This window comes from Triturus cristatus, chromosome 8, assembly GCF_964204655.1.
Source record: "Triturus cristatus chromosome 8, aTriCri1.1, whole genome shotgun sequence".
Taxonomy (NCBI): Eukaryota; Metazoa; Chordata; class Amphibia; order Caudata; family Salamandridae; genus Triturus; species Triturus cristatus.
Window position 1 is genome coordinate 174,771,166 of NC_140591.1, and position 1,153,433 is coordinate 175,924,598.

Here is a 1,153,433-nt window from a genome sequence, read left to right on the forward strand (position 1 = left end):
GGGAAGGCAGCTTACACCAGACCGCATTCAGTTAATAGCTAACATGCCAATACCCAAGACACAAAAGGAGGTGCGGGCTTTCATAGGCCTCACTTCATACTGTAGACAGTGGATCCCGCAATATGCATTCCTAGCAAAACCACTCATTCAGTTGACAACACAGGAGGCAGCCACATCGACTATTCCCCCTTGGACCCAGGAAGATACGCAAGCTTTTGAAAGCCTAAAGAAAGCTTTATGTCAAGCACCCGTTTTAGCAACACCATGTTACAGAAAACAGTTTACACTCTTTGTTACAGAACGCGAAGGTACTGCTTTGTCAGTACTCACACAGGAACAAGCAGGAGCACACAAACCATGTGCTTATTTTTCTAGTACACTAGATCCCGTAGCTCAGGCTTTGCCTGCATGCCTGAAATCAGTAGCAGCGACAGCTTTAGCAATTAGACAAAGCGATGCCATAGTGTTAGGACATCCATTGACAGTTCAAGTACCACATGCAGTAGAGGTTCTTGTAAATAGAACGCAAACACAACACTTGACTATAGCACGACTTACAGGGTACGAGCTTACATTGTTTCAGCCACACATAGAAATCAGACGCTGTAACACATTGAATCCTGCCACACTTTTGCCAGTAACCGGAACAGACCCACTAGCCCATGACTGTATTGAAGTTATTACTATAACGACGAAACCTAGACAAGACTTGACAGATGTTCCATTGTCAGATCCAGACCTGACATTGTATGTAGATGGTTCATGTATGAGAACAAGTACAGGAGAGTTGGTGGCTGCTTATGCAGTCACAACAGATACTGAAGTCATTGAAACTAATCGTATAAATACTTTGTCAGCTCAAGCCGCAGAGCTCATCGCTCTGACACAAGCCTGTATTCAAGCCACAAGTAAAAAAGTCAACATATACACTGATTCACGTTATGCATTCGGAGTTGTACATGACTTCGGCGTGCTGTGGCGAGAGAGAGGTTATTTAACTTCCCATGGTGCCCACATTCAGCACGGACCCCTCATTCATGCCTTATTAGATGCAATACATCTACCTACTGCAATATCAATTATGAAATGTAAGGCTCATACGAAAGTTATTGATATCATTTCTCAAGGCAATGATCTAGCCGACAGAACAGCTAAACAGACTGCTCAAACCCAAACATCCGACATGACAAAGACAATAGTTCCGATGCCGACACATTGTATGACAGTTAGAGATCCTACTCTTGACGTAATTGACATACAGACACATGCTACACCAGACGAAATAAAGAAATGGGCTGAATTAGGAGGGATCCAAACGGACCAAGGATGGATGATGAAAGAAAAGTCTGTATGGTTCCTTCCTGATTCAATGGTCCAAGTTATAGTTAACACTATACATAGCCCAGCCCATCTAGGAGAAAAAGCTATGCTAGACAGCATTCAACACATTTGGTTCAATAAACATTTACGAGCAGCAGCCAAACAAAAAGTACGTACCTGTATGATCTGTTGCCAGTTCAACCCAGGAAAAAGCGTTCCCGTAGAACAGGGTGGATTTCATCCTCCTGATCACCCTTTTGAAGTCCTCCAGATGGATTATATCCAGATGGAACGATGTCGAGGATTCAAATATGTTCTCGTAGTTGTCTGCGCTCTGTCCCGTTGGACGGAGGCATACCCGGTTTCAGATTACACTGCCCCGACTACTGCCAAACAGTTAGTTCGAGAATTCTTCCCACGCTACGGTTTACCACGTGTTGTCTACTCAGATAACGGCCAGCCGTTCTCATCCGAATTAATGAAACATGTTTCACTTCTGTTAGGATATCAGTGGAAATTCCACTGTGTCCGACACCCCGAGGCAGCAGGTCTCGTAGAAAGACATAACCAGATCCTGAAAATTAGATTGTCCAAAATATGCCGAGAAAAAGGTGTCGACTGGATAGTAGCGTTACCAGTTGCACTTTTTTACATGAGAATGGTAGCACACTCTCGAACAGGGCTATCCCCGTATGAGGTGATCTTCGGCAGACCACCAAATATGTGGGGGACGCCTGTACCACGCAAAATAACTGATATCGACTGTAATATGCTGACAGATTACTTGGCCTCCTTGATGTCTGCACTACAATCTTGTCGTTCACAGGTTGCTGCAGCATTTCCCGACAACACTGAGGTGAAACCCCATGACGTAGTTCCGGGTGATTTCGTGTTTGTGAAAAATTTCGACCGAAAGACTCAGCTGGAGCCCAGGTGGAAGACACCCAAGTTGGTTCTGCTGACCACAAGAACAGCCGTGAAGATCGAGGGCCGCAAGGGCTGGATTCATTCAAGTCATATCAAGAAATTCCATGGACAATCCTCGGATATAGACACTGTGCCCTGCACTCCCTCACAGACTGATTCAAAACTTCCTTTGGTTGAAAAGACTGAAACAGAACTTTATAAAATTAAATTGAGGCCTAGGACGTCAGACGATTTGATTGTTTAAGTCCTCTCCTAGGTGAAGCGGTTGAATCTGTCTCTGACATGTATCCTCTAGACCTGAATCATGGACAGTCGCGAAAATGATGAAACGACAGGCGTATTGTAAATCACTGCGTAGCCATTGTATAGTGACATTATTAATTTTGTTTTCCTTAAGTCTTTTAATAATTATTACCAGTATGTTGTTGCACATATATTACCCTATTGCCAGAAATGTTCACAATGTTATTGCAGAACATTCTTTTAGTGACTTACCCCCGCATGAATTGTCCTATAGACTTGCGCTGCGCAATAACACTTTCATTAGTATGTTACATCATTCCCATCAGACTAGTAATGCAACTAATTGTTGGGTGTGTGGCCGACTCCCTCCCTATCAGAATTATGAAGGAGTCTTGCCTTTCTTTCCACATCCATTTACATATAATGGCTCCTGTGGAGCATGGTTTAGTTTAATCAATTCCATAGACTCAGACACAGCAGTTTACCAAGATCAGTGGGTATGGGGAAACCTAAACCTAGTTTTACTCAAGGTCTGCTACCCTGACAAGGAGGGTCGCCCCAAAAGAACAGGAACTGATCTAGAAAATGAAGTATATGGATTAGGTAATTTTACACCTAATCTCATGATTCTAAATGTCGTATCCGAAGTTGAACTAGTCTTACCCACCATGTCAGTATTCCCAGCAAAAGGTGAATTGTGTGTAAGAAAGGTTGGTTCCATACATATGGGCCATAGTAAATGCACTACTACAGTAGAATTTAGTGATCAAGGCAAATCTTCATTTAGAGCTTATCGCCACTCCTACTTTATATGTGGTCAGACTGCATATATGCGTCTACCTCTAGATTGGGATGGTACCTGCTACATTGCATTCCTTTTGCCACCTGTTTTCCTAGCTCCTCCTGATTATTATAGAAATATTCATTTAGTACACAATAGAGAGCGGAGAGATCTCCCAATTGTCGATTATACTGAGACGGCATGGGACAAGTATGTAGATTTCAATAAAGGCATCTTTCCCTATATAGGTACTGTTACTAATAGCAAGCTGATACGTAGATTAACTAGAACCCTTGAAGCAGTAGTGAATGAAACTATTTCCGCCTTAGGCAATTTAACAGAAGAGCAGTCTGCTATGCGGATTGTTGTGCTTCAAAATCGTCTTGTCCTTGACGTCATCCTGGCTGATAGAGGCGGAGCTTGTAGGGTCATCGGATCAAGCTGCTGCGTATTCATACCAGAAAATTCGCCATCTGTATATAAAGCTATAACTCGCCTTCACAAGATTGTAAGCCAGATACACCAGAATCCAGGCACCTGGACTTGGTCCAGTTGGTTTTGGAGTGTGATATCAGCCTGGGGATGGAGAGTTCTATCCTTCCTAGGTATTGGCCTTCTCATACTATTCAGTTGCTGTCTATGTCTACAATGTGGACCAGCGATTTGTGGTCTGTGTGCCACATCGTGTATTCCACCACCAAGATTTCATTCAAGATCCCGGAAGAAGAAAGAAGAACAAATGATGCTATATGAACAGATCAATGGATTAATGAAGATTGATATCTCTTAACGGGCAAGTAGGGGACAAGGAGGGAATGTGGAAATATGGATTTTTCTGGTCAGTTATGTCCCCTATCTTGGACCCCAACGGTTCTATGTGCATGTTACAAGTACATGTATGTTCCCTCCAGTTCCAGTTATGAAGACGCAAACACATGTGCGTCCACCGTCAACATGTCCTCTGTCAGATCCGCCATGAATAGGCCGGATATTCCATTCCTAAGTATGAAAGGCCACCGACTTTATATGGCTCAGTTACTTCATTTTACAGTCCAGGCAAGTAGGCCCTGATTCTGTCATCAAACTCTTCTCTTGCCTTCTGCCTCTGAAAGCTCCAGTCTGAGCCTGCATCTGTGACCATGAACTTTGTCTCATTCTCTGCGCGGCTCACGAAGCCTGACATCAGCCTATTCTCTGCCAAGAACTGTATTTCACCTTCGAAGTATCTGCTTCCCCCTCAGCCGATGCATTCCTGCCTAGTAGTTTAAGTAAACATTCTTCCAGATACCAAGCAAAAAGCCCGGTTTCTCTGTCTTAATACAAGTAATTCATAGCCCTGTTACTATGGAAGATTCCTGCCCTCGCATTTAGTGTAGACACTTAGACGCTTGTACACGCACACACAGTCAGTATAGAATAGATTCTGTCCGAGAGTCCTTCCTTTGTGGATAACATAGTTCTTTAAACATAGGATGTTAGATATGATTTGGGATTAGGTTGACATAACCCCAGACTTTTCGTCTCCTCATGTAAAGCTAAATGTCAAGTCCCCTTCACCCCCTAGTTACACGTCAATCACACGTCATGCTGCTGCGCGCGCATCTATGCCAAGTATTATCTTATAGATCCACCTATAGATGACATCATAACCAATTATGTTCCTTTTTACTCCTTATTACACCCATTTTCGGTTACGTAGACAAATCGTCATTTTCCTTATCAATTGTTACGCCTACTGTATTCGCTTCATTGTAATGTATGTATTATAAAAGCCATTTCATGTCAATAATGTGTGTGCTTCACTTCCTGAACCTTCGTGGTGACGGAACATTTGAGCAACCGATTATAATCGAGTTAATGGAATAAAGCCCATTCCGAACCTCTAATACCACGGATTCTGCCTCTCATTTTACTGAGCTATTTTATTATGTTCCTGTATCAAATTCAGTCCAGGTAAAGGAGAATTATTTACCACAGTTTCATGGGTGGGTCAATTGTTTACACAATGCCTGAGATCTGACATGTGAACTGTGTGTGCCCTTGAGATGTGTACCAATTGCTGGTCTGACTCGCAACATGTGTCTGGGGTATTCCAAACAAAACCATGCAGCAGGGGACTCCAATTTTTGGGCATCAGGAGTATGTATGTCAAGTATGTCACAATTACTTAGCCACCTGACTACTGTCCGGGGCAAAACACTGTTTCACTTAGTCCTGCCCAGTCATGCCCCCTCAAGGGCATTCAGAAACACTGTAATCCCAATCCTGTGTATGAAATTGCAGGTTTTGCTTAGTGACATGTGCCCTCAGGTGTCTGCCTCTGTGTCATTAGGGTGTGGCTTGTTGCTACATACAACTGGGGTGTCCATGATTCAGAGGGTCAGCATGACATCTGCAATGTGACTGTGGGAGACAAGACCTGTATGACATATAGGTGTGTGATCATCTGACAGCGCACAATGGTGTATGCAACTGTGTCCCTGGTGCAGCTGGGTTACCTGCATTGCAGGCTGTGATGTGTTAATGTACATGGATTTGTGTTTGCTGAGACTCATATGAATGATTTGCATGATGTGGGTTCTTCTGGGTTCTGGATATGTTGTTTGCACGGGTTGGGCAAGTGCGCCGGTCATCTGCAGAGTCAGCTTTACCCCTGAGCTAGGATTGTGAGTCAGTGCATATTGTTGTTGTCTGGATGCCCTGCCCCTGTGACAGGAGACAGTGTTGACTGACTTTCAGGGCATCCCAGTGCCATGGCATTGAACTTGCTATGAGTAAGCCTGCGTTTTGTTCAAGTGTGCACCATGCACCCCATTGTGGCCTTGCCCATCAGGACATGAGTACATCATAGTGTGTGTTGCCGGCATGCATCCCAATCATGTGAAATGAGTCTCTGCCCATCCCTTCATCCGGACACCTGTACTGAGTCAGTCGCAAGAGATGTGCTGTGTGTATAGTGACATACTCCTACATATTCACTTGCATGTACAACTAATGTGTGGGTGGTGCATGTTGGCACATTGGTGTGTTAGCATCCAACATGCAATGGACATATGTGTGAAAGTCAAGGAGGGATATGTGTGCCATGGTTGATGTTGAGAATGACAATTGTCTTATCCTAAACAGTGTTGGAACTTTGAGCTGTGTTCAGCTGATGATGCCAGGGCTTGCCCTGTGATGTGATGTACTCACTGTGGTGTGTGCAGTCGGTGCAGGTGACTGATGTAGTTCTGTTACTTCCTATTCCTATCCAGATACATCCACGGCCACAGTAGGGGACAGCTCCACGGACCAGGAGGAGCCACAGAGCCTTACAGGGACAGAAGGAGAGGAGTCAGGTGGACCCAGTGGCACGGAGGGCGAGTTGAGCCACACAGAGGCATCGTCAGCACCATCCCCCCCAGCTGAAGGCCACAGAAGCTCTGAGGATGACTCCCTTGTGGAGGCGGGTGTCAGCAGCCACCAAACCCCAGCTAGTGAGGCTGTCTCCGCCACTGCCACCACCACCACCACCCCCCTCCCATCGGCTCTCATCCCAGAGGTCCCTGTGGTCTCCCGTGTTCGTGAGCATGTCTCCTTTGTGCCAGGCAGCGCACCCCCTGCCCCTGTGTCCCCTGCTGCCCTGAGTGAGGAGTCTGTGGACTTACTTCGACAGATCCATGTAGGGCAGACGTCGATGCTGAAGGTCCTCCATGCACACACAGGTCTGTTGACACAACTGGTGTCATTCATGGAGGGCATTTCCTCAGGCATGTCTGCCCTACAGAGGACCAACCAGTCCGTGGCCTCCTCCCTGACGGCAGCAGTGTCCCTCCTCCAACAGTCTCGCACCCCTCTAACCCCTGCACCACCCACGATTCCTAGCACCCTACCTGTCCCAAGCACAGAAACCCCCAAACCAAGGGCTAGACGTGCACACAAGCAAGCGCAGGGGACTGATTCCACACTCACAGGTGCTGGTTTGCTGACACACACGGAGTCATCCACAACCACTCCACAGTCCTCTGAGACCTCTCCCTCCCAGCCCCCTTACCTTGCCTCACCTGCAACCCCATCCCCCCAGAAGCTCTTCCTCTGTGACCTTGGCCTCTTCCCCACCGACCCAGCAGATCCTGATTACAAGGGGAAGAGGAAGTCCCCACCTACAGAAGGGAGTGCCCCTCACACCCGGACATCCTCCCCCAGGCGCAGTCAGACCGAGACGCCCACCCGCAAGTCCCCCTGGCGCAAGAAGAGCAAGACCCCCCGCCACCACGCAGCTCCAAGGCAAAGTCTCCGTCCTCCATCCCCCAGGCCACCACTCCAGAGGTTCCCCCGCCACTCCCTGCCCCGGGTTCCCCCACATGCAGATACACCATCCCCAAAATGCTAAGGCCATCCCCCCCTAGCACTTACTCCTCCACGCCTGGTCAGACAGTTGGTGCCACTGATGTGGGGACCGTGTCCCCCCCTACCCTGCCGACCTCACCTGTCCCCCATTCCGCTCCCATGTATGTAGGCACTGCTTTGGAGTCCACGACCACCCCATCTGACTTGGGCACTGCAGTGGTGAGCCAATCCACTCCATCTGACCTGCCCACTGGAGTTGTGCCGGCACCCACCCCATCTGACTTGTGCCCCACAGTTGTGACAGCACCCACCACTTCAGTCATCTCCACTGCAGTTGCAAGTGTCTCGCCTGCATCCCCCACCTCTTCACTGCCTCCTTCTGCTGCGCCATGATCCTGTCCCTGCGGTGCCTGGCCTGCCCTCATGTATGCCCCTCCGAGGGGATGACCCCGGTCCTTAGCAGTGCAGGCAAGCAAGATGTGACAGTTGTCACTCTAGTTCACTCCTTGGCATTTTGACATGGACTGGCCATTGGCCTTTTGGTTGCACAGACGTTTCGAATTTCATATACTGAATTTGTCACTCTAGTTCACTCCTTGGCATTTGGACATGGACTGGCCATTGGCCTTTTGGTTGCACAGTCGTTTAGAATTTCATATACTGAATTTGTCACTCTAGTTCACTCCTTGACATTTGGACATGGACTGGCCATTGGCCTTTTGTTGGAACAGACGTTTCACTTTTCATATGCTGAATAAAGCTTTTTTCTTTGTCCCTGTGAACTTGATTTAGCTGTACATCATGTTGATGTTGTTTTACATGCCCTTGGACCTGTAATGCTTGGTTTACAATGTTCCATACTGATGTGTTGATGTGAGGTACTCCCTGTGGTCAATGAGATATGTATCCTATTCTGGTGGGTATACATGTCATCCTTTGCAACTACCTGGTTGTGTCTGGATCAACTACTTGTGTACATCTCTCTGTGAGCATTTCATTGGCATGGTCACATCTGTGGCTTGCACCCCTGCACATATGATGTGCTTCCCATTGTCCAAATTGTCACTTCCACATACTTCGTGCTCATCAATACTGGCCCTACAGGTGTGGGCGTTATTCTAATAAGAGCAACTGGGGCCTCTGTGCAACTTGCTAGACATATGTTTTGGGTATGTGCAGATGACTTAGTGGAGACTCACGTACCCAGGCTGTTGTGACCAGAGCCTTCATTGTGTGGTAACTGATGGCTGACTGACCAAGTGTTCTGCAGACATGAGTGGGACTTGCGGTGAATATGTTTGGCACAGCTGGGCTTCCACAGGAGTTGTGTCCCCTCAAGTTAGTGTGTTGTCCAGTGACATGGCCTGGGCCCATGGTGTGTGTTGTATGTGCATGTGTGTGTGTCCACATCCCTGTTCATACACAGACAGTGTTCCCTTGATATGTTCCTGTTGTTGATGCTTGCTGTGTGGTACTGGGTTCATCCAACTACTTTTCCAATGGGCTACCAGATGTGTGGGTGCATGGCACACTACTGTTAATTGGTGTATCATCATTGGGATTTGTCAGTGGTGATGATGTTGTCAGACACAGATGGGACACTGTCAGGGTTCCTCAAGGCACTTGTCTGTTCGCAATATCATGTAGTTGTCCCTAGGTGGTAGTTTTCAGTGATTGAGACCTTTGTATGTGTGTGTGACTGCTCCCACTTGTCGGGTTCATGGCTGTGATGCTGGCTGGTGTCAGCATGGGTGCCCTGTGTTTCTCCTTGGCATCTCATAGTCCTGGGACTGTGGCAGGGATTCTGAAGGTTACATGACCTTTGAGGTCATGGCCATGTACCGCATACTGTGCAGTGTGTCTGTCATTCCCCAGGGTTGTAAACAGTCCTTGTGTGATGTGTGTGTGCACCTTAGTTCCTGCCAACATTCCTGTGTTTGTCATGGGTGCATGTGCAATGTCACCTGTCCATGTGGACTTCACAGATACACATTGTTGCAGTTCAGGTGTGTGGTGTTGAGGGTGGACTGATGTGAATGTTTGCATGGATGGTCCCCTAGCTCCCGTTTGTCCATGGAGGAGGGGCCATGCTGAGTGATTTGTGTTTGTGTATGTGTGATGTACGTTTGTGGCACAAGACACATGTCTGGGTTTCCCAGTTTGTACGACATCTGCTTTTGTCATCACAGTGGAGGTGTCATGCATGCTTGTGTCACCCCACTGTCTGGTCCCTTGGGGTAGTGGTGTTGTGTGTCAGTCTCTTGCTGTGTTAGTTGGTGTTCAATCGAGCTTGTGTCACATGTGTCTGTTGTGCTTCCTCTCATCTCCCAACACCTGATTGCCCACTGAGGGTGTCCCAATGCTGGTTTACTTTTGTATGGCACTGTGTACACATCTGTGTCACTGTGGTTCAGTCCCCCTCATTTGTTGTGTAGTTGCCTGGGGATACTGTGACACACATACACACATGTTGTGTCCGATGTGCAGTGTGAGTTTGCCTGTTTGTGCATCTGCACCAGTGCATTGGTATTGCTGTTGTGGGCCTTGGTCTGGATGCTGTTTCTGTGATTTTGCATGCTGTCCCTGTGAGTCATTTCACATCATTGTGCACATTCATCCTGGTTGTTGGGTGCCATTGCTGGCATGGAATGTGAGTTTGTGAGCTAACACCTACAGTCTACACATGTTGTTTTGATTGGTATTTTCGAGATGTGTGCATGCTTGGTGATGCTCACTTCTGCTGTTGTGTCATTGTACGCTGTGTGCATTGTCAGCCCCCATGTGTGGTGCTTGTCTGCACATGGCCGAGAGTGTTATGTTTTCACAGCACTGTTAGCCTCACCACATCTCTGTGTGTATGGGACACAACCACTAGTTTGCCCCAGAAGTGTTTGATGTGTTGGGAGCAGGGATCATACATGCTGTTTGTTATTTGCAGCTTTGACCATGATGACTCTTCCCTTTTGGTCACTGTGATGAGAGGGGTTTGGTCCCCATCACCACAATTCTCCACATCTGCTGCATTTTGTGAGCCCCCACTTAACTTCTGCTCTACACAGTGAGGGGGTGTTCTTTTTACATTGCCACAGTGCTATGGTGATGCTTGCCTTGTGTATGTCACACTCATGTGTTAGTCACACATGTGCTTTTATTTACATTGTATGCTCGTAGCCATAATCACTGTTGTGGGCATTTGTCACAGACTACACACTGTTGTCATGATGTCATGGGGGATGTATTTTGTGGACATACCTGATGTTTACGTATGCTGGATGTGTTGCTCATCACCCATCCTATGGCTGGGGGTGGCAGGGGTGATGGGCAACATAAGCACTATGGGTGTGGGTGGCAGGGGTGATGGGCAACAGGTCCCCTGTGAGTGGGGGTGGCAGGGGTGATGGGCAACAGGTCCCCTGTGAGTGGGGGTGGCAGGGGTGATGGGCAACATAAGCACTATGGGTGTGGGTGGCAGGGGTGATGGGCAACATAGTCCCTATGGGTGGGGGTGGCAGTAGTGATGGACAACCGGTCCCCTGTGAGTGGGGGTGGCAGGGGTGATGAGCAACAGGTCCCCTGTGAGTGGGGGTGGCAGGGTGATGGGCAACATAAGCCCTGTGAGTGGGGGAGGCAGGGGTGATGGGCAACATAAGCCCTGTGAGTGGGGGTGGCTGTGGTGATGGGTAACAGGTCCCCTGTGAGTGGGGGTGGCAGGGGTGATAGCCAACAGGTCCCCTGTGAGTGGGGGTGGCAGGGGTGATGGGCAACAGGTCCCCTGTGAGTGGGGGTGGCAGGGGTGATGGGCAACATAAGCCCTGTGAGTGTGGGTGGCAGGGGTGATGGGCAACAGGTCCCCTGTGAGTGGGGGTGGCAGGGGTGATTGGCAACAGGTCCCCTGTGAGTGGGGGTGGCAGGGGTGATGGGCAACATAAGCCCTGTGGGTGGGGGTGGCAGGGGTGATGGGCAACATAAGCCCTGTGAGTGGGGGGTAGCAGGGGTGATGGGCAACAGGTCCCCTGTGAGTGGGGGTGGCAGGGGTGATGGGCAACAGGTCCCCTGTGAGTGGGGGTGGCAGGGGTGATGGGCAACATAGTCCCTATGGGTGGGGGTGGCAGTAGTGATGGGCAACAGGCCCCCTATGGGTGAGGGTGTTAGTGGTGCTGGCCATGCAACCCCTATGGTGGGCTGTTGTTAGTGGCCAGGATGTGGCTCCCCTGTGTGTGTGTGCCATTTTGCGTGTACGTGTCGTTTGTTTGTGTTGTAGGTGTCTGACTTACCGTCTGCGCCGTCGGCGTCGGTCCCTGATCCGGTCATAGATGTAGAGTACTGGTATGACCTGCGCAATGGGATTCATGATGTGTTCGTGTCGTACACACTGTTTGTTGCTCCATCTCGTACCCACTGCAAGCTGGTCCGTCTCGTAGCCGTGTATCGATTTGTGGCGCGAATCGTAGCTGATATGCTTGTTTTCCGGATGCTGTGACGTGCCGTATGTGACGACCCATCCGGAGCGTAGGAAGTACGCATCGTACTTGTCATGCCGGAAACTGCTATGGATACTGCTTCCGGGCGCCTCGGTTCCTCTTTAGGAGTTACGGCTCAGACGGAGAATGGGGCTTGATTCACAGCCTACGTGTCGGTCGTGTTTTTGGCAGTTATACGCATCATACTTACTCGACAGGACAGACAGGCTCCGGGTACGTGTCGGTCGCACGGTAAGGCTACGGACAGCTGTCCGACCGGCCATCTGATTCGGCCCCATAGTATGAAATGGAGTATACTTAGGTGAACAGTAACAACCAGTGAACTACAAAGAAGTTAACACATTAGTAACCATATTGTGAGAGGAAATGCTGTTTTAAGTAGTAGAAAACAGATAAATAAGTGTTTTTAAGAACAACAGTAAACGGTTAACTGGAAAAGGGAAATCTAAGCATTAGTCTCCATATTACGAGAAGAAATATTATGCAGAAAAAGTTTCCGCTGATCAGGGTCTTCAAAAGAACGTGAGGATCCTTTGTGGGTGATCTTTCAAAGACAGGGATGAAGAATGCCATATTGGATGTGCAAATGTCTCATTTGAGGACGAAGAGCCAAAAATTCCTTACGACGGGCATTCGTAGCATTGGAGACATCCTGTGAAATGTAAATATGATGTCCTGACCAAACGAGACGTTGTTTAAGTTTAACGGCTGAGAACATGCATAAGTTTAGTAAATTCCAGAAAAAGCATTATGATACCATGTGGCTTATTCGAGTTTGGATGAAGACGGCCCAAACGATGTGCACGTTGTATATTGAGCGGTGGGGAGGATGGACGGTCTAAGAGCTCCGGTAAAAATTTCCTCAGGAAGGATAGCATGTCGGATCCTTCAGTATTTTCCGGAAGACCATAAAGGCGAAGGTTGTTCCTACGATTTTGGTTTTCAAGGTCCTCGGTATGGAGTTTGCGTTTGTGAATCTCGTTTTAACAGGGGAATTTTTGCAGACATATCTTGAAGATCTCCCACACGATGCTCAAGCTCCGATACCTTCCCTTCCATGATGATCCAGCGGTCTTCTATTTGTTGTAACTTTTCATTAGTGGCGGACATGAAAGGTTGAAGACTGCGTACCTCATCCAGAATAGAGTCCAAAACAGGATTTTGGGAGGAGAGAATGGGAGAAGGTGGATCGTTTTTATGCCTTTTAGGTTGGAGGCAGCTTTTCGCAAGGAGCTGAAAATGTATCTCTTTACCGCAGATTGACCACTGCTGTCTTTTTCCTTTGAGGGGCTGTAAATCAAATTTTTTGTCAGAGGGCCGTTAGGCCGCACCGTAGCGCGGGGACACACTAGTCTAGTGTAACCGGGAGCTTTATAAATTTGTTTATTATTATTATTATTATTATTATTATTATTATTATTATTATTACACTAACGAATTTCCGACAGCGAAGGAAAATACACCCAATTCTAATGTGAACAAAGTTGTGCTTAAGCTATACTTGTATAACTATCCAAATACAGGTTCTTTCCAAATAGTAAATCTAACCTGATAAAAATAACACACAAAAAATCGTCACTGAAGTGCTGTAGGTGAGCAAGGAATTAGTCTTTCTCAAGCCACTTGTTAAAACTGTCTCATCACTGCATAGAAAAGAAAGGAGTCTAAGGACAATCAGTATCATTGTATTGACACTTAAGTCCCTATGGTAAGGTAAAAACTATTGATCGACAATCCCTCCCGGGCATTCAACACTCACCACCCAACGAAGGTTCACTGGTTGTCATATGAAATGTATATAACGTATTCCAGTAAAAAACGTTCTGGTCAAATAATTTCTTGCCTCATCCAGTCAAAATCAATCTGTTTGTAGGTCACTGGACCATGATAAGTCCGCTGCAAATGTGAAAATGATATAGTACCAGTTCGTATTCTCACAATCGTTAATATAACACTCTCGATAAAAAATAAATGTGACCATTATTTTTTACTGTCTAATTACTTTGGACTAGAACCTCACGGTGCCAAACGTCTTGTGTACTCTGCCAAAATCCCCGTCATCTCTGTCAGTGAACAAGTCGTCTTAAAAGTTGAAGTTGGACTAATTTATGTGCTGTCCAGAGAGAAGAGACTTTGCACGGCGGCCATATTTTTCTGATTCGAAACTAAGCTAAAAACACAAATTGTGTCTGTTAGGTTGCCGTACCAATATGTGCAAGACCAATTTGGAAGAAGTGTATCGTATATTATATGTTCTTCCATGAAAAGTCGGAAAATTTCTTTATATAAGTGTAATGTTTTCTATTTGTTAAATAAAATTGAAAAGAACGGACTGATCTATAACCCATTATTAATAGAAAGTGGCCATGGTAGTCTCGTTCAACATTTGTTTTTCTCAGTGCACAGATCGATCAAATAAATGATGGTCTCTACCGAGGCCATTTGTGTTTGTAATGGTTGGATGATTACATGTGCTGATTCAATCATGATTCAAAGCTGATAAATAGATCCATGATTACATTATTAGTACAAATAGTGAATATTAGAATATAAAAATGAGCATTAGTATACCCAGAGGGGGTGATCACCAAGCCGCAGATTATAGTGCATTTTTAGGTACAGAGTGTACAATGTACCCCATTTCTCATAGTACTTGAGTAATTGGTATCTCAGTATTTACTCAATATTAATATGTACAGTCAGGGCACAAGTTCTATAAAAATAAGTGGGGGGACTGACAATATGCAAATGACCTCATGACGTCACGTGCCGAACGTGTCCCGGTGTCTGAAAATTACACAGGGACACGTTCAGCTTATTTCTGTGGGGCCCAGCTTCTTGGCAGGGGGACGGTGTCCACCCTGTGAAAAGAGTGGGGGGACGCCGTGTACCTGCGTGTACCCCCGACTCGAGCCCTGTGTACAGTATTTAGAGAAACACATATAGTTTCTTGTCAATGTTTAGGCCTTGTTCTACTGCCCTAAATTTGATAATCCATTCACTTTCAATTTGTCGTACTCTGGCCATTCTAACTCTGCCCCGCAACGCAGGGCGTACCACATCAATTCAATGAAAACCAAGATTTAACAGTTCATTCGATTTGTGCATTGTATTAAAATGTGTGGCACTGGGAAAGTATTCATTATTGTTCCTGATTGCCCTCACATGTTCCCGTATTCTTTCCTTAAGATGCCTTAATGTACTTCCAATGTAAATTTTCCGACAAATACATTTAATACAATAAACCACATACTTTGTGTTGCAATTAATAAAACTTCAAATAGAATACATTTTGTCAGTGTTGTACTTGAATGAAATGGTTTTGTGTAGTGCAAAACAACATATACAACATGATCCACATTTGAAAAAGATCTTAAGAACCAAAAGAAACTGCAGTGATGAGGTACAATTGGATCATGAACTGAAATGTGTGGAAGACAGGTTCAGAGTCAGTGGGTACACAAAATAGAACATCAAGGATGCACGACATAAGGTTGACAAGATTAAGAGAGAGAGCCTTCTGATTACCAATAACAAGAGAAAGAAAACCAGTAGGAGAAAGGAGCGTGCATATTTCGGACATAAAATTCAGACGAATGAGCTGCTCCCAGGGTTTAACTTTATTACAGGGTTAGTTTTAAAGTTTATTTTATGTCAACAAATATTTCTGCACTGAACTACAAAGCGGTTATTTTGGATGAATGGATGGATGATATTCATTTCTAGGGGGAGCTCCAGAGAGGTTCGTCAGCAAGGACGCCATGTTACAATCCAGTGTATTCTGGGAGTAATAGTCCAAAGGCATTGCGGTTAATATAACTGACCTAAAGCACAAGATAACATGATTTATAAAAGAACATGGTTGTCAAGTTCTCAGTTTACTTATGTGACATTTCCCTGTTGACAGGGCTTTAAGTGGGATGAAAAACTGGGTGGTGGAGGGGGTCTCAAAGGGGCGTGGTCAACATAATTAAGGGCGTGGCTTAAACACACCTAAGCTAAAAATCTGACCTTAGCATGACGTGCCACCCCACTGGTATTTTGCTGCTTCTGTCATTGCAAAAGACACACAATTGATGGACGGAATGCAGAGCAAATCAAAACATTCACCCCCAGTCAAGGGATCTGGGTTTAATCCATCATTCTTTTGCTCACCATACCACCCCGGTTTAGACCTGGCCATATGCAAATCAGTCTTGACCATGTGCCTCATTGGAACAGTCCAGCCCGAACTGCCAAGCCAGGTCCTCCCTGGACCGGAAACAAGCATCCTAAGACCGGTTTCGGGGTTTCACCCCTCTTCAGCCAGGATAGCTTGAATCCAGTGGCACAGTGAGCCCAGGTTCAGAGTCAGTGGGTACACAAAAGAGGACATCCAGGATGCACGACATAAGGTTGACAAGATTAAGAGAGAGAGCCTTCTGGTTGCCAATAACAAGAGAAAGAAAACCAGTAGGAGAAAGGAGCGTGCATGTTTCGGACATAAAATTCAGACGAATGGGCTGCTCCCAGGGTTTAACTATATTACAGGGTTAGTTTTAAAGTTTATTTTATGTCAACAAATATTTCTTAACTGAACTACAAAGTGGTTATTTTGGACGAATGGATGGAGGGTATTTATTTCTAGGGGGAGCTCCAGAGCGGTTCGTCACCAAGGACGCCATGTTACAATCCAGTGTATTCTGGGAGTAATAGTCCAAAGGCATTGCGGTTAATATAACTGACCTAAAGCACAAGATAACATGATTTATAAAATAACATGGTTGTCAAGTTCTCAGTTTGCTTATATGACATTTCCCTGTTGACAGGGCTTTAAGTGGGATGAAAAACTGGGTGGGGGATCTCTCAAAGGGGCGTGGTCAACATAATTAAGGGCGTGGCTTAAAGACACCTAAGCTAAAAATCTGAGCTTAGCATGACGTGCCACCCCACTGGTATTTTGCTGCTTCTGTCATTGCATCCAGACATATAATACAAGTAACATTACACCTGCAACAAGCCAGGACTATTGGCTTTGTCAATGGGTATTAGTTGTATAAGATAAATAAGCAACAACTATGGCTTTGTTGTATATAATATTGAAAATGTTTCCATTCTGAAATGATGATACTGTGAAAGACATATAACGAGTCTCTTTGAAGTTACATCAAAGGCAGTGAAGGGTGGTACTGCTGCAGGGTTAAGATTTATTATTTTTAAACTGAGGGCAAAAACGGAGAGCTCGATAGGGACCTGTCTCAGCACCTGCTTATTAGGTCGAGCCTAGTGTCAGTGCGCATGCGCTGCTCTGCGAGACTTGTTGTGGGGGAGCACGGTGTAGAAGCCCCACCCACTCTCTGCCCATGTTTGTTATTGGCTTGTGTCTTTGTCCTTCGTTAATGCAGGCTTTTGATTGGTTAATAGGCTTGTTAGTCCCTCCTCAGTACAGCCTTGTCTTCGTTAGTACCCTCCCATGGCGACTAGCCCCTTTTTTCGGTTGTTACATGGGATGCTTTATTTTAGTCTGTAATCACTCTTTTCTTTATTGAGCTTGTTACTTGCAGGCATAACGTGCTTTGCTACATTCAGCAAGCCATGTCTGCTTTCTGCCGCGTTTACCCGCCCTACCACCATTACGAGATCGCAGCTTTTAAGTAATGTTTTCGCTCGCAGCTGCCCGCCATTTCCTTTCGTTTTCATTACTTTTGTTACAATCTCGGCGCCGGCGCGGGTGCCACAATTGCATCAAAAGTAAGAACTAGAAAAAAAGTGCTTTTCTATTTCTTTACTTTTGATGCCATTGTGGCACCTGCGTCGGTGCTGAGATTGTAACAAAAGTAATGAAAACGAAAGGAAATGGCAGGCGGCCGCTTACAGCATGTAAATAAATAGGAAACAAGTATTTGCAATGCAATAGGTCTCGCATTTAAGCGAGTTTAAGCTATTGGCAGTGTAAATGACTTAGGGCCATATGTAGGTAAATTACATTTACCGATTCTTAAATACCGAATTTTACCGATTCGGTATTTATGAATCGGTAAATGTAATGTAGGTAGAAAAATACTGAATCGGTAAGTGTCGGTATTTTAGAATCGGTATTTACTGATTCGGTAATGGCAACTGGCTTCCTATTCATTCCTACTCGCCTGGAGGCCCATAGAAATGAATGGGAAGCCAGTTGCCATTACCGAATCGGTAAATACCGATTCGGTAATGGGGGAGGCATCATCATGGGTGGCAGGGTGTCACATTGACACCCTGTTGCACCCCTGTTTCGTCCATGTGTGCACATGTGGCGCACATACATGCCCTAAGGGCATGTATGTCTGCCACACTGCACACTGCAAAGAGCACAAAAATGCTTTTTCACACCTATTCGTCATTTACCACCAACTTTTAGTTGGTGGTAAATAACGAATCCACACAACACCCACACACTCCCCCTACATCTCATTTCATGATTCGGTATTTACCGAATCGGTAAAATTACCGATTCGGTAATTTTACCGATTCGGTAAATTACCGAATCATGAAATGATCCCCCTACATAGCAAAAGCCTAAATACCGGTCGGTAACGGTATATTTACCGAAAATCGGCCGTTACCGACCGGTATTAGGCTTCCTACATATGGCCCAATGGCTTTTATTTATGTTTGAAAAACCAAAACGTAAATAAAAGGCATTGTCCTTTACAATGCCAATAGCTCAAAGTTGCGTAAATGCGAAACCTATTGCATTGCAAATGCTTGTTTTGTTTTATTCCTACCATTTTTTCTTTTTCTTTTCTCCCGCATTTCTTGAAAATGCTTCCCACATTCCTTCACTCCTCTGTCTTCTGCTTTCCCATCCTTATTTGCTCTTGCTTTTATTATTCTGAAAGCATTTTTCTTTCTTTCTTTTTCTCTCTTTGTTTTTCTCTGTCTTTCTTTGTTTCGTTCTCTTTCTTGCTTCCTTCTTTCTTTCCTTCTCATGTCCCTAAAGCCCCTTCATTCCCATCTTTCTTCCCCACCCCTTTCTCTCTCTATTTCTTTCGTTCTTTGTTTGTTTCTTTTTCTTTGTTTGTTTCTCTTTCTTTCTGTGTTTGTTTGTTTCTTTCTTTCTTCCTCTCTCTCTTCCTTTCACGTGTCTCTGAAGCCCCTTCACTCCCATCCTTCTTTCCCAACCCTTTCTCCCTCTCTTTACGCACACACTGGGCTGACACAGAGGCGGATCCTCGTGTAGTAAAAGCTGGAGCCCGGGTTGTATACAGTTACTTTCACTGACCCATGACTGGAGAAAGAAAAAAAAAACACGAGATTCATTGAGTCCAAGGAGCCTCGTGTGGAGTCCACTGCCAGCGCAGTGACTCAGTGCATCCCCACGCACCGTCACTCACATTCTACGCACACTACCTTCATCCTCCCTCCGCCCCTCTCGCTGGCTCCTTCCCTCTCCGCCGCACACCCTGATATTACTCTCGCAGACGGGCTGCAGTGGCCAGAGCGCTCCAGCCGCCTCCGCCTCCTACATCCACCCACTGTCCCCCTCCCCTCGCAGCCTCCCCGTCCATCCCTGGAGCTCCTGTCCCCTACAGTCCGTAGGTCCTGGCACCTTATGACCCTCCCCCGCGCCACCTCGAGCCCCCGTGCGCCCTAGACTCGGACCCCAGAAAGACCGGGCACTGGTGAGACACGAGCAGAGCGAACTTTTCAGCGGAAAGAAACTTCTACCAACGGGACCTCTTCTCCGCCCGCGGCTGGTAAGTCATGGAATCTTCTATCGACCACTCATCTACAGGGCAGACCTTTAAGGGGATGGGGAGACTAGCCTGGCCCCCTGCCCCCCAAAAAAGGGAAAACGATGCTCTCTGGGGAGGTGATCATGCGGGAAGGGAGAAGGGGAACCGGAGCGCCCCTCACGATGGGAAGAACTTGACTTTGAGGCACCTGGTGGTACAGAGGAACTTGCGCATTCGCGAGCAACCTGGAGAGGCGGTTAAGCGTGGGCTCTGTTGGCCTTCAGTGCGCTAGTTCCGGGATGCTGTGGGGAAAGTGATGAATGCTGATGAGCAAGGCAGATTTTGCTGCCTCGGAGGAGGCACAGTAACGGAGCAGCTCGGAAGCAGCCTCGAACCTGGTTTCCACCCCTCTGTTATCCAGGCGAGCGCTTTAGTTTGAAAGGAGTGCGCGCAACGCTTTGTTTACTTCCTGCAGTTGCCTGATGGGGAGTGAGTGGTTCTAAGGCGGTCTTCTATCCGAGGTGTGCCCCAGTGCTCTGTGATGGGTAAACACTCCACTTTTCTGTGGTCCGCTTTCGGAGGGACAAAGTGCGCACGGAGAAAATGCAGCCTCTGGGGACCCGTGACGTACCAAGAGCGCAGGGAGAGGTACCGAGGACTGGGTTGGGATGGGTAGGCGGTGATCGGTCCTGCTGGGAGATGGAGTGTGCATCCGTCACTTGTACAATAGAGACTTGTTTTCCTTGGGGGAGTAAAAGGAGCCCCCAGTGTCTCTGTTGTGTGGAGGGGTCCACCCATGTCCCGCTCGGTAGAAGCCGGTCCAGGGGAGCTCGGGGCAGTAGGCACTGTCTGCTGTGAGCACACGGGCCTACAGTAGGCTTGGCGAGCTGCATTTACGCGATGACATTTCTGTGTGTTTTTGTGCTTTCTTTGTGTGTACAGTTTATGTGCTCTCAGGTGTGATAGCGCCATACAATGTAAGAGTGCCATCGCCTGTACAACTTCTATCTGACTAAAGCCAGACTTTACAAAGTACTTATTGGACCCTCATTGTGAGGGCTGACCCTTTTTCTAGCTCAGTTTTCATTCATAAAGCTAGCAGATTTCCTGGTGTGGGCAGCCAGTTTATGCCCCTGCCTAGTTTACCTCGCTGAAATGTTCAAATGGGGGCACCTGTGCCAGACCACCCTGGATAGAACTTTGTTGTCTTGTAGGTAGACGTGAGCGCAACGTAAATTACTCTAGAGCAACCCGCGTAATTTCGTGATTTTCGCGTCGCACTTGCCTCGCAAACTTCCGCCATTATGCTGCATCGCGTAATACTGCATTTTAGGTAAAATTCGAGAGCGAACACTGAATGGCAAAAACAATTACAGCGAACGAACAGGAACAATTAAACACGAATTTACAAATTTGCTTTTTTTGCAGTTTTGGGATATTTCGCACACCCCTAGTTGTAGGTTGGGCATCAAGTGACTGAGTGTATTCCGATTCTGAAGGAGGCGAGTAGGTAGTTAATGCTAATTCTCTCATCGTTGCTTATTACTCGTTTTCAGGCATACTGTGGTTGTGACAGGACAGCTTCATATCCATGGAGTTAACGGTGAATTCACATTTATACTGTTAAACTACCCGAGTTGGACTGGGCAGTGCCAACTTTACATCACGCGCCAGCTGTTTGCCTTGTCTTTAAGTAATGTTTCAGTAATGTCTTTGAATAATTTGCTGCAATACCTATCGGTCAAATGCGTGGCAAATATAGTGTCACAATAGACAGCTATAGTTATGCATGGATCAGGTGAGCACTTTTTCTAAATTTCCAGCAAGTGCATTTTGAGAGACGGTCACAGCAGTCTAAAGACAGAGGAGCGTGTTCTGAGCATACTGTACATGCAGCAGTGGCGTAGCAAGGGTGCCATGGGCCCCAGTGCAAGCAAGGAAATGGACATGCCCCCCCCAGCCTTCTGGGCCCCAGTGCCACTGCACCTGCTGCTCCATGGGAAACTACATCTCTGATACAGTCTAGCACATAACATGCAAGTGTTCACAACATTCCATTATCCACAAGTACATATACAGTGTGTATATATAGACATACATATATATGTGTGTGTGTGTATATATATATATATATATATATATATATACTTTTGCATATACACACACAATGCAATATCAACATAACCATATATTTGTATATAAGGTATTTTGTGTGTGTTGGTGCATGCATTCACACAATCACATACACGCACTTACACACACGGTCTAAACATTCCATCGAGCCATTATTTTAATTGTAAGCAGTTTGCATAAAAAAGTGTTTTATTTCTAAAAGAAGACGCTTTTAAGTAACTAGTTAAATATTATACTGTACTGATTAGCGGCATGCTTTAAAAACAAAATATGTTGCTCAGAAAATGGGTTTTTAACAAACAGTTTAGAGTTTTGAAGCTGCTGTCTGCAGGGCTCCACTAACAAGGGGCCATGAGTGCAGATGGAACATTCAGGCCCCGCTTACCTTTCACACGGGGGGCTCTGGTTAACTGGAAGGCTATGGTGGAGCCCAGGACGGGGGCTGGGGTGGCATCCGTCTGAATGCACCATCAAGGTTAAGGCGATGGAGGGAAGAGAATCGGACTGCACTATATAGTACAGAGGACTGATGTCATATTCACGAATTATGGAAAGTAATTCATAGGAGCCTTCAGCATTCATTGACAAAAACAGCAAGCTGGGACTGTGCTGTATGATTTGGTGACCTGGAGTGAAAAGAATATAGAAAACACACTCCACAATGTAAAGTCAGAAGCCGCAGTCTTACTAAAAACATTTTCCTACTTGAAGTACATTTCAGGATAGAACTCAAGGGCTTCGATCTCCTCTTGTTGTCAGTGTTCTGATAACATGGGCCCCTTGGAGCAGTTGAAGGTGAAGTGTTGAGTTATTCACCTCTTTTGGAGTGATGGCCCATTCAATAAATTACAGCCATGGGGTGCACAATGCTTAGAGATGTTTTCAGTATGTTTACGCTTTGCTGTGTCATTTTCGTGATTTATGGAAAAATATTATAGTTACAACGAGGTTTTGGGACCGTTATTCTTCGAGCAGTAACAAGGGTCACATCACTTAAACGAACAGTAAAGAACTAAATGTTCACCTTTGCATGTAGAATAAATACATCCACAGTATGGTTTTATTACATTTTCGTCGCACGCATCTACATCCAGTGATATCATTGAACCATGCATATGTTTAGCTGTTATTTAGCCTCTGTAATTTTGCTTATATAAAAAAAAATGTATCCCTGTTTGAGAGAATAAATACATACTCAAATGTACCCATCACTGTTGGCTGTGAGAGACTGTTAGAAGAAACACTCCCATGTTGTTAACTAACAGAGTAAGAGCAATCATCAATCCATTCATTTATCCTGCCAATCCCCATCCATCCAGCCATCCATCCAGCCATCCATCCAGCCATCCAAACACATCCATCCACCCTCCTAAAACCCATCCACCCACCCACCCATCCATCTATCCATCCACCCACCCTCCCACCCACCTACCGATCCATCCACCCAGACCTCCCACCCACCCACCAATCCATCCTTCCAACAATCATCTACATCCAGTGATATCATTGAACCATGCATATGTTTAGCTGTTATTTAGCCTCTGTAATTTTGCTTATATAAAAAACGAATGTATCCTTGTTTGAGGGAATATATACATACTCAAATGTACCCATCACTGTTGGCTGTGAGAGACTTTTAGGAGAAACACTCCCATGTTGTTAACTAACAGAGTAAGAGCAATCATCCACCCACCCACCCATCCATCCAGCCATCCATCCATTCATCCATCCACCCTCCCACCCATCCATCCACCCACCCGCCCACCCTCCCATCCATCCATCCATCCATCCATCCATCCATCCATCCATCCAGCTATCCTCCCACCCTCCCATCCACCCATTCATCCATCCATCCATCTTGTAAATTAGTTGCTATCTTTTGTGATCTATAACTAAGCAGTGCTTCAGAAATTCTGAGACAATAATTTCCTACATTGTGTTGAACGGGAAGAACATTACTTCTTATCATAAGTCTCATGATTTATCCCACAGACTCTCCAGGGCATTACTAGATTATCATGCACTGTTACTGGTGATACATTGCTTCTTATCGCAAGTCTCATGGTTTATCCTATAGCCTCAGTAGGGCATTGCTAGACTATCATCAGCTGTTACTGGTCGTACATTGCTTCTTATCGCAGGTCTCATGGTTTATCCTATAGCCTCAGTAGGGCATTACTGCACTACCATAAACTGTTACTGGTCGTACATTGCTTCTTATCGCAGGTCTCATGGTTTATCCTATAGCCGCAGTAGGGCATTACTACACTATCATAAACTGTTACTGGTCGTACATTGCTTCTTATCGCAGGTCTCGGTTTATCCTATAGCCTCCGTATGGCATTTCTGCACTATCATAAATTGTTACTGGTCATACATTGCTTCTTATCGCCGGTCTCATGGTTTATCCTATAGCATCAGTAGGGCATTACTACACTATCATGCACTGTTACTGGTCGAACATTGCTTCTTATCGCCGGTCTCATGGTTTATCCTATAGCATCAGTAGGGCATTACTACACTATCATGCACTGTTACTGGTCGAACATTGCTTCTTATCGCAGGTCTCATGGTTTATCCTATAGCCTCAGTAGGGCATTACTACACTATCATAAACTGTTACTGGTCGTACATTGCTTCTTATCGCAGGTCTCATGGTTTATCCTATAGCCTCAGTAGGGCATTACTAGACTATCATAAACTGTTACTGGTCGTACATTGCTTCTTATCGCAGGTCTCGGTTTATCCTATAGCCTCAGTATGGCATTACTAGACTATCATAAACTGTTACTGGTCGTACATTGCTTCTTATCGCAGGTCTCATGCTGTATTCTATAGCCTATGTAGGGCATTACTGCACTATCATAAACTGTTACTGGTCGAACATTGCTTCTTATCGCAGGTCTCATGCTGTATTCTATAGCCTATGTAGGGCATTACTGCACTATCATAAACTGTTACTGGTCGAACATTGCTTCTTATCGCAGGTCTCATGGTTTATCCTATAGCCTCAGTAGGGCATTACTACACTATCATGGAGTGTTACTGGCCATACATGGTTATGTAGCTCACATTTGTCTATTGGTATTGCATGAATGGCAGAGGTTGGAACCCCATGATCCACATCAAGATTATTATAAATAAGTCAAATGCATGACATAATATCTGCAAAATATGAATTTCCAAAAAGGGAAACCTCTATATTTTTACATGTAATATTAAAAAGTCAATAATAGGACAAGTGTGTCGTGGTCCAACACTGCAATTTAATTATATTCTAGTGCCATAAACACCCCACTCTGTCTTTAGATTCACAGGCTTTTGTTCCCACTCTAATACATTGATGGCATTTTAAGACAATTAAAAACAGTTACCCATATGATAGCCAGTAGCAAATTATACTCATACATGTATTTTTCAATAATGCATCATTGTATGATTCTGAAATATAAGGGCCTATTTAGACCTGGGTGGTATGGGGGCATCTGAGAAAAATAGATGGATGCCCCATCCCCCCACCTCATACAGAGGCCAGTGGAGCTCTGTGTTTTTGATGGCCGACCCACAGCCAGCTCTGCTGTCAGAAACACTCTCACTACCCTGGCACTGCTGATTGGCAGTGGAAGGCACACACTGAAGCCATAGTAAATGCCTTTCTTGGCCTGTTCAGGAGTCTATCCCAGGAGAGATCATTTCTGGTACAGTTCCTAGCGCCAAGTATAACACTGTTATAACTAAGTTAAAAGCTAGAGTCTTGCAAGCTCACGCATGTGTGTGATCAGGAGTGTCCTGACTTCATAGAGAAGGAGGAGTGTTGTGGTTGTACACTTTGTATACAGGGACATCATTTTAACCCCTTCGCCGCTGCACGAATTTTGCCGCGGCGCTGGGGGAGGTTTGGGGTGTTTGCGGCGCCGCCATGCTCGTGACGGAACCACTCCGTCATGAGCCACGGGCGCGCTGTGGTCATGACGGAGTGGTTCCATCACGACTCCGCCCACTTGCATTGTTCGCTCGCACAGGTGGGGAATCAGTGCCGCGTGGGCGGAGCGGCCGCCAACGGCCGCAGCATGACGGAACCACTCCGTCATGAGCACACGGCGCCCGTGGCTCATGACGGAGTGGTTCCGTCATGAGCAGGCAAGGGGTTAAAATAAGTGCACAATGCCAATCTAGCTTCAGGTCTTACTGTGGAATGGAGACCGCAACCTTATACATCATAGACAATGCCCTCTTGATCACAGATGAAGATGACCCCTTCCTCCTGATATTGCTGGAATTCTCTGCTGCATTCAACACGGTCAGCCATCCTACCCTCATGCCCACCCTGGACACCTGCATGGAATTCACCTGCAATGCCCTTCTCTGGTTATCTTCTACCTTTCCAACCAACACCAGTTTGTTCACATGGGCATCTGAAGGACCCAAAAGATCCCCACTACCAGCGGAGTCCCCAGGGTTCCATTCTGTCCCCTGTCATCTTCAGCCTCTACATAGAGCCGCTAGGTGCTCTACGGACAGATAATAGCATCAAGATTCACCAATGCACCAATGATACACAGCTCTACTTGAAAGTCTACTCTGCTTCAGACATCTAGCATGCTCTTGCATCTGGATGCTGGTAACTCCTTGTTCCCTGGCCTCCCAGGCTGCACTTCTACAACCCCTAAGGGTATTCTATATGCCACAGTACGTCTAATCCAGGGCCTGATGAAATATGACCACATCACCCTCATTCTGATGAAATTCGATTTGCTCCCATTGCTGTCCCACATCATCTTCAAAACCAGCTTCATAATTTACAAAACCATCATGGCCAGCACTCTGCCTACCTTGCAGACAAACTTACCATCTGCGGAGGCTCTAGGTGCACCCGCACTATCAGATTGTAAAACAAGAAATATAAAAAAGAAAAAACAACACAGCAGCAGGCTTTCCCATCTATGCACCTAGGATGTGAAATAAATCCCTGTGTCTTTCATGACTGCCCCAGCGCTGATCCGATTTAGGAAAGAGTTGAAGACTCATCTCTTTAAAGAAAACGACATCACATTGTATTACCTGTGCACATAGCAGCTACCTCTCCTATCACTCATTGACTTTATGCTGAGACCCTATAGAGCACCCCGCTGTCTTTTGACTATGTTAGAACGTACATCGGTGCTTTGGCTGATCAGGAGGCACCGTAAGGATCCGAGAAATCTCTTAATCAATCAGGGATAATGCCCCTGGTATACAGGATTATAAATATACATTTATGGTATTGTAAGTGTTGTGTTTAGAATAAAGTAGAGCACATGGTATTGAAAGTGCCATGTTTAGCAGCAATGCTAGAAACATTTGTTCATAGCTGAGTTGATAAAAGACCCCCAAGTGCAGAGTTGACCTGGAATTCATAAGACATCTTAGAATTCTTTTTTATTTTATATCCCCTGGTTTTAGACGATGGGGCCAATCCACAAAAACATTTATGAGTACTGAAAGCAGTATTACAGGTGTTCTCATTTACACACTCCTATAGGCCTTTGTGAATCAGTCCTGCATTCACTATTAGTAAAAGTGCAAAGATGACACAGCTCTTTCTATTAGTTCTGATTGTATATGAATATTTACAGACTATTCCAATTGTATTACAATTGTAGATATTTTGGGGCAATTCACGAAGGTATGTATGAGTACTTAAAACAGTACTACATAGTATTACACTGTATACCCCAAAATGTCTTTGTGAATAGGCCCCATGATGTTTTTTTACAACATGAAAAATGAAAGCATGTAAAGCAGTAGAAAGTAGCACATACTAACACAACTTATTAGGGTGGTGGCTCACTAGAGGTATTAGCACAGAGAGGGGAGAGAGAGAGAGGAGAGAGAATCAGAGAGAGAGAGAGAGAGAAAGAGTGAGAGAAGGAAAGAGAGAGAATGTGTACCTAGAGGTTACCCCTTACATTGCATAGCTTGGGCTTAGTATGAATTCCCTTGAGACTTTCTTAAAGTATCTGAAACCTAAAAGTGTGTTTAGTTCTGATGGTCTCCTGAATATCTTGTATAATTTTATGCATGTGTGGGCTCCCCTATTATCTCTAGCATATTCCTCTAGCAAAACATAGCTCTTATCCCTGTTCTTAAGAAAGGAGATAAAATCCACCCAAGAAATTGTAGATTGATAGATACATGTTGGACCACCTTACTGCATGAGTACCAAAAGCAACACTCTTAGCTCCCTCCAGATGTTGGGCCATTTTACTGCCGGGGCAATGGATGCAAAAGTCCTAGAACACTCTAAAGAGGGTTAATGGAAGACAATGCTTTAATGCATACTGTCTGGCCATTAGCATTTGTTAAAATAAGCTATTGGAAAAGACAAACCACCCTTAATTTGTGTGTCTATTGAAATTGTGAAAGCCTGTTATAAAGTATTTTGAGATACTTATTGGCTGTGTGTCAAGACAGTTATTGCAATCAGGTTTTCATCGGAGTCTAAGCTCACTTGTCGCTGGACACTAGAATTCCACACGTTGAATGCTGCAGATCACTTCATTTTTCTTTCGACTTTTAATCAGAAATCTAAAGGACCCTCATTATGGCTGAAAGAAAAGGCATAGGATGCAAAGCTTCCTCTTATGTGACCTATGGAGTGTCTCTGCTAAGAGTCCTATTTTCAAAACCTGGAACCTGTAACAAGCATTGACAAAACCAATAGGTCTGGCCTGCATATTGACCCTCGATTAAAATGTTATCAGACACTGCTAAAATGGAAAGCAAAGCAAACACTGCCTTTGTGAGTTGAAGATTATAATGGGTGAAAATTCAGTGGACTTTTGGGATGTAAAATAGTCCTTCATGCATTAGAATGCAGCACACCATGGACTGTGGAAGTATGCACCAAAAAAAACCAATAACACCGGGTGAGAGAAAGAATTACTCCCTGGGGAGGGGCCAAGGTCCACTCTATGTATATTTTAAAGAACTGAAAACAATTGGTCGTGCAAACTGCTGCACTGTCTATCCAGACCTAAAAAGGAAGTTCTTGAGGAGAAGGATGGCTGAAAGAAGCAAGAATATCTCTCGGTTCATTATACAAGTTGACACGCTTCTAGCACGGCAGGCTCACTTGAAAATGTTGCTATGGATGTCTTCAACAGAAGCTGCCTCACACAGTTCTAAGTCAGGGAAGGCGTCTGTGGTGTGCTACGCTGGTCTGATGATGAGCATCTGGTTGCCTCAACAAACTTGGGATACTTGACTGTTTCACTGAGGATACTGTCAATATTGCTTCATTGTCCCAATCAGTTTCAGAAGTGGCCACAGTTCGAAGTCGGCACAAGTGGCTGTTGCCGATAACATTAGAGGGGTGCTGGACATTGGTGACCCTCCAGCTTTGATCTTTTTGGACCTCTATGCTGCATTTGACAGTGTGTTCTCTGTGTTAGTGACTTTCTTGGCCACTTCGTCCTCGCGGACGGACGGGTAGAGATGGACACCAAACATTTATTCTGATACCTATCAGAACGGTGTTGCTAGTTTGTGGGGGCTGGTGTAGGGGGTATGGGCTAATGCATGAGTTAATGTTATTCACTCCTCTCCTCTCGTTGTAACTGTAATTGTTTGAGCTTGCAGCTATTTTTCTCTGATAATGCACACTGCCCCCTACTGTACGGATAACATATCCTTACCTGAGGGACGCCTTTATTTATGTCGCTGGCCTGGATTCGGGTTGTCCGACCGAGTGTCCATCGCTTGTTTCCATTTTGACTGATGTTATCTGTCATGCTGGGAGCCACATTGGACCAGTGCAATCGACAGTTGCACCTACAGCCAGTTCTGCCAACTTCACCTTTCAGTCCTGTAAGTTGAAACTGTTACGGTGGAATGTAAACATTGGTTGCTATCTTTAAGCTTGCCTACCTGGCTCCATGTAGTGTTCCTCAAGGCTCTTCCACGAGTCCCTCTCAGTTGAATCTAAATACCTCTCCGCTGGCTAGCCTATTCGATCTTTTGGGCTTTCGGTTCTTTCTTATTCGGACGACACACAGATTACTGTTACCATCTCCGTCAATGCTCATTCAGTCGTCAGCCGCGGCCCGTGCAGGTAAGGGCGGTGGGGATTTATTTTCTACGGATGATGATGAGGGAAAATGAAATAAATTAATTTTCCCTGGTTATTGTCGAAATACACCCCCCCCCCCCCACCCGGCCCCACCACTCTTACTTACATGGGCCGCAGCTGCAGTCGCTGCGAGAAGACATAGGTTTTACTGTTTGGCAGGGTGTGACCTGTTGGTCCAATGCTTGGTGGCCAGAGGAACTAGATGCGCTCCCGAGTTGTACTTTTTGATAGCCCTCTATCTTTCGCATCTCAGGTCAATAAAGTCTCCTCTTCCTGGCTTGCCATTTTGAATGTCTTGAAAAGGTGCTTCATGATGCCTGTAACCTTAAAGCTGATGGTAGCCCACATCATCCTGCACCACAAAGCACTATGGTAACCCTGAGGATGCTTAAGCATCCCTACAAAATAAGAGTCATACAGAGTACCGATAAAACCAGGCAGCTCCCTTTAAATTCCACAGAGACCTCTGGTATTACACACAGCCCTTTGCTGCTGGGTTAGTTATGCAAAAATATCAGTGGAAATACTGTTATTCCCCGAAACCTATTTGAAAATTAAGAATTACTTGAAAATCAACACCCATTAAAGTTAATACAGATAAGCCTTTTCTGGCGTGTTTTCCAGCTTGTTCTAATTTGGAACCGAAGCCTATATTGAGATGTCATTGTTTTTTATTACGTTTCGAGCTTTAAACGAAGCATTATAAGGCTGTCCCTACACACATTTGCTGCCACTTTTACTATGTTTGAAAAAACTTCCAGACTCCCAACATCTCATGTCTGTCTTTCGAGGGGACCCTGCTGTTGCTTTAGTCCAAGGTATCCCGCGTTTTGAAGACATTCCCTGATGTGAGGCCAGCCAATGATAGGGCCCCAATGCTGGGTTTGGAGCCAGGAAGGGTTGACTGCTCGCTGGAAGTACAATGTGTCCTCAGCTCCTTGGTGATGTGAATGGCTCTTACTGTAGTGCTTAATATGGGCCGGTGTTTGCACGTGCTTAATACTGGTGCTTATTTATAACCACCACCACTTATCTATGACAGTCAACCACACAGTGGTGCTCTATTTATATTTGAAAAACATAACTCCACTGGGTCATGGCAATATTTACTACGTTAGGTAACCTGGAATAGTCAAAATGTCACCTTTGTCTTGTGTGATGGTTATATTTGGCTGTGCTGGCAGGGACAGCGGGTACTACTAACCACGGCGGTCTCCTGAAAAATACGTTGGGCCCTTACACTACATTTTTTTACAAACTAAGCACTGCCTTATTGAGCCACGCATGAAGTTTTGATCATATGCCTAAGTTCGCAAAACGATTCGCTCATGTACTTAAACTATTTAATATTAAAAATCAGTGGCAAATGTAGCCGAGGCATTCAACAGGCTGTCGAGATTTTTAGGTAGAATTATGAAACTTCTCATAAAATTAGGTTTCAGAAACATGATTTTTAAAAATTGATGTCATATTCATGACTATCAGTGTAAATCACCCCCGGGCTTGTAATTTGAATAAGATTCGCCCCAATGATCCAGAAAGTATGAAATGAAGGTTTAAATAAGAAAATGCTACTTTTTGTCATGAGCTTCTATGCATCCAATGTATGTCGGTATTTCTCTAGAGCTCACATGATTGCTGAAACGTCAGCTGGAAAGCATTGGCGTTTCCTTCCGGGGTACCTATACATGTAGTACCGTGTCCATGGGCACAGGAGCAGGCTTTTAAAATTAAAAAAAATAGTTTTTTACATAAGACGAGCTTGGGATGAGATAGATTTTATTTTTAACTCTGGCTTTGAGAACTTTAGCTGTTAGCTAGAATTTATGTCACCGAATCTTTAAGATATCATTGAGTGGGCTTCGGCTCCAACTAGGGCAGTATTCCATTCAGAGGAGTATTTCTCTTTACTTCATGCTGGTAGTGTTTGGTGTATCATTCCGCCTTCCTTAGAGTGCTTGCAAATGCAGGAGAGAGAATTTTACATCTAAAAAGTACACTCAAACCATCACGTTTTCTTCACATTGATTCCTTTAAGTCTTACATTCAGTATCATTGATTCCACCAACAACCCTACAGTCAATACCACAACTGCCGAAACCACTACCACTGATACAACAAATACAAATGCCACCAATGCCAATACCCTCACCACTACTACCACCAGCATCACCAGCATCACCACCAATACCACCACCACCACCAATGCCAGCAATGAAAATACCCCTACTACCATAGCCACCTTTATCACCACCACCTGAAATTCCTCCACCAATGTGACAATACCACCAGTGCCACCGTCACTGAAACACCACCTCCAATACAACACCACCATTAGTACCACCGGTATCATCAGTACTACCACCATTCCTGCCACCAACACCACCACCAGCACCACTACCATCATTAATATCAATACCACCACCAATACCACTCCCACAACACCAGTACCACATCTCCAACACCAATACCACACACCAGCAATGCCACCAGTACCAATACTACCACTGCAAATACCACCACCACCAATATGATATCATCACCAAATCCACACCACCACTACCTATTGCACACCACCACCAAGAGCACATCACCACCTGTACCGATGCCACTATCAATAACCTCTGCCACCAGTACATCACCACTACCAAACCACTGCCAATACCACTAAGATCAATACAACCACAATTTCCCCAAAATAAAAATGGGAGTCCTGGGGCATATGAGAAAAATATCAGCCTATCTGCCTAACCTTTGTATTTCACTCGGAGTGCTAGGGTTCTCTGCACAGCAGCAGGTTTTAAACTCATGATGCCAAGACAAAATATTATTTAAATTGGCATGAGCACAGTTGTGCAATTCCTTCTCAAAGTAGGATAGTGGCAGTAAATATCTAAAGTCATATCTTCATTTGCAGATAAACTAATGTGCTTTAAGTTATCAATACTACTTTCAATTTTCAATTTTCACATGTACATTAAATGGCTCCTTATTACTGGGTAGATATTTAGATATTTATTTTTTAATCTGAGCGCACCCAGCTATTAATCCAGCGGCCATCCCACAGAGAAACCCTTGAAAACAGGAGGAAAAAAATAATAATTCAACAAATGCATATCTAGATGGAGAGTACACAGCTGAATATGCACAGAGTGAGCCTACATTTGCCTATTGCCTCCTTTACCGCCAAATGGACCAACCAAGACTCGTGAGTCAGCCAGGTTGGCATGCCCCTCCTGTGTGTATAATAAGGAAACAGAAGAGCATGTCTTGTTCTTTGGTCCAGCTCCTTGAATGGAAGGAGACAGTGGTTAGTCCCTGTTTGTAAGTACTTAGTAGTCAGGACATTTGCAGAGGACTCTCGTATTTTAAAATCAGATGTGAGGTAAAGCCTGGTTTTTGCTGTATCGCGATATTTGTTAATTGCGTGGAGGATTAGGCAAAAGATGAGTCAACAACCAAACCCCTGACACTGTTGATGCTCTACGCCCTCCCTGATTTGTACAGCACTTTAACTACTAGAGGAGGCCAGAGTGTACTGATCATACATATGGTTATAACTTATATTGTATAAAAATGTTGGCAAAATTTAAAATTTGTTTAATTTTTTAACACATCTTACTGCAGGCACCTTCGCTCCCACTAATTCTATTTGAATGTATATTTTAACTGTGTTTTATGGCAAACTACCGGAAGAACCAATAGGTATTTTTGATCTGTCCATCTCAAGTGTAACATGCTGGCCTAAGGCTAAAATAATTTGTTACTAGCCCAGACTTTGCACATGGCACAACGGACCCTTTTCTAGTCCATCATACTGGACATTTTGCCGAGGTTTGTCAGGGTTGCCACAGCAGGTACATGCCTAGGCACCAAAGGTTGTAATCATTGTGAATTCATTTTATTAGTTTGATTTGTTCTGATTTTGAAATCAGACAGCACAGATTGCATCTTATTATGTTTTAATATTTGTATCTTTACTTTTATGGTTCAATGAACCAAAATAAAGTTATGTGCTCGCTTGCTTGCATAAATATGATTAGATTCCAGGTAAAGTTGTGTCTGTAACACATTTTCAAACAACATTGTCAGAATTACTGCAAAAATATGTACATTGGTCTTCTCAGGATGATTCCAAGACAACTCCAACTTTTCCAAAAGAAAGCAATTATCTATGGTTTATATGTGGTCAACTATTGATCACTGTTGTATAACATTGCTTTGCATAATATATTTGTCTGGGGTGTTTAGTTCTAGACCTGGAATAGACAAATATTAACATATCCGCTTTACAATTCACACATTGTCCAATTGTGGAACAGGTGGCCACCTTCTAGAAGCCGTGACTGACATCCACATATCTATGACCAATGTCACCAGCTGGATGCAGAACAGATGCCTCAAGCTCAACACCGACAAAATGGAGGTCCTCATCTTCGGGAGCACCACCGCCCCCTGGAATGACACTTGGTGGTCAACCAAACTCGGCCCCCCCTCCCACACCTACACAACACACAGGAAACCTTTTTCATCATCCTCAACAGCAAGCTTTCAATGAGAAATCAGATAAACGCTGTCTCCTCTGCATGTTTTCACAACCTTCGCATACTGAAGCAAATTTTCAAATGGCTCTCCTACAACACTAGACGCTAGACACACCGTCACCAAGGCATTCATCACCGTCCGCCTGGACTATGGCAACACCCTCTACGTAGGTATCACCACACAACTTCTGAACAGACTCCAGATCATACAGAATACAATAGCAAAACTTATCCTCGACCTCCTGACACGAGCCCACATGACCCCCACCTGAAAGCACTACACTGGTTCCCTGTAAACAAACGGTGCCAGTTCGATCTACTCACCCACGCCTACAAAGTCTTCTACAACTCAGGCCCCGCCTACCTCAACCACAGAGTTAATTTCCATCAACCCTTTCAGACAACTATGCCTACGACCCTCAACCTGTTCATACCCCCACATCCAAAAAATCAGGAGCGGTGGATGCGTCTTCTCCCACATGGCTGTCAAACATTCGAAGGAACTCCCTCTGCAACTCCGATCAATACCCACTCGTGATAAGCAGCACTTCACAAATCCTATTGTATTGCATAAAAGCATCTTGGTCATATGTCCTACTACAGACTCAATGTGAGGTCCTTCACCACTGGAAGGACAAACTCGTGTTAGCACTCCTGTGCAAAAAGAATTGCTTCAAAAAGTCAACATTCCTTTAAACGTATTTCACTTGGGTTTATTTGAACTTCATATTCCGATAGTGAAATTTCCATCTATTTGTTTAATTCAGTTCAATTCAAGTGAAATACGTTTAATGGAATGTTGACTTTTTGAAGCGATTCTTTTCGCACAGGAGTGCTAACACGAGTTCGTCCTTCCAGTGGTGAAGGACCTAACATTGTATTTAAGCAACACACCTCACGATCAGGAGGTGATACTCCATAGCACCCATACAGCATAAATCGTGGTTTCAATTGCTTACTATTTAAAAAGGAGTGCGACCGTTCTCTCAATTTTTCTTCTCACTACTACAGACTCAACCACAAACTGGTGTCAGAACTGAAGAGAAATCATACCAGCAATTTCAAATTAAAATTGTGCCTTGGTAAGACCTTGAGGTGGCTTTGCCCAGGGGCATGGAACCAAATAACCAAAAAAGGAGTCCCTCATCGGAGAGCAGAACGAAGAAAAAGAGAACTTTAACCTCATTGTAGGTAGGAATAAACCCTTATTTTTTAAATAACACTCACCCACCCATGTTACCCCATGGTGGCATGCTTCATCATAGGGTTCCTCCCTAACCTTCTATGGAAAGGGGCGTGCTGCTACCAACGAAGACGTGGGAGCACTAATTGCAAGATGTTCCTATAGACCTATGTTGACTGATTGGATATTGGAGTGGGTTTACTTACATACAAAAAAAGGAGATTAAAAATAACTAACGAGTGGGATAAAAACAGTTTATTCACCCCTCTAGTGATATGGTTAAAATATGGGTATGTCGGGAAATGCTTAAGGTATATGACTCACCGTTTCCCTGGTCTACTAGTTTCAAGCCCTATCCCAAGGCTTTTCTTCAGGCCCGAAAAGGTGGAATGCTCCCACTCCTCGATTGACACAATGACTTTGAATTAACAAAATAAACATAAATGAAGTAATACAGCACCTAATTGGTCTGTTCAAATTTAAAAAAAACATGGTAGAGACCCTGTTAGGCCTCATGAGTCCAAGCGGGGAAAGAGGGACGCCTCTAGTCATACCTTCGTCAAGGCTACTCCCTCACTGGGAAGAGACCCGTTCACCTGTGGCTCCGGAGCTAACCAGATAACCACCATGAAGCAGAACAACATCTACAGAAGAAGTTGGAATCCTTCCTCCTCTGGCAAACCTTTACAATACAAAACTCAAATTCGAAAGAAATCAGCTAACTGAAACTGAAAATAACCCATCACAGTGCCTGGAGAAATATCTATGTGAGGCAACACCTACTCTTTTTCTCACCCTTAATACCACTGTGTCTGTCTCAGTTGCTTATTTTACCCTACTCTTTATCTCCTTCCAAGGCCTTGAAATGATTGTCGTGCAGCAGATGGAGCACACCAGAAACCATAAATAAATGAATGAAAAATGTATTGGTGATTTATTCTTCCAGCTAGTGTTTCTGGCTCACCTCTGCACTGCCATCTCTGGCACAGAGTTGTATGTCAGTGGGCTGGAGAGGTGCTCTGGCAGACCTTCCATGTTTAACCGGTTAACCATGGTTGGACAAGGGGTCTGCGAGAGTCTATTTAAAGTTGAAAAACCTTCCATATTGAGGTCACAGAGACCACTTGTAAGTCAAAACATATTCCTTGCATGTATCATCCCATGAGATATTTATAATGGGTCTTGAGCCTTCACACAAAAAACAAGCAAACAGAGGTTTATGTGGTGTAAGGTGTAGTAGGGGAAGTTACAGCAAGGCAGACTAGTTAGCTGGAGTGGAAGTAACAGTCAGAGACATGGTGGGTTTGACTATGAGCTGTGTGAGCCTTACGATCATGCAGTTTGATGAGTAGTTGTGCAAGGTGAGAGGGGAACGTGGGGTGGGTAGGAGGGCAAACTTTGCTCTACTATGAGGTGAAATGAGGCAGGTTTGGAAGAGGAGAAAGGATAGGAGAGCCGCTTAAGCAGGATAGCATTCGGTGTTTCCAAGTGTCGGAGAGTTATATGGATAAAGATTGGAAGTCATTTAGGACTACCTATGATGGAGCGATGGAGCAAGGTGGGATATGGAGTTGAGGGGGGGGTGAGATGGGGATGATTGGGGTTAGTTGGGTGGGTGAACTCTGGTGGAATATGAGGCGTAACCGTAGCTGATAACAGATTGACTTAGGTATAAGCAGGGCCACTGGAATAAGTGCGGCGGGGAAGGACTAAATTATGTGGCAGGGTTTACTAAATTATGAAGTAAGAAAAGTCGATTTATATGGCATAAAGCGGCACATTTTAGGATAGTATTGCCTCATTATTTTGTTATTTTTATACATGTTAGTGCTATCTGGGCAAAGGTTTCACCTCATTACAGCCAATATGACACCCAAATTCAGCAATAAGTAACAGAAAGATGACCAGTCAACCTTTGCGAAGGGCCTTCCACTGCGCAGCAACGTGTTGCTACATTTTCTGTAACTTTTGATCTGTTTGAGCCAGAAACATTTTTTGTTAAAACCTTTTTTCGGCCGATGATGTGGTAAATGCAGCAAATCCATAACTATGCAGAAAATGCAGCAACTGCAAAACTGCATAATTCCAGGGGCTTTGGGCGTAAGAGGATTTTTGGTGGTACAGGAGAGGTCACCGGAGCATGAATGAAGACTTGGTGACAACTTACATGCTGATGTACCTGGGTAGAGGGTGTTGCTAGTTAAATATTGTCATCTAGTAGAAGGATCATATAAAACCAACTGCATAAACTCTTAAATAATGCACATACATGTGATATTTGGGACCTGAGCTTTCCAGTGATGGGAAAGCATCAACATCCAATATTCTGGAAATCTGTGCTACATTGATTCCTCCACATAACTTGGTAAACTTTTAGGTGTTGCTTAACAGTGCAGTTATTTGGAAAATGGCTTGTTGCCAATTCTTTAAATTCTTTAAATTATACATAAAGCAGGCCTTTGTCTTCAGCCACAGGAGTATTATATATTACTCCTGCACCACCTGCTATTGGCTCAGTCATCCCAGAAGTGCTTCCTTTGGATTGTAAGAGGAGCATTTCAAATGTAAAATCTAAAAAGTGCTTTCAATCATCACACCATTTGTCACATTCAGTTTTGTACAAAAAAGAATCCTTTTTTGTTACTTTTTTCCTAGCCTTGGCAAAGCCAACAGCACAGGCTTTGATGTTATAAACAGCATTTGAGCAGAGTTTGTGAATGCCTGTGTATATATGCGCATGTGAGCAGAGTTTGAGAATGCCTGTGTATATATGTATTGGCACATTAAAGGCAGACCAGATGGCTTCACCAATGCTTGTTAAATTTTGCCCACACATTATCTGCCAAGTAATGGCAGAGGTTTAAACTCTTGTACCAGCTAATTACGTCAACATTTTTAAGCGAACACTGTACAGAAAATCACAAAGATATGCTTGAATCTACATACATGGAAACCAAGAATAATAAACTCAATTTTATGGCAAGGCCTGGAGGCCAATATTAGCCTCCGTTCCATTAATAAAATTATGATTTTCTTCCAATTAGAACTGTGAGAAATCTACATTTAGACATACTAGTGGCTCTTGGTACATGTGGCTATACCTACAGTAGCTCTGGGAAAATTCTAGGGTTCAGATTTTCAGTCATCTCAGGTTGATACTAAAAGATTGTCGCCCAGATTTACTAAAAGTATTGTAACGCAGCGATGTAGTATCTGAAGTTGTGTATGCAAACACTTATGTCATTGTGTAAAAGCACCTGCACTGTCAAGCATCGTTTATGAACTGGAAGGTGTCCCTTCTTATAGAAAATTTAGGCTTCCAGGATTTTCCCACTTTGTATGTGTGCAGCACACATGCAAAGTAAGCCCGGCCAGGGTTTGCGGAGTTCCCCTGCGGAACTCTGCGAAGTGCAAAAAAACTCTGCCGTGCTGTGCGGAGCTCTGCAAGCAGCGGAGTGAGTTAGAAAAAATGCTGTTTGCTGTAATTTCAGCGCCGGGTGTTTGTCGGCGCTGTGAAATTATCGCGAACGGCACCATGCACAGGGCAAGTGGGCGCTGCTTCCTTTCTGCCACTCGTGTAGATTTTCTACTTGAGCGGCAGCTTTTCCAACGTGAACAGACGGTTTCTTAATGCGAGTGGTCGCGAGCATATGCGGCCACTCACATTGAGAAATCTGACCGCCCGCGTTATGAAATCTCGCTGGGAGGTTGATTTCCCTTGCTCGCACTCACCAACTTGACGTTGACAAGCACGAATGAGGAAAAATCGCGCCGGGAGGTGGATTTTCCTCACTCGCTCTTGCTAACTTGATGTTGACAAGCGCGAGCGAGGAAAAAAACTCCACGCCGCATCGCGGAGTATAGTTTTTCAGAAGTCTGTGAGCTCCACATAACGCGGAGTGAGGAAAACTCGCCAAACTCCGCGAGTGGAGTTCACCACCCAGACCTAATGCAAAGTGTGAAAAAAGAGGAGAAATCAAAACATTTCTCCCTGGCGCAGTATTCTGGACAAATACTTTCCTACAATTCTTTGTAGATAGGGACTTAAGACAAAATCCATGGGTGTTTGATGGGAATGCCTATGCACCACCAATGGAAAGTCCCATTGACGCAAAGTAATTAAAGGCAGTGCATTGTGCAACTTTGCTTTAATTTGGGTTACCATCCAATGCAAATTGTGATTTGCGTTGGATTGTAAATCCCATCTGAACACTTTGCGCCGGGTTTTGCCTTAGAAAAGTAACACTAACCTGACCCAGAGCATTCGTAAACCTGAGTCTCACTGACTACACAGCTCAAATAGGAGGAATGTAGACATTGTTATTTGTCTTGTAAAAATAGAACCACCGACTCCTACTCTGATCTTTACAAAGTCATCCTTCTCCACACAAGCATGCAATGTGGACTTACAATACTAGCAGCAAAACAATTACAGAGACTCAAGAAAAGTCAGATCATGATTAAACAACTACGAAAAAGGTAACTCAGCTTTAAAGTAATCTGCCTCCAAGGCATTTGCTACAAACTACCTCCCAACATGTGAATAAACTCTGAAAGATTTTGCTGCAGCTGATTCACTGAAGTATACAAAAAAGCGATGGATGGAATGCTTAAATCAATCTCAGCTGCTGGTAATTACTCAGAGCCTGATCCCAGTGCATTAATATTTTGCACAACATGCCATCTCAGTATGCAAATCAGTCTTGATCCCTACTCCAATAGGATCATTCCAGCCCTAACTACCAGGTCTGATCCTCCCTGAACTGCACCACAAGCAACTCAAGACCAGGTTTGCCGTTATTAGGGCTCATCAGTCGATTCAGTCATGAAGAAGGCAGTAGCAACCTGCAAGGTTGCAGCTGTAAAAATAGGTTGCAAACAACAAAAATCACCCCGACATACCAATGACAATGTCGGCAACTTCACAAGCAGGTAACATTAAAAGCTAAAATTCTGCCAAAAGCTTTCACTGTCAAATATCAATAAAGTGCAGGATCTGAGAGCAAGCCTAAAGTGTCTGTTGTTTATCCTTGGAAATTGGAGACACACATTCCAAATGAATCTGAATAGGAGGCTCTCATAAAAGCGGTCCATGAAGGACTAGTTGCGGCCACGCTGGTAAAGCTGCTAATTTAGTGCTGACCCTACATCCCTCACAAAGTCTCAAAAAATATTGGTCACTAAAGAAGTCCCACAGGGTTCATCGCTGAGCCCGATACTGTGTAATGTCTAGGTGACCCCCTGCCCCCCGGTGCAAATTGTAAGATCATGCGGATTTGAGTTCATATCATACGTTGACGACACTCAACGAGTCATTTCCTTTGGGTATGATTCGGAAACGGTTACATCTCGGTGTGCGAGCCGCATGAAAACAAACTGCAGATTGGATGACTAACAACTGCCTCCAATTAAATTGTTAAAAAAAAAAAACGAGCTAATGCTCTTTGGTAAGGCCCAGGAGTTTTGGTTGGTGGACTGGTGGCCTGCTGTATTAGGCCCCATGTCCAAAACAGGTGGTAAAAAATCTGGGCATCAAACTTTATCCATGAACGATGAGGTCAGTGCGACCTGTGGCGCATTCTTTGCCACAATGCATCTCCTAAGAAAAGTCTTTCCATTGCTTCCCTCCACTTCAAGAAAGGCCCTAGACCAAGCGCTAATCACAAGTCGCCTGGACTATGGGCATCTCTGCTAGTGGCAGCTAATGACACATTTCTGTCTAAACATTGCGCAGAACACAGCGGCTCGGCTAATCTGCAGTCTCTCTACACGCTCTTCCTCTGCACCCATTTTGGAAGCCTTTGCACTGGCTGTCCATTAGAAGACGTGCCATTTTCAAGTTATGCTTCTTGATTTACAAGACACTTACGAACTCGTCACCTACCTACCTGTATACCAGACTATGCCACTACCAGCCCACCAGACTGCTTAGGTCCACACATAAGGCTTTATTAAGGATTCCTCGCATCCGCACTTCCAGTTTCGGAGCTAGATCCATCTCATACCTTGCCCCACTTTACTGTCACAAACTCCCTCTGCAAATTTGCACTTGCCCAGACCTTTCCAAGTTCAAAAACTTCTAAAGACATGGATGTTCTAATTGCACTTCCGTTTTTCGAGTAGCATGCGCCAAGATACTCCTTCGGGAGTCAATTGCTGCGCTATAACAAGTGCCCATAACCATACTGCTGACTACTGATGCCAAAACAGACTAAAAAGCACCTCACGGTTATTGTAACATTCAACCAGACTATGTTTAAGTCATTCCTTGGAATGGCACACAGCTCACCCAACACCTGCCACACAGGCCAAACTAAATCTAACACCCTATCAACCATGCACACCGAAAGAGGAACAAGAGAGCAATGCAACTTGGAGGTCAGGTGTGACCTTGGCAGGGACTTAAGCACTGCATCAATACCACATTACAAAATAATACAACCAAAAAGAGATGTGAAACACTATACAAAACCTATAAATAAATACATAAATCCTTGTTTTATCACCTTGAAATGATGGTGCAAATACTTTAAGATGGGACTTGTGAGGCATTTGCCTTTCAGCGGTGGATGGCAGCTGTCTACAGACAGACACTGTTGTTGCACATGGTGTGGGCACAACCATACCGCATAATCGCATGGCAGAAACCTGCCTCACAATCACTCTGTGAATCAGGGACTTGTGCATTTCACGGGTACCAGAAATTGTATGCAGTGGGATCTCACTCAGACAGCTTTCTATGAAATGTATGTTGTTTGAGCTTTTCAACAAGAAGACACACGCGATGGTTTTCAAGCTCTACAATTAATAAAACCAAATTCAAATCAAACTTGTGCCATGCCTCTTTTCTCATATTTTAGTTGATCATATGCAAGTTGAATAGTTTAATTAGTTTTTCAGTTTCTCCTGAGGTCTGTTTATGATCGAAGTTGTGGGTTTAAATCCAAAATTCACTCAGCCGTTCATCTTTTCTAGGTCGATAAATATCTACCAATTTCCAGTGGGTATTATTTCTATATACAAATGTTCTATGAACACTCGCAGCTTCAATTTGACTCTGCTTCTGCATTGGACCTGTCGGGACATGGGTAAATGGGTCGTCCTTCCTCTTAATGTCCTGGGAAGAGTGGCGCTCTTCAAAATTATTGGATTGCACTCTTCCAGTTACTATACACCCTACAAAACTCTGCCTCTTCATCTCCAGATCCTGGTTTAATGCTATATCTGGGATGATACTTTCCTTTCTGTGGGTAAATTAGACTTAGCGAATAGCGCTCATGAATTGTGTTGAGTCGCTCTATGATGGTGGCATGGGTATGTCCAACGTTCCGTTGTTCTACTGGGCCTTGCAGCTCCTTTTGGTCAATGAGTAGTTGTTCGGGGATCCCGAAGAACCTGCATTTCACCTAAAAATCTCACTTCAGGGCCGACAACAGACTGTACAATACCCGCATGGTACCCGGCCTTCTTGCTCTTTGTCTGACACCATGAGGACCATTCTCCTGTGTTGACAATGGGCCTTCATCAGATTGGGTGAGATCAATGGTTGATGCAGGCAACCCCCTTGTGGTGGGCCGCTGGATGTCTCAGGTCTCCACCTTGCAGGGTTAACTCGCTTGGAACTCATTGGCTTCTCTCACCATGGGGACATCTGGAGAGGCTCCCTTATGAAGATCCTCTGGGATCTCCAGTTTAGCCCTCTGGAAGCCCAAATCTTTTCCTCTCCATTGAGGCAGCATTTTGTGAATATACCACTCTCTGTTTGTGAACTCCCCCCTAAACCTTTGGCAGTGCTGGTTTGGTGAACTCGATGATAGTGATTTGCGGGATGCTAGGATGGCCGAAAGGAATTGATCATTCCCCTCTCTCTTACACCCCACCCAACTCAAATTCCTTTAAACTGTATCTGTGTGCATCCAAGGAGGGCAACTTCTTCCATATGGTGTGGGCCTGCTAGGCCATTGCTAAATACTGGTTACTCATTTTTACAACTCTATCTGAGGTTCTGGGGCGACCCGTTGGCTGCTCACCTCACGTGGCCTTGCTGCTGAGTATTCTGGAGGATATCTGGGAACCCAGGGGCGAGCGTGCGCTGGTAGGTATTGGCATGGTTGTTGCTAAGCGTGACATCGCTCGCTGTTGATATCCCCCAATCCTCCATCTATTAAGGAATGGTGTTCTATGATGAACTGATTTGCTAAGGTTAAGGAGTCCATTTATGTAGCCCCGGGGTGCGCCTTGAAGCATGTGAAGATCTGTGGACAGTGGTGGGACTTTTTCGGCCTTGATGGAGATTGACATGCGAGTCTCTACTAGATTTTCTGCCGGGTGTCACACTTGTAATTTTAATTTACAGCTACTGTACACTGTTTTGGTCTTTGTTGTAAAATCAATAACAATTTGGTTTAAAAAAAAAAACAACAAAAAAAACAGTTCTATTAGAAGTGCTTTGGTGAACATGAGAGATAATCACTGTTAATTTAAATTCAAATTAACAGCACATTTGGAAACTACTGATAGCCACACATATTTAAAATAAGAAAAAGCTCAAAAATGCAGCGAGAAAAGAAAAAAAATAGCAACGAGAAGATCTGTTGACATCTCGGAGCGAATGACGTATGTTTGCAGTTTTCAAAGAGTAGTTTCAGCTGCAGCAGAAATCCACATGTGAACATTCCCCCACCCACCCTTCAGGCTGTGGTTTGTGCCAAATTTACAATATGCGTTAAATAAAGAATCTAATTGTATAATTTATATCACATTCTAAAATCTTTTTGCGAAGTCTGGTGCTCAAACTCTCATCTGTGTTTTTCAAGCTGACAATTCTCAAAAACCACAATTGGAACAAAAATACTGTGAAAAGGTGTGACTGTATTGATGCTGCCAGTGCTTGTTTAAAAGGTCGCCTGTCATGAAATCCGACACTGAAGCAACTAACTGTTTCCAGACCCCCTCACACATCATCGAACAAAGGGTTACACTATTCCACTGCTGCCATGCCGGCTCTTGAGGACTGTTGCTGATGTGCGACAAAGAGCCCAGACAGAGATTTTATTTCACCTCATGAATATGATAAGTCAGGTTTTTTTGTTATGTTTGTTCGTGTGCATTGAATTTATCAAGAACATTTTTTGCGGACCACAAATTCAAACATTTTATGTAGAACGAAATTGCAATTGCCAGGTATGTTTGCAAATAAAACACTATATAACACATATATATATATATATATATATATATATATATATTACCTACTGGCGGTCGCCAGTAGGTAGTTATAGTTAGGACCACGTTTCCATAGGAAATCCGCAACATTCTATTTTGAATAACTTTGGCGCCGCTCGACGAATCCTCGCGAATTTTTCAAAATAGGTGGGGCGCTACGCTCCGCTCCTACCTAAAGTCTCGGGGGGATTCGTCAAGCGGGGGCTGAGATAAAAGGGGGGTCCCAAAACGCGTTTTTCCCATGCATTTTTCCATAGGACCTTTAGACAGGGCTACAGCCCGAACGGCTGAACAGAATTACTTGAAATTTGGCAGAGAGGTAGTCCTCAGGTCAAGGAAGTGCCTTTTGTAGGTTTGGTGTAAATCTGTTCAGTAGATTCTGAGAAAATAGCCTTTAAATCAATATATATATCTGAGCCAGCTTACGGTGCGCTTACGGTACGCTTACCGTACGCGTACGGTGGCGTGCGCGAGCGCCATTCTGATTGGCTCTTAGATCTTAGTAAACATTCGAATCGGCCGAAACCAGGAAGCGGCGGCCGCCATTTTCTCTCTCGCACTGAGAGTGATGATGAAAATACAAAGCACAAAAACATGTAAAGGGGCTGTTTAGACAGCTCCCACACACATAGCCATGTTGAGGGAGTCCCCAAAGATCCCCCAAGGCCAAAAACTGTTTTTTTTTTTTTCGCTAATTTCGCCGATTACGCTTACCGTACGCGTACGGTAAAAAATTATATAAAAAAAAAAATTATCCACACTTTCCCCACCCCGTGTTCAATTGTCGGCCGAAGGCCACCAATTGTGCATGGCTTATAACAGATGAGATAAACTATAATATTTAAAAAAAAAAAATTAAAAAAAAAATTATCCACACTCTGTCCACCCCGTGTGCAAATGGTGCCTGAAGGGCATCATTTGTGCATGGCTTATAAAAATTACGAAAAATTAAAATATTACCTTTCAAAACGAAGTGCATCATATGTCCTCCATGTGCGCACGGTGCGCGAAGCGCATCGTGCGTACATGGCCCATCTAGCGTAACGTGGGCACGCGGTGCGCGTAGCGCACCGCGTGCCCACCATGCGCGCACGGCACTAACTGCGTAAAGTGGGCGCGCGGTGCGCGAAGCGCACCGCGTGCTTACTGTGCGCGCACGGTGCGCAAAGCGCACCGTGCGCGCACGGAACGAACTTAAGTGGGCGGTAACTTAGCATTTAAAAAACCGTACAAATTCACTGAAAAAACCATAGGTTTCACACACGTTATAGTTAGGGATTAGCATTTAAAAAACCTTGCAAATTCACTGAAAAAACCATAGGTTTCACACATGTTATAGTTAGCGGAAATTTTACTGATAAAAAACCAATGAAATTCCCCCGTTATAGTTAGTGCAGGCAACTATAACTCACCCGACCGCAATCTTCTGCTGATGACATATGTGTCTTTATGAAAAACAAATATTTGTAATATATGTATAGCTAAAAATGTATGGAAGAAGACATGGGCAAATAAGTGTCTAAATACAGTATTAGCATCAGCAGAGGATTGCGGTCGCGTGAGTTATAGTTGCCTGCACTAACTATAACGGGGGAATTTCATTGGTTTTTTATCAGTAAAATTTCCGCTAACTATAACATGTGTGAAACCTATGGTTTTTTCAGTGAATATATATATAGATATATGCATACGCACATATATATTCAATATTCAACCGATATTTTTTCTAGCTTGGAAGACAAGCTACCTGTTTGTTTTTATTCCTGCTATATCACGGTTATGGTAAAATCTTGTAAGTATAGAAAATAATAAAACAATAATTCAAGATGGCCGTCACATTTCCTCTAGACACCGAGATACATCATTTGGCTTCTCATATCCTATCTGTAACATGCATCTATGTAATCGACAGGATACCCTAAGGATAAAAATACCTCAATTTTGAAGAATATGTTGAACTGTTAACTATACACTCTCATATAATTGCCAAAGAGAGGAAAATTATTTTCATTATTGCATAACAACGAGAATTGCTTGTCATGATAGACCCTTTAGAGGAAGAGCTATTTAGGTTCTATAGTATTGTGACAAAAGTCTTCTTCACATTTGACATGTCAAAGATTAATTTCTACATCCTTCTCACAAACCTCACCTCCCTCCAAATCCAGCCTTCTCTCTCTTCTAGTGCCTCTGTGGACTTCCTTCTTCCCTGCTCCCGTGTCTCTGTGGTTCTACAATGCCTCAGCTCCTTTGGTGTAGTGTCGTGGGCCCTAGGCCCTCCTGCTGTGACAAGGACGACAGGGACACATGGTTACTGTACATGGAACTGGCCCAGGGATCATGTGCCCGGTCCCTTTTATTATCAGGCCCACGACATTAATGACACCTCTTTTGGATGGGTGTGGGTTAAAAGATATCCCTTAAGGGAGTGGTTGATACACTGGCACATGCTGAAACACTAAAATGAGTCCTGCAGGACTCTACATCCCTCACAAACTTTATCGAAAAGAAACAAACGAGTCCAACCTGTGGCAGCGAATAAAGCAACACAACAAAACAGCACTGAGTCTCTTCAGGCAGTCCGCAGCACAGTGTAGGAAAAGTGTACAGGGGCAACTGGGAGGACCTGGGCATCATGGAACACATCTGTAATTTAACCAGATGACTCTGGGTACGAAATGCAGTGTAAATGGAGTCCGGATCTCTCGAGTACCTGCCCTTCGGGTTGCAGTCCACCTTTGCGATGTTTTTCAGTCCCACCTGCTCTCGTGGTGTTGTAGGTGATTGAAACTGGGTGCATCAGGGGTGTTAGTGGAGTCCGCTGCAGAGATTAGCTTTGAGGGGCCCTGGTTCAGTAAAAGGTGAACCTGCAAGGACTGGGTGGACATTGTCAATGGTCAGACGTCTTTCCCTGAAGCCCTGTGCCTCTTGATACCTGTTGATGGAGCAGCGTTGACTCATCTCGCGTGTTGGGACTCCATCACGCAGAAATTCTCTTAAGGTCCTTTTTGATGGGTTGTCACGGGACTGCGTGGGGCTGTGCGGGGTCACATGTGGCCGCACAAAGGGGTCGCTGCTGGACAGCCAACTGGGCCACAGCCAAGCCGCTCTTGTAACCATAAGGGAAGTTGACTCATGGTCAGGTGTGCGCTTGTCAGCAGGACTTAGATGAACGTGGGGTCTAACAGATAGTCTCTGGGTGATTGGTCCTCTGTGGCACCAGGAGTGCCTTGTCAGTCTTCTGATATTTCGCAGAGGTTCGGCTTTACTCTGTTGGTGAGATGCTCCTTAGTTGTCTGGGGTGATGCACAGGGTACTACTGATGACGTCACCATTTGACAAACTGTCCTACAATTGGTGATGACTTGCTTGGAGTGCGGATAACTGGAGGGACTTTGTGGCCACATAACTTTTTACATCATTGGTGCAGTTCTTCTTCTTTGGCATGTGCAGTTGCGAGCAGGGATGCCATCTGCCTCAAGCAGAAGGTGACAGGTAGCTGGATTGTCGCACTGTGAAGCGTGGGGCAGATGCGCAGTTCACGCATTCAGGTGGCTTACTTTCGGTATTCCGGCTGGGCTTTCTCCAGGGACATTGCTGCACCCCGGTGGCTGGCTCGTGTCTGTAGGTGCACCCTCTGGAAGTGGCACGAGTCCCCAGTCTTATTGCACTTCTTCCTTTTTCCTGCGCCCCTGTGATTGTTGTGAACTTCTGTGTGACAGGTCTATCACACACCTTTCTCTCCCCTTCCCCTTCTCCTTCGTAACGTGGTGTTGTGCCACTCTCTTCACCTTTCCAATTCTCTTTCGCCATTTGGCGTCATACCACGCTTTTCACTCTTCCGACCAGGCCTCTTGCTGTGATGTGGTGTCCTGCCACATGTCTCATGTTCACTTCACATCGACCTCTCCCTGGATGTGTCTTGTTCATAGGACTGTATCTCTCCTTCCTCCATTGACCTTTCGCAGGCCTGGTCCTGTTCATATGATGTGACTCTTCTCTTCCTTGTGGACCTCTCACAGGTCCTGTCGGCAAGATGTGACTCTACTCTCCTCGTGGACCTCTCACAGGTCCTGTCCAGTTCCTAGGACTTGACTCCTCTTTCCTTGTGGACCTTCTTAGTGCTCCGCTCCAGAGATGAAGGATCACCTTTGTTTGCTCGAGGGCATAGTGGTTGCGCTCAAATCTGCACCGTCGCATCGCTTGGTCCTGCCTAGGTTTGGGCGCACTTGGCAGGGTTGGCAACTTCATGCGATATTCTCAATGGCAGGCCAACTGTGGCCATTCAGTGCTGGTGTGGCTGGCTGGTGCAGCCTCTTTTGTGTGGCATTACTTCTTACTCTTAGAAGGCTCTCACTTTCCAGGGCTCCTGCCCGTGCTGTCAGATTCCCAGGCAAGGCCCTCTGCGCACCTCTGATTTTGTGCTCTTGGTCTCTAACCTTTCGCAGGGTGCGTTCTTGTGAGCTGCTGCCTCATCAGGCAGTGGTGGGGCTAGTAGACTGTCTCTTGGTGGGCCCCCTCTGCTGGTGCCTTGTGTGCCTGTTCCTTTCTCTTGCGGTGGTGGCCGTTCACCACTGGGAGCGTGTGGCACTATTTCCTCACTTGTGGTGCCATCAGACAGCCACAGAGAGGGCGCACACATGGCGCTCGTTCTCATCGTGCCTTTCGTGGGCTTGCCGACTGATTAGCAGGGCTTGCTGTCTTTTGGCTCCATTACCATGGCTGGACTTTTCCTTGGCTGGGCAGCTTTGGGGTTCTTGGGGCTCTTTATGGGGTTAGCAGTCTCTCCCCTGCTAAACAACAAGCAGCCAACAGGCGGCGTGTGGCGCTCTCATTGGGCAGTGTCTTGCTGCTTAGAGCGCAGTCACAGGGGGGCTGGGGGTCCTCTTTTCCTTCTGATGCTTGCTACTCAGGCACATGGCAACCTCAAGTGCAGGCTGTTCTACAAGGTTTGTCTCGCTCTCCACTCATTGAGGGCAGAGGACGCCTGGTATATCATGAAGCACTCCGCTTCTTCAGTATTGCAGTGACAGCAAATGGCCACCAGGTGGCCTCACCATTTTTTACTGGCTAATTTTGTCTTTGCCTTGCATCCGCCATCTCCGCTGCATGGGAGATGGGGAGCTTCTCAATTCATGTGGGGGAACGTGGCTGTACCTCAGGTTCGGACTTAGTGCATTAAGCATTCTTTGCCATTTATTTGTGTGCCTTGGACCCTCTGCTGTCAGTCATTCTGGGCGGAGGCATGAGCCTGTAGCCTCACTCCCAGATCACTCGTCACTTAATTCAGCCACTACGGGTAGTGTTTGACAGCACCGCGGGGCTGCTGCTCCCACAGTGCCCGTGGGTTTTACTAGTGCCCGTGTGTTTTACGGTCTCGTGCGGGGGCATTTGTAACATCCAATAAATGAAAGATGACTCCTTAAATGCTGTGCCGCATTACAGGCTCTTTGTGATGCGGGCAGCTGATGATTTGCACCACCTCATCGTTGGAGGCCGCATAGGAGTCTCTTGCTCCTTCTGCTGCGGTGCAGTAAACAGCTGCTCAGTGGCGCTGTGGTCCTTTTCACCACCTTTGGCATTTGCATGCCGGCTGTCCCAGCGCCTAGTGAAGTGGTTGTTGCAATGCTCGCAAGACGGGCAGACTGGTGCGGCCAGCAGCATGAATGGACGAAGGCTCCCTCATTGGCAGGTAAGCACCCCCAGTGCCGGCCGAGAACCGAAGGATGAAGCTGCTTCTTTGCTCTTTCCTTCCTTTTCTCTGGGGAAATGACGTGCAGCGCAGGGCTGGGGAATCCCGGTGCTGGCTTCTCATAGTGTTGATGCGGGCTCAGTCTAGTCACGCTGTAAGGTGGTGACATGCACCAGGGGATGCGGCAGGGCCGATCTCCACTCCTCTCACCTTCAGGCACTTGGGCTGCCAGAGGGTGGGCACAGTCTTTTTGCCTCTCGTGGGCATTGCAGGTACAGAAGGGGTGTCCACCTCTCGCGGTACAGGTAGGCAGGGGTATTACGGATGGATGCCGTTGGGCTTGCTGGGTGGCCTTCTTCTTGCTCTGTCTTTCTCCGGTTGCTGTTGTGCTGGCAGCAGGTGTGGGGGTGCCTCATGCTCTGGCTACTCTTCCCCCCATGAAGAACGGGTAGCTGCTCGGAGCAAACATGAAGGATCAGACCCGCTCGTCGCCCTAGGCCCTCAAGCTGTGACAAGGATGACACAGACACATGGTTACTATTCGTGGAACTAGCCCAGGGCACGTGCGCCGGGCCCGTTTTATTATCAGGCCCACGTCACTTGTGACACCTGTGTTGGATGGGTGTGGGTTAAAAGCCAGCCCTCAAGGCTGGTACACTGGCACATGCTAAAACACTAGAATGAGTCCAGCAGGACTCTACATCTGGCTCTCTTGATGTATGGTTTCCCTGTTATTGGCCTTCTCTCCTGCATTGCAGCTCTGATTTGCATGAGCTTCTCTGGATTCCTGCTCTCGCTTTAAAGCTGTTCCTTATTTTTAGGTCGAGCTTGGGCAGCGCATGCGCTGCTCTGTGGCATGCTGTTTCAGAGTATGGAATAGATGTCCCGCCCACTCTCCGCCCATATTTGTTTTTGGCTTGTGTCATTTTCCTTCGTAAATGCTGGCTTCTGATTCATTAATAGGCTTGTTAGTCCCTCCTTAGTACCGCCTTGTCTTCATTTGTAACCTCCGATGAGGACTGTCCCTTTTACTTCTGTTACACTGTATGTCTTTTTTCTCTAAGCACTATTTCTCCTACTGCAGGCACGACATGCTTACCTGCAACATTCAGCGCGCCATGCATGCTTTCATTTTCCGAGCAGCTGGGACAATGGCAGACGCTTCTTTGAATAGGTCTCGCATTTACAAGAGTTTGAGCTATTGGCGTTGTAAATGACAACATCTTTTATCTATGTGTTAATTAGCAAAACAGATAAAGCTGTAGTATAATCCACCGTAGAAGCAGACAAGGGACTGCCACATCCAGATTTAGGTCTGGGCTTTGACAACAAGCATTCTAACAGAATTGTTGTTAACAATATGCGAGAACAGGCTTAAGGTCCATCCCTTTCAACGGATAGCTTTCTTTGACAGCCTCTTTCAGCCATTGGCTTGAGTCTTTAGCACTGGGCTCAGCCCAGTAGAGCATTCTTTCTCACCCAACTGTATTGCCTATTTTGGTAGATCATTCTGCCTCCACCTATGTGCTTACATTGGACTGCATGAAAGACTACTTTACATCTATAGCCCTCTTCTTTCGCATCCCCTGGCTTCTTCCCATACGTATTTTTCTAATGTTCTAACACATTATGCATATTTAACACAGATTTATTGGTTATACCAGTGCTTGTTTTATTATATTTCCAATAGAACACATTTTTTGCTTTTTTTAAAAAAAAAAAAAAGAAGTACGTTTCCACGTATGCATCCTAATATTTTATAGACTGATGGAAGTAGTTTTAATACCAGATTTGTGGGATTTTGGTAAATGACAAACTGGCCAATCATCTTCTCCACCATTTGTCAAGATCGACATTTGTAAGTCTGATTTCGCCAGTTTCAAATTCACTAAAATGGAGATTGTTCAGGATGACATTCACCCATGGTTAAGGCTTCTTTATTTTTAAGAACTGAATGTACCAAGCCCCCTGTACATCATCTGCTGCTTACTTCGAAATATTAAATGCTTTTATGGTGATATATCGAATCGTACATGAGTAAGTGTTAACATTGAGGATGTGTCTTCAAGTTGCCTATGATACCATGCGGTATCTAAGGTAGAAACAGCCCTTTGTTTTTACCTACTCATGTGCAATGTTATTTTATTGCATATATCTGCTTTTATGATATTGACATTAATGGACATAGAAGAAAGACTTGAACCTGTACCCTGTATATTGCATACGTCATTAACTTGCTGTCCTACTGGCTATGAGTGTACTGCAGAGAAGCAAAAGACCGAGTGGCAGATTTATTAAGAATTCACGCAACGCAGTGCAGCAAGGCAAGTTGCTGCACTGCATCACGTGAATAGGAGAGAGCCGAACTGTGTCATATCTACTAGGATCAAATTCAGCTTTCTCCCTGCGCTAGTGCGCTTGAGGCTGCATAGCACAAAGCAGACACCCTGGTACGTTGGTGCCAGGGTCCCTGCTGTCCGGGCAGGATTTTTTTTGTGCAAGAAGGGATACTTTCCTGTACAAAAACATTCCAAATAGACCTTTCCTCTTTCTGTGAGTGAGGCAGAAAGCACCATGCATAGAGAGAGGAAAGAACATGGAGAAAAACAGATTATTCACCTTGTTATGCCTCTCTGTGGTAGGTTTACCAATTTCACGCAATTAGAGCTTTAGAAACCTCATTAAATCTGGAACTGGCTGAAATCTATGGGTGGATGCACGGGAACACCGATGCTCTACTAATGGAACAACTACCACTAAGATATGTAACACAACGGAGTCCAAGCTGCTGCTTTGTGTTAGATTTCTGTACAAAGCCACACTCATCAGGCCTTGCGTGGCTCTGTAAATTTCAAATAAGCCTTTGTTACATGTGTAGGAAGGGTGCGTGAACTTTCACACTGCATTTACAGTGGGAAAGTGCCCAGGGCCCTAAGGTCACAACAAGTGATTCAGCAAAACCCAGGAGGTGTCTCATGGGAAGAGCCGACCCCCTAGGTAGGAAAAACCCACATAGGGGTTCTTTACTACCTGGGCAGATTTCATGCACGCGTACCTACCTGATCGCACACCTACTACAGGCTTCACCCTTTAGAACTTACCCTAGGGGTGCTCTGGCTCTGATGGTAGTGAAAGGCCCACTCAGGGTTGGCAAATGAGTGAGAAAGGCCAGCGTGAGCATGATACATGTTTGACAGGCTTTTCGGGTGGGTGGCACAATCAGTGGCAGTTCGGATTGGACTGTTCCCATGAGGATCAGGATCAAGTCTGATTTGGATATGGCTGTGTCTAGACTCGGGTGGCATGGTGAGCAAAATAATGATGGATTTATCCCAGATCTCTTAACTGGGGGTGAATGATTGATTTGTTCGACATTACATCCATCATTTGTGTGTCTTTTGCTACCTCGCCCTAAGTGCTCTGGGTATACCCAGACGTGGGTCCCTGGCCTCACTGTGCCACTGGATTCAAGCTAGCCTGGCTGCTGAGGGGTGATACCCCAAAACTGGTCCTAGGAGGCTTGTTTGTGGTCCAGGGAGGACCTGGCTTGGCAGTTCAGGCCGGACTGTTCCCATGAGGAGCAGGCTCAAGACTGATTTGCATATTGCTGGGTCTAAACTGGGGTAGCATGATGAGCATAAGAACAATGGATTTAACCCAGATCTCTTGACTGGGGGTGAATGTTTGATTTGTTTCGCATTCCGTCCATCATTTGTGTGACTTTTGCGTCCCACTACTAGCCAGTGTGGTACTCGCCCTGGTTATATGGTATACCTTTTTAACAGGGCACTGACAGGTACAACACCTAAACCAATCAAGTTGGCACCCCTCTAGGCATGTGTAGGAAGCCTTCGTGCCCAGAGTCCTAAGGCCACAAAAAGAGAGTCAGCAAAAACCAGGATGACAAAAAGGAAAAGGTTTTAGGGAAATTCCCTAATAAGGGCCATGTCCAACAGGGAGTATAAAGGTTTGGGGGCCCCCTGCACCACACGGGCTTGCGTTATGCTCCTGAGGTATGCCATGTCTGCATCAGTCTCTGAACCACCAAAAACTGCCATAAAATTGTATTGCTATTCTCTACATTCACCAGTGCTCACTCCTTTTCTAGATCCTGACACCCAGTCTAGTGTCCATCAGGCTCTCTCCAAACTATTATCTTCACAACAGGAGCAAACTTTCTTCTTTTTACATCATGATTGTATAAAGCCCCTTGTAATAAACCAAGAATGTATTTATTTTCGCCATCTTTCTGTTACATATAAACTGCTCTAAAGCTACTGAGGGTCATTTTCCAATACAATTAAACAAATACATCTATGTGTAAATAAATCTATAAATGCCTTCATTTACTTGGAAGCATGTGTGGTTGAGTGGCTACATTTATGGTGATAGAAACTGAAATCATAGTTTCTAATCTCACTTTAGGCAACTTTTAAATACATCTTATGTATCTGAGCTTTGTTCACAAACTCTGAGGACAGCCTTTGCTGCTGCTGCCCACGAGGCTTAATTTCGTTGTGATTAATTTCACTTTTCCTACCGATGGTGCGCCACGGCGTGTGACTTTGGAGGTATTAATTTCTCCGGTGCGACTTTGATCATAAATGAGTGTCACTCACCCCACCCTCAATTGGAGCCTATCTGCCCCTGCGCCATTTGACGCCAAGTCAACATTGACTATATGTCCACCTTTGAATATGGTGCCATTCCTCCGTGTTACACCATCACCCTTGTCCTGAAGAAGACCCCGTTAGTAAGGAGCCAACTAACCTACCCATGTCTTGGGGTCGAAACGTCGACAATATGACATTGCCAGTACTCTCAACAGTGTAACTTACACTGTGTTCTTCTGTTTTGTACATGGTTTTTGTAAACAATCTATATTCAAACTAATGAACTTCGTCTGGATTTTGTGGCTTAAAAATTGTTTTGCCTTACAATTAAGTTGTGACAGTTTGATATAATTTATATGTCACTTCCCCCTTTTACCTCACCTGAATTCACTACCCCCTTCCTTCCCATGGCACCCCGCACTATTTGACAAATGCCTAATCTATTTATAAAAATGTGTATCTTGCCAACGTGTGATTAAATAACACTTTGACATCATCTTTTTGTATCCTTTGATATCGATTCTGTGTTAACTCTAAAAAGTTTATATATTCTGGGACCATCTTTCCCTTATACTGTTCATTTACTTGGAAGCATGTGTGGTTGAGTGGCTACATTTATGGTGATAGAAACTGAAATCATAGTTTCTAATCTCACTTTAGGCAACTTTTAAATACATCTTATGTATCTGAGCAAGCACAACTGTACAATATACTGTGTTGTACTCTCCCAACCGCGTACATGTTCCACCTTAACACATCATCATGACCTGGTTTCTGTATTTCAATTCCATTCAGGTCCCATACATCATACAGATTATAGGGAATCTGTTATCGGAAACAGTGGCTACATTCTTGATTTAAGCTATAAATGAGCACCCGCACTGCCCAAACAAAAGGAGCCACAAAGGCAGACAGATTTAATTAAGGATAAACTTTGTTTACATATTGTAGCTTGGCATTACCAGCAATGACATCCCTCAGAAAAAAATGAGTGAGGTGTTAAATGTAGTAAACCAGAGGGAAAACAATAATTCCCAATAGGAAATATTTGGGCTAAAATGTCCAATGGCTTTTAATGGCAAAAGTCTGAATAACTTCCAAAAATAGCAAAGTCCACATGTGGAACACATAAAGACACCTAGGATCCATAGTCAGCAGTTATGACTTTGTACTTGGTCGACACACATTAGCGTCTAAGGTTGGGGAAGGATTTTGTCGTGACTTTCAGTTGAATCTACTACAACTGGTCTAATCAGGAAGTCACGTCTATCAGGCCAGTGTCAATGACAAATGTGGACGTATTCAAGCCTTGGTGAATTTAATGTGCATTTTAAGAGCTCAGTATTGGAGGAGAAGCCTACTGTGGTCTCATTCAGGTAGGGTCGAACTTAGCATCAATTTTTTTGATACTTTAATGGCCTGCCTTGAAGATTAAACAGTGGTTCCAATGTACATCTCCAGGCGCTGAGTAGCACATCTGTGAACTGAACGCATCCTCATAGAGCTTTACAAAAACTGGCATAATCAGACCGATAACACTCCCTTGCCCCTAGGGTGTCAGCCGCAGGACAGACCTGAGTCTCAAAGTGGTCCTTGTGTGTGGGCTATCAACCTTCATCTACTTTCTACCCAAACTCCATCAGGTTCAGGGTCCCATCATGAACATAAACATATGCTTGATCTCCCAGGTCCTTCAGGCTGCCTTTGATGCATTAGTGCATTGTGTTCTTTGTATCATCATTGCATTCCTTTTTTGACCTGGCTTTCCATCTCTCTTGATTTCAAGTCCCATAATTGGCATTGTTTTAAATTGATCAAAATATTAGCTTTTATTGGGTGAATTGTAGAGTGAATTATCCACAGACACTTTGGAATCTAAGCAGTGTGCTGGTCTAAATAACACTGGCCTCCTAGTACCTGGATGATAATGATTAGTTTCCCATCTTTTTGGCCAATGGACAATGGAGGAGATCTAATATAGGAATTAGTTCAGTGGGATTTTCAGTTGTGGAAAACTTAAATGTCAAGGGAAAGGCTCCTGGCTGACGTTAAGTTGAGCCTGTAAACGGGTAAAGTGGTTAAAAACAAGTATACAGAAAATAACGCATCTAACAGATGGATTTCCAGCTCCATGAACAGATTTCAAATCTATTACACACTCTCAAATGGAATATGATCAAACTTGAAAAAATGTATTTCAACATAAATAAAATATAGACGATTGTTTTATTAGTCAGTACTGCTATTAGCTCTATGTCCTTCATGCAAATACATTTAAGCCTGACAGAGTATCATGAAAAAGGCAGTGTTCTAATTGGTGAAATAGAGCACTCAGCTGTGAGTCCACACACTCTACGTCTTGCTGTCCCAACACTGTGTGAACAGTGGCATTTAGATTATCTCATCGAAATCGCACATGTATACATACATATGACTCATGTAAGAAAGTGTGTTATTAGTTGGTCGGGATGGGAGTCCTCCACAAGTTATAAGTCAGCAACATTAAGTCTACAGGGAACCAAGTACTCTATTGTAGCACTTGACTGTCTCAGGGTAGGAAGGCAAAGCAGGGCTAGGCCTACTCAAGGGAGGAGGTGTGGGCTGATACCCCAGTCTGCAGGCACACATCAAACAACACCCAAAAATCAGTGACCATCCAATGGCTTTTATTTTTAAATTGGAAAAGTGCTTTACGACAAACACACTACTCAACACTATGAATTAATTTACAAATATATACATTATAGCACATACAAATATATATGGTGCTAGCCTCCAAACTGTTCCCATCCCTAGTGAGCCCTGAACCCTAAAACCATGATACCCTCAACATTCACTAGACACATTATAATGGGCTGTTGGACTTGGCCCTTTCAGCAGGGTGACCCTCTAATTTTTTGCCTTCAAGGCGCCTGTTTTCTGAACATATTTTATTTGGCCTTTTGGACTTTGCACATTTTAACAGTGCTAACCAGTGCTAAAGCGCTTGTGATCTCTCCTTAAAACATGGTGAAATTGGCTTACACCCAATTGGCCTGTTTAATTTACCTGTAAGTCCCCAGTAAAGTGGTACTATATAATAATAATAATAATAAAACCATTTCTAAAGTGCATGGTTACACTAGCACAGTGTGTCCCCGCGCTGGCAAATGCTGTAACTCCCCAAAAGGTCAAGGTCAGGGACACTCCTGGAATCTTAGGGGACAAGGCTAGTATTTACGTGGCCTGTAAATTGAATACTATTAGTGGGCCTGCAGCACTGATTGGGCCACCTACTTAAGTCGCCCTTTAAACATGTCTCAGGCCTGCCATTGCAACCTGTGTGTGCAGTTTTAAACTGCCATTTCAGCCTGGCACAATAAATCTTTTGCCAGGCCCAAACCTTCCTTTTTAATACATAAAAGTCACCCTGTGGGTAAACCTTCCACATCTCTAAACCCAGGACCACAGAGTGACTCCAGCGGCTAATTGACTGGCCACACGGACAGAACAGGCTTCTAACAACCTTGAACCGAGCACCTGGACTCTGCCAGGTGAGTTCTGAACTTGTAAGTGGTGCTACCTCAGTCCTGGTCCCTTGCAAGCAGGCCTGAAGGTGCTCTGCTAGTCCATTTGTGGATTAGGCAGAACTGACGCATCTCCTCCTTGGAACGGCGTATCGTCCACAGACCTGGCGCATCGCCTCTGCCACTTGACACATCGCCCTTTGAACTGACTCATCGCCTTTGCTGCACAGACTTCCCCAACACAAGAATTTTGCATCGCCTATTGCAGCACATCGGAACCGCTGCTGTCTGACACATCGCTACTCAAGGCCATCGTCTCGCAAAACGCAGCCCATCGGACCACCACTGCATGACGCATCTCCTCACCCAGACTTTACATCGCGTCTACTGTGCAACGCATCCTCAGCGTGGGACTCCGCAAATCTTCAAAACCAGGATTAAGGTAGTGTGTTCAGGCGGCATAAGTATCTCCCTGTAGCCAGCCCATGCTTGATCGCGGTCGGCCTGAACATGTGACTTTGTCCATGACCAGATAAGCACAGTTGGTGCTTTGTGCTTTTTGGGGCTATCTTCACTTAAACTGTTCAAGGGCAACAAATTGCACTCTGTCTGATAGGAACAGGGTTAGTAAAGCCAGGGCTTTATCCTTGATTCCTAGATCTCCTAGCCGATTGATCAGCAACTTATGGTCCACCGAATAAAATGCTGCAGATAAGTCGGGGAGAATAAGGGATGCAGCACCACCCCATCCAACACAGCCATTATCTCTTCTGTGGCTTTAATTAAGGTAGTCTCTGCGCTATGCTCAGGTCGGAACCCAAATTCTGTAGGGACCAATAAACCATTGTTTTGGATAAACTGGGCAAGCTATGCATTCATTACTTTTTCCACAATTTTTGCATGGAGTGGAAGACAGATATAGGGCGATAATTATATACCTGTATACGGATTGAGTTTCTTTATAAATGGGAGAATGTAGGCTTTTTTCCAAAACAGGGGAAAACTCCCGCAATATGCATCGAATTAAAAATGGGCTAGAGATTTGTTCCTATAAGATCGGGTATAAGCTTTAACGCAGAGGGAGGGCATGGATCTAAAGGAGAGCCAGACTTAACTGTAACAATCATTTTTGTTACCTGATCTGAAGTGACTGGGAATAATCCGTGAAGGAAGTTTGGACAGAAGTGGTATGAGAGGCTATATCAGTGATGTCGGAGTTGTTTGAGGCCTCAAACATGGAATACGTTTGTTTTACTTTATCTCTGAAGCGGTGAGCTAGTGTGTCGCAAAAGGATTGACTGCAGTTAGCTGCTTTGCTGCTTGATATGGTAGGTAGTTTCTTTTTTTCTTTTGTCAGTAGGCATCTGTTCTTTGATAGCACCTGTTTATGGGAATGTTTCTCGAAGTTATCATACTGAGAGTGCCAGCGTCCATCCTGTCTCCAGCAGTTTTTGTCTGTCTAATCTGAGTGCCTCAGAAAATCAAGGCGCAGAGAGTGTGGTCCTATTAGAAGATGCTTGTTTAAATGGAGCTAGCCTAGTAAAAGTCAATATAGGACAGTATCTTGCTGGAGGATAGGCTGCCTCTGTATCAACTGCTGGGTAAGTTGATCAGTAATGATTGCGTTCCATGCCCAAAAATCATAGGAATGAGCTGTGCCATTGCTAGAGTGCGTATCTTGCGTGTCTCACTTCCAACTGGGCATTCCAATGGCATCGCGTACCCCAGGTCCAGGCTATACTCAAAGGTCTCTCCCTTGTGCAGAGGATTTAAATGAGAATGGCAAGTTCCACTAGGTAGGCACCTCTGCCCAATCAGGAGTGGGTCATGGTCACTTCACCCCTGACCCTGCCCTCTTGCACAGCATTTTGGGAACTTCCAAGATTGCGCATCAAGGGGTCTCCTGAAAGACCTTCTCTAAGAGCATGAGCCCTGCCACTAACTGCCAGGGCTGCTTGGTCCTTTCCTTCCAAAACTACAAAGAGGAGCCCCTCCTGTGACTGGCCACAGAGGTCTGGCTACCCTCTTTGTTTCTATTGGGTCATTCCCAGGCCAGGTGCAGTGTGGCAGTAATTAGCATATGCAGATTCTGTCCCCGCCTTCTACTCTCCCGGCAATAGGCCTAATTGCTGGCCAAGGGCCCTATTGTACTTACAAGATCATTGTTCAGCCTCTGATGACTCACAAATTGGACTATGCAAACAGCCTGTATGTGGGCCTGCCAGCATCCTTGATTCTGCACCTTCAGAATATTCAGCAGCTGCTTGTCTAATCTTAAAAATTCCCACATGTTTATCAGTGATGCCTTGTTTGCATCAACTTCACTGGCTGCCCGTAATTAAACTGATTCAATTTAAGGCTTTAGCCATTGTCTATAGAGCTTTTGAGCAGAAAGGCACCCTCTATTTAAGGAAAAACCCAAGGGCTCCTGTCACGCTAGCTCCTCGACATCAAAAAAATCTTAACCTTCTGCAAACTCCTCGGATGCATAAGGTTACGAGAGTAGGGAGATCCTTTGTGTACCTTACTGCTAGGCTTTGGAACTCTCTTCCGCCTGGCCTACGTTTAGCCCCTTCTGAAGCTACTTTTGAAAAAACCTGAAGAAGTTTCTTTTTTAATTCCTGTTGGTAATCTCCTATTTGGTTTGCCCAATACTGGCTACATGCTGCGAGCTCCGGGTCGCTTCTTCGGAAGCAGCTGTGCGCTTTATAAACCTATTGTATTGTATTATGTGGAGAAGCCTTGATTCTCCTGCTGGCAAGCAGGGAACTTAACTTGGTCAACAAAGTGATTCAAAGGTCTGAATCTTGTAGGGAGCTGAGTCAGAGAAAGGTTATACATTGTGAGTGCAGGAGTGGAGATATGTGGATATTAATGTCAGATCTACATTCGGCATTGTGGCTTGTCCTAGTATGGGGAATCGACGGAGTCTCTAACCTATCTATGGCAAAACTGTAGTTTGGAGTAGATTTCACCAAAAGTGTATAATACAGTGAAGTACACTGACTTTTCAGTAATCACTACAGGTTTTCATGGACACCCTGTTAATATCCACTCATATTATATGGCCTGCCTAGGTCATCACCAATCTTTGAAGGATCTCTGTATCGGCAAGCTACCTGTGCACAGCATCCAAGAAGAATTAGACAGTAATCTCACATGTAACCATCCCAGAGCCTGTCACACTAGCTGCATAACAGCAACAGACATCACCTTAAAAGGTGGACTCTGGTGGTCAGCACTCCCAGTTCATTATAAGGAAGCTTATAGTGTGAGACTCAGGTATGGAGACTCACAGCAGAAGTCTGTACACAAGATACTCACACACGTCCCCACCTGCCTAAATTAGGAAAAATCAAGCCATTTGTCGTGGGTGCTTTTACCTAGGAAGCAGACAAAATTGGTAAGAATATAGAGTTTTAAATATTGTACAACAAAAGCATTGTAACAAAAATATAGACAACTAAAATAGCAAGAATGTAAGTATATATAGATAAATATAAGCAAACTAAATTCCGCATATGTGACCCTTGACTGTATCCATATACATCTATAAGGTATATATTGTGGAGTGACCCTGCATTACAGGGATGTTTTTCTTGAGGTGTTCCCAGAGATATCAAATACACATTAAGAGCAGAGCTCAATTTGCCCATGATGTCAATAAAAACCTCAAGGTTAAATACATCCCTGCAATTTACATTTATACCCATTTGTAATTTTTTGGGATATGCCTCCACCCCAAATCAAGTGCCCTACTTCCAACATACACAAAGGGGCAGAGGAGAAATGGAGAAGCCATATGGTACATATAAAAAAAAACCTATAAATAAAACCTGGCCTCCTGCCATCTGCCCCCACCACCAGCTGAACACAAACTCTCTCCTTCCCATTATACATTTAAAACAAAATACCTGGCTTCCTGCTACCCATCCACACCACCCTCTGCATATACCCTCTCCGCTACCCAAAAATCTGTTTAGCCTCCTGCCAACCACCCTCGGGACTTCACTTGCCCTGTCAGAGCGGGTCTGCGGAATGCAGCTACAGACCTCATGTGTTCTCCTGTCTTCTTTGCGTCTGTGTAGATCCTGGAAAGGTGGACAAAAGTGGGCAAGACTGCCTTTCTCCATTCTGCCGGCACTCTTGGGTCTCTGGTAAAGCAGCAGAACAAATGGGACATGCGCACCACTGCCCCTGGGTGACGTCACAACAGTGGTTAACCACTACGGTTAACCGCTGTTGTGATGTCAGTACAGTGAATAATGGGATTACTATCTGGCTACTCACAATATGGAAGCCATTGAGAACAGTAATGTTATCCTTACCAACAATATTCTTACCTCCACAGTATTGTGGTTGTCAATATTTTTGCTGCACTATCCTTGTGTAGTTGTAGCATATTTCTTTATTTGATAGCCTGACACACAACAGCGATATGTTTTAAATAAATGAAACAAGCTACCTTTGGACATATAAATCAGATTGAGGCTGCACTTTTTTAAAACCTGGTTGAAGAAATTTTAAGGCAGAAATATTAGTCATTGGAGATGGTCCTTGCGCCTGTTCAGCGCCTTGAGACCCTCAGGGGTGATTAGCGCGCTTTACAAAACCCTGATGGATTGATTGATTGATGGTCATGTTTTGGTATTTTTAACTTTCACGTGGCCTATTGGCAGCATACATTTAGTGCTGAGATCTTACATATAAACACATCTTCCCACGGTGAGCTGCCGGGCAGACCAGTGGGGGTACACATATGCATTCAACCTTTTAAATGCTGAGAATTGCTTTTGGAGACATCTGATGAGTGTAGGAACAAGTCCCACGTTAGTTTGTAGTTAAATACATTGTTAGATGTTTCAGGATTATAAAATTATAATTTTGGTGGCAAAGTTATGCAACTGAGAAAATCTTTACAATTCACAAAAGTTGCAGAGTTTGTCACATTTCCAAAACTCTGCTTATGAGCAGAATTTGATACAAAATGTTTTGAATGATCATTATAATACACAAAAATGTTCCTGAAAAAAAGGAGAGTTTGTGTAAGAAATTGTATTATTATTTGAGAGGGGTGGAAGCCCCACTCAAAAAATAAACACAATCGTTAGGGTGAACCACAAAGTCTCCCAATAAACTAGTGCGTAGCCCTCTGGAAGGTAGCCACAAAAACAGGCAAGCTTAACTTAAAAGCAATATATAAAGTATTTATTCAGTAATCAAACACTGACAAAGTGAAAACACAACCCGAGGAAGTTAGTATTAATACAGAAAATGCCATCAACATGACTAAATCCAATAGGTAGAATCAGAAGTATAATCTTTTTAACTATCTAATGAAAAGCACCAAAAAGCACAAAGTGCAATTTATGGATATCTGGTTGAGCTGGACTGGGGTAAAGTCACATGTTCAGGCAGACCACAATGGTGCGCAGGTCGGATACAGGGACCAGGTTTGTCCTGATGAAGGTTTTACCTTCTCTGAGTCAGAGTTCATGCGGGATCTGCAGTGGAGCTTCACGCTGGCGGTCGACGTGAGGCCGTTGTTGGCACAAGGAGCATGTCCGGTGTTGAGAACAGTTGCTGTTCAACACAAGAGTCTCCTTGGAGCCTCGCCTTGGCTGTTGATATGGATGGCTGCCGTAAGGGCCGATGCTTTGGGCAGATGCAAAGAGCAGGTCCTTGATGGATATTTGTGCCTGCGGGCTTCGCAGAAAGTTGTCAGGCATGTGTAGCTGATGGACCATGGTTGTATCATGCAGTCGTGTCATTGCTTAATTTGGGCAGAAGGTTGGTGTGCACACCCAATTGTTTGGGCATCAGAGCAAATTTTACATCATCAGACATGGAACCAGATCAGAAAAGAGAAAAGCAGAGAAAGGAATAAGGAAGGAGGTACAGAAAGATAAGAAAACAGTGACCATGGAAGAAATCATGGATGAAAACAGCTGACAAGACTGAGATAGAGACAGGAAGTGTAGAGTGGTGAAGAAGGAAACAGGAGGTGGTTTCAAAACCAGGCAATCCTAGTATTCGACAGCGCCAGCATCAGGCTACTGAGAAAAGCTCAGGGCCTATGCACTTAAAAAAAAAAAAAAATTAAGGCCCATATTTATGGCAAAGTCATGCTACGCTACAGTACACAACAGTATTGTATGATTTGAAATGAGTGAAAGTGTAATTTTTTTTTTGTCAATGCAAAGTTTGACTTTGCATACGAAATCAAGCTGTTTACATATACCGACAGCATCTGCGAATTGGCCCCAGTTTGTGGATCAATTGGTTTCATTTTAAACATTTATTCTCAGAAATTAAGATTATCAAAACCTCTTGGAGTCCTCATGCAGGAAGCGTTTTCAAGGTTTAAATAAAACATTACAGTTTTGCGGTGTTCTGAAGAAATGGGTTTACTAAGCCACACACATAACTGTTGTGCTGCAAATATAAGTGTGAAACTACACTGCAATGCCTGTGTATTTCAGTTTTTCCTTGAGTTTTTTTTTCTGATGACGTAGTATACAATAATGTATTTGACAGAGAAGGTGCTCTTGAGAGTCTAAATAAAACTTTCACATGTTTACTTATTCAGAGAAGGATTTGTCGTGGGCATAAAGCAGTCTGTGTCTCTGGTATCATGTGCCCTTAAACGCTGCTGGTTTGTGGGTTGTGCAAATGCGGTTTTCCGGGTGGCTGCTTGCACCCAGTCACCTTTCGCCTCATAAAATGCTGGGTTCCTTGGAGCGCTGCTGACATCTGCTGCCTCCTGCTCCCTCTCTGTAGGACGCCTTCCGCTGGCTCAAGTGCTCCTGGAGTTGAGCACTTCTGCACTGCTTCCAGGCAGTTTTTAAAGTGATATCTGCACTAATGACGAGGGCATACCTTACATTTGCACTGATCAATCAGCCGAAAGTCATTCACTTTTTGTTGCAGTCAGGTCATTCAAATGCCGGTACCGAGCTGGTGCTACATTCCCAGATACCAATGCACAATGGACCCACACTTGCGCAACATTCCTCGGAAGTGGTGCAATTTACATGATAATACCACTTCTCAGAGATTAATATCAGTAGTGATGTCATACCCTTCACTATAGGCTATTGTCTGGGCATGGCTGGAGAAGGAAGCCATCAACTGATGGAGTGACTAATGGTTAACATCTAGCATACTGTTACCAGATGGATTTAGGGAACAGTATTCAACTACTCACAACTCAATGCTTGGTGGATTTGAAATACACCTTTGACTTAGCGAACAGGTAAGTAACTTATGCTGAATTTGAGAAAAATGCAATTTATACCAGGCTCTTCCTTGCCTTCTATTCAAACCTGATATAAATGTAATTGGATATCTCTGTGGGTGGCAGATTGTAAGACATTTAGAGATTGAATTGAAGTTGCAAAACAGGTCCAACAAGAGTCTGCATTCATTTATATTTTTCAGGGTTCAATTGCATGAATTTAAGGCTCATTCACCCCATGTTATTACCTATATATTACCGGCAATATACTGTGCTGATGACAAGGTAGTTATGTCGCACGCTGAAGTTACATTGCTAATGACTCTAGATTTGATCACTCTTCATTGTATGGCCAATGACATGATTATAAATACAATTAACACAAAATGTAAGATCATTACATCGGAAAGAACAACACCCTGCCATCTAAATAATTCAAAACTCAAAAGCCTTATGTTTGACAATAGACTCTTGTGCAGACACCACCCAGATGACAGCCCGTTAAGAGTTAAACAGTTAACCAGAGGACTAGTACAGTTGAATATAATTTATGGAGATTTGTGAATTCATGCATTTAAGTTAATTTTCTTATTTATAGTTTTTGTATATGTGGCATCAGCATGTTGAAACTGGCCAAATCACAACCTAGATATGAAAGAAGGGCCCATATGTCAAGAAACAATAGCCATTTGTAGCTTAGTTTCAACACCCGTCCTCGCATTTAACCTGAGGGCAAGATCTGCAAAGCCAATGGTGTGACAGCATCACTACATATCTACAGGTCTTGTGGGTCGAAGAAAAGACTATAAGAGCTGATTTTAAATGAAAAATAAAATGTATGCTCACTAGGTGGAGCCAAAAGAGAGAGAGAGACTACATTCATGTTACGTCATGGTGATCTCACAATAAGTATAACAAGCATTTTCAATGCAATAGGTCCCGCATTTTTTAGAGTTAGAGCTATTGGCGATGTAAATGACGATAGGGCATATTATCAAGGTCCGGCGATAGATATCGCAAAGCGCGGTTAGCGCTTGCATATTTATTGCCGGCTATCTCTGGAATGTATCGCCCGGTTAGCGCGTTATCAACAACGCGCATCACTGAGGCGATAAAAATTACAGAGATAGTGGGGATAGCGCCGTTTTCTATGGTGGAAAACGGCGATATCCTAGATGATAGGGCCTGTGGTCTTAGCCACACAATCCACCCCCCATGTTGGGTATGCCTTAGTCAGGAATTGTAACAGACGTTAAATTCCTGCGTTAAGGGATAATTAACGTGATTTTAAATTTTTAAATATCGCTAACCCTCCTTGTCAATATGACCAAGCTGGGTTAGCGATATTTTCCCAAGGGAATCTTGTCAGGCACGCCTCCTTTGCATCTCATTAGCAATGCGATGAGAGGCATGCTGACAAGGGGCGCTATTGCCAGTAAACTGTCGCTAACAGCTGTTAGCAACAGCTTGCTGATAGGGCAATAAAAATATCGCCGCTTTAGTGGCAAAAAGTGCAGCTAAAGTGGCGATATTGCCCTTGATGATATGCCCCAATGTCTTTGACCCATGTGTTTGTTTGGAGTGTAGTGAATTTAGGAACAGAGACTCAGCAGCAGCACTGCCTAGAGGACTTAGAAGTAGAAACTACCACTGGGACAAGAGAAGCAGCTGCACCACTGTCTAGAGGATTTTGAATGAGGAATTACCGATGAGACCAGAGAAGCAAGTAGCTGCACTGTTTAGAGAACATAGAATGAGGAATTACCGACAAGACCAGAAAAGCAGCTAGCAGAACGGCCTAGAGGACTTAGAATGAGGAATCACAGATGAAACCAGAGAAGCAGATATAAGTATACCTATCAGCTATAAGTATGTAGGCATGCAGCACTTTTATTTGAATTTTTTTACAAATTAAGCTCTAAATTCTAGCTGAAGCCGGTACATTAAATAGGCAGGTATTGAGAACCTGCACTCTTTAATCTGAACTTTACCAGCACTTCTCAGCAGGGTTGCAGTAAATTTAACAGGCAAGTGGCGGCACTTCCCTTCTAGATGTCCATGTTCAGTAGCGGCACAAACTTCTCACGTCTCACTCCTTGGACCCTGCCACCATTGGCAGACAGTGTCAGGACACTACCAAGCACCCCAGGCACTTCCTACTCCAGTCGCTGCCACAAGCCACTTCGGGAACCCGATTCATAAGGATGTAGTGTAGTGACTAAATTGTCCATGAATAGTTGTACAAATAATGGGGTAACCCAGTATCCCTCAGAACCTGGGCAGTAAGTTGTAAGGTAAACAGTGGTTCCGTTGGGTGAAAAAATTACTTCATACATTAGGCATAGTCAAGCGTTATTCAGATGATATGCGATATTCCAACGTAAGCAACACAAAAAACAGTTTGTGTACAAATCAAATTCTTTATATATAAATTACGTCATTCATATATATATGCATCACTTTTTTCTGAAAGGCCGTCAAGCAATAGTGTAATAATAAACGTGACACAGTGAATAATAATAAGTGCTCAGTGACAATGTGCGTGATATGTACAATACTTTAAAATCTCAAGTATTTGAAAATGGCCAGCAGATTAATATTTATAGTAACGCTGCGTGATGGGAAAGTTCCTTTTGGCGCAGATTCTATGTACTGGTCCACATAAAAGTCGACGTTTCAACCCTTGTGCTGCGCTAATGTAAGGTCAGTACGGGTCTTCCTCAGGACAAAAAGCAAACAGTGATGGCCTGTGGGTAGGGAGAAGACTTAATCAGGAGTGTTGCTAAAAACAAAATGGAACTATGGGCTAAGGTGGCGGGCAACTCAAGGTGAGTTACTATAAATAATAATCTGCTGGCCATTTTCAAATACTTGAGATTTTAAAGTATTGTACATATCACGCACATTGTCACTGAGCACTTATTATTATTCACTGTGTCACGTTTATTATTACACTATTGCTTGACGGCCTTTCAGAAAAAAGTGATGCATATATATATGAATGACGTAATTTATATATAAAGATTTTGATTTGTACATGAACTGTTTTTTGTGTTGCTTACGTTGGAATATCGCATATCATCTGAATAACGCTTGACTATGCCTAATGTATGAAGTAATTTTTTCACCCAACGGAACCACTGTTTACCTTATAAATTGTCCATGAAGCCAGTAGAAGTAAGCCTAATGAGAAGTGGTCCACTTAACAAAAAATAATAAAAAAACCTGTCCCTTTGATATTCAGAATGAAAAGGCCCACAAGACATTTTAGGGAAACAAGGTAAAAAATTGGCTTTTCGCTACTTAGACCACAGACCCGTTCAACTTGTCTGAAAGCAGAGCATAGGAGACGTCTGCAATAGCGGCAAGAGGCCCTTACATGGTGAATGGTGCGCAATATCAATAATCATCATCCTAATAAGAATGTGTGAACTTTGCCAAATGCCTCACCCTAGACATGGGAGCTTTTGGAACCCTCAACGGTAGTATGTGTACATTACATAAATTATGCAGTCAAACCAGTGGTCGAAGTGGGTGAAAAAAAGTAGGGGAACTCTGGGTGGAGAATCAGAGGGCGAGAATAACCCAAGGTTTGGATCAGTGGGCGGAGTCAGAAGTGTGGCCAGAATGCGCAACCATTCCAATGTTTAGTATTTGTTTGGCATTTCACTGCCCAATTTAATCAACCAATGGATACACATGATTATTTACAGTTATAATGAGTTATTGACATTAAAATAAATTCAGAAAGTGGGACATGCTTCTAATCACAGAATGTCCTAAATACGACAAAATGTGGAAGGACAAGCCATTTGTCTCCGAGCCATGGAGTTTCTGTTATCAGCACTTCTCCCTTTTTCCACAACAGCAGTTCAAACATGAATGGCTAAAAATCCTAGTTTGCAAATGTTTTCTATATAATTATGGCTCTGCCATATTTGCCTCATAATGCAAGATCTGCTGCGTGATCTGACCTGACTTTAGAAGATCCGTGTGTGTGATTCTGCCTCGCTTTTGGCTCTGAGCAACTCTAAACACAGACGGTCAGGAACACAACACTTGTTTCTTGTGACTGACACGTAGTTGGAAAAGTAAACATTCCCTCCGGAAGAAATGAAACTGGAAGTCATTTCTCCAGCTGCAGGCAGACTGAGATTTGTGTGGGTGCAATACTAGGAAAGCTTAAAGATATATATGATCAGACTCAAGGGTGATGTTGGCCGGTGAAGTGAGTGCTACTGAGATGAGATCAGTACCAACGCTCCACGGAATGTCCCGCTACCAGAGCTGTCACAAGAACTGGCTAAATGTTGATTGTAGTTGTCTTTTTTGTGACAGTGCTTCTTTGGTGAAAGGTGCATGTTCAACATAAAGCGCGGTGCCCTCAAGCCTGTCCATCATGACTGCTCAGTCGAGTCACAGGCAGTTCTGGCTGCTCATGGCTGCTGTTGTGACTGTTCAACCACACCCAAGCCTGGCATCCCACCGCAGTGTCTCGTGTACCCACGACCGGTCAATTCCCAGGTCACGAAACCCCACTAGAGAGACAGAACCATTCAGAAGAGTGAACGGACTGGGGCGTTCACTTGAGCAGCAGGTGCAGTGGCACCGGGGCAATGGCGTGTGAGGAGACCACTGCACCCTAATCAGGCCTGTTTTAGGACTAAGACACTTGCAGTGGGAGGAATTTTCCTTGCTATGCGACTGTTTACTGGCAAAACAGAAATAAAAGTGTAGATATCCGTGTCAGAAGCTACCGTTCGGGTCCGGCAGGCGCTTTGCAACACACCTACAATATGTATGACTGACGGGAGTTATCACATGGACTTTTCTGCCCATTTGAGTGAGCAGTAGGTGAGTGTCTGGAAGGGAGGAGGCTGAGTGAGACAGGATTGGGGGTGTATGTTACGAGAAAGAGCCATTGCAGCACACATCAGCAAATATATGAGGTTTTAGTTAAACGCGAGGAAGAGATGGGGTGGGGGCGACCTAGGAGAGGGAAAGCGGAGCAGGAGGTACAGAAAAGATGGTGGAGGGAGCCGGAGCTCCTGGGTAGGAAATGCGAGAAGATAAAGTTTCAGTGAGAGAGGGTTGGTGGAGAGGCAAAGGTGAAAGAATTGTATGAGAAGGAGGAGTGAAGAAAGAATGAAAGAGGAGGGGAATGTCAGCAGAGGAGAGAGGTTAAAACAGAACAAGAACAAAAAATAGTGTTAAAACAGAGCATAGGCAACCATTCCTAAAACACGGGCTGAGCAGATAGCAGCTAAAATTTACCTTGTTTAATTTGTGGTGGGTGAATGTTGTGAGGGGTGGAAAAGAGACTCGACGTGAGGCTCTTTAAATATAAAGTGAAAACGCTTGCCCTACACTGCTGTGTAATGAAGATAACATGCTCCCCATGTGCTCACAAGGGGGGAGATGGAGGAGGGGCGCTGAGAAGCAAAAGGGAAGAAGGGGTTAGGGTGGGTGCATGGTTGGAGGGTGAGTGGGGGACAGAACAGATTTAAACCCCCCAAAAAATAAAATACTGGCAGCTGAGATGGACACTGTAGCCAGTGATATCGCTGTGACACAAAAAAACAAGCGGAAAACAAAGTGAAATACCTGCTGCCCCATACTGCTGCAGACGTAATCAGTGTTCTCTAGCAGCAGAGATCGTCCGGAGCCGTGCGCACAAAAGAGGCAGTCTGCTGCGGCACAGGGTCCTGTGTTGCCTTATGTTTACTAATGCATTGCTGACTCAATTTCTTCGGCTCTAATTACAAAACAAAAGCTGCAGTTTTATGTGAGGTCAGCCGGTCAGTGCTCACTGATGGAAGGTGCCGGGGCACTGGGCCTTACCATCTAGCAATCGTAACAAGCGGGCGGTGAAAGCAAATCGCGCGGCTAAATAATTAAATAAACAAGCGCGCGGTGAAAGCAAATCCTGTGACTAAATAATAAAAAAAAAAGAAGAGGCATGCAGCGGTGGGGGACAAATACAGTGGCTTAAAGATAATAACTGTGGGACCACAACAGACATGAAACACTGTAATACAAGAACAGATAACAGTGGAATACACCGAAAGTGGATAGCAGTAGGAACAAGTAGTCCCTAAACAAATCTAACAAAGCCTGACAGCACAATAAAACAGTAGTCGGTCGGTGCTGCTTCCTATAAAAACGGAAGTGATGCATCGGATCAACAGCCAACAGAAACAAAGGCAATGCCAGACTTAAACAAATCGCAAGGGGCAGGAGAAATTCGACGGAGTTTGAGCCAACATAGAGATTACTTTATGTCTCGCTAAGACAGCGCATGCACCGCATGCGCTGCCAAGGCGAAGCCTAAAAATTGCTATTGCTTAGAGTGAACAAAGCAGCAATAATTGATGACCAATATAATCAATGACAAATGATTACTGCTGTTATTAAGACTGGGACAGTTGCTGCGTGATGTGCTTAGAAAATAGAAAAGGGTCGAGATGTGTTGAAAATTGATTGTGTGGAGGTCACGTAAGGTCAATTGTAAATTTGTTATTTGAATGTGCTAGTCTTAACGAATTGAGTTCACCAGCGATTCTGTTGTGAGCTGAGGAGAGTGAAATTGCATTTGTAAGAAAGTGGTAACATGCATTGTTTTATGAATGTGAAATCGTTTAGTGAGAGAGCTCAAACCATATCCCTTTTTAACAATTGATGCTGATGTTGAATAAGTGGAGCATTGCAGTTTTAGTGGCCGTGTTTCTTCTTGTCCCCGACGCAAATTAATATATAAACTGAATAGAGATAAGCCACTCTTGAGAAAACTGTCTGGAACAAATGATTTGTTCCTTTTTTAGCAGAAGTATGCTATATTGTGGCATCACGTGCCCTTAAATGTGCACAGAATTAAAGGGCACTGGTCCACTTTGTATCCAGTAACCATCTGCCTCACAAAATGGCTGCTTCCTTAGATCACTGCATGCAGGTTTTCCCTCATGCTCTCGCTAGAAAACAACCACAGCACTCAGATTGCAGCGGTATCAGGCGCTTTTGCAGTGAGATTTGCCCTGTCGACCAGTGCATGTGTGGAACGTGCACTTATCAATGTTGTACCTCTGTGGAGGTTCTCGAATACACCAAGCAACAGTGCAAAGTATAATTCAGTACAGTACAGTGTCAGCACAGCTCACATGCTGCTGGACAATTGTCTAAGAAGCGGTAAATATTTGTAAATAAGATATAATTGTCCTCATATTTCTCAGTTGTTAAATTCTGATTGAAAATGTTGAACCATGTTTGAAGCTTCTATCCCCTAAATAACAAGAACAGGACAGGTTTAAAGTCTTCCATCAGCATCACCTTGTAGTCGGAAATATTAGTCCCCACTGCATGTGCCAAAGAACAATAATCAGACTGCTAGATTCCCAGGGTCAGCAGAACAAAAGGGTGGAGCACAGAGATGCAATGGCACAAGGTAGCAGAGAACATGAACACAGGGAGACAGTTTCACTATGCTCTCCATAAGCATCAGTCTATCCAAACTCCCCAAGTCTGCTTCACTGCCATTTTGGTGCACTACTAAGTCACTCAGTCGCTCACTTGTCACCCACTCACTCACATTTCCTTGCCCCATTCAACTCCCTAGTGAGGCATTGCTCTTGCCCTCATTCAGCTCCCTGTGAGGCACTGCGTTTGCCGCAACTCAACTCCCTGGGGAGGCATTGCGCTTGCCCATTCAACTCCCTGGTGAGGCACTGCGCCTGCCCCAACTCAACTCCCTGGGGAGGCACTGCGCTTGCCCCAACTCAACTCCCTTGGGAGGCACTGTGCTTGTCCCATTCAACTCCCTGGTGAGGCACTGCGCCTGCCCCAACTCAACTCCCTGGGGAGGCACTGTGCTTGCCCCAACTCAACTCCCTGGGGAGGCACTGCGCTTGCCCCAACTCAACTCCCTGGGGAGGCACTGCGCTTGCTCCAACTCAACTCCCTGGGGAGGCACTGCGCTTGCCCCAACTCAACTCCCTGGGGAGGCACTGCGCTTGCTCCAACTCAACTCCCTGGGGAGGCACTGCACTTGCCCCAACTCAACTCCCTGGGGAGGCACTGCGCTTGCCCCAACTCAACTCCCTTGGGAGGCACTGTGCTTGTCCCATTCAACTACCTGGTGAGGCACTGCGCCTGCCCCAACTCAACTCCCTGGGGAGGCACTGCGCTTGCCCCAACTCAACTCCCTGGGGAGGCACTGGGCTTGCCCCAACTCAACTCCCTGGGGAGGCACTGCGCTTGCTCCAACTCAACTCCCTGGGGAGGCACTGCGCTTGCCCCAATTCAACTCCCTGGGGAGGCACTGCGCTTGCCCCAACTAAACTCCCTGGGGAGGCACAGCACTTGCCCTAACTCAACTCCCTGGGGAGGCACTGCGCTTGCCCCATTCAATATGAAACAGGGATGTCATACAAAGAGGGCCCCCCTTCAGACTTTATGAGAAATGGTTTACCCAGTAGCTGTGGAGTAATCTACATCTATTATACAAAGTATATTAAATGAATGCTCATCGATTTCTTGACTTGTGTGATTAGTTATATTTCTCCTTGTTTAAGCTTTTTAGGTTCACTTTTGAAACCTACGGTTATAGTCAAGATTTATATTTTTAAAACCAAATCTCTCTAGATACCGAAATGAACAGGCAGCCAGCTCTTTTAGCAAAGCAGGTGATGTCATTGCCTTCTGCTCAGGTCCATAATTGAAGAGAGGGTAATTAGTAACGGTTATTGCCTGCAGGTGAAGGCAATAATGCTTAATTAGACATGCAGAACCTGCATATAAATGAGAATTCACAGATGTTTTCCAGAAGAACGCATGGAAAGCGACAACTTTTTTTCAGCTTTCCAGCAGTCCTCTAGGAACCCTTTTGTGACTTCCCAGAACTTGGAAATCTACCTCCAAACCTAGGACTAAACCTATGGGTGAAGATTTGCATATTTCTTTAAGACTCGACCATACACTTTTTTAACAATGAAGGTGTGTGTCTCGGGATCAAAGAGGGAGGGAGTCTGACAAGGGTTCCATTGAATAGAATCTGCCATTTTCAAACGATTCTGAACCTATTGGGCTTGATGAACTGGGATTATGCTCAAACTATCTCTTTTATCACTTCTGGCATACTACTCCTGAATTCCAGAAGTAAGCCAGGACTACTCAAGATTTACTCCTAGAATTCAGGAGTAAGTCAAGAGTACAACTAGAGCAAGTCACACCTACTCAAAGAAACATCTTTGTGGATCAGCCCCTTAGACATTAAGGAGAGCCTGGTCACCATACAATCTGCCTTGTACTGAAACGTCCCCCATCGCATGTGTCTAAAAGCCAAAAGGAAATACTTGTGTATTATAATTGAATCCAGTTAACCACACAGGCAATTTTTGTGGTCATATTGGCTGTGGAAGAACAGCCATTAACTGACTCATCAATGTGAATAAGCAGGCCATTCAAAGTATCACTGCTGAGGAATCTACATAAAAAATGGCTATTCTGAAAAGCAACTAGTTTACAATATATTATCATTTACTGAGAACTCCATAACAGTATTTCTTTATTTATTCACCCCAGTTGTATTATTTTCTTAGTCTGTATTTTCTTTCATGGTCTGTTAATGTAGTAACTAATGTTGTTTGTATTGTGTATATTGCATTTTGGTTCTCATTTAGTGTTTGGCGTACGGGCTACTCTGTCACAAACAGTCACATTCAGCTTTTGCCCAGTAGAGTCTCAAACTTTGACATTACTGTATGGTGTTACAGCTCTCATGCATTAAGGATGGAAAGGTATTTGGATTGCCTACTGGATTGGTTCATATATTCCAGGAAACTTGTGCTCAGCACTCTGCATGTCTTATTGACCAACCCATGCAGGGCCCACTCAAGGGAGATATGCTTGGAAGATCACTCTTAAGGTAGACTACCATTGCATCTCTATTTTGAATCACGCACTACATGTCCTTCGAGGTTGAGTTCACTGGAGGCCTACAGAAGCTGGGCTGGATGGGTGGATTGTCATTGGCATCTCCTATTCATTCCAGGGAAAATATGAATCCTGAATCTTGAATATTGACCCACCCTAATCTAGACCTAACCTAGGGTCAGGTGTTCTAAGCATTATTACAAAGAGACTTAAGTTACCAAAGAGACATCTTTGCTTCATTGTAGTTAGGCACCAACAATAGGTGCAAAGAACAGATGGAAAACATATTGATTTGTTTGGATATTGTGTTAATCTGCACAAATTGTGTTATTTTAGTATTTTCACCATTGTTCTAATGTATGTTAAAATGATCATCTCAAATACAAGACAGGGTCCCATTGTAGACTCCCAAGTATTTTCCGAACCACTGTCTTCAGTTCGTAAAGGGAACTAAATTACCTGCTCATATAATCTCTTTTCTTACTTTGGGCCCTGCTAATTGGTGGCCTTTTGGGCTTCCTGGTGAACACACTGTAATGTATTCTGCAACTTCACATTCAGAAGATGTGGGTTATTCAGAAGGAATTGCAGTCGAGCCTTGCTCTGCAATAGGTGACATTGCGTCCACTCTAATAAAGGACATTTCAGTGTCCTAAGAAAAGTCTTGCTGAAATGTATGCCATACGTAGACCCAGTTCCTAGGAGAGCATGGACGAGTCATTAGAACATACGGTCATTTTCAATAGACAAGCCACCATTCTAGACCTTGTAGCGTTTTTTAATTCGGGCTATATTCCTGGGTATCCTTCATTAACAAAGCAATCATCGACAGAATCAATACGCGTGGTTCTAAATGTCAGCTAGTGCACACAAATGTGTCATGATGTATGTGCATATGTCTGACATGATTCAAGCTTCATGACCCATGTATGTGTCTTTGTGCTTGGAGACTATTTTAAATATATCATTGGAACATGGCAGACGGCCATGTTAGAACAGTAAATAAAAACCTTTAAGTATTACATGGGAAGTGCGCATGAAGTGCAGAAAAAGGATGTGATTGGCCAAGCAGCATTTCGCAAATTCCAGACCATTGTAATAAACTAAATAATACAAGTAAAAATAAATAAGAGCATTGGGAGCACTTGGGAGTAAAGAATGGAGAGTCAAAAGAGGGCACATAGAAGGAGAGGAAATAGTACAAAAAGAAAGGAAACCCATGCACTTGCATGGAGTGCTCAATAGAAAATAATAAAATATTTCTTTCAAGTAAGCACTGGAAGGATACAACTCATCCAATCAGAACTTTGAGACCATAATGTTCCTTATAGGAAAGCCACTGAATCAAGAACAGATTACTGAGACAGACAACAAACAACAAAGCCATACAATCATGAACAAGGGCTGACCCAAAGCACACTTAATGTGTATGCATGGATTGGAAACAATAGATCCACCTACAAACAAATAAAGCTGTCCGCAGCCAAAACATAAAAATCAGACACTTGATAATAGCTGCTTGCAAAGTCCTTTTGCCAAGATTCTATGTAGCTTTTATTTCTATTGTACATTAGCAAGACTTCTGCAGTGGATTGCGCCAATGAGCTATGGGGCACAAGAGTGATGCCATCTGGTGCAAATGCCAGATATTTTTCCTAAAAAAATCAGACATTGGTATGGCTGTGATATCAGCCAGACCTTCACTAAATAATCACAAACTGGAATCCGGGGATTATGAAAGATTTGGTTCAAGGGAGAATAAGTTCATGACGGTGTGTTCTTTAGTCCTTCCTGGGTCAGTCTGTTTGCTTCCAGGTTAAAATACTGAATTCCATTGTTTTTCAGTTGGAGGCCAGATCCAATGGCAGCAGCCAAGGATTTGTTGCCAGTATGGATCCCCAGGTCTTATGCATGCCTTATCACCAATCATTCTGATACCAAGAGATCTGGTGAGGTTGCAGTTCAGAGTGTGTTCTTTGTGTTGCTTTTACCTTGTCTTCCAGTTCTGCTATAATGAGATGTCTTGTTCGCTTCTCATTCCCTCATTTTAATATCTATTCAGAGATCCCCATGGTCTTCAGTAAATAAGACAATGTAGGGGATTTCAGGGAGGCCAAGGGTTCTTGGATCACAACGTTTTGATTTCCCTGGAAGACTTGTGCTGTAGGTTCGCCAATGGATTATAGCATTTGCAGAGGGACCTCCATCTTGTTTCTGCAGATATTTGTATTTGCCTCGCAGATTGGTGGAGGGCTCAGGAATCTCAAATCACCAGTGCACCTAAAGTGTCTTCATCAGAGGATGTACTCTTGCTGATGGGCGGTCTCAGTCCAATCGCCTGGATTTCTTTGAATCGTCTCAAAGAGCATAAAACTTAGTTTAATCAAACTTGATGTATTAAATAATTCTTCAGCCCGTTAGTATGATGACTGATTGACGATGGCCTAGTCATTCCCGGATTCCTGTATCCTGTACTCACAGAAAAAAAGCAATATGTTGTAGAAGGGCAATGTTGAAAGCCCACATACTGTTGGGGAAGAGACAGGGACCTGTTAATGTTAGTAGGACCTTGGATTTCCACACATGTGGGAAGGCAGTGAGGAGAATGGTCCTTACAGAACAGAGCCTATTGAATTATATCCCATGAAAATGTATAGAATTTAAATCATGTATAAAATTCTCATGCACATCAAAGAGGAGCATATACAAGTCAGTAAATATCACAACAATCGGGTGCATATTTCCCCTGTTAGGAGTGTTCCTTCATTTAAGTCAGGTTAATTTGGTGCATGAAGGTAAAGGTGCACACAGATGGAATTACATTCCTTTGTGAATGGGGGATGCACCAGCTTCTGTACCCGGCACATCCTTCATCATACCCCCTACCAGCTGCGGTCCGTGCAGGTAACATCGATGGGGCCACGTGGGGAGGGAGGGGTATTTCGATGGATGATGCAGAGGGAAAATTATAAAAATAATTAAATTTCCCTCTGCATCGTCCCTCAAAATATCCCCCACGCGGCCCCACCTCCCCACCATGGTTACTTGCACGGACCACGGTTGCCCCCCTACTACATATCTTGTGCTAGGCCTGCATTTGGTTGCACAGCTAAAATGCACATATTTAGTACTGTCTGAATGAGCAGACAGCACTAAATCTCTGTGAATTAGGCTAAGGGTTGCTCGATTCACAGAGGCTGCATGTATGTATTGTAATTCCTGCTCAAATCTTTCAAGTATCCTAACTCTAGTCTAGATTACACATATATCTATATTAGGTGAGGCAACAAACATAACGCATGAAATGGAACATGCACTCCTTTTATTAGCAAACCTAACTCTGTCACTAACTGAACGGCTTTAATCGCAAAATGATCTCATTGTGATTAACGACGTGCCTGGTTTGCTAATCCAAAACTGACCGGACTTTATTTTAAAAAAATTATGCTTTTATCATTCACATTTTAAATTAAGTCTTTTATTACTTTGTAGTAGTGTACCAGTAGGTGAAGCATCTAGGGAGCTAGATGCTGACACCAGAAATTTCTGAACTCCATTTGGTTTATTTTCTCCACCTTCTTTCAGTCTGCCACAATGTGGTCAGCGTTGCCAGGCAACCACTGAGGACTTGCTCTCCTTTAACTTAGCGAGCAGCTATATCATACCATTAGGTGCGTGGACAGGCCAGTCACTGAGTGTCCATACACAAATGAGCAACCAGGCAAAACAAAGAAAAGAGGTAAACCTCTTGGAAGTCCTACTAGAAAACCAAAGATTTTGGAATAGATGCCTCACCCTCTAAATAGTGGCATGCTTCATCATTGGCGCCTCTCCACACCCTAGTAGGGTAGTACCACCAGGGCGGACTCAACCACGAATGGGAGTTCATATATATTTGGTATCTTTCTGAATAAAGCAGGGATCCCATTGAAAAAATTATCTTAAAAATGCCCCAATGTATACCCAACCGGAATTACTATTATTAAAAAGTTACCATGGGCATGTTTAAAATCAAGTCCAGGGATCTAATAGAGCATTAGTCTCTCAATCACCCCTGATTTGTGCTAACATGTTTCGGCCCTCGCATGTGGGTCTGGGGCATGTGGGTCTGGGGCCTTCTTCAGGGCTGCATCTATGTATCCCCTGCCTTTCTCGACATGCAATCCATGCACATCAATGAGGCGTAAGGCTCTCACCTGAATCTGGGTCCTTCTCATTTCTGAGGTACCCTATTTATTCTTGTTTCACGGTGATGAGTGTCTGGCAGAGGGAACCATCCTGTAGTCACACAAACGCCAAGGATTTGGTTCCTCTCATCAACCTAGACGTGTTGCTCACAACGCCGCCAAACCTCACTAACTGAACAGCTTTGATCTCCTTGTAATTCACAATCCCAGGAGACTTCAGCACTGAGCAGGTTTTATTTTATTTTAATACTTTTATTGCTTATTTTTTATTTACTATGTTGTGTTAATCTGTACTTGTTTACCAGTAGTACTGCATCCAGGAAGCTAGATACAGACACCAGGAAGTCTGGGCTTGGTTTGGCTTATTGTCTTCCATCCCCTCTTTTGGCCGGTCACAACATGGCAAATGTAGCTGGGCAACTGCTAAGAACACGCCCACTTCCTATTGTGCAGGTGACTATCTCATGTCAGCTGGCAGTCACCAGCTGAATGACTTTGATCTTAAACTGATCTCCTTGCAATTTGTGCGGTGCATGGCTCACCAATCCTGGGTTGGTCCAGTGTTGAGTGGCTTTATTTTAATATTTTTATGCTTTTAGCATTCACATTGGTTTGTTGTAGTAATTTGTACTTGTTTAGCAGTAGATGCTGCAGCTAGGGAGTGAGACACTACCACTAGATGTTTTTGGACTCCATTTGGTTTATTTTCTCCACCCTCTTTGAGCCTCCCACAACGCGGGCAGTGTTGCAGGCAACCACCATGGAAATGCCCACTTCCTACTGGCCAGCTGGCTATATCATGCCATTGGGCACTCAGTCATGCCAGTCACTAACTGAATGGCTTTGATCTACATCTGTTTTTCTTGTGATTTGCAAGGTGCCTCGCTCGCTAATCTTGAGTTCGTCCATTGCTGAGCGGGCTTTATTTTATTATTTGTAAATCTTCACATTCACATTTTTTACTTGGCTTGTTGTAGTAATGTGTACTTGTTTACCAATAGGGGTGGTGTCTAGGGTGCTAAACGCCGACACCAGGAGTTTCTGGACTCCATTTGGCTTATTTTCTTCATGCTCTTTTGGCCTGGCACCATGAGGTCAACATTGCAAGACATCCGCTAAGGACATGTCCACTTCGTACTGGGCAGGCACTGGCACGCGGACACAACGGTTACTATCTGAAGCCTTTGATCTCAGATGATCTCCTTGTAATTTGTGAGGTGTCTTGCATTCTAGTCCCAGGACGGTCCAGCACTAGGAGGACTTTTTGTAATATTTTGATGGTTTTATGGTTCATGTTTTTTCTTTGGCTTGTTGGGTTAATTTGTATTTGTTAACCAGTAGGTGCAGGGTGTGGGGAACAATGCTGTTTATTTTGTGACGTAGCGCCAGGACACCCTTATAGTGGTGGCTGTGCTTTAATAAATATCGAATACACATACAAAGGCATTCAACCATATTCACTATTTTCTATCGAAAGATTAAATCCACGAAATGAAGTGGATTGATGTATTTCCTTTTAATCATCGTAGTATCCTTAGAACGTAAGACTATTGCGAGGGCTCATTTGATGCTATTATTCAGGAAGTGTCTTCAGAATTTTTGAATAAAGCATCAAAAGTTTCAAGTATTCTGAGGAACAAATTGTCCCAGGCCAGATTAAACAACATTCTCTTAGGGCTGAGCATTTCTGCACTAATCATGTTGCTCTGCGTAAAGCTGCTCTCCTATTTTAGTTGACCTCTTGATGTATTTCTAGTAGCCATGTAGAGAAAGATGGATTGAGAGAGCCGTCGCCTTTGGCGGAGTATAAATAAAACACTCATAAAGCCAAACATAGGTTTGTTTTAGGCTTAGAGCAAGCTGCGTCTCTGGCATCATGTGTCCTCAGACGTGCACACAATTAAAGGCTGCTGGTTGTGGGTTGTGCAAATACCGCTTTCCAGGTGGTTGCATGCACCCAGTAACCCTTTGCCTCACACCATGTGTGGCTCTTAGAGAACTGCACACATGTGGCTCTCCTTGTTGTCACTCCATACAAAACCTTGAGCTCGATCACAGCAATTGCCCTGGTGTCGGTAGGTTTTCCACTGTTTACATGCTTTTTTACAGTCATATTTTAGCTGCTGTCTAGAGCGGAATTGAAATTTGCCACACAACTGCAAAGTTTTTTTTCAGTTTCAGGTAATTTAAATATAAGTCCTAAAGTGCTGCAGAATTACCAGAAATATGCACAATTTATCAGCACCAGTGCAAAATTCCTTATAATCAGAGCAATCTATGTCATCTGGAAAACTGGCTAAGATTTTCTCGAATATTTGGGAAAATGATCTTTTCGCCTTAATCATGATAGTAGCAGCATGGTTGTTTAAGTGAGTAAATTAAGCATGTTTGTAGAATATTTTAAATTCCAAGAACACCTTGACACCTTCTAACACTATTGGACTCTTTGTTGAGTAGAAGTCTGCATCAAACAGCACTGCAGCACTGCCGATCATTCAGTTAGAGGCGAGTGGCCGAAAAGCACGAGCACTTTCAGAATTAAGGGCAGTAAAACAATGTGATGTTTTGATATATACTATTATCCCAGGTCTTTTCAAAGAGCACGAGTTCCCATCAACGTCACATTGGAATAACTCCATTATATACGCACTCATTTGCTGACTTCCAATATACCCCCAGTTTAGACCTCCAGTAACTACCGGCTCAAATTAAGCACTGCCCAAAGTCCTGTAAGAATAACAACTCATGTAAGCAACTCTTACATGAAAGTCTTTTTCAGGGCTCCCAGTTTAGTTTTGCAGCCAGGATAGTCAAAGAAAAGTCATTAGTTGTTGCTTGACAAGAGTTTCTGATCTACCCCTGGTTCTGCGTGAGACTTTAATGTCTTGGCAAACTAGGCACTTCTTCCTACTTTCTGAGGCTAGGACGTCGGAAACATCAGAAAGGCTGCTCTGTCCTTTCTCACTTATGGAAAGATATGTCATTTTTCAGTTCTTGTGTCTCAAAAATGGCTGTTTCTTTCCTTAAATATTTATGTTATGTTATTATTTTTGTAGAGAGCTCGATTGCCAAAAAGGCGTCTTGGCGCTAGCTTAGATTCAAAATGAGGAAACCCCAAAGAAAGACGTTATTTTTTTAGGGAAGAACCCAGTTTTCAAGGCCTTTCTAAAGGCCAAAAGATTTTGCATGACCTTAATAAAAAGTGGAAACGCGTTCCAGGCTTCAGGGGCTCCCAGCACAAAGCCTCTGCCGCCCCAGGATATGCAATAAAACCTGGGCAATGCCAACAGTTTGGCAGAGGCTGAGCAAAGAGACATGCCTGGAGTATACCAGTTAAAGCTCTTTCTGGGAAAATCAGAGTCTTGGCCATGCAGTGCTTTGAAGGTAATACCCAGCGCTTTAAAAGCAATCCTATGTCTCACCGGAAGCCAGTGAAGTTAACCAAAAAAACTTTGGAATAGACCCATGGCTGCTCCTCCGCAAAGACAGAGGAGCGCTGCCCAGTGTGGAAAAAAGAAAAAAAGGAACAATAAAATGATATTAACGCAACATTATCATTTTATTTTTCCTGAGTGAGGTTTACGGGGCAGGGTGGGGCTGGACTGTTGTCACAGCCAGAAGGGGAGGAATGGTTGGGGCACTTAAGTGCGCATGACGGTTTGGCCGCCCGTCTTGAACCGGCCAAACAGTCATGCGCACTTTGCATGTTCCCCACCAGGCTGTAATGCACAGCCTGGTGAGAAAAATGCCCAGGCTCATAGTCATGGTGACAGCAGCATTGTGATTGGCTTAGGGGAGCCTGTATGTGCTTCCTGCTGAAACAGAAGAGGACAGAGGCGAGGCAGTGGCGGGCAGCCTGTTAAATCAATGTATTCCCCTCCCTCGCTCCCGCCCATTTTATTGATTTTCTACCCCCCCTTTGCCCCTGCACTGCCGGTAATTTTCGCTAGTAGCCATACTGAAATAGACTAATATTTAGGAAATTTGCAAGATCTGTAACTTGCTAATAATATGCTGATGAGCATTGAGATATAGCCCAGTACAATAGCTGATCTTTGACATAACTAATGGGGAGACAGACAATTTCTGCAAGTGAGCTGGGATGAAAGGAAGAATCCTCTTGATCAGCCTAAGGGTGTGAAAAGCAGCCGAAGTGACTGCGTTGGTCTGATCAGAGAAGGTCAAATTGTCATTAATCTTGACTCCCAGATTATTTACTGTCCTAACTGGAGTAGGAAGTGAACCGAGGTCAGATGGCCACCAGGAAGGAGGCCAGAAAGAGGATTTACATCCTTTACTAGAAGGACCTGTTAAAAACATGTTACATTTTAAGGATTGGGCATTGAAGGCCGGAAATGGACATTCCTCTGACCTCAGCAAAAGGGTTTATTTTCCTTCTTGATTAAGAAACCTAGGGCCTGATACACTGGCAGAGAGGTCATAGATAGTGGGTTAACCTATATAAATCTTTCCAGTTGTATTATAATGAATATTAACCTGTCAGGTCACGTTTTGCGACCCTGTCATTAGTTACAATCGAAGGGATGGTGGCCTACAGAGAGCCATCCCTTTGCTCGCATGCTTAATGTAGAAACATTTCCTTTAAAGCAGCTCATGTCCCTTAAATGAACTGGCGTTGCATTAAAAATGCTTCCTTTAAGGAAGCCATGGGGGGAGCGGGCAGTGCTCCTCAGGCCCACTGCCTGCTCCCCAGGGGCCACCTTGCACGACTCGTAAAGGGAAAATGTCCAACAGGACACCTTCCCCTTTGTGATTTGGTTACCACCTTCTTTGAGGAATCAGTAAAATTTCAATGGTTTGTGCCTCAAATTGCTTTTGCAAATCATGGATGCATCGCAGTGTGGTTTGTGAGTTGGCGGGGAGGCCCCTTTCACTAAATGCAAAACCAATTTTCCGATTTGGAAATTCTTTTCGGGGGTCCAATGCATCGCAAAATGCCATTTTGAAGTGACAGCCCCTATGATACATGAATCACAGGCTTTGCTGCCCAACACAATGCTTCATTACATCATGCCCTGACAGACAGAAATTGACAGAAATCTTTACTATTTGAAGACGGTTTTTCTCCAAGTAGGGACAAGACTGAAAATGCAACAACAAGCTCTCTCTTCTCTCACTAATTTTTATGAGGCCCTGTGCATAATGGAATTACCATTTTAGAAGGAATGCCTGGAACGTGTGAAGGATTGCAAACCCTTTCAGCGTATCAGGAAGAAGTGCCACCGAGCACACCCCTAGTTCTTTGAACCCCTAGGTCCCATCTGAAGCTCTGATATTCTAAGTGTTACAGAACAAGCAACATTTATGTAAATGCATTACATAAAATTGTCATCATAGCTTAAATGGTCTGTGTCAGGGGTTTTCAGCTCCAGATTGGTTAGGATTCAGTATCCATGCTGGTGGCTGAGCTGTAAACATCGGGACATACTACCCAATTAGGACTCTGGGTAAAATGTGACCAATGGTGAACATAAAAAGCACTTGACCAAGGCCCCGGCATCACTCTATGCAATAGAGTATGGTCAACCATAGTTAGACCTATCGGTATTTTAAAGTCTTGTATTTCTTCTGGCTATACAGAAATTCAGATATTTTAAAGTCTTCTATTTCTTCTGGCTATACAGAAATTCAGATAATTATCCTATGGAAGCTACCTCTTTGGGGATGGCTTTCCTGCATATGAAATGGTTGAGGAGGTAGCTCTAGACCAATCTGCATTTTTTATATTCTATATATTATAGTGATATTTGTCTATGTCTTCAAACATGTGATTGGTTCTACTTCTCCTGGTCTATCCTTTTACAGGGTCCTTTGTGTTCAGCAATTACAAAGGTTTGGATAAGGACAGGTTTTCTATTACAGAATCAAATCAAGCCTCCCTGGCTACAGACACTTGCAGGCCATGCTTTCCAGAACTACCAATGTCATTGCTGCTCCATCCAGTGGGGATCTCTCTTTGGCGATTTCTGTTTGAGCAGTGGTTCTGTCTGTACATTTCGATGTAGGTTGCGATTGCATGCACTACAATCCATTCCTGGCCCTTAGAAGTCTTCAAGACCTGCGGAGCTTTGAGACTACTTCGCATACTTTCTATATTAATACTAGTTAGCATCTCTGCAGGAAAGATGCAGTCCGCCAGTGGTTTCATTGTAGACAATATATCAGCTTCAAAAGTCACAGAAGACTTTAGCTTTTAGGAGAACCTCTTCATCGTTTGAGCCTGGTCATCCAAAAGATCTGGCTTGAGCTGGAATGGCAGCTCAGACCTTAGGGAAAAGAAAAAGGAAATCCTGGCGTCAACATTGGAGCCGGTCAGCCACGCAGACCATTTTTGTGGTCAAATTGGTTGTTGAGGAATGTCCCTAACCTGACTCATCAGTGAGAAGCGCCAGACCATTCAGAATTTCACCACTGAAGAATCCATAAGAAGAAATGTTAATATTCTAAATAAAGGGGTTTAATTGTATAATTATTTACAGATTGAAGAATGTGGGGCTGCTCCATTTAGCACTTCTTTTTGTAATCTTTTTCGGTCTAGGTTTTCTAATTTCGTGTTCTGTATTTTTTCATACTATGTGATGCCTATTATATTATCTGCATTGTGAAAAAATGGTGGGAAAATAGGGTTATTTATAAGTGCAAATTCACTCGAGGCACTCATAAATTGGGAATTTGCAAAAGTAAATGGATTTTGTCTCACGTAAATTTACTCCAGTATGGTTTCATTTCACGCGTGGGTAAATAACCTCACTTGAGCAGGTTAACAGGATTACTGGGTGACAAGACATGCAAACGTAGGTGGAGTTAAACATTCTCAAATATTTGGGGTGTTCACAGACTTATACATGCTGTTTTCACACTCAAACGCACCTCTACATATACTTGTCAAAGGCAGGAGTAAATCCTTATTTGGTGTGGCAGAGTTGAGGAAACACTGCACAGCTTGGCGGAGGTGCACAGCAAAGAGTTTCTCCACGAGGAATACTATTTTCCACAGGGAAAAACAAACAAAGAAGTGTACTGTGTTAACACACTTTTGCGATTATTTTTCTTTTTTTTTTTGAAATATGTCATTGGTAACGACTGTCACTAACTTGGAATTCGCAAACAATGCTGCTTTATTCCTGGAAATCTGTGATTGTCCCAGATTCACGGAAATATTTCTGACTCCTTTATGAATTATATGATATAAAGTTTATTTCTCCAAACGTAAGGGGAAGCCTATGGCTTTTGATTACTTTATGTGTTTAATTCACAAAGATATCCTCTAAAACAAATTAGGGAATTTGAATCCACATCTGAGATTTTTACCAGCTGCCTCATGGTTCATATACAAACATTTCTGTTGCCTCAAATATGGAAATATCTGAAGCACCTTTAGGATGCTGGTGGTTACATGAAATTACCAATCATTTGCTCAAAGCTTCAGATTATTTTTGGGGCAATATGCCTTTGTGAATATGGCATAGGTGGGCTTAGTCCCTCTATGAAAGATTGCCAGCGTGCACTTTTTACACTGTCCTTTTGACAGTACACTTTTATTACTTGAAAATGTTCTCCGAGTTGCACGTCACCAGCCTTATGCATGCTTCTGTTATTAAACTTGATCTAGGATATGCTGCCACTCAGTAAGTGCAGACAATGTGCTTAACCTACCAGACAGTCTATGTTTTGGACCTCCGCCACGCGTGTGGACTTTGAGAGGGGCAAGCACTGTCACAGGCCACAAGGGCCCTCCTAGTGTGTGTACAGCCCCGTGATTTGGATTACAATAGTGAGGAATTGGTTTGACTGCACAGGTGAACCATCCTCCAGTGTGCACCTATGAAGCAGAGCGTCCCGTGTGTGGTCATCCTGTGGACGGGTGTTGGTGGACGGGTTATCATTATTATAGCAGTGCATGCTTCATTGTACTGACCCAGCCCTCACATACCACAGTTACAGAGGCTTGTGCTGAAGCAAATCTGGAGATGCCACATTTGGCTCCATAGTCACTCCAATGGAAAACTCTGGACACACAGTGAAAATAGCTGATATTAACCCTAGCTGCTAACTAACATCGATACATTTGTGGCAGAGAAAATCTGTGAATTCTATCCAAATAACCTGATTTCCGAAAAGCAGGCAGAAACATACTCCTGTGTACTTCCTCCTACAGTTGGAGTGGATTTCCAATTACTAAGAAAGTTCACAAAGGATTTCTCAACTCCTACTGGGAATCAATGACAGCTGCAGATTCCCATGTGTGGCAGTGGAATGTTTTGAGATTATCATGGTACTGATGCCTTACCATTTAAACATCCACAGATGTAAAGTAAAAGCGTGTTTGCACTATAAAAATCTTTCTTTGTTTTAGGTGAAATCCTTTTCTTTGTACCCCAATACATTTTCAGGGCGATGTCTCCACCTTACCACACCCAAAACACTTTTGCTGTTTGTACTTGATAGAAGTACATTTAGGAGTGTATTTGAGGTTTGAACCTGCATGACAAAGTTTGCACTTATCTACAAACGTTAAGTTTGCAGGTGTTCACCTGCTTTTGCACGTTTTACCAGTATTTATTTATCTTACTTAGAAAGTTTTATATATATTGTGAACATGACCCTTGTGGGTAGCAGAGCACTTCACAATTGTTCAGAGAGCAGAGACAAATGGAATCAATAATATCATTGTCGATAAAAATACAGGATATGATAGCACCCTAGATAAGCTAGTTTACAACATAATGTCAGGACCCATAGGCCAAAAAGAAACATATAACAGGGGAGAGCAGTAGTCATCATGGGTGTGATTGACGTGTCATGAAAGGTACGAAGAGAGGAGATCCTAGAATCTACGGCAGAAATTTGTTCTTAAGTAGAACTCTAACTTCTTTCTTGAAGGATGCAGTTGAGGGAATCAATCTGATTTCAGGGGGGTAAGGCTTTCCATATTTTCGGGGAGATTCCAGAGAAAGCTAGGCTGTAGGATTTCTTTTTAAGGAATCTCTGTAGTTTCAGCAGCAAGGTGCTAGAACTTCTGGAGGATCTGCAGCCACCAGAAAGTTCAACCTTCTGAGCAAGGTATCTTGAGGTATTGAAGTGTAGAGCTTTATGGGTCATTCAGGCAATTTTCCGATGAATTTCTGCTTCAAAATGGAGCCAGTTGGGGGATATCAAATTGGGGGTGGTTTGGTTATTTCTTTTTGATCATGTGATGAGCCTTGCAACATAGTTTAGAGAGGCCCTTAGAGAAGTTGTTTTGGATCTGGCCAAGCCACAGAGGGTTGCACTTCTATAGTCTAACCAGGGAATCACAAGGGCTTGCATTGCAGACTTGAAGTCATTGGGGGGCAGGAAGGGTTTTAATTTTCTTAAGATGTGCATTTGGAGGTTTAGTCCTTTGGTGGATGAACCGCTGTGCTTCTGCATGTTAAGATTGTTGTCGAGAGTTATCCCTAGAGATCTCGCTGAATCTATAACATGTGGCAAGTAGTTGAGGGCTGTTAGTTGTTTCATCCATTCCTCAATGACAGGTGAGTAGATGGGTGAAGCGATTAGGAGGAATTCGGCTTTGAGAGTATTTAGTTTGATGTGGTTGAATGCCAGCCAACTTTGAGTTTTCTGTAGAGTTAAGTTGAGGGATCTAATGTCTTTGGGGATGGAGATTTTCAAGTATAGTTGGGTGTCATCAGCATATATGTGCTAGTGGGTATTGGATGAACTCTGAATTTCTGTTAGAGGCTCCAATAGCAGGTTGAAGAGAGTGGTTGAGAGGGAGGAACCTTGTGGCACCCCTAAAGTGACCAGAGTGGCCTGAGATAGGGAATTATTAACTTTAATCTTTGGGGCATATTTACAAGCCGCAAATGCCACCAGAGCATCACTTTTTTGATGCTCCGATGGCAGAGCGTCATTTCCCATATTTACAAGGTGGCACTAAGCCACTTATAGTGGCTTAATGCCCACTTATAAATATGTCTCTTTCTGCTGCAGTTCTCTCCGGCAAAGGGGCATGCAATGGGTGTTGCTGTGGGCATTCCACTGCTACACCCATTACTGTTTGATGCTGCCCCAGATTCACAAGGCTGAGTCAGCATCAAAAACAGCGCCATTCTAACACCATGGATTACTAGGCTTTAGAATGGTGATACGAGGAGAAATCATTAATTTCTCCTTGCTTTTTTCTCTTTCCATTTGTGCTGCATTCTGCAGCACACACAGAAATAGCAAATCACCATGAATTATTTTTTATATGCAGGAAGGAGCCCCTTCAAGCACATAAACAATTGCCCCTGCAGCACAGGCACCCTTGCAACATGACAGTAGGGTTCCGGTGCTGGCACTGGGCAGCTTCTTTTGCACTGTTATTAGGGGAAACAGGGATGTGCCGTATTCTTGTGAATATGGTGCATCCCTGTGTTTAAAAAATGTCAGAGCACGGCGCTGCTGATTTTGGCGCAGCTCCGCGCTCCGAAAATTTTTATGTAAATATGCCCCTTTGTGTTCTGTTCTAGAGAAATTAGTTGAACCAGTTTAGGACTGACCCTGTGAACCTGATTCTCATCCTCATAACTTATTTCGATCACACAGATCCAAAAAAGTGCGCAGCAAAGGATAAGGGCAGGAGTATAAAACATTTGCAAATAAATATATTAAAAACAATTTCATAAAATGGTTGTGCAAAATACAGGGTACAACAACTCCGAACAGAATAAAGTGCTTCATGCAGATACTTTCCCACGCCTGATCCACAAGGCATACCTGATTCTTAAGAGGCCGAAAACCATTGTTCTTTCTGTGTCAGTGCACAAAATTCTCAGCACCTCAAGATTGTGACCTGGACCTGCAAGTCTACACAACGGAAATACCCATTCTTTGTTTCAGTAGGTCTGTGGTGCTTAACGGTTCACTGACAGAATATCGATGTAAAAAATATAGAAATATTGAAAAATATTGATGAAAAAATGTAGAATGCAAAAATATTGACTCCCTATACTTAAACAGGTAAGTACAAAAATATCAACAACTATAATATTGATGCTAAAATTATAGTTGTACAACATATCGATTATATATATATATATATATATATATATATATATATATATATATATATATATATGCTTCAAAAATAAAGCCCCACTCCGACTTCTGTGCAAACACAAGACTTTATTCGTCTGAAGCAGCATATATATAACTCAAGTCCTGACCGGTTTCGGCGTCACCACGCCTTGCTCACAGGCGAGTTCAATATTTACCATGTGGTCACGAGGCCATAGGATCAACTATAGCCCCCAGCATGCATCATCGTTGCTTTGTAATCACGAGGCATTGCTTAATATTCATGTTTTGCCCAAATAGCGTTTTATGAACAATGTCCCAACAACGTACCAAATTGTAATGTGCACGCATTCCTTCTCACAGCAAGTGCACTTTTATGCTGCCTCTGTCCATGATAAGGGTTAGCACTGCGGAGCTTCTAAGAGGAGAAAACTCCCCTATTCCCTTTCTCTCTGATGCGCTACCAATACTTCTGGCAGTCCTTCGTTTGGTGCGCGAGAGCGTGTCATGCCCCCTCCATAAAATCCAGCACAACATCCTCCATTTACTGGGGGCCACCGACTCTGCAGGGTGGGCTCAAAGGTTGCAGGAGCGGAGAAGCCTGCATATTCAATGCTTCAAAAATAAAGCCCCACTCCGACTTCTGTGCAAACACAAGACTTTATTCGTCTGAAGCAGCATATATATAACTCAAGTCCTGACCGGTTTCGGCGTCACCACGCCTTGCTCACAGGCGAGTTCAATATTTACCATGTGGTCACGAGGCCATAGGATCAACTATAGCCCCCAGCATGCATCATCGTTGCTTTGTAATCACGAGGCATTGCTTAATATTCATGCTTTATTTTTGAAGCATTGAATATGCAGGCTTCTCCGCTCCTGCAACCTTTGAGCCCACCCTGCAGAGTCGGTGGCCCCCAGTAAACGGAGGATGTTGTGCTGGATTTTATGGAGGGGGCATGACACGCTCTCGCGCACCAAACGAAGGACTGCCAGAAGTATTGGTAGCGCATCAGAGAGAAAGGGAATAGGGGAGTTTTCTCCTCTTGGAAGCTCCGCAGTGCTAACCCTTATCATGGACAGAGGCAGCATAAAAGTGCACTTGCTGTGAGAAGGAATGCGTGCACATTACAATTTGGTACGTTGTTGGGACATTGTTCATAAAACGCTATTTGGGCAAAACATGAATATTAAGCAATGCCTCGTGATTACAAAGCAACGATGATGCATGCTGGGGGCTATAGTTGATCCTATGGCCTCGTGACCACATGGTAAATATTGAACTCACCTGTGAGCAAGGCGTGGTGACGCCGAATCCGGTCAGGACTTGAGTTATATATATGCTGCTTCAGACGAATAAAGTCTTGTGTTTGCACAGAAGTCGGAGTGGGGCTTTATTTTTGAAGCATTGAATATGCAGGCTTCTCCGCTCCTGCAACCTTTGAGCCCACCCTGCAGAGTCGGTGGCCCCCAGTAAACGGAGGATGTTGTGCTGGATTTTATGGAGGGGGCATGACACGCTCTCGCGCACCAAACGAAGGACTGCCAGAAGTATTGGTAGCGCATCAGAGAGAAAGGGAATAGGGGAGTTTTCTCCTCTTGGAAGCTCCGCAGTGCTAACCCTTATCATGGACAGAGGCAGCATAAAAGTGCACTTGCTGTGAGAAGGAATGCGTGCACATTACAATTTGGTACGTTGTTGGGACATTGTTCATAAAACGCTATTTGGGCAAAACATGAATATTAAGCAATGCCTCGTGATTACAAAGCAACGATGATGCATGCTGGGGGCTATAGTTGATCCTATGGCCTCGTGACCACATGGTAAATATTGAACTCACCTGTGAGCAAGGCGTGGTGACGCCGAATCCGGTCAGGACTTGAGTTATATATATGCTGCTTCAGACGAATAAAGTCTTGTGTTTGCACAGAAGTCGGAGTGGGGCTTTATTTTTGAAGCATTGAATATGCAGGCTTCTCCGCTCCTGCAACCTTTGAGCCCACCCTGCAGAGTCGGTGGCCCCCAGTAAACGGAGGATGTTGTGCTGGATTTTATGGAGGGGGCATGACACGCTCTTGCGCACCAAACGAAGGACTGCCAGAAGTATTGGTAGCGCATCAGAGAGAAAGGGAATAGGGGAGTTTTCTCCTCTTGGAAGCTCCGCAGTGCTAACCCTTATCATGGACAGAGGCAGCATAAAAGTGCACTTGCTGTGAGAAGGAATGCGTGCACATTACAATTTGGTACGTTGTTGGGACATTGTTCATAAAACGCTATTTGGGCAAAACATGAATATTAAGCAATGCCTCGTGATTACAAAGCAACGATGATGCATGCTGGGGGCTATAGTTGATCCTATGGCCTCGTGACCACATGGTAAATATTGAACTCACCTGTGAGCAAGGCGTGGTGACGCCGAAACCGGTCAGGACTTGAGTTATATATATGCTGCTTCAGACGAATAAAGTCTTGTGTTTGCACAGAAGTCGGAGTGGGGCTTTATTTTTGAAGCATTGAATATGCAGGCTTCTCCGCTCCTGCAACCTTTGAGCCCACCCTGCAGAGTCGGTGGCCCCCAGTAAACGGAGGATATTGTGCTGGATTTTATGGAGGGGGCATGACACGCTCTCGCGCACCAAACGAAGGACTGCCAGAAGTATTGGTAGCGCATCAGAGAGAAAGGGAATAGGGGAGTTTTCTCCTCTTGGAAGCTCCGCAGTGCTAACCCTTATCATGGACAGAGGCAGCATAAAAGTGCACTTGCTGTGAGAAGGAATGCGTGCACATTACAATTTGGTACGTTGTTGGGACATTGTTCATAAAACGCTATTTGGGCAAAACATGAATATTAAGCAATGCCTCGTGATTACAAAGCAACGATGATGCCTGCTGGGGGCTATAGTTGATCCTATGGCCTCGTGACCACATGGTAAATATTGAACTCACCTGTGAGCACGGCGTGGTGACGCCGAAACCGGTCAGGACTTGAGTTATATATATGCTGCTTCAGACGAATAAAGTCTTGTGTTTGCACAGAAGTCGGAGTGGGGCTTTATTTTTGAAGCATTGAATATGCAGGCTTCTCCGCTCCTGCAACCTTTGAGCCCACCCTGCAGAGTCGGTGGCCCCCAGTAAACGGAGGATGTTGTGCTGGATTTTATGGAGGGGGCATGACACGCTCTCGCGCACCAAACGAAGGACTGCCAGAAGTATTGGTAGCGCATCAGAGAGAAAGGGAATAGGGGAGTTTTCTCCTCTTGGAAGCTCCGCAGTGCTAACCCTTATCATGGACAGAGGCAGCATAAAAGTGCACTTGCTGTGAGAAGGAATGCGTGCACATTACAATTTGGTACGTTGTTGGGACATTGTTCATAAAACGCTATTTGGGCAAAACATGAATATTAAGCAATGCCTCGCGATTACAAAGCAACGATGATGCATGCTGGGGGCTATAGTTGATCCTATGGCCTCGTGACCACATGGTAAATATTGAACTCACCTGTGAGCAAGGCGTGGTGACGCCGAAACCGGTCAGGACTTGAGTTATATATATGCTGCTTCAGACGAATAAAGTCTTGTGTTTGCACAGAAGTCGGAGTGGGGCTTTATTTTTGAAGCATTGAATATGCAGGCTTCTCCGCTCCTGCAACCTTTGAGCCCACCCTGCAGAGTCGGTGGCCCCCAGTAAACGGAGGATGTTGTGCTGGATTTTATGGAGGGGGCATGACACGCTCTCGCGCACCAAACGAAGGACTGCCAGAAGTATTGGTAGCGCATCAGAGAGAAAGGGAATAGGGGAGTTTTCTCCTCTTGGAAGCTCCGCAGTGCTAACCCTTATCATGGACAGAGGCAGCATAAAAGTGCACTTGCTGTGAGAAGGAATGCGTGCACATTACAATTTGGTACGTTGTTGGGACATTGTTCATAAAACGCTATTTGGGCAAAACATGAATATTAAGCAATGCCTCGTGATTACAAAGCAACGATGATGCATGCTGGGGGCTATAGTTGATCCTATGGCCTCGTGACCACATGGTAAATATTGAACTCACCTGTGAGCAAGGCGTGGTGACGCCGAAACCGGTCAGGACTTGAGTTATATATATGCTGCTTCAGACGAATAAAGTCTTGTATTTGCACAGAAGTCGGAGTGGGGCTTTATTTTTGAAGCATTGAATATGCAGGCTTCTCCGCTCCTGCAACCTTTGAGCCCACCCTGCAGAGTCGGTGGCCCCCAGTAAACGGAGGATGTTGTGCTGGATTTTATGGAGGGGGCATGACACGCTCTCGCGCACCAAACGAAGGACTGCCAGAAGTATTGGTAGCGCATCAGAGAGAAAGGGAATAGGGGAGATTTCTCCTCTTGGAAGCTCCGCAGTGCTAACCCTTATCATGGACAGAGGCAGCATAAAAGTGCACTTGCTGTGAGAAGGAATGCATGCACATTACAATTTGGTACGTTGTTGGGACATTGTTCATAAAACGCTATTTGGGCAAAACATGAATATTAAGCAATGCCTCGTGATTACAAAGCAACGATGATGCATGCTGGGGGCTATAGTTGATCCTATGGCCTCGTGACCACATGGTAAATATTGAACTCACCTGTGAGCAAGGCGTGGTGACGCCGAAACCGGTCAGGACTTGAGTTATATATATGCTGCTTCAGACGAATAAAGTCTTGTGTTTGCACAGAAGTCGGAGTGGGGCTTTATTTTTGAAGCATTGAATATGCAGGCTTCTCCGCTCCTGCAACCTTTGAGCCCACCCTGCAGAGTCGGTGGCCCCCAGTAAACGGAGGATGTTGTGCTGGATATATATATATATATATATATATATATAAAATCAAATAATAAATATTACATATATTAAATAACACATTTAATCTTAAAAAAATAAAGTGGATTTAATATACATTTTAACAAAAATAACATAAACGTAATTAAAAAAAGTAAACACACATACAGAATAATCAATACATATATACATATTTATTTTTAAACAATTAATAAACTTTCAATTTTAATTTATTTTATAATTTTAAAATTATATAAAATATACACACATATATATATTTTCGCTTCGATTGCACCAGTGTCTCGCACTCTCGAACGGGTGCTGTAAGGCGGGGGGTGCTACTGCCAAATATCCACGCTTCACGTCTCCCCTTCTATTAGAAAAGACATAGCACTCGCGGGGTAGAGTCAAGGGTTTATTTATGACTCACAGCGCTAAAAACCAGACGCGTTTCGGGTATGCCTTTCTCAATGGTTTACAGGCACCACGGAAGCCGCCATATTTATGTCACATTGCCACATCTCACGTGCAACAACAGCAACAAGGGACTAACATGTCCCCGTAATCACTAGCGCCATATTGTAATGGTTTATACACAATGTAGTATTTGTATACCACAGGTGCTTAATGTTAACAGCGACTTGGTTTAGACAAATATAATTTTAGACAAACAATATTAGTATCACGCCCATGATGGGCTATCGTTCAGTGTCTACAAATTTCTGTTTTACCCAATTTATCTATGGCAACATAATAAAAGGACCAATTTACATCAGTTATTAAACCATGCCATATTAGAGAGTGTCTATACAATCTCATCAGCTAGTGTATATCTACAAACATTCTAGCGGGTTTAAACACTAGTGTTATCATTTATGCTTATCTATATTCTGGGAAACAATTACAAATTAATTCCGCCCTGTATGGGCCAAGTCCTCCAAGTCATCAGCGTCCACATTAGATATCAAAATCATACACATGATGAAAAAGAAATTGAAGGAAAAAAAAACTCTAGATAATCAAATGCTAAAAATATGTTGTACAATTAATTCATATTACCTCAATTCATTAAAACAATTCATTTGAACAGTGCAGTTTATGTTTATTATAACTCGGTCAGTGGGATATAGAGAGTAAGGAGCCCCTTACCCTAGATGTACGGTAAGTTCCTCATTAGTGTTGAGCCCTCCAGGGGTCTTGGTACCCAGATCTATAATATATCTCGACTCTAGCCTCCTCAATCTTGTGAATCTGTCCCCTCCTCTTATGTTAGCCGACACTTGATCTATTGCAAAAAAAGTTAGTAAGTCACTATTGCAGTTATGATATGTTTGAAAATGTCTAGCTACGGGATATGCCACATCTCGATTTTTTATTGCTCTTGTGTGTTCAAGGATGCGGATTTTCGTTTGTTGGATAGTGCTGCCAATGTATCTTAAACCGCATGGACACACAAGGCAGTAAACTGTATATGGAGTACTGCAGGTCAAGAATTTCCTAATGTATCTGGGCTTGTGGGTTCCAATGGCCTCATATGTGAGGACCTTTTTGGAGTTTTTGCAAGATTTACATTTTCCACATGGGTAAAAGCCATGTGGCGCCTCACCAAATGGTTTGGGGACTTTACGTAAAAAATGGCTCTTGGTTAGAGTATCCCTAAACGCCCTAGCTCTTCTGAATGTAAGCATGGGTTGTCTAGGTATATCCGTCCCAATGATGGGATCATTTCTCAATAAGTTCCAATTTTTCTTCATCATAGTCCTTAACTCTCCTGACCCACTGGAGAAAGTTGTTATCATCTGAACTGTTCTTTAGTTTCTACTATGCTTTTAGGTTTTAAGAGTTCATCCCTGGATTTCAACTGAACTTTTACAAGAGATTCACGCAGTGCTTGTTCGTTATATCCTCGTGCTTTGAATCTCCCTATGCTCTCTTCTGCATTTGATAAAAAGTCAACCTCATTGGTACAATTTCTTTTAATCCTGAGGAGTTCTCCATAGGGAATACTCAATATCAATCTAGAAGGATGACTACTTGTAGAGTAAAGAACTGAATTCCCAGCCGTGGACTTGCGAAACAAGCGTGTGTTGATCTTGTCCGCATCAATAAAGACTTCTAGATCAAGAAAATTCACACTAACCGGGCTTATTTCAACTGTGAATTGAAGGTTATGCTCATTGTCATTCAGTAACTTTACGAACTGCAAAGCTGATTCCTGTGACCCTCTCCACACTAAAAAGAGGTCATCTATGTACCTGTACCAGGCTACTATTTTTTGTGTCCATTCCTCATTGGCGGACATCCAGGCCACCTGCTCCTCCCACCAGCCCACAAAGAGATTTGCGTAGCTGGGGGAGAAGCAGGTGCCCATGGCTGTACCTGTTAGTTGTTTATAGTGTTGGTCCTGGTATAGGAAAATATTATTTTCTAGGCAGAAGGTAAGAAATTCTACCAGCATTAAATTATGCTTGGTGAATTTCGCCGAGCGGGTGTCCAAAAAGGACTTCACAGCTCTGATGCCATCACTGTGCAAGATGTTTGTGTATAAGCTGGCTATATCCATAACCAGCATGCAGTCGCCTGTACGCCAATTCATCTGTTCCACATGACTCAAAAAATCTTTTGTATCTCTAACGTAACTACGTAGGTTTTTCACAAAATCATTCAAAAAGTAATCAATATACACAGACATATGCTCAAGAAGGCTACCTTGTGAGCTCACTATTGGTCTACCTGGCGGCTTGTTTTTATCTTTATGAACTTTAGGTAGATGATAAAAGCTTGGAGTTATCGGATTCAGACATCTTAAATACAAATATTCCTCCGTTTCCACCAACCCTAGTTCATACCATTTTTTCAATAATTGATGACACTTTGTGATACTTTCTAGATAGATTTTTTTATCAATTTTCTCATAGCAACAAGGGTCAGATAGTTGTCGTAGTGCCTCCTCATTATATGCCTCATAAGTTTGGAGCACTATATTACCCCCTTTGTCCGAGGGTTTCACAATGATGCTGGTATCTTTTTTGATGTTTTCTATTGCCAAGATTTGTTCTTTAGTCAAATTCGATTTATTGTCCATGAGTCTCGTTCGCCGTTTCATAAGTTCCTTAGACACTATTTCTACAACCGTATCAATATTGTCATTGGGCATCTGAGGTAGGAAAGTTGATGCAGGTTTAAAAGGGCTTCCACCTCCAACTTGCTCTATTCCTGATAGTGCCGAGACATCACATGTCCTCACGTCCTCATTCTCCATGCCCAAATCTTTCAGAGTCTGCAACGCTGGTAAATCCCGTCCTGTTATAATATCCGTTTGTTGTTCTACTCTGCTCGTTGGTGTTCCTTTTTTTGGTCTTAGTTTGTAGAATTTGTGTAGTTTCAACTTCCTGGCAAACTTAAACAAATCAATGCGCGTCTGTGTATACTCTAGATTTTTCCGTGGACAGAAAGATAGTCCCAACTTAAGAACTGCTTCTTCGTTATCTGTGAGCTTTTTAGGGGTCAAATTGATAATTGTAAGGTTATCAACCTTGTCATGGCTTCTTTCCGTTTGTTGTACCGTTTGCTCCGAGTTGCGGGTGGTGAGAATTTGCTTTTTGCGCCACTCGCCTCCCCTCCTCGTTGGCCGCCTCTTATGTTTTCCGGTGGCTTGCCTCTTGCCCCCTTCTGCCACGATTGCCTGATTAGTTGGAATTCCTCGTGAAAAGGGGTCTTTCTTGACATTGTTGGAACCGAGGTGTCACCTTTGTCGGCATTCGTTTGTTCTGTTTCTGACACTTCCGATTCAGTAGTGTCTCCCTGTTCGCCCACCGATGGTAAGCTTTTGCTATGTTCCAATGCTTGTCTCGGTGCTTCATATTTTTTCGCGAAAGTCAGTATTCTACCCGATGAATAGTCGCGTTCATCGCGCTGAAACTTTTCTTGTTTCCGCTGTCTGATTTTGCCTTCATATGCCTTTATTCTTTTAGTCATTGCTGTTCGTAATTCCTCCTGTTTCTCCTTATCATCATCTTTGTTAATTTCATTCTCCAATTCCTCAATAGCCTTGCGAGCCTTCTCATGGTCACTCCACGCAAACTTAATCAAAATCAAAAGCATCCCTTTACAAGAGCCAGCTGTATATTCGGCCCATTCTTCAAGGAGCTGTGGGTCCGGGTTTTCATACGCTGGAACCGTATAGATGCGAAGACCCCTCGGTACTCTGTTGACTTCCACATAATTCTGTAGGGAAGTCGCTTCCCACCATTTCCGGACTTCGCGTTCGTGGAGACTCTCAAGGTTTGAGAATTTCGCCTGCAGTGTTGTTAATTCTCTCGAATCACCAGGTCTGCTCGTCGTTGCATTAGGTGGTCTTTTTTTAAATACTTCCAAGGCCGCCTCTTGACGATCAGTGTCACTAAACATCGTCTCGTATTGTTTTCTTTTCGTCCTGTTTAGCAATCTCCAGAGTCCCAATTGAGCTTCTGGAGCCCCCTCGTTCTACCGCCAAACTGCAAAGAAATTATCGCCGTCCCCTACCTGCAGGGGTCTTCATGCGTTTCTTCCGATAGTTCAATCCATGGCGAATGGCGGCGGTGCGTGACAAATCATATTTTCGCTTCGATTGCACCAGTGTCTCGCACTCTCGAACGGGTGCTGTAAGGCGGGGGGTGCTACCGCCAAATATCCACGCTTCACGTCTCCCCTTCTATTAGAAGAGACACAGCACTCGCGGGGTAGAGTCAAGGGTTTATTTACGACTCACAGCGCTAAAAACCAGACGCGTTTCGGGTATGCCTTTCTCAATGGTTTACAGGCACCACGGAAGCCGCCATATTTATGTCACATTGCCACATCTCACGTGCAACAACAGCAACAAGGGACTAACATGTCCCCGTAATCACTAGCGCCATATTGTAATGGTTTATACACAATGTACTATTTGTATACCACAGGTGCTTAATGTTAACAGCGACTTGGTTTTAAACAAATATAATTTTAGACAAACAATATTAGTATCACGCCCACAACGGAAATACCCATTCTTTGTTTCATTAGGTCTGTGGTGCTTAACGGTTCACTGACAGAATATCGATGTAAAAAATATAGAAATATTGAAAAATATTGATGAAAAAATGTAGAATGCAAAAATATTGACTCCCTATACTTAAACAGGTAAGTACAAAAATATCAACAACTATAATATTGATGTTAAAATTATAGTTGTACAACATATCGATATATATATATATATATATATATATATATCAAATAAAATAATAAATATTACATATATTAAATAACACATTTAATCTTAAAAAAATAAAGTGGATTTAATATACATTTTAACAAAAATAACATAAACTTAATTAAAAAAAGTAAACACACATACAGAATAATCAATACATATATACATATTTATTTTTAAACAATTAATAAACTTTCAATTTTAATTTATTTTATAATTTTAAAATTATATAAAATATACACACATATATATATATATATATTTATATATATATATTCATACCAATAACAGAAGATCTATAAAAGAAAACATTCTATTATAAAGTAAATCATTAAACTATTTAAAAATCTTTAAACTTAAATTCACCATTGTGCAACAGTAGGGAAAGTGTTGGATAGCGGAGGAGTAAAACTTACTATTCCCACTCCAGTGAGTGTAACAGTAGGGAAAGTGTTGGATAGTGGCAAGATAAAATGTGCTATTTCCATTGCAAAGGTGTAACAATCAATATTCTCACTCCAGTCAGTTCAAAACTAAACACAAACAAAATATTAAAAACAAAAATATTTAAAAAACTAAATAAAAACTAAATAAATAAAAATATATATAAAAATATAAAAAATGTAAATTTTCCCCAACCTTGATGGTCAGAAAATCTGGATTGAAAAACATAAAGGCTAATATTATTGCAATCTTGTTTATTTAGCTTACCACAGCCACTTTAAAGAACTTTAGAACATTGTAAAACAAAAATTTCTAACCTAATAAAAGACCAGAACACTCATAACTATTCCTTCTTTTTTGAAACTTTCTTAAATTTAGTAAGGCATATAAAAGATATTAAAACAAGAACAAAGAACTGTCCATCACGGTTGGAGAAAATCTACATTTTATGTCAAGACCGGAGGCTAATCTTGTGGCAAGTTTAAAGCATTTTTAATAGACATGAAGCAGCATTTTCAACAGGTCTAAAATAAAACATGCGAAAAACCACATCATTCGTCCAATCAGCACATTTTAAAAAATCATTCAAAGAACCTCCTTGCAAAAAGGCTTGAGAAGCAGAAGCACCACAAACAGATTTTGCACCGAACATACTAACATCTACATCAGACATTCTCATCACCTCTTTCACCCATCTTTCCAGGGTTGCAGATGATACACCTTTGTGAGGTTTTCTGAAAGAAATTAGTAGCTGTTTGACATTAGACCTTAACTGAAGTGTTTTCCTCTCATACTCTTTGACACAACGGACAACACATAGGTTCACATAATCATCAAAATAAGGGTAGAAAATTATTTGTGAATTAGTTTTGCTTCTATTATTTAGATAGAAGCATATACCCTCAGGAGAAAAAACTCTATTTGAGATTTCTAATGCTTTAACATCGGATACTCTTCTAAAAGAAACTAAATAGAGAAGGGTTGTTAACTTGAGAGAAGGTCATTTAAGAGATAATGAACTGTTGGTACCCAGATTGTCTAGATACTTCAAAACTTTTGAGACGTCCCACAGAGAGTTGTACCTAGAAATCGGTGGTTTTGAAATCCCAATACTTCTTAACAATCTCTTAATCAGCACATTTTGACCTACTGAGTATCCATTAACCAGAGTATGACCAGCAGCAATAGATGAATGGTGTACATTGATAGTTCTATAAGCTAGACCTTTTGCGAACAATTCTGACAAATAGTTGGCTATTTCAAATACATCCACTGAAATGGGATAAAAATTCCTTTCAACACACCAGCAAACCCATTTTTGCTCCAAGCCAATATATACATTTTACGTGTTCCTGGTGCCCAAGATTCCTTGATAAGATTTGATGCCTCTTCTGAAAGTCCTGGCATATCCCATAGATTCCTGACATTTTCCATGCCATCATTCTCAACTCCCCTTCCAACACTAGGTCGTGTAGCTCTCCTGAAAGGCCAAGAAAAATTTCTGGGAATACCAAGAACAAAACTGGGTAATCTACCAGCATTTCTAACAGCATAGGGTACCACACCTGAGACTTCCAAACAGGGGTCACTAGAAAAAGAGAAACCTTCCATTTGCGAACCATTGAGGCTACTCGAGTAATCATTGATAAAGGAGGGAAGGCATATCCTTTCATATTCCTCCAGTCCTGTCTGAATGCGTCCACGCCTGTAGATCCGGATGCCAACTGTAAAAAATCTCTAGTTGGGTATTCATTCTGTTCGCAAACACATCTACACGAAACAGACCCCAAGGATCCATCGGTCTCAGGAAAATTTCCCTGTTCAGAGACCAATTGATCGAATCCCTGTGATTCCTCGAAAACCAATCTGCCGCCACATTGTTCAAGCCAGGAATGTGTTCCGCCTGAACTACAATATTCTGTTTCAAACAATAGTCCTGAAATACTTTGGCCAAATCTGCCAAATCTTTTGATTTCAGACCTCCTAATCTCTTCACATATCTTACTGCTGAGACACTGTCCATTCTCAAACGAATCAAACACCCTGCAGAATTCTTTGCAAAGCTTTTTATTGAAAAAGATCCGACCAGAAGTTCCAAACAATTTACACGTAAATTTATGAACCAAAAATTGCTCTCCCATTCCACGCTTCCATATTTTTTAACCACCAATCTATTTCTTCCCTCACTTCCTGGGAAAGGGTTACTTTCTCTGAATAATTGAAGCCATCTCTTAAGTGTTTGCTCTTCAAACGCTGAAGCGCCTGATAATTCAAAGCACCAGAAAAAATGGCTTAAATCATTGAGGATAGGAAACCTATTACCCTTGCTAGCATTCAAAGAGATATTTTCCCTTGAAAAAGGTATTTCGTAATTCCTTTTTTATGCATTTACATTTTTCTCTCAGGAGTTTCAATTGACCCTGCACAGTGTCTTTCATGAATCTTAGAAATTGAGTAACCTGGCTTGGAATTACACACAACTGCTGTCTGTTTACAACAAAACCTAAATCTTCTAACAGATTTATTGCCAAAGTAGTGAGATCTATCACTCTTGATTTCTTTTGGTCCATTAACAGTATGTCATCTAGATAGATAATCAAACGTACCCCTTGTTCCCTCAGATAAGCTGCCACCGGCTGAAGAACCTTGTTGAAACACCAAGGGGCCATAGAGGGACCGAAAGGTAGGCAGACAAACTTCCAAATTTTTCCTGCCCACCTGAAGCGGAGATGTCTTTGATAATCTTTGCAAATAGGGATTGTTAAATACGCATCTTTTAGGTCTAACCTTGTTAGCCCATCTCCTGGCTGCAGTATGTCCCTTATTAAGTGTAGGCCTTCCATTTTGAAATGGTGGTATTCTACCCAATCGTTGAGACTCTTTAGATTTATAACCGGTCTCATACCCTTCTCTTTTTTCTGGACCAGAAAGATATTGCTTACAAACCCTTTGGCCATCCCAATTCATTCTGTGTTGGCACTTTTCTCTTCTAGGTCTTGAACCTCTTTGTTGACTAATTCTGATAGCTCCTCATTGAGCCTTATCATTTCTGGGATATGGTCTTGTACAGGTTCCCCCACAAAATCTATGTGGTATCCCATAACGGTTTCCAAAACCCACGGGTCTCTTGTTATCTTTAACCAATTCCCTGCAAACTGAGCCAGTCTCGCTCCTATCTTTATAGGGGTAACTGAAGGGTCTTGATTTACCTGAACTTCTTGAGCGACGATCACCTAGTAATCCTCTTCCTTTAAACCCTTGCCTTTGGGGATAGAAACCTCCATATGTGTTTTGATATTGGTAGAGGTTAGGTCTAAATCCTCTATAAAACTTGAATTTCCTTGGCCCCGGCCGGGGAACAGGCCTCTTGTTTGCCCGGCCCCGCCAAAAACACGTCTGTCGAAGACTTTCTTAATCTTTCTTTCAGATTTTTGTAAGGAGCTAAAAGCTCCCACATACTTCGACATCTCTTTAATAAAGTCATCACCAAAAAGTAGGACATTTGCCTCTTGACCTCCTTCATTATTAGCTCACCCCACCAGGCACACAGCACGTTGAATCCATTGTCTTAGCTCTTCAATATTGAGGCTTGATTTTCCCACAAAAGCCTCTTCTGTCATAACAACAATTCTTGTTAAAGGACCAGAAAGGTCTAAAACCCTGTCTTGGCACATGCGCAAACCCTTAGCCAGCCCCTTCCTAGGGTCTCGTCCTCCTTTTCCAATAAAGGCAATTATTTTTGGATCCAGGTCAGGGGCTTGTTTCACCTTATTTGCCAATAGGGGTCTAGGATATTCCAACCTGAGGCATAAACTCACATCTTTGGGGATTTGGCCTCTAATCCAGAACTGCATATAATCTGCTACATGTGCAGCTGGTGACCATTTGGTTGACAAGGGGTGCTTTAACAGGGAGGGGTCCAACATAAGGCCCCCAAAGGGATCAGTTAGTTCCCCCTATTGTTCATCCTCTAACACTATTTCATTCATCTTCTTTGATGGTATTACCTCAGAGCCCTTTGTGCCAAAGTCTGAAGATCCGCTTAGTTCAACTTCAGCGCTCCCTGAGGAGTCATCACAATGCACAACCTTAGGTTTGCGAGCTTTTATAATTTGTGTTTCTGATTCTTTAGATGGACCCTTTCCACGGTCTCCCTGTGGGTCCTCGACACCACCAATTTTCATATGCACAGAGATTTTATTTGAATCTGAAAATGTACCCCTTTTATAATTTTGCCCAGATGGCCAGATGGTTCTATATTTTTGCGTTTCCTACTAGCCTTACCTCCTCTCTTAATTAGGGGACCTTCATTTGCTGACCAAAATCTCTTCTCATCTGATACTCTATTCGTTTCATAAATAATAGTTTCTAGCTTTTTGTCCATTTTTTTCTCAAGGTCTTGGGGAAACAATTTCCAACATCCCTTTTAATTTGTCCTCAAGGGACTCCTCTGAAGTGCTAGGGATGCCTTGTTTTGGTACATCCTGTGTAATCATGGCAACTAATTAAGGATAAGGCCAATCTAATTATTAAATGAGTCCAGAGTAAGTGTAGCCAGTTATCGAGTTGAGCGCAATTAGACAGCAACTGACAATCAGATGATGTGCCGACAGGAACAAATGTCAAAGGTTTAAGATGATGGGATTACGTGAGAATATAGTTATGCCATAAGAAACATCCCAAAGTCTTAAAATGGCTGCCAAGACTACGTACTGACGTAGCTCGGCACCCGTCATAGTCCCATTTCAATTTCTGTGACGGGGTCTGGTCGGAGAATAGTGAAATATGTGGTGTCTCGCAAGAGCGAGGGCCGACCTTTAATGAGCCTCCGAGGTGTTTTAAGCCCCGGTGGGGTTTTCTTGTTTCTGCCACAACAAGCAGGACGGGCGGCAAGAGGAGCAAGAGAGAACTCAGCTGCGTTTGGAGCATTATTGAGGCTCCTAGCAACATGGCTGAGACGAGCACCCAGCAACCCGAGAGGTTGCCATGGTGCACAGCTCGCGCTCACAACCGGAGAGCCGGTGAGTCTTTCAAATTAAAATATAATTATTTACGGAAGCCCTAACTAACCCAGTAAGGGGCCAGTCAATACTCATTAGCTCGTTACCCTGTCAAGCATCCAAGGGGACAATCGTTTAACAAATAACAAACGGGGCAAAGCGGCGAATAATTAGATAATTAGAAAAATGCGAAAAGACACAATCCATTGGGAAAGGAACTTATTCGGACATGAAAAGGGGGCAAGTAAGAAAAAACTTACATCACTAATGTATGATATACAGAGAAGCTACAAAGCTACACTATAATTTCGTAAAATTAGAAAGCACAGCAAAGTAAGAGAGAATACTTAACTTGACTGCGGCAGCCAAGAAAAAAGGAAGAGTTATGAGTGTTCTGACCTTTTATTAGGTTGGAATTTTTTGTTTTACAATGTTCTAAAGTTATTTAAAGTTGCTGTGGTAAGCTAAATAAAGATGATTGCAATAAGCTTAGCCTCCGGTCTTGACATAAAATTAAAATGCAAATATATTTAATATTACAAATGTAAAAAAAAACACATTATACAAACATTTTTCAGTTGAAATGATTTAGAATTAAAAACATTAATTATTACATAACCTTTCTTTATTTCCTACCCTATAACACCACACAATTCACAACCCACATCTAAATTTTATTAAAAAATTACTTACATAATTTATGTATAATTAATGACCTATTAAAGAAATGTAATTAATTAAAAAACAAATTAAAACTCATAAAAATTAATAAACTTCCCAAACTTTACTCCTATAATCTCCCAAAACCACTGGTAAAATTAAACTGTAAAACAAATATATTACACATTTAAAACTTATTTTCAATAAAAAGAACTAATAGTATATAAAACCTAATTACAAAGTAAGTACAATTAATTTACTCCCCACCCTTTACCCCTTTACCCCTATAAACCCCATAATCCTCACCTAAAATTAATTACGTACGTGAGAGTAAATCTATTTAAGAGTGGAGAATTAAAATTGAATTCTCACATCAATGCAGCTGTTTGCTATCCTACCTTAAAGTCACTGTAGTTGTGAAAATAGCTTTGGTATACCTAGTCATCTGGTGTTGCAGGGCTATAAGGCGCATTTCTACCGTTCAAGGTGGAGGAGGAATAACGAAGAACACGAACACACTGAGCTGCTCAAAATTAATAGATGGGAATTCTGCAGTAATGCAGTGCAGTCAGGATTTGTGTTTTTTTGGGGAGAGGATCTAGTTACCGGGTGAAGGTTGTTTTCACTCTTGAGAGAATAACTAGCTCATGAAATCACAGTGAGGGGCATGGTAGGGATGGTTGCACAGAATCATTTGAGATCTTCATCTCTTTTGACTCACTTTATGCCTACCCGAAATCCCTGTTGACCTCCACCAAATGTTTCAAAGGGACAAAGTCCCATAAATGGTTGGACTCTGCATGTTCAGCAGTACACAAAAACTTTGTTTGTCCTTAAAATGAAGTCACGAAAATGGGAGTAAGTGAAGTTGTGAAGGCAGAAGTATAAGGATGCCTTGGGTGGCAGGAAGAAGGACATAACGGTTAAAGCTATGGAATTCTTGGCTGCTGACATTGAGCCTTCTGGAGGGTTCTCAGCCTTCTTTTTCTTCTTGGAGGACCAGCTCCCCAAAGTAAAAAGTATAAAACCAGCAGACAAATGGGTGAATAATTTTACAAAAGTCTACTCCTCCTGCCAACTAGACTCTCCCCTGCTAGGGTGGATAGCCTGACTTACCAAGTGAAGATTTGTAAACTTAGTAACCCTATTGAGGTCACAGAGGTAGATTCTGCAATTAAGAAGAGCCCAAGCAGCAAAGTTCCTGGCCCAGACAGCATCCTAAGGGACCTCTACAAAAGTACCATCACTTTATGGGATCCTAGTATATGTAATGTGATTAGGGCACAGTTATGAGCACCTACCCTCTGACATGGTCTGAGTTAATATTTGTCCCAATATTCAAAAAAGGAGACAGAAATTATCACAGTTGTTATTGTCCTATGTCATTATTGGACTCTACAGTTAAAATTATAGGTAGAGTCCTGCTGGCAAGGCTAGAAAGAGGGGCAGAGCGAAACAACATTTTATGAGATATTCAGTATGGTTTCCACTATGAGCTTGGGATGATGGAACAATGTTTCAACTGCTACCTACTTTTAGGCAAATACACTGATTCCAAGAGGGGAGCTTACGCCTTGCATTCATGGACATGAGGTGCACACTTGATACTGTTAATTGGTCGAAACTCTGGTACATTATGTCTAGAATGGGAGTGGAGGAATCTTTGGAACCCTTTTTTAGCCAGATTCACTCAATGCCTCAATGTTTGCTTACAACCAAATGATGAATGTATAGATCAAACCAAATTAAAATGAGGTGTACACCAAGGATGTGTCCTGGCACCATTCCTTTCACTTTGTACATAAACAGCCTTGAGGATTACCTATTAGCAAATTGAAAAGATATGCCATAGTTGGACACATGCCCGATTCCTGTTCTGCTGTATGCAGACGATGCAGTCCTGCTGGTTGAGAGTGCAAATGGGCTCCAGAGACGAGTAAATGATTTTAGACACTTCATACAGGAACTAGATTTGATCACCAATTTATCAAAATTGTTTACCAAGATTGGAGGCCTAAAACTGCAGAAAGTAATGCAACTACATTGGGGTTACAGAAGTGGGGCGAGTGAAGGCTTTTACTTATTTGGCGTTGCCTCTTCACTCAGCTCTCGGCTGGGGACACTTACATACTGTGAGGCAACATACATTTTCCAGAGTTATTGAGGCTGTACATAGGTTTGCTGCATAACTAGACCAGAAAACAACCAATGATAACAATATATAAGAGCAAGTGTCTTCTCTCTGGCTCTATATGGAGCCAGGCTGTGAGGTTATTCAGGCAGCAGCTATGTACATCAGGTTGAGAACAGCTTTCTGCTGAAACTCTTTGTGGTCCCACAGGATTGTCCCACCTATGTCTAACACACAGAGCTGATTTTATCCTGTATTTAAGATAAATTAAAATATGCGTGTAACTGTCGTGGGTCTCTATGTAGGCAAAATCAAAGTTTTATGAGGACAGTAGTGTGAAAGTGCATGCCTTTGCATAACATGCTGCAAGTTATTTGCCTTTTCTTTTTTATAAACCAGGTTTTCTACTCACTTGGTTCTCTGGAATTATTTACCAACCCCTGTTATATTGGTAATTCAACTAAAGAAACTGTTAACCAGGTGTTTTTAATCATTTTAAGAATGTTAGATAGTTGCAAGAATTGTATAAACCCTCTGTGAAAGCCCATTTACTATTGTTGACATTGGCAGAAAATGAGCCCTATCTGCTTCTTGTGACTTACTGTATGAAAGTGCCCATTTTGTATGGTCACCCACCACTTTTTGCTCAAAATGCTCATAGTTATGACTCTTACAGTGCACTGGAGTCTGCTGCCCATACTTTATCCCCTCATAAGTCCCTAGTATGTGGTACCAGGGGTACCCAGTGCATAGTTGTTAAAGGGGTCCTCAATGCTGCAGCACTGTTTTGTGCTACCATGAGTGACCAAGCAAACTACTTACTGCAGGCCTGCCATTGCAGACTGCAGGAGCAGTGCAAACTGCATGAACTCGACTGTGCCCTCATCATGTGGAGAAGTGTGGCTCAGGGGTTAGAGGCGGCAGACCCGGAAGCTGAGATCGGTCCTGGACCAGGGTTCAATTCCCCGCCTCGGCGGGTCTTGGGCTAAAAATTCCACGGACTCGATAATTCTCGCCCCGGTGCCTCCTCGACTCACGGGTTCACACTCTGCGACTCTGGGCAATAGCTTGCTTAATCTCCACAACGGCCCCTCGCGGCGGGATGCCTGACTTTCACCTTGTGGATACCCTGCTATCTCACAGGGGAACACCAGGACGGGTTCCCTAAGCAAGTGCCGGGAAACCCACAGCGGGTAGCTGTGCGCTATATAAGCTCAACTACATTTACATTTACATCATGTGTGGCACAGTCAATGCACTGTTTGTAAGATATGTCAGGCACCTCTAATGGTGCATTATATTAAAGGTGTGGACATATAATTGCAAACCTATATGTCTATAATGGTGTTCCCCATTAGAAACTACTATAAGTGCTAGCGGTCCATAGGATAACATGGGCTGCCAGCTGGGCACTTTCGAGATTGGCAGCTCCATTATGGTACCACTAAAATATGTCATATTTGGCATCATACAACATGCATTCTCACCACTGGCACGACTCATGTGCCCTGGGTGACATGGCCAGCACCCAGGTGGCACCTTAGAGGTTGCCCACCTGGTTGCCCTAGCTTCACTCTGCTCTGGCTGACCAGTCCACGATTTCCCACGCTTGCTGCCATCAAGATAGGATTCTGACCTCCTGCCAGGCAGTGTGACCACTTCCAGTAGTCAGGAACAAAGGCTTTGGGTAGGAAGGAGGTCCTCCCTCCTTCCAAGCTGGCTAGTAAATTGGTACATTAAGGCGGTGAGATTCAATGGCTACACTGCCTCTGATATGCATCTGGGCTGTCCCCCGGAGGAGGACATAGCCCTCCCCTTGCCCCTAGCGCTTGCACCCGGGCAAGGTAGGAAATTCGTTATGCAGAGGTGTACACCCCTAGAAAGGCTGGCCACACCTCTAGGGTGGGCAGCCTGATCTGTACACCTAAAATAGAACTCTGCCATCTATAGGAGGGCAGAAATAGTGGGTTCTGGGTAGGAAAACATGACCTACACAATCGAATGTGGTCACGTCAGGAGCAGATTAGCTGCAGGTACTAGGTGTCCATCCGCTACTAGCCCAAACACCCCTAACTCCCCTAGATCTAGGGTTTAAGGAAAACCCCTGACATCAGAACTTCAGATCTGAACAACTGTTTTCGAAGAGGGACCAAGAGGAGGCCCATGTCGCCGACAACAGGACTTTGCCCACAGCGCAAAGCAAAAGAGGGATACTTTCTCCCTGAGGCAACAGACTTGGAACTCAGTGAGCAACCCTCGTCCCTGGCTAAAACTCAACACTCCCGTAGAGAGGGACCCTTGTGGATGCCAGAAGCATCCCCTGGACTACTTCCACTAATCTCCTGCAAACTGCAGGTAAAGACACTCGCTGGACCCAAAGATTCGCTGACCATTGGGCCCACAGAGAGATTGCCCAAAATCCAAGTGGTCCAGTGCATTGTGGGAGTTGGAGTCTCACTTGCCCCGAAGTTTCAGGCTTCTACACTACTCCCCCGGAACCCAGTGAAGTTCCAGAAGCTTTTCACTGTGCTTACTGCTGCCAAGGATTGTTGGTCACCAATCCGGTAACCGCACCCACAGTCAATGCCACATCTACCGAGAACATTGTGCAACCATCATCCAGCATCAGCAGCTGTGTACCTGTTGTGTTTTGCATTTTGTTCCTTGCAACACTGTGTAAGCAGTAAAAACTGCACCACCCGCTGCTCCCGCTCAGCACCAAGGACAGCTAGAACAACTCTGCACCCGGACTCCACAGGCTAGGTAAAATTGATCTGACTGTTGGGGCCTGGTCCTGGGGTCTGCTTGACCTTAACCCTGTTAGGGTTCCACGTAACTCGAACTGCAAGTGACCGATTGTCACTAGTGGTTTTTGCCATTGACAGCAATGTTATTTTGTCCATATATTTTACTAAACTTTTTAAATTTTAATATTGCTTCAAATATCCATAACTCCAGTTATAGTATGCCATTCTGTTTGTTTTGGTGTGTAAATTAGGATAAAAATACACTCTATTTTTATAATATGGTGTTGTATTTCTCTAGAGTCATGTCAATTAGTTATTGTCCGTGTTTGTACTCTGAAATGCTTAACTCGTGCTCCTCTAGTAAAGCCTGACTGCTCTTTGCCACGCTACCAGGACTGAGCTAAGGATTTATGAGTGTGAATCTAAGGACCACCTTTGGGGTATTTTGATAATATAATATGGTAAGCCTACCCAGCCATACCACATAATATTCCAGTTTCCTACACTAACTCACAACATAGAATTTATTTGACTTGATACAGATTAAATACTCAGATACAACAAAAATGCCCCATCGATATTAGCTAAATCTAATTGTCATTTAAACACTCACTTAGCATTGTATTACAAAATTCTGATTCTTAAAAAAGGGGAGTGATAAAATGAGTTTTTGCAATAAGTCCTTATTTTAATTTATATGTTGAAAAGTGCTATTAAAATGCAAAAACTCCATGTGTGTAAGCTACGTTTGGCCTTTGGGGATGGGGTCCTCGGATCTGTTGAGTCTCAGGGAGGTGAGATGCGCCACCCCCCCTTTTTCTGCATTTTGGACCTGGGGGGATGGGGTACCCAGGGCTTCGTAGAGACTTGGTGAGGGGGAAGCACATGGCCCCTCCCCCTTCTTTTTATGGAGTTCATCCCCAGAGATGGGGTCCCCAGGGCCTATTAAGTCTTGGGAGGTGGGGCTGCACGTCGGACTTACCTTAGTTAATGTAGTGGGACCTGGGAGATGGGGTATGTGCGTCCTCCCCTTAATTAATGAGGCAAGCCTTGGGGATAAGGTCACAGGGGCCCAAAATGGGTCCCAGTCATGCCCCTCCTCAAACAATAAAAAAAAATGGCATGCATCCATGTTATTTTTTTTACCTGCGGTCTCGCTGGAGTCCCCCAGGATTGTAGCAAAACAAGCCGCTTTTTTTATTTCTGGGCCCGGAAAGTTCCTCTGGGACCCCCAACAAGGGCTGGAGGCAGAGTATCCTTACCCCGCCCCCTATGTTTTTTAAAAAAAATTGCAGGACAGGAGACTAAGTCCGCAAGTCCTGTAATGGCGGCCTAAGGCACTTTTCTTCATGTTGCAGGCAGCCAATCAGAGCGCTCACTCACACTGGAGCGAATCCCTAATGGGAGAAAACTGGGCCAATGGAAAAAATGCCCTGGGCAAATCAGAACCCTCTAATTTTTAAATCTGGGTTTGAGGGACTCTTGTGAGAGTCTTGAACACAACCGTCCAGATATATACAAATATATGTCTGCCTGAATACCTCAAAAAACACTGAATGGATTTACACCAAATTACAAAAAGCACACTTTCTGGACCCAGATCTAGCTTCCTGCCAAATTTGATGTAAATCCATTCAGCGGTTTTTGCAATATCGCTTTCCAAAAATGTCTATGGAAAATGCATGGGGATTTTGCATTTTGGGAACCCCCCCTTTTTATTTTGCCCCTGCTTTTCAGATCACCCCAAACTAGGCAAAAGAGAAAAAGTTTGTGGATCGTTTCGTGGAGATTTGTTAAACTGCGCCAAAGTTGTTAACAGAACAAAAAAGGCATTTCCTATGGAAATGCTGACCTAACTATAACTAACTACCCACTGGTGACTATATATGTACACATATATATATATATATATATATATATATATATATATATATATATATACACACACACACACACACACAACACACACACACACAACACACACACACGTCCATTCAGAGAAAGAACCCTCCCCATCCCGATCCCCACTTTCAAGTTAGGTTCACTACACACCATTGCACGTCCAACTCAGATCTTAACTTTACATCCCACCACTTTTAGAATCCACCGGCTGCCCCTTTGTGTACCAGATCTAAATGTCCACATTCTTGTTTCTTTTTAAGTACCTGCAATAAAGAGAATACAACAACATCTTACAAAGAGTAAGAAAAAAATGCAAAGCCATTGGAGCAGCATATCTTTGATCTATCACTATATATTTTTAAAACGGGACTCACTTGTGTTTGGAAAATTTGAGCGTGGACATTCCAACCTATAGATTCGGAATGGTCCGGTTATTCATACCGATGAGTCAGGTTAGAGCCATACTTCCACATCCATTTTAACCACAAAAAAGGCTTGGCTAGCTGAATGGCTTCAATTATAAGGCGCCAGGATGTTCTTTTGCCTCTGACCAAAATAAAGCTTGGCTGCTACTGCAGCACAAACCAGGGTTTGTTCCTGATCAGGCACAGAGTTTGCATTCAACCCCAGACTGTAAATTCAGTCTCCTAAGGGTGCACTCATCAACACATGAAGAGATCTGTCTATTTTAGGTTTGCCGTACTTGCCCCTGTCTTCTGAGCATAATTGTTTTTGTCAATGGTTTTCTTCTCATGCCAGTGTGCTACTGATGGTGGTAGACCTGGTGGCATCGTTTACACCTATAAAATGCTTTCTTATGAACCAGCTTTGGCTTTTCGTAATCCATTTTTTTGGCAAATAAAAAAAGTGGAAAGTGCACGCAATATCATGCTACATCAAAAACTAGGGAAAAGATACATTTGCCATCTGAAAAGCTTTCAAAAGTAATCTTTTCGTGCCTGGAACAGAAACGGCATTGGGTAGTAAATACTGGCTGCCAATTCGTATGTACATTATCTGTGGTTTGATTTCGTTTTATAGCCTGTCTAGAGCCATAAATTCTAAAAATGCTGAATAACAAAAGGACCTGGTAAAGTATGAATACGGATGCATAGAGCTCACCACAGAATTCAAGAACTAGGCGAGTATTCATTAAGTATTATTTAAAATGCAGAGAAGACTATACTATGAACATAGGTGCCCTGGTGCTAAGGTATACGTTGCTGATTTGACCCGGTCAGGTTTTTATGTGGTTCGACTCACTGACTATGTGGCATCTCAGTCCGATGCAATTGTCATTTGAAATAGCCCCTGAAATAGAAAATAAAATTATGAGACTGACTAAAGTAATACATTTGCTTGACCTGCAAGTGCATTGAAGCATTCATATGACTAACCCAGATGACACGATTAAAAACACCAGCCATCCCATTCGAGTTGAAAAATTTAAAATCCTAGTTGTTCCTAGATTGAGAAACTTGAGCAGCAGTGACAGGCGTTTTGTAGTGCTGATGATGTGTTATCTCAGGGGTATCTTCTCCTCAGGGATCCGCAATGTCCCTTCCCTCATACGCTTCTGACACAATGTCAAAACAAACACACCTATGCTAAATGTATAACTGTTTGTTATGTACCCTCATGTATGTTACACTATTGTGGAACTCAAGTGATCTGTAACATGTTATACTTTTCTCAGGCAAGTTCCATATTTTATTATGCTGTTGTTTAGTCTCCGAGTACCCATATCTGTATCTTACACTTAGGAGAAATTTAGTTGTGCAGTGTGCTCTGTACAAATAAATAAACATTAACATAACTATTTGATAAATGGATAATATTCTATAGTCTCTAATTCTAAGAATGTTATATCAATCTTAGGGCTTGAAAGAGCTTATCAGATGAAGAGTGAGGAGTTTCTATTCCAGGGGAATCACTGAGATTATTTCTAACATGTTAATTTCATCATGCAAGGGGCCACCTGAATACAATAGTGACCTAGGAGGGGGCTATTTGTTGCAGTTAGAATCTTGGGGGTTACTTGGAGACTCTCATTGTCAGTAGAATAGAAATTAGGTTTCCAGCACCCAGCTTTTAATCTCCGTAAGAAACTCATACATTTCAACAAAGTCGCAGAATAATCATCAGCAACATTAAACAAGAAATCTCTATAATGGGTTTTGAGGAAAGGATGTACATTTTAAAGAAAAGAATCTATATATGTGTTATGTTATGGCTCTTTCTTACTGTTAGTGAGCTGAGAATTGTGTATTCAATGCTGTTCGTAACATTCTTTTGATGGTGTCATCAGGGGGAATGTTGGAGTGTTGCTAGGCGATGGGAGTCGTTGGGCTGGTTTAGGAGAGCAGTTGTGGGAGTTGGAGGCTGCTTTGAATCGGGCGGATTTCCCTTCTGCTGTGTTGCTGTATATTGGAATAAACTTCGATGCCTGAACCTTCCTGCGTACGCCGTTTTCACTACAATTATTGGCGACGATCTACTTAGCGACAAAGCTACCCACCGTGCATGAAAAAGATACGAAAGACTATTTGCATAACAAGCGGTAAGACTGTTCTTTTTTTTTTTATCATATCCCTTTTGCTCCGCTTCGCAAAAATCGTCAAGGAAGTATTATTTCGCCCTCTACATCATTGGGAAATCCGATCCCGCTACGCGATCTACACAGAGATCTAATCTTTGAACATTCGGCTCATTACGCTACATACCCTTGTTGCAGCTTCATTTCCGTCAAAGTTGTGGCGCACTTCAGCTCAATTGCTCTACAATTATCGGCGGCATCTAGTTAAATTGAACAGTGTGCCCATGCGCATCAGCTAGCCATCACGCATGCGCGGTAGGCCACAACACCTCCTATATTCATACGCACGCAAGCTTGCGGTTGTTGCTTAGCAACCCACACACAACATTGAAAAGAAAGATTTTTTCGCCGATTTCGACGATCGGCACGTCTATCACTACGTTAAAGGTTTTAAAGTGAGCAACACTTACTTTGTGCGGAAAAAGACATTGCGGTGATTCACACACCTCATACAAATAAACAAACTTAATTGTGGAAGGGCTGGAATGTACTAACAGTGATTCACACATCTTTATTGTGCGCATACCAAGTCTACTGAAAAGACATCACGGTGATTCGCACCCCTCTGCTACCAGTTTTTTTTTTCTTCAAAATGGTTCTTTCTTTTGGTATTTTCAAACATTTTTTTTGGTTTTAGACATGGTAATTTGACGTTCACGATCTCCTTGTTTCTTTAAAAAATATTTTGTTCCTCACCTATTTCTATTTCTAGACACTTACCAACTCAACGCTTTATTTCTATTTCTCTTGCTTTTCTATCATGCAATCTGTAACTCCTCCTCCATCTTTTCTTGAATCCCCTTGTGAACCTCCTGTTCGATGGGAGATATGGTTCGATGCATTTCAAAAATACCTTGGCGCCATCGGTGCTTCACGATTCAACAGTGAACGAAAATAATATCTTCTCCTACATTCGCTAGGATTTGAAGGGAGGTCTATTTTTAAACACCTTCCGGAAATTGATCATCCGCCTGGGGAAGAAATAGACGTTTTTCAAGACACCATTGTGAAGCTCAAAACAAGATTCGACAAACAACCTAGCCTGATGGTTTTGCGACACAAATTTCTCAAAAGACATTAGGGAGAAGGGGAAGATGTTAACTCCTATATCTCTGGTTTGCAAATGTTAGCTTCGGTGTGCCAATTTGAATCATTTACGGACCAATTAATCAGAGATCAATTCGTGTGTCATTGCAGGGACAAACAAATTCGTCAAAAATTACTGTCTTTAGCAAATCCATCTTTGGAAGAGACCATTAAAATTGCCAAGAGCATCGAGACTTCTCAAGTTTCACTTAAAGAGCTCGAAGTTAAACTTGTTGATCCAGTCAATGTGGTTAGTGAGGTCAACAAGACTAAAGTTACCATGGCCCAGCCTGGGTCATCTAAAAATGTTCTAAATAAGTTTTTAAACAATTCCAAAAATGTTTCCTTTTCAAAGAATGATTCGCAATATAATGCTAAGCAGATTTGTTACCGTTGTGGTAATCCACCTCATCAAAAAGGGGGGAGGTGTTCAGGAGCCAATGCAATTTGTAATTATTGCAAGAAAACAGGACATTTCGAAAAAGTTTGTTTAAAAAAGAAATATCGCAGAAGAACTGTTGCATGTGTCATAGAGTCTGACCAAGAATCTGATACTGAGGTTGTTTCGGTAGTCAGTGATCCCAATGATGCTATTTTACATGTGCATGACTCCCCTGAATGTATCGACCCTATTGTTGAAATTGGTGTTGGTGATAAATGTCTCAATCTTCTTGTAGATTCTGGGGCAAGAATCACCATGATAACTCAAAAATTGTTTAATGAAACATGGGGTGAAAGGTCTTTAAAACCTCCTGATCGTTCCCCTGTTTCGTACGAAGGCCGTAAAATTGACTTACTAGGGTTTTTTGAGGATGAGGGGAGGAAAATTTGGGGAAAAATCTATGTTGCCATCAAAGGGTTAAATATTCTGGGATGGTATCATCAAGGGTTATTCAGAAGGATTTTAAAGCCTGGCGCAGTTGAGCAGGTTCTCGTTGTCACAGATGACCACAATTTAAGAGGTTGGAATGAACGTTTCCCTTCTGTTTTTTCAAAGAACTTAGGAACTATACAAGGTTTCAAACACAAAATTCTTGTAAAGGATGGAGCTGTTCCAATCAAGCACAAACTAAGGGGTGTACCCTTTAGCGTTAGGGACGATCTTGAGGCAGAAATAAAGTCCCTCTGTGACCAAGGGATCATTGAACCTACAGAGTCATCACTCTGGCTTTCAACCTTGGTCGTCGCGCGCAAAAAGTGTGGTAAGTTGCGCGTCTGTGTTGACTTGAGATCTCTGAACAGAGAGATCTGGGTCGATTCACACCCTTTACCTAAAATTGATGATCTTTTTGCGTGTGTTAGAGGGTCATGTTTTTGCTCGAAAATTGACTTAGCAAGTGCGTACCATCAGATAGAATTGGATCCTGAGTCACGTCCGGTCACGGCTTTTGTCTCACCATTAGGAACGTTCCAGTACAAACGGATGCCTTTCGGACTCGCTTCCGCAGCATCCGTTTTCCAACGAGTTGTGCAAAACATGTTGGGAAATATTGAGGGAGTGTTGGTTTTTCAGGACGACATCTTGATACATTCTAAAGATGTTCCTTCACATGATATTATACTTGAGAAGGTACTTGAGGTCTTTAAAAGACGTGGTGTGGTGGTCAAATCAGAAAAGTGTAGTTTCCTTTGTGATGAGATTGAATACTTAGGTCATCTCATTTCAGGTGAAGGTATCAAGCCAAGGAAGGGTTTACTGGATGCTATTACTCATGCTCCAACTCCTTGTGATAAATCAGGTGTCAAATCTTTGCTTGGTCTCCTCGAGTACTATTCTAAATTTATTCACAATTATGCTTCTCTGGTACGTCCTATCAGTCTTCTTCTCAAGAAAGGTGTGAGTCTTGAATGGGACAACGAATGTGCTTCGGCATTGAAGGCTGTGAAGGAGTGTTTAAAGAATAGTCAAGCTCTTAAGCCTTTCGACCCCAGTCTACACTCTTGTATAACTGTTGAAGCGAGTCAAGTAGGGTTGGGGGCGGTCCTTACACAAAACGAGAACAATGGTGAACGTACAGTCTCTTTTGCCTCCAGGGTTTTGAGAAGTAGTGAACTTCAATATTCAGTCATTGAAAAGGAAGTATTGTCATGCTTATGGGCAATAGAGAAGTTTCGCCCTTATGTTTGGGGAAGGCGTTTTTTGTTGAGGACTGATCACAAACCTTTGGTAAATATTCGAAGTTCAAGTACTGGGAAGTCTTGCTCCCCTGGAATTTTACGAATGGTGTCACGGCTTATGCAGTATCAATTTGATGTTGTATATGTCTCTGGGGCAGGAATGTCAGGGCCGATTTCTTATCTCGCTTTCCGATCAAAGAAGATAAGGATGATTCTATTTTGAATGATTGTGGTGAGGAAGATTCTGATGATTGTCTTATTGCTTCAATTGATCCTATCAAGTATGGTGTTGGTGCTGAAGACGATTGGGTGAAAGCTCTCTCTGATGATGTGATTTTGCAGCAGGTCTGTGTTTTTGTGAAATCAGGGTGGCCAAGTGAGCGTGTTCTCCTTCCTAGTTTACAACCCTACTGGAAAGTCCAATCAGAAATTTCTTTGGAAGATGGTATTTTGCTCCGTTCTGACAGATTTATTCCTCCGGAAGGTCTTAGGAGGGAGATCATTATGCGTGCTCATGAGGGTCATTTAGGTTCGACACTCACTAAAAGACGCATTCGTGAATTTTTCTGGTGGCCTTCAATGGATAACCAAATTAATGAAATTGTTGATTTGTGCTCAATTTGTCGTTTGGGGGACAAAGGATTAAAAGTTGCTACACCTCCTCTAATTCCCATTGAATGTCCTTCTAGTCCGTGGGCAAAAGTAGGCTTGGATATTATAGGGCCTCTTGAAGTATTGCCTGGTGGTAGTCGGTTCATTATTGTTCTTATCGACTATGCGTCAAAATGGCCTGAGATAAAATTGGCTAAGGAGGTTTCCACTGATACTGTTATTTCGTTCCTCAAAGAAGTTTTCATGCGAGAGGGGTTTCCTGAGTCATTGGTGACGGATAATGGGACTCAGTTCACCAGTTTGGGTTTTGAAAAGTTCCTTTCATCTTGTAACATCAAACACGTAAAGAGTTCACTTTATCATCCACAATCTAATGGGCTTGTGGAGCGCATGAATAGAGTTCTGGGGGACTGTATTAGATGGGCCAAGTGTGGGAACATGGACATTGTCAATTCTCTAGAGAGTATGTTATGGTTCTACAGGACCACTCCTCACTCAACTACAAAGGTATCTCCTTTCGAGCTACTGAGGGGGAGGAAGGCGAACACTAATTTAAAGCCTGCTTGGATGAATAAGTGGATCAAAAATGTTTCTGATGTGGATTCACTTATGAAGTTGGTGAGAGAAAATGTCTCTAACTCACAGATGAAACAAAAGTCATGGTTCGATACAAAAAAAGTGTGAAATTGGTTTCAGTAGGGGTTGGAGACATGGTGCGAATCAAGTCCCCTTTACATGTCAAGAAGGGAGAGAGTAAGTTTGGGCCTCCTGTTCTTGTTACCAAGGTGGGAAGGAATTCCATTCAAGTTGAGGGGGGCAAATGGTGGAATGTAGGTAAAGTTGTTAAGGTTAAAAATGTTTTTCCACTTTCTTCTTCGGGTTCTCCTGGTGTGGCAGTTAGTGGATCCTTTGAGGTCCCGACTAGGAGAAGCGGGAGGAAGAGAATGATTCCTATAAGATACCGTATGTGAAATGCTTATGTTGATATGATATGCTGATGTTTTCCTTTTGTATTTTGTTTTCCTTCAACTTTTGACTTTACTGAGTTATGTGCTTTTCTTTAAAAAAAGGAGAAAGGAGGGTATGTTATGTTATGGCTCTTTCTTACTGTTAGTGAGCTGAGAATTGTGTATTCAATGCTGTTCGTAACATTCTTTTGATGGTGTCATCAGGGGGAATGTTGGAGTGTTGCTAGGCGATGGGAGTCGTTGGGCTGGTTTAGGAGAGCAGTTGTGGGAGTTGGAGGCTGCTTTGAATCGGGCGGATTTCCCTTCTGCTGTGTTGCTGTATATTGGAATAAACTTCGATGCCTGAACCTTCCTGCGTACGCCATTTTCACTACAATATGTAGGTCTTTTTTGGACACAGTATTGAAGAAGGATTGAGGTGGTATATCTTCAAGGGTATGATCTAAGAATATTGAGTTTAAGATTTTGGGCAACAAAAATATTGTGAGTGTAAGTCTGTATAGGTAAGTATAGATTTACTATGCTTATCCTCAACACATATTGGCACCTTGAAAAATATACATATACATATATATGTGTGTATATATTATATATAGCGGCAGGGGTTGGTCTGCCAAAGGCTATGCGCGGTGGTGCTTGTAATAATGTACGGTAATTATATATTACTCTACCTTAAACAAAACATAGGAATTCACTGAAAAAAACAAAGGTTACAGGGAATGGAATAGTTAAGTTGACATTTTACCCACACAAAACCTTAGAAATTCCGCAGTTCTAGTTATACTTGTAGCTATACTTCACTCCGGCCATTGAGTAACTTTAGGCCACGAGTTATAGTTTCTCATCATAACTATAAGTATAACTATAACTGCTGAATTTCAATGGTTTTGTGTGGGTAAAACGTCAACCTAACTATTATTTTCCTGTAACCTTTGGCCTTTTCAGTGAAAAAAAATAAAAAAATATATATATAGATATAACATAAATATAGATAGAAATGTAGATAGATATTGCTTTAATGTACGTACAGTAAATAATAGTACTTTTATATAAATATCTATAGAGACATCTTCACCAAAATTTGATAGTCAATATTCCGGTGCAATACTTTTGCAACACAAAATGTTTGTGCTCAGTATTTGGCATGCAAGCATCTCCAAGAAATTACTCTAGGTGAGAAAGGACATAACTTTCTTTCTGATATCTTTTTTTTCTATAGCACTATAGATTAATCTAGGAAGAGGCACTCAGTTGACCAAGGCATCTTAGGCATCATTAGTAATAGTTACTCGTAGACTGTGAAACTAGAAAGAGATCTATGAAGAAGAATCTCAAATCAGAGCTGGACTTTTCAGTGCCAAACCTTTCAAGTAGTCCAATTAAAATAGGCATCTGGTAGCTATTATGCACAAATGTGAAGTTCCTTGGATCCAAGCCAGGAGTTTTCAAAAAGGGAAAATCAAGATAAATTTGATATAAATGATAATTTAAAAGATTTCAATAAAGTATTTCCATAAAAGAGGGGCGTAGAATCGTGTTCACAATAAACTAATAGATGAGTGAAATTATTTTCATTGGTTGACAATAATACATGTGGACGCTACAAAAAATCTAAAACTTCTTTAAAAAGTACTGCATTATATGGAGCAGCCTGCATGAAGCAATAGACAGGTTTTCAATGATCAAGGTCTAATGTTGCTTTAAAATAGCTATTGTATATTATGGCAGAAATCAGTAGTAGTAAACACATTCTGTAAAACAACTTGCAGATTCTGGTTCCCATGTCAAGAGAACCACTTCAGTGCCAATGTTGAAAGATGGTGCCATAGACAGAACACCAAATGCTTTAGAAGTGGAAACATACATGTCGGACTAGACATTCTTAAAAAAAAACCTTCCCAGGAAACAGCAACAAAATACAGATAAAACTGAAATAACCCAGAATCTCAAAACCGTTGACAAATGGATGTTTAACAAGAAAAAATAAACAATAATGTGCAATGAGGGTCTGAGTGAGTGCATGAGGTTGTGAGCGTACAAGAGACTGTTACTGAGCACATGATAAGATTGAACTAATAGGATATTTAAACAGTTATGAGCACTTTGAAAACAATAGGGCTTATTGAAATAAATATTTATATAAAACTTTCACACTGTTACACTGCCCCTAATGTTTAATGTGCTCATTCTTTCCTGTTTTCTGCTATCTTCTAACCTTGGTTCATGATTACTGTGGTTTAGATATGCAATGCTGATAAATTCTCCCCAAAGTATGACAATTGGAATATGGCTATGTGAAGCATACTCACTTCATTATATTCACTAGCATTTTGTAACTGGTAATTATTAAGGAAAACATATTTGAAATATTCATCAAAATCTTAAATAAATGGCCAGTTATTGCCATGCAATTATACACTAGTGCAGGTAATTTGTGCACCAGTGTCTGGTAATTTTTCTATAGAGAGAGTGTGAAGAATGAATTGTGTGCAGTGATCAAACCCTCCATTTTGTGAGGTAAACGGTTACTGGGTTCATCCAGCTACCTGTTAATGTAATGTGCACATTGAATACACATGATACCCAAGACACAGCTGTGCCTTCCTCCTAGGATACAACCATGTTTAAATATGTGATTTACATTCAGTCTTAAATTAATTTTTCTATTTATTGATAGGAAGACAATATGAAGGATGGAAGTGAACTAAAATAATAATTGCAGTTTTCATGAATTTTGCTCCAGTGCAACGTAGTTTCAAATTACCATTTGAAAAATGTAAATTTGTATCAATCAATTAAACCTTCATGCTTTCATTAGTTGATGGGTGCAAAGCCTGTGTTGTGCATTGCTCAGACAGGGCCAGTGCTGGTACAAAATTGCTCATTAATAGTGCAAAGTAGATTAATCTGACCTAGAGAACTTACTTTTCAGAAACCTGAGGCTTTCTTCATATCCTGATAGTACTTCTCGAATATTATAATAAAAAAAGTCTAATGGTCTCAATTTCTAAGTATGCTTATATGCTTAAAAATAAAAATACATTTTTTAAATTTCATTCCCAGTATACAATTCTTTAGTATGAACTATTAAACAGGGTTATGTGCCTTTAGGTAATGCTTGCTTTTGTAAAATCTCTCTGTGCCATTTCAGCTCTTATGGTCATTGCATCAAAGATTAGCTCTGGGCCTATGATCGGGAACAGAGATGTTCATGCACATCAATTTCTTACAGCTGTTTCCAGAATCCTTTCTCGCGTGCAGTTTTATTAAAGATTCTCTTCCGTTTTCAATTCTGCTTTTCAGCAGTGTATTACATTACATTAGTCAGCTAGCTGTCGTGAGTTGAAAGCCTCTGGTGAATAGAGAAAAGCATTTTTGACACTTTTCTCTAGAAAATAAGATATTTGCATGGTCTGAGAATTTGCCATGGTTCATTAAATAACTGTGAACAGGATATTAAGGTTTCTGAAAGATTTCATTCCATGAGACCTTTGTGGTGCTGTGTTTTTCAGCTTTTATGTCAAGTGGTGCTCTTTCTTGGCCAATCGGTGTGCATCCAGGTTCAATCTATAACTTTTGGTGTTCTTTGGTTGAACGCTGGGTCCCATGGTGGCAGCCAAAGATTCATTCTATTCCATGACTTTTGGCCATTCGTTCTTTTACTGATAGTCTAGGCAAGGCTACAATTCTGTGCAGCTCCATTATCTTAGCCACACTCTATTGAGCAGATAGCTTGGCTTCCAGTTCTACTGTTGATAACTTATCTGACGGAATTTTCTTATATCCCTATCACCTCAGGGATCTCCAGAGTTTCCTGAACTGGTTGATTCTAGATCAAGGCATTCATTTTACTGTATGGAAAACGTTTGTAATTTCCAAAGTCAAGTTTCTTTCAATCTTAATTGCTCTGGAAGCCTTGATCAGCAGGCAAATTTAGGATTCAATTATCTACCTGGGATGTCTGGGAAGGCTAGTCTTGATCTTGGCTTAGCAGAAGTGACAGAGCTTGGTACTTTCCTTGCAGGTTTGGTATGATATGATATTGTCTACAGGGGCTGACAGGTGGTGAATGTTTGTAAGTTGGACATTCTTTAGGCTTTTCTCATTGCCAGAGTCACAGTGGGATCTCTGCATTTAGTGTATGGATTTATGAAAAGCATTCATGATAGAACTATTGTGGATCTTTTTGACATTTCTTTCATCTGTGCAAAATGCACAATGTATCCATGTCTTGTGTCCTTCAGAAGGATTTCTGATGTTAAAGCATTAGACGTACCAGCCAGGTTTATTTGCTAAAGGAAGTGTCATTCTTTTTTTAATCAAACTTTTAAGGAGTGGATTAAGTACTTTTTCATCATCAGCCAAATTGTGTGTAGTTCTTGCGTTAACGTGTATGAGTTTAAAACAGTGAGGTTAAGACTGCCACAACAGTTACAACTTCTTACTTCTTATTTACTTTGGTGATCATATAAAATTGAATCTTATACACTGACTAGATGTTTGAGAGGTTAGATTGGGAAAAGCTGGAGTCAGAAGTAGCTTTGGGGAATTTTCAGTGAGCGAGACATATGATCAAAACATTTTAGGATTGTGCACATTTATTACTCACATCAGATGGGCCAGGTGAATCTATCTTAGGGGAATGCTATTGCAAACTGGTGACTCACGCATCTCGGGCTGTTATCAAAGTGGTTCAAATAAGCATAATTTGATCCTCCAGCCTATCTATGAAATTCTGATATTCCTACCTTCCTCATGGAGGACATACAAATTAATAATATCCATTGAGAGGAGAGGAGTTGGCCTAACGGCTAGGGCGCTCGACCTCGAACCTGGGGAACTGGGTTCGAGTCTCGGTAATGACGCCGAACATCCTGTGATTATGGGCAAATCACTTAATCTCCATGTGCCTAACAAAAAATGAATGTGTGTCCTCATGTAACGTAACTGGTGCTATGTAAAGCGCTCTGATACCCGATTGGATTTGGGTCAAGTTCGTGCTATATAACACTCTGCAAAAAACAAAAAAAAAGGAACTGACAGCATGAAACTGTACCACACCAACCCAATTTATGCATTTGCTGTCTTTCAGCTTTCAGCTTTGGAGATACCTTTTCCATTTGAGGAGTCTTGTTGGTCTAGGAAAATAGAAAACTGATGTTGTAGACCACACTGGCTGCTGCAAGACTTGCTATAGACTGGATTGGGTCTTCATTGGCTGACAACTGTTGAGCAATTATTGGCTCTTTTTCTCCCATCTAATCAAGTTATGCAACTGCTGTAAAATTAACACTAGCAAGAGAATGAATAAAAGTTGCTGCTGTAATGCCACTAAAGTCCTGACTTTCCATGATGAGAGTTAGGAAAATATGCATTTTTGCAGATTTACCTGTATAAACTGGGGATTTGTGTGAAACCAATAAACACCGTAAGTTTAATCATAGTTGGAAGCTTATGGCTTCTAAAAAAATGACTTGCTTCTTTCTTTGAGATGTGTCCCCATGATGTGTAGCTCCGAGGATCTGTAACAGCATTACCCCTTCTATCAAAACCAATCCCTCTCGTAAAGTCTTCAAAGCGGAAAAGAAAAAACTACTCATACAACAATTTCTCCTAAATGGCCCGGCTACCTTCTGCCAGTAGCTTTCTCTCTGGATAAATCCAAACTTAAAAACAAGGAAAAAATGGGGCCACCCCATATGAAGCTTAGCTTAACACCTGAGCGAATATAGACACATTTTAAATCATATCCTAGATCCCACGTGCACAAGGAAATACCACGGATCAGATGACCCCCTAGCACGAACTTCCACAAACACAAACTGAAGACCCACTGACCTCATGGTCCTACAAGAACAATGATAACCTCCTCACACTAGAATGGCATAAACATGGACAGAGACCTACGAACCTCAGGGTCCCACAACAAACAACCAGGAAGAATCACATCCAAAAGCACCCAGCCACAAACTGGAACAGATCACACTTCAACACACCTGTAACTTATAAACATTTGCGGTCCCCAAGCACTTTGTGGCCTATGGTCCTCCCGGAATTAGGAAAATAGTTTTACTCTTGAATAATAATCTTGCTCTTGGAATAATACGTGGCTCTGATTGTGCCCCCACAGGCACACCGATGTATATATTTTGAGGCTCACTCATTTGCCTTTATATGACTAGCAAAATAAATATTGTATAATCTCTACTGTGGTAAAGAATCCGTGCTATATAAAAACCCTTAAATAAATAAATATGCACAGGTTATAAAAGTAACGATGTGATACATTTTTGAGACTCCTCGTGTTGATAATTCTAGATCTCCTCCATTTGGGTAGACCCAGATCTCCTCCATTTGTGTAGATCTTGATCTCCTCCATTTGGGTAGACCCAGATCTCCTACATTTGGGTAGACCCAGATCTCCTACATTTGGGTAGACCCAGATCTCCTACATTTGGGTAGACCCAGATCTCCTCCATTTGAGTAGATCCAGATCTCATCCATTTGGGAAGACCCAGATCTCCTCCATTTGGGCAGACCCAGTTCTCCTCCATTTGGGCAGACCCAGTTCTCCTCCATTTGGGTGGATCCAGATCCACTCCATTTGGGTAGATCCAGATCTACTCCGTTTGAGATCCAGATCTCCTCCGTTTGAGTAGTTCCAGATCTCCTCCATTTGGGTAGACCCAGATCTCCTCCATTTGTGTAGATCCAGATCTCCTCCATTTGTGTAGATCCAGATCTCCTCTATTTGGGATCCAGATCTCCTCCGTTTGAGTAGTCCCAGATCTCCTCCATTTGGGTAGACCCAGATCTTCTCCATTTGGGTAGTCCCAGATCTCCATTTGGATAGACCTAGATCTCCTCCATTTGGGTAGACTCAGATCTCCTCCATTTGGGTAGTCCCAGATCTCTTCCATTTGGGTATACTCATCCATTCAATAACTTTATTCGATTCGAAAAAGAATCATAAAAGTATACATATTTAACATACAAACTCACAAATGGTATTTCTTATCAAAAAGGTACGAATACATAAGTGCCAAAGACCGTATATCAAAAACACATTATCTATAGACACTATATTCTTTATAAAAAGTTCTTTAACATTCAATACGATAACACTAATAAAAATTGCATTAAAAACAGCAAACAATTTATAAAAATCTATTACTCCAGATTTCCCAATGGACTCACGATCAATTTATATCTCCACGGACATTTAATAACTTCCTTTAGACACAAACAAAGATATAAAGTGCAATGTGCATTTTTAGACTACATCATCAAGTTTGTAGATTGTAGAAGGCAAAGTATACTGTGCGTTATCAAAACTACAAAAACTTATATATTGGTGGGTTAGCCTCTCACACCAACCCACTTGATTTTGTAGGGCAGCTACCACGACTCAGGTTATTTTAGCTAAATATGTTCATATAGGTTATCAATTCTATGAATTTCAGTAACTTATAGCAGGGGACATACTATCAATAACGATTTCTGATTGAGAGTGCCAATCTAATAAAACTGATCATAGAGCTACATATAGCAGCAGTTTGTAATGTTCTTAAATGTTCAAAACCTTCCTTAAAATTGCAAGGTCTAATTTCCCTTAAGATAGGTTTAATAAAACAATCTCTTGGAGCTTTGTAAAGTGTGCAAAAAAGTACAAAGTGCAGAGTGCTTTGTTCAGCTTCATTGTCACATGGGCAAGGGGGTAGCCTCTCACACCAACCCCCTTACTTCGGAAAAGCAACCAAAAAATGCAATATTTTTAACCGAAATCTGGTCAAATAAAAACGCCACTGCGTATGTGTAGTGAAAGACAAGTAAAATTGATGCTGTAATGTAACTGCCTGGTATAATGGTTGTTCATCATATTTAGATGAGCCCAGTATACTACGATGTGCATTCTTGATCGCCATCTTTGAGCCTGGGTTAATAGAGTCAGGATTATCATATAAATTACCAAGGCCAATTTTATAAAAGGTTTCCTTTACATAACTTAACCATGGGATCCGCATGGCATGATCCAGATTTACACAATCTTTCAAAATTTCTTTTGAAAGGTGCAAATCATCGGAGGACCATACTTTTCCCCATAGGAGCAATGGGGACATATGGATACTATCGCTCACAAAGTCAAGACCCATCTCAGAATGACAAAATATATTAGGAGAACTATTTGAAACTGATAAAAGACGTTTTAAAAACTTGTTCTCCATAACTTGTAATTGGATGCTTTTATGGTATCCCCACACCCCTGCTCCATAGGTAGCAACCGGCAAGCATTTAGATCTATACAATGTCTTTAATTCAGCAATAGGTTTTTGGCCTAATTTACGAAAAAGGGCCTCTATAGATCTTGTTGTCTTTTGTGCCCGTGTTGTTATTAAAGGATCCCAACTCAAAGTTTTGTTAAAAAGATTTCCCAAATAATTGAAATTTGTGACTTTGGCAATAGTCAAATTTTCTATAACAAATTTACAAGTTTTGGTCCTATTTGGGCCACAGACCATAATAAACGATTTTGTAAAATTAACCTTTAGATCTAACCCCAGTATAAATTCATTAAAAGCATTCAGGCATGTTCGCATACTATTTGCAGTTAACGTCATCAATACAGTGGCGTCTGCGTAGGACAATAAAGGTATTTGTTTGCCATTTATTTTAGGAAAGTCCGCACCTTTTTCCAGTAGGAATTTTTCTAAACCATTTGTGTAAACTAAAAACAAGAAAGGGGCCAAAATGCAACCCTGACGAACGCCTTCAGTTGATGGAATCGGCCCTGTCTTTTCGCCCCCAGGGCCATATCGAATGGACACAGAGGTAGCAGCATGTAATCTCCGCAAAAGCGTGACCAAAGGTTCCTCGAACCCCATAGACTCCATCAATAACCACAATTTCTTCCTACACACAGTGTCAAAAGCACTGGGTAAGTCCATGAAGGCCAGGTGTATAGAAACACCCCTAGCCTTCATGTACTTACCCATGATCAGGGCCAGATTGAGACACTGCTCCGTTGTCCCCTTACCCTTTCTAAACCCATACTGTGAGTCCACAATAAGGCCAGAGGTATTTGCCCATGTCTCTAAACGGGCCAATATCACTCTCCCCATAAGTTTACAAGAGGCATCAATCAAGGAAATTGGCCTGTAACAGCAAGGGTTACTTTTATCACCTTTTTTTAAAATTGGCACAACTACTACCTTTTTCCAAGATAAGGGGATACGTCCCACGATGATCGCCTTGAAAACGTTAAGCAACAATGGTGCCCAAAATTCAAGATTGTTCTTATACAGATCCAAGGGTACAGCATCAGGACCTGGTGCCTTAAGTGGAATACCTTTTCTCAGTGCCTCCTCCACCTCTCCCAAAGAAAGTGAGAGACTAAGTTGTTGTGCAGACTCAGTGTTAAAATCAATTTCATCCTCACCTTCGCTTAACAATGTGACACCCTTTGGGTTAAAAATCCTGGAATAATGGATCTCCCAGGCTTCCCCAGTTATATGGGCAATCATGATTCTATTTTCATTACTGAGGAAGGGACGATTTATTACCTCCCAAAATAATCTACTATCCCTTAAATCAGAGGCTTTCTCGGGATCATCCCATGCTTGCTTTTTCAGTTCCAATTTCCTTTTATCAATGGTTTCTTTATAATTTTTTCTTGCCTTTCTAACCAGTTCCTTATCCCGAGGGACTCCATGTAACTCCTTACTCAATAGTGTTTGAGCCGCGGAGCATTCAGCATCAAACCATTTATGCTCCCGAGTATCCCCCTTCCCTGCAGGTTTGAGTAGGTATGTGGCCACACTCCCAGAGAGAGCTTCAAAATTCTGAACTATTAATTCAGGATCACAAGTGCTCGTTAAACAAATATCTACTTGTGATCGATTAATTCTGAAGATTGTTTCCTCCAATTTTGTAGGATTTACCCTATCCCACTTTAACCTAAGGCCATGATTATGATCATATTTCATCGTATGTTCAAAGGACTGTTCCCTGTCAACAATGGTGCTCAATATTAAAACAAGTGGATTGTGGTCACTGGCTGGATTTATTTCTATTTTAAAATCATCAATAAGATAAGCATACCTGCTCGAAATTAACACAAAATCAATTATACTCATTTGGCCCCCAGTCCCTTGAAAAGTTGGTATTGGCACCGTTGGGGTACTGGTCGACATTTCTAACATGCAGAGGTCATTTACCACAATGATGTCATTCAAGGCATCACCCTGTGTAGTGTGCTTAAAATGTGAAAGTAGTTGCTCAATTATATCAAGTAGCCCGCAGGCCCTGGTTCCACTCTGGCAGCATGTAGTACAATTAAAATCACCCAGCCAGATAATACAGAGGGGTGAAAAACTTTCGGTCACTTTCGCTATTTCAGCCTGTAAACCATCTATAATAGATATATTGTGGATGTCAAAAATATTATAGTACCAGTTAATTAAAAGTAATGGGACCGGGAGGAGGTTTTTGATCAAAATCAGTTGATACCATGGAGAGGCCACTATTTTATCTATTTTCAATGACTTATATTTTACCGAAATGGAAGTCATTAGGCCACCTTTTGCTCTCCCAGCCAATGAAGGTTCAGCATGGACGATAGATGAACAATATCCATCCAAATTTTGATCAGTTCTGCTCCAAGTCTCTTGGAGACAGATTATATCAAAGGATTTAATATATTTCATCCATACCTCGTCCCGTAATCTTCGTGAAATGCCTGCCACATTCCACGAGATTAGACGAAATGTACATCTATCCCTTTGTTTGATTATAATATCTGGATGTTTACTCAGGCTAACACCATCCCCCATTTGGCCAACCTGTATGGAGTTCTGGTCATCCTCCCCATCTATAGCCAGGGCCCGCGTTATTCCCTCATCAAGAGGCAGCCGGAGCTCACCACCTTCCCCCAAGGGATCTATGGCTGATATATGCTCATTGTTGTTCCCATGACATAATAACGGTATAGTCATATCCTTGGCATCAATTTTCTTAGCAGGCCCTATTTGTAGTCAATCAACCTCAGCCAAGGTACTTAAGGGGCTAAAGCGGTTTGCATGAAACCATGGTGGACACTGTGGTTGCTGGTTTACTTTATTTTGGGAATCTATTCTTATTGGATTAGATTGCCATGCAGGTGGGCGATAAAAGAACCCCAACGGTAAAATCATAACCTCTGATTTCCCCATGAGTTGGTTAGACATCCTATCGATTATCGTTCTCACCAGCCCTGGGGACTTAAAAGTTAAAACTATACAATCCCCCTCCAGTGATTTCTCACTTGGTCCAACCCATCTGACCCTACGAGCCATTTTAAGTTCTAGAAACAGGGCAATACAGTTTACTCCTGTCTTGGCATTTATAAGGTACAGTGATTTGTTCCTCAAGGACGGCCAGTCCTCCCCTTCCCCTGATGTTAATGGGCATACATTTGCTAAAACAAAAATGTAGGGTGTAGTTTGAGGTGGCAAATTTAGAGTTGAATCTGGACTATTGGCTACCAAAACGCATGGGGAACATTCCCTAGCAGGGATCTTTACCGGTCTTTCTTAATTTAGAGTGTTTCCTGCCCCTGGTAGTTTATTCTTACTCATAGAATTTATACTTGGATTACCTTCCTGGGTCGAGCTGTTCACTTCAGTGAGGTGATCTATATGACCCCAAGGAATCCCTGACTGCGTCATTCTTGGCCCCATACAGTCCAATATGGCAATTTCCCCACTTCTATTTTTACCCATTTGGTTATTCAACTCAGGCCTCAATTCAAATTGCGATACACCAGGGTTTGTATGTTGAGTCTCTATACATAGCAACCGATTATCAATATCAGCCAATCTAGACAAAATGGGTTGTAAATGAGCATTCATCACTACCTCCATCCTATTCCAAAATCCTTTCTCCATGCTCTGGTGTACAATCGGGGCCATCTGATTAGGTGTTCTATTTATTGATGTGGAGTCACAACTCTCAATCACTAATTCTGGTGCTAACTCAGTGGTCTCTTGCATGGCCTTCTTTACCGGGGGTTTAGGAATATGCTGTTTACGAGGTCTCTTTACTACCTGACCCTTTCGTTTTTTAACCAATGGGGTTGGGCTGCTTCCGCTTATTTGTTTAGTTTTTTGTGCCCTTGTTATTACAGTTGGTTTAATTCTTTCGATCGGGGAATCAGAAATCTCTTGGATTCTGGGAGAGTCTGGGAGCAACAGGGGAGACCCATTAGATTGGAATCCTTCTTCCAAGTGACCCCCATCTAGGTTTGTATTGATAGTACTGGTAGCAGCATTGCGACTCTGATGCAATTGTGAGTCTAGTGACAACCTACGTTCGGTTAACTTAATTTCATTTACAATTACAGATGTAGCTTTTATTAAAAAGGCATCCAGGGTACCTACTACCCCTTTCCCTTTACCTTCCTTTGTTTTTGTCATTATTGACATAGCTACGGCTAAAAACACAAATTAGAATAAATTACAGCCAAAAAAGGCCTCCTACGTGTAAAACAGCATACATCAATCCCACTCAATTTAACAGCAATCGTCACCCCGCACAATATGTACACGATGTAATGTCCAGCCACTGTCCTTATAGAAGTGCCAAAAGTCTTACTTTGTCCGATTTGTCAAATGTTAGTGCCGTGGGCCCGACCTGGCCTCTTCTGGCCCCTAACGGCCACAGACGGCCCGCCCTTTGCCCGGGCTTAGCAATGCGGGGGCTCTCCCAAGTTCTTAAGCGCCTCCGGGCGCGGGATGGGCGTATGCAGCTGCGGCTTTCCTGCTGCAAAAAACTCTCGGGCAATGTAGACTTCCCGCTCTGCGGCCGCGCTAGAGTGACAGAGGTTGCGGCGGTGGGGGCGGTGGGAGACTTGCACCGGGAGCAGGAGCAAGGGGAAGAAGGCCCGAGACGTCAAAATCAAAGGAAATTTTGCCCCCAAATCGTTGAAGCAATAGTTCCACAAGGGGTTTCAAGTTATTTCAAATAGAGTCCAGAAAGGACTCAATTTCCCAGAATGCAACAGTCTGTAGCACCATCAATGCAGAGCAGTTCAAAGAAAGAGTCTAAGCAAAGCGCTTGTTTTTTTCAGTAAGTATTGCCTCATTACCTCTCTTCTTCACCTCGCTCACCTCTTCAGCCGGCCGCTCGAGTCATGCACCTTTTCCCAAAACTCTTCACAGGACTTCAAGCTCTTCTGGGGCTCCGTCCATCCGATTGCACTCCGCACTCTATACTCCGCGGTCCGTCCTAGTGTCAACACTCGGCTCCAACCAGTCAAGGAACCGGTAGGTGTCAGGCGAAGCAGGCAGACATTTCAATCGCGTTGGCTCCCTTTCTAACACCTGGCATCAAAAAGCAGCTCAAGAAACACCCTGCGGGAGAGCAGTTCAGGGATGCCACGAAAAAACTTCCCAGCTGATTTAGTATCAGCGGTCAACCCCCGCCTCCGCCATCCAATCTCGGCATCCGCGTCCACTTGTTCAGCCTGCCGCGAGCTCTTCCGAGAGAGGGATTTCCGATTCCAAGTCTAGCGTTTAGCTCGGGGGCCCGACACGAGCTTCTCCTCTGACTTCTCCAGTATCTTTCCTCAGGGGTTTACGGGGCGGTCGAAAACAGAGGGTTCTCGATAGCGAGCCGCCAAATCTCCTCCATTTGGGTAGACTCACATCTCCTCCATTTCGGTAGGTTCAGACCATTTCCCACCCCCCTCAGTCACCTCTGCCAATCTAATTGAAACGTTTTCACTACATAAGCATACTCAGCCACAGACCTCCAGCACCACAACGTTGATACCATTAAATTAATATTTTCTTCATCCATAATACAACAATTTTCAGGCAAAGCTAATATGATCTCGGATAACCTTCGTAATTTCACTGTCACAAAGAAAATGTTCACTTTTCATGAAGGTCTAAGTCTGACCACGGCACAGGAATTTCCTGGCTGCCTTCTGCAGGAGGATTAAGACTTTTTTGTGTTGTTCGCTCTGCTTTAAAAATGGAAACTTCACGAAAAATTATCCAGCAGCTTAATGTAATGTTAAAATCCTTCCAAAACTGTATTTGGGTCGAGGGCAAGAGAAAAAAAACAGAGCCAGGGAAAAGTCTTGTGTGGAAACTATCTCTGAATGTATCCTAAATAAATGCTAATCAGTCACAGGCTCAATGACCTACTGCAGTAGACAGGAGCTCATGACTGCAGTTTTCTTTTTGTTTATTAATAAAGTGCCATCAACCAAAGGGGAGCCATGAAAGGCAAGAGATTGGTTTCAGAGTGAAATATTATCATTTATGTACATTAAAAAGAAGTATTGATGGGTGGATTGTTTGGACTGGCTTAGAGACAGCTTGGATGTCTAGCCAGCCTCATGTAGTAAAAAATCATTTTTAAAAAAGTGCATACATATAGAGATACAAAGAGAGCCTTTGGCACATCCACCTTCATCCATTGAACTGTTCAACTGTCATTCACATTTTGCTTCAGCCCATCACAAGACAGTATGAGGCAGCGGGCCAGCCTCCTTCAGCCGTTGGCTCTCTTGCACTGTCAGCGACAGTAATTTGCCTGATGACGTACACATCACCTAAAAAGAAGATCACTTCAGTGCCTGGGTTGGCGGGACAGTACTTTACTTTGTCTGTGCATTTTCTACCATTCGTTTTTTAGGTCTCGGCTAGCGAAGGCTGCGCTTGCGCAGTCTCGCTCGCGAGATTTATTGACTTGGAGAAGAGGGGCTTGAACCCGCCCCTCTTCTCTCCTCTTCTCTTCTCCATTGGCTGGCCTCTTGAATGCTGGCCAGCCATTGGAGAAGAGGTTTGTCACTCCGAACAGGCCCCGTCCTTTTCGGTTTCGGGGGCGTTTTTTTTGTTGCTTTTCGCCCGGGCGTGTTTTTCTCTCCTCCAGCCAATTGCAAGAGGAGAGAAAAGAAAAACACGCCCCCGAATCCGAAACCGCCACTGCCTTTCTCCGAGGCATTTCTGCTTCGCCTCGGAGAAAGGCAGTGGTGTGCTTGTTGTTGCCCACTTTGACTCCCAATTTAAGGCTCCCAGATTAAAGTTGTTTCAATTCCTGAACTATGATCCACGCGAATCCTCATATCACTTTCACTGCTGTTGAAATAAAAGTGTATTTTCCTTCCGCGATCTCGAAGGGATTTTTTCTGTCCCACGGATTTTGATGACAAGATTACTTTTGTTGAGCCGGTGTTTTGAGGACAGAGGGCTATCTTCAACAACTCGGAAGGTCGTGCACTACATGACACGCGCACCAGCCGTGTACACGGCCATGTGAACGAGACATGGCGTGTGCCTGAGCGGGCTGCTGCCTGTCGGTCTGTCCGTTGGAGGGCGGGTCGCGGATCAAGGTTGCCTCCACCTCCGCCTATCCCTGACGCCACCGGTGGTGGCAATAACAGAAGCACACCGTCCTAGAGGGGGAACGCGCTGGCCGCTGGTCCCAGACCGTGAGAGGAGAAGGTGGGCTCTGCCAGCTCCAAGGGAATGTACTCCCACTGCGCTAACAAGGCGGCCGCCTTGAGGAGCGTCGCCTTCAGGAGACTCGGCGAGCAGGGTAAGTCCGCCCTGCCTGGCGCGTGTGCTGCCCCGGTGGTGCTGCAACAAGCCTCGTGAGACAGACTGGTGGGAGTGCTGCTGCCTGCGTTTTACCTCTTCTGCGGTCATTCCTTCGGTTCACTTCTCTCTTACTCTGGGTAACCTGCTCGTAGTTGTCACGTGCGACACCTTTAGCCAGTCTTAGCTTTTTATAGCTAACAGGACGTGGAATTCGGGGACTTGTAGTTTCACTGTAACATTATAAACGTGGACCTAAAAACGTGGGCTAAAAAGTAGGGCTGGTAGGAGCTGACACTTCTGACGCGGGCCCACTTGGCAGCTATGCTGGGGTACTGAGATGTGTGGTGGTTTGCTCTGTGATCTTCACAACTGCAGCTATTGGCTGCTGCTGCAGGGAATACAGCCTTATCTTTGTCACACGCTGTCCATCACAACATGCTTAGTGCCAAGTGTCCACCTGTGAACTTAGCAGACGTTGCAAATAGCATAATTTGCATTTTGGGGTTTATAGTTAAGTTTCGCTTATTAGCCGTGTACCCAAAACGACCTACCAGGCTTAGTACTGTTGGTTAAATAAGGAGTGCCCGATTGTGTCCCGCATTAAAAAGGGACCCACCGCCTCCTAGTTAAGAATACATATTACCTGCATTTGAGAGTGATTAAGCTATTGACAGTGTAAATAACAATGCCGTTTCTTTAAATGTTTTAAAAACAAAAACATAAACAAAAATAATGTCATGAACAATGCCAATAGCTCTAACTTTAACAATGCCGAGACCATTGCATTGTAAATGCTTGTCTTTTTTTGCGGTCATTCTTGCGTGTTGTAATTATGGGCCAGCTGCACAAACATTGGGAATATTGTTTTCCCAATCGCGATTATATACAAATGCCAATTCGGAAATCGGTATTCCTAATGTGCAAAACCTTTTGTTTTTAAATAACGATTCCGAGTAAGTTACAAATCGACCTACCTCACAGGAGCTTTGTGATTGGTCTGAGCGCCATGGCACGGCGCTCAGCCAGGGGCTGTAGGGGTGGATATGTTCTCTATGCAAGCTGCATGGAGCCACCACTGATAACTCATAAATATTAATGAGGTAGGTTGCAATTTGCGACCCATTAGGAATCACAGCCTTCACAGGTATGGTGGCCTGCTGAGGTCAGCAGACCACCATGTCTGTGATTGCCAGGAGATGTTGCCACCACTTTTAAAATCGTGGTAAAATATTACTGTTTTGCGACCGGAATTCGAACTTAAAACAGTAATACACACCATATTGATTCGGTATTTGGATGGGACACCCAAAACATGCCGCTTTCAAAAACTGAATCGCAAATGCAAATTGCATTTTGGTAACAAGTTACCACATCACATTTTGCATTTTGTACATTTGAAAAAGCATTTTTACGGTTGCAAACAGCCAGATTCTGTGAATGGGGCAGTTTGCGACCGGAAAATTGCTTTGTACAGCTGCCCCTTAGTTTCACGTCTCAGTAATTCTTTCCACATTGAACCAATAAGAATCCTATATTACTACGATATGTATTAAAATGAAAAAGGGTTTTTACAAGTGGCCTAATTACAGCTGACTGCTAGGAAACACCAGTACAGTTGTATTAAAATTATATGTGAAGGTTAATTATTTTTTTTAATTTTAAAATTTTCTTGCAAGCATATGCTCATACGTTCAGGTCGCATATACTTGCAATTATTATTTTTTTTTTTAAATAACCGTTGCACATGGCCATTGAGTTTGCCAGTGATTTAAATAAAAAATATAAATTGCAGTGTCTTTTCCTTCTATATATTCTATTCTCATACTCAACTTGCTAATGTCAAGCACACAATGCATAAAGTAACTCAACAGGGAGGGAGTGTCATGCAGAGATGTGAGGAACCTACCCCAGATGAAGGCTCTAGAGATGCGACTCAGTATAGAACCGCCACAGTGTGAGAGAGCTTGCACATATTGTATCAGTCTTGGCATGTGGTTGTTTGAGAAGGTGCACCCTCACAGAGTGCTGGTGCCATCTTTTATGTCATGAAGACACACTGGAGATCCTAACAGTCTTTGTGAGCAGGCTTTGAGGCCTACTTAATTAGGGTACTGAACCCCCTGAAAAGGACAGGACTTGGCATACAGACGTGCCCGGTAGAAGATGCTGACTGCTCTGGCTGGCTGTGTATTAGGCTACTTTTAACTATCAGCTGCAGGATGGACAGAGCATTGTAGTACTTGCTAGGCCCTTCCAGTAACCCATTGTTTTGGGTGGTGGGCAAATGTAGACAACCTTCTATGGGATCTACTATACCACTCAATAAATTTATGAAGACAACTTTCTATGAGGTCTACAATACCACTCATTAAATGTACCAAACAGGTGTTGGTTAATTAGATTGCCCTCTTTTAAAAACATATACCAAGGACTGTGGAGACGACTATCAGGCCACATCATTCATGTGTTGAGATCCATGCATGTATTTAATATTTTGTTTCTAGTGACACAAATCAGCCTAGCATGTGATTGTAGTATTGTGACTGCACGTGTGGTGGATCAAGGGATGTAGCAGGGGCCGCTAGCCCTCCTGGGCGAACCGTAGAATTTGAATAGTTTCTGTCCCCATGAATCACAGGTTAATGCAATCTGCAATGACTGCATAGTGCATTATCAGTCTGTACTTGAGTGATAACTTTATGCATAGGTGTCACTCATTGCTTACTATCCACCCTCCTCTATCCATCCCTGCATAGGAGTGGTCACACTCTGCTGCAGATGGGGATCTGTCAAAACTTCAGCACAATATAATGTGACTCCTGCAAGCTATCAACAATCATATCTGCCAATGGTCTAGCAGAAAATATTGACTGCTTCACTCAGCATGCACCATAAGCCAGCGCCAAGGGCAGCTAAGATCCTCGTCAAGTACACATGTGTTAACTGTACCACGGGGAGACAGGTCACCTGCATCCAATCTTTAATAAGATTAATAAGGGGGGAGAGGATGTGGCCTAACGGCTAGAGCGGTCAACCTTGAAGCTAGGGAACACAGGTCGAGCCTCGGCAGGGATGCTCAACATCCGGTGATTCTGGGCAAAGTACTTAATATCCCCGTGCCTAACAAAATGAATGCATGTGTCTGTAATGCAATTGGTGCTCATGTAAAGCACTCTGATACCTGCGGCTCAAGTTTGCGCTACATAAAACTCCCCCCCAAAAACTGAGGTCCTTCTCTGGTCCTTAGTTTTCATTGTGCTTGGGCGTGCGTGTGCTTTGCATGGATACCAGCATATTGCATGCAAAGAAAAGGGGTTTTCCTTGCACAGAGGTAAGACCATCCTAGCTTTTTTGTCCCTGAAGCAGTTACTCTATGTGTGTCTCATAAAGTGCAAACATGTTCCATAGGTGTCTCGTCTTTGGAAACAATGTACATCAAACCCACCATTTAGTGCCCGCTCTTGTCCTCTTTATTGAAAGTCCTGGAAGAAATCTAGCAAATATGATCCGTGGTTTGCATTAATGGGTCTGTGAGTTTTGAATCTGAGATCATGGAATACAAGTCGCAAATAACAGCACCACCCAATGAGGCCATTCAATCACCACTAACTCCCTCAAGACCTTCAGAATTGGAACTGCCATTGCAAGATGAAGCATTTGCATAATTCATTCTAGCAGTAAGTAATGCTGAAAAGCCTGGAAGAAAGAATAATCACCAGTGCATAATCACATGCTTAATTTGTGTCCATCAATAAATTGTACTCATGCGAACACGTTTAAAAAGAAAACAATCACAGGCCTTCCATCAAAAATAGTAGCTCCAAAAATATTGTGCACCAATTTCCATGACTACTAAGGCACCTGAGAACCAGGGGTTTATTTACAAGCCCCGTGCGCCACTGGTGCATTACTTTTAATACGGGGAAAATGACATACCAACAGTGCAAGGGGTTTGTAAATAAGCCCCTTAATTAACTAAGTTCCATATTCACCCATCGTGTTAAAACAGAGTAGAAATTAAAGTGAGATCCCCAGGAAACATGAAAGAATGCGCGAGAACACCCTTACGATGCATCCTTAGTGAAAAGATCGAGGTCCCTATCCAGACCCTATTAAATGAAAGCAAGAGAGAGGAACAGGGTAGGTAAGTTTTACAAAACAAGCATTGATAAAGGCAATTGGTTTCACCTGGTGCTTAATCTATAGAAAAATAAGTGTCAGAGGTCACTGCAGCTTGCACCACCTAGATCCCCTGCCAGCGCTGCCACTGGCAGCACCAACACAACTGCTAGCCATGACATTCTTACAAGTGTGCCAGCTAAGACTATTCCAGGCCCTCAAAGCTATAAGAATGTCTTGGGTAGCAAGTATTAGTAAAAACTACTAGCCATTACATTTTTACAAGTGTGCCAGTTAAGACTATTCCAGGCCCTCAAAGCTATAAGAGTGTCTTGGGCAGCAAGTATTAGTAATTTTTAATTCATATTGAAATAATAAACAACAGTTTTTGTGCTCATCTGTAAATTAGACAGATAGCGCCACCATGTAGCATAATGTCATAAGAACTGGTGTTGACAATGAAGTGCCATTGCCGAGCACTGAAAACTACTGCCTCAAATTAAGCACTGGTCTCACCTTTGTATTGGCTTTGCCGATTGCATTTGGTGGTGGTGGTGCTGAGAGACGGAACACAGAGCAGCATTAATAAAAAAAATTATGTTTTAAAATAAGCATGCAGCATCAGAATGACGGGCACTGTTTTAAAAAAAAAATGTATTACAGATTCAGTGACAGGATGGCACTGGGATAGGTTAGTAAAAATTAAGATTTAATTAGCACGAAACGGAAATTAAAAAAAGGTAAATAAATTAGCATGGGTGTTTATTGGAGGACGGGTGGGGGAAGGGGAAAAGCAGCATACACAGGATAGGAGAAGCACAAAAGGGAAAGAACACCACAGAAGTAGAGAGGAGACAGAGAGCAACTCAACACGGAGCACAGGTCGAGAAGCACACTAATAAGGAAGAACAGTCAGAGGGGAAAACACACAGACAAAAGAGAGCAACACAGAGCGGAAGACGGTAGAGAAGCACACAATCAATTCAATCAATCAATTTTATTATGTTTTGGCACTCCGAAGAGGTCCACATAAAACAAGATACACAAATACAAATACACATTCTCAAAGTAAAAATGACAACTACAACATTTTCCACTGAACAAGATAATCAGCGACACATACCTCCATATTTCATCAATAAATAGCTAAAAACCCTTTAAAAAAGTTAAAAATATAGAAGCAAAACATTTCATTTGGAGGAGTATATAAGGCCTGCAAAAAAGAATTCACATTGAGGATACCCAATTGCAAGCATATTGATCTTAACCACTTCGAACGAAGTGGACGCAATGCGGGACATATAAACAGTACATGAGAACGATCCTGAGCAGACATATTACAAAAGTTACATGTGGGAGAGGACCCATGCCATTTTGCCAAAAGAGTATTTAGGGGCACCAAGTCCTGCCTTAGGAGGAACCAAAATCTCCGAACACCATGTGGTAGATTCCAGGTGACATAGGGATGGGCAAGCTTCATTGAGTATGTGTTTACAAGGAGATCACCTCCCCTCTTTACTAGCAAGGACTTCTTGTCCAACGTGAAGCAAAGAGCCCAAGAAGCCTGTTTCAAAAGAGATTTTAGCTGGAAAGGGGAAATAGTAAAAAGGGTACTCTCTTCCAATTCAAGAAGTGCCACAGCCTTTCTAAAGTTCTTAACAATTAGGGAGTACTCTCTTAAGCTACCCAACAATTCCCCCTTGAGAAGGGATCTCAAAGTCCCCGTTTCTCCTCTAGCCAGGCTGGCAACCCATCGTACTAGAGCGGACAGGCCCAGCACCCAACTACTACGGAGACCGAATTCAAGTCTACAGGCAGCCACAGAACAGGCGGGGTTGAGAGGAGTTATAGACCTTAATAATTTTCCTTCTACCATCTGTAGAAAACCCCAGTGCTTTAAGTCAACCAGTTCCATTCCGTACAAGAGGGTTGATGGAATTTTTGCCCTATAGACCTCCAGTAAACAAGCAAAGTGTCTTCTCCCTGTGGTGGAATAAAGGGCGCTCAGACTTTTGCCTTGGGACAGGGCTTTACGGGAATTATTATCGATATGAGGCTTCTCGCTCAGGTTGGCAGAAATTATTTTTCCTAAGAAGGTATATGTCTTAACCACCTCCAATTTCTGACCCCCAACTGACCAACCAAAATTCTCTGATTTAGATTTTTTCTTCCCTGTAATGCACATAATTTAGCTTTTTGTGGCATTTCTCCTCATGTAGTGGGTCTCTGCAAAAAGATGTAAAGCCTGCAGACGATTAGCTAATCCCTTAGGTGTTAAATCTAGGATAAGGATGTCGTCTGCATATAGAAGGCAGGAAATAGAAGATCCCCCCACTACCGGGGCTATGCCAACACAAGATGAAAGCGAAGCTGGAAGGTCAGCAATGTACAGGGAGAACAGTAATGGGGCCAGTAGACAGCCCTGTTTTAATCCATTAATGGAGGGAATAACCCGCGATAAACCCCTTTCTCCACCTTGTAACACTCGGCACCAAGTGTCCGTGTGTAAAGACCGCACCAGATCTAATAGAAGAGGGGGCATGCCCAAGTCAGATAGCTTTCTCCACAGCAAGGGGCGATCAACTTTGTCGAATGCTGTGGAGAAATCAATGAAAGCCGCATACACTCCTCCTCCCCGAACTCTTATATATTTGTCCGAAATAACCTGAAGGGCTGTGAGGTTATCCAATGTACCATGCCCCTTACGGAAGCCGGTTTGTTCAAGGGGTAATATCTGATTCGCATCAACCCAATCAGTAATTAGCGATAGGAGACATTTGGAAAATACTTTTCCAATGGCATCGAGAAGGGCTATCTGGCGATAATTCATTGGCTTATCCCTATCGCCCTTCTTGAATAATGGAACCAATATGCTCCCCTTCCAAGAAGAGGGCACAGTTTTACTAATGAAGCAAGATCTAAATAAAGGAAAAAGAATCTTGCTCCTTAAAACAGGGTCCTGCTTCAATACCGATATGGGAAGTTCATCAGGCCCCATTGCTCCAGAGGAACGCATGTCCTTAATCGCCATTTCAATGGTTTTCTCCGAAGGGGCGTCTGTAAGGATCCTCAGGATTTTTCTGCAGGAGCGTCAGGAACTTGAAGAGTAGGTCTCAGTCTTCCCCTACGGCCTTCCGTCTCTATCAAACACTAGAGTACCGGATGACACGCCAGGGGAAAACAGGGTAACAAAACAAGGGAAGATGGGTGCGACGTCAAAGGTGTGGTTGTGGCTGGATCCAGGATGAGGCTTTCTCTGCTGTAAATAAAAGTCTGATTACTTTTAATCTTTCAACGTTCACTACAAGTATTAAACCTATTAACTCTTGAATCCTACCTATCACTGTGGTTTAGGCTCTTTCCTATGGTAGGAGTCATCACCACACAGAAGTGGTATAAATCGTGGGAAGGGCAAACCAGGTTATCCTATAAAACAGAAAGCAAGTAATACAAGGATTGTCCTCTACACTTTATCATATGGCTCTCCTCAAACAACTAACTCACCCTTTTAATTAGAACTAGAAAACCAGATTCTCCAACTACGGTCTATTCAGGAGCAGATAGAGAGCTGGAAGGATAGGACAAAACAACAACTGTTACTTCCTCCACCCTATCAGTATTTTCCCATAGGTATAATAAAGGTTAGCGCACAGCGCTGTTACCGTGCTTCAGTTGTACAATGGCCACCGCTAACTCGGTCCACGCTAGTTTTCCCCTTCGGGCATCAAGATGTTCTTCAACCCCGGTAAATCCTCACACAGCGTAGAGATAGAGAAGAAATGTTGGGGGAGTGGCCTGAACGGTGATCCAAGCGCCAGCAATGCACTACAATTCACACGTAACCAGAGGCTGGGAGTAACAAGGGGGACGAAAAGCTCGGACTGGAATCTCCGAGACTATGATCTGCCGCTGTAGGGATGGAACGGCTATTGGGGTGGAGATATCGGGACTAGGACGTTGTAGACAGTGGGAGGCATAAGAAAGAGGGACTGTAACTAAACAGGGTACGAGTACCATTCACACTTAGTGCCGCCACCAAGGAGTGTATGCAACTACGAGAGGAGTTGCAAAAAAGAATCAGGAAATAAAAGACACTCACGCTTCACGCCACCACTCTCAAAGGAAATGTCACGCTGGTGACAGCGAGACCAAAGCGGCACGAATACCGCCCTAAGGTAACAAGATCGAAAAGATAGCGTCTCAATGAGAACGCCAAGAACGCGGGCTCAAACCGCGAAGGACTCGAACACCGCGAAAGCTACTCCGGAAGCAGGAAATCACCAACAGGAAGTCAGGCAACACGAACCAGGGACGGAAACAGGTTTCCAAGCTAGAACGCTAAGCGCGTTCAAGAGCGCCTGGAGACCTTATATACGGGATTGCCTGTCGATCCAAACTGCGGGGTATGACAGCACACTCCCCCCACAACGGTCCCCCACCCTTTTGGGCTTCTCTGGATGTCTCTGGTGAAACAGACGAAGGAAGTCTAGGGGCATGCACATTGGTAGCCGGCTCCCATGTGCGTTCCTCCACTCCATATCCCTTCCAATGCAAGAGGTACTGGAGAGTGTTTCGTACTATGCGAGAGTCCACAATTGATTCTACTTCATACTCTTCGGCATTCTGAAGAGTGATTGGAGCTGGTCTTCTAGGGATTTGGGTACCTGGTTCTACAGGTTTCACTAATGAGACATGGAACACCGGGTGTATTTTAAAAGAAGCAGGTAATTCCAGTTTCAGGGCCACTGGATTTATCACACTCTGAACCTTATAAGGGCCTATGTACGTAGGGTTGAACTTGCGTGGACCACGAAGTGCCAAATGTTTGGTGGAAAGCCACACCCTATCCCCTGGTTCATAGATGGGTTCTAATTGTCGGTGCAGATCCGCCCCCTCCTTGTATTTTACCTTTGCAGCTTCTAGGTTTACTAGGGTACTACTATGGATATCTTGTAAGTGCTGTAGGAAGTCATTGGCTGCTGGAGTAGGGCCTCCCGGGGTAATCCCTGTAGGCAACAACTTGGGATGAAACCCATTAGAACAATAGAATGGCGAGTGACCTGTGGAGGAATGTGGGCTGTTGTTGTAGGCGATCTCCGCTACCCACACCCACTCATCCCACTCTGAGGGCTCATGTAAAACTTGGGTTCTGATGTATTGTTCAAAACATTGATTGACCCTCTCAGTTTGCCCGTCTGACAGTGGATGATGACTCGAAGACAACCTGACGTCTATCCCGAGCAAGGAGCATAAACATCTCCAAAAACGAGAGACAAATTGGGCCCCCCTGTCAGATACCAAAACAGAAGGAAACCCATGTAGACGGATTATCTCACGTAAGAACACTGAAGCCAGCTCAACAGCAGTAGGTAAGCCGCACAAGGGGACAAAATGAGCGGTCTTTGTGAACAAATCCACCACCACCAGTAAAGTATTATTTTTCCTTCGGGTCACAGGTAAATCAACAATAAAATCAAGAGACATAGTATGCCAAGGACCAGGTGGTACAGGGAGAGTCAAGAGCAAGCCCACGGGGTTTTGGCGGGAGACTTTGGTTTGAGCACAGACATGACAGGTCTTTACGTAGGCAACAATATCCTTAAGCATGTCCGGCCACCAGAACCGTTCTCTTATCACTTTTGTTGTCTTTTTGATCCCGGGATGGCCTGCCAAGGCGTGGGAATGATACCAGTCCAATACCTGTTTCTGCAGTTCTTTAGTGGGCAATACCACTCCCCCCAGTACACACACACACCCATCCCGAACTGTAGTCGAATGGGAACCCACTACGTCCCCCATCTCCGAGGACAACTGACTCTGTCTAACCTGAGAGAAGAACTGTACCTCAGTGAGCACCCCACCTATGAAGGCTTCTCTGGGACCAATATTCGGGGATTCCAAGGGTACCTCGGGATGGGCAAATCCTAAGCGGGACAAGGTATCGGCCTTACCGTTCTTCCTACCTGGTCGATATTGAATACTGAAATCATACTCACAAAAGAATTATGACCAGCGTATTTGTCGCATGGACAAAGCCTTGGCTGACTTCAGATATTGGAGATTGCGGTGATCAGTAATTACAGTTGTTTGATGTCGGGCACCTAATAAATACTGCCGCCACTCCTCAAAGGCCTTTTTTATAGCAAGGAGCTCTTTTTCTCCAACCGCGTAATTGTATTCTGCCGGAGAGAACTTGTGTGAAAAATAGGCTACAGGATGATTCAGGCCACTGACAGGATCTGTTTGACTTAGAACGCCTTCCACAGCCACTTGTGATGCATCTACCTCTACAACAAAAGGCAAGGCGGGATCAGGGTGGTGTAGAACAGGGGCTCGGGTGAAGGCGAGACGCAACTGTTGAAATGCATTCTCCGCTTCTCTAGACCATGAATACAGGACTCATTTCTTTAATAGGGCCGTGAGCGGCGTTGCCAAATCCGAGAAATTCTGGATGAACCGCCTATAAAAATTGGCAAAGCCCAAAAAACTCTGCAATTCTTTGACGGTGTTAGGCGCCGGCCAAGAAAGGACAGCCTTTACCTTACCGGGGTCCATCGCCAGTCCCCATGGTGACACTACAAAGCCCAAAAAGGGCACCTCTTGAGTGTGGAATGTACATTTTTCCAGTTTGCAGTACAATCTGTTTTCATGGAGGCGTTCTAATACCTTCCTTACATGAAGCATGTGCTCAGACAGGGAAACAGAATATATCAATAGATCATCAATATAGGCTATCACATACTCCTCGAGCATGTCTCTCAGCACCTCGTTGATAAAGAACTGAAATGCTGCAGGAGCATTGCAAAGCCCAAAGGGCATTACGAGATACTCGTATGACCCGTATTTAGTACAAAAGGCTGTTTTCCACTCGTCTCCCTCCTTGACTCGTACAAGATGGTAGGCTCCCCGTAGGTCTAATTTCGTGAAGAATTGGGCGCCACGTACCTTGTCAAGGAGGGAGGTGATGAGGGGTAACGGATACCGGTTCTTAATAGTAACTAGATTCAGTCGTCTGTAATCAATGCAGCATCTTAATCCCCCTTCCCGTTTGGGTATAAAAAACAAGGAAGAAGAGGCGGGAGAACGCGAGGGTCGAATGAACCCCTTCTCCAACATGTCACCCAGGTATTCTCTTAGATATATGTTTTCTTTTTCCGTAAGGGAATAGACACGACTACAAGGTATTCTGGCTCCAGCCTCAAGATCTATACGGCAGTCGTATACTCTATGTGGTGGTAGGGTTTCTGCTTCTTGGGGGTCAAATACTGCCTTCAGATCTTTGTAACAGGTGGGCAACTCAGGTATGTTCACTAGAGGTTCGGAAGTAATGTTCACCTGAGTACTTGCTATCACGAACTGTTGACTATGAGCAGGTCGAAACTCCAGAGTGGAATTCTCCCAATCTATTATGGGGTTATGGAGCTTTAACCACAGAATCCCTAATAATACTGGAATATGTGGTGATCGAATCAAATCAAAAGACAGGTCTTCTTGATGCTGAGGCTCTATACTCATGTGAAGCCGTGCTGTCTGATGGGTTACGGGCCCCGAGATAAGAGAACTGCCATCGATAGTGGTGACCCGATTGATGACGTCTTTCTCTTGACACGGAATGAGATTAGCTCTTGCTCACTCGAAATCCATGAAATTCCCTGAGGCCCCAGAGTCTATCATAATGTTGACATGAAGACCGTGGTGTGCCAGTGATAGATATGCGGTGACATACAAATGTGAGGTGGGAGATTTGTCATGATCGACAGAGGAGACCGTGCATCCTGAAGTGCCCGGGAACCCGGTCTCGGAAGACCCCGGACTCTCTAGTTTCCCTGTCGATTTCCTTGACTCGGCTTGACAGGACAAGATCTCAGGAAATGGCTGGTTTTACCGCAATACATGCAGAGTCTTTGGGTTCGCCTCCTTTGTCGTTCTTCGGGCGTCAAAGGACCCCGCACTACTCCTATCTGCATAGGCTCAGGTTCGTCCAGAGCCTTAGGTAGGTCACTCTACTTTTCCTTGGGATACACATACCGGGGTTCTCCCTTCCCCTTTTCGGTTTTCCGTTCCCGTAGCCTGTGGTCTATCTGAACTACCAAATCTATAAGATCTGTACAGGAACTAGGCAGGTCGACTATTTGTGATAATGCATCTTTCAACTCGTCCCTTAAACCCCTGTAAAAGAGGGTACTGCGTTTTTCTTCCGGCCAGTTAGCTTCTACCACTAGTCTCCGAAAGGAGGTGATGTACTGTACTAAATCGTGACTACCTTGCTTCAAAGCTAACAACTCAGTATCAGCTGCATGTGTATACGTGTGTCTATCAAATAGTTTGCGGAATTCCTTCCTAAAGGCCACATAATTATACAATAAAGGGTTGTCTCTATCCACCAAAGGTATGGCCAAATCTGCTGCGGACCCGCTAAGATAGGATATTGTGAATGCCACCCGGGATTGATCAGAGGGAAAACAATTCGCCTTACATGAAAAATGCAGCTGGCATTGACTAAGGAACGCCGCACATCTAGCAGCATCTCCCGAAAAACGCTCAGGCGGAGCCAGGGGAATAGACGGGGGTGTAGTAACCTGTATAACAGGTTGTTGGACCATGCTTCTCTCTCCCGAGGACGCTTCTCCTCTTTGGCCTTGAAGGGCGTCTACTCGGGCGGCAAAGGCCTGAGTCTCGACCTGTAGATTGCCTATCATGTTGGCTACGTCCGCCAACGTGACCGCTCCTAAGTCCATGACGCTCGGGCAGAATGCACTATATGCCTTAGCGTTCTGTAAGGATCCTCAGGAGTTTTCTGCAGGAGTGTCAGGAACTTGAAGAGTAGGTCTCAGTCTTCCCCTACGGCCTTCCGTCTCTATCAAACACTAGAGTACCGGATGACACGCCAGGGGAAAACAGGGTAACAAAACAAGGGAAGATGGGTGCGACGTCAAAGGTGTGGTTGTGGCTGGATCCAGGATGAGGCTTTCTCTGCTGTAAATAAAAGTCTGATTACTTTTAATCTTTCAACGTTCACTACAAGTATTAAACCTATTAACTCTTGAATCCTACCTATCACTGTGGTTTAGGCTCTTTCCTATGGTAGGAGTCATCACCACACAGAAGTGGTATAAATCGTGGGAAGGGCAAACCAGGTTATCCTATAAAACAGAAAGCAAGTAATACAAGGATTGTCCTCTACACTTTATCGTATGGCTCTCCTCAAACAACCAACTCACCCTTTTAATTAGAACTAGAAAACCAGATTCTCCAACTATGGTCTATTCAGGAGCAGATAGAGAGCTGGAAGGATAGGACAAAACAACAACTGTTACTTCCTCCACCCTATCAGTATTTTCCCATAGGTATAATAAAGGTTAGCGCACAGCGCTGTTACCGTGCTTCAGTTGTACAATGGCCACCGCTAACTCGGTCCACGCTAGTTTTCCCCTTCGGGCTTCAAGATGTTCTTCAACCCCGGTAAATCCTTACACAGCGTAGAGACAGAGAAGAAATGTTGGGGGAGTGGCCCGAACGGTGATCCAAGCGCCAGCAATGCACTACAATTCACACGTAACCAGAGGCTGGGAGTAACAAGGGGGACGAAAAGCTCGGACTGGAATCTCCGAGACTATGATCTGCCGCTGTAGTGATGGAACGGCTATTGGGGCGGAGATATCGGGACTAGGACGTTGTAGACAGTGGGGGGCATAAGAAAGAGGGACTGTAACTAAACAGGGTACGAGTACCATTCACACTTAATGCCGCCACCAAGGAGTGTACGCAACTACGAGAGGAGTTGCAAAAAAGAATCAGGAAATAAAAGACACTCACGCTTCACGCCACCACTCTCAAAGGAAATGTCACGCTGGTGACAGCGAGACCAAAGCGGCACGAATACCGCCCTAAGGTAACAAGATCGAAAAGATAGCGTCTCAATGAGAACGCCAAGAACGCGGGCTCAAACCGCGAAGGACTCGAACACCGCGAAAGCTACTCCGGAAGCAGGAAATCACCAACAGGAAGTCAGGCAACACGAACCAGGGACGGAAACAGGTTTCCAAGCTAGAACGCTAAGCGCGTTCAAGAGCGCCTGGAGACCTTATATACGGGATTGCCTGTCGATCCAAACTGCGGGGCATGACAGCGTCAATAGAAAACTCATCTTCTTTAGTAGACCCCTTACATTCTACCCTTACGCCATTCCCAGCATACAGGTTGGAAATGAAAGTGACCCATGACAATTCAGCAATGGGAATAGGGAGGGGGCTAATTCTTACTCCACAACCCTCCCCAATGAGTGACCAGAATTGTCTAACTTTGCCATGAACTGCGGCCTCCCGTAGACTTATCCAGAGTGAATCTTCTTTTTCTTTTTTAAGTTTCTTCCTAATTCTGCTTCTCCTTCTTTTTAACAGGTATATTTTATTATTTATTTCAATAGATCTACGCAAAAATTGCTCCCACACTAATTTATTTATTTCCTTATTTAGGAGGGTAATCGGTCTAGAAACATAAATCTTTTTTACAGAAGAGCTAGACCTTTTGGCAACACGGATGACCTCCTTCAAAAGTTCTCAAAGTGAATTATTTCAGAACCCTGCCAATCATTCAGTTCTAGAATTGTTTTACCTAGAATACACTCCAGGCCCTTCTTGGCTTTAAAGTTCCAAAAATATCTTCCAGAGTCCTTATGAAAGTTAACTACATCACTGTTAAGGGACCTTGAATCGGAATTAGGAGGTTGTAATGAGAGGCTTATAGTAATCACATTGTGGTCACTAAATGATGTCGGAGAGACCACCAGATCCTTCACTAAGGAGAAAATACAATAGTCGGTGATTACATAGTCCGGAATTGACTCACTTTGGGAGGATCTATGAGTATATTTTGCAGGGACATCAGAGGGAAGCCTACCGTTCACTATTAACCCCTCCGCCGCTGAAAGTTCTTCTAGCAACAGCTTCCCTCTCTTATTAGTTTTAATTTTATTAGGGAAGAGAGATTGAGGAATAAGATAGGCTTCTTCTTTAAATTTGTTTCTAAATAGCTCTAAGCTAGAGTTAGAAACTTTACAATTAAAATCACCTACTAACAACACATAGGGGGGAGGTTCTAACTCTTTAATCTGTTTAATGTACGAAAAGACTTGCTTCAATAGAATATTAAAACATTCATCCGGGGGGATGTATGCGTTTATTATTACCAGAGGATTATTGTTTCCCATACTGGTTAGACTACAAAGGGTCACCGCCTGAAAGAGGTTGCTTGGGTCAGCATAATGGGTGAAGTTCCACTTTAATCTATTGGACAGAAGGCACGCAATTCCCCCTTTTGCATGCCCTTTCTTCGAAGGAGAGGTCATTGCCTCAAGGACAAAATAATCTCTCCCTGCACACAATCTACTAGCACACCAAGTCTCTTGGATGCAAATCACACTAGCGTTCAGAGAGAACAAGTACTGTAATTTCTCGGGACTATTATTTATCCCGGCAGCATTCCAAGAGAGAACTTTTAAATTACTGCTAAAGATGTTGAAAAAGTTTGGGGTTGTCTATGGATTTACTAGACAAAGCACCGGGCAGCCAATTCCACAGCTGGTTATCTTCTATTGGGAGGGTGTTCTGAATTAACGGGGCAGGCATTACATGCGTCACCAAACGTGTGCTTTTCGAAACCCAAATCTTTAAATCATCAAATGAGGGAGGGGGACCATCTTGGCCAGTGCCCTGCTGAGAGAGTCTATTATAAGGGAAACTATCTCTTCTAGAAGACAAAACAGGTAATACATCAATTCCCCTACACTGGAAGTTCTCAGCCTGTCGCAATATAAGATTTACTATAAGTTTGGAATAGAACTTTAACCTGACATAGGGCGCGGCAACTGTTTCTGATATGGAGACTAAATCAATATCGTTAGATTGGATTAACTTTAGACTCTCTATGTCTTTGAAATACTTAAGTAACCATGCTCTATTTAAAGGCAGATCAAAATCAAATAACGATAGCAAATCCACAGTCAATGTATCTACAAAAACTTCTGGTACTTTTATAGGCAGATGATGAGGCCATACAACGCCATCAACTGAGGCATGAAAAGTAGGAGCAGAAGGATTAAGAGCCACAGATACAATAGGGACTGACCTAGTCATTTCTGCTACGGGGAGAGGGATCGTCAAGCCTCCTACATCTAATAGGGGGCCTCCCACAGGAGAGATTGAACAATTGGAAGAAATTTTAATGCCTAATGCAGAGGGATTCAAATTATCGGAAGGATGAGTGGCCCCTTCCTGACTCAAGGACCCATTCACAGATTCTCCAGTGATAGGTTCATTGATATCAGGGACTTGGGAATCCTCAAAAATTATTTGTCTCTGCCTTTTCTTCCTGTATCTGCGGATTGGTTTCCTCTTTTTTCCTTTGTTCTTTCTTTGTTTTCCAGTTTTTTCTTTTTCTTCCCCCCCTATCCCCTTCATTTCAGGCACAAAAATTGGGAATAGCTCTTTTTCAGATTTTGGAGCGGCAACATCAACACTTTCTTCTTCAATTTCGAGGTCAGAATTCCTTACACAGTTAGATACAGGAAGTGTGGGTACTAAAGATGGCTCATTTTTAAGAATAGCGACAGGTTTATTTTGAAATGAATTAACATTTCCAGCTAGATGGTCACTACCCGACTCAGGCCCCTGCAATCCTGCCTTAGGAATTAAGTCAGGAACCTTTTCCGGGAGCTTTAACAGTAAGACATTTAGTATCCGAGTGACTGATTCCAAAATACAATCAGAGCTTCCCACAAATTTACCCAATAACTGTAAAATAGATGCCAGCAAATGTTCCAATGCAATCAGGGATTCAGAAATCGTTTTTTCCGATTTATCAAAACCTGGAGGACCCATGGGACCAATGCCAGATATATTAAGCAGTGGACTCTTTAAGATGTTATACTGTGAGGAAATATCTAACGATTTTAAAGAGGGGGTACTGCTATAAAGCAGACGACCAGATGGAGTAGCGCCGATCGGGGACTTAATAGCTTCAGATGATTTCAGAGTACCATCAGCTAGGTATCGACCACAAAGCTCCAGGTCAATACTCGACAACTGTGAGTCCCCCTTACCGTCCACCTTTGGCTGTAAACCTCCCATGGGATCATTGGATAAAAACACTTTATGGTTTGCAGACACATTATTTTGTTGCCCACCCTCAGAATTGGAAGCAGAACACTTAATGTCACCAGTCATTTCAGGGGGCGCTGGGCAAGATTCCTCAGTAATCAGGGAGCCCGAATATTCTTCATTCACCAAAGGAAGGACCTTCTTGAGCACCATAAGAGCTGTGCCAGAAGGAGAAGGTATGTCAAAGGCTTTATTTGCAACATTTAACAATTCCTTATCCTTGGGTTTTTCCCACAATTGCAGCAGCTGGCATTGACCCTTTAATAACAAATTACTGGCAGCCTTGTTTCTAAGGGGGTTGGATCTTGTCTCCATGCAAGACCTTCCCCCCAATAGTCTCCCCGAACGTAACTTTTTAGCCGTCATCCTTATACGTGGAGAGCAGGAGAGACCGTGACCCCGATGAATACAATTAATAACAGTTAATCAATAAAAGATTGAATATTTGGAGGTAAGTTACGGTGAGTTCCTGGTCAGAGAGACAATGTTTACATCGTCATAATACAACGCGAAATATGTAACACTAAGCAAATGAAGGAGTTCAATACAAATAAAATAAAAATATAAATTAGTAGGCCCAGCCCAGCCTACTTCAGCCTCTGAGGGCCACAGAGGGCCCGCCCTTTGCCCGGGCTTAGCCCCCGCGCGCGATCCCGCGTCGCGGGAGAAGTGCCACTCCTTTTCTGCGCCTCCGGGCGTGGGCGCTGGTGTCAGGGGGGGGGGGCGGAGCCACAAAGGATTGTGGGGCCTGTAGTCCCCCCGCTCTGCGGTCGCGGTATAGAGTGCGACGGCGGGGGGGACCAGGCAGCAGGAACACAGGTAATATCCCCCAAGTGCTCCGCGAGTCCAAAGTGCGGCAAATTGGCTCCAAAAAACCGCGTTTAGGCAATATAATTACCCCCCAATGCTCCGCAAGAGAAAGCACGACAAACTTGCTCCAGAAGTGGCGTTAAGCAATTCAGTCAACTAGACAGTCCAGACAGATCACGCAGATCATGCGGATCATATAGATATTCATTCAGCTGGTCAATTCCAATTCCAATTCCAGTGGTTGATCCTCCAAACAGCCCCCACAAACCCACCTTGACCAGCCAACATGCAGGGAGAAGGCGATATGACTCCTGCCTCAATCTAGCTGCACCGCTCACCAGATAGAAACGGGAGGGGGGAACACCTCTCCCACTGTGAAACCAGCAACAGCAGCAATGGCAGTGACAATGGCCAAGTCCGAGGAGTCTGTAGACAGAACCGCAGGAAATTGCGTCTTAACAAGTCCCACCAAGTCCCAACAATTAGCGCCACCGCCACCGCTGCACTCACTGGACTCCCGGGTATTCCCGCCCGTCCACTCGTCCGCTCATTCGCTGCACACTGCACACTGCACGCTGCTCAGGGGATGCCTCTCGGGACTTGGTCCACTTCAAATTCCCCCGGAGATTGGAGACTGGAACACGGAACACCCGGAACACCCGGTCGGCGTTTTTCGGAACAGCTCAAACCGCTCGTGGCCGCTGTGGCTGCTGCTGCCACACACATGGCTCACACCTCACTACTGCTGTGGCGGCTCACTGGAGCTCTGCTGCTCTCTGCTGCACCCAAAGGAAAAAAGTATATGCTTTAGTGAGGGAGAAGCACACAAGGGAAACAGCTGATAAAGGTGCACTTGTAGAAGGGTTAAGGAAAAAGCGAGAGAGAGTAGAAAGGGGGAGAAAAGCAGATTGGCGAGAGAGAGTAACACCGAGTAAAAGAAGGATGCAAAGTACACAAGGAAGACAGCTGGAGAACACGTGCACTTGTGGAGTGTTTAACGAAGAAGAAATTAGAGAGAGCAGCAGAGGGGAAAAAAGCAGATGGATGAGAAAGTGCAACACGGGACGGGAGGGGGAGAGAGAAGCACACAAGGGTGACAGCTAGAAAATGCATGCACTCTCATGGAATGCTTAAGCAAAAAGAAAAAAAAGTAGTTCCCTGAAAGTGAGCCATTGAAAGACCCCTGTAAAGAGACTATGGGGCATATCAACAACAACCGGCGATAATTATCGCTGAGCGCACTTAGCGCTCGGATAATTATCGCCGGCTAGCGCCAATTTTTATCGCTGAGATAGTGTGCTATTAGCAACGCTTATCTCATCAGCGATAAAAATCCTAGCGCTAACTGGCTAACGTGAGATTATCGCTGGAAACCCAGCGATAATCTCACGTTAGCTAGTTGATAGGGACTCACAAACTTAGCCATAATATCCACCTTCCATAGGATATCATGGCTAAGTCAGTCCTGAAGCAGGTGTTAGGAAAGTAGCGATAACAGGTGTTATCGCTACTTTTCCTGACGCTATGCTTCATAGCGTGGGGCTTGATGATAGGAGAAATGTCGCTTAGCGACATTTCTCCTATCATGTCAGGTCAGGAACGCCCACTTTGCATCTCATTAGAGATGCAAAGCTGGGTGTTAGACATCCCCACGCTAAAGCAAGGTTTAACGTGTTAGCGTGGCCTTGCTAATATAGCGATAAAATTATCGCCGCTTTTCGGACGAAAACGGCCGCTAAAGCGGCGATAATTTTTTATCGCCTCGTTGTAAATATGCCCCTAAATTCCAGGGGAGGGTCAAACAAAAGAGAGCAAGGCAAACCGTTGAATAACAAGCAAGCAAATGAGAGTCACAGTAAAGAAAACCAGTGCTAAGCAAAGGGTGAGCTTTAAGCCCACTGTAAGATCTTGGTAAGCTGACAATGGGTCTTTTGCAAGCAGACAGCTTGCGCTGTCTGGTAGGCTCGACCGAAAAGAAAATTAACCGGACTACCCTGGAGAGCCACAAAAGCATGAAAAAGGGGAAATAGACCTTTGCCAGCACTCCAAAGTAGTCTACATTTCAAGGATTTGTGAATCAAGCCGTCAAGAAGGATTGTTTTAACTATTATGATGAGAAGCATCTGGAGGCAACCCTGCAGCAAACTGAAACAAAATGACGTGTTCAAAATAGAGAACCAAAGGATGTTAGCGAAAACCTTCTGAATAGAAGTAGCTACAAGTTTAAATATGGTAACATATTAAGACCAACCAGACACAAATCAGAGCAACACAAAGCCATGACCTGAGTGATTCAAACTAGAGTAAATCAATCATAGAGTAAACACAACATATAATAATGCAGATACCACTGTAGAAAGTGTAGTTTCTAAGTCACTGAAGCTCTCAATAAAGGTTCACCCAGAGCACCTCCCTAAGATTGCATCCATTATTGCATCACAAACAGACCCATGCAAGTTAATGATTCAGAAAAAGGCAGTGTCCTGATGAGAAGCTATCAGTTGCAGAAAACGAACAGCAGACTGCAGACACCACGAGAAATACAGAAGGGATTGCAGAGAACAATCTGAAGACAGCAGCACGAATGCCCTGAATCAAGAGTACATTTCAGATTGTCAGATCCATGATTAAAAGTAGGAGGCAGCAAGGTATGAACTACAATAATCTTAATAAACCAGTAACTGGCACATGCATCAACAAAGACTTTTGCGATTCCTTAATTGCGATTTTTAAGGAATCGCAATTAAGGAATTGCAAAAGCCTATGCATGTAGGAATCGCTAAAAAAATAGCGATTCCTACAAATTCCTTAATTGCGACTCGCAAATTGCGAGTGGCAATTAAGGAATGCCGTCCCATTCATTCCTATGGGCCTCCAGGCCCATAGGAATGAATTGGAGATTGCATGAGCAAATTGCGAGTACCAGTAGGTACTCGCAAATTGCTCATGCAATTTCAAGGGTGCAAGGGTGTCAAAATGACACCCTATTGCACCCCTGAATTTGATCTGTGCACATATGTTGCACACACACATGCTCTAAGGGCATGTGTGTGCGCAATATGAAACTTTGAAAAATGCACAAAAGTGCATTTTTCAAAGTTTTTGCAAATTACCATGAAGTTCAACTTCATGGTAATTTGCTCCCCCTATTAGCGAAATCGCTAATTTTTTAACTTTAATGAATTGCATTTAAAGAATCTCAATTTGGGATTCCTTAAATGCAATCGCAATTTAAGGAATCGCTATTTAGAGATTCCGTAAATTGCGATTTTTGCATTTGGGATGATGCATCCCAAATGCAAAAATACCGGTCGCAAAGGGGCAGATTCTGCTAATCTGCCCGTTTGCGACCAGTTTTCTCGTTGATGCATGTGGCCCTAAGTTATTAATTAAATATAACTTCAAACTGAAAATGTGTGTTTACCTCTGGTACATACAGGACAAAATAGCAGTTGTTTGGTCATTGAAATGCATATGAATTATTTAATCAGCATCAAAACAATGTTAAAGTCAAGAAAGCTATAAGCAAAAAAATCCCAAGAAAAAGAGAGAAGTGTAATGACCAAAATACAACCAAACTAACCAACATCAGATCAAAGAAACCAGAGAGTTTCCTGTTAATAACAAAATGTCAATAATACACCAAGAAGCAACAAAACACAAATATTGGTCAATATGTGCAGGTGCACCTCTTTATTAGGCCAACTGTAATTGGGCCTGGTTTGTACGTAGCCCAGCAATTCAACACATTGTCCTTCTCTCTTTGTCACTTTTGTGGAAGAAAAAATCCGCTTTGGAGCAATACACTGAGGTGGCCTTGCCACAGGTATCACTTCCTGTCTTTTCCGGCTCCCTAGTTTTACGTAGACATTTGGGGTAATTTTAATATTCCGCCAAACAGACACAGATCTGAAAATATTGTGGCCACTCAAGGATGGTGACCAGGACTTCTGCTGATCCTGCAAGATGCCATACTGCCAGCCAAAACTTAATTTACCCCTCCAATCACTTTTTTGGAATTCAACATCGTCAAGCTGGACAAGGCCAAAAGAGCCATAGCCATGGATGGCTTCACATAGTTAGATGTCTTTTCTTCATGTACTTCCATAATAATGAGTTTTGAAGTGTAGAACATTTGCTACCATTAAATTGTTATGGGTAGTATACATAGGCAAATTTACTGTTTGTAACTCCATTTCCACTTACCAATGCAAAACATCTGTAATTTAGAATAGTAAATCTACAGTTACCTGTATATACCGCAAGTGGTAGTCAAAATGATGCAGTTCATATTTTTATAAACGAATATTTAGAACCTTGATATTCAATTTTGCAGTGAAATACAACCCTTCTGTTCAAGATTCTTCTGAACATTGTTATTCTCATGGCAAAAATGCTGTGCCTTTCTTGTGCAGCCCTACTCCTGGTTCTCGTCATTCAGAGGCTGAAATGTTTCTAATCCCATCTTAAGGTTGACGGATATTGTCTTCCTGTGATAGGGATAACTTCTAAGATGCCAGGCGACTTGTAGCAGTGGGAGAGCTTGCAGTCAGGCATCACTACTGCAATGGCTCTACCAAAGGTCCCAGTGCCCACCGCTCTCCTGGTTCTCTGGAAGATGCCCTTCTTTTCTTGTAAATGCTAAAACAACAGTTGATGAACAGAATGCAGAACAGTGTCATACATTCACCCCAGTCCATCAACTGTTGTTTTTGCATTTGTCACCCCGAGTGGGACGGGTATGCTCAGACGTGAGTCCCTTGCTCTCCATGCCACTGGAATCAAGCTATCCTGGCTGAAGAGGGGTGAAACCCTGAAACCGGACCTAGGATGCTTGTTTCCAGTCCAGGGAGAACCTGGCTTGGCAGTTCGGGCTTGGCTGTTCCCATGAGGCACAGGGTCAAGGCTGATTTGCATTTGGCCGAGTTCAAACTGGAATGGCATGGTGAGCAAAAAAACAATGGATTTAGGCCCAGATCTCTGTACTGGGGTGAATGTATGACATTGTTCTGCATTCTGTACATCAACTGTTGTTTTTGTATACTTCTTTTCTTGTATGCCCCTGAAAACACATGAGACCAGCTGATCTGACACTTTTGGGTCACTTCCCAGTTCTTGGTGACAAGGGGAAAGCCGGGCCAACCACACAGATGGGAGCCTTTGCATAGTAGCCACTGGCTAGTTACGGGTGATACGTTTGACCAATTCTAAGATAGTTCCCATGCTCCAGTGCAACCCTCTTTTGCAGCAGTTCCTCTCGTTTTACAGTAACACATTTCAGAAAATCCTATTCCAGAGGTCTCACAAGGTATCAGTACCCCCAAGTCACTGTGTGGCAATTTCCCCTCAGCCTACTTGGGGGCTGGCATATGAAAATGAGAACTTCCTTATTCCTTCCAGCCAGATATTTACTCAAATATGTTCTTAGCCCAGGTTGCCTCTGGTGGTGACTGGATGTAATATTCAGAACTAATACATCACTTCTCCTGCCTATCCTTTCTTGTCCTACCACTTCTAGTCCCACCAAATCAGCACAAGAATCTACACTCCGAAGTCACAATTAGACTATTATCAAGCTACTCCAAAACTGAATACTCAAATACTTTGGGATGGCATTAAGTGACACACTCGTGGCATAGGCGTACTCACCGCTGCCACTACATTATCCAGAGTTCTTTGGGGCTATTTGCTGGTATGACGAGCAGTGTGCGTCCCACTACGTTTCTGTATTTAAGCTCTCCTGAGCGACTTGGGCTGACGAGCCTTGGTTCTGCACCTGCGCGCCGTGAGAGGTACTATACCTTTAATATTTTGGCAGTCTACTCGGCACCCCATATATTTACCTGCTCCCTGCTGACGAGAGGCAATTACCTCGAAACACGTGTCCAGGGATGGCATTAAGTGACACACTCGTGGCATAGGCGTACTCACCGCTGCCACTACATTATCCAGAGTTCTTTGGGGCTATTTGCTGGTATGACGAGCAGTGTGCGTCCCACTACGTTTCTGTACTCAAATACTTTTGTTCTCCTGTTCTTCTTCCCATCATCATCACTTTACTCCCCCAATCAATGTCGCTGATCGTAAGTACCAGGCCAATTTTTGAATATAAACTTGTATTTTATAATTTGCATAAATGTTTTTATACAGATCACTAGATAGTCTGAATGCAAAATAAAATGAAGCCCTCCTCCCCAAATCGACTTTGAATGGTTATCCATAGAAAATGTCCCACAAATATCTTTCAAAGGGCAACAGCTCGATATGTTTTGATGATTGTTTCTTGCTGATAGAAATGTTCCCCTCCATCCACTTCCAAAACCCTCACCAATAGTTTAGGTAAACATCTAGAAAGTAAAATTTCTTCTTAAAAATTCCCAGAATTTTGATTGATCAATACTTCTCAGATGAAAATGTTTTTTTCAAAAATTGCATCAATGGTAATAACATTTATATCACACTCATTGACAGTTTCTATCCAAGGGGAGGTTAAACAAGCTACCCATTTGCAATCCTTACTACTAATCACCTTGCATTCTTGACTACTGGCACTCTCTCCGGTCTTGCCCAGTAGTCATTTATGATATGGTGTGTGGTTACATCTAAAAATATATTAACTGTCGTACAGTGTGAGGAGAGGTTGAAAGATGTCCTGTCTTTCTTTTGACTTTAAGTCTAATCTTGCTTGGTCACTAAGAATAATGTGCCACTGTTACTTACTCTTAATCACTGTATGGTTACAACATAATATGACAAGGATAGATAGATTAAAGAAAACTGATGATGCATTTAAGCATGTCTGTGTCACAGAACTTAATTCTAGGGTAATTTATTAAGAAGCTTTCGGCTAACATAGGGCCTTATTACGACTTTGGCAGTCCTACAGCGGATGGTGCAATGCGCCATCTGCAGTAGGACTGCCAAAGCTATGGTGTGACCTCCTGGCAGATTAGGAGTTAAATCACGGTCTGGCGGGCGGTCCTGCTGCAGTCTGCTAGGCTGATTGAAGACCCTATCATGCAGACTACTGCAGTCAGGGTGCCGACTTCACCTTCCTGCACGGTGTGGCATATTTGCCACACCATGCAGGAAAGGGGGCTGCAAATCCAGGGGGAATTTACAAGTGTATATTTCTGGGATATGTTTTTGTTTCCTAGGACCTAGTAGCAGGTCAGGAAAAGGGTGCTGGGAAAATGCTAGGCCTGCCAATCTTTTTTTTTTTTTTTTTTTTTTTTTAAAACCTTTATTCGTGCATATTAAAAGAACAAATACGGGCCTACAACCTTCAGGCCGGCCACGATACGGTTAAGCACTGATACAGACATTACGGCCCCTGTGCTTCAACGGTCAAGGTTAGCAACGATTTATGAAACATACACTGGAGAGATCCTTGACCCCAGGGAAAGGAGAAGTGAAGGTTAATTTTAAAGCTTTCAAAATAAGTTTATCAGGGAAATAGTCAGTGAAGAATAAGAACCAAGGAGATTCGAGTCCGCACGATATCTTCACCACACGGGAGAGCAGCAGCATCATTAAAACAGCAATGGAAGTAAAATCGCAGGCAGTGAGGCAATGCAGTTATATAACAGGATAGTCACATGAGCAATTACGCACCCCTCCAGTGCCGCCCCCACTCAGTCAACCCCCCACCCGGACCCAGAATCGAAACAAGTATAGCGCAGAAACATAAAGAGAAAAAAGGCCCATAGAACTAATTAGAAACAGTAAGTTACCCCCCCACCCTACACCAATGCGGAGGCTACGGCCTTCCCCCCCCCAGCATAGTGCCTGTCGCCCAATAAACCCAAAATATAGACAAGAAAGAGAGTAAGAATAAAGTAAAGAAAGATAAGAAAACAATACACCTATGTTAAAGGGGGTGAGAAAAGAATAGGACTATAGGAAAATGAATTGTCACAACAATTTAGATGAAGGAAGACAAATCGCGACGAATGCGCACAAAGTACACATACAGTTCCAGTCCCAGTCCAGCCCCTCCGTGAAACCATGGCGACATTAATCAGTCTAGCCCTGGCCCGATCGCGGGCTTGAGATTAAGCCAGCCCCTACATGAAGGCCCCGCATCCCGTGCAGACAAAGACAATATGGCCGTTTGGGAGAAGATGGTGAAGTAGAATCCCAAAATGGCCGCCGACCATCTGTAGAGGTCCCTTTGTGCACCACATAAAGTCCAGACATGGCATGTAGAGTACAGGAGTTCCACAGAAAAGAAGCAGTAGGCCACCGTGAACGATTCCTCGAGGATGTTAGGTGTTGCTCAGCTGGATACTCCTGCAGACGCGGTGAGGCAGGCAACAATGAAGCAGGCAGCAATGAACGGGGAAACAAAGTATCCGCTGTTAAGCTGGAGAGCAATTGATCCTGGGTGCCGGGAAAGCCAGATGCCGGCACCAGTGTAGCACGATCACACACAGCCGTTGCGTCCCCGCAAGAGGACAAAAGCACTGGCAGACCCACGCCGTGTTGATGACAGACGGAGCGCTCACGGCCCGCAGCCGACAACAGGGAGTCAAACTGCTCACTTAGCGCCTGAAAGCGAGCAAACATTTGTGAACGAAAGTCCCGCAGGACGGCCAGTACGGAGCCGCATGTCAGCGGAAGCTGCACCCCCACATCGGCAGCAATCCGGGACGGCACTGTGGAGCTGGTGGAGGGAGGGCGAAGCGGGCAGCAGGCAAGACCGGAGTATCACCCCCCAGCCGCGAGCAGGCAAACAACGCCATGTTTTACCGCCGGACGGTACAATGGCCAGGGGGGGGGGTCGTAGCAAGGAGTCAGTTCCCCTCAGGTCTGCGCCGCAACTGGGAAAGCCAACAGTCGCCTCCCTTCCCTCGGGTTCTCTTTGCAGCCGACTAGGCAATAGAAGAAGGGGGTAGGCAGCCTCCCACAGCGCGGTCCACCGATCGGGGCAGGAGACCCGCCTCACCGGGGCTTACCTTACAGCCCCAGCCCTTCAGGCGCAGGGTGCAGGAGGTGTCTGGCCGTCCCTCCCCAGGCTCATCTGGCGACAGTCCGTGGTGTTAGGTGAGGTCGGGACCGCGGGGCTCGGATTTGCGCTAGCGGGTCCGGGGACTGCGGAGCTTCCTGGGGGCCGGCAAAGGCCACAATGGAGCAGGGGTCCAGGGCGGAGAACAAAAACACCAAAAACTCCGGCATCCGGGCGGGCTGAGACTTCGGGGAAGTGGCGGCGTGGACAGCGCGTCGTCGTACACGTTTCACCTCGAGAATCGGCAAGGATAGGAATCAGGATAATAGTCCGGGGCCAAGGGCCGACGGAGCCGGGCGCTCAAGCGTCTGCTCCGGTCGCCATCTTGGCTCCTCCCAGGCCTGCCAATCTTGGAGGCATGAGGAAACTCCACCGTACAGGCAATGTTCATTAAAGTACATCAGTGTTCATGTTTGTTTTAAAGGTCATGGGTAGGTGGTGTCCTAGGTAGGTAAAGATGGGTGTAATCAAATGGTATGAAAGTAACGTGTTTACACACACACGAGGGAGGGTGTATTACAGAATACTGACTACAGAAATATTATGCCACAAGAATCTTTTAGCAGAACTATTGTCAAACAAAATATCAGAGTATGTATAAATGTAGATTTACTACTCTTAACTTCACATCTGATATATGCAAATATATATTATCTACTGGCGGTCGCCAGTAGATAGTTATAGTTAGGACCGTGTTTCCATAGGAAATCTCAAAATTCTATTTTGAATAACTTTGGCGCCGGTTGACGAATCCTCGCGAAATTCTCAAAACTAATGGGGCGCTCCGTTCAGCTCCTACCCTGAAAGTCTCGGGGTGATTCGTCAAACAGGGGCCGAGAAAAAAGGGGGGTCCCAAAACGTGTTTTCCCCATGCATTTTTCCATAGGACCTTTAGACACAGCTACAGCCCGAACGGCTGAACAGAATTACTTGAAATTTGGCAGAGAGGTAGCCATAAGGTCAAGGAAGTGCCTTTTGCAGGTCTGGTGTAAATCTGTTCAGTATTTCCTGAGAAAATAGCATTTAAAAGCATATCAATATCTATACGCGCGCAGGGTGCGCGCACCGTGCGAGCACCCTAACGTGCGCGAGCGTAATTCTGATTGGTGGTTACATGTTAGTCAACGTTCGAATCGGTCGAAATCAGGAAGTGTCGGCCGCCATTTTGTTTGTTTTCAGTGCGAGAGTGAAAAAGGAAGGTGGCGAACGTGAAAAGGGGGCAGGGTAGAGAGTTCCTGACCCCCTAGCCTTTGTCAGGGGGTCCCTGAAGGACCCCGAAGGCAGAAAATGTTATTTTTTTTAATCGCGGGGGTGCGCGCACCGTGCACGCACGGTGAAAAAAAAAAAAATTTAATACGTAGTTTATTGTAAAATAAATATATAAAAAAAATAATAATACATAAATAAATTAGCATTTAAAAAAACGTAAAAATTCACTGAAAAAACCATAGGTTTCACACACGTTATAGTTAGGAATTAGCATTTAAAAAACCTTGCAAATTCACTTAAAAAACCATAGGTTTCACACATGTTATAGTTAGGTGGATATTTCACTCGTAAAAAAACAATGAAATTCCCCCGTTATAGTTAGTTCAGATAACTATAACTCGCGCGACCGCCACTCTATCACAAGGATGATGTCATCAGTGATGTCATTAGTGATGCCACTGACCATGTAATGAGTGATGTAATATGTGACGTCATGAGCAGTGGATTGCGGGCGCGCGAGTTATAGTTATCTGAACTAACTATAACGGGGCAATTTCATTGGTTTTTTACGAGTGAAATATCCACCTAACTATAACATGTGTGAAACCTATGGTTTTTTAAGTGAATATATATATATATATTTAGATATTTTTTTTACAAAGTTACAGGGACATTATAGTTAGGCTTAGATTTCCCTCGTACAAATCTAGTGAAATTCAGCTGTTATAGTTACCTGAGTTAACCCTTGCACTGCTTATGACCTCACATAATACATCACTCATGAAATGGTCATTGACATCACTGATGGCATCTCAAATGATACCACTGGTGACATCACCATGTGAGAATAAGAGTTTATTGGTGCTAAACATATACACTGTGATGCTGTGTGAGTGGTGGTATTGGTGAGTGAGTGGGTGTGTAGTGACTGTAAGGGTGAGTGAGTGGGTGCCTCAGTGACTGTATGAGTGAGTGACTTGGTGTTTAAGTGGCTGTATAAGTGAGTGAGTGGCTGTGTGAGTGGGTGTTTGGTTAAGTGAGTTGCTGTGTGAGTGGCTGTATTGGAGAGTGTCTGTGCAAATGGCTGTATGGGTGAGTGACTGGATATGCGGGTGCTTCTATGGATGTGCGGTTGTATGGGTGCGTGAATGGCTGTGTGAGTGACTGTCCGAGTGTACCCTGCGCCACTGTAATACTTCAGAGCAGAGGTTTCAGTTTTTTAAAAAAAGTTTCAGTAGTTTAAATTAAGACAAAATTCAGTTTACGACATAAATGAGTAACAACCATTTCCAAGGATTTATCATGCTTATGGCACTTTTTTGCAGACAACCCCAAATGCAGTGATTTTAGCTCACAATATGGTGCAGTGATCTAAAAGAGGAAGCGTTCCTGTGGCTCAACCTGGAAACTTTCCTTTTCCAGCAACACTAAAAATGTCAACGTTAGATTGATAGTCTATTCATTGATCTTAGATTTATATGATCTGTACACAGTATGCGAAATTTGCATCTCTTATTGTGTCCTTATCATGTGATATTGTGTAGGATTTCCGTAGTGGCTTACAAAGACCAATGTCCACCTCCATGATTCCAATCAGAATTACATAAATGAACAGGACAATAACTGGATTGGCTATATCAGTGTAAGGCGTGCTGCGTCTTTCAAATAGGCCTGGGCGGAGTTCTGCGTAGCGGAACTCCATGAAGTAAACAAAAAACTCTGCAGCGCTCTGCGGAATTCCACAAGCGGCATAGTGCATTAGGTCGTGCTGTTTGCGCTGATTTTTTGCAACAAGTATTTATCCTGCGTTGGAATGGTACCATGCACAGCGCAATTGTGTGCTGCTTCTTTCTGCCGCTCGAGTAGATATTCTACTCCAGCAGCAGCTTCCTCAACATGAACGGAAGGTTTATCAACGCGAGCGGTAGCGGCAATCCACGAATGCCCGCGTTAAGAAATCTTGCTGGGTGGTGGTCTGGAGTAAGATTTTCTTAACTAAACGTTGGCACGCACGAGTGAGGAAAAAACGTTGTTGCATTTTTGGATACCCGCACGCTGCATGTAATGGGAAAAACTCCGCGAACTCCACAAACAGAGCAAAATTTCACGCCCAGGCCTACTTTCAATAACCAGGATTTTTGGATAGGGTTATCCTATGTCATTTGGAGCCTCACTATGAAGAACTTAACAAAAACTTTCGAACCTGAGCTCCTAAATGTGTCAACCCTGTTGAAAGTTCATGCCATATTTTGGTGTTCTTTTGTGTTTAGCTGCTGTGTGTTTACTCGATGTTAGCCCTTGACACTTGAGTGGGCCCGTGCATGGTTGGTTCCATCAAACACTGCATCATGTGTTTTCACCTCTCAAATGGCGCAGACACACAGGCAAGGGAATTTGAATGCCCTTATTCAAATTAGGGAATGTCCTCTTTTGATTGCATGGACCAGGCATTGCTCTCGACATGTGTATGACACAGCAGACTGTGCAATCATCCCCGTCTCTTTCTTTAATACAAAAGGTGACCTGGGAATGCACACAAAGACAGACATGCTCTTTGCAGTCCTCCATGCTTTTGAGATTACAGACCATATTTTACTTTCTACATTGTTTTCCTCAAACTTCTGCTACAAAGAATGCCATGTGTTAGAGCTTTCAGGAACCCAATGTCACATATCAAAAAGTTTTCATCTAAACTCCTATTTCAGTTTTTTACTAAATACTAACCAGGCCTTTTTTTCTGGAGCTTCCTGCAATATAATATATTAGCTTGCTGATGTTTCCATTAAGATTTTTTCCATACCTCATTTCTATAATAATAAATAGTCATAATTTTAGTGTTAGCATAGGGACCATTTTTTTCTTTCAGGATTAATAATGCTGGAATGCTGTTCTTCACTACCAGCTTTAATGATTCTAGCGAGCCTGGTAAAAAAGAAAATAATTTCCATATATTTATCCAAAAGAGATTACAAATTTTCCAGAAATTTGCCTACGAATAATTTAAACATGTGACTCACAGATGCAGTAATGCAGTGAAGCAGAGCACAGCTTTTAACCAGTCCAGCTCTGTGTTTTATACCAAGACCACAAGCCTGGTTCACTAAGAGGCTGCTCACAGCACAATGCTTTACATTCACCATCCAGACAGACAGTCTCAGCATTAGCACAGTGCCTCTGTAGGGAGCCACACACCACCCATCTCAATAGTATGAAGGTGGTGAGTTGGCTGTACGCCTCAATGAGCATAGTAGGAAATGGACAGCAGACACCTGACACTGTGACTGACATCCTTGTAAGGGACATTGACAACAATGTCACCAAGAGCATGCAGCCATCCATGGAACCCAGTGCTTAATTTGTAAAACAAAAAAGTGGCGGTGCCCTCGACAGGAGACCACTGCAGTTTGCACCACACTTTGCCACTGTACATACTCAACTGCTAACCATCATACTGCTACAAGTGTGACAATTCAGACTCTTCGAGGTCCGCCAAAACTTTAAGAACGGCTTGGTTGGCAGGTATTACTTGTTTTTAATGAATATTGAATTAACAAGCAACTATTTTTCTGCTCATCTTTAAATTACACAAACAGCGCCACCATGTGGCAGCTGTCATAAGGGCAGGTTCCGGCAATTAAGTGCCGGTGGGGAGCACCAGAAAGCACCAACTCAAATTAAACACTGATGGAATCACGATCTGCCCCTCAGCCTGCGCGTGTGGAGCGCGAGCTCTTGGAAATTGACAGTTTACGCTTTACGAATGATTATCAACTGCAGTCAGCAGTCGAATGGCAATCAATAGTATGGGACAACAGGAGTGATTACAAAGCATTTGCGAGTACCTGCCATGTGTCAATGGGGATAGAACACCGCTTTGTCACCCTAATCCTTATTACAACTCATGAGGGTTTGCAATGGCAATTGCAAATTCCGCTGCACATTTTGTATTGTGAATTGCAAATCCAATGTAGCTTTGTGAATCTGAACCCTTGTTTGCTAAACTACTTTGTTAATCAGACGTATCTTGGGATAAATGTTTATATTACATTTAATAAATATACAATTAAGATTACAAAGACTATTAAAACATATTTGCCTATCTCGAGGAGAAGACCTGGGGGCCATCTCCACCTCTGAAATCCTTTGTAACGCTATGAATCATTTTGAGAGTTCCTCTCTCTTGCTACAGTTTCTTTGTACCACAAATAAAGCCTTGAAAAAGTTCCAATTGGAATGAAACACGTGTCAGATGTTTCTTTTTTTTAACCTACAGCATTGCAATCGGTTCCATCGTCTGCCTATAGATATAACCAGCAAGAATCCTTTTGCTCACACACTAACAATATTCATATTGACCAACTTCACTGCAAAAGATTGTACTCCTATCTGAAAATACTGTCACAATCAGACATTTTATGAGGCACAATTGCTGGAATTTTACTTGCATTATATAAATAAACACAAATGGTCCTAAAAGCTGTAAAGTCTTTGTCACTTCATTAGATGTTTAATTGAATTTAACACAGCTGTAGGAATTCAACCATATTCTTTAATTGCAGGGTTGAAAGGCCCCACTGGGTATTTCGGCATTTGTAAAACCCTTTAAAAACAGCAGCTCTCCACAGGGCAATGCCACTTTTTTTAAGCCCTATAAAACAAAGACACATTCCACTTACTCTACTGTAGACATAGCAGACGCCATTTAATAATGTAATGGCCGTACATATGTTGCATTGCTGAGAGAGCTATTTTGTGCAGTTGCCCATTCAAACTGTGCAGTGTCCTTTGCATTTACTAAACAGTGGAAAATGGCATGTGAACTGACTGTTCACAAGAAGAATAACATTTTCACCTACATTTGCACTGTCGTTTAGTGCCAATGCAGTCTGTGCATACTTGATCTCCTGCCTTCATAAATGAGATTGCAACCCTACGATTAGCCCTAACAACATACAAAGGGGCATATTTACAAATACGGCATGCAACGCAGCACAACAACCATATTTGCTGCACTGCATTGCGTGAGAAGGAGAAAGCAGGACAGCCCATATCCAAACTCCAGGGAGTTGCCCCTATTTGAGCCTGTCTTGCTCCCTAGTGCAAGGGTCAGTGCGTTATGTCTGCCAGGGTACCCTTCCAGTACAAAATCCTATGCTTAAACTAACTTTAAAACACGCAAAGATGAAACGCTGGGAGAAATGAAAACATTTTGCTTGCCGTTTGTACTGTTGAAACAATAGCTTCTTATCACAGCTGCTAAGTTTTCTAGGTCCATGTATGATGTGCTGCTACAGACCAAGTTTTTTTTTCTCTTTGAATTCTGGGACTTGTAGTCCTGTTTTATAATGGCATAAACTCGACTCAAAGACAAAATCTGACCTGGAACAGCACATCACGCATGGACCTGGAAAACTTGACAGGGCTTTCTTACTGGGACACTGACACCCTCTGCTGTTGACATCATATTCAGCTGCCTAGTTTTCCTATACCCTGGGCCGAGCCCTGCACACGCATGTTAAAAGCAAGCATTCGCGTGATTTCCAAACTTCTGTGCAGTTGCTTTCAGCATGCTTCTGGTTTTTATATAAACCAGGAAAGAAAAGATTCTTATAACGGGCCAGAAAGATGTTTTTGTTCCCCACCTTCACTTTTAGTCCCGAGACTGCCAATTAGGGCCTTCCATAAATCCTCCATTATACGCAGTAAAAACTAATTTTAGACTTCCTGCCCACGACGGTGTCTTGCCTGATTGCTACCAGTTGCGCAGATGTGAACCTGTGCTGGGGACCTCGCTGGTGAGCTGGCGATTTCCCTTTTCTGCCTCACGCTGAAATCTCCCTTTCAACGTTTTTGGTTCCTGATTATCACCAGCTGCGCCCACCTCTCTGAAGTTGCGACACGTTTTTTCAATGAAGAGGAAACCTGAACGCTTTCAGCTTGTTTCTTGTGGGGATTTTGTATTTAAAATTTATGAGACAAATATCTACTTAAGACCAAGTGCACCGGGTCAGAGACGGAGGCATCAAACCTCCTTCGCAGCTGCCGCCATCTTGATTCCGTCATCTCTTTCTACAGCTGTGACCGAGCTTTCCCGCCAAAGGCCCACACCTCGTGATGACATACAAATATTTATGTTTTCTTGAGACTCCTTCCGATGTCAGCTTTTGCTCTCCCGATGGGCCTCATTTGAGCAACCTATGAGCTCTTATATTTTTTTCAGCTATCACATTTTCGTACTAAAGTCAGTTAATAAATTCCCAATCCAAATCGACATTATGATGGTCTTTAAATTTTAACAAATACAAATTCCAGGGACTCGTGGACATGTTCAGGAGTCTTTAGGCTAGGGAAATGTGGTGGAAAGTATGGTTTGTGTGTAAAGATTTGTCTTTGGCGCCCCTCTAACTTAATTTCTTTTTTTTTAACCAAAAGTTTCGTATGAAAGTACTGACCCAGGAAGCACACACAATTGTTACTACTAAAGGCAGTAGTAAAGCATTTCTATTGTGAGAAATGGAAGGGAACATCTTCTGATTTAATAGATGAGAGTTGAGGAATTAGTTTCTTCACTGTAAAAAGTGTTTTTGCACATAATGCATGTTAACCCATGCTCTAGCATTCATGCCAACATTTTAGAAGAGAAAAGTGGGAGTTTAAAAAAAAATATATTCTGGAGAATATATTTCTCCCATTGACTTCTACTGAGGCCTGCATCGTGTCTTTAGTAATATATGAAGCTTTCAAGTATAGTGCTGCAGGATCGGATATCAGAAATGCATATATACGTTTTTTTTTCATTACCTGTTAGGAGCGCTCAGAAAGCCATGTGGCAACCATTTACAGTGTGGCAAAAATATTGTGCACTGGCCTGCAGAGGCAGGTTACTGGCAATGTATACATACTCTGAGCCACAAAAGACCAGTCCCTGCAGCCGAGTAATTGGGTGTTTGAATGCAGGATTTGGGAGGCGGTAGACTAGACTTCAAATCGGTAGTCTCCCGTCTGATTCGGGAGGGTTGGCATGTATGCTCTAGGCTCACACCTGGAAATCTATGAACATAGTAGATATCCAGTGGGTTTTATGTGATTTCTTAGAAAAAATGTTTCATGAAATACTATTACAGAGAGGCCATTTCACCTAAACTGCTTCAGGGGCGGCCTTAGGCATGTGCAAGCTGTGCACCTGCACAGGGCCGCCAAACCCCAGGGGCCACCACGAGGAATCGGATACAATACATATTCGTGGCGGCCTCTGGCAGGGATTTGGCGGCCTCCGGCCTCCACTAACTTTACACTGAGTAAGATGAGTACTAAAACGAACACAGCTGCTGCATTAGTAATCAAGCAAGTTAATTTACAAATAGGAATAAATATGTGACATTATCATGAAACAAAAGGATAGCGAGTAAATACAATAGAATCGCCTAAGGTATGCCAGCAAAAAGGATGGTGACAGCCCAGCTTTTCTAGAATTTTGAAACCCTTCACAAGTCGCCACAAAACATTAAAAAATGAAATATTTATTTCAACGGGGCTGTAAGAGTAACCTTGCCCTTCTGTTCGTTCTCACCTCTCTTAGAGAAGCAGGCGCCGTGAAGCAATCAGCCAGCGTGACCTACGCGGTCAGCTGACATCCATGAAACGCTGGGGTCATCACAGCTGAACAGGGTAGAGCTAAACCCGGGCTATGGCACTCCAGGCCTGCGTGTCATCCAGTACGAGATGACGGTGTCACGACCAATGCCCCCCAAACCCCCCCTTTTGTTTTGCTTTGGCACAGGGTGACCCCCAGGTCTTCATAGCTACCCAGTGGGCACATGCATTGTTTGACACCTTAAGACATTACCGCTTTCAATTCCAACAGTAGTAGTGTTTATTCTCGGATATTTAGGCCCACGCTTATGATGAGACAAGCAAACTACAAGTCCCAGGATGCAAAGTGCAGAGGGACAAAAACCTAGGACTGGCTAAACGTCTCACACTAGACGCGGGTGCTGGCAGCTGTGGTGCTTGCGGGTGCCTCTAACACTCTACATGTGCCCCCCTTCGTTTTATCCCTTTGGAGAGAGATTGGTAAAGTTAAGAAAGCTTTGATTAGGCACCGTTAGCCGTAGAGCTGCTGCAGAGGTCTGTGTAGAATTTGTAAATCGGGCGTTCATCTTGCCAAGGTTGCAAAAATCTGTGCACCTTAATTAAGGTAAGAAACATATATTTTATTTAAACTAAAATAGAGAATATATATGTGGTATGCGCTCTGTAAGTGGTCTGGAGTTTAATTTCTGCATCAACCCGAAGCGTCACGGCCCTGCAGCCATCTGTGCCAGTCCCTCACGTCGTGTGTCACAATGCCCTCCTCCTCCTCCTAAATGTTATCGTTCTGAGACGAATTCGGAGGGGTAGGAGCAGCCGCAGATACTGGTCATCTAACGCCTTTTCTGGACGTTTTATTAAAACACTTTTCTGAGCTCCGCCCCGCCCGGACCCCATCTTCCGGGGCCCCCTACCTCCGCTCCCTGCACAGGGCCACCATGAGCCTAGAGCCTCCCCTGACTGCTTAATGGAAATTTTCAGAATGAATGTAATTCACCATTTCATAGAAACCAATTCACAGAATATTTTTTTTTTTTTTTTTTAAATTGGCTTGTGTTTTTGCATGCTTATTTTTTAAGGTGTGAATGCAATGTTTGCAGGTCTTACTTTCAGAAACATTTTAGCCAGAGGTATTTAATTCAGCTCTTTACTTCAAGGAATATTATTTCGGATTTATATCTTTTACATTGTCAAACACTTACTTCAGATGCTTTTAATTAGCTGACCCCTCACCACCCCAAACACCATCCTACCCTGACTCCCATCACAACCCCTAATCACCATTTGTGTCTGCCCCCTAAAAATTCCTCACCACGTCAAATCTATAACCATCCCTGACCCCTAAACTCCACCTAGACCTGAACCCTAAAGGTCTTTCTACCCCTAAACTCCACTTGTCACTGAACTCTAAAAAACCTCACCATACCTAATCTTCCCTCATCCCTGACCCCTAAATTCTACCCATCTCAGAATTCTGAAAGCCCTTTTTACCCCTAAACTCCATCCACTCATAAACCCTAAAGCCCCTCATTACCCCTAAAGTCCACCTATACCCTAAAAAATGCTTTCTATACCTAAAGCCCACCCACCCGTGAATACCCAAAACCTCTTGCCGAAATTGCACCCATTTCTGAATCCTACAACACTTTCCACAAATAAACTTCAGCCGTCCCTGACCCCTAAAGCCCCTCACCCCCTATATTCCACCCATTCCTGAACCCTAAAGATCCTTCACTACCATAGTACTCTACTCATCACTGAACCTCAATACCCCTCATCAGCCTAAAACTCAGCCCATCCATGAACACCAAAATCTCCTCAACATCCCCACCCTCCACTAATCCCATAACCCTAAAAACCCCAAACCACCCCTAAACTCCACTCATCGGTGAACCCTAAAAACCTTTAACCATTCCTAAACTCCACCCATTCCTGATTCCTAAAAACACCCTCACCACCCCTAAACATCACCCATCTCAGTTACCAAAAAATCCTTCAGTACCCCTAAACGCCACGTAATCCCTAAACTCCAAATTGTAATATGGGAATTTTCCTTAAAATTATCTTTCATTTAAAATGTTCCCTTTAATTTTCGATGTATTTGCATTTCCTTAAATTTGTCCTTCCTTAAAATTTTTTTTTCATGATTTGGCTTCCATCAAAGTGGTTTCTCAGTTTTCAATTTTTCATTAATTCGCATATATCAATCCAGTGTAAACATCTGGAATTCTTAAATTCCCCCCTAAAACAGAAAATCTATTCCAAATATATCCTTAAGTCAACACAAGGGGATTGACTCTTTTTTTAAGGCAGAGCCACACAATCACAAACAATATATAGCTTAGTATCAATCAAACACTACCATGCTCACAATGCACAACAAAATTATTTAATTTTGTTTCATGTTCTATCAGTTTTCTATATTCTGCATGACGAGAGATGACATGGTAGTAACACGTTTATTACTACTGCTTGCTATAGTTTTTACTGTTTCATAGCCATAAGAGTTATAAATATTTCTCAGTTTAATGGCTCTGACTATTACCGTCTTGGAAGGAAACTACAGAATCAGCCCAGAAAATCTCAAATTTGTGACCTGCAGGTTACACATGCATCAGCAAAATGTCTTTATCTCCTTGAGCCATCCTACAGGTGTATTACAATAAACGTGGGTCCCTTGCTCACTGTGCCACTGGATTCAAGCTAGCCTGGCTGAAGAGGGCTGCTAGCCTGAAACAGGTCCCAGGATGCTTGTTTCCGGTCCAGGGAAGCCATGGCTTGGCAGTTCGAGCTGGCCTGTTCCCATGAGGCACAGGGTCAAGACTGATTTGCATATAGCTATGTTTGAACTGGGGTGGCAAATTGAGCTAAAGAACGATGATGGATTCAACCCAGATCTGAGACTGGGGGTGAGTGTCTGAAAAGTTTCAGTGCTACGTCCATCATCTCCTTGTGTTTGCTTTGTTCGCCCTAAGTTGGCAGGGTATGTCCAGACATGGGTCCCTTGCTCACTTTGCCACTGAATTCAAGCTAGCCTGGCAGAAGAGCATTGTTAGACTGAAACCGGTCCCAGTATGCTTGTTTCCGGTCCAGGGAAGACATGGCTTGGCAGTTCAGGCTGGACAGTTCCCATGAAGCACAGGGTCAATACTGATTTGCATATAGCTATGTCTGAACTGGGGTGGCAAAGTGAGCTAAAGAACGATGATGGATTCAACCCAGATCTGTGACTGGGGGTGAGTGTCTGAAATGTTTCAGTGCTCCGTCCATCATCTCCTTGTGTTTGCTTTATTACAATACCCCACACCACTTTCCATAGGGGTAGGAAAGGCAATGCAGAGGCATCACAGACCAGGAGAGAGGCAGGGTATGGAGGTGCAGGTGATGGTAGAAGGTAAAAGTTAGAAATGAGGAGAGGTGTAGAGGTAGTGGCTGTGAGGAGAACCAGGGCCTGAATGACTTTAACAAATAATCTTATTGTATTATTATTTATATAGCACTTGCCATCCCCCTAGGGATGTCCAGTCCACCGCACATTACGTCCTTCCCCTTACAAGCGCCGTTGCGCAGATCCGTAGTGGCTGACTGGAGTCCACCCCATGAGGCACACAACGAGGTACCTCAAGTGCCCAGTACAGCGACAAGACACGTTCCGATGCAGTCTCTCTCCAAGTAAAGGTGACTAAGTGGCCGCTACAGGCCAGACAAGCCCTTGGAGCACAGACGTGGCTGTGACCCAATGTTCTTTTTTTCTTCCTTTGTCCTGAAGAGGCCTGAATGGATAGGCCGAAACGCATCAACTTTTTGGATCTGGAGGAGTCCCACTAAACTTCTAATTATCTCAAGATTGTGATACACAATACCGCTTTGTGAGGGCCCTTTGTTTCCTATTGTGCATATCTGTACTGGACTACATCCTGTATGGACTGCTACTGACTATTAGGTATTGCAGCCATATTGACAAGTTGTTTGGAAGAGAGACTAAGTACATTTATGTGTCTTTGATACATGTTGTACTATGTCATTGTAGGATGTGTGAAATAACACATTTTGTTGTGTTGTTAATGTGCCATTTATTTGTCCGATAAATACACACCCGGTACTTGGATATAGTCTTTGCTTGTGATTGAAGTCAAACAAATGAATGTTGTCTTGTATAGTGGCATACAGTACTAGCGATTAATTCAAATTTTCACTATCATAGTCACAATTCAAGCCATTTCCACTTATTACCATTTTTTATATGCTATATCTCACGCCCAGGTTAAGGTGGGATTAATAAGACAAACCCCTAGATTGTTGAGAACTTCCTAAAAGTGGCATTTTCAAAATTGTAACTTATGTTATGTTACCGGTGCCCAATCAAATGTTAGCACTTATGTTGGACTTGGCCCTTCTGGCCGGTTCACCCCGAAACTTTTTGCTTAATATTGTGACTTGGTTTAGTGATTTTATGGACTTCGGCGCACTTTACCGCTGTGTCCCAGGGTAAAGTGCGTGCGTGTTGTGAGGTTGGCCTGCCCTCCCATAGGAATGCATGGGGGAATGTATGTGTCCCGGTAGTTCCTGATGCGTGGGGTGTGCAGGCCCGTGTTTGGTATGTGCGGACTCGTGTGAGTGAATGCTGCGCGTTGATGTGTGCGGCGTGCATGTACCTGGTGTGGAAGTGCCACTTCTAGAAGTGGGCACTTCAGTGTGCAGTCTGAAATGTGTGGCTTGTCTGGCGATTGGCTGGTGAGGTCAGGTGACGGACTAGGGAATTCCCCAGAGTCAGGAGGAGTCACCCAGTGGTGAATGGGGAGTTAGCATGTTGATGGCTGGGGAGGAGTGTACCTGGGTCCTGAATAGGACAGGGCTCCCCCACACAATGCTGGCGCCGGCCCCTGTGGTGCATCTAATGACCCTAGCCCTGCCAGTGAATAGGGAGAGGGGCTGAGCAAAACAAAGTGCTCAGGAACCTGCTGGAACTGGTTCGCCCCTTCCCTGCACCTTAGACAAAGCCTTGTACTGTATAAAAAGGGGCTGTGTCCCCTTACAGAGTGTTCTCTTCCAGGATCCACTTGAGGGGGGGCCTGCTGCTGCTGGGCGCCAGGAGAGACCGCCACTGGGGACTGCCTCCCTGCTGGAGGGCCCTGTGAGCTGGCTCTGGGCCCAGCCTTTGCCCCCTGCTCTCTGAAGGACCTTTTTTGTGCTGAACACTGCTTGTAGCGCCTGGGAGCGCTTTCTGGACTTTATAGCGCTGGGCGCGCTGTTTTCCTGGACTGGCTGTCTCTCAGAGCCTGGGAGCGCTTTTAGGATCCTTGGTAGCGCTGCGAGCGCTGGCTCACCTTGTAGCGCTGTGAAGCGCTTTGATTCAGCTTGCGGGTGCCCACCCCGCTTATTTGCTTATGATTGCGGCGGGTGCCTACCCCGCCGAGGATTGCATTTACGGAGGGAGCCCACCCCTCTAATCACCGAGATCACCGCTGCAGCCCGGTTCGTGACCGGAAGTCAGGCAAGCCTGGGGGCGTGCCGCGGGACGGAAGCCTCGACTTGAAATCAGGAAGCGGACGGGAGCCGACCCTGCGCTCCTGTGCAGCGAAGATCCAGGCGGGAGCCTACCCCGCGCTGGACCCGAGAGAGAAGTGCGGCAGGACCTGGTACGGAGGGGGCGCGAGGCACATTGTCGGTGCCTGCCCCTCCGCGTTGAAGAGAAGCCTCGGAGCCTTCCCCCCCCAGAGCGGAGAGAGAAAAGCCGACGCGGGAGTCCCTAGAGCAGCCCGGTGAGTACAAAGGGCTGGGGGACTCCGCGCCTGTGCTGAGGGGGTGCGGGGGCAGTGTGTCGAGCCCCGGGAGGCTCCAGAAGGGGCATAAGTAGCTAGAGCGCTAGACGCTCCAACGTGCGGAGTGTTGCTTCTCGAGCCCAGTAAGGCTCCAACGACGGTGCCACTATTGGTTTAGAGCCCCGTGAGGCTCTAGGGGGCATTTCGAGTGGCGCAGAGTCCAGAGGGACTCCAACGTGTGGGGCATTGTTTCTCCTTGAGCCCGTGAGGCTCCAACGTTGTGCTGAGCCACGAAGGCTCTTGAGGGCACATTGTTACTGAACAGAGCCCAGAGAGGGCTCCAGAGGCACGCAGAGTGCCTGAAGTTCGTTTTCCAGCTGCCCAGCACTTAGTGGGCAGCTGCCACGTTTAGGTGGGGGACCATTCTTGTTTTGGTCTGCGCAGCTGGCGCAGCCTGACTTTGTTGAACGCAGGGCGTCCTAGCCCCTTCCAGGCCAGTTGGCCCAGGGACTGCCACAGGTAGTGGCATAGGAGTTTTGCGCAATTGTGTTCCTTCCTTGCACCTCTGAATGTGTGTTGATGCATCATGTGCCATTGCTTTTACACCTCTGAATGTGTTATGCATCATGTGTATTCCTTACTTGCACCTCTGAATGTGTTTTGATGCGTCATGTGCCATTGCTTTTACACCTCTGAATGTTTTTAGGCATCATGTGTTTTTCCTTCCATACACCTCTGAATGTGATGCATCATGTGTAACGTTCTATTACCCCTACAGGTATTGTGATACGTAGGTGGTTGTTGCTTTCTCCTAGTACAGGTGGTGCTAGTGAGGTGCTAGTTCCCTGCGTGACAGTCTCCTAAAGTAGTTAGGGTTACGTAGGTGGTACTTCCCCGATACCAGTAAGTACTGGTTGTGTGCTATACAGATTATTTTTGTGCTACAGTGATTTTATATATTTTGTGTGCTAAATATCTAAAAAGTGCTAATTCCTGACAGTGGTCCAGGTGGCCCTGTCTTGTACACAATCCCTTGTAAATTCTGCCCGTGCCTGTTGGCACCTTGTAAAGTGTGTGTTTTTATCTAATGTGTTGTGTATAATACAAAGGTTATTTTTATAGAATACCTTGTGTGGAGTTTCCTTTGTGGTGGGCCTTGGGTGTTGTTGCTGGGTGCGCGCGCAAACGCTTTACACATCGCCTCAGAGATAAGCCTGACTGCTCGTGCCAAGCTACCAAGGGGGTGAGCAGGGGTTATCTTTGGCGTGTAACTTCCTTGCCCTGACTAGAGTGGTGGTTTCTGCCTGACTTTGGCGCAAGCCTTAGCCAACCAGAAATCGCCAGGTCTAACATTGGTGATCAGCGGTGGGATTTGGACTTGCGTTTGCGCTGTACCGCAGCAGCGACTGGCTACACCACAAAACTCTGCATTAGATAAATCACATTTTAGGGATTATTGTTTTGAAGTTCCTTTATTTCCCCTGAAGGTATCATTGTGTAATTGTATCCAGTACATTTGTCCCCCGCCCTGCGCCCAGAGTTTGGTACCTGTGTCACGTGGTGGTCAGGTTGAGGGATCAGGGGTGGTAGAAACTGCCTTACCAGTCCGAGGGGAGGGTTGTGTGTGGATGGTGTGTGGGGCACTAGACAGTGAGTGTGAGTTCTCCCGGATAGAGAGCTCACTGAAACCTTTTGTGAATTGTGTACTCCTGTGTAGCTCCAACCCCCAGGTTCCTTGTGTTGAACTCTTCTCAGGAACGTCCGCCAAAATGGAGCCTGCTTTTAACTTCTGTAGTCTGTTTAGGTACAGTAGGTTGGAGCTGGTAGGGTTCTGTGAGGAGAGGGACATAGAGGTGGGTGAGTCAGATACCCAGTCCAAACTGAGGGACAACCTGATCCTTTGGCAAAAGGAGGAGTGGGAGCGAGAGCGCAGCGAGGAAGATAGGGCCCGGGCCGCACGCCGAGAGGGTAGTGGGTCTGAGGGGAGCCCTGAGGAATCTGAGGAGGAGGAAGGTTACCTGACAGGGACGCCAGTAGAGAGTGAAGACCCCATAGATAGGGAGTCCCTTGCTGGGTCCAGTGTCAGGAGCAGCACCCCATCCCTTTCCCTGTCCCCAGAGGAGTGGGTAGATAGGAGGGAAGAGAGGGAGCATCAGCTGGCCATGGAGAAGCTCAGGTTAAAGCATGCCTGGGGGATGGCGCAGCTGACTATGGCAGAGAAAAAGCTGGAGACCGAGAGGGTCTTAGCGGAGGAGAGAATGGCGGAGGCTGAGAGGGCCTTCGCCAGGGAGAGATTAGCTCTAGAGGGTAAGTTGTCCCCAGAGCGCAGTGGTAGTTTTCTGGGCTCCCCAGGGAGGGTTGAGTCCAGTGGTGGCAGCAATAGAGAGACCAGTGCAGAGAGTCCCATTCCCAGTTCCCCCAGTATGGTACCTAGTTCCCGGGAGGAGGAATGTAGGTTGAAGTTCAGGGGCAGGAAGAAGCTGCCTCACCAGTCTTGGGAGAAGTTTGTGGAGGAATGCGAGGATGCACTGTTTGATTGGGTATGGGGTAGCACGAAGGAGGACTTTGAAAAACTGTATGATCTGCTTGTCAGAGAGCAGCTATCCAGTAGTTTTTATCCCGAGTTGCGCCAACACCTGTTAGCATGGGGGCACACTGATCCGTGGGAGCTGGCAGCGGAAGCAGACCGATGGGAACAGGCCCCCAGTTATGATGAGGAATGGGATAGTTCTTCCCACACTAGTGACTCCAGTTGTGGTTCAGGTACCTTCCAGCCCAGCGTGGTGGAAGATGCTCCGTGTAGCCCAGCTAGGTCCCAGAGTAGCGAGGAGGGTGTAGGGGCTTACGGCCTGGCTCAGTGGAGCGGGAGTAAGTGGGTGACTGAGGGTCCCCAGACGTATGAAACCCTGCCTCAGGACTTGGGTGGTTTCATGAGGGAACACCAAGTTGGGGACCTAGGCTGTCCTGTTAGCCCATTTGAGGAGGATCACCTAGTGAGTAGAGGACCGGGAGCGCCTGTAAACAGGGCTCCTGTGGTTCTAGTGTCTGGCAGTACCGCTCCAGTAGGGAGGGTACAGAAGTCCAGCGAGAGGAGTGGCATGGGGCGGTGTTCCCCGGTGGAGGAGCCAGTGGGTCAGAGACCAGCCGGGAGGGCTGAGTCTCCTAGAAGTGACCATGGCGACTACACGTCTGGCCTGGGGGATCCTCGCGCACTGTCAGGTGGACAGGGGACGGGAGATCTGCGCCAGGCAGACGGTCATGCAACATATGAGGCATATGTTACTCTCGGGGGGATGGTGTGTAAATCCCCAGAAGTCCTGGAGTGCCAGGCAATTATTCCACCGAAGGTTTTAGACCGGAGGTTGGAAGGCCAGGTTCAGGAGCAGCCTGACCTGAAGGGTCTGACTACTGTAACCAGTGTCCTGACCGGTTCTTCTTCCAGAGGGACCGCCCCAGTTGGTAGGGAGCAGGACTCTGGAAGGGGGTGCAGAGGGTGGGAGAGCCCACCTCTGACCCCGGTGCAACCTGAGGGGTTAAACCCTAGGTTGGTAGACCAGTTCTCAGGGAAGGGTCCTGAGCTGGTTGGTGAGTTATGTTACGAGGGTGCCTCTCAGAGGAGGAGGGGACGGAACCCTAGAAGAAGAGGTAGGGGGAGGAGAGCCTCACCCGTGACTTTTGGTCAGCCTGAGGGTACAGGCCCTAGGCTGGAGGATCAGTGGCAGTTTAGAACTGCCCTGATGAGGGGTAGAGTGGAGAATGGCTGCTATGTGCCAGGGGTTACTACCCCCCACTCTGTGGTTAGGCAAGGACCAGTGGCACCTGGGTGGCCTAGGGCCTGGTCTTGGCCGCGGACAGCTTGGGAGTACCAGTGGGGTAGCCCAGTTGGTCCGGAGAGGGGTTTGAGAAGAAACCCCAGGGGTTCACCGTGGCGTAGAACAGGAGGGTGTCCCGGCAGTGGCGGGCCCGCGTCCGTGTTCTATCGCCCCAAGCAGGGAAGTCCATCACGGTGGTGAAATTGGTCTACCCTGCGTTTTGGCTGGAAGGGGGTTGTGTTGGACTTGGCCCTTCTGGCCGGTTCACCCCGAAACTTTTTGCTTAATATTGTGACTTGGTTTAGTGATTTTATGGACTTCGGCGCACTTTACCGCTGTGTCCCAGGGTAAAGTGCGTGCGTGTTGTGAGGTTGGCCTGCCCTCCCATAGGAATGCATGGGGGAATGTATGTGTCCCGGTAGTTCCTGATGCGTGGGGTGTGCAGGCCCGTGTTTGGTATGTGCGGACTCGTGTGAGTGAATGCTGCGCGTTGATGTGTGCGGCGTGCATGTACCTGGTGTGGAAGTGCCACTTCTAGAAGTGGGCACTTCAGTGTGCAGTCTGAAATGTGTGGCTTGTCTGGCGATTGGCTGGTGAGGTCAGGTGACGGACTAGGGAATTCCCCAGAGTCAGGAGGAGTCACCCAGTGGTGAATGGGGAGTTAGCATGTTGATGGCTGGGGAGGAGTGTACCTGGGTCCTGAATAGGACAGGGCTCCCCCACACAATGCTGGCGCCGGCCCCTGTGGTGCGTCTAATGACCCTAGCCCTGCCAGTGAATAGGGAGAGGGGCTGAGCAAAACAAAGTGCTCAGGAACCTGCTGGAACTGGTTCGCCCCTTCCCTGCACCTTAGACAAAGCCTTGTACTGTATAAAAAGGGGCTGTGTCCCCTTACAGAGTGTTCTCTTCCAGGATCCACTTGAGGGGGGGCCTGCTGCTGCTGGGCGCCAGGAGAGACCGCCACTGGGGACTGCCTCCCTGCTGGAGGGCCCTGTGAGCTGGCTCTGGGCCCAGCCTTTGCCCCCTGCTCTCTGAAGGACCTTTTTTGTGCTGAACACTGCTTGTAGCGCCTGGGAGCGCTTTCTGGACTTTATAGCGCTGGGCGCGCTGTTTTCCTGGACTGGCTGTCTCTCAGAGCCTGGGAGCGCTTTTAGGATCCTTGGTAGCGCTGCGAGCGCTGGCTCACCTTGTAGCGCTGTGAAGCGCTTTGATTCAGCTTGCGGGTGCCCACCCCGCTTATTTGCTTATGATTGCGGCGGGTGCCTACCCCGCCGAGGATTGCATTTACGGAGGGAGCCCACCCCTCTAATCACCGAGATCACCGCTGCAGCCCGGTTCGTTACCGGAAGTCAGGCAAGCCTGGGGGCGTGCCGCGGGACGGAAGCCTCGACTTGAAATCAGGAAGCGGACGGGAGCCGACCCCGCGCTCCTGTGCAGCGAAGATCCAGGCGGGAGCCTACCCCGCGCTGGACCCGAGAGAGAAGTGCGGCAGGACATGGTACGGAGGGGGCGCGAGGCACATTGTCGGTGCCTGCCCCTCCGCGTTGAAGAGAAGCCTCGGAGCCTTCCCCCCCCAGAGCGGAGAGAGAAAAGCCGACGCGGGAGTCCCTAGAGCAGCCCGGTGAGTACAAAGGGCTGGGGGACTCCGCGCCTGTGCTGAGGAGGTGCGGGGGCAGTGTGTCGAGCCCCGGGAGGCTCCAGAAGGGGCATAAGTAGCTAGAGCGCTAGACGCTCCAACGTGCGGAGTGTTGCTTCTCGAGCCCAGTAAGGCTCCAACGACGGTGCCACTATTGGTTTAGAGCCCCGTGAGGCTCTAGGGGGCATTTCGAGTGGCGCAGAGTCCAGAGGGACTCCAACGTGTGGGGCATTGTTTCTCCTTGAGCCCGTGAGGCTCCAACGTTGTGCTGAGCCACGAAGGCTCTTGAGGGCACATTGTTACTGAACAGAGCCCAGAGAGGGCTCCAGAGGCACGCAGAGTGCCTGAAGTTCGTTTTCCAGCTGCCCAGCACTTAGTGGGCAGCTGCCACGTTTAGGTGGGGGACCATTCTTGTTTTGGTCTGCGCAGCTGGCGCAGCCTGACTTTGTTGAACGCAGGGCGTCCTAGCCCCTTCCAGGCCAGTTGGCCCAGGGACTGCCACAGGTAGTGGCATAGGAGTTTTGCGCAATTGTGTTCCTTCCTTGCACCTCTGAATGTGTGTTGATGCATCATGTGCCATTGCTTTTACACCTCTGAATGTGTTATGCATCATGTGTGTTCCTTACTTGCACCTCTGAATGTGTTTTGATGCGTCATGTGCCATTGCTTTTACACCTCTGAATGTTTTTAGGCATCATGTGTTTTTCCTTCCATACACCTCTGAATGTGATGCATCATGTGTAACGTTCTATTACCCCTACAGGTATTGTGATACGTAGGTGGTTGTTGCTTTCTCCTAGTACAGGTGGTGCTAGTGAGGTGCTAGTTCCCTGCGTGACAGTCTCCTAAAGTAGTTAGGGTTACGTAGGTGGTACTTCCCCGATACCAGTAAGTACTGGTTGTGTGCTATACAGATTATTTTTGTGCTACAGTGATTTTATATATTTTGTGTGCTAAATATCTAAAAAGTGCTAATTCCTGACAGTGGTCCAGGTGGCCCTGTCTTGTACACAATCCCTTGTAAATTCTGCCCGTGCCTGTTGGCACCTTGTAAAGTGTGTGTTTTTATCTAATGTGTTGTGTATAATACAAAGGTTATTTTTATAGAATACCTTGTGTGGAGTTTCCTTTGTGGTGGGCCTTGGGTGTTGTTGCTGGGTGCGCGCGCAAACGCTTTACACATCGCCTCAGAGATAAGCCTGACTGCTCGTGCCAAGCTACCAAGGGGGTGAGCAGGGGTTATCTTTGGCGTGTAACTTCCTTGCCCTGACTAGAGTGGTGGTTTCTGCCTGACTTTGGCGCAAGCCTTAGCCAACCAGAAATCGCCAGGTCTAACAACTTATTACATGTAAAAAGACAAGCCAATGTGATCCTATGTGAGGGGTAGGCCCCACAGTAGTGAAAAATAAATTTAGGACCACTACCAGTACATATAAAACTTAGAAGTACATTTCCAACCTTTAAATTACAAGACACCTTGCCCTATGGGCTACCTGGGGCCTACCTTCGGGTGAGGTATATGGAACAAAAGGGGAGTTTAAGGCTTGCAAAGGGGGTTATATTGACAGGTCGAATTGGCAGTTTAAAACTGTATTCAGGCTGCAACAGCAGACATGGGACATGTTTAAGTGGCTACTTAAGTGAGTGGCACAATGGGTAATGCAGGCTTACTAGAAGCACTCAATTTTCAGGCCCTGAGCATAGGGTATACCAGTTTACTAGGGACTTATAAGTAAATTAATTATGCTAATCAGGTGTAATCTAATTTAACCATGTTTAAAGGAGAGAGCAGAAGCACTTTAGTACGAGTTAAGAGTGGTAAATTGCACAGAGTCCTTAAGCCAAACATAAACAAATTCAGCAACATAGGATGGTGAATCGTTCATCGTACTTGCTCGCTCATAAACAGAGTCCATAGAGCTGTACGAATCGTCTCCGAGCAATTCGTACAGACTGGATCGGGTTTGTAAATGATTCGGTCAACGCGGACGCGATACTCGCAACGTACTTGATCGTTCGGAATGGGAGCCAATTCGGTCGAGAACAAGGGCTCCATACCAGTTTAGGCAATTCCTTACACGATTCAGACTCCTTCCTCATGAGATCAGAATCGGGCCCAGAGTTGGAACGAGATGAAATCTTGTCCGGGTAAAAAAGTGTGTAATTAATGTATCGCCAGAGAAAAGAAACCTCGAGAAAGACCTAACTGCATTTTGGAAAGTAAGGAACAAATTATGGAGAATACGTTTTTATTGAGGAGTGGGCGTTTAGTTCCACCAGATGGTTTAACCAGTAAGATATAACTTTGTACCATGAAGGTCATCTTGGCATTGTGAAGATGAAAGGGAGGGTAAAACAATCATATCGGTGACCTAATTTTGACAGAGAAATTGAGAGTGTGGTGAGAGATTGTGCAAAGTGTATCAATTCTGATAAGTCGCTAGTCACATTTAAAGCTCCGTTGCATATCCATTGAGGCCTCACAGATGCCATGGGAAAAAATGGTGTGGACATTTGTGGACCTGGGCAAGGGAGAGGGGGTTTAGTTTGCATTGGTGGTCATTGATCACTTCTTTAAATGTCCAGAAGTCAAAGCTGTAAGTAAAGCAGAAGCTAATAGTGTAGTAGAGTTTCTGTAAATAAATGTTTTGCAGGGAAGGACTTCTAAAAATAAGTGACAATGGAGGCCAGTTTATCTCTGATATTTTCAAGGAGTACATGATTAAGACGGGTTTGGCGCATAGGATGACTTCCTTTTATCCTTTCAAAAGCAATGGTAATGTGGAGCGGTTTAACCATGTGAGCAAAGGCACTATTGATTTGTCTCAAAGTAACAATTTTTCTTTGGAAAGATAAATCATGGAAACGGTGTGGGAGTGGAGGATTATCGTGTGTGAGGCAACTGGCCATAGTCTCTTTCAATTAATGAGCGGGAGGACGCCACGTACTAAGGATAACATGGGGTGGATGTCTCGTGCCAATAAGATTAATTGGTGTCCTAGAGTGGTAAGGGACAGGATGAAAAATGCACTAGAGAAGTATACAGTTAGGTATGTATCATTACACGGAGCGAAAAATATTTAGCTATAAGTGGGAGATTTTGTTAAAATTAAAAAAGGGAGACTGATGAGAAAGGGTGTGAGGAAAATTTCTAAACCGCTTTGTGTTAGAAGATTTGGATCATTTCTGCGTTGTTAAATGATGGTAAGGTTTGGCTTGCCAGTTGGTTACCTTTAGTCAAAGGAAGGAAGGGTGGGTGAACCAGAAGAAGATACGTAAGACTGGTTTGATGATGAATCTCTGGCAGGTACTCAAGGTATCCATGCAGATATGACAACACAGTCTATGGTTCCGAATGGTGAGTTTGCAAATGCGGCTCAGTCTGATAAGGAAGTTGCATATGGTGGTTCTACAGTTAAGATGAATGGGGTGGTACATTCTGCTAGAAGAGATTTTATTTTGAAATCTGGTGGAACAATTGTTAGACCAAGACACTGCAATGATTTTGTGGCGTTTGGCCCACGCTGTTAACTGTGTCGCTAATGTATATTAATTTAGGCTAATTATCCGTATATATTTGCATGTATATGTTTTCGTATGATATTTACGTACCCTGTTAATGGTTTCCTGTATTAATTCAGAGTTACTACTTGCATTGTATGCATGGTTTACTTTATTTTATTTGTGTTTATTTAAAGGGGGAGGAGGTGTTGGGGTATTGGAATGTTAATAGCCATGAGTTCTTATAATGTTGGATGTAGATTGTACTTGTGGGGTGGAATGTGTAGCCAATGAGGCGGTTAGTGCTGGCACTGCTGGAGGGCTTCAGTACTATGAATACAACACATGGAAAAAACAACAAGAGTAGCTTCTTTTGTGCCACATCACAGCTTAACACATTTCAGCTCTAGCATGACTCTGTAGCCATTTTTCTTTTCTTTTTGCATTAATATTAGGTTACAGCTACTTAAAGTTAGAAAGAGTCAACCAAACGTCCCCTGTAGACCACCAACGCACTAATCAAAGCCCTGTTGATGAGAAAACTGTAAAGCTACAACAGCGTACTAGTGAAATTCCTGCAGTACTTGTTCGCCTACTAGATTAAATAATCAATTGTGTTACATGAACTCTGTTGATATGTCTCCTGGTACTCACCCACCAAACTCCAACATCACCAAGCAGGATGGCTGCTGCACAGACAGAGTTCAAACTCTGGGGTCTATTTACTAGGGCTTTGTGCCACCGGAGCATCACTTTTTACGACCCTCCAGTGGCGCAAAGCCCTGGTCCATATTTAAAATGTGGTGCTAAGCCACTTTGCATGGCTTAACGCTACATTGCTTATATCGTACCCTTTCACGCTGCTTTCTGCATCAAAGGAGCGTGCAATTGGTGTTGTTGTGGGTGCTCCACCACAACACTCATTGCTTTTTTACACTGCCCCAGATCTACAAGGATCTGTTAACTTGGGGCAGCGCCAAAAACTAACGGCATTGAAAAGCAGGCGCTAGAATGGCACAACAAGGAGAATTTTTTTTATTTCTCCTCGTTATTGCTCTTTCAATGGGATGCTGCATTCCGCAGCACACATAGAAGGCGCAAATCGCCTTTAATGATTGTTTATGTGCAGGTAGGTGTCCTTTTCTGCACATAAACAATCATCTCTGCAACACAGGCACCCTTGCACCATGGTGCAAGGGAGTCTGCATTGGCGCTAGGCAGCTTTTTTAGCACTGGCGTACGGGAAATCACAAGGGTGCACCGTGATTTTTGTGACTACGTCGCATCCCTGCGTTTTTAATTGACGCAGTGCACTGCTGCTAAATTGCTTGCTGCGTCATTTCTTTGTAAATATGCCCCTCTGTTTGCAAACAACTCACCCTCCTGTTAAAAGCCATTCATGGAATGTAACTTACCTTTCTCTGCCAACTTTTGACTTGCTATGTGCTACCTTGCTCCCTCTGCTCAGTCAGCCATACCCTAAACAAAACATGTTTTGTGTCATCATTCAAATTGCACAGATTCTTCCTATGGGATGCCTTCAGCAACTTCCTGCCTCCCACACTTCAAGCACAATCTCTAAACACAAATATAATTTTCCTTCCTCCAGAGGACCTAGCTCAAATATGAGTCGGATGTAAGGCATCCTGAGGATACCCATTAATGTAGGTAGGGACTGTAAATTATTTTGTAGGTCCATAAGCAATGATAACACAATTCACAGCCCCCCACTCTTTGGTATGGACTCCATTAAACCTTTCCTATAATATTACATTATGTTCAAAAGGTACAAATCTGAATGATGATGTACAGACATTCATATGTTTTTTGTGGAATTGATTGACTCCAATTTAGACCCCTGTCGTCCCTCCTTAATACCCAGTGTATGCCATCCAGCAAGTGCAGAAGGTGGCCACCCTCCTTCTGATGGTAATTGGTCAGAAAGGAACATGCCTTACCAACGCTGTTGATATTACACTGACTTTCAAGGGTCAAAAAGATGAATTTGAAGACTCAATAAATTATTCCCACAGACTTCTCCAACCAGGAGCATCCTTTCCTGGCTGACATACGTGTGCATTATTACCATAGCAGCCACTTGAAGAACTTCTAAGCTCATTCATTAAGATAAACAAGGATGTTTCTTTCTTAGGGATTTGATTGTGGTACACACTACCCTTGCCTATCTGCAAGCTGGTAAGCAGCCACAGGTAGACATCCTCGTCCCATTGACTTGCCTCAGTTAGGAGCTTCTCTTTACAGAAGGCAGAGCCTCAAAGCTCATAGAATCCTCCTGTACAACTATGAAGCTGCGGTGGGCTACCCCTGTCGCTCCCAGCCCTTAACGGTGGCAGGACCATTTCTTATCACAACGCAGGATCCCTTACGCTGCCACTCCATAAAAATCTTAATTTGTGCACTTTGCCAAGCTTATAAAGTTGATGAATGACCAATTGGACAACTGTTACATTTATTTCTAAGGGAATGTGCTCCTCTTCGTGTGATTCTTAATTTTTAGTAGAATGTGAATGATAGGCATAGATGTTACAATAGCTTATTCAGTAAAACCGAAGAATCAACAATCTCTGTTTTGCCCATGGTATGTTGCAATGTTATGTTTTCAGTGTGTGGAGAAAGGACACCATATGTGCCTGAAGGGATGGGCATGTCTGTAGACCTTTTCCTCTCATCACCTGAATTTATTATCTTTGTTAAATTCAATGTGAATGCGACATGATAGGTGGCGAGGATAAAAATGCTTCTAATGCAAAGTTAAGACAACAACAGTAGATTCACAAAGTCATTGTTTAAACATGTGGCTCCATGGGGAAGATGGTGCTTTGAACTAAGAAACGTGGGCTGTAAAACGGATGTTTTGGAAACTTAAGAAATTCAACATGAGCACTCCAGATGTACAGGTCTGTGTGCCACTACATAGCAGATGCATTTCTAAAAAATTAAGTTTTAAAATTAAAGTTTATTGAATAGGAAAAGGGGAAATAAACAGTGGGTTCAGAATATAAGAACAATATGCTGAATACATTTGTAAATAGCTGATGCATTGCTAAAACGTGAAAATATATAAGCATGGTTTAAGAACGATTCCAAAATACAGTAAGCCAGCCACTGGAAAACGTAGGAGAGGTGAATGTTAATGCCAGAAACAAAGTCGTGTTCTTTAGCACAGCATCTACTGGGCAGGAGCAGAGCACCCTCGGTGCCATAACTGTATGGCTTTCAGTGTTTTATGCTGTAATATTGAACAAAAGAAACCTCACTTTCACCTGGATTCACCCAAGTCATCTGTGTTATCAGTACTCTCAGTAAGGATGTCAGTAATCATATGAAACTGGAGGTCATTAGGTGGTAAAGAATGGGTATAGTACTCCCTTGAACACACCTTCTGAAACTTATCTTCTCTTTTCACCCTCCTACCTCTCACATTTCCCCCTCACCGCTTCTTTCCTATGCAGGGCTTTAGTTTACTTAACCTGTTTTGTCCAGCTGTCTCTCTCGTTTCCCTCTCCTTACAAGTATAAATATTATACTTTAATAAGCCTACAAGCCCTTGTTGTCACTTCAATAACTACATAATGTCTCTCTCAATGCCCTCCATCCCAGGAGTTCACATAAACGTTTGCTAACTATGCCGTGTGACCTTTCAACCTCCTCCTCTGTACACTTCCTGGTCTCTTTGTCCTTAATAGCCACCGTATTCCCTTCTTTCCCATTTTCTCCTTTCATGCTCTCAGTGAAGACTTACAATTTTTGTTGTGTCCCCATCTCCCTTAGTTTTTTCATTTTTTACCTTTTCCATTTACCCTTTTCCCTGCCCTCTTTCTGCATCACCTTCTCCTCTTCCCCACCCCCCTCTGTTATTCTACGTGTGACATATTGAATGCCATCTCTTGTCCTTCTCCTCTGCCTTCATGTGTACATTTGCTTGCTTCCATGCAAACTTCTCTGCACTGATCTTAATTTTCCTCTATAACCATATTTGTCCTGTCATCTCAGCATTTAGAAGTATCTGTGTTCTCCCTTCATCCAGCCTCACAGGTGGAGGTATAGAATTTAGAGTACGAAATATCAATTTACCAGAGTATATCATGGACATAATATGGAGGAAGAAAATATTGACACAGTAAAATTACACAGATAAGATTAGGTTTACTTTACTTAACTCCACACCACAGTACATTGACGATATATGTATATCGTTAAGGTACATAGATGTGAAGGCAAGAACAGTAAATCTATGCTTAGCTTATATACTTACTTCCTCAATATTTTGGGCCTGGGTATTTTGGCTAGGATATTCTTGTCAGTCAATATTCCTTGCTAGATATTACTTACTACAACTGCCTCATGTTCTCATACTCTTCTTTTTCTCGCCATTGTTTATCCTAACAACCAATCCTGCTCACTTATCTCACATTTCTCAAATGTTTCTTATAGTCACCTATTCGGAGTAAGAATAAGAAGCCATCGCTTGTTAGTGAGATATTTAAATTTTATTTATATTTCTCTTAAAGTACCAAGAGTCACAAGTGGTAATATTTTTATAATAATAATAATAAGTAGAAGAAGAAGAAGAAGAATCACAGCTGGTATTGCTGATTACCCATATCCAGTGTGGCCTCCATGAAGTAGTACTACTGCTATTGAATGAGGTAGTGCCTTTTACAGAAGAGTCCCAGAGGGCTCCTCATGTCTTTCAGTGGATGTCTGCCAAAGTTTATGTTCTGCAATGAATTTTCATAATACTGCCTGTTTATTATGCAGCTAAGGAAGCAATATAAACACATCCATTTCAGGTAAATTCTTCCTGATTATTGCCATTAGTTCCATTCCCCCTACTTACAGCCTCGGGCAGGTCACCACAGGATGTGGCACTGGTCCCAAAGTCCTTCAGTTCTTCTGGAGAGCCAAAGTATTCTTCCCAGTGGACAGCAGCGCCACTGCCGAGGACCTCTTAAGCTTCCAAGCAATACTAGGATCTCAAAAGACATGTTCAAGTGCACGGATGCAGACCATATCAGACAAGTGACTCCAATGTCTTGGGAATCTTTATGGAGGGATACCTTCAGCAGCCCTGAAAGAAGCTGGTTGAGGAAGAAAATCATTGTCAAGAGATGGACAGCTCTCCTTCAATTTCTTTTTGCTGGCGAAGCAGATATTTGTGAATCTTCTTACTTTTTCCTGACTTGAGTGAAGGATCGTTAACTGTAACTAACATCATTTTAACAAGGACAGGCAAGTATCCCATAACCATCCCTAGGTGTCCACGAGCTACTGGCAGCCACTGGTGGTTAGTCTCTAAGATCAGCATACCTCACCTCTTTGGAGTAAAGAGAGGCTGCCCGAATGGCAGTGTAATGTAATCATTGTGAGGGAGATGTCACTAGGACAGGCAAACCCTTAGGAGGGCATGGCAATCAAGAGAAGCCTCTGGCTTAGACTCTTGGCAAGAGATAACCTCCCACAAGAATTAACAGCCAATGGTTCTGTTTGCCAGGCTCCTTAAACAGTGGGTCAGACTGCCAGTCACACCCACTAGCCCTAGACTGGACTGAGAGTGAGACTGGCGCGGACGAAGGGTAGGAGTTGAGGTATTCCACATCACGGACTGTCGACACTGCACTATTCAGTGTCATTGCTCAGCGCCTTTTCGTTGGAACCTGACGCCTTTAACAACAGGGCGCAATTATCATAAATTTTAAAGTAACCACTTATTAGGGTGCTGTATCAGTGGTAAGTATTAGTTGCTACCACTACCAATAAGTGTGTGAACTTTTTGGTCCTGAAGAATTGCGGTCAACTTGACCTTTGCAAGAAACATGTTGACCACTATTCACTAGAGCGTAATTCAGACACCTTCACTGGAAGATTACGCACGTTATTGTTTTTAATTAAGAGTGGGACCTCCCTCATTAAAATTTGTTATTTAGGATCTCCACTACTTACTTTTAACACACTTAGTCTTACACACACTTCACTTTAGGGCCCTCACCTGCACTCACCTTCCGGCAATGAATGGAATAAAGATCTCCACTAAAAGGCGCCATTAAGGTCGCCGATCGGGGATTGCAGCGCCGCCCCGATTCGGAGCAGACCTTATGATGAAACATGACATCTGGGCCACATGCTGACGATATATGACAGCTAGTCTGCCGGATGTGTGAGGGTCTTTTTCCTGAAGGAGGAATCTCCTCCTGACTCATACATCTCCATAATCATTGACAGCCTTTTTAGGAACAGCATACCTTTGTATTTTTAGATTCAAGGCATACACAGGTTACTTCCTAGAAAACCATGTAGCTGGTCTGATGACAAGTTTTGTCCCCTTTCATATTGGTAAATGAGTCTGTAGGTGTTGCCATTGACCAATGTATGTTTTCATTTTGTTAATGAATTTCCTATGCCTATGAATGAGATCTCCAGAGGGATTCTCGTGTTATCCAGAAGGCCCTGATGGGTTTAATACACCTAATCGCGAGGACTCTGTAGCAGACATGGCTAATTACTTTTATTCTTAATTAATATTCATCAGCCATTTAAATCAGTGACTAGAAGTTTATTAGACTTATAAAATTATTTTTCTTCTCACTAAACAAAGTGAACACATTGCAGTTATGGTTTGTCCTTATAAGGCAAAGGCTGCAGACCAAAAAGATGCTGTAGGGTCTGTGACGTGCCAATCTAAATACTCCTACATGACAGTACAGGCACACCATATAAACAGGTTAACCCTATCACAAAAAAGTATTCATGTTAGCGGTTCAATTTTCATTAATTGGAGGACAGTTTACCAGTGCAACATGTGCAGCACAATTTCTAAGTTATGTTTAAGTCATGATGGGAACAAATAAGGCATATTTAAGTGTGGTAATATGGACTTGGAGGCACCCTGATTCTTTGTGTATACATGTATACATGTAAATAAAAGAATAGAGCTTTGTACCTGACTGCCAGCCAGCAATTTGAATTTTGGTGGGAAAATTCCTTCTTCCAAACATTTCACAGTAAGTCAACACATCTCAGTTCTTAGAAATGTTGTGTGCTGAAACCTAAAGCTGTGTTTCTGAATACACACCACTAACTTTCTCACGCAGTATCCATCTGGCGACCTATCAATAGAAGTGCCAACCACTATATTTATTTTTGAAACAGAAATCTGATGTTATACCATCAAAAATATCCAGAGTGAACTGGGGAGCTCGGTGGTCTGACCCAGCACTGACTTCAGCTCACAATGAGGGCTTTATCAAAATGGCCGCTCGCATGTAGGTAATTTTGGGACACGTTTCCAAAACTGGATCCCTACCTCCACATTTTAATCAGCCTTTAGGAGCTGTAACCATAGCTTCATTGTCCTTCATTTAAATCAGTGTTTTGCTGAAACGTAAAAATAAAAAACAAAATCTGGGCAAAAGTGCTCCTTCTACTAAAAGAAGCACAAGGTTGGCCAAAGAACACATGAGCACTTCATATGAAATTCTGGAATGCGTAGAAAGACATGTGCATGTGCTCGGCTTTTGGCGAGCAGCCACACTACAATTACCTCTTACTTCTTTCACTGCACCATTCAAAACGCATTTCTTCATATGAAGGGCATGTCTGTGGCATCTAAATTCAATAGAATTTTAGAAGTGCACTGACAATTAGACAAAGGCAAGTTTATAAACTGTTGACTGTACAAGAGACCTTGAATCCAAGATCTTAATTCCAGTAACAAAAATATGCAGTTCGCGAGATAATCCCACACTATGCACAGCCTCAGGAAGCCATTCCTGAGGGCTTCACCCTAAAATAAATACAAATTGAAATTTTAAAAACACTTATCGACTACGATATGCAGCACTTACATCTGTGAATAGTCATGGTTTATGAGTGTTTTAGGTTTTCCGAGACATATCCATCCAACAGGTGCTATAATACACATTCACCTTATGTGCATAAATGACTGACTTACGCCACGACAAACACACATAGGGTTGGTAAAAGTTTGGAATGGGGAGTTGGATGTATTCTGTTTCCTCTACTGTATATTTTCTGTAACGTGCTGTCCTTCTTGCACACCTCCCCTGAAAATGAAGAAAATGAAATATACTGGTGCACTTTCCCATACTTTCTGCCCCACTGGTGCCTGCACCATGCATGTGCAGGTTAGATGTACAGAAACGTGTGGGAAAAATATCATCACATTTTAATGACTACCAAATGTTGACTGTGTTAGCATTGCATTGCAGTCCCTTATCCACTGCTCTAAAACTGTGCTGGTAACACCCATTATGCTAATTTACCATGGCTAACTTGGAAAGTAAAAAACAGTCATGGAAAGGTTATTAGCAGTGCCATTTTGTCCTGAGTGAGCAAGCATAATGAGCAAGTCTACCCATTCACAGGAGTTTTAGAATGAATGTTTACCAAAGAAAATGTTTGGAAAAAATGTGGCTATGTTACTAACTGTATAGCAACATTTCCCAAATTTTTTAGCTAAAAGGAATGACTTTACATACCCTTTTGAAGCAAAACTCATGGAGTAGTCAAACACTCCTGGGTTTGGCACAGTACTGCATAATATTGTTTTACCACAGCACTAAAATAAGTACTTACCTTTTTATGCAAAATAAGTACTTACCTTTTTGTGCTGCTCCCTAAAGTCTGCAAATAGAGCTGGATGGTTTGTGGATCCCTCCACTTAACCAGCCCTATAAGAATTTCCCAGGCCAACCAGGGTTATCCTTTTATCCCATTAATCAGTTCAACACTGTATACTCTCTACAACACTTTGTGTGCATAGAGAGGGCATACATTGCCACTCTTCTTGTTCGTAGATAACACTTAGGGGGATGCATTTATGCTTGCTTCAAACTTTGTTAACCCGTGGTACTCATGCAAAGATTAAGACTTGTCCAATCATCAGTTAGGTCTATGCCTCACTAGGTATTGAAAATTGACCACACCATTTTGTTTCAGGGTATCTAAAATCTGCTGGATGTAGGTGGTAAAAGTAACCCAGTAAGGAAAGATGACATTTTAGATAAGGTTTAGGCAACTCAACTACTAAGGTTTTAAGATGGCCCTTTGACTGTGTGCTAGATGGAGTTTAGGATTTTAGTGGCACCAGTGAAATATGATCTAAGACAAACTGTTCAACTTTTGATGGGATGTTATGGGTACTGTGAAATTTGGAGACATCCTGTACTACAGGAAGAGACTATACTTTTTTTGCATCCTAGTAATATGTAATGAAGATTTTATTATATCCCCTTATATAGTATCTGGATTAACAGCATTGAAGATAAAAGCATGTCATGGTTTATGTTACTGTGGACTTTAAGAAAGAAGGACGAATAAAAGTAGTTGTGTCTTAATAGCAGTACTTTGAAAGATGTAACTAAGAGTAACCTATAGAACATCATTAGAGACCAATGGCTTGTTGTATAAAGCTTTTTACAGGCCACAAACCCCCTGATTTGCTAAAGCAGAGGGGTTGACTTTTTCAAGTGTGCTTAATGAATTTAGTGATGCATAATTATTTATCCGAATCGCTAAATGGGTTTAGACATGGTTTCCCAGCCGCTATTTAGACGGTACGTCTTTCAGGCATCTGTTACACATAGTGATTTGACACCTGATCTATCAATGGCTTGCAACCCTAATTCTAGCTGCAAACATTTGCCAGGTTACCAACCCCCAAGAGTTGGTGGTAACTGATTTGCAGAAGAGAAGGGGTCCCCTTTAGACACCTTTGTTTTTTGGGATTATGGTGGCAGCCTCAGGGCGAGTAGGCAGTGATCCAAGAGACCAATGCCTGCTCTCACTGAAGTTCTCCAAAACTGAACTGGGTGTTGTAACTTTTATGGTCAACATATCCAGATCATAAATATTATACTGACCACTCTTGTTATATTAGACATCACATGCATTCTAAAACAATACAGATTCTGCACTTTGACTGCTTTTCTGCCCTCTTTCTTTTGCCACTCACATTCTCTTATTCACATTTGTTCCCCAGTTCATAGCTCGCATATCATTTGACATCTTCAGTCTTTTAACCTAATAACCTTCCTGTTAATCAATGGTTATTGTTGAAGGTTTCAAATTCTATGCAATAGTGAAGTATAACTCAATCCACTTGTCTAAACAGCATGCTGATACCATTTGGTGTGCTTTGTAAGAATGCATAAATAAAGTTTGGATCTGGAAAAAAGTAGTTTTGGAAAGTGCAATCAGGATTTATCAAAGAGTAGTCGGATGATAGTAATGTCTAGAAAGGAAACCACAAGGAGAAGCAGAAGACATTTCGAGGATGAGGAACCTTAATAATTTCAAAAACTCTCAAACCTTGACATTACCACATAGGTGCAGAAGCCTCTCTGAGATGTCACATTTAAAGAATGATACTTGTAAACTTGGAAAAGGTAATACAAGGGCTTTCTAGAGAGCTCATGAGTGTAGGAATGAGAGGTTCTGTATACTCCTCCCAAGGGTTCAGGAATACCTGAGGTTTCTTCCAAAGCGTGAACACTTAAAATGGCCATACAAGGAACTGCATCTAGTTCAGAGCTTCCAGTGTCCCTGTAACTATACCATCATCTTGTAATTACCATCTGGTATTGGTGGAAACAGGTAGTGAGGACCATTGCCATATTCAGACATGGCAGGAGCTTAGCATGCCACTGACAGAGGCAGGCATTCTGACATTCGCTTGACAGATTCCCTGACTAAACCACCTCCTTGTAATTAGCAGCCTAAGGATAAGTGACAAACCTTGGCAGAGTGAGGTCACTGCCTCTCTCTACCATTATCTAAAAGTGATCTTACTTTCAAGCTTTTACTCAATGTAATAAAATAATGAATATGGCACAGATATATCTGGTGGTAGCTTCTCCATCAATTTTAATGAGAAAAGACTAAGATCGTCCAAGATTGAGGAAATGTGGCCTAAACTTGGCGAACAATATTATTGTAGAGCGAATAATTTTGAGAGAAAGGACAATTAATGGGAAATCAAAGAAAGATGAGAGAACTCAGGATGTGTTATTTCACTGTACATCTTAAGAGAGATAGCTTTTAATCTATATAGAGAGGTTTTCTAGACCTATATGATGATTCTTCATAAATTGTATGACTAACTCCAGGGCAGTAAAGTTAATTTTATTAACTGACTTACTCATCTTGATTATATTGCTGAGCTGTTCAAGAACAATATCTTTATTTTAAGATTTTGTTTTTCTACATATATTTTATACTTTATAACCTTTATGGGTTTTTGTTTTTGTTGTTGAGGAAGCAGCATGTTATTTACTATTGTGAGCCACTTTTGTATGTTGCTGTACAATATGGCATCTGTTGCATATTGATATTCTATATTTGTAATGCATTTTAGAGTAATAATTGTTTACAGAAAACTTTATCCAAAGTACAATGCTTTGCTCTCTTGCATTTCCCTATCCTCCTTTTGTTAATTAATGCAGTTAAATGGGTAACGCATCCAGTGTTATATGAAAGGTAATATCATAAATCTATCCATTGATGGCTAAATCTCTTCCTAGTTTCCTTCCTGTTTACCCTTATTGCTTTCATGCACTCTTTGGCAGTCCTTCCATGTTATATTTAGTTCACCCCCAATAAGGTTGCAGATTAAATTCATATGAAAATTCCAGAGCACATTTTTTTGCAGGTCCAAATCTTTACAAAAAGATCGAAATATACTCACATGGTCTTAGAACTACAGCAGGAGTAAACATATGAGTGTTTTTTAAATTCACAGAGATAATCCTGAGAAACTGCCTCATAGTCCTAGATTTCTAGGACTAGCTCTTAGATTTTTTGTCAATTGCAGTTTACACACATGCAAAATAATATTCACAAGTTTAAAGGTAGCAAAGGTGCTCAAATACAACTTCTAACTTGTGTTTTGTTTCTTCATGGGAAAATATTTCCCCATGGATAAACCCGTTTGCCTCCATATGTATTTGGGTTGTTCCCACACCATTCCCTCCTTTGGTGTGTATATCTTCCTGAGTGGTGGGGATGTGTCTGCCAAGGGTTTGTAAATACCGGAAAACCAAACGGTTTGTGGGTATTCTCATACATAGTTAGGCAACCTGCTCTGGAACGTTCACAACTAACAGCTCACTTGTAGCAGATATACAAACATTTTATATTACACTAAACGGGTGGCATGTTACATGCAAGCATACTGATGTATGATTGTAAATGTACAGTTTGTACATACAAAATGAGCATTTTCACTTGTAACTGGAAATATTTGCGCCCTAAGTTCAAATTAGGGTTGCACATACCATTACAAATTGGGCCATTTAAGTTGTTGCTTGTAACAGTTTTGGACTGTTTTGCACTATTGTCACGTGAGGATGTTGCTAAACACAGATTATTCACTTACAGGAGCTTTATGCTTTCAGTAGAAATCTCTAACAAAGCAAGAAGTGGTCCTTCAATGGGATAAAAGTTATTTAATAGGATTTCTGTGATGTCCTGAGGTGCCAGACGGCATGTGATGTCAATTCCTGTGTTGTTACACTCCTTGCTGAAATAACACTATTGACAGAGCGCTAGCTAAGAGGTATATTTAAAGAGTGTTGTAATGATGGTTCAATAATGATTTTGCATCTAGACAAAGTAATAACTTGCATTTTTAATATGTTCATATTTACAGGTTAAAATTGTAATTTGGGGATAACATAATACCACACAGTATCCTCCATCGTAATATTTCAGTAAATTGTTAATTACAGATTACTCTACTACATCCACAGAGTTGCTGCTGTAATTCTGAGTGGGTAAAATAATTGACTTGTTTCTCCACAGCTAAGAAGGAAACAGGCTTTGTTTAGTGATGACATAAGTATGGGAAAATTGTCACTAGTACTTTGGAAAATCCCCTCTTCTCCATGGTTTTGCAAGAACCACATTTGGTTTCGTTTCATTGTCTGTTCAATTTTTGTGGAGTTGTGGAGAGGGCACTAGGGGCTGGGGTAGGTAGTGGGATTTGAATGAGTGGAGCCTGACATATTTAAGGAGCTGAGCTAGAGACAATATTGATACTGTATATTAATCTATTAAGAAGGTAAGTATTTCATCATATGGAATATTTGCATATAATAGAGGAAAGAAACAAGAAAAGAAAGACATACTGAAAAAAGGAGTGGAGGGAGAAAGGATGGAGGACCCAAGAGGGGGAAGGGATTAAATCGGTATAAGGAGAATCAGAGAAATAGTGTGAGGTAAGAAGGGAAGATACGGATAGGTAAAGTTGCAGCAACAGCAGCCATTCGTGTTCCTTGGGGTGTGGTTGATGCCAATGTCTCAATTTACATAAGTTAGCTGTTGCCAGCGTAGTTGCTGTCCATCTGCGCCTATCATTGGCTATTCCCACAAGATCAGTTGTATCAGTTGAAGTGTGTGGTGTGTGGTGTGGTGAAGTGTATCATCTGTATCTGTATCAGTTATTATAATTAATGATGTGAAATATTTCAAAACACTTTCCACAAGACATTTACCGATTTAGACACAGATACCTAAAATGTGCACATTGCTCAAGTTAAATGAAATGATACAGCAATTGAGACGTGAAGAAACACCACCGTAAAAGCGTGCTTGAGAAGTGCTAGAAAAAGAGAAATTCATTGCTGAATGATAATAACAAGATTACTTATGAATATAATGTTTTATTATTCACTTACTGCTAGAAAAAGATGATTCTAATGATGTGGCTTAGCATTTCTACTGCCTTTCATTGTAAAGCATCATGAACAGAATATTGTGCAATTATGCGATAAAATTAGTTAGGGAGCTGAAACTTAAAAACATGATAGTGGAGACCATAATGATTATAAAAAACCATAAACAATTTTAGTAAAATACTTTTAGGAATAATTTACATGTGGGGATGTTCAACAATCGTGGCAGAAGGCCATAGTTAAGGGTAATCAATTTTGTGTAATAATATATTGGTGAAGCATTTCTATTTTCTCTTATTATAAAATGTATGGTTTGATGCATTATATTGATTCTAATGGAAAGTTGACACATGCATTGTTAAGGCCTTTAAACAAGTTCTTTCCTAAGCTGCATTTCCCAGTTACCAAATACAATGGTCCTTTGGCATTTCTGCAAATGTTTCTTTATTCGTTCTGTACATGTCTCATCATATGTTTTAAGGACATTCCTTTAGAGTTCACTGTGAAATAGTCTTGTGGGTAAGAGAACTTTAACCCAATGCCATAGACTGTTGCACTGAATACTTCTTACCATTGACAAACCTGTGAGGCCAGGAAAGCCAGTTCTGTCTCATGGCCAGCATGGAAAAGTATGCAGGAATTATTAAAGTGCATTTGGTGATTTCATATGGAAACTAACTATGTGATGGATTGACCATAGTGGAGTGATACTGCGTCACCAAAAGCGGCTTAAAGACTATAAAAGAAGAAACCTCAAGGGAGGGGCATCGCCATGTTTTTTCTTTCTTCGCAAAAGCCACAAACGCATATATAGTCTACCTATGATTTTATAGACTAATCTTTGAACTCTTATTTTGGACCATTTTTGTCGAGACTGCTGCCATTTCGCAGTTGGTCTGAAATCCTTCTTTGCAGGACTACCTGATTTGCGTCATTTCCTCTATTTGCCCATGCTTATGGACTCACGCTTAGTGGACTTTAACTTGATTCCTTTTATCTTTTTTGCTTTAGAACCTTTTGGATGCTGTTAGAGAGACTAACTATCCTTATGTCTTTAATGGTGGTAGGAATTTGTAACTTGTAGCTGATGTAAGTTCCTCAAAACCTTCTTTTGCCTTAAATTATGGTTAGAACCTTGTACCTGATGAATATTTCATAACTATACTCTTTGAGATTGAACTTTGGCTGAATGTGTAGTTTCATACTAGACTGCATGTATGCCACACCGTGCAGGAAGTTGCAGTCATGTTCTGAGAGTGACAGTGTCTGCCTGTTAGGCACTTTTATCAGCCTGACAGACCGTCGCTCTAAGACCGCCACAGTACCGCCTGCCAAATCACTACGGGTTTGGTGGTCCCACAGCGGACAGCACATTGCACCGTCTGCTGTGGGATCACCAAACTCATAATTAGGCACTTAGTCACCAATTAATGGTCCTCATTGGGTGGCTAATGTTGGATATTTTGGATGCCCTAATTCCCACCCCTCCTATCGGCGGAGAAAGATCCATCAGAGGCCCATTTGCCTCTGTGGAAAAAGGAATGCTACTAACTGTAAAGGGCCCAGCATTGTCAGGTGTATAAATGAGGAAGTAGTGGTGAAAAGAAAAATAAATAATTTTATAATGCTTCTGCTGGATCATCATCTATCATCTCATCTCATGCTATCTCATCCCATCTCAATGCGTCCCATCCATCCTCCTGCATCGCGTTCCCAGGCATCACCTGTACTGAGCCTCTTTATACAGGCTGTCTGCACTTCAACCTCCTTATGCCTCATTCTGCTTTGTTCTTTTGAGGCTCTGACTCCTAGGTATGGGAAACAATGTCCTTTTTCAGGTAGATCTCAGTCAAAGCCCTGTTCTAAGACCATTTGTTAAATATGTTTTTGTCAGGCTTAGCCTGGCTGTCACCAATTGTCTTTCTGCATTCTCTTGTACTGCTCCTTTTATGCTCAAGCTCTTCAGATAAAAGCACTCTAATAAATGAAATAAATACATATTGGACTGGCTAAGGGTATGAAATGACTGTGGGAAGACCAAGAGCACCTGTTTTTTTATAAATAGCATTTGATGTGCCTGATTTGTCCCCAAAAATTTCCCAAGGTGTCTAAGGATGATGTTTTGCTTTAATGTTTGTGCCTTTATTGCACAAAAATTTAAATTAAAGAAATAGTCTGTGCACTTTTTTAATCTAGCAATGAATATCGTATTCCATAAGCCATTCTAAGTGAGTTCTGTTGTATATTGTGGCATTTTGATTCGGCGGGGTTGACATTTAACCCCTTCAGTGCCCATGACGAGCTGGACTCGTCATGGGCTGCGGTGGCGCTGTGCCCATGACGAGTCCAGCTCGTCATGAACTCCGCCCGCTAATGCAAGGCGCGGCACTGGGCGGGGAAAGGGGCGGGCATGCAAGGGGTTAATATGTAGCACTGTTTACAAAACCAAATAAAACAGCAGCATTACTATTCCATATTCAGTAGACATTGCTTCAAAGTATTCAAATTATTCCACAGTATTTGCCATGGTCGAAAAAAGTGCTTCTCTCTTGCCTAAATGTTTTTCATACACAATAATGACTGTACAGTTTTATACTTTTACGGAACAAGTCAAATGTATTAACCGCCTACCCGCAGTCCAGGCCATTTGTGATGAGCTGTTTACAGTGCCATATTTCATGATTAAAGAAATGCGCATTAGCAGTTACATGAATTTATGTTTTTTATTATAGTGTTTCAACTAGAAACTGATTACTGCTGCCTGCAGGGTATGTACTAGTATTCATGACATCTTAATATCATTTGTAGACTTGATAAATATTCACAAGAATTTTGCTGATTAGGTACAATACACAATGCGCTTATTTTTCTTTAAAATGAGAAATGCCAACCTCTGCCCATAGTCAGAGCTTGCAAATGTGTCCACGTGAATGCAGTGCTTAATTTGTGCCAGTGGTTTCCGGTGCTTAGCACCAGCGTTTAATTTTCTGCACTGAAGAAGAATACTTTATTGCATGATTACCTAAAATCATTTACAAATACAATGTATGTTACTTTCATAATTAAAACAATAGGTTAGTAAAAAGACATCTAAAATGAGGTTATTTTGAAAGAAAAACAGCCAGTGACATATACATCGGTTGTTCAGTCGGGGCCCTGATATTGGTTCATCTTAACTGTTGGGCTTAATGCAAGGTCACTAATGACCATATTGTGCAGTGATATTAATGCTCAGCGACAATAGCATTGATCTTAACCTGTGGACTTAATGCAAGATCACTAATGGCCATAGCGTGCAGTGATATTAATGCTCAGCGACAGTCGGCATGTAGATTGTTATTATGCTGTTATTTTTTGTTCATTGAGTTTGACATAAAGTCTTTCCAGCAACGGCAAAGAACTTTCCGGCACATGCACGCTCCATTGGTTTGTTGTGGTATATATGTACGTTAAAGCCTCCTTCCATGTTCTTACTTTGTTTAGGTTGAACATTGTCCACATTCCAATGTGCCCTGTAGTCCTTTATTGGTAGAGTTAGCAGCCTGGTCTTCAGAACGTTTTGAAGAGCTTGTCTGCCCAGACCGGCTTTCAGGTATGGTTGGCATAGAGTGGCTTCTTGTGATTTGGCAATGCCATTTGACCATTGTTATAATTGTGTGTTTATATACAGTAACTCACACTGTTGATATTACAACGTGTGCATAGGTCATATGTAATAATGCTAAAATGAGTACTATGTAACCAGTATGAGGGTCCGTGATAAGAAAGCCCCATGACACCAGAAGTAAACTGCCCCCATCAATATAGTTGGCACCCAGTAACATCTAATTGCCTCCTTAGACTGCATTTCTCACACGCTTGGCGCAGTGGGAGTGCTTTATTTAGAAGAGGTAGTTAGAGATTGATATCTTTAACCACTGCATTGAACTGTGGAGTATTCCCAGGTTTCTGGTTTTTGAGGTATTGGAAATTAGGGTACCAGACCTCGGGGGGTCAGTAGAATGGTAGCGAGTTGGGCACACTTTCTCACAATACACTAATCTTAGTTCAATTACATTGGTGCAGAGCAAATTCTCCTTCATCTACTGATCTACTGTATAATGGGATCCAAGCAAGAAGTGATGCTTTCAGTGTTATGTGGATTTTTTGTCTAGAAGGAAAAGTTCTTGAGTGTCACCTGCATACATTTAGAAGTTTACCTTACACTGCTCATACTCAATTAGCTCATGCTTCCCATGCTTGTAGTTGAAGCAGTGTTACTCCAAATCTTTTTGTAATTGATATTGACACTGGATTAGGTGACTCCTTGAAAGAGATTGCAACGTCTGACAATGAAGAGCCATAAAGAGCTTGTTATTTTTTTTACTTTTTAGCCTGAGCATCACATGCAGAAACATATGTGTCCAGCCTATATCTGACTCCTAATGAATCCTTTTATGTACCTTTAAAGCCTTTGGATTGGCACAAACATTCAAATATTCCACTCAAGAACTTGTAAAATAAATTAATATGTTTCCCTGGCAAAATGCCTCATACCTAACTTTTGAGGCATTCTGTTTCACCACCTTCTCGTCAAAAGCCTGTCATGCTGCACCAACCATGAATTCACATTAGTTTCTGAGCAATCTTGTGATTTCTTTCATAGAGATGTCTGAATTTCACAGAATTAGTAAGGACTAGCCCATCTATTTTCCTTATACCATACTTGCCAAATTACAACTTTGTGTTTTTTTATTTTGTACAGGCACTAACCTTTCCAGTAATATGTAGACATACACTAACCTTTTCAGTAATGTGCAGACTCCCAGACACTTCTTACAACGGTTTAGGGAAATTTGAACAGCTTATAAAACATGTACATTACTCCAATGTGCACACTATTAATCATATATATATTCACTTTTGTTACCGGAATAAGTTATACATTACTTGCAAATGTTTGTGAATTGCACAGTTAAGCGCAGTCTGCCCACAGGGCTTGCTGCACACCTAAAGCATGAGATCTACATATTGCAAAGGAGAGTAACCTGGATTCTGTTACTGGCTTTCCTTCAAAAGGAACAGCTCCCCATCTAAAAATAAACCCTGTGGAAAACATTACTTTTCACATTTCCCATGCAAATGTTAAATGATATATTTACCTCACTTACATAAGTCAGCTTTCAAAATGGGGTCAGAGCATCGTTTTTAGAGCCCCTTCAGCCACATGGTACTTTGAAGTGCCTTTGCATTTACGCCTTAAAATACCTGTGCTCATAAATGTATTTAATAACTTTTCCATATCTAAACTAGTGGGAGAATGCAATTCAGTAATCCGCTTCTCAAGACTTACATTGGCAGTGCAGTACAAGGTGCTTCAATTCTGTCTGGGGGCATTTCAGGTCAAAGGCCATGTGTAGCAGGGGTTGGCTGCAGGGCATTTGCCTAACCTCACACAGGCTGCCAACCCCCTAGCTGTGCATGGCATTTGTCCATGTGTGGGGGAGTGTGAGAGCAGTCCACCACTCGATGTGCACAGCCATTGAATATGTTCAATCGGCGGCCAGCCACAGGACCTGGCCTCTGGCTTGTGATTAAACCTAGCCGGCGGCTAACACCAAGTTGTGCACAGCTGCCAGCCATCACCATTGTACCCAACCCCACGTCAGTAGCTAAATCACCCCCACTGAGAATGGGCTTTGGCTGTGTGCAGGATGGATTAGCCTTCAGCCAGCTTTGAGTTGGCTGCCAAGCCCCTGCTGTGCATGGCCTTCGGCTGCGCGCAGCAGGGGAGATTGGCCGCAGGGCCTGCCCTCTGTCACTCACACTCAACCCTGCTGTGGGAGGCCAACTCCGCTGGGCTCAGCCTTCAACTAAAGTCTGTTGGCCTTTGCCCAGGTTCTTTGGTCAACCCCTTGGGAGCTGCCAACCTCCTGCTGCACATGACCTTCGCCGAAAGATGTATACAGTGGGAGGTTGGCTCTGACCAGCCCCCTGTGAGCTGCCAACCCTCCACTGTACACAACCTTCAAATGTGTGCAGCAGAGGGTTAGCTGTACCTTCGGCTGGGCCCTAAGCCCAATCCCCTGTGGGCAGCCAATGCCCGTCAACCTACAAATGGTTTAATTTAAAAAAAACAAAAGTATTTGGGGGTACCGACATACTCCCAGGATACTACCGTGCAAGTTTCACCCCTATGGTACCACAATACCATGCAAGCATCACTGGCTGAAGCTTGCACAGTACCATGGTACTCTAGGGATGAAACTTGAGGGGCGGCTCCCACTTGATTACCACAGTACCTCAGTGGAGGGCCACCCAGGCTTCCACGGGGCTATGTGATTCTGGTAACCCAAAAAATACTTCTTTTAATTTTCAACACCCACTAGGTCCCCACAAGGGCTAGGGGGTCAGCATATATCTACCCTCCCCCTTATACTATTTTTACACAATTGTTCCACGAAACAGGGACTAAGGGCCAGATCTACGAAATTCCATTTTGCAAGTCGCAAATTGCAACGTTTTGCAACTCACAAAAGGGAATGTACAACAGTGTTTCAGACACTGTTTGCCATTCCAAATGGGGTCTCTGGGGACTTGCCTCATTAATATTTATGAGGCATGTCACAGTTTGTGACCCATTGGGAATGGCTAGCACTCACAGGGATGGTGGCCTGCTGGGGTCAGCACGGCTTTTTCAATAAAGCAGTTTAAACAATGCAGTCCGTTTTCCTTAAAGGAAAAAAGGGATGCATTTAAAAATGAAAAATCAAACGTTTCTGTTTCATTTTTTAAGAGTAAGCATTGGTACGTGGGACCACTGCCTGCTCTTAAAAAATATTTTCACATCCATTCACAAAGGGAGAGGGGTCCCTGGGGACCACTTTTCAAGTGTGAGTGGCTTACCTTGAAGTAGGTGGTAAATTGCAAGTGTTTAGCGACCCCAATTGCGATCGAAGAAAGCAATTGTACATACAAGTATGACTCACTATTAGGATGGGACGCTCTTGTCATGCCCCTTCCTAATGTCAGTAATTTGTAACCGACTCTCAAAATCGGGTATGTACATACCACCACATTTGTTAACGGTCACAAACAGCCTGATTTTCCGTTTGTGACTGCTATAAACTGTTGTACATCTGGCCCCAAGTCCTAGAATTCTGTAATGTGTGCCACAACATTTTCTTCCAAATTACGGTAGGTCACTCAAATTGTGTGGTATTGCATGGTACCGGAAAGGTTTATAAAGGAAAAAGCTCCCTCAGACAATTAGAGGGCCCTATTTTTTTTACTTTTGTTGGCTACGGGACCAACTCTCCAGCTATATCTATTTTTTAACCACTTCATGACCACCCGAACACTTCTTTAAACACAAATTTCTCAAAAACGTCAGAACAGACTCACACCAAATAACGAAAAGCACACTTCCTGAGCAGAGTTCTAACTTTCTGCCAAATTTGGTGTAATACAATTTTTTCTTTAGAGGCAACACATTTTTCCTATGGGAATTAATATGGAAAAACAATGTTTTGGGACACCCTTTTTCTTTTCTCTCACTTGATGGATCACCTCAAAACCTTCCATGAAGGAGCTGAGATGGATGAACATTTTTGGGGAAAGTTTTGGGAAGATTTGTGAAATTTGCAAAGTTATTTTCAAAGCTAAAAACACTCTTCCAAAGAAACTCTGACCTAACTATTAGTATACAGTGGCACCACCGTAGATTTTAAACTTCATCAGTGATGTAATCTGTGCGGCTGTTGAGCATTGCATCATAGTGGTGGAAGTTACACTTATGTCAGTGACGCATAACTGCGGAATTACAGTGTTTTTTGGTTTTAAATCTGTAGTGCTATTTCAATGAATTTTCAAGTTTTTAAAAACAAATATAAGTTAAAATATTACTACCTTCCTTATGTAAAACTCCATGTTAACATTAGGCTTTTCAGTGAATTTCTATGATATATATATATATTTAACAAAAAACAAAGGTTAAAGAGACGTTTTAATAAGGTGAAAAACATTTTAAACAAACAAAACCACTGGAATTCGCCAGTAATAGTTATCTCAAGTAACTATTACTCAAGCTCTAAAGTAATTATAACTTGCACCCCATCCAAGCACTGTGTTGTCATCAATGATACCATTTCATATGTTGTAATGATGTTGTCAATGATGTCATAGAGCATGGCTGGATGGTGTAATATGTGAGATAATTAGCAGTCCAAGGCGAGGGTGTGAGTTATAGTTAAAATAGGGCATGAGTTATAGTAGTTCAGTAGGTAAAGTAGAACAGTTTTAAATCAACCCTTCACGTTTTTGAGTTCAAAAGACATTCATTGTTTGTAAAGCCACTTTCTTCTCTTGTTGGACTGTTTTACTTTGCATATAACTGATGGATTCCCCTTTTATTGTTACAGATTTGAATGTGTTTTTCTTTGCTTTAGTCTTTTATGAGATTGCATTAAAATCACCTCTAGAAAATATTGTGACTTTTGGAAATTTATCAATGAAAGTACGGATGGGGTTGATTTTGTCATTTCCTGATATATATATATATAGGTATTTATTAAAATTATTCACATGACTCCTTTTGATCTCAATTTGAACAAGACTACATGTTGCAAATTCTCAATCTGCACTTGTCTATATGAGCAGCCGGTATGTATGTTGAATCATTGATTTGCTCCTATTTTCTTTTGTTGCTCTACCCACAAATAATTTAAGGCCATGAAAGCCAATTTTACCCACATTCCAAGTTCTCCATAGACACAAGAGGTCTGAATTATCTAAAAACACACTACCCTTTTCTAAACATCTACTAAGACCTGCTACATCCCAAGATGTCATAGACTTGGGCCAGGTGGTTAGATTTTTTTAGGCCAATTGATTTCTCACATTTAGTGCTGTCTGTAATTAGTTTAACAAAATTACTAGTCCATTGCAATTTTTTCGTTACATGATTCTTTGTTGGACCACTCCTCTCACGAATGCTAGCCCGTGACCATTTTGTTTTAAAGTTACCTGACAGCTCTCTTTATCATGGGTAGTTGTGGAATGTTTCTGATCAGAGTGTGTGCCAGTTCACAATTTTTTATATCTTTTCAATCCTGAAGTCCTCTAAACCTGAGGACTGAAGTATATAGTTATAAGAAGGATCAACATGATAAATATTTATTCCTAGCTAGAAAAGGATGGAGGATTCTGAAACACGGTTAAAGCATCCTTCTGCTTATTAAATGTAGTCCTTAGCTATCCTTTTTTAAGCCACGCCTGACCACAAAAAATCAACATAAAATATGTTTTGAGTGCTGCGATAAGTTAGCTCTGTTGTAGATAGTTCTTTTGTTAAGATAGTTGTGGGGGGCTTTCAATGTATAGAAGGTTGTGAACATTATTTTTTATTTTAAAGTTTCTCATTCCACTTTTACTTCAATCTACCCCAATAAAATGCCTTTTGTTTTGGTTACATTTACTACTGCTCACAATTTATAATCTACTCTTTTTTTAGCTACATCTTATTTTCTATTTGAGAGCTACAGATCAACTGTATCCTCCTGACTGAATTCTCTTGTGATCTCCCAAGATGACATTGTTTGAGTGTTTATGGATTGTAGTTTTTTTCTCTTAACATTTGGGGCATATTTACAAGTCTTCTTTCTATTACCAACTTTTTCATTATCTTTTCTTTATTTTCTATTTTGAGAGCTTTAGGTGTTCAGCTAAATTCTGCTCTATGCAAATTTGGGATTCTGTCTGACTAATTCCTTCTGTCCTGCTGAGCTTATATTTACCATGTCATTAATTGTTTTTTACTAATGCTAGGTTGTGTGTTAGCTTCTCTTTGAGACTTAAGACAGTGCTCCATTAGACACACTGTCTAGTTTATTTCTTAGGGGCATAGCTTCGGGGTGGTTACACCATAACCCAATACATTTATTTTTTGGTAAATAGTTTGGTATAAATGCATTCAGTTGGGTATGGTGAGGTGACTGGCGGATTTGACCGGAAATTGTACATAAACCCACACACTCTCCCTCACTTAGTTTTAATCGTCTTCATAAAATTAAGTTAGCTTGCAACATATTGGGCCTGATTCACAAAGGTAAACTGATACGAAAGTCTAACTTTCCGACTATCAGTATTCACAAAGGGAATTTACGCGTAGTGAAGTTAGACTTTGTCTCAGTTTAGTGGATCGAGCCCATTGTGTTTTCCCTCACTTAGTACCCCTACCAATTCGCATTCTTCTCTCTTTCCACTGCCCCTTAAGTCTCTCTCCTGCACCCTACTAGTCGTATAATGTATTTTAACATTATATGCCAGCAAGGTTGTTGAAAACTCTGAAGCTCACACCTCCCAATCTTACTGACCAAGCTACGTCTTGTTTTTTCTTTTGAAAACACTCATTTGGACACTGTATTAAAATGTGCCATCACTCAAGAATCTAAAAAAAAATCTTCCCTACATTTATTGCATTCCACAGATTAACAAAATAGAGTGTTTTATTTAATATTCTCATGCAGCTTTCATTGAGGCATCAGAGCAAATGCTGCATTATGTAAGTACCACAAACTAAATCCATGGCCATCATACTCAAAATGGCCCACCCGAAGCAACAAAGAAACATGGCTATAATAAAACCTTTCTCTGGAAATCACATTTACTCAACTTTCCAATAGGACATATAATTACAGTTGTGCACGCAATTCAAAATATCACACCTTTGAAACTTTTCTTTAGACTTTTTTGCTTGCATATTTTAATCCACTGTATTGTGAACTACAATCCTTGAGAGAGAGAGAGAAACAGAGTGTGTGAGTGTTTGTGTGTGTCTGTGTCCATGTGAGGCTATGAAACTGCTTCTCTATGTGACTGTATATGCATGTATGTGTTTGCATGTGCACAGGCATGCATCTAGGCATTGTTGGATTGCATACAGGTGACTGAAAATCTGTTTTCTATGTTGTGTATCCAAACACAACACACAATAACTGAGGGTCTGATATAGATTTCGTCGGACGGGTTACTCGGTCACAATGGTGATGGTTATCCTGTCCACAAAAAAATAAATCCCATATTAGCGTATGGGATTTATATTTCAGCGGACAGGATATCCGTTACCATTGTGATGGAGTAACCCATCTGCCGAAATCTAAATAAGGTCAATAGTCAATACAACAAAGAACACATGAACCTCAAACTAGTCAGTTCTATTGGCTTAACCAATGCTTGTTTTTAAAAGACACTGAACAGTTGTACGCTCCTGAGATGGAAATCCATTTTATCTTGACTTTTCATTGCCAATTTTGAACATTTGGGGCTTATTTACAAGCCCCATGTGCAGCAGGTACGTCACTTTTTCCCATGTTAAAAGTGACGGACCGGTGGCACAAGGGGCTTGTAAATAAGCCCCTTAGCATATAGTATGACATTCGGAAGTTATGGTAATCCATGGTTCGAAGAACCAGATCATGTTGGGTAGATGACAGTATAAGAGTTTGAAGAATTTAAATGTAACTTTGTATGATTTAGTAGTCCTTATGTTGATCAGATATGAATTTACCTTGAAAAAATTAAAAGATAAGAGGCATTTGGCAAAACAGGAACAAGTTGGCCTAATTAACCGCAGCACCCGGGAGTGAATCAACAGAGTTGTGTCTAAAGACAGCCTCAATGTACAGAAGTTTTGGCCGGTAACATAGCCAGTCCTTGAGGTACAATGAAATGGTTACACATTCTTGTAAAACATGGAGTTCGGGCCCAGTCATGAACCATAAATACAACCATCTGATATGGGGGACACAGGAGGCTCTTGACCTCGTGGAGAGCTAGCATGGGGCATTCTGCATGTGCCCAGATGTTCGGCATGGGGAGCGCATGATCACTGCATGTGGTGTGCATGCTGTGTTCTGATTGACTGAGTGTTCCAAACTACATGTGGCATCTGACTCTGTGGTATTTTGGGAACGCGTGCCTTTGGCCAAACATGTTTTATTGGGGACAATTCGCTCTGACCTGTTTGTGGTGTAGCTGACTATCTGTGAGATTGATCAGGGATTTCATGTTTGTGCTTTTGTCTTTGGGCTAAGTGTACCCGCACCTGTGACCTTTGGTCTGGGTCTGACCACATATATCTGACTGGGTTGATGGGGAATTCATCTATGGTGAATTCGACAGCAATGACACAACTTCGTTACTACATGCACATATAACATGGCGGTCAATGATATCATATTTACTTACATTCTCGATATTTTGCGTACATTTGTCACAGCGTACATCAACATAGTTTTTACTGTTAATGTCATTTCTATGTGTGCATAGATTATGGCGTACATTGACATTGCATCTACTGTTTTTGACGATGTTACGTGTGCATATATCATGGCATACATTGACATCGCATTCACCGATATTAACACTTACACAAGCAAGATGTGAAAATGTTTCTGACATCTTTACAATGTTTATTCTACCCACTTCTGCAGGATTACCAAAGAACAGAACATTTATGCCCAAAAAATCCCAACTGCTCAGTTTCGAGGTCTTGGTTTCAAGCTCAGTGTGGTCCCAGGGAATAATCTTCAAGAGAAGGTGAAGTAGATGAAATTCTTGTGTTGTTAAATATGCATGCTTTGGTTGGAAAATAGTTTATGCTTTATTTGTACACAAACTGGTTCCTTTATACTTACCAGCAAATATTTTATATGTTGTTTCATACATGGAAACATTTCGAAAAGCAAAATGTATTGTCTCCATTGACTAACATTGAAATTTTAGGCGGGAAACAGCTAAAAGAAATCTGTTCTTGGCATCAAAAATCACGAGTCTCCCCCCTGAAACAGGTCTGTGCATATGGGATTTCATATATTATTTATTTTTGCACAGGCTGTCGTTCATGCTCTAAAAACACCCATCACTACATTGAATACACTAAGAAAAATTTGTGGAAATCAACAGAATACCAAACGTCCATAACAATCTCAAAATGTGGACAATTGAAAAGATCATTAGCCTGATGAATGCTGCCACCTATTGCCTGCTTCTGAGGGACTCATTGTCCCAGGAAAACCTGTGCCAGGAGGTGCCAATGCTAGGCCAGGGGGAGGAGCCCTCATACCCCCCATCTAGCGCCATAAAGCACATTGTGGGCTCCTGCTGCTGGGGATGCTGCTGCTGATTGCTAGTTGCTGAGGGACTCACTTTCCCAGGGTGACCTGCGTCAGGAAGCCCCAATGCGAAGACAGTGGGAGGAGCCCACATACCTCCATCTAGCACCATAAGGTACGTTGTGGGCTCCAGCTGTGTGAGACGCATGTAGGCCATGCCCATGCAAAGCCCAGGCAAAGGTCAGGCCCGTCAAAGCCCGGAAGAGGCTGGGCTGAGCCACCTCTCTTGGCTCTAGTCTCTCATCAATTGGTCTCCTGTCTAAAGATTTTCTTATCTGAGCAAGGTACTGTGATTTTATAGTTTTGAGTGTTCCTTTTGGGTTTCCCTAGGCCTTATACCCGATCGATCAGGCTAGTTTTGTTTAATCTGCCCTGGCGTTTGAACAGTAGTTGGCAGCCCCATCTCTATTTGCATAACAGGGAAAAGGAAAGCCAAAGTCAAAAACGCCATTGATAAATGCCCTAGGACTGGCATCTCAATCCTATCATTTTTAAATAACTCAGTGGGGGCCCTCGCGGAAGAGATTTAGGGGCACATACATCAACGTAAGGAATTGCTGGATAGCTATTTTTAAGGAATCGCTATTAAGGAATCTCAATTCCAGGTGCATGTAGGAATCGCTAAATAAATTGCGATTCCTACACATTCCCTATTAGCGAATCGCAAATTGCGATGCCTAGAGGCCCATAGGCCTGAATGGGAAACCAGTCGCAATTTGCGATTACCAAAAAGGTAATCGCAAATTGTGCATGCAATTTCAAGGGTGCTATTCGGCCAAAAGGCTGCCATCCTGATGCACCCCCAAAATGACATGGGTGCACATGTGGCGCACACACATGCCCAAACGGCATGTGTGTGCGCCACATGGCACTTTGAAAAATGGTTGCTCCACCAGACATACAAGCTCTGGTGGTTTCTAAGGGAGCAAAGAGGGAGAGAGCTGTTGTAGATCCAAAGGTAAGAAGTCAAAGAGGGGTGCCTACGCTTTCTCCCAAATCTAGCTTAAGTGAAAGTAAAAAAGAGGCAAGTGGTTGCCACAAACGAGTGTGCAACCCCGAATGTCCCTAGTGTCCTGGAACCAAAAATATTATTGGCTCTTGAAAGTCTCATTCATAGATTTGATGGGTTGGGAGATAGGGTGGGCTCTTTGGTAAACTCTGTTGAGTCCCCCAGGTAACAGATTGGAATTATCATGAGTAGAACGACTCCTAATTTGAACACCCTAACATCACCTAGGTGAGTGCACCCCCCGAGACACCCCAATGTACGAGTCAGCACTTCCCTGCTATCACAGGACTTGCTTCAGGAGTGGACACAGTGAGTGCTTTATTAGTTGCAGGAAACATTATTCGTAATCCCCCAGGTATTACTGCCACAGCTCAAGGCCATTACAATGAGAGAATTGTTAGAGCAGTTCTGGGGCAGGATCTTGGACAGCCTCAAGTGAACCAAATCCAGAGCAAAGAGATCCTATGCTATTGCAAAAAGTTCCGGTGGGGGCTCGACAGATTTGGTCTTCTTCCACTGTAACTATGCATCTCCCCTCTTCCGGCACCACTATGTCTTGGTTCTTGCTAATGTCCCGTCTGTATTGCATCCTGCCCAAGAAGATTAACAGCAACTCAAGAGCAAGGCTGTTCACTGGCTTGCTGGGAGGGCTCCTCCTGCAGTTAGACAGATGCTGTTTGTTGAAATGATCACGGTACGTAGGGCGGGCTGGATAGGCAGTGACCTCAAATCCTTTGGGGACAACTGCATTGTAGTTAATTTTTGCAACACCCATAGTGCTTGATATATGATATTGAACTTTGGAGTAAACCCAGTATCATAGTCCTGCCCCTGGGCTATTTATATAAACCCATGATCACAGAGGTATCTAGCCAGGGGGTCCCTTCTGCAGACGTTTCTAAGCCCCCTGTTATTGTCCATGCTCGAAACCCAGGGCTGAATATTGCTGTGCCCAATCTTTACGAACCCCTAAGTGGACTGAACGATCAGGATTGCCTAGGGAGCAACCTCGATATTCGAGTTCCTACTTCTGGGTACACCCCATCTAGGGCCCTCCAGGTCATGTGCTGGAACATAGCAGGTTTGCGGGAGAAATCTAATGAACCTGACTGATCAAAGACATTTGCCCCTTTTGATCATATTTGTCTCTAGGAGACATGGGATACAAGGGGGGTATTCATTTAGATGAATATGCCTCCTTTGCAATCAATGCCTCACCCTTGTCCACTGGGAGAGCAAGTGGGAGCTTAGTGAACTTTGTCAAACTTGACCTGTCCTATAAAATGGAAGAGATTGTGGGTATTTCTCCCCATATACAAAGAGTTCTCCTCTCATTTAAGAATAATACAAGGATTTTGTGTACTAATATCTGTAATGCGGTTCCTGGGAAGGAGTCTGAGGTCAAACTGATTTCACTTAGACTTTCTTACATTCCTTTTGTACCACTCGCCTTAGCAAATATACAGATTCACTGATCCTTGGTGATTTTAATCTTCACCCCTGTAGAGGTTGCTTTCTTTATGAGGAATGTGAAAAGGATAAGGGTGGGTTTCAGGACCAAATTCACCTCAAGCATAATCCACAGGATGATTTCATGAATGAGCTGTCTGGCAAATATAATATGGCATATTGAGAGCCTGTTCTTAGGTAATAACTCCCCTACTTTCAACAGTCTTGGAGGAGGTTCCTTTCAGTGGCATAAAAATAGCCCCGCAACCCGCGGTGCGGCGGGCCTGAGCTCCATGGGGCCCCCTCTGGCACTGTGCACCGGCGGGCCTGAGAGCTCCTGTCTGAGTCCGGAGCATGGGGGCCCCTGCAAGTTTCTTTACACCACTGGTTCCTTAATTTACTAAATTTATGTCTCTGTTGGTTTACTTTCCTCCCTTATCTCATTTTTGGTGGAATGGAACATTTCCATAGACCATAACCCCTTTTCTGCCTGCTTTCATTGGGACATGGGCAGGCAGAATTTCTCTCCTGTTTTGAAGCTCAAGTTAAAACAATTGATCAGGTGATTTAAGTGAGACAAAATTATCCCTGAGAATTCTATCATTTAGTTAGTTACATCTTGCTTCTTGGAGATACAAATGTATCCGAATGCAGAGGCCCCTCACCACACGATTTAATTGGCGTACGATGAAATATGTACCTACATTAATACTGCCCTTATAAGGCCCGCTAGGTCCGGGTCCCAGGTTTCATGCTGATGGTTCAATAATAACTGTACTAAGTCACGTAAAAAAAGAAACCTTGTGACACGTGGGAGGCAGATGAGTGTAGGGCTATTTATAGAGCTGCAGTAAAACATAGGAAGCTTAGCTAAAGAATGAGCTGTGGGAGGACCTTCTTTTTGACTGCACTCAAAAAAGATAGCACCTTGTTCTAGAAGGTGGTTAATCATCTCTTTTTTACGGGGGTCCGGTGGTGGACCATCTGCTCTTGTACCTGCCCAGGCTTGAGAGGACCATTTTTCAGCTTTATATCAAGGGGACGAATTAGTCTCTCCTACTTTGTCCCTGGCTCAGGGTGCCAAACCGACGCTACAGTGGGAGGAGATTAGGGATACCATTGTGTCCTTGCCAGTACGAAATGGCAAGGACACAATAATGGGCTAATGGGGATTTCTGGGCTCCTCTTCTTACCCTACACATTAATGCTGCTATTAGTAGTTCCCTACCTGGTGCCATTCTATCATTGTACCCGTGTTCAAGAAGGGGTATAGGAATGAACCTTCCTGTTACAGGCCCATCACATTAATTGATGTTGAGCTCAAGATAATAGGCAAGGTCATACTGAAGGGATTAACACATTGGGCAGAGGAACACAACATCTTGTCCGACATCCAATATGGGTCTTGCTCGGGGAGGGGCAGCAGTGGCTGGTGCAGCGGGCGGGGTGGGTGAGTCGAAAGTGGACGGAATAGAGAAAATAAATAAATAAAACCACTTACCTTGCGCATGCCGCAGTGTTGAATATTCCGTCATCTGTCGACTTTCCATGCTCTGCGCTGCCCCTGCCCTACCCCCCACTCGTACCTGCACCCGCCACGACTGGGGAGGGGCACTGAGAAGCAGAATCTCCTCCACCATCTTGTAATCAACAAATACATTAGAGCCAAAAGGGTTCCCTTCACCTTGCCTTCATGGACCTCAGTTCTGTCTTTGATAAGGTTAACAGGGGACAAGCTCTAGGCAGAGTTGGGGTCCATGGGGGGTGGAACAGAGTCTGTTAGACTTTCTCAGGGACCTACAACGTGGGTTGATGGCTTCAGTCTGTTACAGTGGCAATGTTAAATGCACGAAGCACTTTGCACTTCGAACAGGAATCCAGCAGGGCTGTATTTTGGCCCCCTTTCTTTTTTTTATACGTTAATCACCTAGAACTTTCTGTACAGGGCTTAGATGTCTCAAGGGCTGGGGGCAGATTGCTCCTGGCTCTTTTATATGCAGACGATGCTGTTTTTCATTTGCACCGGCTTTTAGACCTTTTCGTCGATTTCATGGGCACCCTGGATTCACTTATCAACTTAAAAAAATTGCATGTGAGGGTCCAGGGGCCGAAAAACACGAAAAGGGCCACTTTTTCTGTGCAGGGCCAGATTTTAAATAAGGTTATTAATTGTGCTTATTTAAGAATTTTGACAGATTCTGGACTTAACCAGCAACTTATTATAAAAAAAACATTTGAAGTTTTAAGAAGGTATATGCTGGAGTAAATGATATCTCTTCCCGTTTGGGCCAAAAGCCATTGAAAACTATGCTCGAGATTTACAAAGCCAAGTATGTCCCAATCTCCACTTTTGGCTGTTTTGGGGTTACACAACTCCAGACTCAATAATGGTGGCAGAGAATACATATTTTAGGGCCTTCCTAAGGGTGGGGCAGAGTACTCCTACTGAGATCTTACAAGAAGAGCTAGGGATGAACTATATCAATGATTTTTTTGGGTTGCAACCCCTTTTGTTCTGGAGTGCTGTCTGGCGGAAGGAAGAATTATGTCTCAATAGGCTAGTTATCTCAGATTGTATGAAGTTGGACAACATGCACAATATTCCTTGACAGTTTATATCGGGGAAAACCTTAGAGCCCTTGGGAGGCCAGAGTTATTTCCCAACCCACCGAGCCTTGTCAAAAAGATATTGTCTGATTAAGGCAGACCTTTCTTCTCAGAGTGGCAGCCGAGGGGGAAGCCTCAGACTGGGCCAAACCATCATATAGGAAATTTGTCTTGGTGAAAACAGTACCTGGGATAGAGCCGTATCTCCTCCTTGAAACGCCAGATCATCAGCGTTGTTTATTGAATTGCTTCAGGCTGGGCTTGTTTCAGCAGCTGCTCTGTTGAAACAAATACCTGGGAAAAGCCTGGTATAAGTACTCTGAACGGCCTTTATGTTCCTTTGATAAGCTTTCAATATGCGATACTTGCACATTGTACTCATTTGCCCTTTTTATAAAACCCTCTGACACAAGTTTTTAAAACCTCAATTTTTAACTACTGATTTTTATCAGGTTAGACCTGCCCTTTTATGCTTGCAACGACTTTTAGCTACACAGAAAATGTGTTTATAAGCGTCAAGGTTTCTTATGGGGGTTTATAGCTCAGGACGCAAGGGTGGGTGATCTGGGTGTTGGCCATAGATGTATTTTCTTGACTGTTTTAATCATGATCTTTTCTATTCAATATATTCATATTTTTATGTCACATGTTTATTAGGTGTATTTCATGTATAACTGTGATGGTGTGATTTTCTTTCTATATTAATTTGTATGAATCTATTTCTTAAAATCGAATAAAGTATTTGATGGCGAATGGAAAATCATCTAATATTTCTTTTGTGTTTTAAGAGTAAATGGAGTTAAAAAAGTGTATCTTTTTCCACATTTATTTAACTCTTAGACGTGCACTCATACATGGAAGCCTGTTGTGTTTTAACAAATTAAACAAGTACATATAACATAAAACTACATCCATAGGTGCATAGTAGGGTTATACTACAAATATATGTTAACTTATACCTGTACTTAAGGAAATCTGATCCTGTTTTGTAACTCCCCAGCTATCTGCTCCGATTTTGCCTGTAATTCATGAAGCATGAAGAGTCTTTCACAAAAATCACAATTTTTAGTATTTTTCTGCTTTTAAAAATAAAAACAGACAGGAAGCACTTTGTTTTCTGTCTGTATTTATCTGTAAAAATCAGTAAAATCGGAAAACTGGGAGCCTTGTTTATAATTAATGCCTAATTATCTCAAACCACCCAGAAAAAGAGCATTTGTAAGACTGAGCGTGCAGCTAAAATCGTAAACAATGGCAGTGGAAGAAGGGTATGATTAAACGTCCAGAAAAAGAAAGACAGGGGAAGGTGCTGTGTCACTGCACTGTCGCTCCATCCAACTTGTGAGATATTTTTGGGCCAGGGAGATTCTTTCTGAGCACAACCTGCAATTTCTGCCCTAAGTAACACTGAGCGGGATTTATATTTGGCAGGACATTTCAATCTGAACTCTTAAAATCGTCAGCAAATGTTATTTTTTGTTCAAAGTGAGCCTTTGAAGTGTAAATGAAATCCCAGATGGAGGGGAAAAAAACAATCTGCTCATGGAGAAAGCAGAGGAAATGCATTGTGTGAATTACAGCACCTAGGAGAACAGACAGTTACAGTAACTTTAGGTGACACAAACTACAGATGGTGGGTACAAAAGGGAAAAGGGAAGGGAGAGGGTTTAGACCCTGGCACGCCTTTTGTACTGCCCTTAATGCCAAGAATCAGCCTTTAGCCGCCTCTTTCTAGTTATAATGGGCATTGCTCTTAATGCCCCCACTACTCTCTTTGCAATAAACATTATAAAATCTATTTAAAAGTGTATTTGCATGACCATTGGGGACATGTGTGCTGTAGGCTCACAGTGCCAAAGGTGCAGATAATGTACCTTAGTGAGCTGAACTCCCACGCCAGGGTTTAAGCGCCATGTTAAGATTCAAAGGTTTGCTTCTTCACTATACTGCCTAGGCCTATCACCATTCCAAAGTCAATTAAATGAGTGCGGTTGTGATGGGTAATAATGTGTATTAGAACATTGGAATGTTGAGGATCACCACTGAAGACTGAAGCAGATCCTGGCCAAAAAGACATGCCATTCCAAAGCTGGCCTTTTTGTTTCTCCTTGTATGATTTAGAACATTTTAGCCTTGGAGGTTACTATCATACCCGTTGTGGCTCAGGCCGTGCCGATTATTAAAGTCCCTCTTCCCCGTTGTAAGAATTTGGGCCTTTAACAAGTCCGTTAGCCCTCGACAGCAGGCTATAATGCGACTTAGAACATTGGAATGTTAGGAGCTCCATTGAAGACTTTGAAGTGGCTCTGGGCTAATAATGGCTGGCATAGACCTTCTACTCCAATGCTTTTCTTTCGGTTGCCCCATGTTTATTTTAGGACAGTCTTACCTCAGTGCTCTAATAACATCATACTCACCTGCGCCTTACTTGAGTATCTAACAACCATTTCATCCCCTCCTTCCAACACCAGGCCATAAATATTGAATATAATTTAAGCTTCCACAGACAATTCAGATTGTGTTGTGTCACAGAAACCATAAATGCAATACTTAAATCTGCACCCGTGCTTCCGTGAGAAGCAAACGACTCCTCACAAATCTGCCTGCACAAATACATATCGGCTTATATGTCGGTCAGGATTTGTTAATGGGAATTGCATGCAGGAGAAGCGCTCTGCAAGCGTCGTCCACTGAGCCCACTTCTGTTCACATGCCCTCAGCAGCCAATCAGGAAAAATAAATTAGATTTAATTTTGTTAGGAGTATGAATAAAATAATGTACACCAACATTAAAGCTCCATACAGGTGTTAGTGTACCTGGATTCACAATGCTCAAATGCTTTGCAGCTTCCCCTCCATGAAATCCGTACCAAGTCATAACTTGATTAAAGGGAGTGAAGGGAGCGTGGGGAGTCTGACACAAAGGGAATGTGACACCTTTCCTGCCACAATCATTTGCTCACTTTCAAGTGTACATTTTTGTGTGTAGTTTATCAGTATGTTTGCAGATAAATTTGCTTTAGGATATATTGTTTTTTTTAATTCAGCCGTGTGAAAGACGGTATTTTTTCCAAGCTATGCATTTGGCAAGTCAGAAAGTATTGAAAGCAGGATCAATATATTTAGGAGATTTCCAGAATTTAAAATGCGCAATCAATGTATGATTTGCTGTTTTTCAAACTTGCCTTTACATGAGAAAAGCTAAATCAAATTAGGCATATGTTTGCCAATGTTTAATACAATTCCTTTATTCTAATGTTTTTTTTACATGTTATGTGTATCAGTGATTTTCTCACATGCTCAACAAAGCATGCACAACATTTCCAAAATGTTGGTATAACTTTCCTATAACTGCACCCTCCATCCACACCATCCACTAAATGCAGTGCTGACACAACATTCTACAGCAGCATTATACTTGTTTCACATACTTGTCTCTTTATCAATAATGCCTTTTAAAAAAATTCAATACATTCAGATAAAAAAGCCAAAAGAATTTGGTAAGAAAAACAAAGGAGGCGTAATTGATGACTTGCGTGTGTTTCCTCCAGTTCTGGACTATTTTTTCACATTTAAGTATTTAGCCAGTGTCTTTTCTACATTATTCAGATCGAGATTATCTTTAGCTTTTGCTGCCAGACAGAGTGACAGCCACATTTGCCTGCTGTGGTTTTTACGGTTTCTAATCTTTACATATCAGATATGGATTATGCAAGTAACTCCTGTTTTCATTTCATTTATTGTAAAATAGTTTCATTTGGAAGAGCAGGTCTTTAAATGGTTGATGGCTGGTGGCGCAGTCTCCCCGTGGTTAGTCCTTATTTTTCCAGGTTGTTGTACTCTTTTGTTTGGAGAAAATAGAGCTTATTGACTTATTCAATAAGTGATCTATAAAGTCTGAGGGTGGTTTCAGGGGACCATGCTGAATCGATGTTTGGAGATGGAAATCCTCCAAAAGACCCGGTACAGTTCTCATCTGCTAAGGTTTTGTCTTTCTTACATAGGTACTAAAAAGACTCATCACTTCTTCAGTGGTAAAAGACAAATATTTAGTCCAAGTTATGGACAACATTTGCAAACATTTTGGGTGCATTCCTTGTGTTTACTTTGCATGAAAACTGGGTCAGATAAATCGCACTCACTGACGAATGCAACACAAAATGATTGTGTCCCAAGCCCAATTATACAGAAGTGGCATACATCAGTGTATTTCCACTTGACAAGGAAAAAAGTGTTCAAAAAATCTCCTAGCTATAATGAAAAAGACCCTGTGAAAGGGTTCTAAGGCAATGTGAACTAGCCACCGACATTTCGGTCTCAAAAGTCATAGTACTTCAGGACTATGTGACACACTGCCAAAATGGTAAGCCCTTTATATACAAGATTGTTTAATACAAGAGCCAAAAAATGGCAAAAGTCAAAGAGCCAAGGTTCTCTTTTGTACTTGAAAACCGAGTGGAGGAAAAGAAATCCCAGGCCGTCAAATTGGATTTGTGTTTTGGGCATTATGGCACACAGTACCTTCTTAATTGTAAATAATAATATTGTAAATATTGAAAACACTTGTTGTTGAAATAAAGCTTAGATGTTTGTCCATAATTTGACACAGAGTACGCTTGACTACATTGATGTATACTTCATCTAATGTGATTAATTGGGTTTACTTGGTTGGATTTGTATGACATAGCACAAAAAATGGGGAGGGCGGGTCCAAGGGAGACTGTTTAAAGACCTGCAAGGAAAGATTTCCCCAATACAATACAATCTCAACACAAACCTAATCCTTGGGTCAATATTAGCGCACACAAATACCTATGAGATAACAGACTAATGACCCACACAATTCTACACTAGGGAGAAATCCCTTTTAGGACTAATACCCTTACCCACTATAGGTGGCATGCTTCATCATATGGGTATCTCCTCTTAGTGGGAAAGCCTAGTCCCACTAAAGGCTACAACTTCTTCTCTAGAAAGGAAGGAGCTCAGGAATGTTTTTCGATGTTACTACGCTACCAAGGATACTAAATCCCATAAATCAGTAATGTTGTGGTGAGGACGCAGCGCAAAATAAAATATAACAAGTAGGATAGTGAGGTTAAAACTGCCTAGTAGGGGTAAAAAACATTTTTAATAACTTGTACCCACTGACATGATTAAAAAGACAGTTGAAATAAGCAGTATGGATTTAAACTGCTTAATTTCTAAAGCCGGTCTACATGTTTCAGCCAGGTCGATCTACATTAAGTATCTAGGCTTTCATCAGGACCAAGAAATGTATTGCTGCTGCCAATATGAAAAACAAAAAGTGTGTAGACGATATAAAACCAGTAATCCCTTCACTTCTTGTTTGTTGAATTTTACTGTTTGTGTTGTATTCCTGTGAGAGTGAGACAAAACAAAGAGAACAAAGTAGAGAAACCTTAAGCACGCCATCACTCACAGATTAATGTGTGCACAACTTAGAGGGGAAGAGTGTTACCTTCGCATCTTCTTCACTCAATTATACGTAAACATCTAATATATATTAGCACTCACCCAAAATTCTTGGACAAGCGTCCACACCTCAACTTGGCAACAGCTCAGGGAAGGGGGCCCCGCTCTGAAAGAGAAATCGGATTACGCGTCAAGCATACCCATCATTATACTGACACTCCTTATTCAATTTGAAGTTTGTGTACAAGTTACAAAACCCACATTCAGCACAAAGCAGACATAGGGAAAGATAGTTATAAGTGATGGTATTAGGAATAAACTCCGGCCATTATTTATACAAAAAACCTGTATGTTCCATTTATACCATACTATTAAAGGCGCCAGTTCATCTTCATGACAAAATAGGTGCAGAACTTAAAATCTGGATGATTGAGGCACTCTCCGTAATTGTAAAACCACCAACCATGCTCCAGTCAGGTCGCTCCCCACGCCGCACAGCTCCACCTGCTCGTGCCCGTGTCCCTGACCCCACTGCTACTGCGAGTTCAAGGCCCTCGTAAGTATCTGCCTGCTCGCTCTGCTCGCTCACATTGTGGTATTGTATTGTGCTCCACTATATTTCCTGTTGCTGTATTGTATTGTGCTCCACTATTTTTATTATATCCTGCACTCTCTTGTATAATTGTGGTTGTTCTTGTTACCCTGTGGTATGCCCATTTTTTCGTGCCGTAACCCTGCCGCTGCGTTCCCTGCTGCCCGCCCCCCTCGCTCGCCCATTCGCTTACCCTCCCCGCCTCCCAGTTGCTCCTCCATCCCACCTACCCTTATTATAGCGGCTGCTGTGCGGCCGCACCGCCAGCGTGTCAAAGGCAAGCCCGTCTGTGCCCGTCCGCGCCTGGACCATGCCCAGTGCCAAGCTCCTGGCCCCCGCAAACACCACGACACCCGATGCCACTATGACGCCAGCACCCTCCACACACTCAACACCGGCCGAGCATACACCTGCTTCCAGGCCACCCCGAAGCGCACCCAAGGAACCTTCTCCTGCTGGAGCTGCAACTACACCAGCCTCCAAGCCGCCACCTCGTCCACCGGGGAAGGACGCAACCGCCTCAGATGCATACTACTCAACACCCGCTCCGCCTGTAAGCATGCCATCTAACTCTGGGACCTACTCGACTCCTGCTCCCCGGACGTTGCATTCCTGACAGAGACCTGGATGAACCCCTCCTCGGCACCAGACATCGCCGTCGCCATCCCGGATGGCTACAAGATCACCCGCCGGGACCGCACCAATGGAGCAGGAGGAGGAATCGCCATTGTCCACAGAAACACCCTCAGAATCTCGACCAGCACCGATGACACCCTCAGCGTCGCCGAACACATGCACTTCCAGATCCACATCGACCCCAACTCCACCCTCAGAGGAACCCTCATCTACAGACCCCCCGGATCCCGGCCACAGTTCAGCGACGCCATCGCCGACTTCGTCAGCACTCACATCCTTGCATCCACGGACTACATCCTCTTCGGAGTCCTGAACTTCCACCTCGAGAACTCCAACGACAGCTACTCCACCACCCTGCTCGTCAACCTTGCCAACCTTGGACTCAAACAGCTCAACACGACTCCCACCCACTCCTCCGGACACACGCTCGACCCCATCTTCTCTGCCAGTCACCACGTCACCTTCAGCCACACCACCAAACTCCACTGGACCGACCACGGTGGCATCTACTTCGCCTTCGAGAAACCCACCACACACCACCACACACACCAGACCCCCCGCTGCAGCTGGAGCAAAATCACCGAAGACCAGCTAATTACCACCCTCACCCGAAACCCACCAACTAACACCACCAACTGCGACACCGCCGCCCGCAACCTCAGGCAATGGATCGATGACTGCACCAACACTCTCGCCCCAATCAAGAAACCCTCAAACAGGAGCTCCGACAGAAAAGCCATCTGGTTCACCGCCGACCTCCAGGCATCCAAGCCGGCCTGCCGAAGGCTCGAGAATAAGTGGCACCACGAACAGACACCAGACAGCAATGCAGCCCACAAGAGCGCCATCCGCAGACACCATCAACTCATCAGAACCGCCAAAAGCACCTCCTTCAAGGAACGCATCGACAACAATGCGCACAACAGCAAAGAGCTCTTCAACATTGTGAAGGAACTCTCCAACCCCAGCTCCAACTCCAACTACATCCTGCTATCGCAAGACCTCTGCTACTCCCTAGCCACCTTCTTCCACCACAAGATCGCAGACAACCAGGACAGCTTCAACAACCAGGCCCCCCCGACAGCCACCGACAACCCAGACTCACCGCCCCCCAGCAACGCCGTCCCCCTTCTCTCCTGGACCCACGTCAACAACGACGACACCATCAAGACCATGACCACCATCCACTCCGGCTCACCATCAGACCCCTGTCCGCACCACATCTTCAACAAAGCAAGCTCCACCATCTCACCCCATCTCCGCAAGAACATCAACAACTCCTTCGAGACCGCCACATTCCTGGAGAGCTGGAAGCACTCTGAGACCAACGCCTTACTCAAGAAACCCAAGGCGGACCTAAAGGACCTCAAGAACTTCAGGCCCATCTCCCTACTCCGATACCCGGCGAAAGTCATTGAGAAAATTGTCAATAGACAACTGACCTCCTCCCTCGAAGAGAACAACATCCTGGACCCGTCCCAATCCGGATTCCCCAGCAATCACAGCACCGAAACAGCCCTCATCGCCACCACTGACGACATCAGGACCCTGCTGGGCAACAGAGAAACTGCGGCCCTCATCCTCCTTAACCTCTCGGCCACCTTCGACACTGTCTGCCACCACACCCTACGCACACGCCTCTACAACGCAAAGATCCGCTACAAAGCCTTGGGCTGGACCACCTCCTTCCTCACCGGCAGAACCCAGAGTGTCCACCTCCCTCCTTTCCGATCTAAAGACACCACGATCATCTACGGAGTACCCCAAGGGTCATCCCTCAGTCCGAAACTCTTCAACGTGTACATGGCACCGCTCGCCAAACATCCCTGTATACTATTGGAGCAGGTACATGTTATTGACTCCTCCTAGTTTTGGTTTATCCATACGTATGTAGTTTGAACCTCTCTGTGTTGTTCCCTGTTTTTATGCCTCATGTTGTTTTATCTGAAGCCCTTCTCTACCTCTGTGGTGCGGTCTGAGTTTTATATTATTAATAACAATAATAATAACAATATTAACAACAATAATAATAATTATTATTATTACTAATATTATGATTCAAACTTTATTATGCAGCAAGAATGCTGGTCAGATGGATTAGTAGATTAGGATACATCTCTCTGGTTCAAACTGGTGAGGCTTGGCTCACCTAGGGTTAACAGAAAACATCCCATAAAGGACTATGGGCCAGATGTACGTATAATGAATTTGGTAGAAGTGGTTGCAATTTGCCCAAACCCAATGGTATTTTGTGAACTGAACAATGTACTAATAAGTAGGTTCACCAAATCGCAGTGGGTGGCAATTCAACCTATCTCATAAATATTAATGACCCACTATGATTTGCTGGGGATGGTGGCCTGCTTGGGTAGGGAGATCACCATGTTGGGGGTTGCTTTTAAATAAAAAAGTTTTTAAAATGCAGCCTGTTTTCTTTAAAGGAAATCAGGATGCATTTGCAAAAAAAGAGAAATGTTTGTACAAAGATTTTTAGGATTCTTTTCAAGAGCAGGCAGTGGTCTGCTGGACCACTGCCTACTTTTAAAAATGTGTATTAGGAAACATTCACAAAGGGAAAGGGGTCCCAGGTGGACCCCTTCTCATTTGCAAATGTATTGCCACCTCCTTTGATGTGTTGGCAAAAAAGTAAAGTTTTGTGATTGTATTTTAGTTTCAAAATATTAATACTTACCATAAGGAATCACTATTTGGAAGGAATATCCTAAACGTGCCTCATCCTTAAGATTTTCTAAACCAATTTAGAGATTAGGTAACAGGTTACCAAATCTCTTAATGGATTTAGTAACTTAGGAAACCGCACTTTTGTGTTGCAAACCGTCCGATTTACCAAATCACAGACTTTGAGGCAAGAAAATGCATTAGTACATCTGGCCCCAGGTTCCGAGGCTGGTGCCAATCTTTTTTCAGGAGCAAACGTTTGTTTGTAGTGAAAATGTAATTATAACCCTGGCCCAATTTGAGCATTCTAAACGTTTTTGCCGAGATGATTTTCATTAGGACGAACTTTACACAAAATTGGGGACATTAGCTGCCTGCCAACCTTGCAGCGGCAAATACCAGGGACTGCTAACATGATGTTACCCAATCTGATGGGTGTAAAATAGAATGAGCCACACATTTTGTACCCAATAAATACAGAACCCTTTATCATATGTTCACTGTGCACCCAGCATACAATGACAACAACTGTGAAACAGCCGCGGCCCGTGGAGGGAGTTCCGTGGGGCGGTAAGGCAGGGCGGGGGCGGGGTGGGGGGATCTAAAAACCGGAATATGGATAATTACAGGTAAGTAAACAATTAAATAAATAAAACGAATTTCATAGCGCGCGCTGCATCACATTTTGCGATGCAGCGCACGCTACGAAATTCGTTTTATTTATGTAATTGTTTACTTACCTGCAATTATCCATATTCCGGTTTTTAGAACCCCCCACCCTGCCCCTCCCCCGCCCCGCCTTACCGCCCCACGGAACTTCCTCCACGGGCCGTGGCTGCTGTGAAATGCTCAGGGCCTACGTTATCAGCTGTCAGATGCCCCTATGGGGCCTGCCAGGAAGACCAGAGAATTTACTCCTTTTTTTACAAGAGAGACCAAGACTACAACAAACCTAGGGCCATATTTATGGCCAAGTCACACAGTGCAGTGCAGCAAGTAGCCTTGCTGCGCTGCACTGCCTGACTAGGAAAGGACAGCATTGCACTGTATTTAATTCAATATAGCACATTCCAGTCTTTCCCCTGTGCTGGCGCTCTCTTGGCTGCCTAGCGCCAACCCATGCACCACTGCACAATGGTGCAAGGGCGCCTGCGTTGTAAGGAGGATTGTTGTTGTGCAAGAAGGGGCATCTTCCTGCACAAAGACAATCCCCTGAGGCTTTTTCCTCTTCCTATGTGTGCCACAGAATGCAGGTGTAGGAGGTGTAGGTTTTTGGTGCATTCGCAGGTCTACCACTTCTGGTAAATCTGGGAATGCGTCAAAATCCATGGGTGTTGCACGAGAACTCCCACTGAAGCGTCTCACTGGCACGGAGTAATGCAACACAACAATTTCTGCTGCATTGCATTACTTGAGATTTATGAGGCTACTGAGGGCTGTTCAAGGTGGCTTCGAGTGGCTTCATAAATAAAAAATTGTAGTTTGAGTCTCTCTGGCACCATTTTACGTGATGCAAGAGCGACGCAAAGGGGCTCGTAAATATGCCCCCATAGTATATGAAAGTCTAACTGTGGTAGGAACCGAAAATGCCTCTCTCTATTCCTCCACCTTCCTCCAGAGGTGGAGACAGATGCTTTGCTAAATGGGTTCAAAATGCATTTTTCACCAGTATAGCCGGCACTGTCGATGTTAAGTGCCAAGACCACTATTTCTTCTGATTAAGGCGCGTTGTGGGCGATGACTTTGAAAATGGTTGGAAAAGTTTTTGTTGGCACAGCCCCTTGACTTTTAAATAAGAAAGGCTTTGGATATCAAAGTATGATTAATGGTGACTTATATCCTCAACATGTGCTTTACTACAGCAGACCGTGCTTCTATTTTTAAGTATCCTGGACGTTTTCATTAATTAAAAAAAGGCTTATTCCCTGTTCAAGACAAAAAGCTATTGGTAACATATATATGCATAGCTTTTGAACATCAGTCCCCATGTGTGACTGCTTGCTTGATGGAGAACCTACCTTCCAGTGCTGCATGTAACACAAGACTGTATTTATGAAAAACCACACACTTGCTTCATTTAACCCGCCTGATGTTTGCACAGCTGTATCATTTCTCTAATTGTTCATAAGTTGGTAATGCAGGTGCCAGAAGTTGTACATGGAATCTAAAGCAGTACAAAAATAGAAGTATATGATGGACACTTAACAGGGATTAAGAATCCCGATACAACGGAATTGCAAAAAGAGCATTTTAAGATCTGTTTATTAAGTGGAATTTGCAGAATTTCATTTTCTTTCCATGCTTTAAAAGTAGGTCGCAAGTATCAGGCATTCGCTTGGTAGCTTCCTCTATCAGCTTTATGACTGCATTGTACAATGTAATTGTTGGCCTGTCCTGCTTTTACTTAATTCACCATAAACCACAACCTGCCCTGAGTGTTGCTCAAAAGAGGCCGGGTCAGGAGGATAAGTGGAGCTCATCCTGGCTCTCGGACACAGCATCAGATAGCACAGCACAACATGTACCGGGAGGTTAGTTTTATAAAAAGTGTAAAGCGAAATATGGTGGTGTGAGTACAGGAGTGCCCACATGGTCAAACTCGACTGAGGAGTAAAGTTAGAGCACGTAGTCACACCTTAATTATAGTTAGTGAATTGGTTACTATAAACATAATGACATTTCTTGAGGTGTTCCATGATGTGGAGTTGGGATTATTGAAGTGGCATTTTCATGTTCAGTATGTGGAATTTCAGGATTCCTCTGAATTCCTGTGGAGTCACGGGAGGAGAAGTGGTCTCGTGGCTGGAGCTGCTGACTTTGAAATTGGGGAACCAGGTTCAAATCCGTGTGCCATCTTATCTTCCTGTACATTTAAAAAGAGATAAGTTCTTCTGGGGCTCATGTAAAGCACTCTAGTGCCCTCAGGCCAGGTTACCACTACAAAAGAACAAGCAGTGGTAAAGCCAATTTGTCTGACATGGCTGCCACCATTCTAGATTTGTCAATCTGTGTGTGCGTTTTTTTTAATGGTTTTTGCAAAACTTTATTGTTATGGAAGCTGCCAGGCACTAGTCAATCTAAAAACATGGCTTAAAGCAGAAAACTGTTTTTGGTCTCAAAAAGCATACATTGCCATTCTAGGAAGTCGTTTTAAGAACAGAAGAGTACGTTGAGGCGCGTCTTTTCCCTACGATGGTCATCATTAGACCTGATTTGAAGAAAAGAATAAACTTTCCTCTTTTATCAATTCAAGAAAAGATAAATATGAATCCATGTCATATTCAATGACACTGTAGTTAGACATTATTGGTCTTTCTCGCTGCCTCATCGGTTCCTTCTATAAAATCGTATACGCCAAGGATGATCGGCACATAATTACACTAATTATAAGGAAAATTGTGTGGCTTTCCTGACGAAGGCGCCAGTGCGCCGAAACGCGCGTCGAAGACCATCCATTGCCGCATTATATTTTAATGAATTGTTGATTTATATTGTTTTATTGTACATGTATTTTACCCCCCTTTTTTGGTTATTATACCCAAATTATATAGTGTATGATTTCAACAACTTAGGAAATAACCAAAGAAAATCACATTTATTCATTTGTTGTATTGAAAAAATGTGTTCCTTTTTTTAACTTGTAACTATAAATGGTTTAAACGTCTTTTTTGCAAAATACTAGCTTCTTTTTATAATAAAGAAAAAAAGCTTATTTACAATCATTAAGTGGTATACTGTGTTTTATTAGATAATTCTTGTTTTCTGTTTTTTATAAATACATTGATTGTGATATTCATCTCTATGTGATTGCCTAGGAAGTTATTATTCACTATACATTGCCATTCTAGTCCTTGGTATTTAAGAGACCTAATTTATATACTGACATGCTCCTTTTAGATAGGGCAGAATGATGTCACTCAAAGTAAATTTAGCCAGTGGCTGGAGTGGGCTGACCGACTGCCTGATGGCGTATGCTGCAGTGTAAGGCAGATAAGTGTGAACGACATAAGAACAGACCAATTGATGAAGAAGGCTGGCTGAAGGCCCTATAGGTATTTTATATATATAAGGTTAGTAAAATAAAAAGTTCTTTACTAATGTCACACTTACAAAATAACACAAACAAAGTGGAGCATGCCACAGGGTAGATTACCTGAGGTAAAAAAACAATTGTGCTCAGAGGTGCTCAGTATAAGCTAAAAGCTGCTTTTCGACCAACACAGATTAGAGGGAATAGTTTCTTTCCATTCTTTATTCTTTTTGTATTTGTGGTCAGCCTTCAGTGTTTGAAGTGTTTCTTCAGTTTACAGTAATTCTAATCCTATATTACCTTTCATTTGCATGGCTAAGAATCACATTGTCAAGGCGTGCACTTTAAAAACGTAGATGTTCTCAGTATATCTGCCTGCTGTCAACAAACCCGTGGCAGTAAAACTATTCAAGATGCTAAGTCTGCTGCACAATGTGTCTATAGCAGCCACTAGTAGCAGTTAACCTCTCCTGGGTCCCGCATTGGACGAATGAAATATGCAATGCATACAGACCAACACCGAATTGGGAGATGGAGGGAAATAAATTGGGCAATTTAAATTCCCCGAAAACTTGCATTTTATTACAGCATGTTTCTAGCAGGAGAAATCATTTCCTAGGTGAAGCCTGAAGCTTTTTTATTTTTAAATAAAATGTGTAGCTCTAACAAACACCCTTACAGTACACATGAATTGTCTGGAAGGCTGACCTAGATTTGGAAAACTGAGGTCCGATTCCCTGACTCTGTTATCAGTTCCACATGAGATAATCAGTTCCTAATACATTTCTCTGGTGAAGATATCCAGTTTTGGCTCCATTTTCACAAGTTACAACTGATTTGGGATCCTGGCACTGAGTAATTAACAATAGCTGAGATAAATTCAAGCATTCCAACATCACATTTGTGTGTGCTTCTTTGTGAATGGGCAGCATGATGCAACTCAAGTTAAAATCAGCCAGCGACTGAAGTGAGCTGACCCACTGCCCAATGGTGACTGCTGCAGGGGCTGGAAAACAATTGTGAATGACACAGACTAATGGATGAAGTCTGGTCGGAAACCCCCTATAAATAATTATATCATAGATATAGCTGTAGAAAAATCCAAAGGTCTTAGCTAACACCAGACCTAAAAAAAAACAATTGGTTTGCCGTTGGCTGCTAGCCTCTTTCTTTTGCTGATGCTTTTCTGTAATATCTTTGTAAAACTTTCTTACAAATAGAGGCTTGCATAGACAGACGGACACTAGCTTGCACTAACGGAGAGACAAAGAGGTTTCCACAGACAGACAGATGTGCACACAAAAAGAGGCTTTCACAGATAGACAGACACAGAGACTTAGACAGTGAGACAGACAGACAGAGGCTTGCAAATACAGATGGAAGAAGCATGCACAGACAGATAGAGAGGCTTGCACAGACAGAGAGGCTTGCACAGACAGAGAGGCTTGTGCAGAGAGATAAAGAGATTTGCACAGACAGATAGAGAGAGCACAGACAGACAGAAAGAGGAACTTAGCAGACAGAGAGGCTTGTACAGAGAGACAGACAGATATAGTGGCTTGCACAGACAGACAGGCTTGCACAGACAGACTTACAGACAGAAAAGCTTCCACAGACTGACATGCTTGCACAAAGAGACAGACAGAGAGGCTTGCGCAGACAGGCTTGCACAGACAGAAAAGCTTCCACAGACAGACATGCTTGCACAAAGAGACAGACAGAGAGGCTTGCGCAGACAGGCTTGCACAGACAGAAAAGCTTCCACAGACAGACATGCTTGCACAAAGAGACAGACAGAGAGGCTTGCGCAGACAGGCTTGCACAGACAGAAAAGCTTCCACAGACAGACATGCTTGCACAAAGAGACAGACAGAGAGGCTTGCGCAGACAGGCTTGCACAGACAGAAAAGCTTCCACAGACAGACATGCTTGCACAAAGAGACAGACAGAGAGGCTTGCGCAGACAGGCTTGCACAGACAGAAAAGCTTCCACAGACAGACATGCTTGCACAAAGAGACAGACAGAGAGGCTTGCGCAGACAGGCTTGCACAGACAGAAAAGCTTCCACAGACAGACATGCTTGCACAAAGAGACAGACAGAGAGGCTTGCGCAGACAGACAGAGAGGCCGGCACCGATGGAATTTTAAAGATAGATAGAGTTGCAAAGGTGTACGGATAGAAAAACAGATTAATAGGGTTGCAGGTGTAGATGGACAGATAGCACAAGAAACTGGAATAAGTGGCAGAGTTACAATTAGAAATATAATAGTTAAACGTCTATATAAGAAGGACATTGAAGAGCACTGAAAGCGCACTGGAAAGCCATGCAAGCAGGATATACACATTACATTGGTTTAGAAATATAACATGCAAGAGAGCTGGAAAAAACTAGAAAGCCAGCCCATATGGACTAAGTTGGTTTACAAATATAACTGCAGCCCTCAATTAAAATTCTTAACAGAATAACATACAGGAGTGCAGTTAGAAATTAACTTCATTTCACACATACCAAAACAATAACAACTTCATGAAAACTGTTTCAAATGCTATGCTGAGAAATATAAGCAGTAAGAAAAGAAAAGAAACATAGAGCCCACTTCAAAAGCAATTCACAGTGCCATTAGCATCAGATAGGAACTGATAAAGCTGACATGTGCCCTGTGCTCCACATGGAAGAGCTGCTAGAAAGCATCCTGCTATCATATCAGATTCTAAACACAATGACAACACCATAGCAATAAATTAGAAACAAAAACACTGTCTAAGAAGAGAAGTACCTTGTATCTGTATGTGCAATCTGTGAAAGAGCAAAAAGAGGTCATTCAATATGAAGTTACCCACTGGCTAAAGTGGGCTGACCCCCTGGCCCAGGCTGTATGCTGTAGTGGTCAGAGGAAAAATATGAATGACACAGCAACAGAACAGTGGATGAAGATAGCTGGCTGATAACCCCTTTAAAAAAGTATATTATGCTTATATTTTTTTATAAATCAAAAGGTCGTGGCTAACGCTAAACCTAATAAGCCCACCAAAATTTGGCACAATACAAGTTCCTCCCTTTTTGCAATCTAACCATCAAACGACAGGGTGGCACCATACCTTGGCACGTCCACCCATTTGTCTCGGACAGCAGGATATAAATAGTGACAAATTCCTTTCACCTTAGGAAACCATCTCTCCTCAGCTTGAGGCCTGTTTCAATAGGAACAAGTGAAGTTGGTCAGTATGCTGGGATAAATAGAATGTGTTGCTTTTTGTACCCCAAACAAAAAGGTAATGGTTTTGTGTGGCTCACTAGGTACCTGTTGGATGCTTACCTTCAGGTGCACAGCCTGCCTTTTACTTGCCATTGCCTACCACTGGGCAGGCACACACATTTAAAGATCATATCTGGCCCATCAGCCAAACAGTGCAGATTTTCTTTTGGTTTCATTATTAAATAGGTTGACTTTTAAACATATCAACAATACACACAAGATGGAATAATGCATAAGCATTCTTCATTGAGAGTGCCCAGTAACGAATACAATTCACTTTTTAGGAGATTCCAAAATTATTTCACATCTGTTTTTTTGGAATGTATTAGTATATACATATAGGTTAGTTCACGCTAGGACTCCAAAACTTTTTCCCCACATAAGGTATCCACTTCAACTTTGTGTTCTCTTTTCCAATATCCTGGGGATTCTAAAGGTACCCAGGGTTTGTGGATTCCTCTAGACATGGGCAAAATATAGCTAAATATTGAGATTTTGGGGAAAAATAGGAAAAAAGACCTCCGGATAAAAGTGCCTGTTTCTTTTCCCTAAAAATGGCATTAAATGAACTGCTTGCTGTGCTAAAGTCATTATCTACCCAGCTTTCAGAATACTTCATATGTGTAGATATTTCAAGGTTTTTGTAAAGAAACCAACTGTTGAAATAAAGAAATATTGAAAATGAGTAGAAAAACACAGCCATTTGTGACAATGTTTTTATCTGTAACTTTTTACACAATGGCCGATTTACAAAAGCAAAATACCATTATGTCCACAAGACACTTCCGGTTGTGGGATATATAGTGTTCGTAGGTTCTCCACAACCCCAGGGTACCCAGAGCCAACAATTAAGTTGCACCATACAATAGTTTTTCATTGTGTACCGAGTATAGACCAATTCATATGGTGAAATACTATGAGTGAAGAATGGGTTTCAAGGACGCCTACATATTTCTGAATTGGGCACAAGAAATGGAGCTGAGGAGCAGTGGGTATTTGTGGGCACGCATACTAGCATGCAGGATAGAGGGTACTTTTCAAAATGTATTCTTTCTTACACACTGGCATACATTTGGAAGGCACAAATGCAGTGAAATACAATTGGTAATGAAAAGCATTTTACTAATCTATGCTCTAACATGTCTTCTGATAAAAATGGTACCTCACTTGTGTGGGAAGGTCTAGTGCCCAAAACATGAAACAGACCAAAAATAGCAACATAGATACATCCTATTTTTCCACTAAATACTGACCCTTTTATGTCAAAGTGGGTAGCTCAACCAGCACCTAAGGAAACCTAGCAAACTTGCACATATTTGAAAACTAGACACCAGGGGGAATGCAGGGTGGATTGACTTGCATGGCTCTCAGAATGCCTTGCAAACCTTAAACTTTGAAGAACAAAAAGTGTTTTTCCTCCTGTTTTTGTGATGGAAAGTTCTAGAATCTGCTGGGAACCATAAACATCCTTCAACCCAGCATTACCCTAATCCTCCCGATAAAAATGGTACCTCACTTGTGCGGGTAGGCCTTGTGCCCACAACAGGAAACAACCCAAAACGCAAAATAGATGCATCACATTTTTCTACTTAAAACTGACCTTTTTGTTTGCAAAGTGGGTAGCTGTGGATTTTGGGCACTAGTTTATCTGGCACCTAGGGAAATTTGCACTTTTTTGAAAACGAGACACATGGGAAAATCTAAGGTCGGGTGACGTGTGGCTCTCACAAGTTTATTTGACCCAGAATCCCTTGCAAACCTCAAACATTTTCCTTACATTTCTGTGATGGAAAGTTCAGCAATCTGCAGGAAGCCACAAACTACCTTCCACCCAGCATTCCCTCAAGTCTCCCGATAAACATGGTACCTCACTTTTTTGGGTAGGCCTAGTGATTGCTGCAGGAAAAGACCCACGACATAGATACATCACAATGTTGCACTCAAAACTGACCTTTTGTTTGCAAGGTGATAGCTATGGATTTTGGCCCCTAGCTCAGCCGGCACCTAGGGAAACCTATCAAACTTGCACATTTTCTAAATCAAGATACTTGCTGGAATCTAGGGTGGGGTGGCTCTCACAAGGTTTTCTTTTACAGATACCATTGCAAACCTCAAACCTTGACTAAAAAATGCATTTTCCTCACATTTCTGTGATGTAAAGTTCTGAAATCTGCACGGAGCCACAAACTTCCTTCCACTCTGCACTCCCATAACTCTCCCGATAAAAATGGTACCTCACTTGTATGGGTAGGCCTAGTACCCATGACACATGACAGGAAACGTCACAAAACGCAACATGGATACATAACAGTTTTCCACTCAAAACTGACCCTTTTTTTGCAAAGTGGGTATCTGTGGATTTTGGGCCCTAGCTCAGCCTCACCTAGGGAAACCTAGCAAACATGCACATTTCTGTACACTAGACAACTGGAGGAGTCCAGTGTGTGTGACTTGCGTGGCTCTCCCTAGGTAATTTTACCCAGAAGCCCTTGCAAGCGTCCAACTTTGGTAAAACACACACATTTTCCTCACATTTCTGTGACAGAAAGTTCTGAAATCTGCAGGGAGCCACATATTTCCTACCCCCCTAAGTTCCCACTTGTCACCAGATGAAATGGCACCTAACTTGTGTGGGTGGGCCACGAGACCATGACACAAAAGGCCTTCTCACACTATGTTGAGAGATAAGGAATCGGGGTAGTTGTGGCACTTGGCATTTTTAAAATAAAAAACAGGGTGGTGTGCCTTGCATGGATCCCATGAGTGTTTTTTTGCCCACAATCTGTTCCTGTTGTAAGCACTAGGTACAACCACACAAGTGGTGCAGTGTTTATATCAGCTTAAGTGGAGCAACACTGGGTGGTAGGAACTTTGTGGATTCCTGCGGGTTCCGGAAGTTTCCATCAAAGAAATTCCAGGAAATGTTGTGATTTCAGGCAAAGTTTGAGGTTTGCAGGGCATTGTGAGTAAGAAAATCTTATGGAATCCATGGAAGGCACACTATCCTTGAATCCCCTGGTTGTCTAATTTTCAAAAATGGCTGTGGTTAGTAGGTTTACATGGGTGGGGGCCGAGCATGGCAGCAGATCGCGCAGCCACCCCTATTGCCAATCTCTCCATGCAGAGTTTTAGGGTCTTTTGTGCCACGGACTCTTGGCCATTGAGGCACCATTGTTATCAGGAGTTTCGCGGAAATGCCGTTTGGTAGTAAATTTGTGCAGATTTCAGAAGTTTTCCTCACAGAAATATGAGGGAAATATGTGTTTTAACTCCCCTTTTGAAGTTTATAGGGCATTGTTGCTTAAGAAATTATGTGGAATCCAGGCAAAGCACACCCCCCTTGACTTCCCTGGATGTCTGGTTTTCAGAACTGTCTGAGTTTGGTAGGTTGAACACCCTATCCACCCCCCGGCAGAACATCTAGGGTCCATGGGGTGAAGGGGGGGGGGCACTCCACTCCCACAAAACAATTGCATGAACGCAGTCTCTAGTGGGCTTTCTGCCTCCTATGGGATCATATTGGGGGTAACCACCTCCATCCACTGTTGGGGGCTCAGAAAGGCTGCCTACTTTGTATTTACAGTGGGGGCATTGCCATGCCCATGGTGAGCAGTCCCCACCCCTATATTTCTTATTTTAAAAAGTGCCTGGTGTCTAGTGGGCTTTTTGCTCCCTATGAGGCAGATTGGAGTAATCATCGCCATCCATCCCCCAGGGGGATGGAAAGACTGTCTGCTCTGTTTTGTGGGTAGGGGCATGACCCACCCCTACATGTTGTTTAAAAAATCTCCTGGCGTCTAGTGGGCTTTCTGCCCTCTCGAGATGCAGATCAGCATAATTACTCATCTGCCCCCCCTTTTGGGGGGCAGAAAGATCAATGCCCCATTTAGTGAGGTGGGGGCATGGCCACGTCCATGTTGTGTAGCCCGGCCTCTATATTAAAAAAATGCTTTCTCTTGCATCTAGTAGGCTTCTGCCCCGTGGGGGAGCAGATCAGGGAGCAATTACCCCATCCGGCCTCCAGGGGCAGAAATACTGATGTTCCATATAGTTGGAGTGGGGGCATGGCCATGCCCATGGTGGGCAGCCCGACAGCTAGATTTAAAAAAATGCTTTCCCTGGCATCTAGTGGGCTTTGTGCCCCCGGGAAAAAGATCAGGGGTATTTACCCTGATCATCCCCCCCCAGGGAGGCAGAAAAACTGAAATATTTAAATGTGGTGGGGGAGAACAAGCCCTTGACTAAGGGGCGGCTGCTCACATCCTTGGTGCTCAGTGGTTGGGTCCTTGCTTGGGGATCGCTCTCCTGTTGCAATCCTCAAGCCGGGATCTACTGGATAGAGGTTATTTGGAAAAGGGGAGGTTGTCACCTTTCCAGTGATACCTCTCCCAAAAGAATTAGTGCTCATTGGGGCTGAGATACGCCCCCAAGCACTGGTTCAGTGAAAGTAAAACAAAACCATTGGCTCATTTTACTTGTAATGACATCAGTGCACCCTGCACGCTGATCATCACTACAGTAAAGAAAAAACAACAACCAGAAACAAGCATCCTGGGACCAGTTTTGTGGTTTCACCCCTCATCAGCCAGGCTTGCTTGTTGTGTTTGTTATTTTTGCCCCAAGTGGCCAAGGGTATGTCCAAATGTGGGTCCCTCGCTCGCTGTGCCACTGGATTCAAGTTAGCCTGGCTGATGAGAGGTAATACCCCGAACCTGGTCCCGGGATGTTTGTTTTCGGTCCAGGGAGGACCTGGTTTGGCAGTTCGGGTTCGACTGTTCCTATGAGGAACAGGGTCAAGACTGATTTGCATATGGCTGTGTCCAAACTAGGGTGGCATAGTGAGCAAAATAATGATGGATTAAACCCAGATCTGTGACTAGGGGGGAGTGGTTGAAAATTTTAAGCACTCCATCCATCATCTTGTTGTGTTTGCTATGTAAATCTACCTAAATATATAGAGTATAAAAGGTATAATGCCACATTTCAAGGACACACAGTTTGCAATCCAGAAAATGAACACCAAGGATTAATTAAGAGCCTGTTGGTCGTGTATACATAGTGTTGGACTTGGTCCTTTCTGCAGGGTCATTCCTTAACTTTTTTCCTTCAGTCTCCTGTTGTCTGGACCTGTTTTGTTGGCTTTAGGATTCTAACCAGTGTTGAAATGCTTGTGCTCTCTCCTTAAAACATGGTAGAAATGGCTTACTCCCAGTTGGCCTATTTAGTTGTCATGTAAGTCCCTAGTAAAGTTGTACTACCTGTGCCCAGGGCTTGTAAAATAAATGCTACTAGTGGTGCTGCACCACTGTCTGTGCTCCCCACTGAAGTAGCCCTTTAAGCATGTCTCAGGACTGCTTTTGCAGCCTGTGTGTGCAGTTTTTTAGCTGCCATTTCGACCTGGCAAAATAAACCTTTTGCCTGGTCTAAACCTTTTAATATACTCAAGTTACCCATAGAGTAGGCCCTCCACAGCCCAGAGGGAAGGGTGCAGTGTATTTAAAAAGAAGGACATATAGTTTAAGTTCTATATGTCCTGGTAATGAAAACTCCTAAATTTGTTTATCTCTCCTTTGGATAACATTGGAGTAACTTTATTCCCTTTAATAAGCTGTAACTTCCAATTGGGAACAGGTAGACAGGTCGAAATTGGTGTCTAAACAATTGTAATTATAAGGCCTCTTTAATGGTAAAGCCAAATTATTAATCACAATTCTAAAATTACACTTTTATAAAGTTGGCATTTTCTTGTCCAAACCATTTGCAGCCTGATCCTGGGTCACATGACTAGGTGTAGCTGGCAATTGGTCTAAATGTATTTCTCCCAGACAGTAAGACAAAGGGAAGATAGGTGTTGGCAGGATGGGCCACTCTGAGTTAACAACAAGGAGGAGCTGTCATCTATCACACTTGTGCATCACAAATACTCTGTCTGAGCACTCTCACAACGGGTTAGATACTTGTCTTTTGTCACCCCAGACAAGCTGTGGCCAGGACAGGGAGTCAGGGGATGCCTGATACTTCAGAGGGTGGAATCTTCTACACTTCAGGGCCTGCGGAATCTGCCAGGAAGAAGGACTGCTGTGCTGCTGGTAGGACTGCCACTTTGCTGGACTGCTGCTCTGAAAGACTGCTGCCCTGCTGTTCTGAACTGCTGCCCTGTTGCCTTCTTTCCTGGATGAGAAGGACCTGTATCTCTAAACCAAGGACTCCAGAGTGACTCCATTGGCTAGTTTGTTGGTCTCTTGCTCAGAAGCCTCAGGAAGATAGCAGGCTTCCAACAACCTTGAAACCAGCACCTGATCTCTACCATCTGTGAGTCTGCCATGCCAAGTGGTGCCAGCCCAGTCCTGGACCTTTAGAAATGGGGCTGAAGGTGCTCTGCCAGCCGATCTGTAAACCCAGAAGAACCGACACATCTCCTTTGCTGTAGCACGCAATCCCAAGGAGAACCAACGTGCGGCCTCTACTGTGCGGACTTTCTGCACCGGGACTTCACATAGCCTTAGCAGCCTGCTGCCTCATTGGAACCACCGCAGCATGACGAATCGCAAAAGAGGGATGACCCAGGACTCTGCATCACGAGCCCCACAGCTTCATCATAACCAGCTGGTTTGTGATGCATCCTCGATGCAGGACTTCGCATCGCAAGCCCCCTCGTTGACGGCCTCCTTAACGATGACCTTACATCATCGCCTTGCAGCTCCTCGGCACCAACGCTGCGCAATGCATCCTGGACCAGGACTTCATATTGCCTCACCTGCATGATGCATTCTTGATGCAGGACTCCACAACTCTTACCAACCAGGATTTAGTGGGCCTAACTGAGTCCCTATAGCTGATTCGCACTCCATCGCGGTCGACCTGTAACATTGTCCCGTTCTAGTGTCCTCAGGTATCCAAAGATAACACTTTGTGCTTTTTGGTGCTATTTTCACTAAGGGCCACATGAATGCTCCAATTTGCAAAATCGGCCTATTTGCGATGGGAAAAAGGCTTTTCCCATGTACCAAAACCTATTTTGCGATTCAGTAACCTATTACCGAATCGCAAAATGGGTTAGCGATTCACTATTAGGAAGGGGAGTGTTTAGGGCGTCTCTTCCTAATACCGAATTGCATTGGTATGTAGGAATGTTTTGTGACAGAAATGCGGTTACAAAACATTCGCCTTTTACCACCAACTTCAAGTAGGTGGTAATCCATTTGCAGATGGGAAGGGGTCCACAAGGGACACCTTCCCCTCTGTGAACGTTTGTAAAAGCATTTTTTGAGAGCAGGCAGTGGTCCCACGGACCACTGCCTACTCTTATTAAATGAAAAGAAAAATTTTCATTTCTATTTTTAAACGCAACCCATTTTTGTTTAAGGAAAATGGTCTACATTTAAAAAAAAGATTGCTTTAAGCAATCATGGACATGGTGTCTGCTGACCCCAGCAGGCCACCATCCCCATGATTTTAGCGATTCTTATGGGGCCACAAATTGCGATCTACCTCATCAATATTAATGGTCATATATTTGTAATAGCGATTGCCTAATTGCGATTCGTGGAAAATTGCATATAGGTAATCCCTATTACAAATGTCGATATATTTGGCCCTTGAATCTTCAGTATTGCATGTCTCTGGTTCTAACAAACAGAGTTTTGATCTTTTGATCTTGATTTATTTATTAAAATTGACCTTATTTTTCTAAATTGATGTGGGATTTTTCTTGTGTTGTGTTTTCACTTTATTACTGCTTGAAGTGTGCATAAATACTTGACACCATGCCTCTAAGTTAAGGCTGACTGCTCTGTGCCAAGCTACCAGAGGTTTGAGCACAGGTTAGTTTGGTGTTTGCTTCTGCCTCATCCTGACAAGGATTGGGGTTGCTGCTTGAGTAAGGTTTTACCCCCGAACTAGTATCCCAATTTCTTACACATAGTCCTAGTCTGTACAAATATACGCCATTGTCATACATGGCAATGGTATGTAGATTAAATATCCTCAGGGAACGTAATCAAGAGTCAGATCACATGTAAGATCATCCAGTAATAGTCTTGATCTCTTCTGAGTCTGAAATCCAAATCTTCCAGCCTAGACAACAGTCCATGACACTACATGTGGGTCAGTCTAGGAAGAGTTTTGTAGAGATTCTTTGGTGCTATGTACATGAAAGAAGACAAGGGAGGTTTGTCAGTGAGGAAGCAGCTGGTTTTTGATGGAGCAGAAGGAAGGATTGCTGTGGTGTAAAGGAATTGGAGAAAGGAGTCTAAAACTTTGGGAGCGTATCCGGATCAGGATTGGTTCCAAATCCTTTTTTTTCTGAAGATGGCCATCCACAGAACACCGTCGGAGCTGGGTTGTTGGGCAAATACCAAGAGTTTCTCTCATGTTAAAATCTTATAGATTCAGACAGCCTTCTCTGCTTTCTATAATTTGTAATATTGTTGCTGCGTAAGATTGCATGTGAAAGGTTTTTTCATTGTTAGGGTAAACCTTTCTAGTGCCACTTGAATCAAGACGTTCATAACTTTCACTCCAATTACATATAGGAACTATTTTATCAAACTTTACACCATTTCCATCAAAAATGTGTGGTTGTGGTACATCTTCTTTTGAGCAGACACAAATCCTCCAGCACATGTTCTTCAAATTGTTTATTCCATGTTCCTATCGCATCAAGACAGAAGATAACCCAATGGCATTAGTTATCATCAGAGGCATTTAGAAGCTTATGTGTAAGTGCAGTGGTACCTATTGATTCTGACCCAGGTAGGAGGTGCACACAAGCACAGTGCAGCTCCAGATAGTACTCTTTAAACCCTTGCATGCTAATGATGAGCCCAGCTCGTCATGAGGCACAGTGGAGCTGTGCTCATGACGAGCTGGGCTCGTCATAACGGCTGCGCTCCGCCCACGCGCGATTGATTCCCCGCCCATGCGGGAGAATCAATCAGTGGGCGGAGTCGTGACGAGCCCAGCTCGTCATGAGCACAGCTCCACTATGCCTCATGATGAGCTGAGCTCGTTTCGAGCACCGCGGCGCCGCACGCCCCCCTTGCACCGTGGGGGAATTAGCCCCGCGGCGAAGTGGTTAACCCTGCCACTCTTGCCCCATTTGGACAACTGCCCTCGGGCATAGTACAGCCACAAACATGGCTTTGTGAGTTAAGTGCTGGCTCCTGTCATCTGTGTAGGATCTTCAGGTCGGAATGTGAGATAACCCAGTCATTCCAAGTTTTCCTACATTGAGCTCCAAAGCTCACATTATTAGAGGTTGAATAGCTTCATAGGACTGAGAGAAAGGATGAGTGTTGATGTCAGGGACTGCAATGACCTCGCATTTGCACCTTAGACCTTCACGAAAGAACTGTGCTCTGTAGGCAATGCGAAAATTTGGTGAATTGAAAATGCTCAAGGATTTATTTGTTCTGGTAAATTTAGTGGAAACCATTATGACTGCATGTTGCTGAGACCTAAGGTTTGCAGTGTGTGGAGTTATTCTGGCTTCTTCTTTGAGGGGTATTGGCCCTCTGCACCCCTCAGACCCCATGCACACTGGTGCGGGTCGCACAGGCGTATCCAGATGGGAGCACTTTATTTCTGCCAAAGTTCAGAATCTCCTGTTGTCACTTGTTGTGTGCGTGAGTAGTGCTGAGGGATTAACTCCGGTCTCTAATCTACCTCCGGTCCCTGCAGTACAAATCTGGCCTCGGTTATGAATGAAATGACTGTGGTTCTTGCATCCAACGCTTGTGGGGGCCTTTCTGGCATAGACCAGAACTCTACACAAATTGCTGCTGGAAGCAAAGTGCCTAGCGCGTGGCTCAGGATGGACATAGCAGGCCATGGCTGGAGTTCATCAGCAGTACAGTTTGGACTGCAATAATATCGACTTTCATCTGGAGCTCTCGCAGGCTCAGATGCCAAAAATGTAAAAGGTCACCTTTTAAGAGGAGACATCTGAAAGACGTAAGGAAAGAGCCATTCCTCGCTACTGTGTCAGGAGTGACTCAGCCCTCCTTTCCTTCTGTTAAAATGAGTTTTGTTTGATTTTAACCACATTTGTAAACGGACTTGAATGAAAATAACAATCTATGGAGAATAAGCTAACCCAGAAATAGTTTACAGGCATTCCATTTTGCTAAATAATCGTAGTCCTACTGTTGAATAAGAAAATGGTATTATTCTTAACTGACCTACAAAGTTTTTCAAAGTTCTTATGAATGATTAAAAAATCGTTGTGTTGAAAGTTAATGAAAATTGCAAAGAATTTCGAATAATCGCGATCTGTGCTTCTCTATATTGTGAAATGACCAGCAGACAACAAACGCGTGCTCGAAAGACGTTTTAGGTGAGTTTGAGTGAAGCAATGAGTGCAGACGAAACCACAGCAGAGGCAGGATATTTATTCTGATTGTATTTTTCAAGGATTTCTGCTGCCTGAAGCTCCCTTGATGAACCCCAGTGGCTCCCCACCTCTGAATGGGGGAAGGGAAACCGTGGTTTGTCGGTGTGGCTGCATCCCCAGTTTAGGATGGTCTGATAAGGTTATTGTGTTTTTAGAATGGTCTGTCTGCTATTGGTGCACCCAGTATTCCTGGCAAGGGTGCCTAATGTTATGTTGTGAGACAGTGAGCTCATGTGTGTTCTAGAGCTCGAGTCCATGTCTGACCTCATGAAATGATATGAGGTCACACAGCGCGTGCTAGGCAATGTGTAACGGGACAAAGGTGGACGGGAACTCCTGTGTCTGTGATGTGTTGGAGATTCGGGTTCGAAGAATAAAGCACTTGAAATTACCCGCGTTGGAGTTATCTCTATAATTCTGGCGACGAGGATGGGATTCGAACCCACGCATCTTTAGAGCTAACGAGGGTATGGGCAATTAATATCTGATAACTTCTATCCGCATGTGTGCAATGCCACTTGTATCACCCATTGTCCTGACCTCACTTAACACATGCACAAATAAAGAAACCCAGTGTTTGCTTTCTGACCCTGCCACTGATTCTAAAATACAGCTAAAAACTGTTTGTAGTGCTAACATTCTTCGCGTTCACACGTTGGTTGCGTCAATGTCAGCTTCCACTTGTGGTGTGCACGATTTTAACTTTACAAGTAAAGTGTCGTACAGAAACCACTATTGTCTTACCGTAGATGTGGAGTGTCCTCCTTTCCATCCAGCTTTGTGCCCTGGTGTCATTTCTCAAAGCAAACTGCCAAGATTTACTTGTTAGGGCTGAAAATGGATTTGCATTTTCTCGCGAGTTTACATGGTTCATTGTGACTTTGAAACGGGATGAAATGTAGCTAGCTATCTTCTCGAAAAAACTTAGAAAGGGAAAACAAGGCCTGATTTTAACACGGAATTCTGCATGCTGAAAACTTTGCAAACTACAAGTAGTATTAGGTGTGGGACGACCAACCCACTGAAAAGAAAACACCCAAATATTTGGATATACAATGAAAACGTATCTATGAGTTGCGTCCATTAATAAAGCATTTAGAACAAATGATTTGTCTAATTCTTGGTCATTAGGAAAACCTGCCTGTATTTGGGGGTATGTCCCTGAACCCAATCCTTTTATTTTTATTGTCAGATCAGATATATTCTAAAGATATTTGCACCTAAGAATTTTCCACGCATGAAAAATCAAAACAAGCAATACGAATTTATTTAGATTCTGTGCTACAGTAGGGAATGTATACCCGCCTTGGAATTAGCAATATGTTCTAGTGTATTTCATGGTCTGAGAAGCCCCTTAAGAAGATGGCAGATTGTGAAATGTGTTAGTTGTACAGACATAAACTATGTTTTTAGCAAAAGTAAGTATAAATCAGTCAGACATGGACAAGGATATTAATTGTCAATGTAAAATTGCATGTTGGTGCACTCTATGGGCGATACGACTGCGTTAGAGTTTATAGGAGCAATATGTGGCCCCAAAACTGTAGAAGTGCCGAGGTGACGGCCTAGCCTTTGGCTCATAGCTTAAAAACGAACCACTTTTGCCTTTTACCAGTGGGTGTTTACGAATGCGTTTTTAAGAGGGGAAAAGCTCAAGGTTTGTATGTCCTTCACATTGCAGATTTATGAGTTAATTTTGACCTCGACTGGCTTTCCTTTCCAACGTGGGGTGCAGAGGTCAGAAACAGCCTGGTGTCCTAGCAGGCCAAATCTAGTGATCCTGTCTGCTTGTTGGAGATGTCTGTAAATAAAGTGTATCCACCACTCCAACAGTTGCATTGTCATTCCAGTCGGGTGCTGAGTGGGCCGCCATTTTAAATTGGCATGCTCAACATTTTGTTTGGCTTTGTAGAAACAAACTCTTAAACAAAGGGTTTGTTGCTTCAAAGGAAATTCAAATGCCCCTGATGTGAAGAGAATTTTCCCCCTGCCTGTGAGGGATATTTGAATATTTTCTTTTCTAAACCGCCATAGCTTGCATGGCAAACCCTGGAAGGAAAGAACAATGAGGATTGACCCGCCCAAACAGACCATGGTGACTACCCCTGTGCCTAGTGATCTGTTTGTTGCTGGACCGCCAGGTCAAGTATTTCCAATACTTGAAGCAATTGTGATGAAAACCCAGTGGTCTCCCCCCCCCCTTTAAATAGCGTGACGAAGAACCGTAGTTTGTTAAAGTGGGTGCATCCCCAATTTATGAAGGTGTTTTTCTCCAGAAAACACTAAATGACCCCCTTGGTCAATTCTAAGTGCTCCAAACTGAATAAGTGTAACTGCTACTCAGAGACAATCAGGACCACTTGAGAAATCTCCCAGGTTTTCCTAATCACTTACTCCTTTTGGGGCAAGAACCTAATGGCTTTGTTTAGAATCTGGTGAGGAGGCTGTGAAGCCTTCAAGAAGCTGGGGTGAGACAGGCACTTCTTTACAACGTATCTTGAGTTCGGCACCAAGCTGGTACCTATTTTTCACTGACATAGCTCCTGCCGACACAGTAGGAATAGGTCTAACAAAAAAGAAAGTGCAGGTCAGCCCTTCATGTCATGAAAGCACTGTGGGATGCTTGCCACTTTTTGTTTTCCAAACACAAGTCCCAAAGTTGGCATCAACGAAAAGTGTTTTTGAGGCACTTAAAGTTTGGTCCCAGTATATGGAGGACTTTTATTCTGGATGGTAGAGCCATGTCATCCATAAGGGTCACGGATGGGGAACAAAGTGCCTGACAAGATGCAAATAGGCCCACCCCACAAAGGGATACAGATTTCAACATAGTTGTTCCCACTTCTTCCCTGTAAATAAGATTATCAGCCACTTTTGGGGGACGTCCTGTTATGATCAAGGTCTACCTCACACCCCAAGACTGCGATAAACCTTAAAATGAGTTAGGTTTCAATGATCCTGAAAGTTACTAGAGAGTCTGCCCTGCCACCTTGCATCTTGTCAGGCACTTTATTCCCATCCGTGACCCTTATGGATAACATGGCTGTACCATCAAGAATAAAAGTCCTCCACTTACTGGGACCAAACTTTAAATGCATTAGAAACAGTGCTTTTTTGTTTTTTTTAAAACATGATGCCCTGCCACCTTTCTTACCCTTTCCTATATAGCATTACAGTCCTTACACTAAGCTGACATCAGAGGCTGCTTTTAAATGCCACACATGACCCCAAAGTAAGAGGAGATACTTAGATCTATGTTGACTTCAATATGCCAACTGTAATGACTTTCCTCATTATTCAAGGTGACAACCAAGAGTGAGATCTTTGATGAAAATTCCAGTTGACCACTGGAAAATGGCTTCTATTGGATCCAATTTTGTCCATTGCATTTTGGTAATTAAACCACATAGATCCCGTCAACAAACAATGTGAATTATATTGGTCAAAAAGCAAAATCTCAGCTGTTGCCTATAGGCAATTGTATAAACAAATATTTATCTTCCAAAATGAAATTGGAATCAGCTGCAATTTTTCCCCACAGCAGTAGAATAGATACCGCTACTTATAGCAGCAAAGTAGACGTGCAAAATCCAATCTGATAGTAACTGGATTCTGTAGAAACCGTCTGTATCTGGTCAATTGGACGTTTCTGCAAGGGATGCCAGCGACTCCAAGCAGCTTGAACAACGCCCACGCGGGTCACATTTCCTGTTCTGATTCACTGTTTGATCTCTAATGCAAATAATTTGATTCTGAGGTAGGTGGCCAAATCCTGGCACACTGAACTTTGCATTTTTTGATGAGCTGACCTGCTAAAACTAATTTTCAGGGTAATCTCGCTGCTTTCATTTTGCCAAGTCAATCGAGTTTTCAAACTAATTCAATTTATGTGAGCAGATCAGGATTTCGTCGTATAAATATAGTGCCGGGTGGTCCAGGCTTTGGCATAAAGGAAAATTCAGTTTGAGCATTGGCTGTTCCTGTAAAGAAGTGAATGTCCTATAAACACACTTTGTCTTTGGTGTGAAAGCTGTACAGGGGCATAGAAGGGCGGCTTATTAGGTTAAAACAGAAACTGTTTGTTGTGCTATTTTATTCAAAGATGTTGCAACATTACCAAGAAATACTAGAAAGAAAATAAGTGGCTAGGAGGACACAATCTGCAACCAATATTCGTTGTTAAATTGTGCCTGGAAGTGGTAAGCAGAAATATAAATTGATAAAATATTGTAGCATTTTTTAACTCCACAAGACTGTAAATAATTGAACCTAGACTTTAAATCCCCAACAGACCCAAGAGAAAAACCTTTAAGGCTGGCACTGTCTAGCGCATAACCTCTTTTCTATCAATTTTAAAGAACATTAAATGGCAATAAGGACAATTTACAAGAACTCATTTGATATTCTTGTTCATTCTCTGTTTATACTTTCAGGAACATAGAATTTATTCAATAACATGTTATATTTTTGCTGATCGCATTTATCCCATTAAGTACTGCTCTTTATTTTTCAAGTATTTTTTGCAAACCCTCTGTGCGTTCTTTGCCACCAATGGTAACTACGAACACGTAATTGATATTCTTCATAAGAAAAAATATGTACAAAATAGTTTTTGGGGTCACTGAACGGTGAAAAATGATTTTGTCATCAGGCGAGTCACCAGCTGTAGTTCCCCTATGAGCCATTCTATAGATTTTGCACCTCCAGACACTAAGGTACACCAATGCAGTCCATATTGAGTTGCTTTCTTAGATACAATTGCTATCAATAGATTGCTAGTAACCTCTGAGGAATTCAGAAATAATACTACACATGTGCATTACTGTTTTATTGTGAAACCACTAGTCACCTGTAATAAGAAAATTACATAGTCACCTGTAATGAGAAAGTGATGTAGCTGCTGAACTGTAATGGATGTGATATCTTGATGTCTGCTGCAAGGGCCAGACAGTGTGAAGGTCAGGTCAAGGGGTAGAGTTACAAGTTCTATTGAACAAAATAACAAACTTTCCAGATCTTCTCAGATGATTTTGAGAAATTATGTCATTGAAAACTCCGAAGGAGTGATTTAGAGCAGCTTGTTTAGTTGGTGTATAACTAAAGTTAATTATAGGAGAGCTGTATTTTTCTGAAGATATAATAATCACACAATAGGAACTATAGCTGTTTTTGAATGTGAAATACCTTAAACTGCATAAAACATTTCTACAACAAATTACTGGTAGTATATTGCGGTGTTTTATTTCTCATTACACCCATTCTACATATTTACGACAATACTTATTCACATAAAGGAGCATGAGGCCAAGGGTTTACGCCTTTTTATGCGAAGGGTAATGGAAAGACCATCTTTAATTAAATAATAAAATAAATAAAGGGCCTGATGTTTGACATTTCCATTTGCATAAAGAGGTTGCAAATTACGCACCAACTTGTTGCAAATAAAAAAGAATTTTGTGAACTGATCTATGTACTAATAGGACAGTTCACAAAATTCCGAATCGTAATGGACAGCAATCCATCCTACCTCATCAATATTTATGAGGGAGGGCTCGAATTGTGACTAACTAAGGCTGGATGCCAACACAGCGATGGAGGTGTGCTGGGGTCCGCAGACCACCAAGTCAGTGATCTCATTATAAAAATGTTTTAAGCTTTCCTGCAGCCTGTTTTTTCCTTAAAGGTTTTTTCCCAGTTAATTGAGAGTTGACAGTGGTCCCCTGAAACCACTGCCCTCTCTGCAACCAACTTTTCTTTTTACATTCATAAAGGGGACAGGGTCCCCAGGGACCCCTCCTCTTTTGAAAATATGTTACCACCTCAACTGAGGCTTCTGTAACTTTCCAATGTTTTATGACCAGATTACAGTTAAATCATTCATACATACCTTAACAAATCCCTGTGTGGAAGCAACACCCTAAACACATCCCTTCCAAATAGCGATTTGTTATGGGTTTCTATACCCATTCCTTGATTCGATAACCTGTAACAGAATCATGACATGGGTTTACGACACAAATCACAAGCTTTGCTACTGCAAAATTGCTTTGTACACCAGGTCCAAAGTACCCTTTGTCAGATTAAAAAGAGGATATTGCAGGGCTCCTTGGAGTTTCATGACCTTAAGAAGAAGCTCGGCCTGTGGCCTCATTGCTTTATATGATTACAGAACTCTTCTGTCTTGCAACACCCCTATAATTTATGCAGACGTTATTTTGTAACATTTATAATTTTATTGTATCCTGTGGGGAATTCTCTTTCACGGTGACACATTAAATGCTCTCTATGAAGTAATCAGTTTCACCTGTTGCGTATAGTTATGAGTACTAATGCAAGGAACTAACGGCTGAGACTGTGCAGAGTTAAGCTCTTTGTTGGGCAGTAAGAGTAAAATTAGGTTATTAATTGGTGAAAATTCTAGATTTGGCCATGGGTGGGGTCAGCAATTAGGCGTTCCAAGTTACTCCAAGGCATATGAGTCGGTGTGCAGCTCACCCTACTGTTGCTGATCTGTAACTAGCATCCATGACTGCCAAAGGTCCCAATTCTGTAACTCTGTTTATTTATTTGTGTTGTGTTTTTGCTTTATTTTTGCCACACAGGAGACACTGTAAACACGACTGCGTCCACCATGCTAACTGATACCCCCACAGCACAACTCCTGTGCATTCTACTCAACGCACGATCACTCGCCAAACATGCCACAGAGATCTGGGATACAATCTCATACCTCATCTTTCTCACAGAGACCTGGCTGAACCCCACCTCCACGCCTGAGTTTGCCATTGCCACCCCTGAAGGCTATAACCCGACTGAAGTGGAATGTCATCATCTACAAGAACACCATCCGCTGCACGACCTCTCCAGACGACTCAACCCCGATAATGGAGCATCTCAACTTCCAACTCCACACAGATGGTAAAAACACCATAAGAGGCACCCTTGAATACAGACCACCAGGACCCACGTCCCAGCTTCTGTCATCCCTGATCTCATTGCCCCAATGGACATCAACTCCGAGCACTACATCTTTCTAGGAGATCTTAACTTCCACCTCGACTACCCCAGTAACACCAACACAACGACCTCCTGGAAAGCATGAGCAACCTAGGCCTCAAGCAACTTGTCACTGACCCTGCCCACATTGCAGTACACATGCTCAACCCAGTTTTTACTTCCAGCAACAGAGTCAATTACCTACAGCATCTACTTCACCATCTCAAGACCTACCAACACCGGCACCATGCCCCCCAGCTCCATGCGCAGAAACTGGAAAAAGATCTCAGAAGATCAGTGGAACAACACTCTCAACTCCTGCCTCCCAGACAGAACATCCAACACCCAGAACAGGCGGCAAAGAGCTTCTCCCAGTGGAGTGGATCACAGAATGCGCCGACACAACCACCCCCACCAAAATTAGCCAAATACAAAGGAGCTGCCAGAAGAAGCAGCTGGTTTACAGCAGAGGTGAAACCCACTAAATGTTAGTGTCAGATACTAGAAGGGAAGTGGCGCACCAGTAAAGAGACAGCATACCATACCACCTTCAAGACAGCACTCAACTAGTGCCATTGCCTCCTGAAAGAAACATAGAATAACAACCTAGCAGACCACATTGAAGCCAGCACAAACTGCAGCAAGGAGCTCTTCATTATTGTGAAAAAGTTCTCAAACCAAGCAGCCACCGAGAACAATATCAACCCCTCCCAAGAACTGTGTGACACCATAGCAGACTACTTCTTCAACAAGATCTCAGTCATCTACGAAAACTTCAAACCCCAACCCCTCACAGCCGATAGCATGAGCCTGCTCACACCCATGAACACTTACCCCGAACACCTGCTCACCAGTTGGAACCCTCTCACAACTCAAGCCACAATCGCCATGATGATCTCCATGCACTTGGGAGCACCAAGGTCCCCTGTCCCCAACACGTCTTCAACCTTGGGAGCAAGATGATTGGCTACAAGCTCAAGAAAATCCTGAACACTTCCATCACCTCGGCCTCCTTCCCTGAGGACTGGATATGCATTGTAGTGATGCCCCTCCTGAAGAAGCTATCCACCGAGCCAACTGAACTGAAGAAATACCGGCCTATCTCCCTGCTCCCTTTTCCAACGAAGGTTCTCGAGAAGGCAATCAACCATCAACTCACTGAACACCTGGAACACAACAACCTCCTGGACCCCTCCCAATCCATATTTTGAGTCAACCGCTACACCAACACAGCCCTGATCACAGCCACCGACAACATCAGGGCCCTCCTGGACCATGGCGAAACAGCAGCCATCATCCTTATGAAACTGCTAGCTGCCTTCAACACCGTCTCACATCACATTTTAATCAACAGACTCCACCACATTGGAATCCAGGGAGATGCCCTCAAATGGATCGCCTCATCCCTCACCGGAAGAACCCAAAGAATTCTACGCCATCGACACCCAGCTCATCCCCTCCCTGTCAGACGACCCGTCCATCGCCAGAGGCAACTTCCACATTTGTATGATGAACGTTGCTGACTGGATGAAGGACAACTGTCTCAAGCTCAACTCAAACAAGACTGAAGTCCTTATCCTTGGGAACAACACCTCGCCATGGAATGATGCAAGGTGGTGTGCTGAACTCGGCCATCCCCCATCCCGACTGACCACACCGCAACCTCAGCATCATCTTGGACATCAAGCTTTTTTTAGGAAGAAACAGGTAAATGCAGTCTCATTTGCCTGCTTCCACACCCTACACATGCTCCGTAAGATCTTCAGGTGGCTCCCAGTCAACACCAGAAGGACCGTCACGCAGGCCCTCATCACCAGCAGGCTGGACTAGGGGAACACACTCTTTGTAGAAATCACCGCACACCTCCTGAAAAGAGTACAGACAAAACAAAATTCAGCTGCAAGACTCATCCTCAACCTCCCCATACAAACCCACATCACACCCCACCTCAAGAAGGTACACTGACTCCCAATCCAGAAGAAATGCCAGTTCAAGATGTTGACCCATGCATACAAAGGCCTGCACAACGAAGGACCAGCATATATCAACAAACGTATGACCTTCCACCTATCATCCAGACACATACGATCCTCCTCCCTCTTCCTCACAGACACCCCCCAAATCCACAGAAGCAATAGAAGAGGACGCTCCTTCTCACATCTGGCAACCAAAGCTTGAAGCAAGCTTCCCCAGCACCTCAGGACAGCTTCATCGCTGCAGCATTTCAGGAAGGAAATTAAAACCCGGCTGTTTGAATGAACAGATCTCCACGAAGCAGTTAGCAACTCTAGCGCCTTCAGATCCTCCCTGGTAATTTGCTGCACTTTATAAATCCCTGATTGATTGGTTGAGTCGTCTCAGCTGCTATCAGTGGCTTTAATGTTGGTACCACTCGCAGGGGCATTAGAAGCACGAAGCCAACACAACAGCCTTGGAGCCACTTCATTTTCTGTAAAAAAATTAATTAAACAAACCATAAAGACAGATTTTTAAAAATCTAAATCATACAGCAAAGCTCATCCTCGACCTGATGTTGACAATTCGGTCCTGGATCTCAGCAGTATGTAGGAATAAATGCACATTTCTTTGCACCAGCCACAAGGCCTTCTTGGGTTACCTGCAACATCTTAACCCACACTGCACCCCAGCTAGGAATTTTGATCATTTAGCGTTTAAGTGACCAAAACATGGAGATAGGAGATAGGTCCCCTAGCGCCCACTAGCCCAAACTCTAGAATGCCTAGAACCTTAGATGCACCTACTAAATATGTAATCATGATGAGATGAATACCATTGAGGCCGGAGGAAAAGGTAAAATGTGTAATCTGTATCTTACGAGACTGGATTGCATGAGACAACTGCTGCATGAGGATATCGCAAGGCAAAAAAAGAATGGAACCAGGGGTAGGACTGGTCAGTGCAAAGGAAAGAGCGTGGAAGGGAAGAAAGGGTAGTGGGATTTCTGAGTACAGGTGTGTGGGCTTGATTTTCTATAGATCTATTAACAAGGGAATTCCAGACAGCACTCAAGATTTGGGGATATATCTGGTGACTGAATTGAGATGCATGAGCTCTTCTCAAAAAAGAGACCCAAGTCCACCAGGTATAGGAAGGGAGATGATTGAAAGATTTTCATTCTGACAAAATCACTTTCACAGCGATCGGCAGAAGGAGATCAAGCTGTACCATGTCAATGGCTTTACAGTTCAGATTGGTCTTAGAGGCCCAGGGTCCTAAAGCCACTATGGGAAAGTCTAAGACAACCGGAGTATTAATAATAGCTGAGGGGTAGGTCTGAATTTGGTCTCAATAATGAAGGACTGAACGAATGAATGAATGAATGAATGAAGGGTATTTATTAGGCACACATTTTTGCTCTGAGGTTTCTTGGCGCTACAGAAACAAGTCAAGGGGGGAAACCTGAACCATTTCCTAACTTGAAACAAAAAGCCAGATTTTGAAGGATCTCCTGAAATCCTGTAAAGAGGGGGAAGTTTTGAGCTCCTAAGGCAAGAAATTCCACAGCACAGCGATGGATCTGAAAAAACGTTTTCCAACCCATGTGGTTTTTCTAAAGGGGGAACTACAAGATTCTTAGCCATACTTGAGGGGAGAGACCTGCTTGGGGTGTACCACCTGAGATTTGTTTTAAAAAGCAGGCCTATTCCCATGAAGGGTCCTACAGGCTGTGCAAAAGGATTTAAACTGGATACGCTGTTTTACCTGAAGCCAGTGAAGTGCACTAATGGCTAACCTTGGCTGATTCAAATCTAGGAACTTTTAAAAGAAAGCGTGCTGATGCATCCTGCAAAGTTTGATGCTTTTTCAAGAGACCAACCGAAATATTAACATAAAGAATATTACAATAGTCAAACCATGTCAGATGAGCAGGGAGTGGACAATAGAAGAACAATAGTTTTTGTGTTTTATTTGGCTGTGAGAGTATACTTACCCCAATATATAGTGTATCTTATTTTTATATATTAGCTCCCTGTAAATCTCCATTTTGGATAAATGGGAATACTTCAGTTTCTGCACTCACATGCCACTCTGTCCATCATTCACACCGCTACAATCTTATCATAAGGACATTTTGAATTGATGTTGGTTTGGGAACCTCGAGGGAGTATCCTTTCTCCCTTCCCATGTTGCTCTAATTCCCCACTTTGCATCTGAGAAGATAACTCCCTTACTGGTTTTCAGCCTGGCCCAAGGTTCCATAAGATACACAAGTGGGACCCTGCTGGTCGTACATGCAGAGGAAAGGAGTTCCATCGTACCTCCTCCAACAGAAGGAAGTACGACGCTTACATCATCTCCAACCGATAACACCACGGCAATTAAAATGCAATATGGCAAAGGCAGGAGGGCCCCAACGGAATCCCCTTGCCGCTTTTTAAATAGGATGCAGAACTCTGAGCCAAAGCTCTCGAGCCTCTTTTTACCAAAATAAGGCAGGTCACCACACTTCCATCCTCCTGGAGGGGCTCAATAATCTCCTAGATATTCAAATCTTTTAGATAATTAAGCAAAATATTTTGCAGGAATGTTATTAGAGGAACTCCTGTTGTGGGCCAATGAGAGATCAATCATTTCGCTCAATTAGACAGGGTTTGCAAAGCCATTCGGAACAAATATCCTGGCCATGTATTTTCTGATCAACAAGGCGCCTATGCTTTATTGATTATAAAGCTGCTTTTGATCACGTGATTCGCAATAGACATTGGAACAAATTGTCTCCCACAGACTCTGTTGAACCTGCTAATTGCTCTCCATATGGAAACATGGTTCCAGGTAAAGCTTTGTGACGGCTCTTTTCTATCAAGATGCATACCGACGAATAAGGGGCTCTTGCAGGGATGTGTCCTATCTCCGATTTTATTCAACCTCTCATTGGCAGACTTGGTACCAGCATTGAAAGCCTGCAACTCACACACCCCTAGACTAGGAGGCCTAGCACCTTCAAACTTTCTCTACGCCGATGATATGGTCCTGGTTAGCCACACGCAGGTGGGCCTACAGCACTTCCTCACCAGTACACAAGACGTTTCCTATACTTATAGCCTAAATATCAATCTGGAGAAAACAAAGACAATGACGATTGACAAGAACTTCAAGAGGCCACTGGTCAGGCACTGGAGTAAAACACGCAACGGAATACAAATACCTAGGCGTGTTCATAGACAAGGGAGGCCACTTTGCCGCCCAGAGGGATTGGATCAGAAGGAGAGGCCTTGCTCTGGCAGTCACATTAAAGAAATTCAGCTCAAAACTGAATGGTCCATCGCTGCTTTCCTTAGTTTGAGTCACAGAAGCCAAACTCAAATTACACCTCGCCGGCACAGATCAGGTTGGAGTATGGATTACAAAAACAGACCCTGGCAAGGCAAGGAGCCTTCATCATCACCTGGAACAAAATTTGGAAGGCTCCACCAGCAACTCTCAATCACTACCTATGTCTAGAACTTTAACAGAGATGATCATCACCTGCCACAATCTATCTCAAAGAATGCTTGAACAATACAGGGCTCTCGCAGCCCTGGGAATCATCCATCGGCAATATTGCATGAAAAAAACTAGTGTGGCAATCAATAAAACTTCTATCGCTGGTCGAAGATAAGCTGCACTAGCTTAGAGGGCCCATGACTGGATGACTTTGAGCACTTACTTGGTGCTGGCACCACAAAAATATTTCAGCCTAGAATACTCAAAAAACTTTAAAATCCAATTGCTGAAGAATCACTTGGGGCCTACTACCATGCGCTCAGCACCTCCAGTGCTGGATCAGGGATCGCGCAGGCTGCGCTTGCCGCCTATGTGGAACAGCCACCACAGATCTGCAGCACCTTCTATGCACCTGCAAAGATCTCTTGAACTAGCGGAGGCAGCTTCTAAAAGTTCACTTTAATCAAAGAGGGATTCAGACTCGGACTCGGAGACAGGCCGTGCTGGCCCACTTTGCACCAGAGGACTCACAGTTGAACTGTCGACTAGTACAATTTCAGACACTGGTGACCAAAAAGATGGCAGCTTGTTGAGGTGGGGACCCATGGCCCAAAACAGCTTACAGCTGACCCCAAGCACCTTTGTAGACACCATCTAAATCTACGCAATATTTAATTGTTTTATGCATGCTCTAAAGCTCTTTCAAGTTAAATTAATGCTTGTCGAAAGTGTAGTCAACATTAAGGGCCACATCTTCAATGATGCATAATTATATATTGAGATATATCTAATGAACTGTACTCGTAATTTACAATGGTCTACAATTTGTCCACATAAAATGTTATCATTGTATGAGATTTTACGCTTGTTCTTTATGCAATGGTTTTAAGTAACTATGCCAATAAAACTTGATTCTGACTGTTTTGTAGACTAGGTAACACAATCCCACCTCTTCCCTGGTATGGTTACATATTACATTTAAGCCATTTTCCTACTCGCATGGTACCATGGACTGTTTCAGAATTGCCCTGAAAATTAAGTCCCAATGAAGGATGGTTGGGTGAATGTTAATTTTATGTTTGTCCATTTTGTTTTATGTTTACTTGGTTCTGTTGCACCATGTGTCTAAATAGACCTGACATTCACCAATTAAAAACACTTAGGGCCATATGTAGGTAGCTAAATACCGGTCGGTAACGGCCGAAATTCGGTAAATATCCCGTTACCGAACGGTATTTAGCTATTTGGGATGTAGGAGGCATAATTCAGGATTCGGTAAATTACCAAATTGGTAAAATACCGAATCGGTAAATACCGAATCCTGAATGTAGGGAGCACTCGAAAGGGTGCAAATTAGAATTTGTTATTTACCACCAAATACAGGTTGGTGATAAATAACGTGTGACACCCTGCCACCCTTGTATATGCTCCCCCCATTACCGAATCGGTATTTACCGAATCGGTAATGGTGACTGGCTTCCCATTGATTCCTATGGGCCTCCAGGCCCATAGGAATCAATGGGAAGGTATGCCCCATTACCGAATCGGTAATTACCGATTCATATTTACCGAATTTTTCCGATTCGGTAAAATTTACCGAATCATTACCTACATCACATTTACCGATTCATAAATACCGAATCGGTAAAATTCGGTATTTATGAATCGGTAAATGTGTTGCTACCTACATAAGGCCCTTAGTATTAGTTTATCATAGATGCCGACAGGTCTCCGTGCACAGATCCAGATGTAGCACCAAGAAGCAAAATGTACAGTTTTCATCATGTTCGGCTTTAAGTAACATCGCACTTGGCAGGGGTTTCAGGCACACGAACACTTCGTAATATTCACATTTATTCGAGATGACATTCCCAATTACAGCCCAATAAGCCTGACTGGTGGCTAGCCTCACTCATGTTACTGGAGTGTCTGCATGAGAGGGAAGAGCCTGGTCCCTTAGACAGAAGCAGATTAGGTCAAAGGAGGAATAAACAGACCTTTGTCTCAGGATAAAACAATGAGATGATGGAAATGCAAGAGGTTTTGCGTTCCAACCAAGGGCACATAAGATGCTTACAGTAACCGATGTATGTTTAGGTTCATGTGCAGGCTTTCTTTGAAAGATCCAGTCGCACTATACTATACACTAATGCATGGGAGTCAATGAACACTTACCGTATTGTGTAGCATGCCAAGGCATTGCTAGAAATCTAACAACAGTGAAAACGTAATGTATGAGCAGAGAAGGGGCCGAAGGTCGAAAAAAATATGTAGTAAATGCCCCATTAATACCATATAACGTATACATTTCCATTCCAGCACTCATTCTTGTAAATGTTGTGGTAATCCCATACAGCAATGATAATTTTCGGCCCTAAATTACAAGACCAATTCACCAGCCAACTGGTAATGAGGCCTAAATTGTCTACCAGGGCGACATACCATTGCGGTCAGTCTTAAAAGGCACGAGGAAATCAGCAATCGCCATACATAGACTTCATCTGGGGTTTCTTGAATTGTTTTTAATTTTACATTTAAAAAACTGACTTATCTGACTAACTTTTACCATTTTGTTCTTGTTTTACTCATTATTGTTTCTTTATATACATCGGTTTGGAAATATTATTGATTTGCTTTTTTACCTTGACCTTCTTTTGCTGCTGTTTGAATAGTTTACTAGTATTTCTCTGTTGAAAAACCTGTTGCTCCCTCTGTTTAGTAATCCATGATCTCACAGCACCTCCAGCCATAAACTCACCAATGCTAATCTGCTCCGATACAAAGGGACTGGTACTACCACTACTCTTATCATAAGTCATCACATTTAGTGAGATTTGCTTGCAGGTTGCTGACCTTTGATGGATGGCTTGCAGATCCATCATGGAGGAAGATCATGGTTGGGTGGCTTTCCTCTATTTGTTGTCAGGTTTCTGGCACGCCAGTGGAATTCCGCAGAAGGGATCCAAAGCAAGGAAGGTGAGATCCCGCGCTGAGTCTGGCCACCGAGGCCTGGGTCACTCCCAGAAAAATAAAAAGACTTCTCAGATGGAACAAAACAAGCCCAAGTGAAAGACATACCATTGGGATTTAATATTTAGCTAGCCTCATACATCTGTTAGTGGATTGGGTGAGTAGTGCCGCCCTTTTGTGATATTTCATATTTACTTCCCATATATGAATTAGAAAGCTGGATTCAAAAGATTAAAATGAGTTTTATTTGTTCTAAGGCAAATTATAGAAATGATTGAGGGTTTGCCAACAAATCAAAGTTAAGAATTAATATGATTCAAAAATAGACTATCTTTGAAATATTATCCAGTCAGCATCCAATGTGCATCTGTATTCGGCAGGAGCCAGTAGTGTAGAAGACACCTTGCACAGTGTGTGCTTTTCATCAGTATCTACAGCTCGAATGCCAGATGTACCCCAGTCGACTGCATATGTCAGACTAGTGGAACTAGGTTACAAATAAATTAGTTTAAAGTACACACTTGAAGGTAAGATCTTCAAGGGTTTTTGTTAATATTCACAGGGCGTCGGTTCAATAGATCGGTACCATGAGCTGATAAGGCACTCCCTTCAGATAAAGTCTCCTGTAATTGAGAATTACAAGATTAGCAATGCCTATTGCTCTATTGTCGTAGAGATCTAGTCCAGGGAGATTCTGCTGCAATTAAATGTTATGAAATATGGTTATTTCTCCTATTTGAAGCCAGCTGAGTGAGCATAGGGCATGGTTCATGTACTCATGGAGTCCTTGTCATCTGAAGGATCAAAAGACACTCTAAATTCTGAAGAAGACTTGAAGGGATACTCATATGTACATGGATGGCATAATCCAATCCAGAGAGAATCAATGCCATTGTCTCCTAGATGGTCTGCTATCAGTTTTCTCTAAAGAAAGTGAAAACATTCCTCCCAGGAAACGATTTCAGAAAGGCAGTTTATGTCCTCGTACTCTCGCATCTGGAAGGTGGCAATGTCCTCCTCAAAGTCCTCCTAGACTCTACACTGCCTCAAGGGCATGAAGCATATGACCACATCAAGCCTATTGTGATGGTTCTCCACTGCTTCCCCTTCTTTGCCTGCACCATCTTCAAAACGAGCTGCATTATCCACCAAGCTATCACGACAGCACCCCAACCTATCTAGATGAGAAGCGTATTATATAGGTTGGCTTTTTGTGCAGCTGTAACCAGGACACCATCAAAATGGAGAAGAAGAGCATAAAGGGAAAAAAGCAACAGGCCTGCTCCATCTATGCACCTAGGACCTGGAACAACTTCCCCCATCTCTGAAAGGACAGCCCTAACCTTGCTCCAATTTAAGAGAGAGCTGAAGAAAGACATCTTTAAAGAACACTGCATCATTATACAGAAAGAGTCTACTTTCTCTCTTAGAAATCAGCTACCCTGCCAACCACATCAATCAATCAGTAGATTAGTGGAGCGCTTCTTGTCCTCCGTGAGGGTATCCAGGCGCTGCACATGTTTACTGTATCTTTGCCTTTGATCCTGTACAGCCCTCTTCTGCCTTTTGGCCAGGTTTTCACTATATGAATACTATATACATTCATGTCTTTATTAACAGGTTTATATGTGTGAACTAGACCTACACAGGTGTCATAACACTTTACATACGTTACTAGTTAGTTGCACAATATTACTTTACCAACTCTATTAAAGAAGATGTACAAAGACTGTATGGGCATATAGCTCATCAGCCTCTTAAAAGGAAATTAAAGATGATGAACAAAGACTCAAAAGAGTCTAGTCAGTGTGAAGTAGTCTATAGGCAGCCAGTTGAGTTAGATCAATAGCTGAGCAATATCGTTGAATTTACAGTTCCATGTTATAAGCCTGGCTGCATTGAGTGTTGTTACATTTATCTTCAGGTTTTCGCATTGCAGAAAATCACTGTATTCTAGGCTTCTGATGACTAGAGCCCTATGCAACAGTCTCGAAATTTTCAACATGGAGGAGATGCTTAATTCCCTATCATTCCTTAGAATAGTTTAACTTGGTACTGTGTTTCTTTCACTAGTGCATTATGAGACTGAAGATTTGGGCCAGTTTAATAATATAATAGTTAATTTTTTGAGCCATGGTTGTATGTGTGGGATGCAATTTAGACAATCAATCAGTAGAAATTCTATTTTATGACGGTATAGCTTAATGTGGTATGTCATCCAGTGTTCTATATTTTTGGGTGCTTGGGCTACAACGCTGATGTCTCTTGGTGAAGAGATCTATATGTAGAATTGCATATAATCGGCATGAAACAGTATGAGAGTTTAGTGTTGTTCAACGCCAAACATAAAGGTTCTATTTACAGACTGAACAGTGTTGGAGAAAGACTGGATCCTCATGGGGGCACTTTCTTCTAGTCTTGATGTCTTTGGTAATGAATGGCCAGTTTCTTATTCTTTGAAGAGAGCCATCTCGGTACTGTGCCTTCTATTTTCATTCTTCTCCTTGCCATTTTCAACAGTGTGTTGTGCTTTACTAGAAGTATGAGAAGACAGAAGATACCAGAGTCTAGTATCTTAAAAGCTTTATTAACAACATTTGCAATTGCTTGCTGTCTATTGCCTCCTTCCTTGAAACTGTGTCATAACACAACATTCTAATATTTATTCAGAAATGGGCAGTCTTGAACTACCCCTTGGGTTGATGAAGTATTAATTAGGTTCGGCCAAAATAGTGTAATGGCGTGCTTCAGTTTTTTTTCAAGATTGTTCATTTAATGGGTTCCAACTAATATGATGATGGCCTCATTTTTACAATGATCCAAAGTTAGAGCAGGAGGTGTTTTATATTAAGGCATACCTGAATTTTATTTTATCCCCTGATTTCATGATAAGAGATATTACAATCTTTTTCACCTTCTCGATGGAAAGTTTGGCACAGTTATCCCTTCTCTCATTCAGATAGTAAAAAAGTGATTTATTTGAATTGTTGGGGGTAGTGTGAATTTCACCATCTTGAATAATTTTCTGGGATGGTTTGAGTTGATTTCCCTTTTGACTTTTACTGCTTTGATCTCGAATACATGTTTTGCATTTTTTTCTCCTTCCTATTTGCTAGATTTTTTTATGTTAATGGGAGGTGGATTTTGTATTTAGATTCTTTCAGTTTCTTTTAATTTTTTTGTGTTATGTTCTTATAGAACTATTAGATTGATTTTTTTAATTATCATTCTCTTTGACTTTTGTCTTAATGTATTGGTCTATGATGGCAATGATCTCTTGGTCCGTTAATGTGTCTTGTATTGATGAATGGGCTATGTGTTCCAATCTAGCATGATTGATGTTTTGAGGTTTCTTAAATATTGGTTTATCGCTCTGGTTGCCTTCTCCTATTTGGCTTGCAAAAAGATAGAGCAAGGACAGTTTGTACTAAGTCATTGCTGATTGTGAAAGAAGTTAATTAAGAGATTGCTGCATCTTTCATCTCACCCCAGAGTACAATACAATCACACAGAGATAAATCATTCTCTGGGACAATAATTTTGGGAATTATAAATTCAATGATTTGCTCCACAAGGTAGTCTTGTTTCCACATAGATGATCAATGGTGTATATTTTGATTGGCTGTGTGTTCTTCTACTGAAAGGCTTTGAAAAGAGGTGAACTGGTCACTTTCTAGGGACTTGAATACACATTTGTCTCTGTATATTAGTGCCACCAATCCTCCCATTTTAATTACTCTGTTCAGTCATATAGTAGAGAATCCCAGCATTAAGAAAAATTATATCAAAGTGAGAACCTTTATTGAGCCATTTCTCTGTCGAAAGCAAATGCAAAAACAAAAAGGTGATGGATTGAATGCTTGAAAAAATCTCAGCCACTGGCAATCGCTGATTATATATAGCTGGGTCCTTACTGAGGTGACTTGGTGGGCAAAATAACAATGGATTGGGAAGTGGCCCGAGTAATTGCCAGCGGCTGAGATTAATTCAAGCATTCCATTCATCACTTTTTTATACTTTAGTGTGTCACCCTAAGTGGAGAGGGTATGTCCAGACGTGGGTCCCGTGCACACTGTGTCATTGGAACCAAGCTGTACCTGGCTGCTGAGCCCATAACTATGGCAAACCCGGTCCTGGATTGCTTGTGTTCTAGTTCACGGAGGACCTGGCTAGGCAGTACAGGCTGGACTGTTCCGATTGGAGCAGGGTCAAGACTGACTTGCATATAACTGGGTCCAAACTGAGGTGACATTGTGTGCAAAATAATTATCGATTGGGATGCGGCCCGAGTAATTAAAGTGGCAGAGATTAATTCAAGCATTCCATCCACAACTTTTTTATATACATTCTATAGGAAGCAAAAGCATTAGATTATGTGTCTTTAATCACGTGTGCAATTTCTAGCTGATGTTTGCCAGCTGATCTGAACCTGTGCAGTATAAAGTTCAAGGTAGGTTGATTGCTATTTATCAATGTTGTGGGAGTTAATGCCAATGTGGTTGTTACAATGAAAGCTTTTTTTTCCTTTTTGTATTTGATTCTCTTTCTGTTAGAGTTTAACGTGTTTTGGAGGTTGCAAGTGGCACTGTTGTGAGCCCTTCGTTGTTATTGTGTGCTTTCTTTGTTGCAGGGTGATGATAATCATCTAAGTCAGTTATTGTTCTGCCTGGATCTAGCTTGTGTCAGTCATGTCTATTGCAAATTGATAGATTTGATTTGTGATAATTATATTTACAAGATTAGACAAAGAGGAGCGAGAGCGATCCTATTTGTGTGATAGATATCGCGCCTCTTTTATTAGAATACCTAAGTTAGTGGAACAGTTCAACGTGTGGGATTGAGGGGATTTAAAGCTCTAATTTCTCTACTTATTATCTGAATATTCCGGGCTAGTTTAGAGTAAGGTAGGTCTGTTTTGTCTCTGCTCTCTTTCTCCTCTAGCGTGTAGGGTAACATATTTATTTGTGTCCTCTTGTAATTTGGAAGTCATTTGTGGCTTGGAGTGTTCTATTTTTCTCACCTAACTATCCGTTGTGGAGATTGATTGCTGAGCTATTCTACCTTGTTAGGCACATTCCTGTTTTTGAATGAGGGTTCATTTGGTAAATTGCGTTTTTGGAGAGAGTTGTAAATCTGATAATTTTATATTCTCTACTTTTAGGGTGCTCCAGGGGAGTTATCTAGCATTTTGTTTTTGTTTTTTGATTGCATGGATGATCAGATCCTTTTTGGTCTTAGCTTTACTTCCTTGTGATTTATTTGTCTCTATTCCCTTAAGGAACGGAGAAATTAGGTCTTAGGAGCCTCCAGCCCCTGATTGGCAGAGGTGGAGACATGTAAATCTGCACCTAGGAATACATCCCCACTCGAAAGTGGTGCATAACAAAAAAGTGGAGAGTTACAGTTGTGTGTAGGAGTAGCGCTGCATATGCATAGAACTACTGATTATCTTTACATTACCTGACTAAATGTACCTTTCCTTATCAAAATAATCAGTATCAAGCGGGTGAGAGAGGGAAAGGGGCTAGTTCACTTCCCCTGGTTAATATGTAAGAATCAATAGGAACTAGCTAGTAGGCAGAAGCTCCTAGTGTTTGTTCATGAGTAGGAAAACATTTGTTTTTTATGAAGACCCTCACCCACCAACCTAGTTGGTGGCATGCTTCATTATCGGGTCCCACCAAAGGCACCGAGTGCACTTTGGGTGTGCTTCGATGCCTGACTACAGCGGAGCGGGTTTGTTTCGTGAATGTGCTGTGATGGTGAAAAGAGTGTAGGTTTTAAAAAACTCACATATGGTCCTGATGAAAGCCAGTACAACATGAGGCCTGGCTGAAACATGTTGACCGCACAGGATATGGGAGTCCTTAATCACCTCCACTCATATCCGCCGCCTTGTTTTTAAATGCTGCCAAGGGCCCACTATTAAAATGGTCTTGTGGAAATCTGGGACCCTTAGGACAGTTTTTTTAAACCTACACTCTTTTCACCATCACAGCACATTCACGGAACAAAACCCGCTCTGCTGTATTAAGGCGTCGAAGCACACCCAAGGTCCACTCGGTGCCTTGGGTGGGACCCAATGATGAAGCATGCCACCAACTAGGTTGGTGGGTGAGGGTCTTCATAAAAAACAAATGTTTTTCCTACTCATGAACAAACACTAGGAGCTTCTACCTACTTGCTAGTTCCCATTAATTCTTACATACCTTTGCTTATCAAGACACAATTATTTTTTCAGGATGATGTAAATTAATTTTATTTTTAGTTGACAGGAGAACAGCTATTCTTCTCTGTATGAATTAACACTGTCTTCATAAGACCCTTTTCATGATGAAAAGGCAGTGTAATGTTTTTCCCATATGACTAGATATTTGGATTTATTAGAGGTATTTGTAAAGTGTTATTAACCTTCTTGGCTTTTCTAAGAGCAATCTGGGGTTATGGTGCATTAACAGGAAGTAGCGGTTTGACATTTGCCTGAAATGTTATTTAGAACCTGAAAACAGAGCAGGACCTGTCTCTAATAAGATCCTCCCAAAAGTTTACCTTCAGGGTTGACACCTAATAGCTAATTAAAAAAGTGGGACATTCCTGGATTTAATTATATTACGGAATTATGTATCAGTAGGTAAAATATTCTGGCTATCCCTAAACCTATACTGAAGTTTGGACACACCATATTTTCTTTATGCTTTTATGCCCATGTCACTGATGCATCAAGAGAGTCATTGATTGTCATAACTACATCACTCTTGACATTCTGTTTTATGAATAATAAGAGCAGAATAAAATGATCATATTTTTTACTTTGACTGTATTGACAAAGATTTAAAAATATACTTTTCATGAAAAACAAACATAATTTTTGAGGGGACCATTGAAGTTTAAGGACTGTGTATCCTTGAATTCCTCTCCTGTACACTGGGCAAATTATTCTTGATTTATAATCCCCAGTTCTCTACCATCTCCTGCCTCATTCACAAATAAATTGTAAATTTACTTCATTAGGTTTACTCTTAGATTTGGAGTACATTTATGATTTGGAACTCTCCAAACATTCTCAGAGTCATCTTTAGAAGCTGCAACTGTAGCAGTCCTCCTTTAGTACCCATATGTACAGACACCGTGTACTTTTCCTCTTGTGAAAATGCCTAGGAAAAAAAAACATTTCCACTTACTAACTTAGTTCTTTATGTGGAAACGTGTTTCCCAAGGAGGAACCAAGTCATCACCCTGTGTGTTCCTTCATTATTCCCACTGTGGATACAGATTTATTCCTGCCATTAGATGGACCCCAGGGCCGGACTGGCCATTTTGCCACTCTCGAATTTTCCTGCTGGGTTGCTGGCTAGGGAGCTGCTTTCAGGCTAGGATGAGCTGTAATGACCCAACCATGCCCCTAGTCCCTGCCTCCTGCAGCGTGAGTCTGGGTTGAACATTTCTGCCAGGGCTGATCATGGTTTCCTATCCAGCCCTGAATGTAATCCGGAAAAGAGAATGAGTCTTCCAAAGGTTTGTAAATACGCATAAACCTCAGGTTATGTATGTTCAAGAACTTAGGGGCAGATTTACAAGCCCTCTGCGCCACCACTACGTCACTTTCTGTGATGTACTGATGGCGCAGGGGGCTCCTCCATATTTACAAGGAGAGGAAAAGCCACCCTGCGTGACTTTTCCTCTCCTCGTAAATATGGCCCCTTCACACGCAGCACTGTGTGTTGAAGGGGCGTTCCATGGGTGTTGCTGTGGGTGTTCCCACGCAACACCCATGGAACAAGATACATCTCCAGATTTACGAGAAATCGTAACTCTGGAGATACGTCTGAATGCTAAGCCACCCTAGAGGTGGCGTAACAAGGCGCAACGAGGAGAGATGTTTTCATTTCTCCTCGTTTTTTCCTCTTTCAATGCTTGCTGCATTCTACAGCATGCATTGAAAGAGGAAAAAGCCTCATGTGATTGATTGTGTGCAGGAAGGTGTCCCTTCCTACACAAAAACAATCTCTCCATGACGCAGGCATCCTTGCACCAAGGGTGCGCCGGCGCATGGCTCCAGTTTGTGCGCCAGCGCAGGGGAAGCACAGAGATGCGACATATTCTTATAAATATGTCGAATCTCTGTGCTTTCCAAACCAATGCAGAACGGCGCAGCAAAATGACTTGCTGCACCGTGCTGCGTTACTTTGTTGTAAATCGGGCCCATAGGGCTCTGGGTGGAATATTGACTCTCATAATGAGGCCACTAGTCTCTTCCTTACAATTTACTTAATTCGCTGTTGTTTCTTTAACTATAATGCTGATAAACATAAATAAAAAAATGATAAAGCATTCAAAAGAGCTGATTTATACATGACATATATCACAGGGTTTTGGGCAACATCCTTTGGATAAATGACCTCTAATGCTCACCTGCTAAATATTTTGTTAGACATTTCTTTTTCCTGTTACATTTGTGCCAAAAAGCAGATCAAGGACTGTGGTGTCCAGGTGTTCTTTGCATCTGTGTCTGAAATCATGACTAATGGAGTATCCTCACTCGGGCTTTGCACTCTGGCCGAACATTAAGGGTCCCTGGGACACAGTGCATGACTCTGCATCCCCACATGCAGACGGTATTTCAACTTGCTACTGTTCCCAGGCGCATCTGTTTTTTCACCCAAACTCGTCCCTTCCACTGGCAGAAAGGTAGGAGGCAGCCAGAGAGAAACACTCAAAAAACCCTGCATGAACATGTGGAAAAACATGCCAGGTGATTTATTTAACAGCGCTCTTTCAATACCACTGATTTCATGTTCACTTTACTTCTGAAGAAGTACCTATAATGCTGCGAACACAGCACTGTGCAAAAACTATTTGCAGTGCAAGGATTTGAAAAGAAAGATAACAAGCATTTACCAATACAATAGGTTTGACCTATCAAGACTCCCTCCACATAGAAGACTGGCATACTCATTTTCGCTGCCTTATTCATCAGAGAACGCACTCGTATCCAGGTCATCGTGGCAGACACACAGGGCTGTGCCATGCTCATCAAGTCACACACACACATAGCTGGACCATGCTCATCAAGACACAGACACAGGATGGTGCCTTACTCTTCAAGGCACAGACACAGGACTGCGCCATGTTCATCATGGCACACACACAGGACTTGGCCTTGCTCATCGAGTCACATACACAGGACTGCTCCATGCCCTTCAAGGCACACACACAGGGCTGTGCCCTGCTCATCAAGGCAAACACACAGGACTGCGCCATGCTCATCAAGGTACACATACAGGATTGCTCCATGCTCACCAAGGCACAAACACAGGACTGCACCATGTTCATCAATGGACACACACAGGACTGTGCCATGCACATCAGTGGACACACACATGACTGTGCCATGCTCACCAAGGCACACACACAGGACTGCTCCATGCTCATCAAGTCACACACACTGGACTGTGCCATACTCCTCAAAACAGACGCACAGGACTGATATATGCTCTTCAAGGCGCACACACAATGCTGTGCCCTGCTCATCAAGGCCCACCCATGGCTGTGCCATGCTCATCGAGTCACACACACAGGACTGCTCCTTGCTCATCAAGGCACACACACAGGACTGCACTGTGCTCATCAAGACACACAGACCTGTGCCCTTCTCATCAAGACACAGACACAGGGTTGTGCCATGCTCATCAAGGTATACACACAGGGCTGTACCATGCTCTACATGGTGCACACACAGGAATGTGTCATGCTCATTAAGGCACACACACAGGGCTGAGCCATGGTGACACATGCCATGGTGAGCCATGGTGACACATGCACATGAGTACTGTACACAGTGTGCCGGAACACACACAGGCCCACTATACCCATGCCAAGCCCATAGATGTAAGCAGGAGTTCATTTTAAACCTTTCATGCTGTACACAGGTGTGTTACGAGCATCAGTGGCCTCAAACAGTACATATACATGGTCTTGGTCTGTAAGGAGCCTCAATGGGCCTATGCGATGGCAACAGAATGAGCCTAACATCAAACTTGAAAATAAGAAGTCAAAAAAAGACCTTCTGCCTAGTTTCTTCTTTTTAATCTATGCACCCAGGATCTGGATCAACATCCCTTTATACATCAAACCCACCCCAACGTTGCTCCAATTTGGAAAAGCGTTGAAGACTCACCTCTTTAAAGAAGAGTACATCAAAATGCATCAATAGTCCGTAACTCAGCTACCTCTCCTATATCTCGTTGACTTCATGCTTGTCTTTGATCCTGTACAGCACTGTTGCCCTTTGGCTAGATTTGCACTATAACATATACATACATACTTACTCTCAGTTAATGCCAGAATGTACAGAGAATGTTAGTGTGTACATATCTCTTCTCAATTCTGGCACAATGGAACAGGTAAACCTAGGGGGCAGTCACTGTGAAGGGCATCTGCTTGGGCATCACATGGACAGGGCTTTGATCTCAGCAGAGCAGAGGTGTTGGAGGCATTCACCTAAAGGGTTAACTTGCCCAAGAGAGTAATATATACATACACACACCTCAAGCAATACCGTAGTGAAAGGGGTACTGGTATTTGGCTGTCCAGTCCAACTCACCAGAAAACATATGGGAGGTAGGACTGGGACACACCATGGGGATACCATTGCGGCGGATATGACCTTTGTTCCAGAGGGACCCCAGGCCTAAACATGTTTTTCACTGCTGCAATGCCTGCCTCTCCCATAGGATAACATTAGAGTTACCTTATTACATTCAATAAGCTGTAATTTCCAAACGGGAATGGGTAACCAGTTCATGTTTGGCATATTTGGAATTGTAATAAAAAATCCTAACTTATGGTGAAGTAGGATTTTAAATTAAAGTTTTGAAAAGGCAATGTTTAGAAAGTTGGCATATTCCTTAGCCATTTGGTGCCTGGTGCATATCTCTGGGTCACATGACTGGGTGCAGGTGGCAATTGGTCTTTGTGTATTCCTCCTAGACAGCCACACACAATAGGGAGCTTAGGTGTGCCTAGATGGGCCATCACAGGCAGGATGGGAGAGAGGAGCTGGGACCAGCCCCACCTACACTTGAATAGGCAGTGTCTTGTCCCTCTACACAAAGGGCTGCATACCCCTGTAGTTAGTCTGGAGCCAGGGCCAGGAAGGTAGAGCAACTTCAAAGACACAACCGGGTATAAATACTGGACCTTAACACCAACTCCTCAATACACTTCTGGACCTGAGGATTCTCTGCCAGGAAGAAGGACTGCAATGATGCTGAAAGGACTGCCATTCCTTCGGACGGCTGCTCTAAAGGACTGCTGCCCTGCTGTGCTGACCTGCTGAGTGCTTCTCAATATCCTAGTTGAGGAGTACTGGACCTGCATCTCTTGAACCCAGAACCCCAGAGTGACTCCAAGGGCTAGTTGGCCGACCTCCTGATCTGAAGCCTCAGGGGCACAACAGGATTCCAACAAGCTTGCACTCTGCATCTGTGAGTCTACCCAGCCTAGTGCTGCCACCCCAAACCTGGATCTTTGGAAATGGGCCCAAGGTGCTTTGCCAGCCTCTGTGGATGCAGCGTAACTAACGCAATTCCTCTGTGGTGCAGCGCAACACCACTGCTGTGTGGATCTGCCTGAACTGTTGCAAAGACCCGCACTGCATTGCAGCCCGTCGCCTCATCGGAACCGCCACTGCACAATGCACCCTCCGAACTGGCCCTCCCATCCCTCATCGAGAGCCACCTTGGCGATGATCCCAGTTTCTGCATCGCAGTCTCACAGCTCGTCAAAACCTATGCATTGCCCTAACTGTACAAAGCATCCTTGATGCTATACTTTGCATCGCACGCCGTTGTTGACTTAATCCTCAACAATGATGCAGGACCTCGCATCACAGCCTTGCCACATCTCAGAACCAATGCATCGCTTTGGTTGCATGACACATTTTTGATGCAGATTCTGGCAATGCTCCACATGCCAGGAATCAAGGTCCTTTGTTCACTGGACCCAACTGGGTCCATCGCAGTCGGCCTTAATTTGTGACTTTGTCCCCCTCTGGCACGACCAGATATCCATAGTTGGCACTTTGTGCTTTTTGGCGCTATTGTCACTGAAATCTTTAAAATCGCATATTCCTGGTTCTACTGAGTGAATTTTTGTTGTTTTGGTTTTGTTTTATTTATTAAAATACTTTTGTTTTTCTAACTTGGTTTGTGATTCTTTTTGTGTAGTGTTTTCACTTTATGACTGATTGAAGTGCTGCGCAAATTTTTTGCGCATTGTCTCTAAGCTAAGCCGAACTGCTCAATGCCAAGCTATCAGAGGGTTGAGCACAGGTTAATTTAGGGTTGGTATGTGCCTCACCTTGACAAGGATTGTGGTTACTGCTTGACATGGGCTCATACCACAGTCAATCAACAACCCAATTTCTTACAGGAGGTGTCTGGGTAGTTGGTGAAAGGGGATGCAACTTTTCAGGTAGGTGGGCCCTAAGATGTGCAGTGCCTTGAATGTGTGTGTGTGAAGAATTTGAAATGCGCGCGTTTGTGTATTGGGAGCCAGTGGAGTCCGTGAGGTGCAGAGTAAAGTGGGTTCTCTGTGGAAGGTTGATGGTGAGTCTAGCTGCTGAGTTCTGGATGGTTTGTGGTCTAGTGAGTTGATTGGTGATCCTGGTGTAAAGGGTGTTCCCATAGTCCAACGCACTGCTGACTAGAGTGTGAGTGACAGTTTTTCTAGTGTTGCTTGGGAGACATTTAAAGATCTTTCTCAGCATCTTGAGAGTGTGGAAGCAGAATGCAGTGACGGCCTTGACTTGTGGGGTCATGTCCAGTTTGCTGTTGATTATTCTGAGGTTCCTGGCAAGGGTTATGTGGGTGGTTGTAGGTGTAGGTGTGGGCCCGAGTTCGGCTGGCCACCAGTTGGAGTTCCATGGTGAAGTGCTCTTGCAGATGATTCCTACTTCTATGTTGTCAGTGTTCAGCATGCATAAGTAGACATGTATCTGTAACAATTAAAATGTCATGCTAGTGGGCAGCCAAATATTCAAGGGTAGGTTTCTCCATAGGTGAGAGCTTCAAGCGATAAAAGTACTAGAATAAAACTTAGAGTGGCTTTGGTGTGATGTTCCAGTCCTTTGTCTGCCTTGTTCAATGAGAGGATACCACAAGTTGCTTTAGGCACTGGTACTCCAAGACAGTGCTGCTTATTTTATCATGATTGCAAAGGATTAGTTGATTTATTGAGCTCCACAAAATACGATTAGTAATTAGATAATGTAAATGCCCTATAAAAGGTCTCCCACAATTATTAATGCGACACAAGCAATATGTTTATGTATATGCACATTCGACACACCACATAATGACGCATATATTTACTTGCTAGCCATAAACACAGTGGCGTATAACATTGATGAAGATATATTGGCTAGAAATAGGGAATTATACTCATTATTCTTGTCCATTGATCTGGCAGCAGTACCAAAAGGACTGCTGATAATTTTAAATCAATATAGTTCTATGGACAATTAAGCCTAAAGCACTTGTTGCCCTTGCTCTTCAAAGTGGAAAGGGAGGGGATGACCTGGCAGTCTGGCTCACCAGCACAGGCATTCTTCCCTTTGGCAGCACGCGGTGCACAGGCGCCCCTCCTCACCACGACTCATTAGGGGTTGTGGACAGTTGTCATCGGCCATGTGTCTCCTCTCCACCAGAGAAGAGCTGGGCGTGGTGCTACCCACTTAAGTTTGCTGCCAGACCTATGCCTATGGGGAGGGCTAGCACCAGGTACCTCTAGACCCACAACCACAGTAGCGGCCCCACGACTTCCAGGGTGAGTAACCTTCCTGGGACGACATCACCTACTCAAGTTACTGCTTCCAGCAGGTAGCCAGCTCAGACATATGGGAGTGAGGTGAAGAGACAATCAGTAAGCGGTCCATGGGTGAGTGCCAGCAAAGAGAGAGAGAGAGACATCTCCCGCCTGAAAAACACAACGACTGCCATAACACTTTCCTCCTAATCCTCCCATGACCCTTTGTCCTCTTCATTGCACTTAATTTATCTCGGTTGTAATTTGGTGCTTATTGGAGCTAGGAGAGAGGGATCAGGGTCAGGAGTGTACTGTTATTTAACTTGAAAATTCACGTGTGCTAGGGAATTTATTGAATACTGTTGGATTCTGGCAGGGAATCCCAGGGCTCAAGAGCGGGTGTGTTGTTGCAGGCACCAGAAGACTATCTTGTATGTGAACTAGCACGTTTCAGGGGTTTTCAGAGGCACTTCTATAGTGCAGCCCAAACTCAGGAACAGTTGGGGCCTCCTGGAACTTGTGTGTGGCAGGTCGTGGTTTCTGGGATGGGCGGGGTGGTGGGCACTCTTGGGTTGGTGACTGCACGTGCTGTTGGGTGCTGGGGGGTCTTCAGGGTGGACGTATGTGCTAGTAAGCACGAAGCACTTCAGCAAGGGGCTCATGAAGCTGGGCTTCAATGAGTGTCCAGGAGATTCCCCATGTGATACCCCTAAAGAATGGGACATGTTACAGTGATGGAAAGGGGATTCTTATTTCCCTTGGATAGAAAATCAGGAAGTTTTTTTCCCTTCTCCTGCAAGGCACTGGGGTTTCCTTTTCACTGACAATAATATCGAATGGCATATCCCTCGTGGTTTCAGGGGAAATATTCCCAAAACATTTATCGTTCAGGGCGCCCAAGCATGGCGGCCCTATGGCTAAACATAGAAAGGGCGCTGGAAAGGGTTACCGCCCCTTAAACAAGAAGAGGACATGAAAATACTTGCTATTTCAGCAAGGATTAGACCATTCTGATCTGAAAATGAGAAACATTGTTTTGCCTGTTTACCCTGGTCAGCGAGGAATCGCCAGGGATACCAAACATGACATACAAGAAATACACGTGGCCTCCTGCCACAATCTCCCAGCGCTCTCACCTTGTCCACCCCCGTATTTGAAATATAAAACAAACTCCTGGCATCCTCCCAACCTCCACCATCTCCCTTAAGCGCTACCCTTGACATACACATCCCACCATTTCCCATCTCTCGCTGGTGTCCCTCTTGAGGCCCTGTGATGTCACAGCGGGTAGGACCAGTTAGTCTGTTCACTGGTCCAACATCTCAGCAGCTACAAGAGCCTTTGCATCAGTTTTTAGGTCTCGCCTGACCCAGCGCATGCGCTGGTCTGGCGAGACTTATTGAGAGGGCTCCAAAAAGTGCTACCAGGCCAGCCTAGAGGTACAGTGCATGTGCGCGGGCGCGCGTGCCGCGCTTTACCGCGATTACTTTCACTTTCGCGGCCCCACAGCCGCTTTGATGTTTGATCGTGATCGCGATCACTTTCACTTTCGCGGTCACACGGCCGCTTGGCATAGCCAATAGGTCTCGCTTTTGGGACCTTATAACTATTTAGTTATGCAAGTGTTGCATGGCTAAACACTTATAAGGTCCCAAAGGCGAGACCTATTGGCTATGCCAATGCTTGTTTTTGTATGACGACTGTGTGTGAAAGCCTTATGCAGGCCCTCTTAGGGCGATCCAAGGAGGTGCAGGTCACATTCAACCATAATTCTAGAGGCTTTTCTTGCCATGTTAATAAGGCACCAATATCATAGACAATGATACTACTTTCCCCGGTCACTTCAGTGTGGTGGATCAAAGGTAGTGCTGATTGGCAGACCTACTATATTAAGCACACCAGCTTGTACATATTGTCTTATATTATACCTTAAAATGTATCTACCTTCGCATATTGACATCTGAATAAGATAGCCTTCCATTGCAAATGGTTCTAATGTTGTAGGGACGTGTGACTCATTTATTTGATACGCGAAAGTTGCTTTCTTCATTATCTAGTTTCCTTGAGAAGTGAGGGCATTCTTTTCGATTTGCCCGGAAATGACGTTTCACATCGTGCTTGGTCCGACAGCTCAGATCACAGCAAGTCCCAAGCTCGAAGTATGCTGCAGATTTCTGCAGGACATAGCCGGTCTGAAAGAGTTTCATAAAGTGTATCTGCCAGTTTTCAGACTTGCGTCTTGTATTTTTCTACTTGTTTTCAAATAAACGCGAGCCAAGATTTTGTGAACTATTGTGGGCAAATGTCATTTGGCAACCGGTAAAATTTATTTTGATGAACAAAAAGACACCTGATCTCAATGTACGAGAGGTCCGAGGCTAATGGCTGTCAAATGCTCTTTTTTATTCAATAGGTCTGTCGTTAACCAAAGCCTTTTGATTTTCCTAAAATTACATATATATCATATCATTCAGTCGATTTGTATAGAGCGACTCATCACTCAAGCGGGTATTCAGGCACTTATGATGATGACAGGAAGAAAAGGATGCATGGAACCCAGATACAAAGTATCAAGGGGACATGGAAACTCAGGGAACTGGAGACATGGTGAAAGGGAAGGTTCTAAGGCATGGAGGGACTGGGATAGGGAAACATAAACCCTTCACATGAAAAATACTTAATCACCCGCACCAGTGTTTGATAGATAGTTGAAAGGCCCAGCCTCTCCATTGAGCCTTGAACTGTGCTTACCACAACCATAGACACATATAAATAACCGTGCTCATATTGGTAAAGCGGAGGAACGCAATACCCTGGCTTCCAATGGATGATCACGGCAGTGATATCCCACAGCAGCAGGCTGCAAAGGTCACACTCACACAAAGCAGTGGGATAATTGCAAAACCCATTCTAAGCTACACTAAGCAAGACCCTCAGCAGTAGGAACAGCCCAAACGCATATTTAAGGGCTTCCAGGAACACTATTCACATCTGGAAATCTCTAATATTTAAAATACATACTCTGTCAATATCGCCAATTCCTCCACCATCTCCTCTTTAAACCCATCACCATCCTGACAGCAGTCACATATCCACTTCAATTTTATTCCTTGCCTGCTCCATTGGCTATTTACTATGTCAGCTTCACTACTGTGCACCAGAAGTCTTGCCTTGGAAGTGCAGTTGAGCAGATTTAAGAAATGCTGAGATATAGTTCATGCATACGCTGGTGCACCTCGGCCAACAGTGAGAAGCATTCCTTTAGGAGACCTAGATTCCTTGGGCCACGCTGAGAAAACCATCAATGAGAAGACTGAGGTAATCCCTACTGGTGAGGATGATCATTTGATCTTGTAATGTAGCTTATGAGTAATGGGAAACCCTAACTGAGTCCTTAGCACACTTACCATCTGCTTTAACCCTTGCCCATAGAGAGTTTGATCTATCTTAGCAAGGGTGAGAGTACCTGAGTAGCCTAAGGTCTAGAGATCTGCATCTGGAAGTGAGTGAGGAGGAAGGGTACCCTTGGTCTTGGGGCCTGGAATCTGGAGATTGAAGACATCAGATAATGTGTCAGGACCCTACTAGGCAACTAGTGACCTGATCATGGTGCCAGGCCGCTAGACTGGGAAACTTGATGGCCTATTGACTTTGGTTGTGGTCCCAATTTCAGGAGCTTATCTCCCACGTTATGGGTTGAGAGTCAGGTTATTTAAGAAACATGATTTAGAAAGCTTATACGAAAGTGAAATACAGTTTACACTTTGAATTAACCATATCGAGTATTACCATCTTGTGCTATAAGTTGGAAAACAGCCACTATTGTTAATGGATTACAAATTAATTTGACTACTTATGCATTTATTTTGTTTCATTTATCAGTTACACCCAGTTTGCGGTTCTATCTGACTTTGATGCCTATAGGCCCTATCTTATGATAGTTTAGAAAGATGAGCTCACTCTGTGGTGCAATGAACAATTCACATTTTAATCCTTATTTGTCTTCTTTGGTTTGAGTCTCTCTGTACATATGTAACAATATAAATGTGAATATTTTAAGAAGTTGAAATATCTTCTGCTGTTTGGAACCACTATTACTGACCATTACTGACTTTATAATTGAAATCAGCCATTTGTATTTTCTTGTTTTTGAGTTGGATATCAATTCGATGACATAGGAGTGCCTTGTTATTCTGCTGGATCACCCCCAAACGTTTTGCCTTCCTCCTCCCCTTTTTGCTGAATTTGTTTTTGTTGGCTTTAGGACTTTGGGCATTTTATCAGTGCAAACCAGTGCTAAAGTGCATGTGCTCTCTGCTTAAAACATGATAACATCGGCTTATCCACAATATTTCATTTACTTCTAAGTCCCTAGTAAAGTGCACTACATGTGTCCAGGGCCTGTAAATGAAATGCTACTTCCAGCATTCTACTGAAGGAAGCACGCTCAATCAGGTCCAAGCAAATTTTAACCTGGTATCAGGAGAGGGACTGGAAGGGGCCTTCATTCCCACATTCAAGGGCAGAGCGGCTAATACGGCCATTGATTATGTATTTGGAATGGGGAGTTTACATGCCCACTCTAAAAATGCTGGTCCAAGCAACAGTGATATTATACCACAGGACCAGGTGTGAAGGTTAAAGTGGAGAAAGGTCCCACATGACTCTTTTTTTAACACACTCAATTCCACTTGCGACACCGATTTTTAGCCTTCTCCGAGCAATTCTGGGGTGATGAGCTCCTTTGAAATGCATATAGTAGAATTAATGAACAGATTGACAACAGCCTTAGGGCCACATTGTAGACAGAGGGTTAGCACCGGCGAGAGATGGTTCAATTCTAACTGCTCAAATGCCCACCAAAACATGATTAAGGCTTTAAAGAAAATTCCTAGATATAGAGCCGAGATAGCAAGGAGCCGCAGCAGTATAAGTATGCTATAGCATGCCACAACAGAGAGATTAAGGAAAAAGCTTGGGATGATCTTTTGCAAGCTGACACTCTTAGTAACAGTGCAACATACTGGGCAATTATACACTGCCCCTTTTGTTTCTGGAGTTGCAAACGGGGTAGTAGACTGCACAATCTCTGAAGACGCATGGCTAAAGCACTTCTCAGAGATCTATGGAAAGCCAGCAGAGACCCTTCCTACTCTATAGTTGAGAACACTGAGGGAGGAATCTACCCGTTGTTTCACGGTGGAGGAGGTAGGGATCACCATAACAACCATGACTAAGAATAAGGCCCCAGGGCCGGACGGAGTCCCGGCTGACGTATTCAAACATGACGCTCGGTTTGGGCAAACATTTGAATATATGTATTGAATGCTGCGTGGAGAAAGGGATCCCTCTCTTCTTGGTGATGCTCTGTTATCATCCCTGTGTTAAAAAGGGTGCCAGATTTGACCCCAGATGTTACAGGCCAATCTTCCTCATTGATTAATCAGTTAAGATTCTGGGCAGGATGATCATGGCCAGACTATCAAATTGGATGGAGCAAATGTTGTTATCTACTGTCTGCATATAGGTTCAGACAGGGGAAAGGTGCTCTCAATCAGTGCCTCAACCTCCATTTGTTAATTGGCAAATATAGAGTGGCCTAAAGAGGGCTGATGCATCTGGCATTTATGGTCTTGTCATTGGCCTTTGACTGTGTTAACATAGCCAAGTTTTGGTTGTTGCTAATTGCGTTTTGGTTTTACCGTAATATCATACATTTTTTACACAACCTTCACCAGGATCTTACAGCAGCACATATATGCAATGAGACAAGGCTATATTTGGGCCCGTTATTATTTGCACTGTAAATTAATAACCTTGGTCCATCCTTATGTTCGTCCACAAAGGACATTCCCCGGGTGGGGTCGCACTTTATTCCAGCGCTTATTTATGCTGATGATACTGTTCTCTTAGCCAGGATAGCGGTGGGCCGTCAGCGATTACTTAACTCCTTTATCGAGTATATACCCTTCCTTAATTTGGATACAAACTACCCTAAATCTCACACAATGGCTTCTGGTTATAAGAAGAGAGCCCAGAGGAAAATTATGGAAGGTAATCAGGAACTAATCAGGAAGCGACTACATTCCCTTACTTGGAGGTCATTTTCGATGAGAGGGTATCCTGGGTCCCGCAAAGAAGTAAGAGAAACCTGTTGGCCAGATCAGTAGCCTCAGTATTTGACTTTGCAAAAAGATTGGGGGCTGGACCCATACATGCAATGGTTAAAGTCTACCAAGCTAAATGTTTATCCATTGCTAGTTATCAAAGTGATTTATGGGGTTATAAGGATTGTGGCGAGATACAGACAGCTGAAAATTATTTTATAGAAGATTGTTATTAATTCCACAATCAGTTGCCACCTTCACAGCGCATGAAGAATTGGGTTGGAGTACATCTTGGACAGGCTGTACCACTTACCCCTAGTCAGATGGTTTAAAATCTAGTCCTGTACTGTGTTAGGGATGAACCAGATTATCATAAGAGATTGTCTCTCCCTGGACATACCATTTTATGGTTGCATTATATTAAAGTTACGTTAGAGAAACTGAGGTGTCCAGCTTTTTTTATGGAACACTGGATAGGATTAATACAAAAGATTTGCCCTGGATTAAAAAACAATTCATGTAAGTAAGAGCTAAAGCTGATAGAGAAGAGAGAGAGCTCCAAAAGCCCATAGTTAGGGCTCATACACCTTAAAAGTCAAATATATTTATGGAACCCTATTTAAGCATTGTTACATCTCCCCATCACGGCTTTCTCCTAACTCAGTTTAGACTGAATCTTCTGCACTGGCTTTTACTAGAACCCGAGGGGCAGCATAACCTGGATGACCACGGGCCATGGTCATGTGATAATTTTTCTGCCCACGTTACAATACATTTTCAGGCACATGCATCAAGAAAAGTTTTTGCGAGTCCTTAATTGTGATGATTAAGGAATCACAATTAAGGACTCTCAAAAGCCTATGCATGTAGGAATCGCTGTTAAAATAGCGATTCCTAAACATTCCTTAATTGCGAGTCGCAAATTGCGAGTCGCAATTAAGGAATGGCTTCCTATTCATTCCTATGGGCCAACAGGCCCATAGGAATGAATGGGAAATTGCATGCGCAATTTGCGAGTACCAATAGTTACTCGCAAATTGCGCATGCAATTTCAAGGCTGAAATTGTGATGTGCACCCATGTTGTGCACACATATGCCCCAAGGGCATGTGTGTGTGTAACCTGTAACCTTGAAAAATGCACTTTAGTGCATTTTTCAAAGTTTTCGCAAAATACAGATCAGACGAATTTCTCTGTATTTTGTGGCCCCAAACAGCGAATTTGCTATTTTTACGTGCCTCTAGCATTGCATTTAAGGAATTGCAAACTACTATTTCTTAAATTGCGAGTGCCTAACAATTTAATGCATCGCAAAAGGCCATTTTGCCTGCGCAAAACGGCCAATTTTTGCGAATCGCACCGTTTGCGCTTGCAAAAATCTTTGATGCATGTGCCCCTATATCTTTTTTTGAGACCACATGGTACCTTGAGACAGCGGTATATTTCACCTCTGCTTAGAGGGAAGGGATTTTGGCAAGCAAAACCTGCCTTGATCCACCTCCAAATGCTATAGCACCCTCTTCTTTGTTATAATGTGGCAATCTTTTATGGTGCTCTTAGAAATAGGAAACAAGCATTTACAATGCAATGGTCTCGCCATTTTTAAAGTTAGAGCTATTGGCATTGCTCATGACATTATTTTTGTTTTTAAAACATTTAAAGAAACGGCATTGTTATTTACAATGTCAATAGCTTAATCACTCTCAAATGCGAGACATATTGCATTTGCACCCACACACAGAGCCACACACACAAAGCCACCCACACACACAGAGCCACTCACATAGCCACCTACACCCACACAGAGTTACCCACACAGAGAAAGCCACCACGCATAGAGCCACCTACAAAAAAAGCCACCCACACAGAGCCTCCCACACGCACACAGAGCCACCCACACGCACACAGTACCCCCCAGAAATGTAGTGTCTCCTACGCCCCTGTGCGTAAGTGCATTTATTACCTGGCCGGTGTGAGTGATCTTCTCGCCACTGGAGCTGATCTGAGCCCCATATAACCGACGAGACTCAGGGAGGCTTACAAGTTGAGAAACGGAAGGGAGGGATTTTAGGGCATTGACTCCGCGCAGAGCGGGGCACAAAACCGCAGACATTGTAACTAACGTCCTCTGAAGGCCAGATAGGTGACTTGAATAGCAGAGGGAAAACAGTGCAGAGAGTAACGCTGCATGCGCATGTGCGAAAAGCCGGGTAACCACTAGACGAAAAATAACACTGAAGATCCAATTACAACTGAAGCAATTTCCCATACTATGTAAGGTATTCCGTTCAGAGCGTCGTAGTTTCTTTATGAAAGCAATACTAATCTTTAGATTTTGACATTTAAATAATAAAAAAAGCCAATGTATTTCAACTTTTCTTCAAAATACCAAAACATTTTTAATAGGTTTTGGCGTTTGAAACATGCAGTATTGCCTAAAACAAATCTCTGAATTTGAAGCGTTTTTTTTAATGCTACTTTTTGTTTATTTTGTATACCAATGGAAACAAGATCGATAAGGGGCCACCTTAACACGGCGACTCATTTACCAATTTCGAAATATAGCTATCTGTTTGCCTTTGCAGGTCTTTCTTTTATGTTTTTTTCAAGAGCTATACTTACACGCAGCCCGCGTTAAGAACTAGACCGCGTTAACTCTACTGAATTTTTATGGCGGCCATGTTGGTTGCCTCATGCAGCAATACATACGCAGCATAGCCTATGGGTAAAAGTATGCCTGGGGTCGAGACGGAGCACGCGTACACATTTGCAGGCAAACGTTCTTTGGGATCCCAGCAAACAGCACAGAGTTGTTTATCGGAGGGAAATATTTCTAGGACAGACGTGTTTGGTTTCCACCACGCTGTGTTTGTGTACACGGTGCCTCACTGATAACAGCGAGCAAGAAGAGCAGGGAACAGAAATGTCCCGCAGCGTCCAACATCCGCAGGAACCGGCAGCTCACACGGCTCCGTTTGTAGAAGAGCCGAAAGTTAAAAGCAAGAATCCATTTCAATTAGGGACAGCCTAAAACTCGATAGCAAGTACTTACTGTGTCTTGTCCCTACTGTAAAATCAGTGTCAGAGCATGCCGTCTCCAAGTCCCAGGCTAAACGCACGGCTGCATATAGATCCTGTGCATTAGGTTGTTTCCATTGCAGTGCCTCCCCGGCCCTCTCTGACTTCAGTTTGGAGAAGTGCCCTGGTTGCCTCATGCAGCGATACATACGCAGCATAGCCTATGGGTAAAAGTGTGCCTGGGGTCGAGACGGAGCACGCGTACACATTTGTGGAGTAAAGAAAGCCCCAGTCTAATTTTCAGGCAGAACCCGTGAAAAGGAAAGGTTGACCTGCTTCGACAGAGGTGAGTTGAAATTCCGATGCTGATATCTGCTTTCTCGGAGGTCACTTGAAAACGGAAAGGGCCATCAGAGGGTATTAGCTGGCAGGCCTTTTATTTCATCGGTGTGTTTCGCTCTGCCGTCTGTCCCGTTCTTGAAAGGAATGAGTGTTTTTCGTGTTAAAATGATATTTACCATTTGGTTTATGCTGAATAATAATGTATCAATTGTTGGGAAAGAATGAGGACTCATTTACACACATGCCTTTAGAGGTGATAATTGTTACAGTTTGAACAAGCACACCACTGCCTTTCTCCGAGGCAGAGCAGAAATGCCTCGGAGAAACGCAGTGGCGTTTTCGGATTCGGGGGCGTGTTTTGCTTTTATCTCCTCTTGCCATTGGCTGGAGGAGATAATTAGACTTTCTGAAAAAAACACGCCCCCCGATCCGAAAAGGACGGGGCCTAATTGGAATGACGGACCTCTTCTCCAATGGCTGGCCAGCATTCAAGAGGCCAGCCAATGGAGAACAGGGGAGAAGAGGGGCGGGTTCAAGCCCCTCTTCTCCAAGTCATTAAATCTCGGATCGAGACTGCGCAAGCGCAGCCTTCGGGCCGAGACCTAAAAACGCTTGTGGTGCTGAAGGTATGTGAATGGTCTTCTTAAATGTAACTTTTGTTATTGTATTTTAAATCATTGAGGATGTGCATTTATGATGATATGATCTTTTATTCTTGTTTTTTATGTATGTGATGCGCTTTTGTGCTTTTATGGGTTTTATGTAGCCGAATAAAGTATTTCTGACTTGACATGACTTGAATGCTACTAGTGGGTCTGCAAAAACAACAGTTGATGGACAGAATGCAGAACAATGTCATACATTCACCCCAGTACAGAGATCTGGGCCAAAATCCATCTTTTTTTTGCTCACCATGCCGTTCCAGTTTGAACCCAGCCATATGCAAATCAGTCTTGACCCTGTGCCTCATGGGAACAGTCCAGCACTTAAACCCAGAGTTGCTCAAAGGTCTTGTCAGCTTGCCTCTGTTGGAAGTCTCAGGGACATCAAAGACTTCACTCCACTCAACAGCACCTGGACTCTCCATCTGAGAGTCTTGACCTGACAAGTGGTGCCAATTCAGTCCTGGACCCTTGGAAGTGGGTTTAAAGTGCCACAACAGCAAAAGCTCATGCATCATCATTGTTGTGCAGCTTGGAACTGGCATACTTCCTCTGACACATCGCCGCTGCTGCCAGGATCGAGAACATCACATTGCCGGCTGCGCGGCTCGACAATGATGCTTCACCTACATCAGAGGGATTTGATAACAATGCATCTCCGATTTGGGTGGCTCGGAACCAATGCATCGCCTACATCTCTAGGATCGACCCCCACACATCACCTCCTTTGCTTCTCGCATTTCGTCCTCGACGTAACCCCAAACATAGGTACTGTTTGAACGGGCTAAGTCTAGTCTCTGTATCCGACCCACACTTCATCACAATCGGCCTGAACTTTTGGATTTGAACCCAGTCAAGCTCGACCAGAGAGCTCCGATTGGCGCTTTATGCTTCTAAGCATTATATTTTAAGATATTCTTTGAAAATTCATAACTGCGCTTCTACTTATTGGATTTTTGGCGCTTTGGTCTTGTTTTGTTCATTAAATTAGGCTCTATTTTTCTAACCAGGTGTTGTATCTTTTTGCTGTATTAAGTGTTGCACAAATACTTTACACATTGCCTCTCAAGTTAAGGCTGACTGCCCTATGCCAAGGTACCAGAGGGTGAGCACAGGCTAATTTAGGGTGTGTATCTGACTTACCCTGACTAGGATTGTGGTTCCTGCTTGGACAAGGTGCATACCTCAGCCAAACAGAAACACCCAATTTCTAACACACCTCTTTTGTAGTACCATGTGACTGCTATGCTTAGAAAAGAGCACAGCGGGTGCACAGTCATTAGACTGGTCACATTCCAGAGTTGCTAGAATTTAAATCAATCAATCAATCAGGGGGTTTGTACAGCGCGCTACTCACCCGTGAGGGTCTCAAGGCGCTGGGAGGGGGGGAGCAGCTCCGGATCAGTTGAAGAGCCAGGTCTTGAAGTCCTTCCTGAACGTGTGCAGGGTCGGGGAGCGTCTGATGTTTAGTCTTGTTTGTAACAGGAGGTGGCAGGAAAAGCATACTTCTAAATATGACCTTCCTACCAGTCAAGGGGTACAGGTCATCAGAAATCAGAAACTTTCAGAGGCTGCTTAAACATTTGCTTAGGAATCTATCTCGGGTGTGAGTTCAATAAGACTTCTTCTTGCACTAAATTCCTTTGGTACATGTCAACCATTAAATCAATATAAATATTATCTTCCATTTTCATAGGGTGTTCCACTAAATGTGCGCTCTTCAATAGCTGCCATTAATGTACCTGAAGTGACAATAAATCAACAATTAGACCTTGTCTACTAGTGCACTAGCCAAGGACATGATAGTGTTAAAATCTGATACCCAGGGATTTAGAATTTAACAGGTGGGATAATTATCACCTTTACAGATTCAAGCCCTTCAAAACGGTGCATAAAATGTAGATTGTGATGCTTTCTGCACAATCCACAAATCCTGTTTTTTCTGAGCATTTTCCCTATGTAAATATCACCAGTTTAACCTGCTAATTTTTGCGTTGCAAAATGATTGCGGGTCCTAACTTTGATGCACCTGGTAACTACCAGGTGCAGAAAACTGCGCACATGTTGTAATTGTGGCTGCAGAACTAATTGGCGTTTGTGCAGTGGGTCGCAAAATTAAGATGCACTTGTAATGATGTCCTTAGTCTTCTAAAGTTGTGAATATGAGTGGCTCCTGTCAGATTGAATAATCATAACACCTGATAAAATCCAATGCCAAGGTCTATGGAATTTATTTGATGTGATAATTCTTGTCTATTCCATCTTTTTGGAGAACATCATGGAGGTCTGGGTGTTTGCTAGCCCAGGGCAAGTTTCAGTTACGCCAGTGTAATTCTCTTAATTTCAGAAATTTGGGATACGTTTGTTACATTAAATTCATAAAATGACACCATTACTCCCACATCTTTGTGACAAAATGATAGCACAGTAGTTCGGGAACACCGCAAACGACAAGAACGGCTATGGCTGTTGTTCTTGGCACTTCTGTTTTTGGCGCTATTGTTTTAGAGCAAAATGCATCCTCACATCCAAAACGGACGTTAGGACGCATTCCATGTTAAAATATAGTTCTAAATACTGGATTTGCATTCCACGTAATTTTGCGTAAGGTTGAGTAATTTTTCTAAAATTTCACATATTGATGCAAAAGCAAATTAAGCAAATTTCACACATCCTATTGCTTACAACACCAACATCTGCATGTCTCAGTAAATACAGGGTCTTTTGACCTCTTAAATTCCAGCAGGTGTGACTTGCTGAAATTTAACAAAGGATGAAACCTTCATTGCACCTGCTAATCACTGTGTGTGATAAACATCACACCACTAATAACTGCGATCCCTGTGTAGACAAGTGTTACGAGCGAATCGCAATTTAACAGGCCTAACTCTTATCAAATCATGGATGACTGCTGAGACCGGAATCTTGATTACACTCATGAACACCAATGTGGTAAACCACTCTTGTCATGTCTTGGAAGACTGCCACTACTCCCTTCTTCTAAAGTTTTTATGAATTTGGAAATTTTGCATCTGGCGCATGTAGGAGTTAGTCATACCAACAGGCAGATCTTTGCACCAGGAAACACAATTTAGATGAATCACATGCCCTACACTGACCACACAGCTATTCATTTCCTCTTACCAGATTGGTCCTGTCTTCCATCACTGAAGTATCGCTCAAGGAAAATCCTACAAATGTCGTGCAATTAGCTAGCTGTGGATGCTCTTTCCTCAATACTGCCTCCGATTAACCCCTTCAGTGCCACGCCCTTTCCCCCTCCTCTGCCGGGCGTTGCACTAGTGGGTGGGGTTCATGACGAGATAGTCTCGTCATGGGCACAGCGCAACCGTGCTCTATGACGAGACTATCTCGTCATGGGCACTGAAGAGGTTAATGGGGATTTTTCTATTTCCTTTTTCGGTCTCACCTACAAGACAAATTTGAGCTATCTGGTTGCAGAAGAGCTTTATCTGCTATTTGCAGTGGGCTTAGAGCACACCACTGCTTCCTGTGGTTGGTTTTGTTGTCAATCTTATTTGCTTGCTTCTTGTTCAAAGGCTTGCCTCCCTCCTCCTTCCTCTTCTTATGTTTGCCCCTCCTCTGGAACATATTTCTTTACGATCCTCTGGATTGTCTGACTTATATCCTTCCACTGCTCACTTTTGGGGGACTACATTTTTCTTTTTTGTTAAGCACTCCATAAGAGTGCATGTTTCTAGCTCTCTCCATCGTGTGCTTCTCGCCTCCCCTGCCAGAATATCCCTCCTTCGTTCGTTTGGGCACTGTGCCTCCAACTCTTCGCTAGCATTAAAGATGGTTGGAAATGTTTATTTTTTAAGGTATACTAGCCAATATAAGCACTGGTGGTCCTGCACAGCTGTTCTGGAGGTGTATTTATTTGAGATTAATCTAAGCAAAGACCTGCCTGTTCATGTAACAGTGATATTAGGTAAAGCACAAAGAGCCATTTGTAGAACTTATGGGCCATATTTACAATCCCCCTGCAGCACTTTTACACCACCGGAGCAGCACTTTTGTGACGCTCCGGAGGTGCAGTGTGCTGGCCCATATTTACAAGGCCACATGAAGCCACCGTGCATGGCTTTTCATGGTCTTGTATATATGGCCCCTTTCACGCATTACTCTGTTTGAAAGGGGCGTTCCATGGGTGTTGCTGTGGGTGTTCCCACGCAACACCCATGGAATCTGACGCATTCCCAGATTTACAAGATTTTGTAAACCTAGGAATGAGTCAGACTCTAATGCCTCCTAAGGGAGGTGTTAAAGTGGGGCAACGAGGAGAAATACCTCTATTTCTACTCGTTTTTTTGCTCTTTCTATGTATGCTGCATTCTGCAGCACACATAGAAGGAGGAAAACGCCATTAATTATTGTTTTTGTGCAGGAAGGTGTACCATCCTGCAAAAACAATCATCCCTGCAATGCAGGCACCCTTGTACCACTGTGCAAGGGTGCCTGCGTTGGTGCTCAGCAGCCAATTGTGCACCAGCGCAGAAGGATGCGCACAGGGATGCGTCGTATTGCTGTAAATACCGCGCATCCCTGCACTTTCCTAATGACGAAGCTCGACGCAGCAAAATGGCCTGCAGCGCCGTGCTGCGTCATTTTCTAGTAGATATACCCCTATAGTTTTAAACCTGCTTTCGTAAATCACCCTAATTATCTGCAGGTTTTAATGCTATCAATCAGAACTGAAAGGAGCATTCAAACAAAGCAGTTCGTGGATAAAGGAAAACTGGAAGAACATATCAATATATTTGTGGGAGGCCTGGTAACAGTAACTAAGCAAAGAAGATTCATTCTTAATTGTTGTATCGAGCTCCATATGGTAGGTTTGTTGGATTTTTTTAACTGCATAGATCATAGGACATGGGAGCATTAAATGCACAACAAGGGCCAATATTATCTTAAAATATATTTACTGTATTACAGAGTTTATTATTTGAGCCACTACTCTGTCCAAAAAAGGTACTCGTTTCAAGTTATGGGATAACACAATGATGGCAAAATGTAGTGTCTGTTGCTACATGTGTGTCATCTTTTGACATTGAGCGCTGTAATACGTTTTAACATATTTTGTGTATCAATGGTTGCTTATTTTCACATCCAGTTTTAGAAATGCCTCATGTTTTATAGGTAATACAAAAGGTAAATTGGCAGAAATGGACTGGCAACACTAGCAAAGCAATTTCTTCTTAGCCCTCTCTTATGTATTATCTGATTGTGTCAATCCTGCCTGTTGATGAAACACTGTAGTGTTACATTGCATCGGGGCAGTGCTTAATTTGAGCCGGTGGTTTCCGGTGCTCGGCACAGGCATTCAATTGGCAGCACCCAGGCCTGTGTAAGTCTGCCACAAGGTGGCCCTGTCCGGCAGATTTAGAGATGACGACAACAACAGGTAATTATTAAAGAAATCTACATTAAAATGACTAAAACCTGCCGCCCAGGCCATTCTTATATCTTTGGAGGCCTGAAATAGTCCCAATTTTCGCACTTGTAGCAGTGTGATGGTTAGCAGTAGTGCTGTTAGTATCGTTGGCAGCATGGCAGGAGCAATGTGTGGTGCACACTGCAGTGGCCTCCAGACGAGAGACCTGGCACTTACAAATTAAGCACTGCATAGGCGGAATCCAGACCCTCTGTTTCAAGGTTTTTTAGGATACCAGCCTCGCATTCCGCCTGGTCAGGCACAGTTCAGCACTGCTTCTCTCTTGTGCACCTTGGACAGAGTGTGATCTGTAAAATGCAGGTCTAATGCCGGCATCTGTGTCCTTGGCTCCAATGGGACTCTTATTGCTAACCACCGCTGTGCCAAATGAGTCAAGAGACCAATTGCATTTAAATATGTCATGCATGAATGTAAATGCAGTCGCATTGCTCACGCAAATCATTATTAAATGTGTATGTCACTATCACCCTCATTACACATGTTGGATATTCACCCAGAGTTATAAATCTGGGTGCAATTCCATCACCTACAGTTCTGAGTACCCGCAGGCCTGGAATGATCTGGTCTGCATATCCAGACTGATAATTCCCGGGCTAAAACCACAAGACCATAGTATATGTTGCAGTGGCAAGCGCTGAGAGATGGGCATCTGCAGATATTTTTTCAGGGGGAAATAAATGTCAAGATCGCGCTGCAAGTGAAAAACCCAGGAACCGGGTGGGGGGCAAGCTCCTCCCCTTTGTTCCTCCTTCCGAACTTTCATGGGCTGAGAGCAGGTGTACAGCCTACCCCTGCCCCGCCCCTACAACATCAAGGAGGAGCAATCAATGCTTCCCCGGACAGGGTCAAGCGTGCACTTACCCAGCGCATGGGCTGGATTTTTTAATCCTATCACAACCCACAGGACTAAAAAAAAGCATTTGCAATGCAATTGGTCTTGCATTTGCGAGAGTTTAAGCTATTGGCATTGTAGATGACAATGCCTTTCATTTGTTTTGATAATTAACACATAAATAAAAGGCATTGTCATTTATAGCTCAAACTCATGTAAATGCAACCTATTTCTTTTCAAATAAGAGGCCGCCATTGTCCCGGGGAGCTTGGAAATGTTGCAGGAAAGAATGTCATTCTTGCAGTAGGAGAAACTCATTAAAGAAAATAGTGCTTACAGACTAAATAAGACATACCGTTGAACAATAGAAGCAAAAGGGACAGACCTCATGGGAGGTTACAAATGAAGACAAGGTGGTACCAAAGAGGGACTAACAAGCCTATTAACGAACCAGAAGCCAGCATTTACGAAGACATTGACACAAGCCAATGACAAATATGGGTGGAGACTGGGCGGGGCTTCAAGACTATACTCGAATACAGCATGCCTCGCAGAGCACCGCACGCACTGGCCAGGCTCGACCTAAAAAGGCCCACACAGGACTTTTCAAGAACGCCTATATGGTAGTGACAGACTTCCCAAAAGGCTAGTCCAACACTGAGAGTATAGTAGTAGTCGATAAAGTAAATGTGATATTGTTGTGAGTCAACATTTCAACAGCAAAATAGTTGTACAACACCCATTTCTAAGGTCCGCCTGCCCTACATAATTGGCCGCCAGAGTAGAGTCCTGCTACTCTTCCACCCAGCACAAAAAGAGGCTGTGTTGTAATAAAAATGAGATATTGTTACGTTTAGGATTACTGCAAGACTGCAATGGGTTTTTGATCGTTCTGTATTTTACTTCAATGAATTATGTATGTTTCTTCAAGGAATTAGTGGCTTTGTCCCTATTGCATGTCAATTTGTTTGTAGCATACATATATTATAAATGAAAACATACATTAAACACACGTTTAACTTCATGTCGATATTTTATGTTAGAATTAGAGTAAAGGTCTTCTAGTAAAATATAAAAATAACTCGTGCAGCGAGGTAGTCAGGAATTTACCGAGGGTGGTCATAAAACAGCCATAATTCAGTAGAAGTCTTTATTGATTGAAACAATGTGTGCTGAACCCGGGCAGGCTTTTATTAGTTCATTAGAATTATCACCAGTTCACTATAAATCATGTCCTAGAAATGGTGGTACTGATTATTTTTGAGGACCTTCTGCAGACCAGATTGTAATAATTGTCTGCTTTAAATTAGAAAGCAGTGAAATTATATATAACCCATCTGCTTGAAGGTTTCTCTAGATTGATGGGCTTTGTGAAACATAAGACATCTCTGGTGGTTTTGTAAAGACAATACAGAGCCGAATTTATTTATGTGAAGCTAAGACCCGTGTTTACTTTTTTGTGGAAAAAGTAGCTGGTAACATTAGTTAACTTTTTTTGCGAAAAGTTCTCATAAGGTTACCGCTCAGACAATTATTTAAACAAAAAAAATGATCTCATAAGAGTCACTTTTATACGAGTCAATTTATGGGCCTCGTTGTTATTGCTATAAAACGGGTAAAACTGCATGTCTTCCCCAATTCTAAATGGCGAAACTTGAAATTTGGCAAAATGTTGCAATACTATCAGGTCTTACTTGGTGTAATTTGTGAAGGGAAAATCTGCAATATTTTCACACAAGGTTGGAATCCTGATTCCGATTGAAACTCCTGTTGGTGCCCAAATTGGTGTAATAGATATATTTGTATATATATATATGTACACACAGTATTTTCATCAATAATTTAATTGCAAATGTTGCAGTGATATTATCTATGATGTCATAGATGTTGTCATGAGTGATGTAATATGTGGGGTAATTAAGCAGTGCATGGCGAGGGCGTGAGTTAAAGTTACCTGAGGGATACTTGAGATAACTATAAATGGTGAATTTCAGTGGTCTTTTGAGCTCTACATTTTATACTTGAGATAACTATAAATGGTGAATTTCAGTGGTCTTTTGAGCTCTAAATTTTATGTGGTTACTGAATATTTCAGCTAACTATAATGTTACTTTAACCTTTGCTTTATTCAGTGAATTTCTAGTTTTTTTAAATGTAAAGTAATAATTTTTTTACCATACGTAAAGCCAATCAACCCACTGCACCCGGCCTTGAGACAGACCCTGATCCAACCCTCAAGCAGCCAACCCCATGCTACGAGGTCGGCATCAGGGCCTGGCCTGTGGCCATGCCCTGTGGCCAACCCCCCTGAAGGCAGCCACCCCCACCCAAGGCAGCCAACCCATGCCACACACAGTCTTTGGTGACGCAGTATAGTGTTGTCCTTTAGGCCCGAGCATCCCCTGTCCTGGGGCCAAAACATACATATTAAGGGGAGGGGGTTTGTGCAGCCCTCCTCCCCAAGCCTTGCACGGCCCCATGGACCTCATCCCCCAGGGCCAAAGATAATAAAAAGGGGGAGGGGGCTGCTTGGATATCCCCTCCCCCAGCCTCATTAGACCCCAGAAACCCTAACTCCCAGGGCCAAATTCAATTAAAAAAGGGAAGGGAGCATGGGGCTCTTGCATGAGCCTTATTTGGCCCTGTGGACCACATCCAATGGGCCCAAACACATTTAAACTGGGAAAGTGGCATGCAGCACCCTCTCCGACCCTTCCTGGGCTCCAGAGGTTCCATCCCCTAGGCAATATTTGCAGGGGAGGGGGTATGCAGCCCCCTTACCCATGCCTTAATAGGCCCCAATGATCCCGTTCCCCTGTGGCCAAATACAATAAAAAAGAGGAGGTGGGCCATGTGGCCACTCTACCCAAGCCTTATTAGGCTGCGTAACTTCATCCTCCGAAGCCAAATGTAATACAAGTAGGAGGGGGGGCAGCGTGGCCCCTGCTCGAGCCTTCTCAGGCCCCTTGGACCTCATCCTCTGGGGCCGCCTGTTTTTTAAAAGGGGAAGGGGCCGCTCAGCCTATTCTCCATGAGCTTATTTTGGCCCAGGGGACCACATCCCCTGAGGCCTCCATTAGTAATAGGGGGGTGCCAAACTGTGGCACCCACCAACCAACATGTTTGGGACCGTGGAGGGAGCCCCTGCGACCCCCAGCTGGCTCCCCACATGATGTGTGTGCTGGCATTGCTCCCACACATTGAAGGAGCCATTGCTTTTTGCATGCTCCCTCTGGGCATGAACTATATGTGTTTAATTTCCCTGCCCGCAGGAATGCAGGAAGGGAAATAGATCAAAAGTCTGCTCCCAGACAGCGGGAGCATGCTAAAAACTTCCGCCGTGTGAAAGTAGTTTTAGTGTTTCCCCCGTTTGGGGTGAGATTCAAAAATGCTCCCACGGACGGAGGCAAACGCTTTTCCCTTCCTGCGCTTGCGCAATCAGGGAAACTACTGTGTCCCAGGGGCGGGCTCCCCAGGACAAAGTAAGTAAGACAGTACCTGGGGATGGAGTCCCTGGGGCCTTTAATGGCTCTGGGAGGAAGGTCATGGTGCACCCTCCATTTTAAATAAAGTGACAGCATCGGGGGATGACATCCCTGGGGCCTAAGTAGGCTCTGGGGGGGATTGCACGCCACCTACCTTTAATTAATTGCTTGGCCTGGGGGCCATTTTAGGTTCAGGAAATGGGGGCTGCATGCAATTGCGTGACAGGGGAAATGACTGGGGCATTCTTTTAGATGCCCAAACACACATCATCTCTCTATATGCAGACAACATTATTCTCTACCCACAGGACATCTATTGGGACTTGACTGGCCTATCCTCTATCCTGTCTGCCTTTGGAGTAATTTTGGGGCCCTTTATGGAAAAGGATCGCGTTGCATATCCTACAACTCCCCCCATTGGATGAGGCATTGGTGCCACAACTTCATGGAGTACTATCTGGCTGCCCAACTCCAATGGGTGGCCCTCTGGCTGGCTGGAGGGACACCACGCGGACGAAAAGGGGATCGCACGAGTCTGAGTCTGTTGGGGCTTTTCATTACAATTTCTCCTCCCGGGTTTACGGACAAGGGGCCCCTATCCATTGCTTCCCTGAACAGCCCACAAGTGCTTGTGGCGGACCTTTCCTGGGGCTGACTCAATGCGACCCTACACCCTGTTGATCCCACTCCGGGGACTACTCTTTGAGGAGGATAGAATGACTGGTTGGTGCCTGAAGATTTGGGGGAGGTAGATGTCACACCAATGGTGACTTGTTCGTGGAGGGAGCATTGCTATCCTTTCAGGAGGCCCAAAAACGATATGGCTCACCTGAAGGGGAATTCCTGCATATGGGGCTCTTCGGATGACACTGCAATGACACTGGAGTGTCGTTTAGTAACATGGATATAGCGAGCCTTCCCATGCGCCCCCCTGGAGGCATTATCCCGGCTGCGGTCCGGATGGGTAGACACTCTGCGACAAGCAATCCATGACTCGAATGGCTTAAAGTGCTATAATATCCCAGACAGCTCCCTCGCAACCCTTGATTCAAATACATACAATGGTGCCTTCTACACAAAGCCTACCTCACTCCCCAACAGCTTCACCACATTTATCCCACAATGGCAGTGCCTTAGGTGCAAAGCAAACTTGACAGATAAGGTCCGTATGTCCTGGACCTGCGGTCTTTTATGACCTTTCTCAAACACCATACTCTCTGACATATCGAGTGCCACAGGCAGAGAATGATTAGCTACCGCCCAACACTGCTTCCTGGGCCTGAAGCCCTGTCCCAAGACTGGCAAAGCCATAACACATTCACCAACCATGTGCTCCTCTTGGCTAAGAGAGTGATAGCAATGCAGTGGAAATTGGTCACCCCTCTCTCGATCCCCCTTTAGCACATCAAAGTGATTAAGAGGGCAGGGGCGAAAGGCACCACTCTCCTCAGGATGGAATTACGTGGGCTGTGGAAATTCCATCTTGTGGACCACTGGGACCTGATCCCCTGTGATTTTACGCCTGGGCCCACCAATGACTTCCAGGCCACTTAGGTACTTCTGCCTAGATCTACGCCTGAGTGCAAGCTCCCCCAACCCTCCGTCCCATCCGATAATACCAGACCCCCCCATCCTCCCACCTGAAAGGTCACTGGGTCGGATCCCCCCCACCCCCCCAGTTTCAATGACCTTGACCACTGATGTTCCTACCCTTAGCTGGCAAACCTGAAACTAGATATTGGCGAGCTTCCAGGGGGGTCGGTGGGTCTTTCTTGCTCTTTAGGTTGCTAGTTTTTGTTACTTTAAATGATACTACAACATGGAAACTAAGGGCCTGACTATGAATTTGGCGGACGGATTACTCCCTTGCAAATATGACCGATATCCCGCCCGCCGTATTACGAGTTTCATTTTATCCAATAGAATATAATGAAATGGGATATCTGTCACGTTTCTAATGTAGTAACCTGTTCGCCAAACTCGTAATCAGGCCCTAAGTGTCTAAGGTTGGAACAGGACATTGAATCTCATCCCTGCTGGTCTGTGTGGATTCTGATTGGACTCATTGATGCATTGATAAGCACCCGGATGAGCCCATTTTAGCTAATATGCTGCATAAATCGCGTGCAGAAAGTCTGCTAAATAATATGGATTGTGCCTGTATGAGGGGATATAGCTAACATATGCCACACGCATGCGCAATCCAGACCTCCATCTGCAGAGTGCTGTATTCTTGAACAGCACTCTACAGGTGCCTCGTGTCTCAGGCCTTCTCCTGTCATCAGCTGTGGGTCATGGAGAGTCTGAGAGGGCTGACATGCGCACTGGAAGCACTCAGGAAAACAACATCATGTTGTCAATAATACTGCAAAATGAAATGAAAAGTAAATGGAGGAGGGGAGGGGAGGCCTTTTGTGTGGATTTTCAGGTGGCAGCGTTTGTTCCGTAGCCTAAGGTAACATCTCCGCATGCTGCTTTGGGAATACATCCCCCAAAAAGTTATAAATGCCAATTTTCCAAAACCTCCAGGCGTACACAAGGGACATTTAAAATGTACTTCTGCCTGTTTTCCATTTGCTTACACATACAGACTGTTGAGTAGGGTTAGGAGAAGGTGGGCATTCAATTTCAAAATATCTTGCTACCAGAATATGGAAGACACAAACATAAAAAAATGTAAATGTATATAGATAAGTATAGATTTACTTAAATTAACTCCCTATATATGTACCCTGTCAAAATATGTATAATCAAGGTACTCAGATGTTGAGTTATTAATAGTAAATCAATGTACACAGTGTGTACTTAACTTTTCATTATTCTGTTCCTCTTTATGTTGGCCATTATATTTTGTTAGCATGATGTTTCTGTGGTCGATAGTCAAGTGAACTTGAAAGTCTTCAGATCCTCGCACTTGAGTGTGCCTTCAAAGAGTCACCACGTGACGTGTGCCACCCGCGCTCTCAGTCGATTAGATCATAGTTCTATAACCTTCTCTGTAAATGTATATGTTTTAAAGAAAACCTTATCTTTGGAGCAGAGTAGAACTTGAGCCCAGCAGCATTGCACGGGAATGACCAGCTCTGGCTCGCTTTTGTGGAATAATTCTGCTCCTCACTATGGCATTTGAAAGGCCTTGTTTGAAAATACTTTCTAAATACAGTTTTGGGACTTAAAGTTTCCACATTGCCTCTTAAAGTGTTCAGTTCGAAGACTTTGTTTGCCAAAAAAGAAAAGAAACTGGCTGTTTACAGATTAGTACACCATGTGCTTACAACTTCTGAGAAATTATGTAAACTCATTTGCATCCACCTTGTACACAATATCATGTGGGCAAAGTGGTATCACATTAATTTACACACAATACAATAAATGCCTACATATTCGTTGAAAGGGATTTGATATATATTTTGATGTGTAAAGTAGAAGTTTACCTTTTTGTGGTGCAATTCTTGTTACATATTTGTTGCTCGTGAAAATAGGCACTAGCAATGAACAATAGATGTCTCGGTCTATGCTTTTGCCTATACATAGTCCTACTAGGGACCAACAATCTCCATATGTACAACAGATGCTGTACATTTGTGGCCATTGTTAGTTTCAACAGAAGTTGTGATTGGGAGCCTTATGAAAATTCCATTGTTATCGAACCTACTGGTTCACCAATGCCACATACCATTTCAGCACCCTCAGTTGCTTATTTTAGTATCCCAAGTGCCCTGTGATTTTGGCCAGCCAATCAGAGTCTTACGATCTCTGGTACCTTTTTTGTGTTTGTGGGCCCAAAATGGACATTGGGAGAAACGCTGCCTCAACCAGAGGGGTGCCATTATATTTTTAGTTAGAATCCACAAATGGTCATCGATTAACAGTCTAGGTAACGTATTCCTTTCAAGCACACCCAAAATTCTTGTAACACTACTTTCTCAAAAACTACTGAACAAATGTACGTCAACCCAATCAAAGGCACTTCTTTTAGGAAAGATCTAATTTAATGCCAAGTTTGGGGCAATTCCATTCTGAGTTCTTTTTGTATGGCAGGGTAGCAAACATAGTTATGGTTATGAATTGGAACCAAAAAAAAAACTGAAATTCACCACTTATGGTCAGCGTCAATATCCGGAAGGAGTAGAACAGCCATGTAACTATACCTAGCACATCCTTTGGGGATACAATTGGAAGTGTTGCTTTTCTGACTCCCTTTTTAGGTCTCGCCTAGCATTGCAGCGCATATGCACTGCCATCGCTTTGCGCGGCATGCAGTATATACTGTAGTATGAAAGCTTCGTGGAAGCTCCGCCCACTCTCTGCCCATTGGCTTTTGTCTTAAATGCTGCCTTCCGATTGGTTTGGTGCTTGTTAGTCCCTCCTCATTCATCATTTGTATCCTTCCACGGCTATTGGCCCCTTTACTCGTCACACTATTTTCTTTCCTGTCTCCCCACCCCACCACCCCCTCCCTAAGTCTGTGACTTCTGACCATCCCCCAGCACCCCCGATTCCCGTTCGTGTTTTCTTGCCTGCCGGCACTTCCGTTTTCATCTTTATTATTGCCACCTTGAAATATGCAAGTTCAAGATGCGTGCTGTACAAAAACGTCTTGTGTTTGATGAACTAGATTTTAATGTCACTCTACATATAGTAAGACTCTAGGCAACATTCGGGGTATGTATGGCAACTGACGCCTCTTAGTTCACAAATGTCATTGTTGTCGGGAGGGAGGTGCGGCAGTGTTTTAACTCATGCTTAAAACGAGCACTTTTAATAATACCCTCTCAATTCAGTGCTAAAAGAGACATTATCGCACATTTACATCATGTTTACTGTATGATTAACATGCCCATCATTTTCACGGCTTGCCCACTGGCTCGTATACGCTTGGCTCGTCTCCGGCTGGCTCTACCTGCTAATTAATATATTGGCTCGTGCACCTCTAACAAAGAGAGATGAATGGATACATGACAGTGAGCCCGGTAGATGGTAGAGAAATAGACTGGTGCAGACAAACAGACAAAGTCAGTCTCTATTGCCTCACGTCAGAATCATCACTTGCAATAACTTGGAAATCTTCCGTCAACTCCCGCATGCCCCAACCTCATCAGTCTGTAGAGGCGCTGGGATCCCTAGCCCCTCCGGGCGGGCACCTAAGCCTTCCAGGTGCCTTCACACTCAGGATAAATGAATACATTTGGTTCTGTGCTTTAGTCGCCCCTCTGTGAGCACTGTCTGGTAGATGGAGCTCTGTTTTAATAAACACATTCAGAGAGGTGGTTGTGTACAAACAAACAACAGCCACAATACTGTACGTTTTGAAAGTGTAGTTAAATACTTGCTCATCGAGTACCTCATTGGCTGATCATTCCATGGCACTACCAAAATTACATTTGAACACATTTGCTCAACTGTAAAACACTCCCTTCTATGGGTCATTTAACAAATCAGGGCTTTGGGGTTAGGTAACCTACTTTGGATGCTGTGTAAAAGAGTAAATACAAAAATAAATGCAATGAAACTAAGCAACCAGTACTGTCTAAAACACTGTGAAAACTGACACGCATTCTGGCATTTTGTTTAGTTAGTGTCGATTTTCTCATAGATGCGAGTAAAGTACTCTTAATATCTTAATGAAATCTGCACACTTTAAACTAATAGCACCGGGTGACCTTTGACAACTAGGCAATGAATACATTTTCATGTACCCCCAATGCCCCCCGCCCCCTTGGCAAACTTCATTGCCTCCCTGTGTCTGGGGGATAACCAAGACGCAGGAGAGTGAGTCAAATAGTCTAGTAAATGAAAGAGAAGCTGGGATTCGGATTCACATGCTCCGATCCCGATCGCGTTGGTTAGTCTGTAAGCACTACTTTTATTAATGAGTTTTGCATTAGTAAAGCACCACGGTGTGCATGTGTGGCGACACTTCTCCCATGAGGTACGTGCCAAGCAATTGTTGACACAATACACACTTTGCGTCTTTTTCAATATATTTATTACAAAGTGCAGGACCTTTCCAAGGGATTTTGCACACTACATACTTTAACTCCAAAAATAAAACGTGTAGGTAAAAAACATTGCCATTTACAACGTCAAAAGCTCTAACTCACAAATGCGAGACCTATTTGCATTGCAAATGCTTGTTAAAATAGTACCCACTTGAAGAATTTGCATGAAGCACAAACTATCAAGAGTAAGTCAAACATGGTAAAAGTCTGCCAGGTATTGTACAGATCCATAAAAATGTGCAAATGTTGTCAGTAATTAAAAGATATCAGATCTGTATGAAATATTAGATTCTTACACTCAACTTAACTTGACAGAAGTCTGCCAAATGTCATGCAGCTTCTCAAAACAGCACAGAAGTTCTTAGTACAAAAAATATTTAACCCCCACTTTGAATTTTACCACCCGATGGATTTACATGGAATTTGCCATATATACAGAGGACTAAACATGCTAAATGTCTGCTAAATTTCATGTGGATTTGTCAAATGATTCCACAGTTATTAGCAAATTAGCTATTTTACGCCCGTTTGAACCATCCCACCCGGACAAAAATGCACAAACGTAACAATACAAAGATTCAACTAAACATGTTAAGCAACTGCCAAATTTCATGCAAATGTGTCAAATCCCAGTAAACTTTAATCTCAATCAAAGCAAACACATTTACAAATGTTAAGATATCTCTGACGTTTTCACCCTTTGAAGCCCACGTTTTTGTAACATTAACTTAAGAAACTACTGAATGCATGTGTGAGAAATTCGGTTGTTGGTTAACTGGGGTGTGAATCCTGGTCAAGCAACCACCGCAGTCCTTTGCAGGGTGAACCAAAAAAGTCCCTAAATTAACCTGTGCTGAACCCTGAGTAGCTTGGCACAAGAATTAGTCAGGCTTAACTTAGAGACAATGTGCAAAGAATGTATGCAGCACACAAACAGTAAGAAAGTGAAAACACGGCACAAGAAAAATCCCACATGAATCTAGAATTTTTCATTAATTATTTGACAAAAATCCGATCAGTAGAACAGAATTTTTCAAGGTTTTAGTAAAACCTAGTTCATAAAAGATCAAAGTGGCAACTGCGGACATCTAGTCAGGTGAGACCAGGTCAAAGTCGAAAAATATGGTTGGCCGCCTTGGAGCAAAGTTCAGATACAAGAAGTGGATTGGGCCCGGTGAGCATTTACCTTCAGACTTAGATTTTTTTAGCAAAATATTCTCAGTAGGTAAAGTTCAGCGGGGCATGGCTGCAGGCTGTGTCTGAGCCGAGGAGCCTTGGGTCGAAGCAACGGTGAAGATTTCAAACTTAGTCTCTTTTTTGGAAATCGAAAACCTCCAGCAGGATGAGGTAGAAGGCTGTAGCTGAAGACAATTCCAGAGGCTTTGATGCCCCTGTGGTGAAGGACAGCAGAACAGGATTTGCTGCTGCATAGAAGAACATAGCAGGAAAAGCCGTAAAGTCAATATAGCCGGCGTTGCACCTTGAGCAGGTTGGTCCCAGTCTCCTCCTGGTTCTCAGAGCAGTTTTTGACCAAACCAGTCCTCAGTTTTGGGTCTTGGCCATCAAGGCAGCTTTAGCACCACAACCAAGGGTACAGAACACGTGGGACACCACTTGAGGGGTTCAGGTCTCATTCAGACAGGGCCCAGGTGCGAGTTCAAAATTATGAGAGCATTGTGTGTGTGGCTCTGAACGGAGGCCAGCAAACTAGCCCTTGGAGGCACTCTGGTAGTCCTAGATTCAGGTGAAGATGCAGGGCTCAGCAGCAGGGCTGGCCACTGAGGGTTCAAGGCAGGTTCCAGGCAGCAAAGTAGTCCTTCCAGGCACAGCAAAGCTGTCTCGGAGAGTGCACATCCGGTCACAGCAGAAGGCAGTCCTCTGAGAGTCCTTCCGCTGGTCCAGAGGTTAACTGAAGATTGGGTTTGAAGGTCCTATTTTTATACCCTGGTGCCCTTTTTCTGGCTGCAGTGACAATGTGCAGGTGATAAGTCCATTTTGTGAAGGTAGAGCACAGCCTATTCAGTTGCAAATAGGACTGGGCTCAGCTCTGCCCCCCCATCCTACCAGCAGATGGCCCATTTAGGCACACCAAATCCCCCTATTCTGTGACTGTCTGGGATGAATTCACAATTTATGTGAGTTACACCCAGTCATGTGATCAAAGACAGACTGCAAGCACACAAGGGCAAAGGGCAGAAAAATGGCAACTTTCTAAAAGTGGGATTTTGAAAATTGGAATTAAAATCTGACTTTAGTGTTAAAGAGGATTTTTCAGCACAATTTCATGGCTACCAAACATGCACTGGGTACCTGGTGCCAATCAAAAGTTAGCACCAATTAAATGTAATCAGGCAGCCCAATGTTATCCTATGGGACAAGTAGGCCTCACAGTAGTGAAAAACTTGGGAGTTTTTCACTACCAGGACATTTACAACTTAACAGTTCATGTCCAACCTTTTAATTACTATGCACCCTGGCCTATCGGCTACCTAGGGCCTACTTTAGGAAAGACTTATATACAATAAAAGTGCACTTTAAGGCTTGGCAAGGGGGTTATATTGCCAAGTCGAATTGGCAGTTTAAAATTGCATTCAGGCTGCAATGGCAGATCTAGGATATGTTTAAAGGTGCTACTTAAGTAGGTGGCATATTAAGTAATGTGGGCCTACTAGAAGCATTTAATTTACAGACCCTGGGTATATTATAAACCACTCTACAAGGGACTTACAAGTAAATTAAATATGCTAATCTGGTGTAAGCCAATTAAACCATGTTTAGGAGAGTCAGCACTAGCACTCTAGTACTGGTTAACGGTAGTAAAGAGCAGAGTCCTAAGACCAAAAAAGGAATTTCAGCACAAAAATGGAGGTAAGTAGGCAAAAAGGTTTGAGGTAAAATCGCCCTAAGGCTTACAGGTCTGACAGTATGTTTGCCAAACCAAGCAAAGGCACTTCCCTGAATAAAGTTTTAGTTTTGTGCACAACGTGGTGTCCATTACGTTGGCGGACCGTAAAAGAATGCGGGACCTTCCGCCAGGGGTGCGGCAGTCCCGCACCTGCAATAAGGATGCCACCGTGGCGGTGGCATCCCCTATTCCCAGCATTGTAGCGGGTGGCGCTCACAGCACCGCCCGCCACAATGCTGGGAATGCACGTTGTGCATTAGCATGCACAAGGTGACAGGCACCGCGCGGTGCCTGCCACCTTTTCCATGCCAATGCAGGAGGGTACCATAGGTACCCCATGTGCACCCACCAACATCCTGGGGGCCCGCTATGGGCCCCCAATAGCAAAGACCGCATGCCGCCATAGAAAGGCTGATCTCTGCCGTAATCATAATATGGATGGCGGTGTCTTGCAGACACCACCACCACATTAACCATGTATTCCGCCTGGTCGACAAGGCCACCGGCGGAAAAGCGGCGGACGGTCTTTCCATCCGCCATGGACCCCCCAGCCATCATAAAATGGCGGGGGGTCTTTGAGGTGTGGGTGGCGGGCAGATCACCCCGCTGGGCCAGCGGTGACTACCGCCGTCCCAGTGGGGGCGATCCACCCGCCATCCTAATGGTGTTTCACTGTGCAGCGTTTTTTGTCTTTATTTATGGTTACAGTCAGTGTTTATATACGCATGAAAAAGGTAGCCAAATTGTGTCAAGATCTCTTGTAAACCCATCTATAAGAGCAAACAAGGTAGAATTAAGCATGTTTTCATGCATTATCCTTTTTCTTCCCAGACAAAATGGTTTCCCTGCAGAATATTTTTTCTTGCTATTCTGATCCCTTCCCTTTCCAGCCCTAGGAAGACACTTACACCAGGCCTTTTGAGGATAAGTGGGTAACTATGAGCAAATCGTTTGGGAAAAGCACTAACATACAAATAATGGTATGCATTTTTTTGCCTGCTAACACTACTGTAACAGCCCCTTTCGAGTCTCTAACCCTTAGCATTACATTGCAGCATATCAACCAAATTGGCAGTTTTTTAGTAAGTATGCTTTGCATGTTGACAATTCTACTAGGATGTAATCAAAATGTGCCACTTCAAGGCAAAAATGGCTTTTTGAGCACATAAATTCCAAGTACATGCAAAAACACAAGTTTGAGTCAAGCCTTTGGTGCCTTGTTAAAATAACTGCTGCTTTGAGAACACTGTTTGTGATATTGTCAGGAATTAGAATCACAGAGTCTGAGGACAGACAGGGGGTACAGAGCCCTAATGGTAACAATTGGGGTTTCCCTACTGATGTCATGGATCCCTGTACTGTAGGATTAAGTATCATTTGTTAGCTCTTAACTCTCCGGGTGACAAAGCAGAGCAATCCAAGGCTTACTCGGGGGAGGTTATGTGTGACACAGACTCATCAAATCAACAACATCACTTAATAAATCACTGTCCAGTCAGTGTTAACTTTCTAAAAAAATAAAGGATTTTCTTACACACCCACTATTAAAAACTACACATAAATTAACAAACATATATAAAAATGGCAAGTGAAAGTACCTGTGCTGACACCCTCCGAAGGACCTCATAATCAGCTGGGTTACACACTAAAAAAAGGTCCCATAACACATAGATCAGGTAATGCTGCAGGGATTCTGCTCAGGAACAGAACTATGCTTGGCACCATAGAACATTGGCATGTAGGGACTGGGTCACCATACCACCTCAGTACCTATGAGCCTGAGTCCGGCTAGATATAGTGCCTCACTTGCTCTCCGAACTTTTCCAGAGAAACAAGTGAGCTGGCACCCCAGAACACAACACTCTTGACCCTCTCAGGGATCTTGGTAACAGGACACACCCTTCTGTTCTCTCGCTCGTACTTGTACACAATAGGATAAACGAGAGACACAAAGGAAGTTTATAATATTAATTTAAACTTTTAGCTCTAAGATGCAATATTTGTGCCACAATTAGAAATCAAATTCATACCAAGAATATAATTAGCATGGCTATCAGGCCATATATCATAAAAAGCCCTGTCATGTTATAAAACAGATTAGCCTAAACCCAGCCCCTTTTCCACTGAAGCTAAATGATTATATATAGAAGATCTCTGGGATTAGTGGCGGACCCCATAACTTAGCATACATAGGTGGATGTTCTACATCTCAGCTTCAGCTGGTGCAGCACTCTTGCATTAGAACTTTCAGTCAGTCTGTGTGTGTTTTCAGAACCCTTGTCTGCAGTTATATGACAAGACATGTGTGCTCCCAAACAGCGGGTGCACTTTCTTGTTATGTCTAAGTGCTAGTGTCTGACCAGAGAGAATAACGAGGGGCATTATTATTTGACCTTGTCTAGTGTGTTCAGACTAAATCCCAGGAAAAGAATAAAACACAAAACATGAGCAGGTTCTGTGTGAAAATACAATGTAGAACAAAAACAAGCGTGTCATATAGTAACGTGAAAAAATTAAACCAGCCTACAGTTAAGTTAACATAGAAAAACCGACAATGGGCCAGGCAAGAAACACAAAACAGAAACTCACTAAATATACCTTGGAACCACTGCACTGGAGGTATCGCTGATTTTCTATGCACCAGCATGCCCTGAATCCTAAATACTTACGGGCTGATTACGATGTAGGGCGGATCGCCACCTCCCGCATGGCGGTGGCGATCCGCCCTACATTTCCCTCCACCCACCACCGTGCACCAGTTTTCCGCCGGTCGACCAGTCGACTGGGCGGAAAAGGGGCTGGATATGGTGGCGGTGTCTGCTAGACACCGCCATCCATATTAGCATGGGCAGTGGTGCAGGGCTTTCCATGGTGGAGACCTCGCCATGAAGCCAGGGGGACTTTGCTGTCGGGGGCCCGTTGTGGACCCCCAGGGTATTGAGGGGGTGGGGGTGCACATAGAGGTGCCCCCTACATTGTCATGGACAAGGTGGCACGCACCGCGTGGTGCCTGTCACCTTGTGCATGACAATGCACCACGTGCATTCCCAGCATTGTGGCGGGCGGTGCTCAGCACCGCCCACCACAATGCTGGGAATAGAGGATGCCATCGCCACAGTGGCGGTGGCATCCTAATTGCCAGTGCAGGACCGCCGCACCACTGGGGGCCGGTCCCAGCACCGCTAGGGTGCCGCCATCCTAATCGCCCCTTAGTGCCCACTCTTACTGACTGACACAGCATAGTGGGTGAATTTGTCAAACATCAAGCCCATTACCTTTATCCGGGTATCACCAAAACAATTTGATGTAAACGTATAGAAACAAACAACAGGACAATCAATATTACAACATTTGAGAAACTTACCTCCTCCTTGTATATTTAACAATATAAACAATGAGGAAGTGTAAACCATATGCATCCCAATAAACATTTCAATGCTTAATACTACACAATGTATGAATATTTCATCTGTCTTTATGAAAACCAACCCAGGTCTTACAAACAAAAATCATTGAACCGCAAAATCATAAGACTAAAGAAAACTGCAAAAACCTGCATAGGCCAGTCTTGTGAAAACACTGGGAAGCTTTTGGAGAGAAGCCTTGTATTTGATTTGGTGGGACTGCAAATTAACAGGACTGACCCCCCTGTGGCAGGGCACGTGGCTTCAGCAACTCTCTACCCTGGAGGGAACGAATACGTATTACATATTTAGGAGATATTTTCAAAGGGAATGATCTAATGCCCTTCCTCGACATGAAAGAACAGTATGCCCTAGCTAACACGCAATTCTTTAGTTTTCTTCATCTGCTACATGTCCTGAGGAACCATCTCCACTCAACTCTCAGAATATTGCCCACTCAAGGCTAAGATACTAATGGAACATCTGGGGAAGAGACAAACAAATCACAGGGTGTGTAAGGCAAATGGCGCTAACAACAAAATTGCACAAAATCAAACGCATGAAATCCAAATTCACAGCGGTGCCAGCAACAGTGGGAACAACACCCAAAACCCACGAAGCTCAATACAAGATTGATAAAGATACAAAAAAGGAGTTGATGCACACGCTAATAAAGTAAATGCATAATTGCAAAAAGAGTCAGATGCAGCACACAGCTTCTATTCTTCTTAATTTATTAGCGAAGTTCTTCCACTCCCAACGCGTTTCGTCGTTTAGAGGGAATTCACCCATACGACTTCCTCAGGGCTGGAAGTAACACAAATAACATATGTATAGAAAGAATGGCAACAGACAAAAGCACAGAAAATTGCAACATACAATAACTGCAACTCAAAGTAAAAAGACAAACGGTTCAAAACGACAGGCAAAATATAAAGCGATGTTAGCAAATAATGACAGTGTAAAGCATGAATCTAAAGCAACACAACATAAAAAAGCACACAATATAATAAGTAAAAAATATTCCTACAAGATTACTCCTCAACCCACGTGAGTCAGTATCTACTAAACAAATAGGGAAAAATAAAAGTAGTCTGTACCTCAATATATCTGGTAAACTGTAAACCTACAGAAATATAAATGCCTTGTTTTAGTCAAATTGCGTCACATATGAGGCACGATCGATCCTAAATGAACATGAAGCCTGATATTCAAAACGGTAATACCTGTTAAAACTGGAAATAGATCCTATTTTCAATTGCCAAATAAAGACTGCCCAATCATATGGTGGCCATCCGAGTAAACGGGCCCGAAAATAAGTACCTAAAATAATGATAGATTTAAGTTCAATCACACTAGAAATGCAAGAATATATTTCAATCTTAGACTACAAAACCCATTTCTATCTCACTTACCCAAAGTAATGTTTTCAATGTGGATATCGTTAATGTTCAGTTGCCCAAATATCGTGTCCAGAACAAGTTCACTGTCAGCTCACTAAAATAAAATATTAAGAGTAAGCAATTCTCCCTGTCTCGAAAAACAAAGCCCATGATGGAGGATACTAGCAGCGTGTCAAAACTCACCATATCAGTCGGCTACAGCAATCCCGAGTACAGGAAAGCGGCAACACCGTCGACCACTACCGCGAGCAAAGTAACCAACGTTAGTAATAAAGAAGGTGACTTAACCCAAACTAAAGAGGTGGCGCCATATTGGAACAGCAAACACCACATAATATCGTATTGAAACGCCATACAAGCACCGAAAAAGTAGTCTTTAAATTGAAAATAAAGCCTCACTGAACGTTGAAAATAACAATCAAAGGCAATATAGAAAATAAAATTAAATTAAATTATAATAAGATCCGCTGTATCCTCACCGAGTAGTAAGGTTAAGGGGGTTAGTGAAAATAGAATAGGTTTCAAAAAATAGTAAAAGCACCATATTTAAACATGTATTCTAACATAAAGTGATATATACATAACTTTTGAATCAGAAGTGAAATAAAATGAATTTATGCCAATTATTCAGGCATTTCAACCGAAAACTTTATAAAAAATATATTATTATTTAAGACAATAAATCTACGGTTTAAATATTCAATTTTAAAGAACCGAAAAGACTTATTTATATTTATATTAAATCTATTTGAACAATGGAATTTGGATACTGTAAATAATATGGAACCGATTAGCCAAAGTAGCAGGCTAATAATAGTCGTCCTATATCGCAATTTATATACCTAGCCCATATGTGACTGCGTGTGTAAAATATTAGGTACAGAAAATTCCAGGCCGAATTAACCAATACATAGCATACAATATCGTAACAAATGAAATTATGTAACAGTAATCATGAATTTCTAAGCATACCCAGTCAAGGACCTTACTTTGGACAAATGATAACTAATGGCGTATACAGACAATCCTAATTTCAGGATGAACAAGATAATACTGCATATCAATCGCCCAAAAAATATTGTAACTCCTGGTCATAATTGAGACCCGACTCAACAGCCTTCATGCGCATGATCCATCGTGCCTCACATCTACGCAATCTCAGCTCTCTGTTGCCACCACGTGGATCAAGTTTCACATGTTCAATGCCGTAAAATCGAAAGGATTTAATTAGATCTTGTGCCTTACAATCATAAACATGTTGTGCTATAGGATATCTCATATCACAGTTTTTTATAGCTCTCATATGTTCGCTCACACGTTCCTTTAAAGTTCTGATAGTGCTACCTATATAAATTTTGTCACATTTGCAAACAATAATATAAACTACATATTTAGTACTGCAAGTTATATTAGACATAATACTATACACATGACCGTCTTTATCCTGAAAACGTAAGGTTTTGTCTTGGGCATGTCTACACATGCCGCAATGTCCACATTTAAAAAAACCTTTGCTCAGTGTATCTAGCCATGTCTCTTCTTTTTTCAATAAGGAGTAGCTAGGGCTCAGAATCGAACCAAGGGTTCTGCCTCTCCGAAAAGTAATTGATGGCCTGTCTGATATGTGCCCCTGTAAATTCCTGTCGGCTTTCAAGATATGCCAATGTCTATTTAGACTTTTACGTAAATCTGTGCTCAAAGATGTATAGTCTGTCACCATACGTATTGGCATGGTTTGTGGGTCAGTCACCACACTAAGTTTTAGTGTAGAATGGCGTTTTGTACTGAGAATTCTACGTTTAGCAGAATTAATGTCACTGTTTGAGTAACCACGTAGGGAAAATCTTTTGCCCATATCATCGATGCACTTAAAAAACTCCGACTCTTCACTACAATTACGACGAGCTCTCATCATTTCCCCAAATGGTATTGCTTTAATTTGATGCCGAGGGTGTGCACTATTGGCATGTAGAATAGAATTACAAGACGTCGGTTTGCGATACATTTTGCTATGAATATGACTGCCTTTAATGTACAATTCAACATCAAGAAATACCATGTGTGATACACTTGAACAGGAAGTGAACTGAATATTCAAATCATTACAATTTAAGTAATCAATAAATTCCTGTAGCATTGATGATGTACCAGTCCAAATCATAAGGCAGTCGTCAATGTATCGCCCCCAAAATAAAATATATTCCTGCCATTTGCTACCTGAGGCACCCCAAATAACTGTTTCTTCAAACCAACCCATATATAGGTTAGCAAATGCTGGCGAAAATTTCGAACCCATGGCCACACCTTGGATTTTTTTAAACCATTCTCGTTTAAAAAGAAAATAGTTGTTGTCAAGAATCGTCTTAGTCATGGTAAGAAGCATCTGGGTATGCTCCCAAAGATTTGCTGGTCTATTTGACAAAAAATGTTGAACAGCCTGTAAGCCCAAATGATTAGGTATGCTCGTATAGAGCGAAACCACGTCCAGCGTCACCAAAGTCATACCTGTTTCCCAAGTTATGTCACTCAATATACTTAAGATATGTCTAGTATCTTTGATATAGGATGGCAGGTTAATTACCAAAGGCTGCAAAAATAAGTCCACGAATTGAGACAAATGCTCAGTAGGTCCCCCTATACCTGACACTATGGGCCTCCCGGGTGGAAACGGGAGGTCCTTATGAATCTTAGGCAAGGTGTACAGACAGGGGTAGCGGGGACGATCGACCTTTAAATATAAGTATTCATCTTGATCCAAAAGATGATTGTCATGCCATAGTTTAAGTAAACCTTTAATATGAGTCGTTAGAGAAAAAATAGGATTGTATGAAATTGATATCTCTCAATATCTAGTGGCTTAAAGGTTAAGTCTAGATGGTCTCCGAATTTGACTAGCAGCAATAATATTGAGATTTTTTACACCTTGGTTCTCAAAGACATTGATAAAATGATCAAGAAGTCAACAGTATCTGGTAGATATCGTCAAGATAATCTAACAGCACGAGAAAGACAAGCTCTCAGATCTTTAGTTGAGGATTCTGATATAATTGTGAGAAAAGCAGACAAAGGGGGTAACCTTGTTGTTATGAATATAAATGATTATGAACAAGAGATCTTTTCCCAATTGAATAATGAACAATGTTATCAGAAAATTTCATACAATCCTATTTTTTCTCTAACGACTCATATTAATGGTTTACTTAAACTATGGCATGACAATCATCTTTTGGATCAAGATGAATACTTATATTTAAAGGTCGATCGTCCCCGCTACCCCTGTCTGTACACCTTGCCTAAGATTCATAAGGACCTCCCGTTTCCACCCGGGAGGCCCATAGTGTCAGGTATAGGGGGACCTACTGAGCATTTGTCTCAATTCGTGGACTTATTTTTGCAGCCTTTGGTAATTAACCTGCCATCCTATATCAAAGATACTAGACATATCTTAAGTATATTGAGTGACATAACTTGGGAAACAGGTATGACTTTGGTGACGCTGGACGTGGTTTCGCTCTATACGAGCATACCTAATCATTTGGGCTTACAGGCTGTTCAACATTTTTTGTCAAATAGACCAGCAAATCTTTGGGAGCATACCCAGATGCTTCTTACCATGACTAAGACGATTCTTGACAACAACTATTTTCTTTTTAAACGAGAATGGTTTAAACAAATCCAAGGTGTGGCCATGGGTTCGAAATTTTCGCCAGCATTTGCTAACCTATATATGGGTTGGTTTGAAGAAACAGTTATTTGGGGTGCCTCAGGTAGCAAATGGCAGGAATATATTTTATTTTGGGGGCGATACATTGACGACTGCCTTATGATTTGGACTGGTACATCATCAATGCTACAGGAATTTATTGATTACTTAAATTGTAATGATTTGAATATTCAGTTCACTTCCTGTTCAAGTGTATCACACATGGTATTTCTTGATGTTGAATTGTACATTAAAGGCAGTCATATTCATAGCAAAATGTATCGCAAACCGACGTCTTGTAATTCTATTCTACATGCCAATAGTGCACACCCTCGGCATCAAATTAAAGCAATACCATTTGGGGAAATGATGAGAGCTCGTCGTAATTGTAGTGAAGAGTCGGAGTTTTTTAAGTGCATCGATGATATGGGCAAAAGATTTTCCCTACGTGGTTACTCAAACAGTGACATTAATTCTGCTAAACGTAGAATTCTCAGTACAAAACGCCATTCTACACTAAAACTTAGTGTGGTGACTGACCCACAAACCATGCCAATACGTATGGTGACAGACTATACATCTTTGAGCACAGATTTACGTAAAAGTCTAAATAGACATTGGCATATCTTGAAAGCCGACAGGAATTTACAGGGGCACATATCAGACAGGCCATCAATTACTTTTCGGAGAGGCAGAACCCTTGGTTCGATTCTGAGCCCTAGCTACCCCTTATTGAAAAAAGAAGAGACATGGCTAGATACACTGAGCAAAGGTTTTTTTAAATGTGGACATTGCGGCATGTGTAGACATGCCCAAGACAAAACCTTACGTTTTCAGGATAAAGACGGTCATGTGTATAGTATTATGTCTAATATAACTTGCAGTACTAAATATGTAGTTTATATTATTGTTTGCAAATGTGACAAAATTTATATAGGTAGCACTATCAGAACTTTAAAGGAACGTGTGAGCGAACATATGAGAGCTATAAAAAACTGTGATATGAGATATCCTATAGCACAACATGTTTATGATTGTAAGGCACAAGATCTAATTAAATCCTTTCGATTTTACGGCATTGAACATGTGAAACTTGATCCACGTGGTGGCAACAGAGAGCTGAGATTGCGTAGATGTGAGGCACGATGGATCATGCGCATGAAGGCTGTTGAGTCGGGTCTCAATTATGACCAGGAGTTACAATATTTTTTGGGCGATTGATATGCAGTATTATCTTGTTCATCCTGAAATTAGGATTGTCTGTATACGCCATTAGTTATCATTTGTCCAAAGTAAGGTCCTTGACTGGGTATGCTTAGAAATTCATGATTACTGTTACATAATTTCATTTGTTACGATATTGTATGCTATGTATTGGTTAATTCGGCCTGGAATTTTCTGTACCTAATATTTTACACACGCAGTCACATATGGGCTAGGTATATAAATTGCGATATAGGACGACTATTATTAGCCTGCTACTTTGGCTAATCGGTTCCATATTATTTACAGTATCCAAATTCCATTGTTCAAATAGATTTAATATAAATATAAATAAGTCTTTTCGGTTCTTTAAAATTGAATATTTAAACCGTAGATTTATTGTCTTAAATAATAATATATTTTTTATAAAGTTTTCGGTTGAAATGCCTGAATAATTGGCATAAATTCATTTTATTTCACTTCTGATTCAAAAGTTATGTATATATCACTTTATGTTAGAATACATGTTTAAATATGGTGCTTTTACTATTTTTTGAAACCTATTCTATTTTCACTAACCCCCTTAACCTTACTACTCGGTGAGGATACAGCGGATCTTATTATAATTTAATTTAATTTTATTTTCTATATTGCCTTTGATTGTTATTTTCAACGTTCAGTGAGGCTTTATTTTCAATTTAAAGACTACTTTTTCGGTGCTTGTATGGCGTTTCAATACGATATTATGTGGTGTTTGCTGTTCCAATATGGCGCCACCTCTTTAGTTTGGGTTAAGTCACCTTCTTTATTACTAACGTTGGTTACTTTGCTCGCGGTAGTGGTCGACGGTGTTGCCGCTTTCCTGTACTCGGGATTGCTGTAGCCGACTGATATGGTGAGTTTTGACACGCTGCTAGTATCCTCCATCATGGGCTTTGTTTTTCGAGACAGGGAGAATTGCTTACTCTTAATATTTTATTTTAGTGAGCTGACAGTGAACTTGTTCTGGACACGATATTTGGGCAACTGAACATTAACGATATCCACATTGAAAACATTACTTTGGGTAAGTGAGATAGAAATGGGTTTTGTAGTCTAAGATTGAAATATATTCTTGCATTTCTAGTGTGATTGAACTTAAATCTATCATTATTTTAGGTACTTATTTTCGGGCCCGTTTACTCGGATGGCCACCATATGATTGGGCAGTCTTTATTTGGCAATTGAAAATAGGATCTATTTCCAGTTTTAACAGGTATTACCGTTTTGAATATCAGGCTTCATGTTCATTTAGGATCGATCGTGCCTCATATGTGACGCAATTTGACTAAAACAAGGCATTTATATTTCTGTAGGTTTACAGTTTACCAGATATATTGAGGTACAGACTACTTTTATTTTTCCCTATTTGTTTAGTAGATACTGACTCACGTGGGTTGAGGAGTAATCTTGTAGGAATATTTTTTACTTATTATATTGTGTGCTTTTTTATGTTGTGTTGCTTTAGATTCATGCTTTACACTGTCATTATTTGCTAACATCGCTTTATATTTTGCCTGTCGTTTTGAACCGTTTGTCTTTTTACTTTGAGTTGCAGTTATTGTATGTTGCAATTTTCTGTGCTTTTGTCTGTTGCCATTCTTTCTATACATATGTTATTTGTGTTACTTCCAGCCCTGAGGAAGTCGTATGGGTGAATTCCCTCTAAACGACGAAACGCGTTGGGAGTGGAAGAACTTCGCTAATAAATTAAGAAGAATAGAAGCTGTGTGCTGCATCTGACTCTTTTTGCAATTATGCATTTACTTTATTAGCGTGTGCATCAACTCCTTTTTTGTATCTGGGGAAGAGAGCCCTAACCCATATCTATTACTACTCGATTATTCACGCCCTGGATGGCTTTGACTCTCTTCAACATAAATGGGTGAACTGTGTGGGTGAACTAAATAACGATGATTGGGTGAGGCATACCTGGCCCCCAGGAAACTGGCAATATCTGCACGCCTGCATATGATACAGGTCAATTATTTCCACGTGACCTAGCAGTCCCCATCACATATACAGCAGATGTTTTCCAACACCCAGCCTGCGTGTGTGCTGCAGACTTCGCGCTCCTTACCTTTTCCATATGGCATGGAACTGTCCCACATTGATATCCTTTTTAGGTGGGGTGGGGTGGAGTGGAACATTTCAGATGTCCTTGGACACCCGATTGAGTTAACCTTCAAGATAGCTTACTGGGCCTGATGGAGAAACTGGGAGGCCCACGTGCTGATCAAATCTTTATAGGAATGGCCTGATTAGTGGCTAAAAGGGACAGCGTTCATTTATGGAAACAACCTACACCCCCTCAATACCACCATGGCTACTGGAGTTAACTGGTGTGCACATCAAGAAAAAACAATTTATGAAGCTGATCTGGGTGCGGGCAGGCGTCCCCTTCGACTGCAAGGAGGTGGTGGTGGACAGGGAAGGCAGATACACGCTTGTGCGAGGGAAGCTGAATGGGCAGGAGATGTTGCTGGGCTCACTCTACGCGCCTAACGTAGATCAGGCCTCCTTTTTGGTGCACTTGACACAGCTTCTACATCCTTATGCTGGGCTCCCCTGGATGTTAGGGGGGGACTTCAACATGGTGTTGGATGTCCAGCTAGATAGATCCTTCCCTCCCCTCCGTGCAACGACGGCAGAGTCCGGTGCCCGGGCGCTGGGAGACTGGCTCACACACTGGTCGCTGCTGGACCTGTGGCGCATACTACACCCTCAGGACAGGATATACTCTTACTATTCGGCAGTTCATGACCTACACATACGGCTGGATAGGATCGTGGGCTCCCGGTCCTTGCTCCCGCTTATCGAGCAGTCTGAGTACCTGGGGCGGACACACTCCGACCATAACCCCTTGTGGTTTAGGATTGGCTGGGTGGCGGATCGCCCGCCTGTGCCTACCTGGCGACTCCAGCCGAGCGCGCTGGAGGACCCGGAGTTCCGCTCTTCTCTTGGCACGGCTGTGCTGGAATACTTTGACACCAATGAGGGGACGGCGGGTAGCGCCTTGGTGGAATGGGACGCCCATAAGGTGGCCGTTCGGGGGCACTGCCTGGGGGCCCAGTGGAACATACGTAAGACCCTGTCCGACTCCTTGGCGCGCCTGGAGGACGAACTCCTGCAGTATGAGAGGGAGGGAGAAAGAGGGGGTAGGTACTCCCGTAGCCTGGAGGACCTCCGTGGGAAACACGCAGAGCTCTTGGAGCGGCTCCGTTGCCACAACTACGCAGCGCACACGGCCAGGACGCACGCTAGAGCGGACAGGGCAGGCCGCCTGCTGGCCTGGTTGATCCGCCAGGACGACCGTCGTGACCCGGTCGGGGCGATCCGCACGGAAGAAGGGGTGGTAGTGTACACGCAGCACGAAATACACCGGGCCTTCACGGCTCATTACAGGCGACTGTACACGGCCAGGGGGACGGGTCCTCGACACCTCCTTGGGGAGTTTATGGCTTCCGTCCACCTACCGGTGGCCTCCAGGGAACACAACGCAGCGCTCGGTGGCCCCCTTTCCCTAGAGGAAATTGGGGAGGCGATACAGTCCATGGCGTCGGGAAAATCGCCGGGGCCGGACGGACTGCCCGCGGAGTACTACAAGGCTTACCGCGAATCTTTAGTGCCGCTGCTGCGAGCACTCTACAGTAAGGCGCTGGAGGACGGGACGCTCCCACCCTCCATGCGGGAGGCGTTCCTGGTTTCTCTGCCTAAGCCGGATCGTGACAGCACATCCCTGGGCTCCTACCGACCCCTGGCAATGCTCAACGTGGATTACAAAATCCTAGCAAAGGCTCTGGCGGACCGGCTGGCGCCAGTGGTTCCTCACCTGGTGCATCCGGACCAAAACGGGTTTGTCCCTGCGAGGTCCACGTCATTGAACCTTCGGAGATACTTTCGGGTGGCTAGCGAGGCCGTGCACAGGTGGCCCAGAGCGGGGTGCCTTCTTCTAGATTTGGAGAAGGCGTTCGATTGCCTGGAATGGGGCTACCTGTCCACGGTATTGTTGCAGTACGGACTGGACGGGGAATTCCTCCAAATGGTCGACCTGCTCTACAGGAACCCCACGGTTCGTGTCCGGCTGGGCCCCTATGTCTCGGAGGCGGTGCCGGTGGGCCGGGGCACCCGGCAGGGATGCCCTCTGTCCCCGCTGCTGTTCGCCCTGGCGATGGAGCCCCTGGCGGCGGCCATGCGGATGACCCTGGGAGATGGTATACCGCTGGGGGACGCGGTTCATCAAGTGTCGCTCTATGCCGATGACCTGTTGGTATACGTCAAGGATGTGGGGTGCATCCCGGAACAGTTGGCCCAGTTGTTGCAGACTTTTGCCACCGTCTCGGGGCTCCGCGTCAATGCAGGCAAATCTTGCCTATACGCTTTCAGCGCAGAAACGGAGAACCCGGGTTACCGCCTGCACGGCACGCCAGTTCGGTGGCGGGAGGGCACCTTTCGGTACCTGGGGTTGCAAATATACCGCTGCCCGACTGACCTCTTTGATGGCAACCTGGGAAGGGCGGTCACGGCGCTCCGGTCGCAAGTGCGTTTTTGGAGCACGCTCCCCCTGACGACCACGGGCAGGGTGGCACTCGCCAAAATGGTTATGCTCCCCGCCTCCTGTACTTCTTTGTTAACCTGCCGACGTATGTTCCCCCCGCCTTTTTCGGTACGCTCACTAGGATGTTGCGGGATTTTGTGTGGGGAACCGGGAGACACAGGCTTGCGCTCGCAAAACTATATTTGCCGACGGACAGGGGTGGTCTGGCGGCTCCTTGCTTTGAGCACTACTACCTGGCCGCCCAGCTGCAATGGGTAGCACGATGGTTGGCTGATCGAGGCAGGGACGACACAGCAGCGGCGGAGGCACCCTACTCGCTGGAACGTGTGACCGGTCTCTTTCACCCCCTGGCCGCGGTTGGGGGGCCGCTGCCGCTCCTCTTAGCTGTGGCACACAGGTGCTTCCGGAGGGCACTGTACCTCACTCGCGCGGTCGTTCCATACGCACCGGCCATCCCCCTGGAGGGCTCCCCCGGAGGCGGGGGGGTGCTTGCGGCCTCTGCATTGGCGGGTTGGTGGGAGGCCGACGTGCACACGCTGGGGGACCTATATAGGGACGGGGAGCTAATACCATATGAGACTTTGGTGTCGGAGGATGGGCTCCCGCCCGGTGGGTTTCTTACACACCGCTCGCTCCTGGCGAGGTTGACCGCTAAATGGGGGAACTTGACTACGGAGCCCCGCCAGCACCTGACCGTGCAATACCTGCACGTCATGGGGAGGGGCGGGCACCTGGTCCGCTGGTTCGCGGCTTCGATGCGGGAGCACGCGGCGATTGATCTGGGCCCACTCCGCGTCAAGTGGGAGCGGGACCTGGGGCGGCCATTCGCCGATAAGGAGTGGGAGAGGGTGCTTAAAAGCCCAGTGCGTGTCCCCAGAAACATGCGGTTCCGCCAAATCCAGCTGTTCATAGTACACAGGGCCTACCTCACCCCCGAGTTGATCAATAAGTACTTTCGCCGCGATGACGCATCCTGCCCGAGGTGCGGAGAGCTGGGGGCGGGGTTCTTACACATGCTGTGGAACTGTCCTGGGTTGAGCGCCTATTGGAGGGAGGTCAATAGGCTACTGCAGGGGAGCGTGGGCCGCAACATCCCATTTGACTGGCCCGAGCACATTTTGCACCTCTTCAAGAGACCACCCAAAGACAAGGTAACGTCCCGATTCATGGACCTGGGGCTCGTAGTTGCAAAGCGCCTCATTACCAAGAGATGGAAGGCACACGACTCGCCACACACGTGGGCATGGACCTCCTCATTCCAGGCGTGGGCTAGGGCGGAGGGGACAGCCATCCGTAGGGAGGAGACTCTGGGGCTGCGGAGGGAACCTATGGCGGACCGCTGGGAGCAATTACTTGCTGAGCTCCGGCGTCTAGAAGGGGAGGGGCGCACAGACCAGGAGGGGATGGATGGAAATGCCTGCGCGAGTGACGGCGTGTGATCAGCTGCCCCGTAGATGGGATAGCAAAGTCCCTGATGCTTCTGACCCGTAGACAAGGGCGCCTGCGGCCATATGGAGACAACTGCATTCTCAGGGCTGGGGGGGGTGGGCTTGGGGGGGGGGGGAGGGGGTCGCGGGCGAGAAAGGGGGGGGGGACTTTCCGTGTACAACTGTTCAGGCTGCCACTGTTCTGAGTTTTTTTTCCGTTTGATCAGTTTGTGATTCATTGGTTCTCCACGTCTAAGTTGCTTGGATGGCTCACACTGGCTGGTATGGCTAAGTGGCTGCTGTGTGGTGGCTGCTGCCCCCCTTTAAGAGACACCACTGGAACTGATGAGACACAGGCATCCAACCCCCGGGCAGGTTGCGACTGGTACATTTCTTAACTGTGGGGATGTCTGGCTGGCTAGGCCAGACACGGATCGGCGACCCGCATATGTTTATGTACTTCCATGTGTAATGTATCCTGCTGAACCACGTATGCTTTCTTTGTTATACCTAGAAAAAAAAAAAAAAAAAAAGCAATAAAAAAAAAAAAAACAATTTATGAAGCCCGTGGATGTCCTCAGAAGCATGAGAAAATGTGGGAGAAATGGTGGGCCTATCTTGGACTATTACTATAAGTGGGTGGGCCCCTGCGTTGGTCATCATGTGGGTTTTTGCAGATCTGGACGCTCAATTCTTAATATCTGTACTGTATGGTTGGTGCCCACTGTATATGTAAATGAAATAAAGTTGGTTATAAAAAAATAAAAATGCATAGAAAGCTTAGGGTGGCAACCACAGATTGAATGTGTGTCTCGTGTGGAGTGCTGGAGGACCCACTGCTGCTCTGGGCTTTCCCCCAGCACAAATCAACTTCAAATTCCTGAGCTTTCCTGGGGTACCATGGAAAAGAAATGCACATTTTTCAAGAGCCTCCCAAAGGCTTATGGGACACAACTTCACTGTAGCTGGTTTTCCACCTGTGTCACAACACCTTGATGCAGCTGTGGGTTCCATTTTTTTAAAAATGTTTTTAAAATGTGCTCTTAGTGCAACAATGGTGTTCAGTTTACCTCGTTCCTCCTGTGGCCGCCTGGGTCATTCTTGTAGACTCACTAACTTTTCTTGGAACATTTTCACTGCCTGGGAGAGGAGACAGCATCCACTTTTTTCTCTAACTTGGTGATGCGTGCTCTCCGCTCTACCCTGGACACAGGAGCAGAGTGGCACATTCAACTGCACCCAGGGCTCGTGACATCCATGGGAGCAACCCATTTTTACAGTGATGATTTCATTACATTTGCCCCCTCTTCTTTAATACCAGTAGTTGACTAACATGGGTCTATCACTGTACAAATAACTAAGGTACTCTCCTGTCTACTGACTTGTGCACCAGTTTGTTAATGGCAGGGATTGCAGTCTATCTGTTAGAAAATTTGGTTGTACTGCTCACAGAAAGATTTGTGGTCATACCATTTAGCGGAGTTGCAGCTAGGAATACATCTTCCAAGTTTTGCTATCAAACCACCCCCCAACCACAACTTGAAGATGTGATGCTTGAGAGGACCATTTCCCTCCTATTTGACCACCATCTTTATTCCCTGTTACTATCTTCTTGTGTTTATCATTGTCTTTTAAATGTTTAAGGTTTTTATAGTGAAGTGATCATGGCAAAGCGGATACATATGATTGTGCATGGTGTTTCAGAATGGGATAAAATGACACAAGGAGATCATTTATGTTGGTAACTGAGTTGGAATGGTGTGAAAATTGGACATCCAGTTATTTCATGAAGCAACATGGCTCAAATCTTTTCACTCTGGCAAATGTTCAGTATGAAACTTGGTTTGTAATTTGGCAATTGTATTGCTTTTTCTTCTGTCTATTGGTGAGCTTAGCCATTTTCTTCACTTAAAGGTCTTGTGTCACCTATTAGGCTGATATATCATCTCAAGAAAAAAATTGCTAAATGGGTTGACATTTTATATGACGAGTGAATCTAAAGTTCAGTAACTGCACTTGATGGTACAATAGGCACAACATCCTGTGTCTAATTCTTTCCGTGTCTTGACACCACAGTGGGACATTAGTCATGTAATGCATTTCATATAAGATGATTAATTATTTTAATATTGACCTTATGTTAGAAATGGGGCTTCTGGTTGGATAAGGTAAACACACAAGCCAGGCAGAACCCACCACTCTAGTCAGGGTAAGCTAGATACACATCTGAGATAACTTGTGCTCACCCTCTGGTAGCTTGGCACAGAGCAGGCAGGCTTGTGAAAAGAGGCAATGTCTAAAGTATTTGTGGAACACCCACACACAGAGTAACACAAAGAGTAAACCACGAAAAAAGACTCCACACAGGTTTAGAAATGTAGCTTATTATATTCTGAACAAAACAAAATCAAAACAATAAAAATCCAATATATACTTTCCAGGTTTTGAGATTTTAAATAATTGATTATTCTCAGTGCTCAAAGCAATCATAGGTTGCAATGGTAATGTCCCTGATCCTTGCTGGGATCACTAGGTCTCCACAACAAGCTCCTGTGTAATATTGGGACAGGGGCGTGCAGGAGAACTCAGTCACCTGCAAGTGTGCAGGGCAATTTCAACAACCTTGCGGGTCTGGGATATCAATAACAATACCTTTCCTGAGTCGGAGTAGCAGAGGTGAGGGCTTGTGGTCTGGGCGTCAGAAGGCAGGGTGTTGATGGGCCATGCCGGGCTGACCTCGCTAAGTTGGGGCAGGATGACCCATCAGTATGCAGATGAATGCAGACATGGTTGAGTGTCCTGTGTTGTTGCTGTCTAGAGGAATACACAAATGTAGCTGTCACCCATCCCAGCCCAGATGTGTATTGGAGACAGGATGTTAGGCACACAGAGCAACTAATTGCAGAGAAATGTCCACTTTCTAAAAGTGGCATTTCTAAAATAGTAAAGTTAAATTCAAACTCATCAGTAGGTAGGATTTATCAATATGGTCCTGCCTAGTACTACTCATCAGGCGTTAGACTAACGCATTTCAGTGTGGTGCTCAGCATCACCACACTCAAATGCATTGTCACGCATATGATGCATTCAGCATAGTGTCTCAGCTGAAGGCTGTCTTAAACTGTTATGGAGTGTGAGGCAGCTGGGAAGTGCTCTGCTCCTGCAGGTTTGTGGTGATTGCAGCTGAGCTATGGGCTGCCAGACAGCTGATTATTCTGCTACAATGTATCTTATTGTGATGCCCGCAGCGCTGCGTGGCTCTGAGTCAGAATCTAATGCAAAGTCTGGCCGTGGCGCCGCAGAAGGACGTCACCTTCAGTCCTGCTGTCAGAGCGGGAAGTTTGAGAAGAAGGCCTGGTTTGCAGAAAATTGAATTATTGCCATGCTGAGCCTGGGAGAGTGGAAGTCACAGAGTCAGTGACTTACCCGGTTGTTCAGCGGCCGCCAGGACAGACTATGTTCATTTCCTGATTGGATTTAGGCCGTGGCAGCCTGGACTTAGGATGGAGGTGGGTGGCAAACCGAAAGGATTGCCTCCCCCGGGGGTCAGTGGCTCACGTCTTGAGCCTGGAGCCTGGCTGCTGCCTTGCAGGCAATATGGATGTGGGGCTCTGCCAGGTGGTCTGGAGGCAGAAAGTAAAAGACAGTACCTGCATCAGCCAGCGCCGTTCTAGCCCAAGTCGGGAGTCTAGACCTAGTCGGGAGCCCCCTGACACGGGTGAGCACATCTGCTGCTCTGACACCAATGCCGCTTTTGCCTGCTTTCTGCTGAGTGCCCAGAAACTAGCAGAGGTCCGGTGGAGCATTGGTGTGCACGAGAAACAGCTTTGGAATTGTAAGGCGCATAAGGTGATTCCAGCTCACAGACTTGCTGCCAACCTAAAGGCTATGAGGCACTATTGCTTATGAACAATGGCCGAAAAGCCAAATTACTGCCAAACAACTGTGTACAGCTATCAGCCTACAATTGGTAGCCTACAGGCTGCAGCTTACAACTACAGTGAATACAGGTAAGACTGCAAAGACACATTGCCGCAGTATTCTATAAAGACTGATACAACTGGTACTTGTGCAGTCTCTGTGATAGGTAAGCAGCTTGACACCAAGTTGATCTTGGCTCATTAAAATTTGTTGTGCACCATGGCAAATCCGTTCCCTGGGCTCCCTGGACTTGCATGAGTCGTGTGGGTTAAGAGGTGGATAAAGTGATTCTAGGAGGGCGGAGGGTTCACAGTCCTGGGCAGTGAAAAGTGGTTGCAGTGGGATTTGTGGTAGCCGGCAACCATCATGGTGTACACAAGGGGCCTGGAGGCACAAGGGGTGACTGAGAGCAACGTATAGCCTACAGTCTACGTACTATAGACTTTTGTTCCGTCACTGCTGTAGTCTGCAATGAGAAACATAATTACCATATTCGGCCTAACATTATAACCAGGATTCTTATAGAGCCAGCACAGCAAAAGATAGCAGGGGGTGATCCTTTGTAATTTGAATCATCTGATCCCTTGCAGACTACTAGCCGATGCAGTCATGCTGCCTACTATTAAAGTAAGTGGTTATCAGCCACCCGCCCAAGTGTGTGTCAGCAGTGTTATTACAAAATTCCAATGGCAGCACACGATCAGAAAGGTGACCCTGCCTACATCCACGGCTCTGCAATGCCCTGCAGCCCCCACGCAGTGGTGGAGTTTCTGAGGCAGCGCCTGCTCACTGTGACATTGGCTGAACAGGAACAGTCAGCCAACAAGAAAGAGCACTTTCGCCTTCCCCTATTGGCCTCCTAACTGCAGTCGGCAGGATAACTTTTACTAAACACTTTCACGCATCCCCCATCCCCGTGGCTTCAGCACAACACTGCATCTGGAGGTAACAACACTTACGCTTCAGCAGGACGTATGAAGACTCAGCGACTGGTCACTGTGACGTGCGCTGATTTTGAGGTCAAGGGTGGTTTCAGAGGCTCAGGTGGTGCCCGGCAAAGAGATGGCCCCAGGGTGGACTCCGACTCTCTGATTAGATCAGACGCTGCCAGTCACAGACTACAGCAGGATGTTTACCAGCATGGGGGAGAGCAATCTCATGGCTCTCTCCACTTACTACACCCGGTCCCTAGCCTCTCCCCAGATTACACCAACCAGATTAATTAGTTGACTCTAACATCAAGAACATTTTACTCGTCCCAGCACATATGCGGCCCGTGTGGGTGGTAGTACAGGTGTTTCGCTCTCCTCTCCTAGCCAAGCACACAGTACTGTTTGTGTCACACACAGCTGGTGAGGAGAGTTGGGGTCCAGAGTCTGGAGCTGTGGTGCACCTCTTCACAAGCTCTTTTACTTAAACTGGCAATTTGGCATCCATTTATCACAACGAGGACCTCCTGCGAAGTTAATGCCCTTCCATTTCTGGTGTTTTGCAGCAGTTTTAAGATGATCTTAGAGTTTCTAGTTGCTCAAATGGGTGTAATTTCTGATATTTATATGTTTCCCTTATCTTCATTGCTTAATATTGCTCACAAGAAAGTGTCACTCATGGTTGCTGAATGCCACTCATAAGTAGGCTGAAATTATGAAAATGTCACACATAAGCAATATGAAACCTTGGCAGCTATGTCAATACCATTCCAAACATATGAAGCATTAAAAAGCTACTCTCTCGGATCAGGAACTATAGCTTAAAAGATTATTAAGGAATGATTGATGCACCCTATGAGAGAGGTAGGCCTTACAATAGCGAAAAATGAAATAGCTGTTTGTCACTACCAGGACATGCAAAACATATAGTTGCTTGATCAACTTTTTACTTACCTAGTACCCTGCCCCTAGGGCTACATAGGACTTACTTTAGGGGTGACAGATAGGTAATAAAGGGGAATTTGGGACTTGGCAAATAGTTTTAAATGCCAATTTGAAGTGGTGGTAAACTGCACACACAGGTCTTGCAATGGCAGGCCTTAGGAAGGTTTGAAAGGCTACGTCTGTGTGTGGCACAATTTGTGCTGCATCCCACTAATAGCATTTAACTTACAGACCCTGGGTATATGGTTAAACTACTTTACAAGGGACTTACCAGTAAATTAAACATGCCAATCAGGTACTTCTAATCATAAGCATGTTTAGGGGAGAAACATATGCACTTTAGCACTGGTTAGAGGTAAAGTGCTCAGAGTCCAAAAGTCAACAAAAAGAGAATCAGCAAAACAGGAGGTAATTGGCAAAAAGTCTGGGGAAAACCACCCTAAGGATGCCAGGTCTAACATCTTATATAGAAATCTTTCAGCCCCCTCTAAAAGTAATTAAATTCAAATATTTGAAAGCCATGCTTGCAAACCTAGCTACTAACGTAGTAATTGTAAAATAAATGTTATGGAAAGATTGAGCTTGAAACAAACACAATCATCATGTTTAAAAGTGAGCATCTGTAATATTTCAGCAGTTTGGAGTATCTTAAAACAAATGTGGAATCAAAGAATTGGCCCTATACAACAAAATTTGAAATTAGTTCAATACCCATCAAATTTCTGTGAACCTCAAGAATGTTATTAGCATCTTATTCGAAGGAACTGATTAGGCGTGTAATCTGCTATAAAGTATCCTATTGCATATTATAACTTCATTTAGGAATTTACTAATAGTTTTCTGATCCATGACCTGCATGGATTCCCCATTACTGGCAGTTACACAGCAATATCAAAGAGTTGCGGTATTAATATAAAAGTGCAAATTAAAAATTAAAATACAAATAATAACAATATTAATAACAATAACAATGACAACAATAATAACAAAAAGAATAAGAAAGGGTACACACACTGGGAAGGGAATCCTTCAGCCAATGTTTCCAAACTTCTTCCATTAACCAGAAGACACAATGTCACATTTTGTATTTTTTTGTCTATCATTGTAAAAAAGGATCAGCCTGCAGTAAACCAGTCGCACCAATCATCAAAAAGGAGAAGTCCGCCCTGAACTGCTTGGCTGCTGTCCCTCTGCTTGAGATAACAAGCATTCCTGATTACATTTGGATCATATTGGGCCACATTGTTAAGTTTTAATTGAAGCCTTAAAGCAAAGTAAGCAAGATTGTGTCCCTACTGCTGGCTACATCATTTAGCCGCACAGCCAGTTGATGATTTGCAGCCTTTTTAAATTTATAGCAAAGTTGTCACATGAAAGCTCATAAAAAGAGAGCTTTTCAAAATTGCAAATTATCACCGAACAACATGACCACGTTATTGAAGTGCTGAAGGATGGAGCCAGCAGTTGGTTGAAAGGTTGTTTTGGGGTACCCCTAACCATTTCCTCACTCAGTACCAGAGTTATAAAAATATGGTTGCATGACAAAATATTATCTATTGTGACAGAGCAATATTGGTTCAAAAATATCATCAACAAAAATATTGAGTTTACCTGCTTGGTATGTAAACTTGACAAATTATCGAAAAAAATATTATGGACCAGAGTATCATCAAAAAAAGGTAACATTTTGAAACTTGCCTATATATAACATTGTGTTATTTATTTAAAATATGAAAGTTTAAAATAATAATATCATTAAAATAGATTTAGTTATTAATATAAATTAATATATATATATGTATATATGAAAAAAAGAGGTTGCCGCTCCGGATGGTTGCACTCGCCGAAGGTCAGGTCACAGGCAGGGCTGCTAGAACATAACATCTCCCCATTCACGCGCCGCCTACGCGTTTCGGGATATCTCCCTTCCTCTGGACGGCTTTCACGTTGAACAAAAAATGCCAGCAGTTTTCAAAGGGACACTCCCATCTTTATTTGCACATTGACGCTGATGTTGAACAGGTGAGTAATACAGCAAGGCATGATGGGAGTAGAAGTCCTTATAGTTTGAGTATCCATGTGGATGCCAGCATTGTCAATAAAATCAAAAGTTCATGGGACAAACGGTGTCGATAAAGCTGCCCTGAAATACTTCGACCCCTTCAGCACCGCTCTGCTTTCGGAAATCCTTAGCTGCGGACCCACAGGGGTATCGTGGTGGTGCAAACCGTGGCCTGGACTTGGCCACAATACATGAAAAAAAGAGGTTGCCGCTCCGGATGGTTGCACTCGCCGAAGGTCAGGTCACAGGCAGGGCTGCTAGAACATAACATCTCCCCATTCACGCGCCGCCTACGCGTTTCGGGATATCTCCCTTCCTCTGGACGGCTTTCACGTTGAACAAAAAATGCCAGCAGTTTTCAAAGGGACACTCCCATCTTTATTTGCACATTGACGCTGATGTTGAACAGGTGAGTAATACAGCAAGGCATGATGGGAGTAGAAGTCCTTATAGTTTGAGTATCCATGTGGATGCCAGCATTGTCAATAAAATCAAAAGTTCATGGGACAAACGATGTCGATAAAGCTGCCCTGAAATACTTCGACCCCTTCAGCACCGCTCTGCTTTCGGAAATCCTTAGCTGCGGACCCACAGGGGTATCGTGGTGGTGCAAACCGTGGCCTGGACTTGGCCACAATACATGAAAAAAAGAGGTTGCCGCTCCGGATGGTTGCACTCGCCGAAGGTCAGGTCACAGGCAGGGCTGCTAGAACATAACATCTCCCCATTCACGCGCCGCCTACGCGTTTCGGGATATCTCCCTTCCTCTGGACAGCTTTCACGTTGAACAAAAAATGCCAGCAGTTTTCAAAGGGACACTCCCATCTTTATTTGCACATTGACGCTGATGTTGAACAGGTGAGTAATACAGCAAGGCATGATGGGATATGTATATATATATAAATACTATAAACATACAAAAAATATGTAAACAATTAAAAGAAAGTACATTGAAATTAATAATAATAGTTAAAACATTAAAATAAAGAAATAAAATAAAGAAATATATATATATATATATTTCTTTATTTTAAAATGTTTATACTATTATTAATAATTTCAATGTAATTGTATGTGTAACATGCAATTTCAGGAAATCCAGGACAACCGACGCGGCACACCACAAGACAGCACAATACTTTATTGTGCACAACGACGACGCATTTCGGCAAAGCCTTTTTCAAGTGAAATCAATGTGCCAAATTGCCTCTAGAAATACGCGTTACAATCCATTGAAAGTGAAAAAATACTGTACATATTGCAATCACCTCAACATTGATTTAATAATTCATCAAAATTGTAGGGTTACAGACACAGATCAAGCAATTTCAGGTATTGCACTTGCATTTGGAAATGTTGCATCACCAAAACGAAAAATCTAAATCAATGAAGCTTCGATACAATGGAAAAGAAATTTAATATCAATTACGTTTTCGATGCAACACATTACAAAAGATTATTACAAGTGTAGAATAATCATACAATGTATATTAGTGTGCAAACTACCCATAATCCCATTTTAATCGTACCCGATCTCTGCTAACACTGAGTCTTTCGGGTACTTCTAGGTCTGCTCTTCCACAGAAAGAGCATTTTTTTGGTTTGCTAATAACTTTGGCCTCATTTGAAGAAGCTTCACAGAACGTGCCCAAATAAATATGTTCATCCACCTCAGCTCCTTTCTGGAAGGTTTCAGGGTGATCCGTTAAGCGGGCGCATGAGTAAAAAGGAGGGTCCCAAACTGCAAAATACCCATGCATTTTCCATAGATTTCTTTAAGATGGTCTACAGCAAAAACTGCTGAACAGAATTACACCAAATTTGTCAGGAAGCTAGATCGTGGTCCCCAGATTGTGCTTTTTATGATTTGGCGTAAATCTGTGCAATAGGTTTTGAGAAATTATGGGTCACATATAGTTTTATATTTTGGCAGTTGGGTCTGAGAGAGTCTCAGAGACTCTTGCGGGAGCAACAATTAAAAGTAGAGCATTCTGATTAGCCCAAGGAGCTTTATTTCCCTTGGGCCATCTCGCTCCCATGGGTGTCAGACTCCCATGAGAGGGAGTGCTCTGATTGACTGCCAGTAACATGAGACAAATGCTGCTGGCAGACATTACAGGACTCGGGGACTTAGTATCCGGTCCTGAATTTAGAAAAAAAAGTTGTATGGGGCGCTGCAGGCAGGAGCAATGTTGGCTCCCGCTAAATGCAGGGAGCCAGCTGGGGCTGCGAGGCCTTCGGGCTCCCCCCCGCAGCCCCAACAAATGTGTGATCGGACACCTACCTTTAACGTTGCTGGACCCCAGGGGATGTGGCGTTCGGGGCCGAAATCGGACTGGATAGGGCTCACGTACCTCACCCAAATAAGCACACCAGGCACCAGGGGATGGGGTCCTCAGTGCTGAAATCAGCCTGAGAAGGGGGCTGTGTGCTCCCTTCCTCCAAATAAGTACACCGGGCTCCAGAGGATGGGGTCACCAGAGCCAAAATTGGCCCCGAGAGGGGGACTGTGTGCCCCTCTCTCCTTGATAATAAAGCCATGCCCCGGGGTATGGGGTCCCTGAAGCTGAAATCGGCCTGTGAAGGGGAGCCACGTGCCCCCTCTCTCTGATTATAGTGCTGGACCCGGGGGGAGGGGGTCTCCAGGGCAGAAATTGGCCCAAGGAGAGGGGCTGTGTGCCCCCTCCCTGAAACAAGCACACCAGGCACTGTGTGCCTTGTGTGTTCCAATCCAAAAATTACAAAAACATACTCTGTTGCATTACACCAGTTTATCTCAATATTAGTTTCCCATTGGGGCCTAATCTTACAAAGTGAGCACGTCTGTATCATCACAGGTTTGGGGCCAGAGTCAATTGTTGTGAGTATGTAACTTAATGGTCATACTTATATGAACTTTGATATGACATGCTATACCTACTGATCTCCTGGAAAAGTGACACATTGCAAGTGTTGCATTTTAATACTGAGGTAAGTGGATGTCATACCAAACAGTACTTGTAACATGAACCCCGTTATATATGTGGCTACAACTCAATTTAGTGGCAGATAGTGAGTTCCACCCAATGGACTATGGGTGAGGAAGTTTGTTTAGATAGAGAGTGGAAGTATCAGCATTTGGACAACTATATATCAATGCGGGTCACTCCTATGGTTCAGAATTGAGGCACTGTTTATTTTAAATCTTTATTTAAAGGAGTTTACAACAGTGAAGTAATACACAGTGGTAATAGAAATGATACACAAGAGAATCGAGAAAAAAATTGTGAGAGAACTAATAGAGTATTAGAAGGGGTGGGAAGAAGAATAAACAGACATAAAAGTCATAGGCAGAGAGGCATGAGTATGCAGGCCATAATTAGGTGCATAATAGGGACATCACAGAGATATACGTTTTTGCCGAGTCTTAACATTATTTCCAGTGGATGTACATTAATCGTCCTTGAGGCCATCGTTATCAGTAGGGAAAAGTAGCAAGTAATTTCGCATTGGTTGCCATGTTTTTAGGTCTAGAGGCTGGCGGCTGCAACGTTGCATGTATGCCACTAGTGGTGACACAGTATATCAAATCGCGGATCCAGGCCTCCATAAGTAGGGGTGGTGGCGCTGCCAAAGTGTAGTGATACCTGGCTCTTGGTCAATTTTAAAGCAATGGCTGTATTGCGCCGGACTCCTACCGGCAATAGTTTAACATAGCCCAGTAGTTCCCTCAGTGGAGCCGGGTTGAGTGAAAGATCAATCAAGCATGACAAGATGGAAAAAACCTCCTTCCAGTACCAAAGTATTGGTGCACAGTTCCATGAAAGATGCGAAAAGTCAGCATGTTCCCCCATGCATCTGGGGCAGCAATGCGATCTATTGGGGTCAATCTTAGCCATGAGATGTGGGGTAGTGTAAGCCCGGTGTAAGTATTTAAAATGTAATAATTTATGCTGATGGTTATTGGAAACCAGCTGTGTCTGCTCACAGCAGTAGTACCATGTCGTGTCCGGTAAAGGGTTCCCCAAATCCCGCTCCCACGCGGTTTGAGCCCTCTCCACCCCAACAGGTCTCAAAAGGAGAGATGCATGGTATAGACAAGTAACCAAATGGGCACTGTCCAGGGCTGTGATCACCATAGTAAGTGGTGAGCGATCCATAGGTTTTGCAGGAAAAGAAGTGTAGTGTGAATGGTGTTATATAGTCAGTGCAGATTAAATCTGTCCATATGTGACACATTATGCCCTTCTGTTAATGAGGCAAACACAAGGAGATGATGGTTGGAGCGCTGAAACTTTTCAGACACTCACCCCCAGTCACAGATCTGGGTTGAATCCATCATCATTCTTTAGCTCACTTCGCCACCTCAGTTCAGACCCAGCTAAATGCATATCAGTCTTGACCCTGTGCCTCATGGGAACAGTCCAGCCCGAACTGTCAAGCCAGATCTTCCCTGAACCAGAAACAAGCATCCTGGGACCAGTTTCTGGGTAACACCCTTCATCAGCCAGGCTAGCTTGAATCCAGTGGCAAAGTGAGCAAGGGACCCATGTCTGGGCATACCCTGCCAACTTAGGCCGAACAAAGCAAACACAAGGAGATGATGGACGGAGCGCTGAAACTTTTCAGACACTCACCCCCAGTCACAGATCTGGGTTGAGTCTATAATCATTCTTTAGCTCACTTTGCCACCTCAGTTCAGACCCAGCTATATGCAAATCAGTCTTGACCCTGTGCCTCATGGTAACAGTCCAGCCCGAACTGCTAAACCCGGTCTTCCCTGAATCGTAAACAAGCATCCTGGGACTGGTTTATGGGTAAAACACTTCATCAGCCAGGCTAGCTTGAATCCAGTGGCAAAGTGAGCAAGGGACCTACGTCTGGGCATACCCTGCCAACTTAGGGCGAACAAAGCAAACACAAGGAGATGATGGACGGAGCGTCGAAACTTTTCAGACACTCACCCCCAGTCACAGATCTGGGTTGAATCCATCATCATTCTTTAGCTCACTTCACCACCTCAGTTCAGACCCAGCTATTTGCAAATCAGTCTTGACTCTGTGCCTCATGGGAACAGTCCAGCCCGAACTGCCAAGCCAGGTCTTACCTGAACCGGAAACAAGCATTCTGGGACCCGTTTCTGGGTAACACCCTTCATCAGCCAGGCTAACTTGAATCCAGTGGCAAAAATAACCGATGGATTTAGGCCCAGATCCCTGTACTGGGGTGAATGTATGACATTGTTCTGCATTCTGTCCATCAATTGTTCTTTTTGCATTTGCTTCTGTTCAGGAGGTCATGGGCCATAGCGTGGCGTCATTGAAGAGACTGCCCAATGATCAGAGCTGGTACGCGGATAATACCCGCTTCATCAACAGCTCCTTGGACACCAGGAGCCAAGGTTATTGTGAAAGGACAATATGTGGTGGTGTATAATAGGTCAGAGCCCAAATAACACTGCAGTCTAGTCCGGGCCCAGCACGTAGTAGGAAGCATCTGTATTTCGGATGGAGTCGTAGGAAGGTCTTGTGGTATAATGGTTGAAAGGGAATAAGGGCAGGCCTGAGTCCATTCCGGATTAAGGTATTGCAAGCGAGCATCTGGGTGATACCAATAGTACGCAACGTGAACCTGCGCTATAAGATAGTAGAGGTAGCAATCAGGGGCCCCAAAACCCTGCAGGCATAAAGCAAGGTCAATGTTTGCCAGCTGACTCTTGGGTGTTTGCCCGCCCAAACCAGTTGGATGAGCATGCCACGTAAGGTGTCAAAGAAATTGCCTGTCAGGACTATGGGAATATTAAGAAATAAATATAGAAACGGGGACAGCACCACCATTTTGATAATTGCGATTCTGCCAGCAACAGATAAGGGGAGTTTGATCCACTGACCGATTTGGGATGAGAGTCTGTTAAGAGCAGTGCCAAATATGAGGCGGACAACCTCCGCACTACTCCGCTGGAGATAGATGCCAAGTATTTTGGGGAATCAGCACACCATTGCACAGGGAATTCAAGGGGACAGGGGGATGTAGCTTTCGTCAGCGGAAAAATTCCAGATTTGCTCCAATAATTAGTACGTTCCGAATATATCCCAAATCAGACGACCTCTCGAAGAACGGGAGAGAGATTGGACTCTGGGTCCCTGACAAAGAGCATCACATCTTCGTATATAGAGAAGCCAGAAGGGGGCCCGGTAGAATCATAAACTCTGAGCCATATGACCCTCCTGGAATTGATGTCCAAGGAGATCCATAGCGATAATAAATAATTGCGACGAGAGAAGGCATTCGTGTCTAGTGTCCGGCGATAGCGAGAATTGTTTGGTCAGGGCGCCATTCACTCTCAGTCGGGCCAATCGGGCAGTGTAGAGCAGTCGAACTAGGTCCCAGAAACCTTTAGGCACACCCAATTTCTATAATGCAGCATGCAGAAAAGACCATTTGCCCGAATCAAACATCTTTTCGGCATCCAGTACGACAGTCGCTGTGGGAAAATCAGGAGTTATCTGGTTTAGGAGAGCGAAGATTGTGTGGAGATTAATTGAAGTAGAACTTTTCGGAACAAACCCAGATTGCAGCAGAGAGATTATGCTGTCCATAAGAAGGGAGAGGCTGGTAGCGAGGACCTTAGCTAAAAGTTTGTTGTTGGGATTCAGAAGTGACAAGGGTCTATATGAGGTGCAGAGTTGTGGGGATTTGCCAGGCTTAAGTAAAAGAGTCATCACCACCATCACCACCTCTCGCAGTGTGGGGGGAAGGACTCCCTGCACAAAGGATTCCGCATATACCTCCAGCAAGTGAGGGGCCAATAAAGACTTATAGGCCTTATAAAAATTGCCTGTAAAGCTATCCAGGCCCGGGGCATGAGTTCCACTCAGGGCATCGATGGCCTGTGAAATCTACTCACACGAAATGGGTGAGGCGGGGAACTGTTCTACTAGTTAATCAGCAAGCGACTCATCCACGACAGCACTACGAGACATATACAAGCGAGTTTCATAGGAAAGGAAGGCAACAGAGATGTCTGCACCATTTGTAACTACAGAGCTGTCTTCTAGTTGCAAGTCCGTGATGAAGGAGGCATGATACAGTGGGTGGAGCAGACTCGCCAGGTGCGTCTAGGCCTCTCCCCCTCTCCGTAGACCCGTGCCCGTGCATATTTGCCTAGGTGCTTCACCTCGTGATCTGCAAGGTTGCGAAACTCATGCAGTAGCATAGAGCAGCGGTGCAATAGTGGGGAGGGGTCAGTTTCCGTGGCCTGCTTGTCAAGCTCCCCCAATGCATGCTCAATAGTTGCTAACTACCTTCATATGGATCTGAGCTTTTCTGAATGCTTGGCAATGCAGATTCCTCTGATGTAGGCTTTAAAGGCCTTGCAGAGCACTGAATATTGTGAAACGGATCCGGTATTGACTGCAAAATATTCCACAATAGAATCTCGAATTTCTACCCAGAACACTTCATTCAATAACGCTTTAGTCGCGAGGGGTGTTGTAAAGGTGGGGGATCGTATGGTTAATAGAACTGGTGAGTGGTCCGATAAGGTCCGAGGGAGGTGCTGGATATCAGTGGCCATGATCAAGAGGTCGGGGTGAGGTACCAATGGTCAATACGTGGTCACCATGTGGAGTGGAGTAAAAAGTGTATCCCTTATTGAGCAAGTGTCTGGAACGCCAAATATCTGTGAGATTAAATGACCTAATAGCGGTAAATAGTGCCTGTATCGCTCTGGGTTTAGTCACGTGGCTTGTGCTAGTTGAATCCAGTGAAGGAGAGAGGGTTAAGTTGAAGTCACCACCCATTGATATACAGTCAGCATGCAGACAGGTAATGTGTGTGGAGATGTCCAAAAAGAAGTTGTGTGCATCCACATTAGGGGCATAGACATTAATCAATAATACGGATGCGGTGGCTAAGGTGCCAGAAACCAGTCGGTAGCGGCCCTCTGGATCTGTTATTACCTCGCACATCGTGAAAGGGATTGTTCTGTGGACCAGAATGCAGACATTTCTGGAATATGTGCTATAGTTAGCAAAAAGGTGGTTACTACCCCAGCTAGCTGCATAGTGGTTGGGAGAATGCGGAGGGCAGTGGGTCTCCTGTAGAAAAGCCAACTGGGTACCATGTCTGGCCAGGTAGGACAATACATGTAGTCACTTTTAGGGGTTAGTCAATCCCTTAACATTCCAGGTCATGCACTTTTTATGTCAGTGCCCCGGTTCCCTTAGCGGATGGTGTCATGTGGGCTTAAATGTAAAAGCAGCACTGTAAACGTATGGACAGTAAAGTAGTGCATGGTATGCATTTTAGTTGTGCCCTTGTGTGAAAGAGGTAGAAAAAATACAATAGCAAAACAGAACGAGGCCCATACCCACCACCCACACCGAATAGCAAACAACCAGTATCCGGTGAACCCCATAATAACCCAAGAACAAAGAAAAGCAATCAAATGGAGTACTCCTAGGTGGTGAGGAAACACTCAAGGGAGAGTGCCAAATGTTAATAATCCTGGTGGCGTAAGGAGCAGCCTAATCTGGTACATAAGCAATAGAGGCAGTTGTAGCTCTGTGCCGAACGAGGTGGCTAGTTCCATGGTTGTCCCTGGTTAGTAGTCAATATGGCACAGCAACACAATAATCATAGTACACCGGCAAGGAGAAGGGTTACAGATCCGCTGGGACTCGGGAGGGTGGAGAGGCAGAATCCCTTCCTCCGGGTGCCCCTGACCCAAACCTGCAGCATCAGCAGGAGAGTCAAAAAAGTGATATTTGCCATTGACTTTTGTGAATTTGCTGTGGGCCTCCTGGACAATTGGTGTGAAGTCAGGGAAAAGGGATACAGTCATACCCTGATATTGCAACCGCTCTCCCTCACAGATGAGAGAAACATAGTTAATGAAATTCAAATTTTTTCCTGAAGTTTAAATTAAAAAATAAAGAAAAGATTTTTTTTTATGTGGCTTTATTATTTAATGTGATATATAGACAACATCTTTTTAAATAACATTTATTGTTACATCATTTTAATTATTCAAAATAGGTTATTCAAATATTTTATAATTAAATAATAAATGTGCACTATTTTTATCAATTATTTTAGTTTGTGAATACCCAAGGTAATAAACATAATGAAAAGTTACCTTTGTGAATCAGGCCCACAGTTTAGTAATATTGGTTAGTTTTACAACTCAGAAATTTGGGAGTTATACATACTATCATTTGATTCAGTGGGTACTTTGCAAAATGTGTTTTAACTTCCACCGTGGATTTGAAAGAAAAAAATTCTGGGTCGGCGTATCGGCTGCAATGGGAAGGGCCCCAAAAGGCAAAATGAAGACATCACATTTTTCTTTGAAAAATTGACCCATGTGGGTAGCTGCGGTAATTGGCCTGGGTTCATCTGCTACCAAATAAATACCTACTAAACCCAGACCTTTTTGAAAACTAGACATCAGTGGGAGGGCAGGGTGGTGTGGATCCAACTTTCCTATCCAGAATGCCATGCAAAACCTCAAGGTTTGGCTAACATCACATATTTTCCTCGCATATCTTTGAGGGACAGTTCTGGAATCTGTAGGGATCCACAAAATCTCTTCCGCCCAGCAATCCTTCTGACACTTTTCCAGGTAAAATCAGTAGATTGTAAAATATAAATTGGCAGGAGGTCGCAAAACCTTCTGTGTTATTGATTTGAATGAGGTATGATTTATTTTGCAACTATCTAATACTAACTGCAAACAAGGGAGGAGGCCTGCTAGGGACAACAGACCTTTTCTTTGGAAGTCTACATCTTTTGTAAAAAGAAACCTCTTTGTGAATGATTTGCAGTGGAGGCTGGTAATTCAAGCAGGAGAGGGGGTGGGCAGGCACACATGCACTCACACCTCTAAATGCACACTCACTCACACCCTATGCATTCATAAGCCTGCACACATACACTCATGAGGCACAAGCACACACAGCCATTCACAGCAGGCATTCACCAATACACATATACTGGGTCCCAAAGGGATGCTGACCCCATCCAACTCTGTGATGACGCATCTTTGATAAAAACTGAAGCGCCCAGGCCCGAGGCTATCAGTGACACTCCCCCTCGTCATGAGGGAGAGGGCCTCGAGGTACTCTGCCAGGCGGAAGAGGTCATGCCCACAGGGCTGTAACATCTTCAGCCCGGCAAAGTTCAGCTCAGACAGCCAGACTCCTGTGCATTTAGCGCATGCCCAGAAGCTGCCTGTCCTGAAAATAAAGAGTGTGTGTCAGGCTGATCTTTGCTCAGCCTGACAGACACTCTTTATATCAGCCTAAAGGTGGGAGTGGGAGGTCCACCCTCCGCCCTAAATGATGAGTTGCTGCTGATAATTTGCTACCCAAAGGGTCTGACCAATTGCTTGCAGCCGAACAATAGTTCAAGCCACTGATACATTTGATTCTGATTCACAATTAGGAAAGGGATGCATTTTTTTTGCACCCTCCTAATTGTGATTTGAAATGAGTTACAAAAGTTGCTTTGCAAGTCAAAAACACCTTTCCAACTTGCAAAATATATTTCCACGTTGCATTTTTCAGTCACAAAGCCTGTGATTTTCTAAATCACATGTTTAGATTTGCAAAAAGGCTTTTGTACAGCAAGCCATTCTAACACAAGTTTTGGTACCCTCTTAATGTTCTACCATCCTCACCCTTCCCCGGGCAATCTGCACCAAACATTTAATTGACAATCTAAGATGGATGCATGCTTGTCTTGAGTATTCGTGTTCAGATTTGTGAAGCACAGCCAAAGTTGTTAGTGGTCAAATGATAGCTTATCCTATGGGGCAAGATATTGCTGACTCTGTAAAATCAATATATGTCCATGTGATTTCCTGTAAAATTGTTTTGCTGTTTAGTATTTTAAAATTTTCTGTGCTATCAAGACTACATTCATACAGAACAGAAATGTATTTTATATTTACCCATGTATAACTCACATTTCCTTAGTTGGCATTCCTTTTCCAAAAACTCTACCCACCAGGCCAGATTGAATGCCTAGTTTAGGTCTGTTGAGGTACATGCACGCTAAGGAGAGAATTACACTTGTGACTTCTCTCATTCAGGCATGCATTCACTCCATTCCCACACATATGCATTCACTCACTTATTTAAATGCTCACTCATGCAGTCACCTACTTGCTCACTCACTCATGGGCTCACTCACATATACCCTGACATTTTTGTCTCTTCTCATGAATTCAATGTTTCTCCCTTTATACAGGCATCTGGAAACTGTGGATGTTGTTATCCCAAGGCCCAAAGTGCTGTTGCCACCAATTGATTACATGACGACAGGTAGGCCTCTTTATTCTAATCTTATGCACTGATATACAATGGTTTTCAATTCATACTGTAATAACTGTTACCTGGAATTACTACCATTGTGTCAGGGCCAGCATATTGCCTTGGATTTCCACCAATGATAAAGGTCTATCAGTTTACCAGGAATTACAATCATTCTGCTAGGATCAACATGTTGCCAGGGATTACCACCATTGTGCTGGCTCTAGCAGGTCTACCAGGAATTACCACCATTGCACCTAGACAAGCATATTGCCTGGGATTACCACTATTGCTATAGGCCTCTAATTGTACTAGTATTTACAACCATTATGTTAGGGTCAGCATATTTCCAGGGATTACGACCACAATGGCAGGTCTAATATTTTATCAGGAAATACTAAACATCTTGTCTGGGCCAACATGTTGTCAAGAATTATCACCATTGAGCCAGGTTCACCATTTTGTCAGGAATTATCATCATTGCACTAGGCCCAGTTTCAATGTCAGAGATTATCACTATTGATTAAGGTCAACATTTTACTAGGAATTATCAACATTGTGTCAGAATCAGCATGTTGCCACAGTTTACCATCATTTTGCCATGGTAAGCTGCCGTCGACTACTAACTATTGTGTCAGAGTCCTGTACTCTCAGAGTTGTGCCTGTGCTTTGCAACAACATGAGTGTTGAAAATAATGATGGTACAATTATAAAATATTGGTAGATGTATAGAAGTATCACACAAATAAATGTTGATGGAACAGAACAGATAAGCTACCCTTTCAGGAATCCCTTTCTGTGGGATGCGAATACGCTCAACCACTATATGTGGCATGCTTGATCATCAGGCTGCTACTACACTCCCTGTGTTGCCATCGGCAAGGGTGGAGCAAAATCATTTTTTTGGGTTCAAATAGTATGAGGCGAGATCAACTATTTATAGTGATATACAGTTATAACTGCCTTAGGGATGCCCAATAAATTCTGATCCTTTTATTATAGGTTCCCCAGACAGGATTAAAAGATTTAATAGATGGTACCTGAGCTTTATCACCCTACCATCTCTAAAAATTGATGTCCACATGTTTCAGCCAATCATCTTGAACCACTAAGGATCAATGGCCTAAATCAGGACATAAGATCCATGTCTCCGAGTCTCTGTCAAGGTCAGTCTGTCAGTCGTATCAGTAGAAGAGCAAAGTTTTAATTATTACACCATGCAAGTAAATTACTCTTTGTATAAGTATTTTGACAAAAGGAGTAGTTCTCTGTAAAAAATAATCAATTTTTATAAAACACACATTCATTGTAATAAGGTAGGTATAACAGCCCAAACACAAAGGAATGTGGTATGTCTTACATGCTGCACAATACTACACTTGGTTGTGTTTGTGCAAAGAACTTATAAGTGAAATGTGAAATGTTGCAAATCGTGATGCACTGCAGACAGAAACGTGAAGCACTTAATGGAAACAAACATAAAATCCGAAAATAACATCAAGAGTTCTCTTACTCAGTCGTCCAAGTAAATTTGCCTTGATGGTTGAGTCTTTCGAAATTGGGATCCGATAAAATTCTGGTTACCTAGAAAACATTGATACAAATTTACTGCTATTTTCAGTATTCTGTAAATCTTAGAGCAAAGAACTTGAAAATCACATATAATGATAGCAAAAACCCTATTCAACACCATTTCCAATGCCATCTATGTGTGCTTTTGGGCAACATTTTCATGCCATTGTGAGGTGAAATTGTGTTAGACACTGTTTCTTTTACCACAATACTCAAAACATAATAGTTCTATTGAGACCTGCGTCTGATGTTGCCATGGGACCTATGTACTAATAGGTCGCTTCACAAAATCTCTAGTCGCACAGGGCACAAAATGACCTTCAGAATTACCTGCCTAATAAATTAATTAGGCAGGTCACTATGTGCAGCCTGCTGTAAATGGCTACAACAAAGACAGGGAGGGTGGCCTGCAGGGAACAGCAATGGTTCCTGTGCTCACTGTGCTGCTGGAACCCAGCTGCATCTGACTGGCTAGTAGTCAGACTATTTGCCAGCATTCCACCCATCACTTTTTGTGTGTTTGTGGCCATGTTGTTTAGGCACCACCGGGCAAGCATTCTGTTTTTCAAAAACAAAATTCCAAAGTGTGAGTTTGAGTTTCAAAACACAAAGGCAATGGTCATGATGCTCAGGAATACTTCTCTATGTGCTTCGAGGTGAATGATTGATTTCCCTGGTCAGGACAACCATACCTTGCCTAGATAGGAAAGGGCAACAACCTGCAAATCCAGTCAAATATGTGCAATCAGTTCATGATTTTCCTCTAGTGACGTCACCTTATTTCTGCCAATGAAAGCCCTCTTCTAGGTGGTTCCCCACCTTAAAATACATTAGGGAAACAATGAGTTTGGCAAGGTGGGTGAACTACTAACTTATGGTGGTTCATCAATTCTAAGAAACTGTAAATGGCCCCTTAACTGTCAGACCTCTTGATGCTAATGGAGAATAAAATGATTTCAATATTCTATGGGGTTCCATACTGGGAACTGCAATTGCCCCTTTTGATTTGCAAGCAATGGCTGGAAATAACATTGAATCAAATATTTAATTTCTTTTGATCAAGGTGTGTTTAGTCATGTAGACCCTTGGTCGCGTATATAGGGCCCCTATCCATGTGTAAACAGATGTAAATCACCATATGGGACATAGCAGCAAGAAAAAGTAACAGAAACATCTATATTAAGAATGCTGAACTATCACCCTACATCCAGAACTGAAGATTTTGCGTAACCAGCATTTGTAGGTGATGTGTTGAATTGGGCAGCACATACTGTGGATGGGGAAACATACTGCAAATGTGGTGGACACTTTTGCAACCTCAACTTTGTGGCTATCTAAAAACGTTTGGAATTTATTTGCCACAACTCTTCATGCTACTATACATACACCTCCATGATACATATATTACTGATGCAGAAAGTGTGGTAAAATACCAAATATACCTTATTTTCACAGGGAATGTGAAAGATGGAAAGATAATTTACAGAAAAATATTTCCCATGAAAAGAAAAAAAAGAAGGTACAAAACTATATTTTGCTCTACCTAATTTTCTGAGGCTACAAATGAAGAATCTCCATAATGGTCAATCTGCACAGATTTATGGACAGAGTTAAGACTATGCATTAGCAATTTGTTTGAATCATATGTCTAAACTCTGCACATTTTAGGATTGACTCACATAGGAGTAGATGTTCTGACATTCAGCAAACTTGTCAAAATCCCTTCAACTTGTGGACCTAAAACACACATCCAAAGATTTACAATTTTGTGAATTGTGGGCACATATCTGTCTAATAATAATAACAACAATAATAATAACAAAAAATAATAATGATAATATATTAATCATAATCATAATACCATTTGTATAGCGCACACCTGCATCCGAGGAAGTGTCCCGACACTAGCAGCATGCGGATCAACCAGTATTGTAGAATAAAAAGGATCAGGACATCAAAAGTTAAATTAAAAAGTTAAATACAAATTAAAAGAAAATTAAAAGGAAAGTTCTTGAGTTTTTATTTTTAATGTGGTTTTGGAGGAGGCCAAATGTGATCTAGGGGTAAAGGAGTTCCAAAGTTTAGATGTAAGATAAGAAATGGATCTGCCCCCTCTTCTTGCTTTGCAAACCTTGGGTACTTGCAACAACTTTAAGTATTTGGATCTGAGGTTTGTAGCTTGAAAATAAGGTTCAAGTCTGTTCCTTAAGAATAGAGGTCCTTTCTGGTCAAATGCTCTAATGCCTTAAATTGGATGCTCTTATTCAGTGGCAACCAGTGCAAGTGTTTCGAATAAGGAGTAACCAATTGCTGAAAAGGTATTCTTAGGATCAGTCAAACAGCTGTGTTTTTAATAATCTGGAGACGCTGAATCAGGTAGGCTGGAAAGCCCAAGTACAAGCTATTAGAATAGCCGATTCTAGAAGTTGCAACAGTTTGGACAATGATCTTTCAAGTATTTTATGGGACTAAATGCAATATTCTTTTTGAAGTCTTAAGTTTGCAAAACAAAGAGAAGAGAAAGCCTAGATCTAAGTTTCAAATGAAAGAGTGGAACCGAATTTGATACCTACATTTCTGTCTGCAAAGGAGAGTGTAGAGACAAAGCTCATCTGGCTACCATCTGCTTCCATTGTTTATGAATGTAAAAGATGTCAGTACCTTCTCATTAGTCTCCTGAAAAGACAGGAGGAGTAGAGTGCCATCTGCATATAAGATCACTTATACGCCCCAGTATTCAATGAGGCTAGACAGAGGTTCTAAGTAAATATTAAAGAGGGTAGGGCTCAATGCGGTGCCCTGTGGGACTCTATAACAAAGAGGTCTTGGGTAAAGGTAAATGGCAGAAGGTAAACTGCCTAAGAGTCTATCCTCTAGAAATTCCTGCAGTCAAGTCAAAGTTCATCCTTGGAGTCCAATTTTCCTTAGTCTATATAGGAAAGTTAGATATGAAACCATATCAAATGCTGGCCAGATACAGAGCTAAATCCCAGACAAAATCCAGATTGAGAATCATGCAAGTAGTGACTGGAGTTTAAAAAATGAGTTAGTTGCTTTGTTAACTAATTTCTCCAGCATCTTCAAGGCCGTTGACAGGAGTGAGATTGGTCTAAAATTAATCAAAATCTTTTGCTCAGCATTTGGCTTCAGAAGTAAGGGAAGCAGAAGGGTCTGTTTTCAGTTTCTGAGGACAGTAGCAGTCTCCAAAGAATTGTTCATAATATTATTTAATATTGGATTAACAGAGGTGGATACACGATTTAAAATGTTAGGAGGGCACTGATCAAGAGGAGATTTAGATTTACACTTTGTTAGACTTGGGGGTCTCTAGTTGGCACAGGTATGCACCTGTGACAAATAGGGACCTCCTCCTCTAGTCAGGGTAAAGGGGTATACTCCTAAAATGGGACCTCTCCAAGTGGGGCTTCAAGCGGTTGACATGCAGGACCCTCAAGGGGTTCCTGGGAGACTGCAAGTTCACCAAGTAGGTAACCGGACTCTTGCGCTCCACAACCTCAAAGGGGCCGGTCCACTTATCCTGGAGCACACAGGGCTCCACTGGGGCCATGACCCACACCTTCTGTCCAGGCTGAAGCTCAACCAGAGTGGCATTCTGGTCGTACCACCGCTTCATCTCCTCCTGGCTGGCTTCCAGATTTGCCTCAGCGAGTTGTCTGAAACGCCTAGTCTGGTTCCTAAAGGCCAGCATGTAGCTATATACATCCTGGGGAGGTTTCCTGAGAGATTGCTCCCAGCCTTCTTTGACCAGACTTAGAGGTCCTCTCACTGGGTGTCCATAGAGAAGCTCAAAGGGACTGAATGCTAGAGGTTTCTGTGGCACCTCACGGTAAGCAAAGAGTAGGCATGGCAAGAGGACGTCCCACTTACACCTCATGGGTTCCTCAAGACCCATTATCATACCTTTTAGGGTTCGGTTGAATCTCTCAACCAACCCATTTCCTTGGGGGTGGTAAGGAGTGGTGAACTTATAGGTTACACCACACTCTTGCCACAGGGACTTCATATACTTAGAAATGAAGTTGGTCTCCCGGTCAGACACTACCTCGCGAGGCAATCCCACTCTGGAGAAAATTCCCATCAGTGCTCGTCCCACCATGGGGATCGTCACTGTCCTCAGAGGTATGGCTTCCGGGTACCGGGTGGCATGGTCCACCAAGACCAGGATGAACCTGTTGCCCATGGCTGTCTTGGCGTCCAGTGGCCCCACAATGTCAATACACACCCGTTCAAAGTGGGTGCTGACTACAGGGAAGGGCTGGAGAGGAGCCTTGCGCTTCCTCCCACTCTTACCACTTGCCTGGCAAGTCTGACATGTCCTGCAGTGAGTGTCTGAACTCCTGCGCATTTGGGGCCAATAAAAATGGGTGACAAGCCTTTCAAAGGTCATGTCCTGCCCCAAATGTCCTGCCAATGGAACATCATGAGCCAGCCCCAGTAGGAAGGCTCTGAAGCGCTGGGGTACCACCAGCATACGGGCTGACCCAGGCTCAGCAACCTTAGGCTCTGTATACAGGAGGTCATTCTCCCAGTAGATCCAATGTGATCCAGACTGATCACCTGCTGCCTGGTCTGCAGCCTGTTGCCGCAGACCCACAAGAGAAGTGCATTCTTTCTGCTCTGTGGAAATATGGATTTTTCTGGTCAGTTATGTCCCCTATCTTGGACCCCAACGGTTTCATGTATAAATCACAAGTACATGTATGTTCCCTCCAGTTCCAGTTATGAAGACGCAAACACATGTGTGTCCACCGCCAACATGTCCTCTTTCAGATCCGCCATGAATGGGCCGGATATTCCATTCCTAAGTACGAAAGGCCACCGCCTTTATATGGTTCACTTATGCCATTTTACAGTCCAGGCAAGTAGGCCCTGATTCTGCCATCAAGCTTTTCCTGCCTTCTGCCTCTGAAAGCTCCAGTCTGAGCCCGCATCTGTATCCATGAACTTTGTCCTCATTCTCTGCGCGGCTAACGGTGCCTGACATCAGCCTGTTGCCTGCCAAAAACTGTATTTCACCTTCAAAATTATCTACTATGGAAGATTCCTGCCCTCGCATCTAGTGTAGACACTTAGACGCTTGTACACGCACTAACAGTCAGTATAGTCAGTATAGAATAAGATTCTACTCCAAGAAGGCCTCTCTTTTGGATAACATAGTTCTTTAAACATAGGATGTTAGATATGATTTGGGATTAGGTTGACTTGACCCTCCAGACTTCTGTCGCCACATGTAGAGCTAAATGTCAAGTCCCCTTCACCCCCTAGTTGCACGTCAATCACACGTCATGCTGCTGCGCGCGCATTTCTGCCAAGTATTTCTGCTGACATTGCGAAATTCTTTCATGGAACCACCCTAATATGACATCATACCTGATGACGTTCTTTATTTACGCCCAGTTACACCCACTTTTGCTACGCATGTATGTTTTATCTTTACTATCAATTGTTACGCCTCCTGCATTTGCTTCACTGTAATGCCTATTGTATAAAAATGATTACTTATCAATAAAGTACGGTCTTCACTTCCTGAACCTTCGTGGTGATGGAATCTGGAGCTCATCAATTTAAATTGATTATGGAATAAAGCCCGTTCCGAACCTCTAATACCACGGATTCTGCCTCTTATTTTACTGAGCTATTGTTATAGATTTTCCGCATCAAATTAAGTCCCGGTAATTAAATTATTTACCACATGAATGGCGCCCGAACAGGGACACTTTCTCATCTCACGCGCCGGCGGTGCGTTGCAGGCCCGGTCTCCTGTCACAGCTGGACGGACAACAACGCGTACCCACAGGATTTCCTGTATCTCCCTCCTGCCGAGCGGGGGTAACTGAGGCTGCGATCAACACCCAGACGAGGCGGTGAGAAGTGCGAAGTATCCCGACCAGAGCCTAGCTGAGAGAGCAAGATCCGAGGTATACAGAGGCCCACCAGTTTCCGAAGTTCCCGAAGTTTCGAGTCGAGTCCAGTCCGGTTCAAGTTCAGTTCAGTTCCGAGGCCTTCCGTTCCGAGCTACCCGGTGAGTACCATTATCGGGGAGGCGTTCTGACGTGCACATAGGTTGTGCCGGTCAAGACGGGTTTGGGTACACAAATCCGGTCTGCACTGTTTCAGCAGTGTATCTGTACTGTTTAGCAGTATATCAAGTATGTCTAGTATATAATTCAGAATTTATCTAGTTAGTATCGAGTATTATGCTTAATGACTAGTTCCCTAAATGACCATCATTGTTTATTCATTAAATGTTAAATGTTAAAATGTTTTAAATACGTTCTGTATATTGTGGTGTGAATGACTGTTCATTATTGTGTTTTATGGTATTAAACGTGTTCAAACTTAGGTATCAGATCAGTTCTCAAATATGCCGCTCTTTTCGAAATTAAGACAGATCACAACTAGAAAAGGGGTACTCGAAGAAGCTGTTCCCATTCCTCCTAGGGACACTCCAGGGTACTTCATGTATCATAAACATGGCCTAGACGCCATATTATTTCTTGATCTATGGGTAGACTACACCAAGGAATTACCAGAAAGTCAGAGGTGGCCCGCAGCTGGGACCTGGGATGCAGATTGCATCGTGAAAGTAGAGGAAGAATTATGGAAAAGGAAAGCTAGACAATCACAGAAAGACGCCATTGAATTATGGCGTAAAGAATCATATAGACGTACAGAAAAAGCACGTAGACAGGAAGAGAAGAGTAAGGAGAATTCAAATAAAGTTCGAGAAGGTGTATTAATTGAAGAAGGTACTCGAGTAAAGTCAGAACAAACAGACAGACAAAGAAATGCCCTTGTGAATGGTATGTATCCTCTTCTGGCCGAAGGACTACCTAAGGCTACCCCGGAGATACCAAAAGACTTGCCACCCCCATTGTTTCCGATAAAAGCACATCCCAAAGGGCATCCCAGAACCGCAGAAGATGTTTTTCTTTCCTCTTATTTAGACGACGCAGCTCCCGAGTATGCTAATGCTGCGCCACATAGACCGTCTGCCGAGGGGGTTCAACGCCAAGACCCTCCTTCGTCTGTGCCTCTACAACAGCACACTCCGACACAAGTTCCGGCAAGCACATCTGTTTCTACATCCGCATCCACACCTATGGTTGCTATGTCCCGTTCAACGAATCCTTTCACATCCGGCACCCCAGGTGGTGCTACCGGAGGTACATCAAGCATTTTTTCTACGCCACCCAGAACAAATAAACTTTCCTTTCAAGAAATAGCCCACCAACGTACGCCCAAACTAGTAACTCCCAGCACATTCAAGGAACTTCTAATAGACTGTAGATATGACCCTGTGCCCGGAAAAGGGGACGAAATGATGCTGGCATCATTACGTATCCGACGAGCTGCAATATATTTAGGGAAGCTACCAGGAATGACTGCACATTTAGAAAATATATATCATTTTGTTCAATCAGGGCGAGACCCTGAGAGTATTAACAGAGCCATGGAGTACCAAAAGGTGGAAATACAGGGGGAACTGTTACGTTTCCTCATAAACTGTGTGATCAGAAATCAAGATCAACCAGGGGTAAATACGGAAGAAATGCAAATTCTTACCACATGGGGTAAGAATATATCAGAGGGGAGACATGATAAACGATCATGCATAGTAGCTATGAGCCGAAAGATCCGCAAAGAAATAGAACGAATACACGAGGAAAGACTAGCAGTAGACGAACCAGAACAAAACGAGGACGAGGAAGAATTAGAACTGCCCACAGGACAGTTAGAAACTATGGCCTATGTAGGTAGAGGAAGATCTTGTAATGATACTAGATGCTTTACTGATCCGATATGTCCGATACGTCCAGATAATAACAGAAAATTCCAAACTCCTATAATAAATTTAAGGTCCCCCGAACATTCGTTCCAAGCCGCTGACAAATTACTCCGAGAACGAAGGGGTTATCATATACTCGATTCTATGGACGAACAAGAATTAGCCAGGTCAGCCGTTCACTGGGTTGATAGCCCTGGAAAATATGGAGATGATACACTAGCACATACGTTTTTGAACCTCGCCCCAGATGAACAGCGTTTAGCTGGTATCTACATGATTCAACAACTCCTTATATTATATAAAAGCCAACACTCCGATCCTGGCCCCTTACCTGATATATTGACTGAATTACTCACGAATAAATGGAGAGGGTCCGGTACTAAGTTAATTAGAGAAATACTAGAATATAGAAGGCAGTACATTCTTTTTGTATGTCCTGAACATGTCTCACTGCCCATCAAGGAAAGAACGACGTATTACATGGATAGACAGAATCCCTTACGCGAAGTGCACCCGATAAAGGGTGATGACAATGAGTTTAAACGTGTGTTTGTATACACACCCATATCTAAAATAGAACTATTAGAAATGAAGAAGGTGGTACCCAGTCATGACAAAGACCCAGCAGGTTTCCATCGTGAAATTAAAGATATGTTACTCATGGGAGAATATACCTACCATGACATTATGACAATATTGAAGGTATTAATGCCTGCGGGCATTTACGAAAAACTCAAGGAAAAGGATTGGGAGGTGGGAGACCAGAAGATAGATTGGACAGCATTAGAAAACGAAGAAAAAGCTCGAGGTCCAGGTTCAGGGCTCGGGGACAAGATCAAAGCACTACCAGGTCTACTAGTACAGGTATTGCCACGTTTATTAACTACGAAAAAGGAAGACTGGGGTGCAATATCAGCCTGTAAACAGAAATCAGATGAAGACACTAGTGATTTTTATTCCAGATTTGAGAAATGTTTTGGTATAAATAGTGGAATAAAAGCAAGTAGCGAGTCGTATCCACATCTGTTTGTGACAAAGTTAGTTGAAAATGCCTTGCCCCAAGTTAAGAATAGAGTATTGAAATTCGAGAGTACCTGGCAAGGTAACACTCCGTCACAAATGTTACAAATGCTACAGTACCATCACAATAGAATTAGAGAAGAACAAGAACATGAACATAGACGCATGAAAGACACGAAAATGAAAATGCTAGTTTCCCAGACAGTGCCAGTTGACGGTCATAAGAAGGGTATAACACAGTCCAGTGTTTCAACAGGTCCTGTTAAAGGGACATGCAACTATTGTAAACAGCCAGGTCATTATGTACACGATTGTCCAGTTTTAAAACATAATATTGCCATAGGTAACGCAAAAGAAAGACCACGACCACTTAGACAGGATCAGAACCAACAAGGAGCTCCGCAGCATGCACAGTCCATGCCAGCTCCGCAACAGTCTATGCCACCTCCACCACCGCAGCCTATTGCTGCCACACAAACAACGACACGACAGATGTATCAGACCGCACAGTATGACTATCCTGATTATCAACGATACTCATGAAACAGCCTAGAGAGGGAAGTTGGCTTACCCCTTATTGAGGTCCCTGTGGATCAAGAAGGACCTTATGTACACAGTGAACTGTTAGGTCAAGATAGAAAATTCTTACTTGATACAGGGGCAAGCCGAACAACAATAAAACGTAGTGAAGTTCCAGGGGCACCCCTCTCAGGCACACAGAATATTTCCCTTGGTTTTTCAGGAAAACCTATCATTAACGAAGTAACACAGCCTCTTCCACTTACGATCGGTCCCTTGACACGAACTACAGATTTATTACTTACTAAATCATGTCCAGAAAACTTGTTAGGCATAAAAACTTTGAAAGCTCTAGGAGCTATTATATGTTGTTCTCCGGAAGGAGTAAGATTGTTTTTACGTGATTTCAAAGGGCACTACGTGTCCCGAGACATGGATCACCGACTACAGACTTTACCGACACATTTATGGGCACAAGGCCCTACAGATGTTGGTTGCATGAACATTACACCATATCGAGTCACACTAAAGGCAGGAGTGGTACTTCCACGAATGCGACAATACAAGTTACCCCCAGATGCTGTAGTGGCTTTACTACAAATCATTGACGAGCTTATTACCCAAGGAGTGGTTGTGGAAACTGACTCCAATGTATGTAATTCACCGATAATTCCGATTCTTAAACGAACCGATCCAACAGCCCCGCCAGTATATCGATTGGTTATTGATCTGCGCGAATTAAATAAATGCATAGTACCACAATACCCCGTAGTCCCAGACATTTCTTCATTACTGACAGCCATTGATTCCGAAGCAACATTCTTTACTGTAATTGATCTCAAAAATGCCTTTTTCAGCGTCCCAATAGATCCGGAAAGCCAATACTTGTTCGGATTTAGTTTAAATGGACGAAGCTTTAAATTCACACGCGCACCTCAAGGATTTACAGAAAGCCCCAGCATTTATAGCCAAGCACTGAAACGAGAACTCGACAGTATCCACATGCCAGTCAACACTGCCCTGCTTCAATATGTCGATGATCTGCTGATCACCGCTAGAAGCGAACCTGAATGTGAGAAAGCCTCACTGACGGTATTACAATTTTTGGCCGAAAAGGGGCACAAGGTGTCCCCTTCTAAGCTGCAATTCTGTGTCCAGCGAGTTGTTTACCTTGGTCACTCGCTGTCCAAGGAGGGAAGGCAGCTTACACCAGACCGCATCCAGCTAATTGCTAATATGCCAATACCCAAGACACAAAAGGAGGTGCGGGCTTTCATAGGCCTCACTTCATATTGTAGGCAGTGGATCCCTCAGTATGCATTTCTAGCAAAACCACTCATTCAATTGACAACACAGGAGGCAGCCACATCGACTGTTCTCCCTTGGACTCAGGAACATACACAAGCTTTTGAAAGCCTAAAGAAAGCCTTATGCCAAGCACCTGTTTTAGCAACACCATGTTACAATAAACAGTTTACACTCTTCGTTACAGAACGCGAAGGTACTGCCTTGTCAGTACTCACACAGGAACAAGCAGGATCACACAAACCATGTGCTTATTTTTCTAGTACATTAGATCCCGTAGCTCAGGCTTTGCCTGCGTGCCTGAAATCAGTGGCAGCAACAGCTTTAGCAATCAGACAAAGCGATGCCATAGTATTAGGACATCCATTGACAGTACAAGTACCACATGCAGTGGAGGTTCTCTTGAACCGCACACAAACACAACACTTGACTATAGCACGACTTACTGGTTACGAATTAACATTGTTTCAGCCACATATAGAAATCAGACGTTGTAGTACATTGAATCCTGCCACACTGTTACCTGTAAATGGAACAGACCCACTTGCACATGATTGTATTGAAGTTATCACTATCACGACGAAACCCAGACAAGATTTGACAGACGTCCCATTGTCAGACCCAGACCTGACGTTGTATGTAGATGGTTCATGTATGAGAACAAGTACAGGAGAGCTAGTGGCCGCTTACGCAGTCACAACAGACACTGAAATCATTGAAACAAATTGCATAAATACCTTGTCCGCTCAAGCAGCAGAGCTCATCGCTCTGACACAAGCCTGTATTCAAGCCACAAATAAAAAAGTCAACATATACACTGATTCACGTTATGCATTCGGAGTTGTACATGACTTCGGAGTGCTGTGGCGAGAGAGAGGTTATTTAACTTCTCACGGTGCCCACATTCAGCACGGACCCCTTATTCATGCCTTACTAGATGCAATACATCTACCAACTGCAATATCAATTATGAAATGTAAAGCTCATACGAAAGTTACTGATATCATTTCTCAAGGCAATGATCTAGCTGACAGAACAGCTAAACAGACTGCTCAAACTCAAACATCCGACATGACAAAGACAATAGTCCCGACACCAACACATTGTATGATGGTTAAGGATCCCGCTCTTGACGTAATTGACATACAGACACATGCTACTCCAGACGAAATAAAGAAATGGACTGAATTAGGAGGGATCCAAACGGATCAAGGATGGATGACGAAGGAAAAATCTGTGTGGTTCCTTCCTGATTCAATGGTCCAAGTCGTTATTAACACTGTACATAGTCCAGCACATCTAGGAGAAAAAGCTATGCTAGACAGCATCCAACACATTTGGTTCAACAAACATTTACGAGCAGCAGCTAAACAAAAAGTCCGTACCTGTATGATCTGTTGTCAGTTTAACCCAGGTAAAAGCATTCCCGTAGAACAGGGTGGATTTCAGCCTCCTGATCACCCTTTTGAAGTCCTCCAGATGGATTATATCCAGATGGAACGATGTCGAGGATTCAAATATGTTCTCGTAGTTGTCTGTGCTCTTTCCCGTTGGACAGAGGCATACCCGGTTTCAGATTACACTGCCCCGACTACTGCCAAACAGTTAGTTCGAGAATTCTTCCCACGGTACGGTTTACCACGTGTTGTCTACTCAGATAACGGCCAGCCGTTCTCATCCGAACTAATGAAACACGTTTCACTTTTGTTAGGTTATCAGTGGAAGTTTCACTGTGTCCGACACCCCGAGGCAGCAGGTCTCGTGGAAAGACATAATCAGACCCTGAAAATTAGATTGTCCAAAATTTGTAGAGAGAAAGGTGTCGACTGGGTAGTAGCCTTACCCGTTGCACTCTTTTACATGAGAATGGTAGCACACTCTCGAACAGGGCTATCCCCTTATGAGGTGATCTTCGGTAGACCACCAAATATGTGGGGGACGCCTATACCACGCAAAATAACTGATATTGACTGTAATATGCTGTCAGATTACTTGGCTTCCTTGATGTCTGCACTACAATCTTGTCGTTCACAGGTAGCTGCAGCCTTTCCCGACAACACCGAGGTGAAACCCCATGACGTAATTCCAGGGGATTTGGTTTTAGTGAGGAACTTTGATCGGAAGTCTCAGCTGGATCCTAGGTGGAAGTCGCCTCAGCTCGTACTGCTAACGACGAGGACAGCCGTAAAGATCGAAGGTCGAAAAGGCTGGATACATTCAAGTCATATCAAGAAATTTCATGGACTACCATCAGACGTAAACGACACACCTTGCGTGTCTTCCCCGATTGACTCTAAACTTCCTTTGGTTGAACTGAATAGCCATGAACTATATAAACTAAAACTTAGGTCTAACCAGTCAGGCAATTTGATTGTTTAAGTCCTCTCCAAGGTGAAGCGGTCGAATTTGTCTCTGACATGTACCCCTTAGACCTGTATAGAGAAAGAAACAAAAGGATAAAGCTGAAACGACATGCGTACTGTAAATCACTGCGTAGTCATTGCACAGTGACGTTATTAATTCTGTTTTTCTTAAGTCTTTTAATAATTACTGCAAGTATATTGTTGCACATATATTATCCTATTTCTAGACATGTTTACAATGTTACTGCTGAACATTCTTTTAGTGAATTACCTCCGCATGAATTGTCTTATAGATTTGCGCTGCGCAATAACACTTTTATTAGTATGTTACATCATTCCCATCAGGTTAGCAATGCTACAAATTGTTGGATATGTGGCCGACTCCCTCCCTATCAGAACTATAAAGGAATTCTACCTCTCTTTCCATACCCGTTCACACACAACGGCTCCTGTGGAGCATGGTTTAGTTTAATTAATTCCCTAGATTCGAATTCTGCAGTTTACCAGAGAAACTGGGTATGGGGAAATCTGAACTTAGTTTTACTCAAAGTCTGTCACCCCAACAAGGAGGGACTTCCCAAAAGAACAGGAACTGATCTAGAAAATGAAGTGTATGGATTAGGTAATTTTACGCTCAATCTCATGATCTTGAATATCGAATCCGAAGCTACTCCAACTTTGCCCGCCATGTCAGTATTTCCAGTTAAAGGTGAATTATGTGTAAGAAAGAATGGTTCCATACATATGGGCCATAGTAGATGCACCACTGTAATAGAATTTAGTGATCAAGGCAAGTCTACATTTAGAGCTTCCCGCCATTCCTACTTCATATGTGGTCAGACAGCATACATACGTTTGCCACTAGATTGGGATGGTACCTGTTACATCGGATTCCTTTTGCCACCTGTTTTCCTAGCTCCTCCTGATTATCACAGAAATACTCATTTAGTACACAATAGAGAAAGGAGAGATCTCCCAATAGTCGATTATACTGAGACAGCATGGGAAAAATACACAGATTTCAATAAAGGTCTCTTTCCCTATATAGGTACAGTTACCAATAGTAAGCTGATACGTAGATTAACCAGAACCCTTGAAGCAGTAGTGAACGAAACTATTTCCGCCTTAGGCAATTTAACAGAAGAGCAGTCTGCTATGCGGATTGTTGTGCTTCAAAATCGTCTTGTCCTTGACGTCATCCTGGCCGATAGGGGCGGAGCTTGTAGGGTCATCGGATCAAGTTGTTGCATTTTCATACCAGAAAATTCGCCATCTGTATATAAAGCCATAACTCGCCTTCATAAGATTGTAAGCCAGATACACCAGAATCCAGGCACCTGGACTTGGTCCGGTTGGTTTTGGAGTGTATTATCTACCTTTGGATGGAAGGTCCTATCCTTCCTAGGTATTGGCTTTCTCATACTATTCAGTTGCTGTCTATGTCTACAATGTGGACCAGCGATCTGTGGTCTGTGTGCCACATCGTGTATTCCACCACCAAGATTTCATTCATCACGGAAGAAGAAAGAGGAACAAATGATGCTATATGAACAGATCGATGGATTAATGAAGATTGATATCTCTTGACGGGCAAGTAGGGGACAAGGAGGGAATGTGGAAATATGGATTTTTCTGGTCAGTTATGTCCCCTTTCTTGGACCCCAACGGTTTCATGTATAAATCACAAGTACATGTATGTTCCCTCCAGTTCCAGTTATGAAGACGCAAACACATGTGTGTCCACCGCCAACATGTCCTCTTTCAGATCCGCCATGAATGGGCCGGATATTCCATTCCTAAGTACGAAAGGCCACCGCCTTTATATGGTTCACTTATGCCATTTTACAGTCCAGGCAAGTAGGCCCTGATTCTGCCATCAAGCTTTTCCTGCCTTCTGCCTCTGAAAGCTCCAGTCTGAGCCCGCATCTGTATCCATGAACTTTGTCCTCATTCTCTGCGCGGCTAACGGTGCCTGACATCAGCCTGTTGCCTGCCAAAAACTGTATTTCACCTTCGAAATTATCTGCTCCGCTCCCTACCCAATGCATTCCTGTCTAGTAGTTTAAGTAAACATTCTTCCAGCTACCGAGCAAAAGGCCCGGCTTCTCTGTCATTATGCAAGTAATTCATAGCCCTGTTACTATGGAAGATTCCTGCCCTCGCATCTAGTGTAGACACTTAGACGCTTGTACACGCACTAACAGTCAGTATAGTCAGTATAGAATAAGATTCTACTCCAAGAAGGCCTCTCTTTTGGATAACATAGTTCTTTAAACATAGGATGTTAGATATGATTTGGGATTAGGTTGACTTGACCCTCCAGACTTCTGTCGCCACATGTAGAGCTAAATGTCAAGTCCCCTTCACCCCCTAGTTGCACGTCAATCACACGTCATGCTGCTGCGCGCGCATTTCTGCCAAGTATTTCTGCTGACATTGCGAAATTCTTTCATGGAACCACCCTATTATGACATCATACCTGATGACGTTCTTTATTTACGCCCAGTTACACCCACTTTTGCTACGCATGTATGTTTTATCTTTACTATCAATTGTTACGCCTCCTGCATTTGCTTCACTGTAATGCCTATTGTATAAAAATGATTACTTATCAATAAAGTACGGTCTTCACTTCCTGAACCTTCGTGGTGATGGAATCTGGAGCTCATCAATTTAAATTGATTATGGAATAAAGCCCGTTCCGAACCTCTAATACCACGGATTCTGCCTCTTATTTTACTGAGCTATTGTTATAGATTTTCCGCATCAAATTAAGTCCCGGTAATTAAATTATTTACCACAGCTCCTTGCAGAATTCCTCACTGGAGGGTCCTCCTTCTTGCTGCCAAAGAGTCACCTCAGGCAGGTCCCCCAGTTCGGCTACCTGCTCCCTTGTAGGCTCCAGGGCTTCCTCCTCAGGGTCTGCTCGCTCCTGGACCGTGGGAACTTCGGGGGCCGGTTTTCCGCGCCCCCTGCCTCTACTCTTGACAGCAGATACCTGGGCCTCCCTCTCAGGCTCCAGGTCCTCTTGAGCACCTTTACTCGCTGCCATGGACCGGGTGGTCACACACGCCCAGTCAGGCAAACCCAATATTTCTAGATGAGCCTTCCGCTCCACCTTTGCCCAAGGGGAGCTCTCCAAGTCATTCCCTAACAAGCAGTCAACAGGCATGGCGGGCCTCACAGCTACCTGAAGAGTACCAGAGACCCCCCCCACTCAAAGGGAACCTGAGCCACCTTGCAGTGACTCTCTGTGTTGTCAGCGGCAACAACCGGATAGAATGCATCAGGGACAACCTGCTCTTGAGACACCAGGTGACACTTGACAGTTGTCACACTGGCTCCTGTATCTCTAAGAGCCTCCACTCTATGGCCATTGATGGTCACCCACTGCTTGTACTTCTTAGTGTTATCAGGCAGTTGGGTCCTGGGGACCACCTCGCAGTCTCCTAATGAGACAAGGGACATCTCTGCAGGACCCCACCCACCTTGGGCACCCATCTCCTCACCCAGGGCTACACTAGCCATCTGCCGGGGGGCTGAACCAGTGGCTGCTGGTTTTCCAAACAGGCGACACTTTGGTTCATTGGCAAAATTACCCAGTTCTCCACATTTGTAGCGTTTTGGGGCCCCTCTTTGAACAGGCGGACCTGTTGGGCTCCTGACGGTTTCTGGGGGGGAGGCTGAGAACCTTTCCCTTGGTTCCCTTGGGGATTACTTTGGGGCCTCCTATGGAACTCCCTCTGTTGACCCTTGTCCCCCCCCACTCTTCTGCTGGGGACCCTGCCCACTCTTGGCTGAGTCTCCCACATGACCCTTGTGGACCCTGGTACTGACCCAGCGGTCCGCCTCCTCAGCAAGCTTCCTAGGATTAGTCAGCCTACTATCAATCAGGTGCTGGCGTAGCTCAGGAAAACAGTTTCTAGACAAGTGCTCCCATGCAATCAAATCTAGAAGTCCCTGAAAATCATCAACTTTGCTACCCTTCACCCAGCCATCCAATGCTCTGCAGAAAAAAAGTGACATATTCAACATAGGTACTGTTTGCTATCTTTGTGCAACCCCTGAACCTCTGTCTGTACATCTCAGGAGTCAAACCATATCTAGACATTAATGCATCTTTCATGTGGGGATAGGAATTATAGACATCAGAAGGCAAGTCTAGCAGTGTGTCCCGCCCCTCACTAAGGAACCGCCCCCACAACCCCGCTCCCCAATCCTTCTCAGGGACCCGGTGGGAAGACATGGCTACCTCATAGGCCTTGAACCACTGCCCAATATCATCATTTTTTAAAAATTCCTTCACCACATCTTTTGGGATATATACTCTGAATTCCACAGGCATTGACGGTGTGCTGCCACCAGAGGGAGTACTCCCTAAGCTCTGGGCTTTCAACTCCAACTCCCTCAAAACTTGTTCATGTTCAATCTGTAGTTTCTTCTATCTAGGGCTAGCTTTCTACTTTGCATTTCAAATTCTAACTGCCCACTTAACTTGAGCTTGGTCAGCTCCAATTCGTGCATCCTACACTCCTTTCTATCTGCCAACTCCTCTGGAGATAGACTTTTACCAGAAACACTGCTACCAGCAGGGGAAGGGGTTCTCCTTCCTCTTGGACCCACTGGCCCATTCAGCTGCTCCTCTGCATTATCATCATCAGTGGCATTCCTTGCTTCTACCCAGGCCCTCAGCGCCTTGTAGAACTCTGCCTTATTTTTGCATCCAGTAGTGCAAACATTACATTTTTTGCAAAAGAATTTCAGCTGTTGTACGTTGTAGCTTTCCAGTTTCCCTTCTTCCCATTCAAATTCAGTATCAACAGAGACTATGGATGCTGCTTTCTCCACCATGGTTAAACTTGGCAGTTCACAAAAATTGAAAGTCCCAAAAAGAAATCTACCAACAAGTATGTGGTCGCATTATGGTCTGCACTCACTAAGTAGTGTTCACCAATCACTGTACATGAGTCATAAATGCAAGTCCAGAATCCTCACCACTGACCACCAATGTTAGACTTGGGGGTCTCTAGTTGGCACAGGTATGCACCTGTGACAAATTGGGACCTCCTCCTCTAGTCAGGGTAAAGGGGTACACTCCTAAAATAACCCTTGCTCACCACCTTGGTAGCTTGGCACGAGCAGACAGGCTTATCTCAGAGGCAGTGTGTAAAGCATTTGTGAACACATACAGTAATCAAGTGACAACACTACAGATGGACACCACACAAGTTTTATATCAAAAATAAGTATTCTTAATATAGATTTACCACAACACCATTAAACGACAAAAACACACATTACTGTTACTTTAGATGGTAGAATTTACCTTAGTTCTCTTAAGTTCTTAAATGTGACACTTTAAGTCAATGTACCTTTAGATGCGACACGCAGGGCAACGAAAGTGTTGCAACGATGTTGATGCGTTGAAGATTTTGGTGCAAAGAAATAAAGATGTGGAGATCTTCCAGATGCGGCACACTTCTCCGATGTTGCGAGAAGACTCGACTCGATGCGTCAGCTACAGCGGCGACATCCCTTTACGCGATGCGACGACAGCGGCCTTGGCGGCGACACTCTTCTCCGACGTTGCGAGAGGCTCCCGCTCGATGCGATGTTGCAGCGGCGACACCCCTTTACGCGATGAGCCGACAGCAGCTCCGACAATGGCACGCTTCTCCGTGGATGCAAGGTGCTTTTCTTGATGCGGTGCAATGCGACAACTACGATGGCTGCGATGGCGACACGCTTCTTCCTCGATGCGAGACTCTTCTCTTGACTCGGTGCAATGCGTCAGCTACGATGGCTGCGATGGCGACACGCTTCTTCGGCGTTGCGAGACACTTCCTTGATGATGCAAGACGCTTCCACTTGATGCGATGCTGCAGCGGCGACACACTTTACGTGATGCGACGACAACAGCTCCGACGGCGGCACGCTTCTCCTTCTTGAGTCACGCTTCCAGCTCCTGGCGGCACGCAGTCACTCAGAAGGCCCAACAACAGCAGCAGGCACTTCCAAAGAACTCTGGGGAGCTGGAGGGTGAAGTCTGTTGTTCCTGAGACTTCAGCAGGAGGCAAGCTCTTTTCCAAGCCCTTGGAGATCCTTCACAAGTTGAGCAAAAGTACACACAAAGTTCCTTTCTCCTCTCTTTGGCAGTAGGCAACCCCTGCAGGCCAATACCCCAGTTTCAGGGATAGACTCTCCTCAGTTTCTTCTTGGTTACTCTCCTCAGCAGAGGTTTCTTCTTGTTTCCCAAAGTGATCTAAATTCTTGGGATCAGGGTCCCGATACTTATACCCCAAAATCCTTTGTCCTCTGAGGGTAGAGGGACCTTTGCCTTGTTCAAACCAGTTCTGGTCAGTCCTGGAGCACTTTCTTTACCTGACTCCTTCTTTCCTTTCAGAGTGCAGGGCAGAGACATCAGACGCACCACAGGAGGTGGAGCCAGCATTGTGGAGGGAAGGCACAGCCCTATTCAGGTCCCAGGTGCAACTCCTCCCACACATCTAGATGCAGATCTCTCTATTCACTACTGGGAAACCTCACCCTGTCTCCTGGAATTCCCTAGCCCTGTCCCTCAAAACTCCAGACAGGGAATACACAGCCTAGCAGAGGCAGGTTTGAATGGTTAGACAAGAACATGCCTACTTTCTAAAAGGGGCATTTTCAAACACAGAATGTTAAAAACCAATTCCACTTAAAAATGTATTTTATCATTCTGAGTTCAGGCATACTAAATTCGAATTTCTACCATGTTCCCTGAGTCAGTTAAGATTATAAGATGTAATAACCAAACTGCCCATTCTGGCCTATGAAGAACAGGTAGCCTTGCAATAGTGAAAAACGAAAATGGCTGTAATTCACTATTAGAACATGCCACACACACCAGGGCATGTCCTACCTTATCCTTACAATGCACCCTGCCCTTGGGCCTACCATAAGGGTGTCTGATATGAAGAAACAGGAAGATTTAGGAACTGGCAAGTGGGTACACTTGCCCAGTCAGCATGACAGTACCAGACTGCACGCAGGCTCTGCAATGGGAGACCTTAGACACATGTTTACAGGCTGCTTCTGTGGGTGGCACAACCAGTGCTGCAGGCCCACCAGCAGCATTTGGATTACAGGCCCTGGGCACTCCTGGTGCACTGTACTAGGGTCTGACAGGTAAACCAAACCAACCAATCATGGAATCACAAATTCATACATTAATTTACAATAGGGAGCACTTGCACTGTGGCACTGGACAGCAGTGGCACAGTGCCCTGAGCAACTAACACCAGAAAAAACACATGAGGCAACAGCAAAAATGGAAGGGAGACCCACGCCAAGGTGCCAGGTCTAACACACTTGGTGAGTTCTTTGTCTGAATTCTCAAGAGCTATATGCACAAAAGCTGATAACAAAGGTCCAGAGGGCAGACTCAAAGCATTAAGAGAAAAGAGCGTATCTTTGCCTGAAAATTGAACATAAATTGTTTGAATTTTCTCATAGAAGAAATCAGAGAGATATTCACATAATTTGGCTGAAGGAGTGATTTTATTTTCTGATGCAGCGGGAGAAAGAAAGGAACTTTTAATTTTAGAGAGTTCATGGGGCATATTAGATAGTCCCTTTGTGCCCTGATTTAGATTTTCGAAATTTCTTTAGGGCAGTGTTATAGATCATTTTTGCCTCATCTTCATATGACTTTCTCCATTTTATCTAGAAATTAAAAAGCATTTATATAGCGCGAAGCTATAGCAGAAGCTTTATTAATTATACTATTTGTCACAGAATTTTTATTCCCTGTAGTATATGTGATGAGTGCTGATTAAGGTCATGGCAGTCAAGAATAAACTTAAGGGCTGGATCCATGTGTTTATAACTATCACCACAAATGAATGAGTTTGGATTGAGGATTACACATTTTACCTTTTAGTTGGATTAATTTATCCCTGGAAAGTACCTGAGGAGGGAATTTCTGTTGGGTGAAGCCGGCAGCATTAATGGTGCTAGATGCAATCCAGCATTAGATGGGCACAGATTGGCTCCACACTGCTATTGCCAGCTGTACGTCCATGTCATGGAAATTGGTCTGTCATTGAGCAAGTTCCAACTGCTAGAATGTGTCTAAAACAAAATGGCACTTCTGCGGTGGAAAGTTCACAAGCAGTAAAAATGGCCACCATTCCCACCAAAAGAGGTTAAAAGAAACCAGGCAATAGAGCAGGACACAGGTAAGTTGGAAATAAAACTCAACACGACTCTAACACAGGATGAGTTAAACAAAAACAAAAAAACTCAGTAGCGCAGCTTGACCTAAGTTCAGTGCTAGCAGCCAAATACAATTCACAGAGGATTGTGCTTCAGGTTCAAATATCTGCAATTTGCATTTAACTGTAGGGTTGTGAGAATTTTAAAGACATATGTTTCTGTATATTTTTATGGGTCCTTTTTTAAATTGTTTAAAGTTGTCTGAGGATTGACGGACCCTTTATGTTTTTTTACATTGAACCAGGCAGGCCCTGTAGTCCAGTTGTTCATGAAAGTATAGAGTATATGGGTGGAGGAGGTGAAAGGTTTTCTCAAAAGTGCTTGCATTGAGCAAACACATAGCAGACGAGTTGGTTCAATTTTCTCTCTCGCCACGATTGAAGAATAGGAATTTAGTGCCCCATGTGCAAGTGTATTTTGCGATTTCAAACCCTGTTATACGTAACATCACAAGGTTGCAACTTCAAAATATATTTCTTCTATTTACTATACCCATTTTGTGAGTCAGGAAAGCATTCAGCAAACCATTGCTCAGTTACCGGCAATCTACTCATTAGTTACCATCACCTCAAAGAAGTGGTAACTAATTCACAAACAGGAATGTGTTTATTTGGGACTCTTTTCTCCGGGCACCTTCCCCTTTCTGAGTCCTTGTTGAGCAACCTTCTGGGGAGCAGGTAGTTGTCCAGGGGATCACTGCCTGATCCTTTCAATGTATTCCAAACAGGAACTTTTTTTCTTCTTCAAAAGGCAGCACTGATTCCTTTAAGGAAAATGAGCTGCTTTAAATAACAATGTTACCTGTTTGGAAATGCAAATACAATGATGGTGGTCTGCTGCACATCTTGGCTAAACATCTGGGCACATTCTTGACTACTTAGAAATAGAAGGTTACATCAAACTTACCTGCAAATAGTCTTACCACTATAAATCAATAGGGTAGCATTCCAGCCCATCTTTGTGTGCCTACCATGCCAACTCAGACTAGATACAGCCATATGCAAATCAGCCTTGGTTCAGCTCCAAAGATCCCAGCCTAAACTGCCAAGCCAGGTTCTCTCTGAACTGAACAAAAGCAACCCAAAACCGGTTTTGACCTATTTTACCCTCTTCACTCGGTGTAGTCTTGGTTCCAGTGGCACATTGACCACAAGCTCCACATCAGGTTAAACCCTTGGCCACTTATGGAATTACATGAAACACACAAAAAGTGATGGGAGGAATGATTTCAAATAGTCTAACCCCTGGCAATCACTTGGGGTTGCTTTCCAACTTTATAGTTTATTTTTCCCACCATGCCGCCCTGGTTTAAGCATCAGGACCTCCCTAATTGGCACAGTGCTCTGCCTTCCCTGCAACCATCACAATGAGGGTTGCAATGAAGACAAGGAAATCCCCATCAGACAGATGGAGGTTCTCATAACAAGGCAGGTTGTCCTCTGAAATGGGAGCTGTGTTCATGGCCTCTCTCACAATTAGCAAAGGCAGCTTCTATTACTATTTTACCTATGCCTAACAAATATTTACATTAATGTGAATCACTGTGCCTAATCTTACTGATTTGTGACACAACACTGTCCTTAGCCAAGGTGTAACTAATGGAATATAGAAGCACATTCCATCCCTGATACATGTCAGATGGTCTGGTTTCGCAATAGTTTACCTGACCTTTTACTCCTCAGCACTCATCTGTGACTTCTCCCTTTGGTCACACTAGAGATGATCAGACTGGGAGGGTCACTACTTTCCATCACTGAGCTGATGTCATCTGACCCTATCAGTAGAGTTTGGAATAGCCTCCCTGGAATTGTATAGCGGAATGCAAAATGAATGTTACTTCCTTTTTTCAATTCATATTGATCCCTTAGGTTCCCTAATCAGAAAGATACACATTTGAAAGTGTGGGAGAATGGGTCGTTGAAGAGCCATTAAAATGATTTAAACATTTGACAGTCTATCCATTAATAAACATCTCAATTTTGGAAAGTACGTGGAGATATATTAACTAAACTAAGAGGCTATGTGGGTATAAAAGATAGGAACCTTATAAGGTGTCAGTCTTATAAGCTTAAACATGTAGCCTGAGGGTAATACTAGGAACCTTCACCCTCCACATATCTAGTCACAAGGTGACAAGCATTAAGAGCCAAAGTGAACCGGTTTACAGATTGCAGACAGACTGATTTCAGTTTTAAAGTGCTCACTACCCAAGTGGGTCTCATGGCACTAGTCTCAAAAAGCCTTTTAATCAAGCAATTGAATTAGGGCTGCTGTCTGAAGTCAGTAAGGAACCCTGGGCCATATTAACAAGGAACGGGGAAAATTAACGCTAAGGGCGCTTAGCGTTAATTTTTTTAACGCCCGCTATTGCTGGATAATATCGCCTGGTTATCGCGTTATTAACAACGCTAACCGCCTAGGCGATAAAAAATTCAGCGATAGCGGCATTTTGGGAGGTTATCGCTGGTAATGCAGCGATAAAACTACAAGGATAGGGATATCCTTGTTGATAGCCCATGGTGGACTTGGCCATGTAATCCACCTCCCATTGGATTACATGGCTAAGTCTGAAAATTAGCATACGTAAAAAAATCAGCGTTAACCGTGGTTAGCGCTGCTTTTTTTGTCTCTAACAGGGTTAGCGTGAAGCTTGATAATAGGAGAAATGTCGTTTAGCGACATTTCTCCTATTATTTTGCTCTGGAACGCCCACTTTGCATCTCATTAGAGATGCAAAGGGAAGCGTAGTGAAAAAGGGTGCTAACATGCGATTTTCATGTTGCAGCCTGTTGTTGATAGGGCGATATTTTTATCTCCGCTTCTTTGGCTTTTAAAGCCAAAAAAGCAGAGATAAAGCCCTTGTTAATATGCCCCTAATTCTTATATCAGTCAGTGATTATTTTAGAGTCAAGGTGCTTCAACTGAAAAATAACAACTACCCTGTGGGGACGGTCATAAGTTTGGTTGATCTTGATTTTTGCTGCTACGATATTTGGCAGGTGCATGTGTCTTTAGTTTGGAAGAGAAATAGACAGGTGATTTACATCTGTCAGAATCAAGTCACCATTAACCTATGGATCCTGCAGCAATAACATGGGGCCCATCCCAGAGCTGAACACATCCAAATGTACAAGACTGTGCTCAACACTGACGGCGACGATGTGGGGGAGATGGAGAGGTGTATGAGAGAAGGCACGCAAGAGACGTTGTCGGGTCATAGTCATACAGCTTTTCTCATCAAATAAAGTGTCTCAGGTGGTCCACAGTCTTTCATGAGTGCCAGCTCTTTTATACTAAACAGAACACAGGACTACTGTTATTCTCTGCTCTTACAACAATGTAAATTGCATGCAGTCTTCTCTTTTACATGGATTTTGATGAATGGTAACATTCTACGGAAACTGAGACAAACCTACAACTCACTCTAGCAATGTGCATTATAGTAAATACTTAACATGTCAATGGCACCATACCTATACTTTTCTAGAGCTCAGGGAATTGTTTTGAGGCTGATCCTGTTCTGATGTCCTACACAGTTGTTAATGCACAGCAACATTAGGCACAAAACAGAAATATATATAAAGGATGTGTAAATAACTTTGTGAAAGCCCAAAAGACAGTTGTTACAGTGCAATTTAGAAGAAGGGGCAGAGTATGTAGGTTCAACAGGAAGTTCTGGAATCCAACAGTAGTTTCCCAATCCAAGTAATTAAATCTAACTCACCCTAGTTAATCATTAACCTGATGCTTCTGAAGACAATGCTGGAAGAGGTTCAAGCCTTCCAAGTATATGCAGACATTCTTTGACTAGTTCTAAGAATGTGCGGATAATCATTGATGTGACATTACAAAAAAAATTCCAGGATGTGTCACAAGCAGAACATTTCTGAGAAGATGAACTTAGTGTACGGCTTGAAGATTGCACCAGTGCCATGGTTGTCATTTTGGAATGGGTGGCTAGGGTGGGTTTGGATGACCCAGGAGCCTACACTGTCCCATCTCATAACCCAACCCCTCAATCTCAACAGTCTAACTTACTCACACATAGATTTGGCATAATTAGTGCAGAATGAGTATGTAAGGGCACCACTTTTTAAAGATAGTTGTAGGAAGGAATGGCATTTAGGGCAATTATGTTTGTATGGTTAAATAAAATTGAATGTTACTGTTAGAAATTGGGTTCTGGTTGACTGGGGTGTGAGACCTGGTCAAATAGCAACCACAATCTTAATCAGGGTAAGGCCCAAGCAAACCCCTTCCTAAACTGTGCTCAACCCCTTTGTTGACACAGAACAGTCAAGCGTAACTAAGGGGCAATTTATAAAGTATTTGTGCAACACTCCAAACAGTAAAACTGTAAAAACATCACTCAAAAAGATTCTACAGCATGTTTCTAAAAGTAGAGTAATGTTTAATAAATAAAAGAAGGACAAAACAACAAAAATGCAATCAGTAAAACCAGAGATATTCATATTTAAAATGTAAGGACAAAATAGTGCCAAAAAGCACAAAGCGCCAACTAGAAATGTCTGATCGCACCGGACCAGGAAAAAGTCACAATTTCAGGCCAACTACAATGAAGTGCCGGCTGGCTACAGGGACCCAGGTAGACCTGCCCAACTCGGTACCTTAAATTCTGGTTGCGAAGCATTGCGTGTGTCAGCGTCGAAGATGCACCGTGCAGTTGAAGCAATGCATCGGTTATGAGATGCAGTGAGACTGCGGTGCGAGGTCCTGTTGCGTTGTCATCAAAGATCCCACTAACGGGGCTTGCTATGCGAAGTCCTAGTGTTGAGGATGTGGAACGCAGCTGGCGATGCATCTGTTCTTATGAGCTGCAAGGCTGCGATGTGGAGTCCAGCTTCATTGGGGCTGCCATCACCTAGAGGTGCAAGGACCTGGGCTGGAGATACGCTGTGCTGTCCACGATGCGTCAGTTTCAAAGAAAGCAGGGATGATGAGGGGCTATACGATGGGTTTAATCCATGCAGCAGTGGTGATGCGTTGGTTCTGCTCGAGGTTGCATCCAGGGCAACGAACATCATCAAATAGCGTCTTGAGAGGCACTATGCAAATTTCTTTCCAGCTTTGGGAAAAAAAGATCACACTCCAGTTGTTGAGGGGCTCAGGAGAAAGCCATTTCACTGTAGAACCACCATCTCACACACCTTTGGAGCAGCCTTATTTGGGCCTGGTTACCAGCATTCCTTCAAACAAAGGAGTCGCTGAGCTCCTAGCGCTGTAGGGAAAAAGGAGAAGGCCTTAAGACCTACGATTAGGATAATACGCTGGAATGTAGCTGGCCTTAACTCTTTAATGGCTAATAATAACTCCATGAGGTTTTTTCAAACTGATGACGTTCTAAATAATAACTCCATAAATCTTTTTTCAAACTAGTGACGTTCTATGACTGCAGGAAATGTGGTATACACTCTACAGCGCTTATTTCCATTCCAGGGTTCTAGGCTATTCCCACAGCTGCTCACAAGAAACCTGTTTGGAAAACCAATGGGCGGCCTCTCCATGTACGTGAAATTAGACCTTCAGGTACAAATAAAGGAATGGAGCAATAGTGCATACGACGTGCAGGTCCTTGTCATAAACGGCATTGTAATAGAGGGAACATCCACTTCAATTACAGTGGTAAACCTGTACGTCAATCCACACACTGATGTGGAAGTAGCAAATGCCACAAAGTTCACTGACCTGATGAAAGCCTTCTTGGGACAAAAATGCATGGTGACCTGGAGACTCAACACTTAAGATATGTGTCACTCTGAGACAAGTAGAAGAGATCGCAGTCAAAACATTCTGGAAGCCTGCATCAGCGAATATGGTTTGAGCTCTGCTGATCAAACAGGCCCTGTGGAGGGTAAATCACAGCTTATGTTCAAAAACATCTCAACATTGAACTATATCTTTGTAAGCAAGAAGTTCCTAACTAGATGTATAAGCTATCAAGTCTAACACAGAACCGAAAGTGACCATCATCCACTTTCCATTGTGGTCAATGCGAGTGTGATGATGCACGGGGAGTACAATCTGGCAGGTCAAATACTCCCCATCAATATTGGCCCATTAATAAAAAGAATCAAATGTGACCCGCATGCATGGCCAAGTACTGACACTGTAATCTAGTCCATGCTCCCCAAACTAGGGGAATTAAGAAACAGTGGCCAGCAACAGTGAAAAGCTATACGAGGTCTTAACAGCACACAACCATAGCTACCACAAAGAGTGCCCATAAGAGGACGGCGGTTCTCGTATCTTAATAATAAAGAATTCAAAGAGAGCAAAAGGAAGTGCCACTATGAACAGAACCAAAACAGAGGAGAGTAAAGCTCGCAAACAAAAAGCATGCTGAAAGAGACAAAGAAACAGCATATAAAACAAGCATTGGCATAGCCAATAGGTCTCGCCTTTGGAACCTTATAAGTGTTTAGCCAGAGATATTGGCAATGTTTTTAAGGTATGTTGTAGAGCAATGTAGCTGCTTTATAGCGCGAACTCGACCCAAAGGTTTTGGAGCGCTTTACATGAGCAATAGTTACGTTACACAAGGACACTTTAATGAGCCTGCGCACGTGAGAAGGATCCTGGGAAAGGTTGCGTGCGGTTGCCACATACCTCAGCTCCTGGGGCAGAGATAACCAAGCTTTTATAGTAACCACTGTGCCCCACTTGTAGTGCAGCACAATGCCGGTCAACCTTACTCTCCCTCCATGATCCCAAAGGTCACAAATGTATTCACAGATTAAGTGGTTTATAGGTTTTCAAGTAAAGCAGGGGAGCAGGGCTCCTACTGCTTATTACGGCATGGTCCAAGCATTATAATCTTGATTTCAGAGTACATAACCCTAAATGACCACACAATCCTCAACTTATCAAATGCTTGGCAAATATATCTATGCTGGGGGGCTGAGTTATGATGGACCAGTGGTTGTCCAAAGGTGGAGGACAGGTCTGCAGCAATGCCCCTCATGAGCTGCCGTATCAGCAACCATCCCACCCTTCGGGCGATTCTGCATCGAGGTGTGAGATGCAGGAAGAGTTGTTCAACTTCATTTTTAAATGACAATAAGTCACGCATTTTAAATACTACATGATAGTGAGTGGTCATATATGGGCTGAAGATTTAGATAGTCTCTACTGCTAAAGCATCTATTTTTTTGCCTAAACGTACAACCAAAAAATGTGTGAGGCTATATATTAATGACAGTGGCAGTTACTATCCTCTGTCTTTCTATAAAAAGTTATTGGGTTAGATTAGTCCATCAATTCCCTCTGGTAGTACAAATTCATGGCACCATGGCATCTTTTTTACTTTTGTATTGGGATTATGGCATCTACAGAAAAGGAATTAAACAAGCAAACCTACTTTTTGATGGTCACGGTAGGCAAATCTTTTACTCGTATGAACTATCACAAAATTAGATTGTTTTCTCTCCAAAATGTTCTCTGTATTTCTTGAAGAGTTTTTCAAGCACTAAAAAGCTGTATTTCCGGCTTCATAATTTGCATGGGGCAACATAGCCACAAATTATGTAGTCCTGCGAATAGAGTACTCTACGGTAGAGATGAGGGCTATGCTGCTGAACCGTATAGCCTTTATTTAGCCCGAGAAACACCTGAATATTGTTGACGAGACCATTTACCTCAGCTACTGCACCGCACAAATACTTTAGACGTGTGTTTGTGGTGGGGGAGGGGGCGCTGGATGGTTTTCTCTGCACGCGCTGGCCCTTAACGAAAAAACTTACACTTGCAGGTTTTGTGCGCAGCCTTCAGCCCTTTTTATTCATAAACAAAGCCATTAGTCCGGGCACATACGCAATTTGTGCCATAAATCATGATCTTCAAACTCAATCCAAACAGCAGCGCTAATAAACATGAGCCGAAGAAATGCAAAAAGCAGTCACCTGTGCAAATGTAAAGGACAAGCTTGCCAGGTCATTACAACTAGAACTAGAGCGTCTCTGCATCTGATTACAATCTATGCTAGCGACAGTAAACGGGCCTGTGACAAGACCATAACTAAATAAACAAGCGCGGCCGCTAAAGTGGAGCAACTGCACTGTATTTAATTAGTAACCTGATCCACGACGACGGAGGAATGCAGCTGCCAGGCTGCGTGCTGCTGCTCGCTCCCGAGAGCAAAACACCGTGGGAGTGATCCTTTGGAGAAGAGGTGGGACATGCACCCGCCTTTGGCCATTTGCGTGCTTTCATTATTGAAAGGCACACGCAAAGGCCAATCCAATGTGTGGGAGGAGTCCGACCCACACGGAAGAGTTTGGAGTGCTCACAAGAAGCCTCCCATAGAGCAGACATGCGCGCTGTGCTAGGCTCGATCTAACAACCTGGATGTTAAAATAAAAACAAACAAAGGAGGAATGGAAACACATATACTGCCTGGTAGTGCCTAATAAGTCCAGGGCATTCTGGATTTATGTCAACAGCCTGGCAAATAGAACCTCCAAGGAGAACGCTGTCCCGGCGAATGAATGGGTGGCCCATGCACAATATTAGAAGTCGACCCCAATAAAACTAGGGATTCCATAAAGAAGGCACATGATAATAACTTAGAAGGCTTGGTGGAGACCCCAAAGGTAGTCTCTAAAAGGAGACATCTAGCATCTTGAAGGGCATTCGGAAGGATGGAGCCCCCGTGGCCTAACGGCCTCCTGGGGAATATCTTCAAAGAAGACTGGGAATTTTGGACAACCTACATGCAAATCCTATTCAATGAATGCATTTTAGTATCAGCCATTCTGGACTCATTGAAAGCATCCCGTACACAAAAAAGAAGACAATACCCAACCAGAAAACTATAGGCTAATAGCTCTACTGGATGCAGATGGTAAGGCCTTCATGAAAGTGCTTTTAAATGAGCTGGAGGCTTGGATCTATGAGAACAACACCATACCTTAGTGCCAGACGGGGTTCAGGCCAAACTCCTCCACCATAGACAATGTTATTGCTCTCTTCTACCTGGCTACTAAGACTATAGAAACAATAGCACCCTGACTTTAAGATTGTTTTGTTGATTACAGCACCGCTTTTGACGGTATTGATCGAAACATCCTCTGGTCAAAACTTATGAAGTGGAGAATACCCAGGAAACTGCTTGCAGCCATCACAGCACTGTACACGGACACATGGGTCCGGACTAACATCACTCAGAATCATGCCATGGCAATCTATACAAACAAAGGGCTAAAGCTGGGATGCGTCATTGCTCCCACCTTGTTTAACTTTTATACTGCGGACTTGGGCGTGGAACTGCTGAAAGTTAAGCCACACCAGACTGCGCATCATGTAGTATGCGGACGGTCTGGTGCTATTGAACCAAGCTTGAATCAAGATGAAGAGGGCATTGTACATTCTCCATCTATATAATGCAAAGAATGTCTTACAAGCAAATGCCACAAAAGCCAAAGTCCTGGTATTTGGTCAAAGACTTAAGAAACACCATCGGGAATGGCAATTGGCCCGCTAAGGATAAGCACCACCAGCAAATACAACTACCTAGGTGTCCGGCTGTCAACAACAGGTAAATCCACCTTGCAGGCCAAAGCACTGGCAGATAAAGCAGCCAAGTTCACATAAGCACTATACTACAACTTACAAAGTCAGTCAGCAGTGGAGATTTGAAGAGTACTGCAAGTGAAATTGCTACCAACGATATGCTATGGACACCTTGCCTTCCCTGGCATGCTTACCAAGTCACTAGAGTGCTGCCACACAGAAGCCTATAAGAAAATATAAAATTACCCAAAACTGACTTGGCAAACACTGATCCCCCTAGAGTTTGCACTTGTGAAGATGCACATTGAATGTAAAAAAGATTAATCAGGTACCACTATTGTGTGTCCGGAGGTGAGCTAGATTCAATGAGGGGTGCACGGACCGTGATATTCCAGGACAAAAATGGCGCCTGGTCAAAGTGTTTGGGCAGCACCAGATATTTATTGAACTTGGCCACAGAGAGGACTGTAGACGTGCAAGGCAATCGTGTATCTAGGGAGCAGGACATTGGGTCTTGCATATCACATGAAGTCATCTCTTGCCAACCATATTGGAAAGTGGCTTTGGGAAGACAAGCCCCAAAGAACATATTGCTGACCAGGCTGCTAGCCCTGCTCATACAGGAATATAGGTTCCACTGGAAGAACATTCCCACAGGTTACGGGCAGTGTAGGCTGTGCAATTACTACTCCGCACATCATTTGCTGCTGTCCTGCTCTGCTGCTCACAGGCGAGTTTATTTAAAGACAATTCGTCTGCAAAATGGGATAAGAACATGCAAAGAGGCACTGACATATATCTACACAACGGCTGTCCCAATGGAACTAGCACAGACTGGCAAGTTCATTGCTGAAGCTGGAAAGCCCCTGCACGACGCTTGCCCAGCGAGGGGGATGGACACTTAAAAATCTGTAGCAAAGCTGTGAGAAGGATTATGATAGACATGCCCTGATAACCTGACTTGAGCAAGTGGAAAAAATACTTACATCTGGGCTCTTCTCACTTTATTGCTATGCATGCCTTCCAAGCCCATTTCATACCCAGCATGGGGCACTTTAAGTGAACAGATTGCTCCCCCAAGAATGGCATGATAACATAGGGCTCAACACCCTGGCTCTAGTTTTTGGAGGAACTTTTATTGTTAATTGTACTTTACCACCTCGCACATTTACAAGGTGTCTTCCACCAACATGCAAGATCTTACCATACAGCTTGGTAGTACTTGGCTATGTCAGTTCACAGCTTTTAGAATTTGGCCATGTGCAATCTGCAAACACACGCATGCACATGGCACATGGCACATCTCAGGCATTAAGGCTTTCTTCACCTTATTTCTATGCATATACACAGCGAGCTCTTGCTTAGCGTTTATTATTTTGAGGTTTTTTTCCGTAGGTCTGCCCGTCACCTAATTTATATGTGACAATGGTATTTATTTAGGTTTCAAATCTTTGCATGGTACATTTTTTCATACATGTTACATGTGCAACCTTTTAATCCCTTATGTTTGCCAGTTTGTACTAGTACCTCTGGGACTGTGTATCACCTGGTCATATTTTATATTGGTGCATTCTAAATTAAAAAAAAATATTTTGTAATTATTTTAAGTAATCACACAATAAAGATGATTGCTGGAGGATGCACCTCTCAGCTCAGAAGATACATTGGATCTGCTCAGGGATGTGCTGCTCAGCAGACAAGATGTGTCAGTTCTGCTGGCAAGCACCTTAGACCCACTTCAAAAGGATTGGGGTAGCACCACAGGGCAGGGTAGAGTCACAGATGCCAGAATCTAGGAGCAGATGCATTGTTGCTGGAAGCCTGTTATGTCCCTGAGGCTTCAGATTGGGAGGCCAGCAATCTAGCCCTTGGAGATACTCTGGGTTCTGGGTTCAAGAGATGCAGGTCCAGTCCTTTTCACCCACCCAAGATGGCAGCAGGTGAGCACAGCAATGCAGTTGTCCAGAAGAGTGCCATTCAGCAGAGTGGCAGTCCTTCAGCAGCACAGCCGTCCTTATTCCTGACATGGTATCTACAGGTCCAGAAGTGTACTCAAGTGGTGGTGTCTGATGTCCTTCTGTTATACGCAGTTGTGCCTTTGAAGTGGAGCAAACCTTCTAGAGGTAGGCCTTTGAAGTACACTGATGCCCTGTCTGGCCAACCCTGGATCTAGACTAAGTGCAGGGGGTATGCAGCCCTTTGCGTGGGGACAGGACACAGCGTATTAAGGTGTAAGTGAGACTGGTCCCATCTCCTCATTCCCATCCTGCCAGTGATGGCCCATTCAGTCACATCTAAGCTCCCATTGTGTTTGTGACTGTCTAGGAGGACTACACAAAGCCCAGCTGACAACTACATGCAGTCACATGACCAGAGACAGGCTGCAGTCACCAAATGGCTATGGCAAGAAAGTGCAAACTTTCTAAAAGTGAACATTTTCAGAAAAGTAATTTAAAACCTGACTGCACCATAAGCTAGGATTTTGAATTAGGATTCCAGAGACACCAAATATGTTCCTGTTGGACTTGGCCCTTCTGGCAGGTTCACCCCTGAACTTTTTGCTTTTTATTGGTGACTTGGTGTGGTGATTTTTTGGGTTCTGCGCACTTTCCCTGTGTCCCAGGGTAAAGTGCGTGCGCGCTCTGAGTGCATGTGGTGAGATAGGCCTGCCCTCCCATAGGAATGCATGGGGAATGTATGTGTCCCTAGTAGTTCCAGATGCGTGGGGTGTGCAGGCCCGAGTTTGGTATGTGCGGACTCGTGTGATTGAATGCTGCGCGATGATGTGTGCGGCGTGCATGTACCTAGTGTGGAAGTGCCACTTCTAGAAGTGGGCACTTCGGTGTGCAGTGTAAAATGTGTGCCTTGTCGCGTGATTGGCTGGTTGAGGTCATGTGACGGGCTAGGGATTCCCCAGAGTCAGGATGAGTCACCCAGTGGTGAATGGGGAGATCAGCAGCTAGATGGGTGGGAGGAGTACACCTGGGTCCTGAATAGGGCAGGGTTTTCCCCACACAATGCTGGCTCCACCCCCTGTGGTGCGACTGACGACCCTAGCCCTGCCAGTGAATAGAGTGAGGGGCTGAGCATATCAAGGGTGCTCCCCAACCAGCTGCGACTGGTTTTCCCCCTCACCCTGAATCAAGAACAAAGGGTTTCACTGTAGAAAAATGGGGCTATGTCCCCACAGAAACTGTTCTGCTTTTTGGATCCTGACCGGAGGGGGCTGCTGCTGCTGGAGGCCAGGAGGAGCCGCCACTTGGGACTGCCTTCCTGCCCTGGAGGGCCCAGTGAGCTGGCCCCTGGCCCAGCCTTGCCCCCCTGCCTACCTTTCTAGACTTTGCTGGACTTTGTGCTTGTTGTCCCTGGAGCGCTTTCACTTTGTTATCCCTAGAGCGCCTGGGGGCTTTTGTTGGCCTTGGAGCACTGGGAGCGCCTTGTTTTGCCCCTAAAGCGCCTGGAGGCGCTTTTGTTTGCCTTTGGCGCTCAGAGCGCTTTAATTCTGAAGGCCGGTGCCCACCCGGCATTTGCCCCATTCTTTGCAGATCTTGGAGTCCCCTGGCAGGTGCCCACCCTGCCAGGAACCTTGCCACTCATTGGCGGGTGCCCACCCCGCTTGTGGTGCTGCATTGTCCTGGAGCGAGCGGGTGCCCACCCCGCGTCTATGTGCTTCTGGATGGGAGCCTACCCCGTATCGCGGCATCACCGAGAAGGTATAATCACCGCTGCGACCCGGTTCGTAACCGGAAGTCAGGCATCTGTGGCTCAGACGTGGGCGTGACTAAAAGCAGGAAGTCCGTGCCGGCTGACGCGGGGCTCCCGTGAGGTCGAGGGAAGCCCCGCACCGAGTAGAGGAACGCCGCCGAGAGGAGGTGCAAGCAGGAGCGGGCGGGAGCCTACCCCGCGCTCCAGAAGTGCTGCCGGCTAAGGAAAGAGCCTTCCCCGACGAGCCCGAGTGGGACTCCAACCTTCTGGGGGCAGTATTCTGTAGCAGTCCAGAGCGCGAGTGGCACTCCAGCTACAGGGGCATTTTTCCTGCAGTCAGAGCGGCCCCGGAAGGTAGCGGGCCGCTCCAACGAAGGGGCCCGCATTATTTTCTCGAGCACTGGTGTGCTCCAACGGCCCGCATTGGTTTGCCCTGAGCCCCGAGAAGGCTCCAACGTTACGGGGCATTCTCGTTCTCAGAGCCCACGAGGCTCCAATCAGGCGCATTCTTTAGGAGCCTAGGAGGCTCCCAGGGGGCATTTCTTTTGGCCATTTCGAGTCCAGAGGGACTCCAACGACGGGGCAGATAGTTTTACAGAGCCTGAAGGCTCCAACAGCGGGCATATTTGTGTTAAAGGGAACAGTGGTGCCCACGCTCCTTCCCCAGCTGCCCAGCACTTAGTGGGCAGCTGCAACGTGTAGGTTGTGCGCAGTGACTTTGCGCTTTGCCCTGACTGCGTACGCAGTCTTGCCCTGACTCTGAGTTTTGGACTGCGCCTCCTGCGCAGTCTTGCCCCTGACTTTGTTGGACACCGGGCGTCCTTGCCCCTTCAAGGCCAGTTGGCCTAGGGACTGCCACAGATAGTGGCTAATGTGAGTTTTTGCGCCATTGTTCCTTTCCTGCACCTCTGAATGTGTTTATGCGTCATGTGCTTTGCTTTACACCTCTGAATGTATTTTATGCATCCTGTGTTATACTTAGGTGGTTGTTTCTCTCCTAGTACAGGTGGTGCTAGTGAGGTCCTGATTCCCTGCGCAGTATTTTCCTAAGGTGGTTAGGGTTGCGTAGGTGGTACTTACCTGATACCAGTAGTTACTGGTTGTGTGCTATATATGTTATTTTGTACTACAGTATTTTATATCCTATGTGCTAAGTTCTAAGAGTGCTAATTTCGGACAGTGGTCCATGTGGCCCTGTCCCCTGTACATATAATCCCTTGTAAATTCTGCCCGTGCCTGTTGGCACATTGTAAAGTGTGTGTTTTTATCTGATGTGTTGTGTATAATACAAAGGCTATTTTTATAGAATACCTTGTGTGGAGTTTCCTTTGTGGTGGGCCTTGGGTGTTGTTGCTGGGTGCGCGCGCAAACGCTTTACACATCGCCTCAGGGATAAGCCTGTCTGCTCGTGCCAAGCTACCAAGGGGGTGAGCAGGGGTTATCTTTGGCATGTAACTTCCTTGCCCTGACTAGAGTGGTGGTTTCTGCCTGACTTTGGCGCAAGCCTTAGCCAACCAGAAATCCCATTTCTAACAGTTCCCATTTGGAAATTATACTTATACAAAGAAATAAGATAATGCCAATGTAATCCTATGGGAGATATGGGCCTCGCAGTAGGAAAACATAAATTTAAGAGTTTTCCACTACCAGGGCATGTAAACTTAAAAGCACATGTCCTGCTTTTTAACTACATTGCACCCACACTCTGGGCTGTTCAGGGCCTACCCTACTGGTGACTTAAATGTATTAAAAAAGAAATTGTTGGGCGTGGCAAAAGGTTTATTTTGCCAGGTCAACATATCACTTAAAACTGCACACATAGGCTCTGCAATGGCAAGCTGGAGACATTTTTAAAGGGCTACTTAAGTGGGTGGTACAATCAGTGCTGCAGGCCCACTAGTAACATTTATTCTACAGAGCCTGGGCACAGGTAGTGCACTTTACTAGGGACTTATACGTAAATTAAATATGCGAATTGGGTATAAACCAATTTCACCATATTTTAGGGAAAGAGCACCAGTACTTAAGCACTGGTTAGCAGTGATAAAGTGTGCAGAGTCCTAAGACCAGCAAAAATGGAGTCAGCAGAACAGGATGTCTGAAGGTAAAAAGTTTAGTGGAACTACACAAAGCATTCAAGTTTTAACCGTTACAATCTAGCAAACCCTGTGCACATATAGTTTATGAAGTTCATACATTACATACATGAACATGTGGATGTTTGAAGAATGGATGTAAATCCAAAATGTACATGAGTTTCATATAAATACACAGGGAGATTATGAATTACATACCTTAACATAATTTGAAAAAAGGTTTAAACAATAAAATCCATAAACAAAACCTACGCATTTTTCAGAGTGTACATTGAATTCTGTAACTTGAATGAGCTCATAGTATCTAGTTGTAGAAGGAACACAAGATATATTTTTGTCGATTCCTGATTGGATAATTTATTTCTGCTCTGTAACATTAGTACTAGTCTGGTGAGGAATCAGGCCTTTATTCAAAGAATACAATCAAAGCTTCTTACAAATCTTTTGAAACAAAACCACACATTCATTGACTAAAGTACTAGTCTTGGCAAGTAGTGTATGACCTCTTTGTGTGCTGGGGTGGCTGGCAAATACCTTTTACTGACCTTTTTGAAATCTGCCACTTCTCCTCTAGTGTGATTGACCTTATGGAACATCTAGTAAAAACATATTTATAAAATACATTCCCGGCTCATGAGGACCTTCTTTCCTGGAGGGAAGCCCAGATGTTATGGTGAAATATTCCAGATAATCTCCAGATTCTGTATACATGGTGCATTTTTCACCTGAAAACGAGCATGAAATATAAGTGATGAAAATCACTTTTAAAAGAAAATCATTTCTGAGTTATAAAGAATTGATAAGCTGCGTCATGCTTTGGAGGCCCACAAAGAATCTATACAAAAAGTATAAAGCCATGTCAGGCTTGAGTAAGGAGAGAACTGAAGCAACTTAACCTCATATCCATGCTTCTATCATTCCACAATTCATTAGAGGCTGACAGAAGCAATGTTGTGGTTGGTTATAATGGAAGTTGGGCTCAAGGTATAAACCTATAAGCACTCTGTATGAGACAGGTAACCAACAGTAATCCACCATCAATAAAGAGGATCTCAACTTCCGTAGCATCGTGAGTGAACCAGACATGTTTTGATTGACCTGCTCTTCTAGGTGTCTCACCCTGATGGGAGGGATAGAGCATCATTGGGTTCCTTGTGTTGCTATGTTGCACTTTTGAGCTCATGATGGTAAATGTGTGCATCTAATACTACTTCATGTACTTACCCAAAAACAGTATGGAGGATCAGTATATTCTCCAAAGAATTTCTAGCTACTTTAGGGCAGCATTAAGAAGCAGACAGTGCCTCGGCAAGATGGCCGCCGTGGCGTAGGCTGTGTCACAGCCCAGCTCCCTCTCCTGCCTGTTGGGGAAGATGTCAGAATGACGGTGATTTCATCAAGAAAAAGGTTTTGCGGTTGGAAAATGCCTGTACGGGGATTCCTTGTTTAAACAAACAAATTTATTAACACTCGGAGATTCTCGAATGTTTGGCGGCGTTCTCACTCCCTTTCTTGCCGCCAGAATATCTGATGGTTGGAAGGCGCTCACCGGTCAGAGTCGGTACTGGAGAGAAGGTCTGACTCGCTTTCCTGCTATCGGCGTTTGGTGTGTCCTTCGGAGCGTCGCCAGTAGACATGGTAGAAGTGCTCAGTGCGAGATGCCGCCAAAGTCAACAACACGCAGTGCAAAAATTCAGGCAGCTGCTACGGAGAATCCTCCGTCGGGAGTGGTTATGGAATCAGCAGACGGAGTGGCCGGTGTCCAGCATTCGAGTAACCCGCCTCAGAGGAAAGGGGACCGAGGTGGGAAGGAGAAAACCCGCGTTGGAAAACATGGAGCAATAACTTTGCCGGAGTTGTTTGGAAAGCAGGCGGCTAAAAAGGATACTTTGTTGCAGTTTGAGCAGGTAGGGGAGTTTTGTTCGACTCTGCCTGATATTGGTGACATTGTGTCTGGTAGTCTCTCACCCCTTGTAGAATGCGCTGTTCCATCTTTATCTATCTCTTCAAAAACAGTTCTAACAGTGGAACAGCCAGTGGACCAAATTCAGTTGTCCTCTAATCCTGGCAGGGGGATTCTGGGAGCTGTAGGATGTGATACTCCTTCGTCCAAAGAATCAACTGGCGATTCCGCTGATTAGACATCTAAAATAGCTGTATCTGGGTTGAGCAAGGAAGTTCCCCTACAGGCAAGTGCTGGGTTTCAAGAAATCACTGAGAACTTTTATTCCTTGTCTGACTTTTCGTCGGATGAAAGTAGTAAGGACTGGTCTGAGAACGACGCAGAAAATAGCACGGAGAATGAAGCTGATTTAAGCAAGGACTCTCCGATTACCACAGTGAAAAAAGTCAAAAAAGGAAAAGAACGTCTCACTAACGGCAATAGCTGTTTAGCTAGTAGCGATATGCATAGCGGTCTGATATCTTCAGGACCTACAAAGATCGGCCCGATGTCGGAAAACGTCTCTGGACTTAATACAGAAAAGGATTCTGCCATACAATCACTTGATCACGGGATCACATTGTCAACAATTTATAATACTATGTTGGATCACAGAGCTGAGATTAAAGCAGAGAATGTTCGCATGCAAGCTACTTGTCGGAAAGTGCAAAACTCTGTGCGACGAGTTATTAATATTTGCGGCTACAGCTCTCAGAATGACTGAAGCAGAGTCAAGAATCTCTGCTCTAGAAGATACTGTAGCTGCGCAGAAAACGGAAATGAGTACTATCTGTGATCACAGGGATGATGTAGTGTTTAAACTGGCGGAATTAGAAAACCAGGCCAGGAGAAAGAATCTCCTTATTTTAGGCATTCCGGAGAAAAAAGAAGAAGTTGATGTTCGGAAATTTGTGTGTGATTTATTTGTTGAAGCTTTTCCGGAACTTACCTCATGGGACTGGTCTATGGATATCCAGAGGGCTCATAGGATTCCTTTTAATGTGAGGAAAGTTAGGTTGGGAGAGGAAGAGAAACCCTGTGCTATCCTGGTTCGATTCAATAACTTTTTGGCTAGAGAAGCTGTGTTTGGCCTGGCTAGACCTGATAAGAAAAGAGTGGCAAAAGATTGTTATTTTTTTGATAGACCTGATTTTTGCAAAGAAACTGTTTCAAGACGTTGGCACTTGCGTCAACTAATATCTGGGTTTCAAGAGAAAGGTGCTATTGTTTATTTGCAAAATCCTGCCAAGCTCAAGGTTATGTTTAAGGGCCAGACTAGGTTTTTCTTTTCTGAAGTTTTGGCTAGAGAATTCCTACATTCCTTGTGATGTGGGATCTAATATATATAAGGGATCTAGTCTCTATTAAGTCTTCGTCCTGCAGTCGGGGGAGGGAAGGCGGCAGGCCATCTCTATTAGGGCTTGTTTTGTCCCTATGCCTCATATGGTGGATTGGGTGGGTTGGGTGGGTTGGGTGGGTTGTGGGGGGTTGAGGGGGGTTTGGGGTTTAGGGGATTTGGTGAGGGGTTGGTGCTGGGTGAGGGGTGTTTGGGGGGTGAAAAATCATTGACAGCCTGGACATATGATCATCCTGATTCAGAAAGCATTAATTTTCATGTTAAAGTTACACAAATTTACGAACAATATATCATCCTAGTTACTTTAGCTGTGTATTTTTATAAGATGTTGGTCTGCAATAATCTTGCTTTATGGCTAAGAAATTAAAAATTTGTACGCTTAACATCTGCGGGCTAAATGATGTGAAAAAAAGAGAGGTGTTTGCTAAATTCATTCAGATTATAAATGTTGATTTACTTTGTTTACAAGAAACTCATATTCCATGGGCTAGAAGGGGCTGCTTGAGGAAACTTGGATTATAATTGGTCGCATTTTCCAAACAGACAGGGGTGAAGAGAGGGGTTGCAACCCTCATGAGATGAGGTTTAGGTGTATGTGTCAAGTCGGCAGAAGATAAGTGGGGGCGTTGGGTGATTAGTTTATTTCAGATTGGACAATCTAGATTTACAGTATGTTATGTATATGGACCTAATTTGGATGATACGGAACTCATACACTTTCTTAACCTCGAGCAACTCAATGGCCACAACCTTTAGTTCTATGTGGAGACTTGAATATTCATCTGGATGCTAATCTAAATGTTAGGATGACCTCTTTATATAAGGGTAGGAAGCCTCGTCTATATACAGCGCTAAGGGATTTAATTATAGATCATGGTCTGTTTGATGCTTGGAATGCAACCCATGGGGATGATTTAGGATATACCTTTTATTCTGCCCCGCACAAAAAATTTGTTAGATTAGATTATTTTTTTGTCTCTTTACAATACTTATGTAAACTTGAGCTAGAGATTCTGCCTAAACTTATATCTGACCATAATCCTATGGTTTTGGAATTTTTAATTGAAGAAATAGAGGTTGGACACCATTTATGGTCTTTTGAACGAAGCTTGCTCGCAGATAAGGAATATTGCCAATTTATGCTCAAAGTTATACAAGAGTTTTTTTCGTTCAATAAAGGTACGGCATCCATTCAAATTATATGGGATGCATTTAAAGCTGTAGTTCGGGGGGAAACTCTTAGCTTCTCTCTATCACGACGTAAACAATTGTTAAGTAAATACAAAAATGATTTTAAGATGGTCATGTTAGCTGAACATAAATTAGCTGAGGTAATTAGATATGGCGTGGATCCAGAATGTGCTCAAAGAGAACTTGCTGTGAACAGGGCTAGAGTGTATTCTAATTTGGCGGATAAAATAGCTTTAAAATATAGACAACATAAGGAGTTAGCATACGAATTTGGCAAAAAAACTGGAAAAGTCCTGGCTAAAAGATTAAGGCAAAAAGCTGCATATAACGATATAACGAAAATTAAAGATGCCAATGGGGTTTTGCAAGAAACAAGAGAGGGGGTTTTGGAGGCTTTTCAAAATTGTTATCAATCTCTTTACAATGCCCCGCTTAGTGAGATTTCTGATCATGATGGGAGGGATTATCTATTGGGAGTTCCGACCACAGGACTTACTGAATTACAGGAAACACTTTTAACGGCCCCAATAATGTGGGAGGAAGTCGAAAAAGCTATATTAGCACTAGCTCCGGGCAAAGCAATGGGTCCGGATCAGATCCCTTTGGAGTTTTATCGTACCTTTAGAAATATGTTGAAAAATGAATTATTGCAAGTGTGTCAACAATCCTTTTTGGGTAATCCCCCAGCTTCATGGTCAATGGCCATTATAGTAATCTTTTTAAAGAAAGGGAAGCAGGATGTTGATATGGGATCTTACAGACCCATATCCCTCCTTAATGCTGATAGCAAAATTTACTCTAAAATCATTGCAAACAGATTAAATAATCTTATGCCTCTGTTGGCATCTAAGAGACAACGATTTATCTTACGGCGAGATACGACAGACCATGTTAAGAGGATTATATCCTTATTAGATTGGGCACAGGCTACTGGCTCTCCAGTTGCAGTGGCCTTATTGGACGCTGAAAAAGCGTTTGACCGGGTTTGCTGGAAATTTTTGTGGTCAACTTTAATTTGGAAGGGCTTTCCGGTTGAATTTATTAATGCTATTCAGGCCTTATATAAAAATCCAAAAGCAGCTCTCCGTATAGCAGGTCGGCTTTCCGGCAATATAATAATTACTAGGGGGACAAGGCAGGACTGCCCTACCTCGCCTTTGCTATTTGCTTTGTATATCGAGTCATTTTTAAGCAGTTTGGATAATAATGCTGGAATCAAACCAGTTTGGATACACGATATAGCCTATAAGGTCTTCGCATATGCAGACGACATAGCTATAGTCACACCAGATATTAAGTCCGCCCTTCCTAAGCTAATAGAAGCATCGGAAGATTTTGGCAGGCATTCTGGATATAAGCTCAATGTTGCTAAGACCCAACTTCTCCATTCAGAGTTTGGACGCCCACAAGATATGTACTTTGAGGCGGAGTCTACATATCTTGGAATAAAAATATCTGCCGATATAGATAAAATTGTTCGTTTAAATACTGATACTGTAATTGCCTCTGCCAATAAAACTTTAGAGAAACTTGATAACCTTCATTTATCACTATATGGCCGTAGCAATGTTTTGAAAATGCTTATTTTTCCTAAATTTTTGTATTTATTTAGAACTATTCCTCTTTTATTTTCCATTTCTATATTCAACCGGATTGAGAGAATGTCTAATTCCTAATTTTCAATTATATTTTTGGTCTATTCTTATACAGAATATGGGTGTTTTACTGGTCAATGAAATATGTTTGGATGAGTCAGTAAGACCTTCAATTTATGAGATGGTATTAGGACAGGAGGCACGTCAATGTTTAGTTCGCATTATTGAACCGAGCTACTACAAAAAAACCTAATTTAAAATCATTATAACTGCTTTCGAGATTTGGAAGAAAATAAAAAAAAGAATTGGATTTAGCTCTAACTTAAACTATTATACACCTTTAATTAATTGCCCTTTGTTACCGGATATTTTTAAAGACTCAATCATGCATAGATGGTATCGGGCTGGTATAAGTCAACTGGGTGATCTAATGGTTCGTAGTTTTTTAGATAGAAAGTGCTCTGAAAACCAAATTTTGTTCCAAACTGTTAAAATTATTGAAGCACTTCGGAAACGACCGAGAATTGGCCATATTTATCAATTAATGTTGGCTAATTATCAGGATGACCTATCGACGTTGGAAGATAAATGGCAAAAGAATCTTAATGTGCAAGGACTTGATATGCATAGAGTCATAGAAATATCTATTAAAACGTTATATAATGGATCATTAATAAGCCAACATTTTATGTCCATTTATGATTTATATTATACACCTGCTAAACTCGCGAGATGGGCACATGGTAAAGTGAATAAATGTAACCGATGTGATCTTACTGCTGCAGATACTATACATATGTTTTTTTTGTGCCCAAAATTTCAAGTCAATTTATTAGAGATATAGAGAATTTTTTGTCGAACTATTTAGGTGTTCAAACACAAATTTCTGCAGAACTTGTTATTTTGGGTGTACAAACTAGTAGCAGCAGTTTAAGAACAGATTTGGAGGATAGATTTTTATTTATATGCATGTCAATCTTTCGGTGTTGTTTTACAATGCAGTGGCTTGATATTGAACCACCCGTTTTTAGCTATTGGCAAGCTAAATTATTGTCTGTTTATCATTTGGAAACTGCTGTTTATAAAACAAAGGGCAAGAATAGAAGGGCAAATGGGTTAAAACTATGGTCCCCACTTTCTAATTGGCTATGAATTGAATTTTATGTTATACTTTATAGGTCATGTGTTTATTTAGTTGATGATATAGTTAACTTGTTTGTATTCAATGTACTGTTTGTGTCTTGGCTGTCTGATGATATAAAAATCAATAAAGACATTTTTTTTTTAAAAAGAAGCAGACAGTGCCTACCTTCAATACCGACCTAAAAAAACACTTTAATTCATCAATTATATACAATACAAGAATCAGTTGTGGTTAATCATGCAACCATAGCACCTCACACATTCTCGTTTCCACCTGGATGCAAACATTGGAAATACAGTGTTTCTTCTCTACAAAGGACCTGAGCCTCTAACTGCACTTTTGAGTAAGTTTATACTTTTGAGTAAGTTTACTACTTTTCGGTATTCAAAAACAGCACTTTTGTAGCAACTTGCACTCTTGTAGTAACTCAAACTTTTGGAGTAAGTCCAGCACTACACATGGCCAACCACTGGTACTGCAACACCTTCCCATTGAAAATAATGGAGGTAGGGATTTAACATAAAACTCCATAGGAAATAATGTTAAATTAAATCACATTTTGTAAAATAGTTACAAATATAAACACAAAAAAAATAATGTTAAAATGTATGTATAAAAAGTAAATAGCACATAAATATTATTAATTTTAAAGTATTTTAATAACGCACATGAATTTGAATTAACTATATATAAACACAGGTATTTTACACAACCTCAGAAACATTGTCAGGCAGTGGACCAGTTTTTAGCAAGACTAAGGGAACTATCTGTCACATGTAATTTTGGAAACATAATACATTCTTACATATAAATTGATTGTACAATACAATAACAAGAAAATGCAAGAGAAACTTTGGGACACGAGGAAGCCAACACTACAAGAGGCTAATAGCATTTCGAAAACTGTAGCAGAATCAGACAAATTCATGAAAGAGATAGATATCAGGAGACATAGGGAAGCCAATGTAGTTGAAAAAATGAACGATTCATTAAGGGTGTAAACATGTAGAGGACAGAATCAATGTGCTTGTGAAGGATATGGGTCAGATGTGGGAGTACGGCACATGCTGTGGACTACAAGGGTTGTCTTGCGGTAAGCCAGGATTCTTGCAAGTATGGCAAATGAGGGCACCTGCAAATGTTTGTATGGACTTTAGTAGGTTCAGAGTAGTGTGTATAAAAGTAGAAGGAGTCGAGGGTCAGTGGACCGAATGTTATTCATTGATGTTGAAGAAAAAAGTGAAGCTTGGAGAATCAAACACAAAGCTAGTTTTGAGGTGAATGGCGAGTGGTAGAATTCCTAGTAGATCTAGGATTAATTTACATTATTATGCCCAAGATTTTATTTCATAAAAATTTGTTAGAAGAATTATTGCAACTTTGGGAATATACCCCAGATGTTACAGAGGAGAGGACATAAGTATCGTAGGTGACTTGAGGGTGAATTTTAGGTTGAAAGCACATACGGCAGAAGGCAAGATGTGCAATGTGCATTTCAAAGATACTTTCAGCTTTCGATGCCATTTAAAGGGATTTACCAGTTCATAAATATTCCTTTGGGTGAGCCTCAGCAGCCAGTGTCTTTCAGTGTATGCTGTATAAAACTTTCAGGGGTCCAATAAATGTTCCATATTTCCAAGATGACATTTTGGTACATATTTATATAAGGTAAATGGAAGAAGAACACAATCAAAATATATGGGAAATCTTTCAAATGCATAAAGATGCTGATTTAACCTTTTGTTGAAAGACATTGAGTATTTAGGGTACACAATATCAAATCAAGGTGTCAAGCCCAAAGAGGGATTGATCGCTTTTCTTCATGGGACTCATTGCATAATATGCTGGTTTCTGAAAAGCTTTGTGAAGAAACCAGAATCTCTAAAATAACTTTTATGGAAAGGGAAGGAATGCGAGGTAGGGTTCCTGTTATGTGTATCGTAGTTCTCTCTGGCTCAGCTTTGCACTATCCAGGACAGCATACATGCTCATATCTTTCAACCTGGACACATATTTTTCACTCTTCTGTCTTATCCAAGACCTTTGTGTGTCACCTCTTGCATAGCAGGAGAGTTAATTGTATATATGTTCCCATGGGATTGCCTGCTTGCTTCATGTACAGGAATATTTCTCGAATATATTTTCTCAAAGAACATTGCAGACACAGCTTTGAATATGCTTTCAAGCATGTGATCACCTGCTCACACAAAGTGACCTCTGCAAGGCATTCCTGGACTAAGTGGCCGATTCCGATCCGGGTCGGAAAGCACTCCGACCGAGCCGGATCCGGAGTGTTTTCCGACCGAGCCGGAGTCCTGCAGTCCGACCGAGCGAGTACGATGCGGACGTATGCTGCCGGACTCGGTTCGGTCGGACTCCCATGGATGTCAATGGGAGCCGGTCGTACGACGCGTACATGGGCTCCCATTGACTGAATGGGTACGTCGCGGACAAGTGCACCCCCTACAGTGGGTACGCGTCGGTGCCATCCGCACCGTACATGCCTGTTTTGGGGAGACCCATGGGTCTCCCCCTGTGTCCAAGTCATAGGGCTGCGGGTGACAGGGGGTCCGATGTGGACCCCCAAAGGCAACCACCCGGACGATTTGCGAGCCAGACACTCCGGCTCGCACAGGCTGTCCGACGCATGCATCGTACTGGCTCGGTCGTGAATCGCATCCAGTGCACGCCACGGTTAGCTTACGACCGAGACGTACGGAGTGGTTCGGACCTGGAAACGACTCGGTCGGTGAATTTCATGTAGCTCGCATCGTACTTGCTCACTCGTACAGCTGTACAAGTCGGCCAGAAAACATGCGTACGGCTCGTAATTTTTCCGGCCGGATCGCGTTCGGTGCCATTCCGACCCGGATCGGAATCAGCCCCTTAGTGTAATTAGGAGGCAACCACATGATTTCAACTTAGTCGTGTGTCAATCTTATAGGCTTCTTTTTGTGAACTTTCACTGGTGCACAGCACTCCCAATACATCAAGATAGGTAGATCCATTCTGGCACCTCTCTGGGAGCCATTAAGTGAGACCTTTTCAAAGTCCCATAGTTCCTCTTACCTGCAGGCTAATTGTGCATTGCTTTAACTAATGATAAAAGGCACTGAAAGCTTGACTCCTTCCCCTCTGTTTGGTTTTGGTTCATGGATGTTCTAAGTTCAATTCAGCCAAAATTTATTTCAACTAAATATCAATACCAAATAGTGTACAGGATTTGGTGCATGAAAGGTTTGAAAAAGAAATAACCTTGTCGGGCAAATCACTTGGTTTTGCATTCAGCAAATCACCCATTCTTGATCCTCAATGAAGATTAGTGGTGCTCTAATAAACTTGTGAAACTCCCTCCATTTCACCTAAAGCACCCAACCAAACGCTTTGTCTTTTGGGAAATTCTGGAAGCACTTTCCCAACACCACGTGAGGTAATCAGAACTTTTTTCAGCGGATGAGCGCTACTGAAAACAGTTAACTAAAAATAAACCAATAAGGACTAGAAATGTCAGGCATCGGAATAAAGTACATGCAGCACCAGTCATCGCTCTCAAGACTTCAAATCGGCAGTGCTATTCCGTATAGAGTATCGGAATGTCGTTCCCATGATAGGTTTACCTTATTACCTTATTTTAGCATCCTACAGTCTAGAACCTGGCTGAAGACAATACCACAAAATTTGACAGATTCTCTCTCGTTTTTAATCACCTTAACTGGCTATCTACCACTAAACTCTCACACAACATTCAAAACAGCACAACACATAAATAAAGCCTATACCATATCTTCCCCACATATCTTTCACAGGAATTTGAGTTTTTAGGCAGAAACAGATTCATCCCACTCATCATGACACTTCAGTTCAGGAAAAGGACCCCCTTCAAAGAGTCCTTCTCAGGTCATGCACCCAGAATATGGCATGCCCTTTCACCACACAACTTTTTAAAGCAAACTAAAATCACTTAGTACACCTGGATTAACCCTTCTAGGCATTCACTCTATTCCCTGTCAACCAGTTTCTTCTTTTAGGTGACCATAATGCCTTTTAAACTATTCTCAGATTTGTATGGATAGTTAGATGACTCTCCTCCCATGTCACTTGGATAGTTGACACTTGCATACATTATATCTTGTATCAGGCATGTCTTACACGCGACCATCTATACACCGATCTCCATGCTCTTCACGGTAATATTCCTATCTGCTTTAGCCATTTATCCATGCTAGGAATTGTTGTATTGGTTAACATCTCAACCTGACTTAAAACGCTTCTCAAATGTATAGCTCTTTACCATCCCTTAGGGTTAAGAAGTGAACTTTAAATATATAAAATAAATAATCCTATATGTAGCCTTGCCACTAGTGGCACCTAAGGATCCGGGTTCGAATTCTGGTCTTGATGCTTGACTCAACACTGTGTGATTCTGGGTAAATTACGAAATCCCCAGTGCCTAAAAAATATTGAATGCAGTGTGTGAATTATATTTGTGTAATCTGCACCTGATGTACACGATATTGTAGATCGTCTCCCATTCCTCCAAGTAATTTAGAGGGCCCAGTTACTTTCTAGCTGGTGTACTAAATATAGTTAGACAGGTAGGGTTCATTAAAAGCAGCATTTAGAACTCGGGATGCATTTTTGTGATATAAATCCCCACCAAATCGGAATTACAAGAAAAGTCGATTGTCAGTTCATTCACATTGTCCCGCTATAGGATTCCTACCCGAACAAAATCTCATTTACCCGATGTGGCATAACGGTGTAATCTTGGGCACTCGTAACGTGCAATGCTGGAAACCATATGAAATTACTCCAGCATAAATTTAATTTCACTGGGGACTAGTATTAATGTGCAAGGGTAAATCCCTTTAAGAGTGCAAGTTCACCATGTTAGTGATGCCATTTGGGCATCTAAATGTCACTTAAAGTGCCAAACGGCTTTGTGAAAACTGGCTAAAGCCTCACTATAGGAACTCTCTTGAAGGAGCTCAGTTATGTCTCTATCCGGGCTGGCACTAATTCTGTGATGGTTCTGAGCAGCGCATGCACCACACAGTATCAACCAGTGCTTATCCCTGGATCCACCATGGCATTGTGCATTTCGCCTGTAGGTTGGCACCACTTCTTACAGTCTGACACTATCCTCTACGGTAATTTTCTAGCGCAAATAATTAACCAATAACATTACAATCCGCATAAAGTGTTCAAGAAACAGCATACCTGCTAAATGCCCACTGAAGAGGACCGCACGCATCTAAAGCCAAGGACTGCCAGGTTAGCAAACAGGGGCACAATCACTGCTTCAAACGCAGCCCTATCATTCACATCTAAAATGTTGAATTTATTGCATTGGCTTCATTTTGACTAAAATGCACCAAAAAAGAGCACAACCACTGAGCCGTGTTTGCTAAAAAGACCTTTCTTTTTAGCGTTATTATGCGCGTTACTCTTTTTCTGAACATGAGCTCTTAGTCGCGACTATGTCAAAGCACGCTGTGCCTGCTCGCATATACGTGAAAATATGTTGAACGTCGACTTTACCCCTGGGGGTTTAGAGCAAGCTGCGTGCAACTAACTTTATTTATCTTGCTCTATAATCTTTACATGCTACACTTCGACTTTTTCCTATATTTTTTGGATACATTACAAGCACGATTTGCTCATTCGGAGGATCGATACATTGGATACTCTTTGTGGAGGTTTATTTACTAGTTACAAAGATTGGAGCCTCTTCGAATGTATCTTGTACTTTCTTCTTACCTTGAAAAAGTCATTGTACTTACCTGGTACAGACGAAACACGTGTTGGCTGTTATACATACTCAACATGTATTGAAGACCAATAAAACCAACAACTCAATCAGAAGTTTGGTGGATCCTCATTACATCATTTGGAACTCTTTGGATATCCTGCATTTAACGAAAGAACTTTGGACATAATATATAATACACTACTACTGGTCTGTGATAATTGCTCAGTGCGAATGACCTAGTTTATTACTTATGGGAGTGCTGCTCAAGCCAACTTTTTAGATAAATTTCTGGCAATTTGTGTTGTCAATTTGCCTATGGCACTTTAGGGTAGTAAGTGCTTTTTGGCTACCAAGCACCCCTTTGGACAGATAGTTATCTCTTACGACATACACTTGTTTGCTTCTTTCTTCAAATTTGCTTGATGTGCGGTCCATTCCCATTTTGGGAACACTACTACCTTTCTGCACAATAGCTTTTGGCTTTCACTAGTACCACGAGGTCCCTTGGGTCAAGTTCCACTAACATTTCACCTGGGGTGATTGCTCAGAAACTGCTGCAGGAACTCATGAGGTGTTTGCACTTACATTTTGTACCTGGTCACACTTTGGTATTATAGAAGGGACCGCAGATGCTTAAGCAACCCCTTTCTGCAATATGGATCTCAGAGATGTTCCTTTTTTTTCAAGAGGGCATGTCTTTGGCCCTGTGCCCAAGCTAAGATATAGTTGGGCAGGCGGGGACAAAGAAGTCTCGCTGATCGGAAGGGGTGTCCAGTCAGCACACTCCCCAGGGGAGCCCCTAGAGGGGGGAGTATGTGGTCCCAGGGATACTGAGGCATACTCCAGCAGTCACACAAACAGCACCTACCTGTGAGAAGATACCCGCCTCCTCCTCAAACTGCTGCCCGTCCCTCTGCATTGAGGGATGGATTAGCAGTTAGAAATCGCCGGCCCACCTTTCATTGTTGCTCTTCTTCAGTGCAGCCATAATCTCATACCTTCGCCCTGAGACCCTCACGGGTGAGTACCCGCGCTTTATAAACCCCTGATTGATTGATAGATACCTGCACGGGGGGCAGGACATTTTGCATGTAATGTGGCTCACTGCCCTGTCTGCGTTGGACGCACCAATGCATGGCGGAATAATGCACCATTTTATATGATACTGCCCCAGGTAGGATACTGTAATGGGCATCCTTTTCTTTCAGATGTTTCTCTTCTGTGTATAGGTTTGCAGTCTTTGCATTACTAACCTTTGTAGAGAGTATGTTTTAGCTTGCATTTGCTCCTTTGATGTCAGTTTGTTTCAAATTATCATTAGTAGCAAATACGGTGGCTGTTTTACCAGTTACAAGCGTTCAGGTGAATGAATACTTCCGCTTTCCATCTCAGCTGAGCATTGGATGAAGGTCCTTTATAATGCAGCTGATTCCTTGCTTCACAATAAGCAAAGGTACTTGCCCTCTTGCTTCGGTCCCTGTGCATTGTTAAGGAATCTTTGTGGTTATACCTCTTCTGCATCGCTTTAAAAATGCAAGCAGCATATCATATACTCTTAGAAAAAGCTTCATTTAAATTAATAGCCAGGTCTACCTGTAACATGCGTAGAATATAACGCCCTTTAGTACGAAGCTGGAATCACGCTGTGCCATCACAGCGCGGCAAGAGAACGCATGCGTCTTTAGCACGCCGTCATTTTGCACGCAAGTCGTAACAATGGCTTGCTTTAGGGGGTGCAGTGGTGGAGTAGTGTTGGAATTAGAGTTTGAAACCTTCCCTACTGTTGCGCAGACTGGAGATGGAATAGTAAATTAAACTATTGCAATATTCGACGCCCGCTAAGCCAAGTTGTTAAAACAACTTGCGTGCAGAACAAGACGCATTTGTTCAAATAATGGAGTTCCTAAGGCATGCATGGAATTCCATCATACATTCGCTGTTCTGTTTATATTTACTCATTTTCAGTCTAGATTTTTTTACTATACATATATGTGTTTCATTGTATTGAAAAATCAAAGTAGTGGAAAGAAAACCTTGTTTTGCTTTTTGTGAAAGTTGGAGAGAGTAATTTATATTTATTTACTTAGAGTCGTGGGGTTCCACACATGGACAGAGTTATGCTAATGTCTATGAATATTCATGGAGATCTCATGGGGAGCGGGTCTCTTTGCTTCCATAGTGGGAAGGGTGGTCTAACTTATTTATCATTGTTTTTTTTCACATCACAGGATCTTATTACAAGCATCACTTAGCGTTTAGGTCAAACATTTGTTAACATATATTGACTGTGGAAAACCATTTCTGCACTCATCCGCGTGTATATTGTAATAGGCAAAAACAAACAAAAAAGTAGGCATTCAACAGACAGAGAGTTTGTGGTTGCAATTGGAGTGACCCGTGTGGTCAAACGGCTTGCAAGAAACTGGATACTGCTGGCAACCTCTGTCCCTGAGTGACACCACTTCACACTTCACACATAACCCAAGACCCATTCCGTGGTGCCGGGGTGCCACACTCAGCCACTCTGTCTCTGCTGCAGCACTGGGTGGGCAAATGACGTTAGAGGCACGCAGCCAGACTTGGCTCCCACAAATATTTCCCCACGTCTCTTGGAAGCTGTGCTGTTGTCTTAAAAATGTGTCTCGTTTAATTAAAAACAAGACTCTGCAGTCAGAACGCAGTTTAAGAAGCCATGCAAGGCGCTAATGCCTTGGCTCCACTGCCACAGGAAATGTGTCATGCAGCCAAAAGTGTGACTTACTTGGCAGGAGGAGAGATTTTCCTCTGCCTATCAAACACGGAATGTCGTTGAGACAGGGCTCGGGTGTCGTGATGTTTATGGGAGAGACACTACGTTCAGTAGCGGCTGCTATGGGGCAGTAGTGGTGGAGCGGGGAGGGGGATCAAAAAAGAAAAAATTAGAAGAAAAATTCACTTACCTGCCGGCCACCGTCATCTTCGCTCAACGCAAGAAACAGGAGGAACACAGGCTCCCGAACTCCCCTAGCCAATCACGACACTGCTGTCACCAGCATGACTGGAGCAGGGTATGTGATTCGCCTGAGCACCATGGTTCAGTGCTTACACAGGGAGTGAAAGGCTATGCATGTTTGCCACCCAGGCTGTGCAATGCAGGCATGTGGAGAACATGCTAAGTGTGCATGACTGTTTGGCCGGCCCAAGACGGCCGGCCAAATTGTCATGCGCACTTAGAAAGTGCCCACTACCCCTCCGCCTGCACTGTGGGCAGCTCAGCCCCGCTCGCCCCACCCCACACCTCCAGAGCCACTAGTGAAAAATTCTGTTCTGTTATTATCATTTTATTTTTCCTGTGGGATGACGCTCCTCCGCCTTAGTGGAGGAATCACCGCTGTACATGTTGCACACATATAAGACATGTGCTTGCCTGAATGTGGCGGGAAGGGCCACAGTGAACAAATACATTGATATTGGGTTAGATGTTGAAGACAAGGCAGAATATTCAATTGCAGAGATGAAAAACAAGGGTAGCAGAGTGCTCGCGGTTAGTATTCCATATATTTATTAATTTCTGTAGTTTTGCAGGTTTATGTAGCGTGAGCAAGAGCCAGAGCACCCTTCATATGAACAGTTGCACAATGCACATACACAGTTCACATTAGAACAGTTTGATTGGAGAACAGCTAGAATATACCAGTTTGCACTAGAGACAGTTTCAGAAAATGTTTAGCAAGACTAACGCCTCTGTATCGAGTAGTGCATTACGTGTCGAGAAGACCTTATATTGTTAATTGAAGGTAGTCCTTTCCATAAATTGTGGCTGCCTGGATTGTTAACACGAATACTTCCAATATTGCTGCAGAAATAACGTTCTGTTATGTAGTATAATGGTTTGACCGGCATTGACAGCCGCAGGTGCTTAATTTGTGGAAGGATGAGCACCGGTACCCAAAGCTCATCTCAGAAGCACGCTGCCAGCGCTATTGAATGTCAGCACGCCGAATACCAAGGCAGCGTAGACTTCAATTCACTGCCAGACACTCCTTTATCTCACTCTTAACTTTCACTTCCTCTTGAGTGTTTTTCCCTCTGTTACTCTCGGGAAATGTCTGAATAGAACAAAAAAGTGCCAGTCCCCAAAAACGAGTGCCGGTGGGTGGCCCCAACCAACAACCACCGGCTCAGATTAAGCAGTGTAGCGGAAATTTTTGAATAAATTAGTAAAGTTATTTTTATGTCAAATATCGTGTAAATTAATTTTATATATTTATTTTAAATCAGGGAATGTAGAAAAATAAATATAAAAATATTTACTCGCCTAGTGATATAATTTTTAATTAAATTTTACAGTAATGTAAATAAATTAAATACAAATAATTTTTCTGATGCTTAAATTAAAAAAATGAATTCCCACCTAAAGTAAAAAATATCTTTTTTATTATCCATTAATAATTATTGAAAGTGATGTATAGATCAACTAAAGTAGTTTAATTATAGTTTAATAAAAATTAATGTTACATTAATTTATAAATTCAGAGAAGGTTATTAATTTATTTTATCATTACATAACAAATATGTTTTATTTTCATATACTTTCGTTAACATCAAGTTGTATTTATTTATATTTTTAACTATTGTCAATAATTTAATTTACTGTAACAATATTTCATGTGGAGTTTTATTTTAAGTCCCTGCCTCCATTATGTTCAATGGGAGGTGGTTGCAGTATCAGTGGTTGGCCATGTATGTTGCTAGACTTACTCTAGCTCACATCTGGAGTCCTGTACTACTGTTTTGGCTGTTGAAGTGTAGTTTCTGAATAGCAACATGGTAACTGTTCTGTGGGAGGGTGCATGTTCATCCCTAAACTGCTTAAGGTAGTAAATTTACAAGTTTGAGGATCTCTCCACACAGAGATGTGTAACTTGGAGATTATGGAGATTCCATGCTTAGGTGAACTACTTGCCCTAGAAGAGCAAATGGAGGAGACTCAAGAACTAAAGACTTTGAAATAGGCCACACGAGTGGAATAGACACATATGTGACCCTAACAAGTGGTTGTAAACCTAAATCCAAATTTTGACCATAATTACTAGCAGGAAACAAGATTGATTGATCAGGAAGATCTTAGAAGGAAACAATCAAAATAAAGGTGGTCAAAAAGCAGAATATGACAACTAGAGAATGGGCTGTTCCCAAAGATATATGTAATAAACCGAGTCTGGTTGTAACAGAATCCTACAAGGGTGGAAACATTGTGTTTCTAGATAGAGATCTATATGCCAGAAGAGCATAAATACAGTTGGAGAACCCTGTGCATTCTGGAAGGCTGAATTCAGATCCAACTAAAGAGATCGGCACCAAGTACAACCATAAGCTGTTGGAATGGAGAGGAAAATGTCTGCTAGATCATGAGGAATAGCTCTACTTGAGAAATGACAACCCCATTACACCATTTATTTATTTCTTACCAAAGATCCACAAAAACAGGGAAAGAACTCAGAGTAAACTAATAGTGAGTTTGATTGGGTCATTATTGGAGAATATATCTAGATATGTAGACATATTTTTCTTAATACCTTTCTATCTAGAATGAATGAGATACTTTAGGAGAATAACTACCTTATGGCTACTAAAGATGTAGTAATATTATACACTTCACTCCAACATAAAGATGGAATCAATGCATGGAATCAATTTCTATGATCCAGATCTATGAGCCTAGAATATACAGAGATGATTGCAGAGTACTGCTTTGGCACTTCTTTTGACCTAAAATATGTAGACCTGTTGATTGGATTATGGGAACAGGAAATGATGTGGGCAGAAGAGAACGAAGAAGTAGTAAAACAAGTCAAAATATGGGTCAGATTCATCGATTACTTATTTGTGATTGGGGGGAAGTGAAGAATCACTAGATGAACTTAATTTCAAGAATGTATGAGAGCAAATACAACCTACAATTTACATATTGCATCAGTGATGAAAAATAGTCTACCTGAACATACATTAAAAATGATAAGATTTTCTCAGAGATACATAGAAAAATGACAACAAGTAACTTCATGCTCCAAGCCAATAGTGGGCTTCTTAAAGTCCTAAAATTGAGTATTACCTATGGGGTCCCACCCAGGGCATCCTGAGTATTACCTATGGGGTCCCAACTAGGGCATCCAGTGTGGTTTGATGGGGACAGCGGGGGGAGCCTCAAGGCCCCTAGCAGGCCCAGCTGGATTTCCGCCTCCTATCGGGAGCCGACATTGCTCATGCACACAGGGAGTTGCTGGAAATGCAGCTACCTGCATGCGATAGCAATCCTTTCATCTCTTTCCCTGCCCACATGATGAAATTCCTGCTTCCAGCAAGTGGGAGCATTGGAACAGCTCAAGCTTGCTGGAAGAGGAATGTTTGCTTTGGCTTGGTGGGAAGAAAAACCAAACAGCTATGTCCCGGGGGTGGGTGCCCTTGGACAAAGCAGGAGTCGGTCCTGGGGAGGTCGCGGTCCCCAGGGCCATATATGGCTCCAGGAGTGGGCCCTCCTTTGATCTACAGGGGCCAGTCCTCGGGGAGGTGATGGTCCCCGGGGCCATACAAGGCCCAGGGGGCGGGTCGTGCTTCCCTCCTCCCTCTTTAAAAAAAATTAAATTTGCTGAGGGGAGTTGTTGGTCCCCTTGGCCCTGGGGGTCCACACTGCCCCCGTGTTATTTTACAATTGTAGCCCCGGGGACTTGGTGGTCCCAGGAGCCTGGGGGGCGTGGTTCCATGTGAACTCCCTGTGTATTTTTAAATTGTAGACTCAGGGAGGTGGTGGTCCCCCGGATCGCGGGGAGGATTCGGCGAGGTCCCTCCGAATATTATTAACAAGAGCCCTAGGGAGGTTATGGTCCCCAGGGTACAGGCGGGTCTGCGAGGACCTCCCCAATTATTATTTACAATATCCTGGGGAGATGGTGGTTCCCGGGGGCATAAATTAGCCCTTGGAAGGGGTCCCACCTCTGCATACCCCTGGGACTGGGCCCACCCGGGGGATTTCTTTGAAAACTAGTACAGGAGACTGCACTTGTTTTTTTCCAATTTTACATAGAGAGTTCGTGAATGTTCACAATTTCACAGCAAAATGTAAATAAAATAATAATTATTCAGGGCCAAGTCTAGGCAGTTATGGCATTCATACCCTGCTCCCTTTTCTTTTTTTCAGCTTTATTTTGGGAGTCTGCTGATGTAGAGTCCCATGATGGCTGCCAACACTTCCTGGTTGGAGTGTAGGCAGCCAATCAGTGCTCACCAGATCCCTGCACAAGCTCCTCTTTATTTTTGAAGGTTTTGCGACCACAGATATAAAAATTTGGATTTCCCTTAATTTCTCGCAATCTACCTGAATGGATTTACACCAGATAACAGAAAGCATGATCTGCGAACCAAAAGCTACCTTTCTTCCAAATTCGGTGTAATTCCATCCAGCAGTTCGGGTGCAGTTGTGTTCAAAACTCCTACGAGAATTAACATGGGAAACGCACTTTTGTTTACTCCCCTATTTCTCGGCTCCCACTTTACGGATTGCCTTGAAACTTCCTATGCACAACTAGAATCACCGGGACACTTGTTGGGGAAAATTTTGTGAAGATTCGTCAAATGCTCCAAAGATATATCAATCAATCAATCAATCAAACAACATTTGTAGAGCGCACTACATACCTGTGAGGGTGTCAAGGCACTGGGGGAGGACGCTACTGATCGAACAGCCAGGTCTTGAGTAGCCTCCTGAAGGTCAGCAGGTCTTGGGTCTGTCGTAGGTTAAGTGGGAGGGTGTTCCAGGTCTTGGCGGTGAGGTGGGAGAAGGACCTCCCACCGGTGGTTGTTCTTCGGATGCGCGGGACGCAAACACGCAAACACAATGGCAAAAATCTAGAGGAATAGCCAGAAGAAATATTTGGTTGCAAACTGTCAATTGTTTGTCTTTCAAGCAGACCACAGTTTATTCTGCTCAAGGACCGTCTTCATTCTTCATCCACATTAAGGTGGTTCTGCCGGGACAAGCAGGGTTGACTGGAATATCCTGTATCCGTGGGGGTCAGTAATGGGCTAGGGCTGCTAGCTCTCAGAGCAGCGTTCTAGTTTCAGATATCTCAGCTGGTGTGATATCTTCCAAAGCTTCTATCGGGAAATCAGGAATTTTTCAGTGCAGAAAACGAAGAAGTTCCTCTGACTCCATTGGTTCCAATTAGTTGAGCAAGCAAAGCAATTTAAATGGCAAAACAGCTAGTTTCTCATGATCCCTTAGAAAAACAAACTAATATTATGATGCTTTTTTCTCCCAGGTTTTGCAGAAATGTGGCTCCATTCCTCTTCCAGAGATAAGCTTACAGGAAAAAGCTAAGCCACAATCCCTATCACCACAAAACTCAAATATTTTGGGGGAATTCCCCATAGTTCATCTCTCTCCTTTCTCCTAAGGTTGGTCGGTTTAATCCGTCTAAGGAACATGTAAAATCTCATTCTCCAAGTCCTCATCTGGACAACACAAGTGTTGATGTTTGCTCCTAAAACTTTAGGCTGGTCCCTAAGCTCAAATGAATGGACTACTAAAGGGGCAATTCACAAGCAGATGTGAAGTGTAAATAGTAGATATGGATGGCCTCATATGGGCAATACAAATGTGACCATTCCATTGATTTTCTCATGCAGGGTTACCTACAAGGTACAATTTGTTTTGATTACATGCTTTGTTTTTAAAACAAAGTTTGACACTTTACAATTTGTAGAGCTTGGCTACAAAAACTTGTTGTCTAAAGCATGTTAACTTGTTAGGTGCTTTTGGGGAAACCTTGTCCTTTACTTCTGCAGCCAATAGCTGAACCTTATACAACTGCTCCGAACCTGCACACAAATACAGTTAATTTCCAGTGTCACCTCAATTATTGTCTTTATAAAGCAGAAATTAAGTAACTTTGAGGATGTCATCAGGTTTTACCTACCCAGAGTCCAAAATGCAGACGTCTAGAACAAACCAGAAAATGGGGGAACACTGCTAAAAATAGATTTTCCGCAAATAGTTAAAATAAAAAGAAATGTCAAGCAGGAAATCTCCAAATACATCTGGCAATGATAGAGAAAAGCATCAAGGCCTGCCTATGATTGGGAATTATTTTGTCACCAAATCATTCCTTTATTTTTCTACATATGCATACACCCTGAATCCTTTGCAATACTTTCTAAACGTTTTGCTTCCTATTAATAAATTATGGTATGCCAGCTATTTGACTCTGATTGGTATGTGTGCATCGGTCTGGTGAATTATGTTAAGTAGGTGCCATGTTATAAATGTCACTACAGATCACGTGACTGTACACCATTTTCTTCCAAGTCAATCCATTAGGAGAAGCTTTAATGGAAGTTCATCATGTTGTCTAGATGCCCTGCTTCATTAATTTCATTGCAGCATTGCAAACAGAAGGCCTGATATTTTACTAAATTATATTATTATTTAATAAGGTGCTAGATTGGCCTGTTATTTAAATGTTTTTATGATTTAGTTCACGGGGATCGTTTTTTCCAAAAATAATTAGTGTGTCTGTTTTAGACTTCTTACTTGCTTGCCAATGAATGAATCATATATGGGTTACATAGGATATTAGTCCATAAAATATACATTTTTAGGCATTGATACCAGTATTCCAATATTAAACTGATATTCTTCAGCTATATAACTTGTTAGGAGGAGAACTTCATGAATATGATGTGTGGTCATTTACAGTCCTGCCTAATGAGGTGCAGACTCAGCTTAATCGTTGTAATATGACAGAGAAATTGTACAATAGTGTTTGCCAATTGTAAATATATTTATGAAGTCTGTTTCCAAGAGAGGTTTTAATTAACTACTGAGAGTTTCGCCTGCTTCTCATTTGATCTGAATTTTATTGGTTGCCCTGATGAAGGCCCTCTCACCCTAGCATCAGTGGGACTGCAACTTCAAGCTATACTTGTTCATCGTTTAAGCAGAAATTAATAGTTGTTCATGGTAATTATTCTGCAGTTGTGCCTTGAACAATTATTGTAACCTTACAGTGCCTTAATTGTACTTGGCATAATGCTACTTTTCCTATGTTGTATCACTTTAACACATCACCACATCATCATTGACACCCAAAGTTGTTTTAGCTGTGTCTTTTTTAGGTCAATCTAAGTATACTTAAAGAATAATTGTTATAGATATTGTTTAAACATCCTATTTACTTAGATTTAAGTATGTAACTTTGGTGCAGTATCTCTAAACATCACAAATGTTTATTCTTGTAAATAATGTTTGCAGTTTGATAAATATGTTTATAAATGAAAATTGTTTATGATAAAAAAAAACATATACATCCCGATTCAATACTATTCACCTACCTTATCACACCAATTACAGCCAGGGAAATACGAACCTCCTGCTCAAGTCCTGTATGTTGGTTTGTTTAGATTTCTGTGAAATTACTGCTATGAGAAAGAGTGTTATGATTTTTACAGTGCAAGCTATCCTAATGTCAGATATATATAACAAAGTTAATATTGAGGTGATGCACAGCGATATATTTGTAACAATAGTACTAATTAAGTTAGTAAGCATTTTTAGGTTATTTTAAGAGCTTGCTTCCAGGTCCAGCACTGAGTGAATTTGGTTGTATACAGTTTGCTGTCTCTGTTATAAACCAATGAGTAAGCATGATTATAATGTTGTACACCATGCAAGCAAATTTAGTTGTTTATGGTGTGTGAGACATTACTCCATGGGAGAGGGGTAAATGAATGAAGACACCAACAGATGGTGAAAGACTAAAAAAGTGATAGGAAAGTGAACTCTTTAAGGAAACAGGTGAATGAGTAAACAGAATGTCAGAGATTTAACTCTACTGGAGACCGGTGAGTATACTAACTGGGAGACAGAGTTGGCCCTGGAGATGAATGGTAAGGTGGAGAAATGAGTAGTAAATGGATTACTTTATGGAAGAGACCAAGCAATGAACAAGGACAAATGGAGGTAGTCTAAGAAACATGTGGTGGGTGAGTGCCTGTGGACCAAATGTGATTAAGTCAGCAAAATAGCAAAGATTTAAAAGTTTGAAGAAGAAATGCTTGAGTGAGTAAGAGGGCAGAGACTTGACTGTGTGAAAGAGAGGGGATTTGTGAAATAGGGTGGTAGACTTTACTCCACGAGATTGAGGTTAGTAGAGAGTAATCTGGCTGTATGTAGCTTGTGTTGTACACAGCTAGATGAAGAAAGTTTTTCAAACATTCTGGCATTCATATCTGTATTCAACTTCGTCAATAGATCTAAATTGTGGAATACATTAAACTAGCAGGGAATGGATAAGGGATTGAAAGGTTTGCACATGCTTGCATCTATTATAGTGCATCTGGGGAGGGCAGCGACAGCTTCTATACTCCATCATACATGCACCAAGGGTATGTTTTAGCCCAACTGTTATTCAGCCTTTGCTTAAATGATGTTGAAAGCTACTTCAGTAAATTTAATGTTGATGTGCCCAAGTTATGGAATTAGAAATTACCCCTGTACTTCTTTTTGCAGATAGCCTTAATGCTATCTTGATTCAAAATGATATGACATAGATTGATTAACGAATTAGAGAACCCTTGTAAGGATAAAGACCTGACTATCAATTCTGCTAAGACCAAGCTTATAATTAAACCTGCCCCCAGTTTGAGAAGACAACCACAGTTAATGTGCAATGGATCAAGTCCAATTAAGCTTTAATTATCTTGGTATAAGCTTTAACAACAACCTGGATTGGCTCCCATATCTAGGAAAGGCCATACCTGTACATAAGTGAACAACTAATGTTGTATTGAGACTCAAAGATAAGATAGGGAGCCAATCTCTTTCCATATGTTTAACCATGTAGTGGCACAAAGCAGTTGCAACAACATTGTAAGGTACTGAACTCTGGTGCTGTAGTAAAACAAGGGGCTCTCCAAATGTTTGAAAATTGTTTCTCAAGATCCGTACTTATACTAGGCTCTGCAGCCCCTTAGTAACTTTGTATATGGAGAAAAGTATTTTAAACCCATTTCTGATCTTATTGCGTTATGCCCTGTGTTATACCAGTTTTGACTGAATAGAAATCAATATTGAATAATATTCAATTCAATTCAATTAAATGTATTCAGTCATCTTAAAATAGACCACAAATGTACAGTACAATCACATACAGCAAGGCATAATAAAGGGATACAAATGTATCTAACATTTTTGGGTAAAAATATAATCATAGTACATATAAAACACTGTCACCAATTACAATGCATAAAATAACATTGGTGTGGCCATGGCTAAAAGCATAGTTCATCTTTGCATTAAATTTGCTATTAGCACAATGCTTCACAATACTATCAATATATCGGACAATATATTTAGAATCTAAATTGGAGGTTTTGCCTGGAAGAATTACCAACTATTCCTGAGCAGCATCTATTAGAAATGTTCTTCCAGATTTTGTGGTATTTCACACCCTGCAGCTCACCTGGTGTATCTGCTTGAATATCACACCATGCACCAGCTGAATAGGTGGACAGGGTGGTAGTTCACACTGTGCAACAGCTATTCACATGAATCTGCTGGCATATCACACCATGCAACAGCTGACTAGGTGTATAGGGTGGTAGTTCACACTGTGCAACAGCTATTCACATGAATCTGCTGGTATATCCCACCATGCAACAGCTGAATAGGTGGATAGGGTGGTAGTTCACAGCCTGCAACAACTATTCACGTGAATCTGCTGGTATATCACACCATGCACCAGCTGAATAGGTGGACAGGGTGGTAGTTCACAGCCTGCAACAACTATTCACGTGAATCTGCTGGTATATCACACCATGCACCAGCTGAATAGGTGGACAGGGTGGTAGTTCACACTGTGCAATAGCTATTCACATGAATCTGCTGGTATATCACACCATGCAACAGCTGACTAGGTGTACAGGGTGGTAATTCACACTGTGCAACAACTATTCACATGAATCTGCTGGTATATCACACCATGCAACAGCTAAATAGGTGGACAGGGTGGTAGTTCACAGCCTGCAATAACTATTCACGTGAATCTCCTGGTATTTCACACCATGCAACAGCTGAATAGGTGTACAGGGTGGTGGTTCACAGCCTGCAACAACTATTCACATGAATCTGCTGGTAGATCACACCATGCAACCGCTGAGTAGGTGGACAGGGTGGTAGTTCACAGCCTGCAACAACTAAACATGTGAATCTGTTGGTATATCCCTCCATGCACCAGCTGAATAGGTGGACAGGGTGGTAGTTCACAGCCTGCAATAACTATTCAAGTGCATTTCCTGGTATTTCACACCATGCAACAGCTGCATATCTGTACAGGGTGGTGGTTCACATCCTGCAACAACTATTCACATGAATCTGCTGGTATATCACACCATGCAACAGCTGAGTAGGTGGACAGGGTGGTAGTTCACAGCCTGCAATAACTATTCAAGTGCATTTCCTGGTATTTCACACCATGCAACAGCTGCATATCTGTACAGGGTGGTGGTTCACAGCCTGCAACAACTATTCACATGAATCTGCTGGTATATCACACCATGCAACAGCTGAATAGGTGGACAGGGTGGTAGTTCACAGCCTGCAACAACTATTCACGCGAATCTGCTGGTATATCACTCCATGCACCAGCTGAATAGGTGGACAGGGGGGTAGTTCACAGTCTGCAACAACTATTCACGTGAATCTGCTGGTATATCACACCATGCAACTGCTGAATAGGTGGACAGGGTGGTAGTTCGCAGCCTGCAACAACTATTCACATGAATCTGCTGGTATATTACTCCGTGCACCAGCTGAATAGGTGGACAGGGTGGTAGTTCGCAGCCTGCAACAACTATTCATGTGAATCTGCTGGTATATCACACCATGCACCAGCTGAATAGGTGGACAGGGTGGTAGTTCACAGCCTGCAACAACTATTCACGTGAATCTGCTGGTATATCACTCCATGCACCAGCTGAATAGGTGGACAGGGTGGTAGTTCACAGCCTGCAACAACTAAACATGTGAATCTGTTGGTATATCCCTCCATGCACCAGCTGAATAGGTGGAAAGGGTGATAGTTCACAGCCTGCAACAACTATTCATGTGAATGTGCTTGTATATCACTCCATGCACCAACTGAATAGGTGGACAGGGTGGTAGTTCACAGCCTGCAACAACTATTCACATGAATCTGCTGGTATAGTACTCATGCACCAGCTGAATAGGTGGACAGGGTGGTAGTTCACAGCCTGCAACAACTAAACATGTGAATCTGCTGGTATATCACTCCATGCACCAGCTGAATAGGTGGACAGGGTGGTAGTTCACAGCCTGCAACAACTAAACATGTGAATCTGCTGGTATATCACTCCATGCACCAGCTGAATAGGTGGATAGGGTGGTAGTTCACAGCCTGCAACAACTATTCACGTGAATCTGCTGGTATATCACACCATGCAACAGCTGAATAGGTGGACAGGGTGGTAGTTCACAGCTTGCAACAACTATTCACGTGAATCTGCTGGTATATCACACCATGCAACAGCTGAATAGGTGGACAGGGTGGTAGTTCACAGCCTGCAACAACTATTCACGTGAATCTGCTGTTATATCACACCATGCAAGAGCTGAATAGGTATGTATTCTGGGTGGTAGTGCAACAGCTGAGCAGGTGAACCATGTGGTATTTAATGGCCCATGGCAGTTTAACAGGTGGAATTTGTGGTATAACAAACCCTGTAGTAGTTGAGCAGATAAACAATGTGGTTGTCCATGTGCTGCAGTAGTTGAACAGGTAAATAGGGAGGGTGGGGTAGTTCAAACTTTGCAGTAGTTGTGGAGGTGAATAAGGTGCTAGTTCACATCCAGCAATATTGAAGAATATTTACTCAATTGAAAAGCCCAGAGTAGCTTAGGAGGTGAGTAACAATATCACTCATCGGGACAATGAATTCGGTGGAGCTGCAGAAGTGCGCTGGGTAAGTACTGTAAGTTAGTGGGCATGGAGGCACTGTAAGTGTTGGTCACATACAAGCATGAGATGGGTTTGTCCATCACTGTCCACTGAGTCACACGCCACGTCATGTTCCTGCCCTTCAGTGCCTAATTTGAGCTGGTGGTTTCCCGTGCTCGTCACCAGCACTTAATTGTCAACACCTGGGCTTGTAACAGTCAACACCGGGGCTTGTAACAGTCTGCCACATGGTGGTGCTGTCTGTCTATTTTAAAGAAGAACACATCAACAAAGGTTAATTAATTCAATATACATTAAAAATTACTATTGCCTGCTGTCCAAACTACTCTTTTAGCTTTGGGTACCTGGAAAAGACTGAATTGTCACACTTGTAGGAGAACGAAGATTAGTCATTGTGTTGGCATTGATATCGGCAGTGCTGGCAGGGGCAATTTGTAGTGCACGCGGCAGTGGCCTTCTGACGAGAGCCCGGGCACTTTTTTTTTTTTTTACAAATCAAGCACTGCTGCCTCCGGGTGTATAATACACATGAAAAGAGCAACATCTGAGAATGGAGCTGGCCCGCATCTGAGAGGCAGCTGTCCTGCAATCCTCAATCCTGCTGTTGTTTTCTTTGGGATGGAAGGGATCCAGTTGGGAAGACTTTAATAAAAGCGTGCTTGAGCCTTAAGACCGTCCTTGTATTTATAGAAGTTCTTACTTTGGAAATGCTGCAGCACTCATAAAAGAAAACAGCCATAGATCATGACGTCAGTGGCAATCAAGCAGCAGTGTGAAAGTGAGGTTAAATGGTGTGAGCAGCTCTTGCTGCGCCTCCATCTTGGTTGCTTGTGTACAACCTCTCACCTGGCTCCATACACTGTGTCATGTGTTGGTTTTCATGAGGAGGTGGCCTGCAGCCTGTTGCAATCAGAAACATGTGCCCCCACCTCAGGCTACACAAAGGCAATAACTGCAGACTTCTCCAGCAGCCTCGTCTGACCACAAGCCACCATTATAACCGAGAAAACTCCAGGAATTTTAATACAGATGTCTGGCCGTGTATATTAATTTAAATTGAAAGGCTTTTGTATGCTTTCTTCCTGATATTATAGCCGGGAGGCACAGCGTTCCTCTGGCAAGCATCTTCAAAATATGTTTTTGTTTTTTTGGAGGGAGTGGGGGGGGGGGGTTAATTTTGTTTTTTTCTTACATGAAGTGAATGCTCTATATCTTTACGGTGCATTTCTTTGGGGACTTTTATAAAACAAAATGTTTAATCTTTTCTGTGTTCAATTTATGAGAAGAAGCAAGAGAAGTGTGGTTCTGATCAGTGCTCTACTGACTCAAGTTTCAGTGCCTCTAAAGAATCTGATTGCCAATAATAAGAGTTTAAGTTAATATGGCAGTTTTTTCAGAGCACGTTCCTAATGTGGTTTGTATCTTAAGCACACAAGACGCTAATGGTGCAGTTTGTGCCTCGTGAGGCGAAGCAATGCCTCTTCTAAGTGAAGACAGACAATTGATTATCTAAGAGTCTGATGTAATATTTCGGCGTAGCATCTCTTTTGCTATTTTTTGCAGCTTCTGCAACATATGTTTTTTGGGTCTATCCCTGTGCAAAAATATAATTTGTGAGGATTTGCAAAATCCCTGTCCGATTAATATTAATAAGTGTTATAAATGAGGTTATTAGTTGCAAAGCATGCGAGTCATTCACCGGTAATACGTTCGCAATTGTATTTTTTTCACTAGGAATCTTGTACTGTGTTTTAGCACTTGACTCTCTCAGGGTAGCAAAGCAGACCAGTCCAAGGTCTACTCAGAGGAGGTGATGTGGGTTAGTAACCGCAGCTTACTGGTAGGCAACAACAACATTCAATAAATTATTGTCAAGCAAGTGCTTCTGCTTTTAAAAAGGAAAAGTATCACCTTCTAATCACTCCTATTCCTTTTTTTACACATGCTTGATAGCACCACCCCATCGTCCTTTTCTGCATCAATTTCTGATATTAAACATATTTTATTTGAGTGTCCCACCACTTATCAATTTTGGTTACAAGTATGGAAACAAATTAACTATATTTTGCATACACATTTACCATTCTCCTTTACTAATTTATTTTTAGGTAGCCTTTCGGATGATTATTGCGGTCCCATTTCAACAGATTACTAAAAATTGGAAGAATGCTCTACATATTTCCTTTCAAGCATGGTGGTATGGGGTTTGTTATAATCATAGACTAGATAGACTGTATAGTTTCCCAATGTCGCTAACTATTAAACAAAATTCTCTATGGTCTCCAGTAACTATTTTTCTAGATTCCTCAGTTTTAAAGACTTTCATACATCAACCCTTACCTGATGAAGTATCTAAACCTCCGTGAATACATTATTTTTCTTATTAGGGCTTCCATTATAATAGTAATATTTTTTTTGTTTGTTTCCCTAATGATATTTACTCTATGATTTTTGTAATTCATTACTGTTTAAAATTATGCTAATTTCATTACATCAGAAGAGCTTTTATTTTTGCCCTTTCTATTTTCTTCCCCCTACCCCTTATCCTATTTTCTGCATATTATTGCAAATAATTTCCTGTTCTATCATATTATTATTCAAATGTTTTCAGTACATTGTTATTATATATATTGTGACCTTGCTGTTTGTTATTTCCCTTTTTCCTACCACATTACTAAAAGCAATAACATTATATTTCGCCATTGCAACATCCCATTGAAATGAATGGGGCAGTACCAATAACCAATACATATTATAACCCACCATTGAAGTCAATGGGGGTAGTGACAATAACATTCATTATACTATGAAACCTTGCATTATCAGCCATCAAAATTATCAATAAAGCATTCAACTGAATAACACACCTCCCTGAATCTATTTCTACACTAACTATGCTGCTCCCACTTCATCTTTAAGACCAAAAACATGCGTCCACACACACTCCAGGGCTTATGAGTACAAAGCTACAACTCCAGGAGTGCTTGCATCAACGTAGAGCCTCTCCTGGGGTCTTCATAATGAGGTCCCAGGAGACTCAGGGTACCTTTTTACAAAACACAGTTCTGGGTGTGATGCTGTGCTCCCTGCAGCCCCCAAACGCTCTGAAAATAATTCTGGGGATGCACCACAGGGAGGCCAATATGTTATGTGCTTGGCTTCTATTGCCCCTGCAAGATTTGTGGGGTCCCTCAGGACATTCATAATTGCTTTGGGTTCTGGGGATGGGTCTTTGGGGGTCAAGGACAGTTCAAAGAGTGGCCCCACTCACGCCCCAGTCAAATCAAACCTTTAGAATTGAGGTTGCATCAACCCCTGAGGCACGTGCAGGCACTTCTCCAACAAGCACTTCATGTCCCTGCCTGTTACCCCCCGGGGACCAGGCTACATCTTTGACCCCATTTGGAAGATTTCGCTATTTTTCAGCTCATTTTACTCCTGGGTAATAGCCCTAGCTTTTAGGAGCATTTGATTCAAGCCTTCTGGCCTGTAATTTTTGTTGGAAGTATGGTTTGATGGTTCCCTGCACCAGACTTTGCTGACTTATGGTGCTCTCTCTTGTTTCTTAGGTCATCTTGGCCAACAAGCAGAACACCCTCCCTGCCGCACTCCCCAGTTTCCATAGTTGTGGCCATCTTGCAGGGTACCTGTGTGTCAGTTGAGTCAGTGGTAACCTTCCTAATGGGCCTCATCCAGCTGCAGGAGAAGTCCACCAAAGTTTAAATGGCACCCTTCAGGTCTGAAAAGGGAGAGACCCATCCTAGTCCTGGGGGGTCAGCTGGAGTTAAAGTCCTTGAGTGCTCTCCCCTCCAGTGTTGGCGTAACTTGGGTTGCCTTGCATCAATGCACACATCCTTGTACCACCGTGCAAGAGAGTGTGTGTGTGGTGTCAAACATAGGTTTTATACTGGAAGGGTACGGAAGGGTACCCTTCCAGCAGATATTTTATGCTTTGACAAAGTTTAACACTTTAACTCTTTGCAAGTGAGCTGAACTGTAGAGCACATATACAAAGTTGAAAACGTTTGGAGAAAGTAAATCTATTTACACCTTTGTGCCTGCCTCTAGGAGGCATAATTTTTTTATATAAATCCCTGTCTGTTCAAGTTAGTAGATAAAAATGTGTGTCAACATGTTGGTGGGTGCATGGGAATGTCCATGTACAACCCATGGTACGTCTTTTTGACGCAAAGGAGAGCATAGTGCTACTTTGTGTTAGTTTAGGGTCAATTTCCAAAACAATTTAGGATTTATGCTGGAAAGTGAACACCATAAAAACACTTTGCACCAGGTTTGTGTCACTTTAGTGATGTAAATCAGGCACAAAGTATTAGTATATCTGCCCCATAACCTCAGGATTTGAAACATAATACTGGGGATGTCATACTAATATACAATTGTATTACTAGACAAAGGAACCCTTTTTATCAATCTTATAATATCAAAAGATTGAGAAGAAAAACAATATGGTTTCTTAAATTATGCCTTCCAATCTGCAAAGAACATTTAACAGGGGTTTGATCCAGTAAGGCCTAGAATGCGGGGAGGTATCAATTTTAGAATTCAAGAAATCTAAAAAATAAACACGCGCCCATTAATTAATCATTAATTTAGAAAACACTACGTACACATTAATCTCGTGTGTTTGAGTATTTATCTCAGTTTACAGATATTCTTTTTAGTATTTTTCGTTTTTATGAAATTCATATCCATCTGGTACAATCAAAACATTAATCAAGAAAAACTGCACCAACAATAGACGAACCAAATCACAACACATAAACATGATTCAAAAATACATTATCTGCTGAACAAACCAAAGTTATAAGCAATAAATCCAAAATAACTCACTCCAATAGTTTTCCTACCCCTTATGTATAACATGGGGACATGTTTGGGGATTTCCATGCCAATATCTATTTTCCATGTATTTTAGTGAGTCCTTCAAGGGAGCATCAGTGTGTGGTGGAAGACTGTGATTCACCCTTTCGTACAAAGGAAAAATGTAATTTCACCCCTTGAGACACTGGTCTTGTGGAGGCCTGCATTACCCAGCATCAGAGTTGGTGGCATTTAGATGTACTCCCTCCTCTAATTTAAATTCAGGTTTGCAGTCAAGGAACAGTCTGATTTGTGCTTTATCAAACATGTCCAAAGTCATCCTACAGTCAGCTTTTTCCCAGTGCTGGAATTTTGTATTTTTATGTGCTGTGGTAAACTCTGGGTTGTCACGCATCGGTGACTGCAGGGAGAGGAAAGATCTTGTGATCTTGAACCTCAGCGGTATCCTGTCCCATACATCCAATAAGGCTTATCAATTGACTATAATATGTGCTCTGGGGTCAATGTTTCCTTATCCTCGGTCCAACAATCAAGCAAACAATGTGAAAGTATTGTACAATTAAGTGCCACACTACAAATCACAGTGCACTAGATACTGACATTGGTGTTAGGAGCTGTGAACAGGAGAGGGATCTCAGTCACCTGATTGCTCAAAGCTGGACTCTTTGATGCAGATCAGATACCTGTTCCAAAGTGCTCAGGCTGAATACCAGGAATTACTACGAATAATACACAATAATTAATTTGATAACTGTAATGTAATACCTCCAATTTGTCATTTACATTCTCAGTATTAGGATGGGCAGAGACATCCCAACATACCACACAAATTGTGTAAAATGATCCTCAAAGAGTACAGCTCAAACCATATTTTGGGTGTGCAGCATTTTATTTTATTTAGCAACAAAAAACAGAACATAGCTTTATTCTGTCAGTCTGGAGTTCAGAAAGGAGAAACGGAGCAGCTACTGAATTTATAAACACCCATATAATTAATCAATCCCCTGAAGTCAGAAACACAATGAATGAAATAGATTTGGACATATTTGGGGTTTTTGTCTATAGATTATGACGTGCACACCCCATCATCGCTCAGCAGCAGGTCGGCAGCGTTTACGGGAGGCTAATTCTTCTGAGAACTAGAATAGTGCCTAGATTGAAGATGAGAGACCATACCACTCCAGCGCTGGCCTCCTCACATTAGTTGCCTGTTGAAGCTGTCATTCTCTTTTAACTTGGGCAGATTGTGGAACTCCGTAAATTTAGGAAGGAACTGAAGACAAGGTTGTATAGACGTCATTTTTATTATTTGTTCCTTTGGGCTTTCTTTCCATTTGTATTGTCTTTCGATGTCTAATTTAGTTTCTTGGCACCCTGATACCCCTTTGGGGTGAACGCAGTGCTTTACAAAACACCTAAACTAATATCAAACTGAATTCAGAATCAGCATGACTCCCCTTATAGACACCTCATTTTAATTCCAAAACAAACTCGAAAACAGTGGGGGTTAATTGCCTTTGTCAGATGAGCAAAATATCTATCAAACTCCTCTAATGCCCTTTTACTAAAGCTAATTAAGTGATAATTTCTTATTCACAGCTTCCATGCCTCTATGCTCTATTCATCGGGTCTGAAATGATTAAAGGGTTATTGACAAGTGAAATTAGGAAGAAGCAACTGTGTGCAGGTATCCACCAGGAATGAGCCCTTGTCAGTTTTGCTAAATAGGCGATAAACTGTAAAACGTGATAATGTATTATAGAACTCCATTTGATACCAGACGATCTGCTTAAAACTGTTAATGCATTAACAGTTTTATAATAGTAGTGACTTTTTTCAGGCAGCATTTAACCTCTATGATGCTTAATCACTGTAAGAAAACTCATAATTCATGTTTCAATGTATGTATCATTATATTCATGTTTTAATGCACGTATCAGTAATTAAATTAACCTAACTAATAGTGCTGTACATTTCACCGGGGTACACCCCACAATACGGGCCAGTCAGTTCATGAAAGTGGGTTCTCGTCCTAGTTCAGCCCTGAGAACAGCAGGGCTTTGGAGTACTTTACTAGCAGCACAAGAGATGCCCCTTGAAGAGATATAGTTGATCTGCTTTCTAAAGGAGAGGAGAAGATGAGGGATTCTTACAGAATTTATTCAGTACGCAGCAGTAGTGGCGGGGTGGGGGAAGTGGTGGGGTTCCGAAAATAGAAAAATGCACTTACCTGCTGGCCGCTGCTTCTCCTCCGTCCTCTTCAGTCGGCGTAGGACGCAGACTCCTCTAGCCAATCACAACCCTGCAGTCATCAGCATTACAGCAGCGTCACGATTGGTCTGAGTGGCATGTTTCAGCGCTCAGACAGGCAGTGAGAGCCTGTACATGTTCTCCACCCAGGCTGTGCATTACAGCCAGGTGGAGAACATGTTAAGTGTGCTTGACTGTTTGGCCGTCCCAAAACGGCCGGCCAAACCGTCATGCGCACTTAGAAAGTGCTCACCGCTCCTCCCCCTGCTCTGTGGGCCGCCCAGCCCTGCACCTTCAGAGCCTTCTGAAAAATAAGATGATAATAACCTGGTGTTATTATCATTTCATTTTTCCTGGGAGGCGACGCTCCATCACCTTAGAGGAGGAGCTGACACTGAATTCATTATGCACACAGTCTCTCCCATATGCTGATCATTGGGTTCTGTGATAGAGGCACGCATGGCTAAACCACATGTGCCGCTCACATGCAGCCCGAACCATGAATGCGTCTTAACCACGCATTCCTTTAACACGCAAGCCTTTACAATGCAATTTTGTAAAGGTATGAATGGTAAGGGCGTATGCATGGTTAACATCGCCACTGCTCCGACCGCTCTCTAAGCCCTGAATTAAGAACCCCCTACCTGGCCCCCCAACCCCTCTCTGAGGCACAAAACCTGGCCTGAAAACTACCCCTTTCCCTCTGCTGCACTGAGGCGTAAAGCTCTGCTCCTTAACATACACTACCACAACCCCCACTCTGTCCCTAAAACTACCCCAACCCCTTCCACCTCCCTGAGGCCTAAAAACCTGCACCCAATTTAAACAAGCATTTGCAATGCAATCGGTCTCGCAGTTATACGAGTTTGAGCTATTGGCATTATAAATGACAGTGCCTTTTATTTATGTTTTAACAAAACCAAACTTAAATAAAAAGCACTGTCATTTACAATGCCAATAGCTCAAACTCCTATAAATGCGAGACCTATTGCATTGCAAATGCTTGTTCTCTCAAGCTCTCACCATGCGGGCCAACAATCCACACAACTCAAAAAATCCCTTTTTAGTGAATAGTACAAAATCTCCCCCTCCGCCCCACCTACCTTTGAAAAACGGAATAAGTATACTTCAATATATACTTTGAGCTACGGGTCCGAATGAGAACCAAATTACAAAGCAACCCTACACATGGAACCTACAAATCGTCAAGTGAAATAAACTTGCAAAAGGTCTACTGGTTTCAAATTAAACATGGTACGATAATAGGATGTCGATTTAACACAGCTATAATAATATTTAACACGAATAGTGACAGTTACTATATAAAAAAATTACAAATATAATTTTGAACAAAGAACGCGAATGCTTAGTAACGCTAAAGGAATAATAACAACAAAGAAAGAAAACTCGCCTACCTGTCAAAGCATTTCTGATTTTTAAAAAAACACCCGAAAAACCCTTTCTGTAACAGGCCAGGACCAGGACATTTGCATCGGAACCATAAGCATTTACTCAACCAATTGGATACTGATTCTAGGACATGTGATCTGCTTGGCTGTTTAACAACGCAATGACAAGAATAGCAGCCATCTTGAAGAGGAAATCAATAAACTTCATAGATCAGAAAACAACGGTTTGCTGTGTAGTGGCCGAAGAATTTAGCATTTCAAATCGGGATTTGCAGTCGGTTCAAAATGTACTCGAATACCATGTCGCACACAGTGGGGCTGCTGAATGCATGAATGCATTTTCTTACAACGAACACTTCCAGATCAGTGGTTTCTCGATCGGAGTGTGGCCATATTGAGTGGGGCACCTAAGACAACATATTTTGAACATGGGTGCAGAAACATGGACGGCAGCTGAGCTCCCTCCACACTTTGAGCGGCCCACCGTTGTTCGTAGCGTTTGTCATATAATGGTATTAAACAATGCGGCACACCTATTTTGAATCGAGAATAAGGAAATACAATGACGAAAGAAAAAAATATAACCAATCTGTCTAACCATAACGTAATTTATGAGAAAAGTCTAAATTTTTTAAAGCTGTCACCTGAGATACTTTTTAGAATGCAGTGCGTTTAGCCAGGCGGTCAACAGGCAGTTATTTGTGTGGAGGAGATAGGTTGTTTTGGCTGTTAGTGTCCCGCAGAGGATGAAAGAGGAGAAGACAGAGCGGCGACGGAAGAAGCAACAGGAGCGGGATTCCTCCTCACCAACCAAGGTTTGGGTGAAGGAGGAGCCGCTTAGCCCATCCAGGTACAGCCGCCCTCGGTCCGGAAGCGGGTCGCCATCTGGTCCCACACATCAAGGTAGCCGTCAGAGGAAAAGGAGCAGGTGAGGAGTTTTCAAGATGAGTTTCCTCATTTTCAGCAGTTATGGACGAAACCCTTGGGAAAGGGGTAAGGCTACTGGATGGGAACAATCGATGCATGCTTACCAGTTTGCGGGAGACACTTTTTGTTACCAATGGCGATAGTAATTTATTGGTGAAGTAGGAGCGTTTACTTTAGTATTTCAGAGAATCAAACTTAACGATTGCGGCAATTTAACATACAAAAGTGGAGCTTCCTTGTTTAATGGACAGGTGTTGGCAGGTATGTGATACGTCAGATGAAGCTGGGCGGAGAGTACTCGTAGAGTTTCGGACACCGCTTCCGACTTTGGAGTTGGCAGACAGGTTTGAGTACCGGCGTTGGCTCAACGGCTCCATGAGCCTTAATAGAACAAGCATTCGGCCGCGCGGCCGAAAACGAAAGTAATAGCGATCGCGATCGCTTGGGTGGTGCGCGCGCAGCAGTGATTGGCGGCTGCGCGCGTGCACGTTCACGTGCACTGTAGCTTTAGGCCACGGCAGCACTTTGAAAAACCCAGTTATAAAATGTCTCTTTCGAGCCTTTGGCTCGCGAGACCTAAAAACCACCGATACCTAAAAAAACCTCCTACCAAACCCAACCCTTAAAACTACCCCAGTCCCTACCCCCACTCTGAGCCCTAAAAACCTGTCCCCATCCCAAAAGTATACCGACCCCATCTCTGAAAGCGACCCCCAGCCCCTGCCCCAGCCCCAGCCCAACTTACCTCACCATGCCCTGCCTCCTCCCCCGATCCTTTCTGCCGCTGCCCATTCCAGGCAGCAGCTAAACCGCGCACTGCCTTAACAACGCATATGCGTGGTTAAGGCAAGCGTGATAGTGCTTGCCATGTTGGAACACACATGGCTCTGTACGTGTTGTTCCAACCGTTTCCCTGATCATTGGAATGCTCATAGCTTTCATACTTTCCTCTTTTTTTTACTCTTAGACTGAACACATAAATTCTCTGTTGGAGAGAACTTGGACTTAATTTGAGAAGAAATGTCTTCTGACAACTGTGAAACTGAATGTGTGCCATATGCACTGTGCTAGCAATGTTTACTTCTTGACTTCTAGAAAGGGGAAAATGACTCTTGATGAGGGAAAGTTATGCAAGCTCATGTATGCTTGTAAGCAGATGGTGAAAAGGAGATCACATGGTGAAAAGTATTGCAAGAGCCCTGATGTCCATATGCCCAGTAATAGGAACAAGGGTAACCCCAAAACTTTAGAGCACCTGGTGTAATGCTATATATTTTAAAAAACAATGGTTCACTGGAGCATCAATCCCAATAAAAAACAAGCATTGGCATAGCCAATAGGTCTCGCCTTTGGGACCTTATAAGTGTTTAGCCAGAGATATTGACTTTGCCAATTTCTTTAAGCTGTGCTCTACAGAAGTGTGACTGCTGTGCAGCATGCTGAAAAGCTATAATAAAAAAAGTGTCAGAAGCATTTGTGTTACCTAATATATGACCAAGAATACATTATGTACAACTGAAAGACCATATTAAAAAAATATTTACGATAAAAAAAGTCTTAATTTTTAATTTGTCCTTCGAATGCTAGCAACTTCTTTCTGCCTGTTCTAATGGTTGTTTGTTATAGCTTTTTTGTTGTTATGGGGGGCATAAACAGCGGGAGGTGAAGGTTGGGAAATAGTGCTCAGGTGGTACTGAGTGATGCTGAGTTGGTGCTGCACTGATGTTGAGGTGGTGCTGATGCTGAGGTGGTGCTGAGTTGCTGCTGAATTGATGCTGAGGTGGCGCTAAGTGTTGCTGAGGTGGCATTGAGTGATGCTGTTGTGGTGCTGAGTGATGCTGATGTGGCACTAAGTGATGCTGTTGTGCTGAGGTGGCGCTGTGTGATGCTGTGGTGATGCTGAGTGATGCTGAGTTGGCACTGGGTGATGCTGTGGTGGTGCTGAGTGATGTTGAGGATGTGCTGAGTTGGCGCTGAGTGATGCTGAGTTGGCGCTGAGTGCTGCTGTGGTAGCGCTGAGTGATGCTGAGGTGGAGCTGAGTGATGCTGTGGTAGAGCTGAGTGATGCTGTTGTAGCGCTGAGTGATGCTGTGGTCACGCTGAGTGATGCTGTGGTAGCGCTGAGTGATCTTGAGTTGGCGCTGAGTGATGCTGTTGTGGCGCTGAGTGATGTTGTGGTGGCGCTGAGTGATGCTGTAGTGGCGCAGAGTGATGCTGAGGTGGCGCTGAGTGATGCTGTTGTGGCGCTGAGTGATGCTGTGGTGGCGCTGAATGATGCTGTAGTGGCGCAGAGTGATGCTGTGGTGGCGCTGAGTGAATCTTGAGTTGGCACTGAGTGATGCTGTTGTGTGCGCTGAGTGATGCTGTAGTGGCGCAGAGTGATGCTGTAGTGGCGCAGAGTGATGCTGAGGTGGCGCTGAGTGATGCTGTTGTGGCACTGAGTGATGCTGTAGTGGCGCAGAGTGATGCTGTAGTGGCGCTGAGTGAGGCTGTAGTGGCGCAGAGTGATGCTGAGGTGGCGCTGAGTGATGCTGTTGTGGCGCTGAGTGATGCTGCGGTGGCGCTGAATGATGCTGTAGTGGCGCAGAGTGATGCTGTTGTGGCGCTGAGTGATGCTGTGGTGGTGCTGAGTGATCTTGAGTTGGCGCTGAGTGATGCTGTTGTGGCGCTGAGTGATGCTGTTGTGGCGCTGAGTGATGCTGTTGTGGCGCTGAGTGATGCTGTAGTGGCGCAGAGTGATGCTGTGGTGGCGCTGAGTGATGCTGTGGTAGTGCTGAGTGATCTTGAGTTGGCGCTGAGTGATGCTGAGGTGGCGCTGAGTGATGCTGTTGTGGCGCTGAGTGATGCTGTTGTGGCGCTGAGTGATGCTGTAGTGGCGCAGAGTGATGCTGAGGTGGCGCTGAGTGATGCTGAGGTGGCGTAGAGTTGAGTATGCATGGTGTGGTAGAGCACTGTTTGGTAGGTTTCGACCTGAAAAAAGCCTTCAGACGCCAGTGTGTCTGTCCTAGAGATACTTGCTGCATAAAAAGTTTCCCTCTCTGCTAACATTTCCTCACCATGACCAGTGGCACTGATGCCCTTCGATTGTCATCCCCTCATTTCCTTACAAGTGCTATAATGTTGGGTTGCCTTTTGCTGCAAGTTACAACACAAAATAGAATTTAAAAAGACAAATCAGTGAAACCGCCTTCGTCTTACAGCGCACCATTATAATCTTAAACAGCTTTCTTCTAATTAGACTGACAGGTAGAAATGTATGATAAACAGCGTCTATTTTAGACAAGCTAGTGTTTATTCCAAAGCGATCCCATTTTCTCGTCGACCAGTGCCCTACTAAAAACAGGTACGAAATTGAGAAAGATAAACGAAAAAAACCTAACAAGTGTTCAAAAAGATCAGCTACAAGGTTCAAGAGGAACGACAAACCATCAGCCCCACCCCCACCAGATCAGCCAAGGCCCAAGCGCAGGGCGATCACCTGAATGGCACAATAAGGCACAGACAGCTCAGTACAGGAGGCCCTTTCTGCAATATTGAAATATGCACAGTGTGCCTGAAACAAAGCTCCGGCATGCCAAGCATGCACCCACGGGCGGGCACCCACGGGCGGGCACCCACAGGCGGGCACCACTACAGGGACTGATTCATTCACCTTCCTTGGGTGATACGCTTGGGGGAAAGACACTGAGGATGGTCACTGAAAACCTGGCAGGCCAATAGAGGGACATACATAATGCACACGACATGTAACGGGACCTGCAATGTACTTTGGTAATAACCGATTCTAGGTTTTCACCCATGACTACTGGTTGGATGATGGCAAGAATCCATAATGATTGAAGACGTGGGGTTCTTTCACGCAGAAAAGCAGGTCACAGCACTTTAATGGTAACTCGACAAGAGTAATGGTCTTGTTTGATTGTCAGATTTACAAGGCAGTGACATACCCAAGAGTTTCTTCATTATTGCACATAGCAGGTTTATTTGACCTTCCCCTTCCTATTTTTCTGGTTTTGAAGTGGGTATCTGGTGCGGCATTGAGTTACTGCACCTAAAGTCTGCACACTTTCCTTCATTTTGAACGTTTTTTTATGCACATTTAACAAGACACTGCTTTGCACAATGTGCACAGAATAAAATGGCGAGTTTGCGCAAACTGCTGCAAACTGGGATACGAGGCACAGAGAAAGGTTAGGGAGACAAAGCTGAGTGTTGGGGCACAAAACACAGAGAACAAGAGGGACACAAAACACAAAGAGGGCACGGAGTTCAGAGACGACAATGAAGGGGATTACAACAACAACAAGCGCTCGCGCTCAAAGTAAAAAAAAAACGCATTTGCATAGCCAATAGGTCTTGCCTTTGGGACCTTATAAGTGTTTAGCCATGCAAAAGTTGCATAACTAAATACTTATAAGGTCCCAAAAGCGAGAGCTATTGGCTATGCGATCACGATCAAACATCAAAGCGGCCCTGCGGCCGCGAAAGTGAAAGTAATCGTGGTCAAGCACGGCGCGCGCGTGCGCCCACATGCACTGTAGCTCTAGGCTGGCCTGGTAGCACTTTTTGGAGCCCTCTCAATAAGTCTCGCCAGACCAGCGCATGCGCTGGGTCAGGCGAGACCTAACAGTGGGTCTACAGTCATTAGAGACATAACAACAACACTTGAGGCAAGGAAGAAACAGGCAGGTAATCAATACTGTATAGCAACTTATTCATTCATTGCATACTTTTATCAATATTACAAATGTTTTTATTGTTTAAGAAAGATCCAGTGTTTACACTTAAGTGCAGAGAGGTGCAGTGATAGGTGAAAGAAAGGTGAACAAAATGGTCATCACACATAAAAAGACATATGACTCTTTCAAATTATTTTTTACAGTATATTTGGGGTTTATATCGGTCTATTGTCGATGGCATTTCTACCTCTGGCCCTGTGAGTCCATCATCAGGACAAGGCGTAAGCACCCGATATCTGGGGCAACAAGAATAGCAGGAGTCAATCCAAGTGGAATGACCCCTATAGCAGGATGTGAGAAGGGGATCAAGGGCATCCAGAGTAGCCCTATCAATTAGTAGGTGCTGTGGTGAAATTATGGTACCCCTGCGAGGCAGAGGGAGCCAGATGGGGTGGAGGCTCATGCTGGCTGGTTTTGAGCCCTAAAGTTCCAGATTTATTAGGCGCTCCATAATCAGGGAAGCCCATACCAATCAGGCCTATATGAGAAATTTCTGAGCGGCATGGGCTCGTGGCCAACCAGCCTAACTAGCGGGCCAACAAATGGCGTGCCAATTGGTGGTTGCAGTGACTGATTGCACTTGTGGGCCTGTGAGGATGAGGCCATTAAGAATGTGTGAGAAGATGGATGTGAGACACTTCTCTGTAACGAGGTTTCCATCTAAGCTGTGAGTGGTGAAGACATCAGCCATTCCTGTGACATGACTGGATAATAAGCATGCGATTTAGCGTTACTTCAATTCTAAGCCTGTCCATTGTGGTAAGTAGATGAGTATGATACAGAGTGGATTAAATGCATTGGTGTAATGAGTGTAGGTGTGGGGTTTGTGTAGGCATAAAAGGCAGAGGTTTGGATTAAACACATTTTAGAAGAGGCATATGGCTGTTTCGTACTTAGGCTAAAAGGCTAGGCGTTTTGACCATTGACCATTCCAAGCCCTAATAGTACCAAACTGTAGTCGTTCTCATTTGCATATATCACTGTGCCAGGTGCTGGACGAGGACACCATATGAATGTTGTGGAAGAATGTTGGAAATGACCTTTTTGCAGGGTTACCCCAAACTTGTTGCCTTCCTCCTCCTATTTTTCCGACCTTCATTGTGTTGGCTTTAGGACTATGGGCACTTTACCACTACTGACCCTTGCTAATGTGCATGTGTTCTGACATTGCTGTATACCTGATTGGCATATTTGTTGTACTGGTAAATCTTTTCTAAAGTGGTATACCTTATACCCAGGGCTTGTATTTCAAATGCTACTAGTGGGCTGCAGCACTGATTGTGCCACCCACCTAAGTAGCCTTTCAAACCTGTCTCAGGCCTGCCACTGTGTGCAATTTACAGCCACTTCGACGTTGCATTTAAAAATGCTTGCCAAGCCTTAAACTCTCATTTTATTACATATAAGTCACCCCTACAGTGGGCCCTAGGTAACCCTAAGGGCAGGGTGCTATATAACTAAATGGTAGGACATTAACTTTTATGTTTAGCATGTCCTGGTAGTGCCAAACAGTCTACTTCATTTTTCAGTACTGTAAGGCCTACCCCTCTCATAGCTCAGCATTGGGAATTCCTTAGTACACTTTTAAGCTGTAATTATTGATCAGACAGGAGTAGCTTTTTCATGTTTCATATGTTTAGAATTGTAATTAAAAACTCCTCCTTACTGGTGAAGTTGGATTTAACATTACTGTTTTAGAAAAGCCACTTTTAGAAATTGGACATTTCTCTGTGCTTACAACTCTATGTGCTTTGCAGCCTGTCTCCAATACACATCTGGGCTGGTTGACAGCTACACTTTGTGCATTTCTTCTAGCAGCCACAAACAGTAGACAATGTGGCACATCTGCATTCTGAGTACTCATCTGCAGTCATCTGCATTCTGATGGGTCCTCCTAGACAGGAAGAGGGAGAGGGGGGTCACACATTTGAATAGGCTGTGTCCTGTCCTCATGCAAAGCACTGATTTACCTCCCCCCTCCCCCCCCTTCCCCAGGATTATCCTTGTAGACAGGACTGGGCTGAAAGTGTTCCTTGTGCACTTCATGGCACTTTTGGGTATACGTGCTGGGTCTTTGAGTCCCACAAATCAGACACTTCTGGATCTTGAACTGAACCTCTGTTAGAAGGACAGCTGTGCTGCCTAGTTACTCAAAGGACTGCTTTTCTGGAAGGACTGCTTTTCTGCATGTTGCCTTGCTGCCCGCTACTACCTGACTCTGCTGGAAGGAGAGTTTGACTGTGACTACCCCTCAAGTGATCTCCAAGGGCTTGCTGGCTTGCCTCCTGTTCTTCTGAAATCTCAGGGACTCAAAAGACTTCCTACAGTTCTGCTGGCGGTGCTGGACTCTGCTGTCTTTGAGTCCTGCTCTTGCCTGACGTGCCATCTACAGGTCCTGTGCCTCAGAAGTGGGTTCTGCAGCTGCTTTCATCATCTACGGCTCCTGGGCTCCTGAAATCAAGCTTTTGGGCTCTACATGACCGCAAACTGGCCCGTTCGTACTGGGACTGAGCTGCTCGCTCGAAGCATCACTGTAAGCCACTGCAGCGTCATCTCCTCATACAGCGAGCAGCACTGACAGTGATTGTGAGGCCCCATCTGCCGTCCGCAATGCCTGGTCGACTCTTCGCGCCCACATCATCACTGGCGACACTTTACATTCTCCCGGAGACCGTCTCCCCCATGAACAGGGCACTTTACTCATCTTGAGAAGGTAAAACTTCAGCGGGACATGTTTGGAACTGTATCTGACCTATGCTCCATCACGGTCAGCCTGAACTTTGGTTTACCGCGGTCTAGTGTGACCTAAAGTAACCTTTTAGCGCTATTGACATCTAAGCACTGTTTTTTGGTTATTCTTTCAAAATTCATAACTTTGGTTCTACTTATTGTATTTTTGTTGTTGTGGTCTTGCTTTATTCATAAATATATAATCTATTTTTTAACACTGTGTGGAGTATTTTTGTGCTGTATTCATTGTGTTACTGTGTGTGTGTTGCATAAATACTTTACACATTACCTGTATAGATAAGCCTGATTTCTCTGTGCCAAGTTACCAGAAGGTGAGCACAGGTTATCTTATTTCGTATCTATATTACCCTGACTAGAGTGGTAGTTCCTGCCTGGCCTGGGTGCATACATCAGCCAACCAGGAACCCCATTTCTAACAAAGAGGCACTGTGGTGGAAAGCCTTTCACAGTTTCTGGCAGGCTGAGATGAGTTGTGGGCAGTGACGTTATGTCAAACACACAAAAGGTGATGGGAAGAATACCTGCAATATTTCTAGCCAATGGCAATCGCTCGGGTAGCATTCCAAGCCATCATTCTTTTGCTCACCATGCTCCTCCAGTTTGGACCCAGTCATATTCAAATCAGTCTTGATCCTGGTCCAATAGGAACAGTGCAATCTGAGCTGCCAGGCTAGGCCAGGTCCTTCCTGAACTGGCAGACAAGCAAACCTAGATCGGTTTCGCCCGGATAGGGGCTCGTAAGTCAGCTGTAGCTTGGTTCTGGTGGCACAGTGAGCCCACATCTGGGCATCCCCTTTTCGATCAGGGCATAACACCAAACACATAAAAGGGCATGGGAGGAATGCATGCAAAAAGCCCTTTCCACTCAGGGCATGACATTAAACACATAAAAGATGATGGGACGAATGTTTGCAAAAAATCTAAATACTGCTATCGCTCAGCATAGCATTCCGACCCGTCGTTATTTTGTCCACCATGATACCTGGCCAAGTCCTCCCTGAACTGGGATTCATGCATCCCAAGATCGGTTTCGCCCTGATCAATTGGGTGTAGCTTGGTTCCAGGGGCACAGAGATCACGTTACCCATGTCTGGGCATACTCTTGACACTTAGGGTTTTACATCAAACACACAAAAGGTGCTGGGAGGAATGCTTGCAATAAGTCTAACCACTGGCGACAGCTCGGGTGGCCTTCCAACCCATCATTCTATGCCTCCTCAGTTTGGACACAGCTGTATTCAAATAAGTCATGACTCTGCTATAATAGGCACAGTGCAGCCTAAACTGCAAGGCCACGTCCTCTCTGAACGAAAAGGAAGAAGCCCAAGACCCGTATCGCAGTGATTGGGCCTCTGTGCCTCTGGACGCAGCATCACCTGACTGATGAGTACCAATTGCTTCAGGCTATTGTATTCATCAAACGTTTGTGCTGGATTCAGATTGGCTGATATGGTCTTTGGTTGGTGTGACGTGATGCTGTCACTGCAGTCTTGTGGAGAATGTCACCAGAGCTAGGGGCGTGTTCATTCTGCTGTTTCAAACTGGTTTGATGGGGGAACAGTTCTGCAGCTTCTCATGTTATTGATCTCCTGAGGCTGAAACGCCTCATCAGCCCTGCTGGTATTGCGGCGTTTGCATTGGGGACATCTACATGATGGACGATTCACCTACTAGTATTATAAATAAAATATGAAATGCTCCCATTGTCAGTATATGAAGTAGGTGGTTTTGCTGTGAGTAGGGTTGCGCATTGAGACTTGGGCTCCGATTCTGGGCGCATGCTTAGGGCTGACGCAAACTCCAGAGGCGCGGCAGAGGTTCTGCCAGAAGCTGTGTTGGAAACGCAGCCAGTAGTCAGTCTTTTCTCTTCAGTTTAATTAAATCCTTTTACTTCAAACCCCTGGAGTTGTGCGAGGAGCTTTGCTGTGGTTTTCCCGCCGCTGCGTTCTACACTGATCACTGATGTCGCTAATGAGTTCAAGACTTTTTTGGATAGTAATTGTTGTTGAATGTTTGTTTTGTGTTCTGAAAGCCCCCCCTTGTATTGTCTAGTAAGCCAAAAGTAAATTGTGAACATGGATAAAAAATGTGTTATTTCAACTACACAATTGTGGTCTTAGCAATCAGTGAACAATTGTGTTTTCAGCATTTAGATTTACACAACATAATTCCCCCCTTGTCAAAATCCAACTGAAAGAAAGTTTTTTTCATTTTATTTTACAAATGTTCATTGTTAACATGTAATTGAAGCTGCAATAGAGAGTTTTGTCAAGATAATATTACAATATTTGTGGCCACACTTGGTGTGATATAGTGTGAGGACATAGAATAAGTTCGAGGAGAGGCTGAGGAGTTAATTATGAGATTGTCTAACAGAGGAGAAGGAAGGCTGGGTGATAAAGTATTATAAAGCTAATGACGAAGAACCAGGGAGCAGTGATTGTATGTAGGGAGATGCCTACAAGTTCAGAGGCCAAAGTTCAATATTCGTAGCTGATAGGGTTAGTTTGGACGTTACATGACATCAACAAGCATGTGCGAGACAACGCGAGAACAGGTGACCTCCAGAGGAACCGGGCCGCGCAAGCGGGTGGGATCAAGGTTGTTCCATAGACGCTGAATGCTTGAGCCAACCCTTCTTGACCACTGGGAATTTCTCTGAGTAGAATGTCTTCCATTGTCCGTCCATTCCTGTGGAAGGGATGTCAACGTTACACATCTCAGCACTGGCCGCCACCAACAGGCGTAGATTATAGAGAACTGCTGGGCCTCATCTCCTATGAATGAGGACATGTGGAACCCCAGATGGGCGTCAGGACATCATTCCATACCTTTGTGGTATGGACAGCCAAAGGTTGGCTGTCAGCATTCTCCGCAGGTATTCCTGCATCTGTACTGTTTGATTCTGGTCATGTAGGACCCTCTAGAAATGGATACTCTGCTGGGCGGTCAGATTGTCTGGTGCTGATGCAGTGTGTTTTCAAGAGGATTGTGGCCTGGAAGGGAACCAAAGGGCCTTCTTCAGTGTGGGGGTGCACCTGTGGTAATAGGCTAACAGGGATCTTTCGTCCATCAGTGAATGGTTTCCAGCCGTTTGCGTGGCTTTTCACAAAGACATTACAGTGGATTGGTTTCCATTTTTTTTTTCACTCTCCCCTCAAGGAGAATAAATGAAGGCACTGGAATGGACCAACCTGTATTGGCTACCGCAGTATTTACGGTCTAATACCGGTATGGATGCCAGTAGCATTGCAAGAAATATTGCTTCTATTGCATGGAGAGGCAAATCTGCCATGAGACGGTAATAGTCCTATGGGGCAATGTATGTACCAGGGCATGCTGGGAAAGAATCACCACAAAGGGTGAGAAGCATCCCAGACGCTCACATATGCCTGACAGAAACAGCTTTGTTTACAATGCTTGTATGTAGGTTTTGACCGCTACAAAGTTAAAACGGCCTGCAGTAAATATATTGTGGCGAAAAAGTAGACTGCAAAAAAGTAGTGTCAAAAATGTCATCTACTGAAAAAATAGAATGAGAAAGTTGTAGCTACAAATTCTTTTATTTAAATATTGTGCATTCTCGATACATGTCTAGAGTTCAGAAGACAGCACTTCTGCAATATGCTATGCCCCATTGGAACCCATACTCTGAGGTACCATTCGCATTCTGTCTATGCCTGCCATCTCAAGGAATGCTAAAGGCCTGGGTATCTGGACGCCGAACGGTCCCCGGTCCACTTCTCTTCCTATAGTCATTGGTATCATGCCATGTTCCCCTGATGCCACTAACACCCAGTGCCTCAGTGGGTTCGTGTCCCTGCTCACATGACTTGACCACGCCCTCCACGGAATATCGCTTGAATGAATTCCCCATTCGCTTCGGTCCTCAGTTCCTCGTGCCTTGCCCGCTGCGTGCCGGGGATGTAGCCCAAGGGCCGTAACCCCGAATTGACCCGCCAGTTTCTCCAAAATTAAAATCAGAGACTGGAACTCTGGCCAGTCATGAAACAAGGCTTTACTCACGCCGAAATATCTGGGGCTGCTGCCTTAGCGCCGGTTATCAGGCAAAGACGAAATTAAAAAAAACAAGGATAAAAGTTGACTGAGTGTTTAGCGCGCAGCTGGTTTCAATACAGTGTTCTAAGGCTGCAGCTTAACAATTGACACTTGTGTTTGCTGTGGCGCGGGAACGCGGCCTGATGCAAGCCATGGCAAACACAATTATTTGCATATGTGAAAAGCGGCTACTGATCGCCAGGGGCCAAATGCCGGGGATGGCCAATTTCTCAGGCATAATTGCATTACTATGCGGATTCTGGGCTCTGTCCTCCCTAAACTTCGGGTCATACAACTATTTCTGTAGCAGGGGCGGTGCAGAGCGCCATGGCTGCCTCTGTAACCCGTGTGTTTATTTTTTTATCGACAGATGTTGCAGTCAGAAAGGCCAGCTCCTGGCAGATGATTAAACCGTTTAGTGACATATTTGACACTATAATTATACAGCATTCTGGGTCCAGTGCATTCCAGCCTCATGGGGGGGGGGAGGGGGGGGGGGGTTTGAGCCAGGCAGATGGCGCGCTCCGAGCCGCCACGCTTTAACCAAGATTCGTTTGGCGGGACCTGGCACTGAAGAAACCCTTCGGAAAGTATTTTTAGCGCTGGTCAAACAAGACTTGGTTGTCTTGAGCGGGCAGACTTGGGCTCGTGAGCGGCACTGAACGTTCCTCCTTTGATGACGTCACGTTGGGTTTTGAGATCGATTTCGACCTCATTCACCAGGGGGCAGTCGCGCAACACCCATTGGGCTCACAGGGCTTCAGCCACCTCCGTCATGTGTGTCAGCCCGGCTGAGACAGCCTCGCCGTCTAATTGCAGCCGCACCCGAGTACTTCACAGGTCTTTAAAAGACCATCTACTCGTTAATGAGGCTTTTGTTGTGTTTTCACCCCTTCTTACAGCCACTCATTGCTTAATTTGTAAAATATTAAGTCCAGGTGCTCAAATTTTTGTAGGAGGCCCATCCACTTTTCCCGGCTCTACCCTCTTCCTCCACTGACTCCACCCACTTACTCTATTTGCTCCACACACATCCTCAACTGGCACTGGTGAAAGCCAGATGTAATGCACAATGTGAATTTCAGCAAGGGAGCCTTCCTTAAGTAAGGTTTTAATAGGAGGTGGCCCCACCCCATGAACATTTTTAAAAAGATTAACTCAAAAGTGCTTTTAAAGCACAATTTTTGAATAAATTGTCTAAAATGACCAATGCCTTGGAAACGGACATGTGAAATATTCCAGTGCTCCATGTGCCGATTTGGGGGAAAGGACAATACTGGGGTATGTGCAAAGGTGCTTTGTGTTGTCATCTATGGCAGAGTCTAATTATGTGTCACAAGTTCAAAGATACAACTTTGACATATCTTTTGTGACAAAATAAACCAAAAGGCTCTGTCAGACAGTAGAATATCACCATCAACGCAACAAGTGTGCAAATGATGAGTGCAAAGTATTTGCCATAACTGCGCCCTCAAGTGCCTCCTTGATTTCACCTCTTGGGCTTTTGAGAACATTTTCATGTGCGTTACGAAATTTGAATTCGCTGAAGTAGGAATAATGTTTTGTGAACTTGGATTTAAATATATACACTAACATCTTTGTCCCTTCTAGCGCAGGATGTATGTGCCATGTGTCCTTAGCAGTGGGCAGTACAGAGAGCAGGACTCGCAAGTCAGTTGTCCCGTAACAAACCATAATGCGTCTGAGGCACCAGCAGTGCTGCAGGACCGCCACCCCATGAAGTCACACTGAATGTTTAGTTAGGAATACCTCTACTACCACCGCTCTTTGTGGGTATTGAGGAAGGAGAAACACATCTGGGTTTTTCCAGAAGCCCCTCCTCCAAGAAATAAGATCCTATATTCCTAGTAAGTTTTGACTGTGGCAAAATCCTTCTGCATAGTATATGGTGAATGCAGGCATATTCCAAGAATCTGCAAGTGGGGGGGTTATGACAGCCATCAGTCACTTTATAAAAGCCTTCCTCCCCACACCATGGTGTTCTGCTTTGGACCACTTTCGCAGAAACCAACTCCAGAGACTACAAACTATCAAACCACATAGTAGGTTTCACAATACTACTTACAATTGTTCCTGTCCATGCAGGTCTTCTACAAATCTTATACCCCCACACAACTTCAAAGTGGCATAGCTTTCACGATTCCAGTAGGTGCAGTGGCCGTGCTTTAAATGGGCAGGTACTGTCTGCTACTGAGTACCTGCACTTCTTTAATTGGAAAGGGGGCATACCTGCACCTCTCAGCACTACTGCAATTCAATTTAATGGGAACGTACTGGCACTTCTGAGGAGTAAACAAGTTCACTCGCGTGAATACCTGCACTTCTATATTTCCATTTAATGTTCTGTGCAGTGGCATTGTGGACCCAGGGTTGGGAGGGAACCACTGCACCCCAATTAGTAGCATGGCTGTTTCTTTTAACTACCTAACCAGAGATTTGGTGCCCAATTTCTTTCTTTGCCAAAGAGCCCATGGCACCCTTGCTGTGCCACTGCAACCTCACCCAACCCTGGTCCCTGGCTCTCTCTATATGGAAAACACAAGCATGACCTTTTATTCCTCAAGTCAACAATCAAGAATGGTGAATATTAGACTTTGTGTGCTGACTTAGCGGGTCCAGTAGACAGCATGCAGCCCCCACAAACGTGGCACTTGTCCGTATCCAATAAGGCTCATTTAATGGCACGCCTTTTAGGTGCAGCAGAGGAAACGCAAGGCGGAATGAAAGATGATGTGTGGCTAACAAACAGCATGCAGCACCCCACCTTTGCTTTATCCAGTAGCACCCAGACTTAATGGCTGTGCCACCAGAGTAGCCCGAGACTCTCTGTGGCTCGATCCACTCATGCCGGCCTCCTATGTTATTTTCAAGGATTTGTAATCACGACTGGAGCAGCTTGATTAGTGAGAGAAATGAGCAACAACTTTTGCATGCTAACAGTGCAGGTAGGAGTTGATTTCGGAGATAACATTTCTCGCGTAGACTCTGAAGTGCTGCTGTAGGCATGAGTAGAATGTTCGGGCATGCTGACCATTGTATGTCTAAGTGCCCATGCCCATATGCCTGTACAGTAGCAGTGTCCAAAGCAGGCCCAGAAGAGCTGGGTCCATCCCAGATTCTAATAACTACCAGTGATTATCTAAATGAGTTGCTTTTACAATCTTTGTATGCAAGTCTGTCTTATATTGATATCCTATAATTGTAAGCCGGCTCCATCCTTCTTGGACCAATATTGGACACCCTTGAGATATAAGCTAAATCCTGAACAGCATCAAAACACAGGTAATGACTACCTGATCCTGGGGTGGGGGAGGCCATCTTAGAATAAAAACATGAAGGATATAGGTCATTTTCATTAGAAGGGGTATCACCTTGGCATTATTCAGCAAGATAGTGACTATCATTAACAGGCAGAGTGGCTTTTCAGTTTCTGATGTGCAGGATGTAAACGGTCAGTATTAGGGATTTCAAGCTCCCCCATCTGCATCTAATTTTATCAAACAGAGGTCGAGGCTTCAACAAAACAATGCTTCTAGTCTTTCATAGATATTGATGTTATATCACGGGATGTCGGTCAGAAGAAAGGGGCACCATGGACCACAGATGTCTATCAACCCTGACCGGCCGTAACCCCGAGCTGCATCTTACAAATGTGGGTCCTTGTCTTGCCATAGCCACTCTCCTCACTCTAGAATGTTGTACCACATAATTACATCTCAAAACTAGTGAAGTATTTTTACAAAGTAGGTCGCTGTTATATTATTAGCACATTGAGTATCACTGTCCTACATTTGAAACTTGACACCCCTCTAATCAGACAGTTGCGCCTGGTTATATAGCGCTAAACTGTGAAAAGGAACAATAGTCATGGTTTCGTTTGCACGGTGAACAACCTTTACAACGCAACTATTACAACGCACTACACTTACAACGAAATGTTTACAACGCAACATCCACTACAACGCATTCCATTACATCGCATGACACTACAACGCATGTTTAAAAATTACCTTTACAACGCATTCCATTACATCGCATACTACCTTTACAACGCATACCATTACAACGCAATCCAACACTTACCCTACTGTTGCACCCCCTGGAGTTAGAATAGTAATTTTTACCCCTATACTATCCAATACTTACCTTAAATGCAATTTAATATTATGCGTTGTAATGGTATGCGTTGTAAAGGTAGTATGCGATGTAATGGAATGCGTTGTAAAGGTAGTTTTTAAAAATGCGTTGTAGTGTCATGCTATGTAATGGAATGCGTTGTAGTGGATGTTGCGTTGTAAAAAATGCGTTGTAAGTGCATGCGTTGTAAAAGTGTGCGTTGTAACGACATACATCCCGTTTGCACACAAGCAGGCAGCTGCTGCTGAAGGCTTTGCAAGGTGCTCCTAAAAAAACTCTGCCAGAACACCAAAATCTTACCTTTTAGCATGCTATGCGAGTCCAGGACAGATTCCCTCAACCCTATATACACCTATCAATGCATGATGTCATTGCTAGATGCATTTTTCTTACAGGTGAAGTATGAAGCCGATTAAAAAGCTTGGTTTTCAAACTCAAAACAACCATTACAGAATTGCTATGTTGTCAAATGAAGAAATGCAGCATCCATACACCAGTCATTTACATTGCATTGGAGCAGGATACTGTTAGGGACAAGAAAGTCCCAGCCCAAACGGGATTTAGAGCTCCACTCTCCATTAAGTCCTTAGGCCAAGGCCACTGCCGTCTCCCAGGAATCCGTGGCTCGCTCGTCCTTCCCAGAGCATGTACAGCAGGGGAAGCACGCGGAGAGCTTCAGTCACACCCACAGAAAAGGCGCACCGCGGCGGCACCCGTGGACGCTTCCTCTGAGGGGAGCAGCACCGTCAACTGCAGCCTGGTGTGGGCTCAGATACTGAAGCCTTTTATTGTGTGTGTTAAATCTCTTTAGTTTCATAATCACCACACACTAGTAATAATGCGTGGAGATAACCAGGCGATCTGTATGTGCTGGAGGCTCATAGCATTGCCATTGTTAAGTTTACTCACTACCGACCATCTTTCCACGCATAGCATAACAACATAACCCTACGTGATGGTTATTTTATCTGCCCGAGGAAAAGAGGCATTACTTTTACTTACTGCCTTTTAATCTGATTCAGAGGCCTGCTGCTGTTACACGACGACACACTGCTTGCTTCTTTAACAGACTGAATGGGGCTGCGCAGTATGCTGAGGCGGGTGGCGGTGCGTCACGTGCGTGTGCCTCATAAGGCGGGCAACGTCGCATTTTAAAAAGGTTACGCACGCTGCCGCACACAGGACCAAATCCAGCCCAATCAGTGGCCCACTGCAACACTGACTGAAGGCATGGATTTTCCATGTGATACTGGCTTGTGGTTCAGTGGGAGACAGTTGAGAAGTGCTGATATTGTGTGACATACGTTGCCACCACCGTGTGACTTAGCACTCTCAGGTATGACAGTAGACCCGGTCCTGAGAAATAAGTGCCGGTGCTAAGCCCCGGAAAGCACCGGCACAAATTAAGCACTGCAGCCACTCTGCCTATGGCTGGAAGACTTAGCCCCCCCCCCCCCCCGAAATTTGTTTTTATCCCCCCCCCCCGAAATTTGGCTCTAGTTACCCACCTGCCAGCGGGCCCTTGTAAATCACATATTTAATTATGGCTTTCTGTGCTAATTGACAATCCAAAGTGTCTGTCACAATGAGAGGGGAATGTTTGTAAACATTTTTCAAAAGAAATGAAAATAGAAGAATGGTCTTTCCTTCCTGTTCTTTGTGTTTTCAATGGGTCTAAGACATAGAAATAGGACTAAACGTTGGCACTGACCATGATTACTTAAAACTGAAGGATTGCAGTGAAAATATTTAGCATCTTTTTTCCACATTTATATGTATTTACGTATATATACCGCTGTTGTAACAAAATGAAATATTGCCTCCCCCATGCTGTGTTGAGCTCCAGGGGCAGGCTGCTGCCAATCGCGGCATTGGCTTATGGGCTCTGCAGACCTGGTTCACCCCTCATTAAACCCTGCTTTGCTGCTTGAATGAGGCAAGGCAGCACAGCAAGCGACACTTTAAGTAAGTTAAATTGTGTCTCTGGTGTGATAAGAGCAGTGCTTAATTTGAGCCACTGGTTTCCGGTGCTTGGCACCAGCACTTTATTATCAACACAGCACTTAAGACATTCTACCACTTGGTGGCGCTGTCTGTCTAATTTGGAAACAAACAATACAACAGTTGGTTATTAATTCAATATACATTAAAAAGGACTAATACCTGTGGCCCAAGTCATCCATACAGTGTTGGGTGCCTGGAATAGTGTAAATTGTCACACTTGTAGGAGTGTGATGGTTAGTAGTTGTGTTGGTACAGTCATTGGCAGTCCTGGCAGGGGTAATGGGTGGTGCAAGCTGCAGTGCTCTTCTGACGAGGTCCCTGGTACTTAATTTTTTGCAAATTAAGCACTGGATAAGAGGAATGGTTGAAACGTGAGCCTGTACAACAATGTGATTAACATGCATGTTACCCGACCCTCTCTCAAAAACTGCAACATGTATTTGCTTTAGCAGAAAGTGTTGGTACTTTGGGACAGTATAATATACAAGTACCCCGGCACTCAAGAGTGATACCTTTTTCTTATATATAACCTTTATAAGCAAACTTCATCCAATTGTGTCAATGTATCACTGGCGACAAACAAAGATGGATTCATACAAAAGATGTTCTTTTTTATTTAAACAGACATTATAAAAGACATCACAATTTTCAAACAAGACCATAAAGACCTCTTTTTCCCTACAAAAGCATAACAACGGGGAAACTATATATAAAGGGTGTTCAAAGCTATCCAGTCTTGGTCCTGATGCGCAACAGCCGACACGTGTTTCGTCACATCCAGTGACTTCCTCAAGGCTGTGAAAACAATAACATAGTTTTATGTATACTGTTCATATTCGTCTATGAAATAACCCCCTTTTTAGGGGATCTCTTCCACCATAGAGCTTGCTAATAGTCTAAACAAAAAAAGTGTGCGAATCAAGAACAAGAAAGAGGTGCTCCAAGATCAAAAAAAATGTTTTGTTCAAAAAAGTAAACCAAAATGTGCCAACCATATCAGAATGTAAAAGAAAGGAAGAGAAGAACAAAGACCCACTACCTAACTGTGCAACAAGTCCAAGGTGACCATTCCATGACGACCATTGTAGTTAGCGTCCCTAGTGAGTGGAGTTTTGAGTCACTAACCTTTCCAAAAAAGATTGTTTTCTGCGACTAACAAATCCTGTTTCTTCAGAGTAATTAGCCGGACACGGCCACGATACGACCGTATACTAGGAGAAATAATCACAGCACACAAGAGTTTTCATGAAAATCATGTGTGTCCACATTTCCAATGTCATTGTTTCACAATCATGTTCTATATATACACTCACTTCCTAGTTAAAAAGGCGATGTCCGTCTATCTAACAAGTTAGGATTCCGGAAATCTGCCTAACAAGTAGTTCTGAAAATGTATACCGTGGATCCCTATTGGGCGAAAAAAAGGCAGAGTACAATATAGATCAAACATCCCATCCCATAGCTATCTGTATGGTGACGATCCTTCCCCACAGACTTACTGATATATTCGTATGTCAGGTATTGTTTATAGTACGTTTTTCAAAGCCCAAAGGACAAGTTCCAAAATGTGCTTGCCTCTATTAGAATCTCGTAATTCCTTAATCCGGTATTCAGAGGTGCATGTCACCCTACAACATTTAAAAATATATGGCAACATTACAAAATACATGTCTGATATGACAGTATAAACCTTCCTCCCTAGTCCTAAATTCGACTTACTTTAGAGTCTCTTGTGGGAAAAGCAGCCATATTTGAATTCCGGACAGGCTATGATAGGCCCGTGTGGATAAAAATGCGGAAAACAAATATGTAATATAAAATATAGCCGGCCTCCTAAACATTGTCAGAGGATAAGTTGCAAAATATATGTGACCCACTAATAACAGGTCGGCTAGAGTATACCTGTATTATATCGTGCCCATTTCTCCCTTATTGAAATTTAAGGAAAAGCCGCTTTATGTCAAAAACCCCCGTAGGGCGACAAGCGGTAAAGATGACCTCCCGTAAATGAATAAATTAATCCGTCTCCTATTCAATCTATGAACATTTAGCATCTAACTAATCCAAAATGCGATGATATAAACCGAATCGCATGTGGAAAAGAGGCATTGTCAAAGTGTCCGTGCAACTCACCGTGTAATAGGTGCAGGGATCCAGCGGAGTGGGCTTTCAAGTTTGCGTCCGATAAGAAACGGTATGTAAATAACCAGTCTCTATTTATGTGATGCGAAACGTCCAGAATCCGGAAGTGAGCCCAGACGTAGATGCAGGGAGATTGTTAGTCCCCTTCACTATTTCACTTCTCTCATGCAATGTAACCCCTGGGCTGTTTGAATATTATATTGTATTACATAGTGACTGTTTGCAGGATCTGTGTGTCTATGCACCTAAGGTAGTAAGGACCATTTGTTACCCCGAGTGGCACCACAATCAATTGCTTTCTTGCCATTTGAACAGGGAAATTAAGAATATTGTTTCTACTGCCCAGTCTGATTATACACTTTTTTCTGAGGTGCGATCTGCTAGACATCACTACCGCTCCCTTGTATTTTGTACTTTGGGACAGTCACTGAAAAACCAGGACTGCCCGGGCAAATCCGAAACGTGTCGTCACCCCAGGCATCTAATCTCTGATGTGTGGTTTGGGTTCACACACGACAAGGTGGGCGAAGAGTGACATAGTGAGGCTGGATTTGCCCCTATCGCGATGCAGCAGGGTACTTTGAAAAGAACATCAAAATGTTTCCTTATGCAATGAAGTCAACAAATTTGCACAACCAAGACACAAACTGTATTTGTAAATATGGGGCTCAGGTCGCACCCCATGTGTAAGAAAATAAGAATTTCATAATGCGCCCTCCAATCAGCTTGGTGGGTGTACAGATGCGCAGAATGTATTTTCTCTGCTTGTTAGTATTTATGAAATGTGCCCTCTAGTGACAGGAAAAAGAACTGCATCCACTGGTAATCTTTGTAGCTCACTACATTATAAGGCGGTCCTGTGTAATTTGAGCTAAAATAGAAGGAGAGTGAACATGCCAAACATCTCAGTGTGGGGCATCGAATGAGCATATAGGCAGCCAATTCCCTGGCAGCTTGTGTCTGTCCCATAGTGCTCGTTTTTCTTCTGACCAACGATCAAAGATCTCAATTCAGATATGTTCTTTGACAACAACATTAAAGTGGTAGGAAGCTCTATGCAATAAACAAACAAATAAAGTGGCAAAATCTCTACCCAGTGCCCTATGGACCACATGCCCCCATTCTCTGTTCTGTAATCTTTAAACAAAAATGACCATAATTCCTAACTCTAAAGTTGTTAAATTTCTAGTTTGATTCTGAGAAATAGTAACAAGCATTGGCAAAGCCAATAGGTCTGGATTGTTTCTGCTAATGCATGCAAATAGCACTCATGCAGGCCTGCGTTCGCATGTTTTAGCATATTAAAAATAAGCTGGTTGGCTTTTAGGGCAAAGAGAGGAGTGAGAAACCTGAACACTTAAGTTAAAGGCAAAGTAGTGGGCAGTAATATGGTATTTAGCAGACAGTATAGATGCATCATAGGCACATAACACTAGCATGCTGTTCATCAGGTAGTTAAGAGATTATGCTGGGAAGACATAAATGACAAACTCTGATTATCTTCAACATGTTGTTTTATATACTAGGCGTGTGTGAGATTTGCAGATTTTTCATTTGCCTAATTACAGAAAATTTAAGAAAAATCATATAGAATTATGTGTAATTATAAGAAACGTAAAAGCAGTGTTTGGCGCTATGTTGTGACACAAATTGTGTCCTCATGCCCATTTTTGATGCAAGAAAGAATTTTGTTAAAAATATAAAACACGTGCTACAAAAATAAGCCACTCACATTCTGGTCATTTGTGTTGTTTTCCTGCATTCATGCCACATTTTTCTGTGAACAACATTCAAGTATGCGACGTGGCTTAATAAAATCATAATTTTGATAATTTTGTGTAATAACTGTAATTCGAAATTAACGAAATATATAACGGGTTACCTTGGTATAAAACAGTTCACCTAGGCCTAATATACAGCTTTCTGCCTAGATCAAACCATGCCATTTTATCAACCTTGGAACAATAAAACACTGAGCCGCCCAAGCTGGTATGAGTAATAAAAGCCGCCCATTCTGGGTTTTTGACAGGAACAAAAGAGAAACCCCAAGTCCAAGTAACTCTGACTTATCACAGAACTGCAGCCATGCAGTTAAAAGGACCAGAGCCGCAAATGGGAAAAGTACATGAAGGTCATTAGGGGGTCACCAGTGCCACATGGTTAGAATAGGCCTGGGTAGAATCCCCACTATTTTACATGCTCACATTTCCTACTTTTCTTAAACACTGAGACATTCGACATACATTTTCTTGCATGTTTATGCAGGATAATATTCTCTGAAACAGCACTGCTTACATTTCCACTTTGAAGGCATATTATCACAATACCTTGAACATTCAGTACATGGGATAATGTTCACTGTGCAAATGTTGTTGTTTTGTTATTGTCCATTAGGCGACAGAGCTATCACAATAGAATAAACAATAGCAGCCTGACTGGGCCTTCTGCATGCCCGCATGGAGGATGTTTATTGTATAAACAGCATCACCTTCTTGTTTACTTAGAGGAGCATTTTGCTGACACTGTGAGGTCTCTACATGCAAGAATTCCCACCCAGCTGATTCTTGTTTACCTCTGTGAAAAAGAATGCCCAGCTCTCCACCAAGATGGGCACCCTGATGACCCTTACCCACAGGTGATGGAGAGTTAGATCATCCCTACAGGGATTTCGCAGATTCACCCACCCTAGACAAACTGGGTTAGGTAGCGCTAGGTAGGAGCACAATATAATACCATACTTATATGCCAGCATATATTCACTGTTATAGCACAATGGTTGAACTGTTTATCTTTTTCACCATTGTCAAAATGCGACTTATGCTAATCTGTTTCCTTTTATTGATTATTGCAGTGCATATATTCTATACAAGATTCACAATGCTTCAATACATATTGAAATGCCTTTGCATAAGTGACTGAATGAAAAGGTTTTTAGATCTGTTACCACAATTTCCTTGAGTAGTCAGGGCTGTCATGTTCTGAAGTTGCACATTCCACCTGTTTCCTTGACAGGTTAGGGGTACTGATGATGCACCGTGAGCTAGCAAGACTAAGCCAACATACCCTGAGGGTGTGCTCAGAATCAGTCTCACACAATCCTGATGTTTATATTGTTCAACAAACGCACAGTTTTACTTAGGAAAGTATAAGCTGTACAACACCAGAGGTAGCTGATGCTCAACTTGGCATGCTCTACCGCGCCTATCATAAAAGGAAATATGGACAAGAGGAGAAGGGGGTGATCACATGTTTGGAAGTACTGAAGCCTTCCCATGTTTGTAAAAGCCAGGCTACTATTGAACTATATCCTGGTGCTGCACTGGAGCAGGTGCAGTCTACAGTGAGTGGTTTAGGAAGCAAGGCTTTTATTGCTGCCGAGTCCAAGTCCTGGAGAAAAGACACAGCCCTCCCTGGGTTTGTTCTGGGCACCATGTGATGCACAGACTCTGCATTTTGTCTGCACCAGGGGGCAAATTGTTGTTTTGTGCAGGAGCCCATGAGTGCCCAGCAAGGCCTGCTGATTGATCTCTCGCTTGGGGCAGAGTCTGAGCCGACAGTCTGCATGTCCAAGGGGTTTATGGATGCACTGACATTGGTGAGGCTGATGGTCCAGCTCGTAGCACAGTCGGATAACAGTCAGTGGAGCAGCATCCCTTGCCTAGCTCTTGCTCTATGCACGGACCATGCTGAGTGAGTATAACAGAGAGGTGGCACACAGAAGGTAAGAAAGGACCTCTTTAAAGAACATTACATCGTGGTGCTACATTTATCCACATAGTATCCAGAATGACATCCCTAGAGCCATCAAAACCACTCCAACCATGCTTCAACTTAGGAGAGAGCTGAAGACGCACCTCTTTAAACAACACTACATCATGACAATAAAAGTCCACCTTTACAGCTAGAAGACTGCTTTCCCTCCAATACAATCTTTTTACTGTATTTTTGCCTGTCATCCCTATGGCCAGGTTTCAGCTATACAAACACCACATATAAATACACTAGGCCTGGGCAAAGTTAAAATTACATCAGCATAATTCACGTAATTTTGGGAATTTTGCATTATGTTTGCTACACGAAATTATGCACCATTGAAAGTATGTTTGTGGTAAAAATGTACCGCAATCGCAGGGGAACAACAGAGTATAAACGGCTGCTGTTCATGATGCATTTGTGTAAATTCGTCCTTGCACCAAAAATAGACACATTTCACACTACAACATACATACATGATTTAGACAAACTATATTCATGTGAAAGATAGAAAATGCAGTATTAATTGCAAGCACTGGTAACATCAATAGGTATGCTTGTTAATTGGTGGGTGAGTAGGTGTATAGTTATTTAAAGCACTTGGAAGCACTTTGTATCTATACCTCTATGTGTTGAAAATATAGGTAGGTGAGAATTCACCATTCACCCACAAAGTCGGTAAACTTCACCCTCTGTGAAGGTGCTGATGCTTCCCAGGTTCACCAAGGTAAAGTTTTAACCACTTGACCTGAAGTTTGTACATTGGACTTTTTACCAGCCTCAGGGGTCCCAGCCTTTGGATTTCCAAGGTAGGACAGTTGACAGTGAAAAGGTGGTGCCTGGGGTGATGCTCAAGCTCTGGAAGCAATGTCTATGGGGGCATAAGACCAAGTGACTTAGCTTGGTAGCAGGAGATGGTGCATAATGTTAGGCTCAAAATCTCATTATGAAACATGTTTACAGTAGGGCCTCTGATGGAGACCACAGCCAAGCAGCAACAGTCTACTCACTGAAAGTCACCATAGTAAGAATGGTTTCTCACTGCCGCAGAATTTCACTGAAGGTGCCATTTTTTACTTTGCAGTATTGCACTTTGCACAGTTAAAACAAAAAGCATGTAAAGTTTCAAGTTGCTCAAGTCTGCAACTCCTTTTTAAAATGTCAAGTAGCTAAATTTCACAAAACGTGCTGTATAATTTGCATTCTTTGAATTCATATTTTTTTCCCCAGCTGCATGGTTTAGACAATACTGGCCAATAATGTCTTACTCCATCACTGCTTAATTCCATTGGCCCTACCTACAATTGAACAAGTTTGAACATGTTATCACAATATACTTGCTAATACCGATTATATAAATAACAATGATGTAAAATAAAAAACAACTCAAAAAATATTTACCTGTTACTTTTCTTACATAGTCTGGTGAAGCATGCTGTATACTAATCTTTATTTAAAGAAAACTCATTTAATACCTAAATAGTGTTCACTGAGTAGCAATCAGCAAATAATTTTAAAATCACACAGCAGGATAGACCTTTCTGACAAAAAATGAAACTAAAATAGTGGGTGTTTTCTTGGGTTAATCAGCAAATCATTCTCAAATTTTCAGGAGCAATGTCATCATGTTAAAAAGAAAGGATGCTTGTGGAGTTGTGTATTTTTATTTTCAAATCATCCTCATATCATTAAGTACAATTGGATCTTATGAATTCATCAGATATTCATTTTTAAATCCTCCTGAAGTCATCAGAAATAGTCGGACCTTTTGAAGTAATCAGATACTCATTTTTCAAATCCTCCTGAAGTCATCAGGAATAGTCACACCTTGTGAAGTCACCAGATACTCATTTTTCAAATCCCCCTGAAGTCATCAGGAATAGTCACACTTTGTGAAGTCATTATATACTCATTCTTAAATCTTCCTGAAGTCATCAGGAATAGTCACACTTTGTGAAGTCATCAGATACTCATTCTTAATTCCTCCTGCAGTCATCAGGAATAGACACACCCTGTGAAGTCATCAGATCCGGTACTCATTCTTAAATCCCCCTGAAGTCATCAGGAATAGTCACAACTTGTGAAGTCATCAGATACTCATTTTTCAAATCCTCCTGAAGTCATCAGGAATAGTCACATATTTTGAAGTCATTAGATACTCATTCTTAAATCTTCCTGAAGTCACTAGGAATAGTCACACCTTGTGAAGTCATCAGATACTCATTATTAAATCCTGCTGCAGTCATCAGGAATAGACACACCTTGTGAAGTCATCAGATCAGGTACTCATTCTTAAATGCCCCTGAAGTCTTCAGGAATAGTCACACCTTGTGAAGCCATCAGATACTCATTTTTCAAATCCTCCTGAAGTCATCAGGAATAGTCACACCTTGGAAGTCTTAGATACTCATTCTTAAATCTTCCTGAAGTCATCAGGAACAGGCACACCTTGTGAAGTCATCAGTTACCCATTTTCAAGCCATCCTCAAACCATCAGACTCAAGTTTCTAAACTTTGCTGATGACTTCAAGAGCTTTATTATGTCCGATGATGTGAAAATGACTTCTACAGTAGCTGGATGATCATCCAATGACTCTGGGATTGCATTAAAAGCAATACTGTTTGACGTGGTGAAATAGTCCACATCTGGCACAGGAGCCTAGCTAACCTTCCAATCACTTGTATCTTGCATTCAAACCTGAACAGTGATTCACTGCCTTTCAGGTAAGTTTGTGCTATACAAATACTACACATATATATCACCATATATACATACATACCTACACATACATCCCATTCTTGTAAAGGGATCAAAACAGTCCTGTTCAAGATGTGCCTGGCCTTTTTGGTCTAAGACCAATGCAATCACATGCAGAGATTAAGCATAAACTCTTCAATGATGCACAACAACAACCATTACGTTCACACTTCAATCAAAGTACCAAAATTGCACTGCCAAAGGGCCTAGCTTCAACGTAAGGTCAACTGCAATCAGTTGCTTTATCCGGTCCTCCCCTATAATGATAATTGAATAGTGTGTACACTACAGTCACCATCCCACTTGGGAATCCCACTAGGACAGCAGCACAATGCACATACTTTCCTTCAAAACCCAGAAATGTGTAAGAGCCCCAAGTACACATTTCATCATACAAATTCTCACTCACGTGTACCCTTTTCATCTCCAAAGGAAGAACCCTAAAAGATGGTAGTTTTTTTTTATTTTTAACTGGTCTAATAAGTTACAGATTTTATTGTGTATCTCTGTTTTTACAAACCATGGGGCATATCAACAACAACCGGCGATAATTATCTCTAAGCGCACTTAGCGCTAGGATAATTATCGCCGGCTAGCGTTAATTTTTATCGCAGAGATAGCGTGCTATTAGCAATGCTTATCTCAATAGCGATAAAAATCCTCACGCTAACAGGCTAACGTGAGATTATCGCTGGAAACCCAGCGATAATCTCACGTTACCTTGTTGATAGGGACAGGCAAACTTAGCCAGTCAGTCATAAAGTCTTTATTCGGTTTAAGTGCAAACCATAAAAGCATACTACAATAAATACATGTTAAAAACAAAAATTTCATTTTTAGGGAATTACCAAGCTTAAAAAGAAACACAATTACACCAATTGTTTTAACAAGGTGACGTGTCCAATTAAAAAACATTAAAAAGGGTACAGTTCATTTCTTCAAGGTACGAATTACCACAGTTAAAAAACTTGCAATGTTGAAAGTTTCCCAAACATTGTTTAAAAGCTGTAGGTACAAGAAAGCAGGTCTCACTTGAACAAAGCCTTTATCTCTTAAAATTGGGATTAAAAAACGTTTCCTAATGTCAATAAAGTGCTCACAGAAGAAAAAAAGGTATATTATATCCTGGGGGGAAAAGTTATCACAGGAACAAGGGCCAGGGTCCAACGCCCTTTTCCAGTCTTTCTTAGCTCCAATCAATAGGTGTAGTTGATTCAATCTAAATCTGGTTAAAAGAAAACGGTGATTTGCATTTGTTACATATCCAAGATAAAGTTCCATAAAAGGTGTTGTTTTGCAGAGCTGATGGGTCCTAACGGAACCCTTAACCAGCTCCTTCTCTTCCCTTGCCGAGGTAGATATGTACATATGAGTTTCTTTGCACCAATTAATGTCACCTTTTACCAGGGTCTCGGGAAAAAGAAACAGCTCTGGTCTACCAAGCTTTTTGGCCAGGTTCCGAATATATTTCAACCAGGGTATGTGCAAACCATGATCAAGCAAAAGACAGTCTCTCAAAATAGTGTGATTCAGGTGTAAATCCGGGTTAAGCCAAATGCTGATCCATTTAAGCATCGGGGCCAGAGCAATACTGTCTTCAAGAAAACCGATACCAAGTTCCTGATGGACAATATAGTTGGCGGTTGAGATCGGGACTGAGAGGAGGTTTTTTAAAAATCTATCCTCAACAGTCTGAATGCTTTTGGCGTTGTTAATGCCCCAGACCTCAGCTCCGTACAAGGCTATGGAGAGACACTTAGCTTTGTACACCTGGATAAGGGCCTTCATTGGTCTAGCACCCAGTTTTCTGGCAAAGCCCAGAACACCTACTGTTGCTCTTGAAAACACAATCTTTTTAGCCATTATTTGGGTTACCCCGGAATCTCGATCATCAAAAAGAACACCCAAATAAGGAAAAGAAGAGACCCTGGATAATTGATGACCCCCACATAAAAAGGTTTTAGATTTAGCGGATTTAGGGCCAATGACCATGACATGTGATTTGACAAAGTTAACAGATAAGTCCAGAGCCTTCATAAAATCGGCAAATGAATTTAACAATAGCTGGAGGCCCACTCCCGTTCTAGCGATTAGGGCGGCATCGTCAGCATATAAAAGGGCAGGGACTGAATATTTCCCTGCACGGGGGATATCTTTACATGAGGCGATAAGGGTATTGTCTAAATCATTTATATACAGTGTAAAAAGGAGAGGTGCCAAAATGCACCCCTGCCTAACCCCATAAGATATGGGTATATCTTTTGTGCAATTACCCTTTTGATCGTAGCGAACTGTAGCTATTAACTCTCTATGTAGGTCCGCTAAAAAGTGGAAGATGTCTTTGTCTACGCCAAGTGCAAGGAGCATGGGACATAGTTTTGATCTATTTACACGGTCAAAGGCCGAAGACAAGTCCATGAAGGCGACCAGCAAGGTTCCTTTCTTGGCCACCGTGTATTTACCAATTAAGAGTTGTAGATTTAAACATTGGTCTATGGTACCCATCCCTTTCCTAAATCCATACTGGACCATAGAGAGTTTTCCAGATTCCTCTAGCCAACCGTTTAGTTGGGCGAGGACCACCCTCCCCAAAACTTTCACTGAGGAGTCTATGAGGGAAATTGGTCGATAACAGCTCGGGTCGCCTCTATCCCCCTTTTTAAAAATAGGAACGATGACCGATTTCGCTCACGTTGATGGGAGGCCCTGTTGACAAGCATTTGTAAAAACATTAAAAAGGATTTTGGACCAGAGTTTTATATCTGATTTAAAAAGATCAGCCGGGACTCCATCAGGTCCCGGCGCCTTATTACTTGTCATTTGCAAAATAGCATTTGTCACCTCTTATTCTGTAAAGGTCAAAGTATAACTGTCAGAGTTAAATAAGGGTCCCGCCCTCGAACCATCTCCATCATACACCTGTTTAAAATGAGTATACCAATCGTCCTCTTGGATACCGCATTCAAGCTCGGTATTGCTTTTACCGTTAAAAAAAGGCTTGTTTACAATAGACCAAAATTTTGCACTATTTTTGATGACATCAATGGACAGGAGTTCATTCCATGCCTCATCCCTAATTTCATTTTTACGTTTTTTCTGAGCCATTTTATAGGCCTTCCTACAAATGGCAATTTCTGCTCTGTCAGGTGGAACCGCTTTAAGAGCTAACATAAGCTTCCGTTGGGAAGATGAGCAGCTGTGATCAAACCATTTCTCCCCAATTTTGGGTTTGTCCTTGCATACTTTTTTGAGATCACTATTCACCTGACAGCAAATTTTATCATAGGCTGTCAGAACTGCATCACTACAGATCCCGTCTTGTGAACACAAAAGTATTTCATCCCCAACCGTGTCCCACAAGTTTTTAGTAAAATCCTCTGGGACCAGCTGACACCATATCAGGCGTCGAGTTTGATCAGTTGGCCTAATGTCCAGTGTACTGACAGTAGAATTATCAGATTTTCTTTTTTTGAGATCATCAGTGAAAATTAACTGGACGGGATTGTGGTCACTATGAACAGACCATTTAACCTTATATTGACTTACATTTCCAGCTAAGTTAGATGTAACAAAGATGTAGTCAATAGTGGATCCTGTGCCACTTCCTTTATAGGTCGGGATGTCATTAATGTCATTGACGGGATAGGCCAAATGATTCCCAACTAGAAGCTCATCTAAAAATGTCCCCTGTGGTGTGTGTTCAAAGTGTAGATTACCTTGATTATGTGGACCCAAACTGTCCCATATAAAACAATTTTTAAAACAGGGATGAACATTAAAATCACCAAGCACAACAACCGAATAAGGATTTTTCCAAGATTCATTATACATTTGTAAAAAATCAAATAGACTGAGTAAATGTTCATTTGGCATATTCAGAATAAATGAATTAAAAAAATTTACAATGAGCCAGATCCCATTTGAGTTGGAGTGGATTTCTACTGCTAAACAGTGGGGCGAGCCTGTCTCCACTTTACTGTATTTACCATCAATGGTCAATGCAATAAGGGTTAAAAGTCCGCCTTTAGCCCTCCCCCTACTGGAGGCCACCGCTGGTGACCAAAAAGCAGAAAACCCATCCAGCAAAAAGGTATTTTCAGTGTCCCATGTTTCTTGTAGGCCAATAATTTTGTGGCCTAATAGACTGTCCCTCCAAATAGGGTCATGAGTTTTGTTGTTTAGGCCAGCTATATTCCAGCTAAGGAGACTTGTGCCTAGAGGCGTTCGCGGGGCACTGACGGTAGCATCCACTCTTTCATCAATGACAGTCCCCAATACAGACGTAACATTTTGGGTGCCCTCTCTACTTGTGACTGGCACAGAACCACTGGGAACCGTGTCCTCTCCCTCTATAGAGGATAAACTTTCCATAATAGGTCTTGAAGTAGCCCCAACAGAGTGCAGTCAATCATTGGAATCTAAGTTACTCAGAGCCTGAAAACGATTTGAGATGACAAAACCTTGAGGAAACTGGCTTTCAGGGTGACTTGCTCTGACCTCCCATGGAACACTGCGGGGTAAATTTATCTGTTGTTTATAAAAGTAACCCAATGAATGAAGGGTAATACCCTCGCCAGTGTGGGGGAGCAGAGTAGCATTTGATAAGATATTATGCACTATGTGGGGATTTCTAAAGTTTATTACTACGCAATCCCCCTTTATAGTCTTGCGCGAGCGCCCAACCCAGGAAACTCTTCTCGTGGTTAAAATCAGATGGGATAAATGTGCTGGAAAACCATAATTCTTATTTAGCCACGAGTCTGATTTATTTTTAAGGGATTCATGGGTTTCAGAGAAAGAGTTCTGGGCGACGTCCTTCAAGGGGGGAACATTTGTTAACACTACAACAAATGGGGCACAGTCAGGGGGGAGATCTGGTTTTGCTCCTCCTGAATAGGTACTTGCTGTTGCGTTATTACTACTTAAGCAACTTCCAGGAGGTGAAGTGTTATTCTCATTTGCTGTGGATTCGACAACCAATGGAGCTATACTATTTAGGGTATCCTTTGAGGGCCTAGTGGTATCAGCAGAGACAGGTAGACCCTCTGCTGCTCTAGTCATGTTCCCAGAGGAATTAATCTTACGTGCCAAAAGATTACGTAGGCCTTCAATCTCAACAGATAGTTCGCCAATCTTGGTACCTAAGGGTTCAACAATTTTCAAAATTTTGGACTCTAAAAGACCTAACAAGGAATCAAGTTGATGAGGATCTAACTTGGCCGTAGGGTTGTTAGAGGTGGCTGGTTCCTTGGTAACCTGAGTTATTGGAGCAGGACCCGTCTTTTTATGAGTACTTCGTAGGCAACCCTGTTTCAGATGAGTCCGTTTGCGGGATCTTAGCACTCTCTGGGTTGGCCGGTCCGGAGAGTCTTCTACGGTCTCATTAACATCAGTTACTAAATCTCTATTAACTTCAAGTGATTCTTTTTCACTAGGAAAATGATCATCCAGGGTTAATAAATCATTATTCTCATTTAAACAATTCGTGGCATGAGATGGAGAAGAGCATAAAGTGACTGTGTTATTTGACAAAGGGCTAGTAGTCGTTAAGTTTGATCCCTGGCCTAATGATTTGCGCCTATCACTGTTGATTTTGGTGACAACTTTAACTAAGTAGTTATCTAACGTTGCCGTAGTCGTGGATTTGCTGCCTGCTACAGCTTTAGCCATGTTTGACATACCCCTGGGAGAACCTAAAACTTAGATTAAACTTAATTAAACTTTCCCACAATGTGGCAACACCAACACATATAATGATGCCTGATAGCCAAACATGAACCAAATATAAACAAGCTAAAACCAATGCTACAGAACCGATATACCGTAAATAGGGCAGATTACCCCCACCGTGTAATTAATAATATAGTCTTGTAGAGTCTTACATGTTAGTGAGGTGGCCCGTCCCGGCCTCAATCGGTCCTCTGAGGGCCACAGAGGGCCCGCCCTTTGTCCGGGCTTCGTCCGGCGCCCGCCCGCGCGCGTCCCGCGACGCGGAAGGAGGGGCGTTCTTTTAAGCGCTTCCGGGCGCTTGGATTGCGTGTGTGGGGCGCTAGGGCGCCTGGGAAATGTAGTTCTGCCCACGCCGGGGCGATGCGATGGCGGCAACGCAGGCCGAGGGACCGCCGTAGAGCGCCAGCAGCACCTAGCAGGACTCAGGTGGGTGAGGACTCCTTTCCCCCGTCGCGTTTTCTAGCTTTCCTGATATCCTCCTTCCATAGGATATCATGGCTAAGTCTGAAAAATACCAGACGTAAAAAAGCAGCGTTAACCGCCGTTAGCGCTGCTTTTTTTGTCTCTAACAGGGTTAGCGACATTTCTCCTATTATTTTACTCTGAAACGCCCCCTTTGCATCTCATTAGAGATGCAAGGGGAAGCGTAGAGTAAAAGGGTGCTAACATGCAAATTTGCATGTTAGCACCCTGTTGTTGATAGGGCGCTAGTTTTATCTCTCCTTTTTTGGCTTTTAAAGCCAAAAAAGCAGAGATAAAGCCCTTGTTGATATGCCCCCATATTTTTTTTAACTTTCTTAGCTCCTAAACTTTGGAACTCCCTTCCAGTGAATATTAGATGCATTCATGATCACTTAGCTTTCCGTAAGGCTATAAAGTCCTATCTGTTTTCGATTGAATGGATTGTGGCGTTGGCTGTGCTGGTCTTCCTTTTGCTATCTGTTATTAACGCTGGGACACCCCTTTGCTGGAGCAGCCATGAACTCTACAAATTTTATAACATAACATAACTTTCGCTTTAAATTGCTTTACAAAGCAAAGCTTGGCACTCTCCGCCTACACGCGTCCAAAAACAGAGGCGCTCATCTGGCCGACCTTTGACACTTAGGGACCGGTTGTCGATGATCTGGGTAGTGAGTGTCAGAAGAAGCTGCCATTTTGAAAGATGCTTTTAAGTACAAACATCTAGACCAGGCACAAAATATCTACTTCCAACTCTCAAAAGTCTGCAGCCTAGTCTCGTGAGACAAGCTGTTGGCCATATTGGTAGTAGACTGACAGCACTATCCTCAATGTTTTTGTGGAAACAGAGCCTTTTCATTAAATATTCATTTGAAAAAGAAGGTGCCAAAGGAGAGGGGAGGAATCTATCATTGAAAGGAGGACAAACGTTTGCCTAAATTATATATTTCCTAGGCCAAGAGGCCCTCAGAATTACAAAAGGCTCTTTGCTGACCTAACACTGCATACTATCGCATCAAACAGAAGCCTGCTGTTCTTTTTCATAGCACCTTCAATAATGGGCTGACTTATAGATCCATACCGCCACTAAAACCCTCACTTAAACAGGATGTAAAATACATCATTTTCTGAGATTACAGCATGGGTTCAACAACTAATCACATGAATATCTAAACCGACACCTGGAATCAGGTGGATCTGTTAAAGTCGCACATGTGCGGCCCAGGCACCAGCGAGGATGCTACAAGTCGGGGTGAATTCATCCGACGCTTGATTTGTTTGAACGTGTTCCGTTCTTTGGGGAACTGCTTTTGTAAACATAAGAGAGAAACAACGGGTCTTCACTGCGCTGCAATATAAACGTCCAGCGTTTACTGAGTGCTTCCAAGCACACCCCGTTTTTGTACGAGAAGAACGGAGGCTTTGCACAAGATCACAAAATGTACTCGGGCAGGGAAGCTGTGATCAGAGTTTCAGAACGCCAAGGTACAACACTTTTTACCCAGCACAGTACAATTGCTGCTCGGTGAGCATCATCCAGTGAGTGCTGTGACAGCTGAGGGCAAACAGAATCCGCCTGAATATTCTAAAAATGTAAATTAAAATGAAAATGAGCAATTGTGACGAGGAGCACAGAGCGTGTATTTTCAGCCTCTGAAGTTTTACAGCGTAGAATGTTGTTGCCTTTTCTTGTCCAACAGACACCAGGAGCACAGACTCGCCACAGGCAGCCAGGTGTCACTGTTGTCTTTGGAAATAGCTTTTGTTCAAATCTTCCTCTTGCCAAAGTGTAAAAGCACATTTGATCTCCGTACGTGCCGGGTTGTATAAGTATAATAAAATGTCTCCTACTCGTACAGCACTCACCGTGCCTCAGAATACTGTTATTTTTGGTACTGCGAATTATTTTTCTTTGTGTCAGGTTCCTTCCTTCCCACGCTCCTTCCTGCTTCCCATCTTTCTTTCTTCCTTAATTATTTTTCTTTCTTGTATTCTCTCCATATCTGCCTAATCCCATTCTTTCTTTTCTCTCTTTTTTCGTTATTCGTATTTTTTTACGTTCTTTCACTCTTTATTTTTCTTTCACACTTGCTTTACGTTCTTTCTCTTTTTTCTTCCCTTTCAAGTTATGCTAATGCCTATCTTTTCTTTTTTTCTTTCTTTCTACGGTGTCGTTTCCTTTTATTTGTTTCTTTCCGTTCGGTGATCAGTAGTTGAATTCTTGCAGAACCAACTCAGCCTTCCATTCTAATTATGCCGGTAAATGGAGTGCCATTTAATTGTGTGATGGTAACAACTTTTTATTTAGAGTTTTTAGAGACAGCAACGTTGTGGTATTAATGACTGTATCGAACCAAGTTAATAAATACATAAATAGGAGCTTGACATTCCTTTAAAATTACTAGACAGACTTTCCAGTAAAGAGCACCATGTCTGATTTACTAAAGCATTACTTGGTTGAGGTATTTTTATAACTGTCTTAAGCTAGTACAGAACCTTAAACCGCAAGAGACACTTCTCCTTGCTCAACACTGCCGTATGACATGTGGCACTGGAATTATGTGGCAACAGAAGACAAATTATGTGGCAGGACTGACAGCAAGCAGGAAAAAAAAACAGGGCAGTTAATACGCCAAGAAAAGGTCATTTATATAACTGATGTATTTGAAGGAACATTCACGTGGTCTATCTTTTGGCATCATTTGATGCCTGTTTTGACTTGTTAACACACATTGAGGAAAACAGGACCCCAATGCCTCATTTTTTCAACGCATGCAGCTAAAATCTAACGCAAGCTTTTAGTTCCAAGTTAACTTTACTCACTGTAGTGCGTTTTTTATTTTTCTCGTCCGACATTTCTCTTGCAGGAGTGGATGCTTTGAGAACAGCGTCTTTGTTGAAATATGAATTTTTGTGACTAACACAACAACACACTTTCATGAAAAAGAAGGAATCAGGTTTCCATTTTTTTTATTGCATTATAGTATTTAATGTGTTTACGTCGTGCTGCAGACAAACGCCCTTTCTATCGTATATGGGATGTTTACACAACCTGGGCAAAATTACCACGTCTTTAAATAGTTGTGACTTGTAAACTTTTGCAACGTGCGGGTACGCCTTTTGGCATCCAGTATTCTGGAATTTAAATACATTTTGACCCTTTTGACCTAGAAACACATTTTTTTGTTGAAATGTAAAAATGATCCAGCAGGCAACGGTTTACAGGGTGAAAGCGCTCTATGCGTTCTACATGGAAAAGGCGTAACCTTCAGAATGGCATTTCTCCAGTGAATCTTATAACAATCTACTGCCAAGGAACACATTTAGTAAATCACGGATCCTGTGCCATGGCCTTATCCAGGGCTTTAAGCTGGCCGGGTCCCTCCGGGACTGAGACCCGGTAGTAAATAAAACGCTCATTTAAACGGGTCGCTATGGGGCGCCCTGTCCATGTCCTTAACTTTTTTGCCATCTAAAACACTGATCGATTTCTGAACAGTGAATGTCAGAAACGTTAAGGTAAGCCACAACAGCGAACTATTTCCGGTTTATATTTTGCATATTTCCTACATTTTGCATTCGTATACGTTGTAGCTATTTCCAGGATGTTGGGTTTCTGTATTTTTTTCGTGCAGCATATTACTCTAGGATAGCGCTTAGTTTGAACCGAGTTGCTTCCAGGTGCTTATACATGCCACGATTGAGAGGTCTGGAGCTGAGGCTCAAGGCAGTGTGAGGTTCTCAGAGTGCTAAAGATTTATCCAGAATATATAGTCAACAAATCTTTGGCCTCTTCCTCAGAGCACAGACAACAATGGTCTTGTATCCTTGTCGCAATTGTAATTCTGTGCAAATTTGCGTGAAGGAGATGTACAGTTGCCAAAACAACTGTTGCCAAAATAAAGTGGTGGAGCAATTAATAATTTTAAAAAAGCACTTACCTGCTGCTCCTGCTGCCGGCAGCCTCCGTGCTCCTCGAGACATTCAAGGGCCAGCACAGGCTCCCAGACTCCCCACCCAATCCAGATGCTGTGGTCATGCTATGAGAGCAGCGCCAGGATTAGTCAGAGCGGCCTGGTTAGGCACTGACTGAGGGACTGAGGGCCTGTGCCATTTCTCCACCGGCTGTACAATACAGCTGGGTTGGAAAAAATCTAAGTGCGCATGTTGGTTTGGCCTTCCTAAGACGGTCGGCCGAAAAGACTCTGCAGCATCGGCTGTCAGTGAAAAATAAAACAATAATAAAATTGTTTTATTATCGTTTTATTTTTCATCTGCAGTGGGGCAACGCTCCTCCGCCATTACGGAGGAGCCACCGCTGGAAGATGCAGTGTTTACAGGTGAGTGGGTCCCTTATGTGTTTGGAGGGAGGTCAAATGAAGGTGATGTGTGGACTGCGTTCAGGAGAGAGTGAAAAGAGGGCGCTGAACAGGGAAGAGATGGGCTGTAAGATAGCAGATGGAGGCGATGTGGAGAGAAAAGGGGCGTACATACAGAGTGAAACTTACCGAAGAGATTGAGACACTTTGAAGAACACTACTCCCTCCTCAGGCCTTAGTAATGTTTAATTCACAGTCTCACAATTTTAGAATCGAAATATTTTCAATATTATTTACAACAAATTATTGTTGTAACACACTTATCTTAAATAGCTAACACCCATTGACAAAGCCAAAAGTCCTGGGTGGTTTTCGATGAGTGTCAGTTGTATTATATTTCTGGATGCAATAACAAAGCTCAAAGGGCCCAAAATACAGCTCAGCGGGCACACTATTCAGTGGCGTAGCAAGGTCAGGTGGTACCTGGTGCTGAAAATTTCTTGTCACCCCCGGCTTGACAAAATGGAAAAAATATGTGTTTAAAAAGCATATTTTTGCCATTTTGTCACCCCCCTCAGTGATAACACCCGGGGCGGCCTGCACCCACCACACCCCCCTTCCTACGCCACTGACAATATTGGAATCACAGGAATTTAGTTTATGTGTTTGAGCCAAGCCCTTAATTACATGGGCCACACCCCTTTTATAGACCCCGACTTTTTTCATCCCACTTAAAGCCCTGGCCTTATCCTCATGCCAAACTCAAGAGAGACCCACACGTTAGGTCATACGTGTGCTGCACTCCATATCCCAAAAGCGATTAAAACTGCAGGATGGCATTGCGAGTTCAAAGCGCCCAAATTAATTTTGGAATTTAATCTCACCAAGATTGGTGAAGCATTTCTTCCTTCTAAGAATAAGTGGAACACCACTAGATTGGGTAAAAGTAAAACCTATTAATTATAGCACCTAGAAGAGGCAGAAGTGCAGGATGGAGCGCTAGTTAAAAAATATTAACATAAACTTATCCTGCGTCAGAGGAATCGCCATTACACAGAACATAGCCTGAATAATCTAGACCTGCGTTGCGTGTGCACCGAAACGAAAGTAACGTGGACCAATTTTCAAGAGCCAACAGTGGTTTCAAAATGGACTGTCGTGCGCCCTCTGCTGGCAAATGTGAGAAAGACATATTTGCCGACAATATAAGAGAATGCGAGTCGTGGGACTTTCGTTATTCTTTGTGCTTTGGTCTGTGCTCTGTTTCGAACTCCTCACAACCCATCAATCGGAATTTAAAAGGAGACCTGCCTTTGTGTTAGAGTCTGCATCAACGCCTGCTTAAATATGACACATTGTTCTATTAGTAAACCAGGCCTTTAGCGAACCCGAGTCAGTTATTATAGTCAAGTTAGGCTATATGAAAATGAAAAATAGCACTCTCCCTGACCCTTCTTCATTTAAATAGTATTTACTGGTCATTTATTGGGGGTTCTTTGAAACGAATAACTTTATTAGATAAAGTAACAGAAAAAAAAACACCTCTGCCTCATGACCTTCAGAAAGAACCTTGATTCAAAAAGAGAACTCAGTGGGTTCATGGTATGATTCAGGGATCTGTATGCAACGTGGACGTCACCCGTTGTAATCCTTTTAGGCATAACTCAGCCTTTTACCCTTCCCAGGCCGATAAAAGGAGTACCATATATTTGGATAACAGTAGCACGTGCTATTTGCAGCACCTTGAAGGCGCACTTTTGTGGCAGCAAGCACTATATAAAATCACATCATTATCGCTGCGCGACACTTACGCAGTGGCTGTTGCTTTCCTGAAGCCAATCGTTGCAATATATCATTGCAAACACTGTGTCTGTCTGTAGTAAGCGTGGCTTGAACTTGGACACAAGGCTCTGTCTGGCGATATATTAGGAGGCATATTTTTTAGAAAATCATGCATGACAGCAAGTCCCTCTGCTGCTCTGCGTGATAGGGAAAAGACAGGAATGTGTCGTATCTAACTTTATGCGGTGCATTCCTGTCTTTTCCTTGTGCTGGCGCATAATGTGCTCCCTAGCACCGATGCAGGACCCTTGCACCGCAAGGGTGTCTGCATTGTAAGCAGGATTGTTTTTGTGCAGGAAGGGAGATCTTCCTTCACAACACCAACCCTAAGAGGCATTTTCCTATTTCTACATGTGCTGCAGATGTTTCTCTTTGTTACACCTCACTTGGGGAGGCGCAGCATTTTTACGCATTTCCAGGTCTACCAGTAATGGTAAATCTGGAAGTGCGCCAAAATCAATGGGTGGATGCATGGGAACACCCAAGCTCCACCCATGGAACGCCTCCCTGGGGCAGCGATTTGCGCTGACTTGCGTTACTCTAGATCTATCAAGCCATGCACGGCCACGCAAGGCGGCCTTGCGTGTGGCCTGGTAAATCTAATTTAAGAGTTGTGTCACTCTTGCATCCCATTGTGTGGCGCAAGGGCAACACTAGTCTTTGATAAATGTGGCCCTAGATGTGGGTGAGACAACAGTTTAACAGGGAGCGCTGAGCCAAGGGTCTGGCTTGGCTCGAAGATACAATCTTTTCAAAATGCAAAGCAAGTATTTCTTTCCCACGCAGGAGCGTTTCACATCAGAACGTCAGATGATATCATTGCATCGAAAGGCATTTCTTAAAAGTGATAGTTTTTAAATATGTAATAGAAGCATTTATGCCCCCCATCTGATGACAATGTCAATAGCGACCTGCCAGGCGAGTCTGTCGTGTGCTCCCTACATGTGACTTTGATTCCTATCACACACAGTTCACCATTATAGTCTATTAAATTAAAACACTAGACGTTTGTTAGACCTGTCAGCCCTTTGGGTGGTCCCTCCTCATCATTATTTATTTTGTCCCACTTTTGCCTCAAACCCTGTTTGAATTTTTCCTTTTTGGGAACCACCAGACTTTTTGGTGTTGCTGCAGATTCAGGGAGCCATTTTACCTACCCCTGAAACTTCTGTCTGAGGGCCTGGAGCACAAAATGGTGGCCACCTGTGACATCACCAGCATCCACTGGAACCTACCAGCACCTTCCAGAACATTCCAGAACTCTGTGACAGTTGGAGGCGGTTTAGAATGTTGGGAGGTTAAGACAGAGTGTTGGCAGTTGGAGCTGGCAGTTGGCACCTGACTGGTGAAGAGAGAGCAGCACAACAGTGAAGGAGGAAGGAGTGAAGCAGCAGGGGTGGAAACTTGTGCCTGGAGTGGGGTCCATAAACCCACCCTTGATACTTGTCCCTACTGATGGATCCCAGCCTGTAGCCCTGTGTGGGAAGAAGCCAGAAAAACTCATCCTAAGGACCTGGACAGCAGGAACAGGCCTTAGAAGCAGAAAGCAGCAAGATCCTGACCTGGAAACTGGTTTCCCTGGAGTCCGGCGTCGAGTAGCCTAAGACCTGGAGCCCGAGGTGGAGAAGCGGCGCTGACTGAAGAAGCAGACGTCGTACCCGGAGCCGCCTGAGGTCGTGAGAGGGCGCCGACGGAGGTCGTGAGGAATACCAAAGGTCGAGGAGGAAGTTAACCGAGGTCGAGTGAGCGGCGTCATCGGAGGAGTGAAGTCCGCCCTCCGGAATCGTCGGAGACCGAGGTGAAGTGTACCGGAGGTCGGGAGTGAGGATCGCACTCCGGAGTCGCCCGGAACCTGAGAGGAGGAGCACCGGAGGTCGGGGGTGAGGATCGCACCCCGGAGTCGCCGGAAGTCGACATCGAGGCCAGGCCGGCCGACGTCATCGAAGCCGAGAGCGCCATCGGACCGGAGCCGCCCGAAGTCGACATCGAGTAGAGACTGCCCGACGCCGTCGAATCGGAGGTCGAGATCGAACCGAGGCCGCCGACATCGGACCGGAACCGCCTACCGGCGTCGTCTAGAACTGACATTGTGCCGAGGCCGCCGAGACCGAACCGGAACCGCCTCACGGCATCGACACGACTCCAGCGGCGTCGGAACATCAGAAAAAGGGCAGTAAGTGGAGTAGAGGGCGCCTAAGGCCCTGTGGAGACCTGAGAGACTGCTCTAAGGGGCTAGGGAGGTGCTGGAACCAACCTGACTGTGCCAGGGGTGAATTGGGACTAACCTAGTGAGGTTGTGTGGAGAGAGAAAGCCAGGGCACTGGTATTCCCCCCTTGATCTACCTCAGTTTAGGCCTCAGCCTTGTCCCAGCCAGGGAGTAGAACCCCTCAAGCCTTCCACAACCCTACAAGCTGTGCCTGGGCCAAATCAGCCCTTAGGAATTGAAAAGTGATCTGATTACATGAGTGCTGCTGTATACTTTTAATTATTTATTGGGGGCACTGTATTTATTGTGTTAACCTATTTATTGCTTCACTATATTTATTGGTCTACAGGACTTGTTGGTGTACAATATTTATTGGTGACAGTATTTATTGCCTCAGAATATTTAATTGCCTGTATTACTTGCACTGTTATTTATGTCCTTTATATTTATGATCACCCCTATTTATTGAATCTTCAGACAGTATTTATTTGACCTGCACTATTTAAATTTGTATATTGTGATTGTCTTATTTATTTTCCCAATCAGCAACTAAGAGAAAAAGATAAAGAAGAATATTTTCATAATTTTTACGGTGTAGAGTCGTTTCTGGAACGGATGCACGCATGGTTATTGTATGGGTATATTGTATGCTTAGCACGGTGCCTGTTTCCTGACCACTCGAGCCAAGCTACCACAGTGTGTTCGGGGAGTCCACCACCACCCTGCGGAGTGGGAGTGGGCTGTTTCCAACATAAATTGGTGTTCAGTGGTGGGATTGAGCTGTGCCTACGTATACTCAACAATAACTGTGGGTAGTCCATAGGCCTACACCGGGAGTTTTCTCAAAGCGGCCTTCCTAATTGTGGGTTTTTGTTTTTTCCAAATTTACTCTGGTGGTGGGAGGAGGTATTATTAAAGGTACCCCCCTGCATAGTTACTGCACAAAAACCTGTCCTCTAACCTGAGTGGGCAAGATGGAGTTTGTACTAGAAAATCTAGAAACGTACACTGTGGCCCAACTCAGGGAGTTTTGCCAGCGGGAGGGGGTGTACTGTCCCCCAGGAGCAAAGAAGGGTGCACTCCAAACCAGCTTAAGGGCTTGGGGGGAGGCACGCAGGGAAAGCAAGGCTGAGGAGGAAGACAGGGATGGAGAGCCTGACCCTGAGGGGGCTGAGATGTACCAACCTGAGGTGGGGAACCTGTCAGCAGGGCCCAGAACCATTTCTAGGAAGGGCAGCAGTGCCTCTAGCGGTGGCTTGTCTGAAGTGGAGCTAACGGACCGGAGGGAGAAAAGACAGCTCACATGGGACTTAGCAAGGCTGGAAAAGGAGAAGGAGGAGCAGAGGATGGCCCATGAATTGCGACTGAAAGAAATAGATCTTCAGATCTTGAGAATCGGGGCACAACCTGTTCCTAATGGTGGCAGCCAAACCCAAGAGATCACCAGGGAACCTAAACCATACCTGCCAAAGGACATAGTAGCTAGCTATGGAGTGGGCGACGATATCGCCAAGTGGCTAGCGGCCTATGAGGTCTCGTTGAGGGCCCATGGGGTTCCAGAGAAGTACTGGGGAGGGGGGTTGTATAAGTACATGCCTCCAGCTGGTAGGGATGCTTTATTGGCCCTCGAAGAGGATGAGCAGACCCACTACCCCACCATGAAACTGGCGCTCATCAGAAAGTTTGGACTAACACCTGAAAAGTACAGACAGAAGTTCAGGGGTAGTCACAAGCTGGGCACGCAGAATTGGGTGGACTTCCTGGACTATGCGAAGAAGGCAATGGAAGGTTGGATTCAGGGCAGTGAAGTGAGGAACTACGAGGGGTTGTTTGACCTAGTACTGAAGGAACACCTGCTCGAGAAATGTTTCCCTGAACTGCGGCAACACCTTGTGGATAGCAAGCTGACCAGTCCCCGGAAGCTTGCTGAGGAGGCGGACATTTGGGCTAGTACCCGGGTGTCCACAAGGGGGACTGGAGGGGATACTCAAAAGGCCGGACAGGGCGCCCCCCAGAAGAAAGAGGGAGGGGAAAAGAAAAAGGAGTTCTCCAAAGGCCCCCAAAATAACTTCCAAGGGAAGGGAACAGGATTCACCTCTAAGGCTAACCCACCCAGAAACCCTAATCCTGGCCAGAGTCAGCAGCCAAGGGTTGTCCATTGCTACGAGTGCGGTGGCGTTGGACACTATAAAGGAGATCCGAAGTGCCAGAAACGACCACCCCCTCCCACTGGAGGAAAGACCCCCGGAGTAGCTAGTGTAGTGCTCGGGGAGGAGATGCCCTTAACTAAGGGAAGGGACTGGTCGGGTGTCACTTTAGTGTCCCTGGGAGAACGGGAGATGGTTCCCAAGATCCAGGTGCCCGCAAATACCGCAAAGTATGGGCAGTGGGTCACCATCAACGGCCAAAGAGGGGAGGCTCTGAGAGACACAGGAGCCAGTATGACTATGGTGCGTAGTCAACTGGTGTCTCCAGAGCAGGTAATTCCCGATGTACTCCACCCAGCCGCGATGGCTGACGGCAGAACAGGTCACTATCCCGTGGCCGAGGTTCCCTTTGAATGGGGGGGGGTTGCAGGTTCACCTCGAGTTGCCGTAAGCCCTGCCGTGCCAGTCGATTGTCTGCTGGGGAATGATATGGAGCACAACGCTTGGAAGGAGGTGGAATACCGGACTCACACCGAGATGCTGGGTACACCTGACTGGGCCTGTGTTAGCACAAGGTCCACGACTACCCGAAGAGGGAGTTCATTTCGGCTGGAGCCTGGAACAAAGGCCCAGCCAGCTGCCAGTCAAGGGAAGAACCGAGGACAGGAGGAGCCTGCCTCGGCGTCTCCACCCCGTAGGACGGATAGGCCACCGGAGGTGGTGGACCAGGAGTCTGCGGAGGGGGACGTTACCAACCTGGAGGACCTACCCATCCCGGCCGAGTGACACGTGGAGGGAGGCCCGTCCAGGGAGGAATTCTGCCAGGGCCAGAGGGAGTGCCCTACCCTTGAGGGGCTGAGGCGACAGGCCGAAGCCCAGGCAGCAGGGAACGTTGAAGGGAACTACAGTGTTTACTGGGAGGATGGCCTCCTCTACAGTGAACCCAAGGCACCCCTACATGGATCGTCACGAGCCTTGGTAGTTCCTCAACGTTATCGAGCCTTCCTTCTGGAGTTGGCTCACGAGATACCATTGGCAGGACACCTGGGGCAAGACAAGACCTTCGCCCGTCTTGTCCCACACTTTTATTGGCCTCAGATGAAAGTGTCGTCCGATACCTACTGCCGGACCTGTGTGTCTTGCCAAGCCAGTGGGAAAACAGGGGTGAAGCTGAAAGCTCCCCTGGAACCACTTCCTGTCGTTAGCACCCCCTTTGAAAGGGTGGGCATCGACATTGTGGGTCCGTTAGATCCGCCAACATCAGCTGGTCACAGGTTTATCCTGGTCCTGGTGGATCATGCCACACGGTACCCAGAGGCAATACCTCTGAGGACCATAACAGCACCTGTTGTGGCTAGGGCCCTGATGGGAATCTTTACCCGAGTGGGTTTTCCCAAGGAAGTTGTGTCCGACAGGGGGACCAACTTCATGTCAGCGTATATGCGGGCAATGTGGAAGGAGTGTGGAGTGACCTACCGGTTCACCACTCCTTACCACCCCCAGACCAATGGTCAGGTGGAGAGGTTTAACAAAACCTTGAAGGGCATGATCAGAAGTCTGCCTGAAAGCCTGCGGAGGAAATGGGACGTCTCCCTACCCTGTTTACTTTTTTCCTACAGGGAAGTGCCACAGAAGGGAGTGGGCTTCAGCCCCTTCGAGCTTCTGTATGGGCACCCTGTACGTGGACCTCTCAACCTGGTGAGAGACGGATGGGAAAGAACTCCCAGAAAGCTCCCCCAGGATGTGGTGAGCTACATGCTGGCCTTCCGGAGCCAAATGGCTAAGTTGTGGAAGCAAGCTTCTGACAACTTGGAAGCCAGCCAAGCAGTGATGAAGGCGTGGTATGACCACAATGCTCACCCGGTGGAGTTGGAGCCTGGCCAGAAGGTGTGGGTGATCGAACCGGGAGAGCTTAGTGCCCTCCAGGATCGCTGGTCAGGACCCTTTGAGGTGTTGGAGAAGAAGGGTAAGGCTACCTACTTGGTGGACCTGAAGACCCCTCGTCAGCCCCTGCGGGTGCTGCATGCCAACCGCCTCAAACCCCACCACGAGAGGCCCGAAGTCATCTTGATGATGGTGACTGACGGAGGAGAGGACGTGGAAAGCGAGCCTCTCCCTGATCTGTTTGCGTCTCAAGAAAAGGATGGGTCGGTGGAGGGAGTGATTCTCTCCCCATCTCTAACTCCTGAACAGCAGGAGGACTGTCGCCAGGTCCTGGGGCAGTACTCTTCGTTGTTCTCCCTTGTCCCGGGTAGGACTCACCTGTGCGTCCATGACGTGGACACAGGAGACAGCCCACCTGTGAAGTCCAAGATCTACCGGATGTCAGACAAGGTGAAGGCCAGCATTCATAGTGAAGTCACTAAGATGCTGGAGCTAGGAGTGATTGAACCTTCTAGCAGCCCCTGGTCTAGTCCGGTGGTGTTAGTACCGAAAGCTGCACCACCGGGTGCCCAACCAGAACTGAGGTTCTGTGTGGACTACCGGGGACTGAATTCAGTGACAAAAACTGATGCTCATCCGATCCCAAGGGCGGATGAATTGATTGACCGGCTGGGAGCTGCCCAATATCTAAGTACCTTTGACCTTACTTCAGGGTACTGGCAGATCTCGTTGACTGATGGAGCAAGGGAAAGGTCAGCCTTCTCCACGCCCAATGGCCACTACCAGTTCTGTGTGATGCCCTTTGGGCTCAAGAACGCACCTGCCACGTTTCAGCGCCTGGTAAACCAGATCCTCACCGGAATGGAGAGTTTCTCTGCTGCTTATCTGGATGACATAGCCGTCTTCAGTAACAGCTGGGAGGATCACTTGCGTCACCTGCAAGCTGTTCTCCAGGCCCTGAGACAAGCTGGATTGACGATCAAGGCCAGCAAGTGCCAGATCGGGCAGGGGTCGGTAGTGTACCTTGGACACTTGGTGGGTAGGGGAGCGGTGCAACCCCTCCAGGCGAAGATCGAGGCCATCATGGCCTGGGAACCCCCCAAGACACAGACTGAGGCCTCACGGGATACTACCGCCGCTTCGTGAAGGGGTACGGTACCATCGTAGCCCCCCTCACGGAGCTCACGTCCAAGAAACAACCTCGACGGGTAGTCTGGACGGAGGCCTGTCAGCAGGCCTTTGTGAGATTGAAGAAAGCCATGTGCGAGGCCCCGGTCTTAAGGGCCCCAGACTTTTCCAAGAAGTTCATTGTCCAGACAGATGCATCAGAACATGGCATTGGGGCAGTGTTATCGCAACTCAACAAAGAGGGTCTGGATCAACCCGTGGTCTTCCTATCCCGGAGACTACTTCCCAGGGAACAGAAGTGGAGTGCAATAGAGCGTGAAGCCTTTGCAGTGGTATGGGCTCTGAAGAAGTTGCGGCCATACCTGTTTGGCTCGCACTTCCTAGTTCAGACCGACCACAGACCCCTTCGTTGGCTGATGCAAATGAAGGGGGAGAATCCCAAGTTGTTGAGGTGGTCTATTTCCCTACAGGGGATGGACTTTCAGGTGGAACATCGGCCTGGAGTGGACCACGCCAATGCAGACGGTCTCTCAAGGTATTTCCGCCTTAGTGATGAGAACTCCCAAGGGGTTGGGTAGCTCTCCCCACTTTCAGCTGGGGGGGACGCGTGTTAGACCTGTCAGCCCTTTGGGTGGTCCCTCCTCATCATTATTTATTTTGTCCCACTTTTGCCTCAAACCCTGTTTGAATTTTTCCTTTTTGGGAACCACCAGACTTTTTGGTGTTGCTGCAGATTCGGGGAGCCATTTTACCTACCCCTGAAACTTCTGTCTGAGGGCCTGGAGCACAAAATGGTGGCCACCTGTGACATCACCAGCATCCACTGGAACCTACCAGCACCTTCCAGAACATTCCAGAACTCTGTGACAGTTGGAGGCGGTTTAGAATGTTGGGAGGTTAAGACAGAGTGTTGGCAGTTGGAGCTGGCAGTTGGCACCTGACTGGTGACGAGAGAGCAGCACAACAGTGAAGGAGGAAGGAGTGAAGCAGCAGGGGTGGAAACTTGTGCCTGGAGTGGGGTCCATAAACCCACCCTTGATACTTGTCCCTACTGATGGATCCCAGCCTGTAGCCCTGTGTGGGAAGAAGCCAGAAAAACTCATCCTAAGGACCTGGACAGCAGGAACAGGCCTTAGAAGCAGAAAGCAGCAAGATCCTGACCTGGAAACTGGTTTCCCTGGAGTCCGGCGTCGAGTAGCCTAAGACCTGGAGCCCGAGGTGGAGAAGCGGCGCTGACTGAAGAAGCAGACGTCGTACCCGGAGCCGCCTGAGGTCGTGAGAGGGCGCCGACGGAGGTCGTGAGGAATACCAAAGGTCGAGGAGGAAGTTAACCGAGGTCGAGTGAGCGGCGTCATCGGAGGAGTGAAGTCCGCCCTCCGGAGTCGTCGGAGACCGAGGTGAAGTGTACCGGAGGTCGGGAGTGAGGATCGCACTCCGGAGTCGCCCGGAACCTGAGAGGAGGAGCACCGGAGGTCGGGGGTGAGGATCGCACCCCGGAGTCGCCGGAAGTCGACATCGAGGCCAGGCCGGCCGACGTCATCGAAGCCGAGAGCGCCATCGGACCGGAGCCGCCCGAAGTCGACATCGAGTAGAGACTGCCCGACGCCGTCGAATCGGAGGTCGAGATCGAACCGAGGCCGCCGACATCGGACCGGAACCGCCTACCGGCGTCGTCTAGAACTGACATTGTGCCGAGGCCGCCGAGACCGAACCGGAACCGCCTCACGGCATCGACACGACTCCAGCGGCGTCGGAACATCAGAAAAAGGGCAGTAAGTGGAGTAGAGGGCGCCTAAGGCCCTGTGGAGACCTGAGAGACTGCTCTAAGGGGCTAGGGAGGTGCTGGAACCAACCTGACTGTGCCAGGGGTGAATTGGGACTAACCTAGTGAGGTTGTGTGGAGAGAGAAAGCCAGGGCACTGGTATTCCCCCCTTGATCTACCTCAGTTTAGGCCTCAGCCTTGTCCCAGCCAGGGAGTAGAACCCCTCAAGCCTTCCACAACCCTACAAGCTGTGCCTGGGCCAAATCAGCCCTTAGGAATTGAAAAGTGATCTGATTACATGAGTGCTGCTGTATACTTTTAATTATTTATTGGGGGCACTGTATTTATTGTGTTAACCTATTTATTGCTTCACTATATTTATTGGTCTACAGGACTTGTTGGTGTACAATATTTATTGGTGACAGTATTTATTGCCTCAGAATATTTAATTGCCTGTATTACTTGCACTGTTATTTATGTCCTTTATATTTATGATCACCCCTATTTATTGAATCTTCAGACAGTATTTATTTGACCTGCACTATTTAAATTTGTATATTGTGATTGTCTTATTTATTTTCCCAATCAGCAACTAAGAGAAAAAGATAAAGAAGAATATTTTCATAATTTTTACGGTGTAGAGTCGTTTTTGGAACGGATGCACGCATGGTTATTGTATGGGTATATTGTATGCTTAGCACGGTGCCTGTTTCCTGACCACTCGAGCCAAGCTACCACAGTGTGTTCGGGGAGTCCACCACCACCCTGCGGAGTGGGAGTGGGCTGTTTCCAACAACGTTTTTGTACAGTGCACATCCTGAACACATGTATTTAAAGGTGCTCTCATTTGTGATAATGAAGCAAAAAGAAACTGGGTACAATAAAATATTTGCCTAGGATCAAACAGCTGGGTAACAGGTCTTTTGTTTTCAAATTGGGCAATATAGTCACTAGATGGCAGAGTCGGACTGGGAGATGCCTCATCTGGCCACCTTGAATGGGGGTGTAAGGACCAATGCAGAACTCCCCCAATAGCCCCACCAGCACAGATTGGGGAGTTTAATTGCCCGAGTAGCACCTGAGTAGCAGCCACTTCTAGGAAGTATCTGAGTAGCAGTCAGAGGGAAGCAATAGGAGAGAAATGGCTCTTCTGGACACCACAGTTAATATTCAAGGACAATTGACGTCTTCCCTTTACCCTGCCGGATAACACCCCATGCAGGCATGGGAAGTCGCTGTATGGCGTCCTCCCAAATACACTAAGATGGGCATGCTTCAGGCTGCATGCAAGTCGCACCTTACTTCGTGTTTCTTTATAATCGGGACTGGCACCTCTTCAACAGGGCAGGCAGAGGTAGGCAGCACGGGGTGTCATCCGGCGGGGTAAAGCAATACATTGTGTTTCCTAATTTCTTCCATTTCCTTAGAATATTTTTTTCTTCCTTCTTTATTTTGAAATCCATCCAGCTACCAGTTTGTTCAGGTTTGTTTAACATTTATGCAAGACAGATCAATGTCATTAAAACTAATACAATGAGATCAAATTGCAAATTCTTTTGATTTTTATTGCAAAGAATGTTAAAATGAGCCATACAAGTCACAAAAAATATATAAAAAGGTCACATAAAATCCATGTCTATCATAATAACTTAAAACATTAAAGATATTATGTTATCTAATTCAATAAATGTCAAAAATAGGCATAACATACAAAATTCTTTATTCTGACACTCACCCCAGATTGTCACAAATGTGATCATTGCATTAATTCTCTTATGATAAATACATTAAAAAGCGCACTGTTTTAATTTTCATCCACCATTGTAACTTCTTTGGAGAACCTACCATTTTTCCCTTTTTCTGTGATCAGGGTGCGGGCAAGAATCTTATACATCCTCTTCCGAAATGCTGCAAAGTGAACCCACAATCCCTAAAATTGCAGTTTTAGAATTTAATTTGAGGGCTGTCTTCAGCTCCTGGCTTACATAGCCAAATATATAGTGCCAATAATATTCCCCACAGGGCCACCACCGTAGGATATTGTGTCAGGTGCCTAATTGTATACACAGGCATCATCGACAAGTGGCCAAAAAGGCTGATTTAAAATATTCAGTGTTGCTGTGGTACAGCACAAAAGTCTGGAACTGAAAAACAGCATCCATCTCAAATTACTGTCCCTGATTGAGCAATAAAGCAAATGATAGATCTTTCTCTACCCTATCCACGTGAAATCAACTGCCGCACACATCGATTTGCCATTTAAGCCTATGCTAAACTCGTCGTCATCATTCACGTGTGTTTTAAACATCCTATACCAGGTCGCTGATTCTAGGACAGCCCTCCGATTTGTAAAAAGCATTTCCAATATTTAATTAGGGTATGAAACATCAATCAAAGAGATGGTTCTAGCTGAAATAAAATTATTACTGGGGGTTCGTTAATTAATAATTGAGAAAATGCGTTCAACTAATGTTGACTCTAATTTTAGTCACCCCAATGGACTTTGTTCTAGTATTTATGGGCAGGTGAGAGAGAGAGAGCTGAGAGAGTCCACCGCAACAAGGGAATCACACAAAACGGAGGACTGGGAATGATCCCTTTACTGCGGGAAACTGTCTCCCGTCCAGCTGGACGTTAGACCTAGTTACTTCCTCGTCTCCACGCTGTGTCTCCTACCCCCTCCCCCACCTCTTCCCTCCTTCATTCTTTGCCTACCTCACCTATTCCTTTCTTCTCTCCCCTGAATTTCTCTCACCCTGCCTGCTTTGTATATCCTTATGCCTATGCTCCGCTTAATCTCCCTCCCCGTTACCCTATTACATTACCCCCTTACCCTTCTACACGCCTTGAACCAACGGATGTAACCTGTAACTGATGTACCTTCTGTAACAATGTGTAACTTGGAACCTATGTAACTCTCCTCATGTAAAGCGTTCTGATACCTCCGGGTCTAGCCAGCGCTATATAAAACTCAAGTAAATAAAATAAAAAAATAAAAGGTGAATACATAAAAAGTTACTCATACAACCCAGAAGAGTTTGCTAACAGTGCAAAGGTGGAATATTAAAATGGTCATCTGGGAACTGAGGAACTGCTTCCCTGTTCATGTGAAGGGATCTCATCCTTCAGGTCCAAAGAACCCTTGTACTTCAATCTGTTGGTCTCATCTTGACTCGCTGTTCATCCCAGTTGCTAAGGACTGTTGCTGCATCCTTATTGAAGACTGCTTACCGTGTGCCAGACATATCCAATGTCTCTAACCTCCCAGGCCTATTGTTTCCAACAGTTATGCGAGATCATCTGAAGTGGGATGGGCACCAGCTATTATGAACTTCCTCTATCATCATTTTAGGATTCTTCAGTGTACTGTATTAAATTTGTTTTTTCTGGGCCCCTATGAGATTGATTAGAGTCAACCATCCAAGTTATCCCCATTCATCGGACGGTCCTGAGGAAGGTGATGTTACTAACTCTTTGTGCACCACAATGTGCATTGACGGTTTTGTCTATTGTTGCGAGCCTAAGAAAGTGGAATTACAACAATTTGATTTTCTCTTTGTTAGTACTTGCGCCACACAACAGGGACCTTGGCTTTAATTTACTTTGGACTTGTGGAACTATTTTTGGTGGTGGCGTCACTAACAAAAGTAGACAAATCCTTGTGTTAAATAATTAATTTTATTATATCCTTTTGTTGGGTTAAGTATGCGCATGATACAATAATGAATAACATTTTCTGTGGGTCAATTACTTGGGATTTATTCTGAATGCTGTTTGTATAATACCAATTGTGTATTTGTGTACTAACTAATCTATGTGATGTCAATGACTGTTTCTGTGGGTATAGTAGATTTACGCTGTTGCAGTGGAAACGTAAAATAGTGCAAACAGTGGCAATTCTTACAGTGACAGCTGCCAGTGAGTTTTTTAGTTACAAGTGCTGTGTCTGCCAGAGTGACACGGCTGCAAAGAAGCCCTCATATCTAAATTCACACTAACCCCAATCTTAGCTGTGTCTCTTACTGTACTCTTAACTCTCATCCTCTAACTACCCCCCTTCCTAAACCTAACCCTAACATCACATACCCAGCAATGACACAGCCACACTTAAAATGAGTTTCCACTTTCTGTTCCATCTCCCTACTGCCGTGTCCATCCCAGGCTCATCCCACCCATGGTTGTTCATCCTCTCACTTCTCTTTCCTCTGGGTATCTCGCTCTCTGCCACCATCTTCCCATGGGTCCTGTCACCTCTGCCCCTCTTCTTAGCCCCTGCCTGTGTTCTGCTTCAGGACTCCACCATCTAAGGCCTGTCTCACATTCAGACTCCCACCCTCTCCCAGTCCATCCAGTGGCGGCTCCTCCACTAAGGCGCAGGAGAGTCACCCCACTGCTCAAAAGGAAAAATAAAATGATAACAACGCATCGTTATTATCATTTTATTTTTCCTATTGCAGTCAGGGCTGGCCAGAGCAGGGGGAGGAGTGGTTTGCACTCCCTAAGTGCGCATGAACTGTTTGGCCGGCCCTTTTGGGCCAACAAAACAGTCAAAGAGTTCATGCACACTTTGCATGTCCCCCACCAGGCTGCCTTACACAGCCTGGTGAGGAACATGCACAGGCTCCCTGTTACGATCTGAGCGCTGAACCACAGCGTTCAGACCAATTTGCATTGCAGCATTGTGATTGGCTCAGGGGAGCCTGTGTGCCTAGGTGCTTCCTGCTGCCGGCCCGGACAGAAAGAAGGACGAGGACGAGGACGGAGGACAGGCAGCCGCTGGCCATTTCAGGTCAGGTAAGGTATTTTTATTGTATTTTTATTTAATTTCTCTCCCTCCCGCCCCACGATTCCCGTACGGTAGCAGCCGCTACTAAGTCTCTTTATCTGTGTCCTTGTCAGCACTCATGCCTTCTGCTGTTTCCCCTTCCAGACCCTTTCCCCTTGAATAAACAAGTACACTTCCCTTATTTGCCATCTGCAAACTGTCTAGATAGGCCAGCGGGCAATCATGGTGCACCTTCTGAAGCAGTGGTTTCTGATTGGCTGGATGCCAATGCTGAGGCAACTTGATGAACTTAAGAGAGGCAGCACCCTGGTAATTAATGAACCTGACCCACCATGCTGCCGTGATTCTGCTGCCAGCCTTGGGTCTTACGTGCAACATATAAGAAAGGCAAGAGTTTGGGGTCTCTGCGTGAGGCTGTGATTTCTGATTCACTAGAAATGTTCTTTTCTGTTGTTTTCTGCGGTGTACATGGTCTGTGATGGAGGTAAACGTATTTTGCTGAATCTGCACCTATTTAGTGAGGGTAAAAGCCTTGTATTGCTGCTGTCTGCAGTTTGCCTGTTCTAGAACAAGAGTGCACTGCTGTTTCCATGTTGTATCTGTTCAGTGAGGGAGCAAAGACTGACTTGTTTTTGCTAGAGCTGCGCTACATCTGGAAGACAAGAGTGGAGCGCTTCTGCCATGCTCTTCCTCTTTGGTGAAACTTGCATTGGGGATGTTGAGCTGTACCATTTCTGTGTGGGGAAAACCTGGCTGGTGGTCCGAGGGAAGATAGCACTCCTCAATCAATCAATCAATGCATTTATAAAGCGCACTACTGACCCGTGAGGGTCTCAAGGCGCTGGGGGGTGGGGAGTGCTGCTACTGCTCGAAGAGCCAGGTCATGAGGAGTCTTCTGAAGGTTAGCAGGTCTTGGGTCTGCCGTAGGTGAGTGGGGAGGGTGTTCCAGGTCTTGGCGGTGAGGTGGGAGAACGATCTTCCGCCGGAGGTCGTTCTTCGGATGCGGGGGACTGTGTCTATTTCGAGATGAACGTAGTATTGTGTCTCTGCTTTTTGTGGTACATGTTCTGTGAAGGGTTCTTGCCTATGGCAATACCACCCTGAAAGCACCTGTCTCGTCTCACCTCTTCTGTGAAGGAGTAATCTTGAATTGCCTTTGCTTTTGCAAATATTGTACTTCTGGCCTGATCTGTATCTGCCAGGTAAGGGAGGGAATGGAGGAAGAAACCCCAGGCTGCCAGTTACAAGGTCTGCTCATATATCCTTATACTAATTCACCACTAATCCTTTTTGGGTGCCAGAGTAGTGCACTACTCGCCGAAAAAGCACTTTGACGCCTCGTTCAGCACTATATAAATGCAATTACAATTACAATAATTCCCATAATGCTGCTATTGAGATAGTGAAAGGTGTTATGCTGGATACCCATAGTCCACAGTGTGTATGGCTCACCTGGCGTATCTTGAGGAAAAAGCCAGAATTCGTTTATTACATAGTGTCATTATCTTTTATTGCTATTGTCTGGTTTGGTTTCATATATAATATACAACCTGTGCTTTTTGTTGCTCGCATTCCACAAAATCTATACTTTCACAATATCTCAATACAAAATAATTGGTAAAAGTTGGAACTGATTTTTGCTCCTTTCCGGATGAAAGGCCAATAATGTCGATGTTATTGCCTCGCAATTATATTTTTTATATATGGTAAAGTGAGCTTATTCCTATAAATGAAATGTAATGTTTTTATTAGTGTTTTAGGAATTCTCCTATTTACATTATGGAATATTTAATCTGGAATTGGATTTGTATTAACCTATGTTTTACTTCTTATGTATCGATTTTACTATGCTATGCTATACTTGAAACATTAAATAAGTGCTAACCAGTCTCCAGGTGAGCGGGCACTAGTGACAGGGCACTATACTCAAGTTAAGGCATGCTGAGTGGGCAGAAGGCTACACATTGAATGAACACAGTTTTACTGATTCACCTTAAGTATGTGTTGCCATGTCTGTTGTATGATTGTGTAGAAGCAGTCATATAAGGTTATGAAATGCACACGCACATGTGAGTATATAACAGGTGATTGGATGGTTTAATATGGGAACGGCCAGCATGCCCTCATTGGAGTTAACATGTGTGGATGTGGTTGTGTTTCTGTTTTTGGTGGATGAATCTAGCTGTGTGGATTTGCGTATTGACAGTCCTAATATGTTTGCTTTTGATTGTTGAAGGTCTGGAAGCAGGGTTATGCCTTTTTAGGTCGAGCCTGGGCAGCGCAAGCGCTGCTCTGCTAGACATGCTGTATTCAGGAAGGGACTTGCAGCTCCGCTCACTCTCCGCCCATATTTTTCATTGGCTTGTGTCATTGTCCACTGTAAACTATCGATGTTCATTGGTCAATAGGCTTATTAGTCCCTCCTAAGCACCGCCTTGTCTCATTTTGTAACCTCCCATGGCAACACCCCCTTTTATGTGTGTTGTTACTTGGTAGGCTTTAATTACAGCCTCCGAGCACTATTTTCACAAATAGCTTTGTTCTGCCTGCTGTTGTAGACAGGGCACACTATCTCCCAATGCTTTTTAAAAATGTTTGTAGCACAGGCACCGAATGCATTTGCAATGCAATAGGTCTTGCATTTGTGACAGTTTAAGCTATTGCATTGTAAGTGACAATGCCTTTTATTTATCTGTTTTAAAAACAACATATAAATAAAAGGCATTGTCCTTTATAATGCCAATAGCTCAAACTCTCGTAAATGCGAGACCCATTGCACGGCAAGTGCTTGTTTTTGCTAATGCCTGACATTTAATGAATGCTCAAAAATGTTTGATTCAAGAGTTTGCTCAATCGCTGAAAATAGCTGTTCTTATTTAATGACTGAAAACATGCAACAGTGTTTCATTCGCAATTTCAGATTGCTTTCTTGGAGTTAGGAATGCTACCACATGAAAAAATCTGCTGGTAATGCTGCAAAAGAACTGCCGGTGCCAAGATGGCCAGAACTTTGGTTCTAAATTCAGGGACCATGGTGGAACTTTAGAACAATTATTGACTGTTTACAATACCACTGTAAGACAAATGCCCGCTGTTACGTTTAGTTTAATTATCATGTTTGTTCCATGTTTAGAAGGTAGCCTGGATTTTTTCTACTTGTATTCTTTTAATTTATCTTGCATATGTTGTGTGTGTTTTTGTAGTTGTGTCAGGGTATGAATGCAAGAAGGAGTCAGTGGATGGATGACTGTATGCATGAGTAAAAAGATGAGTGAGAATGTGCATGTATGATGGCTTATCAAGTGCCTAAACCCATCAGTGACACAAAGGGCACGTTCATTCATAAGCCTTAACTATTTGCACTGAAAATGCTTGTTTGTTTTTGTTTAAATATCTGCAATCGTCTACATGTTTCCTGTAAAGGGTAGTTTCTGCCCGCCTTTTCCTGTTGAAACAGTTCTATAAAGGAAGTTCATTTTAGCAGCATTTAAAGGGGGTTTTATGGAGCGGTGGAAGTCATTGAAATCCTGGTGGAAATGTTTCAGGCAGTGCTTGCTTCCTGCCCAAGTGATAAATAAAGCATCTGTAAAAAGGAGACATGCCAGAGCTGTGTGCTTTTACTCTCTGGAGAGGTCTCTTCCCGGCTGGCCAAACACAAGCTTAGGATGCACACGTAGAATCTAGACAGACAAATGCATACTTTTGTCTGACTTGTATATTGTTTTTCATCACATATCATATTATACTATGTTGAAGAGCCGCAAAGCAAGGAATTGAACACTCACTGATGAGATGTGCAGTGCTCTGCAGTGCACAGGGTTGAATCCCAGCAGGGCTCACAGGCCTTCCATCCTTAGGAGGTTGGTAAATTGGTTCTCTTTAAATCAGGTGATAGTAGCACCTGTTATATACAGTGCTTATAAATGGCAGATTTGTGGGATGAAACACAATCTTAAAAAACAACTTGTCATCATAAGCAAGCTGGAGCAAAAAAACATTGTAAGACTGAGCGCAGAATAAGTCTCTATGCGGCCCATTAATAAATGCATATATAAACAAAACATCTAGGCTAATGCATGTCCTTGGTTTATGCCTTTGGTGATATATTACCTACTGGCGGTCGCCAGTAGGTAGTTATAGTTAGGACCACGTTTCCATAGGAAAACCTCAACATTCTATTTTGAATAACTTTGGCGCCGGTCGACGAATCCTCGCGAATTTCTCAAAATAGGTGGGGCGCTACGCTCCGCTCCTACCCTGAAAGTCTCGGGGGGATTCGTCAAGCGGGGGCTGAGATAAAAGGGGGGTCCCAAAACACGTTTTTCCCATGCATTTTTCCATAGGACCTTTAGAACGAGCTACAGCCCGAACGGCTGAACAGAATTACTCAAAATTTGGCAGAGAGGTAGTCCCTAGGTCAAGGAAGTGCCTTTTGTAGGTTTGGTGTAAATCTGTTCAGTAGATTCTGAGAAAATAGCCTTTAAATCAATATATATATCTGAGCCAGCTTACGGTACGCTTACGGTACGCTTACCGTAAGCGTACGGTGGCGTGCGCGAGCGCGATTCTGATTGGCTCTTAGATCTTAGTAAACATTCGAATCGGCCGAAACCAGGAAGCGGCGGCCGCCATTTTGTGTATTTCACTCTGAAAAAAAAGAGTGAAAACAAGGAAAGGGGGCAATGAGGAGAGTTACAGACCCCCTAACATTTGTAAGGGGGTCAAAGAAGGACAGAAAAGTACAATAAAAACATTTATTGATTTTTAAAAAAATCACGGGGTACGCGTACCGTAAGCTTACGGTAAGCGTACGGTAAAAAAAATAAAAATAAATAAATGAAAAGCAGATTTAAGAGTTTAGAAATTAGGGAGCTCTAAAAAGAGCTGTTGTGTTTATGAAGTCATTTTTTTAGTGGTACCTACAAGTAAGTACCGATGCAGAGTCTAAGGTTCAAGAGGAAGACTCTGTTCCCTTCATCATTGAAGTGCACACCATCTCCTCTATAAATGTCTTGCATGTCATAACGCAAGTTGTTGTGGTAAATGGCACCCATACCATAGTCACGGAGGAAAGCAGAAACAGATTTGTTGACGTGCTTTCTTGCTTTGTCAATCTGCGGACAGAAATGATTGGACCAGTTCCATTTTTGCCTTTGGCATATGTTGGAAAACACAAAGGCAGTTTTAGGGAAAAGTGTAAACAGTTGTGCAAAGGTGTCCTTCATAAGCATTTCCAGACCTACCCCAGTCAAAGTGCCTAGGTCATTGCCACCACAGTGCACTATTATGAGGTCAGGGTGTTGGATTTGAATGAAGGATTTTACCAATGGCATCAATTGGTGCCACTTTAACCCTCTCTGACCAATCCATTTAATGTCTACATTTGGCAAAGCAAGGTCTCTCACCATATCTGTTTTCTCTGCATACTTTTCACTCCAGAAGACATAGCTGTGCCCTACAATCCACACTGTGAACATCTTCAAAGGAGAACTGGATGCACTCAGGAGGTGTCTTTCAGTAGAATGGCAATAAGAAAAGAAAGACAGTTTGGAAATGGAGGCATACATATTTTTTACAAATTAAAAAGAACTGATTGGCTGTTTCAAACCATTCCAGAATAAAAACTAGGCTGTATGTGAAAATTAATAGAAGCATGTTTTGTATTGGTACAAAAAAATGTGTAACCAAAGAACAGTACTATGGATTTGCTGTTAGGTTTGAAAAGTCAAGCACTCTTGCTCTGTGGAATTGAAACATTGTGTGTCGAACTTCTGACCTAACTGCACACAGCAGTGTTCCATGAGCTGTTGCTATGGTAGCAGGCAGAAGTCAAGTTGGGGGAAGGGTACTAGGCAGAAGTCAAGTTGGGGGCAGGGTACTTTTGGAAAAGGGTTGGTTTTCAACCAATAGAAATGTGTGATTACATTTAAAAAAAAGGGGGAAGCACTGAGATTTGAAACTTACATGTATATGTGTGGAAAAATAGAGGGGAAGTTTGCCATTATCTGGTTCTGCTGAGAGGAGACAGGTGAACACAACAGAGATCCTGGCTCTGATAATCTGCTGTTTGAGTGTCACATTTCTTTCAGAACTAACTAATTTTAAAGGTGAGTTTACAGTTTGAGAGGGTATGTATGTGGTAACTTAAGAAATGAATAATAGAAATGGGAATTGTTTTTGTTGTAGTTACACATGGTGGTTTCATAATGTGTCAGTGTGTAAAAGTGATTTACATTTGCCCCTGAAAAAATAAAAGAGCAGTAAGTGTGCTTTGAAATTGGCAAAGAAATTTCGTTTTGGCACTAATGTGAAAACATGACTCTGTGTGCATAGAAGAATTATAGACAGAGATTTATTGCGTCTTGCTCTGGTGATTTCACAGTTGCATTAGATGGAAAGGGGGAGCGAATTTTTGGGGGAAGAAGTAGAGGCTTAGCACACACCCATGTCCTTGCCGTGTATAGTCATGCACAGTATGTACAAGCCAGTGGGGTTTTCAGGTTTAAGTCTGTAATGCAAATACATTCAGCATCACTAAGGCTGGTTGCCCTTGGTGGAGTGTAGGCAGTCACAGAGAATGCACATGGTGGTGGTCTGAAAAAAAAACAGCTTGGTCACGTGCAATTAAATAAAGCAAAAATAGTGGTTTCATAATGTGTCAGTCTGTAAAAGTGATTTCAAATTGTAAAAAGAGATTTTCACTTGCCCCTGAAAAAATAAAAGAGCAGTAAGTGTGCTTTGAAATTGGCAAAGAAATTTCGTTTTGGCACTAATGTGAAAACATGACTCTGTGTGCATAGAAGAATTATAGACAGAGATTTATTGCGTCTTGCTCTGGTGATTTCACAGTTGCATTAGATGGAAAGGGGGAGCGAATTTTTGGGGGAAGAAGCAGAGGCTTAGCACACACCCATGTCCTTGCCGTGTATAGTCATGCACAGTATGTACAAGCCAGTGGGGTTTTCAGGTTTAAGTCTGTAATGCAAATACATTCAGCATCACTAAGGCTGGTTGCCCTTGGTGGAGTGTAGGCAGTCACAGAGAATGCACATGGTGGTGGTCTGAAAAAAAAACAGCTTGGACACGTGCAATTAAATAAAGCAAAAATAGTGGTTTCATAATGTGTCAGTCTGTAAAAGTGATTTCAAATTGTAAAAAGAGATTTTCACTTGCCCCTGAAAAAATAAAGGAGCTGTAAGTGTGCTTTGAAATTGGCAAAGAAATTTCGTTTTGGCACTAATGTGAAAACATGACTCTGTGTGCATAGAAGAATTATAGACAGAGATTTATTGCGTCTTGCTCTGGTGATTTCACAGTTGCATTAGATGGAAAGGGGGAGCGAATTTTTGGGGGAAGAAGCAGAGGCTTAGCACACACCCATGTCCTTGCCGTGTATAGTCATGCACAGTATGTACAAGCCAGTGGGGTTTTCAGGTTTAAGTCTGTAATGCAAATACATTCAGCATCACTAAGGCTGGTTGCCCTTGGTGGAGTGTAGGCAGTCACAGAGAATGCACATGGTGGTGGTCTGAAAAAAAAACAGCTTGGACACGTGCAATTAAATAAAGCAAAAATAGTGGTTTCATAATGTGTCAGTCTGTAAAAGTGATTTCAAATTGTAAAAAGAGATTTTCACTTGCCCCTGAAAAAATAAAAGAGCAGTAAGTGTGCTTTGAAATTGGCAAAGAAATTTCGTTTTGGCACTAATGTGAAAACATGACTCTGTGTGCATAGAAGAATTATAGACAGAGATTTATTGCGTCTTGCTCTGGTGATTTCACAGTTGCATTAGATGGAAAGGGGGAGCGAATTTTTGGGGGAAGAAGCAGAGGCTTAGCACACACCCATGTCCTTGCCGTGTATAGTCATGCACAGTATGTACAAGCCAGTGGGGTTTTCAGGTTTAAGTCTGTAATGCAAATACATTCAGCATCACTAAGGCTGGTTGCCCTTGGTGGAGTGTAGGCAGTCACAGAGAATGCACATGGTGGTGGTCTGAAAAAAAAACAGCTTGAACACGTGCAATTAAATAAATCAAAAATAGTGGAAAAAAATGTAAATATGTGTACTGTATTATAAATTGTTATAAAAATATTAATACTTTTTTCTTTTTTTTCAGATCGATATAGAAAATTTTCGAAAACTACAACCATTTTAAAAACTATTTTTAAAAAAAACAAATGAATAAATATTTTTTTGAGTGAGTATGGTAAGTCAATGTAATGTGATAAATGATTTTTAGTGTTTTTTTTAAAAAAAATAAAAAAGGTACGCTTACCATACGCGTACGGTAAAAAAAAAATAAAAAAAAGTTTTTAAAAACATATGTAAAAAAAAGATGAAAGATAAGGTTGGCTCTTAAAAGAGCCGTTGTGTTCATGCAGGGACAGAGGAAAGAAAGATTGGGAATATTAGACGGTACGACAAGTGTGCTGATCTATTTTATTGTTCACTAGGGAAATACTGGTCTCCCTATAAGTAATTAGATCGTGACAAGTGGCGCACCGTACTTCAACCCTCGCAAACCGAGGGTTAATTTCCAGAGGGCCAGCAAAAGGAGATTCTCCCCCCACAGATGAAGGGCTCACCTGACCTGCAGAAGAAGGAGTCTGCCCTGCAGATGATGGTCCAGGCTGAGCTGCTGTGGATGTACTGGCTCGTCTTTCTGAAGAGTTACCTCCAAAAAGATGACCATGTGTCCTTCTGTGTACATCCTGGAGGTGTCTCTTCATGGTGTGATTCCCAAAGGAATACTTCCTGTTAGGATTACCTCTAGAAAGTACACGCTGACACAGCTTGCAAGTAACTAAGGGTGCATTCACCTTTTGCTGGCCTTCTGGAAAAGTAAAATAATCCCAAACATAAGAAGGCTTTACTTTCCTCGCTCTCTGCCTCAAGACAGTGCTGCTGGTGCTAGCCTCACTCTCAGAAGGGCTCTGCTGTTCTGCCATCGTATCCCAAAGACAAACCAGCTCCTTCTTCCAAGGGATCACAAGCAGAAATGAGGGGAATGGGTGTGGTGTAGGAGAGTTCTAGAACTGAAAGTAGTTTCAACCAATCAAAAGTTGTGTTTCATGATCACATGACCTACCGTACGCTTACGGTACGCTTACGGTACGCTTACGGCAAAAAGTACGCGTGCGCGTAAAAAAGACACGCGCTTGCGCGCATGCGCATAACAGTCATTTCCCGGCACTTCCGCGTAACGTGCGCGTGTTGCGTAAGCGCGCACGCGTCCCACGCGCAGTACGCGCGGCTACGCAAAGTACGTTACTGTGCGCAAGCAGCGTAGATAGATTACGGACGTTGCGTAAACCGTACGCTTACCGTGAGCTTACGGTACGCGTACTATAAAAAAAAAAAAAAAAAAAAAATCTGGAAATAAATTTTACATGTTTATTTTAAAAAATATATATAAAAAAAATATTTAAGGATTTTAAAAATTTAAGCATAGTCTTTATAAAAGATAAGAAAATTAAATTAAAAATATGTTTGAAAAAAATGAAGAATAAAAAAAAAAAATAGCATTTAAAAAACCTTGCAAATTCACTGAAAAAACCATGGGTTTCACACACGTTATAGTTAGGAATTAGCATTTAAAAAACCTTGCAAATTCACTGAAAAAACCATGGGTTTCACACACGTTATAGTTAGGAATTAGCATTTAAAAAACCTTAGAAATTCACTGAAAAAACCATAGGTTTCACACACGTTATAGTTAGGAATTAGCATTTAAAAAACCTTAGAAATTCAGTGAAAAAACCATAGGTTTCACACATGTTATAGTTAGCTGGACATTTTACTCGTAAAAAACCAATGAAATTGCCCCGTTATAGTTAGTTCAGCTAACTATAACTCGCGCGCCCGCAATGCACTGCTGATGACGTCACATATTACATCACTCATGACATGGTCAGTGACATCACTCATGACATCACTGATGACATCTCAAATGACATCACTGATGACCTCACTGATGACATCATCCAGTGAATGTGTGTTTTTCTGGAAATTAAATATGTTTTATATATGTATATCTCAAGGTCAATGGAAGAATAAATGGGTATATAAGTGTCTAAATGGATGATTTGTTTTTGAAAAATTGATTGTGTAACTGACTGATTAAGTGTATCTCTCACTTTGTGTATAAGTGGCTGCATGGGTTGGTGAGTAGCTACATGGGTGTCTATATAGGTTATTAGTTGTTTTTTTGAGTATCAGTCTGAGTGTCTGTATGGTACGGTGGGGGGTATTACGTAGTGCATAGATGCATGAATGAGTGACTCACTGTTTGTATGTGTTGAAGACAGCATGTGTGCAGGACTGTATGGGTGGATGAGTGTGTGTATGGGTGTGTTAGTGAGTGAATGACTGTCTCAATAGTGTCTTTATGAGTAACTACATATGTTTAAAACTAGTATATGTGACTATTGGTGTATATATGTGAGTATATGCAAGGGTGAGAGATTGGAAGAGTTCCTGTATGAATAAGTATGTGTTTCTATAAGTGATTGTTTAAAAGACTAAGTATGTGTAAGTTTCCGTAGAAGTAAGTATGGTGGTGTGTGTATAACTGTATATGCAAGTAAATGTATGTTTGATTCTTTATTAGCACGAGTGACTATGTGTGTGAGTAACTCTATGCATGAGTGGCATTGTGTAACCGGATGTATAGGTGTATGAGTACATATGATGAGTGAGTACATGTATGAGTGACTGTATTGGACTGTTGGTGAATGAGTGGATGTGTATGTGGATCTTAGAATTACTGAAGAGGTTGTTGTAACTGGTATTGGTATGTCCATTGTTTTGAAATTTTTAGTCTCTATTTTTGAATGTGTGTATCAAAGCTTATATTAAGGTGAGAGGAGGTCTGCCACTCTATCACAAGGATGATGTCATCAGTGAGGTCATCAGTGATGTCATTTGAGATGTCATCAGTGATGTCATGAGTGATGTCACTGACCATGTCATGAGTGATGTAATATGTGACGTCATCAGCAGTGCATTGCGGGCGCGCGAGTTATAGTTAGCTGAACTAACTATAACGGGGCAATTTCATTGGTTTTTTACGAGTAAAATGTCCAGCTAACTATAACATGTGTGAAACCTATGGTTTTTTCACTGAATTTCTAAGGTTTTTTAAATGCTAATTCCTAACTATAACGTGTGTGAAACCTATGGTTTTTTCAGTGAATTTCTAAGGTTTTTTAAATGCTAATTCCTAACTATAACGTGTGTGAAACCCATGGTTTTTTCAGTGAATATATATATATGTGCAGTTCCTTGAAGTTCACATTTAATACATAGTATATGTTTGCTGCTTTCCTTTAATGCTGCGTTACATGACGTTACTTGGAGTTTGTCCAAGGCACTCTTAAACTTGGTATGGCCTTGTAGCTCCGTTGACTGTGATGAAAAAAGAAATTCTGTACAAAAGCCATGTGGGTGTGTGTTTGTGTACCTGCCCTTATAGTTATATATGTATGGAGGTATATATAATATGCAATTGACATTGACTCCATAGAAACCCGTCCAACCTTTCAGCGGAACCATCTTAAAATATAGACAGAACTCAAGTTGTGTTACCACCATCCAGAGGCATTGATCTCACATGCAGGTAAACTTGCACAACCTGGTCTCCCTTAGCTGCATGCACTTTGGCCTCATACGTGACTGACCCCACCTGAGCCCCTTTAACCTTCAATCCTCAAAAGCAAGAGCAATAAATAGCTCTGTCTAGCAGTGCTGACATTTTTGAGGCATCAATTTAACGTTACTGAAGCTGATCCTAAGCTGCCCTTTTATTACCACCTTCATCCCAAATGTTCTGCTTCTACAGATGCACTGATCTAACGTATAATTAACTGTGCCCGAGCTATACAAGGCGACTGACTGTACACCAACCCTACTGTCTGCCTAGAGACACAGACTCGCCATTGTCAACAAGAAACTTGTACTGGCTTTCCACAGGAACTGATATGACTTAGTTGATTCCACCCCAGCAGGCATGAATTGGGCCGGAGAGGCAGACCAGACACCTGACTGAATGGTCACCTGCTCTGGAGGCCTCACGCAGTCAACAGTTTGTAACTTTATCTTTAAGTTTTAAAGAAAATTTTATTGAAATTTAAATACAACAGAATTATAATAAAACAGCATGGCTAAATTCAACTAAAAAGGGGCATTGTCCTACAGGAGGGGAGGAAAGGAAGAAATAAGGGAGGGGAATAAAAAGGAAAAAGAGACTGTCAAATAGTAGAACAAAATAGATACGCAAAAAGCATAATTATTACTGTATAAAACGCATGCATAGGAAGTATAAAGGTACAATTGGGTATAGAAAGACTTCTCCAATAACAATGTATGAAATATTTAGAAATACAAAACATATTATATGTATAGATGCTTAAATTCAACAGAAATATGTTCAAGGAGGGTTGGGAACTTCTTCCATACGAGGATTGTGTAAGGGTAGAGAACGTGCAACTTCATTTAAAAAGTTCGTGATTGGTACCCATAATATATCACGTTTAATAGCAAGTGTAATGGGATATACATAGGCACTATCTAATCTATGGTGGTAACAAACCCCATACCACCAAGCTTGAAAAGAAACATTTGAGGCATCCTTCCAAGACTTAGTGATTTGTTGAAACGCCACAGCTATGAGAAAAAGGGGGGGGGGGGGAAAGCTTTATTTCCCATGCAATGTCCCTAAGAGATTTTGAACACGACTACAGCCCAAACTGTTGGACGGAATTACAACAAATTTGGCAGAGATGTAACTGTTGGGCCAGAAAGAGCCCTTTTTGTGGTTTGGTTTAAATCCATTCAGCAGTTGCAGAGTTATTAAAGAAATAAGAGATATAGATATCTAGGGACGCAAACTCTTTGCAGATCCGAGAGATCTCGTTCTGAGATCTGAATGACTGTCTGCACAACCAGGAAGTGTTGGCAGCCATTTTGGGACTCGGTCTCAGCCAAGTCCCAAATAAAAGAAGGGAGCAGGGTAAGAATACACTGACCCCCATAGGCCTAGTGGTGGCGCCCCAGGGCCAAAAAGCATTTTCTTTTCTTAATTTTGCTGCAAATTATGGCTGGATCTGCGAATTTGTGGCCAAATTGGGCCAGGTTCCAGGGCAAAATTAAATTCATATATTGGGAAGGGGGGTGGGTGTGCACATTTTCTTTCAATATGAATTTTGTCATGAGGAGACTCCTGGAACCGTTTTGATGGATCTTTTTCTTGAAGATAACGACCTCTATGATCCATTATGTGCTGTGCTTGCCCGGTAAGGAGGGGGTGTGGCGTGGGGTTCCTGGGGAGACACTGTGACTGGGAAAGAGCAGGGGCAGTGCAGAAAATTCCCCTGATGGCACTTATGTCAGGGGTTATGGGTTCGGGGCTACGGGCTGTGGTTTATACCCAGAGGACAGATGTTAAAACTCTGTTTTGGGGAAGATAGGGTGTCTCTGATCCCCCCCCGCTCTAGATGACATAAGAAGGAAAAGCGTTTAGTGGTTGAGAGGAAGGAGGTGAGGCCTTCAGCTCCTTGCAAGGGGGGACTGAGCCCTCGTCGATGATAATTTACCCTGGTGTTGCCTGTAAAGGAGGACAGAGCCGAACTGAAAACTACTCTTGTCTGTAAAAATGGAGGGACCGACCTGGATTTTTTGCTTATATGTGAGGGCTAAGCATGTGCTTCAGTAGAAAGAAGGGTCTGGTTTCTGACTGGCGGGGGGAGAAGGGCGGATCGAGTAGCACTATGACTGCCTTCAGGAAGCTCGTTCTTTGGGGAGAGGGAGCACAGTTGAATTTGACAGTGATTTGTGGATTAAGTAGTAACCCAGGGCAATTGGTCAAAAATGGGGAGAAGCTCTGTAAAGGAGGGGGTGGAAACAAGCAGCGGTTGAGGGTTTGTGCTGATGACCTTTGGAGTCAGGGCAAACTGTAGTGCTTGGTTGCTCACAATTCATACTTCTGAAGGGTCAATGATGGGAGGGTTGGATGTGTCAGAGATGGTGTTGTTTACAGACTTCCCCGCTGACTCTGTATGATGTCGCCCGTTGAGTTTGTGCTCCGGCAGTCTAGGTTAAGTGTTGGGCTTTTTTACAGTTGACCACCCTTCTGAGCCAAGACTGTTCTCAAAAGTAAAGAGGCCCAATCACAATGGTGTTTTTGGGGAGCCCTATTGTTGTACCGCCAAGTCTGGTTGCTGTGCCCCTTTAAAACATTGAAAATCAACTCTTTGATCATTTGTGTGTGATGTATCTTTTTTGGGGTTGACCGTGGAGGGGCTCAGCTTCCATTGGTGCAGTAGGTCCAGTGGCACCAGGGCTGAAAGGTGTGAGGGGCCCCTTTAACCCTGATAATTGCTGTGGTTGATAATTCAAACATAGTATTTCTTTTCAATTACTAGGGCCCATGAAAGTGGGTAGCTACTCTGGTTGCTGCTACTCCTCTCCTCCGAGGTGCCTAATATCCCAGGCTATTCCGCGCTACATTGCCCGAGATCACCTCTCAGCTGAGCCCTTTGGTTAAACCCATGCATAGACAGCGCTGTCGCCTGCGGATTACGGGGGCTGAATTCCCAGGCCGCTCTTGCACCAGCCTTTCCATTACATATCTGCCAGGCAGCACTGCAGGTCCAGACTGTTTCAATGGGGCGGGGAGTGAGCTTGGAGAAGGGACTGCCTTTGGGGCAGAGCTCCCCACAATGCAGAACCAATATCAGGACTCGTCTCTCACACAAACTGCGCCAAGTGTGCTGGTGGCGGTAGACTGTGCTGCTTAATGAAAGAGCCATTTAAATTTAAGAACGAGCTGTTGGGGTAATTTTTTTACAGTAAAGTTCGGCATGTAAGCAATGACATTCTTGAAAAAAATCATGGATAGAATTCTACATATTTGCATATCAAAACATTGAAAGGTCATTGGTGCATTCCTCAAACGCAATCCATGATTGTCAGGAAATGTTCATTTAAAGAGAAGACTTTTGCCATTCTGCAGCACACATAGAAATGCTTCAAGGGATTGTTTGTGTGTAGGCAGGTGTACTTCCTGCACAAAAACAATTCTCCTTGTAATGCAGGCCTTCTTGCCAGCTGTTCCAAAACTGAAGAGATCACTTATTAAATTTAATAAGGTAACCTCGTGTTATTCTATTGGAAAGCTAGACTTGCTGCAGTGAAAACATTACTTTGGGAGGTTTTCACTGCCAGGACATGTTAAACTTAGGTGCATATCTGTTACTTTTTAAATGCCATGCACCCTACCCTATATGCATTTAGGGCCTATCTTAGGGTGACTTATATGTAATAAAAAGGACGGTTTAGGCCTGACAAAGGTTTTTTTTGACAGGTCGAGAAGGCAGTTTAAAACTGCACTGCAGGATGCAGTGGTAGTCCTGAGACATGTTTTACAAGGCTACTTTATTGGGTGGCACAATGAGTGCTGCAGCCCGTTTGTATCACTTCATTTCCAAGCCCTGGGTACATGAAGTACCATTTACTATAGACTTATAAGGAAACTAAATGAGCCAATTAGGTGTAAACCAATGTGACCATGTTTGGAATGGAGAGCACAAGCACTTTACCCCTCGGTAACACGGGTAAAATGTGAAGAGTCCTAATGCCAACAAACACGGGTTCTGCAAAAACAGGGTAGTGAAGGCAAAAATCTTGGGAATTACCACGCAAACGATGATCATTTCCAACTGACTGTATTTGTCTTGCCATGAGGGCGTTGAAGTTCAGGTTTTGCTTTTATTTTTATCCGGTTCACAAAGTCATGGAAAGGCTGATCTTTATTTATGCCTACAGTATGTCACGTGCATGGTGCGTGGGTTGTTATTGTATTTTTATTTATTCTCCAAATATGGGTTTGGTTGCTTATTTTTATTTAAATAAATATATCGGTGGATAGGAATACTCTCGCTTATTGTGCTATTCAGCCTTGTCTATGCTCTTTCATTTTACACATCATCTCCTTGCGCTATGACGATCCTATGGTTGGGGAATATTCGCTTTCTTTACTTTTTCTATTTATTATCTGTATATATATATGAGTTAGATGAACTCTTAACACTCCTTCAATATCAGTTTCTGGAAAGTGCTTGCAGATTTCCTTACAGTGATAGTGAATAATACATTAATTACGTCCATGTTTCCTGGTGTGTCTAGGGCTTATTCAATTTGTGGTAAATAAAAATTCCTTTACCGGGACTGAATTTGATACATAATCATAATAAAATAGCTCAGTAAAATGAGAGGCAGAATCCGTGATATTAGAGTTTCTGAATGGGCTTTATTCCAATAATCGATTATAATCGGATGCTTCAAGTTCCATCACCATGGGGTTCAGGAAGTGAAGTACATACTTTATTGACAAGAAGTAACTTTTATAGTACATACGTTATAATGAGGCAAATACAGTAGGCGTAATAATTGATAAGGAACTTGACGTGGTACCTGCGTAACCGAAAATGGGTGTTTACAAGGAGTAAAAAGACACATGATTGGTTATGATTTCATGCATAGGTGGATCTATAAGATAATACTTGACATAGATGCGCGCGCAGCAGCATGACGTGTAATTGACGTGTAACTAGGGGGTGAAGGGAACTTGACATTAGCTCTACATGTGGAGACGAAAAGTCTGGGGGTCAGATCAACCTAATCCCAAATCATATCTAACATCCTATGTTTAAAGAACTATGTTATCCATAAAGAAGGACTCTCGGACAGAATCTATTCTATACTGACTGTGCGTGTGTGTACAAGCGTCTAAGTGTCTACACTGAATGCGAGGGGATGGGAATATTCCATGGTGACAGGGCTATGAATTACTTGCATGAGGGCAGAGAAACCGGGCCTTTTGCTTGGTAACTGGAGGAATGTTTACTTAAGCTACTAGGCAGGAATGCATCGGCTGAGGGGGAAGCAGATAATTCGAAGGTGAAATACAGCTCTTGGCAGAGAATAGGCTGATGTCAGGCTTCGTGGGCCGCGCAGAGAATGAGACAGAGTTCATGGTCACAGATGCAGGCTCAGACTGGAGCTTTCAGAGGCAGAAGGCAAAAGGAGTTTGATGACAGAATCAGGGCCTACTTGCCTTGGACTGTAAAATGGCATAAGTGAACCATATAAAGCCGGTGGCCTTTCATATTTAGGAATGGAATATCCGACATATTCATGGCGGAACTGACAGAGGACATGTTGACGGTGGACGCACATATATTTGCGTCTTCATAACTGGAACTGGAGGGAACATACATGTACTTGTGACATGCACATAGAACCGTTGGGGTCCAAGATAGGGGACATAACTGACCAGGAAAATCCACATTTCCACATTCCCTCCTTGTCCCCCTACTTGCCCTTCAAGAGATATCGATCTTCATCAATCCATCGATCTGTTCATATAGCATCATTTGTTCTTCTTTCTTCTTCCGGGATTTTGAATGAAATCTTGGTGGTGGAATACACGATGTGGCACACAGACCACAAATCGCTGGTCCACATTGTAGACATAGACAGCAACTGAATAGTATGAGAAAGCCAATACCTAGGAAGGATAAAACTCTCCATCCCCAGGCTGATATCACACTCCAAAACCAACTGGACCAAGTCCAAGTGCCTGGGTTCTGGTGTATCTGGTTTACAATCTTATGAATGCGAGTGATGGCTTTATATACGGATGGCGAATTTTCTGGTATGAATACGCAGCAACTTGATCCGATGACCCTACAAGCTCCGCCCCTATCAGCCAGGATGACGTCAAGGACAAGACGATTTTGAAGCACAACAATCCGCATAGCAGACTGCTCTTCTGTTAAATTGCCTAAGGCGGAAATAGTCTCATTCACTACTGCTTCAAGGGTTCTGGTTAATCTACGTATCAGCTTACTATTAGTAACAGTACCTATATAGGGAAAGATGCCTTTATTAAAATCTACATACTTGTCCCATGCCGTTTCAGTGTAATCGACAATGGGGAGATCTCTCCGCTTTCTGTTGTGTACTAAATGAATATTTCTGTAGTAATCAGGAGGAGCTAGAAAAACAGGTGGCAAAAGGAATGCAATGTAGCAGGTACCATCCCAATCTGGAGGTAGACGCATATATGCAGTCTGACCACATATGAAGTAGGAGTGGCGGGAAGCTCTAAATGAAGATTTGCCTTGGTCACGGAATTCTACTATAGTATTGCATTTACTATGGCCCATAGGTATGGAACCAACCTTTCTTACACACAATTCACCCTTCGCTGGGAATACTGACATGGTGGGCAAGACTAGTTCAACTTCGGATACGACATTTAGAATCATGAGATTAGGTGTAAAATTACCTAATCCATATACTTCATTTTCTAGATCAGTTCCTGTTCTTTTGGGGCGACCCTCCTTGTCAGGGTAGCAGACCTTGAGTAAGACTAGGTTCAGGTTTCCCCATATCCAATGATCTTGGTAAACTGCTGTGTCTGAGTCTATGGAATTGATTCAACTAAACCATGCTCCACAGGAGCCATTGTGTGTGAATGGATGTGGAAAGAAAGGCAGGACTCCTTCATAATTCTGATAGGGAGGAAGTCGGCCACACACCCAACAATTGGTGGCATTACTAGTCTGATGGGAATGATGTAACATACTAATGAATGTGTTATTGCGCAGCGCAAGTCTATAAGATAATTCATGCGGAGGTAAGTCACTAAAAGAATGTTCAGTAGTAACATTATAAACATGTCTAGAAATAGGGTAATATATGTGCAACAACATACTTGTAATAATTATTAAAAAACTCAATAAAAACAGAATTAATAATGTCCCCATACAGTGGCTACGCAGTGATTTACAATATGCCTGTCGTTTCAACATTTTCCGGGTATTTTCTCTACTCAGGTCCAAGGGATACATGTCAGAGACAATTCAACCGCTTCACCTTGGAGAGGACTTAAACAATCAAATTGCTCGACTGTTTGGGCCTAAGCTTTAGTTTATAGTTCTTAGAGTCATTTTGTTCAACAAAGGGAAGTTCTGAATCAGTCTGTGAGGGAGTGCAGGGCACAATGTCTATATCCGAGGGTAGTCCATGAAATTTTTTGACGTGGCTTGAATGAATCCAGCCCTTACGGCCCTCGATCTTCACGGCTGTCCTCGTGGTCAACAGGACCAACTTGGGTGCTTTCCACCTGGGCTCCAGCTGGGTCTTTCGGTCGAAATTCCTTACAAACACCAAATCACCCGGAACAACGTCATGGGGTTTCACCTCGGTGTTGTCGGGAAAAGCTGCAGCTACCTGTGAACGACAAGATTGTAGTGCAGACATCAAGGAAGCCAAGTAATCTGTCAGCATATTACAGTCAACATCAGTTATTTTGCGAGGTATAGGCGTCCCCCACATATTCGGTGGTCTGCCGAAGATCACCTCATACGGGGATAGCCCTGTTCGAGAGTGCGCTACCATTCTCATGTAAAAGAGTGCAACGGGTAGCGCTACTACCCAGTCGACACCTTTTTCTCTGCATATTTTGGACATTCTGATTTTCAGGATCTGGTTATGTCTTTCTACGAGGCCTGCTGCCTCGGGGTGTCGGACACAGTGGAATTTCCACTGATATCCTAACAGAAGGGAAACGTGTCTCATTAATTCGGATGAGAACGGCTGGCCGTTATCTGAGTAAACAGCACGTGGTAAACCGTATCGTGGGAAGAATTCTCGAACCAACTGTTTGGCAGTAGTCGGGGCAGTGTAATCTGAAACCGGGTATGCCTCTGTCCAACGGGACAGAGCGCAGACAACTACAAGAACATATTTGAATCCTCGACATCGTTCCATCTGGATATAGTCCATCTGGAGTACTTCAAAAGGATGGTTAGGAGTATGAAATCCACCCTGTTCTACGGGAACGCTTTTTCCTGGGTTAAACTGACAACAGATCATACAGGTACGGACCTTTTGTTTTGCTGCTGCTCGTAAATGTTTATTGAACCAAATGTGTTGAATGCTGTCTAGCATAGCTTTTTCTCCTAGATGCGCTGGACTATGTATAGTGTTTATTATAACTTGGACCATTGAGTCAGGAAGGAACCATACAGACTTTTCCTTCATCATCCATCCTTGGTCCGTTTGGATCCCCCCTAATTCAGTCCATTTCTTTATTTCATCTGGTGTAGCATGTGTCTGTATGTCAATTACGTCAAGAGTAGGATCTTTAACTGTCATGCAATGTGTCGGGACTATTGTCTTAGTCACGTCGGGGATTTGAGTTTGAGCAGTCTGTTTAGCTGTTCTGTCGGCTAGATCATTGCCTTGAGAAATGATATTAGTAACCTTCGTATGAGCTTTACATTTCATGATTGATATTGCAGTGGGTAGATGTATTGCATCTAATAAGGCATGAATGAGGGGTCCGTGCTGAATGTGGGCACCGTGGGAAGTTAAATAACCTCTCTCTCGCCACAGCACGCCGAAGTCGTGTACAACTCCGAATGCATAACGTGAGTCAGTGTATATGTTGACTTTTTTATTCGTGGCTTGAATACAGGCTTGTGTCAGAGCGATGAGCTCTGCGGCTTGAGCTGACAAAGTATTTATACGATTAGTTTCAATGACTTCAGTATCTGTTGTGACTGCGTAAGCGGCCACTAACTCTCCTGTACTTGTTCTCATGCATGAACCGTCTACATACAATGTCAGGTCTGGGTCTGATAATGGGACATCGGTTAAGTCTTGTCTGGGTTTCGTTGTTATCGTAATAACTTCAATACAGTCATGGGCTAGTGGGTCTGTTCCTATTACAGGTAGAAGTGTGGCAGGATTCAATGTGTTACAGCGTCTGATTTCTATATGTGGCTGAAACAATGTAAGTTCATATCCTGTAAGTCTTGCTATGGTCAAGTGTTGTGTTTGCGTTCTATTCACAAGAACCTCTACTGCGTGTGGTACTTGAACTGTCAATGGATGTCCTAACACTATAGCATCGCTTTGTCTGATTGCCAAAGCTGTCGCTGCTACTGATTTCAGGCACGCAGGCAAAGCCTGAGCTACGGGATCTAATGTACTAGAAAAATAAGCACATGGTTTGTGTGCTCCTGCTTGTTCCTGTGTGAGTACTGACAAGGCAGCACCTTCGCGTTCTGTAACAAAGAGTGTAAACTGTTTTCTGTAACATGGCGTTGCTAAAACGGGTGCTTGACATAAAGCTTTCTTTAAGCTTTCAAAAGCTTGTGTGTGTTCCTGAGTCCAAGGGAGAACAGTCGGTGTGGCTGCCTCCTGTGTTGTTAACTGAATGAGTGGTTTTGCTAGAAATGCGTACTGAGGGATCCACTGCCTGCAATATGACGTGAGGCCTATGAAAGCTCGTACTTCCTTTTGTGTCTTGGGTATTGGCATGTTAGCTATTAACTGAATGCGGTCGGGTGTAAGCTGCCTTCCCTCCTTGGACAGCGAGTGTCCAAGGTAAATAACTCGCTGGACACAGAATTGCAGCTTAGAAGGGGACACCTTGTGCCCCTTTTCGGCTAGGAATTGTAAAACTGTCAGCGAGGCTTTTTCACATTCAGGTTCGCTTCTTGCGGTGATCAGCAGATCATCGACGTATTGAAGCAGAGCGGTGTTAACTGGCATGTGGATACTGTCAAGTTCTCGTTTCAGTGCTTGGCTATAGATGCTGGGGCTTTCTGTAAATCCTTGAGGTGCGCGTGAGAATTTAAAGCTGCGCCCATTTAAACTGAATCCGAACAAATATTGACTTTCCGGATCTATTGGGACGCTGAAAAAGGCATTTTTGAGATCAATTACAGTAAAGAATGTTGCTTCGGAATCAATAGCTGTCAATAATGACGAGATATCTGGGACCACAGGGAATTGTGGCACAATGCATTTGTTTAACTCGCGCAGATCAATAACCAATCGATATACTGGCGGGGCTGTAGGATCTGTTCGTTTAAGAATCGGAATTATCGGTGAATTACATACATTGGAGTCTGTTTCTACAACTACTCCTTGGGCAATTAGCTCGTCAATGATTTGTAGTAAAGCCACTACAGCATCTGGTGGTAACTTGTATTGTCGCATTCGTGGTAGCACCACTCCTGTCTTGAGTGTGACTCGATATGGTGTAATATTCATGCAACCAACATCAGTAGGGCCTTGTGCCCATAGATGTGTAGGTAGAGTCTGTAGTCGGGAATCCATGTCTCTAGACACATAGTGACCTTTAAAATCACGTAAAAACAACCTTACTCCTTCCGGAGAACAACATATTATGGCTCCTAGAGCTTTCAGAGTTTTAATTCCTAACAGATTTTCTGGGCATGATTTAGTAAGCAATAAATCTGTAGTTCGTGTCAAAGGTCCTATCGTAAGTGGAAGAGGCTGTGATACTTCATTAACAATAGGTTTTCCTGAAAAACCAAGGGAGATATTCTGAGAGCCTGAGAGGGGTGCCCCTGGAACTTCACTACGTTTTATAGTTGTTCGACTTGCCCCTGTATCGAGTAAGAATTTTCTATCTTGACCTAATAATTCACTATGTACATAAGGTCCTTCTTGATCTACAGGAATCTCGATAAGGGGTAAGTCAACTTCCCTCTCTAGGCTAGTTCATGCGTAACGCTGATACTCAGGATATTCATACTGTGCAGTCTGATACATTTGTCGTGTTGTGGTCTGTGTGGCAGCAGCAGGCAACGGTGGTGCAGCTGGCACAAACTGTATTGGCTGTTGTGCGGCTGGCATGGCCTGGGCATGCTGCATAGCTCCTTGTTCATTCTGATCCTGTCTGAGTGGCCGTGGTCTTTCTTGTGTTTTACCTATGGCGATATTATGTTTTAAAACTGGACAATCGTGTACGTAATGACCTGGCTTCTTACAATAATTGCATGTCCCTTTTACCGGTCCTGCTGAATCGGAATGTGTCATACCCTTTTTATGTCCTTCAGCTGGTACTGTCTGGGCAACTAGCATTTTCATTTTTGTGTCTTTCATGCGTCTGTGTTCATGTTCCTGTTCCTCTTTAATTCTATTGTGATGGTACTGTAACATTTGTAACATTTGTGTTGGAGTGTTACCTTGCCAGGTACTCTCGAATTTTAATACTCTATTCTTTACCGGGGACAGAGCATTTTCTACTAATTTTGTTACAAACAGATGCGGGTATGATTCGCTACTTGCTTTTATGCCACTATTTATACCAAAACATTTTTCAAATCGGGCATAGTAATCACTAGTGTCTTCATCTTGCTTTTGTTTACAGGCTGAAATTGTACCCCAATCTTCCTTTTTCGTAGTTAATAAACGTGGCAGTACCTGTACTAGCAAACCTGGTAGTGCTTTAGTTTTATCCCCGAGTCCTGCTCCTGCAGTTCGGGCCTTTTCTTCCGCTTCTAACACTGACCATTCTATCTTTTGGTCTCCTATCTCCCACTCTTTTTCCTTGAGTTTCTCATAAATGCCAGTAGGCATCAACACCTTTAATATCGTCATAATGTCGGGATAGGTATACTCTCCCATGAGTAACATGTCTTTAATTTCTCGGTGAAAACCCGCTGGGTCTTTGTCATGACTAGGTACCACTTTCTTCATTTCTAACAGTTCTATTTTTGATATGGGCGTATATACAAATACGCGCCTAAACTCGTCGCCCTCGCCTTTTATTGGGTGTACTTCTCGTAAGGGATTCTGTCTATCCATGTGATACGTTGTTCTTTCCTTGCTGGGCAATGAGGTATGCTCTGAGCATATAAAAAGAATATACTGTTTTCTTGACATTAGAATTTCTTTAATTAATTCAGTACCTGGACCTCTCCATTTATTTGTAAGCAATTCAGTCAGTATGTCAGGTAACGGACCAGGGTCCGAATGCTGACTCCGATATAGTATAATGAGTTGTTGAATCATATAAATCCCAGCCAACCTCTGTTCATCTGGGGTGAGATTCAAAAATGTGCGTACTACTGTATCATCACTATATTTTCCGGGACTGTCCACCCAGTGGACAGCTGCCCTGGCTAAATCTTGTTCATCCATAGAATCGAGAAAATGATAACCCCTTCGTTCTCGGAGTAGTTTGTCAGCAGTTTGGAACGAATGCTCGTTAGACCTTATATTAATTATAGGTATTTGGAAATTCCTGTTATTATCTGGACATATCGGACGTATTGAGTCAATATGACATCTAGTCTGATCCCTATGACAAGATCTTCCTCTACCTACATAGGCTATGGTGTCCAACTGTCCTGCGGGTGGTCCTGACCCTTCTTCCTCGCTTTGTTCGAACTCGTCGGTCTGTAATCTCTCTTCGTGTATCCGTTCTATTTCTTTACGGATCTTTCGGCACATGGCTATTATACAATTTTGCTTATCGTGTCTTCCTTCTGATATATTCTGGCTCCATTTTGTAAGAATATGCATTGCATCCGGGTCTACCCCCGGTCGGTCTTGATTTCTGATCACACAGTTTATGAGGAAACGTAGCAGTTCCCCTTGTATCTCTACTTTCTGGAATTCCATAGCTCTGTTAATACATTCTGGATCTCGCCCTGTTTGAACAAAATGATATATTTTATCTAGATGCGCAGTCATTCCTGGTAACTTCGCTAAATATCCTGCGGCTCGTCTGATACGTAATGATGCCAGGACCATTTCGTCCTCTTTACCGACCACCGGGTCATATCTACAATCTATAAGAAGTTCCTTAAGCGCACGTTCACTTACGAATTTGGGTGTACGTGAATGCGCTGACTCTTGAAAAACAAGTTTATTTATTCTAGGTGGCGTAAAAGTATTGCTAGCACCTCCCGTGGCCCCATCTGGGGCGTCGGGTGTGAAAGGATTCGTCGAACGTGACACAGCAACTATGGGTGTGGACACCACTGTAGAATCGACTGTGGAGACAGATGCGGAAACAGATGTGCTTGCCGAAGCTAGTGTCGGGACTTGCTGTTGCACAGGGACAGATACCTGATCCTGACGTTGAACCCCCCCGCCAGACGGTCCATGTGGTGCGGGGTTAGCATACTCGGGAGCTGCGTCATCTAGATATGAGGAAAGAAAAACATCTTCTGCGGTTCTGGGATGTCCTCTAGGATGTACCTTAATTGGAAATAATGGGGGTGGCAAGTCTTTTGGCATCTCCGGAGCAGCCTTTGGTAACCCTTCGGCTAGAAGAGGATACATACCATTCATAAGGGCATTTCTTTGTCTATCTACTTGTTCCGATTTCACTCGGATACCTTCCTCAATTAATAGATGTTCTTGAACTTTATTTGAACTTTCTTTACTCTTCTCTTCCTGTCTACGTGCTTTTTCTGTACGTCTATGAGATTCTTTACGCCATAACTCAACAGCGTCTTTCTGTGACTGTCTGACTTTTCTCTTCCATAATTCTTCCTCGACTTTCATGATGCACTCTGCATCCCAGGTTCCCGCTGTGGGCCACCTCTGACTTTCCGGCAATCCCTTGGTATAATCTACCCATAAATCAAGAAATAATATGGCATCTAAGCCATGCTTCTGATACATAAAGTGCCCTGGAGTATCCCTAGGAGGAATAGGGACGGCTTCTTCAAGTACCCCTTTCCTAGTAGTGATCTGTCTTAATTTCGAAAAAAGCGGCATATTGACAACTGATCCGATACTTAATTTTGAACACACTTAATACAAAAAGCACACTAATGAACAACCATTCATACCACAATATGCAAGACGTTTAACACATTTAACATTAAAACATTAAACCTTTAACTGAAACAACACTGATGATCGTCTGCATAACTAAATCACCATGCTTAATTCTTGACACTTACTAGATACTTCGGAATACTTGATATACTGCTAAACAGTACAGATACACTGCTAAAACAGTGCAGACCGGATTTGTGTACCCAAACCCGTCTTGACCGGCACAACCCATGTGCACGTCAGAAATGCCTCCCCAGAAATGGTACTCACCGGGTAGCTTCGGAAACGGAAGGCCTCAGTAACTTGAACTTGAACCGGACTGGACTCGACTCGACTCGTCGGGAACTGGGCTAGACTTCGAACTGGTGGGTCTCGATATACCTCGGATCTTGCTCTCTCAGCTAGGCTCTGGTCGGGATACTTCGCACTTCTCACCGCCTCGTCTGGGTGTTGATCGTAGTCTCAGTCGCCCCCGCTTGACCGGAGGGAGATACAGGAAATCCTGCTGGTACGCGTAATTGTCCGTCCAGCTGTGGCAGGAGACCGGGCCTACAACTCACCGCCGGCGCGTGAGATGAGAAAGTGTCCCTGTTCGGGCGCCATCATGTGGTAAATAAAAATTCCTTTACCGGGACTGAATTTGATACATAATCATAATAAAATAGCTCAGTAAAATGAGAGGCAGAATCCGTGATATTAGAGTTTCTGAATGGGCTTTATTCCAATAATCGATTATAATCGGATGCTTCAAGTTCCATCACCACGGGGTTCAGGAAGTGAAGTACATACTTTATTGACAAGAAGTAACTTTTATAGTACATACGTTATAATGAGGCAAATACAGTAGGCGTAATAATTGATAAGGAACTTGACGTGGTACCTGCGTAACCGAAAATGGGTGTTTACAAGGAGTAAAAAGACACATGATTGGTTATGATTTCATGCATAGGTGGATCTATAAGATAATACTTGACATAGATGCGCGCGCAGCAGCATGACGTGTAATTGACGTGTAACTAGGGGGTGAAGGGAACTTGACATTAGCTCTACATGTGGAGACGAAAAGTCTGGGGGTCAGATCAACCTAATCCCAAATCATATCTAACATCCTATGTTTAAAGAACTATGTTATCCATAAAGAAGGACTCTCGGACAGAATCTATTCTATACTGACTGTGCGTGTGTGTACAAGCGTCTAAGTGTCTACACTGAATGCGAGGGGATGGGAATATTCCATGGTGACAGGGCTATGAATTACTTGCATGAGGGCAGAGAAACCGGGCCTTTTGCTTGGTAACTGGAGGAATGTTTACTTAAGCTACTAGGCAGGAATGCATCGGCTGAGGGGGAAGCAGATAATTCGAAGGTGAAATACAGCTCTTGGCAGAGAATAGGCTGATGTCAGGCTTCGTGGGCCGCGCAGAGAATGAGACAGAGTTCATGGTCACAGATGCAGGCTCAGACTGGAGCTTTCAGAGGCAGAAGGCAAAAGGAGTTTGATGACAGAATCAGGGCCTACTTGCCTTGGACTGTAAAATGGCATAAGTGAACCATATAAAGCCGGTGGCCTTTCATATTTAGGAATGGAATATCCGACATATTCATGGCGGAACTGACAGAGGACATGTTGACGGTGGACGCACATATATTTGCGTCTTCATAACTGGAACTGGAGGGAACATACATGTACTTGTGACATGCACATAGAACCGTTGGGGTCCAAGATAGGGGACATAACTGACCAGGAAAATCCACATTTCCACAAATTAACAAAACTAGGTAAGCAAATTGAATTGTAAACACAGCTGCAAGCCCCTAAAACACCTCTGCATATTCCACCACATCAGACTACTGCTGGTCAGTGGTTCACATTAACCAGAATTGTTCGCTCAAGGAAAACAAATTGCAAATTACCGAGCAATTCCTACAAATATGCTGGTTCAGTACACAGGATATCAGTCAATCTGGGTAGGTTGAAGTCAGTTTCTTCACCTTTTTAGGTCTCGCCTGACCCAGCGCATGCGCTGGTCTGGCGAGACTTATTGAGAGGGCTCCAAAAAGTGCTACCAGGCCAGCCTAGAGCCACAGTGCATGCTTTACCGCTATTACTTTCACTTTTGCGGCCGCTTTGCATAGCCAATAGGTCTCGCTTTTGGGACCTTATAAGTATTTAGTTATGCAACTGTTGCATGGCTAAACACTTATAAGGTCCCAAAGGCGAGACCAATTGGCTATGCCAATGCTTGTTTGTAACTGTGATTGAACAGGACTCACTTGCATGTGTTCTCAGGGGTGTAACACAGGCCCCCGCATCCCCCGCGGTGCGGGGGCCCCCAAGCTCCAGGGGGCCCCCTCAGCACAATGCTCCAGCCCGGGACCTCCTGATTGAGCCCCGAGGGGGCCCCTCCACATACCTTGCAGGGGGGCCCCCTCAAGTTTCGTTATGCCACTGTGTGTTCTGTCTAACATGGATTCCCTTCTGCTTTTTAGTGCTTGTGGTTGTAATAGGAGTCTGTTTGAAACGGTGACAGGGAGCATTTGGCAATCACAGACAGACACATAATACCGACGCTTTAAGCTGTACGGGTATAGGGAACCCCCTGTTAATCTATCTCTCTGTCTCGTTATGGGATTGCTAGGCATGATAATTTTCCACATAGCACAAAAGGCTCGAGGTGCCCTTCGTGTATTACACAGAGCTGACAGACTAGGTCTGCAGTTCCATCTCTCCCAAACAAATGTAATATATGAATTGGCGTCAGATTAATGCACTGGGTCATGTGGCAGCAAGAAACTTTGGGCCCAATAAACAAAGGTAAACTGAGACTAAAGTCTAACTTTACAACTTTTGGTATTCACAAACGACATTTACGAGTAGTAAAGTTAGACTTTTGTCTCAGTTAATCTTAAGTTTTGGTCTTAAATTTAACTGAGGCCAAACCTGAGACAAAAGTCTAACTTTACTACTCGTCAATGTCCTTTGTGAATACCGAAAGTCGTAAAGTTAGACTTTCATCTCAGTTTACCTTAGTGAATCGGGCCCTTTGTGTTTCAAGCGTTCATTTAATTTGCCTAAAAACTAATTTGATAACATAATTAATGTATCTCTTACTTTTTTAGGGATCTGAAAGATGAGGCATCCACCCCCACATCAGTGCTCCGACCACCCTATTACAACTAGGGCGATCGAACTGCCATGAGACCGCCACCGCCAGGGAACCGCCGTTCCCTGGTGGTTCCCTGGCAGCATAGAGGCAGCAATATGCTTGGCGGCACTACGGCGGTCCTGACAAGCATATTACGAGATTCCTCTCCTCCACAGATTCCTTGGCAGTTCCTCTCCCATAAAAACCGTGATGTAGAGGAAAAAGGACCCTACAGGGGCCACCTTGTGCCTCTGGGCCCATGGGTGCATGCAGGGGGGGCAAAACAAATGCCCCCCGTGTGCATGCACCCCAGTTCCTGCATGGAATGGACTTTATAGTCCATGGCGTGCAGGAACTTTTTTGGGCGTTTCCGTTGCGGTGCCCATTTTCAGAGGCACTGCCGTGGGACTCAAAAAAAACCTGCCAGACACAAAAAACACTTGTAATCTGGCGGGCGGCCCAACCACGGGCAACTACCTGCTAAAGATTTGTGAACACACAAACGCATCTCGCCATTTTGAAATGCTCACAACTTGCTCCTGCACCATATACTCATACTTAAGATTAGTCTATAGAGGTGTAAAATATTGAGCACAAACTCTTTTGCATGGGGTCAGACGTTCAACCATATGAAGTCAATAAAATGAGAACCATTCAGGGGGGTAACTGTGACCTCACACTGCTTCCCACTCACAACCATGCCCATGCTTTATAAATGGCAGCAAAAACAAACTCAGAATGAAAAAAACAATGTGCACCCACTCTTTATAGCATCATGGAGTTCAACGACTGAGGCAGCAGGCCCCGCATACAAAAATATTATGAATACATTTCCAGGCGCGCTGAGGTCTCTGGCGTCCCTTCCTCGCTTGCTTCATCTAGAATAATGCAATGTCGCTTTGACCACTAGAATGTCAACAGCTTAGGTAACTAGGAAGTCAGGCACGCGAGATCTGTTGTTCCCTCCTCCTTCTGGGGCCCTCGCGGGACAGCGTACCCTGGAACCAAGCAGCAGTTGGCCCGTTGGGTCTTACATCTGTATCCTGCACTGGAAAGGCCAACCCGCTGCTAGCACATCCTATCACACCTGCCCAGGCAGACGTGGGCAATTGACACACACTTTTTTTTTTTGTAACAAAAATTGAAATATCTTCTGGCACGCACCATCAAGAAAAACAACATTGTTTTCAGGCGGCCTTATCTCCCCACTCCCAAATATCCTGTTCCTCGAGCAGCCACAGCCAGGACCAATAGAAACCCCTTCCTGTCTTTTGCTGACTTCATTTCCCAGACTTAGCACAATCTCATCCGCTCCAGAGAACCTTGTCTAACCTGCTCTATGGTCAGCGCGAGGCCAGAATTCTTATTGGTGATTATTGGAGATCGATACCAGCGGGATCATGGCTAGCACCATCAAGGTAAGGTTGGACTTCATGTGTCTTTGTGTTGGTATTCGCTTGGGGTTTGCTTTTGGTGTCGTTGAGGGGTAAGATATGTTGTGGTTGGGCAACACCCTTGCTGCCACAATGGAAGGCAGCACGGTTTCCTCTGCGGTGCCTGTTAAATTTCCTTTTTCCTATTGCAGCCATCCGCAGTGCTTTAAAAACCTGAAACTCCGGGACAACGCGCTCCTTTGCCCCTTTACGCTATAAATTCATGATCGGACCTGTAGACGAGGCTCGGGGCTGAGTGACTCCCATCACTGTTGCAGACTTTGTGATTGATGTGTGCATATGGACCCAAACAGATTTGCTACTGTGTGTTTTTCCTTCCAAGAGGAATTTATCCCTAGTGCATCTTTTTTCAACTTTTTCCACCACAAATGCCACAGCGCGGTATTGAGTGCGGAGTGGCTCGTGGTCTTTTAGCGTCTTTTTCATTTTTTAATGCACACAGATCGCAGATTCGTTTTTTGGTAACCCGTGCTTGGGAGCGTAGCTGGAATTTATTTTGTTCTTGCAAATATCGGAGAATAGATCCGGGTTTCATGCCAATTGCACGATTTAAATTCATGAACAGATTGTGCCACGTGACTGAATTGTTTGACACCTTCTTTATTGTTCAAATTTTGATCTAAAGTCTTCGCAGCGCTACGCTGGGGACGCGCTTGAACAAAGGATGCCCAAAGCCCGTACACAGATCTGCAGCACTTTCTTATCTCAGTGAGAACACTTAGGATGTATCCGTCTGAATCCGTTCTTCGCCCCGTGTCTGATGTGCTGCGTTTACACAGCACTCACCCAACCTTAGTATGCACCGGGAACCGTGAAAGGACCTTTGCAAACTTTCAAGAGATCAGATCAAAAATAGGCTGAGGCAAAAACAGCAGGGATACGCTGGATGAGTAAAACTGATTTACACTGTCCGTTCTACCAGCTCACTGTTCTGTGCACACTACCTGCACCCCCTTCATTCTACCAGCTCACTGTTCTGTGCACACTACCTGCACCCCCTTCGTTCTACCAGCTCACTGTTCTGTGCACACTACCTGCACCCCCTTCATTCTACCAGAGCACTGTTCTGTGCACACTACCTGATCACACCCCATTCATTCTACCAGAACACTGTTCTGTGCACACTACCTGCACCCCCTTCATTCTACCAGAACCCTGTTCTGTGCACACTACCTGCACCCCTTCATTCTACCAGCTCACTGTTCTGTGCACACTACCTGCACCCCCTTCATTCTACCAGCTCACTGTTTTGTGCACACTACCTGCACCCCCTTCATTCTACCAGAACACTGTTCTGTGCACACTACCTGCACTCCCCTTCATTCTACCAGAACACTGTTCTGTGCACACTACCTGAACACCCTTCATTCTACCAGAACACTGTTCTGTGCACACTACCTGCACCCCCTTCATTCTACCAGCTCACTGTTCTGTGCACACTACCTGATCACACTCCATTCATTCTACCAGATCACTGTTCTGTGCACACTACCTGCACCCCCTTCATTCTACCAGCTCACTGTTCTGTGCACACTACCTGCACCCCCTTCATTCTACCAGATCACTGTTCTGTGCACACTCCCTGCACCCCATTCATTCTACCAGAACACTGTTCTGTGCACACTACCTGATCACACCCCATTCATTCTACCAGATCACTGTTCTGTGCACCCTACCTGCACCCCCTTCATTCTACCAGCTCACTGTTCTGTGCACACTACCTGCACCCCCTTCATTCTACCAGCTCACTGTTCTGTGCACACTACCTGCACCCCATTCATTCTACCAGAACACTGTTCTGTGCACACTACCTGCACCCCCTTCATTCTACCAGATCACTGTTCTGTGCACACTACCTGCACCCCATTCATTCTACCAGAACACTGTTCTGTGCACACTACCTGATCACACCCCATTCATTCTACCAGATCACTGTTCTGTGCACCCTACCTGCACCCCCTTCATTCTACCAGCTCACTGTTCTGTGCACACTACCTGCACCCCCTTCATTCTACCAGCTCACTGTTCTGTGCACACTACCTGCACCCCATTCATTCTACCAGAACACTGTTCTGTGCACACTACCTGATCACACCCCCTTCATTCTACCAGCTCACTGTTCTGTGCACACTACCTGCACCCCCTTCATTCTACCAGCTCACTGTTCTGTGCACACTACCTGATCACACCCCATTCATTCTACCAGATCACTGTTCTGTGCACACTACCTGCACCCCCTTCATTCTACCAGCTCACTGTTCTGTGCACACTACCTGCACCCCCTTCATTCTACCAGATCACTGTTCTGTGCACACTACCTGCACCCCATTCATTCTACCAGAACACTGTTCTGTGCACACTACCTGATCACACCCCATTCATTCTACCAGATCACTGTTCTGTGCACCCTACCTGCACCCCCTTCATTCTACCAGCTCACTGTTCTGTGCACACTACCTGCACCCCCTTCATTCTACCAGCTCACTGTTCTGTGCACACTACCTGCACCCCATTCATTCTACCAGAACACTGTTCTGTGCACACTACCTGATCACACCCCATTCATTCTACCAGATCACTGTTCTGTGCACCCTACCTGCACCCCCTTCATTCTACCAGCTCACTGTTCTGTGCACACTACCTGCACCCCCTTCATTCTACCAGCTCACTGTTCTGTGCACACTACCTGCACCCCCTTCATTCTACCAGAGCACTGTTCTGTGCACACTACCTGATCACACCCCATTCATTCTACCAGCTCACTGTTCTGTGCACACTACCTGCACCCCCTTCATTCTACCAGCTCACTGTTCTGTGCACACTACCTGCACCCCCTTCATTCTACCAGCTCACTGTTCTGTGCACACTACCTGCACCCCCTTCATTCTACCAGCTCACTGTTCTGTGCACACTACCTGCACCCCCTTCATTCTACCAGAGCACTGCTCTGTGCACACTACCTGATCACACCCCATTCATTCTACTAGAACACTGCTCTGTGCACACTACCTGATCACACCCCATTCATTCTACTAGAACACTGTTCTGTGCACACTACCTGATCACACCCCATTCATTCTACTAGAACACTGTTCTGTGCACACTACCTGATCACACCCCATTCATTCTACTAGAACACTGTTCTGTGCACACTACCTGCACCCCCTTCATTCTACCAGCTCACTGTTCTGTGCACACTACCTGCACCCCCTTCATTCTACCAGAGCACTGCTCTGTGCACACTACCTGATCACACCCCATTCATTCTACTAGAACACTGCTCTGTGCACACTACCTGATCACACCCCATTCATTCTACTAGAACACTGTTCTGTGCACACTACCTGATCACACCCCATTCATTCTACTAGAACACTGTTCTGTGTACACTATATGCACTCCCCTTCATTCTACCTCTAGACTACCCGAAACTGGACCCTGAATGCTTTCTTCAAGTTCCACTCTCCATAGTTAATTTGCACCGCACCAGACAAGCTGTCATCACATTGTAATGTGCATGCTACCTGCGCATTGCACCATAAATGCTTCCTGTGCATTATACCTCGCACCATGCACACTATGGGGCATATTTAGAGTGCCGTGTGCCGCCGGAGCGTCACTTTTTGTGATGCTCCAGCAGCTCAAACAACAAAGTCATATGTATGAGGTGACGCAAAGCCACTTTGCGTGGCTTTGAATGGCCTCACAGATATGGAGCATGGCAAGGCAGCGCAGATCACTGCGTTGCCGTACTCTGAGCTCGGGACGCGTCCCATAGGCATTGAAGTGGGTGTTCCCATGCAGCACCCATGGATTTTGACCCTTCCCCAGATTTACACGACTATGTAAACCCACGGAAGTGCCAGACCATACACCTCTTGAGGTGAGGCAAAACGAGGAGAAAGAACTTTATTTCTCCTCGCTTATTCCTCTTTCCATGTCAGCTGCGTTCTGCAGCACACATGGAAAGAGGAAAACACCTCTCGGGATTGTTTTTGTGCAGGAAGATGCATCTTCCTGCACAACAACAATCCTGCTTACAGCGCAGGCCCCCTTGCGCCTACGTTAGCCCAGGCTGCTGAAAAGGCGCTAGTGCTGGGGCAGGACAGGAAAGCACCCTATCAGATCCATCCGGGGCATTCACTTTGATGTAGGGCAGAGCAGCGAGGTGACTTTTCCCATCAAATCCCCATCAACTGAACATTTCATCCTGCTTATTACATGGGCGATGCCAGCTGAATCCTCTATGTCACGAATGTTCTTGCAGCAACTTCGACATGTTTTATGCATGTTATCTGAACATTGCCACATACATGCTAATCTAAATTTCCACCCTACTTTACACCTTCCAATGCTACCCTTCAATATCATTAATATTTTGCGGCTCTTGCATAAGTTTGTTTCTGATTTTACTTGTCTGTAATAGAGAGAGGATGTGGCCTAACGGCCAGATCTGTCCACTATGAAGCTGGGGAAACTAGGTCGAAACTCGGCGTCCTCTCAACATCCTGGTATTCTGGACAAATCACTTAATCTCCCATACAAAAAAAAATGGCCTTGTGAAATATAACTCGGGTCGAGTTCGCGCAGGGTAAAACTGCAAGAAAACATAAATGTGTGAACACGTGTTGCTTCATGCCATATTACCGTAGGAATCTTGCGCTACCAAGAAAACGGAGGAAATGTGTTGTGTGGTTATTGCTAAACAGAAGTATGTCAAATGATTTGTTAACGTGCTTTCTTATACGGATATTAGCAAAGCGATCCCAGTACATACTGTGTTAAAAAAAAAAAAAAAAATCATTTTACACTAATTGCTACTTATGATATTGCCTGCGCCATCCTTCGTTGTTTATCAATTTATAAAATTGAGAACGCTGATTAACCCTGTTTATGATAATTATACAGAAAAGAGAGCAAAGGCTGCGACTCAGTTGCTCTATGTTCTGCCCACGCTTAGAATTTACATTTGGGGCAAAAACTGTTTGCTTCATTCCTTTTACACATGTAAAGAAAGTCGTGCAAATGGCACGTCCCATTGTATGGACCAATTTAACAAGAACAGTGCAGTGCAAAGTGAAATTTCTCTGTCACAGAAAAGCGACAGCGATTACGTTGGTTGGCTGGTCCAAATTCCCCTGCAAAGTTGAGCACTTAAGGCCCTAATATCTATAAATAATCATAAAGTATGGGGGGGGGGGGGGGGAGATTTACACCTCCTCCTGAAAACATTTCCAGAAGTAGGCCTGCAAACTGAGCCTCCTGTATAAATGCAATTTTTTTTACACCCCCAAGAATTGTGGAAGTGACCTGTTCATCCTGTAAAGGGACTGTACATTTCCGATCATTTCCAGGGTTTGAAGTAGTCGGAGAGGAGCTTTGGAATGTATACATACATGCATGTTTGTGGGCATTCCCAAACGTCTAAGGTAAACCACTGCGTGAAATGCCCTCTTCCCACCACTTGCGCAGTAATGTTGTGGATAGCAGAGTGGTCATTTAACCTAAAATAGCAAAATAAATTGCAACTGCATGCCATAAGAGTGGGCGACTTAAGTAGGCCAACCAAAATGCATTTTTTCGAGATGATATAATTTTTTGAATTTCAACCATTTACCTACACAATAGTCCTAGTCAATTTGTCAGCAAGACATTTATAACCATGGTGGCATATTTATAAGGGCATTGCGCCACCGGAGCCTCAGCTTTTCCGACACTCCGTGGCAAAATGCCCTGCTCCATATTTACAAAGCGGTGCTAAGCCACTTTGTGTGGCTTAACGCCACTTTGTAAATATCGGCCCATTTCATGTAGGTATCTGCGTGAAAGGGCCGTGCAATGGGTGTCGCTGTGAGTGTTACACCGCAACACCCATTATTGTTTGACGCTCCCCCAGATTTACAAGGATCTGTAAATCTATTGCAGCACCAAAAACGAATGCCACTGAAAGGCAGGTTTTGATTGTCGCAACGAGTAGAAACACTTTTATTTCTCCTGTTTTTTTGCTCTTCCTCTAAGTGTGCTGCATTGTGCAAATAGTTTATATGAGGGAAAGTGTCCCTTCCTGCATGTAAACAATCATCCCTGCAACGCAGGCACCTTTACGGCACAAGGGTATCTGCGTTGGTGCATGGCAGCTTTTTACATGCTGGTGCAAGGGAAAATACAGGGGTTCACTGTATTCTTGTGAATATGACACATCCCTACGTTTTTCAAATGATGCAATGTGGCGCTGCTAAATTGCTTGCAGCGCCGCACACTTCTTTGTGAATATTCCCTAAAGTGTCCCAAGGGCAAAAGGAAAGAGAAAGGCTACCTTCCTCTTTTGCATAGTTTGTTCTGGAATTATTCTAATTTTATTACAACGAAACAGACTTTTAGTAATGTGAAAAGAGAGATGGAAAGCATATTTTGTACCCGCCTTCCTTGTAAAACTTAGAATACATCTTTAATTTTGTCACTGAACTCAAAATATTCATTTTGTTATATAAGTGTTCCCTGAGTAAAACTTTGGGTCATTTAGACCTTGGTGCAAAATTCGGGCCCAGTTACAGAATGAGTTAGTTTTGAGTTTTTACACCCTTTTTTAACTGTGTGCAAAACAATACACAAACTGTATATTTCCCTTTGTTTTGCATTTATTTATTTATTGATTTTTCTGTACTTGAGCTTTCATTTGTGGTTCATGCAAGGAGGAAAACTAGCGACCAAATTTACACCCAGCTGTGATCAGAAAATTGTAAAGATTAGAGGTGTACAACATTGAAAGGTTGCTTTTTTAATTTGTGGACTTTTCAATCTGCGAAGGTCACAAAGGTTTTTTTAAAAAAGGATGGGAGCCACAACTTACCTAATCCCGTCCCCACGAGTTACTTTGCGGCCATAGAAAGCGAGCAGAGGGCGAGTTGGTGAGAGGGTGGATTGATGGAGGAATAGGGCTCCCAGATATAAAGAAATACTATTGGGCTGCTCATTTGGCAGCCATCAATCAATGTACGTACCGGCCCCATGATGATCCTGGGTATAAAATGGACAGGTGGCTCTTACCGGGGGGAACTTATGTCAGGGCACTCTATTCCATGCCCACAAAAGTGCAGCTGACGGGGCCCACGTGGCACTCTGTCCAGGTGTGACAAGAGCCTGGGCTGGACAAAGAAAGTCACGCAGGCCACCCCTCTGTGGGACTCAGAACAACTGGGTACCTTAAGGAAGACAAAAGGCTTTGACAGCTGGGAAATTATAGGACTATCCAGGGTGGGTGACCTATGCAGAAAGGGGGAGGTACTATCCTTTTCGTTTCTACAAAAGAGTATCAACTGGCAAATGCAGAAAGATTTAGATATCTACAGGTGCGACATGCTCTCCAAGCAAAGGGACGCCCCCTGAGACCTCGCCGCTGGAGGATGGACTCCTCAAAGAATTTATGCCTAAAAAAGCAATATCTTTGACCTATCAAGGAGGAGTTGGCCTAACGGCTAGGGCGGTCAACCTCGAATCTCGGGAACTGGGTTCGAGTCTCAGCAATGACACTGAACATCCTGTGATTCTGGGCAAATCACGTAATCTCCCCGTGCCCAACAAAAATGAATGTGTCCTCATGTAATGCAACTGGTGCTATGTAAAGTGCTCTGAAACCCGATTCGGGTCAAGTTTGCGCTATATAAAACTCTTTAAAATAAAACAAATATCAGAAATTGATCTGTCACACACCTGACCCCCTCGCGCTGCTCCATGGGACATGGGAAACTGATCTGCCAGGGCTAGAAGAGGATGATTGGTTGGAGGAATTGGACTCCCCCAAAGAAGTCGCAATTTCTTCCAGGCTTAAACTGGTGCAGCTGAAAATACTTCACAGAATATATTACTCAGGACTAGCGCTGGTCAAGATGGGCTACAGGGTTGATTCTAGCAGTAGGCGACAGTGCGGCCAGGAAGACACATTCATACATATAATTTGGGAGTGCACCCACATCAGTAGGTATTGGACAGAAGGACTCCACTGTATGGAGGAAACTTTGGGATTGAGTTTAGCACCAGAGGCTAAAAGGTGCCTGCTCAATATCTGGAAACCTACGAACCTGAGTAGCAAAGAGGAAACATGGGCTACGTTTGGCCAGATGGTAGCAAAAAGGAATATCGCAAGAATGTGGGGGGCGCAAGAGGCTCCAACAGTAAGCGCATGGAAGAAAGACATGGACTGGTGCATGTTCAGGGAAAATAAATTGCATGTATCCAAGGGATGCCTGAAAAAATGGACACATATGCAGAAATGGGATGCATCTAGAGCGAATATTTGTGCTCCACCCCTTCTTCCTCTCCCTCCCTCCCTTGATGAACCAGAGACTAATGAAGCAATGATATACTGACTGCTTAATGTGTTTAAACAAATGGTGAAAACCCCTCACAGTACAGACTCGGAGAGGCCAGTTCAAGAAGGAGAACTGCACACTTAGGATTCTCTTAATTATGAAAAAGTCTCTAAGTTATTCCTGTTGCTTTTGACAAAGTGCCATACGCTTGTGTGAAATGTTTCCCAAAAACTCCTATGGAAATACATATCTTATGCATGCTTGTGTAGTTTATTCTATCACAACTCATATAATAACATAGCCAGGACAAAGCAACGGCGATACCCATATTACACGCCATGTGGGCAGCGCTACACACATGTTAAGGCCAATGACATCACCCTGGACCAGAGTGACGCCCAATGTACATGCTTCATCACCTTTCTCAGCACGCAAGCACAACAAACCCAAGGGTATATACGGTCAATACCCAAACACCAATCATGCAGACACCACTGTCCCGAGGCAGCCAGGTCCACTCATGTATATTTCCTTGAAAGCATAAAGTTATTCCATTCCAAATAAACCCTTCCATGCTTAGATCATGTTATGGAGCTTCTGACACTGGCATTTAAAATGCAAGGATGCAAATCTTATGCATCTGTGCACACGATACACATGTGATATATAGCATAAATTCAGCAGACTTTATTATAAATATAATTTCTAGAGGGGGAAATGAGATATTGTCAATAGTACATAGATCATACACATGCATGTCATGTCTACAGTAATCTGTAATACTATAGTTGGTTTATGAGAATGATTCATGTCATACATTTGTATGTCAGGTCCATAATAGTCATCTGCAATACTATACATTGCTTGTGCGGATAAATGCATCCATACCTATCCACTGCTTGTGTTCTGTAAGGATGTAAATGCAGACAGTGGTACTGCGGCCTTACAAGTGCACTTCATCACTAGAACAATATGTATTCATGTTTAGAGGGGCTGTAAAACCCTTCTTCTCTGAATATTCTTTGCAAGTTGCTGGCAGCGGTACTGTTTATTATCATCCTTGTCTTTCTTTCCTGACTCTCTCCTCTCTGTCTCTCCATCTAGCGCTTCAAACTCCCCTTTCTCTTCCAGGTTCTCCTTTTCCCTTCCTTCCCTTTCTCTTTGCCTCTCTTACACAGTTATTTTACTCCCCCACCGTTTTCTGTCTAAACCTCCTGTCACTCTCTCTTTCTCCACCTCTTTGTCTGCAAATCTTTCTTGTTCTCACTGCTCACCCCATCCCTTTCCACTTTGCTTCTCATTCTTCTTATTGTTTTTCCACCCCTTAGAGAGTTCAGACACCTCCTAGGGTTATTTACCCAACCTGCAGCGAAAGCTAAGGTCTGTGGCCTCATTCCCAAATAGGGCTGCCACCTGGATTTTTTTTTACCAGCATGAACAGTATTTTATTGCCCTAGCAGGCACAAAAATTTGAAAAATCACATAAAAACTGGTGTTACCCACCCCCCTTATCACTCAGTGGCGTAGCAGAGACACCAGGGGCCGTAATGTCGGCAGGGTAATTGAGCCACCCCCCCCCCCCCCATCCCTGGTTTTGTAGTAAAAACAACCCCTAAATGGGTAAATTAGGCCCCTCACATTAATGGGCCCGGTGCCACTGCACCTGCTGCACTATTGACGGCTATGCCTCTGTTATCCATACGTACTTGAAAAAGCAAATATAAGATGAAAGCCCTTTCAAGTGTGTTCCTCCCTCGCTAGTAATGAGAGTAAACAAAGACAGGACAGTCATGGTACCAAGGAAGCCAGACGAGTTTGTCTTGAGTCCTATTTGAGCACCAGGTCCGCCCTTTGTAGACTCTGAGCAAATGACCGGTATTTTCTCTTGGAAAGGTGGCAGCCCTGTTCCCAAATGTCCGAGAAGATCAACATTACCAATAATCGAATTTTAAGAGAAAATAAACGTGAGAGGATTTTAAAAATATATGTATTGAAAGCACATGTGCATTAACCGCTGGTAGTGTTGAAATGAACGCTGAGGTCTGGAAGTGAAAATAGGCCCCAGCGTTAATGGAACGCAGATGCGCATTGTTTGTGTCTGCTGCCACACGTGTGAATCGTGTTCCTAGAAGTTTCAATGCGCCCCTATCTGAAAAGTGCGCACGCTGACGTCATTGGGACCAGTATTGCTTTTATTGAATTAAACTATCAGTTCAGTTTGTACAAAACTGGTATTTTACACACGTTCACATGGAGAACGGCTCCGCCCCAGTGTGCCGTCTCACACTACCTAGTGTTTTCGTGCCCTATTTACAACGGTGTGGAAGAAATGGGGAATAACGGGGGCGAATATGTGGTGCTGTTGTTCTGCCCTTGTACGTTTCACATGTGTTTACGTTTTGCATGGGCACTTACCACCAGCTAAAGGCTCGTGTGAGGTATCTGGGCTGAAAGAGTGCAGTTTGGACAGGGCTCCTAGTCAGAGCCAGTCAGCACTGGAGGAAACATCTGGTAACATAACGCGTTAGCATTTTCAATTAACTGCCCATTAAAATGCGAATAGGTGAGATAGTCGCCATTGTAGTGTACCATTCGCAGTCTTACTTTTATCCATAACGTTTGCTGTTTCATCTCTACCAAGAGTGACTTATTTTTGGAAAAGTCACAAAGATCTCAAAAAGTTATGTTAACAATTCACTCTAAAGTGTAACATTGAGTCCACAGGATGTAAAATACCCATACATGCCAAAAAGTGATAGTTGTGACTAGTCGCAGTGACGCGCACGATATAACCGGCCCAGGGATGTGTTCACCAGCCAACACACTCATCCGTTTTACACTGTGAATCCAACGCTCCAGAGAAGAGAACCCACCCCAAAACATATTAAAAGCCTGTTTTGTAAGTGCCCTTACCTTTGAAAATGCGTGAACACTTGTGAAGGCAACTTTAAAGGAAAAAGGAAAGAAAAATGATGCAACAACAAAACACATACCTACATTGTATTATCATTAGAGCAAGCTATTTCCAACAAACTCTTAAATGTGATTTGTTTTTATTCTAGAAAGACATAGTACAAAGAAGTGGGAAAAGTCAACTGATGACCATGACTGGACTGAAAAAAGACATTAAAAAAATGCAGTGATACTATTATTATATATATAACAAAAAATCTAAACATGTAGAGGAAATGAAAGGTTCCAACAAACATGTTACTTAAATAACCCATTCAAAAACGTAATCAACAATTGCCTGGAGGTGGGAGTCGGTGTCCGTAGTCATGCCATTGGTCAAATGCCCCAAACATACACATATGGATTATGCATAGTGGACAGCCATAAATCATTGACTATACCCATAATAAGTGACAGTCGTGGAACCAGCACATAGTGCTGTTTGTGGTATACAGAGTGCTGTTTAGTGTAATAGAGCAGCAGCACACATACACCACTGCTGTAATACTAACTGCACATGCAGCAGTCCTGCACACTTTGCATGAATGGCAATAACTTGCTTGGCCTGGGGCATAATCCATCCAGAACAGGTATATCTTGAAATATCCAAACCCAGTTCCCACATATTCACAGGTATCTCCTCAGAGGGTCCTCGTGCACGCCATGAAAGAGTTGAGGGTGTCATATCCGCAGAACTCTCTGCAGTGTAGCTGAAAGTAAATGTGATGAAGACCTGTTCACCAGGGGCTAGTTTGACAGACCATGCAGCACATAATCTGTAGGTCGACACTGAACAGCTATTTGTTCAGCGATGACCTCCTGGGCAAGGTCACTGCTGGAAATGGCCCTTTTTAGGGTGCCTTCCCTCGACTTGTTGCTTTTGTCCCTTCTGGTTTTCCACTGATCTACATGCTAGCCTTAGGACTTTGAGCGCTTTTGAACCTGCCATTCAGTGCCAAAGCACTGTGCTTGTTATATACATACTGGTGATTGGTGTAAACATGATTGGTGGATTTAAGTTAGCTGTAAGTCCCTTGTCTAGCGGTAAGATATATACCTAGGGCATGTAATTCAAATGCTCCTCCGTGGACCTGCAGCACTAGTTGTGCCACCCACGGAGGTAGCTCTTTATGTACCGGTTACTGTTACTCGGCTTGGCATTTAAAAAGCTACTTGTCAAGGTTCTGAATGTCTCTTGCTACATTGGAGTACTCTCTGGGGGCAGGGTGCAGTGTCGGGAAGAGGGAAGAGGTAGGGCATGTGCACGGGTGCACTACGTGCACTGGTAGTGGCACTGGATGGTGTGTTCGGTACAGTAGGGTCACCTTCTCGCATTGGATTGACATGAGGGATCGGTGGAAAGGCTATTGAGCTGTATTTCCTATGTGTAGAAGAGTAGCAGTATAGTGTTTGATATTGATGAGTTACTAATAGCAAATACTGTCCGGTGGTGTGAGTGGATTGGACATTACTAATGTGGAAATCCCTTTTTGGAAAAGTGGGCATTAGGAAGTTTGTGGCTCTGTGTGCCTGCCAGCCTGTCTCCAATCCACATCTGGATGCCTGGGTACAGCTACATCTGTGCATTCCTGATAAATGGCCATAAACTGAGGGCTCAAGTGAAACTGCATACCTCTGACTCTGAGGGACCTTCTTGGGACGGATACGTGGGAGTGGAATTGGCACCTGCATTCCAAGTGGCCGCGTCTTGGCCCCATTAAAGATATTGATCAAGCCTCCTGGTGTAGGATGGCAGACAGGACAAAATTTAGAGAGGGACCGTGCATTTCAAAGGTGGCCTTTTGAGCTGATCTCATCTTCAAAGGACATTGTGTGTACAATTACTGGAGCTCTGCCCTCAGGAGTTAGAGACGCTTTTGGGATTGAAACCTTACTACGCTGGTTTTACGCTGGGTCACTGGCAAGAGTAACTATTTGGGCAGGAGGGAATGCAACTGGATTATCCACAGACTTGTGGTGGCCTGGGGCTTGTTGTGTTCCAGGAAGGGAACTATCACACAGGAAGTTGCTGGCCTGCAGCTAATTGCCAACTGCCATGGCCCCCATTCCTAAGCTCTCTCCAAGGGCCAGTTGGCTGGCCTCATGTCCATGAGATCCCAGGGACAGAAAGGATCTCTTCATTTCCACAAGATTTTAAGGACAGCACAGGGTGCAGCGGAAATGGGTCGAAGTGATCGTCTGTTGAGTCAAGGACCGCCCTGATGTACTCCGTAATCACACAGTGCAGAGGAGTGTGCTCATAAAGATCAGCGGCCCACCTGCGGTTCTGTCATGTCAGGAGTTTGAGGAGTGCGGGGGAAGTTTGCTGAGTCCAAGGGATCTGTGCTTGCAACCAGAAACCTGTGTTAGCTTGCACTCCATTGCGTGTGTTGTCCGAGGCCGTTTGCTGGGTCAGCGGGGCCTGAGCTGACAGCCTAGACTGACTCCAACCTCCAGATTGGGAGGACGACAGGGCCTGACATCACGGCCTCCATCTGAGGCCGCTGGCTCCCTCTCCCCAGACCTACGCCACAATGTACTTGTTTGTGGCGAATATCTGGACTCCAACCTCCAGATTGAGAGGACGACAGGGCCTGACATCACGGCCTCCATCCGAGGCCGGTGGCTCCCTCTCCCCAGACCTACGCCACAATGTACTTGTTTGTGGCGAATATCTGGACTGGACCCGAGGGATCTCGTTGCCCCTTGTGAGCACCCACGGCTGGCTGCCTAGAGCAACTGCAGCTCGCAACTCTGCCGGAGGGGAACTTTTTTTCAGATTGGGATGCATGCCAGCTTCTGGTGTCACAGTTTTTTGCCTATGGGGGGGATAATGATCCTGAACTGGTGAATGATACATGTCTCCAGCTGGAAACAGCGTTTACAACGCTGACATTACCATGCAGGTACATAACAACGCGGTCGTTACAATGATCGTGTTGTTACCATGCATGCCTTTACATCGCAAGATTTTTTCAACGACTTGACTAGGTGGCGTGCAACACCAGGGAATGTGTTGGATTTTACATCCAACACATTCCCTGCTGTTGTGCTTACTGGAGTAGGAATAGTAATTCATACTATTCCTAAATCCAGCGCGCCACCTAGCGCAAGTCGTTGAAACTGCTATGCGCGGTAACAACGTGGTCATTATAACGACCAAGTTGATGCCTACCGCGTGGTAAAAACACGCGTTGTGAAGTGCTACATTCGTCGCCAGCAGGAGCAACGTGTATCATTGGCTGGTATCGTTTGAGTGACTGAAGGGCTGGGTCATGAGGCGTAGTCGAAACCTGTGATTTCTTGACCATTGCAACTGTATGCAATATTGGGAATGTCGTGTTTTATGAATACCTATGAATAATGCAGATATGATTATGCCATTTTTCTGCTAATGGGAGAGTTTTACAATTGCATATAACTGTAAAGTATTTATCCAATATGTATGTTGTGCTGATTTTAATGTGTGTTAAATACAAAGAGCAGTGTTTTATACATACAGTGTGCAGACGTTTTGTAGAGTACGCAGTGTGTTGCGTGGGTAGTGTTGTGCAATACGTTACACTTTAACCCTGAGGATAGGCGTGACTGCTCTGTGCTAAGCTACCCAAGGGTGAGCACAGACTATCGGACAAGTGTATCATACTCATCCTATCTAGGATAGTGGATTCTGTCTGCTTCTATGCATCCCAGTTAGCTAGAAACAGCCGAGTCTAACAGTCACCAGTAGGAGGCATTAGTGGACTCACACACAAAGCGGGAAAATACAGTTTCCATGCTTGGTTCAGGGAGCAATTGAAACACATATGGATCATTTGTGCTCTGACTATATCGTGCAACATATGTATCCTCAAATGTAATACGCTACAGCTGTCTTTGATTATAAGTGTCTGTAAAGAAAAACACATGGGCGCTATCAAAACATCTGGATCTATTTCAAGACATCTGGCAGCCCTAAATTATCAGCTTGGAAAGGTCTTCCAAAGAACACAATAACCACAGATTGGTCTGATAATTTAGGCCCTATTGCCATATAGCAGTCTTTGTATTATGTTGTGTAATAACTTTTTCAAATGTTTTGCAGCTCAGACATCAGTTATGATGCAAAGTCATTCTTTGTTGTCAGTTACTAGTAATCAAGCAACAGTTTTGTGGATTTAAGTCTACGCTTTCAAACAGTTCATTGGGGAAATTGGTTGTGCATGTCTATTTTTTTAAACATTTTCTATATTAGTGTGTAAGCACATTTCACTATGATCAATGAAACAAACATTAAAGAATTGAAATGTTTGTGCAACCAAGTGAAATGCTAAATGGGAGAGTTGATTGGCATTTTTAGCTAAATTTCGGATTTCTTTGCTTGTCCTGGGCACAGTATTAATAACATACATGAAACATATTGAAAATTAACTATTTTGACCAGTTTGCATGATCATGCTACAATCGGGGTGAAAATGATTCTGAAAACAAACAAACATATTAAACATTGGAGTCGGACGTATCATAATAATATACTGACTGTTCTTAGGGTGCAGAAATGTAATTGTGTAATTAAGAAATAATCAAACTGTATAAATTTACATAGAGGGAAAACATTACAAATACTCACAAAAAGTTACATGAAATAGAGATGGAAGATATTTAATTGTTTAGGGTCAGCTTTAAATCAGACGTTTGTCTATAAAGATGACATTAAACAAAATAATTGTTTTCCGTACCATGTGCTGTGAATGACTTATCAATACGTTTACAAGAAAGTAAACAGATCTATTTTATGAAACGAGAAAAAAATTGATAATGACAAAAAAAAATTGATAATGTTAACTTCACTTTTTGTGTTAGATTTCTTTGCATATAATCTGTAATTTTATTATGATTGTACAACTTTGATTGTGGCACATTTCTCTAAATTAAAATTGTTTTGCATGGCCTCCCCACTTTTGATCCAGAAACTGCATTTGTAAAAATGGCGCAGTCTATTTACACTTCTTCAGACAAACTGCTGCTCCTTCCCTGAATTCAGAGATAATGTTCCACTCTCAGGTCATTTTCTGTTTCTGCAGTTGCCTTTAGAACTCAATGCATGACTTTATGCGTGCTATAGAGAAACATTTCAACTTGCACAGGCAGGAAAAGACCTGTTGTTGCATTACATTAAATGAAGACCCTTTCAAGTACCATATAGTGCCTCAGTTTGGTATTTTGGTATTACAGAAGAGGCCTGCCTGTAATACCTAATACTTGCCTATTGTTGCAGTTGCAGTCACAAGCCTTATAAGGAGTTTCCTGTGCAAGTGCACCTTCTCTCATTCCAGAAATCTGCATATGGGAAATTTAGCCACTGGGGGGCGCTCTTACTGTTTGACACCAGACAGGAGTTGAACATTATTGTTCTGCCGTGAAGGGGCCTCATTGGGCGAGGAGGGTCCTAAGGGCAAACCAGAAGTATGCAGCCTACTAGAGCGGTCCGGGCCACACGCGTCCTGCCACGGCCTGGTAGCGGGGCTTTTGGAGTCCTGCGTGATTGGCCTCAGCCAGGCACTGCACCCACCCTGATGGGTTCCACTAGGCTCCCCTTGAGGGGTTGTTGAATACACAGAACATTCATAGGCATGTGTTCATCAAGATTTGGGAGCAGGCAAGGCTGAGCCTCCCTCCAAGCATGGGCACTCCCAGCCATGTTTTTAAGAGCTATGGTGGCACATCCAAAGATTTTCACAAGCAGCCGATGGATTCACTTTGCCTCGTGTCGAAGGATCTAAACCTGGTGCAGCTGTGCTTATGTACTGCACTGTGGAGCTGCCAGCCATACAGGTGCCATAGTGTGACTGTTGTGCGCTTTGCTTTGCTTATGCTTTCACTTGCAGAAAGGTACAAGTGACATTGGCAATTGGGAGTGAGTAATGGCAGCTCATCCATTTGTGACTTGGCGATGCCCTATCATGGCTGCAGACCAGCTCTTTTTCTATGCCCCCTTTGTGCAGGAGTGATAATATATAAAATCATTCACTCATGAGTGAGTTTCTTCATGTAATAATTATGCACTTATGTATTTATATATTTTCAGTGATGCATCACCAATAACAATGTGTCATCCTGAAATTAATATTATGATTGATTTGCAAAGTTAAATGGTATGTGCATTACTGGTACCCAGTATGCGTGCTGTACAGTGGGGCACACATGCAAAGTAGGAAAAGTTTGAAGAAATTAAAATATTACTCTGACTTAATGACTGCCTCTAGGAGGTGTTGCTATTTGGCACAAAGCCTGCCTACCATTGTTAGTAGATAGGGATTTGCATCAAAATCTATAGGTGGTAGCATGTGATCACCCATGTACCACACACATTCCTTGCCCAATGAGGCCCCATCTATGCAAAGTAGCACAAAGTGCTATCTGCATTACTACATAGCTAAGTTACAGTGCAAATAAAGTTATGCACTGGAAAGTAAATGCTGCATCAACACTTTGCACCAGTTTGCATCCCTTCTTCAAACTTTGCACTGACATAATGTTGAGAAATCTGCCAAAAAGTGTATCTTACTGCATTGGTATTTGCACCAAGCAACTACTGCCTTATTGATGTTAGCACTGACAGACTGTTGCAAAAACACACAACAACAAAAAATACATTTTCGCACATTTGCTAGTGCTGTTATTGGTGCAAACTTGCACTTCACCAGAACCATTTCTTGTAATGTGGCCTATGTGTGCTGTTTATTCTATAGACCACTTTTTCTCAATTGAAGTGCACAAGTCTCTACTGAAGGGATAACGTTTTGGCACCAGACTGTCTACATATATGATAATAGCTGACACATCTTGGACATATTCTTAGTCTGGATTGTGTCATTGGTCTGGTGTGTAACCATTATGATGGTCATGAACCAGAGGTTCCTATTGCAAATATATACAGTATCAATCAATCAGCATTTGTAGAGTGCAGCACTGTCAAGCCTGGGGGTATCTCCGTCTCCGTCGAAAGCCAGGTCTTGAGGAAACGGTGAGAAGAGGGAATAAATGAGCAGGAAAAGGCAAAACAGAGGGCAGAAAACGAGCAGAAAGGCAAAACAGAACAGAAGAGGGCAAAACAGAGGGCAGAAGAACGAGCAGGAATTGCAAAACAGAGGGCAGACAGAAAAACGAGCAGAAAGGAAAAATAGAGAGCAGAAAAAGGCAAAACAGACCAGAAGAGGGCAAAACAGAGGGCAGAAGCACGAGCAGGAAATGCAAAAAACAGGGGGGAGACAGAAAAACGAGCAGAAAAGCAAAACACGAGTGCAGAAAAACAAGCAGAAAGGCAAAACAGAACAGAAGAGGGCAAAACAGAGGGCAGAAGAACGAGCAGGAAATGCAAAACAGAGGACAGACAGAAAAACGAGCAGAAAGAAAAAAGAGAGCAGAAAAGGCAAAACAGAGCAGAAGAGGGCAAAACAGAGGGCAGAAGCACGAGCAGGAAATGCAAAAAACAGGGGGAGACAGAAAAACGAGCAGAAAAGCTAAAAACGAGTGCAGAAAAACCAAGCAGAAAGGGCAAAACAGAGCAAGAAACGTGCAGCGGAGGCACAAACAGAGGGCAGCAGGAAGACAGGCAGCAGAGGGTAGTGGATTGCAGGAAAACTGGAGAGGAGAACTGTCGCAGTGGGAGCTGGCATGAGAACCTGCTCTTTTTGGTTCACCCTTTATGTTTACGTGATCATAAAAGGGTTTGACATGTGAGTCAGGAAAGCTACTCCCAAGTCAAAAAATTGAAAAAAACGTAAAATACTCATATAGGTCACAAAGTCTAAGCTTCCCGGCCTGGCCCATGACCTCGGTAGCTACAAACCTGAGCAGCCAGAGGCTGCATTTCACTTCCCCCAAAGGTTTGAAAAGAGGACAAGGGATCTGTAGAGAGCAATATGAGCTGCCCCTTTCCCCGCCTCTGTACCATTGTTATTATCAGTGATTTATTCTTCATCAACAATTCGTCTCTATGTTCTCTTCATCAGTAAACCTACTTGCTGACCTTTATTTCCCTTAGTAAAGCTCTGATATTATTCATGATGTCAATTGTGAAGGGTTATTTGATGACACCTCTGATGTCATTAATGATGTCATTTGCAATGTCATGTTTGAGATCACGAACAATGCATTGAAGGGGAGTTAACATGCGGCTTTTGCTGGTTTTTATGTTTTAAATTACAGTAATGGCAGCCTTTTAACTTAAGTGTTTATATTAGGCCTGGGCTAAATTTCCGTTCCGCTCGCAGAAATTGCGATAATTTGACATTTTCGCGTTCCGCGGAGAGCGCGAAAATGTCAAAATATCCGCATTCCGCAGCTTAGCGATAATTTGGTTCTTGCTCACGCTGTAAAATAATACATTCTCGCGCGCGCGCGATCGCCTTACCTGAATCCCCTTGTTCGCCGACAAGTTTTCCCGATCCGGTCGCGTTCTCCATGAGATGTTGGATTGTTGGTAGCCATTTGCGCTGTCTCGCGACAGTTCGCACCCGCAGTAACGTCATGCGTCGCGCGATCACGTCTTTCTTCTCGCGATCATGCACCGCGAGAAGAGTGAAAACAAGATGGCCACGCCCGCAAGCAACCGCATGGGTAAGTTGGCGAGCCGCGAACACGCAGAAAATACCGCGAACGGGCGGGAAAAAAACTTCCACATCTTTGCGATATTTCCGCGTGTTTGCGGAGATTTTAAACATTTTCGCGATAATTTGCGAAAGTCGCTTTCGCAAATTCCGCCCACCCCTAGTTTATATAATGGTCGCTAGTTACTGATTAGAGAAAAAAAACAATACTTCTTTAAAATGTTGACAGTACTTTTATGAGGTTCATATGACAAACATCGAAAGTTTTTTTTTTTATTGCTTTTAGGATAACAGGATAACATAGCACTTTGTACACTTCCCACCCCCCTCTAGATCCCATAAAATCCTAACTCACTGTCTGGCCACCTACCATACCACCACTCTAATTACATTTCTTTCCCACACCCTTATTCATATTCATTTTTTTTACTTGGCGTCCAGCCATCTTCCCACAACACCCTGTGGGCATTCCATCCCCACACACTTCCTCATACGAAAAAAATCACTTGGCATCCAGCCACCATCACTCACCACCCTCTGTGCATTGCTGCCCACTCCCAACCTAAAGCCATGCCCCACATTCCCACATTGAGAGGGAGGAGCCACCACTGTGCTGACAGCCGCTGTGAGAGTCTCGCGTCAGCGCAGAAAGCTATTCCTACCATCACGGGTCCACAAAGACCTGCCGCTGAGAGGGAGATGTAAGTATGTGACACATGAACACCAAGTCAATCCAACTGCCTCCCTGGGGACTCTAGCGGCCCAAGGAAGGTGAGGGACCGACATTAGCCAGAGTATGGGCTTCAGGGCCCAGCGCGTCACTGCTCTAACGCGAGAGCTGCTGCTATAGGATATGGATGGGCTTCCAAACCCTTTGTATTACACACCTCCATGACAATGGATGCAAGGAGAGGAAGCGCTGATGGGCAGTTTATATGCACAACTGAAAACAAACCTTTGAGCTTTTTTCCATCGCAAGGTTCAAAGATATGACAATGTTATAAAAATCATCGGATGTCCAACTGTGGGAACCAAGACATCTTGAAGTCCTTCTCATTGCTAAGGAGAACTAGAACCATTGCCCCTCATGACACAGTCCTCGCCTGGTTATACAACAGCGCGTTGCGTGCTATTGTTCTTTTCCTGGCCCTCTCCAGCGCTCAGCCTGTTTGTTTCTGCCTGTTGGCAGACACTCAAAGCAGTCTGTTAAACAATGTGACATTATTCAAGAGCTGCTGCTCTCTCGCTCCTCAAGTCACGTACACGCATGCTGTGAGGTCACAAACTAGAGGTCCAGCAGTAAAGAACACACTGGGGGCTTCCGAGGTAGAACCCCCTTTGCTACACTGAGTCACCCATCATGAAAGTGTGGGTGATAATCGTACACCCGAACCTCCATGGATCCAGTCTGGACAGACGTGTTGTATCCGTGATCGTCAGGTATAAACTGAGGGACACGGCTCAGCATCGTTAGCCTGACTGCACTATATTATAGTCATATAGGATCTGTGGGAGATGCCCTACTTGTCCCACTGATTCACAAAACAAATGCTGATAGGACGACTATAGACTGATACTTCCTGTGTTGCCTTCCTGCAGTGATAAGGGGCCAAATCAGGCAGCACAGTACAGGAAATGCGTTCAGAAGGAATTTCCGGTTTATAGCCCCCGCCTTCATTATTCATTATCTTTCTTAAAGGTGGCCAGCCTCTTTGTTTCAGATCTTAAGGTAAGCCTCGGATGTTGCTGTTGCTAAAATGGAGCAACACGTGTATGCACCTATTTGCCCTGTGTCCACTGGCGTCGCGTGCCAGCGGGAAGACAAGCAAAGGCGCTCTCCTCCGTGGACTCTCTGTTGTGGAAGGCCCTGGCGGCGCACGTGCGCGCCCTTCCCCTGTTATCTCGGCAGACATACCCAGACATTTCTATTGTCCTGAGAGAGCATATCTCACTATGTCCTAGAAACCAATGCACATCCTGTTATGGTATGCGGTCTCGTGACTGATTCGCCAGTCACTCTCTGCAGACAGAAAACACGCTGACTGTAACAGATAGATAGGTGCTTTCGGAGCACACGGGACCGAGCCCAGCCCCGGCCCTGTGTGAACGGGCCTTAGAGAACAGGTCCACAGTTCACACTGTGCCAGACTCGAACGCAGCACTCCTGTTAAAAAATGGCGGGACTGAAATGTAACTGCCGGTTTCAAAGTGGGAAACCTTACACTCAAAAACTCTGATGCCTACCATCCATCCATCCGTCCGACCACCCACCCGTCCACCCACCCATCTGTCCAGCCATCCGTCCATCCACCCACCCAACCAACCCATCCATCCATCCATCCATCCATCCATCCATCCATCCACCCACCCACCCATCCATCCATGTATCCATTCATCCATCCAGCCACCCACCCATGTCACAGTATGAGGATATACATGTTCTTATTCACAACTTGCTTTAATTGTAAGGAATATAATTAGTTGGTCGAGCGACATTTACAACCACATTGTATAACAGTGGTGGGATGATGATAAGCAATGTGAGGGGCCATTGTTAGGAGCTAAATGCAATCTGACTCCCAGTACTCATGGAATGCATAAAATGTCCAGAAAAGTTCTTATTTGAGGGGTGCAGTCAGGAGTCCAGAAGCAAAACTAAAACCCCACCCCTCTCCCACCTGGGGATATCCACCTGGAATTCCCGCTCCCTTACTTAATATTAATGCTGTGAATCAGGACCTTGAAAATGCGTTGCTTTCTGTGTTGCCGCTTTGGATGGTGTGGATATCATACTGAGAAAGTAATGCTACTGCCACAAGGAATACTACTATGTGGCAAATGGCATAGTATAATTTCCCCCCGGGTATAATAATATGTGCCACCGGGTATAGTACAATGTGCCACAGGGTATAGCACTTTGTGCCACAGGGTATAGTACTATGTACCACAGGGTATAGCACTATGTGCCACAGGGTATAGCACTATGTGCCACAGGGTATAGTACTATGTGCCACAGGGTATAGTACTATCTGGGTTGTGCCGGTGATGGAGCCTACTCTGATTTTCTCTATGAGATATTGATATGGTAGGAGCTGATCAAAAAGTGGCATGTTGGTATTGCACAATGCTTGATTTGCAATTGCAGTTAATGAAACTGCATTTGTAGGGTTAAAAATTCACATAACAAAATAGCATTACAGCAATTAGTACTCCCTTCCAAATTCCATTAGTGTGGATATGACCATGGCCATTTGGCTCATGTTGCACCATGGAGCAACCATTGCCCTTGTATAATGAACTAACCACACCAAAGCAGATAAGGGAAGTGACCATGTGCCTGAAAGTATGTCCTCTAATGTGCCCTCACTCTGAGTTTGCTACATTACATGAAATGATTTCTCATTTATCCATTAATTATGCAAAAATTCTTATAATTGGTGACTTTAATTTCTGGGCTACAGATGCCAGGGAGAGTACTTGCTCTGCTGAATTTACAGATCTACTCTCGGGGATGAATTGCACCCAGCATGTGACTGTTGCAACCCACATAAAAGGTCATATTCTTTTTTTTTTAAATATATTTTATTAACAAAGACTCGAGAGATCACCTCATGGACGGACAAAAGCATGAGTGCAGTAGATGTCACATTAAAAGAACCATATTCAGTCAATTTTCGGTGCAAGTAGGCCCCCTCCTTGCCTCTCATCCAGATTACCGGTCTGCCTCCCACAACCCTCTGTATCGTTTCCATGGCATCCATACCCTTTCCCATTTCTTGCCACACCCCCTGCTCCTATACACCATTTCCTCTGCCCTCTGGCACCAATCAAGATCACCTTTCCATTCCCCAATCTCAGGAGGGGCCGACGCCCCCCAGTTCCTGGCTATATTGCGCTTTGTATATTGAATAGTGTCGCCCCCAGTAAGATAACCAAAATGATGAGACCTCATGATGCTCAATGTTGGTTTTCTGACGAATTAAAACTAAACAAACTCTCCCTGCGTCAAGCTAAACGCAAGTGGAGGCGAAATTACTCCCTAGACACAAAAGATATATTCCTAACTCAGATGAAGGAATACAAAAATGCAATTTTGCAAACTAAGGCAGAATACTTCTCCAACAAGATCTTAAACTTGGCTAACAGGTCCAAAGAAATCTTTGCTATCGTGGATGATTTATCCAACCAGACAGGGCCACAGTAAAATCTGCCCCCACTCAAACCCTATGTGACTCTCTAAACACCTATTTCATCGAAAAGTTTGCCACCATCAAGTCCAGTATTCCTACCAATACTTCCCCTACATCCTTATCGCTCATAGGTAGAAACCATCTTCTGTTAGATCAGATCCCTTTTATCTATAGGGAAGTATTTTTTAGCCTTTTAAGGAAGGTTGGATCTGGCTCCACTAACCATTGCTGTCCCCATATATTTTGCGGGAAGCTTTTCTGACCTGTCCAGATCTTCCTCTCTCGCTCCTGAATAACTTCCTTAAACAGGGCATTGTTCTAAATGCTTTCAAAGATGCAGAAATTGTTCCTATTCTGAAGAAACCAGGGGTAAATGCCTCAACCTTAACTAACTATCGCCCTATATCACTGCTCCCCTATCTAGCTAAAGTTCTGGAAGCTCATGTGGCTAGATGCATCAGCTCCTTTATTGAACGCTACTAATATCTTGACCCTCAACTAGCAGGCTTCCGCCCGGCGCACTCAACGGTCATCCTTACAGTCATGGATGAACTTAGAAGGGGGCTGAAAGGAGGATCACCCAGGCCTTGGTACTTCTTGACCTCTCGGCGGCTTTCGACATGGTTGACCATGATCTTTTGATCAACCGTGTCGATAACGCCGGGATTCAGGGTTCAGCTCTTGAATGGCTTTCATCCTTTCTTAGTAACCGCTCTCAAGCGGTCCGCCTTGCCAACTTTTCTTCTGCCAAAATGAAGTTGACCTGCGGAGTACCTCAGGGCTCCTCCCTTTCACCTCTTCTTTTCAATTTGTATCTAATACCCTTGATTCGATCTCTTGGAGAAAGGAAGGTCACCACCTTCAACTATGCCGATGACCTTCAACTTATATTTGATATCGATCAATCGCCATCTTCTGTCCTCAACTTTCAATCCACCATGCGATTAATCATGTGAATGGATGAATAGTAATCAACTAAAATTAAACCCTGATAAAACTGAGCTGATTCTAACAGGTGGGCTAACCAACCTATGGAATTCCAACTTCTGGCCACCCCAATTAGGAAACCTCCAACTCCCAGCAGGCTCCACCAAATGTCCTGGTATTGTTATCAGCAGTGATCTGTCTATGAAAGCCCAGATTGGGACAGTGGTTTCTTCCTGCTTCTTCCAGCTGCGACGAATCCAGAAGATTAGTAGATTTCTGACTACAGAAGCCCTAATCCAGGGTATTTTGGCACTGGTAATCACCCGCATTGACTACGCCAACTCACTTTATGCAGGTATTCCAGCATATCAACTAAATCGCCTGCAGTTGGTGCAAAATCAAGCGTCCGGATTAATTCACCATCTGCCCAAATGGCACCATGTTAAGCCATTAATGGAAAGTCTACACTGGTTCCCAGTTGCCAAACGCTGCGCATTGAGGCTGGGGTGTATCACCTTTAAAACTCTATACGGCAAATGCCCAGCATTTGTATCCTCTTGGATTCAGCGCTATGTTCCCTCCCGGGACCTTAGGTCTTCGCATTTGAAATTGTTAGTCATTCCATCCTCTAAACGTAAGAAACATGGAGGACTAAGGTTTGCGGTCTTGGCACCTCATTCATGGAATTCTCTCCCTATAGAGATCAGATCACTGACCTCTTACACACAGTTCAGAAAACAGCTAAAGACCTGGCTGTTCTGCCAGGCGTATGACTTATCCCCTCACAGCAGTATCACTCCCTGGACTCTAGCGCCATGAAACCGTTTGGTGTATGTGCGCTTTATAAGCTTTTTAACATAACATAACATGATATCCCCTGTCCACGACTGAATTCCCAAGAAAGCCTGTGGCCTATGTAAAGGACCAGGATTCGGGACTTGTGTGATGAAGCCAAGCTATGCGACCCTCGATATTTCTTTAATAGGTTGCCCCTCCAACTCTGAAGGGCCTCTTGGACAATACACAATGCTTGCTCTCTTGCAGTGGGTCGCAGTGTATGAGGGTGCCGCACCTTCCTCTGTCCTGAACTGTTTTCCTTAGATTTATGATCACTTTGAGACAAAGAACCATGATAACTCCAGAATGCAAATGACTGGACATTGCTTATAGAATACGCCGGATCACCAGCAGTACCTCCACACTTGTAACCAGAGTAGGGACAATATGATGCCTTCTATTATCTCAAATGGCAAATTCAAACTATTCCACATTCCAGGAAAGATGATGCAACTTTCATATTTGAGAAGGCAGAGGTAACATAGGGCCTGATTTTTCAAAAATTGTTTGCAAATTGTGTAATGACATTTTGCAAATCGTTTCTGATTTTGCAAACTAACCTATGTACCATTAGGACAGTTTGTAAAATTTCTGTTCTGAGTGTAGTGCAATTTGCAGTAACTCATTACTCTTCATGAGGTAGGTCACAAATTGCGACTCAGTCCGATTGGATGTCATCACAGGGATTGTCTCCTGCTCAGACCAGCAGACCACAATGCCTCTGACTGCATTTGAATAAAGTAATTTTTTTAATGAACCTCGTTTTCTTTAAAGAAACAGGACTAATTAAAAAAAATTATATTTTTTAAACTTTTTGTTTTAGAGTTGAAGTTGGCAGTAGCCCCGTGGCCCACTGGCCGCACCCAAATCTTTTTTTTTGCATTAAAAAAGGAAGGGAATAAGTGTCCTAAGGGGAATTCTTCTCTTTGGGAATGGGTTATCACCTCCTTTGAGGAGTTGGTAATCCACAAATGGCTTGCAACCGAAATACAAGTTGCAAACCTGTGATGTGTAGTATTCTAAGTCACAAATTGGAAGGGTTGACTTTAGCACCTCCTTTCCAAATTGCGATTCGGTACGCATTTCTAAACCATTTTGCAATTCGGTAAGCCCTTACCAAATCGCAAAATGGATTTAGAACATACTTATAAAAAAGCCATTTAGGGGTCGCAAACTCTGTGGTTTAGCGAATCGCAGGGTTTCAAGGCACTATGGGACATATGTATCAAATTCTCTATTTGCGATTCTCAAATAGCGATTTTTTGAGAATCGCAATTTGGGAATCGCAAACGAGATGTAAGTAAAAATTCACAAATTGTTAGTGATTCCTTGGCATTCCTTAATTGCAAATCGCAATTAAGGAATACCGTCCCATTCATTCCTATGGGCCAGAAGGCCCATAGGAATGAATGGGAAGACATTCTCAATTAGCGATTCGCAATTAGAGAATCGCAAATTGAGAATAATTTCAAGGGTGCAAGGGTGTCATAAGGACACCCTAATGCACCCCTGAAATGAGCATTTGTGTGTATGTGGCGCACATACATGCCCTAAGGGCATGTATAGGGCATGTATGTGCACCACTTGGCACTTTGAAAAATGACAAAAAGTGCATCATTCAAAGAAATCGCAAATTACCACCAACTTGAAGTTGGTGGTAATTTGCGATTTCTTAAGGAGAAATCGCACAACTTGGGTGCTTGTTTCATTGCATTTAAGGAATCGCAATTTGCAATTCCTTAAATGCAATTGCAAAATAGAGAATCGCAAATTTGCGATTCTCTAATTTGCGATGCCCTTTTGGGATGATACATCCCAAAAGGCCTTTTCCTGTTCGCAAACGGGCCGATTTTGAGCGTTTGCGAACGGGAAAAGGGCTTGATACATATGCCCCTATATAGCTTCGTACATCTGGCCCATAGTTTGCTTTAGGTGAAATTAAATTCACATTATCTATCGTTCTAATATTCCATTTGGAATAACCCTCAACCAAGGTTTCATTCGAATGAAGCAGTCCTAACCTTTATGCAGTGCAGTCTTCTTAAGCTTGTCAGCAGTAAGTACAGAAATGCCAGAGTCGTTCTCTTTTTAAGTTTCGTCTTCTCGGATCACACTGATTGCACGCTGATTCTTCACTGATTGTTTATTCATGCTCACAGAAGGTCTTTCTGGAATAAACAATGAGTTCCTGTTACATTATGAGATTTAAGACCATAAAGTGCACATTGCAGGTTTTTTGGGGAGCATAAAATACCTCTTTGTAGTCACCATATATAAAATGCATGCAGTGTTTCTAGGCCTGTTTGAAGCATATTTCAGGTATACGTTAAAAAAAATGTGTTTATGTTTTCAAACATGCTTGGTTGTATTGGTTTTGTGTTTGATCCTGTATGAGTATTTGTTGATCTCTCATTGTATTGGAGGTTCCTGCTGTCTTCGTTGTCTTCTAATAGGTGTAGGTCTTCCATTTTTTGCAGGCCAGAGTGCCACAAATGCAAAAATATGATATGCAAAAGTGAAGTGGAATTGTCTAGACCAAAACGGAACAGTTGGTTTACTTCTCTGTTTGTTAGGGCTTCTGCTTTGCTTGGTTTTTTAGGCATGGGGAAAGTGGGCAATTGCCCAGGGGCCCCACATTCCAAGGGCCTCTTGGGAAGGTGATATTTCTGTCTATATCTCACTCCTGTCCATTTATTTATCACAGCCTCCCTTCCTTTCTTTGCCTACCTCTACCTCTCATTCTGTCTCTCTCTACAATGCTTGTACCACATGGTGTAATTATTATACTAAGAAAGTAATGCTAGTGCCACAGGGCTTAGTACTATGTGCCACCGGGTAAAGTACTATGTGCCACTGGGTATAGTACTATGTGACACTGTGTATAGTACTATGTGCCACAGGGTATAGCACTATGTGCCACAGGGAATAGTACTATGTGTCACTAGGTATAGTACTATGTGCCACCGGGTATAGTACTATGTGCCACCAGGTATCGTACTATGTGCCACTGGGTATAGTACTGTGTGCCACACGGTATAGTACTATTTTCTACCAGGTATAGTGCTATGTACCACACGGTATAGTACTATGTGCCGCCGGGTATAGTATTATGTACCACAGGAAATAGTACTATGTGCTACCGGGTATAGTACTATGTGCTACCAGGTATAGTACTATGTGCTACTGGGTAAAGTACTATGTGCCACAGGTATAGTACTATGTGCCACCGGGTAAAATACTATGTGCCACAGGGAATAGTACTATGTGCTACCGGGTATAGTACTATGTGCCACAGGGAATAGTAATATGTGTCACTAGGTATAGTACTATGTGCTACCGGGTATAGTACTATGTGCCACACGGTATAGTACTATGTGCCACTGGGTATAGTACTGTGTGCCACAAGGTATAGTACTATGTGCTACCGGGTATAGTACTATGTGCCACAGGGAATAGTACTATGTGTCACTAGGTATAGTACTATGTGCCACACGGTATAGTACTATGTGCCACCGGGTAAAGTACTATGTGCCACAGGGAATAGTACTATGTGCTACCAGGTATAGTACTATGTGCTATAGGGAATAGTACTATGTGTCACTTGGTATAGTACTATGTGCCACCGGGTATAGTACTATGTGCCACACGGTATAGTACTATGTGCCACCGGGTAAAGTACTATGTGCCACAGGGAATAGTACTATGTGCAAGCGGGTATAGTACTATGTGCCACAGGGAATAGTACTATGTGCCACATGGTATAGTACTATGTGCCACACGGTATGGTACTATGTGTCACCGGGTATACTACTAACAGCCACAGGGAATAGTACTATGTGCCACTGGGTATAGTACTATGTGCCACACGGTATAGTACTATGTGCCACCAGGTATCGTACTATGTGCCACCAGGTATCGTACTGTGTGCCACATGGTATAGTACTATGTGCTACCAGGTATAGTGCTATGTACCACACGGTATAGTACTATGTGCCACCGGGTATAGTACTATGTGCCACAGGTATAGTACTATGTGCCACCGGGTAAAGTACTATGTGCCACAGGGAATAGTACTATGTGCTACCGGGTATAGTAGTATGTGCCACAGGGAATAGTACTATGTGTCACTAGGTATAGTACTATGTGCCACCGAGTATAGTACTATGTGCCACCAGGTATCGTACTATGTGCCACTGGGTATAGTACTGTGTGCCACACGGTATAGTACTATTTTCTACCAGGTATAGTGCTATGTACCACACGGTATAGTACTATGTGCCGCCGGGTATAGTATTATGTACCACAGGAAATAGTACTATGTGCTACCGGGTATAGTACTATGTGCTACCAGGTATAGTACTATGTGCTACCGGGTAAAGTACTATGTGCCACAGGTATAGTACTATGTGCCACCGGGTAAAATACTATGTGCCACAGGGAATAGTACTATGTGCTACCGGGTATAGTACTATGTGCCACAGGGAATAGTAATATGTGTCACTAGGCATAGTACTATGTGCTACCGGGTATAGTACTATGTGCCACACGGTATAGTACTATGTGCCACTGGGTATAGTACTGTGTGCCACAATGTATAGTACTATGTGCTACCGGGTATAGTACTATGTGCTACCAGGTATAGTACTATGTGCTACCGGGTAAAGTACTATGTGCCTCAGGTATATTATTATGTGCCACCGGGTAAAATACTATGTGCCACAGGGAATAGTTCTATGTGCTACCGGGTATAGTACTATGTGCCACAGGGAATAGTACTATGTGTCACTAGGTATAGTACTATGTGCCACCGGGTCTAGTACTATGTGCCACATGGTATAGTACTATGTGCCACTGGGTATAGTACTGTGTGCCACACGGTATAGTACTATGTGCTACCGGGTATAGTACTATGTGCCACAGGGAATGGTACTATGTGTCACTAGGTATAGTACTATGTGCCACCGGGTATAGTACTATGTGCCACATGGTATAGTACTATGTGCCACCAGGTAAAGTACTATGTGCCACAGGGAATTGTACTATGGGCTAGCGGGTATAGTACTATGTGCCACACGGTATAGTACTATGTGCTGCCGGGTATAATACTATGTTCCACCGGTTATAGTACTATGTGCCACAGGGAATAGTACTATGTGCCACACGGTATAGTACTACGTACCACCGGGTATAGTACTATGTGCCACTGGGAATAGTACTCTGTGCTACTGGGTATAGTACTATGTGCTACCGGGTATAGTACTATGTGCTACCGGGTATAGTGCTGTGTGCCACAGGGTATAGTACTATTTGCCACCGGTTATAGCACTATGTGACACAGGGAATAGTACTATATGCTACTGGGTATAGTACTATGTGCCACTGGGTATAGTACTATGTACCACAAGGTATAGTATTGTTTGACACCGAGTCAGTGCCAGTGTAAGCATTTTTGTGGCTCCCTCAAAATCATAACTTCTGACTGTTTTTGTGTGTCCCCATGTCAGAAAGTTTGCTGGTTAATACAATTTACAGTCAGTTGCTCCTACGATAGTGCCCGTAAAATGTCTTGCTCTGGGGCACAAAAATCCTAAAGATGACCCTAGGTCGGTTAACTTCTCCCAGGCTTTTACGATGCTGTTGTTTTGCAATCACGGTTTTAGTTGTATTTTCTGAAATAATGTTGTCTCTGTTGTTGGTGTATGGGGGTATTCAATGGCAGTTAAATGTCTTTCTGTGCTGCTCGTATTCCTCTTTCTCTTGTTGGTTAGGAATAGCTGGCTATAGCTCCGCACACACCATTATTCACATAGGTAAACTTTCACTTTTGTGTACGTTTGTTTTTTTGGTATTCATGGCGAGTTTACGACTGTGGAAACCCCGCACTCAGCGTATAAAAAGATAACACTCTCCTATCGTTTTATGTGAAGAGTTTCCCATTCCTACTGTGTAGTCTCCATAGTCGTAAACTTGCTATGAACTCATCGTTTTTAAATACCCCCAAAAATGTAAGTTTACACAGAAGTTTATGTTTCAGAATCAGAATGTTTAGAATTATGTTTTGAATGCCTTGAAACTGGCAGTATTTTTTTTAATGTGCAGGTTTAGTCAGCTGATTAAAGGCATCTCTTTTTAATGTTAGCCACTGCTTTATTGGGCCTTGAATGTACAGGCATTCTATTCGTGCAGAGGGGCCCTTTCATAATTATACCAGAGATCTACATTGTTTGTTGGAAATCAGTCACACAGCTGATATGAATAGAGGAAACAGGACTAAAACACCTTGTACAAATACTAAATAGACAGCGGTGTTCAATAAATAATTACATACTTGTAGGTGTCCCATGTGGGAAGTGGTTTCCTTTGTCTTGTCTGATTTCACCAACTACCTTCCAAACTACTCCATCATATCAGCAGAAGTCAAACTTCAAACAGTCAACCCTCAACCCCAACAGGAGCCACTCAATAGAAGCCAGATGTTTCGAGTGCTGGACACAGGCAGCTGTGGAAAAAGAATATGTGGAAAGTATTTTAGCAGCACCAAGACAAAATTAATGAGAGAAAATTAATCAGATAAAAATCCTTTTAATAAAACTAAAAAGAAGAAAACTTGAATGATCAAGATGACAGCAAATGCTGCATAGGACCTAGAATTGTAATTTTTTTAATTAGAAAAAGAGAAAAAGTTTCCATAGAACACAAAGGACGATGTAAAAGTCAGCGTTGATCTTTGGGTGATCAAATCCCAGGTGTCTTTTCAGGTTGATTGCGGTGAAGCATGGGTCAGGTATAGCAGAGAGGCTAGCAGCTGTCAACAGTTTTACATTCTGATTTGGTGTTCTGGAGGACAAAATCCTTCAGCGTTGCAAAGGCAGAAGACCGTGGTCCCACTGAAGCCTTGAATTTTGGTGCCAGAGCTCAGAGAGCGAACATTTTGAAAACTATAGCCGCCAAAATCCTCTTGCTACTGGGATCTCTTTGCTGCTTCTCTTTACATTTGGACTTTATCACTTTTTTGGAGCTAAATTAATCGTATAAGGCTAGAGACTATTGCCATCACACAGGGCTCCCATAGGTCAGATATGTGGTTTCTGCAGTTCTACAGGAGCCTCAAACCTCATTGCAATATGTTAGATGTTGGACAAATGAGAAAATCTTGCCTGTTGCTTTCTTGAATAGTATAGGCATCTTGGCCCTGTTCTCTAGAATTTATAAATCCAATTTTCGCCAAAAGTTGAATACGTTTTACTCTGTTCTCCAAATGCCCAACACTTTAAGGAGTTGTTCCAAGGAACCCACACAACATATCCAAGGGGGAGAGAGTCTTCTCTACACCTTCTCCCCCAGAGTCATATCCAAAAGTACAGTCCTACTGCGCTTGTTAATTCCTCCTTTGGAAGTTCAGTTGTGTCCTTGATTTACCTGTGGACTGCAGAAGATCACTCACTCACCCTTTTAAAAATAGCTCCATACCTTGGAAGCAAGGGAAAGGAAAATCCCGGTCATGTCCTTGACAGCACACAGTAAGAAACTTTCCCTTCATCTTCTTCAAGTCCAGTAGTGTTCTGAATCTCAGAAGAGGTGTTATAGTGCTCACTCAGCAGGGTTTGGTAAAGTCTCTTCAGTCTATCTAATACCTTTCTTATGATGTGTCCTCGCCAACTTTGAAACCTTTTCCAGTTGGTCACTCTTGCTTCAGTAAGGAGTCAATGTGTCTCGAGAAAGACCTACATCAACAGATGTCTTCCGCCAGGGGCTGGTCTTTGGAATGTGTTGGTGCTGCCACGTCATCCTGCTGTCTTTTGAGATGAATTACCTTAGTACATCCTGTTTTTTTCACAGGCCCATGGTTCCCTCAACAGAGACTTTCTATAGTTATTGTAGGAAGGTGGATATCTGACTATGGTTACCCCCAACTTTTTGCCTAGTGTCTAGCTGGTTTTTCGACTTAGTTGGCCTGAGATCCTGCCATTCAGGGTCTCAGGCTGTCTGCTCTCTCTGTAAAATGGACTCCATGTACCCTAGGTACATAACCAATTGGTAAGGATCACCTTATTGGACCCTGTACAGTGTACCCTAGGTACCCAGGGCATAGGTGTACCCTAGGCCTCCCAGGGGCTGCAGCATGTATTATGCCACCCCTGGTCTGGCCTTCCAATCAGACACAACTGGCTGATCACTCAGCTGGGGCAAGGTCGTGTAATCACCCCTTGCTTAGATATAGTATATCTATATCTACCTTATATATAGACACATGTGTACCTATCAGTCACTCCTATGGCAGGCCTTAACAATCCTGGAGGCAGAGTGCTTGGTAACATGTGAGATGGTGCTCTAGCATGAGCTGAGCCTGTCTGCAGCTTTCGGAACCATGTCCTTATAGCTGTTCTATGATATAGCCTACCATATACTCTTAAAGTGCCTTATAATCTTAAACGGTTATGGTAACTATGGTTGGGCTGTATCAAAACATGTCGTGTAAGGTGTCTAACACTTTGGAATAATACCCCCATACCATTTCTGGTGATGAGGATATTATTCCTCCCTTCTAGAGGGAGAGACATGTTAAAATCCTACTTTGCTGTGTAACCTCTGACCAAAGCCTCAGCATCACAAAATGGATGCTGCTGCCACAGACACAAGTCTGACCTCCTGCTGCTGGGAGTGATCCCAGCCAGGGAGGCCTGGACAATAGGTTTCCTGCTTGGGGAGGTGCTAGCACCTCCCCAGACAGCCTTTAGTGTATTGGGGCAGGGTGGGCTGAAAGGAATGAGACATGCCTGGGGCACACAAGGTGTTCCTTGCATAGTCCAGTTCAAACCGGTGCTGGGGCACTCCAGCCCCAGCTCTGGCGCGAAACTGGACAAAGGGAAGTGGGTGTAACCACCCCCTCCCAGGTCCCACCCATAAGGCGTGACCTAGCAGGTATCCCAGCCCCCCCAGATTAGTATAAGAGTGGGAGTTGGGCCTCAAGACTTTAGATTATCCTGAACCTGCAAAACTGAACAGAAACTCTGGACCTTCGACTTTCGACGAAAGAAGAAGACTGAAGAATCTCCCTTGTAGCCAAGGAGTGGCTACCCTGTGCAAACAGGCACCATCAAGAGACTACCCTTTGCTTTGCGACCGTTCTACGAGGAACCGACTGCAGAGCCCGACCAGAGCCTTGACTTCCAGACTTCTCCGACCCTCATCCACATCTGCAGCAGAGCTGAGATCCGTGGAGGCGACGAGCGACGTGGGACCGGCTACCTGGGAAAAGTGGCTAGTAACTTACAGCGCAGCTTCTGAGGTACCCTCGAAGTTGTGCACCGGGGATTGAGAAGCCCCAACCCCAAGCACCATCTGCACCGAAGATCAGCCCCCCACACTCCACGAGTCCTGCGTGGGGCCCTTCAGCATTTTCCTGCTTGCCGCGTCTGTCCGGTTGCTTGCCCGCTGGCTAGTGGCCTCTGTGACGACGCACCCTGAAATCTTCTGCGCTGGTTTGGCTCCTCCAGACTGGCTCCCGCTTCTCTGCAAAGAAGAAGCACCCCAGACCTTCCTGGTCTGCACCAGAAGCAAGTCCTTTGTTCTTCGTGGGTTCCGCTTGCCAAGGCTTGGTGAGTCCTAGTCCAACTTCGACGCCGCCGACAGCAAGAGCCTTCGTGGGACAGCTCGCCTCCTGGTCCTGGTCGTCCTCGACGCTTCCTGGTCCTCCTGGCTGCAGCGACAAGCTTCACCTTCACCTGCAACTCTTCACGACATCGCCTGGTTCCTTCCTGGTTCCACGTGGTCACTGGCTAGTGACCTTGACTCTGTCCCTTCTGCTTGCAGGTTTCTTCTCTTCTTGATCCCAGCCTTGGGATCCACCGGACACTCTTCACTGACTGCCTGTCAGCATCTTTCTTCAGGCATCCATAGGAGTCGACGACGAAAACGACGCATCTTCACCCCTATGCACCCGCAGCCTGTGGGCTAGGTAACTTGGGTACTCCGGTGCTCATCAGGATAGTGACTATCCTAGTGTCTAGTTTTCAAGTCTCAACTTCCTAGCTACTCCGGAAGTGTCCTAAATCTATCTATTTCTAAACTGTAACATTGCTATTGACTTTTACGCATTACGCGTGAGTGTTTCCACTCTGCACACGAATCCCGTGGGCCTCCCACTTCCTAACTAACGCTAGTGTAGTGTAGCCCCAGCGATTCCCTAGGCCTAGGCCTATTCTATTTCCGTGACAGTGGTTCTTATACCACTTACTTAGTATATGGTTTGCGTGGCCCCTAGGGCCTAACTGTATTACTTACCTGTGTGACTTACTGTATGCATTAATAAGACTGTGTTGTACTTACCTCTAATCTCATAAAGAGTGCTGAGGGTTTGCTTAGAATAAATACACTTTATTTTATATATATATCTGTTGTGGTGTCCTTTCATTTGGTATTCAAGGGATTATATATGGTATCACAGCTGGCTTCACATGCCATTCAGAGTTTAGCCTAAGACTGCTCTTGTCCATGCTACCACTAGGATAGCTGGTCTATAAGGTTGACTTTACAACCAATCACCATAAGGGTATTTGGACTGATATAAGGTGTACACTATAACTAGTGACATCATACATCAGGCCAACTTCGCACATTGGTGAGCAGCGGTTGGGATCTGAGCTTGCTGTTGTAATACCATTGTAATCTTGAGATACTAAATTGAAAGATCACACAGATATTGTCTAGGTACATATAACATAGTTTATAATACTTAAGTCCTACTGGACTTAGTAGTTGTAGGTTGAAGGGAGTAACACACCCTGACTACAACTACTAGAGAGGTTTAGTAGAAACAACTAGTGTAGGTAGGTGCACACACCACACCCTCACTAGATCATGCCTCTGGGAGGAGATCAAGTAGATGCTCTCTCAGGAGGGGCAGGTCTGCAGAAGACCCCCTCTAGGTATGATACCTTAACATTCCAGGAGATGAGACATTTGTGTACCTCCAGAGGAATAAAACAGGGTTCCAACCCTACCCTTAGACAGCTAGTGGAGCTTCTGGAGGCCTATGATGCTGAAAGAGCTGCCAGGGATGGTGCCATAGCTGTAGATAAGGGTCTACCCACCACAGATGAGTCAGATGGGACTTCAGAGGAAGAGGTAGACAGCCAGGGCCAAGTAGGAAGACTTAGCCAGGCTAACCTAAGTTTACATGGGAGTTTGCATGGGGTCCCCCCATACAGACCCACAAGTAGGCTTACACAGAGAAGCAGGAGGGACAGATCCCCTTCAAGGGAATCCATCCACTCCCATGTCTCTTGCATCTCTAATGCTTCCTCTCACAGGGGAATGACTTCACCTGAGAGAAAGGAGCATAAAGCCAGAATGAGGGAAGCTAATCTGAGGATTCAGAGGGAAGAAATTGCCCTTGCCAAGGAGAAGCTTGCTCTGGCTAGAGAGCAAAAATTGTGTGGGTCAGAACCCACTGGTGGCAGCAACATCCCTAGAGATAGGGATAGGTCTTATGACCATAGAAACCTAAGCAAGATAGTCCCCCCATATCAGAATGGGGATGACATCCACAAATGGATGACTGCTTTGGAGAGGGCCTGCAAAGTACAGCAGGTACCCCAAACTCAGTGGGCAGCTATCTTGTGGCTCTCCTTTTCTGACAAAGGTAGAGACAAGCTCCTCACAGTCAGTGATGAGGATGCAAACAATTACAAAGTCCTGAAGAGTGCTCTGATAGATGGGTTTGGTTTAACCACTGAGCAATATAGGTTGTTGTTCAGAGACACCCAGAAGACACAGACACAGGACTGGTCTGATTTTGTGGATTGTGCCACTAAGGCTTTGGAAGGTTGGTTAAATGGCAGCAAGGTGCAGGACTATACAGGATTGTACAACTTGATTATGAGGGAGCAGATCCTTAGTAATTGTCAGAACCAGCTTCTCCATCAACACCTGGTAGACTCAGATTTGACCTCTCCCCAAGAATTGGGAAAGAGGGCAGATAAATGGGTCAGTACCAGGATTAGGCCTAAAAATCAGGGTGGTGACCAAAAGAAAGATACCACCAAGCCTCAAGAGAAGGGTGGGGATAAAGCAAAAGAGAAATCTTCCTCAGGGCCCCAAAACTCCACACAGGGTGGTGGGTCCCAAGCTCCCTCCTCTACCACAGTTAAAAAGCCTTACTGCCATGTGTGTAAAACACCTGGGCATTGCAAAACTGACAGCAGTTGTCCACAGGCTAAAAACAAAACTGTTCCTCCAACTACTCCTGTCACACCACCTATTACTGTCAGCAGTAATCCCCCAGGTGGTGGGAGTGCCCCCAAAAATTTGGTTGGGTTTTCTTGGGGAACACAGGGGGATCCTGGCTTAGCCAATTCCCCTGCAGCAGCTACTCTTGTCTGTGATGGTGGCATGGGGTTTGCCAACTTCACTGCCTGTCCCAACACTTTGGGTAGGTACAGACAGGAACCCTACATCAATGGTAGAAAAGCTGAGGCCTACAGAGACACTGGAGCTAGCATCACTATGGTGGCCCATAGGCTAGTTCCCTCTGAGCAGCTTTTGCCTGGTTTCTCATACCAGGTCACTAACATTGATGGCAAACAGAACAGTCATCCCATGGCAGAGGTATGTCTCAGCTGGGGAGGTGTCACTGGCCCTAAAAGGGTGGCAGTGTCTCCAACCTTGCCTGTGGACTGCTTACTGGGGAATGACTTAGAACTCTCAGCTTGGGCTGGAGTTGAACAAGACACCCATTCCAAAATGGTAGGCCTTTCCAAAAAGGGTAGTGGGGTTGTGCCAGTCACAACCCCTGTCCAAGTAGCTTTCCTCCCTGAAAAGGTTGGAAGGGCAGTGGTAGCCACCGCCCAGGCACAGACAGACTTCCCTGTAGAAATTGGCAGAGCTGTGACAGTCACAGCTCAAACACAAACTGAGTGCCTTCCTGAAAAGGTTGGCAGGGCTGTAATGGTCTCAGTCCATACTCAGACTGACCTAGGTGTAGTGAAGCCTGAAACTATGGATCACTCCACACAAACAGAGAGTAGTGGGGAGGAAGAAAAGTCTCCCTCTCCCCAGACATTAGGAAAAGGTCAGCCTCCTCAGGGATCTGACCTCACCCCTTGTGAAGGAACTGCCCCAGAGGTAGCCAGGCCTGGCCTGGCAGAGCCTCTGATGTCAGTGGCCCCTTCCAAGGTGGGACCCAGTCTGGTGCAGGTAGCCTGCCTCTCTCTACCCTGCCTCAGTCAGCCCAGGGCTGCAGAGGTCAGGGAGGCCAGTGGACCCCAAGAGGGCCCCTGTCCACAAGAACCCCCCCCTCAAAAGAATGAGGATTGCCTGGCTAGTAGCCCTAGCCAGGTGATGGGTAAAAACATTCCTGAGGGATCCCCTTTACAGGTAGTTAGGGACCTCCCTCAGAGGGATTCTGTTGGGCACAGGCAAACATGGGACCTTAGGGCCCCAAACCTGACCTGTCCCTCCAGTAAGCCCACAAAAGGGGCCCAGCCTCCAGCTTTAGGTAGCCAGAGGCTGACCCTGAGAGCACAGTGCAACTCAGTTAGAGAAAGAAAGGCATCCAGGGTGGAGGATGATTGGAGGAAGCTGAGGCCTCACTTTGGGGACACTCACTTCAGTACTCCATCTCAACACCAGCCTTTTACTTTGCCAAGACACACCCAAGGTAGAGATTCCCTATGGTGGAGACCCTATGATACCTTTAGGATGAGGGATTGCTTAGTGGACCATGAGACAGGGGGTAACCATGCCAGTGCTGGTTCTTCCTTATATGGCCACTCAGGCAATAGAGGCTTACCTTGTCAAGGCCAGCCTTATCTCCTTTCGTTTGGGGGGGGGGGGTTGTGTAGGAAGGTGGATATCTGACTATGGTTACCCCCAACTTTTTGCCTAGTGTCTAGCTGGTTTTTCGACTTAGTTGGCCTGAGATCCTGCCATTCAGGGTCTCAGGCTGTCTGCTCTCTCTGTAAAATGGACTCCATGTACCCTAGGTACATAACCAATTGGTAAGGATCACCTTATTGGACCCTGTACAGTGTACCCTAGGTACCCAGGGCATAGGTGTACCCTAGGCCTCCCAGGGGCTGCAGCATGTATTATGCCACCCCTGGTCTGGCCTTCCAATCAGACACAACTGGCTGATCACTCAGCTGGGGCAAGGTCGTGTAATCACCCCTTGCTTAGATATAGTATATCTATATCTACCTTATATATAGACACATGTGTACCTATCAGTCACTCCTATGGCAGGCCTTAACAATCCTGGAGGCAGAGTGCTTGGTAACATGTGAGATGGTGCTCTAGCATGAGCTGAGCCTGTCTGCAGCTTTCGGAACCATGTCCTTATAGCTGTTCTATGATATAGCCTACCATATACTCTTAAAGTGCCTTATAATCTTAAACGGTTATGGTAACTATGGTTGGGCTGTATCAAAACATGTCGTGTAAGGTGTCTAACACTTTGGAATAATACCCCCATACCATTTCTGGTGATGAGGATATTATTCCTCCCTTCTAGAGGGAGAGACATGTTAAAATCCTACTTTGCTGTGTAACCTCTGACCAAAGCCTCAGCATCACAAAATGGATGCTGCTGCCACAGACACAAGTCTGACCTCCTGCTGCTGGGAGTGATCCCAGCCAGGGAGGCCTGGACAATAGGTTTCCTGCTTGGGGAGGTGCTAGCACCTCCCCAGACAGCCTTTAGTGTATTGGGGCAGGGTGGGCTGAAAGGAATGAGACATGCCTGGGGCACACAAGGTGTTCCTTGCATAGTCCAGTTCAAACCGGTGCTGGGGCACTCCAGCCCCAGCTCTGGCGCGAAACTGGACAAAGGGAAGTGGGTGTAACCACCCCCTCCCAGGTCCCACCCATAAGGCGTGACCTAGCAGGTATCCCAGCCCCCCAGATTAGTATAAGAGTGGGAGTTGGGCCTCAAGACTTTAGATTATCCTGAACCTGCAAAACTGAACAGAAACTCTGGACCTTCGACTTTCGACGAAAGAAGAAGACTGAAGAATCTCCCTTGTAGCCAAGGAGTGGCTACCCTGTGCAAACAGGCACCATCAAGAGACTACCCTTTGCTTTGCGACCGTTCTACGAGGAACCGACTGCAGAGCCCGACCAGAGCCTTGACTTCCAGACTTCTCCGACCCTCATCCACATCTGCAGCAGAGCTGAGATCCGTGGAGGCGACGAGCGACGTGGGACCGGCTACCTGGGAAAAGTGGCTAGTAACTTACAGCGCAGCTTCTGAGGTACCCTCGAAGTTGTGCACCGGGGATTGAGAAGCCCCAACCCCAAGCACCATCTGCACCGAAGATCAGCCCCCCACACTCCATGAGTCCTGCGTGGGGCCCTTCAGCATTTTCCTGCTTGCCGCGTCTGTCCGGTTGCTTGCCCGCTGGCTAGTGGCCTCTGTGACGACGCACCCTGAAATCTTCTGCGCTGGTTTGGCTCCTCCAGACTGGCTCCCGCTTCTCTGCAAAGAAGAAGCACCCCAGACCTTCCTGGTCTGCACCAGAAGCAAGTCCTTTGTTCTTCGTGGGTTCCGCTTGCCAAGGCTTGGTGAGTCCTAGTCCAACTTCGACGCCGCCGACAGCAAGAGCCTTCGTGGGACAGCTCTCCTCCTGGTCCTGGTCGTCCTCGACGCTTTCTGGTCCTCCTGGCTGCAGCGACAAGCTTCACCTTCACCTGCAACTCTTCACGACATCGCCTGGTTCCTTCCTGGTTCCACGTGGTCACTGGCTAGTGACCTTGACTCTGTCCCTTCTGCTTGCAGGTTTCTTCTCTTCTTGATCCCAGCCTTGGGATCCACCGGACACTCTTCACTGACTGCCTGTCAGCATCTTTCTTCAGGCATCCATAGGAGTCGACGACGAAAACGACGCATCTTCACCCCTATGCACCCGCAGCCTGTGGGCTAGGTAACTTGGGTACTCCGGTGCTCATCAGGATAGTGACTATCCTAGTGTCTAGTTTTCAAGTCTCAACTTCCTAGCTACTCCGGAAGTGTCCTAAATCTATCTATTTCTAAACTGTAACATTGCTATTGACTTTTACGCATTACGCGTGAGTGTTTCCACTCTGCACACGAATCCCGTGGGCCTCCCACTTCCTAACTAACGCTAGTGTAGTGTAGCCCCAGCGATTCCCTAGGCCTAGGCCTATTCTATTTCCGTGACAGTGGTTCTTATACCACTTACTTAGTATATGGTTTGCGTGGCCCCTAGGGCCTAACTGTATTACTTACCTGTGTGACTTACTGTATGCATTAATAAGACTGTGTTGTACTTACCTCTAATCTCATAAAGAGTGCTGAGGGTTTGCTTAGAATAAATACACTTTATTTTATATATATATCTGTTGTGGTGTCCTTTCATTTGGTATTCAAGGGATTATATATGGTATCACAGCTGGCTTCACATGCCATTCAGAGTTTAGCCTAAGACTGCTCTTGTCCATGCTACCACTAGGATAGCTGGTCTATAAGGTTGACTTTACAACCAATCACCATAAGGGTATTTGGACTGATATAAGGTGTACACTATAACTAGTGACATCATACATCAGGCCAACTTCTCACAGTTATAATTCCAGCTTTTATAGGTCAAGGGTCTGGGACTAAACGCCCCACATCCAATAGCTCATATAACTGAAATGTACAACATTTTCAGGAATTATATTTATGACAAGGGTACCACAAATATATGCCCCTTAATGAATGTGTTTTGCACTTTCCTGCTAATGGCAATGGTGTAAACCAGGGCATCTAATACTATACCTTAAATGGTGACAGCCAGATTCAGTAAACTAATGCCTTTCAGGATAAAGTAGAGTTTAAAATCTTTTCCAGAAATGTATATGTATGTCTTCATATTTTCCCTTCAAGCCTTCATATGAAATGACCACTCTTTATCTGGTCACCTCCTTCATATGTCTGCTTTAGAAGAACTTGCCTTTTTTAGGAAAAGGGCTACCTGTCACCTCTCATCACCTGTCTTTATTTCATTTGGGGATTGGCTTGCAGATCTCTAAACAATATATTTAGGTTTATAAAATGCTGTGTAAAGATTACTAACATATTATAACACAACACAACAAATCAATCACACTCCTCATTTCCACAGTGATGGCAATTGTCAGAAATGTGAAAGAAGAAAAATTCTTAAGGATCATTTGTATAAAGAACCATACAAATTAGTATTTCAAAATGTTTGAAAACTGAGGGTCTGATGTAGTAAGCCTTTTTGTGGGTACAAAATTTGCAAATCACACAACAACAGGCTTAGGGACTGAAACAAGGCAGTAATGCACAAAGGACCCATTGTAACTCAGAAACAAGTTTTCGACTTACAACATGCCCTCTGTGGCTGATTGCAATCCTGTATGAGGAGGGGATGTGGAAGAGGCAAGCCCCATTTACTGAATTACAATGGAATGCATCAAAGGTTGGAAACCACAATTGTGGTTGCACACTCTTGATCTGGTGCTGACTCCCTCAAAGGGATGTAATCTCTTTTATGGAACAGCTTCCACCTTATGAATGAGTGCATTTGGCATGTAGGAAGCGGAAGTGACTGCAAAGCATTAATTGTGCAAAAAACACTGACTGCGTTGCAACCACAGTACACCATAAAGCTAATTCTTAACTTGATCCCAACATTATTTAAATTTAAAAAAAATATGCCTTGCAAATTCATCAAAATACAGCACATTTTAAAATACCTTACATTTTCCTATTTTCTTTCAAAACTATGACATAACAATCTGGACACACGCTTGTAATTTGGCTCGTCCAACCCTTCTCCATTGTCATCTAAACCAATGATAATCTTTGGTAAAATGGCGCACATGCATTATCTCCACTTTCAAGAGCTGCGTTGTTCTACACAAGAACACTCTCAAACTATTATATTTGTAATATCCTGCTTCTGATACCTATGTGCAGCATCTGATTCTAAATAAATCCAATATACACTATAACACCAGAATCACAACATGACCTTCTTGAAATATACCTTACTAGCTATGGATTTTATTAAGCTTTAATTTGGCTTTGCGGTCAGGGAATTTTGAATTTGAATTTAAAAGCATTTATTAAGCGCACTTATACCATGCGGTTTCATGGCGCTTTAAGTGATGCAGTAGCAGTCGGCGGTAGAAGGCTAGGCATTGTAGGCTCGCTCGAATAACAAGGTTTTAAGATCCTTCCGAAATAGTATGTAGGAAGGAGAGGTACGGAGAGCGGCAGGAAGAGAATTCCAAAAGAGCGGGGCGAGAACAGCGAACTTCGCTCCGCCAGATTTCTGTTTCTTGAAGCGAGGAATGGTCAGGAGAGCCATGTGGGCAGAGCGGAGTTCGCGGCCCGGAAGATATGATTTTATGGCAGAGCGTATAAACTCGGGAGCTGTTCCCGATCTAGCCTGGAAGGTGAGGCAACCGAGTTTAAAAAGGGCGCGCTCTCTCACCGGGAGCCAATGCAGAGCTTTAAGCAGGGGAGTGGCTCGGTGGTATTTGGGTAAGCCATGAATCAAGCGAGCCGCTTGATTCTGTATCAGCTGCAAGCGATGGATCGCATAGGCAGGGGCTCCATTGTAGATGATATTGCCATAATCAATTTGTGATAGTACCATGGCCAACACAATGATTTTTAACGCAGAAAGGGAAAAAAAACGAGATACTTTCCTAATTAGTCTTAATGAAAAGAAACATGCGGAGACCACTGAACCAACTTGTGAGTGGATAGAAAGTTGTGAGTTTAGAAAAATCCCGAGAGTTTTGACCTTAGGGACAGGAAGAGGGGGGACACCAAGTGACAGGGGCCAGTAAGAGGGGGCCCATGGACTGCAACCACCTCCGGTCAGGACTAACTCCGTCTTGTCCGGATTGAGTTTGAGGTGGTTGCAGTTCATCCAGTCCTGGATAAATGTCATTACTGTCCGAACATTAGAAGCGGATGAAGAGGAATTAGAAAGATTAAAGATTAGCTGGAGGTCATCGGCGTAATTAAACACCGTGACCTCCATCTGCTGTAATGAAAAAATGAGGGGGTAAATGTATAGATTAAATAAAAGGGGGGAAAGTGATGAGCCCTGAGGGACCCCGCACTCCACCTTACGGGAGACAGCGGTAAAGTTGGCCAAATGGACTGCTTGGGCCCTCCCTGTAAGGAAGGACTCAATCCACGAGAAGGCTAGGCCTTCTATGCCCGCCACCCTGACACGATTAAGGAGGATGGAATGATCCACCGTATCAAAGGCGGCGGACAAGTCTAATAAGATCAAGGCTTGCGGGAGGTTGGTGTCAATGCCTTCGCGTAGCACATCGATTACCGAAATCATCACTTTCTCGGTGGAGTGCAAGGGGCGCAAGCCAGCTTGACGAGAGGAAAGACAATGATTGATTTCGACATGGGTGCTTAAGATGGTTGTGACGTGAGTTTCCAGGATTTTTGCTAAATAAGGCAGAAGGGATATGGGACGATAATTGGAGGGGGAGGAAGGATCAGCGTCAGGTTTTTTAATGATAGGTATTACGACCGCTGATTTGTGTAGGCTAGGTATAGGGAGTATGTCAGCTTAGTACTGTACTGTACAATTTGGTTATCTGTAGTAAAACACATAGGAAATACATGGTCCTTTATATTAGCATATATTGTCCACAGGAGTGAAGAATAGCAGTTCCTTCCATTGGTAGGCTAACAGTGGTCACTGATTGCACATATTGTTAAGATTTTCATGGGAAGAATGTTGCTTGAACTAAGGGAGATGATTTCAGTAAGTGAACAGAGACCTTTGAATAGTCAAAGCATTGTTAGGCTTGAGAATCTAATGGACCACTAAGAAGGACGCCCACATTTTCTAGGATTCCCATAAATTATGGAAAACAAGTCACAGCTGTTACCTAATTACTGTGAATTAAAGGCCTAAGGCTTTGAAACCACTGCTATTGTTGCAGTAACAATTGCCAAACAATCCAAGGCTAATTAACAAAGGTTTGGGACAGTTTGAGAACATTACTCCATGTATAGGTAATCCTAAAAAAATGGAGAAAACCATTCTATGTATCCTTAACACTTGCTTTTAGATACCCACTACTTGTATTTGCTTATTTACATACGTTGCCCACACTGACACAAGCAAATTATAGAACACAATTGCTTTGTTCACATTTCCAAATTGAAAGTAAGATAAGTTCTAGTTTCCCACCAGTGAAACTTTCAAGGGGAATCAGTTTCTCAGGTAGAAACAAATACCAAATAAATCACATCTCTTTCCTCAGATTTTCCTAGGTATTATTCCTGTTATAGCCACATCCTGTGTGTCCACTTCTAGGTGTTTTGGTTAAGAAGTTGATTGCCCTGTCAGTATCAGGAGAGGAGAGATGAAGCTGATCATTTAGTTTTCTACCAACTTCATAAAATAACTCCTTTCCCTTCTCAAGCTTGAAGAGCTTCCTTGGACTTCCTCAGTGGTAAGACACATATTTTGTGTATTATCCACACTGTATAAATAGGCATTAATGCATTATTTCATTAGGAGGGTGCTAGAAGTAGTTAAAAGTGACACAGTGCATCATTTAATGTTTGCAGTGAACTCCAGAGTGTAAACGCTGCTCTTAATTTCTGAATGTACTATGCTTTACCTTCTGATTTAGCATTTTGAAGTGAATATGGGGGGACTACAGATGCAAACTTTCTCATTGCAAACATTGTATGAGTAGTGGTAAATGGCAGTTAAAAGAAACATGCAATCAAGTACAATGTGTGCCCAGTTAGCAAAAGAAACAAAATGAAAAAATATGTGTAAACAATAATGTGTACTCAGTTTCACACTTTACACCTTACTCCAAGTAAGCAACACAATGATCAGGAACAGCAAAGGTGACAAGGGACATTCTTGTTGGGTCTCACTGTGGACAGGAAATGGATCTGATGGGAAACCTCCACAGTTAACTTGGGCTGTGTAAACCTTACTCCAAGTAAGTAACAAAAGTATCAGGAACAACAAAGGTAACAATGGACCTCCTTGTTGATTCCCTCTGTGGATAAGAAATTGATTTGATAGAAAACCTCCACAATTAACTTGGGCTGTGTAAAGCCATCTGACTTTGGCTACAAAGTCCCCACCCTACCAGACCCACCACAGTGTTTTAAACATATGGCTCCACTCAATTTGATCGAGCGTGATCTCGGCATCCAGGGATAAGGCTAGGGTATCATCTTAAAAGTCTTTCAAAAGCCAAAGGAGATAAGTCAGGGTTCTCATATGTTTATGCAAGGTTCTATCAGGCACAAAGCCCACCTGCATGGAGTGAATGAGTGTTGGAATTAAAATTTTTTTTAGAAAGGAGGCCTATATGCTAGCAAGAATTTTAATGTCTAAGTTGAACAGGGAAATCGGGTGGTAGCTCTTGCATTGAGGATAATCGTTCCCCATTTTTGCAAAACTGCGATTAAGGCCCTATTAGAGAAGGGTACCAGACTGCACTGCACCCTTGAATACCTCATATAGTAGGTACCTCATATCTGGCCTGGTCCATCTGTGAAACTCCCTAGGAAAACCATCTTCACCCTGCACCTTGTTCTATGGGAGATTGGAAGTAGATATGGTTTAGGAGATTTCGCCCCTGGTGATTTCCCCCTCTAGAAGGGCTCTATCTTCTGCTTTGGGGTCAAGATTAGCGAAGCATCACCTCTCGCTGCCCCCATTCTCCGCCAGTTCTGGGCTATACAGGGTCTGGTAGTATCATGATTAATTTTTAAAACTAAGTGACACTGATTATTACAAACAATGATGCTGACTGCTGAAAGTTTCCCCAAAACTTTGTTAGTGAGTCTATAATCATGCAACGTGTATTACTGTGCTTTGATTGGCACAGGTCTGTCAGTGTGTTGTCGCGATAAGGATGAACTCTGGCTTCGACTGACAGCCTGGGTTAAGAAATCCGCCTCACAATCCGTTACACGCCTTCTTAGCAGCTCTTGGACCTTTTCTTCAGTGTGTTGAAACAACAGTTTCCCTGATGCAATTCCTGTTTGTATTAAGAACAAAACACTGCACATTCTTTCACAAGATCTACATAAGCCATTGTCCTCCAGACCGCTGTCCTTAAATTTAACACAAGTGCCCGGCTCCGCTGCAAAAAAAACATGCTGTTCTTCTTTGAGGACCCGATGCACAAGGACATCTGAGAAGCTCACACTCATGAAGAATCCCATGAGAACTCCTGGAGAAAGTAACCAATCAGCGACTTCAGGTATCACTACTATTGTAGGGTATATCACCAGGTAAAAACTGTGCGCACATAACATTGATGCAATTGCAGTTCTTTCTTTTCTCTGTATGCGATGAAAGTCCTCCTCTGTACCATTAGCTTTGGAGATGGAATATTCTCACCCAATCTACGCACTAACACCATTTTACAACAGGAGTACAACTGCATGCATTGAAAGGATGGAAACAGAGCTGGATTAGCCCTTCATTCCATCAGCCATTTCCGGGGTGGTGGAGTCAGGCGTCAGGGGTGAGGGTGCCGCGGAGTAATTGTAGAGAGCGAGAGATAGGCAGAGAGATTGAGAGACTAACTAGGACTGGTTTGAGTATTTTGCCAGGGCTGCTTTCATTTCCCAGTCTGATTTGGTGGGACACTAGCTGCAATCTATGAGAATTGTGAGTATTTCTGCCCTTTCTACTAGCTTAAGATATATGGAGACGATACAAGTATAGCAGATATTCTATCTTTGTTAAAGGATTTTGAAAACATAAAATTCCACCAAGCCTGACTGAGTAAATCCGGATTTACATTTGTGTGGCGCAGTGTGAGGGTTTTGTTCACTTATCTTACGCATAGGTGCCCATAAATCTCTGTTGTCAATGAGGCCATAAGTAGTGCAAATTTACCAATAGAGAGCAGGACTTACCCCCTGGGCAACATCAACAACAGCACGCATGCACTCCAATGGGACTGATTCACAAATGGAAAATATGCTCCCAGATGTATTTACACCCACGGCCAGGGCTGTAAGTGGGCCGGGTCCTGCTGATGCTCAGCACCGGCTGTTCTAAAAAGCAGATGCTGAGACGGGTCCCTATCGGCTCTGCATTTCTGCCCTCACCCTCTAGGTGAATAAAAAAATCTCAACTCTGCAGCAGTGCCACCCTTCAATACCTAAGGTAACTTCAAAGAGACCCGTAATGGTTCATTCAGTGTCACCATTTCAAAACTGAAGCCTTTTCAGTGTTCTATACAGCAAAGCCATAGTTGTTGTTTATTTGTCTTAGGCCACTAACAACCATTGACAAAGCCAATAGTTCTGGCTTGTTGCAGTTGTATTGTTACTTGTTGTATTATATATATATATATAACACCAAGACCAATTGTAGTCGGAGTCCCTGTGTCGGTATCCAGGTTCTGGAGGGGTACCGGCGTTGGCGGAGGGGAAGGGGTTTCTCCAAGGGGAAAACTGTTTTTGTGGCAGAGAATATAAAAAGTACACAGTGAGTTCCAACCCTATGTGAAATTCCATCCTGTGTAAAAATCCGCAGAGAAGAAATAGGACCCCTTGGAAGATGTGACATGGCATTTCCAGCACTACGCCTGAATCCTTTCCCCTGGGACAGCTTTCTGGGTGTATTAGAGCTCCCATAGAAGTTTATCCATTTCAAAGGAAATGCAAACGTCTGAAATATCTCAGAAAATATATATTAACAGAGGTTTTGAACGCATAATCCCCCATAATCTTGACCCGCTCATTAACCGCACACAGTTGGAATATGGTTAATGGTTGCATGGTTGCATGTGCACCCGTCTCTGCGGTGACGCGTACAGGCTGTTAAAATGGTTATAGTCTCCCATTTTACATACTTCCTGGGCTTGCTGCAATTATTGATTAATACTACCTTAATAAGATCTATAGAGACAGGTACCAGAGATTTTATAGAGGCGGCTCTAGAACTGGATTGAAAGCCTCTAAATTGTTAACACATTGCAGACGGGGTCTTGGATTACCATGTGATGAATACTACTGCACGGTGTTACTCCTGTCTCAGTTGGTCTACATGAGGTCGAGATCGAGTGACCCCCACCCCCCCGCTCTGGGTCCTTATTGAACGGCATCTCACTCATGCCTACTAGCGTAGGATCTATCAACACAAAAACCCCTCCTCAGTGACACCTAACGCTCTAATGCTAGCTACGTCTGCACCTAGATACAAGTGCATAAACGCCTACAAATCAATGCTAGACTGCATATTCGTGCACCACTCTGGAACACTAGCATCTGTATTGAGGTAAACTAGTTCAGTGGGCAGAGTGGCAAAGGGTTGGACTCCTTGTCCTAGATTAAATGATGCAGCGACAAGGCGAATTGAAACCTTTGTGACATTACAGGAGGAATTCTCCCTTCCATCAAGTCAAAAATAGAGATACTGTCAAGTTGAAGAATTGTCTGACCTAAATATGAGGTCATTCCAGACTTGCACAATCTCCAGTATTCGAAACATTGGGGGCTCTGTAAGAAAGTGACCTCAGGGTTTTACAATGTGAGGATCAAGCAGGTGCATGCTAAGCCCCTCCAAGTACAATTACGGAGAAATGTGTAGAGGTTAGTCTATACAGAATAAGCGGAAGCCAACTGAGAAGCCCTTGTCGAGCAGCTAGATAGAGGGGTATGGGAGTCCTGCATGAAGTTCTTTCTGTATTTCTTAAATTTTACACCTGCTCCAGGACAACTAAACCTCCACAAGTCAGATCTCCTACATCATTCAAACTGCAAGAGATCTGATCCAGCCGGCTGTGACATAAGCCATGTCATTTTCGACTGCCCGCAAATCTCTGCCTTCTGGTTCCAAATTGGCACTGCCCTCAAAGAAACGACACATGTGACAATAATGATGATGACAAATCTAATTCCTTTACATGACACAGTTAATATATCCCCACTATGGACTCACGACTGTCTCCTACTGACAAATGCCATCTCCGGGGCAAAGACTTGCATGCCGAGTTTGCGGCCCTTGCCCTAACGGCCACAGTATGAAGACTGGCTATGTGAATCCATAATACTGATGAAACACGTATTTACAAACTACAAGATACTATGGAAACCTTTTATGGTGTTTAGTTCCCGTTCCTACACCTGCCATGACGGAGATATGTTAGATTTATCCCTCAATCACAAATAAATTACCCCCATCTTTCTCTTTCACCTGCCCTGAAGACATTATCCATGACAACCCCCACCCCTTCTCCGTAGGTTGCCCTAGCCATGGTTGGGTGAGATCATCTACAATGGGAATTGTAGCCTACCGCACTATGTTCATTTACATTTGTTTATGCCATAATACACTATATCATACCACATGTTTTTGTGTTATGGAGTAATGGCATGATAATACTAGATATTTCTGACATCATCACGCTGGGTTTTAAATCGCCTTTGGTAACAGCTATGGATATAATTGTGGACATTTTGCCATGCCTTCGGAAAAGTCTCATGGATATAGGTCAAATGAGTTGCCACCTAGATGAGAGGTGTCTTTTGCCACCTGTTTTTCATCCTTATAGATCTATACTATGACATTGCACATACGATATATATATATGCTACAGCTTTGTATCCACCCCTTTCAACCATTTGCTTTCTTCGATCAGTCTAACTCGGCCATTGGCATAACACTGCATAACACTTTGTCAATCTTCGCAGTGGAGTCTTCACCTCTCACCTTATGCAATTGCCTGTTTGACTGTCTACTTCCAACTTCACCCAAGAACTTCCATTGGACTGCATACGTGGTTATTTTACAACTGTAGCCCTTTATGTCCACTGCTGCTTGCTCCCTCCTTCGGCTCTCATTACAAACAACCTGGTTAATTGTGATGTCTGTCGTAAACTCCTGTTACCGCACATATTGCATTTATGGGTTTAGGGATAAATATCGGGCGGTCAAACCTGCTAATATTCATTCAGTGAAAAATGCCTGATATTTACCAGAACATATGGATTTTGGAGCAGTGAACACCAAATCCACATATTATTCCCCCAAAAAGTTATAATAGAGGAGACTTTATCACACCTGATGAATTTCACCTCAGCGGAATCAGATTTTTTCAGGTGCTATAAGTATCAAATCATTTATCAGGCCGCTCATAATGAGGGCCATTGTGTCTTGCTCAAATTTCATAACTCTGAATGTGTTCGCACTTAAAAACTCAGATGTATTGGCTTTGCCAATGCTTGTGTTTTTAGATCTAATCCAAAACAATGCACAATTCACAGTGAAAAAATGAAAATTGAGGAGTAAGTGAGCAAGCCAGTGGACGTGGCCAGAACATTTGCATTGACTACTCACAAAGGGATGTCCACACAAATGTGTACACACTGACGTGTGCATCCGCTACGTCTAGTGTGGCCAAGTGCAGGCCAAGGTCAGGAGTACACAGGGCAACCAGGGGCAACATCTAAAGATGGCCTGGCTCGCAGAGTCTCATGAAGCAATGTGGAGACACTAGCTTGACAGCTTGGTCGATTCTTCCACATAGCATAGTTCCTGAAGAAATGTTTATGTCTGATAAAGACACAACAATGAGGGGTGGGGCGTCCTCTTAGCCCCTACCAGTCGCACAGCTGTGTGCGCCATCATGGCGATCCAATAGTTAATCCGTTTTAATCAATATTAATCACTCTGATCCTTGTAAACCTGCTCTTTGAACATCCTTTCAAGTTGCGCTTATTTGTCAAGCCACACACGGAATAATTTGCCATTTCCCAAGTTTCTTATGTTCCAACCGTGTCCATCCAGACCTCATGAAAGAACATGACCAATGCAAAGATTCCTCCAAGGCAGTGTTTTATTAAATTAAACCCAATGCATTTCGGGCAATCAGGTGCCCTTCATCAGGGGTCACTGTGAATAACAATAAAAACAACAATAATCAACATTACCATTTAAAAAAAACATTTCTAAATTTTACTTTAAACTAACGTGTACAAATGCGTTTCTCCAAATGCCAAATTGCAATACATCCCTCTTTTGTTTCACCACTCTGCCTCCCTCAGTCAGTACTAATATACATCCATCGTTCATCTTACAAGCCTATATAATGATTGATACATTCCCCAGTCTTTGCGCCGTAGTTACTCAAAACCTGTTCAACAATCGACTTTCCCATGTTGGCTCCAAATAACACTCAATTCACACTCACAGCTCTCCCCCCCAATGACCTACACCCTCCTCCTTATCCTACTTCCATCACCCTACATGCACCAAACCGAGTTCTCTCCCCTACTCTCTTAATCATAACACTTGTCTCATTCTACTGTCGGTTTTCTACAAGCAAACACTCCTGTCTCCTTAGACCGATCTTTTTCAGGTTTCCCTGACTTTTCCTCTTGTCACTGCTACAATTCTTCAACCATTTCTCCCACCATAACTCGGTCTTTAACCCCACGTTTACCCTTCAGTTATAATAAACAACCCTTCTCCTCCCGTACCTCCTATGAGCGTTTTAAAACCATCCGGTCTCCTCTCCGTTCCAAACCAATTGTTTACTCTGCAACCCTCCCTTATTTAACCACGTGCGTCTTTTCTTAAAGCTCCCTGATAGGCTCATTACGAACGCTTTCCCGCCATCCATCATTATATAGGCTTGTAAGATGAACGATGGATGTATATTAGTACTGACTGAGGGAGGCAGAGTGGGGAAACAAAAGAGGGATGTATTGCAAGTTGGCATTTGGAGAAACGCATTTGTACACGTTAGTTTAAAGTCAAATTTAGAAATGTTTTTTTAAAATGGTAATGTTGATTATTGTCGTTTTTTTAAATGGCAATGTTGAATATTGTTGTTTTTATTGTTATTCACAGTGACCCCTGATGAAGGGCACCTGATTGCCCGAAATGCATTGGGTTTAATTTAATAAAACACTGCCTTGGAGGAATCTTTGCATTGGTCATGTTCTTTCATAAGGTCTGGATGGGCACGGTTGGAACATAAGAAACTTGGGAAATGGCAAATTATTCCGTGTGTGGCTTGACAAATAAGCGCAACTTGAAAGGATGTTCAAAGCGCAGGTTTACAAGGATCAGAGTGATTAATATTGATTAAAACGGATTAACTATTGGATCGCTATGATGGCGCACACAGCTGTGCGACTGGTAGGGGCTAAGAGGACGCCCCACCCCTCATTGTTGTGTCTTTATCAGACATAAACATTTCTTCAGGAACTATGCTATGTGGAAGAATCGACCACTGTGTCTTCAGAATATCCGAATGTGCTCAGGTGCCAAGAGGGAGCGGGCCTTCTTGCAACATGTTAGTGACGTCTGAGACGACGTCTGTGCTGTGTTGTAATGAAAATGGTGCAAACAAATGAAAAAAGTGAAAATGAGGTGAAACATTCTTTTTTTTTAAGTTCTGATAGTTGTTTTTAAGATGACAATATTTTGGTTTGTAATTAAACACGTCTTACTACTCCTTTTATCAATGCCAATGCCAAAGAGGTTTAACCTTTAAATTCAAAAGATCTTTACTTCAGAATTCACCACGTTTGTTGACATTAGTGTTAAGAAAATATAAAGACTTTGCTCAATAAGAAAGCTTTTGAAACAAATGATAATAAAAAAGTATTGAAATATTTGGAAGGAAGTGTATTTTTATTTAGTAATTTAAAAAAATATGTTCCTTATAAACAAATCCTCTCTCAGAACGCCCTCATGATATAATTGGTGTTCGATAAGGACCAAGCAGCCATATACATTAAAAGGAATGTGTATGTAGCCCGCCCTCTCCCATACTCCGGATGGACTAACCCAGCACAGGGCAAAGTCGTTCTGCACACTCAGGTGGAAATGCACTGCCTCATGAATATCAAATTGTGCAGCTGCACAGGAGGGATAGTGGCTCACTAGGGACAAACAACACCTATCTCTCCATCCTATTTTGCAAAGCGCTCACATTCAAACTTTTGTACATTAAATGGTCCATCGCGTTAACGAGGTCATAATGCAGCTCAAAAGCCTAGCTCAGATCACAACAATATTCTAGAATGCCTATTACTCCTGAGTGTTAGAGATGCAGGACTGGAAGAAGAGAAATTGTTTTCCATCTACACTGTATGCCCCCTTTAAAGCGCAGGATCAGTGCAGCCGCTCTCTAATTAGGGTTTTGGTAAAACTCATGCTGATGCAAAGCTTGGACACATGTCCTTGTGAGCTAGCCTCAAGTCGCTTCCCTACCTCTCTGCCTTGCGGCTTGCATTGAGTAACAATGGGAGCATGGAGTTCCAAAATGGAGTATTGCACAGTCCAATGCTTGTTTATTTGTTGTAAAATTATACTGCCTTTGCATTGCCTAGCGATGGATTGGAAAGGCAGTGGAGCTTAGTTCTAGTGGCCTACAATGTTTGAATGTAACATGATAAAGAAATGTTCCTGTGTCCTTGATTAACTGCTGGATTCTTTGTATATTGTTCACGCTTTGCGATGGCTCTGTTGCATGTTTAATTGTGAAGTGTTCCGCGACTTGGCTCTTAGTTTGGGTCTTGGGCCAAATTGAAACACTGGGGACTCTGCCTTCCAATGCTGTGGCTTTCAAATATCTACTGTCCGGGTGTTGCATCAGTCTGGTCATGAGCCAGACTGCTGGCGTGTCCGGTACCATCAGTGGCAGTAGGCAGCCTCTGCCACACCTTCATCCTTCCTACCAAAAGCCCAGTTCCAACTCAGGAAGAAGATTTATACCTCAGTGGAGTCAGGGGAAAAAGGGGGAAGGAAGCGGTCCTCACCACCAGCCGACAGGTGGCAGTACCTCTCTGTTGCCCTTTGTTTCAGCTCCGCTCTTGAAACATGGCTGCCTTGCCAGAAAGCTGTAGTGTCACATTTTGATGCTAGGCAGCGCAGGCATGCTTGCTGACATCAGCCAGTGGCAAGGGCAAGAACCAGCCATGGTACTTGTAAACCTCACACTGTACTAATTTAGACAATAGCATATGCCACCGCCTTGGTATAAATGATGCCGCCAGGAAACCTCCTGTTTGAGGAAATATAAATCCTGCTGCTCCCCGCCTAAACGAGTGGTGTCTGCTAGGAGTTAGCTGAAAAAAGTGGGCTGTCAATGGGAGTGATCAAGGACATGCAGTGCAAATTAGGGTCTGACCCAAAATCTCACACCCTTTGGCAATTCACAAACATTCAGAAGATCGCTTTGCGTTCGTCTCATTTAACCCACTTCTATGAAATAATGAGCTGGAACAAAAATACAAATCTACTCCATTTGACCAATGCCCGAATTTTTATGTACTAACATATTCTGTCCTGCTAAGTTATAGCTGGACTAAGGATTGTTTCTGCCATAGGCTAAGTGAAATATTTCCACCTTCCACCCCCGGAAGCGAAGACTCATGCTGTGCTGATACATATAATCTGCGCCCCCTGCAGGTGGGGACATAGATGGTATTTTGCTCTAGTGGAACCTGGTGGTGAAAAAGTGGCTTGGGCAGTGCAGAGCAAGGGTGCCACGGGCACTAAGACAAGAATAGGAAATGCGCTCCCTTTCTCGTTGTTTGGTAGGGAAATGAGTCATAATTGGGTGCAGTGTGCCTCCTGGTGTCACTGCACATGCTGCACTATTGATTGCTACAACTCTGGGCTTGGATGTGGTTCACCTACGAAAATATTAAAGGCAGATTTTCGAGTGCAAAGCTGAAACAGGCACGAGGATTCATTGATTGATTGAGCCACCCCTACTGATGAGCAGGGAGTCACTTTCTCCTATCACTCAGTTCACATTTGATTCCTTAGAGACACTGGGGTCTATTCACAAAAACATTCGGGAGTACTTAAAGTAGTACTCCTGTGGCACTCCTTTACACTCACTTATAGGCCTTTGTTATTTGGCTCCAACACAACTAATAGGAATACAAGGGGAATACAAGGTGACTACTGGCATGCAATTAATACAAATATAAAAAACTGTGCCCTCTTTGGACTCGGGGTGAAAGTGTACCTCAAGTACTCCCGTAGTATATTTCCTTTCTCCCCTCACTATGTGATGCTAAGGAAATTCAACTGCAAAGGTTCTATTTAGGAAGAAAGAAAAACAGAGATGTACAAAAACACTCTTCCGTGCAAAGTCTAGGGTTGCCACTTACTTGACTGCTTTTCTACTGGCACAAAAAAGCAAATTCACCTACTGCTGGTATTTTTAGCCCTTAGCTGTACATACTTCAAACAGCAAATATAAACACAAAACACTTTTGAAATGTGTTCCAGAGCTGCGTTAACGATCCCTGACTAATAATTAAAGTAAACCAAGGGAGAAAAGTAATGTTACAAATGAACACACACGAGTTTGCTTAAACTCATATTTAGTATCATGTCCGGGCCTTGGTAGACTCTTAAAACAACAGCAAATGTTCGGTATTTTTTCTTGGACAGGAGGCGACCCTAGCAGCGTCACTATATCACAGTGAGGTTTATTCTGCAGCGACCCCTTTAACTGGCATTAATTCGTCATCTCGTTACCTAACATCTGCAAAAGAGCTTGCATACTCCTCGCCTGGAACTCAAATCAGAGTGTTTAGTCTACGTGGACTGAAAATGGGCGCTGCCCCTTTAAGGTTGTTTGCAACAGTTGGACGCAGCTTGTCAGGTGAAGGTTAATTGCTCTCCCGTGGAAGCAGTTCTGGGCCCAGATGGGTTATCGGGGCTCCGCACTCGCGACAATATTAATCTCGTTTCCGGCACGACTTCCTCTTCCCTCAACGGAGCTGTCATCGGCGCTCACCAGAAGGGTGGACGGACCACTGGGACGCGGAGCCCCGCGCGCCTCGAAACAATGCGCAGAGAGCGTCCTATCAGCAGGGAACATCTTGAGGGGACAGCACTTTCGGTGCTCTTTCAAGAGCTGTGATTCATAAACATCGCTCTCAGTCAGGCCCCAGGGCGCCCGCCCCACACTGCAGCGCCCCCCACGTGTTCTTCTCGCATTCAAAAAGTGAAGGGTAAGAGAACTCGCGCATTAACACAGGAAGAAAGAAGGTCCCAGATGTGGAAGATCAGCACAACCCAAAATTGTCTCGTTTTTATTTTGCAGTAAAACATGAGATGACCTCAAAGTAAAAAAAAAAAGGGATGGCTGGAATGCTTCTTGTATTATTCTCAGCCACTGGTTTATTACTGGAGGCTGCATTCTAGTCCAAAATTGTTTTGTCCACTATACCACTCTAGACAGAGACCATCTATATGTAAATGAGTTTTGGTCTCACTCCAGCCTGAACCGCCTGACCACATCCCCTCCAGCCTGGAAAACAAGCAACCCAGAGCAGCTTTGGACTTTGGCCTTTCAGCCAGGGTCAGCTTGAGGTCACTGATACAATGAACACAGGACCCTGGTCTGGGCATACTCACTGCGCCTAGAGCATCTGCGATGGATGAAATGTTTGAAGTAATCTCAGCCACAGGTAAGTGCTCAGCTGAAATCCAGTACATTATTTTTTGTCCATTATTATGCATACTAGACAGAGACGAGCCACATGCAGGTAAGTCTTGGTCCAGCTTCAATAGAAACAGTCCTGCACTTATTGCTAAGCCAGACCCAGTCCAAATGGGAAAATTAGCAACCCAAGAATGGTTGTGGCCTACTTAGGCCTCATCGGTGAGGTGTCATTTAATTTCTGTGATGCAGTGAGAACAGGACCACGTCTCATTGTGCCTATTCCAAAGGAAGGCCCCCAGCCAGAGCCCCAGGTTTCTTTAGAACAGTTTAATTTTTTTTTAATTTACAATATTTTTTAAATAAGTAACCCCTACCCTTAACTGATTTACCTTTTTCTTCGTTGTACAATATAGTGTCCCATAGTGCTTAATTTGTAAACAAAAAACTAAGTGACAGGGCTGAAGGTATTACACACGGGTCCACTGCAGCTGACACAACCCACATGTCACTTTAAACTGCAGTTTTAAGCCTGTGTTTTTATCATTTTTTTCAGATACGTTAAATAGTTAAATGACCCACCGAAGAACTTTGCATAAAAAGCGCCGGCAAACAATGGCACAAATTAAGCACTGGTGTCCCTTGATGCAGTTGTTTTGATGTAGTGACCCATGATGCAGAGTCCTATGCAGGGTGGGTACAGCCATAAGGCAAATGATGATTGTGCCTAGGCCTATTAAGCTTGCGTGCATGACAGTTGGGTCTGGCCATATGATGATTGAGGCTGAGCATATGATGGTGGAGTCTGGGAACACAATGCTGAATCTTTGGAAATGCTTGTTGAGTTAGGTATGTGATGATTGTTCTAGGCATATCGTAGTTGACTGTGAACATTTGAGACTGAAACTGGGCATGTGAGGAATGTAAATAGGCATAAGTGACTATACAGGCTTGTAAGGGTAAAGCTAATGCACAGTGACTTTGCCAGGTTATATGCTGGCTTCCCTTGGCCTAAGGTGGCTGTTAGGAGGTTTTTTTGCAGGTTCACCCTCACTTTTTGCCTCAAATTTTTGACTATTAGGTAAGGGTGTAATGCCTCTGTGGTGCACTGGTGATGCAGTAAGGCCCTGCTGATCGGGCCTTACTGCATGTGCTCTGACCCTTAAAAGTGTATGTTTAATTTGTTTAAACTCAAATGACATAGGTCAACTTACTATAATCCCTAGTATATGGTACCGGGGGTATCTAGGGCCTGTAAATTAAGCGTCCCTTGAGGACTGCAGCACTATTGTGCCACGACGAGTGTGAAAAAGAAAAGCAGGCCTCCCAGACTGCCATTGCCGGCTGATGTAGCAGTTTCTAAACTGCTAATTCGACTTTGCCATTCAAATCAATGGCAAAGTCAAGACCTTCCTTTTTAATACTTCTAAGTCACCCCTAAAGCAAGACTACTGAGCCCTAAAGGCAGGGTGCATTATATTAAAAAGAAGGGCATGTGTTTTATACATTTTACAAGAACTGATAGTAAAAACCCTGCCCTGTTGTTTTTACTGTGGAAAGGCCCCATTGGCGAGTATGGAGTTACACACTGACAACTAACTCAGCAGTGTTAACCTCTGAACGGGACAACTAAATATGGTACTTCAAGGTATGTCGTATTCAGGTCAAATTAAATCTAACTTTTGCACGAATGGCAACTTTAGAAAGCTATCAGTTTGTTGGTCTAAGTTTCTAGTAGCCGCTCATGGCTGCACACAAGCTTTTGTCCTCGAGACAGACTTTTGCCCTCCTGGACAGAGGTGTGAACGACTCTCAGGAAGAAACACAAAGGATATGCCGAGAGTCGATGTGTGACCTCCTTCTGGCGGGATGGCTAATTTGGTATGAGCTAAAAGGGCAAGCTTTAAGGGCAAATGGTAGTCACACATAAGAGGGCTGCACCAAAGAATGGAATGCACCTTCTGCATCTCGGGCTAGCAAAGAAAGGAATGTGTCTGTGGAGCCCAGCTCGAGAAAAGTCGTCCGTGACCCTTAGACGAAGAAGATGACTCCAAGAGTCAGTTGGCTTACTCCCTGTTACAGCCACAAAACCGTAAAAACGGAGAAGCCTGCACCTCTGAGAGCCTAGCGCCTAGAAACCTGATCACTGCTGGAGACCCAAAACTTAAAAGTTCCCCCCAAAGCTGCAGGAAGTAGGAGAGTTGTCGGAGTGCTGTTTGGTAGACCAGCACGAAAGTTACTGCAAGTTAAAGGGAACCTCTGGTTTCAATGTAACCAGAGACCAGTAGAACAGTGACAACTAGGTTTGCGCTCGACTTCAAGGGACATCAACCCGAGCCCAAAGTTGCCCTACCTTGTTCATGGATCAAGGGGTGGCCACAAGAAGATCTCTTACATCAGCTCATCATCCTCAGCATTCTTGAGAATCTTTAGCATCCTTAAACCCAGAATCCTGCATCCCTTGCATCAGGACCACTCCATTGTTTCTGACTAAAGATTCCTTTTCTTGTGAGGTAACTGTTCAATGGTCAACTGGACCTCATTGGTCCCTGTGACTGGCTTTCTGACTTGGTCCCATAAGCGTGCCCTTATAGATGTTTTCAAGTTACTTGTTGTGGCTAACCCTAAACCACGAATGATGGTGAATTATAATCATTTATCGTGCTAAGTGAAAAGCTGTGATTTATTGTTTCTTTAAAAATTCATATCTCTGAAACCTATTTTTATAAAGTGATGTTGGGTTTTTATTGTGCTGTGTGTTCTTCTAATTCAACTTTTTTAGCACTTCTTAATGCTGTACACTAGTTCCTTTGACTAGGTAAGATCGATTGGACCTAATATGGAATTGCGCCTTTATTACACAGTGAGGTCACACAAGCACACCATATAATAAACCACTTTCCTCATAATTACTTTTTTATTTTATTAACCTTACACTTTAGTTCAGTGATGTCCCTTCACGTTACGTCACCAGGGTTACAGGTCATGCAAAGTTGCTCCTTGTGATTTCAAGCAGCAATGTCTAATGATGCACTTCTTGCAAAATTATCCAGGTCAAACAGCATACATTTGTAATAGTCTTGCTATCTATTTGCAAAGTGTTTTCTATTGGTGGAATCCCACCCAGTTACTTTCCATTCTTAAGCAAGCAAGGAAAGTACCAACTTAGATATGGAAGACTCAGTGTCTATTACTAATTCTCATTTTCCCTTCTAAGGTTCAGAGAAGTATTTAAAAATATTCTTACAGCCTAGCGCGCAACCAAGATGGCCGCGTAGGTGCGAGGCTCCCGAGGACCTCCGCAACCTCCTACGATTATCCTGACATTATCCTGCCCTGGATGAGGGGACTATGTTGGTGAACCTGAGCTGAGGTGGCACCCGTTTCCCGCTTCCGAATCGGACCTCGGACACCGGAGTGAGCACCGATTGAAGTGTGCGGCCTTCCCCTCGCCGGACCCCGGATTTGCGCTGTGGGGTGATCCAGTGACAAAGTGAACAACAGCGGCAGGCAGGGCCTGGCGACTCGCGTGCCCCGCACTTTCGCTTTCGCTTTCGCACCACCTTGTCGTCTCTGCGAGGTTGGGTCGCGGAGCCCTTGGTGTTGGTGTGGTGTGGCCTTGCTGGGAGACCCTGCCTGCCTGCAGGCTGTGATCCACCCCGCTGCCCTGAGGGGGCCCCCCCGGAGCTTGTGTCTGCTTTCCTGCCCTACACGACGTGGCTGGTGCGACTGGGAGACTGGTGGCCATGGCCACGAAACAAGATGGAGACCGGGCAAAGACCAAATCGACCCGGCGCGGCGCCGTCCATCAGGCCAACAGTATGGACCGCTATACCCTCCAGAAGGGATCGCCCGATGGACCGCGCAAGTCCCCTGAGAGCCCTCCTGATGCCCCAGACCTGCCCGCAGATTTGACTCTGCGAGATGTTATGGGCGCCATTGCCGAGATGAAGGCCTCGGTGGGCCAGCGGTTTGATACACTGGCGCAGAAGATTAACTCGGTCCTCGTGGATGTTGGCCTGGTGAGGGCCGATCTTTCCAAAACCAATGACCGAGTAGAGTCTTTGGCCCACACCGCATCGGGCCTAACGGCAGATGTGGCGGCCTTGCAAACAGAGGTGCGCCGGCTTAGTCGGGCGACTGCGCTAATGGATCGACGCCTGGAGGACTCCGAGAGTCGGGCACGGAGGAACAACATCCGCATTATCGGGGTGCCCGAGGGACGCGAGGAGGCGGCGGCGGATCTCTTTGTGGAGGACCTGATTGCTACCCATCTCCAGCCACGGGGGCTGAGCAAATTCTTCGCTGTGGAGAGGGCTCACAGGGTTCCCGGGGGAAGGCCGAATGTCGGAGCCCCTCCGAGACCTCTCATCGCCCGGATTTTCAATTTTCGGGATAGAGACGCTATCCTGCAAACCTCCAGACTGCATGGACCGGTCAAGCTTGACAATATGGAGGTTAATTTCTATCCTGATTTCACCCCAGCGGTCCAGAAGCAGAGACTGAGCTTCCTAGGCGTCAAACGCCGTCTTCGGGACCTAAACCTCAAATATGCCATGCTTTTCCCGGCCAAGCTGCGTGTGGAGGTGGATGGTCGCACGCATTTCTTTGATCGTCCCGAGGCGGCCGGGGACTGGCTGGATACTCTGCCCGGGGATCGTGATCGGGGGGGCGGGGGGGGGGCGGCGGGGGGAGACGGCACGCTGGATCAGGACTGAGGGTCTAATATTGGGCCTCACTCTGGACGAAAATGATGCCACTTTTGATTCTGCGTCAGTTTTTTGTAAGTTCCCCTCCTATGGAGGTTGTGTTGGGTCTATTGGGGGTTCTCCCTCCTCCTCTAGGGGGTTTAGTTAGTCTAACTACATATGGGGCGACAGGCACACTGCACGTTGGGGGGGCTGTTTGGGCTCATGCAGGGGTGCAGGGAGGGGGGAGTTCTGTTGGGGTGGGTGGGTGGGGATGGGGTGTTGTTCGTTTTTATCACAAGGCAAACGTATTATTGTGTTGGTTCTAAAGTGCTCTCCGGGGTACGAATGATGGCTTTTGTATATGATGGGGGGTAGGGAACTAACTTTGTTGTCCTGGAATGTGAATGGACTGGGGGACAGGATCAAACGGGGTGTGGTCCTGCAGTTTCTGAAGCGAATCTCGCCCGATGTAGTCTTTCTGCAGGAGACACACCTCATTGGTAACTCCTTCTGCGCCATGAATCGGCGTGGTTATCGCCTAGTGGCTCATTCGGGCTTTACGTCCGGCTCACGGGGTGTGGGCATCATGGTGAAGAACTCGCTCCCGTTGGAGATTGATGAGGTGTTCCACGATGATAGGGGACGTTATACGGTCTTGGTGGGAAGACTGGAGGGCAAAGTGGTTATCTTTGTGTCAGTATACACCCCACCGGGGCTGCAGTCGACCACCTTTGCGGACCTTGGGCGCCTTCTCCTTGGCCTTCCGGGGGGGCTTTTAGTTGTGGGGGGGGATTTTAATGCGGTGGTATCTGGATCTTTGGATCGTCACCCCCCTAGGGACCTCCCCCGGGCACAGGCGTGGCTACCCGGCCTCTTGGACACATTTGGATTAGTGGACTGCTGGTGTTTAAAACACCCCGCGCAGCTGCAGTATACTTTCCACTCGGGAGCCCATGGTAGTCTCTCACGACTAGGTTATGTCCTTGTCCCGGCGGCCTATGTTGGGAGGGTGGGAGAGGTACGCCATTTGCCACGGGGTATTTCGGACCACTCCCCGCTCCTACTGCACTTTGATGTCTTTCCGAGGGGTGAGGTAGGGTGGTCCCAATCAATCCTTGGTACCTGCGCGACCCCTCCATTCGCGCTGCATTGATTAAATCCCTTCAGCGATATTTTGATGAGAATGTGGGGTCTGTGCCTTCGGCCATACCGCTATGGGAGGCCTTCAAGACAGTACTCCGAGGGGAGGCCCTATCCCTTATTTCCCATGCCCCGAGGCGCGAGCGGGAGGAGGTGACCCGGATGGAGGCTGAAATAGCCGAGTTGGAGGGGAATTTAGAAGGTGGGGTGACGGATGCTGCATTACATGTCCTCCAACTCAAGCAGGCGGCCTACAGGGCCCTCGTCACTGAGGCGGCCAGGGGCCTCAGTAGAGAGCAACAGGGGCGTCTGTATGATGTGGGTGATAAGGCTGGTAAACTTATAGCGTGGTTGGACAAAAAAGAGAGAGCGAATCGTGTGGTCCCGCTGATTGAGAAAACGGATGGTGTGTGTGTAACTGAGCCAGAAGAAATTGTCTCCTGCTTCGCGGATTATTTCCATGGGGTGTATTCCCCGGTGTCTCCCTGCTCGGAAGAGGATTCCCTTGCCCTGCTCAGTGATATTGCGCTGCCGTCCCTTTCCGGGGAGGACAGGGTGTCGTTGGACGCCGCTCCCACCTCCGACGAGATCGCCCTCGCCATACGCTCGGTCGCTTCCGGTAAGGCCATGGGTCCGAATGGTCTCCCTATCGAGTTGTACAAGTTACGACAGGATACGCTGGCACCCCACCTCCGGGCTATGTTCCTGGCGGCACACTCGGTGGGCTCCCTCCCGCCGGACCAGCGTCTGGCTACAATCGTGGTCATCCACAAGGAGGGGAGACCTCGGGACCGGGTTACATCCTATCGGCCCATTTCGCTGCTGAATTCGGAGCCCAAGATTCTCGCTAAGGTACTGGCCAATCGGCTGGTCGGCGTGGTGGGCGATTTGGTTCATCAGGACCAGTCTGGCTTTATTCCTCATCGCAACACAGCCCTTAATCTGCGGCGTTTGCACGGTGTGCTCGCACGTGCCCCGTTCATACGGGAGTCGGCCATTTTGGCGTCCTTAGACGCCACCATGGCGTTTGACACGCTTGAATGGCCATATATCTGGGCGATGCTTGCGAAGTTTGGATTTGGCCCAGGGTTCATCAGTTGGGTCAAATTGCTATATTCGGGCCCATTGGCGCAGGTGGTGGTGAACGGAAGAGTATCGGCTCCGTTTGAGCTGGGCCGGGGCACTCGACAGGGCTGCCCCTTATCGCCGCTCCTCTTTGCACTTGCCTTGGAGCCCCTGGTGGAGTGGCTGCGGTGGGAGCCTTCCATCCGTGGTCTCCGCTGGACCCCCGAGTATGAGGACCGCGTATCCCTATACGCCGATGACATCCTCTTGTACCTAGCTTCCCCACGTAAATCACTCATAGTACTGGTTGATGTTCTGCATTCATTCGGTCGTAACTCCGGTCTGGTCATCAACTGGGCTAAATCGTGTGTGTATGTTCTCTCTGGGGAGGCTCCTATCCTCCCGCGGGGCTGTCCGATCCAGGTCGCCCCGCAGGGATTTAGGTACCTGGGTGTCTTCATTACTCTGGACCCGGAGGCTCGGTATGATCGGAACTTGCTTCTCCCCCTCCAGCGTCTGAAAGAGGATGTCGCGCTGGCGGCGTTTGCCGCTTTCGCCGCTCGGCCGGGCGGCATTGTTTAAAATGATGTTGTTGCCGCGTTTCCTATACGCGTTGCAGAACACGATGGACCTCGTCCCAGCGCGCTACTTCCGCGAAGTGGAGAGTTTGCAGCGCCGCCTGTTCTGGGACGGGAGGCCACGTATTGCCCTGGCTAAGCTGACGCTCCCCTGGTATGATGGGGGGATTGCCCTCCCGGATATTAAACGGTATTATTGGGCCTCCCAGCTAGCTGCAATTAATCAGGGCCTATATGGGCCAGCCTTAAACCCGGCGTTTGAAATGGATAGGATGCTACTTCCAGGTGGTGACTATAATCGAGCGCTCTACTCTAGCGCGCCCGACGCTCGCCTAACGGGCCCCACGCGTGTCATGGTGCGAGTGTGGCACGCGGCCAATGCTGCAATGGGGTGGAAGGACCGTTTGACCCGGGCGTCACCACTATACGCATCTGAGCGGTTGGGCTCCTTGTGGACCTCGAAGGGCTTTGAGAAGTGGGATTTAATAGGCATCAGCAAAGTGGGGGATCTCTGGACGAGGGGAGGATTTAAAACGTTCGAGATGCTGCAGACGGAATTTCAGTTGCAGGGCAGCGAGTACTTTCGGTACTTGCAGGTCCGGCATGCGCTGGGCTCCGTCTTTCCGGACGTTGCCTCCATCCCGGAGTGCTCCCCCCTGGAGGATAGAGTGCTGGATGGACACGTCCCTGACAGCACGATCTCACTGATCTACAAAAAACTGATCAACGATCGCTCAGACTTGCTGACTGCCCTTCGTGAGGCTTGGGTAGCCGATGGGCTGGAGCTGGACGACGAGGACTGGATCTCCGCGGTGGCCTCCCCGAAAGAGGTGGCCATACCGGCTCGCCTTCGTTTCGTCCAGCTCAAGATACTCCACAGGGTCTACATGACGGGGCCAAAGCTCCTGCGTATGGGCTATGCTGAGGACGGTTTGTGTAAGCGTGGGTGTGGTGCGCTGGGGACTTTTCTGCATATCCTGTGGGAGTGCCCGGAAGTGGAGGGGTTCTGGCGAGGTGTGCATGAGGTGCTGCGAGTGGTCACGCATGTGGCGCTGTTGCCCGAAGCGAGGAGATGCCTGTTGAATGTGTGGGAGCCTACCGATTATTCGGTGCCGCAGACGTGGTGGGTGACTCTGGGGTATATGATTGCCAAGCGTGATATTGCCCAGCTGTGGGGATCCCAGAGGCCCCCGACTGTCTTGGCCTGGAAGGAACATATGGATTGGTGCATGTTTCGGGAAAAGGTGGTATATGTGGCGAGAGGTAAGCCTGCGACATGGGTGAAAGTGTGGGGCCCCTGGAACGCCTACCGCGGGGGAATCTGTGCTCCACCGTTATTGCCCGATCCGTCGCCGTCCCCGTCCCCTTAGCCAACTCATCCCCCCGGTACCTGGGCATTAGGTGTCCCCAACCCTAGTTCTGATCTCTCCCCCCCCTCCTGAGATTCCTATGGATGGCTAGAATCCCCCCTCTAGGGGAGCACGTGTTGCTATTCCGATTGAGGATTGCCTTGTGGGTTTGTTTGTGTTTGTTGTTCTTTAAATTTAAAATGGAACCGTATAATGGGGTCTGGATATTGTGGCGCGCAACGATGTTACCTCCTGTAAATGCTCGGCCGCAGCACCATGTGTTTTATAAATGTATATCGTATGCTCCTTTTATTGCTAGCGGCCGGCCGGAAGGTTGTAGGCCCATATTTGTATAATTTTTTGAGTCTTGTAATAAACGGTTTCAAAAAAAAAAAAAAAAAAAATATTCTTACAAGTCTTGATAAACAATGTTATAGCAGAATATAGTATGACTAAACTCTAATTATTATTACAGCTGTTATTTTTAAATTACCTGTCTGCGATATGTGTGCCATCATTCTGCTTCCCCTCACCATCCTTCTTTCACTTGCCACTTGCACCCACCCTCTTGTGGCTCATGTATTGCATGTGCTGCAAAGGAAAGCAGCAGCAAAAAGATAACATCATACAAAATCCTTACTTGCCTTTACTTATATCTCGTCATCGGGTCCTCTCTCCTGGCTCTCACGTCCATCCTATTAGTCAACCCATGATGGTGCACAGTATGGCCAATTGTGATGAAGAAAATGCTAAGCTATGCACTATATTTGCAATTGTAACAGAGAATGCCACTCTGGATGGTAAGCTTGTTGGGAATTGAAGTGTTAGCTACAGGAAGTTTATCCAAAGTATTAATTGGAGAAGTGACTGAGATCTCAAAAGGAACTGACATTCTGGGCCAGATTTGGATTTCATATCGAAAGCCATCTCACGGTCTGTCCGAGGCTTTCTACCTGACATCCAGGGTTTCCCTCAGACCTCTATATTATGATGACTGCAGTCAGCGGGAAATCCGCAGGGGGATTCCAATCCTCTTCTGACTCTGACTCTTCTTATCATAGAACCTGCCAGAAGAGGAGTGGAATTGTAATCCCTTGAATAATGGCAGAGCCAGCCTCAACTCCGCCTTTGGGATTACGATGTTGGTTTACGACAGACTTTCCAAGTCAGCCTTTCTGACATGGAAAGGCTGTCGGAAAGTGACTTTGGGGGCACCTTGCATGGCCCCCATTTCCCCTGGCCCACTGCTATGGGATCTGGGGGGCACCACAAACATCCCTGCACCGTGTGGCAGGCACCTAATGGTGCCTGCCACACGGTGCAGGGATGTTTACAAACATCCATTTTTCAATGGAAGCTTGTACTGCAGGCCTTTTCTGCATGCTGCACAAGCTTCCATTGAAAAATGGATGTGTGCAACCGCCCATATCCTGATCCTGCGGTCGGAACTCAGCGACGCAAGGTGAAGCGGTTCTAAACCGCAACGTCCGCCCAACATCATAATGAGGCCCTCAGTCTTAAAAAGGTTAACTTTTTTCTGTATGCACTTTTTGACTCACCTTTGATAGTATGGCTCAAACAGAACAATCCATGCGATATGAGCTAGCAAGGTCAATAATACTGTTAATAATTTGGGTAGAGGAGTTGCCCTAACGGCTAGGGCAGTCGACCTCGAATCTGGGGAACCGGGTTCGAGTCTCGACAATGACGCTGAACATCCTGTGATTCAGGGCAAATCACTTAATCTCCCCGTGCCTAACAAAAATGATGAATGTGTCCTCATGTAACACAACTGGTGCTATGTAAAGCGCTCTGATACCCGATAACGGGTCAAGTTCGCGCAATATAAAACTCCATTAAAAAAAAACTTAAATTATCTAAAACATCCAACCCCAACCTGTGCTTGTTAAGAAGCCAAAAATATAATGTAACCTAAATGACTAAATTCAAACACAGGAATCAACAGGTATTATGAACACTCATAGGAAAGCTGTGAGAAAGGTTTTCAATGTTGTCCAATTGAATTGGAAAAAAGGTAAAATAAATGTTGATATGTTCCTTCATGCAGTTAAAGAAAAATGTGCAAATCTTCATGGCCATATCTTCACATTGCAGTCCACTTTTCGCAATTGCAGGAGGCTTCCGACAACTCTGCAATATGGTCCACCAGAAAATGTCCAGTTCTAACTTGAATTCATCCATGTAGGCAGCAGATTACTCTCTTATTATTATTATTATTATTATTATATTAATTTCTAAGGCGCGCAGCTACCCACAATGGGGTCTCCCGGCGCCGCCGATGACATGGCGAAAAAGGGATCACTGTGGTTAAGATTTATTGGCGAGGAAAGAGCCAGGTCTTCAAGTTCTTTCGGAAGTTATGGAAGCAAGGTTCCAGTTTTAATGACAGAGGTAGTGAATTCAAAAGTTTAGGTGCCATGCACGAGAATGAGCGGCCGCCCATTCTGGACAGCCTAAAACGGGGGATATGAAAGTTGCCCTGAGAAGAGGATCTGAGAGAATGGACAGGAACGTAAGGACGAATGAGAGATTGCAGGTACGCAGGGGCCGTCTGATGTTTAATTTTAAACATTATGCACAGTGTCTTGTATTTGATGCAATTTTCTATACGCAGCCAGTGTAGATCTTGAAGAAAAGGAGAGACGCAGGTCCTCCTGGGAATATTACACAGAAGGCGGGCAGCTGAATTCTGGACTAACTGCAGTTTCCGCAGAATCTCCTGGCTGCCCCCCAAGTATAGTACATTCCCGTAGTCTAGGTGAGATGCAATTAAGGCCTGAACTACTGTGCGCTTGGTGGAGTCCGGGAGCATCCAGAGGATCTTCCGTAACCATCTCAAAATGGTAAAACAGGTAGCTGCAACACTGACCACCTGTTGCCGCATCAAGAGTAGATCGTCCATAATAAAGCCGAGGTTCCGCACCTGCTTCACTGGCTGGGGAAGAGGACCCATTGTAGTAGGCCAATGTTGGGGGCCCCAAAGGTGTTTGTTATTACCTAGTATCAGCACCTCCGTTTTCTCACCATTTAGTTTTAGAAGATTAGTCTGCATCCACTCCGCCACCTTACCCAGACCAAGCTGAAGCGAGGAGGGAGAACTTTTCTCTCCCGCTGATAGTGAAAATATAATCTGGGTATCATCTGCATATGAGTAAAGAGCTAAGCCAGAGGTCTCCACAATATCCGCCAAAGGACGTATATAGATATTGAAAAGCAGAGGGCTAAGTGAGGACCCCTGGGGAACTCCATATGCAGATGGGCGGATAGAAGATGAGGCAGTTTGTGAAAAGATCTGAAAGGAGCGATTCTGTATAAAGGAGGCCAACCAGGCCAAGGCTGAACCCGCTACCCCTGCAGACCTGAGGGCGTTCAATAGGATGGAATGCGACACAGTGTCACTCCATATCTCTTCTCCGGAGGTCCCAGGCAGCTCTGAGTGCATTGTCACCCTGCCACAATCAATCGGTGGATTCCCCTACCCTCGGACCGGAACTCCCGGCCATTTACAGCCCGGTTGCCTCGCCTCCTTACCTCGACTGGATTACCCATTACGGCTTTGGTTCCGTGTCTTGGCTTAGCTGTTCGGCACTACCAGTGTGCCTTTTTCCGAACCCTTGGTCTCTCTACCCTCGGTCAGGAACTCCCGACCTGTCACCACACAGGTCAGCTACACCTGACCTTGCTCCCGTTTGAGCCCTGTCTCATTCAGCCGGCCACCTGGCCCTGCTCCCGCGACCAGTTGCTGAGATCCCCATGGCAATTTCTTATGCTCAGGCCAGCCAATTATTCTTGTCCTGATGATGATCCTAGTATTTTAGACAGGATCGAAACGTCGTCGACCCAAGTTAACAACTTGCACATTAAGCCAGTGTGTTAAAAGAGTGCAATTGTTGTTACTCAAAAAGCTTTTACATTGGATCTGTAACAAAGCTCATTACGTCTTGCCTGAAAATGCCCCTTTGTATGTAATTGTTTTACATGTATTGTCTCTCCCTTTTTTTCCCCAAAGGATACAGGATTGTGTCCCACCATTAGTATGTCATTGTAATTGTTATTTTTTCATTCAAGAAATAAATAGGGTTGTCCGGCTGGACATCCCAAAATACAATATAGTTTCGATTCTGCACTATATTTATCCTAAGTGTATTTTCTCTCTTTCCAAGGACCACTGTTTCTTTTAAAACAGTGTCGAACGCGGCACTTAAATCCAGAAGGATAAGAGCCGCCGATTCTCCCCTGTCTTATCAGTACCTTCTGCACCCTTCAGCCTCACGAACAAAGTAATAGAGGGTCAATCAGTAGACATATCCAGTCTGTGCCAACTGGTCCACAGAAGGGGACTTACAGAGGAGCAAGTGGGCTCCTGTGGCAGGACCTGGAGCCCTTTAGTCCTATTGGTCAGAAGGAGGCTTGAATAGTGCGATCTTGCAAAAGCTGTAGCAGATCTTGAAGAGAGAGCGGGAGACACTTCGGGCCCCTTCCCACACAGAACTTCTATAGCTGCATAGCATACAGAGAAGTCTTACTGCCTCTGTAGTTCACATTGGGTCTTGGCCCCTAGAAACAACTTTTCTGGTACTTGTTTGGACAGATAAATAAATCAAAAACATAAGAAGTGTGGAGGGGACCAACAACAGACTATTTTAAAGGGTATGCTAGCCAGATATTAGAAATAGCCAATCCAGATAATGTTCCCAGGCTGACCACTCCCATTTTACAGCAATATGAAGCATTTCCTTTTCTGACAATACAGTTTGTCTTTTCCTGGTTATTATGTGGCCAGGCCTTTGAAGTAGCAGATGGCATCCTGGCTTCCCAGAATGAGGAATATATGTTACCCCAGACACCAGTGTGGAAGGCTTTAGAATGCACTAAGCCCAGCAAGCTCATGAAGATTATATTTCACATTTGTAAACTGGTAGGAGAGTCGAAGGAACTACAAATCTAACTCAACTACCAGTTTTGCAGTATTGTTTACATTTACACTGCAGATGTGGAGGCCTATTTACGAAGGTAAATATGGATATATATATTTACTTCTACACTATAATTACTACTACACTAAGTAGAAACTCAACATTTTTTTTACTATTCGCCATTTCCACATGTACTACTGCTAGTAACTTTGCACACCTTGGCCTCCATCTCCCCATGGGAACACTTAGGAAAAATTATTAAAGTTTACTATTAAAAAACAAAAAAACCTAATAAGATATATTTTAATGTGTAAAATAAATGTCATCTAATTTAAAATATGTATTATTATCCCAGAGCTAGTAAAATAAAATGTGCATTAAGTATTTTATTTAAATATATTGATTTAATTTATAAGTCATTTCAACCAATAACTAAAATATCTCACGCTCACTAACATTTTTATTTTAATTTAGTATGTAGTAAAGTTTGTTAAAAGTTATAGCTGTATTTATGTCAGTTTTAATGATTTACTACATAAAATAAAAATGTAATATATTATTAAATTTGAAAAGAATAAACAATTAATTAATGTTACGTTTTAATTTACACAGATGCACATATATACGTTTCCAAATTTCCAAGAACAATCATGAAGAAACAAGCACGTATTCCCAGACTGTGGGGCAAAATTCCTTTACTGGTGACACAATTTGGCGAATAATGCCTTTGGCAAAACATACAGTGCTCTGGTGTGTTTCTAACATACATGGGGGAACACAAGGGGCAAACACAAATAAAAGCAGAGGCCATAGTAGTGGTATCGAAACTCCATTATTCTTTCTTTTAAGAACAAAAGTTCATTGATTACTATATAAGTACCAAGGGCAACTTACATTCAACAAGAACCACGGAATAAAATGAATATGATGACATTTCCATCCAGCATGCAATTCAGCAAAAATAGTAACTGTATACAAATTGCAGATGTTAGCCTACAATTCATATGTGTTGTTATTTTTTGTTGTGAAACAACCCCAGTGTTACCGCTGTCATTGCAATATCTCTTTTCCTACACTCATAATACACCTTAGCACACATTTAACCCTAAGACTTGCAAAGTCTTAGAATCAAATGTATTCAATTATTCTGACAGACCCAGCTTATTAAAAGTATTTTTCATTCCAGACTAGAACACTATGGGCCTTATTTACAAGCCCCTTGCGCCACCAGTGAACCAATTTTTTCTATATTAAAAGCGACGCCCCAACTGTGCAAGGGGCTTGTAAATAAGCCCCTATATTGTTTAGAATGTCATTGCTATGATGTTACTTATCATCTTACTGAAAAAATATTTCCTAATAAAGCAAAGCAATTAACATTGATTTCATTAATGGAAATATTTCCTTATTGAATGGTTCTCGTAAAGGAAATGAAAGGACCGCCCAGCTTCAATGTCTTCATTCTCCTCCCAAGAAGCAGATTTTCTTGCAATAGTATGTACAGACAGACAGCAATGTCCCAACCCAGATGAGTACAGCAGCTTGGGGTCAGCCATTGCTCATCAGGATGTTACAAAATGCAATGTGCTTGGGACATGAAGTGCTACAGTTGTAACTTGTGTATCCTATCATCAGACATCCTCTGTTTTGTAGCTTCGATGTAAATGTGCTGCATCTGATTTGATAAACACAATGTTTTAGGGTGCAGAGAGATCTGGTGCTTGTAACCCTCCCCCTCTTTCCCAACTGCTTCAGTGCTCTTATAGTACCTTGTAAGTCAGTGGGTGTTTAGTAAATTGTTAAATCAAAAAATTAAATAAATTGCACACTACTTTTTAGCCGAGTCACACAAATGTTTCCAGCAATAGGTGTTAGCTTGGAAAAAGTTGAATTTAGGATGGAGATTTCAATTCCTGATAACCAGAATCAGGATTGGTACAATTTTCTGACCATAAATTCCTCTTAAAACGGTATAAAATGTTATTTTCTGATATCCTAAGTAAAATGAGGAAATCGGGGCTTCCTGGTGAGAGTCAAGGAAGTCATGTACACCACATATGGGGCTGTAACCCGAAAACATAGTTTAAACACACAAGGATGACTAAAAGAGAGTAATTAAAAAAAGGATAAGATAAAGAATGGAAAAAAAGAGCATCGTCTAATTAAAGTATAAACCCAACAGCCATGGCACCGAAGAGCACTATTTTTTAGGCACATGTGCACATGTCATCAGCCAATGGCTTAAGTGGGATGACCCAATTCCCTATGCTATATGCTGTAGTGAGCAGAAGCAAAATGTGAATGACCGTTGAACAGACAAATGGGTGAAGATTGCTGACCCAAAGCCCCTCTTTTTCTGTATAAATGCATGTCATGTTTATGCATTTTGTTATCACCTCAGGCTGGTGAGACAGATAATGCTGTTGCCAGGCGAAATCTGATAAAGGTGGAGTAGGCATCTGGATGTACCAATGAATATGGTATTTCTATAGCGCAAACCGAGTCAAAAGGCAGAGGAGTGCTGCTCAGGGTCAAAGACAAGCAAACATTTAATGAGGGATAGGAGAGGTAGCTGGGTGTGGACGTTTAATGCATTGTTATGTGGTGTTATGTTTCCTAATTGGAGCAGCATTGGTGCAACCCGGGTGGATACAAATACGTTGTTCCTGATCCTGGGTGCATACATGGAAAAGGCCTGCTGCCTTGGCTCTTCTTTTTCACACTTCTGAGCCTGCAGTCTGATGGTGTCCTCAGGAGCGGCTGGTAGGTAAGAGTGGTAGGGCGGGGTGGGGTGGGACTCGACAGACGATGACGAGGTACCATTAATTATTTATTTCATTTTCCCTCATCGTCGTCTCTTGCTCCCCCCGACCCCCGTCCCACCATCCCACTGCTCTTACCTGCATGGGCCGCTCCTGGATGTCTTGGCTGCAGGTGTGCATACATTTAGGGTGCAAAAGTGTCCCTCAGAGCAACAGTTCAATAGGCTCCTCCCTAAACCATCAGATTGCCTCCTGTTTATCCAATCTTGTACAATTAGGTAAAAAGACGTAGTCCCAAAAATCTATGATTTTCTTAGTTCTGCAACTATACTCATTGAAACCTTAATGAGTCCAAACAAAGGAGTAAATCTATGAAAAATGCACATTTGAATGTATAAATCAAATGTAGTTCCTCTCGCTCCAAATGATGCGAGGAGCTGTGAATCTGATGGTATAATGGCATAGCAAATGTATGGCATGCTCCTATCCTACTAAACTCTAAATGAAGCTCTAAGAATCCTTCACCTTAAGAGTTATTGAATGCCACCTGCCTAAGCATAATCTTTGCTTCTGTGCAGCAATTGTGACACTGTAATACAAAAATTACTCTCAACACCTTGCCCTGTACTCTCTTATTGTTAAGTGTTCTTACACTGCTGCTACATTAATACTAGGAAGTATTACCAAGTAGCAACAAGACATAACCTTAAAATAAAATTGGTTTAGTAAATTCCATTTAATGCATCACAATTTGCCTTCAAGATCTTCATATGGACAGTCTCCTATGGTATCTTCAGTGTTCACTTCAGTTTGTCGACAACATGTTTCATTCAGTCATGCTTCATAATTAGCCAAGGAGAATTTCTGGTAATCATTTATTAGAATGCAGTGAGGCTCTATGTAATGAATGGTTTTAGCAATATGTTGTCATCCAAAGGAAACTATTAGGCACATGCATCAAGAAAAGCTTTTGCGAGTCCTTAATTGCGAATATTAAGGAATCACAATTAAGGACTCGCAAAAGCCTATGCATGTAGGAATCGCTATTAAAATAGCGATTCCTTAACATTCATTAATTGCGACTCACAAATTGCGAGTCGCAATTAATGAATGGCTTCCCATTCATTCCTATGGGCCTCCAGCAGGGCCGGACTGGGAACTGAAATCAGCCCTGGCAAAATTTGGCAGACCAGCCCCCGTGAAATTTGGCAGACCAGCCTCCGTCCAGCGCGTAGCGAGCGAGCGCAGCGAGCGTGCCCGACCGCTACTAGGGGGGTTCTCCCCCCAAGAAAATTTTGGAAAACAACCGACCAAAATGGTGAATTTTACAGCACATTTTTCATTACATATTCAATTGTATCAACTTTCAAACCACAGTAAATAGTAGATGATGACCTTCAAGAGCACCAGGTTACCCACCCAGTCATATGTACCCATAGACATTCTTTCAGAGAGCACCAAAAATAGGCACGAGTAGTAAATCAGAGAGAAATAAAAGTGAGACCAGCCCCCACATGGTGTGTAGCGAGCAAGCGCAGTGAGCAACCACTATTAGGGGGAGTTTGGGGGGGTTGAACTTGTCCCCCCCACACAAGAAATTTAGGAGACAGAAAGGCCAAAAAAAAAAGTATTTTTCAACACATTTTTCATTACATATTGGATTGTATTAACTTTTAAAGCATAGTAAATGATTACCTTAAGGAGCACCAAGAGCCTTTGTCCTGAACATGAGCTAAAAAAGGCCCCTCACGTTAGGCTAAGCGGGGCAAGTGCCAGAGCCCAGTGGCAACACCAGGCAGTGGCCAGTTGAAAACAAAACAAAAAAGACTCAGTCGTGTTAAAGAAATAAAAAAAAAAAACACTAGAAAGCCCCGTTGTCTGCTTAAAATATATTTTTCCGCACAAGCCCCAAGTTGGGGCTTGTGCTGAAAAATATATTTTAAGCAGACTTGCTGACCCCAACCTTCGCCCCAGTTACAGCCCCCCAAGAGGCAAGCAGCACAACAGTGCCACCAAAGGGAGCACAGTCACACGTATCCACAGTGCTGCACTAGCATAGCCAGACTCTTGCAGGCAGGGCAGGCAGCCACCCACCCACCACCACCTCGCTCCGGCAGCAGTGGACTCTGCCGGTGGAAGGAGAAACCAAAGGGTTGCCTGCAAAAGGGAGGTGTAGGTAGCAGGCCCGGCTCCAGGAATTTTTGTTTGGGTGGGCCAAAGGTACATTCGGGTGGGCCACTGCTGGCCTGATTTATCGCTTATATATCTAGCCAGGCCTGCTTCAGGGCCCTCCTTTTATCTCTCCTTGGTCTTACAAGGTACAGTAAAACACACTCTTTTCCAAGTCTCTTTCTAAATGTTATCAGTCTCAAAAAGTGCTTTTCTTCCAAGTAATGTCCCTTTGATGGGAAGAGGAGGTTTCTACGGTGGGAGTATCTAGCAAGTGACTCTACTCGGGCTCCCTCTGTGCGAGCCTTCAGGGAGAAACCCTCTTCATTACTACCTCCACCTGACCCATGACTGTGCAGCGCACTCCCTTACAGACTTGATTATCGACTTTTCTACCACCCCTCTCCATTGCACCTTATCTCACAGCTGACCTTGGGACCCAGCCCCATATCAGGCACCATCGGGCTGCACTTTCATTATTCCCAGTAAAAAACAAAAGTAAAATCACCTTCAAACTTGAAACATTGAATATAGCAGTAAATGTAATCAGCATGCATGTTAAAGTATGCTCAACAGTTGTACTAATCACCTGACTTAATTAAATGAACACAAACAGAAAGGCCATGACAGGGCCGGCTTTAGTGCTGGTACAAAAGTCTTTTTAACCTCTTTTTTGACCTCTTTCTCTGTAGATAACTTACCAACCACCCTCCAACAGTGCTCTTCATCTCTCCGTAGCCACTCCCTCTCATGGCCTCTTCCTCACACCCTAACTACCACCCTCCACCAGTACCTCTCATCTCTCTGTAGCTCCCACACCCCATGACCTCCTCCTCAGATTCCCTCACTGCTCCCTTTACCAGCGCCCCTCATCTGTCTGTAGTTCCCCCCATGCCCCACCCCATGACCAGATGACCTCCTCCTCGGATTACCTCACTGACACCCTCCACCAGTGCCCCTCATCTCTCCGTAGTTTCCCCTCCACCCCGTGACCTCCTCCTCGGATTCCCTCACTGCTCCCTCTACCAGCGCCCCTCATCTCTCTGTATTTTCCACCCCACCCCGTGACCACCTCCTCGGATTCCCTCACTGCCACCCTCCACCAGTGCCCCTCATCTCTCTGTAGTTTCCCTCCAGCCTGTGACCCACCTCCTCCTCAGATTCCCTCACTGGCACCCTCCACTAGTGCCCCTCATCTCTCTGTAGTTCCCCCTGCCCCATGACATCCTCCTCGGCTTCCCTCACTGCCACCCTCCATTAGTGCCCCTCATCTCTCTGTAGTTCCCCCACCTCATGACCTCCTCCTCGGCTTCCCTCGCTGCCACTCTCCACTAGTGCCCCTCAGCTGTCTGTAGTTCCCCCCACCCGTGACCTCCTCCTCTGACTCCCTCACTGCCATCCGCACCCTTCATCTCCCTGTAGCTCCTTCCCACCCCATGACCTCTTCCTGGTATTCCCTCACTGCCACCCTCCACTAGTGCCCCTCATGTCTCCGTTGCCCCTCTCTCATATCCATTCCATTCGTTGTATTGCGCTACTCATATGAGTGTAGGGTAGGGTGTCACAGTACTTTATTACATAGCACACATTATACAGAGACAATAAATTGGTTTACACAAAATGTCACATAAACTAATGAGGATTACAAGGTGTAGAAATCAATTAATCCATTCTGGTGGGTAATATATTTTATGGGGGTTTGGTCGGGAAAAGCACAAAATCAGGATTTAAAGAGTACTCCAGTGGTCAGGGTCGGCTTTACTAATAAAAATGTATAACTGCCCAAACTCTTTTTAGTAACATTAGAATAATGAAAGAATGGAGAAGTTCTAACTACATCACAACACAAAAAAGCGAAATTTGCATGCAGTTCTTTGATGACCGTTCATAGGTCACTGTCTTATGTTAAGATAGCAACTTCTGAACTGCAAGTAACACAAGGATCGCTGTGACAAAGGCGTAACCTACTGAGCTATTCCCACACAATTCAGTTTATCTGCATTTATAAACTACCAACAACAGACAAATGGTTGCTCTGCAGCAGCCAGCAGGATCGTCAAGACAAGAACCGGTGGGATTAACAAAGGGTATAGGCCTTTCCCCCGGCCCGGCCGGTTCTGCGCAGCGATTCCCGGCCCCTCGGCCCAGCCCCTCGGCCCGGCCCACAGAAGTGCCAATTTTGAACGTTTGCTGTCCGATAATAAATAATTCAATTGCCACAACAGACAAATGGTTGCTCTGCAGCAGCCAGCAGGATCGTCAAGACAAGAACCGGTGGGATTAACAAAGGGTGTATAGGCCTTTCCCCCGGCCCGGCCGGTTCTGCGCAGCGATTCCCGGCCCCTCGGCCCAGCCCCTCGGCCCGGCCCACAGAAGTGCCAATTTTGAACGTTTGCTGTCCGATAATAAATAATTCAATTGCCACAACAGACAAATGGTTGCTCTGCAGCAGCCAGCAGGATCGTCAAGACAAGAACCGGTGGGATTAACAAAGGGTGTATAGGCCTTTCCCCCGGCCCGGCCGGTTCTGCGCAGCGATTCCCGGCCCCTCGGCCCAGCCAGCCCCTCGGCCCGGCCCACAGAAGTGCCAATTTTGAACGTTTGCTGTCCGATAATAAATAATTCAATTGCCTAATAGTAAAGAGTGACACACTGACTCACCTCTGCGTACGACGAGTCGACGACGGATGGTAGAAATAAATTATGGGGTGCGGCGCCCGTGCCGTGCGTTCCCTGTCTTCTGGCTGTTCTAATGCTCCGTCTCCTCGGTCGGGGTCACGAGTCACGCGCACCTAAACCCCAATGCGCATGTCACCACAAGGTGGGTGAACTGAGACCGCGCACACGCGGGGGCTGGCGCCGGCGGAGGTTTCTACGACTACGCAAAGCGCGCGTGCGCGACCCGACGACCCACCCCCCAATGCAGGTGATTATAATAATAACTGAATTTTCAGGCGAATGCGGCGGCGCTGCCCAGGCAGGCATTGTAGAGAGCCTGAGACTAAGTGTGAACACAGTGCGATATGATTGTACTTTTTCTGTCCCGCACGAGAGAGTAGTGAGTGTCAGTGAGTGTCTGACTCTTATGTTATCCAAATAATTTTCTACAAACGCTGTTGTCACGTCCGCGCGTCGGACGGTCGGACCAAAAAATCGGCCCCAGGAATGAAACCGGCCCCCTACCAAAAAACCGGCCCCCACCCCTGGCAGCCTACCGGGGGATTGCCCGGTGCCCGACATTGCCAGTCCGGGCCTGGCCTCCAGGCCCATAGGAATGCATTGGAGATTGCGGGAGCAATTTGAGAGTACCAGTAGGTACTCGCAAATTGCTCCCGCAATTTTTAGGGTGCAAGGGTGTCAAAGTGACACCCTATTGCACCCATGTATTTGAACTCTGCACACATGTTGCATACACACATGCTCTAAGGGCATGTGTGTGCGCAACATGAAACTTAGAAAAATGCAAATAAGTGCATTTTTCTAAGTTTTAGCAAATTACCATGAAGTCCAGCTTCATGGTAATTTGCTCCCGCTAGTAGCGAAATCGCTATTTTTTAAACTTTAATGCATTGCATTTAAGGAATCTCAATTAGAGATTCCTTAAATGCAATCGCTATTTAAGGAATCGCTATTTTGAGATTCCTTAAATTGCGATTTTTGCATTTGGGTTGATGCATCCCAAATGCAAAAATACCGGTCGCAAAGGGGCAGATTCTGAGAATCTGCCCGTTTGCGACTGGTTTTGTGGTTGATGCATGTGCCTGTATATACTTGTCTTTCTTGCACGGTTTGAACTGTGTGTTTGGTGTTCATCCAGCATAAAGTTACACTTTCGGGGCTACTAACAAGAGGCACAGTCTTTTTGTACTTGGGGTGTCTATGCCTGCTCTGCTGTTTATAGTAAGAAGGCCTTAAGAGTGCTATAAATGTATTAAACAGCACTTGATATGTGAGCTGAAGAAGAGGTAAATGTATGTGTCTTGTAAAGCGCACTGCTGCCCTGAGGCGTCCTGGCGCTGTAGACCGCTGGGGAACCCGTCCTGGTTATCCCTGTGAGATGGTCCCTGCAGGGTATCTCCAAGGTGAAACCAGGCATCCCCAGCGAATGTGGGGGGCTGTTGTGGAGATGAGGCAAGCTAATGCCCAGAGTTGCCGAGTGTGATCCCTGGTTAGAGTAGGTACCGAAGCGAGAATTATCGAGTCCGCTGGCCCTGGTCCACGACCCTAGGTACACAACCTATATGGTGTATTTACATAAATCATGTTTACTAGATACATGAACATTTATAATATTATATAGTGGCATTTTCAGCCTTTTTCTTTCTTGTTTAAAGAGTGTTCAGTCTTTTTATCTTCTCTTCAGTGTAGCCCAAGTCCGTATCATTGGAAACCCCACTCGCCTCCTATAAAGTGGCTGCATGAATAGGTATAGGAAATATACAATGGAACAATGACAAATTTGTCAAACTCACTACGTTTGCCACCTTTTACAAAACACGACTGAGAGTAAAATATTCCACAAAACAAGACGCAAGATGTTTTCATTCTGGTGCAAAAGAGTAGGTTTTTAAGATTGTTTTCTAACCCCAAAAATCTACTTCTTATGGGGTTTTCGACTTCTAACTATTTGAAAACTCCCATCTTTGTGAAGTTGCCAAAGTAAAAAAAACTTCACAGCATTGTTAAAAGCCAACTCTAACAATTGCAGTCCATACAAAGAATATGTTTTCATTGAAACCTTAGAAAGAGTGGGAACATTTCGGTTGAGGTATTGGGGACAGACACAACATTTGACAATTATGACACCTTTGATTGTCACTAATAACTTTATTGGTAATGCTGCAGGTTCAATTCACATCTGTGCTACTTCTATGATAGACCATTAAGGTCTTTGTTTCCTTGCAAAATTGCAATTCGGTAGTGTTATAAACCTGCCTACTCACAGTTTGTTAATGTGATAATTTCCATTTTTCAGTGGTGTTAGTGTTCCATCCATGCTATTTACACACATTGTTTACATTCATACCAGTGGACTTACCTAAGAGAGGGATATATATGCACATCAAAGATTGTGGCATAAAGACAAGCGGAACATAATGTGCCCTTTCCCTTCCAATAGCCCTGATTGTGAATGATTTCAATATGTTTGATAACTTGTTACTGCACTAGTCAAAATTCAGGGTATTGAGATCATTATTGTACGCCCAGCACATTTCCCCAGATTATGTTGTCAGGCCCAACCTGCCAAAATGTAGGATAAGCCCAGTAAATATCAATGGATGCAGACTTTGGGACCATAAGCACCGAATGCCACGCCATGCCCCATTTTCTGAGGAAAAAGTTGGATTGTGCGGTATTTACCATACCTTGTATATAGTTCACCCCATACAGTAGGAGTGTACCATGCACAGTAAATAACTCATCTCCACCCACTCCATAATGGGAAGTGCAGAACACTTTATGATACCATTTACAGTTTTCCCCACCAATAAATTCAAACATCATCTGTTTATGCAACATAATCAATACTGCAGGCAAATCCATGAAACACTTTCACATATTTTTAATAGAGGGAATTTGAATATGTTGGTTGTAAATGTGCTTAATGTTCATTGTTAGCACTATATTGCACTATGTATTGTATTTTTTCATTGCTGCTCATGCTACTTAAATAATAACATTTGCATGACAGATCAAAATAATGTAAACACATTTTACCTCAAACAAATTAAAAAGACCGCGGCACAAAACTGATCTGGCCCTCTGTGTACTTTTTTTTAATGCAATTGCTCACATTTTAGTACTTGCTGTAAGATTACACGAAGCTGCAAACATTTTACAATCTGGCTATTTGAAGTAATCCGATTCCAAGGAGTGGAGGTTTCCAGGTTTTATATGGAGGAACTGCTTGTTAATTTTCCAACACCTTGAAACCTGTGTCTCATGCAGATCACGTTAAATGACAATACATTGTACAATGGGATAGCCAGATGTTGGCAAGCATACCAACCGGATGCCAATCCAAACTCATAAACGAGTTTACAACTGTGTGAATAGCTCTTTTTGTAGCTCAAAACAGGGCTTTTCAGTTGCTATAAAATATGCAGACGCAACATTTGTTGTGCAGGGGCGGCTGGTGACATTTTAAAGTGGTAGGGCGTAAGATGATTGGTATACTTCACTGTTGCGAGCGAGCGCAGCGAGCGAGCCCGAACCCCTATAAGGAGGGTTCGGGGGGGTTCTCCCCCCGAGAAAATTTTGAAAAAAGAGAAGAAAAATGGTGCATTTTCAAGCAAATTTGAGAAAGCAGGAAGGTTAATAAAGCAATTGTGAAAGTGCAGGTATAACATTAATAAAGAGATGTCATATAACATAGGTAGCTGCTTATTCAGTGTACAACCACAGAGCTTCATAACAGACTTCGAGATACAATGCATTTCTGAGTACCTCACTCACAGATGTTTTTTATTTAACAAATAAACTGGTTGCAAAGTAGCAGCATTCAAAATTGTTTACTTTTTGTAAATGAAATCAGCACGTCTCTCTCTAAGAGCAGCAAACTTTTCAATAACTTTTGTGTTAAAGTCCGGGATTTTCTGAACTAGCTTGCTCTCTACAGAGAGCATTGCCAAAGCATTGAGTCTTTCCTCAAGCATGGTGTTTCTCAGGAATGTCTTAATCCTCTTTAAGGCTGAAAAACATCGTTCTGCCTCGACTGTTGTCATAGGAGTGGTTATGACAATTTTAAGTAAAGCCACTGTCTCTCCAAGTGACTTTTCCATATTAAGTTTATGAATTAAAGCCAGCAAAGACAAGGCACTGAAAGGTGATAAAAAAACACGTGAATTTGCGTTTCAAATGTCCGATCCTGCTGCAGCACACTTACAAAGCCCACACATGACAGTAACTCGATTCAAGGCCCCATTCTCCCGATTTTTTTTTTTTACAATCTCCCACTTTGCTCTTCTGAAATGGTGGCATGTACGTTTCAATCAAATGTCCGATCCTGCAGCAGGTTTTATGACAAACAGCAGAGTAAAAATCTTACAGTCAGCAGAAAAGGACAAAAAAGTTTCATAAACTCAGCAAAGCACAATACAGAATAAAACTCCACCACATCCAACACCACAGCCGAGCCACCCCCATCCATTGAGCACTGAAGCCTGCGCTGCTGATACTTACTTGGGCGCTTCACACTGGGCCTTGGCTAAAGTTATTTCTAGATTGGACCACAGAAATGATGCGACTCTGTCGCTTTTAACAGACTTGACACACTCTCAAACACTTAATGCATCATTTTCTGCAGTTCTAAAGGCTCACGTTAATTTTATTTTTTGCATATTTATATAGCGCAAACTCGACCCGAAGGTATTGGAGCGCTTTACATAATTAGCACCTATTTACATTGCACATTCAGGCATGGGGAGATTAAGTGATTTGCCCAGAATCACAGGACGCGACCCCGAGGTTTCCAGCACCAAAGTCGGCAGTCTAGTTGACGGACCACATCCTCTCCCAACTGAAGAAAGTGCCACCTTTTAAGTCCTGCACAGGAAAACATAACACCCTAGGATCGTGGTGGTAATACAGTGAGTGCTTCTGTGTCCAGTTGGGGTGGTATGTAGATGCATAGGATATTATCATGTTTCCCCTCTACCGATCCCTCAATTCCCACATAGTCACCATGTGACTCCTGGAAGGTTCACATCCCCACGAGCCGGACATGTTTGTGAAGGGGTATGTACAACCCCCCTAGATCCCCTAGTGAAACCAGTGTGAAAGACCTGGTCATAGCCAAATCTATGTAGGAAGTGGCAGTTGGAGACTAGTAGGTGGGTGCCCTACATTAGCAGTACTTCTGGTGTGAATCATTTGGCAAAGCTAGGGACTGCCATGAGTTTGATGTGGTCAAAGAGGCCGTTAATATTTCAAGACATGACTTGAAAGTCAGCCAGGGCTGGTGGTCCTACGCGAGGCAATATTTGAAAATCAAGAGACTCTCAATCACAGTTGTTGTAACTGACTTTTGGGGAGCGTGGGGTGAACCACGCGTGAGCAGCAGGAGTGTAGAGGGCTGGTGAGACGGGGGCTCGTGGAGGTGGGCTCGCGCAGCCCAGAACACAAGGGATGATGGCGAAGAACATTTACAAAGTGTGACAATATTTCTTGGTAATAGTATTCTGTATTTGAGGGTGTCAGTAGGTACTGCATATCCCAGGTGGCGGCAGATTCCAGCGCACTCTGAATACATCCCCTAGGACTCCCTCCCTCTGTGGCAGTCCTGCAGTCAGTCACCCACTCCTGACCGCAGCCTTCCCCGCCCCAAGTACACGCTCTGACCTTATCCTACGTCTACCGCTGCCCCCACCCTCCTTTCCCGTAGAAGAGGCACGGCTCGCTTGTCGCCCCAGGATCGTCACATCCAGGCATGCGGCCGGCTCTCATCCGGTTTCACAGCCGCTAAAAGCCTCAATTAACCGCGCATTAATTATTCAGTACGTGGAAGGCGCGAGCCGCTGGCTGAGGTCTGGTTACAGTTTACACCTCTGCTTCTGGGGGAACAGTAGAGACACTAGTACTAGTCTGATCCGGAGAGGATGCAGACAGTGTAGGCACTCCTCAGACTCCTTGGACACCGATCACAGCCTCCCCCAAAAGACAGGGTCCCTGTGCAGCGCCCCTGGGGCCTTACATTGACCAGAAAAGTCCCATTGGTAGCTGAAGTAAAGTAAAACACCATCGCATTACAAATGCTGGGGAAACCACATCGAAAACGACAGTACTCACCAAGTCAGGGCCCAGGGGGACAACAGTAGAGACTCAGCACTGCAGTGTAGTACTACACAACAGAAAAAATTGTCACCACCACCACCACGACGAGTCGGTCGGTCGGAGTCAACCCACGAGGTGTGTACGCAGAGGCAGTGGCACCACCGCGTGCATGATGACGTGACAGATTGATGCATTGAGTGCGCAGCGCACCTCATGGCCAATCACTGTCACTGTGTTCAGACTAAGCCACAGTGATTGGCCATAGTTGCGCGGCACCCAATCCAGTTACTCCTAGGCTGCCGAGACAGTCTCAGGCTCTCTCAGCCAATCCAGAGACGCTGCATTAGCAGCGCCTGCCCTGGATTGGCGAAAGAGCACGGATAGGGCTCGCCCGGAGGGGCTGCTGCAGAGGCAACCCTCAGCCTCTCGACCCCCTCCTCTCACTTAGTAGTACACATGGCTACAGTGCGGCGAATGCGCATGCTCGTGCTTGTCGTGAGACAAACTCGAGCATGCGCAGATAAATTGCGAGCCGCCCGCTGCCGCTGTCAATCAACTCACTGTGTCACTGTCAGTGCTCGCCTCGCCCCCTGGCCCCACCCCCTTCATTGTCCGACGCTCGCATTCATTGCCTTGCAATAATAATATATTATTGCATTGCTGGTCTCAGTCTGCGACTCTGCGTGCGTTCGTTCGCGGTAAGTGGGGCTCCGCCCCTGCGCCCCAATGGACGCACCGCCACTGTTGTTGTGCAATAAACAGAGAACGTGGGCTGTTCTTGTGCATACAAACGTCTCTACTGGAAACTGAACACTGTTGTTGCAAGACACTTTCAAAACAACAAGGTGGCATTCATTGCTATATTTCCTTCTCAGTGACATGAAGCTTTAAACTACAACACACTTTAATCTTACAGTATTGTGATAGCCCCATGTGCTATTGTATGATATTGTAGCTCGTCTTAAGCTGCGTGCCCCTTTCAAATGTTTTTTGGTTTCCACTGATTGGTGTCCCCGAGTACAAATGGGGATTTTCACATGAATTGAGAGCAGTAAAGCCACACCCAGAAATTCATACCCTGCTAAAACCAATACAATATATTAGCTCAAATTCAAAACGCCTTTATAATAGACTTGCTCATTGGATGGAGACTTTTAAAGGCACTTTTTAAGACTTGGTATTACATTTAAAAAGAGTATAAATAAAAACACTCTCAAAGCTTGATAAATGAATGCTGCATTGTTAGAATGCTGAACACCTTTTGGGCAAAGGGGGCAGGTACACTTCTGCTTTGAAAACTCCCCCAGGTTTCAGTTAACATTCTTAGGGCCAGATGTACGAAGCAAAGAATTTGTGACAGCTAAATGGCTTGTACAAATGCAGTCAACCCATTTAAAATGTTACCGAATCGCTGAATTGGTTTAGGAACCCATAAGGAATTGCTATTTGGAAGAGGTGGGCTCATGGAATCCCTTCCAAACAGCAATTCCTTTTTGTATATATTAATGTTTGGCGACCTAAATCCGGTTGAAAAACAGTAATACTTTACCACCTTCTCAAAGGAGTTGGGAAGCCATTCACAAACAGGAAGGGGCCCCCGAGGGATTCCCTCCCCTATTTGAATGAAAAAAAATATATTTTTCCAACTGAACACTGCCTACTCTTAAAAAATGAAAGTAACAATTTTCATTTTTTTAAAACACATTTTTTAAGGAAATTTGTTGCATTTAAATAAAAATTGATTGCTTTTTTCACGATGTCAAAAGCAATGACAGACATCGTGGTCTGCTAATCTTAGCATGCCATCAAATCTGATGATGGTCATTCTTAGTGACCTACCTCATTAATATTTATTATTAACACATTCATGGTATTCATTCAGAAAGAAATGTGGAAATCGCTAGTCTTAGGGGCAGATTACGATGTTGAGCGGAAAGTCTCCTCCAACAGTTGGAATTTCCTCGACCACGTCGGAACCCTTCCGACCGACTTGGTCGGTTTACATTCTGACCGACTGATTACGATATACGAGGTCGGAACGTAAACCGCGCAGTCCTTCTGAATCGGTTCTGACTGGCTCTCGGAGTATCCGTGTCAGTTGGAACCCCATTGCACACCCCTACGGACAGTGTTTCCGTCCTCGGGATTACGATGCCGATTTCCAACAGCCTTTCCGTGTCCACCCTTCCGACATAAAAAGGCTGTCGGAAAGTGATTTTGGGGGCCCCTAGCATGTCCCCCTTAACCTGCAGCATCCGGTTAGGGGACGAGAGGTTACTTAAGGGACCCCACTGTAAAACGCCACCCTGTGTGGCTGGCACAATGGGATGCCTGCGACAGGGGGCAGGGTTTTACACACACACCTCATTTCCCCATAGGAGTCGGTGTTACGACCGGTTGTCGGGCAGAACACAAGCTCCAATAGGGAACAATGGCACTCCGACCGAACAGTTTTTGGTCGCCTCATAATTGGGCGGGTGGAACCACCGACCAAGAGTTGGTCAGTCCCGATTCTGAGTTGGTGTCAGGCAGATACTTTTTGCCCAACATCATAATTGGCCCATTAATGTTCATACATCTGTCCTATTATGATAAGCTGTTCAATCTTCCTACAATAATTGTTCTATGCGCTCTGAACTCTGTGCTGTAATGAGACTTCCAGATAATGATCTACCTGTTTAGACAGTGCTGGCTCTAGTATCATCTCATACCTTTTACCCATTCAAAATGATCTCTGTCATGATTGAAACTCATATGTGTGTCTTTTGAAACTCACTCTAGGCACTGCATCTTTTAAGGCAAGTTTTAACTGATTTGGTAACCAAACTGAAAACCCCATCTGAGATGTGCTATAGGTATCCACAGCATAGGAAATATTTTTAAGGGGGAATTGCATGTTCCCTTCCCTGCAAATAAACCAACCTTTAAATGCCGTGTGGTGTAAATTACTGTCTAACTCCACCTAATCATTGCCAAGGCCGTAACACATGAGTTTGGTTATATGAGGTCCAGACAAAGGGGCATATTTATCAAATATTCCTGCAGCACAGCGCAACACAGCAAGCCACCTTGATGCGCTGTGTGAAAGGGAGGGGGCAGGAACGTGCCATATTTAACATTATACAGCACATTCCTGCTCTGTGCCTGCGCTGGTGCACAAACTGCTGTCTAACGCCAAAGCTAGTGCAAGGGTACCTGTGTTGGAGCTAGAATTGTTTTTGTGCAGGAAATAACACATTGTTGCCCAAAAACAATCTTCTGCGCCCTATTTCTCTATGTGTGCTGCAGAATGCAGCACACGTAGAAAGAGAAAAAATGAGGAGAAATAAGCATATTTCTGCTCACTATGCCACATTTTGATGCATTCCTAGGTCTACCACTAATGGTAAATCTGGGAAAGACGCAAAATCAATGGGTGTATGCATGTGAACTCCCATGCACCACCCATGGAACGCCTCCCTGTGGAAGCGTAACCAAGGCAGTGACTTGTGCTGCATGGCTTTACTCCACATTTGCTAAGCCATGCAGGGCCATGCACGGAGGCCTTGTGTGGCTTGGTGAATTTGTCATTCTAGGGTTTGCATTACCCTTGAGCCCCCTTGCATGTTGCAAGGGCAATGCAGAGCTATGATGAATATATCCCTCTTAATGCTTGGATAGCAACAGCAGAACTTAAAGAGCACAGTTTCCCAAACACTTTCCATTCTGTTTTTGGAGGGATGACTGTGAAGTGTGGGGTGTAAGAAACTGGAGTATTACATGAGGGGTGAGAACCCACCTCAAATTATATTTACCATCCTTGTCGGGGTGAGCCACAAAAGTCATTAAATAAGCTTGAGCTTAACCCTCTGGTAGTTTGACACAAAAAATTCAGGTTTAACTTAGAAGCAATGTGTAAAGTATTTATGCATTTTACACCAAAACGAAAAAAATCCAGAACTGGAGATATGAACTTTTAAATTTTGAATTCAAAAATAGCAGTAAAAATCGAAAAGCACCAACTGCGGTTATCAGATCATGCTAGACTGGGACAAAGTCAAAAGTTCAGGCTTATCGCATTGGTACGTGGGTCAGATACAGGGACGAAGTTGATTCCGGAGGGAAGCTTACCTTCTGACTTAGAAACATATATAGAGGAAAGTGGTTATCGACGAGGCAAGCTGCCAGCTGGATTCAAACCAGGGCTTGATGACAGTCTGTTGCTATAGAGCGGGGTCCCGGCGCAGTCATCCCTGAAGGAGGAAAGGCTTAGAGCAAACAAAGTCTGATGTCTGTGCCTGACAAGGCTTCAACGAAGGTGGATTGCTGCTCAGCATAAGTACCGAGGAAGCCCTCTGTGTTCAGACTTAGAAAATGTTATGGAAGTCAGATCACCTTCAGCAGGGCAAACCAACAAGTTCAGCCAACCGGCGATTTAACATCAACAGCTACAGCTTCGACGGCGGTCCTGGTTTCCGATTGTTTTCCAGGCAGAAAGTTGGCAAAAATATATTTTAGTTAAGGGACAGAGGAGTAGCACTCTCACACCAGCCAATGGTCCAGGTCCTTGAAGGCAGCACTTGGGAGTTAGGACTCACTCCAACAGAGGCCAGCAGTAGGGTGTGGGGCAGGTCAGGTTGGGCCTCTGGAAGCTTGCAGTGTACGTGTAAGTCAAACAGGAGATCAGCCAACTGATCCTTAATTTACTTCTCGGTTCAAAGCAAACAGGTACAGGTTCCCTTCTGTTTTTTCAGACAGCAGGGCAGTCCTTTTCTGATTCTCTACATATCCAGGAGTGTTTTCATAAGGGTTCTGGGATTGCCACATTTATGCCCAGTGCCAACCTGTGAGTGGGGGTAACTACTTGATACTCCCTAGCCAATGGAATAAACTTTCTCAGGGGTGACCTTCCCCACTTCTTCAGCACTTCCTGTGTGTTTTACTATAGGCGACCCCACAATGACCCTCTTTCCCTAAACCCACCATTACAGAACCATTCCTCTCCCTTCTCCCTGTGCCTACCCAAAGGTGGGGTACAACAGTTCTGGGGCAACTTCCCCGTCCCACTGGGTTTGGAGCAATGCTGACTAGGAAGACAAAGGGAGGAAGACCTAGGTTTAAGCTACATCTGCCAGTGACAGGGTAGACATCCTTTGAAGCTCAGAAAGAGGCCGGGCACATCCCTCCAAGCCATCCTGCTGAAAGGGGAAAAACACCTCTCCGTCCCCAAGCCTTTTGTCAGCTAAATGGGAGCAGTTCACATCCCACCACATGGGAGCCATTCAGCAGTCAGGTGACACTGGACCGTGGCATTAAGGCCATTTTGGCGTAGGCAGAGAAATGACAATGTTCTAAAAGTATCTTTTCGAAAACATTAATAGAAAAAGTGACTTAACAATTAAGTTACTATGCCACTGTTGAGGTGGATGGTTTGTTGTCCGGTACCTGGTCTTGCAGCTTGTTTAGAAGATAAGGTATAAAGCTAAACTATAATGTGATGTTCTGCAAGTAACATGGTGGCGTTTTCAAGATAACCTTATCTGAATTGCTCCTCAATGCATTTTGGCATGATGTGGGCAAAGTCTTGTTTGCTTGGCAGTACTATGCCGACTATTTGACTTTTGAGCTATTTATTTTTGTTCATTTACTTATTTATAGTAGTTTGTGATTTAGTGTAATCCATACTTATAAGAGGGACATCTGAGCACTGTACAATGCATAGGAGCAATTAATATACAGTACAAGGAAACAAGCTACATTCACACTGTATACATTAAAAATATGTGGGGTGTCACCAGAGGAGGAGGGTTGAGAGAATTAATATTCCTGAAGCTAGGCGTTTCAGTGTGTGTTCCATAATGCCAGTGGGGATTGTAATTTTTATACCACATGTCTGTTGTTGTCCAAGGGGAGAGTTTTAAAGTTGTGCATGATGTTTTGAATCTAATCTCTAAAGGGTAGCCACCTTAGGAAGGCAAGAGCCAGAGTTACTTATTCAAATCTATTGGTAATGGAGACATATCAAGCAGCAGAGTGAAGGACAGACTCATGAGTAGATTATTTGCACAGTCAATTCTAGAAGTAATCATAACTTGTACAACCCAACTTAAGTCAGACGTAAAGAGGAAACGTTCTGTATTTTCTTGAATTGCTACAAGGTGCCCTCGGCTATTGAGCTGGCATGTGTGTTGCAGTTGAGTATGGAGAAGGCAAGAGTAAAAAACGAAGGGATTTTGAAGTAATAACTAGGCCCCGAGCGAAATTTTAAGTGCTCCAGAGTAATCAGAGTAATTTCAGTAATTACACGTTACTCTTGTAATGTGAAATTACCAAATTACATGATTATGCCAGCTTCAGTAATTCAGAGCAATTTGGGGCATAAATCCTACTGCAGGAGCACAGGAACAATGAACTAAGAGAGAGAAAGAGGCAGCCGTCTATTGCTGTTTGTGTCCTGTAGCATTCAGTGCTATTTCCTGAGTGTAAAATGCATCGTTTGGGCCATTTTGGATGCAAGGGTGCATGTTGCACGAGGAAAATGCTGCCAAATGCTGGATTACGCGTCTCACATAATTACAAGTCATTTTGCTGTTAATACAATTCATTACGCTAGAGAGAATTACACCAGTTACGCCCACCCCTAGAAATAACTATCTTTGAAGCAGTCTCTGAAGAATTTAGCTTGTAAAGCCAATCAGGGGAAGTCTTGCCATTTTGTTTAGCCATGTTGTGTGCACAATAGTGTAGGAGTTTTGTGTCATGTGTTCTGTTTGAGAAAGATGAATTATGGTTGGAACTGAAAAGGTGTTATGAAGTGTGTATGGCTTGAGAGAGGTGATTGTGGATGTTTAATGGTAGTCAGGTATGGCATATTGGGGTGTGTTGGGTGTTATGGCAAGTTCTCCATACCGTGCATTGATTGGTTGGTAGTGCGGTGTGTTTTACACCTGACCATGAAACGTAAGTCACGTTCCATGCAAGTGGGATGTTATGTCAAGTATGACTTTACGATACTTTGGTTATCCAGTGGGAAAGAAGCAACGTATAGCAAGCAATGCAATGCACTGTTGGATGTAGTGGAACGTTCTGATTGCAAACATCTTGTGCGCGGTAGGGATCTCCGGTGGTGGATAGCAAATGGAGAACCAATGCTAACTTTACACTTATAGATGCATGCATTCAAATAGAACAACATGTAATGGACGTATCCCATTCGGCCATAAATACACATTAATTGATACAATCAGAAGCAAACAGACCTATTCTAGTGCTTCTATGGGTGCTTTGGTTTTTTGCTTTACATAATTGATTTAATGATTTTTTAACGTAACACAACCTTATCCATCACTCAAGTATTTAAATTTGAAATTCCAAAGTGTTGTACTAGGATTAATTACTTTCATGTTATGTTTTTAGGCCCCAACCTCAGCGGTTCTTAATGGGCCACACCCCTTTATGTTGTTTGCATTCAAATAGATGTTATTTAGTTACAACGAATTCATTGACAAGATATTGTATAAGTAAATGGTATGTTAATCTCGTGTCACATAATAAAATGGCAGATAATACGGGTATTATTATTTCATTTATTTTTTATTGCATAATTGATTACAAAACAAATTGCATCACCCTGCTGGTCCTAAAAGTTAACCACAGGCGGACACCATCATATTTCATATATAGTGTAAGCAAAATGTTTGCAAAGGTATAACTGTAACCAATTAAGATCACAACAATATAAACTCATTAATTGTTTTGCAGAACAACCAAAAAAAACAACAAATGGCAGGAATCTAACCACCATAATAATTAACAATAATATTAATGATAATAAAAATAATAATAGCAATCATAATTTTAGATATTATCTCCATTTTGGTTGTTATTATTAATGTCATTACTGTAAATGTAAATTGTACAGTTATGGGAATGCGTTTCGGCCTTATCCCTCTAAAGTGCCACTGGTACGACTGTAAGGATGGTGAATGTACTACGCGATGCAGATGGCGCGACTAAGCAGAGGAGTCTTTAATACATGTGATCTGCACATGCGAAGCCCTAAACCCCTTTAAGGCACCGATGGCTTCGGCCAATATTCTAAACCCGAAATGTGAGGTCTTGCTTGGCAGCCGTTATATATTGTGTAAAAGGTGAATCATGCCAGCTATCTGGGCAGGTTGTAAATTTGATGAAAGAAGCATCCCTCAATCCAAAATGATCATGATTGATTTTAAAAGGCTACTTTTCAGCTGCATGGAGCATTTTGATCCTTGGGTTAGCACTTTACCCGCATGGAGCATTTTGATCCTTGGGGCTGCACGTTACATGCACGGAGCACTTTGTACCGTAGGGTCATGATGGCTCACTGTGAATGGTAGACTGTGGATGGGGTTGTTTGATGTAGAAAATGATGGCACTATAAGCTAGCTACCTTTCCACTTTTTTAATGTATCTTTTCCTATTTATAATATTGTTTTACGATGTCGGGGAGGCAAATCTGGTGAAAAAGACATTAGGGGGCAGGGTATGGGGCACTTAGTCATGTTAAGTCTAGGCTAGTGTATTGAGGTGAGATGAACACCTATATACGCCTACTTCCAATGGTTTTAAAGTAGTATTTTTTTTAACAATGCTTTTTAATTTGCTAGTGTGCAGAGATGGAATGATTCTAATTATTCAAAAATCAATACATTTTCACATTTCAAATACAAATGAATACTGAACGGACATGTTCTCCTCACTAAGCAGGTCGCTGGAACTTTTTATGTTCTTCTTCTCCAGCTACCCGAGCTTTTGCCACTGTTCGCTCTTCTGGTATCAGTGCCAGTAGTTCTTTTGTTACACCATCAACTTTGCCCTAGATGTGGTCAGAAACTGAACCTACATTTTCCTCTGAGTGTATTTAGCCTTTGAGGATTTACGCTGTGCAATTTACTTATTCCAAAATAGTCTTCTACTGTCACCAGATTTCAGACCTCATGTACTAAGAATGGATTTGCAAAAAGTGGTGGCCAATTGTGCACCAACCTTTTTGCAAATCTATTCTGATTTTGTGAACCGCCATATGTACAGATGCATCGGTTCTTAAAATGCCAAGTCACAGAGGGTCAATGCTCATTAGATAGGTAACAATTTGTGGCACTATGTGATTGGCCATGTTCAAAGGGATGGTGGCCTGCAAGGGTCAGCAGACCAGCACATCTGTGATAATGTGAATTAAGAAAACATTTCTTTATATGCATCTCATTTTCCTTTTAAGAAAATAGGACTGCGTTTGTTTAAAAATAAAAGTTTTTTTAAATAAAACGTTTCTCTGCCAATTCTCCCTGAAACATTTTCCAAGATTCACAACGGGGAAGGGGTTCATAGGGGACTCCTTCCGCTTTGATAATCCGATAACAGCCCATCAGATGTCGTTATCTCATTACGAAAGAAGACCATAAACAATTTGCTTCAAAAGCGAAACCCATGGATGTGGGTATATGATATCGCACCCTGCCATGACAGACTATTGGTCACATATGGAGGTCATTAAGAGAAAAAAAGTTGTCTGAGTATTATGCATGCACTCAATTATTCAAATGGTAGCGAGTCATGAAGGCATTTAGGAATCGGAAGTGTATCTTGAAAAAGAATGCACATAACATGGCTTTGGTTTAAATGTAATTATAATTAATGGTTACTTATGAATCTTTGATATTCCTGGAAGCCAGGATATGATAAGCTCTGTTGAAGACAATGGCATGGCCGAGGGCCAATAATCAACATTATAAGTGTTCTTGTCCAGCATTCCAGTGGTTGTCTCTCTGTTTCTTCATGTTTAATGCCTAACAAAAATGAATGTGTCCTTCTGTAACGAAACTGGCACTCATGTAAAGCGCTGTGATACCCGATGTCTCGGGTCTAGTTTGTGCTATATAAAACTCTAAAAAGAAATAATAATAATAATATAGCCCATTCTATGTTCAGTGGGTGGAATGATCTAATATACTTACGAGCCTCTTGAAGTGATGTCAAATCTTACTGAGGAGGAGGATGAGGAATGGGGAATCTCTAAGCTGAATAATATTGACATCACCAGGAATACCAAGGTAGTGTTCCGGGCCCCCTCCCTCACTCTTAAGTATATTCCCTGAGCCTGCAAAGCGCGTACAACATCAAACAAGGAATCTAGCTATACATCCAAAAGATCCAGAACTGATTATATCTTATTGGATGTGTCTCTATGGCCTCACTTGATTGATATATTAGTATTTGAAAGGCCAGATAGTGCTTATAATGCCTTGATACTAAATTTAGGTCACGTACCCATATTTTCCCATAAGCAAACGATGATACATTTTTAAACCCTATTTAGGAGGCGGGTAAAGTGGCTAGTAATTGAAAGGAATATTGACATTTTATCTCAAATATACACAGTCATAATGCTTGGGTTATATGTTTTTTACAAATATGAGCTAGAACTGCAGCTATCATTAGGTATATTTATTGGATTATTAGTTGAGATCAAAAAGTTATTTTATAAGGAAGGGAAGAGTAAGACAATAAGCAATACTAAAGTAGAATGGTATAATGAGCTTTGTAACTCGACTAGGGAATAGTTGATGGGCGCCATTAAAATAGCTGTAGGAGTACTGTAATTGACAAAAAGAAACTACAAAACAGTCGAACTACAAGCCACGAGGAACTGGGAAGAAGAGATATGCAGAGATCTGGTCTTATCAGGAAAAGGCAAGAATAACTTCATATCCCTTCTAACTCACGAATACCAGTCATTAAAGTCCTTCCTTGTTACTGGTTCTCCAACATCGGTCTGGACACTGTCATGTATCAATGTGAGATTTAATAGTAGTAATATAAATATGCCCATCACTGTCATCACCACAAACAACCCACTCCACCAGACACATCACATCCCTAAGCTGTTTGTGCATCAAGGGGCTAGGTAAGCGGTAGATTGTAGTTTATTTTCCGAAGTTACCAACCCCAAAACAACAACAAATATATCTAAAATATATACAATATGAGACAGTTGTAGGGTGAACATTTTGTTTTAAACCTTTTGCTCTTTAATCGTAGTATGGTCAGGTAGGGTGTCAACCAGCAAAACATCATTTGGGGATATATATGTATATATATGGTATTACTGTTCTACCTCACCAAACATAAAATGTATTTTCTAATATATTACTTTGGAGCAGTATGTCAGTGTTTGTCCTTTGTTGTATATCTTCTCTTTTTGCTTCCTTGCCAACACAGATGTGGGGCCTGACAGAGCCCAATGTCAAAACAATGAAATATGTCATGTGGACATTTCTCCTTAGAATATGTCCCAAAGAATCCTAAACAGAATATCAACAGGAACTGCTGACATACATCAAATAGACTAGAATAAGAAGCTTCAGTATCAGTAGATTTGAGTCAAACACGACAGTCATTAACAATAACAAACACACTGCAGGGAGCGAGCAGTATCTGTACAGTCAAATGTACAGTTTAACATGAATAATTGTACTGCATCAGCAATGATTACTCCCAAGTGTATATTCTAACCATCATTTTAAAAAGTTCAAGCCCAAATCACAGACCTTAAAAGTTTGTGGAGGTTCACTGATGTGTTATCCTCAGGAGTAAATATAATCTACCAGCCAAAATGAAGAGTGATCCTTTATCTGTAAATTCCATCTACGTGTGCAAAAATTATTTTGTGAATCAGTGCCCCAAATCAGTGACGTAGTATGTCACTGATTATAACAAACATATTCTTCCATTGCCATTTATTAAGGTCTAAAATGATCATCCATGTCACTTTTTGTGCATTACCACAGAGAAGGATTATCTCATAAATTCAGCCTCTTGTCATCTCTTAGTACGGTTATTTCTGAAAAGAACCAACATATTTGAACATTGGTACAAACCAGAAGAAACCAAATTTCAAATATATCACCAGTTTACAATCATCCTTGCACATCTCTTAAGAGATTTCTTGGGAAGGTAACATTCTGAACTCAATCACCTTGAAAATAGGAGATCCATTTCTATGCCCGGAAGGAAACCAAAATCTAATATTTTAGACTATGATTGAACAGTCTGCTTGGCACGGTTTCAAAGGGGTAGACAGGCCCTGTTGGACTGCTTTTGACCCTGAACCTTACCTATAATCTGCTCAACAGAATCTCCCAGATGCCCAAAAGTGCTAATCCCATACTGCAAATGCAGAGTGTTTACGAGATGATTTCCATTTTGTGATTTTTGGATTGATTGTTCTTGGAACATGAGATGTCCAAGTACACCTATCAGTGGAACCTAATTAAAGGCTTTCTCTTTTGTTTACATTTGGGAAATTTGGAGACTACAGCATTCTACATCAACAGTAAAAATGATCTGCATTTGTACCAAAATAATGCTCCTAATTTAATTTCAGAACCTCTACATTGTTGGATATTCCCATGAATTTTAAATGCATGTGCCAACTTGGTGGCTGTAAATCTATAGCACAGTTATTACTATATTGAGGTTGATTTGTTGATTGATTGGTATTTTGGAAAAATTGTCTTGATTTAATCGAAAAAGTTCCATTGCATATGGATTAATTTAAACATATTAAAATGCAGTTTATTGAAGTAACCACATTAAATTATTACAATAATTGTCATCTGATTTGTTATAAGTAACACAATGAACATTTTAATCCATTAGTTCTATGTTTCATATGTGCTTGAAATATTTCCCATTATGTTCATAGATAAATGACAGTCCTTTATTTTTCTTTAGCACTGAACCAGTAAGCCTCCTCCCACATCACTTTTCTTAAGTTAAAAAAAATACAAATCAGTGTACTATAAGTTAATTATCTATACATATAGAAATAAAAAAAAAATCCAGGCAATACGATTTCTAGGTCCAGCAATATGGCTTGACACATTTGCTTGAGTGTGTATTATTACAATAAGTTAGTTGATGCGTCTATATGCAAGTTGTTGACAGAGTTTCAATATGATGTACCTCTTGTCTAAATAAAAAGGGGTTTGTATAATTTGAAACATGCAGGTTTTACAATGAGATGAAGAGTATATCTGTGTTATGTAAACTTCACTCCCCTTAATTCAGTTTTACCGAATTCTGCTTTAAGGGGATTCTAGCACTTTCTTTTAGGACTATCTAATGATGTAATGCAGAGCATTGGATGTTGTAAAAAAACATATCTTGAAAGTAACCAACCCTAAGCAACTCATGTCACAAATGTCAAGGCAGTGGACTCAGATAAACTACTTCTGCTTCCATTTTTGGGCCTTTTTTTATGAGTCCCCCTTTGAAGCTTGGAACCTGCAGATGTGGTAAACATTAATCATTCTTAGTAAGAGTTGTGGTGGACACTGATTTATCTATCCAAGTAATGTGACGATCTAGGAAAAGCTTTAACTATAAACAGGAATGTCACTCAGTAACTACAATTTATTAAGGCACTTAAGAATCCATGTCAGTGTTTCAGGTCCATGCAAAATGGCTAATCCCAAAAACCTTCATTGTTTTAACTTTTTCCTCTATTGGGATCAAACTACCTTCTTCAAGAACATTCTTACTCACTGGGAGTAGGTGGTTAGCAGAATCTTACAGTTAAAAATTGATTTAAGCTTCATTTATTACAATTTAACAATTTACCCTCTTTATATGTACCACTTATAAAATAGCCTGCATATGACCCTAGCATTTTTTAAATTCGTTGGAGAGTTTAGTTACATAATTTAACAATAAATTCACAGAGACGAACATTTAGTGGATGAAAGTAAATGTTGAATAACAAATGGGTCAAGCGTAACCAATGGTGTATTTATGAGAAGCAAAATGGACAAACAAAAATTAATTTTCATGCTTGTGATTCTGTTGTGTGATTCTGTTGTGGATAAAAGGAGTAAATGACTTTGTGGCTAAATATATCAAGCATTCCACCTTTCCTGTTCTTTTGAGAAGGATGGGATTGTTGAGGAAATGAAAAGTGGGTGATATATCAAGAATCATAAATATGATTGTCCTTCCCTCAATATTTTCAGTACCTCTGCAAGACCTGAAATCTCACTCCTGGAGGATATTTACAAGGAAATGGCGCATTGCTAAATGCCATTTAGCAGCGCCGCGCTGCGTCATTTAAAAAATGCAGGGATACGCCTTATTTACAAGAATATGCGCACCACTCTGTTTTCCCTTGCACCGCACTAAAAAAACTGTCTATTGCCAACACACACCCTTGCGCCATAGTGCAAGGGTGTCTGTGTTGCAAGGAATCATCTCTGCAATGTAGCCAGCCTTGCACTATTGCTCAAGGGTGTCTGTGCTGCAGGGAGTGATGGTTTATGTGTGGGAAGGAACACTTTCCATGCTCATGACAATCTTTCAAGGCGATTTGCTCTTTCTAATGCAGCACACATAGAAAGAGCAAACACAAGGAGAAATTGCGCCAATCCAATGTCTGCTATTGAGTGGCATTAGTAAACGCATTAGTACCCTGGTGACATCTTCCCCTTTTCTGTATGCATGGACAGTCCCCAGCACACTGACAACAAACATAATCAATCAATAGTTTCACCTACTGCAAGTGACATTTACCACTTTAATACTATAATACCTAACTGTCTTTAGAACTCACTCAAAAAACCTTTTAACAAAGTGCAATTTGCTTTGATTAGCACATTAACAATAAGCACTTTTCGATTTTCCTCAGTAAATAAAATGGTGTGCTTATGGTCTTGCCACTGAAAAGGTGGTTTTTCATGGTGGTAGAAAGTAACAATCTACAACTACATGAACGACATCACAAATTCAGGACCAGGGCGCTACCCCACTTTTTAGGTCTTGGCTACCGAAAATGTTAGCTCTCTGTTGACAGGACCTATTGTTTCCAGTATATATAGAGTGGGTTTTGGGTCTGCCTATTAGTCATAAATAAATGACTTTGTTTATCTCAGTTGTTTCCACTAAATTTGTCAGCATTCCCACTTATTCTTGTATTAGCCCCACCCGTAGCATTTTGGTCTCACAGTGTTCTTATTTGGTGACTTGGTAATTTGGTGACTTGTATCCTTCCATCGCTGATGTTGCCTGCATTCAGGGAACTACTTCTTCTTTTCCTTAAATTAAAGCATTCCATCTAAGTGCATGTACTTTCTTGCTCTCTCCCCTAGTGTGCTGCTTTGCACTTCAGTTTGTCCCTGCCCTCCTTGCTCGTGATGTAGCTTCACTCCCAACACTTTCACTGGTTTCCCAGCCCCCCCCATCCAACTCACTTTTTTTAAATTATCACCCCTCCCACACCTGCTCCTTCAGTGCTCCCTGTTCCTCTCCATTAATCACCTCCTTCCCTCACCCTGCCCTCACTTAATTTTTTAAAAACTTTCTCTGTTCTGTGTGTTGTTGGTGGGCATCTATCTTAAAATGGGCTTTTAACTATTTCAAGATGGCTGCTCACAAGTTCACATATATACACTGTAGCCACCAAGCAACGAGTGTGTATTATTTGTTCAAACCCACTCAAAGATGGACAACCAAGCACATCCATGGTGGTCATCTTTGAATTCATTTGTAACTCCAAAACCATTAAAAGATGGTCACTGCAAATGCACGTGCATCAATGGAGGCTGTATAACAAGAAATAAAGCATTGACACAGCCAATAGGTTTCACTGATGAGACCAACTGGTTTTGCCAAAGTTGTTACTAGTTCGCCCCCCTTTTCAGACTGTTAGGAAAGAAAACAATAAAAGCAAATGAATGAGACGTAGGCATATGAATTTCTGCTGAAATCATGCTTCTTTCATTCACGGACTATGAGCTGAAGGTTACTATAAAGAGAACAGGCTTCCAAAAGGAAATCCTCATTCGTATACAATGGGAGTTACAGGAAAATTATGCTGTTGAGATGGCTGCTGGGAAGGAGCTCTCCCAGTGCCTGTGGCACACGTTGATATTAGGACTGGAATTAGGTGGACATATTTGCAAAAGAATATATGAGATCTGTGCTACGCCAAATTTGGCAATGCCGTGCTCCGTCACAAGAATACAGTGCATCCCTGTTTCCCCTAGAAGGGACACCTTCCTGCACATAAAAAATCATTCATGGAGACTTTCTCTATGTGTGCTGCAGAATGCCATATTTAGTTTTACTCTTGCGTGCACGGACTGCATAAGATGATGCCATCTGCAGGTGGCCATTTGACTAGTAAATATGTAAAATTCCTCTGACTGTTTTTATGACCCTGTTCTGACATACTGTATTATGTGACATGAATGGCTCCGTTTGTCGGATTGTGAAGTCATCAAGTCCATAAATGTTACGTAAATGACCTGAAATTGTGGGCAACAATTTCACAGCAGACAATTAAAATTGCAGAAATTAGCGGGTGTGCAATTTACACCAGTGGCGGCTGCTCCATTGGAGCGGAGGAGCACCGCCCCCCGCCACCAGCAGAAAATAAAACAATAATGAAATGAGTTTTAGACCCGTTTTATTATCGTTTTATTTTAATCCCCTGGACCCACGCCCTGGTGGCACTCCCTTTACTGCGCATGAGGTGTGTGTCCAGCCGTCGCAAGCCAGCCAAACCCCTAATGCGCAGTGAAGCTCTCTCCAGCTTCAGGATGCGTTGCTGGGGCTGGAGAGCAGGCACAGGCTCCTTGTCTGCTTGGGAGCGCAAGTTGCTGGCACTCCCGCCAATCCTGAAGCTGCTCTCATGTGAGAGCAGCTTCAGGATTGGCCACAGGGCAGGCTGAGCCAATGTGATGCGCGGGAGGCGGCAGCAAGTATTTTCTTTATTCTTTATTATTTCTTTGCCCCCCCAACCCTCCCCACCTCCCTCCTCTGCCCCCCCCCCCCCCCCCCTCCCCCCACTTCGGCAGTGGACGGGCTGCTACTGAATTTCGCCCATGTCTGAGTATGGCATCTCTGAATGGGAATTACATGCACTTGCATCCATTCCAAAGTGCACAAACAGGAGTTGCATACACTTTGCACCCGCAACTTGCAGGTATCAATTGCAGGTGCAAACCCCAATAGCAGGTGCAATTTGTGCCACATTTGTAAACGCCGTTTTGGATGCAAACTGGAATTTGCAGCTGCGGCGCGATTAGCAGCTTGATCACGACCAGGGCACATGCATTGTGATATTTATAATGATTGCCCATTGAAAGAAATGCCCTCATTTATTTGACAAAATATGTATTCGACTTAATTATAATTGTCTTTGCCAAAAGGATTCCACACGTGCATATTTTGGGACTATTTTTCCGCGCACATCCTTTTTAAATGCCACAAACCCCAAGAGACACATCAGTTAGGACTGCTGGCCGTGTGTGCTACCTCCAGCCTTTGAAACAGCTGGCCAGCTGCCAGGCGGTATTTACAGTCACTCAAGCCTTCATCCGTGTAGCTTCTCGAGTTCTCCTTCCTTTATTCTTCAAGTCCCTTGGCAGTGCCTGGGCGGTGTGTTTTCGTCTTCTTGCTACAGCGCATTGTTCTGTGGTAAAAGGGTCTGCTCAGAGTTCACACTTCAACTTCCTGTTGTTCTTCTGGGAAGCCAGGCATGGCAGTAAAGATATGGCGATGATTTGTGGGAAATGTGCTTTGTTTGGGTAAACAATCCGAGGCAAGCCAGCTCTTAAATGCATTTTCCAAACTGTGTATAGTTTTTTCTCCATTGTTTTGTCACGTGTGAGGTCAGAAAAGCAAGCTAACTGCCTTTCATGTATAGCAATCTGCTCCCTGTAATGTCAGTTACATCCTAATGGCTTTTGTAGGGTGTGTGCTAAGCTCTTCTAGGCAGGAGAGATGTGGCGCAGAAGCCAGAGTGGCTAACTCTGGAGCGCGGGCTCACAGTTCGATCGCCGGCGGCAGCTCAGCTCAGCATCATGTGACTCTGGGCAACATCTCCCAGATGGCCCCCCAGCGTCTGGATACGTTTAGGGGTGATATGTTTGTGCTTTACAAATGTGGAATTATTTATTATTAATTATTGGCATGGTCATTTCCTAAAGGAACTAAATAAAAGTAACCCCTGCTGCAGTGCTTAATATGTAACATACATAAGTTCCAGGGCCCAAGGTACTGCACGGAAGGCCACGGCAGCTTGTTGAACCTGCCAGCGCTGCCAAACTTATAGCCAAAAAACTCCAATAAATGTGACCATTTAAATGATTCCACGTCACTAAAGCTATAAGAATAGCCTGGACGAGGTATTGTTATATTTATGTACATGTATATTGAATTTATTAACGATCCGTGGTTGAGCATCGCTCAAAAGTAGACTGACATCACCACCATGTGGTGGATTGTCAGAAATAAGTCATGGTGTTGAGAAAATAAGTGCCAGTGCTGAGAACTGGAAAACACCTACACAAATTAAGCACTGCCCTGCTGCAAGAACGTGATGCTTAGCTCTTATTGTATCATCTTTCTAGGCATGCTGTATAGTTCAAAGTTTGCCAACTTTGGTCCGAAGACTTATAGAGACCACTTGAAACAATCAAGGAGGATTCATTGCCTCAAAATTCCGATAATGTGCTCTAGATATCCATCATCCTGGTATCAAATAATTAACATAATCAATCACATAATGACTCTGAATGGGGGAATTTGGGCAGAACAGCAGGTAGGATTCATTAGAGACTTAACTTTTAAAGTCCTGGATAGCAAAAGCATACTATGGACAATGATCGAAGCTTGAGTCTATTGGGTCATAAGCCAAAGGAGCCAATGGCAGAAGTCGGCTGTAGAGAGGATGTCAGGAATACAATATGTTTGTCATGGATTGTCCATAAAGGAAACCTTTAGTATCAGAACCCCCACTCGAGCCATTCCCTGCCTCCATCATCCACTTAGGTCAGTCTCTCATCTCACAGAGATTTTTAACTGCTCACTTACAAATGGTTCAGTTTATTGTTGCTGGATTAAGTCCCTAGTGGGACCCCCTTTTAAGAACCCAAATGCCAGCCAGGCAGGTCTCAGCAGTTTAAGGCCAACTTCCTCCTGCATATTCTAATAAAATATGCGATTGATAACTTTTGGCATAGTTGGATACAACAATATTCTTAATCCAGTACAATCAGGTTTCTGTCCCTTCCTTAGCACAGAGGTGCCTCTTCTTGCTATTGTGGATGAACTCAGGCTGAAAACCGATCGGGGTGACTCTGCTGCCCGGCAAACATCCGGCCAGAGCCACGAGTTATGGAATCCCGCAAGCGTAAACATGCTTGCCCGCATAACAAATTTGCCTTAACCACGCATGTGCGTGGTTAAGGCAAATGTGCTCTAGTGTTTGGCATGGGTGGGGACTTGAAAGAGGAGCGTTGGAAAGCGGACACAGAGAGGTAAGTGGGGCTGGGGCCGGGTCTGGGAGGGTTGTGGTGGTTTTCAGGAGTGGTGGAGGTTCGGGGTAGTTTTCAGGGGTGGTAGGGGTTCTGGGTCGATTTTAGAGGTGGGAGGTTTGTGAGAGTTTTGACTTGTGGTGGGTGTTCGGGGTAGTTTTCAGGGGTTGGTGTTCGGGGTAGTTTTCAGGGGTGGGGGTTAGTGGTAGTTTTCAGGGGTGTGGGTATGTGGTAGTTTTCAGGGGGGTCGGAGTAGTTTTCAGGGGTAGTTTTTAGGGCTCAGGGGGTCAGGTAGTTTTCAGGGATATGTGTAGGGCGGGGTAATTTTTAGGGCTCGGGGAGGTTGGGTACATTTTTAGGGCTTAGGGAAGGGTGAGGTAGTATTTGGACTGGAGGCGGGGAAGTTTTTAGGGCTCGGGGTTGGGGAGGGTGTTGGTTTTTAGGAGGGAGGGAAGTAGTTTTAGGTCTCAGGGTGGGGGCAGGGGTCGGGGGGTCACGTCTTAACCATGGAAATGTGTTTACCATACATGCTTTGACAACGCTTAAATTGTTGTAAAGGCATGCGTGGTAAAGGCATATTCGTGGTTAAGACTTGCGTTGTACAGACTGCGTGGAAACAGCATGCATGGTAAATGCATGCATGGTTCCATCACACAACCCTGCTGCCCTTGTTTTACTGAACCTATTTGCAACATAAAATAAATGGTGTTTAATACTACTTAAAAAACATTTTCAGGGCATCAGCGTCTGCAAAAAGGCTTTTAGGTGGATAACTTTTTATCTGGACAACATGCAACAGGGGGTCCATCTTCCTTCATTTTACTCTTAATTTAAAGATCTTTCACAAGGCATTCTTCAGGGCTCTTCAACCAGGCCCATACTTTTTAACATCTATGTTTAGCCTCTAGCCAAACTTGTATTTTAATAGCATTTTGTATCATGATGTATGTGGAAGATACTCAACCTATCATCCACCTCAGCGAGAATTCGTCCAGAACTAAAGCTTCTAGGTTTTCATGCTGTAAAACATTAAATGGATGGAGTCTAACTCTCTCAAATTGAATACAGATAAAACTGATGTACTCATCAATGGAGAAAACCCATCAACTTGGCTACAGAGATGGTAGTGTTCCACCACCGGTGACTCATCTATGCCAATCTTGCTTTCTCTTTGATAAATTACTCTCCCTCTCTTGTCAGATCTACAATGTGTGCACTTCTTTCTTCTTCCTATTGAGAACCTTATGCAAATGTTGTCCTTTCTTTCCATTGTATTTTAGTAGAATTGTTGTCCTATTGGTAACTTTATTATTCACTGACTACTGCAATTCCCTCCACCTTGGCCTCGTTGCCACTTTCCTTTTCTGACGTCAACAGTTAAAAAATGCTGATGTTCATCTATTCTTCAACACACCAGTCACACTCACTCCCCTCCCCTTCTAGAAACTATTAATTTTGTAGAAATGAGCAGTTTGGATCATCATCTTGCTTTTTACAAAGTGCTCAAAGCCAGGTTTTCTCCTAATTAAAATGATACATCTCTAACTCTCACTGTGTCCATTATTTGCTACTATCTTTTCTAGGTAGTTTTGCGCCCTCCTGGTCCCCAGAGCACCAGGATACAGTTGTAGCTGACAGTTCATGCTTTAAACATCTTTGTATCAGCCAATCTTGCATCAGCCTACAGGATTATTTTAGTCTCATCTTCTTTCTATTGGCTGTTTGAATGTCTCCTTCCATCTCCATAAGGGTGCACTGGGGCTATTTTACAGCTGAGATAAAACTCAATCATCACACATTACATTCTTTGTCTCATATATGAATTGCATGCATGAATTGCACCTACAGTAAAGATAATCTGGGTGCATTCTTTTAAGTTACTGCAAGAATTATTCTTTAATTCTAAGATTTCTTTTGTGATTGGGGGCTAGGCTCCTTTGGGATTTATAATGAATAGGAATAACTTGGATAATCTGCATCCTGCCTTTCTTCAGGTGGAAAGTTATTGTGGAGAAGGTCTGCTGAAACTGCTGCTCTTAATAAGGATGTATGCCCATACTGAGCCCAGATCACCGACACCTTAATTGTGCTTGGTGGAGGACCAGTTAATTTTCTCTAACTTTGGATAGAGACACTGGACTTGTTTTGAAAGGGAGTTGTGCTTGTTTACCAGTTACGACCTGGATAATGTACATCCAACCCTCTTTCACAGGACATGCTCTTGTGAACAATCTCTAATGATGGAGCAGGCCAACCCATTCTGAGTCTCAGCCGCTACCTTATGCTTGCACTTTGAGCCCTGATATTCCACCCTGTCTCTAATGACAACTAATACCCCCTTACTGGAAATACAGCTCCTTTCTCATTTCTGGTTAGACTAGCTATAAATAATCATAGATATTAAAAAAGCTTGGACAACAGGCAAAAAACCTCTTTGGTTCTTGGGTATAAGAGCTTTTCTTTCACAGTAGCAATGTTTCAGATTAGTAATTTGGAGCATTTTATCGTAAATAAAGGTTGTGCATATTTCCCTTTTCTGATCTAAATACTCTATTTCCATTATTGTAAGGTGTGATGCTAGTAATCGTTTAATGTTTGCACTGTGTACCACCCTTGTATCTTTCACGACTCTCCCCAATAACAATTCATTCCTCTTCGGTAGGTACTCCTCTTTTAGCTCTGGATACACATACAGGCTAGGCATGACCAGAATGCTAAAAACACATGACCAGCCATCAGAAAGCCCATTTCGCCCTTTAGCAGCAACAATATTTACATTTTCATGATGATCAGTTAATACCGCCCTATTATAGAAGATCCCAGGATATATTTCTGGGATTGGTTCGGTTCCCCTCTCCGCTCCTACCCAACAGAGAGGGGAGCTGGGCCTCACAATAGTTTTGTGAAGACAAATTCCCACACGTTATCCACAGTTACGGAGCTCAGTGGCTGTGTGACAGGATGTCGAGATCACATATAGTGACTTACAAAAATATCGACAGCTGAATATTCCATTGTATATGGTGCTTCCATTGCGCAACTGATTGCAACACTTTAATATGTCCTACGTCAATAGAACAGATACTTGACAGCAGTGGAACCTCATGCACCAGAAAAGGATATCAGACCGTATCCTGTCTTTGACAGATTGTCCCACAGAGGCATCTGACTGCTCACTGGAAATTGTGGAGCAAGGGGAGCAAATGTTTGAAAAGTCTTCGGGCCTGATTTAGATCTCGGTGGATGGGATTTTCAGTCACAGATATGACGGAGATCCTGTCTGCTGTATTACAAGGGCATTATATCCTATGGTACTTGTAATACTGTGGACAGGATCTCCGTCACGTTTGGGACCGAGTATCCCATCCGCCGAGATCTAAATCAGGCCCTTTGCATTAGATCCTGTGAATATAAGGAAAATGATGCTGTCAAACTCTGGAATACAAAAGCAAGATATGCATTGTACTCTTAAATGTATCTGTGATGTAGCTAGAGAAATGGAAGATTTTAGGTTTCTGCATTCGATATATTTATTTAGCTAGAAGGCAGAACATACATCTTTGGACCAGAAAATCTCTAATATGTAAAATCCAAAAAAAACGTGTTAAACAGATGGAAATTATCAAAGTATATTGTATTGCGGATATCCAATGTAATTAGTGTAAGATTGTCAATTTTAATGACTACAACATTCCTTCTGTTCTATTTGGCCTTGTAGGAAGCCTTATCAGTGGTGAGTGAAGACCAGTCACTATTTGAGTGCACCTACGGGACTCCACACCTTGCTAAGACGGAGATGACTGCATCCTGCTCCAGTGAATATGGACAATCTTCCAAGATGAGTCCACGTGTCCCTCAGCAGGATTGGTTATCTCAACCCCCAGCAAGAGTGACCATAAAGATGGAATGTAACCCACACCAGGTGAACGGGTCAAGGTAATTTAAGGAAGCTTTTTCCAAAAATCTGTTTTTTCCAAGCAATGAACTCCATATATTTTCTATTTAATTGATGTGTATGGTGCTAAGCAGGTCACCAAGTCTTTCTTCGCAGTCCTAGAAAGGCAGAAACAAGCATTGCTGGATGGGATTGGGTGTAATAAAAGAGGTACCATCTCCCAAAAAAGTATTTGAATATTGCACCGAGAATTTTGAATCTGTTTTACGAGGAACTAATGACGCTATTTGTGGGCTGGAGTAATGTGGTTGTGGTTCCTCAGAATGAATCATGGTCTTGTCGCTTGGCTATGTCCTTCCTTTGGGTTCTGATGTAGACTAAGATGTAAAAGTCCAGCCGAGGCAGGACCTGGGCTCTTCTGAGTTCAGCTTTGTGCTTTGAATGTAAAAAATGTCGAACGTTCACAGCACCATAAACTGGGAGCTAGAGTTTTTTTCATTTCCTTTGATTTTCTGACATCTTTTTCATAATCCGGGTGTTTTCCTGATTATACAGATTTTGCAGCCAGTCCAACAGTAGGCGAAAACTAGCTGGATTTCCTATGACCATAATCTCGTTTTAAACGTTTTCTGACAGCCAAAAATAAATAACTAATGCTTTTGGAGAAATGAGTATGATGGGCTTGGTTGCTTTCGGATTGAATGAGAATTTGAGAGCCAACTGTGTACACATGAAGTTGAAGCTTCATTGGGGAAATAGAAAGATGGGCTTAATGTAAACAGGCTGTTCAAGGTCCAGAATGGTAATAGTGGTTGCATTACTTTTTATGCGCTATTAAATCAGTTGGCAATGCAGAAATAATTAACTAAAACAACATAATAGCTGAACAGTGCTCATGTTCTTAAATTTACATAGCTCTCTGACTTTATTCCTTTTCTAAATCGTTTTATCTACCTTTTCTCTGTTTTATATTCTTTTTCAAATATCATTTCATATCTTTTTTTTTTCTTTTCCACTTTTAATTTTGTTTTGTGGTGGCATAGAAGCCTGTTGCTGAAATTGCTGCATAATAAAAGCCTAAATTTGGGTGCAGTAAAAAATGAAGTAGAAATAACACCATGTAACTTCAGTTAACTATGTCCTGTTGCACCCACTCCCAATCCAGCTCATATCCAGATCCCGGTGCGGGGGCCACGTGGCAACTGGTCCTCGCCCCAGAAAAAGCAGAAAAATGATCCTACTTGTCACCCCTGTAAATGGCTCGTAAATAACTGCCCATTGTTTGCCCTGGAGTGAAGCAGTTGTAAATGTTTGAAATCCTTGAGTGGCCAGAAAAAAATTGCAGACTAGTCCTATTGTAAAATGGGTTTTCAGACCCCAGCCTACAATAGAGGTAAAATATGAAAGAAAAAAATCTACAGACCACACTAAACAGAGGCGATGTCTCCCACCCACCCATGCTAATGGTCTTGATCAACAGTTGGTAAAGACGTTCAGTTGTACACATCATGGGTAGTCTGGTCTTTGGTGGGAGCTTTTAGGAATCCTCAAACTGCCCCTGCCAGAAATGTATCTGTCAATCAGAAAGTCCTGTTTCCTAGGTTCACTCTCAGGTCAGTGGAAGGACAAGTAAGGCATCAGACATCTAGATATCTGGGAATGTGAAGATTCGTCTCTGAGAACCACAGAAACAAGGGCTCATTACATTACGTGGTATTCCTCCATTAGGCTACATGCACATTTCACAGGCACATGACCAGCGGCGGCTCCTCCTCAATGGCGGAGGAGCGTCGCCCTACTGGCTCACAGCCAGCAGTTGAAAAACAAAACAATATTTTATTATCGTTTTTATTTTTCAGTTGCTGGCTAAGTCAGGGAGGGGCCGAGCTGGGCCATGGCAGATCGGGCGGAGTGATGTGCTCTGCTAAGTGCTCATGTTGGTTTGTCCGGCTGTTTTAGGCTGGCCAAACATACATGCCAATAGCACAAAGAGAGGCAAACACTCAAAAATGTGTAGAAACTATACAATAGACACTCTAGTCCAAATTCTTCATTAGTACAAAAATATTGGAAGAAAGGAGGCTGAAGGCGGAGGAGCAGGAGTGTGCAGCCCTGTCCAGTGCTTGGGATATTCACCTATCGTAGTGAATTTGTGTGTGCATTTCAATACGCTTGAATGATATTTCTGTGAACTGTGGACATAATTGCTGTTCATCCATCTAACAGATTGAGATGATTGGAAGAATTCATTTTTTGTATATTCTGGAACTTTAAGAGGATTTTTCGTATGATTATCAAAGCTAATCAAGCTGGGAACATCTGTCTCCAATGACTGACCTAAGAGTGGACTAGTTACGAATTGTGCCCTGAGGAAGCCCGTTGTGGGGCGAAAAGCGTTGGCTGTTTTGCTGCTGCTATATATGATCATCGTGCAACATTAAAGAACATATTTTTGTACTAATGAAGAATTTGGACTCGAGTGTCTATTGTATAGTTTCTACACATTTTTGAGTGTTTGCCTCTCTTTGTGCTATTGATATGTTTTAGATGTGTATGGTCTTGAGGTGGTAGACCATAGAGGTGGGCAAACTGAATTTACTAATTCCATTTATATTTGTGTGTATAGGAGGGTGGTGCACCTGGTGTTTTCCCTAACTGTCTAATCTTGCTGTTTGGTTTTTCCAACCCAGTTGTATCGCACAGTCGTATTGGAGAAACAGCACAGACACCCACTGCCTGAGTGAGCGATAAAGTAGCACACTCAGGCCAAGCCCCGCAGTGCTCTCATCATGCTTGGTAATAGCATGAGAGCAGAGCAGTCATAGCATGAGAGCAGCGCGGTCATAGCATGAGAGCAGTGCGGTCATAGCATGAGAGCAGCATGGTCATTCGATGGGGAGTCTCTGATGCTGTACCAGGGACTGCTGGGAGCCGGAAGCAGAGGAGCACTGAGGCACAAGGCAGTTGGCAGCTTCAGTTCATTTATTTACTATTAATCCCCTGCTCTCCCCCGCACTCTCCCGAGCCCCTGCCACATGCCTTACCACTTTTATTTGTGTCACCCGCCACTGCACGTGACACCATTTCAACATTGCATTTTTCTTCATGAGCACCATGAGAGATTACCAATAAACCTGTGCACCAGAACACTTCCAGTTACAAAGTTCAAGCTGAAATGACGCGTGTTCCTGCAGAGTTTAAAATGTCAAGCTAAGAAGAACTTACTGTCTTGTAATAAGACTGATGATGAAGGAATGAAGGAATGACATTACTTGTGTAGTGCAAACAGCTACTCAAAAAGACTGTCCCAGCGCTACAAGATTCAGTTTCAAGACCCTTTTACTTGTTGCTTTCACATCCCATGTAATGATCCAAGCCCAGCTATGTTTCATGGATGACAGGTGAGGGTAATAGATGGAGTGTTTCTGGGATACCCTCACTGTGAGTCATTTTGCTTTGTTGTCCTGTATGTGTTTCAGCAAAAGGTGGGGGGCTAGTTGTAACATGTGCCTAGTGTGACCTTCTGAGGTCACGGCAGAGCTTTATCTCGTTTCTGAACTCTTGCTTGGAAGCCTGCCTCACTTAATGCTCTTTCCTCCTTGAGACTGACCTCTTTTAGACACTGGCAGCAGGGCTAAGACCAGCATACATGGTATTTGCACCTTATGGATCCATTGACCCGCTAGAAGATACTACAAGTGCAAATCTGGAAAAAAATAGAAACAGCACATACAAATGCACACAGAGATTGGTTATTGAACTATTTTTCTTATTTTTGTGTTAATTTACTAATAGGGCACAACACATGGAAAAGATCTGACACAAATGCTATCAGGGGTGAGCTTGTAACTTATTTTTGCATTAGAAACCTACTGACACCCGCCAAGCGTTATGTGAATATTGAGAGGTAGAAATTAGCGTGATCTAGGAGTAGATGATCGCTGCATTTTGGAAACGGTCCATATGGCTCCCAAATTAGCTAACATAAGGACATTCTGTAAATATTCAACATTTTGCAAACCCTAATTTACAAGAAATTAAGTCCGTAAAAATGTGCTAAATTGTTTCTCTCATACCTTATCCATGTTTCATAGTACAATCCTTTGAATGTGGGCCTCAAATTAGTTTACATACTGACCAGTGGCATGGTAAGGGGGAGCGGTCCACCCTGGGCGGCACAAGTTTTGGGGGCGGCGGCCTCCCTTGCTCTTACCTGCGGCTGTCGTGAAGCTGCAAACAGGAATTGCCAGTACCACCCCCTGCCACCCGACACACCCCCTCCACCCCCAACACCTCCGCTCTTACATGCACCGCCACAGGGTGGCAAACGCAAGGACCGCCACAAGTGCCCAAAGGTCTAGCTACGCCACTGATACTGACAGTGCTTAATGTGAGGCAGGGTTTTCTGGCATCGGCAATTCATTTATTGTACTTAGGGGCTCATTACGATGGCGGAACGATCGCCACCGCCGGGCCGGCAGTGGCGATCGTTCCGCCATCACAATGGGATTTACCCGGCGGTGGGTATCGCGGCAGTTGCAAAGTCCGTCTGTCGCTTTTCCGCCAGTGGCAATCATTACAATTGCCTGGCGGGCTGAGAGGGGCCACTAATTAAGGTGGAGGTACATGGCAGACACCGTCTGCCATATTAGGATGTGGGAAAAGACAGACCTTTCCATGGCGGCATCGGGCTGGCGGGGATTGGGACTAGGGGCCCGTTGCTGGCCCCCCTTGTGTCTGGGGGAGGTGGGGTGCACTTGGGGGGTACCATAACTTCGCAGCACCAAGTGGCAGGCACCGTGTGGTGCCTGCCATATGGTGCCGTAAAATGCTGGACATGTGATTTTAACATCGCGGCAGGGGCTGCTGTCAGCAGCACCCGCCGCAATGTTAAATTGCAGAATGCGACTGCCATGGTGGTGGTCGCATCCTAATTTGTGGTGCAGGACCGCCGCATGTCTGGCGGCCGGTCCCAACACCGCGGAGATGGCGGGGGGACTCAGGTCTGCCCGCCAACCTAATGAGCCCCTGAATTCCTCCATCCTTTTAAAGACATAACTATTTCAAACTGAGGGGCTCATTATGAGCCATCATAATGGTGATGGAACCGCCCGCCACACGCGGCGGTCCCACCAGCGCAACTTGGAAGCACCCGCCATACTGGCGGGCACAGTCTGACATTTTACCATTGCGGACGGTGCTGCTTTCTGCAATGGTAAAAGAGCATGCACAGCACCATGCAGTGCCTGCCACTTGGTGGCAGTGCACCCCTCCACAACCATCCCAAAGAGGGGGCCCGCAACAGGCCCCCAAAGCCAATCCCCACCAGCCTTTCCATGGCAGCATCGCCGCCATGGAAAGGCCTCCACAACACCCATATCCTAATATGGCGGACAGTGGCACCGCCACCATATTAGTGGCCCAGCTCCACCCAGCAGGCAATCGTAATGATCGCCACCGGCGAAAAAGCGGCAGACAGACTCTGCATCCGCCTCAATTCCCACGGCCATCCTAATATGGCGGTGGGTAATTCTCATTACGATGGCGGAACGATTGCCGCCATGATCGTTCCGCCATCGTAATGAGCCCCTGAGTCTTGACTCCATAGTGTATCATACCTCACTCACGTTTTGGTGTGAGAGTGCTTGCTATTTATTTACAGATGGATTATTATTAGACCAGAACCCCCAGCTTTGAAGTGTCCACACTGTTGAGGAGGGTGCTCCCACCTTTCAAGGTCTTTTCATACAGCGTTAACTTTACAGCAAGTCCTGTTTCTTAAGGTTTGAATTTTGTCGCTGTATGCAAGTTAGAAAATGTATTGCATGTACTCTGTGGGCGATTTAGAAAGACTAGATGAGGGATAGATTACTGACTCTAATAGATGTGGAAAATGTAAGCACCCAAGGGCTCCACTGTAGTCTATTTTTGTATATACGTCGGAGATCATATAACCCGAATGAAATCCATGATTTGTTTTCACAAGCAGGCTGCCCGCCTCCTGAAACCAGGAGTGACGACTGCTGGTATCCATAAGTCAGCGTGCTAATGAATGAAAAACATGACATGGGATAAAGGAGGTTGGTCTTAATGTCAACAACCGTTGGCAAAGCCAATAGCTGAGACCTTGGCAAGCCAGCAATATTTTTATTTCAATTTTCTTGCAAGCATATGCAATAGACATTAAAAGAGTAAACGTTATAAAAAGCAAACAATGCTGTTGTCTAAGTGTGATTGAAAAATAAAAATTAAGTACATGAAATAAAAAACAGAGATTTGACTTATCAGCCCTGGGATTGAAGTGCACTAATTTTAGGCAGATGTGCACATGTGCAAGAGCTAAATGCCATGCTCACAGGGAAGAGGGCTCACTGGTTGAAGTAGGCTGACCCATAGACCCAGGCTGCAGGCTGTGGTGGGGGGAATCAAAATGTGAGTGTCACTTTAACAGGTAAAGTGATGAAGAGGGTTGCCCAAAAGCTTCATACATATATGTTTGTATTTTTATTATTTCATTTTTTAGTAAGCATGAGGCTGGCAAGACTACTAAAGTTGTCTATAAAGCAGACCTAAACTTAGCTGGATTAAAGTTTACATTTCAGTTCCCTGGCAGCCACAGTAGTTCTCTCTAATTGCTTACCACCGTGTGAGTCAAAGATGTTCCATCCAATCTGCCACACCCCTCCATCAGTCAACAGCTAGCCTTACATTTGACAAGGCAACATGCCACTATGCTAAGATTTTTTGCAGATAGTGCTCAAAGGATTCAACATAAATGCTGAATAAGCTGAATACATCTAGCACAGCACATTTTGTTGTCGATTGTTCACAAACTTTACATTCAGTGGCCCCTCACTACATCCCTGAAAGGTGTGCAGGTAATACCCCATCCTGAGAACAGTTTGGGATTTACTATTTTTATGGGCAGAAGTAATCTGTTACCAGGATGAGCAAGTAAATAACTTTATTTGGTCTAAATTAGACCATAAAGGTACATAAAACATGAATACATACATTAATCAATAAAAAAAGTAATTTAAAAAAACACATTACATCCAGGTCCATGAGATAAGAGTACATTGTCTTATCAATGATCATTTTACATCACTAAAAGCTTAAAAAGGACCTCAAATACATATTAAAAAGATAAAGTAATCGTTACCTAAAACAATTCCGCCATTGTCCAGCAATAAAACTATACAAACAATGTTTTATAGCGCTGTGTTTAAGCCTGGCTGCTAATGCCTCAGATGAGCATATTACACATAATATCTAACAAATAAATGAGCATATAAAACTTATAAAAACATGATTATAATCAAAACAGTGAAACATGATAAAGTGCATTATTGTGAGATCAACTTCTTCGGAAGGGAGCATAAAATACTCAAATGGAATCATGCCCATCAGGATGGGTAAAGGGAGGGACCATCCCCATATTGTTGGTGGTATCAGGAAAGAGTTTCTCCATAACAAAAAAAGTTAGAAAATTCACAAATTGATTGAGTATTCCCATTAAGAAATGTACACATATTACTTTCAGACTGATTGGGGAATCTCGATTCGGCCATTAGTGGACGTTGTGGCCATGATGGGATTAAGAGAGGTGCCGAAAGATTTGCAACTCCAAGATTTTCCCTGGTCAGATTTCAGCGGTGAAAAGCATGCAAAATTGATTCAGTACAAAGTGTTTTAAAGAATAGGAAATCTATATAAATCTGTGCACAAATTCCTTATTTCAATGATGATCCCTTATTCGAAACCCGTAATGGTGTGATTAGTCTGCACCCAAAAATTACTGCACCCCTCGTGAGCGGTAGTTCTGGTACAATAGTTCCTACTGAGCCCCTCACAATTGAGGCAAAGCATCACTAAACTTAATTTTTCACTACTTGTTCATGGGTTCAAAACAAATTAGCTTCAGCTTCTATTTGAGGAGAAAAGTGGTAAGTTTCTTTCAACCCTGCCCATCGCTCCAGTCCTTTGGAATCAGTGGCTGCATGGATGTTGCAGGTTTTAGCATGCTGATGGTTGTTGTTAGAACATCTTTGTGCATTCTTCTTTTAAAAAGTGACTGTGATGCAGAATCCCAATTTGGGGTTTAGTTTGGTCCCATTGGCTTCTTAAGGGAAGTGAATGGTGGGGAGTCCCTTCTTGACTCCTGCCTTCAAACTCCACAGCACAAATGCTTTCGTCATCTTTAATGATGAGGTATGGACCACAGAGACTCATGTAAAATTTGTATCCTCTAAGCCAACTTTTCAATTGCATGTGGAGCAAAATGTGTCAAACAGGTCATCCCTCCCATTTGCAGAAAAAACAATACGTAATACGTCAAAGTTCTCAAAATAACTTTAAAAATTACATTCTAAACTCGCAAAAAATGAGAGATAAACAAAGAACAAATATTTATGTTTGACTTATTTATTTTGTTTGAGGGAGTCAGTGGCTCTCCAGGCTGCTTGAGCAGAGGGTCCTAAAGTGGCAGTATTTTTTAATTTGTTTCATATATAGGCATGTAAAAGTAAGGCAGGAAATACTGAAGGTGACTGTCTTTCCTTGTAAACCAGTGTAAAGTCTGTGGCGAGGGGTGGCATTGTGGGCTTAGCCCATATATGAGGCACACTGCATTGTGTGTGCTTCCTGGAGTCTTCTGTTTTGGTAGTATGGTAGTGCACAATAGAGGACGCGAATGTGAGATTTGAAAACATGATCTCATATATGCTCTGTTTGGAGGGATGAAGGAAAGAGATTTTATTGAGCCATTTTAGTTGGTGTAAAGAGGACATAACCACTGCCCCAATTTGTGAATTTGTGACTAAAGGCTGAAGTGCTATACTGGATGATGCCAAAGATCCTGACCTAAGTTTTGATTGGGCTCAAAGAAAGTTGTAAATGAAAAGATGGGAGTCATTTTTATGTAAGCAGTCTGGTGATCTGAGAACTGGGATTTCAGTCTTGGAGCTGTTAAATTCTGACTCAGAAGGTTCCTGCATTAAGGTAATTTAAATAGCAGTAAATGTGTTCTCTTCGCCTATGACTCACAGATATACTTGATTACCATCGATGTAGGCTTGGAACAGCAGGTTGTGAGATCTTAGGCAGTCCTTGAGTTGTTTAACGTATATGTTGATGAACAGGGAAGTACAAGGTGATGCCTGCATTACCTGGAATGCGAATGGGCATGGAGAGGATGCAAGTGCACCGAAGGTGATCTCTTTTAATTTGTTTTCAGAAAAAAATTGAACATTTTTAGAGACTGGTCATTGCATCATCGCAGGAGGATGGTTTGGTCTGCCGTGCTGAAAATGGCAGTCTAGCTGATAAGGGCCTGGACATGGATACTGCATAGTCCCAGGCCAACTATCTCTAGAATGTCATTGAACACGTTAGTGGGTGTGGATTCCATCCTGTGCTTTGGGTGGATGTCTAATTGTCTTCAGTCTAACAGCTGCATTATTCTAAGTGGTTGAAAGGTACTATTTTTCCCTGATTGTAGAAATCGAACAAAGTCCTGCGCTGGGGCAGTAGTTGGTTGTACCATTTTAGCCCTGTACAGTTTTTTTTCAGGAGGGAGTGAATTTAGAGTGTTTAAGTGGAGGTGGGGTTTCCCTACTTTGCAGCATTGTGTAATGGATGCTGTGATGAATGGGGCCAGAGCTGCATCATGGTTAGAGGCAGTGTCATCTGCGTGGTGATCCTCTCAGTCCTTGCTTGGCGTGAGGCCTTGAAGCCCTTTGAGATCTTGGTCATGGGTACTTTTAAGATGTTGAATGCCTGAGGTGGTGTTTTACTAAGCATTATAATAGAAACATCAGTAGGGATGGGGAAGTGTAGGCCAGTGTAGGTTCTGATGCTTAGCACAAGTACGATGAAAAAGGAGCCCATAGCATCATAAAGATCTTAAGATTGGGTCATCAGCGTTGGGAAGCAGGAAGGGCAGCTCATTTTTTGACTACTTTGAAGAGCTCATAAGGGCTATTGACAGCTTAACGCACTCGGCTTTATAGAGATCTTTTTTGACTAGAAAAATAGCCCTGTAGTTGGCAGGTATTTTGTTTCAGCTCTCTAAACCATCTTCTAGGGTATTACCCCAGGTCTTTACATAGCATTGCTCTCATTTCTCGATTGTTTACCTTGACACTTTTAACATCTGTAGATTTGAGAAGAGTGTATTTGACTTTGCACATATTCTAATATCTTCCTAGCCGAGCACCTTTCACATTGATCTAGAACTGTGCTGTTCAGTATGTGGTTGCAAAATTGCTGTTGGCTTTCCTGGCACAAAGCATAGGCTAACTGGCAATGACTGGTTGCTGTGACTATTTACTAGCAATGCAAAATACTCTTAATTTTCCACATTTTAATAATTGCCCTTGGCACTGTTGAGTTCTGTGAGGAACTGTTTGGCACTAATGACTACCAGTACAGAACCCGAGCTGCCTAGACTGCTGAGTTGGCACATACAACATGTTCTGTAAAGGTGGCCATTTTCTTTATCCGTGCTTGTCTTTTTACTGAGTTCTTATTTGGGTTTGGCTTAAATGAATTATAGCACCACCCATAGCCCTGGGGCAGCTTTGAGGTGGTGCCTACTAGGTCAGCAAGAAATACCTTCCAATGCAAACAAACGCTAGCCAGGAAAGCTTAAGTTAATATGATACAAGGAGTAGTATATCTGTACATGAAGTAGGGCGTTGTTATCTGAAGCAAGTAAAGAGACTTAGACAAAGTGCAACACATGAAAGGACAGCAGAAAGTTACACTCAAAAGGAATTAATGGAAACATTTACTCTTAGGTGTGTATTTGTTCATATGGTGGTTCACCAGTTATGTGAAGAATTATTCTATGTGGTGCAGGTTTCAGACCGAAATATACATAGATTGCATTTTGCATTAGCTTTTCAAGTCAAACATTTCCCTTGGTTAAATGAAATAGGTTTAAGAGCAATGGTAAATGCATCAATACATGAAAGTGCACTAGATTTTGTGAGACAATTTTCCATGTAGAAAATGGTTGTATGGAATAAAGTAGACTTTTAACATGTTGACTACATTGAAGTCGAATTGAGAGGTCATACTGTTGTGTCCTTCATTATTATCTATGAAATTTGCAAAAATGTTGGATTTTAAAAGTGAATTTTATTAAATGTATTCTTTCATTTAACTATCTGTACCCTAATAATCCTTTAGTATTCCTTCCACCCATGAACCCTCTAATGCTACCCTTCCCTGAACCCTAAAGAAGCCCTAGTCCCCCTTTACATGCCCTTCCCTGAATGCTTAAAAAAAACTTGCTACCCCTTAACACTACCTGCCCCTGAACCCTAAAAAACTTCCCTACCCTGTAAAGCTGCCCTTCTCTGAACCCTAAAACCCCCTTATTATCCCTTAATGCTACCCTAACCTGAATCTAACAATGACTTACTTCCCTGTACCCTAAAAACCCCTTCCTACTCTTTAATGCTATCTATCCCTGAAGCCTAAAAGATCCTTACTACCCATTAATGCTATCCTTTTGTGAACCCAAAACTCCTCAGTACCCCTTAATGCCACCTTTCCCTCAATCTAAAAAATATCGAATTCCCCATATTGCTACCCATTCACCGACCCCTAAAAACCCTTTACCACACATTGACCTTAGCCTTAAAATGCCTTACTACTGTTTTACACAATCCATCCTTGAACCCGAAAACCCTCCAACTATCGTTTAATGCTGCCATTTCCTAAAAATGCCTAACAATCCCCTAACGCTACCCTACCTGATCCTAAAAACTCCTTAGTTTCTTTCATTAGTACCCTTCCCTGAACCTTAAAAATCCTACTTTCCTGAGCCCTAAAAAAATATTTACTTCTCTTTTATATTACCTAGCCATCACCCCTAAAAAAGCGCCAAAGTACCCCTTAACTCTATTCTTCCCTGAACCCTAAATGCCCTTACTACCCATTAATATTACCCTTCTCTGAACCCCAAATGTCTGTAATTACACCTTAATGCTACCTATCCCTGACCCTTAAAACACATTCATTTCCATTAACACTACCATTCCCTGAATCCTAAAAGCTCCTTACTAGTCCCCTGCCCCTTTTCCAACCTCATTGTGAATACTCCTCCCTAATTTAGTAGGATGCTCCTTTGCCAATGCTCATGCGTTGGCTGTCAACAGACAACGTCCCTCTGGGCGCGCCGTTAAATCTTCGCTGAAGCGAATTAAAAGTTTGTAATGAAGCGTTGAAACAAAGAAGGTTGATGCTTTATTATAATAAAGCATCAACCTTCTTTGTTATATACTTGTTGTCATTCCGAATGTTCTTGTATGTACCTGACCATTATTGCATTATCTGGTGCCAAATCGCTGTATTCATATATATGGGAATTTTGTTGCTGTATTGTTTCTTTACTAGCTTTTGCGTGGTTGAATTGATATAGCTATACCAGAATTGAAAAGCATATATTGGAGAGTTGCAAAATAAATAAATACATTTAAAGGTGATAGTTTAGAGATAAATAATGTGATCTTGTCTGACGTGGTCACTATTATCACACTAATAATTATGGTAGCTCAGGATTATTTTTATTGAACATATGTAGTTCTTATTACAGAAAAGGTTGGAGACCCCTGGTTTATACTCTTGAAAAAGGCGAGCAAGGGTATGCACCTGCATACAAAAATTTGACAAGTTGAGTCAATTGATCCGATCCTTGCCGAAACCCCTGTTTGAGCAGAGGTCAGAAATACATGTTCATCATATATTATCACATCTTACCAGTTATAATAAAGATTGAGCATCAGGTTAAATTTCAACAGGTCAACAGGTCAAACTTGCTGGAATTCAATAAAGTACAATTCCTGGTAATTACCAGAAAATACAGATTTTAATAATGCAAGCAGCAAAACACAAAGTTTTCGCAGTTGTAAGAGGAGCACTTGCTATAGGTGCTATTTATTGCACCCCTCCTATAGGCTCCTTATATTGAGGGTGATACTTGGGAGGAAAAGCAGACACATCCTGCTGATCCTTTTATGGTGGCGGTATGACCCTCAATCTGCGTTTCTCAACATTAGAAGATGCAAGTATGCAGAGCTCTGCCAGCATGCAATAAGGGGAGAGGATGAGTCCTAACGGCTAGAGCTTTCAGCCTCGAGGCTGCGGAACCAGGTTCGAGTCTCGGCAGGGACGCTCAACATCCTGTGATTCTGGGCAAATCAATAAATCTCCCTGTGCCTAACAAAAAAAATGAATGTGTCAATCTGTAACGCAACTGGGGCCGTATTACACATTATCACGGTTTGCGCCCTACTATGGTGTATGTGCTGCCCTTATGGATATCGCAAACTCAAGCTGCCCTGGGTGCAGCGCATTCATGTGAAAATACGAAGCAACTGCTCCGTGTTTTCACAGTGCAGGCGGGTGCCGCCTGCACTTTCAAAGGGGACTAGAAATCCCCTTGCCGGCGGGTTGTCTGGGGGGTCCATAGTACCCCATGCAGAGGGTTGCTGTCAGGGGGTGCACTGACAGTGCGCCACCTTTTGAATGGTGCACTGTCAGTGCACGTCCTGAGGGCCTCTTTGACTCTGCGACCAGGTCTGTAATATGGCGTGGGCGAAGGCACTCCTATGCAAATGAGGGAACACCCTCTGTTGATAGCGCTGGAGCTTTAAGTGCGCCAGCGCTATCGGTATTATAGAAGGGGACGCACAAGCATCTGCGTCCCCTTCAGTAATACCAAAATGCCTGGGGGGGCGGAAATCGGGTGCAAATGCCCGTTGCGCCCCCGGGGCACCATCTGTAATACGTCCCCTGGTGCTCATGTAAAGCGCTCTGGTGCCTTCGGGTCTAGTTCGCGCTGCATAAAAAAGGAAAAGATGAATCGCAATGACTTGGGCTAGCCTTTCCTAGGGAATTAGGCCTGTCCTGCCGACCCTTCCCTTTGTGAAGAAATGACCTGCAATCTGTCTGCCTCAGCATTAAAAGAGGAAAGTAGGCTGAGCCGTTTCGAATGACCCCGTACCACATTACGGCTGGCCACAATGCCTCTGGCTAGCCCTTGCCATTTGGTCCGATCTTGCTGACGAATCGCACTGCAGAGATATGACTCAATATGCCTTTATCAGCCTTAGAAGACGCGTATATGTTGTAGGAGAGGTTTGTGTTGGATATGATTCGATAAGGAAACCACTGTTTGAACAACAACTCAGAGTTTGACCAGTCCTTGAAAGCAATTTAGAATCAGGAATGGGTCCCTTTACTGTGGTGATCACAGTTCCACAGCCTCATATAATGCAAACTAAGCAAAACCAGTGTTGGCACCTGTTTGTTAAGTGGGGGGTCTTGTGGTTTTTGGTCTGGCTATCACCAGATCGCAGGAATTCTTGCGTGAAGCAATGTCGTTATTATGTGTATTCGTTGAACATCGTTTCTACGTGGCAGTGTCTGCTGCAGACCTTTCAACTCTCCAAGCCAGTGCACGAGGGATGCTGCAGAGTGGCAGTGTGCAGCCAGACACAAGCAGCTGTTTCCCTACAGTTTCCCACAGAAGCCAGCGTTGGCTGTCGTTACTGCTTCGGTTGCCCAGCCTGGTCTGGGCCCAACTGTGACTGTCTCCATCTGCAGTGGTGGTCGTAGGCCTCAAACAGATGCAGGCCGCGAGATACTCTGGCTGGGAGTGGGTTGTGCAACCCGAGGATGGGGAAGCGAGCAGGGACTGGGGTGCCCTATGTAGTTTGTGGGTTGAATTACTTAAATGTTCATTTTTCTCTCCCTTGTATTGTGCATCCCTCTTCCAATTGTTATGAAATAGTGTATCCTGGTGATGGGATTTTCTGTAATTCTTTCATTAAGTTTGCCATCATGTAAAATATTTTTTTCTTAGGGCACCATTTGTTTCAATTTAATCGAGATTTAAAAAATGTATAAAAGCAGCTTTATTTGATAAGTTATTGATAATTCTAGAAGTGATTATTTTCTGTCAAATATGCATTTATTGATTTCATTGTCATGGAAGATGCTTTTTTTCGTTTTTATTAATTTGTGGAATTAAAAACTTACTATTCATAGTAAAAAAGAAATGCACCTTTCTTTATCAATCTATTTTTGCTTTCTTAATATATTTTAGATAAATGATTATATTTTTATGTAAGATACTTTGCAATGCTGTATTAAATTGTGATTTTAAAAGCCTGTTTAGTGAAAGCAATACTAAAAGTGCAGTATTCCTATATGTTTTTCTTTTTCTACCAATGTATTTATTTCATAAAATATAAAGTTTACTAAGAATGATTCATGCAATGCATTAGATCAGTGGCAGATCATTAGGCGGTGAGAAAAGTTAATAAAGAGGAACTGAAATCATCATATAGTGAAGATTACACACATATAATCATACACATTAAATGTTAAAGCATTTGAGAACTATTGGAATGTGCTAATGAATGAATGAATTAGACAAGGACTAACCTTTAAAAAAACTAAAAAAACATTGAAATTTGACAGTAATAGTTTAGTCAAATAACTATAACTTGTGCTGACTATAACTTGTGCCTCGTGCTCCACCACTTATAATCTCACATATTACTACACTCTTGGCATGTTAAATTATAACATTGATGACATCACTAATGGCATTTCAAATGCCATATCCTACCCTCAACCCACCCCGGGCAGTCAGTTCCTCAATGGAGTGGCCAACCTCAATTGCTCATGGCCTTTGGAAATACACAACAGGGGTTGTTAGCAGGGGCTAGCCTGCAGCCAGACTCTACACCGAACACACCATGAGGCAGCCAACCTCTGCTGCTGATGGCCGTCAGCTGTGTGCTACAGAGGTTACGAACAAGCCCTGTGTCCTACCCGCTGTGTGGCAACCAAGCTGGCCTGGCTATATGACAGACCCTGCTCCCAACCCACCAGGAGGGTGTTATTATTGCTATTTTCTATACCGTTCCACACCCATGGTACTAGGAAGCCCACAAAAGTACTGCAGTAACTCACGGGACCCACGCTCCATGGGTGCCTGTAGTAATCAAAGATGGGCACTTGTAAGCAGGTAAGGAGGTATTCAGGTGGGGAGTAATTTAGGTTATAAGATTAAGGTTTATTGTTTAAGATAAGTCTTTGTTACAGGTAGTAACTAAGATGGTAAATAGCCCCACCAGTAGCAGCATCCTTGCTGCTTTACCCTCTCTCCCCAACTAACATACATCCACACCAGGCACTCATCAGCATTCCATTACAACACACTCACACTAGCTGAGCAGCAGGGAACTGGTAACTAAGGAGAGGGTGCATAGCAACAATTCAAGTCACAACACATCTCCTCTCCTTAGAGAAACAATTGAAAATATCAAACCAGGTACAAAGGAAATAACATCATCCTTTAACATAAGGACAGCAGATGGAAGTAAAAATTCAAATTTACAAGTTAATAATTAGAAAGGACTAAAGATGGAAATAAATGATCAAACAGTCCTATAACATTAGATACTTTAATAATCTCATCATGTAATCCTCTGCAGCACTAAGAGAAATAATAATGCCCCCAAAGACATTCACATTACTGGGGTGCAACACCCACACTCACCCCCCTTCTGGAACACACTAGAACACTGAGGTGCAACATTTGCATCACTGGGGTGCAACAGCCACATTCACCTCCTTATGCAACACATTAGAACATTGAGGTGTAACACACTAGGATGCAACACACAACCCCTACTCTTCTTCCCAACAACTTAAGACAGACACTTCACAACACTAGGTTAGATGACCTTACAACGTAACACCAAGGTACACAACACCACCCCAGAGTACACAACTCTACAATGTAGCACTAAGGTACCCGAACCCATGCCGGAGTACACAACTCTACAACATAACACCAGGGTACATAACTCAATGCCAGACTACACGACTCTACAACGTAACACCAGGAAACACGACCCCACACTAGAGTACATGACTCTACAATGTAACATATGGGTACACAACCCCAATGTAGAGTACACAAGCCTACCGGGCAACAGTAGGTTACACAACCCCACAACTCAACACTAAGGTTCCCAATTCAGCACTAGGGTACATGAAAATTCACCATAACACTAGGGTACTCTACCTCTAAAACTCACCATGACCCTTTACAGCAACACTTCACTACGCTGGAGCACAAGACTCTACAGTGCAACATTAGGGTACACAACCCCACAACTCAACACTAGGGTACACTACCCTTAATACTCAACCCCATTCTGCATCACACATGCCACGCACCTTATATGACCAGGAATAAAGGACTATAGACCCCAAATCTCGCATGGCATAATACACCTACACAAGCAGCAAAATAAGAAAAGCATTCACATGCACCATATCCAGACTAGCTATGAACATCACTTGGGCAACAAATTAAGCATGGCATACATGAAAATACATTTAGGCAGCAAATTCAGCATGGTATAAATAAAAAAACAAATAAATACAGGGGTAGCAAATTAATATTAGCACTCAGAGATGTACTTGCATGACATAGGAAAGTAGTCACCAATAACACTCAAGGTCCCCTGTGAGCAACCTCCCACCCAGAACTCCTATCAAATCCCAGATATCGGGAGACGCTTCACAGTATTTAGCAAAGCACAGTGAGAAGTCCAGTCGAATAGTTGCCATTGTTGCGCAGCACAATTTTAATGTAAAGAAGGTCAGTTTTTTTTTAAATAATTTCTTCACAGACAAGCGTACCGCCGTGATGATCTACAGCTCTATGTACATCCTTAGTAGTAGCAGCATGCGAAAAGAAAACTAGATCAAATAGGGTGAACGCATCCCTTAATTAGTCCGCTATGAGACGCCAACTCCTCTTAAAATGCGGTTCCGTGTGTTTTTCCACAAAGTCACTGGGTGAGCGCTCCAACACGCGTTCAGCTATAGAAGCACTTCCTAGACAGAACGCATGGTTTTTACCCAGCCACCACAACAATGTAATGCAGTCGATGTTCTAGACTTCCCACCTGTGACGTCACCTCGTAGCCTGAACAGGCATTCCACACATACGCTAAAGTTTATATTCCTGCTCTCGTGCCGCAGACTTGCTGGACTACAAACATGTCAGCATTCCCAACAGCCATGCATGGCAGCCTCGCGGTGAATTCTAATGCTGCATCAAATGAGAATGATGCAGACAGATTTATAAAGAGTGCAGATGCTCCTGGGAGTGTCCCCGCGCTTACCCAACAGCAAGTAGAAGATTACAGAGAGAATAGCCAAGTTTTTTACCCTTTCCTAAAAGCCAGTTCAGAACTTTCCTGCCTCAGATTCAACGGAAGAGAATTCCATGCAGATGGCCCTAAGAAGGAAAAGGAGACTCCGCCAATCCTTGTCATCCTCACTGTCGGATCTCTCGCAAAAGCCAAATTTTTACAAGGGTAAGGGGACACGCGCTTCACCAAAGAATAGAAACTCACGCTCCCCACCCTTCAGAGGCTCGTTAAAGCTTCAACATGACAGTGTGTCGATCGGGCCCCATTAACTCATATAATGCTGCGGCTTGCCAGTTTTGTGCCCCACAGTTACCACTGCTAAATCCAGGTTGACTCAGGCCACAATGGACCCATCCGCCACTCTTCGTGCAGATCTCTGCAAGAGTCAATTTCACCAGTACCAATTTCCCCGCTGCCGGTTCATATCAACTCAAATACAGCAAGTTCACTTTAAATTCACTCCAATTAAATGCACCCAGTTCATTTAAATGCTGCCAGTTGAACAAAATAAACCGATTAAATGCCCAGCACTTCTGTTGACTGTGGGCTGTCCGATGTAAAATACATTTTTGGGGCTTCCAGGGTGTTTTTCTTTCCTTCAGGCTCCAGTTTCTTTAACTCCTCGTTTTCCTCTAAGGTTCTTAAGTAGTTTCTTGAATCCATACCTTTAAACCTTGTTCCTTATGCGTGATTCAATTTCCTAAAACGTCGTCAGTGTAGTAATCGAAGATGGGCACTTGTAAGTAGGTATTCAGGTAGCCAGTAATTATAAGTTATAAGAAGAAGGTTTATGGTTTAAGATAAGTCTTAGTTTCAGGTAGTAAATTGGTAAATAGTCTCACCAGGAGAAGCATCCTTGCTGCTCAGTCCACTCTTGGACATTCATCCACACCAGGCACTCATCAGCATTCCATTACATCACACTCACACTTGCTGAGCAGCAGCGAACTGGTAACTAAGGAGAGGATGCATTGCAATGATTCAAGTCACAACAGTCATTCAACAGGCACTTAAATGCTGTGAAGAGGAGACTAACAGAGGATGACAAGGAACAACATATTTCTCCTCTTCTGTCAAAAGGCATCAAGACTTTATTCTGCAACCTAAGGCTGCACTGTACTAAGTGTTAGAAAGGCATAATCCATCCAAGGAAGACAGGAGTCGGTAAATGAAGATAGAGCGTGAGTTTAATAACACGTCTATACTCAGCAAGTTACAGGTCAAGAATGTCAACCACCCTTCCACCAGTCGCATGCCCAACCTTCCACCCTTTTTGAAACTACACATTCTTCACATGACACGAGCTAACCACGAGCTTAGATAAAGATCCACGCTCGTGACAGCTCGCGCTATCTTACATTGTGTTCCCAACACACCTTCCCCCCTTAAAAGAAAACAAAAAAAAAACAAAAAAAAAACACATGAACTTAAACATAATATCCGAAGAAAATTACTAAATTATCCCATGACAAAATCCTTGTACTTTTCAGGAAGACGATGTGAGCGTACCACCCTAGAATTACCAGAACTACAAGTAGGAACAAACGCTTCCTTACGGCTGTCATCACACTCAAAATCAAGAAAAACATTGCTGCTATAATCTTCTTGACCACTAACAACTCCTTTAAACAAAGAAACTCTGTTTAGATTCCACACCGAACCACCATCAATTCTGATGGCATTCTTGAATGTCTCAATCACTTTTCTCGGACTTGACCATACAGGACACCCTTTACCAACACCTTCTTTTTTCTTTATGCGAATCCAATCTCCCACTTTAATCGGTAAATGAAGATAGAGCGTGAGTTTAATAACACGTCTATACTCAGCAAGTTACAGGTCAAGAATGTCAACCACCCTTCCACCAGTCGCATGCCCAACCTTCCACCCTTTTTGAAACTACACATTCTTCACATGACACAAGCTAACCACGAGCTTAGATAAAGATCCACGCTCGTGACAGCTCGCGCTATCTTACATTGTGTTCCCAACACTAAGTGCTGTAAAATTATATCTGTTAGGGATCAAAGTGGTGCACCTGAGACAGGCAGGTGGGTGCACATCCTGACAAGTGCAAGAAATATTATTTTCTTTTTTTTTAAACTCAAGTTGGCATGCCCTGTATTTCTCTTATTTTTAGTTGTACTCCTTAAAAACTGAAATATTCCAGAATAAATTAAAAAATCATTTTAAAAAAAAAGGATGTTGTTAGAACCCATTTTCTTGGTTACAAAAATTATAAAATGTTTTATCTTGTTTGTCATGTCTGTCCATAACTGGTGGGTGTGCACAATGGAGGCTAGCCACAGGCCCTGACCCAAGACAATATCCTGTGCCAACCCCTCATCCCATAGGGGGGCCAACACACAAAGCATACAGCCTTTGGCCAACCCCACTGCGTTTGTGACCAATCCCTGCACCCACCCACTATGGGCCGTCAAACTCTGCTGTGCCTGGCCTTTGATCCAGGCCAACGGGGAAGGGCCGCAGGACCTATGCTCAACCTGCTGTAAGATAAACAAACTGGCCAGGCTGACCAAGGTAGCGTATAATCCCTACTGTGCATAGTAGGGGATGGCCACCACTGCTACATCCAGCTCACCAGAAAGTTGCTCCTCTCTTATTTTTATATTAATATTTTTGGGACTCTAGAAGAGGGCTGCAGGTGCACCGAGGTCCCTCAAGGGTACCATAATACTGATAAAAACCAACAACAGTTTAAAAACAATGTATATACTAGAAGCCCCTATGTCCCCCTTCCCCATGCCCATCATGGACCTGGGAGTCATGGTGTGCTTACCCTGGCCATTTAAATGCCCTTTTCAAATGTTTTTTCAGGACTCAGGGACAATGTCTCGGAGTCCTGTAATGGCATATGCAACATTTTCTCTGATTTCGTGGCCCATCAATCAGACTGTTATATCTTGGAGATACAGATATCTTCAATACAATTGTAAATCTAAACATACCCATATAAAATTACCTTGACCTAATAGTGTTAACTGAAATTCTGTTTCTGCAGTTCATTATTCTGCAGTCAACTTTGTGGTAGAATGCCATGGTTAACTCCCTCGCTATAAAGAGCAATAAAGAAATAAAATGTTTATGTACATTTTTAAACTACCTTCATCGTCTGGGAGAAGAAATATTTTTGGGGGGCAAATAATATATAAAACATTCTGTTCTGTAGCCCTGTAACCCTTTTTATTCTCAATGTTTAATTTACTTCAATTTAATGTTAGTGTGTTCCAACTCCCTTGATATTCAACTCTGGGAAACACTGTAGACATGCACATTCTGCCAATTCCAAGAGTGCTGGGTGTCTTCACAACTCACTTTTCCCATATGGGTAAGACAGGATTGCTTTTGGCGTCTGCATACACAATGCTTAAATCTGTCTTAGTGTCTGCCTACTGCAGAGCAGACTCAGTTCCAACTCTTTATAGAGAAACAATTATGTGGCTGCTCCCATTTCACAGTGGCTAGTAATGTGTCACTATATATCATTTCAATTTTCACAGTAAACCTGTTTCATTATAAAACTATTTTTGGAAAACTAAAATTTCTTGTGGCTGTGTGTGTCATCAGTTATGTCTTGAAATGTTCCATCTTACTCTGTATACAAAATATACTATTTCAAGAATCTTGCCAATTCTTTTTTATTTGGGAACACTGTTGTTGTTTGTGGTCGCGTTAACTATCAGATTCAAACTATTTTCTTTTGGCAGACAGAGCTCAACTCTACTACACATTTTGATTTTCTTCAGATTAGTGGATGATAAATGGATTTTATTACATTCACTAGCCTCTTTTTTGTGGCCATTAGCAACAATGTGGTAAGATGGTCTTGAAAGTATAACCCTTTCACACGCTTTACTCTGTTGTTCGAAGACGTATTTCTTCAAGTTGTGAGAATGGAAAATCCCTTCAGTTTAGTGATGCATAGTTCATTTTTTTGTTTCAGGAATTGTTATTTCTGTCTGCCCTCTGATCTGCGTGTATGATGTCATCAATGATAACAAGTGATCTCCTCAGTGTCATGTATGTGAATATGAATGTTGCATTGCTGGAATAATAGTTGTTTCAGTTCAAGTAAAAATAAGATTATAATAAAGATCCTTATCAGCACTGACGTTCGCAAGTTCTGTGTAACTCGAACTCTGCCATTACGCGGCTCATGATGTCACAAGTGAAGCAACCAATGAGATCATTAGTGATATTCTGGACAGTGGCGTCACTAGGGTTGGTGTCACCCGGTGCGGGTAACTCATGGTGTCACCCCATCACGACTTACCGCATGGACCTCCTCCGCTCCGAGTCCGGCTTCCCCCTCATTTCAGGGCGTGCCTGGCGGTTTAACCAGATTTAACAGGTGGATGCGTTTCTGCCAGGCAGCTCTCCACCATGGTGGAGTCGTGTGACAATAACACCGTAGTTGAGCCGCCCACCCAGGCATGGACATCGGGGGGAGGTGCTCCTACAAGCTATTCCAAATAAAGGTCTCAGTTCAATAGCACATAAATGCCCAATAAAGGGCAGCCAAATATAGCCCCCGCCCCCCTTCCTGTACTCTTATGGGAGTGACAGAAGTAAATGGTCGGTCTGAAAAATGATAGCGCCACAGATTCACCCCTTGTGTCGTCTTCACATTTCAAATTACAGATGGCTGCCAGGACACCAGGTCACATGATAGTGAATTTTAAAGCACATTTTTCATTACATATTCAAATTGTATCAACTTTCAAAGCACAATAAATAGTAGATGATGACCTTAAAGAACATCAGGTTACCCACCCAGTCATATGTACCCATAGACATTCTATCAGAGAGCACCAAAAATAGACACAAGTAGTGAATCAGAGGTAACAAAGTAAAAGTGAGACCAGCCCCCACATGGTGTGTTGCGAGCAAGCGCAGTGAGCAACCACTACTAGGGGGAGTTTGGGGGGTTGAACTTCTCCACCCCAAGAAAATTTGGGAGACAGAAAGGGCAAAACAAAGCAATTTTCAACACATTGATCATTACATATTAGATTGTATTAACTTTAAAGCATAGTAAATGATTACCTTATAGAGCACCAGGATATCCAGTCATAAATCACAGACATTCCTACAGAGAACACTAAAAAATGAAATGTCGAGCATGAAACATGAATTTAAATATAACCAATTTATTCTTCTACCACCCAAATCTGTGTAGACAGTGAGCGCCCAGCCGTGCCTCAGCAGACAGAGACCCCTATGCCTGTTAACAACAGTGTGATAATGACTCATTAATCAGGTTGTACAGTGGGCTACCTGCTAGTCAACAGTTTATTGGAATTTATAATATCATAGGTATGGTACTTTATACTGGTGTGGTGTTCCCACTATCCGGCAACATGATATATCAGTAGTCGAAGTGGGGGGAAAAAAGTAGGGGAACTGTGGGTGGAGAATCAGAGGGCGGGAATAACCCAAGGATTGGATCAGTGGGCAGAGCCAGAGGTGTGGTCAGAATGCGCAAACATCCCTATTTTTTGTATTTGGTTTGACTGCCCAGTTTAATCAACCAATGGATACACATGATTATTTAAGGTTATAATGAGTTATTGACAGTAAAATGTATTCACAAAGTGGGATATACTTCTAATCGCAGAATGTCCCCAAATACGATAAAAAGCACAAGCCATTTGTCTCCGAGCCATGGAGTTTCTGTCATCAGCACTTCTCCCTTTTCCACAACAGCAGTTCAAACATGAATGGCTAAAAATCCTAGTTTGCAAATGTTTTCTAAATAATAATGGCTCTGCCATATTTGCCTCATAATGCAAGATCTGCAGCATGATCTGACCATTTAAATGAATAAATTGTTTGTAGCTCAAACGTATCAAAAGTTAATTAAAAATGTGACTTGTGTTGCTGCGGAGTAGATGACAGTTAATAGCTCACTGTTCTATGTTAGGATTTTAACTTATAAACTGCAAGTAACAAAAGAATCTCTCTGACAAAAGCAGTAGCCCACTGGCCTATTTACATTATGTGCACCTTGTGATCTGCATGGTACATGTTCTTTGCAGCAGATACATTAACCCTCTGAGCTACCTTTCCATGAGTCAAATTTTCCATTAGACAAAATTCCGATCTCTCTCTATGTAGAACATTAATCACCAGAGTCATCATGACATTTTTATTGTTACCGAAAATTACTGGAGGCCAGGAAGGAGGCAGCAAGCACTTTTAAAACCATAATATACTTGCAAAAATGATGCCTCCACCTAAAGTCAGCACCTGCTGCGGTCACAGTGGTTGCGCCACCCTAGAGCTGGCCCTTCTCAAGGGTCCTGTGATCTCAGTGACAGGGTCACTGTTGTTCTAGGGTGTGCTGCTTCATAGGCCTGCCCTCAAGACTGGAGGTGAACTTCAGTATGAATAGTGGTGGACAAGCCTTGAAAGTTAACCTACACTTGTCATGCTACGGTCTCCCTGCTGGTGCTACAACACCGGGGCTTCTAATATAAGGTCTAGCATGAGATAGTGCTCTCTCAGTAGAGGGGTCTGATGGACTGGTCATGAAGGCTGAACCTGGTTCCCCAGTTCCAAATTCAGCAGCTCTGGCCATAGTGCCACATCCTCTCCCCCACACTGAACACCATTCTGCCCCACTGAGAAAAACTCACACTGCCTTCAACTACAACCCAATTGTTGCCAGCTCTAAACACCTGGATTCGGCTCAATTGAAATTACACACTGGGCAAGAGCAATATGTGGCCTACATTTACAACAACAAAAAAGTGACAGCATCCTGGAAAAGGCAAACAATCATAGGGGATGCAAAATTTCACAAACCATGTGAAATGTAAGCAGGAACAACATGGTTACCTTAACGCTTTTACACTCACTGTTCAGAAATCAGTGAGTGCTTTTGTCTGAAAAGTTAAGGACATGACTACAGGGCCCTGAAGGGACCTATTTCAATGGCCATTGCTTATATCCTTACAAAACGTAAGCAGTATGGTAAAAAAAGACAACATCCCTAGATGCAGAGCAGCAGTACAAATTTTGTTTTTCAATCCTCCCATTGCAGTACCTCCAGGATTGGTGCACTAGTTCCAAGCCCAGGGAAAACAAAGCCAAGACAACAAAAATAGCGCTTCACTGGCAAACTCTGTAAAAGTGGCGCTAATGTGTTTGGGTGTGAATACAATAAATCTGGCCAGTTTGCTACCACTCTGTCTTACATTATTTAGTTATTCATTTTTCATATTTTTAAACTTGTATTCATGATGCTGCCCTTTGGAATTAAATGTCAGAAAAATACGTCATTGATTTCCAGCAATAGTGATTTTCTTTTTTGGATCCATTTCACAGGGGTGCAAATAAAAGAAAGGAGAGGAAAGAGAGTGAGAACCCTGTCTTGCAGGCAGCCACTGTTTTCAGTAAGAGTCAGACTACAGAAGAACTGCCGCGCTAGCAGGCGAGACTGAGGCCTGAAGTTATTTACAAGAAGAGATACACACAGTAGTATAACACCCTTCGAGGTACAGACACGAGCGGAGATCCGCATAACCTCGGCTTGACCACCACCCACCGCCACCTGACCCACATGGCTTAATCAATTGGTGCCGCCCGACCGGAGAAACTGAAATACACTCACCTGCTGAGTTGGCAATGGTGGCAGACGGGGGGGGGGGGGACTACGTCGGTCGGTCGGTGGCTAGCCTTAAGCCTGGCTCCTTAGAATAAAATTTAATTATGGCGGGTGGTCAAACCTGCTGAGACCTCCTCCTCGACCCTCGTGATGCCGAGTCACGCGGCGCACTTAGGGCCCAATGTGCATGCGGGATTCCCGGCCCGGGCCGGATTCAAAATTACGATCACTGCACCCCTCTAGTGACGATGCCGAGGCGCGCAGACGCGGTGGAGGAGGAGACAGTGCGCACTGTGCACAGGCACCTCCTCCTCCTGAAAGCAGGTAACTCTTTCCTTAAACTCCACTAAAACGAATAATTACAAATGTAAACAGGTCACAAAATCTAGAACATGTCACTTACGTCCAAAAGAAGCTCATCTGGGAACTAAATCAGTACGTTCCTCTCCGCAGTTCCCAGACATACGATTAACAGCAAAGTGACCCCTCGTTGGACAGGTCCCCGTCCTACCTGCATCAGACACCAGCTTGTCCAGGTCCGAGTTCATCAAGTTCCTCTTCCAACAGCAAATGAAGTCTTTGACCCACACCTTGGAGCCGAAGGATTTAAGACCTGCCTCCGCTCCTTAACTCTGTGTAACGTGGTGAAACCCAAAGTTAATCTCTAACTCTGCCCGTCCCACGCTCCCAGCTCCTCCCCCGCGGGCAGCACCAGGCCACGTCCACAGCGTGCCCTGGCAAGCGCTGTCATTCCGTCCAGCAAATCTGGTCACGTGGCTTCCCAGAACTCTTGAGCGTGACGTCACGGGAGAACATTCTGTAAATCATTAGAGGGAAAGTAAAGAAAATAGAATCTACTACAACGTTGTCTAACATTACCCCAAAACAGCCATCCCAACTATTTAAACAAGCATCTGCAATGTAATAGGTCTCGTTAGGTTAGGTTGCGTTGCGCCGCGGTTGCGTTGCTCTGCAGTGCACACACACCGGCCCTTTGGTGTCACCCCATGTGAGGGTGTCACCCGGTGCGGTCCGCACCCCCCGCACCCCACTAGTGACGCCACTGATTCTGGATCACTTCACCATCGATAATTGTACAGGGTTACCACTGTCATGTTGGCTTGCACACTTTAGAAAGAAATTGACTCCACTCACAAGGAGTGTTGAGGTAAGATAACACTTAGAAATGTGATGTCGCCCTTATTCTTAAAAAATTTGAAATCTTGTCCCATGAAATACCTTACCCGGCATTCCTGCCCCCCTGTGGTGTGGTGTTGTTCCACAGCGCCTTCTCTTGGTATGACCAGGCTTTTTTCCATCAGCGTTTGTATGAGTTTATCTTCAAGGGACTGTTGTGTGTCTGTTGCCATGTTGTACATCATGAGTTATCTCAGTCCTATCAGTACTGCCATACATGGAGCTTCATTTTACTGAATCCTTACTGCAGGCACATAACCTGCACACCCTTGCAACTTGAGGTGTTCCCCGTGAACTCAGATGTAGCTGCCTCCTACTCTCTCTTTCAAACTACTCAACATTTATTCTCCAACACAGTAATGCACTGTTCCTCGCCCATTCTCCTTTAAATTGTGGGGCAGAATTACAAGCCCCTTGCGCAGCTGGTGCATCACGTTGCGTGACGCACCGGTGGCGCAGCCTGCTAAGTGATATTTACAAGAACAGGTAAGTCACCCTGCGTGACTTAACCTGTGCTTGTAAATATCGCCCCTGTTCACGCAACCCTTTGCGTGTTAGGGGCGTGACATGGGTGTTGCTATGGGCGTTCACACACAACACTCATGTCCACTCATGCATTTTCAGATTTACAAGAAATCATAAATCTGGAAATGAGTCATAATCCTACGCCACCCTCTGGGGTAGCTTAGCGAGGTGCAACGAGGAGAAATGTTTTCATTTCTCCTCGTTTGTTTCCTCTTTCAATGCGTGCTGCATTCTACAGCACACATTGGAAGAGGAAATCACCTCAATTGATTGTTTTTTGTGCAGGACGGTGCCCCCTCCTGCACAAAAACAATCTTCCCACGACGCAGCATCCTTGCACCAGGGTGCAAGGGTGCCTGCGCCGGCGCATGGCAGCAGATTGTGCGCCAGCGCAGGGGGAAGCACAGAGATGCAACATATTGTTTTAAATATAAATATGTCAGATCCCTGTGCTTCAAAACGAACGCAGCGTGGCGCAGCAAAATGACTTGCGGCACCACGCTGCGTTAGTTTCTTGTAGATCTGCCCCTGTATGTATTATCATCATTCCCACCGTAGAATGGTGCACTATTTTTATAGATTCACACCACACAATCACAATACTTCACTACAATCACTTGTCTACCCCTGGAAATGCTTTAAATAGTCTGTGTAATCTCAAGGGTCATCACACAAAAGACGTATATAAACATTTGTGTAGCATTTTCTTCATAGAATGGAAATGATGGCCTCGTTTCGTTTATTAGAAATGTGTGAACAATCTGATGCAACTAGGGTGCAGGCTTAAGCCCCTGCTTTTGCAGAAACATCTGTTTAGCACTTGCATTTCTTGTGGGTTGCAGAAAACAATAATACGCTGAGCCACATGGGGTTAGGGTGTCTCCTTGACCTGCCAAATTGCCTTGCATTCTACAGTTGGGGCAGAGGGTCCTAGAGTTTCAGTTCTGCTTCAGTAGTTCTCTTTGCTGACCTCATGCAGTCCTTGATTATCTATGGTTGATTTGTGATGACGCTCTTGGAAAACTTGTTTGTTAAAAGACAAGTCTAGTGTAGTGATTCATCGTTTATTGTTTATATAGTTACTTGTGTATAAAGTTAATTTTACACGTGTAAACTTCATAAAACCCCAGGTAGTTACTTCAAGCCACTGGTTGTGCAATAGAATAAAAGCAAAAAATGATTAGAGATACTTTGAGCTGCATATGATGTGGGGGAGATGGCCTGCTCAGTACTGCTGTCACTGTCCTGCTATTTGGCTCACTAGCTGTAGATCAGCCTTAAGGGTTTTGTTATCAAGCTTTTCTGAAAGCTGAGAAGGTTAATCTCTGCCTTCAGGCTTGTGATCTGTGCATTATGCAGTCTAGGCTAGTAAACGTGCAGGGTCTAAGAAAGACTGATATTATTCTGTGTGCAAGCATGGTAGTTTGCCCAAGATGTGTATAGTTACTTATTGTGGTCATAATTGCTAATTGTGCACTCTTTTGTGGAGATGTACAGTTTTGCATGTGATTTGCCTATTCTTATTTTCCATATTCGTGTTTGAGATGCTTCCTCTTAGCATATTCTTACTACTGTTATTCACTACCTATGCTTTGTGCATGTTTTCATCATTTATGTAACTCTTTGAAGTGTATGGTGTACTTGTTATTCAGATGTGTAGTGATATTGCAATACGAATTTGGAACTGTAACCATGCATTAAGTGTGTTTACACACAGTCAGAGCAATGTTCATGAAAGGGAGATGTGGGTCACCTGGATCACAATATCGTTGTGTGTTGTTATTTGCTCTGTGTTTGCATTCCTCGCTCTAAACTTGAAATACTAATATTGAACAATTTGCACATACACACTGCCTTTCATCTTAGGGCCACTCCTTTATTCTTTTATTTCTCTTTTAGCAATTATTGCTTGTATTCGACAGGACATATTGAAAATTACTCCCAGCCTAGCTATGCCCTTAATCCTCGATCTCTTTCTGAACTCCATGTCAAAGACATTAACCTACATATAGATGGACAACCACCATCCTAATCATTTCTACACTCTACCATAAATCCTCACAAGCAATTCTTCGACGTGGCTATTTCTGAGTAATATTGCAACATTTTTTTTACATTTAAAATGGTGTATTTTTAGAATGCACATCATAGTGGATTATTGAGTGTCTCATTAATCTAGAGAATTTACTTTCCATAGATTTTGTTGTTCTCCTGGTGGTCTGATTTGTATAGGTCTGACCTGGTCTGATTTATGTTGGCACTAACAGAGTCATTGCATTGGCACCTGCCGTGCCGGTCTGCGGGTGTGGCAACCTACACAGTGGAGGGCTGGTAGGGGTCTGTTTTTGAGAATGTGTGTCTGCTGACTTGCTGGGAACGCTTTGTCAAAATGGAATTCCTGGATGGCCACCATATCATGGTGGCCAGTTGGCATTTTCTCTGTTTCAGTGACAAACCCCAAAATAGTGAGGTTTGTTTCAGAAACTGAAAATATGAATGGACCTGGTGCAGAGGGAGTTTTTTCTCTGCTTGTGGGAGTGGAGAAGGGTCAGGCGGTCTCGGGCAGGATAGATATGCATTGAAAGGCCCTAAATAGAGCAGGCCTTCTAATGCCTTGGTCCTGTGACCCTGTGCCTGGTGGCTGCCTTGTCAGAGGTGTTGAACTAGAGGGTTGTGGTGTCAGAAGCTTAGCAGGTCCCCCGACTTTAAATGAGAAGGCAGAACTATGGGATTAACGGTGAGGCCATCATAATTGAGACTCATAATTGAGTATATGCTTTTGGTGATCTAGAACAGGGTACAAATCCAAATACATTCATCTACTTTAAGTTCTTACTGGTGACAATATTTCACTATTAGAAGAAAGAAATGGCCCCAGTGGACACAAGTTTGAGAAATAAAACATGAACTACAACAACACCTGTTAAGTCAATTACAAACAATATTCATCATGTAGAACATATTTATTCATTTAGAACATGGAATCTCAAGTTTACAAACGTCACATTCGTTAGATACAATTATAAAGAGGTGCCCCAATGGGGAGGGAAGGGTAAGTGCAGCAATGTGCAGATGTGAGCTCTGAGCTTAGATAGATCTTTGGAGCATTAGATTTTTCAAGCACAAGAAATATAGAAAATAGACACAGGATGTCAATGCAATAACCTACAAATTACGTCCCTTTCTGACTTTGGAGCCTGAAGGCCCATCTACACCCATTTCTCCACCACCCGCACCAGTGGCCTAAGAGTGTCCCCCACATGGTCCTGATGAAGACCCTACTGTAAGGACTTCAATTGCCTACACACAATCCCAGGGTTGAAACGTCAACAACTTTATTTTGTGTTTACCTTTGTGGACAAGAGTGATAGATTCACCGTGTCCCCCTGTGTTCCAACATTATGGAGTTGTAAATAGGTTAGCCTTGGATATAGGCTGGACTGGCTTTTTCATGATTTGGATGTATATATTGTTCACTGCCTTACTTCACTCACCTACCCTCACATCTGCACATTGCTGCACTTACCCTTCCCTCTCCGTTTGGGCACCTCTTTATAATTATATTTAACGAATGTGACGTTTGTGAACATGAGATTCCGTGTTCTACATGAATTAATATGTTCTACATGATGAATATTGTTTGTAATTGACTTAACAGGTGTTTTTGTAGTTTATATTTTATTTCTCAAACTTGTGTTCACTTGGGCCATTTTGTTCTTGTACCATACCTTACCAATGTCCTAGTGATGTGTTTGGGATAACACCTTGGCCTTGTAACAATAACCCCTTTGCCTTGTAACAATATTTCACTATGAGCCCAAAATCTTTCGTGATATAGAGAACCAGGTTGTTCAGGACATTCATCTAACATTTAAAATCATAATGTGGAAGTTTGTGTTTTGCCATTGCGCAGAAGTTGACAATGATGCGTTTTTGAAGCAAAGGTGCCCAAACTCTGATTTAATCTGCCTTTTCAACTAGCGCATGTTTTGGTACATGGGAAACATATGGTGCTTGGTTGCGCTCATTAGAAATACGGAGATAACGTCATATTTTTTCTGAGAAATTTAGGAATAGCTGTTGAGTGAATGTACTTGTGGTTGAAGCAGAAGGTTTATTTGTGATTTATTTGAGAGGCAACATTGACAAATGTGTAACCCTAATGTTCAAACAGTTCTCTAGGCCTTATGTACTGCAAAGAACATAACTTCTCCTTACAGCAGAGGTTTGCAGTTCCTCTTCTGTAATATGGACCTTTTTCCTATATTTCTCTTCCTACTCAATACCCACTTTCTGTTTTTTCTCTTTCTTGTACTGCATCAACGTTGGACAATAAAAAATAAGTCCCGGTCTCCAAAAATCACAGTGGCCATGCCCACCACCTATCACTGCCAGCTTTCACACTTTGTCTGTTTCTCTTTTCTGTTTTTAGGACAGGGTGTAGCTATCTGTTGGCAGTATACCTATCGCCTCCACTATAGACTTAGGGTGAACTTTGGGTCTTAAACTAGATTATGATTCAGAGGCTTTCTTTTTTACTGCAGTTCCCTGCTCCTGATTTACTGGCTTTTTGTACCTATTATTGTGTTTGTCCAATCATGGTTTATTTTGGATTCACTGTGCTTTGACAGGTCGAGTTGTAAGTGAGCTGTTTCACTGCTGCTCTCAGGACCTTCAATCACAATGCATGAGGAAACAGTTTTCCACCTCTTTCTCCTTAGTCTCCCTTCTAATTTTCTTCCGGCCCTTTTTATTTAAAATATAGCCCGCATAGCACCTGCATGCCCCCACAGCACTCTATCTAGCGCTTGCAGCTAATACAGCTGCGAACAGCCAGCTTTCAATATTTTAATAATGTTTCGAAGATGGCGCCAGTATGTGTTCATGGAAGGTGTCCATCCTACAATGCTTTTTATTATGATATATGAAAAATCATTCCAAGATGGCTGCTGTGTGTCCTCATGCACCGGCAGCCATCTTGGAATACCTTTTTACAAAGCTTAATTAAATACATTTCAAGATGGCTGCAGTGTGTGCGCCCACATACAAGTGCATACCTGACAAACATCTTGGAGTACTTTTTAAAAGCTTCACAGGCAAGACCTATTTGCTTTGACTATATTTTTTTTCCTTTTTTCACTATTTTCTTTCTTGTTTTTGCACTATATGACATTGCTTTATTTTATTCTAAATCATCTGGATTGGATGTTCTTTATAAGTTATCCACAAAAAGCTTGCTAGCTGAAAGGTTTTATTAAAATGAAAAGAAATTTGACAGGGCTTGATATGTAAGCTAGTCTCCTGACAATCTCTTTCTCAATAGTGAAAGTAATGAAAAGAAGACCAAAGAGACAGGACTGGACAGTGCCACCTGGCATGCCTGTAGCATCAGCGTGGATTGATATGACTGTGCATGCTAGTATAAGGAGAGTGAAATATTTCTGTCTTTCTGAAAACCACCCTGCAACCAATCACCACATTTTAATAACGACTGGTATTTGATAATAAACCTTCTAACAGACAAGCTCTTGTATGATCTCTTCTGTTATGATATTTGCTTCAAGGCATGTGCACATGTTATTGATGAGCTTGTAATAAACACATATTGCAAATGATAAATAGCTATTATCTTTCTTTGTGCTTTTCTACTAAAATAAACAGTCTTGCATTTCCATGCAAAGTGTCAAATGTGTTTTGAACCAGCAAATTTGTATGTAGTTCAGGTGCCAATTTCGATCTTTAATATTGCTAATTTTCCGCTCCCTGATGTGTCCGCGTTAAAGAGCTTGTGGGAGTGAAGATGAGTGTGCACCGCTGCTCACGAGTGGTACCCGAAATGGTTGAATTAGGTCCGGTGGCTCAGTGTACAAATGAATCCACATTAGGAATCTGTTTTTGACTTTATGGTCATAGGTTCAAAACCGAAAAACCTAATGGGTCCACTCGGCCATTCATCTTTCCAAGGTCGACAAAATAAGCACAACTGAGTTGGGTGAAAATAAATGTATATTAACCAGCCCCAAGAGGTGAATGTGTGCTTTACAATAGACTTGTTATGTTAGAATGCAGATACATAAATGTGGAGCACAGCAAATGCTATAACCAAAGTAAATTCCCAAAGGGCTTTAAGAGCTGAGGAGCAATATTAAGATTTGGAAGGGCAAGGGTCTGATTTGGAAAATTACCATGGCCGGGTCGCAAAAATAAATGTGGTCTGCATTCACAAATTGCAAATTAAGCCATTTCAAAATATGCTTTGGTGGGATCAAGGGATGCAGTTTAGCAAAACTTATATGAGTTTAAGGCTATGGTTATCTTTCAAAAGGAATTTTGGGGTCAGCTAGTGGTAAATTGAGTGAAACCAGTCTATCATGACCACAAAGTCAGCTGATATTTAAAATGAAAACCAGTCCACACTCGCCTTTTTCTTCCAGTTCTTGTAGAATTGTCCTGTTAACATGATAAGACAGTCCTAGCTCGACTACAACTTGTAGGTTTCACAATAGACTGGGAAATGGATCGATAGACCCTGTAGTGATTTTCCAACTGCAACACATAAATCAATTTAAATATGGCAAAGCATCTGGAAGTCGGGCACTTCAGAGTTGGCCCATGCACGGTATGCTATCAACGGAGCAGGAAGGGCGGAATAGTGGATTAGCAGGCTCCTTCCTTCACTCTTGTAAACTTGCTCACCAAATGCAATCAGGGCCGGCCTGACCATAGCGGGCACCGGCCGTTTCCCTGCCAGTTTGTGGCCCCTGGAGGGTCATTTGCGTTAACGGGGGCCTGCAATATTGCCCCCCGTAACAAAATCGGACTAACACTAGCAAATAACTCGCCCGCAAGCTCCCCTACTCCCCCGGGGGCCACCGAGCAATTTGCCAGGGCCAGTTTTGGTTCCGATTCCGGCCCTGAATGAAATGCTCATGAACTCACACTAGATGTAACAGATGACTTCACAAATGATCTCATGAGTGATATAATATCTTATCTTTAACATTATCATGAGATGACCATGGAGACAGTATCATTTCATCGTGTGTGTATGTGTTGTTATTTCAAGATGGAGTGATAAGTCCTCTTAATTTATGGTTATACATATTGTGGAGTCATTTGCATTGCATTTGGTTTTCAAGTTATGGTTTGCATGGCAGGTGTGCTTGATATGTCTCTAATCATAACTGTACTTTAACTGTGTTTTTAAGTTAGTTTCAGAGTTTTATTTACAAGATATATTAAGGCTGTACAACCCAGCTACCCATAACTTCACTTTAACTGTGGTTTTACAGCTTTGTTTTCTTCTTTTTTTATGATATGCTACATCTAGCATCTATAAAAAAAGAATCCTGGCAGCTGTGTGGGTTGGACTTCAGATGTGTGTGTGAACATGGATTGCTGCAGTCAACCAACCTTCCATGCGGCCACGTGCAGATGCAGGACCTGGTTAACAAAGGGCCTCGGAACTCGTGGCGGAGGCCCGGCAATTTTGGTGAGTCTCCGCACACAGGGTGGAATCTCCTCAATGAGAACTATCATTGCGGAGATTCCAGTTTGAGTGCAGAGACTCCCGCATGACTGCCGGGCTCCCACCACTAATTCCGAGGCCCTTTGTGAATCAGGCCAGCAATTTGCAAATCAAGCCCAATTCCAGTGTCTCATCATTTGTGGAAATCCATCAATCTGTGCCATCGTTAATAGCAATTAGAACATCGGAATGTTGGGAGCTCCATTGAAAACAATGGAGTGCTCCGTGCTTATAATGGCGGTAGAAGCCCGGAGCTCCAACATTCCAATGTGTCTTTGCTCTGTCTGTGAACAAAGACTTCAGGGAGCCTGAGGGGATTTCAATCCCCTCGCGCTCCCTGAAGGCTTTGTTTTGTTAGAACATTCTGCCCTCTAGTGGCAGAATGTTCTAATAGACTTATAGCCCTTCGTAGCAGGGCTATACCGGCTTTTAAAGTCCCTCTGCTTTGTTAAAGTCCCTCGCCTTCGGCTCGGGCCTTTAACGCTGCAGCGGGCCTTTAACAGCCGGTATAGCCCGCTACAGCGGGCTATAAGGCTATAATCAAAGCTCTTTTGCCCCCTTCCCCCCTTTAGTTTTACACTTCCATGTCAGATCTGCATAAAACTGGGCTCCATGTACTGGGGACATACCAACAGAAAACTAAACATGTATATAGTTCTCACCAGTTTTATGGAGATTTGTTTAAGGGTGTCAAAAAAATTATCAAATAAAAAAGTTTTGCTCCCTCCCTTTAATTATGCTCCCTGAGATGGATATGCATGAAACTCAGCATAGTACAATGTATGAAATTGGGTTTTTATATGAGAGTGTTGGAAGCCCCACTCAAATAATAAACACAATATTTGCCAGTGTGAACTACAAAAAGTCCCTAAATTAACATGAAGTTAACCCTCTTATTTCTTGGCACAAAAGTAATCAAGCATAATTTAGAGGAAATGCTAAAATATTTATGCAGCACACAAACAGTAATAAAGTGACAAAATTACTCAAGAAAATAAATGCACCAATTTTGAAAAATGGAGTAAATTGTAATAAATAAAATGACACCAAAACTAATTAAATCCAACCAGTAGAACTGGAGTAATGAATTACATTTTTTTTTATTGAAAAATAGTGCCTAGAAGATCAAAGCAGAAGATTGGGTCAAAGTCAAACTTTAAGGCTGACCCTGGTGGAGCATAGGTCGGATACAAGGGGTTGATTAGTCCCAGTCTCGACTTACCTTCAGACTTGGCAAAATTCTTGAAGATTTCCTGGAGAAGGTAGACATTTCAGAGGGGCATGGCAGCAGGCTGTATCAGAGGAGAGACTATTATCATTGGGGAGCCACTGGACGAGGTTGCGGTGAATATTTCTACCTTTGGACATAGACGATTTTTGGGAAGTCGGATTCGTCCAGTAGGACGAGCCGGCAGATTATAACCAAAGAGAGTGAGAGGTTCAGCTGAAAAGGGTTTTGCTGCTGCAGAAATGAATGTTGCGGAAGCTGTGGTGAAGTCAATCCCACTGGCCATGCACTTGCATCAGATCAGCTGGTAGGTCGGCCATGGTCTTTGGAGATATTTTCTTTAAGTCCCAGTTTTTTGTTTGTTTTTAGGAGAAGGTCACTATAGCTCCACACCAAGGGTCCAGGAACTGTGGGGACACAACCTGGGGGCTAGGACTCACTTTAGAAGGGATCAGCAGCAGCAGGCAGACACATTTGAGTGTCTCTAAAGCTTGTTGTGTCCCTGTAGCTCACACAGGAAGCCAGACGGCTAGCTTTGGAGTAACTCTGATGGTCACGGGTTTAAGGAGCAGGTCCAATTTTCCTTCTTCAGTCAGCAGGGCAGCAGGAGAGTCCTTCAAGCAGCAGGTCAGCAGGGATGTCCTTCTTCTGAGTAATCCACAGGTCAGAAGTGATTCTGAAGAGTGGGTCTTGGGTCCAATATTTATACTTGTATTGGGCTTAACCTGCTTAGAGCCTGTTAAATGCTAAATTAATTGCAGATTCATTAAACAGCACCAAAATTATTAGCACCTGACAATTATTTGCCCCCTTTTAACTTTGCCGCCCCCCCTTGTTGGATCTGCATGAAAAATGTTCCATCCAGAGAACACTACACATGCACATTTAAGTGGATTTCTCAAATGATTGCCCTTCTTGACAGATAAGCACACATGCAACAATAACAAGAAGTAAGCTAAATATGCAAAGCATCAAATTTGTCCAGCATCACTAATTTCAAAGGCAATTAAAAAACAAAAACATTCCAACTGTAAAGTTAGCTCTACTTTTTAATCCTTCAATGCCCACTCAATAGCTTTTTCAAATGCTGAAATCTCAAAAACTGCTGATTAGATTCACACCAAACCAAGCAAAGTCACTCTTCTGAGAAAAATCCTAGTTCCAAGTAGTGGTGGGTGTAACTCACTTAATTTGCTGTAGCATTGGCATGCAAAATTACAGCAAAATTATGCAAAATTACACAGAATTTTGCGAGGGGCAGAACCCATCCTTTAGAGCTATTTCTGAGAGCAAGATGCACCCATGAAATAATTAAAATAGAACATGAACAGCAGCAGACAGCAGCCAGCAGCTGTTCGCTGTTTGTTGTCCCTGTGCTCCTGTGGTAGGAGGTTTGTGCTATATTACACATAATTACACAAAGTTATCCATTAAAACAGTAATATGAAATTACCGAAATTACATGCCTTGTTGCAAACCAAGTTTGGTGTAAATATGTTCACTGAATCTTTCTGCAATAGACAGCAAACATTAATATTGGAGATACAATTAGAAATTCTGATTTGTTGTCCCACCAGTTTATTTTCTGTCCCCTCATGTGCATCTACACGAAAGTTACCATGCCGGAACCTAAACCAAAGGAACTACTTTTTTAAAGGTTTTGTGCAGATTCACCAAACAATGCCAACGTTCTCAGCAAAACAAAAAATGGTGCAGACCTTTGTCGCTTTTAATTGTCTTGTTTAGCTTCAGAGACAAGCCAGCATTTGAGATGCTGTGGAAATACAACTTTTGGAACAAATATGATTTTCATACTCAGTCTTGCCAAGATAGTTGTAGATATCGCCACATCAACAGCAAATCACTAGTCTGACATCAAAATACATCTCAGAACCTTTCAGACAAAGTTAGCTTAATATACCACACGTGCACAACATCACATCAAATTATGCAATTGACTCACCAGGTCGCTAAATACAACAAGTTCATCAGGCAAGGCAAGTGACTGCTTGCCCCAGTAGGAATTAAATACAGCCCTTTTAGACTAGACCTATTCTTGCAGAGAATCAATATGAATATTCAGCCTACAACTAACTGGAGAGGCAGCTTTTCTTTAACCAAACACAGTGACACAAGATTACTTATGTTCCAAGAGCATGGCCAAACTGCATAAAAAGTGCTCACAGACTCTAAAACCCACTATGTCCATACAAATAGTATAGGCCCCCTGTACAAATGCTAATAACATGATTTCAAAAAGTAAGATATTTGTATCAACAGATAATTGTTGGTGTAAAACAAATCATAAAATAGAGGGAAAGAAATATAGCAAACAATTGAAATTACATTTGGCGGGGGAAATATTCATGAAACAGTTATCATCTTCATATAGATAGGGATTGATTGGGATTATCATTCGTTGCATGAAGGACATATAATAGCGGGCAAGATTACCATACAGGCAGGTCATGATTGGTGGTGCAAATTTCGTTCTTATTTTTTGCAACTGTCTGTAATTTTATGTTGCAACCTATGGACTAAGTGGTTGCATTGTAAAATACACACTTTCAGGGGGTCAGAGAATGACCTATATAGAGAGTGTTAAATAGGTGGAGCACTATTTGTGACCCGTTTGTGATTGTGAAGGGGACTGCAGACCTCCATCCATGTGTTCGAACTTCCCAAGGGGTTTGTTTGTTTACAGCAGCCTGTGTTCCTTAAAGGAACAGGTACTGCTTTAAAAAAGTTTGTAGTGTGGGAACTTGGAAGACATCAGGGGGACCACGAGTGGTCCTCTGGACTGCTGCCTAACCCCCCCCCCCCCCAAGGTTACCCTACTCAATTTGGTGAACGGGAACAGCTTGCCAACTCATTTGAGGTGTCAGGACCTTTTTAATGTTTTAGCACGTGTGCAAACTATCTGAAATATTTATTTTTCTAACTTTGTGTCCTGTGAAGTGGAGAACACATCTTTATCGTACCTGTCCGAAATTGGGTTAGCAATTTGGGAGGAGGGCACACCTACCAGCTTAACTGGTTAGGTCACAGCACAGTTCTGGCAGAATCACTGTTCATCCCCTTGTAGCTATAGCACAAGCAACAGGCAATCCCCAGAAAAGTGTAAACTACACAACTATGAACTGCACAATAACATTCCCAAACCAAGAGAGGAAAATGTAGTGAGTAAAACGACACCAAGATCATCAAGGTGGGTTAAGGGTGGCAGAAAATATAATTTTTTCAGTTCTAAAGGCAAAAAAGTGCCTGGATAAAGGCAAGCTCTGTGGAAAAGCAACAGCTGGTGGCGGACCTAAGTACAATTTCAGGCTTACTGTGGTGGACTGAAGGTCAGATACACCAAGCTGGGTTTCTCAGTCTAAGGTTTTACCTTCAGACTTAGCCTTCGACTGGTCAGAAAGCTTCTTCTGGCCAGTCCTGCAGCCTCTAGCTCTTCAGGGCTGGCTTTTTGGCACCAGGTTTCCCTCCAGCCAGGTCTTCTGGAGGGTCTTGGCCTCTTTAGTCAGCTGGTCCCTCTCGGAGTCCGCAATTCTTCAGCTTTTTGCGAAGCAGGAAAACAGAAGGCTAATCACTTGACCCATGGAGAGAGCAGTTCCCATGCCTAGGTACCAGCAGGATTCAGGCGTCTTTGTGTGAGTCTTCTTCTGCCAGCAGGAGTCAGGCGTCAAGAGTCAGAAGTCAGGGTTGCTCTTCAAGCAGTCCTTTTCTTCACTGGCAACTTCTAAGGTCCAGGAATGTACTAAGGATGTGGTAGTTGAGGTAGCAGATTTATACCGTGCGCTAGCCAGCAATTGTAGAACATTAACTACTAATTCCTAACTATAACCCTGCAGACCCTCCTCTTTGCCTTACTGTGAAATTATTCAGTATCAGTGAGGCCTATCTTGAGCTTGTTGCCACCTCCCCTACCTGACAGCATCAAAGGTTTTCCTTGCTACTGTGGCTCTAGTCTGATTGTAAGGGAAGGCTCTGGGGTTGTATAGGAGAATCCCTTTCATGGCATCTCAAAATCAAAAGAGGTAACGCTAAAGCTGCCCATTTGTTCTGCTAAAGGTACGATCCACTCCTAATTAGCTAATCCCTAGTGGTCATCAGTTAAAACCTATTGATCTTTTCTGGGCCTGTAGGCAAGCCATTGGCCGCTGTGCCAGAGTCATTACCTTTCTGAGCCAAAAATGTGTATTCCAGCTCTGGAGGTGTGAGGCATGGCTGAACTGGTTTTAAGTCGGTTCTGCCACAGGCAGACTAAAGTAAATGTTTACGAAGTTACTTTTCTGCTTACTTTATCATAAATCTGATTTCATAATTACGTCAGATTTTAAAAATAACTCTAAAGCATTTTGGCCAGGCCTACACAGTGAAAAAGCTTTTTGGGTCTATTTTACTGTGAGACCACACAAATCCCATATGTAGTGTATCCTATTGTATGTATTAGCACTCTGCCATTGGGCTTATAAACACATTATAGGTATGACTATATTCAAATATGCTTTTCAAAAATTTGAAAGCCATTTATTTTCTGCCGTTTTAACTACAGTGCAATCAAACTGCAGCTTAGCCAGGGAACACTAATGTTCCTGACAGAAATATGTTTGTCACCTATGTTGGTGGTGAACATATAAACTCTTTAGGCTCCATTTATAATGGATTTATAGGGATGTTAAATAGGCCTACTAGGGAGTTCCAGTGTAGAGCACATGCTTTAGAGGGGAAGCACAAACACTTTATTACTGTTTACCTCTGGCAAGGTACACAGAATCCTACAGCCAGAACAAAATTGGGCCCAGAAAAAAGTCTGCGGGGACCATGCATAAAACATGGATTTGCTACAATAACCATATGTGTAGATCCAATTAAAGAGTTTCTAATAAATCATGCAATTCCCTGCCACCTGCTTAAAGTAGTGAGTATTTATTTTGTAGAAGGTGTAGTTTGCAATGCGCCCCAGAAAACTCCATGATCCAGTACTGCTCTCCAGTCTGCTGAAAATCAAGTTCGATTACATGCCTCCATAGTGCTAGCTTGTGAACATTTAACTATGTCTAAATGGTTGACCTTGTGACACCCACATTCATGACATTTCACCACAATAAAGATTGTCCGCCTTTCCTCTGTTTGTTATAAGATATGGAGGGGCAATTAGAGTAAGTGGGTGCTATGGTCTCTGATCCAACGTGGGTTTTGGGCCTCACAAGCCACAATTAGCATGAGAATCACAGCAACAAATGTCCAAGACTTGGATGACAACAATCATGATCATGGCCTATGATGGGCATGAGCTGTAACATTTACATGTGGAAATCATTTATCAGTGCTAAACAGTAGTGGCTCCTGGTGGCAGTGCTACGGGCGGTGAGCCTGGGTGGAGGAGTGAGAGGGTGGGGGGTAGTAAACCACGGAATATGGCTGAACTGAGGAAAGTACATAAATAAATAAATAAATAAATAAAAAGAATTACATTGCGCACACTGCAACCCCAAATGGCGATGCAGCGTGTGCAATGTAATTCGTTTTGTTTATTTATTTATATACTTACCTTTGTTCGGCCGTATTCCGTGGTTTACTGCACCTCCCCGCCCGCCTCACCGCCCCATAGCGCTCTCACTAGGAGCCGCTACTGGTGCTAAACCATAGAAAAACAATACATAACTCTTTAGATAATATACTTACCACTAGAACTGGGTTCTACTGAAGCGTTGCTTTATTCATGTGATGGAGTTTAGTTCGGGTTTGAGAGCAGTTGTGAGGCAGAGCAGGAATTTGATATGAATCAAAATAGCAAAACGGTAAACTCGTGGTGACAAGCCTTTTTTATAGTATTGTCCTTTTAGATTCTTTACCCATACCTTTGTCCTCAACAGTTCCTAATTAGAGTACGGTGTAGTGGAAAATCATTGTATTTCAGGTAAAAATCGCAAATGTGAATTTTCTCCACTCTGAGAGCAAATTCTCCTTTGGAGTTATCAATTCCTTCAGGCACTGGAGAATTTACCTTTCCCATCAAACTTTAAACCAAGGCCTAAAAGTGCATTCCAGACTCTTAGAGCTACAGATTCTGGGCTGGTCACTAAGCTTTCATGTTTCTGCTGAATAGGAGGATATTACAAATGGGTCTGAATTCTTGTATCATGGTAGCTTTATTAGACTATTCCCTAATTCACTCACTTTCCTAGTGTAATTAGCAAAACTTCATGTGAAGTATTTTAATAATGGCTGTGGGTGTAAGTAGTAATAATAAATACAAATGAACATTGGTTGTGTGCTGATCTCTCGTCAATGATACCCCTGGACACCAAAAGTCATCAGGAGGGTTCAGGCATATACATAATTGGAAGAATTTGGTTTAGTTCATTGTAACAAAGTAGAATTGGCGCTGTGAGTTGTATATGGATGTGTTTTTATTTGTTTATGTTGTGTTTGTTCTGCTCTGATAGGGAGACACCTTAATGCAGAACAACACCCGAGTGACTGTAAGCTCCATGGAAATCAGTTCTAATACCACGTCAAACCAGACCATGTCTAATTACATTTGGTGCTGATGATATTGTGAATTTGTTTTTTACAAGGAACTCTCCTGATGACTGCAATGTGGTAAAAGGAGGGAAGATGGCCAGTGGATCAGACAATGTAGGCATGAACTACAGCAGCTACATAGAGGAGAAGCACATCCCACCACCAAACATGACAACCAATGAACGAAGAGTCATCGTACCAGCAGGTTAGTTGATAACAGACACCATGTTTCAAAAACAACAAGAAAGTATAAAGCTGCTTCTGCTTGCTGGTAACACGTCAAGACAGATACAACACTCATTTACATTAATAGATAGGAAAATAAGGGACTTTGCAAAATGACATTTGACTGTTGAAATTGTTTCACAGTATACACAAGAAACCCAGCTAAAATAACATGCACAACTGAAAAATAGGTTCTCACTTTGGTTGTATATTGTGGAATGTCATCAGGTTTGAAATTGCCCACTTCTAATGGTCTGATTTAGCATTCAGCAGTCCAAGCCCCAAATGTGTTGCACCACAATACTCAGTGCAAAATAGTGACTTAAATGTATTTGCATGCATGATATCGACCACCACAATATGGTCAAGGTAAGTGTAAGGCACATGTATGAAGAGTTAAGAATAGTAAAAATACATTTACCTATATATACGTACCTTGTTCAAATATTGACCATCGATATACTACGCTCTATATTTTTGCAGATGATAGTTTTCTCACTTGATATTGTGACATTCATCTCCACCAAGCTACCGGTGTAGAGGAGGAGGGAACTGCTACTCATGATAAAACTCCATAGCATCTTCACCATGACCTGGCTAGACTGCTCTGTCTCCGTCCCTTTGGCTCCACCACTTCCCCATGACTCTGGCTCCATTTCAGCTCTTTCACCCTTGACCCTTCCTTATGACACTGTCATTCTTCCTAATGGTCCAATGTACCAAGGGAGTACTGGGAATGCGAGTCTTGTAAATACACCTCCAGAACAAGGGTAGATATCCAGAACCCACATAAAAATACCCTAGTATATCCAACCTATATGGTTACGCTGGCAGTCTCCCACAGTGAATGCCGGTGGCTCTTTTGAGACTTCAGAGACATGCCTAGGTTGTTTCTGAGTGTCGGCCCCACATGCAAAGGGTGCATCCTCTCTGTTTCTTCTTGGTGGACAATGTACATCAGACCAGAAAAGATTGTTTGGAAACCAATTTGGGGTCTGAGCACAGTTATGAGTAGTTTGTGTAGATACCATAGCCCCTTCCCCAGTGCACTTTTAAGAACTATGCTTGTGTCACAAACAGGGAAGGGACCATGAGGTTATTATATTGGATGACTTAGAGGAGGTAAAGTAACATACCAAATATATGGGAGAAACAAGTCAAATATTACTTACTGTTGATGCCACATGTAGAGCATCGTCCCCATTCGAATGTGGTGAACTGGATGGGTCAAAGATAGACCACGAAAGTGAAACATTATGCAAACTGCTAGTTATACATTCTTAAAGATGTAAGTGTGCACATTGGAGGAATTGTAAATAGTTTTATTTTGAAAAATGTTTTTCTGCAGTAGAGAACCTCTGAGATATAAAAATAAGAATGTTCGATGTAACGGTCATGAGGAACATTAGAAGCTATAATTTCTGACATAATCAGTTGAGTTGAAGGTTCTATATACGGATACCGTGTACAAAACTTAAATTTTACAAAACCGTCCGAGCCAGAATATCAACTACCAAAATATTATGAATGTAAGTATATATAAACATACAAGTTTAGGTTTTCTGCTCCTAATTCCACCTCTCTGTACCTTGATGATATGTGTATTGTAAAGGCACATATATGTGAAGTTAAGAATAGTAAATCTATACTTATGCATATTTATTTTCATCATATTTTGGTAGTCAATAGTCTAACTAGAACATTTAAAACACATTTGAGTCTTAGATGAGTGCATATTCATTTCCCTTTCAATGATTACATTTCTACTGAGGTGGTTTGCAGAAAATGCACCTGGTAGACTACAGTACTGAGTTCATAGTCTTGATATCAGCTGAGAAGAAGCTCTCACTCCACCGGACCAGAGAAGGACAAGAAGTTTAAACCTTTTTCTCAGCCCTAAGCGTACTCCTTTGGCTAATATTTGGTAGTAGGGTCAGTCACAATGACTACTCCTTAGAGGCATGCCAAAAGTATGTGTTATAAAAGTATATTAAAATACAATACTGATAAAGCATGCAAACTTGTACAATAAATGGGAACGTTTTACCACAAACATTAAGAAAATCATATCATCTGGTCAAAAGGTCCCATTCAAACCAATAGTAAATACCGCTTAATGTAAGACAATGGAAAGATGCATAATCTTGGAATAATTTATAAAATGTACTTGGATAATTTCCCGCATGACATACTGCTTAGGTTCATTCTGTAGAAACAACACAATGGTTCTATGGTCCTCTTTCCGCATACCACCATGCAGTTATCCTAAAATAAACTCTCTCTTAAAATCATCAATAACTTTGTGTATTCGTTATCCAAAAAGGGGTTTGATATCACATATAATTTTTTGCAGTGCAGATGACGCAGTGCTCATAGCTGCCGTGGTGTGAAATATAAAAAAGGATACATATATACAATTGGAATGTTACAAATGTATGCAAATCCATAATTCAGTATGTACCATAAATGCTATATTAAGTCCAATGGACACTGGCCAATCCCTATTACAGTGTTAATGTTTTGACCCACCCCCAAGTTTGTGTGGGTCTCTTCAGGGCATATACCTGCTGTCTGGCACAGCACCTCCAACATTTGTGTATCCTTCGCTTGCCGAGTCTTTTCTAGCCATGATGTCCCTAAATGTTCTTAATCTCAGTTTTAGCTAAAAAAAATGCAGTCCCAATCCAATCCCGGTACATCAAGGCAGGGTGACTGCCGACTGCATCTGCAATTCCAAAACAGTTAGTTGTCAGCACGGTCAGATTGACTTTAGAAGTGTGACTCGTCACATAATTTGCCTTCTGAGATAGTCTTAGTTATGGAGCAAAAAAACGATACAGCCAGACAGGGGTGAATGCTGTATCTAAAGAAGCTGCCACCATTCCAAATGCACTGAGCAGGGGCTTGTGATGAAACAGAAATCTGCTGGAGTAATGTGTTAAGCATTTGTGAACACATTCAGTAATACAGTAAAAACACTACAAATGGACACCATTCCAGTTTCGAAAAATAAGTAATCTTTATCTAAACCAAAAGAAAACCAAACGACAAAAATCCACAATGCAAAATTCTAAAGAACTGCGCTGACCGCGAGGTGCGCGGTGTCGGGCCTGGAGTCAAGCAGACCCACAAAGATCAGTACCTTGGAATTGATGAAAGCAAAGATGGTGTACGGCGTCGGGGAGGTGATGCTTTGTTGACGCCTGCGGCGTCGGTTCCTTACTGTGTCTGGGAGGTGACGTCACGGATGGCGGCGAGACGTCAGTTCTTTACGAAGGTGCGATGTCGATGGATTCAGGAGTCACCCACGTCGAGAATCGGCTCCGCATTGATGAAGCACTGGTGTTGAGGAAGTCGGGGTCGCGGTGCGAGTTGGGACGGTGCAATGTGGATGTCCCAAGCGGTGTCCCCTGCTCCAGTGCAGGCAGCCGCCTCGATGATGGCTTTGGAGTCGATGCAGCACGGTGTCAGCAGGCGTCGGGCCTAAGGTGCAAGTCGGGGCGATGCGTCGTGCTCTTCACGAGCAGTGCCCACGGCTTCGGTGCAGGTTACGGCGTTGCTCGCTGGCGTCGGTGTTGCAATTTCCTTCAGTAGCAGCTGAAACAGCAGTTCCAGATGCAGAGAGACAGAAGGGGTGAAGTCTTTGTGTTCCTGAAACTTCCGAACAGGAGGCAAAATAAGTTTCAAGCCCTTAGAGATCTTTTCTTCAAGCAGGTGACAAAGCAAAACAGCAAAGTCCTTCTTCTCCTTTCCTTGGCAGCAAGCAGCCACTGTAGGCCAACCCCAGACAGCAAACAGCACAGGGGCAGTATTCCTCCTCAGCTTCTCCGGCTCTTCTCCTTGGCAAAGGTTTCCTTTTGATTTCCCATAAGTGATCCTAATGTTCTTGTGTCTGGGCCCCAATATTTATACCACAAAATCCTTTGTTCTCTGAAGGCAGAGAGTGTCTGTACCCAGATAAAACCAGTTCTGTCTTCACTGGTGCAGCTTCTTGGCAGGAGGTGGAGACAGCATTGTTGAAGGCAAACCAGGCCCATTCAAGTGAAAAGGGAATCACCTCCCCCTACTCCAAATGCAGACCAGGTCTAATCAACCCAGCCCTGACTCATCAGACTTCTGGAGCCACAGCCCTTCTCCAGCGCTTGTCATTCAAAAGCCAGACATGCAATACACAAACCTAGCTGAGGCACACTTGATGGTTAGGCAAGAAAATACCCACTTTCTAAAAGTGGTATTTTCAAACACAGAATGTAAAAATCACCCTCACTGAAAGATACATTCTGAGTTCAGGCATTATAAACTTTTCTTTTCTATCTTTTTTCCGGGGTCAGTTATGTTTATGAGATGTTGTAAACAAACTACCCATTCTGTCCTATGGGAACAGATAGCCTTGCAATAGTGAAAAACGAAATTGGCAGTATTTCACTATCAGGACATGCACACACATCAGGGCATGTCCTACCTTTCACATACAATGCACCCTGCCCACAGGGGTACCTTGGGCCTACCTTAGGGGTGACTCACATGCAGAAAAGGAAAGGTTTGGGGACTGGGAAGTGTGTGCACTTGCCAAGTCGACATGGCCGTCTCAGACTGCACACAGGCTCCGGAGTGGCAAGCCTGAGCCACATTTTACAAGCTGCTTTTGTGGGTGGCACAATCAGTGCTGCAAGTCCACCAGCAGTATTTGGTTTACAGGCCCTGAGCGCACATGGTGCACTGTACTAGGGCCTGACAAGTAAATCAAATATCCAATCATGGAATTGCTAATCCATAACAACAATTTACAACGGGAGCACTTGCTCTTTGGCCCTGAACAGCAGTGGCAAAGTTCTCAAAGCATCTAGAGCAGCAAAAACACAGGATTCAACAGCAAAAGTGAGACCCACACCAATGGTGCCAGGTGTAACAATAATGCACAAACATTTGTTTTACAAATTGTATTTAAGACTCACATTAATATGATCCACATGGTCTGTTGGAAAATTCTTACAACCAACTCTGCAAGGCCCACTTCTCAAAGACATTTTGAATAAGTCTCAGTTATCCAGCAATTGAATGAAAATCAATACCTCTGCTATGCTCTTTTTTTCTTTTACAAATGAGGTCTAACTGTTATATAACGCGCCTAAATATGACAACAGAAGGTTGCCACCAATCTGATTTACAGGACATTTAATACAGGATATCATGGGTGGGACTGTGTAAGTCCTACAGCTGCTTGTTTGCATAATGCTTCATGTTGACCAATGGCGTTTGGAAAAAGGGTATGTGAGGCAATGCTTTGCAGTGGAGAGTAAAAGGCACAATGTTCCCCGTTTTATAACACAGATACACGTCAGACCTGCCAACTTATGATTTTTTCTGACTGTATGAGGAGGGGGCGTGGTCATGAAGGGGTGGGGTTTAGTAACAAGCACAGCCAGAGACACTTCTGAATCTACAGCACCCCCTCTCACAATGCCTCCCCTTCTCCCCACCCCCTACGAAAAAGCAAAATGAAAGCTTTTGAGGTAGCTGCCGATGTCCTGTGGAGGTTTCATACTTCATAATGAACATTAGACCTCCAACCAGTTAGCTGGAAACCTGCTCCCTGCAGGGGTTTCCAGCTAATTATGTGCCCATCGTGTGATATCGGCTTCTCACCTGGTGACTCTGTGAAAGGAGCCAATACTGTGTGACACACGATGGCACCGTGTGAGTTGGCAGGTCTAACACATGTAACTATAGAGGGAGTAATCTTACACACAGGCAGCCAACTTACAGTGCAAATAGTCATGTTGATTAAAATAAGCACATGGTGTCTGGGCTCTTATAGCAGCCATCAGATCCCACCATGGACAATAATCCTATGGGGATGAATATATGGACAAATCATGGTCAGACAGAATATCATGAACTGCTCACCAAGGGTGCCATGCATGACAGTGGTTCTAGAGACAATCATAAGCCCTCTGCCAATCATCGCAGCCATCCATCCACCTCCAGGTCTTTATTTTTATTGGCCAGCACATGCTGCTAGGCTCTGCTTGTTAGACTGCTTTTTTCGGTGATACGGTAAAATGTTATGATACTGGGAAATTGAGAACATATTTCTTGTTACACTGCAATGCGTTTCAGTTATTTTGCAAGGCATACAAGGATTGCCAAATATAGTTGTTCCTGTTTTGTTTAAAGCAGTGGAAGTAAGCAATTCAGAAAATAAAGGGCTTCAATGCAATAGCTGATAGCTTAAGCCAGAATGGTTTATTATAGTTTTAAGTACTGAAAAGGCAGAAAATATTTTTTTATTGCACAAATCGGGCTTAGGGGCATTTTACATAAGCACGAGAACACGCGCCACATATTTTGGACACAAGTCATTTGTTCAGAATCACAAGAAGATGAGCAACTGATCTCCCAAATCTCACAAACCGTACAAGATGATTGATATCTATAGCACTCACTGTAAGAAACATTTGTATATTAAGACAATGGAGAACACCACAATGCCCTACACATGATGAATGGCTTATTGAAATGTATAAAATAGCATCATATGAAAAACTCATTTATAGATTACAGGACAATGTTGGAACTTTCATCCAAATTTGGAACCCCTTTCTAGCTAATAAATGTTCTATTTCTGGTAATATTTCAGATTTTTCTTCTAATTAGGAAATACAAAAAGGGAATCACTTCTTTTTTCATTTCCTTATTAATTCATTACCATCATTATTTATATTCATGCTGTTGATGTTATCATTAGGACTGTCGATGCTTTAGCCAGTAACACTGTTATTTGAATTAGGACTTACTGTTCACCTATTTGAAATTGTTGAGTTAGTGGGAATATCTTCACTTGAAATATTATATTTGTATGATATTATCGCTACTATCTTCCATAATACATGGTTTACTACATATTGTATACTATCTTTATCATCTCCTCCCTAGTCCACCTTTCCTATTTCTTCCTTTCCAGGTTTTATGATTACCTCAACTATTGTATCTTTTGATATCTGTATTATCTTTTTTATATTTAAAAATCTGAGAAGGTAACATTTCATAGTAATTTATTGTGTGGCCATAATTTGATTTGTTTATACTCCTTTTTTTATGTATTGTTTATAAACTGACATGTACTTCTCAATAAACCTATACCAAAAAAAAAGAAGGTGAGCAACACCAGTGTTCAAACCAAATTTCTGTAGGCGAACGTTGGTGGGAAAATGATCTGGGTGAAAATAATGGATACAATGCAAAACTCAGAAATCTGTGTACAAAACACCGATAAGGCATTTTATGAGTGGGCAATGACAGCACCGATATATATCACACACTGAGGAATCGGTATTTAACAGGTGTGGTCATTACCCTATAAATTACCTCCTAATGAGGTACAAAAAAATACTAATTGGCTATTGCTTTTAATTCTGTATCTCCCTTGAAGTGCCTTCAGTTTATAATTTTACAGCGGCACCAAAAATATTTAGTTGAAATTGAGTTTTCTGATTCCCAGATGTTTCTAGTTCCCCGCTCAAATGTTGTGTACATGATGATGTGGCAAAGATTCCGGGAAAAAACAAGACACAAATCAAACCCATATTTTGTAGATGAGATGCATCAGAGCTCCAAGTCAACTTGGAAAGTATATATAGCATATTTTATGAAGTGTTATCTCATTTGTGAAATAGATATATAAATCATACATTGAACACATTTTCTGAAGCTGTTCTTATTATAGGGAGCGCTGAATGCAGCACTGAGCAAACAATGCATTCATTAAATAGTGGTCACAATTTTGTGCACCGACTTTTACTGAATGCATTGGTATTTTGCGACCTGACCATTGTACTGATGGCTTGCGTTACAAAATTCCAAATTGTAGTGGTTCGCAAATCGACATATCTCATGAATATTAGAGGTAGCTCACAAATTGCAACCCTCTATGATTCTCTGCCATCGCAGGGATAGTGGGCTGCTGAGGGCAGCAGACCACCATGTCTGTGGTTGCCTTTAAATGCCGCAATCATTTTTGTTTAAATGCATCTTTTATTTCTTAAAGGAAAATGGGATGCATTAAAAAAATGAAACTAACCATGCTCGATCCAACACAGTACGTGAGTAAAAAATGAGAGACTGAAATCTGCTCCTGGTGGGGGAGTGGGGGGGTGGGTATTAGTTCTTTTTTAATGTTTAGCTACATTATAAGTTAAAAAGTGCACCACAGACGTAAATTCAGCTGCAATTCTAACCCTTTGATAAAACATCAGAAGTGTATTTTCAACAGGTAACCCAAATTAAGAGCCCAGTGCCAAGACCAGGTACTAGTTATATTTAAGAAATTAGTGAGTATATTTTTTTTACATAACCTTGCTATTAAATGGCACGCATTTTATTAACTCCAACTCTTGATCCGCGGAACACAGCAGATTATAGAGACAAACGCTTAAGACATAAAGTCATTTTACAATTATTTTCAAGTGTAGTGAGAGATCTTGGCAATGAAGAGTTTGGAGCAATATCTGGTGCTTTGATGATTGAGTTTTGCAGCAATACTTCAATCACAGGTCCTCCCCCACAACATTTGAACCTCCTACCTTGTATCGGTAAAATGAGGAAAATACATGCGGGTGAACGCATTTCTAGCCAACTGATGTTTACATTTTTTCAATTAAAAGTGCACATAGAAAAATGACTTCTGTGCACGTGGGAAGGAGCCAATTTAACGCACTGTATTACTTTGAAAGGTGCTCTGAAGTAAAATGACTATTTTCTTCCACATACCTCGACTTTCCTTTATGTGAAACTTTGTTACTATGTGGTACACTGGAGCCTAATGGCGTTTATGTACTTTTTTTGTAATGAATAAATAAGAAAATAAAAATTAGGATTTGCTATCTTTTTCTTGCTGTTTTTCCCTGAAAAACTACTTTTTATGGGCTATTACACTTGCTTTTTAAAAAAACTTCCCTATGAAAAGTTTTGAAAAACATACAGAAAGACCCCGAATATTACATTCAGATGCCCCTATATGGAACAATTAAAAAATCAAAATTGGAGTATGTCCTATCACCTGGATACAATGGATCTCAAAAGGAGTAAGGCACACATACACCAGATGATCTTTGATGGCACACTGTCTGCCAACAAAAACAATATTGTATATCATGCCTCCAGAGGGTGACATTACCCTCAGTACAGCCTTCCCCAATATATGACTACATACATAGTTGATTCCAAACACAAGGGAGAAGCATCTGGTCACTTCACTACATTCTGATCCAATGCACCACACCCTGCGAGACAAATTCCAAACAGAACTAACAATCGACTATACAGATGAGCAATCGTCCTCAGTTCTTTAAATGCATGACGATGGGTTGTGTGAATCCAAACGTAAGTTTACATTTTATAAAACTTTACACATGTGATGCTGGACAACAACCTGTCTCGTTGGAGTTGGTGGTACACAAGCTGGTGCTGAAGACAAATGAGAGGTACCCTATGTCATATACTATGGTCCTGCATGCACATTACCAATTACTGGACAGAGGTTTCAAATACCCTAGCTACACACTGTGACACCACCTTTCCACTCATCCATGTAAGTGGCACTCATACTATGACTGAGTCTTCTGACCTGTCTTCATCTTCAAAAGATATTAACCTCATTGGTAGTTGACAAGATATGTATGCATCACCACTGTAAATCTAGGATCTTACCAACTCACAAGAATGATTAGCAGAGGTTTTCTTACAAGCTTTGTAGAAGAGGATAATATACAAAGTATAAGACACAATGGATATTTTGGAAAAAGTAGGGTTCCCTCTCCTGGAAAGTAGCTCATATTGTGATACTGACACACACAATGAAGAAATCTTAAATGCTCAGGAGACCATGGCAAAAACGTGATACTAGGCATGCACCCTGGACAGAACCCTGAAAGAGCATTAGATATGGTATAGACACAGATCATGGCTAATATTGGTGAATAATGGACATACAGAATCCCTCTACACCCCCCAATCCTCTTACTCCTTTTTCCTGATTGTTCCTTCCCTAGCTGAGAGGTTTGTTTGATGCACACTGACATGTTGTCACTGAATTTAGAACTTCTATGTTAATTGTTTAGATCTTAACAAGTGGAATATTCTGAATTGGCTGTTTGATATATGACACAAAAACACTGTTATCATATTTGTCACTGTATTGTTATTAGTAACAACATTTTATATGTGCTTTCGCCATTTTATTGTTACCTTTTCCATTTTCAAAAATAAACAAATCATTTGGCAAAAAAATCTTTCACTTTTCCAACTTCAATCTCATCAGTAAAACCAAGATGTACTCTTTCAATGTTGAACTATCCATATCCCAACTCATACATCAAAATCAGCCTTGCTAACATCCCCCAGCACCTCAACTGAAAATCAAAGATTCCTCCTTCTTAAACAGGACTAACCACTCTATTTCATAGCCCAAAATGTTTAGCACAGGAGTTACAACCAACATAATTCTCACTATGTTGTTGGCAGTCCGGACTGTCTTTAGACTCCCTTAAAAGTACCCTTGTGTAAATACAATTTGCCAAGAAAAACATATTATTTGCACAGAGATAAGCCTAGAGACGACTGGGTTATGGTGTACATGACTTATACCTCTTTAAATAAAATCACCCTGTACAATATATGTTAAATAAGTAACTAACTCACTTTCTAACATGCATTTAGATCCAACATTGTGGAGCACGGACCATGTGCGACAGTGGCTTGAATGGGCAGTAAAAGAATATGGTCTTCCAGATGTCGACATCATGCTGTTCCAGAACATTGATGGAAAAGAATTGTGTAAAATGACCAAAGATGACTTCCACAGACTCACCCCAAGCTACAATGCAGAAATCCTGCTCTCACACCTTCACTACCTCAGAGAAAGTAAGTATCAAAGTTCACATTGTAAAAATAGATAACCCATTCTGTAGGCTTGGTCTATAAATCATGCACTTCCAATGTCACACTACATTGAAGTCAGGATAACTTCAAATTAGTCAGGATAGAAAACAAAAAATGTACAGATTGTTTATAATATAAAAGGTTTAGAAGTGTCAGTGATAGTCACATAAATAAATATATTATGTTGTCAAGCGGTATTGCAGGTTTGTGGCAAGTTTATTATATTGCTGAACATATTATTAAAAAGAGCAGTAACATGCTACAAAAATATTACAATTCTCCTTGAAAACATCAGGTGAATGGGTGTTATGGTTATAATGAACAATGTAAATGCCTCTGAAATTTGCCACTTGAGTGATTGGCACGCTAGAACTCTAGAACTCCCCCCAATGCTTTGCTCATTGTTTCTTTTCATATAAATTGTTGATCCATTTTTTACAGGTTGTGTCTCTTTTCCTAATTCAGTTGATATTTTTACATGAATGTGAATTGGATATTTAAGTTATTTGTATCTTATTGTACTGTTTTATAGGTTTTGTTTGGTTTCTAAGCATTGCACCTACATGCACTTTCAAAGGGATGCCTAGGCACTAAGGCTGGTCATGTGCTGCAGCCATACACTGTCGCTTCAGGGTTCAGAACGAGTCCTTAGACTATGCACTGAGTCAACTATGCATCACCTAATGCCTTCAGGACATGACCTATAACCCCAATGAATGGGTGCACTGCTGCCTTTCACTGCATTGTGTAGCAGGTCTTCCTGCAACCAGTGCCAATGAGCACTGTGAAAACATCCTATGGCCAGGTTACCTGTCCTTAAAGTCTGAAAGGTATGGTTTAAAGACATGCCCACAGGGTGTAGCCATAAGTCAGACCCCGTACCCAGTCCCTCAACACTGCCTGCACCCCCAGTGCCTGATGGGAATAACATTTGGCCTTTCCTATTAGGCCCTGCGCAGAAAGGAGAACTTTCAGTTATACAATGCACTAGCTGTAACTGTCGAGTTTGGGGTGAGGCCATTGGCCATTTCTTGGCTCCATTCTCTTCACCCTAGTACCTGATGAGCATGCCAGTTGGCTATGGCTTACTGGTGCTAGGGATAAATGTGGGCTTCAGCCACTTACTTTGCCCAATGCCTTCCCACTATTGGGTAGTAGAAGCACAACATACTATTTGGCCACAATAAGTTATAAATCTCCCTACTGCAATTACCTGCTAGGCACAGTGTGTGGCCTTCAGCCACGAACTAGGCCTAATTATGATCTTGGCGGATGGGATACTCCACCACAAATGCTACGGATATCCCGTCCACCATATTACAAGTTCCATATGATAGAATGGAATTCTAATACAGCAGACAGGATAGCCGTCACATTTGTAATGAAGTAACCCTGTCCACCAAGATCGTAAGCAGGCCCCTAGTTCCAGAATCCTGCCCCCAGTGCCTACTCTGTAGGCTTTAACTGTGTCTTAAAGATACGGCGCAGAGGGAAGGGCCTTCAGCCATACACTCACCCAATGTCTTCCTGTGCCCAATTGCAAAGGTCTTTGGCCATGCCCAGCAGGCATTGTGCACATGACACGACCTTTAGCTACAATCTCTCTCCATTCCCATATCTCTTTTACTGGCTGGACCTTCAGACAACAATTTTTGCATTCTCATTCACAAATTATTTGCCGTAGGAACCTCAATGTAAAATGTAACTTTTTGTCCTTCTTTAAGTTCCCCCACTAGAAAACTTTTCACACAACTTTCCAATATCAAACTTGATTGGAACTATTGTGTTGTGGAAGGTTCAGTCCGCGTCTTGTGCCGAGTCATCATGCAAAGCCAAAATCATAAGGGTTTTTTCTTTGGTTGCAATCACCACCCGTATGTGCCAGTACCATGTATACAAGACATAATGCACAATCCTGTGTGCAATCTATAAGTGTCCCAAGGCAGAGAACAGGTGAGGGTAGAAGTAGGGCACAGGTTATTCAATCAATCTATCAATCGGGGTTTTGTAAGCACGCTACTCACCCGTGAGGGTCTCAGGCACTGGAGGGGTGGGGGAGGGTATGCCGCTCCGTTACGCTGAAGAGCCAGTTCTTGAGTGCCATCCTGAAGGTGTTCAGGGAGGGGGCGCATCTGATGTGTGCCGGTAGCTCGTTTCAGGTCTTGGCTGCGATGTGAGAGAATTTTGTTAGGGCTTCAGCGCCAAGAGGTGCTTCCATGCTACCTCACCCTCAGTTTGTTGCAACAAATGTTTTACCTATTACCTCCCCCTCTCCATGATCATGGAAAAATGCCCGTGACTAGTGTAAATGCTACATGAGGATATTATACCATATTATGAAAATAAGGTCAAACGTTTCTTGCTATCGTTATTACTTTATCTGTGCGTTGGATTCAGGATGACCTACTCATCTGGGTGGCATTAGCCATTTAGTTTTATATTTTGACTTAAATGTAAATATTTCTTCTCTCTCAGCTGTTTGTTTTTATAGAAGCTGCTATTATTGAAGTACTGATAAAGCTGCAGGAATTAATTTTTTGCTCTGATGAAGCAAAATACACCAAATAATTTTTAATTGAGAAATAAAGAAAGATCTGTTTTTGGATCTTCTGATGCCACCTATTTTTGCTTTTTGTATAAAGGGAGGAGCAAATCCCTTTGCACGAAGAGAAAGCAATGGGAAAACCCCCAGTATTGGTGGGGGTGAAGGGGAAGATTTATCCCCAAAGAAAAGTAAAAAGGGCAAAATGTTGTCTAGTGCATTTGCATGCATTCTTTTTTCTCACATGAAATATGTGGGTATATATTTTTGCTTGAGAAAATAGATTTCTTGATGCCTGGGTAGCTAACATGGCAGACTTGTCTGAACAGTGGTTTGGCTTGCTGCCATAACCTTTTAAAGCATTCTTTAGTCTACCAGGTACTCGAAGTTCTATGCCTGAATGGTCATTAGTTGAGGTATACAAATATCAAAAAACCTGTTAAAGGACCCTAGCTCGGCTGCTTATGCTCTCAGCGGCAGAACGTAGAGGTGTGGTTTTGGAAGAAAACTACCAGGCCAGCAAATTATGCAGCAAGCAGTGTTGTCTGAACCTGGAGGTAAGAGGCACAGACCCCTGAAAGGGGCCAATACCACCATGCCCTGAGGAGACACATCGAGGGCTGACGTAGGGCGCAGGGACATGGCACAGAAAAGACACCGTTAAGCATACAAGATGGCAGCTGAAATTAATGCATCAAAGGATGAAGGCAGAGGGATTAGGAGAGAAGATCTCTCTGCACCATAAGGGGAAAGGAACTACAGCAAGGTGGAGGCAAAGTACAAAAGTGTCCACTCCCATGGCTGAAGTGGTTGGGTGGGAGTCAAAGACATTAGTAGGAACTTGACACCGCCAGTGGGTGAATGCAGGCCAAGAGTAAGGCTTAGAACTCTGAGACCATACTAGTTATGGAACAATACCTGTTTACGGAGGGTGTCTATTAAGTCTGCAGGGAGAAGTAAACCTGCTGTGAGAGTAGAGGAGCAACACGTAGTGACCACTGGGATGAACAGTGGCAGATATAGTGCCCCACTGATGCTGCCCCAGTAAAGACAGATTTAAGGGGTCAATAATAGCAGATGGCCGGTTGTTCCCCCAGGGGGATGGAGTAAATTACTCTGTCCCCCTTGTCGAGGCACTGCCCACCAAATTAAGAAATGACTGCCAAGCTGGTGGTCCTTGATAAAGCATTGTCAGGAACCCCCATCACTAAGGTTCCTGGCAATGCTTATTGCTGTTTGGTGCAGCGTTAAGTTAGCATGACGTCCCAAAATGGAATTTTCTTTTTCAAAATAAAAAATAATAGTGCTACCCTCACCATTGAAATTATCTCCCACAGCGGGGCAGCATTATTTACATTTCACTATCCCTCATCACCAAGTATCCCTGGCTGGGATTGACAGTAAAGAAATGGCTAAATGTCTACTTATCCTTATTGGGTGGATATGTAGCCATTTCTCAGATGGCCTTTACTCTGTCAGGCCATCGGAGAGGTTTTGCTATGGCGGTGATGAAGTAGTAACCACCGTAGCCAAACCTATGGTTTACCTGCAATTAAATCGGGATGGAAGACCATCATATTGGCGGTGTGTATACTCCATCACCAGTGTGACAGAGTATACACACCGCCAACATATAAATTGGCCCCTAAGTGTCTAGGGAACTGAAGAGGTAGGCCACAGCAGTGGAGCGATTCCAAACAGAGTGAACTTGAGGCAGAGGTGAGTAGTGTTAAAGTTACCCCCTCCCCTCTAAAGGGTCTGTCTTAGCATGTGAGGGAGCTCAGGCAGCAGCCGAATTTGGATTGAAGGCTTTCAGCAACAAACAAGACTCATCCCTCCCACATTTATCATTCTTAGAAGAGACAGCAGAGGCCTCAGGGGAGGTGATAGGGCCCCTGTTCCCTAAACGATCAAAGAAATGGTAAAACAGTGTGTTGTTATTTACTGAAGCTGTGTTGTAACTATTATTTATTGTTTTGAAACACTGCATTACCTTTGGTCAAGCACTGGCCCCACCGCACTGTGGACATAACTAAATATACATGTCTTTGACCATGCACAGTGGGGTATTAGGCATAGTCTGGCCAAAAGCCAAACACTATCTTCAAGCCTGTGTACACTTAACATATTGTGCACATTCTTTGGCCATGCATAGTGAAGATAAATTGCACTGCCTCATTTGGAGAAGCCTCACAGCTCACAGCCTATTTCCATGCACAGCTGTATTTGGTGAAGAGCCTTGCAGAATGCCAGGCCACCTTATGGCCATCTCCCATGTGTACTAAATGCATTGCACATCGCTTTCAGCTGTGCACAATGTGTGCGACGCCCAGAGAAGGCCACACCCTATGCTGAGCCATTTTATGTATATATTCTACAGAGCACAACCATTAGCTATGAGCAGTAGGGGTTGTGTGAAAAGAAAGCTTTCCAATAGCCAAGCCCTTCACATATCCCCAGTATGACTACCTGCTGTTGATAGCCTTTAGCCATGTAAAGCATATGTTGGGTGCGCCCAGTCACCATGTGGACCCATGCCAAATGCCTATTGACAACATAGGATTTTATTTCTTCATCACTTTTCTCACAGTTCAGCTACAGGATGCTAGTTTCATGAAACACATACATTCAGTTAGGGTAAGCAATGCTACTATAACCACCCCATGCACTGTTCATGACCTTAGACATGACGTCATTGACTACAAAATGCTTTACATTATTCATAATTTCAAGTTGTTATGGGGGCTGCAGCACTCTGCACATATCTGAGAAAAAGCTAGGCCTGGTGTCCAGAGTGTTATTGACTTAGCCAAAGAACAAGTACAGTAGGTTGTAGGGTAGGGATGCAGAGCATATTGGGCCCTTCTTCCAGAGATCACTGGACATGGTAGAGCAGGAGGGGCAAATAAAATACAATTTACTGCCAGAAAAGTCATAGTATAGCATGACAGGTGTGCAAACTCAACTATTCCTTTATCTTTAAATGTAACTTTCACTTCTTCATTCAAAAATGATCTGAAAATAATTCTGTTTGAGAGGCGTTGCTTATCTGTACCTTCAAAAGGTTATTTTTGTGACTCAGCTTGTTCTTTCTGCCAATGGCATATTGCTTCCTTTGCCTGAGTTCCACTGCTATTATTCTAATTCCTGCCATATGTTATTCTATGTAAGAATGTTTACTGTGCTAACTTAGGATATACCCCCAATCTATACTCTATAAGTATGAACAATTATGTTTGTATCCCTCTTTCTAATGAATTTAAAGGTGAGTAATTTGACGTCTGTTAAAAGTCCTAAACATCCTTTGACATACTTGGCAGATAGGGTGAGATAGCATTAACATTGCTCTCCCCAATGTAATTACTGCAGACATAACCATTGCTTCAACACTAATCCTAACCCTTACTCTGCTCCTGACACTTATATTATCTCTGCACTGGTACCAGTATGCAGTGTGTGAATGGCTTAGAAGAGTGCCATGGCCTTTTCTCAGAACCAGTTTAATACTGAGATACACTGGCACAGCATGCTTTTGTGAGTTGTTTTATTTGTATATGAATTTGCATGAAACTTTCAATAGTGGACATTATCAATTTGGGTTTGCTCATAAAAATATTGGGTGCAGATTGAGCAAAAGGGTCAGTTCTAATAGTGTCTCAAATATAGCATTTGTCAGGTAAATTTATTTTGGAAATGGTTGTTAAGTGAGAATGCAAAGCCCAATGCGATGCCCATACTGAGTAAATAAGGATGGATAGCTTGCACATTGTGTGAGGCATTTTGGACACTTTGGCTGGGGGTGTAGGCATAGGGGTTGGCCACATGCCATTCTGTGTACTAGGCACCTACTAGGCATGGCCAAAGAAAGAAGCCCAGTAACATCAAACCAAAGACATACACAGTTCTGTGCATGCAGCCTATTTACTGCCTTCCTCATATTGGGGCTCACACAGCAGCAGTTAAAAGCATTGTTTATTGCATGAACTGAAAAGGATATGCAGTAAGATGTATATGTAGCTTGTCATGTGACATTTGTCTATCTATCTATCTATCTATCTATCTATCTATCTATCTATCTATCTATCTATCTATTTATCTATCTATCTTCTATCTATCTATCTATCTATCTATCTATCTATCTATCTATCTATCTATCTATCTATCTGTCTGTCTGTCTATCTATCTATCTATCTATCTATCTATCTATCTATCTATCTATCTATCTATCTATCTATCTATCTATCTATCTATCTATCTATCTATCTATCTATCTATCTATCTATCTATCTATTATTACCTCTGAGTCTGAAATTAGGAAGATGTGAATATATTTTTGTCGTTCTCTTTAGCCCTCCCAAACTATAAATAATTTCAGAAGAATAAACAGTTTAAACCACTGTACAGAGCAGATGTGAGGATTTTCTCCCAGTTCTCAGAACGTTTCTACTGCAGTTGTTCAGTATGAACTATTCAAGTTCACCATTATCATCTTATAAATCTGTGTTTTTTAAATGTACACGTGGTGAAACTAGTTCAGTAAGTGTGTGCAAAGAATAACATTATGTCTTACTAACAAAAAGCGCAGCACCATATTGTAGGTAACTAGAAGTAAATCATCCTTCATCTCATCACATTGTAGGAATGCTCTGCTAATTGTACTTGAACCATGCAACCTAACAGGGATTCATCTTTTGGCTTGCAGACCTTCAGGCACCAAGAATTAAGGCTTCCACCTATATAGAAGAAATATATAGTGATGAGCGTATATATAAAATGCTATTAGAGTAGGTAAATAATTTTGCATAAACTATTATAATTTTGTGATTGAAAATCTAAGTTAATGTTTATAAACATCTATACAATCTCTCTCTCCTATACGTAACATTTGAAATAGAAAACACAAACATGATAGTCTTGATTTAGAAAAGAAGTTATAAATGCTAACATGCATTCATGCCTACTCCCAGACACACATTATGATGCAACAGCTGGTTTACAAAACCCTCCAACCTGGTCTGGTAAAGAAATGGTTAAAACTGGATGCACATATTGCCAGTGAAATTAAAAGGAACTGGGGTAGAAGAACGATAAGAGCTGTTAATTATTTTAACTTAATTCCAACTTTGTTAGGATGTTTAAAAAGGAAAATTACTTGTCTTCCCTTTATATAAGTAAATAATCCAGTCTTTCGTGAATTTTAAAAAGCTGGGCATGCTCATGAAATTTTTTTTAAAATAGTTCCAGTATGTAGTGTTAAATTGGTGTTTACTTAAAAATAATTGTAATAACAATATTGAGTTTGAAGAAATAGTTAAACAATTCTATACATTTTAAAATATATTTTGCAGTTACAATTAATTAAAATGTTATTGTAGCAAATTCTTAATTACAGTGTCTAAATCATTGTATGATGCTATTGAATGATTTTAAAAGTACCATTTGTTGGACAAACTTTTTTTCAAAGTGTTTACATTAGTATACATTTTAAATTAGTTTAGAAACATTATGCATTGCATTTCAAGTTATCAGATTACAATATATTGTACCATTTTAAAATTATATACAACATTTATTTAGTTTCAGTTGAAATTATTAACTAACAATTCTACCAGCTTAGGATATTTCATTTTGGAAAGAAAAGAGACATTTAAAAAGTACACCAGCAGTTTTAAATGACTTGAATTGCTAATTAGAAAAGTCAAAAACATTTCAAGATACAATGTTTAAAACTGTATTAAAAGAGTACTTATTATCTTTTTTATTCTTGAAAGTGTTTAAATACTTTAAAAGGTTTGTTAAGAATTTCTCCAACAGTGTAAATTAATTACAGTAGGAGCTTTTTATTATGTTAACAGCTGCAAGACACAGGTAAGAAATTCTAGCACAGGTTTGTGTAATGAATCTTATTTTTTCATTTTTCTTTTAAACAGATGTGTTACATAAATAATTAAAATGTATTTGGGAGGTAGTCTAAGTTTGTTTCAATGAGCTCTTAAATATTTTAGCTACAACATTTTAAACATGTTGAAAGCCATTATTAAACTTTGCAATGTAAATGAAGTAGCTATAAGGAAACTGTATTTTTAGGTCTTTGACACAGGCTGTGCCAAGCTCTTGGAGGCAGTTGAGCACTTTGCAGAGTAACTGTTTATCATGTTAATACAACTGTTTATCATGTTAATAACATCTTGGAAACATGGGTTCAGTGCTGAATAATCTGAAATGTGGGATTGGCTGTGACCACAATACTGAAACCAGACACATGACAGGTTGAGTGGTTGGCACCAGGTAATTCAGACAGGTTGGACATATGATATCTGGATGTTACATGCATACACTGGGCCCTATTAATAACAAATATTCATAAAGGCACCAGTGGAGATCTACATCCCCATCTAAACATTCCTTTTCCATCTTTTTCTATTCACAAACATTCGCAGAATTATGTCTGGAAAGCGAAGCCAGGCGCAGGCTTAAATGCATACTTATTGGAATATTATATGACTTTTTATAAGAGTTCCTACTGGAGTGGCATGAAAGCCTCCTGGGCAAATGCACATTTTGTTCCACAAGGATTTTTTTTTTCTGTCGCGAGGAAGCCCTTCCCCTACACCTGCACGACATTTAGGAGTGATCCATTCTCTCTCACACACTGAAAGGGGAGCAACAAAGTCTCAGAGCAATTTTAGGTGGGAAAGGGTTCAGAGAGGTGTTTGTGAATGCTGACAAATGTACAGTTTGTAGGCATTCACAAACTTCCAAGGCAAACCACGCTTTGGGATTTACTACTGTTGATTTCTCCACACTCATAGTAAAGACATTTGCACCCGTATATGTATTTGCACCCCCAAGACTCCCTTAGTGGATTCCTGGCAGGCATAAAAAGGTAAATTCATTCACAAACATAGGGCCTAATTTAGATCTTGGCAGAGGAGAACACTCCATTACAAACGTGATGGAGATCCTGTCTGCCGTATTACGATCCCATTTTATCCTATGGAGATCGTATTACTGTGGACGGGATATCAGACACGTTTGTGATGGAGTATTTCATCCGCCATGATCTAAATAAGGCCCTTAGTTTTACTACCAATTCTACTGTAAATAGCCAAGCAGTATGTTACCTTTCTCTTGAGAAACAGGGCCACATTGTATGTACCTGTGCAAGCTTTTGCTGTCTTAACATCCAAAGTAAATCACGTCAAGACATATAATTTGCAGAAAATGTGATCCTTTCCAGACATTCCCAGACATTTTTGCGGTTGCACATTTTAAGCCAAACTTTTATTTGCTTGCATATATTATGTAAAAAGTGCCTGCTCAGCACAAATATTAATACATCATACATAATAAATAAAATGTTAATTTGGTCAGATTCAACTTGTTTATATCTAATAATTAATGCTATCATCTTACACATATTTAGGGTTGCCTTATTTTCATAATTGAATGTCTCAGCCACATTGCACTTAGTTGCTTGTGCCCAAATAAACTTTCTTTAATAAGGCTAGTAAAAAACAGATTTACAAATGCAATGAGTTGAACTAGACAGTGAATAATACACTTATTGATAGGTCATGATATGCTAGATTCCAGATATAGTCTACGACTTCCACTTTGTGACAATTGAAGTTTTCCCATATATCTCCAAGACCATGCTTGTTTGTAGATTTTACACCCCCCTTTCCTCTTATCTGCTCAAAATAGGAAACTGCATGCGTCTTTTGGGTATTTGTATATGTCAGTAGGTAATGGTCACTCTAGATCATCCTCAGCATGTGCACCTGTCTCTGTACTTCTTTCTTACCTCTTTCTTGCTGTAAGCACGTTTCTAAATGGTAGTGAAAGATCCATCAATATCTTGCCTTATCATCAGTACGGCTCCTAGTGGGAGTGCTGCGGGGCGGTGGGGCAGGGCGGGGTAAGGGCAGGGTGGGGGGTAGTAAACTCCGGCATACGGCCGACCGGAGTTAAGTACATAAATAAATAAATAAAATGCATTACATTGCGCGCGCTGCAACGCAAATGGCGTTGCAGCGCGCGCAATGTAAATCGGTTTATTTATTTATTTATGTACTTAACTCGGTTTAGCGGTATGCTGGTGTTTACTATGCCTCACCCTGCCCCGCCCCACCGCCCCGCAACACTCCCACTAGGAGCTGCGACTGCTTATCCTGAGTAGGCATTCCAACCCTGATCATTCATGTTGCAGCGAATGAAAGTTCTGGATAAAATGCCACAAATTTGCCCCTGTTTGAGCAGAATATTTTTTAAAGCATCAGTTAACGGCAAAGGATATTCCTAAGCCATGCGATCACATTTAGTTAAAAGGTTATCCTAAAAATACAGAACTAAGAGTATGAATGAATAAGTGAGTAAAAAAAACTTACATAATGTGTTTATAGCACTAACCATTCCTGGGCAGGCTCTATCTTGTTTGATCCCCACCTTCTATTATGTGCCATTCCAATAATTTGTTTATAGTGTACTGTAAGATATTTAAAAAATCCAAATAAATGATTTGAAGTATGAAGGAAAAGCAACATTTGCAGAAGTGCATCTATTTAAAGTGCTACTCTGGTTAAAAATATAAAAAAGCTTGTCTTTCGTGTCTTAATCTCCTATCACTGGATAACTGCATGTATATGCTCTGACAACTGAGCTGTCAGAAAACAGTGTGTGTTTGAAAGTAGTGCCAGCATATGTTTTATCATTAAGTACCTTTTCTAATCTGAAAAAGTATATATTTTAGCATATGATCAATTCTAAATAGGCCCTTATTGGAACATAAATTGATTTTAAGAGAAAGGTTTAAATTTACTTTTCATTAAGGTCTTGCTTTTGTTTTGTTTTGTAGCTCCTCTTCCACATTTGACTTCAGATGATGTTGATAAGGCCTTACAAAACTCTCCACGGTTAATGCATGCTAGAAACACAGGTAATGATGCCACTCATCCCTCTATGAGAACGCTGCATACAAGGCAAGAATCTTATGTTATTTGTAATACAACGCTGCACAAAATAGCACACAGTGTGTTTCACAGCATACAACATGTTAACAATGGCTGCTCTATCTTGGAGAAGCCTTATCAAACAAAGTCACAAATAAGAATAGCATCTACGCATGTAAATTATAGAAATATTCAGTTTACAAAGCATATATCAACTAGCAACACTGAAACCTGTTTTACATTATTATTCCCATGCTGTCTATCATGATGTGTATTAAAACTGATACAGCAGGTTTTAATTGTATAGATTATTGCATGCACTTTAAAAGGTATGATGAATACTACATCAATGACCACAGAAAACGGATTAAGATCCTTCTAGTACCACGGATGCCCCTAGGTAATATGACTGGCAAAAGCCTATATGGCAGGACATTTGCAATATTTGGATTTTGATTATTCACTTCTTGCAAGTGATCTTATATTGAGACTTAAAACCTTGTCAGAATGCATGCAACATTGCAGGAGATGCAAAGGAAGAGAGACCTCAGATTATTTCCAGCTGAACTCTTTTACTGTCATACATGTCGACCCTTCATTTTGAGACTATTGGACAGCCAGAGACAGGCTCTTTATAATGATAACATGTGAATGCAATTACTTCCTAATACTTTATATAAAGGTCATGTTACTTCAAATGCACATGTAAACAGGTAGCTTGCAATGTTCTTTGTAAAGTAAAACCCAGGTCCATTTAAATAATTAGTAACACTGAGATGCTTTCCTGCCTAATAGTCTAAGTGGTTACTTTAAAATATGTTTGGGATGAAAGGAGAACTTTACAAGATCTTATGAACAATATGAGTTATACGAGGTAAAGAACATCCTGATTTCTTCAAAATGTTCATCGTTTTCGCTCCTCACTCCCATAATTCATCAATGTCCTTAGTGTCCATGTTAGCGGTGCCCACCCCTTTCTTTGCAGGATCAGTTTTCCTGTTCACTCTCCGCAGTTTCTTGGGTGCAGGTAGGTCACTCAATTCTGCAGTATGAATGGGGGCAATCGAGGCCCTGTTACGTGTATTGTGTCCACAAGTTATATTGCTCTGACTGGGACTAGAGGCCCCCGAACCCTCCTGTACTTGTCTCATTGCTCCAACCAATGGAGCTATTGAAAATAGCTGATTGCAAAGTTTCACCCAGCATAGGAGGCACTACATTTGCCTTGTCCAGAGAAAGTCTCCTCTCCGACCTATCTATTTCTTTTGTGATTGCACACACCGCATTTACCAAGAAAGAGTCAATATTTCTATGGTTTGAACCCTGCGGGGAGCTCATGGGTGCTGCTTTTCTCTTCCCCATATTACCCTTATCTGGTAAATGCACCTCTCGGCCGAGGGGTAGAGTCATAACAATGTCTCAAAATGCCGAGCAGGTACTCACATGTGGGGGTTCGGTTGGCAATAACTTGCGGCCGGTCGCAAACCAATTCCTTGAACTCCGTGCAGATATTAAAAAAAAGACAACTCCAACAGTTAACATCCGGCTAACGAGGGGCCACGATAGTAGGTCCAGCCCAGCCACGGTCAGCCGTGGATGGGCGCAGATGGGCTCACCCTTGGTCCGGGCTTTGCTTGGGTGCGACAGTGATCTATCTTTAAAATGGCAGGTTGCAGCATTTATTGTACAAGCCTCCTTCTATTGTAGGCCTAAAATGTATTTCGTTACGATGCTATTATTTTCCCTGTAAAATTCAAAGAAGAATTGCTTTTGTGTCATCATCTTTGAAGTGGGAAAGTTGAGTTAATGTGCCTGATTGATGGACTTCAAAGGCAAATGCTGCTGCAAGACTTCTGCTGAAATGTCTGACTGCATATTGTAACTCTGGCTCTGAGAACCCTGCATTGACTTCTGCCGCAAGACATACATATATTACGGGGTTTTCATATTATACCAGACTACTTCTAATAAGATCCTCCTTATTCCATTCTTTGGTGGTTCCCAAAGTCAAACATGGGTGTCCAAGGCTTCTCAGTACATACAGACAAACCATGAAACAACTTGCCCTGTCAGGCAAAAGAGACCATGAGCCCCCTTATATGTCACAAGGTATATTTCCTCAGTGTTCTTCAAAGTGTTTGTTGGACTTAGAGGGTGTTGTAGTGTACAGAAATGTAGTGTTTACATAGAGTTTCATAACCCTAGTGAGGCTAAAGAGTCCTTCTGGAAACCCTATTTGTTGGCCTGGCTAGTAAAGTAGGGGGTTTTAGTCTGGCTTATATGAGATCTGCCTGTCATGCATGAATTTAAAGGAGTGGTTCAATTGTATTGCAATGTTCTTGAAATTGTGCTTGCTTGTGAAGAGTGACACAGGGGTATAGCAAACAGTGGGGCCTGCTGATACATATAATCATCCTCTAATCTGATGTGCATGATCAAGTCATTTGCTTGGGAATAGTCAGTACTTTACCACCTTCTGGAATTGAAGTGGCTGTATCGGATCCTTTTTTTATGGTAAATAGTTCTTGTACTAGAGAGAACTAGAGGGAGAGAGAGAGAGGCCACACAGAGAGAGACACTATGAGATAGAGAGAGGGGGGGAGGGAGGGAGAGAGAGAGTTGTCACCAAAACCAGCATTCCTAAAGAAACAAGGCTAATCTGGCATGAATTCATGGATGACCCGGTGTGTGCCAGAAAGAGCTTTGAATGACATGCATCTGGGCACAGGCAGTCAGTGGAGTGCTCACAGGGCAGCAGAGATGTGGTTGTGCATACATCATTCCCTGAGTTATCTAGCATCCAAATTCTGGATTGACTGCAGTCTGAGCATGATGAGAAGAGACACAAGGTTCACAGTCCCTTGGCAGTATATCGGTGTGATAGGAGCAAAGGGATAGTGACCTGGACCCAGTGAGGTAATCCTAGAGGTGGGATGATGTGACATAGAGTTTGCTTGCTATATGCCCTTCCTGGGATGAGGCAATGCTGATTTAATAGTAGAAAGGTACAATCCAGTCATTGTCTATAATAAAGGTTTCACCTCAGTGTAGCACTGTAGCATTAGGTGGGTGGACCATCTGTCAGTTAACTGTGGCAGCAATTTTACCTTCTCCCACCTCGTGTGTAGCATGTTGAGGCATTGCTGAATGTATAGCTTGTGTTACTTTGCATTTTTGTACTTGTATTCCTGCATTTGTAATGAGAAAAAGAAAACCTCAAATATCAGAAGGCAGTCTATGCTTATGCTTTCCAAGCTAACCCCTTCCTTTTTCTTTACTTCCACCTTTGTAAAGTATTGCACTGTTGTGTAGTGTGGTAAACACCCATACATATAAACATAAACCCACAAACTTCATAGCATCTCGCACAATATCTTGGTACCTCCAAAGAAAAATAGCAGGAAATACACACATGCTAACGCAAAGGCTAATGACTAAAGTTTGTGTGGGAAATTAATTTGTCAACAGTAACTTTATCAGGCAGTTAACAGGTTTACGTTGTGTGCTTTTAGCTAATTATGGGATCACTTTGTAGAGTTGACTTGACTGCACTTTCTTTCAGCCGCAGACAGAGATAACATTGTGCAGACTGAGCTCCACAAGGCCTTTGCTCGCCAGCAATGCTTGTGATGTTTATCGAAAGGGAAAATTCTTCCTGAGTTTTGGTGACATCAGTGATTGCCCACATATTACTGTCGGCTCTCTGGGCTGCTTTAAGAGCTCTTATACCGTGTGTTTTTGTGGTGGGGGAGTGTGCGACTGGTGTGTTTTTGTGATGGGGGAGTGTGCGACTGGTGTGTTTTTGTGATAGGGGAGTGTGCGACTGGTGTGTTTTTGTGATGGGGAGAATGCGACTGGTGTGTTTTTGTGATAGGGGAGAGTGCGACTGGTGTGTTTTTGTGGTGGGGGTGTGTGCGACTGGTGTGTTTTTGTGATAGGGGAGTGTGCGACTGGTGTGTTTTTGTGATAGGGGAGTGTGCGACTGGTGTGTTTTTGTGGTGGGGTAGTGTGCGACTCCCCTCTGCACACCTGCCAATGTGAAGTCACAATGCTATAAATGCCTGGTTGGGTTGTATGTGTTTTGCATATAATAGTTTATCCTGAGCCTCCGTTAGACACAGTACGCCATGTTAAAGTCACAGTTCAGTTCCTATGTGCTTACTGGCTCCTTCACCTATTTTAACAATAATCTTCCACTTCTCCTAAAAATGTTTTACCTTTTGCATCTTTTTGCACGTTGACACTCACCCCTGTCTTTCGTACCATATGTTCTTGCATGCTGGCATCTATTAAACAAGCACTGTCAGAGCCAATAGATTTGATATGCTTTTGAGTTCCCAAAAACATTTAAAGAAAGCCTGTTGTAGGTAAAAAACAAAATTAAAAATTACTTTGTGTATACAATATATGACTGAAATTAATTATTTAATATGTGATGATATTCTTTCATGCATTACAATGCAAGCCCTCCATAGGAGGTGGAAAATTGAAGGAAACAGCCAATAACATGCAATGAGAGAGAGAGAGAGAGAGCTTCTACTCTGGGTGTAGCTAATGTTCAGCCTGCGTATGTTTTAAAGTATTAGGAACAGTAGGTCAGTAGAAAACTGTGCTGGAAAGCCAGACTTAAAAACGGAGGGGTGTTTGTAATATGCAGCACCTGGCTTTTCACCACTTTTCCACTCAATCCTTCTGCGCCTGACTCCTACAGCCTTCTTTTCCTACCCTTCTCACTCATTCTCTATCCAATTTTAGCCTCAAAATTAGCATCTTACACTCCTTTCTGATTAATTTTTCTGGGTTCGCTAGGCAACTGACGTACAATTTGCAAATCACCATTACGCGACACACCATCATCTGGCTCTTCAACCACTCACTACTCCCTGGAACCTATTCCCCAAGATGAAGGCAACCATAGAGACCCCCTGGTAAAACCCAATCAGATTAACTTTTGCCATTCTTGCCAACTGGCCTCATATTTTACTGCACCCCTTTTTAACCCACAGTCATTTGGAGGCAAGTTACATTTTACTAATAAAACATCAACAAGTTTTAGAACTACTTCTAGACACATTTTCACCACATGTTCTCCATGGAGACAGTCTTGAACATTTGCACATTAGCCTACCAATGTATCTCCACCTTCATTCTGATCCTCCTGCTGCCTTGGAAACAGTTCCCCACAAACCCATGCTAGCAGCAGCTCTCTTTTTTTAAAACAAATGTTATTGATTTCATGTTTTGAATGATGAGCATGGCCCATGAGGCCGACATACAATAAATAAACAAAAGATAATAGGACAAATAAGAAAACAAATACCTGCATGTTCATTCCTGCTCCACCCTCCACCCTCCATCCACATTCCATCATTAAGCCATCAGCATCTCTAACCTTGTTAATAACCTTAGTCTTCTCACCTTACACTATCATTCATGGCAACATCATCTTTTGATTCTATTTTTGCTTCCATGTATTCATCTATGACACCCAAGTCATCATGATCTTTTTCCCACACCACAAATTTCCTATAGCAAATGTCTGACCATATAAGTCCTGTTCAGCACTGTTTGGCAGTAGCGGACAAAACAGATATGATGTACTGTGTTTATTGTTGTATCCTCTTCACAATAATGCCCCTTTTTTGCATACTGGATTGCTCCTGATAATAACTTCCACTCCTTTTAACTAAAAACCTAGGGACACTGTCATGTGTCTATCCGCCTTCATTCCCTTAACAGCCACAGTCCTGCAATTCCAACAACTTTACTTCCTATAGATTCCTCTTCACCTCATATTTTGCTGTGCTAAAATCCTGAACAACAGTGTAGTCCCCTGGTGGCAGCTCTACAATACCAGCCTTGTCATAGACTTCCCACACTACTCCTTCATACCGTGAGAAAGCTCTTTATTTTGCCACAGGAACAATGTTCAAACACCAGGCTGAGGTCTTTGCACCTTGCCTACCCCTAGTGTTCTAAACAGTTTTGATCATAGTCCTGCTCTGTCTTGCGCAAACAATCCCATGCATACCGCTGACATCTATCTACGAGATACACCTGCTATTCCATGTGCAGATCCACAATGTCTCTTCAGCAAACTATCCTCTCCTGAGCTCTGTGTTTCTGAAATGTATAAGTCCCCATCATCTATTAAAGTTCTTAGTAACTAGAGTATTGTTTACTTAGGGTAATAATATTGTGAATGAGTTGATTTATCGCCAATATTGCATCTTGAATATTCTATGACATGCTGTAGTAGATTACATCAGTGGGAAGCTCATATGTATGTGTCTTGCTCACTTTCAGGGGGTGCAACTTTCATTTTCCCAAATGCTCCAGTTTATCCTGAGGCAACGCAAAGAATTGCAAGCAGAACAGGTATGCCTGAGAGAGGGGAAGGGCAGTCATTTGTATGGTGAGGGCTTATTTCCAATGTAGCCAATCCTGATGGCGGCTTGGTAGCTTTACTGATCATTGTGAACCAATTTGCAAATATTTTAGAAAATGTTTATTTCACTGTTACTTTTAGCATCTTCTGCAGACTTCGAACTTTGGAATGTGGATGCTCATACTGGAAAGACTGTGACCTTTCAGGGGTCTCTCCTCCCAGGGGGGCCATAACATTGCCTAATCTGAAATTCTTTAGCAGCTGAAAAATCTTGTCACAGGTGATATTAATGGGCTTGCTGACCTCCAGAGGTTTACTGTCATTCTCATATGTGTGTTATCTGAACCCCAATAATCATCTGAACCCCAATATTTGAACACCCCAAAATTTACCAAAGTAATTCGGCTCCAATGTCTCCAGTTAATCTAGCAGCTAGAGACAACACTCTGCATCAGAATAACACAATTTAGCAGAGTTATACAGAAATAAATATTGGAAGCGTAAACGACTGAGTTCTAGGCCAAAAATGGGGCAAAAATATAAATGTTAATACAAAATAGTCAAAATACGGTACAGAGAAAATACATGATGGCGATGGCGCCATGGAAAGGTATGCGGTCCTTTACATTGGGGGCCCATTGCGGGCCCCCAGGGTGTTGGGGGTGTGGGGGGTGCACATGTGGGTACCTATGGTACCCCCCTCATGGTGCCTGCCATGTAGTGCATGGCAATGCTGTGCACAATCCTTTTACATTGCGAGCGGGGCTGCAGCCAACAGATCCACCCGCAATGTAAAAGGCCCAGTTTGCACCCACCAGTGTGGTGGGCACATCCTAATTTGCATGGCGGTACCGCCGCAACATCGGCGGTCAGTCCCGTGCTCCGTTGCAGTGGCGGGTGGACAAAGTCCGCCTGACATCGTAATAGGCCCCTTTGGGTTTTTTCAGCAAAATAATTAAGATACATTTTGAAGATATTTTTATTATTAAAAATTTAATATCTGGGCAGTTTCATGAAACTAAAGAATAATACATTTTGCCCCCTAAAGCTAGAAGAGTAGTAATTTCCCACATCCCCAGTTTTCATTACAAATGTTAGAACAATGAAGCTTCTTTCACAAGTAGTATCAACTCACTGTGACAGAGGTTACTAGGGAAGCATCGACTGACAAGATCTCAGAATGCCTGCAAGATGGTTTAATGATTTTTGGACAATATGGGGTGCTTACTGGTTGGGCAGAACAGTCACCCCGGGTGAAATAACACTCTATTCAATTACAACTAGTCTGGAGCTCCTGGATTTTCTTGTTATGCGAACACCAGGCCATATTTTACCAGTGAAAAAATCCAGCCTGTAAAATTACTTTAAAACTAGAATGCAAGTCTAGCCAGGCCCTTTTCCCTCATCCAACCATCGTTTTAATACTTGGGGAAGCATTTAATTCCCCCCACCCAATCACATCCTCCTTTTCCATCTCCCACCATCTCTGCCCCTTACCCTCCCACATCACTCACCACTGCAATTAAACATGCTGAATGTAGGTGGTAAATGGCAGTGTTAATTCACAAAGAATTGAGAATTCTGTGCAGAACCTCCCCTTGACTAGCCCAGTCAGCTCAGCTGTTCCCCATTTTGTGGGGATTCATTCATAAGAGTCAGAATTATGTGTGAGGATATTGGCTGGAATAATTTTTGCCACATGAAATCCCTGCACCACAATCCACATTACTTGTAATTGGGGCTCATGGTATTAAACAGTGGACCTTTAGAATGATTAACAGTAAGTGCACCATGGCTGTGAATTCAGTAATGGCACGGGTGTGAACATACCATATTTTTATCAGGCAAATCTAGGGACAAACTCATTTGTATCTCATTGAGCGAGCAAGTTGAGTGTTTAATATCAACCCATTTGAGGGTATCTCAGATGCTTTTGCCTCTAAATAATTTTTTGAAGAGTGGTAAAAGAAAAAATTGGTGACAAATGGGACTCATGATTTCTTTACATGCCTTAATATTTCTACTGCATAATAATTAATCATGTGGACAATCCAGTTATAGAATTTGAAAAGTCGTAGTTAATATGTCAAAAACATATAGAATACATTCAAAACAAACCCTTGCCAACAAACACATTATGGTAGGGTGGGTAGAGCTCCTCAAAATAACTTGCCTGACTGAGTAATGTGATAAATGTTTGTAGAGATGTGCTCTAATGGACATATAAAATATTTTGCAGTCAATTTATAAAAAACAGACATGGCTGTGACAGTATTACCATTACCAGCAGACATGTGTGCCCTGCTTAGGGTACGACTGGGAAAACTGTGGCATAACTATCTCTAAAATAGTTACCTCTCATCAAAACCACATATACCCTGTGTAACCTTAAGTCAGCCGAAAACACTTGCAACAATAATGAGGAAGCCTGAGTTATTGGCTGTGAAAATCCTCTTAATTTCTTTCTACCAAATGTTAAACAAATCTGGTAATTGTTGACTGATTACCAGACTTTGGGCATCATTAGGCTGGCGGGCGGAAAAGGGACCGCCCGCCATAAGTGCGGCGGTCCCGTGGGGGTGATTAGGATGCGCCCGCCACACTGGCGAGCGCATCCTGCATTTTTAACATTGCGGCGGGTGGTGCTTTCAGCATCACCTGCCGCAATGCCAAAAATGCATGTTGTGCATTTGCATGCACAACGTGGCAGGCACCAAGCGGTGCCTTCCGCATTGTGCATGCAAATGCAGGGGGGTAGGTACCCCCCATGTGCACTCCCCCAACCCCCCAACTTCCTGGGGGCCCGCAACAGGCCCCCAAATGTGAATCCTGCATACCTTGCGTTGCAACCACGGAAAGGCTGCTCCCTGCCTGCATACAAATGTGGATGGCGGTGTCTAGAAGACACCGCCACCATATTAAACCCTTTTCTGCCCCGTCGACTGGGCAGAAAAGCGGCGGACGGTCTTCCCATCCGCTGCGGTACCCCCACCATTCTGATATGGCAGGGGGAAATGGGAGGCGGGCGGGGGAATATGTCGGGCGGATCGCCACCGCCATGCGGGCGGTGGCGATCTGCCCGACATACTAATGGACCCCTTTGTTTGCTGATCTGACGACATTCTGACAAATTTCAAATTGCAGGCTAAATCATCTGGAATTCTGGTTTTGAATCCTGGTATTCCAAGTTCACCAAAGAGTGTGAGGCTTGGCAAATAACTTGAATTAAGAAAGAACAAATATTTAAACAAGCAGCTGGTACAAAGAAATGCACAACAAGAAAGCCATTGGCATACATTATTAGTGAATGGTTTTCAATGGACTGGATGCATTGATGGTCTAAGTCTGAGAGTGCAATAGCTCAACAAAAAAATGGAGAAAATACCTGGAGACTCTGGTATGCTTACTAGTCCACTTAAGCCTTGTTTTTAACATGTCCCTTTGCACTTTGAGAGTCAAAGAAGAGCATATTTGTCAGAGGATGTATGCTTATTTTTCATATATGTTGGTGTTAAAAAATCAAATTAAGATCTCATTTTATTTCATTTCCTTTAGAATTATATTTTATTTCTTCTGTTTTTGTTAAGGATTTGCAACAAATCATTTCTTCTTCTTGGTTGTGATTGGTCAATGGAGCACATTTCTTGCCTTTGATTTTAGAGGGCAACATTTCTTGTTATGATTTTGAAAATATACTGTGAAATTTAGATGATGTAAGAGTAAATAAATCACAGTTTCAATATTTAATACCCTTCGAGAATAGTTACTGTTTTTTGCTTATGAATCTCAATATTTAGTAGATAAGAACATCCACGGGCTGTGCTGACCTATTTAGTGACTAACTGCATATTGATGAGAATGATGCCCTTGGAAGTGCATGGGTAACTCCATAGAGGTCCAGGACAGAGGTCCAGGAAGGCCACATGTCACATGTATAATAGTAACAGCGGCATGCCTGTGGGGTGAGGGGCACAGTTCTGTCAGGAGCACACATTAAACATTTGAGTTTAATTGTGATGTCGTCCCCCTTCTCTAGTATGAGCTTAGAGGTGCGTGGTATGTGTCATAGGTATCCGGCGCTACAGAAAAAGTGCACAAAAAATCATCCGTTCTCTGATATGACGGTGCTGAAAGGCGTAGAGACACCACACACTCTACAAATGTAAGCCGGAGCTTAACAAAAATTCTTACTGAAGCCTCAGCACACGCGGCAAATATAAGTGTTTAAGTAAATTTACACATGAAACATGAGTACATAAAGCATATCTTCTTTTTTGAAAAAACAGAATACAATCTCTTTCTTGTCTTCTTTAATGAGACGATTCCAGGTGAAGTGTCGAGATTACAGCCAACACGTGTTTCGTCGCATCGGGAATGTGAACCCGCGACTTCCTCAAGGCTTTCTTGGTATTCGTGAAATCTTTTGATTGTGGTTGTAATTCCGGCCCACAAGGGGTTCTGTATTCAGTGCGTGGAAACGAGGAATAACACGGCAACAACAAGGAGGTGTTCGAGTACAAACGCTTCTCTGTCGTTATCTCACATAACGTGCCCTCGTTTCTTCACGAATCTCTTTAGTGCGAGAAGTAGGTCCGCCGAGTGTGGCACCCGTCTTCCGTGTATCAATGATGCACGGAAGACGGGTGCCACACTCGGCGGACCTACTTCTCGCACTAAAGAGATTCGTGAAGAAACGAGGGCACGTTATGTGAGATAACGACAGAGAAGCGTTTGTACTCGAACACCTCCTTGTTGTTGCCGTGTTATTCCTCGTTTCCACGCACTGAATACAGAACCCCTTGTGGGCCGGAATTACAACCACAATCAAAAGATTTCACGAATACCAAGAAAGCCTTGAGGAAGTCGCGGGTTCACATTCCCGATGCGACGAAACACGTGTTGGCTGTAATTTCGACACTTCACCTGGAATCGTCTCATTAAAGAAGACAAGAAAGAGATTGTATTCTGTTTTTTCAAAAAAGAAGATATGCTTTATGTACTCATGTTTCATGTGTAAATTTACTTAAACACTTATATTTGCCGCGTGTGCTGAGGCTTCAGTAAGAACCCTTCTCTAGTATGTTACATGAAATATAGATGTGACTCAGTAACTCCCTAAAACATGGGGCAGTTTTTATTAGAGGGTCAGCACCAGTTTGTATGCTTTCATGAGAGCCATCATTATAAGGATGCCAGGCTCTGTATTGTAAGCCTCAGCAATAAATCTTAGTAGAATTGACTCCGGCCAACATTTCTTTCTTAACTAACATTGTACAGGTTCCTTGCAATAACCACTGAAAAAGATACATCAATTCTATTATAGCAATGCGTATTTTGTCACCTGCATTAATAATGAATTTAAGAATTCTTTGGGGAAATAAGGCTAGTTGCAAAAAGATTTGTTAAATACTCACTTCTTTTCAGTTGGTGATGGTTGAGCTGGATTTGTTTTGTTCCACAGAAATGCCTTATGAACCACCACGGAGATCCGCTTGGACAAGTCACCCTGCACCCCAGTCTAAAGGTGTAGTATTTATTGCATGCCATGATTTGAGTGTATTCAACTGCAAATAATTTTTGGGATAAGAATGTATATTCATTAACAATCAAGATACATATGGTCAGAAAAAATGTTTCCCGTCTGTGCTAATGCGGGATGTTAAGGAAAATGTGTTTTTCTGTGTCATACCCATATTCTTGTATGCTCAATTGATGACTCATCCTCTACCTGGGGGAAATATTGTGTGCATGAAAATGTGTTAAATTTTTATTTGTCTCATATGTTTTATTGTTATTACAACTCCACTCACAGTTGGACATGGGACTGTCCTATTCCTTTACTTCATCCCACTTATCTACCCAAATCAGAATGGTTAAATATTATTTTATGTTTGTAGAAAACCCCACAATATGACTTGTGCGGATAGACATTTGCTTCCCAATGTTGCCTTTCTCAACTCAAGTAATAAGAAAAATAGTTGTTTCATATATTTTGAAACATCTTTCATGTCACAACAAATAATAACCCCTTTTTTTATTTAGTACCTTCTCCCATGGGTTTTCCATTACAAAGAGCTATTCATAGGTGTTGTTAGCACCAAACTAATTCTATTAAATGTACAAATATTGGTTGGATGAAAGCTGAAGTCAACAATGTCAGGATATGTGGCTGAACATAGCTCTCAGTAGTGAACTAATAACTCTTGTAGCTTTCTAATTGCCCCCAAATTAAATACTTTATAGTTCCTTTGGAGTTAACATGATGCTTTTGAGTGCCTTCTGCTCAATATGGTGGTAATTAGGCCTGGGCGGTAAACTTTGCTCCATTTGCAGAGTGTTCTGCACTCCGCACTTAATGGAGCTCGCGGACTGCATAAAACTCCGCTCCACGTAGTGCAGCAGGAATTTTCCCAGCTCCCGCTTGCCAACAGCAAGTTGGCGATCGCAAGCTGCTGCTCGGGTAGAATTTCTACTCGAGCAGCAGGAAGATTAGCATGAACGGCAGTTCGCACTGCAGTACGCCACACAGTTCCACGTGGTGGAACTCTGTGAACTCCGCCCAGAAGCATCATGAACTAAGAGTTGGTAGCCTGAGAAAAGTTTACAATACCAAAATGAGAGCTCTAAATAGAAGGTATTACCACATTCCATCACTTGTTTGTAATGTAAAGTTTGCTTATGAAGACCTGTTCTGAGAATATAGTTTCATATCAAAAACACAATAGGGCTGATTTCCAAGGTTTTTCTTGATACAAAGCACAAGGTAACATTATGGTTTATCTGCCTGTGAAAAGACATGTAAGCAGTACAGGCATACATAATGTGTATGTACATTGCAACTAAGAACTGATTGGTAGATGCACTTAGAGCTATAATGGTAATGGCCAAAGAAATGCAATACAAACTAGGTCCTTATCCACAAGTAGTGACCTTTTGGGTTTTCACAGAAATGTATGAATGCTTTTCTCACTACTAAACTTACACACAAGGGAATTATTCTGAATAATGCAGAAAGTGTGGAACGGTGGACCAATCTGTCAAGCTTTCAGATTACATTTGTAAAAGAAACTGCAGTACAAAAAAAAGAATACAATACAGGAGAAAGGTTAAAGCTAAAACATTTTTAAATGTTACTTGCACCACCTTTGCATCACTTTTTTTGATGCATTGGCAGCGCAGGTTGCCTGCCCATATTTACAGTGCCACACATGCCATGACTTTTCATGACATTGTAAATATGGGCCCCTTTCAGGAATTACTCTGGGTGTTCTCATGCAACATCCATGGAACCTGACACAGTCTCAGATATACAAAGCTTTGTAAAGCTGGGAATGCGTCAGAATCCTGCGTCTCCCTATGGGAGGCATAGGAGTGGCGCAATGAGGAGAAATATTTTTATTTCTCCTAATTTTTTCCTCTTTCTATGCGAGCTGCATTCTGCAGCAAGCATTAAAAAAGGAAAATGATGCTGATGATTGTTTTTGTGGAGGAAGAGGTCCCTTCCTGCACAAAAACAATCATCCCCGCAACATAGGCACCCTTGCAACATGACGCAAGAGTGCCTACGCTGGCGCATGGCAGCCAGTTGTGCGCCAGCACAGGGGAAAGCACACAGATACGTCATATTGTTGTTAATACAATCCACCCCTGTACTGTTAAAATTACATCGCTTGGTGCACCAAAGTGGCTTGCGTGCCACACTATGTCATGTTTTTGTAATGAGGCCCATAGTTATTAAAATGGGTTTAAATCACCATTGTGCTCGAGTACCTTACTAAATTAAGACAGAACCAATTCACAAAACGTACCCACAAATGACAGTTTGCCTGTATTTGTAGTTTGGCATCAGAAGAATGACTACAAACACACCTCAAACCTAACTTTGGCAACACAGACAGATTTTCTACAGTGGAAAATAGATTTTGTGCACAAACAATTCTGCCATTCTTTAATATAGATATTTAATTATATGTAGAACAAGTTTATTGTATGCACCTAATATCTGAATCCATGAATCTGTCCCAACTTCGTGAATCGCGAATCGTTCCTAACTTGCTCAGTTTGTGCATCATGTGCAAAGGAATATGCATGTGTGAATCTTCCCAACTGCGTAAATTGTCCAAAGGAATATGCATGCCTCTGTAATAGTATACACATGTATAAAAGAATTGCAAAGTTTGCATGCAGAGCTAGAACTTTATAAATTACTCCAGAGTGTTTAAACCAGTGGGTGAAATGGTTTCTTTGACATATTTCAATCTGATGATGATTCACTAAAGTTAATTGAGGTGAAATTTAAAAAACGTGAGTATGCATGAAAGCTACTGATTTTGTGCATGCATTTTAAAGCCTTTTTGAAATAAATATCATCAAATGGAATACAGCACTTTGATACTGAAGTTATGCAAAGATAGAATGTGTTATGGTTGCCTCTAGCATGGCTCACGGACATGTTCATAATTTAAATAAAGTTGTATTTCTAGAGGTCTAGTCATTAGTCTATAACTTAGTGGCAACTGAATCTTTACAAGAAGTTAAGTGCTCTGATGGATGGAATGATTTTTCCTAATTGTTGATTAGAGGTTTGATCTTTTGTGTTTAATATTATTCTTTTCTTCTTGTACTTCTATCTTTGAAAATGGCCATAGCTCATATGTTTCTTAAATATGTATAGCAATTTGGTGGCCAGCTGAGTCCATTGGGACTCCCAAATAGAACATCTATTATCCCAGTAGAGGTTTCATGCGTTTTAACCATTTTTGTATTACATTTTTGGGTGGACATCTTGCTAAACATATGTAATTGGGCCTCATCTATGTATGGGTATATTAGTTACTTTCACCTATTTTGGCCATCAACATAAGACTAAGTGATTTAATACATATAGATTTATGATTAAACTTTTAACACCAGATCCCTATTCTTGGCTGCAATAAATACTTTTCTTCTGTTTGCACCTTTCTTGGTTGAACATCCTGTTCTAAGTCCAAACTGCATCACTGATGAATTCTTTAGTTTGCATAACTCAAGATTTGCTGACTGATCAATAGTATTTCCGGAATAAGATGTTAATTCAACACTGCCCAGTGTAGTGCAGAAGCAATCATTTTCTTGTCTTGAAAACGTAGGGAATTATTTACTAAGGGTTGTGCAGGCACTTGAATTGCATAGCGCAATTTTGTGTTGCACCAACAGGCTTTTATAATGGCAAGTGGATCGATTAAATGCTTTATGTCACACAAGCAGTCACGCAAAAACGTATTAAATAACCCTCAACATTTTTAGTAAACCCTTATTTGATTGCTTGCTCTTAACTTGTTTTACTTAGGAGCAAAGTTCCTAAGTAGCTCTAGATTTTCATATCCCCAAGAAAAACTAAATTTTGCCCTGTGGGAGGTCTCTTTCCTGTCGGAACAAAGCTGTCATTGAAGCCATTTGTTGCAATTAGGTGCCCTCTTATTTGCATTTATGTTTACACTGCAAGGCAGCTACATGAATTAGTTTTTGTTGTGTACACATTCTGAACCTTCGGCATGAGAGAATGTTCCAGACGTTCTTTTCAGGCACGTGAGCCTGTGCTGTACTTCAGTTTACATTCCAAACTTTTGGTGGTGTGCCTACTGTTTGTTCTAAGTGTACCACAAATATTTCGCAAAGAAGTTGTGAAACAGTATGAAATGACGCAAAAGTAGTCAATGCCTATATGAAACATTTGCAACATTGTAATTCAGTGTGCCTTATTTTTGTCCTTATCCAGCAATCCAGCCACCACCTTCAACAGTGACTAAAACAGAGGATCAACACCCACAGTTAGGTAATGTCACCATTTATGCTGGGTTTTTATTTTTTAGCTGTAATTTCATATGAAATTATTATTATATGCTATATTACAGTGGGCCATTGCTGTTATCAGGAGTTGGTTCAATGAAATACTTATAGATATACATTTATTTATGAATAGACTAATATGGTAGAGATTCTATACAATTTATGCTTGGGTCACATTTAAACTTCTTGCTCTATTTTTCGCTTTTTTATTTGGGGAACCTCACAAAGTAAGGGATTTCTTGAAAACATATCTGTTGAGAAATGCTGCAAGATAGTTTTCCTTAGTAGGAGCAAAGGATGCCTCTAACTTTCTTTTGCCGAAGACAACGAGGGTGATGGTGGGTCTATTCCCTGCAAAAAAGATTTTGCTTGAAATGTCACCCAAAGAAGAACTTTTTGCAAGGGTGCAAACTTTAGGATTTCATGAAGTAGAAAAATTAATCATCTTGCAAACCTTTGGTGGAAGAACTTTAATTGTGCACTAACATATTTAGCTTACAGGCTTTCAAAACTTTTTTTTTAGCAATTTTATTGTTGTTATAATGTGGTCAAAATAAAACCTTTCAAGCTTGCATATAATTCATTTATGTAAAAAGCAGTACATATAAAACATTACATAGTCCAAATAGTGTTGCAATCATTTAAATTATTTATACAAAAAGTTAAAAAAATGCATACGAATATGTGAAACCATAGTCAAAATCATTAAATCAAGGGAAAACTATAAAACAGCAACAGATAGCCAAATACAGGTACCATTTCAATTAATTTAACCAAAACACTGAAAAGCAGAATAGAAGGTTACAAGGAAAATAAAAATAATATTTGGCCGAGAAAAACAATATTTCCATTTAGTTATCACTGATGAAAAATATAGTTTTGTAATTTCTTAATGAGATGGTCAGCTTGATAAAGGCTATTGTTGCCTGGCCAGTAAGAAACAAATAATCATTCTTCATTTCCTAAATTTATAAGTTTCTATCCATTGCATGTCATTTGCCCTAGAGCTTTGATCTGCACTAGGCATTTGTAATTTCTCTGCACATTTGAAAATCATCTGAAAACATGAAAGATGATTTTGAACTTCCGTCTGGCCTGCAGTAGAATTCATTGAAGGCTATAAAATGTTGGAGAAATGTAGTCAAAGTTTTCAATGTAAAACATCCTGCATCATGGTAAATTGCTATCCATAGAGTAAAAAAAAAAGATGGGGTTCTCCTTCAGAAAAAATTGCTAATATCTAACAAATTTTATTGTAGCCTTAGGATCTGATTCATAAAAAAACCTTGTATCAATGCTGAGAAATACTCACAGTGCACACTTCTGCCTTGTAACATGGGCAATTTATGATGAGATGGCGGAATCATAACCTGTGATCGCACAACTCATGATGAGATGGATCTATCATATCTCTGGATTGCACAGCGCTTAATGAGACAGAAATGTCAAAAACAGGGATCGTATATCTCACAATAATATGGATAAATCATGTCCTGGAGTCGCACAGCTCATGAGGAGATGGATATATCATATCCTTGTATTGTACAACTCATGATCACATAAGTATATAATGTACTGGGATCGCACAACTCATGATGAGACGGACATATGATATTCTTGGACTGCACAATATAGATATTTTGTATCCAGGGAGCACACAACTAAGAACAGATGAACAGATCGTATCCCAGGAATGCATAATTAATGACGAAATTGCTAGATCCATTCATGTCCTGGGATCATACAGAGGCTGATAGATCATATACTGGAAGCACATGACTCATCTCTGTGAGATGTATCATATCCTAGGTTCACACAACTCATGAAGAGATTAGTATTTCAGATATAGAAGTCACACAACTCATGATGAGGGGTACATATCATATACTGGGATCATACAGCTCATTATGAGATGACAACTCTTTATGCAATACATATCTCATATCCCTGGATTGCAGAACTCATGATGATATGAATCATATCCTGGGATTATACAAGTCAAAGATGAGATGAAGATATAATTTCCTGGGGATCGCACAGCACTCCTCAACAAAAGAATTGCAGACCTGAGACCACAACCACTAGTAACTAGGCTATTTTGCCATCAACACTGATAATTACCTTAAAATCATAAGATACCAAAATGATGCACAATGTATTACAACTCCTCATAGTCAAATGTTCTAAATATCAAATCTCAGGTTAGAAGCAGCTGGTGAAATTGTGCTTTCTTACAGCAAGTTGTCACATTTACAACCAGAGATAAACATGCATACCAAACCCCAGTTTTAACCTATAAATGTTAACAAATGTGGTCTTCGTAAAGAGATCATTGCCTTCTTGAAGCAATACTACTTGTTTGTATGACTGACAATGTAAAACAAATATATTGTCGAAAAATATGAAGTATTTATATGATCATCCAATTGTCAACATATTTCCGAGAACTTATGAAAGCTTAGAAATCTGGTTACACAAACACAATAGCAGAAGTAGTCCATTCTGCCAAGTATTCCTATGAAAAAAAAGGATGCAGTCAACCTTTTTATCTATATTTCAAATCAGTTGTTTTTTCCACTGTCATTTATTGGAAGCTAAAAAGTACACAAGAAATTACATGGACCCTGCAATGAAGACATATCTTATTTAGGATTTAGGATGTAATGCTGCTCTGTGCCATAGTTAACTTAAAGACTTAGATTTATTTTGCAAAGCCAGGGTCGTATCTTTAACATTGTTCAATATTTGTGCAAAAAAAGTATACTTAGGAAGATATCTTGCATCAGGTTAACGTAGGAAATCTTTTATCCAGAGGTTATTTGTATATGGCAAAGTACATTTGTGCTCTTACATATTATATTTTGTATTTGAGCAGATCCATATCAGATCCTTGGGCCGACCAGCAGTCGCCTTGCAAATCCAGGTGAGAAGACTTTTTAAAAATGATCCATGACAATGTTTACTCATTGTTTTGACTTTAGTTACTAGGCAACTTTTGAATAAAAGTAATAACATATAATCTGTCTTTTAATGTGTTTTTATATGTCTGTTATTGTATGTCATTACTTTTAGAAAACAAGAATCCACATATATTTGTTGTTTAGAAAATTGATACTTTCATGTAAACCGTTTTCCCAGTACTTGGCTATGCTAGCTGCTCCTAGTATGTGTCATCTTCGTTTGGTCTTTGGTATGGGTAATAGCCACAAGACATTACATAAGGATAGGTTCCTGCCTATGGCCACATTAATGGATATTGTTGGTATAGGCCATGATTGTACCAGTATTAATAGCCAATGGCTAAAGGTAATGCATTTGGGGTTATGCCTGGCATTGGTGTCTTGTGTTGGGAATGTGTAAAGGGCATGCCTTCTGCCCAGCTCTCTCAAGACATAAATGCAATTTCACAGAAAAAACTTTGTTGAAGGTTTATGATAATGCTCACTTGCCTACCTAAATTACTAAGAAACTTACACAGTGGATGGGAAACTGAAATTATGGTTAGGAATCACGATTTAATAACCATTTAAATTTACCAGTTATGTTTACCTCACACATGACACCTTAGATGAGTCCATCACTGACACATTTGAAGCTTGTGTCAGGCATAACCACACTATGGATGACATCAGTGCCAATAGTCCAACAAAAGTGCAAGTGTCACAATGTCTTATCCTATTTCAGTGAGGATTGCATATCTGTGAAATGCATTGAATTACAAGCAATTAGAGAATTTACAAAGGAAATCTGATGCAATTGGATAATTCAAACACACATATGTCAGTAATGCTCATTCTGCATTAAGTATTTATTCTTCAAATTGGAAAATACCATTCTACCCTAAAATGTCATATACCATAGCTGGGGTGGAGATTTTAGACTTAGATATGCAAACTCCAGTAGACGTTTTACATTTAGGATGGTCTAGGATGCTTCTTAGTCCTTAGTCCCTGTTTAAGTTTCAGGAAACAAAAATAATTTAGAGAAAAATAGCGGGAAGATATTTGATGTGGCAACACTCTACATCTTTGCCAGTGCCTCAAGCCCAGATGCCATGTCACCCTGGATTCTTCAGCATGTCCAAATGCCATGCCATGCGTCGACTACCCTACTTCAGTTGTGGGTCCTTGTCGTTGGCATGGCTAAAATCCATGCATAGTGCTAAGTACCTCGAGTACAAGTGATCACCTCACCATTGTTAAAATATTCTAAAATACAACTCATGCACATCAAGCCTAATGATATATCAACTGCACACAGCCGATAAGTGAATGCCTTACTACTAAACAAGTTAATATGTTCATTACTCCACAGTACCTCCTTGTAATAATTCGCTTATCACTTTCACATGTTTGCATCACAAATCAGTTTCATCCACTAATACAGTAGCACATTTACAGATGAATTTACAAACCTCAGTCTTACTTCATCCATTAATAACATCAGAAACAGTTAGTGCCTAGTTTTATCCTACCATCCAACACCATCAAAAACAAACAGGAGAAACTCACTGATATCTCATAGCCAATGTCAACCACAATCACCATATCCACAAACCCAAACAAATGTGAGGCAATATCTAGGACCCCATCATCACTGTCTTACTGATTGTCACGTGCCACCACTCACACATTTGAACTGAGCAAATCATTTCAGAAATGATGCCGTTTGGATGCAGTCAGCTCCCTGATGCAGTGCACCATGAAGACTAAAACCTCCAAACCCTGGTATACTTAAGAGCTCTTAGACAGCAAATGAGTCATCAGTTCAAGTGGCGCACAAGACAACCTCTAAAGATGGCCTCACAAAACAGAATATCTTAGGTCATCTCAATGCAATCTGATCTCAACAGCAAAGCCATGTTCCATACAACCAAAATTGTCAAGTCCAGAATAAAAGCAGAGCCAGGTTGCAAGCCATGGACTACTGCCTTTTTGAAATCACAACACATTGAAAACAGCACAATTACAACAACATCCAATGAACAAGTATGACTAGCAATCACAAAGCTGTCCTTCATTGGTAAAATAGTGAAAAATATAGAAGCCCTACATCTACAAGGGCATCTTGATAACAATTAATCAAATAGGCTTTAAACCCAGTGACAGCACAGATAATTCTGCTAGCTAAGTCACAGATAACACTCACCTTCCATCTTATCAGGGCAATATTTGTCCCAAATTTCCATCTGCATTGTTAAACAGTAGGTACCCAGCAATGTCCTCTCAATGTATTAAAACTTACTCTGGTGGTTCTTTTCCTTCCTCTCTGAAGGGGTACAGTTCATCTGGATGGACACATCCGAGTACTAACTGTGCCATTAAACATTAAACCCGCATATTTGCCCAAGGCTCTAGCCTCTTCCCATTCATCTTCAATCCATATACCCAACCATCAGAATCTGTCAATAAAGACAGATCAACGTGCTCATCATATCCATCTCTAGCTCATCAAATCCACAAGCAAACACTTTAACTGTCCCACATATTGCCTACATATGTGAAGCACTTCTCTGAAAGCAAACCATACCAAGTGAGACTGGTGGCTTAATTTATGTGTTTGGGGAGAAAGAACTCCATCGCAATGGTGATGGTGTTCTCTCCCCTCCAACATAGTGGTCCGCCCACCCAATTTATATGCATGAAATGTTGACGTAGCCTAGCGCCAGACTGCAAAAAGCATTGACAGAAACCAAGACAGCGGTTCCTGCCAAGGCTTTAGAAATGATCTCCTGCTTGGCATGCATTTCTAAACTTGGCGGGTAGCATCTCCGTCAGGGCAACAGATTGATTTACTCCATTGAGACTGGCATAGAGATGGTCCGACTGCCAAAAATGTAATTAGGCAGTTTATCCTCATAGCCAGCAAGCAACCTTAGATCTAAGCAGTGGTCAATTTGTGAAAAAATAAGTGCTGGGGTTCTCGTCATGAGGCAGCTTGCAACAGCCTATTGCTCCTATTAGCACCGCCTATAACAGAACAAACTACTAATCATTAAACCCTACAAATGGGGAGAGGATGTGGCATAATGGCCATAGCTGGCGACTTTCGAGCTGGGGAACCAGATTTGAGTCTCAGCGTAGGGTCAACATCCTGTGATCCTGTGCCTTCAAAAATGTAATGTGCCCTTAAATGGTGCTGATGAAAAGCCCTCCAGTACCTTTGGGTCGAGTTTGTGCTATAAGCACAGGTTAAGTGCTGGTGCTGAGCACCAGGAACCACCGGCTCAAATTAAGCACTGAATATAAGGCTGGCTCATTAACAAGCAACTTGCTGGATTCTTAGACTAGCCCTGACATAACTGAGTCAGCATTACTGACTTGTTGGCCAGTTGCAACACAAAATATTATGTTATATGTAGCTTATAAAGAGCAAGCTATCATCCTGGCATGGGTGAGAAACCTCACTCAAAATTTGGTAGACTTGGTGTTAACAGTGAAAAGTCAAAGGGACATAGTCAACAAAATTAATACTGCCAGATTTTTAAGACTTTCCTGAACTTCAGAAGATTGCTCTCCCTCTTGAGGTGAACTGGACGTTTATTCCATCTTGCTGTTGCTGGTGATGAGAAGGCTCAAACTCCTGAGCAAACAGTGATGAAAATGCGGTACCACTAATAAATATTGAAAAGCAGATTTTAGCAAACTGAAAGGCTGATACCACTTCAAAACAGCACATCTCGAGGAGAAAACTGCTTTAATCACCAGGCACAAAGACTCGAAAGTAAGTGTTAACTGACCGGAAGCGACTGAAGAAAAGTAGGCCCTGTGAAATATCATCCCTAGCTCCCACATAATCTAGTATAAAGTGTTTCCCTCCACTACGGATCTTTTAGAGGACATAAAGGAGAAGCAGAATTCTGCCAAATGGAAGTTGGTTTTATAGCAGGAACATCAAATATTGGAGTCATTTGTCAGGAAAGAGAGCTATAAGTTTTCTGACCTTTAGACCAGAGGAGATAATTAGACAATTACTTACAGGTTCTACCTGTTGTATGTCACAATATTGATCCCTGACACATCACCCTACATAGATAGCTGGGCCTTAATATTGTCTAAGGGTAGGTAGAGATCTATTATTTTTTAACTCTGCTTTGATGATATTACAAGAGTGAATATTTTGGCCACAAAATATATGTGTAAGTCCATATTTCACCCATAATATCGTGGTACAATACTGGGCCAGTGTCATGAACTTAAAAATCAACAGCCTTTGGCCAGGCACGTACTTCCTAGGAAGCTAATGGTTTTACAAAACATAATGCATGCTTGGTTTTTTAGTTGTAAACACACTCCAGAGATGTAGCACTTTAGCAGTTTGTGCAGCTGCCATTTATTCACATTTTGTATATTTTATTGGCTTCTAAAAATGATTTTTCTTCAAATGAATATCGCAATCAGATATTTGTTTTAATGTCAATTATTATTGGGTTTGGAACGCAAGTTGTTGATGCTGAAGCATATGTGAGAGCTTTTGCAGACCTGTCAACTCACACGGTGCCACCATGTGTCACAAGATTTTGGCTCCCTTCACATAGTCACCTGGTGAGGAGCCAAAATCACACAGTGGCAGGCAAGGCATACTGGAAACCACTGCATGAAGTTTGCGGCCACAAGCAGCTGATGTTCATTAAGAGGTGTGAAAACACCCCAGGACATTGGCAATGTTTTTATGGGCTTGGTGGAGGGCAGAATGCTTGTTAGATAGCTCTCAGCAAGAGGCCAGGCCCCCTCCAGGGCTCTGCACCCTCCCCACATGAGAAATTTATTTACAGGTTGACAGGTTTGCATTTGGTCAGTAATTTGTGCTTTGTCCTTTCCGGATTGTTTATAAATCCATAGGCTGCAAAATTTCTAGTTTAGTATAGCACATACATACAGCTATAAACCCCACTGACTCCATTTTGTCTCCAGCATTGTGACTGCATCCCTTACTCTCCCTGATCTTCAGTGTCACTGCCTCATGCTGCAGTTATCACTCCATTTTATTCAATGCATTAAACACCAACAAAACATGACGAAGATGATACATTTGCTAAAGAAATATTTTTGGTTTTAAAAAGTAGGTGATTTATCAAAACTAACTTCTGGAACGTGGTCTTGTGCCACATGTCTGTGCAGTGTATTTGTGATGCTGAGTGCTGGGTATCTGCCTTTCTGCACTGGGCAGATATCTAGTGTGCCACTTAGACTAAATTGTAGCTCTAAACCCTAGTCCCCTGAGAAAAAATTACGGCTACAATCAAGAGGCCTCTTCAGAATATAGAGATTGTGGGATAATAACCTTTCTGAACTATCCATAGCCATGATGAGATTCTGTACCTTTGTCCCCTCTACTGGACCAATGTATTTACTCTGCTGGCCAGCAGGAGGATCAAATGTCTCTCCACACAATAGAGCTATTTGCTGTATGTGGTCCAGTTCCTGGGAAAGGGTGTGGAGGAAATCTGCATGTGCTAATTAATTCTTCATACTGCACCAGCCCTGGGCTAGCCCCAGCCACAGATACAAAGGAGGTAGGCCAGACCTCTGCAGCAAAACACAGGAGATGTGGTGGAAAGGGATTAGGCAACTGTGTCAGTTGGGGATGGGGATGGGGCTGAAGTTCTCAGGGAAGCTCTGTCCATAGACAACTTGAAGTCGTCATCTTTAAATGTCCCACAATGTTGTGCAGGAGGATTGGGGCAGAGGGTAGAGTGATGATGTGGCACCTTAGGCTTGTTAAGAGGAGCTCACCGTTCAGAACTTTCCACCTCCATGTAAAAACCCTGTACAGGGGAGAGACACTTGAGAAGTCACTGGAATGCAGAAGAATACCCAGCTGGAAGGAAAAAAGACCCCAGAACCTCTGCAAGGATTGGCTTAGGGACTCTGTAACTTTAACTGGCACCCAGGACTAGAATGAATCTCTCCAGGGCCAGTGGCTCTGGCTCCCATATGCCCATTGAATACCAGTCGAGGGAATAGACCGTTCCAAGTTATGGCAGATTTTGCTAGACCTTGGAATCCCTCCCCTGATCCTGAATCTTGTTAAACGCCTCCATGAAGATAATTTTGCCAGAGTAAGGTGGGCGGCCAGGGACAGCTGACCGAGAAAATAGCAGTCCAGAGAGGGGTCCGCCAGGGTTGTGTATTGGCGCCGACCCAGTTCTCTCTTTATATAAATGGGGTGGCGGACCATTTGAGAGAGGACATGGCCGATGCCCCAACCCTGTGTGGGGAAAAAACACCGACTTTACTTTTTGCGGATGACACCCTCCTGATCTCAAAAAGTCCTATGGGCTTGCAGAAACTCCTTGATCGCTTTACTAAGTTCTGTGAAGCCAGAGGCTTGGTAATTAATACATCCAAAACCAAGTTAATGGCTATGGCACCATCAAAAAGCTTCAGGAATAACATCAGGCTGAATGACTGTCCACTGGAGCTTGTGGAGGCATTTGACTATCTAGGGGTTAGGGTGAATAACAAAATGAAGTGGTCTCCTCATTTGTCAAAAATGCTTTTAAACCATAAACGGATTTCAGGGGCCATAGCCAGGCATCAGAGACTTTCCTTTAGCCGGCCCGTAGCTCCAGCTATTAAAGTATATGAGGGCAAGGCCCTGCCCGCGTATGGGGCGGATCTGTGTGGTTTCGAAAATCTTTCTGAGCTAGTGAGATCCGAGAATAAATTTTATAGAGATCTAGTCTCGCTTCCTCTGTCGACCCCTCTAGTCCCGCTCCGCTACGACTTTGGGAGACACCCAATAAATGAAGTGGCAAGGCTGCGTCCCCTGTTGTACTGGACTCGGCTTAGGAGGTCTCCTGACCTGAGCCACTATGCCTCTGGCCTAAGTGAATTGTTACATCTGGGTGCAGGATATAAAATTGGCTGGGTATCCAATTTGAAAAAATTGGTGGGTGAAATCGGTTTGGATTGGGCATGGGAGAGCCAGATGCCACCGCCAAAACATCTAGTAAAAAAGCTGTACTGGGACTGGGTCTCTGTTACTGCTAGCAAGAACCAGAATGGTATTTTGACTGAGAGATTCCTAGATGTTAAACCTGTCCCCAGATTAGAATCTTTCCTGGACTTCATTGAGTCCCCAGGAGACAGGGTGCTATACCTAAAATTTAGGTATGGCACACTTCCTCTCCGTGATTTTCAAAGAGGGTGGAGCGAACAGAAGGAAAATGATGTGGGCTGCCCGGGCTGTGCTTCTCCCATGGAATCCATTGCACACTTCATGTTTGCCTGTAGGGCATATAGCCAAGCGAGGTTAAGGTGGTTAAAACCAGTCTGTATTAATCTGGGTTGTACATCCTATAGGGTGGCTCTACGTATTTTAACATATGAGTCACTAATCTCCAGTGCAATCTGTGGTACAGCAAAGTTTCTTGGAAGTGCATGGAGGACAAGACAAAAGCTTATCAAAATGGAACAATCGATAAATAGTCTGCCATGAGCTAGCCTCCTTTTATTCTAGCTGACGCGGCTGGGTTTTAATGTAATGTATTTTGCCCATTGCATTACTTTTTATTATGTATGTTACACCTTTCACCATATGCATAGTATGGCTACATTGGGGAAAGTGGTCATTAGTTCACTATACTGTACAAAAGTGTGTAAATAATGAAGAGATTTTTTAACTTGTTTTATACTTTTATGATGTTTTTTTACATCGAATAATGTTTATCCAATCCAACCAATAGACTGGCTAGGGAACGCTTGAGGGTTCACCTGGAACTTATCTGAACTGACTATTGCCTCTGCTGCTGACACACAGTTGCCCTGCAAGACAGTAAAACCCATGGGGCCTGAGAGGTGTGGAAGATAGGGTGTTTTTCTTGTTGGTGTGCAGAGGTTCTTGTAAACGTGCCCAGAGCAAGAGAGAGCTTGAGGGGCCTAAGTAGAGAGCCGGTCAGGCAAAAGGTGCAATGTAAAGACCAGGAGGCCTGAGGAAAATACTCCTGGGGTCTAGAGTTAGCCACCAATAGCAAAGCAGCACCTCTCTCATGTTAATACACCCTTCAGGGCTGAAGAAAACCTAATGAGAAGCCTGGCCCCATAGTGGAATGTGGGGGAAAAGAAGAGCATGGTGCTTAGCTGCAAATCCAGAAGTACCCCTGAGAAGGGACAAGCCCATGGGGTCAGCAAAACCTCCCTTTTAATAGTTTTAATGCAGAGGGTGTGTGCATGGAGGCCCCTCGCCAGATCCACTTTTGGGCAGGAGTAGCCATTCCCCATTGCTCAAGGCATTAAGATCTCCTCCTGGGGGACTCTAACCACTTGGATCGAGGAACAATAAGGGTGCTCACCCGCCCCTCTGTGCCTGTACCTAAAGGGGGCAGGTACAAAAACTTGGCGACTCCTGTATTGGTTCCTGAAGCTGCGTCAGTTGGGCTGGGAGCCAGCAGGGCAGCAGAGGAGATGGTTTCCTGTGCTGCCCGAATGAAAGGCAGCACTGGGTATCCAAATGGGCACAGGCACCCGGTACTTAAAAAAGGATAAAGCAGTGCAAGCCTGCATTGTTTTAAGAAAGGGGCTGCAGCTTCCTGCACTGGGAAAGCGTGAAGCCACTAATAAAATATACACACCCAAGCAGCTGAGCACACTCACCCCGCAAACCTTTTTGGAGGACCTTAAAACTGAAAGTTTGATGCTGACCTGGTGTAAGCTTATAATGTGAGTGGGTATTCATAGTATATATCTGTAATCAATGCTGAAAAATATGCGTGCTTTACCGATTTGCACCTTATGGGTGAAATTTGTGCTACAGCACAGTTTCACCATACGTAGCCCTAGAGATATGGGTCAGATGTCAATCCTATGGGAAAAATGTACTCCAAGTGCGGATCCAAATTCACTTATGTGATAACTGTACTACTTATGGCACTTGGAGAATTTACATATTTTCCTGGCTCTGCTCTTAATTAGCTTCCAAGCCTTTGTCCTTCCTCCCATCTGGGCCGAGTTAGTTACTGTGCTGACCAGCAGGAGGATCAAAGGCCTCCCCACACAAAAGATCCATTTGACAATGCTTAGCCTAATTCCTGGGAAAGGAAGGGGTTGGTAGGAAATCTGCATGCGCTAATTAACTCTAGAGTGTAGGGATACCAATTTTCGGTCCTAAATGTTATCGTCCATAGTACTTTCAATGGTGTTGAATATGTTTTGTGTGAGCTATCTGTGTATTTTATTAGTGTGGTGACACTTTGACAAGGCCATTTGGCCTACCTTTTGATAACACACCTACTTAAATTGTATCTACGAAATGTGGGAGGTCCTGCAGTTACAGGGTTCAGGGTTTGCTAGGGGTGTAACATGTTATGTGGGTGTTACCATAGTTATTTCTAGCTGACTACATGTAGATTAATGTGTAGTATAAGTGTGTAAGTAGTAAACTACTTTTCTTTTTTTGTATAAGAAAAAGCACTGCCTTGACAATGATTTATTGAGTGTTATTGTTGTGTAGCAGCGTACTGGGTGTACTAGCCCACACCAATTTCCCAGAATAGGTCTTGGACGGCTCTGCTTCACTATCCTAAAAGAGTTAGGGATACTTGGTTGCCACTAAAGCGAAAGTTGTGGCGTTGTTGCTGGTTATCGACTCAGATTCTTCGCAACTAATGACTCACTTTCTTACAACAGGAAAATGCCGGTCTTCAATTATGCTATCCGAAATAATGTACCCTCAAAGAATGATAAAAAAGAATCAATTTGATACAAGAACTAATCGATTCATGATAAATAAATGTTCTTGAACAATATAAATCAACCAAGCTAACAATTAAAAGAATTACTAATTCGATTTGACAAACTAATTCGATTTGCAGTATCCTAATTCAGCAAATTTTTCAGATTTGCAACTGCATTTTCAAATTTTACATTCAGAATAACAGGAAATATATAATTGCTTGTCCCTAGAAAGAGCAATCCAAGTGTGCAACTTTGGGACTACATTGGCCTTCCGTGCTTTTTTTTAATACGGACCACTGACTAATTATATACAAGTTGAATAACTGATATGTCACTGTCATTTTTTTAAAGACATTTCTAGTACGCAACAGCCAACCCTGTTTTGAATCTTGTTTCCCTAAAATATTTTCTTCTTTTTGCAGTTTTTCCTTCATAATATGTCCCTGACTCAATTGAAAATTGCAATTGATCCAGGCTCTATAGCAAACAATTCTTGCTAGGAGTGTCTTCCTCAGAATTAGTATGCATTCCCTGTGTCACATCAATAGGATAAAGTAAATGTGATTGTTTTCTCTGTTATCTACCATCTTAATCCTCATTTGGAGCACATCTCAGAAATTGAACCCAAAATGAAACCAGCAATAATTGACAATCATTAGAATTTGTAATTTAGTTTGGTTGAAATACAAAATGTACACAAAAGGCTCTGTAGTTAATCCTGTTTTCTGTCTCATCCCTTAGGAAGCGGGCAGATTCAGCTCTGGCAATTCCTGTTAGAATTGCTCTCCGACAGCGCAAATGCAAATTGCATCACCTGGGAAGGCACCAATGGAGAGTTCAAGATGACAGATCCCGATGAAGTGGCCCGACGATGGGGAGAGCGGAAAAGCAAGCCCAACATGAACTACGACAAACTCAGCCGTGCCCTTCGTTACTATTATGACAAAAACATAATGACGAAAGTTCATGGGAAGCGGTATGCTTACAAATTTGATTTCCATGGAATTGCTCAGGCTCTGCAGCCTCATCCTCCAGAGTCGTCAATGTACAAATACCCCTCAGACCTACCCTACATGGGTTCTTACCATGCACACCCTCAGAAGATGAACTTTGTAGCATCTCATCCACAAGCATTACCTGTGACATCTTCCAGCTTCTTTGCAACCCCCAATCCATACTGGAATTCCCCAACTGGAAGCATCTACCCAAATACCAGGCTGCCCGCTAGCCATATGCCCTCTCACCTTGGCACCTACTACTAAATATCAAAAGACACTTTTCTATGGAATATGGACCCTGATCAATTCTGATGGATGTAACCTTAAAGTGCCTTATAGGGATGTGTAATGTTATCTCCATGAGGAGATGTCAAATTGACTCTTTGTAGGGGTAGAAGAGCAGTGTAACCAATATGCACAGACGTTAAACGTGCAGTATAAAAAAAACAGAGAAGCTCTGGAGCAATGGAATGAAGGATGCACACAAAGCAACCAAAGGAAAACCTGAGGGTTTAACGTGGCCTTAATAAAGTTGATAAGCTTTTGTATGTCCTTATAGGCATCCCACCACTGCAACATGGGACTTTATCACAGAATTTACAGACCCTAGGGTGACACAATGGTGACCTTTCTAGCACAAAACATATGACTATCTTAAAAGAAGCTACCTGTATTTAAACATAGGAACATATCAGATATATTGCTTTCGTATGGAAGCTGACGTGGATTATGAAAAGGCATTATTTTGGTCTCGTGCTCTTTGCATTCCATTTGGTGGAGGGATGTTAGCTATTTCAAGCTGTGAAGACTGCCCACATTTCTTGATAATGTTACATGAAGCACGAGCCACAGAGATTATTGGAGCCTGGAAGGTGCTGAAGGGTAAGAGGATGATGAAGGGGCCCCCCAGGGCCTTAGTGGACCAAAGGAAGAAAGAAGGTAATATGGTGGACCAAGAACTTTGGATTCTGCAGATGTTCAGGATTTGCTGATTGTGGGACTATAAAGGCGAGTCTGCTGGACGCTAAAACGAATGTGATCAGTATTATGCAACACAATTCTCAATATAAAAATGAATGCAAATGGCATTCGGAAAAACTGAGAAAGAGAAATATATGAAACAGAGCAGAAAGTGCATCTCGAAAATATTTGTAAAACTGGAATTGTCTGATATTTAAAATGGAGACAGTAAAGACCTCACCGTAAAAATGAGAGTTCAGTGTTTACCTGTTCAAGGTCAAGGGCAGCTCACCCCATAGTGCCAAAGTTTTCAATCATTCCAAAGGAGCTGTTGTCAAGCAGGCGCCAGTTTTATACTTTATTTTGTTTTTTTGATTCGCAAACGCTGTGCGTTTGTCAGACCGAAGTATACAAGGCAATGGTATTTTTTTCTTTTTTTATATAAATATATAACTTATGCATTTATACACTACGAGTTGATCTCGGCCAACCAGAGACACAAGAAAGGGAAAATTGTGGCCTTGAAATTTAACTCTGTATGCTTAATGTTTACAATATGAAGTATTAGTACTTAGAATGCAGATTGTATGCAATAAAAAAATGCTTGGCCGGGCATGGCAAATGAGATTTAGACTGTCATCTGCATTTTAGTCACCAAGATGCCTAATTAAACTTGTTTCTAAAATATACAAGCACCTACGTTTGTTTCATTTGTTATAGGAGAGATGACTGGGGTTACAATCGTCACGCAGTTGCCTCATAACAATAGTGCCATTAAATTCAAGGCATACATTCCGAACCAGAAAAGAGAATATGGGGGAATGCTCTATTACTTACCGGTAATCTTCATTACTCCGGGTCCCGTTGCCCTCGTCCCATTCATTAACAAAGTGGAGATAACCATCTCCCGACAGAAAAAAGACCAAAGGAATGCTGGGACCCTAATCCTGCCCCTCCCACCGGGAGTACATAAGCAGTTACAGTTCAGTAACAGAGTGGAGAATACCAAAGCAGTGACCCGGCCTTCCAAACCTACAAGCGCACCCAGGAAACCACACCACACGCAGCAACCCAAGGGAAGCAAAGAGGAGAGACCCACAGGAAGCAACCGCCCAGCAACCAAGAACAGGACAGCGGGGACACAAACAAGGACCAGAAGGCCAAGAAAAACAGAAGGGCAGAGCCACAACAAGGAGTCCGTCAACCAAAGAAACCGGAACAGAGCAACCACGCCAAAAACCCAACAGGACACGGCCAAGGGAACCCACCGGACACGGCCAACCAGCCCAGAACCACCAGGAAGGCCCACAGGACCCGGCAGCAACACAGACACCGAGCACACCCCAACCACCCCGGAGAAGGCAAAAGAAAAGAACCCAAGGCCGGCCCACAGGGCGCCAGCCCCGAACCAACAAGAAAGGAGGGAAGCACAGGCCAGGCAGCGCCCCCCCCCCCCCCAAACTGAATGATCTGGCCCCCAGAGAGCCAGGAGGACAAAGCCCCCGAAACCCCACAGAGGAGGCCCAGGACCCAGGAAAGAACGGCCAGCACCACCAGGGCCGCAAAACGACAACCACCAAGCACCCAGCCCAGAAGGAGGAGCCACAGCCAGAGCCCAGAAGCAGGTGAGGAGCCAGACCCCAACCAAACAGAAAAGGATAGGGAACGAGCCAGAGACCAGAAACCCTAGAAGGCAAAAAGCTCCACAAGGAAGAAGCCCGCAAACCGAACCAGGACTGGACACGAAACTCCAGAGCAGCAGGGGCAGAGGAGGGCAACCCCAAAGGCCACAGGCCAGAGACACCCCCAGAAAGACCCAGCAGACAGCCGACCAAACAACAGAGAGGCCAGCAAAGACCGCAAACCAACAACTCTGAACCGCACCGGCAAAGAAAGGGCGGGGACAGTGCCAATGGCCAGAACCCCAAAACCCCCAATGGCAAAGGGAGGGAAAAGAGGCAGGGTACAAGCCCTGGGCAACCGGGAACCTCAGGCAGACCCAAAACCAGGAACCAACCAGGCACGACCGCGCCAAACCCCAGAGAGCAGACAAGAACAGGAGCCATCAGGGCGGAGGACCAGAGAGAAAACAAAAGCCAGGGCAGAAGCCAAAGGACCGCACAGGCACACAACACCCAGGCATAGCATGCAGCAATGGCAGGAGCAGCGGAGAAGTCCCCAGGGCGCACAGCACCCCCGACCAAGACCAACCAGGCTCGACCCCAGCCAACACCGGAGAGGAGACATGAACAGGAGCCGACAGGGACGAAAGACCGCAGGGCAAAAAAACAGCCACAACCAGGGCACCAAACGCAAAAGGAACCAGGAAGCCAGGACCAAAGCAAAGCAACCCGCCGATGCAGGAGGACCCCCAGGCCCAACCAGCCCCCGGAAGGAGCCCACGCAGGGCACAGGTCAAAGGAAAGGGCAGAGAGGCCAATGGAGACCCCCAGCACACAAGCGCTGGACCACACAGAAGGCCGGAAGAAAACAAACGGAGGCAACCGCCAAAGCGGAAACCGGAGGAAGCAGAGAAGCCAGAGGCACAAGGTGCACCAGACCCCAGACAACCAGCAGCAAGGAGGGCAGACCCCCACAGAGGCAAGACGAATACAACAGAACCGCACCCCAACAAGAGTAGGGGGGCACCCCAAACAGACACACACCGGAAGCAGAGCCCGGGGAAGCAACCAAAGACAAGAGCAAGCTAGGACACCGGAACCAGGAAAGAAGAACCGGGAACGCCAGGTAAAACACACCCCAGAACCGGCAGAGAAACGACAGCACAGCCAGCAAACCAAGGAGGCACAGCCAGAGGCCACGCCGAACCAGCAGGAAGCTGGCAGACTAGAAGCAACAGGAGGCAACCCCGGACAGGCCCACCCAGAAGCACCAAACACCAGGACCCCAAACAGGCCCGAACAAGGCAGCCCCAGCCCAGGGCCAAACAGGGCGGAAAAGGCCGCCAGCCCCAAGAGGGACCAACGAAGAAGAAGCACCGAGGCAAAGGGGGGAAAACCCAAAGCCCAACATCACCCAACAGAAGCCCCAGGACCAGGGAGAAAACACAGACACCCAACCAGAGGCGAACTAAGCCCGGGAAGAGAACTGCCAGCAGGAGCAGGCCCAGAAGGGCACACCAGGGCACAGCCCGAAACCACCGTAGTGCCACGCCAGGAAACCCAGAGAGCACACAGGCAAGGACGCAGGACTGAAGAAGGCGGCCAACAGGCACCGAAAACCCACTGGAGCAGGAAAACTGCAGCAGACCCCGAGCCATACACTAGCCAGGCCAGACCCCGGCCCATGACGGGGACCAGACGAGACCAGGGCCCCCCAACCGCCCCCGGAGCCCAGACGGACCCCCAACAGGGAGAACCACAGAAAAGGAGAGGGGACAACAGGCACCAACGACCAGGACACAGCAGCAGCGAAAGACAGCCAAGCCCAAACAGCAGCGGCACGAACACGGGACACACCGGGACCACCGGAAAGGAAACCAAAGTGGCGAACCGCCACAGTGAACGCACCCCCGGGGGGGATGGGGAAAAGAACAACCCCCAGCCCAAGGCCTGCCACCACGCTAGGGCAGGAGGACAAAACAGCCTGGGTGCCAGGCACACCGGGGGCAGAAAAAAAAAACCACAGCCCACAGCCAGGCCGCAAAAGGGCCGAAGCAACAAGGCCCCCAACGGACAACCAGGGGCAGACCCCAAGGCGTACCGCAATTGCAAAGGAAGAGCAGGAGCCCAACCACTCCAGCAAGAAAAAAACAAAGCAAGCCACAGAACCCGGCAGGCCCGACAGACACCCAACCAAAATTGAGCAGCACCGCCGGCGGAACCAGGAGGGGGTAGCCAGGACCCACCTTAGTTAGCCAAAGGCAAGCAGAGGAAAACAGGGAGAGGCGCAGCAGCAGGGGAACACAAGGACAACACCCAGGAAACCACAGAATCCAGGAACAGCGCCAAGAAAGAGACAGAGCCAGGAACAACCAAAGACAGCAGCACCCAGCATGGAAGAGGCAAGCGGCCGGAAACGGCACCAACCAGCCAGCCCACTCGAAGCAACCCAAGCACACAGGAGGCCCCAGAACAAAGACTGACAGCCCCATGCTACACAAAGCCCCAGGCAGCACAAGACCAGGAGCACAAACGGGATGCAGCAGGTGTCACGACAGAGGCCGTGAAACGGAACCGTACAGGTCACAGAACCAACCGCCAGGGACAGCGCGAGGAGCAGGACACCACACCGACCCCAAAACAGACCGGCGGAAAGAGTGCAGAAAGAAGTGCAAAAGGAGGCAGCACGAGTGAAAGACACAGCCCAGCGCACACCAACCCCGAAACAACAGAACGGGACGGTGGCAGGCAAAGCGCGCGAACTGGACCCGAAGGCAGCGGGACCAGAGCACCATGCATGACACATGGAAGCACCAGAGAGGGAACCGGCGCAGCCCAAGGGAACTAGGAGAGGAAGCGAATACCTCACCCCACCCGAAAAAAAGGAGCTGTCCCAAAGAGACTCCAAAAGCACAGGAAGCGGAGGCGACCCCAAAGAGAGCCGAAACTGCACACAGGGAATCCACAGCACACCCAAGCGGGGCACACGTCACATCCAAACCAGTCAGCCAGGAGGGACCAGAGCCCGTAGCACAGGCAAGGCCTCCCGTGAATGGGTGGGCAGACACACGGACCCTGCACACCCAAGGCCAGACCACAGGACCCCCACCCGCAATGCCCCGAGGAGAAGCACCACACAGGCACACCACAGAGGAGTGGGGTAGAAGGAAAAAAACAATGTGATAATAAATCATGATACACAAAGTCAGGCAACATGTTCCCACATCGCACATCTACACAGGAAGTGAACTTACTCTGCTACCCCAGCCTGCTGGTGGGCGCATTCTCTGGAGGGAAGACGGCCCCATCTGTGGCCCAACCTGAACCCATGGCAGCAGGGGAGGCTAAGGGACTCGGCCGCGAGCCCAATGAGGAGCACAACCTACGTAGGCTGAAATTCAAATCCAGAGATATGCAGCACAGGGAACGGCAAGCCTGAGCCTTTCAGGACCCCTCCAAGCAGGTGCAAAACGAGCCACGGACACAGCGGCACTACCTGGGAACGTCCACACACAGGCAGGAACCTCGTGCGGACCCAGGCCACCACAAGCGCCGTGGCCGGCAGCTGAGGCACGCACATACCCCACCTGCAACAAAAAGAACACAACAGTGGGAGCAGGGAAAATCCGCAAAGCTGAAATCACCCGGAGTGGGGGCCACCACCAGGAACAAGGCCCCCACACCAACAGCCAGCCCAGGAAACAGCAGGAACACCGCAAGCATGGCATGTCACCCACCCGGCCAGGCTCCAGGAAGACGAGCACGCGACCCGGAACGAACCGGGATGCCAGTACCAGCCGCAAAGGGCCGGCGGCAGGGCAGGAGCGGTTGTGAACAGCAACGGTCTCCCCGCAAGCCCGGCAGGCCAGGAGACAGACCAGGAAACCCCTCACCCGCACAGCCAGGTAGCCGGGCGGGGGGAAGGGGAAGAGAACACCACTCCAGCCAAGCAGGAGTAGCACCAGCACACCACGTCCATTCTGTCGACAGACAGAAAAAAAGAACAGACGGAATGCTGAGTAAGTACTTCTTATGTACTCCCGATGGAAGGGGCAGGATTAGGGTCCCAGCATTCCTCTGGTCTTTTTACTGTCGGGAGAAGGTTATCTCCACTTTGTTAATGAATGGGACGAGGACATAAGGGAACTGGGGATAATGCACAATAATCGCATCAGGATTTATTTGGTTTCATTTCACGTTTATAGAGTAAGAATGAGTGAACTGGTTTGGCAAGCTGCAGGCTGATAGACATTCTCAAATAATTTGGGATACAGACAAAAATGGATGTAATTGATGCTTCCTATTGTGAAAGCAAGACAATATGTAATTTACAAGAGTCAGTGGTGGAACTGTATTCAGAACCCTAACAAATGATCCAGGTTACAAAAAAGACTCATTACCAGGCCCAACATCCCTTCAAAACTGTTAAAATGTGTATAACAGCCTCTCATTGCTCTTTATAAACATTTTAATTTTCCTCCAAAGAAAACACAAATGGCTTGTAAAAAAAAAGTAATAATCCAGTTTAAAATTGCCAGCACACTTCTTACTTGATAGTTTCTTGAGGTTTACAATTCAATAGCAAAAGGACACAAAGGTTTCTCTGCCAAGCTGTTTCATTTAACGTACAGTTTTTTACATTTTTTTAAAACTGTTTAATGCACGTTCATATTTGCTTATGGCAGGGCCTGAGAGGAAAAATGGTATAAAAAAACAATAACATTTAAACAACCCTGCAGTGACATACAATAATAAAATCTGAAACACTGAATGTAGTAAAATCGGCTAACTGCCACAGTGGTTACTGCTTAGAAAATAGACCCATCAATCCGTAAGCTCAGGGTGGAGTTGCAAATAAGAGCGGAGTGGCTGCCAAATGTTTTTAGGGCGGGAGACAGGGGGTAGCAGAGAAGCATGAACATTACTGGTGGTGTCACAGTACTTCATGCCCCAAAACCAGGCCTTCACCAGCGGCGGCAAAGTGTTCCCCCAGTGCAAGAAGACTTGCCTTTTAGCCAACAGCAATGTGATTGCAGTAAAGCGTCTGATTCCAGCCCCCAGTGGCTGAACATAACCCAATAGGGCCAGCAGTGGCGAGGGCACGAGTTCAGATTCAACAATAAGCTTGCTGGGCCCGATTCACAAAACTAACTTAAGACAAAATCCTAAACTTACTACCATTTTGGTATTCACAGAAGGCACTTACTCATTTTGGTATTCACAGAAGGCACTTACTCATTTCGGTATTCACAGAAGTTAGGAGTCCTAACTTTAGGACTCCTAAATGCCTTCTGTGAATACCGAAAGTCTTAAAATTAGGATTTTTCTCAATTTAGTAGTAGTAAACTTAGGACTCCTAACTTTAGGACTCCTAAATGCCTTCTGTGAATACCGAAAACCTTAAAATTAGGATTGTTCTCAGTTTAGTAGTATCAAAGTTAGGAGTCCTAACTTTAGGACTCCTAAACTGAGAAAAATCCTAATTTTAAGACTTTCGATATTCACAGAAGGCATTTAGGAGTCCTAAAGTTAGGACTCCTAACTTCTGTGAATACCGAAGTGAGTAAGTGTCTTCTGTGAATACCAAAATGAGTAAGTGCCTTCTGTGAATACGAAAATGGTAGTAAGTTTAGGATTTTTTCTTAAGTTAGTTCTGTGAATCGGGCCCTAGATGTTCAACCACCGCTTCCCAAAAAATGAGAACTGCCGGGCAATTCCAAGCCAAATGAATAAAGTCGCTGAAAAGTGTCCGGCTTACTGTGGTCCATCTTCGCAAGCAGCACAGGGGTGATGTACACTCTATGTATGTATTTAAAATGTAGAAGCTTATGTTTGTAGTTATTGGATATGTAGTGCGTTTGCTTGCAGCAAAAGTCAAAATGTTTTCAGTGAGAGGGTGCGCCAGGTCACCCTCCCAAGCTGCCTTCGCCCCCCACCCGTCACCGGGTGTAGTGTTTTTGCGAGATGATACAGTTGGGAGACCAGGTGTGTGCCATCGGGTGATGTGACTATTGTGGTGAGCGGTGGGAACTCAGGGGGCTCCGTAGCCAACGGGTGGATTGCAGCAGCCAACAACATATGTGTCCTGTGCACCAAGAAGTGATCCAGCACAGAGGTGTCACAGCCCTCCGTCAAACACACCATCATGCACATCTGACCATCCCTGAACATGTCACCCACGGTCTGAAGCTGGCAGCAAGTGAGTGCTTGTTTTGTTAAAGTTTCGGTGGTAGGAGGTATCCATGGATTATCCCAGAGTGGCAAATGCGGAGAATACAGGTGATCAGCCTTCAAGTATCTGTGAGGCGTCCCCAGGCCCAGCAAGGTATGGATCTCCACCGGGGGTCCTGGCAAGGCCCCGTGGGAGAATAGAAGAGAGAGGATAAGGACAGGCCTGCGTGTGGGCAGGCCTCAGAAATTGCAGTCTCTCATCTGGATGGTACCAGAAATAAGAGTAGTGTGCCTGCGCAACCAAATAATATAAATAAAAGTCGGGTACACCAAAGTCCCCACAAACAAATGGGTGAGTAAGCGTTTGCCAGCCAACTCGTGCCCAACCCCCAGCCCAGACAAGGTGACCTTTAGCGGGATGGGGATATTTAAAAACAAAAATAAAAACCATGGTCTTGATGATCACGATTCAACCAGCATTTGATAGAGGAAGTGCTATCCAGTGATCCATCTGCCCCTCAAGACGGTCAACAGCCCGGCCGTAATTGAGACGTATAACCTCCGAGGCCAAATGATGCAAAAGAACTCCCAGGTATCTGGGGGGGTCTTCACATCAAAGCAGGGGAAATTCCAACACAAACGGGAGGGTGGCGTCCATCAGGGGAAAGACCTCTGACTTGGCCCAATTGATTACAAGTCCGGAAAAATCACCAAACCGCACAACCTCTTGAATAATGTGGGAGAGGTTGGAAGCCGGCTCCCAGATAAACAGAAGAATATTTTCTGCATATAAGGAGGCCAGAAGAGGGTCTCAATGGAATCCGATCCCCCGATGCAGATGTCGTTCCTGCAAATGTCGCTCCAATGGGTCCATCGCTATGATGAAAAGCAGGGGTGGGAGTGGACACCTCTGCCTGGTGCCGCGCAAAAGTTAAAATGTGTCCGAGATCTCCTTGTTAATTCTTAGTCGATCGACAGGGTTAGTATAGAGAAGGCAGACCAAGGAGCAAACGTTCCGTGGGAAGCCAAGTTTACTGAGGGCTGCCTGGAGGAACTCCCACTCTTGGGAGTCAAATGCCTTCACTGCGTCCAGCAGTATCGCTGCGGCCAGTAGAGAGGGGTTTATCTGATTGCTAACCACAAATATTGTACACAGATTCACCGAGGTCGAGCGGTTCAGAAAAAAATCTCGATTGTAGGGGGAAAATGATCTGGTCAACAATTAGTGATATCCTTTTTGCAAGCACTTTAGCCAGGATTTTGTAATCCTGATTTAAAAGAGAAAGGGGTCTATATGATGCACAACTATCAGGCGGCTTGGCCAGTTTGAGCAGTAATATGATAATCGCCTCCTTCATGGTAATGGGCAGTTCGCCCGACTCCAGCGCCTCCGCATATACTTCTAGTAGAAGTGGAACCAGTAGCGTTTTATAGGTTTTGTAGAACATGTCTGTGATGCCGTCCGTGCCAGGTGCACGAGAGCCATCCAGGCTATCTATCACTTCCTCGATCTCGTCAGCCCCGATAGGCAAGGCCAGGAATTGCTGTTGTCCCTTCTTGATCCAGACCATCGCTATTTCCTTCAAATAGTCAGTTAAGGCGGTGCCAGTCGGGGGGAGCGTGTAGTGTATAGTCGAGTGTAATATGTAAAAAAAGTTGAAAGAAGGTCTGCACCACGTGTAACACATGTACCGTGCGCTGTTTGGAGTTGGATAATGTATGTGTTGCCCAGGGGTAAGCAGTCGGGCCAGGGTGCATCCTGGCCTTTCACCCACCCTATACACGAGGGGTCGTGCATATTTTCCCAGGTATGTAGCCTCGCATAACACAAGTTCCTGAAAATCGCTCATCAGCTTCGCACGCTGATGCATCGGGGAGGGGGCCACCCCCACCAACGCCCGGGCATCCAAAGCACACAGCGCCCGCTCAGTCACGTTAAGCTCTTGGCGAAGTGTACTCTAGACGCCAGCTTGCTTGGCTATGCAAATACCCCTGACATAGACTTTAAAGGCCTCCCATAAGGTGGCATAACGTGAGACCGAGCCGGTGTTTGTCTGAAAGTATTCCACGATTGCCTCCTGTACTTCACTTTTAAAAATGGTGTCCAGCAGCGCCTCAGTAGGGAAGCTCCAAGGTCTGGAGGGTCGTGCCCTGTCAGGGAGAGTCAATGCCAGCAACACTGGGGAGTGGTCTGAAAGGGTTTGGACAAGTGATCCACTCCTTGTAGCCTTACTAAGAGGTCAGGAGTTGTGTACAATCTATCTAAGCGGGACCATGTGCCATGAGGTGCGGAGTAGAACGAGAACCCCCTGTCTGCTGGGTGCCAATGTCGCTATGCATCAGTCAGTAAGTGCTTGTGCAATAGGGCTGCAAGTTCCGCTTCAGAGGAAGGATTTGTGATGTGGCTCGCTACTGAGGTGTCCACATCTGGCTGCAGCATGAGATTAAAATCCCCCCTGAATAGGATAGAGTCAATCGGCACACCAGTGATGTGTGTGGAGATCTTGGCGAAGAAACCCCTGGCATCGACATCTGGGGCATAGATATTAATCAGAAGAATACGTTTTGTGCTCTCCCCGCCAACAGCAAATACTGTCCCTCAGAATCTCCTATCACTGTCTGGGGTACAACGGGGAGTACTTTATGAATTAATATACATACTCCGAGTGAGTAGGTGCTATAGCTAGCAAAGAACCTATTACTACCCCAACTAGCAGCGAAGCAGTTATCACAGTTGGGAGCGTAGTGGGTTTCCTGCAAGAGGGCGATATAGATCTTGTGCCATGCCAGATAGGCCATCACCTGGTGCCCCTTGCGGGGATTCGATAGGCCTCTCATGTTCCACGTCATGCATCGTAGATCAAGTCTCCCTGCCCCCCTGCACGCACCCCTTACGGTGGTCTCAGTAGTGTGTAGCCCAGTATGTCACTATGTGCAAGCCTGTGTAGCTCACCAGCACAAAAAAAGATGTCCTGCAAGATATGAATCCCCCCACCCACATCGGATAGCCACCCAATCTGCATCCAGTGAATCCCAATACATATCAAACAAGAAAGGAAAAGAGAAATAAGATTACCCTAAATTGAAGATCTACTGGGGGGCAGCAACGCCCTGAGCAGGCCCCATAAGAAGCTATAATAAAGCATGTGATAATGTGTAACTACAATCAAATAGGACAGGGACAGTCATTATTGCTCCACAAACTGGGAGAGAAAAGAGAAGGTTAAGAAAAAGAGTCCTTGCCCCCAAATCCTGGCAATGTTAATGGAGCTTAGTTCAGTGCGTCCGCCTCTGTTGCAACAGCACCAGCATCCCGGGGGAAGCACAGTTGTAGACAGCAGTTTATCATTTCCCGGGGGAAGAGCCCCCGCCCGACTCGAAGCGCTTCCAGAAATCAGCTGCCTCCGCAGGTGTATCGAAGAGAAGTCTTCCCATTGAGCTGGACACGGAGGAGACCTGAGTACAGCATGGCATAGCAAACATTCGCATCCTTCAGGGTATGTTTGATTTCTTGGAATTTGAGCCTTGCTTCCTGCACGACTGGGGTGAAATCTGAATAAAGTGACAGAGACATTCCCTGCAACTGCAGATTTCCTGCCTCTCTGGGATGGCGCAGGGCAACATCTCTGTCATGGTAATTGAGCATTCGCGCTATGATAAGGTGCAGAGGAGCCCCCGGGGCCGATCTAGGGGACAACGTCCTCTGGGCTCGCTCCACAGCAAATGTGGTGGAAAAACTGTCTCTGCCGAACATCTCAATCAGCAATCGTTCTATGTACGCCTCCATAGGGCCAGTATTGGTTGTCTCGCCACTCCAGCTATGCGAAGATTGTTGCAGCGTGACCGTTCCTCTAAATCCTCCACCTTCACTGCCGTCGTTTTCAACAGGCGCTCTCTATGGTCCAGGCTCTTTGACATTGCCATCAGCGTGTCCTGCACATCAGAGACGCGCTGTTCTGCCATGGCCATGCGGGTCTCATTCTGCTGCAGTCGACTATGCATGGCATCCATATGTGCTCCCAGGTCGTCAAAGCATACGTCGATGGCCTTGCAGCCGGCCCGTAGTTCAGCCATAATGGCGGCAGTGCCCTCCAATGCAGGGGGCCGGGAGGCCAGGCGGTCGTCGCGCTCAAGATGGTCCCCCCGTGCCGTTTCATCTTCGGCCTCTCGTCTGGGGGTCTTGGTAGTTTCGAAGGGGAGCTGGCACTGTTTTGGGTCCCCGCGACCCATGATAGGCAGGAGCAAGCAGAATCTCCAAGAATCAGTGGTAAACAGCCCCCCTCCACCAGGAAGAAAGAGAAGGGACTTTGATATGCGACAATGTAAGGCCGGGACAGGAGACCAACCAGCTCCGCTCCGCGCCGCAGCTATGGCATGCACTTGGCTCACGGGGTCATGATGTGTGTTTCCCACCCCCGTGCCGAGCATAAGACTGGGGGAAGAGAAGGAAGACTCACTCCATGGCTGGGCGCTGATCTGAAATTGCTGCTGCCATTGGTTGGCTCCGGGGACCGGACATCCGCCCCCGCTACTGCTATTGCGCAGTGATAGGCGCCCTTCAGCGTGGGTCCTACGGGGCGCCCATGCCAGCAAAGTTGGATGGGAGGGAGTCTCCCAACATCCGGGGGAGGGGGGGCTCATGAGTGAGTAAGTGACTCACCAGGTCCTTCGGTCTTCAATTCCCCGGCCATCGGTCGCTTCAGCAGGGCGCTGCACCAGGCCGCAGTGCCCCAGCATCGATCAGGACTCCTCAACGCTCTTCGCTGTGGTTGGCCCCGCTCTCAGGCTCGCCCCCAGCCCCTGTCGCCACAGGGCCTACGAGGGCCGCTTCAGGCCAGCCACGTGGGGCAGCCTCATGCAGACAGTAGGAGTGTTGCAGCCAGTGTCGCCACGCTCAATCACTGTCCCATAGTCCCAGGCGGCACAGCGGCTCTCCGGAGCTCAGATCTCCAACATAGAGGGTGACATAGCAGTACAATTCACAAGGCCGCTCAGGAGCTTCACGATCGAGTGACCATCTTGGTGCTCAGTCTGGCCACCCCTCCACCCTCCCCACACCCCCCACCATTTAACAAATAGTTGAAAAGAAATACAGCCAGCTGCTGGAAAGATGGCAGCTTAGCCTAGGGAATCTACCTCCACCTCCCAAAAGAAATTATAAGTATGACAAGAAATCATCAAAACTGGCCAAAAACTAAGAAAATATGGCTCCAACATCATGGCTGCTCGCCATTGATTTGTGTTGACCACAACTCTCATTAACTTGTATAGATGTGAACAGTTGGGCACACTGTACAAACGGTGGCTCAGTAGAAACACATGCAATAACAGTTGTGTCATTTTCTGCTCACTGTTGCCACCACAAGTCTCCAAGACATCTCTGTAACTTTGAGACACTCAGCTCTGCTCAGAGAAATCTATGATTATAGGCAGGGGAGTAGCTTAGTCATGGAGATTCAGGGGGTGTGACTTTCAAATTTCCCAACTAAAAAAGCAGTGGCTGCAGGGTGAATGGGTGAGATGACTAATGTGCTGACGGATTGTTCCCATCAGGAGCAGGGTCAATACTGATTTGCTTAGGTGGTCCTTGGGGCAGATATAGGGTCTGATTTAGAGTTCAGCACTTGTCCAATGACACTTATAATATGGAGGATGGAAAATCTGTTACGTTTGTGATGTAGTAACACTTCCACCATTTCTAAAACAAGCCCTTAGTTTGATGATGAGAGTTCTCTACCCGCCAGTTTCACGGTTCCCTTGCCCAAATGTTTATGCTGATGGCGTAAACCTTCATCTGTCGGCCCGATGAAGTAAAGGCCATTGCAGGTAAGCCATCTTTTTCCCATCCATCATTGTCAGGTATCTCCTGGCAGTGAGGGGCAGTGAAACAAATGACACACATAGCATTGGAGAAAACACTCATGGTGTAGGGGGCATTAGTCTTTCATTTCTCCGAAAAAACTTCTGCTTTGGAAGTTTGTTTCTGAAATATAAAAATATATTTTACGGATGGCTATCATGTTTGACAGAGCTATCCATCAAACATTTCCTACAGTGACAAGAATCGCAATAGCAGTGGGTCCTGCCAATGTATAGAAATGTCTGCGGGCTGGCAGAGATCTCTCAATTCGACAGGAGTAGTAAATGTAGGGTGGAGAATGTAAAGTTTTCCGCAAATTGTCTGCATTTACTCCAGCCGTGAACCCTAAATCAAGCACTCTGTCTAGTGTGTTACAGTGGGCGTAAAACAATGAGTTGGAATGCTGCTCCGCATAATTGCCAGTGGGTAGATTGTTTGTAAGCATACGTCCCATCACCTTTTCGATGTTTGATTGCCAGTAGTATGCCTGGAAACCTGGGACTGGTGAAGCTTTCAAGCCTACTACTGCGAATGTCTGCGAATTCCAAAAATGTACTACATATGCATCCATTAAGGGAGTACTTCTATGGGTGTAGATATACTATGGGGCATATCAGCAACAACCGGCGATAATTATCGCTAAGCGCACTTAGCGCTAGGATAATTATCGCCTGTTAGCGTGGATTTTTATCGCTGAGATAGTGTGCTATTAGCAACGCTTATCTCAAAAGCGATAAAAATCCTAGCGCTAACTGCCAAACGTGAGATTATCGCAGGAAACCCAGCGATAATCCCACGAAGTTTGACGATAGCTTGCTGATAGGGCCTCACATACTTAGCCATGATATCCACCTTACAGAGGATATCATGGCTAAGTCAGTTTCAAAGCGGGCGTTAAGAAAGTAGCGATAACAGAGGTTATTGCTACTTTTCTTGTTGCTATGCTGCTTTGCATGAGGCTTGATAATAGGAGAAATGTCGCTTAACGACATTTCTCCCGTTATCCTGGGGAGGAACGCCCACTTTGCATCTCATTAGAGATGCAAAGATGGGCGTTAAGAATTCAGGCGCTAAGACAAGGTTTCACGCTGATATAGCGATAATATTATCGCCGCTTTTCGGCCGAAAACGGCCGATAATTTTATATCGCCGCCTTGTAGATATGCCCCTTAGTTTTTTGGTAATTGGTCACTAAATATATTTAAGCTCCTGATTCAACATGAACAAATTAAACCCTCTTAGTGAAATCAGGATGATGAGACAAACCAACACAGACATAAAGACCCGACTCCGGACCTCTATAAACAGCTACCAAGCCACAAATTCATTGATTTGGGAGGTGTCACACTCCAAAGACCCCCTCCTGAGCTACAGCTCTGATTACAACTCACATTCTAACAGTGAAACACAGCATAGAACAGAGTAAGAAATATAAAATAGTATAAGCAGCATACAAATGTAAAAGCAGTGTACTGGAGAAATCTTCCGTCCTTTCACAACCCACTCTCTTCTCCATGTCTCCTGTTTTTATAGTAATAAGTGTCAAATTTAGGTCAAAGAGATGTCAAATATAGCAGAAACCTATCAATAGAACTAAAAATGAACCACTGGAGTGGTTGTCTCTAAGGAAGGAACAACACAAGCCAACTTACAGTTTCAATATGGAAATGAGTTTGAGAAAATTCACCTCAAAGCAACTGACAGAGCATTGATTTAATTCATGATGAAATAGCCGGAATGTGCATAGATATGATTACATTGACTCTAATGCTGTGGGAGAAAGAACATCACATTAGCAAGCTGAAGGAAACTGGCATGTCACAGAGAAAGGTTCAACAGCACCCTCCTGCAGTCCATGAAGAACAAACTAACAGAAATAAAAAACAGGACCAAAAGGGCAATCTTCAGATATTTGGATTACATAGGAAAGAAAGATGCAATTAATTGTTAGCGATTTGTGGAAAGATAATTGCCAAATCAGTCTTCTTTTTGACAGAGACCTCTAAGAAGAACTCATCACGGTAAACGCACAAGGCACCCATGTATTCTCATCTTTAAGCCATCAGCTATCACAATTCTGCAGGCTGTTATACAGAACCCAAAACTGTCAGAGAAAGGCAATAACTCCACTATCCAAGACAGTGTTAAAGAAATGGTGAATACTATCAACTATAACACAACAAGGCGCTGGAAAGTTCCAGTGACCTAAAGGGTATGAGAGGTGATAATGTGTAGAGTATATCCTCCCTACAAGTAATTATATTCACAAAAAATACTCTAATGGACCTATAAAAAAAGGATCTGATAAACTGAGGGGAAGAGGAAAATGGAAGATTCTGAAATGAAGGTTGTACCTAACCCAACCATGATCGTGGGGGAGAAAAGTATTTCTTTAAGTTACCCTCACACACCCTAGTGGTCTCATGCTTCATCATCGGGTCACCCAGACCCCTAAAAGTCCGGGTGGGCTCGACCACAGTGTTGGGAGTGCTTTTAATATGTTAAAGACAGAGGGGGTTAGCTAGATAAAATACCTCAGGCAGATCCCCAGTTTCCCTTTATTTTTGGGTCTGTCTGGGTCATTAAAACAAATAAAATGGGGTCTTTGTAGGAGTGTTATGGTCCTAGGACCCTAGTGCCGACATGTTTCAGTCCATAACAGGGCCAAAAATGGTCCAGGACTTTCTTCAGGGCAAAGATGTAACTCCCCTATGTGAGTGTAAATACTGGGATGGGAAGTCCCTATCCTGCTTTCGCCGAGGACCAGAACCAAATAGGTAGCAGGCAGGGTGACCGATCTTAATTAAGACCGCCCTCTTTGTCTTTTTGGTCCTGTGAGATACAGTCAACCTCCCCGAATTGGATGGAGCCTGGCAGTTGACACACACCCACCTTAAAGATATATCACGAGGAGCAGCTACTCTGCCCCCACCATACTGACAGGATAGGGACTTCCCATCCCAGTATTTACACTCACATAGGGGAGTTACATCTTTGCCCTGAAGAAAGTCCTGGACCATTTTTGGCCCTGTTATGGACTGAAACATGTCGGCACTAGGGTCCTAGGACCATAACACTCCTACAAAGACCCCATTTTATTTGTTTTAATGACCCAGACAGACCCAAAAATAAAGGGAAACTGGGGATCTGCCTGAGGTATTTTATCTAGCTAACCCCCTCTGTCTTTAACACACTAAAAGCACTCCCAACACTGTGGTCGAGCCCACCCGGACTTTTAGGGGTCTGGGTGACCCGATGATGAAGCATGACACCACTAGGGTGTGTGAGGGTAACTTAAAGAAATACTTTTCTCCCCCACGATCATGGTTGGGTTAGGTACAACCTTCATTTCAGAATCTTCCATTTTCCTCTTCCCCTCAGTTTATCGAATACTATCAACATCATCATCAGACTTAATACAATGTGTACTGGTTAAAATAGAAAAACTTCATTTGTAGTCTGGCATATCTTAAAATATACTTTGAAGATAGATACCTATATTTTTCAAAATCTATTAGACTTTGAGAAATACATATTTAATCAGGAGGAAGATGAAATGGACTTATGAAGAAGAACCTGTTCTAAGAATGTAGTCTATCGTAGAAATACCATTAAGAGATTAATGCTCAGTGTTACCATTCCATTCATTACCATTAGGGAAGCTTTTATGTATTTTTTATTAGTGATCGCAGGAGTGAAGACACTGAATAGAAGAACATTTCCATTTAATTTTTCTACTAGTCCAATTAACATTAACAAGATTATATATATCCTGTTAAAAATGAGGGGATGTGTTACTACAGGAGACAGGAGATCTAATTTGGTTATAAAAAAACTTCAAAAAGTCAAATACAAAATGCATTGATGAAATACTTTTTGGGATGAAATATCTGACAAGAAATGGTCTCAGAATTATATTTTCAAATAAACGGAGCAGGAAACCAATGTATTGGTACCATGCCTTTGAGGTGGATAGGTTCTAGCGAATATCCAAAAGAGTTACACTAACCCATGTGTATTTAACATTTATACACTTACCAAAGATGACCCAGCATTCTGGAGAGAAATCAAAGAAGTAAGGACATTTATTGCTGGAGGAAACAGTAACCATAGTTGTTGGTGACTCTAACCTTCTGTTTGAACCTGATATCAGAAGGACAATCCTCTCTCAAACGTAGGTCAGTGTAAGCCATCAGACGTGTAAAAGTCCTGTTCAAGAGTTCTAAAGGATATCTGGTGCATACACACTCACAAAATGAGTTGACTGTCTTACCTTATTCTCACCAAAACTATACAAAGATTGATTCATTATTTTGTAACTAATAACTCCAATATTCAATGTACCAGTAGTCCATCTATTAATCTAATTTGTAAATTGGATCATACTTGTGTGCATATGTCTCTAAATATGACACAAAACTGAAGGATGTTACCAAAATTACCAGAGACTAGAAGACAATATCAAACAAATTTTAGATGAGATAATCAATTATTATAAAAATAAAGGACCCTTTTTTACAATCAAATCAATAGAATGCTATAACAGCCTCTATTAAATGAAAGTGGCTCCAACCAAGAGATACACTCAGTATAAAACATAAATATAAAAGAAAGAGAAGCGAAATAGAAATAATAAATGTAATAACAATAGATACGATGCAATTATCAGTAAATTGGTGGTGATAGAACTAGGAAAAACATTGGCTTAGAAGCTTTGTGCTCTTAACAAGACTGGAAAAATAATGGCACACTCCTAAAAGTATAAAAAAAATCTAAATCCAATTCTAATGATCTCTCTTGTTCATCAGACAAACATGTATTGAACAACAGTGAAATATCCTAAAGAATAAAGAACTTCTACCAACAATTATATTACAAAGACTCCCCATTCTTCATCTGTAACTATTATACCATACCTAAAACAAAACAACCGACTGTCCTTCGACACAAATTATGGATTGAAATTAGCAAATTAGATTACATAATTGCATCAAGGCATCAGTGTGATTCTGTTAACTTTGAGAAACAAAGCTCCACACCCCAATGGGCTTTCTTTAATATTTTCCAAACCTTGAAAGATTGAATTGCCCCTAAATTACTTGAAGTTCCAAGAGACTTTCACAGCAAAGAAAAAATTGAAAATTTGATGGCAGAAGCCACCAAGATCATGATCTGAAATCATGCTAGGTGTCACATACCCAGTTAATTATATACGCATTGCCCTATTACATTTTGATAGTAATTTGGAAGCAGATACCTCGATATTTTATGTTGTACATTTGACATTGCATTCTGACCCATTTTTGTTCCTTTTGTGCAATGATCATTTAGCAGTTTTATTTCAGATTTATGCATGTTTATTGTGTGATTATTATAAATATGAAAAGGCGTTTCTCAGCAGGTATATGTTAGAGTCGGGGATCTCTGGTTGGCGCAAGGTTGCCCTTGTGTCAAGCAGGAACCCTCTCCTCCACGTCAGGGCGCAGGATAACCCCTCGCGAATGACCCTTGCTCACCCTCTAGGTGCGTGGCGTGAGCAGCCAAGGCGATTCCTCAGGCGTTGTTGGTTAAGCACTTACAATCATACACACAGTAAATACATCAATCCCCCCCAGAAACGGACACCAGACTTGGATATATATAAAAATACGCTTCTTTATGTAAAAATAGGTATATATATCTCAGCAGACTTATCACAAGACCAATAACGTTTTCGCTATGCCACCAGGTTGTAAAGCAGGCAAATGTTCTTTGTTCGCAGCTTCAAATGGAGACCTTGTAGTCTCTTGCAAATGTTACTTGTGGTTCCAGTACTCACAGAGATCGGCTCCTGCGAACGGGGAAATAAGGCGTTGCGGGCCCCGAGCCCGATACTGGAACTTCTTTCGTGAGGTGGAGAGTCGGCACAGGTCGATGCGACTCTCAGCTTGGGAAGTGTTCTTGGGTCCTCAATCAGCAGGTGTGGGCACGTAGGCAGGCGCGGCCAGCGACCCTTTAGCACGGCGGTGCAGGAGGGTCTCCACAGCGGGGGCGGCGCGGCCTGAGATGTCCGGGGATAGCGAAGCGGGGTCGCAGGGCACAGTCAGTGCAGCTGGATGACCCGGCGTAGATCACAGTCGTCGGACGGCTTCCGGCGGGAGGGGTGATAGCGCGGTCAGCGCGCTCCAGTAGCAGGCGGTGACAGGGATGCAGGCGGCCTGGCCCGGGGACAGAGAGCGGCTCTGGAGGGAGCGGGGCTCTCACGGGTTTGAGGCAGGCAAGCTTCTGAGTGTCACGGCCCTAGGAGGGGCGATGAGGGGCGCAGTCTCTTTCCAGCGGGATGCACACACGGCTCGAATTGGAGGACGAGCAAAAGCACAGAGAATCCACTGGTCCTGGGGTTCAGTTCAGGGGGCAAGCTCAGATCAAGCCCTTGGAGAATGTTCAAGCACAAAGTAGCAAAGTCTTTTCAGTAAGTCTCTTCCTCTCCTTTCTCAGCAAGGCAAGCAGCAGGCCAGCTCCTCCAGCGTCTTCTTCTCCTTCTAGTCGGGCAGAGGTTCTTTGTGGTAAAACAGGATTCTGATTTCTTAGGAGCCAGGCTCCTACTTTTATACCATGATTCTTTTGTTCTTTAGTGCCAGGGGGCCTAGGCCTGGCTCAGTCCAGTTCTGGAGCACTTTGTTATGGTGACTCTGCTCTTTCCTTTCAGCAGCAGGGCAGAGACATCAGCCGCTCCACAGGGGGCGGCGCCGGCTTTGTGGTGGCAGAGCACAGGTCTATTCAAGAGTCAAGGTGTGCTCCTCCCACCCATCCAGGTGTCACCTCTCTACCCACCACCTGGCAGCCAACCTGTCTCTGGGGATTCCCCAACCCTGCTCCTCACTGTTGCTAGGCAGAACACACACACACAGCAGAGGCGGACTGAGATGGTCAGGTCAGTAAATACTAACTTTCTAAAAGTAGTATTTACAAACCCAGGATATTAAAATAACCTTGGCTACAAGAAGTATTTTATTATTCTGAGTTCAGGCATACTAAACTTGACATTCTACCATGCTCTATGAGTCCACTGGGGTCACAGCGTGTAGCGACTCCAGCAGCCCATTCTGGCCTATGGAGAGCAGGTAGCCTTCAATAGTGAAAAACGAAAAGGGCTGTAATTCACTACTAAGACATGCCCCACACATCAGGGCATGTCCTACCTTATGCCTACAATGCACCCTGCCCGTGGGCCTACCAGAGGGGTGGCTAATATGTAGGTAAGGGAAGGTTTAGGGACTGGCAAGTGGGGGCACTTGCGCAGTCAGCGCGACAGTCCCAGACTGCACGCAGGGTCTGCGGTGGCAGACCCTAGACACATTTTACAAAGCCGCTTTCTGTGGGTGGCGCAACCAGCGCTGCAAGCCCACCAGCAGCATTGGCATTCACAAGCCCTGGCACCCCTGGTGCACTTTACTGGGGACTGACAGTGAATCCAAGAAACCAATCAGGGACATCAATTACAGGTACACTTTACTTAGGGAGCACTTGCACTGCGGCACGGATTAGCCGTGGCGCAGTGCCCTGAGCGGACAACACCAGCAAAACAATCGAGGCACACTATCAAAAAGTGGAAGGGAAACTCACGCCAAGGTGCCAGGTCTAACACGTGTCCCCTCCAGCTGAAATGTGGGGAGAACTACCCTTGCCCAGGGGGTTCCTCGTCACTAAGGCGGAAATACTTGGACAGACCGTCAGCGTTGGCGTGATCTGTACCAGGACGGTGTTCCACCGTAAAGTCCATACCCTGTAGGGAGATGGACCACCTCAACATCTTCGGGTTCTCACCCCTCATTTGCATCAACCATCTGAGGGGCCTGTGGTCTGTCTGAACCCGGAAGTGAGACCCAAACAAGTAGGGTCTTAGCTTCTTCAGCGCCCAGACCACAGCAAATGCTTCTCGCTCAATTGCACTCCACCTACTTTCCCGTGGAAGTAACCTCCTACTGATGAAGGCTACTGGTTGGTCCCAGCCCTCCTCAGTCATCTGTGAGAGAACAGCCCCTACACCATGCTCTGAAGCGTCTGTCTGCACTAGGAATTCCCTGGAGAAGTCAGGGGCCAAGAGCACGGGCGCCGTGCACATGGCAGTCTTCAGGGTGTCGAAAGCTTTCTGACAGGTGTCAGTCCAAATCACGTTCCTGGGCTGCTTCTTGGAAGTCAGCTCTGTCAAGGGGGCAACAATCGTTCCATATCCCTTGACAAACCTCCTGTAGTACCCAGTGAGCCCCAGGAAGGCCCTCACTGCGGTCTGCGTCTTGGGGGGTTCCCAAGCCAGGATGGTCTCAATTTTGGGTTGCAAGGGTGCCACCTTGCCACTCCCCACTTGGTGTCCCAAGTACACCACGGAACCCTGCCCGATCTGGCACTTGCTTGCCTTGATCGTGAGGCCTGCTCGGCGCAGAGCCATCAACACTTCCCAGAGGTGGCGCAGGTGTTCGGGCCAGGTGGCACTGAACACTGCGATGTCATCCAGGTAGGCGGCACTGAACGCATCCAGCCCAACCAGTACCTGGTTGACCAACCTCTGAAAGGTGGCAGGGGCATTCTTCATTCCAAATGGCATGACTCGGAACTGGAAGTGCCCATCTGGTGTAGAGAATGCTGACCTCTCTTTGGCCCCATCGGTCAAGGCGATCTGCCAGTACCCAGACGTTAAATCAAACGTGCTGAGGAACCGGGCAGCCCCCAGCCGATCAATGAGCTCATCAGCTCTGGGGATGGGGTGCGCGTCAGTCTTCGTCACTGAATTGAGTCCTCTGTAGTCCACACAGAACCGGAGTTCAGGTGTGGCTCCCGGCGCAGCAGCCTTTGGGACCAAGACCACGGGGCTGGACCAAGGACTGCTGGAGGACTCAACCACCCCTAGCGCAAGCATTTTGGAGACCTCCTCCTTGATGCAAGCTCTGACCCTGTCAGTTACCCTGTAAGCCTTGTGCTTCACAGGTAAGCTGTCTCCTGTGTCCACATCATGGACGCACCAATCTGTGACACCAGGAACCAGGGAGAACCTATCGGGAAACTGCCCCAGCAAGTGGCGGCAATCTTCCTGTTGTTCGGGCGTCAGGGTGGGTGAGAGGTTAACTCCATCCACTGACCCATCTTTCTCAGAGGCCACTAAGAGGTCAGGAAGAGGCTCGGTCTCCTCTTCCATTCCATCATAAGTGGCCAGCAGCATGCCCACTTCGGTCCTCTCTAAGTGGGGCTTAAGGCGGTTAACATGTAGGACCCTCAAAGGGTTCCTGGGAGACTGCATGTCCACCAAGTAGGTGATAGGACTTTTGCGCTCCACAACCTCAAATGGACCTGTCCACTTATCCTGAAGTGCACAAGGCTCCACTGGGGCCAAGACCCACACCTTTTGTCCAGGTTGAAGTTCTACCAGAGTGGCGTTCCGGTCGTACCACCGCTTCATCTCCTCCTGGCTGGCTTCCAGATTTGCCTCAGCAAGTTGCCTGAAACGCCGAGTCTGGTTTCGGAAGGCCAGCATGTAACTATATACATTCTGGGGAGGTTTCCTGGGAGATTGCTCCCAGCCTTCCTTTACCAAACTCAGAGGTCCTCTTACCGGGTGACCATACAGAAGCTCAAAGGGGCTGAATCCTAGAGACTTCTGTGGCACCTCTCGGTAAGCGAAGAGCAGGCATGGCAAGAGGACGTCCCACTTACGCCTCATCGGACCGTCCAGGCCCATGATCATGCCTTTGAGGGTTCGGTTGAATCTCTCAACCAACCCATTTCCTTGGGGGTGGTAAGGAGTGGTGAACTTGTAAGTTACCCCACACTCCTTCCACAGGGATTTCATATATGTGGATATGAAATTGGTCCCCCTGTCGCTCACCACCTCTAGAGGGAATCCCACTCGGGAGAAAATTCCCATCAGTGCCCGTCCCACCACGGGGGCCGTCACTGTCCTCAGAGGGATGGCTTCAGGGTACCGGGTGGCATGGTCCACCAAGACCAGGATGAACCTGTTGCCCAGGGCTGTCTTGGGGTCCAGAGGCCCCACAATATCAATACCCACTCGTTGGAATGGCGTACCGACCACAGGGAAAGGTTGCAGAGGAGCCTTGTGCTTCCCTCCGCTCTTACCACTTGCCTGGCAAGTCTGACAGGTTCTGCAGTAGGAATCTGAATTCTTGTGCATTTGGGGCCAGTATAAGTGGGTGACAAGCCTGTCATAGGTCTTGTCCATCCCCAAATGTCCTGCTAACGGCACATCATGAGCCAGCCCCAGTAGGAAGGTTCTGAACTTCTGGGGTACCACCAGCACACGGGCTGACCCAGGTTCAGCAGCCTTAGGCTCGGAATACAGGAGGTCACTCTCCCAGTACACGTAGTGTGTTTTGGCCTGAACACCATTGGCCTGGTCTGCAGCCTGTTGCCGCATACCCACGAGAGAAGGGCATTCTTTCTGCTCCCTGCAGAATTCCTCCCTGGAGGGACCTCCTTCTTGCTGCCAATGGGTCAGCTCAGGCAGGTCTCCCAGTTCGGCAATCTGTTCCCCGGTAGGCTCCAGAGCATCCCCCTCAGGGTCTGCTTCCTCCTGGGCTGTGGGAACTTCGGGGGCCGGTTTCCCGCGCCTCCTGCGCCTTCTCCCTAAGGCCGGTTCCTGGACCTCTCCCTCAGGCTCCAGGACCCTCTCAACACCCCTACTGGCTGCCATGGACCGGGTGGTCACGCATGCCCAGTCGGGTAGACCCACCATCCTCAGATGCGTGGTCTTCTCCACCTTTTCCCAAGGGGAGCTCTCCAGGTCGTTCCCTAGCAGACAGTCTACAGGCATGTCAGTTCTCACAGCGACTTGTAGAGTACCAGAGACCTCCCCCCACTCAAAGGGAACTTGAGCCATTGGACAACGGCTCTCTATGTTGTCAGCATTGACAACCCTACAGTAGGCATTGGGTACAATCTGCTCTTGAGACACCAGGTGTTGCCTCACCGAGGTCACGCTGGCTCCTGTATCTCTAAGAGCCTCAACCTTCTTTCCATTGATGGTCACTACTTGCCCATATTTCTTAGTGTTAGAGGGCAAGTAGGTTTCAGGGACCATCTCACTGTCTCCTAGCGAGACTAGGGTCATCTGCCCGGGACCCCCACCCTCCTGGACTGCTACCTCCTCCCCAAAATTAATGTTAGCTACTTGCCGGGGTGGAGCACCAGTGGGTGCGGTCTTACCAAACAGGCGACACTTAGGATCAGAGGCAATGTGACCCGGGTCACCACACCTATAACAATTGAAGGGCCCCTTTGGAACAGGTCTACCTGTCGGGGCCCCGTTCTGCTGCGGGGGTGGGGGAGGCTGAGAACCCTTCTGCTGGTTCCCTTGGGGATTACTTTGGGGGCCTTTTTGGAACCCTTTCTGTTTACCCCTGTCCCCCCCACTCTTCTGCTGGGGACCCTGCCCACCTTTGGCGGAGTCTCCCACTTGACCCTTGTGGACCCTGGTGCTGAGCCAGCGGTCCGCCTCCTCAGCAAGCTTCCTCGGGTTGGACAGCTTGCTATCAATCAGGTGCTGGCGTAGCTCAGGAAAACATTGACTGGACAAGTGCTCCCATGCAATTAAATCAAGCAGCCCTTGATAATCATTCACTTTGCTACCCTTCACCCAACCATCCAGTGCTCTGCAGAAAAAGGTTACATACTCCACATACGTACTCTCTGGGATCTTCTTAGTCTCCCTAAACCTCTGTCTATATAGCTCAGGAGTTAACCCATACCTGGTCATTAAAGCTTCCTTCATATGGGGTATGAGGCTTGGAGATCTAAGGGTAAATCTAACAGTGTGTCACGCCCTTCAGCAAGGAACCTTCCCCACAACCCCGCTCCCCAGTCTTTCTCAGGGACCCGGTGTGAAGACATGGCCACCTCGTAGGCTCTAAACCACTGCCCTATGTCATCCTTTCTAAAATACTCCTTTACTACATCTTTGGGGATGTACACCTTGGACTCTACCTGCACCGGTGGAGTGCTGCCACCAGAAGGAGCGGTGTCCAAACTTTTCGCCTTCAGCTCCAACTCCTTCAATCTGATATCATGATCCATTTGGCGTTGTTGTGCCTCCAGGGCCAACTTCTGCTTTTCCATTTCCATTTGTCCTGCCAACTTTGCCATCTCCATTGCATGCGCCCTGTCTGCTGCCCTGTCTGCCAGCTCCTCTGGCGACCGGACTCTGCTGGGCTCCTCAAGGTTGTCGGGTGGAACGATGTCCCCCGCATTCCGTGGGTCTCGTGACTCCTTCCAGGCTCTCAGCGCCTTGGCGTACTGGGTCCTCCTCTTGAATCCAGCATGGGGAACTCGGAATTTTACACTGTAGCCTTTCAATTGCTCCATCGAGTAGCCTTCCAGTCTCTCCCAATCCACCTCATCTATTCCAGAAATCACAGAGAGTGCTCTCCCAGCGGAGAGTGAGCTAGGCATGGTTGCAGTAACGGCAGATGTCTCAACAAAGGTCAACAAATAAAAACCTGTGGCTGCGTTACTTGGTCTGCTCTCACTATCTGGTGATTAATAATTCACTGTATGCAAATTACAAGTGCAAATCCGAAATCCCACCGCTGCCACCAATGTTAGAGTCGGGGATCTCTGGTTGGCGCAAGGTTGCCCTTGTGTCAAGCAGGAACCCTCTCCTCCACGTCAGGGCGCAGGATAACCCCTCGCGAATGACCCTTGCTCACCCTCTAGGTGCGTGGCGTGAGCAGCCAAGGCGATTCCTCAGGCGTTGTTGGTTAAGCACTTACAATCATACACACAGTAAATACATCAATCCCCCCCAGAAACGGACACCAGACTTGGATATATATAAAAATACGCTTCTTTATGTAAAAATAGGTATATATATCTCAGCAGACTTATCACAAGACCAATAACGTTTTCGCTATGCCACCAGGTTGTAAAGCAGGCAAATGTTCTTTGTTCGCAGCTTCAAATGGAGACCTTGTAGTCTCTTGCAAATGTTACTTGTGGTTCCAGTACTCACAGAGATCGGCTCCTGCGAACGGGGAAATAAGGCGTTGCGGGCCCCGAGCCCGATACTGGAACTTCTTTCGTGAGGTGGAGAGTCGGCACAGGTCGATGCGACTCTCAGCTTGGGAAGTGTTCTTGGGTCCTCAATCAGCAGGTGTGGGCACGTAGGCAGGCGCGGCCAGCGACCCTTTAGCACGGCGGTGCAGGAGGGTCTCCACAGCGGGGGCGGCGCGGCCTGAGATGTCCGGGGATAGCGAAGCGGGGTCGCAGGGCACAGTCAGTGCAGCTGGATGACCCGGCGTAGATCACAGTCGTCGGACGGCTTCCGGCGGGAGGGGTGATAGCGCGGTCAGCGCGCTCCAGTAGCAGGCGGTGACAGGGATGCAGGCGGCCTGGCCCGGGGACAGAGAGCGGCTCTGGACGGAGCGGGGCTCTCACAGGTTTGAGGCAGGCAAGCTTCTGAGTGTCACGGCCCTAGGAGGGGCGATGAGGGGCGCAGTCTCTTTCCAGCGGGATGCACACACGGCTCGAATTGGAGGACGAGCAAAAGCACAGAGAACCCACTGGTCCTGGGGTTCAGTTCAGGGGGCAAGCTCAGATCAAGCCCTTGGAGAATGTTCAAGCACAAAGTAGCAAAGTCTTTTCAGTAAGTCTCTTCCTCTCCTTTCTCAGCAAGGCAAGCAGCAGGCCAGCTCCTCCAGCGTCTTCTTCTCCTTCTAGTCGGGCAGAGGTTCTTTGTGGTAAAACAGGATTCTGATTTCTTAGGAGCCAGGCTCCTACTTTTATACCATGATTCTTTTGTTCTTTAGTGCCAGGGGGCCTAGGCCTGGCTCAGTCCAGTTCTGGAGCACTTTGTTATGGTGACTCTGCTCTTTCCTTTCAGCAGCAGGGCAGAGACATCAGCCGCTCCACAGGGGGCGGCGCCGGCTTTGTGGTGGCAGAGCACAGGTCTATTCAAGAGTCAAGGTGTGCTCCTCCCACCCATCCAGGTGTCACCTCTCTACCCACCACCTGGCAGCCAACCTGTCTCTGGGGATTCCCCAACCCTGCTCCTCACTGTTGCTAGGCAGAACACACACACACAGCAGAGGCGGACTGAGATGGTCAGGTCAGTAAATACTAACTTTCTAAAAGTAGTATTTACAAACCCAGGATATTAAAATAACCTTGGCTACAAGAAGTATTTTATTATTCTGAGTTCAGGCATACTAAACTTGACATTCTACCATGCTCTATGAGTCCACTGGGGTCACAGCGTGTAGCGACTCCAGCAGCCCATTCTGGCCTATGGAGAGCAGGTAGCCTTCAATAGTGAAAAACGAAAAGGGCTGTAATTCACTACTAAGACATGCCCCACACATCAGGGCATGTCCTACCTTATGCCTACAATGCACCCTGCCCGTGGGCCTACCAGAGGGGTGGCTAATATGTAGGTAAGGGAAGGTTTAGGGACTGGCAAGTGGGGGCACTTGCGCAGTCAGCGCGACAGTCCCAGACTGCACGCAGGGTCTGCGGTGGCAGACCCTAGACACATTTTACAAAGCCGCTTTCTGTGGGTGGCGCAACCAGCGCTGCAAGCCCACCAGCAGCATTGGCATTCACAAGCCCTGGCACCCCTGGTGCACTTTACTGGGGACTGACAGTGAATCCAAGAAACCAATCAGGGACATCAATTACAGGTACACTTTAATTAGGGAGCACTTGCACTGCGGCACGGATTAGCCGTGGCGCAGTGCCCTGAGCCGACAACACCAGCAAAACAATCGAGGCACACTATCAAAAAGTGGAAGGGAAACTCACGCCAAGGTGCCAGGTCTAACAGTATATATTGCCTCCATAACCAAAGGAAGATATTTATCTACCCGAGAGCTAAACAGGATTATGTTCTCAGCCCAGACTGCAGATTTAAAGGATTTGGAAACAACCCCCCTTAGATGTCTATATAATGCCAGACTTTGACTAATAACGCCCTGATGTTGAGCTGCACGGGAATTTACCATTACTTTGTGATAAATCTGCACCAGCCAGTAGAAGGAAACTGCCCTTGGAGAGATAATCTCACACACCCAGGCAGAGATTGGCCACTCACCACACCCAATCAAATTCTTCCTACATGTAATGTAAAACCTCCACTCCCCAAATAGGTACCACCAAGATTTAAAAGTTACGCAAAGCTAAAGCTGTAGGTAAATGCACAGTTACAGCTTATCAACATAAGACATGTACAAATTGTATATCTTCATAGATTAAAACCAATCATGTATCACATAAATATAAAACACAGTATGTTGTGTAACCACCCCGCAATACGGCACAACACAACCCACAGGGATACGATAACACTTTAAAAAGTAAAAGCGTTTTCACAACCATTGGGAAAACCCTACAAAACACTACTCATGTATGTTATATGTGCGGATCCATTATCTCTATCAAGCACAGGTACAGATGAAGTAGATATTCTTCATCTATGGTCCCTGGTTAGGAACAGATACTGCAAAAAGAATGCACCGATGCGCTTCGATAGATTGGAAAAGATTTCAACCACCTTTTCAGGGCAATATGATAATTCAAAGATAATTCATTCAATGTCTACAAAAAAGACACATATAATAGAAATTAATTAAAACACCATAAAATACCACAATGTGGACAGAATCAAAACAAAGCTTCTTGTATTCCAGTGCTCAGTGGTACCCAACTACTAATGTACCCATTGTTTTCAAATGGGCCCATTCAAAGTGGGGAACAAATTCACTGTCAACTTTCCACCTTGGAAATGGGGCTGGTGCTATATGTTTCCAGGGTCTGGTCCACCCAAATACACCTGGAACCCTCCCCCCATGGAGTAATTCACTCACCCCACTTTCAGGTGCAAACAAATAGGTCAATGTGAGTTCCTTGTCATTTGGAACTCCCGTTAGTGCTCTCACAGTTAGACAGTTCTGACTTGGTCTAGAGATTTTTGCCTCATTCCCCAATGATCACATAATATGCACTAATCACAATGAAAGGAGCTCCAAGATAACTCCTCCTCCCCTCCAGACTTTCACAGATCTCGGTTGCTTACCTCTATGGCCATGTGGTCTCATAGAGCGTCTCGTAGTGTCTGCATACTAAATACAACAGATACTTCCTGTATGTGGTATATAATATTTCCGTCTGTGAATGAGAGAGAAAGGGACCATATCAGAACCCTCCTCTCTATGCCTCATTCAGATTCCAACAACTCTTGCTACTAGTAACCAGCCCACAGTACTTTAATGTGTCCAGGAGAATAAGCATCACAGAAATATGGCCCTATGTGGAATCAAATTCACCCATTGATTTTATTGCAGCTCAGTCCCATCACAGCAACTCTAACTATTTTTTTGCCGGCAGCTCCACTTTTAACTGCCGTTATCACACTCTCCCATTACATAGCAGATCGGGTGCCTTCAACTCTGTCAGTGTAGTGTAATTCTTTAACAGTTTACCTCCGCTTATATGGGGTCCTTTTCTTTTAACCCCTGTGCCTTGATATCACACCCCACATCCATGGTTTACTCTAGGGTGTCCTATGCTCACACTCCTACCTTGCTGTATTTTCAGGGTCCCGGACTCATCACCTGATAACCAGAAAGGTGAATATGATCAAATTGCCTGTTTAAGTAACTCCACCCTCATACCTATTCCCTTCTCATTGACTCTCCTTTACCATGGGAGGAGCCACACGCAAATAAGTAAAAACTATGCAAGCACCATGCACCATATTATATTGTTTCCTGGACCCGGTTTTGTAAATATGGCTTATCTTGCTCTCAGTCTGGAATTCATGTTCATTCCAAAAGCAATATAAAGAAAAAATGTTTATATTAAATTCACCCGAAATAAGATGACACATACCCAAGGGTGTGTATGATCAAAATACCCTTTTGAGTTACTCCACCCTTGTACCTATGCACTTCTCATTGATTCTTTCACTAGCATGGGTGGAGCCAAGGGAAGATAGGTGAAATCTATGTAAGAACCATACGCCATTTTGAGATGTCTTAAGGTTGACATTTCCTAAATGCAGCTTCACTCGCCCTCAGTTACGGATTCATGTTCATTACATAAAAATTATAAATGAATAAAACGTCATACAAAATTAGACAGCAGTGGCCTCCTTTTATCTAAATTAATCCTGTGCTAGAAGAGCAGGTCCATCATATCATGATATAGTGAAAGACAATATCAATCAAATTGCCCGCTGCCTCAAACTGTGTGCTTCAAACATCTCAGCCCTGTCCTAAACAAGTAGACAACCCCCAGTGTGATATCCAACCTCACTTGATGCCCAAGGTTTTACTGTGTGCTTAACTATGGGCATCTAGGGGTTCTCATATTCCATTCTTCTACCCTGTCCTACATTTCCAGTGCACCCTAACAGTAGTGGACAGCCAATAACCCTACCCCGATTCCTATGCATGGGTTCGGAAGTAGCCTACCTCATCAACCCACACACAGGGCAATCTGCACCAGCACCATGCAATTGTATGTTAAGCCTCATGCAATCGGAATTACTGTGTGCGAACAAATTTACCAGTCTTAAGTCATATGGAATTCCCAATTTCACTGTGTTTAATGCATATATTCACTACCTGATATGAGCATGTAATAAATGTATTATTCTACCTCAGGGTGGCATAGTGTTCTCCCCCTGAAATAATGAAAACAATGAGGAATGAGGCTCAGCTGCTTCTGCAGCCAAAAGCTCATGGAATTTTACCAGTTGGAATTACTGCCTGGTAAAATTGGGTCTGGTGTTCCTGTGCCTAGGAAAACTGGTGCTCTAACACCAGACAACTCAGAATCAGGTACAGTGGAATTCCATACAGCAATGAAGATAGGAAGTGAACATTGCCTCTATTCTCCTTGGAGTTCAAAGCAGTTACCTCTGAACTCTGACTTTTTTTGTGTTGATTATAGACCCATTGTACCTTGGATAAATTTGGGTCTTAACTGATACTGTGGAAGAAGTATTTAAATGAAAGCTCCGGGATACCCTATTGATGATATTCCTTGTCTCCAGAGTTCCAATCACACTGATCCTGCACTTAGGTGTGATACTTTGAAGTGGCTGACATTATGCACCTTCAGATATGGAAAAGGGTGGTGGTTTGTGGGCACCAACTAAAAGGACACTAAGGGCATATTATGAGTTTTGATGGTGCAGGAGTGGGTGGTACACCATCACTGCGTCCCAGCACCGCCGAGAGTCGCTGCTGCCCTCCCACCAGATTACAACTTTAAAGTGGTCTGGCAGGCGGTCCTGCGGTGGTGCCTCTTTCTAAGACTGCGGTGCCTTTGAAAAAGGCGTCGCAAGGGGACCACACAAGAAGTATCCTGGATGGCATGGACTCGAAAGTCCAGCAATAGTTATTAAGTAATCCATCTCCCCAAGTTTTCTATTCTTAGCACCTTTGCTGTCATATTCCCAGCTAAATTTCACATGTTTGGAATCTTAGTTGTGCCACATTGTGTCAATCTTCAATTAAGTGATAGGAGAATTCTGATTTCATATCTTCATTTTTTTTAGAACATTTGTGTTTATTAATGAATGTCTTGATCTTTCTTGACGTTTCTCCGATATAATGTTTCCAACATGGACACTTTATGACATATATAATATTTCTACAGTTGCACTTGAAATAATGAAATAATACAATAATATCAAGTTTTAAATCTTGTGCTACATGAATATATTAGTGTGTACAAAAATATTGTGATGCTAAGTATACATATGTAAGCAAAGATGTGCTTCACTCAACTTCACTCTTGTGTACCTTCACAGTGTGTACATCTTCAAAGTAGGTAGTTGTGGAGTCAGGAATAGTAAAGCTATACTTACCTACATATAATTACCTTCATAAAATGTTGGTAGTCGATATTCTGGCCATGATATTTTTGGAGCACAATATTTTGTGCTTGATATTAAATATTCAACAAGTATACTGTCCAATTGTAGAATGTTATTCCTTTAATGATATTGTTGTAGATGACACCTGTGCATGAGCATATGCTGTTTTGCTTGGCAGTCAGTGAAGATAGGGTCTCTTTTGTCTTTGCACATCGAATAATATATTTCCTTTGTTCCTTTTTCTTCTGTATATGGTCAAGGATTTCTCCAAAGTTATATTTTGTAATCCTTGTTCACTTTTCAAGACTTCACTGTCTACTGAAAATTCTCAAATTCAATTGCGATTGGTTAAAAGATACGTTTTATCCTACCAAAAGATAATATGTTGCCCTTTAAAACATGCCTAAGGCCTGCCATTTCAGCCTGCGAGCAGTTTTAAACTGGAAATTAGACCTGGCACAATAAACCTCTTGCCAGGCTTAAACTTCCCTTTTTAATACATATGCCACTCCTAAGGTTACGGCAGGCCCTAAACAGCCCACAGGGCAGGGTGCAGTATATTTAAAAAGTTGTACATTTACTTTTAAGTTTTATATGTCCCGGTAGTGAAAAACAACCAAAATTGCTTTTCACTACGGCGTGTTCTACCTCTCCCATATGCTATCATTGGGTTACCTTATTACATTTGATAAGCGCTAATTTTGATTAGGAACTGGTAGAAATGTCATATTTGCTCTCAATAAAACTGTGATTTAAAATCTTCTTTAATTGTAAAATCGTATTTTAAGTCAAAATTCTGAAAATACCACTTTTAAAAAAATTGCATTTTCTTCTCCTAACCATTTGGCGCCTGCAGCCTGTGTCCTGGGTCACGTGGCTCTGAATAGAGTAGCATTTGGCTAATCTGTATTCCTCCCAGACAGCGATACAAAAGGGAACTAACTGTTGGCAGGATGTACCATCCTGCCAGGAAGGGAGGGGCAGAGCTGTTTTCTGCCCCATTAACATTTCAAAGGGGCTGCCCCCAGCACACTCACAAAGAACTTGACACCAGTCCTTTGGCACCCTAGACCTACTGGAGCCTGGACAGGGGAGGAAGAAAATTTCCAGAACCAGATGTGGGGTGGATGTCGAGACCTTTCTTCTACTTCAAGGATGGCACCAGGTATAAATATTAAAACCTCAGACCAACTCTTCAGTACACTCCTGGACCTTTGGGGGACATTTAGAAGGGCTGCTTTATACTTCAGAGGACTGCCCTGCTGCTTGAGGTCTGCATTGTACCTCAGACCTCAGAGGACTGCCCTGCTGCTACTAAAGAACTGGCCTGCTACCCAACCTGTAACCTTAAGGAGCTGCCCTGCTGCTTGAGGGCTGGCTTGCTGCATGATCCCACGACAACCAGAGTGGCTCCAAGGGCCTGTTGGCTGGCCTCCTTTTCTGCGCTACAGGAACACAAAAAGCCCCATCAATTGAAACCCTGCACCTGGACCCTGCCTGAAGTGAGTAGTATTTATCTTGGTATATGTCAATATTAGCCTGATGGACCATGTGTGTTTTAAACCATTGGGCAAGAGGGCAAAGCCTTGGGGGACTTCCTAACTTCCTCTGGGAAACAGATCTAAACTGGCTGAATAAAACACTTCGGAAGTGAACGTTTATAAAAAACAGAGCCAAACCTAGGATCTATCTCTCACCCCACATTCTTGTTTTTGCTGATTCCATGTCATCAATGCCACAGTATAATCCAATTTTCTTGTAGCATTGTTCTCTCCCAGAATGGAATTAGGAAGATCAGTAGTTTCTCTCTTACTCATCTGCAACTTTACATAAACTTTAGACTTGGTAATTTTTGTCAAAAAACTGGAAATAGGTCTTGAGTTAATTGGTAAAGATGGATTTAAACTCAACTTTATTATTGGAAAGGTAACCGCATTTTAAGTGGATCAAAATATATTCTCCCAATAAAGGAAAGCATTGATCTATCAAGAAATATCATATGAAAATAAAGAAGTAATTGTTTTAACAAAAACTACATGACCAGAGAGGTGCGGCCTGGCTACATTTTACTCAAACTGCTAGGGAGAAAGTCAAAACAGGTAAATTGTGTTTTTAATAATACAGATACGAATATATGGTGTTGAGAATCTTCCATGGAATAAGAAAGATCAACCTCAATCCTGCTTCTTATATTAGCAATCTGTAGGATGAATAATTCACTTAAGGAATCACTACGTTTTGGGAAACTATAAATAAAGTCAATCACCAGACCAATTAAATCTTTATATATTCTAAATAATCAGGAGCTCAAATGATAATTTCGATCTATATGGTTCATATAATGATGATACTTAGCGCACACAATTGTTTTATATAAATGCAATAATGATTTTCATTGTCAGATTTATGTCTAGTCTTTAGCCATTTTCTTTCCAGCAAATGGCCAACCGGTTTTAAACATAATAGTTCCTTAGAAAACAAATGATTAGACATTTTTCTTTGGTTAATATCTTTCTTTAATTTTCTGGAGCAGGCAAATTTGAAATTAAACATGTTCGACTTGGTAGCAGGAGTGATGCACACTGAGAAGCTCTGCTACGGCCTGCTCAACATCCTGCCATAATCGACATCTCACAAGGCCCTGAGGCCTGTTGGCTGCCCTGCAATATTGGTCGGGGCTCCCTGGACCTGCACGGAGCAGTTTCGTGATGAGCAGTGGCACCTCTGCAGTGCCTATACTGGAAGTTGCCAGTGCGCTGTGGCCTGAGATGCTGACCCGGCAGTATGCTGCACCCGATGGAATGACCGCAGCAGGTGGTACTGGCGGAGGAGCTCCCGGTGTCTACCTAACCCTGAACATTGCAGAGGGCTGATGTCGGCAGTGAGGCAGTGGCGTCAGACCGGGCGTGGTCCGGTGGAAGCCCGGTGCTCCGGACTCAAGAACAACTGTGCTGCCTACCGGCAACTGACACCCTCCCCCGCCCATTAGACTGAAAGCACGCAGGCTACACAAGGGGAGGGCACAGAGAGAGAGCCGCGCCTCCGGCCCAGGCCTGGGTGACAGGGACTCAGCAGGACGCCCACTCCACCGGCTAAAGCCCACATCAGGAGCAATAAGGTACTGTGCAAAGGGCTGACTTGCCTGGGGGAAGAGTCCCCCCTTTTGACTGTGCAAGACTAGCTGCAGGGAATAAATGGGTAACTCTACCGTCCCATTATTATAGATGTGGGATATGAAAGTAGTGCTGCGTGGCCTCAAGGCTCAAGACTGCGCAGGAGTGCGGGGACCTATGCTCGCTGCGGTATCACCAAGAGGGACTCCATTTCAGCAAATAATTAAGCCAAGGGGGAATGTAAAAATCCACTTCAATTCCCCCCTCCTATTATCCTTTTCCCTGTGGGACACAAGGGCTGCGGATAACAAGGAACCATCCGCGCCTCAAACAAGCCCTGGACAACAGGCCCCAGCTACGAAACTGCGACAAGTGGTGGTCCGGCGGACACCGGGGGTACAAGAGGCAATGTGTAGCCCAGGTGTCTAAACTCCCACATCCCACGTGCACGGAAGGGGTCAAGAGTCAACTCCCCTCCCTAGGGCAGATGCATTAGGCAATAGACCTAGCGGGACACTGTGGGGTGTGGACAGGAGGTGGCCCCTATGACAGACTGCACCCCCGGTGGCCTGCACAACCATTGCTCGACATCAGGCTCATAGCCCAAGCCGCTCCCCTAAGGATGGGTAAGAACAGAATGGATAGGCCCCAGACACAAACAGGGGGCGCACAAGAACCCACTTATCGACCACCGGATAATTCCCAAACCAGGAAACTATTGCCAGAAGCCCTAGCTAATCACTCACACTGCTTTGATGAACTGCTAGCAGTGGTCCTGGACATCAAATCCACTCTAGGGCCCAAGATAGATTCACTATGCATCGAAATCAGCCTCATGCACGAAGATCATAAATGACTAAAAGACAGCGTCGAGAATTCTGAATCAGCGCTGGCAGCCCTGATGTCCACAGTAAAGGCAGGGGACAAACAGCTTCAGACTCTGCAAAAGGAAGTGGAATAACTTTGGGACCGGGTGGAGAACCAGGAAGGAAGATCCCACATGAGCAATGTACGTATAGTGGGCCTCCCTGAGCGCATTGAGGGGCTAAGCATCCAACTCAACCTCAAAACCTGGTTTGTCGACATGGCCAGCCATGGCAAACAATCCAAATTCTTCTCTGTGGAGAGGGCCCACAGAGTGTCGAGTGCCCCCCCATCTGGGAACCCCACCGAGGCCTGTGGTGGCACAACTCCGTGACAGAGATGATATATTACAAGCAACAAGAGCAAGTGGCCCATGGCTGATCGAAAACGCTACTGTGCACATATACCCGGACTACACACCGGCGGTACAACGACCCAGGTTCTCTTTCCTCGATGCAAAGAAACACCTCATGGAGCACAATGTGAAGTATGCCCTTCAATTCCCAGCCACCCCAAGAGTACAACACAATGGCAGCACCAATTTCTGCGCCACCCCGGAGGATGCGTGGGTCTGGATGGAACAGAATGGATTAGCTCCCACCAGGGGAGCTGCAGCTGAACCTTGACAACGATGGCAAACATAAAGACGCCGTGGACTCTGGAACAGACATCGAGAGCAGGGGCCCACCAAGGATCAAGCGGCGAGGGAAGGAGCACAAGCTGTGAAGAATGCTGAAAAATACACAGAGGCCCGCCCTCATCAATTTTGGGGGCGGAGGATGCCCAATCGCTGATGGACTCTCAGCATGCAGCAATGATGAGCAGGGGACCCTGCTGTCACCAGACAAATGTCAAACGACCTAAAGTGAATGACCCTACACAGGTTTGCTGTATAAGCTTAAGTCTGTGTGAGTACTAGCATGGTCTGCCACTGCGTCCCCGCCCGAAAATTCTTATATAAGACTATTAAGGGCTTCGAGCAATAATCTATACAAGTGGGCACTTTGAGCTCCACACGCTGCCCTTGCTTCCCACTGACATTGTGTGTCTGATACAAAATCACTTAATTCTTTCTTTTTCACTCCTATCTTTTCCTCTTTATTTGAAACTTCAGTTGTATTGCAGATAAGTGCTGATGGCCATCTGCCTGTTGGCATATAGGTGTGGGAGTTGGGGTTTGTTATTCTTTATATTATGCTGTCTGTGCCACAAAACAGTATCCATTATTCAGGACAAACATAATTGCCCACACATCAATCGGGGTACAAACATATGTGTGGGTAGGGGACACGCTATTGACATACTGGGATCTGGGCCTTCCTCTCTTACCAAGACAATGTAGATGGGCACACAGAGAGCTCCAATGCTGCTATTGACATGGAATGTCAGTGGCCTAGCGGGGTATGCTAAGCGACACAGGGTCTACCAGTACTTGCGGAGGCGCAAGATTTCTGTCGCACTCCTCCAAGAAACCCACCTGACCACTTTGACACTCAACTCAATGCGCAATCGCTGGAGGGTGCGATAGTGGGAACCAAGTATTCCGGATATGCAAGAGGGGCTTTGATATGGGTGGCACCAGGGACTCCGCTGAAAGTGCTTCATACCCGCATTGACCCAAACGGGCACTACACAATGCTGGAAGGAGTACTGGATGGCCTACAGATATCGCTGATCTCGCTCTATATCCCCAATTCTGGCCACTCCCTATTCCTACAATCTCTTACTCCAGCGCTGCTAAAGACCCTTTAGCACCAGCTTATTGGGGAGGGGATTTCAACTCTACCCTAGACCTAGATATAGACCGCTTACACCCTATTCCTATTATTCAAGACTACACGACTTACACACGAGAATGGACCTCAGGGTGTCCCGCACTGAATACCTCTGTAGCAAAATATCAGATCAGAGCCCTCTACAACTACAGCTGACATGGGGGAAACTAAATGCAGAATCCCCACATGGCATTTGCCCCTAGAGGTACTCAATGATGTCCCATTATGCACCTCCCTGTCACAATCTACCACATCTCACTTTCAAGAAAATTATGCCCTTGAGACGGAGGACCTGCGATGCAAGTGCCTGGCACCCACTGACCCACGGATCATGCCCACACTGGCCCAAGCCAGGCTGACACACAAAATGATATTGGATCGGTTGTGTGCCCTAGACTCCAAAAAAGTCCTAGCCATGAGACATGGGGAGGGGGACAAGGCGGGCAGAACGTTGGCATGGTTGCTGAAGACCGACTCATCTCTAAAACACCTATTCCCACCATTTATATTTCAGAAGGCCATCTTGTTAACATGCGGGCCAAGATTAACATGGCCTTCTGCCAATATTACACCTTCCTGTACAGCGCCCCTCTGTCATATGATACGACAGAGCTGTAGCTCTTCTTAGAACAAATAACACTCTCCTGGATCCTGCAGACCCATTATACTGCCCTAGAATCCCCCATCTCAGAAACCGAGATAACGGAATACATCCAGCAACTGGCAAGAGGAAAAACTCAAGGGACCAATGGATTGCCCCTGGAATTGTATGCGTTGTTTAGCATGCAATTGGTCTCTCGTCTACACCGGGTGTATGCGGAAGCTTATGATCGGGGTATATTGCCGCCCTCACTTTGCAAGGCTGTACTAGTGGAACTCCTAAAGCCCGGCAGTGACCTGCAACAGATGGTATTGTACCGCCCTCTGTCCCCCCTGAACACAGATTACAAAATCCTTGGCAGGGTGCTGGCCAAGAGATTACTGGAAGTGACACAACTGCTGGTGCACTTCAATCAAAAAGGTTTCATTCCCGGCCGGAACACCAGCCTCAGTCTACGGCGGCTCTTCCTGTTACTAGAATGGGCATACATGGCAGGGGAACTGACATGGATCGCTTCCCTAGATATAGAAAAATAATTCGATACCCTGGGATGGGAGTACCTGAGGCGGCATCAGCAGATTATGGTATAGGCCCCCAGTTCCTACAATGGATTAAGCTCACAGGCACATGTCAAGACAGGCAGCACGATCTCAGACTCCTTTAATATTGAGCGAGGTGCAAGACAGGGGTACCCTCTAGTGATGATTATCTTTGCATTGGCGATGGAGCCTCTGGCCTGTGCATTCCGCAGCTGGGTAATTGACTGGGGCATCAAAGCGCACAACCCATGGCACATTGCCTCACTCGACGCTGACGATGTGCTGATATATCTACGGGGCCATCAGACAGTGTTCATATTATGTTATGTTATGTTAACCTCCATTTATAGCACGCTCGGATACTCTAAAGTGTCCCGGCGCGAATGCCAGTTTTCATGGAGATAGGCAGCGAGGGCCAAGATTGATTGGTTAATTGAAAAGTAATGTTTTTTGCTGCTTTTTAAACAGCCTAAGATCCTGGGTATTCCGAAGCTCATAGAGCAGGGCATTCCAGGCCTTAGCCGCCCTGACAGAGAGGGAGCTACCTCCAGCTCTAGCAAGGCGGTAGCGAAGGATATCAGCCAGGCATTGCCCAGTGGAGCGAACATGTCTAAGAGGCACATAGAAATCAAAGCGTCTCCTAAAATACGTGGGCCCCGATTTATATAGGGCACCATGAGCAATAGTGAGAGCATTGAACAGAACACGCTGACCCACCGGGAGCCAGTGCAGATCCCTAAGAAGTTGCTTAGTGCTAGTCCTCCTGGAAATGCCTAAATGTGCTCTGGCAGTCCCATTCTGGATGGTCTGAAGCTTTTTTAGCTGGTAGTTAGGGAGGCCAATGTATAATGCATTGGCATAATCCAATCGCGAAAGAAGGAACTGCTGGAACGCTATGGCTGCATTTCTGGCTTAAAAGTGAATTGGGGAAAATCTCTGTCATTCCCAATGGCACCTCAGACACCAGAAGAACGGGCGGGCCTACCACAAGCCTCACACACCTGGTCTTGCGACTCATTCAAGTACTTAGGAGTTCAAATATATCATTCACAAGCAAACTTAATAGATGGTAATCTGGGCAGGGCAATTGCCAACGTTCTGGACGGAACTATCACTCTCCCCCATGGGGCGCATAGCCATATCTAAAATGATGCTACTTTCCAGGCTGCTGTACTTCTTTGCAGCTCTTCCTTTCCTGTTGCCAGGTAAATTCTTTCATGATTTAAAATCACTCCAAACGTCTCTAATCTGGGGTAAAACAAGAATCAGAGTTGCCCTCACAAAACTCAACACCACAATCATGGAGGGCAGCCTGGGAGCTACTAACTATGAGCATTATTATACAGCTGCACAGCTACAATGGCCATTGCGGTGGCTGGTAGGTCACAACACCACTGAACTGGGATGCTGGGCATCCGCCCAATGCCAATCCAAGATGCCAGAGTGGCTGAATGGTTCTGAAACAGTGATCCTTTAAAAGCCGGGAAATATATTAATGTCTACGGCTCGCAGCTGCTGGACCCGTTACTTATGGACAAATTACTCACCCCCACCTTACGCCCCCAACTTACCACTTGGGATATTTCCCGGCCCTAATACAAGATCTATGCCCTCGGAAATGGCAGATTGTATTGCAGCCGGTCTAATGACCTGTGTTGATTTATTCGTTGACTTGACTCTCAGCGAGGTCGAAACTCTTGCAGACGATTACGGCTCATTCTTATTGTATGTGTTGCGTACACTTCAGATATTCAGGACATGTGGCAATACACACGACAAACCTGAAACATCCAGTTTACTGCAAACATTACTAACGCATGGTGGGGGTAAGAGGGAAATCACCATGATATATAACTCTTTGAGACCAGATACCGTATCTTAGCACCACTTAGAGAATACTGGGAAACGACATTATCAACCTCACTAACTGACAAACAGTGGATATAGTGCATAGGGTTACCAAAGATAATGGGGCACATGCATCATTTTTGCGGTCGCAAAGGGGCAGATTCTTAGAATCCCACCCTTTGCGACTGCAATTTTTGTATTTGGGATGCATCATCCCAAATGCAAAAATCGCTATTTAAGAAATCGCAAAATTTGCGATTACTTAAATTGCGATTGCATTTAGGGAATCGCAAATTGCGATTCCCTAAATGCAATGCAAAAAACAAAAAAACTGCGATTTCGCTTTTAAGAAACGTAAATTACCGTAATTTGTGAAATCTTTAAAAAATGCACTTTTGTGCATTTTTCAAAGTCCTATGTTGCACACAGAAATGCCATTGGGGCATGTGTGTGTGCAACATGTTTTTAATTGCACTTTCAGGGGTGCATCAGGGTGTCCTTTTGGCACCCTTTTAAATTGCATGCGCTATTTGGGAGTACCTATTTAGTACTCGCAAATTGCGCATTCAATTCCCATTGATTCATATGGGCGTCTAGGCCCATAGGAATGAATGGGAAGCCCTTCCTTATTTGTGATTCACAATTTGTGAGTCGCAAATAAGGAATGTGTAGGAATCACAATTTTTTTTGCGATTCCTACATGCATAAGGAATTGCGATTCCTAAATTGGGATTTCTTAAAAATCGCAATTTAGAAATTGCAATTCCTAAGTTTCATGCCTGTGGCCCAATATCCACAAATGCCAGTATTAAATACAGCCAATTTAATTTACATCACCATACATAGCTCACTCCAAATAGGCTTGCACAAATGTATGCAAATTTCCCTGATATATGCCCTCAATGCCACAACCCTGAAGCCACATTTATACACATGATGTGGGTATGCCCTTAGCTAACAGCATACTGGAACGAGGTGGCCTCCACATTCTCTAAGGCCACTGACACAATGGTTACAGAGCGGGGCGCTCACTTTCTGCTGGGCATAACCAAATGCAAAGCATGACGCAAAACCATCAACAATTTTCTAGACCTAGCACTTGACCTAGCCAAGCGCAAGCTGGCTATGCGCCCCAGTCGAACTCAGCACCACATATACATGCGTAGATCGTTGACCTTTGCAGGGCACTAGTGCGCGAACATTAGCTGACACATGGCAACCTTCTAAATCACCCCACTGCTATCAATCCCCCATACTGGCAAAAGTATCTAACATTTATAGAATCAAAACTGAACAATGCTCTCTCTGACCCGGGGCCCCCACAGGTCTAACTTAATACTCAATGGTAGTCGCTCTCTCACCTGTCGGCTTCACCCTTGCCAGCGCCAGCTCGCTCTTCTCACCATCTTCCCACCCCTCGCCTCCTTCCTGCCCTCCCAGGCTGAACACCCAGCCTAGTTACACCCATAAACTCATGAGGATAGACTGTCTTTTAATTCCCCCCACACGCAGGTGCAATCAGATTGGCACCTATAGTCCATAAATTGTTAAATGACACTAATGTGTACACAATACCATGACCAGCTTTATTAGATCATCAAGGCCTCTCTTCTGGAGCATGACAAACGCTAATGTGTTAAAAGTTATGTTAATAGTGCTATATGGAACTACAGAAGATCTCAGCGGCTTCGCTACTAATCTTAACGCCTTAACCGCGGCGAAATTGTGGGGCGTTCCATTGAGTGGGTGGGGCCACGTCGGCCAACGGACGTGCACAGCGCTACCGAGGTAGTCCTCGCGACGGCCGTTGGCCGACGGGCACACTTAAAGGGTTAAGATTGTGTCAAATGCATCAGTTGTTACATTGTAGTATGTTGTCGTACAATAATATGTATAACTCCCCTTGCCCTCGGGACTATGTAAGCTAAATTGAAAATCAAGAAACACTATTAAATAAAAAACAAACAACAAAAAAACTTGGTAGCAGAAGTGTTACATGAGGTTTAGGCCAATGTCGAAAATACAGTAAATTACTTATCAATGATTGATCCAAAATTGCTTAGCAACATTGTCTACCTGGGGTGATGGCTCCTTATTTCTTTAGGGAATGAGAAAGGGAAATTGAATAAAAACTTGATCTTCCTATGACAATGGTGTTAATATCTCATTAATAATAATATGAAAATCAAGTGTTAGAGTTAAAACAATGCCCCACAGATTGTGTTGGACCATGTATGGGCTGAGCAAAACTATATATATTAAGTAAAGCTAAAATATCTATCGTTAAGGAATAATTAGCAACAGTAAGCAGGAAATGAATACAGTATTCTTAGCATTATTTTAAAACTGCTTCATTATATTAATGGGACGGTAAGCCACTGCTGCAAGGAATGTAGAGTAAAACCCTGCAAATCATTTAACAGGTACCTTATTCAAGTAATGAAAATGTTTCCTTTAAATTAAAATATGATGAACAGAAAAAACAACTCCGTCATTTCTCTTACCCATCCTTCAGGCAAATAGCATAATATGAGGATGAAGTAGACCATGTGAAACACTGGGTTGGGTTTTGGAAAATTACATTTATGTGATTGCGATCAAGTAAAACTTGTCATCCACAAGCAAATCAGCAAATTGGCCTAAAGACAGGAAAAACATTATCTGATTATTCAATTTTTCCATTATCTTAATATGCACCGCCTATATTCACTTCATTTTTCCATCCTCAAACATCACTCTTCCATGAGTCACTAAGCATGAATATGCAGATGTGTACTTATAATGTGGCCCACACTATTTGGTGTTCTTACATAGGGCTACTGGAGAAAATAAGTTGAATGCAAAAGTTGTCAACAACCACCAAATCATCTAGGGGTTTCAAACATGGCCTGATAGGTGGTAGGGCAGTCTGTGAGCCCTCTTTAATGTCTACCTAAGAGTTAAGGGTATTCAATATGTTACCCCTCTCTCTCTTGTAGTGTACCTAACCTTGTGAATAAAGAAAAACAACATGATTTTGATTCAGCCACACTGTAGAATGCATGTTTATATGTTTAGAAATAAAGTTCAGTCTTTTTATTTTTACTTTACATTCTCTTGTACTGTGTGTCAATTTTTTCCACAACTTCCAAATGCTGGTACAGATTTGTGACTTCATATTGAACCAGGCATGTAACCCCACCCTTTGAGAACTTGTTATTCATGAAGGTCATCCTTTCTCTTGGGCAAGAAGGAACAAGACAAGCAAGTTTCCCCAAACAGAAATCATGATAAAGAAATCATGCAATGGCAAAACAAAAGGCCTGGCTTTGGCAAGCTTGTGGAAAGCGTTCTTTCTATTTGTGGGCACGTCTCTTGTATGAGTATGCCAAGAGCAACAATATTGCAAAGGTAAGGGCCATTGAAAAGGATCTACATAGAATCTTTGTGTGCATGGGGAACCAAAGCATGGATACATGGATTCCTGCCATTCTGTTACATAGTGTGAAATGTATCCCCTTACCAATGATTAAAAAATGGAAGGGCTTTTGTTGAAACACTAAAGCCTATCTGTAGAAGCAATACATCTAGAGGAAAAAACGACAGGGATTTCATCTAAAGGGTATGCAGTACTAACTAGACCTTGGTTTAATTTGAAAGTGCTCCACCCAACTCCTTATGAAACAATATTACTGAGCTAGTTTACCATCTCTGGTGCCAATTACGATCCTGTAAAAACCGGGTACGAACCGTCGGACGGAGCATATTCTCCGTCCGACGCGTACCCGGTCGTAAAAAAATACAAACATGGAATTACGATTCGCACGGGAACACCATTTCCGTACGAATCGTAAAAAACCACCAGCGAACAAAATAATCCTACAAATGCGATCCGGGAAAGCGCCGACCTGACGTCGGGACGCTCGCAGCCTGCCATTCACGAACCAGGAATTACGATTCGCACCGACGTCATCCCGCACGGTGAATATTTTCCGGCTGCCGGGAAATCAGGACGACGCGAACAAGGACCACCAGTACGCGACGGACAGACAGGACGACGCGAACAAGGAGGACCAGTACGCGACGGACACACAGGACGACGCGAACAAGGAGGACCAGTACGCGACGGACAGACAGGACGACGCGAACAAGGAGGACCCGTACGCGACGGACAGACATGGACCCGAACCTACATGTCATCCCGGCCCTCATAGCAGTCGACCTCCTCTACAGGTTCCGACGCAGACGCCGCAGAAGGTCAGAACAACTAAGGGAGGGGGAGAAAGGGGGGGGGGCAGGACCAGGGGCAGGCCACAAAATCACCACCAAAGTCACACAGCACACATGCCCTGGACATACCTGACCCCCATGCCCTGGTCACTACGAGGGGGTGGGGGCGTGTCCAGCAAAGCCAGCGTCCGCCACAACGGAAGTGCCTGACGACGCGAACCGGCAACACAACTATACAGGTACGTCCCGTACCCACGCCTTAAGAGCGAGGGTATGAGTTGTACCACGCCCACACCTACGTCACCCCAACAATGGCGGGACGGCTGTACCCACGTGGCAAAGGCCTGGGTACGGCCCGCACAAGCATCACATAGCGTGGGGACGGATATGTACGGACCGTACCCCCACCCCCGTATGCATGGAGCGTACCCCCCACCCCAACAGTGTAAGTACGTACCGTACCACCACCCCAACAGTGTAAGTACGACCCGTACCCCACCCGCGTACATATGGAGCGTACCCCCACCCCAACAGTGTAAGTACGACCCGTACCCTCACCCGCGTATGCATGGAGCGTACCCCAACCCCAACAGTGTATGTACGTACCGTACCACCACCCCAACAGTGTAAGTACGACCCGTACCCCACCCGCGTACGTATGGAGCGTACTCCCACCCCAACAGTGTAAGTACGACCCGTACCCCACCCGCGTACGTATGGAGCCTACTCCCACCCCAACAGTGTAAGTACGACCTGTACCCTCACCTCGAATGCATGGAGCGTACCCCCCATGCAAACATTGTACGTACGACACGTACCCTCACCCGCGTACGTATGGAGCGTACCCCCCACCCCAACAGTGTAAGTACGACACGTACCCTCACACGCGTACGTATGGAGCGTACCCCCACCCCAACAGTGTAAGTACGACCCGTACCCTCACCTCAAATGCATGGAGCGTACCCCCACCCCAACAGTCTAAGTACGACCCCTACCCCCACCCCGTATGCATGGAGCGTACCCCCACCCCAACAGTGTAAGTACGACCCCTACCCCCACCCCGTATGCATGGAGCGTACCCCCACCCCAACAGTGTAAGTACGACACGTACCCCCACCTCGAATGCATGGAGCGTACCCACATCCGTGCATGTCATGAGCGTACACATTGTGCAATTGGAGAGGTGGGTGCAGAGTCCTCCCAGCAGTGCCCAGAGACAGGAGGGGTGGGAGCCTATCACTCCCAGCAGTGCCCTGAGACAGGAGGGGTGTGTGCAGAGTCCTCCCAGCAGTGCCCTGAGACAGGAGGGGTGGGTGCAGAGTCCTCCCAGCAGTGCCCTGAGACAGGAGGGGTGGGTGCAGAGTCCTCCCAGCAGTGCCCTGAGACAGGAGGGGTGGGGGCCTATCACTCCCAGCAGTGCCCTGAGACAGGAGGGGTGTGTGCAGAGTCCTCCCAGCAGTGCCCTGAGACAGGAGGGGTGTGTGCAGAGTCCTCCCAGCAGTGCCCAGAGACAGGAGGGGTGGGGGCCTATCACTCCCAGCAGTGCCCTGAGACAGGAGGGGTGTGTGCAGAATCCTCCCAGCAGTGCCCTGAGACAGGAGGGGTGTGTGCAGAGTCCTCCCAGCAGTGCCCAGAGACAGGAGGGGTGTGCGTAGAGTCCTCCCAGCAGTGCCCTGAGACAGGAGGGGTGTGTGCAGAGTCCTCCCAGCAGTGCCCAGAGACAGGAGGGGTGTGTGCAGAGTCCTCCCAGCAGTGCCCAGAGACAGGAGGGGTGGGGGCCTATCACTCCCAGCAGTGCCCTGAGACAGGAGGGGCGTGTGCAGAGTCCTCCCAGCAGTGCCCTGAGACAGGAGGGGTGGGTGGAGAGTCCTCCCAGCAGTGCCCTGAGACAGGAGGGGTGGGTGCAGAGTCCTCCCAGCAGTGCCCTGAGACAGGAGGGGTGGGGGCCTATCACTCCCAGCAGTGCCCTGAGACAGGAGGGGTGTGTGCAGAGTCCTCCCAGCAGTGCCCTGAGACAGGAGGGGTGTGTGCAGAGTCCTCCCAGCAGTGCCCAGAGACAGGAGGGGTGTGTGCAGAGTCCTCCCAGCAGTGCCCTGAGACAGGAGGGGTGGGTGCAGAGTCCTCCCAGCAGTGCCCTGAGACAGGAGGGGTGGGGGCCTATCACTCCCAGCAGTGCCATGAGACAGGAGGGGTGTGTGCAGAGTCCTCCCAGCAGTGCGCTGAGACAGGAGGGGTGTGTGCAGAGTCCTCCCAGCAGTGCCCAGAGACAGGAGGGGTGGGGGCCTATCACTCCCAGCAGTGCCCTGAGACAGGAGGGGTGTGTGCAGAGTCCTCCCAGCAGTGCCCAGAGACAGGAGGGGTGTGTGCAGAGTCCTCCCAGCAGTGCCCTGAGACAGGAGGGGTGTGTGCAGAGTCCTCCCAGCAGTGCCCAGAGACAGGAGGGGTGTGTGCAGAGTCCTCCCAGCAGTGCCCAGAGACAGGAGGGGTGGGGGCCTATCACTCCCAGCAGTGCCCTGAGACAGGAGGGGTGGGTGCAGAGTCCTCCCAGCAGTGCCCTGAGACAGGAGGGGTGGGTGCCGAGTCCTCCCAGCAGTGCCCTGAGACAGGAGGGGTGGGGGCCTATCACTCCCAGCAGTGCCCTGAGACAGGAGGGGTGTGTGCAGAGTCCTCCCAGCAGTGCCCTGAGACAGGAGGGGTGTGTGCAGAGTCCTCCCAGCAGTGCCCAGAGACAGGAGGGGTGTGTGCAGAGTCCTCCCAGCAGTGCCCTGAGACAGGAGGGGTGGGGGCCTATCACTCCCAGCAGTGCCCATGGAACGCAAAGGGTGGAGTAGTCACATATACCATGCCCACAAATGTCAGTCAGGTGTACAAAGACCCTGCAGTACATGTACCACATGTGTGCGAGGTTGGGAGTATACGCATGCATAGCGTAGAACAGAAAACATGTACACATGAAGTCATGTCAATAGGCCACATACACAAGTACAATGACTACCAAGGATGCCACGAATGATGCAGGTGGAGACATCGCTCAGCATGCATGTGCAAAGGTGAAGGACTAGGTCACACACCCAGCTAATGGACACACAGCTCTGTGCTAAAGTCAGGGGACACCCTGCAGGGAAGAAGTCAGGGTACACAGAGGAATTAATACACCTTGGGACAATTGCAACATGCAGCAACTGCATACATGAATGGAGAAAGGTAGCTAACACCGTGTGAGGCACACAGATCCCAGGGTCCCCCCTATGAGCAGCACACTACTACATTTCCCACACACCCAACACATGACCAACACCCACAACCATGTAGCAGCCCCACCAACAGCAATGCCAGCAATGCAGGAGTGTTCCAAGGGAAAAAAATAAATAGCTTTATTCAGCATGAGCAAAAAACTAGTATGACGTAAGTCCAATATTAACAAAGCCCATAGGGCAGTCCAGGAGTCCCAGCTGGATGGGGGACACAGTGGGATGCGTGTCCCCTAGCTTGCCTGCACAGTTACATTCCGTCGTCTTCCACAGGGGTGAGGGCATCATGTGGGGGTGAGGAAACAGGCACCGCAGGGACAGGAGGGTGAAGGGTAGGCATCGTGGGTGCAGGGATGGAGGACTCCACCACAGGGGGTGGGGCAGGGCCAAAGGCGGAGGCCAGGATGTCACTGCACACCTTTGCAAGGTCCTCCAGGGACTCCCCTGCACCCGAAGGAACCACAGGCCCCAAGGAGGGGGGGGTGTCAGAGGGATGGGTCGCAGCGCCACTGGGGGAGGATGTGGACAGGGGGGGGACTCAAGCACCCTGACCGGGGACATCCTTGACCGCTTGCGGGGTGGTGTCAATGTGGGGCTCAGGGACAGAGCGGCCATGAAGGAGTCCTTGGGGGAGATGTGGCCAGGAGAGCTGAGGGGAGGGGATTTGGAGGGAGTGGATTGGGTGGAAAGCGGACTCCCACTCTGGCTGCGTGTCACACGTTTGCCCCCCGACCCAGTGGGTGTGCCTACTGCACCCTGTGTGTGCGTGTCAGGAGGTGTGCGGCGGACCTTCCCTGCTGGTGTGGTGCCTGTGTCTGTTGTGGTGGGTGCATGCTTACGTCTGTGTGTATGTGGGACAGGCATGGGAGTGGGAATTGTGGAAGGAGCAGGGGTAGGTGGTGGGACATAGCGCTGCAGGAGACCCACTGCTGCAGTCAGTGTGGAGTCTATGGACCTCAGCAAGTTGCGTTGGTCAGCCTACGATGAATGAATGCCCTCCAAGTATGCCTCCATGTTGTTGAGGACCTGGCTGTGGCCATGGAGGACATTAAGGATCGCAGTCTGACCAATCTGCAACTGCCGCTGGATGTCCACAGACTCAGCATTGGCGGCAGCAGTGGAGACAGGGGCAGGGGGTGCGGTGCCTGGCAGGAAGGAGACATATGGGGGGACCGTGCACGCTGGGAAGGGACACGAGCACGTGGGAGGCGGCTGATGCCAATGGAGGGGGCGGTGCCAGATGTAGGGCTGCTGTCAGATGGTGGTGCAGCCACCGCCCACTCGGAGTGATCCTCCTCGGACCCGTCAGCTTCATACTCTGTTGTGCCAGTCGACAGGTCCCCGGGTTCACTCTCCACCGCCTCAGTCCCACTCGAAGTGCCAGCCCCGATGTCACCGCTGGCACTGGTGCTCGGTCCCTCCGCGCCGTCTGTGTCCATGTCTCCCTCCGTGTCCCCCGACGATGCTGTGGGCAGGGTGAAGAGACAGAAATTAATCATACAACTGTATACATATATCACATGAGTCAAATCTACTTAGGTCACAGTGCACACCCTGAAACAAAGGAAGAGTTACAACTACAAAACAAGGTACATATGTAGGCCCTGCAAGACACAGTTGTGTGACCCACCATGCCATGGAAAAACTATGGAGAGCATGACACAATAGCAAATGAGATGACATGGAATTTTGACTGAGGAGCAAGGCCCTGGGGACAATCCAGCACTGCATCTGCACCACACAGCGTGGCAGGCAATAGGGATGAGCAGGGACCACATCCAGGAACTAGAGGCACATGCAGCATAGGTAATACTGAGAACATGCCCACCCTGACTGGCACAATGCACCTTGAGTGTATGTCCAGACAAACATCACACACTGGCCAGTCCTAGCAAGGAGATGACAGGTCTTGACATGTATGCCATGCCCGCGCCACCCACCCCCTACATGAGACAAATCTGTGGAGACACAGGAAGCACTTACATCTCTTAGTCAGGGTGAAATACACATGGGATGCAAAACTTCAATATTGCACACAAACTACCCAAGGTGCGGCTGTCCAAATTATCATGTACAAATGGCCATCATCAGATGATTGCAACAAGACACAAAGGCAATGGCCACCGTGAGTATGTAATAGGAAAATCAGGTCAGGCTGTACAGTGGACACTTGCAATACATCTCACGTCAATATACATGGTGCCAGGGGACAATGGCACAGAGCACAACCTATGCTGTAGACACAGAGATTGTCGACATTCTCGGCTTACACACATGATACCTAGGAAAAGATGCCCCTGGGGACAGTAGTGGCCACACAACTCCATGCTCCTGAATGGGAATGACTGCAACACACGCTAACATCCCTGCACTATGCCTAACGCACAATCATGCACATCATGTCACAGGCCACCACATGGGACATGCCTGCTGGAAGGCCTTGCACTCGAGAGATTAACTCCCATGTCTGGAATCAGCATTAGTGCCAACTGACATGGAACCCACAAGTCCAGAACTGGACAGGGCACAGGCAAGGTCACTAAACCTGTTACACACCACCCCCACACATGATGCTGCAGGCATTGGACACTTGGAGAATGTGTCAGGCTACATAACTTTGTGATGGAGTGACTACCCAGAGACCAGGGAACACATTGCAAGGAGGGGAAGGCAGGCAGGAGAGCACTGCAATACTGTGGGGAATAGGATCTGCACAGCACCATAAACCCTGGAAGTGTATCCATGGAACATTGCACTTACAAATGCTGGTGAAACACAAGAAACACACACATGTACCTACCCCCTTCCGGCTGCTGCATCTCCTGTAGACGCCTGTCCAAGTCAGGAAAGACCACCGCCAGCACACGTTTCTGGATGTGGGAGAGACGGCGGCGCCCGCGGTTCTTGTGGCTCTCAGGTGAGTCCCCCAGCAGGACCCGTGCGATCCTCCGCGTCCAGCACCGGATATCCTGCCAGCGTTTCCTCACCTGGGTCAGGCGCCGCTTCCGACCTTCCGCACTCCTCACGGCGCTGACGGCGTCCAGCCATATCTGCTCCTTGGCAGAGGCGTCTACCTGTGAGGATGGACAAGTGACACTACATCAATACACCTGGCACATGTCACAGGGACACAGATTAGAACACATTCGCTGTTTACAACAAGGCCTAGTATGCATCCAACGCATTGCACCTTTGTCATAGGGACATGATCCTCTGGGGAAGGGCAAAAGCAGTACGTGCCATTGAAAGTACACAGGTGGAATGAGGGCAACGACACAATCAATGATCCAGGCTCACACTGTGCATCACACCCACCCCTCCTGTCTCAGGGCACTGCTGGGAGGACTCTGCACACACCCCTCCTGTCTCTGGGCACTGCTGGGAGTGATAGGCCCCCACCCCTCCTGTCTCAGGGCACTGCTGGGAGTGATAGGCCCCCACCCCTCCTGTCTCAGGGCACTGCTGGGAGTGATAGGCCCCCACCCCTCCTGTCTCAAGGCACTGCTGGGAGGTCTCTGCACCCACCCCTCCTGTCTCAGGGCACTGCTGGGAGTGATAGGCCCCCACCCCTCCTGTCTCAGGGCACTGCTGGGAGTGATAGGCCCCCACCCCTCCTGTCTCAGGGCACTGCTGGGAGGACTCTGCACCCACCCCTCCTGTCTCAGGGCACTGCTGGGAGTGATAGGCCCCCACCCCTCCTGTCTCAGGGCACTGCTGGGAGTGATAGGCCCCCACCCCTCCTGTCTCAGAGCACTGCTGGGAGGTCTCTGCACCCACCCCTCCTGTCTCAGGGCACTGCTGGGAGTGATAGGCCCCCACCCCTCCTGTCTCAGGGCACTGCTGGGAGTGATAGGCCCCCACCCCTCCTGTCTCAGGGCACTGCTGGGAGGACTCTGCACCCACCCCTCCTGTCTCAGGGCACTGCTGGGAGTGATAGGCCCCCACCCCTCCTGTCTCAGGGCACTGCTGGGAGTGATAGGCCCCCACCCCTCCTGTCTCAGGGCACTGCTGGGAGGACTCTGCACCCACCCCTCCTGTCTCAGGGCACTGCTGGGAGTGATAGGCCCCCACCCCTCCTGTCTCAGGGCACTGCTGGGAGTGATAGGCCCCCACCCCTCCTGTCTCAGGGCACTGCTGGGAGACATCAGGCATTCCCCCCCCCCTTGGGACCCCCCCTACAGTACATAGCATGTGTGTCACACCTGGACACAATGGCAGAAGTCACAGTCACAAAAAAGGGACACAGTCTGTGGCAGTGGACACTGCACTCACCTGATAACCTGGTCGCCCATACAGCATGGGGTACTGTGGGAGGATCACATCCACCAAAGCCATGTTCTCCTCCAGGGTGAATGGCTGTGACCTCTCCACAGCCCTTGACATGGTTCCAGGGAATCAGTAGCAGCAGCTGGGTCGTGGAATACAGAGATGTGCAGGCAAGTGCTCCCTCATGGGACCTGGCTGCCTTATATCTGCCTTGCTGGCCCATCTCATGCACAGGAGTACAGAGTGATTGGTCACTCACATTTGCATCCTATGTTTCCTCCAATCCCTTCAAACCTAGCAGTCTGTGGGTTCTCTATCGGTTTCATTTTCCTGCATGATGTCAGCCCCACAAACACATTGCAACAAAGTAGAAGAATTCCAACTGACTTCTGCTGTGCACCTTCCAGAACAAATTCGAAATTTGAACTTGGTCTCCATGACAACCAGCATGCATGTAGGCCTTAATACTTGTCCCTCATGTGTCCCCTATGTAATTTGGAGCGTCACACACATGTACGGTGCGTTTCGGGGCCCTAGGGCACCCCAAATGCATTGCAACGGCCCGTACACGCGTGCCTACGTTCACAATCACTATGGGTCTCCTCGCGTATGCGTAATCGTAGTGGTACGGGCCGTACACACGCATGTACGCTCACTATCACTATGGGTCTCCTCGCGTATGCGTACTCGTAGTGGTACGGGCCGTACACACGCATGTACGCTCACTATCACTATGGGTCTCCTCGCGTATGCGTACACGTAGTGATAGTGAGCGTACATGCGTGTGTACGGCCCGTACCACTACGAGTACGCATACGCGAGGGGACCCATAGTGATAGTGAGCGTACATGCGTGTGTACGGCCCATACCACTACAAGTACGCATACGCGAGGAGACCCATAGTGATAATGAGCGTACATGCGTGTGTACGGCCCGTACCACTACGATTACGCATACGCGAGGAGACCCATAGTGATAGTGAGCGTACATGCGTGTGTACGGCCCGTACCACTACGAGTAAGCATACGCGAGGCGACCCATAGTGATAGTGAGCATACATGCGTGCGTACGGCCCTACCACTATGGGTGTTCTTGCGTATGCGTACTCGTAGTGGTACGGACCGTACAAATGCCTGTACGCTCGCCATCACGATGGGTACACATACGGCAGCACTCCCATAGTGATTTGGGAACGTACACAGGCCCTCTTAGCAGCAGTACGGCAGTTTTCACACATCACAGTGGTGATAGGCGGCACACAGTTAGGAATAGGGCGGACATACTTGTCCATGGATGGACATACTTGTCCATCGATGGACATACTTGTCCAGGAATGGACATCAAGGCATCGTCTGTGCATTACTACATGTGTGGGGCACAGGTGTGACAGGCTGTGATGTGGAACATTACTCCTGAGTGGAGAAGGCACCACATGTATGATGAGATGTGTACAGGTGTACTGTGTGACGGTGCAATGTGTGCCAGGCATGCCCTTGACTCCTTTCACATGTGTGCATGTCGTACTGCACACTTGGGGTGAGCGTCACTGGCATGGCACGGACACCAACGCACGGAAGTGTCCCCTGATGCCCGGTACAGGGGTTACCACACCTGCCTTGACACTACCCACGGTGCACAATGTGACTATGTCATGTATGTGTGGGGGCTTCCCATCAGGTTGATGTTGGTGCACCCTCAAAAGCTGCAGCTGTTGCAGCAACCAACATGTGTCTGTGTGTAGATGGACATCGCACACTGTTCCGCACACCATGCCACATGTGGTATCGGATGTGAGGTGCACATGTATGCATGGGACACGGAGTAGCGTGACATGGACATGTCTGCATCCTCACAATGATTGTGTGGTGAGTCATGACATGTGCACCTTCATGGCAAGGTGTGTGGGCTGTCCTAGTGTAATGTCATGTGACCTGTGTCTCTAGTGTTCCGCTACCAGTCTCTGCAATCGGCATCCTACTTCTGCAGATGTGTGGGCGTATGTCACTCCTGTCTTGCGTCTGGCTGTTCACTTGCACTGGGACACAGCTATTCCCATGCCATGGCATGTGGAGGTTCAGAATCTCCGTGTGTAGCTGGGTCTTGGTAGGAGTGTCACCTGGCAGCCATACGTGTCCTGGGCATGTAGCACATACCTGACTCCCTATGTAGCATATGTGTATTGACAGATTTACATGTGCTCAGTACATATGACTTGTTGTCGTAGTGCACTCACTCTTCCTTGTCACTTCCTAATTACTGCAGAGCGCCGCCTCTTGCCCGACCAATTCCGGACTTGGCTGACATGCGGGAGAATGACAGCATCCGTTGCTACCGCTTCCCCCAACCGTTGATTCTGGAGTTGACGGCGAGACTGGCACCACACCTGCAACCGCAGCACAGGTATCCTACGGCACTGACACCCCAGCTGAAGGTAATGGCTGCCCTACATTTTCTTGCCACGGGTACCTTTCAATATACCATAGCTCATGTTGGTGGCATGTCCCAGAGCATGTTCTGCCGTGTGCTGCATGATTTCTTAGAGGCCATGTTGATTCACCTGGATGACTTCATCAAGTTCCCAACCCCTGAACAGTTGACTGCGGTCAAGCGTGGATTCTATGCCCTGGGAGGGATGCCCCATGTCATTGGGTCCATAGATGGGACACATGTAGCTTTGGTACCACCACTCGCACGGGAGGTAGCGTACCGCAATCGGAAGCACTACCACTCCATCAATGCCCTTGTGGTGTGTCAGTCCAACATGTTGATTTCACATGTCTGTGCTCGTTTTCCAGGATCAGCACACGATGCCTACATCATGAGGTGTAGCAGGATGCCTGAAATGATGATGCAGCTGCGCAACGAAAGAGCATGTGTTGTTGGTGGGTACAGTCTGTCTGTCCTGTATTTTGCATAGCCTACCTGCACGACCGCTTCACCAGTTCTAATGATGTCCATGTGCTTCCCATGTAGGGGACGCTGGCTATCCCAACATGCCTTGGCTGCTCACACCTCTCCGCAACCCCATCACGCCGGCTCAGCTCCGCTACAACACCGCCCATGGCCGGACAAGGCGAGTGATAGAGAGGACGTTTGGCCTGCTGAAGAGCCGCTTTCGGTGCCTCCACAAGACCGGCGGCGCCCTCCCATATGCCCCTGCGAAGGTCTGCAAAATCTTCATGGTCTGCTGTTTGCTGCACAACATGGCAGTTGAGAAAGCTGTGCCACTCATCCTGGATCAACATGACGAGGACCATCCACCCGTGGAGGACGAAGGCCTTGGCAATGGGGCTAGTGATGTGGAGGATGTGGAGCCGCAGGAGGACATCCGGACTCGGCTCATACGCGACTTCTTTGCTTAGTGGTGAGTACCAGTGTCTGAGTGTGCACGCATTTGTCCCCGTGTGGCATGTGTTGTGATGTGTGTCTCCACCTGCATGTATGGCACGTGAGTCAGAGGTGTGTGTGGGTGTGTCACTGGAGTGATGGTGGCAGTGATGGTTGTATTTCCCCAGTCATAATTGTGACCTAGCATGTTGTCATCCATACATGTGTCGAGTAAATGCACATGCAAGTGGCTGTGCTTTTTGTGGCTGACTTCTTGTGTGTCTCTCTTCCCCAGGTACTTGCGCATGCCGTCTGCTGGTTGCATTGTTGTGGCACTGCTATTCCTCATAGACACGTAATCGTGGGCTGACTCAGCGTTACAGGCACGGACACGTTTGGAAGTCTCCATAGGGTAAGGGATGCATCAGGGGTGTATTGGGTGTGGCAGTTGGTCACGATGTATGCACACTGCCCCTGTCGATGTTTGGTTCCTCTGCAGCCATGTAGCATCACCATGGGACACGACATGCAGCTGTGTACACCTGAATAGATGGTCTGACTGGTTGAGAGTCATCAGTGATGGGATAATGGATTGTGATGATGGCATCAATGTGTGTGACACTGCCCTCGGACACATACGGTTAGCATTGGCTTGACATGGTGTGGGACTTCCACATCAGCGGATCTATGGTGTATGGCAGGCTCTCCGTGAGCAGCTGTGGGTGTTTAGCTGTTAGCCGACAATTGGGTGCCAGTTCCATGGCTAACATGCATTTGTGCTGCAGAAGGGGGGTGCCAGTGTTGGACCCACATGTTACTCCACAAGATGTGTTCATGTGTACTTCAAGTTGCCTCTGTAATCCCGAAAACATGACTAATAAAGGTGTCCCTATGCCTCCAAGGTGCCTCTTCTCAGTCAATGCTGGTGTGTTGCCACGGTGCATCCAGCATGTCTGGCATGGTATTCCCTGATTGTGGCTATGTGTCAATGTGTCGAGTAGCAAGATGCAAGCTGTGTGTGTGGGCTGAGACTGTGTAGTGGGCATGATGTCCATGACTGTGTGGGTATTGTGACATGTGCCATCCCCATGCATCCAACGTTGGCCAGGCCCCCATTCTCTGCATCCACCGGACTCAAGCTTGCAGGACATGGTTCTGCCACCTGTCTACACATACCTGGGTGCCCCCCAGGACACTCCAGATGATCCCTGACCTCTGCGCATGACTGTTGCTGTACTCAATGTGTCTGTCAGCACGGTTGTGCGGCCACCCCCTCAGCTGGTTGGGCCCATCACGGGTGTGTATGGTGCTCCATGTCTGTCTTGCCTAATACACTGTGACCCGTGTGTCCTGTGCCAGACTCAGGCCCCAGGGTGTGGATGGTTGAAATCAAAAGAGAACTCAGGCATGGTTAGACTTTACAACACACATGTAAGGTAATAATGCAACCAGCAGGCATCTTCTCATCATAGTGTGATTTATTATTTTTGGGGGGGGGGATAAAGTGAGGGGCTTTCCGGGAGTTTTGAATCCAAAGTTCAGTAGGGGAGTTGGTGTCCTTGCCATTGGAAATCCTCATAGTCCATGCCACAGTCTTTGTCAAAGTACCAACGCTTACAGAACAGCATGTCTGAATCTACTGGCAGACACGAAATACTACAGAAAGATCAATAGGGATCCTACACAACGAATAAAAACAACTATCATGACATTAACAGCAGATGCCTTGACAAAAGAATGGATTACGAAGAAGGAATATGAATTTCTGAATCAGGAGAACCCCAGAATTCCTCTGTTCTACACCATCCCTAAAATACACAAAGGGAAGACCCCTCCTCCTGGGAGACCCATTGTCTCAGGGATTGGTTCTATTTTGGAACCACTGTCCAAATATACCGACTGGTTCTTACGCCCCCTGGTGAAGAAGATCAAATCATATGTTCAAGATACCAAACACCTCTTCAATCTTCTGACACAAGTAGAATACAATCCAGTAGATAATTTTTTGGTATGTTTGGACGTAGAAGCTTTATACACAAACATACCTCAGGCGGAAAGTATCAGAGTAATCCAAGAGATCCTCAGACAAGAGGATTGGCTGTGGGCAGCACCGATCGAGTGGGTGATCACCCTTATACATCTGGCATTGACAGAAAACTTTTTTACCTTTGAAGATCAATTATATCTACAAATACATGGGACATCAATGGGGAGTACATTGGCCCCAAGTCTGGCTTGCCTGTACGTCAGTTATTTTGAAGACCTACATATATGGACTCAAAATCCTTTCAGTAGGAATATCTGCAAATGGTACAGGTATATCGATGATGTCCTGATGATCTGGAAAGGTGATCTAACTAGCCTTGAGAATTTTAAAATATGGATCAACTCACTGAACCCACACCTTCATTTCACTATGAATGTGAATAAAGAAAGCATCTCATTCCTGGATGTCACTCTCACAGCTAAAGATGGTACTCTTGAAAGCTCACTGTATACTAAACCTACGGACAGGAACAGTTTATTAAGATTTGATAGTGCCCACCCACGATCCTTAAGAGAGAATTTGCCAGTAGGCCAATTCTTGAGGATTCGTAGAAACTGTTCAAACATTCAAACATACAAAAAAGAGGCAGCTATTCTTAGTAACAAACTCCAACAGAAGATGTACCCTAACAAGATTATACAAAGAGCAAACAAAAGAGCGCGCAATACACCAAGGGAAGCGCTGTTAGAAACATACACAAAAGAGCAACCAGATCAACTTATATGTGTGACAACATATAACTCCTCATCCAATGACCTGAAAAAAATAATTAACAAAAAATGGTCAATATTGACATCTAACAGACTATCATTTGAGAAACCTATGTTCTCTTTTAGAAAAAATTCTAATTTGAGGAATGCCCTGGTACACACCAACTCCTTTACTCCTAAACCAATTGATCAGCAGACATTATGGGGTTTATCACCTGTTGTAGGACACTACCCGTGTGGGTCATGTGTGGCCTGCCCCTTTACAGAACACACCAAAACATTGGATTTGGGCTTAAACTCTCCATGGGAACAGAGGTCACATACAAATTGTAACTCTGAATCCGTGATCTATATGATAAAATGCCCCTGTGGACTGTTATATATTGGTATGACTAGCCGTAAGATCAAAGTTCGCATCAGCGAACATAGAAGCACCATACGTAGATCAATCACAGCGACTAAGCTTACTGCCCATTATCAGGAGAAAAAACATAAGGACACAGAGCTGAAGTGTGCAGTACTAGAAAAGGTCACAACTATGGGGAACAACTTGCAGCAAAAACTCCTAGAGCGTGAACAACGATGGGTCTATTGTTTAAAGACCCATGAGAAGGGGCTCAATGATTGCATACCCTGGAACCAATTGAACAAGTAGATGTAGTACATCCCTCGTCATGACTACTGCATGTACCTTGAATGGGTGATCTATAATCTTGTGAGAATCTTCCATATGTCACTATCCCTCTTTGGAGATTGGGTTTCACTATTATCATACACAAACCTTAAGACTCATGTAATACATATACTACACTCCTTTAAGCGTTCACTATCTTCTATTTGTGAAATGCCCATATGTAAATACTACACCTGGTGGTGTCTCTTGTGTCATTTCTGTTACCTAGTGTAAAATACCATTTCCAATACCCAAAAACTCTCAACAATTGATGGGATCAAGAATAATGAATAGCGTTGGCTATGTATCTTACCGTATATTACTATCAGTAGATACATAAACTACATCTCCCATCAGTCACTTGAACTGGCTACTAAGATCGCCCTCGATTCTGCACGGACGAAGCACACACACTGTGTTATCCCGTGTCCGTCAGTAACTGCACGCTACGTAAGAATATGAGCCCCATAAATGAATACTACATTCCTTTGGTTTGTTAAAATAAGGACGCTAATATGAATAAACGGATTTAAATCCACATCTGTTTATTTTGCGTTCTTCGTATTTACGCACTCGCTCCTATTGGCTGAAGCTTTGGGTCACAGAGCGTGTCTGACCTATCCCGTTGGTTCAGGATACGTCACCGATCACATGCACGTACTGACCAATCCATCCTTCCGCCTTAAACAATACGGAAGTATAAACTTCCCGAGCACCGTAACATGGCGCGAAACGCCGGGGATCGTGTCCAAATAGGTGGTGAAGCGGAGCAGGACTCTTGACGAAGTAAGTCTGTTACTCTAGGACTACTAGCGTAGTATTTGGTCCCCCACCGGAGAAGGAATCATCTATAGATACGTTTGATCTTGGATGCCCTAACTTGATGATTCTCAAACCCCGTCTCTTCATATTTCCCCTGGGGCATACGTTAGTGTTTGACTACAGAGCTACTCCATTAGCCCTTCCATCCCCTGAGAAACGACTACCATTCGAAGTCCGGGTAAGCAAGTATGCAGGAGTGAGAGATATTTTCACAATTACCCATAGGTTTTAACAGTCACGCATGCTTTTTAATTCTGTGTTGAACCACAGATACGGTGAGAATGAGATGTGTGTGGGATGATTTTATGAGAGTTTCTTTTCATTGATAGCATCCACTTTTTGGCGACTGGTTTCAGATAGAATGCGAGCATATTCGCCACCGCACCATATATCTGACACGCCGATTAACTGTGCACAGATAAAAAAAATTTGAGTGACACATAAGTGGATATAGCTGCACACTATTATGCCTCTATGACCACCTGGCACATATAGGTGTGGCTCTGCATTCCAAACACGAATTTGAAACACGTCATTTTGGAAACACCATGCTGCAAACCGATTTGTATAAGTTGGATATGTGTTTCTTTGTGTTTTCTTTTTCAGATGGATGTACAACGCAAGACAGATTAATAGATCAGTCTTTCACACAAGGAGTAGCTACTCTACCCTTGTCCATAATAAAACAGAATAGGGAATTCCCCCTTCTGAATCCCAGGGTGGCCTCGTTTGCCCTGAAGAAAGTCCTGGACCTTTATGGCCACTGTGGACTGAAACATGTTGGCACTAGGGTCATAGGACCATAATACTCCTATATACCCCTACTCTTATTATTTTTAATCAACCCAGACAGACCCAAAAATAAAGGGAAACTGGGGATCTGCCTGAGGTTTTTTATCTTATAGCCTCCCTGGTCTGCAATTTCTTCAAAGCGCTCCCAACACTGTGGTCGAGCCCACCCCGACTTTTAGGCGTCGGGGTGACCCGATGATGAAGCATGACACCACTAGGGTGTGTGAGGGTACCTAAATTAAAAGGAATTGCTTCCTTGCTCACCTAGTGGTGAAGTTATAAGTTCCCCTGTTCATCATATCATTCCATCTACATGTAACAATAATGACCATTGTATGGTTAGTTGGAGTAAAATTATTTGTGTAACAGTCTTTGTCAACATTGGTCAGACAGTGACCAGCAGGGCCATGTGGCAGAGAATATCTCTTGATGCTGTGATGCTGTTGCTCCAGTGGGCCAGGTGCCAGGCCAGGTGTCCTGGGAGATGGTGATGTTGCGCCGACCCTCACGGTCTTTTCCGTGGACGACCCGCCCTCCTGCGGGGACCCTCCGAAGCAGGCCGTGACGACGTCTGGGATGCTCCATCAGATGTTTCCTCCTCCTCCTCCTGATGTTCTCCGCCTTCTGGCACAGGGAGGGTCGGCCATGTTGTCGGCCATCCGACGGAGTGTATCGTGAATTCCCGTGTACGCCGTCACGAGCTCAGCCTGTCCGTCCTCCATCCTCCGTTGGTGTTGCAGTAGACAGGCATGTAGCTCCGCATGTTGCTGGGCCTGCTGGGTCTTGATCCCCTCGAGGACGGACACAACCTGGGCCAGGCCCGTGGTGTCCTGCCGGTATGTGTCCAGGATGTTACGGACATGGGAAAATACCGATTCCCCAGCCAACTGGTCAGGCTCGCGCCTCCGCCGTCCTCCACTCCCACCACCCCTGCCCACTTGCACCTGGCCTGCCCTTGTGGGTTCATCGGGTCTGCGGGACCCCTGAGGGGTGGCATTGGCGTTGTCGCCTGCCTCCTCCTGGGTGCCAGGGACACCGTGTCCCTCCTGGCCAGCCTGGCTGCATTGTGGTGGTGGGGCAGGGATCCTGGGTGTCTCCTGGGATGTGGCAGGAGTGGGGGTGGTGGTTGGCACAGTTGTACCTGACGCAGGTGCTGCAGGTGGTTGGACACCAGAGGGGCCAGGTTGGTTGGGCTCGTCCACAGAGTGGTGAGAGTGGTCGCTGCCGGTGGGATCGGGCTCCTGCAGATCCGGGTCCTGTGAGTCTTCCCCCCCAGTGTTGGGGGGTGACCCACGACGTTGACCTGTGTGTGAGAGAGACAATGTTAATTTTGGTCCATGCAACATCCATGTTTCATCAGTTTCAAAGTTGGCACTTTTCCTCTTGGAATTAGGATCTGTCTTGCATTCCACTCACAGTGCACTTGGGCATGGGTGTGTCCCTTGGGCACCACTTTGGCCCCTTTAGCTATGTGTGGCACAGTCTCACTTGCTGCGTCAAGTGTGACTGCAGTCAGCAGTGGAGTGGACAGGTGTGGCGGCCATGCATTGGCGCCTTCCGTGTAACACTGTACATGTGCACATGGAGTGGATCCACACACTTATATGATGCAGGTAGCTGTCGTTGTGCTCGTGAACAGGTTGTGACATGGCCCTGTGTTTTGCCATGGAGAAGAGGGGGGGTTCGGGCACTGGCCACCCTTGTCTACATGCACGCAGTCTACCTGCTGACGAGCAGACATTCGCACACGCCACACGGCTGATTTGCTCTCCCTGTGTCTCGCTCCCTCTCTGTCCCCCTCTCCCTCCCTCCGTGTGTCAGCCTCCTCCCTCTGTCCGTGTCCCTGTGTCTCCCTCCCTCTCTGTCCCCCTCTCCCTCCCTCTCTGTCCCCCTCTCCCTCCCTCTCTGTCCCCCTCTCCCTCCCTCTCTGTCCCCCTCTCCCTCCCTCCGTGTGTCAGCCTCCTCCCTCTGTCCGTGTCCCTGTGTCTCCCTCCCTCTCTGTCCCCCTCTCCCTCCCTCTCTGTCCCCCTCTCCCTCCCTCTCTGTCCCCCTCTCCCTCCCTCTCTGTCCCCCTCTCCCTCCCTCCGTGTGTCAGCCTCCTCCCTCTGTCCGTGTCCCTGTGTCTCCCTCCCTCTCTGTCCCCCTCTCCCTCCCTCTCTGTCCCCCTCTCCCTCCCTCTCTGTCCCCCTCTCCCTCCCTCCGTGTGTCAGCCTCCTCCCTCTGTCCGTGTCCCTGTGTCTCCCTCCCTCTCTGTCCCCCTCTCCCTCCCTCTCTGTCCCCCTCTCCCTCCCTCTCTGTCCCCCTCTCCCTCCCTCTGTGTGTCACCCTCTGTCACCTCAGGCCAGCTTCCTGGGCACACACTGTTAGCAGATCTTTGAATGTCCCTTGGCTTGTTGATGTGAGTTTGTTTCTGATCTCCAGGCACCCATTGGGTGTAGTGTGTGTCTGTGCGCTGCTGCTGTGGTGGTGTGTGCTGCCACTCTTTCACAATGTTGGCTGTTCATTAGCTGCTGTCATGTGCAAGACCGTGCCGTCACCCCATGTGTTGATGCAAGGTGTCCGCCATTTGCTGGCGAGTCTTTCCTGTGTGGGGACACAGTGTTTGTCTGGCTGTGACCTAGGCCATATGGGCAGAGGGCATTGTTGTCTGCTTCTGAGTTGCACTATGTGAATTTTGTGGCCCACCCTCCCGCCATCCGGGTTACCGTGTCAGGTGTTGGTGTCTTCTGTGGCCTGTGACTTGACATTGCCCAGCTGGGTGCATGGGGCATGGTGGCGGCAGTGGCATGTGCGTGTTCATGGAGTGTGGTTGAGTCATGCGATAGCTTTGGGTGGTTGCGTGCCTGTTAGTGATTTTGGTTGTGGATGACGTTCCCCCCATGTGAGGTGCGTTGTTTGTGTACTCACCCGGGTCTCGGAGTCCTTCTAATCCGTCCACTGCCTCCACCGGCAGTATGGCCATCACCCTCTCCTCCCAGGGCTGGTAGTGTACGGGTCTGCGGGAGGGCCCTCCTCCAGTGGCGTTGGCCTGGTTGTGTTCCTCCTGCATCTTGGCTCGGACCCTCCTCCGCAGATCGTACCACCTGGATTGGCATTCCTGCCTGGTCCTTCTGGTGTCCCCAACAGCATTCACAGCATCGATGATGGTCTGCCACATGGCTGTTTTAGCTGCCATGCTGGTGTTTCTGACCAATGTTCCAAAGAGCTGTGGCTCGACTCTGAGGATTTCATCAACAAGAACCTCCAACTCTCGGTTACTGAACTTTGGATTCTTGGTAGTGGGCATGGTGAGGGGTGTGGGTGTGGATGGTGGGGGGTGTGTGTGGATGGTGGGGGGGGTGTGGATGGTTGTGGGTGTGTGGGTGTGGTTGTGCAGGTGTGTGTGTGTGTGAATGTGATGAGGGGGTGTTTGTGAAGGTGGTTGTGTGAAGGTGTGCAAGTGTAAGGTGTGGTGAAGCTTGTAGTATGGTGCTGTAGGTTGTCTGTGGTGTCTGGCAGCAGTGAGTCTGTTGCAAAGGCTCATGGTTTGTGTGTGTGGGCCCTTTTTATTGGTCCACTGGTGGGTGTGGCTGTGTTTGAAGTTTGGGTGGGTGTGTTATAAGGAGTGGTGGTGTATTGGGCCTCTGTTTGTTTTTGGCAGTTGCAGGTCAGTGAATGTGTTATTTTAGTGGTTGTTGGACATGTTTAGTGGCTTAGTGCCATTCGAATGGTGTATTCTTGTGTTGTTTTGGTTTGTCCTGGTTGTGTACGTGCGTTTTTAGCGTGTGTACGGTGTGTACATGGGCCATTTGGTTGTACGGTGCTGTCCTTGTGTGTGGCTTGGTACGACTCGTACATGCGGTTGTGATGTTGGGGCATGGGGTGCGCTCCGTACTTAGGAGGTTGTGGTGGGGGTGCGACTCTGACATACAGGGGTGTACATAGACGGTGGTACGACACGTACAGGGGTGGGGGTAGGACTCGAACGTACAGGGGTGTAGGTACACGGGGGTACGACACGTACAGGGGTGGGGGTAGGACTCAAACGTACAGGGGTGTACATAGACGGTGGTACGACACGTACAGGGGTGGGGGTAGGACTCGAACGTACAGGGGTGTAGGTACACGGGGGTACGACACGTACAGGGGTGAGGGTAGGACTCGAACGTACAGGGGTGTAGGTACACGGGGGTACGACACGTACAGGGGTGGGGGTAGGACTCGAACGTACAGGGGTGTACATAGACGGTGGTACGACACGTACAGGGGTGGGGGTACGACTGGAACGTACTGGGGTGTACATAGACGGTGGTACGACACGTACAGGGGTGGGGGTAGGACTCGAACGTACAGGGGTGTAGGTACACGGGGGTACGACACGTACAGGGGTGGGGGTACGACTGGAACGTACTGGGGTGTACATAGACGGGGGTACGACACGTACAGGGGTGGGGGTTGGACTCGAACGTACAGGGGTGTAGGTACACGGGGGTACGACACGTACAGGGGTGGGGGTACGACTGGAACGTACTGGGGTGTACATACACGGTGGTACGACACGTACAGGGGTGGGGGTAGGACTCGAACGTACAGGGGTGTACATAGACGGTGGTACAACACGTACAGGGGTGGGGGTACGACTGGAACGTACTGGGGTGTAGGTACACGGGGGTACGACACGTACAGGGGTGGGGGTACGACTGGAACGTACTGGGGTGTAGGTACACGGGGGTACGACACGTACAGGGGTGGGGGTACGACTGGAACGTACAGGGGTGTAGGTACACGGGGGTACGACACGTACAGGGGTGGGGGTACGACTGGAACGTACAGGGGTGTACATAGACGGTGGTACGACACGTACGGGGGTGGGGGTACGACTGGAACGTACTGGGGTGTAGGTACACGGGGGTACGACACGTACAGGGGTGGGGGTACGACTGGAACGTACTGAGGTGTACATAGACGGTGGTACGACACGTACAGGGGTGGGGGTAGGACTCGAACGTACAGGGGTGTAGGTACACGGGGGTACGACACGTACAGGGGTGGGGGTACGACTGGAACGTACAGGGGTGTACATGGACGGGGGTACGACACGTATAGGGGTGGGGGTATGACTGGAACGTACAGGGGTGTACATGGACGGTGGTACGACACGTACAGGGGTGGGGGTACGAGTGGAACGTACTGGGGTGTACATAGACGGTGGTACGACACGTACAGGGGTGGGGGTAGGACTCGAACGTACAGGGGTGTACATAGATGGTGGTACGACACGTACAGGGGTGGGGGTACGACTGGAACGTACTGGGGTGTAGGTACACGGGGGTACGACACGTACAGGGGTGGGGGTATGACTGGAACGTACTGGAGTGTACATAGACGGTGGTACGACACGTACAGGGGTGGGGGTACGACTGGAACGTACAGGGGTGTAGGTACACGGGGGTACGACACGTACAGGGGTGGGGGCACGACTGGAACGTACAGGGGTGTACATAGACGGTGGTACGACACGTACAGGGGTGGGGGTACGACTGGAACGTACTGGGGTGTAGGTACACGGGGGTACGACACGTACAGGGGTGGGGGTACGAGTGGAACGTACTGGGGTGTACATAGACGGTGGTACGACACGTACAGGGGTGGGGGTAGGACTCGAACGTACAGGGGTGTACATACACGGGTGGGGGTGTACATACACGGGGGGTACGTGTCGGACGTACGGGGGCGGGGGGGAGTGTTGGGCGCGTATGCGGGCACATGTCTCCATGGTTGCTATGGGAGTTCGGTGCGGACGGTGTTTTTTCCATACGGTTGTGAGATCGGACGCACGGGATGGATCGTGATTCCTCGGTCGGACTTCACCTTTCACATTTGTACGCTAAATCGTCCGAGGACGTGTCGGACACATTTTCCGACCCGAGGACGTGTGGGGAATGATTCCCGATGCAGTTCGTATGGACTTTTTCCCATGCGAATCGTGATTGCCAGTTCGTACGGCACTTGTACGATTCGTACGGTAAAAAGACCGGATACGAGTCGCACGGGGAAATTTTTTACCGGATCGTAATTGGCACCAGAGTCTCTAAACATGAATTCTAGTGAGAGGAAGGTCCTGGGATTGGTGTGCCCATATTTGTCTCACTATTACACATCAGTTCCTATAAATTATATAAAAGAAAACGCGTTCCAGCATGGGATTTCAGATCAAAGGATCATGCCTTTTTTTAACTGATTCTGTGTCATATATTATCACAGCAGTGGTGAAGCTGCAAGTGAGACTTTTACTATGGTCTAAGCCTCTGTGAGATCCTATTCAACTGGTTAACAGGGCTTCTAAATAACCCTCTTTGCTGTAGAGGAGTATAACTGTTTGACTATTAACATATGTATTTGAAAGATCATATCTAACATGTCCCTCATTACTCTGAATCACTTTTAATTTCCTCCTTGAATGTGGTCTCTCCATTTCAAACTCAAAACCATTTCAAAACCTGTCATTGCTTGTTTCCCATGCAAAGTTAACATAACGTTCCAGAAGGCCTCATGTCATTTGTGACCCCGTAATCCAGGTATGGATTTTTTTTCTAACAGGGCTTCGCATTTTGGAACTTTAGGCTTTTGTGTTTTTTCCTTATGTTATAGCTATTGGTTGGTGACTAATTTGTCAGACTGATGGCTCTTTCTATCCATACTGTCCAGGCAAGCCACCCCCCCATTGTTATCACTCCCCCACCACAGCTTTCCATCCAACTTTTATTCTACACTAGGCCAGTGAAATTGTCAATGTGAAAAAAGTGATTGATCCCTTTAGCTCAAAGCAAATTGGCAACAATATATGAAGTTTACATATGTGATTCAACAACCAAGCAGTTGTTTCTACACTTTTAATTTTTAAACATTTGGCCTTTGTTGGAAAATGGCCCTCTTCGAAGGGTTACCCCAAACTTTTTGCCTTCCTCCTCCTCTTTTTCCGACCTTCTTTTTGTTGGCTTTAGGACTCTGAGCACTTTACCACTGATGACCAGTTATAAAGTGCATGTGCTCTCTCCTCTAAACATGGTTAATTGGTTTACACCTGTTCATCATATTTGATTTACTTGTAAGTCTCTTGTAAAGTGGTATACCATACATCTAGGGCCTGTAAATTAAATGCTTCAGCACTGATTATGCCACCCACAGAAGTAGGCTTTCAAATCTGTCTCAGGCCTGCCACTGCAGTGCCTGTGTGTGCAGTTTACTGTTACTTCGACTTTGCATTTGAAACTACTTGCCAAGCTTGAAACTCCCCTTTTATTACACATACGTCAACCCCTAACGTAAGCCCTAGGTAGCCCTAAGGGCAGGGTGCTGTGTAAATGAAAGGTAGAACATGTTTTGCATGTCCTGATAGTAACAAACAGCCTATTACGTTATTCACTACTGTGAGGCCTCCCCCTCTCATACGCCAGCATTCAGAATTACTAAAAAACTTTAAAGCTGTAATTCATGATAGAGATGTGTAGCTTTGTCATGTTTCATATGTTTGAAATGGTAATGACAAATCCTCTATACTGGAGAAGCTGGATTTAATGAAAAACACACACATACTTTTTTAGAGGCCCTGCTCTAGTTTGACCTCACTATTGATTTATGAACCTTTGGGTCTCATTTACAAACGCATTGCGCTGCCAGTCCGTCACTTTTTTGACGCACTGGCAGCGCAATGGACTTGCCCATATTTGCAATGCCATGTAAAGTCACCCTGAGTGACTTTTCATGACTTTGTAGATATGGGCCCCTTTCACGCATTATTCTGCGTGAAAGAGGCGTTCCATGGGTGTTGCTGTGGGTGTTCCCATGCAACATCCATGGAACTTGACGCATTTCCAGAATTACAACATTTCCGCAAAACTGGGAATGCATCAAAATCCTGCACCTCTCCAGGAGGCATAGGAATGGTGCAAGAAATTATTTATCAGTGATTGTTTTTGAGCCGAAAAGTATGCCTTTTTGCACAAAAACAATCATCCCCATAGTGCAGGCACCCTTGCACCATGAAGCAAGGGTGCGTACGCTGATGCATCACAGCCAATTGTGTACCAGAGCAGGGGAAAGCACAGAGATGCATTGTATTGTTATTAATACGATGCATCCATGTGCTTTGAAAATGACGCAGCACGGCTCAGCTAAATGGCTTGCGGCACCCCGCTGCATCAATTTCTTGTAGATGAGGCCCTTTGTTTTTACAACACCTCATCTCTAGGGCAAGAAGCGCAAAACAATGCAATTTTAAGTTACTAATTGAGAATATGTTTTATGACATAATTCTCCAAAGAGGGTGATGAAAGTTCACAGAGAAATAAAAAAGAAGTAAGCATCATAACAGATGACTTGGTGTAGCTTCAAAATGAAAAGTAAGGAGGATCTCCAGAGTTGGGGGCAGAGCTGAGTCCAAGAACATCTCCAACATAGAGTGCATTGCGAGGCGGGTTTTTAATCCCTGGAAATGTTAAACATTCTCTACCTAGCTTGAGTGTCTTAATGGGTTAGCAATTTAGAAATATATCAGTTTCAAAGCTGCCTGCATGGCCTAACACAGTGGCTCTTAACCTTTTGACTTCTGTGAACCCCCACTTAATCATTACTGGAATCCGGGAACTCCCATTGAATCATTATTTGAATCCAGGGAGCCCCACTGAGTCATTACTGGAAGCCGGTTGACCCAGGGCTAAGCAATTTGGATTACAACACACATAGAGAAAATAAGCATTCATAAAAGCACAAATGGAGAAATAATTTATTTAATTTCCAAATATATATTTTTTTAAATCACAATTTTCTTGTTAATCCGAAGGTTGGGGCTTTTCGAAATTCAACTGAGGCCGCTCATCAGCCATACTGTAATCTGTTTGATGCATTTGCACTGCTCCCACAAATCCACCTGAGAACACCAACTTAATTTACAGCCTCCAATTGCAAATTTCTTCACATATGCTTAATATTTTTTTATTCCTAATTTTAAATTTTGCTTCTTTATGTACAAACACTATATCAATCTTTAAATATTATTTAATTTTCTCAGAAGTCGCGGACCCCCAGAGTAGGTATTGCGGACCTCTAGTGTCCCCGGACCGTCAGGTTAAGAACCACTTGACTATCGGATCAATAATAATTTTGGCCTTCGTTTCAGATTAAAAAAATTGTTTAATATATACCTACTCCCAATTTGAGATCTCAAAACCAAGCCTCATTTGTTGTGCGAAAGAACAGGAGTGAAGAGTGCAGGAGTGGGGAGGGGGGTCCGATCCTTTAGGGAACCAGCAGCATACTCTCAGATTTAGGAAAACGTTTAAAACCTTTCTCTTTATACTATAATACAAGATAGGTAGTTAGGACAGGGTTTTCTGAATCAGGTTGGCATTATTTATATTCCATCCCATTAGGTTCCCAGAGAGTGGATGATAATTCATAAATAAATACATAAGTCTAAAAAGTGTGGAATAGGCTCTTAGACAAAAGCTTCCTTTTGGAGAAGCTCAACAACAGTAAGCAGCCAATACACTTCTGTACCTTCTTTTAATAGTCTGTTTGCAGCGTGAGTTTGAGTTTCCTGGCCTCGAAATACAAGGGGAAGATTCTTGAAAGTAAAGGCTTCTGCATGGGCATAACCCTACTCAGTGCCAGTGGCAGCTGGCATCCAGCCACGGCCCTTATAGGTCGTGCTTCCTGGGCGGTGACGTAGGGCGGGGGAGGGGGTTGTAAAATGCTGCATACGGCCAATTTCAGGTAAGTAACGGAAAAGAAATAAAATGAATTTCGTTGCGCGCGCTGCATCTCCAAATGCGTCACCGCCCCAGTAGCACGACCTATAAGGGCCGTGGCTGGATGCCAGCTGCCACTGGCACTGAGTAGGGTTATGCCCATGCAGAAGCCTTTACTTTCAAGAATCTTCCCCTTGTATTTCGAGGCCAGGAAACTCAAACTCACGCTGCAAACAGACTGATGGCATCTACGGGGAGGGGATGGCAGGCATGCGGGTGAGGAAGCAACATTTAAACAAATTAGAAAAAACGTACCTCCGCACCAGTCGTCCTATTTCTTCGACAGCAGCCCGGCCACCAGGAAGCTCCCATGACCAGCTGGGTTAGAGATGTCTAAAGTGCGCATGCGTGGCTGGTCGTCGCAAGATGGCCGGCCAAAATGACATGAACACTTTAAACAGTGCATTGACAGCCTTCCCTGCTGCTATCACTCAGCAGCGGCCCACCCCCGTCCTGACTATCTTTTCAGGACGAGGGATGAAAAATAAAGTGGTAATGAATAACCATTTTATTTTTCATCTTGGGGGGTAAAGTAAGTGGGGCAATGTTCCCCCTGCACAGTGCAATGTGCTTGTGTTCTAAAGGAGCACCACTGGGAAGAGGTGCCAGATTTAGACCATTGTGTGTGACTAAATAAAGAAAAGCTTAATACTGTATTGTGTTTTTCTCATTTCTTTTTTTTTTACCTTATTCAAAATATCAGATCCCTGCCAAAGAAAATGCTTGCTCTTTGTCTTTCTGACTGTTTGCTTTTGCGAGCATATGTCCTTCCTCTGAGAACAAAATTCAGACTGGAAATGTAAACACTTAAAGAGCCACTGTTTTGGAGCTGGACAGTGAAAAGCAACACATCCATGTTTTACAGAGTTACCAGAGCGAATGTTGTTGACCTTTAAGTAAGCAAATGCACAATTGTGCAAATAACTATATATTTTTTAAAGATTGGTAGCAAAAATGGTATATAAATAGCAACGTCTGCAGTAGTTGTGTGACAGGAAAATGTTAGTCGCTTGTTATTTCGGTCTGTTTAGGCCACACACCTTAAACTTCAGCATATAGATCTTGTCATTAGGAAGAAAAACGGCACAGTTCACTGACGTGTTGACCTGAAATATTGGGCATGCAAGACCTTTTAATTTTCCCTCACAACATAAGTCTGCTTTTGTGACAGTGCCTAGAGCACAGCTATGCAATGATTTGAGGTAGGCTCAAGTTAGGAGGAAATGATTCAAACCTTTATCATTTCCCCACAAAAGATCAGTGCTGGCCTTGCTTACTTGAGACAAACAACATTGGGGTATATTCACAAGAATGTGTGCTAAACATCACCAAAAAATGTTAATGCAACTTTACACATTGCAGCCTATCGCGGGAAAATAACCCTGTGTCAATGTGGAATTCACAACAAGGCACTACCATGTGATAGTATGCTGAAACCATGGACAATGTCTGCGATACAACTACCTCGATGGAGATAAAAACACAAAAAAACCTGCGATGGGACTAAACGCGATGAGGAAATCAGCGATAAGCAGCGCCAGGCCTGCAACACACACCTGGCAGGTGGAAAAAACCACCAGAAAAGTAGAAAAAACACCCAAACACAAACTGACCAACACCCAAGCACCATGGATGCAGCCGGAGCAGGCGCAGAGGACGAGCGCAACCCCACAAGCACCCCGGACGACCAGCCCGGGACCTCAGGGACAGGGAAGGGCAAGGACAAGAACAAGAGGAAGAGGAAGTTCAGTCCACAGGTGAACAGGATCATAGTCACGGAGGTGATGGAACACCATCAACAACTGTTCGTCACCTCCAACGTGTCATTGGGCACCAAAACTGGAATATGGCGGGACATCGTGGACAAGGTGAATGCCGTCGGAGAGCACAAGAGGACAATGGATGAGGTCAAGAGGCGATGGAATGACATCAAGCGAAAGACCAAGGAGAAACTCGCAGCCAACCAGAAGGCAGCAATGCAGACTGGAGGTGGGGGCCCAGCTCCACAGCTCGTGCTGGATGACATGGAGGAGCTGGTGTCGACAGTCATCAGTGTGGATACTGTGGCCGGAGTCGAGGGACCGGACACTGCTCAACAGGACACAACACAACCGCAACAGGGTGAGTGACCACCAAGTACTGGGGGGACAGGTGGAGATGGCCACGATGGCACACATGCACAATCAAGAAGAGCACAGTGCACACCCTCAATGATTCTGGGTCATCGCCCAGATCTATAGACTGTCACAATGTACAATGCCATGCTGTCTGAATGTCAACATGTACCATGCGGCTACATACATCTGGACACATTGCAATACACCATCTTCCCTTCACATTGCAGGGCCACCGTCAACACCCCCTGCAGAGCAGTCCCAGCCACTCTTCACTGATGAAGAGGAGGACATCCCCAGCATCGACGTACAAGCCCTCCTAGACATCATTGACATCATCCACGACTCACCTCCAGGATCAGGGCTGCCCAGCTGCATTGAGGAGACCCCACCTACCACCCAAACCACCCAGCAGGAGGCACCCATGGCCCCAGCAGTCTCCCAGGACCCCCAGGAATAACACACGGCCTTCCAACTCTGTGTGCTGGAGGGCCAGAGGGAGACGGCTGAGCAGGTGCGGGTGGGGTTCGACCTTATGGCTACCAAACTGGACGCCATCCATGGATGTCTTGGCCCGCTCCATGGTCTCCAACGAGCCCTGACTGACATCACTGGAGTCATGACGTGAAGAGAAGAACACCTGTCCGCTCAGAGGGGCTCCAGCAATACCAGCCTTGAGCTGGCTCATGGAGGACATGGTGCGGATGGAGGCGGAAGGGATGACAGCCACCGCTGCACACCAGCAAAATGTAGCTGGGATCTACCATGCCCTGCAGATCCTCATCATGGCATTGCTGCCACAGGGCGTGGCGATGATGAATCCTGCTGCCCCCACACCATCCACATCTCCGCCTCCTGGTGTGCCATTGCCTCACAGTGCGGCAGACGTATCCACTCCGGCACCTGATGTGTCAGTGGCACACAGTGCCTCAGCTGGTACTGCAACACCCACAGGTGGGGCAGAGCACACATCCGGGGACGAGGTCGTGGATGGGTTTGTGATCAGGAGGCACTAGCATTCATTTCCGCCACCTGGCCTGTTTCTGCTTGGTGCTGCACATGGCCCCATGACCTACCACTGACCCCCGATACACTCTGATGCACTCACCTTGGACAGCGACAGGGACTGCCATATCCTGTTTGATGACCAATGACACGGCGACCAGTCTGCGGACTGTACCCTTCCTCTTCCGCAGTACTTGTCATCCCCAGATGGACTCTGGCTGGCCCTCCACGGGCCCATATTGTGTAGTGTGCTTGGCATTGCCCTGTAGCGCTTCAGCTGAAAAACTGCACTGATGTGCAATAAACATCCAGTGATGCACTGCTGTGTTATGTCTTTCATCATTCATGTATGAATGTGTGGATGAATGTAGGGACAGTGATTTCCCTTGCGTCAATGATGCTCCTCCTGTGGGATGCCAGTCAAAGCGTGCTACATTGCATATTGTGTTTTGGGTGCCGTGGACACTACAACAGGGACACACGCATCAGTCACTTCCATGTTTGGACATTGACTCAACCACGAGTCATTGTTGCAAGCCCTGCATTGGTCCGGCGTACAGCAGGCCAGACCACTCCGCTTACGCTCCGAGGGGGGGCCCTCATTGCTACCCATCGCAGGCATACTCGCTGGTGGTGTGGAGGTCACTGGTCTAGTTGTTAGCATGTCACAGCCACTCCCTGAGGGCAGGTTTGCACACACACCACACCCATCCCGCACAGGTGTCACAGGCCATGTGACTCCGCCAACATAAGGGGCCGACGACGTCACATTCCCCTCTGCCGGTGGTGACTGGATGACGGACGCTCCACGGTTCTCAATCATAAAGGGCCCATGAGTTGTTTCGAACAGGGTTAGTGGCACCCTAGGCCTTGCGGCCGTCACGGGCCTACCACCACGTGGCGCTGACTGGGTTTGCACAGAGTTAGTGGAACCTGATGCTTTGCGGCTGGCACAGGCACCCTCAATGGGACGGTGAATTTGGTTGCACTGAGGTAGGGGCACCTTAAGTGCTGAGCGGGTGTGCAGCCTGCAATGATGCCCCGTTACGGCGGACCGGACAGCTCAGGTTTTGTGTGCCCTGCTGGACCGCAGTGTAGGCCAGAGCCAGCGGGCAGCGTGGGCCTACTGCCATGTGGCATCGCTTCCAGGATCCCAGAGTTAGTGGCACCTATTGGGCTGAGCGGGTGTGCAGCATGCGATGAGGCCGGGTGCACTGATATGTCCTCTGCCATGGAGTAATCAAGACCCAGCACCAAACGTGAGACCTAGTGGCCTGCGGAGCAGGGCTGCATGGTGTGGAGGGTGCCATGTCCGCGGGCCCCGGGCTTGTGGCTTGCAGTGGCATGTGGTGGGACGTCCTGTCTGCACGCCGGTGGCGGAAGGTGAGCAGTGAGGCCTGGGTGTGCATGGGAGGGCATACTCCGATGGGCGGCGGGAGGAGCTGGGGTGCCTCTGCCTGGGTGTACATGGGCGGGCAGGCGATGTTGTCTTGTGCAATTGTGTGTACTGTGCCAATCATGTATCTGGACTCTGTTTCAGATGACGGGTCTGTCCCAGATGTGTGACCTGGTGAACTGCAATACATACCGGCAAGTGGTTGGAGACACACCAGTGGCTGCATGTTCAGTTGCCCGGGTGCATCTGTTGTTCGTTAGGTGTGGCTGTGGGCTGGGCTCCCTTTTGCATCACGTCAGAGCAGGTGTTATTTTGCTGCTGCTAACGCGTCGTATTGCCTGTTTTGTGTTCTTATCGCAGATCTGGTTGGTCGTTGAGAATGTTGTGGAGTGGTGTTGTCACAGATTTTGCCACGGGAACGCCTACTCTGCATCTCATTAGCGATAGTTGCGGGGGTCATCTGTGGCGATGTTTTTTGCGTCTGCTATCGCGGGAAAACTGGTGCTGTGGGATGGTAACACCAGCTTGTGATTGGGGCGATACGTTTATCGCTACTTTGGCTGCGATAAAGTGCCGTTAACTTGGCGATAGATCCTTGTGAATATGCCCCTTTGTGTTTTTGGTTCAGTTTTAAATAGTTTAGAGCGAGAATTAGGAACCAAGGAAAAATGAGAGTACATGCATATCATCAAAAAGATTGGTAAAATGTATTCTTACAAACTGAAAATCTGAATAATAATTACAAATCAAGACTTACGCTTAAACTAAGCTAAAATTAGAACATATAAGCATTGGTGGAATAGTATGGGACCCATTCAGATTTCCAATCCTGCAGAAGTCCTTGAGCCGGATTCATAATTCGGGAAGTCCCAACCATTCACCCGCATTCTATATTGATTGAATGTGCCAACACAGGCACAGAAAGCGCTGCGAACAGACATGCACTGTATGAATCGCCATAGCCTGCAGGGGCAGGGGATTGCAAATGGAAATACCCCCTTAACATATCATCCATTTCTTTTGTCCAAGGTGAGTTAGGGTGGTGTAGCATCCTACCCCTGCCCTGGTACATGCAAATGATGACGCCACACATGGAGCTTGTTATTACACATCTGTATTTGTCAGCATGTAACCGTGAAGTAAACATTCTATCATCCACACCCACCCACTTATGTCACTATTCTATGGAGTCTATCAGGAACCAAAAGAGTCTTGTTATCTCTAACTCACAAGACACTACAGCTCCCCCTTTATTAAATAAAAAGTACCAATGATACATATATACATTACAACTCTTCAATAAGTTGTTTTTGTGCTCGAATCAATTGCCCAGACCTTATCATGAGAGTTTGCAGAGTTACAAAAGTGTCCATGACTGGCACCGGTGACAGAGACACCGGTACAGTCATTGGGCTCTCTAGATGCTGAGGTGGACAAATACCATTTCTAACATCGGGAGCTGGCAACGGTCGAGGCAGGTACTTGAAATGCGAATAACTTCATATAATTGACTTTCCAGGACAGTGAGCAGTAACCAGGTGCCCCTTACTAGTCATAACCCTTAGTGGGTCAGCATCAAAAAGAACATTAGACATGTGTTTCTATTTCTGCCTGACGTTAACTTAATCTCCTCTGTTGAATACAGTGCTTCGAGCACTACGGTGTCTATCCGCATAAGTCTTCATTTGGCTTTTATGATACAAGTCAGTAGTGCGAAGTCTATCGCTGTCAATAGATCTCTCAGTGGTTCCTTGTGGCAACTTTGCGCCCATGGCTCTCCCAAACATTAAAGAGGCAGGGCTTTCAACTGTGGTAGAATGCGGAGTTGACCTGTATGCACGAAGTGTAGACTGAAGAACTGATTTCAGTTGAAGTTTTTCCAGCGCAGTACGCTGAACAGTCTTCTTAAGGGGGCTCATAAAACTCTCAACCACCCTATTTGCCTGTGGACAGAGAGGTTTTCCTTTACTGATGCTTGACATTTAGATGAGTGAGAAAATCTTAAAATTATTGACTGTTTAAAGGCAGGCCAAAATCGGAGAAATACCCCTTTTTGCAAGGATACTTTCCAATCTCTCAATGACTCTGTCATGAGTTGCTGGAGGCAGATCTCCCACAAGGGGAGAGCTGGAATATTCATCAACAATTGCTAGTAGACTATGTCTGTTGTCAAGGTGTCCAAATAAATCAATTGCAGTCTTCTCCCACGCATCCTTTGGAAGATCAGACATGTTTAACAGATGTGGGGTTGTCTTGGAAGACAAACAGTGTCTTCAACTCTTTTTCAACTCTTTGATCAAGATGAGAGAACCACACTTTGGCCCGCAGATCTAGAATCATAGCAACAATTCCATGGTATCCCTCATGAGCCAGTTCAATAACTGGTTGTCTCAGAATTTCGGGTATGACAATTCTCAACTCTTGTAAGATGATAGCTTCTGGAGTAACTGAACGTTCTACCTGCACATTTTTGAATTTCTGGTATTGAAGGTCATCATGAAGAGGTGATTACATTTTCACCACGATTGGTATGTAATAATGTCATTGAGTATCAGCAACTCCCTGTTAGTACTCATGCCAGCTATGATTTGTTCAACTGATATGGCAGCAGGGGCACTGGACTTCACAATGAAGTTGACATAAGCATCAGCCGCTTTAGAAGTAGTGTCATGAAACTGTATTGACACACATGAGAAGTAGTCAGCGGGGTTTTGATCTTTTCCTGGATCATGCACAATTGTACAATCATACTCTTACAGTCGCAACCCCCACCTCTTAATGTGAGGGGGCATCTTGGCTTTAGGAGTGCCAAAAATGGTGAGAAATTCTTGATGATCGATGACAACTGCGAAGTGTTTTCCATACAGGACCACATGAAAATTCTCACAAACTCACACCCTTTTCAGGTTGTGAATAGGCACGTTCTGTCATTGACAAACTTCGACTAGCATAATGTGCCTTGGGGCATTAGGATGTCCAGTGCTCTGGGCAAGGATGGCACCCAACCTCACTGGGCTTGCATCAACAACAACTTCCATTTGCAATTTCAGATCAAAGTATGCCATTTCAGTTGCATTCTCAATCACATGATTGATTTGTGTGAAACTTTGTTCACATTCACTCAACCAGTGAAATGAGACATTTAGTTTTGGTAAGGCTCTCAATAGGGTACTTACAGTGGCAAAGTCACATATGTATACCTTGAACAGTAACTGGCCAAAGCAAGGAAGGATCACATCATGGTTCCATCTTGTGGGGAATGAGTGGATAAAAAGGTCTTCACTTTCTATGGATCCAGAGTCATTCCCCCATCAGAAAAGATATGACCAAAGAACTTGACTTTAGTTTTGTTTGATGAAATTCACATTTTGCCACATTTAAAGTGAGACCTGCATTGAGAAGTATACAACACACATGTGTAAGTGCTTTATCATGTTCCTTTCGTGTTTTCCTAAAAATTAGTTTGTCATCACTGTAATTGAAAGCATTTGTGACAGGCTGTATTATTCAATAAATGACACCCTGAAAAAGTTCTGAAGCTGAACACACTACAAATCATAGCCTTTTGTATCTCAATAAACCAACATGATTCGAAAAGGTAGTAATGCACCTGCAATTATCTTCTAGTTCGAGATGCTGACATCCTTTGTTTAAATCAAGGTGGCAAAAGACTTTGGCTCCATTCAGCTCTGTAAACATGTCAGAAAAATTTGCAGACCTGTATGTTGTCCTCTTTCAATTGTCTTGTTCGAATATCTACGCAGATGCACACAGCTCCACCACTATCCTTTTTCAGCACTACCACCATGAGTGATACCTATGGTGTCGGACCAGTGCATCGCTCAATGATGTGCTTTAATAGTGTCTCAAGTTCTTTCTCAACAGCCTCTTGTAAGTGAAATGCAATTCGAATATGTTTTTGATCAACAGGACGGAGGTCCTAATTTATGTGAAGTTGCACTTTCTTGGTCGTAAGCCTTTCTAGTCCATGAAACAAAGATGGAAACTGATTCATTATCTCATGATAGGCATTTGCATTGTAGTGTACAAAAATCAGCCCCATGTCAGCAGCAGCCCTGAAACTATGTAAACAGGCTCTCGATGACATCAAAGCAGCCCACATATACTTTTTGGTTTCAACGGAGTTAAACCGGGCACTGGTGACAGTTAATTGTACTTTTCCACTGGCATAATGTTTATTGACGCATCACTGTCTATGATAAAAAGAATGGAACACCCATACACTTCCAGTGTGATCTTATGACGGTGTCCAAATGAATTTAGCACTTTCACTTTTTGGCCTAGCTTTGACTGACATTCTGCCTTGCATGAAGCTAATCCTCAGTCGTCTGGCAGTCAAGATTGACATCGCACACCCATCGCCTTCACTGTCGCTTGAAAATGACAGTGACAGCTCTTAGATGAAGAATTTGATGACAATCTACATCATTCAGTTTCTACTTGCCTCAACTGATGCTGCCAATTGGCCCTGTGGGCTAGCGTAGAACATCAAGTCTGGAACGTTCTTGCAACCATTTTGTTTTCTCGATGTGATATACTTGGTGTTGCCTTCATTTTGTTTTCTCAACTTGATGCACTTGATCTTTCTCTTGCTTTGCAGACTGTTACAAAATAGCTCTCTTTCCCACAGCCTTTGCATACCTGTCCAATAGCACCACATCTACCCTCATGTGGATTGGAGAATCCACATCGAAAAAATAACTTATTTTTCTTTGAAGATATTACTTTATGGTCTTCTACCTTGTACTTCGACTTACTTTTCGCAGTCAGTGCTAATTCATTTTGGGCCGTTCAGGCCTCCATGTTAGCTTCTTTTCTGTCAGCTCTTTTTTCCACTTTGACAGCCATGAGTGCTCGCTTCAAGCTAAGTGTCTCTTTTAGCATTCATCGTCTGAAGGAATTGGAGAGGCAACCATCTAAGACTCTGAGATGCATGGCCTCTTCATCATTGAACCTGGAATGCTTTATGAGTGAATGCTCATCCATCTTTTCACCAGTTCTCTGCCTTTCCTGACTGAAAATGTACCTTTCATACTCAACATTCAGCATTGGATTGAACTTGGTGTTGAATACTTCTTTGATTTGACAGTACGTCACTTCATTACCTTGTGGTATTTTCTTTATCACTTCTTTTACCCCTTTCACTTGCTAAATTCTATAGATATTTAATGATCGTTTTCTCATTTACTTCTTCCAGCATATAAATGAAATAATTGACGGTTTCAATCTAGGCAGTCCCTCTGCCACCGATAATTTCTTTTTTGACGGTATCAAAGGGAAGCGGTGGTTTTAATAAAACAGCTGCATTATATCCGGTTATGGCCCTTACTGATGAGAGTATGTGCTATGCACTTGGATCGGCACCATTCATACCATCTGTAAGTCCTTGCGACATACAGGCTTCAGGATCATTATTGCCAATCTGAACTTGTATGGCTTTTTTAGAGTTTCCATTGTAGCCGTTCACTTTCTGAAGGACATTTCGAGTTATGCGGAATACATCAAACACCATCAGTGGTGTCAACTTCCGGGATCATAGGGTCCGTATTGATGACCCTGGAAGAAAGGCTGTGGTATGATGACTCTATTTACTCAATTTCTGGTAGGTGTGAATATATTCTCTTTATATTTGATTGTCGCCGCTTCTAATGTTTCTCTGCAATTATCTGCTTCTACTCACAACACGCTCTTGCACCTGGTTGTTGCCACATGCTGCACTTTCCGTACCTGGTTGTCAGAGCCTTTAGTATTGTCGTACTGTATGAATGATGGCTCTGTGTCTTGTTCTGGTGTAGTACCTCTTGTCTCGACTTTATAATCAAATTTCTAGTCAACGACAAACACATTTTCTGTAAGGCATTCCTTTTCTTCACAGGCCTAGCACTGGCTGGATTGGTGCTTTGACTCCACATACACCAACCATCGATTTTCACTTTGACTGATGCCCACATGGCAGACACAAGCAGTTCACTGGACCATGGCAAACTCTCCGGGAGAGCACTCTCGGGTCGTCGGGTCATAGGTTTTATGTAATCCCCTATCCCGTTGCCAGTTTTAGCGTCCTACCCCAACCTGGGAACTTGCAAATGATCACATACAGGGCTTAGTATTACAAGTCTTTATTCATCAGCGTGTATTCATGAACTGAATATTCTACATTACAAATTCTATCACCAATGCCCATGCACTTACATCACTATTCTACATCAGGAATCAAAAGGGTCCCATCATGTCTAACTCACAAGGCGCTACAGATGGAACAGTTGTGGCTCATACTGAGCACATCTGGAGCCTCAGGCCTTGCCTATTGGGGAATCTAAGATGAGGCACTGTGTCACTCCATAAGTTGCCAAGAGATTATCTGAAGTTTAAAAAATAGTTTAGCCTTAAGCTGAGTATGTATGTAGCGTAATGAATGCTCTGTGTGAATGTCAGTTATATCTGTTTATCTGTATAAGGTGTACAATAGGTAGCACACTGCACATACTCAATGTTGTGGTGCCTATTAACTGTTCAATACCATCAATGGAACACATTTTATCAACCTTAGAATAGTGTTATGTGGTTACGTAGGCCTCGGGTGAGAGACACCACCATTTTACATGTTCACGTTTAAAGTTGACATCTTTCTTAAACGTTGACTCTTGACATACATTTACTTGCGCGTCCATATCTATAATATTCTCTGAAATGGAATTGCTTACATTTTCACTTCGTCGTAGGCATGTTATAAGGGATTTGAACATTCTGTACCAGCCTTAAATTCACTGAGCAAAATATTGATGTTTGTTATTGTCCACTTGGCGACAGCCTTGCAAGGGTACAATAAACTAGAATGACTAGAGCACTGGCATGGTAACATGGGTGAAGTGTATTATATAAATGTTACCGATCCTTTGTTTAGACAGAGGGGCATTTCACTGTCACTGTCGAGGTCGGCCCATGCCGGATTTCGAGCTGAATCCTTTTTACCTGCCTTACTGAGAAAGACAATTGCCTGCTCTGCAGAAGAACGTGCTCCCAGATGAATCATACCAACAGCTAACTGGGGAGTTAGATCACCCTAAGGTATTCTGGCAAATTTCCCCCCCTAAGACCACTTGGTTAGGAAGCGCTAGGTAAGAGTAAAGATAGGATTATATAGATATGCTTATAATCAGTGTCACAGCACAATGGTTGATTTGTTTATCTTCTTAACCATTCTGTTAATGCTGATTACTCTGTTCTGTTTCCTTCTATTAATCAGCGCATGTATTTTATGCAAGAATCATATTGCTTTAATAAATCATTTAAATGCCAATTTGAGTATTTCTTGTGTTACTCTTTGGGCATGTATAAGTTACTAACAAAAGGGACCAATCTGTTTCCTCAATTTCCTTGGGGAATCAGAGTTGTAATGTTCTGAGGCTGCACATACCATCTGGCATTGTGAGATATCCAGGACTAAGGTGAACATATCCTGAATGGTGTGTGTGGACTAAGTCTTGCACAGTTTTGACATTTATGCTGTCCAAACGCACAGTCTTATTGATATAGTATGAACTGCATGACAATGAAAGATTAAGTTAAAACTACAAAGTTTCAAACATGCAATGTGCAAGTTGTATGGCACTGTTCGAAGTGCCCACGTGACTCATTCACCTATGTTACCATAATTACACCTTGTGACTTGCAGGGAACACAAGGATTTCTGCTACAACATTGAGCTATCTGACATAAAACAGAAATGTTTGATCCAAAGAGTTACACCCTATGAATAGAAAAAGAAACATAAACTCTCTGTACTATTATATGATGCTTTAAATATATGACCAGCAAGTACATTACGACATACACTTACTGCTGACCTCCAATCCCTCTCATAAAAATCCATAACTGCCAAAAACAAAATGAAAAACAAAAACCTGAGCGAAAGACTTGGAGGTGGTATTTGATTAACCTATGGGGAGGAGCAAAATAGGAGGATAATGTGGACCAGCACGAGGACCTGGATCACTTGCAGGAAAAGAGCCATGGGGAAGACCAGCAGACCGGGAAAACCAGAAAAAAGAAAAGCAGGACCAGGAAAACCAAGAGGGTAAAGAGGATCAGGGACAGCATGACCCAGTCCCAGGAATACCAGAAGGTTCACAACCAGTAAGACCAAAATGGTAAGCATCAGGAGTACAGGGACCTCAGGATGGCCAGGAGGACCAGCACAACGGGCATCACCACTACTAGGAGGACTAGCATCTGGGAGATGAGGGCTAAGAGGACCCAGAGGAGGAAAAGCAGTGGAACTAGGATCAGGCCTAGAAGGGAAAGTTACAAGAAGAGGCCCACAAATTGGATTAGAACCAGGAGACGCAGGAGGGCCGGACCATGATGACTAGGGCCACAAGGACCTAAAACAGAAAGACCAAAAGGTCCAATCCCCTGAGGACAAATACTGACCCCGGAACTCCATGGTTACTACAGCCAGAGCCAGGGGGTCTAGACCAAGATGAAGCTAGTGGAGTAAGGCCAGAAGGAATTCAACCAGATGGACAAGGACCATGGTGACTATAATCAGATCTGTTGTCATTAGGAGCATTAAGATTGCAAAGACCAGAAGGAGCAGGGGAGTAGGGATAGGATCAGGGAAATAAGAGACCCAAAAACAGGACTTGTACCAAGAGGAGCAAGAGTAGAACCAGAATGTAGAGGAGTACTGTAAACAGGAGGACCAGGACTAGCAGGACCAAGGGCGGGGTACCAGGAGGAGCAGGAGAATCAGGACCTTGAGGACCTGGAAGACAAGAACCAGAAGGACCAGACAGACTAGGATAGCGAGGACCAGGAATATCAGGGCCAGGAGGACCAAAACTACAGAGACCAGGAGTAGGAGCTGATGTAGTAGGAACAAGACCTGGACCTAGGAGAGAAAAAAAACAGGAAGGGCCTGCTCCCTGAAGACCAGGAGGGCCTAGACCAAGAAGGTCAGAAGGACTATGACCCTGAAGATCAGGAACCAGAAGAGCATAGGGACCAGTTGAGGACAAGACTAAGGAGTTCCATCAGGAGGACCAGAAGAAGAAGGATAATCAGGGAAAGAGCAGCAGAATGAGGATGTGGAACTAGAACAGGAGTGTGCGAATTAGGAGGATGGCCACAGCTATGGACTCAGAGTAGTTGTCAAGAGGTCCGTGAAGGTCTGGATTCAGTATAGACAGGGAGAAGAGAATACTGGTAATAGAGCTGCCCAAGATCACACAGGGAGCCAGAGTATGATAGGGATCCAATGGTGAAGCTGTGCATAAGGAAGCAAAACAGCCAAGGTTCAGAAGGAAAATACACTTGAGCCAATTCAGCATTCAGAATAACTATCCCCCTTTATGTACAAGACATGCATATGACAACATTAAGAATAAAGGGATTGTAGGATAAAGCAATCTGGAGCTCCACACAGTAAGACTAAAGCTCTGTTACTTCTTCACACAGAATTGCTGTGACAGATACCACTGCAAAACATCCACATGTAGGATGTACATGCAAAAGCTGTACAGCTGATATCTTTGGTGATGTCATAAATGTACCATAAACACAATGCTCATGGTGGACCAATAACACCACCTCAGTTGTCGGCAGTGTACATGAATCCTAGCAATCACACAGAACCGTGCAAGGTGGCAACAGTAGGAAAGGAGAACTAAATACACAACCTCAATAGACAAGGAGTTAAAAAGAAGGTATGATTAACATGAAAGAATGGAAAAGCATAGGTAACAGTAAGCAGAAAGTTGTTTTTTTTAAACACACTAGGAAACGGAAAGTCTTGGCAGCAGAAACAAGAAAGGTGCAAACTGGAAATAAGGAAAAGGGGAAGAGGCAGACACTGGAAAAGGTAGCTAAAGGTATAAAGAAAGTTTAAGAAAACAAAGATTGCATCAAAATAGTGCTAGTTGGGAATCAAGGATCAAAGAATCACTTCAGAACAAATAACAAGAATTAGTTGCAGCTCAGGAATCTCCTGGAAACTAGGATTGGTTTTATCTCAGGAAACAGGAGCTTCTTGGAAACAGAGGGTACCTTAAACACCTTGTGACTCATTTATGAGGCGTTGGCGTAGGGTAGCGCCGCAATGGATCTTGGTGCGCTGCTCTACGTCAAAACAAAAGGGCAGGAATGCGCCATATCCATGTGATTTGGTGTAATCCTGTTCTTTTCCCCAGCGCCGGCGCACAATGGGCTGCCATGTACCAATGCAGGCACCCTTGCTCGATGGTGCAAGGGTGTTGCACGATTGTGCAAGGGTGCCTGCGTTGCAAGGCTGATTGATTTTGTGCAGGGGGGACATCTTCCTGCACAAAATCAATCAATTCAGGGGATTTCGGGGGATATTATCAAGAACGGTGTTAAAAGTATTGCCGCTTTAGCGGCAGGAAACTGCCACTAAAGCGGCGATATTGGGCTTGATAATATGCCGCTGAGAATTCCAATAGAAGCCCATGTTCACACCAGAACATAGGCTTCTATTGGAATTCTCAAATGCATATTATCAAGCCCATTATCGCAGCTTTAACGGCAGTTTCCTGTCGCTAAAGCGGCGATAATTTTAACGCTGTTCTTGATAATATGCTCCTTCATCTTTTCAGGTGTGCTGCAAAATGCACCACACAGAAAAAAAACGAGAAGAAATGAAAACATTTCTCCTCGTTGCACCTCCCTAATGCCATGCCCTGAAAACCCCTTTGAAACAAAGTAATTACTTTCATGCAATACATTTTGCATTGGAAAGTAAATTCCAAATGAACATTTTTGGCTGGTTTGCATTACTTTTGTGATGCAAACCCAACCCAAAACGTTAGTACATCTCCCGCTCTGAGCCAAAATAAAGTCTGAATGAAAAAGTCTTGTCAAGGATTCTACATAAGTTATTTTTGCTTTATTTGTGAAATGTATATATTATTCTTTAGTTTTGTACCATGGTTAACAGAATCCTCAACTTGACTTGGGATGTACCATCCTTCATCAGGAGAAAGCTCTCATTCAAAAGTTTATAAACCAAGGGACATATCAGCAATGAGGCGATAGAAAATTATCGCCGCTTTTGCGGCCGTTTTCGGCCGAAAAGCGGCGATAATTTTATCGCCTAATTAGCAAAGTCACGCTAACGCATGAAACCTTGCTTTAGCGCACATATTCTTAACATCCAGCTTTGCATCTCTAATGAGATGCAAAGTGGGCATTCCTGACATGACAGGAGAAATGTCGCTAAGCGACATTTCTCCTATCATCAAGCCCCACGCTATGAAGCATAGTGGCAGGAAAAGTAGCGATAACCCCTGTTATCGCTTCTTTCCTTACGCCTGCTTCAGGACTGACTTAGCCATGATATCCTATGGATGGTGGATATCATGGCTAAGTTTGTGAGTCCCTATCAACAAGCTAACGCCACATTTCGTGAGATTATCGCTGGGGTTCCAGCGATAATCTCACGTTAGGCAGTTAGCGCGAGGATTTTTATCGCTTTTGAGATAAGCGTTGCTAATAGCACGCTATCTCAGCGATAAAAGTCCACGCTAGCCGGTGATAATTATCCTAGCGCTAAGTGCGCTTAGCGATAATTATCGCCGGTTGTTGCTGATATGCCCCCCAGAGGTTCTCAAATGAGTTTCGTGTAAGGCTAGGTTAAATGCCTATTTTAACACAAACCATTCTGCGAATATTACTTACCAGGCTTCAAAGTTGAGTAATTCTCATCCATGTAGGATGCAAATCTGGGACACAGCATGAAAAAAACAGCATGCCTTATTCTCTGGTATTTTAAGAGGAAATGCTTCACATAAAGCCATGAGAACTCACATAAGAATGCTGGTACTTGGATACCAGTTTTGATGTTAACTTCAAGTTACAAACCTTTTGGAGAAACTTATCGAACAAGGAACCTTTAAATCAAAATTAAATCAAACAATAAATACTTTCAAAAGGTCTCCCCACCAAAGTATTTTAGATTTTATCTTCGTAATCTAGTCTGCTCTGCTATCATTACCGTGCGCCGCATGCTGGTGACTGTAGTGAGGAATTGTACTGTGCTCTTTCGTTGTGATAAAGGTGATAGTTTTGTTCACCATTGAGTCATTTTGCTATAGAAAACATGACCTGTATTGTATGTTATTAGGCCTTGATGGATTTAATTTCCTTAACTTTTCCATCTAGTATAATTCACGTTTTAATAGTTTATTAATATTGCCACATCTAAGTGGTTCAGTAAAGGACCACGGTTACCAGGCTGGTCACAAAGAAACAGTGGCCGAAAAATATATCTAGACAGTGGTTGGTATGTGAAAAGAGAGGAAAGACATACAGAGGAGGACAAATAGTGACTCTTGTAGGAAAGTAGGATCTGCTTTTATGGTTACCCCACTTTGTGCCTAGTGCTATGCTGTTTCTGACTAGTCTGACTAGGATTTTGCTAATCAGGAACCAGTCTCTCTGCTTTCTCCAATAAAATTGTTATGTTCAGTACTTAGGTACATCCCAGATTATATACTGTGGTACCCTTATTAGTCCCTAGTATGTGATTCTAAGATACTTAGGGCATAGGTACCCCAGGGGTCCCCCACAGGCTGAAGCATGTATTATGCCACCTATGGGAGACCATTCAAACTGTCACTGCAGGCCTGCCACTGCAGCCTGTGTCATCTGGTTCTAACACCACTTACGGCAGGCATAGGTTCCCTATATCTAGGGTCACTGCATTTAAAACCTATGTCAACCCTACAGTAGGCCTTTTCAATCCTGAAAGCAGGGTGCTTGGTTCTAAGTGTGAGGGTGCCCCTGCATTAGCAGGATACCCCTGCAGCCTTCGGAGTCCATTCTCCTGGGTTGTAAGTGAGACAGCCATATAACATATAGAGGGGCACCGCATCATTACGCAATTACCATCTCGAAACTGGCTGTAACAAACCCTGTCATGTTTGGTATCAAACATGTTGGAATCATTTGATTCCAAGAACTGTAAAGGTCCTCCGTTATGCCCTCAGTGCTCCCAGTATCAGTCTTCTAGACCCGGACAGCACAACATGGCTGCTGCCGACCAGAGACACAATTCTGCCCTCCTGCTGCTGAGCCAAGCTCGAGAAGGGGAAGGCAGAACAATAGGTATCCTGTCCTAGGGAGGTGTGACCACCTCCCAGACAGGGTTTAGTGTATTGGGGCCAGCGCCACTCAGTCTGCTTGAAGGGCACATTTGGTGCCCTCCTTGCATAGTCCAGTTTAAACTAGCTCAGAAAACCATTGGCTTCCCCTCTAGCGCAAAACTGGACCAAGGACATTGGAGTATCCTCCTCACTGTCCAGCCCCTTCCCTGGAAGTGCACCCTGAATTGTCCCAACCCTTTCCGTAGGTACTTAAGGGCTTACCTGAGGGTGGATCCCTAGATTCATCATGGGACACGATTCAATTCAGACACCACTTCAACTTTGAACCATCTGGGCACTCTGGAGGCAGATCGTTCTCCCATTGCGCGGGCAGGACCTGGAACACCCTCCCCCTCCACCTGCGACCGACCGAAGACCTGCTGACCTTCAGGAGGCAGCAGCACCCCCCCACCCAGCGCCGAATCCCTCACGGGTATGTAGTGCGCTTTACAAATTATGTGATTGATTGACTTCGCTGGACTTCGCTCTGGGCATCAAGGCTGCAACCGGAAAGACACCTGCTGCTCCTGATCTCTTCGCCCTGCTCATCTGCTGAAACATCTGTTCCTTTGCTCCATATAGGAAACATTCCAAGGCCTGTGGGCATCCAAGACACCTGAAAGATTCTCCCTTGAAGTGAAGGAGTCCCTTCCCATCGGCAGGCACCACAATTAAGCTGACCGGTCTGTTGATCCTGGGCTCCCACAAACTCCAAAAGGCTCAGAAACACTGGTGGTGGTTCTTCACATCTCTTGAGGCCTGCCCTGTCCTCTCTCCAAGTTTGAGGCCAGTATCCCACGTCTGAGCCGCAGGAACCGAACCCCTGTACACCGCATTGACTTGCTGTTGCAATGGCTTGTTGGCTTCCTTCCATCAAGATCTTTGGGCTCCAAGTAACCCCAACCTCAAGCATCTCCAGTGACCAGAATCTTCGACCCCACTGCATCTCTTGAACCGTGGGCCTGCTTCTTTGGTGAGCTGCTCGAGGCCCTCTTGCGACTCCAGTGCCTCCGGCCTGTAGGTCCTGTTGAGGGTCACTTTTGAATTCTTTGGGCTCCCCTGAATGTTCAGGTCCTGCACTGACTCCCCAACTTGTGGTGAGTCCCCTGGACCTTGCTGGTCCCGACACTGCACCTACTTTGCTTTCCATGTTGTTTGCAGTTGCTAAGGTTTGTTGTTACTCCCGATGGACACTGACCCCTCAACCGATGTCAGACAGCTCGCAAATTGTTCCTGGTCTCCCAAAGCATCACCTGGTCTTCACACCTGCAACTCTAAGGTTACCGTCAACTTTCCTGCAACACCCGACATCGGTGGGCATTCATCTTCTTCGCCCCCTGGTCACCCCCAAGTGACCTAGACTCTGTCCCCTCTGCTTGCAGGTACTCTCCACCTTGAATTCACCTTTGTGTTCCACTCCAGCAACGGGATCTTCTTGAAGTCTCCCATTGAGTTTGACAACGATTTCCTACACCACTTCACACCTTTGCCACCCTGCTTTCCTGGTGCAGGTACCATGGTTCCAAGGGTATCCACGGGTGGAGTGACTCTCCAAATGCATGTCTTCCACAGGGTTTCTTGAGGGTCCACTGTGTAGGGTCCTCTTTCTCTAAAATTGCAACCACAACTTACACATTGATTTGTACGGCGAGCGCAGTGTTGTTCCTACACTTCACACGACCTCCGTGGGGCTCCTAGATACTCACCTTGGGTGGTTACTTGAGTCCCTGGCACTTCTACATCTTGTCTTGACTCGAGTCGTGGTTCACATACAATATTTTAGTATATTGTTTGGTGTCCCCCTGGTGACCACTGTATATTCTGTGCTATTTACCTGTTTCTATTGCAAAAGTATTGTGTGCATTGTGTATATCTCCAGCAGGAGATATCTGTATGTGTTAGTGAGTGTCTTATAATAAATTCTTATTTTTATAAATACACTGTGTGGTGCTTTTTCACTTAATCGATACCTATAAGATTATGTTCTGGTAAAACAAGCTGCTTTACACTCCTTCTGAACTAAGCCTGAAGGCTGCTCTCCACAGCTACCACTTAGAGATATTTCTACGGTTGTGTAAGACCACTAACATCACCATAAGGGTTGTCTGGATCAGTGCAAGGTGTCCACCTACATAAGTGTACATCATATACTGAGCCAGCCTCTCACAACTCTATACAGGACACTTTTGGCTTGAGACAGGTTTAGGGACAGATAGACAAGACTCATTACATTCTGCTGTTGACATACCCGGAAGAAGTGGGGAAAGACAGCAATTAGTGCATATATATATAACATGGACAAAGAAGACACAAAAGTAGCAGAAAGTGCATGAGAAAACTAGTTATAACTGGCACAATATAAAGAAATCATGAAAGGGCACTATACGGCCCGATGAAATGTACATGGTAAATGTTGTTGATGCCCTGAACTGTACTGTAACACAGAGAATGTATGATGTAAGTGCCAAGCTATACAACACCAATTGAGAATGATCTTACAGAAAAGCCCATATCATAGGTCCACTGGGCGAAACATGTTGTCATTCCAAAGTACCTTTAGAACGCAATAGAAGGCCAAAACACTCCAGAAACCAGCGCAGCTTCCTGAAAGTGTGCATCAAAATATTTTAACCTGAATTACTGTTAGAAACATATATATAAAAAATCAAGAACATTCTCAGGCCCTTTTACTAATCAACAAAGAATTATTAAATTAGAATTAGGAACTAGAACATTTAACAATTGCTGCTTGGTTGATCCCTTTACCATGCTCTGTACTCAATTGGTGGAGCAAGAAAACCAACAAAAACAAGCACAGGCATCTTGAATCAAGTTCACCTATTTATTAAAATGAAAAAAGAATTCAAAGGTTACCTGGCATCACCATCGTTCCTGCATATAGAACTTGATATTATTTAATACAGTGATTAACCAGCCACCCACATTGACAAATGGCATGATTTCAAAAAAGCTGGTTGGATAAAGTAAAGCAAGTGTTTAATCTAAACGGAGCAGCAACTATGGGCCTTATTACAATGTATGGCGGACAGCCTCTGCTCGATACCGACTCGGAATCAGAACCAACCGACTTCCGGTCGGCTGTTCCGACTGCCGTATTATGATGCGAGTCCCCTTGTTTTCTATAGGAACTCGTGTTATGCCTGACAACCGGCCATAACACAGGCTCCTATGGGGAAATGGTGTGTTTGCGGAAAGCCCTGCACCATGGGGCAAGTACCCCATGGTGCCTGCCACACAGTGCGGGGTTGTATAGGGGGGTCCCTTAGGTACCCCATCGGCCATCAACCGTAGGCCACGGGGGGAAGGAGGCCCTGCCAGGGGCCCCCAAAGTCACTTTCCGACAGCCTTTCCATGTTGAAGAGGCCAACACGGAAAGGCTGCTGGAAATCGATATTGTAATCTCGAGGGCATAAACACTGTCCTTAGGGGTGTAAATGCGTTTCTGACCAACACGAATACTCCGCGAGTCAGTCAGAACTGATTTGGAATGACTGCTTGGTTTACATTCTAGTCTCGAACATCATAATCGGGCGGTTGGAATGGAAACCGACCAAGTCGGTCGGAAGTGCTCCGACATGGTCGAGGAGATTCGGGAGGAGGCTTTCCGCCCAACATCGTAATCGGCCCCTAAGAGTCAATCATCTCCAAATCTCTCCTCACCAAAAAGCCCCTTTAATGCATTAGAAAAAGCTCTAAAGAAAGAAATAGACAGGTTTTTTTAAAGTAACAACCTTACAAAAACATTTGGAGGCTACTAGGATACGAGGGGCCATATTATGCATAGTGCCCTGGGGAGCAAAATGAGTGTGCACCCTCTTTGTGTACTCTTGGGGCACAAGGGTATTACAGAAGGGACTGCAGAAGCTTGCGCTGCTCCTTCTGTAATAATAATAGCATTGCTGCGCGTGTAACATCAATGCCATCTCGAGAAACCCAGTGAAAATATGGGCATCACTTTGCCTCTGCGCCCGTGACCTATTTCAAATTTGGGTGGCAAACAGACCCCAAGAATGCGCACTGACAGTCAGCTACAAAAATGTGACACAATAATAATGTGCCGTCTTAGGGCAGCCATCTGGAGGAGGCAAAGGGCGTCTCATGAGTCTCCAGACATGTCACTGTAGGCAGGTGCAGTCACTTATTGCACCTGCATGCAGGGTATCTCTGTCCCCTCTTTAATGTGCATCCAGTTTCCACCTGCACTAAGAAACATGAAGCGGCATATAAGTAGCTACTCCATCTTTCACAGAATGTGCTGCCCCCATGGCACACTGTCCCGGTCTGGGCTAGGCGCATCTTTGAAAAGGGGCACTTGGCGCAGGCCGGGAAAGTGTCCCTGTTCTGCAATCAGGGGGCCAGGGAGTCTCCACATATTCATCTTCCCTTAGGTAGAAAAGAATGATCTTATAAAAACTGTGAGGTATATTTACAAGGGCATTATCGCTGCTTTAGCGGCACTTTTTTCCGCTAAAGCGGCGATAATTTCATCGTCCTATTAACAAGGCGGCGCTAACATGCATTAGCACATGTTAGCTGCCGTTTTAGTAACGCCACGCATCTTAGCGATATACATCGCTAATGAGATGAAAGTAGGCGTACCTTACCATAACACTATAACAAAAGGTCCTGAACAGGACATCTCGTTATTTACAACGTGGCTCCGGAACCACAAAGTGATGATGAAAGCTGCGCTAACCGCGGTTTATGCCGGATCCTTACGTCTGGTCAAAACTTGACTTAGGCATGTTTTGAATGGGAGGTGGATTCTTTGGTTATGTCCACACTCCCCTATTATCAAGCTTTTCATTAGCGTGTGAAATCATCGCTTGATTTCACACGCTAATGATCAATATCGCCGTCTATCGCAGGTTTGTACATCGCCTGTGAGCAAGGCATTGTAAATATGCAGCTAACACGGCGATGTAAACCAGCGATAGGCGGCGGTATTCCAAATCGCGCTAAGCGGAATTTGCGATGTTTGCCGCGATTCGTTGTTAATATCCCCCATAGAGATTCAGAAAATCTCAGCTAAGCTTTATTCAACATGTTGACTCAACTAATTGAAAAGTAGAGGAAGAGCTCAACAAACATAAGACACAGATAAACCAACTTACTAAAATTCTATCACAAAATGAAAAGAAAATTTAAAATAGATCTCCTTGATTACAAACTCGAGAGAGTGTATACCTTCATGAAGAAATGCAGTCAAAGGACACCACCAAAGAGAAGCATAGCAGTTACCCAGGCTGATCACTCCTCATCAAAGGGTGACTAACAAGCTGCTTTAGAAGGACCATCAACATAAAAAATCCAGGTCAAAATGTTTTACTGGAAGTCAAAACCACAGATAAGGAAGGATTATACCACCATCAAACAAACCAGTTACAAGGAGAAGAAATGCTGTACAACAACAACTCAATATAATGACCTGAAGAGGATCAGATACACCACACAGCCCCTTAAACAGGACCATGCTGCAAGGGGGGGGGAATAAGACAGCTCAACAAACATCAAAATCACTAGCAGTTAGCTTATCTGAAGTTGCCCTTTCAAAGGAAGAATTAAATGTCCTGTACAAAAAAATTGCAATTCTGTTCCAGCATGCCATAGAAACTTCCAAAGACTAAAATAGATCTACTAACTTCTCTAGGGGATAATGAAATGAATTCTGACACTATGAGAAGAGCACAGGAACTAGACATCAATCCTTTAACATTGGTGCCACATATAGAACTCCCCATTTAGAACTCCATCAACATTTACTGCAATATTGCCAACAGGCATACAAAGAATTTACCTAATTCATATTGCTGTGACAAGCGATTTAGAACATCAACACTAGGAGCTTGAATCACAAACCACACTTTTGAGTACGTTTACACTTTTAACTAACTTTACTTTTTAGAGTGATCCGTCAAGCAGATGCCGAGAAAAAGGGAGGGGGGGGGTCAAACAATGTGCAAATTACACCAAGTTTGTCAGAGAGGTAGATCTTGGTTCAGAAAGAGCACTTTTTCGATTTGGTGTAAATCAGTTCAGTAGTTGCAGAGTTATTAAAGACAAAAACACATTAGTATATCAAGGGATGCAGATTCTCCGTGGATCCAACAGATCTCATGCTGAGATCTGATTGGCTACCAACACTTCAAGGGGGAAGTGTTGGCAACCATTTTGGGACTTGGACTCAGCCAAGTCCCCAAAGAAAAGTAAAAGAAAACATGAGAAGGGGGCAGGGTAGGAATGCCCTGATGAACCCTAGTCCTGGTGGTCAGGTCAGGGCCAAAAGGCTTTTTTTCAGTGATGCTGCAAAATTGCAGGGGGGATATGTGAATTTGTGATATAATTGAAAAAACAAAAACGAGCGTTTGTTTCTAGTTGAGAGTCAAGTGGGCCAGGTTCCGGGGGCATATATAATTATGTAGTTTGGGGAGGGGCGCATGCGACCCCCTTCCCCATGGCCGATATCAGCCCCAGGGACCGCCACCTCCCTATGGCAAGGCCATAGCAATATAGAGGAGGGAAGCTGTGTAAACCCTCCTCCTGGGCCTATTACAGCCTCGGGGACATTACCTCCCCTTACAAAAAGGGGTAAAGGGACCATGTGGGCACCATTCCAGGCCATTATTGGCCCGGGGCCACCACCTTCCCGGAGCATGGCTGTATTGTTAATGGGGAGGGGGGCCACGCGGCCACCCTCTCAGGACGTTTTTTGTCCTGCGGACCACCACCTCCATGGGGCAGGCCCAGCAATGAGCGCTCAAGGTACCGCCACCACCCAGAGATATGTCCTGAGGTCCCCACCATGAAGAGATAGTAGTTTGCTGTTGCTTGGCGGGGCCATGACATCTCCCACCAAGTGAGAGCAAACAGTAAGTCCACTCCCAGGGATAGGAGCAGGAAAACTGCTCCTGCTCACTGGGAGCGGACTTTTCATCTGTTTCCCTGCCCACTCCCATGGGGGCAGGGAAACAGATGAAAGAATTGCTCCCACATGCAGAGAGCAGCATTTAAGGAGAGTAAAGTTGGCTCCTGCTGGAGGTGGGGAGCCGGCAGGGACTGCAAGGGCATTGAAGCTCCCCCCACAGTTCCCCAGGGTGCACACTGGGTGCCCTGGGGGCTCCAGGGCACCCAGTTATAAGTGGCCGGGCCACAATGGGATGGGGCCCTGTGCCCAAAATCATCCCGAAGAGGGGGGCCGCGTTGGCCCCCTGCCCTTTTGCAAAAGGCAAATGGTCCTAACTGCCTGAGCTTGGCAAAGGCGAAGCAAGTGTGTTTTCTCATCAATTCCATGATGAAAAATTACCTGAAATCCTTGATGGAGGTGAATGCATTTTTGACTTATCGGAGCTCAATCTGTAGTTACTGTGATGAGTGGGTTCATTCTTGTCCTCTCCTGGTGTGAGCAGAGTCCATGGTTCTTCCTTTAAATTACTATGAGTATGCAAATGGGCAAAATCACCTGGAAGCTTCACCCATTTGGCCTCGCCCCATCCACCTTAGTAGTGTGCAAAGGTCTTCCGGCCTTTTGACAGGTTGATGGACAGCTTACCAAAAGGCCCCTCAGCATATTTCCCACCAATTTTGGTGATGCGTTCTTGAAGCCAAAGAATATGAGGCCATTTCCACCAAACAAAGGAGCACTTACTTCATATAATTAAGATTACTTCATATAATTAAGAGGAATTACACTTGTTTGGTGGAGATTCACCTCTTTGTAGTCTTGTCATCTTCTCTATAGGAGAATTCATGTTATCATAGATTTCTGGAAGAATATGCACGAGGAACAATCATATTGCTGAAATTAAATGCACAGAAGGTCACTGGAGAGATTTCCTCATGGTCCATTACTCAACTCTCGTGTAGAATATGCACTAGACATTTACCCAAAGAGTTAGTATTTACTAAATTAACCAGTAGAAAGTACTCCAATTGTGTAGCCATTTTGGGGCATATGTACATGCCCCTATCGCCACAGGAACGTCACTTTTTGTGACGTTTCCGTGGCGATAGGGGCTTCACCTTATTTACAAGGCAGCATTAAGCCACTTAACATGGCCTAACGTTGCCTTGCAAATAAGGCCCCCTTTCACGCTACGCTTAGTGTATAAGGGGTGGGCAGGGGTATTACGGTGGGCATTCCACTGCAACACCCATTGATTTTGGTGCTGTCCCCTATTTACAAGGGCAGCGTAAATAGGAGGCAGTGCCAAAATTCGGACCAGGGAAAACCTGGTCTTAACTTGGTAAAATGAGGAGAAATGCTTTATTTCTCCTCGTTTTTGCTTTTACCATGTGTGCTGCCTTGACATTTTGTAACTTCCATGCATGCTGCATTAAGCAGCACACATAGAAGTGACAAATTGGAATTTCAGGATTGTTTATGTGCAGGAAGGGGGACCTTCCTGTACGTAACCAATCTTCCCCTGCATGCAGACAACCTTGCCAGGGTGCCTGCGTTGGCACTACACTGCTAAGTGTAGCATCAGCGCAGGAGACAACGCAAGGCTGTACCAAATCCTTGTAAATATGGCGCAGCCATGCATTTCTGAAGTGGCAGAGTGAGGCGTTAAGCCATGACGGCTAAAGCCTCCATCTGCCACTTATTTGTAAATATCCCCATTTGTGCAAAACTGTGGACTCTTGTTGGATAAAGGAGCAGGTGAGTTTCCATCCTGGTCCAGTCACTCATACAGCTACTGACACATCCACACAGCCACTTAGACACCCACTCACACAACCATTCAGCCACACTCATATCCACTCACAGACACAAATAGTCACTCACACATCCATACAGCCACTCACACACCCACATAACCATTCAAACCCTCACTCATAGACCCATAGAGTCACTCACACACCCACCCACACACCCATATAATCACTCACAGACCCATACAGCCACTCACACACCCATTCACTGACCCATATCACATACTCACACAGCTACTCGAACACCTACTCACAGACCTATACAGCCACTCACACACCCACTCACAAATCCACTCACACATCAACTTGCATACCCTCAAAACTACTAACACACCCACTCATACCCCATACAGCAACTCACACAGCTACTCATAAACCCATACACCCACTCACACACCCAGTCACTGACCCATGCAGCTACTCACACACCCACTCACAGACCCATACAAATACTCACACATCCACTCACAGACCCAAACAGCCACTCACACACCAACTCACTGACCTATACAGCCACTCACAGACCCACAAAACCACTCACACACCCACTCACAGACCCATACAGCCACTCACACACCCACTCTCAAAGGTTACAGGTTGCAGTTAGGAAATAAAATGTAAAAAACCTTTGAAATTCCCTAAAACACCAAAGGTTACAGGGACATTAAAGTTAGGAAATAGAATAAAAAACAATCATAGAAATTCACTGAAAAAAACAAAGGTTACAGGGACGTTATAGGTAGTCTCAGATTTCACTCACACAAAAGCATAGAAATTCAACAGTTATAGTTACCTGAGCTAAATATAACTTATGCTCCTGCAATGCACTGCTTATGACCTCACACATTACATCACTCATGACATGGTCAGTGACATCACTCAAGACATCACTGATGACATCTCACATGACATCACTGATGGCATCACTGATGACATCTCAAATTACATCTCAGGCAGCCGCGGTCGGTAGTAGGAGTTCCTGCAGGGCGGTGACGTCGGGAGGGGGAGGGGCAGGGTGGGGGGTAGTAAACTATGGATTACGGAGGTTTACAGGTAAGTAAACATATAAATTGATAAAACGAATTTTGTTGCGTGCACTGCATCGCATTTGGGGATGCAGTGCACGCAACGAAATTTGTTTTATTAATTTATATGTTTACTTACCTGTAAACCTCCGTAATCCATAGTTTACTACCCCCCAACCCGCCCCTCCCCCTCCCAACGTCACCCCCCTGCAGGAACTCCTACTACCGACCGCGGCTGATCTCAGGTAACTATAACCACAGAATTTCTCTAGTCAAATGTCAGACTATGTTTTTTTAAATTCTATTTTCTAACTATAATGTCCTTGTAACCATTTGGTTTTCTCAGAGATTTTCTAAGGTTTTTTAAATTCAATTTCCTAACTATAACGTCCCTGTAACATTTGTTTTTTTCAGTGAATTTCTACGTTTTATCAAAGTGTATTTCCTAACTGTAATTTGCTGAGGTTTCATTTCTATGAAATGAGCATCGTACCAGAATTAATCCTGCCCTGCGAATTTATCCTAGACGAGGTCACCATTTTGTACAACACCTCTACCCAAGCGCAGTACTTTCTACTGGCTAATTAGTAAGTCCTACCTCATTGTGTAAATGTATAGTGCATCTCCTACACTACAGCTGCATAAAGTATGCTGTGGAAATGCCTCCAGTGGGCTTGTGTGTCTGTAACTTTGCCAATGTGACTGTTTCTTCTTTGTTTGGAGATACAAACATATTCCTAGCCATAAGGAACTTGCCTCCACAATCATCGGGAAATACATTTTAGGGGCTTTTTATTAAGCTCACCATCATCCTGGGAAAAAGGCGGGAAGATGTTGCATAATACTAATGTATATGAGGTGAGCGGAAACTGGCGAGGCTTCTAGGTTATTTCCATACTTCTCGTTTTTAAAAGTTTCTAACAGAATCTCAGGTCTCAGCAGCGGCCACCCCTCCCAAGGCCAATTCTAGCCCTGTGGACCCCAACCCTTGGGGCCCGGCCTTATACCTCCTCGGGCTGATTCTCCAGGGCCTGGCCATGTTTCTCTGGGTGACCCCAGGGCACCCAGTCTGTATTGGGACTGCTTGGGGAGCCTGAAGTCCCCCATCATCCCTACCACCTATCCGCTCACTGCAGGAGCAGGCATTGCTTTCAGACACAGGAATCTGCTGAATATGCAGCTCCCTGTGTCTGAAAGCAATTTGTCTTCTTCTCTGCTTGCTTGGCAGTGGGCAGAGAAACAGACAAATGCTCCGCATCCAGCAATCAAGGGCATTTTGTCACCCCTCGCTTGCTAGAAACAGAGTGTTTGCTGTGACTTGGCGGGAGCGGCAAAGCTCCCACCAAGCCACAGCAAAAATCTATGTCCCAGGGGACATAGCAGGACCTGGCCCTTGGGGATGGTGGTTCCCTACGGCCATCAATGGCTCCAGGAGGGGGGCCTTTGTTGTAGCAAGGCCTTCCCTGGGGAGGTGGCAGTCCCATTTAAAGAAATAGAATTTGGCCAAGGGTAGGTGGTGGTTCCCGGGGCCTGGAGGGTCCATGATGCCCCCCATTACAAAATTAAATAGCCACAGGGAGGTGGTGGTCCCCGGGTCACCTGTGTGGTCCACAAGAAACATTAATGCATGCATGCCCCCAGGACCCAGCCCTCCCAGGGGCTTAATAATAGGGAAGCGTGGGAGCCCGCACTTCTCTTTCTTTTTTTTCAGTGGGAGGCATGGCTCCAGCGTGACTCCTGGCAATTTAAAAAACTGTATATGCTTTTTTTGTCCTGGCAGTGTCTCTCTTGAACTCCTCCAAGAGGCGTAGGGGGTCAGGGATTTCCTACACTGCCCCATTCTCTTCTTTTTAAACATTTTTTGTGGGACTTGGCTCAAGCCAAGTCACAAGATGGCTGCTATCACTTCCTGGTTTGAAGTATTTGAAGCCAATCAGATTTGAGCACATGGACTGTCGGATCCTCCTAGGAGCAATGTCTCTAAATATGCAAATTTGGATTTTCCTTAATATTTACAAAACATATTTACACCAAATCACAAAAAGACACTTCTCTGGACCAATATCTACCTTTCTGCCAAATTTGGCGCAATTCCGTTCAGCTGTTCCGTATGTAGCCGTGTCTAAATTTCCTATGAGAATTAATTTGGGAAACGCATGTTTTTTTATTTATTTATTTATTTATTTATGAGATTTTTTGTGCGCAACTAATACCCTAAGGCCCCCCCACCCCTTTTTCTCAGCCCCAACTTGATGGATGGCCCTGAAACTTTCCATGCACAACAGGAATCACCAGTAGGTTATATATATATAATATTATATTTAAAATTTCTCCCCACACGGAAAAGAAGTTGAGCCGCACTCGAAACTTGTTGTTTGCATATTTAATTCAGTGGTGAAACAGCATGAGGCGCAGTCCTGACGCGTTTTGTTCTTTTCCTAGAACTTTTTCAAAGGTGAGCCTGTACCACAACACGCCGATTGTCTCTACAGCCTGATGTCCTCATTTGAATTACACATCCTCTGGTGGAAGGCTTTTCTAGTTGCATTATGGCATCTGTGGTCCAATTGGCAGTGTGTAATTTCTTCCCTCTGGTGGGCTGTGCTTATACATGCTGTTACGAGTTAGATACTCAATTTATATATTTCTTGAATTCCAGCAATAAGTTTCCCTGTATCAAGCCCACTTTTCAAGCCTGACTTGTGTCCAATACTATATATAATATTATATATATCAAGATTAGGAAATTGTCTTCCATAGTTGACAAACTATCCACTATCCACTGATCACTGATCTCTGTTGCTTATAGATGATTTCGATCAGGGCTATAGTGATGCAGAACCGACTTGATTTAGATGGTTTGCTTTAAAAAGAAGGAATTATTTGTTGTATGCTGAAGGTCCCACAGTGTTGTACTTATTTCCTAGACAGGAGTAAAGATTTGCAGAAGTACATTAGTAACATAACTGACTTACATCAAGAATTGAGGGACCTAGCTACTGAATGTGCTTGGGATAAGGTAGGACAAGGACCCGGTGCAGCTGGAAGGTGGTGTGCAAGCTTGTGAGTGGATTAATAAATCTTTAAGAGAGCCCTTCATCATGCTTGTGACGCAGGGTTCTCATAAATAAGCCCCTAAGGGGCAGATTTACAAGCCCCTTGCGCCACTTTTGCGTCACTTTTCCCATGTTAAAAATGACGCAAAAGTGGCGCAAGGGGCTTCTAAATCTGCCCCTAAGTGTTTAGGGCGTGCCCTTGAGAATGTTTGAGTCCTATGCATTGCATTACACCCTCATCTCACTATACAGTATGCATTTCTACTGGTGAATTAATGATCTCATTACTCCTAATGATTGCAACATCATCCTGTAGATAGTGATGCCTAAAAAAGGTGACCAGATACTATATCAAGACCAGCAATCGAGTTTCCAAACCGAGCAGCCAGGGCTGGTGTCCAGTATTGTGATGACACTCCTAAAACATTTCAATCTCAAGACAAAGCCTTATAAAGTATTTTTCCTTCTATGACACTACAATTGTCTTTTTCCATTCACACCAATCGCTTTTAACTCATATTTTCAACACTTACTATTACCTGCGCTACTCAAGGAGTGTTTGCTGATGCAGGCTTGTGATTTGCAGGGAGGGCATTCCAAGTGACCCCTCACACACGCCATCCGACTGCCCAACCCACTCCATCATTTTGTTGTGCATTGCAGAGAACACAGGTGTGAGGTAAACGTGAATCATATATTATTTAAGCAAAATAGTTTGATTTCATTTACTGCATTTTTTGTTATTTACCATACTAGCCTTGAGAAGACCGTTTTACCAGGAAGAGACTCACCCAACCCACTGCAAAGAGTGTATGCTAACATAGTGCCACGATTTTAAATACACTAACACTAAAACTGGAGAATGCATAATAGGATTAAAGCTTAATTTGGGATTTAAGACAATAATATATACAGTGAGTAAAATTGTTCATTTTAAGACAATGAAAAACAATATTTTGCTTTGAATTCCATGTAGCAATATCCCAAAATGTTCAAACCTTTCCCATCCATATAGTAATACGCACTATACTGACATGAGGATGGTTGATATCATCAGCGGAATAATAGATCCAAGATCAGGACTTTTTGTTCCCAACAGTGCAACATAGATTGAACCATCACAAAAAATAACACTAAAAGCACATATTCCCAGCACAGCATCGCATTTTATTCGGTCTGCAGTTAATGTCCCTCTAGCAATATTTCCCAGTTTGCACAATGTTTAGTCAAACACATTTTTCCGGTTCACAAAGAGAAGCAAGAAGAACTTATTTTGTTATATTTCATAGAATCCTTGGAAACTCAAACTCCCCGTTTACGTTTACACACAAACCCTTAGAAAGTCACGCCCTTAAAAAGATCTTGCTAATGTTAAGTATTCTGTGTGGGCTGTAACCCTACCTTAGGGGGTGCCACAAAGCTTCTGGGGTCACTCTTCTGGCCCATACTGAGATAAGCACTGCCTGGGTCCTTGCAGTTCCCTTTGGCACTCTTGACTCCCCTGGAGTTTCCTGGTTCTGCAATGCAATGATGTCAGACCCAGGAGGGTGCAGCTAAACTGCTCCCTGAATCACTACTTGTATTCATTCAAGTGGCACAGCCCTCCAAGGTCCAGTAAATACCACCCCACCCCACAGTGTTGGATGAGGATGGCGCTGTGGATGCCCGACCCATATGGGGCCTGCAAGCAACCCGCCATTCTGCTCTGAAGTGGGAGCAATCACTGGCAAGTCTAAACATCATTCTGTGGCCAATGAAAATGTAACACCACAAAAAGCTCCATGGTACTCCACTGTATGGGGAAGAAGGCCACCACATATTTTTGACAATTCCATAAACAGGGAGGGAAGGCGGCCTCATAATTGCAGTAAGCGGGATCAAGTCAACATGCCTTTTGTTTCTCAAAAGAGGCACGAGACAAGTCCTACAGGAACGAATCAGCTGCTGCATTTCACATGCAAGTGCACTGCTTCGAGGCCCGGTGCATGTGGGGAATGGATGATGCTGGTAGCACTTGCAACTCATTCTGATGGAAAGAACGAAGCCGGTAAAGGCTATCCTAGAATTTAGCAGATCCCTGAACTATCGAGAGTCAGCCATGCACATGGAATATACATTCAAAGTGGTACATGAAATTGAACAGTTCTTAAAGATTAAGGGGCAGATTTACACGCCCCTTTTGCGTCACTTTTCCCAGACCCCCAAGGGAGAAAAAAACATTTTATAAAAAAAATCGCGAGGTGCGCGAACAGCGCGCGCAGGGTGCGCGAAGCACACCGTGCGCGCAGGGTGCGCGCACCTCGCGATTTAAAAAAAAAAATAACATTTCACGGTGCGCGCACGGTGAAAAACCTGAAAAAAAAAAATTAATACATAACTTAGCATTTAAAAAACCGTACAAATTCACTGAAAAAACCATAGGTTTCACACACGTTATAGTTACGAATTAGCATTTAAAAAACCTTGCAAATTCACTTAAAAAACCATAGGTTTCACACATGTTATAGTTAGCTGGACATTTCACTCGTAAAAAACCTATGAAATTCCCCCGTTATAGTTACTGTAGGCAACTATAACTCACGCGACCGCAATCCTCTGCTGATGACGTCAGATATTACATCACTGATGACATATGTGTCTTTATGAAAAATAAATATTTGTAATATATGTATAGCTAAAGATTAATGGAAGAAGACATGGGTAAATAAGTGTCTAAATACAGTGATGTAATATCTGACGTCATCAGCAGAGGATTGCGGTCGCGTGAGTTATATTTGCCTACAGTAACTATAACGGGGGAATTTCATAGGTTTTTTACGAGTGAAATGTCCAGCTACCTCTAACATGTGTGAAACCTATGGTTTTTTAAGTGAATTTGCAAGGTTTTTTAAATGCTAATTCGTAACTATAACGTGTGTGAAACCTATGGTTTTTTCAGTGAATATATATATATATATATATATATTACCTACTGGCGTTCGCCAGTAGGTAGTTATAGTTAGGACCACGTTTCCATAGGAAAACCGCAACATTCTATTTGGAATAACTTTGGCGCCGGTCGACGAATCCTCGCGAAATTTTCAAAATAGGTGGGGCGCTACGCTCCGCTCCTACCCTGAAAGTCTCGGGGGGATTCGTCAAGCGGGGGCTGAGATAAAAGGGGGGTCCCAAAACGCGTTTTTCCCATGCATTTTTCCATAGGACCTTTAGACACAGCTACAGCCCGAACGGCTGAACAGAGTTCCTTGAAATTTGGCAGAGAGGTAGTCTACAGGTCAAGGAAGTGCCTTTTGTAGGTTTGGTGTAAATCTCTTCAGTAGATTCTGAGAAAATAGCCTTTAAATCAATACATATATCTGAGCCAGCTTACGGTGCGCTTACGGTGCGCTTACCGTACGCGTACGGTGACGTGCGCATGCGCGAATCTGATTGGCTGTTAGATCTTAGTAAACATTCGAATCGGTCGAAACCAGGAAGCGGCGGCCGCCATTTTCTCTCTCGCACTCTTAAGCGGAGAGGAAAAACAAAGGCAAAAAACATGTAAAGGGACTGTTTATACAGCTCCTTACCCCCTTGCCTTGATTAATGGGTCCCCACAGTTCTCCCAAGGTTAAAAAAATAATTATTTTTTTTTACGAAAAATCGCCGATTACGCTTACCGTACGCGTACAATAAAAAAAAAAAAAAAAATATCCACACTCTCTCCACCCCGTGTGCAAATGGTCCCCGTAGGGCACCATTTGTGCATGGCATATTTAATACATGTAGAAAATGTCAAAGTTTACATTTCACAGCGAAGCGCATAATCTGTCCTGCATGTGCGCACGGTGCGCGAAGCGCATCGTGCGTACATGGCCCATCCACGGCACTAACTGCGTAAAGTGGGCGCGCGGTGCGCGAAGCGCACCTCGTGCTCACTGTGCGCGCACGGTGCGCGAAGCTCACCGTGCGCGCACGGAACGGACTGCGTTAAGTGGGCGCCACCCCGTGTGCAAATGGTGCCCGAAGAGCACCATTTGTGCATGGCATATCATTGTTGTAGAAAATGTAAAAGCTTACCTTTCACAGGGAAGCGCATAATATGTCCTCCATGTGCGCACGGTGCGCGAAGCGCATCATGCGTACATGGCCCATCCACGGCACTAACTGCGTAAAGTGGGCGCGCGGTGCGCGAAGCGCACCGCGTGCTCACTGTGCTCGCACGGTGCGCGAAGCGCACCGTGCGCGCACGGAACGAACTGCGTTAAGTGGGCGCGCACGCCACGAATGGCGTAAAGTAACTTAGCATTTAAAAAAACGTACAAATTCACTGAAAAAACCATAGGTTTCACACACGTTATAGTTAGGAATTAGCATTTAAAAAACCTTGCAAATTCAATGAAAAAACCATAGGTTTCACACATGTTATAGTTAGCTGGACATTTTACTGATAAAAAACCAATGAAATTCCCCAGTTATAGTTAGTGCAGGCAACTATAACTCACGTGACCGCAATCCTCTGCTGATGACATATGTGTCTTTATGAAAAAAAAATATTTGTAATATATGTATAGCTAAAATTTAATGGAAGAAGACATGGGCAAATAAGTGTCTAAATACAGTAGTAGCATCAGCAGAGGATTGTGGTCACGTGAGTTATAGTTGCCTGCACTAACTATAACTGGGGAATTTCATTGGTTTTTTATCAGTAAAATGTCCAGCTAACTATAACATGTGTGAAACCTATGGTTTTTTCATTGAATATATATATATATATATATATATATATATATATATATATATATATATATATTCACTGAAAAAACCATAGGTTTCAGGGACGTTATAGTTAGTTGGACGTTTCACTCATAGAAAACCATAGAAATTCCCCTGTTATAGTTAGTTGAGCTAACTATAACTCGCGCCCTTGCAATGCACTGCTGATGACTTCACATATAACATCATTCATGACATGGTCAGTGACATCACTGATGACCGCACTGATGACATCTCAAATGACATCACTGATGAAATCACTTGATGACATCATCCATGTGAAAATCTGATAGACCTCATCAGACCCTAACACCCACTCTAAAATAGAGACTATAATTTTCAAAACCATGAACACACCAATACCAGTTAGTACATATCCACTCACTAATTCCTAGGTCTACACACAAATCCATTCATTCACCCATAAAGTCACTCATACATACAGTCATCCATCAATACAGCATTATCATACCCAGTCACATATCTATACAGACACTCACACACCGCCTCTCAATGATAGAGTTATTCACACATGTAGTCAGTAATGAAAATAATCAATCACAGTTTTATTTACTCACCTGTACAGTTACGCATATACCACCTCACTTATTTAAACATATACTAACACATACTTCCACTCTAATACAATAATTAATACAAGCACACACTGATCCATACAGGTACTCTCACAATCACTCAGTCTCACATGTAGTCATTTATACACTCCAACACTAATATATACTGCCCTTCACTTATGCAGTTACTCACACATGTACCACTGAGGCATCCATTCACTCACCAATACACTCATACACACACCCACCAAGCCATACAGCCCTTCACAGATATAGACTTGAACACACATACCCAGTGAATTATCTACTCACACATCTATGCACAGAGTTACATCCCCCACCCATCCACACAGACACTCAGGCACCCATACAGATACTCAGACAACCAATCAATACCCATATAGATCCTCATTTAACTGCTAACCAACACATGCAATCGCTTACACACCAACTGACAACCTAAACTGTGTGAATGTCTGTATCAGACGCTAACACATGCATTACGTAAGACACAATTATTTAACTCACTTATACAGTCAGTTACACACCTACTTAATCATCCATCCTGACTCTTATACACCCATTCATTGTTCAATACACCTAGGCATATATATATATAAAACATATTTACATTTTATAGAAACACATAGTCACTGGATGATGTCATCAGTGATGTCATCAGTGATGTCATTTGAGATGTCATCAGTGATGTCATCAGTGATGTCACTGACCATGTCATGAATGATATGTGACGTCATCAGCAGTGCATTGCGGGGCGCGAGTTATAGTTAGCTCAACTAACTATAACAGGGGAATTTCTATGGTTTTCTATGAGTGAAATGTCCAACTAACTATAACCTCCTTGAAACCTATGGTTTTTTTCAGTGAATTTCTAAGGTTTTTTAAATGCAAATTCCTAACTATAATGTCTGTAAAACCTATGGTTTTTTCAGTGAATTTTGAAGGTTTTTTAAATGTTAATTTCATTTTAATATTTATAAAACCTATATTTTTTCTAATTTTTTTAATAATATTTTGGAACTCTATAAACCTTTTTTTAATTTTTAAAATTATGTAATGTTTTATATCTTCAAAAAATGATCTATATACATTTTTTGGGGGGAGAAAACTAGAGTCCCGTACCGGTAGTCAACCAAGCTCGATCAGCACGCAAATCCTATCCGCCATATTGAAATGATGCGCATTTCGTATCCGACGAGTTTGTGTCACCACGTCCCGCGTAAGAACATTTACGTGTGAGGTCACGCCAGCTGCTACTTTGGTATGCGACGGTTACACAATACCAAGCCGCACGTAACGTCATGTACGTATGGGGTCGCACCCGCTGCGCATTGCGTATGCGACAACTGCACGCTGCCAGGCCCTGTGTTACGTCATTGACGTATGGTGCCGCGCCGGGTACGCCATTCCCTCATTTTTTTTATCTGTCTCTAAACTATATCTACATAACTTTAAAGTGTATATGAGAGCAAGCGATAATCTAAAATATTTTAAACATTTGTATATTTCTAACTGTAATAAACTTATATTATAGTAAATATATTTTCTCAAAATCGCGTCGGGTGCGGTCTCCTTGCGCGCTGAGTGCGCGATTGCCATGTGACCTTAAAAAAATCATTTGATTGGTTCATTACATTTCCCATTCTTCCAGTTGGAAAACACCACCCATTTTAGTCATTCGCTCTACAGCATTTGATGAGACACACCTCTTCTGCTTAGAGAGCTTTTTTTAAAACGTTTTGCTAGGTACACATATCTTACACTGCACACAACATGCAACCATCATCTTCATCAATATTCATGGTCTGTAAAGTAGCCTCCCATCTGTGATAGGCACACACCTAAAACTTACATAACCAAAGTTTTCCCCATTGCCAGAGGTGACATGCTTGCATACGCTATCCACAGCACAATGTAATGTGGTACGGCCCAGGGGCACTATCATCCATAGATAATGAACACACGGACACAGATTGATAGTGGAACTGGCTACTGGCATGTGTGCTCGACTCCTTTTTATTATCAGGGTCACATATCCAGTGACGTCTGTGCTGGATGCATGTGGGGTGAGTGTAAACCAGCCCTCAGAGAATGGTTGTTGCTAATATCAACTACAACAGTAATCATTGGATCACACACAGAGATTCAATAATAAAAGAGTCAATAGTTTGTGCTGAAGTAAGGTAGGGACAGCAGATGTAAAATAATACAGAAAAAATTATATCGTAAAAGAACCACAACTTGTTCTATATTCAGACACAGGCAATAGATCTGAAATAATACACAAAAAGATTGTATCAAAAAGGGTCCAGCAGTTCTAGTGCACTCAGGTAGCCACATCAAAAGCATTCAGCATGTGCACAGCCAGCGATGAAGCGTGCTGCGAGCGGGCCGTACTAGCAGCAATGTCTGTTGCCATCAACACTGCATCATCTGCAATAGCGACTCAATCTCAATTGTGAACACTGCTGTCTGCAGTGTATGCCAGAGAGAGCGGTCAGAAAGGACCCACAGCTACGTAAGGTGGACTTGAGCTACACAGTTTGTCGTACGCGAAGCAAGAAAAAGCGTGTGCGGAGCCTGCGATGACGCGTATGTATGGTGCAGACAGAGCGCACTGCAGCAATGTCTTTCCCTACAGGACTGAGTCATCTACAATACCGACTCGATTTGAATTGTGAACACTGCTGTCTGCAGTGTAAATTGAAGGTATTAGTCACACAGACATCCATTAATACTTTTTCTCACTTCCTCTTCCCAAAATACAACAACATAAATTACAGAAAACTCTGCAATAAATAAATCAAAATAATTTGAATTGCAATTTCTACTGTCCACAGAGTAAACTATTCAGTGTTCCTTTGAACTTGCAAGATGAATTTCATCATTGTACTAAACATATAACTCATCTAAAAAAAAATCTTCAAGCAAATATACTAAAAGAATATTCTGTATATTTCAAGACGTTGTAGTTAGTTGCCTACTGAATTCTGTAACTAAACAATCACCACTCGATCTGAATTGTGAGCCCTGCTGACCGCAGTGTAGGCCAGAGGCAGTAGTCATTAACACCTTACAGCCATGTGCCGTTGGATTTGGATGCACAGAGTTGGTTGCACCTGGTTGGAGGGGGTACACAGAAACCCTCAAAGACTTTAACTTCTGACATCCTCAATCATATAATCAAGACCCCGTTTTACTGTTCGGACCTTCTGTACTGCGGTGTAGTCCTCCGACTACAGTCAACCAAGCCCAATAATCATGTGCAGCAGTTAACTACGGAAGCACAGACACTGATGCACCGCAACGGAAACAGTTCTGTGAAAAGCAAGCAGCAGGTAATATCGGACACCGTCCATTGTGGGATCAAGACACTGTTCCACTGTTGGGACCTAGAGTTGGTAGCACCTGGTCAAAGGGAGTACCTTTATCTCCACTCTCAGATGCAGTTCTAACATCGTCATTTGTGGGATCAAGACACCGTTCCACTGTTGGGACCTAGAGTTGGTTGCACCTGGTGGAAGGGAGTACCTTCATCTGCACTCTAAGATGCAGTTCTAACATAGTCCATTGTGGGAGCAAGACACCGTTCTACTGTTGAGACCTAGAGTTGGTAGCACCTGCTCGAAGGGAGTACCTTTATCTCCACTCTCAGATGCAGTTATAACATCGTCCATTGTGGGATCAAGACCCCGTTTCACTGTTCAGACCTGCTATAGCGCGGTGTACTCCAGCCACTGCAGTCAGCCAAGCCCAATAATCATGTGCAGCAATTACCGACGGAAGCACAGAGTCTGATGCACGCGAACAGAAGGAGTTCTGTGAAAACCCACCAGCAAGTAATATCGGACATCGTCCATTCTGGAATCAATACACCGTTCCACTATTGTGACCTAGAGTTGGTTGCACCTGCTCCAAGGGAGTACCTTAATCTCCACTCTCAGATGCAGTTATAACATCGTCCATTGTGGGATCAAGACCCCGTTTCACTGTTCGGACCTGCTATAGCGCGGTGTACTCCAGCCACTGCAGTCAGCCAAGCCCAATAATCATGTGCAGCAATTACCGAAGGAAGCACAGAGTCTGATGCACGTGAACAGAAGGAGTTCTGTGAAAACCCACCAGCAAGTAATATCGGACAACGTCCATTCTAGAATCAATACACCGTTCCACTATTGTGACCTAGAGTTGGTTGCACCTGCTCCAAGGGAGTACCTTAATCTCCACTCTCAGATGCAGTTATAACATCGTCCATTGTGGGATCAAGACCCCGTTTCACTGTTCGGACCTGCTATAGCGCGGTGTACTCCAGCCACTGCAGTCAGCCAAGCCCAATAATCATGTGCAGCAATTACCGAAGGAAGCACAGAGTCTGATGCACGTGAACAGAAGGAGTTCTGTGAAAACCCACCAGCAAGTAATATCGGACAACGTCCATTCTGGAATCAATACACCGTTCCACTATTGTGACCTAGAGTTGGTTGCACCTGCTCCAAGGTAGTACCTTAATCTCCACTCTCAGATGCAGTTCTAACATCGTCCATTGTGAGATCAAGACACCGTTCCACTGTTGGTACCTGTTTGACTACTGTGTTAGTAGTATACAGAGCACTCCACGCTGCTGGGCCTCAAACTGAATGCTGTGTGCCTGTGTCGCGGTAGCCAGCGTTGATCTGAGGAACCTTCTGACCTCGCAGACCTTGCCCCAGGAGCTTCCACCGGCACGTGCTGGGCCCTCTTTCACATAATGCGGTAGCGAAAGGTGAACTGTGGGGCATATGTGCGTCGCAGCAGCCACGACGGTTTCTGAGTACCAGCAGGCTGAGAGCATAATTCACGCAGCCACCTTCACTCACAAGGTCAACCTCGTGGCGGTGTAAGCTGCGCAGACCTGGCAGACACGTTTGCCATTCTGGAAGAGAACCACACCCAGAGAAACATGCCTTTCATTCACACCCCTACGCTAGCCTTGCATGCACCGAGCCAGCCCACTACGCTAAAGATTTGGGGGGGAAAGGGCACGTACGCGCTATGTTTTCGAAATCTTCCCTTTTGACTGTACTATTATGGTTCCGTCCACTATCCACTTCACTCAATAGACCATCAGTGTATGTTCACATGTACATGTGTGTGCTCTGCATACTCAAGTCTGTCCGCAACATCCCCTCAACACTTTCCATTGTATACTTTTATAATCGAGAATCACTTGCCATCTTCGCACATACTTTCCTCCCATCTCTCCCCGCATTCTGCATTGTGTAACAGAGGTGCTATGCCATGTTTGCTTTGTGTACATGGCTAGGCACGGTTCCCACAGTACGTAGTGTCGTTGTGTCTGATAGGTGTACATGTTGTTTGTCATGTTGTATGCAATAATATAAGGTAGCGCATTTATTCACGAGCAGTGGTTTCTCCCATTAACATATCGCTGTCTTAAAGAGCATACAGAAGTTTTTCTCACAGGTGCAAACTGTGACCACAATGGCAGTCATTCATTACTGTGCAAGAATTTCCAACTGCACGACACTTCTAAGCTTACAGCCCCCAATCTTGCCTGCTTTCTTGAAAGCACGCCAACTCCCACAATCACACCAACATTCACACAGATTTCTAATAGCAGTTATCTGCTTCTCAATAACATGCACTCCTACGGAATGTGAGGTGGCATACCGCATGTCCTTACTGTTTCAAACCGAGTAAATTCCTATAGCAATGTCTATTTCCACCCACACAAACAAACTTCCAAACTTTAACTTGGCCTTGAATCGCTACTTTGCAAACAGATTTTATTTAACTAACCAAACTAAAGCGCTTTTCTTCAGAGTGTCCCTCACTTCTGCAAAAGAAATGTATCGCCTGCAGATAGCACGAATTTCCAGTAAAATACACTCCCTTTTAAATTCAAACCTCCCATTACACTTTGTGAATTGCTACCCAATTTTCAACACATCTCACACTCAAAGTCTGGCACACTTTTTTAATACGGTCTCCTCCGGCCTTCTCACAGCCTTTCAAACTGTTTTTGGTATAATACCACACTTCATTCATTCGATCATCTCCGGAATAACAGGAACAGTGCCCAAAATTATCCCTCTCTTTGCGGCCATCCTACTACTATTTTTGCTTGTAAAAAATGACTGCGCTCCCTGTGGTAACAAGCATCTCTGACAGAATGCGCCTCTACGCGAAGCTACATCAATACCGTGAAAAAATTTAACTACTTTTCGGCTGCCTGCCTCTATCTATTATCGGAGCCAGCTATAACATGACATTTATTTACACATATCCAATGTGCGTCCAACCATCTTTCTATTTCAAAACTTGCCCATCTGACTGGCGAATGGATGTATGCCTGCCCAACATCCCAACAATCGCTCCATATATCCAGCAGGTAATGGAGTATCTTGAAAACCACTTCATTCATTCGATCATCTCTGGAATAACAGGATTAGTGCCCAAAATTATCCCTCTCTTTGTGGCCATCCTACTACTATTTTTGCTTTTAAAAAATGACTGCGCTCCCTGTGGTAACAAGCATCTCTGACAGAATACGCCGCTACGTGAAGCTACATCAATACCATGAAAAAATGTAACTACTTTTCGGCTGCCTGCCTCTATCTATTATCGGAGCCAGCTACAACATGGCATTTATTTACACATATCCAATGTGCGTCCAACCATCTTTCTATTTCAAAACATTTAGCCCATCTGACTGGCGAATGGATGTATGCCTTACCAACATCCCAACAATCGCTCCAGATATCCAGCAGGTAATGGAGTATCTTGAAAACCATGAACTCGATTGCTCAGGCAGTAGAGCAATGGAGGATGCATTGCAAAAAGGTATCGTGGCAGAATGGGATTTCTGCGAAGCCGCGAAAGATCTACTGCAACGTACGACCTTTGACAACATCGCAGATTGCCTGCCAATTCAAATTGCCGCTCCAACATTCGAGGAACATTACTGTCCCTTCGAAGATATGAATTGGATCGCTTCCCTTTTCTCACACGATGTCAACAATGACCTCTTGGAACATTACGCATCTCAAGCTGCTGAAGAACTTCCGAACTTCAATCTTCAAGACTTGTAAGAAATTCGCTTTCTTCTTGGATTGATTTTTACCAACTTTTTTGACTTTTTCCTTCCAATTTTTTTAATACACTTCAATTGAACTATTTTCATATAATAACTTTCTAAGTATGCTCAGGCATTTGAACTCTGTTTTCATTATTGCCCCTTACGTCTCCAGTCTAACCAGGGATGGGTTATGTATGGCCTATCCAAATACGCTATTTACTTCCTAAATTAGCCTAAACCCGACATCCATTTTGAAACCATCTCTATTCTTTGTGCACGCGTCTCTCTGCCTGCCTGTTATCCTCGAAGCCCTTTCACACAAATTTACTCATCCTCAGCCTCTACTCACAAGCTGGCGATCAACATCAAAAAACACGACATTGTTTAGGAACTGGTTGGCCCAGTGTGCTAATCGTATCCTACCTTTATTTTCATTATAGAATTAAGTCATTCATGTCTAATAGCTATTGTTTATGTCACATGGAACTGTTACATTTAATGTGGTATTCACTAATGCAGCAGCTTCAGATTTGAATATAATAGAATTGGTTGGAGTTTGCCTCAGCTCAGTGCCTTAGCTCTTTGCACAAGAAATTTTTTTGTAAGAGCTGAAGACAATAATGTATGGTTTGACGAGAAGGGTACCTAATGTGCTTCTCAGAAGCACAATTTTGTGTTCCTCCTCAAAGTTCCGATGTGACTCGAACTATTACCAATTCTGACACGCACCAGATTGAATCTACCGTACAAGAGATTGCTGACTGTTCTACTGTTGATAATTTTGTGTTACAACAAAGGATACCAGGGTACCGAAGACGTTTGATGATTACACTTTGCAATTTCTTTTCTGTTTCTTTTCTTAAAGGATGCATGTGCTAATCGTATCCTACCTTTATTTTCATTAAAGAATTTTAAGTCATTCAAGTGTAATAGGTATTGTTTATGTCACATGGAACTGTAACATGTAATGTGGAATTCACTGATGCAGGAGCTTACGTTTGAATACAGCAGAAGTGGTTGGAATTTGCCTCAACTGAATGCCTTACCTCTTGCACCAGTGGATCCATTTATGGCACTTAAATAAAGACACTCTTTATATAACTTTCAGACTCCATCTCTTTATTACACACAGCCACTTTCTTAGACACATCTGATTTCACCATTTCTCTTCTGTGGCATTGCAACATTCTGCATTATAATCTTCACGATTATTTCTTTATTCCTCCTTCCTATTACACACACCCACTTTCTTAGACACATCTGATTTCACCATTGCTCTTCTGTGGCATTGCAACATTCTGCATTATATTCTTCACGATTATTTCTTTATTCCTAAAACTCTGCATTCGAGTCTTCAGAAAGTAGAGGTGAGTAGTTTGCTTCCCACTCCCTGTATAGTATAAACGCATGCTAACACTACTTACACAAATATGCTAAAGCGGCCAGTATCCTACAGCGCCCACACACATCACTTTACAGCAATCAGCTCACGGCTTACACTCACGGTTTCATCCCCGAGTCTTCAGACCAGTACCAGTGAGTAGTTTGCTTCCCAGTCCCGCTATACTCTAAACGCATACCAACACCACCTGCACAGCTATCCTACAGCGGCTAGTATGCGGCAGTACCCAGACCACATCAGTTTACACGACTAAGCTCACGGTTTAGGCGCACACTTTCATCCCCGAGTGTACCGGCACCTCACCTCAGCACCATCCCACTCTGCGCAACAGTAGGGATAAATACTTCAGCACATCAGTTTACAGCACTCAGCTCATGGTTTAGGCGCACGCTTTCATCCCCGAGTGTACCGGCACCTCACCTCAGCACCCTCTCACTCTCGGCAAAACAGCACTTTTACACCGGTAGGACTAAATACTTTGCTTCACACTCCCTGTATAGCACACCCTAAACACCCCACAGACATTACAGTGCTCCTACCCTCCCCTTACTCGTTTCAATGGAATCACAAAACCAACACTTCCTAGTTGCAACCGCTCGCACCGCTCACAGACAATAAGCAGCAAGCTTGTGCTCATAATGCCTCAGCCAATCAGATGGCATAATTCCCAAATATCGATAACTGTAAATTTTTATATTTCTCCAAAACTACTGAACGGATTTACACCAAATAAACAAAAGTGTGCTTTCTAGACCAAGACCCTTCTCCCTGCCAAATTTGGGGCAATTCCGTTCACCCGTTCGACCGGTAGCCTTGTCTAAAGTTTCCTGTGGAAATGTACATGGAGAAAACACGTTTTGGGCCCCCCTTTTGTTCTCGGCCCCCCCTTGACGAATCACCCCCAAACTTCCCACATAGGAGCTGATATGAACAAAGAATTTGTTTGGAAATTATCATGAAGATTCATCAAACGACGCCAAAGTTATAAGCAAAACAAAAAATGCTCTCCCTATAGAAACTTGGTCCTAACTATAACTACCTACTGGCGACCGCCAGTAGGTAATATATATATATATATTCAATGAAAAAACCAAAGGTTTCACACATGTTATAGTTAGCTGGACATTTCACTCGTAAAAAACCAATGAAATTCCCCCGTTATAGTTAGTTCAGCTAACTATAACTCGCGCGCCCGCAATGCACTACTGATGACGTCACATATTACATCACTCATGACATGGTCAGTGACATCACTCATGACATCACTGATGACATCTCAAATGACATCACTGATGACATCATCCAGTGAATGTGTGTTTTTCTGAAAATTAAATATGTTTTATATATGTATATCTCAAGGTTGATGGAAGAATAAATGAGTATATAAGTGTCTAAATTGATGATTTGTTTCTGAAAAATTGATTGTATAACTGACTGATTAAGTGTATCTTTTTGAATACATGGCTTAGTGAGTAATGTTTAAATGTGTAAATACCTGTATCAGTCTCTCACTTTGTATATAAGTGGCTGCATGGGTTGGTGAGTAGCTACATGAGTGTCTATATAGGTTAATAGTTGGTTTTTTGAGTATCAGTATGAGTGTCTGAGTGTCTTCATGGTGCGGTGGGGGGTATTACGTAGTGCATAGATGCATGAATGAGTGACTCACTGTTTGTATGTGTTGAAGACAGCATGTGTGCAGGACTGTATGGGTGGATGAGTGTGTGCATGGGTGTGTTAGTGAGTGAATGACTGTCTCAATAGTGTCTTCATAAGTAACTACATATGTTTTAAACTAGTATATGTGACTATTGTTGTTTATAAGTGAGTATATGTGAGAGTGAGAGATTGGAAGAGTTCCTGTATGAATAAGTATGTGTTTCTATAAGTGATTGTTAAAAAGACTAAGTATGTGTAAGTTTCTGTAAAAGTAAGTGTGCTGGTGTGTGTATAACTGTATATGCAAGTAAATGGATGTTTGATTCTTTATTAGCATGAGTGACTATGTGTGTGAGTAACTCTATGGATGAGTGGGATTGTGTTACAGGATGTTTAGGTGTATGAGTACATATGATGTGTGAGTACATGTATGAGTGACTGTATAGGATTGTTGGTGGATGAGTGGATGTGTATGTGGATCTTAGAATTACTGAATAGGTTGTTGTAACTGTTATTGGTATGTCCATTGTTTTGAAAATTTTAGTGTCTATTTTTGAATGTTTGTATCAAAGGTTATATTAGGGTGAGAGGAGGTCTACCACTCTGTCACAAGGATAATGTCATCAGTGATGTCATTTGAGATGTCATCAGTGATGTCATGAGTGATGTCACTGACCATGTCATGAGTGATGTAATATGTGACGTCATCAGTAGTGCATTGCGGGCGCGCGAGTTATAGTTAGCTGAACTAACTATAACGGGGGAATTTCATTGGTTTTTTACGAGTGAAATGTCCAGCTAACTATAACATGTGTGAAACCTTTAGTTTTTTCATTGAATTTCTAAGGTTTTTTAAATGCTAATTCCTAACTATAACGTGTGTGAAACCCATGGTTTTTTCAGTGAATTTCAAAGGTTTTTTAAATGCTAATTCCTAACTATAACGTGTGTGAATTGAAACCCATGTTTTTTTCAGTGAATTTGCAAGGTTTTTTAAATGCAAATTGTTTTTTTTTTCTTCTATTTTTTTTTACATATTTTTATTTTAATTTTCTATCCTTTTTTAAAGACTATGGTTAAATTTATAAAATTCTATAATATGTTTTTTTTAATATATATTATAAAAAAATTTTTTTAGTACGCGTACCGTAAGCTTACGGTAAGCGTACGGTTTACGCAATGTCCGTAATTTATTTACGCTGTTTGCGTATAGTTACGCAATTTGCGTAGCCGCGCGTACTCCGCGTGGGACGCGTACGCGTGTACGCTACACGCGCACGTTACGCGGAAGTGTCGGGGAGTGACTGTTAAGCGCATGCGCGCAAGCGCGTGTCTTTTTTACGCGCATGCGTACTTTTGCCGTAAGCGTACCGTAAGCGTACGGTAGGTCATGTGATCATGAAACACAACTTTTGATTGGTTGAAACTACTTTCAGTTCTAGAACTCTCCTACACCACACCCATTCCCCTCATTTCTGCTTGTGATCCCTTAGGAGAAGGAGCTGGGTTGTCTTTGTGATACGATGGCAGAACAGCAGAGCTCTTCTGAGAGTGAGGCTAGCAGCACTACCTTGAGGCAGAGAGCGAGGAAACAAAAGACCTCTTACGTATGGGATTATTTTACTTTTCCAGAAGGCCAGCAAAAGGTAAATGCACCCTTAGTGACTTGCAAGCTGTGTAAGCGTGTACTTTCAAGAGGTAATCCTGACAGGAAGTATTCCTTTGGGAATCACACCATGATGAGACACCTTAAGGATGTACACAGAAGGACACATGCTCGACTTACTGAAGGTAACCCTTCAGTAAATCAACCAAGCACATCCACAGCAGCTCAGCCTGGACCATCATCTGCAGAGCCGAGTCCTTCTTCTGCAGGTCAGGTGAGCCCTTCATCTGTGGGGGGAGCATCTCCTTTTTCTGGTCCTCTGGAAATTAACCCTCGGTTTGCGAGGGTTGAAGTACGGTGCGCCCATTGTCACGATCTAATTACTTATAGGGAGACCAGTGTTTCCCTAGTGAATTTTTTTTAAAACTTTTTTTTTTGTTTTTTTTACCGTACGCGTACGGTACGCGTAATTTATTATTATTTTTTTTTAAAAACACTAAAAATCAATTATCACATTACAAGGTCCTTGAGAGACTACAATTAAAAACTGCAAATGTGATTGTAGAGAAGTGGAAAAAAGGGACCATGACATTATTGACTTACCATACCCACTCAAAAAAAGATTTATTCATTTAATTTATTTTTAATTGCTTTTAAAATGGTTATAGTTTTCGAAAATTTTCTATCTCAATCTGAAAAAAAAGAAAAAAGTATTAATATTTAATAAAACATTTAATAATACAGTACACATATTTACATATTTTTCAAAAAATATTTTTGCCTTTTTTTTGCTGTTTTCAGAAAATATTGCATTTCACTATAAATTGTGAAAGCAATTGCATTCATCATTTAACAGCAGGCAAAAAAAAATTAACAATCTCAAAGATTGTTTTTAAAAAAGCCCAGAATCTCTTTTTTCATAAACATAACTTTAAAGAAATGCATAATATTCTAAAAAAATATCATCTAATATCTATACTTATTTCTTTAAAATACCGTCTGATATTTTTGTTTCAGAAGTATAATCACAATAATATATGTCAAATAACTCCACAATACATCTGGTTCCATTTCCTTTAGGCCAAATAGTAATTTTAAAATTCTTTTTTTGTTTAATTTCCAATGGTAATCCAATAAAAAACAAAAGTTTAAATTGTACAGATGTCACCGTTTCTCTGTAACATTTTGGTTTCCGAAAGATTAATTAATAATTAAATAAGTCCACAATAGAATTGTTTACTTTTCCGCATGGCCAAATAGTAATTTTAAAAATCTTTTTTGAAAAAATTTCCAATGGCAATCCAATAACATTCCAAAATTTAAATTGTGCAGATGTTACCGATTTTTTCTAAATTTTTGGTTTTCCAAAGTTTCCTTAAAAAATGGAAAAATTCCACATTACAATTGGTTACCTTTCCATTAGGCCAAATGATAATTTGTTAAATCTTTTTATTTGTAAATTCCAAATGGTAATCCAATAAAATGGTAAAATTGTTTTCTCCAGATGTTGCCAAATCTCTCTAAAATTTAGGTTTCAGGAAGATTAGATAGGAATTTGCTAAATCAAAAGGCAAACGTTGCTTAAAAATCAATTGGGAATCATTACACAGTGTCCAGCCTTTTTCACATTTAAGATAAACTGTGTAATGACCAGAAGTTACAGTAGGTCCATCATGGAAAATTATTGCAACTGTTACAAAAGTTTTTCCTGAAATTGATAATTGCTGTCCTGTAAACTTCTTTAATAAAGTATCCAATTTTGAACCATCAGCTCTACATCGTTGCATCATTAAAATTACATACTGTTTGTATTCCTTTAAAATTAATGTTGAAAACATGTCAGATTTACACTCACTGCATTGCATGCTATGATTAGCATCTTTAACTAATTTAGCAAAAGTGACTGTTTTACTCTCTGGCAATGTTAAATAAATAAACCTTTCAGAATCAACATTAGAGCCACATATATTATAACAGTTTTCACAACTATGTTCCCATTTATAAGAGAGACCAAATACATTTTCAATGTTAACCCCTTCTTCTTCCAGTACCTGAAGAAAATAAATCAAGAATTCCTGTGCGTCTTGCTGTACATTTTGAGAAAACTGTGTTCGTCCTGAACATACATCTAAAACTTTTCTAATTTCAGTAGCACTTTCTATTTGAGTTTTATCATTACTCAGCTTTTCAAAAAGGAGACTCAGCACAGTACAGAATCTTTTTCCCTGATTTACTATTATCTGCTCTTGCAAACTTTCCAGATAAAATGCAACATTCAGCACTACATTAGCGTAGCAGTTGACACCAGAGCTATTTTCAAAATAACATCCTACAACCTGTTCTTCATTTTCCTTATTCTTTTTGCTTGCAATTACATCACTCCTCTTTTTTTTCCTCCTCTCTACATCTTCATTACAGATATTCTCATTTCTCCTTTTACGAGAAACTACACGTTTCTCCAACACAGGATACTGACCTAAATGAGGAGCATAGCTTCTTCTTAATCTATTATACTCCTTTACACAGTTTGTATCAGCACTAACTTTTGAATCATCAAAGTCTATCATGAATAAACCTGATAATGTTTTCACTCGTGACAAAGCAACATATGCCATACCTTCTTTGAACACAGTTGAACCAATGTTCACAAATGCACAATCTACAGTCAATCCTTGAGACTCGTGAATAGTTACAGCATATGCTAGAGAAAACGGAAACTGCTTCCTACGTACATATAAGTCTTTCACAAGCATGAAACGAACTGTACAACGACAAATATCTTTAACTTCTTCTATCTGATCAAATTTTATTTTTAAACATTCAATTCCATCTTTTTTCTGATAATTTATAAAACCCACAACTCTTCCCATAGCTCCATTAACTAAACCTTTTTCAACATCCAAATTTCTCCTTAAAAATACTCTACAGTTCATGCAAACATATAGATTTTTTTCTTATCCAGCTGTTTTGGAAATCTTCCTCTCTAGTGAATCCAATTTATTTTTCAGTGTGCCTGTTAATGTGACAGTAATTCTTCCATCCTCAATTTTGTCCACTGCTTCCAATTTCCTGATATCTTCCTTTTCCAATTTCAAAAGCTCCTCATTGAATATTGAGCATTCACGTAGAGTTGGCATTAAGCAGATGACACTTTTGTTTTCTGCAATGTTCTTGTATATCTTCTCTGCAACTATTTCTTCCTTTGGAAATAAATTATGTAGCAGCCGAGTCTGTAATGCTTTTTTGCCAGCTTCTGTGAGTAGTCCAATCCTGATATCTTTCAGAATACTTCCATATTCTTCATCGTTTGCTTGCCTCATATTAGTTGTAAGTTCCTTGTACTCAAAGAAGGACCAAATATTTGTATTACCGATGCTTCCCAATGACTTCTTCGTGTCTTCATGTGTCACAGTATTAAACACTGGTTGTCCTTTAACTGGAGTAAGTTGCAAAAGATCTCCAAAAACGATGACGTGTTTTCCTCCAAATAACACGTCATAGTCTGACTTCAGAATTTGCTGCATTCTTAAATGCACAAAGGCAAGCATTAAGTTCGATACCATGCTCACCTCATCAATAATGAGAACTTGCATCTTCTTCAATACTCTTGAAACTTCCAAGCATGCTTCTCCAGTTAGCTTGTTGTATTGTATTTTGTTCTCATGCTCCACTGGTAACATTAGCAAACGATGTAAAGTGATTCCTTTTATGTTATATGCTGCTAACCCAGTTGGAGCAGTAACCACACAAGACAAAGTAGAATCCGTTTTTTGCTGTAGGTAGCTTCTGATGACTTTTATAAGGAAACTTTTTCCAGTTCCAGCTTGTCCGCTTACATACATCCTGATTGGATGAAATGATGTGCATGAGCACTCTTTTTTTTCATGTAGAAATCCGTGATCAATTTTTTTTCTGATCTCTTCATAAATTTGTTGCTGCTCTTGATTGAGTTGTCTTTCCAAATTTTGTAAGTCTATAAATTCTTCTTGAGCTTGATTCATAGCTGTTTCCACTTCATTCATGGCTATTGATGCTTCATTTTCAACGATTGGTTGTCCTAGGGGATCTTGACTGAGTGTTCCTGAACTTTGGCTGTCCTGAGAACTGTCTCTAGCTATTTCTGCTGCAATTGTAGTTTCCTGTTCAATTTCTTCATTTAACATTTGCAGATAAGTTGTGAATGTTCTGCATTGTATGCTGTCTTTGCAAGCATTAAATGAATCTTCATAGCTTTGAAATTCTCCCAGTAGTTCATCCTCTGTACGCCATGGTTTAAACAGCTGTAAAAGAGCCAAGTAGTAAAATTCCTTTTTGTCAGTAGTGTCGCAACTCAGCTTCCGGTGATTTATCAAACTTCCTTTTGTTTGCTTCACCAAACATCCTTCCTCACCAATAACTTTATATTTTCCATTGTTGATGTCTTCTGCGGCTTTCCGTGAATAAATGTAGTTCTGCAGCACTTCATAGAGACACATGTTCTCCAGATGATGACTTCTCTTTGGGTAATATGTATCCAGCATGTTTGATTTCAAAATATCTGTACTTTCTGGGTCATTCTCGGCCAAATATTCAATTTCTCCAACAGATTTCAGTACCCGATTTCTCATTGCTGCAAGGCCTAAACTTGCCCAAATTATTCTTCTTGATTTCGAGTAGAGACTTGCAGAAGATAACCTATCTGAACATTCGTAGGATCCAATTTCTCGATGCGATAACATCTTCAAACTGAAACTGTACAGCTTCTTACTGACAGTTTTCTCGTGAGAAATCTCTTCCCACATTTCCTTCAATTCTGTTTTTTCTGATTTCGTAATGTAAGACGTTACATATCGAGCAACAGCAATGGAATTGTCAGCTACATACTGTATATCCATGTTAGCGTTCCACATGGATAAAATCACTAGGTTGTAGTCATTTATATTTTTTGATTCTTCTTTTCTTTTAAGGTTGTAGGTATTCTTAGGTGATTTTCTTGTGATAGTATGTCTCACAGCTGACATAAAACTGTTAACTCTTCCATTTGAAAGAACAGGTCTAGGAAATCCAAATCGACATTTAGTGTAGTATTTATATTTGCTCTTGTATTTCCGTCGACAGTATTTTCCAAACCGATGACTTTGGAAACGTAAAACTTGCTCCTTTAACTTTTTCTCTTCTGTGCTTTTTGGTATAGCACATGTTGCATATTCTTCAATGTAAGATAACACTGCTTCATCAGTATCTGTTCCAAACTTTGGGGCATCCTTGATCCACAACAGCATATGAATATGAGGAGCACCTCTTGCCTGGTGCTCTTTTCTCCAAAAGAAATCCACTACTTCTCCTAGAGGTGGATTTTTTTTATTGCAGATGAAGGACATCATAGCCTCAAATCTATGATTGAAATATCTGCAAACATTAACCGGATCCAATGAGCACAGTTCTCCTGCTGTTTTGTATTCGATGTTTTTAATGTTTGAATTTGCCTCTCGTAGAAAATCCAGTAAATCATCCCAAGCATACTCAGCACAGCTTAGGGTAAGGAACCATGTTGGTGTTCCTAAATTCCGTAACATGCATTTTAATTCACCATGGCGTCGGTACCAATATTCATTTGTCCCACGCTGACAAGCCATCAGATTGATCAGTTGTGTTTCCAAATGATCATCTCGGTGCTGCACTTTCTCCATAAAATCCTTAGCAGACACATTTTGTAAATGTACTCCACTTTTTAAAATGTGATTTACTGCATAAGACAGTGCAGACAAGTCGCTTTCAAATAAAAGATGGAACAAATAAGGAATACTTTGTCGAAATCTGGGATCTTCAGCATATAGTCTTGTAGTCCGATACTCAGAAGCTGGAATCTGTTCTGGACGTTCATCGTATCGTCCTCCTTTTCCTTTAGGAAACAGCTGGGGAAAACATCGAGCTTCCAAGCTCTCCTCCCATACACTCACGGGAGTTCCTTTTGCTTTCTTCATCTGAAATAGATCAATATTGTCTCCCATAACTTCTTTTGAATGAAGAGGATGTATGCTAAAATGTTCATAAATTTCTTCTTCCTTTGACTTGTCCACTTTTTCAATTTGTCCAGTTGGTGTTTCTGTGTCTTCTTGTAAATCTTCTTCTTCTTCTTCTTCTATATAAATTGATTCATACCATTTGTTATTCCTTTTCAAATACAAATTTGCTCTTTGTACTTTCCGTACATCTACCAGCTCCTGCCAAATCTTCTTATTCTTTGTAGGTACACCATTAACCAGAATAATTAATGGTTCAGTTTCCAAAGTATCCGCATCAATAGTTTCCATATTTTTTTTCAAATCCAAGGGCAAATACACCACTCTACCTTTTAAACCTCTCAGTAAATCTGAAGGAGGTAATTTACCAGTTTTGGGCTCCATACGTACTATGGTCTGGAACGGATGAACACATTGAATGAGTATAGACTCATATGTATTTAATTCAGAAAGTTCAGCAGGAATAGCATCCAATTCTAAATTATTATGTACAGCTCTGGTCGGCATTCTATTTTCCTCTAACTTGTTGTAACAGTATTTACAAATACGCTGAACTTCACCCAATTCAAAACAATTTTCAAGAAATATATAGGTGGCAAAATCCTTCCACTTATAATTATCTTCATTTTCACTCTTTCTGTAGAGATCAACATACCTGGTTTGTTTTCTATAATGAGTTTTGCGGCAACAAATACAAGTTATATTTGGTCTTTCATTAGAGATTATTGCAAATTTTGTTATGTGATCATTAAATGTCTTACTTACAGAGGGTTCTACATTTTCTTCCACTTCTTCCTCATTTACTGTGTCCTTCTCTGCACTGTTTTGTTCAGGACCAAAGTAACAAAACTGAATTTCATCAACAACCTTCTCTACATCTGATACCGTTCCACGGAACAGAGCCCTATTCAATTCATCTAACTTTATTGCTGGACTTTTAGCAAAATACAACCGTCTCACAAACTTTCTCATTTCAGTATGATGAACAGCCAGCATCCTAAAATGATGGAAAACACTATTACACACTTTTCTAGATAGACAAGCCAGAGAATGACCCTGCAAACCAGTATTCTCTCTCACTCTGCATGGATCTAGACTTTGAAGCACCTTAATCTTCTGTTTCACACTTTTTTTGCTATATTCTCTTAGAAACTCACGAAATTTATCAATAGATTCCTGACGCACAGTGCAAATACTACTACAATTCCAAGTGTACACTGGGGCTTTAGGACGTCTCCCCATAGCCTCATCCGCCATCACTTGTACCTCATCTCTTGGAACCATTATCTCCTTCTCCATTATGCAACCATTTTTCACTTCATAAGCACGACCTCTGGTGTCAACTGCATGCAGCAAACTATTACTTTGAAAATAACTCTCTTCATTAAAAAAAGGTTCACTACTTGAACTATGCATCCATTTTCCTAAAAACACTTTACAAAAGTTTGTTCTGTTCACCACTCTTTTCCTTTTGCTATGTGATGTCAGTACATTAACCATTTTGTCTAATGTACGCATCCTATTCAAAATTAAAATGAATAGTTTCCTTTTTAATTCTAATGCCTTTGCTGCAATGGCTTCAATTTCTTTTTTTCTCTTATAAAACTTTGCCTTTTGCTTATATTTCTTCACATCCTTTATCGAATTGGACATAACTCTCCTCTGAAACATTTTTCTACGTATCTCTTTAAACGCTGTTTTTCTGTTTAAGTTTATCTTTTTAGTTGCAGAAGGTATATTTGCATTAACTAAATTCTCAATTTTTTCCTGTCCTTTTCGATTCAAATCATTCTTTCCAGTACAGACATTTTGTACATTTTTCCTTTTCCTTTTCAGATTTTTTACAAAGCACATGTCCAAACTGCTTTTTCAGACCAGCATCATTTGTAACCTGGGTGTCTGCCTACACTCCAGCAAGGGCAACCAGCCTTAGTGATGCTGAATGTATTTGCATTACTGACTGAAACCTCAAACCCCACTCGCTTGTGAATACTGTGCATGATTCCACATGGTAAGCAGCTACCTGTGTGCTAAGAGTCAGCTTCTGCACCAAAAAAAGGCTCCCCCTTTCCATCTAATGCAACTGTGAAATCACCAGAGCAATACGCAATAAATCTCTGCCTGTAATTCCTATTTGGACACAGAGTCATGTTTTCACATTAGTCACAAAACGAAATTTCTTTGCCAATTTGAAAGCACACTTACTGCTCTTTTTTTTGGCAAGTAATAAACACTTTTACAGACTGACACATTATGAATCCACTTTTCAGATTTTTTACAAAGCACATGTCCAAACTGCTTTTTCAGACCAGCATAATTTGTAACCTGGGTGTCTGCCTACACTCCAGCAAGGGCAACCAGCCTTAGTGATGCTGAATGTATTTGCATTACTGACTGAAACCTCAAACCCCACTCGCTTGTGAATACTGTGCATGATTCCACATGGTAAGCAGCTACCTGTGTGCTAAGAGTCTGCTTCTGCACCAAAACAAAAAAAGGCTCCCCCTTTCCTTCTAATGCAACTGTGAAATCACCAGAGCAATACGCAATAAATCTCTGCCTGTAATTCCTATTTGCACACAGAGTCATGTTTTCACATTAGTCACAAAACGAAATTTCTTTGCCAATTTGAAAGCACACTTACTGCTCTTTTTTTTGGCAAGTAATAAACACTTTTACAGACTGACACATTATGAATCCACTTTTCAGATTTTTTACAAAGCACATGTCCAAACTGCTTTTTCAGACCAGCATCATTTGTAACCTGGGTGTCTGCCTACACTCCAGCAAGGGCAACCAGCCTTAGTGATGCTGAATGTATTTGCATTACTGACTGAAACCTCAAACCCCACTCGCTTGTGAATACTGTGCATGATTCCACATGGTAAGCAGCTACCTGTGTGCTAAGAGTCAGCTTCTGCACCAAAAAATGTCTCCCCCTTTCCATCTAATGAAACTGTGAAATCACCAGAGCAATACGCAATAAATCTCTGCCTGTAATTCCTATTTGGACACAGAGTCATGTTTTCACATTAGTCACAAAACGAAATTTCTTTGCCAATTTGAAAGCACACTTACTGCTCTTTTTTTTGGCAAGTGATAAACATTTTTACAGACTGACACATTATGAATCCACTTTTCAGATTTTTTTAAAAACACATGTCCAAACTGCTTTTTCAGACCAGCACCATTTGTAACCTGGGTGTCTGCCTACACTCCAGCAAGGGCAACCAGCCTTAGTGATGCTGAATGTATTTGCATTACTGACTGAAACCTCAAACCCCACTCGCTTGTGAATACTGTGCATGATTCCACATGGTAAGCAGCTACCTGTGTGCTAAGAGTCTGCTTCTGCACCAAAAAATGTCTCCCCCTTTCCATCTAATGCAACTGTGAAATCACCAGAGCAATACGCAATAAATCTCTGCCTGTAATTCCTATTTGCACACAGAGTCATGTTTTCACATTAGTCACAAAACGAAATTTCTTTGCCAATTTGAAAGCACAGTTACTGCTCTTTTTTTTGGCAAGTGATAAACACTTTTACAGACTGACACATTATGAATCCACTTTTCAGATCTTTTACAAAGCACATGTCCAAACTGCTTTTTCAGACCAGCATCATTTGTAACCTGGGTGTCTGCCTACACTCCAGCAAGGGCAACCAGCCTTAGTGATGCTGAATGTATTTGCATTACTGACTGAAACCTCAAACCCCACTCGCTTGTGAATACTGTGCATGATTCCACATGGTAAGCAGCTACCTGTGTGCTAAGAGTCAGCTTCTGCACCAAAAAATGTCTCCCCCTTTCCATCTAATGCAACTGTGAAATCACCAGAGCAATACGCAATAAATCTCTGCCTGTAATTCCTATTTGCACACAGAGTCATGTTTTCACATTAGTCACAAAACGAAATTTCTTTGCCAATTTGAAAGCACACTTACTGCGCTTTTTTTTGGCAAGTGATAAACACTTTTACAGACTGACACATTATGAATCCACTTTTCAGATTTTTTACAAAGCACATGTCCAAACTGCTTTTTCAGACCAGCATCATTTGTAACCTGGGTGTCTGCCTACACTCCAGCAAGGGCAACCAGCCTTAGTGATGCTGAATGTATTTGCATTACTGACTGAAACCTCAAACCCCACTCGCTTGTGAATACTGTGCATGATTCCACATGGTAAGCAGCTACCTGTGTGCTAAGAGTCTGCTTCTGCACCAAAAAATGTCTCCCCCTTTCCATCTAATGCAACTGTGAAATCACCAGAGCAATACGCAATAAATCTCTGCCTGTAATTCCTATTTGCACACAGAGTCATGTTTTCACATTAGTCACAAAACGAAATTTCTTTGCCAATTTGAAAGCACACTTACTGCTCTTTTTTTTGGCAAGTGATAAACACTTTTACAGACTGACACATTATGAATCCACTTTTCAGATTTTTTACAAAGCACATGTCCAAACTGCTTTTTCAGACCAGCATCATTTGTAACCTGGGTGTCTGCCTACACTCCAGCAAGGGCAACCAGCCTTAGTGATGCTGAATGTATTTGGATTACTGAGTTCAACCTCAAACCCTTAAACTATTCTTTTATTATACCAGTACACCTTAATTTATTGTGAAAACATAGTCCATATTATTTTACATGTTCCTCACATTTAAATTTCTCCCAAAACAGAAAATAATAAACACAACTTCAACAAAAAGAATTGCATTTCTATTATTCATTTCTTAATTTACCATATACATCCCCTCTCAGACTCTAAACTCACCTTTAAAATTAGTTAGTTGTGAAAGAAATGTGGCACTCAAACAGCAGATTATCAGAGCCAGGATCTCTGTTCTCTACACCTCTCTCCTCTCAGCAGAACCAGATAATGGCAAACTTTCCCTCTCTTTTTCCACACATATACATGTTAGTTTCAAATCTCAGTGCTTGCCCCTTTTTTTCAAATGTAATCACACATTTCTATTGGTTGAAAACCAACCCTTTTCCAAAAGTACCCTTCCCCCAACTTGACTTCTGCCTAGTACCCTTCCCCCAAATTGACTTCTGCCTGCTACCATAGCAACAGCTCATGGAACACTGCTGTGTGGAGTCAGGTCAGAAGTTCGCCAAACAATGTTTCAATTCCAAAGAGCAAGAATGCTTGACTTTTCAAACCTAACAGCAAATCCATAGTACTGTTCTTTGGTAACACATTTTTCTGTACCAATACAAAAGATGCTTCTATTAATTTACACATACAGCCTAGTTTTTATTCTAGAATGGTATGAAACAGCCAATCAGTTCTTTTTTTTTTGAAAAAAATACGTATGCCTCCATTTCCAAACTGTCTTTCTTTTCATATTGCCATTCTACTGAAAGACACCTCCTGAGTGCATCCAGTTCTCCTTTGAAGATGTTCACAGTGTGGATTGTAGGGCACAGCTATGTCTTCTGGAGTGAAAAGTATGCAGAGAAAACAGATATGGTGAGAGACCTTGCTTTGCCAAATGTAGACATTAAATGGATTGGTCAGAGAGGGTTAAAGTGGCACCAATTGATGCCATTGGTGAAATCCTTCATGCACATCCAACACCCTGACCTCATAATAGTGCACTGTGGTGGCAATGACCTAGGCACTTTGACTGGGGTAGGTCTGGAAATGCTTATGAAGGAGACCTTTGCACAACTGTTTTCACTTTTCCCTAAAACTGCCTTTGTGTTTTCTAACATATGCCAAAGGCAAAAATGGAACTGGTCCAATCATTTCTGTCCGCAGATTGACAAAGCAAGAAAGCACGTCAACAAATCTGTTTCTGCTTTCCTCCGTGACTATGGTATGGGTTCCATTTACCACAACAACTTGCGTTATGACATGCAAGACATTTATAGAGGAGATGGTGTACACTTCAATGATGAAGGGAACAGAGTCTTCCTCTTGAACCTTAGACTCTGCATCGGTACTTACTTGTAGGTACCACTAAAAAATCACTTCATAAACACAACGGCTCTTTTTAGAGCCCCCTAATATCTAAACACTTAAATCTGATTTTCATTTCTTTTTTTCTTTTTTTTTTCTACCGTACGCTTACCGTACGCGTACCCCGTGATTTTTTTTAAAATCAATAAATGTTTTCTTTGTACTTTTCTGTCCTTCTTTGACCCCCTTACAAATGTTAGGGGGTCTGTAACTCTCCTCCTTGCCCCCTTTTCTTGTTATCACTCTTTTTTTTCTGAGTGAAACACACGAAATGGCGGCCGCCGCTTCCTGGTTTCGACCGATTCGAATGTTGACTAAGATCTAAGAGCCAATCAGAATCGCGCTCGCGCACGCCACCGTACGCGTACGGTAAGCGTACCGTAAGCGCACCGTAAGCTGGCTCAGATATATATATTGATTTAAAGGCAATTTTCTCAGAATCTACTGAACAGATTTACACCAAACCTACAAAAGGCACTTCCTTGACCTGGGGACTACCTCTCTGCCAAATTTCTAGTAATTCTGTTCAGCCGTTCGGGCTGTAGCTGTGTCTAAAGGTCCTATGGAAAAATGCATGGGAAAAACGCGTTTTGGGACCCCCCTTTTATCTCAGCCCCCGCTTGACGAATCCCCCCGAGACTTTCAGGGAAGGAGCGGAGCGTAGCGCCCCACCTATTTTGAAAAATTCGCGAGGATTCGTCGACCAGCGCCAAAGTTATTCAAAATAGAATGTTGCGGATTTCCTATGGAAACGTGGTCCTAACTATAACTACCTACTGGCGACCGCCAGTAGGTAATAAATATATATATATATATATATATATATATATATATATATATATCGAAGTACACTATATATATATATTTACTGAAAAAACCATAGGTTTCAGGGGCGTTATAGTTAGCTGGACTTTTCACTCGTGCAAAACCATTGAAATTACCCCGTTATAGTTAGTTCAGCTAACTATAACTTGTGCGCCCGCAATGCACTGCTGATGACGTCACATATTACATCACTCATGACATGGTCAGTGACATCACTGATGACATCACTGATGACATCTCAAATGATATCACTGATGACATCACTGATGACATCATCCAGTGAATGTGTGTTTTTCTGAAAATTACATATGTTTTATATATGTATATCTTTTTAATATCTATGTTAGGGGCTGTAAGGGTGCCCTGGGCTCTGCAAGTATTTCAGCTCTGGAAAGTATGCTCTCTGGCATCCCCCCGTCTTCTTACATCATCATAGGGTTAGACCTAAATTGCACTTTCGAACCGCTTGGTGAGGAAGATTTCCTTGGTACCGCTGAAGAAGATGCTAAATGGAATAGTCCCGCCCTTGCGTTACCCCCCATCAGGAAGTGGTCACAGAGGGTTCTCCAATTAAATGCCCTCTTACAGGAATTTAATCTTAGAGCAGTAAATGGGAGATCAACCTCTGATATATGTGGGGCTCCTACTTTTAACAGGATTAGCTCTCCGTCCAGGATCGATTACATCCTTATGGATGTTAGGCTATGGCGCGATCTGCTAGACATGGAAGTTAAACCTTCCACAGATAGCGACCACAATCCCTTATGCTTAGAATTAAACAATGTTTGGCAGGCATCTGGCGCTGAGCCATGTACTCGACTGATTCTGTCCACCAGAGAAGTAATCCCCACCAATTGTTGTAGATGCCTTAAATGGTCGAAAGTTGTCATTCAGGAACACAAACTGGAAAGTATTAAGGGCATTTTAGAAGCCGAGATTAGCAAATTTACTAATCTCCCCAAACCAGCTCCGGTTCAATTTAACTTCCACACGATATACCAAGAATTTATCACCAAACTGAGTGCCTTCTTCACTGTTATAGGTAATCCTGGTACCATAGGCACACAGGCAAAGGCTGGTAACCCCTGGTATTCTGCCAAATGTAAGGAAAAAAGGGCGGCCCTTATACTGGAAGTCAGGAAAAACGATCCCCTGGCAGTCTCCATAGCCAGGAAGGAATACTCTGAGGCTCAGAGGGAGGCTAAGAGAATTTGGGACGAGAATCATTGGGAAGACCTAAAACAAGCATCCAATGAGAAAGATTCGAAAGGCGTTTGGGACCTTATCAACAAGAGGGTTAGGAGTACCTCCCCTCCAATGTCTAATCATGTAACTGCTAACCAATGGCTGCTTCATTTTTCTAAGTTGTATTCTGCCGATGATAATCTGCCCTTTTCCCCCGATACGGATTGCCTCCCCGCCACTGGCGCTCCTGCCCATCATCTAGACTCCTTTGAATTGGGTGAGGTGTTGACAGCTATAAAAAGTATAGCTCCAGGTAAGGCGGCGGGCCCAGATGGACTCCCTGGAATTTGCTTTTGCATTACCCTGAGACATGGGCAGTATTCATCCTATTGACCCTGAACTTAATAGCGAGAGGATCACCTGTGCCTGACTCTTGGAAAGGCGCTGAGGTGGTCCCCATTTTTAAAAAGGGGAATAGGGAGGACCCCGCCAACTACCGTCCGATTAGTTTAGTCGATGTGATACAGAAAGTGGTTGGCAGGGTCCTACTAGCTAGGATGGGAATTTGGATGGAAGACAACACCATTCTGTCCCATTTCCAAGCCTGCTTTAGGAATAAGGTGGGAACAATCGACCAGGTGTTCAGATTCTTCATGATCTATTGGAAGACAGTACTTCTGTTGAAGGGCAGTTTGTATCTGGCTTTCATAGATCTGAAGACCGCTTTTGATCTAGTACCATGGGGGAAACTTTGGCATACCTTACAACAACTAGGCACCCCCCCCCCCGGTCCTTGACATCATCCAGCGCTTACACAATGGCAATTATGCTAAAATAAGATGGGGGTCCCAAGGGCAACTGACCGAGAGAATTGCTGTGAACAGGGGTGTCCGCCAGGGATGTGTGCTGGCACCCACCCTGTTTTCTCTTTACATCAATGGGGTGGTTGATTTCCTGCGACAGGAGCCGGCCGACGCTCCATCCCTGGCCGGGGAGAAGATTCCCTCTTGTTCGCAGATGATACTCTCTTGATGTCAAAATCACCGGGGGGTCTCCAGAGGCTTTTGGAAAGGTTTGGCACATTTTGTGACTTGCATGGGCTGACAGTCAACACCACCAAAACCAAGACTATGAGTATTAACCCGTCCAAACGTTTTAAAAACCACTTTACCCTGGATGCTGTCCCGCTGGATAATGTGGAGGGTTTTGATTACCTGGGGATTCGTATTGCAAAGGACATGAAATGGGGCCCCCATCTCGCCAAGATGCTCCTAAATCATAAGAGGACCTCTGGCGCTATCTTGAGAGAACAGCGTCTTACTGGGTGCAGGCCTGTGGCCCCTGTGCTTGCGGTCTATGCTGGCAAAGCGCTCTCGTCGGCCCTGTATGGTTTTGAGCTCTGGGGCTTTCAGAATGTTGGGGAACTTGTCACATCTGAAAATAAGTTCATGAGAGACATGCTTTCCCTACCTACCTCGACGCCTTTGAAGCCTCTATTCTTTGATCTAGGTAGACGTTCATTCCAAGACATAGCACGTCTGCGCCCTCTTCTTTTTTGGGCCCGTATCAAAAGGACTGCCGAATTGACCACTTACGCGGCAGCTCTTGATGAATTGGTAGAAGCCGACTCTGGGAGTAAGATCAAATGGCTAACGGATCTCCGGAAACTCTTATCCGCCATTGGACTAAATGAGGCATGGTGTAGCCAGACCCCTCCTACAAAGCAGGTTTTTAAAAAAATGTACTGGGAATGGGTGCAGATTCAGGTCACTCAAAATCCCAGACTGGGGAAATTGACGGAGGGATTTTTCCAGCACAAAACTACTTGCACATTGGAACCTTATTTGGATTTCATCCAGATCCCCAGAGACAGGGCACTATATATGAAGATGAGATTCGGGACTCTCCCTACCAACAGCTTAGTTGCAAGCTGGAAAGGGCCAAATACGATACCCATACCCTGTCCGGGCTGTGCCTATCACAATCAGTCCATTGCACATCTCCTGTTCGCCTGTCCGGCGTATAGGCTCCCCAGGAAGAGGTGGCTAAAGCCGGTTTGCTAATTACTGGGCCCAATGAGTCATCGTAACGCTCTCCGCATTTTATGTACAGATACCTCCTCACTTATTTTGATATACGGGGTGGCCAAATTCTTGGGCTCTGCCTGGTTAACAAGAAGCAAGATTTTGGCTAGGAAGCCTAATTGCCTAATTAGTGTAGATACTAATTATGATCAGCGTCCACCTATCTAGGGTTACATAACTGGGTCTCCCCTTTTTCATATAGGGCTTCAGTTACTATTTTTAGTTCTAGACTTTTTATGTTTTTTTTAAACAAATTATAAACAAAATATGTATTGGAAACTGTATTCGTATAAGCTGTTTTAGGTGATGGTCTAATTGTGTTTTAAAATTAACTCTGTAAATATGTTTCTCTTTTTATTCGAAAATGCACTGCTTTTATGATATTTTAATATCGAATAAAGCTTATACTACTACTACTACTATATGTATATCTCAAGGTATATAAGTGTCTAAATGGATGATTTGTTTTTGAAAAATTGATTGTATAACTGACTGATTAAGTGTATCTTAGTGAATACATGGCTTAGTGAGTAATGTTTAAATATGTAAATATCTGTATCAGTCTCTCACTTTGTGTATGAGTGGCTGCATGGGTTGGTAAGTAGCTACATGAGTGTTTATATAGGTTATTAGTTGGTTTTTTGAGTATCAGTATGAGTGTCTGAGTGTCTGTATGGTTCGGTGGGGGGTATTACATAGTGCATAGGTGCATGAATGAGTGACTCACTGTTTGTATGTGTTGAAGACAGCATGTGTGCAGGACTGTATGGGTGGATGAGTGTGTGCATAGGTGTGTTAGTGAGTGAATGACTGTCTCAATAGTGTCTTTATGACTAACTACATATGTTTTAAACTAGTATATGTGACTATTGGTGTATATAAGTGAGTATATGTGAGAGTGAGAGATTGAAAGAGTTCCTGTATGAATAAGTATGTGTTTCTATAAGTGATTGTTGAAAAGACTAAGTATGTGTAAGTTTCTGGAGAAGTAAGTGTGGTGGTATGTGTATAATTGTATATGCAAGTAAATGGATGTTTGATTCTTTATTAGCATGAGTGACTATGTGTGTGAGTAACTCCATGGATGAGTGGCGTTGTGTAACAGGATGTATAGGTGTATGTATGATGAGTGAGTACATGTATGAGTGACTGTATAGGACTGTTGGTGAATGAGTGGATGTGTATGTGGATCTTAGAATTACTGAATAGGTTGTTGTAACTGATATTGGTATGTCCATTGTTTTGAAAATTGTAGTTTCTATTTTTGAATGTGTGTATCAAAGGTTATATTAGGGGGAGAGGAGGTCTGCCTCTCAATCACAAGGATGATGTCATGAGTGATGTCATTTGAGATGTCATCAGTGATGTCATGAGTGGTGTCACTGACCATGTCATGAGTGATGTAATATGTGACATCATCAGCAGTGCATTGCGGGCACGCGAGTTATAGTTAGCTGAACTAACCATAACGGGGTAATTTCAATGGTTTTGTACGAGTGAAAAGTCCAGCTAACTATAACGCCCCTGAAACCTATGGTTTTTTCAGTGAATTTCTAAGGTTTTTTAAATGCTAATTCCTAACTATAACGTGCCTGAAACCTATGGTTTTTTCAGTGAATTTCAAAGGTTTTTTAAATGCTAATTTCTAACTATGCCTATAGAGATAGGACATGTGAAGAAAGAAGAAAAAACGCACAGAAAGTAAAAAAAGAAATGCAGAAAGAAGCAACAGAAGTCCTCAAAGACGAAGAAAAGTGCAGGAAGAAGGATAATGTGCAGAAAGAACAAACAGAAGAGCAGAAAGAAGCCTTGTTGCAAAATCATCCTGTACCCTCAACTTTTTCAGTCGCATACTGGTGGTAACTGAGTCTGACTAACCAGTCCTAGAGCAAGTGCTATGTTAAAAGACACTAAGAATACAGTGAAAACACCTACATACACTAGGGAACACTATGCGTTGGGGTGCCCCTGTGATCAGCATGACCTCCTCTGTAAGCCCCTAGTATATAATAGGGCAGGGGATTAAAACTACCTCTTAAAACGCGCCACAGGGCGTGTTTGCACATGTCACCTCAGGCCCCGTCCCCTCACTTCCCCACTGTATAAACATGCCCTGTGGCCGTTCTAAGTTGAGAGATTAAGTCCCCTTGAATCCTAAGGGTCCCTAGGGTCAAACTAGCCCACTAGGTACCTCCAGTAAGCGCCACAGAGCTGCGTTGCATAGAGGTGTAAAAAGGGGCGTGGCCTCAGGACACCTGTCTGCAACGCAGCTCCCTGGCGCATACTGGAGATACCTGTTGGGCTAGTTGGCCCTCAGGGACCCTCAGTATTGAAGGGGAATTAATTCCCCAACTCACAACTGGCCAGGGGGCGCGTTTGCAGAGTGCTGCAAGGAGGGGGCATGGACTCCGGCGCGATGCCGGTCTTTTATTTTTTTAAATTTTTTTAAGAAGGAGGGCTGTGTGGCCCCCCCCCTTCTTTTTCTAATTTACTGGCCCTGGGGACCCCATCCCCCAGGGCCTGCACCCTAATCTTTTTTGTTGAAAAAAATTAATTTGGCCCTCCCAAGGCCTTAATCGGCCCCGGGGACCCCAACCCCCGGGTCATGGCCTTTTTTTTTTTGTATTCTTTAGGAGGGAGCTGCGTTGCCCCCCTCCTCAGGCCACTTATGGCCTCGGGGACCCTATGCCCCGGGGCCGGCCTTTGTTTTTTATTATTTAAAAAATATATACATTTATAGAAACACCTAGGACATGCTGGACAAACCGTATTTACCTATCACCATGACGATTTACGTGATATTCATTAAAAGGCGACTATGCATAGAATGAATCCACATGGAATGTATTTACACCGCTAGTGAAGCTCTGACGTGTCTGACGCCCTACCGTGCCTAATCCCGGCGCCCCCGCCGGTGGGTACTCTCCAAGTAGACACCCTTGTTTTTTATTTATACAAACATGGGTAGCTATTGACGGGCACATTTAATATACATGCACACCAAGCCATTCAAAGGGGATTCGACAAAAATTCGACCAAACTATGCAAGAAACCCCCTCACGGTTAATAAAACACACATCCACCGCCGGATGTGTAATACTTTTTATTTTACTCTCTGGAAAGGAGACGAACCTCACTTGAGAGTCACAGCGTGCTCCTGGCTGAGCCAAATGCTGTGTTACACCCACCAGTGCCCACCGAGTGCCTCACACCTCTGTGTTGTATTCCACCAGCAAGTGCGTATGCTATGACACTCTCTAGCCCATGTGCACTGTAACTCCACCCCGTGAATATGTCATGCCACACTTGCATTCGCACGGGTTATATTGCCCCATCTAACATGCCTTCCTCGATGCCTATGATATAACGCACAGCGCTATGCCATACATAATACAATCTGGGATCCATATCTTTGTCACAGTGCATATGCAACGTTACACTCCCCAGCACATATTTTATATTACAACTTTAGAGACTAGTTAGGTTACACAACACTGCCCTGTGCATATTACACTCCAAGGCGCATATTGCATAGCACGCGCTAGTGCCTGTGCTATCTCGCGCTCTCCAATCAATCTGTCATTGCGCACAATGTATTTCATATTATATTTCACGCCCGGTTCATCTTATATCACACTTTTTGGTGCATAGTTTATACCATATACTATATCTAGTTTTCATTTTCAATCGTGCTCTCAGGACTATGTTCTATATAACACTGCGTCCACCTACCCTTTTCACGGGCATTACATTTTGAGATGGGGGGTGGAGGGTCAGGGGGTGTTTCTGCCAAATGAGCCCGGAGTCACAGTCACAAACGTCCTCTTCTTCCTGAATAAAAGTGAGATTATGCTGCATACTTGTTCATATTTTAAGTAGTTCGCACAGACACACATTTTAAAAACAATAAAGTTCCTAATACCCACCTTCTCTGAACAGTTAGCTTGCTGCCCCATCCACCTCCTCCCTATCCTCTGTTGTCTGAATCCATGGACTAGCCTCCTCCCTCCTGCCATGCATGGTCTGATGTGCTGCCACTGCCCTCCATTTAGCATGATGTACCAGTCCACTCCTCCTGCCCTCCATTGCACAATTCTATGGCCCATCATTGACCTCCTGCTTAGCCTCTGTGCTTAGCTTGCTGCCCCTATTCTTCTTCCCCCTGCCCTCCGATGTCTTTGTGCATGCCCCTGCTCCATCCTTTTTGCCCACCATGTTCCATGGACCTGGCACTCCTATCTACTCTGAGTGTTCTGTTGAGCTGCCACTCCCCTCCCACCTGCCTAGCATTGTCGGATGACTGTAACCTGTCCCTGCCACCTCCACCCTGCCTGTCCACATGCCATGCCCCTATCCCCTTCCTCCTGTCCTCCATGGTCCATTTTACTGCCACACCCTTCTGCCCTCCCTGGTCTGTTGTGCTGCAACTGCTCCTCTTGCCTGCCCCGCGCGGTCTGTTGTGAGGCCCCTTCCCCTGAACTCTCTTGTCTGTTCCCAGGTCCTGACCCTCCCTTCTATCCTCCATGGTCCTTTGTGCATGCCCCTGCACCTTCCTTCTTCCCCATCATAGCCATTGTGCTGCCACTAACCCTCCTGCTTGCCATGCATGGTCTTCTGTGCTGCCATGGCCCTTCCCACCTTCCCTGTGTGGTCAGCTAGCTGCCCCTGACCCCCTCCCACCTTCCCTCCATGGTCTGTGTGTATGCCATCATAGTCTCATTGTTGCTCTCCATGGTGTGTCTTTTTTCTAGTGCCCAACCTGCCTGACCTCCATGGTCATCTTGCTGCTCCTGCCCTGCCCCCTTGCCCCCAGCCCTCTGTTTCCATGTGCAGACCCCTATTCCCTCCCTCCTGGCTTTTCTGTTCCATTGTAATGCCCCTGATCCGTCCCTCCTGCCCTTTATGGTCTGTTATGCTGCAGCTTTCTCTCCTGTCCGTCCATTATGGTCAGCTAGCTACCATTGCCTCTTTCCCCTCTGTTCTCTGTTGTCTATGTGCATGGTCCTATCCCCTCCCTATTGCTTTCCATGGATTGTTGTGCTGCACTCCCGTCCCGCATGCGCTGTGTGGTGTATTGTGCTGCTGCAAACCCTGATGCCTGCCCTGTAGGGTCAGTTTGGTGCACCTCTCCATGTCCCTCCTGTCCTCTGTTATCCGAGTCCATGTCCCTACCCCAATTCGTCCTGCCTACCATGATCCAATGTACCATACGTGCAAACATTTTGAACTTGGTAAGAGGGAGATTTTGAAAAAAAACTGGGGTATTGATTTTCCCCTTTGAGTTACATTGAAAAAGAGGAGATTGTAGACAGGAGACAGATCAAATAAAGCCCATTTGAGCTTAAAAACATTGGACGTTTCCTGGCTGAAACAGGTCTGTTGGCATGTATGGTTGTACTACCACTGCCTCTTCCTTCTGCCCACAATGGTCTATTATATTGCCACAGCCTCTCTTGCCAGTCCTGTATTGTTGGTTTGTTGCCCCTGCCCCCCGTTCCACTGCCCTCCATAGTCTGTTGTACTGCCACTGCCCTTCCTGCCTGCCCAGTGTGGTCAAATTGTTGCATCTGCACTCTCCTACCTGCCTTCAATTTTCAGAGTCCGTGCCCCTGGCCTCTGCCTCTCAACAGTATCCCAATGAACCACTAGATTGCTAACATTCTATATTTATTACAAAAGTGTGGAATGCCTGACGTCATCTTGATGTAATCAAAACTGTAATACCTAGAGTATTTCCTTTAGAAATTACATATATGAGAGGGTCTTATTTGCACCAAAATTATGGTTAGTGCTCTAAAAAACTAAAATGAGGACATATTTTCGGAGTTTTCAAATAGCGACAAAGAACTTTTAAATTATTTGTAATCTTTATGTTTTTTTTTCCAGTTGACCACTTGATTAAATGTTGCACCTAGGGGAGAGGATGTGGTGTTACTTCCAGAGCTGCAGACTTTGCAACTGGGGAACCAGGTTGGAGTTTCTGCTTCAGCTCAACTTTCTGTGATTCTGGTCAAATCACTTAATCTCCCCATGTCTACAACCAAAATGAATTTGATCTTGTGTGATGTAACCAATGCTCATGTAAAGCACTCCAATACCTGACAAGTCTGCACTACATAAAACTGCAAATACACAAAAAATAAGTGTTTTGCACACTTCTGTCATTGGGCTACATCTGGGTGATATTTGTGCTGCATTTGGGCTCTTTTGTCTCTGGTGGCCATCTTGGGAGATTTATTTGTTATGAAGGTTCCTAATTTCCTCATTTACTGCAGTCTCCTCAGTAGGAAATGCTTTCAGTTTTTTACTTCAATTCCATCAAGAAGGTATTCAGATATGCCACACATTTGCCATAAATTCTGAATGTTAGCACTCTAGTTGCTCATTAGATCACTGTAGTAAAGCTACTGCTCACCACGGAAGTCTGCTGCTGGTATTAAAAGTGCATGTTTCAGTCTGCATATCAGAATTTTTTAATGAAATAGAAGAGGATTTGAGAAGTCACTCAAAATGTGCCCTAATTTTTCTTTCTTCAGCACTAATCATAATTTCTATGGCAAAATGAACCCCCTCATTGTGTTCCTTTTTAAATTAAATGTTTTAAGTGTTACCAGTTTATTCCAATCAAGATGGCTTCAGGTGTGCCATACTTTTGTCATAAGTGAGACAGTAAGCGCCAGTCCAAGCACCAGGTGCCTCGCAGAGGCAGACACCACAGGTCCCACCGCCAGATTCCTCATAGGCTATGATCGATGCCCCCACCCCCCCTGCCCCCTCCCCTCCTCCGCGACCGCCCTGACCTTCCCCCACATGATGGTCCAGCTCTCGAGCGCATAGATACAAGTATTTCTGATAGGCGACATGGTGCACCCCCATTCCCTAGTTCTCTGCCCCCAGTTAGTTCTTGGTTATTCAATGGCTGCACACCTATAGCCTCTACGACACCCCTCACAGGGGATCAATCACATTACACGGCACCCCTGCGACGGGGCGATCACTGCGTGCTCTAGTGAGGCATACCCAGAGACTGGTCCCGGACACACACCGGCAGCCCCACTCAGGGTAGAGGCGAACGGCCCGAGGGCCCACGAGACTGCGAGACCGAAAGGGCTGTGACCGGGTGCCTCTGATATGTAAGTCTCTGTGATGCTGGCGATACCGCCTGTGCCTGCGTGTATTATTGTTTATAAATGCCAATAAAAATGTTTTACAAAAAAAAAAGTGAGACAGTAAGCACTCTAGTTGTTCTTAAGAACACTCTGGGACATTCTGTCATTGGGCTATACTTGGGCTACATCTGGGTGATATTTGGGCTACATTTGGGCTCTTTTGTCTCTGGTGGCCATCTTGGGAGATTTATTTGTTATGAAGTTTCCTAATTTCCTCATTTACTGCAGCCTCCTCAGTGGGAATACTTTCAGTTTTTTATTTTGGTTCCATCAAGAAGGCATTCAGATGTGTCACATATTTGCTATAAATTCTGAATGTTAGCACTCTAGTTCCTCATTAGGTCACTGAAGTAAAGCTACTTCTCACCAGGGAAGTCTGCTGCTGGTATTCAAAGGGCATGTTTCAGTCTGCATGTCAGACTTTTTTTATGAAATAGAAGAGGATTTGAGAAGTCAAAATGTGCCCTAATTTTTCTTTCTGCAGAACTAATCATAATTTCTATGGCAAAATGAACCCCCTCATTTTGTTCCTATGTAAATTAAATGTTTTACGTGTTACCACTTTATTCCAATCAAGATGGCTTTAGGTGTACCATACTTTTGTCATAAGTAAGACTGTTAGCGCTCTAGTTGTTCTCTAGTTGTTCGTTAGAACACTCTGGGACATTCTGTCATTGGGCTATACTTGGGCTACATCTGGGTGATATTTGGGCTACATTTGGGCTCTTTTGTCTCTGGTGGCCATCTTGGGAGATTTATTTGTTATGAAGTTTCCTAATTTCCTGCAGTATCCTCAGTAGGAAATACTTTCAGTTTTTTACTTTGGTTCCATCAAGAAGGCATTCAGATGTGCCACACATTTGCCATAAATTCTGAATGTTAGCACTCTAGTTGCTCATTAGATCACTGTAGTAAAGCTACTGCTCACCAGGGAAGTCTGCTGCTGGTATTCAAAATGCATGTTTCAGTCTGCATGTCAGAATTTTTTTATGAAATAGAAGAGGATTTGAGAAGTCAAAATGTGCCCTAATTTTTCTTTCTGAAGCACTAATCATAATTTCTATGGCAAAATGAACCCCCCCATTTTGTTCCTTTGTAAATTAAATGTTTTAAGTGTTACCACTTTATTTCAATCAAGATGGCTTCAGGCGTGCCATACTTTTGTCATAAGTAAGACTGTTAGCGCTCCAGTTGTTCGTTAGAACACTCTGGGACATTCTGTCATTGGGCTATACTTGGGCTACATCTGGGTGAGATTTGGGCTACATTTGGGCTCTTTTGTCTCTGGTGGCCATTTTGGGAGACTTATTTGTTATGATGTTTCCTAATTTCCTCATTTACTACAGTCTCCTCAGTAGGAAATACTTTCAGTTTTTTACTCTGATTCCATCAAGAAGGCATTCTGATGTGTCACACATTTGCAATAAATTCAGAATGTTAGCACTCTAGTTGCTTATTAGATCACTGTAGTAAAGCTACTGGTCACCAGGGAAGTCTGCTGCTGGTATTGAAAGTGCATGTTTCAGTCTGCATGTCAGAAGTTTTTAATGAAATGGAAGAGGATTTGAGAAGTCACTCAAAATGTGCCCTAATTTTTCTTTCTGCAGCACTAATCATACTTTCTATGGCAAAATGAACCCCCTCATTTTGTTCCTTTTTAAATTAAATGTTTTAAGAGTTACCACTTTATTCCAACCAAGATGGCTTCAGGTTTGCCGTACGTTTGTCATAAGTAGGACTGTTAGCGCTCTAGTTGTTCTTTAGAACACTCTGGGACGCTGCAGTAGAACACAAAGGAATCAACTGACAGTCTCTGCCCTTGTTGGATGTACATGTTTTACTGAGAATGTCAGACTTCATTCTCACAAGACTGAGAAAGATAATGTGAATTTACAGAAAATATGCTCTCAGTTTAGCTTATAGTTCACCTTCCAAACCTCTGTGGGAAAAGCATGAGAAAATATTTTTCTCTCAAGCATGATTCATGATATCACAGCAGAAGGCTTTTTCACATGGTAAAATCACCTTAGAACACACCACAGTTCCTAAAATGAGTATGGTACCATCAACAAATGATTTATAATGTAACTAAAGTCTTAAAACCTTCTATTAACTGCAATGCTTTTTAATGAGGTGCTATCATGTATATTGGTCCCAAGATGGCTGCCAACACTTCTTGGATCAAGTGCTGACAGCCAATCAGATCTCACCATGAGATGTGTGGTTAGGCTCCACCCAGATATATATGTGATTTTACCTCTTTGCCAAATTTCAAGTAATTCTGTTCAGCCGTTCGGGCTGTACCTTCGACTAAAGGTCCTATGGGAAAATGCATGGGGAAAACGCGTTTTGGGACCCCCCTTTTTTCTCAGCCCCCGCTTGACGAATCACCCCGAGACTTTCAGGGTAGGAGCTGAGCGGAGCGCCCCATTAGCTTTGAAAATTTCACGAAGATAAGCCAACCGGCGCCAAAGTTATTCAAAATAGAATTTTCAGATTTCCTATGGGAAGTCAGTCCTAACTATAACTATCTACTGGCGAACGCCAGTAGATTATATATATATATATATATATATATAGTTATAGTTAGGACCCTGTTTGTGCATGGCATATCGCCTTATTAGACCATATAATAGATAGCCTTTCACAACGAAGCGCATAATATGTCCTCCGTGTGCGGACGGTGCGCGAAGCGCATCGTGCGTACATGGCCCATCCAGCGTAACGTGGGCACGCGGTGCGCGTAGTGCACCGCGTGCCCACCGTGCGTGCACGGCACTAACTGCGTAAAGTGCGCGCACGGTGCGTGAAGCGCACCGTGCGCGCACAGAACGAACTGCGTGAAGTGGGCGCGCACGCCACGAATGGCGTAAAGTAACTTAGCATTTAAAAAACCGTACAAATTCACTGAAAAAACCATAGGTTTCACACACGTTATAGTTAGGAATTAGCATTTAAAAAACCTTGCAAATTCAATGAAAAAACCATAGGTTTCACACATGTTACAGCTAGCTGGACATTTCACTCGTAAAAAACCATTGAAATTCCCCCGTTATAGTTAGTGCAGGCAACTATAACTCACGCGACCGCAATCCTCTGCTGATGACATATGTGTCTTTATGAAAAAAAAATATTTGTAATATATGTATAGCTAAAATTTAATGGAAGAAGACATGGGCAAATAAGTGTCTAAATACAGTATTAGCATCAGCAGAGGATTGCGGTCGCGTGAGTTATAGTTGCCTGCACTAACTATAACGGGGGAATTTCAATGGTTTTTTACGAGTGAAATGTCCAGCTAACTGTAACATGTGTGAAACCTATGGTTTTTTCATTGAATATAAATATATATATATATGTATTTGTATATCTGTCTGTCTATCTAAATATATAGATTCACTGAAAAAAACAGAGGTTTCAGAGACGTTACAGTTAGGGATTGAAGCAAAGCAGATTGCTTTTGGACAAGGGGAACTGCATGTCAGAAGCTCCCCTTGTCCAAAAAGCAATGCCCGCTCCAGCAGGATGTGGGGAGCCGGCAGGGACCGTGGGGGATTTTGGACTCCCCCCGCGGTCCCTAACCTGTGGCCAGGCCCCGGGGGATGGCATTCACTTCATGGAAACAAAAGCAGGTTTCTTGCTCTCACTTCCATGAAGTGAAGCAGAGTTTACAATGACAGGGCGGGAGCAATGCTCCTGCTCTGCCATTGCAAACTGCAATGTCCTGGGGTAGGCACCCCGGGACATTGCTGGAGCCAGCCTTCGGGGGTGGCGATCTCCAGGGCCATGGAGGACTCCAGGAGGGGCCCCCCTCCCAACGTGAAAATAGCCCTGGGGAGGTGGTGGTCCACGGGGGACCGCAACGGAGCCCAGCCCTTAATTAAAATTGCCCATGGGTGGTGGTGATACCCGGGGCTTGTGGTGGCCTGCAAGGCCCCCACCCATTATCATAAATACCCCAGTGAGGTGGCGGTCCCCGGGGCAGCTTGGGGGCAGGAGCCCCCCCTATGCAATTTTTTCTAATAAGCCCCAGCGAGGTGGCAGTCCCCGGGGCTTCGGGGGGGGCGTGTTCCCACGCATATTATTTCAAAAGCCCCTGGGATGTGGCGGTTCCCAGTTCTTGAGGGGTCTGTGTGCCCCCTGCATATTATTTCAAAAGTCGCAAGTGGGTGGCGGTCCCTGGGGCTGCGTGGGCCCACGCGGCACCCACAGGGATTTATTAAAACCTTGCCCTGGGTTCGTGCACCCAATTGTCCTCCTGCCAAACAAAAATAAAAAAATTCAATTTTGGACCCTTGGGTGTCCCTGTGGGATTGTGAGGGAATCATTAATAAAATTCCTTTTTACCACAATAGGAATGTTGATTTTTGTTAGGTGACTATTTTCTCTCACATCTTTGAACAATGGGCTTCTAGTTCCCATCAAAAACCTTTGCTCCACCATATCTGACACCACAACTGGCGTTTCAGTGGTCTTAAAAGGACCCTTGCATCTAGCTGCCTTATGATCCCCAACCTAAGATCTAAACGTAAGGTAAGTTTAATTAAATCAGCACATGTAGTTGGTTTTGGGTCACTCTGAGATACGATATCTTTCAGGTCATCTCAGAAACCCTGATAGTCCAGGGCTGCTCTCTTTTGCTCAGGCCATCCTGCTTCTGAAACTAGCATAATAAATTCAGTGAGATCATTCTTACTGCCCTGTCTTAGTTCTAAAAACGCTCTAGCCACTGATCCTACAAGAATAGATGGATCAAATCCATAATCAAACTGGTTCACTATCTTAGACTAACCATACAAAGGGGTATATTCTCAAGGTGCTATCGCCGAGTCGCGATAAATTTATCACCCCATTCACAAGCTGGTGCTAACAGCCCATAGCACCAGTGTACCTGCGATAGCCGCCGCAAAACACATCGCCACAGATGACTCGCAGCAACTTACACTAATGAGATGCAGAGTAGGCGTTCCCGTGCAAAAAGCTGCGAAAACACCAAACCGCAACATTCTCAACGACCAGCCACATCGGCAAAAAGTCCACAAAACATGCGAAATGGCACGCTAGCAGCAGGAAACACCTGCCCTGACCTGTTGTAAAGTCGGATGGCAGCCAGCACAAGAGAAAGGAGCCCAGCCCACAGTCACACCTGAAGGACAACAGCTCGGAGCCCCAACAGGCCCACAACACCCATCGCCACCACCCCCAGCCCCGCCGCCACACCCAGGATCCCCCCCACACCACCCCCCCGGACCACCACAGAGGCAGCGCAGACACAGACCGCGGACCTTCAGGAAACGCACCAGCCTCACAGACATGACACCAGAGTATATCATTGCCCACTACAGGCTCAAAGGGATAACCATCCTTCACATCCTGAACATCATTGCCCACAGGCTGACAGTACCAACACAGCGGACAACCAACATCCCTCCGCAGACAAAGCTGCTGGCTGTGCTGCACCTGTTGGCCTCTGGTACCTTCCAACCAACAACTGCCAGAGTCAGGGGAGTCTCACAGCCAGCCCTATCCAAGTTCCTCACACCTGTCTTGGATGCCATCATCAGTTTGGTACCCCAGTACCTATACTTCCCCCACACTGCGCAGGAACATCTGGAAAACAAGCAAGGCTTCTACGCCATAGCTGGATTCCCGGCCCTGTTGGGGGCAATAGACTGCACACATGTCCTACTTGTGCCCCCTTCCGAAACTGCACACAATTACCGCAACAGAAAGCACATGCATTCCATCAATGTGCAGGCAATAGTGGACCACCGGGGACTCTTCACCAATGTCGTCGCCAACTACCCAGGCAGTGTGCATGATTCATACATCTTCCGACAGTCCATCATCAAATAGCGCTTCCAGGATGGCACCTACGGAAATGCAGTGTTCGTTGGTAAGTACCAAATGCACACATTACACACCTCAACTCCACAATCATACAAATCACAACTCTGGAAAAGCACATGTTACAAACCCACATACAACATGCCAAACAACATGCCCACCCACCAGACAGAACAGCACAACTTACCGTGGGAAACTGGCCTAGCCATGTACTTGAGCGATCAACGGCATGGCACCTCAGCCACACATTAGCAGAATGTGGGAAGAGGAGGGAACCAGGCATGTGTGAAGGAGGCAATGTGACCGATGAATAAGACTGCACACAATGCCAAGTGTGGCGTGGATGTGTTGGACAGACTGCAGTATGCATACCACACACATATCCATGTCGACATACACCACTGGTGTTTGGTGTAGTGGACAGTGGACGCAACCATGTCACCCCAGCCAGTGGGGAAGAACAAGAAAATGTAGCTTGTTACGTCCCCCCCTGTAAGCGTGAGAGGAGTGGGCTGGCCCGGCGTACCCCAGGCCAGCGTAGGGGTGTGAATTAAAAGCACGTAGCTCTGGGCATGGTCCTCTTCCAGAACGCCCAACGTGCCTGCCAGGGCGGCGCCTCTCACCCCACCACGAGGCCTATGCCATGAGCGGTGTTGCCTGGGATCCTGTGAGCCTGCTGCACCCCGGGCCACTGGTCCCCGAAGCCGTCATGGCCTCCCCTGCGCATCCAGACATCACTGCTCACCTGCCGACACCGGCGTGTGTCAAAGAGGGCCCACCACATGCCGGTGCAAGCTCCAAGCCAGAGGCCCCTGACCTTGGCAGACTCATTGGACCATCACGGCCTCCGTGACACAGGCCCGCGGAACTCCTTCTGGTTGACGTACTCCACCGGCATAGCCAGCGGACAAGTAGGACACACATTTGGAACTGAGTCTAGACTACACCATGGCAGAGAACATGATTTAAAGCTGAGTTCATGTCACTATACTCCCTCCGATGTGGTGCCACCAAGTCTGTGGACCCTTGCTGACTCCGGCCTGTACTGCAGTCCTGCAGGCCTCACACCAATCCAATGCAGTCCGTCACAGGCAGGACACGGCCTCCTCGCTGGCTGCACACCCGCTCAGCTCTGGTGCCACTACCTATGTCACCCACAAATGTAATACAAATGCCATTCCAACGACGTGTGTGAGAGATCCAGGATGAGATGGCTGACCGCTGCCTCTGGCCGACACTGCGGCCAACTAGGTCGCACTCTTGCAACTGAGTCTTGATTTCTTCATGGCAGTGTTCATGTCACAGTACACAAGGAGAGGAGTGAGAGGAAGACACGCTTCAGTCTGGAGGTGAAAAGGCTCACCTATCCGGAGGTTATGGGACACTACCGACAACTGCACTGGTGCCACTGACTCTGTGCAGCGCATGCCTACCAGACTTGGCTGTGGGTCGCTGCTGACTGCTGCCTCCGGCACACACTGCGGTGAAGTAGGTCACACCATTTGAACTGAGTCTTGCTCTCTACATAGCAGAGTCCATGTAATTGTGCAGGCCTCATCGCAGACTGCAACCCCTTCCATCTCTGTTGCCACTGAGTGTGTGCCCTGCAATTCATGGGCAATCTCTGTTTGGACGTCGGTGGCGTCTGAGCCCATGGGCTGGAGGCTGTCTTCATCTACATGTAGCTGATACTGATAAAGTGGAAAAGTGGGGTCTGTAGCATTCAACTCCGCTATCTGCCTGTTTCTGCATCCTTCTGCCCTCTGCAACATGCCCTGCGTACCTTGTACTGCTAATCGTCTGCTCACTGTTGTGGTCTTTGCTAGCACCAACCAATCCCTGAGTGGTAGCTTACACTACCCAACACCCATCCAGCATCGACGTCACTGGAGATGTGACCCTGGCAATAAAAGGGGCCAGGCGCACGTGCACCGGGGCAGTCCCACATACTCACTCAGTGTGTCCGTGTGTTTATTATATATGCATGAGGGACAGGGGTCATTCCACATAACATTGTGCTGTGTACAGCATGTGCATTCATGTCACCGCAGGCAGTGGTGTAGACCTGGGACATGAAACAGTGTTGTACCTCCCTGTGAGAGTAAACAGGGTGGACAGGCGTACAACAGTACTGCGTAGGGGTGTGGCTACTCCACACGTGGATCTGGGTGTGGTGCATTGTAGGGCTTGCCAAGGATGTGGCTGATGCGTGTGTCTCTTTTGTAGTGTCTGCGCCCCCCCGTCCCGCAATCGACAATCTTACCATGTGGCATGCCCCGGGTGTGCGTGCTCGGCCCAAGGGGTACATGGGGGAGGACATGCCCGCTCGGGGTCAGGGATCAAACATGCCAACTGTTGTGTGTGTCGCTATTATCGCAGCATGAGCCAAAGATGTCCCCTCAACTACATGTCAGGTTCAGCCAGGCAGGTGCACTACATCTGTGTCAGCCCTGTCCTTGCAATGGGCCGACACACATGTGGCCGGCCACATTCTGTGCAGCATCATCACTGTGTCGTAGTCAGGCTTGTGGACATGCACAGACAGGAATGACAATGGTGTGTCATAGGGGTGCATGTGATGCAATGGCGCTGCGCACAATAGTGAATGTGCTCGGGGCGGGGGAGGTGCAGCAGTTAGGCTACGTAATACACAGTGATGCCGCTCATTAGCAACACGAAGTACATGCCATACAGGAATCACTAAGTCACACATATCACACACCAATGAACCAGTGAGCCTGTCAACACATCATGCAGCACGTAGTCTTGACTCATGACTCTGCACTGTCACAGGTGACCAAGGCTATGCACTCTGCGCTTGGATGATGACACCCCTACGAGCCCCGAAAACACAGCCCCAGAGGTAGTACAATTTGGCCCACAAACGCAACAGGGGCCTCATGGAGCACACATTTGGCGTGTTGAAGTCACGTTTCAGGTGCCTGGACGTCACAGGTGGAAAGCTTCTGTACAGCCCAGGCCTCGTTTGCAAGATGATCGTTGCATGTTGTGTGTTGCACAACATATGTGTACGTAGCAGAGCCCCATGGATATGAATGCCAGATGCACCGGACGATGATGATGAAGATGAGGCTGGTGGAACACACCCCACTGCAGCCACAGCAGGAATTGTTCGTAGGGACTACATCATTGACAATTATTTCTCTGGTTGACGTCACATTGTGAGGGTTCTTAGCAGTAATGGCACAGTACATTGACTGTCCACAGGCACAGCATGTGCTAATGAATGCATTCAGTAAAAGATTCCCTGCGTGCATGTCACTCATCTGTACAGGCACTTCACTCAGACAAGTGTGACATGTTGTGCTGACAATTTAGGAATTTGTTAATGGATGGTCGGTGTGTCACCTCTGTGCAGTGAGGCTGTTTAGGGTGTCACGTATTGGACCTGCCAGTTATGTGTGTCACAATTGCTACGGTATCCCATTCTTTGGCGTTTCACATGTGTCCCAATTTATTCCATTTTGGCTGTCGTATGTGGCCTACCAGTGACAAGAGGGCTTCTTTTGGGCTCTGATATGTGCCGCCATGATGCAGGGATGCACCCTGTGACTCAAGTCCCGTGACATGGGTGACATTTGCTGGGGGGAGTCACTGCCCCTACATTGGTCCATGCTTTCATTATGTTTTTGGTCATGGTCATGGCACGTCGGTGTGCAGGGGGTGTTGTTTGTCCCTCTGCAATGTGAAGGGGAGATGTGGTTTCACAGTGTGTTCCATGTTTGTTTCCGCATTGACGCAGGTTACATACTGAATGCATGTCAATGTACATTGCGGCTGTTTGTGGGGGACTGCCTATCTGATTTGGACAATGGTAATTTGTCCTGTGTCACAGCTGTGGGGTTGTGCTCGTAGATTGTCATCTCACCGTTTGTTTGGTCTGCTTTTATGGGGCATTTTCCCGCATGACGCGTGTGAATTGCAGGCCTGTCGCTGGTTTTCGCTGCTTTTGTATTGCGCTTGGCCTCATCATAGCTTTTTTTGCATTCGAGTTTCCAATTTTTGCGGCGTGGCGTTGATTTTAATGCGCCCATTTGACGCGTTATCTGGTGAATATCGCATGGTTCCGCCGTGTTGTGAATACTTGGTTAACACGGCGTAATTTTCCCGCGATAGACTGCGATGTTGGAGGTTGCATTAAGTAACTTTTGCGATGGTTATCACATGTTCTTCAGAATATCCCCCAAAATAGGATCATCCTAATTAACACTGGTTATGACCCATGAAGCAGCATTTTCTCCTAAATGTGAGATCAAGAAATCCACGCTGCATTAGGCATCAGAAAAGACTGCCCACTTAATCATGAAGTTCAACTGCACCTGCATAAAAAAATACTTGTTTTTTAGAAGAATCTCCCAAAAATCTATTTGGAGTAGCTACAGGAATGAGTGTTGGTAGTTACTGATATTGTTAGACCAGTTGATGGAAAATAGGAGTTCAGAACATTTACCCCAGGACCTATCCCTGGTGTTTCAAATGGATTCTGCTGAGCAGGAGAAGGGCTCATGCCATCTTGCAACTGCGCTTCAAGAGTGGATAAAGCTGGTTGGAGCTTAACACAGTAGCGTCCAATTAGTATGGAAGTTAGCTAGTCCACACAGGCTCTAGTGACACTTTCTCTGAGGATATGGTTTTCTGCTCTTCATGGAGAGCACAAGATTGGCACTGGTCCCCATGACTCTACCCTCAAAGAACAAAACAGCAGCCGTTTAGCCTTCCAACCCCAATTCAAAGCTCAAAGGGACGGTACTTATCAATTCAATGAGCTTCCTTTAGGACCTGTTACTGTAGTTTCAAGGAAAGTTCCAAAGAAAAGGCCCTATGTGGGTCTCCTCATGAGAGTGCAGATTCTCAGCATGTGGCAAAAGCTAAAGGTCCTTCTCAAATGAATTAGAAAAAAATAAAGGTATATCAGATGTCACCGATGCACAACAGTATTCCAGAAAAGGGGTACACCAAGTATATCTGAATTTGCAGTCCTCACACTCCTTGACCGAGGTATCACAGTCAATGTCATGGTAGCAGCAGAATTCAGAACCCTTCCATCATGACCCTGTCTGTATCTATAAATACACTCATCTCTGCTTACTAAGATCTTCAGAACCTCAAAATGAATGAGTTCCTCACTGCATTTTTCACACATTATGAAATAGAGATAGAACTAAATGTTTTTGTCTCTGTACAAATCACTCTCAGCATTCACACATGGTAAGTGGAAGACATGTTGTTCAATTTTTAGTAACTGTTTTAAGGATTGAGATCCTGAAGAACGAGAAAGTGAAGCTACACATTGACTAGCCAGTAGAATCAGTGACTCTTCAACACTGATGCATCCCATTCCACACCCCACAATTGGAGAATGAGCTGAAAAAATCTGAAGAGGTTATAGTTACCATACAATCCAAACAGTCTGGCCAGTAGTAAATCTGTGTTGGCCTATGCATGACCAGATGCAAGAGGCACGTGACCCCACCTTAGATGACATGATGATGATAGAACTGACTAGCCTAAGGTGGTTCTCAGAATTGGCTCCTAATGCTGTAAACTGCCAGCTAGAGCTACATGAAAAGTCAAGGTAATGAAAGGCATCTTCCACTGGTATTGAGTTTGGACATACAAATAACTAAATGACACATTTTCCTTGGTGGCTCAAGGGTTTCAAACAGTCATCCATGAAATCCTGGCCTACCTCTATAACATAATAAATGTCAGTGACAACATCATTGTCTAGTTAGAAAGGAAAGAGAAACGTATATGCAGCACTGGAAGAGAAATAGATAACACTGTAAAGGAAAAAGTGTGACTCTACCACACAGGTTTAGATAATTTTATGTATATGGTCTCAGTTTTGGGGTAATGATTGATCCCCTGAATATGGAGGACATTAAAATAACGTAAGTATCCCAGAATATGGCAGAGCTCCTCAGCTTTTGTGGGAGGGTCATCATCTGTGAACAGCTCGAACTGAATCTAGCAACATATACTGAACCACTTTGTGAGCAGCTGAAGCAGCAATGTAAATAACCTTTTAGTGAAAAGTAGGAACAGACATATCAACACGCAAAAGATGCCCCCTTGCAGAGACCATCATGTTTTATTTTTATCCTCAGATGAAACATGTCCATCTGTCCGAGACTCACCTGCACACCTCCCTTCATAAATCTGAAAACTGAGGGGCAGATTTACAACTTCTGGCGCATCTCTGCAAATCAGCAGGGATACGCCAGAACAGATGCGTCACGTAATCCCCCCTTGCGCCACCACGGATGTGTCACATTTACAATGCAGCGCACCATGGTGCAAGGAGGGGAAGATGCGTGACGCATCTTGTGGCGTACGGGCGGCGCATTGCTGGAGTCGCGTCGCAAGCGCAATGCAACTCCTGCAATGCACAGGGGCCGCCCATATTTCACGTGGTGCGTCACTCCTTACGCCTGCTTCAAGCAGGCGTAAGGATTTGATGCAGCAGTGTCGTAAAACTGACTCAGTGAAATCTTGTAGATTTCACTGCGTCAATTTTACTGGGCTTTCCTGCGAGGGAACTCCCACCCTGCGACAGAACGCCCACATGAAACCTGACACAGGTTTCATGTGGCGCAGGGCTTTACAACGTGATGCATCTGCCTAGATGCGTCCCGTTGTAAATAAGTCGCAACGTGGCGCATAGTTTACGCCGCCGCTGCGTCACAAAAGTGACACAACGGCGGTGTAAAAGTGTCGCAAGAGGTTTGTAAATCTGCCCCAGAGTCTTTAGCTCCTGCAATACTTTTTCAGTGTGCTGTAAAAATAAGGTACTAACAACTATGGTGATGGTTTTTCAGATAACTCTAGGTGTGCTACAGTCACTTAGCAAGAAGAAGCAGACGATACTGGATAACACTTTTCAATGGAGGGTGCTTCGGCTGCCAATCTCCTGCTGTGCTCTGTACAGAATCATCCACAGAATCATTAGGCCCAGATCAAACAAACACCATCAGGAAGAATAGTTATAATCTGTTGGTAAGGAGCCACAAACACGGGCATATTTACAAGGGCTTTATCTCTGCTTTTTTGGCTTACAAAGCCAAAAAAGCGGAGATAAAACCAGCGCCCTATTTACAAGAGGGTGCTAACATGCATAATCGCATGTTAGCACCCTTTTTCCCAACGCCTCACTTTGCAACTCCAATGAGATGCAAAGTGGGCATTACTGGGTGTACCCAAGATGGACTACCTTGCAAATATCTCTGATGTTTACATCGCGATATTTACAAAGCAGCCCACATGATTTTAGCAGACATTATATTTTGGCGAAAACGGCCGTTTTCGCCAAAACCTAACGTCTGCTAAAATCCTGATTTAACCACCCCTAACATAGGGGGTGGATTATGCTTATACGACCCTGTGGGTCGTATCAGCAAGGTTATCGCCGTTTTGCAGGGAACATCGCTGGAAAACCAGCAATGTTCCCTGCAAAAGGACGATAACCTCGCTATCTCTGGAATTGTTATCGCCCTGGAGAAACGCGTTGCAAATAATGCGCTACCAGGGCGATAAATTCCAGAGATAGCCTGCAATAATATTATTATCGCTAAGCACGGCCAGCGGTACTTATCGCTGGCCGTTGTTAATATGCTCCACAGTTATCTAGTAGGTGTTTGGTCCACATAACGGAGCACTCCTAGAGCAGAAACGTCTGAGTGCTGTTTAAACCCCACCCAGTGATAGTGACCTATTTAAAAAGGCACAGTGATTATGGCAGGACACAGCTATGTCAATGTTATCATAAATATTTTACTGTTTAACAAATTCCAAGGAGAACACATGCCGAGGAGAGATTTGATTTTTCCATCCCCAAACATTTTTGACGTGCATTGAGCCGAAATGTTGAAACAAAAACCAATCACTGAGTAGCCAAGACCTGCCAGGCTGTCCCAGGTCATGAGCAATGAACCCCAATCGTATACAAGTTCCGCAGATAGTGATCCATTGAGAAGACAGATTTCAATATCTTTTCCGACCAGCTTCCAATGCTTCAATGGACTGAGGGGTTACGTGGTTTTAAGGACCCTGCATTTGTTACTGTGCATTTTAAATGTTTTGCTTTGAATTATTCAGTTGATTCCTTTATTTATGACAGCAAGCTCCCAATGTCATAAAGAGCAAGCACTGCGGCTCCAGGTGTGACCTCTAGGACTATGTAAAAAAACAGACTGCCGGGTACATGCGGCCGATCCTGCGCTGAGAAGTGCATGCGTTCCTGTCATTTTAATTTATAACATACACGAATCATTCCGGGAGAGTTATCTCAGCCATGAAACATAGTCAAAAAGTGACAACTAAATTAGTACAGAGTTGTCTTAAGTGCTTTACTAAAGAGAAAGAATTTGGAACAACTTCAAATATGATGGGGCAGCTTGTTCCAATAGACAAGGGCTACCCCCCGATCGTGCCTTTTTGACTTGAGGAATAGTTAACAGAGCTTTATCCCAAGGCCTGAGGAGTCTGGGTGGCCAATAGCGACTAAGCTAGATAACAAGGGCCTTTTCCAGTAAGGGCTTTATATGTGAGGCAACACGTTTTTCAAAATGATTCTCTTCGGGACCATTAGCCAAAGTTAAGGCATGCAGAAGGGGAACAGATGCTACCACTGAGAATGGTTGTAAATGAGGAAAGCTGCAGTGTTCTGCGCAACTTGTAGTATAGATAACACTGTCTTATTTGCAGAAGCCAATAGTACATTACCATAATCCAGATGGCTAATCACAAGAGTCTGGACCACTGTCTTCCTCGTTGCAAGTGGGAGGAATGGAAAGGCTCTTTTCAGTAAGACCATGATTGTGTAACAGGAGCTAGCGATGGGCATTGCCTGCTCTTTAATAGTAAGAGGTTGGTCAAGACAAACTCCCAAGTTGAGTTCAATAGGTGTTTCTGCTTCCACTGTGCTGGGACTTTCGAGGTCTGGAAACCAAATCTTAACCCCAAATAGGATATTCTAGGGAGTATGACCACCCAGGGATTTTCTAGACAGATTATTGAGTGCTCTCTGGACCCCATATAGGTGATGGATACAACTGCGACCTGAACCTAATACCCCAGCTGTTAATGACTGCTTTAAGTCTTGGTTCTTACTCTCCACTACTGTGTTGCCTTCAGAATGGTAGGGGGAGGAGCACCATGCAGTTACACTCATTTTTCCCATGGTCTCTGTAAGCCCTGGAGGCAAACACCGGACCCTGGTTCAAATGGAATGTGGCTACTGTGTATGTCCAAATAAAGACTTACAGGTCTTTTATAACAGTTTGGACATCAGCCAATCGCTGTGGCCAGACCCATAGGATTCAAAAGCAGGAATCCACTGCTACCAAGATGTGTTTGTAAATCCAATCTTATTGTAAGGGACCACAGTGGTCCAGCCAAACACAAGTCAGAGGCTTGTCAGAAATCTATAGGGGTGTCTGTGGTGGGTGTGCTATGGTGGAAACCTTAATCTGTAAGCAGATGTCGCATTTAAGGACAAAATCCTTAACCTGAGCAAATGCTAGGCCCTCATATGCTGCTAGGATTAAACCTAAAATGTGGTGTAAATTAGGAATTACCCTATCGCCCATTCTGGGAATGGAATGTTTTGCACACTTAACTGGTAGGAGTATTTTCTTGGAAAACATTTTGGTTAGTGGGTGCCATTGCACACAGCTTTAACAGCCATCATGATGTCTCTATCTATCCTCATGCTAGAATGAGCAATTGCAGCGACTGCAGCAGTTTGCACTGTTGGTTTTGCGGCTTCATCAGCCATGGAATTCCCTGCAATGTGCATTTCTACATGCTGGTGACTCAGTGTATGTATCACATGAGTCAGTGGCAAACACTCTTTGAGCTTAGGCACCTGTCCCCAAAGCATCTTGTGCTTTATTGTGTACCCTTTGGAATCTCTGAATCCATTCTTGCTCCAATAGTGTAAGTGCTCGTTGTAAGACTGGACACAATAATACGAATCACACAAAGTGGGGGGAATCCGGGATCCGCATTCTCAAGTTCCAGATTTGAAACGTTTAGTTCAGCTAGCTGCCCTGTGAAGTTTCTAAGCAACTGCATGTAGGTTTTGTGAGGTTGGAATTCCCCATCCTCCATTCTACCCTTAACTGCTGTGCACACAGAGGAGTATTGGGGCTTTGTCCCTATGGCAGGCTGTGCAGAGATGTCAGTATAGATAATGTAATCATACTGATCTAGAGGCATGACTTCATTAGGCAGAGGATATTCGTTTTCATATTGCAGCTATGCCTGTTTTTGCAGTGTAGAGTCAAAAATGTAATCTACATCTGTTGCTGTAAGTGAGTTGGCCCATTGTATCCATCGTGGATATACAGTTTTTGAGGTTGGAACACTGGCCTTTGTGACAGCCTCTAAGGCTGGAACTGGAGTCATGACACTGATTCGTTTCCTCTGAGCCAATGATCTTTTTGTCACTACTGCAGTCTGTACTTCCATCAGAATCGTTTCTGTCGATGCAAAACGCATATCTGCATTGGTATATAAATGTGATTTATATGCAATTGGTACAGTGTCTCATTCATAGAATATGACATTGGCGAACCATGATGTACCCGCAATTATACGGATCACCAGGTTGGTGGTGTGTAACTGTTTGGAAGCTATCATGTCAGCTTGTGCTGAACGTAGGATTTGTGTGGGTTGTATGTCGGAATAATGAGTACCCCAATAACGCCTACCTTTACAACGCGGTCTCTACAACGACTGTGTATTGACCACAAATTGCTTTACCACTCATTCATTTACCACAAATTTTTGTGGTAAAGGTATGCATGGTAAACAGCTATCTGTGGCTAATGTTACCATCCCCGTCCCTCTCCCCCTCATCCCTAAATATACCACCAACCTCCTAACAACTACCCTGAACCACCCCTACCCTCTAAAAACTACCCCAATCCCCTCCCACCCCCTAAAATCTACCCCAAACCCCCACCCCAAAAAAACTACTATGAACACCTCCACCACCTCAAAACTACCCCAACCCCCACCCCTAAAAACTACCCTGAACCATCCCCACCCCCTAAAAACTACACCGAACCCCCAACCCCCTAAAAACTACTCTGAACCCCTCCAACCCCCTAACAACTACACCGAAAACCCCTCCATACCCTAAAAATGACTCCAAACCCCCCACCCCCTAAAAACGACCCCGATCCCCCCACCCCCTACAAATTACCCTGTACCCCACCCCCTTAAAACTACGCTGAACCCCCACCCCCTAAAAACTACCCCAAACCCCCCCTAAAAATGACCCCAAGCCCCCACCCACTAAAAACTACCCCGAACCCCCACCCCCTAAAAACTACCCTGAACCCCCACCCCATAAAAACTACCTCAAACACCCCCACCCCCTAAAAACGACTCCAAACCCCTCTTACCTGTCCTGTTCGCTTTCCGACACTCCTCTCTTGCCACCCATCGCGAACACTAGACCGACTTTGCCTTAACCACGCACATGCTCAAAGTCGTTGTTCAGGTAAGTCGTTGTTCAGCTTGCGGGCTTCCGAAACTCGTAGCTCTGGCCTTGTTGTTCTGGATGTTTCCCATTTGTATGTGTTCAGGTGTCCAATGTGTTGCTTGAAAAGTCTGGTCAAATTAAGTCAATATCCTTGGGGCAATCAACAGAACTGCTCCTGAAAACCTAGAGCACTGAATGCAGTCAAGTACCTGTTTTCAAGCACTATGATTTAGCAGAAATAGTTATTGGAAATGTTTAACATGGTTTTGTATTTTTTGTGCACTATGTTGTTCATTAGTGCCACGCTAAGGTCGTTTTGTAGAGCAAATGTACATGTAGTGCCTGTAATCTAATACTAAACAATATGAATATGAATGGTCTGGTTTCATTACTGGAAATAAAGGTTTATTCAATGATGGGGTGCAACTTTTTAGTACACCTTGGTATTCAAGTTGTGTGAGGATTTCTCTACCTCGTTTTTTAGTCTCATGTTTAATGGGGTACTGTCATTGAGGTTGTGGGTTTGACCTCACAGATGTAATGCGATAAGGGGAACCATCATCCTACCCCACAACGTTGCAGTATAACGCCGGAGCTTGCGCTTAGGGCCACTGTTTAACTGCATCTGGGATGAGATCTGAAAAAGCAGGTAAAATTATTGTTTCTCCTCTGGCGAAGTCTGGTGGCCAATCCTTTTCAGCCAAGAGGATGTCATAGCCGAATGACAAGTTCTACCACAAGAGAACATTTATGGTACGTTGTATATTCCCCCTCCATTTGGAGTTGCATTTCATATAATTGATGCAAAACACTCAATCTCCTATCCGATATGTCCCCCTGGATATAATCACTCATTGCTACTGCTGCCAGACACTCCATTAGATTCTTGTGAAGTATTGTGACTTCTGCCACAATGTCTAGAATGGTCAGAGCCCACTCCCTGCACAGAAGCAGTGTCCTGAAAATCCGAGGCATGCTTGACTTTGATACCAGCTACCTTTTTCTTTTTGAATTGACGCATAAAGTCAGAAGAGCTTTGTAGTCCTTGTTTGGTTTCACATACTTCTCTGATCTGCTCTCTCCCCATCCTCCTCTCTCCAAGACTTTTTCAGGTTATTACTGAAAGGAACAAAAGGAACATGTATCAGAATGCTGATGCCTATTAGGCATTTTAATATTATCACGGTTAAGCCAGTGGTAGCATTCTTCAGACGACTCCTGTTAAGGGGAATCCCCACTGTGATTTAGTCTTTTGTTTATTTTTCTTATTATCCCACTTCTTTTCAGTAAAGGAGTCTAATGTCTGCTTCGAGTTATCCTTTTCAGACTTACTCTTAATTTGTGGTTTACTAGGTCTGGCTCCCAAATTATTTCTACTTATTGTTGCATAGGGTTCCTCAATACATTTTGGTAATTTATGCTCCTGGTCTTCTAGAGCTAAATTTGTGAGTCACTGGTGTATAACCAACGCTGCTGCTTCCCCTTTAATGTTACTTAACATTATGGCAGATACTGTGGCAAAATTGCCCATCAGTTTCAACCTCAAATCCAGGGGCTGCCCCGTACTCGTTTTAGATGTGTTTAAGCACCTCTGGCAAAACAGCTAATGAGGGTGTACTATGTGTTCTAGTATATACTATAGCAAAGACTGCACCTCAAGTGGTGCAGTATTCCACCGGGAGAGCCATCTCCATTAGCAAGAATATTGTGAGAATTCTGTGTTTTCTTGCTGAGGTTCTGTATGGGGAAACACAGCTTCAAGCTGATTTGTTTTGTGCAATCCAGAATGGAATTTCTTCATGTCTGATGGGAATTTTACCCATCACTACATTGATAGTCACTGGACTAATGCCAGGCGTTGCCAATTGTGGTTATGCAGCTTGGGCAGCCCTTCTAGGATTTATTGCCACTGTTCTCATGACAAAGTCTGTCAGCTCTGTATATAATATATGTAGGTCTGAAGCTGTCAGATGTATTATATCTGGCTATGGTGTGTAACCGGCTAAGACTGGACATGTTGCTCCCTCATAGCTAAGAGGAACTAGTCTAACATTGTTTTTTGTATGTGGTGGGCGCCCTCAAACCAATTTTGATGTTCTTGGTATGTTAATGGTATCTCTAGTGCTTCATACGCTGTGTAGTTGTTAGGAACTGCAGCCTCAGTGTATGAATGCCTGAATGCTTCATGGGTCTCAACCACGAAGGTAATGTCTCCACCTGCAAGGGGCAGTCTACATTGCTGCAGAACTTGCATGTCTGCAATTTACTGTTATGTGAATTGCTGCGTCTTAGTCAGCCATATGAATATGTGGAATTCAGAGAGGGTACCTCTATAGGGTGATCCTTTGAAAGGTTCAAGCTTGAACAACCTACAGCCAATTCATGGATTTACCTACTCAGCCGAGAAAGATTTTTTACTAATGCAATAGACGTCTCAGATAAGTAGGTGAATAGGGGTCTTTGGGTACACAAAAGAAAACTACTTAGGCGATCGATTAAACAAGAAACCAAGCTAGAACTTTGGTGGTGCCATATCACACAGCTTATACTTTTTCAAGTAAAACTGTGTTTGCTGGACAACATAAACTTCAGAACTTTGTGAGACTGATTCTGAGCACACCATCAGGATATGTTGACCTTGTTCTTGCTAGCTCACAGTGCACCATCTGTACCCCAAACCTGAAAAGGTAACATATAGATTACGCAACCTCAGAACATGACAACCCTGACTACCCAAGGAAATCATGATAACAGATCAAGAAACCTTTTAGTTTTGTTACTCATGCATACCCAAAGAGATATGCAAGAAATACACAACATGCAGTTCCAATATTTATTAAACCATTGTGATTCTTGAGTAAAATATGAACAATGCAATAATCAATAGAAGAAACATATTAATGTGATGAGCATTACGAGAATGGTGAAGAAAATAAACAATTCAACCACATTGCTGTTACAGATAATATATATGCTTGCATATAAGTACTGTAATATATTGTACTCCTACCTAGAGCTAGCTAACCTGGTGTGCCTAGGATGGATGAATCTGCCAAATCCCTGTAGAGTGATCTAACACCCCGTTACTGCCCATCTTGGTGAAGAGCTGGGCAGCGTCCCTCCCAAGAGGTATACAGGAATCAACTGGGCTGCAATTCCAGCATGGGGTGACCACTCAGTGCCAGCAAAATGCTCCTCTGTCTAAACCAGGGTGTAATGTTGTTGATATAATAAACATCACCCATGTTGCCATGCCAAAGTCACAGTCATGCCGCTATTGTTGATTCTATTGTGATAGCTCTGTCACCTGACGGACAATAACAAACAACAAGATTTTGGGCAGTGAACTTAGCCCTTGGACAGAACGTTCAAGGTATTTGATAATATGCCTATGAAGTGGAAATGTAAGAAAAGCTAGTTCAGAGAATATTATCCTACAATCCTACAAACAAATGTGTGCCAAATGTAATTGTGTTTAAGAAAAGAAGGCAACTTATAAAACGTGAGCATGTAAAATGGTGGTGTGTCTAACCGGACTTCATGTGACCACATGACAGAGCAACATATTACTCTGTATCCTAAAGCCTAGACCGTTGAGTCTTATCAGTGCATATTCTACATCAATGGCTCTACTCAACCTGTGGTAGAAATGACATACAAGTACTTCACAGCATGTACAGCAGTGCAAGGTGTAGTGAAAGATGGTGAATTCCATCTGCAGCACACCCACACTAAGATCTTAGGTGACAGCACTACGCAACATGCAGAACTTCATGCCCTATTACTTGCATTACAAAAGTTTAATCCATCAGTTCCCACACTTATAGTGTTGGATTCATCCTTCTGTAAGTTAGGGTACAATGTTGATTTGCAACACTGGCATTAGAATGGATTCAAGAATTTAAAGGGAAAATAACATAACGTGTATTTGTAAAGTGCATGTTCACCCGTAGGTATCTTGGTGCTGAAGAACATATGTGTTGTAAAGACAAAACACTGAGTAAAGAAGAGTTGTATTTATTAGTTCATACACCACCAACAGATTCCAGTCAGCTAGAGTCAGCTGTGGAATGTTGGTTCAACAAACCGAGGGACATTCCAATCAATGGGAGATGGCAGTGGGAGCCAAAGTAGGAGCAAACCAAAAGGATTACAACACGCCTCCCTGAGCAGGGAAGCGAAAGCAATTTGCAGAGAGAAAAGGAGTGCGGCAGGACCATAAAAGAAAGTCCTGGACATTACCCAGCCATATAGTCTTCATGCCGTGCAGGCTGAGCGATGTTTCTTGATGACCTACGAAGACAATCAGCAGATCCTCCCTGATGCAAGTCCTTGGTCCTGGAATCACTTTGGAATATCTGTGGTTGCTTACAAGTTGCTACTTTGTCCATACCCCAAGTTTGCCCATTTTCCAACCGATCCACATTTTTTCCCACGCTTACTATTTTGAGAGGTTCAGAAAACCGGGAGTACATCTTCGTCCTTGATTTGGGAAGGTCGACACTCACCCATTCCCCTTGTTTGAACAGATGGGTTTTGGCACATCTGGTGTTATCATATCTGGTTTTGTAATTTTTCTGGTGCCGGTCGATTCTCTCAGCAATTTCAAACCTGTTTACATGACACGTGGTGTCTTTGCGTAACCACCCTGCAGTGAGGTTTGTCTTAGGTTTTCTACCTTTTAATGAGATGAAAGATGACACTGTTAGGTGTAGTGCGGTAAGCCCATAGTGTTTCTTGTATAGCATGCTTGGCAGGTACGTTAGACATTTCTGCTCTTTGTAAACACTCCTTGATTACTCTGTTCATACGTTCTACTAACCCATTTGCTCGGGGGCAATACAGAGCAGTTTTTGTATGACAAATGTGAAGATTAGAAAGGAACTCCTTCATAAGATCTGAGGTTAATTGAACCCCATTGTCAGTCACCAGTGTGTCAGGTATGCCTTCTTCATAGAAAGTGTCTTTCAGGAATAGAATGAGAGATTTGGTGTCATTTGGTGTGCTCAGTGTGGTAATCATTGAGGACCAAGATGAAGCATTTGTTAAGATGTTTAAGATTGAGAGGGCCAATGATGTCCAACGCAAGTTTAGACCAAGGTAGATCAGGGACTTTGACAGGCGACAAAGGTGCTTTCCTGACCGCAGTGTTTTGTCACTTTTTGCACATTCATTACAACTTTTGACAGAGTCCTCCACCATGGCATCCATGCCTGGCCACCAATATTCTTCTCTTACTTTACTTTTGGTAAGGCTGCGACCTAAGTGTCCTACATGAGCCAAGTCCACAATCTTGCTCCTGATGTCCTTGGGAGGTACAATTTCCTCTCCTCTGTAAATGGTACCTTCAATAATGCACAGTTCTAGTCTTACTTCCCAATATTTGCTCAAAACCTTTGGTAAGGTATGCTTGCTTGGTGGCCAACCCTCCATTATGTACTTTTTTAGTAAGGGTATAGTTTCATCATATACACAACAATCATCCCAATCCTTTTTGTCTAGAACTTTTACTTCCAAAACTATATGCCCTTCCTCCTCTTCCTGGGTGTCAGTACTTAAATTAAGGGGAGCTCTGGAAAGGAAATCAGCCATTACATTCTGTTTGCCTGGCACACAATCCATTCTAAAATGTTAACTTTCTAGTCCTGAAATCCATTTGAAGATCCTGGGTGTGATCTTGTTAGAGCCTTTGGTAGTGAAAACTTATGTGAGGGGTTTGTGATCAGTAAAAACAGTGAAAGGGATGCCCCACATAAAAAATCTGAAATGTCTGATAGCCCAGAAACAGGCTAGGGCTTCTTTCTCTACCACAGAGTAAAGATGTTCAGCCCCCTTAAGTAATCTAGAAGCAAAAGCAACCACTTGCTCTTTATCCCCAACCCTTTGAGTGAGGCTTGCACCTAGACCTTTGTTACTGGCATCCGTGGACAAAAATGTAGCTTTTATGGTATCAAACCTGCCTAAAAAAGAAGCATTAGTAATGCGAGATTGATGGCCTGAAAAGCTGCCTGACAGTTTCCATCCCATACAAAGGAGTTTCTAGCTCTGAGTAGGTTCCGTAAGGGTTCCACCAAACTGGCATAGGTTTGTATGAACTTGAACTAATACTCAGAGAGTCCCAAGAATGATTTGAGCTCATCAACATTGGTGGGAGCAACAGTATTTAAGATGGCATCCACCAAATTCATTTTAGGCTTGATGCCCTCCCGGGAAATGGTGTGTCCCAAATATTCCACAGAGCCTACACCAATTTGGCATTTCTCTTTTTTGAGTGTAAGACCAGCTTTACATAGTTTGTGTAGGACTTGTGTAAGCATGTCATTGTGTTCTCTAATGTCTTTCCCGTGTATGAGAATATCATCTTGGAAACACAACATGCTTGGGACATCCTTGAGTATATGTTGCATAATCCATTGGAAGGTGGCAGCGGCAGACGCCAAACCAAAAGGCATGCGTAAATATTGATATGCAACCAGGGGCGTGATGAATAAAGTAAGGTGGTGAGACTCTGGGTGCAATTCCACTTGGTGGTACGCAGAGGATAAATCAACAACGCTGAAATAACTGGCGTCCTTGATTAGGATTAACATTTCGTGGATCCTTGGAAACGGGTGTCTGCCTACCCAGATGTTCCTGTTTAAATCTTTAAGGTCAATGCATAGCCTAACCTCTTTGCTAGCAGATTTGGTAGTGATGACGATGGGAGCCAACCATTGAGAACTTTCAATGGGTTCAATGACACTCAAATCCAACAACCAATTCAATTCCTTTTGAAGAGGAACTTGCATGAGATGTGGGATGGGTCTGACTTTATGTGCCACAGCTTTAGCCTTGCCCCTGAGTTTGATGTGTTAATGGAAATCCCTGAGTAGCCCTAATGTGTCTGTAAACACTTCAGGGAACTCATCACAAAAGTCTTGACCACAAACCGAACAGTCAACTAAGAGTACTTGGTCAGGGCTATTAGGGTCCAATCTGATGCCGAGTTCTTTTTGATGTTTCCAACCTAAGAGATTGAAGCCCTTCTCATGAACGTAGACCTTACCCACAGTATCCCTACCCTTGGAGCTAAACAACATAGTGGTCATCCCCACCAAAGGAATAGGATCACCATTGTATCCCCCAGGCTTGATATCTTCTGCTTGAAGGGAACTTAGTCTATTGGGAAACCTTTCTTTAAAAACTCTACCTTCCAACAACATATAGGGGGAACAAGAATCAGCAAAGACCCTGGCCTGTTTATTGTCTAAGGTGATACAACACTCAGGGAAACTAACACTTTCATCCTTGTTTTCAAGTTGAAATATCAATTTAGTTTCTACAGAAGTCGTGGGCTCTATCACGGATACAGTTTTTTCACTCATGTCACGGAAAATTCTGGCTAAATGTCCCTTCCGCCCACACTTGTGACAGGTAAAATTTTTGGCTCTGCAGGAAGGATTATTTGCCAAGTCAGCCGGGTTACCGCACCTGTAACATTTAGACTTGGTACTAGCCTGACTTTGAAGTTTGAACTTACTATCCTTGTATGGCTTTTGGAAATCTTTATTCTCTTGCTTGGAAATGGCATTAGCATTGGGAGAAGGATCTGTACTCTCATTTCTTTTATGCACTCTGCGGTATGTTCTATACTTAATGCCAGCTCCACAACTTGTTTGAGATCAGGGTTACCTGCTAGTAATTTCTCTTGTATTTTAGGATTGTTAGTGCATCTCACCAGCTGGTCCCTAATAAGAGAGGCAGTAAGGTTTTCAAATTCACAAGTGTTAGATAGACCTTTCAACACAGGAATAAAAGATCCGATTTTTTCATTCCTACCTTGCACTCTTGAGAAGAATTTATGTCTTTCTAATACTACATTAATAGCCGGTCCAAAATGTTTCTCCAATTTATTCATGGTAGCTAAGTACACATTAAAATCACTTTCCTCATCCTCAATTTGTTGCTCAGGATCATTCAAGTTATTAAAGATTTTCCGACCTTCTATTCCTAAATTATGCAAAAGTATGTGTTGTTTCCTGAAGTTAGAAATTGTTATCCCCACCTATGGCTATGAGGTAGGACTCAAACAAATCTTTCCATTCCTTCCAAGGAAAACTGGATTCGCCTACACATCATTTAAAAATGGGGGTGGTAACGACATATTGAAAGCAGCCATGTTTACAAAAAATTGCAGAAGGTTTACCACAATACTTTTTTTTTTTTTAAAACCTTTATTGATATTTCAATCAATTACACATATGGGCCTACAACCCCCGGGGCCGGCCGCTAAACAGTCAGAATAACAGAAAACAAGTCTATCACAGTCAGCACCTCGGGGAGCAACATCTCGACGCTAGCATACTCTCAGTCTCTGAACAGCCCAAGTAGGAGACCAGGATAATAAAGGTTTACATTTTATAATAGAAGAGGATGGAAGGATCAGGTGCCAAACAGTTTCCCAGCAGCGAAAAATGGCAGGCAGAATGATGAACGTAAACAATAAACAGCAGTCTATCTAAGCAATGGCGCTGAAATAGGAAGTTCAGGATGTGAAGGAGTGACAAGGCCATTTGCGCCTGCAACCCCCTGCCCCAAGACCCAGGAAACTCCACGGAAATTATGGCACTCCGGAAACAGCAGTGATTAACAACAAAGGAGTTCTACCATGCTGATCCTAGAAAAAGACAAAGAAGAATAAGAGAAGAAAAGGAGGCCATAGAAAAAAGGGGTTAAAGAGTAAAGAATCCCCCCCCCAACCCCTCACCCTGCACCTCTGCAGATGAGTACGGCCCCCCCCCCCCCCAGCAGTGTGCCTGTCGCCCCGGTACCAGACCCGAAATATAGAAGAAACAGAGAAAAGGAGTAGGAAAAGAGCCCCCACCAGACGGGGGGGGGTAGAGAGAGTATTAATAAACTGGAGGAGGGCCTGCAAAACACGCCCCCGGCTTCTCCCTCCCGCACCATACGTTTTCCCGCAAAGCATACAATAAAGAACACAAAATCGACCCTGTCAAAGAGGAGTAAGGAGCATTACGCACTTGGTACACTAACAGTTATGCCGTGAGAGCACACAACTCCCGAGCCCGCCTGCCTAGTAGATGGCCACCTCTGAAGGGTCAGCCTCATCCTTGGCCACTCTTTGCAAACCCACCCATGCATACCCCTCGTCCCAGTGCCATGTCCAATGTTACCAGGAAGAGAAGCGTCCAATAAAGATCAGGAAGCGACACACACAGGTAGGGTAGAGGGCTCTGAAGATCAACACAGTCAGCTCTATGGAGGGTCGTCTTTCCCAGTGCCGAGCCAGGATTCACACTGCACACCAGGCCCAGGAAGGCGGAATCAGCCAGAGCAGGCGACTGTTGCCTGGATGTTGCCTGAGTCGTCGGAGGCCGCGCACGGGACAAGGCCACCACCCCCCACTCAGGTCCGAAACCTCCGGAACAGACCAGATCCACAGCCAGTTGATCGCACGTTAATATACTGTCCGGAGAGTCCAGGCGTGCACTATTCACAGGGGCGGCCACGACACTGTCCCCCCGTGCGCGGCGTAAGAAGTCCCAGTGTACCTGGGGATAGGCAGGCGGCAACTGTTCCGACGCTGATGTCACTCCATCGAGCTTGCTCCTCAACACCCAGGCGCCGTGAACCAAGGTGGAACGGAGGGCACCGAGAGCCTCGAGAAGGTCACCGTACCCCAGTACAGCTCCCGGCGCTCGCTCCGCTACGCTCCTCAGAGTCGCACCCTCCCAATCCTGCTGCAGCCCAGTGTACAGGATGGTGGACACTGCCCTACTAAAATGGCCGCTGGGTAAGTCCAACCCAGATCGGGACCAGGACTCAGGCCCAAGCGCCTCGGGTTCCATGTCACTGGAAACAGGGTTCCGGGGGCAGGCAAAGGATGTGTCCGGTGTGTGGTCACGGGCCCCAGTCGTCCCCACCACAGACCAGCGCCCGCGAAAATCCGGGAGCAGCCCGCAAGAATCGGGGCGAGTTACGGGCGGCGTCCGGGCAGCTCACCGGCGAGGGCTGAGGCAATCACCGGAGAGTCTTGGAGTTGCCACCTCGGGCACGCACTCGTTCAGCTACGCTTAGTGGTAGGAACGACCACGGCGAAACGCAGGCCGACACTCGCACCACTCCGGCAGTCCGACTCCACCCAGTCACCAAAGGCCGCTGTTGTTGCACTGCCGCCCGGCCACGGCGTCCACTCGAGGTCCCGGCTCCAGGGCTGCACAGGCCGCAAACTTCAGACGGGCATTTCTCCGGCGGTACCACTGCCAGAACCTTCGGGGTCACACGATCGGTTGCCGCTCGCGTTCACCAACACGGGCAGATAGCGCAGGCTAAGGATCTCGTGCAGGATATCTGTGCGGGGTGCGGAGGTTCACGGAGCCGGGAGCCTACGCTGCCGTCCCGGTCGCCATCTTGGCTCCTCCTCTTTACCACAATACTTGAAGGAGTAGCAGAACGGCAATATGCTACAAACTGTTGAAATAAAACTGACAGTTTTGTTTACAGAGATCAAATGGAAAGAATATGGGGGAAAAATCACCCAGAACTAGCAACTTGCTGTGCCCGTCAGCGAGAAAACAGGCAATGAAGCTGAGTTAATGTACAAAAGCTGTGCCTATCAGCGCTGTAAGCAATGCTGTGCCCATCAGTGAGTTGGAGAAATGTAGGGTGAACACAGTTTCCCTTATATTGCTTAAAGAAATGATAGGCAGGCTGTGCCCATCAGTGTCAAGTCAAGTCAAACTTTATTCGATTAGTTAAAACCATTAAAGTACATATCACAAAACAAAACAATTCAGGCATAGCACATACATACATTAAAATGACTCAATCAGGTTATGGTGCCTTCCTTGAAATTGGGATAAAACATCATATAAAAAAGTCGAGCCCCAGATAGTCCCTAATAGGAGAAACCAGGGTTAAGTGCTCCAACCAAATTTAATCAGTCCTGGGAATTAAATAAATATCTAAAATAAAAATTGACCAGATCAAAACTTAACCATTATCAAACGAGGTTAAAATAGAATAATAAATGAGTGACATAATTAAGAAACAGAGTCCCCACTATGGTTTGGTGGTAGCTTGTTCCTACGCCTAATTGCGCCTACTATATAGCTTGCAACCCAACACACCACTGGTGTCGCCAGCATTTGCAGGTATGCCAGTGCTGGCCTAACTTGTTCAAAGTTGTGACCTTTTAGGATGGGGATAATATGTTTCTTACGTAGTGAGTCGTAATAGGCACAGAAAAATATCAGATGGAGAGTATTCTGTTCAGAGAAGTTGTCACATGGGCAGGGACTTAATGACCCTTCTTTAAAAAACCCTTTCGGAAATGCTAGGAGCCAGGGAACCATGTTATGCTTAAATCTTATTAATACAAATAGATGGTAAGGTTTGTTTATGTAAGATAAGTATGGTTGCAACTGTCTACCTAGAGTCAGCGTGACAAAACTTCTCACGGTCGGTTTTACCAATTCCCTTTCCTCCCTTATCAGACTGGATCTGTCCAAGAACTGCCGCTTAAAACCTCTAATGGCTGACTTACCCAGAGCTCTAGGTCTCAAGAATAAGTCAGGACATCCATAAATTTCCATCTGAGTCTTAATATAACGGACCCATGGTATGTCTAACCCCTTATCTAAGGAAATACAGTCTTGGATGATCAGTTGATTAAGATTAGGCGCAGGTTGAGCCCAGATTCTTAACCAACACAATAGGAGGGCGACCGCGATCTGATCAGAAATAAAACCAGCTCCTAGGTCCTCATATATATTAAAAATTGGGGTAGAATTCGGAACCGACAACAATCTATGGAAGAAAGTATTTTCAACCTGCCCATCAGTGGAAAAACAAAGCAGTGAACAGATTATCACACTTCAAAACACCACGAAATTGACAGGCCAGCTGTGCCTGTCAGCGTAATAACAGCCGAAGGAAAAATGACATGCTGGCAGTGCTCGTCATAGCATAGGCAGGGGAACGCAGTGCCGGCCTCTGACCTTGTAGGAGCACGGAGAATTGAATGGCCAGCTGTGCCTGTCAGCGTGAAAAAGGGCGGAAAGGAGGCGGACAGTTCAATACTCCTAGGGAAGATATAGAGGCTCCATACTTCACGTTAAGAATGGAGGCGGGAGAAAGAGGGCACTCCTCCCAGCACACGCCTCATATCAGGCAAGTAGGCGGGGAAAAAAAGGTCGCTCCTCCCTGCACACACCTCTTGTCAGGCAATAGAAGAGAAAAGGAAGGCACACACAGCACGGCGCCTCCCCTCAGCGCATGGAGAATTCAGCAGAGAAGACAGCAAGGCGTGGACGGGGCACCCCCTCTTCCACATAGTGCGGCGCCTTCCCTCAGCGCACAGAATGGCTGCAAGGCGAGGACAGGGGGCAAACTCTTCCACCCAATGGAAACATCCACCGAAAGACCTCAGGCAGGCTTGGACGGTGTGCTAACTCCTCCAGTTAGTGCCAAAAGCACACTCTTCTGTGGAAGGGCCACAGCTCGGCAGACAGCAGGATCACTTTTCGCACAGAAGCATGGAACACCAAGCACTCAACTGCCTCAAGCGGTAGGCAAAAACAGCAAATCACTGCCTGGATGATGCCATCACACAAGGTGAGAGTCAGAAATAGTTCCAGAAGGTAATTTTGAGGAATGGTACATTGAAATAGTTAATGTGGAAGCCCCTCATGTAGTAGTCGCTTCCACTGGAGTACAGCTGTAAAAAGTAGATATACAGTAAGGGATAGTGGTGTGGCTGCCCACTCACAGCTGATCGTCGCCAGTGTTGTAAAGACAAAACACTGAGTAAAGAAGAGCTGTCTTTATTAGTTCATACACCACCAACAGAATCCAATCAGCTAGAGTCAGCTGCGGAATGTTGGTTCCACAAACCAAGGGACATTCTAATCAATGGGAGAGGGGAGGGGGAGGCCAAAGTAGGAGCAAACCAAAAGGATTACAACAAGATGTTTATTGTTACCCAACTCTATTGTACTCATTTTATCGACCTGAGAAAAATGGCAGGCTGAGTTGACCCACCAGGATTTGAACGTGTGACCATGATGTCAAACACAGGCCCCTTTAGGGGACGCATTAGTCCACTAAGCCTATTAAAGATAAACAACTCTGGGGAAGGGTAGCTGTCTTACAAGAGAAGCTTCCGTTGGTCCATGTGAGAAACACTTTGCGCCATCAGTGTGATGGATTTCATACTAAACGGAACTGTGTGGCTAACTTAACTGCCAAAGCGGCAGTTCAAACTGTTAGAGTAGTAGCCTTAACCAGATCTCAGATGAAGAGTGGCACAGATATTTTAACAGCCATACATACCAACAAACAAGGCAGAAAGCATCCTGCAGGCTTTACTCCTAAATATTCCTACACCCTTAATTCAGATCATACTCCTGAAGTGAGAGACAGGATAGTATGTAACAAGCTGGCCAGATTAGATTTAATCAGTGAAGCTCATGAATGATTGGTGTCTGCCCATGCTGGGGTTAATGCAACCGTAGCACTACTGCAGCAATGTTACTGGTCCAGAAATGTGACATCTGTCAGCAGAAAATATCATCTACTGTTAAGACACCCCTGCCAACTCCACTCACAGTCTCCACTATCCTGTTCAGGGTAATTTATTTGCACCACATTGGCCCGATAAATTCATATTGGTAGCTATTGATTCATGGTCGCAATTCCAATGTTTGTGGCCACAGAGAAATGTGAGTGCTTCAGTAGTCACAAAGGATTTGAAGTGTCTGGTAGCAATGGGGGCAGTACATCTGTTAGAATTGGGGGTCTCTAGTTGGCAATGGTTGGCACCATTGTCCAAGTAGGGACCCTTCTTCCTGGTAAGGGAGATACACTTCTAAAATAACCCATGCTCACATCCTTGGTAGCTTGGCACGACCAGACAGGCTTATCACAGAGGCAGTGTGTAAAGCATTTGTGCACACATCCAGTAATACATTGAAAACAATACAAATGGACACCACACCATTTTAGAAAAATAAGTCATCTTTATCTAAACCAAACAAGACCAAAACGACAAAAATGCACAATACAGTAATCAAAGTATGGCTTTTAAAAGGTAGGACCAGTTCTGTCCATATCAAACTATAGATGCAACTCTTTTAACACAAAATACCGTGGATGCGTCAAAATCATAAAGAAAAAAACAGCCGCAGGGAAGGTGATATGTTGGTTCCTAACGAGCAGGGAAGGTGTTGCGTCAGTTCCTCTCTCCAGGGGAGGTGAAGTGTCGGTTCATTACAGAAGGAGAGGTCATGTGTCAGTTTCTTACTGCACGGGAGGTGATGCGTTGGTTGTTTACTGTAGCCCCAGCGTTCTTGTAGACTTTGCGCCCCAGTGCAATGCGTGGCCTTTGGGTATGCGTCTGTTCTCGATGCGGCGGTGGCAACGGTGATGCGTTGGTTTCTCCAGCCGCGGTCCCATGATGCTTTGGTTCTTGCAGCCGTGCAGCAGGGCCTGAGTCAGAATCGGTGCGGGGATCTTAGCCTTCATAGAACGGTGCACTTGATGCGGCGTGCAGCGATTTCTCCAGCAGCAGGCAGGCGCTGCGTCGGTTTCTTCAGCGATGCGTCAGAAACAGGTGCGCATGCGTCACGCTTCTCTTAGTTGGATTGCTTTTCCAGATCCCAACAGCAGGAACCAATTCCAGAGGCCCAGAACAGCAACAGGCACCTCTTGGCAGGTCAGAACTCTCAGCAAGGGAGTCCAGGGGAGCTGGGGGTGAAGTCTTTGTGTCCCCAAGACTTCAGAACAGGAGGCAAGCTCCACTTCAAGCCCTTGGAGATCTTCCTCAAGCAGGGGGCACAGCAAAGCCCGTGTCCTTTCCTTGGTAGAAAAAGCCACTGCAGGTCAACCCCAGACAGCACACAGCAAAGGGGCAGAATTTCTCCTCAGTGTCTCCAGCTCTTCTCCTTGGCAATGGTTCCTCTTGAAACCCAGAAGTATTCTTGGAAGTCTTTTCTATCCCTGAGACTTCAACATGAGGCAAGCTCTACTTCAAGCCCTTGGAGGAAACTCTAACAGCAGGATGATGAAAGCACAGTCCAGTCCTTTCTCTGCCCAAGACAGAAGCAACCACCAACCCCAACAGCACACAGACAGGGGCAGTACTCCTCCTCCAGCTTTTCCTGGTCCTTCTTCCTGGCAGGTTCGTTAGTTCAGCAGTAATCTAAAGTTCAGGTGTCTGGGCTCCTCTTTTATAGCACAAATACCTTTGTTCACTGGTGGCAGAGAAGCTCTTTGCCCAGCCAAAACCAGTTCTGTCCTCTGTGGGGCAGCTGCCCGGAGGAGGTGGAGACAGCATTGTCCAAGGCAGACCAGGCCCATTCAGGTGTGAAAGAAATCTCCTCCCTCTACTCTAAATGCAGCCCAGGTCTATTCTGCCCAGCCCTGACTCATTCAGGAAAGGTAGGACACAAATCAACCCCCACTCCCCCGGTGGCCGTATTAGAGAATGCACATCCCCAGCCCCTGTGTTAGACTTGGGGGTCTCTAGTTGGCACAGGTATGCACTTGTGACAAATATGGACCTCCTCCTCTAGTCAGGGTAAAGGGGTACACTCCTAAAATAACACCTGCTCACCCCCTTGGTAGCTTGGCACGAGCAGACAGGCTTATCTCAGAGGCAATGTGTAAAGCATTTGTGAACACATACAATAATCAAGTGACAACACTACAGATGGACACCACACAAGTTTTATATCAAAAATAAGTATTCTTTATATAGATTTATCACAAGACCACTAAACGACAAAAATCCACAATACTGTTACTTTAGATGGTAGAATTTAGCTTAGTTCTCTTAAGTTCTTAAATGCGACACTTTAAGTCAATGTACCTTTTAGATGCGACACGCTTGGCAACGAAAGTGTTGCAATGATGTTGATACGTTGAAGATTTTGGTGCAAAGAAATAAAGACGTAAAGATCTTCCAGATGCGGCATGCTTCTCCAGTGTTGCGAGAAGACTCGACTCGATGCGTCAGCTACAGCGGCGACATCCCTTTACGCGATGCGACGACAGCGGCCTTGGCGGCGACACTCTTCTCCGACGTTGCGAGACGCTTCCGTTCGATGCGATGCTGCAGCGGCGACACCCCTTTACGCGATGCGACGAAAACAGCTCCGATGGCGGCACGCTTCTCCTTGGATGCGAGGCGCTTTCTTTGATGCGGTGCAATGCGACAGCTACGATGGCTGCGATGGCAACACGCTTCTTCCTCGATGCGAGACTCTTCTCTTCATCTGGTGCAATGCGTCAGCTACGATGGCTGCGATGGCGACACGCTTCTTCGGTGGTGCGAGACACTTCTTCGATGATGCGAGACGCTTCCGCTCGATGCGACAGCTGCGGCGGCGACACACTTTACGCGAAGCGATGACAACAGCTCCGACGGCGGCACGCTTCTTCTTCTTGAGTTGCGCTTCCAGCTCCTTGCGACACGCAGTCCCTCAGAAGGCCCAAAACAGCAGCAGGCACTTCCAAAGAACTCTGGGGAGCTGGGGGTTGAAGTCTGTTGTTCCTGAGACTTCAGCAGGAGGCAAGCTCTTTTCCAAGCCCTTGGAGATCCTTCACAAGTTGAGCAAAAGTACACACAAAGTTCCTTTCTCCTCTCTTTGGCAGTAGGCAACCCCTGCAGGCCAATCCCCCAGTTTCAGGGATAGTCTCTCCTCAGTTTCTTCTTGGTTCCTCTCCTCAGCAGAGTTTCTTCTTGTTTCCCAAAGTGATCTAAAGTTCTGGGGTCTGGGTCCCCTTTTTATACCCAGTTTCTCTTTGTTCTCTGAAGGCAGAGTGGCCTTTGCCTAGTCCAAACCAGTCCTGGTCAGTCCTGGAGCACTTTGTTTACATGACTCCTTCTTTCCTTTCACAGTGCTGGGCAGTGACGTCAGACGCACCACAGGAGGTGGAGCCAGCATTGTGGAGGGAAAGCACAGCCCTATTCAGGTCCAAGGTGCAACTCCTCCCACCCATCTACATGGAGATCTCTCTATTCAGCCCTGTGCTGACTCACCCTGTCTCCGGGAATTCCCCAGCCCCCTGGAATTCCCCAGCCCCTGTCACTCAAACTCCAGACAAGGAATACACAGCCTAGCGGAGGCAGGTTTGAATGGTTAGACAAGAAAATATCTACTTTCTAAAAGTGGTATTTTCAAACACAGAATATTAAAACCAACTTCACTAAAACATGTATTTTATCCTTCTGAGTTCAGGCATACTAAATTCGAATTTCTACCATGTTCCCTGAGTCAGTTAGGATTATAAGATGTAATAATCAGACTGCCCATTCTGGCCTATGGATAACAGGTAGCCTTGCAATAGTGAAAAACGAAAATGGCTGTAATTCACTATTAGGACATGCCACACACACCAGGGCATGTCCTACCTTATACTTACAATGCACCCTGCCCTTGGGCCTACCATAGGGGTGTCTGATATGAAGAAAAGGGAAGGTTTAGGGACTGGCAAGTGGGTGCACTTGCCCAGTCAGCATGACAGTACCAGACTGCACGCAGGCTCTGCAATGGCAGGCCTTAGACACACTTTTACAGGCTGCTTCTGTGGGTGGCACAACCAGTGCTGCAAGCCCACCAGCAGCATTTGGATTTACAAGCCCTGGGCACTCCTGGTGCACTGTACTAGGGTCTGACAGGTAAACCAAACCAACCAATCATGGAATCACTAATCAATATGTCAATTTACAATAGGGAGAGCATATGCACTTTAGCACTGGACAGCAGTGGTAAAGTGCCCAGAGTCGTAAAATAGCCAACAACAGGTCAGAGAAAATATAGGAGGAAGACAAAAAGTTTAGGGATGACCCTGCAAAAAGGGCCAAGTCCAACACCCTGTCACTCAAAAGCCAGACAATCAATCCAGAAACCAGCAGAGGCACACAGGACGACTAAGCAAGAAGATACCCACTTTCTAAAGTCAGTCAGTGACTGGTGTTCGTATCGATGGGAGGCTATAGCCATTTGTCCTGATATTGGAAGTCTATATTATACAGTGCATATTGCCAGGATGAATCTGGGATCCCTTTATCAAGAGTTGAGAAGACTATTAGTATGAAGGAACTGAAATTCTGAAGCCCTGAAGAAGCTAATTAATTTCGCGAAACACGTGTTGGCTTAGCTGTTCTGTATCACTACTGTGTGAAGAAAATTTTGGGATCAAGCATATGATGTACTTCAAATGTCACTTCTACCAAAGTTGAAGACAACTTGTTTCGTGTCTGAACAAGGACGGACGATAATAAAATAATTTTGCATGGACACTTAAGATGCAAAGAGTGTGCTTTTCTCAGTGCATAACCTAATGTGTGACCATTCCCTGAAAGGAAAACAGGGATCTGGGAACTTGCATCAGGCTTTTCTCTAAATTTCCCCTTTTACAATTAGTCGATGCTTTTCTTTTGTACTCAAATGTTCCTCACTGTCGAACATTCTTGCACATCAGTTGACCCGGTATTGTTCTGGTGGATAGATATGTGCACTGTGTTGTGCTGTGAATTACCTTTTCCAAGGACCATTTGTTCTTGAAGCGCACAAGAAACGTATAGGTTAGAAAGGGAGGAAAATGGAAGACATAGGACAAGATGTCCCTCCTCCTATGTGTGCTCTGAAGATGCGTGCACACGCTGATGCACTCATGTTAGGGGCTCTTGCCACCAGGATGCTCAGAAACCAGTCATGAACCCATCCAGTCATGTATGTTCCTTTTACTTATTAGAGTGTTCATCTATTGTATTATTTGTTCAATTTTATTGAAACTATGGGGACAGTACACTTGAAAACAATGACTTGTAAAGCGAACGCTCCCGTTGGTAACATGGATTCAGCTGGTTAATCACAGGTAATCCTAATTTTTCACGTTGATTTCCTGAGTGTTTGCTAAAGTAGCCTTATTTTGCGGTGACACCATCTTCCAAAGAATCCTGACTTTTTAACGAACAGCACTTTGCATTTGGGACGTGCTGTTCAGTGTTAGCCTTTAGAAGGGTGGCCTTAATGCAATAGGTCTCTCATTTATGAGAGTTTGAGCTATTGGTATTGTAAATGGCAATGCCTTTTATTTATGTGTTGTTTTTAAAACAGATAAATAAAAGGCATTGGCATTTAGAATGCCAACAGCTTAAACTTTTGCAAATGCGAGACCTATTGCATTGCAAATGCATGCTATACATTTTTCAAAAAGAGTTAGGAGACAGTGATACAAGCCAATGAAAAATGTGACCGGAGAGTGGGCGGAGCTACAAGTCTGTACGACAATACAGCATGCCTTGCAGAACTGCGCATGCGCTGCTCAGCCTTGACCTAAAAATGCATCTGTGTTGTCCTCCACAGAACAAATATAAATGGCTGGATACAGTGTGTTACATTTAAGGCAGTAATATTACAGGCCTTCCCAAGCTTGAGCACATGGGGGCAGATTTATAACGGACTTGCGCCACTTTTACGCCGCCGTTGCATCACTTTTGTGATGCAGCGGTGGCGTAAACCCTGCGCCATGATGCGCCCCATTTACAACGTGACGCATCTAGGGAGATGCGTCACGTTGTAAAGCTTGTGCCCCATGTGGGCGTACCTGCACAGGGGGGGATGTTCCGGCGCAGGAACGCCTCTGAAAAGTGGCTGAGTGAAATCTACAAGATTTCACTCAGTCACTTTTCAGGCCATGCTGCGTCAAAACCCTGCGCCTGCTTGAAGCAGGCGTAAGGATTGACGCAGCATTGGGACAATAGGGCACCCCCGAGCCTTGCTGGAGCTGCGTCGCGCTTGCGACGCAACTCCAGCAATGCGCAAACCTTCCGCCATCAGATGCGTCATGCATCTGTTTATCCTTGCGCCACGATGCGCTGCATTGTAAATGCGGCGCATCTATTGTGGCGCAAGGGTAAACTTTCGTGACGCATCTTTCCTGGCGCATCCCTGCTGATTTACAGGGATGCGCCAGGAAACATAAATCTGCCCCATGGTTTCACTAGAAAACCCTCCAGTCCACTAGACACAGTGCACTGGAGTAACAAGTCGTTACAGCAGATCACAGGAGACATGGAGCTTCCTCTAATGCTAAACTGCAAGTTTCATGGATGAAGAAATGGATGAAGGGTAGACCTGTGATGAGCCTAAGGAACCAGACGGCAGGCTATCTATTGAGTTTAGGACATTAAAAAGTATGCTGGATGGGCTGGGCATCATCTGCTTCTGTATATATGAAGATGCATTATTCAGGGTGGCATTCTCATTGCCATTCTTTGGCACCTTCAGATGCAGCGAGTTAGTAGCATGCCCAAAAGTGGATAACACCATGAAGGCGCTAGGAGTGCAGGACACTGAGGCTGGGGACAGTCGGTGTCACAGTGAGGAGCTCCAAAACAGACCAGGCAAGGAGGGGCACCACGATCACTTTATGTACCCTAGATGGGAACAATTACTGCCCACTCACAAGAGTGCAACAATACATGCTAATAAGCCCCTGACCTGCAGGCTTCTTGTTCATACACATGGACACTACACCTCTCACCATTTTCCAGTTTTGTTTAGAATTGGGGTGGCAACAATGGCTTTCGAGGAGAGTGTTCCAACGACAGAATCAAAGGCAGTGGCCACTGGACACCTTATATGTTCAAGCTGTATCTGAGATCCTATGGCCAGAGTGGGAGATTAAAGTCACACCCCAACACCACAAACAAGGTGAAACTAGGATGCAAGTGGGAGAAAGATAGCATACACAGAATGTCAAGGACTCTGGAGCAGGAGTGTTTTCATTTGTAAATAGTTTGCAGGAGCCAAGGTGTGCCATTGCATCCCTGAGCTGAAGCTGCCTGGGTGAGAGATACCTAAGGTCTCTTGAAGAAATGGCAGAGCTGCGGACTCCCCGCCCCCCCAGCGCCTTGAGACCCTCACAGGTGAGTAGCACGCTTACAATTCCCCTGATAGATTGATTTCTAATGGGAATGGGGCAGGTTTCAGTGCGTGATCTGTGCATGAGAATGCAGTACAGCATGAGTGTGTGACATATGTGGGGCGTGAAATTATAGGGGCTCAGTATTTAAATGTCCCTTCCTCCTTGCTCGTATTTACAAGAATCTGGGATATCTGTCATTATTTCATTGCCAGGGCATCAAGATGGGCAAAGTTAATCAATTGAAACCACAGCGTGAGTGCACAAATTATCTAGAATGGCGCGGGCGATGCTGGAACCCAAATTGAGGCATGATTCAAGAGCAGGCGAGAATGTGTCCACTATACTGGGGATACACCAGGGAGCATTATCTTACTACACTCGGCAGAGGCCCCTTGCTTCATGGCATGACATACGCACTCTTTAGATTGGCTGTGGAGCTTGTAGCGTGTGCTATATTTTGGTCAGAGATAATTCCTAGGGGTGAATGGTGGTGTGCTCGGTCACACTCATGGTTGAAGTCTCAAGGAGATGAGTGTATACAATGATACAGAAGTTCACAAAGAACACTGGATTCTGCTCATGAGGCATGGCCCCCTTAGCGGGTCGCTTGTAGGTTAACCCTGCCTGTGTATTGCATAAAGAAATTATGGAGGAGCTTGCAAAAGTTTTTTCCAGCAAACAGTGTGTGATCGGTTTTGTGAGATGTAAACTGTGTCTGTCGTAAGAGCAAGAACAACAAATGACAAAGGGGCTAGAGGTGGAAACGCTAGGTGGATGGCCACGTTACCCACATGGGGACATTAAAGGTTACAACTCCTTAGTGTTTCCACACTGCCTGGGGAATAGTATTCCTACAGTGGCCACGTGGGTAAGCAAACTAGCCTAGGCCAGGTGTGATCGAAGGCCCTGAAGCTTGGGCAAATAACCTCATGTCAGGCCCAGTTTGGGGGCGCTTTTGTAGGCTTGCGCTCCTGATCTCCCGCTTTTCATTGGTAGCAGCAGATGGAAATTACGCCCGTGCAGCACGCACTGGAGGCGGGCCAGCGCCAGCGCTGGTGGTGCCCAGTGCGACAATCTTTTTTGGGCCACCCCCTATATGATCTGTTACGCGTATTACCCTACTATCACCCGGCAAAAGTGCCCCTTATCTCTCCATAGTCCCTCTCTTGCATACATTTCATTTGTTTTAAAGCGCTGGTAAAGGCTGGTGTTATGAATCCATTCAACTATCAACTTAAAATACAGATCTGTTCTATGCAGCAGGCATATTAACCCTCTGCGCTACTTTATGACGAGTCAAAACTGCCACTAGATAAAACTGCAATCTCACTCTCCAGCAGGAACATTAACCACAAGAGTTATCAGGATATTTTTATTGGTGGCTGAAAACTGGACGCACAAGGAACTCTGCAGCAGGTGCTTTCACATCGTGTGTTAGTGCTAAACACAGCTCCCCCCTGAAGTCAGTGCCCCCCCTTCAGGTCAGCGCCCAGTGCTGCTACACCCGTCACACGCCCTAAAGCTAGCCCTGCACTGGAGTATGAAATGCAAATAACCTGTTGAATTGCGCATTGGTAGCGAAGTTAATGGTCGATCCTAATGCAAGATGCAGAAAGTGCTCCAGAAGATGTAGATGGGGTCACGAACTTCAATATGCTCAGGCCAGAGAGGCCAAGGATGTGATGGCGACTCCGCTAGCCTACAAGGGACAGATTTGGCATCCTCACAGCTGGGGGTTGGCCTTAGTATTCTCCATGTTGACAGGTTTGCAACAACTCAAGAATTGCATAGGCCACAGCCCTAATACGAAATGGCAAAGCAATGGATGGAAAAATACTCAATCACTGTGTGTCCCGGAGGGTCTATGGGGCATATTAACAAGGGCTTTATCTCTGCTTTTTTGGCTTTAAAAGCCAAAGAAGCGGAGATAAAAATATCGCCCTATCAACGACAGGGTGCTAACATGCAAAATCGCATGTTAGCACCCTTTTTCACTACGCTTCCCTTTGCATCTCTAATGAGATGCAAAGTGGGCGTTCCAGAGCAAAATAATAGGGGAAATGTCGCTAAGCAACATTTCTTCTATTATCAAGCTTCACGCTAACCCTGTTAGAGACAAAAAAAGCAGCGCTAACCGCGGTTAACGCTACTTTTTTACATCTGCTAATTTTCAGATTTAGCCATGTAATCCAATGGGAGGTGGATTACATGGCTAAATCCACCATGGGCTATCAACAAGGATATCCCTATCCTCGTAGTTTTATCGCTGCATTACCAGCGATAACCTCCCAAAATGCCGCTATCACTGGACTTTTTATCGCCTAGGCGGTTAGTGTTGTTAATAACGCGATAACTAGGCGATATTATCCAGCGATAGCAGGCGTTAAAAAAATTAACGCTAAGCGCCCTTAGCGTTAATTTTCCCTGTTCCTTGTTATTATGCCCCTATATTGTTTTCAGGGTGGATGCCATCGGCTAGTCATAAATAGCGCTGAACAACTGGATCGCCCGTTAGTTAAACCTACCGACCTATTTCATAAAGAAATTCTGAATAAGCTTGCAACAGTTTTTCCCAATGAACAGAGTATTGTCAGTTTTGTGAGATGTAAACTGTGAGTCTGCTGCAGCAGCAAGAACAACAAATGACAAAGGGGTTGGAATGGAAACTCTAGGCATTATTTATTTATTTATTTAATTTGATACAGTGCGGATATGGCCTGAAGGCATCTGAGCGCTATATAGGCATCCTTACGACACTGAATTTGCTTGTTACCTTACACTCAAAGCATTCCACTCACGCCACTCCTGTTCAGACAAGCAGATGTAAACACATACGGTCCCCTGAGAAGGGCAGAGACAATCCTCTGGTACGCGCAATGCCAGGGTATTGCTCTGTCTGTATCACCTGTGGGGTTATGTGCGCCGTCACCATTTCCGGTCAACCATGTGGTGTTGTGCATGGAAACATTATTTCGGTGAATTGTGTGGTGTTGTGCGTGCCTTCACTATTTCCGGTGAACCGCGCGGCACTGTGTGCGCTGTCACTGAATTCCTGTAATTTAAAAAGTATATAGACACTTTTTTGTCACATGAATCTGCTTTATGCTCTCTTCGTATGTTATGTTAAGATTTTTTGGTGAATCATGTTGATAAACTCGCGTTTTTCCCCATTGCATTTTGGTGCATAAATTATTTTTCATCAGGACCATACCACCAAATAATGTTTATACAAAAATATAAGAATAAGTCAAATGAGCCCAAAGTATATCTGCCTTAATGATGGACTAAACAGAATTGGGTGGTGTAGAAAACCTAACGTGCTGTGTCTTTCCGCTTCTGTCGGTAATATAATATCGTGACTTACAAATAACTACCTAAAAAATATTTGCAATGCAATAGGTCTCGCATTTAAATGCAAGACCTATGGCATTGGAGAAAAAGGACCGCCATTGTCCTGGCTGCTTTGCCTAATGTAGGAACTCAATAATGAAAAACAAACACGTACCATGAAACAACCAAGTAAAGGGGCCAGTAGCCATCGGAGGTTACAAAAGTCAACATAGCTGTACTAAGGAGGGACTAGCAAGCCTATGAAGGAATCAGACGCCAGCAGGTACGAAGGACAAAGAAACAAGCCAATGACAAATATGGGCAAGTAGTGGGTGGGGCTTCTGCCCCGTACTCCACCTACAACAGATCGCCAGAGCAGCACTTGCGCACTGGCTCAGGCTCGACCTAAAAAGTGTGATTGCACACACACATCAATGTGTGAGGGTAGTCTCAGTACCCTCCAACAGCAGTAAAATTACAAGTGTCATGTAATTACATGTACCAGAACTTAAATTGCTGTGATCTTACTATTCGGAATTTGCTGAATATCTCATGCCACACTTGGTATAGACTTTGCAAGCACTTTTTAATCACCGGCAAATCATTTCCAGGACCTGGTTCCGGCCCCAGAACGTGTCGACATTATTTATTATTTTACTGTTTGATATTAAACATCTTCCAGCTAGGCCATAAAAAAAACTCACTCACTTTCCCACACTGAAATTCTAGATTTGTATTGGGCAATTAGCCCATTTGACCACTCGATGGCAATAGAGTTCCACAAATGAAGAGCGTTCCTTGGTTTAAAACGATCAGACTATTTCGAAAGCATTTATAATTCCGACCGTACATATACAAATTTAGAGGTTTCAGGGGAAAAACGTTGTGAGTGTTACGAAGGAAAAACAAGATGTAAGTAACGTGTTAAGAAAAACATCCGTTCCCAAAATTACATGCACATAATCCTCACGAGTACACATAACCACACCACCACCAGGCATTTAGTCGGCCACACGTCATAAACGTGCCTTTAGCCAAATGCAGGGGTGTAACCAGGGCCCTGCACACCCTGTGGCGAAGGAGGGGGGCGATCCCCCTCTCCCTCCCCCTCCACCGGGACTGCGCCCATTCAGCTCTAGGCCAATATATACCTGTGAGATATGGAAGACCTAGGGCCTCTCGTCACATTCTTCAGGAGTTCCCCGTCGTTTTGCGTTATGCCACTGGCTGATTTGGATATGGCTCCCAGGATGCTTAGTGAGACATCGAACTATGGGGCATATCAGCAAGGAACGGCGATGAATAACGCAAAGCGCGCTTTGTTATTCATCGCCGTCTATCTCTGGAATTTTTCGCACTGGTAGCGCGTTATCAACAACGCGTTGCTCCAGGGCGATAAAAATTCCAGAGATAGCGGGGTAAATCGCCGTTTTGCAAGGAACATTGCTGGTTTTCCAGCGATGTTCCCTGCAAAAGGGCGATAACCTTGCTGATGATTATCGCCGCTTTAGCGGCAGTTTTCTGCCGCTAAAGCAGTGATAATTTTTAACTCCGGCCTTGATAATATACCCCCAAATACATTAAAATACCGTGAAGCACATTTAACCCCACAAAAATGACAGAGAGGCTTATATTTGCAAACCATAAAGGTTTTAACAGATTAGCAACGTTTCCAGATCAAATCATTCAAATTAGTCATAAGTCAGTAATCAATACATGAGTGCATTAGTCACTATGATACAAATCATTTCAAAATTGCAATTACAAAGACAAAGGGGCAGATTTATGTTCCCTGGCGCATCCCTGCAAATCAGTATGGATGCGCCAGGGAAGATGCGTCACGAAAGTTTACCCTTGCGCCACAATAGATGCGCCGCATTTACAATGCAGCGCATCGTGGCGCAAGGATAAACAGATGCGTGACGCATCTGATGTCGGAAGGTTGGCGCATTGCTGGAGTTGCGATAATAGAAGTTCCAGTTTGTCTGACCTGGCCCTCTTTGAAGGGCTATCCCCAAACTTTTTGCCTTCTTCCACCTATTTTTCTGACCCTCTTTTTGTTGGCTGTAGGACTCTGGGCACTTTACCACTGCTAATCAGAGCTAAAGTGCATTTGCTCTCTCCTTTAAACCTGGTATAATTGGTTTACACCTGTTTGGCATATGTAATTTACCTGTAAGTCCCTTATAAAGTGGTATACCATATATCCGGGGCCTGTAAATGAAATGCTACTAGTGGGACTGCAGCGCAGATTGCGCCACTAATAGAAATATCCTTTCAAACCTGTCTAAGGCCTGCCACTGCACAGCCTGCTTGCGCAGTTTACTGCAACTTTGCCTTGGTATTTAAAACTACTTGCCAAGCCGTAAACACTCCTTTTACTACAAATAGGTCACCCCTATTAGAGGCGCTTGGTAGCACTATGGGCCGGGTGCTGTGTAAGCAAAAGGTAGGACATGTGCCTTCATTGTGTGGAATGTCCTGGTAGTGACAAACATATTTTGTTTCTCACTACTGTGAGGCCTACTGCTCTCATAGGCTAGCATTGGGAGTTCCCTTATATGTGTTTAAGTGGTAATTCCTGATCTGAAAGGAGTAGTGTTGCCGTGTTTGGTATGTTTAGAATGGTAATGAGAAATCCTGCTTACTGGTGTAGGTGGATTTTACATTGCAATTTTAGAAATGCCACTTTTAAAAAGTGGGCAATTCTCTCTACTTATAACTCTAGTGTTTTGCAGCCTGACTCCTGTCCGCATCTAGGGCAGAGGGACAGTTACACTTTATGAATACTTCCCAGACAGCCACCACACAGGGAGCTTTATCAAGTAGGGTCGCTACTACAAGTGATTGGAGCAATTGATGGCCCAAATATTGCCCTAGTGCCACCACACGCCAGAGAACAAGTCTACTAGAAACAGTTTCATTCAATCAATGTACAAGTTTACTGCTTACTGGATTTGTACAGCACACTCGTCTGCATGCATTTTCCCAGCTCTGCCCCTAATTCTTTTGTACTAGGGAAGAGCTCCACCCCCTTCAAATGTCATAACTTGGCCCTGAGATGGCCTGGCATGTTGGTCAGTATAATCTTCCATAACATTGTTTTGGGAATTTTTAATTGAATAATCTGAAATTGTGTTACATTGTGGCACTTTTTATGTATTCTATCTAGGAGACTCAGCTTATCCCAACTATGGATGTTGGCACCGATGAGGAATCCAGCAATGCCAGGGAAAGTCCACTTCAATGAGGCCTATCGAAGAACACTGCGGCCAGTGGAATGGGCTTTTGGGCTCCTAAAGGCAAGATTTCATTGTCCGACCAAAGCTGGTGTAGCCCTCCTCTACTCACCCTTCAAGGTGTGCAAAATCACAGTGGCCTTCTGCAAACTCCACAACATCCCCCTGCGATGGAATATCCCTTACATCACAGAGGATGGGGACCAAGAAGAGCCACCAGATGAGGATCCTGAAATGCCAAATGATGGTGATAGTGGTGAAGAAGAAAGAGTTGACTCACGTCAAGATGTCATTGACAACGTCTTCTCATGAGTGTAAGTATATCTTTAAAAGTTATCACTTTCACCTTTACACCAACTATTGGTGTGATGATGAGAGAAGTATGTGGTGGGAATTTGTTAGGAAGGGCAAGTTCAGGGAAATTCAGGGCAAAGGAGTTTGTTGATCAAAGTTTTGACACATTGACTACTGTGCTCAGTTACATTGTTTATCTCTGATTGTTTTGTGAAACTGTGACCTCCAAAAGTTTACTTTGTAATGTGTCTTTTATGCTATGTTTGATATTTTTGTTTTGATCTGTTTTAGGTTCCTTCATCGTGTCATCTTCATTTGGACATTTCAGAGTTATGACATTTGCAGGTATATGGTCCTGTTTCGAAGTACAAAGCAAACATGGGTTGATCCTAGGAAAAACAGACAAAAACTTTGAGTGTACAAATCTTATACCAAGGCAACCTGCACTGTGAATGAATTGAATATTTTAAGATCACATTGGACTTGTTATGTGTCATGTGTTGGCACTAAGGCAATATGTGTGCCACCATTAGCTCAAACCACATGTGGTAATGGAGCCAAATCATGCTAATCTTCCTTCGCATCGGCAAAATCCTCATTGTGTGTAAGGTGTATGTAGCTGTTGATATGTCTCATCATTGTAAAGCATACCACTGAAATGTGGTAGTAACATTCCACCAGATACTGGAACAGTGGATTGGATTGATTGAGTGCCTACAAAATGTAGTACTGCCATATTCTTGTCTATTGGTGTTATTGATGTGGGATTCCTTATGAGAGCCAGAAGATCTGGATCCAGCTGATGACATGAGTCAATGATAATTTGCTTATTCGATTTTATGGTTTTCGATATATCCCCTTCTTCCATGTTGGCAAGTTCTGGAACTGTAAACGTGAAAACTGACACTGAGTGTTAGTGTCATATATGGAATGTTATGTTAGTGAAAAGTTTGACGAACAATTATTGATCAAATGGATTAAACATAGTAGTAGAGGATTGAATGGTATATTATTTTGGGAAATCATGGTTGGGACTTGAGAAAAACATTACCTACTTGCAAATTATCTATGCTTACACAATCATTTGAATTTTGTCACTGTAAAGTTGTGATGGAAGGAAACAAATGCATTGCTAGAGTTGAGATATACAACACTAATCTCTGAGTCTTTGAGGTGTGATTTAATTGAACTAAATGTGAAGAAATTAAACAGGGTGAAAATGAAAAAGCAAACCAAAAAGTCAAGAAGTCATTCATGGTAAATGAAACCATAGTTGAAGAGCTAAAATTGTTTGAATTCCAATGTCCAATATATGACTGGCATCAGAAAGGTAAATGTGTCCAGAAATAGTCCACAGAGTGAGTGGTAGTCACACACTGGAGGAAATTAGGGTTGGGGTTTCTTGCTGGTGGTGGTATAGGTCTTGTCATTCTTGCCCCCTGATAATCTGGGTGGACATCCCCTCCTGCATGGGAGGGAGAGATCCACAGTTTCAGGGCCTGGGTGGCTGTTATGTTATGTTATGTTACACCATTTATAAAGCGCACAGCTGCCCCAGCAAAGGGACGTCCCGGCACTAACAGCAGTTTCCAAAGGAGTTCCGGTTAGTCCATGAGGAAAAGAAAAGTCTTAATAGCTTTCCGGAAGGATGTCAATGAGTCTAAGCTGCGGATTTTCAAAGGAAGGGAATTCCACAGCTTAGCAGCAAGGAGTCGGAAGGACCTACCACCTGCTCTGGTACGCTTAACACGTGGGACTGACACCAGAACCAATTCGGAAGATCGCAGTAGGCGGGCCGGAACATAGGGAGTAATCAGGCCCGACAAAATCTCAGGTGTGGAATACTTTAAAATTTTAAAGGTAAGACATAAAGATTTGAATTCAACTCTTTTAGGGATAGGGAGCCAGTAAAGGCGGCGGACCGCGTCTCTACCAGAGCACGTTCTAGAGAGTCCAAGTAAAGTTCGTGCGGCAATGTTTTGAACACGCTGTAGACGGTTCAATTCCGCTTTATTGGCTCCTAGCAGCAGGGAGTTCGCATAATCTAGTCTGGCTAAGACAGTGGCCTGAACTATAAGTTGGCGTGTGGTCGCGTTAAAAAACCCCAAAATGGGCTTCAGACCACGTAGAAGGCCAAAACAGGTGCCTGCAGTTTTTTGGGTGTGATCTTGGAAACCCAAGGTGGAATCGAGCCAAAGGCCAAGGTTCTTTACCACCAGCTTGGGGGTGGGGGCCGTGCCCAACAAGGATGGCCACCACTGAGTGTTCCAGAGTCCCTTGTCCTTCCCCACCAGTAACACCTCAGATTTGCTTGCATTGAGCTGAAGACAGTTCTCCGTTAGCCAGCCAGCCACCGCCTCAAATCCTTTGCGGAACTGGGGGGCACCGTTGGTCTGATCATCAGAGAGGGCCACCACCATCTGGGTGTCGTCCGCATATGAAACCAAACTAAGACCATGGTCGCGTGCAACCACTGCCAAAGGCTGAACATAGAGGTTAAACAGAGCCGGACTTAATACCGAGCCCTGCGGGACTCCCTGCTTAATATGCTGGATGGAAGAAGCAAAAGGGGGAGCATAAACCTGAAAAGATCTGAAAGGAAAGAGCGGAACCATTCCAGAGCTAAATCTTTTACTCCAGCTTCCTCAAGCCGGCGCAGTAAGATCTTATGAGAGACCGTGTCAAACGCGGCACTCAGATCGAGCAAAATGAGTGCCACAGTTTGACCTTCATCTAGAATGGACCGCAAATGCTCACTAACCGCCAGGAGAGCTGTTTCGGTGCTGTGGCCAGCGCGGAAACCATTCTGAGACCGGTCCAAGATCTTACTATTGTTTAGAAAGTCAGAGAGGACTTTATTGACGTGGGCCTCAGCCACTTTAGCAACCCAGGGCAAGAGAGAGATAGGACGAAAGTTTTCGGGTTTAGTGGGATCCAGTGATGGTTTCTTGAGCAGTGGGAGCACTTTAGCTTGCTTCCAGGGCGTAGGGACTACATCCATGCTAAAAGACGAATTGATGGTCTGTAATAATGGAGTGAGAAGTACAGGTAGGCACTCCCTAAACTGAGCCGGTCTCATGGGGTCAAGAGGAGAGCCAGACTTAACTTTGGCACTCAAAGTGAGAAACTCCTCCTGAGAAATGGGGGGAATGACCTTTAGTATGGCATTAGAGATAGATGTTAAAGGCTTCTCTAGAACCCTAGAACAGTTGGGGAAGGATTTATAAATGGTTTCTACTTTTTGTACAAAGTAGGAGGCCAAATCCTCACAGTATTGTACCGAAGTGATAGGAGAGGTAGATGGATCCTTCCTCTTTTTAAAAACACTCAGAATCTTAAAAATACATTTGGTGGGATTGTTGCTGGAAGCTATCTGGTTAGTGATAAAGGCAGCACGTGCTGACTGTATGGCTTTATGATAACCTTTGATAGCATCCTGATATAGTTTTTTTTCTACAGGGTCGTAGTTCCTCCTCCAGGCTTGTTCACGTTGTTTACACACAGTCCGCATGGCTGCCAAGGAGTCAGAGTACCAAGGATTGGAACCTGAGACACGGCCCTTGGACCATTTAGCGGGAATAGGAGAGTCTAGTGCTGCACAGATCCACTCACAAATAGTCTTGTAGGCTTGTTCTGGGTTGGTGTCAAGGCAAGGAGTATGGGAGGCCAGGAGGGCCAACAGATTGTCCAGCCTGAGTTTGTGCCAACAACGTTTGAGAGTGGCCTTGGAGGGAGCTCTGGGCATAGCCCCCACCTGGGGGAGAGAGATGGTGATGAGGTGGTGATCAGTCCAGCAGACCGGACTAGGTGGTTGTACCAGGAGGGAGGAGATATTAGAGAAAAGTGGATCAAGTAGGTGTCCAGCCACATGAGTAGGACTCAGTACCAGTTGCCTTAGTTGACAGGCTTTGAAATCTGCAATCAGTTAGCTAACTTCTGAGTCTGACAGGAAATAAAAATGGATATTTAGATCACCAATGAGGCTAAAATTGGCTGATCTCATAGCCCATACATGGACGGCTTCCATGATCGCTACTTTGAATTCTGCTGAAGGGCCAGGAGGCCGATAGACCAATAAGCCAGAGAAGGAGTAGTTGGCATTGAGAGATAGGGTAAAACGAGCGCACTCGCACCCTGCCACGTCCTCCTTGACAAAAATACAGTGCAGGGAAGATTTTAAAATCGCAGCCAGAACCCACCTCTAGTTTCTCTATTAATGGTGAGAATGATATATCCCAGAGGAAGAGCAAGGCCGGGTTCAATTACTGTGTCTTTGTTGAGCCAAGTTTCAGTAATAAAAAATACATCCGGCGACTCGTGCTCAATGAGATCATGAATCTCACTATAGTGCTTGACTAGAGAGCGCACATTCAGATAAAGTATTTTAAAAGGGGTCTTAATCCGATTTGAGGGTGGAGGAGGCAGAGCCGGGTATGAGTTATACCTACAGCTATTACAACAAAAGGGCCCCTCCAGCACTACTCTAGACGGGGATTGACAAGGATATACACTTTGGCCGATGGATAATAGAGATTCTCTAGAGTATTTAAGCAGCCTAGGGTTTAAACTAGCAGCATGTCTGGCGTCTGGCGACGTCCAGGCGCGGACAGGCGCAGACGGGCTTGCCTTGGGCGCGCCTTGGGCGTGCCAGCGGCGCGCCTGCTGTGCGCCCGTGGCAGCATCGGTTTAAGTGCTGCCAGGCGAGAAAAGACTGGTGCGGGTACAAACTACTTCCAAGATGGCGTCCCCCCGGTAGCTGTGACTGGTGCCGGGGTGCCGATCGAGTAGGACCGCCTGTCCCAACACCCTGCACAAGCGGCAAAGGTAGGCTGGATGTGCCAAAGTTTAATACAATTTAAAAACGGAGCAAATAGAACAGATAAAAAACTCATGTAAAATACAATGTGCGAAGCAAGGCGAGCGCGCAGGCAGTTAAGTAAACTTTAAAGTAATAACGAGTGCAGACACTACCTCCCGGCTCAAGCCTCAGGAGACAAACTGTGTCGCGCCCGTGGCAGCATCGGTTTAAGTGCTGCCAGGCGAGAAAAGACTGGTGCGGGTACAAACTACTTCCAAGATGGCGTCCCCCCGGTAGCTGTGACTGATGCCGGGGTGCCGATCGAGTAGGACCGCCTGTCCCAACACCCTACACAAGCGGCGAAAGTAGGCTGGATGTGCCAAAGTTTAATACAATTTAAAAACGGAGCAAATAGAACAGATAAAAAACTCATGTAAAATACAATGTGCGAAGCAAGGCGAGCACGCAGGCAGTTAAGTAAACTTTAAAGTAATAACGAGTGAAGACACTACCTCCCGGCTCAAGCCTCAGGAGACAAACTGCAGGTGGGTCTTTCTGTGGTAGGGCCTCCCTTCCTGTGGCTGTGGCAGATGTAGATGGGATAGATATTGTAGGACCACAGGAAGGGGTAGATGGTGCTTGGAAAGCCCTGCACATATGGGTATAAATGTACTGCAGCACCCAAGTCAGGGAGCCCATATTGGAGTTAAGAGCCTCTATATGATAATTGAGCTCCCTCTGCAACTGCTTCAGCTCCCAGAGCTCAGTGAGTACCTGGTCCATCATGTCTTGGGACTGATGATAGGCTGCAAAACACAAAAGCTACAGAGGGGTGAGAGGAATATCCCTCTTCAACCTCCCACTCAGGACTAGGATATCACAAAAAAATGGGGGAAACCCTGCACGGCGGTGATGGAGGCGAAATACGTTGGCGGACAGCAGCCCTAGAAAGCAAGAGTGCGTGTGGGCGGCTGTCCTCACTCCCCTGCCATTTCGAGTTTATAAACTTAATAAACTCGGTTCCTCTCGAAAGGCGAGAGACCTCATTTGAGGTATTTTTTCCTTGTACTTCCCAAATTGGGAGTAGGAAGGTTTCACAACTGGGAACAACAGTGGTGAAAAGTTCTGAGGAAAGCTGGGTTAATTTTTAGTACCGGCTGAAACATGTCGACATCCATGCAGAGTGGGGGGGGTTGGAACCTCATTATAAGCTCTCCAAACCCATCACCCACGTTTTTTGATTTTTCTAATTCCAAACTGGGCACCTAATATTAAAACTGGATTAATGTTTTCCCAGTATTGGTTTTTAATCACTCTCTATCACTGGTTCTGCACTTTAAACTCACCATTGGTTCCACGTTATTTTGTACGTTGTTTGTTTGTCTCCCCTCCCCTATTGCTCCACCTCCAGGCGTTTGCCTGGCACGGAGGTGTTGTAGCAGCCCTATGATGAAGCATGACACAGCTTGCTGTGTGTGAGGGCAGTTTTACAAATTTGGTGTATTTCCCACTCACTGATTGGTCTCTACGTATTTGACTGATGATAGGCTCCAAAGACATGGTCGATGGTGGTCTCGGTGAGAGTGACCCCAGTGGCTTCACTATGCACGCCCATCGAATCCCTCCCATGACCCTTACACCCATGACCCTATGCACTTGACCCAGTGTGCCTTCAGGCTGAGCTGGAGCTGGTTGTGCTGTGGTTTCGACATTAGCCAGGACTGGGGGAAAGCAGATCAATGTTACAGAGGTAGGGACACAGGAAGTGGAGGCTTCTGTTAGCTGAGGTGTTAGAGCTGGCGTGGTCGGTGTCGGTGTGAACCCAGTGAGAATCACTGAAGCTATCTGCCTTGGCTGACTAGATGAACCAGGATCCAGTCATCCTGAATACCAGGAGTTTTGTCCTCAGTGAAGGCTTAATCCTGGGCTGGAGTGGAGTTCTCTTAAGTGGCAGATTCCTGGCCACGTGATCTGGCAGATGGACCTATTGAGAAATTGAGAACATTTTTATAAGTAAATGTGTGGATTATACATCCAAATTTTTAGAGACAAACAATATAGATACCTAGAAGAAAAAGAGGTAGAGATTATTATGATTGTAGCTTTCAAAGGTACCAAAGGTGCTCCCACGTAACTCGTAGGTCGCAGTACGCCCTGTTCCGCAGTGGAATGAGAAGAACCCAATGAAAAAGCATTCCACCAAGTGGAAACCTTGGTGGGTGAGGGTATCTAAAGAAAACCTTCTGTGTTCTAAAAAACACCTGAAGTGTAAAAGAAGTCCCATAAGATGGATGAGCTCTCTTTGTTTACATGATAGAACAAAAGGAGTCAGAGCTCAAACTAAAATGGCTGCTGTGTGGTTTTTTCAAGAACATGGAACATCAGCAGCCATCAGAGCCACAGATAGTGATAAATATAAAAAGCATTGGTGCTCGAGCTGCTGAGATGTCTCAGTTCAAGTCGAAGTGTGCTGTATGAGTGGTCTTAGGCGGACGGGTGCATGGGTCAGCATTGTTCTTACGCTTACGATATAGAGAAAAACAATGATGGTTTAGATGGCCTCAATCCACACCAGTGGTCAAAATGCAGACTTTGAAAGTGATGGATCTGAGGGTACACCATGATCAGCTGGTATTTGTTATACTCCACCAAATCCCATCGAAAATATAAATAACTACCACAGTTTTCAAATAAATGTTCCCCCAGGATGGCTTCAGAACCTGGATCTCTCTTAAAGTGAGTATCTAGCAAATTATGGCACAGTAAGTCTCAAAATCCCAGCTGAGATCAACAAACAGAGCAACATTCTACAATGACCGTAGTTGGAGTTTGTTAGAGGTATAAGACCAGGTAGAGAACTGCTTTGTCTCTAAAATGGATGGCCCCCTTAAAGCTTCAATCAGACCTTCCTCTAGTCTTTTCTCCCTAAAAAAAGCCAAATAACGTTCACACTTTGAAATAAGTATAATCGCAAAAAACCAAGGCTTAGATTATATTTGTCGAGCTGTTGTTTGTAAAATGCTCCATTGGCCCCATGGTTGAGCTCTTATTCAACAAATAAATTGATAGAAACTAAATGATTATATATATGAAAATACATCATGTTATCCATTCGGTGTGCCACCATAGTCGGCTTCCCTTCTATAAGATGTATTTCACCAATCAGAACTTCACACTTGAAACAGACACTTGCATTTTGTCTCTATGTACTAAAAGTGATTCCCTTCACAGCTTAAGCTTCTTACTGGAAATAGTGGTAATATGGAAATCACAAATTTAGTAGCATTTATCAGTGCACTCTTGACAAACAAACGCCATATGCAACACATGCCTGATTCTCTAACATTTATGCTCCACAGGCATGTGTTGTTAATTGTGTATCAACCATGGCCTTGTTTGCATAAGCTATGTCACAGTGCAACCACTGAAAAGCAGGATCAGCCTTGTAGACCAGGATCTCTTCCTTCTTCTCACCCTCAGCTTGCTCTCTCAGTGACTGTAATTTCATGTGTAATTGCATGTATGTAGCTCTTCGTACCACAGATGAGGATCCAAAGTGCATAGGTACACAGGTTGCATGTTATGCGATTAGAAATGCTTGGTTTAAAGGGTGCAAAATTACAGTGTGGACTATGAAGGAAACATTTTGCTGTTATGCATGTGTAAATGTGATGGTGCTTTTATCTTCTCTTTTGCAAATGCTCTATATACCTGGAGACAAGCAAACGACCCATAGGGATGGACAATGCACAGTCACCTATGGTAAATGATTTCAGAGTTCCTCCGCAGTTTCAATCTCTGGCTGCCCTAACCTCGGTAAACTTCGCCATAGCACCCTCTGGTTCTCATTGTGTGGTGCGGCCCATGCTGCGATATCCTCTACTCTACTCTTGTGCATTTTCCACTGTAATGTCCAGTCATTGCTGCACAGTGCAATTTTGTAGATTGGTTTGTGTTACAAGTCTCACACATTTTGCACAGTTGTGGCCGCTACTGTGTAGTTATTAAGGGTGGGCGTAGTTCGCGAAGTAGCACTTCGCGAAGCTACGCAAAGTGAAGTTCGCACTACGCGAGCTACGCGTAGCACTACGCGAACTGCGTAGTAACATGTTCGCACTGTGCAAGATGTTGTTTTCAATGATTGCACAGTGCGGACAAGCAACCGGCACTGTGCAATCATTGAAAATGGCATCTTGCACAGTGCGAGCTGTAGTTTTCTGCTGCTCGAGTAGATTTTTACTCGAGCGGCAGCTTTCTCAACGCGAACTGGTAGTTTCTCATCGCGAGCGGTCGCGAGCATACGCGACCCCTCGCAATGAGAAACCTGACCTCCTCGCGTTGGGAATCTCGCCGGGAGGTTTATTTTCCATGCTCGCGATCGCGAACAAGGAAAAAGTCTCGCCGGGATGTCATTTTGCTTGCTCGCGGTCGCCAACTTGACGTTAAGGACCGCGAGCAAGCAAAAAATGACCGCAGCACTACGCAACACTACGCTACGCGTGTTCGCACTGTGCTACGTGCAGTTCGCGTAGTGCGAAGTAGCGCGAACTTCGCAAACTACGCGAGCGTAGCGTAGTGCTTCGCCCAGGCCTAGTAGTTATGGTTTAGCCACACTTTAGCTGAAAATGCATTTTTTATTTGCATATAATTTTGTACACTGTAAGAAAGTGGATTATTATTTGGGGTGGGAGGTAGCTCGCCTGACGGAATAATAACACTAACTTATCACAGTGAACCCTAAAGTCACTAAGGTAGCCTGAGCTCAACCCCCTTGCAATAGCACAGAGCAGACAGACTTAAATTAGGGCAATGTGTAATGTATTCAGTATCAGAACAGTAATAAAGTCAAAATAACATACAAAAATAATATCTAAACCAAATTAGAGAACTAGAGTAAATTGTAGTGCACAATATGACATCAAAATGGAAGAAATCGAGTAAGAAGAACCAGAGATGTGAATTTTCAAATTTTTAAGTAAAACAAGTGCTTAAAAGCCCTAAGCATCTATGGAAGCGGTAGACTAGAACTGAGGTGTGATTTGAGCCCTGGGTGGATATGTCAAATAGATAAGTAAAAAAGTTTGAAAAAGTTTCTAAGTCCCACTTCAGAAATGGACTTTATCACTATTTTGAAGAAAAGTGTTGACATTTCATTTAAGTCCCAATGCAGAATGGAACTTTGGGACTAATTTATATATTGGCGGAGAGGGAACTCTGTCACAATGGAGACGGGTGTTCCCTCCTCACTAACATATTGGTCCGCTTGCCTGATGTAAATGCGGGCTGACCATAGGTTTAATCACAGTTGAGAATACTCTGTCTCTGCCATGATTAAACCCATCAAATGACCCTGTGAAGTAAGCTGCTTGCTCCCCACCAACATAGTGGTCCGCCCGCCTGATTTAAATGCAGGCAGACCATAGGTTTAACCATGGTGGAGACTATTCCATCTCTGCCAGGATTAAACCCCTCCACTAGCCCTGGGTAAGGATTGTTGGAGGAGGACCTGTAATTCCACCCACCTGATTTAGATGGGGGGAATTAGAGGTCAGTTTTCACTTCACATCACCGCCAGGAAAAACTGGTGGTAAGGAGCAGGGAAAATTGCTATATGATCCCGTCACCATGAGAGAGGACTCTCATTGTGAGCATTTACTTTATTATTTTCAAAAATAATAATATAATATACAATAATTTAATAATATTATTTTTGGGAAATAAAAAAGAAAACCGTTTGGTGCAAGATTCCTTCATGTTGACAGAGCTCTGCACCAAACTGCATAACAATTGGTAGGATCCGGTTTGACGGCAGTTCCTGGCAATGCTTTATAAATGACCGCCAGCTTGGTGGTCATTTTGAAATTAGGCAGCCGCCTAAATTGGCCCATTGTTACTTTTTAAGAAGAAAATGTCTTCCTGCACAGGCCTCTGTTAAAATTGTAGCCACCGGCATGAAACTGAAGGCTGCAAACCTGCAGCAGGTCGGACCTACTGTATGTCAGGAACATTGGAGATTTATCACTGAAAATTTTCCAAGTCCCAATGCACAATGGGACTTTGTTCTTTTTTCGAAGTTAAAGGGCCTTTGAGTGAGACATATCTGAAATTCTCTCTGATGCAGTGGAATTGCCTGTCAGATACTTTTCCCCACAGGTCCTGCTGAAGCTCTGGAGGAAAAGTTTTCAAATATTTCCAAACTTTCTATTGGTGTCCAAACAACCACAGGAGTACACAACTAAGGCCTCCTGAATCTCAGGGGAAGGCACTTAAAGATTCTCAGGATGTCAGGCAGAGGCCAATAGCAAAGTTCAGTCTAGGTCCAGTTGTCACTGGTCATCGGGGCATTACAGGGAAAAGTCCTCTTGCAGTTTATTGTGTCCCGGCAGCCACACGGGAGGTCGGCCAAGTGATCCTTGGACTCTACTTCTTTGTCCTGGATACAAGGAGGAGCCAGTAGTTCAGGGCTCCTCTCAGGTCACAGACAGCACCCCCAGTCCTCTTCTGATCTTCTTCAGATCCAGAAAGTGATCCTAATCAATGGGGTAATGGTTCCAGGGGACACCCTTACCCATTATGTTCCTGTTTGCCCTGCTGAAAACAATACAATCCCACAGCACCCATCACTCTCAAAATTAAAGACGGAGAAACACTGTCTTCCTTGTGTAGAGTATGTGTGCCCACCCAGAAGAATAGCCAAGGTAAGGAGCTGGCCTCTCCTTTGTGGTCACTAAAAACTGGTTCTTGGATTAGCTTTGCTCCTATTTGGTCTGGTGCAAGCCTGATTATAAGGACAATGGCTGGGCCTTTCCAGGTGTCACCTAACCTTTACTTGTGACAAGCCCCTTTCAGGTTAACAAAGTTCTTGGGCCCACCAGAACCGGCCTTCCTGCAAAGGGAAAAAACAAACACCACTCCACTCACTCCCAAGCCATTGTCCCTCCTCTCGCAGCAGTTTTCACACCTCATCCAAGCCAAGTACAGGCTGGGCAGTGGCTGTAGATTTAATTCAAATTAGCCTCCAGCAGCTTCAGGCAGGGTGAAGGTAACTTTTGAAAGATTACATTTCCAATATCTGCATCTGGTGGAAGTCAAAATTTATAGATTAAAATGTATAATCTATACTTTTCCTTTTGCAATGTGCAAGTTACAGCCTGACTAGTGACAATATCGTTTTAGGCCAAGTCAGTTGGGGAACAGGCCATTTTTAATGTCCCACATGTTCTACTTTTAAATGTTATATGCAATATACCTTGTGAGCCGTGCTAAGGGGTTACTTATTTAATAGCTAAAATCAGGTTTTCCTACCTATCAAAAGGGTGATTTTGATAGGTCTGTGCAGCAGCGTTCAAGCTGCTGCCAGGCTACACACACATGGTAGGCTGTAACAGTTTAACAGGCCCAATCTGTGGATGGCACAATAGATGCTGAAGTCCACAGGTTGCATTTAACTTCCAAATACTGGGTATATTTTTTAAACCATATGCTAGGGACTTATTGGCAAGTTAAATAAGTCAGTTAAGGGTAAGCCAATTTAATCAAGTTTAAAGGGGGAGCACAGACACTTTAGATTAGCTGGGGTAAATGTGCCCAGAGATTTAAGTCCAGTAAAAATAGGTCCAGAAAAAGGTGAACAATCAGAAAAGGCAGATTTCCTACACACGTTGGATTTACAGCAGGTTTTGCACTCTCATGGGGCCTAATCACCAAGGTATTTTTGAGCACCTAAAGGACTCTTTTACATGCATTTGTGAATTGACCTGGAACATTCAACTCTTTATTGATAATAATGCAAAGAGGGCACAGTCCTTTCTATACTACTAATTGTATGCGAATATTTCCTGAATATTCCCATTTTATTCCATTTTTATTTGTGTTATGGCTAATTCAAAAAGAAATCTACAAGTATATGAAATTGTACACAGAAGTACAATTTTATGTAGTCCATAATGCCTTTGTGAATAAGCCTCTTAGAGTATGCAGCTAAACTTCGAAATGCCAATTTTTGTGCACTTCTGTCTAGGCTGAAAGGTTAAGAGGGAGGTCAAACAAGTGTTTTTCCAAATTGGGATCCCAAAGAATGATTTTCTCACCACTACAGCAAAAACTGCTGAACACATTCATACCAAACTTGGCATGAGCGTGCCACTTTGGTATTGATCTGTTTAGTTTTTGTTAGGATATTAGTAGTTGAAAAGGTGGGCATGATAGGGTTAGCACTTTGGTATATTTTGACCAATGAAACGTTTTTTTCAATTTCTAAATGTGTTTATAACTTTAGGACTGTTTGATGAATATACATGGAATTGGGCATATACCTAGCATGTTGGGGTAGTGCTTGGTATTTCTGAATTTGTGCAGATCCAAGGGGAGTCCAGTTAATGTGATGAATCTGCCCCAAAATTGGCAGTTGTTTGGAAGGATTAATTTAATATTGGTATGTCAAGATCTGTTACAGTCCATCAACGGGAGGTAAAGTTAAAAGGGGAGGGGTCAATAAAATGGTATTTTTTATTTACTTTGGCGCTTCTTTATGAATCTGCTTTAAACATGGTACCAATTAGCAAGCAACACCCAGTGCACGTTTTTCAGATTTTGTGCAGATCCCATGAGGGCAGGGAGGGTCGGATGAGGGAAGACACATCTTTGAATTGCTTATACCTTTGACACTGTTTCATGGGTGCATGTGAAATTTGGCAAATGATTTGCATGTATGTTATGCTTTTTATACCAATATCATTCAGGTCAATCAAAGGAGGGTGCATTTAAGAGGAGAGCAATGAAGTGTTCAGTTTCTAATAAATTTGGCACCTTTTCCTGGATCTGAAGGTATTGCGGTAGAGGTGTAGCAGGTTTAACTTTCTATTGCTATGTCATGTTTTCAGTAAATCCGAGGGGGGCAAAGCTAAATGGGGCCAATAAACGTCTAATCCACTAATAACTGTGGCACTGCTTCATTGGCAGAGAGCAAATGTAGCCCAGTACAAGAATATCATGTTTGATGCAGATGACATATGGGATAAAGTCAAAGGAGAGGATCAAAAAGCTTTACTTTCCAGTAATTCTGGTGGTGTTTGTGGATCAGAATGAAGTTTTGGCAGACTGCATGTTTAGCCTGCTCTGGGTGAGTTTCATGCAAACTTGTCAGAGAGGGGCATTTAAGGGGGAGGACTAAGGGGCATATTATCAAGCACGGTGTTAAAATTATCGCCGCTTTAGCGGCAGAAAACTGCCGCTAAAGCGACGATAATGGGCTTGATAATATGCCCCAGAGAATTCCAATAGAAGCCCATGTTGACACTAGAACATGGGCTTCTATGGGAATTCTCAAGGGCGTATTGCCGGATGTCAAGTTTCACTCAGCTCAGGCAAGGGGTCAAATTTACCAAATGTATAACTGCACACCCTCATACATCAAAAACACAAACCACCCTATGCCAACATATTCTCCATAAATCTCCACGCAGTCATTGTCATGTAAGAACGCCCTTATACACTCACTTACCCACCATCATAGGGCGATACATCCACCACCATACACCCAGATGCCAACATCAGATAAACTCATAAAAAATGTTCCTTTGAAAAAAAACATACAACTGAAATTCACTAAACAAACCACTGTTGAATTTCAATTATCTTTCATGTAGTTCATTCACTTTTCTCTGGAAAAAAAACCTAACAAATTCACTGAAAAAAATTAAGCTGTGATGATGGTATGGTTCAATTAATAAACCTTAAAACACGTGAAATTTGCCAGTGCTGGTATTTTTCGAAAAGTATAATTTGCGCACCCAGCATGGCTCTGGCCATGACCACACACATGACATCATAGATGACATCTTTCTTTGCATCACGGGTACCAACACACAAGACATCTCCTGTGACACCGCTGTGGCGCGCTTTCTGGTTCATATAGCATCCCAGAACTGGAGAATTTAGGGGCATATCAACAACAACCGGCGATAATTATCGCTCAGCGCTCTTAGCGTGAGGATAATTATCGCCGGCTAGCGTGAATTTTTATCGCTGAGATAGCGTGCTATTAGCAACGCTTATCTCAATAGCGATAAAAATCTACACGCTAACAGGCTAACGTGAGATTATCGCTGGAAACCCAGCGATAATCACACGTTACCTTGTTGATAGGGACAGGCAAACTTAGCCATGATATCCTCCTTCCATAGGATATCATGGCTAAGTCTGAAAATTAGCAGATGTAAAAAAGCAGCGTTAACCGCGGTTAGCGCTGCTTTTTTTGGGGCATATCAACAAGGGCTTTATCTCTGCTTTTTTGGCTTTAAAAGCCAAAAAAGCAGAGATAAAACTAGCGCCCTATCAACAACAGGGTGCTAACACGCAAATTTGCATGTTAGCACCCTTTTACTCTAAGCTTCCCCTTGCATCTCTAATGAGATGCAAAGGGGGCGTTCCAGAGTAAAATAATAGGAGAAATGTCGCTAAGCGACATTTCTCCTATTATCAAGAATGTCGCTAACCCTGTTAGAGACTTAGGGGCATATCAACAACAACCGGCGATAATTATCGCTCAGCGCTCTTAGCGTGAGGATAATTATCGCCGGCTAGCGTGAATTTTTATCGCTGAGATAGCGTGCTATTAGCAACGCTTATCTCAATAGCGATAAAAATCTACACGCTAACAGGCTAACGTGAGATTATCGCTGGAAACCCAGCGATAATCACACGTTACCTTGTTGATACGGACAGGCAAACTTAGCCATGATATCCTCCTTCCATAGGATATCATGGCTAAGTCAGAAAAATACCAGATGTAAAAAAGCAGCGTTAACCGCGGTTAGCGCTGCTTTTTTTGGGGCATATCAACAAGGGCTTTATCTCTGCTTTTTTGGCTTTAAAAGCCAAAAAAGCAGAGATAAAACTAGCGCCCTATCAACAACAGGGTGCTAACACGCAAATTTGCATGTTAGCACCCTTTTACTCTAAGCTTCCCCTTGCATCTCTAATGAGATGCAAAGGGGGCGTTCCAGAGTAAAATAATAGGAGAAATGTCGCTAAGCGACATTTCTCCTATTATCAAGAATGTCGCTAACCCTGTTAGAGACAAAAAAAGCAGCGCTAACCGCGGTTAACGCTGCTTTTTTACGTCTGGTAGTTTTCTGACTTAGCCATGATATCCTATGGAAGGAGGATATCATGGCTAAGTTTGCCTGTCCGTATCAACAAGGTAACGTGTGATTATCATTGGGTTTCCAGCGATAATCTCACGTTAGCCTGTTAGCGTGTAGATTTTTATCGCTATTGAGATAAGCATTGCTAATAGCACGCTATCTCAGCGATAAAAATTCACGCTAGCCGGCGATAATTATCCTCACGCTAAGAGCGCTGAGCGATAATTATCGCCGGTTGTTGTTGATATGCCCCTAAGTCTCTAACAGGGTTAGCGACATTCTTGATAATAGGAGAAATGTCGCTTAGCGACATTTCTCCTATTATTTTACTCTGGAACGCCCCCTTTGCATCTCATTAGAGATGCAAGGGGAAGCGTAGAGTAAAAGGGTGCTAACATGCAAATTTGCGTGTTAGCACCCTGTTGTTGATAGGGTGCTAGTTTTATCTCTGCTTTTTTGGCTTTTAAAGCCAAAAAAGCAGAGAAAAAGCCCTTGTTGATATGCCTCTTAGTGGTTTTACGGCCATATGCATGAACACATTTTCCCATAGACACTGAATGGGCAAAACCCTTTGATGCATCTGGCCCTTAATGTTTTGCAATAACGTACTTTAACTGTGTGTTTTTTCAGTCCCACTTACGCTGACGCCACACCTGCTTTGTCATAAAAGCATCCCCCAGTTTGAGATTACGAGGAGTCCGTTTTTACTCTGCCGGGGGCACGATGAACAAGAAGGCCCATTGTGCCAGGAGTCCCCATCTCTTTAGGTCTTCAGCTCTGGGCGCGTTCATGTATTTGACCTCGTGCACGCAGGCCTTTGTGCACATATGCGGGCCACCGCGTGTGCTGCTCCTACAGACATCTCAAACTGCACGTACCCGAATGCATTTTTAATTTGAATATTTTGAGCCAAATCAGAGATTCTGAATTATCCGTACCTCTCGCTCAAGGCAGAAAAAGATGTTAAATTACCCAAAAAGATAAAAACAAAACAATGTCATTGAAAATGTAGTTACAGTAAATCTTAAAAAGATAATCATTTTTTTTAACTGGAATTATTCCATTGCTTAAATACACTTCATTGTCATTTACTTCGCTCTTTGTGTGGCAGATTCTTTTGCTTTAGTCACTGTAAAGTGTTATTCAAGATTAGTTATCTCACATTTCTGATTGGCTCGCGCAGGCTGTGTTGGAAAGACAAACACCGTTCTTGGGGGTGGCAGGTTCTCCGTATGCACGTCACTCTACAGTAACCTTCAGCTGTTAAGGGCCCACGTGAGGAAGGCCTGCACGCGAGGGTGAACCGAAGACGTAATCGCAATGATAAACATTCACAAAACCTGTGAATATTGAAAAGCTGTCTAGGCTAATTGTGCAAATGGATAAATCCATGTGAAATACTGAAAGACATGAAACTAGCTACAAGGCATCAGCTAATAAAAATGTGGCCGCTGACTTCACCGACAACTAAACGTGCCAATTAAAAAAACGTACAACAATAAAATTACACCTAATGAGTGCATGGCCATGTATGCCGGACAAATAATAAATCCATCAGAGTGCATTAAGTTATTAATAACAAACATAAATTACCAGTAACAAGGTCAAAATAGGAAATACAAAGCACAAGAGACGTTGAAATACATAGTTGCATGGACGTGATAAAACCAGTGTTTAATTTGAGCCGGTGGTTTCCAGTGCTGGGCACCTGCATTTAATTCTCAATACCGGCTCTAATGACAATCCACCACTTTGTGGCCATGTCTGTCTAATTTTGAGATGAGCTCAACAACAGTGCTTAATAGTATGTATACAATAGAAATGACGAATACCTGAGACCATGTCATTCTTATAGCATTGGGTAGCATGGTATAGTCTGAATAGTCCATTTGTAAGAGTGCGATGGAGTCGTAGTTGTATGTTACTCTAATTGGCTAGGCTGGCAGGGTTAATGGGTGGTGCAGGCTACAGTGGCTTCCTTAGAAGGGCTCTGGCACTTACATTTTTACAAATTAGGCACTGGATAAAACTAAAGGCCTTATTTAGATCTTGGTGGGACTAATGCCTTTCCATCGGGAAGTACTCCATCAAGCTGACGGAGGTCCACCCGCCGTATTTAGATGTCACAGACATAGACAGGAGACAACCACTGCGATGGCCGACGGCCTTCTCTGTTGGCAGATTTAGATGTTCCCATTGTGCTGGCAGTGTCCTGGTGGCGGTGACATGACGGAGTGAGGCCATGGTTGTGTGGGGTTAGGTAAGTACTACTTATTATCATCTCAATTCACATATATGTAGTGAATCTGTCAATATGTAGGTAATGTGTAATGCCCATATTTGTACATATAACATTGCACACCAACAACACACACACACTATTGAATGTACAGCCACACCACCACAAAAGACTTCCTCAGATCCCGGTGACAACGGGTTGGCTGATCATCGCGGTCAAGTAGCAGCAACACAGGATGGACCTGGACAGTGAAGTTCAAGACTGAATTGGTGATTATACCCCATAAAAAGGTGAGTTTTCTCCTCTTTTTCTTCCAATCCGCCACCTTGTGCTCGGAGTTGCCTCGACAGATAGGAACATCGTAATCTGGATGGAAGAAATGTAGGCGGGACTCCCTCTTCTAACTGCAGCTTCTGCCTCTGACAGCATCAACATGGGAGAAAGATTCTGGTGGAGCCCGAGGGACTGCAGTGGTCTTCCATCCAGTGACCAGCCAACATCAAATTCGTACGGGCAGACAACAAAGGCGGCGGTCAGGAAGATTGCCGAAAAAGCGACAGCAGGACCAGTCCCGCCAAGTTCTAAATCAGGCCCTAAGTCCTGCAATGCTGGGAGGTCATTGGGGCACACAGGTAACCAAGGCACAAACCCATTAGACAATACACAACCTAATGAATAGTTCTAGCATCTAATTGGATATTGCACCCTTAAAAATCATCTGCCCTTCACATTCCTACCACTCCTTATTTCCATGGCCATCATCAAATGAATGCAACTCTAAGCTCGGGGGTCACCGGATCTAATCATTTTGTCACTAAAGCATGCCATACAAATTAGACCAGCCACCCTTGACCACCTAATTCCATGGTCCATATGATATATCACTTACAACCCAATTAAAACAGTGTTGAAGATTTTGACCATGAAAGCATAAGAATAGGGTTCCACCAGAAAAATTCCATACACAAGTTTGCTACTTCAACTGTTTACCTGAGTAGTGCACATGTAAAAAAAAAAAACAACAACTCAGATTATAATGAAATAAGCACAGGGAAAGCCAATAATTCTTGCTTTTTTGGGGAAGGGGGAAGAAGTTTGGTTAGAGTTGGGTGACTTTGAGTATATTGTTCTCAGGAAATAAAATCCAGAAATGAAGCAACATCCTGGGCTACAACAATATGGAAGCTGCAACTAGAGCTCATTTCATGAACAGCCTGCTTTCCGAGAGTTAAGAAGATGAAGCTTATGCTGTAATTAGGATCTTAAAAGGTATAGACTGCAAAATATTTTATACTAATACTTTTGACAAAGGAACAGTATTTTCGTTGCATCAATATGGAAGTTTACATCTACGCATGCTTAGTTAACAAAAACAATGTAAATTCAACAGCATGTTTTAATGGCAGCAAAGTTAAAGCAAATATTATGCAAGGTGATTAGCAATGTGTCTTTATAGCTATAAATGTAACACCAACATTGAAAATTCAGATGTTGCCTGAATATGAATTTACCTTGAAAAAACAAGGACAAGAGGCGGTTAGCAAAACAGGAACAGCTGGTTTAATTAAACACCTAGGCAAGGAGTACAACTCACAGAAATGGGTTTGGGGATTGTTTCAAAGTACAATCAATTCATGCAGGTTTATATTCAGTTTTGAGCACAATAAAAGTACAGCCAATGATCCTTGTTTGGAAGAAGTATGTGGACTCTTTTTGTGGAGTCATAAATTAACAAAAGTAGTTTCTGATAACAAGTGCAGGCAGGCCTCGACCTTTCATGGACACAATGTGGGCCAGTGAATAGTGTGTCCAGATGTCAGCATGAGGTGTGAGTGATCTCTAAGTGTACTGTGTGTGTTGTGCCCTGATCGGCTGTATGTTCCAAATTGCATGTGACATCTAACGTTATGGTGTTTGGGAATGCGCGCACCCCTCTGGCCATGTGTACTTTATTGGGGCCAATTTCCCTGGACCATTGTGCTGTAGCAGCCCTTATCTGAGGGATGCACCCGAGTTTCCAATTTGCTCGTTTGTCACCCTACCTGTGACCAGTCAATCAGTTACCGCGGGCCTGGGTTGCCGAGTCTGCCTGATCACGTATTTTCAAGTCGGAGTTGATAGAGTGTTCATGACATGCCAATTTGCCAATAGCAATACGATTTCTTTGACGAGTGTCATCTTAACCATTAGCATCAAGTGATGCTAATGCTTATGATGATCAACACAATATCATTATCAACACAGAGAGTGTTAAGAGCTTAGCAAAAGTTAAAGGAATGCAGGCGGCATGCACCTGGTGCACCTGGGCAGTGTGTGGCTGAATGCCACGCTTGCTCAGCATGTACTCAAGCAGTCCCTCCACACAGATTGCACTGGTGTTTCTGCAATCACTGATGTACACAGATGCATAACTTGTATAGAAAATGGGGGGAAGGTAAGAGCGAGGAACGAAATACTATTTAAAAAAAGGACTTCCTTGATATATGCCCAACTGACACCATGTATTTTAGGAAGAAGGCATGGACGTACAAGCCTTGTAGTCTGTCCTTTCCAAGATGGTGGTGTATCCAGGGAAATGTATCTGACATATCTGAGATTCCCAATCCCAATTAAAGAAGGATTTTTGCTATGATCTCAGTTCCTGTCTTAATCATATATAAGGAGACATCTACAAGTGATGGATGCATCAGAATACATTTGTTGTCAGGGGGAGCTTGGTGCTTTGCTATTTATCTTTACATTAATATTCATCTACAATCAAGAACTTTACGTTTGCCAAGGAGGTTTTTCATCCTTTGTGGTTTTTAAAGGCCTGGGTAAAAGCTAAATGACATCAGCATAATGTGGATAATTTCAGGAATTTCACATTACTTGGCATTCTTGTTTTAGGTTTAAACCTTTAATGGCTGATAAAAACCCCAACGAATTGGGAAATAGCCTTCCTAACTGTAAACATAAAAACACTGATAACCGCCTGCACAACCACAAACTAAAATGCCATTCAAAGAAAAGAAAGTGAGAGATAATGAGTCAATTTCTTTCTTTCTGAACGGGCTAGCTAAATGTAACTTTATTATAGAAAGTAGCAGCAAGAAAGACCAGAAGAAGATTTTTATGCTTGAGTTTTCTTGTTTAGGGATATCACTAAAATATTGTTTCTTCTTCCTTTTGTTACCTCCAATTTTGTCTTCTTGGAATCAAGGTGCAGGGTTTAGAAGCTTGTATTAGGTGTGATCTAATTATTGTATAAACTGTAGATAGTCAGTGAACATAATTTTGATAATAAGCAGGTGTTGGCAAAAATATTTGCAGAACATCAAGATTATGTGGGTTTAGTATTGTAAAGACTTTAGCAGCATCATTTGCATTATAAACCTGTGACGTGAGAGTAAAGAAAGAAGGATATGAATATCCTGGATTTAGATTGAATCCTTCTGGCAATTCCATTGATCTCAAGAATGTGCTTCATCCTGTGAAAGCCAGCAGGCTACATGAGCTGCTCACTCCTAATTCCACTCTGGGCAGCCTGCCACTACCAACTCAAATAACCAGTAGATGCAAGTTTCCCCGAAGGGAAAGGGGCCTGGGACAAGAGAGAGAAGAGGGTTGATACTCCAGCTGCGGGACACAGGATGGTGCGTTGCCTTTTACTTTGCACTTTGACATCAGTCACTGGTTCTGCTAGTGTGTCTTTCAGTCTAGCTGAAATTAGAAGAGAACTGATTAACTCAATATCTTTCAAGCCTTTCTGCCAAGCTTTTATAAACCTTCCCCGAGTGTTGCCGAAATCTCTACCTTGTGTCCCATCTTTTCCATCTAGGAGGTTCTAAAGCTCACTGTATTGCACTACTGATGTTGAATTTTTCTGCCTCAGGAGACTTAGGTGGTCCTTTAATCTGTATGATGCAGGCAACAAGGGCACACTGGTGGCGGGGGAGGGGGGAGGGAAGGGAGATAAGGGGGCATGCAGCGGACGATTTAATATGCTGTCAAATATTTGAGTCCTTAATGCTGCTTTATTTCCGCTTGTTTTTGAAAATTAATAAAAAAAAATAAAAAAAAAAAATAGGAGGTTCGAAAGCTCTTTACTAGTTTCAACTTCTGTACAGTAAATCTCTTAAATTGCTGACTGAAGTTTGCGGTTACCTCTTCATGAGTCTTCTGTTTTGAAAATATACATAAATTATTCAACAGCATACATTCTGAATTAAAATTAAAATATAATGTCCTTGCTTTCCTTAACCATTGTTTATTCAAATGTCATTCTATATTACAGGTTGCCTTTCAAGTTCCAGGCCTGCAACTACGATTCCACGATTTCCCTTGAATGCGTGCATGTGTGCTAATACTTGTAACTTGTAATCAAGAAGAAATATTCAGTTTTTCCTTGGATTCTGTAATGGTCTACAGCAATGTTGCCATGCAGCTGAAGATGCGTCTTTCTAGCCGCTGGATCAGGAAGCTCACCAGTGCTGAAAAATCTTGACCATGAGGTGGAGAAGAGTCAGGAGAATTTCCAGGTGAGTGTTCTTTTAGATTCTGATAGTTTCACAGGAGCACTGTCTTAGAGAATGATTGCTTTTCAAAAGATCAGTGGGTATGCAGGTCACATTCTTACACCACATTGGACCTTGGGCTATAATCATGAATGCCAAGTGCTGGGGGCATTTCCGGAGTTAATAGACACTCTTTAAGAGTTGACAAGTCTTAGCAGCACTATAAAGAAGTTACGTCTGCTATATGAGCATTTGCCAATTATGGGCCTGCCATGCGAGCACTTGCCAAAGTCCTGGCTTGACACAAAGGGGCATATTTACAGGAGAATGGGGGAGCGTGACATTAACTAAAAATTGCTAACGCTGCACTCTGCCATTCTGAAAACGCAGGGATGTGCCTTATTTCCAAGAATACGGCACACCCCTGTGTTTCCCTTACGCATTTGCGCTAAATGTAGCTGCCTAGTGCCTATGCAGGCACCCTTGCACCATAGTGCAAGGGTGCCTGCGTTGCCGGCAATGATTGTTGATGTGCAGGAAGGTATCCCATCCTGCCCATAAACAACCAGTAATGGTGATTTGTAATTTCTGTGTGTGCTGCTTTATGCAACACACATAGAGGATGCAACTCGTAATTTTTAGGTCGAGCATCAGTGCGCATGCGCTGTCTGCAAGACCTGATATATTCACTCATCGAGTGTAATCCTGCCTGCTGCTTGCAATTCATTCACTCCTTCGTCGCTTTTATTTCCTGGCTCCTTATTGGTTAGCATTCCAAAAAATCATTTCCAATTTTACATGAAGAGCAGTGGCCAACTACAGTTTCTTTACACTGGTAAGTGTTATGTGTTCTTTGGGGACTACTTGCTCACTTAATTTCCTTATGCTGTTTGTTCCTTGCGCTGTTTATTTTTTCACCACGGCCGCTTTACGGGCTGCCATCCGATAACTTGTATGTATTTGGTTGGTGCGCTTTATATTTAGCACAGCACCCGTTTTTTTTCCACCAGCTACACAGGCTGCCACAGAAATACGTTTTATGTAGAAGGTTGCCATGCTTTGTTTCACTATGGTGCCTGCGTGTGCAGGCGGGTGAAGAGATTCACCTTTCCATGCATGACCAATGGCAGTTTGTCTCTTATTGTTTATTCCATCACCTTGGGTAGTTTTTGAGAAAAGTTTTGGTTTTGGATATTGAGTCATTTTGAATTGTGTTTTCTATTTCAGCCTCTCAGGATTAGCTCTGTATGCAGCTGATGTTTCTAAGAGATACAGTTTAAGTAGGACTTTCACGCATTCTGTGCATGAGCTGGACCACTCTCCCGCACTGACACAGATGGAACTCCATTAGTCTGTAAGTGGCTCCGAGGCAACGCAAGAAGCCTGAGTACCATAGTCTCCATCGCAGAGGGGAGCCCCTACCTCCACGGCCTATTATTGTGCGTTTGTGTGGGTGAGATGAGTGCAGGTCAGAGTGAAAACGAGAGAACATGTGAAATTACATGGCAAACACACACTTCATCAACACACTTGTCAAAGAAGTCACTGATAGACTGCTTCCATCTCTGACCCAGCAGGGGGAGGGAAGGACTTTTCACATGCTAGGGTTTTTATTGATAGTGTTGGGCTTTCTTTTTTGATCTGCTGTGTTGTGCATCAGAATCTCTGACATCCCGAGGTTATTTGTAGGCCTGGGCGGTGAACTTAGCTCTGTTTGCGGAGTTTGCGGAGTTTTCTGCACTCCGCGGAGCTCACTGAATGCAGAAAACTCAGTTTCGCAATGTGTAGCGGAGTTTTTTCCCTGCTCACAATCGCGAACGGTATGTTTGCGATCGCGAACGGTAAGTTCGCGAGCGCGAGCTGCCACTCGGGTAGAATTTCTACCCGAGCAGTAGGAATACCAGCACAAACTGCAGTTCGCACTGCATTGTGCCACATGCGGAACTATGCAGAGTTTTTTGTAACTTCACGGAGTTCCACATAGCAAAACTCCGCAAACTACGCCCAGGCCTGGTTATTTGTTGGTGTGCGAGCCATATTCTGGCAGTTTTGAGACACCTTTTGAATCTATTGACTTACCTTTGGTCTACGATCATTGTTTGACAAATCTCTGCTAGTAGCATCCACTAGAATACATCAAGATGCTGGCATGACCTGGCTCCTGAGTTATTTCCGGTTGTCTCCACTAATGATCTGGCTGTATCTTTCAATATGGCGTGCTGCAGCTCTGTGGCGTAACAAAGGTTCAAGGGGCCCCCCTGCAATGTACACGGAGGGGCCCTGCACCGGGTTTAATCCAAAGCACTCAGACCTGAGTACTGTGCTGAGGGGCACTGCAGTTTGGGGCCCAGGCCGCATATCGGGGGATGCAGGGGCCTGTGTTATGCACCTGCTGCAGCTGCGAGGACACAGGGGCAGTGTTTTAGTGGCTCCCAGTGATCCCGGGTTCAGCTGCTTGTACATGACGAAATGTATATTTCAAGGTAATTCTTTTAAACTTTAATTTTGAAAGGCACATGCAGGAACTTGTATTTTATTTGTTTTATGTGTTATATAATAATCAGGAAAACAAGTTAAGTTTCTGCACATCAGCCTCTTTCAGTTTAAAGGTCATCTGGATGATATTAAGATGTTTTCAGTGTAGGTGCACTTCTGTGTGTTTACGTGTTACCTCATCTTACTCCTTCACCCAAGTCACCCCATTTCTCTCTCCCTTCTTCACTCTTTCTCTCTCACCTTACCCACTCACCTCTGTCTTCATCTCTCTCCCCTTTTTCTTCCTTTCTCACCTTACACACTTACCTCTATCTTCATCTCTCTCTCACCTTTCTCTCTTGCTCTCTCTCCTTACCCATCCACCCATGTTGCCCCATCTTGCTCTCTGTCCTTAATACCTCTTGTTTCTTCATATCTGTATCTCAATTTCTACCGTCTGTGTTTTCCGTATCGCTCTCCCCATCTCAAACACTCGTCTCTGTCTTTTGTTTCTGTCTGCCGCCCTATCTGCCTTTTATCTTCATCTGTCCCTCTGTCTCTTGTTTCTATGTCTGCCACCCTAACTGCCTCTTATCTCCATTTGTCCGTTGACCCGGTCAGAGAACTTCAAATGCTTACATTTTCCAAACATGTAAATTAAATATTTAATGCAAGCCACCTCACAGGCGTGAAACAAAAGACATAGTGTGTGCATGTGTGTGCATGCCTGCATGCATGTGTGTCTAAGTGTGCATATATGCGTAGGTATGTAGGAATGCCTGTGTGTGTGTGTGTGTGTGTTGAATATATGTGCATGCATATACATGAGTGTGTAAAGTATCTCCTCTTGGTAATGCTGTATATGTATATGCATGCTTCCTTATGTGCATGTCTAAGTGCGTGTGTGTGTCTGTGTTTGTATGTGCATGCTTATGTGTGCATGAGTGTGAGTATGTATGCTTAAATGATTGCATCTATCAGTGTATGCAGCTGCAGGTGGCTGTTTCCAAATGTGTGTATGTTTATGTGTGCATTTGTGTCTGTGTATGTGTGTTTCTTTAAACCTGTGCTTTCATGTTTGTGTGTGCAGCTTGCACCACCCATTGACCCTGCCAGCGCTGCTAATGAAAGTACCAACACAACTACTAACTATCACACTCCTACAAGTGTGACAATACAGACTAGGCCATGCCCCCAAAGATTAAAGAATGGCTTGGGAGGAAGATATTAGTCACCTTTAATGTATATTGAATTAATAAACAGCTGTTGTTGTCCCACTCTCTACATTAGACAAACAGTGCCACCATGTGACACTGTAATAAGCACCAGTACTGAAAATGAAGTGCCGGTTTTGAGCACCGGAAACCATAGGCACCAATTAAGCACTGCCTCAGACTATCACATTTGATGGAGATACTCAATAACCTTCTTTTGAAGAACTTGCATAAGGCATTGAAACAAAAACAAGTTTTCAATTCTGTTTCTCATCCCAGTCAAATGGACAGACAGCTAACTGATTAAACTCTAGAGCATTATCTGTGACATTGCTGTAAGGCAACTCAAGATAAGTAGCCATCCTTTTAGAGAAACCAATGTTTCCCTTTCTTTTGTATGCAATGTTTTATCCAAATGTTTTGTTTCTTTCCCTTGCATTGCCCTTTTTCTTCCACTGGCTGCTTAATATATGGGCCAATTGTAGATGTACAGACAACTTGTTTCTGAAAATGTATTTCATTCTGAAGGTCATGGGACCTACAAATAATGGTTTTGCCTTGACCTGTACGTTAAAAAGCAAAGGACTCTGTGAATATCTTAGAGGGTCAATACCCAACTGGCAATTAATTACACTGAGCTGGATTCATGTCACGTAGCAGTGAGTCAAAATCCCAGTGTTGAGCCAAGATCACGGATCACTGAGTTAAGGTCCCCCAGGCCTAAGTCAAGACAAGATAGTGCTGATCCAATATTGCCTTGTGCTAATCCATTTTTCCGCAGCACTGGTGCTAGGTCCCACTAAAGTGGCATAAGATCATACAGTACTGGCAAAGAATCAGACATTGCTGATGGCCCAAGATCAAACAGTCATTGGACCTGGTCAGTGCAGGACTAACATCATGCAGCATTTGAAACCTGACAATATTTTACAGAGAATCTTAGTATAGAAAATATAGTCCAACTTAACCTGTCAATTTAAATGCAATTGGCTATATAAGTATGTAGAGGGTTGCAGCAGCTAGTTATTAATTGACAACACATATCTTGTTTTGCACATATGTGCAGATTCTGGAGGTAATGTGCACAAATGTTACATTTTAGGGGCACATGCATCACTGAATGTAGGCAATTGCAATTCCATAATTGTGATTATTAAGGAATCGCAATTATGGAATCGCAATTGCCTATGCATGTAGGTTTCGCTAAAATATTAGCGCATCCTACATATTCCTTAATTGCGAATTGCAAATTGCGATTCGCAATTAAGGAAAAATTTCCCATTCATTCCTATGGGCCTAGAAGCCACCGTAAAATAAGATAGGATAGAAGGGGCCAGTAAGGGGTACCCTGACCTCCTGAGCCGTGGGAGGGGTGCCAGTGGGGCAAAATAAAAAAAATATATGTTTTTTGTGGAGTTTTGTGGATCTGTGTATCCACTGCGAGTCCCAGTCGGCACTGCTGGAGAAATGCTACAGATCTGTAAATCCATAGTGCAACAACATTTTAAAAAACGGGGTTGGGTGCCAGCTAACTATGACTCGCGCGACCGCAATCCACTGCTGATGACGTCACATATTACATCACTCATGACATGGTCAGTGACATCACTCATGAGATCACTGATGATATCTCAAATGACATCACTGATGACATCACTGATGACATCATCCAGTGAATATGTGTCTTTCTGAAAAATAAATATTTTTTATATATGTATATCTAAAGGTTAATGGAAGAATAAATGGGTAAATAAGTGTCTAAATGGATGTTTTTTTTGTAAAATTAATTGTATAACTGACTTATTAACAGTATCTTAGTGAATACAGTGATGTAATATGTAACGTCATCAGCAGTGGATTGCGGTCGCGCGAGTTATAGTTAGCTGAACTAACTATAACTTGGGAATTTCAATGGTTTTTTACGAGTGAAATGTCCAGCTAACTATAACATGTGTGAAACCTATGGTTTTTTCAGTGAATTTGCAAGGTTTTTTAAATGCTAATTCCTAACTATAACGTGTGTGAAACCTATGGTTTTTTAAGTGAATATTTATATATATATATATATATATATATATATATATATATATATATATATATATATATATATATATATATCTCACAGGAACCTCCTCCAAAGAAAGAGAAGAGGCCGCAATAGGGGAAATCATGGAGGCATCTTTATTCAAAATGGTACAGCAACGGCGAATGCATTTCGGCTAGGTAAGCCTTCCTCAGTGCCAGCAGTATTCAGGAGGAGTGCACGCCATCGTTTATTTCAATGTCCTGCCACAAACGGATTGGTTGTGGTCCACTCCACCCCAAAGCAGATGCCTTAGCTCACCTGTTGCAGATCAAATGGTGCATGTGAACTGCAAGTCCCAGAATGCTGTTTTATAACCAGGTAGGTATAGTGGGGGTAATCCAGTGATTATGCGGAATGCAGGGTATCATGATGACGATAAAACCAATTTCCTGCTTGTAAAATACTTGGACTCAGGCGCCCCCTTGGGACCCCAACCGCATCAACCCCAAGTTCAGGAATACATTCGGCGGGGGCAAATCTGGCAGTTCAGCTCGCCCACCGTGGAGTTAATAACTCCAACACCGCCCTATCTCTTCTCAAACACGGAGGTGGGCTCTGGTACATCCAATCCCTTGGAAAACGAAAAAATCTGCCACAGCAGAAGCCAGTGGGAACCAGGCCAACTTGATAATGCGGGGGACTCTGAAGCGCGTCTCTGACCACCGCGCTGAAATATCACAGGAACCTCCTCCAAAGAAAGAGAAGAGGCCGCAATAGGGGAAATCATGGAGGCATCTTTATTCAAAATGGTACAGCAACGGCGAATGCATTTAGGCTAGGTAAGCCTTCCTCAGCGCCAGCAGTATTCAGGAGGTGTGCACGCCATCGTTTATTTCAATGTCCTGCCACAAACGGATTGGTTGTGGTCCGCCTCACTCCAAAACAGATGCCTTAGCTCACCTGTTGCAGATCAAATGGTGCGTGTGAACTGCAAGTCCCAGAATGCTGTTTTATAACCAGGTAGGTATAGCGGGGGTAATCCAGTGATTATGCGGAATGCAGGGTATCACGATGACGATAAAACCAATTTCCTGCTTGTAAAATACATGAACTCAGGCGCCCCCTTGGGTCCCCAACCGCATCAACCCCCAGTTCAGGAATCCATTCGGTGGGGGCAAATCTGGCAGTTTAGCTCGCCCAGCGTGGAGTTAATAACTCCAACACCGGGGGAGGAGCCTAGCGCGCAACCAAGATGGCCGCGTAGGTGCGAGGCTCCCGAGGACCTCCGCAACCTCCTAAGTTTATCCTGTCTTCATCCTGAATCGGTTGAGGGGACTGTGTCGGTGAACCTGAGCCGAGGTGGTACCCGTTTTCCGTTTTTGAATCGGACCCCGGGTGCCGTGATGAGCACCGACTGAAGTTTGCGGCCTGCTCCTCTCCTGACCCCGGACTGGAGTTTGGGGGTGATCCAGTGGAGAAGTGAATAACAACGGCGGGACGAGCCTGACGAGTCGCGTACCCCACACTTTCACTTTCGCTTTTGAGTCCCCTTGCCGTCATCGCGAGTGGGATCACGGCGCTTCTTTGTGTGATGGTTGCCTCGCTGGGGGATCCTGCCTGCCTGCGGGGACCTGCTCCGCCTTCTTGAGGTGACCTCCGGGGTCCTCGGCCTCGATTGCTCGTTCTCCGCTGCATGACTCGTGGGGGTGCGAGATACAAGACGATGGCCACGAAGCAGGATGGAGATCGGCTGAAGGACAAATCGACCCGGCGTGGCGCCGCACTTCAAGTCAACATCATGGATCGCTACACTCTACCAAAAGGTTCTCCCGGCGGGTCGCATAAGTCTTCCGAGTGCCCTCCGGATGCCCCGGATTTGCCGACGGATCTGACTTTGCAGGGAGTCGTGGGCGCCATAGCTGAGATGAAGACCTCGGTGGGTCAACAATTCGACACCCTGGCACACAAACTCGACGCGGTCCTCATCGATGTCAACCTTGTTAGAGCGGATCTATCCAAGACAAATGACCGGGTTGACTCTTTGGCCCATACCGAGTCGGGCCTCACGACTGAGGTGGTGGCCCTCCAGACGGAGGTGCGCCGGCTCCGGCAGGCCAGTGCGCTCACGGATCGGCGACTGGAGGACTCCGAGAGCAGGGCCCGGAGGAATAACGTTCACATTATCGGAGTGCCTGAGGGACTGGAGGATTCGGCGGCGGATCTTTTTGTGGAGGATCTGATTTCTACTCATCTCCAGCCCCGAGGACTGAGTAAGTTCTTTGCGGTGGAAAGGGCCCATAGAGTTCCTGGCGGCAAGCCGAAGGTCGGGGCTCCCCCGCGGCCTCTCATTGCCCGTATCTTCAACTTTCGGGACAGGGATGCGATTCCACAAGCTTCCAGACTGCGGGGGCCGCTTAAGCTGGAGAACATGGAGGTGAACTTTTATCCTGATTTCACGCAGGCGGTCCAGAAGCAGAGACTGAGTTTCATGGGCGTCAAGCGGCGGCTTCGAGATATGAACTTAAAATACGCAATGCTTTTCCCGGCCAGGCTGCGTGTGGAGTCTGATGGTCGCACTCACTTTTTTGACCGTCCTGAGACGGCCGGGGACTGGTTGGACACTTTGTCTGGGGGACATGATCGGGATGGGATGGGGGCAGCGGGAGGAGAGTGCCCACCGGACCGGGTATGAGGTACTGACACTGGGGCTCATTCCTGATGATGCCACTTTTCGGCCAAGCTCAGGGTTTTTTGACTGTTGTGTCTCGTTCCCCCTCCATTGGAGGTTGTGCGGTGTCTCGAGGGGGTTCTCTTTCCTCCTCTAGGGGGTCTTTGTAGTTTAGTTTACACAGGGGCGACAGGCACACTGCAAGTTGGGGGGGCTGTCTGGGCTCATGCAGGGGTGCAGGGAGGGGGGAGTTTTGTTTGGGATGTTGGGTTGGGGTTGGGTATTGTTTGTTTGTACCACAAGGCAGAAGTATTGTTGTGCTATATCTAAAGTGCTCTCTGGGGGGAGACTGATCGGTTTTGGCTGTGATGGGGGGTAGGGGACTGAGACTTCTGTCCTGGAATGTTAATGGATTGGGGGACAGGATAAAACGGGGGGTGGTCCTGCAGTTCTTAAAACGGATTTCACCTGATATTGTATTTCTGCAGGAAACACACCTTATTGGCAATTCCTTTCGTGCCATGAACAGGCGGGGCTATCGCCTTGTAGCCTATTCGTGCTTCACCTCTGGTTCGAGGGGTGTGGGCTTTATGGTTAAAAGCTCACTCCCGTTGGAGGTTGATGAGGTGCTCCATGATGATAGGGGACGGTATACGGCTCTAGTGGGCAGATTGGAGGGTAAAGTGATTGTTTTGGTTTCTGTTTATGTCCCGCCGGAGTTGCAGACGACTACTTTCGCTGATTTGTGGCGCCTTCTTCTTGGACTGCCGGAGGGGACTCTAGTGGTTGGGGGGGATTTTAACGCTGTAATTTCCGGAACTGTGGATCGTCACCCACCCAGGGATCTCCCCCGCGCCCAAGCCTGGTTGTCTGGCCTCTTGGATACCCTGGGACTGGTGGATTGTTGGCGGCTGAAACACCCTACGCAGGTACAATACACCTTTCATTCCGGGGCTCATGGCAGTCTTTCGAGGCTTGACTATGTTCTGATGCCAGCGGCACAGGCGGGGAGGGTTGGGGAGGTGCGGCATCTAGCTCGGGGTATTTCCGACCACTCCCCGCTCTTGTTACACTTCGACATTGTCCCGAGGGGGGAAGGGAGGGTGGTCCCGATCAACCCCTGGTACCTGCGTAACCCCACAATCCGCGCAGATTTGGTTAAATCCCTTGAGCAATATTTTGGAGATAATGTGGGATCTGTGTCGTCTGCTGTTTCTCTGTGGGAGGCGTTCAAGACGGTAATCCGGGGGGAGGCCCTATCCCTCATTTCCCATTCCAGGAGGCGCGAGCGGGAGGAGGTGACCCGTATCGAATCTGAGATAACTGAGTTGGAGGGTGATCTGGATTGTGGTGTCACAGACGACAAACTGCATGCTCTCAGACTCAAACAAGCGGACTACAAGGCCCTAGTTACAGAGGCGGCCAGGGGCCTGAGTAGAGAGCAACAGGGGCGACTGTATGATGTGGGTGATAAGGCTGGTAAACTGATTGCGTGGCTGGATAAAAAGGAGAGAGCGAGTCGAGTTGTCCCGTCGGTTGAGAGACTGGATGGTGTGTGTGTCACTGAGCCGGAGGAAATTGTTGATTGCTTCGCTGAGTATTTTCGCGGGGTGTACTCCCCGGTATCTTCCCGCTCGGAAGAGGATTCCCATGCCCTGCTTAAAGATATTGCACTGCCTTCCCTTTCGGAGGAGGATAAATTGTTGATGGACGCGGCTCCGACATCTGAGGAGATTGCCCTTGCCATACGTTCGGTCGCCTCTGGCAAGGCCATGGGTCCTAATGGCCTTCCCATCGAATTGTACAAATCGCGGCCGGATACACTGGCTCCGCATCTCCGTGATATGTTCCTCGCGGCCCGTTCGGCGGGTACCCTCCCGCTGGACCAGCGTCTTGCCACTATTGTGGTCATTCACAAGGAGGGGAGGCCGCGGGATCGGGTCACGTCTTACAGGCCCATTTCGTTGTTGAATGCGGAGCCGAAAATTCTGGCCAAGGTGCTGGCTAATCGGCTGGTCAACGTGGTGTGCGATCTGATCCATCAGGACCAGTCCGGCTTTATCCCTCATCGCAACACCGCACTTAACCTGCAGCGTCTGCATGGGGTGCTCGCGAGGGTCCCATTCATACGTGAGCCAGCCATTTTGGCGTCCTTGGACGCCACTATGGCGTTCGACACGCTCGAGTGGCCGTATATCTGGGTGACGCTGGCGAAGTTTGGGTTTGGCCCGGGATTCATTGGCTGGGTGAAATTGTTGTATTCCGGACCACTGGCGCGGGTGGTGGTGAATGGTAGAGTATCGTCTCCTTTTGAATTGGGCAGGGGCACGCGGCAGGGCTGCCCGCTGTCGCCGCTCCTCTTTGCGCTCGCCTTGGAGCCCCTGGCGGAGTGGCTGCGGTGGCACCCTTCGATTCGTGGTCTCCGATGGACTCCTGAGTATGAGGATCGCGTCTCCCTTTACGCGGACGATATTCTTTTGTACCTTGCTTCCCCGCGTGAATCGTTGATTGTGTTAGTGGATGTATTGTGTTCATTTGGCCGCAACTCCGGCCTAGTCATCAACTGGGCTAAATCCTGTGTATATGTCCTCTCAGGGGAGGCTCCTATCCTTCCGCGGGGTTGTCCTATCCAGGTTGCTCCGCAGGGATTTAAGTATCTGGGTATCTTTATTACCCTGGACTCTGCGGCCCGATATAAACAGAACCTCCCCCCTTCAGCGCTTGAAGGAGGATGTGGCGCGTTGGAGGCGCTTGCCGCTCTCGCCGCTCGGCCGTGCGGCGCTGTTTAAGATGATGTCGTTGCCACGTTTTTTATACGCTCTACAAAACACGATGGACGTCGTCCCGGCTCGCTACTTTCGGGAGGTGGAGGGTCTGCATCGCCAACTGTTTTGGGGTGGGAGGCCGCGTATCGCCCTCGCGAAGCTGACGCTCCCGTGGTATGACGGGGGGGTCGCCCTCCCAGACATCAAACGGTATTACTGGGCCTCCCAGCTGGCTTCGATAAACCACGGGCTTTATGGGCCTGCCCTTAACCCGGCTTTTGAAATGGACAAATTGTTGTTGCCGGGTGGCGATTACAATCGTGCGCTCTACTCTAGATCGCTCGACGCACGTTTGACGGGTCCTACACGGGTCGCGGTACGGGTGTGGCACGCGGCAAACTTGGCGATGGGGTGGAAGGATCGGTTGACCCGGGCGACGCCATTGTATGCATCTGAGCGATTGGGCCGCTTGTGGACCACGAAAGGCTTTGATAAGTGGGACACGATTGGCATCAGCAGGGTGGGCGATCTCTGGACGAGGGGGGGATTTAAAACGTTTGATGTGCTGCATACGGAATTCCAGTTGCAGGACAGGGAGTACTTCCGGTATATACAGGTTCGTCATGCGCTGTGTTCTGTATTCCCGGATGTGGCGTCCATTCCGGAGTGCTCCCCTCTGGAAGATAGAGTGCTAGACAGGCATGTACCGGATGGCACTATCTCGTTGATTTATAAAAAGCTCATCAACGATCGCTCGGGACTGCTGACTGGCCTTCGTGAGGCATGGGTTGCCGATGGATTGGAGCTGGATGACGAGGACTGGGTATCTGCGGTGGCCTCCCCGAAAGAGGTGGCCATACCGGCCCGCCTTCGTTTAGTCCAGCTCAAAATACTCCACAGGGTATACGTTACGGGGCCGGGTCTGATGCGTATGGGATATGCCATGGATGGGATGTGTAAGCGTGGGTGTGGTTTGTTAGGGACCTTCTTCCATACTTTGTGGGAATGCCCGGAGGTGGCGCGGTTCTGGCGTGGTGTGCATGCGGTGTTGCAAGCGGTCACGCATGTGACGCTGTTTCCCGAGGCTAGGAGATGTCTGTTGAATGTGTGGGAACCGACTGATTACACGGTGCCGCAAACGTGGTGGGTGACACTGGGATATATGGTGGCCAAGCGTGACATAGCACAATTGTGGGGCTCCCAGAGGTCACCAATGGTTTCGGTATGGAAGGACAACATGGATTGGTGTATGTTTCGGGAGAAGGTAGTGTATGTGGCGAGAGGTAAGCCTGGGAAATGGGTGAAGGTGTGGGGCCCCTGGAACTCCTATCGTGGCGGGATTTGTACCCCGCCACTGACGCCTGACTTGGCAGCGGCCCAGTCTCCCTAGTCCGCTTGTTACCTTGATTCTGTGTCGTCATGCCCACTTTGTTTCTGTCCCGGCCCGTCCCCCCCCCTATTCCTGTGGATCGGTGGGGTCCTCCGGAGGGGAGCACATAATGCTGCTCAGACTTCTGCTGCCTTGTGGGTTTGTTTGTAGTTTTTCATTAAAAATGGAACCGCCATTTGGGGGGTCTGGACGGTGTGGCCGCAAACGCTTCCTTCGACTTCTGGGACCTTTACCACTTGCCGCTTGTGTTTTATAACTGTGTTTTATGGTCCCACTGCTTGCTAGCGGCCGGCCTGAAGGTTGTAGTCCCATACTTGTATATCTATTGCATTCTGTAATAAAGGTTTCAAAAAAATAAAAAAAAAATAAAAAAAAAAATAACTCCAACACCGCCCTATCTCTTCTCAAACACGGAGGTGGGCTCTGGTACATCCAATCCCTTGGAAAACGAAAAAATCTGTGCACGCCATCGTTTATTTCAATGTCCTGCCACAAACGGATTGGTTGTGGTCCGCCTCACTCCAAAGCAGATGCCTTAGCTCACCTGTTGCAGATCAAATGGTGCGTGTGAACTGCAAGTCCCATATATATATATAAGATATATAAGCCTAAGACCATTGAGAGGCCAAGAAAGAACATTTCGAGTTGGCGGAAAAGGCGGATGAAAAACAGGCGGTCAAGGAGAGCAAACCACCAACAGAGGAGCCAACAAGGGAGCTCCCAAGAAGAACAAGTAACCAACGGCAATGCAGACATCAATATAGTGAACTTAACCAATCTTGAGCTAAATGAGGCAGAAATAAAAACTTTATCTTATAGTTTATCATATTGTGCTTCGGAGACTATGGACTGTGTCCTGACAAAAATTGATTGTATTAAGGTCACTCGCAAATTGAGGTTGACTAAGTATTTTGAGAGTAGTCAGACATCTGGGCAACAATAGCTAGAATGGACGGATACTAATGATAATCCATTGGTATCTGATCTTAGTGTACTACGTGATTTGGACAGCCTTATGAGAGACAACAGTAGTAGTACAGCTGATGATGTATTGATTAGAGAATATAATCTACATATGTATGGAAGACCTGCAACACCATTTAAACCTAGGTCTGTTTTTTTCACCTATGGTCCCAAGGGACTCTACAGATCTATTTTCAGGCCTAGTAGTGCAAGACTTAAAAGAATTGCATACTGATTTTGAGCATGAAGTATCATCAGGTTTGTCTGTAATAAGGTACAAGAGTCTGGTGACAAAGTTACGCTCCCGACCCGATATAGTACTGAGACAGGCCAACAAACGTGAAAATATAGCGCTTTGGCCACTCACCATGTATCGGGAAGAGGCAATGTGGCAGCTGAATGGTAGTTAGTGCTATTTAAAGATTGATAAGGGCACTTTAATGATGTGACAATGAAGTTCCATTCAGAGTTAGTACAGTGGAGGGCAGCAGGTCTTTTAGCTCAATCAAAATTTAAATTTCTCAAAGTAAATTCACCCATCACTCCTATTAAATATCTTATACCAAAGATTTATAAGAACATCGATGTGCCACCTGGCCGTCCGATCATATTGGCCATGGGTAGCCTATTCGAAAATACTTCGAAGTAGTTCCACTATTTTCTTTAGAACCCGGTAAAAAACGTAAGTTCATATACTAAGGACGCAGGCAATTTCCCGAAACAAATCTATGATGTTGAATGGGAGCACAATTATCTTATGATCACATTGGATGTTTCCTCTTTCTATATGAGTATTTGCCACTGGGATGGCATTAGGTCAGTGCAACATTTTTTGAGTTCCCGGCCACTGTCATTGTACAAACATACAGGAATGCTGTTAGGTATGCTAGGATGGTGCCTACACAACAATATATTTCTTGTTGGTTCAGACCTGTACCAACAAATGAGGGGTACTGCTATAGGCACCTGATTCACCCCCAGCTTTGCAAATTTGCATATGGGCTAGTGGGAGAAGCAGGTGCTGGCCAATATGGCAAGGAGATGAGTGAAAATATGATACTATGGTCACGCTATATTGACAATTCGTCTTATTGCGTGGCAGTAAAGCATCAGCAGAGGAATTTATAAGTAGGTTAAATATTGATAACCTGAATCTACATTTAATTTAACTTTTTAATGAAATAGAAGTACAGTACCTGCACTTAACCATCTATGTGGCAGATGGAAAAATACAAACTAAAACATTTAGAAAGAGCACTGCAGGCAATACTATTCTGCATGCTCGGAGTTTCCAACCCACCAAACTTAAAAACAGTATTCCTTCTGCTGAAAATCTTCATATGAGATGGAATTATAGCAATCCTCAGCAGCTCCAAATAGCACAACTCGATCTTTCTAAGAGGTTTGAAGCATGAGGTTATAAGAAAACCATCCTGGTGGAAGCAAAGTGTAAAGCGAATCTGAAACCCAGAGAACAACTTATATTTACAGACGCCAACAGAACCAAGTCTTCAGACATAATTGAGCAGAAGTTTCACCTCTTTACAGGTTATAATGTCCAACACCAAAAAATACAAGCCATCTCTCAAAAACACAAGCATTTACTATGTAGTGATCCTACAATAGGGCCTAAAATACACAAACAGCCACTCATAACCTTCCGCAAGGCAAGATCTAGAGGTTAATAGCCCTAGGTTGGTACAACAGGAAACATGGTTGAGTGGGAGTAGAGGTTTCAGACGATGCTACAAATGTAAAGCATGTAAGCATGATACCAATATAACAGAGGTACCCTTGCCGTTTTCGGATAGGAAATTATTATTATTAAGCTACTAACCTGCAGAAGTGAATTTGCTAAATATGTGCTTAGATGCAGCTGTTGTAAGATTTACCTAGGTAGCACAATTTTACGTGTATATCAGCACATTCTACAGCACATTAGAGCAATTAAGAATAAAGATCAGTCATATCTGAACAGATGCATGACAGCAATTTCAACGATTTTGGAGTATTTTGTGTTGGATTGAGTGCCAGGAAGAATGAGGGGTGGCAACAGAGAAAGATATTTGAAGCAATTGGAATCGAGATACATTTGACATATTAATTTAAAGATTCCCAATGGCTTTAATATCGAGGAAGATATGCATGTCCATCTTTGACTTCCAGTAATGCAGTAGCTATCTGTCTGAATACGCTTTATGTCTAGCACTTTATATCAATTGTTTTTTGAATTTGTGCTCTGATGTTTCACTCTAGACTGATCCTGTCATTTTTTATCCATTTTTCATTCCTGGAGTTTTATTTGAACTTCACTTTACCAAAAAACAGATTTGTGTATTCCTAGCAGAAAAATGTAGTTTGAAGGGATTTTACCACATGTTTTAGTCCTGTTGGGGAACATGGGCACTTGCCCTGTATAACATAGTGTCTATAATTGGCACTATGTGGGAGAAATTTTAATTACAACTATCATGCTGTACAATAAGGAGTTGAAATAAATATACTGCTGCACAGCCACTAATTTACCCCACAGATATAGAGACATACCATGACACATTCATGAATATGTATATGTATAATAATTGTCGGCAGAAGCCAATGTAATATCCATGGTAGCTGAAATGTTTGTTATAGATGTTTTTTGAGGCACTTGTCACTTTATTCATGTGTTTTGGAAATGATCAAAACAATAGGTAAGGGTGTGTTGATTTTAACCTCTTGAGTTCTCATGACTGAGCGATTTCGTCATGAGCCACGGTTGGCGTGTGCTTATGATGGATGGATACCATCTTTGGTGCCTAGTGGGTTTTTCTGCCCCCGGGGGGGCAGAAAAACCCACTTGGCACCAGGGAGGGTATCTATTTTTAAATGGAAGCAATTCCAAAGGGGTTCAAATTTATACCATTTGTTTCTGCCCCTCCCTGGGGGCAGATCGGCCCACCCATTTCTTTGGCCTTTCTGTCCCCAGGAGGGCAGAAAACCCCACTAGCCACCAGTGATTAAACAGGGATTAATTAATTTAAATGGAAGCGACCCCTTGGGCAAGGGTCGCATCCAAAGCAGCTCAAAATCTGTGCATGTTTTTTCTGCCCCCGGGGGGCAGATCTGCTTGTTGTTTTGGCCTTTCTGCTCCGGGTGGGGGGGCAGAACACCCCACTAGGCTCCAGGGATGGTATTTATTTTAAATGGAAGGGACCTCTTGGGCAACGGTTGCTTCCAAAGGGGTCATGTTTTGTGCATGTTTTTTCTGCTCCCCCAGGGCAGATTGGCCTGTTTTTTGGCCTTTCTGCCCCCCTCCCCGGCCCACTAGGCATCAGCGATTGAGTTTTTTAGTGTGTGGAAGCGACCCCTCAGGCAAAGTTCGCTCCCAAAGGGGTTCATAATTTGTGGATGTTTTTTCTGCCTGCCCCCCTGCTGGCAGTTGGCCCTTTTTTGGCCTTTCTGCCCCCGGGGATGGGGGGGGGGGTGCAGAAAACCCCACTAGACACCAGGGAGTTTCTTTTATAGGTAATAAAAGCAACCCGTTGGCCAAGGCTCGCCTCCAAGGGGGTTTATTTCTTTTCTGTCCCCCTAGGGACAGATCTGCCCCTTTTTTTGGCCTTCCTGCCCTAGGTGAAAGGCGGAGGCAAATATCTGTCTGCTGTTTTCTGCCCCACCTGGGTAGTCAGGTTGGCCTGGCAGAAAACCCCACCTAATCCCCATTTTTGCTCAACCCTATTTGACGGCCCATCTGGCAGATTGACCATTTGGGTAGTGACATAGTGTGCTATAATTTTAATTGTATTATTTTTTGTGAAATGTAATTGTAATTTTTTATTTCTCAGTTTTATTCTAGTTCAAGGCTTTTGTGCTTTAGATTATTCCAGGTTGCGGTTTCGTTACTGGTGGTTCTGCAGTTTGTGTAGTTGCATGTGTTTGGTAAGAGAATTTTTTTTGTACTATCTACTGTAAATTAGCTTAATTTCCCTCCATAAATGTGTTATTGCAAATGGTGTAATAATAGCAGTATGTTTGGCTTCTGTTTTTGTGTCATTATCTTTTTGCATTAGTGCTTGATGTGTACTTTGTTGTCTTATGAGGTTTTGTTTTTTCTTTCTAGTGGGATATCGTTGCTTATTGCTGTGTCTCTGCAGAGTAGGTGCTGGTGAGTGTAGCTATCTTTGGCAAGAGAGTTATATTGTTTTTGAGTATATAGATCTTTGTGCTAAAGCCACACTTTGTTTATTACTTATTTTGCACAGTGTTGGTTGTTGTTGACTTGTTTGTGCAGTCTCCTTTCTTAGTAAGGATAATGGCTAGCCGCAGGATTACCGCTCAGCACGTTGTTGGTTTGCTTTTTGAGTCTTCCTCTGACCATGGTTCAAAGACTGACTCTGCATCTGAGGCAGAGGAGTAGAAGATTCAGGCAGTGAGTTTTCTTTCCACATGGAATCATCAGTGTGGATGAAGCTTCTCTTAGTGCGCATGAAGTGCCTGTTTTAGAGGAGGACATTGATGTGCCAATAGTGCAGCAAGAGGCATCTGGGCTGCAACCTGGGCTGCAAGACTTCCCGTTGGAAGTGATGACCTCTGGGTTGCCCCAGGCATGGTGAAGCGGGCATTGCCAGACGTTTCTGGTGTTCCAGGGTGTAGAGTAAATACTGAAAACTTTTTGTAAATACATTTTTTTCAGTTGTTTATGGACGATGTGTTTTTGGCAGAGATTGTTGAGCAGACTAATTTGTATGCCAAACAGTTTTTGAGGGACAATAGTGCCAGCCTTAGGCCCCACTCTAGAGCTACCTAGTGGACTCCCACAAATCTGGAAGAGATGAAGAAGTTCTTGGGTTTACCTGTTTTGATGGGTGTGCTAAGGAAGCCATCAATGTCTTCATATTGGTCTACTATTCCCATGATAGCAACGGCTATATTTCCGGCAGTCATGAGTCATGATAGGTATTTGCTTCTGCTTCAGATGCTGCATTTTATCGATAATGGTTTAGCATTGACACGAGATCACCCTGATTGTGACGCTTCGGCCTGTCATTGATCACTTTGTAGATCGATTTTTTGAGATCTATGCTCAAGGGAAAGAAATAGCAGTGGATGAGTCTTTGGTCTTGTTCAAGGTTCGCTTAGTTTTTAGGCAATACATTCCTAGTAAGAGGGCACGCTATGGAATAAAGCTGTATATGCTGTGTGACAGTAGGACTGGATATGTCTCTAATTTCAGGGTGTACACCGGTAAGGAATCCAGGATTAACCCCCCTGGTTGTCTGTCCACTTTTGGAGTGACTGAGAAAATTGTGTGGGAACATGGTAGAGGACTTTTTAACAAAGGTCACCATTTATATGTAGATAACTTCTACACTGGTGTGCGGTTGTTCAGGGAATTGGCCAAAGTGGACACTGTTGCTTGTGGCACAATCCGCTCTAACCGTAAAGGTTTCCCAAAATAACTTGTTTGTCAAAAGCTTGTGCCGGGACAGTGCAATGTGTTTCGTTGCAAGGAACGTCTAGCTGTGAAGTTTTCAGACAGGAGAGATGTCTACATGCTGACTACCATCCATGATGAAAGCACTTCACCTGTGACTATTTGGGGTCAGGTTGCTGAGGCGCGGGAAACCAGTGTGCATTTTAGACTATAATAGGCACATGGGTGGTGTTGATAGAGTAGATCAGAGGATGGAACACTACACTGCTCTTCGTAAGGCTTACATTTGGTATAAGAAGTTGGCTATCCATCTTTTCCACTTGGCAACCTTTAATGCTTTTGTTGTATTCAAGGATTGTTGTCCTGAGTCAAAGATGACTTTTGCTAAGTTTCAGGAGTCTGTAATGGGCAGCTTTGCTGTAGTGAAACAGGCAAGTGTTCCTAGAGTTGGAATGGTGGAGGATGTGGCTGGATTGAAAGATCACTACTTTCCTGATCACATTCCTCCCACAGCCTCCAAACACTTTCCCAGTAGGAGATGTAGAGTCTGTTGGCGAAGAGGTATGTGGAAGGAGACTCGTATGCACTGCCCCGAGCATCCTTCTAACCCTGCGCTGCGTGTGCTTGCTTGTTTTAGAATGTACCACAAGCAAAATAATTTTTGGGAGCATCCGTGAGTGGTAAAGTGAACTGCCTGGTCTCTATTGTTTTATATTTGTTGTTCAGTTTCAAGGTTGGCATTTGTGCAATGTATTTAGTTTCAGATTTTGTGTTAGTAGATTTGGATCTATTTGCAATTTGTTGGTGTTTTCTGTTTTGTATAAAAAAATCCTAAATGTGATGGCAGTGTGTGAAGGCTGATGCTTGGCTGGTGGTGTGCGTGGACTGGTGCTTAGCTGGCGGTGTGCATGGACTGGCACTTGGCTGGCGGTGTGCGTGAACTGGCGCTTGGCTGGCAGTGTGCGTGGACTGGCGCTTGGCTGGCGGTGTGTGTGGGCTGGCGCTTGGCTGGCGGTGTGTGTGGGCTGGCGCTTGGCTGGCGGTGTGCGTGGACTGGCGCTTGGGTTGCAGTGCGTGTGGACTGGCGCTTGGCTGGTGGTGTGCGTGGACTGGCGCTCAGCTGGGGGTGTGCATGGACTAGCGCTTGGCTGGCGGTGTGTGAGTAGTGACTTGCTGCTGGTCACTACACACACTGCTAGCCAAACGCCACTCCATGCAATCCGTGAGCTGGTGTGGTTGCTGTGTCAGGAATGTGGGCATGTGAAAGTGATGGGCACTTGAATGGCGCTGTCTGCTGGTGTGAGTGTTGCAATGTGCTGGGCCCGTGGCTGGTGGTGTGAATGGTTTTGTATGTGTCACACGTATGAAAGGTGTATGAATGGCCTGTAAAGAGGTTGGTGCCTTGTCGTGGCTTTACAGCTCAAGAGCTGTGAGTCAATGGTTCAGTTTCTCGTCCTTTCAATTATTAACAGTGCATTTCATTTTTGGGAAATCTCTGGTTAATACAACTGTATATACTGAACCATCACACACCCTCGTGCCAAATCCAACCGGTATGTATGTGTGCATGCGGAATAAGTGGTTGTGCAGAAATATTTGTCTTATCTGTCTTTCTCAAGCCTTGCCCCTTTTTGTGAATGTTGTAATGTGTTGGTTTCATGCCTGGTGGTGTGAATGGTCTTGTGTGTATCACGTATGAAAGGTGTGTGAATGGCCTGTAAAGCTCTTGGGGCCATGACGTGGCTTTACAGCTCACGAGCTGCGAGTCACCGGTTCAGTTTTTTGTCCTTTCAATTATTTACAGAGCATTTCATTTTTGGGAAATCTCTTGTTAATACAATTTTATATACTGAACCATCACTCGCCCTCATGCCAAATCCAACCAGTATGTGTGTGTGGTGGAGGAATAGAGGGCTGTGCAGTAATCTTTGTCTCTTTTGTCTCTCTGCCAAGGTGTACATTTCATCTAAGAAAAACCTACCAACTGTAGATATTGTCGTAAACTAAACACCCATAGGAGCACATGGTGTTGCCTTTCTTGTGGATCCCAAAAAGTTATCTTACCCACAATGTCCTGCAAACCTCAAAATGTGACTATCACATTTTCCTTGCATTATTGTGTCAAAACTTTCATGCTGCAGAAAGAAAAAACAAATTTTCTATCCCCAGCATTTCCCAATTATCCCAATAGAAATGGTACCTCACTTGTGTGGGTGGGCCTAGTACCCGTGGCAGGGAAGGGCCCAAAACCTATTTAGGCGACATCAAAATTACCTATCACAAACAAACCTCATTTTGTAAGGGGGTCCCATGAGTTTTTGGCCCTGGGCTCGGCGGCCATCTAGGGAAACCTACCAAACCCATACACTTCTGAAAACTAGACACCCAGGGGAGTCTAGCGAGGTATGGCTTGCATGGGTCCCCCAACATTCTCCTACCCAGAATCCCCTGCAAACCTCAAATTTAGCTGAAAAAATCACTTTTTTCTCAAATTTCTGTGTGGGTAAGTTCTGGAATATGCTTGGATCCACACATTTCCTCCCACCCAGCGTTCCCCCAGGTCTCCCGATAAAATTAGTACCTCACTCGCATGGGTGGGTCAAGGACCCGCGACACGCAATGTCCTACCCCAAAGCATTCCCCTGAGTCTCCTGAGTAAAATGATACCTCACTTGTGTGGATGGGGCAAGGGCCTGTGACTGGGAAGAGCCCAAAACATAGGGATTAAGGGTATAGCACCAAGAATTCTAAGCGCTACATTTTAAAAAAAAATAAGGGGCCGATTCACAGAACTAACTTAAGACAAAATCCTAAACTTACTACTTTTGGTATTCACAGAAGCTAGGATTTTGTCTTAAGTTTGTCTTAAGACAAACTTAAGACAGACTTAAGACAGACTTAAGACAGACTTAAGACAGACTTAAGACAAACTTAAGACAAACTTAAGACAGACTTAAGACAGACTTAAGACAGACTTAAGACAAACTTAAGACACAATCCTAACTTAAGTCTGTCTTAAGTCTGTCTTAAGACAAACTTAAGACAAAATCCTAACTTCTGTGAATACCAAAAGTAGTAAGTTTAGGATTTTGTCTTAAGTTAGTTTTGTGAATCGGGCCCTAAGTTTTTACCCAATTCTGCATTGGACACCCACACAAGTGAGGTATCATTTTACTCGGGACACTAAGGAGAACGCTGTGGGGTAGGACATTTGTGCCGGCACGGTGATTCCACACAAAAATATGTGGAAAATGTGTTTTTTTTCAGCTAAATCTGAGGTTTGCATGGCATTCTGGGTAGGAAAACGTTGTGGGATTCACGCAAGCCATACCTCATTGGACTCCCCTGGGTGTCTAGTTTCAGAAATATTTGGGTTTGGTAGTTTCCCAAGATGGCCGCTGAGCCTAGGGCCAAAACCCCAAGTGCCCCCCGCAACCAGATAGTTTTCTTATAGGTAATTTTGAAGTCTCCACAGTACGATTTGGGCCATTTCCTGTTGCAGCCACTATGCCTACCCACACAACTGAGGTACTATTTTTATTGGGAGACCTGGGGGAACGCTAGGTGGGAGGAAATTTGTGGATCCACGCCGAAATTTGTGATAGCTAAATTTGAGGTTTGAAGGGGATTCTGGGTAGGAGAATATCGGGGAACCCACACAAGCCATACCTTGCTGGACTCCCCCGGGTGTCTAGTTTTCAGAAATCTGTGGGTTTGGTAGGTTTACCTAGATGGCTGCCGAGCCCGGGGCCAAAAACTCATGGGACCCCCCCCCCCCCTTGCAAAACCAGGTTAGTTTGTGATAGGTAATTTTGATGTAGCCTCAATAGGTATTGGGCCCTTGCCTGTCGCGGGTCCTTGACCCACCCATGCAAGTGAGGTACCATTTTTCTCAAAAGACTTTGGGGAACGCTGGGTGGGTAGAATTTGTGGAATTCACACAGATTCCAGAACTTTCCACCACAGAAATGTGAGGAAAATGTGTTTTGTTTTACACATTTTTAGGTTTGTAAGGGATTCTTGGTAACAGAACCTGGCGAGAGCCAGTCAAGTCATCCTATCGTGGATTTCCCTGGGTGTCTAGTTTTAAAAAATGTATAGGTTTGCTAGGTTTCCCTAGGTGCCGGCAGAGCTAGGGTTCAAAAACTACAGCTAGGTACTTTGCAAAAAAAGGGCCAATTTTCACGGTGAAAATGTGGTGTGTCCACAGTGCGTTTCAGGCCGTTTCCTGTACCGGGCACTAGGCCTACCCATACAAGTGAGGTACCATTTTTCTGAGAAGACTTTGGGAAACGGGGGTGGGTGGAATTTTGGGGATCCACACAGATTCCAGAACATGTCTACCACAGAAATGTGAGGAAAATGTGTTTTTTTGGGCAAAGTTTTAGATTTGCAAGGGATTTTGGGCAACAGAACCTGATGAGAGCCAATCAAGTCACCCCATCCTGGTTTTCCCTGGGTGTCTAGTTTAAAAAAATGTATAGGTCTGCTAGGTTTCCATAGGTGCCGGCAGAGCTAGGGTTCAAAATCTACAGCTAGACACTTTGCAAAAAAAGGGTCAGTTTTCACTGTGAAAATGTGGTGTGTTCATGTTGCGCTTTGGTCCGATTCCTATTACGGGCACTAGGCCTACCAACACAAGTGAGGTACCATTTTCCTTGGGAGACTTTGGGGAATGCAGGGTGTGTGGAATTTTGTGGATCCGCACAGATTCCAGACCCTTTCACCACAGAAATGTGAGGAAAATGTGGGTTTTTTGGACACATTTTGAGGTTTGCAAGGGATTCTGGGTAACAGAACCTGGTGAGAGTCAGTCAAGTCACCCCATCCTGGATTCCCCTGGGTGTCTAGTTTTCATAAATGTATTGGTTTACTAGGTTTCCGTATGTGCCGGCAGAGCTGGGTTCAAAATCTACAGCTAGGCACTTTGCAAAAAAAGGGTCAGTTTTCACTGTGAAAATATGGTGTATCCACGTTGCGTTTTGGGCCGTTTCCTGTGACGTGCACTAGGCCTACACACACAAGTGAGGTACCATTTTTCTCAGAAGACTTTGGGAAACGTGGGGTAGGTGGAATTTTGTGTATCCACGCAGATTCCAGAACTTTCCACCACTGAAATGTGAGGAAAATGTGTTTTTTAAAACAAATCTTTAGATGTGCAAGGGATTCTGGGTAATAGAACCTAGTGAGAACCAGTAAGTTCACCCCATTCTGAATTCCCCTGGGTATGTATAGGTTTGCTAGGTTTCCCTAGGTGCCGGCAGAGCTAGGGTTCAAAATCTAGAGCTAGGCACTTTGCAAAAAAAGGCTCAGTTTTCACTGTGAAAATGTGGTATGTCCAGGTTGTGTTTTGGGACATTTCCTGTCGCGGGCACTAGGCCTACCCACACAAGTGAGGTACCATTTTTATCGGAAGACTTAGGGTAACACAGAATTGTAGAGCAACTGTTCTTACCTATTGACTTTTGACGCATTTCTGCCTTCCAAATGAAAGACAATGTGTAAAAAAGTCATTTTGAAAAATGACCTATAATTCTCATGCTTGTATGGGCACTCACAATTTCGGAAATGTGCAAATATCTACTGTTTCTAAACTCTATATTTTGTTCCATGTATATATTTTCTCAAATCAATTGCTATATACCCGGTACATAATAAAAAACCATTGTAAGACGTTGCTCAGTTATTGGCTCTGGGTTAGTCGGGTTCTTGGTGAACCTACAAGTCCTATATATCCCCACAACCACAAAGGACCAGCGGATGTAACAGTATATTTCTTTCAAACAGCTGTCATAATTAGAAGGAGTTACAGGTGAAAACGTTGACACAAATGGCTGTTTTTTCAACCAATTTTCAATTTTTCCCATATTCAATAGTTAGTTTCTATAAAGAAACCTTGAAGGATCTACACAAATGACCCCTTGCTGAATTCAGAATTTTGTCTAATTTCTTAAAATGTATAGCCGTCCAGGGTCCATTATTGCTTTCATACCCATTTCTACCATTAACTGGAAGGAGGTTGAAAGCACAAAAAATAGCAAAAATAGGCTATGTCCCAGAAAAATGCCAAACTGTGTAAAACATTTTGGTTTTCTGACAAAAGTCTGCTTGTCCCTGAAAGCTGGGAAGATGGTGATTTCTGCACCACAACCTTTTTGTTGATACCATTTGCAGGGAAAAAAACAGATACTTTCATCTGTAGCCCTTTTTTCCCATTTCCCCCCCCCAAAAAAAAATTTAGCTGTATTTTGGCAAACTTATGGGTCCCCTCCATGGAACCCACAAACCCTGGGTACCTTTAGAATCCCCATGATGTTGGAAGAAAAGGACGCAATTTTGGCGTGGATACCTTATGTGGTCAAAAAGTTACAGGGGCCTAAGCGCAAACTACTCCAAATAGCCAAAAAAAAGCTTAGCACAGGGGGGAAAAAGACCTAGCAGCGAAGAGTTTAAATGCCCATATCACTTTAAATAGAAAATGTTGCACTTTCACTTTAATTATGTTTCCAAACTCCAGGAGTATGCATAAATAAACTTGCAAATGGCGACGGCACTAGGTTTATAAAGACCGCGGCTGCGGTTAAAACGCGTTACCTGTTGTGAGCCACAACCGTTATAAAGTGAAACCCAAGTGTATCATTTGGAGATGCAGGGCGCGCAACGAAATTCATTTTTTTTCCGTAACTTAGCTGAAATTGGCCGTATGCCGCATTTTGCAATACCCAACCCTGCCCCTCCTCCGCCCCACGTCACTGCCCCGGTAACATGCCCTATACGGGCCATGGCTGGTCCCCCAGCTTCCTTCTACTTGATTGCCAGTTAGAGATGTTTTTTATGTTAGGTTTGAAGATGATAGACCATGGACTCCATCCCACATGAATATTTTTTATTTATCCCTCTAGGGTGGATATTTTCACAGAGTATGCATTGTACTAGTTTTAAAGCAGTTTTTGATTCGTGTTGGGTTTGGGTAAGAATGTGTAGTTTTATAGGTGTTCTGTTTTTCAGTTATTTTTTTATTCATGAATTCAGATGTTAAAATACATTTTTTTAAATTGTTGTTTTCGTTAAATGTGTTGTTAAAATAAAGTTAAACAATTATGTTAATAAACAACTTGACTCCAACTTTGTGCAAAATATGTTCAAATATCTGTTTTACGTTTTGTCATTTGTATTTGTGACTTCTGATGTCAATGCGGCTTTCTGTGTTGCTGTGAAGAAGGAAAAGGCATCTGTGATGCAGTTATTTCGACAAATGTATACAAAGGGGAAAGTTAAATTAGTCTCTTACAAAATAGCTACACTGAAATGTATGTAAAATATGTCTTTATATGTGTTTTACACTTTGTCAAAAACACTGGATATTCGCAGTATGTCCTTGGCAATGGCACTCATAGAATTACACAGGCACTACCTGTGCAATCAAGATGGATGTCCCTTCTCTACCACTCTGCAAACGCACCTCCTGGCACAGTACTGGTTGGAGGATGAAGTCCCCTTGGCTATTGAGGGTAGTTGGGGGCCAGCAACCCCTCCTATTACCTCCAGCAAGTCCCACACAGTCAGCTTGCTAAGAGGTCTTCAGAGGCCATGCCCCCTTTCTGCACCACTCTGCAAATGCAGCTTCTGGCACACTACTGGCTGGGGAATGAAGTTTTCTTGGATGCTAAGGGACCTTCGGAACCAAGAAGCCCTCCTGGTTCTTTCTGTAAGTCCTACACAGCGGGATTCCTGAGAGCTGGTCTGAGGGCCCGCCGCCTTTCACCACCACTCTGCAAACACCATTGCTACTTAAAACAAAAACCATAGAAATTCACTGACTAGAACAAAGGTTACAGGGACGTTATAGTTAGGCTCAGATTTCACTCATACAAAACCATAGAAATTCAGCAGTTGTAGTTACCTGAGCTAACTATAACTTACGCCCTAGCAATTCACTACATAGGACCTCATACATTTCATCACTTATGATGTAGTCAGTGACATCACTGATGAAATCTCAAATGACATCACTAATGACATCATCCAGTGAGTGTAAATCTTTTCTAAGAGTTTATGATTGATAAACATATATACTAAGCTTCTACAAAAGTTAAATTAGTATAGTATCTGTACTACTAAAGAGTGATACTACTTATAAAATATATTATATGAGTGGCTGTAGGACTGTGTGTATCTGTGTGAGAGTGGGTGTTTGAGTGACAGTATGGGTGTCAAGTACCCCACAAGGCTCACCTGTGGCTTGCGGAGATTTCTCGCAGAGACGACATGAGCTATCACCCTCAACCCCACCTCACCCCAGTAGGGAGCTAACACCAACAGGAATAGGGATGGATTGGGGAAGGTAGCCAAAGACAGTAGGAATGATGTGTGGATGCGCCTCCCTCCGATGTGACCGCTGTGTATCAGCCTAGTAAAGGAAACAAGGGAGACCAGTTAGAGCAGGGACGCGCAAACCCCTATCTAGGTTACCTCTCATGCGCCAGGGGGCTTGGATAATTACCTGATGAAAGAAAGCGCGTTGACTCAGGGAAGGAACCACCCCGATAAGTGCTCCTGCACGTCCTGCTTCCCTTCCACGGAAAGATGGAGTAGCAACAACTAGTATCCTGGCGCCAAAGACTAAAGTACACACAGCGCTCTAATGCGGTGAAAAGAAAAGTGTAAGCGCTCCTGCGCGGGTTAAAGGAAAATCAAGCGCTCCAGCGCGGTGTCTGCTAAGGCTTTAAATGTACTCCAGCGCGTGCTTGCTACACGCCCCCTGAAGTGATCCTCCGTGAAGTTTGTAATTTTACCCCTGATAAGCGGTGCAAAGGAAAAGAACAGCGCTCCTGCGCTATGAAAAGAAACAACATGCGCTCCTGCGCGGTGTCAAAGGAAAACCCAAGCGCTCCAGCGCGGTGACAGTTATGGCTCTGACAGTGCTCCTGCGCTATCTGAGAAGTGCCCCCAGGAGTACTCCAGCTTGGTGCCTATGCAATATCCCCAAAGATACTCAAGCCTGGTGCTGGTAGCCTGCTCTTGGAAACGCTCGGCAGAGCGTCTACACCAGGTCCATATAGGCGCTACTGCGCGGTGTCCTGAACTTGCCTCTGAACGGTGACCCAATACGCAGTCCGCCGAGTCCTCCGGATATGCACAAACCTGCGTAGTGGTCTGGAAGGTAGAGTTGACTGGATCTGTGGCAGCGTTAATTCGAAGCGCTGATCGGCGGGAACCGCCGTAGTTAAATCGGCGTTCCCCAGAAGCGCTGGTATGACGTAGCAGTGGTTCCGGTCGGAACACTAGACCGCTAACTGCTAGCTGCGTGTCCGTCATCACTATCCGATCCCGCATGCGCCTGAGAGGTAACACGCAGCGGAGCCGGGAACCATGACAATGGGTGTATAAGTAGGTATGTGAGTAGCTGTGTGGGTGAGAGAGTGGCTATATGAGTGGCTGTATTGATGAGTAACTGATTGTATGTGTAACTGTATCAGTGAGTGAGTGGTAGTGTGAGTGGCTGTTTGAGTGAGTGAGTGCATGAGTGATGTATGGGTGAGTGAGTCTGTGTGTGAGTGGCTGTATGGGCGAGTGAGGGGGTATGTGAGTAGCTGTGTGGGTCAGTGAGTGGGTGTGTCAGTGGCTGTATGGGTGAGTCAGTGGCTGCCTGAGTAGTTGCACTGGTGAGTAAATAGGTGTGTCAGTGGCTGTATGGGTGAGTGAGCGGCTATGTGAGAGACTGTATGGGTGGGTGAGTGAGTGACTGTGTGAGTGAGTGAATGGGTATCTGAATGACTGTATGAGTGATTGAGTATGTAAGGGGTTGTATTGGTGAGTGAGTTACTGTTTAAGTGAGTGTTTAGTTAAGTGAGATTGTGTGTCAGTGACTGTATTGGAGAGTGTTTCTATGCTTGAATGACTGCATGGGTGAGTGAGCAGATGTAGGAGTGCGTGAATGGATGTGTGAATAGGTATGTAAGTGGTTGTGTGAGTATGTGAGTCATTGTGTGAGTGCTTGTATGAGTGAGTGAGTGGCTATGGTAAGAGACTGTATGGGTGAATGAATGGGTGTATCAGTGGCTGTATAGGTATGAGAAAGTGCCCTGAGAAAGTGCCCTCTTTCTGCATGGTAGCCCCCACTTTTTGCTGAACTGCTGATGTGCATTGACTGAGTGGGTCCTGGGCTCTCTGGCCACAGGTCAGCCCCTGGTAAATGGTACCACAGGTACCCAAGGCACTGTGACCAGGAAAGGCCTCTAAGTGCTGCAGCACTTATTTTGCCACCCTTAGAGGTCCTGTAACTTTACACTCACACACTGCAGGCTGTGTGTCTTGGTGCAGAACAAAGTGAAGAGTCGACATGGCACACATCCCTGTGTGCCATGCCTACAACCCACTGCCCTGGCATAGATCAGTCACCCCTCTAGCTAGTGCCTTATACCAATGGTGAGGGTACCGTGCATGAGTCCTGTAACCCTACAGTGTCTAAGTCCATTCTTAGATATTGTAAGTGCAGTGCTGCCATTAAGAGAATATGTTGCTGGGAGTTTGTCATTACAAACTCCACAGCACCATCATGGCTACACTGAAAACTGAGAAGTTTGGCATTAAACTTCTCAGCACATTAAACCCACACTGATGTCAGTGTGAGATTTAATGAAAAATGCACACAGAGGGCATCTTAGAGATGCCCCCTGAAACTTAACCTACCACTAGTGTCCAGGCTGAGTGGCTGCTATCAGCTGCCACCACCAGACAAGTTTCTGGACCCCTGGGTCGAGAGCCTGCTGCTCTCGGGGCCTGAAACAATCTACATCCTGGGACGAGGTGTCAAGCCTCCTCCTCCAGGATGGGCACGGTCCACTAAGGAGAAGGTTCAACGGCTTGCCGCCTTTGTGAGCTTCCCCAGGCCACTTGCTACTTTTAGCAACTAGTCCCCACTGGTTCTGACCCCCACTTTTGGCAGGAGAACCGGCGGGAGAAACAAGTGAGGAAGAGAGGTGGGACCACCACTGCCAACTCCACCCCTCAGGTGGAAGCACAACTCTCAGTCCCCATCATCTTGCAGATGGGGGGCTTATGCCCTCCTCCCACTAGAGGGTGGCATAATAAGGGGTGTACCCACCTCAGGGAAGGGACTCATTGGTCCCAACTGTTAACCTACCTGTAACGCCCCTAAATCTAGTATTTAGGGGCACACCTGAACCTTGCTTCTTTAGACAAGAAACCAGAAGCAGAAGAAAGAACCGAAGCTAACAAGAGGAGAACGCCTACTGAGATGGCCTCAGCCCTGCCGGTCTGTCCCCATCTCAAACCTGCTCCAGCGAAATCCCAGTGTGTCCTGCAGCCAGCAATCTTGAGAAATCCGGAGGACCTGCCTGTCTTCCATCCCAAAGACTCTGTCTCCCGTGAACACCAGATTTGTTCAGCAACAGACTCCAGCCCTGCAAGAATCCGCGGGTCTGCACCACTCTGCACCCGGCGCTCACAGCCTGAGTTCAAGTGGCCAAACACCAAGAGGAGGTCTCTCCAGCGATCCTGACCCAAGATCTGGTGACCCCTAACCTGCCTCAAGATTCCAGCCGACGCCTGCAGCCTCAAACCGGAAGGACCCGCCAACCGCGACCAGGAGCGGATAAGAAGATCTGACCCTAAAAGGGAACCCTGCACCCGATGCCCCACGGCTTTGGGTAGCCCAACCGACAGTGCCTAACCAACCCCCAGCATCTCAACTTACCTCTTCCAGTGGTGGTCGCACCCAGAAGACCTTCGTCCTCGAGCCTGCAGTGTGTTTGCAAATCGGAGACTCCCCATTGAAAACTACAGGGCATCCAACACCAAAACAGCACTCTGCCCCAGTGCTTCTGAGGGTGCACCTTTTGTGCTGGCTTGAACCCCCATTTGCTCTGAGTTTAAGTCCAGGAGCTTTGCTCCCACAACATAGTGGGCTGCTCGTCAGCAGCCGCCAACCGGAGGCCTACTATCCCCCTTTGGATAACATTGGGCCTCAGCACTCTGCACCCGGCCGCCCTAGTGCCGCTGAGGGTATAACAAGAGTGCATTATTGACCCAGGGGGATCCCTGACTCTACCCCCAGAATACCAACTCCCACAACGAAGTACTTAGTACTTACCTGCTAACCGATAACACTATTTTCCTCCTTAGGATAACATTGACTGTTTTTCTATGGAAAGTTTTTAAGTGTGGAGTTGGAAAACCTAAGAAATCTTTTTTTAAATTGTACTAAATAACAAAAATTGCTTTTACTCACCTGTTCACAGGGAATGTCCCAGTGCAGTATCCAGGTATACTGTCCTGGTTAAGAAAAGTAATCTGCAAAGTAATCTACTGGTCATTTCACTAAAAAGCCTGTACAAAGTATATGTACTATATTTCCAAAGCATTGCATTTTTTGTAACAATACTGTAATCAAAATAAAGTGCATATACAATTGCAAACCCAACTGTGTTACAACTGCATTACTACTGTAAAGTATGTATTGCTTACCTGTGCCAGGCCTACTTGGTACTAGAAAATAAAATAACTAAAAGAATATTTTTATACAAAAACAATCGGTCTGAAGTTCAGTCTTTCTGTGTGTAAATTCATTTGCTGATTGACTACGTAGAACAAATGGTTAACACTGCCCTCTGATACAGCCTTACTGCTCAACCACACTACCACAAATAGAGAGTAAGGTGCTATCTACTTTTACCTCTGCCTACCTTTGGGGTTCCACAGGACTCTGTGCACACTATACCTCACTTTGGTATAGTATATACAGAGCCAGCTTCCAATAATAGGGGAATAAGTGGGTGTGTGAGTTTCTGTATGCTGCTTGTGTGGCTGTATGAGTGGTTGTATGGGTGAGTGACTGGTTGTATGAGTAGGTGTATCGATGAGTGAATGGTTTGAGTGAGTGGGTGTGTGAGTGGCTCTATGGATGAGTGAGTGGTTGTTTGAGTACATGTATGGGTATGTGAGTGGATGTGTGGGTTCGTCAGTGGGTGTCTGATAGATTGTATAGGGGTATAGGTGAGTGTGCGAGAAGTTCTTTGGATGATGTCATCATTGATGCCATTTGAGATGTTATCAGTTATGTCATCTGTTATGTCGCTGACCATGTCATGAGTGATGTAATATGTGAGGTCATTAGCAGTGCATTGCGGGGGCATAAGCTATAGTTAGCTCAGGTGAATATAACTGCTGAGTTGCTGTGGTTTTATACAAGTGGCATCTGAGCCTAACTATAACGTCCCAGTAACCTTTGTTTTTATTCTGTGAATTTCTAGAGTGTTTTATTTGTATTCCCCGTAACATCCCTGTAATCTTCAGTTCTTTCAGTGAATTTTTACAGTTTTTTAAATTTCATTTCCTAACAATAACGTTCCTGTAACCTTTGGTTTTTTAAGTGAATTTCTAAGGTTTTTTAAATTTTATTTTATAATTGCAACCTGTAACCTTTGAGAATGAGTGTGTGAGTGAGTGCATGAATGTCTCAGACGGTATGGACCTTGCCCATCCTGGGGGAGAAGGCTTGGCAGGATGTGCATTGTCTCAGGCCCCCAGAGAGCAGCAGGCTATCGACACAGGGACCGTGGTCAAAAAAAGAGAACCTCCCTTGGATATGTATATCTATCAATCATACCACACACAAAGCTTTACTTAAAAAAGTAGCAGGGTAAGACCCGGCATCAACGAAGCAAGCAAACAAGCTACTAGATCATTAGTTTATTAAAATTAGTCACATAAGTCTCACCAAGAGGCGAGCAGTTGTACACATTCATTAAAAAACAATTAAACAATTGTTGGACAATTTATCAAAATACACAAAGAGATAAAAAATCAATAAAAATTGTACATATAGTTCAATGACATATAGTGTAATGACAACAAAACAATAATCATCACTGTCAGTGTACAGTAAAGAATTAAAAAACACAACAAGAAAATTGGGAAAAGGGAGAAGAACAGGAAACTTGTTCCTACTTCCAAGAGGAAAATCACTTAATCAAGGACTAAGTGGTTGTGACCCTGGTAGCATTCGATTGCATTATACATTTCGCACAACCCTTATTGTCACAGATTGTATCCGATTTCCCCTTAACAAAGCATCGACGCGTTTCGGTAGGCCACAAGTAATGGCCAACACCTTCCTCAGGATTATTTGCTGATCCCAATCTAAAAATAAGAGAATCTGAAAAAATATACAACAAAAATAGCATAAGTGACTACCCATATTGCACATCTAGGACATTGCTTGATATACTTCATTGACCACGATTCAGCCCATGCTAACAGGACCATTATATTCGAAAACACACATACAATCTTTCACACCGCACTATGTAATTACATAGCGCTTATTGACAATTGAGAAAAGTTTATTCACCATAAGTGGAGTAATACAGTCAATCGTTCATAGTATCTAGAACTGTGACGTTTTGGGAGGATATCTCTCTCACTACATGGTTAAATATGTATAATGTCGTATATATACTGGCATTACAAAGTTAAAATTATGCCATTCCATAGGTCATTCGACCTCAGTTCTTATAATTATAGTAAGTCCCCTACTCAACCTAAAGGCTATAGCAGCACTATATTTTTGCTCAGTAGCCAAGATACTCCATCACACCAAGTGCATCTCATTTTAAGGAGTTTAAACGAAAACATTTTTTTACCTTAAGATTTTCTGTGTTAAGCATAAATCAAGGCCCCACAAGCTGGTGATCCATAGATAGATTCATGGACATTAATCTCATGAAATTCTGTTACCTAACATAAACAAAAGACAGATATATGTTTATTCAATAGACCCTAACAAGAAGGCTATTCTCCCTATCTCTTAGAGCCAACTATTGTAGACCCTAGCTCCTATATTTACCATTTAATTCTTTAAATCAAGCCTGGTGGTGTATACACACTTCCTGGTCTAAAAATGTTCTATTTGTGGAGAGTCTCTCCTATGAGATACCTAAAAAAGAGTAAAGATGTCAATTATTAGCCATAGTGCCCTACACAACCTTGCTGTTTCTAACTAAAGCTATGTACCAATCGGCTGGGCATGCTAAGTTTGCCATTTATCAGGAGCTATACTTACGAGAATTGCTACTGTTGTTGGCTTCACTCAACACCGAGAGAATGCATCCAGACTGTATTGTTCTTTACTATATATAAGGAAACAATCATACATTACTAGCGGCTTAACCGAAAATAATTGATAGAGACTACACTATAGCGCTGCCTGCATTAAGATGGCGGCTCTAATTACCGATGGCATTCGGAATGTGGACAACCACCAACCCTGTCACTGATAAATTCCCTAGATAACGGTAAATACCTTATCGCTCTTTTTCTAGCACTCTCGAAGCGTAGTGTGGATTACGGGTTCCAGACGAAATAGGGTCCTGTACGTCCCTATGGCGAAAAGGCAGAGGAGCACAGATTGAGTAGCTAGCCCCAAAATATCCAAAGACGCATTCTACTAATTGCCGCTATCTATTTACGTACCTTAATAGGGCTCGATACAGACCGCAGCGGGGGATTCCTTCAACTGTGTTGAACAGAAAGTCCAACAAAACACCGGCTTAAGTATTGCCTCATAATTTCCTGTGCCGGAACTAGAGATAGTCTTTCCGGAGCAAGAAAGAGGCTCACACAGTGGCCGCCATCTTAACACTGTTATATTAGTAGTGAAGTTAAGAGGTTTAACTCACTTTTTTCTTTTTTTCTTTATGTGAACGGAACAAGGCTCGCTCACAGTGAATCTGGGTTACTACCAGACATATGTTTAATAGAGACGGATACGTTTTCAAAGAATGATTGGATTTCACCATACTTGTCAACGGCTTGAGTATCACCTCATAATTGCCGGCGCCCGTACTAGAGATAGTCCTTCCGGGGTAGGACAAAGGTCCACACAGTGGCCGCCATCTTAACACTGTTGTCTTAGTAGTAAAGTTAAGGGGTTTAACTCGCTTTTTTCTTTATGTGAACGGAACAAGGTTAGCTCACAGTGATTATCGGATACTGCCAGACATATTTTTAATAGAAACGAATTCGTTTTCAAGGAATGAAAAGATTTCACCATACTTGTCACCTAAACGCATCTACATTGTACCTGAACCAAAAAAACAGTATGACGACGGTAGAGACGTCACACAAGGTAGTTATAGGAACAAATGCAGCACATATCTTGGTTCTTTATCATTCTCTCATTGAGTTAATTTGCTTGGTTGCATTAGATCATTCCTTGTGGGTCAAAGCACAATCTATGGTGGGCAAAATATGAAATGATGATCATCTCCAGGATGACAATCTCCGCACATATATATTCATACTATGCATTGAATTGCATTCGCAGGTGTGGAAATGAATACTTAATCGGAAGATTATCATTAAGAGAGGATCCACACACAGGGATCCAGAAACATGTCTGGTGGTGGCAGCTGAAAGCAGCCACTCAGCCTGGACACTAGTGGTAGGTAGTTTTTCAGGGTGCATCTCTAAGACTGTTCAATCTCAGTACTGTGCAATCCTTTAAAAAATATATTGAAATGTCCTTAATATGTCAATGAATTGCTGTTGAATATTACAAACACTACTACAATTCAATTTCTGTACAGGCGACTCACTCCGCCTTCCTTGCATCTGTTCTCCAATAACTTGTTCTACATATATAAGTACCATCACCTCTTTCATTATAGGAATGCCATTGCCAAGAGTCTTTATTCCATTTGTAATCAAAATAAAAACATTCACCTTCAAAGCAAAGGCCTTATCAACTACTGTCTCAACCCATTCTTTCTGTTTCACTGCATGTCTCCTTCTATACTTCTTAAAATTTCTCAGTAGATTTACTACGAAACATCATAGCTCTGATTTCCTTAAACTGCTTCTGTCTCCTGGTTCAGGTGTATGCATCTGTATTACATTCTTTCCTATTCTTGCTATATAGATTATGTCCATTACTATTCTTTCTTATAGTTTGAATTTTGTTTTCATTATTTCATAATCTTTAGAAATGTCCACATATATTCTTAATACATTGGTTTGTCCTCTTACCAATAGCTCTTTTTTCATTCACCACTTTTTTTCATTTTGCCCCTTTTGAGACTCAGTTCTTAATATATACTGCACTTGCTTTTGTTCCTTTTCACAGCTTTTGTATGCAATCTGTCTGTAATGATGTAGATAGTGTTCTTTAAAAAAAATATATATTTGATTTTTGTTTTCCAGCCAATATACCAGCTACTTTACTACTGGCTTACACATAATACAAACATTGTTTTTATGTTATGTTGCTGTTTTAAATGTACAAATCAACCTGCCTACATAACTACAAGTACCTATTTCAATGTACCAATCCCAAACCAAAACACGAAACTTAATTTATTACATATATTTTAATATTATAGTACCGTCCCCTACAACACAGCTGCAACATACCTCAGTTCTCACTTATACACACTAAATGACCACTTTATCCCTACTCAATTTTTAAACAAAGATCGACCAAAGTGTAAAAGTACATACAGTGTCTCAATACTGTAAATCCAAAAACACAACATAAGACCTATTTCTGTACCTCTCTACAATTGTATCACCTGGGCATTTAGTATTTCAATACTTTCCTACTTATATGTGTCAGATGAAAAATTTTGGGAGACACTCATTATACATTAATGTGTATCATTAGCTCACTAATTCTTCCGAGTACATGCAAACAGTGTGTGACAGGTTACATATATAATTCACCAGATGGTTATAAAAGAGTACATATTCCTCACTAAAACTTGTAAATATATCTGTTTCTGGTTGAGTACAACAATACTCCCTAGATTATTGGAAGGTGGCAGAGATAGTGCCTATGTAATTCCCTCAGAATATAGGTAGTGCCTGCATGATTCCCAGAGTATAAACGAGCAACATCAGTAGTTCCATAACTGCATAGTTAGTACCTGTGTATTCAAATAACTATATTGCTACTATCTGAGTGATTGGATAAATGCATGGGTGTTGTCTGCGTAGTTCAATGAGTACATAGTTAGTGCCTGTTTGATTGGAAGATTGCATGTGTAGTACCTGGGTGATTGCATAAGTCTAGCTATCACACTTGCTAAATAATTGCATACATGGTTCTCTAAAAGCATACATTGCTCTGTTAGTCAGCGTCCACATGCATCAATATGTTTCTAAAATTGAAAACAACAATTATCACCTTTGGAAAGCACAAAACCTTTTCCTAATGGCATACCTACATCATTTTGTAAATAATTCTTTTGTCTTTAAAAAATATATTCAGAATTTCTCAAAGAAATTTTGCATGCCACGTGAAGCTAGCACACAAACTCTCAAAAGACATTCTTCACAATTACCCCTCCCCAATTTCAAACAGAGCATGTTGAAAGAAATGCGCCACCCTCCCTATATATATGGAATTTTCAAAAGCCTTGAAGAGCATATGTAAACATATATGTGATTTCATAAACGATATACACCTTCAGGCCATCTTTCAAAAAATATATCGTTCTCAGCATCTGAAAAGTCTCATCGTACATATAACTATCTGCAACCAGAAAAAAAACTATTCTCACCATCTAAACAAATGCAAACCGATCATAAAAGTTAAAAAACACATTGACAAACACTTCCAAAGACAGACCTAACAAGTATTACTACTTTACAATTCATATACAGGCACAGCACATTTTCTTATGTTTTATTCATGACTTCAGTACTCCTGTTTAATAATGTGACTAAAACTACCACAACTCCCAGAATACAAATAATATAGATGTATCTATTCTGCACATAATGTTGGGACATTTAAAACATAGTGATTGTTAAAGGCATTGCTCATGGTAATTTTCAAAAGAACTAACATCTTAAACACATATTCTCTGTCAGATACAGTTCATCTGATATATTTTTTTTCATATCACTGTGAAACTCTTTTTAATCAAACTTGCATTTACTTCTAAATTTCTAATGTACATCTTTTATATAATTAAAATGTATATACATGCCAGTGAATTGAGCTAGTAGATTATATTGTTCTTTCAGCTCTTTCTGGATAGTTTTGATACTGTTGAGATTTGTAAAAACTAAGCACAAGAATGGTACACCATTCTAAAAGAAAGCAACTATAAAATGGCAACCTCCCGAACTTTCCACTCTATGATCATGAGAAAGACAGCATTTATTTCATTTTAGACTACTCTAGCTCCACTTGTGAATGGTTAGCATCTGTTAACCCTTTCCCCCTCTTCCAAAGCGAGGTTCCTGTCGGCTCGTTTTTGCAACGTATTAAGAAATCACAAAAAAACTGGAGTTTTTTTAGCGCAAACTAGACCTGAGTCATTGGGTATCAGAGCGCTTTACATTTCATCAGTTTCGTTACAGAAGGACACATTCTGTGATTTGCCCTTCTTCGTAGGCAAACACTTAATTTTTTACACAGGTGCAGACACTTTATTTAAAATGTTCGCCTGCCAATGGGCTTCTACATAGAAAGTCCAAGTGACTCTTGGGAGTTATAGTGCCACACAGTCTGTAAACCCCAATGGGCAAGTATGTTGTAACATCAGCCCTGGATGGGCCCCTCCCCACGGCCCATCCAGGGCTGATGTCACGACATACCTGCCCATTGGGGTTTACAGACTGTGTGGCACTACAACTCCCAAGAGTCACTGGGACTTTCTATTTAGAAGCCCATTGGCGGGCGAACATTTTAAATCGAGTGTTTGCCTATGAAGAAGGGTGATTCCCGAAACGCGTTAGGCGAACTATGGTCGGAAAGCAGGCAGCGTTAATGGTGGATTACGACCCCCCACCCTGTTTATGATATATATATATATATATATATTACCTACTGGCGGTCGCCAGTAGGTAGTTATAGTTAGGACCACGTTTCCATAGGAAAACCTCAACATTCTATTTTGAATAACTTTGGCGCCGGTCGACGAATCCTCGCGAATTTCTCAAAATAGGTGGGGCGCTACGCTCCGCTCCTACCCTGAAAGTCTCGGGGGGATCCGTCAAGCGGGGGCTGAGATAAAAGGGGGGTCCCAAAACGCGTTTTTCCCATGCATTTTTCCATAGGACCTTTAGAACGAGCTACAGCCCGAACGGCTGAACAGAATTACTCAAAATTTGGCAGAGAGGTAGTCCCTAGGTCAAGGAAGTGCCTTTTGTAGGTTTGGTGTAAATCTGTTCAGTAGATTCTGAGAAAATAGCCTTTAAATCAATATATATATCTGAGCCCGCTTACGGTACGCTTACCGTACGCTTACGGTAAGCGTACGGTGGCGTGCGCGAGCGCGATTCTGATTGGCTCTTAGATCTTAGTAAACATTCGAATCGGTCGAAACCAGGAAGCGGCGGCCGCCATTTTGTGTATTTCACTCTGAAAAAAAAGAGTGAAAACAAGGAAAGGGGGCAATGAGGAGAGTTACAGACCCCCTAACATTTGTAAGGGGGTCAAAGAAGGACAGAAAAGTACAAAGAAAACATTTATTGATTTTAAAAAAAATCACGGGGTACGCGTATGGTAAGCTTACGGTAAGCGTACGGTAGAAAAAAAAAAAAAAAATGAAAAACAGATTTAAGTGTTTAGATATTAGGGGGCTCTAAAAAGAGCCGTTGTGTTTATGAAATGATTTTTTAGTGGTACCTACAAGTAAGTACCGATGCAGAGTCTAAGGTTCAAGAGGAAGACTGTTCCCTTCATCATTGAAGTGCACACCATCTCCTCTATAAATGTCTTGCATGTCATAACGCAAGTTGTTGTGGTAAATGGCACCCATACCATAGTCACAGAGGAAAGCAGAAACAGATTTGTTGACGTGCTTTCTTGCTTTGTCATCGCACCGCGTGCCCACCGTGCGTGCACGGCACTAACTGCGTAAAGTGGGCGCGCGGTGCGCGAAGCGCACCGCGTGCTCACTGTGCGCGCACGGTGCGCGAAGCGCACCGTGCGCGCACGGAACGAACTGCGTTAAGTGGGCGCGCACGCCACGAATGGCGTAAAGTAACTTAGCATTTAAAAAACCGTACAAATTCACTGAAAAAACCATAGGTTTCACACACGTTATAGTTAGGAATTAGCATTTAAAAAACCTTGCAAATTCACTGAAAAAACCATAGGTTTCACACATGTTATAGTTAGCGGAAATTTTACTGATAAAAAACCAATGAAATTCCCCCGTTATAGTTAGTGCAGGCAACTATAACTCACGCGACCGCAATCTTCTGCTGATGACATATGTGTCTTTATGAAAAAAAAATTTGTAATATATGTATAGCTAAAAATGTATGGAAGAAGACATGGGCAAATAAGTGTCTAAATACAGTATTAGCATCAGCAGAGGATTGCGGTCGCGTGAGTTATAGTTGCCTGCACTAACTATAACGGGGGAATTTCATTGGTTTTTTATCAGTAAAATTTCCGCTAACTATAACATGTGTGAAACCTATGGTTTTTTCAGTGAATATATATATATATATATATATATGCAGCTCCAAAGGTCTGCCTGTCACGCCGCACGCCAGCCAATGAAACGTTGGTGCCAGCCGTGGCAGCAGAAGCCACAATGAACGGCCTTTGTCGAGTTATTATACAATCGTCCACGGCGCCATTAAATACGTTATGAGTGAAAGATAAGAATGAAACACATACTGTATGCTGTTGCCAATAATCATCACAAAACATATGTCAATCTAAGTATATAAACCTTATAACGATTGTTGCAGGAATTTCATAAATAACTGCAGGACAAAGTTGGCATGTACATACAATAGTGGTATTTCTCCTGCGGCAATGTGTACTGGCATTATTGACATTGGGGCGACCTTTAGACTTATCATAGACATAGTAGAAGGATGTCGATAGTATAAGCTCATCCGTATCAGGATTCAACAATGGCAGATAATTGACCTAAGACGTGAGGTACAGTGTGTGAGGGGAATTTCATATGTGGGCCTTAATCCATAATAAAAAAACATATTATGTTATGCAATATTAGCAATGATAATCATTCAACATATATCATAATCAATAAATAAAGAACCTCATAACAGTTATAACAAAAGTCTCATAGATAACTGTATGTCATGGTGAGCACATTCCTAAGATGACTCTACTTCTCATACGTAGTTACTGTACAATAGAGGAGGCCCCTCAGCCCAACGGGACAGGCCACTGCTATACAGTGAAGAGAACAAAAATTCACCTAGAAATCTATAAGACACACACTCATATGCAAACACAGGCTCACTTTGATAACTTATAACCTGAAAACAACTTCAACGAGAGGTTACAGTGGAACGCATTCACCAGGTTTGTATACCACCAGTTATGAGATTCAACAACCAAGAGAATTTTCTTTATATAAAAAAGTTGTTTTAATCGAAAAGGTGTTCACCTTTATATCAAATTGTCATTTCTTAGTGTTTATAATCACAACATATAAAAATTACATAAAAGTCATATTTAGCATGCAATATACAATTTAAAACCAATATGTGCTGTATATAAAAAAAAACTTTTTTAAAGTATCTGAAAAAACGATATCTTAACGGGGAACCCTTTTTGCACAGTTCAGAAAAGAAGCAGTTGCATTAACTGATCCAACAGTTCACATCAAGTTTATGACCTGGTGAATGTGAGAATCCATTCATTCCAGTAGTTCCTTATGGTCGGATTCAGCAGTGCTCAGCGTCTGCGAAGTTGGAAAGGGCAATGTGGGGCAATTGCCCGGAGAACTAACATTTAGATTTACAATCTGGGGTGGTCCAACCTCAGTTGAGAAAAAATGAAATACATCACAGAATGACAAAATTAAAAAGAAAAGTGCACTCTATATTCCTAAAATAGGAATATCAATAAAGATAAGGAAACATCTAAGAGCTATACTGATTAAAATCAAGTGATGGAAGCATGGGAATGCTTACGCTTATGAGTGTTGCCAGTTCCTTCTCTCTGTTCAAGCCAAAGCGCATTCTGGTATTTAGGTCGATGATATACCGGAATTCAAGAATCCGCAGTTGTTTTTCCCTATCACTGCCTCTGATATGTTTCTAAACCCTGTCTAGCCCTATATATTTGAGCAATATATTGTTGCTCTCATGGACATTATAAAAATGTCTGGCTAGATGATAGTTAAAATCCAGATTGGTTATTGCCCTCAGGTGTTTGAGTATCCTTTTTAGGTCTCGCTGAGTCAGCGCGCATGCGCTGCTCGGAGAGACTTTAGTAAGTGAGGGCTTCAAAAAATGCTACCACCGGCTACAGCTTGCAGTGCATGTGCGCGGGCGCGTGCAAGCTGTGGCCGGCGGTAGCATTTTTCCCCCCAGCTTTTTAGCCAGCTTGCTAGAACACGCAAGAAGCACGCGTGCTTGTGCGCGCATCCTTTGCGTGTTTTAGCACGTCATCGCGATCACTTTCGCTTTCACAGCGATCGTGATGACTTTCGTGCCCAATGCTTGTTTTTTTTAGCTCCTCTGGGTCTAGAACAGACACTAGCTAAGCATCGAAGCCGGCGACGCAAGAAACCAAAATTAAACTCATTAACCCGGAGCAGGGGCCCGAAGAAACGATCCCAGCAACTCACAGAAGCATCACTTATCTCAACAAAAGACAGGCTTTGAAAAGAGGCATGAAACAAAATACCCACCCCCTGTTTCTTACCAGGTTTCCTCTGCTCCTGTCCGGGGGCTTCGCCTGTCACAGATACGCCTGTGCTGGCGGTTGCTAGGATACTACATGCTCAACTCAAAAATACATCATAATGGTGGCAGTGACGCCCCACAGCTCATGACAACACGGGCTCCAAACAATCGCGAGGGACAGTGGCCTGTCGGGAAATATGAAACCGGGGCATTTTGCAGCAAAGTCACCCTCATTGCTTTAAATATCTAGGTAGGAACAGTTTTAGCGAAGGTAGGAAAAAAAGAATACTTGCATTGTGTATATCTATTTTAGTGCTTCTGCCTTTGGGACACTTTGGCCCAATTCAAACGAAGAATGAGAGAACTTACTATGAAGACAGTAAGCAACAGCCAAACTCAACCGAAAGTATGACTAGTTTGTTCCGATAAAATGGAAATAGTTATTACAAAATGTAGTTAAAGGTGCACGAGGGGTGGTTAGTACCAGTGCATTTGCCAAAGTTTTGGTTGCTGTTCAGATTAACACATAAATATTGCAGCATCATTTTGTCTGGTTTTTATTAGCAATCCCGAATTCAGAAGTCACATCTATTTAAAATAGTTTGCATAGTAAAACAGATCCAAATAAACGGGAACCAGCATAGACATAAAGCCAAGGTGAAACAAGCATTGGCATAGCCAATAGGTCTCGCTTTTGGAACCTTATAAGTATTTAGTTATGCAGCACAATATCCTTGGTGCAACAATATCAACCGTTGCATGGCTAAACACTTATAAGGTCCCAAAGGCGAGACCTATTGGCTATGCCGATGCTTGTTTTTACCAGCAATTTGGTACTCCCTATATAGCGGAGACCACACGGACACTCTAATGCATAGACAACATAGTCAGTCGTACACGTGATGAATTTCGAGATAGTTTTTTCTTTGCCAGTGAATGCCCTGTAGGTTTTACAATTAACACTGTTCCTGCACGCCTTGCAGGCATGACATTTATGGAACCCTTTATGGGATTGCAACCAAGTGGCGGTGGATTCAGTTTTGTAATAACTTTTTACCAATTTGTCCTGCAGTGAGCTAGGTATTCTGTAGGTTACAGTGGGTGAGTTACCAATATATTTCCCAAGAATGGCATCCGTCTGCATAAGGTCCCAATGCTTTCTCATGACAGATTTGAGTTTGCCTGATCAATCATTATAAGTAGTGATCATCCTAGGCACACTAGGTACATTAGGCAAGCACTTCTTAGAAGATGATTTATCCTTGTTAAACAACACATCTTCGTGTTTCACATTTTTTAATTTGGTTACGGCTTGAGATAAGATTTTATCGGAATAGCCTCTTCCTTTAAACGTTAGCATTGTGTCACATTCCTCCCTTCATCCACAATCGGTGCTGTAATTCCTGCGAGCCCGCAGGAATTCACCTTAGGGAATACTATTTAGGAGATTCCCCGCAGTTTCGTTCCTAAATAGATTGGTAGTCAGTTTATTATCCTGTACTGTAATACATATATCAAGGAAATCACATGTTGTTTGACTTATCCTATGTGTGAAACTGAGAGTTAGATTGTTACATGACAGAGACTCAATGAACCTCAAGTCTTGTTTCGCCATCCCAAATAATAAATAGGTAGTCGATGTATCTTAACCATAATGGTATGAGATTCATGAAGTCCTCGTTGGCATCTGTCCATACCACCTGCTCCTCCCACCAGCCCAGGAACAAGTTCGCCAGGCTGGGGGCAAAGCAGGTGCCCATGGTAATGCCTGACTTTTGGTGATATAACATTTTGCTAAACAAAAAAATATTTTCATTCAAAACAGTATGACATCATCAATCTCAGCATTAGTGTATGATCATATGGGTTAATTGGCCTTCTCTGCAGACGATATAAACAGGCCTTTACTCCTTGATCCTGATTGATACTGGTATAAATTGAACAAACGTCCAATGTTATCAGTAGGAAGTTTCTTTCTCATTTAATGTCATGAATACTTTTAAGAAAGTCAGTGCTGTCTTGACACTATAAACTGAGATCTTTGACATATGGTGCCAGAAAATAATCCATGAAGAAGTCCCCCATTCGATGAGAAAATTAGTCTCGCAGGTGGTTTGGTCGCATGTTTATGCACCTTTGACAACAGGTACAAACAGGGAACCTGCATTACATCAGTTATTTAGCATTTCATAATATCTGGTAATGGTGTTCTCATACCTTTCCCATGTAATGTTCTCATAGCAACTAAAGTCGCTAAGTTGTCTCATAGCCTCCGGTTTGTACTTCATTGCATCCAATAGAACAATGTTCCCCCCCCTTGTCTGAGGGTTTTATTAGTATGGAGGAATCCGTTAGAAGTTCATTCAAGGCATTTCGTTGGTTTCTTGTTAGGTTATCTCCAATGTGGTAATCCTGATGAACCCTTAAGTGTACCAGTTCCTTAATCATAGCCGAATGGAATGCCTCTATATTGTCATATGGCACATTTGGGTAGAAGCGTGATTTCATTTTCAGACCACTTCTGCGGGAAGAATTGACAGCAAATCCCAAATCGATCAAGGTATCACCCACATCATTGTTAGTTGTTGTTTCTTGATTATTCTCCAGTTCATGGATTTTTAAGATGGAATTTACGTCATCAAGTGTATTGTCGTAAAATTTGTAGATTGCTGCAAATAATCGATACGAATACACCCATCTTGTTTTTAAGACATTTGATGTAACTTCATAACGTAGAGGAAGAGATCAATTCTAGTATCCACGTAATTCCAATTAGTAGTAGGACAAAATGATAGCCCCAATTTAAGCCGAGATTCTTCTTCCGAGGATAAGCAACGTGAGGAAAGATTGATAATAGTTTTATACGTGGTGTCACTAATGGATACGTTTCTATACCAGAATTTCCTGCGGCACCCTCTCCTATTTAATCTTTGTTTTTATTTTTGTTTGTGCCCCCAGGGACCCTCAGGATTCAAGGGGACTTAATCCCCCAATTTATAATGCGCCAGGGGGTGCGTTTGCATAGTGGTGCAGGGAGGGGGCGGGGCCTGACATAACAAGTGTGCAAATGTGCCCCCTGGTGCGTTGTAAATTGGGAGATTAAGTCCCCTTCAATCCTGAGGGTCCCTGGGGGCCAGCTAGCCCACCAGGTACCTCCAGTAAGCGCCACAGAGCTGCGTTGCAGAGAGGTGGTCCGAGGCCACGCCCCTTTTTACACCACTCTGCAAATACGGCTTCTGGTGCACTGCTGGTGGGGTGATGAGGTCCTCTTTTGTCCTGAGAACCTCAGGACACAAGTGGACTTTATCCTCTGAGCAGCAGTGCGCCAGAAGCCGCGTTTGCAGCATGGTGTAAAAATGGACGTGGCCTCGGAACACCTCTCTGCAATGCAGAGCATGAAAGTAGAACTGTGAATATTCAAAAATGGACATGTGAAACGGACACAAAGCAGGATTTGCCAAAAGAACAACAAACAAAATATTGTTCTAAAAAAATGTCACAGAGACAAGCACGCTTAATTCACCAAATCACTTTGTTTATTTAAAATGTATACACCACATCAACCACAATGCATCAAAACATAAAACAGGAAGTAACTGTATGCAGATGGAAATAAAAGAAGACCTTTTCTCTGTATTACACTATCCCGTGAGCAAGGTCAAAGTCACTTGACCGAAACGTGTAGGGCATGGCAAATGATTAATAAATCCGCCGAAAGTTTTCCTGGAAACGAGTGAGTGCGTCTTCACTTCGCTGCAAGGCAAGAATTGCTTTATGTATATATATGACTGCATCGTCGATCCACGGCTCGGCTTGACATCTGGAATTGTGGCTTGGACGTAGGGGACTCGGGGAGCCCATGGACACGTAATTACAGGGCGCTCCCAAAGCATTAACCCCCTCTCTTGTTTGGCAAAGCAGTGCTCATTGTGAGCAGAAATCTGTCCCGCTGGTGGAACTTACCATTACAGTGCATGCTGGGTATTGGAGTCTTTATTATAGGACTACAGCAAAGCAACCAATTGGGACAAGCTTCACTCCCGCCAATGGGAGGGCCAATATGATATTTAAAGGAGGGAGGTGGGATAACCCTGAGCTACCGGCATCTGAAGAAGGCGATGGACGCCGAAATGCATTGTGCCTAATTAGCTGTGATTAAATGGTCTTCCAGAAATTCCCCGCTGTGTCCTCTTGTGGAAATATGGATTTTTATGATCAGTTATGTCCCCTATCTTGGACCCCAACGGTTTCATGTATAAATCACAAGTACATGTATGTTCCCTCCAGTTCCAGTTATGAAGACGCAAACACATGTGCGTCCACCGCCAACATGTCCTCTTTCAGATCCGCCATGAATGGGCCGGATATTCCATTCCTAAGTATGAAAGGCCACCGGCTTTATATGGTTCACTTATGCCATTTTACAGTCCAGGCAAGTAGGCCCTGATTCTGCCATCAAGCCTTTTCCTGCCTTTTGCCTCTGAAAGCTCCAGTCCGAGCTCGCATCTGTATCCATGAACTTTGCCCTACTCTCTGCGCAGCTAACGGTGCCTGACATCAGCCTGTTGCCTGCCAAAAACTGTATTTCACCTTCGAGATTATCTGCTCCGCTCCCTACCCAATGCATTCCTGTCTAGTAGTTTAAGTAAACATTCTTCCAGCTATCGAGCAAAGGGCCCGGCTTCTCTGTCATTATGCAAGTAATTCATAGCCCTGTTACTATGGAAGATTTCTGCCCTCGCATCTAGTGTAGACACTTAGACGCTTGTACACGCACTCACAGTCAGTATAGAATAGATTTTGTTCGAAAGACCTTTCTTTTTGGATAACACAGTTCTTTAAACATAGGATGTTAGATATGATTTGGGATTAGGTTGACTTGACCCTCCAGACTTCTGTCGCCACATGTAGAGCTAAATGTCAAGTCCCCTTCACCCCCTAGCTGCACGTCAATCACACGTCATGCTGCTGCGCGCGCATTTCTGCCAAGTATTTCTGCTGACATTGCGAAATTCTTTCATGGAACCACCCTATTATGACATCATACCTGATGACGTTCTTTAGTTACGCCCAGTTACACCCACTTTTGCTACGCATGTATGTTTTATCTTTACTATCAATTGTTACGCCTCCTGCATTTGCTTCACTGTAATGCCTATTGTATAAAAATGATTACTTGTCAATAAAGTAGCGTCTTCACTTCCTGAACCTTCGTGGTGATGGAATATGGAGCTCCTCAATTTAAATTGATCTTGGAATAAAGCCCGTTCCGAACCTCTAATACCACGGATTCTGCCTCTTATTTTACTGAGCTATTGTTATAGATTTTCCGCATCAAATTAAGTTCCGGTAATTAAATTATTTACCACATGAATGGCGCCCGAACAGGGACACTTTCTCATCTCACGCGCCGGCGGTGCGTTGCAGGCCCGGTCTCCTGTCACAGCTGGACGGACAACAACGCGTACCCACAGGATTTCCTGTATCTCCCTCCTGCCGAGCGGGGGTAACTGAGGCTGCGATCAACACCCAGACGAGGCGGTGAGAAGTGCGAAGTATCCCGACCAGAGCCTAGCTGAGAGAGCAAGATCCGAGGTATACAGAGGCCCACCAGTTTCCGAAGTTTCCGAAGTTTCGAGTCGAGTCCAGTCCGGTTCAAGTTCAGTTCAGTTCCGAGGCCTTCCGTTCCGAGCTACCCGGTGAGTACCATTACCGGGGAGGCGTTCTGACGTGCACATAGTTTGTGCCGGTCAAGACGGGTTTGGGTACACAAATCCGGTCTGCACTGTTTCAGCAGTGTATCTGTACTGTTTAGCAGTATATCAAGTATGTCTAGTATATAATTCAGAATTACCTAGTTAGTATCGAGTATTATGCTTAGTGACTAGTTCCCTAAATGACCATCATTGTTTATTCATTAAATGTTAAATGTTAAAATGTTTTAAATACGTTCTGTATATTGTGGTGTGAATGACTGTTCATTATTGTGTTTTATGGTATTAAACGTGTTCAAAATTAGGTATCAGATCAGTTCTCAATATGCCGCTCTTTTCGAAATTAAGACAGATCAAAACTAGAAAAGGGGTACTCGAAGAAGCTGTTCCCATTCCTCCTAGGGACACTCCAGGGTACTTCATGTATCATAAACATGGCCTAGACGCCATATTATTTCTTGATCTATGGGTAGACTACACCAAGGAATTACCAGAAAGTCAGAGGTGGCCCGCAGCTGGGACCTGGGATGCAGATTGCATTATGAAAGTAGAAGAAGAATTATGGAAAAAGAAAGCTAGACAGTCACAGAAAGATGCCATTGAATTATGGCGTAAAGAATCATATAGACGCACAGAAAAAGCGCTCAGACAGGAAGAGAAAAGTAAGGAGAATTCAAATAAAGTTCGAGAAAGTGTATTAATTGAAGAAGGTACTCGAGTAAAGTCAGAACAAACAGACAGACAAAGAAATGCCCTTGTGAATGGTATGTATCCTCTTCTGGCCGAAGGATTACCTAAGGCTACTCCGGAGATACCAAAAGACTTGCCACCCCCATTGTTTCCGATAAAAGCACATCCCAAAGGGCATCCCAGATCCGCAGAAGATGTTTTTCTTTCCTCTTATTTAGACGACGCAGCTCCCGAGTATGTTAATGCTGCGCCACATAGACCGCCTGCCGAGGGGGTTCAACGCCAAGACCCTCCTTCGTCTGTACCTCTGCAACAGCAAACTCCGACACAAGTTCCGGCAAGCACATCTGTTTCTACATCCGCATCCACACCTATGGTTGCTATATCCCGTTCAACGAATCCTTTCACATCCAGCACCCCAGGTGGTGCTACCGGAGGTACATCAAGCATTTTTGCCACGCCGCCTAGAACAAATAAACTTTCCTTTCAAGAATTAGCCCACCAACGTACGCCCAAACTAGTAACTCCCAACACGCTCAAGGAACTTCTAATAGATTGTAGATATGACCCTGTGCCCGGAAAAGGGGACGAAATGATGCTGGCATCATTACGTATCCGACGAGCTGCAATATACTTAGGGAAGCTACCAGGAATGACTGCACATTTAGAAAATATATATCATTTTGTTCAGTCAGGGCGAGACCCTGAGAGTATTAACAGAGCCATGGAGTACCAAAAGGTGGAAATACAGGGGGAACTGTTACGTTTCCTCATAAACTGTGTGATCAGAAATCAAGATCAACCAGGGGTAAATCCGGAAGAAATGCAAATTCTTACCACATGGGGTAAGAATATATCAGAGGGGAGACATGATAAACGATCATGTATAGTAGCTATGAGCCGAAAGATCCGCAAAGAAATAGAACGAATACACGAGGAAAGATTAGCAGTAGACGAACCAGAACAAACCGAGGACGAGGAAGAATTAGAACTGCCCACAGGACAGTTAGAAACTATGGCCTATGTAGGTAGAGGAAGATCTTGCAATAATACTAGATGCTTTACTGATCCGATACGTCCGATACGTCCAGATAATAACAGAAAATTCCAAACTCCTATAATAAATACAAGGTCCCCCGAACATTCGTTCCAAGCCGCAGACAAATTACTCCGAGAACGAAGGGGTTATCATATACTCGTTTCCATGGACGAACAAGAATTAGCCAGGTCAGCCGTTCACTGGGTTGATAGTCCTGGAAAATATGGTGATGATACACTAGTGCATACGTTTTTGAACCTCGCCCCAGATGAACAGCGTTTAGCTGGTATCTATATGATTCAACAACTCCTTATATTATATAAAAGCCAACACTCCGATCCTGGCCCCTTACCTGATATATTGACTGAATTACTCACGAACAAATGGAGAGGTTCCGGTACTAAGTTAATTAGAGAAATACTAGAATCCAGAAATCAGTACATCCTTTTTGTATGTCCTGAACATGTCTCATTGCCTATCAAGGAAAGAACGACGTATTACATGGATAGACAAAATCCCTTACGCGAAGTGCACCCGATAAAGGGTGATGACAATGAGTTTAAACGTGTGTTTGTATACACACCCATATCTAAAATAGAACTATTAGAAATGAAGAAAGTGGTACCCAGTCATGATAAAGACCCAGCGGGTTTCCACCGTGAAATTAAAGATATGTTACTCATGGGAGAATATACCTACCCCGACATTATGACAATATTGAAGGTATTAATGCCTGCGGGCATTTACGAAAAACTCAAGGAAAAGGATTGGGAGGTGGGAGACCAGAAGATAGATTGGACAGCATTAGAAAACGAAGAAAAAGCTCGAGGTCCAGGTTCAGGGCTCGGGGACAAGACCAAAGCACTACCATGTTTACTAGTACAGGTACTGCCACGTTTATTAACTACGAAAAAGGAAGACTGGGGTGCAATCTCAGCCTGTAAACAGAAATCAGATGAAGACACTAGTGATTTCTATTCCCGATTTGAAAAATGTTTTGGTATAAATAGTGGAATAAAAGCAAGTAGCGAGTCGTATCCACATCTGTTTGTGACAAAATTGGTTGAAAATGCCTTGCCCCAAGTTAAGAATAGAGTATTGAAATTCGAGAGTACCTGGCAAGGTAACACTCCGTCACAAATGTTACAAATGCTACAGTACCATCACAATAGAATTAGAGAAGAACAAGAACATGAGCATAGACGCATGAAAGACACGAAATTGAAAATGCTAGTTTCCCAGACAGTTCCAGTTGACGGTCATAAAAAGGGTATAACACAGTCCAGTGTTTCAGCAGGTCCTGTAAAAGGGACGTGCAACTATTGTAAACAGCCAGGTCATTATGTACACGATTGTCCCGTTTTAAAACATAATATCGCTATAGGTAACACAAAAGAAAGACCAAGACCACTTAGACAGGATCAGAATCAACAAGGAACACCGCAGCATGCACAGTCCATGCCAGCTCCGCAACAGTCTATGCCAGCTCCACCACCGCAGCCTATTGCTGCCACACAAACAACGACCCGACAGATGTATCAGACCGCACAGTATGACTATCCTGATTATCAACGATACTCATGAAACAGCCTAGAGAGGGAAGTTGGCTTACCCCTTATTGAGGTCCCTGTAGATCAAGAAGGACCTTATGTACACAGTGAACTATTAGGTCAAGATAGAAAATTCTTACTTGATACAGGGGCAAGCCGAACAACAATAAAACGTAGTGAAGTTCCAGGGGCACCCCTCTCAGGCTCACAGAATATTTCCCTTGGCTTTTCAGGAAAACCTATCATTAACGAAGTAACACAGCCTCTTCCACTTACGATCGGTCCCTTGACACGAACTACAGATTTATTACTTACTAAATCATGTCCAGAAAACTTGTTAGGCATAAAAACTTTGAAAGCTCTCGGAGCTATAATATGTTGTTCTCCAGAAGGAGTAAGATTGTTTTTACGTGATTTCAAAGGGCACTACGTGTCCCGAGACATGGATCACCGACTACAGACTTTACCGACACATTTATGGGCACAAGGCCCTACAGATGTTGGTTGCATGAACATTACACCATATCGAGTCACACTAAAGGCAGGAGTGGTACTTCCACGAATGCGACAATACAAGTTACCCCCAGATGCTGTAGTGGCTATACTACAAATCATTGACGAGCTTATTACCCAAGGAGTGGTTGTGGAAACTGACTCCAATGTATGTAATTCACCGATAATTCCGATTCTTAAACGAACCGATCCAACAGCCCCGCCAGTATATCGATTGGTTATTGATCTGCGCGAATTAAATAAATGCATAGTACCACAATACCCCGTAGTCCCAGACATTTCTTCATTACTGACAGCCATTGATTCCGAAGCAACATTCTTTACTGTAATTGATCTCAAGAATGCCTTCTTCAGCGTCCCAATAGATCCGGAAAGCCAATATTTGTTCGGATTTAGTTTAAATGGACGTAGCTTCAAATTCACACGCGCACCTCAAGGATTTACCGAAAGCCCCAGCATCTATAGCCAAGCACTGAAACGAGAACTCGACAGTATCCACATGCCAGTCAACACTGCCCTGCTTCAATATGTCGATGATCTGCTGATCACCGCTAGAAGCGAACGTGAATGTGAAAAAGCCTCACTGACGGTTTTACAATTTTTGGCCGAAAAGGGGCACAAGGTGTCCCCTTCTAAGCTGCAATTCTGTGTCCAGCGAGTTGTTTACCTTGGTCACTCGCTGTCCAAGGAGGGAAGGCAGCTTACACCAGATCGCATCCAGCTAATTGCTAATATGCCAATACCCAAGACACAAAAGGAGGTGCGGGCTTTCATAGGCCTCACTTCATATTGTAGGCAGTGGATCCCTCAGTATGCATTTCTAGCAAAACCACTCATTCAATTGACAACACAGGAGGCAGCCACATTGACTGTTCTCCCTTGGACTCAGGAACATACACAAGCTTTTGAAAGCCTAAAGAAAGCCTTATGCCAAGCACCTGTTTTAGCAACACCATGTTACAATAAACAGTTTACACTCTTCGTTACAGAACGCGAAGGTACTGCCTTGTCAGTACTCACACAGGAACAAGCAGGATCACACAAACCATGTGCTTATTTTTCTAGTACATTAGATCCCGTAGCTCAGGCTTTGCCTGCGTGCCTGAAATCAGTGGCAGCAACAGCTTTAGCAATCAGACAAAGTGATGCCATAGTATTAGGACATCCATTGACAGTACAAGTACCACATGCAGTAGAGGTTCTCTTGAACCGCACACAAACACAACACTTGACTATAGCACGACTTACTGGTTACGAATCAACATTGTTTCAGCCACATATAGAAATCAGACGTTGTAGTACATTGAATCCTGCCACACTGTTACCAATAAACGGAACAGACCCACTAGCACATGATTGTATTGAAGTTATCACTATCACGACGAAACCCAGACAAGATTTAACAGACGTCCCATTGTTAGACCCAGACCTGACGTTGTATGTAGATGGTTCATGTATGAGAACAGGTACAGGAGAGCTAGTGGCCGCTTACGCAGTCACAACAGACACTGAAATCATTGAAACTAATTGCATAGATACCCTGTCCGCTCAAGCAGCAGAGCTCATCGCTCTGACACAAGCCTGTATTCAAGCCACAAATAAAAAAGTCAACATATACACTGATTCACGTTATGCATTCGGAGTTGTACATGACTTCGGCGTGCTGTGGCGAGAGAGAGGTTATTTAACTTCTCACGGTGCCCACATTCAGCACGGACCCCTCATTCATGCCTTATTAGATGCAATACATCTACCCACTGCAATATCAATTATGAAATGTAAAGCTCATACGAAAGTTACTGATATCATTTCTCAAGGCAATGATCTAGCTGACAGAACAGCTAAACAGACTGCTCAAACTCAAACATCCGACATGACAAAGACAATAGTCCCGACACCAACATATTGCATGACGGTTAAGGATCCCGCTCTTGACGTAATCGACATACAGACACATGCTACACCAGACGAAATAAAGAAATGGACTGAATTAGGAGGGATCCAAACGGATCAAGGATGGATGACGAAGGAAAAATCTGTGTGGTTCCTTCCTGATTCAATGGTCCAAGTTATTATTAACACTGTACATAGTCCAGCACATCTAGGAGAAAAAGCTATGCTAGACAGCATTCAACACATTTGGTTCAACAAACATTTACGAGCAGCAGCTAAACAAAAAGTTCGTACCTGTATGATCTGTTGTCAGTTTAACCCAGGGAAAAGCATTCCCGTAGAACAGGGTGGATTTCAGCCTCCTGATCACCCTTTTGAAGTCCTCCAGATGGATTATATCCAGATGGAACGATGTCGAGGATTCAAATATGTTCTCGTAGTTGTCTGTGCTCTTTCCCGTTGGACAGAGGCATACCCGGTTTCAGATTACACTGCCCCGACTACTGCCAAACAGTTAGTTCGAGAATTCTTCCCACGGTACGGTTTACCACGTGCTGTCTACTCAGATAACGGCCAGCCGTTCTCATCCGAACTAATGAAACACGTTTCACTTTTGTTAGGCTATCAGTGGAAATTTCACTGTGTCCGACACCCCGAGGCAGCAGGTCTCGTGGAACGACATAACTAGACCCTGAAAATTAGATTGTCCAAAATTTGTAGAGAGAAAGGTGTCGACTGGGTAGTAGCCTTACCCGTTGCACTCTTTTACATGAGAATGGTAGCACACTCTCGAACAGGGCTATCCCCTTATGAGGTGATCTTCGGTAGACCACCAAATATGTGGGGGACGCCTATACCACGAAAAATAACTGATATTGACTGTAATATGCTGACAGATTACTTGGCTTCCTTGATGTCTGCACTACAATCTTGTCGTTCACAGGTAGCTGCAGCCTTTCCCGACAACACCGAGGTGAAACCCCATGACGTAATTCCAGGAGACTTGGTGTTAGTGAGGAACTTTGATCGGAAGTCTCAGCTGGATCCTAGGTGGAAATCGCCTCAACTCGTATTGCTAACGACGAGGACAGCCGTGAAGATCGAAGGTCGAAAAGGCTGGATACATTCAAGTCATATCAAGAAATTTCATGGACTACCGTCAGACGTAAACGACACACCTTGCGTGTCTTCACCGATTGACTCTAAACTTCCTTTGGTTGAACTGAATAACCATGAACAATATAAACTAAAACTTCGGTCTAACAAGTCAGGCAATTTGATTGTTTAAGTCCTCTCCAAGGTGAAGCGGTCGAATTTGTCTCTGACATGTATCCCTTAGACCTGTATAGAGAAAGAAACAGAAGGATAAAGTTGAAACGACATGCGTACTGTAAATCACTGCGTAGTCATTGCACAGTGACGTTATTAATTTTGTTTTCCTTAAGTCTTTTAATAATTACTGCAAGTATATTGTTGCACACATATTATCCTATTTCTAGACATGTTTATAATGTTACTGCTGAACATTCTTTTAGTGAATTACCTCCGCATGAATTGTCCTATAGATTTGCGCTGCGCAATAACACTTTTATTAGTATGTTACATCATTCCCATCAGGTTAGCAATGCTACAAATTGTTGGATATGTGGCCGACTCCCTCCCTTTCAGAACTATAAAGGAATTCTACCTCTCTTTCCATACCCGTTCACACACAACGGCTGCTGTGGAGCATGGTTTAGTTTAATTAATTCCCTAGATTCGAATTCTGCAGTTTACCAGAATAACTGGGTATGGGGAAATCTGAACTTAGTTTTACTCAAAGTCTGTCACCCTAACAAGGAGGGACTTCCCAAAAGAACAAGAACTGATCTAGAAAATGAAGTATATGGATTAGGTAATTTTACGCTTAATCTCATGATCCTAAATGTCGAATCCGAAGCTACACCAATTTTGCCCGCCATGTCAGTATTTCCCGTAAAAGGTGAATTGTGTGTAAGAAAGAATGGTTCCATACATATGGGCCATAGTAGATGCACCACTGTGATAGAATTTAGTGATCAAGGCAAGTCTACATTTAGAGCTTCCCGCCATTCCTACTTCATATGTGGTCAGACGGCATACATACGTTTGCCACTAGATTGGGATGGTACCTGCTACATCGGATTCCTTTTGCCACCTGTTTTTCTAGCTCCTCCTGATTATCATAGAAATACTCATTTAGTACACAATAGAGAAAGAAGAGATCTCCCAATAGTCGATTACACTGAGACAGCATGGGAAAAATACACAGATTTCAATAAAGGTCTCTTCCCCTATATAGGTACAGTTACCAATAGTAAGCTGATACGTAGATTAACCAGAACCCTTGAAGCAGTAGTGAACGAAACTATTTCCGCCTTAGGCAATTTAACAGAAGAGCAGTCTGCTATGCGGATTGTTGTGCTTCAAAATCGTCTTGTCCTTGACGTCATCCTGGCCGATAGGGGCAGAGCTTGTAGGGTCATCGGATCAAGTTGTTGCATTTTCATACCAGAAAATTCGCCCTCTGTATATAAAGCCATAACTCGTCTTCATAAGATTGTAAGCCAGATACACCAGAATCCAGGCACTTGGACTTGGTCCGGTTGGTTTTGGAGTGTATTATCTACCTTTGGATGGAAGGTCCTATCCTTCCTAGGTATTGGCTTCCTCATATTATTCAGTTGCTGTCTATGCCTACAATGTGGACCAGCGATCTGTGGTCTGTGTGCCACATCGTGTATTCCACCACCAAGATTTCATTCACTCCAGAAGAAAAAAGAAGAACAAATGATGCTATATGAACAGATCGATGGATTGATGAAGATTGATATCTCTTAACGGGCAAGTAGGGGACAAGGAGGGAATGTGGAAATATGGATTTTTATGATCAGTTATGTCCCCTATCTTGGACCCCAACGGTTTCATGTATAAATCACAAGTACATGTATGTTCCCTCCAGTTCCAGTTATGAAGACGCAAACACATGTGCGTCCACCGCCAACATGTCCTCTTTCAGATCCGCCATGAATGGGCCGGATATTCCATTCCTAAGTATGAAAGGCCACCGGCTTTATATGGTTCACTTATGCCATTTTACAGTCCAGGCAAGTAGGCCCTGATTCTGCCATCAAGCCTTTTCCTGCCTTTTGCCTCTGAAAGCTCCAGTCCGAGCTCGCATCTGTATCCATGAACTTTGCCCTACTCTCTGCGCAGCTAACGGTGCCTGACATCAGCCTGTTGCCTGCCAAAAACTTCACCTCTTCACCTTTCACCTTCGAGATTATCTGCTCCGCTCCCTACCCAATGCATTCCTGTCTAGTAGTTTAAGTAAACATTCTTCCAGCTATCGAGCAAAGGGCCCGGCTTCTCTGTCATTATGCAAGTAATTCATAGCCCTGTTACTATGGAAGATTTCTGCCCTCGCATCTAGTGTAGACACTTAGACGCTTGTACACGCACTCACAGTCAGTATAGAATAGATTTTGTTCGAAAGACCTTTCTTTTTGGATAACACAGTTCTTTAAACATAGGATGTTAGATATGATTTGGGATTAGGTTGACTTGACCCTCCAGACTTCTGTCGCCACATGTAGAGCTAAATGCCAAGTCCCCTTCACCCCCTAGCTGCACGTCAATCACACGTCATGCTGCTGCGCGCGCATTTCTGCCAAGTATTTCTGCTGACATTGCGAAATTCTTTCATGGAACCACCCTATTATGACATCATACCTGATGACGTTCTTTAGTTACGCCCAGTTACACCCACTTTTGCTACGCATGTATGTTTTATCTTTACTATCAATTGTTACGCCTCCTGCATTTGCTTCACTGTAATGCCTATTGTATAAAAATGATTACTTGTCAATAAAGTAGCGTCTTCACTTCCTGAACCTTCGTGGTGATGGAATATGGAGCTCCTCAATTTAAATTGATCTTGGAATAAAGCCCGTTCCGAACCTCTAATACCACGGATTCTGCCTCTTATTTTACTGAGCTATTGTTATAGATTTTCCGCATCAAATTAAGTTCCGGTAATTAAATTATTTACCACACTCTGATTGCTCAACAGTAGAGCGGTTTCTGTCTTTGATATATATATATATATATATATATATATATATATATATATATATATATAAACCACCAGTTCCGGTAAAAGATCGGTCTGTCAGCGGGCGGTCCGAGCAAGGAAACCGGAATTCCTAATTAATACGCTCCACACAGTCTCGTCGTGACGGGAAAGAAGCTCGGACTCCAAAGTTGTATGCAGTTACGTTTATTCACACAAGTGCAAAACGACGCGTTTCGCCATTACGGCTTGGTCACGCTCGAATACACCGGAAATCATTATGGTACATATACAAATTCATTAAAAGACGGACTACTACAACTGGAGGAACCTGATTTGACAGTCGCGGCCATCTTGTAACGGTATAATGCGTAAAATACATTAGTCTAGAACCAGTGCAGATATCTACAGTGCAAAATGACATCATGTTGGTACAATAATAATCATGAACAAAACAAATTCATGTAAATAATTCAATCATTGAATACTACTCGTGTGTCGCATGTGAAATTGTCACTTGCCAAAGTGGGCCCTGCCATAGAGTGGAAACCACCGTGTTAATTCAATAAAGTTGCATCACACAATGCCGCCCAAGTGGGCTTACGAGCTAACTAGTAAACGTCTGAGGGTCAATGATGCAAAACAATGACCACATGTTAATGCAGGTAAAATTGTCACTTGCCCAAGTGGGCCCTGTCACAGACTGGAAAACACCGTGTAATTGTAAATTCAATAAAGGTGCATTTTACAATACCGCCCAAGTGGGCTTACGAGCTTACTAGAAAACATCTGAGGGTCAACAACCCATTAGTGGTTCAAAACACAAATGACAGCCTCGATAAACAGATCCCGCCAAATACTTTGTTGAGTATAAAATTCCCTGTGATGAATGCATCATCCTTCAAACAAAATATTCATGTTGAATAAAGTTGTTACACCGTCTGAAATACAAACAGATATAAAATTCATAAAAACCTTGAAATTAACTGACTGGACAATATTCTTACATTATTCTTGCAAATGAATAGCTAATTCTTCGCTCATGTTAAGCCCTTTTGGGGGGAGGCTTTCAAAATCCACAATGTAACGGGATTCTAATTTCCTTAATGACAATTCTCTGTTGCCCCCTCTTATCCCCAAATCCACTGAGTCTATTACCACCATGCGTACCTTTGTTTCATCTTGAAAGTGTTGTTCCGAAAAATGTCTCGCTATGGGATACAATTTATTGTTGTTACGTATAGCCCGTAGGTGTTCTAACACACGTTTCTTGGCTGTATGTTTGGTACTCCCAACATACCATTTTGCGCATGGGCAAATTAGAACATATACACAATGTGTCGTGTTGCATGTCAGCTGTCTCCTGATGGTAAATTCCCTTCTAGAATTCGGTACCTGCAGTTTATTGCAATCCACACTGTTCCTACATGCCTTGCACCTACGGCAACATTTGAAACCCACTTTATCTGGACTGCTGTCATTAGCCATATCTGTGATGTAATTATGGCTTAATACATCTCCCAGAGACCGTCCCTTTCTAAACGTAATCTGGGGATTACTACCAAGATCTTTTTTGAGGTGTTCGTCAGTAAGTAGCACATGCCAGTGTTTGCGAAATATATTCCTTACCTCAGTTGCTTGTCCTGAGAAGGTGGTAATGAATCGTACTTTTTCTTCCTTGATTTCTTTTGGTTTAGGGTAAATGAGTTCATTGCGAGTTTTAGTTTCTACTCTGGAGATTGCATCTTTCACAGTTTTAACACTGTAACCCCTCTCAATAAATCTTTGGCACATGGTTGTTTCTTCACTCTTATATGCAGCAACAGTACTGCAATTCCTCTTGGCCCGTAGCAGTTCTCCATAGGGGATACTCCGCACCAGATTGTGTGGGTGACTGCTATTGGCATTGAGGATGCTATTGCCCGCAGTTTCCTTACGGAATAATCTCGACGTAAGTTGGTTGTCAATGACTTCCAAGCGGACATCTAAGAACTCCATTGAGTTCTTACTGATATTCTCCGTGAACTGTAAGTTGCAAGTATTGATATTCAATTTATTGATAAAGATCCGTACTGAATCTTCATCCCCACACCAGATAAAAAAGATGTCGTCAATGTATCGCAGCCACAGGGCAACGTTGTTAAATTCTTGCATGGTAGCCACCACCTGCTCCTCCCACCAGCCCATGAACAAGTTCGCGTAGCTGGGGGCAAAGCAGGTTCCCATGGCTGTGCCCTGTGACTGCTTGTAAATGGTGTCATTGAAAATGAAAAAGTTGTTTTTGAGACAAGTCTCAATCATTTCCAATATCATTTGGGAGTGGTGAAACAATGAGATGGATCTGGTCCTGAAATAGTGTTGAATGGCTAGTAGCCCCAAATCATGTTGTATACTAGTATACAAACTACTGACGTCCAAAGAGACCAGAGTGTAATCGGTCTCCCAATGTATGCCATCGATTATAGTCAGAAAATGAGTGGTGTCTCTTAAATAAGAGGGTAAAGCAACCACATATGGTCTGAGAAAATAATCAATAAACCTCGAGGTGTTCTCATATAATGACCCAATAGAGGACACTATTGGTCGTCCCGGCGGGTTCTGCATGTCCTTATGAATCTTCGGTAGAAGATACAAAATGGGTACTCTGGGATGTGCACAATAAAGATAGCTAAATTCCTCTTGTTCTAACAGTCCTCTATCTTTCCACCCAACCAGCATTTCTCTGTATGTAGTTTTGGATTTCAATACCTCTGCCATATTGGTCTTACAATAGCAATTCTCATCCTGTAGTTGTCTCAACCCCTCAAATAGATACTTCTTCCTATCCAAGACAACCACATTCCCACCTTTATCCGATTGGCGGATAACTATGCTGCGGTCTGCTTTGAGGTTATCTATGGATGTGATTTGTTTAGCTGTGAGATTTTTCAATGTACAATGTGAAGCAATCGATATATTTGAAAAAGGTGTACTAAGTGATTTACAAAGAATGAGATATAACAAAATATCAGGGAATATGAATACACCAGTGATGTCATGAGTGATGTCACTGACCATGTCATGAGTGATGTAATATGTGACGTCATCAGCAGTGGATTGCGGGTGCGCGAGTTATAGTTAGCTGAACTAACTATAACGGGGGAATTTCATTGGTTTTTCACGAGTGAAATGTCCAGCTAACTATAACATGTGTGAAACCTATGGTTTTTTCAGTGAATTTGCAAGGTTTTTTAAATGCTAATTCCTAACTATAACGTGTGTGAAACCTTTGGTTTTTTCAGTGAATTTGTACGGTTTTTTAAATGCTAATTTTTGTATTATTTAATTTAAAAAAAAAAATGTTATTAAAAATATTATTCCTATATATTCATTTATATATTATCTGTATCTTTTTTTTTTTTTTTTTTTAAATTTCAATTAGGATAAAGTTGATTATTTTTTTTAATTTTTGTAATTAATTTTTCTCCACTTTTTTTTTTTTTATATAAATTCTTGGGGTGCGCGCTCTGAGCGCGCTCCTAGTACAATTTCGTAAGTTTTTTATGAATACCGTCATACGTTATTTACGTACACAAATATACGTCATAGTGCGCGCTGGGAGCGCGCACCCAGTACGTATGCGTGCGTACGTACGTACGCATGCGTGCGTGCGTCCTACGCGCTCTACGCGGTTTACTTCCGCATACGCTTAAATTACGCGCAATAACGGTCGCGTATACGCGTGTTCAACGTATGCGCGCTAGGTACGCGCACATGACTACGCGTTCGCGCATACGTAATCACGAGGTGCGCGCTCGGAGCTTGCGCAGTGCGCGCACCTCGGGTGTATGCATAATAAAACAGTATTTCTTATTGGTTATCATTACTTTCAGTTTCTAATTGTTTCAATACCACACCCAATCCCCTCATGGCAAGTCATGTGATCAAGAATCATCACTTTTGATTGGTTTGAAGTACTTTCAGTTCCAGATTCTTCCCAAACCACACCTACTCCCCTGATTATTAGTTCTGATTCCTTTGGAGAAGGAGCTATTCTGTTGTTGAGAGACAATGGCTGAACAGCAACCATCTTCAGACAGTGATCTGGACACTCTTGAGAGGCAGAGGAGCAGGAAGCAGAAAGACAGCTTTATATGGCAGTTTTTCACTTTTCCAGAGGGAGAAAAAGAGGTAAATGCACCTAAAGTTACATGTGTACTTTGTGATAAAGTCTTATCTCGTGGGAATCCTAACAAGAAATATTCTTTTAGCATTCACACTATGTTGAGACATGATAACAAAATGCATCCAGTAACTTTTCGTCGAGCTTCTGGAGCAAACCCTCCACCTGCTCAGCCGACGACATCTGCAGCAGCTCAGCCGAGCACATCTTCGGCAGCTCAGGCAAGCACTTCAGCTGCGATGGCGCATTCACCTGTTTCTACACCTCTTGTTGGTCCACCTTGTTTGGCGAGGTTGTCTACACGGTGCACTGATTGCGGTTTTCTTATTTCTGTGGGGGAGACCAGTCTTGATCTCCTTGATGCGCATCCGTGCACTAGGCCATAGATGTTTTTTCTTTTTTTTCGTTTTTCTCTCCCTGTTTCCCTCCATTAACTCAAGGGCTCTTTTAAGAGCCACTTATAAACTAAACCCCCAAAAAATTTTTTTGAGGGATTTTTTTTTAATTTTTTTTTTAGGTGCGCTCACCCTGCGCGCACCCAAGGTTTTTTTTAAAAATTTTTTTTTTTTTTTTTTTAAAATTAATGTACAAAAAGAGGTGAAGAAATGGAAGCATGAAAAGGGAGGATTGAATAATACTAATATTTTTCACTTATTTTTAAAAAAAAAAAAAAAAATTCTAAAAAAATTTTTTAAAAAGTATTTTGCAAGGGAACAGAATTTTTTTTTTTTTTTTCTTTCCAGTTCTGCAAAAAAAGAAAAAAGTATTAATATTCAATCATACATTACAAAAAGCATTACATGTTTTTACATATTTTACAAAGCAATTTTTTGCCCTTTTTTTGCTGTTTTCAGAATTTTTTATTTTTCACTTAAAATAGTGAAAACAATTGTATTCATCATTTAACAGCGGGCAAAAAAAAAACAATCTGAAAGATTGCTTAAAAAAAGCCCCAAAACTATCCTCACTAAAATATACGTTGTTAGAAATATTACATATATAATACAAGTACTTTTCTAGATGAATAAAAATTTTCTAGACAAACCGTCTTTAAACCTTGTCGCAAAAGCACACATGCCAAAATAATTTCTGTCAAAGGAGTCCACAATTGTTTTTATTACTTTTCCTTTAGGCCAAATAGTAATTTCAAAATCCTTTTTAAGTGATATCTTCAATTATAATCCTTTAAAATTACAAAAAATGCTTCCTTCAGATGCAGTTTTTAGTTTTCAAAATTTAGGTTTCAGAAAAATTAAGTAAGAATTGGGTAAATCATAAGGCAAAAGTTGCTTGAAAATCAATTGGGAATCATTACACAGTGTCCAGCCTTTTTCACATTTAAGATAAACTGTGTAATGTCCAGAAGTTACAGTAGGTCCTTCATGAAAAATTATTGCAACTGTAACAAAAGTTTTTCCAGAAATTGATAATTGCTGTCCTGTAAATTTCTTTATTAAAGTGTCCAATTTTGAACCATCACTTCTACAACGTTGCATCATTAAAATTACATACTGACCATATTTCTGTAAAAATAATGTAGAAAACATGTCAGATTTACATTCAGAACATTCCATGTTGTGATTGGCATCTTTAACTAATTTACTAAAAGTCACTGATTTACTTTGTGGTAATGGTAAAAATATGAACCTTTCGGAATCAACATTACTACTACATGTGTTCATACAGTTTTCACAGCAATGTTCCCACTTGTAAGAGACACCAAATAAGTTTTCTACTTCTACTCCTTCATCTTCTAGTACACTCAAAATATATATTAAGAATTCCTGAGCATCTTGCTGGACATTTTCTTTAAACTGTGTAGAACCAGAACATACATCTAAAAGATTTCTAACATCAGTAGCACTTTCTATTTCAGTTTTATCAGTACTCAGCTTCTCATAAAGGAGACTCAGCAGAGAACACAATCTTTTTCCATGATTTACTATTATCTGTTCTAGTAACTTTTCAAGATAAAATACAACATTCAGCACTACATTTGCATAGCAGTTGACACCAGAGCTATTTTCAAAATGGCAACCAACAACCTCTTCAACACTGTCCTTTTTCTTTTTCCTTGCTATCACATCACTGTCCTTTTTTTTTTGTTCTGTTCATCCACATTACAGATATTCTCAAATCTCCTTTTCCGAGAAACAACACGTTTTTCAATCACAGGATACTGACCTAAATGAGGAGCATAGGTTCTTCTTAATCTATTATACTCCTTTACACAGTTTGTATCAGCACTAACTTTTGAGTCATCAAAGTCTATCATAAATAAACCAGATAATGTTTTTACTCGTGACAGAGCAACATATGCCATACCTTCTTTGAACACAGTAGAACCAATGTTTACAAAAGCACTATCTACAGTCAATCCTTGAGACTTGTGAATAGTTACAGCATATGCTAGAGAAAATGGAAACTGCTTTCTACGCACATATAAGTCTTTCACAAGCATGAAACGAACTGAACAACGACAAATGTCTTTAACTTCATCTATCTGATCAAATTTTATTTTTAAACATTCAATTCCTTCTTTTTTCTGATAATTAATAAAACCCACAACTCTTCCCATAGCTCCATTCACTAAACCTTTTTCTACATCCAAATTTCTCCTTAAAATCACTCGACAATTCATGCAAACATATAGATTTTTTTCTAATCCAGCTGTTTTGGAAATATTCTTCTCTAGTGAATCCAATTTATTTTCCAGTTTGCCTGTTAATGTAAAAGTAATTCTTTCATGCTGAATTTTGTCCTCTGCTTCCATTTTCTTAATCTCTTCGTTTTCCAATTTCAAAAGTTCCTCATTGAATATTGAGCACTCACGTAGTGTTGGCATTAAGCAGATTACAGTATTTTTTTCTGCAATGTTCTGGTATATTTTCTCTGCAACTATTTCTTCATTTGGAAATAAGTTATGTAGCAACCGACTCTGTAATGCTTTTTTACCAACTTCTGTGAGTAGTCCAATTCTGATATCTTTCAGAATACTTGCATAATCTTCGTCATTTGCTTGTCTCATATTGGTAGTGAGTTCTTTGTACTCAAAGAACGACCAAATATTCGCATTACCAATGCTTCCTAATGACTTCTTCGTGTCTTCATGTGTCACAGTATTAAACACTGGTTGTCCTTTAACTGGAGTGAGCTGCAGAAGATCCATAAAAACTATGACGTGTTTACCTCCAAATAACACATCATAGTCTCTCTTTAGAATTTGCTGCATTCTTAAATGCACAAAGGCAAGCATTAAATTTGAAACCATGCTCACCTCATCAATAATGAGAACTTGCTTCTTCTTCAACACTCTTGAAACTTCGAGGCATGCTTCTCCAGTTAGTTTGTGGTATTCTATTTTGTTCTCATGCTCCACTGGTACCATTAGCAAGCGATGTAAGGTAATTCCTTTTATGTTACAGGCTGCTAACCCAGTTGGAGCAGTTACCACACAAGACAAATTTGAAGCTGTTTTTTGCTGTAGGTAGCTTCTGATGACTTTTATTAAGAAACTTTTACCAGTTCCAGCTTGTCCACTCACATACATCCTGATTGGTTCAAATGATGTGCATGAGCACTCTTTCTTTTCATGTAGTAATCCATGATCAATTTTTTTGATGACTTCTTCATAAATTTCTTTTTGTTCTTCATTCAGTTGTTGTTCCAGATTTAGTAAGTCAATTGAATCTTCCTGTGCTTGATTCATAGCCGTTTCTACTTCAGTCATGGCTACTGCAGCTTCATTTTCTATGATTGGTTGTCCTAGGGGATCTTGACTAAGTGTTCCTGAACTTTGGCTGTCTTGAGAACTGTCTCTAGCTACTTCAGCTGCAATTTTTGCTTCCTGTTCATTTTCTTCATTTAACATTTGGACATAAGTTGTGAAAGTACTGCATTCTATGCTGTCTTTGCTAGCATTAAAAGAATCTTCATAGCTTTGAAATTCTCCCAGTAGTTCGTCCTCTGAACGCCATGGTTTAAAGAGCTGTAAAAGAGCCAAGTAGTAAAATTCCTTTTTGTCAGTAGTGTCGCAACTCAGCTTCCTGTGATTTATCAAACTTCCTTTTGTTTGCTTCACCAAACATCCTTCCTCACCAATGACTTTATATTTTCCATTGTTGATGTCTTCTGTGGCTTTCCGTGAATAAATGTAGTTCTGCAGCACTTCATAGAGACACATGTTCTCAAGATGATGACTTCTCTTTGGGTAATATGTGTCCAACATGTTTGATTTCAAAATATCTGTACTTTCTGGGTCATTCTCGGCCAAATATTCAATTTCTCCAAAAGATTTCAGTACCCGATTTCTCATTCCTGCAAGGCCTAAGCTTACCCAAATTATTCTTCTGGATTTCGAGTAAAGACTTGCAGATGATAACCTATCTGAACATTCGTAGGATCCAATTTCTCGATGCGATAACATCTTTAAACTGAAACTGTACAGCTTCTTACTGACAGTCTTCTCGTGAGAAATCTCTTCCCACATTTCCTTCAATTCTGTTTTCTCAGATTTAGTGATGAAAGATGTCACATACCGAGCAACAGCAATAGAATTGTCTGCCACATACTGAATATCCATGTTAGCATTCCACATTGTTAAAATCACTGGGTTGAAGTCATTTATAAATTTTGACTCTTCATTTCTTTTTAGGTTGTAGGTATTTTGGGGAGATTTTCTGGTTATAGTATGTCGCACAGCTGACATAAAACTGTTGACTCTTCCTTTTGAAAGAACAGGTCTAGGAAATCCAAATCGACACTTTGTGTAGAATTTATCTTTGGTCTTGTACTTCCGTCGACAGTATTTTCCACACCGATGACTTTGGAAACGTAAAACTTGTTCTTTTAACTTTTTCTCTTCTGTGCTTTTAGGTACAGCACATGTTGCATATTCTTCAATGAAAGATAACACTGCTTCATCAGTATCTGTTCCAAACTTTGGGGCATCCTTGATCCACAACAGCATATGAATATGAGGAGCACCTCTTGCCTGGTACTCTTTTCTCCAAAAGAAATCCACTACTTCTCCAAGAGGTGGATTTTTTTTTATTGCAGATGAAGGACATCATAGCCTCAAATCTATGATTGAAATATCTGCAAACATTAACTGGATCCAAAGAGCACAGTTCTCCAGCTGTCTTTTATTCAATGTTTTTAATGTTTGATTTTGCCTCTCTTAGAAAATCCAGTAAATCATCCCAAGCATACTCGGCACAGCTTAGGGTAAGGAACCATGTTGGAGTTCCTAAATTCCGTAACATGCATTTTAATTCACCATGGCGTCGGTACCAATATTCATTTGTCCCACGCTGACAAGCCATCAGATTGATCAGTTGTGTTTCCAAATGATCATCTCGGTGCTGCACTTTCTCCATAAAATACTTAGCAGACACATTTTGTAAATGTACTCCACTTTTTAAAATGTGATTTACTGCATATAATAATGCAGACAAGTCGCTTTCAAATAAAAGATGGAACAAATAAGGAATACTTTGACGAAATCTAGGATCTTCTGCATATAGTCTTGTAGTCCGATACTCAGAAGCTGGAATCTGTTCTGGACGTTCATCGTATCGTCCTCCTTTTCCTGTAGGAAACAACTGGGGAAAACATCGAGCTTCCAAGCTCTCCTCCCATACACTCACGGGAGTTCCTTTTGCTTTCTTCATCTGAAACAGATCAATAGTGTCTCCCATAACTTCTTTCGAATGAAGAGGATGTATGCTAAAATGTTCATAAATTTCTTCTTCCTTTGACTTGTCCACTTTTTCAATTTGACCAGTTGGTGTTTCTGTGTCTTCTTGTAAATCTTCTTCTTCTTCTTCTATATAAATTGATTCATACCATTTATTATTTTTTTCCAAATACAAATTTGCTCTTTGTACTTTTCGTACATCCACCAGCTCTTGCCAAATCTTCTTATTCTTTGTAGGTACACCATTAACCAGAATTACTAATGGTTCAGTTTCCAAAGTATCTGCATCAATAGTTTCCATATTTTTTTTCAAATCCAAGGGCAAATACACCACTCTTCCTTTTAAACCTCTCAGTAAATCAGAAGGAGGTAATTTTCCAGTTTTGGGCTCCATACGTACTATGGTCTGGAACGGATGAACACATTGAATAAGTATAGACTCATATGTATTTAATTCAGAAAGTTCGGCAGGAATAGCATCCAATTCTAAATTATTATGTACAGCTCTGGTCGGCATTCTATTTTCTTCTAATTTATTATAACAGTATTTACAAATGCGCTGATCTTCACCCAATTCAAAACAATTTTCAAGAAATATATATGTTGCAAAATCCTTCCACTTATAATTATCTTCATTTTCACTTTTTTTATACAGATCAACATTCCTTGTTTGAATTTTATAATGACTTCTGCGGCAACAAATACAAGTAATATTTGGTCTTTCATTAGAGGTGATAGTAAATTTTGTCATTTCATCCTCAAAATTTTTAGTAATAATGAGTTCTACATTCTGTTCCTCATTTTCCTCATTTACTGTGTCCTTTTCTGCACTTTCTTGTTCTGGACCAAAGTAACAAAACTGAATCTCATCAGTAACCTTCACTACATCTGATACAGATCCACGGAACAGAGCATTATTCAACTCATTCAACCTTACTGCTGGACTTTTAGCAAAATACAATGTTCTCACAAACTTTCTCATTTCAGTATGATGAACAGCCAGCATCCTAAAATGATGAAAAACACTTTTACACACTTTTCTAGATAGACAAGCCAGAGAATGTCCCTGCAAACCAGTATTTTCTCTCACTCTGCATGGATCTAGTGTTTGAAGCACCTTCATCTTCTGTTTTACACTCTTTTTACTATATTCTCTTAGAAAGTCACGTAATTTATCAATAGATTCCTGACGCACAGTACAAATACTACTACTGTTCCAAGTGTACACTGGGGCTTTTGGACGTCTCCCCATAGCCTCAGCAGCCATTACTTCTTCCTCATTTCTAGGGACCATTTTCTCTTTTTGCATCACACAACCATCCTTAACTTCATATGTTCTACCATTAGTGTCAACTGCATGCAACAAACTATTACTTTGAAGATAACTCTCTTCATTAAAAAATGGTTCAGTACTTGAACTGTGTTTCCATTCTCCCAAGAACACTTTACAAAAGTTACTTTTTTTCACTTCTCTTTTCCTTTTGCTTTGTGACTTCATTGCATTCACTAATTTTTCTAATCTACGCATCCTATTCAAAATTAGAATAAAAAGTTTTCTTTTTATTTCCAAAGCCTTACTTACAATATTTTCTATACATTTTTTTTTCTTAATAAATTTAGATTTTTTCTTATATTTTTTCACATCCTTTAGCAAATTTAACATCACTCTTCTCTGAAACATTTTTCGACGAATGTTTTTAAAATCTAATTTTCGTGTTAAATCTGTTTGACATACTTCTGATTGTACATTAGCTTTTTTTTTTGCTGTTGACTGTGTTGTGGCTTTGTACATAAAACTCTCTTTGTTTTACAGTTATTTTTGCCATTTTTTTGTTTTTTGAAAATCTTTTTTATGAAATCTCTGCTCTGCTTACCAGTAGATTTTTTCTTTTTGCCATCACCAGCTTCTCCTGCTATTTTTTTTCCCAGTTTTGTCCAGATATACTTGTTGTTGCTTTTCTTTCACTGTTGCTCAGCAATACCTGCAAGGAACTAAAAAAAAATCCTTTTTGTAATTATAATTCATTTAAATATTTTTTTTTACTTTTCATTTATTTCAAATGTTTTTCCATTTGTCTCTCATTTGTGATTTACTAATTTGTGCACAGTACTAACCACCACAGTTGAAAAAAAACAAGCTGCCCCTTTCCTGCAAGTGCATTTTTTAACAGAACAACTGCAACACAAATTATATCTGTGGCCACAATTTCTGTGCACACACAGCCTCATGGTGTGCTTCTAAGCAGAAAACAGAATTTGATTTGCAAATTCAAAGCACATTTACTACTCTGTTAGATCAAGTGATAATTGCTGTTACAGCCTTACACATTTTACCTGGAAAATCACAGAGGCAGAAAAGAGCATATTTCCTAACAGCTACTTCATACCATAAGTATCTGCAACCTGGCTGAGTGTTTAGAGTAGAGCAAAGAAAAAGAGGCCTTGGTGACGTTGAATGTGTTTGCATTACACACAGACCTGAGTAGTACGCATGGGAGTGTTGGAGAAGCTGCTGCGTGTGTCCCAAGAGTGTGTTTCTGCAGACTATGTATTGTCAGCTGCAAGAGACATAAGCAAGGAGATTTCCAGAACTGCATGAAGACTACAGGGATGTACGTAACAGTGCATGTGTGCTAAGGGATAATTTGTGTGAACACAACAGGCTGCCCCTTTCCAGGAACTGCATTTCTTACAGAACAACATCTTCACAAATTACATCTCTGCCCATAATTCCTGTGTGCACACAGACTCATGCCATCTTTTTATGCACATAACAAAGGCTGCCCCTTTCCTGGGACTGCATTTCTTACTGAACAACATCTTCACAAATTAAATCTCTGCCCACAATTCCTGTGCGCACACAGACTCATGCTATGTTTTTTGGAACAAAACAGTGTCCCTGAATAGTACCAAATTACTGTTACAGCCTGATACATTTCCCTTATCATTTACAGAAGCAGAAAACAGCACATTTCCTAACAGCTCCTTAAGACCATGTCCATATGTTACAGGGTGAGTGATTAGACTAGATCAATTTAAATGCGGCCTTGGTGACGTTGAATGTGTTTGCATTACACAGTGCTATCTGAAACAGCACACAGAGCTGAGTACTACACATGAGAGTGTTGGAGAAGCTGCTGCGTGTGTGCCAAGAGTGTGTTTCTGAACACTGTGTATTGTCTGGTGCAAGACAGATGAGCAAAGAGACTTCCAGAACTGCATGAAGACTGCAGGGATGTATGTAACAGTGCATGTGTGCTAAGGGATAATTTGTGTAAACACAACAGGCTGCCCCTTTCCTGTGGCTGCATTTCTTACTGAACAACATCTTCACAAATTAAATCTCTGCCCACAATTCCTGTGTGCACACAGACTCATGCCATCTTTTTACGCACATAACACAGGCTGCCCCTTTCCTGGGACTGCATTTCTTACTGAACAACATCTTCACAAATTAAATCTCTGCCCACAATTCCTGTGCGCACACAGACTCATGCTATGTTTTTTGGAACAAAACAGTGTCCCTGAATAGTACCAAATTACTGTTACAGCCTGATACATTTCCCTTATCATTTACAGAAGCAGAAAACAGCACATGTCCTAACAGCTGCTTAAGACCATGTCCATATGTTACAGGGTGAGTGATTAGACTAGATCAATTTAAATGAGGCCTTGGTGACGTTGAATGTGTTTGCATTACACAGTGCTATCTGAAACAGCACACAGAGCTGAGTACTACACATGAGAGTGTTGGAGAAGCTGCTGCGTGTGTGCCAAGAGTGTGTTTCTGAACACTGTGTATTGTCTGGTGCAAGACAGATGAGCAAAGAGACTTCCAGAACTGCATGAAGACTGCAGGGATGTATGTAACAGTGCATGTGTGCTAAGGGATAATTTGTGTAAACACAACAGGCTGCCCCTTTCCAGGGACTGCATTTCTTACTGAACAACATCTTCACAAATTAAATCTCTGCCCACAATTCCTGTGTGCACACAGAGTCATGCTATCTTTTTACGCACATAACACAGGCTGCCCCTTTCCTGGGACTGCATTTCTTACTGAACAACATCTTCACAAATTAAATCTCTGCCCACAATTCCTGTGCGCACACAAACTCATGCTATGTTTTTTGGAACAAAACAGTGTCCCTGAATAGTACCAAATTACTGTTACAGCCTGATACATTTCCCTTATCATTTACAGAAGCAGAAAACAGCACATGTCCTAACAGCTCCTTAAGACCATGTTCATATGTTACAGGGTGAGTGATTAGACTAGATCAATTTAAATGAGGCCTTGGTGACGTTGAATGTGTTTGCATTACACAGTGCTATCTGAAACAGCACACAGAGCTGAGTACTACACATGAGAGTGTTGGAGAAGCTGCTGCGTGTGTGCCAAGAGTGTGTTTCTGAACACTATGTATTGTCTGGTGCAAGACAGATGAGCAAAGAGACTTCCAGAACTGCATGAAGACTGCAGGGATGTATGTAACAGTGCATGTGTGCTAAGGGATAATTTGTGTAAACACAACAGGCTGCCCCTTTCCAGGGACTGCGTTTCTTACTGAACAACATCTTCACAAATTGAATCTCTGCCCACAATTCCTGTGTGCACACAGAGTCATGCCATCATTTTACGCACATAACACAGGCTGCCCCTTTCCTGGGACTGCATGTCTTACTGAACAACATCTTCACAAATTAAATCTCTGCCCACAATTCCTGTGCGCACACAGACTCATGCTATATTTTTTGGAACAAAACAGTGTCCCTGAATAGTACCAAATTACTGTTACAGCCTGATACATTTCCCTTATCATTTAGAGAAGCAGAAAACAGCACATGTCCTAACAGCTCTTTAAGACCATGTCCATATGTTACAGGGTGAGTGATTAGACTAGATCAATTTAAAGAGGCCTTGGTGACGTTGAATGTGTTTGCATTACACAGTGCTATCTGAAACAGCACACAGAGCTGAGTACTACACATGAGAGTGTTGGAGAAGCTGCTGCGTGTGTGCCAAGAGTGTGTTTCTGAACACTGTGTATTGTCTGGTGCAAGACAGATGAGCAAAGAGACTTCCAGAACTGCATGAAGACTGCAGGGATGTATGTAACAGTGCATGTGTGCTAAGGGATAATTTGTGTAAACACAACAGGCTGCCCCTTTCCTGTGACTGCATTTCTTACTGAACAACATCTTCACAAATTAAATCTCTGCCCACAATTCCTGTGTGCACACAGACTCATGCCATCTTTTTACGCACATAACACAGGCTGCCCCTTTCATGGGACTGCATTTCTTACTGAACAACATCTTCACAAATTAAATCTCTGCCCACAATTCCTGTGTGCACACAGACTCATGTCATCATTTTAAGCACATAATACAGGCTGCCCCTTTCCTAGGAGTACATTTCTTACTGAACAACAACTTCACAAATTAAATCTCAGACAACAATTCCTATATACACACAGACTCATGCTGTGTTGGTAGGCACAAAACACAGGCTGCCCCTTTCCTGGGTTATCAATTCTAACAGAACTAATGCTTTTTTCAAATGTGCTGCCATTTTCCTCTCTTTTCTTTCAAAGTGATTTCTGCTAAATGCTAACCATCACAATTAAAAAGAAGCTGTCCTTTTCTTTCAACTGCAAGTCTTACTTTTCAACAGCAACACAAATTAAGTCTCTGCCCACAATTCTTCTCTGCACACAGACTCATGGTTTGATGGTAGGCACAAAACAGTATTCCTCATTGTTACCAGTACACATTAACTTATGGTGAAAACATACTCCATAATATTTTACATATTCAAAACAGTTAAATATCTCGCAAAACAGAAAATGTAAATCACAACTTTAAACAAATAATCATAATTTTTTTTATTTCTATCAAAATTAACCACAAACACCCCCTCTCAAACTCATAACTCACCTTTAAAATTAGTTAGTTGTGAAGGAAATGTGGCAGTCACACAGCAGTTTATCAGACCAGAATCTCTGAGCTCAACACCTCTCTCCTCTCAGCAGAACCAGTTAATGGCACCATTTCCCTCTCTTTTTTCACACATATACATGTTCATTTCCAATCTCAGTGCTTCCCACATTTTTTCAAATGAAATCACACATTTCTATTGGTTGAAAACTTCAACCCCTTTCCAAATGTACCCTTCCCCCAACTTGACTTCTGCCTGCTACCATAACAACAGGTCATGGAACACAGGTGTGAGCAGAGAGGTCAGAAGTTCAACAGACAATGTTTCATTTCCAAAGAGCAAGAGTGCTTGACTTTTCAAACCTAACAGCAAATCCAAACTAATGTTCTTTGTTCACACATTTTTCTGAACCAATACAATACATGCTTTTTAAAATTTAAACATACAGCCTAGTTTTTAGTGTAGAATGGTTTGAAACAGCCAATGAGTTCTTTTTATAAAAAAAGTATGTGTGCCCCCTTTTTTCAACTGTCTTTCATTTCTTTTTGCCTTTCTACTGAAAGACACCTCCTGAGTGCATCCAGATCTCCTTTGAAGATGTTCACAGAGTGGATTGTAGGTCACAGCTATGTCTTCTGGAGTGAAAAATTTGCAGAAAAAAGAGGTATGGTGAGAGACCTTGCTTTGCCAAATGTAGACATCAAATGGATTGGTCAGAGAGGGTTAAAGTGGCACCAATTAATGCCTTTGGTGAAAACCTTTCTACATCTCCCACAGCCTAACCTTATTATTGTGCACTGTGGTGGAAATGACCTAGGCACTTTAACTGGGGTAGGTCTGGAAATGCTTATTAAGGACACCTTTGTGCAATTGATGTCACTTTTTCCACAAACTGCCTTCGTATATTCTAACATATGCCAAAGGCAAAAGTGGAACTGGTCCAACCAATTTTGTCCGCAGATTGACAAAGCAAGGAAGCACGTCAACAAATCTATTTCTGCTTTCCTCAGAGACTATGGTATGCGTTCTATATACCACAACAACTTGCGTTACAACATGCAAGACATTTATAGAGGAGATGGTGTACACTTCACTGATGAAGGCAACAGAGTCTTCCTCTTGAACTTTAGACTCTGCATCGGTACTTACTTGTAGGTACCAAAAAACAAACAATAAACACAATGGCTCTTTTTAGAGACACCTTATATCTTAACACTTAAATGCGATTTTTTATTATTTTTTTAAAAGTTTTTTTTCGGGTGCGCGCTGGGTGCGCGCACTCGGCGATATTTTTTTTCAAAATATAAATCTTTTTTTTTGCCCTACAAGGTCCTACTGTGACCCCCTTACAATGTCTAGTGGGTCAATATCTCCCCACTCTGCCCCCTTTTCAAGTTCTCCCCCTTTGTTTATCACCCCCTCTTTATGCGATAGACAAAATGGCGGCCGCCGCTTCCTGATTTCCACCGATTCGAATGTTTACTGACATCTAACAACCAATCAGAAGTGCGCTCGCGCACGGCAAGGTGCGCTCACAGTACTTGCTCAGTGCGCGCACGCTGCGCGCTTACAGATATATATATTGATTTAAATGCTAATTTCTCAGGAAATACTGAACAGATTTACACCAAACCTGCAAAAGGCACTTCATGGACCTTATGGCTACCTCTCTGCCAAATTTCACATAATTCTGTTCAGCCGTTCGGGCTGTAGCTGCGACTAAAGTCCCTATGGAAAAATGCATGGGGAAAACGCGTTTTGGGACCCCCCTTTTTTCTCGGCCCCTGCTTGACGAATCACCCCGAGACTTTCAGGGTAGGACCTGAGCGGAGCGCCCCATTAGTTTTGAAAATTTCGCGAGGATTCGTCAACCGGCGCCAAAGTTATTCCAAAGAGAATTTTGAGATTTCCTATGGAAACACGGTCCTAACTATAACTACCTACTGGCGACCGCCAGTAGGTAATATATATATATATATATATATATACATATATATATATATATATATTCAATGAAAAAACCAAAGGTTTCACACATGTTATAGTTAGCTGGACATTTCACTCGTAAAAAACCAATGAAATTTCCCCGTTATAGTTAGTTCAGCTAACTATAACTCGCGCGCCCGCAATGCACTACTGATGACGTCACATATTACATCACTCATGACATGGTCACTGACATCACTCATGACATCACTGATGACATCTCAAATGACATCACTGATGACATCACTGATGACATCATCCTTGTGAAATAGTAGCAGACCTCTTCTTCCCCTAATATAACCTTTAATACACACATTTAAAAAAATGAAACTAAAATGTTCGAAATAATGAACATATCAATATCAGTTACAACAACCTATTCAGTAATTCTAAGAACCACATACACATCCACTCATTCACCAACAGTCCTATACAGTCACTCATACATGTAGTCACTCATCATATGTATTCATACACCTGTACATCCTGTTACACAACGCCACTCATCCATAGAGTTACTCACACACAAAGTCACTCATGCTAATAAAGAATCAAACATCCATTTACTTGCATATACAGTTATACACACACCACCACACCTACTTCTACAGAAACTTACACATACTTAGTCTTTTAAACAATCACTTATAGAAACACATACTTATTCATACAGGAACTCTTTCAATCTCTTACTCTCACATATACTCAGTTATATACACCAAAAGACACATATAACAGTTAAAAACATATGTAGTTACTCATGGAGACACTATTGAGACAGTCTTTCACTCACTAACACACCTTTACACATACTCATCCACCCATATAGTCATGCACACATGCTGTCTTCAACACATACAGTGAGTCACTCATTCATGCACCTATGCACTACGTAATACCCCCCACCGAACCATGCAGACACTCAGACTGATACTCAAAAAACCAACTAATAACCTATATTGACTCCCATGTAGCTACTCACCAACCCATGCAGCCACTTATACACAAAGTGAGAGACTGATACAGATATTTACATATTTAAACATTACTCACTAAGCCATGTATTCACTATGATACATTTTAACAATCAGTTACACAATACATTTTTAAAAAAAAATCATCCATTTAGACACTTATATACCCATTTAATCTTCCATCGAGCTTGAGATATACTTATATAAAACCTATTTAATTTTCAGAAAAAAACACATTCACTGGATGATGTCATCAGTGATGTCATCAGTGATGTCATTTGAGATGTCATCAGTGATGTCATGAGTGATGTCAGTGACCATGTCATGAGTGATGTAATATGTGACGTCATCAGTAGTGCATTGCGGGCGCGCGAGTTATAGTTAGCTGAACTAACTATAACGGGGAAATTTCATTGGTTTTTTACGAGTGAAATGTCCAGCTAACTATAACATGTGTGAAACCTTTGGTTTTTTCATTGAATTTCTAAGGTTTTTTAAATGCTAATTCCTAACTATAACGTGTGTGAAACCTATGGTTTTTTCAGTGAATTTGCAAGGTTTTTTAAATGCTAATCCCTAACTATAACATGTGTGAAACCCATGGTTTTTTCAGTGAATTTGCAAGGTTTTTAAAATGCTAATTTCTAACTATAACGTGTGTGATACCCATGTTTTTTTCAGTGAATTTGTACGGTTTTTTAAATGCAAATTTTTTTTTGTCATTTTTTGTAACCCTTTGTATAAAATAATATATGTACTATATCCTGCATTATGGAAAGGTTTTTTTTTTTTTATTTATGCTTTTTTTTCCGTGCGCGTACGGTAAGCTGACGGTACGCGCTTCGTACGTCATAAGTACGGTGCGCGTACGTGAGTGACGTACGCGTATACCCGGAAGCAATGTCGCGGGTACGGAGGGGCGTGTAATGCGCATGCGCGATACGCAATACGTGCGTCACGTACGCGTACTCCCGGAAGCAACGTCGCGGTTACGCAGGGGCGTGTAATGCGCATGCGCGAGTGTGACATACGCGCTGCGTAAGCGCACCGTAAGCGTCACGTGCGCGCACGGCAGGTCATGTGACTTACAAAGAACACTTTTTATTGGTTGAAATTACTTTCACTTCCAGAAACTTCCCACACCACACCCATTCCCCTCATTACTGCTTGAAAGAACACTTTTCATTGGTTGAAACTACTTTCAGTTCCAGATTCTTCCCACACCACACCCATTCCCCTCATTTCTGCTTGTGATTCTCTAGGAGCAGGAGCTGGATTGACATTGGGATACAATGGCAGAACAGCAGACCTCTTCTGAGAGTGAGGCCAGCAGCACCACCATGATCCAGAGAAGGAGGAAACAAAAGACTTCTTTTGTATGGGAGTATTTCACTTTTCCAGAGGGGGAGAAAAAGGTGAATGCTCCATTGGTCACTTGCAAACTTTGTGGTCGTGTTTTATCAAGAGGAAATCCAAGGAGGAAATACTCCTTTGGAAATCACTCTATGAAGAGATACCTCCAGGACAGACACCCAAGGACCTTTGCTCGACATGCTGAAGAAAACCCTTCAGTAAGTCACCAGAGCCCAGCCTCAGATGCTCAGCCGAGTACATCATCGGCAGCTCAGCTGAGCCCTTCCTCTGATGTGGGAGCATCACCTTTTTCTTCTCCTGTGGACATCAACCCTAGATTTGGGAGCGTTGAAATGAGGTGTACAAAATGTGGTGGTCTTATTGTTTTTGGGGAGATCAGTCTTACCCTTATTAACAATAAGATTGACCAGCATGTTTGTAGACGCTTATAATACTCCCATTCTTTCTTTCCTCCATCCCTGTATGAACCCAACGGCTCTTATAAGAGCCAACCTTACCTCTCAACTTTTTTTTATTTTTTCTTTGAAACTTTTTTTTTATTTTTTTTTACCGTAAGCGTATTTTTTTTTTTTTTTTTTTTAAAAACACTATAAATCAATTACCACATCTCAAGATCCTTGAGAAATTAATAACTAATTTTTTAAAATCTTTTAGAGATAAAGTGGACCAGACCACAAAGTATGCAAGTGACCAATTGAGCATTCACCTTTTTCTCCCCCTCTGGAAAAGAAAAATACATTATGAATCCACTTTTCAGATTCTTAAAAAAGCACATGTCCAAACTGCTTTTTCAGACCACCACCATGTGTATCCTGGGTGACTGCCTACATACCAGCAAGGGCAACCAGCCTTAGTGATGCTGAATGTATTTGCATTACAGACTGAAACCTCAAACCCCACTCGCTTGTAAATACTGTGCATGATTCCACATGGAAAGCAGCTGGGTGTGTGCTAAGAGTCTGCTTCTGCACCAAAAAATGACTCCCCCTTTTTACTACTAATGCAACTATGAAATCACCAGAGCAGTACACAATAAATCTCTGCCTGTAATTCCTATATGCACACAGAGTCATATTTTCACATTAGTCACAAAACGAAATTTCTTTGCCAATTTGAAAGCACACTTACTGCTCTTTTCTTTGACAAGTGATAATCACTTTTACAGACTCACACATTATGAATCCACTTTTCAGATTTTTTTAAAAGCACATGTCCAAACTGCTTTTTCAGACCACCACCATGTGTAACCTGGGTGACTGCCTACATTCCAGCAAGGGCAACCAGCCTTAGTGATGCTGAATGTATTTGCATTACTGACTGAAACCTCAAACCCCACTCGCTTGTAAATACTGTGCATGATTCAACATGGTAAGCAGCTGGGTGTGTGCTAAGAGTCTGCTTCTGCACCAAAAAATGGCTCCCCCTTTCCATGTAATGCAACTGTGAAATCACCAGAGCAATACGCAATAAATCTCTGCCTATAATTCCTCTTTGCACACAGAGTCATGTTTTCACATTAGTCACAAAACAAAATTTCTTTGCCAATTTGAAAGCACACTTACTGCTCTTTTTTTTGACAAGTGATAATCACTTTTACAGACTGACACATTATGAATCCACTTTTCAGATTTTTTTAATTGCACATGTCCAAACTGCTTTTTCAGACCACCACCATGTGTAACCTGGGTGACTGCCTACATTCCAGCAAGGGCAACCAGCCTTAGTGATGCTGAATGTATTTGCATTACTGAGTCCAACCTCAAACCCTTAAACTATTCTTTTTTTATACCAGTACACCTTAATTTATCGTGAAAACATAGTCCATATTATTTTACATGTTCCTCACATTTAAATTTCTCCCAAAACAGAAAATGATAAACACAACTTCAACAAAAGGAATTCCATTTCTATTATTCATTTCTTAATTTACCATATACATCCCCTCTCAAACTCTAAACTCACCTTTAAAATTAGTTAGCTGTGAAAGAAATGTGGCACTCAAACAGCAGATTATCAGAGCCAGGATCTCTTTTCTTTACACCTCTCTCCTATTCTCTTTCTATTGGTTGAAAACCAACCCTTTTCCAAAAGTACCCTTCCCCCAACTTGACTTCTGCCTAGTACCCTTCTCCCAACTTGACTTCTGCCTGCTACCATAGCAACAGCTCATGGAACACTGCTGTGTGGAGTTAGGTCAGAAGTTCGCCAAACAATGTTTCAATTCCACAGAGCAAGAGTGCTTGACTTTTCAAACCTAACAGCAAATCCAAAGTACTGTTCTTTGGTAACACATTTTTCTGTACCAATACAAAACATGCTTCTATTAATTTACACATGCAGCCTAGTTTTTATTCTAGAATGGTATGAAACAGCCAATCAGTTCTTTTTTTTAATGAAAAAAATATGTATGCCTCCATTTCCAAACTGTCTTTCATTTCATTTTCCCATTCTACTGAATTACACCTCCTGAGTGCATCCAGATCTCCTTGGAAGATGTTCACAGTGTGGATTGTAGGGCACAGCTATGTCTTCTGGAGTGAAAAGTATGCAGAGAAAACAGGTATGGTGAGAGACCTTGCTTTGCCAAATGTAGACATTAAATGGATTGGTCAGAGAGGGTTAAAGTGGCACCAATTGATGCCATTGGTGAAATCCTTCATGCAAATCCAACACCCTGACTTCATAATAGTGCACTGTGGTGGCAATGACCTAGGCACTTTGACTGGGGTAGGTCTGGAAATGCTTATGAAGGACACCTTTGCACAACTGTTTTCACTTTTCCCTAAAACTGCCTTTGTGTTTTCTAACATATGCCAAAGGCAAAAATGGAACTGGTCCAATCATTTCTGTCCGCAGATTGACAAAGCAAGAAAGCACGTCAACAAATCTGTTTCTGCTTTCCTCCGTGACTATGGTATGGGTTCCATTTACCACAACAACTTGCGTTACGACATGCAAGACATTTATAGAGGAGATGGTGTACACTTCAATGATGAAGGGAACAGAGTCTTCCTCTTGAACCTTAGACTCTGCATCGGTACTTACTTGTAGGTACCACTAAAAAATCACTTCATAAACACAACGGCTCTTTTTAGAGCCCCCTAATATCTAAACACTTAAATCTGAATTTTATTTCTCTTTTTATTTTTTTTTTCTACCGTACGCGTACGGTAAGCTTACCGTAAGCTTACCGTACGCGTACCCCGCGATTTTTTTTAAAATCAATAAATGTTTTCTTTGAACTTTTCTGTCCTTCTTTGACCCCCTTACAAATGTTAGGGGGTCTGTAACTCTCCACCTTGCCCCCTTTTCAAGATATCACTCTTTTTTTTCTGAGTGAAAAACACGAAATGGCGGCCGCCGCTTCCTGGTTTCGAAAGATTCGAATGTTTACTAAGATCTAAGGGCCAATCAGAATCGCGCTTGCGCACGCCACCGTACGCGTACGGTAAGCGCACCGTAAGCGCACGGTAAGCTGCCACAGATATATATATTGATTAAAAGGCTATTTTCTCAGATTCTACTGAACAGATTCACACCAAACCTACAAAAGGCACTTCCTTGACCTAGGGACTACCTCTCTGCCAAATTTCAAGTAATTCTGTTCAGCCGTTCGGGCTGTAGCCCTGTCTAAAGGTCCTATGGAAAAATGCATGGGAAAAACGCGTTTTGGGACCCCCCTTTTATCTCAGCCCCCGCTTGACGAATCCCCCCGAGACTTTCAAGGAAGGAGCGGAGCGTAGCGCCCCACCTATTTTGAAAAATTCGCGAGGATTCGTCAACCGGCGCCAAAGTTATTCAAAATAGAATGTTGCGGATTTCCTATGGAAACGTGGTCCTAACTATAACTGCCTACTGGCGACCGCCAGTAGGTAATATATATATATATATGGTTCAAGTGAAATTTTAGTGCTTTATTTAAAATAATCCACACGGCAACCAGTCAGTCCTGGCCAGTGCCCAGCATGACGCGTTTCGACCATGGCAACTCGGACCTGTTCACATGACGCGCTACTAAGTGTGCTTCATTTAAATAGTGACAACAATTGATTAAATGCTCACACCTGAAAACAATTAGTTTCATGCTACGTTACAATAAACACAGACAACATACTCTTGACGGTATGCACGTAAAAATACATCATAATGTAGATAAATATCTAAATAACCATTAAAAAATCAAATATAATGGAATTTTATACATTTTCAGTTAAAGACCAAATTTCATGATGCTATGGGTCTAAGAAACCCATAGAGTAACTACATGGTGCAATGTTATACTTTAATAGTATTTCAAAGATAAACAAAGACCACTTCCTGCAGGAAAAAAATGTGCTAATAGCAAATGTAAACTGCAATTGATGTGCAAATCAAGTCAATGTGGTCTGTAAAATATCGCCCAGAACTCATGAAGTGCTAATTTGGCAGGTATGAGAGTGCAAAACTTGCTAGTGCAAATATACTAAAATCAATTACTTATTACGCAAAACAGATAAGCTCACCAGAGCCCCGGGAAAAGCCTTCTATTATAAAAAGACAAAAATAATAGGAGCAGCAACATTCTGGGCAAGTGCCCAAGTCAGCAGATGGAAAATAGAAATATTCCAAGCAATGCATATAGCAAAGTATGTTGTTTTCAAGGACCATGTGTGGTGTAAAAAGTAAAGCCAAGTGTAGAACAACAGGCCAATCATATAAGTGTGGGATGAAAAACCTCTAGCGTTACATATCAAGAGACACAGAAATGGATACAGTTCTGGATGATAAAAGCACCAAGGGCATATGTTTAGGACAATGGATCCATCACAGTCAAATCTACACATAGTGATAGCTGGATGTATTAGGTAATGTACTAAAAAGGTGCTAAAAACTACATATCAGAGTCATCAAAGAAAATTATGGAGCTCCCCCGTGTTGAGCATCTTGGTGTCAGGTTGTAATACGAACCCAGATTTGAGTTGTCTCAGCTGGCGCTCTCTGTTACCCCCTCAGATTGACTTAGGAACAGCCCCTATGACAAAGTATTGCAAGTCACTTAAATTGTTGTGCTGTACTAGTTTGAGGTGTCTGGCATCTGGGTAATTGGGATCGGAGTTGACTGCAGCTCTAAGATGTTGAAATATGCGATTATACACCTGGACCTTGGTGCTCCCAACATACTTTAAACCACAAGTGCACCTGAGCACATACACAGCAAAGTCAGTGCGACAAGTGTAGTATCCTTGAATTTTTACCTGTGTATTGCTAAAAGCAGTCATGTATTCCGTGGTGTTGATCTCAAATTTACAAGCCCGGCAAGAGCTGCATTTAAAGAAGCCGCACCTCGGTGACAACCATGTGTTAGTGGAGATAACTTCTGGACTGTTCCTAACTAGAGTGTCCCTCATAGATGGTGCACGTCTAAAAGTCAATGAAGGCAAAGGAGGTAAAATCTGAGATCGAGTAAGGTCCGTGAGGCAATAGGCCAGTTTTTGTATACAATACTTCTGATCTTTTTTTCTTGTCTGCAATAGGCAGTGATTAGTCTCAGTTCTTGGGGGGAATCATTGTTGATATCGTGACTCGTGACTTCCTCACCAACCCCCCTAGGGATGACACCGAGACAATGCTCGCGAGAAAATGTATTTGCTTTGTTATGAGCTGAGATTAATTCCTTATTAATATACACTTGTGCTAGAAATCTTTTAGTGGCCTCATCCTGACAAATTTCTAATTCTTGATCAGTGCTGCAGATTTGGTGAATCTGCGGAAATTCCCTGTACGGGATACTGCGAATTAAATGTTTAGGGTGGGTACTCTTGGCATGGGGGACAGAGTTCCCCGCCCTACTTTGTTTGTGTAATTTGGTCTGTAGTTGTCCTTGTTCAATGTAAACTGATGCATCTAAAAATTCCACATTAGTGGTGCTAATGGTTGCGGTAAATTTTAAATTGAGGGCGTTGGAATTAAAAGTCCTCACAAATTCTATCGCTAATGTTATAGACCCCTTCAAAATCAGGCACACATCGTCAATAAATCTCCACCAATGCTTGACATGTGTATCATAAGTGGATTTGGGTTGACCCCTGAGAACATGCTCCTCCCACCAGCCCACGTGGAGGCAAGCGTAGCTGGCGAAGAAGCATGCCCCCATAGCCACTCCTCGCAATTGGTGGTAGACCTGTTTGTTAAACAAAAAGAAATTGTTCCTAAGGCATATCTCAATCATAGTGATAATCATTTTGTTATGTTCAAGGAATTGTATATCACGTTGCGCGAAGAAATATGTAACAGCTTTGATACCATCACTGTGGTGAATGCTTGTGGACAAATAAGTTATGTCCATAACTATCAATAGACACTCACTATCCCAAGTAATGTTTCTTAATTTGTTTAGAAAATCTCCAGTGTCTTTGATGAACAATGGTAGGCCTAGAACAAATTCCTGTAAAAAGAAATCAACACATTTAGAGATAGGTTCCAGTAGACTCCTCTGTGCTGAAATGATCGGTCTCCCTGGAATAGGGGTCATGTTTTTGTGGACTTTGGGAATGAAGTACAGTATCGGTATTATGGGATGTTCATTCTTGAGGAACAGAAATTCATTTCTGCTGATCAAACCATGTCTTTTCCACTGAAATAATTCTTTAGAGACCATGTCCTTCACCTTTTTAAGGTCTGAAAAGGAAATAATTCTATAGCAGTCGGTGTCATGGAGGTGATTCATTGCTTCATCCATATCTACATTTCTTGGCCATAAAACAATACTGCCTCCTTTGTTAGCTTTATTAATGATAAGGTTCTTATTGTCCCTTAGTTTGTGCATGAGGTTGTAGCTCCATGTGTCTCATGCCTTGATGTTTGAGTTTGATGGATCTGTTTAAAGTCTTGAGGTCTTCAGTGACTCTGTCATGAAACACATCGATGGCGTCTTTTGGCATGGTAGGCACAAAGGTGGATGCTGGACAAAGTGGGCTGCTTGTGAAGCTACTGATGTTTATACCAGTTTCATGAAGCACTTCCTGTGTGGACCTAGTGTCGTCATCATTGTTGTTGGCCAAACAATGGAGAAGTTTGAGTACCTTAGTGTCAGATACCTGTAAATTTGAACCCACATTGGCCAGAGGTAATTCATCACTGTTGGTCTTCGAGGAGTTTTTAAGTTGAAAAAATTTAAGAAGCTTCAACTTCCTTATGAATTTATATATGTTGACTCTAGATTAAGTATTATTGAAATTGCGTTCTGGGAAAAATGTCAATCCGAGGGAGAGTAATTGAATCTCAGCTGGTCAAGATAGTGTCAGAGAGATTTACAACAGTGTTGTCACTTAAATTCATTGGTGCACCCATTGTTTCGCTCGTGTTCCCCTGCCTCTGATGTTGCCTGTGAATCTTACGCCTCTACCTCCTCTGCTGGGTTCTCCTTCTCCCTGCTTGTACTGAGGGTTCCGGGGCCGCAGGGTTTGGTGCTGGTCCTGCCTCAGAAAATTCAGTTCCTCTGCAGGAGTACACTTAACGAGAAGAGCAGTTAGAGATGTGTCACCTGAATCTCTATTATCATCGGATTCATTACTACTTAGAATTGAGCTTGTATCTGAGCTAGATGTTGCAGGTTCAGCATTATTGGAAGTTTGCGGATGGGTGGTAGGTGCTTTTTCAACCAATGCTTGTCTTTTATACATGTCAAATTTCTTAGAGAAAGTGAATACTCTCCCCGTTTCGTAGTCTCTTCTATCTTGTGCAAATTTAAATATTTTGTGCGCTTTGATAGTGTCCTCATATTTCTGGAGGCAACCACCAATTTCCTCACGACTTTTCTTTATAATATCTTTTTGTTCAAATGCATCCAGCAATTCAATGGTTTTATCAATTTCTTTGCAAATAGTCTCTCTATCAATTTCTGCTTACGTGATTAAAATCAATACCATATTCATGGATGCTTGCAGGTTGTTTGACACCCATTCAGTGAGCATTGCACGGTGAGGGTTCTCAAAAGTAGGAGCTATCATAACTCTCAATCCTCTGGGGACACGATCGACATCCCTGTACTTTTCTAAAGATTTTTTCTCCCACCGCTTTGTCAACTAATTTTTTTGTAGTTTTTCTAAAGCTTTTAATAGTGACTTGATATCGTGGTTTGTGGGATTTTTGCTGCTGCTGCTGTTCGGTTCATCTAAAACCTCTGGTAAATTTAAAAATCTTCTAATAAACTTCTTTTTGAAACAGGACAATTTCTTTCTTCGCTTTCTGTATCCCCCTCCCCCAAGTAGGTAGAATGGAATAACCGAAAACAAACACCTACCCAATTAACCTTTACACCGAAGAGGAATTCTGCAATTGCTCTACAACAGGACCCCTGTTAAAATTTCCAATCGCGCTATTTAGTATATGTGTTGATCATGAGAGTTATCACTAATTATCACACTATTATACCAGACAAAGCCTTGGTGTCCAAAGATAGTAGAAAGAGACAAGAGTTCTCCAACATATGTATATATGTGCATTCTTAACCTACGTTTTCATTGTTGTTTTTTTAAAATTCTTTTTATTGGCATTTCCCAAAAAAGTAGAAACACAGTAAACAGCCAGCCAACATACTAACAATGCATAATAAGGAATAAAGCTGCACCACCAATACAGTTCAAATGTTATACAGTATGTACCCGTCCCACTGATAGAAAACAGAAACATGTAGGTGATCACTACTTAGCGAGACCAAACAAGAGACAAACAAAAGAAAGACAGGGCCAAATATCCAGGGCAGCACCTCGGATAGTGTGCATAGCAGGTAGATCTACTGTAAAGAACGGCAGCAACATCTCTCCTCACGACCTATCCCACTACCCCGTAGCGATCGAGGTGTCCCCATCCGCCCCCTGCCTAACCTGGGCCCAAGTGATAAATGGTTCCCAAATGTCTCTGGGTCTGGAGGTAGGAGGCATTAATTCCCAAAAGGTGGTCAATTGGAAGTGACCGTACGAGATGTCCCTGGTCTACTCCTTGATGGAAGGCATCCTCTTCCTCCCCCAGTGCACAGCAATTTGGCGCTTGGCAAATAGAAGAAGCAATGCATGCAGTTTACGAATCTTAACGGGTGTGTCTTTGACATAGCTCAGCAGACCCAGCAAAGGAGTGGGGGTCGCAGGTGCACCAGTAATCTGAGTAATCAATGTAAAAACTGTGGACCAGAATGGCGTTAGACGTGGACAGTCCCATGCCATATGTAGAAAAGTCGTTGGAGTAAATCCACAGTGCCAACATCCCTCATCGTCCCTCAACCCCATACGATGCAGGCCTATAGGTGTCCTGTCAAATCGATGGAAGAACTTAAAGTGTATTAGGCGAAGTTTATAATTGGGGGATAACTCAGTGAGCTGGCAGCAGCAATACGTCCACTGGACCTCGGTGAGCGTAACGGGGAGCTCATCGTTCCACCCCTGGAATGCCCTAGGTTTTAGCAGAGGCGCCGTATTTTGCATGTGTGTGTAGAGTCATGTGACAAGTTTACGGGGCGAAGGTGAACTTAACACGTTTTCTAATGCTGACATAGATGGCGGGGGTCCGGGAAGCTGTCATGTAGGGAGCGACAAGCGGCCCGAAGCTTGTAATAGAGGAAAAGTTCAGCAAAGGGCACTGCTTGACCCTCCTATGCAGCCGGGGGTGGGGGTCGAAATGTGTTCCCGGGGTACAGGTCAGCGAATGTACGTAGGTTCAACTGTTTTGCCACAGCCTTACTGATATCCTCCCTTATATTAGGTAGCATAGGGTTGTGTTCTAGTGGGATAGATGGGGCATATAATATGGGAGCGCCAGCTCTCTTCCGCAGTTCATTCCACGACCAATGCAAGGTCTCCACAGTGTCTATGCCGTCTCTGGGGCGGCGGTATGGTGATAGAGAGCCACATGGAGAGGGACAGGCTCAGCTACTTCAGAATCCACGGCCATATGGGGTTGGAAAGGAGTTGGGTGAACCCAGTTGTGGAGGAATTGGGTCTGGGTGCACCAGGCATACATTTGCATATCTGGGGCCCCCAACCAGCCTTGGCACAGTGGAAGCGTCAGCAAATCCCAGGACACCCGAGCCTGCCCGCCCGGCCATACCAGTGAAATAATCTGAAGAGGGAAATACTTGAGGTTAGTGCCCTTTCCTACGCAAAAGAAGCTCTAGAGCAAGCTGAAAAAACACCAGCAGACTTTAACACGATAACCCTCAATAGAAAGTTAGACAAGCTTTCAAAAGACGTGAGAAACTACAATAAGAAACTCACCTACCCTTACTTGGCTAATGATTACTATCAGCCGGACAGCCAAGGATTCTTCTCTAATAGAAGCAGACAGGGACCGAGAAGATTTAACACCTTCTCAGACTCTTCAGTGGGGAGTGGTTCCGATTCAGAATCTGAGAGACCATCCACTAGCCGACAGGGAAACCAAGGTCCCCTTTTTAAGGGGAAGGTTACCGACAGTCCAACAGGGGGGGGGGGGCGACTCGGAGCAGAATTGGGAACGGGCAAGGGGATGGAACAGAGGCAGGAACACACAACAGGTCAATTCACGAGTCCTCTTTTACCAACCAGAAACACATGGGGAAATCTCGACACGCAGACAAACTTACCGATGGTGAAAATACATATTCCAGCACCCAGTAGCGCTTCCCCAATGATTGTTAACACTGAGGTAGATCGAGACACTCAGGTAACGGCCCTAACACAAACTTTACATATAGATGACTTACAACAAAGCACATGCATCGTTGAGGCACATCACCCTGACCCGATGATTCCCAGTGATCCACAACATGACAACCCCTCTGAATCAAGATTTATGGACCAGATAATCAATCTTTCAAACTATACGATGTCACCATCAGAGAAAGAGGTTCTTTCCAAAGGGTTGTCATTTGTACCCACAGCTGCACCTTATTCGTTCAACGTCAAACTTGAACTGCAAAGGTTCTTCAGAAAAATCCGACTCAAGTATTACTTTAGCAAGAATGCTTACAATCCCATGCCAGCCGCCACACCATTCAGGCCTCCATCAACATTTACACCAGATTCATATCTGATGAGCGAGAAAATATTGGCCTACAAGAAGATTGTCTTGCAAGAAACAATGGAGTTGTTGGAAGGAAGGGGATATATAAAGCACGACATCAGCAAAGAAGAAAGATCAGCGGTTTCATCATTGGGCGCCAATGATGCCATTGTCATCAACGCTGCAGATAAAGGCGGCACTGTAGTCCTACAGAACACTACAGACTACGTGGAAGAAATAGAGCTGCAGTTGGGAGTCACGGAAAGCTACCACCCCATACCTAGGGATCCCACGACTGAGATAAGATCCTTGATTGAGAAGCTGACTGAAGATGGATTAGCACAAGGATTTTTGAGCCAACCAGAGAGTGATTTCTTGATTAAAAAGGAGCCCAGGATCCCAACAATATGTACTGTACAAAAGGTGCACAAGCGACTGGACAAGCCGCCTGGAAGACCCATCGTGGCCGGATGTGGGTCCTTCCTGGAGACGCTCAACCAGTTTATTGATTTTTTCTTGCAACCGTGGGTGCCAGAAACCAAATCATTCATTAGAGATACGATGCACGTTATTCAATTGTTAGAGGGTCAACTACGTCAGAATCCACGGCCATATGGGGTTGGAAAGGAGTTGGGTGAACCCAGTTGTGGAGGAATTGGGTCTGGGTGCACCAGGCATACATTTGCATATCTGGGGCCCCCAACCAGCCTTGGCACAGTGGAAGCGTCAGCAAATCCCAGGACACCCGAGCCTGCCCGCCCGGCCATACCAGTGAAATAATCTGAAGAGGGAAATACTTGAGGTTAGTGCCCTTTCCTACGCAAAAGAAGCTCTAGAGCAAGCTGAAAAAACACCAGCAGACTTTAACACGATAACCCTCAATAGAAAGTTAGACAAGCTTTCAAAAGACGTGAGAAACTACAATAAGAAACTCACCTACCCTTACTTGGCTAATGATTACTATCAGCCGGACAGCCAAGGATTCTTCTCTAATAGAAGCAGACAGGGACCGAGAAGATTTAACACCTTCTCAGACTCTTCAGTGGGGAGTGGTTCCGATTCAGAATCTGAGAGACCATCCACTAGCCGACAGGGAAACCAAGGTCCCCTTTTTAAGGGGAAGGTTACCGACAGTCCAACAGGGGGGGGGGGGCGACTCGGAGCAGAATTGGGAACGGGCAAGGGGATGGAACAGAGGCAGGAACACACAACAGGTCAATTCACGAGTCCTCTTTTACCAACCAGAAACACATGGGGAAATCTCGACACGCAGACAAACTTACCGATGGTGAAAATACATATTCCAGCACCCAGTAGCGCTTCCCCAATGATTGTTAACACTGAGGTAGATCGAGACACTCAGGTAACGGCCCTAACACAAACTTTACATATAGATGACTTACAACAAAGCACATGCATCGTTGAGGCACATCACCCTGACCCGATGATTCCCAGTGATCCACAACATGACAACCCCTCTGAATCAAGATTTATGGACCAGATAATCAATCTTTCAAACTATACGATGTCACCATCAGAGAAAGAGGTTCTTTCCAAAGGGTTGTCATTTGTACCCACAGCTGCACCTTATTCGTTCAACGTCAAACTTGAACTGCAAAGGTTCTTCAGAAAAATCCGACTCAAGTATTACTTTAGCAAGAATGCTTACAATCCCATGCCAGCCGCCACACCATTCAGGCCTCCATCAACATTTACACCAGATTCATATCTGATGAGCGAGAAAATATTGGCCTACAAGAAGATTGTCTTGCAAGAAACAATGGAGTTGTTGGAAGGAAGGGGATATATAAAGCACGACATCAGCAAAGAAGAAAGATCAGCGGTTTCATCATTGGGCGCCAATGATGCCATTGTCATCAACGCTGCAGATAAAGGCGGCACTGTAGTCCTACAGAACACTACAGACTACGTGGAAGAAATAGAGCTGCAGTTGGGAGTCACGGAAAGCTACCACCCCATACCTAGGGATCCCACGACTGAGATAAGATCCTTGATTGAGAAGCTGACTGAAGATGGATTAGCACAAGGATTTTTGAGCCAACCAGAGAGTGATTTCTTGATTAAAAAGGAGCCCAGGATCCCAACAATATGTACTGTACAAAAGGTGCACAAGCGACTGGACAAGCCGCCTGGAAGACCCATCGTGGCCGGATGTGGGTCCTTCCTGGAGACGCTCAACCAGTTTATTGATTTTTTCTTGCAACCGTGGGTGCCAGAAACCAAATCATTCATTAGAGATACGATGCACGTTATTCAATTGTTAGAGGGTCAACTACGTCAGAATCCACGGCCATATGGGGTTGGAAAGGAGTTGGGTGAACCCAGTTGTGGAGGAATTGGGTCTGGGTGCACCAGGCATACATTTGCATATCTGGGGCCCCCAACCAGCCTTGGCACAGTGGAAGCGTCAGCAAATCCCAGGACACCCGAGCCTGCCCGCCCGGCCATACCAGTGAAATAATCTGAAGAGGGAAATACTTGAGGTTAGTGCCCTTTCCTACGCAAAAGAAGCTCTAGAGCAAGCTGAAAAAACACCAGCAGACTTTAACACGATAACCCTCAATAGAAAGTTAGACAAGCTTTCAAAAGACGTGAGAAACTACAATAAGAAACTCACCTACCCTTACTTGGCTGATGATCACTATCAGCCGGACAGCCAAGGATTCTTCTCTAATAGAAGCAGACAGGGACCGAGAAGATTTAACACCTTCTCAGACTCTTCAGTGGGGAGTGGTTCCGATTCAGAATCTGAGAGACCATCCACTAGCCGACAGGGAAACCAAGGTCCCCTTTTTAAGGGGAAGGTTACCGACAGTCCAACAGGGGGGGGGGGGGCGACTCGGAGCAGCATTGGGAACGGGAAAGGGGATGGAACAGAGGCAGGAACACACAACAGGTCAATTCACGAGTCCTCTTTTACCAACCAGAAACACATGGGGAAATCTCGACACGCAGACAAACTTACAGATGGTGAAAATACATATTCCAGCACCCAGTAGCGCTTCCCCAATGATTGTTAACACTGAGGTAGATCGAGACACTCAGGTAACGGCCCTAACACAAACTTTACATATAGATGACTTACAACAAAGCACATGCATCGTTGAGGCACATCACCCTGACCCGATGATTCCCAGTGATCCACAAAATGACAACCCCTCTGAATCAAGATTTATGGACCAGATAATCAATCTTTCAAACTATACGATGTCACCATCAGAGAAAGAGGTTCTTTCCAAACGGTTGTCATTTGTACCCACAGCTGCACCTTATTCGTTCAACGTCAAACTTGAACTGCAAAGGTTCTTCAGAAAAATCCGACTCAAGTATTACTTTAGCAAGAATGCTTACAATCCCATGCCAGCCGCCACACCATTCAGGCCTCCATCAACATTTACACCAGATTCATATCTGATGAGCGAGAAAATATTGGCCTACAAGAAGATTGTCTTGCAAGAAACAATGGAGTTGTTGGAAGGAAGGGGATATATAAAGCACGACATCAGCAAAGAAGAAAGATCAGCGGTTTCATCATTGGGCGCCAATGATGCCATTGTCATCAACGCTGCAGATAAAGGCGGCACTGTAGTCCTACAGAACACTACAGACTACGTGGAAGAAATAGAGCTGCAGTTGGGAGTCACGGAAAGCTACCACCCCATACCTAGGGATCCCACGACTGAGATAAGATCCTTGATTGAGAAGCTGACTGAAGATGGATTAGCACAAGGATTTTTGGGCCAACCAGAGAGTGATTTCTTGATTAAAAAGGAGCCCAGGATCCCAACAATATGTACTGTACAAAAGGTGAACAAGCGACTGGACAAGCCGCCTGGAAGACCCATCGTGGCCGGATGTGGGTCCTTCCTGGAGACGCTCAACCAGTTTATTGATTTTTTTCTTGCAACCGTGGGTGCCAGAAACCAAATCATTCATTAGAGATACGATGCACATTATTCAATTGTTAGAGGGTCAACCGCACGACACAGAAACGCAACTACTTGTAACACTCGACGTGTCCTCTTTGTACACCTCCATCCCTCAAGGTAAGGCACTAGACGTAGCCAGAGCTGCATTGGACAAACGCCCGAGACCGCATTGGATGCCTACTGATTTCGTGATCGCTCTGTTGGAGATTCCAATGAAGAGGAATTATTTCATCTTCAGGAACCAATTCTATTACCAGTGCAAGGGCGTTGGGAAGGGAGCCACCTAGGCACTGAGTCTGGCGAATATCTTTATGGATGACTATGAGGAGGAGCGTCTGTACAGTTTTGACAATCCTTAGATAAACCAGATTGCTGCATGGAAGCGGTACATAGATGACGTCATAATGATCTGGTCGGGCACTGAAAATTACCTCAAAAAATTCTATGATTGGCTGAACACCAGAACAAGAAACAACCAGTCCACCATGACCAGCAACTATGAATCCATTGATTTCCTGGACCTCACATTCCGAGTAGAGGAAGGTTTCTTTGTCGGTGACCTATATCGAAAACCAACTGAAAGAAATACACTCCTCAAGTATGAATCACATCACCCACGCAGTTTTCGGGACAACTTGCCATATGGCCAGTACCTCAGACTCAGGAGGAACTGTACAAGAAGGACAGACTTTTTCAAAGAAACAGAAACCTTAACCAATCGTCTAAAGGAGAGAGGCTATCCAAAAGGGCTGTTGAAACGAGCACGCAAACGTGCTTGGTACATTCCACGTGACCAACTTTTGCAGGTGAAACAGGAACCGGAAAAGACGGAAAATATTGCGTGTGTGACAACATTTAACACCAAAAGTAACAACATGAAAAAGATTGTGAAGAAATATTGGAAACTTGTTGCAAGTGAACTGAATACTACTGCAGATCTTCTTTTTGCCTTTAAGAGGGGCAGACACTTCAAAGACAATGTCGTCAAAGCATATCTTGAGCCTTCTAAACCAATGAATCTTAGAAGCCATTTGGGCCTACTGCCTATAATTGGTCACCGTAAATGTGGCCAATGCAAAGCCTGTCCGTTGACCATTGAAGGATCTACATTCACACATAACAACAGAACACATAAGTTGCCGCAATTTACCAATTGCAACAGCAATAATGTGATATACACCATTCGCTGTCCATGTGATTTGCTTTATGTGGGTCAGACCACTCAGAAAGTCAAGGCTAGGATACTACAACATATGAGCAGAGTGAGGTGGAAAGTGCAGGAAGCTCCACTAGTTGATCACTTTGTTACACACAACCATCCCCCAGAGAGTATAAAATGGTGGGTTATAGACAAAATCTGTCCCCATCCCAGAGGGGGTTCGCTATCAATGCCCTCAATCACAAGGAATGTAGGTGGATCCATTCACTCAATACTGTAATGGTGGGATTGAACGAGTTTGAAGAGACCTCAAGACAAATGGGGCAGCTCTAATCAGGAGATATGCTCAGCACACATACAATCTATGCAGATCTGTACTCTGTAGGACTGTTGCTGGATCAAAATTTACAGCCACTCATAGGAGCACTGTTGTCAGTGCATATGGTTGACCTTCAACTGTTCTGAAAAAACGTATGTTTCTTATCGCACAGGTGGCAGATACTTATATCTTTTTAACCTCAAAGCATGTGTTGTTGCCTCAATTGTTTGGATTTGTTCCTTAAATGAATACCTACATGTGTACAGTGTACAGAATGCATGAACATGCAATATGTAGATGTAACCAAAAATGTTGATGAAGGCATTACATCACGGATGCGCATGACACGCCTCTCAACTAACAAAGACGCGGAAAAATGTAATAGTTGTGAAAGTGGCCATGTATTGTGATTATGTTAACACATCACCGATGCACGTGATATGCAGGAGATGCCTCTTAATTAACAACTATGTGATATCTCTGGCCGGATTCAATCACCTTTTTAAATTTTCTTTGAGTTGTTTAAATAGATCGTATCACCACCTGTTTTTGTTGTTTAAATTGTGGTTATTATCAACCGTGTGGTATCCCAAATCTGTTTAAAAGTTTTTTATGAGGGGGGTGTGGCCGGGCAAGATGGCCGATCGGATGTAGACCATCTCGGCTCCCGATCCGCGTGCTGTTCCGGAGTAGATAGCTGCGGTTTTACTGCACCCTGAACGCTGCAAGTCGCTCCTGCGCTGAGCGGAAGATGTAGGGCACAATTGCAGAGACCTCACCTGCCTCTAATACTGCAGTAGCGGACCCAACGTGACCTCTGTGGAGACAGCAGGTGCCTACCAAAATGGCGGCTATCGTTCAGGGTTAGTCGGGGTGCTCCACCGGATGCTGCCGAGGGTGGAGCGTGGGTCCCCTGACTCCAAATCTGCTTGCTGCCGCCGGAGGTAAGGCCCACGGTCATCGAGAACGTTGGGACCTTCACAACGACTTTCCCCGGAGTACAACTCATGACTCGGACCGCCACCATGCGCCTGCCTGACTTTAAAATGGCGGCCGGAATGTAAATATCAGCACCGCCACTTGATCTCCTGTACTTGGGCCCCATGTCCACTTGATACCAGGCGCTGCTCCAGAGGGTACAATAATCTACTGCTTACTCTCGGCTCTGCGACAGGATCAACGGTGCTCCACCATCCGCTCCATTATGGTTAGTGCAACCCCTTTGAATGCCCCTGTATCCATAAAATGGCGCCCATTCCACTTCGAGAAGGACAACGCATACAGGGGGGTGACTGACACCGGCGGGACCCGCATATGCTGAGCGTGCCAACAGCCTGCGGCTGGACGACTGGTGCTGATTCCTGAGTGAGGCCTCTGGTGTGGTCTGGTGCCTTGCCACTCCTCGCTGCGTGTAGCATGGGACACCACATCGGGCATACACCTGACCTCTACTTCCCATGAGGAGAGCACGCTCCCACCTAGCAGTGCTAACCACACAGCAGGCAAAATTGTGCAGCATTCGTAGGTCCACCCAGTGATGCCTCGCCCAGGTGCTGACGGTGATTCTACACGCTCTCGGTTGCCAGCGGTCCCTACCTACGCTACTCCTAAAAATAGAGGTTTCCTCGCATTAGAGCCCAAGCCCTCCTGCCGCTTGCAGATCCTTCTTGGCCAGTACGTATGCTGCCAAAGAAAGGAATGAACATTACATCCGACAAAGTATCAGACTTCTTCACACCATCAGATAATAGCCCGACGCTCCGCGGAGACGTTGAATCAGCCAACATGGCCCTCACGAAGGCAGACCTCTTGACCATGTTTAAAGACTTTAAAACAGAGCTGTGAAACAACCTCGGCCAGGACATCAAATCTTCAATGGAGCAACTGAGGACGAATCTTACGGAGAGACTGACCTCCCTCCAACAAGACGTGGACTCTGTGGGCACTAGAGTATTGGATTTGGAGGCGTAACACCAAAACCAAGAGAAACTCTCCACTGAATTACATGAAGATGTCCGCGCCCTCCAGGACCAACTATACCAGACGCAGCTCAAGGCGGAGGACCTCGAAAATAGGGTACGGAGGGAGAATCTTCGCGTCAGAGACCTGGAGGAGGGCGCGGTGGGGCCGGACCTGGGGGCCTTCATGGATGGGCTCTTCGCGGAGGTCCTGGGTCCCCAATCCCTCAAAATAAAACTGGAAAGGGTCCACCATGTGGGAAGCCTACAGGCCGACGAGAAGAAGAGACCCTGCAACCTACTGGCGAAATTCCACTCCTACAAAGTTAAAGAGGCAGTGCTCCTAGCAGCCAGGACGAAGGGGTCCATTTCGTTCCAAGAACACTCATGTTCCATATACCAAGATTTGTCTCTGTCTACCTTGGCACGGAGGCAGTTGTTCCGACCCATCACTTCCAAACTGCGAGATGATAAAATCAGATACAGGTGGACCTATCCGTTTGGACTCAGTTTCTAATTCAATAACAAACAGCGTCATATCACTGACTTAAAAGATGGCCTGGAACTCCTGGGTCTCCCCTCAGAGGAGATTGGCTCCACGCACGATAAAAATCGGGAGCCTCTTAGAGGGCCCCTATCGACGACTGCATAGTCTGCGGGCTTGCGTAGGGGCCGCAGATGAAATCCCAGCGATAGCATTATAGGTATGTACGGTCTATGATCTACAACAGGCCTGGGACTCATAGTATCACGGAAGCTCACACTAAGACTTACTACAATTGGCTGTCTCTTGTTGGTGTTGGCAGCTTTGGGGGCAGTTCGGGGGGGTTGACAGTGATCCGTTCCATGCGCACCCCTGAGCTTTGATCCCTCTATGGCCCTGCTTCCCGGGCTCAAGACAGACAACCGTGATATAGAGATGCTGTGACATGCTTCGCTCCTATCATTGAGAGCAGTGACTTAATCTCTTTCCTAAAGGTAGTTCTGTTTTGATACTTGTGTTATAACCGCATGATGACATCTTCTTTGACTTACATCCGGAGGGGCGTGGACGGGATCCTCAGATGTACCGTCCCCCTTAGTCCCTGTGGGGTAGGAAATCCCCAGCCAGGGAACAAATGGCGGCTTTCTTGCCGCATTTTTTGTTGATGTTCGTTTTGCTGTTTTTGGGGTTTGCGGGGAGGGGATGGGAGGGTAATGGTGGCGGCTTTTTAACATTTCTCATTAGTGGGTTTTTCTTTTGCATTTGTTTATTCACAGATAGCACTCACTTGTGGGACAAACATTTCTGGGGCTACTCTGGGGCTCACACTGGACTGGGACAGTTGACATTGTCTATGAGACACTATTTCACCCTTTAGTGCAATGACGATCACCATCGGATCCTGGAATGTTAAAGGGCTTAATTCGCCTCAAAAATGCCAAAAGGTGTGGAAGTATATTACGGACCATCATCTTGACATAGTGGCCCTCCAAGAGACACATTTGGCTAGATCGGAGGACACACGCTTCCGCCACAAATACTACCCACTGATATACAGATCTTCTGCACTTACGAAACACACAGGGATGGCACTCCTATTTCACTCCTCCACAAAATTTCAACATCTGGATGTTCTATCTGATAAAGATGGCCGCCGGGTTATGGTCAAGGGCCGCTTGATGGGCAAACTCTGTACCTTCGTTGCAGTGTACGTACCTAACACTGGGCAAACTGTGTTCTTACACACTCTAGTGGGGAGAATTCTAGACTTCGTGGAAGGGCCAATGATACTTCTGGGCGACTTTAACCTGACCTGGCAGAAAGATCTCAATAGCACTCACCCACACCGCTCTGACCTGGGCTCCTTTCCCAACGAAGCTAAACAGCACTTCCACGACCTGGGCCTGTTAGAGGCGTGGCGGACTCTGTACCCCCACTCTCGTGACTACACCTTCTACTCCCACGTCCACCGCACATATTCCCGACTCGACTATATTTTTATTAGCCAATCCCTGCTGGGTGTGCTCCAAGAGGCTAAAATATTTCCGTGTCGGATCATAGTATCCTTTCCATTTGCTTGACTTGGCATGGTAATGTTTCATCAACCCCCAAATGGTATTTTCTGCCTTCTCTCATGTGGGACAGAGATTCCCGCACCTAATTGAGGGAAACCATTACTGAATTTTTTGATCTTAACAAACCTGAAGATACCTCGGAGTATACCACCTGGGGTGCGTTTAAAGCGTTCTTCCGGGGGAAATGTATTGCCCTCAACTCGGCACTGAACGCACAACGAGCTAGAGAAAGGGGCTCATTGGAAAAAGGAGTCGCTTCTATCAAACGCACACATAAATTAAACCCCAGTGGAGACACCCTTCACAATCTGACAGCTATGAGGGGCAAACTTAAAGCTATTTATAATAATAGGTCAGAATTCACGCTACTCAAACTCCGACACCTGTCTTACTCACAGGGTAATAAGATTGGCAAGCATCTTGCCAGACAGTTAAAGAGCGGGAATACATAGGAGGTATCCTTGGGCCCACTGGGGAGATTACGCATAAAAATTAAGAAAAATCTGAGATATTTGTCTCTTTCTACAAAACTCTTTACACTAGGGGCCAGTTAGATCCCGACGCTCAACGCGAATATCTCCGGACATTGGGCCTCCCCCAGGTTTCGCCTGAATGGAATGACACACTTACTGCTCTTATCACCTCCGAAGAGGTAAACTCAACCGCAAGGGTCCGGGACCAGATGGATACACCACCCTGTTCTATAAAGCTTTTGCCCTCGACATCACCACACACCTCACGCGACTTTTCAATAAAATGGCGATAGAGGCAGAGCCTACTGGGTCACTGTCCGAGGCTATGATCTCTGTGATACCTAAGCCCGGGAGGCCCCTCATTTGTCCGCCTCGTATCGACCCATCACCCTATTGAATCTCGAGGCGAAACTTTATTCCTCCATTCTAGCTAAACGCTTGAATGGCCTCATGCCCGATCTCATACACCCAGACCAATCGGGGTTTATCAAGGGACGGCAAACACATGATAACACCCGCCGAATTGTTCACCGCATAGAGAAAGCTAACAGACATCATATCCCGCGATACTGGTAGGCCTGGATGCCGAAAAGGCCTTTGATAGGGTCGACTGGGCATTCCTATTTACTACCCTCACGAGCTTTGGGTTCGCTCCTAAATTTTTCACTATGATTCGGGCCAACTACATACAACCCCGATCCCGAGTACAAATCAATGGAGCATCTTTAATCGCCTTTTTTCACTTTAGAGGTACCCGACAGGGGTGCCCCCTCTCGCCCCTACTCTTTGCCTTGAGCATCGAACCCTTAGCGGTGACTATTAGAGCCAATCCCGACATTCAAGGCATACCCTTTAGTGGGGACTCCCGCGGACGATGTCCTCTTGTCGCTCTCCTATCCTGCCCAATCTCATGGTGATAGTGGGCTTTAAAATAAACCTAGACAAGTTGTATATTCTCAACCTTACTCTCCCACCGGCGGAGGTGCACAGGCTTCAGCCCCTCACTCCACTGCAATGGACCACTTCATCCATACAATATCTGGGAATCCAGTTAACGTCCAGGGTGGAGGGACTCTATGCTGCCAACTTTCCCCCCAGTCTCACCCGGATTCAAACAGAACTCACGAGGTGGAAACCTCTCTTTCTTTCTTGGCTTGGCCGCATACATGCTGTCAAAATGACACTCCTTCCTGAGCTTCTCTACTTATTCCAAGCCCTACCAATAGAACCGGAGAGGGACTTTTTTCGCCGAGTTTAATCCATGCTCCTTCAGTTCATGTGGCAAAGGGGACGTGCCCGCTTATCATTTTCCTCATTGCGACGCTCCCGAGCGGAGAGCGGAGTAGGACTCCCTGATATACACTTGTATTATAAAGCAGCACAGCTGAGGGTACTGACTGAGTGGTCCAAACGGGAATCCGATAAACATTGGTTGCATATGGATCATAGTGTGGCAGGGAGGACCATATGGGACCTAGGTTGGCGGCCCAAGAAAGACAGACCTAAGAATGCGTACCTTAGTACTCCTACACGCACCACCTTGAGGGTGTGGGATTCTGTCGCGGGGGATGATCGATAGACTACCTTCCCCTCACCATTTACACCACTGCACTTTAATCCTGCCTTCCCCCCATGCCTACACAAAGGACCCTTTGACGTTTGGAGAGAGGGAGGTTGCCTTGACCTGACGCACCTTTTTCATTACAGTGACCCCCTGACCTTTGACAACTGCAAACGAGACTATGGCTTGGACAATACAGAACGATTTCACCATACCCAACTGCTACACTCGGCTCTCACTCCGAGGTTCTGGGATGCAGCCACTCGCCCACCTACCAGACTTGAATCCTTCCTCTCCAAGACCTCCACAATGAAATCGTTCATATATAACTTCTTACTCACCACCACAAACTCACCGTGTCCACGATACATGGCTATGTGGGAGGGGATTTTACAGCGTGATGTGTCAGAGAGGGAATGGTCATTTATGGTCTGACATCATTAGATTCAACCATTCCGTAGATCTCCGGGAAGCCCACCTAAAGACAATGATGGACTGGTTTCTCCATCCGTCTAGGCTCAATCAGATCTTCCCCAACACTTCTGCGGCCTCCTGGGTGACTTCTAGCACATTTGGTGGGACTGCCTGACTATACGCCCCTTTTGGGAAGAAATATTGGCACACATTAAAAACATGCTGGGGTATCCCATTTCAACTACTATGGCAGAGATCCTTTTGGGGCTTTGAGACCCTGCCCTAGAACACCAGTCTTGTGCGGACAAGGCCATCATGTGGCTTTGTATAGGCGCGGCTAAAGTGACCGTAGCAGGCACCGGGAAGCAGAGGGAAGCTCCAGCGATCTCCCTTTGGCACTCACGGTTATGGCAGTTACTCAGCCTGAAAAGGATGTCTGATATTTTTCTGGAGAATTACAAGAACTTTGAATTCAGGTGGGGACCATTAGTTACCTTCCTCTCCACGTGGGCTACCGCTGGCTGTCTGTCCTCCTACTGTCAGAGCACTACACCTCTTTCAATTTTGATTTAATTGCCATTACCCCAGGTTGACTCTACCAATTAGATCTTGCCGCCACCATTGTTTGGGAGGGGGAGGGGGGCTGAGATTCTGGTTATTTTTGCTGGGGAGTTGTTTTTATATCACACTAGTACTCCTCATAAGATACCTTCCGGCTGGAAGGATTTGATAGCACACCATCACAGAAGAATGATGAGACGCCCAATTAAGTTATTAAGTTTTATATGATGACCACGGGGGACTGCCCACACCCCTCCTTTGTTAGCCGCTGTATCCTTCATTTTAGCATTCACTTTGGCTTTGGGGCCAGGGCATTTTCTAGGTAATGTGTTTTTTTTCAGCCTTTTTTCTGTCTCGTTGATATTCCAAGCTCACTGCGTTGAGCGACATGATGGTAATAACTTGCGATGTACTTGAAAAAAGTTTAATAAACACATGTTTGACAAAAAATGTTTTATGAGTTGTTTAAGTCGATCACATTACCACCCGATTTTTAAGTGTTTATGCCAGCAATCGATGCAAACGTCTGAGCGTAATTTTGCGTGTTATGTAGCAAAGAATTTTAAGTGGAGGGTATCCAGACTCGTAATACATCTGTGTACGAGTTTGTTAAAGTGTGCACACATAATGAAACAATTGCTAAACATCCCTCCAACCCCTTCTCCCTCCATCCCTATGCCTAATTCAGTATGTGACATGGCACCGCGTCAGCAGCTGCCATGATCTGTTACTAGGCCACTGGTTCTGAGCATTTGACGTGGCATCGCGACAGCTGCCGCCAGTTTCTGTTCCTAGGCAACTGGTGTGCCAGCATTTCGCTGCTGCACACCAGAACGCGGAGTGCACGCGCACGCCGTCTCATGCTTCTATTAAATGCCAGTCATTCCTTAAGAGGCTCGCTGACATATCGCAGCGGCACAACAAAACATTTGCCTGCCGATGCTCCTTACAAGCAATCTGCCGATATCACCGCAGGCCACAATTAATTAGGTAAGCACTGCCTTAAGCACACAGACAATTTTAAATGTGAGTACCACAAACGGGATGTAACCTAATCCCCTCCCAAGTCGCCTTTTCCATAGAAGTGAGTCTCGAATCCACTACATTCCCACCCAGACATTGCGGGCGTCTGTTCACGGGTATAGCGGATTTAACCCTTTGCTTGCCGCCTTCATGTTATCTATGTGGGTGAGTGTTTTACCCCTTTAATCACCACCATTGTTCACCACAATTTGCATTGACATACCGCCTGAACAGTAGTTTTCAGCACGTATCTATCCGTTTCCCTTAGACTAAATGTGATGGGGCCATGAGTACGCTGACCTGAGCCCAACTGTTCCACCACTCAAGATTCACTCTGGTTGAACTAGGTGAATCATGACCAAATGCGTTTTGGTTTGTATTCGGAACACACTTACTGGAATATGCCTAACTCACGTTCTGTCTAACTTCACAGGCTGTCATCCCTCCCCTCCCCCATTGCCCTGATGAAGACCCCCAATGACCACTCAATTGTGCTTATATTGGGATGAAACGTCAATGCTGCCTCTTGGTCCAGTTCAAGGCTCTGCACGAGAAATTAAATTTGGATTACCAGCAGAGTCATTGTTCTCAGTCTGGCCTTCCCTTCCCTTGTACATATTATAATCACATTGTACATACTACGCACGTAATTGTATCACTGAGCACGATATGTCACTTGATCACTTTTCACCTTAAAACTTCACCTTGTTGACAGCTCTTTATTCCAGTATGGGTAACTGATAAATGATGCAATTTATATAAAACAACTGTTTACCCATCCAACTGTTCTCTTTCGTGTGTTCCTTATGATTAAATTGTTTTTGGGTGTTACATGTGACAAATATATATAAGAAAAAAGATGATTGATTTACTTGTACAAGAAATGAGCTATGCATACCCGACAGAACCATTGTTTTTTCTTTCATACTAGTGAAACCAGCAGAGTTCTGAGGGATTTAAAAAAGGCATGTGTGAGGGAGATAGGGATGTTAGCAAATAAATAAAGACATTTTGGCAATACTACCATTTTAGCTAGGGCAATTTTCCCGGCTAGGGATAGCGGGAGCTTAGCCCACAGTGTGATCTTCTCCTCTAACCAGGTGATGGCACGCCCATAATTTAAATTCCACACCTCTTGTAAGTTCCTGCTAAGACATATACACAAATACTTAACCGTGTCATCCGCCCATTTTAAAGGAAATATGGAAATAACCGGGGCGGTAGTGTCCGTCAAGGGAAAAACAACGGACTTTTCCCAGTTGATGGAAACTCCAGACAGTCCTCCGAATTTAATAAACTCCCTCAGAATTGGGTCCAGGTTTACCGCGGGGTCAGTAATGAACTATGTGACATTGTCAGCATATAACGAAATGAGGAGGCTTCTGGTACTTAACCCAATATCCCTGGCCGTGTGGTGCTGTCTTATACGCGCCGCAAGTGGCTCCATCGCAATCGCGAAAAGCAGGGGAGGCAATGGGCATCCCTGCCTTGTGCCCCGTGAAATGGAGAAAGGCTCCAACATGAGGCCATTTACTCGGATACGAGCCGTTGGCTTAGTGTATAACAAATGTATTAAATTAATAAATAGCGGGCTAAATCCCTTGCGGCCCAGGATAGCGAACAGATACAGCCATTCGAGCGTATCTAACGCTTTGGTAGCATCAAGAAAAACCGCAGCTGCCTACACGTCTGGATGAAGGTAGTGTAGTGTTGAAAATACAGTCCTGAGGTTGTGGGAGGTGGACCGCCCGGGAATGAATCCCTCTTGATCGGGACAAGCGATCAAGGGGAGTTGGGGCTGCAACCTGTTAGCTATCAATTTGGCCAAACATCCACATTTATTGATGACAGCGGTCTATATGAGTCTAGGTCAGTTTCAGGCTTCCCAGGTTTCAATAAAGTAATTATTATTGCTTCCGCATGGTTGGTGGTAATATACCATTAGCCTGAACATCTTCATATAGCGCTATCAGATGAGGCGTTAGTTCCTCCACGTAGGTTTTATAGAAGGCTGTGGTTAGACCATCAGACACCGGGAGCCTTGTCTAAAGGCAAACTTTTAATTGCCCGAGAAACATGCTCTACTGTGAAAGGGAGATCCAAATAGTCTTTATGCCTTTGGCTGAACCAGAGTAGCTCAAGGGAGGCAAGAAAGGACTGCATAGCCTCTGGGCATGTCTCCTTGGTAGCAGTGTAGATTCTAGAGTAGAACAAGGAGAATGTGTCTAAAATACCCGCCTAGTCCCTAAAGACAGTACCATGTGTGCTAGACAGTTCAGGAATGGAAGCAGTGGATTGTGGGGCCCGAATAATCGTCGCCAACATCCTTCCCGGCCTATCACCCTCTCCATATCTCTGCACCTCGGCGTATTTCCCCAGGAACTTAACCTCCCAATGCACTGCCTCCTCAAAGTCAAGCAACTTGGCCTTTAAGAGGGCCAGCGTGCCAAAGTCGTCAGAGGAATAGTATAGTGTTTCTAGTACCCTGATTTGAGTCTCTAGAGAAGCAAGTGAACCCCGAATATCCTTGAACACCCCGGCTTGATGAGCAATACATTTACCCCTAATAACCACCTTGAATGCCTCCCAGTGGGAGGCCTCCATGTCCACCAAACCGGAATTGAGGGTGAAATAGTCAGTGATAGCTGTTCTGATTTCCTCCTTAAATTCCTCATCCAAGAGCGCATGTGGTGGTAACCGCCAAGAGAACAGGTGCGGGGGGACTCGGGGAGCACCAATTGCAGAAGGCAATGGGCATGATCCGACAGGGATCTGGGGAGATGGGACACCCCCTTGGTCCAGGTGGCAACATCGCGCGACACCAGCCAGAAATCCAATCTTGACCAGGCACCATGATGCTCAGAAATACAGGTGCTCTCCCAAACCGCTGGGTGTTTGCATCTCCAGATGTTGACTAGATCTCCATCCAAAATCATGGCGTTCAGGGCCGCACTAGCAGAAGGGTGTAAAGTCCGGGACACTCCCCGCCTGTCCAAGTCATCATCCAAGATTGCATTAAAGTCCCCTCCCCAAATAATAGTGTCGCAGCCGGTCGCCTTGACCCTAGCCCAGATATCGTGAAAAAAGCTAGGAGAGTCCACATTAGGGCCATAGAGCGCAACTATCACAACTGGGGTCCCACCCAATGTGCCCAGTATGATAACAAATCTACTCTCCAGGTCTTTGTGTAGTTCCCTTTCCCTCCAGTCCAAGCCCCTCCTGATCATCACAGCAACCCTCGGGAGTAGTTGGAGTATATGGAAGAGTACACTGGGCCTCATCGGCTATGCCTCAGCCTGGGGGAGGGTGCGACATTAAGGTGTGTCTCCTGCAGCACACATACTATATGCCTCAGCAGATAGGCATGCAGAAGCCTGGATTTTCTACCATCATTCAATCACTGAATGTTCCATGTTAAAAAGTTCAAACTGGTGGCGTGGTGTCTAGCTGTAAGCAGTGCAGGAAAACAGTAGGATAAGGGCAGTGTAGCACCATAGTAGGTCCCCAGATGCAGGCAATCGAGCAGAAAGGTGGCATACTGGCTACAAACATAACAACAAACCCCTCCCCAACCCACCACCCACTCCAACCCCCCAATCAGGTTGTAGAAAACCCTCCCCGATAACAAAAAGAAACATTTAGCACAAGGGAATCCTAGGGGTGCAGGACCACCAGCGTACTCCCCTGTCGAGACAGAGTGGCCAAGAAACTGCAGAGAGCTACAACAAATAACAGGAAAAAAGTTCAAATAAATTGTCCACATATCATTAAAACCTGGCAGGGGTCTAGGAAGTTTGTACATCTCAGTCCAACCTTATGTGTTACTACCCCTTCTGGCATACTGTAGGGCCCCCCAACCCCCTGTGCAGGCCTCCGCTGACTTAGACCACACACATCTGGCCCGGGGGAAGTAGGCTAAAAGGAAAAAGAATAAGATAACAACCAGTGATATATCGATCAGGGACCAACCAAGAGAGGAGCACATAGAAGTCTCCCAACCTCGAACATAATAAGGAACAACCAGATCATGGGATATGGCATAATTGTAGAACTATCAATCATTGTCACAGAGCTGGGTCTCTGACTAGTCCGTTGACTTGGATCATGCTTAGACGGCTTACCACTAATGGGTTTTGAAAATTTGAGGGTGGATTTGGCATCTGTAAAGAAGTGTGCAGTGCCGTCATATGTAACCTTAAGCTTGGCCAGGTACAGCAACGCTTAGGGGATTTGGGCCTGCAGCAGGATACTTTTGTCAGGCATGAATTCACGCCTCGCAAAGTCCGGGCAAAAGGAGATTTGGTTGCCCTTATGCGTGATCTTCCCCTTCTCTCGTGCCAGACCTAAAATCAGGTCGCGGTCTTGGTAGTTAAGAATCCGGGCCAAGATGGGCCTGGGTGGAGCTCCAACTGGGGTTTAGGGCCCAAAGCATGGTGCTCCCTGTCGACCGCAAAGACCGCAGAGATGTGAGTGTCAAAAAGCTCCCAAAGTAGGTCAGCTACATAAGTTTCCATCTTGACAATAGCCGTGGTTTCCGGTATGCCCGTGATACGCAAGTTGTTGCGGCGTGACCTCGCCTCCAAATCTTCGTTTTTGGCGTAGATCGGCCCCAACATTCTGTCCATTTGCAGAAGTTGTTCTTACGTTTCCACTTGAAACTCGTGAAAATCAGAAGCTTTATTTTCAAGAATATCAAGTCTGGTTTCATGGGTTCCTACCTGGGTCTTGAAGGCGTCTAGCTGGGTAGTGAGCGCATTGAGCTTGGTGTCGATGTTACGCAGGCTTGACCGCATTTCAAGCATCAGTGTGCGTAGGTTCTCCCCTCGATCCTCTGTCTGCAGCTCTGCAGGTCTCTCCACGCTGGCCCCAGGGTCTGACTCCATACGTCTAGTGGTCCTCCGCTGGATAAAGGTTAGCTTTGGTTTCTTTGCATCCTGTTTCCCCATGTCTCATGCCGATGTCGCCAATCTTAACAGCAGGGCCTCCCTGCCCGTCGCGGTACAAGCGATGTACCCACGGTCCTCTCACTCGCACAATTTGTCCTCTGTCAAGTCCATGTGAGGCAAAGCACAAAAAAACCCCACAGAGAAACACAGGCAGACCACCAGCATCACGGGCAGACAGCGGATGCACCTGCAGAGGCCAACATGCACTCCAAATAGATGTTGCACTGTAGTGGATCTCCAATTATCCTGGACACAGCAGCACCAAGATGATTCTCACTAGGCGCCCTCCCAGTGTGACCCGTACTCACTTGGCACCACCGCAAGGCAATCCACCACGAGGCCTTCTGCGTGAAAATGGCCGCTGTGGTGAGTTCCGGCCCAAGGGCGCAGAATGGCGCATGCAGCGCGACCAGTCGTGAAATGTTCCCAGATAGGATTCCTCTTAGGGCATTGGTAGCTACCGCCGACTGTGGACCTAAAGGGCCTAATTGCCGACCCAATGTGTGCCACCAGACATCAACAGGCAGAGTCCCCGCATGGCCGTGCTGCAAGATGGCGCCGCCAGCTCTCGGAACTCCGTGCCACTATTCCTCCACCGCACCTCACCGTCCAACTCTGGGCAGCGCGTATCAGGTCTCTCAGCAGGTCAACACAGCTGCGCGGTAGGTACCGGTATCATCACCAGGGCTGCTAAGTAGAAAAGGGGGCTCCGCGCAGTTGTTCCAGCCGAGGCCCACTCCACACCGGCCGCGCGGGCTTGATTTCGATGTCTGCCCGCCCGCGCAGCAGCAGGATGTGCGCACGTCGCTGGCCCTCCTCAAGTGAAGTTCACAACTCGGCTCCGGAGCAGACCACGGAGACGTGAGTCGCAGCGATCAATTACTCAGGTATTCTGTTTTTAGTGGGTGAATGTATAACTCGGCATTAACTCCCCCAATGTGAGAATAACAGCAGGATTTCTTCTCGGCCGGCGGAGCTCACTCACAGAACAGCCATTCTGCAGCTCATCAGGCCATGCCACTCACATTGTCATTGTTGTTAACGCTGCCATAAGAGGTTTAGTCAGTGACCCTAGAAATAATCTCGGTGGGTTTAAACTAAGAACTTCTTGAAGATCGCATTAACATTTACACTGGTTCCTGTAAATCGGAAAAAATACCTCCCTACATGAGTACACAGCTGTGTTACTTTCCAACGGGAAGGATTGTAAAAATAAATCATTTTCTGCAAGCGAACACAAACGTCTGCCTCACCAACGAAAATAAAGTTATGTACTTCTGAAGCTTATCCCAAATAAAAATGCTCCAATAAGGTTGACATCATGCTAGCAACGATGTCATCACTGAATCATCTCACTTGTCCAAAGTCTGGAGTACATAATCATCGGGAAAATCTTATGGTGCAACCCCACCCTTACCATACCATACACGAAGCCTCAAAAACACCTCCATACTGCGCGGCAAACAGAATAATCTGCTTCGTCTTTCAGAAACGGAAGTGTCTTTATTCCGTGTTTCGCTTCTTCCATACTCGCATCAATGTGGCCTGCTAAGGATCATGGGACCTCTAGTTTATGTCCCGCTTGGATTCTTTTTACCAGTTTATGCCTGGCAGTATTCAGAGGAGGTCCTGATACTATATAAATAACTCCTTAACAATGCATACTAAGGATTCACTGTTTTTTTTATATTATCATCAATAATTGAGATGATGTTGCAATAGTCTCAACATCCCATCGAAGGTACACGGGCCGTGCTGGTGGTCGCGTCAATGCCCGAATAAAAAATACATTTTGGGCACATAACTTATGTCACTAACACCCCCATTCCTCACACATGGGGTCAGATACTCCGACCCCTTATGCAAGTTTTGTCAGACATTTTCAGCCCTGGGAACCATTCCCAATCAATAAAATGGTGATGGCAAGTTTCTGTTTGGGTTCTATCCAGCCTATCAGAGCATTCCCATTGGCATGTGCATTTGGGAGTAATCATGAAACCACAGCAAAATATATCCGCGACCAGCGATATCACCATAATTTTAAGCTCAAATTGCTCCAAAACTACTGAACAGATTTACACTAAATAGGCGAAAGGCACTTGCTTGAACCAACTTCTACCTCCCTGCCAAATTTGGTGTAAGTCTGTTCAGCAGTTCGGGCTGTATGTGTGGCTAAAGGTTCCTATGGGAATTACAAAAGCACCCTTATTTCACATCCCAAATTCTTCTGCCCCGCTCCACCGATCACCTCCAAACTTTCCATGACAACCAGAACCTACCTTGATCCTTTTTTTTGAATTTCATGAAGAATGGTCAAACCACGCCAAAGTTATAGCCAAGTCATAACATGCTTTTCCAGTGGAAACTAGGTTCTAACTATAACTACCTAGTCGCCAGTAGGTAGTTATAGTTAATACCATGTTTCTATAGAAAAAACATTTTTTGACTTGACTATATCTTTGGTGCCATTTGACAAATCTTCACAAAGCTTTCCCCGAAAAGTGTTCAGATGCTTCTTGCTGCGCATGGAATGTTTCAAGGTGTTCCGTCAAGCGGAGGCTGAGAAAAATGGGAGTTAAAAAAAGTGTGTTTCCCATGTTAATTCCCATAGGAGCTTTAGACATGACTACAGCCCGAACCGCTGAATGGAATTACACCGAATTACACTGAATTCGGCAGAAAGGTAGCTTTGGTTTCGCAGATCATGCTTTCAGTTACTTGGTGTAAATGCATTCAGTAGCTTGTAAGAAATTAAAGGAAATCTAATTTTGTATATCTGGGATTTCAACGACTTTACGAATAATAGCAAGCTTGTGCAGGATATTAGGGCTCTAATTGGCTGTCAACACTTTGGCAGCCATCTTGACACTTGGCTTCAGCCGAGTCTCAAAAATAAATCATGAAAAAAACTAAAAGTGGGCAGGGGAGAAATACCCTGACCCCCAGGCTTTGGTGCTGGGCTCCTGAAGGGCAAAAAAGCTTTTTTTAAAAAGAATTGTGCTGCAAATTCACAAATTTGCAGCAAATATTGGAAAGTAAAACAAGTGCGGGGTCCGCGTTCATTTTGAAAATGGCTCCGGATGGGCCAGATCCTGTGTACATGCTATAAACAAAGTGGGGGTGCATGGGGGCCCCCCCTTGGGGGCTCTTTGAGCCCAAGGGCCCACCCCCTCCATGGGGCTTTGATTTTAATAAAGGAGGTGGGCAGCGTGGAACTCACTCCTGCGCTTATAGAAGCCCTGGGGACCATCACCTACCTGGGGCAATTAAAATAATTGGTGGGGGCCGCGAGGAACCCTTGCACCCAGGGACCACCACCGCCCAGGGGCTTTCTTTATTTTTAAGATGGAGGGGGCCCGCACAGCCCTCTCCTGGGCCATTCTCATCCCTGGGGACACCACCTACCCATGGTGGCCCCTCCAAGCAGAAGGAGAGGTGCTGCATGGCCCCCCTCCTGGGACCAAATATGGCCCTGGGGACTACACCCCCCCAGTACCTTCTGCCATTTCCTGGGGTGCCCACCTCCTAGAAATAGCTGGTTGCTTTTGTCAGGCGGGAGCTTTGACAGCTCCTGCCCAGCAAAAGCAAAAACTCTGCTTCCAGTGAGTGGAAGCTGTCAAAGCGCTCCCACCAGCTGAAAGCGCAGGCTTCATCTCTTTACCCGTCCATAACGTGCGGGCAGGGCAAGACATGAAAGGTTGCTCCCGCACCCAGGGAGCTGCATATCAAATGGCTCCCTTCATGCAAGACCAAAGGCAAAATAGAGACCTGCAATGAGAAGAGAGAGGCAAAACAGAGATCAACAACGAGCAGAAAGTGGCAAAATAGAGGTCAGAAACAAGCAGAAAGAGGCAAAATGAGGGCCAGAAAAAAGCAGAAACAGCCAAAATGGAGATCAGAAACGAGCAGTAGGTGGCAAAATAGAGGTAAAAAAAATCAGAAAGAGGTCAAATAAAGGTCAGAACTGAGCAGAAAGAGGCTAAATAGAGAGAAGAAATGAGCAGAAAGAGGCAAAGTCGAGGTCAGAAACAAGCATAGTCATGTTACTGCGGAGCTCCATGGCAAAATCCTGCACTGTCCTGCCCACTCTGTGAGCCCTATAGGATTGCAATAGAGCCGGGGGACCCCACCCGGCCACCAACAGCAGCTGTGCTTGAATAATGCCCCCGGGACTGCTGGGACAGTGTTGAAGTCCTCGAGGGGCAGCAGCGCCATTTTGGATGGCTGCAGGACGATGAGCTACGGGACTTGGCCGGGAGCTGCAGCGTTTGCAGGACCATCCACACGCCCCTGGGGGTGAGGAACGGCCAACCCTCCACCGTGGAGTGAGGAGCGAGGGTTGTGCCGTGCCCGCTGCCGGGGAACACGGAGAAGTGGGCAGTTTTGAGACGGGGCCCGAGAGGCCCGGAACTGGTGCCCCGAGTGGAGGTCCGGGAGGAGGCCTTTCCCAGAGGCTGAAAGTACTTTCGGTGTGCCCCAAACCCTGGTGGAGGGACAGGTTGGTTATTGCGGGAACCCAAGCCTGTACCCCACCGCGAAGCGACTGATTGCTCCCTGACTGGCAGAAGCGGAGATTCAGGGCCAGGGTCGGGGGGCTGAGATTCGGCTGCATCACTGACCAGGGGCTGTGTGTCTGGGAGGGGGCGTGGTCCTCCTTGCTGGGTGTGGCGCGCGTTAGCCCAGATGTCTGGGAGGCGCAGCAACACGGGATGGCCTGTGGCCTCCCCTGGGCTTGCAGAGGAGGCAGAAAGACAATAATTAATAGTCATGGAGAGACTAGACCTGAGATGGAGGCTGACCAGGTAACGGCGCAGGATTCCTCTAGAATGCACAGGGGGAACAGGCCTGCATTCATGAAAAATAGTACGCTGACCCAGCTATCTGGTAGGAGCATTGAGGGGGTCAGTCAGTTGCCCTCCCGAGGCCTCTGGAGGTGGAAAAAGGACATTTCCTTCCTGGAGGGAGAGAAAGGGGCTGAACTCGGCTGGGCCACACCGGAACGACACGAGGACCGGACCTCCCCTTATGCCTGGAGGCCCAGTGTCCTGGGCCTTGGTTGGACTTTTTCCAGTAGGGATCTGCATGTGAGGCTGATGGCGGCGAGAGTGGACCCCTAGGCCCTAGGGGATAGCAAAGCAGAGAGGCTAGTAACTGGCCCCCCCCTTTGGCCATTCAGGAGGTGACTACAGGTGGATGACCGGTAATAAGGAGAGGGCCGACAGATGGGGCTAGACCTACGCTGTTTGTCCATGTGACGATATCTCTGGGGCAGATTGCGCACAAGCCAAACTGCAGTGGCCTGTGGGTGGCCTACACGGAGGAGGAACCTAGCTCTGCCTCAGGAACTATTTATTTAAGAGCTGGAGATCAAGCTACCTGGGGCCACACCGAGTGTCGGGGGATAACCCGATTAGCCTGTAACCATGATAATGGCCAAAGCCCCCTACGCTCAGCCCATCCCTCATGGAGCTGAGGCTGAAGAGGAGGACCCCGCTGGTGGGAAGGGGGATGCTGAGTGGGAGACAGCAGACGCTCCTACTCTGACGGATGTCATCCAGGTGATTCAGTCGACCAGGAATGATATGATTAAAAAAATAGATGCGATGGCTATCGATGTAAACCTCCTGAGATGTGACCTGAGGAAGTTCTCGGACAGAGTGTCAGTCCCTGTGCAGGACGTGGACACTCTGAAGATGGAGGTCAAGAATCTCAGTGCCACGGTGTCGGGACTAAAGTGACAAGTCATAAACCTAGATGGCAGGGAAGAGGAATCTGAAGGGTGGTCGAGTATGGGCAACCTTCGATTCGTAGGGTTCCCTGAAAAAGCAGAAGGCCCATCAGCCGAACTGTTACTGAAGGAGTGGATAGTGTAGAAAAGGGCCCCAGCGGGGCTCTCTAAATTTTTCAGTATTGAAAGAGCGCATCGGGCGCTGGTGATGCCGCCTCCGCCCAGATCACCCCCCAGGGCCATCATTGCAAGGCTATTTAATTTTCGAGACTGGGATCACCTTCTTCAGTTGTCCCATAGTGGAAGGCACTTCTTCTTTGAAGGACATTTTATATCGGTGTACCCAGACTACACTCAGAGAGAGCAGGAGCAGAGGAAGACATTCTTCATGGTCTAGCGGAGACTGCGGGACTTGGATTTAAAGTACAGCCTAATGTTCCCTGCTAAACTCCGAGTGGAAAATGAAGGCCGCAGGAGGTGAACGACTGCTTGGACGCAAGAGGCCCAGGGGGAGATGCCTGGTGCCCACCACGGCCTCCACTAGACCAACAGCGGCACAGAACTCACTGCGGGCCGCAGACATCCAAAATGACAGCTGCAGAACGGGAGGGCGGCGAGTTCCGGTCGCATAAAAGTCCTTCAGGACGGCGCCCTGTAGGCATTGGACACAGAGGCATTGCCAGACTCTGTTGATATGACACCAGAAACAGAGGCCGAGGCTGGTGACCCTGGCAGTGGACATGACTGATCGGTATAGGCGGATAACCCGAGGGATAATTGTGTAGATAAGTGTAACTGCAATGGTTGTGGCGAAATGGGGTGCTGACTGGACCTGCTACTGGGGGAGTTGGGAATTGTATTTCCCCCCTGCTTTATTCCTATGTTTGTAATCAGTATTATCTATGCCCGGAAATGATCACAGTGGGAGTAAGGGCCTTCGTAGGGCTGTGACGTACCCCAGCAGAGTTCAGGCGCATCTGGGATGTTAGAGAGCAATTTCGCGCCAGGGCGAAGTCGGTTCTCTAGCACAGCAACAGATACAATAGATCTACCTGTGAAATAGGCGAGGGCAGATTACCTTTCTACCTCAGAATTTTTGTGCTGGGAATTAATGTTTGTTACGGGTAGGGGGATAGGTTTGGGGCGGTATGTGCTGCTATTTGTATGGATCACAATGTGTACATCAAAGGTAATGCAACTGCCAATGGTGCGAGGTAGGGGGGATTGTTCAGTTTTCACAGTTTTTTCAGTTGTTGAGTGAATTTTAGGGTCATGGGAAAATGCACACTTGTCAAGGAGGATGCCAGGAGGAAGTGTTGGACCTCCGTGGGGGAGGGAGATGGAAATGATTCGCACACGACAATACAACCATGTCAGCAGCACAAATACTAAAGATACTTAATTGGAACGTGCAGGGGATGGCGGGATTAGTGAAACGCCATAGAGTGCATGCATTTCTGAAGATATATAAAATAGCGATTGCTGGACTGCATGAAATGCATGTATGGGGGAACACTATAACACTATCTCAAGTATATGGAAAAGGTGGAGGGCCCAACGGTACTCCACCTCATACTCGGGCTTCGCACGGGGGGCCCTGGTGTGGGTGGCGCCTGGGGTCACTTTTCAGCATTTACATCATGCCCTGAACCCAGATGGGAGGTTTGTTATCCTGTATGGGAGATGGGAGGGCAAGGAAATTTGCATAATTAATGTATACACCCCTGGACTGTCCTGACTTTTTCCCAGTGCTTTTAAAAGTGTGGACACCATACATGGGGGTTGAAGTTATTCTTTTTGGGGACTTCAACTGCATCTTCGATGCCGTGCTGGACAGAGAACCCCCAGAGATAACACCAAACCTTGCATGTTGAGGTCACTAGTTACAATAATGCAGGTCATGCAGCTCAGGGACGAATGGAGGGCCCGTTTCCACGCCAAAAGAGAATTCTCTGTTATACCCCGGCAGCCCGCACATTTACCCGCATAGATCATTGCTGCCTCACAGCTGGTCTGTCTGCCAACATGGAGGGAATATCGCACCTGCCCCGCCACCTCTCAGACCATGCGCCACGACGACTCACTTTTAAAAGCAGGCCTGGTCGACCGGCCATTCCGCTCTGGGGACTCAGAGCTGAGGCTCTTTCTGACACCCCCATGCACACACTATAGAAGAGGCCCTCAGACACTATTTTACAGATAACTGGGTTCAACGACTCATAGATCTACAGAATGGGAGGCCATGAAGGTGGTCTTACGGTAGTGTGCATATGGGGTAAGGAGACAGTTGAGTGATGACATCACAACCCTGGAGAAGCAGCTCAAAAGATTAGATAACACTATGCATAAGAAGCCTGGCCAGTTGGCTGATTGGACACAAGTTCGGGGGGAGCAATTAGAACCTTGAAAATGGCTAGAAAAATGTGTATACACCACATATAGACAAAAACTACATATGGTGGGGACAGGTCAAGGGCGCTTCTTGCGAGAGTACTACGGACAGAAACAGAGCACACATCTATCCTACAATTGAGATGCAGTAACGTAAATATGGTGAAACCCAGGGTGCAATTCTGAAGGAATTTGCAACCCCCTTCAAAAACACGTGTGCAACTGGTTCTTGGGTTTGTGCCCACTCCTTAGAGGAGTTCCTTGCGGGAATGACACTTTCCACTCTGGGAGAGGAGGACTCAGAGGTGCTGTGGGCACCGATTTCGAGGGAGGAGGTGCTTGCATCCATTAAAAAGCTGAGGTCAGAGAGGTGCCCCAGGAGTGACGGTCTCCCTGCAGAGTTCTGTAAACAATTTGCCCTACAACTGGCTCCACGCCTTCTTGAGGTATATAATGAAGCCTTGGATCGTGGGGAGCTCACCAAAACTATGTTGGAAGCAACGGTGTCTATGATCCCTAAGCTGGACAGAGACCCACTCTCCATGGGGGCCAACAGGCCCATCTCCCTCATGAATATTGATGCTAAAAATGTAGGCGTCATAATGGCAGCTCGTCTCGTTCCGTACATGTCCTGATTGACTCATGCGGATCAGGACAGGTTTATTCCGGGACAGAACACTACTCAAAATCTGCGCAGGCTAGCGCATATCTAGCATGCACCACATCTGTAAGCAGAAAACTGGGCTCTGAGCCTACTGGACATACAACAGGCCTTTGATTCTGTGGAAAGGAGTTATATGTGGGCGGTGCTCCAAAAGATGGAACTAGGCAATTCATATTTTGCGTGGATAAAAACTTTGTACACTGGACCCATGGCCAGGGTGTGTCTTCGTGGCCAGGTGTTGGACAGCTTTATGCCTCAAAAGGGTACCCAGCAGGGATGACCCTTGTCCCCGCTAATATTTGCCATCGCGATGGAACCCTTAGCGATCACCCTCAGGACACAAATGGGGCAATGGGGTATTCAGCTAGGGGACATGTGGTGTCTATGTATGCAGATGACACACTCGTATATCTCTGACATCCTGCAGAAGCCGTACCGGTGCTTACTAGAGAGCTAACGAGGTTTGGGAAGGTGTCAGGACTGCGACTTAACCCAGGGTAATCTAAACAGGTGGGAGTAATGAGGAAAGATACAACACATCTCCTTACCCAACATAACTGATAACATGAGCAGGGTGAAACTTTCCATAGCAACTCTATCCCCACTCCATACATGACCATCCTCCAACTCCACCACATTTCTCCCCTTGTTCTTGATTTTTTGTGGAAGGAGAAATTTACTCTGTCCCACTTGTACCCTAATGGGTTTCTTTATCACTGCAGAATCATTGACATTGGCTTTTAAATTCTTCACACCATATTTCTTGTCATACCACCCTTTGTAGCGGGCTTGATGTTGCTGAACTTTTACCTGACTTTCTGTTCTGTCATAGACAACAGTCTTACCCCCCTCAAGCAAAAGGGGAAACAACTTTGTGCCAGGTTCTCTCCCTCTCAACACCACAAAACGAGAGATACCCGTCACTAAATTGGGCGCCGTGTGGTAGGCCCACAAACAGTCCCTCAGTGAATTGTCTACGTTGAACCCATTAGATATTGCCAGTTGGATATGTTCTTTGATCATGCGGTTCATCCTCTCCACTAACCCATTTGCCTTGGGACAGTAGAGGGACGTTTTCTCATGCTTGATGTTAAGGTTCTTCAAAAACAATATCATTTCCTCCGAAGTAAATTGTACCCCATTGTCGGTCACTAACATGGAAGGTACCCCCTCATAGGAAAACACTAACTTTAAGAAGGCAATGAGGTTCTTGGTCGTAGTGGAAGGAGTAAATTTTACATTAACCCAGTGGGAAGTGTAGTCCACGAAAACAAACATGAACCTTCTTTGTGGACCTAGAGCATCCATTGGGCCAATTATGTCCATGGCCAATTTAGTCCAAGGAACAGTAGGTACCTCCACAGGGGAAAGAGGAACCCTATGAGTGGACCTTACCTTGTCACTTTTGGCACAGTTATAGCAGTCCTTAACCTTCAATTCTACCCTTGAGTCCATCTTTGGGAACCAGAAACTGTTCCTCACTTTACTTTTTGTGAAGCTCCTCCCTAAATGGCCTTCATGGGCAAGGTCCATTATCCTGTCTCTGAGAGCTTCAGGTGGCACAATTTTAGAATTGCGATAAATTTTGTTTCCATGAATGTTCAGCTCATTTCTAACTTCCCAGAACCCTTTTAAGCTCTCCATGACATCACCACACTTTTCCGGCCAACCATTTATAATAAGACCTGTGAGTGCCTTCATGCTGGAATCCTTCTCCATTTCCTCATTCCATTCCTCCTTTGAAAAAGAAGGTGTGAGAATAGAAAGAATGGGAGTATCTAAAGGGTCTGCCTCTATGTTGCCTGTAATGGGAGATCTGGATAAATAGTTTGCAAGGACATTGTCCTGACCAGGAAGATACTCAATACGAAAGTTAAATTTCTCCAGCCCAAGGACCCATTTAGCTATCCTAGGGGATTCACAAAATACCTTCTTAGATGAAAAAATGTGTGTTAAAGGTTTGTGATCCGAGCGGACAGTAAAAGCACTTCCCCAAAGAAAAACCTTAAAATGGTTAATGGCCCAGTAGCATGCCAAAGCTTCCCTTTCAATTACGGAATAATTCCGTTCAGGTGGACTTAAGGTGCGGGAAGCAAAAGCTATGATGGTTTCTACACCTTCTCCCTTCTGTGTTAGAGTGGCCCGAGACCTTTGTTGGATGCATCAGTGCATAAAATGGTTCTCTTCCTATGGTCAAACGGGCCCAATGCACGTGAGCTAATGATTTCTTTTTTTCAATTGGCTATGGAATCAGAGTGACTTTTTTCCCATTTGAATTCGCAATTTTTCTTTAGCAGTTCTCGTAAGGAATCACATTTTTCAGAAAAATTTGGAATGAACTTCGCCATATACTCAACTAGTCCTAAAAAGGATTTCAGCTCTTCCTTGTTCGTTGGTACAGGAGCATTTTCCACTGCTTGAACCAGACTGAGTTTAGGTTTTATCCCTTCAAACGAAAGATTGTGACCCAAGTAATCCACCTCAGTGACTTTGATCTTGCATTTATCTTTTTTTACAGTAAGCCGTGCATTAGTTAGCCTGGAACACACTTTCCTAAATATAGTCATGTTCTTCTTCATCCGCACCGTAAACCAACACATCATCTTGAAAGCACATGCTGTTCGGGATTCCTTCCAGTACCCTTTGCATCATTTTTTGAAATACAGCCGCCGCCGAGGCAAGGCCGAAAGGCATTCTACCAAACATGTATGTTCCAAAAGGAGTAGAAAATGCTGTTAGTGGCCTAGAATCCGGGTGAAGATCAACTTGATAATAGGCCATGGAGAGGTCTATGACCGAAAAAAACTTTGCCTTACCCATGGTACTCAACATTTCATTGATGTTGGGAAGAGGGAACCGTTCCACCGATATAACGATTGGAGATAACCACTCCGATGCGTCAATAGGATGGATGACGCCGAATTGGCACAATTTGTCGAGTTCTTCTTTCAATGGTTGTCTTAAAAGTAAAGGAACCTGACGCGTTTTATGCACCACAGGTTTAGCCCCTTGTCTAATTTTTATCTTATGCTGATAGTGTTTCAACAATCCCAGATTGTTAGAGAAAAGATTGGGGAATTCGTCACAGAGGGGTGACTCTCCCGTGGCTTCTTTAATTAATTTGACCTGTTCCTTGCTATTGGGGTCAAGGATAATGCCAAGTTCCCTTTGGTGTCGCCACCCTAGGAGATTGGATCCTGAGCTGACCAGGTAAACTTTACCCACCGTGGACCTCCCTTTAAAATGTATTTGTGTCTCCACCATTCCCACTAACGGAATAGGATCTTTGGTATAGCCATGGGGTGAAATATCAGGTGTAGATATAACCATACTAGGTTCCCCTTTGATTTTCCTGAAATCATTAACATTTAACAGAGTAAAAGGAGAGCAGGAGTCTGCGAACATTTCAAAAGATTCGCTATTGATTACAATATTGTATTTAGGGTATTCATTTGAATTACTTCCAGCCGAACTCATTACTTGGAACACAAAACTGAGTTGGTCTTCGCTGGGTGCACTGATGGCTTTGACTTGGCTCGAATCGCTGTCCCTGCACACTCTAGCTAAATGTCCCCTTCTGTTACACTTCTTACAATGAGCATTACGAGCTGTACATGACGGGTTGTTAGCTAGGTGATTACTACTCCCACATCTATAGCATTTGAGTTCATTTTGTTCTCTTGGATACTTTATGGAAGACTCTCCTCTATGTCTAACTTTTGTAAAATTCTTATTAGCCGCATCAACTTGAACAGCTGCAACCACTTCCTCAGGTATTTTAATTTCCTTCATACATATAGCGGTGTGTTCAATTGACTGAGCTATGGAAACAGCTTCTTCCAGTGATGGATTTTTGGATAGCAATTTCTCTTGGATCCTACTATTACTTGTGCACCTGACCAACTGGTCACGTATAAGTGAGTCATTAAGATCTCCAAAATCACACCTTTGAGTTAGACCCCTCAACACTGCTATGTAGTTTTTTACGGACTCATTTTTCCCTTGGGACCTACTGAAGAACTTATGACGTTCTAGGACCACATTAATTTTGTCCCCAAAATGATTACCTAACTTTAACATAGTTATGTCATAAACATCAAGGTCATCTTCTTCCTCCAACTCAGGTTCTGGCAGAGTTTCATACACTTTACGCCCATGAACCCCAATATTGTGTAAGAGAAGGTGCTGTTTCCTTAGAGCAGAAAATCTCTCCCCACCCATGGCAATCAAGTAGGATTCAAAAAGCTTAGTCCATTCCTTCCAATGAATTTCAGGGTCACCACAATCATTTAGGAATGAAGGAGGTTGGCAAATTCCTGGAGTGCCCATACTATTGCACAGGAGGAATCAAGTATGCAACCAACGGTATCTAACAAATTGAAACAGGGAGTCCAACCACAAGCAAATGTAAAATATAAGCTCCCAACAGTAAGTACATAGAATTGTGGCACAGCGATAGGTTCAGTATATTCTTTCACTGACTATACCTTGGAATAGTAAAAGCAAGATATTTGGCCAAATGGACCGTACTAATAGCTGACTTAAAAGTGGTTCACTGCTGGCAGGGTTATGAGAATGCCTCGTTTCAGAGATGAAGAACAACTGCAAAGGTAATGACAGGTTTAATACAGGAAACCAAGTAGAAATGGTGAGGTAGCAAACTTTTACCTCAACCTAAAGTAGTCAGCAGCCGAAAAGTTCAGAGCCCCAAGGTAAAGGATACTTGCAGCAGGCGAGTAGAGTATGCCCAACGAAAAGCAGGAAACTAGGACACGAAGGAACTGAAGATGAAGACGCTGACAACACCACCTGCAGGAACGTGCACAGACCTCCTCCGAGCACCCGCAGCAGAGGACCTCCGCCGAGCAGGACCCAACGTAGCACGAAGCTTCTTGCCCGCTGGACGACACCACCTGCAGAAACGAGCACCAACCTTCTCAGCCAGCACCCGCAGCAGCGCACCTCCGCCAAGCGGGACCCAACCGAGCACGGTACTTCTTGCCCACTTGTGGGCGTATAGAGGCGACTTCCTCGATCCTTCAAGGCACCGTGGAGAACTCCGCCCGCTGGTGGGCGTGAGGAGGCGTTCTAAGCCTCGTCTGGAAATCGCCTAGGAAACTGACAGGACGCGGAAACTGCCACAGATCGTCCGCCGTCTGCCACACACCACTCCACGATCCACGAACAGCTCCGCCCGCTGTGGGCATAGAGAGGCAACCCAAACGATCTTCCTGCAATCCCAGTAACTCCGCCCGCTAGTGGGCGTGAGGAGGCGTTCACAGTCCGACAGGAAGCTAACAGGAAACAGAGACTCCCCGCACGTCGGCTGTCAACTGAGCTGGGAATGAAAGACGAGAACGCTCATCGGAGATTCCTCACTGCCGTCAGTAACTCCTTCCTCAATAGGTGATGGAAACGACCACGTATGCTGTCGTACAGGACACCACTCTCTTCCGTTACCATCCACTCCAGCACGGCTTTACGGAGAAGATGCACAGCTGGTTTAACTCGTTTTCGAGAGCAAACACAAAAGGGGAGTTGGCCTGACCTGCCCCCCCCCACAGGATCGTCGCCAGTGTAATAATCAAGCTGAAGACCGAGGTGTAGAAGTAGCTCCTTTATTCAGGCCAACCGCTCTCGCTCTGGCGAGCAGTGTGTCAACATTCTAAGGTAAGCTTCAGGAGATTCCAAGGTGAGTGGGAAGGCGGGGGTGGGTGGAAGGTACCAAGGTGGGAGTAATGAGGAAAGATACAACAGGTATGGTACATCATGATCACTGAATTAACAGAGACGGACAACCTCCCTATGGAAGAAATGGATGAGATTTCAATAGGTTCGGACGGACCAGAGACCATGGGGGTGCATGTGGCCTCCCAGACATCTGAGAATGGCATGGACACATAGACTACACAAATAGAGATTGAGTTCTTGGACACTGTGACTGGTGTGCGAGACTAGCATGTTTACTGTTCAAGTTTATATATTTAGCAACCAGCAGGATGTCTGTAATTAGACCTGGTAGAATGCTCTGAAGTACAATCGCGATAATAAGGATATGTTCTCCTTGAAGAAGAATGTACTCAAATATGACACTATAACACAATGGAATGTATGGCTTCTGTTATGATCTGTTTAGCCTTTTGTGTTTCTTTTGAAAAAGGCTAATAGAAATTTAAATAAAAAAATCAAAACTCAAACACTGTCACAGCCAACAACAGACCCATTCAGATACTCAAACACCCACTCACAGAATCACTCATACTCTCACCCACTCAAAGACCTACTCAGAGACTTATGCACTGACTCGGTTCGGTTCAGCAAGCTTTATTCGGTATGTACAACAACCAGAAAAGCAACAAATATATATATATAGAGTTACAGACAAATAAATCTTATTGCTAAAAGACACGTATAGTTACACAGAAACGATCCATTTAGTTAATTACAATAAAATCAGTTGGGAATCAAAATGCTTTTTCTCACATAAATTGATTATAAAATAAATAGTGCAACATAAAAACATATCTCCAGATCATTTAGTGCAATTAGTAAGTTCAAAGCAGCATTAGTTGTTTTTACAATGTTTTTCTTGAACTATGGCTTAAATTGAAACTTCTAAAATTCCGATAAAAATCACAGAAAAGTAGAAAGTGCATAGTGCTCTGTTTGTAACACTCATCGCATGGGCATAGGGTTATAGGTCGCGTTTTTATTTCAGGGAAGGCAACTAAGGGATGAACAATTCCTAGTCTCAACCTTATTAATACAAAGCGATGTAAAGGTTTAGTGACTAAAGACAGATAGCCTTGAAAACCACCACTGTCTACAATTGTTTTGTAAAAACAAGTTTGCTTCCCAACTGTTCTCATATGGAGCTCATTTTTGTGGGCCAGGAATATACCCTTTATTTCCTGCTTAGACAAACCTGTCACATATACTGGGTTTTCATAGATCTTAATCTTGAATAATTCATTATGTAGATCCGTAACATATTTGATCCAAGGGATAAATAGACTATTATCCAATTGTAAACAATCCTGGATAATTGTTTGGGTGAATTTTGTCTCATCTTTGGCCCAAATAGATCTCCAGAGCATTAACGGTCGCATAGTGATCAAGTCTGATAAGTATCTTATTCCCACTTCTTGGTGTACTGTCTCTGTAGATGCTGACTGGGGCAGACATAAGAGATGTTTTAGGAAAGAATTTTCCTCCAGTTGCAATGCCGGACTTGTAATTATGACCCCATACCTCAGCACCATATAATGCAACGGAAGCACATCTGGCCTTATAGATATCTATCATGTCCTTAATACGGCGGTCTCCCAGTTTGGATGCAAATCAGAGGACTCCATGTGCACTCTTTAGTATCTTTGTACGGACATTAGTTAATTTGTGCAACCAGTTACCCTTGCTTGAAAAAGTTATTCCCAAATAGCAAAAATTATTGACTGTTTCCACTCTGGTGCTGTCTGAAAAAAGGTTTTTGATTTCTTAGGTTTTAAATCACGTACCATAAAGAATGTTTTTGCTTCGTTAATTAACAACTTTCTACTAATAATAAAAGCTCAAAACTTGTCTATTAATCACTGTAGGGCGAACAGAGTTCTAGATAGGAGCACCCCATTGTCTGCATAAAGCAGAACCGGTATAGCATGACCTGCAACTTGGGGTGCATCTGCCTACACTGATTTAAAGACTGTGACAACCTCGTTTATAAATAAATTAAAAAGCAATGAAGCTAAAAGACAGCTTTGGCTGATGCCACGTTTGACCTCGAAATTTGGGGGGCACTCACCATGTTGACCATACCTAACTTGGGATGTTAATCTCTCATACAAGCTTGTGAGAAAAAAGATAACAGATTCTGGGGCTCCGAGGTTAAGCAAAACTGGCCAAAGGATAGAATGGTCGACAAGATCAAAAGCACGACTGGGGTCTGCAAAACATAAATACAGGCTCCCTTGTTTTGCACATGTGTATTTACCTATTACAAGCTCTAAATTAATACATTGCTCTGTCGTACCTAGCCCTCTTCTAAAACCATATTGTGCCGATGATAAAATCTCGTTCTCAGTGACCCACTCCTCCAGTCTTACCAAAAAAACTCTGCTCATCACTTTAACCGATGAGTCTGAAAGTGAAATGGGGAGGTAATTTGTAGCTTCCAATTTATTCCCTTTTTTATGAAGATTGACCCCATGTAGGAGGTGTGCCCTCAGTCACTGCTAGGTTAAAAACTCTAGTAAGTATGGGGCTCCGTAGATCTGGTACTGTTTTATAAACATCAATAAGGACCCCGTCAGGGCCTGGGGCTTTTCCTCCATTACTACCATTTAATCCTGCCCTGACCTCATCACGAGTAATGTTTAAGGGTATTACTGGCCACTTGCAATGTAGTGGACTGTGGGGGCTAAAAGCATCACAATCAGGTGGGTTAAAAATACCAGAGAAATGTAACACCCATTCTTCACAGCTGACGTGAGACAATAATTCCAGGAAAGAATCATTTTTTAGGAATGGTGAATTAACAGTTTCACAGAAATTCTTATTATTGGATGGGTCTGCTGCCAACGATAATTTGTCATACGCTTGCTCTTGGAGCTCTCTTTTTCTCTTTGTGAGGGCTAATTTGTAGGCAAATTTAAAAATTTTGATTAGCTCTGTATTCCAAGGTCTATTACTGAGAGCCTGTTTTTGTTGCTTAGAATCTTGAGTACATGTATGATTAAACCATCCTCTGTTTTGTATAGTTCTATCCCTATGGGGGGCTGTCAATATCTCTTCGATAGTGCAAGTAATTTTACTGAAATTGGTCAACAATATGGTGGGGTGAACATCTGCATTGAGACAATATGAAATCTCTGTACCACATTTTGCAACAATATCGTTTAAAACTTTGTTCGGGTCTACCCCCTCCCACTTTATTCAGGTTCCATTTTGTCTAAACAGGACAATGTTACCAATAACAGTTTGTAGAGATGCAAATTTGTTACTCCATTACCAATATTGGCATTATGATACAGTTATGATCGCTAAGTAGCAACTGTGCAATGCTTGGTGTAGAACACATTTGTACAATACTCGTAGAGATTAACACATAATCAATCACTGAGTTTGCATTCCTACCAGTATAAGTTAGTATCACATCACCATTGGAGACGCTTGCACATTGTAACAAGTCAAGATCGTATTTTGCCATCATTGTATTTAATGCTCCTCCGTAGTTGTTGTGTGGAAAATGTATACAGTCGTCCCCTTCATCTCTCTTGTACCCACAGGCTTAGATAATGGACATATTTGCATATTAAAATCCCCAACCCATATGATTGCAAAATTAGTGTTCATCGCTCCTATCACATTATCAAGCCCCTTTTCCAGTTCAAATACTGCATTACTGCGGGTAGAATCAAAAATGTTATTATAAAAGTTGACCAGAAGCACGTCCCTCTTTACAATACAGCCACAAAATCTGTGAGTGTTCTCCTATTTTGATCACTCTGTTAACAACAACTGGGAGTTTATTTGACATAAGGATTAAGAGCCCACCTTTGGCTCTTCCTACAGGGGAAGGTAGTGCCAATAAACAATATGGGGTAAACCCTTCAATATGCACTTGATCAGTGCACCAAGTTTCTTGTAAACAGACTATATCGTGTTTATTAATGAAGTCTATCCATCCTAGTGAGCCTTTCTTACTTAATAGGCCAGCTATGTTCCGCGTGACTATTGTGTAGCCATTTACTGGCAAATTCACTGTATTATCATCCAGGTGTTCACATATAATATCGTCATCCCTTCTTGTTTGTGGTGTCTCTTCATGCGAACTTATTACATGTAACGGGACAGTGGGCATAGTCACTAATGAATTATCAGTATTTACAACTCCAGCTCCCATTAGCTCTTCTCCATTGTGGCCGACTCCACGTTGGGTGAACAGGCGACATTATGTCAGTCGTTTTATTCCAGTGTACTCAGGGCTTGGTATCTATTAGACACTGATAATGCATATTGGGGATGGATTGGCCCTAAAGGGTTCAAACCAGGGTGCTCCCGATCAACTCCCCTATTGGATTTAGGTCTTAAATGTCTATAGAAAAATCCAAGGAGTAGTAAGGACACATTGTGATCGTATTGTGGTGGTACAACTGCTCTTTCCAGTGTTCCTTGCCCAACTGGGGCTTCTAAAATTAATGATAATGCAATCTCCTTTAAAACACTTGGCTAAGGGGCCAATCCAACTTACTCTTCTTGTTGGAAGAATCTGACTTGCACATCCCACTGGGTAACCACAATTCTTATCTAACCAGTGGACCACTTTGTTTTTCAGGGTATGATCTGATTCCCTTTGGTCTGGTTGTAACTGGGGCACGTTAACCATACCTGCCACATACGGACTGCATTCTGGGGGTAAGTTTATAGAGACACAAACTCTACTCTCAATAACTTCCTGTCCTCCTGGTCTAGTATAATTAGTAGTTGGTTGATTCAGCTCATACCTATCCCCTCTGGTAGGGCGTGGTTGATTAATCTGGGATTGCCTTGATTGGAGGTGAGTTCCTAACTCATTAGGACCATCTTTACTCCCCAAAGTTACTTTTTCTCAGGATCCGTGGCCTAAATTACTACCAGTTGACATACTGGTTACCTTAGTGGTGGCACCTGTTGCATGGGGGGGCTGTTCAATAGGGCCCCCGTTGCAACACTCGCCCTTTCCCATACCCTAATACCTAGATTACTTAGCATGCCATCAAACTTAACTATTTCTCCATTCAGGTTATCTAGTTTATTATAAAGGGGTTTTAGCAATTCTTCTATCTTTAATGCTACAAGAGCTACAATTTGTGTGGCATGTGAGTTTATTGAAGACTCTTGTTCGGGAGGGACATCACAGGCCTAAACTATTATATTCTGCAGTGGTCCTTTCTTGTTTTTATTACTCCCTGCCTTTACCTGGCACTTTTTACAGCCTCTTTTTGGAGTGGGAGAACTTATAGGTGAATGTAATTGTAATGTATCAGTCTGTATATGTGGTTCGATACCAGGGTTCCAATACTTCTTGTTGTCCTTGGGTTGCCTGGTTGCTTGTTGTAAGGAGATTCCCTTAAATGAGTGTTCTCTTGCGGAGCTACTCCGCTAACCTCACTGTTCATCCCTTTTATCACCGTACCTGATCCTAGAGATTGGCGGTTTTACGCTCTGTCGATTTCAACATTAATTGTACTGACTGCACGCACTAAGTAGGAGTCAATGGTAGTGCATGGAGGGTTGACTGCTATTTTTTGCATTTTGCGCTTTGCCATTTCTATTTTTCCATTTACACAATGCCGTACAGTCATTCAGCTATAAAGTGCAGCACACTGTGAAAAAAGTGCAAAGTGCAAAAAGTGCAAATGCAAAGTGCAAGGAGCCAAATGCAATGACTTAGGGGGTAGAGATTGGGATCAAAGTGCCAAGTGCAAGTACAGAGGGCTAGGATCGACTAGAGCAGTACGAGCTTTAAAAATCCTCAGAATTCAGAAAGGAATTAAAAGAACAGGTTAAAAAAGCACTATTTGTCACTAAGGGCCTCATGTAGGTATATTACATTTACCACTTCATAAATACCGAATCATACCAATTCGGTATTTATGAAGTTGTAAATGCAATGTAGGTAAAAAGTCGGTAAATATTACTGAATCGGAAAAATTCGGTAATTACCGAATCGGTATTTACCGATTCGGTAATGAGGCATACCTTCCCATTGATTCCTCAATGGGAAGGTATGCCTCATTACCGAATCGGTAAATACCGATTCGGTAATGGGGGGAGCACATTCAAGGGTGGCAGGGTGTCACATTGACACCCTGTTGCACCCCTGATTCGTCCATGTGTGCACATGTGGCGCACATACATGCCCTAGGGACATGTATGTCTGCCACATTGCACACCTCACAGTGCACAAAAATGCATTTTCACACATATTCCTCATTTACCACCAACTATTAGTTGGTGGTAAATAACGAATCCCCACACCCACCACACAGTCCCCCTACATCTCATTTCTGTATTCGGTATTTACCGAATCGGTAAAATTACCGATTCGGTAATTTTACCGATTCGGTAAATTACCGAATACAGAAATGAGCCCCCTACATGTCAAAAGCCTAAATACCGGTCGGTAACGGTATAATTACCGAAAATCGGCCGTTACCGACCGGTATTCGGCTACGTACATGAGGCCCTAAGTGTTCACAACAGTTTAAGTTGAGATACAGTACAATATTTAAATGAAGCACCATTTGACTGAACCGTTAAAAAACATTAAATACTAAAATTCCAATGTATTACTAACACCTGCCACTTACAAGACCTGTCTGCTGCCAGGCAATGTGAGAAGTTCAACAGTATTTAAATAATCAGGCACAGAAAAAAAGTTAGTTGTGCTAAAAATCTCAACACCTTAGCTGTTCAGTTTGGTTCAGTTCAAGGTTTAGGGGTGTTATCCAGCTTGTTCTCAGCTGGAATTTCAATATTTGGGCCAGTGTTCGAAACCTCAGCCCCTGAGCCAATGGGGAAGGCCCTGCCTTGCCAGGCAAGCCCGCAAGCATCCCACGCTGCGGGAGCCGCAAGATGATTATACGCGCCTCCTGGCGCTAAGGATGCTGGGGCTTGCAGGTGGTTGCTGGTGCTGGCGTTGGTGACCCCGTGCTGCGGGAGCCACGAGTGATTACACGCGCCTCCAGGTGCCGGAAACCAAGGATGGCGCCTCCTGGTGCTAAGGATGCTGGAGTTTGCACTACCTCGCAGACCCCTCCTGGCGATTACCAGTGGTTGCTAGTGCTGGCATTGGTGGCCCCCACACTGCGAGAGCCGCGAGATGATTATATGTGCTTCCGGGCACGGGAAACCAGTGACACGCCTCCTGGTGCTAATTATGCTGGGGCTTGCAGTCCCTCTCCTGGCGATTACCGGTGGTTGCTGGTGCTGGCGTTGTCATCACTGAGGAAATAAAGCGATCAATGTTCTGCTATGGTCTTCAAAAGTGTTCCTCAGGTTCCAAGAAAAATAGCTGTAAAAAGATGTGCATCGTAAACAAGTGACCTCGCTGATAACGCATGTGAGGTAAAAGACGTGTGCAAGTCCGTGAAGGCTTACTTGCTGAACTTGTGCAATGAACGCAAAAGTGACTCAGTGTGCACCTGAAACTCGCCCCAACAAGCAGTATGCACTGACTCATAGACCCACTCACAGACTCATGCACGCACTCGCAGGACCATTCAGAGACTCATGCATCCACTCAGAGACTCACCTACCCACTCAATGACCGACTGAGACATTCATGCACATACTCACTAACCCACTCAGAAACTCATCACCCACTCACTCAGAGACTCACACACCCACTTAAAGACCCACTCAGACATTCATGCAGTCACTCACAGACTGACCCACACTCATGCACCCACTCAAAGACCCACTCAGACTCATGCACACACTCACCGACCCACTAAATGACTTAAGCACTTCTCACGCACCCAGTGAGACACTTATGTAACCACTCCCAGAACAGCTCAGACACTCACACACCCACTGGCAGATCCATTGAAGGTATGAGTAAGTGAGTGGGTGTGTGAGTGACTGTATGGGCAAGGTAGTAGTTGTGTACATAGCTGTATGGGTAACTGACTCAGTGTGTGAGTGGCTGTATGGGTGAGTGAGTAGGTGTGTGAGTAGGTATATGCATGACTGACTCAGTATGTGAGTGGCTATATGGGTGTATGAGTGGGTATGTTAGTGGCTGTATGACTGGATGTATGAGTGGTTATATTGCTGAGTGAGTGGATGTGTGGGTGGCTCTATGAAGCAGTGAGTGTGTGTATGAGTATGTGTATGGGTCTGTGAATTGGTTTTTTGAGTGGTTGTGTGGGAGTGGGACTATGTGAGGGGTTTGAGTGGATTTGTGATGCTGTTTTCAGTGATGTCATGAGTGATGTCATTTGAGATTTCACCAGTGATGTCACTGACTATGTCATGAGTGATGTAATATATGAGGTCATAAGGAGTGCATAGCAGAGGCGTAAGTTATTGTTAGCTCACGTAACCATAACTGCTGAATTTCACTTGTTTGGTAAGAGTGAAATCTAAGCCTAACTATAATGTCCCTGTAACCTTTGTTTTTCCTCACCAAATTTCTAAGGATTTTTTAAGTTTTACTTCCTACCTTTAACAACCCTGTAACCTTTGGTTTTTTTCAGTGAATTTCTATATTTTAAAAAATTTGATTTTCTAACTATAATGTCCCTGTAACATTTGTTATTTTTAAGTGAAATTCTAAAGGTTTTTAAATTGCATTTCCTAAGTGTGACTGAGTGCATGAGTGTCTCAGTGGGTGTGTGAGTGTTGATAGAAGAATAAACTTACCCATACAGCCACTCTCACATTCAGTCACTTCAGTCACTCACCCATACAGTCACTGACATACCGACTCACACACCCATGCACTACTTATGCACCCACTCACTCACCCATACAGCCACTCACATACCCCATCACTACCTTTACATGTCTCTCACATACCCACTCACTCACCCATACACCACTGACACACCCACCGATCCCATATACCAACTCACTCCCCACTTAGACACCAATACAGCAACTTACACACCCATTCATTCATATGTGAGAGGCATGTAAAATCCTTGCATCTACATATTGAAATACTTGATTGAGGATTCTTTTGTCTGGAGACCTGACCAGACTTTAATAGAAAAATAGTTTGGAGATTCTTGAGGCCCTGATGAAGTCTGATGTTAAAATGAAAATAACAGACGAAATACGTGTTGGCAAGAAACTTTAAACGGCAATGTCAAGTGGTTGGATTTTGAATAAAGAACAGTGCATACTGCAACAATTACAGTGACCTTTCAATTATTGAGTGCACGGAGATCCTTTTGCCTATTGCAAGGAAGTTTATTTTCCAAGCGAGTAGGATTGGGTGGCTCTCCCTCCTCCAGAGCACCAACATATAAGATATGAACAGTAGCGTATTTATCTTGAGCTAATACTGAGTTGTATAAATATTGTGTTGTGTGCACCTAGTTTTCCTAGCCACCACTTAACAGTATATCTTGCTAAGTGTATATTTTGTGTTGTTTTCTACTTTTTGTGTGTTTTCACTACATTTTGTACTGTTTTTCAATATTACTGCTTTCCCATTATTTTTACTTTCTTTCTTCTTCCCCTCCCTTACTTTTTTCTTCCTACAGTTTCTTTTATGCCTCTGCCCAACTCAGCATCATGGCAGAAAGTGTGAGTGAGACATGGGGAAAGAGGAGTTGCCTTCCTTGTGGAAGGTGGTGCCCGGAAGGGGTGCTGGCCCAGGCATAGTTTTCATAGGTGGAGGGGGCAGCTCTTGTTTTTTTTTCATGCAGCGCCACTTCCCCTCCACCCTGGCAGCAGGTGGCAGGCCTGGGACCGGGCTCTGGGAGCATCATCTGCGGTGGGCGAGGGTACGACTGGCAATGTATGGCTGCTTTGGGGTCCGGCGCACCCATAACCAAGTGATGCCGGACACGGGTGGTCTGATATCCTGTACCGTGAGCAGGACCTGCTAGGTGTTGAGGTCGCAGGTCTTGATGAGTTGCAAATTATTATTATTGTGTGTTCTATGTTGTTGTGAATATTATTTTTTCACAAATAGCAAGAATGCTGCTGCTTACATGCAGATAAGTTATGTTTAAAAATCATATATTATGTGATCTTTATTCTTCTAGACAGGTGCGCAGCGCAACTAATTGTACTTGGAGTTTGCAACTTTGTTCTGACTTGAGCCGATTATGTAAGAGAAGTTAGAGAACTTCAGTTAGATAATGCAGACTAGAGAGACTCCTTTCCTTTGTACTGTCACTAAGATGTTAGTTAGTTAGTTACTTAGTATTAGTTAGTAATTTAGCGGCCCACGTGATGCGTCCTCTCGCTTGACTTCAGTCCGGGACTTCGCAGCCCTTAGAGGAACCTTTTTTGTAGTTTGTATAGTGAGTGAATAGCAACCAACCAGTTTGGTGTATGCAATATGCATGTGTCCATCTATGGGCCCGATTCACAGAACAAACTTAAGACTAAATCCTAAACTTAGTACCAATCTGGTATTCACAGAATGCACCTAGTACTTCTGGTATTCACAGAATGAACTTACTACTTTAGCGATTCACAAAATGAACTTAGGACTTTTGCTATTCACAGAATCCATTTACGACCACTAAACTTACGTCCGCACCCGGGCCGGATTTTCCGCTCCCGGAGCGGAGTTTCCGGGCCCGGAGCGGGAAGTCCGCATGCGGGCCGGAAAATCCGCTTTAAGGGCGGAATACCCGCTCTCGGGCCGGAAACTCCGGTCTCGGGCCGGAAATTCCGCTTCCGGGCCGGAACATCAGAACTGGGACCAGACTACATTACTGTTGCCATTGATCATTTGAGCCAAGGGGAAACACCTGTCCAAGTCCCTACCATCCCCCACCATGCATCAGCTGACGCACTCCAGCCAATCCCAGCTCGGCAGCACGTATAACTGCAGAGCAGACACACACAAACCCTTTCAACATGTCACTGAATGTGTTTGTTGCACTGCCCCTTGCCATGCAGCAAAACCACTTGAGGAGGAGGAGGAGGAGAGCCAGAGCAGAGAGGATCTTCAGACAGAGGATCAACTTATTTGGAATGTCCAGTCAAGATATAAGGGCCAGGTACCGTTTCCCTCCAGAAATCATCTTGGAGATGGTATGTGAGTGGGAGCAGGAACTTGACTCCGTGACCTGCTGCTCACATGCAATACCAGCATACCTAAAGATCCTATCAGCGCTCCATTTCTTCGCCACTGGCTCATTCCAAAGGGTCTCCAGTGACCATGTGGGCATATCCCAGGCAAGCCAGTCGCGGTGCCTGCATCAGGTACTGCGATGCATCACTGCAAGATCCCACCTCCACATACATATGCCACCGACACTGGCCCTGAGACAAAGGGCAGTACGAGATTTCTTTCGCATTGCACAATTTCCACGCGTGCTGGGTGCAATTGACTGTACCCATGTGGCCCTTCAGCCACCCCGCCACATTGCACACATCTTCTGCAATAGACACCGATGGCATTCCATCAACGTGCAAGCTGTCTGTGATTCCAGAGGGAGGTTCATTGATGTGCATGCGGTGTTCCCCGGCAGTACCCATGACAGCTTCATATTCCGCATGTCACCTCTTGCCCGGCGGATAGCTGCGGGAGAATTTGGCAACATGTGGCTACTGGGTAAGTACCAAGCGTTAGAAAGGAGGATTATGTGTTTTTGAAATGTCTGAATGCCCCCCAAAATTAACCATAGTACTTTAAGAATCATAAAGCTAGATACAGGGCCCACCTGACAATGCATGTAATACAGTATAGATCATGTCCTGTGCAAGTCAAAGAGGGAAATCTAACCAACTGCCCTTTCCCCTCTACTCAGGTGACGCTGGGTATGCACTTACCCCACATCTCCTCACCCCTTACAGGCGTGCAGACACTGTACCACAGCGTAGGTACAATAGGGCACACATACGGACTCGAGCCATCATAGAGCGCACTTTTGGTCTGTTGAAGTCGCGATTCAGATGTCTCGACCGTACTGGGGGGGTGCTGCAGTACTCCCCAGAAGTAGTGTGCAAGATCATATTAGCCTGTTGTGTCTTGCACAACATTGCCTTAACGCATGGCTTACAGATACCGCTGGAACCTCGGCTACCTATGAATCTGGGAAACCGGGCCATGGCACATAACCGAGGTCAGGGCATGCAAGTCCGTGAGCAGCTTGTTGCCACGTTCTTCACATGAGCAACCTGTAGTGGAATGGACCAAATGTGGATTGCTGTCTGTTGCCAATGATGAAACTTGGATATACACGACTGTGTCAATAAATTCCTTCCTGAGGCTACTTTGCAAGCCACACTAACTGCATGTTAATCACAGCTCTTGACAGTAGTCAAAACGTTGAGCCTGCATCAGCACATGTGCCCATGTCAGCGATCAGTGTAGTGGATGTCCTGAAAGAATCTATAGCCACAGATGCAAGATGATACATGTACTGAGAGACACAGCCGGACCTCATGAGGATGGGTCTCTTAATCAGAAAAGGCCATAACCATAGCATTGTCGGCCCTGTGCCATCAACAGATGTGACTCCCCCACAAATGATGCGCCCACGACGTGAGTGATGCAATGGGTCAATCAGACGCCATGGGGCAGATTAATGTGGGACTTGCGGCCCTTTCACGCTGCCGTTGCGTCACTTTTGTGACGCTGCGGTGGTGCAAAGCCAGCCCCATGCTGCGGGGAATGTACTATATGAAGCATCTGGGAGATGCGTCACGTTGTAAAGGCCTGCGCCACATGTAGGCGTTCTGGTGCAGGGGGGGGGGGGCCTTCCGTGCGCAGAAACGCCTCCTAAAAATCTACAATATTTCACTCAGTCACTTTTAAGGCCATGCTGCGTCAAAACCCTGTGCCTGCTTGAAGCAGGCGTAAGGATTGACGCAGCATCATAGGGCTAGGGCACCCCCGAGCCTTGCTGGAGCTGCGTTGTGCATGCGACGCAACTCCAGCAATGCGCCGCCTTTCCAACGGGGGATGCGTCACGCATCTGCACATCCGAGCTGCACGGTGCACCGAAATTTCAATGCCGCGCATCTGTGTTGGCGCACGGGTGGGCAGATGCATCGCAACTCTTCTGACGCATCTCTGCTGATTAGCAGAGATGCGTCCGTAGCCGTAACTCTGCCCCCCTGTGTCTGTGATATATCCACACTTCTCAAACACAATGTTCTGGAACACATCACACAACTCTGCAAATGAGCACCTAATATGGACTACATGTACCATAATGCAAAGCATGAGAAACTGAAACAGAAACTGCAGACATGTCTTGAAATGGTCACTTCACCCTCTTGTCACATTTAATTAATTCTCACATGCACTGTCTTTTCTTTTTTATCCACAACAGAACAGCAGGATGGCAGTAGATGTGATTCCAGATTGTGGATGGATCTGGATGACTACAAAATGGCAGGCAACTACTTCCTGTGATGTATTTGCTGCCTCCCACTCCCTGTCAAACATTTCCTGTATGGAATAATATGTTCCGGGTCATTTTCGGAATTTGCGGCCAAAAAGCGGAAGCTCCGATTACGGAGCGTACGGCCCGTGTGCGGAAACGCCGATTACGGAGCGTACGGCCCGTGTGCGGACCTCCCGCTCCGGAACCGGAAACTGCGTTTACGGGCCGTAAACTCCGAAAATGACCCGGAACACATAATTTCATTCAGGAAATGTTTTACAGGAAGTGGGAGGCAGGAAATACATCACAGGAAATAGTTTGCTGCCATTTTGTGTTCATTCTGAGTCATCCTCTATCACAGACAGATCCTCTGACATCCTGCTGCTCTCATCCTTCTTATTATCCCCATAATGGCTGAGGGTTACGAAGAGAAGGCACCCCCTTTCACTGAAAGTGAGTTGGACATCTTGGCTGAGGGGGTGCTGGCCAAATTTTCTCAGCTATATGGGGACCCTGAACACCAGCTGAGCAATGCAGCCCGGGCCAGGTTGTGGGCCAACATCGCCGAGCGCTGCAGTGCAGTGGGAGTCCACACCAGGAGTGCGAGGGCATGCCGCAAGCGCTGGGAGGACCTAAAATGGTGGGCCCGGCACAAGGCTGAGGAGCTGGTGGGCCAGTCTTCCCAGCACCATGTGCATCATCCTCGCCTATCCCCACTGTACAGGAGGGTCCTGCGATCAGCTTGGCCGACCCTCCATGCTCAGCTGGAGGAGCATGAGCAGCAGGGACATGGTAAGTGCATCATATGCTAAATGTGTCTGGGAGTATGATGTGAGTGAAACAGTGCTGTACCATTGTGTGTCCGATGCCTCCATTCACAGATTCCGTGTCCATGCAGCAGTAACCAAGCTTAAAAAGGCACACTGTGGCATATGGACTGTACAGGGCAGAGTGCATTTTGGGAGTTGGAGTCTCGCCATGACAACTGGCTAAATGAGCCATATTTGTGCATTTGGATTGAAATCAGCTCTTCCCGCACCACTACAATTGGCACTAGGAAATCATGTGTGCATTGGATGAGCAATGGTACAGACACTGTCCTGTGTGCGCATGGCAGGCCAAAGGGTATTGGATGCTATGACTTGCATAGCATTTTTAGAGTGTGGGTTCCAATTGTGACAAAACATCATGTGCCATGGAGTCAAGACAGACTTTGACATCCTTTCATCACTCTTAAGCGCTTCTAAATTTACAAGGGGTGTTCACTGACAGACGTCTCAGCCTCAGTGGCCTGTTACACATTTCACATGTACAGGTAGCTGTCACTAAATTCCCCCAGTGTTCAGCGGTGTACAGCATTACCATATCAGTCACCAAAGCCAATATGTGCCACTGGATTGTCAGTACATGTGTGGGGACAGCCAAAGGCTAGACTCACAATTTAGCTACAGAAATAGGCCAGAGCCTCAGTGCATGTGTGACCCACATTCGCCAATTGTCGTGTCCCATACAATGCTACAAAGCAGATGACACTTGTCCAGACCTTCAACAGCTGCGACTCCCTATGAATGGCCATAATCTGAGATTCGGGACTTGATGTTCTCCATTGGTGGACTGCTTGTGGAACCTGCACATGTAGCTGTGGCAGGACACACAGATCCCCAGAATGCCAGGTTGAGGGTTGGCCAATACAGTCGTGTAAGCCACACACATCCACGTGAGATGGCCATGTCAGACTCAATCCAGGAACTGACGGTGAACATACACGTAATGTCAGCTCATAGACACTGACAACTATTGAGTGTGATCAGAGGAAAATAAGTCTGACCTTGGCTCCTATGAATGTGTCTCGTCCTGCATGACACAAACATAACATTCGGATTTTGCTTACATTTCAGCAGGCACAGCTGGCGGAACAGAAGGGCAGCAGGACCTGGTCCGGAGCAAGAGGCCACCAGTGCGGCGGCGGCTACACCACTTTCCACCAGCGAGGAAGAGGAGGATGAGGAGGGACCCTCAACATCAAGAGGCAAGGGGATTGCGCCCACCCAGACTGACAAGGGACACCCTGATGCTGGTGCCACATCCCGGGTGGAGGCTGCAGACATTGAATCGGGGGGGGGGGTGAACACGACACCTCGGACCATGAGGTGTTGGAGAGCTACTCTCCTCAGGATTCTTCACCTGTGGTCCCTGAAAAGGTGTCCTCGGGGCAGGCCAACAAACAATCTGGGCCTGCCATCAGCCCCTCCCTACCTCTAGAGTTCCCCATTCCATCGGGGGACCCAGCTGCATCCCCTGCAACCAGTCCCCCTCATCGTAGCCGCCAGCTCCCCAACATCATTGGCACCACATCCCTCCTTTTCCCCCCAGGCCCCTCCCGGTGTTGTTCCTCCTGTGGCTGTGCCAGTGGACTTGATGTGGATGTGTGAGGGTCAGCCAGACATGTCCGCTCGCATCGCGCTACAAGTGTGTATGGAGGTACGCATGATGCGAGAGGACATGGTCCGATGTATGGCCACCCTCACCACCGCCATCAATTCACTGCCCGCAGCCATGTCGTCTGTTGTCTCCCCAATCCCTTCCCATACCACTGTCAATGTCTCCCCCTGTCCGTTGCCCCACACTGTTTCCCCCCGTACTCCTCGTGTGGCACGAACCCAAGTGGTGCCTGTTCCTGCACCCGCCAGACGTGTGCCTGCATCGGACTCTGAGGATCTGGACATTGTGGTCCTAGAGGATGACCAGAAGGACACTTGACTTTAGACGTGAACAACTATTTCATTTTCCCCTTGTAAATAGACTGTTTTCCCTGACGCTCCCTGACGTGTTATATTTTTTTTGCCCCACCCCAATCCAGGTTCCCATCTCCCTCTGCATTAAGATCATCATTTGTTTTCCTTTCTCCCTTCCAAACGGACGGTTGTTCTTTTGTACCTTCTCAAAATACAATTTGGAATACTCATAACTTCCACTTGTTTAACTTCATTCTGAATGTCTGGTTCTGAATATGGACACATATTTGGTGGGTCATCTGCTATGCACATAATGGCTGGTTGCAACGATGGGTCACACTTGTAACTGTGTCACACACACACATACCTTCTCACATCTCCAGGCCACCTGCAACGTTACACAGGACATGATACACAACAGATTATTAGTTTTGGTAGGTGTTTATTTGGTGCACACACAAACACGTGATCACATTGTCCCGGGTTCCTGTCACTGGTGAGTGCGACGCCGCAATTTGGGGGGGGGATGACCGCTCCGAGTGCTCAGGTCTGGCTCGCCGCCTACGTGGAGGTGGGTACTGTCCAAGGGACTGTCCAGGGTCATCCACATGTGCTGTGGCAGATGGTGTTTGCACACTTGATGGCTGTACAGGTGGTGGTGGTGGTTGTGCAGGTGGCGGGAGTGACTGTACAGGTGGTGGTGGTGGTGGTTGTGCAGGTGGCGGGAGTGACTGTACAGGTGGTGGTGGTGGTGCAGGTGGCGGGAGTGACTGTACAGGTGGTGGTGGTGGTGGTTGTGCAGGTGGCGGGAGTGACTGTACAGGTGGTGGTGGTTGTGCAGGTGGCGGGAGTGACTGTACAGGTGGTGGTGGTTGGGCAGGTGGCGGGAGTGACTGTACAGGTGGTGGTGGTTGGGCAGGTGGCGGGAGTGACTGTACAGGGGGTGGTGGTTGTGCAGGTGGCGGGAGTGACTGTACAGGTGGTGGTGGTTGTGCAGGTGGCGGGAGTGACTGTACAGGTGGTGGTGGTTGTGCAGGTGGCGGGAGTGACTGTACAGGTGGTGGTGGTTGTGCAGGTGGCAGGAGTGACTGTACAGGGGGTGGTGTTGGGAGTGCCAGTTCAGCCCGCTGGTGTGGATGTCTCCCTTTGCTGTGTTGGTGTGCAGTTGGTACAGGTGTGGGGATGTGCTGTCCTGTGGGCAGATATGATGGCTCCCCTCCCTGCGTTGACCGTGAAGGGAAAGGTTGGCTCACTCTCAAAATGCCCTCCATCATCTTCATGGCCAAGGCATGGTGTCTTGCACTCTCTTCCCTCTGGATGGATAGCATGTCTCGCATATTTCTGGACATGTCCTGCCAAGTCCTATCCATCCTATCCAACACTTGGCTCAGCCTCTCCACCGCCTGAGGGAAGTGGACCATGTCCTGCAGGGAGTCCGACATGGTGGACAGGGTAGCCCCTATGGCACTAATGTCCTGCCTCACATCGCTCTGCTGTTGGAAGAAGTCCTGCTCCCACTGGTCATCACAGCCAGGTGCAGGCCCTCTCTGCAGCTGTCTGCCATGGATGGGATGTGCAGGTCCTACGGCAGGGGGTGGGGTGGGAGGTGGGAGCCTGTGGGCAGGTGAATGGTGCCCAGGGGATTCCAGCAGCACAACAGGGCTGGTACTACCCCCAGATGGTGGAGAGGCTGGCAGGGATACACTGTCTAGGGAAGAGTGGGTAGGGGAACCACCATGTTGGTCCTGGACGTGAGGACTGTGAGGGAGTGATGTCTGTGATGTGATGCGTGTGTGCTGTGGCTGGTTTGCTCGAGTCTGGGGACAGGCCATGGTATGCCTGGGAGGAGGCGGAGGGACGTTGCTTGGCAGAGGAGTTGATGCCCTGACCGATTTAGCCAGTCTGGCACGATATCGCGCATTGCCATCTTCATCGTCAGACATGTAGTCCTCATCATCCACCAAGCAGAGGTCCTCAGGATATTCTTCCTCCTCCTCCTGAGCAGTGCTTGCAGCCGACATGACAGCTTGGAGGATCAGGGGATTCTCCCCTCTGATTCCACGTCGGCCCGCACTGGTCATAGGCCTGTCATCCTCGTCATCAGCATCCCCTGGAACAGAGGTTGCAACCGTATTAGGGATTGACCTGGTATGACATGTGGTGCAAAACAAGGGTTTGTATCAACTGTACTTTGCATCAACAGATGAGGATCATGTGACCTGTGTAGAGTACCACCACAAAGTACAGCTCACACCATAGCACTGAGGTGTTACACAGATACAGGCAAACTCACCAGCTCCAGCCACAACTCTCTGTCCCTTGGTGTTCCCCCCTAGTGTCACCTGCTGGACCTGTCTCCTCACGGGCCTAGCTGTCCCTGAACCAGCAGCTGTAGAGGGAAGTGACAACATTCTCAATTATCTGCATCACCAATTGTCAGACAGGCACATGACACTCCTGATTTGTATTTCACTTTGTACACAACTGCTGATTACATGCAGAGGGGAATCAGGATCTCTGTCATGGCTTTGGAGTCGAAGCCAGTGACACACCTCATGCTAGAATTACCTGGAGGACGGCTGCGCGAGGGTTGGATGTCATACAGTCCCCGGGATGGTGCATGCTGCTGGGGTGTAATCCGGTCAGCATCTGTGATAAGACATACAGGTCTATATTTTGCGACAAGAGATGGTAGCTCTGAGCCAACATGTCATTCTCAATGACCATTTGTGGGTAATCCAGAACGATGTGCAGCATGTTTAGCTCCTGAACTTTACATTTGGGCACCTGCTCACATGCAGCAGTTGCCAGCCGTTCCCTCCACACAGCAGTGACATCAATCAGATGACACATCAACAGACACCTCATGCTAGATTTACCTGAAGGACGGCTGCGCGAGGGTTGGATGTCATACAGTCCCTGGGATGGTGCATGCTGCTGGGGTGTAATCCGGTCAGCATCTGTGATAAGACATACAGGTCTATATTTTGCGACAAGAGATGGTAGCTCTGAGCCAACATGTCATTCTCAAAGACCATTTGTGGGTAATCCAGAACGATGTGCAGCATGTTTAGCTCCTGAACTTTACATTTGGGCACCTGCTCACATCCAGCAGTTGCCAGCCGTTCCCTCCACACAGCAGTGACATCAATCAGATGACACATCAACAGACACACATGTATGAGAAGATTACTGATAGGAAGGGATAAATGACCCAGATTCCTCCCCATTACACTGCTATCACCTTTGCCATTCAGACTTACATATTTCCAGAGTCTCATGTTGTTTGTTGTCAAGTCAGAAAGGGTTTCATGTGTGAGATTTACAATTGTCAGGGACATGATGTTGCTCATTTGTGCTTCCCCACGCATGAAGTCACACATATTTGTATGAGAGAACACAGATGTCTTACGTCCGTCCTTTGAGTGTCCTCTCTTTGCGTACTCTATTTCCCAGATCATGGTACTACTTAGCTGACGACGATTGGTGTCTTGTACAGCAGACATCCAAACCTCTTTTGTCAAACACTAACCTATACATGTGAATACAGTAGGAGAGGAGGCAAGCAGAATGTAACATTGCGGATAGGCTGAAAGGCTTTGATGCCTTCTGCCTGCACTGGATTAGCGTGTTGCTCTTCAGCCTAGTCATTTAGCAGGTGTATCTACATGAAGATTCACCTTAGCAGCCCCTACATTCATCTCAAAGGTACACTACTGGCATAAGTGTTGGCCTCAGCCATGCTATTTTCATCGTGGTGTTTCCTATCATTGAATTGCAAGCCGGTTGTGTTTTGGTCACTTCATATGACTCATGGTACTATTGAATGTCCATTCTGCACTCACTTGGCATACATTTTGTGTCATCCTTTCATTAGCCACCAGGGTCTGATCTTGCATGGGTTCAAATGCCATATGTGAGCATATTGTGATGCAGGACAACAGTGTTGTAATACACATGCAACATACGGCGGATGTGAAAGGCACATTTCTTGAGCAGTCAGCCTGATATATTCTTGGGTTCCCCTCCCTTGGCCCAGCACCGGAACAGTGTGTGGGCCCTGAACAGATGTCACAGCCAACCTTGTAGCAGAAGTCAGTATGTGTCTTTGATTCTGGGAGGACCTCGTTGTACCTACAATGATAAGTGTGGTTTGCTACTTCACATTCCGGCAGCCACATGTGATGCACTAGATTTCTGGCACAAAGGATGAGCACAAGCAGTTGTGGGCACCAGCGTTGCTGAAGTGTGTTATACGTAATATCATGATTGCTCCCACATTACTTCGAATGGGCCCACTACCTGGATGCAACCTATATCACAATGACATGTCTACGGATCCTGATGTGCGGTCCACTATCGTGTTTTGTTGATGGCCAACACAGAAGCCAGACAATGTAAGTGGTACATGACCAGCTGTGTGGACTGGGCATTTGATCTATATTGGAAACATTCAAAGTTGGACAGTGTATGCATTGTCAATACTAATGACCCTGGGATCTAACTTGTTCATCATTGCCATATTTCAGTCAATTACTTTGATTGCTTACGTCTACAGACACCATTACAACATAGTGGGGACACCCTTTTGAGTAGTTGTGGCACTCGATAACAGGATTGGATTCCCAGGTCTGGGCCTGTTGCTGTAAAACATGTCATGTTCCGCAATTACGAAGGTTTGATGAGGCAAGACATGTAATATATTGTCTTCAGCTGTTCACAATTATAATTATCTAAAGGTGGATGTCCATTGACTACTCCAATAGTAATGCAGCGATTTGTACATCTCTGGTTGACTTTCATATGTGGGCACTACATGTCCCTCGGTCACTCCTGGCAATGTATGCATTTTGACCATCTCCTGGCCACTTTGACTTACCAGTCGGTGAGGGTGTACGGTGGCGATGCCTCCCAGTAGATGCAGGGACCTCCGCTACGGCAGTTGTCTGTGCTCTGGCTGAATGTGTCAATGGGTGAGAAGAGAGATTAAACTAAACATCTGGAATATGTGCTTGTGGAACATTTATGTGATTTCCCCATTTCTTCTGCATGCTGACAGTGTTTTGCAGTACTGCTGCTGACTGGGCAGGTAGGGGCAGTGGTGCATTGGGGTCGTAGTGGCGTGGCAGGGTGGGAAATGTACAACAGAATAGGTGTCTGACTTTTGGACCAGATGGTTCTCTCACCTTCTGCTTTGTGCTTTCAGCTTGCACGGGGTGATTTACTTCTTAGAGATTTAGTGGCATGTTTCCACGCCCCTTGTAATACATTAACACCGCAGTTGCGTCACTTCTGTGACACAGCGGTGGGGTAATACAGGTGACACATTTAGACTTATTCCCAATGTTATGCATCTATGTTGATGCCTCACGGTGTGCGGGCCTGCGCAACATTAAACATGCATCAGCTGTGATTTGGCAGGGTGTGTGTTTATTTGGTTATGCCTCGTACAAGTGATGCATTATAATTGACGGCATTTCACGTAGTCACTTTTCATAGGGTGTTGCCATGCAAACTTAAACCAGCTTGAGGCACCTGTAATGAGTTGCCCTGAGCGTTAGGTGTAGGCGGTCCATGGACATAGTTGGAGTTGCGTCACACTTGCGACACTACTCCAGCAGAGCATCCCCCTAATGCCATCAGTTGCGACACCCATCTGTCTATCCCAGCGCCACAGTGCACCGCATTGTCAATGTGACGCATCCGCGGTTGCACAAGAGTTGGATTGGGTGTGGCATTGTTACTGGCGCATCTCTGCTGTAATTTGTCAATTGCTACTTAGCATGCTGGTGTATTAATGCAACTGGACAGTGGCCATGTTTTCAGAAGTGGAGGAGGGATTTGCCATTTCCATCCCTAAGGATTGTGGGACTTGTAGTGCTACATACAGAGGGTGACACAGGAGTCTCTGACTTACGGATTAATTAATACACTTTGGACTACTTCCTTATTCACACTGACAGTGCAACACAGACCTTCTATTCATGCACTTTCACTTTTCATCCCACTTACCTGGTACCACGTAGCGGACGTCACTGACAGGCAGCCCATGGACCAAGTGGGGGTGTATGGTCGTCAGGATGTCCTCCTCCTGTGTGGTGAGGCGGATGCGTGGTCCAGAGTGTGCGGCTGGGAGGATCTGTTGTAATTCCATCCTGGAGTATTTATCCTTTACCCTCAGCCGCTCATCCTGCCATTTCTTTTTGACGTCCTGCACAGTGCGCCTGTCCTCCCCCAATGCTGTGACGCCAGTGGCTAATTGCTGCCACAGGGCTGCCTTCTGGCTCCCACTGGTGCAGTAGGGTGTGAGTCCATAGAGGCGTTTATGGTGCCTCACAATGAACTCCACAAGCATGGTGGTCTCCTCTGCTGTAAAGTTCCTCTTTCTCTTCATGAGCTCCATTTTCTTGGCCGATCTCTGCTTGGAAATACAAACTGCGTGTGGCCAAACCGGTGCCTTCACTGTGTGCTGCTTTTAAATGTTTTTTGCTGCTGGTCAATCTGTGTTAATTGGCTTCAGCTGGATCATGGTGGGGGATGGTAGGCACTAGCAACATGATGGCTAACTGGAGCTGTTGGCTGGGATTGGCTGGAGTGCGTCAGCTGATGCATGGTGGGGGATGGTAGGGACTTGAACAGGTGTTTCCCCTTGGCTCAAATGATCAATGGCAACAGTAATGTAGTCTGGTCCCAATTCTGATGTTCCGGCCCGAGAGCGGAATTTCCGGCCCGAGAGCGGAGTTTCCGGCCCGAGATCGGAGTTTCCGCCCTTAAAGCGGACTTTCCGGCCCGCATGCGGACTTCCCGCTCCGGGCCCGGAAACTCCGCTCCGGGAGCGGAAAATCCGGCCCGGGTGCGGACGTAAGTTTAGTGGTCGTAAATGGATTCTGTGAATAGCAAAAGTCCTAAGTTCATTTTGTGAATCGCTAAAGTAGTAAGTTCATTCTGTGAATACCAGAAGTACTAGGTGCATTCTGTGAATACCAGATTGGTACTAAGTTTAGGATTTAGTCTTAAGTTTGTTCTGTGAATCGGGCCCTATGTATTTAAGAAGACTAAATGCAGACTTAGTGAATCGGCCCATCAAAGGAGGTTGACTTTGAGATGATTGCAAATGAGATCGGAGATTCAGAACTGAGAAGCAAATATAGTTTTTTTGCAATTCATTCAAAAGTCTTTGGAATAGGTGGGCTAGGCAGGTTAAGGATTCAGGAATATGAATGGAACTGTGGAATGATAAAGATAGAATGGTCCGCGACTGCGATACTAGTCTACTACCAGTCGATCTGATTTAGGAAAGGTTAATGTCACTGCAATTGCCATTTCCTGTCAAAAAATGTTGTTGGAGCAATTATTCAATATTTATTTAACACCAATCATTTTTTGTCTCTTCAATTATGTCTTACATGATCATCAGCATCCAGGAGTGAGAATGAGATGAGGTCTTCCGGCAGCTGGAGGGTCTCCCAAGGGCAGGAACACTCCTCAGAAGATGGCTCTGCTGGCCCCAGTAAGTCCTCCGTGCTGTTGTTAATATCAATATAATTCCCTAACTTGTACCGCTTTTTTTTTTAACTATTATTTTCGTTTCCTAATTACATTTTTTCCCAAATCCTCTTTCTATCTGTTTCTAAATTCTTGTTATCCATGCATTACCAACTAACTTGCTTATTTTTATATCTCTAGTGTCTGGTTTTTTTTTTACCTTAAACTGGCTCTGTATTAGTCTGTCTGTAGCTTGCTTTCTTCTGGTTTTTCAGTCAGCTTTCCCTCTCCCCTTTTGTGGACTGCCTAGTGGTGGTACTGTAAGACTCAGAGAACCCATTGGTCCTTACTACTACTAGTACTCTGCTGTACAGATTGCATGCCCAAGGAAGGTGTTCTATGCATGTTTGTTGAGATGAGAAGACTTTCGTTTACTTTCACATGCTCAATCAGTAAATGATGGTCACGTTGGACACCCCAAAGTTGTGTCTTCTTCTCATCTAAGCCTAGTATTATTAGCGGCAGTTGATGGTGAACTGATTACCGTGCACCATGGCTGGAGAGAAGTATGAGAAGTACAGTAATGTGTGTGGTGTATTGTATTTTCAGTCTTGCTAGTGAAAAAAAAAAAGGGGAAAGGCATATATGGCATCAAAAAAAACGTATAATATTTTTTCTAGGAGTACCAACCACCAGTGCCGGGACCAGCGGAGAAGGCGATGCCAGCCAGTAGGAAGCAGATGCGACGGTTGCAGAGGGTGAGCCAGCAGCAGTGGCGGGCAATGGTAAGTCATATTCCTTGCCTATGGACAATTGAATGTATAGTTATACACTCGCTGCAAGGGTGTACACTGTACTGTTGACACTAAGTTGTGAACAGTTGAAGAAGACACCCTTTACTTACCATTAGCGGGACTTGATGACCTCTTCTCTTCAACTCAGCAGAGAAGGCGTTATGAAGAAAACTAAGAGTAAGACAATGATGGGTTGATGGAAAAGGGAAAGAAGGATGGAAGGAGGTGACATGTAATAAATTTGACTGGCAGAGAAGGATGCATGGGTGAAGGGGGCCTGGGATGCATATAGGTGGTTAAAGGATGGGTGAAAAGCGAAAGAAAGGATGCCTGCCTGGGTCGGTGAAACTGTGTGGGTGAAAGGAATCGTCTGGGGTTTGATTGGTCAAACATAAGGGCAAGCAAGGATGCATGGGTGGTTAAATGACAAATGTATGTTGGTCAAAGATTTGTTGAGAATAATAGACATGTCTGGATGGATGGATGCCTAGATGGTATTCAATCATAGGTGAAGAGTCGATGAAGAGAATGTAAAAGAAAATTAAACCGTGCCAGAGTAGCAAAGCAGGCTTGGGCAGAGGTCACGAAGTTTTGCTTTGCGGAACTCCGCGAAGTTACAGTGGCGTAGTGCAGTGCAAACTGCATTTTGTGCTGGTATTCCTGCTGCTCGGGTAGAAATTCTACCCAAGCGGCAGCTCGCGCTCACAAACTTACCGTTCACGAACATACCACTCGCAATCGCGAGGAGGGAAGAAACTCCGCTGCACATCGCGAAACTGAGTTTTCTGCGTTCCGCGAGCTCCGCGGAGTGCGGAGTGCAGAAAACTCCACAAACTCCACGAACGGAGCGAAGTTCACCGCCCAGGCCTATAGCAAAGCCGAGGTTGAAGAACAAAAATAATGCTAGAAGAACAATGCCCTGATAAATGAAAAAATCCATGGGAAGAAGAATAAACAAGGAATGTTTTTGTCCAAGGTTTTTGATTCATAGGTTTGAGACTGTATTTCAGACTACTCCTTTTTACTCACAGTAGTTTGCAAGCACAACATTTATATTATGCATGAACCAGAGGCGCAACTAGAGCCAAATTTCAGGGGGGGCTAAGAAATCTTTCGGGGGGGGGGCTGAATCTTTAAGCAATAGGCAGAGTGGAGCTGATTTCGGGGGGGCTGAATTTTTAAGCAATAGGCAGAGTGGAGCTGCAGGGGCTCTTAGAAGGGGTGAAACAACAGCAAGGCCTCATTAACATGCAAATGGTCTTTTAAAGACCTGTGAAGTGCTCGGGTGCAGCTGTGTGTGTGCCCGGGAAGGTGTCTCATCCCGGGCTGCCACACACGATGGGGGGGGGCTGAAGCCCTTTGAGTCCAATGGGTGTTGCGCGCCTGGTATGAACCCACCCATCATCAATCGCCTCCCTTTGATTCTGAGGCCCACTCCCTCCCTACCCATTTCATCATTTCGACAGTGTCAACCATGGGTGGCCTATCAGCTGCACGATTGGTTACAATAGTAGTACCTCACGGCACGTCATGCTGTATATCATCATTCATATAATCATATCATCTGTCTTGTTGTAGTAGTCAGGGTGAAAGTGAAATTGAGCATTTGCCATTGATTTAAAAGAGTGGCCATAATAGAAAATGAGATAATTGTGTATACAGCTGCCCCACCTGCAGACAGTAGTAAGGAATTTGGATTTTGGACTCTCGTTGGACATTGGTTGTGGTTAGGGAGGGGGTGGGTCAGGTGTTTTGGGCTATTCTACTTTTATATTTATCAGGGGAATACATTTTTTGTTTTATAATACATATGATGTAAATATTTTTTTTGGGGGGGTTACCCTTTAACTTCGCACTGTTTCCTTTGCAGTAGGGCCGCAGCCATTTTTTTAAAAATCCGCTGCTATAGTGTAACACACCAACAGATAGATGCTGTACCCTCACTTGGCCTACTGCTCTCTCCTCCTAGTCTATGCAGTCTGCAACTATATATATTTATATAACCCCTATGAAATCGGTAGGGGTGTGGGTGTGTGAATTAATTAATTTCCGCAGTATATAGATAATGATTGCATCGTTAATGAATCCCCCACACTTCTTCTCTTACCTGTGATTGATTAGGTGAAGAAATGGCTACATGGTGATGGTTTGGTTTCCCAAGGTGCCATGATGGTGGTAGTAGTAGTATAAAAGTAGCAGTTGCAAAAAAAGAAAATGAGACAGTCACCTGAGGGAGACTAGGGAACAACTAGTAGAAGTACATTAGTACACAAGAAGAAGAGTGCCAGACTAAAAACTATGAGAAACAATGATGATAAAAAATGATAAAGTATAATAAAACAGAATGGTGGGCTAGCCTACTACAAGTTACTTACAAACTGAAGTTGACTCGAGCTATGAAGTGGGCAAGCATAACCTCTGGTGCTGGAAGGATGATGATGCTACCAATTAATTAAAATGGATTATTTTCCTCTGGAAATAAAATGTATATTGAATACTGTGCATGGGTTGGCAATCTAATCAATATATTGCCATTGTGGGCTATATTTATACTTATAGCTGAAGAAGATCCTCGCCCTGCCTTGAGTTGGTGTTACTTTCACCACATCCGCTCCAGCAAGTGTGTGATCAATTAATGGTGTAAATTTAATTTAGTCACACCTCAATAAATCACACAGCTCAGGAGAAGAGGGTTAGGAGTTTGATGAATGGATGGGAAGGGGGATTTGAGGGACAGTTTTGACAAAGACAAACACTACACATGGAAACACATTCATCTTGACAGCCGACCATCATAAATATGTTATGGGATGAAAAGGAAATGCATGCATGATGATGAGTAGTACTGGACTAGTACAGGGCAGTATTTATTCAATTGTCTGTCTGCCCCCAGAGAGACCCAAGTTACATACATGTTTTGTTGTGCCAGGCTTTGAAAGATAGAGCACATCAAATTAAAACATCTGTAGGAGTCAAATAAGCAAAACATAAACAACACACACAATCATAATGATTGATGAAGAGTAAAAAAATGATACTGTTTACAAAATTGGGGGTTGGATCTCTGCCTCCCTCTTGGACTGTCCGTCCTTCAATCCTGGATGCCTTGCGGATGGGGTTTTGTAAGGTAAGTGTCAGTTGTTTTTCCAGTATGGCGCAGGGTAAAGGGCCTGTAGATGGAAAAACAAAAAGGATATTGAAAACTCAAGGATAAAAGTTAAACAGCATAAGGAGTGCAACAAGAAGACTTACAGAGGCAGCATGGCTAAATCATGTCTGTTTCTGGCAGTTCCCTCCATCAACAGGCCCCCCAACCAACCTCCACTTAGATTCGAATTTGAGCCTATCAGCAGTGAGCACACACATACACACACACACACACACACACACAGCAACATAGCATTTTCCAAATGAAGAAAAAATCAATACACTGCTGTTAGAAATGGGGGTCTCTAGTTGGCAGAGGTAGGTATTTTTGTCCAAATAGGGACCCTTGCTTCTAGTCAGGGTAAGGGGATACACTCCTAAAATAACGCCTGCTCACCCCCTTGGTAGCTTGGCATGAGCAGACAGGCTTATCTCAGAGGCAGTGTGTAAAGCATTTGTGAACACATACAGTAATACAGTGAAAACACTACACATAGAGAGCTCACCAGTTTAGAAAAATAAGTAATCTTTATCTAAACCAAAACAAGACCGAAAGACAAAAATCCACAATACAGTAATAAAAATATGACTTTCAGATGGTAGAAATAGTTCAGTTGAAAGCATATTGCAGATGCAACACTTTTCTCACAAAGGGCCTCATGTAGGTAGCCAAATACTGGTCGGTAACGGCCGATTTTCGGTAAATATGCCGTTACCGACCGGTATTCAGACAAGTGAGATGTAGGAGTCCAAAAACCACTTTTCGGTAAATATGAGGCGGTAAATACCGATTCATATTTACCGAATTCTAAAATACCGAATCAGATTTACCGAATACATACTTAACGAATCGGTAAATATGAAGTGGTAAATATGAAGTGGTAAAAATTAAAATGACATGTAGGAGCACTCGGTAATTAAGAAATCCAGGAAAATCGGTAAATAAGAGTCGGTAATTAACACGGATTGAAAGCAGGTGGTAACCATCAACAGTGCACATAAGCAATCCCAAAATGCAACAGCGTGGACAACATGGCCGCTATGTACGTCATTGCAAGGCGCCTACGTCTACAGGCAGCAGGACTGAGGGTGTGGCGACGGGAGGAACAAATCCACAGACAGCGCATCACACTATTCCAGCTGACTGATGCAGAGATACATGAGAGGTACAGGCTACACCCCGAAACCATCATGGACTTAATCAGGGACCTACACCCACTCCTGGACCATCCAATAAGAAGGGCGCACGCCATACCCCCACATGTGCAGGTGCTCTGCAGCCTACATCTGTTGGCATCCGGCAGTTATCAGGTGGTGATAGCTGCGGTGGGTGGGGTATCCCAGAGTTGCCTGTCACGTTTCTTCAGGAAGTTCCTGGATGCCATGATGCAGAGAATGCACCACTACATAAGCTTCCCAAACACACAGGCTGCACTGCAGAAAACAAAAACAGACTTTTATCACATGGCACAGTTCCCCCATGTCATCGGCTGTATTGATGGTACACACATCCCAATCTGTCCACCAGCTGACACAGAGCACATCTACAGGAACAGGAAGTCCACCCACTCCATCAATGTGCAGGTGATCTGTGATGCAGGGAACATCATCACAGATATTGTTGCAAAGTTTCCTGGGAGCACCCACGACTCTTACATCTTCCAGAATAGTGGGATCTACACACGACTGAGTGCCGGAGAATTCGGAGAGGGATACCTGCTAGGTAAGTAACAGTGACGCCCCTTGAAACCTGCAAATCATAGTGTATAGAGGCATGTTACTGATGGTTCCCTTTTACTCATCCAGGCGACAGTGCATATGCATGCCGTTCATTCATCCTCACTCCCTACCTACACCCAGCAACCCAGAGTGAGAGACGATACAACGTGGCACACAAAACAACACGCAATGTGGTGGAGCGCACGTTTGGACTACTGAAGAGCAGGTTCCGCTGCCTCCACAAGAGCGGAGGCGCACGCCAGTACAAACCCATCACCTGCTGCAAGATTATTGCCACTTGTGCAATGCTGCACAACCTTGCCACGAAAAAAGGGACAGATGTGGAACTGACATATTTTGAGGACAACGAGGATGAGTCAGGCCAGCCAGAGGGCAACGCAGCTAGAGTGCCAACTGCAATCGATGGGAGAGAGAGACGGGCAGAGATCACATGCAACTATTTCTGAGTAAGTGAGGGGACACAGCGAGTTGTGAGAAGTCATGACGTAGTTTTAATGTGGCACCACGCCATGAACACATGAACAGGCCAATCTGGCAATATACCATCTATACAAGGAGTATGTCCAGGGTTACGTCACCCAATGGGAAGTGGCTAAGCAGGGCTACATCAATGTTTGCGCATACGCGCTGCAGTGGTGGATTGCACGGCCTGTGCATCCTCACTAGAGCCAACCCCAAGCCGCCTGCTGCTCCTGCGTGCTTCTGGGACGGGGGGTGTGATGCTGCTGCTGGTGTCGATGCTCTCCGCAGCATCCCCTGCAGCAGTTGTCGACGCCTGACTAGTCAATAGCACCCCTAGTGCACTTGTCACCTGCACCATCCCCCGAGACAGGTCGCTGCAGCACTGTGTTAGGCCCTCCTGCATCGTCACAGAGCGCCGGCACAGTAGAGAAGTCGCAGTTGCCAGACGGTTGAGTGCCCTGCTGGTAGTGTCCCTTCTCTGGCGTTCCCGGCGCCGTGCTTCGATGTCAGCATCTAATTTGCTGCACAACTGCTGGATTGACTGGGACATGTCCCGAATGCCCGCAGCCATGCCGCTAATGTTATTGTCCATGTTGACTAATGTTGTCTTCATCACCCGCATGTGCCTCTGGACTGACATAACTGCCTTTGATTGCAGGCGCTGTTGCTTCAACATTTGGCCCTCGAGCCCCAAGAAGACACCATGGCCGTCAGTGGGTGCTGGTGGACTCTGGACACGCGACCTGCGGCGCCCTCTTGCTCCCGTCTGTGCTGCCTGTGAGGTGTGGGGCACAGTGGCATGGCTCCCTTCCTGGGGCCCGGTGCGGTCTTCTGGGCCCATGCTGTCGTCTGACGAGGTGTCTAAGGCTCGTAGCCTGGCTGCTGGACGCCTCCTCATTCTCACACCTGCAAGCGGAGATGTGGCCGGTGATTCGAACATGAGTGGCGATGCTGGCTCTGGTTGTGGTGATGCTGGCTCTCGGTGAGGTGATGCTGGCTCTGGGTGCGGCGAGGCTGGCTGTGTTGGTGGTGCGGCTGCCAGTGGGCCTGCTCCCTGGTCTGTACTTGTGCTGGCTAGAGGTGATATTTGTGGCCGGTGTGCCGTCTCTCCTGCAGCATGCCCTGTCATGCATGATGTCACATCTGTGGACAGAAATACAACATTGGCTCAGTGTCCCCGAAGGGCTGCATTGCAAGCGTCACAATAAATCATTTCACATTCCAATATGTCCTCTGTCTCCTTGTGCCTCGAGTGCGTGACATGCCTTGTTGCCCTGTGACATTTACGTCATGGTTAGTGTTGCCCTGACTACATCTCCCGGAATGCATTGCCTGTCTGCACTGACACGTGTGGACTGCAGTGTGATTCTCGTTTCACAATGGGGGATGTGGGATAGGGGTAGGGGGGGCTACATTGCTGTGCTTTCGTCTTACCTTGGTGTGTTGCGGCTCTGGCAGAGCTGTCGGCGTCCCCAAGACCCACGACGCTCTCCTGCTCGATTGTGGCCGCCACCAGCTCCTCCAGTTCGGTGAGGGCAGGTGCCCTGTTGGTTCCACCTCCGGTCTGGCTGGCCTCCTTCTGGATGTCGCCCATCTTCCTCTTGGTTACAATCCTCAGGTCATACCAGCGCTTTTTGAGGACCTCAATGTCCCTGTGGGTCACTCCCACAGCATTGACCTGCGCCTGGATGGCCAGCCATATGTTGCGCTTTTCAGCCTCAGGCACTTGCAGGGATTGCCTTCCAAACAGCTTCTGGTGCTGCTTCACCACCTCCTCCACCAGCACCTGGAGTTCCTTGGGGCTAAATTTCAGCTTCCTCCTCCTTTCCCCTCCGTCTCTCTGTGTTCTCTGGCTGGACATGCTGTTCGTTTACCCGCTCGCACATGCAACGGCTCCCTGCCTCTCCTCTGCACTCCAAGCCTCTCCAGGGTCGGCTAATTATGTACACCTGCCTGGGTGTGGCCACTTCGGCTAATTATGTACACCTGCCTGGGTGTGGGCACTTCCTGGTTGGGTGGGCTGTCGTTGCACAGGATTAGCTGTTTCGTCGAGTCATGTGATTTTATTTACCGAATCCGTACATACCGATTCGGTATTTTCCGATTCGGTAAATACCACCTCGGTATTTTCCGATTCGGTAAATACCACCTCGGTATTTTCCGATTCGGTGAATTCCGATTCGTGATTACCGAATGTTACCGAATCGGTAACTGTTACCGAATTTTTACCTACATATAACTTTCCGACTCTAATTTACCGATTCGGTACGGCTCGGTATTTAAGAAACGGTAAAATTTATTTACCTACATGAGGCCCAAAGTACCTGGGATGCGTCATGCCAAAAAACAAAATGGGCCGCAGGTAAGGTAATGCGTCGGTTCCTTACACTCAGGGAAGGTGATGCGCTGGTTCCTGGCTTTGGGGGAGGTGATGCATCGGTTCCTTACTGCAGCGCAGGGGAGGTGATGCGTCGGTTCCTTACCGGAGAGGAGGTGATGCATCGGTTTCTTACTGCGTGGGGAGGTGATGCCTCGGTTTCTTACGGCGTCCCCCAATGATGCGACATACTTGACGCCACGATGTGATGCGACAAGCCGGTGATGATGCATGAACTCAGGCAGCCGTACAGCAGGCCTTGCGTCGAACTCGGTTCGATGATCTCGGACTTCGGAGATCGGTGCACTCAATGTGACGTGGGGTGATTTCTCAAGTCGCGGCAGGTGCTGTGACGGTTTCTTCATCGATGCGTCAGAAACAGGTGTGGGTGCATCTTGCTTCTTCGAAGTTGCGTCAATTTTCCAGCTCCCAGCGGAAAACAGTCTCTAGAAGTCCAGAACAGTAGCAGGGACCTCTTTGCAGATTAGAATTCCCAGCAAGGAAATTCAGGGGAGCTGGTGGTGAAGTATTTGTGTCCCTGGGACTTCAGAACAGGAGGCAAGCTCAGTTTCAAGCCCTTGGAGATATTCTTTCAAGCAGGTGACAAAGCAAACAGCAAAGTCCTTTTCTCCTTTTCTTGGCAGCAAGCAGCCACTGCAGGCCAACCCCAGACAGCAAACAGCACAGGGGCAGTATTCCTCCTCAGCTGCTCTGGTTGTTATCCTTGTCAAAGGTTCCTCTTGATTCCCACAAGTGATCTAAAAGTCTGGGGTCTGGGCCCCTCTTTTTATACACCAAAATCCTCTGTTCTCTGAAGGCAGAGAGTGTCTGTACCCAGCCAAAACCAGTTTTCTCCTCACTGGTGCAGCTTCCTGGCAGGAGGCGGAGACAGCATTGTTGAAGGCAAACCAGGCCCATTCAGGTGAAAATAAATCTCCTCCCCCTACTCTAAATGCAGCCCAGGTCTATTCAGCCCAGCCCTGTCCCATTAGACTTCTGGGGCCGTTGCCCCTCTCCGGCCCCTGTCGCCCAAACGCCAGACATGCAATACACAAACCTAGCAGAGGCACATTGGATGGTTAGGCAAGAAAATACCTACTTTCTAAAAGAGTTTTTTATTCAAACACAGAATGTAAAAATCACCCTCACTAAAAGATGAACTTTAACTGTCTGAGTTCAGACATACTAAACTTTATTTTCCTACCTTGTTTCTAGGGCCAGTTATGTTCATAAGATGTTATAAACAAACTCCCTATTCTGTCCTATGGGAACAGGCAGCCTTGCAGTAGTGAAAAACGGAATCGGCAGTAATTCACTATCAGGGCACGCCACACACACCAGGGCATGTCCTACCTTTCTCATACACTGCACCCTGCCCACACGGGTACCTTGGGCCCAACTTAGGGGTGTCTGACATGTAAGAAAAGGGAAGGTTAGTGCCTGGCAAGTGGGTGCCCTTGCCAAGTCGACATAGCAGTACCAGACTGCACACTGGATCTTCAATGGCAGGTCGGAGTTACATTTACAGGATGCTTCTGTGGTTGGCCCAAACAGTGCTGCAAGCCCACAAGCAGCATTTGATTTATAGGCACCGGCACACATGGTGCACTGTACTAGGGACTGACGAGTAAACCAATTCATAACAGTAATTTACAAAGGGAGCACTTGCACTTTGGCACTGAACAGCAGTGGCAAAGTGCCCAAAGCATCCAGACAAGCAAAACAGAGTCCAACACACAGCAAAAACACAGGAGGCAATGGCAAAAAATGCAGGGGAGACCCGCGCCAATCGTGACAGGTCTAACACGTGTCCCCTCCAGCTGAAATGTGGGGCGAACTACCCACCCTCTTGGAAGTTCTCTTAACTAAGGCGTGGAATTAACCTCCTACTAATGAAGGCTACAGGTTGGTCTAGGTCCTCTTCATTCAGCTGAGAGCACAGCCCCCACACCATGCTCTGAAACATCTGTCTGTGCAATGAAATCTTCTGAGAAGTTGGGTGCCTTAGGCACAGGCACTGTGCACATGGCAGATGTCAGGGCATCAAAAGCCTTCTGGCAGGTGTTAGGCCAATTGACTTTCTTGGGCTGCTTCCTGGAAGTCAGGTCTGTCAAGGGGGCAACAATGGTGCCATATCCCTTGACAAATCTCCTGTAATACCCTGTGAGTCCTAAAAAGGCTCTCACCTCTATCTGGATCTTGGGGGGATCACAAGCCAGAATAGTATCAATCTTGGGCTGTAGGGGTGCCACCTGGCCGCTCCCAACCTGGTGTCCCAAGTACACCACAGAACCCTGTCCAATCTGGCACTTACTCGCCTTGATCGTGAGACCTGCCCTCTGCAGAGTCTTCAACACTTCCCATTGGTGATGTAAATGTTCCTCCCAAGTGGCTCTGAACACTGCGATGTCATCCAGGTAGGCGCCACTGTAATCCTCTAGTCCAGTTAACACCTGGTTGACTAACCTCTGAAAGGTGACAGGGGCATTCTTTAACCCATAGGGCATCACCCGGAATTGGTATTGCCCCTCTGGCGTGGAGAATGCTGACCTCTCCTTTGCTCCAACAGTTAAGGCAATCTGCCAGTATCCAGACGTTAAGTCAAATGCAGTGAGGTACCGGGCAGCTCCCAACCGATCAGTGAGCTCATCAGCTCTGGGGATGGGGTGCAAATCAGTCCTGGTGACTGAATTGAGCCCTAAGTAATTCACACAGAACCGGAGGTCTGGTGTGGCACTGGGTGCAGCAGTTTTTGGGACCAGGACCACTGGGCTGGCCAAAGGACTGTTTGAGGGCTCAATCACCCATAGGGCTAACATCTTGGAGACCTCCTCCTTGATGCAAGCCATGACCCTGTCAGTCACTCAATACATTTTGTGCTTCACAGGAAGACTATCCCTAGTGTCAAAATCATGGACACACCACTGAGTGAAACCAGGGGTCAGGGAAAACAGAGCAGCAAACTATCCCAACAGTTGGCAACAGTCACTCTGCTGTTCAGGAGTCAGGGCGGAGGAGAGTGATACACCGTCCACTGACTCATCATTCTCCTTTGCAGACAGGAGGTCAGGAAGAGGCTCAGTATCCTCTTCCATTCCAGCATCTGTTGCTAGGAGCATGCCCACTTCGGACCTCTCCAAGAGGGGCTACAGGCGGTTCACATGCAGGACCCGCAAAGAGTTCCTAGGAGACTGCAAGTCCACCAAGTAGGTGACTTTACTCTTGCGCTCCACCACCTCAAATGGTCCGGTCCACTTATCCTGGAGCGCACAAGGCTCCACTGGGGCCATGACCTGAGGTTCCGTGAATTCTGAATCTGCGTTATAAATATCATGGTTCCGTTACGATTTTGGTAACAGCGAACCATAACTAGTGAGTTCGGCTTGTACGTGTGTTTTCGTCACATTACATCAATGGATTCACTGCGTATTTAGGGTTTTCGTTCCGAGCCCTGGGTTCCATTTTGCCATGGTAGCCATTTTGTGGTTGCTCTCACATAGGCCGATGACTGTGGTCAAACAAGTTTTTTGGACAGGCGCACCTTAGCTCGAGTTTGTGCTGACTCCTACATGACTTGAGTGAACTGACCTCGTTGCCTGAGGCCGACCCTGCCAAACCCGTTCCTGCCCGCTAGCTGATCTTGATTAAGGGTCAGGGCACGGGATCTCGTAAAGTTTTATTGCACACAAACATGCCTCATCCTACTTCTATCTGTTTCTGTTTCTTCTTTTATGGTCTATTTACGATGTGGGTTGTGGTCTTTATATTATGGGTTTGTCCGGCTTGTCTAAAGAAGAATGTTGGGATTGTTCGATGATTGATCATGGGCCGGACAACTGAAAAGTGGGTTTTACCGTCATGCGATACCTTTTGTATGGTTATATGTGATTGGACAAATTGTAAAAGAATGGGTGTTTGTCTGAAATGTGATGTGTTTGGTATAAAAATGGATGACTTGCTTTGTAAATTTGAGCAGTCTCCTGAGAACTCATACCGTGATGACTTCTAGGACTTCTGTTACTGGCTGCAGCCAATAAATTCAATCTCTGACGCCACCAAGAAGTATCCTGTGTCTCTGTATTCTAAGACAGGTGAACCCGAAGACTTTGGACGTGCCCCTGGCGCCGCTGGGTTCTAAAAACCCGGTTCTTCAGTTGGCGCCCAACGCGGGGCGACATCAAGCGGTACCGGTCCAAGCCCGAGGATCGGGAGGAACTTCGTGAGGAAACTCTGGAGGAGGGCCCCCACTTCAGCGACCCCTGCATGTCGAAAACGTGGACTGAAGGTCTTTTCCACGAGATTTCCCCCTTCTGACGGCTACGTAAGGACCGCTTCTTCTGGGTGGCGTAGCAGACAACTTGGTTAAGTATAAGTGGGTCGCTCCCACTAATTTGTTTGGTTCTTAGTTTTACTTGGTCCTTAGTTTGATCGGTTCTTGGTTTTGCTTGGTTCTTAGTTTGGTTCTTAGTTTGTTCGGTCCTTAGTTTTGATTTGAAAATTGCAATTTCCAAAGCCGAGGGTCTTGTATATTTACGAGTGTATCGGTAGAGATAGTCTCTTGACGTTTGAAGCTTGATTAGTGAGCGAAGATGCCTAATCGTAGCGAATTTGGTACTTGGTTTTGTTGTGATTATAACAGGAAGTTCCGATTGGAGGACTCGTGTCCGATACCTCCAGTTGGAACTCCGACTTATGAGCTCTATTCTAAACACGGCATGGGCCCCATTACGTTCAATGAAGTATGGGTCTGCTACACTAGGAAAGATGGTGTCTTACGATGGCCCCAACATGGTAGTTTTGATACAGAGATTTTAGACAATTTGGAAGCGATATTATTTAGGAAGAAAGCCCGGCCGGCAGTGTTCGACTCCTTCCGCCTTTGGCGCAAAGAAGCCAGACAACGAGAGATAAAACAAGCTAAAAGAGATAAGAGAGAAAAGGGTGTATCGATAATGCAAGCTGCTAGGCAGTTTAAAGAAAATGAAGAAGATAAAGCGATTGAGGTGGCTATTGATAAATGTTATCCAGTTTTGTCACCCCCTCCTGTGAATCCTGTTAAGGATCCCGAAAAGGATCCATTAATGTCTTATTTGTTAAAATCACCTCCCCCTTACGTGCAAGGTGCTACTGAACCGATGTTACCCCTTGTTGTACAACAGGTTGCTGGTCAGCCTTTAGTTCTTCCGCAACCCCCTGTTCCTGTTCCACAGTTGGTTCAAGTTCCTCCGGCACCCCCTCTTCCTGGGTTGCCTACTTTACCTTTGCCTGCCTTGACTCAGACTGCTTTGCCTCTTGTCCCTTCGACTTCTTCGACTTCTGCTTCTTTTTCTTTGCCATCACAAGGTACCTTTTCTCCTGTTCTTATGACTGCTTCCCCTTCTGTTCGTCGGCGAGTAGCTGACACTGTTGCTAATTTCTTAACTCCTTTATTTGGGTCGCTAGTCACGACCCCCGTTTCTGATGACAGACAGAGACGTAGTCAGCTCCCTGGTTCTGTGGAGCGTGGAGTGTTGGATTCGTTGGCTCGTAGGTGGGTTACGAATGTTTCTAGGTATGATCCGGAAGTGGTTTTGAATACGTTCCTACAGTGGAAAGAGCCGACGCAACGGTATGTTTTTGATATGATGTGTACTTTGCTTCGGGAACAATGGGAAGATGGTGAATTGGAGTTGGCTCCTGTTGGATTGCTTGATATTCAGAGTGAGTTCGCCAAAGGGACGATAGTGGGAGCTGGTGTCGAAGATGCGGTAGTGACACTTCTTACATATAGGTCTGCACTTCCCCCGCAGCCATTGTTTGAGCCTGATCCCTCAGTTAGGAAGAAGGTACGACAATATCCAATGAGAGAGGTTCCTCCAGTTTGGAGAGAGGGAGACGCAAACGCTAATCCACCTATTTTGGCTCATTTCCAACGAGTTTGGATACATGTCCCTTGGAAGAGAGCTGAGGTTTTGGCTCTTAAGCAAACCTTACCCGACCCCCGTAAGAATCCCGCGGGGTATTATAAGGAGTTGTCCCAGACAGTCGACGCATGCATTATGAATCTAGCTGATGTGGATATGTTATTGGGTAATGTAGTTCTTCAACCGTTGTGGGCGAAGATTCGCCATGAGGATCATACGGTAGAATTAGGTGACACATGGGTGAATATTGCGGCTGCAGATGCTAGACAGGTAAGAGGAGCTAAACCTGAGCCTCTAATTGCGGATTTACCCGGTAGAATTATTAATTTGATGAAAACGATGATGCCAGCGTTACGAGTGAATTGGGACAAGTTGACAGCATGTAAGCAGAAGAAGGACGAAAGTGTGTCTGATTTCTTCACCAGGTTTGAAGAGACGTTTATAGATCATAGCGGTCAAGATATGAGTACGGAAGGTGGCCAGAGACTGTTTGTAGATAAGTTTGTCTTTAATTTACTTCCCGAACTGTGTAATAAGTTGAAAGATTCCGAGAGTTCTTGGGCTGTCTCTTTGTCGGCCCAGATATTGGCGACTGCACAGTACTACGAGAATAGGGATAAGGATGAGAAAGATAGATTAGAGAAAAAGACAAAAGACTTAAAAACGAAGGTTCTTCTGCAGCAGGCGTATCCGCCTCGCTCGAATCAGCAAGAATCACAGCAACATCTACAGTTTCAGCAACCTCCATCATTTCAGAGACCGCCACAGAAACCTGAGTATTTTCCTCCAAGACCACCTTTGGGTCTGAATCAGTGCGCGTATTGTAGAGAGGAAGGTCATTATAAGAATGAGTGCCCTGTTTTACGACAACGTGCGAGCGGTATGTTGGCTACAAGAGGTCGTGGTAGTTTCCAGCAGGTGTCTAGGGGTAGAGGACGTGGCGCGTTTCCTCAGAACGAACGTTCTTTTCCCCCACAGACGTCTATGAATTATTTTGATCAGCAGAACGTACAGACTGGCAGATCTCTATTATGTCGACGATTACTATGTTGAGAGTGAGAGTACTGGCTATAATGATTGCTAGGACAGCCAAGGACAAAGAGAGGGAGTAGTGTCAGTTCCAGTAGACCAGGATGGACCTTATGTTGCAGTGGTTACATCGGGTGTGGTAGAGCCTTTTCTTTTGGATACTGGTGCAGCGAAGAGTTCTATCATGCACTCTAAACTCCCTGGCGCACCTTTGTCTGGCTTAACGAATATTTCAGTGGGATTTTCTGGCGCCCCAGTTCGTAATCCAGTTTCTAGTCCCTTGTCTCTTTCTATTGGGCCTTGTGAATTGGAAGCACCCCTTATTTTAACGACAGGCTGTGGTGAGAATTTGTTGGGTCTGAATTTGTTAAAGAGACTGCATGCAACATTGTATTGTTCTCCTTCGGGAGTACACCTTAAATTGGGTAAGAGAGTGATCTCTCCGATGTATATGTCTAAAGATCAGCTTCCACTGGAATTGCGTTGTCTCCCTGATACTCTTTGGGCTACTGGTCCTAATGATGTGGGCCTTTTGGGGATTCCACCATATGTTGTGACGCTCAAATCGAATGTTAGATTGCCACGTATCCCCCAAAATCGGATTTCGAGTGATGGTGAAAGAGCGCATTTAGCGATTATCTATGATTTAATTGAGAAAGGTGTGATCGAAGAGACGAGAGGTAACGTGTGTAACAGTCCTGTTCTGCCTGTCTTGAAGCGTACTGATTCTTCTCAGCAGCCTGAGTATCGGTTTGTGATTGACCTTCGCGAGGTTAATAAGATTGTTGTGCCCCAGTTTCCTGTTGGTTCGGACATTACTGCATTGTTGACTCTGAGTCCTGCTTCAGCTGCCTGGTTCTCCGTCATAGACTTGAAGAACGCTTTCTTTAGTATTCCAATCGCCGAAGAAAGTAGAGATATTTTTGGCTTCTCTTTGGGAGGACGCAGCTTCCAGTTTAAGCGCGCTCCTCAAGGCTATTGCGACAGTCCGTCCATCTATAGTCAGGCTTTGAAAGCTCAGCTTGATACTTTTGGGTTGCCTGCGGGTGCTGCTCTTATTCAGTATGTTGACGATCTGTTAGTGGCTGCTGATGATAAGGAAACTTGTAAAGAAACGACTCTTTCGTTGTTGCAACATTTGTCTGATTTGCATGATAAAGTGTCACCTTCAAAGTTACAGTACTGTCGCCAAGACCTACTTAGGTCATCTCTTGTCGAAGGAGGGAAGAAGGTTGACCCCGGAACGAATCCAAGCGATTGCTCAAATGACTGTGCCTAGTACGCAGAGAGAGGTACGCGCTTTCTTGGGTATCACGTCGTACTGTAGACAGTGGATTCCGAATTTTTCCTTGTTGGCAAAACCTTTGTTGGCTTTGACTTGTAAGGATACACCGAGTCCTCTTCCCTGGTCTGACGATTGTCATAAAAGTTTTTCTGAATTGCGTGACGCGTTGTGTTCTGCTCCGGTGTTGGGTACTCCTGACTACAGTAAGCCTTTTACACTCTACGTTCATGAGAGAGAGGGTTGTGCATTGTCAGTTTTGACGTAGCAGTTTGGTGAGAAGCAGCGTCCATGTGCATATTTCTCGTCGACTTTGGATCCGGTAGCTAGATCGTTGCCGAGTTGCTTGAGAGCTACAGCAGCAGCGGCTGTTTCCATCCGACTGTCTGCTGGGTTGGTGATGGATAATACGTTGGTTGTGATGGTTCCACATGCAGTGGATACTTTATTGAACAGAACAAAGACTCAGCATCTTACTAGTGCAAGGTTGTCGGGTTATGAGTTGACGCTTTTGGCCAGTCACGTGCACATTAAACGGTGTAACGTATTAAATCCAGCGACATTGTTGCCGATTTCTGTGGCTAGGGATGGTCAAGATTAGCATGATTGCTTTCTTAGGACAGAAGAGGAAACGAAGGGTAGAGTTGATCTAAAAGATACTCCTCTTTCAAACCCAAATGGTACGCTATGGGTTGATGGGTCATGCTACAAGCTCCCGAATGGTGATACGACTGCGGCATATGCCGTGACGACATTGTGTACGATTGTTGAAACTGCACGAGTGAGCTATAATTCAGCACAAGCAGCGGAATTGATCGCATTAACGAGAGCGTGTGTCTTGTCTGAAGGAAAGAGAGTGAATGTATATACCGATAGTCAGTATGCGTTTGGTGTAGCACACAGTTTTGGACGCTTGTGGAGAGAGAGAGGATTCCTTACGTCGCATGGGACTAAAATCCAACATGGACAGTTGATGAATGAGCTTCTTGAGTCACTTACTCTGCCGAAGCAAGTTGCGATTGTGAAGTGTAGTGCTCACCGAAAGGTTACGGATGATGTTGGTCGTGGTAACACATTTGCGGATGAAGTTGCGAAAGAAACAGCGAAAAATATGATCGGTCGAATGTATGTTGCAGGCACTACGAGATGGATTGGCGCGGCTGGAATGTGTGAGGATACGATTGAGAATGTGAAATCGATTCAGGCCAAAGCTACGGAGAATGAAAAAACGTGTGGAGAGAAACTACGGGTAGATTGGATTCAACTGGTTGTTGGGTTGAGTTGTCGGAACACCAAAGATGGATGTTACCCGATGCTTATGTGCTTGCGGTGGTTATGATGGCACATGTAATGTCTCACATCAGTGCGAAAGGGATTTGTAAGCTGTTGGCTCCAGTGTGGGAGAATGGAGGAATTCCCAAGTGTGCGGAGAATGTGGTCAAGAATTGTATGGTGTGTCTGATGTATAATCCTGGTAAGGGAACTCCAACTCCAGCTGGTCACTTCGCGCCTCCGACGTATCCGTTCGAGGTTTTGCAATTGGATTTTATCCACATGGAAAGATGCAACAATTTGAAATACGTCCTTGTAGTTGTTTGTGCCTTTTCTAGATGGGTAGAGGCATACCCCTAAAAGATAATACTGCCTTGTCCACATCTAAGGTCTTGCTCAAAGAATGTTTCCCTAGGTTCGGGTTGCCAAGGATGGTGTGGAGTGATAACGGAAGTGAGTTTGTGGGCAGGATCATGAAGAGAGTATGTGAGGGTTTGGGCATAAGGCAGAAATTCCACGCTGCGAATCATCCCCAATCAGCTGGTTTAGTGGAATGCTATAATGGCACTCTGAAGCTGAAGTTAGCCAGGATTCAGGCGAGTTCTGGTCTCCAATGGCCCGATGCCTTGCCATTGGCACTTTTGTCAACTAGAACTACAGTGCATTCCTGAATTGGACTTAGTCCGTATGAAATTGTTTTTGGTCGACTGGCAAATATGTGGGGAGTGCCGAGACCAACTAAATTTAGTGACATAGATTATCCTGTATTGGTGGACTATTTGTACGACCTGACGGCTAAATTGCGTGTCTTGCATCAACAGGTTCATGATAGCTTGCCACCAGCATCTGTGGACCTAGGTCATACGTTATGTTATGTTATGCACTTTTGTATTGCGCACAGCTGCCCCAGCTAAGGGGCGTCCTGGCGCATGGCAGGCAATGTGCAACAGATAGCAGAAACACAACACAGATAAAAGATCTATTTAAAAAAGAAACGTTTTCAGAGCTTTGCGAAAGGCCAAGAGGTCAGTCAGTAGCCGCAAGTCCACTGGGAGGGAATTCCAGAGTTCAGCCGCCCTCACCCGAAAAGAGCGACCACCAGCCCGACACAACCTGTATCGGGGGACCACCGCGAGCGCCTGGCTTCCCGATCTCAAAGCGCGGGAAGGAACATACCACGACAGGAGGTCAGCAAGAATTGGCGGACCTACTCCCCTCAAGATCTTAAACGCCAAGCACAACACCTTGAACTGGATGCGTGATTTAATGGGGAGCCAATGCAAGGATCTCGAGACACCTGAAACAGAGCTCCTTCGGGGTAAGCCTACAATGGCTCTAGCCGCGGCATTCTGCACTCGTTGAAGGCGGGTAGTCTCCGCCACGTTGGTCCCTACCAAAAGCGAGCTGGCATAGTCCAGGCGAGATAATACCGTGGCCTGGACTATCAGCTGCCTGGTACCACAGTCAAAGAACTTAAGAATGGGCCTCAGTGACCGCAAGATGCCAAAACAGCCGGCCGCGATTTTCTTCGAGTGGCCCTCGTAACTGAGAGCGGGATCCATCCACACTCCCAGATTCCTAAGTTCAGTGACCGGGAGAGGGACCGGCCCCAGTTCAATGGGCCACCACTTGTCCCCCCACAGTTCCGCCTTCCTGCCAACGATCATGATCTCGGTTTTCTTCGCGTTGAGCTGGAGACAGTTGTTCTTCATCCAGCTTGCCACCGCCCTAAGTCCACTCTGAAACCTGGGGGCATCCCGATCCGCATCCCCGCTGATAGTCACCGCTAGCTGAGTATCGTCAGCATACGAGACCATAGTCATGTCCCATTGCTTGACGATCTCAGCCAGCGGTCTCACATACAGATTGAAAAGCGTGGGACTCAGCGAGGAGCCTTGCGGGACCCCCTGTCTCAGAGGAAGGAATTGGGACTGGTACGGTGGCAGCGCAACGCTAAAGAAACGATCGTTCAGGAAAGAGCGAAACCACTGGAGGGCAGAGCCACCCAGCCCGACCTCCTCCAGGCGATGCAACAGGATAGGATGGGACACGGTGTCGAACGCGGCGCTCAGATCTAATAAAACGAGCGCCGCTGTCTGCCCCGCATCCATCACTGTGCGTAGGTGTTCAGCCATGGAGAGAAGGGCAGACTCCGTGCTGTGACCAGCACGGAAGCCATTTTGAGTGGGATCCAAGATGTTAAACTGGATGAGGTGGGCCGAGAGAACTTTGTTGACATGGGCCTCCATTACTTTGGTAGGCCAGGGAAGCAAAGAGATAGGCCGATAGTTTTCAGGCTTGTCTGGGTCCAGTGAGGGCTTCTTTAGGATGGGGGAAACCATCGCCCGCTTCCAGCTACGGGGGACCGTGCCCGACTCCAACGAGATGTTGATCAGGGAGTGTACCACGGTCCGACCCACGAACGACTCATCTCTAAAGAGAGCCGAACTGAGAGGGTCGGCGGGGGACCCAGATTTCACCTGCTTTGCCAAGATGTGAAACCCTTCCAAAGTCAACAGGGGAAGCGAGTGCAGGGCTATGTCTCCACAGATGGAAATCGGAGACTCAACTGGGGGTCCTGTGGATGGAAAGGTCATATAGATGTTTTGGACCTTTTCCTGAAAGAACACCGCAAGAGCCTCACAATGAGCAGTAGAGCCCGTCGTCGGAGCATCGGGGCGCTTAGCTAGAAGATCCTTCATCAATTTGAAAATAGTTTTCGAGGGGTTAGAGCTGTTGCCGACTTCGGCAGTATAATACAATGCCCGAGCACGGCACACAGCCCGATGGTATACTTTGACGGAGGCGAGATAGATAGCTTTTTTCCCCGAATCGTACTATCAATCCTGGTGATTGGATCCTGGTAAAGAATTTCCAGAGGACTAAGAACGATCAGCCCCGTTGGACGGGCCCTCACCAGGTGTTGTTGTCTACAAGGACATCTGTAAAAGTCTTCGGAAAAAGAAATTGGATCCACGGCGTACACTGTAAGAGGGTACCTTTACCTCTGCCGTACGACCAGTGGATCCACGAAGGCATCGCAGACACCGAAACTGAGAGATTGCCGAAATTCACACCGTTTGGCGACGCTGAGTTGGTATGGACAAGGTCTGAGAAAGGAGATGACGATGTCTTGCAAGCAGCTGTGCCTTCACCTTTAAGATTGGACACCACTGAACCTGAACTGTTGTTTCGAAGTCAGACAGAGCCTGGTAAAAGTCGTTATAACCTGCGGTCTAGAGACAATGGACTAATAAATAACAAATAATTCCTTTCGTTTTGAGAACAGCACTCTCTCAGCCAAGAAACTGTTTTGATCTATTTTTTCCTTTTTTTCGAACGACCATCCGGGTTCAGCTGTAAGGTCGCGGTGTAAAGACTTGGGATTGCAGCCGTGTAGACACAAGGTCGATGGTTCTGGTTGGTTCTAGGGCGTTCCCTGGACTAACAGACGTACTCCTTAGCAGAAGAAAACCAACCGCCGCGAACAGCACGGTGAGAGGATGGAGTTTTTTTGAGACCAAGAGAGCTGTTGAGAAAACGAACTTTAAGATGAAACTATGCAGGATAATGCATCTCAAATGTTTTCCGATTACATGTATTCTGATGTTTCTTAGCATGACGTTCGCTTTGGTGGGTTGGATTGTTTTTTCTACCCAATTGACTTCTGCACCCACTTCCCAACCTACGTCTTTTCCTATTACTACTTCTTTGCATTCTTATCATATCTTACCCGAACACGAGCAAATTAGAAGGTCAGAATTTGTAAATAACTCATTTGTACAGCTTCTGCATCAACATCAGTTGGTAGTGAACATCACTAATTGTTGGGTGTGTGGTCTTATGCCACATACTACGGATAGAGGTATTCCCTATCTGGTTCTGCCGTTTAGTCAGAATGGGTCTTTATGGGCTTTCCAGACGATGTTCATTTATGCTATTGAAGTCTATCCCCTGCGTTCCATAAGAGATAACTCGAGTGATAAAGCCTTGGTGAAGGGAATTGCGAATATGAGTAGGGATATCGATACGTATAGGACTATTCCCAAGGACGAGTTACTAGCTTATGTTGGTTGGAACGCGACTGGATACAGTGTTAGCCTGAGTGAAAAGCAGAGACGAAAGAGGTCACCTCCGATTTGGATCGTACCCCACCGAGGTCATTTTTGTCTGCAAGGTATTGGCAGGAATCCGAAAGCTCAGTTAGGGAAGAGTGTCTGTACTCAGACGTATGTTTTTACGTCTCAGTCTTCCCCGCCGTTTTTGGCAGCCAAGGGTACGTATTTTGTTTGTTACAACAGAGCATATACATGGTTGCCCCCTGATTTTTCGGGAACGTGTTATGTTGGATATTTGTTGCCTCCTACGTATACTGCTGCCGCAGATTACCACAAGACGAGAGTTGTTAGGGGTGTCTTCGATCAGGAAGATACCGCTGGATAAGAAGTGGGAGACTTCCTTAAGGGTTTCCTACCGTTTTGGGGACCTATGGCTAACAGTAGGAGCTTGCGGCAATTAACGAGAGTGGTTGAATCCACCATAAACGAAACTGCCGGTGCCCTTAGTAATTTGACAGCTGAGCTTCAAGCGGATCGCCTTATGACGTTGCAGAATCGTATGGTTTTAGATGTCATACTTGCAGATCGAGGTGGAGTATGTAAAGTGATCCAATCGAGTTGCTGCGTTTTCATTCCAGATAATGCTCCGACAGTATACGAGGCCATCTCCAGGCTACATAAGCTCTCCGAGTCAATGCATACGTACGGAGGAGATTGGTCGTTAACTGGATGGTTTTGGGGACTGTTATCCGCTTGGGGATGGAAGATTCTGACGATCATTGGTGTGGCTTTAGCGATTCTTTTCTCGTGTTGTCTCTGTGTACAGTGTGGTCCTGCCATATGTGGCCTTTGTGCTACTACATGTGTTAGGAGACCGCCTGTCTTGAGAAAGGTACAGAGAGATAAGATGATGCTTCAACAGCACCTTGATGATTTGATGAATATCGACATCGATTCAGATGCAGACTTAGATTGCCTATGTAAGGGCAAAAGGAGGGTCTGAGGTTCCGTGAATTCTGAATCTGCGTTATAAATATCATGGTTCCGTTACGATTTTGGTAACAGCGAACCGTAACTAGTGAGTTCGGCTAGTACGTGTGTTTTCGTCACATTACATCAATGGATTCACTGCGTATTTAGGGTTTTCGTTCCGAACCCTGGGTTCCATTTTGCCATGGTAGCCATTTTGTGGTTGCCCTCACATAGGCCGATGACTGTGGTCAAACTAGTTTTTTGGACAGGCGCACCTTAGCTCGAGTTTGTGCTGACTCCTACATGGCTTGAGTGAACTGACCTCGTTGCCTGAGGCCGACCCTGCCAAACCCGTTCCTGCCCGCTAGCTGATCTTGATTAAGGGTCAGGGCACGGGATCTCGTAAAGTTTTATTGCACACAAACATGCCTCATCCTACTTCTATCTGTTTCTGTTTCTTCTTTTATGGTCTATTTACGATGTGGGTTGTGGTCTTTTTATTATGGGTTTGTCCGGCTTGTCTAAAGAAGAATGTTGGGATTGTTCGATGATTGATCATGGGCCGGACAACTGAAAAGTGGGTTTTACCGTCATGCGATACCTTTTGTATGGTTATATGTGATTGGACAAATTGTAAAAGAATGGGTGTTTGTCTGAAATGTGATGTGTTTGGTATAAAAAGGGATGACTTGCTTTGTAAATTTGAGCAGTCTCCTGAGAACTCATACCGTGATGACTTCTAGGTAGGCCTGGGCTAAAATTTCGTTCAGTTCGCGGAAATTGCGATAATTTGACATTTTCGTGTTCCGTGGAGAGCGCGAAAATGTCAAAATTGCCTCTTTCCGCAGCTTGGCGATAATTTGTTTCTTGCTCGCGCTGTAAAATAATACATTCTCGCGCGCACGCGATCGCCTTACCTGAATCCCTGCGTTCGCCGACAAGTTTTCTTGATCCGGTCGCGTTCTCCATGAGATGTTGTATTGTTTTTAGCCATTTGCGCTGTCTCGCGACAGTTCGCGCCCGCAGTGACATCATGCGTCGCACGATCACGTCATTCTTCTCGCGATCATGCACCGCGAGACAACTCAAAACAAGATGGCCGCGCCCGCGAGCAACCAGATGGGTAAGTTGGCGACCCGCAACCATGCAGAAAATCTCGCGAACATGCGGGAAAAAAACTTCTGCATCTTCGCGATATTTCCGCTTGTTTGCGATAATTTTAAACATTTTCGCGATAATTTGCAAAAGTGGATTTTGCAAATTCTGCCCCCCCTACTTCTAGGACTTCTGTTACTGGCTGCAGCCAATAAATTCGATCTCTGACGCCACCAAGAAGTATCCTGTGTCTCTGTATTCTAAGACAGGTGAACCCGAAGACTTTGGGCGTGCCCCTGGCGCCGCTGGGTTCTAAAAACCCGGTTCTTCAGTCCCAAACCTTTTGTCCAAGCTGAAACTGGATCAGAGTGGCATTCTGATTATACTAACGTTTCATCTCCTCCTGGCTGGCTTCTGAATTTACCTGAGCGAGTTGTCTGAAGTGATTAGTCTGGTTTCTGAAGGCCAGCATGTAGCTATATACATCCTGGGGAGGTTTACTGGAAGCTTTCTCCCAGCCTTCTTTTACCAGACTTAGAGGTCCGCTCATAGGATGCCCATACAAGAGATCAAAGGGACTAAACCCTAAGGACTTTTGTGGTACCTCCCTGTAAGCAAACAAAAGGCATAGTAAGACATCCCACTTATGCCTCATGGGTTCACCAAGACCCATAATCATGCCCTTCAGGGTCTGGTTGAATCTCTCAACCAATCCATTACCTTGGGGGTGGTAAGGAGTGGTGAACTTCTAGGTTACACCGCACTCCTGCCACAGGGACTTCAAATACTTAGATATGAAGTTGGTACCCTGGTCAGACATGACCTCTCTGGGGAACCCCACATGGGAGAAAATCCCCATCAACTCTCAACCCACCACAGTGGCCGTTACAGTCCGGAGAGGGATGGCTTCCGGGTACCGGGTGACATGGTCTACCAAGACCAGGATAAACCTATTGCCCATGGCTGTCTTGGGATCCAGAGGCCCCACATGTCAATACCCAAGCTCTCAAAGAGGGTGCTGACTACAGGGAAAGGTTCGAGAGGAGCTTTGCAGTTCCTCCCACTCTTACCACTTGCCTGGCAAATCTGGCAAGACCTGCAGTGAGCATCAGAATACTTGCGCATTTGAGGCCAGTAAAAGTGGATGACAAGCCTTTCAAAGGTCTTGTCTTGCCCCAAATGCCCTGCCAAAGGCACATCATGAGCCAGACCCAGTAGGAAGGCTCTGAAGCGCTGGGGTACCACCAGCACACGAGCCAGGTTCAGCAATCTTAGGCTCGCTATAGAGGAGAACATTCTCCCAGTATATCCAATGTGATCCGGACTGATCACCTGCTGGCTGGTTTGCAGCCTGTTGCCGCAAACCAACAAGAGAAGGGCACTTCTACTGGTGTAATTATTCCCTGGAATGGGCCTTTTTCCTGCTGCCAATAGGTTAGCTCAGGCAGGTCTCCCAGTTCAGCCAATTGTTCCCCTGTAGGCTCTAGGGCATCCCCCCCCCCATGGTTTCCCTCCTCCTAGACCATGGGAACTTCAGGGGCCAGTTTCTCGTGCCCCCTGCCTCTTCTCTTTCTGGCAGGCACCTGGGCCTGCCAGAAAGGTCCTCTTCAGGCTTCAGGTCCTCTTCAATGCCCTTACCGGTTGCCATGGACCGAGTGGTCACACATGCCCACTCAGGCAGACCTACCATCTTTAAATGAGGCCTCCGCTCTACCTTCGCCCAAGGGTAGCTCTCAAAATCATTGTCTAGCAGACAGTCAACAGGCATGGCTGGCCTCACAGCTACTCTCAAGGTAACTGAGACCCCTCCCACTCAAAGGGAGCCTGTGCCACTTTGCAGAGGCACTCTGAATTGTCAATGGCAACTACTGGGTAGAGTGCATTGAGACCACCTGCTCTTCAGACACCAGCCGACAACTGACAGCTGTCACACTGGCTCCGGTTTCTCTCAGGGCCTCCACACTATGGCCATTGATGGTCACCCACTGCCTGTACTTCTTAGTATTATCAGGCAAATGTGCTCTTGAGACCATCTCTCTGTCTCCTAAAGAGACCAGGGACATCTTTGCGAGACCCCACTCATCCTGGGCACCAGACTCCTCCACCAAGGTTACACTAGCCATCTGTCGGGGTGGTGCACTAGTGGGTGCAGTGTAACATTTTTGGGACACCTAGGATCCCCTTGGAAGTGGCCCATCTGACCATAACATGCCTTGGAAACCCTCTGAACAGGCTTCTTTGTTGGGATCCACGGCTTCTTCTCAGTGGGAGGCTGGGAACCTTAACCTTGGTTCCCTTGGGGATTACTTTGGGGCCCTTTTTTGGAACTCCTTCTTTTTACCTTTGTCCCCCCCACTCTTCTGCTGGGGACCCTGCCCACCTTTGGCGAAGTCTCCCACATGACCACTGGTGCTGACCCAGCGGTCCGCCTCCACAGCAAGCTTCCTGGGATCAGTCAGCATGCTGTCAATCAAGTGCTGGCGTAGCTCTGGAAAACAATTATCTGACAAGTGCTCCCATACAACCAAATCATAGAGCCCCTGCAAATCATTCACCTTGCTACCCTTCACCCAACCATAAAATGTTCTGCAAAAGTAGGACACATACTCCACCCACGTACTTCACTCCAGCTTCTTGCAGTTTCTAAATTTCTGTCTATAAAGCTCTACTGTCAACCCATACCTGGTTATCAAGGCTTCATTCATGGGGGCACAGGACATCTGATCCTTATTGGGCAAGTTCACCAAGGTTTCCCTCCTTTCACTGATAAAGCGGCCCCACAACCACGCTCCCCAATTCTTCTCAGGGACCCGGTGGGACCTCATTGCTACCTCGTAGGCCTTAAACCACTGCCCAATGTCCTCATGCTTCATGAAATATTAGATAACATCTTTCGTAATGTATACCTTTCCTTCCCCAGGCACTGACGGTGTGCTGCCACCAGAGGGATTGCTCTCTAAACTCTTTGCTTTCAGATCCAACTCCCTCAAACCTCTCTCATACTGTAAAAGTTAATTATTTTCCTCCATGGGCAATTTGTTGCTCTCCAACTGCAATCTCGTATTCTCTATGGTGCCCTGGCTCCCCAGCTTGAGCTGAGCAAGCTCCAATTCATGCACTCTGCTTCTGTCCCTGTCCTCCAACTCCTCTGGAGACAGGCCCTTTGAAGACACACTGCTGCCCACCCTGGAAGGCAAGTTCTCCCCAGTCAGCCCAATATCCCCTCCTGCTGTCCATCTATATTCTCCCCCTCCACCATAGGCTCCTTGGTATGCTCACTGACATCCCTTGATTCCAACCAGGCCTTCAGCGCCTTTTGGAATTTCTCCTTTCTGGTGAGGCCTCTCACAGAGATTTTAAATTTTTTGCAGACAGCTTTTAGTTGTGGCACAGTGTAGGTATCAACCCTTTCCTCTTCAGATTTGATATCCACAGATGCAATGGATGCTGGATTACTCATGGTGAAAATTGGCAGTTCTCAAGATGCAAAAAATTACAAGAAAAAATCTCTAGCAAATGTACATGGTTGCGTAATGGTCTGCACTATACTAGTAGTGTACACCAATCACTGTATGTAAGTCACAAATGCAAGTCCAGATCCTCATCGCTGACCACCAATGTCAGAAATGGGGGTCTCTAGTTGGCACAGGTAGGTACATTTGTCCAAATAGGGATCCTTGCTTTTAGTCAGGGTAAGGGGGATATACTATTAAATAGCCACTGCTCACCCCCTTGGTAGCTTGGCATGAGCAGACAGGCTTATCTCAGAGGCAGTGTGTAAAGCATTTATGAACACATACAGTAATACAGTGAAAACACTACAAATGGACACTAAACCAAAACAAGACCAAACAACATAAATCCACAATACAGTAATAAAAATATGACTTTCAGTTGGTAGAAATAGTTCAGTACAAAGCAAATTGCAGATGCAACACTTTTCTCACAAAGTACCTGGGATGCGTCACGCAAACAAACAAAACGGGCCGCAGGGAAGGTGATGCACTGGTTCCTTACACTCAGGGAAGGAGATGCGTCGGTTCCTTGCTCAGGGGGAGGTGATGCGCTGATTCGTTACTGCAGCGCAGGGGAGATGACGCGTCGGTTCCTTACCGGAGAGGAGGTGATGCGTCGGTTTCTTAGTGCGTGGGGAGGTGATGCATTGGTTTCGTACTGCATCACCCATCGATGTACCAGACTTGGCACTTTAATGTGATGTGACAATCCGGTGATGATGCGTGAACTCAGGCAGCCGCACAGCAGGCCTTACGTCGAACTCGGTGCAATGATCTTACACTTCGAAGATGGGTGCACTCGATGCGGTGTGCAGCGATTTCTCGAGCTGCGGCAGGCGCTGCAATGGTTTCTTCGGCGATGCATCGGAAACAGGTGTGGATGCGTCTCGCTACTTCGAGTTGCGTTGATTTTCCAGCTCCCAGCGGAAAGCAGTCTCTAGAGGTTCAGAACAGCAGCAGGCACCTCTTTGCAGATTAGAATTCCCAGAAAAGACATTCATGGGAGCTGGTGGTGAAGTCATTGTGCCCCTGAGACTTCAGAACAGGAGGCAAGCTCAGTTTCAAGCCTTTGGAGATCTTCTTTCAAGCAGGTGACAAAGCAAACAGCAAAGTCCTCTTCTCCTCTCCTTGGCAGCAAGCAGCCACTGCAGGACAACCCCAGACAGCAAACAGCACAGGGGAAGTATTCCTCCTCAGCTTCACCCGCTCTTCTCCTTGTCCAGGGTGCCTCTTGATTCCCGCAAGCGATCTAAAAGTCTGGGGTCTGGGACCCTCTTTTTATACACCAAAATCCTTTGTTCTCTGATGGCAGAGAGTGTCTGTACCCAGCCAAAACCAGTTTTGTCCTCACTGGTGCAGCTTCCTGGCAGGAGGTGGAGACAGCATTGTTGAAGCCTGACCAGGCCCATTCAGGTGAAAGGAAATCTCCTCCCCCTACTCTAAATGCAGCCCTGGTCTATTCACCCCAGACCTGACTTATCAGCCTTCTGGAGCCGCTGCCCCTCTCCGGCCCCTGGCATCCAAATGCCAGACATGCAATACACAAACCTAGCAGAGGCACACTGGATGGTTAGGAAAGAAAATACCTACTTTCTAAAAGTGGTATCTTGAAACACAGAATGTAAAAATCACCCTCACTAAAAGATGCACTTTGGTATTCTGAGTTCAGGAATACTAAACTTTATTTTCCTACCTTGTTCCCAGACCAGTTATGTTTATAAGATGTTATAAACAACTCCTCATTCTGTCCTATTGGAACAGGTAGCCTTGCAATAGTGAAAAACAAAATTGGCAGTAATTCACTATCAGAACATGCCACACAGACCAGGTCATGTCCTACCTTTTACATACACTGTACCCTGCCCACCTTGGGCCTACATTACGGGCGTCTGACATAAGGAAAGGGAAGGTTATGGCAGACATTTGGGACTGACTAGTAAATCAAATAGCCAATTATGGAAACACCAATTCATAAAAGTAATTTACAAAGGGAGCACTTGCACTTTGGTACTGAACACCAGTGGCAAAGTGCCCAAAGCATCTAGACCAGCAAAATGGAGTCCAACACACAGCAAAAACACAATAGGCAGTGGCAAAAAATGCAGGGGAGAACCACTCCAATGGTGCCAGGTCTAACAACCGCTGTCAGTCGCACCACACTCGTCATCACCACCACCACTACACCGACATGTAAGTTGTTGTTTACCCTCAGGCCACTTCAAAGTCATCATCTTCAACCATCCAAATCAGTTGGTTTCAGTGAATTTGAAAACTTCCATCTTCTTCTGGTGGCATTTTTCGAAGTAGTCATGCCTACACCTACACCCTAAGGCATATCTCAAAGTAGTCATCCCTACACCCACACCCTGAGTCATTCCATCAATCACCTTTGATCCTCCTGACTCTGAGTATGGTGTCCAACTCTATACCAACAGTGTCTTGAGTGAGTCCAGAGTGGACTCGTCCCGACTCAAAATGCAATGGATCGGCCTGTAGTAGTTTAATTTTGTTATTGAACAACAAGAAGGGAAAGATTGACTTGAGTCACTTTTTTGTGTGTAATATTTGGTAGACATCAGTCACAACAAACAACAATCACTCAGCGGGCAATGTATGCCATCATTTACCTCTTCTTCCGGGGCAGTCCCTCTAGGCTAGGAAAGGATAGATAGATAGTCAGGGCCCAGGGTTGGAGGCAGGCACACATTTGTTTGTTTGTATTCTCCATCCAATGTCTGGCTTGAGGCAAATGGCTTTAGGGCTTTAGGGTGAGTCTGGACTAGTCTGGAGTCTGGACTTACTTCTTTATTGACTGCACACAGTTGCAACTCCAATCCGGCAATAAAAGAGTAAGACGGTGGGGATGGATTTGTGAACCAGAGACAGACGCACACAAATAATAAAGTAAACAATGTTCTTTAGCTATATCGTTTGGGGGGGGGGGTTGGGCATCAAAGAAAGAAAGTAACTAGAGAAACTAAAGCCTATTCAGGGAAGTAGAGCTCGTCCTCAAATTCTGGTGGTTCATCTAAAAGTAGGTCACCTAATACACTACTTCCATGACCTGAGTCATCGCCATCATCTTCCTGCTGTGCTACTTCGGGTATGGTATAATCCAGTGGTATAAAGTGCTGATTGATTTTGATCATGGTTAACCTCCCCACGTTTTGGGGTGAGAGACTGGTCCTTCTCACTGTCAGAACAGCACCAGCAGCACTGAAAACACGCTCGGCAGAGACACTTGCTACGAGGCAAGCCAGATAGTTTATTGCCAGCCTGCTGAGCACTGGCCATTGGCGCCTTTGCCCATACCAATACAGCAAGGCATTTTAATCAAAGTAGACCTCTGTTGGGTCATCCAGATAGGCCTGGAGCATCTGCTCAATGGTCATGGGTGCGCCGCTTTGCTCTGCCTCTTTTGCCTTTGCCTCAGCACTGGACTTGAGCCCTGCCTGTAGAAACCATTCCTTTGCCGGTTTTGGCTGCTGTGAGCCAACTGCACTGCCCTCAGGCTCTGAAGTTGAACTTGAAGGCTGCCCTACAGTACTTGTTATGCCCTGGAGGAGTGGGCCTCTATTTCACAGCCGTTCTTTTTCTAGCTGACTGCCTTGCACAGCTATCCATGTTTTATAGTTGGAAACATCCCTATCTGAAAAAGGAATGAAAAGTCTCCAGTAATGGTTTGTACCATGGATTAGGGGTGGGCGGAATTTGCGTAGTTGCGATAGGCAAAGCTCCGTGAAACGGTAAAAAATCTCCGCGAGCACGCAAAAGTTCTGCAAACATGCGGAATTGCTTGTTCTGCCTGTTCGCGATGCTTTATTCTAGTTCGCGGATGCCGTTTGCGTGCTCGGGGAGAAATATCTCTCGAACACGCATTTTGAAAGCACGAACAAGCAAAAAATTCCACGAAGCCGCGGATCGCAGAATTTTGGGCAATTCCGCGTTCTCGGCAGGACCCGAAATTTCCCAAATTCTGCGTGCGGAACAGAATTTACCTCCCAGGCCTACCATGGATCAAGAATTGTGGCACAAATGTAATGGTTGGATGACACAATGTCTTTAGTCACACTTGTTATTGCAGATAAGTGAAGGATTAAGCTCTCCACCAACTCAGATGCTTCTTTTTTTTCCTCCACACCTGCGTACATTGCAGACACCTCCTTTAGCTGTCCCTGCTGCTTGTGGAACGATGGGATAGCTTGGCCCATGGTACAGTCCTCCTTGCTGACCTCACGTGTGAACACCTCGAAAGGAAACAGCATCTCAGTCAAGCATTTAGTGAGGCCCCATTGGTCCATCTCGATGATCATGCCTTTCACAGTTGCATCCCCTCTTTGCATGACATATTCATTGATTGGTCTGGACTGCTCAAACAGACTTTCAAGCATGTAATAAGTTGAGTTCCAACGTGCTGACACCTCCTGGATGAGTGCTTTAACTGGCATTCTATTATCACATTGAGTGATCCTCAGCTGCTTCTGGGCTTTAAAAGAATGGCTGAAATGTGTGCAGATTCTTCTGCAGGAGGTCAGTAGGTTGCTGACTCGGTCTTCTTTTTTCAGAAAGTCTTACTGCCATTGTCTGTGGCAACAAAACCAATATGAAGCCCTCTTGGTCGCAGCCATTCATAGACCTTAGTGTTAAAGTCTTCCAAAATGTTTGCAGCAGTATGGAATTTCTCCATGGCGAACATGACTTCTGTAGCATGCTTTCGAGCACCATTAAAAATGTCAGCAGTGACAACACCTGCAGATATCTTTTCTCTAACCCCCACAAAAGAGCTCCAGTGTGCAGAGATGCACATGTAATCAGTGGCTTGGTAACTGGTCCACATGTCTGTCGTCAGGTGGATAGTGTGAACAGCACTCTGCTGCAAAGCTTGTCCAATCAATTCCCTCACGTCTTGATGTAGTGCTGCGACAGCAACTGTAGCGAAATAGGAACGGCTAGGAGCCTTCAATTTCGGGCAGATGGTTGCCACAAATTCTAGAAAACCCACCCCTTCCATAAAAGAAAAAGGGAGAAGGTCCAGTGCTAACATTTTGGTCAGCTTTGGGGTGTACAAACTTACCATTGGGTGGTTGCGTTCGTACTGGCCCTCTGGCCTAAACATGCTGAGAATGGTAGCCTGGATTTTTTTCTTTTCTGGTGTCACTGATGCAGGTTACTTCTTGAGACCAGATATTGTTAGGCTCAATGCGTGTTTTCTCGTTGCGGTACTCTCTTGCCTAGGCCCCCGGGGTGTCTCGTACTGACTCTTGTGCCATTGCGATGTTGTTGATGATGATGTGGGCGGTACCACTGCATTGCTATGGACAGGGCTGCTTTGTGTACTGGAGAAAAGGTCTCCCACTTGTTCACCTATCACCGTGATCAGATCGTTATCCCCTCCACCAACAACACTTTCAGTTTTTTGGCCACTAAGGTGCGCCTCCTACTGGATCAAGTGGTGTTTTCTCAGATGGATTGTTTGGCCTATGGTACCATAGTTTGTACCAAGCTTACCCCGACTAACACCTACTCCACAAATGGAGCATGTAGCAATGTTCATCTCTTTCTTGCTAACCGAAAAGAAGTCCCAAACCGGGGATGCCAACTTTCTAACACTGCTGGTGCCACTTGCAATGTCAGATGTCCTCGTAGGTGGGCGTGATGTTTGACTCTCTGCAGCACCTACTTCTACTGAGGTGGTTGCGGTGGATGTAGGTCACTGCTGGGACTTAGTAAATATGGCCGCTGGGGGTGGTGTTGGTGGTATCTGTGTTGGTAGTGTGCATACCACATCCCTCACAGCAATTTGGGATGAGGCAATGTCGGTCTCCACTGGGGTGGGGCTAGTGTCCATGATGACTGGCTCATCATCATCCTTCTCTTCTACATCTACAACCATAGCTTTCAGGCTTTCTGGTACCTTCCTTTTCCCTAGCCTTGTCTTGTGGTGTGTCTCACTCAGACTGAGGTGGGATCCAAGTGGCGTCTAGCTCATCAGAAGGGGGGCTTGCAGAAGAATTTGATAGTCTAACCCTCATTTTACATCGCTGGGGATCTGGAAGACAATGGATCTTCTGAAATAGTGGCTTGCTCTTCTTCTTCCTCAGTAGGAAACTCGAACTCCTGAACTGTTGCTACTTCGGGAAGAACTACTACTCTTGGGGTTGATTGCGTCTGTTGCTGCCCACTTATCTGAGTTTCCTGCATTGATTGGGTACGAGTTTGCGATAACGATAAGTCAATTTAAACATCACTGCTCGTCGGTGTTGCTGTGAATAGACTGGCTGCCTCTGAGACAGACATGGGCTTGGGCCTAGGTTGGTGGGGTGAGCCTGCTGATGCTTGGGTGCTGCCCCAGATTGCTCCCCGGACACCCCTGCTGCAGGCACAATTTTTGGTTTCCCAAAAAAGGTCATGGTGACATACCGATGGTGGCAAGTGGCAGTAGCTTCTTCTTCTCACTGGCATCTTTGGCTTACTTGGTACTGGCACCTTTCTTTGGAGCCATCTTGAAGCTGTCAGTTAGCATGCAGTGGCACTTGTCTTAGATTAACAAGTTGTAGAGATGTCTATGTGGTCACATGTCACGTGAAGTTGTGTGCAGGGTGCAGGCCTTCTGCCCGACAGTACAATGGGTGATGTTGTCTCCTCCTCTCTTGTGCGCTTAAAAGCAAAGTAGCAAGAAGAACATCAGAGAAACATGGCATTGTTGTAGTTCAATTACTAGTACAAACAAATATATAATTTAGTGTGTGTGGTCACACTTCTTAGTGTTAAGGCTCATTTATTAAAACAATTAACAATACAGTGTAACCATTTGTGAGACTTTGACAACAACAAGGCTTTTATGGTGTGCTGTACTGTACACTCAGGAAGGATAGGAAAGTAGAAAAACAACATCAAAAATACAAATGTAATGGTTTGGCATTGTGCTTCATGTGGGATGTAGCACAAAGGGAGCTGCAGCTGACAAATGGCAATGGAAGCAATAAGCCAAGGGGAACAAAGAGAAGAAAGACATGGCAAAAGCACACTGACTGCCTTCACAAAATGGCCCCCAGCCACATGGGCATAACAACATCAAGCAGGAGGCCTGGAAAACAATGAACTCAAGCAGGCCTGTGTGGACACAGACTTTACAAAATGGCCCCTGGCCACATGGGGAGTGTCAGACAAGGCAAATGATGGCCTACTATTACAAACACACTAACTCATATGCCAAACAAAGGAGACATGCTAAATAACACATCTCTAATGCAACAATGCCAAAAAGTTAAGTACCACAAAAACACATTTTGTATTTTTAATCCAATGCCATCCATGGCCAAAATTATGTTTAAATTCAACAAACACCAAAGTAACAGTTGTTTCATGCACCCATGAGGAGTAGCTCTGGGCCTATTTGTTCGAAAATCTATTGGCAGACTAGGTCACAGAGTGAATCAATTCAAATCAATATTGCAAATATATTGAAAACATTGAGAAAATGTACTGAACTGTGCTACATGTTTGCTGAATAAAAGAAGAAAAAATGCCATGCAAAACAACAACCAGCAAGAAGACATGGCCACCACAAAAAAAGCATGCAGGCCTATGGCAGAAGCACACTGGCTGCCTTCACAAAATGGCCACCAGCCATATGGCCAGGCCACAACAACATGCAATAAGCCTAGAAAGGGAAGACAATACATGCCTATGGCACTGGCTGCCTTCACAAAATGGCCACCAGCCACATGACCAGGCCACAACAACAAGCAGTAAGCCTACAAAGAGAAGACAATGCAGGCCCATGGCAAAATCACACTTGCTGCCTTCACAAATTGGCTGCCAGCCACATGGCCAGGACACCACAGCAAGAATCAATAAGCCAAGACGAACAAAGGGAAGGCATGCAGGCCTATGACAAAAGCACACTAGCTGCCTTCACAAAATGGCCGCCAGCCACATGGTCACAACAACAACAAGCAGGAGGCCTGGAAAACAATGAACTCAAGTAGGCCTATATGTACACAGACTTTACAAAATGACCCCTGGCCACATGGGGAGGCTCAGTCAAGGCAAATGATGGCCTACTATTACAAACACACTTACACACTGGCCAGACAAAGGAGGCAGGTTACACCACACATCTCTAATGCAACAATGCCAAAAACGGATCCACAGGGCTGAAAAGGTTCGCAAGTTACAACCACACACATCTAACAAAGGCATCTAATTTCACACACAAGAAACTAATTTCATATTTTTCATCCAATGCCATCCATGGCCAAAATTATGTTTAAATTCAACAGACACCACAGAAACAGTTGTTTCATCCACACATGAGTAGCTCCGGGCCTACTGGCTGATAAAGGCCTATTTTTGGCAGACTACTGGGCTACATAGTGAATTAAATCAATATTGCAAATTGTTTTCAAAACATGGAGAAAAATATAGTGAACTGTGCAACATGTTTCCTTTATAAAAGAAGAAAAATTACTTACAAAGAAACAACTAGGCCCCTACTGAAACAACAGGCCACCCACCACAATACATTTTTTAAAAACAATGATGAGTACAAATACATCTAGATGCATGTCCCCAATCAAACAAACAACACCAATTTTCGAACTCACTTGTGAAATTTAAAAATTCAAAGTCATCAAATCCGATGATATATGATGCAGCAGACACAGAGAATGATCCTTCCAGCTTCAAATCCAAATGAAAAGTGACCAGGAGATGGAAAAAGCACTGGGAGGAGCCTGCTGGACAGGAATAGGAAGTTGGAGACTCTGGGGCACTTCCTTCCTCTTGAAAATAAAGTAAAAAAAGAAAAAGGACTCCTTGAACAAAAATGTATAGCCAAATGGCAATTTGGGAAGTTTTTTATTCCAAATCATCATTTCGAGAAGGTTCTGATGTTGCTCATGGAGAGAACCTTCTCCAGATTGTAGTTATGGTAGATCCTGCACATTTGGAATTGTGATCTTCACAAAACCCTCGCCAGGACTCCACTGGTGCGCTTGATTGATGTGTTTGCAAATCTCGTGGCGCTTGCAAACGGCTCGGGAAATCTCATCGCTGATCGCAGGCACTGGGTAAGTCACTCCTGTGTGCGCAAAAACGCATTTCGGGCGTGCAAACACAAAAGCTTTGCTCCGTTGCGGTGCTTTTTGGCAACTCCAGATTCTACACAGATCGCAGAGTTGACAAAACTCTGCAAACTCCACAAGCGGAGGAGAATTTTACGCCTAGGCTTACATTTCACTGGTTTAGTACGTGTGAAATCAGAGCCTAACTATAACTTCCCTGTAACCTTTGGTTTTTTCAGTGATTTTCTAAGGTATTTTTAATTCTATTTCCTAACTATAACGTCCCTGTTATACTCCTCCTGGTTGCGTCAATCAACTCTTCAAAATATCTATAGGAAGACAGGCACTCCGGTACGCTTAAATAAGTAATTTAATGCTGGCAGCAAAAAAAAGTACAAGACACGTTTTGGCAGTAAACTGCCTTTGCCACTGTTGGACGGCCCATTTTGCTCATAACCTAAATAGTCACATGAGTGTGTCGACATAATAAAAATAAACATGACACACTGTGGAGTAAATAAAGTCATAAAGAGCACAAAATGTGATTATTGCCAGCATATGATACACAATAAAATCAATACTGTGAATACAATCAATCAAAATAAATAACCAAAATACTATTCCTTTCACAGTACTCATGGCAGTCACCAGTCCAAGCCACAGTGTCTAAATAAATATAACAATGTCAGTGGGTTAGGAAAGTTAGAAACCTCACTGATTACTATCCTGCTCGAGTGGGCAATGCAATGTTTGTGCAATTTTAAACAATAATTTAATCTGAGGAGTGAAAAAGTTGGTTACAAGAGGAGAGGGATAAATTATGTCTAGTAGTCTCTAGTGTATCACAACTACTGGTATGTAAGGAGGTTTCACAACGATATTCGCTAGTGACCACTGACACACTCAGGACTCCACGTCTCACAGGAATTCAATATACAGTGGGAAGGGTGAAGGGAGTAGACATGTAACATAAATAATTTCGCTGTGGGCTCTGGATTTCCTCATGCTTTCCGCAGTATGGTGTGTGTCTTCTCTTTAAATGCACTGTGTGAGTATACATGAATCCTGCCACGGAGGGCTGCCTGTTAAAAACACACAAGAGCATATTGGTAGCTAGTGTATAAGCATGCTTGTGCAGTAAAGTAGTACAAGTAAAATACCCAGTGGTGCTTTCTCCTAAGTGCACAGCATATTGTCTATCTGCTTGGTAAAATATAATGATATCACAGTCAACTACTTATCTTTAGATGCATAGCCTCCGAGGCTCAGCTAAGATTCTCTTATATGCCACAAACGACTCTTCACATCCAAAAGGTTCGCATTACTCTAGAGTAAAATCTGAAACAAAACATATAAACACAAAAGATCAAAACCAAGCAAAACGGCTATTTCTACCAGAAAACATAAAAAAACAAGCTTAATGCTATGGCATGGTTGGATCATTTCAAACATTACCTCAGTGCTGAGGAGTTTGACAGTTCATAAAAGCACATACAATTCCTCGACACAGTTCAATCCCATAGGTTCTTTGATGTCTGGGCTACTAAGTACCTCAATTCTAATACCCTCAATTTCTTCTCTCTATTGACATCTGTAGCCTCCTTTGGGATACCATCTATGACACTGTATTTAAGTTCCTTCTCATCACCCCTATGTACAGAGTGGAAATACCTTGCTATAGTATAGGGGGTGTCCAGGTTTTTGATGGCCCCTCAAATGCTGGCGAATTCTTTTATGTACCTGTAGAGTAGAACTCCCAGTCCCTGCATCGACATTAGGACATGTGCATTTCAAGGTGTACACAACATATTCACTCCTACAAGTGTAGTGTCCCTTAATCTTATAGGCATCTCTGCTAAACATGTCAGTTTCCGTCATATTCTAACCATTTTCATAGGTTTTGCATTTGGTACCTTTAGTGAAGCTATCATGCGGTTTTAACCATGTTTTCTTCTGTACCATGATGTCGCTCCTAACGAAGGTATCTCACATGTATCTCGCTCTCCCAGAGGTGACCAAAGTTTTGTCACAGAGATCTTCTCCTATCACTGGATCGCTTGTAAGGAGATGCCAGTGTTTTGGTAAGGCCGCTCTCACAGACTGGTGTACAGTGTGGTATGCAGTTATGAATCTGTGTTCATTCTTTTTGGTGATGTGTTTCCTTTGCTGACTGAAGAGAATATCACCGTTTTTGAGTTTAGCTACCTTGCTACACGCAGTCTCTAATGTGGTACTGTCGTAAACTCTATGTCTGAATCTTTTTATCATCTAATTGTGTACTTTCTTAAAACCATCCCCAGTGCTATAACTCCTCCTTGCTTTAAGGAATTCCCCTTAAGGGCTGCTCTCCTTTAGTGGGGAAGGATGAAAACTACTCGCATGCGGGATGCTGTTGCCCGCACTATGGGACATATTTACCAATTTCTCAAGCAGCGCAGTGCAGCAGCCACAAATGCTGCACTGTGTGAATAGAAGAGAGCAGGAGAGCATCAAAATTCCTGAAATATGGCACTCTCCTCCCTTCTCCCTAGCGCCGGTGCTAAAATTAGCTGCTGTGCGCCTCGGCGACGCCTTTGCGCCTTTGTTCAAGGGTGTCTCCATGAGTCAAGCATAGGTTTTGTACTGGAAGGATGCCCTTCCAGAAATTAATATGCTTAGTCTAATTTTAATAATTTCCCCACTTTCTATGTGTGCAGTACAGAGCAGCACATGCGCGAAGTCGGAAAATAATGGAGGAAAAAAGCATTTCTCCTTCATAGCGCCTGGTTGAAGTGTGTGCTATATTCTGACTCTAAACCCTGTCTACTTTATTTAGTAAATTGGGTTTAGTGTCAGAAACCTTGGGTGGTTGCATGGGAACGCCCATGCACCACCCATGGTACGCCCCCTTTGTGCTTAGGGATGCAAAGCAGTGCTATGCGCTGCTTCCTGTGACCTTCATGTTGTAAGACAATCAGACAAAAAGATTTTGCACAGATTTGCGTCTCTTTTGTGACGCAAACACCCCGTAAAATCTTAGTAAATCTGCTCCCATGGTTTCTTTTATACAGTACTGTAGTTAGTGCATTGCCCTGCACCTGTAGCCTCCCGCCCAGAAATTCAGCTTCAGTCTCACTTATTTTGCAGTCTCCACCTAGGCTCCAAAGCAACATCTCACACAACAGAGAACACCACCGAAAACAATACACGTTTGTCTCCTTGTCTGTGCTTGTATCTTACAACCGATGCTGTTAATTTGCTCCAGCAAACGAGCCATTTATACGTCATACATTTCAATGCAAACATGAAAGCATCATAAATACAAACTAACACTAGTCCTTATCTTGAGAGCATTTTTAACAGGATCCCAAGAGCGCCTCACATGAACGAACATTGGTTTCAAAACTGTCTGTAAACAGATTTTTCAGCTGCGAGCACATTATCTGGACAACAAGGTGAATGTTTAACCTCGGCCCTAGTGGGAAGCTTTCACCCTTTCACGGCTCTCAGATGCAATCTGCCCAGGCTTTGGTGAGAACCTGCAGCTGGAGGTGGGACACACTTGGCTTTGGCTACAGCAGGACTTGCCAGACCTGTTCGACACCCAGAACTCTTTCTTGTTTTGCAACAGGATAACGCAAAAATACAAAGTGTGCTGCGTTGGTGCTTTCCACTCATAACGTAGGATTATCCCATGACTGTTCTCCAAGGGATGTACTACTGATGTCCTATTCTTCAGATCTCCTCTCACACGCAATTTTTGTGCAACGTTTGCGATAAGACCGAGAATGTATTTTCTGCTGCGTGGGATGATGCAGTCTCACCGTGAAAAATGTCCACTTGGTGAGCTTCGCAGAAATCCTGCTTCATGGACATGCATGAGCAAGGATTCCTTCTGTGAATCTTACCAAATGGTTGTGAAAGCAGTGATGGAGGCCTACGAGGGACAGCAGACCTCTGACACCGAATCTCGACAGCGGCTGCTGCCCCTTAAAGTGACAGGAGCTGCAATAAAAAACATACGATTCAAGGAGCTTAGGGGGAACATACAGCACCTGTTTAACCACTGCCTGCTCTCCCAGATGCTCTGAGCCCATATTCTCAAAAGTGAAACTGGCCCTCTTAGACACCATGCAGTGTCTGGGTGCAAAACCTGCTCAGATATTGGCCTCCTTGTTTCTAACAAGCATTTGCAATGCAATCGGTCTCGCCTTTGGGACCTTATATGTATTTAGCTGTGCAGCACATTAGCCTGGGTGCTGAAACATCTACTGTTCTTTAACATGAAGGGAAAGTAAGCAACAAACTGCGTGACACGCCAGGTATGGGAACACATGGAAAGAAATATTGCCTTTCAGCGGGAAATGGTATAGTCCAAAGCTCTGTTTTTAATATAAAATCAGGGCTTTCAGTGGTCATATCACTGAAAATACAAGATTTGAAAAAAATATTATTGCCTACAGATGCTCGTGGAAGACAATTTCTATGGACTGGACTCAAGAGAATGCTAAAGTGATTCTGGTATTTTACAGACCTCTGCTGGTCGTTTTCTATCAAGAAAGTTAAATAGAGGCAGTTGCCAGAAAAATTAAAAAAAAGTCCCTCAGCAGAAAGCAATTCTGGTATTTTACTGACCTCTGCTGGTCGTTTTCTATCAAGACAGTTAAATAGAGGCAGTTGAACAGAAAAAAAGAACCTAGGACGGAAGCAGACAAGTCCTAGGGCTGATCTCCAGAGCCCACAAAGTACATACACATATAAGTATATAATAAATATATACTAAAGTATATACAAGAGGTCTTGAGTGCACGACCTAAAAATGGGCTCTGAGAAATTCAAGGTAATTAAATGACAGTTTCAATCCTGGATATCACTTGGGACGATGAATGCATCCCCTTGCAACTGCACATTGCGTTAGTAAGCAATGAGTAGCAGATGACTTAATGGAAGGTCTGAGTTGCTAGCAGTACAAATTGCCCAAACGACCACTACGGGAAGTGTGCACATATACATCACATAATAGATACATCGGGGCATATTTACAAGAGAATGGTGGAGTGTGGCGTTAAGCCAAAATTGCTAATGCTGCGCTCCGCCATTCTGAAAACGCACGAATGCACCGTATTTACAATGATACGGCGTAACCCTGAGTTTTCCCTAGTGCTGGCGCTAAATTCAGCAGCCTAGCACCAATGCAGGCACCCTTGCACCATAGTGGAAGGGTGCCTGTATTGAGGGAACGATTGTTTATGTGCAGGAAGGGGCACATAAACAATCACTAATGGTGATTTGTAACTCCCATGTGTGCTGCATTGTGCAGCACACATAGAAGTTGCAAATCATAATTTTTGGAATGATTGCTTATCTGCAGGAAGGGACACCTTCCGGCACACAAACAATCATTCATGGCGATCTGCTGTTTCTATATGTGCTGCACAATGCAGCACACATAGAAACAGCAAAAAAAAAAATCCTCATTTCGCCATGTTAAGACCAGGTTATTTTTGGTCTTAATTTTGGCGCTTCCTCATATTTACGCCACCCTTGTATAGAGAGGGCAGCATCCAAAAGTAATGGGTGTTGCAACGGAACACCTACCACAACACCCATTTCTTCCCCTTTTACGCTAAGTGCTGCGTGACAGGTGGCCTTATTCACAAGGCGGCGTCAAGACACGTTAGTTGGCTTAACACCACTTTGTAAATATGGCGCAGGGCTTATCGCCACAGGAACGTCATAAAAAGTGACATTCCTGTGGTGATAAACTCTTGTACATATGCCTCATAAATTCTAACTGTTTTGAATATATTCTTGTAGGTAAGCCGGAGGGAGGGTAAAAGACCTGATGATTAGGTCACCGGGCATGTTTCATGCTCCTTTGTATAGCATGCCCATTAATTTACCATACATATCTCACTGTAATGTCCAACAGTGATTGCTGTCAGTGTCACGGAATTTGCCATCATTAAAAATATAACCGCTGGGGTACGGTAACAGAATTTCATTCCCTAAATATTGTGTGACAAAATAATAGTGGCCTAAATATTGTTATTAAGTAAACCATTTTTAGGCCACAGTATGTATGTCAAACAAAGTTTTTATCAATATTCTGACATATAACCCAACCCTAGGGCATTACTATGACATTTACAGGTACATAAATGAGAGAACAAGTGGATTAAGAAAGTCTTCCCTGAGTTTTTGTTTTTGTGGTTTTCCATCTATGCAATAGGTTCTGGGGCCTCCTGTCACTAAGGCACTCATGCCCAAAGTGTGTTGTACTGCCCAAATGACAGGTCGCATAAAGCTACAGAAATCAGAGCTCATTTTATAACAGTATGTGTGATTAAGAGATTGCATAGTTGCAAACTATTCAACTACTTGCCAAAAAACTTTGCGTTATGCAGACATTCAATTAAGAATCGTTAGCAGCGGAGGGGTAGATTGTATTTCTTTATTGTATTTATTGGCAGTTTCATGTATCTTGCAGCAGGTTCCTGGGTGCCAGTGTATGCTACAACAAAAAGTGTAGAATTGACAAGTGTCAGGTCGGCTTCTGTAATAAACATTGGAGTATGGGCCAGATGCACAACCCACGAATTTGCGACTCGCAATTTGAAACTCACAAATTGAGATGTATAACAGTGTCTCAGACACTGTTAGCGATACCTAGTGGGGTCGCAAATTGCATGCCTTATGAATATTAATGAGGATGTCACAATTTGCGACCCCATTTGGAATGGCTAGCACTCCCAGGGATGGTGGCCTGCTGGGATCAACAGACCACCAAGTCTGGTTCTGCTTTTAAATAAAGCAGTCTTTTTTTTAAAAATGCAGCCTGTTTTCCTTAAAGGAAAACGGGATGCATTTAAAAAAGAAAAATTAAACTTTTCAGTTTCATGTTTTTTAAGGGCAGGCAGTGGTCCCTGGGACCACTGTCTGCTCTTAAAAATATTTCCTCACACACTCACAAAGGGGTAGGGGTCCCCTGGGGACCTCTTCCCATTTGCGAGTGGTCTACCACCTACTTGAAGTAGGTGGTAAACTGTGAGTCGCAAAACAATTGTACATGGCATGGTGATTCACTAGTAGGAAGGATGCCCCTTCCTATTAGCGGGAGTCGAAAATGCTATTTTGCGAGTCAGTGACTCGCATAAAAGCATTTGTACATGCCATTACCCTTTTTTGTGGTCGCAAACGGGAGGATCTCCCGTTTGCCGCCACAAAAAAGGGTCATACATCTGGCCCTATAAGTCTAAAATCCCATGAGGCATTTTTGCTTAATGGGTACAGAATGATGAGCTACAAGAGAAGTAACAGCAGGGGTAGAGGTCCAGGGAGCTATACCAGAGAGTGGCGGAAGGGTCCGGCATGATTGGATGGTTTCAGTGGGGCTGAATAAGAAGGGTGTCTACTGCTTATTATTCAGCTGGTTGTGTGGTTCAGGTGAGGTGACTATGAAACAGTCGAGATTCATCTTTTTTGAAATGCGTCAGTTGTCCCAGTTTACTAAAAACATGAATTATATGGTGAGCTACTTTGCTTTGACAGACTGTAGGCTTCATTTGTAGTTGTGGGAAGTTGTTATTGATGTATAATACATGAACGCCTGCAATCTCTGTATAGGAACCTTTCTATAATGTAATTACTATTGTCTGGTTGTGACATCTCCACTCACCTATAATAAGAAAATGGCCTAGCTGCTCACCTGTAAAAACATATTGCTGCTGAGTTCTGACAGCACATTTTCGGCTGTTAGAGGCAGTCAACAGTATTAAAGGGAGGTCAGGGAGAAGAATCAAAACTGATGCTTAAAAATAAAATAGAGAACTAGTGTTTCAGCTCTTAATTGTTTCCTCAAAATTAACAGTGTTTAGGGAAAGGAGACATTCATGTAGCATGGTTAGTTTTGGGGTGGCTTTTTTTATTACAATAAAGCAGGAATCTCTTTGCGTGGTGTGTTCAATTTCACTCTTCAGATACTTCACTTATTCTTCATATTTGCAGGCATATTTATTCATATGAAGGAGCAAGATAAGATTTTTGGGGAATGGTTAATGGTGTGCCCATATATTTATTTATTTATAACGTTTTGTATAGCACGAACAAGCCCCATAAAGGTATCAGAGCGATCCACAATTTGGATTGTCGAAGGTACAAAAGGGGGAAGAAAAGAAAAAACACAAGGAAAAAATAAATGTCATTTGAGAATGAATGCAAGGATCAATGAAGAGGGATTATCAAAATAACAACACATTTAGATAATATAAAAGCGTGCTTGGAGAAGAACAAATATAACTTACGATAGTATAATCAAACAATTTTGGGCTACACACGTGCTAGACTTCTAACGTAGTTAATCCAAGTATTATAAGGAATACATACTCTCTGGACACCAGCTTGAACTTCAGGATAGCTCTGAATGTTGGCAGGTTTGCTGTGTGGTCGATAGGATGCTGACATACTTTGGAGGAGTGAGGTTGTTCCGTTCTTCTGATCTAGTTTTTAAAACTTAGGATCTCATTTAGAGGAGGGAAGAGAAATTACATCTGTCAAAAAGGTTAATGTGCCATTTGCTCTTCTTTACCTTCCTACCTCATTCATAGGGGGGGGGGGCTGAGAAGTTCCCAATGGTGGAGGCATAACTAGCTCTGTAATCAAGGACTGAAAATGGTAGAAAGAGTATTCCTTGGCTGCCCTATTTAGAACTGACCCTGCAATTTAATTTCCATGTGTGTCAGTTTTGTCCAGAACTACATTGTAATACGCGGTGGTCTCAGACAGAGAATGTCATGAAGCGTCCCCTGCACTCTGGACAACACAGCACATGGGGGAATTGGCTAGTTTATTCCTAGAGATGGACATCCTTGCTTTCGTGGGTCAAATTTCAAGACTAAGATAAGTCATGACAGGGCCACCATGCGGTCTGGCCTGGGGCGCCCACAGTCACAAATACATTTTCCCTCAAAGCGGCTGCCACTTTATATATGGATCCACTGCCGGGGCAACATATCTGCATATAGAAACAAAGGTCCCGTGCACACGTCAGGTAAATTGGTTCAAAACAACGTAAATCAACAATAAATATTTTGTGTTAAAGCAAAATTGAAGACAGGGTCGACAAACAATAGTTGATTTGTCCATTTTATATAATATGGACCTCCTTCAAGAGGAAAACACCAAGAAGAAACCAGCTGACACGTGTTTCGTCAAGCGGGTAGTCACCCGTGACTCTTCAGGGCTGAAAAGTGTCAAAATATGCGGAATCGGTGAACCTGTGAAAATTCCAACCCGGTTTGAAAACGGGTAATTGACGTAGGAGAGCGGCCAGTAGTGGCATATATACAGAATGGCGAGGCTCCCATAAATATCAGGAGCAGTCGAAGACGGGCGGATACAACCGTCTACAGGGAAAACTGCAAAAGCAGTACGAGGGAATGTTCTTTTGGTCGTTCCTGTATACTAAAAACCCTACGCAGAAACCTTAGTATATCTGCATATAGGATGGCCACCTTTAAATCAGCCAGCCCTGCTGCAGCTTGTGTGACAGAGGTGCTGCCTTTCACACAACATTTTCTCATCCTGGTTACCTATGTCTAAACGTGGGCCTTATTTGTGAAGCGGGATCCGCAGGACTGATCCATAGAAGGGAGTGTGGTCGTTCTGAATATGAGAAAGTTGGAGCAAAAATGTGCACCAAAGTCCAGTATTTATTTCTGAAGGTTAATCTCAGTGCTTAAATGCTACCAAAAGACTATTGTTTACCAATGAATAATATTATAATAATATAATTTGCAATATATCATGCAAGAAGTGTGGCACGTAGTAGGAAGTGTTTGTTTCTGCTCTGCTACCATAATGCTGCATTTTCCTTTTCTGCAAGTTCTCATGTCTAGCATGGAGCAGACCTTACTGCTCATTTATGAAGGTGTTGAGTTGAATGCTGGTAGGTGTCCTCCTGGCCAGTTCAGAACAATTTGTGTCCACACAAAGGCACTGGGCATTTAGTATTTTATTTGGCAGTCCTTTGCCAGAGGCAGAGAAACCATGATGAATGGTGACAAGTCAAGACAAGTCTGAATTTTTGACCCACTGCACTACAAGAGAACAAATCGCTCTCTGTAAACAATAATTTATGAGTACAAACTCATGGCAGAGATTCAGAGAACATGCATTGACACTCTGAAATGTTTTCACTGACAAATTAAAATGCCACTACTTTGGAGGAATTTGTTTTTGAATAAATATGCTCCTGCCAGCTGTTGGAACTGGGAGAAGATCCCCAAAATTGGTTGGGGAAGGGGAAGGAGTTTTTCCACAAGGGAAAATATTTTACCGGTGGATAAACAAAGAAAATATTTACAAATGCAATTGCATTCAAGCATTACATATCCCATGGTGGGATTTTACACATGTGAGCAGCCTTCACAGTCTGCTACAGTGCATTGTTCCAGAGGAGTGCTCCTGTAAATCAGGCATTTGTACATTCCCCAGCCAGGGGCTTTGGGAAACACTCCATCAGAGGCAGAGTTGTTCCAACAACATAATATACAAGCATTTGCAATGCAATAGGTCTCGCATTTGTGAGAGTTAGAGCTATTGGCGTTGTAAATGACAATGTCATTTACCCATGTGTTTTGTTTTGGAGTGAAGTGGATGTATGTGGTGTGGAGTGGAATTATGTAGGTTGAATTGGTATTATTAGTTGTGGAATTGTGTGGAGTGGAATTGTGTGGAGTGGATTTAAATATTGGAATTATGTGGCATGGTGTGCAGAGGAATTATGTGCAATGGGACTGTGTGACATGGATTGTAATTATGTGGAATGGTATTTTGTGTTGTGGAGTGGTATATAGTGGAGGTTAATTATTAGGATAAACGTGGTGGGTGGGGCTAAAACTGACAAATCTAGGATGCCAACATACATTGCCATTAGCAGTGACCTTCACATTTACCATATTTTCATATATGTGAATAGTTATGAAATAATAACCAGTGCAATATGTTTAGCAACATCTGTCATATATGAAAGTAGTCTATTCTTTATAAAAACATACCTTCAACCAAACATGTTACCTCAAATCCCAGTATAAATTCTGCATACAGAACACGCTGCTTTACTGGTCATTTGTAACAGCCTCTTCTTCATACATAACAGCTTTGTAAAAATCAATTATTAAGATACACATGCAGTACAGAATCGACATTTCCGACACCACAGTTAAGGGGGTGACAGCTTCACTGTGAAAAAATGTTTTTGGGACATGCTCTCTCGCTGCAGTCCATTGACAAATGTTCCCTTAATGCACGCCTTCCGCAGTGGGAGATGTAACAGTGGGAGTGGGAGATGGAACAGCTCCAGACGTTTCCAGGGAGTACATCTAATAATGTTTAAATGTGTGACAAAATAAAAATCCATACAGGCAGCATGCCTCGCTTTACAGATCACCAAAGTGTAGTGGCAAATCACCTTCACTATACATAATGAACGCCGAGTTTGATGGACACAAAATACACTGGCTCCTAGATGCCGGCACCATCGTTTACCCAATATGTTAAATCCAGGGTGAATGCTTAGTTATATAGGCCCCATCTAACTCACCACAAGTCTACCTGCAGGAGGTTTAGCAGAGCAAGTTCCCCAAAGTGATGGATAGCAAGAGGAAAGGTGACAGGGCTGATTCAAGCCTTAACCAATCCAGGGCTGAAGATGGAAGCCAGATTAGTACCTGGAAGTAAATGCATCAGATTTCCTTCAATATCTATTTTAAAGGCCTGGGCCTTGCTGCACTGCACCTGCTGCACAATTAGTAGTGACGGACCGGAGATTCTCCTCGACCAACTAGTCAATTTTAGCCCCAAATCTTTTAGGAGGAAACAGACATTCTGTGGGTTTTGGTTGCGAAACCCACAGTCCATGTATTTATAAGTCGGAATGTTATAAATCTAGACCTAGGGGGATGCCGCATGTGACGAAACCCTGATGCACACAGAGGAGGGTCACAAAGGAATCAAGGGACATATCAGCAACAACCGGCGATAATTATCGCTAAGCGCACTTAGCGCTAGGATACTTATCGCCGGTTAGCGTGGATTTTTATCGCTGAGATAGCGTGCTATTAGCAACGCTTATCTCAAAAGCGATAAAAATCCTCACACTAACTGCCTAACGTGAGATTATCGCTGGAAACCCAGCGATAATCTCACGCAATGTGGCGTTAGCTTGATGATAGGGCCTCACAAACTTAGCCATGATATTCACCTTCCATAGGATATCATGGCTAAATCAGTCCTGAAGCAGGCGTAAGGAAAGTAGCGAACACACAACACTCCGGTGTAAAAGGGCATTATTAGGAATGGATTGCAATTAACTTAACATTTAAACATTTAAACAACTGTACATCTTAAACATAATTCTTTGTATCCCCTCCCTCATTCTCTCTTCACCCCTGATTTCACCTCAGCCAATCTTGCTTCACTCTTTGTTTAACCTTTACTCCCTGAGCTCCTCCCATGACCAAATTAATTCTCACTTCTTTTACTTAAGCATCCTTCGCTGAAGCTTCCTTGCCCTGTCCTGGGCGTCCCTCACGCTGTCCTACCTCGGCTATGCTCCCTTCCTCCCCTCACCCATAGGGTGGGTATGCCGGCATCTGATCCCCCCCAACGGCTACCTTGCCGCTTCCCCTTTTGCAACCTTCCCTACCTTGGTAAAGTGAACACCCTCGCTACTGCCCCCTGAGCAAACCTTAACTGTTGCAGAGTGGGTGGGAGGCCAAAACATTTATTGGTAGCAGGAGGGATTGAGCAGGAAAGAGTATGATCCCCCTTTCTGGGCTCATATTAATACCCACCTCTAAACCCCACCCCCACCCACTCATCCTGTCTTGCTGTGTCATCCCCCTCTCGAAGAATCCCCTGGGAAGACTAGGCTGCACCTCTGCTTCCCAGGGGACCCTCCATTATCTCATTCCCGTTGTGCTAATTCACAATGACGAAGGTGCTCTTTTGTTTTTTCATGTTGTGTTATTGTCAAGTGTATGAACTGATGTAGTTACTTTTTTTGTATTATGTCGACATTCAAATACAGTATATTTGATGCAAACAAAGTGGCTACGATATTGATCGTGTACAAGGAGTATTGAAAAAAACATTTGGGGTTGATTATCAACATATGATGCAACTTTGAAATAGGGGCAATTATTTTTGTATTTAAGCACTATCAGCACAGACTTCAATTGTGCTTGTATTTTATCCAGAAATATTTCACAATTGAATATGGAACAGCCGAGTAAACCTTTTAGCATATACAATATGCAGACCAATGAGTTAGATTAACAGGTAACTAGAATACCATGGATCTGAAAATCTCATTGTCAGTTCCATTTGGTTCTTTACCATGTTGCCATGATGAAACCTGTCTAGTAACCAGGTTCAGCCTTTTCATGATTCAGCACAATTTAATACATACATATTTTCTGAGTAGTACCTCTGTTTTACTGTCCTGAGGAGGCATAAACCGCCTTATGCATTTAGCTTGATGCACCGTAGGTTCAATGCATCTAATACTCTTTTTTAGAAGTACTCTTGATTATTCATAGAGAGAATAATTGATTCTGTCGGATTTTTTTAAATAAATGCTGAATTGTCAAACCCCATTCTATGGTCTCCTGGGCCGCAATGTTGTAGTTGAGGTAATTTTATACTGGTGTCCTGGGGTCCATTTCTACTATGGCTATGCCTACACCAGTGCCATCTGGACCACAGATGTAGTCCCTCACAAGGCCCTTGACGCCTGCCATTTGCATCCCCATGCGGTCTGGTTGCAGATTGGTTGATAAGCCCCCCACAAGGGCTGATCAAGGATTCAGCTGGTGCAGCCCTACACAGGAGGATCAGGAATTTGGCAGATGTTGTTCCATATGAGCTGGTCAAACATTTAGGAGTGTGAGCCCCACATGGGCCAATTGTACTTTGGCAGATGCTGCCTTGCATGGGCCGATCAGGATTTATAATGCACGGTTGAATTAAGGTTTACAAAATGTATCCCACTTACCTCAGTTACTTTTACTCACTCACACACACATCATGCATCTACCTCACAGGCTACACCCATCAGCATGCATAATACTCATTTGGGATGTCTTCACAAAAGACTGTAACAGTGCATAGAACTGGAACTTCACATAAATAGGCCAGTAGGCCCCCGCTCCACTGACTCAGTGACTGGACACACTATTAATTTCTAAAAACACAGTGTTCTGCCACCACAATAAGTGCCAAACCCAATGACTGTTACAGTAGTCCTCTGTTTTTAATGAGGGCCTTCTTGGTGCCCCTCTCCATGTCACAGGACTATACAAGACCTTCTCACTGTCAGGGACAGGCCTAAGCCTCTGATCAAACGCCAGCTTAATGGCAAAAATCAAAAGTCAGGCTACCAGGTACACACAATGAGGCACGTGTGGCAGGAACACATGATTGTTCACAATGCAGGGCACATTCCCATCCCAATAGAGCTGATTATGCACCAGTGAACCACAGTTAAATACCGCTATTATTATATATGCACACTGTTTTTAGGTCGAGCATTCGAGACCTCTTGTATATACTCTAAGTATATACTTATTATATACGTATGTGTATGTACTTTTTGGGCTCTGGAGATCAGCCCTAGTTGTCTGTTTTCGCTTAGGGACTTTTTTGTCTGTTGAACTACCTCCATTTAACTGTCTTGATAGAAAACGACCAGCAGAGGTCAGTAAAGTACCAGAATTGCTTTCTGCTGAGGGACTTTCTTTTTTTTATTTTTCTGGCAGCCGCCTCTATTTAACTGTCTTGATAGATAACAACCAGCAGAGGTCAGTAAAATTCTAGAATTGCTTTCTGCTGAGGGACTTTCTTTTTTTAATTTTTCTGGCAACTGCCTCAATTTAACTGTCTTGATAGAAAAGAACCAGCAGAGGTCAGTAAAATACCAGAATTTCTTTCTGCTGAGGTACTTTAAAAAAAAAAAAATTCTGGCAACTGCATTTATTTAACTTTCTTGATACAAAACAACCAGCAGAAGTCAGTAAAATACCAGAATCACTTTAGCATTCTCTAGATTCCAGTCCATAGAAATTGTCTTTCACGAGCACCCGTAGACAATAATATTCGTTTCAAATCTTGTATTTTCAGTGATATGACCACCGAAGACACTGATTTTATAATAAAAACAGAGCTTTGAACTATACCATTTCCAGCTGAAAGACAATATTTCTTTCCATGTGCTCCCATACCTGGCGTGTCACGCAGTTTAGTGCTTACTTTCCCTCCATGTTAAAGAACAGTAGATGTTTCAGCACTCAGGCTAATGTGCTGCATAGCTAAATACATATAAGTTCCCAAAGGCGAGACCGATTGCATTGCAAATACTTGTTTAGTTTGCTTTCACTTCTTCAAGCTCACTTAGTAAAAGTCTTAAGCTCATATAGTAAAACTCAACCTGCTTCGTCAGTCTTTCATTCCTCTAACAGATTCAGGCCTCTTAGCACCTGCATTCTGCTGTTGTAGTTTGGGTCGTGCGTGACAAATGTGTGCATCAGTTAATTTGGTGTTATTTTCGCCAAGAGATATTCCAGTGGATTGGCATTTAATTTGATCGCCAATAACATCCTCAGTGATAGTAATTTCTCCCTTGTCATATAATGTAGATAAATGGTTAACCCACTTCTCAGGTTGAATGTGGTAGCATGGGGCAGTAACGCCGTTTAAGCTCCCAAGCGCAATGATATGCCAGAACGAGTGGCACTGGGCAGCTACCAGTTAGTTTTGCCGATTCTTATCAGCCCAATCTTGTTCAGCTTTGGCTAGAGCAGTCTTGTACCTAAATCGCGTTGGAACTACATCTAAGCGACCACCCTCTCTAATAACACTCCTCAGCTTGCTCTTTGCCTGTTTACACTAACATTTAAACCACTCATGTTTCCTCCCCTCAATAGGTTTTTTCCATGGGTTTTTTAAAAAGATACTGCTGTCAGTGCCTCATAAAAGTCTCCATGGGCTACTAAGATTGACTTGGGTGATAGAAGGACATTTTCAAAATCAGAAAAGTAATACACAAATAAATGATTAATCTGTGAGTGCAATTCACTATCATCATAAACCCTGGGCCAAGTAACTCTTCTAAAATTGTTTGTTAAAAGGGGCTCCTGAACTGGTGAATGACAACCAGGCAAACCCTTTTAAAGAGGAGGTTATGGTCGCTATCAGAATGAGGGGTGATTGCCATATCATCCATCAGTGACCAAATTCTAACATCGACCAGGATGTAGTCGATGACACTATGACTAGAACCTCTCTTAAATGTGGTCTGCCTATCTGAGTCTGAGCAAGTCCTACTGTTACACCTGGAAGGCTGCGTTAGTAAAATGGCGACAATGAGCATTGTGAGACAGGTTTGAGATTCCCCATAACTTATCTTCCTCCTCAATTAGAATGTTAATTAGAGGGGATGGTTCGAATGAGATGTTGAAATCCCCTGCTACCAAAGTTTTGGTCTGGTGCTGGTAGATTCCAATCAGATCATCTAGCATAGTCAAAACCAATGATTTAGACCTCGAGGGGACAGACCAAGCATAAACATGTAAAGCAGTCAAAATTAATCCAGAGGGAAAAGTGAGCTGGATCCCCATTCAATCAAGTCAATCAATTGACAACTGTTTGCGGGCACAAGCAATGGTATTCTTTACATGGCTAAGCCTCCACTAGCTCTACCTGATTTCTTCGGAGCTGATGCTTCAACCCTATATGTGGAGCAATCAATAATAAATACGCTATTCACAGCCCATGTCTCTTGAAAAATGCAGACATCATTTCCATCAATAAAGGCTATCCACCCAGGATCAGAACATCTAAAAAAAAGGTCCCTTCCAGATGCCAAGAGATTATGGACAAGCATCAGAATCTGCCACAGTTGCACATAAAGAAGCCACAAGTCTGGGAAAGCAGTTAGCATAAATGTTAAAGTTAGCTTTGCTGGGCTCCAGATCTTGATTATTTATGAGAGAAGAGTTGGTAACGGAAATAAACCTAGGTGTTTAAGTTGAGGAAAACCTAAAAACTGGCCAAACATTGTTTATGGTATGCCCTCTTGGCGAGAGTACTTCATCTAGTGCAGGGGTATACTCTTGAGTGATAGAGTTCCCAGATGATAAAATGGTGTTTGTGTCCATAGGTGTAATATTAATACTAGATTTGTCCAGATATCTGTGCAGATTAGGATTGATGTTAAAAGGATAAACATGCTAAAACACTATCAGTCCCAATCATAAGATGGTTATAGAGATCCATGGTTGGTGGCCATGTAGTGTGTAATGTGGGGTTAGTGGGAGTCTTAATTCAATCTACATCTGTCAACATTGATGGCAGGCTCCCCCTTTGTTGAACACCAGGATGTAAGTCGGTTCTGGGCCTGCAGTATTTAACTAGATACTCGAGATGTTTGGTGGACTACTCCTGATATCAAGAGCCACCAGGTTGTCCCCTATCCCCCCATCTTTTATTGCCAGCTCAATCATGTCATACATTGGATTGGATGTGGGCCTCCTTCAAGTGCTGAGAATATCTTCACAAATTACCGATCGGCAACCCCTAAGAAGCTTGATCCAGTGTATTACCTTGGATGGAGTCCTTAGATTCATATCTACCCTGGGATGAGAGTTTCAGGACTTTGGTCATTGCAATTCTGTTTTTAAGTAGATTTTACCTATAGTTAAGATTGATAGAAGACTTTGACTACAACCCCCAGGAACCCAAGCGCAAATAGTATTAACATTCCCAGGGATTCTCTGCAGTTGCATGTAGCAATTGCTGTTTGCTAGTTTATTCAAATTTGGATTTGGCACAGTCACATTCCCCAAAGAACCATGGCCTGCACTCGTCACAGCACATCAACAAGTAGTATGCAGATGGGGTTTTAGCTGCTGGGCAGTGAACTTATTAGCCAATAGCTGAGCATGACCCTACGTAATAGGCGCATTGGTATCTTCGGTCAACTGGAGTTGCTTTATTATAGACAGCTGGCAGATAATGGCTGTGAGCGCCCCCACCTCAGGCTTCAACTCTATAATCAAGGAGGTACATTCAACATTAGGAGGAGCGGAAGGAACATCTACAGCAACAGGAGCAGGGTTAGCAGGAATAAAAGAGGGTAATGAATCATCAGTCAGCTCTAACAGTGGTAAAAAACTATTACTGCAAGGGAGAGCATCCCCATGGGGGAACGAACGTGATGAAGAAGTTTCAGCCAAAGTGGTAGATCTGTATAAGGCCTGATTAGATGGCACTGATACGGAACATGTCTTTGATTTTGCAGACATATCAAGTATTCGTAACTGCTGTGAGTTTGAAATATTCGGCATAAGGGGGCCTGTGGTTAGTGAGACAGCGGGACACAGAGATAAATCCGAAATGAACAACTCTTCCAACTCAACCAAAAGGTCATCTATTAGATCAATTACACAGTTGCCCCCTGACTTTTTTAATGCCTATTTTGTCTTCTTCATTCTGGTAGAACCACTTACACCCTCCGAAGCTTTCCTTTTGCTCATAATTATATAAAAAGAAGAGACCACAAGAAAAATAATAGAGTAGTGGCCATCCTAAACCAAAAATGTTAACCCCTATTTGGTAATCACACAGTAAAGAAAAGCAGTTTATACTTTGCCGGGAGCCCAATGGAACCAGCCAGGGCTCATGTCCTCTTCACCTTGACATGCAGAATGAGTAAATACAAATTGTTTCAACCTCCTACAATGAGGGAGAGCTCCTATCCAGATCGCCACAAAAGCCCGTCACACTGGTGCAAGCCTGTCCATAAGATATTGGAACACAAAAGAAGACAAGTACCAGTATATTAGATGACAAACATTAAAGGGTGGCCCAGGACAGTGCCTCTGGGCTCCGATGGGCATGGACGGGCTGCCCTTGGCCCACACGCATACCGCGCAGCAGGGCTCTGGCGTTAAGGTATCGCGCAGGTGTGTTCACTTGATTGCCCTCCAGGGAGTTGTGAGACACGTAGTCCCCAGCGGCCTCAGTCCTGAGGAAGCTCACCCCCTGAGCTTAGCTGGTGCAGAGGCGCCCCCAGAAGCGCTGTTCTAGATGATGGTTGAGGCCGCTCCCCTTCAAAGTGGGCTCCAGGCAGGCTGTAAAATATCCTCCAGCAGCAGTACAGTGGCAATTTGACGGCATGCACAATCCCCTCTGCAGCGGGGCTCTGGAGCTAAGATATAGCGCAGGTGTGTTCACTTGATGGTACTGCAGGGGGTTGTGGGACACATAGGCCCCAGCGGCCACAGTCCTGCAGCTGCTCATCCCCTGAGCTCAGCAGGCGCAGAGGTGCCCCCAGAAGCACTATTCTAGATGAGGGCAGAGGCTGCTCCCCTTCAAAGTGGGCAGGTTTTAAGGAAGCCCCAAGTAGCAGTACTGCTGCAAAATGAAGGCAGGTATGATGTATAATTAATCAATTAGAGTCAATAAAAATTAACTTACAGAGTTCTGCATTCTGGTACTTGTTTACCAGAAGAAAGAAACCTGTAAGTACATTTTTACTGACTCTGAGAGTAAAAACCTTCAGTGCCTGTTCCCTGGTAGTGTGCATCACACCCATCACTTCAGCAGGGACTTCCATCTAATGTGTGGGGCTTGTGAGTTCCAACAAAAGCCAGGAACAACAATATGCATGCATAATGTCATTATGTAAAGGACCTTTGTAGCCTGTCTGTTTCTGCATAGAAGTCCTTTTACAATCGTGAAGGGGCTTGTGACATAATTTCACACTTATTAAATCCCCCTTTTCCACTCCGCATTTGGAAGTGCAGCTTATTGTCGGGTAAAAATGGGTCCTTCACTTCTCACTTCAGCTAGTGGCTTCTGCTAAATGTAATAGATTCAACAGACAAGTAACAAAGTCTTGTTGTTGTGTTATGAGGTCCACTGTTTAATCTGTGTTGGTAAAAAACCAGAATATATATTTCTTTTTGGTAATGTATGCAAAACTCCAACCACAAATGATTGTGTTTTTAATCCATAAAAATACACTTTTTGCAAAATGTCCATGATTTTCTCTTAAATTCTGAAATAAAATGCAGTTAAATGTAATCACACATTCATCTTGCAAGCTCTTTTATTGGAGAAATGTACTGTAATTGTTGGTTTACAGGTTTTGTCAGAGTGATTGAAGTCCCAGGACAAGCTTTCACAATTTCTAGATATGGTGATCCTGGCTCCTGGAACCAACAAGTTTATCTTTAACTGCTGGGCCATCCCTCCTCCAAGGTCTGAGACATTTTAGGGCCATTTGGGGTAGTTTGCACTTTGGGCTCCATAACTTTTTTTCCACATAAGATATCCATACCAAACTTGAGTCCCTTTTTTCCAAAATCCTCTGGATTCTAAAGGTACCCAGAGTTTGACTTTTGGGGGAAAAATAGGAAAAAAAGTGCTCTGGATAAAAGTGCCTGTTTTGTTCCTACCAATCAGAGGACATGCAGGGCTGAATCAAAAAAACAAATTATTTACCACCATTGTTGGCATTTTTCAAAGAAGTAGCCAATTTTTTTCTATTTGTTTTTGCTTGCAACCTACTTTCAGTTTGTGGTGGAAACCAGTGTGAAATCCATGGGAAATCCAGGAAAGCTATAGATTTCTGAAAAGTACACACAATTCTGATTTCAGCAAGGGGATGTTTGTGTAGATCCCTCAAAGTTTTCCCAAATAAACCAAATGTTGAATTAAAAAAATACTGAAAATGAGTAGGAAAAATGGGTATTTGCAACAACGTTTTAATCGGTAACATTCTGTCACAATGGCCGATTGACAAAAGCAACATACAGTTATGTCTGCTAACCCCTTCTTGTTGTAGGGATACACAGGGTTTGTAGGTTCTCCAAGCACCCACAGTAACCAGAGCCAAAAACTTAGTCTCAAAAGACAATGCTTTTTCATTGTGTACTGATTACAGTCCAATTCATATTCTAAAATATGTAGAGTGAAAAATGGATATCAAGAAAACCTATATATTTCTGAAATAGGACAACCGATATGGAGTTCAGGAGCAGTGATTATTTGTACATCTCTGAATTTGTGGGTACCCTTACTAGAATCAGAATTAGAGGGTATTTTTCAAAATGTCTTCTTTCTAACATGCTGGCTTATATTTGTAAAGCACAAATGCAGCAAACACCCAATTTACATTACAAATGTTGTACTATTCTCTGCTCTCACAATTTTTCTGATAAAATTGGTACCAAAATGTTGTAGGTGGACATTAGTGCCCACAACCCCAAAACACAACATGGACACTTCACATTTTTTCACTGAAAACTGACCTTTTTTCCAATGTGGGTAGCTGTGGGTTTTGGGCCTTAACTCAGGCAGCACCTAGAAAAATGTATCAAACCTGATTTCTTTTTTAATACTCAATCACTGATGACATCATCCAGTAAGTGTGAGTTTTTCGTAAATGTTTCTGACACTGAAAGATACATTCTGAGCTGCTGCATAAGTTAAATTACTATACTTTCTGTAGTACTGAGTGTTAGTATTTCTAACATATCATCTGAAGTATAATCCTGTTTTTAAAGCGGATGTACTATGTATGAGTGAACTAGCCTCAATGCTGACAAATGTCCCTGCTGATGTATGTGTGTGGTAGTCGTTTGTGACACTTTAAGCTGTTAATTGTGACTTCACTCCTCAGTGATGACTGTGTATAGTTGTGTTTTACGACATACTGACCACTTTGCATAGACCACTCTCCTTTGTGATGGATGCTTGTAGTAGTAGCATGCAATAGATTCATCCATTCAATTAGACCTTTCTCGAGAGTGATCTCTCAGTATAGTCGTGCTTTGCAGTAGACTGGCCTCTCTGCTGATGCCTTTCTGCAGGATGAAGAATAATTTTACTAGAGGTTTATGACACAGTGGCTTGTACGCCAAGACTTCTGTACTGGGTGTGTATTGTAGTGGTTTGTTTAAGACGAAAGTCTTCATTAAGACCTCTTTCCAAGTTGACAAATGGTGCTGTTGTGGTTTGCGATAGACTAGCCTGTACGGTTAGACATCTTACTTTGGTCATTTAGCGTTTAGAATAGTGGTTTCGAAGAAACAGGACTATTTGCTGAGAACTCTCTCCTGGGTTACAAGTGAGTGTAATAGTTGAACACACTATAAACGGGAGCTCTCATAAAAAATCAATAAAGCACCTACAAAATCTAAATAACAGATAATCAGAAAAAGTCCAATATGTGTCCAAATATGTCCATTCTCCATTCAGTCCAATGAGATCAATTGAGCCAATGTATGTTATACTGAATATAAATACCACAGCTGATGTTACGGTATACTTGATGGCCAAGTATACTCTAAGGTGGATGGCTTAATGTTGTTGGTTATAGAAGGAGTATAACATGAAGACAAGGACATCTCTCATCTGTTTAGTCAAAGATGTTGAGATATGTATGGTCTGAATTTCATCAGATTCTATTTGAAAATTCACTTGTAAAGTCTGAAGTGATATGTAACATATGCAATGATGATTTAATTGCAGACATATGACCACTGTGCCGAGTATTTTAATAGTATGAAGATGGCCACTGTGAAAAAAGGAAGAGAGGTCTCTATGTTTTGTAAGTCTGTCTTTGATTTCATGCAAGATTATGTACCCAATATATATTCACTGAAAAAAACAAAGGTTACAAGGACGTCATAGTTAGGCTCAGATTTCACATGTACTAAATTCATGTACCCACTCACACACTTATACAACCACTTAGACAACTGACAGACAAATTCAGACATTCACACAAGTCACTCACCCATACATTAACTGAGACACTTAATTATTCTCTTATACAGTTACTCACGCACCCACTGAATCATCCAATCAGGTACTCATACACTTACTGTTTCACCAATACACCTTGTTATGCACTCCTAAACTTTTTTAAAAACCCTCCCAGTCACTGGATGATGTCATCAGTGATGCCATCAGTAATGTCATTTGAGATGTCACTGACCATGTCATGAGTGATGTAATATGTGAGGTCATAAGCAGTACATTGCGGGAACGTGGGTTATAGCTCAGTTAACTATAACCACTGAATTTCTCATGTTTTGTGCATGTGAAATCTGAGCATAACTATAACATCCCTGTAATCTTTATTTTTTTAGTGAATTTCTAAGGATTTTTTAAATGCTAATTCTTAACTATAACGTCCCTGTAACCTATGTTTTGTTCAGGAAATTTCTATGTTTTTTTAAGTAGCAATGGTGTTTGCAGAGTGGTGGGGAAAGAGGGTGAGGTGCATTGTTATGTTAAAGCACAAACAAGTCACAAAGGGGCTGCGCTGTGTGATCGGTTTTGAAAGTTGGAGGTAGGAGAGGTTGAGATAATTGGAGCGCACGCTTTTCAAGCATGCTTATAAATGTTTTCAAACTCAAGCTGTCACATGGTTGTATGGTTACTTTAAAAAAGAAAAAAAAATGGTATTCACAGAAGGCAATTAGTAGTAGTAAAGTTACGACTACTAACTTTACTACTACTAACTTGAGACAAAATCCTAAACTTACTACTTTTGATATTCACAGAAGGCATTTAGTAGTAGTAACGTTAGTATGCTTAACTTTGGTGGCAATGACCTCGGCACATTGATCGAGGTAAGGCTGGAACTCCTAATAAAAGAAACCTTTGCAAAACTGATGTTGCTTTTCCCTCACACGGTCTTGGCGTACTCTAATATATGCTAAAGGCAGAAATGGAAGTGGTCAATTCAATTCTGTCCACAGACAAAGCCAGGAAACATGTTAATAAAAAACAGTTTCTGCATTCCTCGCAGACCGAGTCATGGGCTGTATCTATAACAATCTGCGTTTTTACATGCTTGAATTATAGAAATGATGACGTGCACTTTACAGATGAAGGCAACAGGGTGTTTCTCACTAACCAGAAACTCTGCATCCAGTCTTATGTGTAGCAGCCATATACACACAACCAGCACAACGGTTCTTGTCAGAGCCACTCTAGTACTCAAAATATTGTGAAGTTTTTTCTAAAGGTTTATTTATTTTAGTTTTTGACATTCTTTGCGATACAGATGACACAATCCCCATGCATAAGTCGTGAAAACGAAAAACAAAAGCAGACATTCAATGACCACCGTCACATCCAAAAATAATATGTAAAAAAATCCATTCTGAACATTGCATACACATATTACTACATACATACTTCTTTCAAAGCATGATTAAACTCATATTTTTATACTAATTTTCTTTAAAAATCATCTTTCAGACCTATTTTCCATTTGCGTGGTTATTTGAGATGTCACAATGACATCGTTAACCGCGACGATCACGCCTTTTCCATAAAGTCTAAAAGAAATATATCCAAACATATTACAGCATTTTACACACTAGGGTTTTCTTACAGCATTCTCTAAAGTCATGTTTTTCTAGAGAGTTTCGATAAAAACCATCTCTAAAACCTATTTTCTGTGTTCATGGTGACTCCAGAGATCACAATGACTTGAGTAATCGCGATCCCCATGGATACGTCTTGAAAATTCAAAGCAAAAGGAGGAATTCAATAGCCACCAACACATTCTACAATTACAACTATCTTACTAATTCTAACCATCATACTAGATAAATCACTATCTCCTTAGCTCTATAAAAACATTTATCAATATCTCAATACCTCTATAGCAGTCTGTATTAATGATTCACTCGGTTATGTGAGTACATGCATAAATCTCTGAATGGGTCTGTCACTGCATACATAAGTCTATGAGTGGATATCAGAAGAGTAGACTCATGAGTCTTTCAGTAAGTGTGTCACTCGCTGCATAAGTCTCTGAGTGCATCTCTCTATCAGTGAATGTATGAGTGGAAGTATAAGTCTCTCAGTGGCTCTGTGAGTCAGTACGTGATTGTCAGACTAGATCTGTGACTGCCTCAATCATTGTCTCAGGCGATGTGTGAGTGGAGTTAAAAGTCTCTCAGTGGGTCTGTGAGTCAAAGCATGAATCTCTGAGTGAGTCTCTGATGACTGGGTGTGTGTATCTGAGTGGGTCTCTGAGTGGGTGCATGAGTGTCTGAATAGGTCTGTGAGTGGGTGTATGAGTCTCTGACTGATAATGTTAATGGGTACATGAGCCTGTGACTGGATCTATGAGTTGTGCATAAGTGTCTGAGTGGGTCTGTCTATCAGTGAGTGTGTCAGTGGAAGCAAAAGTCTCACACTGGGTCTGTAAGTGGGTGTATGTGTGGGTCGGAACATGGGTGTGTCACTCTCCAAGTGAGTCTGTAAGTGCGTGTATGAGCACCTGAATTGGTATGACAGTGGGTACATCAGTATCTGAATGGGTATGTGACTGGATATATAAGTGTGTGAGTGGGTATGTGAATGGGTGTACCAGTGTCTGAGTGAATATGTGAGTAGGTACATAAGTGTGTGACAGTCATTGGCTAGTGTGTAGAAGTATATATTTTTTTATATTTTCACCAATATTCGTGATGTCACCATGAAAGTCATGACGTCCGTGCAACGGTACATGGGGGCTGTGCTGGCAGTCGCGCTGTCATCGCGAATATCACGTGCAATTAAAAAACATCCATTTTGGACACAAAACTTGTGTCACTAACACCCCCATTTCTCAAAAATGGGGTCAGAGTACCTCTACTCTGACTCCTTATGTTACATTTTTCAGAAATGTATAGCCCCGGGAACTGTTCCCGATCAATAAAATGATGGCCGTAACTTTCTGTTTAGGTTCCAGCCAGAGGAATCAGAGCATTACTGCTGGCGCGCGCATTCGCGATTAATTGCAAAATAACCGCGAACTATCCGTGACCATAGATATCACTATCATTTTTGGCTTAAATTTCACAAAAAACTACTGAACAGATGTACACCAAATAGGCAAAATGCACTTCCCTGAACCACCATCTACCTCCCTGCCAAATTTGGTGTAAGTCCGTTCAGCAGTTTGGGCTGTAGGTGTGGCTAAAGGTTCCTGTGGGAATTAACATTACAAAAGCACCCTTATTTCACGCCCCACATTCTTGGTCTCCACTGCACGAGTCACTCCCAAACTTGCAATGACAACCAGAACCTACCTTGACACCTTTTTTGGAAAATTTCATGATGGTTGGTCAAACAAAGCCAAAGTTGGAGGCAAGTCAAAAATTGCTTTTCCTCTAGAAACTGGGTCCTAAATATATCTACATACTGGCAAGTAGGTAATATGTATATATTAGGTAATATGTATGTATATATATAGGGAAAAATTGCCCTCTGATGGATAAAGATGAAATCGGCACTCCTATGGGTTTCATTCAAGTTTATTGCATGAGGGACATAATCATTTATTTTATTATATATATATATATATATATATATATATATATATATATATATATATATATATATATATATATATATATATATATATATATATATACACATTCATATATATGTATGTATATTATCTACTGGCGAGAAAGCAAAAGACACACAATTGATGGACGGAATGCAGAACAAATCAAAACATTCTCCCCCAGTCAAGAGATCTCGGTTAAAACCATCATTCTTTTGCTCACCATGCCACCCCAGTTTAGACCTGGCCATATGCAAATCAGTCTTGACCCTGTGCCTCATGGGAACAGTCCAGCCCGAACTGCCAAGCCAGGTCCTCCCTGGACCGGAAACAAGCATCCTAGGTCCGGTTTCGGGGTTTCACCCCTCTTCAGCCAGGATAGCTTGAATCCAGTGGCACAGTGAGCCCGGGACCTACGTCTAGGCATACCCAGTGCACTTAGGGTGAGAAAGCAAAAGACGGTCACCAGTAGATAGTTATAGTTAGGACCTAGTTTCCATAAGAAACTCATTTTTTGTTTCCTCAATATCTTTGGTGCCGGTTGACTAAACTTTGCAAAATTTTCAAAACTCGTGGCCTGCTCCGGTCAGCTCCTGTTTTGAAAGTTTCAGGGTGATTTGGCAAACTCGGACCACCACCACCCAGGGCTTGATTAATGAGTTGCGGGGGGCACGCAACCCCCCGCAGCCCCGGGGATCGCCACCCCCGGGGCTAATTTGTAAATGCGTGGGGGCCTCCAAGGCCCCCCCAAGCCCCGGGGACCGCCACACCCTGGGGTTTTCATTAATTATTTGCGGGGGCCACATGGCCCCCCGCAGCCTCAGGGACCGCCATCCCCTGGGGCACTAAAATGTTAATTTGGGGATCCGTTACAGTTCCCCGAGCCCCGGGGACCACCACCTCCCCAGGGCTTTGCAACTGAAGGGAGGGTGGCCGCGCGGCCCCCCTCTTGGAGCCCCTGATGGCCCTGGGGACCGCCACCCCCAAGGGCTGGCTCCTGCAGTGTCCCAGGGTGCCCACCCCCAGGACACTGCTGTTTGCAATGACAGGGTGGGAGCCGCGCGGCTCCCGCACTGCAACAACCATTAGGCAGTAGCAAAGATATATGATGAAAAGTACTACGAAAGTAAAGGGATGGTACAGTTGGTCCATTTTGCAGTAATCATGAATACATACAATTTCATAGAATACATGATAATAAGTGCATACTCCTACGATGTCTCCCTAACTAGATGTACCTAAATGTACCTAGCATCTGTGTAGGTGTTATGCCAAGAATCCCTCTCGGATCTAGTCAACCCCATTACCTGAGACAGGAGAGAACATGGGACCCCGTCCTGGTCTCGATTTGGACACCCCGCGAGGGATGTTAGACCACTGCGAGCTGGAGTGTCTGCATGCAGGAACCTCAGCGTCTCTGGTCAGTGTGTCAGCCGGAAAGTCATGGTCTCCTCTGTCTTTCTAAGCAAAACATGGTGTATATATACCCACAGGTCTCCCCAGCCGTCCTACCTTGCTGTGTTACTGTGTCGGCTTAAAGGATAACGTCGGCCCTGAACTTTATATATAGATATTATACTGGAGATGGATGTCCTGATGTCAGTCCTGCTGTGCTTCCAAGAAGCCTCATGCATAATGTATGAGTTTCGAACCAGGGAAAAACCAGTGTTCTGAATGCAGTGTCATATCTAGGTAAAAGGTCAGTGCCTAAGAACGGTTATGTGTGTAATGTAGGGACTGATATAGGTGAAAGGTTGCAGTGTTACCTGTGCCTATTTAGGGTACCTATATGGAATTTAACAGCATGGCTTAGATTCTATTTCCTGGGACATATCAGTTTCCCTGCCCACAGCGGTGTGCAGGGAAACCTGTATTTTATCTCACTTGATTTCTGCATTTTCAAATCTCCCACCAAGCAGGTGGTAACACGAAGTCTGCTCCCAGTGAGCGGGGGCTTAAAAAATGCCCCACACTCACCTAGAGTGGACTTGATCTTTTTCCCTGTCTGCACTGAAGCAGGCAGGGAAACAGATCCAAATATTGCTCCCACCTCGAGGGAGCAGCATTAAGAACGGCTCCCTGCGGGTGGGAGCAATATCAGCTCCTGCTGCATGTGGGGAGCCGGTTGGGTTCACAGGAGCTTCCCCCGCAACCCCATTCAACAGTATGGTAGGTGCCCTGAGTGGGCACTAAGGCACCTACTTTTAATGGTGCTGGGCTCAGTAATGGAGTCTCAGTCGCTGATGCCCGGTGGGCTCATCCTAACAATAATGTTAGTTCCCAGGGGATGGGGTCCCCAGTGCTGAAATTGACCCAGGGAGGTGGGCTGCGAGCCCCCTCCCCTAAACATAATGCTGGGCCCGGGTGATGGAGTCTCCAGGGCAGAGATTGGCCCCCCTCTCCTGAAATTAACACCGGGTCACCGGGGATTATTCTGATTAATTACATTTGTAAAGCGCAACTTTCACCTTACAGGTATCCTAGCACTATATCACCTTGCCAAAGATGAGTCAGCAACAGATACACTTACCTTCCTATTTACGGTACATCTTTCTACCCTTCATCCTGATTTGGAGCTGGCTATTTTGGGAAAATCCATGTTTTCAGATCTTTCCTGAATTGCGTATGACTCCTACTGGCTCCATGAGGGGCTGTCAGCTTGTTCCACAGCTGAGCTGCCCTAACCACGAAGGCCCGACCTACATTTCTCACTTTCCCAAATTTCGGGACACATAGTAGGTTGACTGAGGTGGAGCATAGGTTCCTTGCTGAAGTGTAATGTTTGAATTTTCTTTGTAGCAGTCTGCATCTTGTGTCCTTTATTGCCTTATAGACCATACACAATGATTTAAAAGTGAGCTTCTCTTTAATTGGGAGCCTATTGGGTTCCCTAAGGGTACCAGAGGAAGAGGCATGTCGGGATCTATTTAGTGCATGTTTTGCCACCACAGCTTGCACTCTGTATGGATTTTTTATTAAATAGTTTGGGACTCCCAGAAACAACGCATTACAATAATCAATTCTGCAGAGAAGTGTACTCTGAAACACTAGCTTTCTTGCTGGCTGCGGGACCAGTGGTACAATATTCCTAAGGTTCCAGAGTATCCCGAAAACTTTGGCTGCTGTTTTGTTGACAAGCATTTCCATGAAGAGCTTATCATTAACATATGCCCCCAGATTACGTATTTCATTTTCCTTACATTTCAAGGTTCTTATAAAGCGCATGGCTACCCAAGCACGGGCTTCCCATCGCTAACAGGAGACCTGAATGAGGAGGATTGTAATAACTTTAGGAGAACAGATAGGTTTTCAGTTGTTTACTGAAACTAAGTAGGTTGTCATTAGATCTTAGACTTAGCGGGAGTGAGTTCCCAAGCTTGGAAGCCTCATAAGCAAAAGAACGTCCTCCGCTTCTAGCTCGTTTTATTCTTTGTATTGTCAAGAGAGATTGTTTTGTTTGATCATAAGTGCCGTACACTCTGGTGCGGAACAATGAATTGCTTCAAAATATGTGGCCTCTGAACATGTCTTACTTTATGGACTATACAAAGAGACTTGAACTCAGTTCTCTTCCTTATAGGCAGCCAGCACCGGTCATGCAGAATGAGATTTAGGGACATTCAGCAGGACTCTAGCTGCAGCTTTTTGTATCACCTGTAATTTTCTTGTGACAAACATATGGCTCCCAAGATAAAGAGAATTACCATAATCCAGACAAGACATAATGAGTCCTTGGATGACAATTCTGCAGTTATGAATGGGAAGCAATTTAATAGTCTTCCTAAGGGCTCTTAAAAGTCCAAAGCATGATCCAGCGAATTTCTTGGCTTGTGCTGCCATGGTAAGAATCTTATCAAATACTATTCCCAGGCTTTTGATCTCGTTTTTTGGGGTGGGACATTCATCCAGACCTGGAGGCCATGAGAAATTACTCCAGAGTGCAGGATTATTTCCTACCAGCATACCACCTGTTTTATTGCCTTTTAGTTTAAAGTGGCTGCTGTTCATCCACATCTGTACCTGCTTCATGCAGTCCATCAACTTGGCCTCGGTTTGTATAATATTGAAGGCGAGAGAGACGGAGATCTGTGTGTCGCCGGCATATGAGACCACAGTAAAGCCTGCAAGACTGATGATATCAGCAAAAGGACGCATATATACATTTAAGAGAGTAGGGCTCAAAGACGAGCCTTGAGGAACTCCAAACTTAAACTGATGTACTTCTGACAGGCGCTGTCCCTCCAGGACTTGAAAGCTTCTGTTTTCCAAAAGGGAGACCAGCCAGCTCAAAGCTTTATCCTTAATTGCTAACATCTCCAACCTGCTTAGCAGAATCAGGTGGGAGACAGTGTCAAAAGCTGTGTTCAAATCTAAAAGGATGAGCGCAGCTGAGCCCCCTTGGTCCAAAATTCCAAAGATCTTCAGTGGCTACTAGAAGAGCCGTTTCTGTCTAGTATCCTGATCTAAATCCAGCTTGAGTTGGATGTAACAGATCAAGAGATTCCAGGAAGTTGGCCAGCTGGTTATTGACTGACTTCTCTAAAATTTTGCTTACACCCGGAAGCAGAGAGTTAGGTCTGTAATTCTATGTCTTATTGTGATCTAAGGAGGGTTTCTTCAGCACTGGATTGAGGATTACATGTTTCCACCGATCGGGAACCTGGCCTTTTTCTAAGGAGAGGATAAATAAATTAGTCAGAGCTGATAAAATGATATTACCTCCTTTCAATAAGATCGCAATAGGGGCGAGACCTAGAGAAGAACCTTACTTTACTGTCTTGGCTATACCTTCAGCTGAATTATTTTTTTAGTTGAGAGAACATACTCAAGTTGGGAGGGCCTGGCTAACTGGGTTATGATCTTTTTGGTAATGTGAGTAATCTTCTGCTTTGTGTCGTTCACTAGGGGATCATAAATGAGGGTGACCTTACTAACAAAGTGGCAAGCAAACTCTTTACAGCAATTGTTAGAGGTGGAGGGGCCTGCCCTGTGATTTTAGTTTTCAAGCAGGAGTTCACTATGCTGTAGATTTCCCTGGAGGCCAGTGGAAACCGCGTAATTCTGTCAGCAATATCTGTTAGTCTGGCTTTCCTAATAGCCTGTTGATACTTTTTCACCATTTTTTTTATACATTTCTTTTTTGTCAGACTCATAGTTTTGTCTCCAGTTCCTTTCCTCCCTTTTGCATAGGGGCAGATTTATTATTTTTTCACATAGCGCACTGCAGCAGCCACAAATGCTATACTGCGCTAAATGAAAAAGGAGAGAGGAGGAGAGCATACTATTTACTAAAATAAGTCACTCTCCTCCTCTCTCACTAGCGCCGGCGCTGAAATCAGCTGCTGTGCGTTACAGAGACACATTTACCCCATGGTGCAAGGGTGTCTCCATGAGTCAGCAAGGGTACCCTTCCTGTACAAAATTCTATGTCTAGACAAGGGTGCAGTTTTCTAACACTAAACCCAATCTAATTTATTTAGTAAATTAGGTTTCGCATGAGAACGCCCATGCTCCGCCATTGGTGCGCCCCCATGGTGCTACTTAATTTAAAGCTGCCGGACTCACGCCAACTGCACACCTCATTCTAACCCAGGGATTAAAATGATGCGCCCACCGCCGCCCTCAGTGATGGGATCCCCAAACAGAACGCGCCTTGATCCAATCTACTGGACGCGCCTTGATGCCTCCCACCAAACCTCTGCTTTGACCACAGCTTCTTCCCACCTGGACCCACTTCTTCTAAGGGCTCCCCTCCGGTGCATAATTATCAGATCTCGACAGCCTTGCACTGGAGACTACCCCGTCTCCACCGCGATCCGTTCGCAGCCATACTGTTTTGTAACTACATGTAACCTGGTCCTGAAGATGGCCTAACATTTCATATAGGCCGAAACGCCGTCGACTTTTACAACGAAATTTACGGCGCCTTTCTCGTGTTTGCCCATTTAAATCACCTTGTATTTATTTGCATTTACTGTGTGGGCACTACTACGAATGCACCTTGTATATAATTTGTTTTGTTTGCGCCCCTTGCCCACTAACATACTTCCTAACGTGTCACTAGAACTGTTCTCTATTTCACGAGCACTTGTGCACAGTATAACAAAGGTTACATGTCATTTATTGTAACACAGTGCCTTTAAATATATGATGAAATATACACAAAAATCTATCTTTGTCTTTGCAAATTATTGTCTACCTGTTTTCCCCTTCCATGCTTGTAGCAATTACTTGTGCTCCCTTAGAAATTGTCTGACAAATAATACCCTCTGAGACACTGTTTTATGTTATACACCTTTGCCCTGGTCTCTACCGGATTTATGGTCTACCTCCTGTAGTTTGTTACTGTATATGTATTTTAAAGCAGCACCATGCATTACTTTTCCGTTAAGTAAATTGGAAAAAAAAAAAGATCTTGCACCAATTTGCGTCACTTTTGTGAAACAAACACGGCGCAAAATCTTTGTAAATCTCCCCCACAGTTTCTTTAGGTCTCTGTTTTCTGGTGTAAACCAGGTGACATCGGGCCTGGTATTATGAGACTTCACCATTTTCTTTGGAGCCTGAGTCTTCAAGGATTATTCTACCCAGTGTTCAACTGCCTTATAGATGGCATTGACATCTCCATCTTGTGAGCACCCTAGTTACTGAAGAGATTTTATCAATTGAGGGATGTTAATTTTAGGCCATTTCCTAGTTACTTTATGGCAGGGTATGTGTGGGCTAGCCCTATCTATCTTATTTATCCTGAGTTGCTTATCGTTATGTTGGGCATGTTTGAAAAGATGGGATCTAATAGATGCCCCTTATCATGGGTTGGGGACTTTAGTAGCTGTCAAGCTGAATAGCGGCCAGGTCGAGAAGATTTTGTGACTGACTACAGGTAATGTCATCTAAGTGTATTATATTTAAGTCTCCCAAAAGGGTGAAGTTGGCAGATTGAAGACTGTGGGAGGCAGTGGTATTTGGGACATGCTGAAGAAAGTGTGCAGCCAGACCCGGGGGCCTGTAAAGCAGCAGGCCTGAAAAAGTGAAGGAATGCCAAAGCTTAATAGAAAATAGCAAGCTCTCACATCGTGTTACTGGTATTGGGTCTGCCTTGCACTCCAGGTTTTCTCTAAAAATAATGGCAACTCCACCTCATTTTATAATTGCCCATTGCGTTTCTTGCGATCGCATAACCTGGAGGGAGGGCGACTGCAATGTCCGGCCCACAATTATGGTGAAGCCATGTCTCTGTTAAAAAGGACATCCTGTTCCGACGACGACATGGGACCAGCATGGGGAGTACCTTTGCTCCAAGGGTGACGGGATTGTTCGTTTACCACTTAGAAGAACACAAGATCTTGTCAGACAACAACCCACACCGAGACCAAATACTGGAATGGAAGAGGTACATTGACGATGTCCTCATGGTATGGAAAGGCAACGAATCTGAAGCAAATGAGTTCCTCCAATGGCTCAATCTACAGGACCCATTCCTGAAATTCACACACACCATGAGCAGATCAGAATTGATGTTCCTAGATCTCAACATCTATGCGGCAGAAGGGACCCTTAAGACTACCACTCACTTTAAATCTAGTGCCAAGAACTGCCTACTACTTTATGACAATTTTCACCCTCACCACCTGAAAGAAAACCTCCCTTTAGAACAATTTCTCTGACTCAGGAGGAATTGCTCAGAAATAAGAGATTATGAAATACAGGCAAAAGACCTATCTGAGAAACTCCGGAAGAGAAAATACCCTGCTAAGACCATCAATACAGCAGAGAAAAGAGCAGCCAATAATCACAGAGACGCTCTTCTGGAAACATATGAAAAAGAGGACAGAGAAAAAGACGAAAGACCCATCTGTATAACAACATTTAACATAGCATCGGACAAAGTCTCTAAGATAGTAAGAAAGCACTGGTGCATCCTCAACAGTGAGAAACTAAATATCCCACTACCCATGTTCTCACATAGAAGAGGCAAGAACCTCAGGGACATCCTAGTACACACTCGCCCAAAATCCCAACTCAAGAACAACCAACAGGTAATCAGTACTTTACCCACAGGCCATCACCCATATGGCAACTGCAGTGTGTGCCACCTAACTGCTACCACGAAGAAGGTGACTTTCAACACAGGAACAACTTGGGAATTAAGAAAGTTCACCACATGCAACAGCTCACGGGTGATATACATGATCACATGTAGCTGTAACCTACACTATGTAGACATGACTACTAAAAAGGTCAGCACGGGAATATGTGAGCACCGTAGCCACATCAGGTGCAACAGGGCAAGCACGAGAATGACGTCGCACATTAATGAAAAGAAACACACCCCAAATGACATCCGATGGGTAGTGTTAGAACATATGACACACTGTGACAATTTAGAACAGAAGCTGCTAGAAAAAGAACAAAGATGGGTGTTCAAATTGCACACAGATACGACAGGTCTGAATGATAATATCCCATGGGGACAGTTCACAAGATGAACTACACCTTGGGTACATTGGAGCTACAGATATAATAATCCCATTACCACTCCGGGACTGTTTTAATTACATCACAGATGAGAGGACCGGACGGTAAGCAAATCACCTCCAAGAAAAGGTCCCACGAACAGACTCCCACGTGAGATCCCAAATTGCTTTTGTAACTCCACTGGCATGATGCAAGGAACTTGCAATTACTGAACGAGCGCATCCACAACCACACAAAAGCAACAGTCTAAATCCTACTGCCTCGCTATCAAACATAGGCTTTAGAGTAGTTTCTCCTCTCAGGTTAACACCACACTAACTACACCTCAATTGATAATCTTTCAACTAAATAATTGGAGGTGGACCAATTCAGGTCTCTACTTCCAATATGGTGCTCGAACCTTGTCAATAATGAAATGGCCATTAACCTTGGTTCATAGTCTTTTTTTCATGTTCTTTTTTGTCATAGTCTTTTTTCAGTTGCGGTTATCACCTCGATACATGCTGACAAAAAATTATTATTTACTCATCCCCCAGTTTTACGATACCACTAATTTAATTTTTTTTAAATTCCAACTCTGAAAATGATCCTCCCAAAATGGTGCGGACACAGTTCTGAAAGTAGGCGGACATTTTGTTACAACCGCGGTCTAGTCTTTACTCGCATATGAGCATGACTGGGCTTTTCCTGCCAGTATTTAAACAACATCGGGCTGAAGACACGCTAATATGCGGTCCGCCCGGGTATAGGTAGGTGTCATTGATGGAGGAGTGCTGAGCCAAGTAAGACCTTTTTTCAGAAAACCCAGGATCCCTGATAAATGCTTGTTTTGTCCTCCAGGCCACGCTATGGGGAATAACTAACCAGTATTTCACTTTTACCCATGGCCCTTCCCTTGACTGAAATACTTTATATACATTCTTCTAGGGTTACTACAAGCCCCTCCACCCTGGCAGTCCATGAGGAACAGCGCTGCCAAAACAGAAGTATGTTATAACAAATTGTGTACAGTATGTTTAAATGTTTGTTTTGTCTTGTAATGTTTGCTCACAAGTGTTTCCTTCTTTTTTACCAATGTTTTAAACTATTAACCATGCTTTCTCACAATAGAGTAGTCTGATGTGTCCCAAGGTGGGCAGGCAATATGTACTAATCTCTTTGTCACTTTATCTCCTTGAACAGATACTACGAGTCTGATTTCAACCGTATGTATTTAATTTTGGTGCTCACATAATAGGTGTGCATCTGTTCTTTATTATATTATTTCTTTAGTATAGGATTGTTTTTCTCACGAAGAGGTACGCATGGGGCTGGTCCCCATATGGTCCTGAAGAAGAGGTTTAGGGGACACCTCGAAACATGTCGACCAAATACTAGGGATAGTATACACATAACAGTTACACTTCCTCCCTACTATTGACCCCTTTTTATCCATACCAACTAGGAGCAGGAATAAATGAATCACTCACTAGCTAGGTATTTTCAGCATCACCATCACCACTCCCCCAAACACTGCACTACACATTTTTTCACAAAAAGTGCTCCTACGTAGTTTCGCAAGTTGCATGTCACCTAGGGGCAACCCTTGGTGAGTGAGGGGACTCTAGAAGAGAATTTTCTCTTCTTAGAGAAAATTCGGGGCGTTGTTTCGCACATTTAGCGGAAGCCCTTCCCTTTGGTTAGGTTCTCTGATCTGTCATTTACAGATTCATTAATATCTGTTAAAAAGAGAGCAGCTGGTTGTTGATCCTCAAGTAAAGTAAATAGCTGCTCGCTGTGTTTAGGCAAAGACCTACAATTGATAAGGAAGATAGTTTTTACAGCATTGATCTTGCAGGGCATATCTTTTCCAATTTGCTGAGTCTTTCCCAGTGGATTATTTGCACCACCTAGGTCTGCTGCTTTTAAGGACTCACACCAGTGTCCACACCCAGGGCACTCTCCTGGCCAGATATCTGACTCCATTCTGTGTTGACAGGGTGTCCTGGTTGATCAGTATACTGCCTCCGAGCTGAGTGACAAGGGCAAGGGGTCACGACTGTGACGTCTCTAAATTGTCCATGCTTGTCCAAGGTCAAAAATTGTTTGGGAGTGTATAAGGATCTTTGGAGGAAAAGCAACATCAAAATTCAGCTTTCACTCCATTGAATTTTAATAAGTCACTCTTCAACCAACTTGCCATCTCTCTTAGACACTTATTGAATCTTTCTAGTGTTGTCGAATGAAAGAATTAGTTGCTAATCATCTGCATAGTTTACAAAGCTAATGCCGTGGAATTTGATGAGTGTCAACAGTGGGTGTAGATAAACATTAAAGTATATAGGGCTCAGGGCTGAGCCTTGAGGTACACTGTGTTCTGCCTTCTTAAATTCTGAGCAGAACTGGGGAAGTGAGATTGCTCGGGTTCTATGTCAAAGGTAGGATTTGATCTACTTTATGAGTGTTCCATGCACACTTATATCTATTAATCTATAAAGCAGTATTTGATTGTTGACAGTGACAAACACGGCTGGCAGGACTGCTGTTTGACCTCTGTCAACCATCATTCGGAGGTCATCCATGGCGAAGATCAAATCATTCAGTGCCATGTGCAGGTCTGAAACCCGCTTTTCATTTTTTTAGAGGTAATGATCTTCTAGATAGATTGATAGTTTCTTACTGACATATTTTTCCATTATGTTTACAGGGTAGGGAATATTGGATAGTAATTACTGAGGTCCTGATTCAGATGTGGGTGGTCGGACCGCCAACAGGCTGGTCCAACCGCCGACAGCCCTTCGGTTCGACCACCATATAATGATACTAGCGGTCGGACCCACAGCTGTCGTACCCCACAACGCCTCCTCCGCCAGGATCATGGATTCCAACGGTGCGGCAGCCGGAGCAGCATTTCTGAATGGCAGCGGTACCGAGGCAGGCCCTGCCATCGGGATACCAATATACATTTTCGACAGTCTTTTCATGGTGGGATGCCTGCCATGAAAAATGTGTTGGAAAAGGTACAAAGGGGCCGCAAACAGGGTGTCGCAGGCCAATGAGAAGCGCCCCTGGGGACACAAGTAGTGCCCTCAATTACATTAGTGCACTGTGTGCCATGCATGACATGGTGATGAAACACGGTCCACGGATGTGCAGAAGGCGCTGCAACACTGCAGCATCTGCTGCGGCCCATCTTAATGGGCGAACTATCAGTGGGACTGCTAACTTCGGGCAAATCCAAATATAGCGTTCAGACCGCTGAAATAGCAGTCAGCTGTCCGACTGCCCGCATCGTAGTGTTGAAGAGTCTGCTGTTGGCTTCTTCAAAAGTTGGGTTATTAGAGCTCTCTTCCAAACCTGTGGAAATATGCCTGTCATTAAAGATTGATTGAAGGCTTTTTGTAGACTTGGGTATTAGTCATCTACCCATTCCTTCCATATTCTGGGTGGTACCAGATCCAATACAGAACCCGAGGAGGTAGTCATTGCTCATGCTCTAAACTCCTCCTCATTCATTGGTTCTATGCTTTCTAGTTTAGGAGCAGCTTGGTCTGTTATTTCATCTGTGTTGGTCCTATCTTTTGAAGTTTGTCTCCCCTGCATGGTTCTACGTTTATGTCAGCTATGATCAGCTCAATGTTGTCATTAAAAAAGTTAGATAAGCCATCACAGAGTCCTTGCTAATCTTTCATTATTTGTTTGATACATTTCAGTTTTACTAGTTCTGTTACTATATCGAATATCTTTCTTGGCCCGTTCACTGCTTCTACAATTGGTTTGGTATAGCAGTTTTCTATGGCTTTTCTTACTTCATTTTAATAGTTTTTTAGTGCATTCTTTTGTTGTAGCTTGTCGCCTTCTAGCTGGATTTTCTGCCAAAACCTCTCTAGTTTCTTACATTTAATTTTAGTTTCTTTTAGGGATTTTGTATACCATGGTGCTGATAGTTTATGCGGATGTGTCAACTTTTTATGGTTATTATTTTGTATAATGATTTTATGATTTTTCCTTGTGGATTATCTTAATTCTTATTGGTTGTCGCCATCATTTTTGAAGCAGTTTTTACATCAATTAGCTTCTCTCCTGATGTTTCTTTAATTTGTGCCATGCTCTATCTTGTGCCAGTGCCACCATTCCCGACTCACTATCATCATCTGTTATTCTAGGTCTTTTTATTTCAAAGGCTATCAATGTTGATTCGACCAACTTAGTGGGATCTTGTACCTGACTGTGATTAGGTCTTTTGAAGCAAATAAAAATCATGGGTATGTCCACCTTGATGTGTTGGGCCATTTATTAGTTGTTCCAGTCCAATTATTTTGCAAGAGTCCTTTTCACTGGGTGAGTGTCTTATCCTCTGCCCAGATGTTAAAGTCACCTAACACAAAGAAATTGGAATGTGTAAGGGTGAGGTTTGAAACGACAAACAGAAACAGTTGTATAAATTTGCTCATCATCCCTGGGAGTCGATAGCACAGAACTCCTGAGAATGCCTTACCATTCCCAGCTTTTAGGAAGAACCTTAACATCTCTACCCACAATATTTATTCACGTATAGAGTGGCAATTTCCCATTTTTCTTTAAAAATTACCATTTTGTATGGTCTAGGTTGGTGGATGACTTTAAAACCTTAAGGCAGGTTGTACCAAAATCAACATTAGACTGTGGGGGGAGCAAAGTCTCAATAGCTTAAAGATTGTCCCACTCATTAATTTCTAATAGCATATTAAGTTCAATCCAATGCTTTATCGCTGATCATGCATTTACTAATCTGCATCTGATCAGCTCTGGTCCTACGTTCATATTAACTTGAGTGGCCACTATCTCTTCATTACATCTGAGATTCCCTCCCTTTAAACTGTCATTTATACAGGCAAATCTTAACTGTTTTAATTTCTTACCTGAATACGTGATCTGTTCTGTCTAATTTGGCCCCTCTGTGTTCAAACCAGCAGCATGGCTCGTGCTGTACGCGGTCAGTGCACAGACAGGCTTGCCTTTGGCACGTCATCAGTGCGGTCATGCTAGATTCCTCCTTTTGTAGCCCCCTCCTCCCGTTGGCACACTAGATAGCTCCAAATACAATGGCAGCCAGTATATGTCCCTGATGTGATTTGCTTCCCTTTGTAAGTGTTATCAGTTAAACAGTTTTAACACACAAGAAACACAAGAATTTCCTTTAAAAATATTTTTTTCTGTCCCCTGTGCAAAAGTGCCTGTGAGCAGCGTTATCATCGAGGTTTAGCACAGTCGTACCAGGTTCTTCCTTTTATAGCCCCTCCTTACGTTGGAATACTATACCCCTCCAAAAAATAATGGTGGCCGTTTAGTGTCCTGGACTTGATTTACTTCCCTTTGTAAGAGTTGTCAGCAAAACAGTTGTAAAACACAGGAAACACAAGAATTCCCTTTAAAAACAATGGGGCCGATTTATGTTTCCTGGCGCATCCCTGCAAATCAGCAGGGATGCGCCAGGAAAGATGCGTCACGCAAGTTTACCCTTGCGCCACCACAGATGCGCCGCATTTACAATGCAGCGCACCGTGGCGCAAGGATAAACAGATGCGTGATGCATCTGATGGCGTAAGGGCGGCGCATTGCTGGAGTCGCGTCGCAAGCACGACGCAACTCCAGCAATGTTTAGGGGCTGCCCATACCTAACATGCTGCGTCATGCCTTGCGCCTGCTTCAAGCAGGCGCAAGGTTTTGACGCAGCAGCGTCGGAAAAGTGACTGAGTGAAATCTTGTAGATTTCACTGCATCACTTTTCCGAGGCTTTTTCCGATGGAACGCCCACCCTGCATACATTAAACCTGACGCAGGTTTAATGTAGCGCAGGGCTTTACAACGTGACGCATCTCCCTAGATGCGTCACGTTGTAAATAAGGCGCAACATGGCGCATGGTTTACGCCGCTGCTGTGTCACAAAAGTGACACAACGGCGGCGTAAAAGTGGCGCAAGTCTAACATAAATCTGCCACAATTTTTCCTGTTCCCTGCACAAAAGTGCCTGTTAGCAGCTTTATCAGCGAGGTCTAGCGTGGTTCCGCCAGATTCCTCCTTTTGTGGCCCCTCCATCTATTGGAACACTGATGGCTCTAAAAAACAATGGCGGCAGTTAAGTGTCCCTGACTTGATGTGAAAGAATGAATGATCAGAGCTTATAAAGCGCACAGCTACTCCCTCAGGAGTGTCCCGGGGCTGGAGGTTCACACATGACTGCACCTAATGGACAACTGAGCTCTTAAAAAGCCATGTTTTCTGCTGTTTCTCTAAAGTTCTCAAATCAGTGCTCGCTTGCAGTGCCGCCGAAAGTTTATTCCATGTTTGAGCACCAAGGAAACTGAAAGATTTACCGCCCCTATGTGCCATGCGGACCTTGGGGGTGCAAGCGAAATCAGAGGAAGATGATCTCAGCATTCTGATAGGTGCATAGCGACAGACGCGCCTTCTGAGGTATCCAGCATCCTTACCATGGAGGGCTTAAAAAAATGTGACAATGGCTTTGAATTTTAACTGCTCCTTCACTGGAAGCCAGTGTAAGGCCTTAAGATGAGACCTGGGTTTCAGTCTGAAAATCGCCCCTAGCGGCTTAGTTTTGCACCGCCTGGAGGCGCTGAAGGAGGTAGTCTGGTGGGCCCAAGTAAAGGACATTGGCTAGTCTAATCTAGACGTAACCAACGCCTGAACCGCAATCTTCCTGGAGTCCGGAGGAAGGAGGGGAAATAATTTTTTCAGCATATGGAGTAGGCCAAAACAGGTTCCCACCAGGGCCTGAATGTGAGAATTCATAGAGGGAATTATCAATGTAGATTACCAGGTTTTTCACTGTGGATTGGGCAACGCTTGTGGATGACAATTCCTCTGGCCACCATTGGCTCCAAAGGGCACACAGAAGGCAGTCCAAAGAAAACAATTTCTGATTTATCAGGGGTTGCACTTGTTTCCCTTAGTAAGTTTTATGAGTAAAAACAGTTTTAAAACACAGTTTTCTCCATCCCCTGTGCCAAAGTGCCTGTCAGCAGCATTATTAGCGAGGTACTCTGGTGTGTGTTGTTTTAGGGGTAGTCAGGTGGTGGTATGTCAGTGAGATTATGAAGCTCAGATGGAGAGGTTCAGGTACCACTCCACTGCGCTGCACTACTGTCCTGTATGCATTCTGAAGTTCAATAGATTAGATGTAGACGGCCAGGGGCCACTCAGCTGTGCTGCCTGACCATCCTGTAGTCATTCTGGAGATGAATGATAGATAGAGAGTGGATCGGATGTAGAAGGTTTGGCACCAGTCCACGGCGCTGCACTACTGCCCTGTAGGGATACTGGAGTGGAATAGATCAAATGTAGAAGGTCAGGTACCAGTCCACTGCGCTGCACTACTGTCCTGTGTGGATTCTGGATAAGGACACATCAGGCAGAGTGGATTAGCTGTAGAAGGTCAGGTACCAGTCCACTGCGCTGCACTACTGTCCTGTGTGGATTCTGGATAAGGACACATCAGGCAGAGTGGATTAGCTGTAGAAGGTCAGGTACCAGTCCACTGCGCTGCACTACTGTCCTGTGTGGATTCTGGATAAGAACACAGGCAGAGTGGATTAGCTGTAGAAGGTCAGGTACCAGTCCACTGCGCTGCACTACTGTCCTGTGTGGATTCTGGATAAGAACACAGGCAGAGTGGATTAGCTGTAGAAGGTCAGGTACCAGTCCACTGCGCTGCACTACTGTCCTGTGTGGATTCTGGATAAGAACACATCAGGCAGAGTGGATTGGATGTAGTAGGTAAAGTTCCAGTCCACTGCACTACACCACTGTTCTGTGTGGATTCTGGAGAAAAACACATCAGGTGGATAGTGATGCAGAAGGTTGGAGAAAAGGTGTCAACAGTTGGAACATTTGGTGAATAGACTGGCTGGAGCATGGTGTCTTTGATTGTCTCCTTCATACATTTAGAACAGTTCAAGCTCTTGAGTCTTGTGACCTGTGGCCACTTCTCTTTTGTAGTGCCCACTGCTGGAATTCTGTGACTTCAGCGTGGTACACCAGCTCTCCCAGGGAGCCGTGAATTCCGTGAGCCACCACTTTCAGAGCCACAGAAAACAGACGCGCAGTCAAACAAGGGACGACAGAAACACTTCTGGTAAGGCCGCGTGTTTACAGTCACTCCATGACACGAGGAAGTACAATCACCCAATTCCAAATGTTACAAAAGTTTGCTTTAAGTTTATTGACAAGTATCAAAGTGAAGCGGGTGAATGAGTTTGAGTTTATTCTTAGCACAATAACACAATCTATTGATACAATAAAAGGAAAGTGACTTTCACCGACCTCTGTTTACTGTTGAAACAGTGGTGGGAATATGAGCTGTACTGGCAAGGCGAGCCGCCTGACACACTCGGTTTCTGCTGTGTAAAGAAACAAGCCCAGACCTCTCTGTAACAGGTGCAACAGCACTTGGAAAAGGACCATCGACAAGGTCGACAGGGAGTAATCTCTTCTTAAGAACTTGCGAAATGTTGACAATAATTTCATCATTCTATTTCTGGTTAAGTCGTTTTCCTGTTATCGTGTTTTTTGTATGGTCTAGCAAAGCCAAGGGCCATGCACGTGCAAGGTTACGGCTGAGTTTGAGGCCTCGTGCCTCATGCAGACGTCCAAAGCAGCCTCAGCCCAACAAGTCTGTACTAAGCAAAGCGACGGATATTTCAGATTTTCTTGCTTGGCATCAGGTGTGCCTCCAGATATTAATCTTCACAAAAAAGGAATTACATTTTAAATTGAAACCCGTAGTGGATGAAAGAAAAATAAATTTGTATGTAGGAGAATGTTTATAACTTACAGGATAATATTAGCTTATTGCATCAACTGTGGTCCCTTCGGCTCCGGCACAGATATTATCGATTCATGTATTAAATTATTGAACATGTATGATGTGCATTGCTAAAGAAACTGCCTCTAAGAGTGGCTCAGCAAACAAGCTTTGTACGTGTGCAGATGTGCAAGCACACACTGTATGCACTGCCTGAAGTGTGTGGGCAGAGGGATGACCCAGGAGAGGACAGACGGAAAGGAATGTCAGGGGGAGAGAAGGGGCAGAAAAAGACTGCAAAGGGGGAGAAGGAACGAGGGGCGGCCGAGTGGGAAAGTGATGACCAGTGAGTGGACGGGTGGGGAGGCTGACGTAATGTAGTGGACACGGGAAAGTACAGGTGGGGAGGGTGACGAAATGTAGTGGATAAATGCAAAAATAGTGGAGGCGGGAGACTACGGGTGGGGAGGCTGCTGCAGTGTAGTGGAGCGCGGGAGTGGACGCTTGGGGAGACTGACGCAGTGTAGTGGAGGCGAGAGAGTGCAGGTGGGGAGGTTGACGCAATGTAGTGGAGGCGGGGGAGTACAGGTGGGGAGGTTGACGCAATGTAGTGGAGGCGGGAGAGTACAGGTGGGGAGGTTGACGCAATGTAGTGGAGCGCGGGAGTGGACGATTGGGGAGACTGACGTAGTGGAGGCGGGAGAGTACATGTGGGGAGGTTGACGCAATGTAGTGGAGGCGGGAGAGTACAGGTGGGGAGGTTGACGCAATGTAGTGGAGCGCGGGAGTGGACGATTGGGAAGACTGACGCAGTGTAGTGGAGGCGCGAGAGTACAGGTGGGGAGGATGACACAATGTAGTGGAGGCGGGAGAGTACAGATGGGGAGGTTGACGCAATGAAGTGGAGGCAGGAGAGGACAGGTGGGGAGGTTGAAGCAATGTAGTGGGGCGCGGGAGTGGACGATTGGGGAGACTGACGCAGTGTAGTGGATGTGGGAGAGTACAGGTGGGGAGGCTGACGCAATGTAGTGGAGGCGGGAGAGTACAGGTGGGGTGGTTGACGCAATGTAGTGGAGGCGGGAGAGTACAGGTGGGGAGGCTGACGCAATGTAGTGGAGGCGGGAGAGTAGAGGTGGGGAGGCTGACGCGATGTAGTGGAGGCGGGAGAGTAGAGGTGGGGAGGCTGACGTGATGTAGTGGAGGCGGGAGAGTACAGGTGGGGAGGCTGACTTAATGTAGTGGAGGCGGGAGAGTACAGGTGGGGAGGCTGACGTGATGTAGTGGATTGCAGGAGAGAACAGGAGGGGAGCTGCCCTTGTGTACTGGATCACCAAAGAGGATGGGAAGGGATGCGAAAGCGAGGCTAGTGAAAGGGCGGGAGTGGCAGATGAAGCGATGCTGGGGAGAGTTTGAACTTTGGACGGGGTAGTAGCCGCAGTTTGTGGGGATCGAGGTATGGGGAGGAGAGGGCCTGCAATCGGTAGGCGGGAAGTGCCGCGAAGGCAGCCGCTGGCAGCAATGCTGGAGTTGCTACGGTTCTTGCTGTCGCCACTACAGAAGAGACTTCCCATGGGCAGGAATGGCCTGCCTTCATGGGAGCTGGAGTACCAGGCACTACAGATTGTGTGTCGGGCAATTTTATGTTCAGTTTAAGCCCAATACTTCATACAGAAAATTCTGTGGTGTGTGCCCCCCGGGTGCAGGAGCAAGAAGCGATGGCGTGATAGAGAAGGTGCGGGAGGCAGAAGCATGACAGGAAGCAGCGACAGGGGCGAGCGGGGAGAGATAGGCAGTGGCACAGGAGACAACAGATTAGAGTGGCTACTGTTGAGGGGTGAGACACATGAAAAGAGCGAGCGGGGAGAGCAACAGGGAGCACACACAAGGCAGTGGTGGGAGGATTCAAGGAGGAGAAACAACAGGGGAACAAGGGGCAAGCACTGAGGTGACATAAGGGATGTCTGTAGTTGTAAAATAGTCCCACATGCGCTTAAATGCAAGCACTTAAGTGGAGTTGTGTGAATATACCCAAACAGCCAGTAGCATTAGGTGAGTGAGACATATGCTACTGAGATGGGCCAAGACGTTATTGACAGCCCCAAGCAAAGAGCAGAAAGAGTTTGGCGGAAGAAAGCCAATGGTGTGAGGAGCAGGCTCCAAGCCCGTTCTAAGAATTCTGTCAGCAAGAGGTCTGTTTGAAAGCTCTGCTTTCAAAATCCACACCTAAAATGATAGAGAGGAAGATAGGAGAAAGGAGAGCTTTTTAAAATATGGTTTTACCAAATTTGAAGAGGTTCAGTGTGGAGGAGAGTTTGGGAGCCAGAACAGCAGAGCAATGTTCTTCAAAGTTCACTCTTCCAGAGAGTAGAACGGCGAGGAAGAATTTGCTAGCTAAGTATGCACATTCTTTTTGGACTCAGAGGAATGAAAACTGAGGCCCAGATTTATGAAGCCTTTGCGCTGTCCTTGCTTCAATGCAAAAACTTCGGTAATATTTACAAAGCCACGTAAGTGGTGATTTGCACCACCTTGTGTGGCTTTGTAAATATATGTAAAATATATGTAACACAACACAGCTGCTTTCGCTGCATTAAGTTACAGTTCAGCTTGGAAGGAATCCATGGTTGGAGCATGGGCGATCCCATGAATCCACCCATGAATTTTGGTGCATTTCCAGATTTATTAAAGCTAGTAAACCCAGAAATGCGTGAAAATGCTTCGCCTTCCCCAGTGAGGGTTAACTGGGAGAAATATCTTTATTTCTCCTTATTATTTCTTCTTTCCATGTGTGCTGCATTATAAAGAGAAACATGCCTCTAAGGATTGTGTGTGTAATCCAGTTCAGCCTGTAACACAGGCACCCGTGCACTATGGTGCTCCAGAGCAAGGAGAGAGCAGAAACGCTCCGTCTCTTTGCAAAGATAGAGCATTACCGCTCTCTCCCTTTCAGGCTATGCAGATCAGCAACTCTGCTTGCTGCCCTGCGTTGTGGGAAATAATGATAAATGTGCCTTTCAATTCTTTAATACAGGCTTTATAGCAGCGTTCTGTACTTCATTGAAATAGTTTGTTGTGTACAGTTACCTTGCAACTGCTGTCATATCAATGAGGAATGTAACTTTGCTTGTCGATTCCTAATTATTGTAGATAAAATAAGCCAATGCTGTTATCAAAATGCAAAGCTTTGTGTTGAGATTTCCAATGCATTTTTTGCATATTAAAATGTTTAATTACTATTTATTTCCTAAGGCATCAATACAAGCATTTGTGCAAAATCATGGTAAAAAATATTCTAATATTAAAATTATACATATTTATTAATTGTGGCATTTCAGAGTAGCAGTATTAAGTCTATGTTACGTCTAAAAGAGTGTTGAATTAAAAAGAAAAGATTTATTTAAATTTGAATTACCTTCTATTTCATTATATTCTTACCCCACACACACACTGTTTGTATATCTTCTATCCCACTAGCTCTTTGAAATTGTGGGCCAGGGATGTGGTGTGGGCCACTGAGGCACCCATCATGGGGGACATCTCTCTGAGTCACCAGCCTAGGATATATGGCTGAACAGGATATAAGATATGTTTTTGTCTTGATTGATGAGCAAGCAGTACATAATGTACCTCACTTTGAGGATTAGAATACAGCAAATCGCTTGTCCTTTGGTCAGTGTCCGTGTTGGGAGGGAGAGGTGCCCCAGTGCCCTACAAAGTGTCTTTAAGCATGCAGCAAAGCCAGTGGTGCATACTTCCTTGCGGTAAAACAAAGGTTTAAGTCAGCTGAATCCATTTGTCACACATGCCCCAGGCAGCTGTCACTAAGGTAAAAGCTAGCCGTTGTTCATGGGTACGCTTTTCTGGTAAGCAGCAACAAGTGACAGTGGGTTCTGACCAGACACCAGATTTCCTCCAGCATGTTGCTGGATGGGATGTGTTCATAGAGTGGGAGCATCTTCAGCGTGTAATGATTGGATGAGTGAGGGTACTAGGGTTGTATTCTCCAATTAAGAACAACCGGTGACCCGAGGGACAGGTTTTACACCTGTCAGGCCTTATGGCCTCAGTGCTCAAGCATTGTACGCATTCCTGGAACAGTGTGGTGGGTGCAGAGTTGCGTGACCCATGCCATTGGCGGGCCCAGACTTGTTCAGGTCCTGTAGGTGCTCAGAGTCCTGTATGCATCTGATAAAGAACTAGTCTTAGTGCAGTCTAGGTTCCCTCTGGTGAGCGGTGTCCTTACTGCTGAGTTGGACCAAAAGCAATGGGAGGCCATCTACACGAGATCAACCAATGGTGCACACAATGCACAAGGTTGAGAGACCCTTTACAAAATCCAGTTCAGGTGGGATTATAGTCAGAAGGGCCTCTACTCCATGAACAGATCCCATCCGCATGCTGAAGGCAATGTGGAGGCTCAGGTACATGTCTTTAAATTGTATGTTCATTCACCAAACTAAAGAGGTGCTGGGAGGCAATGCTTTCCACTGTGGTCAGCAGTGAGGGGAGAGAGCTAGCTAAAGAACCCGGCCCAGATTTACTAAGCCTTTGCATTGTCCTTGGGTCACATACAGTGATGCAAGGATAATGCAAAGACTTAAGTTAGATTTACAAAGCCATGCAAGGGGTGATTTGCACCGCCTTGCATGACTTTGAAAAGAAATGTAACACAATGGTGTGTCTTGTGCTGCCTTGCATTACATTTCGTAGTGGTAGGCATTCCGTGGGTGGAGCATGGCATTTCCAATGCACTTTCTCATGAAATTTGATGCAATTCCAGATAAACTGAATTGAAATGGTATTTCAGCCCAACCATGGTGTAACAAGGAGAAATATCTTTATTTCTTCTCTTTGCTTCATCTTTCTAAGTGTGATGCATCCTGCAATACGCACAGAAAGAGAAAATTGCCTCTTAGAATTGTTTTTGTGCAGGAATCCCTTCCTGCACAAAAACAATCCTACCTGTAACACAGTGCAAGGTTACCTGCATTGGCACTAGGCACCATCAAGTGCGTCAGCACAGTTACAGAGTATCATATCTTAGTCGATATGGCACTGTTCAGCTCTCTCCTAATCATGCAGCGCAGCACTGCAACTTTTAGGACATTTTCAGAAAAAATACCCCCTGTATATATTTTCATAAGTTCACCAATGAATGACACATATCCACTTCACTCTTCCAGAGGGAAGAGTCTCACCTACTGCTAGCCACCAAACAAACTATTCTGGGACTTTGGGAAAAGAGATACCATAGAGTTATAAAGAGGGCATATGATCTGACAGATAAAGCGTGTACATTTACTAAAATGTGGGCTTCAGTGCTGTCCTTTTTGAACGAGTATTAAAGAGTCCTCACCTCCGCAAGGGACTATGTGCCCTGAACCTCATGGCCTTTCAGAGCTATCTCCAAATGCTGGACTGTGTGACACCAGTCCAGGAATGGGGAACCACTGACAGTCATCCTTCACCTATTGCAAGAGCTGGGGAATCATGTGAAGGGACTTTGGTAGGTGGAGGAGGAGGGTGGGGATAGAAGGGGTTGAGTTGAGATACTTTCTTTTGTAGGGTGGCTTATCTAGCCCAGAGGTTTATTTTCCTTTCTGTTTCTCAATGCTTCAACTAATAAAAATATTTGAAAATCTAAAATAGGCTCTGCACATTAACCACACCGCCTGTTTATGTGGCTGCCTCTCAGATAAATTGCAGGGTTTGTGGAAGAAACTGATGGACTCCCTTTCAGCTGAATTCCATGAAGTTGAGAAACAAGCATGTTCTTTTCCTTCTGGTTTGTCTTGTCAATTCATCTTGGCCTCTAAAGTAGGCATAAATCTAATCTCCACACAAACAAAACCTTCATAAAGAGAATTTGCTTTTCAGAGGGAGAGTAGATTTCTTCCATGAGTGCTCCCACGAAAGCTGCACAAAGGACGAAGAGACATGACACAAGATGATCAGTCAGACTGAAGGGTTCAATGATCTAGTTAATGCAGCTACACCAATCACTTAAATAATAATCCCGCTCCTGAGTGGACAACCAAGGTGAATCAAGCCTGCTCTGGTTTTGTGTGCAATGGATTTGGACTGCATAGTAGAAATGAGTAGTAATAGCATGGCCACTTTTTCAAAGTACACTTTGTGAATGGTACAACCAGGAGTTCTTTTTGGAGGGATGAGTATATATATATATATAACCACTTACTGATCCAGGAACTAGAATAGATTCCCCAATCTATTTCTGCCTTTATTCCATCATCTGCCAAACATGAGCTTAGAAACAAGCTGAATATAAGTAGTAAGAGTGGCAAGAAGAATACTTGTGAGGAACCCCAAAATTGTGGAGAATTCACTAGGGTGGACAGACTAAGGGGCATATCAACAAGCAGGCGATAAAAAATTATCGCCGCTTTTGCGGCCGTTTTCGGCCGAAAAGTGGCGATAATTTTATCGCCTAATCAGCAAGGCCACGCTGACGCGTGAAATCTTGCTTTAGCGTCAGGATTCCTAACGCCCAGCTTTGCATCGCTAATGAGATGCAAAGTGGGCGTCCCTGACCTGGCATGACAGGAGAAATGTCGCTAAGCGACATTTCTCCTATCATCAAGACCCACGCTATGAAGCATAGCGTCAGGAAAAGTAGCGATAACCCCTGTTATCGCTACTTTCCTTACGCCTGCTTCAGGACTGACTTAGCCATGATATCCTATGGAAGGTGGATATCATGGCTAAGTTTGTGAGTCCCTATCAACTAGCTAACATGAGATTATCGCTGGGTTTCCAGCGATAATCTCACGTTAGCCAGTTAGCGCTAGGATTTTTATCGCTGATGAGATAAGCGTTGCTAATAGCACGCTATCTCAGCGATAAAAATCGGCGCTAGCCGGCGATAATTATCCGAGCGCTAAGTGCGCTCAGCGATAATTATCGCCGGTTGTTGTTGATATGCCATTAGGTGATTTGACATCCAACCCCACCTTTACCACGTTAACAAAATATGCTAGTACTAAACTGAGTTCAATATCTGGACGAGTTTCCCAAGACAATTGCATTTCCCCAAAGACAGCCTTCTTTTGGCCTTGCTGTCAGTATCAGCCCCCCCAAACCCCTCCGTCAGGTGTGGTCTAGCAGGCAAGTTGGAAATGTTATTATTTTCGCAAGATTGGGAGATATTACGAATAGGCTTAAAGCTGCTTTTTATAGTGTGTGATTAGATTGGAACCCAACTCACACATCGAACATTACATCGTAGAAAACTCCACCCAGTCTCGCGATTTACTCACAAAAATGTAGAGTAGTTCTAAAGTCATGGGCCGTGGAACAAGCAGCTCTATGTTGCAATTTTAATTCTCCATTTTCATCATGTTGTGCAACGCTAGGTACTGTTGTAAAGGAAGCTACAGAGTCCATCTGTACATGTAGGTTACTTCTTTATTGGTAGCTTGGTTCCAGCATAGGTGGTCAGGATATTAGGAGAAGATAGATGGTACAAAGACAGCCCCACCAGGAGCAAGCTCCTTACAGCTCAGCCTGAGTAGACCAACTGACAATCTCACCCAGAGAGGCACCCGGGCATTCTATGATGTCATGCAACATTCTAACAGAGCAGTACAGTGGAGAATAGCTGACAATACTTTACTCAAGCAGCTCTATGTTGCAATTTTAATTCTCCATTTTCATCATGTTGTGCAAAGCTAGGTACCATGGTACCTTTGTCTACCGTTACATGAGAACTTTGAAACAAGCTCAGTACAACAAATGAACGGTGAGGACAAATTTTCCAGGACAGGTCTCAAGCACTGGTTTCAGCCAAGCATATTTATAAATTTATATTTTTTGTTGTCAAAAGGGGATTGTTGACAGGCAATAGTGGCCGCAAAGGCGACCTGAACCTCCATGGCCTCTGTTTAAAGGAAGACCATAAAGCCTATCTAGGGTCTCATTTCGGGTTTAGCAGAGGGGAACGCTGTAAACCTGTCGTCATCCTGCCCTGTCAAAACCTGTGTATTCACAGCTCTATGTAGTGTCGGGGAAACTACTGGGTTATGCTTGGCGAGCCTCCACGGGCTCCGCTGGCGAAATCCCCTGATCCACTGGTCTACCCACCACAGGCCCCCTAGGGCGGGACGGCAATCACTCAATGTGTCCTGCCCACGAAATGGGAAAGATTAAATATTATAAGCCCTCTGCAGGAAAAAAAGATCCTTACACTTCAAGGGCATTAACCTTTTATTCGGAGCAAGTCTGGGAGTTTGTGTTTTCTGACCAAAAGAGTTTGCTGAGTGGGCACTTTATACAAGGTGTCCAGTTAGTTAAAATCAATGTTGCAAAGGGAGCCACCATGATGACGGCTCCCTTCACAGCAGGTGGACTGTCCTCTGACAGGGGGACGAAGTTCATGACTTCCACCTCCCTGGTGAGAAGGAGGGACACCTGCGGAGGGCCAGTTAAAGCCCTTAGCCTCAATATCAATTAAATCTGTGTAATCATAATGCATTAACCGTAGCAAAACAATCAAGTAAGCTTACATGATCACACCATTTGACAGCAAGGAATTGGGAACTCCTGACTTGATATGAGCGGCCTGTCAATCACTCAACCCACTCACTCTCTGATGCTGCATAGAGAGTTTATCAGAGTAAGTTTGACCAGTTAGATAAAAGTTTGGACTTTATGGGGTAGGTGATTTAAGAGCAGCCATCAGGGCCATGTCAAAGCCTCCAGCGTTAACACTCAGTAAAGCTGTCCTGATTGCTCCCATAACTACAAATGGAAGAGGAGAGGTGAGAGTTTGCTATATCTTTCCAGTTCAGTTGTTTCCTTGCAAAGTCATTCTAAAAGTGTGGTGCTGGTCTGGATGGAGCTGCACACGTGCTCATCTACTATGATATGGCGCAGTTCTGATCTCTTGTAGTGCTGGCGCACTTCTGGATGCCTAGTGCCAATGCAGGCACCCTTGCACCATGACACAAGGGTGCCCTCGTTGTGGTCAAAATAGTTTTGTGTAGCAAGAGATACCTTCCTCCATAAAAAGTATTCTTAGAGTCTCATTCCGCTTTGAATGTGTGCAGCAGAAGGCAGCACAAATGCTCAGAGTAAATATTGAGGAGAAATAAAGGTATATCTGCTTGTTACTTCAGCCTCTGGTAGTCACACTATTCTGATGCACACCCTTGTTTACTGACCTTAACCAATATGTATTTGCAGAAGAATATATGAGTGAGTGGATGGGAGTGCCCATGATCTACCTCCACCCATATAATGCCTCCCGGACGTAAGGTGAGGCAAGGCACAGCAATGAGCTGCCTTGCGCTTCTATTTGTTTACAAAGCCTCACAAAGTCACACAAATTGGGCCTTGCGTGGCTTAGTAAATACCAAAATAGATTTTGCTTTGCGGTTGTGTCAAAAAAGTGATGCAACCCCAACGCACAATCGTACAAAATTTTGGCCTGAATATATTTGGTCTCCCATACTATCTACACACTGCACAGTCACCCATTTGGGACAGAAAAGTTCCCTGCATGGTGTTGGACTTGTACTTCTGTCCTGAGTGCCCAAGCTTCATGGATATCTGGACCCCGGTACCTGGTAGTGATTTTTGGTTATGGGGAACACTGATTATGCACAATAACGTAGGACTGTCTCACACTAATGCAGTCTACTTAGATGGGGAGGCATGCACCAAGCACTACCCTCGTGATGGTAGAGGGCTACTGTCCCTACCTGGAGCTAAGAGACATAAGCACGGTGGTGGGAGCATACCTGTTTTGTGTTCAGTTGTAATCAGTACTGTGAACAGGCCTTTTTACCTGTGTCACTGGAGTGAGGCCTACTGGCCTACTCATTCAAATGTTCTGTCGCCTTGTACTTAACTCACTCTTGCCCTACATGGATTGTATGTCAAGCCGGACAGCGTGTGATACTTGCATGTGTCTGCTGGAAGGTATGTGGGTGCTTGTGTATAGTACATAACATAGAGGCCAATGGATTCCACTTTGGATGCCCAGGGCTTGAAGAGGCTTGTGGGGTTGAGGGCTCCAAGCCCCAGATAGGAGCTGTGCATTGCTGGCATTCGTGAGGGCTGGGGTGGGAAAGCACACACTGGAGGAGAGGGGAGGAGAGCAATCTCTGTGCACATCAAAGGCCTCTTTGATTCCAGGAGGATTACTGGTCACTGCACTGCTGCATGGGCTCTGTGAGAAATTGGGTTGTAGGTTGAAGAGGGTTGATCCCTATTCAAGCAACAGCCACAATCCCTTTCAGGATGACAAACCACAAAATTCACGAAATTAACCAGTGCACAACCCTCTGGTAGCGTGGCACAAAAGCAGTCAGGCTTACCTTAGAGACATTGTTTAAAGTTTTTATGCAGCACACAAACAGTAATAAAGTTAAAACACAACACAAGAAAAATCCCACACCAATTTAGAGAAATAGAGTAAATTTGAATAAATTATTCGTCCTCAAAATGACAAAAATCAAATCAGTAGAACATGAGTTAGGAATTTTTAAAGTTTTAAGTAAAATCTAGTGTCTAAAAGATCAAAGCGCCAACCGCATGCAGCTAGTCTCAAGAGACTGGGCAAAGTCGAAAAATATAACCGATCGCGATGCATTGTGGGTCAGATACAAGGACTGGATTGGGCCCGGTCAGAGTTTACCTTCAGACTTAGCAGATATTGCGATAAAAATGTTCTGAGAAGGTAAAGTTTAGGGCGGTATGGCTGCAAGAGGTGTCTGAGGAGGGGGTTTCCTCGTCAGGGAGCCCCTGGAGTTCTATGTTCGGACTTAGTTACATTTCTGGAAGTCCAAAATCTCCAGCATGACGAGGCAGGAGGCTGTAGCCAAGGTGAGTTCCACGGGGCCGGATACCCCTATGGCAAAGGTCTGCTGAACAGCATTTGTTAATGCAGTGAAGAACATACCTGGAGCTGCAGAGAAGTCAGGCTGACTAACGATGCACCTTGGACGGATAGACACACAGGTTCAGGCGGGCAACTAGAGCAAAATTTCGGGGGGGGCTGAAAAAGATTTCGGGGGGGGGCTAAGTCTTCCAGCCATAGGCAGAGTGGCTGTCAGAAGGGGCGAAAACGCAACAAAAGCCTCATTAACGAGTAAATGGTCTTTTAAAGACCGGTGAAGTACTCGGGTCCGGCTGCAATTAGACGGACGCCAGCCCACGAGGCTGTCTCAGCCGGGCTGACACACATGACGGGGGGGGGGGGGGGGCTGAAGCCCGGTGAGCCCAATGGGTGTTGCGCGCCTGCACAGGTTGGTTCCGGTTCACAGAGCAGTTTTTAGCCAAAAATTTTTGATTTTGGCTATCTTGGCACCTTTAGCACCAACACCAAGTGTCCTGTCATGTAGTTGCTATAAATCTATATAGGATCTGCGTGTTTAGACAACATAAACTACAGCATTGGAGTGTAGACTGATTCCAGATACCCCTGAAGGATATGTTAGCCTTTAGACCAGCTAGCTCACTGTGCTACCATAAGCCCCCTAACTTTACCAAGGAGCGAATAGTCTCTGGCAACTATCAAACATGACAACCCTTTATCCTTCAGGGATTGTGAAAATAGTGTACTACTTTTCATTCAGTCACTCGTACTCACTAGGTTTCAGAGAAATACACAGAAGAATCGATGGGGGCGTGTTCAATAAGCATTTATTGAACCAGCATCATTCTGGTATAAAATACGTGTGCTGTGACAACCATTATACAGAAACAGATATATACAATTGCAAGCACCAACACAGTAAATATAATGTAGAATTCTATGATAGTGCTAAAACAGTGTATATAGAGAATATATGCAGGCAAATAGATACATGTCAATAATCAATGCACTCCTTAAATGCTCACACTATCTGAGTGTACCTGAATGTATCTAGCATGTAAAGCTAAGAATCCTCTAGGGGAGAGCCAACCCCATTACCTGATGGGAGAGAACAAAGAACCCCATCTTAGTCTTGAGTTGGACACCCTGCAAGGGATGTCAGACAACTGCGTGCTGGAGCTTCTGTGAGCAGGAATCTCAGCGTCTTGTGTCAGCATGGAAGCTTCTCCTCTGGTTGCCCAGTGAAGATGTGGTTCTTTTATACCCGAAAGGTACCTTCAGGGGTACTACCTAGATGTGTAATGTTACTGTGGCTCTGTTGTTCAAGGATGACAACAGCGGTGACTTTTGTATGTTATTATACAGAATATGGTAATCGTTCTGTGCATGTCCTAGGCAGGGGATTAAGATATGATACTAAGAATCCTCATGCATAGTAAATGAGGCTAGTATTCGAAGAAAACCACACAACATTTATTCGGCACAAAAGGTCAGTGCCACAACTGTTATGTAGGGCAAGGTAGGACAATTGTAGGTAAAAGGTCATGCAACTACCTAGGCCTATATTGGTGTACATTGGGGCTCATAACAGTCCAGGATTGGAGGAGCATCACTTGAGGGGTTATAGAACAAGATGGAAGTAGCCTTTTCTGCCCTTGATGCTCTGAAAAGGAGGCCACCAAACTAGCCCTTGTAATCACTCTTGTAGTCCTGGGTGCAGGTGATGAAGCAGGGTTCAAGCAGCAGGGCAGGCCTCTGAGGGTTCAATGCAGGCTCCAGGGAGCAAAGCAGTTCATCCGGGTGCAGCAAAGCAGTCTTATAGAATACATAGCAGGGCCCAGAAGAAGGCAGTCCCAGTGGCAGCTCTTCGAAGCAGTGCTGCGGGTCCGTGAGACGGGCTGGGGAGGAGCAGGGTGGGGGTTAGTAAACTCCGGCATACGACCGAACCGATTTGAGTAAACAAATAAATAAATAAAACAAATTACATTGTGCGCTCTGCAACTCCAAATCGGCGACGCAGCTCGCAATGTAATTTGTTTTATTTATGTATTTATTTACACTAATCGGTTCGGCCGTATGCCGGAGTTTACTACCACCCACCCTGCCCCTTCCCTGTCCCGCCCCGCCCCACAAACCCGCAGCACTCCCTCGAGAAGCCGCCACTGGGTAGTCCTCTGAGCTTCCTGACACAGGTTTCAGAAAGTGAACTAGAGGGTTGGGTCTGAGGGTACCTTTTTATACATTGTGCCTTTTTTAAAGAATGAAAAGTTTCCTTTGAAGTGATTTAAGTTTCCTTACTTCCCTGCCCTGCCACCAAGCTGGCTGCATGAACAATGCAGATGTGACAGGTGCTTTGTGTGAAGGTAGAGCACAGTTTATTCAGTTGCTAGTGCGGCTGTGGCCAGCTTCGCTCCCACCTATCCTGACAGATGATGGCCCATCCAGGCCCAACCAATCCTTCTATTCTGTAGTTGTCTGAGATGAATACATAAAGTCAAGATGCCAACTACACCCAGCCATGTGACCCAGGATGGGCTGCAGTCGCCAAATAGTTTAGAGCAGGAAAATGCCAAAATTCTAAAAGAGGCATTTTCAAAATTTGTATTTTAAAATCCGACTTTACCATTAGAGAGAATTTTTTATTACAATTTCTCAGACACCAAACATGAAATGCCTACCTGTTACAAATCAAAAGATAGCATATATTCAGTGTTATAAGGAAACCCAATGTTATCCTATGGGAGATGCAGGCCTCAGTAGTGAAAATTGAATTTAAGATCTTTTCACTACGAGGACATGTAAAGCTTAAAAATACATGGCAAACTATTTACAATGCGGCCTGCCCTATGGGCTATTGCCCACATTATGGGTGAGTTACATGCAATAAAAGGGGAGTTTAGGAATCGGCAAGGGGGTTATAATGCCAAGTCAAGTTGGCAGTTTAAAACTGCATTCAGGTTACAATGGCAGGCCAGGTACATTTTTTAAGGGCTACACAGGTGGGTGGCACAACAAGTACTACAGGCCCACTAGTAACATTTAATTTACAGGCTCTGGCTATATGGTATATCATTCTACAAGTGACTTATAAATAAATTAAATACAACAATCAGGTTAAAGCCAATTTTACCATGTTTAGGAGCACAAGCACTTTAACACTAGTTAGCAGTGGTAAAGTGCACAGGGTCCTAAGGCCATCAAAAAGGAATTCAGCAATATAAAAGGGGTGAAGGCAAAATGTTTGGGGAAGATAACCCTAAGGCTGACAGGTCTAACAGGCTCATTGTCAGAG

At 44.1% G+C, this 1,153,433-nt stretch overlaps 1 protein-coding gene and 1 long non-coding RNA gene across 6 annotated transcripts; both read left to right on the plus strand.

Annotated features, from left to right (window-relative positions):
* The first annotated feature begins 19,513 nt into the window (after window positions 1-19,513).
* Window positions 19,514-704,086, plus strand: ERG (ETS transcription factor ERG). 5 transcript variants are annotated; one of them, XM_085621258.1, is made up of 12 exons: window positions 19,514-19,799; window positions 213,861-213,966; window positions 339,503-339,576; window positions 606,825-607,042; window positions 649,948-650,099; window positions 660,836-661,039; window positions 672,457-672,537; window positions 678,857-678,928; window positions 684,400-684,462; window positions 688,696-688,752; window positions 691,642-691,689; window positions 702,185-704,082. In XM_085621258.1, the coding sequence occupies exons 4-12, from the start codon at window positions 606,903-606,905 to the stop codon at window positions 702,703-702,705; spliced, it is 1,338 nt and encodes a 445-aa protein (XP_085477384.1). In that variant the 5' UTR covers window positions 19,514-19,799; window positions 213,861-213,966; window positions 339,503-339,576; window positions 606,825-606,902; the 3' UTR covers window positions 702,706-704,082. The 5 variants fall into 5 exon arrangements, with proteins under 5 accessions (XP_085477384.1, XP_085477382.1, XP_085477383.1 ...); XM_085621256.1 differs by lacking the exons at window positions 19,514-19,799; window positions 213,861-213,966; window positions 339,503-339,576 and adding an exon at window positions 497,919-498,040; XM_085621260.1 differs by lacking the exons at window positions 19,514-19,799; window positions 213,861-213,966; window positions 339,503-339,576 and adding an exon at window positions 546,002-546,136.
* A 170,949-nt stretch (window positions 704,087-875,035) lies between these two features.
* Window positions 875,036-891,715, plus strand: LOC146801774 (uncharacterized). Its single transcript, XR_014968070.1, has 3 exons — window positions 875,036-875,366; window positions 890,191-890,571; window positions 890,843-891,715. It is a non-coding gene; the product is annotated as an uncharacterized LOC146801774 (long non-coding RNA).
* Window positions 891,716-1,153,433: the final 261,718 nt, after the last annotated feature.

What these genes read in the sequence shown, in the direction of transcription:
- ERG (XM_085621256.1), top strand. An exon ending in CCCTGCACCCCAGTCTAAAG is followed by an intron (nt 684,463 to 688,695) that starts GTGTAGTATTTA and finishes GTCCTTATCCAG; the next exon opens with CAATCCAGCCACCACCTTCA. An exon ending in CAGTCGCCTTGCAAATCCAG is followed by an intron (nt 691,690 to 702,184) that starts GTGAGAAGACTT and finishes CTCATCCCTTAG; the next exon opens with GAAGCGGGCAGATTCAGCTC.